Raw genomic sequence first — 1,153,433 nt, forward strand, 5'->3', positions numbered from 1 at the left:
AACTGGCGTTCTACGGATCGGAGCGTGGAATGTCAGATCCCTTAAACGGGCAGGCAGGTTAGAAAATTTAAAAAGGGAAATGGATAGGTTGAAGTTAGATATAGTGGGAATTAGTGAAGTTCGGTGACAAGAGGAACAAGACTTTTGGAGGTGACTACATGGTTATAAATACAAAATCAAATAGGGGTAATGCAGGAGTATGTTTAATAATGTATAAAAAAATAGGAGTGCGGGTAAGCTACTACCAACAGCATAGTGAACGCATTATTGTGGCCAAGATAGACACAAAGCCCATGCCTACTACAGTAGTACAAGTTTATATGCCAACTAGCTCTGCAGATGATGAAGAAATTGATGAAATGTATGATGAGAAAAAAAAAATTATTCAGGTAGTGAAGGGAGACCAAAATTTAATAGTCATGGGTGGCTGGAATTTATCAGTAGGAAAAGGGAGAGAAGAAAACATAGTAGGTGAATATGGATTGGGGCTAAGAAATGAAAGAGGAAGACGTCTGGCAAAATTTTGCAGAGAGCATAACTTAATCATAGCTAATACTTGGTTCAAGAACCATAGAAGAAGGTTGTATACATGGAAGAATCCTGGAGATACTAAAAAGTATCAGATTGATTATATAATGGTAAGACAGAGATTTAGGAACCAGGTTTTAAATTGTAAGACATTTCCAGGGGCAGATGTGGACTCTGACCACAATCTATTAGTTATGAACTGTAGATTAAAACTGAAGAAACTGCAAAAAGGTGGCAATTTAAGGAGATGGGACCTGGATAAACTGAAAGAACCAGAGGTTGTAGAGAATTTCAGGGAGAGCATAAGGGAACAATTGACAGGAATGGGGGAAAGAAATACAGTAGAAGAAGAATGGGTAGCTTGGAGGGATGAAGTAGTGAGGGCAGCAGACGATCAAGTAGGTAAAAAGACGAGGGCTACTAGAAATTCTTGGGTAACAGAAGAAATATTGAATTTAATTGATGAAAGGAGAAAATATAAAAATGCAGTATATGAAGCAGGCAAAAAGGAATACAAACGTCTCAAAAATGAGATCGACAGGAAGTGCAAAATGGCTAAGCAGGGATGGCTAGAGGACAAATGTAAGGATGTAGAGGCTTATCTCACTAGGGGTAAGATAGATTGTGCCTACATGAAAATTAAAGAGACGTTTGGAGAAAAGAGAGCCACTTGTATAAATATCAAGAGCTCATATGGAAACCCAGTTCTAAGCAAAGAAGGGAAAGCAGAAAGGTGGAAGGAGTATATAGAGGGTCTATACAAGGGCGATGTACTTGAGGACAATATTATGGAAATGGAAGAGGATGTAGATGAAGATGAAATGGGAGATATAATACTGCGTGAAGAGTTTGACAGAGCACTGAAAGACCTGAGTCGAAACAAGGCCCCGGGAGTAGACAACATTCCATTGGAACTACTGACGGCCTTGGGAGAGCCAGTCCTGACAAAACTCTACCATCTGGTGAGCAAGATGTATGAGACAGGCGAAATACCCTCAGACTTCAAGAAGAATATAATAATTCCAATCCCAAAGAAAGCAGGCGTTGACAGATGTGAAAATTACCGAACTATCAGTTTAATAAATCACAGCTGCAAAATACTAACGCGAATTCTTTACAGGCGAATGGAAAAACTGGTAGAAGCCGACCTCGGGGAAGATCAGTTTGGATTCCGTAGAAATATTGGAACATGTGAGGCAATACTGACCTTACGACTTATCTTAGAAGCTAGATTAAGGAAAGGCAAACCTACATTTCTAGCATTTGTAGACTTAGAGAAAGCTTTTGACAATGTTGACTGGAACACTCTCTTTCAAATTCTAAAGGTAGCAGGGGTAAAATTCATGGAGCGAAAGGCTATTTACAATTTGTACAGAAACCAGATGGCAGTTATAAGAGTCGAGGGGCATGGAAGGGAAGCAGTGGTTGGGAAGGGAGTGAGACAGGGTTGTAGACTCTCCCCGATGTTATTCAATCTGTATATTGAGCCAGCAGTAAAGGAAACAAAAGAAAAATTCGGAGTAGGTATTAGTCCATGGAGAAGAAATAAAAACGTTGATGTTCGCCGATGACATTTCAATTCTGTCAGAGATGGCAAAGGACTTGGAAGAGCTGTTGAACGGAATGGACAGTGTCTTGAAAGGAGGATATAAGATGAACATCAACAAAAGCAAAACGAGGATAATGGAATGTAGTCGAATTAAGTCGGGTGATGCTGAGGGAATTAGATTAAGAAATGAGACACTTAAAGTAGTAAAGGAGTTTTGCTATTTGGGGAGCAAAATAACTGATGATGGTCGAAGTAGAGAGGATATAAAATGTAGACTGGCAATGGCAAGGAAAGCGTTTCTGAAGAAGGGAAATTTGTTAACATCGAGTATAGATTTACGTGTCAGGAAGTCGTTTCTGAAAGTATTGATATGGAGTGTAGCCATGTATGGAAGTGAAACATGGACGATAAATAATTTGGACAAGAAGAGAATAGAAGCTTTCGAAATGGGATGCTACAGAAGAATGCTTAAGATTAGATGGGTAGATCACATAACTAATGACGAGGTATAGAATAGAATTGGGGCGAAGAGAAATCTGTGGCACAACTTGACAAGAAGAAGGGACCGGTTGGTAGGACATGTTCTGATGCATCAAGGGATCACAAATTTAGCAATGGAGGGCAGCGTGGAGGGTAAAAATCGTAGAGGGAGACCAAGAGATGAATACACTAACCAGATTCAAAAGGATGTAGGTTGCAGTAAGTACTGGGAGATGAAGAAGCTTGCACAGGATAGAGTAGCATGGAGAGCTGCATCAAACCAGTCTCCGGTCTGAAGACAACAACAACAACAACAACAACAACAATATAATAATGTCGTATGGCACACCGGCCAGCTGCAAGTCTTTCAATTGGACGCGCCTTCGGCGACTCGCATGTCCTTCAGCCAATGGCACCCGGTTTTCCTCAGTCAGTCACCTATCCAAATACTAACCGGGCCAGACGTAGCTTAACTTCGATAATCGGGCGGGAACCGGTGTTACCACCGTGGGAAAACCATTGGTCACTTTTCAAGTTGTTAAACTAGATGATCACTTCAGAATAAATTTTAGAAGTTAAAATAAAACCATGTCTAAGGGGCAGGCTTACACAGAGAATACGGGCAGATTCACACAGTGAGTAATCTTGCCTTATCTTTGTGTAAATTTGCCCCTTATGAACTATTACTCATTGAAATGATAATTAAATGGACACCCTAGCTGCAAATAGGCGTTGATGTACTTCATTGGGGACATGTTGAAAATGTGTGCCCCGACCGGGACTCGAACCCGGGATCTCCTACTTACATGGCAGACGCTCTATCCATCTGAGCCACCGCGGGCTTGGATAGAGCGTCTGCCATGTAAGGAGGAGATCCCGGGTTCGAGTCCCGGTCGGGGCACACATTTTCAACATGTCCCCAATGAAGTACATCAACGCCTGTTTGCAGCTAGGGTGTCCATTTAATTATCATTTCATTTCTAGCAAAGCTGCATGGTCATCCACGGTAACTGTTCTTCCGGGAACAGATACTACCGTCATATATTACTCATTGATAACAATTTTAAAGCATATATTACTATCAGAAGAAAAAAAAGTTCAACAATTAAAAAGGGACAGACACAAAAGTACCGACTCAATCAAGGTGACGACAACGTCAAGAAGTAGAACTTATTAGAACAACTTCTTTCAACTTTAAAATTATAAAAACACACAGCTGAAAAGTGAAGGGTTTCGTAACGCCTTAGGATAGAGCCTTCAGACGTATGGAATGTCAACACAATTGGCATGACGGCAGTTCATATGTGTAACAGAGAGGTTCCGTGGAAGGGCTCCACAGATTGGCAAACATATTCGTTCAACGAGGGACTCTCGTGACGCTGGCTGTGGCTGTAAATGCTGCTGGCAATAGTATAGCACGTTTCATGGTGTTTCCTAGGGTGAACTTCAAGCCAGATTTCGTTCGTGTTGGTGTTGGCTGAAAACGGGATGGAAATCTTTCAGGATGAATGGTAGAGATATATTATTCAACATTATCCAAGCATTTTGTCCATAATGTTCAATGTTCTCTTGCTAGGCCCTAAATGTTGCTACCCGACAGACATAACTCTTATCTCTCAGTTGAGGTCCTTCACTGTCCCAAAGACAATGGCGTGACACTTCTATCGTTTCCTCCCCACTGTAGCTTGACAGGAGTGTATACAGACCTCTGAAAAAAAATTTCTTAACATCGCTTGTGTTTCTTGGATGTGCTACAATAATCATCCATTCACCATTCATAACATTCCAAGTATCTCACCCATAGCAGTGCGTCTGGCGACCATTCCCGCCAGTATGTTTATAAGCCTCATAGTTGCACGGATTTACCCTCTTAAATAACTTACCAAAATATCCCAAGATACAGAGTGAACGATGTCTCACCCGACTGATAGGCCACCTTCTACTGCATTAAATGAAACCCGTCCAACCTCATGTACACTATGTGATCAAAAGCATCCGGATACACCCAGAAACATGCGTTTTTCATATTAGGTGCATTGTGCTGCCACCTACTCCATATCAGCGACCTCAGTAGTCATTAGACATCGTGGGAGAGCAGAATGGGGCGCTCCGCGGAACTCACGGACGTCGAACCTGGTCAGGTGATTGGCAGTCACTTGTATCATATGTCTGACACGTGAGATTTCCACACTCCTAACCATTCCTAGGTCCATTGTTTCCGATGTCATAGTGAAGTGGAAACGTGAAGGGACACGTACAGCACAAAAGCGTATAGGCCGACCTCGTCTGTTGACTGACAGACACCGCCGACAGTTGAAGAGGGTCGTAATGTGTAATAGGCAGACATCTATCCATATCATCACGCAACAGTTCCAAACTGCACTGTAAGTACTATGACAGTTAGGCGGGGGGTGAGAAAACTTGGATTTCATGCTCGAGCGGCTGCTCATAAGCCACACATCACGCCGGTAAATGCCAAACGACGCCTCGCTTGGTGCAAGGAGCGTAAACATTGGACGATTGAACAGTGGAAAAACGTTATGTGGAGTGACGAATCACGGTGTAAGTAGGCTGTTTAGGTTTTTTTATTGGTAACGCCACCTCTGTATGAAAATCACTGGCTGTGCTGTGTGCAGTCTGTGGCTGCTTTTCATTGTTGTAATACTCGCCATTGTAGTGTTAGGCAGCTGGCTGTGATATGTAAGTAGGCTGTTTAGGTTTTTTTATTGGTAACGCCACCTCTGTATGAAAATCACTGGCTGTGCTGTGTGCAGTCTGTGGCTGCTTTTCATTGTTGTAATACTCGCCATTGTAGTGTTAGGCAGCTGGCTGTGAACAGCGCGTAGCGTTGCGCAGTTGGAGGTGAGCCGCCAGCAGTGGTGGATGTGGGGAGAGAGATGGCGGAGTTTTGAAATTTGTCATGAACTGCTATATTTATAAATGATGATATCAAGGTAAATACATTGTTCTCTATTAATATCTTTCATTTGCTAACTATCCCTATCAGTAGTTAGTGCCTTCCATAGTTTGAATCTTTTATTTAGCTAGCAGTAGTGGCGCTTGCTGTATTGCAGTAGTGGGAGTAACGAAGATTTTTGTGAGGTAAGTGATTTAGTGATTTGTGAAAGGTATAGTTTAATGTTAGTCAGGGCCGTTCTCTTGTAGAGATTATTGAAAGTCAGATTGCGTTGCGCTAAAAATATTGTGCGTCAGTTAAAGCACAGTCATGTATAATTGTTCAAAGGGGACGTTTCAACGGTACCCAATGTAGCGATCCAACGGCAGGGTGTGGGTATGGCGAATGCCCGGGGAACGTCATCTGTAAGTGTGTGTAGTGCCACCAGTAAAATTCGGAGGCGATCGTCGTGTTTTTCATGGAGGGGTCTTGCACCCCTTGTTTAGCGTGGCAGTATCACAGCACAGGCCTACATTGATGTTCTAATCACCTTCTTGCTTCCCACTGTTGAAGAGCAATTTGGGGATGGCGACTGCATCTCTCAACACGATCGAACACGGCCTGTGGCGGAATGGTTACACGAAAATAACATCCCTATAATGGACTGGCCTGCGCAGAGTCCTGACCTCAATTCAATAGAACACCTATGGGATGTTTTGGAACGCCGACTTCGTGCTGGCCGCCGCTGTGGCCGAGAGGTTCTAGGTGCTTCAGTCCGGAACCGCGCGACCGCTACGGTCGCAGGTTCGAATCCTCCCTCCGGCATGGATGTGTGTGTCCTTAGGTCAGTTAGGTTTAAGTAGTTCTAAGTTCTAGGAGACTGATGACTTCAGCTGTTAAGTCCCATAGTGCTCAGAGCCATTCTTTTCGACTGCTGTTCATCGGCGACGTAGGCTGGAATTTGCACCCCAGTACTGCAATCGGTCGTCCAATGAGTGGCGACAGTTGGCCTTTTAAGATGAATCATTTTTATGTTCCATCGGACAGATGGCCGTTGGCGTGTACGCCGTGAAAATTGTGAAAGCAAACACCCTACAACAATCGTAAGAAGTGAACAGGCTGGAGGAGGGTCTGGGGAATGTTTTCGTGGCACAATGAACAAACACAAGTATGCATCTATCCTTGGGGATCACGTCCACCCCTACATGCAGTTTGTTTTTCCTCGACACGTTGGAATTTACCAGCAGGACAATACAAAGTGTCACACAGCACGCAGTGTACGTGCGTGGTTCGAAAAGCACCAGGATGAGTTTACCGTACTTCCCTGGCCACCAAATTCTCCGGAAGTACACCCAGCCGCGTATCTGTTGACCACCTCGATCGGGCTGTTCGTGCCACGGGTCCACAGTACCTAGCGCAGCTTGCCACGGTACTGGAGCCGGTATGGCTCCACATCCCCATTGGTAATTTCCAAAATATCATTGACACTCTTCCTGCACATCTCGCAGCGGTCCGTGCTGCAAAAGGTGGTTATTCAGGATTTTGTTAGGTGGTCATATAAATGTGACTGGTCAGTGTTGCATATTTGGTGCAGGTCGTGAGAGGCATGAAACATTTACGTTAGCCTTGACACCTGGCAGACGTTAGCGCAGCGAAAGAGTACAGAATGGTAATCTAAAGGTAATTGGGTTGAGACCTTACGTTTCTTAGATTGCAAATAAACCGAAATAACGTCAAGTATATTGTACATCTGTATCGACATCTACATTAGTACTCTGCAGTGCCAGGCAGAGGGTTCATCGAACCACATTTAGGCTACTTCTACACCGTTCCACTCTCGAACACCGCACGGGAAAAACGAACACTTAAATCTTTCCGTGGGAGCTCTGATTCCTCTTATTTTATTACGATGATAATTTCTTCCTATGTGGGAGGTGTCTTCAAAACATTTTCACACCCTGAGGAGAAATTTGGCGATTGAAATTTCATGAGACAGTTCTCCTGCAGCAAGAAACGTCTTTGTTTTAATAACTGCCACCGTGTATCATATCCGTGACACTCTTTCCCTTATTTCACGATAATACAAAACGAGCTGTCCTTCTTTGAACTTTTTCGATGTCCTCCGTCAATTCTATCTGACGCGGATCCCTCACCGCATAGCAATTCTCCAGAAGACGGCGGACAACAGTAGTATAAGCAGTCTCTTTAGTAGACCTATTACATTATCTAAGTGTTCTGCAAATAAATCGCAGGCTTTGGTTTACTTTCCCCGCAAAATTATTTGCGTGATCGTCCCAGTTTAAGTTATTCGTAATTGTAATCTCTAAGTATTTAGTGGAGTTTACAGCCTTCAGATTTGTGTGTTTTATCGTATAACTGAAATTTAGCAGATTCCTTTTTGTACTTATGTGGATGACTTCACACTTTTTATTATTTAGAGTCAACACAGATATTTTGTCTAAATCATTTTGCAATTCATTTTGATCAGCTGATGATTTTACTATATGGTATATGACAGGATCATCTGCAAACAACCTAAGAGGGCTGCTCAGATTGTCTCCTAAATCGTTTATGTAGATCAGGAACAACACAGGGCGTATAACACTCCTTTGGGGAACACCAGATATTACTTCTATTTTACTCGATGACTTTTCGTCAGTTATTACGAGCTGTGGCCTTTCTGACGGAAAATCACGAATCCAGTCAAACTGTGACGTCTCACTTGTGTGACTGGATTCGTGATTTCCTGATCGAAAGGTCATAGCTCGTAATAATTGACGGAAAGTCATCGAGTAAAACAGAAGCAAGATCCGGAGCTCCCCACGAAAGTGTTATATTCCCCCTGTTATTCTTCATCTATATAAATGATTTATTAAAATCTACATAAAAGGCATGAAAATGAAAGACAAAGAAAAATTGTTGCCTGCAATTAAATTTCCAAAAAATAATTGCACTTACAGCGTCGAAGAGGACTCCACAAAAAAACTTTCCAACAAGGGGTTGTAATTAAAGCTTACAGGACATCGTCTTCCGTTAACTTCATTTTGGCTTTCGACCAGCCCTGGGCAGCTTAGGCAAGCCATAGTTTCCTGGTGCTGGTAAAATCAGCCCATCGATGGAGAAAATGAAATCAGATCCCAAGAAGACTATGTCAAAATACATTCCATTGTATTACACGCGCAAACAAAGTTGGCACTCAGCGCCGTGACTGATGGGAGCGACTGTTACAGCATTTCCCATTTACAGTCGCTCACATCAGCCAGCGCGCCGAGTGTCAACTTTGCTTACGCGAGTAATACGTCAGGTGCTATTCTCGCCAGTATTTGGTGACATGACGCGTTATGCGTTTTTTGTTGCCGAACTGTACGATGAGACGCAAACATTTATGAATCTAAACTAAGTTCGTTTTTCTACACAAACTTTAAAACAACTATGTAACTCTAAAAATGCGGCGTTTATAACGTGAGAAAAATGCAGAGCCAGTTACTGCTTCCTCTGTTTTTGCGATAAATATTCACTCCAGCACGTGTAAAAGACCAACTGTAAAACAATGAACGTATCTAATTTTAACAATTTTAAGGATATTTATGTCCGCAGCTCGTGGTCGTGCGGTAGCGTTCTCGCTTCCCACGCCCGGTTTCCCGGGTTCGATTCCCGGCGGGGTCAGGGATTTTTCTCTGCCTCGCGATGACTGGGTGTTGTGTGATGTCCTTAGGTAAGTTAGGTTTAAGTAGTTCTAAGTTCTAGGGGACTGATGACCACAGATGTTAAGTCCCATAGTGCTCAGAGCCATTTGAACCTCTTTTTTTTTTTTTTTTTTTTTTGAGGATATTCAGCACGGTTGTCAATCGTGTGATTATTGCCACAACATGGTTAGGGACAACTTTATCCCAATTTCATTTGCTAAAAACAAGGCAAACAGATAAAACAATCCTCCTTATACCGATAGAAATATAAGGATTACAGGCGTCTTGAGTTATCATCTACCTTAAAAAATTCTTATCCCATTAGACCTCGCCACAACTTAAAAACAAGCTGAACACCTGCACTGTCAATTCAAACCGTAAATGATAAAACATCGCCGGCCGGAGTGGCGGTGCGGTTCTAGGCGCTGCAGTCTGGAGCCGAGCGACCGCTACGGTCGCAGGTTCGAATCCTGCCTCGGGCATGGATGTGTGTGATGTCCTTAGGTTTGTTAGGTTTAATTAGTTCTAAGTTCTAGGCGACTGATGAACTCAGAAGTTGAGTCGCATAGTGCTCAGAGCCATTTGAACCATTTGATAAACATCACAGGCGGTGCATCCACTGTTCCCGACGTAGAGTTGCAAACTTAAGGCCACTGCCATCACCTACCAACGATGATATTTACTTAAATCTAATGCTCAGCAGCAACGATATTACTGTCTGTCATAAAATCCTTGAGAGATGCCTGCCTGGTCCTAGGCCATTCTAACTTAAAACTACCTCTTTCCCATTTTCATTTGCTAAAAACAAGGCAAACAGATAAAACAATCCTCCTTAATCCGATAGAAATACACTCCTGGAAATGGAAAAAAGAACACATTGACACCGGTGTGTCAGACCCACCATACTTGCTCGGACACTGCGAGAGGGCTGTACAAGCAATGATCACACGCACGGCACAGCGGACACACCAGGAACCGCGGTGTTGGCCGTCGAATGGCGCTAGCTGCGCAGCATTTGTGCACCGCCGTCGTCAGTGTCAGCCAGTTTGCCGAGACATACGGAGCTCCATCGCAGTCTTTAACACTGGTAGCATGCCGCGACAGCGTGGACGTGAACCGTATGTGCAGTTGACGGACTTTGAGCGAGGGCGTATAGTGGGCATGCGGGAGGCCGGGTGGACGTACCGCCGAATTGCTCAACACGTGAGGCGTGAGGTCTCCACAGTACATCGATGTTGTCGCCAGTGGTCGGCGGAAGGTGCACGTGCCCGTCGACCTGGGACCGGACCGCAGCGACGCACGGATGCACGCCAAGACCGTAGGATCCTACGCAGTGCCGTAGGGGACCGCACCGCCACTTCCCAGCAAATTAGGGACACTGTTGCTCCTGGGGTATCGGCGAGGACCATTCGCAACCGTCTCCATGAAGCTGGGCTACGGTCCCGCACACCGTTAGGCCGTCTTCCGCTCACGCCCCAACATCGTGCAGCCCGCCTCCAGTGGTGTCGCGACAGGCGTGAATGGAGGGACGAATGGAGACGTGTCGTCTTCAGCGATGAGAGTCGCTTCTGCCTTGGTGCCAATGATGGTCGTATGCGTGTTTGGCGCCGTGCAGGTGAGCGCCACAATCAGGACTGCATACGACCGAGGCACACAGGGCCAACACCCGGCATCATGGTGTGGGGAGCGATCTCCTACACTGGCCGTACACCACTGGTGATCGTCGAGGGGACACTGAATAGTGCACGGTACATCCAAACCGTCATCGAACCCATCGTTCTACCATTCCTAGACCGGCAAGGGAACTTGCTCTTCCAACAGGACAATGCACGTCCCCATGTATCCCGTGCCACCCAACGTGCTCTAGAAGGTGTAAGTCAACTACCCTGGCCAGCAAGATCTCCGGATCTGTCCCCCATTGAGCATGTTTGGGACTGGATGAAGCGTCGTCTCACGCGGTCTGCACGTCCAGTACGAACGCGGGTCCAACTGAGGCGCCAGGTGGAAATGGCATGGCAAGCCGTTCCACAGGACTACATCCAGCATCTCTACGATCGTCTCCATGGGAGAATAGCAGCCTGCATTGCTGCGAAAGGTGGATATACACTGTACTAGTGCCGACATTGTGCATGCTCTGTTGCCTGTGTCTATGTGCCTGTGGTTCTGTCAGTGTGATCATGTGATGTATCTGACCCCAGGAATGTGTCAATAAAGTTTCCCCTTCCTGGGACAATGAATTCACGGTGTTCTTATTTCAATTTCCAGGAGTGTAAGTAGATGAAAAGAAGAGTTTGTTGTTGTTGTGGTCTTCAGTCCTGAGACTGGTTTGATGCAGCTCTCCATGCTACTCTATCCCGTGCAAGCTGCTTCATCTCCCAGTACGTACTGCAGCCTACATCCTTCTGAATCTGCTTAGTGTATTCATCTCTTGGTCTCTCTCTACAATTTCTACCCTCCACGCTGCCATCCAGTACTAAATTGGTGATCCCTTGATGCCTCATAACATGTCCTACCAACCGATCCCTTCATCTATTCAAGTTGTGCCACAAAATCCTTTTCTCCCCAATTCTATTCAATACCTCGTCATTAGTTATGTGATCTACCCATCTAATCTTCAGCATTCTTCTGTAGCACCACATTTCGGTAGCTTCTATTCTCTTCTTGTCCAAATTATTTATCGTCCATATTTCACTTCCATACATGGCTAGACTCCATACAAATACTTTCAGAAACGACTTCCTGACACTTAAATCTATAATCGATGTTAACAAATTTCTCTTCTTCAGAAAGGCTTTCCTTGCCATTGCCAGTTTACATTATATATCCTCTCTACTTCGACTATCATCAGTTATTTTGCTCCCCAAATAGCAAAACAATAAAAATATTCTTGGGTCCACCGAGGACCGAATCCCAGGCCTTTGGATGTGCGGTGCAACACTTATTCTCAGAGCCGCCGAGGCTCACGTAGATGGAACATTTAGAAAAAAAAAAGACGAAGTATACGAAAAATGTTTCACTTAATACTATCCTTCCTCATTAGTCCCCTAGACTTTGAACTACGTAAACCTAACTAACCTAAGGACATCACACGCATCCATGCCCGAGGCAGGATTCGAACTTGCGACCGTAGCAGCCGCATGGTTCCGGACTGAAGCGCCTAGAACCGCTCGACCACAGCGACCGGCCCCAATTTAAACACCTGTGCTACTTGTACTGTAGGATAAGACAAGACATGTCAGATTAGTGGCAATAAACATCCATTACTACACAAGCAGCTTTCAAAATGGATCTTAAAAGCATTTGACATGCTCGGCTACTTCAATTCTACAGCGACTTATCTTAAAACTATGTAATTGGCAGTCAGCAAGCCGTGTGGCCTGATTTCCAAGTATTCCCTGCCCTAAGGGGTGCGGGTAGGGGTTTGGGGGGTGGGGGGTGGGGGGATGGGGGAGATATTAGGGTTTAACGTTCCTTCGCGACGGGGTCATTAGGAACCGAAGACTAGCTCAGTTTGTACAGGGATGGTTAGGAACTCGGCAGTGTTCTTCTAAAGGAACCTTCCAGGTATTTACGTCTATCATTTTAGATAAACCGTAACATCCAAACGAAGACTGGTAAAAGAAGATCTCATACCAGAAAGCAGTAACTGACTCAGCTCTCTCTATCCACTCTTATTCGCTTGTTTATCAACTAACACTCAGCCGACACACATTTCTTCTATGAAGAAAAGGGCGAATAAGGAAAGAGTTTGATGGGTATTACCTATCGTCTTGTCGCTACACACCCATTCTCCTAGGCTCGACAACATTGATAAGTATTACTCGTACCTCCTTAACATCCTGGGAACAAGTTGATGTGACGATACTGTCATGCAAGGCGCTAAATAAATTAAATAACTTCCGTCATCACTTTCCTCCGGAGATAAATCTTAACAGGACAAGCGAACTGTTACGTTGACCTAGAACATTATTCAGAGCTCACAATTTGAGAAACATATGACTGCACCGCTGTAAACAATTTACAAAGAGAATACACATGCTTGTGTTTATAATGATGTCATTGTTGACGCAATATTCGCTGCGCGCTTGTGCGGCAGTAATGGTTTCTCTCCGTCGCGAGATCCCTTCAAGATGAAACATTCCTTTGTGGCGAGGCTTCTTTCCTTGTCTAACTTATTTTCCTTTGTGATGTGACGTCAGACAAACTATGTGTATAATAACTTCACCCTATCGAGACTAAACGATCATTTTTCTGACAAATAAAAGAAATTATCTTTCTACAGTCATCAATAGATATTGCATATGATGTATAAGAAGTGTTCAAAAAGAAACGAGCAGGAGGCATACTTACACACTTCATGATTTCCTGTCAGAAAGGTCACAGTTCGTAGTAATAGACGGAAAGTCATCGGGTAAAACAGAAGTAATATCCGGCGTACCCCAAGAAAGTGTTATAGGCCCTCTACTGTTCCTGATCTATATTAACGACATAGGAGACAATCTGAGTAGCCGTCTTAGATTTTTTGCAGATGATGCTGTCATTTACCGTCTTGTAAAGTCATCAGATGATCAAAACGACTTGCAAAATGATTTAGATAAGATATCTGTCTGCTACGGTCGCAGGTTCGAATCCTGCCTCGGGCATGGATGTGTGTGATGTCCTTAGGTAAGTTAGGTTTAAGTAGTTCTAAGTTCTAGGGGACTGATGACCACAGATGTTAAGTCCCATAGTGCTCAGAGCCATTTGAACTACTCGTATTTGATATCTGTCTGGTGCGATAAGTGGCAATTGACCCTGAATAAGGAAAAGTGTGAAGTTATTCATATGAGTACTAAAAGAAATCAGCTAAATTTCGATTACATGATAAGTCACATAAATCTGAAGGCTGCAAATTCAACGAAATACTTAGGGATTACAATTACAAATAACCTAAATTGGAACGATCACATAGATAATATTGTGGGCAGAGCAAACCAAAGACTGCGATTCATTGGCAAAACACTTAGAACGTACAACAGGCCTACTAAAGAGACTGCTTACACCACGCTTGTCCGCCCTATTCTGGAGTATTGCTGTGCGGTGTGGGATCCGCATCAGGTGGGACTGACGGATGACATCGGAAAAGTACAAAGTAGGGCAGCTCGTTTTGTATTATCGCGAAATAGAGGAGATAGTGTCAGAGACATGATATGTGAATTGGAGTGGCAATCATTAAAACAAAGACGGGATCTTCTTATGAAATTTCAATCACCGGTTTTCTCCTGTTGTTGTTGTTGTTGTTGTGGTCTTCAGTCCTGAGACTGGTTTGATGCAGCTCTCCATGCTACTCTACCCTGTGCAAGCTTCTTCATCTCCCAGTACCTACTGCAACCTACATCCTTCTGAATCTGCTTAGTGTATGCATCTCTTGGTCTCCCCCTACGAATTTTACCCTCCACGCTGCCCTCCAATACTAAATTGGTGATCCCTTGATGCCTCAGAACATGTCCTACCAACCGATCCCTTCTTCTTGTCAAGTTGTGCCACAAACTCCTCTTCTCCCCAATCCTATTCAGTACCTCCTCATTACTTATGTGATCTACCAATCTAATCTTCAGCATTCTTCTGTAGCACCACATTTCGAAAGCTTCTATTCTCTTCTTGTCCAAACTATTTATCGTCCATGTTTCACTTCCATACATGGCTACACTCCATATAAATACTTTCAGAAAAGACTTCCTGACACTTAAATCTATACTCGATGTTAACAAATTTCTCTTCTTCAGAAACGCTTTCCTTGCCATTGCCAGTCTACATTTTATATCCTCTCTACTTCGACCATCATCAGTTATTTTGCTCCCCAAATAGCAAAACTCCTTTACTACTTTAAGTGTCTCATTTCCTAATCTAATACCCTCAACATCACCCGACTTAATTCGACTACATTCCATTATCCTCGTTTTGCTTTTGTTGATGTTCATCTTATATAGTCCCTTCAAGACACCATCCATTCCGTTCAACTGCTCTTCCAAGTCCTTTGCTGTCTCTGACAGAATTACAATGTCATCGGCGAACATCAAAGTTTTTATTTCTACTCCATGGATTTTAATACCTCCTCCGAATTTTTCATTTGTTTCCTTTACTGCTTGCTCAATATACAGATTGAATAACATCGGGGAGAGGCTACAACCCTGTCTTACTCCCTTCCCAACCACTGCTTCCCTTTCATGTCCCTCGACTCTTATAACTGCCATCTGGTTTCTGTACAAATTGTAAATAGCCTTTCGCTCCCTGTATTTTACCCCTCCCACCTTTAGAATTTGAAAGAGAGTATTCCAGTCAACATTGTCAAAAGCTTTCTCTACGTCTACAAATGCTAGAAACGTAGGTTTGCCTTTCCTTAATCTTTCTTCTAAGATAAGTCGTAAGGTCAGTATTGCCTCACGTGTTCCAGTATTTCTACGGAATCCAAACTGATCTTCCCCGAGGTCGGCTTCTACTAGTTTTTCCATTCGTCTGTAAAGAATTCGCGTTAGTATTTTGCAGCTGTGGCTTATTAAACTGATAGTTCGGTAATTCTCACATCTGTCAACACCTGCTTTCTTAGGGATTGGAATTATTATATTCTTCTTGAAGTCTGAGGGTATTTCGCCTGTTTCATACATCTTGCTCACCAGATGGTAGAGTTTTGTCAGGACTGGCTCTCCCAAGGCCATCAGTAGTTCCAATGGAATGTTGTCTACTCCGGGGGCCTTGTTTCGACTCAGGTCTTTCAGTGCTCTGTCAAACTCTTCACGCAGTATCGTATCTCCCATTTCATCTTCATCTACATCCTCTTCCATTTCTATAATATTGTCCTCAAGTACATCGCCCTTGTATAGACCCTCTATATACTCCTTCCACCTTTCTGCTTTCCCTTCTTTGCTTGGAACTGGGTTTCCATCTGAGCTCTTGATGTTCGTACAAGTGGTTCTCTTATCTCCAAAGGTCTCTTTAATTTTCCTGTAGGCAGTATCTATCTTACCCCTAGTGAGATAAGCCTCTACATCCTTACATTTGTCCTCTAGCCATCCCTGCTTAGCCATTTTGCACTTTCTGTCGATCTCATTTTTGAGACGTTTGTATCCCTTTTTGCCTGCTTCCTTTACTGCATTTTTATATTTTCTCCTTTCATCAATTAAATTCAATATTTCTTCTGTTACCCAAGGATTTCTACTAGCCCTCGTCTGTTTACCTACTTGATCCTCTGCTGCCTTCACTACTTCATCCCTCAAAGCTACCCATTCTTCTTCTACTGTATTTCTTTCCCCCATTCCTGTCAATTGTTCCCTTATGCTCTCCCTGAAACTCTGTACAACCTCTGGTTCTTTCAGTTTATCCAGGTCCCATCTCCTTAAATTCCCACCTTTTTGCGGTTTCTTCAGTTTTAATCTACAGGTCATAACCAATAGATTGTGGTCAGAGTCCACATCTGCCCCTGGAAATGTCTTACAATTTAAAACCTGGTTCCTAAATCTCTGTCTTACCATTATATAATCAATCTGATACCTTTTAGTATCTCCAGGGTTCTTCCATGTATACAACCTTCTATCATGATTCTTAAACCAAGTGTTAGCTATGATTAAGTTGTGCTCTGTGCAAAATTCTACCAGGCGGCTTCCTCTTTCATTTCTTAGCCCCAATCCATATTCACCTACTACGTTTCCTTCTCTCCCTTTTCCTTCACTCGAATTCCAGTCACCCATGACTATTAAATTTTCGTCTCCCTTCACTATCTGAATAATTTCTTTTATTTCATCATACATTTCTTCAATTTCTTCGTCATCTGCAGAGCTAGTTGGCATATAAACTTGTACTACTGTAGTAGGTGTGGGCTTCGTATCTATCTTGGCCACAATAATGCGTTCACTAAGCTGTTTGTAGTAGCTTACCCGTGTTCCTATTTTCCTATTCATTATTAAACCTACTCCTGCATTACCCCTATTTGACTTTGTGTTTATAACCCTGTAGTCACCTGACCAGAAGTCTTGTTCCTCCTGCCACCGAACTTCACTAATTCCCACTATATCTAACTTTAACCTATCCATTTCCCTTTTCAAATTTTCTAACCTACCTGCCCGATTAAGGGACCTGACATTCCACGCTCCGATCCGTAGAACGCCAGTTTTCTTTGTCCTGATAACGACAGCCTCTTGAGTAGTCCCTGCCCAGAGATCCGAATGGGGGACTATTTTACCTCCGGAATATTTTACCCAAGAGGACGCCATCATCATTTAATCATACAGTAAAGCTGCATGCCCTTGGGAAAAATTACGGCCGTAGTTTCACCTTGCTTTCAGCCGTTCGCAGTACCAGCAGAGCAAGGCCGTTTTGGTTATTGTTACAAGGCCAGATCAGTCAATCATCCAGACTGTTGCCCTTGCAACTACTGAAAAGGCTGCTGTCCCTCTTCAGTAACCACACGTTTGTCTGGCCTCTCAACAGATATCCCTCCGTTGTGGTTGTGCCTACGGTACGGCTATCTGTATCGCTGAGGCACGCAAGCCTCCCCACCAACGGCAAGGTCCATGGTTCATGGGGGGGGGGTTTTCTCCTTCGATTGCTCCTTCGATTGCGAAAACATTCTGTTGGCACCCACCTACACAGGGAGAAATGATTATCACGATATAATAAGAGAAATAAGAGCTCGCACAGAAAAATTTAAGTTCTCGTCTTTCCCGCGTGCCGTTCGAGAGTGGAACGGTAGAGAGACAGCTTGAAGTTGGTTGAAATGGCTCTGAGCACTATGGGACTTAACATCTGAGGTCATCAGTCCCCTAGAACTTAGAACTACTTAAACCTAACTAACCTAAGGACATCACAAACATCCATGCCCGAGGCAGGATTCTAACCTGCGACCGTAGCGGTCGCACTGTTCCACACTGAAGCGCCTAGAACCGCTCGGCCACAACAACCGGCTGGTGGTTCATTGAACCCTCTGCCAGGCACTTTATTGTGAATAGCAGAGTAATCACGTAGATGTAGATGTACAGAAACCAGTACCTGTATGTTAGAAGTATTGACCCTGGCTGTTGAGACACTTGTCCCACTGTGACACAAGGTGGTGGATGGTTGTTTCATAAAATTCCCGGGGCTGCGATGTTAACCAGTTCTCCACATACAGTTGGACGTTGTCGTCCGAGGTGAATCGTTTGCCCCTCAGAGCCTTTTTAAGGGGACCAAAAATGGTGTAATCACAGGGAGAGAGGTCCGGACTGATAGGAGGGTGACCGAGAACCTCCCATTTGAATTTCTGCAGGAGTGCCGCGACTGTGTTGGCCGTACCAGGCTTTTCATTGTCGTGGAGCAAAATGACTCCACGAGTGGTGGTCAAGGTTTGCGAGTAACGCTGGGCATTCACTGTTGTCCCGTGCTGCAGGAAGTGAATCAGAAGGGGGTCATCTTGGTCAAAGAAGAATGTGAGGATACCCTTTCCTGCACTCGTGTGAACGACGACTCCAGCTGTACGTGAGGAACTGATTAAAATTGCAGCCCCGGGAATTTTATGAGACAGCCATTCACCGCCTTGTGTCACAGTGGGACAAGTGTCTCAACAGCCAGGGTCAATACTTCTAACATACAGGTATTGGTTTCTGTAATTATGCCTCTGGCTCGTTTTTTTTTTTTATTTTATTTTTTAACGCCCCTTATAGAATGGACGTTGTCCTAGACGGTGAGTGTTCAACAGAGACAAAGAGTATCGTCAGGAGTACCCCAGGCAGTGTCTAGGATCGCACTTGTTCTCTATATACACAAGAGATCTGATAGATAGGGTGATCAGCAGTTTGCCCTTGTTTGCTAAAAACGCTGTAGTGTACAAGAAACTGACGTCGTTGAGAGATGTAAGAGGTACAGGATGACTTGGACAGGATTTCTGTTGGGTTTGATGAATGACAGCTTGCTCTTAATGTGGGAAAGTGTAAGTCAATGCAGATGGAAAGGAAGAAGAATCCTGTAACGTCGAATAAACATAAGTGGTGTGCTGCTTGACACAGTCAAGTCGATAAAATAAACTGACGGAAAAAATCGCAACGCCAAAAAATAATTAATGTAGAATAATGAAATTTCGGGAATACATCTACATCTACATTTATACTCCGCAAGCCACCCAGCGGTGTGTGGCGGAGGGCACTCTACGTGCCACTGTCGTTACCTCCCTTTCCTGTCCCAGTCGCGTATGGTTCGCGGGAAGAACGACTGCCGGAAAGCCTCCGTGCGCGCTCGAATCTCTCTGATTTTACATTCGTGATCTCCTCGGGAGGTATAAGTAGGGGGAAGCAATATATTCAATACCTCATCCAGAAACGCGCCCTCTCGAAACCTGGACAGCAAGCTACACCGCGATGCAGAGCGCCTCTCTTGCAGAGTCTGCCACTTGAGTTTGCTAAACATCTCCCTAACGCTATCACGGTTACCAAATAACCCTGTGACGAAACGCGCCGCTCTTCTTTGGATCTTCTCTATCTCCTCCGTCAACCCGACCTGGTACGGATCCCACACTGATGAGCAATACTCAAGTATAGGTCGAACGAGTGTTTTGTAAGCCGCCTCCTTTGTTGATGGACTACATTTTCTGAGGACTCTCTCAATGAATCTCAACCTGGTACCCGCCTTACCAACAATTAATTTTATATGATCATTCCACTTCAAATCGTTCCGCACGCACACTCCCAGATATTTTACAGAAGTAACTGCTACCAGTGTTTGTTCCGCTATCATATAATCATACAATAAAGGATTCTTCTTTCTATGTATTCGCAATACATTACATTTGTCTACGTTAAGGGTCAGTTGCCACTCCCTGCACCAAGTGCCTATTCGCTGCAGATCTTCCTGCATTTCGCTGCAGTTCCTTCTCTAAATCCTCGCACAAACGAAAAAATGGCTGACATCGAAATAAGTGACCAAGGATTAGAAAAGCAACTGAAATCACTCAACAGAGGAAAGTCCACTGGACCTGATGGGATACCAATTCGATTTTACACAGAGTACGCGAAAGAACTTGCCCCCTTTCTCCTTTCTAACAGCCGTGTACCGCAAGTCTCTAGAGGAACGGAACGTTCCAAATTATTGGAAAAGAGCACAGGTAGTCCCAGTCTTCAAGAAGGGTCGTCGAGCAGATGCGCAAAACTATAGACCTATACCTCTGACATCGATCTGTTGTAGAATTTTAGAACATGTTTTTTGCTCGCGTGTCATGTCGTTTCTGGAAACCCAGAATCTACTCTGTAGGAATCAACATGGATTCCGGTTCAAAATGGTTCAAATGGTTCTGAGCACTATGGGACTTAACATCTGTGGTCATCAGTCCCCCAGAACTTAGAACTATCTAAACCTAACTAACCTAAGGATATCACACACATCCATGCCCGAGGCAGGATTCGAACCTGCGACCGTAGCAGTCGCGCGGTTCCGGATTGCGCGCCTAGAACCGCTAGACCACCGAGGCCGGCATGGATTCCGGAAACAGCGATCGTGTGAGACCCAACTCGCTTTATTTGTTCATGAGACCCAGAAAATATTAGATACAGGCTCCCAGGTAGATGCCATTTTCCTTGACTTCCGCACTGTCGCCTGATAAACAAAGTAAGAGCCTACGGAATATCAGACCAGCTGTGTGGCTGGATTGGAGAGTTTTTAGCAAACAGAACACAGCATGTTGTTCTCAGTGGAGAGACGTCTACAGACGTTAAAGTAAGCTCTGGCGTGCCACAGGGGAGTGTTATGGGACCATTGCTTTTCACAATATATGTAAATGACCTAGTAGATAGTGCCGGAAGTTCCATGCGGCTTTTCGCGGATGATGCTGTAGTGTACAGAGAAGTGCGGTCTTCCTCTGTGAAACAGCTTTGGAAAAAGGTGTTCAGTATTTCTGCTTTACGCGTGTCATCCTCTGTTTCAATGCCATCATCATCCCGGAGTGTCTGGATATGCTGTTTCGAGCCACTTACTGATTTAACGTAAGACCAGAACTTCCTAGGTGTTTCTGTCAAGTCGGCACATAGAATTTTACTTTCGAATTCACTGAACGCTTCACGTATAGCCCTCCTTACGATAACTTTAACATCGTTTAGCTTCTGTTTGTCTGAGAGGTTTTGGCTGCGTTTAAACTTGCAGTGAAGCTCTCTTTGCTTTCGCAGTAGTTTCCTAACTTTGTTGTTGAACCACGATGGGTTTTTCCCGTCCCTCACAGTTTTACTTGGCACGTACCTGTCAAAAACGCATTTTACGATTGCCTAGACCACGATTTGCCTAGGCTACGTATTTAAATGATTAACACTGCAAGATCACAGCTAGTGTAAGTGCGTCATAAGCCATTGCAAATGTGAAATGCTGATACATTAATAACCGGTGTAACCGCCAGCATATTTAATGCAAGCATGAAAAAGTGCATGCATTACGTTGTACAGGAGCCAAATATCAGTTTTTAGGATGGAGTTCCATGCTTTTTGCACTTGGTCGATCAATACAGGGACGGTTAATGCTGTTTGTGGATAACGTTGGAGTTGTCGTCCGATGATGTCCCTTATGTGCTCGACTGGAGACAGATATGGTTAATGAGCAGGACCAGGCAACATGTCGACACTCTGTAGAGGTTGTTGGGTAACAACAGCAGTATATGAGCGAGTGTTGTCCTGTTAGAAAACACCCCCTGGAATGCTGCTTATGAATGGCAGCACAACAGGTCGAATAACCAGCTTGACGTATAAATTTGCAGCCAGGGTGCGTGGGATAACCACGAGACTGCTCCTACTGTCATTACGAAATCGCACCCCAGACCCTAACTCCATGTGTAGGTCCAATGTGTCTAGCACACAGACAGGTTGGTTGGAAGCCTCCTTCTGACCAACACACGGCCATCACTGACACCGAGGCAGAACCACCTTTCATCAGAAAACACAACAGACCTTCATTCTACCCTCCAATGTGTTCTCGCCAATCACCACTGAAGGCGGAAATGGCGGCGGTCTGTTGTCAGTGGAATGCACGCTACAAAGCGTCTGTCTCGGAGCTGCCCTTGAAGTAACCCATTTGTAACAGATCGTTGAGTCACTGATGCATAAATTGCTGCTGCAGATGCAGTACGATGCGCCAGAGCCGTACGGCGAACACTATGGTCTTCCCTCTCGATAGTGCCACGTGGCCGTCCGGAGCCCGGTCTTCTCGCGACCGTACATTCCTCTGACTACCGTTGCCACCAACCATGCACAGTGCCTACAATGCTGCTAAGTCTTTCTGCATTACAGCATAAGAAACATCCAGATTCTCGTAGCCTTATTATACGACCTCGTTCGAACTCAGTGAGGTGCTGATAATGGCATCTTTGTCGCCTTAATGGCATTCTTGGTTAACATCAACTCGCCACGTCCATTCTCAAAGGTAGCCTAAGTAACGTGCGAGGTGCCAGGACTAGCAGTGTATTTAACACTAAATTCTTCTAGAATCTTCATATGGAAATGATGCTTTAAGCCCCCCCTTTTCTAACTCCTAGTTTTGCTGTTGCACATGGATTAAGAAGAAACGCGAACTGACTGTAATCGACCCTGCAAGTGGAGTAGAAAAGAGTTTGGCACCTGCAATAATTTAATTGGATAGAAATTAAGGGAAGTTTCATTAACGTAGTGAGAAATGAAAGGGTTGCTCGACCGATTAACAGAATGAAAGTTCTGTCCAAAATAACAATTTGATTTATTATGACTAAACTCAAAATAATAAACAAAACATACGAAACATTTACAATACATCAAATTGGATACTCAAATAAATGCTGTGAAGGTGAAGTTGTCCATAAACTAGATTGTGACATTTATGACCAAGTGGTATGTGGAACCAATTCCTTGCAACTCAAATCTTAAGAGAAACACCCAGCCAACTCAACATTAATTGCTGCTACAGTAGCGATAACTCAGACAATCAACACCCAAGACAGAACAAAGTTAGAAAAGACGAACAGGCGCGCTCTGCTGACCTCTGATTATTACAGTGCAAATTCCCTAATCTGCCGGTGCTACAGACATAAATTACCAAGCTGTCTTCTTAACTGCAAGGACACGATCTGGCGTACCGGAAGCGATGGCTGGTTGCTTCGATGTCCCATCATGGTGATGATAACGTCGCAAGTATAGCCCGAAACAAATTGTCCTGGTCTGGTTGTTCCAGACAAAAGACTTCCTATCAATACAAATGCGCCTCTGAGGGAGACGAAGAAGGCTCGCCACACAATCACTGATGGTACAATGATTGATTTTAACAAGTGATGTCACACAGTAACTCCAATACAGTCAACTTTCGCCAAAACTGCCCAAGACAGACAACATAGGCCGCTTGTACGCAGGATGCTAAATTGCCAACTGTACTCGGAAAGTTACGTTGAAGTCGAAACTTCAGCAAATTCGTTAAACAGTTACAATCAAATAAAAGTATATTAGACAGCCAACGGAAGGCAGGCTGTCCAGAGCAGCGAGAGCTCAGTCTTGTAACCTACTCCGACCGAAAGGCGAGAGCCGACTCCTCTCAAGAGCACCCGTACAAGCCGAACACAGAACATTCCCGCCCCCACGACAGTGGCCGTGGTTAAACGTTCCAATCAGCAACTCGAAAACCGGCGGAAAATTTCACTCTATTGCCAAAGCACTACCATTCCACCAATGGAGATTCTTGGCGCCAATTTCTGCGCCGATTTTGCTACGTCACGGAGAAATGCCCTGAGCAAGCCAATCACAGTTACGATTTTGCAGAAAACGCGGGAATTTGCCCGCCAAGACTGCCTGGGAACACAAGTCATTCCCACGCCTCGCTGGTAGCCCGCCAGAAAGTGTTTTCGCTAAGTTTCTGCGAACTAATGGAATCTCTATCCCAGCCGCTCCTTCAGGTCCCTGCGGGCGTGTCTCCGCCGCACTTATGACAATGTCAGCGTCTGGAAAGCATTCACTCGACTCCCTCACACCCGTCGGCTTAACCCTTTCAAGATCAGACGAGCCCGCCTGTCACCGGACCACCCGGGTGACGAGAGACGCTGTGTGGGAAGTCCGTGTGTGAATCAGTAGCGACTTTTCACCGCATGCAATTAGAGAGAAAGATCGAATTACTCAGACTAAGATAGAAATATGAGAGAGGGCTCATGCCACCTCTCAAACGCTCATGATCGTTACAGAGTGTATTTAAAACAAACCTGATTTTCATCCTCTTAGTGGTGCTACTAGCGCCACTATTAAGCCATTGTCGAGAAATTTGAACAGACGTCATCGTTCAGATGTAGAAATACGAATACCAACTTTCGTTTATGCTGCACAACTCCTTCTTTGTGTTGCGACTTTTTTTCGTCAGTGTAAATAGGCGTAATTCTGCAAAACGTGATGAAATCAATCGAGCACGTATGGTCGATTGTAAGGAAGGTGAATAGTCGATTTTTGATAATTGGGAGAGTTGTAGGAAAGTATAGCTCTTCTATAAGGGCGATCACGAATAGAACCCAATCTTGAGTATACTCGAGTGTTTGGGATCTCCACCTGGTCCGCTTAAAGGAAGACATCGAAACAATTGAGAGGCATGCTGCTAGATTTGTTACTGGTAGTTTCAGCCAACTCATGAGTGTTACAAAAATACTCTGTGAACTGAAACTGAATCCCTGGAGGGAAGAAGACGTTCTTCTAGCGAAACACTCTCGTGAAAATTTAGAAAATCGGTGTTTGCGACAGTCTGCAGAACTACTGTACTGCTACCAACATACATTTTGCATGAAGACCACGAAGACAAGATAGGATGAACCAAGCCTCTTGGGAGGCATATAGAGACTTGGCTTTTCGTTCCCTCAGTTTTCGAGTGGAACAGGAAAGGAAATGACTAGCAGTGATGCAAGGAACACTCCGCTATGCACTGTATGGTGTCTTGTGGAGTGTGTAAGCAGTAGGGCAATGCGGGTATCAGCGCGTTTTTTTAGTGCAGGTAGCATACATTAAGGGGCAGTCTTGACTGATTTATGACCCCTCTCCGCTCGCCGTGGTGGCTGAGCGGTTCTAGGCACTTCAGTCTGGAACCGCGTGACCGCTACGGTCGCAGGTTCGAAACCTGCCTCAGGCATGGATGAGTGTGGTGTCCTTAGGTTAGTTAGGTTTAAGTAGTTCTAAGTTCTAGGGGACTGATGACCTCAGACGTTAAGTCCCATAGTGCTCAGAGCCATTTGACCCCTCTACCCCCCCCCCTTAAATTACTGTCCTGTTAATTAATTTATGACCCCCAGGGTTTGATTTATTACCCCATGGGGATAATCTGTCCTTAAAAGAAACCTCCCCATCCCTCCCTCTCCCCCTTTTCTCCCCCTCCCCCATCCCTCTGGAAGCCTCTAACCATCACACCTCCTTGCCAATACAAGTATACTTTCAGGCCTGAATTATTGAATTAGATTGACTGATTAATTAAATCGACCCATTAATTAACCCCTCCCCATCTGAGACACACCCCCCCCCCCCACACACACACACATACCTGGAAATTTGCTGCTCTGTGCTGGAGAGGAGAGATTTCATAACAGGAGAGGATATGTCATTTATTCATAAAATTCAATTTTCAGGTGTTGAATCTCTATTGCTCATCATTCTCTCCTATTTGGAAAGATGCAGGTCTTGTAAAATACACCGAAAACAAGTAATTAAATCGATTGTCCTTTTCGTTTCTGATCACACAAGGAATACCATCAAAATAACTCATTGCAAATAATTACTGTTAAAACCCTTCCGTCCGCAACTCGTGGTCATGCGGTAGCGTTCTTGCTTCCCGCGCCCTGGTTCCCGGGTTCGATTCCCGGCGGGGTCAGGGATTTTCTCTGCCTCGTGATGACTGGGTGTTGCGTGATGTCCTTAGGTTAGTTAGGTTTAAGTAGTTCTAAGTTCTAGGGGACTGATGACCATAGATGGTGAGTCCCATAGTGCTCAGAGCCATTTTTAAAACCCTTCCAATCATGAAGCATGTGCTATCCGCCGTCCACTGAACTGCACCACGTGCCAGCCGCCTCGTGTATTCCCACACATGCAGACCGCACTACAACCACTTGGGCCCTGTGACTGCTGTTGGCTGCACCACACGCCAACAGCCTTATGTGACATGCAGACTGGACGTCCCATTAATCCCCAAACAAAACGTCAGGTGGTGGCAACCCTTTGATATTTGATACCTGAGAAATTCCTGTCGAAACACATGCTCTCCCTCTCTCAAGTGGCCATGTCCTGCCATGTGCCACTGTTGTGTCCACACATGCCTTTGGTCACAGTCAGACTGAATCGAAAGGAAAGCAGCATTTACGTGGGAAACCCCCAAGCCTTCCCCTGTGGGATATTGGCGTACACAACAACTTCTTCCAATGCAAATGCCTGACTGGGAATAAATCCAGAAATACTGCTGAAGTCAATAAATTGATTGACTAATTTCTGGTCACGTGATCATGATGTAAGGGATATAAGGCAGATGTGGTAGCTCACTGGCCTAGTTGCACTCAGTCTCTGGATGAAAAAAAACGATGAAGTGTCGACAGCACCAGTCGAAGTCGTCAGCCGCCTCTCCATCGCAGAAGAAACGTAAAAGTAGGTAGTCATTACATGTTGTTGTTACTATTACCACATGTAGTGGTTTCTACTCCTTTTCTTTGTCAATTTCCCTTTCTTTGTTCAACTCCATGTCATTGTCTGTTGATGCTTATTGTTTCTTCTTCTTCTTTGTTCAGCGGCCTCTGGTGTGTCTAGACAGGCAGCAACATTCAGCATATCTTGAACAGCTGCAGCTAACATCAGCTCATCGGGACCTGCAGCAAACTGTGGCCTGTCAGGACCAGCAGTAGTAGCAGCACCATGGGATCCTGTAGTGCATCTGATCACCATGTCAGAGCAGGACAATGAGATGCTATTCTCCATCCCGCTCATTGATTTCAGCATTGCAGACACCCAGCAAGCCTTCAACTCTCAGGAGATCTGTGCTGGGCCCTACACTATGTGGTTCAGGTCTATTCTGGTCTCTGACATACGCACCATCCCAGAACATTCTGGTGTTACTGCACGGACACAGCTCTGCTGTGGTGGATGAGAAGCTGCCGATGCCTCCAAGTGCTCTGCTGCTTTTCACTTCAACTTATAATTTAATAGCTAGCGGTTCAAAGCACTTAAATAGTAGGATAGAAGCATCAGTGGACAGTGACTGGCGTGTTGTGTAAGAGATTGAAAATTCATCGAGTAGTGTTAAAGTGCTCTTTATGAAGTTGGAATGGGATGAACTGTGTTGTGCAGAACACTACATCAACCAACAAACGATCTCCAAGTATTCTCCATCTCCAGACATATCCTGTGCTGGAATGATTCTGTCTATAACATTATTGTAGGATGGTGTGACACTCGTGATGAGATCTGGAGGTTAATCCAATTATCTGCAACGTTCCACAGTTACAAGTTTGTTAGGCCTACAGACAGTGTTATTCTTTGTGCTGGAAAGACTGAACCATTGGCTGCCATGTGTTCAGATTGTGTATAAAGACATTGTGAACTATCTCCATATGTATAGTGTGCATGCAAATGATTTAGAACATGCACTAATATGTTGTCAAAAGAAGAAGCTAAAGTAATACCCATCATTTTGAGAGAAATATATGTTGAATTTACTGCATACAAGAAAAATTTATTGGGGAAATAAAGTCAGAAATGAATCAGATGTTTGTGTTGTTGATGTCATACAGCCTACATATCATTGCAGAAATGCAATATATATATATATATATATATATATATATATATATATATATATATATATATATATATATATAACCACAAATCTCTGTTGTCTTTCTTATTTAACTACCCTGTCATTATGAAATTTAAGGTGTAGTCATTGTAACTCAGGCGGCAAGTTTATTGCACTATAACGCGTACATCTATTATTATTATTACAAGCGACCATTCTTCTGTAAAAGCCTATAGATGATATCATGGCTGGCTGGGTGAAGCATCAGTACTTTGTTGTAAGTAACTGGTGCTGTGATGGTGTGGAAGAAGACCAGAAGAAGAAAAAGAAGAAGAAGAATGGTGTACCCCTACCCAACAATAAAAGAGCGATTATTGTCGGTCCATCCAACTGTGACAAAACAAATGTTCTCATTTCACTATTAACACACCCGGGTGGAGTCCACCTCGAGCACGTATGTGTATTTTCAATATCAACCCAAGTACCAGCTGCTGCAAAAGATACTGAGAATGTTGATGGTGTAAGATATACGAAATTCAGTCAAGGCACTCAAATTTCCCAACCAGAATAAGTAAAGCTGAACACAGTGTTCGTATTTGACACTGTAGCTGTGGAAAACCAAGATCAAATTCTGCGATATTTCTGTTTTGATCATATGGGTATTGACATCTTTTATTTGAGGCAGACATATTCTACAATCGTGAAACAGTTGGTGGGGACACTGCAAATCTCATTACCGCTTTCAGACAAGATAATCTAAATCTAAAACACTTTTCCAACCACATGTAGGAACCAACAAGTCATTTAATGATTTTGTAAATGTATGTGCAGATTGCTGGAACCACAAACAGTATGGGTTTCTTGCTATTGATAAATCAAGAAAACTGAATGACGATAGGTATAGATGGAACTTCCAGAAGTTTATATTTAAAAAGAGATGAGTATGTCAGTATACATCACAGCATGGACAAGTTCACACGTATGTCAGGCACTCAGTCCGGGAAGATAGCTGTGCATAGACAGAGAATGAGTCTGTATAAAGATGGAAAATTTCAGTTTCTAAAACGTAAAGTTAAGGAGCTAGAGACGTATTCCCAGTCCCTTCTGAGAGTAATTAACGAATTAGATGCTAGGGTTAAGGAACTAGAGACGTACACTCGCATCACTCTGAGAAAGAAAGTAGACAACATAGCTGTAAAAGTTCATAGAATTGAAAAGAAAGTACCTGACTTGACTGTAAAGCTTGAGTGAAATATATATAAGGGGTAGCAGCCTGCTTAGTATCTTGCAAGATGTCGACTAAGGATGAAGTCATACTGCATGGAAAGCGGTTCAAGAGAAGTTACTGTTGCTAAGGTTAGGGCATTTGGATCGAGAGCACACACTGAGAGAAATGTTTAAACCAGTTACTGAATCTCTCGATGAACTTTCAGCGAAATTACACAACGCTGATGATGATGCTATTGCCGGTGTCATTAACTGTCACAACGATCCTAGGACAGACAAAACATTCAGTGTCAGTGCTGAAAAACCATACATCTTGGGCACACAGCCTATAGCTTTAAATGAAAAAATAATACTGATAAGAGATCGGAAATTTCAAAGAACACCAGGTCTACTGAACCTCATTTTCCTAAAACCCTCAAACACAGTCAAATTTTCACCTAAAGATCGGAAGATATATGGTGAAATACTACAATTGACAGGTGTACACAGGAAAGAAGGAAACCAAACTACGGAGACACTATAAAACCATTATTATTAGGTGGTCGTTATATCAGTGGTGATGGTATTGACATTCAGCATAAAAGAGTCTCCAATCAGCCCCCTCAGTATGTACAATATGTGATCAAAACTATCCTGACATCTGGCTGAAAATGACTTACAAATTCATTGCACCCTCCATCGGTAATGCTGGAATTCAATATGATGTTGGCTCACCCTTAGCCTTTGATGACAGCATCCACTCTCGCAGGCATACGTTCAATCAGGTGCTAGAAGGTTTCTTGGGGAATGGCAGACCATTATTCACTGAGTGCCGCACTGAGGAGAGGTATCGATGTCGGTTGGTGAGGCCTGGCACGAAGTCGGCGTTCCAAAACATCCCAGAAGGGTTCTATAGGATTCAGGTTAGGACTCTGTGCAGGCCAGTCCATTACAGGGATGTTATTGTCGTGTAAGTACTCCGCCACAGGTCGTGCATTATGAACAGGTGCTTGATGGTGTTGGAAGATGCAATCGCCATCCCCAAATTGATCTTCAACAGTGGGAAGCAAGAACGAACTTCAAAAATCAATGAAGGCCTGTGCTGTGACAGTACCACGCGAAACAACACGGTGGCAAGCGTCCTCCACGAAAAACACGACCACACCAAACCACAATCGCCTCCGAATTTTACTGTTGGCGCTACACACGCTGGCAGATGACATTCACCGGGCATTCGCCATACCCACACACTGTCATCGGATCGCCACATTGTATACCGTGATTCGTCACGCCACCCAACGTTTTTCCACTGTTTAATTGTCCAACGTTTACGCTCCTTACACCAAACGAGGCGTCGTTTGGCATTTACCGGCGTGATGTGTGGCTTATGAGCAGCCGCTCGAGCATAAAATCCAAGTTTTCTCACCTCCTACCTACCTGTCATAGTACTTGCAGTGGCTGCTGATGCAGTTTGGAATTCCTGTGTGATGGTACGGATAGATGTCTGCCTATTGCATATTACGACCTTCTTCTACTGTCTGCGGTCTCTGTCAGTCTATAGATGAGGACGGCCTGTACGCTTTTGTGCTGTATATGTCCCTTCACGTTTCCGCTTCACTATCACATCGGAAAGAGTGGACCTAGCTGTGTTTAGGGGTGTGGAAATCTCGCTTACAGAAGTATGACACCTGACCACGTTGGAAGTCCGAGAGTTCCGCGGAGCGCCCCCTTCTGCTATCTCACGATGTCTAATGACTATTGAGGTCGCTGATGCGGAGCACCTGGCAGTAGGTGGCAGCACAATGCACCTAATATGAAAAACGTATGTTTTCTGGGGTGTCCGGATACTTTTGATCACATAGTGTATTTCCCTGCTGCTGTCTCTCCTCGACAGAAACTCGAAACATTTTTCTACATCTTCAAGGAGCGGAGTAATGTGTACATAGTTTTTTTTTTTTTTGTGAAAGCTGGTTGATTTTATTCAAGATTCCAGTACACCATATCATTCCCCACTGTTTTTCAATGTAATCTCCGTTCACTTTGACGGCCTTATGACACCTACCTGGGAGGGCATGGTATCATTCTAGTGGTCGACGTCGGAGACAATGTCTTGCTGCATCAGTACTCTCCCTATTAATCACGCACTACTACTCGTGAAGTCCATCGTTCATCGGCTCAAACAGATGAAAGTTGGAAGGTGGGGGATCTGGGCTGTAGGGTGGATGAGGGAGAACAGCCCAATGAACGTTAGTGAGTTCCTCTATGGTGCACATACTTGTGTAAAGCTTTGCGCTTTCATGGATAAGAAAAAGTTCGTTTGCGTTTTTTTTGCGACCAACACACTGAAGTCGTTTGTTCAGTTTTTTTAGGGTAGCAGAACACACTTCAGAGTTGACCGCTGCACCGTGAGGGGGAACGTCACACAGAATAATCCATTCAGAGACCCAGAAGAATGTCGCCATGACTTTACGAGCTGAGGGTGTGACTTTGAACTTTTTCTTTGAAGGAGGGGTGGTGTGGCGCCACTTCCAGTTCGAAGTCATGAACCCATGTTTCATCGTCTGTGACGATGTCCGAAAAAAAATTATCACGATCAGCCTTGTAACATGCAAGCAATTCTCCACTCTCTATGGTCTTCTGTGAGGCGGCAAGGAACCCAGCCTACACCTTTGAGTACCCCAACTGGTGGACGAGTGTGTCAGCACTACCAACAGAGACGTACAGTTGAGAAGCAAGGTGTTTCATTGTGATCCGTCGATCACTTCGAATGAGAATGTCCGCCCGTCCCAACACTACAGAAGCCACAGTCGTATGCCGCCGGGTGGCACGGACAGATTTGCATTACTTCTTGCGATGATGACAGACGCCTCGTCCAATGACTCACCGTGCTCTTTTTGTTAACTGCTAGGCATTCTGCAAGGGTCTATGAATATCTGTGATGCTCTGGTTTTCGCCAAAAAGAACTCAAAGACAGCTCTACGCTTGGGACACACCTCCGTTACTGACGCCATTTTGAAGGCTGCATATAGCGCCGCTATCTATTGGAACTTCATGAAACTATAGGAGGTGTTGTCAACAAATGTCTGTTAAGATCACATTCTTGGAAAGTAGTCCATACTACACGACGCCAATGTTGTTCCACCAGACACATTGAGCCCTCTTCAGTGAATGGACCGATATTTTGAGAGGGGCTGTTGCTTTGTTGTCAGTACTCAGCCATTCCCTACTTTTGTTATTATTTGGGGATTAAGAGACTATATTTCGACATCAACAATAATGTTCAGGTTGGCTGATGTGAACCGTCATTGATTAAAGCGTTCAGAGAATCTACGTGGAAGTCCGATGGTCTTCTGAATCCTCACATCAGTAGGATCCTCTTTGTAACGACAGTGCTCTGACCTTTCTCCAATAGCATTTCTTTAACCTCAACCTGATAGTCCATCTCAGATGATCACGCTGCAGAGCACCGATTACTGCTGTGTTCTCGGCTGTTGCGGATGGAAACAGCAGTATATAATGGTGGCAGTTTGCTTTGACGCGTCCTAACTCTCATTCCGGGAAAGCTGCGTCAGAGACAACAGTTTATCCGCCAGGCGTGTCGGACGCAGTTGCGTTCTACACGGAGGAGCAGTTGCACGCAGTCAGGTGAGCCACACTTACACAGAAACTCTCTCTCCCCATCGGCGTTTCACGTCACTTTATTGCAATTCATCGGACCAAAAAACGGCTAGTTTCCGAGAGATTTTCGATGTACTGGTGTTTTGAAATAGCATATATCCATAAGACGTAAGTTATATTGGTGTGTAAAACTTATAATTTTCGCACGATTCGTCACTTTACCAAGTAACATGGCTCGATGAAACTTGGACCATGCACGAAAAGAACTACTACATTACAGTACTGAAGATAACTGAAAGAAATACGCAATGAGACGAACAGAAATGAATTTCTTTTAAAGAAAATAATAACACTGAAGTCACTGCTATTCATTACGGTCCGCTAGACATTACAGAAGGCGGAACCCGGTCCTTAATGGAGTGTGACATCGCCGCGGACGGCAGTGTATGCTCTGTAACGGGCTGCCATGCTGGCATAAGGTTGGTAGGGAGTTACGGAGTTCCATTCGTCCACCAGCACGCTTGATAACCGCTGAATGGTCATTGCTGCACGTGGATGTCCAGAAATACGTCTCTCCAACGCATTCCACAGGTATTCGATGGGATTTAAGTCGGAGGATGAGCTGGTAAATCCATTCGCCGAATATCCTCTCGTTTCAAGAGCTTCCCCGCCTGCGCTGTTCGCTGCGGTCGTGCATTGTCATCCATAAGAAAACCGGACAAGTGCCAGTGGGACTTGCGCTCCAACGGTTATAATTATGTATACAGGGTGAAAAGTATTTAAACCGACAAACTCTGGGAGGTTGCAGGGGACATCAAAACAAATATTTTTCCCTAATGTCGTATTTTCCTATGAGGATTATTTAAACCGGTGGAGGCCGTATTACGCTCTTCAGTTGTAGGCAACTGCTGTCCACCAGTGTAGTAGTGCATTGTCTCTGTTTACTAATGGAGCGATACATCTGGAGTGAGTACACTGATATGGTTGGTGCGTACTACGTAGCGCACCACAACGGACGAGCTGCACAGCGGGTTTATCAACAACAATACCCTAATCGCCGTATCCCGCATCATATGACCTTTGCTGCTGTGTACCAAAGTCTGCGTGAGACCGGGTCATTTAGCAGATTACCTGGACAGGGACGCCGTCGCACGGTAAGAACGCTGCAATTTGAGGAAACTGTCTTGCAGCATGTGGAGCGGGATCCTTCAATCAGCACTCGTGCAAGTGCACGAAACATGGGGTCGATCAGACGAATGTAAGAACAGTCTTTCGACAGCATTTGTTACGTCCATTTCACTTACTGCATGTCCACAACCTGGAACCAGTTGATTATGCACCCAGAGCACAGTTTTCGCAGTGGTACCTGGAACAGTGTGAAATGCATCCTACATTTCCATCATCTGTGTTGTTTACTGACGAAGCAACGTTCGGGCGTGATGGAGTCTTCAACATGCACAATTCGCATGTTTGGAGTAAGGGTAACCCACATGCCACAGTTACTAGTGCTCATCAAGTGCGGTTCTAATTTTCTCGCCAGAGCATTGCCATAATTGCTGGAAGACAACGCACGTGGTTACAACATGACGGGGGGCTGGCACATTTGAGTCGTCGTGTGCGTCGATTCCTGGACCGACGGTTCCCAGAAACGTGGATTGGCAGAGGTGGTCCTGTACCATGGGCTGCTCGATCCCCAGATGTGTCCCCTCTGGACTTCTTTACGCACCTCCTGTTGCATCAGGAAAGGATCTGGTTGTCCGGATAGTAGCAGCAGCAGGAACAATTCCGGATACTCCTGGGGTTTTTGCCCGTATCAGACAGAACATGATCCGACGGTGTAACTTTTGTTTACGTGTCAATGGAGGCGTTTTTGAAAATCTACTGTAACTGAAATTGGGTTGTGTTAATGTGTTGTCTATTGGTCATAAAAAAATGGAAAAGTATTTGTTGGTTTAATTAATTTGTCGCCAGAGAAATCTTCCTCTACCGGTTTAAATACTCCTCATAGGAAAAAATGACATTAGGGAAAAATATTTCTTCGATGTCCCCTACAACCTCCCAGAGTTTGTCGGTTTAAATACTTTTCACGCTGTATAGGTCGTTTATCCATCCCGAGAATCTCGGCTGTTCTTGACTTATCGATATCGGTCCTGGCTAGATATCAGTCCCAGGAATACCAAGGCTTTCGAGAATGTTTCAATTTTAAGTTTAAATTTTTTTTGTGTAATTTCGAATTCGCTATAGTAATTTTTCATTTATTTTATTTGTTTTGGAGTTATATTAACAGGCAATGCTAACTGGAAATTATAGGTACGTTGACTTCGTCTGCTCTCGTCCCTCTTGCGATTTCTGGTAAGATTTGACGGAAGTGTCCGGCGAAGATAACGGTACAGCCGACCATTGGGTCATATTATTACGCAAATGTCAAATTGTTCAGAGGGACGCTTTGACGGATATTTTATGGGATATCCAAACCCCATCCCAAATAATGATCTGAAATCCTGCATTCGTTACAAGTATTACTTTGTTTTGAACCATTACACCTGCAGTAAATGTCGTAGGCATAGACTGGCATGGAAAGTTGGCAGCTAGAATGAGCAGTTTGTAAATGACCTGCGATGCTAGCGCCAGCCTGGCACGATAACTGGGCGGCCTTATGCACAGCTCTGCTAGGTGACAAAGGCATAGTTTTCACAGCAAACGAAATATTTATAAATTATACACACAAACTATCGTTGTGAACCGCTCTACCTATTAATAAAAACCAGATCATAATCCCTAAAGTAGTTTCTGAGATATTTGGCGAGTTACGAATGCAATATAAGTTCGCAATGGCAAAAAAATATTTTATAATTACAGATTAACTTTTTACTTTTTGTACTGTGAAACCTTGCTTTTTGCCAAACTTTATGATTCCAGGCCAATGAGAAGTACCCTATAGGTTTTGATGAGTGAATTTGTGAATATAAAAAAATTGCCGTATCTTTCGATTGCGTTGACTACGAAGCTTAAATCTTTTACGCCACCAAGCGACCATAGACCTTAGTACATGACATAAATTCTAACATGATACCTCTACTCGTTGCTGATAAAAAGGAGTCTTAGCAGCTGTACAGGCAGACAAACGGATGAGCAGAGAGACGGACGGACAACAAATTGATACTATAAGCGTTCTGTTTTTACCCACTGGGGTACGGAAACCTAAAAATGAAATCAAGGAAGTAGGCCTACAATGTCACAATAACATTGACAGGTGGGTGTACCGTGTACAAAGATTTGGAGGTCAGTATGCATATGCAAGGTTATGCCTACTCATATCGTAGCACCTGGACCACACGTTCGACAATGCTGGGCATACCCTCATACGGCTTATGGTGGGAACACGTAATACACCCACTAACATTGGCGAACATGTCATCTTGCAATGCACTGGCCACGTACCCCTTCACAAAACAATAATATGGCTTGTCTTACTTAGTCCTCTACTCTTCAGAAAGCTGGGTAACATGAAATTACACGTAATGACGCCACAAAACTTGACCAGCCCCTCGCCCTCGAACGATTTTAAGTCCCGTGTGAGGACAGCTATCTTGGGTATGGCAGCCCGGGCACATGCTCTGGGCTTGGGCGCCATTTCCATGGTGTTGCAGTTTTTTGACAGGCCAAAGGAACGTGGATGTCAAAAGAAAGGGGGACAATGAAGTGGCAAATAGGATGGGAAGAAGACGGAGGAGGAGGAGGGGGAGGAGGAGGTTGGGCGAAGGTAATAGGGGAGGGCACTAAAATGAGATAGGGCCGACTTATATGAGGGGGAATCTTGAAGAGATTCGAATTGGACTGTGCCGGGCAATAGTTCCACATGTAGAAGTCTGTGTGTATGTGGATATGTGAAATAATATTGACTTTGCAGATAAAAGCCTACACCAATGAGGATATATGTGAGTATATCCGTGAATATCCGCAATACTAATTACTTTTCAGTTAATAGGTAAGCGATGGTGTCAATTTCACGATTTTTGTTTATTTTTACATTACAGCCACGCGGTCTGTGGCACCCCCTGTCGGAGGTTCGAGTCCTCCCTCGGGCATGAGTGTGTGTGTGTGTGTGTTGTCCTTAGCGTAAATTAGTTTAAGCTAGATTAAGTAGTGTGTAAGCCTAGGGACCAATGACCTCAGCAGTTTGTTCCCATAGGAACTTACCACCACACAGGCTTTTGCATTACAAGTAATCAATAATAATTTTTATTGTTTCAGTCATTATTATTACAAGTTCCCATTCAGGACAGGGTGCCAGTTTATTACTGGCTGGAATGCACAGTATCTTGAAAAGGGTAGATGTGTTGTCAACATATGCAAGGGCTAAAGATAGCGATTTCAAGCAGGATTGCACATACTTCCTGCTTCCATCACACCAGCTGGTGCCTTATGTCTGGATCATTCCTGTTTCACTTACACTAACCAAGCACTCACTCAGTCACCAAAAGCTATGTGAAGGATGTTGTAAGACACCATCTACTGAAACCTTCACTTCATGGACTGACCCCTGATTTTGTATCGCATACATCATCAATAATTTTCAGTATAAAAATCTGTGATGGTATCAACATTTCCCTTAAATATATTTATAGGTAAATGATGCAACATTTATTGCACTGAGAAGTGTAGCACATTAACTAGACTGTGAAATAATGTTCATTTGGTAACACAAGAATGAAGTTTCATGGCAGAAACATTGAATAAAATTTTCTCAGGATCCCAGCAGCATTAAGTGTTCAAAATGCCATGAGCTTTGAACCAAGTACTCCTTGTCCATTGTTAAGTGGAATTACTGCTGATGGGCTGCTGCTATTCCCTTGCACACTCTATCTGCCAGATGTGACATCATTGGTGCCTGCAGTATCACCGTATCTGGGAATGCAATGACTCTGCTTTCGATGTGGCTACTTCAACCTTGCAAGGTTGAAGCTCTCTGCTCCCTGCTTTGATTTATAACTCTCTGTTAGACAGCTGATCTACCTGCGTAACTTGGACACTTCTTCAGTTGCACTAAACTTTAAAAGCTTCAATTCTCTTCTTGCCTGTACTGTTTAATGTCCACATCTCACTTATAGGTAATGTTACACTCCAGACAAATACATTCAGAAAAGATTTTTAATTATCGGTACTTACAATTACGTTCAAAGTTCTGTTATTTCTCTTTTCAGAACATCTTTTCCTTCTGTCAATGGTCTACATTTTATATCCTGTTTAGTTCTGCCGCCTGCAGTTACTTTGCTGCGCAAGTAGTAAAACTTGTTCCTACATTTCTGCCCATTAAAACTGCAACACCATGAAGACAGCACGCAACATGCATCAGATTGGCATGATGTGCAATAAATGCTTGGATGTACAAAGGACCATTTCAGCAGAACTGCCCAAAGTATGTAGGACTAATGTTGTCTACATACATGCATACATGAAGCAAAAGTGTATGTACGTTCCACATCTCCTTCTAAACCACTTATCGATTTCAGCCAAACTGGGTACACGTGTCACTTGCTGCCTGGAAAGAAACACCATGGAGATAAGAACTTCCTACCTCTCAAAGTGCATGGGATGGGCAAGAAAAACCAGCAAAGCTCACAACATGCAAATAGACTATATTCATCCAGTATTGGTGAATGAGAGCACTTGGTGACTTGCAACAAATTTTACACATAATTTCAAACCTTTATGACTCTTTTTATTGTTCATACTCACTCTATTTCCAATACATTCACAGACAGTATCCACATACACCACTGGATGTGCCTGCACAATTATATCATTGTATGACACACAGTTATGGAGATATGGCATCACAAACAATGAGCTGTGTGAAAAAGAAGCTGCAACGTGAAATTCGCTGGAGATGCAAGTGAAATATATGTACAAATATGTGAGAAATATCTTAAATAAATGTGAACTATATGTGATGTGCATATGCGTGCAAAACTGCAGGTGAAAAGCTCCTCCTAAACCTGTAGGTCGGTTTCAACCAAACTCGGTACACGTGTAACTTACCATCTGGAAAGAAATATTGTGCAGGTAAGAACCAGCAATCACCTATTGGAGTAGTGGTGATAACATGGAGAAAGGAGTGTGGAGGAAGAGATGGACAGACAGAGCATGGAAGGAGGAGATTGGTAGAGAGGAGGAATGAGGAGATGAACAGAGAGGGGTGAGGTGAAGATGGACTGAATTGGGAGATGGACAAAGAGAGGGAGGAGGAAGAGGTTGACAGAGAGAGGTGAAAGGAGGAGATGGAATTGGAAGTACATAATTGTGCAATGCTGGGTACTAAGCTGCTTCTTGGTTTTTCAACTCACAAGTAACATTTGAATGGTGATTAGTTGTGAGAAGATTGTGTTCTGCCTCATGTAGGAAAGAGAAACGTCAACCAGCATGTGTCAGAATTTGACAGGGCAGGACTTTGGCCTAACAAGACTGCAGTTTACCATTCCTTGAATCTAACTGCTTGCACTGCTCAGGATACCGTGACTGTCATGAGAACAATGAATCAATGGGTTCATGAAGCCCGTATTCAACATCGTGCAGATTCTCAATGGCTCCACATGACTAGTTCCTTAGGGGACTGAGATATCATTTGGTGCACCTTGTAGGATGATGCAGCTATGTCATGTAGTCACAAAGAAAGTGGACCAACATCTGGAACATCACCAACAGTCACAATGGTGACTATTTTTGCTGGTTTTCTGTCATGATAGTATGTGATATGATTCCATTTGGTACACAATATCACACAACCAGTAATTAGGATACTAGCAGCTATATTTCTGACACATTAAGGATGGTGGCTTGTTCTATCTTCGAGATCATAGTGACATCTTTCAACAACATTCTGCAACATCACTTCTGCTGTCCTGACCAACCTAATACACAGGGGGCTTGACTGCTGCCCTGGCTAGTAAATTCTCTAGATCTGTCAGATATTAAAATCAAGATCATTAGTTTCCAAGACACTGGCGGACCATCATTTGCAAACCACTACGATCGATTATCTCTGACATGAGGCTGAAGTAGTGTGGAATGACAGCTCGTATTGTCATCCAAGCTAAGTCTGACTCATGCCCAGCTGACTTATAGCCCTAATACTCCCAGAGGTAGCAGATATATGTACTAAATTTTGCCCCCGTATACCTCCAAACTCAGTCACATATTCTTTCTATCGTACTGTATACACAACTTAAATAAAATTTCGTTATTTGCTATCCTTCCTGGAGTTGCATTTCAATAGCCAGCTGTGTACTTTAAGTGTTGAATTTCCTAATTCCTTTAACATTGCCTAATCTGATTCCTCTACACTCAATTACATGTGTTTTCTTATGTTTATTTGATAAGCTCTTCTCAAGACCCTATCCATTCTGTTCAACTGCTCTTCAAAGTCCTTTCCCATCTCTGACTTTTACTGCTTGTTCAGTATACAGCTTGAATAACATTGGCAATAACCTATAACCCTGTCTCACTTCCTTCTAAATTACTGCCTTCCTTTTGTGTCTCTCAGCTCCTATAAGTGCAGTCTGATTTCTGTACAAGTATTTTATCCCCATTATATTCAGAATTTCAAAGGCTGCATTGCAGCTAACATTATCAAAAACTTTTTCTAAATCTACAAACAACATAAATGTAGATTTGCCGTTTTGCAATATGTCTTTTATGACAAGACGTAGGGTGAAGTTTTGCTTTGGGCATTCCTATACATCAATGGAAAATAAACTGATCCTCATCCAGATCTGTTTCTACCACTGTTTCCATACTAGGGTAAATAATTCATGATGGTTTGGTAATGCTTTTACGTGACAGCATCTACCTTTCTCTGGTGTTTGCCTCAATACATTCATCAAATCAGAGTATTAAGGCTACTTTGTACAGGGTGTCTCTTCTAAGAGCCACCAGGCACATTTTCTCTGATGTTTCAACAGATACCTGCAATTTTGTTTTTGCATTATGTAGCTGGAGTCAGCCCAAACAATTACTGTTCATCATGTCTTTCATGTGGTACCCAGTATTGATGGAAAGTGTTAATTTGTTCCTCATAACAAAGACAATGGTTTTTAAAGTGGAATTTTAAGTGCTAATTCAATAGCACAGTCCCAGATTAGTCGAGTCCAACATTTGTTTTATCAATATGTATTAACACATGAAGCATAACCAGTACTTTAGCAGTGACAACACTGCCCTGGCCTGCACTTACTTTACCGCCAAGCACACAGTACTACTGAGTCGCTGCTGGATTGCTGTTCATTCTTCGAATTGTACTGTCCTTGTTAATACATGTCAATAAAACACATGTAGGACTACACTAATTTGGAATTGGTCTAATGAATGGACACGTAAAATTCCAATTTAAAAATAATTTTATTTGTAATGAGAAACAGACAGACACTTTCTGTTGATACAAGGGCATCACATGAAAGATGTAACAGGCAGTAATTGTTTGGGTTGAATCCAGCTACACAATGCAAAAACAAAATTGCAAATATCTGCCCAAAAAAAAAAAAAAAAAAAAAAAAAAAAAAAAAAAAAAAAAAAAACAAAGAAAATGCACCTGATGACTCTTAGGAGAGACACCATGTATATACTACATACCAAATGAAACAGTTTGTCTTGGCTGGTTTTTCCAAAGAGCATAATAAATCAGGAGGAATGTCGTCTATTCCAGGTGCCTTGCTTCCATTTATATGTCCAAGTGCTGTAAAAGTCTTCACACATCATCACAGCCACACCTCATCTCCATTCATTTCCTTATCTGTTTTCATAATGTTGTCTAAAAGTTTCTTTCCTTTATCTAGGCATTCTGCATGTTCCTTCCACCATTCAGCCCCCCTTCTTTGTTTATTACTAGGTTGCCATCTGTGATTTTCATGCTCATACAGCTGCTTCTCTCTTCTCCAAAGGTTTATTTTGTTTCCCTCTATATTGCATCTGTATCTCCTATAGTTATTCATGTACCTAGAGTTTTGTATACCTCCTCTAACCATTACCTTTGACAGTTTTATATTTGCTGTTGATCTAATTTTTCTGACATCTATATTCTCCTTTACTTTTTTTATTGGCTACATAGGTTATCCATTGATTCCTACTGGCCATATCGTTTTTGTCTCGTTGGTTCTCTAATGTCTTCAATATTCCCATCTCGTAATGGTACCCATCCATCTTCACCTGTATTCCTTTCCCCCATTTCAGTCAATTGTTGCCCAGCACTCCCTTTGAAACTCTCAACTACCTTTGGGTCCTTAGATTTATTTGGGTACCATCTCCTTAATTGCCTACATTGCTACAATATCTTCATCTTGGATCAGCTTAGGTGAATAATTTCTTGTATCTTGTCATACTTCTTTTTTCAATATTACCATGTGCAGAGATAGTAAACATAAGTGCAAGAGTGGTATGTTACAGTTTTGCATTTTTCTGGCTATGATGGTCTGTTTACTATTTTGTCCATATAATTAAACTGGGTTCCTATGTTATTTGCTCATTATTAGATCTACTAGTGCATTACCTGTATTTGTTTTTGTGTTGATAACCATATACTCATCTGACCAGAAATCATGTTTTCCTGCCACCACACATCACTAATTGTCACAATACCTGGCTTCAGCCTATCTATTTCTCTTTTTCAAGTTCTCTCATCTATGTACTCAATTAAAAGATCTAACATTCCACACTCCAACCTATAAGATAAAAAAAATCTGTTTTTCTTCTGTTAACAAAATCCTCCCAAGTATTCCCCATGCAGAGATTGGACTGGGGGATTATTTTCATTCTGGAATATTTTACCCACGAGGATGCCTTAATAATGTTAAAATGCCAGATTAGTTGATTATCCAAACTTTCCTCTGCAACTTCTGTAAAGGCTGCTGTCCCTCTTCAAGAACTACATGTTAATTTGGGCTCTCAAGAGGTATCCCTGCATTACAGCAGTCTGTATCTTTGAGGCATGGAAGCTACCCCACTGCAATAAGGTCTATGGTTAATGGGCGGTGTGATATGGTTAATAAGATTACAAATAATTCCAATGAAAGCCATTTCTCTAACCACAATGACAATGACCATGGTAAGCATTCCTAGAATTGTTACAAATATCTGAAACAGTCTATAAACCTCCTCCACTTCTCAAGTGCAATGAGAGCACAAGTTTTTGCTCCAGTATATCTTGAGGATGATATAGATTTGCAATAAATGGACAGTGGCTTTATTCCAGTGCACAGTTTCTGATGATATGTAAATTAAAGTGGAAGGATATGGTACTACACGTATACTATTCTGAAATGACATTATCTTACATCTCCCACTATTTCATCTTCTCTGACAGGAGCAGAGTGAAAAGACCTGACCACAAGATGGGATAGGAATTTACAAAATACCGTAGTCTTGTCCCAATATTCAATTTCAATGGCATGTCACAAGAGGAAGGTACATAACTTGAAAGAAAATGAATTATGTTTCTCAGGAACAAAATGCAAAGTTTTTCTTTGTGTCAACCGTGACAAACTTCATGAGATTCTATTACTAGAAGACAATGTTTCTAAATAACTTCACTGAAATATTTTTCAATATATCCTCATAATTATCTAATTTACAAATCACAAATATGATTATAAACTTTCTTACCCACACCCAACCATTGTTGTAAATCAAAGTGGTAAATATGTGTGAAGATAGTTAAATCATCCAAAATCAAAACAAACCAAGAAATGTGAATAATAATACTAAAATAACCTTCAGTAAAAATTTTTATTACTGTGTATTTTAAAATGTTTTCTTCATATGAAGAATCTGATTCCAAAGCATAACCCTCTATTTTACATGTTTGCTGTAGAGAATATTAAATAAGTTGTCTGATAAAAGTATTTTTCATGCAGAGAAGAAACAATTCCTTGCAGCTCACACAGAATGTATCATTTTTGAAGTTCAGCAACAGAAGTAGAGCCTTTTATGGGTTAGTATAAAGAATGGAGTTCACAAAAATTAACTGATTTATGGCAGTCTATATTTGTGTGTGATTACTGCTGTAACCGCCCTGAGACCAGACAGTACATTAGGTGATGATGATAGGTTGTCAATGTCAGAATAAGGCCAGACCATCACACCTCGGGCTTGGGTGAGCCATGGCTTGGTGGGAGATGGACTGCTCTGTGCCTGAAGGCAGTAATACAACATCATTAACAAACAAGCATTTACTGTTCCAAAATACAATGTGTTTTCATTCATGGCTGCCAGCAGTGGTGGCCGGCAGCAGGGCGCAAGTTACCCTGGAATGTGCTGACACATGCACGTGCTGTGTTATATTGGCCATTGCAGTTGTGGAGGCACGTACACAGCACCCTGAAATGTCACGGCACAATGGTTACAGTTCAGTTGGTATTGTTGACGCTGACTCAGTGTTGAGCATTGGGTTACCAGAGAGCTCTCATTGACATCACAGACTGCACTCTGGTAGCACCCACTAGCCCTGCACAGTGTGCGGCATTAGACTGGGTCACACTGTGTCCTTTAACAGGCGTAACATAAACAGCGTCACAGTACATCTACGAGAATAGAAGGAGTGGCAGCTGCAGCACATTCCTCTGCAATGATGATTGTAGACTGCTCCCTGGCCCCATCCGTCAGGCCTCCACAAGGCCCAATGGCTAATGTCACCCGCAGCTTCCCATCAATCTTGACTCAAATGGGAGCACTACAGCTTGCTGGCAAAGTCCACCTGGCAGGACTCCTTGTTCCATCAGAACTTGAAGATGGTCTCCACTATATATATATATATATATATATATATATATATATATATATATATATATATATATATACACTCCTGGAAATTGAAATAAGAACACCGTGAATTCATTGTCCCAGGAAGGGGAAACTTTATTGACACATTCCTGGGGTCAGATACATCACATGATCACACTGACACTGACAGAACCACAGGCACATAGACACAGGCAACAGAGCATGCACAATGTCGGCACTAGTACAGTGTATATCCACCTTTCGCAGCAATGCAGGCTGCTATTCTCCCATGGAGACGATCGTAGAGATGCTGGATGTAGTCCTGTGGAACGGCTTGCCATGCCATTTCCACCTGGCGCCTCAGTTGGACCAGCGTTCGTGCCGGACATGCAGACCGCGTGAGACGACGCTTCATCCAGTCCCAAACATGCTCAATGGGGGACAGATCCGGAGATCTTGCTGGCCAGGGTAGTTGACTTACACCTTCTAGAGCACGTTGGGTGGCACGGGATACATGCGGACGTGCATTGTCCTGTTGGAACAGCAAGTTCCCTTGCCGGTCTAGGAATGGTAGAACGATGGGTTCGATGACGGTTTGGATGTACCGTGCACTATTCAGTGTCCCCTCGATGATCACCAGTGGTGTACGGCCAGTGTAGGAGATCGCTCCCCACACCCTGATGCTGGGTGTTGGCCCTGTGTGCCTCGGTCGTATGCAGTCCTGATTGTGGCGCTCACCTGCACGGCGCCAAACACGCATACGACCATCATTGGCAACAAGGCAGAAGCGACTCTCATCGCTGAAGACGACACGTCTCCATTCGTCCCTCCATTCATGCCTGTCACGACACCACTGGAGGCGGGCTGCACGATGTTGGGGCGTGAGCGGAAGACGGCCTAACGGTGTGCAGGACCGTAGCCCAGCTTCATGGAGACGGTTGCGAATGGTCCTCGCCGATACCCCAGGAGCAACAGTGTCCCTAATTTGCTGGGAAGTGGCGGTGCGGTCCCCTACGGCACTGCGTAGGATCCTACGGTCTTGGCGTGCATCTGTGCGTCGCTGCGGTCCGGTCCCAGGTCGACGGGCACGTGCACCTTCCGCCGACCACTGGCGACAACATCGATGTACTGTGGAGACCTCACGCCCCACGTGTTGAGCAATTCGGCGGTACGTCCACCCGGCCTCCCGCATGCCCACTATACGCCCTCGCTCAAAGTCCGTCAACTGCACATACGGTTCACATCCACGCTGTCGCGGCATGCTACCAGTGTTAAAGACTGCGATGGAGCTCCGTATGCCACGGCAAACTGGCTGACACTGACGGCGGCAGTGCACAAATGCTGCGCAGCTAGCGCCATTCGACGGCCAACACCGCGGTTCCTGGTGTGTCCGCTGTGCCGTGCGTGTGATCATTGCTTGTACAGCCCTCTCGCAGTGTCCGGAGCAAGTATGGTGGGTCTGACACACCGGTGTCAATGTGTTCTTTTTTCCATTTCCAGGAGTGTATATCACTTTCATAGATATGGCTTCTTCTTCAGAAAAGTGTATCTTGCAAACTGTATATCCACTTTACTATGACTTTTGTGTCACTAGCAACACTAAATGGTCTGTAAACAGGAAGATGTATCACAGGAGATACCATTGTACTATACTCACCAACCTTACCAAAAACTAAAAGGTGTTGTCAGAAACTGACAGTGGACCAGAGCTGGTGGGTAAACTTTTCCAGTTAGAAAGTCTCCAACACTCCATGCCAGGTTAAAGTAAATGTAGAGGAACACAAGTTCTACTGATACAGTGAATAACAGTAGTAATAGACAAATATGAGCAACTGATGAACTGGGAAACCATGGACACTCAGTATATATGCTAGAGGGTCATTCAAAATGTAATATCATCCAACTAGGAATGAAGGTCACAAGATGCAAACAACTGACAATTGTCGTGCACACTGTAACTAAGATTTATGTCATCTGAATTCTGAGTTAACACTTGTATCCTCTTGATGACTCACAGTGAAGATTGAAATCTACAGAATTTTTTGTGGTATTATGAAGAACCTTAAAGTCTGCTAATGTTGCTCCCAAAAGTGACCATCAATCCCTGGTTTTGAGCCAAATAAAATTCCTGCCATTTGATGAGTCTGTGAAAACCAAAGTTGTGACTAAACAGAATTATGCCATAATGATGAAAGCTGCTGGTCTCCCTGAATGGCTCAAGGGTTCGTTACACACCAAAGGCAACTATTGGTGGAGCTCACACTGGTAGTGGTCAGGGACAGGAGTGGGGGTGGAGGATGCATGTAAGTTTTTTTACTTACACATTAAACAGCATCATGTCCAGTGATGATACCGTGGGTCACTAGTATGTAGTTCTGGAATCAAGCCCTAACAACTGAAAGATACTTCACTATCAAACAACTGACTGAGAAAATAAATTCTTAAGTGGCAGTCAGTGTCTTCTCCCCCAGCCTCTCCCCAAGAACCATTGATCTTGTTGAGATTGGGTGATTTGTGTTCTTCAATGATACACACAGCCGTACCGTAGGTGCAACCACAATGGAGGGATATTTGTGGAGAGGCTAGACTAAACCATGGTACCTGAAGAGTAGTTAGTAAAGTGTGGTGGCAGGAAGAACAGAACTTATAGTCAGGTCAAGGAATATCAACACAAAATCAGTGCAGGATGAGGCCTAAAAATGAATAAGAAAATAGGAACATGGGTAAGCTACTACAAACAGCACAGTGATCATGCTATCACAACCAAGACGGACATGATGCCAACACACATCACACTAGTACACATTTCTACACCAACTATCTCAACAGATGATGATGAGATTGAGAGAATGTATGAGAACATAAAAATAAATTATTTAAATTGTTATGGGGGATTGAAATTTAATTCTGATGGCGGACTGGATTTTATAGTAGAGAAAGGAAGAGAATGAAAAACAGTAGGAGAACATGGACTGGGTGAAAGGAATGAAAGAGAATGCTGCCAAGTAGAATCAACACTTGGTTTAAGAAAAATGAAAGAAGGTTGTATACAGGGAAGAGACCTAGAGACACTGAAAGGTTTAAAATTGATTATATAATGGTAAGACAGAGATTTCAAAACCAGATTTCAAACTATAAGACACTGCCAGGTTTAGAGGGGGACTCTCACCATAATTTATAGGTAGTGAACTCCAGATTAAAACTGAAGAAATTGCAAAAATGTAGAAATTAAAGAGATGGGGCCTTGATAGACTGAAAGAGTCAGAGGTTGTTGAGAGTTTCAGAGAGAGCATTACGCAATTTTGCACTGTAAAGTGAAAGCAATACCACTTAAGATTAATGGGTAACTTTGAGAGATAAAATATGAAAGACAGCAGAAATCCTTGGGCATTACACCTCTTAGGTAAACATAATGAATTATTTCACAGAACAACAATTTAAGATGATGATTGCCTTCACACAGTTGCTAACCTGTGGCTAGTATGCAGTAGCACACGTTTTGTAATGTACTGGGTTATAGACCATAGTTACAATTTGGTAGAAGATAACCTTGGTCAATGTATTAAAAATTATTTTCAACCAATTGGCTGTGGTATTTCTCCACTGAAACATACATACAGTTGCTAACAGACACCCCTGTTCAAAACTGTAAGATTTCTACTGGTCCATGTATCTAAAACTAAAAAATTAAACTCCATCCGAACAGGTCTCTGAAGATCCTAATGGCTGACTGCCGTGTCACCCTCAGCCTACAGGTGTCAATGGATGCGGATATAGAGGGGTGTGAGGTCAGCACACCACTCTCCCGGCCGTTGTCAGTTTTCGTGACCAGAGCAACTACTTCTCTATCAAGTAGCTCCTCAATTTGCCTCACAAGGGTTGAGTTGAGTGCACCCCGCTTACCTACAGCACTTGGCACACCGAGTGGTCACCCATCCAAGTGCTAGCCAAGCCCGACAGTGCTTAACTTCTCTGATCTGGCGGGAATCGGTGTTACCACTGCAGCTGAGCTGTTGGCCCTCCAGGTACCTAAGGCTATATCAAAATATAAAGACATAAAAAGAAAATTGTTGGGGTTGTTAAAATTTCATTCTGATGAAAACATGCTTACAGGGTCAAAACCTAGGTCAATGTATTACAAATTATTTTCAACCTGTTGGCTGTGGTATTTGTCCATTGTAATGCTCGAATGTGAAGATTATGTGAAGAGACAAGATTCTGCTCATGCAGTACCTAAAATTTTATATTAATACCAACAATGTAGAATCAAATGTTTAAAGATGGCGTGTTTCTTCTTTTATGGCGCCTGTTCAGGTTGGATATTTTACTATTATGCCATCTCATTCATTCACATTTCACATTCTTTTTAAAAAACAATAGTAATGCATGACTATGTGAACAAGCACTGTTAAACAACGTGATGATGTGCTACCTGGTGATGCTGCAGGATACCAGACATACATATTGCTATACTAAATGAAATATGCAGTTATCACAAGGTGTTCCTACGCTATACTACAATATCTATAACTGGGTACACACACTGTGACCAGCAGTAAAAACTCCTTTCTCATTCACTATATTAATCTACTTACATGTCACTCTTCAGATCTCTTTCTACTGCCTTCTGGTCATAAGAAAGATCTACAGATGACATAAATAACTACTCTGGTTCAGAAAAAAAATACAGTGTTACTTATATCATATTTATGCAGTACAACATAACCATGTTTGACCTGACCCATTATATATGGCAAATGGCTGTCAGTCATCAAGATAAATGTTGAGAATAAAGGGTGAAACACACCAATTTTCTCTTAAAATATTAACATTTCTTATGACATGTGAAAAGTGTGCCTCCTTTCTATCTTTTTTTGCAATAAAATTGAAAAAAGTAGTAGCTCACACATAAACAAAGACAATAACTAAATTGCAGATTTCCTTTTACAAAGAAAAAGGCTAATTTATTTGGTATGAAAGCTACATTACTGTACATATTTTTCACATAAGGAACTCTTACCACTCAGAAATAAAAATTAAAGATTAACACATTTATCTCAGTTTCAACAACTCAGTACAGTAAATACATTTTACTTCTTTTGATACAAGAAGTCATAAAATACTGATAAAGGTAAACTAACACACATTTTCTCTTTAAGTATCAGTTGTGTGTTCAACAAAACAGTTTAAACACAATAACTTTTTTAAGTGTGCTAGTCAGTAAAGATTAAATAAAATAAAAAAGTCTTAAAGACGTTCAGTTTTCTGAGCCTTATGCTCTTGCTCCATTTCATGCTGCTTAATTCGCGCGTAGCTTGCACTAGCCATGAGCACTATCCAGTTAGATATCCACCACAAAAATGGTCTATTTTCATCATACCAGTATGATGCAATTACCGTTTGTGCACAAGCTTTTGCAGTCCCTGAAATGTTGTGTGTTAGTGGAGATGTCACCTGCAGAAAATCACATAGGATTTACATTCCACACCTAAACATGATATATTTTGATAAGGTGTCACCAGGTTAACACACACAGAACTACAGACAAACAATCTGGTGAAACTGCTGATTACTACATATATTGACACATGCAGGTAAAGGAGGTGTACACATGTGTGTGTAATCTGAAATCAGTGTAGCTGTTACTATGAATTTCTTCATCCAACATAACAAATGAGAGCTTGTAAAGTGAAAGGGGAGTGGAATCCCAAGAGAACCAAAGAGAAGAGAAATTCTTCATCATAAATCTGTTTTGTTAGTTATACTGAGGTGGCATAGATGACTGAAAATTGAATGCATACTATCTCCAGATGATACACACAAAAACACAATAATTACACCAGTAGGCCTTACATTATTACACAGTTGGGTGATCTGTTGTTCTGCTTTGATAATGGAAGCATGTACAAATGATGATGAACTACTAGTGTGCTTACCAGTGACCTGCTGACCTAGCAAGCACCAGAGATAATGAGACTGCTCTACAATATCTGCAAGATACTCTTCATCATAGGCAGGCATCATCACAGACAAACTGTGTGTTTGCAAACAGTACTGGCATGAATGCAGCACATACGAGGCATTCCTGCAAATATTTTGATCAATTGCTCATCACCTCTGTTGTTTTCTGCCACTGTTACCTGATTATCTGTGGATGGCAGTAATTCGTTTCTGGAGATTTTGTTAGTAATTCTGTATTAAGAAATATATTTATAAATTCTGAGATGGTAACAATTTCAGAATGTAGGAATTCTATCACGGTAAAGATGGAAGCTAGTTGCACTGATTGACTGTTCTGTCAGTTCTTGGTAGAATATTTTATAAAGCATGAATGAAAGCACAGACATCACTGGAGGAGTATTCTGCGATATTTATTATTTATCTCACAATCTGGTTTTCAGCTGTTATAAAAATATTACTGTATGGTCAAAGATTTTAAACTAATGCATCTCTGAGTATCTGCATTCCCAAAGATGAAAATTGTTACTGCTAGATTTAGGATAAAATGAGAGAAATTATTTCAGTGAAAAAGTGATGTACGATTATCTAACTAAGATAAAATGTGTTACACATTAACTAATGAACTATATAACAAATTACAACAACTATTCTTAGAAGAAAATAAATTGAACAAACTTGTTCCAAAGGAGAGGTTGAACAAAATAATCTTGTCTTTATTAGGTCTTAAATTACAAACAGATAGGATATGCTGGAGAGATTAAGGAGGCAAGTGAAGCAGCTGTCATTATATGAAGTAATTTTTTTCATAAGTTTTCGGATTTTCACTGAAATAACTCCTCCCATTTTATTCCTAAATCTAAAATTAACAGTTTTCATCTTTGGAAAGGGAGATACTTTGCAGAGGCATTAGTTTAAAATCTTTGATCCAACAAATTTCAATGCACTACATATATTATCTGTGTACCTGATGATGGCTTAATAACTGAAAACCAGTTGGTGAAATAAATAATAAATATTGTGGAACATTACACTAGTGTTACGTGTGCTTTCATTCATAATATAGAAACTAGTGCAGATGCATTAAGGAAAAATAGATGCAAGTGAGTGAAAAGTGTTATATGGAAAACTATGGCCTTGATTATTGATAGTTTATAACATTGTTACGCAGGTTCAGATGGAAGAAACTAACTGCACATTTTTATACATAAAAAGAAATAACTTCATGAAATGCAATCAACATCATCAGCAAAGCTTCAAAACTCTCCTATTTTCTGAGTTGTTTTCTGATATCTGAGTGTAAATTGAAATTACATGTACGACAAATCTGATGCGTATACTACAAAATGAAAAGTTCCAGAAACTTCCACATATCTTGTCAAATATACTGCAAGCACAGGAACCATTATGTACAAAGAAAGCTTCTTATGACAAAATATCCACAGCACTTACTTATTTTCAAATGGGCACAATTTTATCAAACAATGTAAATTTCAAAACTTTGTTTCTATTGTACACTCTTGAACAAATTTTGTTAATTTTTATTTATTCAAAGTGAGTAATAAATTGTTTATCAACTATTTTAACCATTTCCCATTTCAGGGTGTAATGGTTACAAAAAGGAACTAGAATCTCTTTTGATTACATATGAAATGTGCCAAATCCTATACAAAGTCATCCGTTTGAATTAATGACAGATGTACTGAGAGTACCTGAGGTGCCAAATAGATATATCCCTTTTTTATGTATATATTCATTGATAACAGTATGCATTCAGTCAAGATTCCTGTCATACTTATTTACGATCTCCTAAACTAGTAACACTCAATATTTTACTCAAACCAGAGTCAATAGTCTTTAAGATGTTATTAAGTTAAACCTTTGTTCTTTTATTGGCTGTGTTAATTAGACACACATCTACACATCATACACTACCAGCTGATTTCAGCGACAATGGCCAGTTTCAAATGATCAGGTGCAGACTTATGCCTAATTAGTACAGTCAATAAAGGAACAAAGACTTCTTTTAACAGTAACCCTCAAGCAATAAGTGCATTACTATTATTTTTTCTTTTAACAAAAATCAGTCCTGCAGATGTTACACCAACTTAGATATAACTTATCTAAATGTTAGTCTTCAAAGTTCATCAGACATATTAAGTGATTCAAGGAAAACTTTCAGAACATAGTGACAATTATGAACCTAACTATCATTAAGGTAAAACATTTTCTCAGTTTGCATTTTATCCACAACTTCTCTTACAATACATGTAACCAGAATGAGTCATTCACTCTGCAATGGAGTGTGCCCTGTGGGGGCAGGTCACGTGTCATGACTAGACAACTCAGTAGGTACGAGCACTGCTCAAAAAAAAGTAATGCACCCAGAAGGAGAAGAGGAAATGAAACTTCACAAGTTGAGAGGGTATGTGATCCTATTTCAGTAATCACCCACAACTGTTATAACTGGTCCTTGATATTATGGATACTGGGACAGAGTTGACATCCAAGCTGGACCCAGACATGTTCTATCGGGGGCTGGCCATGAGAGCTTCTCAATATAATTTGGACTATTAATAGACACACATGCCATGTATGGACAAGCTCTGTCTTGCTGAAAAATGGTACCAGGATATTGTAGCATGAGAGGTAACACATGAGGACACAGGATGTCCGTGACATACCGTTGTGCCATGCGAGTCCCCTCAATCATTACCAGTCATGAGCTGAAGTCATAGCCAATGGCTACCCACACCACGACATCATGAGTAATACCACTGTGCCTCTCTAAAACACTTGTAAAATGGGACATATCCCCAGGTCACCACAATCCGTGCCAATGATGGTTATCTGGGGTAATGTGAAACTACAGTTTGTTGCTGAACACAAAGCGGCACCCATCATCAGCGGTCCGCACTTCCCAGTCATGGTACCCCTTCAACCACAGCTGTTTGTGTTGTGGTGTTAACAGCAGCCTGTACATGGAACAGTAATTTCCCAGTCCAGCTGCAGCTGATCTCTGACCAATGGTGCAAGATGACACAGAATGTTTCAGGAAGTCATTATCTGTTCTCATATGGCAGGGGCAACTATGAATGGGTTGTGATGAGCTTGTGCACAATGCAGTAATCATCCTTACATAGTTGATTGGAACCTGGACAATTAGTATACCTGCTTCATGTTCCCAAGCAGTCAAACATTGGGCCACTGGTACAACCAAATGCCCCACAAAGGTGGATATTCCATAATCTGGCCAGATGGCCAAATGGAGACCCACAATGAAACCCCCTTACAAACTCTGTCAGGTTCTGATAATGCTGTATCACATGAGTACATGGCACCACCATGTCTCCCACAGTGATTATTCACCATCTCATCCTGTCCATGCCCTCTTATACAGAGAATAGGTACAATAATGTGAACAGTGATAGTAATGGGATGGTTGTGTTTGATGGTCAACAATGCAGGTAAGGCACGTGTCACGCTGGACTGTGTGTGTTCAGTAGGCATCAGTGCAGGTTGTTTACGAGTAGTGCACACTTCGTATTTACATTCAGAGGCTGACATTGACATGCAATGAAAGACCTAACAGAGTTCCTAAGAGGGCGGATTGTGGGGGCCTGATTAGCTGGAGCATCAGTAACCAAGACAGCGAACTTATTGAATGTTTCAAGAGCAATTGTTTCAACAGTAATGACAGCTTACACAAGGCATGGAAAGACATCATCGTGTAAACGTGAAAGTGGGTGCAAATCAAAACTAAATGACAGAGATTGTCGTATGGTAACACAAATTGTGTCAAAACAACACAAGACTATGGCAGCTAAAGTGACTGCAGAGCTCAATACCCATCTTTGAGACCCCGTACCTACTGACACTGTCTGCTGAAAACTCCATAAAGCAAATACTCATGGACGAGCTGCTATACCATTAGTGACAACAACCACCACAAAGATGCATAAAACATGGTGTCGGGAGCAGAAATACTAGATGGCAATTATTGGAAACACGTCACATGGTCTGATGAGTCAACATTTTCATTATTTCCAACATCAGGTCACGTTTATGTCTGGAGAATGCCAAAAGAAGCCCACAATCCTGATTGCTTAATTCCAACGGTTAAGCATGGAGGTGGAAGTGTGATGGTGTGGGCAGCCATATCATGGTATTCTGCTGGTCCCATCATTACTCTCAAATGCTGTGTTACAGCCAAAAATTAAGTGAACATTTTGGGTGATCAGGTGCACCCCATGATTCGAATGTTGTTCCCCAACAATGATGCCATATTTCAGGACAATAAGGCACCCATACACAGCTAGGACAGTACAACCATGGTATGAGGAGCATGTGTCTTTGCTGGCCAGCACAGTCCCCGGACTGTCAAACCCTTGTGGGTGGTATTGGAGCACAGACTCCAGAGCAGATTTCCACCTCCCTCGTCACTACTGGAGTTAGAAGAGGTTCTGATCGAAGAGTGGCATAACATTCCACTGAAGACAATACAATCATTATATGCCAGTATTACAAGAAGAATCACAGCTGCATTATGGCCAAATGGGGATCCAACCCCTATTAATAAACTATTCCCAAGTAAGTACAGGTGTTCTAGTTTATTTTGCCTATCCCCTGTATATCCTATCAGCCCTGGTAACAACACTAAACACAAACAACACTATTTCACTCTGGTAAATGTTCTATCTGTCACAGAGAATTACAACACATATCCACTCATGAGGTGTATGTGTATGAATATACATTTTCATCCCACCATGTCTTCTAGGTGCTTCACTTTTTTGTCAGGCAGTATAGATTAAATGAGAGGCTAGCTGAAAATTCACTTTGAAGAGCACTGGGAGATCTTCTTTAATGCAGCTCCTAAGCACGTTGATATCATCATCATCATCATCATCATCATCATCATCATCATCATCAGCCAATTCAATCATTAGATGATGTGGCCTCTTCGAGTTGTGGATTCAGGTAGGCTTTCAGAGGTCTTCTCCAAGTGGGACGGTCTTGGGCAGTTCTCTGCCAGGTGTTACCAGCGATCTTCTTGGTGTCTTTGTCCCATCTGTCTGGTGGTCTTCCTCTAGGCCTCCGGTGCGCTCTCGGACTCCACTCCAGTACTAGCTTCGTCCATCTGTTGTCTTTTCTTCTTGCAACGTGGCCAGCCCACTGCCATTTCAAGGAACCTACTCTCTCTAAGATGTCACTAACCTTCGTCACAGACCGGATGTCATCTGCCCTTTTCCTGTCCTTTCTTGTATAGCACAGCATTGATCTCTCCATGGCTCTCTGTGCTGTCCTAAGTTTCCCTTTTGTGAATGAGTTCAGTGTCCATGTCTCGCAGCCATACGTCATCACAGGAAGAATGCATTGATCAAATACTGCTTTCTTCAGATTTACTGGCATTTTTGATCTGAATACTTTTGAAATATTCCCAAATGCTTGCCAGCCGAGCTTGATGCGTCGATAGATTTCTGGCCTTATGTCTCCCTTCATATTTATAATCTGGCCAAGGTAGACATATTCACTGACCTCTTCTAGTAGACTGTCCTTGACTTTCACATCTCCAGCTGGGACCCATTTGTTGGATATTACTTTTGTTTTGGAAAGGTTCATGTTCAAGCCAACCAGCTGAAATTCCAAGTTACCAATTTGAATATTTTCACTCCACAATTCTGAATTACCAAAGAGTGCACACTTAACAAACTGTTATATTTTGTAATGAAGTAACTGTAAATTTACACACACATTTCCCTCGAGATACTTTTCTTCTAATAAATATGAAAATACCATGTGTGTTGTTCACGAGAAAAATATGACAACTACACGAAAAACTAATCTTGATCATTTTCAGCACCACAGCTGACACTAATGTTAATGATTAATGAAAACCACCTCAGCTGTAATATTACACATTTATTGTGTTACAACCAGTTTCATACATTGAAGATCTTCAGGTTGCAGTCATAAAACAATACATGTGTAATAAAACAACCGAGTTGGTTTTCATTAATCATTTATAATATGTGAAAAATATTTCACAGTAAATAATTTTTCTGATTTTTGTGAGAAAATATTTTGCATACGTTGAATGGAAGTTTATATTCCTGTATGTTAATTCTCCACTATAAAAAAGTTATTACATGCTACTTGGATAAACGTTTCTTCTTCTTCTTTTGTATAAACAGGCCACAAAAGTGTGAAAGCAAATTTAACCACAAAGTGTGCATAGAAATCTAATAACAAAGTAGACTGGTAAACTCAAGGTGTCCACTTCAGTGGCCTCTTAGAAAGATAAAGAACAGGCCTTTTATGATGACAGCGAAAACAAATAGAGAATTGGTTGCCTCATTCATTTACTAAAACCTTTTCCATGTACTACTCTGAGATGACTGATGCCATTACAACTTGAAGACATTAAGGTAGGTTTCCCACAATTTTCTGTATGTTTCACTCAACCACTGACAATCCGTAAGAGAGATTACCGTCACTGTATGTACTACCCAAGTTATCCTATGGCCCTCTTTATTGCTGTATTAACATTTTATTAAGGAACACTGATGAAATCATGGATTTTTAAGACACTATATTAAGTTACGGTATGATGCTCTAATGTACCTGTCTGAAGAAAATACTATTTGTGTAACCAAGTGGAGACGGCTGTTAACAGCACAATACAATCTTCACAAAATGGAGCAGAAAACTGTATGGCACTGTAACACCTGGTTAATGCAGAGACATTTAATGTCTTGAGAAATGTAGTTTATATGGTGCTCAGAAGCAATAAACAAGCAAACTTTTCATTCCCTGAGGCTCAAATAAGATATGAACAGGATCTCTGCTCAGGAATCTGAGTAGATTAAAGTGACAACAAAATAACTGAAAGCAGTGTGAATAGTAACCTACTTTAAGGATTGAGGAGAGCAGAAAATAGGGAAAAAAGCCCACAAACAAGAAACAGAGACCCCAGACTTCTCACTCACTATACTATACTTTTAATGACAACAACAGAGTTACATTTTAAAACACAAACAAGAGATGGCAATACTGTTAATCAAATTTTCCACCAGATTGCCACTGACACATTATTCATAACTCTTTTGGGTGAAAGAATGACCTTATACAGATGGAAAGAGGTTTTCCATAACTGTCAGAAATTGTAATTTTTCAATCAAGTATCACAGACCTCCTGGAGGCCAGAACTGATGGCCATGATCCAAGATCACAGTTAGGTATGAAAATAAAAATTATAATTTTAGTAGCAGTTGTGATGGTTTTAATTATGTCAGCATTTATCATCTGTGTAGCAAGAAATGTGAAACACTGAATTAAAAAGGTGTTTGCTGCACAGAATTGCAGTTGTTCATTCACCTTCACCTGACTGGATAAGTGAAAATGGAATGCCCTCTCCCATGTCCACAATCAAAAAAATGAGAAATTCTGGGATTCTAGAACAATTGTGTGCCTGCAGTTTGCAATATGGCCTAAAACGTCCAACTGTTGCATTATAATAATAGGATAAAATACAGTGCTTTCCATAATCCAAGACACCCATACACTCAAGATGGGTGAAAGAGGGTCAATGTCAGATTCAGTTTTGGGATGAAGACAAGAGTGTTGTGTCTTTTACTGTAGTTGGAAGTGAAATACAAACACCCTTTGCCATGTTTCTTACCAGAACAACTGATTTAGGTGTCATGTTTCAGTATAGTTGAAAGTGAAGTCTCTAACACCCTTTACCACAGTTCGTAGTGAAAACAACTGATTTAGTCCAGAAGCATTCACTACTCCTCACTTCCTCTCTAAAATTGTTAATAATGGTTTTGGGCTCGATGATGAAAGGACCACAGGCTCATCTACATTTAATTGGCACTTTAATTCCCATATCATGATACATTTGTTTACAGGTATGACACAACATTTATAATTTCGCATTGGTCCAGGCTGCATCTTAAACAATCTTGAAGAATGGAATGGATGTAACAGTGTCTTTGTGAACTACCCTAGCAGTGAGATCCAATCACTGATGCTCAATGTTCAAGGAGTGAGATGTGTGTGTACACTAATCTGGTGAACTAGTTTTGGCAGTCTCCTTTCTAGGGCTACTGTCTGATAGTGAATATTTCTAACAAAATCTGGTTCTATCTTTCACAGAGTCATTTGTAAAAGAAGATAAGGGGAAGTAAGCAGAGAGGAAGCTGGGGTATGAGATCCAGTATTCAATAACTTAACTGTTCTAACTGCACGATGCTCTCACCTACTTGATCCATGGACCTATATCCAAAAATCACAATTTGTTGACTGGTCATCAATGTAAAGATATTGATGCACACAATACTGTGTAAGAAGACTGTCACTATTCAACATATAACTTATTAGATAACATTGGTGGCTTCCTGAGATTGTTGGGGAATGGCTCTTTAATACAGATATGGTATGAATAGGACTTGCAGATGATTAGTTCTGAGTGCCAATGTTGCAACCTAACCCTCAATAGATGCAAGTATATTAAGTGTTCATAACCAGATGAAAAGTTTCAGTACAACTTTCCTACACCACTTATAACAAGTCAATGGTCAGTAATAAATATTTAATTGTTAATTGCAACTTAAACAATAACTTAAGATGGAATGAAAAAAGAGTGTGGAGTTTTCAACATGTAGGATTTACAGGTGAAATAGATCACACAATTTGTGAAGTATTTTTTTAACGAGAATGTGTGTATCACAGGTATTAGAACAATAAAATTAGAGAAATTCAGATAAATGCAAAGGAATACATGAGGTGTTGCGGCTCAAAGTACAAATACACATGCAGACAATTTACCTCAAAGGTCAATGAGAGTCTCTTTCTTGATGGGTTTATATTTTGCCAGATTGATTTATTCAGAACTACTTAGTGACAATACTGGTTGAAAGTGCTGACAAAAGCTCTACCAAGGGTAAACTACACAAATGGGAAGACAATTGTCTTTGTAAATGGGATAAAGTACAAAGTGTGGTAGCAGTAAATGGAAAGGAAGTGCACACTCTCCTATAATACGTCTTCCATATGAAGGAACTATATTGAACTGACATAAAAATAAAATTAATTTCTTTCTGAGTCTTTTAAATCCCTTTCTATCTCAGTATTTACAACAACCTCTCAAGAAATATGGAAAAATGCTTTTCTTTCAAGACTTCTTTCACCTACAGTTTCTTACTATCCTTCAATCAAGCCTAGTGATACATGCTAGTTCTATCTAACAGTCATTTCTGCTTCAAACAGTAACTGTTTTGCCCAACTGATAATCAGTACTATCTAACTTGCCTGCTCCCTGCATTCAGTCTAGACTACACTGACCCACAAAGATGTTCTAACCACCTGGGCACTGTACGACACCACCTCTTACACATTGCCTATACATTAGACTGTAAGAATGCCCATTGAAGTTAGTAATTCCCTGGAACACACATCAGGTTTATTTCTGGAGTATAGCTGTAGATGTAAAAACAAATCACAACAACATCATTATAACACAATGCACTGAAGAAATGCAGTCATATAGGGGGAAAAACTTTTATCACAAATCAGTCAACACACATTTTTTTTTGAGTAATACAAAAACCAGAGGCACCTACCTTAATCTGAAGAGCTGTGACAAAGCCAATTGCAAGTCCAAAAAATCCACCAATTGTCATCAGAAACCAGAATAATGGACTAAGCAATTTATCATATGCTAAAATATTTGAAATTTCACCAGTCAGGGCAATGAATGGTAAAAATATGATACAAGAATAAACATTGTTGAAATAAGACAGCAACCATATCTCTTGATTTACAGCTGGAAGAACTTTCTTGGTGTATATAGAATAAAGAGAGAGGAAAAGTGAGCCCAGTACACCAAACAGTGTGCCCAGTAATGAAAATGATCCTGTGAACAAAAAAAAAAAATTATTATTGTGGTGCTTCTAAACAACAGTAATACCGAAACTAAAAAAGTGTTTAATACTGCTGAAATAAATTGATATACAAACCATTCTTGTGATTGCAAGCATAAAACAATTTAAACAGGCAATTTCTGCTGATATCAAAACAAAGCAAAGCCAGTAACAAACAAATTAAATATTGCATTCTCACTAAAATAGCACCAGTTAAAGGCAATTGTTTGTCAGGAAAATGCACATAGAAACATGTGTCTAACTGTATGATTTACTGTCCATATTAGGCACACAGAGTGACTCTCCAACCTAGCAATGTAAAAAACAATTATAGTACTGGCAAAGTAAACTAATTAGATCTACAAACAAATACTCCCAAAACAACATGCAAATACTGACAAAATAACAAGGGGAAAAAAATTACAGACTGACATTAGTCAGCGTGAATGTGAGGATGCACATATTAAGAGAAATTACCTGTCTTCATGGAAATATAAAATTCAGTTGGTTCAAGAAAACTTGTGATGATTTTTGCAGTATGTAAATTAGAGAAACTACATTATGAGTATCAAATTTTATCTCACATTCATTGCAGTAATTTCCACACATGCAATGACAGGTTCCAAAGAACGTCATATTGAGCAACTGGAAGATGTAAGGTAATTACATTAAAAAAAGAGCAGCCATTTAAATACCAAGAATTAACTACAGAACTGCCCTGAATAATTGTGGATGAGATAAATTAACTCTTTCAAAATGCCAAACAGAAATTTGTCTTCCCTGGTATGAGGGAAAACAACAAATGACCATTTAAAATGAACTATTGAGCAACAGATATTTCACATGCAAGCCTTGCTGCTTAGATTCCATTCCAGAAGACCAAAATGACCTCTTATGCCAACCTAAATTCTTACACCCATCCCAAAGTGGTTCACCTAAATTCAAACATCCTGACTAGCCCATTGTGACTGGCTACTGTGGTGCCACTGATAGGATTTCTGCCATTGTTGACCACTGCCTTTACCTTGCAGCCTACAAACCTAATAGCCTACATTAAAGATGCCAGTGTCCCCTTTATGCAGTCCTTATTCTTGTATCACCAGCCTTCCTGTTTGATACGGTTAATGCTGCCTCCTTATTATACATTATACATATCCTATGCGCATAGTTTTACTGCCATTACCTTCCCCAATTTACTGCCAGCTCTAAATCTACTATGTCCTTTCCTGTAAATGTGACCGATTACATTCTCTAAGAAATATCCTTTAGCCAGCGCTTTTAATATAAGCATCCTAAAGTGCAACTACTTTATCACATTTTCTGCTAGGGCATCAATAGCCTTTTGTAGTCCTCTCGAATGAGATCTTCCTCCAAATTAATCCTAACCTCAAAGAGTTTTCAAAATCCACCAGTCTACAAGATCATTGTCTATCCTTATTCATTTCCACTTCAAATCCCTCATACCACATAACATATATCTATGTCACAGATAAATCAAAAGGTGTTGGGTTCAATCCTCAGTCAATTCTACAATTTCGATCACCCTGTTATCACTCTTTTGACCTCTGGCAATGTTTGTTAATGTGAAAAATGTCTAACTCCACTACAGTTTGGAGTCCACGTTAAACTCTATGTTCCATTACAACTGGCTGAGTAACTCTATTTCAAGGTCAGGGGAAGGTTAAAGCACACAACATCCAATAAGGTCATGACTGGTAAAGCAATGTGGTGTTCAAATCAACCTTCTGGTTGATGACAGCTTTACCTTTAGGATCAGTACATACTGTACATCCACCCACTGCCCACCTAGAGAGCCGAGTGGTCAGTGGGGCAGAATGTCATGCAAGGGCCCCGGGTTTGATTCCTGGCTGGTTTGGAGATTTTCTCCACTTTGGGACTGGGTGTTGTGTTGTCTTCATCATCATGCCATCCTGTTCGACACGCAAGTCACTGAAGTGACATCAACTAAAAAGACTTGCATGAGGCGACTGGTCTAACTGACGGGAAGCCCTCGCCACACAACATTTCATTTCATCCACCCACTATCTCCTACTCAACTCCAGTCACCAAGAAAACCCTGTCCAATTAAAGATGGGGGGCCTAGTACAAATTGCCACATGACATACCTTTACTGTTACAACTGTACAAAAATTCCTCGTAGATATGGTCACAGACAAAATGCCAACCCCTGACAACTCTAGTCAAGGGCAAACTTGACACCCAATTCATTTGTCAATACTTACTGCATGTGTCAAAAGGACAGGTCGAGGGAGTGGGCATCCAGTAGTAGTGGTAGTTTGAAATGAGAACAGGTGAATTAGGTAAGTATAATGCATTCTGTATTTCATGTAGCCATACAAGAGGCATATCTAGGGAAGGTGGGCAGGTTTCCAGCAGCTAGGAGGAGCTATCAAGGCTAAGATACAATGGAGCATCCATCATGGTTAAGATACAGTGGGCCAAAGTCAGGACTGAAAATTAGGGCACGTGTTGTCATGTTGGAGGCTGTGGGCAGAGAGAGAAAGAAAGAAAGAAAGAGAGAGAGAGAGAGAGAGAGAGAATCCCGCATAGGACTGGGATGCCGAAGGTGGAAAAGCTGGTTCTCTGGCCAGTTGTAGGAAGTGGTTCCCGAAGTGGAGGGTGGTGGTAGATCTAGAAGGAAAAAAATTGAGATGGGGTGGGAGGGAGTTGGCAGCAGTGACTTTTGTGTGAATGGACATCATCATGTTGACAGGATGCAGGTATTCACAGTTTTTTCTTGCCTCAGTATATGACAGGGGGTAAAGTGGTTTATACCGTTATATCTTCTTCTTCTCCTCCTCCTCCTCCTCCTCTCTCTCTCTCTCTCTCTCTCTCTCTCTCTCTCTCTCTCTCTCTTTTTTTTTTTTTTTTTTTTTTTAAATACTGGGCAAACTGGTTAACATGGAGGATGGTGTTCAGTACAAACGATACATAATGGTGGCTGCTCACAAGGATGACCTTCGTGGACTGATCATAGACAGTTTCCACATTTTGAGTCTGCCATGCGAAAGGGAACATCACAGATATCCCATGGGCACCTGAACATAAGGTTTCACATCACACCTGTACATCGTAACTAACTTTTCTGAGAGGACATTTCCTTCAAAGGCTAAGATGAAAGCACTCGTATCTATTCAATTATCCTTGGGGCCTTTTTGTTTGCATTTCACAAAATGTAAACTTTGCCATCTGAGATTAACATGTAGCCCCTTGTCTGTTTGGCGTGTAAGGTCTGTATGAAAGATAACTCCTTGCACACACAAAGTTTTATGTGGGGTATTAGACACTGGTATGTCACCCAATCATTCACATGCCTGAAGAGCTTGAGACTGTGCAGCTGACGAGGCCTTAATCAATACCGATCCATTGCAAAATTTTTCCCAATGAGTCAAATTCTCCAAATTTGTCTTGTGTATTCCACAAAATATAATGGTCTTATTGTCACAGAAGTACCTCCATTTGTTCTAGGGCACACCAGGTACTGAGTAAATTTTTTTGTTCCCAGTCATATGGCTAGTCTCTCTTTCCATGGGGTAGCCAGGGTAGGGAAAACACCAGGACTGTAACTGTCTACATTGACACATGTAGACCTGTCTGTTGGGATGAATGAAACAGAAAGGCCACTGTGTTGATTCAATTTTATATGTTTCACGTGTAAAATATCCTTGCTGATGCCACCTACTCCAATTGATGGCTCTCCCCAAGAGCACCACCTAGCCATATCAAAGATCATCTGGCACAATGGCCACTGCCAGTCCTGATGCCCCTGTACAGTGGGCATCTACTCCTTGACATGCATAAGAATCTGCTGCTCAGGCATCAGAAATGTGGTCCCTGTGTTGTCAGGGGCCTCTAACAAAAGGGTACATGATGACCCCACCACACTGTTAGCTTTTGGCCACATATGAGTCTATGCAGTTATTGTGCACAGAGGGTCACAACAACACTGTAGGCAGTAGGGAGTAGTTAATGTGTTCTTCCCCAGCTGGTCCACAATGCAGAAAAAAAATTGAAAATGGAGGACAAACTAAGAAGGGGACCAAAATAACTTCAACCAAAAAGTGATGTAAGGGAAATGAATGTAGGTGTCAAATAAAGAATGTATAGCCCCAGGAAAGAACTTGGTCAACATCAAAGGCTGCCAGCATGAGAAAGAAAGGGAAGCATGGATGGTTAAAGATGGGAAATTGCAGCACAAGAAAGGAAGTAGGTCCTGCAATAGCTCGAGGTCCCGGGCTTACCATACACATAATTGCAAAAAAAGTTGTATGACTGACAGCCTCTGTGGAGTATGGCGAATGGGGAAGAAGTAAAGAGAAAACCGACACTATGAGGGTGAGTCTTCAGTCATTCTTGGATAAATCAATTGGTAAGAGCATGTCCTGTGATAGGAGAGGTTCCAGGTTGTAGTCCTGGTGCAGCACACAGTTTTAATTTGTCAGGAAATTTCAAACAGCACACACACTGTGACGGAATGAAAGATTCACTTTGAAGGATTTTTCATGACTAAAGGAATTCATTTTCAGTGTTGACCAATAGAGATCTGAGAAGGATATACACAGAAAAAGCACTTAGCTAAGGACTTGTAATATAGTACTTGAATGAGGAATAGACTTCAACATTCACATGCATCCCTATACATTTGTGCTGTGATTATCAGTAACTTAGAAACTTCAGCCCATTTCACTGACCTAGGAAGTACACTTGTGAATGTACATCTCATCACACGCTGCTGTGAAAAATAATGTTTGGTAAAGCTGTTGTTATTGAATGAAGAATGTTTCTTAGTGCAAATCCAGAGACAATAATATATCACTGACTGACTTAGGGGCTACTCATAAAATTCAAACAGTTTGAAAGAAAACTACCTATTGTGTAAATTACTAAAATTCATAACAGATGCAGCCAGTGTACAAATTGGGCTTCTAATTATTCCACCTTTAGACATCACATATTCACCCATATATAGCTATGTTACAGAGGACAGCCATTTCAAAGGGAATATTGCAGGCTACAGCTTCCATAAGGCCTAACTGCCAGTTTATAATAGCATGACTGTTCATGCACTGTTTATGACAGTATACATAGCTGATCATCTCAAATTATGCACAGTTCACAAATTTATCTCTGGTCTTGACAACATCAACACTTATGGGCATTGCAGTACAGTAAATTTCATTTGATGTTAAGTAAGTCATAGGTTTACTTTGGGCAATCTGTGAATGCTGATAATTTTATGAAATGTACCACATAACTCTGAAGGCAGTAACTGTTTGCAAAGTTTATACATACACTTTTTATATGTAGGTGGTGTTGGTTCTTTCGGACAGGTATGTAAGAACAAACATCGTTCCTGATCCCAGAGCCATAAAAACGATGAAATGAAATAAATTCTGACATTGTCTGCAACTGGGCATTGAAATAAATTTAATGGTGACAAGTGAAAATTTGTGCCAGACTGGTACTCAGACCCTTATTTCCCACTTCACACAATGGATACCGGCCTGTGGCCTACGTGCAGCATAATTATTCTCTGACCTCGCTGGCTGTAGACGATCGCCAGGATCCAGCATTTGTGGCAACCAAAAACTAACTCCTTCCATGGGCAGGGGACTGGACTGACCTGCACTGCCCCACACTCAACTCCCAGGTCTTCCTCCTTCCAAATGTCTGGATCCTCCACTCCTCATCCATCCTTGGAGCCTGCTTCTCTGTCTGCACCTCCATCTCCTCCACTGAGTGTAATATTGCCACCTTCACCCACATACAATTTTTTTATAGCCCATGCATCAGGAGCTGGATGTGGATGAGCTTCAGCAACAACTGGTGGCATCAGATGGTCAGTTGGCACTTTACCAGCCAGTTCTTGCTCCTGTTCCCAAGGCCTCAGATGATCTCTCCCCCCACCCCCCCAACCCCCCCTGAGCTGGTGCCACACCTGTGAGTGTCCAGCTGTGACAGAGCCATCACTGCCAGGGTCATTTCTAGCCCTACTATCCTACTCCCTGGTGGCAGTAAACAGGGAACTTTTGGCTGGTACCTGCTGACAATGTTGCGTTCATTTTCCTGGGTGTCAAATGCCATCCTATGTTGCAGTGGAGAGGGACACTGGAGGTGCACCATCTTACAGTCACCCTGCCAATGAGAGTGAACTGTGGTACCTCACATTACCACATCAGTGCCTCGCCAGCTGTGAACATAACAAGATGCGAGGTGCTGGCTCATCTTGTTACGATTCAATTCTCCCAGCCCTGCACCTGTCAACACGGGTCTGGCCATCAGGCAGTGGCATAATCAACTAGTGACAGCAGCATCACATCGAAGTTTTTGCAGCCAACTGAAAGTTTCAACTAGCGAGTTGGACTAGAAATCTATCTATTACAATCCCGAAGCAGAGGTCAATTTTCCTCATTCTGTTCTGGTTCATTTGTGTGCTCACTTGACTGTCCTCTAAGGATGCTTGTTATTTGTTTGGACTGCTGTTTCACATTAAGTGTGGGTGGATATGTTAAAAACACTAGATCAATGTAGTAATGTAATTTTTATGCTCAGATAAATGCTACTATACTTTATTCTCAGTGCAGATGGCAGTAAGTTTTATCAAGTTATAAATGATATGAATCACAGGGGCAAAGCATTTTATGTGTAAATTTAAATGTAGATAAATGATGTATTAAAATTGTAAGAACAGCAGCTGTTAGTTATTAACTAAAAAAAAGAGCCAAAATGTTTTAGGCATAATTTTTCTTTCTTCAAATACATACCTATTCCATTTTCTTGATCAATGCCAAGCCAAAAGCCTCCAACAATGAAAGCACAGCAAGCACCAACTTTAAAGGATGTTTTCTGACCTTATATGGACAAAAAATATAATTAATTATGATAAATGTTTTTATATAATAAACAAAAATCATTTAACTTACCAAGGATTATATAGCTCAGAAGCACATTGAAGACAGTAGTTAAAGAGCGACCAATGTAATAAAATGATACATCAACATATTTCAAGCATAAATTATTGAATGCTATCATTCCAGTAAACAATATTGACAAAGGGAGTACCTGAAAATTGAAATATTTTACAGTTACATACATTTTTATACATATATGTATAACAAATACACAAGTTAAATAGCAATGCAACATACTTTTAAAAATACTTCATTTTGAAAGGGGGACCCATTTGGGAAGGACACAATGCTTGGAAACCACTTGCTAAGGGTACTCAAGGAAAAACAGACAAATGATGATACGACACACTGGTACCAGGTGACAAAAAGTGGTGCATTGAGATTCACAGTTTCGCCGCTTAGGAGTGACTTGTTGACAAACACAGTTAAAATGGACACAATCCTGTAAAAAATCAGAGAGACAAATATTTATTAATATTTGGCAAACACTGCAGTTTTAATATTTACTATCTCTGCTATTATAATTGTGTTCTACTGACGTTTTAAACAATACATCACAGATCTTAAACAATTAACATGATGACAAATTTCAAAACTATGAACTTTACTGACCAATAGCTAGCACCATCTACCAGTCAGCCACTCAATGACATATTAAATTATGGTATTACCCTGACTCCATAAATGGAATAAAATACATGGTCCATCATGGAAAGATGAAGTTGTATAATATGAACTACTACTCAGTTCCATTTGAGTCGGTGACTGTGATGCTTACTGATGAATCCAACTGCCATGTAATTAAGAACTCCATATTTGTATCTTGAGAAATAAAGGCACCCCTTAATAAAAGCAAGTAAAATTGATTAGGGTCCAAAGTGGAACTGTTAATGAAGTGTACAATTCATTATTTAAATTTTTTATGAAAAATCAATAAATAATCCTAAAAATTAAGAATACTGATAATTTTATCATGTAACATGATATGTACAGTAATGAAAAACAGCTAAATAATATATGGAACCGATCTATTCAGCATGTGCGAGTCAATGTCATGCTTGAATATAAATAAATACCGTGGAAAGCATGCAAGCTTTGTCACTGTTTAAAGTTCAACATACCATTAACCACAGATTCCCACAACTTGTCAACAACTTTAATAGAGATATGGGATTCACACCGAACAGTGCACGGAAGGCAGTGCTTGATATCTAGAGTCTGCATAGGAGTCTGTCCTGTATTATAGATGGTGATGGATACAAAGATGCCGTGAGCGACATTCAATTGTTGGTGCAAATGTAATCTTTAGTTGGAGCAGTACTACTGTATCAGTTTACACAGAACTAACACAAAAAGTGCACTGAAAACAGTTAATACGAAAAATCCATTGAGAAAGACTTTGTGGTTGTCCTAGAATGTCAGCTTGTTACCTATGGGATCAATGAGTCAGTCCTCCAGAATTCTATAGCTGCTCCCCCTATGCAGTTAATCTTGGAATCCTTGAGTCAGTTTGTCAGACCCACCAAAAGCCAACGTTTATGAAGTGCTTCCATTTGGACAGTAGCCATTGTGAGTTCTAAGAATTGTTTTGGTAAAAGGATGGTGTCATCCACAGCTGCCCCTCTTACTTCTTCTGGCTGGTGAGATGTTATGTATAATAGTGTTGTAGACATAACTTGAGTTCTTTGTTGTTATAAATTCTGTGTCGTATCAGTATGCTGACTTAAGTTGCATGTTATATGACATTCATGCTCTAGCCTTTACTCTTAGATTCATAGTGATGTGCCTTTCCTAATTATTCACTTTAAAACAAAACATTCATTGTTTTTACAATGATCATCCATTAAGTTTAAGCAGATGACCACATGTTTGCACGCATAGTGATTAGTGGGCTGTTTTTGGACCTATCCTGCACATGCTCATTGGGGGGTGTTCTTGTACTAGTATCAAAATCAATAATATTCCAATATGTGTATAAACATAAGCAAGTAGCATACCTCAAAAATGTTTACATTTAATATTACAAAACATGCCAAAACCATGCAGAATGAAGAGTACACCCCAAGCTACTAAAATATCACCCATAAATAGAACAAATACATACATCAAAAAAAGTTTTGCATCGCCTCGGTTCCGAGAGTTCCGGAACCCGTATAGAAAATTGGAATAGAGATCAACATAAACATCATTTCTTCCCTTTTTATTGCTCATGAAAACCACACATTGCATGTTGTACCACCATACAGCAAGACCTTCAAAGGTGGTGATCCAGATTGCTGTAACACCAGTACCTCTAATACACAGTAGCACATCCTCTTGCACTGATGCAGGTGTGTATTTGTCTTGGCATACTATCCACAAGTTCATCAAGGCACTGTTGGTCCACCCTCCTCAATGGCAATTCAGCGTAGATACCTCAGAGTAGTTGGTGGGTCTCGTTGTCCATAAACAGCCCATTTCGATCTATCCCAGACATGTTCGATAGGGTTCATGTCTGGAGAACATGCTGGCCACTCTAGTCAAGCGATGTCATTATCCAAAAGGAAGTCATTCACAAGATGTGCACAATGGGGGTGTAAATTGTCATCCATGAAGACGAATGCCTCGCCACTATGCTGCCGATATGGTTGCACTATCGGTCAGAGGATGGCATCACGTATCATACAGCTGTTACGGCACTTCCACAACCAACAGCCGCGTACATCGGCCCCACATAACGCCACCCCAAAACATTAGGGAACATCCAGCTCGCAGCACTCACTGGATAGTGTGTCTAAGGCATTCAGCCTGACAGGGTTGCCTCCAAACACATCTCCGATTGTCTGGTTGAAGGCATGTACGACACTCATCAGTGAAGAGAACGTGATGCCAATCCTCAGCGGTCCATTCGGCATGTTGTTGGGCCCATCTGTACTGCGCTCCATGGTTGCAAAGATGGACCTCACCATGCACGTCGAGAGTGAAGTCGCGCATCATGCAGCCTATTGCGCACAGTTGAGTCTTAACATGATGTCCTGTGGCTGCACGAAAAGCATTATTCAACATGGTGGCATTGCTGTCAGGGTTCCTCCGAGCCATAATCCGTAGGTAGTAGTCATCTACTGCAGTAGTAGCCCTTGGGCAGCCTGAGCGAGGCATGTCATAGACAGTTCCTGTCTCTCTGTATCTCCTCCATGCCCGAACAACATCGCTTTGGTTCACACCAAGATGCATGGACAATTCCCTTGTTGAGAGCTCTTCCTGGCACAAAGTAACAATGCAGACGCGATCGAACTGCAGTACTGACCGTGTAGGCATGATCGAACTACAGGCAACACTATTCGTGTATGCCTTAGTGTATCACACACAACAAATCATCAAACCATAGCTGCTCTGTGCAAAGAGGAGTGCATTCCTTTCAGAAACAACCTCACCTAGTTTCCCTTTATTCTGTCGCCTCATGTCCTAGCAGGGATTTCCAGAGGTGCCAAATAGCTAATAGTAGTGTCCTTCGACTAGTTCGTGGCAGTATATCTGAATAAAATCTTTGCAGTTTTCAAGCCACATCAATTCAAATAAAATTCTTGAGCTTTCAATGGCTACCTCTGCCATTGTTGTCAGGAGTGAAACTACCGACTGCCATGGCTGGCACGATTTCCTGCTTATATACCTATGATTACTGCCATTGGCACTGATGGTGAGTTGGGCAACTCCAGCCCACAATGAGACCCCAGTGATGTAAGGCGGAATGAGGGGGCCGGCGCCACGTTTCAAAGTGCCGCTCCTAGCTCCATACAAGAATTAAGCAGCCGTTGTTGCTTCCTTTCAACATCCAAAGACTGCCCCAAGCCTTACTCAATGTGTACCCTTGGTGTCTCTTAAAATTGTTGCCGTTCATTCTAATCTCAGCAACCTCTTTTGCCACGGAATCCCAGTATGCTGACGCATGAGCCAAGACCCTGGTGTTCTCAAACTGCCATGGCCGACTTGTCTAGCTTCCTATGTTTAACACATCTCTTGTGCCCGGTAAAACGCTCTGTAACTGTGTAAATTGCCTGGTCTACACACATGCTGCCACACTCATAAGTGACACCATACACACCGAGCACCTAAAGAGTTATGTTGTCTTTAACAGGGTGCAATATATCTCATATCTTGGGAGCAGGCCCAAACACTGGTCTGAATCCGTCTCTGCAGCACACGTCCTAACTCACTGCTCATTGTGCCACGGTATGGCAGGAAAGCTGCCAGCTTGGCTTCTTTTACCAATTCACAAGGCGTCCTTCTTTGGTGACACCTGAAAGCATTTGCAGTACCTCTTTTGCTATAACCATTCTCTCTCAATACGTCTCTCAAGTGCTGCAATTCAGACTGTATGTGGCCATTGTCAGAAATAACTTTGGCTCTTTGTATTAACACATTCAGGACCACTTTCTTGTGTACAGGATGGTGGAAACTATCGGCATTCAAATATCAATCAGTGTGCGTCAGTTTCCCGTACACTGAATGACCAAGCCAGCCTCCTGCCTTGCACTCAACTATAACATCCAAGAACAGTAGCTTGCCATCCTTCTCCATCACAATGGTAAATTTAATGTTGGGATGGACATCGTTCATGTGATCCACAAACTGCTGCAGTGTGCTTTCACTGTGAGGCCATATCAGGAAGGTCTCATTGACATACCTTAAGAAGCAATGCTGCCAAGTTCAGAGCCTACTCCTCAAAGTGCTCTATGAAGAAATTCATGACTGCAGGAGATAGTGGTGAGCCCACTGCTGTGCCATCCGTTTCATAATATTTGTCAAAGTACAAGAAGTATGTTGTCATTAGAACAAGATGGAACATCCTGGCAGATTAAAACTGTGTGCCGGGCCGAGACTCGAACTCGGGACCTCTGCCTTTCGCGGGCAAGTGCTCTATCAACTGAGCTACCCAAGCACGACTCACACCCCATCCTCACAGCTTTACTTCTGCCAGTACCTCATCTCCTACCTTCCAAACTTTACAGAAGCTCTCCTGCGAACCCTGCAGAACTAGCACTCCTGAAAGAAAGGATATAGCGGAAACATGGCTTAGCCACAGCCTGGGGGATGTTTCCAGAATGAGATTTTCACTCTGCAGTGGAGTGTGCGCTGATATGAAACTTCCTGGCAGATTAAAACTGTGTGCCAGACCAAGACTCGAACTCTGATTCTGATTCTAGGACCATAAAATATATAACTATACCCTATGCACATTTTCATGTCCACCCCTTAGTCCACCTGAAAATTTAAAACAGTATCCCCATATCATGAGTGAGATGTTGAGCTCAGGAAAATAACACACCATTACTACCATGCACTGTAAACTTTGGCACATGATTTTCTAGTAAAAGTTTCACACTGTGATCACATATTGTAATGAGACAGTGTGTTGTTATTAAATACTACTCTAGGTAATATTTGATTATGTAGTATCCATTACCTACATTGATCTACACCTACATGGATAGTCTGCAAATAACATTTAAGGTTCATTGAATCACCTTCACAATTCTCTATTATTCCAATCCTGTATAGCGTGCGGAAAGAATGAACATGTATATCTTTCCATACGAGCTCCGATTTTCCTTACTTTATCATGGAGATCGTTTCTCCCTATGTAGGTCAGTGTCAACAAAATATTTTCGCATTTGGAGGAGAAAGTTGGTGATCGGAATTTCGTGAGAAGATTCCTCCACAACGAAAAACGCTTTTGTTTTAATGATGTCCATCCCAAATCCTGTATCATCTCAGTGACACTTTCTCCCCTATTTTGCAATAATACAAAACATGCTGCCCTTCTTTGAACTTTTTCGATGTACTCTGTCAGTCCTATCTGGTAAAGATCACACGCCACGCAGCCGTATTCTAAAAGAGGATGGACAAGTGTAGTGTAGCCAGTCTCATTAGTAGATGTGTTACATTTCCTAAGTGTCCTCCCAATAAAATGCAGTCTGATTAGCCTTCCCCACAACATTTCCTATGAGCTTCTTCCAATTTAAGTTATTTGTAATTATAATTCCTAGGTATTAAGTTGAATTTACGGCCTTTAGATCTGACTGATTTATCGTGTCACCGAAGTTTAACAGATGTCGATGACCTCAGACTTTTTGTTATTTAGGATCAATTGCCAATTTTTGCACCATACAGAGATTTTTTCTAAATCTGTTTTCCAATTTGGTTTAATCTTCTTATGACTTTACTAGTAGAGAAACGACAGCATCATATGCAAACAACCTAAGACAGCTGCTCAGATTGTCTCCCAAATCGTGAATACAGGTAAGGAACAGCAAAGGGCCTATAACACTACCTTGGGGAACACCAGAAATCACTTCTGTTTTACTATATGACTTTCCATCAATTACTACGAACTGTGACCTCTCTGGCAGGGAATCACAAATCCAGTCTCATAACTGACATGATATTCAATAAGTAAGCAATTTCACTACATGCTGCTTGGGTGGTACAGTGTCAAAAGCCTTCTGGAAATCCAGAAATATGGAATCCATCTGATACTACTTGTCAGTAGCTCTCAACACTTCGTGCAAGTAAAGAGCTAGTTGTATTTCACAAATGTTTTCTAAATCTGTGTTGACTGTGTGTCACTAGACCATTTTCTTCCAAGTAATTCATAATGTTCGAACATGATATATGTTCCAAAATCCTGCTGCATATCAACATTAATGATATGGGCCTGTAATTTAGTGGATTACTCTTACTACCTTTCTTGAATATTCGTGTGACACATGCCACTTTCCAGTCTTTGGGAATGGATCTTTTGTCGAGCCAACAGATGTATATGATTGCTAAGTATGGAGCTATTGTGTCAGCATACTCTGAAAGAAACCTAACTGGTATACAGCCTGGACCAGAAGGCTTGCTTTTATTACGTGATTTAAGTTGCTTCACTGCTCTGAGGTTATCTACTTCTATGTTACTCATGTTGGCAGCTGTTCTTGATTTGAATTCTGGAATACTTACTTCGTCTTCTTTGGTGAAGGAATTTTGAGAGGCTGTGTTTAATAACTCTGCTTGAGTAGCACTGTCTGCAATAGTATCTCCATTGCTATCATGCAGAGAAGGCATTGATTGTATATTGCCACTAGCATACTTCACATATGACCAGGAACTCTTCAGACTTTCTGCAAGGTTTTGACACAAAGTTTCATTGTGGAAACTGTTATAAGCATCTTACATTGAAGTCCGCACTAAATTTTGAGCTTCTGTAAAAGATCGCCAATCTTTGTGATTTTGCATCTGTTTACATTTGGCATGTTTTTTTGTTGTTTCTGAAAACGTGTTCTGACCCATTTTGTGTACCATGGGGGATCAGCTTTGTCATTTGTTAATTTATTTGGTATAAGTCTCACAATTGCTGCTGGTACTGTTTCTTTGAATTCAAGCCACACTGGTCTACACTTACATTGTTAATCTGAAAGAAGTGGACAGCGTCTATCAGGAAGGCACGAAGTAAATTTTTATCTGCCCTTTTTTTTTTTAAATAAGTATATTTTTCATTTATTTTGGCAGGAGTTGGGGGTTGCAATATTCAATCTCGCTACGACACCCCAGTGCACGCTAATCCCTCTATCCATTTTGATGCTCGTTATTAACTCTGTATTGTTTGTTGCTAAGAGGTCAAGTGTGTTTTCACAACCATTCACTATTTGTGGTTGCCAAGAATGACCTCTGCCCATACTAACTCACAGGAACTACATATTTCAATTTTGTGACAAGATAAACTACTTCCAACAGCAACAAACACACCACTGCCAACTGTGTTTAGCCTATCCTTTTAGAACACCATTACATTCTTCACAAAAATTTTGGCTGAACTTATCTCTGGCTTTAGCCAGCTTTCAGTGCCTATCACAATTTGAGCATCAGTGCTTTCTATTAGCGCTTGGAGCTCTGGTACTTTCCCAACATAGCTACACCAATTTACAACTGTTATACCAATGGTTCCCGTATCTACATTCATCCTGTGTTCGGCCTGCATTCTTCGTGACTGAGGCCCTTTTCATGTTTTCCAGAGACCCACTAATCAAAATAACTGCCCAGTCCACGGCACACAGCCCCTGCTACCCTTGTAGTCTCCTGCGTGTGGTGGACACCTGACCTATTCAGTGAGTCCAAAACCAAACCACCCTAGGGTGAAAGTTGAGGAATTTGCAGCCTACATGGTGGCAAAACCGTATGAGCCTCTGATTCAGGCCCTCCACTCGGCTCCGAACCAGAGGTCTGCAATCGGTCCTGTCGACTATGCTGCAAATGGTCAGCTCTGTTTTCATCTCGCAAGCAAGACTGTTACCACTTCTGTTAGCTGCTCAAAACCAGAGAGAATCTTTTCTGATCCAAAGTGACACACATCATTGGTACTGATGAGAGCCACCACCTGCACCTTATGCTCTGGAATGACCCGTTTCATGTCTTGAATGACTCCACCTGGTAAGCACACGGAGTGCACATTGGCTTTCTTCCCTTTCTTGGCAGCGATGTCCCTAAGGGGGCCCATAACACGCCTAATGTTGCGGCTCCCAACTATCTTCAATCCCACATACTGTGATTGCCCAGATCTTGCAGGCTGAGAAGTGGCCTCTGAAACAGGACAGGTGACTGCCTCTGGCTGAGTGACAGTGTCAGCCACTGACAGCACCTGGAACCTGTTTGGCAACCTAACCACGGAAGTCTTTTGCTGCCTGCCATGCCCCAGGGCAACCTTCCACTCACCCAGGGGTCAACCTCAGTGCGAGTAGTAACTGGGCTGGCCAACAGTGAGGACCAATCGGAGGACTCAGACATGCTCAACGTCCGTTGGATTTCCACGGTCAGCCCACAATAGTGATGCCCATCCCCTGCAGCTTCAAACTGTGTAATTGAAGCCATCACAGCCTGGAGCTGAGAGCGAAGTGTCACCAACTCGGCTCGCATCCACACACAACAGTTGCAGTCCCTATCCATACAAAATACCCTGGATAACTATACAACCGAGATAAACAGACTATTGGCACGTACTGCAGAACTCTACTGTAGACCCTGATGAAAATGCAGAAACTGTCTCTAATAAATTAGATTAATATGCAGGGATCAAAAGCTAACTACCAAAGCACTCAGGTGAAACTACATTATTTGCCCCTGATTAGGAACTTGTAATACGTCACAAAATTGGTTTACTTTCCAATGCAAATGAAAATGCGAGAACTGTGGCTATTAGATATTAATTAACACGCAGAAACTAAAGAAACTAAACTATCAAAAATACAGTTGAAATTATACAATTTGCTCCTGCTTAGGAACTTGTAAAAGTCACAAAATCGGTTACTTCCTTGTTGCTGCGTCTGTCTCGGGTGGTCACTGCTGCCTGACTAACGCCAACATTATGATCACTGCCCAGCACTATATTGGATGCTACCTGGTGATGTTGCGGAGATATGCTGCAGTAACGAAGGTATGTAAGCATAGCAGAGACAGACGGGGGATCACCCTAGCAAAGATATGGCCTGCAAATGCGGAAATCCATTGAGACAAGCAACTTTGAAAAAGGGCAGATTATTATTACATAGAGCCTGTGGACAAGTATCTCAAAAAACGGCAAAGCTGGTCAGATGTTCCTACGCTGTTGTCATGAGCATTTACAGAAAGAGGTAGAAGGACAGTGAAACTACCACTAGGTGCTAATGGTTGGACCTCCACGACTCTTCACAAAATGTGAGGTTTGGAGGCTTGTCTGCTGTGTAAAGTAGGATAGATGGTTACCTTGGCATATCTGCCAAAACAGCACAACGTTGGTGCACGCACAAGTGTTTTGGGGCACACCATTCATCGAACATTGTTGAATACGGAGTTCTGCAGCAACCCCCCCCCCCCCCCCTTATGTGTTCACATGTTGACCCAACTATAACTTCAATTATGATTGCAGTGGGCATAGGGCCATCACCATTCGACCGTCGATCAATAAAAATGTGTCACCTCTTTGGGCGAATTACGTTTTTGCTACATTAGGTCGACGGTCGTCTCCGCAAATACCGTTATTGAGGTGAATGGCAGCTCGAAACATGCACCACACCATGGACGCAGGCTGGTCAGAGCATTTTGATGTTATGGGAGACATTCTCCTGTGCTTGGATGAGACCTGTGGTAGTAATCAAAGACACACTGACAGCCACATACCACCCCTTCATGCTTGATGTCTTCCCCAAAGGCGAGGTCATCTTTCAGCAGTATAACTGTCCGTGTCTCGGAACCAGAACTAAGCTACAGTGATTTGAGGAGCATTATAGTGAAATCATGTTGGTGTCTCAGCGACCAAATTCACATGATGTCAATCCGCTGGAACCCATCTGGACAATTATCAGGTGCCGTCACCACGTACGCAAATCAGCAGCCTGTTATTTATGCAAATTATGCGACTTGTAAATAGACATCTAATGCCACATACCTCCACAAACCTACCAACAAGCCATCAGATCCCTGATAACACAGAATCAGTGATGTATTCTGTGCCAAAGATCGACAAACAAGCTATTAAGCAGGTGGTCATAGTGTTTTAACACATCAGTGTATGAAGAACATTTTAGCAGCCTTTTTGAATAGGTGTACTTTAGTAATCTTCATCATCTCCCTGGACAATTTATTACACAGAAAATGCTCTTTAAATCCTTGTTTGTTTTTCCTTGGTAAATGTAAGTTCAAACTGTCTATTGTTCCATGGTTATGTCTAGAACTATTACTGAAATACCAATCTTTTTCCTGATATGCATAACAGACTGCTAGATGTACTCACTGCTAGACTTACCATATGTCCAGGATTAGCATGTTCAACATAGCATTTTGAAACATTCTCTTACAGCTGTCTGTCCCTCAACCAGCCTGGGAGCAAACTTTGAAGTCGATGGGGAGGCCTGGCTACCAGTTCAGCCACAGTCAGTCAATTGGCAACATTACAGGGGCAATGTGCTTATGTTGTTTCAGAGTGTGAAGTAAATCATCTACATGTTTGTGATTATTTGTTCTCTGTTTTCTATCTCATCTTTCAGCAATGGGCAAAAGAAAGTATGTGTGCTTAATGTTGATCTGCAACAGGAATACAAATTTTTGAAAGTGTGTAATGATAGTAACAATTTACTTGTTTATTGCACACTGTGTACTGGAAAATTTTCTGTTGCACATAAAGGAAAGTACGATATTAAAAACCATGTGAAAACAGCTAAGCAGAGCAGTGATAAATGTTACTGTTTCACAAAATGTATTTTTTTAAGCAAAGATGGGAATAATTGTTGCATGGAGTGTGCTGCTAGAGAGACTACATTTTCATACCACACTGCTAGACACAAACTCAGTTTCAAAATATTGGAATGCATACTGGTTAAAAAGTAATATGACCCGAAACTTTAATTTGCTAGAAACAAAATTGAGGCAGTTATTGTTAATGTTATTTCACCATTTATATCTGATAATGTGTTGAGTTCTTTGGAAAACACTAATTATGTAACAACAACAATGGACTGCTCAAACAGAAGTGAAGTAAAACTTGTTCAGAGTGCTGCAAGATTTTTCAGTCTGGAGGAGTCATTTCAAGTTGACCTTTTAAATTTCAACGAAGTGTCAGGTGAAACTGCCCAAATGTTGACTTAGTATCACTTGTAGTCTGTGAAAAAAATACAAACTTGTAGAAAAGTTAGTTTGTTACACTGTCGATACAATTATGGGAAACATTCGATCTGCAGGAAGTGGTATATTTTCAGCACCTGTTAAACTTCTGATAAATGTTAACATTAATTCAGAATGTTCTTGCTGTGAGTTTTACGAGGTAAATAAAACAAATAAATTATTTCTGAAGAAATGCCACCAGTGGGCCTGATAAAGATAATTAGTTCTGCTGTTCAAATATTATGGATGTCTGCCATGATAATGTAGCTATTCACCTGAGAACTCTTCACTGAAAGCTGGTTGTTTACTTTTGGCTAACAAAATGAGTAATGAGAAATCCGTTTCTTGTTACAATTGTTAACAAAAATATTTACTACCTAACAATCTTAAGATTTTTTTTCATACCAACAAACCACTGATGCTACAACATCTATTTGGTTGCTCATTCCATCCTCCTTAGCAACTGATTTGAAAATTCCACGTATGTTTGTTGACAAAATATATGGGGTATTACAATTTTTTCTAGGTTGTCTAACTGCTCCATAATAACTTTCAAAATACACTTCCTGGCAAAAAAAGTGAAGTACCCAGAAGGGAAGGAGGAAGTGAAATGAAACTTCATGAGTTGAGTGAAAATGTGGTGTTAGTTCTGTGATTACTAAATCGAGACAATTTTACAAGCCCACTTATTAGTATGATGTTGCATTCTTTCTGGCCAGGACCCGGTTTGTTCTGATGGGTGTCAAAGTCATTGTATTCCCTCCTCAGCAAACTCGCCCACAACTATACAACTACTCCAGGTTTGTTCTGATGGGTGTCAAAGTCGTTGTATTCCCTCCTGAGCAAACTCGCCCACAACTATACAACTACTCCTTGATATACTGGACACTGGCACTCTAACAGAGTTTATGTCCGAGCTGCTCCCAAATATGTTTTATTGGGGACAGATCTGGGGATCTTGCTGGCCACAGGAATACCCCAACATCACACAGACAGTTAATGGACACATGTGTCATATGTAGATAAGCATTGTTCTATTGGAAACTCGCACCACAAAACTGTTGCATGAGAGGTAAAAGATGAGAATCCAAGATGTCCATGACATGCCACTGTGCCTTCGAAGATCTCTTTAACACTGTCAGCCATAACCAAAAGTTATACCAGATGGTTCTGCACGCCATGACATCAGGAGTAATGCCACTGCACATCTCCAAAACAATGGAAGAATGTCACCCCTCCCCAGGTTGCCACCATACTTGCTGACAATGGTCACCCAGGGTAGTGCAGGACCACAATTCATCACCCAACACAATGTGATGCCGTTCATCGGCAGCCCACACTTCATGATCACTCCAAATGTAGCCATTTGCCTTGCAGTGGTAATGGCAGCCAATGCATGGAATGGTAATTCCCTAGTACAGCTGCTGCTAGTCTCTGACCTATGGTGGGGGATGACACAGAATGTTGGAGGGGGTCCATCACCTGTTCTCGGATGGCAGACACAAATGTGAACAGGTTACAATGTGTCTGGTGACAATACAGTGCTCCTCCACTGTGGTGGAGAGACATGGGTGACCAAACACTTGTTGACAAATATGCCTGCTGTCATGTTCCCATGGAGTCCAACACTGGGCCAAATGTCAAATCTCAATGCTCCATAAATCTGCATATTGCACAATTCGACCATCAGCCAAAATGGCAACCCATGAAGCCCCTTTCAAACACTGTCAGATGCTGATAACACAGTTTCAAAAGAGTACATGGCACTTCCATATAGTTTACAGTGATTACTCAACACCTGATGTTGTTCGACCACTTATATACTCTACCAGGCCTGGCAATAACACAAACGCACTCTGGTGGTTGAGCTACTATCAGAGAGAATTATTACTCTAATAATTTACAAAACTGCTGATGGTATGTATGTGTAAAAAGTTACAGTGACATCCAATCATCCCTTCTGAAAGCTTCACTTTTAATATCAGGTAGTGTATATCCTTGGTCAACAGCTTTGCCACAATGGTAAAATTGGTCCCCATCAGTTCACCGCAGTTAATCTCTGTCAGGCTTGGCTAGCACATGGACAGGTGACCATGAGGGTCTGTTGACTACTGTTGGCAAGTAGGGTGCACTCAGCCCTTGGGAAGCCATTTGAGGAGCTACTTGATTGAGAAGTAGTGGCTCTGGTCACAAAACCTGACAACAGCCAGGAGAGCTGACAATGTACCCATCTATATCAGCATCCAGTGATGCCTACTGACTGAGGATGATAGGGCGGTTTGTTGATAGTATTGTCTGTTCAGACAGAGTTTGAATGTACGTCTTCAGGTGGTAACGATGGCATTGAAAATCCTGAAATTAATTTTCTATTTCACAACTGACTGTCGATCTGCTGGATTTAGCTGACTTGATCCTGGACTATTTTCTTTTGGGTGCATATCAACACCCACATTTTGGAGGCAATGCTCAGTGATTATGAATAATACTATTCTATTGTACTGTATCAGACTGATAAAATAACTTGCTGAGGGAAATTTGAACTACGAATGATGTTTGAAAATAATGCACGCCTGTGTTACCATCACTCCAGGAGGGTAGACCGAAGCATCCAATCCCACCCGTCTGCTTTGACCCGTGACGTAAGGCTGCTGTGGTGTGTGACGTCATGATGGCGCGGAGTTTGGTTTGTGAGTGTAGCGTGTTTGTAGGTGTCGTCATGTTGCGGCTCGTGGTGCCCTCTGGCGGTGTGTTTAAGGGTTTCGTGTTGTGTGGTTTAATAGGTTCAGTTTGGTCTTACAGATTCTAGTGGCTGGTTCACGTTTTGGCTGTGTTTTGAGCAGAATTAGTTTCACTGAGTTAACGGTTCAGTGGTTTTGTGTGAAAGTTATTGTAGTGCTGTTTGCTGTAGGTCGTATGTTAATGTGAGTTAATGAATTTGTTGTTGGTCTTGTTAGGTATGGATATGACCAATAAAATAAATAGTGTGCAACTCGATGCTATGATGGATGCGACTCAGTTGGAGCTGATCAAATTTCTACAGCTTTTTGGGTTGATTACGGAGGTGGTCAAGTGCGCTGTCTGTCGGAAGGAAATGACATTGGCAAAAGTTCCGACATCTCAGACCAGGGGCGGTTATATGTGGTGGTGCCGTAGGAATAACCTATGGCACTCCATATGTCACAGTTTCTGGTTTGAGAAGTCTAGGTTGGGCATGTGAGAGATTGTGTTGTTGACGTATTACTTTTGTTATAGATCCTCTCAAAGTTTTTGAGCGCATGAGACTGGCGTGAGTGACAGGAGTGTGCTTGACTGGTTTTCGTTTTGCCATGAAGTATGTTCTGAGTTTATTAAGTACAGGGGTAAGTTGGGTGGGCCCGGAGTTGCGGTGGAGGTGGTCGAGTCACAGTTTGGGAAAAGGAAGTATGGCAGGGGTAAGTCTGTGGTTGGTCTCTGGGTGTGGGGGGCTGTTGTACCAGGAGGGGGGGGGGTTCAGAATGTGTTTTCAGGGTTGTGGAGGGGCGGTCTAAGGTGGAATTAGTGGGGTTAATTGAGGAGTTTATAGAAACAGGCTCCACTATAGTTTCAGATGCTTTTTCTTCTTATATGGGGTTGGGTGAGAGGGGGTAAAATCATCTAGTTGTTAACCATAGTTTAGAATTTAAAAATTATGAGACGGGGTCTTGTACGAATACTATAGAGGGGATGTGGGGGGCCGTTAAGTCATTTCTTGGGAGGGGGAAGAGGCGCTCTTTCAACCTTCAGTCTCATTTAGATGAGTACTGTTGGCGGAAGAGCGTCCCTGAGGGCTATTATTTTTTTCAGGTTTTTTAAAGGGCTATTAGTAAGATGTACAGTATGAAGGTGGTTAGGGTGGTTTGTGTGTATGGCTGCGGCTCAGAGAGGGAGGGGATTTAGTTGTTGGTACTGTTTGGGGGTGGGGGGGGGGGGGAGTGTGTTGGTTTGTGATTTAGTTGTGGAGGATCTATTTTATCTATTTTGTTGCAGTTTTTGTCGAGTTGTAGTGTGTGATTGAGATTTTTTATTTTGCGTTTGGTTTCTGTTTATGGGTATTTTATTTTGGGGTGAGGGGGGAGGTTGGGTTGGGTCTTTTAAGTGTTCAATTCCAATTTGTGGGATCGGGAACTGCTGTTGAGCTATATAGGTCAAGGGAAGTGTTCAATCCAATTTGTGGGATTGGAAGCTGCTGTTGAGCTATATAGGTCAAGGGAAGTGTCCGATTCCAGAGGATATTGTGTTTAGTGGAATTTGGGGAGTTTTGTGTTGTCAGCTTTTCATAGTTTTGTGTGGTTTGGTATGGGGGTGTGTGTCTAAATTTGTTTATATTTACTTTTTCCCCACCCAAAAACCCCCAATTTCCCACACTTGTCCCATTAGAGTCATTAGGTTTTTTGTGAAATGTGTGTGTGTGTGTGTGTGTGTGTGTGTGTGTGTGTTTTTCAATGTAGTTTCGTGTTTGTTATCATGTTTACGTAATGACGTCATAGGCGCCATATTGGAGTTGTGGTGTATGGTTGTTTCCGTCATATTTTTGACGTCATGGGTCAAAGCAGACGGGTGGAATTGGACGATTCTGCATTTCCCTCCAGGAGCAAGAGAGCAAGGGGATGGCAGAGGAGTATTTGTTACAGCCATCAAGATACCTAACACACATTAGTTTAGCAAGCAGTAGGCCCTATTGTACTGCTCTGCAAAACTTAAGGACAAGATAGACAATGTAGCAGGACATATTAACTACTTGGTTTAAATGTATTAAACTGCAGGAGTGTGCTGCCAGAGGTCTCCCAGTTGTGCACAGAACATTGGATGTCATATGGCGTGAGGTCAGCATGACTATAGCATCAAATGGGGTGGATCTTGCACCACAAGGCAGTTGAAGGTTCTGGAAAAACATATTTAACAGGACTGCAAGGCATGCAAATTCACACTCTCCACTATCACTGCAACTGCATGGAGTGGTCTCTTTGCCCGATGACCACCATGTTGTGTTCCATTGACACCCGCACATTGTCAGTACCACTTGCCATAGTGCCAAGACCACAGAGACTGGATCAATGAAGAGTGAGGTCACGTGCTCTTCTCAGGTGAGCAGATTCAGTCTGAATAGTGATTCTGGGCATCCCCCAAAGGCCAGGAGGTGGGAACATTGTTGAATGTGGTCATTTTGGTGGTCCAGGTGTTATGGTGTTAAAGAGGCATAATGTGTTTTTTTCAGAGGTGCATTCAGCCCTCACTTCATTTTTATGAATGGAAATGCACAACCACAATGAACAGTGCAGGTGGAGCACCTCTTGGAATAAGAGGATATTCAACAAACAGACAGGTCTGCCCATTCTAATGACTTGAATCACATCAAGCAAGTGTGCAAGGAGACATTCTGCAGCATGTCCACATGCACCAATGACAATCAAGCAGTTGTCAATCACGCTGGTGGAGGAATGGAATTCCCTGCCACAAGAACTGCTTACCAACATTTTGGTCTGCATGAGAATGTGTTACAGAGCACGCATTGTCGTCTGTAGTGATCATACACCCTTTTCAGAACCATGTCCCGCTTTTTATAATGCACAGGAGACTGAAGTGTTATTTCTGTTTGTCTCAGTGCATATTTCTTTCAGTTACCTTTCGTACAATTTTTTCGCCAGTTCTTTATGTATGGTCAAAATTTCATTGAGCTACGTCACTTGGCAATGACACACAATGTGGGAGTTACTTTTGTCCATATGTTTTGCACATCAGTATACTATAATATTAGCTGTTTAAACAGGTATCAGTAAGAAACACCAATTATCAATTAATATCCAATTTTGAATTTTTTTCTTGAATAACAAAGTCTCACAAGCAACTGTACTCAGTTTACAGAAAAGCTCTCCTCTGTCAAAATGCACGAGAATCTGAGAAATGATACAGGCATGAAAACGTTTTTCCACTACCATGAATTTAAGATTTTTAATGTTGCAGAAATGACATGGAACAAATTAGGTCAAATGCAATAGTATTCTACATGTTATGTAGGAATAATTACTAATACAAATAAAAGGTAAATCTTTTAGCATTTTCACATTAGGCATTGGAGTGCACAAAATGAAGAATCAGAAAAAATATATGAAAAGAAGAAATTCAGGCCATCAGAAGTGGAGCAAAAAGTTTGGTTGGGAATGGATGTGGAAGGAGACTGGCCATTCTCTTTCAAAGATGCCACCCTCGCATTTGACTTAACCATTTTATGTAAACCACAGAAAACCTAATTCAGAATGGCCAGACTGGGACGTGAACTTACAGTCTCAAAAATGCAAGTCCATTGAGCCACACCACTCAGTAAACATTAAAGGAGAAAACACATCAGTGAAGTGTTAGCTCTGGAGCTATGCACTGTTGATGGAAAAGTGTTTTTTTGCAAAAAGTATCACATCATGAAACTCACACTCATGGTTTGAGCCACAGGCAGGCTGATGAAGTGAAAAACCAACAACAATCTCTAATGTAAATCTGCTGAATGCAGCCGAAAAACATTTCTGCTACACCTAAATGACAGAAAAAAATGTGTGGAACAGACACACCAAATTAGACTTAAATTTATAAGGTCACAAGGCTAAGAATGGTGAACAGGAGATGGCAAAAAATTAGCCAATGCAGTACAAATACATTACAACTCTTCTGGTTCATTCTTGATGTACAGTGTCACAGGCTGAGAGACTGACCCACACAATCGTTTCACATAATATGGCATTCTGCTACAGAACTGAACAGTGACAAAATTTAGGCAGGCTATACAAAACCTTAAGATGAAATACACCAGAACCTATGGCTGCATCTAGCAAATAGCATAAATTACAGTTAAAGCAGTATGTGTGAAAAATGACTACTATTACGATGAATGGCATAAGTCAGAAATTGGACAGTGCAACAGATACTGAACACATTTAATTCACAAGATCTTGGCAATCACGGTGTGGATATATACCGATAATGTAAATTTATTTAATTTGTTATTATGTGTGAACCAATAAAGGAAAAAATTGTACACCTAAGAGATTATCATCATGTTCCGCAGAAACGATCTTTTGAATGACGATATTTTGGCGCTGTTGATAAAATGAACGAAACAGTGTAATCATACCAATAAGCACAAACAACGAAAAATATCTTCAGGTATTGTGCGCACAACACGTTGTCACCCATGATGCCACGTCCACGGAGCTGGGTCGCTATACACACCCACAATTCACGAATATAAGCTTTATCGCACACTTGCCGGCTCCATTATCTGTCAGCAAACATCACGACATGAACCTCCCTCCTTCTGCTCTTGTGTCAAAACATTTTTGCAAAGCTCGTCTGCGGAAACAGAGGGCTACCAATGTTAGACATTGAATCTAAGAAACAACAGAAAGTTGCAATCTACAGCAAACATTTGTACAAAGCTAACCCAATCAACAATCTGTCATTACATCAGAGTAATTGTGTCACACGAATCTCATGTTATATATATCAATGAAGCAAGGTGAAACAGAGAATTCACGAGCGTAATTTTAGATGCAGTTGGCAGTTCTGTGCCACACATCAGCGATGTTGGTGGTATGTTTTCAGTGAAAAAATGTAGCATATCACAATAAAGTTCTGAAAGAAAGTGGAAATAGTGTCGGTCGTGACTTGTGACATTGGCGAAAACTTTGTTTCTGAAGCTACAGTATTTTATATACTATTTCTACCGACATTGCCTAAACTGTTTACATCCTAACGACTATTTGCAGAAATACTGAACGTCATAGTGACCGATTGCCTGAACGTAGAGATCATAGTAAAGTGACAGCTGAACGTAAGCTGTTGGATCTGTTAACTTCAGAGAATATGTCAAGAAGTTAATTGTCGAAATTTGAATACATTGTGGAGCATTGGTACCCAGTAAAAATGTTCTACGAATTTTTCTGGCGTACTGTGCTTTGAAAACGTCTGTATCTCCTTGTTCACAGGTAGTACGAGCATAATTGTAGTGTTTAGTTTTTGTTTTGACGCTACAGAAAAATAAATGTTTGTACTCATGTACTGGTTGGTTCTATTTCTTCTACACAATGTAACAAAGTGGGACACCATCACTGTATTGACAATTAAAGCAAAATTCGTAACAATTAGTGTTCAGTGTCTTGCACTACAGCTGCCTTTATACGGGTTGACGGAACTTCGACATGTTAAAACTATATGCTTATATGTTCGTCATGCCGTTTTAATCTGTCACTGATTTTTATGATAGTATGTACACTCCAGTGCTTGACGGAACATTTATTCTCTAAATCTTACAGTTGTTATTATTGGTTCGTGGACCATTTTGACAACAGTAGGAGAGACGTCAAGAAATACGTTACATAAAATAACATATAAATGTTAAGGAAAATAGACGTACAAAATATATATGTGCAAATATTATTCTCAGTGGCTAGGCAGATGGCAACTACAGAAAGACTATCATTGCAATTAACAATGAAGTGGAACACACCCCAGCACCACTGAATGCCACACCCGAACCACCTTTCTTTTTCCATTGGCATAGGCAAGTACAGCTACCAGTGTACCTGGAAAATAAAAACTAAACAAAAAAGAGCAGCAGCGAGCATTCATATAACCTATCTTATGGAAGACTTGCTAGTTATTTATTTATCCAGCGATTGTCTCTCAGTGATATAGGAAAACCCAAATCGGGATGGACAGAACAGCTCCTTCCTTCTGAATATGAGGTCAGTGTCTTATCAGCTGTACTACCTGATTCAGCAATTCCCTAATGTATAATGTCCCTTGATTTACACACAAGTAGTTCCAGGTAACTGGCAGTATGAAATGTTCTTTTTTTCTTCATTGCTGGACACACTGAGGGCTCCTGGACTGTTTCCAATTTGCAATTTAAAACATAGTTCCACTCTTCACTGTTGCTCACACTAGACACGCATTGATGACTTATGGACTGAGAAAATGCTCTCTTGCCTCAATTCCAGACTCCGTATTCAATTATGTGCCACTGTGCACCTGGAAAACGAAGCCAATGGACACTACTGCCCTGCATTATATCTCTTCTAACATGATCCTTGTGAAAGCAGTAAACCATAATCATGTGTTGACAAGATGCTGCAGTTATTGCCTTTCATTACTCTTCAGTACCCTGAGTCCTCTAAGTAATCTTTAATTGTATAATATTGATTACTTGTGAAGAATGTTTCAGCTGCCTTTGTAAACAAATGTGTTTCAGTAATATTTTTCACGTCCTTTGACAATTTATGTTACACTTTTGTCCCGTGATGTAAAACACTGTTTTTGTTTGTTTTCCTGCTTAAATGGTACTCCAAATTGGCTCTCATTCCATGATTGCATTTAAGCATAGAACTGTTAGTACATTACTTAGCAGTATTTTCCCTGATATACACCACTGATTAGTAGATGTACAGTACTCACTTGGTGCAGTAAGGATGCCCCCCCCCTTTTTTTTTTTACGTAGTCCTTTACAATGAGTCTGACTAATACTTCCAATTATTAATCTTATGCAGCTCCTGTTCTGCAGTTTACAAGCTGTGTCCATGTTTTGTGTCTTTGATCACCAGAGAAAAAGTCTGTAGCTAAGAAATGAGTATATGTGGGCATAGAAAGTCCCCGCAAGACATTGGCAGCTAAAAACTGTTGCTAACATCCCAGGAGCATACCTTGCTGATGAGATTATTTTTGCCAGTATCTTTGTAAGTTTTCCCCATGTTAAGAGACAATGCTCATACCTAAATACTTAGTGTTTGCTGCACAGTCTATAGATTTATCATCATGAATTTAAATTTAGGTATTTCATACAGGTGTGTGGACAGACTGGTTTCAGGTGCTGCTTTAATTTACTTTTGATGGCAGACAACACTTTGATATTTTTTGTTCGTTAGAAGTTATTGTAAAAAATACTAGCTGTTGCTTGTGCCTTTACATTACTTTCTATGTGATAGTTATAGTGTTCTACTCTCATATGTCAATTGAAATTGGCTGATCAGTGAAGCTGTAAGAAAAAAAATAGCTTCTTGTATGTACAACACTGGGACAGAATTAATATCTGGAGTTTTTTAAATTTGCCTCTACAATAATTTCTAGGAGATATTTTTGCAATAGTTTTAACAATCTTTCTACCTGCAGCTCAGTGATCAGGATGCAACAAGCTAAGTATAGATAAATGAGACCATAGCACATATGTAATAATGTGTATGGGTTATTGGAAGCGTCAGATTCCACCCGTCTGTATTGGGGAAAAAAACTAAACTCCGCCCGAACAGGCCATGGAGGCCCAACGGTACCGACCGGTCGCCGTGTCATGGATGCGAGTATGGAGGGGCATGTGATCAGCACACTGCCCTCCCAGCTGTATATCAGTTTACGAGACCGGAGCCACTATTTCTCAATCAAGTAGCTCCCCAGTTTGCCTCACAAAGGCTGAGTGCGTCCCGCTTTTCAACAGTGCTCGGCAGATTGTATGGTTACCCATGCAAGTGCTAGCCGTGCCTGAGAGCGCTGAACTTTGGTGATCTGAAGGGGAACAAGTGTTACCACTGCGTCAAGGTCGTTGGCTCCATCTGCTTAGAACTGTGACATAATGATGATGTGGTATGTTACATCACTATAGCACAATGTTTTGGAGTGGTTTGTGTTTGTACATGTTGTGTTGTATTTGATGGTGGATGTGGATGTAGATGTGTTGAGTGTAACATGTGGTATTGGGTTCATTTGAGTCTTGGTCATCACTGTGGTAATGTGGGTTTGTTTGAGACTGGGTATTCAGTGCCATAACATGGGTTTGGAAGTGTTTGATTTGTTTTCAATGAGTTGTTATGATTTTTTTTCTTTTGTTTGTGATTTTGGTGTTTTTGTTAGATCTAATTAATTTGGTGTTTGTTGTGTGTGTGTGTGTGTGTGTGTGTGTGTGTGTGTGTGTGTGTGTGTGTGTGTGTGTGTAATTGATTTGACGATTTCCATGTGTTGGTTTTTCATACTATGGGCTTCATTTTAGCTGCCATATAGGTCAAGGGAAGGAAATACGGAAGCGTCCGATCCCGCCCGTCTGCTTTGACCCATAACGTCACAAATATGGCGGAAACAAAAACAAACACACACTCTTTCCTTAAGAAGCCTAATGACGCTAACGGCACAAGTGCGGGAAATGGGGTGTTTTGGGTGGGGGGCAAACTAAATATAAACAAATTTAGACGCCTTGCGTAGCTACAACATGTAAGTGAAGACAGCCATGCATGAATACCCACCCACCTCCCCAGGGGTCGTAACCCCTGCAACCCATAGAAGATAAAGATGCTTCAGTAGCTGATTAGTGTTTTTTGTCTTTTTTAAAAAAAAGTCTCACGGGATAGAACGAACAGATCAGAAAAATAAATAAAATAAGATAAAACAGAACTGGAGACAGCCACACTCAAACCAAACTCTGCGCCGTCATGACGGTACACACGACAACACCCTTACGTCACGGGTCAAAGCCGACGCGTGGGATCGGACGCTTCTGTCGACCCCAAGGGAAATTTGCAGTATCAGATTTTTTTGCCATACCAGGTTTTTGAGTGGTGTGTGGATTCCTGTTATTGAGGGCTTTGTTTCAACTATATGTATGAAGTTAAATTCACCATACCGGTTTTTTTTAGTTGTGTGTGATCTCCTGGTATTGAGGGCTTCATTTGAGGCATACGTGTGAAGTAAAATTTATGATACCAGTGGTTTTTGTTTTTCATTTTTTAAAAGATATTTTGAAGTTATCCACCTTGGCTGTTTTTACAGCCAAAGTGGATAACTTCAAACTGTCTTTTAACAAATATACGGCTCTGATACTCCTCAACAATAACATATGGGGCATCCCTTATTGCATTTACAAAAAACACATGTAGCTCTTTGGGAAAGCTGTGTACAGAACTGCCTGGTGATCTGTATAACACAAGAATCAAGCATGTAGGTCCCTATAACTTAAATTCCAGTGCTGCTGCCCCAAAAAACGTTCCTGTAGTGTTTGCATCTGCCCATGAAAGACTTTCCATAATATCATTTTTGATGAATATAGCAGTACCACGCCCTGTATGTTTCATTTTACTAAAAGATTCAGTTCTTTGGAAACCAGTTGTTTTAAGCCCTTATTTTCTTTTCTGTCAGACCATGGTTCTATGATAATGAAAATGTCGGGTGAGTCAGAAACAGTAAGCATGTCTATATCTTCTGCTTTCCATCCAGAATGCTGAATATTTTGATGCAAGGTTCTAACGTAACAAACTTGTGCCTTAGTATCCATATTTACTATTTTGCCTTTTTTCCTACTTGTATGTATAAAATGTCATAGTAGAAATAAATATAATGATTTAACTGTTTGAATAGTCCACTAGAAGTGTTTTCAGATAACTATACCCAATATATAAACATAAACATCACTCAATGATTAGGCATTACAGCTAATACAGCTGGACAGGTGCTGTCTACTAGGCAGTATGAGATGCTATCTATGATTGCGGGACGTGATCAGCGTGCCGCCAATCCTTCTGGCTGTTGTTGCCAGCAGACGAATCCTGATGATGCGACTGCTTCTTTATTCCAGCAGCTCCCTCATATGGCATCACAAGGCTGAGTGAACCTCATTCCAGACCTCCCTACATCAGAAAAAAAATCATAGGTGGTACCGGGAATCAAATGTGGGTCCTTTCGCACCAAAGGCAACAACACTAACCACTCAGCTATGGAGATGAGGTGGTCTGTTTTCCGTGTACTTCTGTACAATTTAATTACAATTCATGAGGGTTTTTTTGCAGATGAGGGAAGGGGAGGTGGAGGGGGTCATGTTTTTGGGTAGAAAAAGGTTTGCTTTCATGACTCTGTGAACATCACACTGCAAATTTCCAGCTTCGGGTTCAGTCCCAAGGCAATCTGTTTTTACCTGTGGCTTTGCTTTGTGTATGTCAATAATCACACTTAATGCAGTGATTGGGACTCCATGTTAAGCAACTGTATTAACTGAAGTGTTTGATACTGTCTCATATCCACTCACAGCCTGTCTCCTTTCATTCTAACCTAGACGTTGGCCAGCATTGTAGATCAGTATATTACCACGTGTAATATTTCATATGTGCATTCATTATCCTCACCAACGCACAACTGACCGACCCCCTGTACTAGCTGTGTTAGCTGTTCAAAGAAGGCTAACTCGAACTTGCAAAGATGTTAGAGTTATTTGATGGCTGAAGAATAAATCACTTTTATCCTATAAAAGTTTCAGATGTTAATGTAGTCATAATCTAAAGACCTCTCTCTTCTGCGTAAATGTTGATACAGGAAATAGAGGTAACAGTGGAGACTAAGAAATCCCAAAAAAATACATTGAAACCTCCCTTTGTCCAGAATTTTATTTGCTTTTGCAGTGAAAACACTTGATACTTGTGTCAGTTTCACAGCACAAATAATATAAAATATTGTTGGCAGCAATGTGTGTGTTTTTAAGTGCAGCGAACAAGTTGCATCTATGATGAAGTCTGACATCTTCTCAAAATCCATCGTTATATTTATTAATGCAAGCATGATCCAGCTAACTGAGATACGTCTGCTGCCTAACAAGTCATTGTAAAAACTGCAAATTGTTCTCAAAGAGAGACAGAATTTATCAAAACTGAATGCAGAGCCTTAGATTTTACATATTCTGAGATCTCTGATAATGAAGAATCTACCATGTATCTTTGAACTGAAAAAGGTGAGCAGTTGAAAACCACTCATCTGATCATTTGGGAGTCTCTCACACTCCTCTTGATGAAAGAAAAAGCTATAGTTATGGAAAAGCAAATTGTTAACACGTCTCCCATATTACAATGGAACATTAAGTAGATTCAGGACTCGTGGGAAAAATTGAAGCTCTTGGTACATTAAATGCTATTTTATTTGCGCTTACAGGAATCTCATTTCAAAGACACAGAAATTCCTGTACTAAGGGACTAAAACCTGTGCAGAAATGATGACCTTAGTGGAGACAGAGCTAACAGTCAAGTGGCTCTTTTTCCCTTCCTGTGATGCATATTATTTCTTCCCAGTTCCCCATGCTACAGGGAGGCATACAATGCTGTTACATATATTATTCTAATAAAGCAATATGTTTGTTATACCTGCCACCACAATGCTGTCTGAGTAAAGTAGCACTGTAAATTACTGTGATGGAACCCCTCTCCCCATTTCTCCTAGTTGATTTCAGTGTACCTAACATTTTATGGGATTATTGTATCACCATCCCCAGTACTTGGTTGTATGGAAATTCTCCCAGGAACAGTATAGAAGACTTTTGAATTGAGGGCAGATGACATTTTTACATAGAAACATGATCAGTTTCTATTATTTAAATGCTGCTTTTATTCTCAAGTTCTTGCAGGTATTACGGAGTGAGAAGTGGCAATATCAAGTGACTTGCAGATAGTTATTCCCCACAGTTCCTGGTCTGCATCCAAAAAGACTGAGACTCCTTTCTCTCTATTAAACCTATTTTTTTTTTTTGTGGATGATGTTGAAAACATATTTGATGAACTCTCTTCCCATAGCAAACTGCGGAGTAGTTCTATCTTAAGACAGCAAATCCTACTCAGTCCTGGGCTTTATCCTCTTTCAGGCAACTTGGGGATGCACATGTTAAAATCTTGGGAGGAGATTACTCTGGTGACGCTGAAGGTGCCAGATCTCCCCCTCCCCATGGGACTCTGAATTGATGTTTGTTAGTGTTACGCCATCCCCACCAGTGACAGTGATCCTCGGGCGTGACCTGTCTTCCTGGCCCCATTCCGCCTAAGCAGGTCATCCTCAGTGTGATAATTCAATGGAACTGCAATAGATATTACTGTCACCTGCCAAAACTACAACTAATTTCCTCTCGTTCTGCAATCTGTGTTGCTCTCCAACAACTACGCTTCACTGATGACCATTCCCCAACTATTTGAGGTTACCATGTATTCTGACTGTCCCCAATAGAGCATCTGGAGGGATCTGAACATTGGTTCGCACAAATGTCATCAAAGAGAGGATTCCCCTCCACAGCACGTTGGAAAAAGTAGCACTGGAAAGTAAACAACCCTACAATTACCATTTGTAATGTTTACCTCCAGGCAGGGCATTACTTACCTTGAGAAGACCACCTTAATCCAACAGTTCTCTCTATCTCCCGCATCTTTTCTCTTGGCAATTCCAGTATGCACAACCTACTGTGGGGAAGTGCACTTCGTCTTGTTGGGGTCTTCTGATTGAACAGCTTCTTTCCAATCTTGATCTGTGCCTCCTCAATAACAGTATTTCTATCCACTTCAGTGTCACGCATGGTACTTTTTCAGCCATTGACCTTTGCCTTTACTACATTGGTAGCTCCATGTTGATATTTGCAACAGTGACCACTTCCCAGTGATCTTATCACTTCCTTGTCATTGCCCAACTGACCAGCTACCACAATGGACTCGGTAAAGAGCCAACTGGCAGTTTCATACCAGTGCTGTTACCTTTGCCCATCCCTGTAAGATTGCACTGAGGAGGTTGTTGGAGATATCTCTGATGTGATCACCTGAGCTGCTGGAACTGCTGTAGTCCTTCCCACTTGCAGTCTCATCTACTGACTGGTGCCATGGTGGGTCAAAGTCTTTGCAGCAACTATTTAGGATTGTTGAATGGCCTTGTGACATCCTTTACAGACTATCCTCCTCTCTTTTAAGTGGCTTCATGCTAAGCCTCACTATCTGATTGAATGCAGTAAGAAGGAATGCTGAAAGAGTTACATTTCCTCCTTGGAAATGTATGGCCCATCATCCCAGGTGTAGGCTGAGCTCTGTAGTATTCTCGGCTGCCAAAGATCATCAACTGTCTTGGATCTCCTTGTTTGTAGTGATATCTCTACCAGTGTGTCAGTTCTTGCTGGACACCTTGCCACCCACTTTGTGGCAGTGTCTGCATCCTCTTCTGACCCAGTTATCTTTCAAACACATAAACGACAAGGTGAAGAAATTTCCCTATCCTTCATAACCCATTACTTCTAATTACTTAATGAACCTTCCACTGACAGGGAACTGCGTCAGGTTCTTGACTCATCACATGATATTGCCCCCAGGTCTTGATTCACTTCATAATTCGATTATTCAACGTCTGAATGTTATTAGGAGACTCCATCTAATCAGGGTCAGGGTCTTCTACCACATTTGACTAGAAGGTGTTTTCCCTCACCGATGGCAAGATAGTATCATAATCCCTACCCTCAAATCAAGCGAAACACAATGTTTGTCGACAGCTACTGACCAGTAACCTCACCAACATACTCTGGAAACAGATTGAAGGGTTGCAAGCCCAATGATTATGTTTGGTTCTTGAATCATAAAGTCCTTGGTTGACCCCCCTATCAGTGTGGTTTGCGGGTGGGACAGTCACAGCTGACCATCTGATGAGGTTGAAAAGAGCAATCCAGCAAGCTTTTTCTAAACACCAAACACTTCATTTCAGTCTTTTTTTGACTTGGGTAGGGCATACAACACTGCTTGGTGGTATTGCATTTTCACCATCTTCATGACTGGGCCTTTCATGGCTCTCAACCAGTTATTATTCGTCAGTTTTTATCCCACTGGTTGTTTCAGGTTAGACTAGGTACATCACTCAGCTCACCATGGGTCCAAGAGAACAATGTCCCACAGGGCTTTTGTGCTGAGTTTACTGTCTTCCTCAGCACCATTAATGGGCTTGTAGCATCTGTTGGACCACTTGTCACCCCAACATTGTAAATCAACAACTTTTGTGTTTGACAGCTTGCAATTTGTAACCTGAGCTGAAAGCTAACTCCAAGGTGCCATTCAAAAGGCGTCTGCTTGGACCCTTTCCAAATGCTTTTAGTTCTGTCCTGTGAAAGTGTGGGTTGTGCATTTTTGTTGTCATATCACAGTCCATTCTGACTTGGAAGTCTACTCGGGTAACCAGTGCTTGGGCATTATTGCACTGTCCTGCTTTTTGGGATTCCTATTAGATAAAAAGCTGACATCATTACTCCATATTCATCAACTAGACTATGTGCATGTGAAAGCTTAGTGCTCTGCTTCCTTGCCCACACCTCTTTGGTGTGGATCCCATTACACTCCTCCATATTTACTGGGTCCTGGTCTTGGTCTTGTCCTGATTGGGCTGTGGCTGCCAGTTTTGTGGCTTAGGAGCACCTTCAGCTTGGAAATTGTAGGAACAGCTTAATGATGATAGCGCCCTCTAGAGTAAAATAGTCTGGTGGTAAAATAGTCCGCCCATTTATATGTCTGGACAGGGACTACACAGGTGGATGTCATCATCAGAAAAAAGAAAACTGCTATTTTCTTTGGTTGGTGGGTTAGAGAATGTAAAATGATAACTGGGTAGGTTGAAGGTAGATATACTAAGAATTTTTGGTTGTGGTGGTGCTGAGTGAGGAAGAATAGGACTTGAAGTCAGGTGAGGGTTCCAAGCTGAAGGTGCTCCTAAGCCATAAAACTGGCAGACATTAGAAATACAGGTGGACTACTATGAACGGAGTAGAGAACACCTTATTGCAGCTAAGACAAACACAAAGTCAACAGCCACCACAGTAGTAAAAGTTTATATGACTACTAGCTCCACAGACAATTAACAGATAGAGTATGTGATGAGAGAAAATAAATTTTTCAGATCAGGAAGGGAGATGAAAACTTGTGATGGGGGACAGGAATTCAATAGTAAGTCAAGGAAGAGGGGGAAGAATAGAGGAGAACACGGACAGGAGGAAAGAAATGAAAGAGGAAGCCGTGTGGTAGAATTTTGCAGGAAGCTTAATTTAGTCATTGCTAACACTTGGTTTAAGAATTATGAAAGAAGGTTGTAACTGTGGAAGAGACCTGGGGACACTGGAAGGTTTCAGACTGCCCTCCTATTGACTGCCTCCAACTTTACATAGCAACACACTGTCAAATCTGTACTTACTAAAATCTGTTGCTTGCATATATTTCTTGTTTTGAACTGTTTCCTACTCCTGTTTACAGGACTATAGGACTCTTCCCTTATCTCTGCATTGCACGTAAAGGTAAAACATATTAAATTCATCCAACAAAGGCCACAAGCTGACAAATAAGATGCAGATTCTTTTTGTATTTGAATAATTTGTAGAATGATCTATACAAGTTATGAATTGTAGGGATTTTGATACACTTTTCATTACAAATAGAATTATTCTTGGGGAAGGTTTGTGTGTGTAATTTATTATTGCTATGCCAGACAAGTTGTTTCGTCATAGATACTTCGTGCTACTCTTGGGAAGCCAGGACAGGTCGCTAGGAATGTATGAGGGAAACTTGTGATCTCTTATCAAAAGTCTCGTGCACCTCTCTGTGTAGCAATGAAAGATAAAGGAGAAAGAAAGTAAAGCCATTGTGTTCACTACTTTTATTTTATGAGTAAACTACAGGTACACAAAATTAATAAATGCATTTATCTTTCAGATATGCAAATCAATCTTGGAGGATATACATCATTGGTCACATTACTGTTGAATCCCAGCAAATTATATATCAACAATGAGATGGCACATAATCTACAGATGAAGACACTTCTGCTGTGCCTAGTAACATTAAGTTGCACGAGCATGCTGTTTTATTTTGGAAGCCTGCCTCGTATAGAAAATGCAGCAGGTATGTATGAGGACTCCTGGAGGGTTTTTCCAGACAGGAAAAAAAGGACATAAATAATCCTGCAGTCAGCTAATTCATACCTACATTGGTCCTGCCCACACACTGTAGCAGAAAACGAATAGGCTAGCTCAAAATCAAGTTTTATATTTTGTTAGCAACATCATTTTTGTAATATTTGTAGTACAGTCATCAATAAGACAGCAATTCCCTAAATCATTTTCACAATGAAACTGATGCTGTGCCAAGCATCATTAAATAACTGTGGATGCTGTATGTACAAAACAGTTGATGCTTTACCACAGCAACTCGATGTGACGACCACAAACGTTGTACATACAAAGCATGTTCTGGAACACACTCTCCAGCCCACCTGGTGCCTCGTCAATTTCTAGTTCATCAGCCAGAACTCGTGCCAGCAGAGCTTCCTCTGTGTCTACAGGAATCTCGTAAATTAAACTTTGCAAACAATCCCACAAGCAGTAGTCCATAGTAGTTAAATCCAGCTATCATGACAGCCTCACAGTTGGACCACCTCAACCTTTCCCTTTTTCACCATATCATTTGTTGAGATTTCTCCGGACTGCATGTGAAAAATGAGGTGATGCACCATCATGCTGAAATCGCATTTCCTGATGGATATTCAGTGGCACAGCCTCCAAGAATAGGTCCAGTACACGTCATCCTGTCTACCGTATCGCATATCAGGAAAAGCAGCTCTGAGACTTTTCTCTTTCCCTCAGCAGACGTGGACGTGTTACACATCTGAATTGAAACCTTCATAGAATGGAAACAGTACATTTCTGGACATGGGTTCCTATTAAAAATATTATGTACTCACTCCCTTCTATAAGTCCTAGAAGTTTGTAATGGGACTTTCCAAACACCATATATATAACTACCACACACTGAACATTTACAGATGTATAGCAGGTTACTTATTTCTTTTCAAGGATTTGTCTAAGGTGTATGTAGAGTTGTCAAGGGAAAACATCCTGAATCTTTATTTGAAAACACATGATGATGATGTTTAGACGTTTTATTTCTGTTGGAGGATTGTCAGAGTTTTATAGTTTTGTATTTTACTCTTTGCAGCACAACTGGTAGATTCACTAGAGTGCAGTGCAGGGCATTTTTCTTTGTAACAGTCTGTTTGCAAATAATTCTCATAGTGTTAAATATAAATGGTTTGTTAATAACACATTTAATGACTGGGTAAATTTGCCATGCATCTGATGGTCACACATTCAAATCAGTAGACTAAAAGAATTCCTGAGTGAGATATGTAATATAACCTTCACAAGTATCAAAACGTTAAGCATGATCATGATTTACATCAAATTTGCAGCAGAATTTTGTCCTTTCCTAGGTCATATTTATCAAGAATCTATTATCCATCAAATACTTCCACATGACTGGGAAAGAGCTTGCATGGGTCACTCCTGTTTACAAAAAATGGTAAAATATCAGGTACACAGAATTACATGCAGAATTCTGGAGTACATTCTAAGTTTAAACATTATGATGTTGTAGAAGAAAGCAAACGTCTCTCAAAGAACCAACATGGATTCAGGAAAAACTAGTCATGTGACACTTGTCTTTCTCTTTCAGTCATGACATCTTACAAACAGTAGCTGCAGGTGAAGAGACAGATTGTAGTCTTGGATTTGCTAAAGTCATTTGACAGTGTTCCACATCTTACAGTGTTTGTTCCTAAATATGTAATTGTTTTAATGAATATTAGACTAAAAGAAGCCATTATGCTACATTGGACGGTAAACCTTCCACAGAAACCAAAGTAAATGTGGATTGCCCCAAGGAAGCATAATAGGACTTCCTAATGTTCTCAAAAGGGTGCATAAAGGAGCATATAGACAGTCCATATGCTAATGGATTGTGGAATGAAATTGATAATATTGGTATTTTTTACCCTCTACTATGCAATTTTTAATGATGTGTGGAACGTACACAGGAAGAGCAATCTCTGTATCAAGTTTCTACCAGGAACTGGAATGGAAAGGAGTGCTTCTTGATTTAGATTGGCTTGGTGCTTCGTATGGAATGAGAGGAAGTGTGTTGAATCTATAATATCTGCCATGCGTACACTGCTGTTGTGAGCAGAATACAGTCTTTTTGTAGAGTTAACAATGTAATGCCTTTTGTACTGTGCTTTATAGGGCAGTTCGCTCCTATGCCTTCAGTTTGTCAGAGGCAGACCACAAGTCCAGCAGCATTAATGTGCTCTGAATTTTTCTTGTCTCAGGTCGCTGTGAAAGGAAAGTTATAGCTGGTAAAATTACAGAAACATAATGGAAAGAAACCAGTCCAGTTCTGTTCATTTATGATATCTTCATAATTTGCACTCAGGGCCAAGACACCGTATCCTCACTTCTTCACTACTGCAACACCTTTTCTTCTATCCGCTTCACTGGTCCTCAACCCTATGTGCCACCTTCCCGGAATTTGACCTTCACCTCTTCCCTTCACACCTCTGTCCCAATTAAACCCACTAACCACCAACAGTACTAACATTTCAGCAGCTGTCATCCCTCCCACTCCAAAAAATCTCTCTCATACCGTCTAGCTACCCATGGACTGCATAGCTGCAGCCTCAAGAACTTCCATGCACAGTATGCTGAAGGTCTCATGAGGGCTTTCACAGACAGGCGTTACCCCATAAACCTAGTTAATAAACATATTTCTCATGCCATATCCTCACACGCCCCCAGTTCTTCCACCTCCCCCAAGAATCATCCACAAAGGAGCCCCCCCCCCCCTCATCACCCAGTATCACTCTAGACTGGAACAACTAAACCATATCCTTCGCCAGGACTTTGATTACAGTATCTTTTGTCATGCCCTGAAATGAGGGGCATGCTATCCAAGATCCTTCGCACCCCTTCTAAGATGGTGAGTTGTCACCCACCCAACCTACACAGTATCCTAGTACATCCATAACCCACTCCCTCTTGCCACAGGGGTCACACCTCTGTGGAAGACCCAGGTGCAAGACCTGCCCAATTCATCAACCCGGCACTTTCTTACTCCAGTCCTGCCGTAGGCTTATCTTACCCCATCAGAAGCAGGGCCACCTGTGAAAGCAGCTTTGTCATAAACAACTCAGCTGCAGTCACTGCTCAGCTTTTCATCTTGGTATGAAAATCAACCAAATGTTGACCAGAATGAATTGCCACTGCCAAATTATGGCCAAGGACAAAGTTGACCACCCTGTGGCACAACATGCAGCTGAGCACGTGCTCAGTTTCCATGGCTTCTTCTCATCCTGAGCAATCTGGAATCTTCACTCCACCAATGTATTTTCTGAGCTACACAGATGGGAATTATCCTTGCAATACAACATTTGCCCCCATAACCCTGTTGGCCGCAATATCCATTAATCCACTGCCCCTACACCCTCCAACCAACAGTTTTCCTTTCCTCTGGTTTATCAGCCCTCCCAGTTCACATCTATACTTCCCCTTCATCGCTTGCTGCTCCCCACCAGCTCCAAAACGTGTGCATCACTTGCCTAGCCCATGCACTGGCTGCCCCTCCCTCCTGCATTCCTAGCCAGCAAACCAGCTACCTCCTTCAGAGCCGGTAGCTACCAACACCCAACCCCTCCTCCTTCCTCATGCCTCTCTCTCCCTCTATCCATCCCACCCCATACAGCCTCCATACCAGTGGTGCAGTGGTTAGCACACTGGACTCACATTCAGGAGGACAATAGTTCAAACCCACATCCAGCCATCCTGAATTAGGTTTTCTGTGACTTCCATAAATCACTTCAGGCAAGTGCCAGGATGGTTCCTTTGTAAGGGCATGGCCGACTTCCTTCTGATGGGACCAGTGACCTTGCTGTTTGGTCCCCGCCCCCAAATCAACTAATCAACCAACCAAATAGCCTCTACCCCTCCTCAGTCCACCTGCTGAACTGCAATCCTGGCATTGTGCATCCAGCTGGAACTACGGAGGGACACTGGTGTGTACTGTAGATCAAGAAAACAGTCATACCAAAAGCTAGTAAGTTTTCTTTCTTTTTTTGTGTCGGCCTGTCGACTTGATGCTTCTGCTTTTCAGTCAGTGGCTGCCTTTACTCCTAAATTATTTATATTCTACTTGAACTTTCCTACTATAAATGTGTAACTGCAATCAATTACTCATCTAGACCTCTGCACTAGTCTTTCACAGGAATTGCATTTACTGTCAGCAGTGCTCTTGAACCATGTCATAGAGTTGATAACTGTCAAGTGTATGGGATAAAAACATCACATTATTGTCAGGCCTATGTGAGAACTCTGAGTAAACATATCGCACATTAATTTTGTTGTTGTGTAAGACTTTTTCCTGTGGCTTTCTTTTATATGAGGGTGTTCTGAATCTGTACGTTAAAACTCTTGAAGCTTTTTAAATAAAACAAACGTTATAAAAATTCCACATCTTTATTGTTCATGTCTGCATATTTTTTCCTCTCATAGTCACTGTGGTGATGAAAGTATTTCTTCTAACAAGAGACCAGTTTGTTGATGCCGTCACTGTAGAATATTTGACTTTGTTGCCGGAGCCACTACCTCACCTCTGCGTGCACCACTTTTTCACTCTCAAAGTGAAGTCCTTGAAGGTGACCTTTAAGTTCTGAAAACAGATGGGACCAAGTCAGACTGTGTGGAGGATGATCGATGATGACAGTGAAGCCAAGGTGTCGGATTGTTGCAGGTGTCGCTGTGCTTGTGGGTGGCATTGTCACACCGAAGGAGAGGGTGCTCCATGTGTGGACGGACTCTTCAACTTCGTGCTCTCGGTTTTCTGAGTCTCTTACACATTGACATAGTTGCATTGCACTCCCCATTTTACATTCTACAATTCGGAGCCCTCTAGCAGCATAGGGTTGCGACTTGTGTCCATGAAGAGGGGAAGTTGACCAAATAATAATGTGAGACATGTAATACCTCAACCAATGTTGAGAATAGAATAAAGAAAATCAGGAGCATTACTTTTCAGCACAGGCTTGTATTCTTACATGCCTCTTCAGTTTCACAGATTGGACTCTGAAGTATGGACCTAGTGATTAAGCTGTATCTTTTTCTATAAATCCTCCAACCTTAATTTCAGGAAAAATACCCCAGTTTCTTGATTATACTTAAGCTTTGAACACTGACGTGATCCTGAGTCCATACATTCAGACAGGAAGTGTGCTTTTGAGAGATAAAGACAAGTATGTCAGTTGAAAAAGGTACATGTCAACAAAATTGATGATACCATGAGGTAAAAAAAAAAGTAAGTGTTAAAGATCAGCTTTTAAAACGTTCCTTGAGACCCTTAGTAAAGTGTGGAAAGTTGATCGACTAATTGAAATAATTTTATGTATACTCTGTTTTGGGGATAGTGTTTTTCTGCAGCAGAAGAGATTATGGCAAGAGACTCTGGCATGAAAAATGATTATTTTTAAAGATCTGAGCTAATTCTGCAGCAGCAGAAAATGTACCTCCATAGTTCTCACAACCGTTGCAGGGAATATGATTACTTCTTTCATATTAAATATAGTAATGATCTACACAGACAGCTGCATGTGTTGGCACACCACTTCTGGGAGTTGGGGAGGCGTACTGGCCCCAGATAGATTCTGCACTGCAAATTAATGATGAGGGCTGGTGTTGGCCAGCCTCGATACAGTTTTTAGTCAGTTCCCAATCTGACTAGGTGAATACCAGCTGGTACCCATGTCCTGCCTCATTTACATGATCACAGAAATTCTGGAAATGTTCACACATTTTGAAATGGGATAGCACTAGATGCAAACAGATGGTATGCACAGATTCTGTCTTTGAGGGATGGGCAGGGGGGGGGGGGGGGAGGTGCAACAGGAAGGGAATCTGACCACCCATGTTTATAAGGCCAGGAAAAAGATTACTTTTACATATACTAAATTCTGTGAAGTGTAATAATATTCATAAAGGGAATAATAAAGACTTTTTGTAAGATGTGTGAAGCAGAAATAATCTCCTAAATATGAGAAGGTAAAATGCACAAGGGAAATAAAATGTGGATTCTTGGGAAAGCTGAATGTTGGATTGGGAGAATGACACTTTCAATTTAGAATTTTTTACACTGTGAACGTGGATGAAATGATAAAAATTTCATAGATAAAGCTGCATTATGTGTACACTACATCTGCCATAAAAATATCAAGTTTGAAGATCATGTGCGCTAGACAGATGTTTCATAAAAACAAAATGTTGCACTTAAGACAGAGGACAAATTGTTTTATTGACGTCACCTGTTTCCCCGTTTCAGCTAATTAAAAGCATGCAAATGAAATTTATGTTTTCGTTATAGTGCCCTCTGTGATAAAGAAATACTACTACTACTACTACTACTGGCCATTATAAATATGAAATTATAAATTTTACCCTAAAAATTTTAGCATTATTAACATGATTTTTCTTGTATGCAATTTTTTTGTTTCAGAATGCAGTGTTTGATAATTATTTCCTGAGAATTCTCTCTCTCTCTCTCTCTCTCTCTCTCTCTCTCTCTCACACACACACACACACACACACACACACACACACACACACACGGTAATTTTTTAAAGGACAGAAAATATAATTTCTAGGTTTTTCAAGTGTGGTTTTGGCAATGTGAAGATAGTCACAGATGCAAAACTCATAAAATCATTGATAATTTCTGCAATTGTGTAAAGCAGACTGTCATAGAGTTCAAGTGAGTCAAAGCTCTGTTGTCTAATTTCAAGAATTTACATTCATAGATTCACATCAAACTTCTGTACTTGTAAAAAATGGGGCACAATTTTAAAATTGTGTTGTACAAAATGTAGTTAAAGGAATCACTACATCAAAATGAAATCAAAACATGGGGGTTTAGATTTGCAGTTAATCACAGTAAAATGATGTTACTGAAATTTACTGTATCAGTTACTTTAACCTGTTTTTATGTGGATGAGTGCATCTGTTCTGACTTAAATGGTTTAACAATCTGCAGCAGTGAAGAAGAAATGAGAAGGGAAAGGAAAAGACCATTCCTATGTTAGCAGTGAGATATGAGTGATATTCTGAGTTCCACTGCACATGTTGTATTGAGATGTCAATGAAAATGTCCCATTTTTGATCCTTTTGTAAGACTATAATTATTTAGAGAAATAAATTAAAAAGTTATGCATTGTCAAAGATATTTAATCACACTTCACAGATGTGTTGTTTTTGAAATACTTCAGAATATAATTTGTGTGTCTCAGACTAAATGACTGTGTTTTGTTACTTGTTTTTCAGGCAGTCTGTTAAAACAAGAAAAACTGAAAACTCTCTCTGCATGCTGGCTTCTATTTAACACAATGCTAACTGAAGCTCTTCTTTCAGTTAATCCTGGTTGAAAAGCTGTAACCAAGACAAGGAGCAGGGTATGTCACTTCTCTTGCTGTCTGCTATCCAAGTGTATATTATACCACTTTTACAACTATGTAGTGTAGTGGTATATTTAACTATCTAAATACTGTTAGCAAGCGAACTAGAACTCTCTGTTGTTGGTTGAGTGTCTTGGTTTTCATGTATGAGACTAAAATGTTATGTAGATTGTTTGTTATATTACTGGATATTTCTCTGAATTTGAGTGAATGGATTTTACATATATCTTAACACCTTGTCTCACCAAATAGATACATAATGCTTGCTTAACATCACTTTTGCTGCATGCAAAAATACCTGTATATGCTACAACATAAAAATGTAATTGCTCCATATAGTCTGTCAGTAAACTGAAGTGCTAGCAGAGCTTGTGGTGGGGGAAGTTCCCTTTCCAGGAAGAATGCTACAGGATGACTCAAGAATCAGTTTCCCATCTGCTGTGTGGTACAGCATAAGGGGATTTACATAGATACTATTCATGTGCATTTCTTCCATTTGACATATTAGTTACTAATTTTGTATAGGTTTAATGCATTTAGTGGAAAATAAATTCTTCTCTGTGTGTCTGCACACTATTTTGGCATTAATTTAAAGGGTGCTCTGTGGGACCTTCTAAAACAGCATGTAGATGTTTCTTGTGATGTAGTGGGTTACAGATTGGGGACTCACCTGCTCTCTCTTCAGTTTGCAGACAGACTATACTATCCAAGGTATTTCTCTTCCAGGTGTGTCAGTTTGAATGTTTTCTGGCTCAGAGAATGCACTTTTCTGTGCTTTATGTGATTTACCACCTCAACAGAATTTGTCTGGGTAATATTCGATATGTACAACTTTGGTGACAGCTTCAAGTTACAGTATTGTTTGAGAAACTGTATTAAATACATTCAAGATGAAGTAAAGACTTAGGTAGTCATGTCAGAAGCCATGCATATTACAGAAGAATGATGTGACCCACTGGTACAACAGTTAATGTTACATATCCAAGTGTTGTTAATTCAAATTATAATTATCAGTGACATTTAATGGTCTTGCTATATTGGTCTTGTTGACTTAACCAATGTGGAATATTAATAAGCTGCTGGATAGTTATGGACAGAATAGCAACAATGGAATGAGTGAAAAAAGCCACCCCCCTGTATTTGGAGACATAGAGGGGTGAGTAATGACTTAACAAAAACGTGCACACATTAGCTCATCTTAAAAATGTGCTGTCTTGTTTAGCACACACACCTGCAGACAGCACACACACCAACACACAGTTGCATTGTTCTGGTGCTGTAGGATCATCGTGCTGCATTGCTATATTCAGATTAGGCATAAAAATGTTCGCTTTCAAAATGCATTGCCTATCCGTTAATATAGGTTTGATAGAACTGACCAATTTCTCTCTTTGATGTAATTTGTATAACAACTTTGTTGACTTAAATAATTTGAAGGCATCATCTTTAAACTGTCAATGTGGCCCTTTTTTTCCCAGAGCATGGAATTTCCCGTGGAAGTACGATGAATTTTGCTAGCTGGATTTAGTAACCTTGTGGCAACAGCATTGATTTTGTAAATATACTTTCATGATTATAAGTCTTGAACAGGATGCCCATTTAATATTAGGTCTTACTTTTCCAGCATCTGTGCTCACTTTATCTAGATTGATGGACCAAGCTATGATTCTCCTGTCTTTCTCTAGCTTTAGAGCACAATGTGGCCAGAAAATAGTACTATTGACAGATGAAGCTTTCTCTATCCACTACTCCCTCCCAGAGAGAATGTTTCTAAGTCATTTTGCCTCAAACCAGACAATGTGGTAATAAATAACATTTGGTTGCTTCTTGCAGAACATTTTGGAATCAGCAGATTGTATGGATTGTACTACCTGAGCTTCTAATGTTCAGGATAAGTCTTCCAAAATTTGAGGAAAGTCTCAAGTACATGCACAAACTTTATATCATCCTGACTGTATTCATTTGTAGGTTGATTATTCACTCTGTGCTTCTTGCCTACATGTGTTAACCCACTCCCAACATACAGTGTATATGTGACTGTAGTAAGCAGAATCAGTAATGTTTTAGAGATTGGTTTTTATGGCCTCTGTTCTAAAGTTGAATCTTATTGTTTATTGAGGGAAATACATTGTCAAATTTTCAGACCATGTCTTCTTCAGTCAATGTGAATTCATTATTTTGCTTATGTATCCTTTTGTTACCTGTGAAACCAATATTATATCTCACAGTTCTTTTCAAAGAGAAGTCCAACACTATTCAAGTGCAGCACTAGTGGTGTGCTAATAGACTTGGCTACATTAATTAAATATTTGTCTGATCTTACAAAACAGTGTTAAAGGACAAACTATTAAAATCAGTCATAGAAGAGGGACAGGAGGCAAAAAGGCAGCTTGATTTATTAGGAGAATTATGAGAAGTTGAGTTATTCTACGAAGGCTCTCGCATGCAGTTTTTTTTTCTCCTCCTCCTCCTCCTCCTCCTCCTCCTCCTCCTCCTCCCCCCCCCCACCCCCCCTGCATGTTTGCGATCTTTGCCCAGTCAGGTAAAAAGGAGGAAACAAAGGAATTTAACTATGTGCCACTAACATTTTAACCAACCAGTTTAATCAGTGTGAGTTTCTTTTAGATGTGCTTAGAAGTATTAAATGGAAATTTCATAAAATGATGTTGGAGAAGTGTAAAGAACAAATATTCAGAACAGATTGTATGATGATGATTCTGCTGCCTCATTACATCCCTCATGTAAGAACCACAAGAACAGTATAAAAAGAAATAGAATTGTGAAGAGGCAGGTGTACAGCTAATTTTCTTTTGCTCCAAGACTGGAACAGAAAACGTAATGATTAGTAATGGTATGAAATATCTCATCATGTGTTGAACAGTGACTTGGGTGTAACAGTAGGTGCAGCTATAAAAACTTAATTAATTAGCTGCCAAGGTAGAATGTAACTCTTACACACACCTGAAAGAGATGACTTTGTATGAGCTTCCATTTCCATGGCAAGTCTCATCTGCCACTCCTCTCACCTGTTGAATCCATATTCTTAAAGAGAGAGAGAGTATATATATATATATATATATATATATATATATATATATATATATATATATATATATATATATATATTTGCAAGTACCCCTCAAAAGTTGCCATATAGTACATCAGAATAACAGAAACACAGAACTCTTGTGAGTAAGGGCAGGGCTGGTTTAAGGTTGCACAGGGCTGGTAGCTCTGCAGTAAAACAACATGCACTATAAACAACTAGTGCCAACACACAATGAAAATTAAAAATGTGGTCATCTCAACTCGTGTGGTGGTGCTAGTCGTTTATGGTGTGTGTTGTTGTTCTCCATACGCCACCTTGGTTTCCTCATAATCGTAGCCCTGCTCCACCCACCAAAGGTTTAAATTGTTGTGTACAGTGATTTCTTATCGCATTTGTGCATTGAAAATGACAGGCAGTGAATGAACAATGTATGTAAAGGAACATGGCAATGTAATAATTATGGAGGACTAGAACCCTGTGATAGGTAAGAAATAAATGACAGAGTTACAGAAGAATGTGAGCTCTGTATCAGGAATGATAGAGGAAGAAACTAATTGAGTTCTGAATAAACTTCAGCTAGTAACAGTGAAAACGTTATTCAAAATTCACAACAGGAGGATGTGTACTTGGGAAAGGCCTAGATGACAGTGGGTACCAGATGGATTAAATTGTGGTGAGACAGAGATTCCAAAATTAGATATTGGATTGTAAGATGTATCCAAGAGTGGTTATATACTCAGATCAAAAATTAGTAATGATGAAAAGTAGGTAAAATCTTGAAAGAATTACAGGAAAAATCAGTGTGGAAAGAAGAGGGATACTGAAATAGTGAGAAATGTTGATGTGTGTTTAAAGTTCACTGGGGCTTTAGATACCAAGGTAATGAATACCATAGTATGGAGTTCAGTTGAAGAGGAATGGACATCTCAGAAAATGGCAGTAAGAAAAGTTAGATAGACAAATACAAGTACAAGGAAGGAAACTGCAAAGAAACTTTGGGTGACGAAGAAATACTTCAGTTCCCAGAACGAATTTTTAACTCTGCAGTGGTATGTACACTGGTGAGAGACTTCCTAGCAGATTAAATCTGTGTGTTGGACTGCAGGAGTAGTACTCTTGGAAGAAAGGATATTGTGGAGATGTGACTTAGCCACATACTGCTACAAGTCAGTGGCCAGAGCCCAGGGCATTGACCACCCCTTCATGAAACTCCTGTGTTAGCCATTGTGTTCAGCAACCTGGCGAAATGTGGCAGTGATATCCCTTCCACCTGGTCAGCTGACAGACAGACAGACAGCTGTATTTATACCCCCAGTGGCCAGCAAGTCATTACCAGGGCAACTGGGTCGTGTTGGGCTGCCCAGACTGTGCCATTTGCTCCATTGAAGTCAAAACCATACTGATAATTTAGCCACCACTGCCCTAACTGAGCTTCGAACTGTGGACTGCTGCCTGACTGCCTAGAAACTTGGCAGCTCTGCACTCTGCCACCTCTGTGGGATGACATTGCTGGGATCCCGCTGCTGCCTCGTGGTCCAAGGCAAGACTGAGATTCCTCTCAGCTCTGTGTTACTGGGGTCCACCAGCTGCTGCTCTCCAGCAATTGTTAAAGGCCCCATCACCATCTGCCACATCACAGAGGCACTGTTCCACCACACTAGAATATGTCACCTGGATGCCATGCCAAGCCGATCCAAGAGCTGTGTCCACTGCTGCTGATTCAGCATCCGGTCTGGCTACATTCACTGAGTGTGCATGCTGCCTTCCAGCTGTGTGTGTACACCGTGGGGCTGTCACCTGTTTTTGCCACGTCTACTCTAGGACAGCACGGAATGATACCAGGCAACTACCAGGATGAGGGCACTCACATGATATTGCTAAAGTCAGTGGAATAATAAAGAATTGTTACGTTCGCATTCATGTCTATCTGCAGCCTGTCATCCTCACACTCCTACAATGCTACATTCTGGAGTCACCCTCTATGGTCTTCTGTCTCCCTCACCATCAGCTGGGAAGTCAAGCACCTCCTGACCAATAATGAACGTGGCTCCCACCAGCCTGTATCGGTCATTGCACACCTAGACCCCTGAGAATAGAGTGGATAGATGCAAGGAGATACGTTGAAAGCCTCTGTCTGATGGCATGATAGAAGCAGAAATGGGAGTCAGTTTGGAAGACATTTATTTATTTATTTATTTATTGACATAGGGATCCATTAGTAGCCAGAGTGGACATTGGAATGGAAGACATTTATTTATTTATTTATTTATTGACATAGGGATCCATTAGTAGCCAGAGTGGACATTGGAAACATACTATCAGACTTTTGCAAAAATATAATCCTAACAGTCTCAAAGATAGCAATAGCAGATAAGTGCAAGAACTATCACACAGTCAGCTTATGCAAGCAAATTGCTGATAAGAATAATGTACAGAAGAATGGAAAAGAAAAAGCTCACCATGACTTTCAGTTTGGATTTAGGAAAGGTAAAGGCATCAGAGAAGCGGTTTTGACATTGTGTGTGATAATGGAAGGGAAGGCTTAAGAAAAATTAACCTGGTTTTATAGGCTTTCTTGACTAAAAATATATTTGACAGCATAAGCTATAAGCCAAATATGGGTAATATACAATATGTACAAAATCCAAGAGGGAATAATAAGAATGGATGACCAAGAACAAAGTGCTTGCATTAAAAAGGATGTAAGTCAGGGATGCCAACTTTCTCCCCTATTGTTCAATTGGTACATTGAAGAAACAACGATAGAAATAGAATATAGGTTCCAGAGTAGGCTTAAAATTCAAAGTATATCAATGATAAAATTCACTAATGGCATTGTTGTTTTCAGTGACTGCAGGGAAGAATTGCAAAACCTGTTGAATGGAATGAATAGCATACTGAACACAGAAAATGTATTGAGAGAAAACCAAAGAAAGGTAAAACTAATGACAAGTCGCAGAAATGATATTAGCGATAAACTTAACACAAAAATGACAATTAATAAGTAGACAAAGTGAAGGAATTTTTCTACTGTAGAAGCAAAATAGCAAGACAGATGAAGCAAGGAGGATATAAAAAGCAGACTAACACAGGAAAAGACGACATTCCTGACCAAAAGTGATCTATTATTATCAAACATTGGCCTTGATTTGAGAAAGACATTTAGATTAAAAATTTGAAATGCAGCATTGTATGGAACTGAATTGAAGGGGGGAGGGTGCAGTACACAAGAAAATCAGAATTATTGAGGTGCAGTTCTCTAGAAGAATAATTGAAAATTTTATGAACAAATGAGAAGAAAAGAAATTTTTTGGAAAACACTGGCAGAGATCGGACAGAGGGATAGGACTGCATTAAGATATTAGGGAGTAACACCAACGGCAGTCAGAGATACAACTGTAGGGGAAGACAGAGGTTTGAATATGTCCAACCCATAATTGTGGACACTGGGTGCAAGTGCTGCTCTGAGGTGATGAGACTGCTACAGGAGAGTAACTTGGCAAATTGTGCTGGGTGCATCAAAGCAACATTTATGATAAAAAGAAGAAAACCTCAAGTGTAATTCTGGAAGGCCATACTAACTGCATTGCATTCGAATTCTGGAGGACCATACTGATTTCATTACACACAACTATTTTTCTGTCACAGTTTTCTGTAGATGCAGAAATAATATCACACAAAATCTGGAGAAAAAAAGATTGGATACTGCTGTTGTACTATCTCTTTGAAAATGTGACAGTAGAATAGAATCCTTCCTTTTGCATACTTCCTGAAGTGAAGTGACCCTTGCATTGTTTAACATACGATAAGATATTTATCCTTGCAAAAAATTATTTTGATACACTTTAAATGTATCTGTTGCAACATTATTAGAAGGAAGTACAGTAACACTGAACTGACCTTTTATGAATTTTGTCTCCATAATGTAGTAGGACATGAGGGAGATGTTCGGGTAGGTTACACCAAACAATTCTCCCATTTTGCAATAGTTCATTTATTCACGTCTTTACACAAGCAAGGCTTACAAAGAACTAACAGGGCCGTTTCGCCCAAAGATAATCTTAGTTTAGTTCAAAGACGATCCTCAAATCGATGCTGGTGTTGACCTCATTGGCGCCACATAGCCCCCCCGCCCCCCCCACCTGCAGTACAAAGTACTCTTGAGAGGCCGGGGGGGGGGGTGACTATGGCATCGGCAGGGGTGGTCCGCGGGAGCCAGACCACAGTCAGCTCGACAGCGTCATCGGGGAGCTGTGTCGGTAGATGTCATGAAGGAAGGTTCGGCCACCGAACCTGGAAGTCGTTGAAGTGCGCCGGGCGTCGTACTGGGCATGCTGGTCATGCAGCGACAGGGAGGCCGGCGGGTTGCAGGTGGAACGGAGCAACGACGACGGTGTCTCCGGTGGGTGTGGTGAACACACGAAGCATGTCCAGGTCGACGTCGGGCGAGAGGGGAACACATTTCACATGTGGCAGGGAATGGCGGAGGTTGTGTCATGAGCATCGCGTAGTATTATAGAGATGTCGTGGATTATGTCCGGGGGGACAGGCACAAACACCTAGAGCGAGGGCACGATCAAGATGGGGGGGGGGGGGGGGCATGTGAGAAACCTCGACAGGGTGAGATAGGCAAGAGGGGAGAGGTCGAAGGGCCTGGCGGTGAGGGTGTGATCGTGAGTAAGCTCGACGTGGGGAACATGTGATCATTCGAGCGGATCTGTTTGTATCGACATGATCAAAATAAAGTTAATTCATTATAAATGAGCGAATACTTAATTTTGGGTTTGGATATTACCGTACGTAACATCTCGATTCCTACACTGGTTCGGAAGAACAGGTTGAGTTGAATTCCTCGGGGCACTGCCTGAAACAAGCTGTTGTTGCTGTAGTAGTCCAGGAGAGTGTGCCTCCTGGGGATGAGGCGATGATGGCTGGTCAGGTGGCAGCGTGAAGGTGACGCATTTTGGTTGAGCGTGATCCGTCGTGACGCAGAAGTCCGACGCAGGTGAGACACCGTAATGTGTTGATTGCGGTTGCGGAAGCTCAACACGTTGCGGTTGTGTTCGGATTGACGTGTCGTGGAAGACCGACGCTGATGAGGCACCGGGATGTGCCGAGAATGGTAGCGGAAGCTCGACCGGTGCCATCTGTCCAGAAGCACAGTGTGGAAAATGATGTCGAACATCGGACGAAATGTGGGAATGTTCACAGTTTGTAGTCACTCCACTCAAAACAGTGTGCGGATAAGGTGAATGTCGTGGCACAAAACACTGAGGCGTAGCAGTGGGACGGAGATGGAGGTCAGGCACAGATAATAAGTTATTGTTCCTGTTGCAGGCCGAAGTATTGAAGCAGGAAGGCATGTGCTGATGCTTAACTGAGGCAGGTGTGGTCGTGGTCGGATGCTGAGGAGATTGACCTGTGAACAAAGCAGTTCCAGCCACATGGCAGGAATTCGTGTGGTACTGCACGGATTGTGGCATGGCAAATCGTTGTCCTGGCGGTGGTAGGTTGTCCAACGAAGCATTTGCAGAAATCGGCCTTGGTCCCGCACTGCACGGAGATCTGTAAGAGGTAACTGCACCGTCAATGAGGGAGGGCACATGTGGTGGGAACAAACGCATCAGATAGCCGGAGTCATGCACACTCCTAACCTCACTTATTGTTGCAGGCTCGAAAACGTCCAGCGAAATCGGCGTAATCGTCGAGTGCGAGGCATCGTGTTGCAGTCCTGGCGGGTGTACATCGCCCGCAACACGATGCATGTCGATCACCAAATCCGTCGTTAGGCGTTGGGCCGAAGTCATTGTTCGAATGCTGTGTCGAAGTATTACACGCGAACATAACTGACGCGGAGGCGGCGGACACAGTAAAACGGTGAAAACGGAAGACGTTACAGCTCGGGGTCACCAGTGAGGGAGATGTTCGGGTCGGTTACACCAAACAATACTCCCATTTCGCAATAGTTCATTTATTCACCTCTTTACACAAGATAATCTTAGTTTAGTTCGAAGACGATCCTCAGATCGATGCTGGTGTCGACTTCATCGGTGTCACAGACATAAACAAACAGGTGGAGCACACACCTTAAATTTATTTTAATTCGTCCATTGACTTTTTAGTGTGTCACACCTTTTAATTTTTCTGTAGTTTTTATAAAGCTGTAATTTCTGTTCATTATTGGACATGTCCAATGTTTAAATTTAATTCTGTACAAAATATTCTCTTGTGATTGCCTAGCACATTCTTTCCTTGCCACCTATCTTATGTGCTTATTTTATGCTTTTTCTTTTTATCACCCCTACTAACAAATGTTTAGAGTGAAAAAATTGGACTTCAAACACCTGCAGTGCCTTTGAAATAGCATTTATACATTCCATATGAGCAGTGGAGCTGTACACATGTATTCCAATTGTTTTTAGTCTCAGTTATGTGTATTTGTAGATTGCATGCATTTTTTACTGTGTTAACCTGTGCTTCATTTTTGTGCATGTTTAAAGTATTTTCAAAAATTAGTGCTGCTGCCTCATAGCAATAAGCTGCACAATTTATTTCCTTCATACAGAAAATAGAGGATTTTGTGTAGAATAATTTCAGAGCCAGTAAGAGAAAGATGCCACCAAATAGTTTAATCTTTCAATAGTATTTTGATGAGGCATGTGGCGTCATGGTTTAAGTGTTGCTGGTGTGATATTACATCACTCAGGTAATTTGAAATTGTGCGTTGCCATGTTGAACATGTCATAAGTGATAAAACCATACTTACATGTAGTAATTTCCTTAAAAAAGAATAGAACAAAAAATCCAAAGCACTCAGAGATGCAAAAAAGGCCTGTGTGTGAATAAAGCGATTTGTAATAAACAAGTAGTGACCATTTTCATAATCATTGTAGAGCCTGCAATGATGCAAACACGATGGGAGGGAGACTTCTGAAATAGTGATGCAGATGGAGGTGCATAATCTTATAAGCCTAACAAAAGTTAGGGCCAGAGTATACTAAGCAAGGGGATAGGGGTGAGTAGGATGAAGGTAAGAATTAGCAGAGGTGAATGGTTGAAGAACAGGATGTTTGCAGGAGTGAAGGGAGTCTCATATGCAGTTTCATCTCTACAATTCAAAGAAGCTAACAGCTATACAAATAATCTTGTCTCTAATGGAAGAGAATATAGCCATGATGATCACTGGGTACTATCATTGGAGGAATGCACAGAAGAGGTCTTACGTCTGCATTTTGAAATGGGTGTGATCCACATGGTAATGCTTTGAGAGCTAGCATAAAGACAAGACAATATTTTATGTATTGAATAGTTTGTGGAATACCCTTTTATTAGTGGTTTGGAAGGATTTTGGAGAGATCCTCTTCATTTCAGGGCACAATGGATGGTGGTCAAAACCATGGGCACGGTATGGGGTTACAGTGTCTCAATCTATCATGGTACTGTGTAATAACGAGGAGGAAAAATGTGACATGGAAGATCTGTTTTGGGCTATGTATTGAGGGTGACTGTGAGGGGAATCAGATTTGGGGAAGGGCTGGGGGTAATGACTTGTCTGTGAAGGCCTTGGCAGGACCTTAGCATAGTGATAAACTTATTACTTGCACCTGCAGATGTTTTATCTGTGTATTGATTTGGGGTGGGGGATTCTGACTTACAAAGAGGTAGTTACCAATGTGGAGATATTTTGGTGCTTGTTGGGTTCCATATGAACAGAGATTTTTGTGGAACCACATCCCCTCCGACTTGCACACTACCCTATGTGCTAAAGACATCTCAGGTGCCTCATTATTGTTGATTTCTGTGATCCTGTATTAAACTGACCACCAAATACATCCCATTGACTGCAGCCTTCCTCTGTATGTTAATGATACATATCAATGCCTCCACTGCCTTTACAAAGTTACTGTCGAATTACTGTGCCTCTCTGTTTGCCATTGTTGATGCCACCTGCTTGTAAACTAATATCTCTCATGCCAGTGGCCTTGCTGCCATCAAACACTATCTGTCCAAATCTCAAGTGACATGAAATGTAAGGACCATCATTACATGGTACACCTCTCAGTCAGTACATCTGAACTACACAATCTCTGTGCTTCATCTGTCTTCCATTGTGTTCTGAAATTGTGACCATCCACCTCAGAATCCTTCATACCATTCCCAAAGCTGTCATTTGTGATGGACCTAATCTGTACAAATCTTGGTTCATTCTTATGGTATTCCTGCTTTGTCTCCTGTCCAACCAATTTATCGTGAGTGTTCACCGCCAAAGTGATAAGCTAACAGTCATTCTCACAGTGAATTACACCAACCCTTTACTGGAGGTGGCTAGGTGACACTCTTCGCCACATTTCATTTGCTTTCACCTATTTCCATGATAGATCTTCTAAAGTCCACACCACATAAACTGTTTTCCATTGAAGATATTTGGCAGACATTCTAACTATAATTCAGATATCTTAGTTTAGTATTCCCTTAGCTTGTCTAAATCAGTTTAGTAGAACATTTTCTTTAAATTGGTCATAACCAAATGGTTTGTACATGCTGCTCAGACTGAGCAAGTAATTTGTGATGAATAATTACATGGTCAACAATGTGTTAATCACAACCAGATTTAAAGTTTGAGTACAGGTTTCTACTGTGCCAGTATAGTGATATGCCCAGCTTTTGAAATGGTGACTTAACAATATAAACAAAGTGCTTCGGATCACTGGTTTTTCTTATTTGATTTTAAAATAGTTGCAGTTTTAGCTCCATTGTGTGAAGGGTATTTTTAAAATGAGGTCCATTTTAATAAGAAGAAAAATACTGTAAACAGCATTTGAATTTTGTCTTTATACCTGCACACATTTATCTACTTTTCCACGTGATTACTATTGTTTTTCAGGTGTTTGTCATTCCACTCAAGAAGTTTTAGAATTCTTACTTAATTCCTTTGGCCCCTATGGGGCGTAGGGTATCTAGGAGAATTTGCCATCTATCTCTGTCTCTGGCCATTTCCCTCAATTCCACCCAGGTCTTGCCAACTCTCCTTGCTTCCTCTTCCATGTACCTTTAGGCCTGCCTGCCTCTCTTCCTTGTTTCTTGAGGATTCCATTCCAATGCCATCTTTTCGATTGATCCATCTGGTTTTCGGAATTTATGCTGCAGCTATCTCCATTTTCTATCACGTATCTGTTCTTCTATTGGTGTCTGGATTGTTTTTCTCCAGAGATATTCATTACTTATTTTTTCTGGCCACCAGATGTTCATTATATGCTGAAGATACCTATTTGTGAAACTCTGCAACTGTGTTGTTATCTTTTTATCAACTTTCCAACTTTCACTGGCATACAGGACAGCCTTCACATTGATATTAAAAATGCAACCGTTAGTGTGCATGTGATGTTTCTGTTTCTCCATATTGGATACAGTTGCATGAAGGTAGTATAGGCCTTCTTTACGTGGCTCTTCACTTCTCCAGCTCCACCATCTTTTGTCAACACGCTATCCAGACATGGGACTGAACTCACAATCTCCATTTGCTGCTCCGCTACAAGCAGCAATACTTCTACAGTCCCAGAATGTATCCTCATTTCCTTTGTTTTACCTGTATTTATCTTTAGCCCAGCAGTCTCCTCTCCTTTTTTAGTGAGCTTAATTTAGCTTTCATATGTCAGCCTTTGAGCTAATAAAACTATGTCATCTGTGAAATCCAAATCCTCCATACATTCATGGACTCCCCATCTCCTACCCACAGTGACTCTTCTCATAACTGAGTCAAAGACAGGTAAGAAGAGTATAAGTGTAAGCTGTGATATTATACAGTCCTGCCAGACTCTAGTTATTACAGATCTTTGATGATGATTAGAATCTTCTGTGGTGTACCATACTTCAACACCAGCCACAGCACTTGATGTTTCACATAATCAAAGGCATATTCAAAATCAATGAATTCCATGTACATGGTTGCCTGAAATTCTGTGCTTTGCTCTAAAATGATCCGAAGAGCACTAATAAGATCAACACAACTGCATTGTTCCCAAAACCAGCCTGTTCTTTATGCAGTCAGTTTTCAACTGAATCCTTAATTCTATTTAAAATAAGTGGTGAGGGCCTTATGGTTACTGATAGCTGTGTAATACCATGCCAGTTGTTACAAGCCAACAAATTTCCTTTTTTGGGAACTTTACCACCAATCCACTTTTCCATTCATTTGGGGATTTCTGTTCCAGCCTAATATTCTTCAGCAAGGGCTGAAGCATTTTAACACTACTTTCGATATCGGCTTTTAACAGCTCTGGTGCTATGTTTTATAGGCCAGGGGTCTCTGCATTTTAGGCTTCTGAAAGGACTCCTAGTTTCGCCCATTGTTGGACTTCGCAGATTATCTTCATCTGCTTTGAGTTCCTCTGGAAGATCCCTCACCTGTTCCTCTTGGTTATCTTTAATATTTAACAGCTCCTTGAAATGATCCTCCCATCTCTGTAGCTGTGCTTGTTGGTTTGTAATCATCATCCCATCCTTGCTCTTAAATGGCCCTTCACACCTACAGTTCTTCATTGAGAGTTGTTTGACGATGATGTAAAACTGCTGGGTGTACACAGCATTGGGAATAGAAATGCAAATGGTGAACTGCTGATACAGGTGTGTACTGAGCATGACCTAGTCAATGGAGGCACACTGTTTCCACATCACAACTGCCATAAGGTAACATGGATTCCACCAGATCATGTTACTGAAAATCAGGTAGATCACAGCCGTAAGCTGCAAGTTTCATCGCTGTGTGCTAAATGTCAGAAATAAGAGATGTGCGGATGTTGTAAGTGACCACCACCTAGTTTTGGCGGAGTTCAGATTGATAATAGTGGCAAATAGAACACAGTTGAATCACAGTAGCAAAATAATAGATGTGGTAAGGTTAAAAGACCAACATATAAAAGAAAGATTTGCTCTTTAACAACAAAACAGCTCCCAAGTTCTGTCTGATGAAAACTTCATGCAGGAAGGAATTAAAACAGATTTGCAAAAATGTGAAGACAGCTATCTAGTTGTCTAAGAGAACAAGTTAGGATACAAGACACATCAATAGGAAGAATGGATGTCTAATTATACGTGGAATGAAATTGGCTACAGGAAAGAACTAAAAAAGTGATAAATTTTTGTAAGACAAGAGTGCAGTAGATCAAAGGGTATAAAGAAAAGAAATTTTGAATTCCGATTTCAAAGAAGTCTGCCATCTGTGAAGAAACTCATTCCATGTCAGCAGGTTTCACTTTTTCACCATTGCTGAACCATTGACTTCGAAGGAACTGCTTTACGTATGGAAACAAGTGAAAATCTCTGGGTGCTAGGTATGGACTGTAAGGTGGATGATCCAGTTGTTCCCATCTGAAAGATGTTATCAGATCTTGTGTTTTTGCAGAAACATGTGGTCTTGCATTGAAATGGATCATCCTCATGTCAGAAGGCATTAAGTCGCACCACAGGCCAGAGTTTTCTTGGGGTCACACGATATGCATCAGAATTGATTGTTGTCCCTCTTGGCACTAACAAACTCCCTTTCCTGTCTCAAAAGGCAGTTCTGTGATCTTTCGTGCTGACATTGTCTGTTTGGCTTTCAGTCTTGTTGGCAATGTCTCCATTTCATTGACTGTTGCTTGGACTCAGAAGTCGTGTGAGGCACCCAAGTCTTCTCTTGTTACAATGTGTTATTAAAATTCATGTCTTTCCTGATTTATTACGTCAAATACAATAAAGTGCAACCAAATCTGTTTCTTTTGTGGTCATCAGAAAGCAGTCTTGGAACCCACCAAGAACATAGCTTTCGATAGTTCAGTTTCTCCAAAACAATGATGTAGAAAACTGACCTTGAAACCTGTGGAAATTCAATTGATAACTTTGAAATCATGAATTGTCTTGAATTTTGCTGTCCACATCACAAACCAAATCTACAGAAATTTGTCACTCACTGTGTGGCTCATCATGCTTATTAACCCACCCATCCTTGAACATTCTCACCCACTTTCAAACTTTACTGTCATTCATAGCATTACTACCATAAACTTCACAAATCTGACTGTGAATTTCTGCTGCTGCCACCAAGTTTCTTGTAGTCAAGTATCTAATGAACTTAAATACTATGAACTTGTACAGTTCAGTCCGCAGACAGAGAATAATGCTGCAATTGACATCTAAATGCATCAAAACATGCTGAGAGCAGACATGAATGCACACTGTGGTAGTGACACATCATTCTCACTCTTGTTCACCGAGGGACCTTATATATAAAATACCCCTTGTATATAGTATGACTTCTGCATTACTGTATAGCTACTCATTAATTTCAAAATCTGCAGAATATTTGTTGGTGAGTGTTCGTCCTAACCAACACATATGATGTTAAGATCTATTGACATGCCTTTTTATTCTGATTTATTGCTATTTCTGTTATGATTAGACTAGTTGGATCCACTTCCCTCACGTCTATGAGCTATCCTGGTCATACGTACTTTTCAGTTATTCTCTGCATAACATAAATTACTATTGCATCAGCTACTTTTGCATGACATGTCGTTTGCATCATGAAACAGTTTTTGTAACTGCGTTATGTCTTGGGTAACTTTCTTTGTCAACCCTTCTTATTTTGAGAACATTGCTGAATGTCCAGTTGATTCAGCAGACAGAAGACTTCATCACTATGTTTGAAGTGTGTTTCAGAACAGTAGTATGTTTCTAGTTATATTTCTACTCACAACTAATGTTTTAACTAATTACGATAAATACGTTTGGTCCACGTAGAGGTAAATACTTTTATATGTTGCAGAAGACACTATCTTGTCCGCTTGTGTACCGTAATTTTTGTTGGCATTAGCAGATGAGGTTATGACTGTAAGAATCATTTAATTAGTAATCCTGTGATTAATATTGCTCTTTATGTCTGTGTTTGCAGTAGGATTTGTAAATGGAAATATTACATTTTCAAGCGTGTAATGTGTAAAACTGAACATATGAGATCATCACAGCCGAAGGAGATATTCTCATCGTGAATAATCTTGAGAATTTCTCAGCAGGCTCTAAAATGATAGCAGATACTTCAGTTACATGAATAAAATGGCATGGGAAGAAAAGAAACACAGTTGAATGTAGCACTAAATATATTAAATAAAAACCAACTTGTGGTGCCAAAAATTGCAGAAACATATTTGGAGAGAAATATGTAAGAAATAATTGTTTTGTAGAAAATGATATAGGTCAGTTTGACATTTGCCTTAATTATAATTATGGGTTCAAACTCCATCTGTTACACAGTGTGAACTTTTTCTTGTTTAAGTGTTAAGATATTATTATTATTATTATTATTATTTGGCATCTGACTCCCTTAAAAGTAAATTTTTTCATGAATGAGTGTATTTGGACTTTGAAACTGTAACTTGTAATTTTTTTAATATTTCAGATGTTAAACATGAATACTTGCATTATATTTCAAAACCTGTGTCAGTTGATGATCTCTATTTGAAGAGAAAGAGTCATTTAGAGAGAAACTGCCCTGTGCAGCATCCACAGTTGCAAAAGGATCTCCTAGACCATATTTTAGTTGACAAAGTACATAAACTTCTATACTGTTATGTTCCAAAGGTATGTTTACTGACTGTAAATACTTAAGAAAGTTTGTGTTGGACGTGAAAATACTGTTTTGACAAACAAATTGATTCATTCATTATTCAATAGAGGATCAGTCTGACTTACTTTTCTTGGTGTTGCTAAGCCAAGTTTGCAGGATACCTCAAAAACCTCTTTAAACCTTCAATGTATTTTAGTGTTGGATCTAAGTAATTCATATATATGTGGCAGAACTTCACGTGGATATAATCTTGCTCTTTGTGTGTTGGTATTGTAAAGCATTATGAAAAATTAACACCAATTACCAGATTCAATAAAATTCAATAATATGTTGTACATACAACTGCCAGGACTTGTGAATCATCTAATATGATAATGGCATCAGGCCCCACAACTTATTTAAGGATTTAAAAGCTATACATGATGACAAGATAAATACTAAAAACTAGTTGTGTAGCTTTTACTGTAAAAAGTTCAGTATATTTAATGAATGTAATGCAGTTGTTAAAATGATGGAAATAAATTGTACATAATATTGGGGAATATTCAACTTACTAAAATTTAGTTTGTTTTAACTTTGAAATCTTCAACAAATTCACCAAATTCTGTACCTCATGAGTGAGAGTAACTACCTTTTTTTCAAATACAAATGACTTCCAACTGTGTAATTTGAGGTCTCAAGAGGCAATAAATTCATAAATGAAAAACCTTCATACGACATGACAGATGCTGCAGAGACAATAAACAATACAATGTAGACAATGGAAGCACTGAAAGTATGTAAACTGGAAAGTGTCTCAAAGCGGAAAGAATTCAGTGTATCAGCATCAATGGAAAGATATTAAAAGCGAATATATCCTTAAGTACCCATCAAAGAACTGTAATAGTTGTGCCATTATTCATTGAACAATAATGACTAGGTAGATGATGGCAATTGTTCTGCAGAAATGCTAACAGATGATGATCTTGTGTACAGAGGTATATTGATAGATAATTACTGTAGATCACGGGAAGACTATGTAATGAATACTTGATGAAAATAGTGGCAGCTGATGTCCAACACATGATGACCCAGCAAGGTGGTGCAGTGGTTCCCACACTGGTTTGCATTTGGGAGGATGATTGTTTGAATCCCTGTCCAGCCATCTAGATTTAGGTCTATGGTTCTTTTGAAAAGGACATGACTGATTTCCTTCCCCATCCTTTTGTAGTCTGAGCTTGTGCTCCATCTTTTCATAATTCAAGTTTGTGGGCCGTCTCTAATGACCGTGCTGTCAACGGGATCTTAAACTCTAAATCTTCTTTCCATCTAGTGTAAGAAATTGACCTTTTTTAACACATTTAAGCAGCTTAAAAAGTACTATTGACAGGTACTCCAAGAAATTTCTTTTCCACTTGCCTTTCAGTTGCTATAGATGATATTACTTTCATTTTAAAGCAATATTTTTTGTAAGTATGTATATATTTAATCCTGCAGTATTTTTCTTTATAATTCATTAGTTATGCTACAGATTAGTATATCACATTTGCATTTGAAATATTAGTATGTTTAAAAAGTTCCATAAAAAATCATTTAACAAAATAATCTTTCAGTATTAAATATTTTTCTGCTGATTTTATGTACCAATTGTCACATCCTTTCCTTCGTCTACTGTGTTTCATGTAATTTAATGAAACAATTTTCTTTTGCAGGTAGCCTGTACGAACTGGAAAAGGATTTTTATGGTTCTCTCTGGCAAATCAAATACAACAAATATACTTAGCATACCAGCAGATGCAGCGCATGATAAGAATTTGCTATTGAGGCTCAACAGCTTCTCAGATTCTGAAGTGGAATATATGCTGAAAACATTTACAAAGTTCATTTTTGTTAGACATCCATTTGAACGATTACTCTCAGCCTACCGGAATAAACTGGAACAGCATTATCTCAGCTCCCAATATTTTCAAGCACGTTTTGGTCGGTATATTATAAAGCGTTACCGTAAACACCCATCAGAATATGCATTACTTCATGGTGATGATGTCACATTTGAGGAATTTGTTGCATATGTTACAGATCCTCAGAACAAAGCATTCAATGAGCACTGGAAACCTATTTATAGTTTATGTCATCCGTGTAGTATACACTATGATATTATTGGAAAATATGAAACATTATATCAAGATTCAGATTATATCTTAACAAAAATAGGAATGAAAAACTTAGGATTTCCATATACTTCTAAACCATCAAAGACTACTGTAAATATGCACAAATATTATAAAAATTTGACAACTGAAAGTATTTGGAAGCTCTATAATATCTATGAATTGGATTTTAGGTTATTTGGTTACACATTTCATGATCTTACTGAAAGCTGATGTCAGCTTGTGATATAGTTACTATTTTTTGTACATACAAATATAAACCAAAAGAATGTAATCAACAAAAAGACATAATCTATCTGGTCAACATTTACACAGTAATGAGTGGTCACATTTATTCACATTGCATTTCTTCTCATGTGTCCATTAATGAGGACTTCAGAACATACTGATAATGTTCCCTAGCTTTTGATGAAGTTAAATTTCATATACATTGACAATGAAACTTTCCATTGTATTATGAAACTCTCAGATAGTGTGAGAGGAAAAATTTTGTTTTCAAGATTCAGATATTGTATTGAACGTTGACAATATATTTCTGTGGCAGCTGTTTTAACAGATAACTATTCTTTGAGACTGTGATTACAAGTTTCATTACTTGCTAAATGTTAGTGTTTCACGATTAAATAGTTTTCAGTGTACACTGAATGTAGGTCATTTTTCGGAATTCACTATCGGAAGAGAAAATCACATGTACCCTGTGTATTTTTCATATAACTTTTACTTAACTGCTGTTGCTTTAATTTGTGTATGCAGTGCTTAACTTCGAAAAAGTTCATTACTGTGTTTGATACTTTGTTACTAGAGTGTCTGGCTTTTGGAATCATCCCAGTGGTGTGAATTGCTGTAGATGTAATATATTGTAAGAAATAAAGGTAGAGAGATCCACTTGTTCTTTGAGCATAGCTCATCAAGTGCAATTAAGGTTTTGTGCAAAGTAGTATTAATTTTTTTTTATTTTAAGCTTATTAATTGCAGTTGTCTCTTAACTATGAAAAAAAGCCCTCCTGTTATTTGTGCAGTTATCCATTCCTCTGTTAGTGTCATATATTGTGTAAGCTATGATTCTGGAATGAGCATGCAGTTAGAACTACTAGTGTTTTTTGGGACTCAACAAGTCGAAAATCCTGATACGACGTGAGAATGTGTTGCTTCCCACTCCCTGCTCTGATACCAGTGAGGTAAAGCTGGATTGTCAGCTGTATTTTCTTGCATTCTGTAGCTTTGTTGCAGTGCTAGTAGTTGTTGCTTATCTTCATGTGCTCTTCCTACATGAAAATTTAAATATTTTTTCTGATTCATTCCTGGAAACGGTATCTGCTACTTAACTGGTATAGCAAATTGCTCTGCACAAACTGTCATACAGAGAATGCCCACATAATATGACTGTTGGCAGACACACTTCATTTGAAGACCTTTGTCCTAGCCAGGATGTGAATCATCCCATTTTGTGGACCTGGGTGCCTAATTTTTCTTAGTTCCCTTATACACTTCTTAATGTTGTGACACTACATCCATCCGAAGACATTTGCATCGACATTGCAGTCGGATCTTTAGAACTTATGTATGTTAATGTTCAAACTAAATAGTTTACGGTTTGCTCCTCTGAAGTCGTAAGCTTCTACAAATACTAGTTATTGTTATCTCAACATTGTGGAGGTTACTTTGACATCTATTGCATCCAGGCCAAAATATTATTTGCAGTATAATGGTTTGGTGAAGGAATGTCCCTTTGCTTCTGCACAACTTTATCATCTGAAAAGGGTGTTCTGCAATGCTGTCAACAAGTTCTACCCCTCGCTCATCTTTTTTGTAACACTGTTGAGGTATGGGATTGGCATTAGTATTAGGCATCAAAATGTAGTATTGGTGTCTGTCTAATACTGCAGCACCAGTTAACAAATCCAGCTCTGGATGAATTTTGTGAAAACATTGAAAGTAAATGTTTCTTACAGAGCTATGACTCTGATAGTAATTTCTAGCTCCTTGCACAATTGATGATTTTTGTCGCAGTTGGAGACAACTGTGATTGCTACTAAGTTTTTTTTCCCTAGTATATCATCTAAGCTGTAGATGGTGTTCGTGCAAATTTCTCAGTTTTCATTAATGGCTCCAGAATGCACAATATATCTATCCATAATTCTGCAGCTGCCTTCAAAATCTGTTATTTCAAAGCTACATCTTGTAGCCCTCATCTGCTCCACTTTTGTCAATCTCTTTTGCAGTCCATCATTGACATCTAATGTGAAGATGGTCTCTTGGAACTGGCTGCACACCTTCCATGCAAAATTGCCAAATCCCAGAAAACATGTTATTTGTTTTCTGTTTCTTATTGCCAGTGTCACGTAATCTATTATTTATTTATCTCATTACTTCATAGAACTTTTTAATTCTGCTGATTGGGGCTCCCTTTGCCATAATCTGTGCTTTAAATTTCAATTTGAAGCAGTATTTGATGTGTTTTCCCACCACAAAAGTACTTTTGACCTCTTATATAAAGGGGATGCATTTAGTGGGTGCTTGACATTGACAGTTTTTGGTGTCCTTCCTCTCCACATTAGTTACACAACACTGTTTTCAGTTTACAGAATTTAGCAATATGATGAAGGTTATTGCAGTTGGAGGACTTTTGAATCATGAGTAAATGTTTTCTAGTGATTGCTGTAAAGTCAGTGTAGGCGTGGTTCGTCTTCAGTAGTAGCTTTCTCATTTTTTGATTCATTTTTATGTTATGGGTCGACATTGTCCTGCTGTCTCACATTCTAAATGTGTTTCAACTTGCTCAAATGAATATTCCACCAGCTCAACATCTTTCATCTCCGTTAGTTGATCATAGAGGACAAAAAGTTGACATCTCTTGTGTGATAGGTGGCATTGTATTTCCTTGTTATAATTTTGATTTTTACATCTTGCTCTGTTCCTATGATAGCACTCCTTTGTGTACTGATGATAATTATCTTTAGTTTGTCTCATTACATAAATAATGTGCTTGTTTGTTTCTTTTTTCTGCTAGACTCTCATATTGGTGACTGACTTCTGCTTAGTATAGGTGACTGCCATTCTTGCATATTATGTTGGTATTTGCCTCTTATTTAACTTTTCTTGTAGTCAGACATTTTCTTTTTCAAGTCGTGAGTACTATTTGGTATCAGTTTCTTCTTTTTGTTTGATTCCTAATTTCAATTGATTAGTCTAGTCTGAACAATTGTCCATATAGTGCTTCTTAAATTCAGCAAGTTTCTTTGTATACATTTTCTTATTGGCAGTATCCTCTGTGAATTTCCTAATCTCATTATAGTTACATTCTAGTCATTAAGAAAGATGTGTCAGAGTTGTGTATTTTTTCTTCTATGTGTTACTGACTTTCAGTGAGAAGAACCCAGATTATTGACTAGAATTACAGAGTGCATTTCAGATGTCAGCTATTCCCAAGGCCATTTTTCCCTAAGAGCACCTACAGGATGTAGTGCCCAATGACCTCACACTCTTCTTGTGGTGTGATGTACTGCTTGTTGAATGTATCAACCATCAGCTATTTGCCACCACTACCCCACCATACAAGCTTGACAGCAAGGACATTACATTTCATGACCTCTCACAAACAAACAAGAAAGAAAGAATGAATGTAGCCGTAATGTCCAAAAAAGAAAATGCAGTGTCAGTCAGACTCCAGAATACTCCAGTGTAACACCCATTCCACTACTTGGAAGAAACAAGTTAATGATTACTGCTGCAGCACCATTTCTTGCCAGTTACATAATTGATATTGTGAAGACTTAGTAACAGTGTAACAGTTGTTGCTTGGGTCACTTCTACAGAAATGCAAACACAAACACAGTACTTAGTCTAACTGCTACTGAACATCATCATATAGTGCATGGTCTTTCAATAAGCCCTAAGCAGTTTAACATGAATATTTCATAAATGGTGCTTGAATAAGTATTGCTACAATTCATCTACTTTTGGCATATGTTCAGAAATATGCCATGTGTCGAATATTTGTGTGTCTGATCAAATAATAATAAGCAGACAAGATGAAATGTGGTAGATTCAAGAAATTACTGAGGAAGTGCATGGTATGTTTTGAAGGTAATGAATAAAAATAAAAACAAAGTTGAATTATTTCAAAATAACTGTGAAAGAGAATACTGAATTCTGATAACTGAATTGTCATAATAGTGGTAATTTGGTTGGGAAAATATTTTTGTTTTATATCGGAGCTGTGGTGTTTACTAGATGCAAATCATGGTCTATTATTAACAATATGCAATGGTTTGGAAATGAGAGAGGAAAATGAAACTTCATGCCACTAGTAATGTCGTTTGTCATCAAAATACATGCATAAGTACTTTTCTGTGACATCATATAATGCAATAGTCATTTAATAGGCTACTGTTTCTGTAAAATTACTTGATAATTAAGTAATGTTTACAAGCCATATCTTATTTATTCAGTTTCTATGTAGGTGATTTCTTTTGTATTAGAAATGTGATATTCATTGTGTCTTTCATGCTTCTAGATTGAAAAAATTTTCATTGCATTCTTAAAACTCTTGCCTAGTGTTGATACATTTTACAAATTGGAAGCTTGATTAGTAGATATAGTGTCATAGTTAAATCCTGTTGCCAAAATCAAGATTGTAATGAATTAATGTGTAGGTGATGTCTGTTGCTCATTACATATTTTAAAAAATAAATATATATCAGCAAATTGTATTCAATTTTTTAATACATAAATGTTCTGTGGGATATTATCCTCTCAGTTATAGTCATAAAATTCTTTGAAACGACATTCAGGAAGTTACTGTCAGGGCTTCCACACAGCTGTTTGAAGGACTTCCTTTATATTGTTTCATACAGGCGTTTGTTTGTTTAGAACAGCTCAGTGTCGGTCAGACCGTCAGTGAGAGCGCACCGCTAGTTCCTGCTACTAATAAGGCGAGTACACGATTCACTTGTTACATATTTTTATGGGTTTCAAACAGGAGTGACTGCAGTAATGGATAGGAACTGTGATTGTTGTGTGCAGACGCGAGCTGAGTTGGCGACCCTTCGCTCACAGCTCCAGGCTGCTTTGGCTTCCGTCACACAGCTTGAGGCTGCTGCCAGGGGGCGTCACTGTGGGGTATCGAACGCGGGGATGCGAGGGACGTCAAGCACGTCCCACATGTCCTCCGATCGGTCCACTGCTGTGGCCACCCCAGGTACTGCATGCACTGAGGTTGACCCTTCACCCATGGTTGAGTGAGAGATCATTCCAAAGTCTGGCAGGTAGCGAAAAACTTTCCGAGGAGCCAATCATAGGGCCTCCCCGGTTCACTTGACGAACAGGTTTCGAGCGTTATCTGTGGCTGACGATTTCTCTGAGCCAGATGCAGTCGTCCACTCTGTTCCAGAGGAAGCTTCTCGGCCCGCAAGGGATGGGCATTCACAGAGGGTGGGTTTGCTGGTAGTTGGGAGCTCCAATGTTAGGCACATAATGGAGCCCCGTTAGGAATATGGCTGCCAAGGAAGGGAAGGAAGCCAGTGTGCACTCCGTGTGCATTCCGGACAGAGTCATTCCAGATATGGAAAGGGTGCTTCTGGATATCATGAAGAGTACAGGGTGCAGCTAACTTTAGGTGGTGGCACATGTTGGTACCAATGACGCGTGTCGCTTTGGATTGGAGCAGATTCTGCCTGCTTTCTGGCGGCTAGCTGAAATGGTAAAGATTGCCAGTCTTGCTTCCGTGATTAAGGCAGAGCTCATCATCTGCAACATCGTCGATAGAACAGACTGTGATCCTTTGGTGCAGAGCCGAGTGGAGGGTCTGAATCAGAGGCTCAGGTGGTTCTGTGACTGTGTAGGCTGCAGATTCCTTGACTTGCGCCATCGGGTGGTGGGTTTCCGGGTTCCGCTTAATAGGTCAGGAGTCCACTACCCACATGAGGCGGCTACACGGGTAGTGGGGGCTGTGTGGAAGGGACTGGGCGGTTTTTTAGGTTAGAGGGTCTCAGGGAACCACAGAAGGGATGTCCGTCTAAAAGTGGGCAGGTAAAACACAGTAAGGTAGTTGTAGAAATGATTGGTATTATAGTTGTAAATTGTTGTAGCTGTGTTGGGAAGAACCAGAGCTCAAAGCCCTAATAGAAAGCACTGGAGCTCAAACAGTTGTAGGTACAGAGAGCTGGCTAAAGCCGGAAATAAGTTCAGCCGAAATTTTTTCAAACGATCTAACAGTGTTCAGAAAGGATAGATTAAATGCAGTTGGTGGTGGAGTATTTATTGCTGTCAGATGTAGTTTGCCTTGTAGCAAAATTGAAGTAGATAGTTGTGTGAAATAGTTTGGGTAGAGGTTATACCTGACAATCGGACTAAACTATTAATTGGATCGTTTTACCGACCCCCTGACTCAGAAGATATAGTTGCTGAACAGTTCAAAGAAAACTTGAGTCTCATTTCAAATAACTACCCCGCTCATACAATTATAGTCGTTGGTGACTTCAATCTACCCTCAATATGCTGGAAAAATTAGACGTTTAAAGCCAGCGGCAGGCATAAAACATCATCTGAAATTGTACCAAATGCTTTCCAGAAAATTATTTTGAACAACTAGTTCATGAGCCCACTCGAAGCGTAAATGGTTGCGAAAGCATACTTAACCTGTTAGCAACAAATAATCCTGGACAAATAGTGAGTGTTGAGACGAATACAGGAATTAGCGACCACAAGGCAGTTGCTGCTAGGCTGAATAGCGTAACACCTACAACCAGCAAAAAGAAATGCAAAGTATATCTATTTAAAAATGCTCTTAACGCTTTTTAAGAGACAGTCTTCACTCCTTCCGATCTGATCATGTAAGTGTAGAAAAGTTGTGGAATGTTTTCAAAGAGATAGTATCGACAACAATTGAGAGATATATACCATATAAATTAATAAGTGGTGGTACTGATCCCCCATGGTACACAAAACGGGTTAGATCATTGTTGCAGAAGCAATGAAAAAAGCGTGCCAAATTTAAAAGAATGCAAAATCCCCAAGATTGGCAAAGTTTTACAAGTTCGAAATATGGCGCGTACTTCAGTGCGACATGCTTTTATAATTTCCACAATGAAATTTTGTCTCGAATCTGGCAGAAAACCCAAAGAGATACTGGTCATACATAAAGCACACAAGTGGCAAGACGCAGTCAATACCATCACTACGCGATACACTGATGACAGTGCCACTAAAGCAGAGTAATTAAACATGGTTTTCTGAAACTCCTTCACCAAGGAAGACAAAGAAAATATTCCTGAATTCCAGTCAAGAACAACTGCCAAGATGAGAAACATAGAAGTAGATATCCTCGGTGTAACAAAGCAGCTTAAATCACTTAATAAAGGCACGGCCTCCGGTCCAGATTGTATACCAATCAGGTTCCTCTCAAAGTATGCTGATAAAATAGCTCCATATTTAGCAATTATATACAGCCACTCACTCACAGAAATTTCCGCACCTAAAGACTGGAAAATTGCTCAAGTCACACCAATACCCGAAAAGGGAAGTAGGAGTAATCCGCTGAATTACAGTCCTGTATCACTAATGTCAATTTACAGTAGGGTTTTGGAACATATACTGTATTTGAACATTATGAAGTACCTCGATGAAAACATTTATTGACACATAGTCAGCACAGTTTCAGAAAATATCGTTCTTGTGAAACACAACTAGCTCTTTATACTCATGAAGTAATAAGTGCTATCGACGGGGGATGTCAAATTGATTCCATATTTTTAGATTTCCCCGAAGGCTTTCGACACCGTTCCTCACAAGCGTCTTCTAACCAAACTGCGTGTCTACGAAGTATCACCTCAGTTGTGCGACTGGATTCGTGATTTTCTGTCAGAAAGGTCACAGTTCGTAGTAATAGACGGAAAGTAAAACAGAAGTAATATCCGGAAAGTAAAACAGAAGTAATATCCGGCATTCCCCAAGGAAGTGTTATAGGCCCTCTATTGTTCCTGATCTATATTAACGACATAGGAGACAATCTGAGTAGCTGTCTTAGATTGTTTGCAGATGATGCTGTCATTTACCGTCTTGTAAAGTCATCAGATGACCAAAACAACTTGCAAAATGATTTAGATAAGATATCTGTTTGGTGCGAAAAGTGGCAATTGACCCTGAATAAAGAAAAGTGTGATGTTATTCACATGAGTACTAAAAGAAATCGGCTACATTTTGATTACATGATAAGTCACACAAATCTGAAGGCTGTAAATTCAACTAAATACTTAGAGATTACGATTACAAATAACCTAAATTGTAACGATCACATAGATAATATTGTGGGTAGAGCAAACTAAAGACTGCAATTCATTGACAGAACACTTAGAAGCTGCAACAGGTCTACTAAAGAGACTGCTTACACCACGCTTGTCCGCCCTATTCTGGAGTATTGCTGTGCGGTGAGGGATCCGCATAAGGTGAGACTGACGGACGACATCAAAAAAGTACAAAGAAGGGCAGTTTGTTTTGTATTATTGCGAAATAGGAGAGATAGTGTCACAGACATGATATGTGAATTGGAGTGGCAATCATTAAAACAAGGACTGGATCTTCTCATGAAATTTCAATCACCAGTTTTCTCCTGCAATTGCGAAAAAATTCTGTTGGCACCCACCTACATAGGGAGAAATGATCATCATGATAAAATAAGCGAAATCGGGGCTCGCACAGAAAAATTTAAGTGCTCGTTTTTCCCGCATGCCTGAGAGTGGAACGGTAGAGAGACAGCTTGAAGGTGGCTCATTGAACCCTCTGCCAGGCACTTTATTGTGAATAGCAGAGTAATCACGTACATGTAGATGTAGATCTATCTCATTAAGTAATAAGATTCAGTTTAGTTGTAAACCATCATAACAATTTATTATGAATTGACATTTTGATTTGGAGAAGCAACAAAAGAAGATTTATATTCACACAAAGAAATGTGGATGAAGCTTCAAGTATGTTGATAACATACTTTATTTCATATGGAAAGACACTAAAAAAAAAAGAAGCAAAGTTATTTTACTATTTTCTTTTGTAAAAACCGTATGCAGGGGAGTTTTTCTTCCTATTTGCCCATTGAAGTTTTGCAGCAGTGTGACGTGCTGTGCATGAAGGCAAAGTAATTGAGTCACATTAGGAATATGATTACTGTTTAGACAAATGAGGAGTAAATTAACTTAGGTTAGGTTAGGTTAGGTTAGAGTATACTATTCAGAACTGATCACTGTAAGAAATAGACATTGCTGACATCTGAAAGTAGTAGTTATTTGGACAACCATAATGTGTATTTGGGTATGCAGGTGACATGTAATGTATAACTAACATTAAATTTACAGTTTTTTTTACTTCATTTGTATTTATTTATTTATTTATTTATCAATCTACTAGCTTTTGGGATGTGCCCATATTGTCGCCTCAATAGTGGAATGTCAATTATGATGATAAAAATGTGAGGACAACACAATACCCAATCCCAAGTGGAGAAAATCTCCAACCCAACTGGGAATAGAGTTTGGGCCCCTACGTTTAGTAATCCACCATGCTGACCACACAACTACCGAGGCGGACGTTTCATAGAGTTGTGCTGAATGATGCTCTTGATAGAAATTTATTATTCTTTCGTCCAGATCAGCGAAAGTTCTACTGTGTTTAGGTATTCAGACATTTTTATGTCACTAGTTTACATAATCTTTGCCTATTAGAAAAGAAATTTTGTAATATCAGAATGTTTTGAAACAAAATTGAACATGAGGACTGACTGATCAGGTTTTGAAGCAGGTGTGCATGTGAGATAGAGATATTAAGACAATTTTTGAACTGCATTAATTTCTGTAGCAACAATCTTGTTTAGATTGGAGCAGTGCATATTTGAAGGAGGAAATATCATGTACATTACTTATAGAATGCAGAAATGGATTAATAAAAGCATTAACAATCCCATTGGCCAGGGGACTTAACACTTTGAGCACGTTGCCAGTGCGCTATACAGGTGAGTGTCTACCACCCACCTGAATGTCATTTAGTGTCTCGTGAAAGCCATTTCTTCACTTAGTGTGGAGTTACTTCATTGTTCTGGTGCCAGAGGGCATCACTTACTGACAATCTCGACCTAGTGGCAACTGAGAGAAGTACAAGGTCCGAGTGTTTCGTAGTTCATTTGCGCGTGTTTACGAAGCTAAAAAATGGCACATATCAAGCTGACGGAATCTGATATCTTGGATATTTTATATGGGGATCTGGGATCAGAACTTGAAGATACTGACAGAGAGCATTCATACTCTCCAGAAGAGAGTACGAATGTCTCTCTTCCAGTTTTCTGTAAAGTGAGTATTTATTCCTACATTTTGTATTGTAAGCATTGCTAACTATTTCTTTTCCACTTCTGACATTTGACTATTGATGTACACATTTATTTCATGTAGACGTTGGTACAGACCATCAGTCTGCCTATCAGCAAGTGAAGAGAGCAAGATTGGTCGGAAGCAGGTGATCAACCACAACTGCCCATATTCCAGGAAGAAGTCAGTGTTGCCTTGCATTTTAAAGATGTCATTGATGAGTTTCAGCATTTTAGTTATTTCTTTGATGACTGCACAATTCGACCCATCAAAAGTGAAACAAATCAGTATGCTGGGAACACTATTCAACAATGAGGCGTAAAGGCAGTCTAAAAATAAACTCTGTGTCCCATAAATGGTCTGCGAAAAAGTTACATGAAATTCACTGGTTTTTCAGTATTATTTTGCATATGTGCATCCTCAAATTGCCAAAAATCAGTGATTATTGGTCAGCAGACCCTTGGATTCATGTTAAACTGTAACATGTGTACAGGCTCTGCAGGGAATGTTGAGAAAAGTATCCAGAATCTTGTACACAGGTTGTGTTCAGAGTACTTTGGCAAAGGACACTGTATATATATATATATATATATATATATATATATATATGGACAGATACTACACCAGCTCCTCTGTCATGGACTTGCTGTGACAAAATAACACACACTTGCAGTGGGAACATAATGAAAAACAGGAAAAGTTTACCACATCTATTCATCACTGAAACTAAAAAAAAAGAGATAGTGTTAAAAAAAATTTCCATCAACAAAACATTCCAGTGAAAACCATTCCGCTGAGAGCCAAGGGAGGAATAGTGGACGTCATAAAGCCAGATGTAATCACTGAATACAGTGACAATAAAATGTTTTGACAGATCGGATAAGCTCTTCAGCTACTATCCATATGCCCAAAAGACTGTTAAATGGTGGGGAAAATACTATTTTTCCACCTTTTTATTATGTCAACAGTCGACAGCTTCATCCTATATAAAGAGAAGACCAGGAAGAACATCCGTAGTAGAATTTATGAGTGTAGTGAGAAAGAAACTGGCTAAAAAGGGAGGAGATATTTCTGTGCAATAACCAACTTTATCCTCACAAACTGAAAGGACATTTGCACACCATTTTCCAGAGAAAGTTCCACCTAGTGGAAATAAGGTGAATACAACTTGATACTGCAAGGTCTGTTCAGACAGAGGCAAAAGGAGTCTGGTAAGTGCATCAGGAAGGAAAGTAAATGGTGGTGCAAGATCTGCAATGTTGGCATTTGTGTCCCACAGTGTTTCCAGGATTACCACACGAAAATTAATTACATGTGAACAACAGAAAATACTCGTAGTTACAGATATCTAGTTTTAGGTCTTGTACTAATTTTGTGAATATAGAATGAGTGGTAACTGGGTCACTCAATGGAGAGAACACACAAAACTTTTCTTTTTCGTGATTCTTATAGGTTTTTACTTCTAGTTATACCCTTTGTTTGTATTGTATATTCCAAAATAAAATCATATTTGTCTAACATGCAATGTTGAAAGTGTTAACCTGTCCTTATAAAAACCAGTAAAATATGAATTGCAAACAATTACTAGCATAAAAAAAAGTTGCATAAAAATTTCATTGACCTCTCACACTTGGTAAGTTGCTTCAGTGAACCATTCATGATCAAATCAAATTTTTCTTCTGTAAATACAATCTGTTAGATAGTATACAGATGGATTCCAAATAAGGTGATTCATAATAATGGCAGTAGTAAGTTTCCTCATGAAATGTTGAGCAGACAAGACAAAGTAAACTGTCATTGGGACTTTGAGATTTGTCTAAGACTTTTAATTCTTTGAATTGAACTGGGCACTTATAGAAACCAGAAACTTTCTATAAGGGAACTAGCATTAGTTTCCTTAAATTCTTATGCCTGTGACAGTTGTCAATATGCCAAGCTATATTATGAAAGCGAAGAGAGAGAGAGAGAGAGACTGGCTGGCCAACATTAACCTTCAGGAGATGAAATTTCAGTACTACTGATACACACATTTAAAGGTGATAGCACTTCATAAACTTTTACATCTAGATCTATACTCCACAAGCCACCTCTTGATCATGATGTATCACTATCATTTCCCCCTTCTATTTGATAATTGTGTGGGGGTAAACTGCCTGTTGATAAACTCTCCATGAACACTAATTTATCCTATTTTCTTGTTGTGATTATTTTGCGTGACATATTTGGGAGGAAGTAATGTACTGCTGGACTCCTCTTACAAATTTCACTCTCAAAATTTCAACTGTAAACCTCTCGGTGGTCCAAAATGCCTTGCTTGTAGCACCTGTTGCTGGAGTTTGTTGAGTATCTCTGTAGTGCTCTTGCACTTACTAAATGATCCCACAATGAAACATGCTGTTCATTCTCTCTTTCTCTTCTGCCAAGTAGCCCAGACTAATGAACAATACTAATCATTCTGAAAGCCATTAAAGAGCTCAACTGTTCTTCTGTGGATGAATTATATTTTCGTAAGATTCTTCTAAAGAATATCAGTCTGCCATCTATTTTCCTTACAACTAGTTTTATATAGTCATTCTGCTTCAATTTGCTTTGGACCATTACTCGTAGAAATTTTACAATTCTCCTCTGAGATCATGATCTTTCTCTAATTACAGTATGTAATCCAACACCGACCCTACAGAGGGGTTCTAACTTTTATTATTATTATTATTATTATTATTATAAGGCAGTGAGTAGGACTCTTAATCTGAGGATTCTGTACAAACTTAATTATGTATGATGATGATGATCATAATAATAGTAATTTCATTTGGCTCACTGGCTGAGTGCATGTCGTCATATTGCATGCCACTTTGGTGACTTGCATGTCCTTAATCTATCCCAGTTATCCAACTGGTAAAATGGCCCTACAGTTTAACAAGGAATCCAAAGCACGTTTTGTTTCTGTTGACACCTCACACCATTGAGAGGTAAAGGCCTAGTTAAATCAAAGACTGAAAAGCCTGTGGTTTGACCAAGATTCGATATGGTGACCTCTTCGTTTCCAGGAACACCCTTTACCCCTGGACCACCAGGAGTGATATTTGTACACACTGTTTCAAGAGTGAGTTTGAGAATATCAAGATGTGTGACAGACATGGACGTAACTTTTGATTGCATTGACATAAAAGCTTAAATCATTTTGACTGCCAAGGGACCATAGATCTTGGTATTTGACTTAAATTTCAGCTTTGTACCTCTATCCGTTCCTGAGAAAAAGGGGTCTTAACAGACAGATGAACAACAAAGTGATTCTATATGGGTTGTGTTTTACCAGCTGAGGTACAGAACCCCAAAAATGCGAAAGCCACACGTACTCTGCTAATCAGATAATCACGTTCTATGGGTGTTACAAACCCAACCTATTGAGAGGCCCTAAAATCTTCCATCTGATAGCAGAGGTTAAGGAATTCACATCTGAGATTGAAGCAGAATCATCAGAGCCACAGATTAATTCTAAGTACAAGGGTGCAAATATCCATGCTTCCAACCTTTGTGTGAAGCTAGTGTCTTCACCAGTTCAGCTAATCACCTAAAGGATAGCCTCAGAACCCAGCCAACAGCATCATTCATGCCAACACAGGCTACTATTTTCACCTGGTGTATTAAATAGTCACCAACAAAGCCTTCTCTATATCTCAGATGAGACCTACAATCAAGCATCCACAGAGCACATTGCCCATCTTTCCTGACCACCATGTAGTTTCCTGAGGGGCTCCATTACCTGCCTAATGCTACAACTCCTAATAATCACCATACCCACCATATTTGGCAGGAAAATCAGGTGCTGGCCTAACACCTGCGGAATTCTGTACTGATTCAGATGTCTTATCAATCAATACTGGGAAGCACCTTGTGCATGTCACTAGGGTAGAAGGGAACTGCTGTCTGGTCAGTTCCCATAATTTCCTTCTGCCCAGATATATGAATCCGCCTTGCACCCTTAAGTAAGGAGAAACTGGTCAGACACTGCTCATTGGAAGAAGCAGTGACATTGGGTTTTCCAAAGAATTCCAGTGGCGACAAAGGTGTCGCATATTTTGAAACTAGTGCCCCAACATAACTGCAGCTGCCTGAAGCCTGTCAGCTGTGGCCAACACAGCTTCTGGATGGCAGCCAATCCACCTGTGCCACCATAGTGCCTATCGACTTCCTGCTACATAAAAGTAAGTAAAGTCACAGGAAAAAATATTACTGCCGAAATCAGTCAGAGATTATCCAAAAAAACTAAAATAAAGAAAGATATCATACCACCAATTGTGGCACTGCAGGAAGCGGCATTAACGTTTTCCCGCCGTTTACAATATTTTTTTTTTACGTTCTCGTCAAATTTCCTATGTCCACAATGCTAATCTGCACCCGATTTTGTGTCAACATATTTATAATTTTCCCATGATTTATGCATTACGAAAAACTGTTCGTGGAGAAAAAAATGATGCTGGCATGATGTTGGTCATCCTGTACTGCTTATAAATATTATGTGGTTAAGTTTCTTGATATCAGGGTGCTATATTCAGCACATTTCAACTGGTAAACGTGTAAAAGTTGGAACAATTCGTGCTGCATGTCCCGCAGCAGCCAAGCTCTAATTGGCGTGATGGCTGATGAGTAACTGGGTTTGTTCGAATAAAGATATTATGTCCGACCACAACCATTTCCAAACTGTCTTTACTGTACAAACGCAGTTACACGATTGTTGTGATGATCGTGACATCTTTATCGAAACATACACTCCTGGAAATTGAAATAAGAACACCGTGAATTCATTGTCCCAGGAAGGGGAAACTTTATTGACACATTCCTGGGGTCAGATACATCACATGATCACACTGACAGAACCACAGGCACATAGACACAGGCAACAGAGCATGCACAATGTCGGCACTAGTACAGTGTATATCCACCTTTCGCAGCAATGCAGGCTGCTATTCTCCCATGGAGACGATCGTAGAGATGCTGGATGTAGTCCTGTGGAACGGCTTGCCATGCCATTTCCACCTGGCGCCTCAGTTGGACCAGCGTTCGTGCTGGACGTGCAGACCGCGTGAGACGACGCTTCATCCAGTCCCAAACATGCTCAATGGGGGACAGATCCGGAGATCTTGCTGGCCAGGGTAGTTGACTTACACCTTCTAGAGCACGTTGGGTGGCACGGGATACATGCGGACGTGCATTGTCCTGTTGGAACAGCAAGTTCCCTTGCCGGTCTAGAACGATGGGTTCGATGACGGTTTGGATGTACCGTGCACTATTCAGTGTCCCCTCGACGATCACCAGTGGTGTACGGCCAGTGTAGGAGATCGCTCCCCACACCATGATGCCGGGTGTTGGCCCTGTGTGCCTCGGTCGTATGCAGTCCTGATTGTGGCGCTCACCTGCACGGCGCCAAACACGCATACGACCATCATTGGCACCAAGGCAGAAGCGACTCTCATCGCTGAAGACGACACGTCTCCATTCGTCCCTCCATTCACGCCTGTCGCGACACCACTGGAGGCGGGCTGCACGATGTTGGGGCGTGAGCGGAAGACAGCCTAACGGTGTGCGGGACCGTAGCCCAGCTTCATGGAGACGGTTGCGAATGGTTCTCGCCGATACCCCAGGAGCAACAGTGTCCCTAATTTGCTGGGAAGTGGCGGTGCGGTCCCCTACGGCACTGCGTAGGATCGTACGGTCTTGGCGTGCATCCGTGCGTCGCTGCGGTCCGGTCCCAGGTCGACGGGCACGTGCACCTTCCGCCGACCACTGGCGACAACATCGATGTACTGTGGAGACCTCACGCCCCACGTGTTGAGCAATTCGGCGGTACGTCCACCCGGCCTCCCGCATGCCCACTATACGCCCTCGCTCAAAGTCCGTCAACTGCACATACGGTTCACGTCCACGCTGTCGCGGCATGCTACCAGTGTTAAAGACTGCGATGGAGCTCCGTATGGCACGGCAAACTGGCTGACACTGACGGCGGCGGTGCACAAATGCTGCGCAGCTAGCGCCATTCGACGGCCAACACCGCGGTTCCTGGTGTGTCGGCTGTGCCGTGCGTGTGACCATTGCTTGTACAGCCCTCTCGCAGTGTCCGGAGCAAGTATGGTGGGTCTGACACACCGGTGTCAATGTGTTCTTTTTTCCATTTCCAGGAGTGTATTTAGTGTATTTCGGCGTCTGGCCCCTTGTAACGCTAGTTGATACCGTCATTCACTTTTGGATAATTTCCAAGAATGTTTGCCTGTTGGAGCCGCCGGCTCCAAACGATAGATATAGAACGTGCGTTTGTAAATTGATCGTGTGACTGTGGTGGCGTGCATTATGAGCAGTGTTTACAGTGGTCACTACAGCAACGACAAAAGAAGACCGATGACTAAAATACTTGTAATTACAAAGAAAAAGACTTACCTCACTCGCCGTCGATGTTGTCGTCATGAGAAAGTCGATTTGATGTGTATACTACAGGAAGCATTCATTTCCTTTTTGCCATAACCTTGGTTAGATTTTGCCTATGTCATGCAAAAATTTGTGTAGAGTGTCACATGCGTCAACTTTTCCTTGCAACCACAAGTTATAGAAATACAGATATTGAAACATCTATGTACATCTACATCTACATGGATACTCTGCAAATCACATGTAAGTGCCTGGCAGGGGGTTCAGCGAACCACCTTCACAATTCTCTATTATTCCAATCTAGAGGTGTACATGTCCCGCTTTTAACCCGCCCATGCTTGCCCGGTGGCCAGGCGGGCGGGCCGCCGCTCGTTGTCAACAGTACGGGCAGGCTGCTTCACTCCCAGCCAAGCCAAGCAGAACCCAACCCGGGCAGGCTGCGGGAAACTTGCTTGCCTGCCCATATTACTGCTGAGCTGCGCTACGCAGCCGTTTAGTCTGCGCGCGTCATTGTCGTATTATGAACGTTAATCAAAAGTATTTATTTTACCTGAGCACCAAAAGACAAACCCCAACATTATATATATGTATTAATTTCAGGTAAAAAAAATATTGAGTTTTATTTGTATATTCTTCCTTTACGCGTATATTTCGGGCTTCTTATCTATATAAATAAAAATTAATTGCCAAATGTGTTGATAAGCGTAAAACTCGAGAACGCCTGGACCAGTTCGGCTAAATTTTTTTTGCTGTGTTCGTAATTCTCAGGACAAGGTTTTTATGAAATAAAATTTTTCGAAAATCGACCGAAAAATTGGAAAATTTCACAAAAACTGAAAGTGCGTTTTCATTGTGTCCGTGTGTTTGTATTGCATACAATCTTGATGAAATTTTGCACACTATACCTTGAAACCAAGAGGAAGGTCACAGTCTACATAAAATTTCATATGGTGCATGGCAGAGGTTCCTTTACATAACGGAATTCGACAAATTGTACGTATTTATTCCGATCTTGATGAAATTTGGCACAATTGATATTCAAAGCAGGATGAAGGGCGCTGTCTGCTTAAAATTCTGAATGGTGCATGGCGGAGGGTACTTTACTTACACACTTCTACACCAACCTACAATTTTATTCCGATCTTGAAGAAATTTTGCACACTTGACCATCAAGAGGAACATCACTGTCTACATAATATTTCGGACAGTACATTGAAGAGAGTACCTTACAAAAGATTTTGACATCGTTTGCGGGTTACCATGAAAGTTCACTATGTACGCACGTTTCCATGGAGAAGGTTTTTGAATATTTACATGTGCATATATATATATATATATATATATATATATATATATATATATATATATATATATGTTGTTGTGGTCTTCAGTCCTGAGACTGGTTTGATGCAGCTCTCCACGCTACTCTATCCTGTGCAAGCTTCTTCATCTCCCAGTACCTACTGCAACCTACATCCTTCTGAATCTGCTTAGTGTATTCATCTCTTGGTCTCCCTCTACGATTTTTACCATCCACGCTGCCCTCCAATACTAAATTGGTGATCCCTTGATGCCTCAAAATATGTCCTACCAACCGATCCCTTCTTCTGGTCAAGTTGTGCCACAAACTCCTCTTCTCCCCAATCCTATTCAGTACCTCCTCATTAGTTATGTGATCTACCCATCTAATCTTCAACATTCTTCTGTAGCACCACATTTCGAAAGCTTCTATTCTCTTCTTGTCCAAACTATTTACCGTCCATGTTTCACTTCCATACATGGCTACACTCCATACAAATACTTTCAGAAATGACTTCCTGACACTTAAATCTATACTCGATGTTAACAAATTTCTCTTCTTCAGAAACGCTTTCCTTGCCATTGCCAGTCTACATTTTATATCCTCTCTACTTCGACCGTCATCAGTTATTTTGCTCCCCAAATAGCAAAACTCCTTTACTACTTTAAGTGTCTCATTTCCTGATCTAATACCCTCAGCATCACCCGACTTAATTCGACTACATTCCATTATCCTCGTTTTGCTTTTGTTGATGTTCATCTTATATCCTCCCTTCAAGACACCATCCATTCCGTTCAACTGCTCTTCCAAGTCCTTTGCTGTCTCTGACAGAATTACAATGTCATCGGCGAACCTCAAAGTTTTTATTTCTTCTCCATGGATTTTAATACCTACTCCGAATTTTTCATATATATATATATATATATATATATATATATATATATATATATATATATATATATATATATATCTGTGTGTGTGTGTATGTGTATATATATGTATTTGTCTATGAGTATATATATATATATATATATTTCTTTTAAACGAAATGTCTATGATCTTTTTGAAATTTGAGAGCTGCCTGACACATTCACAGTCATCGTGTTGGACAATTCGCGCACAGCAAATGTCGTTTAACAGTTACAAACCATTTTTGGTTGAGTGAACGTGTTATATTGGCTGCAAAAAACCTTGATGTTAACGAAATGAATTTTCAGATTCAAAATATGACACCTGGCGAATTGCTGACATACAATTCGGTTCATTCCGTTACTAACCAAAATGATGTAGTCAACTATCCTACGGAATTTTTAAATTCGCTGGATTTCCCCGGATTACCGCCTCCCAATCTGTAATTAAGTCGGATCGGCAATCATGTTGCGAAAGGTAAACCAGCCACGTCTTTGTAATGGCACCCGGCTTGCGGGGAAGAAGTTAAAGAACAACGTAATCGAAGCCACAATTTTAAAAGGAAAGTACAAAGGTGAGGACAGTTTGATTCCAGTATCACTAAGATTCCGACCGACAAGCCATTCGACTTTAAACGGTTATAATTTCCAGTGCAGCTTACATTTGCCATGTCTATAGATAAATCGCAAGGGCAGTTGTTATATGTTTGTGGCATCAATCTTGAAAATCATGTTTTTCACATGGCTATTTGTATGTCGCATATTCCCCTGTCGGGACACCTTCAACTTCATTTGTTTACGCACCAGAAAACAAAACTATCAATGCTGCGTATCAAAAAGTATTACAATAAATGCAACCTAGCAATAAACTTTGACACTGATTCAATGATCACCACAAAAGTTGACAGATATATATGAGTTTTCATAGATAGGTGAAGAGGAGATGAACTGAGGTGGCGGAATCCAACAGAGAGAGGACGAGGAGAAGGATAGAGGGTGGGGGGGAGATGGGCCAAGGGATGGGTTCAAAAATGGTTCAAATGGCCCTGAGCAATATGGAACTTAACTTCTGAGGTCATCAGTCCCCTAGAACTTAGAACTACTTAAACCTAACTAACCTAAGGACATCACACACATCCATGCCCGAGGCAGGATTCGAACCTGCAACCGTAGCGGTCGCGCGTTTCCAGACTGTAGCGCCTAGAACTGCTTGGCGACTCCGGCCGGCCAAGGGATGGGGAGGGGGGTGGGAGGTGATCAAAGAGATAGTGGGAGAGGACTAAATGGATAGAGAGAAAATACGGGAGGGAAGATGGACTACGAGAGTATGGAATAAATAAATGCCCAGGCAACGCAATGCAGTCTGTGCTGCACTTTTCAACACCGAAACGGATGGATATTTGTACTAAAGAAGTGAACCTCCACCCCCCAAAAAGAAGATTGGTCACCTCCCCAGAAGAATAAACTATCTACGCCCCTATTAACCACTGTACTGCAATGAGAACCAAATTAAGATTTTGGAAGTCTAGATTCTTTAACTTTAGTATGTTTCAGCCAAGTATGACACCAATTATATAAATATTTAACTAAGTTTCCAGGATGTATTTTACTGATTCTGTGAATTCATTCGAAGTTGGCAAAATCATTCTAAATTGCCAAAATGCATTTTAACAAAATCGAAGGACTTGTTTCTTATCCAGTTCGTCTAAAAACTATAGTACTGGGAATTCAATGGCGACCCTGAGCCATTTTTCGCGGCTCCTACGTTTGCGTCATGAGAGTCCACACTTGTAGTCTAGGTCTGCATCATGAGGGACCATATTTCGGACCATCATGATGCAGACTAAGACGACGAGTGTTTACTTGCATGATGCAAATCTAAACGATGACTCTAGACCCTCATAACACAGACCTAAACGACGAGTCTGAATCCTCATGACGCAGATATAGACGCTGTGGAGAGTGGCTCAGAGTTTCCATTATATTCCTACTACAATACATTCATGGAAAAAGACGCTCTTCATTTTAGGGGTATTTGTAGTGTCTAGGTCTTCAGCATCTTGACTCTGCATGTGGGATTCCCCTTAATATAGAAATACAAGAATAAAATTACATTTTGCAATGTGTGTGGAACTCAACAAAATAAATTGTAATTTAAACTCATAATGTGTATTGCCTTACTCCACAAATGAATATTTTATTTTGCAGAACAATTTTCAACATAAAATCTTTACAAATTTTCCTTCAGTTCCCCTGAAAGTATTATTTAGGCCAAACCAGATACTCCTAAAAATATTTGGCTACTTTTGCAAACCCAAGTAACAGAAAATGGTTTACAAACAATAATTAATGTCACTTGGGAGGATTGAAATCAAAAAGTTTAGTCTAAAATAAAAATGAACTGTATGCATTACAAAATTTCTGTCTCAGAAATTGACGCCCAGAAAGCACAAGAAAGAAATCTGCACTCTTAATTAGTAAATTTGCGCTCAAACTCATAGTTTCCCGTGATTCTTGAGTTTCTCCCGGCGTATTTGATAATCAAAATATCCACGGGTGTACTGCCGGTCTACAGTGTCCAACGGGCACAATATTTTGGCGATCATACATGTCGCCATCATCAGGTGAACTGACGGACTGAGCTCCTGTGAACGTGCCGGCACGGAGATCCGTACACTATGGCTGCTCAGTTCCCCCTGAGCAGCCATAGTGTACGGATCTCCGTGCCGGCACGTTCACAGGTGCTCAGTCCGTCAGTTCACCTGATGATGGCGACATGTATGATCGCCGAAATATTGTGCCCGTTGGACACTGTAGACCGGCAGTACACCCGTGGATATTTTGATTATCATAGTTTCCCGTTTATGTTCTACTGTATTTTTAATGTGTCTGCTGATTAGTTTTAGAATTAATTATGACGAGATCGTTAAGTCTGTCTGCATTAAGACGTGATCGTTTTTCGCTAATTAGGTTTCCAGCGCAACTAAAAATTCTCTCACTAGACGCACTAGTGGCTGGTATATTTAATATTTTTCTTGCCACACACGCAAGTCGAGGAAGTCGTTGGGAGTTATTTTTCCACCATTGTAGAATATCTCCCTCGTTCACACAGAGTTCTTGCAAGTATCTGCTGACTTCATCATGTAGGAGAGGAGGCTCTTCTGCCCAGTCCTCAAATTTCGCCATTTTGTACGGCCCTGGATTTGTTTCTTGGTTGCTGTGATTGGGCACTTGTACTGAAACTGTACAGGTTCCAATTAATATTTGCAGAATAATGTGAAGATCGTACTACACATAGTTGAAATTATAATAGGTTTTAGATGATGCTATCATTTATCGTCCTGTAAAGTCACCAGAAGATCAAAACTAACTGCAGGACGATTTAAATAAGGTATATATTTTTGGTGTGAAAATTAGCAGTTGGCAATAAATAATGACAAGAGCGAGGTTATCCCTGTGTGTACTAAACTAAGTCCGTTAAACTTCGTTTACAGGATCAACCAGTCAAATCTAAAGGCTGTAGATTCTACCTAATACCTCTGATTACAATTACGACCTACTTAAATAGGAATGGACACACAGAAAATGCTGTAGGCGTTTTAATGACAAAACACTCTTTTGGAGCATTGCTACGAAGTTGGAGAGCCTTACTATTGACGGAAGAGGTCGAAAGAGTCTAAATAAGGGCAGCTGGTTTGGTATTATCGTAAAACAGGGGAAAGAGTGTCGCGGAAATTACACAAGAGTTGGGGTGGTAATCATTACAACAATGGCGTTTTTTGACGTGGCGCGATCTATATATGAAATTTCGATCACCAACTTACACCTCCGAATTCGAAGAGATATTGTTGAGTCCCATATACATTGGAAGAAATGATCATCAGAATAAAATACAAAAAAGCAGCGCTCAGACGGAGAGCTGTAGGTGTTCTATCCCGCGCGAAATTCGAGAAAAGGAGACAAATAAGTTGAAAGTGGTTCGATGAACCCTCAACTAAGCACTTGCGTGTGTCTTGCAGAGTAACCATGTACATTTAGATGAAGAATATATGCATTATCTTAGGAGCTTACCTTCAGCACACATCTGTCGTGCTGCTTGGTGAACTTCAATTTTTCATCCTCGGTTAACTTTCTTAATATGCGGTAGTTAGCCACCATAAACGTTGCAATTTTATGCAACATACTAACGCACATTTTCTGTTCTAGGAAGGCATCAGCGGCTTGTTTCAAAGGTTTCATGTCCTGAAAATACATTTTCTCAACATACATATTTCACAAGTGGTTCTATAATATTCAGATGGAATAAAATTACAAACCTCTTCATCGTTAACCCGTACGGTACAGTGAGTTTTTAAGGCATAAAACCACGGTAGAACTAAATGTAGGGTTGGATCCTTGTCACTCTCTAGATCAACTGTGGCTTCTTTAAACGGCTTAAGAAATTCTATAAGCTGGCCAGTTATATGGTGGTCATAACCCAGCATCTTATCAGAGGCACCTTCATTATGTAAAACAGCCTTCACTGAATCAATCTGAGAATGGACTGATACAAGCATGTCAAAATAACTATTCCAACGAGTTGAAACCCACTGCTTTAAAGATGAGTTCAGTCTCACACAGAGACCTCTTCTCTTGAAGTACGAAACCGTAGCTCGCACTGTATTAAGAATGGCTAATATATTTGGAACATTTTCTTTCAAAAACTGTTCTCTCAGAACATGTTTCAAGACTGTGTTTATACTATGAGCCATGCATGGAAGACGCTGATATACTTCGAGAGCTTTGACAATGTTACTGCCCTGGTCTGTGACAAACGTAATTTTGGCAATGTCTTCACGAGAAACACCCATAGTTTCTGTTGTGTCTAGACCATACAGCCTTGACACAATGCTGTAGCCGATAGGGCACGCAAGGCTAACGCAGACGGGCGTGAAGTCTGGAACATGAGAACTTATAAATGAATAAGAAGAAAAGTACGTAGATGCTTGTTACTTAACTTTTAATTAGTCCTTGGAATACATCTCTCTTGAATATTAGTAAGCTATAGGCACTGATACAAATGGCGCCTTGCTAGGTGGTCGCCATTTAACTTAGCAGAGGGCTATTCTACTGTCTATCTCTCGGCAATTGAGAGCAAGGCTTAGCACGTCCAATCGCTAGCTATGTTGTCCGTACAACTGGGGACGAGGTCTCCTCAGTCTCTCGAGACCTGCCTTGTGGTGGCGCTAGGTTTGCGATCCCACAGTGGCGACACGCGGGTCCGACATGTACTACCGGACCGCGGCCGATTTAAGTTACCACCTAGAAGTGTGGTGTCTAGCGGTGACACCACAGTTTCTAAGCCATCTTCCAACTCGTTTCGAATATTCAAGCCAGTTTTTGGGCAGTCAGGAAACGCAGAGCACATCAGTACATATTTATTCAAACGCCAGTCTGAATTTATGTAATGCATTGTCACGGACATGTAATGCACCCCTTTGTAATTGTCTGTCCATAGATCAATTGTACTGGCACATATACCAGAACGAATCGCATGCACTATATCTGGGAGCATTTTGCTGCGCACTTTATCAGCTAAGGTTTGAACTTTCCTAGCTACTGTCACTCGGGAAGGCATAACATTTTTAATATCAACTGAACTATATTTTTTACCTATGTCGATCAGTGTCTGCCCTAAATTAAGAAATCCTTCTCCCTCTATACTGCTAAATGGTCTCAGGTCCTTAGCACACATTTCGACGCACTTTTCGGCCACTAAATCTTTGTCCTCTTTCAAGATATTTACGGAGTGAGGGAACTGCTTGTCAACTTTGCACACATGTCGTAACATACTCGAGGTTCCCGAATAAGTACTTAAGAGCTTTTTACATAGTTTGCATTGAGACACACCTACCGATTTATTTGAAGCGGCCTCATAAACACACGTAAACGTTTCCCATGCGGCACTTGTGCTCTGTTTCGTTACCAGCATGTATTCGCCAGTTGTCAATTTTTTTTCAATCTCACCAAAGTTCGACCTATTCATTGTGCTGCCTCCACTGTTGCGATAAATGAACTGCAGGCTAACTACCTGGCTACTCTAGTCACGGTAGCTTGACAGCGCAACCTGTTGTCAGGCGCAGCAAGCTGAGCGGGTCCCGTGAAGCTTGGCGGGCTTGCGGGAACCCAGGTAGCCCGGGCTTGCGGGAGCCCGTATCGCCCGCATTGCCCACTATGCCTCAGTACACGCGCACTCTTGTGTTTACGTCGCGGCAGGCTGACCTGCATGAATGGTTGCAGAGGAGCTAGGGGCAAGCAGGCTGCAAGAGGAATTTGTACACCTCTGTTCCAATCTCGTATAGCGCGCTTGTACACCTCTGTTCCAATCTCGTATAGCGCGCGGAGAGAATGAACACCTACATCTTTCCGTACGAGCTCAGATTTCCCTGATTTTATCGTCGTGATCGTTCCGCCCTATGTTGGTCGGTGTCAACAAAACATTTTCGCATTCGGAGGAGAAAGTTGGTGATTGCAATTTCGTGAGAAGATTCCGTCGCAAGGAAAAACACCTTTCTTTTAATGATTTCCAGCCCAAATTCTGTATCATTTCTGTGACACTCTCTCCCAAATTTCGCGATAATACAAAACGTGCTGCCTTTCTTTGAACTTTTTCGATATACTCCGTCAGTCCTACCTGGTAAGGATCCCACACTGTGCAGCAGTATTCTAAAAGAGGACGGATAAGTGTAGTGCAGGCAGTCTCCTTAGTATGTCTGTTACACTTTCTAAGTGTCCTGCCAATAAATCGCAGCCTTTGGTTAGCCTTCCTCACAACATTTTGTATGTGTTCTTTCCAATTTAAGTTGTTCATAATTGTAATACCTATGTATTTAGTTGAATTTACGGCTTTTAGATTAGACTGATTTATCGTGTAACCAAAGTTTAACGATTTCCTTTTAGCACTCATGTGGATGACCTCACACTTTTCGTTATTTAGGGTTAACTGCCACTTTTCGCACCATTCAGATATTTTTTCTAAATCGTTTTGCAGTTTGTTTTGATCTTCTGATGACTTTATTAGTCGATAAACCACAGCGTCATCTGCAAACAACCGAAGACGGCTGCTCAGATTGTCTCCCAAATCGTTTATATGGATAAGGAACAGCAAAGGGCCTATATCACTACCTTGGGGAACGCCAGAAATCACTTCTGTTTTAGTCGATGACTTTCTGCCAATTACTACGAACTGTGACCCCTCTGACAGGAAATAGCAAATCCAATCACATAACTGAGACGATATGCCATAAGCACGCAATTTTGCAACGAGCCGCTTTGTGGTACAGTGTCAAAAGCCTTCCAGAAATCCAGGAATACGGAATCGATCTGAAATCCCTCTTCAATAGCACTCAACACTTCATGTGAATAAAGAGCTAGTTGTGTTTCACAGGAACGTTGTTTTCTAAACCCATGTTGACTGTGTGTCAATAGACCATTTCCTTCGAGGTAATTCATAATGTTCGAACACAATGTATGTTCTAAAATCCTGCTCCATATCGACGCTAACGATATGGGCCTGTAATTTAGTGGATTACTCCTACTACGTTTCTTGAATATTTGTGTGACCTGTGCAACTTTCCAGTCTTTGGGTACGGATCTTTCGTCGAGCGAACGGTTGTATACGATTGTTAAGTATGGAGCTAATACATCAGCATACTCCGAAAGGAACCTAATTGGTATACAGTCTGGATCAGAAGACTTACTTTTATTAACTGATTTGAGTTGCTTCACTACTCCGAGGATATTTACTTCTGCGTTACTCATGTTGGCAGTTGTTCTCGATTCGAATTCTGGAATATTTACTTCGTCTTCTTTTGTGAAGGCATTTCGGAAGGCTGTGTTTAGTAAATCTGATTTGGCAGCACTGTCTTCGATAGTATCTCCATTGTTATCTCGCAGAGAAGAGCATTGTTTCTTGTCGCTAACATACTTCACATACGACCAGAATCTCTTTGGATTTTCTGTCAGGTTTCGAGACAAAGTTTCGTTGTGTAAACTGTTTAAATTTGGCATGTCTGTTTCGTTGTTTCTGCAACAGTGTTCTAACCCGTTTTGTGTACCAAGGAGGATCAGCTCCGTCGTTTGTTAGTTTATTTGGTATAAACCTCTCAATTGCTGCCGATACTATTTCTTTGAATTTAAGCCACATCTGGTCTACACTTATATTATTAATTTGGAATGAGTGGAGATTGTCTCTCAGGTAGGCGTCAAGTGAATTTTTATCTGCTTTTTTGAATAGGAATATTTTTCGCTAATTTTTCGGGGATTTGGGGATTACAGCATTCAGTCTCGCTACGACAACCCTGTGTTCACTAATCCCCATATCGGTTTTGATGCTGGTTATTAACTCAGGATTATTTGTTCCTAAGAGGTCAAGTATGCTTTCACAACCGTTTGCTATTCGCGTGGGCTCAACTAACTGCTCGAAATAATTTTCAGAGAATGCGTTTGGCACAATTTCGGATGATATTTTGTGCGTACCTCCGGAGTTAAACATACGTTTTCGCCAACATATCGAGGGTAAATTAAAGTCATCACCAACTATTATCGTATGAGTCGGGTACGTGTTTGAAATCAAACTCAAGTTTTCTTTGAACCTTTCAGCAACTGTATCATGTGAACTGGGAGGGCGGTAAAAGGATACAATTATTATTTTATTCCGGTGGTCAACAATGACCTCTGCCCATACTATATCACAGGAAGTATCTGCTTCAATTTCGCGACAAGTTAAACTTCTAACAGCAACAAACACGCCACCGCCAACCGTGTTTAGCCTATCTTTTCGCAAAAATTTCGGCTGAGCTTATATCCGGCTTTAGCCAGCTTTCAGTGCCTATAACGATTTGAGTATCAGTGCTTTCTATTAGCGCTTGGAGTTCTTGTACTTTCCTAACACATCTACGACAATTTACAACTGCTATACCAATGGCTCCTATATCTATGTTCTTTCTGTGTTCAGCCTGCACCCTTTGTGGCTGAAGCCCATCTTGTGTTTTCCCAAGACCCTCTAACCTAAAAAACCGCCCAGTCCACGCCACAAAGCCCCTGCTACCCGTGTAGCCGATTCCTGCGTATAGCGGACACCTGACGTATTTAGCGGAACCCGAAACCCAACCACCCTTTGGCGCAAGTCGAGGAATCTGCAGCCTACCTAGTCGCAGAACCGTCTGAGCCTCTGATTCAGACCCTCCACTCGGCCCTGTACCAGAGGTCCGCAATCGGTCCTGTCGACTATGCTGCAAATGATCAGCTCTGCTTTAATCTTGCAAGCAAGACTGGCAACCTTTACCACTTCTGTTAGCTGCTCGAAACCAGAGAGAACCTCTTCTGATCCAAAGCGACACACATCATTGGTACCGACATGAGCAACCACCTGCAGTTGTCTGCACCCTGTGCTCTTCATGGCATCCGGGAGGACCCTTTCCACATCTGGAATGATTCCACCCCGTATGCACACAGAGTGCACATTGATTTTCTTACCCTCCTTGTCAGTCAAGTCCCTAAGGGGCCCCACAACGCGGCTAACGTTGGAGCTCCCAACTACCAATAGTCCCACTGTCTGCAATTGCCCGGATCTTGCAGGCTGAGTGGTCTCCTCTGAAACAGGACAGGCGACAGCATCCAGCTCACCGACAGTGTCAGCCACAGATAGCACCTGGAACCTGTTTGTCAGACAAACCGGGCAGGACTTACGTGCCGCCGCCTGGGAAGTCTTTCGCCGCCTGCTTTGCCCTGGGGCAACCTCCCACTCGACCACAGGTTAGGGGTCAGCCTCAGTGCGAGTAGTAACTGGTTTGGCCGCCTGTGAGGACTGATCGGAGGACACTGATGTGCTGGACGTCCGCTGGATACCCACAGCTGGCCCACAACAGTGGTGCCCATCCACTGTAGCCTCAAGCTGTGTAACCGAAGCCATCAAAGCCTGAAGCCGAGAGCGAAGTGTCACCAACTCGGCTCGCATCCACACACAACAATCGCAGTCCCTGTCCACACCAAAGATCGTGCAAAACTAAACTATTGAGATAAACGGACTATCGGCACGTGCTGCGCAACTCTAATGTAGATCCTAACGAAAACGCACGAACTGGGTCTAGTAATACGCAGATATTCAAGAATCTAACTACCGAAGCACTCAGGTGAAACTAAATAATTCGCCCCTGATAAGGAACTTGTAATATATCACAAAATCGGTTTATTTTCTGATGCAAACGGAAACGCGACAACTGTGGCCATTAGATTTTAAATTTACACACAGAAACTTAAGAAACTAAGCTATTAAAGCAAACAGATGATATAATAAAACTCGCTCCTGGTTAGGAACTCGTAAATGTTATAAAAGCGGCTTACTAATCTGTTGCTGCGTCTGTCGCGGTCGGCTACTACTGCCTGACAAGTAAAGTTGGTCTCTTTCAACAACTTTATTTTGTCCACCGATCGGTACACTGTCGTTCGTCACTATCACATAAAACACTTCTCTGCAAAATCCAAAATAGTCGCACAGGGTATTGTTGGATAAGTCAGTTTCTGATGCTGTTGCTTATAGGGTGGAGTCCCTAATCCAACAAAATACATGAATTATGTTGCTCTGGATCGATAATTTTTAGTAGTCAAACCAAGTATTTTTCCTGATAGTCGTTTGTTTACCACGAATTCCACAAATAAATTGTAAAGGTATTTTACTATCAGAGCTCTTCTAATGAACTTTTATAAGCTTCACCCCCTCCTTTCGTCATCCGGTATCAGTCCATATTTCTGACAAAAATTCAAACAATTTTCTACATTACATAAGCATGGAATTAGATTCTTCCACGTGAGGCAATGGGCCGAAGAAACGTCTACGACCGGAGACATCCCAACTCATTTCCGGCATAAATCGTGTAGGTTTGCCTAGCAGCTCACAAATAATTTATCAAAATGCCCGCCACAACAGTCGCATTATCCATTTAGAATCGCATGTTCGATATCTATCGTTTGGAGCCCACGGCTTCGACAGGCAAACATTCTTCGAAATTACCTACTTTTGCCTCGCTCAAATGTTTTCAGTATAAACAGAGCGCTCGTTACATTTTTTTTTCATGCTGAGCAAAACATATTTCAAGAATTTATTCTCGTTGTCAAGTTCTCTATTTATGTATGTATTTTTTTGTGATGCTACACAAACAATGTGAGTGATCATTTGCATGTATGTGGTTTTCTACATAACTGAGAAGCCGCAATACCTGATAACCTCAAAAAGATGACTACAGTAGAGAGACGCAGAACAACAATGCAAACACAACACAAAATACTTATCTACATATTCATTACTTTCAGAGCATGTCAAACCAGACTTCCTTCGGTAAACATGCAGCCTTATGTCCTCACCCCAATGAGCATTTTTAAATGCTAGAGCTTTAGGCACACTACTCTCGCATGGAAGGGAGAACCCATAGAGACTGCAGTATCTACCTTGTAGAGAGGAAGATACAAGAGCTTTAAACCAGGAAGCATTTCCTGTATTGTAAGGCCAGAAATGTCTATAAAGTCACTACTTCCTTCGCTATAGCTAAAAGCCTATTCCAAAAGCCAATGCCTATATCAGATGAAAGTTGCTAGTGTCAGTACTACTAGCTGCCTTTATCATAGCACTTGTAAAGGTTCTTTTATGTCAGAGCCTATAGCTACCCCCAGAATGTCATAAAAAGCCTGGCACGTGCAAAGAGAGACCAGCACTGCCACTGTCACTCCTAAAAGGCCTTCCCAGGCAAAAAAAGGGAAGCTTCAGCAACATACACAAACAGGTAGTAAACTGCCAGACCATGTTGACATCATTTGACCTGACAGCTTCAGAGCCAGTGGAATACAAATTCTGCCTGTGGCAACCATCTCGCCCCAAGACTCAGCCTCCACTTGTTGCAGGCTCCCCAGCCCAGTAGAGAGACTGGGTTAATGGTTGAAAGTACAAGCCCCCTGATAAATGTTTGCCTACTACAGTGGAACATCAATAGGTTCGGGATGTGTGTGGAGGAACTGCAGCTCCTAGCACACAAACAGCCTCTGTGTTTACAAGAAACACATTTTAAAGCTACTTGTGGCCCTGTGATATGGGGCTGTACCCACCACCGCAAGGATGACATGACTGGGGAAAGAGCCAAGGGAGGGGTCTCTACGATTGCCAATAACACACCCCACTTCTCTGCTCTCTCCTTGGCTACTGACCTACAAGCAGTTACAGTAAAAGTTCATGTGGGTCAGAAGATCACTGTCTGTCACTGTATTTACCTCCACAACATGCGATAGACTCTGAGGTCTCATACATCATATAGAACATCTTCCCCGACCATTTCTCCTACTGGGAGAAGTAATATATTGTGGGGCTTGAACTCTACTTGTCCTAGGGACCTTTTGGAGACCTTCATGGTGTCTCAGGAGCTGTGGATCCTCAACATAGGAAATCCCACTCATTTCTATACTGTCACTGGTTGTCGTCACCGATCAAGCTCTCTTTCTACTTTCCAGCTCTAGCAGATCTGCTCAGTGGGAAGCAACTGATGACCTTCATTCCAGTACCACTCTCCTCTCCAGATCCACCTACTGGATGGAGCTGTACTTGAAAGGAAGCCACTGAAACTGATGGTCAGTGAAGCTAACTGGATGCCATTCAGCAGCTGGCTGTGTTTGAACACCAAGGTAGCATCCAGGAATGGGGGGACCACATCACATGTGTGATTCACCATGCCGCTGACCTGCCTATCTTGAAGTCGTCAAGTCATCTTCGAAGGCAACCTGTACCTTGGTGGAATGATGGATGCCACACAACTATCTGGGTCAGGCATGTGGCTCTGAGATGATTTAACTGCTGTCCAACACTAGAAAACCTTACAACCTTTACAGTTGTGAGGGCAAAAGCGTGACGCATAATGAAGGAGAGCAAGAAAAGGTCATGGCATGCATTCCTGAGCTTTATCAATCACTCCACTTTTTCCACAAAAGTATGAGACACCATCAGGATGGTTTCTCGTAAAAACAAGTCATTTACCATTAGCAATGGTACTGTACAGAGGTGTTTTGCATAATGCCTGGGGACATTGCACAGGTGAAGGCATAGCCTTTGGCAATGACTACTGCCACTGCCAGCGTGGATCCAGCATTGTGCCACTACCGTGTGACCATGGAGAGTGCCAAAGTCCAACAATTCTGAGTCTTACAACAGCCCTTACTCCATGTGTGAGCTGGATTTGGTACTGTCTGAGGCTCGTGATACAGTGCCTGGTTATGACCATCCATTACAGGATGCTTCGACATTTGAAAGCTGAGTTGAAGGAAATCATCCTTGGCTGTTTTAATTTGATATAGCAGGCAGACCACTTTCCCAACTTGTGTAGAGAGGCAATTCTGATACCTTTCCTCAAACCAGGAAAGGATCAAATGTGTCCCAGTAGTTACTGGAGTGTTGCACCGGAGCTGTGCAACAAAGACACTGGAGTGAATGGTTAACTGTCATCTGGCCTGGATGTTAAAGACCAGGCACTCCTTAGATGCTCTGAGTGTGGATTCAGGAGATGTTGATCCACTGTTGACAACCTGGCACTGCCAGAGATGACTGTCCAGCGGGCTTTCCTATATAAACAGCATTGTATAGATACATTATTTGACATCAGTAAGGTGTACGACACTACTTGGAGACACACAATTCTAAGACAGCTGCAGCAATGGGGCTTTTGCGGCCACCTCTCCATCTTCATTTGATCCTTCTTATCAAAAGACTTCTTTGGGTACTGAAGTGGTGAAATGCTGTCAAATAGTTTTGATTAGGAGAATGGTGTTCCCCAGGGCAGTGCTTTAAGTGTTGCCCTCTTGGCCATAACCATGAACAGTATAACCTCTATGGTAAGGAGTCCTGTACAACACTCATTATTTGTGGACAATTTTGCAGTTTTGTGTTCCTCCTACAAACCGCAACAATGACTCATCAGTTGCAACTTACAGTGCAGAGGTTGGCAGAGTGGGCTTGGGTTTTCAGTTTTCTGCAGAATAGTGTGAGTGTTCATTTTAATCATTCTTGTTGTGTTTCTAATTTACCTGACTTATATGTGAGGGAAACCATTCTACATCTTAAAGACTGTGTGAGGTTTCTGCAGTTACCACACTGGAGGACCTGATAGCCAGGACGCTGTAGGCAGTGAAAATCTTAATGTGCGTTAGCCATAGGTCTTGGGGAGTGGACAGGGCATGTCTGCTCCAGTTTTATAGTGCTTTAGCACAATTGCGGCTAGACTTTCTGACCTGAAGATTATTGTTGCTATCCACCATGAATGGATCAGGCTTGCCATGGTTGCTTACAGGACTTTGTAACACCATGGCTCTAATGCTCTACTGATCTATTTTGTCTCTGTTTCATTTTATGTTTCATCATTGAGCTTCGGTAAATGTGTTTGTTTTAATCGATAATACAAAATTGTATACTCCTTTCTTTATACAAACTTTGATGTCATGATTTGATTGTATGCTGTGTAGCATATCTGTCATTTATATTCTTTGTCCCATTTGGAGGGAACAAAACTTACTGTATATGATTGTAATTTTGTGTGATTAATTTTTTGTAGAGATGTCAATATGTGTAAATGTTTTGTTTTATTTAATGTATTTGTTTGCTGTTATGTAAACTGCTGATCCTCACTTAGGGATCTTAGTTATTCTGTATGTAAAAGGTGTAGTGGTTTCCCTCGGGAACGGAACTATGTAGCGCGCACAAAATGTGGTTGGCTTAGGTGGAAAAGGTGGAATTGATAGTCAGTCGGGGACGAGCAGTCAGTCGGGGATGAGCTACGAGTCCGTGCACTGCTGTGTAAAAGTTGCATAGTGCTGGTTTCGAGAGAGGCTTTTCTGTTATTTTCCAAGGCCTCGGATGGATGGATAAATAGCTGGGCTATTCCGGAATTTGTATCTAACTTCGCCACCAAGAAATGACAGAGCCCAGCAATTCTGCATGCAATTCCACCTACCAACATGCAGTTGCCACCACATTGCGCAATCATTACAACGTAATGTTATAAAGATGTACAGTGAAGGATCAGCTTAATGGATGTGTTATTGTGCTGAAATATAAGGTAATGTGTATCTGAATTTATGTACCTACCTTGATTTTTCTCCTCATTATAACACCTCTCAGGGTCCTCTCCGTTTGAAGTAAAGTGATTACCGAGTGTCCTTACTGAAAGTACGTTAAAACCCAGTTTTCTATTTAATGCCTCTTGAACTTAGTAAAAAGAAAGTTAAAGTTAATGAGGCAATAGAGTGAGTTAAAGTAAATATTATTTGCTCAAAATAACTTTCCTATTAAAACTGCTATTTAAAGTGCTGTTGCCAATTGCAAAATTAAAAGTTCTTAAGACTGAGGCTTCTAAAGTTTTGCTTAGCTAATGATCACCTTGATATCTGTAGTAAATTCTAAAAGGTGAGCCAGTTTCTTGCAATTTTGTTAACATTGTGTTTCGATGTAGTAAAAGTGAGAAAGCTGCTGTTGTGAAACGTTATACACTCTTGTTTACTAATAGTTTGCCTCTCTTGTGTGCATATTAACAGTATAAAGACCACTCAGTTTGTGTAAGCCCTGAAAGTGATAGTGTTTTTCTGTGTGTGTTATAATTTTGCAATTAGTTTTTGTGCTACTCCAGTTGTTAGCTTCAATCTTAAAACATATGTGTGTCAGAGTTCATTGCACTCGCGTGTGGCCAAGTCTAAGTTGTGTTTGTCCGTTATAATTACTTATACCTACTTTCTTAAACGAGAATGTTAATCATTTTCTTGCCTAGTTAGGCTGGCGGCCGTTTTCTTTATCCGTTGAACGGTGCAGATAGGCAAAATTTTGTTTGGTACTGTTCAAATATTTACGTAATACTGACTTTCATTTCCGGTAAGCCATTTCCGTTAGGTACAACACGGTCAACTTAACAAAAATCCTCCCAGAGGGTAACACTGCTCTGTTGCTTTATACCATAATTGCTATAACAAAATAGTTTTATTTCAAAGCCTGTTTCCAGCTTTAAGGTTATGGTACAGTAGTAGCAGATAGCGAGTGTTATAACTTGCCCTACACTGGGTTTCCATGCTGATACTGGGGATCCACCACTCACTATCTGGTGGTAACTCCTCCTGGTGCATCTGGCATGTAAGTTCCTTGCTGCTCCCAATTCACCAGCAAATCATACTGTTGCCTTTTTTCCAACTGTCCATGAGCAACAAGGCCGTTTGTGATCCACATGAAGCATGTACTGGAGTCACTTGTTGTGGACCAAGTACAACTGGAAACCATGGCTTTAACTAACTGCTAGCTTGGTTACTGCAGAGGCCCAGAGTAATTTTAGATTTAGTGCAGTATGGAGAGGCTATAATTCTGCATTTCTTTTTAATACATTATTTTATGACATTTTAACTAAGCATTACAACTATGTTGTGTATTTACAGACACATTTAAACATTGGGACTCCATTGTTTGCTCTCTTGTTTTCTCTGATTGTGTCCTCAAGATCTGACTGCCTCAAGGCTTTACTGTCTTTGATGAAGAATTTGAGATGTATTGTGAATGCTAAATTCCTCATCTGCTCCAATTTCCTGAATGTGCTTCACTCTCTAATGATGGTATCCAGCAGATAATATAGTCAGCAACACCCAGGACCTACAAAAACTGGGGTAGGAGATGTCTTTCCACTGGGTGCCAGGGCACATGGGTTTTAATGGGAATGAAATGACAGATTTAGCAGCCAAGGAGGCATGCTGTGATCCTCAGATACTTCAGTGTGCCATCTACCTACATAGTATCACCTTTTGATGCTGAGGTAGTCATGCATCAATGGGAAGAAGGGTGGGAAACAACAGGCAACAAGCTGCGTCTAGTAAAGTCCACAACACAGCTATGGCATACCTCCTTCCAACCACGCAGACAGGATTAGGTCCTTCTTACTTATCTTTGAATGGGACACAGCCCTATGATACTTAGGGTGGTGTTCCAGTGAGAGGACCCTCCCTTCTCATAGCACAGTGGTTAGCACTCTGGACTCACATTGGAGAGGACGATAGTTCAAACCCATGTCTGGCAATGCCAGTTTGGGTTTTCCATGATTTCCCTAAATTGCTTCAGGCAAATGCCAGGATGGTTGCTTTGAAAGGGTACAACCACTTTTCTTCTCCATAATTTGTAATTCGAGCTTGTGCTCCATCTCTAATGGCCTCATTGTCAACAGGATGTTCAATACTAATTTCCTCCTCTAACTGAGGGCTCCGCCCATGTGTGTTGCTTGTCGCATGTACATCACACTACACCATGTTTTAGTATACTGTATTTTGTAGTTAAACAAAAGGCAGCAGCTCACTTGCCAACTGATTTGCCCTTTATTTTAAGTGACAATGACAGTAATGTGATACTTTTAAAGTTTTGTACAATGTGTGACTTGTTCTCTAAAATTTTAGGACAACAGTTTTAAGGTGTAGTTAGGGTGGCTGGCTCCTATGTATTTCTTGTAAGTAAACAGTCAGTCACATATTCCTGTGAATCTATTTTAGTTTTCCTGTTGTCTTCCTTGTGTTTTAACTGACAGTTTTAGAGCATGTGCCATTTTTAAAGCTCTCTTGCATGATGTGAGTGAGTGTGGTTGTGCGGGTGATCATGGGTGAGACAGAGAGAGAGTGTGATTTTTTTTTATATACATTTACTAATCTCCATATGGGTGCTGATAATCTCATCAGTTAGCACCCCTAACCCATCAACACAGACAATCTTTTCACAGTCTGTACCCAGTATCTCCTCCCCCAATCCTCCTGTCAATATGATGCTATATTTTCAATCCATGCCCAGGCAAATGTGCTGGTGGCACCTCTGCTGTTCCTCCACCTGCCCCCAAAGTCTATTTGTTGTGTGATATCTCCTTCCTTAAAAGATCTCAGCCCATATGCTGGCAAAAAGACACTTATTTAACTGGTTGCCGACTTGTATAAAGAAAATCCATGGAATTCTTTTTAAGTACAAGTTAAAACAGTTATTAGTTAGGATATGTATATACTCAATGATTTCTGAACTCCATTTTCTATGTTACTACTTTACTAGATCAAGTATATTTGCAACAGTAAATTTACTTAATGATATCTGGACCATAATATTTTATGTGCTATTGTTTCATATATGTTCCATCATATTTGTAGTATGACTTTATTAATGTTATGTAAATTAAATAAATATGATGACCAAGACTGTAATGTTATTTTGGACAAATAAGGATTATTATTATTTATGTCAATTTAAGAAATTGCTACTTTATGGTACTAATCATAAGGCTGAAATGGAATCCAAGAGATCAAAATTTTAATGTTAACTGCTTACATCATGAATTATTTTTACAGAAAAATACGTACAGTTCTCATGAATGTATACTGAAGATGTTACACTTTTACATTTTAAGTCAGGTGGTGTACTCGGCTTTGCCAAACCTTTGCAGGTTGATGGAATAAATTCTTAAATTCGACATGTTTGCCAAATATTAGATTTTCTTATGCTTTCTTCACATTCTGGCAATTAAACTCTGTAATACTTTGTGAACATATGAGTAATCTTACCTTTCGTCCTATGTAATGCAACAGGGATATAAACTTGTCTATAAGCATACAGATTCTTGTGAATCTTTTTCATTAATGTGTTTCACATGTATGACATTTTTAAACTGGAAACATGGAAGTTGAGATGGGGAAGTCTCAATATAGCAACATATCAGCTTGTGTGTCACTCTGCCTCCTTTTTTCCCCCTGAGAACCTGTGTGTGTGTGTGTGTGTGTGTGTGTGTAGTTCATTTTTTGAAGTATCCGAAAAATACATTATGCATACAGACCATAAAAATATAAAATTTCTTCATTTGCTGGAATAAAATAAACCACCTGTTGCCAGTTAGTGCACAAAATAGATTTGCACTATCGGATGCAAGGTTTTGTACTTTTAAGGCCAAAGAGGAAGATGGAGAGAAAGGAGCTCCCTGGCAAATATCAGAAAGTACATGTAGGTCCTTAGGTTAAAAGGGACACAGCAAGAATGTCAAAACTGTAACAGTTTGACATATATTTGTCTTCTTTTGTCTTTCTCCATAACTTAAAAAATAGTATTGTTTGTGAATCCTCTGTAAACAAACTCTTGTTTCTATCGATAGGTATTTTGTATGTCATCTGTAAGTTGGCAAATTTTGGTGTGGGCCCTTTCTGATGAATTCTAGTAAGCTATAAACTCATGGGAGGGCCCAGCTGGACAGCGGGCAGCTGTAGGTAGGAGGCAGGTAACACTCAAACACAATAACAATGATGTCTGGGAAAAGCCTTTGGAGACCAGCATTCTGGAGGCAGGAGATGGCTTCCATTCTGAGCTCAGCATACTCTGGTGAATGATGGAGGAGATTTGTATTGAGTGAATATATAAGTATATGTGGCAGATAAAACAAATAATAGGGAAATATACCAACACAAAGATGGTAAGAGGACAGAATTGCTGATACTAACGCCTTTACTTTTGAACAATTACTTTAGAAATTACACTATATGAAGTGAACTGGCTCTAGTAAAAGTTATTTCTTTATTAATATTAATCAGATTGTGACAAACCAAAAGTCGTTGATTAGCTTCTGTTACGAGCAATCTGTTTAGCTGCACAGCACTTTCATGCAATACCTGACACAGGTACCATAGTGTGAGGTGGTAGAATAATAGAATTAATTAGCTTATTGCCACTTAGGGGTAAGGTACAGATTGACGCTTGGCAGCATGCCATTCTAAGACCACAATAACAATATAAATCAAAATCAGAAGATGCAGCTGATTCATATTTAATTGGATAAGTTGTTGATTAACTATGATACAGTTAAATATGCAAATTAGGAGAAAATGATGGTGAATAACTCAAATCTGAATACAAGATGAGAAATAGAAGACAATTTCCTTTCAGAACAACACTGAACACTTATGAATATTTTGTCTTGTATGCACATTTAATTTGTTTTATAAATTATGAAATTTCAGAACAAATAGTTAATAGCATGTAACTTGGTTACCAATCATTCTGGAGTCATCCACTTAGTCTTAATTGTTTTGTTGCATTATCATGCATGTGTAGACTATATTAGTGAATGATTAACAATTTAAATAATTTATGCTGTACTTGTGAGATGCAAAAAATGGAAATGAGCATATGGCGTCAGTGGCCGGGAGTTCCCAGGCGGGAAGTTCGGCTGCCAAGTGCAGGTCTTATTGAGTGCGACACAACATTGGGCAACCTACGCGTCGACATTGGGGATGAAATGATGATGATGAGGACAGCACAACACCCAGTCCCTGCGGGGAGAAAATCTCCCTCTCCAGCCAGGAATTGAACCTGGGGCCCCGAGCAAGGCAATCAAATGCGCTGACCATTCAGATAATGGGGCGTATGTTAATATGTGATGTCGGGTCTAGGGAGAGTCTATGGGAGGACAGGAAGCCATGAGTGCAGGTAGTTGTGGTCAGTGGGAGCAGTTAGCATGAGAGCAGGGTGGCGACCAGTTGTGTGGTAAGAAGGGTCAGCAGCTTGATGTGGCAGGTGTGTTTTGTATGGTAGCTACCACATGATGAACAGTGACCTGAGGGGCAAATTGCCCACTTTAATGAACCATATAGAAGTATGGAGATATTTAATGTCAGCGACATTGTGAATTATGTTTAGATTTGCAGCTGGTTTGACCAGTGAATTTGGGCGACGGAATTCTAGCAGGATTATTAGCTGTTCATTGAATAATCTGTGTTTGGTGGACATGTGAATTTGTTTTGTTTTACAAAAGAATAATTCATGCCAGTTTTGTGATGCACCTGCTCTGATAAGACTCAAGATCTGTTGTCTCAAATGAATGTGTAATTAGGCTGAACTTCAATTGGACACAATAAACTTTTAGTGAAATATAGAAGATCTCATGTGTCACCTAAATCATTTTATGGACTAATCTACATCTAATGAAATTTCACAGACTTTCAGCAAGACACTGCAGACCTACACTTTAAGCGAACACATAATTAAAGCAGTGTGCAATACCCGTAAGAGCCTTAGTATTCAGTATGTTTAACTGCTCTGCTGGAAATGTAAGTTTAGCAATTTTGCAGCTGAAGCCAGTGTGTCAGCTTGTACTTCATAATATTCTTATTTTCATTTTTTTTTGTCATTTGCTATTGTCTGTTAATTTGAGAAAACATTTATTCAAATAACAAAAGTCATAGTACTTTATACTGTAAATAATTTTTGGGGAGATAATAGACTCTTTTTCAAAATCACAGATTTTCTAAAGAAAATGAAGCATTACTACCTTTATGAATAATTGTTGTCAGTGCAAGTGTTTGAATACCTAAGCAGTATGAAATAAGTGCCCTGAAACTGACCACAGTGGTATTGTTAATCCAAACTGTCTCAGCAACAGTATGAATAAATTAATAGTGGGTTAATATAAATTGTGTTTATGATTAAATGTGAATCACAACAAATTATGTACATCTTTTTTCACTGCATATTTTCTTACACAGCTCAAAACAAAGAAAATACTGGCATTTATTCCTCTTTCTCTTTGTGTGCCATTCCAACTCCCTGTTCATCTGGATCAAATTTCATACTGTATGAGAGACTGTGATAACTTGGCATGTAGTGTTAAAACTTGTTGCTTGTAGTTAAGCATTTGTTAAAATGTACAGGCATTTAAGCTAACTTATTTTTGTTAAAAATTAAAATAGGAACTATTTATTCATCATATTGGAACCATTCAAGATACACATCCATATTTTCATCACAGATTCTGCGCATGAGTTCATTATTATGATGCTTGTTGATCCCCTGGCAGCACCATATCCTGATAACAGCTAGTTCATTGTCCAAGTCAAGAAGATAATGGAGACTTTGGTTTGTAAGCCCATGACAGTGGTCCAGAGTTACATGTGAAATATTCTTCATTGGATTGATCTGGAAAAAAAAATCAGCAGCATAATATCCAGTTATTGCTATTGTTAGTTTTTAACTATTCAATGAACTTTCACAGAAACTGTTCTCACAACTGAATGGTAATCAATCTTTACTGGGAAAAATGTTACTGCAAGTTAAAGGGTGCAAAGATGTTAGAAATTTAGTGCAATCTCTCAGAAACAGGTCACCAGAGTCATCTACTGGAGAATATTGTTTATTTTACTACTGCAGAATTTTTGTTTGTTCTAGGACTTGCCTTGAACAGTCTTTGTGAACAGTTGGAAATTTCACCTTCCCAAAAAGTAGTATTGTCCGTCAGGAATAAAAAAATTACACTACATACAAAGAGCAAGTAATTGGCAGAAAGACAGGTGGAAATCGAGCTGTTACAAAATAAATTTTAGTAGACAGAATCCTCATTTCTAAAATGATTGGATCACATATTATCTACACTTGTTTCATTATGTAACGTGTGAGTTATTTGCTGGACAAGGGAGGATTTTGGTATTTCTGCATGGTGATTCCATGATGATGTTACAAACATTCAGGGATGATGGAGAAGGGTAAATGAATCAGTTTGAGTTAAAGGACCCAGTCCAGAAATGACTGAGTTGAATGTTATAAGTGAAAATTGTTGTAATACCTTTACCTCTGACAGTCAAATACTTGTGCCAGTACTGCTGTTGCTAAGACTGGGGGAGGCAGCTTTCAGAGGTGGTAGTATAGACCAAAATTAGAAAAAAGTCTAGTAAACATCAGCTCTAAAATGCGTACCTTAAGAGCTACTGTTAAAAACATCTCATCTACTGAGCAAATGCCAATTCCTCTTAAGGTAAGCATTTTAGAACCAATATTTACTGAACTTTTTTCTTTGTTTTGATCCACACTATTTCCTCCAAAACTATGGAAATCAAATAGTTTGTAGTAGAAGTGACTTGTTTCACAATACTGAAGATCAACAACTGCTCATAACTTTTGATGGTGGTAATTTCATATGAGACCAAACTGCTAAGGTCATCAGTCTAGCTTTTGAGGTATGCATTTTACAGCGCATGGTTACTAGACTTCTTTTTCCTTGTTTAGGTCCATCTACCACCTCTGAAAGTTGCCTATCCTACAATCTTAGCTATAACAGTACCAGTACAAGTATTCCACTGCCAAAGATATTAGAATGGTTGATGCTTATAACTTTTGACTTGGTTTTTCTAGACCAGGGCCCGTTACCTCAAGTAGGTACAGTTACCCTTCTTCATCATCTGTGAAAGTTTATGACATCATCACTGACTCAACCTGTATATGTACACTGATGGAAAAAAATAGCAGAGCCAAAAAGGAGTTGTCCAACATGAACAAAAGTTGGAAGATGTGTGTCTACACCTGAAAGATAATGTTCATTCAAATTTTGCACCAGTTTCATAAGAGTGGCTCTAGTAGCACCACTATGAGGATGCAAATCAGGTTTGCCTTAAACACATGCTATAATGGTCATGAGCACTAGTTACCTTTGACATTGGACATAGTGGGTTGCTGATAGTCAAGAATGCTTTTAAGGCAATAAAGATGCCATTATCAACACCTCACTGACTTTGAATGAGGTCATGTAATAGGGCTACGAGAAGCTGGATGTTCCTTCTGCAATACCCAGGAAGACTTGTCAGCAATGTAGCCACTGAACATGATTGCTGGCAGCAATGGTCACGAGAATGTATGACTGTAAGAAATCTGGGCTCCAGATGGCCACATAGCACTACTGCAAGGGAAGACCATCAGCCTATGACTGTGGCACATTGTACTGCATCTGCAGCAGCAATTTGAGCAGCAGTTGGCACCACAGTGACACATAAAACTGTTACAAATTGGTTACTTCAAGGACAGCTCCGAGCCAGACACCTTGTAGCATGCAGCCCATTGAGCCCAAACCATGGCCATTTGCGTACTTCAGTGGTGTCAAGCAAGAGCTCACTGGAGGGCAAGGTGGAGGTCTGTTGTGTTTCCTGATGAAAGCTGGTTATACCTCGGTGCCAGTAATGGCCATGTGTTGGTTAGGAGGAGGTCAGTTGAGGGCCTGCAACCATCCTGTATACATTCTAGACACACTGGACCTACACCTGGAGTTATGGTCTGGGATACAAATTTGTATGACACCAGGAGTACTCTTATGGTCATCCCACACACTGTTACTGCATATTTTTGCATCAGTCTGGTGATTTGACCTGTTGTGCTGCCACTCATGAACAGCATGTCAGGGAGTGTTTTCCAACAGGATAAAGTGCATCCACATACCACTCTAGTAACACAAAATGCTCTATAGTGTGTTGATTTGTTGCCTTGGCCTGCTTGATCATCAGATCTATCTCCAATTGAGCACATTGGGACATCATTGGATGACAATTCCAGCGTCATCCACAACCAGCATTAACTGTCGCTGTATTGACTGAGCAAGTGCAACAAGCATGGAACTCCATGCCACAAACTGACATCTGACAACTGTACAATGCATGCATGTTTACACACTTGCATTCATCATACTGGCAGTTGCACTGGTTATTAATGTACCAGCATTTCACATTTGCAATGGCTTATCTCACCCTTACATTAACCTATGATATTACAATGTTAATCACTTAAAAATGTTACCTAGACAAATGTATGCCTGAAATTTAATTACTCTACATTAACCATTTTTGGTGTTGCAATTTTTTTCCATCAATGTATTTATTTATGAAGTAAATGTACTTCAAAGTAGTTAAATGTTTAGTATATTTCTTCCATTCTTAATAGAACAGATGTTACATTTACATCATGTGCATATATGTGTATGAAAGAACACATTCTGTCTTCAAATGTAATTTTCTGTTGCTTTGAAAATTTACCAGAATGTTTTTTATACAATATTTAGACTTTTGGTTGGAATTCACTATTGATTATAATATTTTTATTACTGGTCCATTCTTTGCATGAAACATTATATGTAGGTAATAACATTAGTACAAAAATGGAAATGACAAAAATTCAAAACACAATATAAACATGACATGGAAAATCATTGCTTACTATTGATGAAGTTAATGAAATCATATCCTAAACTAGAAAGTACTCTGTTCATACCACATAATATATTTCCAGATAAAACATTGGGGTTTAATTCTTAGTTACATGGTCCAATATCTACACACATCAAGAAACGTTTTGCATCACCTCGATTCTGAGAGTTCTGGAACCTGTACAGAAAATTGGAATAGAGATCAACATAAACATCATTTCCACCCTTTTTATTTCTCATGGAAACCACACATTTCATGTTGTACCACCATACAGCGAGACTTTCAGAGGTGGTGGTCCAGATTGCTGTACACACTGGTACCTCTAATACCCAGTAGCACGTCCTCTTGCACTGATGCATGCCTGTATTTGTCGTGGCATACTATTCACAATGGCAATTCGGCATAGACCTCTCAGAGTGGTTGGTGGGTCATGTCATCCATAAACAGCCCTTTTCAATCTATCTCAGGCATGTTTGATAGGGTTCCTGTCTGGAGAACATGCTGGCCACTCTAGCCGAGCGATGTCGTTATCCTGAAGGAAGTCATTCACAAGATGTGCATGATGGGGGCACAAATTGTCATTCATGAAGATGAATGCCTCGCCAATATGCCTGCCAATATGGTTGCACTCTCAGCTGGAGGATGGCATTCATGTATTGTACAACCATTATGTCGAATTCCATGACTACCAGCGGCTGGGGGGAGGCTAATGCAAAGTTATGCTTGTCCATTGTAGGGAAATCTTGACTGTTTAGGACTAAGCAGTAAGAAGTAGCTTGGCTCAATTTTGAGTTTATTTTGCTTCATACTTGGAGGTTCTTGTGTATTGGTATGATTTGCTTTTTGTTTCATCGAGCATCTTAGTCCCACATTTTTACTCAATTACATTCTGTAGTCCTCTTTTCCTTTAATATTTATTTGTGATTCTCTTTTATTCTTCACCATCTTTCTGGTCTCCTCTCAAAGCCCGTTTCATAAATACTTTGTGTATTTCTAGTCATTTCCAACCCAATGTTAGTTACAGTTTCATTTCTCACATTTAAGTACGACAATGGACTCATATTCAGGAGCATAGTGGTTAAAATGCCTATGAGGCCATCCAGCATTAGGTTTTCTGTGATTTCCCTAAATCCCTTTAATTGAATGCTGTGATGGTTCCTCTGAAATTGCATGAACTATTTCCTTTGCCATTCTTGCTTAGTATGAGGTTTTGCTCAATCCCTAATAATCTTGATGTTGATGGTACCTTAAACCATGATCTTCCTTTCTTTGTTCTTTCTAAATTGATTGTTGTTCCTATATTTTAGTTGCAGTGGGGCCACAGCATACACAGATTTTCTGAATGACGATAATGTGCCACAATTGTTGCCGTTATGTGGGTCAAAATACCTCTTTATTTTGTATTCTTCACTGCTGAACATTAACAGTTGTGTACCAGTTTCCAACTTTATAGTATTATCAACTTATCAAACGGACATATTTGACTTTCAGTCAAAACTTATATTCTTCATACACTACTAAAATGCAGTGGTGTGTCCAGGCTTTTTTTAAAAAAATAGCATGACACCAAGCTTTTCCTGAACAGCTGTGATGTAATACACCACCTAGTAGTTACACATGCAGCTTTCTCTGTGACTGTGAACAGCAGACTTTTGTGGTGTACCCAAATCCAAATGTCCATCGCTTGCAGTTTCCTTTGCAATGTCTTCTCAGGAACTGTCTGAGTGGACCTGAATTCACTGACAGCAGCAATTTCTGTCATATTTGAAACCAGACTGTAATTCAGAAGGTGTGACATTCATCTCCAGTCCCTGTCAGTTAGGCTCTATCTACGACCACTGTGTTTACACCATGTTAAACGGCTGTGAGTGGTCAGCCATCCCTTGATGACATGTTGTACTATCTGTGATCTGATACACCAACAAATCGGGCAACTTCATTCATGGTATAGTCGTGGGCATGTCCAAACACTGTATCTCATTGCTGCAGTCCTGTCACATCTTCATGTTGACCAATCATACTGCACTGATTCCATACAACTGACTGGCACATATGCACCACTTCACTGCTATGACTTGGTTCACCAGTGGAGGGTCACATTACTGCCTCATACCAGTTGTACACCATGTACATGGCACCAAAGTGACTAGTGGGCTGTCTGAAGGGACAATTTATATTTTGTCCTGTAAGCTTATGTAGCTAGCTGAAGATACATGTTGTACTCCATCTTCATAACCTCTTTCACTCATTGACTCATAGTGTTCTGTAGACAGTATCATGAAGGAGAATCTTCAAGGACATACAAAAATTTAGCACGGGGTGGAAAAGAAATGGTGGAACTTATGATAGTTGAATATTTGAGTTGGTTGAGGAAGAATGCTTAGTTGGTATAATTGGTAGCACATTGCTTGCTGAAAAGGGATTTATATTCAAATCCTTATCCAGTAAACCATTTTAAACTGTCACATAGATTAATAGTTGTCTAAATTTGTTACAACAGTGGTCTATTTACAATCACCACTGCTGGTTGTCATACAGCTAATAGGAATCTTCAGTCCTTGAACTTAGATAATCAGTTATCTGTAGAAGCAGCGGCTAATCAGTTATACTTGGTTTTCTTCTGAATTTGCAAGTATTCGCAGTTATTCGCTTTCTGTCTAATAGAAACTTGATCATGACCATTACAACATAATACAGAAGCCAGTGTCAACCATACATAAGAAGACAAAATGCATATAAGAGTTACTTTTTGTAATGTAGCTGTATAAATTACAGTTGCACTGCAACAGATTTTCACTCTTTGCAAATAGCTTCATGAGGAAATACTGGGAAGGAAATGTAACAATATCAATATCTTGGAAAAGATCTCTGGAAGATGTGTTGTCTACTTTGAGAGTAGAAATGGGTCCAGTATAAAACCCTGTGAGTCTTCATATTTTACATTCCCCTGTGCTGAGTTTAGTTTTATTCATGTTACACATTTTGTCACTGTACCCATCTGCTATCTGTCATGAAGGTAAGACTCAGTCCACATGGCTGATGCCATTAATATCACAAATTTAATTTTCCACATAGAATTTTATGATCTACACAAGCAAACGCCTTGATAATATGATAGAGTATTACAACAGGCCATTTTCTTATTAACTTCCTTCTTATTTCATTCTGGGAAAATGTCAAATGTAAGAGCATATGTGGATGTATCCACAGAGAGTCACTGATGTACAGTTATAACAATAATATGAGGGGGAATTGAAGAGTTTCTAGCCTAAAAAATAAAGAATGACAGAAATTTAATAACAACAATTTATTTTTCAATATAATCAGTGTTAAATCATCATCCTTTGAGGTCTTTTTTTAGGTTTGGGAAAAGAAAAAAGTCTGATGGAGCCAAATCTGGAGAATATGATGGATGACATAACAATTCAAACCAAAAGTCAGGCAGAGTTTCCAGTGTTGTGAGGGCTTTGTGTGCTGGTGCTTTGTCTTGATGCAAAAGAATTCTGCGCCTTTCTTTTCTTTAACTCTTCTCTCAAACAGTGCAGGAAGGTGCAATTGAATGATGCATTGAGAGTTACACCCTTTTGCAAGTAATCCGCGATAATTATCCCTTCTAAATCCCAGAAGACCGATGCAATCATCTTACTGGCTAATTTTTCACCCAGAATTTTTTTGTGGTAGTGGATGATGAATGTTTACATTGATGTGGCTGTTGTTTTGCCTCAGGATCAAGGTGGTGAACCCATGTTTTGTTCACAGTCACATACCTTGCAAGAAAGCCGTCTTCGTCTGCTTCAGATTGGTGGACAATTTCTTCACAACACTGCACATGCTCCTATCTCTGATCTGCATTCAAGTCTTTCGGGACTCACTGACATGAAACTTTCTGAATTCCCAAAATATCCACAACAATGTCATGAGCATGCCCACAGCAGATTCCAAATGTGGTTTCAATGTGCTGAAATGTTGTTTGATGATCCTGCAAAATTGTATTGTGAATTGCAGTCACTGTTTCATCAGTGGCAATGGTCACAGGTCCCACTCCTTGGCGCATCTTCCACACTCGTTATTCCATGTTTGAAGTCAGACACCCAATTTTTCACTGTTGCATAAGACAAAGAACTGTCTTTAAGTGTATTTCACATGTTTTCTGTTGGCATCATTCCCTTCAGATGAAGATATTCAATCATAGCACAGTTCTTGATTCCCTTGATATTCACCATTTTGCTTACACTACAGTATACAACGCATCCTAGCAGCAAAACTAACGAAGCTGGAGCTGCGAAATTTGCCTTGCATACCCACAAAGGGTCACCATAATAGTGGGTGGTGGTGGTTGTGTGAGACATTACGGTAACTATCTTGGGCTAGAAACTTTTCGACCGCTGCACGTATGTCTAAATTTCCTGTGACAGTTCTTTTTCTTCTTTCTTTTAGAACCTTCAAAGCGATTGACATAGCAGCAGATTTTAAAAGAGGAATATATACTCATTTATTGACTATTGTTGCAGCCCAACCCTGTCCTCTTTTGATAACACAATCACTTCATTTTTAGATATATGTTAACATATTGGTTGCCTAGGATCTTTCTGTACAGTGTTGTTCCAATTCTTCCATATATACATTTGTAAACCTGCCTTTCTGTGATACTACTGAATGTTACTTTCGATTAATGAATGTTTTTCTTTCTGACTTGCCAATTTTCCTTGTATTTATAGATTCTGTATCTTGAAATAAAATACCATGCTGATGAACTGGTTATATGGGAAAAATTCTTGGAATGAGTATAAGATCATCATTTACCCAAGAAATCATATAATTTTTTGTGATTGATTAACTTTCATATCAATGTTAAGAAATGGCCATCTTTAACTGGTTATTATTGTCTTTCCAACTAAAAATACGTAGAGTGAACTACTTTGTAGCATTAAACTGCCAAAGAAAGGATTGAGAAGCACAAACCACACATGCAGGAACTACAGTTAGTATTGTTAATTCATTAAATATTATACCATCAGTAGCATAATATTTCTTGGTTTATATAAAAACAAGAAATTCTTTACCTGTAAAATCTCATTCAGCAATTTGTCCGTAAGGTTCTCACATCCTTTGAACAGTATGTTACGTAATGAAGGGCTGAAGAGCAAGAGTTGCCTAAACAGGTTGGGTCCCAAGTCAGCCTGTGGGTCTGACCAGAGCTCAAGAGCCTGCAGCTGATTGAAACATTCAGGACTGGGAGTTCCAATGTCCTCATATTCTGCGACATTTGAGAGAGCCAGATTTAAGAGTTGTGGGCATGCTCGTCCAATTGCTGAAACCATCAGAACATACGATTAATGTAAAAAGTGGCTGGTAGATATAGTGCTCTGCAGACTTTATATGTTGAAATATGCCCTTTTGAAATAAATCACTAATTTAGGAAATTATGTCATTTATTAATGTCAAACTAGCACAGGATGGCAGCCAGTTTTCAGCGGCACATATTTTGCAGTTTATATTGAGAAATTTATATCACCCACTCTATAGCTCCATAAACTACCAGCAGGTAGAGAGTCCCAGTAGTCCACCAATTAGATGAGCAACATTATGCATAAAAAATGAGTGAGGCCTACTATTTGCTGTATAACTAAGTAAAGTTTTAAAAGATACCAAACCCAACTGAGAAACCACCACGTAGGGGAAAGTAATGTAACTGTAAGTAACTGATCTACTGAAGCTGTAATGAAGTAATTATGGTAGAACTACTGTATGATACATAATGAAACGCGCTACAGCTGGAGTGCAGTGTCTTCTTTCAATCTTTGAACTGATTTACTCAACCAATTCTAGGGGGATCTACAGTTTAATGGTTCAAATGGCTCTGAGCACTATGGGACTTAACATCTGTGGTCATCAGTCCCCTAGAACTTAGAACTACTGTAACCTAACTAACCTAAGGACATCACACACATCTATGCCCAAGGCAGGATTCGAACCTGCGACCATAGCGGTCGCGCGGTTCTAGACTGTAGCGCCTAGAACCGCTCGTCCACCTTGGCCGGCGATCTACAGTTTAACATGGACTCTGAACAGTGGTGCAAATTGGCATTTTTTGCATATACATGCTATTACCAGCTGTGAATGAAGTTACCACTGAGAAAAAAAGAGCCCTTGAAGTGACACCCTGAACAAGACTGAATTTGCAGTCTGTATTTGACCTGCTTCAAGGGATCCAATGATTTTCCTCTACAAAACATGGTCCAAATGATAACATCATGCTTTTAGGTTTTAAATTGCTACTAGAGGCTAAAAACTGTTTGCAACAAAAATGTAAACATACTGGGTTAAATGTAATGATTTTTTTCTCTTTGAATAATATTTCAAATAGGCAATAGTCTTTCCTGTGTAAGTAACACAATAAGGCTTCTGGGAAAATGTTGACAGTTGTTTACACTAATTACTCTCTTGTCATTTTCCGTTTTCCTCTTTTGGTTGTTATGCTATTTTTTGTACACTAGTACATATTGAACTTCTCTTTCAATACAATTCATTGAGTGGGACTATCGGTTAAGAATCAGAATTTTGTTACCTCATTATGTACACATAGAGATCATTGATTTAATGTACTGGAGACTTATCAATAAAAGTGAATAATGATCTGAGGCACATTCATAGTGTCAAGGAACCTAAATTAATTGTAAGTTAGTTAGTTAGTTAGTTAGTTACATGTTCCATTGATCAATAGCACGGAAAACCGTTATGATGTGGAACGTGTCAAATGCACAAAAAATGCGCACAGGAAATAAGTTTTTTTTTGTTTTGTTTTTGTGTGGTTTTTTTACATTATAGTGTTATACCTAAATATTTCTATTATCTATCCCATTCCCTTAAATGGCACAAAATGCATATATTATATCTCCAGATTTATTTACTCATATTCAAGAATTCATCTATGGTATAGAAGGAGTTGTCACAGAGGTATGATTTCAGTTTGTTTTTGAAACTATTACTGCTGTCTGTCAGAGATTTTATTTCATCTGGTAATTTATCAAAAAGTTTTATAGCAGCATATTTTACCCCTTTCTGTGCCAAAGATTGGTTAAGTAAAGGATAGTGTAGGTGTTTCTTTTTTTTCTGGTATTGTAATCATGAATGTTGCTGTAGATTTTAAATTGGCCCATGTTGTTGAGAAAAAATTTCATTACTGAGTAAATGTACTGTGAAGCAGTTGTAAGAATTCCTAACCTTTTAAGTAGATGCCTACAAGACGTGCGACTATGAACCCCACACATTATTCCAACTACACTACTGGCCCTTTAAAATTGCTACACCAAAAAGAAATGCAGATGATAAACGGGTATTCACTGGACAAATATATTATACTAGAACTGACATGTGGTTACATTTTCACACAATTTGGGTGCATAGATCTTGAGGAATCAGTACCCAGAACAACCACCTCTGGCCGTAATAACGGCCTTGATACTCCTGGGCATTGAGTCAAACAGAGCTTGGATGGCGTGTACAGGTACAGCTGCTCATGCAGCTTCAACATGACACCACATTTCATCAAGAGTAGTGACTGACGTATTGTGACAAGCCAGTTGCTCGTTCAATTGGTGAGAGATCTGGAGAATGTGCTGGCCAGGGCAGCAGTCGAACATTTTCTGTATCCAGAAAGGCCCGTACAGGACCTGCAACATGCGGTCGTGCATTATCCTGCTGAAATGCAGGGTTTCGTAGGGATCGAATGAAGGGTAGAACCACGGGTCGTAACACATCTGAAATGTAACATCCACCGTTCAAAGTGTCGTCAATGCGAAAAAGAAGTGACCGAGACGTGTAACCAATGGCACCCCATACCATCACACCAGGTGATACGCCAGTATGGTGATGACGAATACACGCTTCCAATGTGCATACACCGCGATGTCACCAAACACGGATGTGACCATCATGATGCTGTAAACAGAACCTGGATTCTTCCGAAAAAATGACATTTTGCCATCCGTGCACCCAGGTTCGTCGTTGAGTACACCATTGCAGGCACTCCTGTCTGTGATGCAGTGTCAAGGGTAACCGCAGCCATGGTCTCCGAGCTGATAGTCCATGCTGTTGCAAACGTCGTCGAACTGTTCGTACAGATGGTTGTTGTCTTGCAAACGTCCCCATCAGTTGACTCCGGGATCGAGATGTGGCTGCACAATCCGTTACACCCATGCGGATAAGATTCCTGTCATCTCGACTGCTAGTGATACGAGGCCGTTGGGATCCAGCATGATGTTCTGTATTACCCTCCTGAACTCACTGATTCCATATTGTGCCAACAGTCATTGGATCTCGACCAACGCGAGCAGCAATGTCGCAATATGATAAACCGCAATCGTGGTAGGCTACAATCCGACCTTTATCAAAGTCGGAAACGTGATGGTACGCATTTCTCCTCCTCACATGAAGCATCACAACAACGTTTCATCAAGCAACGCTCGTCAGCTGCTGTTTGTGTATGAGAAATTGGTTGGAAACTTTCCTCATGTCAGCACGTTGTATGTGTCGCCACCGGCGCCAACCTTGTGTGAATGTTTTGAAAAGCTAATCATTTGAATATCACAGCATCTTCTTCCTCTCGATTAAATTTCGCGTCTGTAGCGTGTCATCTTTGTGGTGTAGCAAGTTTAATGGCCAGCAGTGTACTTTCTTTTGAGCCGTGAATACCTTTTACCTAAGTGTTGAGTTGCCCCAGAGTATCATTCCGTATGACATCAGAGAGTGGACGTATGCAAAGTACTTTAGCTTACTAATTTCTGCATCCTCAAAATTGGCAATTATTCTGATTGCAAAAGTTGCTGAACCAAGTCGCTTTAGAAGGTCCAAAATATGAATCTTCCAATTAAGATTCTCATCTATATGTACACCCAAAAACTTAGTATGCTCTACCCTGGCCACTGACTTCTTTTGATGTGTTATGTTTATTGAAGGAATTATACTTTTTGCAGCAGAAAATTGGATGTACTGTGTGTTTTCAAAGTTCAGAGCAAGCCCATTCACAGAAAACCAGTTAATAACTTTTCCAAAGACCTTATTTGTATCATTTCCTATCAGACTTTCTTTTACTGGATTAATCAGTTTGTATCATCAGCAAACAGTGTCAGTTCAGCATCTTGTTTCACATATGAAGTGAGGTCATTCACATATATCAAGAACAGGAGGGGACACATGATCGAACCTTGTGGAACACGTAATGTAATTTCACCCCAGTTAGATGAAGTAGCAAACTCCTTTGAATCACTTGAAGCATATAAAGAGACTTTTTGCTTCCTGTTCTGTACATATGACATAAACCACTCATATGCTGTTCCATTTATACCATAGAATTGTAATTTCTCTAACATAATGTCATGGTTCACACAATCAAATGCTTTGGATAAATCACAGAATATTCCTACTGGTGACATTTTACTATTTAAAGACTCTATTATGTGTACAGTGAAATTGTGTATTGCTGTCTCAGTGGAACAGCATTTCTGAAATCCTAACTGTGATTTACTAAGTATCCCATTACTTTTGAGATGGATAACCATTCTTGAGTACATTACTTTCTCAAAGATTTTGGAAAATGCTGTAAGCAATGATACTGGCTGGTAATTATTGACATCTGCGGTTTCCCCCTTTTTTGTAGAGAGGTCTAACAATGGCATGTTTTAACCTGTCTGGAAAAATACCCTGAGTCAGTGATGCATTACATATGTGACTCAAAACATCAGCTGTAATTGCTCCACATTGTTTTAATAACTTGTTAGAGATGTCATCTACTCCAACAGAACATTTATTTTTCAAAGATATAATAATTTTCCTTATTTCACAAGAGGTTGTTAGATGAAACTTAATCTGACTAAAATTTTTCAAAACTGACTCTTCCATGTACAGCACATGGCTTTTTCTTTTGAGCTATCCTCACCAATTTTTTCTCCTACACTTAAGAAGTGATTGTTAAATACATTGGCTACCTGTGTACTGTTGGTTAAGATGGTCTCATTCTCTTTAACAGTAATACTACCTACCGCAGTGGTTACTTTTCCTGTCTCCCTTCGAACAACATTCCATATTGATTTGATTTTATTGCTGGAGTTGTTAATTTCTTCTCTAACATACATATTTCTTGATTTCCTTACAACTTTTCTCAGTATGTCACAATAATTTTTATAGTGTAAAACTACTTCTGGATCTTCACTAGTTCTTGCTGTCTTATACAGTTTTCTTTTACTTTCTGAAGACACTTTAATACCTATAGTAATCCAAGGTTTCTTTGAAAAGTTTGTGGTGTTAAATTTAGTAAATTTCTTTGGAAAACGATGTTCAAAAAGGGATATAAATTTATCAAGAAATATGCTGCATTTATCATTAGCATTTGGCTCATTATATACACCTTCCCAGTTTACATTTCCTAAACTTTCTCTGGAGTGATCTATAGATACCGGCTTGAGCACCCTCACACTTTTACTTAATTGTTTCTGAAGTGTACACCCTGTTAGGTTTTATAAGTTAATCAGTTGTGCATCATGGTCAGATAATCCATTTACCACAGGGAAAGCATGTGTTTGTTCTACATCCTCTTGCTGTATAAATACATTATCTATTAGAGTACTACTGTCCTGAGCTATGCATGTGGGGAAACTGATAACTGTTGTTAAGAACACTTCTAATTCACTTTTCCTATCAGAATTGCTTAGAAAGTTAACACTGAAATCACCACAGATTAATAACTTCATCTTTTTGTCTGACAAACAGTATAATAGGGAGTCAAACTTTTTTATGAATAGCTCCCAATCTCCTAGTGGAGACCTGTACACTGTTGCTAATATCAACACATTATCTAGCTGAAGTTCACATGCATAAACCTCAAAGTGCTGATTAATGCAAAATTTGCTTACTTCAACAGTTCTGTATTTATACCCTTGTTTTATGAAAATGGCAACTCCTCCTTTATCCATAATAGATCTACAAGAGTAAGATGCTAAATTATACCAATTTATACTGACATTTTCCATCCCCACAGTTACATGGTGCTCAGACAGACAAAGTATATAAATCTCATTCTTATTTTTGAGATCATCTAAACACATTATCAGCTCATCTACTTTATTTTATATTCCTCTGATATTTTGGTGAAGTAAGTTGATACCACTCTTAGGTTTATCCCTATTTTCTGTGCATGAAGTTTCTTTAGTTCTGGTTGTTGTCTGTCTGAAATTTGGCTTTAACCTTAGAAACCTGTATGTCTGGTCCCAATAGCCACAGGGATCACCCCTTGTGTGACTGTGGCCCCCTTTGCAGTATCTGCAATAGAGAAGCTAACTTATCTTTCCCCTTCCTATTAAGGTGCAGGCCATGTGTAGTGTAACCCCACCTACCATCTTTCCAAGATGGCGTCGAGTATGCAAGCAGTAGTAAATCGCGCCGTAGAAAATCGTATTACATTTAGTTTAAAGTGCATAGTCTGCCAAAACAGTGTTCATAGCGGTATCCGTTTGTGCTCTTTCTCACATATATGGATCCATCTATCGTGTATGAGGAACAGAAAAGTGATAAATCCGAATTTTGTATGTGGCTTTGTCCATTGCAGTGGTCGAAAAAGTGCAGTCAAGATGTATAATGCTGGTACTGAAGAACTCATCTCTGATGTGCTGAAAGAAGAACTCGCAATAGCTAAAAAATATATGAATGACATCGAATCGTTAATTAATTCTTTGAATGTCGATTTTAATCCTTGTGTGAAAGACGTACAAAGTGAAAACTACAACACTCTGAAAGAAACCGTTACTGAAATTCAAAGTGCTCCAATATCTGCTATAGTTACGAAAAACTCGTTTGCGCCCATTGCACAGGAGAAACACCGACAAATGAAATTATTGAGAGAAGACGAGACAAAACCAAAAGTTTGTATCTTTGCAGACAGCCATGGACGAGATTTAGCCACTACTCTTACGAATATGCAATCTAAATTTTCCGTTACTGCCTCAGTAAAACCCGGGGCTCCTTTCCAGCAAATAATGAAAGATTTAAGCCCTCAACCAAACGATGTTTGTGTAATTATTGCTGGAGCTAACGATGTTTATAAAAATGAGTCGAAAAATGCAATCACAGCATTGCGAAATGCACTGGAAAGAATCTCGCCAAGAAAAACAATCGTCGTTAGCATCCCACATAGACATGACCTAATAAACAGTTCATGTGTAAATAATGAAATCAAATTCACAAACAGAATGTTGCAAAAGGTATGCAAAGCATTCAAGGACGTGAAGTTTTTGGACAGTAATTCCGAAGAGAGAAACCATTTTACTCGACATGGAATGCACAGGAACCGGCTAGGAAAACGTGTACTCGCTAAAGCACTATTAACAGAAACATTCAAACTATTTGAAAACACCACTCCTCCAATCATTCTAAAAGCACCTGCGCCCATTGAAACTGTACCATTGGAAGAAATACAGACAGTGTCCTCAAAATACTCCTTTAAACCTAATGGAACAGCTGAAGGGAAGACTTCATATGCAGCAGCACCTGTATGTGAATCAACACAAACAGGTCTTTTATACAAAAGCAAGACAGCACCAGCAGGTACAACTCAAGTGGGAAACGTTAGTCCACTGCCAACTTGTGAAGCAGCAGCATTTAAGGAGGAAGAACAGTCATCAATAGCAGAAACAGCAACACCAACCCCCACAGGATCAAGTGTACAAGCTGACAGTGTAGAAACCTCACCAACAGGAGATCCACCCTCTATGGAAGATAGTAGCACAGTAGTGACTGCAGCTGCTCCACATAGGATGTGCCAGAGATCAAGAAAGTCCTCAGCTGCAAATGGGGATTTTTTATGGTACTGGGACAGAAGGGGGAAGGATCCAATCAGAATGTAAGTAATGTAGTTAATAACAACAAATGTGGGTCTTACCAGCACAACAGCTCCCTCTTCCCTGCAGAAAACTCTTCCTGTAATACTGGTATGTCAAAAGAAATAAAACTCAGTCCCAACAGTGGCAGCACCACAACTAATCATGTAATTAAAAATAAGCTCAAAAATTTTCACCAAAATATTCAAAGCCTGCTCTGTAAGTTAGACCAATTTATTGTAAATATTGATGAACCAACAGGTGCAAATTGTGCTCATATTCTCTGTCTGACAGAACACCATGTCACTTTTGGCATCGAAATGCTCAATATACCAAATTATATTTTAGCTACATCATTTTGTAGAAAGCATATGTGCAAAGGTGGGGCAGTTATTTATGTGAAAAACAGCCTGTCCTTTAATACAATAGATGTAGAGAAATATTGTGTAGAGAAAGACTTTGAGGCATGTGTCACAGAAATAGTGGAAGCTAACAAGAAACTGGTAATCGTAGCAGTATACAGGGCTCCGTCTGGTAATTTTAAAGTATTCATGAAACAATTAGATTCTGTGCTATTGTATCTCACAAGAAAAAATAGGGACATTATAGTGACTGGAGATTTTAGTATAGATTTCCTACAAAGCTCATCTTCTAAGACAGAGTTTGCAAATTTAATGCATACCTACAGCCTTGTTTCCACTGTCAGTTTTCCCACAGATATGAGTAAAACTAATCACATCAAAGTTGAAAAAGTCATAAATGGTCTCTCTGATCATGATGGGCAAATACTCACAATTGACAACTTTAATACAAATCAGAACAAAGCTAGAGCACTGCGGAAAACCATTAGAAACATGAATGAGGAAAATATCCAAATATTCAAATTATGCATTCAGGAGACTGACTGGAGGTATGTTTATCTTGCAAATGATGTTAATACAAAATATAATTTATTTACTGATGAATTATCAGGTATATTTGAAAATGTCTTTCCAAAAAAGGTCTGTAGACTACAGAACAGGCAATCAAGCAAAATACCATGGCTCACCAAGGGCATAAAATATCATGCCAGAGAAAAAGAGAACTGTATATAATATCCAGACAATCCAATAATCCCCTCCAGATGAAATATTATAGGACATACTGCAAAATCTTAACTAAAGTCATTAAAAAATCTAAACGTATGTGCATACAATCTGAAATTAACTGTTCAAACAATAAAATCAGAACGATTTGGAATGTAATAAAGAGGGAAACAGGTACTGCACCATCTGACAATGAAAAAACTGCTGTCCTAAAAATTAACGATTTGGAAATAACTGATAGTAAACAGATAGCAGACACATTTAACAACCACTTTCTAAGTGTCACCTCTCAAATAGGTTGCAGTGGTGACCTAAGGGAAGCTGCAGACATTCTGAAACTTAACCTCCCACAATGTTTTAATGATATAAATGTAACACCCATAACTGTTAATGAAATAAAAAAAATAATTCAGTCATTGAAAAGTAAAGGATCTTTAGGTATAGATAACATCTCTAGTAAACTGTTGAAAGCCTGCAGTAATGATGTAAGTGTAGTACTTGCTCACATTTGCAACACGTCTCTTTATGAGGGAGTTGTTCCAGAGAGAATGAAATATGCCATTGTGAGACCTCTTTTCAAGTCTGGCGATGGTGCAGATGTTAAAAATTATCGTCCTGTCTCTCTCTTAACAACATTTTCAAGGGTTCTTGAAAAGGCAGTGTTTAACAGGATTGTGGCACATCTTGATAAACTTAATATTATTAACCACAGACAGTTTGGTTTTCAAAAAGGGGTTTCCACAGAGCGTGCCATATATTCACTCACAAATGATGTCTTGGAGTCTATTAATAGTAAGAAGTCACCACTTGGTGTCTTCTGTGATATTTCCAAGGCCTTTGATTGTGTAAACCACAAGATACTCTTGGAGAAGGCCTATCATTACGGAATCAAAGGGCCTACAGGTAACTGGTTAAAATCATATTTTGAAGACAGGAAACAAAAGGTGGTTCTAAATGGCTGCAACAAAGGATCTTCTAATCTAGTGGATTCAGAATTGGGCAAAATTCAGCATGGAGTTCCCCAGGGATCTGTCCTTGGACCCTTGCTGTTTTTAATATATGTTAATGATTTACCCCTGTCCATTAGTAAAAATTGTGAATTCACAATGTTTGCTGATGATACAAGCATTGTCATAGATGGTAAGTCTACTGCTGATCTGGAGACTGATGTTAATAATATACTCAGAGAAGTTACAGCTTGGTTTTCAATTAATTCTCTTTCAGTTAATATTTAAAAAAAACTAATTTTATACAGTTCCACACAAAAATAAAACTCTAGAAAATATAGTAATTGCTCATGACAACCAGGAACTAGAACAGGTGCAATCCACTAAATTCCTGGGGGTTCACATTGACAGTAGGCTCAACTGGGAACAGCATGTGTCCCTTACTCTAAAAAGGCTTTCATCAGCAACTTTTGCTCTAAGAATCATTACTCATTTTGGGGACATCAACATTTTAAAATCAGCTTACTTAGGGTACTTTCACTCATTAATGAGTTATGGCATAATATTCTGGGGTAATTCACCAGCCTCAAAAAAATTCTTAACTGCTCAGAAGAGAGCAGTCAGAATCATGTGTGGGGTTCCTCCACGAACCTCATGTAGAAAACTTTTTACACAGTTAGGTATTCTGACCACAACATGTCAGTACATATATTCTCTGATGAATGTAGTTAATAAAGACTATGCTCTGTTTGAAACAAATTGTTCATAACATAACTACAATACTAGAGGTAAAGATGATCTACATGTTGAACTAAAAAAATTAACACTTGTACAGAAGGGAGTAAAGTATGCTGCTATAAAGACTTTTAATGGATTGCCTAATTATATTAAATGTACAAGAGAAAATGAAACGCTGTTCAAAGGTATGTTAAAAAAATACCTGCTTGACCATCCACTGTACTCGTTAGATGAATTCTTTTCCAGAAGTAATGCCCTCCCTTAATAATAGATGTATTTAGTCTCTTAGTTATTAGATGGACGATACAATATTATGTTAATGTTATAGTGTTAATATTATAGTTATAATGTTATATAGAGAATTGCTATACTAGTTAAGTGACAGCTTGTAAATGAGAAAAAGTGATACTTATTAATATCTATATCATTGTATTATATTACTATTCTGTAGCATTAATTGTATTTGTACAATTGTATTGACACGTTCCACATCCAGGTAAATCACTCGCATGTACGGATCTATGGAATACGCATACCAAATAAAATAAAAAAATAAAAATAAAATAAAACAATAGCATCAACTGGAACAACACTCATGTAAGACTTTGCTGGTATCTGGAGCATCCCATTCAGCTCAGTGTTAACACGCCTTACAGTAGTGTTTACCCAGGGCTGATCATGGTACTGAAAGACCTCCACAAACCTCACATTCGTGTGCCCAGTTTCTGCTCCTATTTTATGCAGGTCACTCCTAATACTATATCTTGGATTCATAGCCATGCTGTTTCCTGCTCCCCCAACTATAATTACCTGATCTTCCTTCTCAAAGTTCTTGCATAGCTGACCTATGTTTTCTGTCACCTGGCTAAGGCTAGCACTTGATTTCAGAAAATAATGGACCTAGTAGGGGTGTGGAAATCTCGCGTAGAGACGTATGGCACAAGTGACGCCCAATCACCTGACCGGGTTCGACGTCCGTTAATTTTGCGGAGCGCCCCATTCTGCTCTCTCACAATGTATAATGACTACTGAGGTCGCTGATATGGAGTACCTGGCAGTAGGTGGCAGCACAATGCACCTAATATGAAAAACGTATGTTTTTGGTGGTGTCCGCATATTTGATCACATAGTGTACTTAAGAGTGCGTAGTTAAGGAATAACCTTAAATGTCTGGGCTATGATCAACATAAAAACTAAATCATTTTCGGCCTATATTTATTAACACAATATCGACATGTTCAGAAAGCAACAGTATCAGAGAGTTAATACTTTCATTGAACTTCTCAAAAACACTAAAAATGGCCCTCTTTCTTTCACCTGCCTTTAAGAGTACGCAAAATATGTTCAAAAAGCACTCATACACGTTTAGCAACTGTCGCAAATGAACGCAATATCATCCCCAAATGAAGAGCATTGTTTGTGCCCCCATCTATCACACTTAATGCATTTGATCCAATCGGCACTTCGTACCGCTCATCGCATCCTGGGCACAAAATATCCAGCCTGTCTGCTGTCTCTTCAGGTGCAGTAAACCTATTCCTTCTGGAACAGGATGTCTACAAAGAAGTAATGTTCTTTATGGAATAGGATGCCGTCCCTATAGGAAGATTTTGTCTTGTTCCCAGCAGGTGCTTGCTTTCTGTTGATATGTCTCTACAAAATACAATTTTTATATGGAGAGTCTGTCATGACCTCCGATTGTCTGGCTTGTCGCCTCCTCTTTGTAGGTTGTTTAGTTTTCGGTAAAGGCAAGATTTTCGCTGGAGACACTGCTGTTTTTGCTGTATTCTCACTTCCCACAGATATTTTCTACCTGTGTCATCATTAGAGGTGCTGCTACAGGCTGCCTCTTCGGGTAGAATTTCTTCTGTGTGTCTATATTTCTGGGTGAGATTTTCCTGGCATTGATCAGCTACATTATAAGGAAGAAACACATCCTCCGAGACTGCTTCGGGGTCGAATGGGCAGAGTCAGGCCCCTCTTTTTCACCGGGCACGTGCCCACGCCCCTGCGATCGATAGGGGCCTCCAAGTTCCTGCCAGATCACCAAACGATTACCGAAGAACAAGTTTATTTCAGAAAAAAATCGAACGATAATGACTGACTACAATACCTAGTTGCTTATTAGCTTTGTGCAGCGCACAGTTATGCACGTAGCGAATGGCGACGTGAAGTTAAACGTGACCGACCGACTTAAATAAACCGACTCGACGGTCGGGAATTCCCCAGTATTTGTCAGCGGTGTTGTGACGTTTGTTTTGTTTGTAGTTCTTACTGACTTTGCTCTGAGGTATTCTTTGATTAAATCTTCGTTTGCCTGTTTGTTTTTTTGTTAGCGACTATTTTCAGTGCAAAAAATAAATACTGAATTATAATATAAAATGTTGAAACGGTCATATCCTAGTGGATCTGAAAAAGGAAAAAAGCTGTACATCAGAAGGAAGTAACTGAAAAGTTACCAGAATCAGCAGCATATTTTACTACTACTACTGCTACTACTGGAGTAACTTCTGTAAGTAGCAATCAAATAATAAATCTTCCACATGATGAATCGCGTCGATCTCAAATTGCTTACCGAGCGAGGTGGCGCAGTGGTTAGACACTGGACTCGATTTCTGGAGGACGACGGTTCAATCCCGCGTCCGGCCATCCTGATTTAGGTTTTCCGTGATTTCCCTAAATCGCTCCAGGCTAATGCCGGGATGGTTCCTTTCAAAGGGCACGGCCAACTTTCTTCCCCATCCTTCCCTAATCCGATGAGACCGATGACCTCGCTGTCTGGTCTCCCTCCCCAAACCAACCAACCAACCAACAAATTGCAGGACTTTTTTGGAAATTTGTGAAAAGTTCCAATGGGACTAAACTGCTGGGGTCATAGGCACCTAGGCTTACACACCACTTAATCTAACTTAAACTAACGTACACTAACGACAACACACACACACACACACACACACACACACACACACACCCATGCCCATGCCCGAGGGAGGACTCGAACCTCTGAACGGTGTGTGGGGGGAGGGAGGGGGGGAGCCGCGTGAACCGTGGCAAGAGGCCCAAGACAGCGCGGCTACCCAGTACGTTTGCCAGAATTTCCGAATGTTTGTGTTGTACACGAATTTCAGATTTCTATCGATTTAGGAAAAGAGACTGAATCACCAAGCGAGCATCCCTATGACGAAACTGCAACAACTTTGCTGACTTAACCAACACCGACAACAGTATCAGTCGAACAACAGTTTTCCAACCCATAAGAAATAGCACACGATTCCGCTGATTATTTTGATGAAAATTTTAGGGAAGGGAATCGCGAAATTTTGTTTCTTAACGGACACGTATATTTTCAAAATGAAGGTTCTGACTTTTCCGAGGCATACAGAACCTACAACGATGGTAATAAATCAGTAACTAGGTATTTCAACGAAGCATTATTTATTCGCAAAATAAAAAAACAATGACAGCGCCGAAAGAAAATGTTTGTTGTACTCGTCTTTCAAAAACTCTGTATTTTGTTTTTAATGCTGCTTATTTAACCCTTCGGATGAACCATGGACCTTGCCGTTGGTGGGGAGGCTTGCGTGCCTCAACGATACAGATAGTCATACCGTAGGTGCAACCACAACGGAGGGGTATCTGTTGAGAGGCCATACAAACGTGTGGTTCCCGAAGAGGGGCAGCAGCCTTTTCAGTAGTTGCAGGGCAACAGTCTGGATGATTGACTGATCTGACCTTGTAACACTAACCAAAACGGCATTGTTGTGCTGGTACTGCGAATGGCAGAAAGCAAGGGGAAACTACAGCCGTAATTTTTCCCGAGGGCATGCAGCTTTACTGTACGGTTAAATGATAATGGCGTCCTCTTGGGTAAAATATTCCGGAGATAAAATATTCCCCCATTCGGATCTCCGGGCGGGCACTATTCAGGAGGACGTCGTTATCAGGAGAAAGAAAACTGGCAATCTACGGGTCGGAGCTTGGAATGTCAGATCCCTTAATCGGGCAGGTAGGTTAGAAAATTTAAAAAGGGAAATGGATAGGTTAAAGTTAGATATAGTGGGAATTAGTGAAGTTCGGTGGCAGGAGGAACAAAACTTCTGGTCAGGTGTATACAGGGTTATAAATACAAAATCAAATAGGGATAATGCAGGAGTAGGTTTAATAATGAATAAAAAAATAGGAGCGTGGGTAAGCTACTACAAACAGCATAGTGAACGCATTATTGTGGCCAAGATAGATACGAAGCCCACGCCTACCACAGTAGTACAAGTTTATATGTCGACTAGCTCCGCAGTTGACGAACAGATTGATGAAATGTATGGTGATATAAAAGAAATTATTCAGATACTGAAGGGAGACGAAAATTTAATAGTCATGGGTGACTGGAACTCGATAGTAGGAAAAGGAAGAGAAGGAAACGTAGTAAGTGAATACGGAATGGGGGTAAGGAATGAAAGAGGAAGCTGCCTGGTAGAATTTTGCACAGAGCATAACTTAATCATAGCTAACACTTGGTTTAAGGATCATGAAAGAAGGTTGTATACATGAAAGAAGCCTGGAGATACTGACAGGTTTCAGATAGATTATATAATGGTGATACAGAGATTTAGGAACCAGGTTTTAAATTGTAAGACATTTCCAGGGGTAGATTAAAACTTAAGAAACTGCAAAAAGCTGGGAATTTAAGGAGATGGAACCTGGATAAACTGATAGAACCAGAGGTTGTAGAGAGTTTCAGGGAGAGCATTAGGGAACTATTGACAAGAATGAGGGAAAGAAATACAGTAGAAGCAGAATGGGTAATTTGAGAGATGAAATAGTGAAGGCAGCAGAGGATCAAATAGGTAAAAAGACGAGGGCTAATAGAAATCCTTGGGTAACAGAAGACATACTGAATTTAACTGACGAAAGGAGAAAATACAAAAATGCAGTAAATGAAGCAGGCAAAAAGGAATACAAACGTCTCAAAAATGAGATCGACAGGAAGTGCAAAATGGCTAAGCAGGAATGGCTAGAGAGCATATGTAAGGATGTAGAGGCATATATCACTAGGGTTAAGATAGATACTGCCTACAGGAAAATTAAAGAGACCTTTGGAGAAAAGAGAACCACTTGTATGAATATCAAGAGCTCAGATGGAAACCCAGTTCTAAGCAAAGAAGGGAAAGCAGAAAGGTGGAAGGAATATATAGAGGGTCTATACAAGGGCGATGTTCTTGAGGACAATATTATGGAAATGGAAGAGGATGTAGATGAAGATGAAATGGGAGATATGATACTGCATGAAGAGTTTGACAGAGCACTGAAAGACCTAAGTCGAAACAAGGCCCCGGGAGTAGACAACATTCTATTAGAACTACTGATAGCCTTGTGAGAGCCAGCCCTGACAAAACAGTACAGCGTTTTAGTACCTGAATAGTGTAAAATCGCGTAGTCTCCTTCCGTCGCCGAGCAGTGTGTCAGCAGTGCGCAAGTGTCAGCATTACTGCATTACTACGCACTCTTGTATTTTAATAACCGTTTAAATTTTGTGTCGAATTGTTTGTGCTCTCTGTAGATTAGTTCAGACGTTCTTTGCACAACAATTTTAGCATGGATAGGGACTGCAACTGCTGTGTTCAGATGCAGGCTGAGTTGGCATCCCTTCACTCCCAGCTTCAGGCAGTGTTGGCTTCGGTCACACGGCTTGAGGCTGTTGCCAATGGGCATCACTGTGGGGGTCCGGATGGGAGTTTGTCGGGGATGGCCAGCTCGTCCCACGCATCCCCCGATCGGACTACGACTGTGGCTGCCCGGGATACTGCCCACATTGAGGCTGATCCCTCACCTGTGGTAGAGTGGGAGGTCGTCTCGAGGTGTGGCTGGGGGCGAAAGACATTCCGGAGGGCTGAACGGAAGGCCCCTCCAGTTTGTCTGACGAACCGGTTTCAGGCTCTGTCTCAGGCTGATCTTCAGCCGGACATGGCTGCTTGTCCTGTTCCAGAGGTTGCCCCTCAGCCTGCAAGATCTGGGCGGTCGCAGAGGGTGGGCTTACTGGTAGTTGGGAGCTCCAACGTCAGGCGCGTAATGGGGCCCCTTAGGGATATGGCAGCTAGAGAGGGGAAGAAAACCAATGTGCACTCCGTGTGCATAACGGGGGGAGTCATTCCAGATGTGGAAAGGGTCCTTCCATATGCCATGAAGGGTACAGGGTGCACCCATCTGCAGGTGGTCGCTCATGTTGGCACCAATGATGTGTGTCGCTATGGACCGGAGGAAATCCTCTCTGGCTTCCGGCGGCTATCTGATTTGGTGAAGACTGCCAGTCTCGCTAGCGAGATGAAAGCAGAGCTCACCATCTGCAGCATCGTCGACAGCACTGACTGCGGACCTTTGGTACAGAGCCGAGTGGAGGGTCTGAATCAGAGGCTGAGACGGTTCTGCGACCGTCTGGGCTGCAGATTCCTCGACTTGCGCCATAGGGAGGTGGGGTTTCGGGTTCCGCTGGATAGGTCAGGAGTCCACTACACGCAGAAGCGGCTACACGGGTAGCAGGGGTTTTGTGGCGTGGACTGGGCGGTTTTTTAGGTTAGATGGCCTCGGGCAAGTACAGAAAGGGCAGCAGCCTCAAAGTGGGTGGGGCAAGTCAGGACATGCGGGGGCCAAGCAGCAATCGGTATTGTAATTGTAAACTGTCGAAGCTGCATTGGTAAAGTACCGGAACTTCTAGCGCTGATAGGAAGCACCGAAGCTGAAATCGTTATAGGTACAGAAAGCTGGCTGAAGCCAGAGATAAATTCTGCCGAAATTTTTGCAAAGGCACAGACGGTGTGTAGAAATGATAGATTGTATGCAACCGGTGGTGGCGTGTTTGTCGCTGTCAGTAGTAGTTTATCCTGCAGTGAAGTAGAAGTGGATAGTTCCTGTGAATTATTATGGGTGGAGGTTACACTCAACAACCGAGCTAGGTTAATAGTTGGCTCCTTTTACCGACCTCCCGACTCAGCAGCATTAGTGGCAGAACTGAGAGAAAATTTGGAATACATTTCACATAAATTTTCTCAGCATATTATAGTCTTAGGTGGAGATTTCAATTTACCAGATATAGACTGGGACACTCAGATATTTAGGATGGGTGGTAGGGACAGAGCATCGAGTGACATTATACTGAGTGCACTATCCGAAAATTACCTCGAGCAATTAAACAGAGAACCGACTCGTGGAGATAACATCTTGGACCTACTGATAACAAACAGACCCGAACTTTTCGACCCTGTAAGTTCAGAACAGGGAATCAGTGATCATAAGGCCGTTGCAGCATCCCTGAATATGGAAGTTAATAGGAATATAAAAAAGGGAGGAAGGTTTATCTGTTTAGCAAGAGTAATAGAAGGCAGATTTCAGACTACCTAACAGATCAAAACGAAAATTTCTGTTCCGACACTGACAATGTTGAGTGTTTATGGAAAAAGTTTAAGGCAATTGTAAAATGCGTTTTAGACGGGTACGTGCCGAGTAAAACTGTGAGGGACAGGAAAAACCCACCATGGTTCAACAACAAAGTTAGGAAACTACTGCGAAAGCAAAGAGAGCTTCACTCCAAGTGTAAACGCAGCCAAAACCTCTCAAACAAACAGAAGCTACACGATGTCAAAGTTAGCGTAAGGAGGGCTATGCGTGAAGCGTTCAGTGAATTCGAAAGTAAAATTCTATGTACCGACTTGACAGAAAATCCTAGGAAGTTCTGGTCTTACGTTAAATCAGTAAGTGGCTCGAAACAGCATATCCAGACACTACGGGATGATGATGGCATTGAAACAGAGGATGACACGCGTAAAGCTGAAATACTAAACACCTTTTTCCAAAGCTGTTTCACAGAGGAAGACCGCACTGCAGTTCCTTCTCTAAATCCTCGCACAAACTAAAAAATGGCTGACATCGAAATAAGTAGCCAAGGAATAGAAAAGCAACTGGAAACACTCAACAGAGGAAAGTCCACTGGACCTGACGGGATACCAATTCGATTCTACACAGAGTACGCGAAAGAACTTGCCCCCCTTCTAGCAGCCGTATACCGCAAGTCTCTAGAGGAACGGAAGGTTCCAAATGATTGGAAAAGAGCACAGGTAGTCCCAGTCTTCAAGAAGGGTCGTCGAGCAGATGCACAATACTATAAACCTATATCTCTGACGTCGATCTGTTGTAGAATTTTAGAACATGTTTTTTGCTCGCGTATCATGTCGTTTTTGGAAACCCAGAATCTACTCTGTAGGAATCAACATGGATTCCGGAAACAGCGATCGTGTGAGACCCAACTCGCTTTATTTGTTCATGAGACCCAGGAAATATTAGATACAGGCTCCCAGGTAGATGCTATTTTCCTTGACTTTCGGAAGGCGTTCGATACAGTTCCGCACTGTCGCCTGATAAACGAAGTAAGAGCCTACGGAATATCAGACCAGCTGTGTGGCTGGATTGAAGAGTTTTTACCAAACAGAACACAGCATGTTGTTATCAATGAAGAGACGTCTACAGATGTTAAAGTAACCTCTGGCGTGACACAGGGGAGTGTTATGGGACCATTGCTTTTCACAATATATATAAATGACATAGTAGATAGTGTCGGAAGTTCCATGCTGCTTTTCGCGGATGATGCTGTAGTATACAGAGAAGTTGCAGCATTAGAAAATTGTAGCGAACTGCAGGAAGATCTGCAGCGGATAGGCACTTGGTGCAGGGAGTGGCAACTGACCCTTAACATAGACAAATGTAATGTATTGCGAATACATAGAAAGAAGGATCCTTTATTGTATGATTATATGATAGCGGAACAAACACTGGTAGCAGTTACTTCTGTAAAATATCTGGGAGTTTGCGTGCGGAACGATGTAAAGTGGAATGATCATATAAAATTAATAGTTGGTAAGGCGGGTACCAGGTTGAGATTCATTGGGAGAGTCCTTAGAAAGTATAGTCCATCAACAAAGGAGGTGGCTTACAAAACACTCGTTCGACCTATACTTGAGTATTGCTCATCAGTGTGGGATCCGTACCAGATCGGGTTGACGGAGGAGATGGAGAAGATCCAAAGACGAGCGGCGCGTTTCGTCACAGGGTTATTTGGTAACCGTGATAGCGTTACGGAGATGTTTAGCAAACTCAAGTGGCAGACTCTGCAATAGAGGCGCTCTACATCGCGGTGTAGCATGCTCGCCAGGTTTCGAGAGGGTGCGTTTCTGGATGAGGTATCGAATATATTGCTTCCCCTACTTATACCTCCCGAGGAGATCACGAATGTAAAATTAGAGAGATTCGAGCGCACACCGAGGCTTTCCGGCAGTCGTTCTTCCCGCGAACCATACGCGACTGGAACAGGAAAGGGAGGTAATGACAGTGGCACGTAAAGTACCCTCCGCCAAACACCTTTGGGTGGCTTGCGGAGTATAAATGTAGACGTAGATAGAACTCCACCATCTGGTGAGCAAGATGTATGAGACAGGCCAAATACCATCAGACTTCAAGAGGAATATAATAATTCCAATCACAAAGAAAGCAGGGGGTGACAGATGTGAAAATTACCGAACTATCAGTTCAATAAGCCATGGCTGCAAAATACTAACGCGAATTCTTTACAGACGAATGGAAAATCTGGTAGAAGCCGACCTCGGGGAAGATCAGTTGGGATTCTGTAGAAATGTTGGAACACGTGAGGCAATGCTGACCCTACGACTTATCTTAGAAAATAGATTAAGGAAAGGCAAACCTACGGTTCTAGCATTTGTAGACTTAGAGAAAGCTTTTGACAATGTTGACTGGAATACTCTCTTTCAAATTCTGAGGGTGGCTGGGGTAAAATACAGGGAGCGAAAGGCCATTTACAATTTGTACAGAAACCAGATGGCAGTTATAAGAGCCGAGGGGCATGAAAGGGTAGCAGTGGTTGGTAAGGGAGTGAGACAGGTTTGTAGCCTATCCCTGATATTATTCACTCTGTATATTAAGCAAGCAATAAAGGAAACAAAAGAAACGTTCGGAGTAGGTATTAAAATCGATGGGGAAGAAATTAAAACTTTGAGGTTCGCCGATGACATTGTAATTCTGTCAGAGACAGCAAAGAACCTGGAAGAGCAGCTGAACGGAATGGACAGTGTCTTGAAAGGAGGATATAAGATGAACATCAACAAAAGCAAAAAGAGGCTAATGGAATGTAGTCGACATAAATCGGGTGATGCTGAGGGTATTAGATTAGGAAATGAGACGCTTAAAATAGTAAATGCGTTTTGCTATTCGGGGAGCAAAATAACTAATGAAGGTCGAAGTACAGAGGATATAAAATGTAGACAGGCAATGGCAAGGGAAGCGTTTCTGAAGAACAGAAATTTGTTAACATCGAGTATAGATTTAAGTGTCGGGAAGTCTTTTCTAAAAGTATTTGTATGGAGTGTAGCCATGTATGGAAGTGAAACGTGGAAGATAAATAGTTTAGACAAAAAGAGAATAGCAGCTTTCGAAATGTGGTGCTACAGAAGGATGCTGAAGATTAGATGGGTGGATCACATAACTAATGAGGAGGTGCTGAATAGAATTGGGGAGGAGAGAAATTTGTGGCACAACTTGACTAGAAGAAGGGATCTATTGGTAGAACATAGTCTGAGGCATCAAGGGAGCACAAATTTAGTATTGAAGGGCAGCGCGGAGGGTAAAAATCGTAGAGGGAGACCAAGAGATGAATACACTTAACAGATTCAGAAGGATGTAGGTTGCAGTAGGTACTGGGAGATGAAGAAGCTTGCACAGGATAGAGTAGTATGGAGAGCTGCATCAAAACAGTCTCTGGACTGAAGACCACAACAACAACATGTAAATCTATGCGTTCCGAGTGGGTGTATTGACTGGAAGCAGATTAATCACATAATTTTTACACACAAAAATAGCCCAGCACATAGGCAATCCTTGATGACTTATCTGGCAAGAAGTAAAGCAGTTGATAGAATAGATATAGCCTTAGTATCTTACAATATGAAAAAGAAATGGATTACTGGAGAAATGTACTTCACCAGATTGTAGCTGCTGTTAAAATTTTTGGCGTCGAGATGGCTTCCATTTCGTGGTGACAATGAAAGCCTAGTATCTCTCAAAAATGGAAATTATATGGAATATGTGGAATTGAGTGAATTCGATCCATTTCTTGCAGATCACTTAGAAAAATTTGGGAGTCTTGGAATAGGTAACACTACTTATTTATCAGCGAATATCTGTAATGAGTTTATTGATGTAATGATAAAACAGTTCCGGAAATATAAATTAAATTAAATTAGCAAAATATTTTTCCATTAGCGTTGACAGTACGCCCGATCTGTCTCATGTTGACCAGCTTATCTTTATAATTCGGTACATAAAAGACAGTGTTCCTGAAATGTATACCTATTAAAGACCATACCGAGCGAGGTGGCGCAATGGTTAGCACGCTGGACTCGCATTCGGGAAGACGACGGTTCAATCCCGCGTTCGACCATCCTGATTTAGGTTTTCCGTGATTTCCCTAAATCGCTTCAGGCAAATGCCGGGATGGTTCCTTTCACACGGCACGGCCGACTTCCTTCCCTAATCCGACGAGACCGATGACCTCACTGTTTGGTCCCTCCCCTCAAATCAATCCAGTCCAATCCAAAGACCATAAGTCTCAGTATTTAGCGGAAACAATCTTGAATTTTATAGAGAATCATGATATTCCCATAAAAGATTGCAGAGGACAAACCTACGACAGTGCTTCAAATACGTCGGGGAAGAATACTGGTCTACAAGCAAGACTCAAGGAGAAATGTGAATTTGCCACCTTTTTACTATGTGCGGGACATTAACTAAACTTGGTAGACCTCCAAGCTGCTGGCTGTGTATCAGAGGCAACAAAGTTTTTTGAAATGGTTGAGAAAGTGTACAACTTTTTGTCAAGCTCTACCCACCGATGGAATATATTGATAGAACATTTAGGTTTAGAAAGAGATGTTAAAGGTCTTTCACAAACCAGAGGATCAGCCCGAGCTGATGCAGTAAGTGCCTTGCATGAAGGTCATAAACAAATCATAGAAACTTTGATGTCCATCGCGGAAGATACAGAACAGGCAAGAGAAACTAGAGTAGAAGTCCTTAGTCTGTCCGGAAAAATGGGAAAGCTAGAATTTATTTTACTAACGGAAATTTGGAGCTCTGTATTGAAAATAATAGACAAAACAAGTAATTATCTTCAGAAAGAAACAATAACGCTGCATGTTGCAAATAATTTGCTCGCTTCACTTGATGATTTTATCATTAACCTCAGGGATAAATTTGATGACTTCGAATCGTCTGCCAAAGAAGGAAATCCGGAATCCGATTACAAGGATCTATCTCAAAGAACAAAACGTAGAAGTTCGCGCCAGAGCTTTAGATGGCTCTGCACAGTCAGTGCAACTGAATGGAAAAGAGAAATTCAAAGTAGAATCTTTCTTCCCACAACTGGTACTCTGAGCGTTCGTCTAAAACAGCGATTAAGTTCGAATGAGAACATTTTCACTTGAAAACTGAATTCCGAAGAGCTGAGACAAAGTTGCAAAGACTTTTTTGAAATTTATTACGAAGACGTTAACGAGCAAGAGTTGGAAACGGAATGTCTACATTTAACAGAATACTTGAAAATTGTTCAGATTAAAAATTGGGGAACTAATAGTATATTAGAAATAATCACCTTTTGAAAGCAAAGAAAATTGAAGACACATTTTCAAATGTAACAAAAAGAAAAAAATATATCTAGACCCTCGCTTATCTACTTTCTTTGTCTGTTCTAACAAAATAGTGCTCTGTCAAGGTCATAGGAACCCCATCAGTGGCGGCTCGTGACCAAAGAAGTTAGTGGTGTACTTTGCTCACGAAGGAAAACATCAACAAAAAGAGAGAAAATCAGTACACTGCTCTTGTTTTTGTAATGGCCGATATAAACAGACCGCTCGCTCGTGTCACTCCTGCATCTTCTCATAATAAAACCAAAAGGTGAACACAGAAAAAGTATTTCTTTTGCAGAGTAAAAGGAATTAAAATCAACTGCAGCTATATGTACTCAAAAATTGGTAGGCATGCCTTACTTATCTTTTTCAGCAGGACTCATGTTAACGCCGTTCGATTTTGTCTCTGAATTTCGATGTGGTGGTGCTCACTTGTACAGGAACTCTACTCTTCTTTCCTTCATATTTGCAAATCTTTCAATCACTCTTTGATTGAAGTCTGCAATTCCTGAAACGAGGTCTCGTTCAATAGAGAGCATCGCGAGTTCTAACAGTCTTTCTTGGTCCATAGTATTCCGCAAGAAGGTTTTGATTCGTTTCAGCGAAGAAAAACAACGTTCTGCTTCTGATGTGGTCATTGGAATTGTAGACTACTGCCCATTAAATTGCTACACCACGAAGATGGCGTGCTACAGACGCGAAATTTAACTGCCAGGAAGAAGATTCTGTGATATGCAAACGATTAGCTTTTCAGAGCATTTACACAAGGTTGGCGGCGGTGGGGACACCTACATCGTGCTGATATAAGGAAAATTTACAGCCGATTTCTCACACACAAACAGCAGTTGACCAGCGTTGCCTGGTGAAACGTTGATGTGATGCCTCGTGTAAGGAGGAGAAATGCGTACCATCACGTTTCCGACTTTGATAAAGGTCGGATTGTAGCCTATCGCGATTGCGGTTTATCGTATGGCGACAATGCTGCTCGCATTGGTCGAGATCCAATGACTGTTAGCAGAATGTGGAATCGGTGGGTTCAGGAGGGTAATACGGAACGCCGTGCTGGATCCCAACGGCCTCGTATCACTAGCAGTCGAGATGACAGGCATCTTATCCGCATGCCTGTAACGGATCATGCAGCCACGTCTCGATCTCTCAGTCAACACATGGGGACGTTTGGAAGACAATAACCATCTGCACTAACAGCTCGACGACGTTTGCAGCAGCATGGACTATCAGCTCGGAGGCCATGGCTGCAGTTACCCTTGACGCTGCATCACAGACAGGAGCGCCTGCAATGGTGTACGCAACGACGAACCTGGGTACACGAATGGCAAAACGTCATTTTTCCGGATGAATCAAGGTTCTGTTTACAGCATCATGATGGTCGCATCCGTGTTTGGCGACGTCGCGGTGAACGCACATTGGAAGTGGCGACGTCGCGGTGAACGCACATTGGAAGCGTGTATTCGTCATCGCCTTACTGGCGTATCACCTGGCGTGATGGTATGGGGTGCCATTGGTTACACGTCTCGGTCACCTCTTGTTCGCATTGACGGCACTTTGAAAAGTGGACGTTACATTTCAGATGTGTTACGACCCGTGGCTCTACCCTTCATTCGATCCCTGCGAAACCCTACGTTTCAGCAGGATAATGCATCAGGTTCTGTATGGGCCTTTCTGGAGACAGAAAATGTTCGACTGCTGCCTTGGCCAGCAAATTCTCCAGATCTATCACCAATTGAAAACGCCTTGTCACTGGTGGCAGAGCAACTGGCTCGCCACAATACGCCAGTCACTACTCTCGATGAACTGTGGTATCGTGTTGTAGCTGCATGGGCAGCTGTACTTGTACACGCCATTCAAGCTCTGTTTGATTCAATGCCCAGGCGTATCAAGGCCGTTATTATGGCCAGAGGTGGTTGTTCTGGGTACTGATTTCTCGGGATCTATGCACCAAAATTGCGTGAAAATGTAATCACGTGTCAGTTCTAGTATAATATATTTGTCCAATGAATTCCAGTTTATCTTCTGCATTTCTTCTTGGTGTAGCAATTTTAATGGCCAGTAGTGTAATTATCGCTTTCAGGAGCTTCACAGATTCGCTCAGTGTATCACAAAGATTATTGTCTGTTATGTAATCCAGAAAGCTCAAAGCTGCACATATTCTTCTGAACTCCTCTCTTCCATAAATAACAGAGAGTTCTGTTCGAAGTTTCTTTGCTTCCAAAAAAGAGTAGCATTCCATAACAGCTCTGATAGAAGTTTTTGGAAAATTGGAAGAGTAAGTAGCGAATTTCTCTGGTAGAAAGAGAGAGGCTGCAAGTAGGTGTCCAGTGAACTTGACTCTTTCTTTTGCTTCGTAACTTATGACATCACATACTTCTTTTACCTCCCGCAGTAGATTACACATCGCTGTTCCATCTTCAGTTCTCCCTCTTTCATGCTACTCGTGTAGACCTGTTGAATTTTTTGCACTAAAATTAATCAAGGAACGAAAAACACCAGGATTGGAAGATGATTCAGTCTCATCATCTCCTCTAAGGGCAAGTTCCAACGCACCACAGAAACGAATACAGTTAATAATTAGATTCAATATGTGCCTATTATCGGTAACTTTTTGGTTGTGTAATCCCATGGACCTTCTGGACCCACTGTCTAATTGGGTAGCTATATTTACATTGCCTAGACTTGCCGTATTCAAAATGTTATTTACATGGTCTGAAGAAAAGTTCGTGTTTTCTAATTTTGACATGGAGGTGTTGAATGTCACAGACTCCGTGTTTAGACCATACAATAAACAAGGAAAACAAAATAAGGTTCAAAAAATGGCTCTGAGCACTATGGGACTCAACTGCTGTGGTCATAAGTCCCCTAGAACTTAGAACTACTTAAACCTAACTAACCTAAGGACAGCACACAACACCCAGCCATCACGAGGCAGAGAAAATCCCTGACCCCGCCGGGAATCGAACCCGGGAACCCGGGCGTGGGAAGCGAGAACGCTACCGCACGACCACGAGATGCGGGCACAAAATAAGGCATTTTTCATGTCACAACTACACAGCCGTTCATGCTTGTTGTACAATTCAGAGTTAAATTTCCTATTGAATTGGCGACTTTTCGTTTTAACGGTCTGTGAAATTGTTAAAGCAGGAGTCGGCCTACTTAGCCTCTTAATTTCTAATTTTTCTTCAAACTTCCGTGAACTGGAGGGTTCAGAGAGCTATGAAATTACCTGATTCATTATTTCACTTGTTACTGGAGCCTCAAAATTCAGGTGCTAGCACACGCTAAAATAACTAACACAGCGCACAGGAAATAGTTCGCTCGCAGCTACACCTGAACTGGTAAGGTGGCGCGAGAATCCTGCTTTGTTCGAAGATCCGATAGTTCCGTTTCCCTTCGGAAGAGTTCGGACCCTCTTCCTGCGGCTGGCATTGTGGCCCTGGTTAGGTGTTTACACACACAAGGCCCGCATACGAGTACAGTGTTGCCTAGCGTTGCCCCCGCACCCCGCAACCCCTCTGAGACCCCCAAGTCCGCGTTTGCAGCCACAGTGCAACCCCGTCTCCGTCGACACTTTCGGTCCAACTCCGCTGCGTTCGGCATTTGGAGCCCGGGCATTTCAAAAGAGATAAATGACGCGCTACTTCTCCACTAGTATAGAACGCTCAGAAGGCAAACACAGTTGAACAAAATTATTCCTTGGGGGTAGCGCAAACCTGCAAAGCTATACAGGAGCCGCCCCTGGGTCCCATTATCCTAATGTGCCCAGGGCCTCCAAAAGGTTAAAGACGGCCCTGTATATGCCTATTGCATGGAAGGAATGTTTCGCCTTCTGCTGAGTGGTAACGCCTTCATTGGCAATAGGAAAAAACAGTCGGATGTCATTCTATGTAATTGCAGTCGCTGAGTGGTTATGCATTCATTTTTCAGCCTCAGTTATGTATGTAATTTTCAGTGGTCCAAACAGGCCACAGTCTATGGGCTGAATTCTACGACTAGCGTGTGACGGTAGGGATAATAAAGTTATGTGATGATCTCTACAATGGAGGACAACTTGAAGACTGCAATGTGACATGCGATTGTCGAATATCAAAAAGACTAGGTCATCTTTAGTCGGCTTGGCAAAGTCACTGAAGTGCTTTAGCCAGTAGATAAACAGACAAGAGTTTATGAAAGCACTGTCTGAGATCAGGGAGAGGGTTGCTTTAGGAGCATCTTTGAAGAGCTCAGGTTTCATTCTCTTTCATCGAAAAACTATGGCGTGAAGAAATCGACAGGATTCGTTGCATAGACAACTGTGACTGGCCTCTTTCTGCTGACCAACCTTCCTTTTGGTCTCATGTCCTTTGGGATCTTGTTTGGAATAGAAGGTATTTGTATCTCATCCATGTTATAGATGCCATGAGCAAGGTACTGTTTCTCTTCTACTATCTGGTTTAAATTAAAAAAAAAAACTCTTGGTTTCGGTTTTATTGAATCCAATACTTGTGCCTGCACTGTATTTCTCTGGAGTTCGAAGTGTAAGATGGTGCCTTTTGCAGAAATCTTGAGCCCAGCGCTGTCCAGCTGCCTTTGTGTCCTCATTGATGCGGAGATTTAACTCGTTAGTCTCTGCATGCTCATATGCCAATTGTATGATCTGCTTCCAGCTGATATCGTAGAACCTAGCATCAAGCTCCCTGGGGTGATTTCCTCATTCCTTTTCCATCTCATCTGAGAACATCTTTTTTAAACATCTCAAAGGCGCTGGTACAGTGCCCTAAAAGAAAACGCAGCCAATAATAAGGATATTTTGATCATAGCCTATTTATTTTTATATTGGACGTTTAACAAGAAAACGCCAAAAATATATTCTCTACTCACAGCTTTCAGTCTTTTCCTTAAAGCAGACTCCTTCGTTCCAAGAACAGCGGCAACCATTCGTTTGCTTTCTCTGTTTTCGATTCGTTGCCTGGAGCTCTTTAGAAAAGATGTGCTTCCTGTCCGATTTTCGTACTTAATTTGAGGTCATTCTGAAACAAGACCTACCCTTCAGGCTCCAAAGTACACCTAAGATGATAAAAATCTGCAGTTGTGCCGTGAAGAGTACGCACGCACTCTTTGGGGAGTTACATGCACGCTCTTTCGTACATTAACAATGATTCCAAGCATAGTCAATAGATGGCAGCACACATCACATTTGAAAAACTTGTGGATGCAGTACAGTAGAGGGAAACAAAGCCTTTTATAATGCAGTCAAGATTTAAAGGCTATTGACTGTGTATCTGTGAATGACTTACACAACAGAGTACCAGAATTATACCAAGGAAGCTCAGAAGTGATTATCTGTTTCACTTCGGGAATACGGGATCTGTTCACACAAATTGTAACTGGTGGCTCTGTCACCGACCTGTGGAAGACTTCCCATGTCCTGCTGTTCCCTAAACCCAACAAACCCCCCTCTGATACATCTTCCTGTCGTCCCATCTGCCTCACCTCCATGTTCAGTAAGGTCTTCGAGACCATCCTCTCCCGCCGTATCCACTGCCACCTTAACCAGCACCACCTCCTTCCCCTCCCCCCCAGTTTAGCTTCTAGCCTTCCTTCTCAGCCGACGACCAGTTCCTTAACCTTACCAATCTTCTTTCCCTCCAACTTACCTCCCATGAATCCGCTATCTTTGTTTCTCTTGACCTTCAGAACACCTATGACCATATCTGGTATCCCAGGCTCCTCATCAAACTCCAGACCCATGCTCTCCCTCTCAGTTTCGTCCATCTCGTTGTTTCCTTCCTCTCCTGTCGTCCCTCCTGTGTCACTATCCACAATTCCAACTCCCATACCTTCTAATCCCTCCGCTGGCGTGCCCCAAGGCTCCGACCTTTCCCCTCTCCCCCATCTCCTGTACACTGCTGATATGCCCAAACCTCCCCCACCTGTTCATCTCCTCCAAATTGCTGATGACACCGCCTTCCTAGCCCTTTATCCTACCCTTCAACGGTCCCAACATACCCTCCAAACCCACATTGACCAGTTCACCAGTTGGTGCAACCAGTGGCTCCTTCGTATTAACCCCTCCAAGACCCGGCAATCATCATAGGCCACACCATCCGCTCCTTCTGTCCCCATGATTTCTACCTAACCATTTATGGCTGTCGTATCCACCTCACTCCTATCTTCAAATACCTTGGCCTCACCCTCGAGCGCCACCTCACCTGGACTCCCCATCTCCTTACAGTCCAACAAAAAGCCCACAACCGCCTCCTGAATCTCCTGTCCGGCCGGACATGGGGACTGCATCCTTCCACCATCCTTCACACCTACAAATCCTTGATCCAGCCCATCCTTTGTTATGCCAGTGTCGCTTGTATTTCCGCCCTCCCAGGTTCTATAAAGCCCTCCAAATCCTAGAACACCATGAACTCCACCTCGCCTTCTGTATTCGCCTTCCGTCCCCCACACACATCCTCTATAACCTCATCCGCTTCCCCACCTTCTCGTTTTTCTTCAACACATCCACACTCTGTATATCTGTATATTATCCTCCGAATCGATCGCCCCCCTGCCGGCCGGAGTGGCCGAGCGGTTCTAGGCGCTACAGTTTGGAACCGCGCGACCGCTACGGTCGCAGGTTCGAATTCTGCTTCGGGCATGGATGTGTGTGATGTCCTTCGGTTAGTTAGGTTTAAGTAGTTCTACGTTCTAGGGGACTGATGACCTCAGAAGTTAAGTCGCATAGTGCTCAGTGCCATTTGAACCATTTTTTATGCTGTGGCCGACTTTTTAACTTGTATTTGACTCCAGTGCTTTTCAAGTGCGCAACGAATTGCCAGCTGTGTTCTTCTAACTTTATGGTAACTTTTAACTGTTCCCCTGTGCATGTCCCCGTATTAGTGTATCTTTTAATTCCCATCATCTGCATTTACTGTGTTTTTTATGTCCCCCTTTTTTCCCCCCTTTTTTTGTAAGCGTTCCCGTTTCATGTATTTTGTAAACCCGTTTGGCTGAAGAGCGATGGACTGTGCTGCTGGCAGCCCTCCTCTGCCCATATGGGGCAGGGGAATGAAATTACAACAAAGAAAAAACAGGTGAAAAACGTGGCCGTTCAGCCCCTGGATTGGACGGAATTTTAAATGAACATCTTTGCGGCCTTTCGCATACGCCTCTCCTCTTGCTCACCAAGACTAAACGGTTGTCTCACATCTGGCTTTTTCCCCCCTCAGTGGAAGCAAGCCAAGCTGATTGCGACCCCCAAGCGGTTCAAGGAGAATATGGTCCCCACTAACAACAGGCCCATCAGCCTCTTAAATACCATGGCGAAGGTCCTTGAATCTGTGATCCCCCACCGACTTTCCCAAACTCTGGCGGCGGCTGGGACGATCGGAGCTGAACAGTTTGGGTTTACTTCACACCTCTCTGCCGAATGTCAGGTCCTACGAATCACTGAACATGTCATCAAAGGCTTCAACACCGCCAAGTCGACAGCTCCCGTATTTCTGGACTTGAAGAACGCCTACGACAAGATCTGGCACTACAACCTAGTGCACAAGATGCTGACGCAGACCCTTATACCAGATATCTATGTCAAGATTGTGGATGACGTCCTCTGCGGTAGGACTTTTCTAGTGGCTCAACGGGGAATGCGTTCTGGTATTCGCCAATTGTCGGCGGGCACTCCGCAAGGATCAGTGCTGTCTCCCGTTCTTGTTAATATCGATGTAAAGGATATGCCAGTCATCCCCCAATGCCACCTGTCACAATATGCTGACGACACAGCACTATACACCACTGGCCGAATCACTGACGCCGTCATCGCCCGCCACCAGCGACAGGTGGACGCCACCATCACCTGGTGCCGGAGTAACAAAGTAGCTCTTAATGCCGTCAAAACTATGGCAGTCTATTTCACGAAACGGCACCCAGTCCTCCGCCGCAATATTTCGATTGCAGCTGTGCATGGGCCGTGGTCCCCAACGACCACCTATCTAGGGGTCCGGATGGACCACAACTTGCTATTCCACTGTCATGCTGAGTATGTCGCCAACAAGGGGCAAAAGCTGACCAGAGCTTTGTACCCCTTCTTCCACAGTAGAGAACTTCACCTACATACCAAGCTCCGCATTTACTGAGCAGTTATCCTGCCTGCCCTGGTTTCGCTGCATGGGCCACGATTAGTGTCACCAGGATGCAGACGTTGCAGCGCCTGCAGGCCAAGGCTCTCAAGTGGAGCCTGCACGCCCCACCACTCACGCGAATTGTGACTCTCCATGAGGAAACGGATCTCGTCCCCCTCAAGAGGTTGGTTCAAATGGCTCTGAGTACTATGGGACTTAACTTCTCAGGTCATCAGTCCCCTAGAACTTAGAACTACTTAAACCTAACTAACCTAAGGACATCACACACATCCATGCCCGAGGCAGGATTCGAACCTGCGACCGTAGCGGCCGCGCGGTTCCAGACTGTAGCGTCTTTAACCGCTTGGCCACCACGGCCGGCCTCCCTCAAGAGGACCATACGCAATAACGCGCGGTGGCTCTATGAGAAAGTGGATGCCCTGCGGGACACTGTCCATGGGACACACTTCCACGCCGCTGGCATCAACATCCGGTTCCTCTTACCATCCTAGAGGACACAGATACTGATCTTGGCTAACGATAGACCTGGCACGCCCACTGCAGCTACATCCTTCAGCGGGACTAGCCCCACATTCTACATCAAATACTTTCCCACCCTACCTGCCCCTGTCGGGCTATGTTTTTCTGCCTGACTGATGTCGTACTGTCACAGTTGGAGGGTGGTACAGGCCTCCAAATCACACCGTCACACCTCTAAAGTGTATTGCAGTGACGCAGTGTCGCTGCCCTGTGGATGAATTTACTGCCTCACAACACAGTTAGACCGCAAAAGTCCAGTGATGCTGTATGGTACCATGTCACACAGGAAAAAAAAAGGTGATTAAAGTAACACATTGTCAAACAAAGCAAAGTAGGCATTGGGTACGAAATCAATCTGCCAGTTAAGTAGTTTTGTTGGTTCTTTCTTTTCTCCTTTATAAATTTGAGGCTCCTCCAACAAATTAAGAGCACGGCCTTTTTTCACTCTGAGGAGAATACGTATACAATTCCGAATGCTCCCTATAGAATACCAGTTTGAGATAAATGCTGTCTCAAAGCAGTTTTGTTCCGTGGCTGTGAACGTTCTTTAAAACATAAGTTAAAAGAGCTCCACAGCCATCAAATTTGTCATACTTCCTTTTCAGTTTATTTTTTATTCGCCATTTTAGGGTGCTGTTAACCTGAAAGCCACATCTGACATAAGATTTTTTAAAACATTTTTCTATTTGCAGGGACATTTTGCCGTTAAATGTCATAGGAATGGTTTTAGTTCTTTCTTTACTGGTTCTGTTTTGTGTGTGTGTGTGTGTGTGTGTGTGTGTGTGTGTGTGTGTGAGTGTGTGTGTGTGTTATACGTTTCTTTAGCCTACTGTAGGGGCGCGTGACGGCATTTACAGAAAAGCCGTTAGCTACCGCAATCTGCTTTAAAATGCTGAGTTCTTTACGTATTTCGCTTTCGTCCAAAGGTAGACGAAGGAGCCGGTGAACCATGGAGGTGAAGCGCTAGCAAATACAATCAAGGAATACATATACCAAATAATGCGACATTAGCATCCTTGGATGTAAAAAACCTCTACAGTAATGCCCCAGTAAAAGAGACTATTGACATCATTAGACGTAATCTCCTATCCTATAACAAGATTAGTACTGCGGAGTGTATAGAACTAACTGAATTTCTAGAATTTGTTTTAGCTTACAATTTTTTTACCTTAAATGACAAAATATTTTTAGAAAACCTACTTGTACAGATAGTGTAATCACTGGCAGTTCATGCCATTCTCCCCGATATAAAAAGGCCTTCTTCACCTCCATGGTTCACCCGCTCCTTCGTCTACCTTTGGACGAAAGCGAAATACGTAAAAAAACTCAGCATTTTAAAGCAGGTTGCGGTAGCTAACAGCTTTTCTGTAAATGACGCCACGCGCCCCTACAGTAGGCTAAAGAAACGTGTAACACATAGCAGGCACACACACACCCACACACAAAATAGAACCAGAACAGAAAGAACAAAATCATTCCTATGGCATTTAACGGCAAAATGTCCCTGCAAAAAGAAAAATGTTTTAAAAAATCTGATGTCAGATGTGGCTTTCAGGTTAACAACACTCAAAAAGGGCAAATAAAACATAAACTGAAAAGGAAGTATGACAAATTTGATGGCTCTAGAGTATACAGGATTAATTGCGGTAACTGTGGCAAATACTATATCGGTCAGACGGGCCGCTCTTTTAACTTAAGGTTTAAAGAACATTGACATTCACATCCACGGAACAAAAACTGCTTTGGGACAGCATTTATATGAAACTGGTCATTCTATAGGGAGCACTGAGAATTGTATGCGTATTCTCCACAGAGTGGAAAAAGGCCGTGGCCTTAAGTTGTTAGAGAAGCTTGAAATTCATAAAACAAAAAGAAAGAACCAGCAAAACTACTTAACTAGCAGAGCGATTTCGTACAGAGTGCCTACTTTGTTTTAGTTTGAGAACGTTTTACTTTAATCAGCGAAGCCTCTGTTATTCCGGGTGATCAAAAAGTCAGTATAAATTTGAAAACTTAATAAACCACGGAATAATGTAAATAGAGAGGTAACAATTGACACACATCCTTGGAATGACATGGGGCTTTATTAGAACCAAAAAAATTAAAGTATTGCTAGACGCGTGAAAGATCTCTTGCGCGCGTCGTTTGGTGATGATCGTGTGCTCAGCCGCCACTTTCGTCATGCTTGGACTCCTAGGTCCCCAGACCTCAGTCGGTGCGATTATTGGCTTTGGGGTTACCTGAAGTCGCAAGTGTATCGTGATCGACCGACATCTCTAGGGATGCTGAAAGACAACATCCGACGCCAGTGCCTCACCTTAACTCCGGACATGCTTTGCAGTGCTATTCACAACATTATTCCTCGACTACAGTTATTGTTGAGGAATGATGGTGGACATATTGAGCATTTCCTGTAAAGAACATCATCTTTGCTTTGTCTTACTTTGTTATGCTAATTATTGCTATTCTGATCAGATGAAGCGCCATCTGTCGGACATTTTTTGAACTTTTGTATTATTTTGGTTCTAATAAAACCCCATGCCATTCCAAGCATGTGTGTCAATTTATACCTCTCTATCTACACTATTCCGTGATTTACTCAGTTTTCAAATTTATACTGACTTTTTGATCACCCAGTATATAGTTTGTTGATAGTTTCACGTAGAATAGAGTGCCTTACATATTCACTTCGATTTCGTACATTGTGAGCATAACTCTAGTATTTTATTTTTCCTTCTCTGTTTATATAATATACTGCATTAACTAGATAATATATAATACGCTGCATTAACTAGATAATCTTGTTCATGCACTGGTACGGAGTTTTATCATTCTTTTCTTGCAACGGCGTGAGGCAGGGTACGAGGGCCCTCTGGCGGTCACGATCCACTTCTCGCCTATGCGTAATTCTGGCGTTAGCGCTAACAGAGGGCGCTGATTATGTGTATTACTTTCTAGGCTATTTTACGTTTTAGATTAACAATCTAACTTTTGTAGTGTTTTATTTAATCGTTTTTGTTACTGTAATGTGTCTTATACCTTATAAGCCCATTACGAACTTAACCAATTGTCCTCCTCCCTATATTTTACGTTGTTCAGTTAATCATTGAAGACTTTTGTATGCCTACAGTAGCGACATCTGGTGAACTTACAACACAAACATGTTGTGGCTACTGTACGGCAGTTTGTTTGCTGTTATTTATATATATCTGACGATGCTGGTGCTGAATTTGCTTTTAACATTTGACGATGCCACTATGGCTGCAGTTCATTATTACATTACTCCATTGTTTTTATAAAACAGGTATGCCTCTTCATACTTAAAGTGCACAAATGTATAGGTATGTATGTCAGTAGTACTTTTCATTATGTCAATTCTGATCCTCACCCCCCCCCCCTCCTTTCCTCCGTCCTTTTTATGGGCTCCCTCTCCCCTCCCCCTTCCACCCTCTTTTCCTTTTTCCCCACCTACCCTCTCTCTGCCACCCTTCTCTCCCCCGAGTCCTTTTGCATTTCCCTCCTCTGCCTTTTCCCATTCCCTCTCGCGTCTGCCCTGCCCCTCCCCCCCCCCCTTATGAGTCCTCTCCCTCCTTTAGTCCCCCCCGCCTTCGTTTTTCCTCTCCTCCCTCCTTGTTCCCCCCCCCCCATCTGCCCTGGTCCCCCCCCCCCCATCTGCCCTGGTCCCCCCCCCCATCTGCCCTCGGCTATGGTGTGTTATCTTTGTGCCGACATTTTAGTACAGTGTTTACAGTGAATGTTCAGTGTTGTGTGTCTTCTTCGAAGTGTTGCGAACGGACATCATACTGTCGCTGGGTGTGATTTTTATATCTCTTGCGAACAGAAACCAGACTGTCGCCATGTTTTTTTAATTGTCTGTCTACTATGTTCCCTGTCTGCTTCCTGTGTATTTTATTAGCTTTGCCAACCCATTGCTTTATGTTTTAACTTTCCACAATTTTCCGCCGTTTTACAATTTCAGTCACCGTTTTATCGCCTGCTTTTATTGTTTCTTATCTTCTTTCTTGCGTTTTAAAAAGTATGTAGGCTGCAGAGCAGCGTAATAAGCTGCTGCCAGCCCGCCCCCTTCGGGGGGAATCGAAATACAATAAAGGAAAAAAAATTCATTATGGTCTATATTATTGTTTTAAGCTGTAGACAATCTGCTAATGTATTCATGTTTTCCAACATTTTTCTGCAGATCTGAAGATGGCCATTATAGACCGAAACCGGTAAACTGTTGACAAAAATTTTGTGGACATAGACGTAAAGGAAAGGAAATTTATTTTATATTCGGTTCACTGTTTTATTCGCGAAAATGTTGCAGCTTCTGAAAGATATGTAAATTGGCAATCTTGAGATTCCTCACATCATACGCGACATTTGGTGAAGAAAGCAATGTGATACTAACTACGACTATGTAACGTGAACACTGATAATACAGCCAAACGCCAATTGGCACCAAATATAATCTCTGACCTTTAGAATCTGTAGATGGCCAATGTGCAGCTGAAACTGGTTGTGATTGTTATTCTTTCTTAACTCTGTCTAAAATAGAAAGAAGTGTGTAATATATTAATTATACCTCTACGTAAACAGAATGTCATTGTTTTCAAAAAAAAATTATCTAGACAATGGACATAAGTTTGGAGGTGCTCCTCGCACTTTTTTGATAGAGTGCATATAATGAGGAACTATAAGTCTACTTGTGTGTCTTTGTGTTTCAGTGGTAAAGTGCCAGACTACAGACCCACATGTACGGTGTTCAAGCCAGTCCTAGTCATTTATTATCTCTCTCACCCCCGGTAGTTATTGTTAGTGTGAAAAAATGTTGCCGCGCGGGATTATCCGTGCGGTCTAGGGTGCTGCAGTCGTGGACTGTGCGGCTGGTCCCGGCGGAGGTTCGAGTCCTCCCTCGGGCATGGGTGTGTGTGTTTGTTCTTAGGATAATTTAGGTTAAGTAATGTGTAAGCTTAGGGACTGATGATCTTAGCAGTTAAGTCCCATAAGATTTCACACACATTTGAACATTTCTGAAAAATATTCAGTTGTAGCATAGTTCAGAGTCAATGTTAAACTGTAGGCCACGGCTGGTTAAGTCAGTACTAAAGCCAGAGGAAATCAGTGGCGCACCACATCCAGTGCGATAGCGGCTGATAACGCACTGTAGTGTTGAAACTGACCTTCAAACCTACTTACCCAGGATATCAATGAAGGTGAAATTGGAGAGAATAAGGTTCTGCAGGTTTCCGCCTATGACACACAGCAGTGGTAGGACGCCTGCTTCAAAGTCGAGCGTGAGTCCATCACAGTTGGTGAGTGAGAGGGCGCACAGGTTCTCGAAGAGCATGAACTTGTAGAGGGCCTCGGAGGGCAGCCAGGCGTTGGAGAGCGCGACGGTCTTGGTGTCGGGGCAGAGGCGCGTCGCAGAGTCCAGCTGGTGCTCCTGCGCGCGCTCCGTTGCCGACAGCAGCGTGCTGAGGCGAAGCCGCTCCGGCCGCGGGCTGCCCTCCTCCGACAGGCGGATGCCCAACCCCGACAGCAGGCGGTGCTCCAGCTCGTGGTCCCACGTCTCCAGCAGCTCCAGCGCCTGCGCAGTCAAAAATGTATCATGACTCCAGTTCGTCATCTCAGGTCTCCAGCTTGTCCAATCAAAAATACGCTATCTGTTCAAAAGTATTGGGGCCACTAGATGTCACGAGATGTGTATCCGTCAATGTAAAAGGAGACGGTGGGTATTGTGCTGTCAGTAGAGAAGCAGTAACAGCAGAATGGGTCCGTCAGGAGAGCTCAGAGACTTCGAATGAGGATGAGTCACTGGATGTCATCCGTGCAACAACTCAATCAGGGACATTTCGACCCTTCTGAAGGTACCCCAGTCGACTGTTGGTGATGTGACTGTGAAGTGGAAACGCAGGTGATGAACCACAGTTTAACCAATATCAGGCAGGCCTCTGTACTGACAGACAGTGACTATCGAGCATTATGGAGGGTGCTTGGAAAAAATGGCGGGAAATCAGTGGTGGGAAACATTTGTGAGTTCAGAGTGCTACTAGCAGTCCAGTTAGAAAAACGATTGTCCATAGGAAGTTAAAAGAAAGGACTAAAATGACCGAACACATGCCCATAAGCCACACATTTCTATAGTCAATACCAAGCGACGCTTGAGGCCATGTAAAGAACGAAGCCACTGGACAGTGGATGACTGGAAACGAGGATTGGGAGTGATGAATCACACCATACACTGGGCCAATCTGATGGAACAGTTTGGGTTTGGTGAATGCCTGGAACACCTTGTCTTCCATAATATGAAATGCCAACAGTGAAATACTATGGAGGTATGGAAAATGAGCGTTTGGCGTCATTGGCCGGGAGGCCCCTTGCGGGGCAGGTCCAGCTGCCTTGGTGCAGTCCTTATTACATTCGACGCCACACTGGGCGATCTGCGCGCCGGATGGAGATGAAATGAAGATGAAGACAACACAACACCCAGTCCCTGAGCGGAGAAAATCTCCGACCCAGCCGGGAATCGAACCTGAGCCCGTACGATGGCAATCCGTCACGCTGACCACTCAGCTAACGGGGCGGACACTATGGAGGTGGTGTTATGGTATGGTTTTTTCCATGGTTAGCTTGTCGTCCCCTTGTTACCCTTAAGACAACGCTAAATGCGGAAGATTAGGAACTCAGTTTACAGCATTGTCTACTAAGTTTAGAAACTTAGGCATTTCGGAAATTCTCCCATCCTTGGCTTGGAAACCAATGATCATGCCCTTTTGGACATCACATAAATCGCTGCTAGTGCTGCCACCTCCCGTCTGTGAGTGATTATTGCTCGTTGGCGTCGAACACAGGCGGTGGTTATGTTAATGTGACTAGAGCGTGTAATACTTCTGTGGGATTATTAATGCTAGAGTGGGAAATACCCCCATTTTAGTAGTAGTGCGAACAATGGGAGAGGAGACTGTAATAAGCGAAACGTGACAGCAAGGAGATACACTATGTGATCAAAAGTATCCGGACACCCCCAAAAACATACGTTTTTCGTATTAGGTGCATTGTGCTGCCACTTACTGGCAGATACTCCTCATCAGAGACCTCAGCAGTCATTAGACATCGTGAGAGAGCAGAATGGGGCACTCCGCGAAATTCATGGACTTCGAACGTGGTCAGGTAGTTGGGTGTCACTGGTATTATACGTCTGTACGCGAGATTCCCACACCCCTAAACATCCCTAGGTCCACTGTTTCGGATGTGACAGTGAAGTGGAAACATGAAGGAGCACGTACAGCACAAAAGCGTACAGGCCGGCCTCGTCTGTTGACTGACAGAGACCGCCGACTGTTGAAGACGGTCGTAATGTGTAATAGGCAGACATCTATCCAGACCATCACACAGGAATTCCAAACTGCATCAGGATCCACTGCAAGTACTACGACAGGCGGGAGGTGAGAAAATTTGAATTTCATGGTCGAGCAGCTGCTCATAAGCCACACATCCCGCCTGTAAATGCCAAACGGCACCACGGTTGGTGTAAAGAGCGTAAACATTGGACGAATGAACAGTGGAAAAACGTTGTGTGGAGCGACAAATCTCGGTACACAAATTGGCGATCGGATGGCAGGGTGCGCGTATGGCGAAAGCCCAGTAAACGTCATCTACCAGCGTGTGTAGTGCCAACAGTAAAATACGGAGGCGGTGGTGTTATTGTGTTATCGTGTTTTCCGTGGAGGAGGCTTGCTCCCTTGTTGTTTTGCGTGGCACTATCACAGCACGGGCCTACATTGATGTCTTAAGCACCTTCCTGCTTCCCACTGTTGAAGACCAATTCGGGGATGGCGACTGATTCTTTCAACACGATCGAGCATCTGTGCATAATTCACGAGCTGTGGCGGAGTGGTTACACGACGATAACAACCTTGTAATGGACTGGCCTGCACAGAGTCCTGACCTGAATCCTATAGAACACGTTTGGGATGTTTTGGATCGTCGACTTCGTGCCAGGCCTCACCGACCAACGTCGATACCTGCCCTCAGTGCAGCACTCCGTGAAGAATGGGCTGCCATTCCCCAAGAAACCTTCCAGCACCTGACTGAAAGTATGCCTGCGAGAGTGGAAGCTGTCATCAAGGCTAAGGATGGGCCAACACCATATTGAATTCCAGCATTAGCGATGGAGGGCGCTACGAAGTTGTAAGACATTTTCAGCCAGGTGTCCGAATATTTTGATCACATAGTGTACATGTCTATCATAGATTATGTAATAACAAGCGACAAACTAGAAGGAATAGCAAGAGACTCCAGGGTTTTTAGGGGATACGATGTGGGATCCCATCATTTTGTAGTAATAAGCAAAATAGACACGTTCACAAAATGGAAGAAAAACTGGAAGTTACTAAAAGAACGAAAAGATGATGAAATTTCTAAAGTATGTTTGCTTAACGAAGATGGGGTGTGAGACCTTTATCAAAGATGACTATACAAATATCTGCAACAGACTGAGTCAGCAGAACATATCAAGCGCGAATGGAGCAACATAAGAAAAGCAATAACGAAGGCTGCTGATGAGGAAAAGGATACGATGAAAAATCGGGACATCAGACATTGGAGCGAGCATAAAGCTCAACTATAAAGCTTGCCTTTTATTATCTTACTATCCCGGAAAAAGAAGACCAACAGAAGAACAACTCAAACAGCAGCAACATCTGCTCCAGGAGCATGAGCGACTGCGCCAGGAAGTAATCGCTAAACCATTTAGGAATCATCGGGCGAATAGGTGTTACTCCGCTTGCAACCTGTGAACGAATGTAAAGAAATAACTTCAGGTCAGCCGACTCCATTGCAATTATACCAGCAGGAAAGTAGCAGTCGGGATGTGAGACCAGCAGCCGTAATTACGACAGTGGTTCATAATCCCAGCGCTGCTCCGGCGAGCCAGCCGGTGGTGATAACACGCACCACCGTAATTATTCGCCCACCCAGAAACACAGTGGATGCTCCCAGGGGAGAGGATGCACACCGTGTCGCCTTTACAGATGGCCGCTATGGACGTGCTGCCAAGCACCGTGCTTCAGTCTCCCGATGAGCCAGTGCGCCGTTACTAGCGCTGCTCAAGACTCCACGAAACATCGTCACATTGTGGCATGCTTAGCGCTCTTTCAGGGAGACAATTATTGAACTACAGGAAAAAAAGCGTAAGTTAGTTACAAACTACGGCGTGCACATACTTCATTCAACATGTAAACGTCAATAGAGATTTTCAGATTTAGGTTATGACATGTTCGAGATGCCTGCCATCATTGGCGATGATGTGGCGCAGACGAATAGCGAAATTCTGCATGACGCGCTCAAGTGTCGCAACATCGATGCTGTCGATGAGCTCCTGAATAGCTGTTTTCAGCTCAGCAATGGTTTTGAGGTTGTTGCTGTACACCTTACCTTTAATATAGCCCCCACAAAGAGGGGTCGCATGTGATCAGCTCCGGAGAGTACAGCGGCCAATCGAGGCTCATGCCAATGACCTCTGGGAAACTCTGAGCCAGAATGCTGTCCCCGAAGTGCTCCTCCAGGACATCAACCCTCTTCTGCTTCGGTGGGGTCGAGCTCCGTCTTGCATGAACCAGATCTTGTAGAAATCAGAGTCACATTCGATAATGGGGATGAAATCATCCTCCAAAACCTTCACGTACCATTCGGGAGTAACTGTGCCATCAAGGAATACGGCACCGATTATTTCATGACTGGACACTGCACACCGCACAGTCACCCAATGAGGGTGAAGAGACTTCTGGATCGCGAACTGCGATTTCACAGTCCCCAAGTGCGCCAATTTTGCTTATTGACGAACTCCTTCAAATGAAAGTGGACTTCATCGCTAAACAAACCATAATGCACATACCAATTCCCATCATGTCTCGCGGCCAACCGTTCAGTGTGAATGTCCTAACGCAAACCGTTTAGAAGTTATGCGATTTTATTTTATATAGTTCAATAATTGTCACCCTGTAACAACACGCATGTACACTACTAGCCATTAAAATTGTTACACCAAGAAGAAATGCAGATGATAAACGGGTATTCATTGGACAAATATATTTTACTAGAACTGACACGTGATTACATTTTCACACAATTTGGGTGCATAGATCCTGAGAAATCAGTACCCAGAACAACCATCTCTGGCCGTAATAACGGCCTTGATACGCCTGGGCATTGAGTCAAACAGAGCTTGGATAGCGTGTACAGGTACAGCTGCACATGCAGCTTCAACACGATACCACGGTTCATCAAGATGAGTGACTGGCGTATTGTGCCGAGCCAGTTGCTCGGCCACCATTGACCAGACGTTTTCAATTGCTGAGAGATCTGGAGAATGTGCTGGGCAGGGCAGCAGTCGAACATTTTCTGTATCCAGAAAGGCCCATACAGGACCTGCAACATGCGGTCGTGCATTATCCTGCTGAAATGCAGGGTATCGCAGGGATCGAATGAAAGGTAGGTTCAAATGGTTCAAATGGCTCTGAGCACTATGGGACTCAACTGCTGTGGTCATTAGTCCCCTAGAACTTAGAACTACTTAAACCTAACTAACCTAAGAACATCACACACATCCATGCCCGAGACAGGATTCGAACCTGCGACCGTAGCAGTCGCACGGTTCCGGACTGCGCGCCTAGAACCGCGAGACCACCGCGGCCGGCAATGAAAGGTAGGGCCAAGGGTCGTAACACATCTGAAATGTAACGTCCACTGTTCAAAGCGCCCTCAGTGAGAACAAGAGGTGACCGAGACGTGTAACAAATTGCACCCCATACCACCATGCCGGGTGATACGCCAGTATGGCGATGACGAATACACGTTTCCAATGTGCGTTCACCGCGATGTCGCCAAACACAGATGTGACCATCACGATACTGTAAACAGAACCTGGATTCATCTGAAAAAAATGACGTTTTGCCATTCGTGTACCCAGGTTCGTCGTTGAGTACTCCACCGCAGGCGCTCCTGTCTGTGATGCAGCGTCAAGGGTAACCGCAGCCGTGGTCTCCTAGCCGATAGTCCATGCTGCTGCAAACGCCGTCGAACTGTTCGTGCTGATGGTTGTTGTCTTGCAAACGTCCCCACCTGTTGACTCAGGGATCGAGACGTGGCTGCACGATCCGTTACAGCCACGCGGATAAGATGCCTGTCATCTCGACTGCTAGTGATACGAGGCCGTTGGGATCCAGCACGGCGTTCCGACCTTTATCAAAGTCGGAAACGTGATGATACGTATTTCTCCTCCTTACACGAGGCATCACAACAACGTTTCACCAGGCAACGCCGGTCAAGTGCTGTTTATGTATGAGAAATCGGTTGGAAACTCTCCTCACGTCAGTACGTTGTAGGTGTCGCCACCGGCGGCAACCTTGTGTGAATGCTCTGAAAAGCTAATCATTTGCATATCACAGCATCTTCTTCCTGTCGGTTAAATTTCGCGTCTGTAGCACGTCATCTTCGTGGTGTAGCAATTTTAATGTCCAGTAGTGTAGAATTTGCATGCTATACGCCTGACGGCGTTCAAAAATGGCTGTGAACACTATGGGACTTAACATCTGAGGTCATTAGTCCCCTAGACTCAGAACTACTAAAACCTACACTAACCTAAGGACATTACACACATCCATACCCGAGGCAGGATTCGAACCTGCGACGGTAGCAGCAGCGCGGTTCCGGACTGAAGAGCCTGGAACCGCTCGGCCACAACGGCCGACCCTGACGGCGTGGATCCATGGTTCTTCTATGGAAAGTGGAGGGGGTAACAGTTTTTTTTTTGTCCTCTCTCTCTCTGTCTACACCCTCCCCCAAAAAGTAACTTCCCGAAACATCCACTTTTAACAAGCCGTGAATGCCTATGGTTTTAATAATAACAATAAAATATACTGCCAATAAAAAAAGTGAAACATCGAGAAGACATGGTAGGATGTCAATGTAATTTCGCACAAGTATACACATCGGCGGGTATGTAAATGATTAGAGTTGCAATTCTGTTTGATAGGTAGAACAGCCACCAGAGTGCGTTACGTTGTTCTTGAATACTGTTGCTGCCAGGTCTGGAAGGGTATATGCGGGGCGTGAAATGTGTCAGATGTTGAGTGATCGCTATGAAGGACACAGAGGTGCTGCGTAATCGTGTAAGACAGTGTTATCAGCACCTGTCACAGCCTGATAGGGGCCTCATTATAAGTATCCCATTTAGCCGGCGGGTCGAATCACGCATTATCCATATTTGATGGGCATTTGGATGCGATAATGGACCATTGTCGGACTCCATGCGAACGTAAAGGCAAGAATACTCGTTATCAAGGTTCCAGTCAACTATGTCTGATCACCGCAAGGGAGGTCTGCCGTATTTTGCAACAGGCACCTCGCAACTCCTTCACACATACACCAGTCATCCGAGAACAAGTAATGGACTCCCTACAACGCTCTGTGTCATCTTGCAGCATAGGTCGGAAACTACACTACTCGCCATGAAAATTGCTGCACCACGAAGATGACGTGCTACAGACGCGAAATTTAACCGATAGGAAGAAGATGCTGTAATATGCAAATGATTAGCTTTTCAGAGAATTCACACAATGTTGGCGCCGGTGGCGACACCTACAACGTGCTGACATGGGGAAAGTTTCCAACCGATTTCTCATACACAAACAGCAGTTGACCGGCGTTGCCTGGTGAAACGTTGTTGTGATGCCTCGTGTAAGGAGGAGAAATGCGTACCATCACGTTTCCGACTTTGACAAAGGTTGGATTTTACCCTATCGCGAGTGCGGGTTATTGTATGGCGACATTGCTGCTCGCGTTGATCGAGATCCAATTACTGTTAGCAGAATATGGAATCCGTGGGTTCAGGACGGTAATACTGAACGCCGTGCTGGATCCCAACGGCCTTGTATCACTAGCCGTCGAGATGACAGGCATCTTATCCGCATGGCTGTAACGGATCGTGCAGCCACGTCTCGATCCGAGAGTCAACAGATTGGGACGTTTGCAAGACAACAACCATCTGTACGAACAGTTCGACGACGTTTGCAGCAGCATGGACTATCAGCTACGAGACCATGGCTGTCGTTACCCTTGACGCTGCATCACAGACAGGAGCGCCTGCGATGGTGTACTCCACGACGAACCTGGGTGCACGAATGGCAAAACGTAATTGTTTCGGATGAATCCAGGTTCTGTTTACAGTATCATTATGGTCGCATCCTTGTTTGGCGACATCGCGGTGAACGCACATTGGAAGCGTGTATTCGTTATCGCCATAGTGGCGTATCACCCAGTATGACAGTATTGGGTGCCATTGGTTACACGTCTCGATCACCTCTTGTTTGCATTGACGGCACTTTGAACAGTGGACGTTACATTTCAGATGTGTTACGACCGTGGCACTACCCTACATTCGATCCCTGCGAAACCCTACATTTCAGCAGGATAATGCACGACCGCATGTTGCAGGTCCTGTACGGGTCTTTCTGGATACAGAAAATGTTCGACTGCTGCCCTGCCCAGCACATTCTCCAGATCACTCAGCAATTGAAAACGTCTGGTCAATGGTGGCCGAGCAACTGGCTCGTCACAATACGCCAGTCACTATTCTTGATGAACTGTGGTATCGTGTTGAAGCTGCATGAGCAGCTGTACCTGTACACGCCATCCAAGCTCCGTTTGACTCAATGCCCAGGCGTATGATGGCCCTTATTACGGCCAGAGATAGTTGTTCTGGGTACTGATTTCTCAGGATCTATGCACCCAAATTGTGTGAAAATGTAATCACGTGTCAGTTCTAGTAAAATATATTTGTCCAATGAATACCCGTTTATCATCTGCATTTCTTCTTGGTGTAGCAATTTTAATGGCCAATAGTGTAGCAGCAGCCGGACTAGGGAATTACCGTCCACAGCGCGTAGGCTGTCATTAACAATACGGCACAAACGGCTCCGACTGGAGTAACGCCGTGATCGTGAAGCATGGACTGCTAATGAGTAGCTTCGCATTGTGTTGAGCGATGGATTGTGGTTCTGTACCGCCCTGGATGACCATCGTTGACTAGTATGGCGGCGACGTGCGGACTGATCCCATCGTTCCAACGTTTTGGAGAAGCACAGCGGTATTACTCCTGGTGATATGATGTAGGGAGGCATCGGGTATGACTTCAGGTCATGACTGGTACTGATTAAGGGAGCTCTGACGGCACAACGGTATGTCCCGGACAACCTAAGTCCTCATGTGTTTCCTCTGACGCGCCAAGTGTTGTGGTACCTTTCTTTAGCAGTATAATGCTCGTCTAAATATGACACGTGTCTCTATGAACTGTCTATTGATTTTGAGGTAATAGCAAGTCGAGCAAGATCCCCACAGCTGTCCCACATAGATAGTGTGTGGGACCACCTCGGACGTCAGCTCCATCCCAGTGCTAGTATCCGGGAAATGAAGGACCGTTTACAACAGTTGAGGACCAGTCTGCTTCAGGAGAGGATACAACGGCTTTATGACACTCTTTCCAACCGAATCAGATTATGCATCTAGGCCAGAGAGGTTGCAACATCATAATGATAAGTTATTTGTAAATTTTACGCGCGCGATCCGTGAAGTTTCATTTTATTTCCTCTTTCCCTTCTCGGTGCTTCACGTTTTCTTATCATGCAGTGTAATAACTTAAACGAACATAGAAAGAAAAACTGAATATAGACATTTCAAAGGTTAAGTTCCCCTGTCTTTTACGTACTGGCTTGCTATCCGAGCTCTTGATATTCATATACTTGCTTCTCTTTCTTCCAAAAATCTTTTTAAATTGTCTTTTAAGCTGCAGCTATCTTTTCCCGCGTCATGTGTCTTTATGCAGTCTTGCATTTGTCCTCCAGTCATTCCTATTTAGCCATTTTGCATTTTCTGGCAATCTCATTTTTAAGGCGTATGTAGTCAGTTGCGACAGCTTCATGTTCTGCATTTTTATGATCTCTCCTTTCGTTAATTAAATGCAGTACCTTCTGTGACAGGCACGGATTTCTGCTAAAAACTGTCTTTTTATCTTTGTGATCCTCTGCTGCCTTCCACATTACATCTCTAAAAGCTATCAATTCGTCTTCTGTTGCACTCCTTTCCTCTATCTGACCCCAAAGTTGTCTAGTGTTCCCTCTGAAACTCTCAACAACCTCTGGTTCGTTCAATTTATCCACATCCTGCCTCCTTAAGTTTCTACCTTTTTGCATTTCCTTGAGATTCAGTTTGCAGTTCACAACCAATAAATTATGGCCAGAGTCTGCTGTAAATGTCTTACAGTTTAGAATCTGCTTTGAAATCTGAGTAAACTCAGTCCGAGCCGGCCGCGGTGGTCTAGCGGTTCTAAGCGCTCAGTCCGGAACCGCGCGACTGCTACGGTCGCAGGTTCGAATCCTGCCTCGGGCATGGATGTGTGTGATGTCCTTAGGTTAGTTAGGTTTAAGTAGTTCTAAGTTCTAGGGGACTGATGACCACAGATGTTAAGTCCCATAGTGCTCAGAGCCATTTGAACCAAACTCAGTCCGAAACCTTACAGTGTCCCTAGTTTTCTTCCACACGTACAACACTCTTTCCTGATTTTTAAACCAAGTATTAGAGGTGAGTAATTTATGCTCTGTGCAAAATTACACCAGGCTGCTTACTCTTTATCATAAGTTAAATTCATGCTGACATAAGTCTGGATGTAGGGACAAAGAGCAAGAGAGAGAGAGAGAGAGAGAGAGAGAGAAACTGAAAAACTCATTTCAAATACATTGAAGCGCCAAAGAAACTGATATAGGCATGTGTGTCCAAATACAGAGATATGTAAACAGGCAGAATACGGCGCTGCGGTCAGCAACGATTTTATAAAACAACAAGTGTCTGGTGCAGTTGTTAGACCAATTACTGCTGCTACAACGGCATGCTATCAAGATTTAAGTGAGGTTGAACGTGGTATTATAGTCGGGTCACGAGCGATGGAACACAGTATCTACGAGGTAGCACCGAAGTGGGGAATTTCCCGTACGACCATTTCACGAGTGTACCACGAATCTCAGGAATCTGGTGAAACATCAAATCTCCGACACCGCTATGGCCGGAAAAAGAACCTGCAAGAACGGGACCAACGACGACTGAAGAGAATCGCTCAACGTGACAGAAGTGCAACCCTTCCGCAATTTGATGCAGATTTCAATGCCATGCCATCAACAAGTGTCCGTGTGCAGACCATTCAACGAAACATCATCGATATGAGCTTTCGGAGCCGAAGGCCCCCTCGTGTACCCTTGATGACTTCACGACACAAAGCCTTACGCCTCACCTGGCGCCGGCCGCGGTGGTCTCGCGGTTCTAGGCGCGCAGTCCGGAACCGTGCGACTGCTACGGTCGCAGGTTCGAATCCTGCCTCGGGCATGGATGTGTGTGATGTCGTTAGGTTAGTTAGGTTTAAGTAGTTCTAAGTTCTAGGGGACTGATGACCACAGCAGTTGAGTCCCATAGTGCTCAGAGCCATTTGAACCATTTGAACCATCTCACCTGGCCAGTTGGACTGTTGATGACTGGAAACAAGTTGCCTGGTCGGACGAGTCTCGTTTGAAATTGTATCGAGAGGATGGACGTGTAGGGTATGGAGGCAACCTCATGAATCCACGGACCCTGCATGTCAGCAGGGGACCGTTCAAGCTGGTGGAAGCTCTGTAATGGCGTGGGGCGTGTGCAGTTGGAGTGATATGGAACCCCTGATACGTCTAGATACGACTCTGGCAGTTGACAAGTACGTAAGCATCCTGTCTGATCACCTGCATCCGTTCATGTCCATTGTGCATTGCGACGGACGTGGGCAATTCCAGCAGGACAATGCGACACCTCACAAGTCCAGAATTGCTACAGAGAGGCTTCAGGAACACTCTTACGAGTTTAAACACTTCCGCTGTCTATCAAACTCTCTAGACATGAACATTATTGAGGATGAAACTTCCTGGTAGATTAAAACTGTGTGCCCGACTGAGACTCGAACTCGGGACCTTTGCCTTTCGCGGGCAAGTGTTCTACCATCTGAGCTACCGAAGCACGACTCACGCCCGGTCCTCACAGCTTTAGTTCTGCCAGTTATCTCGTCTCCTACCTTCCAAACTTTACAGAAGCTCTCCTGCGAACCTTGCAGAACTAGTACTCCTGAAAGGCAAAGGTCCCGAGTTCGAGTCTCGGTCGGGCACACAGTTTTAATCTGCCAGGAAGTTTCATATCACCGCACACTCCGCTGCAGAGTGAAAATCTCATTCTGGATTATTGAGGATATCTGGAATGCCTTGCAACATGCCGTCCAGAAGAGATATCCACCCCGTCGTATTTTTACGGATTTAGGGACAGCCCTGTACGATTCTTGGTGTCAGTTCCTTGCAGCACTACTTCAGACATTAGTCGAGTCCATGGCACGTCGTTTTGAGGCCCTCCTGCTTGCTCGCGGGGACCCTACACGATATTATAGTGCGATTAAAACTACTTTGTACTTGACAGTTCGTTGAGCGGCCGTGCAATGTTGCCAGCTGGGGCTGTAAGAAATGGAAGTCGTGTTTTTTATAATTTGGCAACTGTACATGGTAGAGTGATACGAGGACTACCTTCTGACACTTTTTTTTAACTCAGTGAAAATTTTGTGCTACTGAAATAGAGAAATATTTAACTTTTTACGAAAAGTTGAATTTCCACGCTACTCGATATTAATCATTCCCTATCTCCTAAACCATGTGTCGTACAAGAACAAAATTTTAATGTTGTCTTCAGTGGCATATTTCGATAGTGTCTGCAAACGTTTTGAGCAATACAGCCAGTAATAGTGAAGTAATAAATTAAAATCTCAGTCTGACGCGGAACTTTTTCCAAATCAACATCAGAAATGTAGTAAGCGACAAACTTTTTCCCCTTACATTTTTCGTGGGGGGAGAAAGCGAGAAAAAGTTTCGGAAAGGTTTGAATTTATTTTTAGAGCTTGTTGGAAGTGGGTGGGTGCTACAGTTTCGCTAAGACAAGAATAGTATTGTGCGTACCGTTGAAGTGCTGATATAACTTACGCCGTTAGTTACATTTTTGTCTTGTGCCATGAATTTCGCAACAAATCACAAAACTCAAAATACCAAGACAACGAGACCAACACCACCAAAAACTGTTCTTTTTTTTTTTCAACTTACCATCACTCGACGTCTTCTGTGTCCGACAGCTGGAAAACGCCGCTTATATCTGTGTCGCTAGAACTTTCAGATGACTCCCCGACGGCAATAATTAATTCGGAAACACTATCTTCCAATTAGGATTCGTTCTTCCATGCCTCCTGAATGACAGCTTTTGTATGTACTACAACATTACTCCAGTTTTCCACAGTTACTTTAGAAACAGCTTCCTGTAAAAGTCTTTCCACTTCTGAAAGCCTGAATGTCTTGTTTTCACGTGCTATGTAGCCCTTGATTTGGGCCCATATTATCTCTATAGCATTAAAGTGACAATGATAGGGAGGTAATCTAATTACAGAATGTCCATGTTTGTTGGCAACTTCATCTACAACGTATGTCGGGTGTCGTGGCTTATGTTGTGACACAAGTTCCAATAGTTCCACTTTCTTCATTCCGTCATCGAATTGTATATTATTTCGCCGTAAGCACTATATAATTTCGTCTTTTCTAGAAGATAGCGTTGGGGCTTTGTCCTTTACAACAGTATGGTATGGCGCATTGTCAATAATGATGTACGACGGTTTCCCCAAATTCGGTAACAGTAAATTTTCGAATAGTGAATTTTCAAACAGTGAATTTTCAAACCATCGTAAAAAGGTGGCGTGGTTCATTTCCTCGTGAAAAATTTGAGGTTTTCTTTGACCTGAAAACATGTGAACAGCCAGGAACAAACCCATGGGCGGTACCTGCATGAACAACAATAATTCTGCTTCCTCTGCCAACAGGTATTGCCATTCCTTCTTGTGATCCGTCAGACGAACCTGTCTTCAGTGTATGACCAGAATTAACCCATGTTCCTCTATCCACACTAACCCATCGAATTCAATGTCCTTTACCTGCCGCAAAAATCGGCATCGCCAAGCATCAATATCTTGCCGTTCCAAGAGAACTATATGACCACTTAATTTTTCGTAATTAAATCCCAGATTTAATAAAAGCAGCCGAAGAGACTGCCAACAAAAAGACCAGCTTCTTTAAGCGTTACATGCAGTTTTTGTAACGTTGGACGCTCTCTACGGTGATAACATGCATACAAATGTCTGCGAATCGCATCCTGTTCGAAAGAATCAACATTCGTCACACGTTTCTCGACGCGTCGTTTTTTCCCCGGAGTTTCCAGACTCGGCGGTTCGGAGTTAACATTTGATGGCCCGGAATGTGTATTCAGTTTTTCATTTTGCTCTTTTCCTATGTTTATAACGGTTGTTCTGCTTATTCTTAATGCTGCCGCAATCCTCTCGACTACCTTATTAACGGAAAGAAGAGGCCCTCCCTTCTCCCTTACCAACTCAAAATATTGTCTTACTTTGCAGACGTATTCGCGCGATTGTCCTCTCAATGCTATTCCTTGCCCAACTTTCTTCGAAGATGATTTCGGACTACTAACTCTAGGGCGACCACGCTTTTTATTTTCGGACATTTTGTACACAGAAGTCACTACAGTAATTTATCACACTCTCGTAGTGGAAACAAGGGAGAAGTAGACACTGATATAATGCAGTTCACACAACATGACGCGCACAAGACCAGGTGTTCCGCTGGTATTACACTATCAAATTTCTTTGTCAAAAATCTTCGTCAAAGATATTTGATGGTGTAATAGGAACTTTGTCAAATGTCGTCCATATTTGATCAAATCTAGGGCCTCGCTGTAGATTTGATCAAAGAAATCGCTTGTCTTCTGTTCACTGCAATGTGACATGTTACCACATGGAGCGCTAGCATCGCTGCAGCGTTCTGTCGTCTGTAGTGTTTTTATAAACATTGCCGGTAAATACAATTCGTGTGTGCCGACAACTTCAAAATTAATAGAGATGTATGAAGCTGATGAGGCGCTTTACAACGTGAGGCACCCTGAATACAAAAATAGATTAAGAAGATTGGAGACCTGACCTGACCTAACCTAACCTAACCTAACCTAACATAACCCTCTCCTGTAACAAGGACTCGGAGTGTTACAGTGAGCCTGTCTTCTGAAGATATAGCAGTTCTTAAGTGAATATTGTGCTTTGTGATATGAGGATACACTTTACTGAGCACATACAGAAATGTATGTTCATCCATTCTTAAGTAATTGTTGTACGACTTGACGTCTTCCACTGTAAGCTCACGTAACAAGCTTTGTTGTATGCTTTTATCGTGTCGTCGTAAAACCCACGGCTTCACCCAGATTAGAAAGTTTTTCGTTCCATGGATCCGTGCTAAGGAGATCCTCGTGGATGTGGAACATGTCAATTTTTTTAAGCTGAAATAACAATACTAATAGTATGAATAAATACAATACATCATTTGTTTCTATTAAAAATTTCGTCAATGGAGTAGAAGGAGTTGGCCACTAGTATGTCAGGCTCTTTTTAAACTGATCTTTATTTGTAGGCTAACTAAATTTTTTATGTTTGCTGGCAAATTATTGAAGATGAGTGTTCCTGAGTAGTGGACCCCTTTTTGAACTAAAGTAAGTGTTTTTAAGTCCTTGTGCAGATCATTTTTGTTCCTGGTATTGTATGTATGAACTGAGTTGTTTGTTGGAAAAAGAGATATATTATTTAGGACAAATTTCATTAAGGAGTAAGTATACTGAGAGGCAGTAGTTAGTATACCTAGTTCTTTGAAGAGGTTTCTGTAGGACGTCCGTGAATTTACTCCACAAACAATACGTATTACACGCTTTTGGACTCTGCAAACTTTTGTTTGACTTGAAGAGTTACCCCAAAATATTATACCATATGACATTATGGAATGAAAGTAGGCAAAGTATGCAAGCTTTTTCATTTTTATGTTGCCTATGTCTGCTAACATTCGAATTGCAAATACAGATTTGTTAAGGCGTTTCTACAGTTCTGTGGTGTGCTCCCCCCAACTGAATTTATTATCAAGTTGTAATCCCAGGAATTTAAGACTGTCAACCTCGTATGTATGGTTCCCTTTATTCCCCACTTCTTTTCCGCATGTGCACACAATGCAATTGCGGTACGTGCAACTGCTGCGGTTAATAACAAGTTGTTGTCAGCCATCTTGAACTTTGAAGAGGTTTCTGTAGGACGTCCGTGAATTTACTCCACAAACAATACGTTACGTCAAAGATCTTTGTCAAATATATTTGACGCAATATTTGATCACATCTTTGATCAAATCTTTGGCAAAGAAATTTGATAGTGACGCATAAGCAGTGGCAACTATGCAGGGGAGGGGTGCTGAACTTCAGCGTGCGATTGGCCCGCACTGTCTCACGGTCACGCGCTCGGCTAGCTGTCAAGTACAAAGTAGTTTTAATCGCACTATAGGTAGGTGTACTAATTTCTTTGGGTCTTCAGTTTATTTGTACCATTACATCTCCCCACAAGCAATAACCAATACATAAGAGGCCCGCGTTACACTCACTTCGAAGATGTTGTCGAAGTCGAACTCTGAGAGGCAGGGCAGCGACTGCAGGGCAACTGCGGCGCCGCAGACCGTGACGCTGGTGTCAGCGACGGCGAGCCGCGCCAGACGCTGGCAGAGGCGCGTGCCGTCCGACCCCACGCACAGCCGCACCAGCCCGCGGTCCGTCATCGGCGTCGACACCAGCTGCAGCTCCACCAGCAGCGGGCACTGCAGCCCGATCTGCTCCAGCATCTGCCCGCACACGTTAGCTCATCTGTAGTGGGGGGCACTGTTCGTAGGGAGAGCTTTCCGGGACGGGAATTTATTTCGGATTCCACCTGCCAATCCTCCTCCATCACTTCAGTGAGGATGAGAAGACGGAAGCGAAACTTGGAATTTTTGGCCAGGAGAATGGTGGTTAAATGAACTAAAGTGATGTACGGGGCAGAGAGTGTAGCAAGGGGAATTTTGTGGAGGAAGTTCTAACAATACCACCACTTGCAAAGTAGGTTAGAAATCAAATTAATAATATTGCTCACGCAGCATATGTTCGCTCTATTGGGCAACAACAAAGTTATTGACTGTGGATGGTAACGTCAGAATGGAAATAATGAAGTAACTGTAAAAAAGTCATTAATTTTGGCACTTATCTTGAATGGATTCCCACGTAGATTTCGTCGAAGTTGTTATGGCTCATCTTGTTCATTCTAGGGTGATTCCTCTTTGACTGCTAGAAGGTCCAGATCTGTATTTTAGCAATATTTGAAGACCTAACAAATGCGTGTTTCAGGAAATTCTTAATGATCAAACAATCCCAGTTCTGAACAATGGTATGGTAGAAATAATTTTTGACCTGGTGTTCACGATCCACATTTTTATTAAACTTCTTGTAAATTCACATATACTTCTTAATTGTCACATCATCGAGAAAACAGTTTTGTATCAATCTTCATATATTTAATTTCCACTTTAACCAAACACAAGACTTGACTGTTCTTTTACAAAGCGAAATAACAACTTAACTTCTGCAAAGTGAAACAAAGACTGTTCTGTGCGCATTCGCGCCAAAACGGTTACATGTAAGACAAAGATTATTACAGTCTCACAGAAATGAATACACACAAGAACCATATCACTGTAATATATCGATACATCTAAGTACCTATACATCAATGAAACCAAATGTGAATACTGTCACAAAAATATATGTGTTACTTCGCACAAAAGTAGTACGATATTACTGGTATCGAGAACTGGGGTTGGAGTGACGTAATGGTCACGTAAATAAAGAACCATTACAAAGTCAGTGTGGGCATTTGTGTGTGAGGACGTTACTAGAACGTGACCCTTTTTTTTTGGGGGGGGGGGGGAATAATTCATTGTATGGTGCGGATTGGGAGTACTTTTCAGTCTCAAAGATCTGGGAGTTAGGAAGTGACGTGGGAAAATAATTCTTTTTACTGATGACAGCAGAGCACCTGATTAAAGTAGGCCATAGTTACAAGGTGAAACATGAAGTATTACATCACACCCATAAAGGCAGGACGATGAACTATCTTGAAATTGTGGATATTAATAAACACACGTCCATCAACCCAAGCTTAATACTCAATGATCAGACACAGTTACCTTATTCGCCACTTCCAACTGCAGATACTCCATCCAAGCCATGTTGTAAATTACCCCTCTTACTCACATGCCCCATTTCACTTTATTTCGGTTTCTATAATTTCTCTCGTTGTGTTAAGTAATTTTACTTTGTATAATCACAGCTGCTTCACTCAGCTGCCTAATATCACTATTGTATCTTATCTGTTTGTAATTTAGGACCAGTTAAAGACAAGACTATTTTGTTCAGCCACATATTTAGAATGTGTCACCAAAGTTTATTATTCAATTATTTTCTTTTATGCACAACTGTTGTAATTTTTCTTTAGTTCATTAGTTAATGTGTCACATCTTTTATCTTAGTTAAATGATGTTACATCACATTTACACTGAAATAATCCCTCTTGTTTTATTCGTAATTCTAACACAACTTTTTCATCTCTCGCAGTGGAGCTAATATGTGGATGCACTAGTTTAAAATCTTTGATCCAACAAAATTTCACTGCACCATATACTTATCTTTGTACCTGATGATGGCATAAAAGCCGAAAACCGGCTCGTGTTGCAAATAATAAATTTTGTATAATATTACACCAGTGTTGTGTGTGTGTTTCATTCATGATGACAGCAACATTGTAATCCCAGATTAAAAAGACAGAACCCCTAGTAGGGAAAGCAAATGAAACTCTGACCGTTGTTTATAATTGATCATCATGTAATAAATTACACTGAAAATAAAGAAAACAAAGAACTCTAATTTCTGCGTAAAGAGCGGAGAATAATTCTGTAAAAGTAAATGTGGATGAAACTTTCATAGACAGCACAGCAAACACAAACTTTTTGGGAATTAATTTTGATAGTCAAGTGAAGCGGAATGATATACAAATACACGAGCAAAGAAAATATGATCAGCGTACTACACCCTTAGAGCCTTCTCATCAGAGTGTAACAGAAATGCGTTATAGTTACATACTATTCCTACATGCACTCCACTTTTAGCTATGTGAAAGTTATACACATTAAAAGAAATGGTTGTAAGAATGTACCATAAGAAGTATCAATTTGTTGTGAATGAATGCCACAACGAGCGTCTTTACATGCCTGAACACATTAGTGATATCTTCTTTGGCTACCAGAGGTTGCTTTATTGTGTTACCAGTAGGAGTCAAGTCGATCATAGAGCGCGAGAGAATGTTGTATCATGACAGAGCAAGGAGATTGAATTACAGATGTGCAACACAAAGAATGAATCTAGTATCTGAGATGATGTAATCGAGGACAAAGAATAAAGGATGATATTTTAGAAAGTATTTTGTAGAGGATCGGTTCATTTGGAAAAAGGCAATCTGCAATAAGTTTTTAATTGCTGAACGTTCTAGCTCAGTAATTATTATTGTGGCGTAAAGTTTTCTTTGTGCTTAGTAGTATTTACGTTCTGGTATCCACAATGAATTATCAGCCACATAATGAGATTTTCACTCTGCAGCGGAGTGTGCGCTGATATGAAACTTCCTGGCGGATTAAAACTGTGTGCCGGACCGAGACTCGAACTCGGGACCTGTGCCTTTCGCTGGCATGTGCTCTACCAACTGAGCTACCCAAGCACGACTCACGCCCCGTCCTCACAGCTTTACTTCTGCCAGTACCTCGTCTCCTACCTTCCAAACTTTACAGAAGCTCTCCTGCGAACCTTGCAGAACTAGTACTCCTGAAAGAAACGACATTGCGGAGACATGGCTTAGCCACAGCCTGGGGGATGTTTCCATAATGTTTTGCAAGGTTCGCAGGAGAGCTTCTGTAAAGTCTGGAAGGTAGGAAACGAGGTACTGGCACAAGTAAAGCTGCGAGGACGGCGCGTGAGTCGTTCTTGGGTAGCTCAGTTGGTAGAGCACATGCCCGCGAAAGGCAAAGGTCCCGAGTTCGAGTCTCGGTACGGCGCACAGTTTTAATGTGCCAGGAAGTTTCATATCAGCCACATGTTCAGTATTCTCAATATATTACTCTCTACACTGTTAGTTAAAAATATTTCATCAGGAAGGCGAAGAGTAAATTTTAATGTTAAGTTGTCATTGTATTTAGTAATATCTACGTATTAGTGTCTAAGGAAAATTATCTGTCTTGATTTCATTATTCTAATTAGTTTCCCCCACCAAGATTAAGTTAAACATATTTGATTAGGAATATAAAAGTGTAAAAAACTACGCAGTTTAGAAAGCCTATGTGTCAAACATAATATTGATAGTGTATGACAGCAATATAAAGAAGTTACAGTTCATGTTAAGAGTCATTTCTGAGTTATTAAAAGAATTTTATCTAATTGAAAAACAGACTTCTAATTATTTAAAATCTCCTTAACCTTATCTCCTCTATTAAGTGAAAGATATACATCGCAAAACTTGGACTATCACGCCTTGCACTATTGTGTGAACAGTGAATCATATTTTCAAAAAGAGAACAAAGGCTTAATTTTCTGATGCACCCTGATAATACATAAGATAAGAATGCAAACTGCTGCTCAGTGATTTATTACGGCTCATCATTCAAGTCATTTGCAGTGCAGGCAGAGTCGAGCCGAGTTGTCCGCTGCGAAGGTAAGAACAAATTATCAAAATTTCGGGTAAGTTCAACAAATGCATTTTTTAACAGGGCACATTTACAACACGTAACTGTTAGTCATTGTGTGTGATGGTTTCACGATAAAGTCATTCTGAATATTCTTGTGAACCATTCTTTATTTTCAGTCCAATTTACAGACAGTCAGATGCGTTTCAGGTTCACTAAAATCACACACCGAAAAAGCAATTTGCACATATCTGTTAGTGTTAAATAGTACGGTAGCAAAAACGATTCTAGATCAAAATCTGTACTCGGAATTTTAGAACACTTCTCTCACATTACTATAGAGAGGTTTAGTTTCATACACTATTTCCCAGTTACCAACTAAAAGCATAAAACTTTTATATGGAACCATTTTTTTGAGGGACTAATACACAAAACATGGACACAACCCTCAAATTATAGAAAAGAGCTATTAGAATAGTAACTAAAAATAGTAACTGAACTCCGTGTGAAGATCTGTTTAAACAGCAAAGGACTCTGACTGCACCAAGTAAGTATATCTACCAATCCGTTATGCACATCAAGAACATCAGTAATTATCTCACAAACAGCAGCACTCATGATCATGGAACAAGAGGCAAACTAAACTTGCATTTATCAAGAGTAAATACACAAAAAACGGGTGTTTTCTACATGGGGATAAAATTGTACAACAAATTCCCTAAGGACGAAAAAGGGACAACTAAAATCCAAATATTTGAAGGGTCAATTAAGGTGTACCTCTTAAACTACAAAGTCGAAGATTATTTAGATAACATGGCGTAGGGAATGGTAAGAAACTGACATTATTTAATAACAGATAACTGTCATTCTGCCGTAAATTGTCGCGGCTTAATGACTCTTATTGTAAAATCGTATATCCAGGGTATGTGATGGAAAATTCTAACGTATTTACATTCTGTAGGGCTGAACATCTCGTTCCTTGTGGCGAGGTGCTGATTCGGTTTCTTCAGATGGCCCAAGGTAACTCGATAGAAGTCGATAGAACCGTTGAAGTGTCGTCAAGTTCCTGATGTCAGCCGAAAATGTTTGTGTGTGTGTGTGTGTGTGTGTGTGTGTGTGTGTGTGTGGGTGGGTAGTGACGAGTGCTGTGATACAAACGAAGAGTGTAAAAGTAGTCTGATAAGATAGTATTACTGTATGAATGGCGTAGTTAATTTTTTTTTAAAGTTTGCTTTTCTATTAAGATGACGTGCCAGATATTTTGTAAATGATCTATGGAACAATAAACGACTAATTAACTAATTTGAGATTTGAGTGGCCTAGAATCAAAATTTTGAATGAAGGTAGGAATATTAGAATTTAGCGACCCGTCAACGACGAGGTCGTTAGAGATGGAGTTCAGGCTTGGACTGGGGAAATAAATTGAGTGTCTCCTTTTAAATGAAATTATCCCACCAGTTGTCTCGAGCGATTTAGTAAGCCTCCGAAAGCCTAAATCTGGATGGCTGTATGGAAATTTGAATCGCCGTCCTGCCAAATGCAAGTCCTGTGTTATCAATGAAGGTTTGAAATCAGGGTAGAGTGAGGCAGTGGAAGGAGATGTGTCACACACAAGGTGAATCACCTAAAACTTGCATCCCAGACGTGGAAGGTTATGCTGATGTGCTGTTTTCACAGATATGAGATGTATCCAATGGCCTGCAATTGTAACCCACACACATGTAGTAATAATCACTAGAATCCTGGTTTATTTGATAAAGCCGCGATTTTAAATGGCACAATGCCCATTAGCATTAACGTAGTGAAAGTAGTGTAATGGTATCGGCAAAGCGTACATCAATATTAGCCAGGACGGTCCGCCCCGGGTAGCTGAGTGATCAATGCGACAGAATGTCAATCCTAAGAGCCCGGGTTCGGTTCCCGGTTGCGTCGGAGATTTTCTCCGCTCAGGGACTGGGTGTTGTGTTGTCCTAATCATCATCATTTCATCCCCATCGACGCGCAAGTCGCAGAAGTGGCGTCAAATCGAAAGACTTGCGCCCGGAGAACGGTCTACCCGACAGGAGGCCCTAGTCACACGACATTTACATTTACATTAGCCAGGACGGACACTTCTGCTCCAGAATGATGAGTGCGAAAATTGTGGGTTACGTTCTACCAGTACCACGGTGAGTGTAGACTCAGGAGAGGTCATTCAGTACAAACATTCTTTAATCAGCATAACTTCCGTATAAGAGATATATATGTCTACGTCCCGTCGACGTGTGGACATCCAGGTAGCAGTGCACAACATCACATAACTCGCTGGTAGTAAGTGTGGCCCCTCGCCAGTGTGTGTGGGTAAGTTAGGCAGCGAGCTTGCCCCAGCGGAATAGCAGCGGTCGGGGAAGTGGCCTCGAAGACGCAAGGAAGGCGTCAACGGCAAGCTGACTCTGGTCTGTAGGTAGCTCCTAACAGTCGGTCAGGTGCAACTTGAAGTAGATTGGAATGTCAAATGTTGACACCTTTGACGTGGCTTGCACTCGGTGGCTCGTAGACATGTGGCTAACTTGTTTCGTTGCTTGGCGGGGTGGGAGCTGTTCGGCTCCACATTGCACCGACGGCTGGATAGTCACGGCGTCGACTGGAGTCGGAAATCCAGGACTGTGTCGAAGTACAAGTACTAGTACAGTTGCTGCTAACGGCTGACCGATGAGCATTTATAGTCGCTCTGGCCGGCTATGTCGTCACAGCAGACCGCCTTCTGTCACATACGTGGCTACGGAAGTGCAACATTATGCCATGGCATGTGGAAACCCAATACACCGATAGGGCAGACTGTTGTATTACAGAGTGCTGCTTCGGCAGTGTTCTGGTACCCCCCGACGGGTTGCGAAGTTTGGCCGGTGATTGATGTCACAACACTAGGAGGATTCTGGTATAGGTAATCCACGAGCAATCGCATTTTGAGAACTGTAAACGCTGATAGTAGTCGGTTCCATGTACCAGCACAAACTTAAGGAAAAAAGTGAATAAATCAATTCTCTGAGTTCTGAAGAAGAAAGAAAATTGGCATTGAAATGTGGTTTTCAAAATGTTGATATCAGCATCAATTCAAGCTTCTACTTAACGGCATTGGCCCTTACTTAGCTTGCATTTATCGCGTTAAGTCCAAAGCGACTGGAAAAGGGTGTAGATGACTGTACATAAGAAAGGTAAAAGAACAGATTTGCGTAATTACAGACCGCTGTCCTTAACATCGGTTTGCTGCAGAATTGTTGAACACATTCTGAGTTCGAATGTAATAACGTTCCTTGAGACAGAAAAGCTTCTGTCCACAAATCAGCAAGGATTTAGAAAGTATGGCTCGTGCGAAACTCGGCTTGATCTTTTCTCACATGATATAACAAAACCCATGGATGGAGGGCAAAAGGCAGATTCCATATTCCTAGATTTCCAGAGAGCGTTTGACACGGTGCCCCACTGCAAACTGTTGACGAAGGCCCAAGCATGCAGATTAGGTTCCCAGATTGTGAGTAGCTCGTAAAATTTTTGAGTAATAGAAACTAGTATGTTGTCCTCGACGACGAATATTCATCAGAGAGAAAGTTATCTTCAAGAGTATCACAGGAAGTGTGATAAGACCGCTCTTATTCTCTGTATACGTAAGAGATCTGACGGACAGGGCGAGTAGCAATTTACGGCTGGTTGCTGATGACACTGTGGTGTGCGGGAAGCTGCCGTCGTTGAGTGACTGTAGGAGGATACAGGATGACTTAGACAAAAAAAATGTTCAAATGTGTGTCAAATCTTATGGGACTTAACTGCTAAGGTCATCAGTCCCTAAGCCTACACACTACTTAACCTAAATTATCCTAAGGACAAACACACACACCCACGCCCAAGGGAGGACTCGAACCTCCGCCGGGATCAACCGCACAGTCCATGACTGCAGCGCCCAAGACCGCTCGGCTAATCCCGCGCGGCTGACTTCGACAGAATTTCTAGTTAGTGTGATGAATGGCAGCTTACTCTTAATGTAGAAAACTGTAAGTTAATGCGGATGAATAGGAAAAACAATACTTAAACGTTCTAATACGGCAATAGTAGCGTCCAGCTTGACACAGCTACATCGATTAAAATATCTAGGCATAACGTTGCAAAGCGATATGAAATGGAATGAGCAGGTTCGGTTGGTGGTAGAGAATGCGAATGGTCGACTTCGGTTTATTAGGAGAATTCTGGAAAAGTGTAGCTCATCTATAAACGAACGGTGTATAGAACGCTAGTGCGACCCATTCTTGAGTACTGCTCGAGTGACTGGGATCCCTACGACATCGTATTGAAGGAGGACATCGAAACAATTGAATGAAGACATCAATAGGTTCACTCAGCAGGCAAGCATTACGGAGATGCTTTGGTAACTCAAATGGGAATCCCTGGAGAGAAGGCGACGTCCCTATCGAGGAACACTACATCAACATGGTTACTCTGCAATTCACACTTAAGTTCCTGGCAGAGGGTTCATCGAACCATTTTCATACTACTTCTCTGCCATTTCACTCTCGAATGGCGCGTGGGAGAAAGGAACACATAAATCTTTCCGTTCGAGCTCTGATTTCTCTTACGTAGGTGGGTGTCAACAAAATAATTTCGCATTCGGAAGAGAAAGTTGGTGATTGAAATTTCGTAAATAGACCACGCCGCAAAGAAAACCGCCTTTGTTTCAGTGACTGCTAGCCCAACTCGCGTTTCATATCAGTGACACTCTCTCCCCTATTGCACCACAACACGAAACGAGCTGCCCTTTTCCGACGTCGTCCGTCAATCCTGCCTGGTAAGGATCCCACACCCCGCATCAATATTCCAGCAGAGGACGGATAATTGTAATCTACGCTGTCTCTTTAGTGGGTTTGTCGCATCTTCTAAGCGTTCTGCCAACAAAATGCAGTCTTTGTTTCGCCTTCCCCACAATATTATCTATGTGGTCTCTCCAATTTATGTTGCTCGTAATTGTAATTCCTAGGTATTTAGCCGAATTAACAGCCCTTAGATTTGTGCGATTTATCGTATATCCAAAATTTATCGGATTTCTTTTAGTACCCATGTGGATGACCTCGCACTTTTCTTTGTTTAGTCCCAATTGCCACTTTTCGCACCATACAGAAATTCTCTCTAGGTCATTTTGTAATTGGAATTGATCGTCTGATGATTTTAGTAGACGGTAAATGACATCGTGGTCTGCAAACAGTCTAAGGGGACTGCTTAGATTATCAACTAGATCATTTACATAAATCAGGAGCAGCAGAGGGCCAATGACACTACCTTGTGGAACGCCAGACACCACTTCTGTTCTACTCGATGATTTACCGTCTATCACTACGAACTGCGACCTCTCTAAGAGGAAATCACGAATCCAGTCACACAACTGAAACGATACTCCATGTGCACGCAATTTGAATAATAGTCGCTTGTGAGGAAAGTATCAAAAGCCTTCTGGAAATCTAGGAATATGGAATCGATCTGAGATCCCTTGTCGACAGCACTCATTACTTCATGGGAATAAAGAGATAGCAGTGTTGCACAAGAACGATATTTTCTGAATCCTTGTTGGTTAAGTAACAATAAGTCATTTTCTTCAAGGTGATTCACAACGTTCGAGTACACTATATGCTCCAAAATCCTACTGCAAATGGAGGTCAGTGATATGGGTCTGTCATTCAACGGGTTACTCCTATTTCCTTTCTTGAATATTGGTGTGACCTGCGCTACTTTCCAGTCTTCAGGAACAGACCTTTCGTCAAGTGGGCGGTTGTATATGATCGCTAAGAAAGGCGCTATTGTGTCTGAATAGTCTGAAATGAATCTGATTGTATACTATCTGGACCGGAAGACTTGCCTTTCTTAAGTGATTTGAGTTGTTTCGCAACACCTAAGATATCTACTTTTATGCCACTCATGCTAACAGCTGTTCTGGTTTCGAATTCTGGAATATTTACTTCGTCTTCTTTCGTGAAGGAATTACGGAAAACTGTATTTAATAACTCCGCTTTAGTGGCACCATTATCGGTAACATTTCCATTACTATCGCGCAGTGACGGTATTGACTGTTTTTTGCCACTGGTGTGTTCGTTTTTCATTTGCTGTATTTGCGAATGGAACAGAAAAGGAAATGACATAGTGATACAAGGTACCCCACAGCGTGCACCGTACGGTGGTTTGCGGAGGCTGATGTAGATGTAGTACATCATTTAAAGACTGATACACATGTTAGAGTTTTTCATCAAATATATCAGAGCAGACAGCATATCATTTGGTGTAATCGGTATATCCTTTTAAACGGTGTCTTTTGGTTCAAATGGTTCAAATGGCTCTGAGCACTATGCCACTTAACTTCTGAGGTCATCAGTCGCCTAGAACTTAGAACTAATTAAACCTAACTAACCTAAGGACATCACACACATCCATGCCCGAGGCAGGATTCGAACCTGCGACCGTAGCGGTCGCTCAGCTCCAGACTGTAGCGCCTAGAACCGCACGGCCACTCCGACCGGCGGTGTCTTTTGGCTTTTCTCAGAGAAAAAGATGTAAGGAAGTCTAACCTGGGTAACTCGGCAACTAAAGTACAGATCCTCTTCGTCCATTTCGAAGATTTGGAAACATTGTTTGAAGGCAAGCTATAGTACGTCATACAATTTGCAGCAGACAGCCATCATCTTGATAGGGTCTGCAGTGGAACGTTTTCTGATATACTTTGACAGGGCACAGCCCCCAGTAATTGTGACTAGAAACTTTCAAAGCAGACGCGGCCACGTATGCTTGTTCTGTTTGTGATGAGAGACAGGCACGAGCGAGCCAGCGCGAATATTTTGACTACTGAGGAGTTGTGGGGACCGAGCCAGGCAGAGCTTAGTAGTCACACGGGTCTCCCACTGCCATCAATAGATGGTGGCACCCTTTGAGCCTCTGTGATTGGCGGACACTGAGTATGAGAATTACAAAAACAACAGGACAGCTGCTAGCAGTGTCTGGCTGCATGGTCGGGGAAACCCAGCCTTTGGCGTGAAACATGGAGTGGTAACCGCCATGGCTGATTTAAGCTTCCAGAATAAATTCCACATGGAATTAAACCGAAAAAAATTAAACGCATCTATTTACAGAGAAGACAGTATGCCCTAAAATGGTTCCAAAGACAAAATTAAGACAACGATTACGTGCATAAAAACCCGATTTTTTACGCAAATAATTGTAAGGTGGCTATAATTTCGCACCTTACAAGAACTCATCCACATACTTTGCCGTGATCTACAAACACAATTAGGTATCATGTGGTAGGTTGTACATCGTATATACGAATATACGAGGTGCATTCAAGTTCTAAGACCTCCGATTTTTTTTCTCCGGACTGGAAAGAGATAGAAATATGCGCATTGTTTTAAAATGAGGCCGTGTTCATTGTCAATACGTCCCAGAGATGGCAGCACCGTACGGCAGATGGAATTTTACCGCCAGCGGCGAGAATCAGAACTGTTTAAATTCTTAAAATGGCGACGGTTTCCTTACTTGAACAGCGTGCAATCATTCGTTTTCTGAATTTGCGTGGTGTGAAACCAATTGAAATTCATCGACAGTTGAAGGAGACATGTGGTGATGGAGTTATGGATGTGTCGAAAATGCGTTCGTGGGTGCGACAGTTTAATGAAGGCAGAACATCGTGAGACAACAAACCGAAACAACCTCGGGCTCGCACAAGCGGGTCTGACGACATGATCGAGAAAGTGGAGAGAATTGTTTTGGGGCATCGCCGAATGACTGTTGAACAGATCGCCTCCAGAGTTGGCATTTCTGTGGGTTCTGTGCACACAATCCTGCATGACGACCTGAAAATGCGAAAAGTGTCATCCAGGTGGGTGCCACGAATGCTGACGGAAGACCACATGGCTGCCCGTGTGGCATGTTGCCAAGCAATGTTGACGCGCAACGACAGCATGAATGGGACTTTCTTTTCATCGGTTGTGACAATGGATGAGACGTGGTTGCCATTTTTCAATCCAGAAACAAAGCGCCAGTCAGCTCAATGGAAGCACACAGATTCACCGCCACCAAAAAAATTTCGGGTCACCGCCAGTGCTGAAAAAATGATGGTGTCCATGTTCTGGGACAGCGAGGGCGTAATCCTTACCCATTGCGTTCCAAAGGGCACTACGGTAACAGGTGCATCCTACGAAAATGTTTTGAAGAACGAATTCCCTCCTGCACTGCAACAAAAACGTCCGGGATGCGCTGCGCGTGTGCTGTTTCACCAAGACAACGCACCCGCACATCGAGCTAACGTTACGCAACAGTTTCTTCGTGAAGGTGCGTTTACACTGCGATTTGTATCGGCACATGTATGAGATACATGTATATGCGACTTTGCGACATGTATCGCGACTTGTATGAGTTGACAAGTATCAATTTCATACATGTATGAGCGTGCGTTTACACTGATTTGTATCACTGTGCGATGGCTTCCGACGACGATTTGGAAGATTTCACATTTTTATGTGCTGGTACACTTGCTCTTTTGGAAGATGATAGGAAGAAAAGGCGGAGGAAGCGTAGATGGTGGCAGAGAGAGTTTCTTCGCAAACGCGCTACTCACGGAGATTACGCAATGCTCGTTCAGGAATTAACGCTAGAGGATGACGCATATTTTAGAAATTATGTTAGGATGAGTGTGGACATTATATAATTTTTTCATGCATCTGGCACGTATATCAGTTTTTTGCTATTATTCCGGCGGCCTCGCGTGATAATGTTGACAACGGATGCTAATGCCGACAATCGTGTGTGAGACGCTGGCATTAGTAATCGCGCGACAATGCAAATGTTTTGTCATGAAATCTTCGTTTTACGAGGGCAATTACTTTTAACGAGCGGACGAGGGTACATACAAGTAACTGTCAACCAGGAACAGCAGCACAAATTTTCTGCCGCGCCGTTGATGTTGACAACATAACCACGTGAGGATGCTGGAATAGGAACTAAAATTTTAACGGCACATACATTTTGCAGCATAAATTTCTCAAATTTCGCTGAAATGGGTTAGCTTTTAGTTCTTTGGATCGACTGACATGCTTCACTCAGTAATACAATATCACAATTTCTGAGGACACTTTCTTCACAGTAAAGATATCCAACAACATTAATTTGTATTTAGTTTTATTAAGTAGTACTTGACAGCACATTACATGCATATTTCAACATTTATGCATGTTTTTAAAGAATACATGAATTATGATGCATTTGCATCTATTAGTTCATCGTTTGCCTCCTGCAAACATCTGTATATTCCGTTCTCAAGTCTTGCCATAATTCTAGTATGGCCATTTTCATAAAGAAATCTGAGCTTATTGGCGACCAAGTCACCCAAGTGGGTAAACTGGTCCCTTTTTCTGCCTCCTAAATTGTCGCCAACTTTTCTTAAGGTCTGTAAAAGACCTTCTCGGTCTTCATCCAGGTCTCTCCTGGCTCTCTTCAGTGCACTTGATCTACCACTTCCACTCGGACTTGGAGTGGTACAGGGTGACACGGTTGCACATCCACTTTCATGTGGAGGCACAGAGATGACTGGAGTGGTTTCCACTTCCACAATGTCTTGTGGGGGCGTGGCAAATGTCACCTCCTCCATTTCTGTGACATCGAAAGGGAAACCATTGCTTCCTTCTCCTTCACCATTTCCTTCTGTGGCTGGGGCTTCCATGACCTTTAAAATACATAACACATTTCTAAGGCAAAGTGAGCTATATGTTATACATACATTATACTCAAAGTATCTTAATGTATTTAGAATTTATTTGAGTGTCCATGCGTAAATTAAATTAAAAGAGTAACAATTTTCTTTCCAGCTTCCTGCTACTGCAGAGGAATGGCTGAAAATTGCCAAAGAATATGAAGAAAAATGGAATTTCCCCAGGTGTTTGGGAGCTATAGATGGGAGGCACATTGACATTGTGGCACCACCCAACAGTGGAACAGTTTATTTTAATTATAAAGAGCGCTTCAGCATTGTTTTGCTAGCAATTGCTGATGCTAATTATAGAATAATTTACGCTGATGTTGGCACGCAGGGGAGGATTTCAGATGGTGGTGTCCTTAAAGACACCACATTTTACAAAATGTTAGAAACCAAAACTCTAAATATACCACCATCAACTCCTCTTCCTGGTAGGAGCAAGCCTGTTCCATATGTTTTCGTCGCTGACGAAGCCTTTGGCCTAGAGGAAAATATTGTGAAACCATTTCCAGGTCTGCATGAAAAAAATAGTTGGCAACGTATTTTTAACTATAGAGCATGCAGGGCAAGAAGAGTAATAGAAAATGTATTTGGGATTATAAGTGCTGTTTACAGAGTGCTGAGGAAGCAAATGCTTCTCAGTCCGGAAAAAGCTACAGTGGTGGCACTAGCCTGTGTTTATTTACATAATTTTCTTCAAAACAGAAAATCTCAAAGTTATTGTCCAGCAGGAACATACGACAGAGAGGGAGATGATGGCAACGTAATACCTGGGTCCTGGAGGGCCACCCCTACTGTGCTGGAGCCACTGCCCAGAACTGGCCGAAGAACTTCATTGCTGAATGACAACAGAAGAGAATATGCTGAATACTTCTGCAGTATTCAGGGCTCCATCCCATGGCAGTATGGAAAATAAGTTCCACATAATTGTTAAATGATGACATAAAGTAATATGCTCTATTCTTCTGCAGTATTCAGGACTTCAAACCATAGCAGTATGGAGAATCATGTTTTTCAGTGAAATTGTAAATATTCACATTATGTAAAGCATTAGCACGAAAAAATGTTGCCAAATATATGATTAATAAAATAATATAACAAATTTACTTACTGGTAGTACTTCATGTGTGCTCCTATGAGAGAGTGGTTTGTAATTGTCTCTTATGAACTGCATACTTTCAAAAGCATACCATGAAGTGTGGTACACATTGCTTGTAGCACTTCCAGTTCCTTTGCTACTCTTCCTTTTCGCTAACTCGCGACAATATTGGCTTTTTAAATTATGCCACTTTTCCTCACATTCCTTCCTTGGCACGTTAAATGCCTTGGCAATTTCCTCCCACTCGTCGTACCTTTTCTGAGTGTTCTTATAGTCTCCTAGTTTCACATCCCATATACAGGGATGCCTGCGCACTGCCTCTATAAAATGCAGTGTATTTTGTTTGGACCAAGAAGTCATGGCAAATTTTAAAGTATTACACGCGGGCACAACACACGACACAATACACAAATAACTACACAACAAACGACGGTCGGCACCTCCAAAACTCAAACAGCCACCAAAGAGCCTGGTACTACGCATGCGCTAATCGTCAAAATAAGCGGCAGGCGACAAGACGACAGGAAATGATAGTACTGCGCATGCGCGAGTTCTTAAAATGTCGCTCATACATGTCGCGTATATGGCCAAAAAGCAATATACAAAATGTATACGCGACATGTATGAGCTCGAGGGTCCGCATACAAGTTCCGTGAATTTTTGTATGAGGTGATGTATCGCGACATGTCAAATTGACATGTCGCTCATACATGTCGCGATACATGTATCCCAGTGTAAACGTACCTTGATAACAACTTTGAAGTGATTCCTCATGCTTCCTACTCACCTGATCTGGCTCCTAGTGACTTTTGGCTTTTTCCAACAATGAAAGACACTCTCCGTGGCCGCACATTCACCAGCCGTGCTGCTATTGCCTCAGCGATTTTCCAGTGGTCAAAACAGACTCCTAAAGAAGCCTTCGCCGCTGCCATGGAATCATGGCGTCAGCGTTGTGAAAAATGTGTACGTCTGCAGGGCGATTACGTCGAGAAGTAACGGCAGTTTCATCGATTTCGGGTGAGTAATTAATTAGAAAAAAAATCCGAGGCCTTAGAACTTGAATGCACCTCGTATAAAGGAGACTGACATTGTCACGTACGTCTTGTAAATAATTGTTAACGCTTATTGCATGAAAGGTGACGGAGTTTATTATAAAAACGGCGTAATGAATGATTGTCTATACTAGTAGAGGTTGGAACGCCAGTGGAGATGAAACGGCAGGCAGAGCTCAAGCTCTGGGTGGAAGGCCCACATAGGTGTTGGTCCTGCTTAAACACAGGAAGTAGGTAGACAGATGTCGTGGCACCTGAGCTCTGGAGCACAATACGGTAATGGCCGGCAACTATTGTAGTAGGGGCCGAAAGGCTAAGTGGATAATACTTCCGAACGCTGAAAATCTTGGACGCAGGTGAGAGGAACGAAGAAGCGGCACCTCGGAAACCACTCAGGCTGGGTTATTTCCAAGGATTTTTACTCAGAAGCGTACCATTGTAAGAGTATATGTTTTTCCTCCCAAACTTTCCTTGCTGGACAACAAAAGACGAAAATATGGTTGGTCGGCGTTCGGAAGAATCTGTAGAGAGGGAGAATATTCCGTGGTTTCGGGAATATGATTCGTTTTCAGAATTACGATGGTGGGGAGCCAAACCTTGCTGGGAAGCCAGTGCTGGAGAGAGGTGGTCTTCCGTTGTGAGCGCCCGTGTGTGACAGTCGCTCGATATCAGCTTTGTTGGTACGGATGGACTTGCTGTCTTTGCTCTCAGGAGAGTTTATTGTTAGAACAGTTAGGCACTGTACTGTTGCGAACCTATACGATTCTGGACTTCCTCTCTGGGTTGGAAGTCGTCGTTGAGTACGCAGCGTTCAGTAATTGAGAGCACTTCCTTTGTCTATACTTACGTTGAGACGTTATCTGAACTCCGTCCCTCTGGCCGGGAGTTCGCGTTTCTCGTCTGTGGAACACAGAGAGGAGAAGACAGTATTAAAGTATATTAGTCAGAGGACCGCCTTCTGCCGTCATAGTGTTTGAAAGAGTTTATTTGTGGCTGGAGGTCTTCCATCATCACAGACGAGTACGAGAACCATCACTTCGACACACCGGACGCAGTGCGTAAGGTGATATCACAAATTGGTTCGGCTTATTAGGGCTATAAAGCTAAACAACAGTGATCACGTTAGTTTATTTCCACTCAGGTTCCACACCACCGTAGATCATCTTTGAAAGTAGTGTCTTCTAGTGTTTGATACGCACATGATGTCAGTAATTTCGCGTTATTGACATTAGACCGCGCAGTCATAATAACGGACGGAGTTGGGCGATTGAGTAATAATTTTACTTAGGAAATGAAAACTTTATATTACAACGTTTTTTTAATCTGCAATAAATATATAAGCATGAACAATGTTTACCATTTAGTAGGATTAGTTGCCTTCATCATTCATTTATGTTTAGATTGTAATTTATAGAATTAAGAGATCCTAAGATCTGCTTCAGGGGGTAGTCAGACAGGGCCAAATCTTCATTTTAGCGTTTATTATTCTCCGTTGTGCACATTCATTTGACACCCTCCTGGAGTAGCATCTTGGATGTAAATGAAACGTTAAAATTAGCGGTAGCATTACGAAGTAGTCATAGACAGGGAAATATGACTTTGCCTAGTTTTAATTTTTTATGTCTATTAGTAACAGAGCAAGCGATACACGGACAGAATCATTATTTATTAACAAACTGTTTATGTTAGAGAAGAACTAATAACAGCACTAGAAAACTGAGGAAATTTACATGTTAATCGGTGAATGAGACATACACTCCTGGAAAATGAAATAAGAACACCGTGAATTCATTGTCCCAGGAAGGGGAAACTTTATTGACACATTCCTGGGGTCAGATACATCACATGATCACACTGACAGAACCACAGGCACATAGACACAGGCAACAGAGCATGCACAATGTCGGCACTAGTACAGTGTATATCCACCTTTCGCAGCAATGCAGGCTGCTATTCTCCCATGGAGACGATCGTAGAGATGCTGGATGTAGTCCTGTGGAACGGCTTGCCATGCCATTTCCACCTGGCGCCTCAGTTGGACCAGCGTTCGTGCTGGACGTGCAGACCGCGTGAGACGACGCTTCATCCAGTCCCAAACATGCTCAATGGGTGACAGATCCGGAGATCTTGCTGGCCGGGGTAGTTGACTTACACCTTCTAGAGCACGTTGGGTGGCACGGGATACATGCGGACGTGCATTGTCCTGTTGGAACAGCAAGTTCCCTTGCCGGTCTAGGAATGGTAGAACGATGGGTTCCATGACGGTTTGGATGTACCGTGCACTATTCAGTGTCCCCTCGACGATCACCAGTGGTGTACGGCCAGTGTAGGAGATCGCTCCCCACACCATGATGCGGGTGTTGGCCCTGTGTGCCTCGGTCGTATGCAGTCCTGATTGTGGCGCTCACCTGCACGGCGCCAAACACGCATACGACCATCATTGGCACCAAGGCAGAAGCGACTCTCATCGCTGAAGACGACACGTCTCCATTCGTCCCTCCATTCACGCCTGTCGCGACACCACTGGAGGCGGGCTGCACGATGTTGGGGCGTGAGCGGAAGACGGCCTAACGGTGTGCGGGACCGTAGCCCAGCTTCATGGAGACGGTTGCGAATGGTCCTCGCCAATACCCCAGGAGCAATAGTGTCCCTAATTTGCTGGGAAGTGGCGGTGCGGTCCCCTACGGCACTGCGTAGGATCCTACGGTCTTGGCGTGCATCCGTGCGTCGCTGCGGTCCGGTCCCAGGTCGACGGGCACGTGCACCTTCCGCCGACCACTGGCGACAACATCGATGTACTGTGGAGACCTCACGCCCCACGTGTTGAGCAATTCGGCGGTACGTCCACGCGGCCTCCCGCATGCCCACTATACGCCCTCGCTCAAAGTCCGTCAACTGCACATACGGTTCACGTCCACGCTGTCGTGGCATGCTACCAGTGTTAAAGACTGCGATGGAGCTCCGTATGCCACGGCAAACTGGCTGACACTGACGGCGGCGGTGCACAAATGCTGCGCAGCTAGCGCCATTCGACGGCCAACACCGCGGTTCCTGGTGTGTCCGCTGTGCCGTGCGTGTGATCATTGCTTGTACAGCCCTCTCGCAGTGTCCGGAGCAAGTATGGTGGGTCTGACACACCGGTGTCAATGTGTTCTTTTTTCCATTTCCAGGAGTGTATATATAACATTAAATTGATAGGTTTCAAGCATGCTGTAGAAATCGGAAGTGTTTGAGCTTGACTCACGTCGAGGCAAGGGTTTCGATAGGGACAGCCATCTTGGCATGAGGACATTTTGCACTTTACTTTTGGTTCAGATGTGGAGCAGTCGGGACTGAGATCTAGAACGAGGAGTGCGGATGATCCGCAGTAGGTCGTCTCTCGAGTGTGTCGAAATCATTATAAATGTTGAGTCATGGACTGTGATATTTGTGTGTGTCGCTACATAATACTTTGAAATTTTTTCTACTTTTCTACACGTCAGGTGAATCTACTCTGAACTTTAAAACTTTCCTGTAGTTATTTGCGCGAGTGGGCTGCACTCGAAATTTAGTTAGTTTGCAATTGTGGAACTTTAAATTTAAACTTGCACTAAGCGAATCGTGGTTTTTCCGCAAGTTTCGCGAACGTGATATGCTGATCCATTTCATTTAAGCCCTCGCTCGGATAGTAATTTATTCAATGTTAAATGTTACAATGAACGAATAAACTCAGTTTTATTAAAGTTCAAATCTCTGTGAGTAATGAGCATTATTTTTCACTCCAAATTCCTGCCTGCATGTATTTGAACTTTGTACTCGGACTTTTTAGGTTTTCTGTAAGCGAGTGTTGTAGCTTACTGAGTACGCCTGTGATTGGTAGCCCTCATTTTAGACTGTGCAGGAACTGTATAGCCGGAAGGTGTATGATGGAAGAGACAGACTTGTAGAGGTTAAATTACAGCAAATAAACTTCATTTCCTTTCGTGAAAACTTGTGGTGCTTTGGTGTGACTCTTGACCTACGTAACTTTGAGCCATTATCCTCTCATGTCTTTGTAAGAATTACTCTCGGAAGTCGCAAGGGATCAGTTGGTGGCAGTGTACTGACTGCTATAATCCGTTCATCATAGGAATAAACCTGATATAAACAAACACAAAGGTGAAGATTGGTCAGAAGCCGTAGCACACGTACACTGGCGTTGTTACGCTCTTGGAAGTAGGTCATACTTATGTATTAGATATCTTATTTCTAAGTTACGTGCAATGAAGCTTTAAGATATTCAAATGTATTAACAGTAATCAATGTTTTTCCTAATCACGCTTTAGCTACGTAGTTTTTATTTCAAAAATCGTGTACAGTCACTGCAGCGTTGTGCTCTGATTGTCCGCGCTGTTAATGTGCAGTATGAAAATGGCTCAGGCTGCTTTCTGTTCCGTAGTGAAGCACGCTCGTGGAACACGGTCAAAAAGTGCCGAGAAACAGGCTGTTCTTAATGTCTTTCATAAATTTACGGAGATAATCGGCTTTGAAATTTCCCCCCCGCTTGTATATAATGCAGTTGATAAACATACACACATTGAATGTGTAGCGCAGTTGGTAGCGTAGTGGGAGAAGAACGAACAGCGGTTGTGCGCGCGTTGGTTTAAATCTCCTCATAACCATTTTTTCCTTGTTCAGTTTGAAATACTTACGCCTCGTAATTATAAAACTCAACATAATTTTTTCTTAATAATGCACGTCTTCTTGTTTCTAATTACATATTGGACGGCAAATTCCTGTTTCCATTTCATATACAAATTCTTAATTATCGCTATTTTATGAAAGACTTTTCATAGAAGTTGTTTAAATTAAGAAGCCATAACAATTTAATTTTTTAAGGCAAAAATGAAAAACCAAATCCTCGTTATTTGGACTACGTCCATCGTTTTATACCACAGAGGTAGATAAGTATCGTAGGAACATGAAAAACAATCATTTTGACGGCATCGAGCCCATGATACAAATGCTGCACTTTTACATTTGATAATGTCTTAAAAGAAGAAGAGAAAATGCTGCGCGTGGTTGGCTTCGTGGATTCTGTTGTTGATAGGCTCGTTATCCACGTAGCAGGCGATATTTCCAGAATTGAAATGTATTTCTCGGATTCGGATAAGGAAGGAGCTAAGAGATTACCAGGCGACTGGCTGTAATACTTTCATTGGCTTCAATATTTAACTATACGGCGAAATCCTTGAATCCTCTCTTACATTACACACAGCTTATGCAGAAAAATTACCTTGTGTTAAGTCAGGAATTTTCATAAAAAAAAATGGTTTAAATGGCTCTGAGCACTATGGGATTTAACTTCTTGGGTCATCAGTCCCCTAGAACTTATAACTACTTAAACCTAACTAACCTAAGGACATCACACACATCCATGCCCGAGGCAGGATTCGAACCTGCGACCGTAGCGGTCGCGCAGTTCCAGACTGAAGGGCCTAGAACCGCTCGGCCACTCCGGCCGCCGAATTTTCATCATTCTTGTTTTTAATTAAGATAGTATGTTAGCTGAAAACGATAACGTGTTGCGGTTTTCGTCTATTCGTCTAAGAAGCGTATTGTGGGAGATTTGCAGTGTATTATTTCATTGTGATTAAAAATTAAATGACATGCGAAGCTGTATTGCTCCCCTGCTCGTCACTTTTTACGTGTGCACTGCAGCTGGCCAAGTCACTGCAGGCTAGCTGTACCAGCTGACCGGCCAGTGCTATCCAAGTTAAATGCGCTGGTAAAGTTGTTGTCCCGTATTATCGCTAAGTCGATGTGCGGGTAACGCACAGCGCAAAACGTACTTTTACTATCGTACTTCATAGTACACGAGACAGCTTGGCTGCAGTCCCACGTTAAACGGAAATCCAGTGAGTTTCCAGCAAACGCGGAATAATATGTAGTGCAATGTTTACATCAGGTTTATTCTTATGACGAACGGATTATACCAGTGTTGGTTTCCAGTTCAGTTACGGGCCTTCGATTCTTCCTGAAAGCTGTAAAATTCATGGTACTGAATGAATGGTATGGTGAATGAATGGTACTGAATGAATGGTACTGGCGTAGTGACTATTTTGACCCTGCCTAGAAGGACAAAGCGAAGCTGGCTTCATTAAAACTGTTTTTAAAAGTGTAGCAAAGTGTAGAATTCATCAGGACCTGTATAAAAGTGATTCCTTGATTATCAGCGGTGTAGCAGGCTTACGTCGCATAATTTGCCTCGCAAGCTGCACAACGCTAGGAGGCCGTGCGGTTCTAGGCGCTACAGTCTGGAGCCGAGCGACCGCTGCGGTCGCAGGTTCGAATCCTGCCTCGGGCATGGATGTGTGTGATGTCCGTAGGTTAGTTAGGTTTAATTAGTTCTAAATTCTAGGTGACTGATGACCTCAGAAGTTAAGTCGCATAGTGCTCAGTCATTTGAACCATTTTGAACCAACGCTAGGAGAGCTTGGATTCCGCCCGCGGATGCGCGTGAGACTTATCTCGATGCCAGCCTACCAGAGCCGGCGAGACGAAGGAACGGTTGGTTTCGAGTCTTTTCTGTGTGTGGATGGAAACAGTTTCGGAGCTTTGGGCGTTTAGGAGAGATTTTGGCGATGGAGGGGAGTTTTGGTGAGGGTGGGAAGCGGCCGAATGTGTGGCATGCTGTTCTTGGGTGATGCAGGTGCTTCAGAATGGCTTGAGTTGCCGGGTGAGCGGTGGTTTGTTAATGCAACGGCTGCTGCCGAGGATTCACATTGCTGCTGCGAGGTTGCTGGTTGCACACAGATAGTTGCCTGGATAGAAGGAATTCAGTCGCAGAGTAGACGTGGCAGAAGTTGGGGAAGTGTTTCCAGGCTGGAGAGTGTGGTTGTAAGGTGGAGAGCGGGAGGATCAGCTCCGTGTTGTTAGAACTGGAGAGCAGATGGGAAAGTGTAGATAGCTCTGAAGGTGGGGAGTTACATGGAAATTACTAGATCGATTATAGATACATGATGACAATGATGAACAATGTGGGGAGATGTAGTAGTGATGAAAAGTACAGTGATGATGACTAACAGACGAATGGCAAAGCCGTCAGTAGAAAATGGAGACACATGATCCACGAAACACACGTTGTCGACGGCGAGACGAACGTGCAGGCGGCACGCCTCTGCTGTGTGAAGACAGGCGTACAGGTGCTGAAACATAGCGACACGAACGATGAAAGCGCAAAATTTTTCACTACCCATGACCAATTCTAACCAACAGACTTGTCAGATTGCGTACAATTAGCAAAGGGATTCCGAAAAAATTGAGGCTATAGAGAATGAGCAATTGCTCCCTTGGAGAAACAAAAACAGCCAAGGTTGCTTAAGTAACAATTTTGACATTTGTACGAGGGACCTTCAAAAATTAAGTTATGGTAGACAAGCCCGCCCGGTTGGTCGTGCGGTCTAAGGCACGGCTTTCCGGGCGGGAAGGAGCGCCGGTCCCCGGCACGAATCCGCACTGCGGATTTCTGTCGCTGTCCGGTGAGCCGGCCAGTCTGTGGATGGTTTTTAGGCGGTTTCCCATCTGCCTCGGCAAAGGCGGGCTGGTTCCCATTATTCCGTCTCAGCTACGCTATGTCGGCGATTGCTGCGCAAACAAGTTCTCTACGTACGCGTACACCATCATTACTCTACCACGCAAACATAGGGGTTACACTCGTCTATTGTGAGACGTTCCCTGGGGGGTCCACCGGGGGCCGAACCGCACAATAACCCTGGGTTCGGTGTGGGGGCGGCGGAGCGGTGAAGGGGACTGCGGTAGTCATCGTGGGGTTGTGGACCACAGCGGCTGCGGCGGGGACGGAGCCTCTCCGCCGTTTCTAGGTCCCCGGTTAACATACCATAACATAACATAACAACATAACATATGGTAGGCAAAGTAACTTTTATTGATTGCTGCACTATATTTCGAAGTGACACACATACATAACACTACTTTTCAACATAGTCACCAAGTCCCTGTAGACAATGATCGGAACGTAATACTAATCGTTCAGTATCTTGACGACAGCAATCCGCTCCTTGGTCATGGAGCTATCCGAGAACCGCTGTGTGTACATCCTCGTCTTTGGAAAATCTCTTTTTCTCCCACTTGTTCTTTCAGCTTGCCGGAAAGATGGAAATCGCATGGTGCAAGATTTGGACTTCCCAATGTGCATGACCCACGTCTGTCGGGCTTGGTCAAATTGTTGGCACAATTTCATTACTGCTGAACAGGGGATTGCACTTGGTCCACATATCGCCAGAAGTTCACGGTGAATCTGTATGTAATTTAGACCTTTTACCCACGAGAATAGTACTGTCGCGCATAATTCGACTATGGTGTATTTTTCCAGTTGCCGTGCCGTTTCAGTAGCACACTATTATGCAGCTGCCTGTGATCCGTACCGCAACAGAACTGTGCCTGCAGAACACCCAGAACATGTACTCTCTTCTAACAATGGGCCACTCGACGCCACTCGGTGACGTAGATCTCAATATTATTGAGCCTTTATGTTCTACTTTGGAGAGAAAGGTGGGTGATCACAATCCACCTCCATCGTCGTATCTGAACTCGGCACTATTTTGCAGAAAAAGTGCTATAAGACACACTTGAAAAACGTACAGGACCTGTATTTATCCATTTCGAGACGTCTGGAAGCTGTTTTGAATGCCAACGATCTTCCTGCACCGTATAAGGTATTGTAATGTATTCTGTTTGTGGTGTTTCCATTATTTTTGTCAAACCTGTGTATCTATACATATTATAAAGTCAAGTTCCCCGTCGTGTTTTTCTGTCTGTATGTGAAGGGAAATCACAGGAACTACTGTAGAGATTTTGATAAGGTTTTTACTAATGGGTAGACTGATTCACTAGGAAGGTATGTGTCTATAATTTATTACCGGTGCAGCAGACAACCCGCCCAGATAGATGCGTGTGTTAGCTCGCTGCTTCTGGGAGTCGGGCAGGGGCGCCGGCTTCGAATCGAATCCTCCCGGCGGATTAGCAACGATGGCCGATGTGCCGGCGAGCCTGGATGTGCTTTTTAGGCGGTTTCCCATATCCGACTAGGTGAATATCGGGCTGGTACCCACGCCCCACCTTAGTTACACGATTTGCAAGTTAGAAAACGTCCACACACTTTCAAATGGTTCAAATGGCTCTGAGCACTATGGGACTCAACTTCAGAGGTCATCATACCCCTAGAACTTAGAACTACTTAAACCTAACTAACCTAAGGACATCACACACATCCATGCCCGAGGCAGGATTCGAACCTGCGACCGTAGTAGTCTCGCGGTTACAGACTGTAGCGCCTAGAACCGCACGGCCACTCCGGCCGGTCCACACACTTTCACATGGATGGCACTATACGCAGACAGTTCGGATGCACATATTTCGTCCTGGGGGCGGGGGTAAAGGGCTTGGCAACAGTATGGGTATCTGGCCACCCCCTAACATTAACAATGCCAAATCCGATAATAACCATGCCGACCCCTTTGTGGTGACCGAACCATGAAGGGTTGCCTGAGAGGAAAATCATCTAGGTAGAAATACTAACAGTAAGGATAGTAGCTTAGATGGAGACATTTGGTGTCAGTCGCTTTCGCCAGTTCGGTCTGAGGTCGTACACATTAAGAAACCGCTTATTTCACGCTCGCGGATTATGAATTGGACGCAAAAAGCGACGCAGTCACACACCGTCTGTAAGCAAACAGGGTCAAACGCAGTATATAGAGGCCGCGAATCGGGAAGTGGGGCAGAGTTCCAGGTAGTAGTAGAATTCGACCAGGGCCTCGGATGATATCTACTTACCTGTATGCTCTGGACTGTGGTTTGTGCTTTCTTTTGAACATTTGCGTGTATGTACCTGAATATTTTTGTCAGTTCCATTTTGACGTATAACGGAACCTAAGGGTTCGATTATGGCAATAGAAACTGGCTCCATTCATGATTCGTGGTCTGGAATACCATCGTTAGACGTTTCTGTGTGTTCCGTATTTCCAATATAGTGTTAGGCCGGCGTGACTATTTCTTATGGCAGCTGGTTAGGCAACTAATAAAAGAGTCGAGTTAAAAGCCTCGTCTGTATTTTATACTTGCGTTAAGTGTGTCTTAGGAGTCAAGTGATAAACCAGTGCCGGAAGGGTTGGCCGAGCGGTTCTAGGCGCTACAGTCTGGAGCCGCGCGACCGCTACGGTCGCAGGTTCGAATCCTGCCTCGGGCATGGATGTGTGTGATGTGCTTAGGTTAGTTAGGTTTAAGTAGTTCTAAGTTCTAGGGGACTGATGACCTCAGAAGTTAAGTTCCATAGTGCTCAGAGCCATTTAAACCATTTTTTTTTTTTTTGATAGACCAGTGTCTGTGCTCTTTGGTATGGTCATGTAAACACCTGAAGAAGCATTAAAACGGACAAAAAGCCAACCCAGAGACTCATTTCCTTATGAACACCATGTCTACCAACTCAGCCTGACATTCGAGTCGCTTCGTACTGTCTGAAACGTTAGAGATCTGAAAAATGTCAACCTGACCCGTCCGCAGTCTAGTGGCTAGCGTTTGTCTCTGGATCACTTGGTCCCGGGTTCGAATCCCGGCCGGGTTGGGGATTTTTCTCTGCCCGGGGACTGGGTTGTCCTCATCATTTCATCATCAATCGTGACAGTGGTTCGATTGGACTGTGTAAACTATTGGACTGTGTAAAAAAATTGGGACGTTGTACAGGCGCTGATGAAATGTGCCTGAGACGGATGACCTCAAATCCCATTTCACCTCCAGTCTGATTGTGAGATTCAAAGTAACAATGTTGCGATCTAGTCGGGTTACAGCGTCGTTTTGGTATGGGATAAAGGCAAAAAGAAAAGGAAGAAGGCCGCTGCGCCAGCCGTAGATACTTAGTACTACTCATGCGAAACCGAAGCAGGTCGCTAGTTAAGTATAATTTAGTAAATTTTCTCATTGCGTAATTCAGTCATCATCTAGCCGCGAAGAATCAAGCAGTGTTATAACTTTTTCAGAGAAGAGTACGGAATAGAGCAAAGTGTGATAAGTGCGATTTGTGTCGACAATTATATACTGTCAGAGGAGGGTTCACAACAAGTTTAAAGTATAACTGACGCCATGTCATAGGAACTGTGTACTCTTTTGTTGTAATAAATAAACAAACACCGCTTGGATCGCAACATTTTATTACCAGCACAGATTGAAACTGGTAGTCGGCAGTATAAAGCTGTGATCCAGACAGTGTTTGCTTATTTAAGTTCAAAACGATCAAAAATGGCTCTGAGCACTATGGGACTTAACATCTGAGGTCATTAGCCCCGTAGAACTTAGAACTACTTAAACCTAACTAATCTAAGGACATCACAAACATCCATGCCCGAGGCAGGATTCGAACCTGTGACCGGAGCGGTCTCGTGGTTCCAGACTGAACCGCCTAGAACCGCTCGGCCACACCGGCCGGCTTCAAACGATCATTTATATGCAATGGCATTCAGTAACGAAAGTAACAAGTAACGAATACTTTCTAACGGGAGTATGTCACGAATCTACTGAATGCATACAGTAAAAAATTTTGTCGTTCCTTTTACAGCCCTTCTCGAGAAGAATACTAGGATGTTTCCTTTTTCGTGCTTGTCAAACTGAGCTTGTGCTCTGTCTATAATGAACGTATACTTGTCCGGGCGTTCAGCTCTAAATTACCCCCCTTTCTTCTCTAAGCACGACGTCCCCAACAGACGTGTAACGGGATTATAAGTGTTTCTTAATTATACAACTTTTAAGTGTCTTTGCTATGTCCTTCATCAGTGAGAAAATTGTACAGCGTTAATTTCATTCGCGAAGATGATTAATTTGAAGTAGTGTTCTCCAGCTTTCATAACGCGTGTCGGGCCCTCAGACTGCCCTTGGTTCCGCACGACTTTGCAGGAAGAGAACAAACAGCGGTGGGAGCGGAGTGTACTTGGGAATGTAGGATGTGTGAGTCACGCATTTAATTAGCGCGCCCCGCAGGCCCGGGGCAATAAACGAGCAGCGAGGGTTCGCGCCGTTTCTCTCCAGCTACGCTGACTGCTCTACGGAGTCGCAAGACGCAGTATAGTCATCAGTCATCACCCTTCTGCGACTGAACGACGGCTCTCACTACGCAAGGCCAGTAGCTCACTGGGCCATACGCGCACATTACTCACGCCGTACCTAGGTTACGAATATTCCACACTGGATAACCCTGTAGTAATATTTGGGAAAGAGTTAGAGATTTAAAAAGCAACTAAATTATCAAACCAACTCCACGACCTCACATACACGGTACACTATCTGATCAAAAGAATACGGACACCTCTATGAACTGCGGAATTGACCATTAGACGTCACGAGAGGTGGATCTGCCAGTATAATAGAAGGTGGAGAGTGTTGTGTTCTTATTAGAGAAGCAGTAACAACAGAGTGGGTCTGTCGGTAGAACTCGGAGAATTCGAACGTGGAATAGTCGCAGGATGTCACCGGAGTAACGAATCCACCAGGAAAATCTCAACCCTTCTAAAGATGCCTAAGTCGGCTATTTGTGATATTATTGTAACGTGGAAATGTGAAGCAAGAACTACAACTAAGCCAGTAGCACGCAGATTTCATTTACACTGAAGACCCAAAGAAACTGGTACACCTGCCTAATGTCGTGTAAGGCCCCCACGAGCACGCAGAAGTGCCGCTACAAGACGTGTCATGGACTCGACTTGTAGTACTGGAGGGAACTGACACCATAAATCCTGCAGGGTTGGCCATAAATCCGTAACAGCACCATGGGGTGGAGATCTCTTCTCAACAGCACATTGCAAGGCATCCCAGATATCCTCAATAATGTTCATGTCTGGGGAGTTTGGTGGCCAGCGGAAGTGTTTAAACTCAGGAGAGTGTTCCTGGAGCCACTCTATAGCAATTCTGGACGTTTGGGGTGTCGCATTGTGCTGCTGGAATTGCCGTTGGAATGCACAATGGACATGAATTGATGCAGATGATCAGACAGGATGCTTACGTACGTGTCACCTGTCAGAGTCGTATCTAGACGTATCAGAGGAAAAAAAAAAAGAAAAAAAAAGAAAAAAAAGAAGAAGAATGGCTCTGAGCACTATGGGACTTAACTTCTTAGGTCATCAGTCCCCTAGAACTTAGAACTACTTAAACCTAACTAACCTAAGGACATCACACACATCCATGCCCGAGGCAGGATTCGAACCTGTGACCGTAGCGGTCGCGCGGTTCCAGACTGTATCGCCTAGAACCGCTCGGCCACTCCGTCCGGCTCAGAGATCCCATATCACTCCGACTGCACACGCCCCACACCATTGCAGAGCTTCCACTACATTGGACAGTTCCCTTCTGACATGCAAGGTCCATGGATTCATGAGGTTGTCTCCATACCCGTACATGTCCATCTACTCGATAGAATTTGAAACGAGACTCGTCCGATCAGGCAACACGTTTCCAATCATCAACTGTTCAATGTCGGTGTTGACGGGCACAGGCGAGGCGTAAAGCTTTCTGACGTGCTGTCATCAAGTGTACACGAGCGGGCCTTCGGCTCCGAAAGCCCACATCGATGATGTTTTGTGGAATGGTTCGCACGCTGACACTTTTTGGTGGCCCAGCACTGAAATCTGCAGCAATTTGTGGAAGGGTTGCACTTCTTTCACGTTGAACGATTATCTTCAGTCGTCGTTGGTCCCGTTCTTGCAGGATCTTTTTCCGGCCGCAGCGATGTCGGAGATTTGACGTTTTACCGGATTCCTGATATTTGCGGTACACTCGTGAAGTGTTCGTACGGGAAATCCCCATTTCATCGCTACCTCGGAGATGCTGTGTCCCATCGCTCGTGCGCCGACAGTAACACCGCGTTCAAAATCTTAAATCTTGATAACCTACCATTGTAGCAGCACTAACCGATCTAACAACTGCGCCAGACACTTGTTGTCTTATATAGGCGTGGCCGACATCAGCGCCGTATTCTGCCTGTTTACATATCTCTGTATTTGAATACGCATGCCTATACAAGTTTCTTTGGCGCTTCAGTGTACTAATGGAGAGGGGTCGTCGAGCATTTCGCGCGGTAGTTGTAAAAAATCGCGAGAAATCATTGGAAAAATCACTTGTTTGTTCCAAAGTGCTTTTAGCAGTCCAGCGAGCAAAATGACTGTGCGTCGGGAATTAAAAACACTGGGATAGAATGGTAGAGCAGCTCTTCATAAGCCACACATTACTGTAGTGAGCCGCGCGGGGCAGCTGTGCTGTCTGTGGCGCCTTGCCACAATACGCCGGCACATCCCGTCGGAGGTTCGAATCCTCCCTCGGGCATGGGTGTGTGTGTTGTCCTTAGCGTAAGCTAGATTATGTAGTTTGTAAGCCTAGGGACCGACGACCTCAGCAGTTTGGTCCAATAGAACTTATCACAGATTTCCGATTTTTTTTTTTTACTTTAGTCAGTGTTAAGCGATGGTTGAGGTGGTGTAATGAGTGACGTCACTGAGGGAATGACTGAAAACGAGTGATTTTGAAAGATGATTCATACTGTTCCGTGCAATCCGATGGAAGGGATTGGGTTTGGTGAATGCCTGGGTAACGTTACCTGCCGTTATGTAAAGTACCAACAGTGAAGTACTGCATGGGGGTGATCTTTGTGGTGACGGTGGATGTCTCCTTATTGCGGAAGGATATGAACAGTTTACAGCATTGTATGCAGCGCACAGCAGAGGGACAATTCGAAAACGATGACTGTGTGTGTCATCATGACAATGCCCTGTCATGAAGCAGAATCTGTGAGACAATGGTTTGTGGACAAAGCATTTCCGAACTGGACTGGCCCTCCACAGTCCCGACGTGAGACCTATGGGACACGTTTGGGATGGATTAGAATGCCGACTTCACTCCAGGCCTCAGCATGCGACATCGCTGTCTTCGCTAACTTCGGCTCTTGAGGAAGAATACGCTGCCATTTCGCCACAGACATTGAGACACGTCTTTGAAAGTGTCCCGAGCAGAGTTCACGTCGCCATAAAGGCTAAGTGTGGACACACTCCATATTAACCTATAGTCTGCAATACAATTACAGGAGCACTTCTTCTAAGCCCCAGAATTGTCTCCAACTGTGACATTTCAAATTTGGCTCAAAAGTACCTACAACCTTCCTCTGTAATGGCGCTGCGACATCAGCCTCGGTCTCGATGACGCTTCAGACAGCAAGGTGTCGACACTGCGAAAAAAAGACCACGGCTCAGAAGTTCATGTGACGTTTAATATGGGTTAATTATGTCACATCGGCGCCAAATTTCAACAAAATTGCGCCCAGTGTCACCGCGGACGTATCACACCACTGGAAGGTTGTCTCACTCCCTCTTAGCCACACTTCACCTCTCCTTTTTAATGCCTCTGCGAGGAGGTTCAAATGGTTCAAATGGCCCCACTATGGGACTTAACTGCGGAGGTCATCAGTCCCCTAGAACTTAGAACTACTTAAACCTAACTAACCTAAGGACATCACAAACATCCATGCCCGAGGCAGGATTCGAACCTGCGACGGTAGCGCTTGCGTGGATCCAGACCGTAGCAGTCTTTTAAAGCTCCCTTAAACTTTTTAATAATAACCACCTCATCTATGTTTCATATGTTACATTCAGAAACATCTTTTATGAATTCTATCAGCTCATGAAGAGCACTTTTGAGCACTACAAATTTTGCATCAGCTAAGATCCTTCTAATTTTTAAAAATTTTTTCTTAATATTTTATGAAGCTCTCTTAAAATATTTCAGTGTTATTAAATTCCGCATCAGTGTTTCGTGCTATGCTCAGGAGCATTTTTTTGTGAATTACAACAGTCCACTCTCTACTGATAGAGGGCACTTTTCAGCGCTGTATGTGTTGCACCAATCAGGTTTGTAAAAAAAAAAAAGAAAATTGCAGACCGTCGTGGCCTAGCGGTTCTAGGCGCTTCAGTCTGGAACCGCGTGACCGCTACGGTCGCAGGTTCGAATCCTGCCTCGGGCATGGATGTGTGTGATGTCCTTAGGTTAGGTAGGTTTAAATAGTTCTAAGTTTTAGGGGACTGATGACCTCAAATGTTACGTCCCATAGTGCTCAGAGCCATTTGAAACATTTGATTTATGACATTAAACTACCAGTTCCGTTATTCTATAACTGTAACAAATGGTATGTTGCTCAGCTGTTACAATGTAACTAATTTCTTAAGAATTTTAAAACTTTCTAGGCACAAATCTTAAATCATTTGTAATTTGAAGCATTTGTAATTTAAATTTTTTTTGTAATAGTTCTGAAGATGGGCAGCTGGTCTGAAACCGGTCATGTGGAAATAAAGAAAAGCGATCTGGAGAGTAAATTTGGACAGTTTTTTATAAGTAACAATCGTGGGCAGTACCTGATGACGAATAGGTCTAGTTTTGATAAATGAAAAAATATTAATACTAACTCCAAGCAATAAGAAATTGCCATTCTGCGAAGGACACCATTTAAATTTTTAATTCGTTTATTTCTGAAAATAAACTATTCTCTGGATCAAGCGCAACAGTTCCAATAAGAAATTACCGGCTTCAGCTGTTACCGGCTGTCTTCACGTAATGTGATTTCATATGAACTGGTAATTTTGTATTGAAATTATTGTTACTGTACTGGACAGGTATGCAGAAGTCTAATATTTAATGATATTTGTGATGAAATGTTTTACAATAGAACAGCGATATAGGCGTTCAAAGTAGGCGTTGGCTGGAGCAGCTTCCACCTCATTACTGTGTAGTTAATAACAAAACCATGCATGCGAACTCGAATCGTTATGATAAACCCGCAGCGAATTTTGTTACTTTGTACCGTTCACCATAATGGGTGAGGGGGACGGGGCTATAGATCATGAATTATATAGAAGAATTTGCTGGAGCTGGGCGATGTGAGTGTTCTTCACAAGTAGCGATAGGTAAGCTTCCTTCTTAATTTAAAAAATTTATAATTTGTTTACCTTTCCCATTATTTTAAAATAAAGTTGAATAATAATAATAATAATAGTAATAATAAAGAGCAAGTTCGGCTGTATATTCACACAGATATTACGAGTGCAATAGGTACGCTATTGTAATTTAAAAATTAGACAACATTTAAAAATTTGTGTTTGACCGGTAGTTGGGTAAAGATCTTCGGTTTTCGTATGGGACGATCTCTCGAGCTCCCAAATTTCTGAGCATTTCATAATACGTGACGGACGGGGTACAAACTTAGCTGTGTGTCACCTCAGGGAGATGGGTTGGATTGGGTTGATTTGGGGGAAGAGACCAGACAGCGAGGTCATCGGTCTCATCGGATTGGGAAAGGATGGGGAAGGAAGTCGGGCGTGCCCTGTCAAAGGAACCATCCCACCATTTGCCTGAAGTGATTTAGGGAAATCACGGAAAACCCAAATCAGGATGGCCGGACGCGGGATTGAACCGTCGTCCTTCCGAGTCCAGTGTCCTCAGGGAGAGTATCTACTCGAAAGTCGTTTAACGAATTATGTGTGCTCTGGGACCAACGCGGAAGTCTGAATGACAGTCTTTGCCATACAGTCTGTGAGCAAATGAGAATACTTCGTATTGACGTCTATTATTCAAACGTTAAAATCTGCCTAAAGTTTATACATTCTGCTTTGCCTGTTTGTTTACTTGACTAGTTCTACTTTATGTGTATACCTGAAAAGGGAACCGCAGCGAAGTACGCCATTATAGTCACCTTAACTCTTACACCAAACACATTTTCGAGGGACTTTGTTCTTAAAAGTAGATTCAGTTAATAGTTCATGCCGTTTCTATTCGCTGGATCCATAACCTTTGTAATAACCCATAAATTTTCTATTTCATAGGTCTTAGTAATTTTTTGAAACATTCAATTCAGAAGAATGCAACAGCCAGATTCCTAAGGTTCACATTACACAGAGTGGAAACTACCACAGTTTAAACCCATTTGTAGAAAGGCGAGTGCAGCAGGACGTAGACGCATGGTGACATATGGAAGTTTGGGTCTCTTCGACAGACATGCACCTATAGCCGAATGCCGGCACGGTAACTCAGCGTGTTCGGTCAGACCGCTGCGTGCTCTCCGTTAAAAAAAAATAAAAAGACCAAGTGAAGGAATCAACGATCAACTTGAACAGATATCTTGTGACGTCCGCCCAGACCAAACGCAACGAACTATATCGAAAAAAAGGAAAAAAACAGGCGGTAGCCTCCTGTAATTAAAAAAAACTGAGTAAATATACTCTACTGGCCATTAAAATTGCTACACCACGAAGATGACGTGTTACAGAGGCGAAATTTAACCGACAGGAAAAAGATGCTGTGATATGCAAATGACTAGCTTTTCAGAGCATTCACACAAGGTTGGCGTCGGTGGCGACACCTACAACGTGCTGACATGAGGATCGTTTCCTACCGATTTCTCATACACAAACAGCAGTTGAAAGGCGTTGCCTGGTGAAACGTTGTTGTGATGCCTCGTGTAAGGAGGAGAAATGCATACCATCACGTTTCCGACTTTGATAAAGGTCGGATTCTAGCCTATCGCGATTGCGGTTTATCGTGTCGCGACATTGCTGCTCGCGTTGGTCGAGATCCAATGGCTATTAGCAGAATATGGAATCGGTGGGTTCAGGAGGGTAAAACGGAACGCCGTGCTGGATCCCGACGGCCTCGTATCACTAGCAGTCGAGATGACAGGCATCTTATCCGCATGGCTGTAACGGATCGTGCAGCCACGTCTCGATCCCTGAGTCAACAGATGGGGACGTTTGCAAGACAACAACCATCTGCACGAACAGTTCGACGCCGTTTGCAGCAGCATGGACTATCAGCTCGGAGACCATGGCTGCGGTTACCCTTGACGCTACATCACAGACAGGAGCGCCACCGGTGGTGTACTCAACGACGAACCTGGGTGCACGAATGGCAAAACGTCATTTTTTCGGATGAATCCAGGTTCTGTTTACAGCATCATGGTGGTCGCATCCGTGCTTGGCGACATGGCGGTGAACGCACATTGGAAGCGCGTATTCGTCATCGCCATACTGACGTATCACCCGGCGTGATGGTATGTGGTGCCATTGGTTACACGTCTCGGTCACCTCTTGTCCGCATTGACGGCACTTTGACCAGTGGACGTTACATTTTAGATGTGTTACGACCCGTGGCTCTACCCTTTATTCGAGCCCTGCGAAACCCTTCATTTCAGCAGGATAATGCACGACCGCATGTTGCAGGTCCTGTACGGGCCTTTCTGGATACAGAATATGTTCGACTGCTGCCCTGGCCAGCACATTCTCCAGATCTCTCACCAACTGGAAACGTCTGGTCAATGGTGGCCGAGCAACTGGCTCGTCACAATACGCCAGTCACTACTCTTGATGAACTGTGGTATCGTGTTGAAGCTGCATGGGCAGCTGTACCTGTACACGCCGTCCAAGCTCTGTTTGACTCAACGCCCAGGCGTATCAAGGCCGTTATTACCGCCAGAGGTGGTTGTTCTGGGTACTGATTTCTCAAGATCTATGCACCCAATTTGCGTGAAAATGTAATCACATGTCAGTTCTAGTATAATATATTTGTCCAATGAATACCTGTTTATCATCTGCATTTCTACTTGGTGTAGCAATTTTAATGGCCAGTAGTGTAGCAGCAGCCGGACTAGGGAATCACCGTCCAGCGCGTAAGCTGTCATTAACAATACGGCACAAACGGCTCCGACTGCAGTAACTCCGTGATCGTGAAGCATGGACTGCTAATGAGTAGCTTCGCATTGTGTTGAGCGATGGATTGTGGTTCTGTACCACCCTGGTGTAGCAATTTTAAAGGCCAGTAGTGTGTCAACAATCAACTTGAACGGATGTCATGACAACCTTCGCCCAGACCAAACACAACGAACAGTGCCGAACAAAATGAACAAAAAAGGTTCAAAATGGCTCTGAGCACTATGGGACTTAACATCTGAGGTCATCAGTCCCCTAGAACTTAGAACTACTTAAACCTAACTAACCTAAGGACATTACACACATCCATGCCCGAGGCAGGATTCGAACCTGCGACCTTAGCAGTCGCGCGGTTCCGGACTGAAGCGCCTAGGACCGCTCGACCACCTCGATCGGCGAAAAAAATGAAGAGGAAAAAAACAAAAAAGAAATTGGCACCGGCACGGTAGCTCAGTGTATTCGGTCAGAGAGTTAGCTTCTCTCCGTTCTTTTTTCTTTTTTTTTTTTTTTTTTTAAAGCCTGAGTGAATGTATTACGGAAGAACTTGAACGGGTGTCATGGGACGTCCGCCCCGAATAAAGACAATGAACAATACCAAACAAAATGAGATTTAAAAAAGTGGTTAAGGCAACCGCTCACGTAAAGCTGGAAATCCGGGTTTGAGTCGCGGTCAGCACAATTTTTCACATGTCATTAATAAATTGTGCAGCTGAAGTGTAATGATATTCGAAACTTTTAATACATTGCTTTTATTTCATACAGGTGCACACCGTAGTAGTGTCTGTTACTTCAGCATTGCGTGCATTTCTGAAGAATACTGCATAGTACATTATAGGATACAGGCACTGCAAAATAGTTAATAAATTTACATTACCAACAGCTATAGGCTACGTAGCAAAATCAATAAACTCAGAAACTTTCATCACTGAGATGCACGCTTAGGACAGAATATAGAATCGCACATGACAAAGAAAATGATGAAGCAGAAATTCATATAATTAAACAAATAACCAGAAACAATCACCATGAGGCTGAAACCATAAACAAGCTTAATAACTATGTGATTCACTCCTGAGGTAGAAGAATGATCAACTCCCAACCCTCACTTAATCAAATGGTTCAAAAGGCTCTGAGCACTATGGGACTTGACATCTGAGGTCATCAGTCCTCTAGAACTTAGAGCTACTTAAACCTAACTAACCTAAGGACATCACGCACATCCATGCCCGGGGCAGGATTCGAACCTGCGACCATAGCAGTCGCGCGGTTCCGGACTGAAGCGCCTAGTACCGCTCGGCCATCGCTGCCGGCCTCACTTAATCGTCCTCAGTAGTAAGAATAGAAGAACATAAACCAAGATAAAATAAACGGAACTTAGAAATTAACACATAGAACAGGTAAATGTTAACTTGGAGTCAAATGTCAGTTGGAACTCAAATTTTGTAGATATCCCCATAGGATCTGCGATACAAAAGTAAAGAATAGTTCCGAAGAACATAGTAGAAGCTGGATATGTAAAACGAGACAATCTGTTTATATATAAGTGAAAGAGCCCAACCGTTCCCGAGCAACTACAGAGAGAGATTTAAAAGAAAAAATATTAGAGTAATTAAGCCTCCTGTTATTCCAGTATAATTGCCATTTTCAGCCGACAAGAGCTGGGGTAAACAAATAATAAACGACCAGATAAATTTCAGCCCCTAAGTCCTAGTAAAATTTTCTACAGATGTTACAAACTGAAACATTTTCAACCCTCTATTCCCTCTCCTTACCCCCCCCCCCCCCTCACCCTCTCTCTCTCTCTCTCTCTCTCTCTCTCCCCTCCACACACACACACACACACACACACACACACAAATTTTCGTGACTTTTTTTGTTTTCCGCCTCTCCTTAAGTGCTTCTGTATTCTTGGAGATGTGGTTCGTGTAATGTAACTTAATGAAAGGCTGTTTGTCTTGCGCCATACGCTTTCGTTTCTTTTTATTTGTTAAGCACCTTCAGTGGCATTTAATACATGTTTGTTTCCGTATATAATGATTGCGTTATATAATAAATGCAGATTTGTTACTACATTAGTGTTTTTGCTATTCACGTGTTGTTAGATGAGAAACAAGTTTTTGTAATACAAGTTTGATGAGGTTAAATTTCTATTTGTTTCTACATACAATTTGTGATCTTATTAGTGCATATCTGCCGTCCTGGAATTGTGCCTAGTTGGTATGCGTACTGTCCCATTTTCGGCATTTTATTGTCCCATTTCGACTTCCCACATCACATCCACTGTTCACTGTGTTTTGAAGTGGTGTGTTTACTGTATGTCATCTTGCCAGCCGTCGCTCTGTGATTGTCGTTCATCTTTTTTTGTGTTATGGTGACTGTAAGTAGTTTAATGTTCTTTTGTGTGTGTGTGTGTGTGTGTGTGTGTGTGTGTGTGTGTGTGTGTGTGTGTGTGCACACGCACGCGCCCTTTTTGGAGGCGAGGGGATACTGAGTTATTATTTAGTCTAGTTATGTTCTACATTTCTGTGTGTTACTGTTTTGTCACTTACGTTGAACTGATAATTTATTAGGTTCTCATTCATTACAGGAGCGCTTTGTATCTCAATGCTTTCTTGTAATGTTACGAGTTTTCTGTTGTAATTGTTCACCCTAAAATTTTTTATATCCTGTTCTATATTAGATTGTTTTTCAGTTGTGATTGCTCATCCTACAAATTTTTATATCCTGTTATACACCACTGGCCATTAAAATTGCTACACCAAGAAGAAATGCAGATGATAAACGGGTATTCATAGGACAAATATGTTATACTAGAACTGACATGTGATTACATTTTCACGCAATTTGGGTGCATAGATCCTGAGAAATCAGTACCCAGAACAACCACCTCTGGCCGTAATAACGGCCTTGATACGCCTGGGCATTGAGTCAAACAGAGCTTGGATGGCGTGTACAGGTACAGCTGCCCATGCAGCTTCAACACAATAGCACAGTTCATCAAGAGTAGTGAGTGGAGAATGTGCTGGCCAGGACAGCAGTCGAACACTTTCTGTATCCAGAAAGGCCCGTACCGGAACTGCAACATGTGGTCGTGCATTATCATGCTGAAATGTAGGGTTTCGCAGTGATCGAATGAAGGGTAGAGCCACGGGTCGTAAAACATCTGAAATGTAACGTCCACTGTTCAAAGTGCGGTCAATGCGAACAAGAGGTGACTGAGACGTGTAACCAATGACACCCCATACCATCATGCCATGAGATACGCCAGTATGGAGATGACGAATACAGGCTTCCAATGTGCGTTCACAGCGATGTCGCCAAACACGGATGCGACCATCACGATGCTGTAAAGAGAACCTGGATTCATCCGAAAAAATGAGGTTTTGCCATTCGTGCACCCAGGTTCGTCGTTGAGTACAGCATCGCAAGCGCCTCTGTCTGTGATGCAGCGTCAAGGGTAACCGCAGCCATGGTCTCCGAGCTGATAGTCCATGCTGCTGCAAACGTCGTCGAACTGTTCGTGCAGATGATTGTTGTTTGGCAAACGTCCCCATCTGTTGACTCAGGGATCGAGACGTGGCTGCACGATCCGTTACAGCCATGCGGATAAGATGCCTGTCATCTCGACTGCTAGTGATACGAGGCCGTTGGGATCCAGCACGGCGTTCCGTATTACCCTCCTGGACCCACCGATTCCATATTCTGCTAACAGTCATTGGATCTCGACCAACGCGAGCAGCAATGTCGCAATACGATGGACTGTAATCGCGATAGGCTACAATGCGACCTTTATCAAAGTCGGAAACGATATGGTACGCATTTCTCCTCCTTACACGAGGCATTACAACAACGTTTCACCAGGCAACGCCGGTCAACTGCTGTTTGTGTACGAGAAGTCGGTTGGAAAGTTTCCTCATGTCAGCACGTTGTAGGTGTCGCCACCGGCGCCAACCTTGTGTAAATGCTCTGAAAAGCTAATCATTTGCATATCACAGCATGTTCTTCCTGTCGGTTAAATTTCGCGTCTGTAGCAATCTTCGTGGTGTAGCAATTTTAATGGCCACTAGTGTATATTAGATGGTTCATGTCCATGCTTTATTAGGTGCTCTGAAAAGGTTGAGTGGCTGTTTTCATATTTCCAGCTTCTTATATGTTCTTTGTACACTTCTGGCCGCTGAAAACTTGTAGGAAGCATCCAGATCAGATAAAATTTCTAGTATGCGTTTGCGGTGACGAGAGATGCCTTATATCAACGCACGAGCACGTCACGGCCGCAAGTAGCGCCACCTGCAAGAGCTGTATAATGGGGGAACAAACGGTCATGTGGACGTTCTGGAATAGTTCTTTGGTGCGGTTATTTTGCATAAGCAGCTTCATTATGCCTCCTAGAAGACAGCGGGCGGCTTTCGAGAACGTTTCGAAGTTCGACCGAAGAAGAATAGTTGCCTACAGAGATTGCGGATTATCCTTAAGAGAAACCGGTGATCGTGTCGGACGGAACCAAGTAACAATGGAGCGGGTCTGTAGTCGCTGGACGCAGGAGGGTATGACACTCCGACGGGGCAGATTGCACCTACCTCGTGATGACAGGCACATTGTGCCCACGGCAGTGATGGATCGCTCAGCACATCACGAACCATATGACAACGAATTCTGTCTGTTATGCAACAAGCACTGTCCGCGCGTGACATTCGATGTTGTTTGCAGCACAGTGCACTGTCCACAAGGAGTCCATTGCTGCGTTTACTACGGACGGGGGGGGGACCCTCTATACTATAATCACGGATTTTGATGCGCTTCAAATATTTTGTAGAGGCACTTACCCTGAGTACCTGGCTATACGGTTTTTTAGCGACGGGCCTTGGTTTTTGAGAAAATCGAGTTTGAAGTTCATTGTGTGCTTTGTATATGCGAAATATGAAGTATGTTCCTAGCAAGTCAGAGTAGCGCAGGCGTAAAGGTTTACTGTTACCGCGTTCGGAGCCTGCTAGAGTACTTTTTTTTATTTTTTATTTTTAAATCGTCCAAATTTTTCAATTTTATTTCAAAGTATATCAACAGTGTAAGGTGTGCGAAATTATAAAGACATATCCAGTTATCAATTTTTTTAAATATTCATTCTGTTTGTGGTTCGCAGTTGGAGTTCCATGTTCGTACAACTGTCGCTTCTTGTATTACCTGAAATCGATCTTCCCCCATCATCGTTCCCTCTCCCGTGAATACCTTTAGCCGCAACGGGAACCCCAGCTCCTAACTGCGGCCAATGAGGACGCGAGTTGCATTCCTTTACGTTCGCATCTAACTACAGCGTCAGTTGCTCGCAAAGCGTCTCTAGTGACGTGTGTTAGAAAAAATCTGTGGAATGGAAGAACCAAGCGTTCCTGCAGTAGTGCAGCCAGAAGAAGATCCAAAAGTAGAGGAGTTGAACGAAGAATCAAAAGGCAAAATCACAAATGCCATTAAATACGCTGTAAATCTACTCCGCGAGCAGGATTCGAAGACGGTACCTCCGGGAGCCGTGAACCTTTACCACTGCGCTACGCTGACTTGCTCGAAACATATGTAATGTTACGGGTATACAAAGAGCGCAATGAACTTCAAAATCGATTTTCTCAAAAACCAAGGCCCGTCGCTAAAAAACCGGATAGCCAGGTACTCAGGGTAAGTGCCTCTACAACATATTTGAAGCGCATCAAAATCTGTGATTTACAGTACGGAGGGTCCCCTTGTGAGTCAACGCCACAGCCGTTTGCGTCGGCATTGGTGCGATGAACGACGGACATGGACAACTGAATGGAACGATATTGTTCTTACAAGGGAACCTCCCCATCGCACCCCCCTCAGATTTAGTTATAAGTTGGCACAGTGGATAGGCCTTGAAAAACTGAACATAGATCAATCGAGAAAACAGGAAGAAGTTGTGTGGGACTATGAACAAAATAAGCAAAATACACAAACTGAGTAGTCCATGGCAAGATAGACAACATCAAGGATAGCGTGAGCTCAGGAGCGCCGTGGTCCCGTGGTTAGCGTGAGCAGCTGCGGAACAAGAGGTCCTTTGTTCAAGTCTTCCCTCGAGTGAAAATTTTAATTTTTTATTTTAGACAGTTATTATCTGACAAACTCTTATGTTTTCATCACTTTTTTGGGAGTGATTATCACATACACAAGAAAACCTAAATCGGGCAAAGTAGAAGAATCTTTTTACCCATTCGCCAAGTGTACAAGTTAGGTGGGTCGACAATATATTCCTGTCATCTGACGCACATGCCGTCACCAGTGTCGTATAGAATATATCAGACGTGTTTACCTGTGGAGGAATCGGTTGACCTATGACCTTGCGATCAAATTTTTCGGTTCCCATTGGAGAGGCACGTCCTTTCGTCTACTAATCGCACGGTTTTGCGGTGCGGTCGCAAAACACAGACACTAAACTTATTACAGTGAACAGAGACGTCAATGAACGAACGGACAGATCATAACTTTGCGAAAATAAAAAAAAGTAACCTTTTCACTCGAGGGAAGACTTGAACCAAGGACCTCTCGTTCCGCAGCTGCTCACGCTAACCACGGCGCTCCTGAGCTCACATTATTCTTGATGCTGCCTATCTTGCGCATGCAGTACTCAGTTTGTATATTATGCTTGTTTTTTTCATAGTTCCACACAACTTCTTCCTGTTTTCTCGATTGATCTGTGTTCAGTTTTTCAGGGCCTATCCACTGTGCCAACTTATAACTAAATCTGAGGGGGGTGCGATGGGGTGGTTCCCTTGTTAGTGACGAATCCCAATTCTGCCTGCATCACCACGATGGTCGGATAAGAGTCTGAAGACACCGTGGTGAGAGACTGTTGAACTGTTGCCTTAAGCATACTGGTCCTGCACCCGGTACTATGGTTTGGGGTGGTGTTGGATTCCACTCCCGCAACCCTCTAGTACGCACTGCTGGTACACTAACAAGCCAGCGTTACATCTCGGAAGTGTTGGAGCCTGTTGTCCTCCCTTACCTTCGGAGCTTGCCGACGGCCACATTGCAACAGGATGATGCGCAACCACACATGGCACGCAATGTTCAAGACTTCTTCGTCACCTATCGGATCGCATTACTGCCTTGGCCCCTCTGTTCTTCCGATCTCTCGCCTATCGAAAACGTCTGGTCGATGACTGCGGTACCACTGGCCCGGGATACACCACCCGCAGCTACACCAGATCAGAATAGGTAATATGTGGAAGGATCACACATCCAGAGCCTCTTTGATTCAATGCCGAAGCGTGTAGCAGCGCCGGCCGTGGTGGCGGAGCGGCTCTAGGCGCTTCAGTCCGGAACCGCGCGACTGCTACGGTCTCAGGTTCGAATCCTGTCTCGGGCATGGATGTGTGTGATGTCCTTAGGTTAGTTAGGTTTAAGTAGCTCTAAGTTCTAGGGGAGTGATGACCTCAGATGTTAACTCCCAAAGTGCTCAGAGCCATTCGTGTAGCAGCGGTTATAGTCAGCAGTTGCGGCAACACTCGCTACTGATTTTATCATCTTCCTCACTTCACATGGGGCTGTATTTACAAAAAAAAAAAAAAAAAAAAATGGCTCTGAGCACTATGGGTCTTAACTTATGAGGTCATCAGTCCCCTAGAACTTAGAACTACTTAAACCTAACTAACCTAACGACATCACACAAATCCATGCCCGAGGCAGGATTCGAAGCTGCGAACGTAGCGGTGCGCGGTTCCAGACTGTAGCGCCTAGAACCGCTCGGAAAGCCCGGCCGGCCTGTATTTTCAACCATGCTATCTTTGTACAACGTTTTATCTTCGAAATCAGTTTGACTGTGATATCTCCTTCTTGGTACTGCGTTTTGGATGGCCAGCAGTGTATCTAGTTTCGAAACATCTGCCTGTCATTCCCAGGTACAATGATTTGCAGTACCGAAATTCTAACTGGTATATACCAGCTGTTTGATATAAGTCTGGTTTTTCTATTGATGTTTTTAAATGTGACTGGAATGTGTTTCTTTGTTCTGCTTGCTATGGTCGGCCGAAGTGGCCGTGCGGTTAAAGGCGCTGCAGTCTGGAACCGCAAGACCGCTACGGTCGCAGGTTCGAATCCTGCCTCGGGCATGGATGTTTGTGATGTCCTTAGGTTAGTTAGGTTTAACTAGTTCTAAGTTCTAGGGGACTAATGACCTCAGCAGTTGAGTCCCATAGTGCTCAGAGCCGTTTGAACCATTTGAACCATTGCTTGCTATGTGTAATGGTTCAAATGGCTCTGAGCACTATGGGACTTGACACCTGACGTCATCAGTCCCCTAGAACTTAGAACTACTTAAACCTAACTAACCTAAGGACATCACACACATCCATGCCCGAGGCAGGATTCGAACCTGCGACTGTAGCAGTCGCGCGGTTCCAGACTGAATCGCCTAGAACCGCTCAGCCACAGCGACTGGCGCTATGTGTAATCCTTGTTTCTTTAGTATATTTGCTATTCTTTGAGCAGATCTATTTTGTATGTTAAATTATTTATTCCTTATCATCACTGTCCACTTATTTTACTCACAGAAAAGTGATACAGCTTGAATGTTAAAATGATAAACATGGCAACGAGAGAAACCGTAAGCATAACTAAAATTAAAGAAGGAAATACAGGGCTCAGTCTTTGCATAGCATTGCTATGACATTTAAAAGAAACGTAGATGTACGTGCATTCTGTGACATATTTTTTTAAAATACGAGGGCTATTTTTTCAGTGTACGATCCGTCGCGAAATTAAAACCACAGACAAAATCCGGTGACGCTTCGCACAAGTGTGTTGCGCAGTGTGTCTAGTATGCTCGTCTACACGTCACGTCTCACTTTTCAGTTCTGAGCACACAGTGTGCGCGTATTGTTCTAACAATACTATCTCCCGTCAAATATGAAGAAAATGCTGAGGGGTTTCGTCTGATTTCATGCAGCCCACATAACCTAAGTATCATGTGTTTCGTTCTTCACGATAATTCTTGATCGCCCGCATCTCGTGGTCGTGCGGTAGCGTTCTCGCTTCCCACGCCCGGGTTCCCGGGTTCGATTCCCGGCGGGGTCAGGGATTTTCTCTGCCTCGTGATGGCTGGGTGTTGTGTGCTGTCCTTAGGTTAGTTAGGTTTAAGTAGTTCTAAGTTCTAGGGGACTTGTGACCACAGCAGTTGAGTCCCATAGTGCTCAGAGCCATTTGAACCATTTTTTGAATTCTTGATCGCATACTGCAGGTACAATGCTCCTGCAGCGTTTTCGGCTGGAATGTTTGATCACCCATTATACAGTCCAGACTCCCTCTAATTCATCTCTTATATCACATGAACCACTGGGTACGAGCACAGTATTTTTGCACAGACAATGAACTGGAGACCAGTGTAGGGAATTAGAACGTCCCGGAATCAAAATTGTGAAAAACGTCACCAAATGTTGCCCACAGGGCTGTGGTTCAAATGGCTCTGAGCACTATGGGACTTAAAATCTATGGTCATCAGTCTCCTATAACTTAAAACTACTTAAACCTAACTAACGTAAGGACAGCACACAACACCCAGTCATCACGAGGCAGAGAAAATCCCTGACCCCGCCGGGAATCGAACCCGGGAACCCGGGCGTGGGGAGCGAGAACGCTACCGCACGACCACGAGCTGCGGACAGAGGGCTGTGTTTGTGGTCCATAGTTCTGTGGTGTTGGCGTAGAGTCACCACTAAACCAGCTTCAGAGTATAACAAACAATAGAGGTTGCATCGCTTATGCAGACGATCTGCTAATTATACTGCCTGTCAACTCAAGGGCTAAATTAGAGGAAAATAGTAAGTGGTTCTTGAAAGACTAACGAGGGAAACTCCCCATCGCACCCACCTCAGCTTTAATGATGAGAGGGGCCACTGGATACCCCGTCAAAAATTGAACACAGATCAAGCATGAAAAGAGGAAGAAGGTGTACTGAGCTGTGAAAAAAAAAGTAAAATAAAAACAGTAAACGGTCCAAGGTTAACAAGTGCAACATCGAGCAGACTAAAAGGGCCACGGCGTCGTGGTTAAGTGGCCACAGGGTTCGATTACAAAGGGAGCGAGCCGTGTTCGAATCTCTCTCATGCTGATTTTTTTTCGCTATTCCCTGTATTCAAATTTTTGTCGTCTAGTGGCTAGCGTTGCTGCCTCTGGATCACGGGGTCCCGGGCTCGATTCCCGGCCGGGTTGAGGATTTTCTCCGCCCGGGGGCTGGGTGTTTGTGTTGACCTCATAATTTCATCTTCATTACCATTCAAGAAAGTATCGAGATTTGACTGAGTAAAGATTGGGAATTTGTACGGGCCCACCAAACCAAATATCATCATAATCTCCTACGAGTTGCGAGGCACATTTTAAGCTTTAAATCAATTGTTCATTGCATACTGCATACTGTTTCCGTCGGCTTTTGGCCGTGGTCGCGTGCGGACCGGCTCCGCGCCGGACAGCGCACCGCAGTTCTTTACTTCTGCGTCGCGGTATTTCGTGTTGTGTAGCGTCCATTACTGCTGCACTTCGTGGCCCACTGTTACCGTCGAGCGACACTTAAAGCAACATTCCAAGCCGAACTTGCACGAACACGCGCTTATGAAATTGAACAATTCATTCGCGAAGAGCTACGTCTGAACCCCCGGGAAGTGATAGGTATTCACTTCTCTATCACTGGTAGTATCGTCTATATTAAAATGACGACGGAGGAAGCATGTGCTGTGGTAGTTCGACAACACGCACACGGACTCAAGTTCAAGCATTCTGATAGGCATATTGGAGAGGTCATGGTAGATCACGCTGGTTTCGGTCTTCGTACAATTCGGGTCTTTGAGCTCCGTTTCGAAGTGCCACAAGACGCGGTCATCGAAGCTTTCCGACCCTAAGGCAATGTTGTGAGGCACATCGCGAAAAAATGGCAGACTTTCACGACATACTGCGTGTTGAATGGTGTCCGCCAAATCAAAATCGAACTCTCCAATCATGTACCATCCTATCTGCTGATAGGTGGCGTGCGAGTCATCGTTATGTATGATGGCCAGCCGCGGACGTGTGTCGGTTGCGGACAAGAGGGCCATGTTCGGTCAGACTGTCTCTGCGGCCGTTTGCTCCAGGTGCCGACCAGTGACTTAGCTCTCAAAGCGACGATCACTTCTTTACCACACAGCTACGCCACAGCCGTACACAGCCCCGATGTGTCACTTCAGGAAGCGCCTGCTCCCCCCCCCCCCCCCCCCCCCCGGCTCACCCCACTGGAAATAACGGTGCTGCCACGGCCTCACCGCCACCATCTCCTCCGACGGCTACGAGACCACCAGCTCTCCACAGCTCGACAACCAGCGCGCCTTCTGCAATGGTCTGCTTTTTTTCAGACGGGCGCTACCTCGGGCATTGAACGTCTACATTCTGATACAGAACAGCACCTCCGAAAGCAGCGGTCGCCCCGAAAACGGAAGAAGAGAAGTCAAACGCCATCCGACTACACACTTCTTTATGTGGCATCACAGGCAGTGGAGCGGATCTCCCTTCGAGCTCCCTGACGACAGGAGTGGCTGCCCCTGATGTCACATTTGAGGAACAATCTCACACGACAATGATGGTTCCCACGGAGGGAGAGTCCCTTGACTCCGCTACAGCAGCATCACCACAACTCTTCCTCGATGAGTGCGACAGTTGCTTGCCACCTGTTCCAGTCTCCTGGGCTGGTGATGTCGACAATGGAGGAGATCGAGATGGTGGCCCTCCCATCAGGCACTACCCCTTGGAGAAGCCTGACCCACCTTCCACCCAGTGATTGCAGCTACAGTGGCTGCGCCGGATGTTACATGCCAGCGAGACATCTCTGCCGAAACATCTGTGCCAATGGTGGGAGCACGCCCACAACACTACCGCATCGCGACGATGAATCTGGCCACCATTCGGGCTTCCAACAAACTGGCAATGTTCAGAGAGACCATTTATGCTGCTGATGTCGACATTGCCCTCCTCGAAGAAGTGTGTGTCACTGATTTCTACGCCCCCATTGGCTACACAGCACACATTGCCCATGCTTCTGACAACGATAGTGGAGTCGACATCCTCCTCCGATCTGGACTCCCTGCTGAAGATGTAGTGTACCTCCCTAATGCTAGAGGTGTGGCCCTCACGCTGTTCAGCGTCCGCATCCTCAATGTATATGCCCCGTCCGGCTCCAGTCGACGTCGTAACCGGCACACCTTCTTTGCTGATGAGGTAACGCCGCTTTTCGAGGGTCCTCTGGATGAAATGGTCCTCGGTGGCGATTTAAACTCCACACAAGGGCCTGAGGACCAACTTCCGCATCATTCCCCATGTGTGGCCCTCTCTGTCATCATCGACAGGTTTCAGCTTGTTGACACATGGACAATGGTTCACGGCACCCGCGCAGGTTTCACATATATACGGCGCATTCTTCTAGTCACCTCGACTGTATATACCTCACACTCGATATGCCGAAGTATGGCCTCTGGCTTTGTCTGACTACGACGCCTACATCTGCGATGTCGTCCTCGCCCGCCAACAGGTGTGGCACAGCCGTGGCCTGTGGAAGTTAAACGTTTCCTACCTGACTGTTCCCGACTGCCGACGGATCGTTGAGGATGCGTGAACCCTCTGTCGTCGACGTCGCCCCGCGTACACATCCACCTTATCCTTGCACAGCCGTGGCCTATGGAAGTTAAACGTTTCCTACCTGACTGTTCCCGATTGCCGACGGATCGTTGAGGATGCGTGAGCCCTCTGTCGTCGACGTCGCTCCGCGTACACATCCACCTTATCCTGGTGGCTATCCTGCGCGAAACCAGCTCTATGCAGGGCACTGATGGGATATGGCAAAGATTTCAAAGCTTGGCAAGCGAGCACCCTGAACTTTTATTACGCGTTGCTTCGTGACTGCACTTCGATGGCATTTTCTCCTGTCCGTCAGACGATAGTGCATCGTGCTAAAGCGCAGATCACTTCACTCATGCGACGACGCTTGGAAGGGGCCCCTTGTCAGATCCTGCACCCGTGACCATATGCCTCACGAAACGCGTGCGATGTACCACCTCCTCACAGAACGCCGACGTCGTCGTCGAGCTCTCATCCACGACCCCACCGATGCGGAAGGACGACCATACACTACGCAATGCGCCATTGGGCGTCCGCCGGCTGTACGCTGCCGTCCCACATCCCCCGACCCTAATAGAGGAGGTAGCAGCACTAACTGTCAACACCATGCCAGAGGATGTGGCTCAAGAACTTCAGGGGCAAGTGACCTCCGACGAAGTCCTAGATGCTATCAAGGTGGGAACTGCCAACATGTCCCCTGGACCTGACGGTCTGTCCCTCGAATTTTACAAGTGTTTTAGCTATCTTTTGATACCTACTTGGACGTCCATCTGTCGCGAACTGCCCACAACAACTATCCCAGCCACCTTCCTTGATGGGGTCATCATCCTGGTCCCTAAGCCACATGGGCGATCACGGATCTGTGATTACCGGCCCATAACTCTGCTCAACAGTGACATGAAAATTTTTACTCGTATATTGGTCTCACGACTCAAGAAGGCGGCAAGATACGTACGTCACTTCCTTTGATCAGACTTCGTTGGGCGGTGACAACAATATACATACGGCCCTTTGCCGTTACAGGGACATGATCACGCTCGCAAAGGCGCAACATTTAGCTGGAGAATTAGCATTGCTTGACTTCGCATTCGACCGTGTCGACCATACCTTTCTGAAATCTGTCCTCCAACACATGGGTTTTCCGGCTCGTATAGTAACAGTGGTAATGCGGCTCTTGAACAGCGCGACTTCAAGAATACTCTGTAATGGTCGCCTCACCGCGCCTCTAGCGATCGAGCGCTCTGTCCGACAGGGCTGACCACTTTCCATGATACTGTATGCTTTGCCATTAGAGCCCCTACTCCAGGGGCTTCGCCAACCCCTGGTAGGCCTGACGTTGTATGGGCACCGCTTCTGTTGTACAGCTTATGCTGACGATCTAGTTCTCTACCTCCGCAATGAAGACGATGTTCGCGCGGCTCTGACTCTGGTGGCGACATATGGAGAGGCATCGGGCAGTTCTCTTAACATTTCCAAATCGAAGGTTCTGCTCATTGGTGAGGGTCTACCTGAGCGATATCTTGCTCCTGTAAGTGTGGCCACCAGCGTCCGCTGTTTGGGTATTGATTTTATGAATGACCTCCATCGCTCAGCGGCAACCAACAGTAGGCGTCTCCTCCAAATGATCAGGGCTGGCCTTGTGGACCACCGACTTAGATCCGTCGACATTGTACAGCGTACGCAATACGTTAATGTTTACTACGCCTCACGCATCCCCCATGTGGCCCAAGTGATCCCGGTCCCGATTACCCTCGCACGCATTATTTTGATGGCGATGGGATCCTTTGTCTGTACCGGGATGTTATTTAAAGTTCAATATTCCTCCCTTGCCCTCCCGCGGGAGCGTGGTGGGGTGGGCTTATTCCATGTGCCAGATAGAGTTACGGCGCTTTTTGTTAGCTCCCAACTGAAAGTCGATCGTCGCTGCCCGATGGGCCAGATCGGACTGCTTTTGCATGAATACGCAGTCTCAAAGTCAGCCCCAGTCATGTTATCAGACATTCCACCCCCCTTTTATCACTTTCGGCACTTCTTTCTTGAATTAAGTTACATCCTGTACTCCTTAACCCTTACACGTATACTCCGGACAAAGACTGTACACGACACAAATGTGTCGAACCCCCAACCCCATCGAACACAAGTTTGCCCTGATCATGTGGCGTCGTGTGTGGAAAGCCGTACATGCTGGTTATCTCGACACCAGCGTCCAGTCCACCTGGTATATCACCGTCAATGCCAACAGGTCAACCTGTTTCGTTTGCACCGCATCCGCCTCGCTGACACACCCCTCTGTGGTGTAGAGGACACAGACGCTCATCGATTCTCACGTGGTCCGTCGTCTGACTTCTGGAGGCTCGCGCAGCGCATCTTGGCTTTCCTTACCCGACAGACACATGCTCGGATCACTTTCCTGACGCTTTTATTCCCGGATGCGATTCATTACCCCGCAACAAAAACTGACGCTGTGAATTCGATACGCGGTCATACGGTCCGCTACCTTTTTGGCCCCGACGAGAAATAAGAACTAGGTTATTGGATGTACCTTAACGATCGACACTGTGCACTTGTTCGCAACCCCACATACAAGCTGTTCCTTTCCAATTTTCTATGGAGCGCCTTTCATGATCCACCAACCAACTGGAACGTCCAAGCCATGAGATGATGATACTCGTACTTTTTTGCCGACATAATGTTCTGAAGGGGCTACAAACGGAATCTCCATTAAATTTTCGAGAAGACACGTTTGGATGTTCTGCCACTCAGAAGGCGCTAGCGACTCCTGGAATTCTGGTACATAGACTAATTTAATTAAAACAAATTTAAAAGAACGAAAAAATTAAAAAAAAAGTAAATCAATAAATCAAAGACAATATATATATATATATATATATATATATATATATATATATATATATATATATATATATATATATACCGGGTGATCACAAAGTCAGTATAAATTTGAAAACTTAATAAACCACGGAATAATGTAGATAGAGAGGTAAAAATTGACACACATGCTTGGAATGACATGTGGTTTTATTAGAACAAAAAAAAAAGTATTGCTAGACGCGTGAAAGATCTCTGGCGCTCGTCGTTTGGTGATGATCGTGTGCTCAGCCGCCACTTTCGTCATGCTTGGCCTCCCAGGTCCCCAGACCTCAGTGCGTGCGATTATTGGCTTTGGGATTACCTAAAGTCACAAGTGTATCGTGATCGACCGACATCTCTAGGGATGCTGAAAGACAACATCCGACGCCAATGCCTCACCATAACTCCGGACATGCTTTACAGTGCTGTTCATAACATTATTCCTCGACTACAGCTATTGTTGAGGAATGATGGAGGACATATTGAGCATTTCCTGTAAAGAACATTATCTTTGCTTTGTCTTACTTTGTTATGCTAATTATTGTTATTCTGATCAGATGAAGCGCCATCTGTCGGACATTTTTTGAACGTTTGTATTTTTTTGGTTCTAATAAAACCCCATGTCATTCCAAGCATGTGTGTCAATTTATACCTCTCTATCTACATTATTCCGTGATTTATTCAGTTTTCAAATTTATACTGACTTTTTGATCACCCGGTATATATACAAAAACGCAAAAAACAAAAAATGCAATAAAAAACTAAAAAAACAAAAGCCCATTCCCAATTACTTTCATTTTCATCGCTACTTTCTATGTTCTTCCCCCCTACTTTCTTCGTTTCCCAACCCTTGTAGTAACAGGTTAGTTGTTTTGGGATAGGCCTAGATAGGCGCCAACGCCTGAAGTGGTGCATTTTATTTATTTTTTTGTTAGGACACGAGTGGCGGTGGCAAGTAGATTTTTTTTGTAGTCTTCCCTTTCCTGACCAGGGTCAAAAAAAGGATAAAAAAGTGGTCACAGTGTTGGATTACAAAGGGAGCAAGCCGTGTTCAAAGGTCTCTCATGCAGTTATTCTTCCCCTGTTCCCTGTATTCAGATTTTTGTCTGTGTCACGGTGTAACATCCGTTTGTAACAGCGAGGTGTAAGGAAGGGGCCTGCAATGAAAGCTGATTCTATCCAACTACTATATGAGCAGCCGAAAGGAAGTGGCTTTCAAAAGGGAACCGCAAACGTTTGATGACAAGACGACAAGTCAGCCGAATCCTCCACCGGAAAATACGTCTGGTGTGTCATACACGGCAGTAGTAACAATACGTGTGTCATGTGATAGGAATCTCTTGTCGACACACCTAACTTGAACGCCTGATGAATGAGTGAGACATGCCTCCTTGCCCGATTGAGGTGTCCTTATGAATGTGAATCTGATCACTCCCAAGGAAATGATGAAAAAATAATGGTTTGTCACATAAGCTGCAAAAAATGAACGCAACAGTGCCAATATCACACAGTTTCTTCAAATGGCTCTGAGCACTATGGGACTTAACTTCTAAGGTCATCAGTCGCCTAAAACTTGGAACTACTTAAACCTAACTAACCTAAGGACATCACACACATCCATGCCCGAGACAGGATTCGAACCTGCGACCGTAGAGGTCGCGCGGTTCCAGACTGCAGCGCCTAGAACCGTTCGGCCACCCCGGACGGCAGAAATCCCACAGTCAGAATAAGTGACCAATCTGTGAAAAGAAAGGTAGTTTATAGCTGCCTTGACGTATATAGGCACATTGACGAAAAGCAAAACTTTTATGTACATTTGGAAATCGTCTGCCAGAGAGGCATTAAAATCGCGAGCAAAAATACGAAAGAAGTAAGCGCAATAAGAACGTACCACAACATGATCTTAATTTATGTTGTGTGCCACAGTTCGACCGTTTGGTCTCATGGAGCCAGAAAGGCAAGGATAGCACAGGCGCTACGGCGAGCACAGAAAAGTGTACTCCTGCGCCTAACAGGCGTTGCTGCTGAAGACGTTGCAACATAGAAGGGGTAATATTTGGGGGAAAATGTTTGTTTTAAAATGATCTGTTCTTCTTGCTGCTTTCGTTCTAACTTTTCGCAGACTGTATTTGCTCCAGAAGAAACAATAGAAATATCCTTCCACACCATTCACAACAGTTTATTATTAAAATATTTGTCAGTGAGAGAACCTAAGTAAGTCAAACTCTAGAAAATCCACGAAAATTATTCAGCACACTTCTAAGCTGAAGTTTACGTAATCACGAACTTACAATATTTTTAACTGCAAATCACCATCAACACTGGCTGCATTGGTGTTTAGAGTAAGTCGCCCACCCGAAATTATTCAGAGGCCACACGCAGAATAATGTTTCAAACTCTTTGCTTCGACACTTGTGAAATATTTACAAGTCCAAACGACCATTTATGGGACGTGAATTTATTCTTCGTCCACAGAAGTCGAATACTTAGAATATATTTCGGTTGCACACATGAGACGACTTCCAATCTCACATATGAACCGACTGTACGCGAGCCCCGTTTCAGTTGTCTCGCAAAATCCAAGTGCCGCGCGAAAATGGTCGTCGTTACTCATTGCCTCGCACTGGCATGAATAAAGTATTTCCGACTTTCGAAAACATATATAAACTGTAAAATTAATGTTATATAGACATTTTACACATGAATTTGGGATCAAATTTCATCAGCTTTTCAATGCTGCTCTTAGTTTTCAGGCAGCTTTAATAGTTTTCTCACTAACAGTGCTTTTGCTCATAAGAAAGTTATTTTGAATCGTTATATCACTAATAAATATTAAAAATTAAACTAATTAGTCATAAATTTCTAATTACCTCTGTTTAATAACGCTGCAACGTCTTTTACTGTTTCACGTTTTATTCACTACATTCCGCCCTGTAATTTGAAATACGAAATATTCACAGAAAATCTATTGGTTCAAATGGCTCTGAGCACTATGGGACTCAACTGCTGTGGTCATAAGTCCCCTTGAACTTAGAACTACTTAAACCTAACTAACCCAAGGACAGCACACAACACCCAGCCATCACGAGGCAGAGAAAATCCCTGACCCCGCCGGGAATCGAACCCGGGAACCCGGGCGTGGGAAGCGAGAACGCTACCGCACGACCACGAGATACGGGCAGAAAATCTATTACAATTCCACAGTGCTCACTGAGCTCTATCCATTGACACTATGTTGGTCTGAATCGCTTAAGGCGTTAGTGAATTATGAATTTTTGTAGCTTATTTTATATCCAAAACATTTAACATTTAATAACGTGTAAACTAAATCGCGTAGCGAGGGCAGGTCTTCACCCAACCACTCATATAATTTTCCTCTTTAAAATTAACTGACTGGTTTGTCTGTCACTGGTTTGGTTCAGTTATTATTTAGAATTTCCCTTATTTCGTATTTTCTTTATTCAGTTAGTTCGGCGATGGTGGCCACCCTCTGCAGTTCCTTCAAACGGTCGGAATTTCCGCACCGCGTGTTCAGCGCGTCACGTTAGCTGGTCTGTAGTTGGGATTTCTCATACGTTGAGCTCCCCCAGTCATCGCGCGTCAGACGTGCGGGCCCCAACAGACCACGCCGAAAAGCTCGCCAGGCCTAGCATGGCCCACAACTGTTAAATCACGCTCTCAGGTCGTCCCGATACCTGCCGACTCAGCTGCCAGTGTTATGACTGGACGCACTCACACAGCCTCGTCTGTTGTTACAGTTTTCCGGTATGTACCGTCTCAAGGTGCACAATATTCGCTCTAAAAGGGTGAATATGATAAATTAAAGGAGATATTGGACACACGAGCCACATCGAATCAGGAAATGAAGGGTTACATTGATAGATAATGGCAAGAAATATGGAACAGGGCACAAACAGGGAGGAGAACTTACCAGTTCCTTCCTAACGTAAAAGAAAGACCAAGAATGTCACACATTTTTCCATCCAAGGGAGCTATACACTACCTGCCGGAACATGGTCCGCATTGCGCTACTTACTGAAAATATGACAATGCATCACAGACACATGAGTCTGCGGAGGAATCTGCACCCGTACCACATCATCTGGGGATGTGCCAGTAGACAAAATGCTACTGACCAAGAAAGGAACATCTTTGGTTATACAACAGTCTATAACATAATAAGGTATGAGAAACTGTTGCATAAGCTGAAGTGACCGATAGCTAAAATATCAGCTTATTAGCTGAAAGCCTTCAAGGCTGAGAGACAAGCAAGAAGCGTCCATACATCATGACAACTGCAACAACCTTCCGGAAGCATTAAGAGGAAGAACCTCAGGGAGGATCGCGAAGGATTTCCTGAGGCCTTGACAGCCAACTCCCGATCTGTACACCTTGGGTAGCACAGCAGCACAGCGCGTGTGTATCCCGAGCTGTATTTTAGCTCACTGGGGACTGACTACCCAAATAAATGAGACCTGTATTTTAGCTCACTGGGGACTGACTATCCAGATAAATGAGAAATCTAGCTTGGTTCTGACAGCAAGTGCAGTTGTGTTGTGCTGTGTTGTATAATACTGTAGTTCAGAACTATAAATTACAAAATCTGTGATCCAGCAATGCAGCATAGTGTAACAGATCAGTAACATGTGCCTTCTGGGTTGCAGATGAGCATGTAGCTGTGCGCCACATAGCCAAGTGAAGTATGTCGACATTTTTATTTTCTTTTTTTAAATTATTTTTTCTTTAATTAGATGTTTTGTGTAATTTTTTCCTTTAAACACAATAATGCTTAGTTATACTAATACATTTGAAATTATGTTAAAATATTATGTGCTATCATCATGCCAATTCTTGTATCTAGATAACGGAGTGTAAGAAAGTAGTAAATAAATAAACAAACAAATGAAATAAATGTCGGGAATTGGCGGAATCTACAGGCGGCTACCTTCAATGCCATGGGTATTGGAAAGTTGGTATTACACTACGGCAGATGTCTGAGTCGGAGGGGCGACTGTGTAGAGAAGTATCTGGAGGTCCCACTACTGTTGATTATCCGACGCATCGAGCTGCAGGAGCCGTCCATGTATTTTGAAGTGTACCTTTGTGGTGAGCCATTTTCTACGTCGCCGTCCACGGAGATACACTGAGACACGAACGTGGGTTGGAGAAATGTATGGAAATACAACAAACTATCATGCCCAGTATGGTGCAGGAAACCCGACGGCATTCGAAAAGCTGGCCGGTGTGACCGAGCGGTTCTAGGCGCTTCAGTCTGGAACCGCGTGACCGCTACGGTCGCAGGTTCGAATCCTGCCTCGGGCATGGATGTGTGATGTCCTTAGGTTAGTTAGGTTTAAGTAGTTCTAAGTTCTAGGGGACTGAAGACCTCAGAAGTTAAGTCCCATAGTGCTCAGAGCCATTTCAACCATTTTTTGGCATTCGAAACAGCTTCCAGTCGTGCCAGAATGGATATAAACATGTCCTTTATGTATTTTATGGAATCTTATACTGTTCTTCCAGCAAAATAGTGGCAAGCTCAGGTAACGATGATAGAGTTGGATAGCAATCGTGCACCCTTCTGTCCAAAGTAGACTACAGAGGCCCAATAATATTGAGATCTGGTGACATCGGTGGCCAGGGAAGATGCGACACTTCATCCTCCTCTTGAGAAAACCAGTCTCGGATGATATGAGTTGTGTGAACAGCGGCCCTGTCGTCTTGGAAAACAGCAACAACATTGGGGGAAAAAGCATTGCATCATTTTATGGACCTGATCAGTCAATAGGACCACATATCCTTGGTAATAATGAGACGTTGCTGAGTGACCACGAGGCCCACTGAATATCACGAAATGGCCGGCCAAGCCATCACCGAAGCCCCGGCATGTCTCACTCTCGGGACGTAGTCTCGACCAGAATTTGAAGACAGTGTGAGACAAGATTCATCTGACCAAATGATATTCTTCTATTGCTCCATATTTCAGGTTTCGGCACCACGTTTTCCTGTTACAGGCACTTGCACCACGGTAAGTGGTTTTGGTATTAGAGCTCACCTTGCAGTTCCTTTTTTACGCTGCTCCCTTCGTATTGTTTTGGTGCTGATAGGGTTCGCGAGTGCTACAATCAGTTCTGTAACTTTTGCAGGTGTCGTCCTCTGGTTTTTCGTCACAATCCTCTTCAGTGACCGTCAACCAAAATAAGACTTTCGTTCGTGTTATGACAGAAAGATCCGTACCCAAAGACTGGAAAATTGCTCAAATCACACCAATACCCAGAGAGGGAAGTAGGAGTAATCCGCTGAATTACAGGCCCATATCACTAACGTCGACTGTTTTGGAACATATACTGTATTCGTACATTATGAAGCACCTCGAAGAAAACTATTTATTGACACGTAGTCAGCACGGATTCAGTAAATATCGTTTTTTCGAAACACAACTAGTTCTTTATACTCATGAAGTAATGAGTGCTACAGACAGGGGATGTCAAATTGATTCCATATTTTTAGTTTTCCAGAAGGTTTTCGACACCGTTCCTCACAGGTGTCTTCTAACCAAACTGTGTGCCTATGGAAAATCGCCTCGGATGTGCGACTGGATTCGTGATTTCCTGTCAGAAAGGTCACAGTTTGTAGTAATAGACGGAAAGTCATCGAGTAAAACAGAAATAATATCCGGCGTTCCCCAAGGAAGTGTTATAGGCCCTCTATTGTTCCTGATCTATATTAAAGAGATAGGAGACAATCTCAGTAACCGTCTTAGATTGTTTGCAGATGATGCTGTCATTTACCGTCTTGTAAAGTCATCAGATCACCAAAACGAATTACAAAATGATTTAGATAAGGTATCTGTATGGTGCGAAAAGTGGCAATTGAACTTGAATAAAGAAAAATGTGAAGTTATTCACATGAGTACTAAAAGAAATCAGCTAAATTTCGATTACGCGATAAGTCACAGAAATATGAAGGCTGTAAATTCAACTAAATACTTAGGGATTACAATAATAACTACCCTAAATTGGAACGATCACATAGATAACGTTGTAGGTAGAGCCAACCAAAGATTACGATTCATTCGCAGAACACTTGGATGGTGCAACAGGTCTACTAAAGAGACTGCTTACACCACGATTGTCCGCCCTATTCTGGAGTATTGCTGTGTGGTGTGGGATCCTTATCAGATGGGACTGACGGCTGACATCGAAAAAGTACAAAGAAGGGCAGCTCGTTTTGTATTACCGCGAAGTAGGGGAGATAGTGCCACAGACATGATACGTGAATTGGAGTGGCAATCATTAAAAGAAAGGCGTTTTTCGTTGAGACGGGATCTTCTCATGAAATTTCAATCACCAGTTTTCTCCTCCGATTGCGAAAACATTCTGTTGGCACCCACCTACATAGGGAGAAATGATCATCACGATAAAATAAGAGAAATCAGGGCTCGCACAGAAAAATTTAAGTTCTCGTTTTTCCCGCGAGCTGTTCGAGAGTGGAACGGTAGAGAGACAGCTTGAAGGTGGCTCATTGAACCCTCTGCCAGGCCCTTTATTGTGAATAGCAGAATAATCACGTAGATATTTTTTTTCTTCTTTCCCTGTATGCGGTATAAATCTACGATAGGCTGCCCCTTGTAACACCGCTTTGGCTCCCTTGTTTGCGGAAGCACCCACCATATGAGCACCAACAATTTTCCCACGTTCGACTTCACTCAGCTCCGACACAGAGCACTCACATCTACACGGAACACTGTTCTGAGCACGACTGACACTTGCAAAGTATTGACGACATTGCACAGGTACCGTTCGTGTCGAAATACAACATCGCAACCTGCAGGCTTAGTTAGCATCTGCATTTATGTTCAAGCACGAATTTGTCGCAGTTTTTCCATATTTTTGTGCTACCCCTATAGTAGAGCAATTATTGTCTTAGACAGGCATACCCATAGTAAGTATAAGGGACGATCAAAAATTTTCCGTCCGAAGGCCGTACACTTCAGAAACGGTATGCCGATTAGAAAAAATCGCCTTGAGCATTGAGGAAATCATCCCACCAACGCATCAGGTTGAAGATTCCAGTTAGGTAAACCATCGTGTCCTGCTGCGTGAAGAAGTCCGTAATATCCTGCTGTACATCATCATCGACCCTTCAAGGACTTTTTTTAAGAGACCTAAAGAGTAATAATCGCATGTAGTGAGATCATGACCACAGGGCGGGTGCTCGAGTGTATCCCACTTGAGTTGGCGTCACTTCTGTGTTACATTTGCGATACGGGGACGTGCCTTATCATGAAGCAGCAGCACCCATTCCACAACGATGGTTTTCGACGGACTGGCTGTCCCGTGTTGTATGTATGTTGTATGCGAACCGGGGACCTATAAGTTCAATTCTTTTATCTTGGCGGCTCGCGCATGCCCGCCCAGACGCGGGAGATTGCTGCGTTGCCAGTTGTACGCGCCAAGAGAAGCAGCGTCATAGTATAGCATAGTTCGCAAGCTTACATTTTGGGGGGAGCGCGCAGTTCATGAAGTAAAGCCACCACGGCCGCATTAATCCTTTCGCTGCTACAGAGACGTGCTCCCTGCATTCCGCGCTGTGCGCGATTTTGTCACTGCACTGCTCGCCTGTGCAGACACATGGTGTTTTCCAGTGCTTGGACACTCATATCATTCGATTCCACAAAAACTACTTGGCCCAAAAATTAGATTTTTACACATCTTCTTGACTGATACCTTCCCCCCATAAATGACTTAATTTTGTTTCGATGTTCAACGCAGTTATTGTGCAGCATTAAATATAGTAAACCATTGCAAGAAATTTTGAAGGGTTTGCAGAGGTAAAAGTCCATAGCGTATACTTTCCGTATAGTCGATTTTAGTTGCCACAATGTTGAGAATGAAATGTGGACAAGATACCTATATTTCATATAAAATTTACTGTATAACAATATCTCATTTAATTTAAGTAACACATAGGTGTTGTATGTAATATTGAGAAATATTCCATCTTTCGCGACTGTAACAAAAGTTTTATTTACACTGCGCACGATTGGCTTTATTTTAAAGCACTTTATGACTGAACGTTTCTAAAACTGAAGACACTCGTCAGTGCTCTGCACTGCAGTCGAGATCTGGAAACGTCGTTCTCTGTTCATTGGCTGACTGTGTTTTGTGACGTCAGATGCGCAGAACGAACCTAAGCTCGGCCGCCAACATAAACGACGCGCACTTTAGAAACGACGGAGAGGCTCCGTCCCCGCCGCAGCCACTGTGGTCCACAACCCCACGACGACTACTGCAGTCCACTTCACCCCTCCGCCACCCCACATCGAACCCAGGGTTATTGTGCGGTTCGGCCTTCGGTGGACCACCCTCTCCCCCCCACCCCTCCCTCCCAAGGGAACGTCTCACACCAGACGAGTGAAACCCCTATGTTTGCGTGGTAGAATAATGGTGGTATACGCATACGTGGAGAATTTGTTTGGGCAGCAGTCGCCGAAATAGTGTAGCTGAGGCGGGATAAGGGGAACCAGCCCGCATTCGCCGAGGCAGATGGAAAACCGCCTAAAAACCATCCACAGACTGGCCGGTTCATCGGACCTCGACACAAGTCCGCCGGGCGGATTCGTGCCGGGGACAAGGCGCTCCTTCCCGCTTCGGATGGCTGTCCCATACACATTCTCCATTCTTCGATAGATATCTGCCGGTGTTCATCTTTCGGCAGCCAAGGAAAGAGCAAGAGCACGTTGGGCCTGTCGGACGCATTTGATAATAAAGTGTCGTCATAGTTCACGTTTCCTCATTTGTCGGACGCACGTCGGAAAGACACGAATGCTACACTCAGCCCTATCCTACGTGTCGGTCCTTGTATACTCCATAAGAGTAGCTCTACGTTCATATACGCTGCAGCAATGTCCTAAAATGTAAACTTTTTGATCGTCTTTATAAATATTTCACTGCATATTTCAGTTTCTTGTATTACATCTATACTGAAATGTTAGTTACTTTTTTTTGGAAGGGAAGTTATAGTTTAACATTCCATCAGAGCCGGCGTCATTACAGACGGAGCACTAAATGAGCTACATAGGGACGAGGAATAAATTCCAGTATCCTTTTCATTTGACTGAAGGAAGCCACGGGAAACCTGAATCTTGATGGACGGAATTTGGTATCGTCTCCTCTCGAATCCGCCGGCCGCTGTGACCCAGCGGTTCTAGTCGCTTCAGTTCGGAACCACGCTGCTGCTACGGTCGCAAGTTCGAATCCTGCCTCATGCATGGATGTGTGTGATGTCCTTAGGTTAATTAGGTTTAAGTAGTTTCTAAGTCTAGGGGACTGATGACCTCAGATGTTAAGTCCCATAGTGCTTAGAGCCACTTGGACCATCCTCTCAAATCCGGGTCCGATATCTTATTACTGCTCCATCTTGTTCGGTGAAAGTAGGCAGACGGATAATTATCAGGAGCATCGTAAGCGTCACTCGGTACAAAAATCCGGAGAGATTTAAGATTCCATCCACAGTAATCAAAGTTAGATGCCGAAACTCCTTCTGTTACTGGTAGCCAAATTCGACAGATTAAACTCGTTCAGCTATCTGTGTTATTAGGTGCCGCCTCTGGTTTGCTCGAGTGACATAACGCAGTGGGAAGGAAACTGCTCCTCTAAGGAGCATGATTAATATCACCGTCTCGCTTTACTGCTTTCAATTTCCCGCCATATCTCTGAAGGATTTTACGGGCATGTAGAGATGCGTCCTCCTACAAGCCACGGTCGGATTAATTTCCAACATTTCGTCACGTAAGTTTGTTTCCTGTCTCTAACAACGATGATGTCTAAGAGACGTTCAAGAGTAACCTTCCCTCTTTATGCTCTCATTCGTGTCCTACCGTGTTACATACCTCTGTCATGAGGATAGCACCCCTTTACAGTCGTTAATCTGCTGTTGCGAAACGCATTGATAAGTGGGTGAAAGTACAAAGTCTATTATGCTAATGCCGAATCCTTGCGCCAGCACCAAATTGCACATTTCTATGCAAGTAACATGTTCTTGGGAAAAAAATAGATATTTTTCGGGGGATGTATGGGAGTTTGTGACATCATAAAACACGAAGTACAAGTACACTATTGGCCATTAAAATTGCTACACCACGAAGGTGACGTGCTACAGACGCGATATTTAACCGACAGGAAGAAGATGCTGTGATACGCAAATGATTAGCTTTTCAGAGCATTCACACAAGGTTGGCGCCGGTGACGATACCTACAACGTGCTGATATGAGGAAAGTTTCCAACCGATTTCTCATACACAAACAGCAGTTGACCGGCAATGCCTGGTGAAACGTTGTTGTGATGCCTCGTGTAAGGAGGAGAAATGCGTACCATCACGTTTCCGACTTTGATAAAGGTCGGATTGTAGCCTATTGCGATTGCGGTTTATCGTATCGCGACATTGCTGCTCGCGTTGGTCGAGATACAATGACTGTTAACAGAATATGGAATCGGTGGGTTCAGGAGGGTAATACTGAACGCCGTGCTGGATCCAAAAGGCCTCGTATCACTAGCCGTCGAGATGACAGGCTTCTTATCCGCATGGCTGTAACGGATCTTGCAGCCACGTCTCGATCCCTGATTCAACAGATGGGGACGTTTGTAAGACAACAACCATCTGCAAGAACAGTTCGACGACGTTTGCAGCAGCATGGACTATCAGCTCCGAGACCATGGCTGCGGTTACCCTTGACGCTGCATCACAGACAGGAACGCCTGCGATAGTGTACTCAACGATGAACCTGAGTGCACGAATGGCAAAACGTCATTCTTTCGGATGAATCCAGGTTCTGCTTACAGTATCGTGATGGTCGCATCCGTGTTTGGCGACATCGCGGTCAACGCACATTGGAAGCATGTATTCGTCATCGCCATACTGGCGTATCACTCGGCGTGATGGTATGGGGTGACATTGGTTACTCGTCTCGGTCACCTCTTGTTCGCATTGACGGTACTTTGAACAGTGGAAGTTAGATTTCAGATGTGTTACGACCCGTGGCTCTACCCTTCATTCGATCCCTGCGAAACCCTACATTTCAGCAGGATAACGCACGACCGCATGTTGCAGGTCCTGTGCGGGCTTTTCTGGATACAGAAAATGTTCGACTGCTGCCCTGGCCAGCACATTCTCCAGATCTCTCACCAACTGAAAACGTCTGGTCAATGGTGGCCGAGCAACTGGCTCGTCACAATACGCCAGTCACTACTCTTGATGAACTGTGGTATCGTGTTGAAGCTGCACGGTCAGCTGTACCTGTACACGCCATCCAAGCTCTGTTTGACTCAATGTCCAGGCGTATGAAGGCCGTTATTATGGCCAGAGGTGGTTGTTCTGGGTACTGATTTCTCAGGATCTATGCACCCAAACTGTGTGAAAATGTAATCACATGTCAATTCTAGTACAATATATTTGTCCAATGAATACCCGTTTAGCATCTGCATTTCTTCTTGGTGTAGCAATTTTAATGGCCAGTAGTGTAAATGTAGTCTTGCGTAAAAGAACATCGCCAGATAAATCGTAACAATAACAAGGAAGCAAGAAGGAAAGAAGGCGTCTTACCTGGTCGGTGGCCATGGTCATGCTGAGATTGAGGCTAACCAGAGAGTTGAAGCAGGGCATGAGTCCCAGCAGGATGTTCGGCGTCATGTGCCGCAGGTAGGAGATGTTCAACTTCTTCAGGTTCTGAAATATACAACAAAAATGTTTACATAATTCTGTCTTAATGTTTTCATTTGTTGATTATTAGCTGACAAACCCGGCATTGCCCGGGTATTCACTCTGACAATTTTCTATTAGAAACTAAAACAAAAAATGAACTGTTTTTGTAGTGAAGTATCGAAATAGCTTCATTTCCACGTTTTCATGAAAACACCTTTGAAATTCTGAATCAGAAATACAAAGAAGTATGCATAATGTACAAATGCATAAGTACAATATACAAATTAAGAAACCTGATCGCGGGCAGTTTCTGTACGCTGGGCGCAGCTACTTCGCGTGTCTACAACGCGACTTTGTAAACGTCTCTATGGCAACTCCTCTAGCATAGCTCTGTAGACTGCTATTATGTTCGCATACAGCCGTTTGCAATTCGCAGTTGAAAGCTGTCTAAAGCGTAACTAGGTGTCAGGGATTACCGTAAGTTGACTCGACTCCAGGAGTATCTTCAAAAAATGGTTCAAATGGCTCTGAGCACTATGCGACTTAGCTTCTGAGATCATCAGTCGCCTAGAACTTAGAACTAATTAAACCTAACTAACCTAAGGACATCACACACATCCATGCCCGAGGCAGGATTCGAACTTGCGACCGTAGCGGTAGCTCGGTTCCAGACTGTAGCGCCTAGAACCGCACGGCCACTCCGGCCGGCCCAGGAGTGTCTTCCTAGTAAAGAATAAATGTATTAAAACGTCATGGTTGATATGGCATCTTTTTTTACGAATCTCGGAATTTATGACGTCATATCTTTTGGTCTATGTCATACAATGACATATTTGTGTAGGTGCATTCAGAAGCGTATTTGGATACTCTTAATGGCTCGAATGGCTCTGAAGACTATGGGACTTAACTTCTGAGGTAATCAGTCCCCTAGAACTCAGAACTACTTAAACCTAACTTACCTAAGAACAACACACACATCTATGCCCAAGGCAGGATTCGAACCTGCGACCGTAGCGGTCGCGTGGTTCCAGACTGCAGCGCCTAGAACCGCTCGGCCACTCCGGCCGGCGGATACTCTTAGCAAAATGTGTTGCGATTAGAGTTAGAAGCGGAGAAGTTATAAATTTAATGTGGTAGTTTTTTTACACATCTCACCATTTATGACGTCATATCTCTGAACTGTGCATGGTAACAATATGCACTTTTGTAGGCGATTTAGCAGCACATGTGGATACTGCCTGCGAAATTTATTGCGAATACAGTTAGTAGTATAAAAGTAGAACATTTAAATGTCATTCATGACGCGGCAGTTTTTCACCCATCATACGGTTTATGATGTCATATCACCTGAACTGTGGTAGGTAGGTGATTTTTATCCCCCGCCCCCAGAAATTGTTTGTTGCCTGATAGTAATTAAACTGTGTACCAAGTTTGGTTGAACAACACACACACACATTTGTATAACATTTATGGATTTCACGCTCTACACGGTGGCGAAATATCACCAACAAAATAGCGGCTGTCTGTATTCATGCTCTTCAAAATTTAAAATAATGAAATCCATTAAAATTAAGATTGAACTGCAATACATACAACGATGTGGGTGGTTGATAAAAAAAGTGCACTTGCGGAACGCTGATGATCAAAGAAACGAAGATACGAGTTAACGTCCCGTCGACAACGAGGTCATTAGGTACGGAGCATATGCCCGTCTTGCTAAAGTATAGGGAAGGAAATCAGTCGTGCCATTTAGAAGGAAACACTCAGACATTCGCCTTGAGCTATTTAAGGAAATTGCGAAAAACTGAAATGTCGATGACCAGACGGAGGTTTAAGCTGGCTTCCTCCCGGAAACGAATGAAATGTTTATGCTGCGCCACCACTCTCGGCCTGATAATAAGGGCACTGCCATCGGTAAAAAGCGGTCTTTGGATAGAGAGGTACGTGTAGAGGAATTACATGAATATGATGATATTACGAGCCTGAAGTGATATTTGTGGGGCCGTGTCAAATGGAGTGTTCGTCAAGATTTTTATGGAGATATTATTTTAGGAAGTTAGAGGTAAAGGTTCAAATAACAGAGACCCGGTTTACCTAAGGGACGGAAGAAGCACAGACTATAGCTGACAGGGAAATGGTGCAAATGGCTCTGAGCACTATGGGACTCAACTGCTGTGGTCATAAGTCCCCTAGAACTTAGAACTACTTAAACCTAACTAACCTAAGGACAGCACACAACACCCAGCCATCACGAGGCAGAGAAAATCCCTGACCTCGCCGGGAATCGAACCCGGGAACCCGGGCGAGCTGACAGGGAAGATAGATTCCGACACAGGGTTATGGATCAGGACGGAGAAAGTGAGTTAAGGTTAACAATTTAAAGTCATGTAGGTTACCTCCGGGCGGAATGCTGAGTCAGTACGGATGAAGAGAAGTAGGCATACACTGATCAGCCAGAACATTATTACCACCTATCTCATAGGCGGTATGTCCATCTTCGGCACTTAGAACAGGTGCGACACGTCGTGGCGTGGAAGCAATGAGGGCTTAGCAGGTCGTTGGAGGGAGCTGACACCACATCTGCACAGACAAGTCACCTAATTCCCCTAAATTCCGGGGAGTGGCGGTGATGAGCTGTAAAGCCACGTTCAATCACATCCCAAATGTGTTCGATCGGGTTCATATCTGGTGAGTTGGGGGGCCAGCACATCAATTGGAACTCGCTACTGTGTTCCTCGAACCACTGGATCACATTCCTGCCCTTGTGACATGGCGCATTGTCTAGATGAAAAATGCCACTGCAGTCTGGAAACACGATCGCCATGAAGGAATGTTCGTGGTCTCCAACCAGTGTACGATACACCTTGGCCGTCATTGTACCTTGCAAGAGTTCCAATGGACCAATGGATGACCACGTAAATGTTCCCCAGAGCATAGTGGAGCCGCTGCCAGCTTGCCTCCGTCTAGCAATACAGGTGTCAAGGAGCTGTTTCCCTGGAAGACGACGGATTCGCGCCCTCCCACAGGCGTGATGAATGAGGAATCGCGATTCATCAGACCGTGCAACGCTCTGCCACTGCGCCAACGACCAGTGCCGATGGTCACGTGCCCATTTCAATCGTAGTTGCCGACATCGTGGTGTTAACATTGGCAGCTGTGTTGGTAGTTGGCTGCGGAGGCCCATCGTTAGGGAATGTTCGGGGCACTGTGTGTTCAGACACATTCTAGCCTGGCCGGCATTAATGTGTGATATTAGCTCCACCACAGTTCGTTGCCTTGACCCCTATTACCAGTCTGCCCTGTCTATGACGACATCTGTAATCGGAGGTGGTCGTCCAACCGGACGACATTTGGATGTGGTTTCGCCACGTGTCGAAGACACTCACCACAGCACAGTTCGAACGCCCGACAAGTCCTGCAGTTTCCGAAATGCTCGTGCCGAGCCGCTGGGCCATCATATTCTGCCCTCGGTCAAACTAAGATACAACACGAACCTTCCCCATTCTACTCACGGATAGCACGCACATTGGTACTAGGTGCACGTTCGTGTGTCTGAATAGCAGTTATTCTTCGCCAGGTGGCGCTGCTATTGCCTGGACGGGTTTTTATCGATAGCAGGTCGGTGGTCATAATGTTCTGGCTGATTGGGGTATGTTGTCAGAGGCGCGACAGCGCTCATGTTCATTAGGAAGTGGAGACAGGCTGGTACTTCTCTGCGGGAAGTCAGGGTTTTACTGGGAAATCTGAAGAGGTTTGCAAACCTAGTTATCTGTTGAACAATGCATCTGGGAGAGGGTCAGCGTAGGAGAGAGGAGTGACCAACAACGTGACGGTAACGGACTTAAGCGAGTGACAGAAATCGAGAAGAGTGAAACCCCAGGTAAGGGTATTTGGGGAAGAAGATATGAACTCTCACACTATCGAAATGCACTGTAGCCAGTGATACACTGTCGTCAAGTTGCAACCAGCCACAAGTATTTTAGAAATGATTTTATTGTACCGTGACGTGTTTCGGGCCTCAGTCTATCGTCAGACGGTAGCGTTGATTTCTTGGCAAGTTTTACATTTGTATCCTACAATATAACTAAGTTTTTTATTACATGGTTTAGAAACCATTTTACATTTTTATCCCAAAATATAACAAAGTTTTTGTGACTGAATAGTTTTCAAAAGGTTTTACGTTGTATATAAACTTCATACACTGAAGAGCCAAAGAAATTGGTACACCTGCCTAATATCGTGTAGAGCCCCTGCGAGCACGAAGAAGTACCGCAACACGAAGTGGCATGGACTCGACTAATGTCTGAAGTAGTGCTGGAGGGAACTGACACCATGACTCCTGCAGGGCTGCCGATAAGACCGTAAGAGTACGAGGAGGTGGAGATATCTTCTGAACAGCACATTGCAAGGCATCCCAGATACGCTCAATAATTGTCATGTCTGGAGAGTTTGGTGGCCTGCGGAAGCGTGTAAACTCGGTAGAGTGTTATGACGCCACTCTGTAGCAATTATGAAAGTTTGGGGTGTCACATTGTCCTGCTGGAACTGCTCAGGTCCGTCGCAATGCACAATGGACTTGACTGGATGCAGGTGATCAGACAGGATCCTTACGTACGTGTCACTTGTCAGAGTCGTATCTAGACGTACCAGGGGTCCCATATCACTCCAACTGCACACGCCCCGCATTACAGAGCCTCCATCAGCTTGAATAGTTCTCTGCTGACCTACAGGGTCCATGGATTCAAGAGTTTGTCTCCATACCCGTACACGTCCATCCGCTCGATACAATTTCAAACGAGACTTGTCCGACCATGCAAAATGTTTCCAGTCATCAACAGTCCAATGTCGGTAATGACGGGCCCAGGCGAGACGTAAAGCTTTTTATCGTGCAGTTGTCAACGGTACACGTGTGGGCCTTCGGTGCCGAAAGCACATATCGATGATGTTTCGTTGAATGGTTTGCACGCTGACACTTGTTGATGGCCCAGCATTGAAATCTGCAGCAATTTGCGGAAGGGTTGCACATCTGTTACGTTGAATAGTTCTCTTCAGTCGTTGTTGGTCCTCTTCTTGCAAGATCTTTTTCCAGCCGCAGCGATGTCGGAGATTTGATGTTTTACCGGGTTCCTGATATTCACGGTACACTCGTGAAATGGTCGTACGGGAAAATCCCCACTTCATCGCATCTCGGAGATGCTGTGTCCCATCGCTCGTGCTCCGACTACAACACACCACGTTCAGACTCACTTAAATCCTGATAACCTGCTATTGGAACAGCAGTAACCGATCTAACAACTGCACCAGACACTTGTTGTCTTAGGAGGGTCTATAGGCGTTGCCGACCGCAGCGCAGTATTCTGCCTGTTTTCATATCTCTGTATTTGAATACGCATGCCTATATGAGTTGTTTTTTGTGCTTCGGTGTACATTGCGCTTATTTCATGAAAATCTCGCTTTTACGTACTATAAGAGAGAGGTTTGATTGTCTTTTTCGTTCCATGCTGATCCACGAGTTAAACAAAATACAAGTTGGCGGATACATTTGTTTACATTGGCTGCTGACTTGATGTACCAAAGAACGTGATATGTGTACAGATATGGCACTCTTCTGGAGCTACTGCAAACATACTTCTTTTGTAGTATAGATAATTTAAAAGCTATACATTTAATTATTTAGGTTTGAAAGCGGTTGGTAATGTCCAGTGATGAAAGTTCTGTATGTCAGTAGAGTATTATTTCTAACATTTCAAATTGAACGAGTTGTATGATGTTTTTTAGGTATCATGTTCTTTGGCACATCAAATTTGAAGCCGATTTAAGCAAATATATCCATCATCTTGTATTTACTTTAGCTCATGGATTAGCACGGATCGAGAAAGAGAACCAAATCTCTGCATTATAGTATGTAAAGGAGAACTTTCATAATGTATGTACAATGTGTTGAGCTTATATACAATATAAAACCTTTCGTAAACTATGTAATCACAAAAACTTTCTTATATTTTAGGACAAAAATGTGAGTGATACCAAGAAATCATAATTACCGTCTGACAATGGGCTAGGTACGAAGCTAGTAACGGCAGAAGAAAATCATTTCTAAAAAACTTTTGACTGGTTGCAGTATTTCCTACAGTGAAATTTACGTATCATATACTTTCTGGAAGGCCACCGACAATGTATAAAGCATTTTTTTAAATCTTCACTTAGCTGCTGCATAATGTGCTCTGTTAGCACAATAACCCTCTTGGAAGTAGTGAGCGCGTCAGATCGTGCGCCTTACGGCTGCCGGCATTTGTATGCCTCGAGGGAACACTGGCATGATGCGTCACCTCATGTGACCGGAGTTGCTGATGCAAGGAAAGCTTCATATGCAATGGACTGGCTTGCTTGGAAGCAAATTTCTGTAAGACGGGGTTGGTCAAAAATATTTCCGGAAGGCTTTTGACACTGTACCACATAAGCGGCGTGTAGTGAAATTGCGTGCTTATGGAATATCGTCTCAGTTATGTGACTGGATTTGTGATTTCCTGTCAGAGAGGTCACAGTTCGTAGTAGTTGACGGAAAGTCATCGAGTAAAACAGAAGTGATTTCTGGCGTTCCCCAAGGTAGTGTTATAGGCCCTTTGCTGTTCCTTGTCTATATAAACGATTTGGGAGACAATCTGAGCAGCCGCCTTAGGTTGTTTGCAGATGAAGCTGTCGTTTATCGACTAATAAAGTCATCAGAAGATCAAAACAAACTACAAAACGATTTGGTAAAAAATATCTGAATGGTGCGAAAAGTGGCAGTTGATCCTAAATAACGAAAAGTGTGAGGTCATCCACATGAGTGCTAAAAGGAATTCGTTAAACTTCGGTTACACAACAAATCAGTCTAATCTAAAAGCCGTAAATTCAACTAAATACCTAGGTATTACAATTACGAACAACTTAAATTGGAAGGAACACACAGAAAATGTTGTGGGGAAGGCTAACCAAAGACTGCGTTTTATTGGCAGGACACTTAGAAAATGTAACAGATCTGCTAAGGAGACTGCCTACACTACGCTTGTCCGTCCTCTTTTAAAATACTGCTACGCGGTGTGGGATCCTTACCAGATAGGACTGACGGAGTACATCGAAAAAGTTCAAAGAAGGGCAGCACGTTTTGTATTATCGCGAAATATGGGAGAGAGTGTCACAGAAATGATACAGGATTTGGGCTGGACACCATTAAAAGAAAGGCGTTTTTCGTTGCGACGGAATCATCTCACGAAATTCCAATCACCAACTTTCTTCTCCAAATGCGAGAATATTTTGTTAACACCGACCTACATAGCGAGAAACGATCACCACGATAAAATAAGGGAAATCAGAGCTCGTACGGAAAGATATAAGTGTTCGTTATTTTCGCGCGCTATACGAGATTGGTATAATAGAGAATTGTGGAGGTGGTTCGATGAACCCTCTGCCAGGCACTTAAATGTGTTTTGCAGAGTATCCATGTAGATCTAGATGTAGATAGAAACACCGTGAGAAATCCATGCTTGTAGTGAAATGCAGATGCTAAGTAAGCCTGTAGGTTGTGCTGTTGTATTTGACCACGAATGGTACCTGTGCAATGTCCTCAATAGGTTGCAAGTATCAGCCGTGGTCAGAACAGTGTTCTGTGTAGTTGGGAGTGCATTATGTCGGCGCTAAGTGAAGTCGAACGTGGGCAAATTGTTGGTTCTCGTATGGCGGACGCTTCGTAGACAAGGTAGCCAAATTGTTTGGTGTTACGAGAGACATCCTGTCGTAGATTTATGCCTCATACAGGGAAAGCAGAAAAATTTCATCCGCTAAGTTGAGTTATCGTGACTGACGGTCACTGAAGAGGACTGTGACGAAAAATAGGAGGACGACAGCTGTAAAAGACACTACAGAACTGAATGTAGCACTCGCGAACCCTGTCAGCACCAAAATAACAGAAAGAGGACTCCATAAGCTGGGAAATGAAGGACGAACCGGAATTCCAATCTCACTCATCGTGATGCAAATGCCCGTAACAGGAAAACGTGGTGCTGAAACCGTAATACCGGGGATATGGGGCAATGGGAGAATGTCATTTGGTCGGATGAGTCTTGTTTCACACTGTTTCCACCTTCGGTCCGAGATTACGTCCCAAGTGTGAAACACGGCGGGGGCTTCGGTAACAATTTTGGCAGCCAAATCGTGGCATTCCGCGGGTCCCATGGTTACTCTGCAATGTCGCGTTACTGCAAGGAATTATGCGACCATTTTGGCTGATAAGGTCCAGCCCATGGTGCAATGTTGGTTCCGAAACGATGGTACTGTGTTCCAAGACGAGAGGTCCACTGTTCACATAGCTCGCTTCGTCCAGGACTGGGGGTGAATTTTCGCAACTACCCTGGCCACCAAAGTCACCAGCTCTCGGTATTATTGATCCTTAGTGATCTACTTAGGAGAGAAGGGTGCATGATAGCTATTCACCTCCATCGTTGTTACTTGAACTTCCCACTATTTTCAGGAAATGTGGCTTAACATTTCTTTGAAATATTTCAGGGCCTGTATTTATCCATTCCAAACAGACTGGAAGCAATTTTGAATGGCAACAGGTTTCCTACACCGTATTAGGCACGGTAATACTGTATGTTGTGTTTTTGGTGTTTTCTAATTTTTGTCCACCCCTGTATGTCCGTCGACTACACTGCGTATCTTCTACGCTTAAATGATTTTCACACGTAGAGAATCTTAATCTCAGCTAAAACACTAGTTTCAATTGTGAGAGTTCATATCGGACTGATCCTGAATGTGCTTGACTACGGATGAGAGCGTAACACCTTTTCAAACTAATGTATTCGCATAAAAATTCATTCTCCCACAGAGGCAAATAGAGTAAACGTATCGTATTGAAGACAAAGTTATATGAAATTATCTAAAAGACAAAAAATGAAAAGCATATGATACGTAAAAAATGTTAAGTATTTCATGAGGAATGGCCAGGCTAATATCATGTTCTTGGAAGGTTCAAGCAAGATAACAAAAAATAGAACATTTCTTTGCTTCATTGTACCTTAAGAAGAGGACTATTTCAGCCATCTGAAGATATACAAGTGTGTTCAAAACTAGCATATTAAAGAAAGGGAATGAACGGTGGCAGATCATTCCAGTACAGTCACAGAGTTCACAAGCGAATATGTTTATCTTAAAGTTTTTATGTTAAAAATAGTAAAACATTGTGCACATTGACCAGTGATACAGACTACCAGGGGTAACAGAAACCTATGCCATTTTTTACTGCAAAGAATAGAAAAGTTAGGTTCGAGTTTAACGCCTTATCTAAATCGAGGTCGTCTAGCACAGTCAGAGAATGATGAAAGAGAGAACCGAGGCGTTGTCAAGTGAGCCAAACTGGTACTTATTTTTAGCGATGCAGATAGACGAGGAAAACAATTCAGGACGACTACACAGTGATCAGAACTCAAATTCTCCCCAATACGAGCCCACTAAGTGAACCGCTGTGCCAGCTAACACGGTTTTTATTGCGAGAGAACAATAGGAAAGCTATGTGAAAATCTGTTTCCTTTAGCGCAGTTAGCGAGATGTTAATTAATCTTCTAAATGCAACGAGAACTGTGATATATTCTGAACAGACACAGGCCTGCCTATAAGAAAGACGGGAGACCAATTGTCGTCACCGCATCGCAGATGCTGAACATACCGGAGGTGCAAAATTGTTAAGGCTTTCGTGGCCACTTGTTGACAAAATGCCTATTGGCTTCTGTCTCAGGTTCTTCGGCCGACGTTCATCTAATGATTTTTCTGACGTTTCGCCAGCACGAGTGGCTGGCATTGTCAAAGCTTCACCCTCCATTGCCATCGGTGAATTCCTGAGACACTTGAACAGCCTCCATGCCAACATAACATTTACCATGGAAGTAGAAAAGGACAAGAAACTGCCATTTCTAGATGTGCTGGTCACAAGGGACGGCGAAAACATGGGACACAGCGTGTATCGAAAACCGACACACACGGACCGATACCTGCACAAACTGTCAAACCACCACCCGAGCCAGAAAAGAGGCATGATTAGTACGCTCGTAACGAGAGCAGGACGAATATGTGAGCCTCAACACCTCAAACGAGAAATGCAACACCTGGAAACTGTTCTGAGGAGCAATGGGTACTCCACAAATTACATTAGAAGTGTAACAGAGCCAAACACTCGGCGAAGTAAGGAACCAGAAAAAGAAATGTCGGGTACGGCCTTTCTGCCATACATTCCCAGAGTGACGGACAGAATCGGCCGTATACTGCGCAAACACGGCGTAAAGACGATTTTCAAACCGACAAGGAAGATCAAAGCGTGTCTTAGATCGGCGAAGGAGAAAAGAGACCCACTTGCAATGTCGGGAATATACCGTATACCTTGCACATGCGGAAAAGTTTATGTCGGAATGACTGGACGATCCATTAACACCAGGATCAAAGAGCATAAGCGACATTGCAGGTTGGGGCAGGTGGAGAAATCGGCCGTGGCAGAGCACGCACTGAATGAGACCGACCACGTAATAAAATTCGCCGACACGGAAGTTCTGGCTGCAGAGAAGCACTATCACACGCGCTTGTTCAGAGAAGCTGTAGAAATCCAAAAACACGCGAACAGTTTCAACAAGAAAGAGGAAAGCCTTAAGGTAAACGGATCCTGGCTTCCCGTACTGCAGCGAACGGCCGTCGCAGGTAGCAAGAGGAGAACCGCATCGGAAATGACCGCGGAGAAGCCCTCGGACGTTGGCGCTCCAAGTACATATAGTCTGCGGCCGCGAGCTCGGCTCCAGTTCACCACCGGCAATGGAGTGTGAAGCTTTGACAATGCCAGCCACTCGTGCTGGCGAAACGTCAGAAAAATCATTAGATGAACGTCGGCCGAAGAATCCGAGACAGAAGCCAATAGGCAGTTTGTCATACCGGAGGTACTTCCTCTCACTGACCTTGGCAGCTTACAGCACAGGCAAGTAGTAAACTTATAGCGACGTTTCCTTCTGTTTTGCCAATAACGCCATAAATGGATGTTCTGATCCGAATATACAGCAACACTGAACCAAATACACTTTCTCCAGTTTCAAAACATTCAAATGATTTCATGCAGTATAGTGTTCTGATTCCGTCACAAAAAATGGTTCAAATGGCTCTGAGCACTGTGGGACTTAACATCTGATGTCATCAGTCCCCTAGAACTTAGAACTACTTAAACCTAATTAACCTAAGGACATTACAAACATCCATGCCCGAGTCAGGATTCGAACCTGGGACCGTAGCAGTTCCGGACTGAAGCGACTAAAACCGCTCGGCCACCGCGGCCGGCGCATCCGTTACACTAAGCGGTATTAGGTAAGATGTGTTAGGCATCCGACTGCAGGGAAACATTGGGAATGTGATGTTTTCATTCCTTAAAATACACATTGAAATGGTTCAAATGGCTCTGAGCACTATGGGACTCAACTGCTGTGGTCATAAGTCCCCTAGAACTTAGAACTACTTAAAACTAACTAACCTAAGGACAGCACACAACACCCAGCCATCACGAGGCAGAGAAAATCCCTGACCCCGCCGGGAATCGAACCCGGGAACCCGGGCGTGGGAAGCGAGAACGCTACCGCACGACCACGAGATGCGGGCGAAAATACACATTAGATTTCCTTGTTATGAAACGCTGTAGATCTGGGGCTATACGCAGTAGATCGTTGGTAAGTTTAAAAAGTTTCGTAACGTACGCTATGTGACAAAAAAAAGTGAAGCACCAGAAGAGGAGAAGCAATATCTATGACATTAACGGACTGAAGGGGAATTTGATAATACACTCCTGGAAATGGAAAATAGAACACATTGACACCGGTGTGTCAGACCCACCATACTTGCTCCGGACACTGCGAGAGGGCTGTACAAGCAATGATCACACGCACGGCACAGCGGACACACCAGGAACCGCGGTGTTGGCCGTAGAATGGCGCTAGCTGCGCAGCATTTGTGCAACGCCGCCGTCAATGTCAGCCAGTTTGCCGTGGCATACGGAGCTCCATCGCAGTCTTTAACACTGGTAGCATGCCGCGACAGCGTGGACGTGAACCGTATGTGCAGTTGACGGACTTTGAGCGAGGGCGTATAGTGGGCATGCGGGAGGCCGGGTGGACGTACCGCCGAATTGCTCAACACGTGGGGCGTGAGGTCTCCACAGTCCATCGATGTTGTCGCCAGTGGTCGGCGGAAGGTGCACGTGCCCGTCGACCTGGGACCGGACCGCAGCGACGCACGGATGCACGCCAAGACCGTAGGATCCTACGCAGTGCCGTAGGGGACCGCACCGCCACTTCCCAGCAAATTAGGGACACTGTTGCTCCTGGGGTATCGGCGAGGACCATTCGCAACCGTCTCCATGAAGCTGGGCTACGGTCCCGCACACCGTTAGGCCGTCTTCCGCTCACGCCCCAACATCGTGCAGCCCGCCTCCAGTGGTGTCGCGACAGGCGTGAATGGAGGGACGAATGGAGACGTGTCGTCTTCAGCGATGAGAGTCGCTTCTGCCTTGGTGCCAATGATGGTCGTATGCGTGTTTGGCGCCGTGCAGGTGAGCGCCACAATCAGGACTGCATACGACCGAGGCACACAGGGCCAACACCCGGCATCATGGTGCGGGGAGCGATCTCCTACACTGGCCGTACACCACTAGTGATCGTCGAGGGGACACTGAATAGTGCACGGTACATCCAAACCGTCATCGAACCCATCGTTCTACCATTCCTAGACCGGCAAGGGGACTTGCTGTTCCAACAGGACAATGCACGTCCGCATGTATCCTGTGCCACCCAACGTGCTCTAGAAGGTGTAAGTCAACTACCCTGGCCAGCAAGATCTCCGGATCTGTCCCCCATTGAGCATGTTTGGGACTGGATGAAGCGTCGTCTCACGCGGTCTGCACGTCCAGCACGAACGCTGGTCCAACTGAGGCGCCAGGTGGAAATGGCATGGCAAGCCGTTCCACAGGACTACATCCAGCATCTCTACGATCGTCTCCATGGGAGAATAGCAGCCTGCATTGCTGTGAAAGGTGGATATACACTGTACTAGTGCCGACATTGTGCATGCTCTGCTGCATGTGTCTATGTGCCTGTGGTTCTGTCAGTGTGATCATGTGATGTATCTGACCCCAGGAATATGTCAATAAAGTTTCCCCTTCCTGGGACAATGAATTCACGGTGTTCTTATTTCAATTTCCAGGAGTGTATTTAAATGATTTTACACTGAATAGCTAAAGAAACTGGTATAGGCATGCGTATTCAAATACAGAGATATGAAAACAGGCAGAAAATGGCGCTGGAGTCGGCAACGTCTATATAATACAACAAGTGTCTGGCGCAGTTGTGAGATCGGTTACTGCTGCTACAATGGCAGGTTATCAAGATTTAAGTGAACTTGAACATGGTGTTATAGTCGGCGCACGAGCGATGGGACACAGCATCTCCGAGGTACCGATGAAGTGGGGATTTTCCCGTACGTTAATTTCATGGCTGTATCGTGAATATCAGGAATCCGGTAAATTATCAAATCTTCGACATCACTGCGACCGGAAAAAGATCCTTCGAGAACGGGACCAACGACGACTGAAGAGAATGGTTCAAAGAGACAGAAGTGCAATCCTTCTGCAAATTGTGCAGATTTCAATGCTGGGCCATCAAAAAGTGTCAGCGTGCGAACCATTCAATGAATCATCATCGATGTAGGCTGCCGAAGGCCTACTCGCATACCCTTGATGACTGCACGACACAAAGCTTTACGCCTCGCCTGGGACCGTCAACACCGACATTGGACTGTTGATGACTGGAAACATGTTGCCTGGTCGGACGAGTCTCGTTTCAAATTGTATCTAGCGGATGGACGTGTACGGGTATGAATCCATGGACCCTGCATGTCAGCAGAGGACTCTTCAAGCTGGTGGAGGCTCTGTAGTGGAATGGGGCATGTGCAGCGGGAGTGATGAGACCCCTGGTACGTCTAGATCGACTCTGACAGGTGGCACGTACGTAAGCATCCTGTCTGATCTCCTGCATCCATTCAAGTTCATTGTGCATTCCGACAGACTTGGGCAGTTCCAGCAGGACAAATCGACAACCCACACATCCAGAATTGCTACAGGAACATTCTTCTGAGCTTAAACACTTCCACTGGCCACCAAGCTCCCCAGACATGGACATTATTGAGGATATCTGGGATGCCTTGCAATGTGCTGTTCAGAAGAGATCTCCACCCCCTGGTACTGTTACGGATTTATGGACAGCCCTGGAGGATTCATGATGTCAGCTTCCTCCAGCACTACTTCAGACACTAGTAGAGTCTGTGGTACGTCGTGCTGCTGCACATCTGAGTGCTTGCGGGGCGCTACACGATATTAGGCAGGTGTACCAGCTTCTTTGGCTCTTCAGTCTAAAAACGAGACAAATTTACAAAGAACTTGGCAGTAGTAGCTCGCTTATCAGTATGACATTGCTTTTCTTCTGGACTGGATGCATGCACTGGTTCCATTGGGAAGGCTGTCATAAAGCTGTTGTGTCCTCTCCAAATGGTTCAAATGGCTCTGAGCACTATGGGACTTAACTTCTGAGGTCATCAGTCCCCTAGAACTTAGATCTACTTAAACCTAACTAACATAAGGACATCACACACATCCATGCCCGAGGCAGGATTCGAACCTGCGACCGTAGCGGTCGCGTGGTTCCCGTCTGTAGCGCCTAGAACCGCTCAACCACCCCGGCCGGCGGGATCCCACACCGCGCAGCAATATTCCAGCAGACGACGGACAAGTGTAATGTAGGCTGTCTCTTCAGTGGGTTTGTCGCATCTTTTAAGTGCTTTGCCAACGAAGCGCAGTCTTTGTTTCGTCTTCGCCACAATGTTATTTATGTGGTATTTCTAATTTAAGTTTCTCATAATTGTAATTCCTAGGTATTTAGTCGAATTGACAGCACTTAGATTTGTGCGATTTATCGTATACCCAAGATTTATCGGATTTCTTTTAGCACCCATGTGGATGACCTCGCATTTTTCTTTGTTTAATGCCAATTGCCACTTTTCGCACCATACAGAAATTCTCTCTAGATCATTTTGTAATTGTAATTGATCGTCTGATGATTTTACTAGACGGTAAATTACAGCATCATCTGCAAACAGCCTGAGGGGGCTGCTCAGATTACCACCTAGATCATTTATGTAAATCAGGAACAGAAGAGGGCCTATGACGCTACCTTGCGGAACGCCAGATATCACTTCTGTTCTACTCGATGATTTACCGTCTATCACTACGAACTGTCAGTGTGGAACTGCGCGACCGCTACGGTCGCAGGTTCGAATCCTGCCTCGGGCATGGATGTGTATGATGTCCTTAGGTTAGTTAGGTTTAAGTAGTTCTCAGTTCTAGGAGACTGATAACCCCATAGTGCTCAGAGCCATATGAATTTTGCTTTTTGAACTACGAACTGTGACCTCTCTGAGAGGAAATCACGAATCCAATCACACAACTGAGACGATACTTCATATGCACGCAATTTGATTAATAGTCGCTTGTGAGGAACTGTATCAAAAGCCTCCTGTTAATCTAGGAATATGGAATCGATCTGAGACCTCTTGTCGACAGCACTCATTACTTCATGGGAATAGAGAGCTAGCTAGCTGCGTTGCGCAAGAACGATATTTTCTGAATCCGTGTTGGTTATGTGTCAATAAGTATTTATTATTATGACTGCAGACACATCTGTGACAGATTGGACATACAGAAAACTAGATGAGAACATCAGACAGCGGGTACAAGGACCTTCTCGCCTTTGGGGGCGTTGTTCCGTTTTTGAAGAGTACCGCTCGTAATGTATGTGAGTTGTTTCTGTGGCCAGATGTTATTCCTGATGATACAACAGTAGATGAATCTGTGGTGGGGATAATGACGTGTGTATCATTGGTGTGCGAAACGCACCACTTTTTGCAAGTGTTTTCATATTTTAACCTTCAATGTGTTTTGTTTTTGAGGCCGGAACGGGTTACCAGCCCGGTGACGTAGTGACATGCGACAATGATTAAGACACTAAAATCATACTTGAGTGGAGGGTGGTTAAAATCCTCGTTGTGGTTCCCCTAAAGAATTTTAAGCGAATGCTGCGGCAGTTCCTTAAGAAAAGTCGACTGCCGAAGTCCTCCATATCTTGAAAACACAGCTTGTCGACTCTAATGACCCCGTAGTTGACCTACGTTAGAGTGCAATCTTCCTTCGTTCGCTTTTCGACAAGCAATTTATGGGCAAAAACGACGGTTATCATAGCCTTTTTCGAGGGTGCCTATTGAAATATGGAAACATGTCATCAACAGGAAAGCCTGGCACATAAATGAAATGCAAACAGAACACGTGCGTCTCCATTTGTGAAATCTACATCTACATGACTACTCTGCAATTCACATTTAAGTGCTTGGCAGAGGGTTCGTCGAACCACAATCATACTATCTCTCTACCATTCCACTCCCGAACAGCGCGCGGGAAAAACGAACACCTAAACCTTTCTGTTCGAGCTCTGATTTCTCTTATTTTATTTTGATGATCATTCCTACCTATGTCGGTTGGGCTCAACAAAATATTTCCGCATTCGGAAGAGAAAGTTGGTGACTGAAATTTCGTAAATAGATCTCGCCGCCACGAAAAACGTCTTTGCTGTAATGACTTCCATCCCAATTCGCGTATCATATCTGCCACACTCTCTCCCCTACTACGTGATAATACAAAACGAGCTGCCCTTTTTTGCACCCTTTCGATGTCCTCCGTCAATCCCACCTGGTAAGGATCCCACACCGCGCAGCAATCTTCTAACAGAGGACGAACGAGTGTAGTGTAAGCTGTCTCTTTAGTGGACTTGTCGCATCTTCTAAGTGTCCTGCCAATGAAACGCAACCTTTGGCTCGCCTTCCCCACAATATTATCTATGTGGTCTTAACAACTGAAGTTGTTCGTAATTTTAACACCCAGGTACTTAGTTGAATTGACAGCCTTGAGAATAGTACTATTTATCGAGTGATAGAATTCCAACGGATTTCTTTTGGAACTCATGTGGATCACCTCACACTTTTCGTTATTTAGCGTCAACTGCCACCTGCCACACCGTACGGCAATCTTTCCTAAATCGCTTTGCAACTGATACTGGTCTTCGGATGACCTTACTAGACGGTAAATTACAGCATCATCTGCGAACAACCTAAGAGAACTGCTCAGATTGTCACCCAGGTCATTTATATAGATCAGGAACAGCAGAGGTCCCAGGACGCTTCCCTGGGGAACACCTGATATCACTTCAGTTTTACTCGATGATTTGCCGTCTATTACTACAAACTGCGACCTTCCTGACAGGAAATCACGAATCCAGTCGCACAAGTGAGACGATACCCCATAGGCCCGCAGCTTGATTAGAAGTCGCTTGTGAGGAACGGTGAAATATTGTGCTAATGGAAGTTAACGGCTTCAATATTTCAACGGCCATTTTAACTATGCTGGAAACTAGCTTCAGCAAAAGTCTGCAAGTTTTATGAGAACGTAAAGGCATGAAAACCGGGAAAAAAATCATTGTTTAGGCCACATTTGCGCTGGTGGCCAAGAAACACTTGATAATTTTACCGAAATATATTTGTAGGATCGGTAGATCCAAGGCAGATAGTAATACGTTCTGAACGGATGAACATTAAATGATTGGATTTTACGCCAGAGATTTTGGTGTTGCAACCAGTTCTGCAAGCTGAGTTAGCGGGTAGCCTGACTAGCAGGCGAATCCCTCTGCCGTTGCAAAGGACACTGCATACAAGGAAGCGATACAGGTAGACGCGTTCATCTCTGTCTCAGCAATCGGGATCCCCCGTTCATCCAGATCATTTTTTAAGCACGGCGACTGTACAGTATGTCAAACAATCGACGAAAACCATCATTAATTTTGAAATGAGCGAACTGCTATACACAGACCGTGTCTCGGTTTTCATCAACATGTTAACTGAGTTGCAAAGTACTGCAGTGCCCCGTTTGTTGCGACTGTAAAATGACATAAAAGAGAAAGTAGGCGGTATTGTCATAGACAAAGAGCTAGATGCGCTGCATAGAATGGGTAGAGGAGACATGTTGAAAAAATGTTGCTGAATTTACTGTTGGAACGCCAAGGGTTTTAAATTGGGAGAAAATCCGGGAAGAAACTGAAGACTTTTCTTTCAAAAAGATGATTTCTGATGATAAAGTCATCGGCATTTTTTCATCTGCAGCCAATGTCGCTAGTTATAACGGATTCTCTGACGAAGGTGGCGCTCACTATGAACTGCGAGACGTTCGAACAATCCATTGCGCAACTTGACAAAATAAAACCCACACACTCACAGACAGTATAGTACATAAGGTAACTGAACGAATTACGCAATGAGACGAACAGAAAAATGGTTGAAATGGCTCAAAGCACTATGGGACTTAACAAAAATGGTTCAAATGGCTCTGAGCACTATGGGACTCAACTTCTGAGGTCATTAGTCCCCTAGAACTTAGAACTACTTAAACCTAACTAACCTAAGGACATCACACACATTCATGGCCGAGGCAGGATTGGAACCTGCGACCGTAGCGGCAGCGCGGTACCGGACTGAATGGTCGCCTTCGTTTCATTGGGAGAATTTTGGGAAAATGTACCTCGTCCATGAAGGAGACAACGTATAGAACGCTAGCGCGACCCCTTCTTGAGTCCTTTTGGAGTGTTTGGAATCCCTGCCAGGTCGGATTAAAGGAAGACATCGAAGCAGTTCAGAGATGTGCTGCTGGATTTGTTACTGGTAGGTTCGACCAGCATGCAGTTATTACGGAGGTTCGAGTCCTCCCTCGGGCACGGGTGTTTGTGTTTGTCCTTAGGATAATTTAGTTAAGTAGTGTGTAAGCTTAGGGACTGATGGCCTTAGCAGTTAAGTCCCATAAGATTTCACACACATTTGAACATTTTTTTGAACAGTTATTACGGAAATGCTTTGTAAACTCTAATAGGAATCCATGGAGGGAAGAAGCCGCTCTTTTCGCGAAGCAGTACTGCGGAAATTTAAAGAACCGGCGCTTGAAGCCGACAGCAGAACGATTATGCTGCCGCCTACGTACATTTCACGAAAGGATCACGAAGGTAAGATGCGATAAATTAGAGCTGGTACGAAGGCTTCTAGGTAGTCGTTTTTCTTCGTTCTATTTGAGAGTGTAACAGGAAGGGAAATGACTAGTAGTGGTACGTGGTACTCTCGGCCAAGCACTGTACGGTGGATTGCGGTGTATTTATGTAGATGTAATGTAGATATAGACGAAGACAATGATAGGGGGTAATTCGACCGTGTTCATTTCAAAGAAAATTTTGTGGTATTCGCCTTAATCGGTTTAGAACAGGGCCGGCCACAGCCCGCCAAGACGCACGTGAACCGTACACGGGGGCCGAAGCTCAGACAGTCTCGGCTTTGCTCGATTATACTCGGAAGTAACCCGTACAAGGCGACATTTCATTTAGTATTGCTGTGTGACATTTTTCAGTCGGTAGAACTCTCTTCAGTTCGGCAAAATCGTGATGTCAGCGCCGTTGAGCCCTTCGTTATTTGTTCGTGGCATAAAGGACGTTCAGAGGTCCAGTGGCTGTTTATACAAAAAAAGACAGTCTAGCGATCTATCTTCAGAAGATTTTAAGACAGAATGAGAATGACAGACGAGAGGGATGAGAATTCTGAATCTCTATTATGCAGTTGCGTAACTGACGGGTACTGCAAATTTTCTATGAAATGACATCACAGTACCATGCAGAAAGAATTTAATGATTTTGTTGACAATGAAAGAACAAAAAATTACAACGGTCGACCGACGGGTTTCATAGTTCTGTTCGCAAAAAAGCCCTTTGTGCTGAACTTGCAGGTATGGAGCACGTGAAGAAATTTGTGGTATGAATAGTAAAATTTCTGAAGTGGCATGCATTATTCCACTGACAGTTGCAACAATTTTTGATGGAACTGAACTAAGAATGTGGAGACTTTAAATATTACTGCAAAGTACGTTGGTAAAGTCAAGGAGCTTGCCTAGACGATTTTTCGATTTAAAACTCGCTATTATTGAATTTATGAAGGGAAAAGTAGTGCTGGAAAATTGGAACATCCGGAATGGATTGCAGACCTCGCATTTTAATTGGACTTGACCGTGCACTGCCCACAGAAGACACTACAAGGCGTCAAACGACTTATTTCGCATTTGATGGATGTGCATTTGAAAAGAAAACCGCATTTTAGAAGGAACAAATTCTGACAAACACGGCCCAGTTCTCTAAGCTCAGTGGCGTTAAAGAAAACGTGAGGTGAGAAAAATTCATTGTGGCCTTCAAAGAATTGCAGGGATAGTTTTATAAACGTTCTGAGGCCACCGCCATTCTTAGATCTGTTTTCGAGACTGTTTGCCCTTTCAGTTGAAAGCGTCCCGATGCATGTACAGGTGTAATTTACTGATATGCAAGGTAATTCCCGTTTTAAAGACATATGTTTTTAGGTCTGCCTGCTTAGCTGGGTGGTAACGTGCCCGGGTTCGATTCCCAGCCGGGTTGGAGATTTTCTCCGCTCGGGGACTGGGTATTGTGTTGTCCTCATAATCATTTCATCCTCATCGTCGGCACGCAAGTTGCCCAATGTGGCGTCGAATGAAGTAAGACTTGCACTTGGCGGCCGAACTTCCCCGAATTGGGGCCTTCCCGGCGCACGATGCCATACGCTCATTTCATTTTTTCATCTTTTTGCGTCAAAACATTGTTTTACTCAGGTACAGTTTCCACGTCTCCATAATGAGGTTGCAAAAGTGCTGCATATTTCTATCAACATATGGGTGTGAAAGATCTTTTCTCGATTACGAAACTAAATAACTCACGATTACGTGGCAACCTGAGTGCGAAGGTCTGCGAAACTGTGTGCGTCTGTCCGTATGCTGCCACTTAGTTCCACATAAAAATTATATTAAGTCTTTGCGCAGTAATAACGTTGAAAATCTGTTTTCTTTGTGATCTGTGTTGTTGAGATATGTGATATATAAAACTAAGACCGAATGCAGTGCGACTGCACTGGCATTTAAAAGCGGCTCGTTCGCAGTTTCCCCATCCTCCCGCTTCTCACGCTGAGACAGTGTGCTGTGGCGGTGGTAAAAATGCGCATCTAGGATGAGAACTATGGCACTCGTGTCAGGACATGGGACGCGAGCCGATTTCTTGCCCAACCACTGGTTTAAAGGAAAATCTAAATACAGATGGATAGCCCGGGGTTTCAAACCTTTTCCTTCAAAATGAGAACCCAGTGCGTTAGCCATTGCGTCACTTACTACACTAAATAAACGATTCATAGATCATTAACAAATCACTTGCTTGATAAGTAAGGTAATTTGACAAATTAATATCGATAATATCTCTAATGAGTCCCAGATATGTGAAGTATGAAATAGCATATCTGTGTTGCTATTGCACTTTTTTAAAAATTCTATAATAAGTAACAAAAAGACCTTGACTATTTACGCTGCATATCTGCTCCAGTTAATTGTTTAAGAAATGAACGGTATTCCTCATAGGATCATTCCAGATTTTTGTTCCAGTACTCTGTAAGATTCGGCTGGTACAACTGGGCAGAGACTTTTTTCATTTTTTTCATCATTTCCATGAAAGCTTTTACTCAATACAGACGACTGAACCAGGCTTAATACTGAGTTTTAAGACTAAAATAAAACTCTGTTCGTGCACGCTTTTCGGAGAAATTTCTGACGTCGTTTCTGGTGCCCTTCAACTATAAATAGCAAGGATGAGGCGAAATGTGCCGACTAATTCAACTAGTGCCGAGAGGAAGTGGCTAAATCGATTAAAAGCCGCCCGGGCTGACCGCCACGGCAGAATCACATTTCCGCAGCATCACAATGTGCCTCTCCGAAAACCTCGAATTAAAGGGCAATGGAAAACGAAGACCTGAGAGGAAGCACTATTGCTGGGCAGCGGTTCAGAGTGACCGACCAGGAAGAGGAGGAGGCTGTTACCAGCTACAAGCGCGGTGCATTAGCGCCGTGTTTGCTCGCAACCGTGGCCACAGAAAACACCGCGCCACATCCCATCGACCTACATCCTGCGCTCTCCCACCCCCGCCCCTGCATAGCCATTGACGAGGGCAGTGTGTGTGGGGCCCTTCTGCTCGGCCTTTTATGCCCCGAGATTATCAGACGGGGTAAAGTACTAACATACCGGCTTAGTGCCTCTGTACTCTCGCTCACAATAACCGATTGCTTTCTCACTTGTTTTAGAGTATGCTCATTCCTGCGTTTTATTGGCAGGACACTTAGAAAATGTAACAGACCTACTAAGGAGACTGCCTGCACTACGCTTGTCCGTCCTCTTTTAGAATACTGCTGCGCGGTGTGGTATCCTTACTAGATAGGACTGACGGAGTACATCGAAAAAGTTCAAAGAAAGGCAGCAGGTTTTGTATTATCGCGAAATATGGGAGAGAGTGTCACAGAAATGATACAGGATTTGGGCTGGACATCATTAAAAGAAAGGCGTTTTTCGTTGCGACGGAATCATCTCACGAAATTCCAATCACCACCTTTCTCCTCTGAATGCGAGAATATTTTGTTGACACCGACCTACATAGGGAGGAACGATCATCACGATAAAATAAGGGAAATTAGATCTCCTACGGAAAGATATAGGAGTTCATTCTTTCCGTGCGCTATACGAGATTGGAATAACAGAGAATTGTGAAGGTGGTTCGATGACCCCTTTGCCAGGCACTTAAATGTGATTTGCAGAGTATACTTGTAGAGTTAGATGTAGATGTAGAAGCCATACAGTCGAGCATCGGTATACCAATGAGGCAAAAGTGCCGTGAACATCGAGACAAACATCTCACCGGCCCACAAGGTTGAAGATAACCGTTTTGTAAACACCGTGTCTTGCTACGTGAAGAAGTTTGTAACTTCTTCTACACATCCTCGTCCAATATAAATAATCGACTCTCCAGGACATTTCTTAAGGAACCGAAGGCGTGATAATCGCATGTGGAGATAGATCAGGACTATAGGGCGGGTGCTCGAGTTTCGCTCACTTGAGTTGGCGTAAATTACGCGTTACGATATTTGCGACTGGAGACGTGCGTTATCACGAATTAGCAGGTCCCCTTGTCGCAGTTGGTTTTTTTCATTCTCCGAAAGGGGTCTACCGGTGTTTGTCCTTCGGCAGCCAAGAACAGTGTGCCGGCCTGTGTGGACGAGCGGTTCTAGGCGCTTCAGTCTGGAACTGCGCGACCGCTACGGTCGCAGGTTCGAATCCTGCTTCGGTCATGGATGTGTGTGATGTCCTTAGGTTAGTTAGGTTAAAGTATTTCTAAGTTCTAGGGGACTGATGACCTCAGCAGTTAAGTCCCATAGTGCTAAAAAAAAAAAAAAAAAAAAAAAAAAAAAAAAAAAGTTCGCGTTTCAGCATTTACCGCACGCCACACTGATCTCTTGCCTATATGTAGGTGTTTATACACTCGGATCGGAGTCGCGTTATCATGCATACACACTGCAACAAAGCCCCCAAAAGGAACTTTTTGATCGCCCCCTTACAGTATAGGAGCAACGTGAAATATCTTAACTTGAATGACATCTTGTTTTGTTGTATTAACCCATGTTGCGCAATAACGCAAGTCAAGTGCCAACTTCTTCTGCAGAAAAACGTGGGGTTAACCCAAACTCGTAGTTTGTTAAGCGTTTTTCTTTTTTTAGTATTTTGCTATTAGCAACCCGTCGTCTCCAATGACCCACTGCTGGGTAATTGTATATTGTTAGCTTCCTTAGTCCCATTTACCTTCATATATGTATTTCACTGAAAATACAGTGTGTTATAGCACCTAAACCAATAAAGATATTCACACCATGTGTGGCTTGTGTGACAGACAAACTCACGAAGCTTTGTATATATGTGTTCCAGGTTGTCGCAAGTGAAGCATAATGAATACGGTTCACGAAAAGGCTCAGTGTGTGGAATGGTTTATTCAGACGAAATCGGACACGCAGGTTCAAGGGAACTTCAAAAAATGTTTCAAATGGCTCTGAGCACTATGGGACTTAACATCTGAGGTCATCAGTCCCCTACAACTTTGAACTACTTAAAACATAGCTAACCTAAAGACATCACACACATCCATGCCCGAGGCAGGATTCAAACCTGCGACCTTAGGTCCTTTGTACCAAAATACTCGCAAAAATACCGAAAAACCTCATTTCATCAGATGAGATCGGGTTCATCCGATACAGTTTATTTTTTTAAGTAGTCTTTCTGTACGTACTTGATTGAAACGCTTAAACTGGAGTACGATGTCATAAAACTCTTTATATTTGACTGGTTTACCGCCAAGGAATATTCATCCATAGTTTTTGAAGGTTTACAAGGTGACACTTCCTTCACATTTTCAACAGTTCAGCAACGGACCATGGACTCAGATGTAATCACATTTCTCTCCAAGGATTTTCGAAACTTCAACCACAGATGATAACATAGAGAATGAGCGCAGTATGGGATTGGATGATTTGAGATGGGCCGTGAATTAAATAACTGGGGCTGCAATCATATTACGTGAAGAATTAAGTATGAGAAACCTTCGTAAAAGCGGATGCCGCATTTGATGAATTCCCACTAAAAATTAAGACAGATTTATCACCAATGTTTTTACTGTCGGAAAATGAAGCCAGCCTACTTTGTGTACTGATTTGTTACTGTCGATGAGTCAGCTAGATGCTGGGCTTATGTAGTTAGTTAACTGTAGCGTGTCGTTCGAGTAGGGTTATACCAAAGAGATGGCCACATTACGTTGCTTGAAATAATCGTTGCAAGGTTTCCACCAGTTATCTCATGTTTCTGACTAAATATTCGTCAACTGCTATTTTATGGCTGTATGTTGAAAAGTTCAAATGTGTGTGAAACCTTATGGGACTTAACTGCTAAGGTCATCAGTCCCTAAGCTTACACACTACTTAACCTAAATTATCCTAAGGACGAACACACACACCCATGCCCGAGGCAGGACTCGAACCTCCGCCGGGACCAGCGGCACAGTCCATGACTGCAGCGCCTAAGACCGCTCGGCTAATCCCGCGCGGCTTCTGGATGTATCAGCAACAAATAATCCTGAGCTAATGACGAACATCAAAACGAATAAAGGGATTAGCGAAACCAGGACTGTCGTAGCGAGAATGAATACCATAGCTCCTAAATCCACCAAAAGTAAACGAAAAAATGTCTATTCAAAATTGCAGATAAAAATTCGCTTGACGCCTTCCTAAGAGACAGTCTCCACTCCTTAGAAAATTAACAATATAAGTATAGACCAGATGTGGCTTGAATTCAGAGAAATAGCATCGGCAGCAATTGATAAATTAACAAAAGACGCAGCTGATCCCCAGTGGTACACAAAATGGGTCAGAACACTGTTGCAGAAACAACGAAAAAGCATGCCAAATTTAGATGAACCCAAATTCCCCAAGATTGGCTATCTTTTACACGATTTCGAAATTTAGCTCGGACTTCAATACAAGATACCTACAATAATGTTCACAACGAAACTTTGTCTCGAAAGCTGGCACAAAATCTAAAGAGGTTCTGGTCGTATGTAAAGTAAGACACTATCAGTGCCTTTTATGAACGATAGCAATGGAAATATTGCCGATGACAGAGCTGCCAAAGCAGAGTTACTAAACATAGATTTCGAAATTCCTTCACCAAAGAAGCCAGAATTCGAATCAAGAACAGTTGCCACCATGAGTAACTTAGAAGTTAGTGAGTGGTGAAGGAACTTAAATCACTTAATAAAAGCTAGTCTTTCGGTAAAGATTGTATCCAATTAGGTCCCTTTCAGAGTATGCTGATGCAATAGCTCCATACTTAACAGTCATATACGACCGGCGGCTTGGCGAAAGATCCGTATCTGAAGACAGGAAAATTTCACAGGCCACGCCAATATTCAAGAAAGGCAATAGGAGTAATCCACTAAATTACAGGCCAATACCATTAACATCGATATGCAGCATGATTTTGGAGACCATTATGAACTGCCTCGAAGAGAACGGTCAAAAAATGGTTCATATGGCTCTAAGCACTATGGGACTTAACATCTGAGGTCATCAGTCCCCTAGACTTAGAACTACCTAACTAACCTAAGGACATCACACATATCCATGCCCGTGGCAGGATTCGAACCTGAGGCCGTAGCAGCAGCGCGGTTCCGGACTGAAGCGCCTAGAACCGCTCGGCCACAGCCGCCGGCGAGAACAGTCAAGATGTATTTGGAAAACATCATTTTTGTGAAACACAACTAGCTCTTTACTCACACGAAGTGTTGAGTGCTATCGACAAGGGATTTCAAGTTGATTCCGTATTTAAAGATTTGCCAGAAGGATTTTGACCACATACCTCATTAGGTCTTGTAACCAAGTTCGCAGCTCCTGGTCTAGTAGCTAGTGTTGCTGCCTCTGGATCACGGGGTCCCGGGTTCAATTCCCGACCGGATAGGGGGATTTTTTCCACTCGGGGACTGGGTGTTTGTGTTGTCCGCATCATTTCATCATGATTGATGAAAGTGGCGAGTATGGACTGTTTAAAGATAGGAACTTTGTACGGGCGCTGAAAACCGCGCATTGAGCGCCCCATAAACCAAATGTCATCATCATCTTCTAATTGCGTGACTATGGAATATCGGCTCTTTTATGCGACTGGATTCGTGATTTCAGTTCGTAGTAACTGACGGAATGTCATCGAGTAAAACATAGATGTTATCTAGTGTTCCCCAAGGTAGTGATATGGGTCCTCTGCTGTTTCTTATCTATATAAACGATTTGGGAGAGGACGTGAGGAGCCGTCTTAAGATTGTTTACAGATGAGGCAGCAGAAGATCAAAGCCAATTGCAAACCGATTTAGAAAATATATAGGCACAGTGCGAGAAATGCAACTCATCCTATATAATGAAAAGTGTGAGGCCATCCACAGGAGTGTTAACAGGAGTGCTAACAGGAACTTCGGTTACACGATAAACAATCAAATCTAAAGACTTTAAATTCAACTAAATACCTAGGAATTACAATTACGAACATCTTAAATTGGAAAGAACACATACAAAATGTTTTGGGGAAGAGAAGTTGCAGCATTAAAAAATTTCAACGAAATGCAGGAAGATCTGCAGCGGATAGGCACTTGGTGCAGGGAGTGGCAACTGACCCTTAACATAGACAAATGTAATGTATTGCGAATACATAGAAAGAAGGATCCTTTATTGTATGATTGTATGATAGCGGAACAAACACTGGTAGCAGTTACTTCTGTAAAATATCTGGGAGTATGCCTGCGGAACGATTTGAAATGGAATGATCATACAAAATTAATTGTTGGTAAGGCGGGTGCCAGGTTGAGATTCATTGGGAGAGTCCTTAGAAAATGTAGTCCATCAACAACGGAGGTGGCTTACAAAACACTCGTTCGACCAATACTTGAGTATTGCTCAACAGTGTGGAATCCGTACCAGGTCGGTTTGACGGAGGAGATAGAGAAGATCCAAAGAAGAGCGGCGCGTTTCGTCACAGGGTTATTTGGTAACCGTGATAGAGTTACGGAGATATTTAGCAAACTCAAGTGGCAGACTCTGCAAGAGAGGCGCTCTGCATCACGGTGTAGCTTGCAGTCCAGGTTTCGAGAGGGTGGGTTTCTGGATGAGGTATCGAATATATTGCTTCCCCCTACTTATACCTACCGAGGAGATCACGAATGTAAAATTAGAGAGATTCGAGCGCACACCGAGGCTTTCCGGCAGTAGTTCTTCCCGACTGGAACAGGAAAGGCAGGTAATGACAGTGGCACGTAAAGTGCCCTCCACCACATACCGTTGGCTGGCTTGCGGAGTATAAATGTAGATGTAGATGTAGGGAAACCAAGGACTGCGTTTTATTGGCAGATCACTTAGAAGATGGAACATAGACTGCTACTGAAGTGACTGCCTACACTACGATTATCAGTCCTGTTTTGGAGTACTGCTGCTCGCCGTAGGATCTTTACCAGATTGGCTTAAAGAGTACATCGAGAAATTTCAAAGAAGGGCAGCACGTTTTGTTTGATCGAGAAATAGGGAAGAGAATGTCACGGACATGATACAGGATTTGGGGTGGAAATCATTAAAACAAAGACGATTTTCGTTGCTGTGTGATCTTCTCGCGAAATTGCGATCAGCAGCTTTGTCCTCCAAATGCGAAAATATTTTGTTGATGTCAACATACATATGAAGTGTTGTGTACATACACTCCTGGAAATTGAAATAAGAACACCGTGAATTCATTGTCCCAGGAAGGGGAAACTTTATTGACACATTCCTGGGGTCAGATACATCACATGATCACACTGACAGAACCACAGGCACATAGACACAGGCAACAGAGCATGCACAATGTCGGCACTAGTACAGTGTATATCCACCTTTCGCAGCAATGCAGGCTGCTATTCTCCCATCGAGACGATCGTAGACATGCTGGATGTAGTCCTGTGGAACGGCTTGCCATGCCATTTCCACCTGGCGCCTCAGTTGGACCAGCGTTCGTGCTGGACGTGCAGACCGCGTGAGACGACGCTTCATCCAGTCCCAAACATACTCAATGGGGGACAGATCCGGAGATCTTGCTGGCCAGGGTAGTTGACTTACACCTTCTAGAGCACGTTGGGTGGCACGGGATACATGCGGACGTGCATTGTCCTGTTGGAACAGCAAGTTCCCTTGCCGGTCTAGGAATGGTAGAACGATGGGTTCGATGACGGTTTGGATGTACCGTGCACTATTCAGTGTCCCCTCGACGATCACCAGTGGTGTACGGCCAGTGTAGGAGATCGCTCCCCACACCATGATGCCGGGTGTTGGCCCTGTGTGCCTCGGTCGTATGCAGTCCTGATTGTGGCGCTCACCTGCACGGCGCCAAACACGCATACGACCATCATTGGCACCAAGGCAGAAGCGACTCTCATCGCTGAAGACGACACGTCTCCATTCGTCCCTCCATTCACGCCTGTCGCGACACCACTGGAGGCGGGCTGCACGATGTTGGGGCGTGAGCGGAAGACGGCCTAACGGTGTGCGGGACCGTAGCCCAGCTTCATGGAGACGGTTGCGAATGGTCCTCGCCGATACCCCAGGAGCAGCAGTGTCCCTAATTTGCTGGGAAGTGGCAGTGCGGTCCCCTACGGCACTGCGTAGGATCCTACAGTCTTCGCGTGCATCCGTGCGTCGCTGCGGTCCGGTCCCAGGTCGACGGGCACGTGCACCTTCCGCCGACCACTGGCGACAACATCGATGTACTGTGGAGACCTCACGCCCCACGTGTTGAGCAATTCGGCGGTACGTCCACCCGGCCTCCCGCATGCCCACTATACGCCCTCGCTCAAAGTCCGTCAACTGCACATACGGTTCACGTCCACGCTGTCGCGGCATGCTACCAGTGTTAAAGACTGCGATGGAGCTCCGTATGCCACGGCAAACTGGCTGACACTGACGGCGGCGGTGCACAAATGCTGCGCAGCTAGCGCCATTCGACGGCCAACACCGCGGTTCCTGGTGTGTCCGCTGTGCCGTGCGTGTGATCATTGCTTGTATAGCCCTCTCGCAGTGTCCGGAGCAAGTATGGTGGGTCTGACACACCGGTGTCAATGTGTTCTTTTTTCCATTTCCAGGAGTGTAGTTCCACGTGGTCAGCGCGTACACAATTTTCCCACTAGAGCGTGCCCCGCTAAGCACAACAGCGCACGCGCAGCGCTCGTCCGCACTACGAGATGGCGCTGCCTTAGAGACGGACCAAATTCTGCTTCCGCCGATCCGCGTATTAATATGTAACGCAGCCAATGAGACTGCTGCTAACGTAGAACCTTTTCTCCTCGCGGATCACACTCGCGCAGTGATACCTGAACGCGCGAGGTATTATAACGAGTGTACAGACCTCCGATTAGTCAGTCTGCATTTGTCTGCACCAGTCTGTACGAGTCTGCATTAGTCTGTACCAGTCTATAGTCTCGTTTCAGTCTGCGCCTAATAAGATTACCATATTCCTGTACATAGCCATGAAGATAAATGTATACACACTATGTCAAGTATCAGAGATATGTGAGAATAAGACTTACGTACCAAGACCAAAGGAACTTCAGTTTGTCAATTGTAAATAGCATCCAGAATCAAGTTACGTAATGTTTATGCTTGTTATTATTTTAATTATTGTGTGTGAAATTTAATCAAGTTCTGTTTAAAGTTGGTCATCGTCAGTCTGCTACTCTAAGCGTGCAAGTGGCATTTCTATCGTCTGACCTAACGGCAGGAGATAAACACGCCATGATAAGACCACGAGACATATTGCTGACACTCGCCTACTTCGTTAGAGCGACAAGTCAAATAATCTGATGGTGTGTGTACCGAAGGTCTTAGAGAACGCACACCACATGAAGAAACGAACATCATAATAAAAGAATGGAAATCAGAGCTTGCACAGAACGATACAGATGTTCGTTACACCGTGCGCTGTTCGAGAGTGGAACAATAGAGAATTAGCGTGAAGATGGTTTGATGAACCCTCTGCAAGGCAATTAAGTGTGATTTGCAAGTAGCCATATAGATGTAGAATTTGTTTTGCAGACTCTTTGACGTTATAACCAGTCTCTCCCGATCCTGAGTGTATGATAACTAGTCCAGGAATCAAGGAATCAATATAACAGTTCATTGTTCCTCTTATTTGGAAGCTTTGGCATCTGTTCCTACAAGAATCCGTAGAGAGTGGTGTGGTGTGTTGACAAATTGCACAGTCTATTGTCACAAGCTACATTTTCAATGGTAATTACAAGCAAATAAGCAACTACTGGCGACAATTGTAACACCACGGAATAAGCAAGTGCGATATTAGAAGACCTGGGTTGTAAATTACTTATTTCAGAGTAGCAGGCTGCACATGACCTGAGCAGAGACCACTGAACGGCCAAGAGAGCAATGATCAACTTTGCGCGTCACACACTGCCAACGGTGAACGTCGCGCGAGGGACCACTAATGTTTACTGTCACCAGTGGGATACACACAGTCGAGTTATGGTATTTATACAGAGTGTGAACGATAACTATTTAGAATGTACCACTGTGGTGTAGGTGAAATCGAGTTAACAAATTACTGTAGAACATTTGTCGTCTATCAAGCCCGGAAATAGCCTCTAATAGGCCTACAAAAGCCACCAAAGCAGCGGCGCATGTGCAAATTTTGGCTAAAATCGTCCTTTAATATTAAAAATTTCTTTTTATTGCACTCACAAAATATAAAATCGACGTTTGTGTAAATTTTTCCTCAAAAATTGTGAATTTTAACAGCATAAAGTAACAATTAAATCGTTTTGTTTGTCTGGTCTTCTTACTGCGAAACTAATGTGCTTGTAAGGCTTAAGTTCCTATCGAATTGTAAGCATAACTAGTTTTCGCATAACGCTTACAAAAGCCTGTTTTTCTTTCATTACCCTCACGGGAGAATTTAAATTAAGTATGTTAACGAAACAGCCGACTGAGCCGGTGGCGTAAGTGAGGGAGAGGATATTGCAAATCTAGCGCCGCGCGCTTGCACTGTAACTTTAAGTTGGCTTTTGTAGACCAACTGAGGTTATTTCTCGGCTTGATAGACCGCAAGTGTCCAGTAGAACATTGTTCGTCTCGACTTCGACCACAACGCTACCATACGATATATCTTTGTGTGTCACACAGTAGGGCTAAATCACTTTAGGCGAATGCTGGGATCTGAATCATTATACTGTAATCCTCTTTTCCGTCTTTTTAGTCATGTCTCATTTTAGTTTGGCACACAGATATACAAGTGCAAAATGTTATAAAAATAATCGGCATCTCCCATGTAGAAGTACCAAACGAAATCATGGCGTGAGGATCTGGGGCACCACTGATTATCATGACTTATTATAGGTGTTCGCTGGCCGTTATGGCCAAGCGGTTCTAGGCGCTTCAGTCCGGAACCGCGCTGCAGCTACGGTCGCAGGTTTAAATCCTGCCTCGGTCATGGATGTGTGTGATGTCCTTAGGTTAGTTTGGTTTAAGTAGTTCTAAGTCCAGGGACTGATGATCTCAGATGTTAAGCCCCATAGTGCTCAGAGCCATTTGAGCTATATTATGGGTGTTTTTCGGGTACTGTAAACACCGGATACGTCAGGGAATTATTATCTGCCTATAGCGTATTCCTCAAGCTGTATTCCAACACAACAATCGTAGTCTTCATGTTGTGAGGAATTCTCGAAACATCTGTATTGCATATGCTGTTTCTACCATGAGCTACTCATCCACGTAACTTGTTACTATTAAAAATATATGAGATTTCGTCGACCGGCGAATCACTCGTATCTTTCTCCCAATTAAATTAGCATTCGTGCAGAGGCTGACTGAAACGAAAGTCTTCAGGATTACATTTTAAAGCTCGATTAGTTCGATTCCGTCACTTGCTGCGCCTAGTATTAAACCCCTGGCATAATCGTCATTTATTAGTTTCAGACAGAACATTATGACGAGTGACGTACTATCGATATAAACCCATCCAGGCGATAGCAGAGCCACCTGGCGAGGAATAACTGCTAGTCACAAACATTCACAATGCATGTAGTATCAGTGAGTGTTCTGTCCGTGTGTAGAATAGGGAAGGCACGTGATCTGTGTGAGTTGACCGAGCGCAGAGTGTGATGGCCCGGGGGCTCGGGACGAGCGTTTCAGAGTCTGCATGATTTGTCGGGTGTTCGAGGAGTGCTGTGGTGAGTATCTCAAACAGGTGGCGAAACCAAGGTGAAACCACGTCCAGATGTTGTGGGGTTGGGCAGCCACCGCTCATTACAGATGTCGGTCGTCGTAGGCTTAGCAGACTGGTAAAACAGGACAGGCGACGAACAGTGGCGGAACTAACATCAGACTTTAATGATGGACAGACTATAAGTGTGTCTGAACACACAGTGCACCGAACACTCCTAACGATGGGCCTCTGCAGCCGACGACCCATGTACAGGGTGTTTCAAAAATGACCGGTATATTTGAAACGGCAATAAAAACTAAACGAGCAGCGATAGAAATACACCGTTTGTTGCAATATGCTTGGGACAACAGTACATTTTCAGGCAGACAAACTTTCGAAATTACAGTAGTTACAATTTTCAACAACAGATGGCGCTGCGGTCTGGGAAACTCTATAGTACGATATTTTCCACATATCCACCATGCGTAGCAATAATATGGCGTAGTCTCTGAATGAAATTACCCGAAACCTTTGACAACGTGTCTGGCGGAATGGCTTCACATGCAGATGAGATGTACTGCTTCAGCTGTTCAATTGTTTCTGGATACTGGCGGTACACCTGGTCTTTCAAGTGTCCCCACAGAAAGACGTCACAGGGGTTCATGTCTGGCGAATAGGGAGGCCAATCCACGCCGCCTCCTGTATGTTTCGGATAGCCCAAAGCAATCACACGATCATCGAAATATTCATTCAGGAAATTAAAGACGTCGGCAGTGCGATGTGGCCGGGCACCATCTTGCATAAACCACGAGGTGTTCGCAGTGTCGTCTAAGGCAGTTTGTACCGCCACAAATTCACGAAGAATGTCCAGATAGCGTGATGCAGTAATCGTTTCGGATCTGAAAAATGGGGCAATGATTCCTTTGGAAGAAATGGCGGCCCAGACCAGTACTTTTTGAGGATGCAGGGACGATGGGACTGCAACATGGGGCTTTTCGGTTCCCCATATGCGCCAGTTCTGTTTATTGACGAAGCCGTCCAGGTAAAAATAAGCTTCGTCAGTAAACCAAATGCTGCCCACATGCATATCGCCGTCATCAATCCTGTGCACTATATCGTTAGCGAATGTCTCTCGTGCAGCAATGGTAGCGGCGCTGAGGGGTTGCCGCGTTTGAATTTTGTATGGATAGAGGTGTAAACTCTGGCGCATGAGACGATACGTGGACGTTGGCGTCATTTGGACCGCAGCTGCAACACGGCGAACGGAAACCCGAGGCCGCTGTTGGATCACCTGCTGCACTAGCTGCGCGTTGCCCTCTGTGGTTGCCGTACGCGGTCGCCCTACCTTTCCAGCACGTTCATCCGTCACGTTCCCAGTCCGTTGAAGTTTTTCAAACAGATCCTTTATTGTATCGCTTTTCAGTCCTTTGGTTACATTAAACCTCCGTTGAAAACTTCGTCTTGTTGCAAAAACACTGTGTTCTAGGCGGTGGAATTCCAACACCAGAAAAATCCTCTGTTCTAAGGAATAAACCATGTTGTCTACAGCACACTTGCACGTTGTGAACAGCACACGCTTACAGCAGAAAGACGGCGTACAGAATGGCGCACCCACAGACTGCGTTGTCTTCTATATCTTTCACATCACTTGCAGCGCCATCTGTTGTTGAAAATTGTAACTACTGTAATTTCGAAAGTTTGTCTGCCTGAAAATGTACTGTTGTCCCAAGCATATTGCAACAAACGGTGTATTTCTATCGCTGCTCGTTTAGTTTTTATTGCCGTTTCAAATATACCGGTCATTTTTGAAACACCCTGTATGTGCCAATGTTAACACGACATTGGCAACTGCGACTGAAATGGGCATGTGACCATCGGCACTGGTCGTTGGCGCAGTGGCAGAGCGTTGCTTGGTCTGATGACTCGCGATACCTTCTTCATTAAGCCGATGGGAAGGCGCGAATCCGTCGTTTTCCAGGGGAGCAGCTCCTTGTCACCTGCACTGCGAGACGGTGACAAGCTGTCGGTTGCTTCATTATGCTCTGGAGAACCTTCACGTGGTCATCCACGGGGACAGTGGTGCTCGTGCACGGCACCATGACGGCCAAAGGGTATCGTACGTTGGCTGCAGACCATGTACACCCTTTCATGACGCTCATGTTTCCCGACGGCAGTGGTATTTTTCAACAAGATAATGCGCCATGTCACAAGACCAGGAGTGTGGTGGAGTGGTTCGAAGAACACAGAGGCGAGTTACAATTGATTTCCTGGTTCCCAACTCTCCAGATCTGAACCTGATGGTACACATCTGAGATATGATTGAACGTGGGGTCAGAGCTCACCGCCCCCATCCCCCCCCCCCGGAATTTACTGGAATTAGGTGACTTGTGTGTGGAGATGTGGCACCAAACCTGCCAAGACGTGTCGCCGCTGTTATTCGTGCCAAAGGTGGACATACCGGCTATTAGGTAGGTGGTCATAATGTTCTGGCTTATCAGTGTAATTTGAATCAGATGGGAGATATGATACTGCGAGAAGAATTTGACAGAATACTGAAAGACCTAAGCCGAACAAGGCCACGGGGGCAGTCAACATTCCGTCAGAACTACTGAAAGCTTTGGGAGAGCCAGCCATGACAAAATTCTTCCATCTGGTGTGCAAGAGAAACGAAAGAATTCCAATCCCAATGAAACCAGTTACTGACACTAGCGAAAATTATCGAACTATCAGTTTAATACGTCATTGTTCCAAAATACTAGTAGGAACCTTTTACAGAAGAATGGAAAAAAAACTGGAAGAAGTCGACCTCGGGGAAGATCAGTTCGAATTCCGGAGAAATTTAGGAACACGGGAAGCAATACTGACCCTATGACGTATATCAGAAGGTGGGTTAAGGAAAGGCAAACCTACGCTTACAGTATTTGTATACTTAGAGAAAGCTTTTGACAATGTTGTCTGGAATATTCTCTTTGAAATTCTGAAGGTAGAGGGGGTAAAATACAGGAGCGAAAGTCTATGTACACAACTTGTACAGAAACCAGACTTCCGTTATAGGAGTCGAGTGACATGGAAGAGAAGCACTGGTTGAGAAAGGAGTGAGACAGCGCTGTAGCCTATTCCTGATGTTATTCAATATGTGCATTGGGCAAGCAGTAAACGTAATCAAAGAAAAATTTGGAGTAGAAATTAAGGTTCAGAAAGAATAAATAAGAACTTCGAGTTTTGCCTATGGCACTGTAATTCTGTCAGAGACAGCAAAGGACTTGGAAGAGCACTTGAACGGAATGGACAGTGTCTTGAAAGGAGGATACAAGATGGACATCAACAAAAGCGTGCGACCCCGGTAGCTGAGTGGTCAGCTCGACAGAATGTCAATCCTAAGGGCCCGGCTTCGATTTCCGGCTGGGTCGGAGATTTTCTCCGCTCAGGGACTGGTGTTGTGTTGTCCTAATCATCATCATTTCATGCCCATCGAGCGCACGTCGCCGAAGTTGCGTCAAATCGAATAACTTGCATCCGGTGAAGGGCCTACCAGACGGGAGGCCCTAGTCACACGACATTTAAAATTTCATCAACAAAAGCAAAACAAGGACAATGAAATGTAGTCGAATTAAATCAGATGATGTTGACGGAGTTACATTAGGAAACGAGATATTTAAAGTAGTAGATGAGTTTTGCTATTTGGGCAGAAAAATAGCTGATGATGGCGGAAGTAGAGAAGATATAAAATATAGACTGGGAATGGTAAGCAAAGCGTTTCTGAAAAAGAGAAATTTGTTAACATCGATTATAGATTTAAGTGTTAGGAAGTCTTTTATGAAGGTATTTGTCTGGAGTGTAGCCATGTATGGAAGTGAAACACGAACGATAAACAGTTTAGACAAGAAGAGAATAGAAGCTTTTGAAATGTGATAGTACAGAAGAATGCCGAAGATTACATGGGCAGATCACGTAACTAAAGAGGAGGTACTGAATACAATAGGGGAGATAGGAAATTTGTGACGCAACTTGACGAAAAGAAGGGATCGGGTGATAGGACACATTCTGAGACATCAAAGGATCAACAGTTTAGTATGGGAAGGAAGTGTGGGGGAGGGTAAACACTGTTGAGGGAGACCAAGATAGGAGTACAGTAAGCAGATTCAGAAGGATTTAGTTTGCAGTAGTTATTCGGAGATGAAGAGGCTTGCACAGGATAGAGCAGCATGAAGAGCTGCACTAAGCCAGTCTTCGAGCTGAAGACCACAACAAAAACATTTGAAGTTTTCTTTATTTTAATAAAGGTCGTATGTGGACTAAATTTAGAGCACCCAAGTTTCGAGTTTTTAACATTATGGAAGTATTTGGATATTTTCCTTTCAATTCGTTTGTTTTCAGAACACATCATGTCATATAGAATTTTCTGACCAGTAAAAAATATTTGATGGAATGGTACTTTGCTGTGATAACTAGTTTGACGCGTCATTTTGACAAGATTCGCCTTCTGATAGGGGGGCACAACACTGTTACCTTGTTTCTGCGTATACATGTGTACAAATGAACGCCATTTCAAATGATGCGTTACTTTGGACGAAAGTGTCTAATTACGTGTAGCCATGGAACGTCTTGGTCTCTCTTACCTTCAGAATTCAGATTTCATAGTGCAGGCATTTAATAGTCTGAATGCATGTGACCAGCTGACCTAGTACATAGGCAGCTGAAGTATTCTCTTGGATGTGTGAAAACCCCAGGTAGATTATGTTTTGCCAGTCAGTGAATTACAGGAATTGAACTTTGCCCATCAGAGGAAGAGTCCCTGTTGCGTGCATAGCGATACAATCAAGAATCGTGCCAGCTGTCCGATAAAAGTTTGTCTTTTGTCGCCATGCACTGCTAAGTACAAGTCTGAGACGCATTGTTACATCCAAGCTTAAGTTTGAGCAGCTGAAGCAACAACCAGAGCGTCGCGGAACTGCACTCAGCCTGAACAAGCAAAGTGCTGTATACATAATGAACCTGTCACGAAGCACATAGACTTCATCAAAACGAGCAGTGAAATCGACCTCTGATGTGTCTTAGTCTCAGCTGTGTCACCACCCACACTTACTGCTAATAGGAACAGCTTATTGAACCCTCCGCACGCTCAGGCCACAATAATTTCGAAACTACACTCCTGGAAATTGAAATAAGAACACCGTGAATTCATTGTCCCAGGAAGGGGAAACTTTATTGACACATTCCTGGGGTCAGATACATCACATGATCACACTGACAGAACCACAGGCACATAGACACAGGCAACAGAGTATGCACAATGTCGGCACTAGTACAGTGTATATCCACCTTTCGCAGCAATGCAGGCTGCTATTCTCCCATGGAGACGATCGTAGAGATGCTGGATGTAGTCCTGTGGAACGGCTTGCCATGCCATTTCCACCTGGCGCCTCAGTTGGACCAGCGTTCGTGCTGGACGTGCAGACCGCGTGAGACGACGCTTCATCCAGTCCCAAACATGCTCAATGGGGGACAGATCCGGAGATCTTGCTGGCCAGGGTAGTTGACTTACACCTTCTAGAGCACGTTGGGTGGCACGGGATACATGCGGACGTGCATTGTCCTGTTGGAACAGCAAGTTCCCTTGCCGGTCTAGGAATGGTAGAACGATGGGTTCGATGACGGTTTGGATGTACCGTGCACTATTCAGTGTCCCCTCGACGATCACCAGTGGTGTACGGCCAGTGTAAGAGATCGCTCCCCACACCATGATGCCGGGTGTTGGCCCTGTGTGCCTCGGTCGTATGCAGTCCTGATTGTGGCGCTCACCTGCACGGCGCCAAACACGCATACGACCATCATTGGCACCAAGGCAGAAGCGACTCTCATCGCTGAAGACGACACGTCTCCATTCGTCCCTCCATTCACGCCTGTCGCGACACCACTGGAGGCGGGCTGCACGATGTTGGGGCGTGAGCGGAAGACGGCCTAACGGTGTGCGGGACCGTAGCCCAGCTTCATGGAGACGGTTGCGAATGGTCCTCGCCGATACCCCAGGAGCAACAGTGTCCCTAATTTGCTGGGAAGTGGCAGTGCGGTCCCCTACGGCACTGCGTAGGATCCTACGGTCTTGGCGTGCATCCGTGCGTCGCTGCGGTCCGGTCCCAGGTCGACGGGCACGTGCACCTTCCGCCGACCACTGGCGACAACATCGATGTACTGTGGAGACCTCACGCCCCACGTGTTGAGCAATTCGGCGGTACGTCCACCCGGCCTCCCGCATGCCCACTATACGCCCTCTCTCAAAGTCCTTCAACTGCACATACGGTTCACGTCCACGCTGTCGCGGCATGCTACCAGTGTTAAAGACTGCGATGGAGCTCCGTATGCCACGGCAAACTGGCTGACACTGACGGCGGCGGTGCACAAATGCTGCGCAGCTAGCGCCATTCGACGGCCAACACCGCGGTTCCTGGTGTGTCCGCTGTGCCGTGCGTGTGATCATTGCTTGTACAGCCCTCTCGCAGTGTCCGGAGCAAGTATGGTGGGTCTGACACACCGGTGTCAATGTGTTCTTTTTTCCATTTCCAGGAGTGTAGTTATAAAGGCTGTTGCATAATGATAAGAAGGCGCGCAGTGTTAAGAAATAGGAATCACCTCCAGAAGAAGATGAGTTTAAATTGTGTGTAGGCATAAATTAGGCTATGGTTTCGTACCCTACATACATTGGTGGCAGTTAAAAATTACAGCACCTAGGAGGCGACTTGTAACAAACGTCACACTGGCATGAAGTGTACCAAATAGTTGGTGCCCGCCTGGCTAGCCACGCGGTCTAACTCGCTGCTTTCCGAGCGGGAAGGCTGCCGGTCCCCGGCACGAATTCGCCCGGCGGATTAGTGCCGGGGTCCGGTGTGCCGGCCAGCCTGTGGATTTTCCATTTGCCTCGGCGAATGCGGGTTGGTTCCCCTTATTCCGCCTCAGTTACGCTATGTCGGCGATTGCTGCGCAAACACTGTCTCCACGTACGCGTACACAATAAATACTCTACCACACAAACATTTGGAGTTACACTCGTCTGGTATGATACGTTTCCAGGGGAGGGGTCCACTGGGGGCCGAACCGCATAATAACCTTGGCTGGCTCTGAGCACTATGGGACTTAACTTCTGAGGTCATCAGTCCCCTAGAACTTAGAACTACTTAAACCTAACTAAACCAAGGACATCACACACATCCATGCCCGAGGCAGGATTCGAACCTGCGACCGTAGCGGTCGCGCGGTTCTAGACTGTAGTGCCTAGAACCGCTCGGCCACTCCGGCCGGCGGAAGGAGCAGAGATCATAATACGATTTACATAAGCGATCTGGTTGATGGTACTGACAGCGGCATTAGACTGGTTGCCGATGATGCTGTAGTCTACAGGAGAGTAGTATCACACCAAAGTTGTGAACAAATCAATCAGGATTTGCAGAAAATAAATGCGTGGTGTAATGACTGGCAGTTATCTCTCAATATTAGTAAGTGTAACCTACTGGGTGTAACAAGGAGAAAATCTCCATTAATGTACGAGTACAAAATAAATGCCCAGTCCTTGGAAGCGGAAACATCCGTCAAGCATCTACGTGTGACTACTCGAAATGATCTCAAATCGAATGATCAGATTACACAAGTAACCAGCAAAGTGAACTCTAGATTGGTATAATCCTGAAGCGATGCAGTCCTTCAACAAATTAAATAGCTTACAATACGTTAGTTCGTCCAATCTTAGAGTATTGTTCATCTGTATGGGACCCTTACCAGTTGGGTCTGATTCAAGAGATTGAGAAGGTCCAAAGAAGAGCGGCAAGATTCGTGAGTGGTACATTTAGCCATCGGGAGAGCGTTGCAGATCTCATTGAAAGTTTGAAGTGGGACATACTTGCAGATAGACGACGTACTAAATGGAAGGAGCAGCTCACTAAATTCCGAAATCCTATCTTCGCCGAGGATGTAGAGCATATCTTATAAACACAAACTTTCAAATCGAGCAATGATCACCATTCAAAGATAAGGGAAATTAGAGCTTGTAATAAGGCGTTCAGACAGTCGTGTTTCTCCCGCGCTATCCGCGAGTGGCCCAGAGGGGGGGGGGATATGACTTTGGCGAGAATTGTGCCCTCCGCCACACACCGCTTGCTGGCTAGCGGAGTATATATGTAGATGTAGATGAAGATGTAGGCCGGCGAGTGTACCGCGTTCAAAGGTTTGGATGTCAGTACGCCGATGCTACATTAAACCTTCCCACACCGTAACACCTGGACCACCAAAACGGTCATGTTCGGCAAAGTTCTTGGGTGCATCACTTGTTCTCTTCTGTCACCGTGTGATGTTACGTCCAGAATCACTACTCAGACTGAATGTGCCTTCGTCCGAGAAGGGCAAGCGACGCTACTTCTCGTTCTTCCAGCCCCTGTGCTCTTGGCCCCATCACGAGCGACGCTGGGAATGTGTGGGTGTCAACAAAACACAACGTATTGATCGTCGGGCAAAGAGACCACTGTGGAGCGCGAATTTCCGTGCCTTGCAGTAATGTTCAATATGCTTGCATTCACACTCGCCGTTTGGCGTGGGTCACTTCTTGCCTCTTGCGCAATGCAGCATTCATCTGGTCAGTCACCCACTCTGCCTCGGGCGGCAGTGCCTGTGGCTCGGAACGCACCCCTTGCACGTGAAACAATGCCGTGAGCATGCATGCATCCTCCCACCACCATCCTATGCAAAAGAATTCGGCCCTGCAAACTTTAACTAAGAGAGCCTAGAGGATCAGCGATGAACACAACCTGCAAGCTGAACTACAGAATCACAGGTCCATTTTTGGAGCTAATGGCTACGGCATGAGGACGATACACAAAACCATGACGCCGAAGGAGGAGGGCAACAGGGAAATGCAGAACGAAGCACAGAACACCGTCGTGCTACCATATGTACAAGTGGTTACTGAACGTCTGGGTAAAATTCTCCGTCGGGCAGGTATTAAGCCGATTTTTCGTAGCAACAACAAAATAAAAGACATTCTCACCACGACGAAAGAAGTTTCTGGCGAACTTTGCGCTTCTTTATCAACACCACCATGTTTCTTGGAAAACTAATAACCTCGTAGATATGAGTTGTTATATTCTTAAAAAATATAAAATTCAATAGTGGTATAATTACGTTAGTACCGCGATCTGATGTTTTCCCGGCGTATTTATAATTTGTAAAATTCCCGGGTCACCAGTTAACCTTGTTCTGGCTACTGATTTCTCAGGATCTATGTACCCAAATTGCGTGCAAATGTAATGACATGTCAGTTCTAGTATAATATATTAGTCCAATGAATACCCGTTTATCATCCGCATTTCTTCTTGGTGCAGCAATTTTAATGGTCAGTAGTGTAATATCTTACGGCCACAAATATATTTAACAGACAGATTCGATGAGTTATCATCAAAGCTGTATGCGTAACTTTTTCAGTTCTTACTCCATCTTCAAAAATAAGTATAATGTGTGGAATTCTCTCCAGGGGTCTGCCTTGGTCACGTAATTCCTGCACGATGTTTCGCCAGCCAACCTCGTAGCCATCGTCAGGTGGTTCCTGGTGACTGCTGCTCTCCACGACATGAAACTTGTCACTTGTATCTTTCGTCGTGCCCAGAATGTCTTTTATTTTGTTGTTGCTACGAAAAATCGGCTTAATACCTGCCTGACGGAGAACTTTGCCCAGACGTTCAGTAACACCTTGTACATATGGTAGCACGACGTTGTTCTGTGATCCGCTCTGCATTTCCCTCTTGCCCTCCTCCTTCGGCGCCATTGTTTTGTGTATCGTCTTCATGTCGTAGCCATTAGCTCCAAAAATGGACCTGAGGTTCTGTAGATCAGCTTGCAGGTTGTGTTCATCGCTGATCCTGTAGGCTCTCTTAGTTAGTGACGTCGTAACTTCTCCATGATATTTTGGCAAACAGACTCTTTGCCATCTTTATAGTTTGTAATACTGCTCTGCGAGATTAAAGAGGCTATTGAAATTAGGGTCCAAGACTGTCTAATCAACAAAGATAGCGGTCTTAGACTGAGTCAGGCGTGTAACCCTGCACTGAACGGAGCGAAGCAAATCGTTCCTGTATGGCGAGGGGCGCGACCCACAGAGACTGGAGACCGTAGTTCGCAGCCGGTCGTGGTCGCCGCCACCACTGACACCTCCCACCGCGGCGGCTGCACGTATAGCGACAGGTGCGGAATGATGTAGGGAGCAACGGCCAACGTATATAGCATACCGACCCGTGGAGAGCAGCAGTCACCAGGAACCACCTGACGATGGCTACGAGGTTGGCTGGCGAAACATCGTGCAGGAATTACGTGACCAAGGCAGACCCCTGGAGAGAATTCCACACATTATACTTATTTTTGAAGATGGAGTAAGAACAGAAAAAGTTACGCATACAGCTTTCATGATAACTCATCGAATCTGTCTGTTAAATATACACTCCTGGAAATGGAAAAAAGAACACATTGACACCGGTGTGTCAGACCCACCATACTTGCTCCGGACACTGCGAGAGGGCTGTACAAGCAATGATCACATGCACGGCACAGCGGACACACCAGGAACCGCGGTGTTGGCCGTCGAATGGCGCTAGCTGCGCAGCATTTGTGCACCGCCGCCGTCAGTGTCAGCCAGTTTGCCGTGGCATACGGAGCTCCATCGCAGTCTTTAACACTGGTATCACGCCGCGACAGCGTGGACGTGAACCGTATGTGCAGTTGACGGACTTTGAGCGAGGGCGTATAGTGGGCATGCGGGAGGCCAGGTGGACGTACCGCCGAATTGCTCAACACGAGGGGCGTGAGGTCTCCACAGTACATGGATGTTGTCGCCAGTGGTCGGCGGAAGGTGCACGTGCCCGTCGACCTGGGACCGGACCGCAGCGACGCACGGATGCACGCCAAGACCGTAGGATCCTACGCAGTGCCGTAGGGGACCGCACCGCCACTTCCCAGCAAATTAGGGACACTGTTGCTCCTGGGGTATCGGCGAGGACCATTCGCAACCGTCTCCATGAAGCTGGGCAACGGTCCCGCACACCGTTAGGCCGTCTTCCGCTCACGCCCCAACATCGTGCAGCCCGCCTCCAGTGGTGTCGCGACAGGCGTGAATGGAGGGACAAATGGAGACGTGTCGTCTTCAGCGATGAGAGTCGCTTCTGCCTTGGTGCCAATGATGGTCGTATGCGTGTTTGGCGCCGTGCAGGTGAGCGCCACAATCAGGACTGCATACGACCGAGGCACACAGGGCCAACACCCGGCATCATGGTGTGGGGAGCGATCTCCTACACTGGCCGTACACCACTGGTGATCGTCGAGGGGACACTGAATAGTGCACGGTACATCCAAACCGTCATCGAACCCATCGTTCTACCATTCCTAGACCGGCAAGGGAACTTGCTGTTCCAACAGGACAATGCACGTCCGCATGTATCCCGTGCCACCCAACGTGCTCTAGAAGGTGTAAGTCAACTACCCTGGCCAGCAAGATCTCCGGATCTGTCCCCCATTGAGCATGTTTGGGACTGGATGAAGCGTCGTCTCACGCGGTCTGCACGTCCAGCACGAACGCTGGTCCAACTGAGGCGCCAGGTGGAAATGGCATGGCAAGCCGTTCCACAGGACTACATCCAGCATCTCTACGATCGTCTCCATGGGAGAATAGCAGCCTGCATTGCTGCGAAAGGTGGATATACACTGTACTAGTGCCGACATTGTGCATGCTCTGTTGCCTGTGTCTATGTGCCTGTGGTTCTGTCAGTGTGATCATGTGATGTATCTGACCCCAGGAATGTGTCAATAAAGTTTCCCCTTCCTGGGACAATGAATTCACGGTGTTCTTATTTCAATTTCCAGGAGTGTATTTGTGGCCGTAAGATATTACACTACTGACCATTAAAATTGCTGCACCAAGAAGAAATGCGGATGATAAACGGGTATTCATTGGACTAATATATTATACTAGAACTGACATGTCATTACATTTTCACGCAATTTGGGTACATAGATCCTGAGAAATCAGTAGCCAGAACAACCACCTCTGGCCGTAATAACGACCTTGATACGCCTGGGCATTGAGTCAAACAGAGCTTGGATGGCGTGTACAGGTACAGCTGCCCATGCAGCTTCAACACGATACCACAGTTCATCAAGAGTAGTGACTGGCGTATTGTGACGAGTCAGTTGCTCGGCCACCATTGACCAGACGTTTCCAATTGATGAGAGATCTGGAGAATGTGCTGGCCAGGGCAGCAGTCGAACATTTTCTGTATCCAGAAAGGCCCGTACAGGACCAACTACATGCGGTCGTGCATTTTCCTTCTGAAATGTAGGATTTCGCAGGGATCGAATGAAGGGTAGAGCCACGGGTCGTAACACATCTGAAATCTTCCACTGTTCAAAGTACCGTCAATGGGAACAAGAGGTGACCGAGACGAGTAACCAATGGAACCCCATACCATCACGCCGGGTGATGGCGATGACGAATACACGCTTCCAATGTGCGTTCACCGCAATGTCGCCGAACACGGATGCGACCAGCATGATACTGTAAACAGAACTTGGATTCATCCGAAAAAATGACGTTTTGCCATTCGTGCAGCCAGATTCGTCGTTGAGTACACCATCGCACGCGCTCCTGTCTGTGATGCAGCGTCAAGGGTAACCGCAGCCATGGTCTCCGAGCTGATAGTCCATGCTGCTGCAAACGTCGTCGAACTGTTCGTGCAGATGGTTGTTGTCTTGCAAACGTCCCCATCTGTTCACTCAGGGATCGAGACGTGGCTGCACGATCTGTTACAGCCATTCGGGTAAGATGCCTGTCATCTCGACTGCTAGTGATACGAGGCCGTTGGGATCCAATACGGCGTTCGTATTACCCTCCTGAACCCACCGATTCCATATTCTGCTAACAGCAATTTTAATGACCAGTAGTGTAGCGTAAGTCCCACTACAAATTTTTTGAAATTTCATAAAGTTATGATGAACGCCTTGTGCATCATAATTGCGCTATGAATGTCTGCGTTATTTGTGGCATAAAAGATGTCCAGATAGTGAATACCCAAGCGATGTTCAGCGGCAGCCGTGTCATCCTCTGCCTTGTGGCGTCTGTATGGAGAGGCATGTGGTCAGCACACCGCTCTTCTGGCCGTACCGCAGACCTTCCAGACCGTGGAGCCCCTACTATTCGGTCAACTAGCTCCTCAGTCGACATCGGAAGGGTGAATGCACCCCGTTCCTGTCCTCCCACCAAGGAAAAACCCTTGGGAGTATCGGGAATCGATCCACGGTCCTTCGCATGTCAGTCATCTGTGCTGACCACTTAGTTAAGGAAGCGGACTGTTTGTGGCGTCCTTTAGGCTAATGGACATCGTCTGCACAATCTGCACATAAGTATACAATTTTAAGTGTGAGAAGTAATTTGTGATTAACTGTGCAAGCATACACGTTTTTCTGTGTGAGTCAGCTAGGTTGGCAGCCTGTACTATATATAGGCACTTAGCAGAGTGGAATCAAACAGCTATATCATCTTTTGGAGTGAGAGAGACTAAGTTATACATACTAAAGGTGTCTGGCCGGCCGGTGTGGACGAGCGGTTCTAGCTGCAGGTTCGAATCCTACCTCGGGCATGGATGTGTGTGATGTCCTTAGGTTAGTTAGGTTTAAGTAGTTCTAAGTTCTAGGGGACTGATGACCTCAGATGTTAAGTCCCTTAGTGCTGAGAGTTATTTGAACCATTTGAACTAAAGATGTCTGCAGGAGTTTCGATTCGTCTTCGGGTTGCAAAAAACTTTTACATGTGGAAGTAGAACTGAATATGTTATAGTTTTGAATCATTGTTTTCTCCAATTGCTCGTGAAGCTGTAGCCACAGTGCACTGGCTTGCAACGCAGAAAAGTGTGACAGATCCTGGACCGAATTAGTGCGGCGTACCTACCACCATTCGTCTGGCACACAAGCCAGCCTGAGTGTTGTTCCTAGGCGGTTTTTCACTCTCGTTTAGACAAATGGAGGGCTTGGTCCCAAACTCCGTCTCATAAAATGTGGACAAACTGTTAAAATATCATAACTCACAGACTAAAGTTAATGCGATGACCCGACATATGGTGCATACTACATCTCTCTGTTAGGCTAATTAACGACTTTGGCGATAAGAAGGGCATCAAGCAGCAAAGCTAAAATAAAATAAAAAATTTCCCAGATGACGAAAACAGCGGGCCTGTATGATGCAATGAACGCTAGGGGAAAGAGAGAGAGATATAGAGAGATAGATAGATTGAAGGATAAGTATAGACACAAACAATATGTGATCAAAAGTATCCGGACACTCCAAAAACATTTGTTTTTCATATTAGGTGCATTGTGCTGCCACCTACTTCCAGGTAATCCATTTCAAGGACCTCAGTAGTCATTAGACATCGTGAGAGATAGAATGGGGAGCTCCGCGAAACTCACGGATTTCGAACGTGGTCAGGTGATTGTGTATCACTTGTGTCATACGTCTGTACGCGAGATTTCCGCACTCCTTAACATCCCTAGGTCCACTGTTTCCGATGTGTTAGTGAAGTGGAAACGTGAATGAACACATACAGCACAAAAGCGTACAGCCCGACCTCATCTGTTGACAGAGAGACCGCCGACAGTTGAAGAGGGTCGTAATGTGTAATAGGTAGACATCTGTCCAGACCACCACACAGGAATTCCAAACTGCATCACGATCCACTGCAAGTACTATAACAGTTAGGCGGCAGGTGAGAAAACTTTGATTTCATGGTCGAGCGGCTGCTCATTAGCCACACATCACGCCGGTAAATGCCAAACGACGCCTCGCTTGGTGTAAGAAGCGTAAACATTGGACGATTGAACAGTGGAAAAACGTTATGTGGAGGGACAAATCACGGTACACACTGTGGTGTTCCGGTGGCAGGGTGTGGGTATGGCGAATGCCCGGTGAACGTCATCTGCCAACGTGTGGAGTGCGAACAGTAAAATTCGGAAGCGGTGGTGTTATAGTGTGGTCGTGTGTTTCATGTAGGAGACTTGCACCCCTTGTTGTTTTGCGTGACACTATCACAGCACAGGCCTACATTGATTTTTAAGCACCTTCTTCCTTCCCACTGTCTAAGAGGAATTCGGGGATGGCCGGCCGGAGTGACCGAGCGGTTCTAGGCGCTACAGTCTGGAACCGCCCGACCGCTACGGTCGCAGGTTCGAATCCTGCCTCGGGCATGGATGTGTGTGATGTCCTTAGGTTAGTTAGGTTTAAGTAGTTCTAAGTTCTAGGGAACTGATGACCTCAGAAGTTAAGTCCCATAGTGCTCAGAGCCATTTGAACCAATTCGGGCCGGCCGCGGTGGCTAGCGGTTCTAGGCGCGCAGTCCGGAACCGCGCGACTGCTACGGTCGCAGGTTCGAATCCTGCCTCGGGCATGGATATGTGTGATGTCCGTAGGTTAGTTAGGTTTAAGTAGTTCTAAGTTCTAGGGGACTGATGACCACAGATGTTAAGTCCCATAGTGCTCAGAACCATTTTTGAACCAATTCGTGGATGGCGATTGCAACTTTTTACACGATCGAGCGCCTGTTCATTATGCACGCCCTGTGGCGGAGTGGTTACACGACAATAACATCCCTGTAATGGACTGGCCTGCACATAGGGCTGACCTGAATTCTATAGAACACCTATGGAATGTTTTGGAACGTCGACTTCGTGCCAGGCCTCACCGACCGACATCGATACCTCTCCTCAGTGAACCACACGGTGAAGAATGGGCTGCCATTCCCCAAGAAGCCTTCCAGCACCTGATTGAACGTATTCCTGCGAGAGTGGAAGCTGTCATCAAGGGTAATGGTGGGCCAACACCATATTGAATTCCAGTATTAAGTCATTTTCAGCCAGGTGTCCGGATACTTTTGATCTCATAGTGTATATGGAGATAGACAGATAGATGGAGATGGGGAGAGGCAGATAGAGAGGTATAGAGAGAGACAGAGACAGGCAGTTAGCCCTGGCAAGGAGTCGCATAGAACTCTCTACTGTCTATATGTTCAACATTTCCAACGCTTTTTTTTTAAAATTCGGTATTTTGCCAGACTGAAATATGCAACCTTTTAACATGTGAAGATGTGATATAAAGTTCATTGACATATTATATAATAGTTCACGATGTTTCGAATGCTTAACTGCAATTGGTATATATCTTGGACGTAAGAAATTATAATATAACGTTCGCAGCTCGCGTATCAACAACTTAATTGTGCTAGTTCTCGTTGCTATTCAAGCAGTAATCATAACATTAATTCTGAGGTGGCTGCTATTGCTGAGAGCTCTCCAGCCTCGCAGTTACTCTCCGCCCGGTCACTACGCGAGGTGAGTCACAATTGAGGGAAAATATTCCGGGGATGTGAAGTCACTTTGCATGCAGTGCCCGTCCGAGGCTATTTCCGCGCAGGGGCAATCTCATTTCATCGCCGCCTCCGTCTACCCACGTGCTTCTTGCAATCACGGGCTTCGGCCTCCCTCTTCAGTTTTTATCACCTCCGAGGTCGCCTGGTCTGGACATTTTTTCTCTCCTGCTTACATCATTCGAAAACGCTTCCATTTCCATCCGAAACACAATATGTTGGGAGGGATATTATGGATTTTAGCACTATTTGCTGTTAGAACCAGAGGGGGTAGGTCGCATTGCCTAATCGGAAAGTTTTCTGGTCTTCTTCCTTCAAAAAGTACAGCACCAATTCTTCCTAAATCTGAGGGCTGTGTATCAAATGTTTAATATCTTAAAATAGTTTTCTGGTCTTCTTCCTTCAAAAAGTACAGCACCAATTCTTCCTAAATCTGAGGGCTGTGTATCAAATGTTTAATATCTTAAAATAGATTATAGTGATGACGCGGTCTAGAATGATGTATCAATTTTATCGATGACGGAGCGGGAAAAGAGAATGAAAGGCGAGCGGATCGAGATCAACAGTGTCCACATACCGCCGCTCAGCGAGGCTCTACAGAGTGGTTTGTTATCGAAGTTCGGACATTGATTTACAATTTCCTGATAAGTAATATACCTCCAGCAACGGGATCACACGCGAACTGATCGAACGTCGCCGGTGACTTCGACTACAGAGATGAATATGGAACAAGGAAAATTCTCACGACTAAAATGAATTATATGATATACGGGACAGGGAAGTACCTTCCTCGTAAGGAGACAACCACTCGCAGCCAGTTCTGAATCACACAGCGCACCAATGCGCAAACATAAATTGACGGAAGACACGGCAGAGCGCCGTTAACGCAGCAGGAAAATCAGGGAACATGAATCACGTGTTTATTGAGTGGTAGCGTGTTCTCTCACGACGATACAGGCCGCGATGAGACGAAGCATTACTACACCTATTCAGCCGTAGGTTGTCACGCTCAAGGTCTGGCAAGTCGGCCGCTGTGGCCGAACGGTTTTAGGCACTTCAGTCCGGAACCGCGCTGCTGTTACGGTCGCAGATTCGAATCCTTCCTCGGGCATGGATGTGTGTGATGTCCTTAGGTTAGTTAAGTTTAAGTAGTTCTAAGTCTAGGGGACTGATGACCTCGTATGTTAAGCCCCATAGTGCTTGGAGCCATTTGAACCATTTCTGAAGATAGTGTCGGAAGTTCCATGCGGCTTTTCGCGGATGATGCTGTAGTATACAGAGAAGTTGCAGCGTTAGAAAATTGCAGCGAAATGCAGGAAGATCTGCAGCGGATAGGCACTTGGTGCAGGGAGTGGCAACTGTCCCTTAACATTGACAAATGTAATGTATTGCGAATACACAGAAAGAAGGATCCTTTATTGTATGATTATATGATAGCGGAACAAACACTGGTAGCAGTTACTTCTGTAAAATATCTGGGAGTATGTCTGCAGAACGATTTGAAGTGGAATGATCATATAAAATTAATTGTTGGTAAGGCGGGTACCAGGTTGAGATTCATTGGGAGAGTGCTTAGAAAATGTAGTCCATCAACAAAGGAGGTGGCTTACAAAACACTCGTTTGACCTATACTTGAGTATTGCTCATCAGTGTGGGATCCGTACCAGATCGGGTTGACGGAGGAGGTAGAGAAGATCCAAAGAAGAGCGGCGCGTTTCGTCACAGGGTTATTTGGTAACCGTGATAGCGTTACGGAGATGTTTAATAAACTCAAGTGGCAGACTCTGCAAGAGAGGCGCTCTGCATCGCGGTGTAGCTTGCTCGCCAGGTTTCGAGAGGGTGCGTTTCTGGATGAGGTATCGAATATATTGCTTCCCCCTACTTATACCTCCCGAGGAGATCACGAATGTAAAATTAGAGAGATTAGAGCGCGCACGGAGGCTTTCAGACAGTCGTTCTTCCCGCGAACCATACGCGACTGGAACAGGAAAGGGAGGTAATGACAGTGGCACGTAAAGTGCTCTCCGCCACACCGTTGGCTGGCTTGCGGAGTATAAATGTAGATGTAGATGTAGATGTAGATGAAGTGTCTGACATGCTGGCTGAGGACTGAGCAAATGTTTTACCATAACTGACGATTTCAAGCGGAATCCGCTCTAGGGATAGAGTACTATTACAAATGATGTCCATACCTGGTAATGTCTCATGCTGCACGCAACGAGATGGACTGAGAAGTGTGTTTATGTGGTGGACAATCATGCTGTGTACAACTCGCGTAATGGCGTGATGCTGGGCTAACGAACGCCCTCGGTCTATCACTTTGATTTCCGTAATAGTCGCGTGCTGATCGAACCTACCTGTAATAAATCTAGCAGCACGCTTGTGAATTGCTTCGACGTCTTCCTCCACTCCAACCAGGTGAGGATTCCAAACATTGGAATGTAACTGATGACTGGGTCACGTAGGTGTTCTGCACGCGGCCTCCTCAGTAGATCAGGTACACTTTTCTAGTATTCTCCTACTAAATCGAAGTCGGCCATTGATATTTAATAGACGTGACTGTGTCAAGCAGCACACCACTAATGCTATTATCGAACATAAGATGGTTGTTTTCCCTACCCATTTCGGACAAGCTGTACTTCATCACACCAAATAAAAACTCTGTCCAAGTCATCTTGTTTCCTTTGACAGTCACTCAATGACGACACTTCCCCGTGCTCTACAGCATCATCAACAAACAGTCACAGATTGCTGCTCACCTATACGTCGGATCTTTTATGCAGAGAGAGGACGAGAACCGTTGTATCACACTTCCCTGGAGCACCCCGCCCGATTCTCTGCCTCTGACGAACACTCCACGTAAAGGGCAACGTACTGGGTTCTATTACGTTAATCTTCAAGCCACTCGCATATCTGAGAACATATTCCATATGATCGGAGTCCGCAATGTGTCACTATAACAAATGCTTTGTTGAAATCTAGGAATATGTAATCTGCAGGCCGGCCTGAGTGGCCGAGCGGTTCTAGGCGCTACAGTCTGGAACCGAGCGACCGCTACGGTCGCAGGTCCGAATCCTGCCTCGGGCATGGATGCGTGTGACGTCCTTAGGTTAGTTTAAGTAGTTCTAAGTTCTAGGGGACTGATGACCTCAGAAGTTAAGTCCCATAGTGCTCAGAGCCATTTGAACCATTTTACAAGCGGAGTTTCACTCAAGCGATGCTTTCTAAATCCGTGTCGATTTGTTGATAATAGCTTTTATCGCTCAAGGCACTTTATTATAATCGAACTCTTTGCGGGCTTTCAAGATAACTACGCACCCACCGACTCAGAGTTGCAATGTTAAAAGTTTTGGCTGGTTTCGTTGTCTAGGGGCTGCGATACGTAGTTGCCGCATTACAGGCCAAATACTGCTGAGCCTACAGTATACAATAAGAATACACATATGAATCGAATGGTCCAAGGCTTCTATCACTCGGCACTTGCGAATTATGAAAGTTCAAAAATGGTTCAAATGGCTCTGAGCACTATGGGACTTAACATCTATGGTCATCAGTCCCCTAGAACTTAGAACTACTTAAACCTAACTAACCTAAGGACATCACACAACACCCAGCCATCACGAGGCAGAGAAAATCCCTGACCCCGCCGGGAATCGAACCCGGGAACCCGGGCGTTGGAAGCGAGAACGTTACCGCACGACCACGAGCTGCGGGCGATTATGAAAGTAAGATATAAATTTATAAATGAAAGATTACAATTAAATAAAATCTTAATGACTTTAAATGATGAGCACGATAGTAGAAGTACTTTTGAGAATGCGGTATATTTCTGCAAAATACTTATGGGTGTCGATGCTCCAGCAATTAAATAAAATATAATTTGAATAACAGGGAAATAATAGATTCCTACTGCACGTAATTAGTTATGAACAACAACATAACACGCGAGACATTCACTTCTAAATGCACACTATGTCTTCACTACAGAAGCCTCGGAAATCACACAAGAGCACAGGTCGGTACTCCGAAATATTTCTACCCTCCGCGATCACGCGCAAACTGCTCCACTGTCCAAGTGTTCCCGCCGACTGTGCGTCGGTCGCACTGTACTGTCCGCCTCCAGCACTCACTCCCGTATCCTGTGCCGTACCGTCCAGAACTGCCGCACTGCTAGAACTCCGTGAACGATGCTCCCATCCAGTCTCCTCATTCACGAGCGCTGTGACTGGCTAGAGCGCTCGCACCGTGTCTTCAAACCAACGCACCCACACACATATTTAAGCACATACGAAATACTGGATTTACATTTAAATACTTGAAGTTAAATAAATATTCCTACGGCTGGACCACAAACACGCTCAAACACACATTATTAAATACATAAACAATTAAATGAACATATATAAAAAGAAAAGAAGCAAAATGTAGGCCAGGAGCCTAAAGTATCTGTGCCTTCTAAAACACAGTAAATAATTGACTAGTTTCTTCACGAATAGCATATATCGGATATTAACAAAGACATAGATGAATCAATGTATTTATAAGCATGCTGCTACCATTTTTTCGTGTAACTATGGAGTACTTATGGCCTGAAGCGATCGATAGTAATCGGCCACTTTGACCTCCAATAACTCATGTACTATTCAAGTTACATGCCTGTAATTCATACCAATTTAGGTTTACACTAATAGCTTTCTAACGACACGTGGATCGACGAAATCGGATGAACCGTAAGGATTTTCGGAAATTCGTTGCTGGGTGTTACTTGTATAATTTACAGTCAGATACTAAACTTTAAAATCCCGCCCGGTTTGTCGTGCGGTCTAACACACTGCTTTCCGGGCGGGAAGGAGCGCCTGGTCCCCGGCACGAATCCGCCCGGCGGATTTGTGTCGAGGTCCGGTGAACCGGACAGTTTGTGGATGGTTTTTAGGCGGTTTTCCATCTGCCTCGGCGAATGCGGGCTGGTTCCCCTTATTCCGCCTCAGTTACACTATGTCGGCGATTGCTTCGCAAACAAGTTCTCCACGTACGCGTACACCACCATTACTCTACCACGCAAACATAGGGGTTACACTCGTCTGGTGTGAGACGTTCCCTGGGGGGTCCACCGGGGGCCGAACCGCACAATAACCCTGGGTTCGGTGTGGGGCAGCGGAAGGGTGAAGTGGACTGCAGTAGTCGTCGTGGAATTGTGGACCACTGCGGCTGCGGCGGGGACGGAGCCTCTCCATCGTTTCTAGGTCCCCGGTTAACATACAATACAATACAAACCTTAAACTAATGAAGATACTGAAAATCTGATTACACCATCAGAATCGTCGTGCAAATAATAGTAATGTACGTGTTTCTTTTTGAGGTATCATGATTCCTCTGGCTACTATTAATTCCTATACGAACTGTTGTGAAATGTCTGCCATTAAGGTTTCACGAAGTCCGCCATCTTGCGACGACTCACCCGTTACCTGACATCTTGCAGCCATGCTAATATCTTGCCCTGTAACGTACGATGAGCAGCGGTACACATGTGGTCTCTCTGGCTTCTGTAATCCCATAACAAAGAGCTGCTTCACTATTTGTTATTCTTGTTGGCCAACTATCAATTGAAGAGGCACTATATTGTGACCCGTCAATCCGCTGTTAAAATCCGCGAAAGTGATCCGTTTTTAACGCTTTCTTACCCTAGTTGCCTTTTCTTGCTCTGGAGGCGGTACGCTTCTCGGATTCAAAGTACTCACTGTGGGTATGCACTGAAATGACACGTGAAAAATTCGGTGCTTAAACGACATCTGAGGTGGAGTGTGTCACGCAACGGGCACTTAAGCTCTGACAACGATAAAGTGCGCTTATATAGTGAGTCTTGTCAGTTCTGCGGACGAATATTGCGCCGACAGCCAGTACCAGGTTTGACGGATTTCTCTCAAGCGATACTACTAAATGTTCCATTCGCTGGGGCAGTGGAAGCAGTCTCTTTCTCTCCAACGGTGCGACTTAATTTAATTCAGGTGGTCGTTAGGGTGTGACTGGATGGAGTAACCAGCTTGGGTATCTATACGTAGCCGCATTGCACCAGTGGTCAAAGCTTGTAGTCGTTGCTTTGTCTGCGAAAATAAAAATACCCATCTCATGCTTTGATTTCTCAAGGAAACGTGACTCGGTCGGGAGGTATACAGGTTTCATACGTCGATATTGAGTCAGTCCATGTAGTTAATTCATTTACAATGATCAAACAGAGAAAGATAAAATACTGTCTTCACGGAAATGCGTCGTAATTGTACACTCCTGGAAATGGAAAAAAGAACACATTGACACCGGTGTGTCAGACCCACCATACTTGCTCCGGACACTGCGAGAGGGCTGTACAAGCAATGATCACACGCACGGCACAGCGGACACACCAGGAACCGCGGTGTTGGCCGTCGAATGGCGCTAGCTGCACAGCATTTGTGCACCGCCGCCGTCAGTGTCAGCCAGTTTGCCGTGGCATACGGAGCTCCATCGCAGTCTTTAACACTGGTAGCATGCCGCGACAGCGTGGACGTGAACCGTATGTGCAGTTGACGGACTTTGAGCGAGGGCGTATAGTGGGCATGCGGGAGGCCGGGTGGACGTACCGCCGAATTGCTCAACACGTGGGGCGTGAGGTCTCCACAGTACATCGATGTTGTCGCCAGTGGTCGGCGGAAGGTGCACGTGCCCGTCGACCTGGGACCGGACCGCAGCGACGCACGGATGCACGCGAAGACTGTAGGATCCTACGCAGTGCCGTAGGGGACCGCACTGCCACTTCCCAGCAAATTAGGGACACTGCTGCTCCTGGGGTATCGGCGAGGACCATTCGCAACCGTCTCCATGAAGCTGGGCTACGGTCCCGCACACCGTTAGGCCGTCTTCCGCTCACGCCCCAACATCGTGCAGCCCGCCTCCAGTGGTGTCGCGACAGGCGTGAATGGAGGGACGAATGGAGACGTGTCGTCTTCAGCGATGAGAGTCGCTTCTGCCTTGGTGCCAATGATGGTCGTATGCGTGTTTGGCGCCGTGCAGGTGAGCGCCACAATCAGGACTGCATACGACCGAGGCACACAGGGCCAACACCCGGCATCATGGTGTGGGGAGCGATCTCCTACACTGGCCGTACACCACTGGTGATCGTCGAGGGGACACTGAATAGTGCACGGTACATCCAAACCGTCATCGAACCCATCGTTCTACCATTCCTAGACCGGCAAGGGAACTTGCTGTTCCAACAGGACAATGCACGTCCGCATGTATCCCGTGCCACCCAACGTGCTCTAGAAGGTGTAAGTCAACTACCCTGGCCAGCAAGATCTCCGGATCTGTCCCCCATTGAGCATGTTTGGGACTGGATGAAGCGTCGTCTCACGCGGTCTGCACGTCCAGCACGAACGCTGGTCCAACTGAGGTGCCAGGTGGAAATGGCATGGCAAGCCGTTCCACAGAACTACATCCAGCATCTCTACGATCTTGTGCATGGGAGAATAGCAGCCTGCATTGCTGCGAAAGGTGGATATACACTGTACTAGTGCCGACATTGTGCATGCTCTGTTGCCTGTGTCTATGTGCCTGTGGTTCTGTCAGTGTGATCATGTGATGTATCTGACCCCAGGAATGTGTCAATAAAGTTTCCCCTTCCTGGGACAATGAATTCACGGTGTTCTTATTTCAATTTCCAGGAGTGTATTTTGAGGTTAATGAAGTGCGGTCTTACTAGCTTCGTGTAGCCATGTACATCAATAATATCTGAAGTGTCTTAAGTCTAAGGACATCTCTTGTAAACATAAACTCCGACCACAGGACTTGGAGAGCCTATCGACACCGACCGGCCGCCGAGTCATCCTCCGACAACGGCGTCATTTGCTGCGGAATGGAGTGGTGTGGCTTCAGCACAGCGCTCTCCCGGCCGTTGTCACTTTTCATGAACTGCAGCCGTTACTAGTCTGTGAGGCAGCTCCTCAATTGGCATCACGAGGCTGAGTGCCGCGCCTTCCAGTCCAGCCATGGAAAAATCCCTGGCAGTACTGGGAATCGAAGCGGACTCCTTCGCATGGCAGGCAACCGTGCTCACCACTCAACTGCGGAGTCGGACAAGAATGTCTCATCATCAGCGAATGATTGTTGGGAGCGGATGCAGCAATCCCAGATTATCATCCTGCGCTGGTGGAGGTGGTTTGCCGTTGCCTTCTTCCGAGCTGTTATCAAGTGCCAAGTATCCGTCTGTAGTGTGGATGACTGATCTGATTGCTTGTCCAAAGTAGTGTTGTTTGCGTTACGGATGAAGGGAAGGGAAAAGGTGAATCCCGGTGCCTGTACATCCTTCCGAATTGTACGAAGGGTATTTCCGAGCTTGAAGAACCCATCCGACGGACAGAACACCATCGCGATGACATATTCCCCACTCCATGAGACCCTCTGGAGGGGTTTGGAATACGACCCATAACATTGGCTCTAAGCTTGCTGACCAGTGATTGTACTCTACCATATCTCCTTCGCCTTCCGCTCAGATACTAGCAATGAACAGTTCTACCATCACCAGGGTTCGGACCACCTACGTCAGAGTCGTGCGCTACTGCACCAGTGTGCGTTTGCGATCAGAGCTACGGAGCCGGATATTTGAAATTTACTCGAAATATTTTCGAGATAGAGACGTTCCCTTCAAAGCTGAGAAAATGTAATGCTGAGATTTCGACTTATCTTGTTTAACGATAATGTCCATCCACGCACTACAGCACGCACCGTCCACGCGATTTGGAGCTACTGAGTGATAACTTCTTGAGCTGCCACCCGTCCAGCCATTTTGTCGCTTCTAGTGACGATAAACTATCCTAAACCTCCAGAAACAACACCAAGTGAAGCCGTGCAGTGGTTAAGATACTGGACTCGTATTCGTTAGATGCAATGTTGGAATCCTCTACCGGATATCGCGATTTACGTTTCCAATACTATACCAAAATCGCTATAAATGGGTAATGGGAATACTTCCTTTTCCAGCTGTCTTACTGTTTTGTCTCAAATGAAATCGATCGAGGGAGGCAGAGCAGTGTTTAACGCGCTGCCATCGCATTTACGAGGCGGGGGTGCGTGGGTAGGTGAGGATCAAATCTCGTCGGACAAATTAGATTCATGGTTACCATGCTTTCACTGTCCACTCAAGTACGCTGCTGGGCATTAAAATTGCAAAATCTGGAAAGACATCAGCTAACAAAATTTCACTTATTGTGTATACGCGATGCCCCAGGAGGAATGGTCAATATTTAGAGGAATGATAGGAACGATCATTCGAAGCATATAAAAGTCCAATAAACATGGGCTTTGAAATGCACACAAGAGCTATGAGCACTTGTTCATCTTCGTTACTGTGAAACAAATTTGCAAGTTCTTTACTTTCCATATTTTGGGAGTAGTAGTATGCACCAAATAATGACAAAAATTGTCTTCTAAACATAGATTCTAAAACGAATACCGTAAGCGTTATGAGCACTTGATCGGGAGAGAGGTATGTTTCACTTTAGCGCAAACGAAAAAGTGCTCATAGCTCTTGAGGTATGCACTTTAGAGCCCATGTTTACTGGACATGATTTTCTTGTTTTGGTCCATACTACCATCTCTCAAAATATGGAAAGCAAAGAAGTTGCATAGAAGAGATTTGTTTCACTGTATCGAAGATGAACAAGTGTTCATAGGTCTTAAGGTATGCATTTTGGAGCCCATATTTACTAGACTTTTATGCTTAACATTCCTCGAGGGCCATTATGTTTACAGTATAGTAAGAAGAACATGATCACGTTTGTAGGTAATCTGGGGGTGTACAGAGTACGAAATTTAGTACAATGAGCTACCACCTATGGTAGAAACACTGGCTTTAATCCAGCTGGGCATAGTGAAACTGAGCTTGGATGACAGGCATGGGAACGTCATTCCATGCTGCTTCTACTTGATGTCAAAGTTCAGTCATCATAGTGGCTAGCGAGTGGTAACGTGCCAGTCTCTGGGCAAACCATGAATCGATGTTTTCAGTGGATGAAAAGGCTGCAGAACGTGCTAGCCAGGTGAACAGCCGAACATCGTCTGTACCCAAATGGGTCAGTGGGATACTGATAAAATATGGCCTTGCGTTAACTTCTGAAGATTTGTTACGACCTCGAAGACAGGGAACAGTCACCGACCCTAAAAGCCAGAAATGTAACGGCTACAGCCCAAATTACCAGTTATGCTAACAAGGGGTTATTGTGTAGCGCTCCATACCATCATGCCAGATTATAGGCCCGTATACAATTTGATAGTGTACCGGTAGATTCTCCTCGGACACTCCGCATATGGATACGTACACCATGATGCTACGCACGGAACCGAGGTTCGTCTGAAAAGGCAGTGCAGTGCCACTCCTGTGTACAGAGTTGCCATTGGTCACACTGCTGTCGGAGCGTCTCTCTGCTGATGCATCAAGAGAAGCTACATCAATGCTGCAAATATCGTCTGTGCGGATAGTTGTCTTGCAACAAAAAAAACCCATACCATATTCAAGGTGCGAGACATAGGTGTTCTGTCCTGCACATCACAGCAAAAACTTTCTATCCTCTCGGGCGCTAATCGCTTGGAGCCGCCGATATCCTGCATGACCTTGAGTATGGTCCTCCTACACCCATCGATTCCATACTTGCTTGACAGTCCTGGGATCTCAACCAACACAATTAGCAATATCGCTCAATTCCTTGCGATCCATAAGAATATAAAAAAAAACCAAAAAAAAAAAAACGAATAGGTCGTCAGCGGTGTATAATGCTTCGACAGGACGATCCCAGGGAACACAGACGATTTCCTGAAATGTGAGATGTGCTCTGTCTTTAACGACGTAGTTGTCGACGTAACGTCAAACCCTTATCTTCCTTCTATTATTCCAGCCGGTGTGGCCGTGCGGTTCTAGGCACTTCAGTCTGGAACCGCTATACCACTGCGGTCGCAGGTTCGAATCCTGCCTCGGGCATGGACGTGCGTGATGTCCTTAGGTTAGTTAGGTTTAAGTAGTTCTAAGTTCTAGGGGACTGATGACCTCAGATGTTAAGTCCCATAGTGCTCAGAGCCATTTGAACCTTCTTTTATGTGTCGATTTCGATGAGACGCAAATAGATCACTTTCAGGGTTCTGAAAATAATGAAGAGTTGAATACTATAGTTTTGAACTGGCTGAAATCCCAAGATGGAGCTGCATCACTCTTTACAAAAGTTTTAAGACTGATTAAATGGTGGTTGTAAAAGAGCATAGAGGGTGATTGCGACTTTTTAGGTCTCTCATTTATGTAGATCATTCTTCCTTTCATTTAGGACAATTTTAGTGATGCATTTTAAGCAAATTCGTTCTGTATTGAATTTTGTTCCTCGTCGTTTATTGGTTCCATAACACAATACTTCAATAGCAAGGAAGAGTGCGCTGCGTAACTGTCGTACTCAATATCCGATTTTATTTGACGAAGTAGTTTTTTTGAATATTTGACTATGATGCTTGGTTTGTGGGGCGCTCAACTGCGCGGTTATCAGCGCCCGTACAAATTCCCAATCTTTATGCAGGCCAGTCTCGCCACTTTCCCGAATGATGATGAAATGATGAGGACAGCACAAACACCTAGTCCCCGGGTGGAGAAAATCCTCGACCATGCCGGGAATCGAACCCTGGACTCCGTGATCCAAAGGCAGCAACGCTAGCCACTAGACCATGAGCTGCGGACGGTAGTTAATATTTGAGGGTTTTCGTTTGTCTCTGCACTTCACATAAGGGGCGATCAAAACGTTTCCGTTTGAAGGCCGTACAACAGTGAATCGATATGCCAATCAGGCAAAATCGTCGTGAGCACTGAGAATCATTCCACCGGCGCATCAAGTTGAAGATACCGGTTTGGTAAAACACAGTCTCCTGTTGCGTCAAGATCTGTGACTGCCTGTTGTATATCCTTGTCCGGCAGTAATCGTCGACCCTTCAAGGTATTTTTTTAAGAGACTGAATGCCTGATAATCGCTTGGGGAGAGATCAGGAGTGCAGAGGAGGTGCTCGAGGGTATCCCACTTGGGTTGGCACAACTTGTCCTTTACGACATTTGCGACATGGGCACGGGCGTTATTACGAAGCAGCAGCAAGCGACTTGGCGCACCATTCCACAACGGTGATTTTCGGTGGACATGCTGCCCCATACACATTCTCAATTCTCTGATGGATGTGTGCTGGCGTTTGGCCTTCGGTAGCAAAGAAAAGATTAACAGCCCGTTGGTCCTGCTTGGACTATGTCGTAATAACTTCGCCATAATTCTCGTTTCAGCATTTACGACACTCTGACCCTTTGCCTACGTGCCGGTACCAATACACCCCCATCGGTGTCGTGCTACATTGTATATACGCTGCAGCAACGCCCTCAAACGGAATCTTTGTGATAGCCTCTTATGTTACTGTATGGTTAAAAGCTTTTATATGTTATACTGACAATATTCTAGCTTGGGAAGGTAATTCCTTAGTTTCGCGGCTGCTGCCTGCTAATCTGCCATCAATGTCGCAAGGAGTCCTCTACTTTTTCTCGAATGGCAGGCACAGATGTGAAGGGATTACGGATAGTATAAGGGTATCTCGGCGTTTCTTACTCCGTCTATCTCACATTATACTGTGGTGTAGGACGACTCTTGACGATACAGATATTAACATGCTTTTATGAAATGAAAGGAACGCAGCTATAACACTTATACCGTAAACGAAAATTGTAACTTAACTCGAAAATTCTTGTCGAAATTAATAGGTTTTGTTGTATTTAATGCGAATGACAGTCTCCGCTTGATACTTACGACGCTGGGAAACTGCTGTCTGCCCAGGAAAGGGATTGCATATAGAACCCCTGTACGACCTATAAATGTTTATGAGTCATAAAGCGGCGAACTAACAGAGGACATCGCAGGTGTACAGCGTGGATCACCTAAAGCTTTTACCACTTTAATTTCATGAACGGTTCAAGGTAGCGAAACGAGGTTTTCGGCAAATGATAGCAGGCAGAGGAGAACGTAACTATGTTACATGAGTAATACTCTTAACTCGTGTGTTAACTGAAGTAATGAAAGAAGTATAGTTTCTTTAAAGAAATGATGTGCTTTTTTAACGGCGTTCAGAATCTCTTGAAAAGACGAGTCCAGTGATATAACGCAGAAACTTTTCGCAAAATAATCCGAGAACTGTAGAAATGTCTATCATACCAGAACGAGTTTAAAAACTATTTCAAACTTATGTAGATGCTCTTGTTTATGTAAACAGATACAGTAGTTTCGAAACAAGTGGAGAGTCGAAATGCTTGATACAACGGCTGAGCCGCTCCCCCCCATTTGACCGTTGCCGGAATTTACACTACAATAACCGATCCGGCCATCCGGCCTCCCCCCCCCCACCCCTCCCCCCCACCCTCATGAACCATGGGCCTTGCCGTTGATCAGTGATACAGATAGCCGTAACGTAGGTGCAACCACAACGGAGGGATATCTGTTGAGAGGCCAGACAAACGTATGGTTCCTGAAGAGGGGCAGCAGCCTTTTCAGTAGTTGCAGGGGCAACAGTCTGGCTGATTGATTGATCTGGCCTTGTAACATTAACCAAAACGGCTTGCTGTGCTGGTACTGCGAACGGCCGAAAGCAAGGGGAAACTACAGTTGTAATTTTTCCCGAGGGCATACAGCTTTACTGTACAGTTGAATGATGATGGCGTCCTCTTGGGTAAAATATTCCAGAGGTAAAATAGTCCCCCATTCGGATCTCCGGGCGAGGACTACTCAGGAGGACGTCGAAAAAAAAAGGCTCTGAGCACTATGGGACTCAACTGCTGTGGTCATAAGTCCCCTAGAACTTAGAACTACTTAAACCTAACTAACCTAAGGACATCACATACATCCATGCCCGAGGCAGGATTCGAACCTGCGACCGTAGCGGTCGTGCGGTTCCAGACTGTAGCGCCTTTAACCGCTCGGCCACTCCGGCCGGCAGGAGGACGTCGTTATCGGGAGGAACAAAACTGGCGTTCTGCAGATCGGAGCGTGGAATGTCAGATCCCTTAATTGGACAGGTATATTAGAAAATTTAAAAAGGGAAATGGATAGATTAATGTTAGATATAGTGGGAATTAGTGAAGTTCGGTGGCTGGAGGAACAAGACTTCTGATCAGGTGAATAAAGGGTTATAAATACAAAATCAAATAGGGGTAATGCAGGAGTAGGTTTAATGATGAATAAAAAAATAGGAGCGTGGGTAAGCTACTACAAACAGCATAGTGATGGCATCGTTGTAGCCAAGATAGACACTAAGCCCACGCCTACCGCAGTAGTACAAGTATATATGCCAACTAGCTCCGCAGATGACGAAGAGATTGAAGAAATGTATGATGACATAAAAGAAATTATTCAGATAGTGAAGGAAGGCGAAAATTTAATAGTCATCGAGAACTGGAATTCGATAGTAGGGAAAGAAAGAGAAGAAAAAGTAGTAGCTGAATATGGAATGGGGGTAAGGAATGAAAGAGGAAGCCGACTAGTTGAATGTTGCACAGAGCATAGCTTAGTTATAGCTAACACTTGGTTTAAGAATCATAAAAGACGGCTGTATACTTGGAAGAGGCCTGGAGACACTGGAAGGTTTCAGATAGATTTTATAGTGGTAAGACAGACATTTAGGAACCAGGTTTTAAATTGTAAGACATTTTCAGGAGCGGATGTGGACTCTGATCCCAATCTATTGGTTATGAAATGCATATTAACCTCCAAAAACACGGGAATTTAAGAAGATGGAACCTGGATAAACTGAAAGAACCAGAGGTTGTAGAGAGTTTCAGAGAGAGCATTAGGAAACGATAGATAAGAACGGGGGAAAGAAATAAAGTAGAAGAAGAATGGGTAGCTTTGAGAGATGAAATAGTGAAGGCAGCAGAGGGTCAGGTAGGTAAAAAGATGAGGGCTTGTAGAAATGGCTCTGAGCACTATGGGACTCAACTTCTGAGGTCATTAATCCCCCAGAACTTAGAACTAGTTAAACCTAACTAACCTAAGGACATCACACACATCCATGCCCGAGGCAGGATTCGAACCTGCGACCGTAGCGGTCTCGCGGTTCCAGACTGCTTGTAGAAATCCTTGGGTAACAGAAGAGAAATTGAATTTAACTGATGAAAGGAGAAAATGTAAAAATGCAGTAAATGAAGCAGGCAAAAAGAAATTGGAACGTCTAAAAAATGAGATTAACAGGAAGTGGAAAATGGCTAAGCAGGGATGGCTAGAGGATAAATGCAAGGATGTAGAGGCATAGATCACTAGTGGTAAGATAGATACCACCTCCAGGAAAATTAAAGAGACCTTTGGAGAAAAGAGAGCCACTTGTTTGAATATCAAGAGCTCAGATAGAAAACCAGTACTAAGCAAAGAAGGGAAAGCAGAAAGGTGGAAGGAGTATATAGAGGGTCTATACAAGGGCGATGTACTTGCAGGGATATTGTGGAGATGGAAGAGGACGTAGATGAAGATGAAACGGGAGATATGATACTGCGTGAAGAGTTTGACAGAGCACTGAAAGACCTAAGTCGAAACAAGGCCCCGGGAGTAGACAACATTCCATTAGAACTACTGATAGCCTTGGGAGAGACAGTCATGACAAAACTCTATCATCTGGTGAGCAAGATGTATGAGACAGGCGAAATACCCTCAGACTTCAAGAAGGATGTAATAATTCCATTCCCAAAGAAAGCGGGTGTGGAAAGATGTGAAAATTACCGAACTATCAGTTTAATAAGTCACGGCTGCAAAATACTAACACGACTTCTTTACAGACGAATGGAAAAACTAGTAGAAGCCGACCTCGGGGAAGATCAGTTTGGATTCCGCAGAAATGTTGGAACACGTGAGGCAATACTGACCCTACGACTTACCATAGAAGATAGATTAAGGTAAGGCAAACCTAAGTTTCTAGCATTTGTAGACTTAGAGAAAGCTTTTGACAATGTTGACTGGAATATTCTCTTTCAAATTCTGAAGGTAGCAGGGGACAAATACAGAGAGCGAAAGATTATTTACAATTTGTACAGTAATCAGGCGGCGGTTATAATAGTCGAGGGGCATGAAAGGGAAGCAGTGGTTGGGAAGGGAGTGCGACAGGGTTGTAGACTATCCCAGATGTTATTCAGTCTATATATTGAGCAAGGAGTAAAGGAAACAAAAGAAAACTCTGGAGTAGGAATTAAAATCCATGGAGAAGAAATAAAAGCGTTGAGGTTCGCCGATGACATTTTAATTCTGTCAGAGACAGCAAAGGTCATGGAAGAGCAGTTGAATGGAATGGACAGTGTCTTGATAGGAGGATATAAGATGAACAGCAACAAAAGCAAAACGAAGATAATGGAATGTGGTCAAATTAAATTAGGTCATGCTGAGGGAATTAGAATAGGGAATGAGACCCTTGAGGTAGTAAATCAGTTTTGCTGTTTGGGGAGCAAAATAAGTGATGATGGTCGAAGTAGAGAGGATACAAAATGTAGACTGGCAATGGCAAGGAAAGCGTTTCTGAAGAAGAGAAGTTTGTTAACAAAGAGTATAGAGTTAAGTGTCAGGAAGGCTTTTCTGAAAGTATTTGTATGAAGTGAAGGCGTGCATGGAAGTTAAACATGGACGATAACTAGTTTAGACAAGACGAGAATAGAAGCTTTGGAAGTGTGGTGTTACAAAATAATGCTGAAGATTAGATGGGTAGATCACAAACTAATGAGGAGGTACTGAACAGAATTGGGGAGAAGAGGGATTTGTAGCACAACTTGACTAGAAGAAGAGATCGTTTGGTAGGACATGTTCTGAGGCATCAAAGGATCACCAATTTAGTATTGGAGGGCAGCGTGGAGGGTAAAAATCGTAGAGGGAGACCAAGAGATGAATACACTAAGCAGATTCAGAAGGATGTAGATTGCTGTAAGTACTGGGAGATGAAGAAGCTTGCACAAGATAGAGTAGCATGGATAGCTGCATCAAACCAGTCTCTGGACTGAAGACCACAGCAGCAACAACAACAACAACAACCATAACCAATCCGACCGGGTTCTGTTTCGATAACAGCACATTTCTCGGATATTTTTGCAAATCGTTTCGACGCCACTATTAACAAACACTATACCATCTTACTCAAATTTTCTACAGCTTTCGATTGCTGTTCCACACATATTCGTTGTAAGACAATTCAGCAAATTATACCGATATTAAAAAATATATATGCCTTTTATTTTCTATGCCCAATTGCATGTTTTTACAGTATAACTATTTTCGGTCTTCCTGGATCATCATCTACATCCATACTCTGCAAACCATAGTGAAGTGCATGGCAGAGGGTACGGCCTATTGTACCAGTTATTAGGATTTCTTCCCGTTCTGTTCGCTTGTGGAGCACTTGGAACGCCTCTTTGGATGCACTAATTATTCTCGTCTTATCCTTACGATCCCTATGTGAACGATACGTAGGCTTCTGTAGTATATTCCTACAGTCATCATTTAAAGCCCGTTCTTGAAACTTTGATTTTCTCGGGATAGTTTACATTTATCTTCAAGAGTCTTCCAGTCAGTTGCTTCAGTATCTCTGTGACACTCTACCACATATCAAACAAACCTGTGACCATTCGTGCTGGCCTCCTCTGTATACGTTCAGTATCCCCTGTTATTCCTATGTGGTACAGACCCCACACATTTAAGCAGTATTCCTGAACTGGTCGCACGAGTGATTTGTAAGTGATCTCATTTGAAGATTGACTGCACTTCACCAGTATTCTATCAATAAACCGAGGTCTGCCGTCTACTTTACCCACGATTGAGATTATATGAACGTTCAACGTGATGTCCCTACAAAGTGTTGCACCCTGGTATTTGTATGAGTTGGCCGATTCCAGCAGTGACGCATTGACATTATAGTCATTGGGTTCTACGTTTTTCGTTTTGTGAAGTGCACAATTTTACATTTCTGAACATTTAAAGCAAGTTGCCAATCTTTGCACCACTTTTAAATCTTATCAAGATCTGACTGATTAATTATGTAGCTTCTTTGAGACAGTATTTCATTACAGATAACTGCATCATCTGCAAAAAGTCTGAGGTTACTATTAATATTTTCTGGAAGGTCATTAATATACAACACGAACAGCAAGGTTCCCAACACTCTTCCCTTGGGCACACCTGAAGTTACTTCTACATCTGACGACTACAGAAGGATTAAAACAATAAAATTATGAAACGAACCGTGTGAAACAAGTAAAACTGCAGGAAACAAGATGTGGCAATTGTATTTGGTTCTGTTTGATGGGTCGTATGATGCGCAGGTTTTACACTGTGTGCGGAAGCCAGTCTGCATGGACGGTTGGTGCTAAGACGTTGTGTGGGCCGATGCGCTGCCGTTGTCCGTTCTCGGTGAGTGGAGCTGTTGTTTATACTGGCGTTTTGTCGAGGTACACAACTGAAAGAAGCCTTCGAAGATTTTTAAAAAATCCAGAGGTAATAAAATCGTTCAGCTGATTGCCAGGTTCTTGTAAACAGTGTTCAAAAAGCTCAGTTTCTTCAAATATTGCCATGAGATGTCCCTTAGTTTCATTCTGCAGCACTTCCAAATGCATGTCAGTGGTTCCAATACAGTGGTTCGATGTTAGAAGATGTGCACTAAACGCTGTTTTATTATGCCTGTTATTTTTACACATAGTTTACAAGATCCTTGTCATACAGTAAACCAGCAGAACGAGTTTATGAACAGTGCCTGTTTTAGGTCCTGTATTGTTCCTCATATATGTAAACGATCTTCCGTCTAATATACAACAAGCAGAATTAGTTTTTCAGCAGATGACTCTAATATTGAAATCAATCCAAGCATACATATAGAGACAGAAGAAATGGTAAACAATGTTCTTAAAAGTATCATTGAGTAGCTTTCAGCGAATGTTTCCTCCCTCGGTTTTAAAAACACACAATATATTCCGTTCTGCACATCCAGAAGTGCTATAACCAATAATAAATTCAAGAATGTTGAGGAAATGATAAACAGGGTGGAAACTTCAAAATTCTTAGGTGTCCATATTTATGAGAATTTGAACTGAAACAGAAAACCCGTTTTGGAATTCCTAAAACAACTTAGCTCAGCCACATTTACACTAAGAATCACTGGAAATCTCGGGAAGAGACACATCAGTAAGCTGAGATATTTTGCATAGATTCATTCAGTTATGTCATATGGAATAATGTTCTGGCGTAATTCATCTTTAAGAAAGAAAGTATTCATTGCTAAAAAAACGGGCTGTAAGAATAATGTGTGGTGCTCTTGCACGATCATCTTGTAGACATCTGTTTAAGGAACTGGATTTTCTGATTCTGCTTCACAGTATATTTATTCCGCCATGAGTTTGTTGTAAATCATCCACTGCAGTGCAAAAGGAGCAATGATGTACATAATTACAATACCAGACGGAAAAATGACATTCATTGCTCCACATTGAGACCATCTTTAGGACAAAAAAGGCTGCACAATACTGCAACGAACATTTTTGATAACTTATCCCGTGATATAAAATGTATGACAGACAGCAAACTAAAATTTGAAAACAAACTGAAAAAGTTTTTCCTTGACAGTCCCTTCTATTCTGTGGAATACTTTTGTTACTGTAACTTTCGTCTGTATATTTAATAACACTAATTAAAAAAAAAAAACCATAAATTTTCAGTATGTAACCATGTTTACAAATTAATTTGCGAAGTGAATGTGAAATGATTCGTTCCACATCATTACGATTTGTCGTGCAAATGATCCGTGGAACATGAAACAAGCCAACTAACTAACTAGAAACTTCGACAACCTCTTCCAGTCGTGCACCTAGACTGCAATGCCCATATCTCCTTTTACACAAGTTGCTGTAATGTTTTACCGATTATAAATTCGTTATGTTGATGACATCCCTCCCACTTCACCTCCCTGCCTTATCTCTCGTTTTCCAGTCCCCCTCGTTCCTCTATTTCTCCCCTCCCCATCTTTCCCTTTCCCTCTCCTCCCCCTCTCCCCTCCTTCTACCACTTACCTATGTAAAACATACATGCAGTTACGTACTACAATAATCTGATATGTAGTTCCGATACAGACAAGTCGGTTTGCTCACGGAACTACATAGGTAAGTTCAACAGTTATGCACAACACTTTTCTACATAGGTAGTAAATATTTAGTTTTAATTTGTTTTTAGGTGATCATGGGTGAACGGAGCTAGTAATAATTTAAAAATAAGCGACTGAGACTGGAAAATAAAGGACATATAAATATTTTTAAGTATATTGCTACACTAAATGACTCCAAAGCAGCAAACCAGTTGCTACGAAACGTGGTTTTATTCAGCCTTTTACCATGGTTTCGACGGATGTCTTCTTCAGGAAAACAAGTAACCTGAAGACAATATAACAGGAATAATTACAACTCGGAAACATAAATGTCAAAATTATGCGTCGTACAGAGACTAGATCCTCACAAAGGGATGAGAATATCACGTATATCATAAGACATAATCAAAAGTATAAACTAGTACTTACAAACTTACACACTGGAAACCCAAATAATAAAGCGATCTGACATTTGTCCAATGAAAATATGCTGTCAACGCACATCATTGCATACAATATAAAATATGCTGGCCCCTGTGATCACGGCTTGTCAAGTAAACATAGTTAAAATAAAGAAATAAACCAATCAAATAAAATGTCAGGCCATGTTCTGAGCCGCAAGCCGACTAAAAGGAAACGGAGATCACCAGGAAAACAGGACAGGGGCCAGCGCGCCGGGATCGATGTACGCTTTCGGCATAAACGGCCAATAAGTGGAAACGCATTGAGGGATACGCTGACTTACATTAAAAACCTTGTAAGATCACAAGTACATTATCCAACAAAAAGTAATAAAGTTAAGGCGTAAACGAGCTGTGATAAAAGTACATGACGGCGAAAAACATCATGTAGTTCACGTAGTTCATCTCATAGTTCATCATATTGTGAAAAACATATAGTAGCAAGAGTGGCTAAAATCAATGTCTTCACAAAATATAAAACGGGGGAAACGAACATGTATGCACAAATAACGCATATTAGAATCTTGAGGAGTGGACAGCTCGTAAAAGCTACCGGCAAAAGTATGAATATTTTATCCCGGAGGTCCAGTTTGCTCCCTTTGACTTCTCTGTGCAAAATAACTCTGTCTTTCAAATTTTTCGACCGGCCGGAGTGGCCGTGTGGTTCTAGGCGCTGCAGTCTGGAACCGAACGACCGCTACGGTCGCAGGTTCGAATCCTGTCTCGGGCATGGATATTAGGTTTAATTAGTTCTAAGCTCTAGGTGACTGATGACCTCAGAAGATAAGTCGCATAGTGCTCAGAGCCATTTTTTTTTCAAATTTTTCGGGGTATGATTAGCAATCAGTAAGTGTCTGGAAAAAGTGGAATTATGCACATTCACTTCTTTCTTTCCAAACAGATGCTCTTTGCATGTTGTCTTCACAGCTCTGCCTGTCTGACCGATGTAATAACATGGGCAATCATTACAAGTCAGTTTATGGAGGCCTGAATTGGAAAACCGATCACCAGTATTTTCGATTGTATGCGCAAGTATTTTCTTTTAACTTTTGTCTGTAGAGAAGGAAACATTACAGTTATAATTTTCTACTAGAAGGCGCTTAATCCTGTAAGAAACATTTCCCAAGAATGGACAGATATGAATTTACTAGCATCTTGTTATTTTTGGAAGAAGTGGTGTTGCTCAAAGTCGATCAGTTTTTCGAGGTTTTCTTATTGAAGATGTAATCTACCATGCCCTGCTCATATCCATTATTGTCTGCGACAGATTTAACCACATTTAGCTTATTTTGCTGATTGTCAGGCGATAAGTGGGTTTACTACTCATAACCAAACCATAAGGTGGAATTATTGTTTTGCCTTTGAACGTGATGTAGTTACATCTGAGAACAACTTTAAGTAAACTGATCAGTTCAGCAATCTGAACTGTATTAATTTTTTTATGTTTTGGTAGATTCTTCTCTATGAGAGCTAGAGTTGCATCGACAGGAACGTTAGTGTATAAACCAACAACATCACAGGAAATCAACCTAGAGTTGGCTGTGCGCTTCATCACTTGACTTTCGTGATGAAATCTTTAGTATTTGTAATGAAAAAGTTATGTTCATATACAATGTAAATGTAAATATTCTACGTTTTCTGAACACGTACTACTTTCTAACCATATCCAGAAAAATTTGGAAGTCACAGTAGTTCTGAATAGAGAAGTCAAAGGGCACAAATTGTATTTTCTGGAAGAACTAGTGATATTTAAACATTTAGAGCTCAGGATCGGAAATTTACTGAACGACAAGCTGCGTCTGGAGGCAGACCATTTTTTGAAGGCTTCAAACATATATTGTGCAAAACGGTTGCCGGTAGCCTTTGCGAGTTGTCCATTACTCAGGATTCCAATATGCATTATTTGTGCATACGTGTTCGTTTCCCCCGTTTCATATTTTGTGAATACATCGATTTTATCCACTCTTGTTACTGTATGTTTTTCACTATACGATGACCCATACACTTACCTCTTTTATTACCTTACATTTTATTTGATTTGTTTCTTTCTGGATTTTAACTATTTTTACTTAACAAGCCCTGATCATACGGGTCAGCATATTTTATAATGTATGCTATGATGTGTGCTGATAGCATGTTTTCATTAGACAAATGTCAGATCGCTTTATTATTTGGATTTCAAACGAGAATTTTTGTAAGTACTAGTTTATGCTGTTGGTTAAGTTTTACGATATATGTGATATCTTCGGCCCCTTCGTGGGAATCTAGTCTGTGTACGAAACATAATTTTGACGTGTGTGTTTCGAGTTTGTAGTTCTTGCTGCTACACTGAAGTGATCTCTAATCGTTGCTGAAGCGCAGCCTTGTTCCAAATATATTGCTCCACTTATATGTATATTCTTGTTTCAGTAGGTCATATATAGGGTGGCCCACTGATATCTCACGAAATAAGCATCAAACGAAAAAACTACAAAGAACGAAACTCGTGTAGCTTGAAGGGAGGAACCAGATGGCGCTATGGTTGGCCCGCTAGATGGCGCTGCCGTAGGTCAAACGGGTATCAACCACGTTTTTTATAAACAGGATCCCCTATTTTTATTACATATTCGTGTAGTACGTAAAGAAATATGAATGTTTTAGTTGGACCACTTTTTTCGCTTTGTGATAGATGGCGCTGTAATAGTCACAAACGTATAAGTACGTGGTATCACGTAACATTCCGCCAGTACGGACGGTATTTGCTTAATGATACATTACCCGTGTTAAAATGGACCGTTTACCAATTGCGGAAAAGGTCGATATCGTGTTGATGTATGGCTATTGTGATCAAAATGCCCAAAGGGCGTGTGCTATGTATGCTGCTCGGTGTTGTGGATGACATCATCCAAGTGTCCGGACCGTTCGCCGGATAGTTACGTTATTTAAGGAAACAGGGAGCGTTCAGCCACATGTGAAATGTCAACCGCGACCTGCAACAAATGATGATGATGCCCAAGTAAGTGTTTTAGATTCTGTCGCGGTTAATCCGGACATCAATAGCAGACAAATTGAGCGAGAATCGGGAATCTCAAAAAGTCGGTTTTGAGAATGCTACATCAACATCGATTGCACCGGTACCATATTTCTATGCACCAGGAATTGCATGGCGACGAGTTTGAACGTAAAATTACCAAATAAGCAGCAACAGGGCGCAAAATCATGTTTTCTTTATTTACTTTTGCAAATCTATTTCAACTGATTATCAGCCATCATCGGTGCTTTCAACGAATATGTGCCCTGAGTAGTAACACTGTCTTAATGGTTCAAATGGCTCTGAGCACTTCTAAGGTCATCAGTCCCCTAGTACATCACACTCATCCATGCCCGAGGCTGGATTCGAACCTGCGACCGTAGCGGTCGCGCGGTTCCAGACTGTAGCGCCTAGAACCGCTCGGTCACTCCGGCCGGCAACACTATCTTAAGCAGAGGTCAAACATCACTTTATGTTTGACCTCTGCTTAAGACAGTGTTACTACTCACGGCACATATTCGTTGAAAGCACCGATGATGGCCGTCAATCAGTTGAAATCGATTTGCAAAAGTAAATAAAGAAAACATGATTTTGCGACTGGTTGATGCTTATTTGGTAATTTTATGGTTTACGGTCGTTGCACAACTTGCGAACCACATGGAGCCCACCTTTCAGGACTTTGAACGTCGTGTACAGTTCTGCCACTGGGCACAAGAGAAATTACGGGACGATGACAGATTTTTTGCGCGCGTTCTATTTAGCGACGAAACGTCATTAACCAACAGCGGTAACGTAAACCGACATAATATGCACTATGGAGCAACGGAAAATCCATGATGTCTGCGACAAGTGGAACATCAGTGACCTTGGTGGCTTCATGTATGGTGCGGCATTATGGGAGGAATGATAATTGGCCCCCATTTTATCGATGGCAATCTAAATGGTGCAATGTATGCTGATTTCCTACGTAATGTTCTACCTATGTTACTACAAGATGTTTCACTGCATGACCGAATGGCGATGTACATCCAACATGATGAATGTCCGGCACATAGCTCGCGTGCGGTTGAAGCGGTATTGAATAGCATATTTCATGAGAGGTGGATTGGTCGTCGAAGCACCATACCATGCCCCGCACGTTCACCGGATCAGAGTCCCCGGATTTCTTTCTGTGGGAAAAGTTGAAGGATATTTGCTATCGTGATCCACCGACAACGCCTGACAACATGCGTCAGCGCATTGTCAATGCATGTGCGAACATTACGGAAGGCGAACCACTCGCTGTTGAGAGGAATGTCGTTACACGTATTGCCAAATGCTCTGAGGTTGACGAATATCATTTTGAGCATTTATTGCATTAATGTGGTATTGGCAGGTAATCACGCTGTAACAGCATGCGTTCTCAGAAATGATAAGTTCACAAAGGCACATGTATCACATTGGAACAACCGAAATAAAATGTTCAAACGTACCTATATTCTGTATTTTAATTTAAAAAACCTACCTGTTACCAACTGTTAGTCACAAACATATGGCTCACAATTTTCACGATTACAGCGACATCTATCACAAAGCGAAAAAAGTTGTCCAACTAAAACATTCATATTTTTTTACGTACTACACGAATATGTAATAAAAATGGGGGTTCCTATTTAAAAAAACGCAGCTGATATCCGTCATATAGCGGGCCAACTATAGCGCCATCTGGTTTCCCCTTTCAAGCTAGACAAGTTTCGTTCTTTGTAGTTTTTTTCGTTTGACGCTTATTTCGTGAGATATTTGGCCCGGTCACGATCAATGGACCACCCTGTATATTATTCTCGCTTCAGTATGTTGGTACTGTCCGTGCGACAGGATTACATGTTCGTCTCCCTTCTATCATTTGCCGAAAACCTCGTTCGACATCTAGAACCGTTTACAAAATAAAAGGGTGAAAGTTTTACGTGATTTAAGCTGTATGAACAGTCAGAAAAAGTCTGGAAAATATTAAAGACTGAAATTTGAGGCAAAACACATATTGTAGACATCCGCGTAGAAGATCCCACTATCTGTTTCTGGGAAAAATATGGGAATAGTTTTAATCCATGTATTACATAAGAGAGACGATTGAAAGAAATTATGTGGGACGTATTTTTCAGAGTCTTTTATTCTTAGTTAGAACGAGAGAATACTTCAATGCATGGTAAAGTAAGACGTACGCTCCGAGGCACTCGACTGTGAATTGCAGAGTACGGGTGTAGTGGGAATTGCCGCCGATGGAGAAATTTGGCCTCCATTTATGAACTATGTGCGTGCATGCGGTCGAGCATGCCTGAAAGTAACAATCGCCAGGAAACCTAATCCACGCGGTCGGATGAAACCGTATTAAAACCTACCCCAAAGACAACTCCTGCCAACCGTGAACTTAACAGAAGAATTTATAATGAGGGTACTGACACTAAAAGCCTTACGAACATAAAGAAACAGCAGACGACAGGTAAGCGTCGGAGCATAGCTTTGAGACAGTTATTCCCTTACTGCTGTGTTACATCAATAATAAGACTTGATACAAAATGTATTTCGGGATGAATGATTCTGTATTTGTTGGAGTTAATATCGACAGCTCGATTTCAACAGCTGTCGTAATGTTATGCGCAGACTTACGGCAAAGCTGCGTGTGCGTGTGATTGCTGCCGCAGGGGAGAACCCTTGTAATAACGCACAGGCTACATTTCCCCTCGCCACTCGGGGCACGTGCGCACTACGCATCGGAGTTTCAGCGCAGCGTTATGCGTGCACTCGGCACGTTGCAGTACTGCACCCATCTTTAGTCTACTCCTGAAACCCAAATCTCCCATGATATGATTCAGATAACTAAAACAAGCTATCGACCTCGTGGGATTTCTTCTGGCAGTCAAACACTCGTGTGATACTTGCGAACTTCTAAGATTTCTCTTCGGCGTTATGACTAATAGATGAGTCTTCTGCTACACAGGTGGAGATATCTCAGCGTATCGACATTTTGCCAGGGGAGAAATGTTATTCATAAATTTGCAAGCATTCAAGTTCTCTATGGCTTCTGGATGTGACATCTTTGGTCACAGATACGATGAAAAATTAGGTTGATAATATGTGTAATCGCAAAAATAAGTAGAATTATTTAGCATAAAAAGAAAGAGTAAAGAACAGTTACCTAAATCCCTGTCTAAAAATACTAAACACACAGTTCCGTACTTGTGATAATAGAAATCTGTTTAGTCTACATATGCAGGATGGTCATAAGGTTGTAGCTATACTTCGAAGCTGTAAAGTTTCGCAGTTAATTTTTTGTTTGTTTGCACGTACGTGTCTGCAGGAAGGAAAAAAGTGCAGCGCATCTCCATTCAGTGTGCCGTACCATTTTGTTTGACGTGTGGATACTTTTCTTTAAGCAAATTCCTCTGAAAACAAATTATTTCTACGGAATAACGCATCTCTAAAATCTTTCGAGTTAATACGAAACGAGGCGGATCGTACACTTAGGAGAACCCAAATATGTAACTCAACCCTAAGAAAATTTCGTCAATTTCTTTGTTTGTACGAGTTGGATCTGGCACAAAGATAACAAAAAAAAAAAAAAAAAACGATATAATATTAAAACATAAAGGCTATTTTTATACAAAATGTAGTCTATAATTTGGGAATTTCCTATATTTGATTTACTTAAACAATATAGCCATATGTGTAGTAGAACTCATGTGCATCTTCGCGTGGGCATAGGTATTCAAATTTAATGTTAAATAATGTATACTTACGTATATGTTCTTGACTGAAACAGTTGCAAATTGAATATATGATAATACTTCGAGTATCAGTTGCAGGAATGAAATGTATATACACTATAATTATTTTAACTGTGTTTACTTTTATTATAATTACTTTAACTGTAATTACTTTAACTTCCTATGAGTAATTTGCTTAAAGCTACAATGAAATCTGATTATGGCTACCCATTTCAAAACATCATAATGTTAGATATATTACTTTTACAATATTTAATATGTTAAACGTTTCTCTCAGTGAATTCGTGATTAATTAACTATTTTATCCATTATTTCCTTGTTATTAAATACTTCTGACTAAAAAAGAATTCGAAACCTTGGCAGGGGGTTCCAAGTAGTCTAAATTAATGCATGGTATTACTGGTAGTAGATGGCTCTTCTTGTGTCATAGTAAGTAGGTTACTTTTGTGAACCAGTCTCTGCTAGGCTATGTCTGACACATTCAAGCAACCTGTACTGAACACAGTGGTATTAGCCTAGCCATGATCTAACAGCCATGTCGCCAGTATTTACTTTCAAAATCTTGAGTTAAGTGTCAAGCAAGAGGTTCCAATGAGAATTCTAAAACATAAGTCTAATGAAGAGGTCTTCTGATGCAAAAGTATTTCTCTGTCGTACCTTTAGCAAACACTGCACAGGACAAGAACTGCTTTTAAGTAACCAGCTTGTGTTTCCAGTCCCGTAAAGAAATTATTTGTTAAAAACAAGTATGACGTTATGAGATGTCTATATCGGATTACACACTTAAGCCCATTTCATCGAAATGATTCACAAGTTCCACACACTTCAACATGGACACAAGCCCTGGGAGAATAAAGTTTAGTCAGCTCATAGTCTACTGGCTGACAAATTCAGAATCCCAGTTGTACTCTGTTTGCTGACACTAGTAGCGATATCAACCGTCACGTTGTCTCCCTTTGGTATACTGATGTAAACTAAACCAAACTTGATCATTGTTTTTTGACGAGACACACCCTTCTCTATATTCTGATTTGGTCCTTGTAAGCACACATTCCAGTATGTAATATTTCAATTATTGCTGTTGTTTTTATTTGCAAACTTTTCAATTTTTTGTGTAATTCTCTGTTGCTGTATATTAATATTTCCCACGTAATTTACACCAAATTCTTTTAAGACTTTCTTCTTTTAGTAGAGAAAGGAAGTTGCAAACAGCTATATGTAATATCATTTTGTTATGACCTATTTGCCTTTTGTAACTACGCTGGATAGTGAATATTAAATTTACAATAGAACATGAAACAAGCTGACCATAAATTTATTAGATTTTTAAATTAGTGCCATACGTGACAGGTATTGTTCTAATATTGACAGTAGTTCTGCAACTACGAACTCCACAGTCTGTACCTCATCATTCTATGCCCATTTACACGAAGTTGAATTTTTCAAGGGAATGATACACAAAGTTATAAATTTTAAGAATACCCAGAAAATTTAGGAAGTCAAATAATAATTAGTAAACAAATTACTTTGAGGAACCACAAATTCCATTTACCATATTAATTTTCAAAGAATTACATGTTTTTATTGTCTCTTAAAGTTGTGACAGGAACAGATAGCCGAACATAGTCTAAAATTTATTGACAGTATCTCGTAGAAAATTCCTAACAAGAATATTAACTTCAACACAAAAATAACTCGTCTTTAATACATTACATAATTCAATAACTTCAAAAAGTTAACATAAAATGGATTGTATGAAATCACTGTCACATCCGCAAGTAGTTGATGATTAAGCCAAGAGGACTACTTATTTATTTGAAATTGATTGATATAACACGAAAATCATGGCACACTCATTTCACATGACTCTGGTCTATTTACACACAATGTCATCCCCTCCCATGATTTCAAAGAAACCATTTCTTTGAGAAGAATTAGTTTGCTCAGCATATGTGGAAATTAAAGGCACGTACCTAATCATATATATCTGAAATGTATTTCTCTATGTTTGGTTAAAATGGCTCTGAGCACTATGGGACTTAACATATGAGGTCATAAGTCCCCTAGAACTTAGAACTACTTAAACCTAACTAACCTAAGGACATCACACACATCCATGCCCGAGGCAGGATTCGAACCTGCGACCGTAGCGGTCGCGCGGTTCCAGAGTGAAGCGCCTAGAACCGCTCGGCCACAGCGACTGGCTGTATGTTTGGTTTTATCCCTGAACTATCTGCTTCGTTAAAATGAATTTTATACACATGAAGTTAAAATTTTGTATTTTTGTCACACCCTATCTGTACAGAAAAGATGGCTTTCAAATAATCTGAAAAAAAATCGAGAAAAGATTCAGAAAAAGACGTTGTATGGGTCGTTTTATAAAGCCCCATTTTAGGGAGCCGATTATATTCTGTTCGATTTGCTTAGTCCTCATTCTAGAATTGTACAGTGGTTTATTTGCTTTGGAAACCCAATTTATACAACGTTTCATTTATTAAACAATCGTGTTCCTTGTTGTGTAGCCGATCGTGTGTAACGCTGTGTGGGGAAGCAGCCTACTCACGCCGTAGTAAATTCACATCCGTCTTTCCATTGTGTGCCAGCCTAGTCCGCTGTAACTAGCTCTGACGTCATAAATGTGGCGCAATACTTTTAAAATCAAATAAATAACCTGAAACGATTCTAGCATGTCAGGAGTAATACTAAATTAATATGTGTTGAATATCAGTTCGATAACTACAACCATTTTCGAAATTTGGACGTTTTTCTGTAAAAATCATTGGCGCAACAGAAAAGAGCTAGAGACTTAAAAATTTATATTTAGATTCCTTTTCCATAATAATTTAATAGAAACAGTACTTTGGATCTCACAAATTAAAATTTTTGTTGAAATTCATAATTTTCTGGTTTTTGTCTTAAAAATTAAGGAAGCAAGATAGATTAAGTAGGCTAATAAATAAGGCTAGGATGTTTATATTTAAGTAGAATGGAGATCCGCTATAATCATAAAGATGTGAGAAGTTTCATTTGAATAACTGTAAAACTATAACGATAGCGTATCTCCAAAGGGCAAGTTCAGAGCTCGTCTACTGCGTGCAGTGTAATTAAATTAATTCTCTCGCCCAAAATATTTAACTTAGCCACGTCAAACTTTTATTATGATTACTTACCTGTGTGTTGAATGCACATTTAAATTGAGAGCTTCATCGGCCATCAGCAAAGGAAGCGATGATTTATTCGGTAACTTGAAGTGGTGCATTACTAGCCCAGCGGCTAGTCGGGAGAGCCGATTTGATCAGGCGTTCCCTTAGCCATCCGCACCGCGGCTTTATATATAAGAACGCTGCGCGAGGAAAAAAGGCCCCAGTTCTCTCCAGACGCTGAATAGCACACCATCTGTGTCGGTAGTCGCGTCGCGTCGGTATCATTGCTATAAACAGCCTCGGATGCCGTATTAAGTTACTCGGGATACGCGTAACCATGAAATCATTTTCGAGTGAAGTGTTAATTCTGGGATGATTTTAATTATCTATCTTCAGTTTGCGTATGTCGTATTTTCACGTGCCGTCGCGGGACAGACATTCTACCATTATTTAGCGTGGCGTTTGATGAACATTATCATCAAATTATGGCGAGCATTCACGTAAACATTTAATTTGGACAGTTATAGTTGCATCAGCGCATTAGACTCTGAACTGCTCTGTTAGTCAGATTGTGTGGATTCTTTTTTTTTTTTTTTCATCTGTGACTTTCAGAATATAGAGAACTTTTTTTTTTCACGATCGTTTTTGATTATAAATCCCAGACAATTTCCTAATTCCTCAGAGCTTTAAGCTGTAGCTCTAAGTGTATTTCTCAGATGAAGTGGGCACTAGGAATTCTAATTACAGGCTTCACGTTTTGCTAATCACTTTCTGGTTGCCAATATTGTAGTTAGAGAGCCAGTGTTGAGAACGGCAAAAGACAGCATAAATAATAGGAACATTTATATAACAATTAATTCCACTCGCCGCCCCACATATGGTTAAAACGGCAAGGAATGCATCTTTTCTACATTACAAACCAAACTTTTTAAATAGCAACATAAATTCCACCCACCGCCCCACAGCAGAGTGTGACATACAGCAACTACTGATGCTGTACATCGTTTCGACATTTTCCCATGGCAGGGTTGTGCTGCCTCGAGATGTCCAGACTGGAGTGGGCGACATACACAAGTCTAACAGTGATATATAAGAGCTATCTCATCAGAACTCTTGGCAAAAATCGTTAGCTCTAAGGCAGAAGCCAGCTAATCTAATTATTTATTAAACCAGCCATCACATTTAACGATCGTCAGTCAAGATCATGTAACCGATCTAAATTTTTCCAGTGTTTTCCTTCTTTTCCGTGCGTCAGTAGTGAGACTGTGGTAAACCGATAGCACAAAATTATCATCAATTCAAAAGGGAATTAGATAGACCCTATACGTAACTTAGCATGCTGCGAGCGTACTGAAAACAGTGCATGTTCGATAGAAATATTTACTAACTGTTATGAGCAAAGTGAATGTGCTACTCGAATTACCTATGATCGAAAAAATCTTGATAATCGGTGTCCATTGAATAGATCATTCTATTCGTGATCTTTCGGACAAACAGATAGTGCAGTATCACTAGGTAACTCACCACTATTTCCTACACTGAATTTTCAAACATAAAAACGTTTGGATACCTTAAACCGTTTGTAAAATTTCGTGGGTATCCAGATTACACAGGGTATCTTGTAAATAACGAGACCAGAATAAAAATATTTACTATCTTAATACGTTATATCTAGGAAACGCATCTTTTGTATCCCAAGAAGGTACTGCGTGACTATTGATCCAGTGTGATATGTTAAGAATAAAACTGTGAGGTGTATTTGACAGTTGCTTTGAAACATTTTTATTTTATTTTATTTATTTATTTATTTAGTTTCTTTTTTACTGTTCTGTACATGATAGTGAGCACAAACCATAGCGTAGCTGAAAAAGAGGAGAACGTGTATATTTTCTGCAGCTTGTGTTACAGAAAGGCAGAGCAACTCATTCAAAGTAGGACCCGCCTTCTCTTAACTGTCCTGTTTTTGTGCTGGTAGATTCAGCTGGAAACCCGCCAACGCCCGGAACATTTCATCTTCACTAGAGAGCAACAAACGAGTTTTGGCAAACAGCCGAGTGTAGGAGTGATTCTTTATGGGTAAAACTCATTTCAAAACACTTCACGCACACGTGACGTCGTTTTGACGGCATACGCAGTATTGAATACAAAAGAAACCGCTATCGACTTTCCCTAATGTTCGATGTGGGATGATTGGCACTCGCCATATTTTATTTCGTATGTACACTTGCGTGTTTCCATGCGTTTCAAGGCCAAGGCTCAGAGAAGATTTATAAAAACACGTTGTTCTTGGTACGACTTATGTAGTTATCGCCAGTTTAAGCTTTCATGAGATCAAAGTCCAGCATAAAGTGTGATACTCTGTCATGTCATCGTGGCGGGTTCGTGTCCAGCCGTTTCCAAATTATTTTCGCCTTAGCATTTCTGAAAGAACCTATTACTTCCTTATTAATTTAAAAGAAGTATGCTCTGTAATACTTGATATTATATACATATAGGAGTGTTCTCGCAGGAGTGAGTTGTCATTTTCAATAATTTACAAATAAAGATTGAAACGCGCAAATCGAGTAAAAATTCAAATGACGTTGACCCGAATAAAAGCACAGGAAAGACTGACACATCTGGAAAATAATTAAAAGGTAACTTAGTCTCAGCCATTTATAAAACAAAGAAAATATTATCTAGTTCATTTAGGATACTTCTTTGCCAAACAAGAATGTCTTCAATTAAAGCGCGTCTTTAACCAACAATATGATGTTTTTCATCATTTTGTTATAATAAATTCTACCGATATCTACGTGTTTTCGGGAGATCCCCAATATGCTGAAGTTTTGAAACAGCATTTATCCATAGAGCATAAGTTACGAGACCTGCAGCTTCAATTCGTCTGCTAGAATTGCTGTCCGCCCTTTTTAATTACTGCCCAACTCCTGAAATTAGATTTTGCAGTGTCTAAAAATAAAATTACGCTGTCGAGACAACCCAATGAACAATATTGAGTATACAGCGTACGTTAAATGGATTCTGTGCTGGCTGGCTTTCGCTTGCTTTTTGCCTGTAAATCAGCAAGTTGTCTCACGTTCAGGGTTGGTGAAGGCGTTTTAGAAAAAATAATTAATACTACTTTTTCAGTACGTCTCGGAATCTGTTCTTGCAAACACCTCAGTGTCTCCCTTATCCACTGCACAGTCTACTTGAATGCAGAATTTTGCACACTTATAAATAATGTAGCTTCTAGGTTAATGTACGCTGGAGTAAATACAACCGTAACTTCCAGTTCTCTCTAACTGAGATGAAGGTTATTGTTTTGAACGTCATGTTCATCTTACGTGTTGTGAACTGTACAATGAAGATCACGAAAGTCGACAGACAGCTCTTTACGTCTTCGATACAGCGTGTGGCGTCAAAATGACGTCAAATGTGCATGAAGTCTTGTGAAGTGAGCGTTACCCATTCTTTATTGGGAAAGTGGTTGAGGAGTGCTAGGAGAAAACGACAAGGCGCTGGACCAAAACAGGCATGGTAACATTTCTGATGAATTACCGGGCACTCAGTGTGTACCCGACTCTACAAAGCATCAACTGTGGTAGAGGGAAGGATGAATAGGATATGACGTCCCTCCGACGAAGAGGTCGTTAGTGACGGAGCACATCATCGTACTGGACAACGATAACGTAAGAAATCTGCCTTGTTCTCTTAAAAAATACTATCCCGGAAAATCCAAATCTGATCTTAAACTAACTCAAAATACCCACATATTCGGTGTGCTGAGGCAGGTTTTTGAATATACGTATATTTACCTATGTAAATAACCTCTTCTGTGCTAATTTTACGCCCTTGAAGGTTTTGTGGAATCTGTTTTTCGTCATAGTCGTAAATGCACGCTTTTCACTATGTTTTGTGAAAGTAGGAATAATGATAACGACAAAGGACATCACGGAATAACATACCGTCAAGCAGTTGCCAAAATGTCCAGTATTTGAAAATTGTCTCTAAAGAATTTGTAGGGCAAACACTAGATACTTTGTTTACAATGTGCTCTTGTATTATGAAAATATGGTCCCTGTAGGCCTAAGAATAATTTTCCCAAAATAGGTTCCCACAACTCGTTAATGATTGGAAATATGCAGAATAAACTATTTTACATATGCACAGACGGAAAAAAATCGCAACACAAAAAAATAGCTTAGAGTAATGAAATTTCGGGAACACATTTGTCGAGAGAACATTTGTCAGTGATTAACACTGCAAGATCGCAGGTTAACCCCTTAATACCTGAATAAATTTCTGAATGAAAGATAAAAATCAAAACTCGTGGTGCTGTAGAGGTACCCGAAACACTCAGGAAAATGCAACACTTGTCAGAATCATTGGTGGCTTCATGAAGAATCAGCATCTACCGGCTCTGGCGTTCAAAAAGGTAGAGTTAACCTTGCAGTTAGCACCACAGAATTGGTATGATGCGAATTCGCGACACTCGGCATTAAGGGGTTAGTGTAACTGTGAAATAAGTCATTACAAATTTGATGTTCGGGTGCATTAATCGCCGGCGTAACCGCCAGCATGTTGAATGAAAGCACGCAAACGTGCTTGCATTGTGTTGTACAAGTGACGGATGTCAGTTTGTGGGATGGAATTCCATGTCTTTTACAGTAATTAAGTCAATACATGGACGTTTAATGCTGTCTCAGGATGCGCTGGAGTTGCCACTCGATGATGTCCCATATTTGTTCGATTGGGAACAAATTTCATGATCGAGCAGGCCAAGGTAACAAATGGCTCTGAGCACTATGGTACTTAACATCTATGGTCATCAGTCCCCTAGAACTTAGAACTACTTAAACCTAACCAACCTAAGGACATCACACAACACCCAGTCATCACGAGGCAGAAAATATCCCTGACCCCGCCGGGAATCGAACCCGGGAACCCGGGCGTGGGAAGCTAGAACGCTACCGCACGACCACGAGCTGCGTACGCAAGGTAACACATCGACACTCTGTAGGGCACACTGGGCTACAACATCGATATGTGGACGAGCGTTATCCTGTTGGAAAAACACCCGCTGGAATGCTGTTCACGAATGGCAACTCAAAATGTCGAATCACCAGACTGAAGAACAAATCCGCAGTTAGGGAACATCGGATAACACGTAAGAGCTCCTGCTGTCAAACGAAATCACACCCCAGACCATAACTCCAGGTGTATGTCCAGTGGGTCTAGTCCGCAGACAGGTTGGTGACAGGCCCTCAGCTGGCCTCTTTCTAACCGACACATGGCCATCACTGGCACCGAGGCGGAACCAGCTTTCATCAGAAACACACAGACCTCCACCCTGCCCTCCATTGAGCACTCGCTTGACACAACTGGAGTCGCACACGATGGTGGTTTGCGGCCAGTGGAATGCGCGCTGCAGGGCGTCTCGTTCGGAGCTGTCCAGTTCGTTGTGACACTGCGGTGTCAACTGCTGAGCAAATTGCTGTTGCAGATGCAGTGCGGTGCGCCATAGTCATACGCCGAACAAGATGGTTGTCCCTCTGGGTAGTCACCTGTCCGTCCAGAGGCCGGTCTTCTTGCGAGCGTATATACTCGTGACCACCGCTGCCAGAAGTCATGTACAGTGGCTACAGTCCGGTCAAGTTTTACTGTAATATCGCAGAAGGAACTTCCAGCTTCTCGGAACCACATTACACGACGTCGTTCAAACTCAATGAGGTGTTAATAATGGAGTTTTTGTCACCTCAAAGGCATTCTTGACTGTCATCAACTACCCACGTCTAACCTCAAAGTAACTAACGCTCACGACCATTACAGCGTGTATTCAAAGCAAACCTGATTTATATCCTCATAGAGGTGCTCCAACGACACTCTTATGCTGTTGTTGTTGTTGTCGTCTTCAGTCCTGCCGGCCGCTGGTGGCCGAGCGGTTCTGGCGCTACAGTCTGGACCCGCGCGACCGCTACGGTCGCAGGTTCGAATCCTGCCTCGGGCATGGATGTGTGTGTTGTCCTTAGGTTAGTTAGGTTTAAGTAGTTCTAAGTTCTAGGGGACTTATGACCTCAGCAGTTGAGTCCCATAGTGCTCAGAGCCATTTGAACCATCTTCAGTCCTGAGACTGGTTTGATGCAGCTCTCCATGCTACTCAATCCTGTGCAAGCTGCTTCATCTCGCAGTATTTACTGCAACCTACATCCTTCTGAATCTGCTTAGTGTGTTTATCTCTTGGTCTCCCTCTACGATTTTTACCCTCCACGCTGCCCTCCAATGCTAAATTTGTGATCCCTTGATGCCTCAGAACATGTCCTACCAACCGATCCCTTCTTCTCGTCAAGCTGTGCCACAAACTCCTCTTCTCACCAATTCTATTCAATACCTCCTCATTAGTTATATGATCTACCCATCTAATCTTCAGTATTCTTCTGTAGCACCACATTTTGAAAGCTTCTATTCTCTTCTTGTCCAAACTATTTATCGTCCATGTTTCACTTCCATACATGACTACACTCCATACAAATACTTTCAGAAACGACTTGCTGACACTTAATTCTATACTTTATGTTCACAAATTTCTCTTCTTCAGAAACGCTTTTCTTGCCATTGCCAGTCTACATTTCATATACTCTCTACTTCACCCATCGTCAGTTATTTTGCTCCCTACATAGCAAAACTCCTTTACTATTTTAAGTGTCTCATTTCCTAATCTAATTCCCTCAGCATCACCCGACTTAATTCGACTACAAGCCGGCCGAAGTGGCCGTGCGGTTAAAGGCGCTGCAGTCTGGAACCGCAAGACCGCTACGGTCGCAGGTTCGAATCCTGCCTCGGGCATGGATGTTTGTGATGTCTTTAGGTTAGTTAGGTTTAACTAGTTCTAAGTTCTAGGGGACTAATGACCTCAGCAGTTGAGTCCCATAGTGCTCAGAGCCAATTCGACTACATTCCATTATCCTCGTTTTGCTTTTGTTGATGTTCATCTTATATCCTCCTTTCAGGACACTGTCCATTCCGTTCCACTGCTCTTCCAAGTCCTTTGCTGTCTCTGACAGAATTACAATGTCATCGGCGAACCTAAAAGTTTTTATTTCTTCTCCATGGATTTTAATACATACACCGAATTTTTCTTTTGTTTTCTTTACTGCTTGCTCTAAATACAGATTGAATAACATCGGGGAGTGGCTACAACCCTGTCTCACTCCCTTTCCAACTACTGCCTCCCTTTTGTGACATCTGGTTTCTGTACAAATTGTAAATAGCCTTTCGCTCCCTGTATTTTACTCCTGCCACCTTTAGAATTTGAAAGAGAGTATTCCAGTCAACATTGTCAAAAGCTTTCTCTAAGTCTACTAATGCTATAAACGTAGATTTGCCTTTCCTTAATCTTTCTTCTTATGCTGCTGGCGCAAAATCTCAATAGACATCATCTTTCAGATGTAGAAACACGCCTACCCACTTTCGTTTCTGTCGCAAAACGCTATCTTGGTGTTGCTATTTTTTTCCGTTAGTGTAGTTTGTGGATTTCTGTTGGAGGCACTGAAGTGTATGTACTGTATCTTTTCAAATTTTCATGATAAACCATTTGCTTTGGATAATCTCTTGATCTTTTCAAATATTTCGTTAGCTGCTACTTCGCTGAGGTAAATGGTATTACTTTTTATTCCTATCACTGTATCACGCGCAAAGAGGAACAAAAATCATTTTCCAATAATGCAAGTGGAAGATCACTTATATATATTAAACAATAGAGGACCCAATACAGCACACTGCGACACACCTGACCTAATCGGTTCAAACTAAGAGTGCTTATTGCTTTGTGATCGATATGGAACTCACACATACTGAGTTCTGTAATGCATGTAAGATAAAACCGTGAATCAGCTATACATATTATTACATAATACAGCGTGAGGATAACGTAGTTCACACGATTAAATAGCACGTCACAAAATATTAGCAATAACAATAATTAATGATGTACTGATTCTAGTATAGCTGTCATGGTAAATGTAGACTTCTCAGGTACGTCCTTTTTGAAGTTAAAACCGTTTCTTTTTCTGGGAATATTTTCCTGTGTTTAATGCTGAAGAATTTTATTGTACATAATCTCCTCGAAAATACTGGAAATAATGAAATGGATCAGTAAATCTCTACTTTTCTTTATAATTTCTGGTTTCGTGAAGTGTCAGGACAACAGCGAATTTAAGTATATTTTGAAAAATACCGTTTTGAAAATAAGCGTTAAATAAGAACATTGGTGTATTATAAATCTCAACTGAATAACAGTTGATAAGTTTGCTAATGATTTCATTGTAAACACTTGAGCATTTTTCATTCACAAAATTACGAGTGTAGTAACAACCGTAGCACCCATCAGATCACAGATGATGTGTGCCTCTGGATCACGGAATACCGGGATCGATTCCCAGCCGGGTTGGGGATTTCCTCCGCCCGGTGACTGGGTGTTTGTGTTGTCCTCATTTCATCATCATTCATAGAAGTGGCAGGACTGGACCGAGTAACGATTGGCAACTTGTACAGTAGCTGATAAACGCGCAGTTGAGAGCCCTACAAGCCAAACATCATCATCATCGTCACAGATGATGTCTATGGGGAGGTGACCTCCATTTAACAACTTGGTATGAAGCTCAATCGAAAATGAAAAAAAAGGCATAGTTATCCACTACTGTATTATTTTTTCTTCACAACATGTTTTCTTGTCTGCACCTACTCTCTATTTGATGTACGTGCGCTCTGCACTGGAGCACTTTTTGCTGCTCTGATTTTCGTGGTTTTTGGGTAGAATCTGATAGATGGTTAATTAATAATCATGCTCGAATATGCCGACAGGAAATAATACTGACTTACAGGAAGATTTTCGCATCTGTATATGAGAAGTCAGCGACAGCGCGTCTGTCTACTGCAGGGAGGTCTCGGGTTCAATTCCCTTACCGCTAAAGAGAAATGAGGAAGAACTTGAAGGAGAAACATATAACACGGTGAACTACAAATTATACGCAAACTAGTGGAGGTAAAATCGACTTCTTCAGTTTTTATTCCTAAGCTAAGCAACAACCTCTTATGACATCCGTAATATTATATGATTTGAGTAAGATAAATGTTGCATTTTTAATTTCTATAATTAGTTACACACCTTTTTTAAGCTTTTCAAACTACTACAAGGCTAGTACGTAGAGCGACGTAATAGGCGCAGGCAGTGAACTCCTGTGCATTTTGTAAGCAGCCAGTGAAAAGTAATATACGATCAAACACCAGATACTGGATTGCAGTTACAATTCTTTGCTGCCTGCCTCTCAAAAAATTCTATGCTGTTAATGAAAGAATATTTAAATTTTTGGAAATAAAGTCAACGCGATCGTATGGCAGAAATGTACACGGTGTGGAACAATCATTCATTTATATCCCATAAACGAAAGGTAATACAGCAGTTATCGATTACATTTGAGTCCTGTCATAACTACAGTCGCAGATACAGTTTGGAAAACAGATGGCGATTAGCGTTTACTGTCATATCTTTGCAAATGAAACATAGATGAAATAAAACGCCAGACTATTGTCCATTTCGTCATAAACAATTTCCAGTACTTCATAAGTACGGTTGCTGACTGTTGTTGTGAGATGGTTAGTTTAAATCATCGACTGTTTCACGCATCATTCCAGGTACGAGCTAACTGTGCACGAAACTGTAAAGGTAATATTCAGTTGCAGCTGCCCAGTTTTCCTAAAACTAATATAGCATAGCCTAACACAGTGTAAAAGCTCAATGAATGGACGTACTACTGTCTTCATGAAACGAAAAATCTAATATGAAGATGGTTAAAAAATAGAAGTTGTTAAGGTGCATTGTGATCCTGAGAGAATAAATACTCTGTTATAACGATTTTTTCGTACGCACTTATCTTCCCCTGATAATTCTGAAGTGTACCTCACTATCATCTTCCGAGTGAACTGTCGAAATGCCAGTGAAATAAATCTTCATAGATCATGTCTTAAATATAGTGGAGCACTTAAAGATGTTTACGATATTGTTTCAGTTGTACGATAAATAACACAAAGTTAAAGATTGTATGTTCAGCTAAATACCTAGAGATCACAATTACCGACAGCTACAAATTAAAACGACGACATAGAAAATGTTGCTGCGAAGGCGAACTAAGGACTGCGTTTTATTGGCAGAACTCATACAAGATGCATCATGTCTACTAAAGAGGCTGCATACACGACACTTGTCCGTCATCTCCTGGAAGATTGCTGCGCTGTATGGCATCGTTACCTGATGAATTTTTTACTATAGCGATACAGGGGAGAGAGTTTAGGTTAGGTTAGTGTTGTTTAACGTCCCGTCGACAACGAGGTCATTAGAGTCGGAGCGCAAGCTCGGGTTAGGGAAGGATGGGGAAGGAAATCGGCCGTGCCCTTTCAAAGGAACCATCCCGGCATTCGCCTGAAACGATTTAGGGAAATCACGGAAAACCTAAATCAGGTTGGCTGGAGACGGGATTGAACCGTCGTCCTCCCAAATGCGAGTCCAGTGTGCTAACCACTGCGCCACCTCGCTCGGTGGGGAGAGAGTTTCACGGACATGATAAGCGAGTTGGAGTGGTAATCATTTGGTTGCGTTGAAATCTTTTTACGAAATTTCAGTCACCAACCCTCTCCTTAAAATGCGAAAGTATCTTGTTGAAGCACACTTACAAGGAAAAAAAATGATCATCTTAATAAAGTAAGAGGAATCAGAACTCGCACTGAACGATTTAACTGCACGTTATTCTCACGCGCTTTTCGAGAGTGGAACGGTAGAGAAATAGTCTGAAGCTGGTTCGATGAACGCACTGCCAGGCAGTTAAGTATAAACTGCAGATCAAAATGGTTCAAATGGCTCTGAGCACTATGCGACTTAACTTCTGAGGTCATCAGTCGCCTAGAACTTAGAACTAAGTAAACATAACGAACCTAAGGACATCACACACATCCATGCCCGAGGCAGGATTCGAAACTGCGACCGTACGGCCACTCCGACCGGCAAACTGCAGAGCAGTCATGTGCCTGTCGATGTACCACTTAGTTTCAAGTGCAGTACTGTTATTGTGTGTTATACTGGACTCAGTGGCAAACATATTTTTTCCTTTATTGTTATTTCATCGCTCCCGCCCCATTTGGGGAGGGGAGGGGGGGTTGTTAGCGGATACAATTTACCGCCCGTCAGCAACATGGGAGTAAAAAATAAAAATAAAAACGTAGTATAAAAACTAGACAGGGCGATTGACAAAAATGAATATTTTGCACAAAAAAAGGCCGATAGTCAGTTGCATATGTAAAAATATGAAAGGCTGATTGTGTGCCCGCGGTGGCTCAGATGGATAGAGCGTCTGCCATGTAAGCAGGAGATCCCGGGTTCGAGTCCCGGTCGGGGCACACATTTTCAACATGTCCCCAATGAAGTGTATCAACGCCTGCTTGCAGCTAGGGTGTCTATTTAATTATCATTTCATTTCGAGCAAAGCTGCATGGTCATCGACGGTAACTGTTCTTTCGGGAACAGATACTACCGTCATATATAGTTATTAATTAATATACAGGGTGGTCCATTGATCGTGACCGGGCCAAATATCTCACGAAATAAGAGTCAAACGAAAAAACTACAAAGAACGAAACTTGTCTAGCTTGAAGGGGGAAACCAGAAGGCGCTATGGTTGACCCGCAAGATGGCGCTGCCATAGATGAAACGGATATCAATTGCGTTTTTTTTTTAAATAGAACCACCATTTCTATTCGTGTAGTACGTGAAGAAATATGAATGTTTTAGTTGGACCACTTTTTTCGCTTTGTGATAGATGGTGCTGTAATAGTCACAAACATATGGCTCACAATTTTAGACGAATAGTTGGTAACAGGTAGGTTTTTTAAGTTAAAATACAGAACGTAGGTTACGTTTAAACATTTTATTTCGGTTGTTCCAATGTGATACATGTACCTTTGTGAACTTATCATTTCTGAGAACGCATGCTGTTACAGCGTGATTACCTGTCAATACCACATTAATGCAATAAATGCTCAAAATGATGTCCATCAAACTCAGTGCATTTGACAATACGTGTAACGACATTCCTCTCAACAGCGAGTAGTTCGCCTTCCGTAATGTTCACACATGCATTGACAATGGGCTGACGCATGTTGTCAGGCGTTGTCGGTGGATCACGATAGAAAATATCCTTCAACTTTCCCCACAGAAAGAAATCCGGGGACGTCAAATCCGGTGAACGTGCGGGGCATGGTATGGTGCTTCGACGACCAATCCACCTCTCATGAAATATGGTATTCAATACCGTTTCAACCGCACGCGAGCTATGTGCTGGACATCCATCATGTTGGAAGTACATCGCCATTCTGATATGCAGTGAAACATCTTGTAGTAACATCGGTACAACATTACGTAGGAAATCAGCATACATTGCACCATTTAGATTGCCATCGATAAAATGGGGGCCAATTATCCTTCCTCCCACAATGCCGCACCATACATGAACCTGCCAAGGTCGCTGATGTTCCACTTGTCGCAGCCATCGTGGATTTTCCGTTGCCCAATAGTGCATATTATGCCTGCTTACGTTACCGCTGTTAGTGAATGACGCTTCGTCGCTAAATGGAACGAGTGCAAAAAATCTGTCATCGTCCCGTAATTTCTCTTGTGCCCAGTGGCAGAACTGTACACGACGTTCAAAGTCGTCGCCATGCAATTCGTGGTACATAGAAATATGGTACGGATGCAATCGATATTGATGTGGCATTCTCAACACCGACGTTTCTGAAATTCCCGATTCTCGCGCAATTTGACTGGTACTGATGTGCGGATTAGCCGTGACATCAGCTAAAACACCTACTTCGGCATCATCATTTGTTGCAGGTCGTGGCTGACGTTTCACATGTGGCTGAACGCTTCCTGTTTCCTTAAATAACATAACTATCCGGCGAACGGTCCGCACACTTGGATGATGTCGTCCAGGATACCGAGCAGTATATATAGCACACGCCCGTTGGGCATTTTGATCACAATAGCCATACATCAACACGATATCGACCTTTTCCGCAATTGGTAAACGGTCCATTTTAACACGGGTAATGTATCACGAAGCAAATAGCGTCCGCACTGGCGGAATGTTGCGTGATACCACGTACTTATATTTAAGTAAACGCGCTTGATATCCGTTTGACCTATGGCAGCGCCATCTAGCGGGCCAACCATAGCGCCATCTGGTTTCCCCCTTCAAGCTAGACGAGTTTCGTTCATTGTAGTTTTTTCGTTTGATGCTTATTTCGTGAGATATTTGGCCCGGCCACTATCAATGGACCTCCTTGTATACACAGATGAATAGGAAATGAGTGTTACACACAAATATATAAAAGGAGGGAGACAGTTGCATGAGGTAGAATGTAAAAGGCCGATATGTTGACTGATTAAAATAGATACATGGGCGAGTGAAATGATGAGTGGATGTAGACTGCCAGGGATAAAGGTACCATCGAAATTTAGCATTCAGGGGTAATGGTTTGTGGGGACGGATGTTCGGTGGAGGAATTTGGGAAAGTGAAGGCGGCTGCTGTGTTCCGGACCAAGCCTAAGGATGTGGGTGGATGGGTGGAGCGGGGGAGGGGGGCTCTGACGGGGGCAGGTGGGCTCTGTTCTTTCCGATATGGGAAGGGTACATATCACAGCGGATTTCATGGTCGGATAAGGGAAGCCGGTTAAAGTTTCGTTGAGAGAGGACGTGGAAAGTGTGGAGGTGTAGTGTTGCGAGAACTTGGTGGTACAGGCGCTGTAGGGTATAAATATTAGAGGTCACGGAGGAAACTATGGGGTGTGTAGTTTCGAGTTTGCGGATAAGTTTTATTCGAAGATTTTCAAGATGGAGGAGTAGGGAGGGAAACCTTCTAAGTTGGTAGAGGATGCAGGTGGTGGATGGTAAGCGGATCTGAAAGGCTATGCTGAGTGCATGGTGATTCGGGGATCTGTAGGGCGTTATAAAAGGTTGCAGGAGTGGAAGTCAATACCATATTTGCATAGCAAAGGATGGGTCGTATCAGCGGTTTGTAGGTGTGGAGGATCGTTGAAGGGTGCAGTCTCCGAAACAGATATTTCGACGATCAGCTAAATATGACCGCTTTCTGTGACTAAGTTCAGACATATTTTGATCGATGTTCTCTATTTCTAGGGCACGATTATTTCGTACCAAAACGATGCTGTTACACTTCGTCTAGTGACAGACTCGTATAAGGACAAACAGAAAATTTTCCTGGCACAGAGATGACGTTCATAACACTGAAACTGCGCGATAACTTAGGGCAAGCGTCTAACTGATCAGAGGATTAGTTTTGTTTATACGGCTTTTTAAAGCTGTCTTGCAGCATCTGCTTCGTGGGATGGACAAATTGGAATGCCGAGCCGTCGCAAATCCTCTTTGTTTATCGCGAACGAAAATTCATTCAAAGCTCACAGTGGTTTATAAGGTGCCGGCTTCTTCATCCTCACCGAAATCCAAACGTTTACCTTTACTGAATGCTGGCCAAAACCAAATTTAAAAGCTAAATATCAGTGCTCTTTGAACAGTTTCCTTTTGAATACAACTGAATTTGTGCTCAGATTTGTTACCGTGGATGAGACGTGGGTCAAGTAAGCCTACTTCACGCTTGGGACGGAACAACAATGAAATCAGTAGATGGAAGCCGATGATCCGTCATCAATGAAGGCTAAGGTTGTTTGAAATCCAAACGGAAGTCATGCATATTATAAAACAATAACTGGCAAATACTAGAAAGGCATTCTGGGCCAGATGTATGAAAACCTTCGCGAGAAGAGTCCTGGTTCGAAAAAGAAGAAAACAATCTTTCATCAATAGAATTCATCTACCCTCAAAGTTTCTTTGGCAATGGAAAACTGAGGAATTTTAAGTGTAAAATGGTGTATAATTTACTCTATTCGCAAACTCTGTCACCTTGTGATTTACACATTTTCGCTCTGGTAGGGAAATGGTGGCTTGTTGGCTAAGTGGGTGAGCGTCAGAATACAAATCCAATCTTTTGCGTCCAATACTCTGCCGGTTTCTGTTACTTACCCCCTTTTTCATGAGTGTAAATGATTTGTAATTGTAAAATTACCAAGTTTTTTGTAGTTTGGTTTCCTGGATTAGAATAACAAAGTAACTGACCATAAGACACGGAAAGGGACGACGTTGTCTGTTCGCCGTTACACGCAACCCTAATATGGCCGCAGTGGCGACAGCTGTGCCATACAATACTGCAATCTTTCGTACATGTCCCGTTAATCTGCAGTTCTGAATTGGACTTGGAGGCTCATAATGGCCTTAATACTTTTATGATCATTTTCGCTACTAGCTGCAAGCATTGTTTTGCATGTTATAAAATGTCAGGACAAAGAAAGAAAGCACATGACGAAAAAGAGTCACAACAACTACATTAGTTATCGTGACTGTCGTTCGCAGAGCGAAATGACGACGGCGAAAAAGACAGAATGTGCCACCAAGCTCGTTCTGTAGCCGGCTGCTGCCATGGCAGCTCTCGGTAGCCACCCATCTGCTAGTCACGTTATTCTTATGATCCGGGTATAAGAATGCTAGTTTCAGTCATTTCAAAAGGTCGCAGGAAGGCAATGGAATTTCACTGCTAACCGCTACACGCCTAGTAAAAAGAAGGAAGATTGGAATTTAACATTGACGCCGATGAGGAAGCTAATGACACGTGGAGAACAAACTCGGATGGGGGAACGATGAGCAAGGAAATTGACCTAGACCTTTTGAAAGGAATCATTCCTTTGCCTTAAACGAAAACTTAAATGTGGATGGCTGGAGGAGAATTTGACACACCGTCCTCCTAAATGCGAGTCCACTGTCTTATACATATCCCTCATTCGTGAGGACGACTGTTCAATCCCTTGTCCAGGCATCCTGATTTAGGTTTTCCGTGATTTCCCTAAATCGCTCCAGGCAAATGCCGGGATGGTGCCTTTGAAAGGGCACGGCCGACTTCCTTCCCTGTTCTTCCCTAATCCGATGAGACCGATGACCTCGCTGTCTGGTCTCCTTCCCCAAACAACCCAACATATCCCTCCTCGATCGGTCCCAAGCCAATCAAAGCAATGTGGTGTTCAGTCCAGTCACCGGCGTGATGACAGCATCACTTTACAAGGAAATTTGTGGCTGGAAAACATTTTGAGTCCAATGAAAAAGTTTGGAAAGCTGTAGATAGCTATTTTTTTAAATTTTTGTTTAGAATCTCTAGGATCGTGTTTCAGGGATGGACTCTATTCACTGGAAAAACCTTGAAAAGAGTGAACTGTGCAAAATAAAGACGAAGTTGAAAATCAAGTGCTTTTTCACCAAAAACGCAGCCTTTCACAGTCCATTCGAGAAATTTTCTTCTTGAGCATATTAGTTACCCTCAGGAGACATATCTAGTCTTGATAATGACAATTCGGGGAGGAATAGAGTAAAAAACTTTCTCCAGGTATACCATATACATATCGGATGGTCATAATTAAACTGACGGTGTTCCGAGTGCTGTAGTGCGGACTGTGTACATCATAGGATGCCGAAACATCGTAGGTATGTGCATTGATCGGTGCACTCGCGGAGAATGCTGGAAAAAATAATAGTTTCACTTTCTGCCACCAAGTGAAAATATGGCACTGTAAGCGGTCAGAAAGTGGTATGGGTGCATGAAAAAGGGAGGAATGATCAAATATATGATAACAGTGGTTCTGGTACGTTTATTAGGATATGGTTACAAAATGGTTCAAATGGCTCTGAGCACTATGGGACTTAACTTCTGAGGTCATTAGTCCCCTAGAACTTAGAACTACTTAAACCTAACTAACCTAAGGACATCACACACATCCATTCCCGATGCAGGATTCGAAACTGCGACCGTAGTGATCGCGCGGTTCCGGACTGTAGCGCCTAGAACCGCTCTGCCACTCCGGCCGGCGATATGGTTACTAGTTACCACATATGTTCAATATGGTCTTCTGAGTCAGCAACATGCTGCATTCGTGACACGGCATGGTCGTCAGTTCCTAGTAGCACATCGGGTGTAATCAGAGCGATATGTCGTCGTATGCTATCCTTCAGATCAGGAAGAGTCCGGATATATCCCTGATAGACAAGATCTTTCAGATAGCCCCACAACCAAAAGTAACATGGATTTAGAGAGGGGGACGTGTAAGGCCACACATCTTGAAATTGCCTGGAAATGATATAGGCGTTACCGGAAGTTACTCGAAGCAAACCATTCAGCTGCTCAAGAGACATGAGGTGTCGCCCCACTTTGCTTGAAAATAGTAGTGCGGACAGTTGCGTTCTTGCAAAGCTGGAATCACGTGCTGCACAAGGACGTCCTTATAAGATGCAGATGTCACTGTACACGTAACAGGCACGTGAAGATAAACGGACCGAGAACCGAGGAGCCCATGAAACCACACCACACTGTCACATAAGCTGAGTGCAGTGGTGCTCGTGCACAACATGTGGCGGAGTAGAACCCCATATGCGACAGTTCTGTGCGTTCACGGCACCGTGCGGAGTTAAATGCGCCTCGTCCGCCCAGAGGATACTCCCCAGCCACATCACATCCATTTCCATGCGACCCAAATAACCGAGGGAAAAGTCATGGCGTTGTAGCCTATCTTGGGGACTCATTTGGTGCACATTCTGAATCTTGTAGCGATAACAGTGTAAAATGCCCCTCAAAATCTTTGGAAATGTTGACCAGGGGAGAGACAATTTCCGCGACACAGCTCGAGCACTGGCTGTAGAATTTGTGACCTGTGCTGTACGGTCGGCTATAGCTACAAGTTCACCAAAAACTGCAGTGGGAACGGGCTGTCCCCCTCTCCCTGTTGCACCGCCAAATTCGCTTGGTTCTTCAAATTTCTTGATCATATTCTCGCAATCCAGCTCTGCTATTGCTGCAGTTCCGATAAAATAACTTTACCAGCAGTTCACGGTCTCTCTTCTCAATAGCCATTTCATTTCGCACTGAAAACTTCGACCTTCTTAACCCTTTACGTCAACGGTCACTTCACAAAAGCAGGCGCTTCAGTCTGGAACCGCGCGACCGCTACGGTCGCAGGTTCGAATCCTGCCTCGGGCATGAATGTGTGTGAAGTCTTTAGGTTAGTTAGGTTTAAGTAGTTCTAAGTTATGGGGGACTGATAACCTTAGATGTTAAGTCCCATAGTGCTCAGAGCCATTTGAACCATTTTGGGAAATATTGTACGACTGAAGGTCGAGGCGGTCGGAAGCGGCTGCAGACTAAACACGCCTCGCGCGACCCGCAGGCCGAGTTGCCGTGCTCTATGCAGCATGCACGGCCTACGCTACGTAGGCAAATCCTCATCCGCCCTCTTTTAAGCAAAGTTTGAATCACAATAGCAACATGCGTTACATCACTATACGCGTCTTTTCCAAAGCGTTCGAATGATGGTAAAAAAAAGTATAGCGTCCCATTTAAAAAAGTGTACTTTCCTCATTATCTCGGTCAATATAAACGTTGTGATTATTGTGCATGTACCAACGTATGTGCCCCACAGTTACTGTTTTTAATGACAACTTAAACTGGTTCTCCTCAAAGGGTCTCTCACTCAATGCAGATAAAACTCATCATATGGGGTTCCATACATCACAAAGTAATCTCGATGAAATTAACATAAAATGTAGAGATCAACCAATACAGAAAGTTGAAGGTACAAAATTCCTGGGTGCTTACATAGACAGCAAATGTAATTGGTCAGTTCACTTTACGGGTAATTTCTTCAGTGGCTGAAGTTGACACCATTAAGGTTGCCTACTTTGGCTACCTCCACTCATTGATGTCATATGCTATCATATTCTGGGGGAACCAACCACTTGCAACAAAAGTTATCACCATAAAAAAAAAAGAAAGCAATCAGAATAATGTGTGGGTTCCATCAAAGACACTCTTGCAGGCACTTGTTTCGGAAGATAGGTATCCTAACAACTGCCTCACAATATATTTTTTCCTTGCTGACCTTTGTGTGCAAAAATCATTCTATCTACCAAGACAACAGTAAATTCCATGGCTATAACACCAGAAACAAAAACAATCTACATTTCGAAATGAAACGTCTCACTCTGGTACAAAAAGGATTTTACTACTCCAGCATTAAGCTGTTCAATGCTCTACCACTACATATCAAATGTGGTCTTATAGAACTGCCAAAATTTAAACAAGTTCTCAAAGATTACCTGACAGAGAAATCCTTTTATACTGTGGATGAACATCTGAAAGAAAATGTATACCATCACTAAACTTATTGTGTCTAGAAGTAGTTCAATTGATTTTATTGTGCATTTGAGCATTAGCACACTTTTTGCAACAACAAATTGGCTGTACCTGTATTTACTCTTGTAGGCCTATTATCTGATTTAACTTTGTGCTCTTATCTTTAACCTTTATTTGAAACTCCTTTTTCTGTTAAATGGTTGTTATTTTATCTAGCTGACATTGCATCTATTACTGTATTTATAGTATGTGTTACTTAATCTATGTACAAAAAATGGTTCAAATGGCTCTGAGCACTATGCGACTTAAGTTCTGAGGTCATTAGTCGCCTAGAACTTAGAACTAATTAAACCTAACCAACCTAAGGACATCACACACATCCATGCCCGAGGCAGGATTCGAACCTGCGACCGTAGCGGTCACGCGGTTCCAGACTGAAGCGCCTCTAACCGCACGGCCACACCGGCCGGCGTAATCTATGTACAATTTGGCATTGAATTGCCCTTGTATTTATTGTAAGTTTAAATTGAAACCTGTATAATTTGACACGTTCCATATCCTTGTGATTGACTCACTAACTGGATCTACGGAACATGAAATAAATAAATAAATAAATAATCCACTATGATTCGCCGAAAACCGCATGCCGATACGTGCAAACGCCCCCGAAATAAAGAGGGTGTTACGTCTTGCGCGACTCACCTCGTATATACTCATTCAGTTTCTACACGGTTCACCGATTTCTGTTTCCAGGGGAATCTAGTAAGACACTGATCATACACGTAAACAAAGCGGTCGGTACAAGGTAAAATCCGATAGGTATGCAACACACGTCACGTACGGGTAACGCGGGTACGATCTTAGCTGACCAAGACTACTACGAAAACTACCATAGTCTTACGCTTACATATTATAGTTTACGGTAGGTTACTGTAGTTCAACAACTTCAGTCGTATGTAGTGTGTTGAAATTCATAGAAAACTAAATTCGGAACTCTACTAAGAAAAAAGGAAATCTGTAAGGGGAAGCTAGCCACTTGGGAAATCATCGTTAAGGGTTTAGCGGGTCTCGGGTAAACGTAGCAGGCGGAAGCGGATTCGGGTGTCGGCGGGCACTGGGGGCGTACTGGGTTGCACTGTTGCCAGGGGACACGGAGGACGCGCTGATGGAGGCTGGCGGTAATTGGTGCGCCGGTCGATAGTGCAGCGCTAACAAGCGCAGCCGCCACTCGTGCTAATCTCCGCTATTTGCTCCCGCGTCAAGACCGCCCTGGCCTCTGCTAACGGCGTTAAAGGTGACGGCAGAAACGCTAATCAAAGGTATCCGATCTCTAAATTTTATTTAATTGGCTTTAATTTTACACTTGGGTCACGTGAAAGATAAGTTATCGCGGAGTAGAAAAGCAACTGCAATCGCTTAGTACTGGAAGGGCAGATCAGATTAGATACCTGTTAGATACTACAGAGGTTATACGGAAGAAGTTGCGCCCCTTCTAGCAACAGTCTATCATCGGTCGCTGTAGTAACGAAGGGTACTTAGCGACTGGAAAAAAGCTTACGCAATTCTCGATTTCAAGAAGGGCCGTAGGTCAGTACAAAGGAAGTGAGGTAAAATGAAAAGAAAATATCTCGGAACGGATTTGACCATCGGAGGGACACAAGTGGGCAAAGAGTGTCAGGTCCTCAGACTGTGTAAAATTCCAAACCCCTGTTGTTGTTGCTGTGGTCTTCAATCCAGAGACTGGTTGATGCAGCTCTCCATGCTACTCTACCCTGTGCAAGCTTCTTCATCTCCCAGTACCTACTGCAGCCTACATCCTTCTGAATCTGTTTAGTGTATTCATCTCTTGGTTTCCATCTACCATTTTTACCCTCCACGCTGCCCTCCAATACTAAATTGGTGATCCCTTGATGCCTCAGAATATGCAGAATATCCCTTCTTCTAGTCAAGTTGTGCAACAAATTTCTCTTCTCTCCAATTCTATTCAATATCTCCTCTTTAGTTATGTGATCTACCCATCTAATATTCAGCATTCTTTTGTAGCAGCACATTTCTAAAGCTTCTATTCTCTTCTTGTCTAAAGTATTTATCGTCCACGTTTCACTTCCATACATGGCTACACTCCATACAAACACTTTCAGAAAAGACTTCCTGACACTTAAATCTATACTCTATGTTAACAAATTTCTCTTCTTCAGAAACGCTTTCATTTCCATTCCCAGTCTACATTTTATAACCGCTCTACTTCGACCATCATCAGTTATTTTGCTCCCCAAATAGCGAAACTCATTTACAACTTTAAGCGTCTCATTTCCTAATGTAATTCCCGCAACATCACCCGATTTAATTCGACTACATTCCATTATCCTCGTTTTGCTTTTGTTGATGTTCATCTTATATCCTCCTTTCAAGACACTGTCCATTCCGTCCAGCTGCTCTTCCAGGTCTCCAAACCCCTACTCACCAAGGTGTGACACGCGCCATTACTTCGTTTGTTTCCAAACCCCTACTCATCTAAAAACAAAGGAAGTAATGGCGCATGTCACACCTTGTTGCACAGCCAATTTGACACAGCTGGCAGCTCGAACGGTGCGACAGGTATTCTACTGCCAGAAGAATACACGTGAATGCCAGCATCGTTGTTAGCTCGAACTGCAGCAACGCGGACTGCAACTGTTCGAAAGTATTTCACTGAGGTGTCTGTTCGCTGTATTCAAATTTTTGTCGTGGTGTAACGTCCGTTTGCAACGAGGTGTAAGGAAGGGACCTCTCGTACTTGTTCTACACAAGTACGACATGTTATAACCCTTTTGTTCCGTTTTGGAAGTTTTGACGCTTTAATTCCTGTGTTGTAACATAGTTCACACCCGTTGATTTGTTTTCATTTCTGTGAGGTCTATATGACACCTTACCTGTTCTCACTAATCATCACATTTACTTGCGACGGTTATATTTTTACCATATGATTCACAACCAATGTATGACAGTTACCTAGACTAGAGAAGGAGAATAGACACGTCGATAAACGGACGGAAAATTCGTAATTTTGTGGGAAAAATAATATGCATGAGAAAATTTGGAATACATTTCACATAAATTTTCTCAGCATGTTATAGTCTTAGGTGGAGATTTCAATTTACCAGATATAGACTGGGACACTCAAATCTTTAGGACGGGTGGTAGGGACAGAGCATCGAGTGACATTATACTGAGTGCACTATCCGAAAATTACCTCGAGCAATTAAACAGAGAACCGACTCGTGGAGATAACATCTTGGACCTACTGATAACAAACAGACCCGAACTTTTCGACTCTGTATGTGCAGAACAGGGAATCAGTGATCATAAGGCCGTTTCAGCATCCCTGAATATGGAAGTTAATAGGAATACAAAAAAAAGGGAGGAAGGTTTATCTGTTTAGCAAGAGTAATAGAAGGCAGATTTCAGACTACCTAACAGATCAAAACGAAAATTTCTGTTCCGACACTGACAATGTTGAGTGTTTATGGAAAAAGTTCAAGGCAATCGTAAAATGCGTTTTAGACAGGTACGTGCCGAGTAAAACTGTGAGGGACGGGAAAAACCCACCGTGGTACAACAACAAAGTTAGGAAACTACTGCGAAAGCAAAGAGAGCTTCACTCCAAGTTCAAACGCAGCCAAAACCTCTCAGACAAACAGAAGCTAAACGATGTCAAAGTTAGCGTAAGGAGGGCTATGCGTGAAGCGTTCAGTGAATACGAAAGTAAAATTCTATGTACCGACTAGACAGAAAATCCTAGAAAGTTCTGGTCTTACGTTAAATCAGTAAGTGGCTCGAAACAGCATATCCAGACACTCCGGGATGATGATGGCATTGAAACAGAGGATGACACGCGTAAAGCTGAAATACTAAACACCTTTTTCCAAAGCTGTTTCACAGAGGAAGACCGCACTGCAGTTCCTTCTCTAAATTCTCGCACAAACGAAAAAATGGCTGACATCGAAATAAGTGTCCAAGGAATAGAAAAACAACTGGAATCACTCAACAGAGGAAAGTCCACTGGACCTGACGGGATACCAGTTCGACTCTACAGAGAGTACGCGAAAGAACTTGTCCCCCTTCTAACAGCCGTGCACCGCAAGTCTCTAGAGGAACGGAGGGTTCCAAATGATTGGAAAAGAGCACAGGTAGTCCCAGTCTTCAAGAAGGGTCGTCGAGCAGATGCGCAAAACTATAGACCTATATCTCTGACGTCGATCTGTTGTAGAATTTTAGAAGATGTTTTTTGCTCGAGTATCATGTCGTTTTTGGAAACCCAGAATCTACTCTGTAGGAATCAACTTGGATTCCGTAAACAGCGATCGTGTGAGACCCAAATCGCTTTATTTGTTCACGAGACCCAGAAAATATTAGATACCGGCTCCCAGGTAGATGCTATTTTTCTTGACTTCCAGAAGGCGTTCGATACAGTTCCGCACTGTCGCCTGATAAACAAAGTAAGAGCCTACGGAATATCAGACCAGCTGTGTGGCTGGATTGAAGAGTTTTTAGCAAACAGAACACAGCATGTTGTTATCAATGGAGAGACGTCTACAGACGTTAAAGTAACCTCTGGCGTGCCACAGGGGAGTGTTATGGGACCATTGCTTTTCACAATATATATAAATGACCTAGTAGATAGTGTCGGAAGTTCCATGCGGCTTTTCGCGGATGATGCTGTAGTATACAGAGAAGTTGCAGCGTTAGAAAATTGTAGCAAAATGCAGGAAGATCTGCAGCGGATAGGCACTTGGTGCAGGGAGTGGCAACTGTCCCTTAACATAGACAAATGTAATGTATTGCGAATACATAGAAAGAAGGATCCTTTATTGTATGATTATATGATAGCGGAACAAACACTGGTAGCAGTTACTTCTGTAAAATATCTGGGAGTATGCGTGCGGAACGATTTGAAGTGGAATGATCATATAAAATTAATAGTTGGTAAGGCGGGTACCAGGTTGAGATTCATTGGGAGAGTGCTTAGAAAATGTAGTCCATCAACAAAGGAGGTGGCTTACAAAACACTCGTTCGACCTATACTTGAGTATTGCTCATCAGTGTGGGATCCGTACCAGATCGGGTTGACGGAGGAGATAGAGAAGATCCAAAGAAGTGCGGCGCGTTTCGTCACAGGGTTATTTGGTAACCGTGATAGCGTTACGGAGATGTTTAATAAACTCAAGTGGCAGACTCTGCAAGAGAGGCGCTCTGCATCGCGGTGTAGCTTGTTGTCCAGGTTTCGAGAGGGTGCGTTTCTGGATGAGGTATCGAATATATTGCTTCCTCCTACTTATACCTCCCGAGGAGATCACGAATGTAAAATTAGAGAGATTCGAGCGCGCACGGAGGCTTTCCGGCAGTCGTTCTTTCCGCGAACCGTACGCGACTGGAACAGAAAAGGGAGGTAATGACAGTGGCACGTAAAGTGCCCTCCGCCACACACCGTTGGGTGGCTTGCGGAGTATAAATGTAGATGTAGATGTAGATGTAGATTTGAACACAAATCTCCCAAGTCGCAGTCCAACGTCGTGACTACATAACCACAACGCCGTGGCCATTAAAATTCGCTCAATGTGGCACATCTTGAGCTTGGACCGTTTACTGTTTCTATTTTAAACCTTTTTACACAGTTCAGTACATCTTCTTCCTCTTTTCATGATTTATATATGTTCAGTTTTTGGCGGGCTATCCACTGGGTCATTTCACCACCAAATTTGAGGGGGATGCTCTTGGGAATTTTCCTTGTAAGACCCACATCTCACCAGTATGCAAAAGCGGTTCTTTTGGCGCGGCTGCCAGTGTCATGCTTATCAGACAACGTAGTCAGCATCTTTGGTGACACAGGTAACTCCTGTGTCACCAAAGATGCTGCTAATTGGCAGTGCACCTTGTACGAATTATGAAGTAATATTAGAGGTATCCGTCAAGAAGGTTGTTCGTTCACACCATCACACTGCACGAACGCTGCAACGGGTGACCGTCCAGCGTCTTACCAGTGGTCAGCATTAGCGTGTAGTCGCTTTCGTTTTAAAGATTACCAAGAGGCATCACATGCTTACTCCACCTGTGGGAGACTTCATACATACCAGAAGCCCAATCATACGAGCGGAAGTGCTCCCTTATTACAGTATGACTTAACGTCAACTGCCGTGGTGGAAATGTAGTAACGTACATGACGGACAGACAGTGAAATGGGCCAGTGGTATGTGTATAGTCGAGAGGTGCCTAAATGACATGAGTGTTTGTACAAATATGTAGAGTGTTATCGGTTTTTTGGGTTGTATCTAATGTATGTTGTAACAATTTTTTAGTTTGATTACGGCCAGGATTACCCGATACCCAGCGTGAAGGTTCATTTATTTACTAAGTTCATTTATTTACTAAGGACCTGCCCTGACTTCGCACAGGGAGCACTAAATATCTACAACTGGGCGACTTGTCTAGCGTAGCTGTAACAAATTATATACACAAACCTTCGTCATAAATCAGTCTATCTATTACCGAAAACAGGATCAAAATTTCTACACTAGTTCCTGAGATTACCCTTCAGATACAGACAGACTTTAATTCATAATGGGTACACATTTTTCAGATTGCATGAGACCATGAGAGGCAAAGTTACTTGGTTATGGAACGAATCAGTACAAAGTTGACAGAATGCTGATTAGAAAATTTATAAACAAAAGATTTAAAGGATCAATACTACACGAAAAATATGGTGTAAGAATTTACAAATAACTAATACGATACAGAGAACTCTTATGAACTACTGCGAAGAACTCCTCTACAGGACAGAATGAGTGTGGCATAATGAAGCCTTCCAACCTGACTTTGTATACACGGGTTTTACCACTTAGTTTTACAGTTCTGCTGAGAGTTCATTGAAAATGAGACCTGCTGATTAGAGTGCACCTTTCTGTATAATGCTTAAGCAAGTCTTATAAGAGTGCATATCTTTTTTCCGTCTAGTAAAGTTGAATGAATATTGCAGTTTCTTTAAACGAATGAATATTGTCGTCAAATATCCCATTATGGGCAGTGTAGCGGCCAACCACGTGGATGAAATGACCGTGAGCACCAACGACGGAGCAGAATAATTCCTACTAACACGCAGCTGCCATTAAGTCACCTAATATCCGATATCGCCTTATTGAAATGAGATCAGTACCCTTCAAAAACATTCACTAGATTCTTGCTGACTGTAAAACCATCTTTTAGTCAAGTGTTTCAAAGTCACGGTTGGTACAATCTAATGGCATGAACCCTTTAATCAATGCCACTGTACAATAAGATGGCCGTTTAGCAAAGTAATGATTTGGGTCCTAAAGAAAAAGTGAACTCAGCATCGAGAGAAAATCGGTACATTCAGTTTCTAGGCTACAATGTAAGCCACTTCACGGACTTGATGTGCCCTGCTAGTAACAGCATTTGACAGAATGTCTAGGTATCATTATGAAATGAATGCGAAGAAGTTCGAATATTTTCAGTGCGTAGAAAGCCTCAGAGTTCGAGATAGTGTACTCGTTGTCCGCACTGAAGATCGGAATTAGTACTAACAACGGGACAACACGGCACTCTGATTTTTGTAATTTAGTGTATTTACGGTAAAAGCACTTCAGAACTCAAATATATCTCTCCCTAGGCTCAAGAATCATAAAAGGAGGTTGTATACCTGGAAGAATCCTGGAGATACTAATAGGTATCAGATAGATTATATAATGGTAAGACAGAGATTTAGGAACCAGGTTTTAAATTGTAAGACATTTCCAGGGGCAGATGTGGATTCTGATCACAATCTATTGGTTATGAACTGCAGATTGAAACTGAAGAAACTGCAAAAAGGTGGGAATTTAAGGAGATGAGACCTGGATAAACTGAAAGAACCAGAGGTTGTAGAGAGTTTCAGGGAGAGCATAAGGGAACAATTGACAGGAATGGGGGAAAGAAATACAGTAGAAGAAGAATGGGTAGCTCTGAGGGATGAAGTAGTGAAGGCAGCAGACGATCAAGTAGGTAAAAAGACGAGGGCTAATAGAAATCCTTGGGTAACAGAAAAAATATTGAATTTAATTGATGAAAGGAGAAAATATAAAAATGCAGTAAATGAAGCAGGCAAAAGGGAATACAAACGTCTCAAAAATAAGATCGACAGAAAGTGCAAAATGGCTAAGCAGGGATGGCTAGAGGACAAATGTAAGGATGTAGAGGCTTGTCTCACTAGGGGTAAGATAGATACTGCCTACAGGAAAATTAAAGAGACCTTTGGAGAGCCGGCCGAAGTGGCCGCGCGGTTCTGGCGCTGCAGTCTGGAACCGCGAGACCGCTCCGGTCGCAGGTTCGAATCCTGCCTCGGGCATGGATGTGTGTGATGTCCTTAGGTTAGTTAGGTTTAACTAGTTCTAAGTTCTAGGGGACTAATGACCTCAGCAGTTGAGTCCCATAGTGCTCAGAGCCATTTGAACCATTTGAACCTTTGGAGAGAAGAGAACCACTTGAATGAATATCAAGAGCTCAGATGGCAACCCAGTTCTAAGCAAAGAAGGGAAGGCAGAAAGGTGGAAGGAGTATATAGAGGGTTTATACAAGGGCGATGTACTTGAGGACAATATTATGGAAATGGAAGAGGATGTAGATGAAGATGAAATGGGAGATAAGATACTGCGTGAAGAGTTTGACAGAGCACTGAAAGACCTGATTCGAAACAAGGCCCCGGGAGTAGACAACATTCCATTAGAACTACTGATGGCCTTGGGAGAGCCAGTCATGACAAAACTCTACCATCTGGTGAGCAAGATGTATGAGACAGGCGAAATACCCACAGACTTAAAGAAGAATATAATAATTCCAATACCAAAGAAAGCAGGTGTTGACAGATGTGAAAATTACCGAACTATCAGTTTAATAAGTCACAGCTGCAAAATACTAACGCGAATTCTTTACAGACGAATGGAAAAACTGGTAGAAGCGGATCTCGGGGAAGATCAGTTTGGATTCCGTAGAAATGTTGGAACACGTGAGGCAAGACTAACCTTACGACTTATCTTAGAAGAAAGATTAAGAAAAGGCAAACCTACGTTTCTAGCATTTGTAGACTTAGAGAAAGCTTTTGACAACGTTAACTGGAATACTCTCTTTCAAATTCTAAAGGTGGCAGGGGTAAAATACAGGGAGCGAAAGGCTATTTACAATTTGTACAGAAACCAGATGGCAGTTATAAGAGTCGAGGGGCATGAAAGGGAAGCAGTGGTTGGGAAAGGAGTGAGACAGGGTTGTAGCCTCTCCCCGATGTTATTCAATCTGTATATTGAGCAAGCAGTAAAGGAAACAAAAGAAAAACTTTGGAGTAGGAATTAAAATCCATGGAGAAGAAATAAAAGCGTTGAGGTTCGCCGATGACATTGTAATTCTGTCAGAGACAGCAAAGGACTTGGAAGAGCAGTTGAACGGAATGGACAGTGTCTTGAAAGGAGGATATAAGATGAACATCAACAAAAGCAAAACGAGGATAATGGAATGTAGTCAAATTAAATCGGGTGATGCTGAGGGGATTAGATTAGGAAATGAGACACTTAAAGTAGTAAAGGAGTTTTGCTATTTAGGGAGTAAAATAACTGATGATGGTCGAAGTAGAGAGGATATAAAATGTAGACTGGCAATGGCAAGGAAAGTGTTTGTGAAGAAGAGAAATTTGTTAACATCGAGTATAGATTTAAGTGTCAGGAAGTCGTTTCTGAAAGTATTTGTATGGAGTGTAGCCATGTATGGAAGTGAAACATGGACGATAACTAGTTTGGACAAGAAGAGAATAGAAGCTTTCGAAATGTGGTGCTACAGAAGAATGCTGAAGATAAGGTGGGCATATCACGTAACTAATGAGGAGGTATTGAATAGGATTGGGGAGAAGAGAAGTTTGTGGCACAACTTGACTAGAAGAAGGGATCGGTTGGTAGGACATGTTTTGAGGCATCAAGGGATCACAAATTTAGCATTGGAGGGCAGCGTGGAGGGTAAAAATCGTAGAGGGAGACCAAGAGATCAATACACTAAGCAGATTCAGAAGGATGTAGGTTGCAGTAGGTACTGGGAGATGAAGAAGCTTGCACAGGATAGGGTAGCATGGAGAGCTGCATCAAACCAGTCTCAGGACTGAAGACCACAACAATAACAGGCAGTTCGATGCCACTCTCAAAAACACTCCAAAAAATCATCTTTGAACTTTTTCGACCATTTTTTAAGGTGGTATTTTTGCGACAAGCAGCGTGACTATATAAGAGATCGCATCACCTCGGTTATCAGAACTCCTGAAGATAGACGTTGACTGTGGATATTGTATCACAGACACGGTCCCTTTGACTGTTCAGAGATGTCACTAAACCCGCCTAAAGATGTACATAATCATGCATGAGCAGAGCCTATTAGACGGAGGGAGTCCGACAGCCGATCAGTTCCAGTCATTCCACCAGGAAGGAGGTACACAGCTCGTGTTGTCTGTAGTTCAACTATGCTTAGACGATCAATGCCGCAGTTCGATCGCGTCCGCATTGTTACTTTGTGCCAGGAATGGCTTTCAAAAAGGGAAGTGTCCAGGCACCTCGGAGTGAACCAAAGCGACGTTGTTCGGACATGGAGGAGATACAAAGAGACAGGAACTGTCGATGACATGCCTTTCTCGGGCCGCCCAAGGCCTACTACTGCAGTGGATGACCGCTACCTACGGAATATGGCTCGGAGGAATCCTGACAGCAACGGCACCATGTTGAATAATGCTTTTCGTGCAGGCACAGGACGTCGTGTTGCGACTCAAACTGTACGCAATAGGCTGCATGATGGATAACTTCACTCTCGACGTCCAGGGCGAGGTCCATCTTCGCAACCACGACACCATGCACCACATTACAGATGGGCGCAACAACATGCCGAATGGACCGCTCAGGATTGACATCACGTTCTCTTCACCGATAAGTGTCGCATATGCCTTCAATCAGACAATCGTCGGAGACGTGTTTGGAGGCAACCCGGTCAGACTGAATACCTCAGACACACTGTCCAGCTAGTGCAGCAAGGTGAAGGTTCCCTGCTGTTTTGGGGTGGCATTACGTTGGGTCGACGTACGCCGCTGGTGGTCATGTAAGGTGCCATAACAGCTGTACGGTACGTGAATGCCATCCTCCGACCGATAATGCAACCAAATCGGCAGCATATTGGCGAGGCATTCGTCTTCATGGACGACAATGCGCGCCCCCATCGTGCACATCTTGTGAATGACTTCCTTCAGGATAACGACATCGCTCCAATAGAGTGGCCAGCATGTTCTCCAGACATGAACCCTACCGAACATGCGTGGTATAGATTGAAAAGAGCTGTTTATGGACGACACAACCCACCAACCACTCTGAGGAATCGACGCCGAATTGCCGTTGAGGGGTGGGACAATCTGGATCAACAGTGCTTGATGAACTTGTGGATAGTATGCCACGACGAATACAGGCATGCATCAATACAAGAGGACATGCTACTGGGTATTAGAGGTACCGGCGTGTACAGCAGTCTGGACCACCATCTCTGAAGGTCTCGCTGTATGATGGTACAACATGCAACGTGTGGTTTTCATGAGCAGTTAAAAGGGCGGAAATGATGTTTATGTTGATCCCCATTCCAGTTTCCTGTACAGGTTACGGTACTCTATTTTTGATGTGTGTTTAATTAGAAGTAAGACGTGCATTCTTCATAAAAATGACAATTAGACGCGCTAATAAGCCCTTATTTGAAGAATTTTATATTGAAATGACGTACGTAATCGACGTGAACGGAAATAATGACTGGAACGATACTAGATATAGCGATACCAGTCACGTGTGCTTTTTGTATTCTACAGTTCATCGAAATGCTCGTAGAACCTGCACCTTTGTTTAAAAATTGGAATCGAATATAGGCTATCCAAACAGCGAGCAAATTCTCTACCACAGAGCCACCCTGATCGTCCAGAAATACAAATCTCATTTTAGCATATTAAACGTGGTTGAAAAACTTCAAAGTCTATTTTCTCGAGAAATTTGGGAGTTGCACCGAACTGCTTTGGGACAGGTACCGGGTGGTTATAATTAAAGTGTAGCTAGTCACAGAGGTCCAGTATGAGCTGTGATTATCGTATGACAGTGAAACTTGGAAGATATACTAATGCGTTAACGAGGAACTGATTTACGCCGCCAACAAATTGATTCCAATTTTGCTGACCAGGTGCAAATTTGTCCCTGTGAATGCCCGAAAGACGTATGGAAATATTTCGATATGTATTGGATTAGGAACTGGACGTGGACAGGAAAGTTCGAACGAACGTGAAATCTAAAATGTTGATTTTTATTATTAATCTTTATGGCTCGTCAAATGACAGTGTGGGTGTCATACCGTCAAACAAACAGCGTACAACGCCATATTTGCACCTGGTGGCCAAAATCTGATCTAATTTTTTCCAGCGTTAATCGGTTCGCATTTACGCATTAGCGTATCTACCAAGTTTCGCTGTCATACGATAATTACAGCCCAAGTTGGACCTCCGCTTCCAGTATAATTGAGTTCTGTACTTCACATACCATAAATATAAAAATTACAAAAATCCAATTGTCGTGTGGTCCCCTTGTGAGTCAACCGACGCCTTTGCAGAGTGAGAAGCCAGGAAAACGCGAGTAAGTGGAGTTATTGTCTGGAAAAATTCGCGGTTGCTGAAAACATCCCCGGCGGCTCCCAAGAGGAATGAAGGGCAGTAGGCCGTGAGATAAGATAAAGCCGCGCAGTCGGACGACTCGCAGAGCAGCAGCACTCCGCCACGAAGCTGCGAGACTTTACGTTCTGAATGCACGTTTCTGTCTCGATATATTTAGTATCTCTAACGGGATGCCGATTCCGCAGCCATAAAAACTGGCACCATCGTAGCTGAAGAAAATACGGCTATTAAGGTACTAGTAAGCAACATTCACTCATTATGTCCCGCTATACTCGACCACCAGCGTAACGGCTGCAGTGATTTTGTGGAGAACAGCTCTAGACCAACCACCTAAAACAAGCATACTACACAAAGTCACTAGGTGAAATCGTTTTCTAATCTTTTGAAGATCATCACCAACAGTTTTAACGAATATTGATCACATATTTCACTAAACTTGAATTCAGTTATATTTGGGGTACGATGGAATACAGTGAGTCCAAAAAGTATTCGTCTAGTTCTATTTTTTTTAAAGAAACTAAGTATATGTTATGTGAAAGGAAGGGAACGTAAAATTTTAACATCCAGTCATATGCAACGAACCTTGGTAAGTCATTTTTATTGATGGACAAGGAAATAAATACATCCATAGCGATAACAAATTTCAGAAAATGGAGAATTTATTCAAGGGCTACTTCAAAAAGTATTCGTCCACTCATTTTTATTTTAATTTACAATCTGAAAATATGATTTCAATTACTAAAATTAATATTTAATGGGGTGTCTCTTTGCAGCTATTACTGCTTGTAGTCGTCCGGGCATCGATTTGACCAAGTTTGCCGTCAGAGAGGCTGGAATTTTGTACATACGTCTTGAATTGCTTCTTTTAGGTCTCCCTTGTTAGAAATGTGTCTTCTCCTGATGCTATCTTCCAGTACTTTCCAAAGGTGTTCAATTGGATTAATGTATGGGCTCTGAGGTGAAGAGGGGTGTAAGTTGTTTGGGGTATTGTACAGGAGCCACTGCCATGTATTTAGAGCCGTATGCTTTGGGTCGTTATCTTGTTGAAAAATGTAATTTCCTTGCAGACCTAATTTTTCAGCGCTAGGATTCAGATTCTCCTTTAAAATGTTGATATATGTGTGGTGATCCATTGTACCTTCTATGAAATGAAATTTTCCAACACCTGCAACACTCATACAGGCCCCCACCATCAGGAAGCCACCACTGCGTTTAACCGTTGGCACACATTGCGTGGCAACATCTCCGCATTCTTCTGACGCCACACCATTCGCCTGTCATCCGACCCGAATACGTTATATTTACTCTATTCCAGAAGTCTTCCTTTTTGAATTTATGTTCCATCGCAAAATGAAGACGTTTCTTTCGATTCCGTTCACTGACCCAAAATTTGTTGCGCGCTACCTGACAGTGATACCCATACGTTTTGAAGGTATTTCTGATTGTGCTGGCACATACCTTCTTTCCCATAGACTAACTCCCCAGCCAACTTAGGAGCGCTGATTTTAGGTTTCTTCTTCATTTCCCTCTTGATAAATCTCACGTCTGCATCAGTCAAAGTGCGAGGGCGTCCGGTACGTGGTTGGTTTCTTAATGATTTTGCTGCGCAAAATTACATTTTCTGTTTTGTTAACCTTGCTGTCGATTTGGATGTATCTCTTTCCTTGCTTTTCAAGAAAAATGACTTACCGAGGTACTTCTTATATGACTGTCTCTTTAGATTTTGTATACATTTCTTTTCATGTTACACAGACTTTGTTTTCCTGAAGATATGCAACTAGACGAATACTTTTTGGACTCACTGTAAGCATTTCCTTTACGAAATTTGCAAAACCCCCTGTGTGTAAGTGAATTTAACTGAATCAGAATTAATCGTGAAACAGGCACACCCTTGAGCCTCATTGATGAATTAGAGTACGCAACAGATTTACTAATGCTATAAATTATTTATGCCCTGTACCATCATATCCAGCGATGACAGGCCCTGCAGACAACGCGCTGCTTCCACAAACTGCCTCCATTCCTTCCTGTTTTGTGCCCGGTTCCACCAGGTGTCTTCAATTCTCAGGGCTGCTGGGTCCTTCGCCAGGTCGTCCCTCCAGCGCTGCCTTGGTCGTCCAATGGGGCGTTTGGTGTTTGGTTTCCCCGCTAGTGCCATCTTCGCCTGTCTTCCATCTGGCATACGGGCTACATGGCCGACCCATTGTATTCTTTTGTTATTTATCTTCTGTAGAAGCAAAGAAGGTAGATATCCTCATTTTTACTCCTCCTCCATTCTCCGTTATCTAAAATGATCCCCATATCTTCCTCATTACTCTTCTTTCAAATATTAATTGTTTATGTCCTAGCGATGAATATTAAAGTGGGGGATTATCATAATATTTATCACTGTAGGGATTAAATTTCACAAAACTCAAGATTTAAATACTCTCTATGGCTTATTATAAACAAAATTTGGAATCATAAAGTATTCAAAACAACTATGAAATGATCAAAATTACAATGACAAACATTCCGATGAGAATTGCAGAACTATCGGTCGGAAAAGTTACTGAATGGGGTGGAGTTGCTCAATAATCTCGCATCTGACTATGATACCTATTGCCACCTGGCAATATAACGATTACAGTGACCGTTTGTCTGAATCAAGAACCGAAGAATTTGAAACATCTAAGAATGCACTGACGGACATAAGACAGTGAAAGCCATCATGAATTTGAACTACAAACTTTCGCTCATCCTAATATGCCGGTGCTGTAAGCGGCGCTCACCATAATCTTCATTGTAATACGAGCAGAGTGGAGACACTGCGCCTCGTTGTCATAAAGTTGGGTACTCGAACACTGGACCTCCAGTCGAGAGCGCAGCCTGCAGAGCGCCGATCTGTTCACCTCCAAGTCCCGCGATGAAGTCTCTACTTTACACACCCAAAAAGAGCTGCTTTCCCCTCTTCCCGCCAACAAAACATGACCACCAATCCCATGAAAATTTACTAAGCGCGCCACTGGCGCAACTGATTCTTTGACAAAATATCCCGCAAAAAAGGCGAAACGTCAAGCCAATGAATTGACTTTCCTACCCTCCCCCCCCCCCCCCTCTCTCTCTCTTTCTCTCTCCAAAAAAAAATTCCGTTAAGCGTTACGTCCTCCTGACATCACTTATATCACACCAGTCATTAATCTCACAACCAACATCTAGCCTCGCACTATAGGTCCTGAGAAATGTTAAAAATTTGTCCATGAGACTGATCGCTGACTCTGCTGCAACTTCTAAATGTTTAGTAGGTCAGAGCTGTTTTGCCATGGTTTTTCTAAACCTGAGAGATGTTTATCTGTTGAAGCATTTCTCTTAACATGATCCGTGTGCCTACCAGCCTCTGACAGATTTCCGTCCTCTGGAATGAATGCTTTTGTCTCGGCCGTTCACAACGGATCCGCGCTATAAACAGTACAATAGCCCCTGAACACACTTCCCGGTGAAGCGACTTTCTCCTCAACAAGACGAGGTGGCTGGAAATGTGAAAATATGAAATTTGCACCCAACCAGAAATCTGTGAAATTTGCACCAGTTTACATGGAACCTACCTGCTCACTGCGTCACAGCCTGTCCTACATAATAGGCTGAATCGTCCGCCATGTTTTCCCCAACTCCGAGGATTCGGCAACGTTTACCTTGTGGGTGGTTAACCTAGTTACCATTTTTTTTACACTGCTTCTCATAAAATATTTGATATTGCGTGTATGAACTGTGTGGAACAGTAATTACTGATTAGACATATTTAGAATGTCCTTTTCATATAATAGAAAAATTGAAATGTAATATTACACGACTATAGAAACGTAGGCTCGGAACTTGCGTGGTACTTTGTGAATATTCTATGTAATGAGTTAAGAATTTGGTACCAATTTCTTCAAATACGGGTGTTATGCAGTAAGAACCTGTGCCTATTCATTGGTTTTTGCCTGGATATAGGAACTTGTAAAATTGTTTTTATTTTTTAATCATAGCTAGGTACTTTAAAAATGCGCAATTTTTATTCTATATCTACATCTACATGGATACTCTACAATTCACATTTACGTGCCTGGCAGAAGGTTCATCGAACCACCTTCACAATTCTCTATCATTCCAATCTCGGCCCGGCCGCAGTGGACATGCGGTTCTAGACGCTACAGTCTGGAACCGCGCGACCGCTACGGTCGCAGGTTCGAATCCTGCCTCGGGCATGGATGTGTGTGATGTCCTTAGGTTAGTTAGGTTTAAGTAGTTCTAAGTTCTAGGGGACTGATGACCTCAGCAGTTAAGTCCCATAGTGCTCAGAGCCATTTGAACCATTTTATTCCAATCTCGTATAGCGCGCAGAAAGAACGAACACGTATATCTTTCCATACGAACTCTGATTTCCCTTATTTTATCGTGGTGATCGTTTCTCTCTATGTAGGTCGGTGTCAACAAAATATTTTCGCATTCGGAGGAGAGAGTTGGTGATTGTAATTTCGTGAGAAGTTTCCGTCGCAACGGAAAACGCCTTTCTTTTAATGATGTCCAGCCCAAATCCTATATCATTTCAGTGACACTTTCTCCCATATTTCGCGATAATACAAAACGTGCTGCCCTTCTTTGAACTTTCTGGATGTACTCCGTCAGTCCTGTCTGGTAAGGATCCCACACCGCGCAGCAGTATTTTAAAAGAGGACGGACAAGCGTAGTGTAGGCAGTCTCCTCAGGAGATCTGTTGCATTTTCTAAGTGTCCTGCCAATAAAACGCAGTCTTTGGTTAGCCTTTCCCACAACATTTTCTATGTGTTCCTTCCAATTTATGTTGTTCATAATTGTAATGCCTAGGTATTTAGTTGAATTTACAGATTTTAGATTAGACTGATTTATCGTGTAAACAAAGTTTAACGAATAACTTTTAGCACTCATGTGGATAACCTCACACTCATCGTTATTTATGGTCAACTTCCAATTTTCGCACCATTCGGATATCTTTTCTAAATCGTTTTACAGTTTGTTTTGATCTTCTGATGAGTTTATTAGTCAATAAACGACAGCTTCATCTGCAAACAACTTAAGACGGCTGCTCAGATTGTCTCCCAAATCGTTTATATAGATAAGGAACAGCAAATGGCCCATAACACTACCTTGGAGAACGCCAGAGATCACTTCTGTTTTACTCGATGACTTTCCGTCAATTAGTACGAACTATGACGTCTCTGACAGGAAGTCACAAATCCAGACACATAACTGAGACGATATTCCATAAGCACGCAAATTCACTATAAGCCGCTTGTATTGTACACTGTCAAAAGCCTTCTGGAAATCCAGAAATACGGAATCGATCTGAAATCCCTTGTCACTAGCACTCAACACTTCATGCGAATAAAGATCTAGTTGTGTTTCATAAGAACGATGTTTTCTAAACGCATGTTGACTGTGTATCAACAGACCGTTTTCTTCGACGTAATTCATAATGTTCGAACATAATATATGTTCCAGAATCCTGCTGCGTATCGACGTTAATGATATGGGCCTGTTATCTAGTGGATTACTCCTACTACCTTTCTTGAATATTGGTGTGACCTGTGTATTTATTGTACAGAGGGGGGAAAGTATAGTTTCATGTTACAGTGAAACGAATTTTTATCATTGGTTTCATCTATCATTTAACCAGTATTCAAAATGGTTCAAATGGCTCTGAGCACTATGGGACTTTACATCTGAGGTCATCAGTCCCCTAGAACTTAGAACTACGTAAACATAACTAACCTAAGGACATCACCCAACAACCAGTCATCACGAGGCAGAGAAAATCCCTTATCCCGCCGGGAATCGAACCCGGGAACCCGGGCGCGGGAAGCGAGAACGCTACCGCACGACCACGAGCTGCGGATTCGGCCACATCGACCGGCAACGACTATTCATTTTGTGTACTTCATGATAGGTTTGTTGCTTGCTGTGTTCTGGTAGATAACCTTTCTTTGAGGTCGTATTACTATAGTGCAGGTTCCTTCACAATGACCAATCCACTATAAAAATATCTTAATTATCACTCGTCCTACCGTACCTATATAAGAAATGAGGTTAAGTATGATTCAGTTTGTATATGTATATTTATTATAACGACGTATAAACACATCACAAATATTCCTCTCCACTTTGACAACTGCTCGAATATTTTAGGAATCGAACAATTTTGAGGCGAACTGCTTCAGTACAGTTTTCAGTTGGGGGAAGAAACGCAATCGCACACAACTGGTTACATATTCCTAACTACTTTTATAAACATATATTTACAATACACAATTGTGCGCCATTTCCTGGTTCCCAGTTGTCTCTCCGGCAGTTTACGGACCATGTTTTTGTTCGTTGGAGTTGACTTGGAAATCTAAACATACGAAAACCATTTTTGCAATAGTTGGTGCAGTTCACAGCTGAGTGGTCACGCATATTTACGATGAACTCTTGAAAACACTTAATTAGAAATCTCCACTCGCAAAGTGACTCGTATGTAAGCAACTCCAATATCCTATACCTGGGGAAATCATGGCGCAGAGTTCAGCTCAGGTTATAGGAGTCTCCGCTCGACCTATCCCTCCGGCTGCAGAAGCGTGTTGGGAGGCCTCGACCGAGTCGCGTCGGCACCGCCATGCAAATGATCAACGTGGACAAAATATCCTACTGCGGGAAGAAGAGCAGGAGCTCCACCAATTATCTACATAACGCTCTACGATATTCTCTCTTATGTACACATATTACACTGGTTCTACTTGTTTTAACGTTTATATCCTACCTCTCCTTTTTATGAATATCTACATCTACATGACTGCTCTGCAGTTCACACTTAAGTGCCTGGCAGAGGGTTCATGAAACCACTTTCGCAGTATTTCTGTACCGTTCTGCTTTCGAAAAGCGCGCGGCAAATTCGAACATCTAAGTTCTTCCGCAGAAGAATTACGATGATCGTTTCTCCTTATGTAGTGGACCGTCAACATTTTCGCAGTCGGGCAGAACTTTGGAGATTCAAATTTCGTGAAAAGATCTCGCCGCAACGAAGGACGCCTTTGTTTTGATGATTGCCATTCCAACTCGCGTATCACATCCGTGACACTATCACCACTACTTGGCAATAATACGAGAAAAGCTTCCCTTCTTTGGACTTTTCCGATATCCTCCGTCAATCTTATCTCGTAAAGAACCCATACCACATAGTAATGCTCTAGCGGAGGACGGACAAGCGTAGTGTAGGCAGTCTCTTTAGTGGACCTGCTGCATCTTCTAAGTGCTCTCCCAATAAAACGCAGTCTTTGATTTGCCTTCCTCACAACGCGTAGGTACATAGTTAAACTGACAGCCGTTGGATCTGTGTGGTTTATAGTGTAACTGAAATTTAACCGATACCTTTTAATACTCATGTGGATGACCTCACAATTATCACTATTTGGTGTCAATTGCCTCTTTTCGCCCCATGCCGATATTTCGTCTAAGTCATTTTGCACTTTGATATTCTGATGAGCTTACCAAGATAAATGATAGCAGCATCTACAAACAACCTAAGAGGTGCTGCTCAGATTGTCTACTAAATCATTTATATCGATCAGGAACAGCAGAGGGCCTATAACACTTCCTTGGGGAATACCAGACATCAGTTCTGTTTTATTCTATATCAATAACTACGAACGGTGACCTTTCTGACAGCAAACGAAGAACCCAGTCTCACAACTGAGACGATATTTCACAGGCACGCAATTTGATCAGAAGTAGGTTGTGAGGAACGGTGTCCAAAGCATTCTGGAAATCCAGAAATATGGAATCAATTTGAGATCCCCTGTCGTTAGCACTCATTACTTCATGAGAATAAACAGCTGGTTGTGTTTCACAAAAACGATTATAATGAATCCGTGCCGACTATGTGCCAGTGATTCGTTGTTGTTGTTTTTTTTTTTTTTTTGGAGATAATTCATAATGTTCCAAAATCGTACTGTAAATCGACGTCCGTGACATGAATCACTCATGTTTTATTCCTTGAGTATTGATATGACCTGTACAACTTTCCCCTTTTTTGGTACGCATCGTTCGTCGAGCAATCGATTGTACATGATCGCTAAATATGGGGCTGTCACATCAGTGTGCTCAGAAAGACACCAAAATGGTATACTTTCACGATCGGAAGGCTGATTTGAGTTGTTTCGCTACACAGAGGATATCTACTTCTGAGTTACTCACGTCGGCAAATGTTCTTGATTCGAGTTCTGCAGTATTTATTCCCTCTTCTTTGGTGAAGGAATTACGGAAAACCGGATTTAGTAACTCCCTGTTAGTGGCATTGTCATCGGTAACGTTACCTTGCATACTGTGTCATAATATGAAAGACCTTCATGCTTTGTCAGGTTAATTTTTTCTTTTGTAACGCTGTAAAGTGGCTAAAATTTCGCACCTTACAAGCTCTCATTTACATTCTTTGTTGTGATTTACAACCAGAATTAGGTATCATTTGATAGGTTGTACATCGTATACAGTGTGTTACAAAAAGGTACGGCCAAACTTTTAGGAAACTTTCCTCACACACAAAGAAAGAAAATATGTTATGTGGACATGGTCCGGAAACGCTTACTTTCCATGTCAGAGCTAATTTTATTACTTCTCTTCAAATCACATTAATCATGGAATGGAAACACACAGCAACAGAACGTACCAGCGTGACTTCAAACACTTTGTTACAGGAAATGTTCAAAATGTCCTCCGTTAGCGAGGATACATGCATCCACCCTCCGTCGCATGGAATCCCTGATGCGCTGATGCAGCCCTGGAGAATGGCGTATTGTATCACAGCCGTCCACAATACGAGCACGAAGAGTTCCTACGTTTGGTACCGGGGTTGCGTAGACAAGAGCTTTCAAATGCCCCCATAAATGAAAGTCAAGAGAGTTGAGGTCAGGAGAGCGTGGAGGCCATGGAATTAGTCCGCCTCTACCAATCCAGCGGTCACCGAATCTGTTGTTGAGAAGCGTACGAACACTTCTACTGAAATGTGCAGGAGCTCCATCGTGCATGAACCACGTGTTGTGTCGTACTTGTAAAGGCACATGTTCTAGTAGCACAGGTAGAGTATCCCGTATGAAATCATGATTACGTGCTCCATTGAGCGTAGGTGGAAGAACATGGGGCCCAATGAAGACATCACCAACAATGCCTGCCAAAACGTTCACAGAAAATCTGTGTTGATGACGTGATTGCACAATTGCGTGCGGATTCTCGTCAGCCCACACATGTTGATTGTGAAAATTTACAATTTGATCACGTTGGAATGAAGCCTCATCCGTAAAGAGAACATCTGCACTGAAATGAGGATTGACACATTGTTGGATGAACCATTCGCAGAAGTGTACCCGTGGAGGCCAATCAGCTGCTGATAGTGTCTGCACACGCTGTACATGGTACGGAAACAACTGGTTCTCCCGTAGCACTCTCCATACAGTGACGTTGTCAACGTTACCCTGTACAGCAGCAACTTCTCTGACGCTGACATTAGGGTTATCGTCAACTGCACGAAGAATTGCCTCGTCCATTGCAGGTGTCCTCGTCGTTCTAGGTCTTCCCCAGTCGCGAGTCATAGGCTGGAAAGTTCCGTGCTCCCTAAGACGCCGATCAATTGCTTCGAACGTCTTCCTGTCGGGACACCTTCGTTCTGGAAATCTGTCTCGATACAAACGTACCGCGCCACGGCTATTGCCCCGTGCTAATCCATACATCAAATGGCCATCTGCCAACTCCGCATTTGTAAACATTGCACTGACTGCAAAACCACGTTCGTGATGAACACTAACCTGTTGATGCTACGTACTGATGTGCTTGATGCTAGTACTGCGGAGCAATTAGTCGCGTGTCAACACAAGCACCGAAGTCAACATTACCTTCCTTCAATTGGGCCAACTGGCGGTGAATCGAGGAAGTACAGTACATACTGACGAAACTAAAATGAGCTCTAACATGGAAATTAAGCGTTTCCGGAGACATGTCCACATAACATCTTTTCTTTATTTGTGTGTGAGGAATGTTTCCTGAAAGTTTGGCCGTACCTTTTTGTAACACCCTGTATATGAATATTTAAAGAAGACTGACATTGTCATGTACACCTTGTAAGTAGTTGTTAAAACTTATTGCATGAAAGGTGATGGAGTGTCTTTATTATCAAAACGGTGTAATGAAAGATTACTTACATTAGTAGAGGTTGGAACGCCAGTGGAAATGAAACGGCAGGTGTAACTCAGGCCCTGGGTGGAAAAGCCCGCACAGGTGTGTTGGTCCTGCTTAACAGAGGAAATAGCCCTAGCCGGACGGTGAGAGCACCTGAGCGCTGAAGCACAATAGAGTGGCGGCTGGCCGGATTGTAGCTAGGCCAGAAGGATAACCGGAAACTCTGAAAATCTTGGACGCAGCAGAGAGGAACAAGGAAGCGTTACTTCAGTAATCACGCAAGCGGGGTTAACTCATAGGATATTTACTCTGAGAAGCGTACCATTGTATGAATTCCTAATTAACGGGGATAGGTATTTCCTCGCAAACGTTCCGCGCTGGACGACAAAAGACTAAAATATGGTTGGTCGGCGGTCGGAAGAATCTGTAGAGAGGGAGTATATTCTGTGGTTTCGAGAATATGATTCGCCTTCTGCAGTTACGAGGGAGGCGAGCCAAGCTTTGCTGGGAAGCCAGCGGTGGGGAGAAAGATATCTTCCGTTCTCAGCGCCCGTGTTTGACGGTCGCTCAGTGTCAGCTTTTGTTGGTACAGACAGACTTGCTGTCTTTTCTCTCAGGAGATTTTATAGTTAGAACGGTTAGGCACTGTACTGTTGCGAACTTATACGATTCTGGACTTCGCCTCCGGGTAGGGAGTCGTTGTTGAGTACGCAGCGTTCAGTGATTGAGAGCACTTCTTCTGTCGATACTCACGTAGAGACATTACCTGAATTCCATCCTTGTGGCTGGGAGTTCTCGTTTCTTGTCTATAGAACACAGAGAGGAGAAGACGGTATTACATTATACTACTCAGAGGACCGCCTTCTGCCGTCCTAGTATTTGAAAGAGTTTCTTTTGTGGCACGAGTTCTTCCATTGTCACAGACGTGTACGAGAACCATCACTCCGACGCACCAGACGCAGTCCACACGGTGATATTGCTAATTGCTTCGGCTTATTAGGGCTGTAAAGGTAAACAGCTGTGATCACTTAAGCTTTATTTCCACTGAGGATGCAAACCACTGTAGATCATCTTTGAAAGTAGTGTCTTCTAGTTTTTGGTACGTAGATGATGTCGGTCATCTCGCATTATTTATATTAGATCGCGTAGCCATAGAAAGAGGCAGATTTGGGCAACTGAACAATCATATTAGTTAGGAAATCCATTTGTATCTCTTTATGTCCATTGGACATTGATATATAAACATTTGTAATATATGAAGGGTTTTTAATCTACAATAAGTGTATAAGCAGAAACAGCATTTATCATTTATAGTTACTAGTTCCCTTAATCATTTATGGTTATGTTGTAATTTATATGTTAAAGAGCAAGAAGGACGAGATAATATCACCATTAAGAGATCCTAAGATCTTCTTCAGTAGGTAGTCAGACAGGGTCAACTCTTCATTTTCGCGTTCAGTATTTTCCGTTGCGCGCTTTCATTTTACATCCGCCTGAAGTAGCATCTTGGTACGTAACTTGTGATGAATACTATGTTCTTTTAGTGTGTCTTACGTAGTGTACAATTTTATAATTACGATGTATCTTCGACAATGATGTAGGATTAACCAGGAGTACTGCTCCATCATAATTCTTGCATCACTGTAAGGAGAAGTGTCAGCGGTGTCGAGAAAAATCTGTAACAGCTAAAATTAAAAAAAAAAAAGACGCACCACGAAGGAATTATCCGAATGGGGTTAAAATCGGTAATTGTACAGACAAACAAATGATTACAAGTTCAGAAAAATTGAATGATCTATTCAAGCGAAAGAGCTTCACAGATTGAACAAGTCAACAACACATTGGTCTACCTGTGTCCCTTATGCAAGCAGTTATTTGGCTTGGCATTAATTGATAGAGTTGGTGGACGTCCTCCTGAGATGTATCATGCCAAATTCTGTCCAATTGGCGCATTAGATATTCATAATCCCTTGATAGTTGGAGGGATCTGCCCATAACGCTCCCAACTTTCTCAGTTGGGGAGAGATCCGGCAAACTTTCTGGCCAAAGTAGGGTTTGACAAGCACGAAAACAAGCAATAGAAACTTTCGACGTGTATGGGTGGGCATTATCTTGATGAAATTTAAGTCCCAGATGACTTGAAATGTAGGGCAACGAAACGGAGCTTAGAATATCGACAACGTACTGCTGTGCTGTATGAAGTTGCCGCTCATAACAACCATATGGGTTCGTACTGCTATGGAAAGAAATGGCACCTCAGACCATCAGTCCTGGTTGTAGGACCGTATAGCAATCGACGGTTGGTATTCCACCCCTGTCTAGGGCGTCTCCAGACACGTCTCCGCTGGTCCTCGGAGCTCAGTTCAAAGCGTGACTCATCACTGAAGATAATTCTACTCCAGTCAACGTGATTCCAGGTAGCTTACAGCGCAGCGGTACGCTGACAATATTCTGCGCTCCGTTTTGTTGCCCTACATGGCAAGACATCCTGGAGTTACATTTCAGCAAGATAATGGCATACCACACATCGCGAGAGTTTCTACTGCTTGTCTTCGTGCTTGTCAAACCCCACCTTGGCCGGGAAGGCCTCCCCAGTTGAGAACGTTTGCAATAGGGCCCTTCAACCATCTCCGTATTTCGACGCTCTAACTCGCCAATTGGACAGAAAATAGCACGATATCCAACAGGAGGACGTCCACCAACTGTATCTACATTTACATCTACAGGGCTATTACAAATGATTGAAGTGATTTCATAAATTCACTGTAGCTCCATTCATTGACATATGGTCATGACACACTACAGATACGTAGAAAAACTCATAAAGTTTTGTTCGGCTGAAGCCTTACTTCAGGTTTCTGCCGCCAGAGCGCTCAAGAGCGCAGTGAGACAAAATGGCGACAGGAGCCGAGAAGCGTTTGTCGTGCTTGAAATGCACTCACATCAGTCAGTCATAACAGTGCAACGACACTTCAGGACGAAGTACATCAAAGATCCACTAACTGCTAACTCCATTCGGCGATGGTATGCGCAGTTTAAAGCTTCTAGATGCCTCTGTAAGGGGAAATCAACGGGTCGGCCTGCAGTGAGCGAAGAAACGGTTGAACGCGTGCGGGCAAGTTTCACGCGTAGCCCGCGGAAGTCGACGAATAAAGCAAGCAGGGAGCTAAACGTACCACAGCCGACGGTTTGGAAAATCTTACGGAAAAGGCTAAAGCAGAAGCCTTACTGTTTACAATTGCTACAAGCCCTGACACCCGATGACAAAGTCAAACGCTTTGAATTTTCGGCGCGGTTGCAACAGCTCATGGAAGGGGATGCATTCAGTGCGAAACTTGTTTTCAGTGATGAAGCAACATTTTTTCTTAATGGTGAAGTGAACAGACACAATGTGCGAATCTGGGCGGTAGAGAATCCTCACGCATTCGTGCAGCAAATCCGCAATTCACCAAAAGTTAACGTGTTTTGTGCAATCTCACGGTTTAAAGTTTACGGCCCCTTTTTCTTCTGCGAAAAAAACGTTACAGGACACGTGTATCTGGACATGCTGGAAAATTGGCTCATGCCACAACTGGAGACCGACAGTGCCGACTTCATCTTTCAACAGGATGGTGCTCCACCGCATTTCCATCATGATATTCGGCATATCTTAAACAGGAGATTGGAAAACCGATGGATCGGTCGTGGTGGAGATCATGATCAGCAATTCATGCCATGCCCTCCACGCTCTCCCGACTTAACCCCATGCGATTTCTTTCTGTGGGGTTATGTGAAAGATTCAGTGTTTAAACCTCCTCTACCAAGAAACGTGCCAGAACTGCGAGCTCGCATCAACGATGCTTTCGAACTCATTAATGAGGATATGCTGCGCCGAGTGTGGGAGGAACTTGATTATCGGCTTGATGTCTGCCGAATCACTAAAGGGGCACATATCGAACATTTGTGAATGCCTAAAAAACTGAGTTTTTGTATGTGTGTGCAAAGCATTGTGAAAATATCTCAAATAATAAACTTATTGTAGAGCTGTGAAATCGCTTCAGTCATTTGTAATAACCCTGTACATATATACTCCGCTAGCCACCAAGCGGTGTGTGGCGGAGGGCACAATTCGCACCAAAGTCATATTTCCCCCCCTCTGTTCCACTCACGGATCGCGCGAGGGAAAAACGACTGTCTGAACGCCTCAGTACGATCTCTAATTTCCCTTATCTTTGATTGGTGATCATTGCGCGATTTGAAAGTAGGTGGTAATAATATATGCTCTACATCTTCGGCGAAGGTCGCATTTCGGAATTTAGTGAACAGCCCCTTCCGTTTAGCGCGCCGTCTATCTGCAAGTGTGTCCCACTTCAAACTTTCAGTTAGATTTGTAACGCTTTCGTGATGGCTAAATGTACCAGTCACAAATTTTGCCGCTCTTCTTTGGCCTTTCTCAATCTCTTGAACCAGACCCATATGGTAAGGGTCCCATACAGACGAACAATACTCTAAGACTGGACGAACTAACGTATTGTAAGCAATTTCCGTTGCTGAAGACCTGCATCGCTTCAGGATTCTACCAATGAACCGCAATCTAGAGTTCGCCTTGCCAGCTGCTTGCGTAATCTGATCATTCCATTTGAGATCATTTCGAACAGTCACACCCAGATATTTGACTGATGTTATCGCTCCCAAAGACTGGGCATTTATTTTGTACTCTTACATTAATGGGGATTTTCGCCTTGCTATACGCAGTAGGTTACACTTACTGATATTGGGAGATAACTGCCAGTCATTACACCACGCATTTATTTTCAGCAAATCTTCATTGATTTGTTCACAACTTTCGTGTGATACTACTTTCCTGTACACTACAGCATCATCGGCAAACAGTCTAACTACGCTGTCAATACCATCAACCAGATCGTTTACGTAAATCTTTCGGATAGTCCGTAAGAACAAACACCGCGGATTCATATAAACCCGTGACCATTAGTGCTGCCATAGGTTTCTTTATTGTGGGACCTGCAGCGTATATTATGTCACAGAAGGACATTATGCAAAGAATTGGTAGACAGCACGCTACTTGATATTTTATTTTAGTATATGGCCTTATTGCCTAATCATACAAAAATAAACAAAAAACTGACAGACAACAATGCCATAGCAGCCAAATCCGATTAGAGTAATAGTATAATTATGGCTGACTATAATGATTGTTGTTGTTGTTGTTGTGGTCTTCAGTCCTGAGACTGGTTTGATGCAGCTCTCCATGCTACTCTATCCTGTGCAAGCTTCTTCATCTCCCAGTACCTACTGCAGCCTACATTCTTCTGAATCTGCTTAGTGTATTCATCTCTTTGTCTCCCTCTACGATTTTTACCCTCCACGCTGCCCTCCAATACTAAATTGGTGATCCCTCGATGTCTCAGAACATGTCCTACCAACCGATCCCTTCTTCTAGTCAAGTTGTGCCACAAGCTCCTCTTCTCCCAAATTCTATTCAGTACCTCCTCATTAGTTATGTGATCTACCCATCTAATCTTATTTAAAGTAAGGCCGGCCGCGGTGGTCTAGCGGTTCTAGGCGCTCAGTCAGGAATCGCGCGACTGCTACGGTCGCAGGTTGAAATCCTGCCTCGGGCATGGATGTGTGTGATGTCCTTAGGTTAGTTAGTTATAGGGGACTGATGACCACAGATGTTAAGTCCCATAGTGCTCAGAGCCATTTAGTTAAAGTAAAAACATCCTTGAAAGCAATAACATTCCAGATGATTTTTAATTTGTGGGGTGCTCAACTGCGCGTTCATCAGCGCCCGTACAAAGTCCAAATTTTTACCCAGTCCAATTTTTTTACATAATCCAATACAGCCACTGTCACTAATGATGACGAGTATTATGAAATGATACGGACAACACAAAGACGTAGTTCCCGGGCAGAGAAAATCCCCAAGGCGGTCGGGAATCGAACCCGGGACCCCGTGATCCAGAGGCAGCAACATTAGCCACTAGACCACTAGCTGTTGACTATAACATTACTGAACTACACACAAATCTTACAAATAAATTTGCAGCACAAATCATGGAACAATAAAAAATTTCAACAGAATATTGTCGGGATATAAAAAGAAAACAAATATCGTAATGAACCCAGGAACTTCAACACTTCATGGGCATATAAAGAAACATAAATTTTTAACTCTTATACGCCCTATTGCTAACAATATTAACAGCCCATCTCACACAGTTAATAAAACACTCAACAAACTCCTGAGGAAATACTTTACGTATGGGATAAGCTACACTATAAGAAATTCCAGAGTATTTCCAAATATAATAAAGAACATACAGATCCCACAAAATGCCAAACTTGTTTCACTGGACGAAACAAACCTCTACACTAACATACCTATACGAGAAACAGTAGATATTAGAGAAATAATCCCATGACTCATAAAATACTAACAACTGAAGACATATGTGAAACTGTACAACTTGTCAAGGTAACCCTCCCGCGAAACTATTTTTAGTTTAACGAAAAAAATTTACACACAGCCAGATGGTGTGGCTAAGGGGAGTAATATTGCTGGAACTGTTACGGCGTAAAGTGAAGCGCTGGCACGCCAGTCTGGAACGAAAGAGAAGAGACGGCTGTGAGAAGAAGGCAGCCAATAGCACGCTGACCGATCCCCTTCCAGGGCGAAAACGCGACAGCAGCGGGTCCTTGGTGAAGAGGATATAAGCGCTGCGCCCGACTGGTGGTGTAACAACGACTCTGTACTATTGTACATACAAGTAATTCTTTCCATCTGATTTTTCGACAAACTTGTGTTAGTGATGTTCTGATTTCATTTCTTTTTGTTGCATGCCATTATGTTAAGAAAAAATGGTTCAAATGGTTCTGAGCACTATGGGACTCAACTGCTGAGGTCATTAGTCCCCTAGAACTTAGAACTAGTTAAACCTAACTAACCTAATGACATCACAAACATCCATGCCCGAGGCAGGATTCGAACCTGCGACCGTAGCGGTCTCGCGGTTCCAGGCTGCAGCGCCTTTAACCGCACGGCCACTTCGGCCGGCCATTATGTTAAGAAAACTGTAAATAAGTTTCAAGGTGAATATTAATGTTTATGTCAAATGTCAAGCAATATTGTAATAGAACTGAAATGTAACAAATTTTGAAACTGTTGTAAGTTGTTTAATATTGTAACTGTGCGTCTGGTCCATATGTAGACAATGTGTTAGGATATGTAGAATGCAAAACCTTGGGTGAATACCCGGTCTGTCAGGGAGCGGTAAAAGGTGGATGCCAGACGAGCGCGGGAAAATGCGCACGAGCACTGCACGGCACAACAGGCTCAGTAGTAGTACTTGGAGTTTGGCACTGGTCTGAGCAACACCTCCTGGAGCGAGGAGGCTCTCCTGGAAGACATAGCTTTACTGTGCCTCGGGTATGCCGTTCCAACGCCCACACAGCATGGCAAAATTCCATAGGCACTAAATGGAAAAGAATTGCGACGCTAAGAAGAATTAAAGTGCCGATACATCAAGAGCCATAGCTGTGGTTGTATGTGTGCTCTGTGCCTCGCCATCTTGCCGCACGCCAACCGCCGCATCGATACTAGCAGGTTGAAACTTTTAGTACTGTATTCGTATGGATCAGAGAGTGAACTGTGTTTGTTTGGTGCAATAATAACCTAATTTTTACCAGAACTTTTCCATCATTCAATTATCTTCACAACTAATCTCGATAGGGTCCTTTCCAAACGTTGTGCAATCCGAGTGTCCCGAAATGAAAAATAAAAAATTGTGTTAATAATAATTATTTGCAGAACTAGCTAGATTAGAATGGTGTTTAAAGAAATGTCTTGTTAATGAACCAGTAAATGAATAGCGAAGGTCTAACGAAGTCGAAAGATAACCTTAGTATTGATATAGTAATGAAGTTTATTATTTCGAGACAGATTTAAAGGCATTTAAATGAGCTGTAAATAAGATGAAAAGAGTAGTAACTTATATACTGGAAATCTTGAGTGAATATTCATTCAGTAATCATTTTTTTTTAAGTACAGCGATCATAACAGTTTCGGGATCCCCCCTTCATCCATTTCAATTCTGAAGTGTTCTAAATTGGCTTGACCAGCAAAAGTTAAAGTCAATATAAATGTCAAAATTTACCAATGTTTATCTTTATCAAAATTGATATTTTGCGTGTGGCGTGAAAGTACAATTTCTAGGGTAACCTATGCCTGATTTTAATCAGATTAATAGACAATATAAAGTTTTGTAGTAAACATTATAGTGTAGTGTTATGTATTCATTGTTTTCCATATCAGAACAGAACGTGAAACTATCAGTTCAATAGATTTTCTGGTTCTAAAATTCTACTGTATCATGCAGTGTTACAACTTGTTGTTTTGCAGGGAAGAAATTCAGTTAACGCCTAATTAGGCTGGCGACCGTATTATTGTCACATTGGTAGCATTTTCTGGATTGCTTTTGATCCATCCTGACGTGTGATTGCATTTCGAACTTACTTGACGTATCATTGTTATTACAGAGTGGATATAAGTCTGATTTGTCTCCATTGAGGCACACGCGGTCGATATCAATGCGAAAATCCTTTCTCATAAGGTGAATCCCGCTCACTTACCATAGCACAGGCTTTAACGAGTACTGTGTCACGGGGGTTACAGTGGGACCGCACCTGGATGGCAGCTTTAACGTTAGCCACTTCGATAGCAGTTCAGGATAGACTTTTGTTAGTTAGAGATCAGCAGTCACTGCAAAGACTGATTATTTCATATGCCGCCCTTTGCTTGCGACACATCTGTGTTACTGCCAAAGTATCTGTAGTTGTCTTTTTGTAATAAAACTTATTAATACGAATCGTTTGATTGTTTGTCTAGCGAACCGAGTAGGCAGGATTCCTAGACGCAACAGGAACCATAGGCAATATATTACTCAATAAACTCGAAACTAAATTCTTCAGTTCAAGACATAGAAAGAAAACATCATTTACTACTATCGCTATGTCGGTGACACATTGCTACTCATACAAGGAAATGATCACGACATACAAACAATACACCAAGAATTCAATAATTTACATCCTAACATGAAATTCACGATAGAAATTGAAAATAAAATCGATAAACTTTCTGGATCTCACAGTAATGAACAACATACAAACGCACTTTTGAAATCTACAGAAAACCAATCATTACAGATGGAATAATTAACCATACATCTTCACATCGAAAATCTCACAAATACGCATCCTTTCATTCGATGATTAACAGAATCCTAAATCTGCCATTTCAACAAGAGGCCATACGTGAAGAAATAACTACACTACAATACATCGTATACAAGAACAATTATGGCCTTAATGTGGTTCTACAACTACACAACAAAAAAACACACCCTATAAAAGGCCCCATAAATCATGAATTGCACTAATAAGAGAAACTGCAGTAAAAAAAGATCATCTACATACCAACAAACCACATGGGAAAATTATCAGCACGAAAACGCACTACAAATCCTGCACAAAATGCCAAAAGGCCCAGTAATGAATATTTTGGAGGAATTTGAAATATACATACACACCAAGGATTTCTCTACAACATACTAAAAGAAAAAACCGCTTTCAAGCACTCACAGTTTAAAAAAATTTCTGAAATTTTACATAAGGACAATGGGTAACCAAAACACCAGAGATTACAAACACATCAATAGCAGTTCCGTAGATACACGACCCGCAACAACAAAAGTATCTTGGAGTAAACAACTAGCTATCGAACTTGAATTTCTACGACTATCAAATAATAAAAATGTATCGTAACATACAAGCAACAGAAAATTTCCGAACAACTTTAAAATATCACTGAAAAAAATATTGCATCCGACAGCTACAGATAGCAATAATAGTTTACCCAAAGTCGACATATGTCCATCTACAACATCAGGACGTTAGTACATCACATGTAAAAAACTTTTATAAACTATAAATTATGTAAATTATAAATAAATAAGATTGTTTGCAGATGTACTGATGAAGGCAATAAAGCCGAAATAAGCTTATAGACTAAAATAAAATATCGAGCAGCATACTGTCTACCAATTCTTTACATAATGGACTATTGTGACATAATATATGATGCAGGTACCACGATAAAGAAATTTATGAGAGCACTGATGGTCCCAGGTTTATATGAATGTGTCCGAAAGAACAGACAACGCGCGGAATCCGCAGCTGGGATACATGTTGTGTAAAATGAAGGAGGAGGGGGGGGGGAGAAAGTAAAGGTAAGGGACTATTGACATGGGGGGGGGGGGGGAGGGGATAAAGTAAATTTAAGGGACTATTGACATCAGCTGCATCAGGACTTTGTGCCGCATCAGCGGCCATGAGTGAAAACGTGTGTCGGACTAGGGTTTGAACCCGGCATCTTCTACATATGAGCCAGTTGCGTTAACCACTGCACCACTCGGATACCGGTTTTTTTTTTTTTTTTTTTTTTTTTTTGCGGGACCACGTGGAACATATTTTTCACTCGTCGCCGCTGATGCCACACAAAATCCTGATGCAGTTGATATCAATGATCCCTTCCGTTTCCTTTCCTTTCTCCCTCCCCCCCTCCTCCTTCAATGTACATAGTAGGTCACAGGTTTGTTTGATGAGTGGGAGGTTGTCATGTAGATGCCGACGAAATTGAACTGGCAATTTCTTGAAGATGGAGACACATTATCCCGAAAAAGCCTAGTTAGTAAGATTCACGAACCAGCTTTAAATGATGAATCTGGAAATATACTGAAACCCCCCTACGTGTTGGACCCGTTAGGATAGCGAGAGCAGTTCGGACTTTCTTTCTGCGCTCCATACGTGAATGGAATGGTAAGAAATGTTAATAAAGGGTACAGTGGGAAGTACCCACTGCCATGCATTTCACTGTTGTTTGCACAATATGGATGTAGGTGTAGAATTATTGCTATAACGAAAATTGTTTTTAAGTCAGATACAGAGGGCGCACGCTTGTAGTACTAGAAGTGGGAGAAAATGGTTCAAATGGCTCTGAGCACTATGGGACTTAAGATCTGTGGTGTCACCGCCAGACACCACACTTGCTAGGTGGTAGCCTTTTAAATCGGCCGCGGTCCGCTAGTATACGACGGACCCGCGTGTCGCCACTGTCAGTAATTGCAAACCGAGCGCCGCCACACGGCAGGTCTAGAGAGACTTACTAGCAGTCGCCCCAGTTGTACAGCCGACGTTGCTGGGAAAGGTTCACTGAGAATTACGCTCTCATTAGCCGAGACGATAGTTAGCATAGCCTTCAGCTTAGTCAATTGCTACGACCTAGCAAGGCGCCATTTATCCTTTGCTATGTATCTAATGAAGCATGTACAGTAACAAGACCAATGTTCACCAATTATGGATTAAAGTTAAGTATTCCAGCAGCTACGTACTTTTCTTTATAGCATTCATTAAGTATCCTGTTTCAGACCTCACGCCATCCTGCATGAGCTTATAGCGTGCATTTCGGCTTTCTCAAACAACACGGTGTTGGCACTTCTGCCGACACATCAACATCTATGGTCATCAGTCCCCTAGAACTTAGAACTACTTAAACCTAACTAACCTAAGGACATCACACAACACCCAGCCATCATGAGGCAGAGAAAATCCCTGACTCCGCCGAGAAGTGGGAGAAGAAGATACGTACAGCTCATGTCACCTATACAGGGCGAAGTGGGACTCTACCGAGTTTGTTCAGGGATGTTTTGTGAGTATATTGGTATAAGGACCCGTGGCCTCTGGTGGCTTGTCACAAAGTAATAACGAAATTATCACTTAATAGGCTTTGTTATGAGAATAATCTTTGTTTCTGTGAAATACTTTCACAGAAGTGAAAAAGGCTGTAATATGCAATCACCAAAAGTAATAACACGAAAGGCTCAGGTTATTTGTGGGTGCCTTTGTAATGGTATAAAACTGCTGTTATGGGGTTGCCGTCGCTGCGGGAACAGCTCAGCATATTGTTCTAGTGCTGTTTTTCCATTGCTGAATCCATCGACGTGATGCATAGTGGCCGATTCTTAATAAGTAAACCTATCTTGCACTTTCGTGTTTCCGTTGACATACGACTAACACTGCCGGAAAAACCAACCTGAGACTACTGAATGAAAGCTTGAGGACCAAGAGTAAAGTAGGCATTATTATTGTCAACAGCAACTACTGTGTATGAACGGAACAAGTTTGTTTCCAAACAATACAGGCAGTGCATACTGTCTACTTTGCACTACTGTGCAGATATTTTCAATGCAGTACTGATACAAGGGATACGAAATCAAACCTAATGTAATTACTCAGCAACTAACGATGGGAGACTGGGGTACCTTGTACCAAAATACTCGGAAAATATCCTTGGGCAACGTCTGAGCCGGCCGTTGTGGCCGAGACGTTCTAGGTGCTTCAGTCCGGTGGTGGTGGTGGTTAGTGTTTAACGTCCCGTCGACAACGAGGTCATTAGAGACGGAGCGTAAGCTCGGGTTAAGGAAGGATTGGGAAGGAAATCGGCCGTGCCCTTTCAAAGGAACCATCCCGGCATTTGCCTGAAACGATTTAGGGAAATCACGGAAAACCTAAATCAGGATGGCCGGAGACGGGATTGAACCGTCGTCCTCCCGAATGCGAGTCCAGTGTGCTAATCACTGCGCCACCTCGCTCGGTAGACTTCAGTCCGGAACCGCGCGACTGCTATGGTCGCAGGTTCGAATCCTGCCTCGGGCATGGATGTGTGTGATGTCCTTAGGTTAGTTAGGTTTCAGTAGTTCTAAGTTCTAGGGGACTGATGACCTCAGATGTTAAGTCGCACAGCGCTCAGAGCTACTTGAACCTTTTGACAACGTCTGAAACTTTGTCGGTGAAGGTCTGGTTCACCTTGTACACATGTAAAATGACATTTTCTTTAGAAGGATAAAGCATCTTATGCACAGTACATGTACCATATGTTGATACACGGGTATAGACCATATTTGATTTTGAAGTATACTTTGTATAAGAGATACGATTTTTAAAATCCGTGTTTATAATTCGGTTTTAATGTTTTCTATTGTATTTTCTGAAGATCTGGTGGTAAGTACAAAAACTTATTGTTGGGTCCGAGAGACAAAAAGGAAATTACCATCACACCCGACGGGAAAAAATTAGGCATTACAGTTCTTGTTCGAGTATCTCTAGTCCTCTTCATCACCACACCACGAAAAGGCGCCCATTCGCATCCCGATTGGTCCGCCGACCCGTCCGACTCTGTGTGGACGCCGACGACTGCTTGGAGGACCCTGCCGACCTGCATTGACGGATAACGGCGGACCTAGGCGGGCCCTCGGCTCCTATACCTGACGGCCAGTCGCGGAGTTGGGACGGGGGGGATTCGTGGACGCTTCCTCTACCTTTTCTCGGTGTAAATTTCACTGGGTGCAGTTTACAGGACACCGAGGCGGCTATTCCTGCCGCTCTCTTCCCCTATAATTCTGCGAAAGCCTGCGTGCCCTCACTTGCCAGGGGTTCGTGCCCTCAGTTCCCTCGGGTTCGCTTTCGCCGAGCCTCGCTGGAAGTAATCTATCTGATATTCACAGCACTCCTTATTTCCAAAGCTCGCCCATAAAAGCAAATTGATACAGTCAGTATCATGTAAGATTACATAACGTTAAAAAGCAGTAATGAAATCAGCTCATATAAGCAATGTAAGCTCATTAATCCCATTAAACTAACTCAGCTCCCTACTGTCGGTTTAGTAAATATAGCCGGCCAGAGTGGCCGAGCGGTTCTAGGCGCGACAGTCTGGAACCGCGCGACCGCTACGGTCGCAGGTTCGAATCCTGCCTCGGGCATGGATGTGTGTGATGTGCTCAGGTTAGCTAGGTTTAAGTAGTTCTAAGTTCTAGGGGCCTGATGACCTCAGAAGTTAAGTCCCATAGTGCTCAGAGCCATTTGAACCATTTAGTAAATATAAACAAATGAAAAGAGACGAGCCGAAGGGCTTATTGCTTTTAAGATTATAAATGGCTATAGATAAGACATTTACAGAGTTGTTTTCCGAGGAATTTCACCGCTTGGCGGACTTCTCTCCAAGTGAATACAAAGAAGGTTTTCATGATGTTGGGTGCAGGGGTGAGAGAAATTAATATGAATAACAAATAATTCGAAGAAATTGTTTTAAGACTGGTATGAAAAGCTCTAGCTTTCTGTTTAGTTTCCGCTCCATGTTCTGGATCGCCTGTACACCTGCGATTGTTGATTTATGTTGTGTAGTTATCTAATGACTTACCAACTTACCAGGTGCTATTTGATTCATGCATAGCAGCAGTTGAAAATTGACTAGGGGTACACGGAAAAACTGTATCTAATTTCATGGCTGCTCAGATTTTGTGGAAATTATGGGTTTTTTGTAATTTTTTTAGAGTCTATGGGAAACTGGGTCTAACCTATTGGGTTACAGGACGAGTTACTACACAGAATGCTAAAAAGGATACATCAAAATATTGAAACATATAAAAAAAGCACAAAAAACGATGTACATTGCTAGCCATTAAAACTGCAACACCAGGAAGGATAACAGATAACGAAGTTTTACTTGTGGTTCGTGAACATTGTAATATGAGAAATATATGATTAAATTTGCGGGAGATTTGGGGTTGTACAGGGTGCTAAATTTTGTACCCTCTGGCACCAACAATGACTGGAACTCAGCTTGGGTGGGAAATGACGAACCTGCCCCTGTCGAATTCCTGACACTCTCTGACTGACGTTTTGCTTTTCGACACGAGATATAACGAGACCTCCAAAAACATCCAACATTCAAATGCTATTTTTTGATGCGAAAGCTACTGCGTAATCTTTCCTTATATACAGAATATATTGAGTGGCTGTAATTAGAGTGCAGCTATTCACAGAGGTCCAATGTGGACAGTAATTATCGCATGGCAATGAAACTTTGTAGATTTTTAATGAGTCAATGCGGGATAGATTTCACATGTAAAAAAAAAAATAGTTCTAGTTTTGGCCACCAGGTGCAAATCTAGTGCTGTGAATGTACGAAAGACGTATAGAAATGTTCCCATATGTAATGGATTAGGAATGGGACGTGAGCAGAAAAGGTCAGATAAGTGATAAATGTATTATGTCGAATTTATTTTTACCCACTGATTATATAATTCGTTCAATATGAACACGGGAAGACGTCAAAGAGATGCTGTCAGCGCCAGATTGGCACCTGGTGGCCAAAATTGGAACTATTTTTTTTTCCAGCGATACTGGTTCCGCATTAACGTATTAGCATATTTATTTTAAATTTCGCTGCCATACGATAATTTCAGCCCACATTGGATCTCCGAGAGCAGCTGCACTTCAGTTACAAACACGCGGAAAATGGCGTTACTACCAACTACTTTGTGTGGCTGCATTGAAGTGCCAATCAGCTGCGTAACCAAGGGTCTAGTACACTTCACACCAACTCGATGTCTGTTGTGAACTGTTTTCATGTGACAGCAGTGTTAATGGTGAGCACTGTATTTGATATAGAACGTGGAAATACGAAACATATTGTAGCGAAAACCTACTAAGAATAACTCTTGTATACAGGGTGAGTCACTAACTATTGCCACCAAGATTAACTCCGAAAGTATGATAGGAGCTGAAAAGTTTGTGGGACAAATGTTGCATGGGACAACGGGGGCCATAATATGACGTTTGTGTTTTGTTGCTAGGTGGGGTCGCTTCAGAGATGTGAAGGCCACCTTTGTTTTATTGTTATGGGATGCTAAAGTTTGGTACTTATTTTCTGATAGCGGCTATCGAGACGAATCCAATGATGTGTAACAGTAAGGTCTTTGAAGGTCAACGAATGTCACAAAGGTGGCATGAACGTCCATTTACAAAAGGTGTTCGAAGTGATGATCATTGGTATCAATGCAGTATTGCAATCTTCTTATCATGGATTGAGTGGTATTCCTTATCACTTCGGAATTATCGAAGCACATGCTCTGAAAATTCACTCTCTAATATCTTCAGGTGTAGTTAGAACGTCTTTATAATCAATGCCGGCCGGAGTGGCGGAGCGGTTCTAGGCGCTTCAGTCCGGAACCGCGCTGCTGCTACGGTCGCAGGTTCGAATCCTGCCTCGGGCATGGATGTGTGTGATGTCGCTAGGTTAGTTAGGTTTAAGTAGTTCTAAGTTCTAGGGGACTGATGACCTCAGATATTAAGTCTAATAGTGCTCAGAGCCATTTGAACCATATGAGCAATGTCTTACGAATCCCCACTAGAAAAAATCCAGAGGCTTCAAGTCAAGTCAGTAAATAAAATCAAATTAATAAATGTGTCATCCCTCTGAATTTAATTCAATGCGACGCATACAATCCGTACCAATTAATTCTTGGTGGAGACTGATATGGTAAGGATGATATTAATGGAGATACAGAACACGAACAACACTACTCTGGCTCATGCCAGATACCCTTGCGATTTGACGCGAACTAACACAAGGACCTCGAAACACATTGGCAAGAGTACAAATTTCCGTTTCCTCGTTAGTAACTTTCCTTTATCCGATATGTTTCCGATGCGTTAAAGATCTAGTTGTCCTCAATGTATCATACACATACTTAAATGTACGACGTGTAGGGTGAGTTCATTGAGGATAAAGTCCAGCGTATAAGTCTCTGACTCTCACTGAATTTCGTTGGCATTCTGCGTAAATGAGAAGCATATCGACTTGTTCTTCGAAGGAGTACGCCATTCACATTCGCTTGACTCGACGATACTAGTCTTACCGTTCCTATTAGTGTTCTATTGCGAAACCGTCGAATGGTCTTTACATGTCAATGACACGTTAGATAGATACACCGTATTTTCCCACGCCCGGGTTCCCGGGTTCGATTCCCGGCGGGGTCAGGGATTGTCTCTGCCTCGTGATGACTGGGTGTTGTGTGATGTCCTTGGGTTAGTTAGGTTTAAGCAGTTCTAAGTTCTAGGGGACTGATGACCATAGATGTTAAGTCCCATAGTGCTCAGAGCCATTTGAACCATTTGAGATACACCGTATTCAGCGAATATTTACTATTTGCACGATATACGAGAGAGAATTTTCAGAGCATGTGCTTCGATAAGTACCGAAGTGATAGGGAATACCACTCAATCCACGATAAAAAGATTGCAGCACTGCACTGATGCCAATGGTCAGTATGCGAACACCTTCTGTAAATGGACGTTCATGCCACCTTTTTGACCTTCGTTGATCTTCAAAGACATTACTGTTACACATCATTGGATTCGTCGCAATAGCCGCTATCAGAAAATAAGTAGCAAACTATAGCATCCCATTAAAAAAAAAAAACAAAGTTGATCTTGACGTGACCCCACCTAGCATAAAAAAAATCAAAGTTACATTATGGCCCCCGTTGTCCCATGCAACATTTGTCCCACAAACCTTTCAGCTACTGTTGTACTTTTGGAGTTATTCTACGTGGCAATAGTTAGTGACTCACCCAGTGTAACAAAAGCAGTGTGTCTAAATACAGTCTTTCATCTTAGATGAATCCATTTTGTAAAGTGCGAAGCACATGAACGCCTAGAGTTAAATAGAAGGATAGCATAGTCTGAGACACTTGCACAAAAGTCTGTAAGAAGTTCACAAACTGTTAACACGGGTCGTTCTGATCGCCCTTTTCTGGGCTTGGAATATTTTTTAAAAAATGCACAGATTCGCCGAAAAAAAAAGTCGTTGAACATGAAAGACAACGAATGGACATTATGTAGTTTCATATGAGAACTAGAGGCGTATGGATAAAGATTAAAATGATTCTTAACCGCGCTTTGGAGAAGTATGTGCTGAGTAAGTGGAATAAGGACGGGAAAGCCCAACTGGGTTTAATGACAAAATTCGGAAAATGTCGAGGAAACAGAGGTTGCTGCACTATCGGTTAGAAAGAACGTTGATGTTTTAACTTGTAAAAGTTAATAGAAATTTGTGCGCCCATAAAAAAATCGATGCTCAAAGCATGCAACTTTCAATCATACGTTAGCGAACGATCTAGCTGAAAACACTAGAAAATTCTGGTATTATGTAAAATAGTTAGGGAGATCGAAGGCTTCCTTCCATTCAGTCACTCGTCAACTAGTCTAAACAGCAAAATGAATACTGAAGTTCTAACTTTCGCAGTTTGAAAAAAAAAAAATTCCATCACGCAATAGTCTCATATTCACATTCGATTGTGCGACCGCCGCTCAAACTCCCGTATGGAGGACATAGAAATTGGCATCCCTTGCGTTGAAAAGCAGCAAATAGCGTTGAAAAAAAAGAAATAAATCAACCAGTCGCGGACTGCCGCGAAAGAGCTTCGGCTCGCAGCTCCCGGTAGCCTCCGATTACCCAACGCCCCCAACGAGATTCTCACGTTCTTTTAGGGACTCTGAGGCAGTACCAGGGCTCCTTCACGGGACCAAGCCCGCGTGCTGCAGGCCATTCTTCTTCCGCACCTCCTTTAGGTGCCGCGCTTGCACGAACAGCGCATGTTAGCGTAAAGTAGGGACCACCCACTTCAACAGGGAACAAGAGACACTTCTCTCGCCTATCGAGAAAAGCAAAATTGTCGTTTCCCCCTTCCCACCCAATAAATAATCCTAAGTGCGAGATGATGGCGGACGCTGCTAGCACTTCCCCTGCTGTCACCCGCAGCAAGACTGCAACACACGAGGCGCGAGGATCGACTGCACCCGCCGAAACTCGCACCCGCCCGCTACCGAAGGCAAGGGAGCGACTGGCGACGCTCTACAGCTGGGCGCGAAAGCGCAAAAGCAGCTCGAGTCGCGCCGGCTAATCACCGAACTTTTCGGGGCGGACGTCTCACCCACCAAAAACAACTACACTCAACATCACTTTGTCCGCAGCTCGTGGTCGTGCGGTAGCGTTCTCGCTTCCCACGCCCGGGTTCCCGGGTTCGATTCCCGGCGGGGTCAGGGATTTTCTCTGCCTCGTGATGACTGGGTGTTGTGTGATGTCCTTAGGTTAGTTAGGTTTAAGTAGTTCTAAGTTCTAGGGGACTGATGACCATAGATGTTAAGTCCCATAGTGCTCAGAGCCAACATCACTTTACACTCACCTGTCACTGGACAGTCATGTACCATTGTCCCACCGACGCTGCAGCCTCAAGAGATCGAGGCAGCGGCGGCGGATGTGGACACAGAAAACCACTACACAGAGCCCTGGCAGGTGGAGGGCCCAAAACGCAGACCCAGAAAAACACCAGCACAAACAAGCGAGCAACCAAACTCGCTAGGCAACCGAAAGGCGCTGTTGCCTACACCCATTAGCTCATCTCAGGCTAGCAACATTAACACAAAACAAAACGCAAACACAGTTGTGGCGAACAACAACAAAGCACACAAAGCCACAGCGGTGCCCACACAACACAAGACTGGTTTCCCCCCAGTCGTTATACAAAACTATGGGAACCTTAGTGCCCTTAACACTGCATTCGCGGAAAGGCACATAAACAGCACATTACATGCAAAGTACTCGAGGGATAGGGCCTCACTGTACGTTGCCACAGACAACGAATATAAAGATCTTCTGACCTTCCTCAAAGATCGGAAGATCGAACATTACACTACAGAACGCTGGACGAGAGAACCCAGCAGTACGTGATCAAGGGAGTGGATCCCAGTACCCCCAACGAGACAGTACAGGCGGCCCTTTGTTATCTGGGATTCGACTGTAAAAGTGCCTCCCGGATGACAGGGTTCCGTACACATGCACCGTTACCACACTACATGGTTGAGTTAGCCGACACGGCTGATTCCCGCGCCATCCTGCAGACAAAGAGCTTTCTGCGGATGGACGTACGTGTAGAACTTCACGAACCACCCAACGTCCCCCAACAATGTAACAACTGCCAGCGGTTCGGCCACTCGGCCCTCCGCTGCCGCCTGGCAACTCGCTGACGTGGATGCGCTGGCAATCACAGATCCAACACTTGCACACAAACATAGCCAAACCAGCGACGCTGTGCCAACTGCGGTGGGCCCCATGCGGCAAACTTCAGACAGTGCTGCTCATACAAACAGGCGCTGAAGCGTAAACAAGACAAGAGCAGGGTACTGTACGACATACCACGCCCAAGGTCAGCGCCGAACCCAGTAAGGAACGGCGTAACGTTTGCCACGGTTGCACGCCCTGGCGGAACGGCACAGGCCGCGGAACCTCAGCGCCCTACACACACACACACACGCGCGCGAAACAACCGCTGCAACAGCCACACAACAGTCACAGACAACACCTGAAACCCAACAAGCATCGGTACCAACACCTATGCCCCCAGACAACACGACCCCACTCCCGGCAATCACGTGCTGCGAAGAAACGCACCATATACAGGAAAACACATCCACACAAGAACCCCCCGAACCCCAAGCCCAGAGGAGGAATAAATGGTTCAAATGGCTCTGAGCACTATGGGACTCAACTGCTGAGGTCATTAGTCCCCTAGAACTTAGAACTAGTTAAACCTAACTAACCTAAGGACATCACAAACATCCATGCCCGAGGCAGGATTCGAACCTGCGACCGTAGCGGTCTTGCGGTTCCAGACTGCAGCGCCTTTAACCGCACGGCCACTTCGGCCGGCTCCAGAGGAGGAATAGACGTACACGCAAACACAGGGCGGGGAACACGAAATCACCACAACAGACCACGCAGCAACAACAGAACAGCAATACACAGGAAAACAGTCAACAAGACACCGAGACTGTAACTCACACTACCATCCCCCTCACCACAGAAGTAACACAGGCGCCACAACCTCTGTCACAAAGCACAAATGCCGCTCCTAACAACACACCAATACCCGCACACGCGGCCGCTAACTCCACAACAGCACCTTAGGCTGCCACACCCAACACCAACACACCACCTGGGGGAATACTGGAAACACTATTCCCCCGACACACGACCGTTCAAATCCTTACCAAGGTGCTGACGGCCGTCACTACACTCATCACCCAGCTCATGAGCGCCGAACCTGGGCAATACTGGGCTGTCATACACACTGCCATCACAACACTCTTTCACACTCTTACATGAATAATATGCCACACCCGGCCCATAACGCAGACCCGCACACACTATCACAGATCCTGTTCTGGAATGCAGACTCGATCTACAACAAAAGGGCAGAATTTGCCGCGTTCATAGAGCGCAAGGGAATGTCGCGCTACTGAACGAGATTAAACTTAAACCGCACAAACAATTAAACTTTTCTGGCTACTGTGTCTATCGTACCGACCGACCGGGCGACGCCGTGGCAGGTGGAACTGCAATCGTCATACACAAAGACATTGAGCACACAAACATAGAGCTCCCTGAACTGGAAAAAATCGAGGCTACGGCCGTCAGAGTCAAGTTCAACGGAGCCTACACGACACTGATATCGGTATACAGCAGCCCTGTAGGCATTTCAACACGCGATATCAGCACATTACTCAACATTTCACCGCGAGTAATAGTCGCTGGAGATCTGAACGCAAAACACCCAGAATGGAATTCACGCATACGAAATCCCAACGGCAAAAAACTGTACGAACATTCACTAGGCAGAAACTACATTATACTAGCGCCGACTGAACCGACGCACATTCGCTATCAGAGGGGACACAGGCCAGACGTGATAGACATGGTCCTCATCAAGGGCATTACAGCGACACTCAACGTTGCCGTTGAAAACGATCTGCCCTCAAACCACCAACCTGTAATACTATACATTGAGGAAACACTGCAGCACATGGAACAACGCAAGATGTTGGACTACAGGCGTGCGAATTGGACATTGTTCAAGCAAACGCTCGATAGCCACATCCCACCTACACACGAAATTAATGAAACAGCACAAATTGACGAGGCAGTAGAAACCCTCACTAACGCCGTCCAGGACGCAATGGCAGGCACCATACCAGATCGCACCTCACAACAACGCAGTGCGGCCCTGCCCCAGGAAATCCTGGGCCTAATCTCAATGAGGAATCGCCTCAGGAGACAATGGCAGCGCACCAGGCGTCCGTACTTCAAACGGCACATTAACAGACTACAGGGTATCATAACGATAAAATACAAACACATAGAACACAACAGTGGAACCAAAAACTCGAAGGGCTGGACACCGCACGACCTGGCGTGTGGCAACTAGCCCGACACTTCACCAGGGAGAAAATATACACCCCAACGCTTCAAGGGCCTGACGGACCTGCATACTCAGCGGAAGAGAAAGCAAAACTAATGGCCCGAACCCTCGCAGCGTCATTCACACCGAACCTGGTACCATCAGATCCAGTGTTCACACTTGCTATTGACCAAGGGGTTACACGCATTCTAGCCCAACCATCGCGCGACGACATTCGACATGCTAGCACAGCCGAAGTCTCCTGGGCTATAATGCATTCCGCTGCTAGGAAAGCTCCTGGTCATGATTGCATTCAAAACCGTGTCCTCCAGGAGTTCACGGATAAAGCAACTGAGTACCTAACACGCATAACGAATGCCATACTAAAACACCAACACTTCCCCGCCTTTTGGAAGACGGCCAAGGTCCTGATGTTCAGGAAGCCGGGGAAAGACCACAGCCTCCCACAAAATTACCGGCCCATCAGCCTTCTGAGCTCGCTCAGTAAGATTGTTGAGAAGCTGATTCTCAAACGCATCACTAGGCACTGCATAACAAATGACATCCTGAGACCGGAGCAATTCGGCTTCAGGAATCACCACTCCACAACACAACAACTCCTACGGGTCGTTGAACATATAACACATGGCTTCAACATAAACAAAGCTACAGGGGCAGTGTTCCTGGACATCGAAAAGGCTTTCGACCGTCTATGGCACAACGGCCTCATCCGCAAACTCAGCGACGCAGGATTCCCCGACGGGCTGCTGCGTCTAATACACTCATACCTCACAGACAGGAGTTTTAAAACTGACGTGCAGGGAAACCAATCAACACGACACGGTATACACGCGGGAGTACCCCAGGGAAGCATCCTAGGGCCCCTACTGTTTAACCTCTACATAATCGATCTCCCAACCACACACAACACAATGATGGCAATCTACGCGGATGATACAGCCATCCTTGCGCAAGATTGGAAACCATCAAACATTACGTCATGCCTACAGACTGCACTCAGAGTGGCCGAGCCTTGGTTGGAGAAATGGCGTGTTAGAGTAAACGTCGACAAGTGCGAAGCCGTTCTGTTCACTAGAAGACCGAAGCAACTGCGCAAACACCGCTACTGCAGACCAATAACTCTACATGCGCGTCCAATACGTTCCCGCGAGAAAGTCAAATACCTCGGTGTCTGGCTGGACCGGAAATTACTCTGGGGGAACCACATACAACACATGACCAACCGAGCTAGCGCGAGGCTCAAACAGCTCTATCCTATGCTCAACAGGCGTAGCACACTGAACAGAAGGGTGTCGAGGTCCATGTACATGACACTTATCCGACCCCTGATGACGTACGCAGCTCCTGTCTGGGGATACGCTGCGTCTACACGCCTGCGCCGTCTGCAGCTCATACAAAACAAAGTACTCAAAATCATAAGCAATGCTCCACGATACACACGCATCGCGGACCTTCACCGGGAATACCGACTTGAGACTCTCACGGAGGCAATCCACAAACTCACCACAAGACCATACAGAAACTCCAGACATTCGCAGAACCCGTTTATTCTGAATCTGGGGAACTACGACCACAACCATAGATGGAAACATAAAAGACCAAAAGACATACTTGCAAGGACATAACATCTATGGCCAAGCATACGCAAACATAACGGCACAGGCGAGCCCCTGTTAATCAGACGCCATTACTGGATATCCAGCTGAAGTACACTGCCGAATAACTGGCACCACACAGGGAAGCCGTACCGTACACTGCGTGCAAACAAGTTCCACACATCCCCCACACAGTGAGATGATCTATGGCCGATCTCCCACTACTGTATAACAATATTGATTGTTTCAGGAATGTAGCAGCTGCAGCAACTGGGACACATCGCCATCGCTTGTCACGGTAATGATGCATGATACCTATACTAACAAATCCAACCTTGCATGAGTTATCGCAGCTAGTAAGCCACTACTGCTCTTATTACCCATCCCAGTGTCGCAGAGGTTTTTTTCCTACGGCACGAGCCATGGCACTTTTTTCCCTCTGCTCTTCAAATCGCTACCCTCACTCGCGTTTCGTCCACTATCACCTGATGGACCGTGTTAATGCGTAGTCTTAACCAGATGCACGGACATCACAGCCCAGCATCCTGTGATCCACTTACTAGATAACTAACATGTTTACGGAGGTGACAATAGAACTTTTGGTTTGGTCACCACGTTGGTGCGGGCGTGGAGGGGCCCCATCTCTATACCAGGTCTAGATGGTTTTACAGATGGTTCTCTTCACCATTGGCCCTCTATACTTAGGTTGCATTTATCACAAATATGTCGCCCGATTGGAAAAGGGCGCAGGTGGCTCCCGTATATAAGAGAAGTAGAAGAATGGGCCTGCAAAATGATAGGCCTGTGCTTTGGTTTGCTGCTAAATTCTTGAGCATATTCTAAGTTTGAATATAATAACTTAAAAGCTTCTATCCACAAAGCAACACGGATCTAGAAAACATCGCTCGAGCGAAACTCAACTTGTCCCATTTTCGCACAATGCCCTTCGAACTATGGATAAATGGCATCAGGCATTCCTATACTCCTAGATTTCCACAAAGCGTTTGACACGGTGCCACACTGCAGGCTGTTAACGAAGGTCCCAGCAAAAGGTATAGGTTCTCGTATATGTGAGTGGCTTGGAGACTTTTCAAGTGGTAGAACCCAATAAGTTGTCTTGGTCGCCGAGTGTTAATCGGTGGAAACGGTATTATTATGAGTGAATGAAGGAGCTTGTAAGGTCGGTTGTACAGAAGCTTCGGTTTGTTGGGAGAGTTCTAGGAAAGCGTACCTCATCTAGGAAGGAGATCGCGGACAGAACACTTGTGACCCATTCTTGAAAACTGCTGGAGTGTTTGGGTACCCACGAGGCCGGCTTAATGGAAGATATCGAAGCAATTGGAGGGAAGACGACGTTCTTTTCGCGGAAGACTATGGAGAGACTTCAGAGAACCGGCATTTGTGACAGACTGCAGAACGGTCCTTCTAACACCAACATACATCTAGCGCAAGAGCCGTGAAGAAAAGATAAGAGAAATTAGGGGAAATACAGATAATCGCTTTTCCATTTCCCCATATGTTAGTGGAACAGCACGAGGTATGACTAGCAGTGGTCAAGGTAACTTCCGCAATAGAACGTGTGATGGCTGGCGGAGTTCGTACGCAGATGTAGATGTAGGGTAGAACTCAGTAAAGCAAACAAGCTTTCGTCCTTCACTGTCAGTGGTTACGAAGTCATTCTTATAATTACGACAGCTACACTCATTTTTTAACAACATCCTGAATGTTGCACATTCAAGAACAAGTTTCATCTATCATTTGTTAGAAAAATTTCTATGTTCGGCTTTGCTAATTTGACCAAATTACTATAGTAAAATTTTACTTCTACAAGAGTTTCCAGGAAAGATTGCATGAATGCGGTTTGTTACCGACAAATGACAATCTGTCCTCTGTAAGTTTCGTGCTGCTGTTATCCACTACCATAACTGCTAAATAGTGTAAATGACATGCCACATGTTCCGCAATTACTTTTGTGAGAAGATATAATAAAAAAATTGCTTAGTAGCAGATCATTGTTTCCTATTTGTCAACACTGGAGCGAAACGTTCTGCTTTTTGTATGCTAGATACGAAAGAAATTACTGCTGAGCTTTTCTCCTAATCCATAATTATCCTGGTACGTAAAACTAGTGTTAGATCAGAGAAAACGCTTACTGTCCTCAATTTATCATTGAGCCATAAAAATGCCTCACATGCGAACGAGTAAACCGCATTTTCTGTTAAAATTTCCTTCCTGAAGAGAAACTGCGATTCCGACAGAAAATAATGAGTACCAATACGTTTTGCAACACTTTTAGATATAGGCTTTTCAAAAACCATTCGAAAACATTGGTAGTATGGAAATGGTCTAACTTTTGTCAGGATCATCCACTCCTTGTTTCATGAAGTGGCTTTACTTATGATTATTTTACTCTGTCTGGATACTGACCATATTCAGTGACTAGCAATTAAATATTTTGTATATGTAAAGTAGCATGTTAATGAACCCTGAATTCAAACCCCAGTTTCATTAGAAGAAAATACTACTCAGAAGACGAAATTACTGAAAGAGTAATGCATTCATCGTTAAATGTTATGATAAGTGGAAATTAACACATATGATGTAAGCTCGCTACCCACTGGCGTCAGGGAAGGAGCTATATCCCTGAGGAGTGACGTCAGGCAGAAACAAATGCTGGCAGTTGTGACTAGAGGGGAGCGGTGGACGAGGGGAGCGGTGGACGAGTGCTGGGGACGAGGGAAAGCTACACTGGACGCCGCAAGTGATTCGTGACGACTGAGGTCGAATTACGTTAAGGAATGGGGAGATAATTAACAGTTTTGAGACAGAATACTGAGGGCGGAAGAGTGCGCTGAATATTGACTGTAATGGTAATCTAAAAAGTTCATTTTTGATAAAGTGCAACCTAGCAAAACGTGTGGTGCAATAGGTAGTAACAGTGTATGTTATCAGTTTGTGTCGCAATGTAACAGTGTAACTAGTATGTGATAAGGTAAAGGGAATGAGTGTAGGTCTCTCTTATTTCAGTAAAACATTTGCCTACACATTTAACTCAAGAAAGGACCGACACACTCCATAGCAGCTCCTCTCATTTTAAACAATAAAATTTTATTGCGCAACTTGCGACATAGTTCTCAAGACAAAGAAGACACCTTCAAGAGAACAGCTTGGGAACGCCAGTGCTGTCTGCGTGTCGCAGAATTTAAAAATAACTTCTATTGCAGTCAGATTCAGTTCTTAAACGTAGTGAGATTTAATAATATGGGCAGTCGTACAAATCCCGTTATACGTAAACATTACCGTTTAACAGACACCTAACAGTAAACCAATTATTCTTATCGACCCGTGCCAGTGTAAGATATCAGGCATGTTATATTTGGCTTACTACACCAGGCTAAAGCAATTATAACGAAAGGCCACATTAAACTTGGCGCAGCCTACCAGGATGAGAAATAGCACAAACTTTGTAGAAATCTATCCGTATTTTGTGTAGGGTTGTGTGGAAATTACTCACCTGTTTTCAACAGTTCCAGAAGAGAAGCTGAATTCGAAAGAGGCCGTAGTTTTCTTGAAGGACGTCCCAAATCTGAAGCTGCAGGTGGCAATATTGAGAAAGTGCAAAATATTGTACTGGACAGCCGAAACGAAAGGGCTTGAAATAACTGACACACTAGGCATTTTGAAGGAGTATGGTAGGTTTGGCATGAGGAATTAACTACGATACAACTGTGTATATGATAGGTGAATGCTGACCGAAAGCAAATATGGAAGCAATTTTCTCAGCGATGTTTGTATTCCTATGTAGCATGCAACTTATTTGGTGCTCCGATTTGTGTTGTAGGTGATATTTTGGTCAATTACTTAATGCCGAGAGTCGAAGTAGAAACGCAAGTAGTGGGAGGAAACTTATTTGATCTGTCATGAAGGTTATGGCCACTGGTTTCTACGATTCAAAATCGCTCTTGAGAAGGGTAAAATATTAACTGGCGAATCCTATGCAAGTCTTCAGGACTAAAAATTATGCTTCACGAAGACAATGTATATGCCCACTAGGATGTTGAACGTACGGAATATTGAAGAATTTCAAACAAGAACTTTTGAAAAATTTGTATTTTTCAATCGATTTGGAACCAACTGACTAATACTTTCACACAGTTAAAGAAATTTGTGGCTGGTAAACGTTTGTATCGTATTAAGGGATTAAGAGAGCAGTACATGAGAAATATGCAGACCACCCAGAATCACCCTTCAGGGACACTCTGGTAAGACACTGGACAGAGTACATTCACCTCAGAGGCGAATACGTCGAATACTATGAGGGCATGCTGAAAAGTAATGCCTCCGAATTCTTAATATGAAAATTCCTAAGGAAACTCTTAAAGTTTTTTAAATAAAACATACGTTATTAACATTCTACATCAAAATTTGGAGTAGGTATTAAAATCCATGGAGAAGAAAAAAAACTTTGAGGTTTGCCAATGACATTGTAATTCTGTCAGAGACAGCAAAGGACTTAGAAGAGCAGTTGAACGGAATGGATAGTGTCTTGAAAGGAGGGTATAAGATGAACATCAACGAAAGCAAAACGAGGATAATGGAATGTAGTCGAATTAAGTCGGGTGATGCTGAGGGAATTGGGTTAGGAAATGACACACTTAAAGTAGTAAAGGAGTTTTGCTATTTGGGGAGCAAAATAACTGATGATGGTCAAGTAGAGAGGATATAAAATGTAGACTGGTAATGGCAAGGAAAGCGTTTATGAAGAAGAGAAATTTGTTAACATCCAGTATAGATTTAAGTGTCAGGAAGTCGTTTCTGAAAGTATTTGTATGGAGTGTAGCCATGTATGGAAGTGAAACATGGACGATAACTAGTTTGGACAAGAAGAGAATAGAAGCTTTCGAAATGTGGTGCTACAGAAGAATGCTGAAGATTAGATGTGTAGATCATATTACTAATGAGGAGGTATTGAATAGGATTGGGGAGAAGAGACGTTTGTGGCACAACTTGACTAGAAGAAGGGATCGGTTGGTAGGACATGTTCTGAGGCATCAAGGGATCACCAATTTAGTATTGGAGGGCAGCGTGGAGGGTAAAAATCGTAGAGGGAGACCAAGAGATGAGCACACTAAGCATATTCAGAAGGATGTAGGTTGCAGTAAGTACTGCGAGATGAAGCAGCTTGCACAGGATAGAGTAGCATGGAGAGCTGCATCAAACCAGTCTCAGGACTGAAGACCCCAACAACAACATCTACATATTTGTTTCTCAACATAGTCATCCTGGCGGCGAGCATATTTCTCCCAACGAGAGACCAGTTTGTTGATACCGTCCCTTTAGAATGTTTGACTTTGATGACGGAGACACAACCTCACCTCTGCTTGCACTGCTTCGTCGCTATCAAAGTGAATTCATCGAAGGTGTTCTTTAAGTTCTGGAACAGGATGAAAATCGGATGGGGCCAGGTCGGGACTGCATGGAGGATAATCGATGACAGAGAACCCAAGGCGTCGGATTGTTGCACATGTTGCAGCCCTTGTATGTGTTGTGGCATTGTCATGCTGGAGCAGAGAGTGCTTCATGTGGGGAAAACTCTTGAATTCGAACCTCGACAACAGTACGATAATGATGTGCTGAAGTCAAGGGAGGGCTTCTTGGCAACTAATGAAGCTCTCACAGGAACACCACAGCAAGGACCTCAGAGTGGTGGGGGAAATGTCAAAATTTGGAGAAATGGATGGTTCAAAAGGAAGAGGTCCCTCCTGGTCATTCAAAGACTTGGACAACACGGAAGGCTCTCAACAGACTAGTACCACGAGATATGAGACCAGCCTGCAAAAGTTGGGCCTTCCTTTGGAATCAGAGTAGGTTTTATTTTTTTTTTTTTTAATTTTTGAAGTTTGGTGGGGGCACCAGGAGAGACCTGATGAGCGCGACACCGGGTGTACTCGAAGTGGCTAATTTCTGATCATCCAATGTATAAACTGAGGTCAACGACCGATTTCCTTTTGTTGATTATTTACTTCGTACTTCCGACACGATAGAAAATAAAAGTGATATACATGCACCGAGCCCACGAGGATTAGCTAATTTAACGCGCAAAATATAATCCTTAAGCATAATATGCTGATGAGCCAAAACAATAGGATTACTACCCACCGCTAGACTATATGCCAACTGGTGATGCTGCACTCACGTAATGTAAGAACAAAAGTATACAAGTGGACCAGAGACGACTGGAAAATCATTCTAGCGATGACACGGATCGCATATGGAGAAACTCACTGGCATAGATGACTTTCACAAAGGGCAGATTGTTACGGCAAGCACCTGGGAACGAGAATCACAGAAACTGCGAAGCTGGTCCGCTGCTGGCATGCAACTGTCATGACCATCTATGGAAATTGATTGGAGGACGTGAAACCATGTGTAGGCGACAGTGTTGGTCGTCCAAACCTCATCACCATAGAACTTGTAGGACCTAGTCTAGCACGTACTGTAAAGCAGAATAGGCGGCGATATGTGGTACATCCGAGGACAGAATAAGATGCTGGTGTAAGCACAAGTGTTTCCGAGCACACCATTCAGCACACGTTGTTCAACAGGGGGCTCCGCAGCAGTCGTGCCCTGCGTGTTCGCATGTTGACCTAATGACATCCACAATTAAGATTGCAATAGGAACGAGATCATCGAGAATGGTCCGTTGATTAATGCAAACGTGTCGCCTGATCGAATGAATCACGTTTCTTGTTACACCAAGTCGACGGTTGTATCCGTATACGCTGTCATCCAGCTGAACGGCTGCTCGAAACATCCATGGTACCACATATGCAGGGCTATGTGCTGTGAGGGATATTCACCTGAGAGCCATCGAACCTGTGGTAATAATCGAAGGGACCCTGGCAACTGTTTACTACGCGAATATAATTGTGGACGACTTGCATCTCTTCATACTTGGTAGCTTCCCCGACTCGTTAGCACAGAATTAGTCATCCCAGTGCGTAAGCGCAGATGAGCCGTGAAGCGTTTATAGATGGCGCAGCGATTCCAGTCACGAGGTCAACTGCGCGCGCACTGCCTCTAACAAGTAAGTGAGCCTAAGGCCATGTCCTACGTGAGCGACTTATGGATACGCTACACTCCAGTGACAAGCGGCAGCATCGAGCGACAACCTTGGGTGTCCTGCGTGCGAGAGACCATGTCGCACTAGAAGATGGCTGCTTAGAGCCAACCAGCTGTTTCTAGAAAACGGTGTCCTTAATCCGTAGAATACCATAGCTGGACAGTAAGGCTACAGAATTAGGTTTACTTAAGAAAATAAAGTGTAAAGAAATGTTCTGCATGAAATTTACAAAGGGAGGAATCTCCATGGAGAATTTCATAAGTATCGTCAACTACGAAATCGCCAGATAAATTCTTCGAATACACGTGAATGAGCAGAGGAGCATTCGACTATCTCATCAATAAATTAAATACAAATGTTTCTTTACATGATCAAGAACTTTTAACAGCCAATAAATGTGGAGGAATGACTATTACATGACTAACTACGCTAAATACGAACATAAGCATACACACTGACGTAATTACATGTGTGGATAAAGATCTGGGTTCGATTCCGGGCCGTTCTTATAATTTCACTGACTCAGTTACGATTCTGTATACAAAGTTTATGTATACTGTTAACACTGCAACGCTAAGTATATTTTTAAGGTATTGCCAAAGAACTTGATCTTCAAACCTATCGCAGTATATCACACGCATTTAATTCCTAATAATGAACCATGAAATTTTACAGATATGTGATGTTGCGAACGTAATTCATCTGCGGTCAGTGTTAAGGCCAAGTGTTTCAGTTACTCTAAGTAGTCTGTAAAAGTAGGGCTTCCAAATTTTTTTAAAAGAATGTCAAACGTTTTGTGTAATGATATGTCTAAAAGCATAAAATAAAAATATTATGAAAACGTTTGGTGCACCTCATTTTCTATTCATGATTTCGAGCATCATTCAAAGGCACGTAGAACGTTTCTCTGATCTACTTATTTCTTTTACACAAATTATTTCATAAAATATTTGACTGATTTCTTCCATTTTTGAATTTCAAGTTTTGTTCAGAAAGCATGATCTTACTGACCCCACGTTTGCCGTCCTAACGTACTTAATTCGAAGGAAGCCTTTTTGACATTTAAATACCGAACCAATGTATCTTTCTACGTGCGAAATAGCTATGTCTTGACCAGATGAAATTTTTGACACTTCATTTACAGCAGCTTTTCGTGAAATATTTCAATTTTTCCTCAGTTTATTAATTAAGTTTTCGTTCATTACCCTGATTACTTTCAAGCACTTAAATATTTTCATGCCAACCTAGACCTCATGCTGGTCACTTTGATACCCCGTTTACCTGTTTCTTTCCCTTTGTTAGGCTATGAAAATTTGGACGAAACCTCATGGTGTAAGTTACAGGGAGTCTTGTTTTCGCTCTGCTCACGCGTTTACAAAAACGTATCGAGTGTTAATCATACGATAAAATAGTCCTTTCTGCGTGCTGTCATTTCCAAAAATTGACGTTCCGATACCTTGAACCTTTTATGAGATACGACGATTTTTACGACCACCTGATTCCCGAAGAGCAGGAAAGGTTGTGACGCGCCGCGAGTGACCCGTCCGCGGATATAACAACCAATATCTCTAGAAGAGATATCATGCAGGTCTCAACTTTAAATACAACTGAGATATATTGGTTACATTTCATATGCAATAATGTATGGCCTTAAATGAACCATACGGAAAGTCTACACAATGTGATTTTACCTCTGCAAATTCTTAAAAATTTCGTGCAGCACAGTAACTATGACGAATAACGAAAATAAATTCTGACCTTTATCCTTTTAGGATATCAAGCTATAGGTTGCGGAAGAATCAGATTTTTTCACCTAATAGTTTTCTTAAAATCGGATGTTAAGTAATTCATAGCTGTCGTCGCGTCCGCTCCACTGCTTTGCAAAGAAGACACGTGGCTGTCGGTCTGTGTCACATGTGCTGCAGCGACAAGATTCAAACACGTTTGAATTCAAACGTCGCCAGTTGCAGTGCGAGACAGGCAGCGACACAGATGTCGCTCACATAGGACACTTCCCTAACTACACCTGCAGTTGTGTTTTGTCGCCTGAAGCTGTCGCGCGCTTCTGTCGCTCACATAGGACACGGCCTAAGGCAGTAACGATCAGTGAGACATTTTTGTTTCAAGCTGACGTTGTACGTAAACACGGCTAAATGTAGGGACTTAACAGAGTTGCAGAGAGGAGCAATTGTGTTTGGCCGTGTCAATGACCATACGGTGTGTGAAGTTGCTGAATTTGTTGGTCTTTCGCGGCAGACTACAAGCAGTGGTGTAGCACACGTGACCCCGAAACGCGTCAGTATTGTGGTCGGAAAAATATCCTGACTGAGAGGGAGTGAAGACGTGTTTAACGGCTTGTGAATCAAAATCGCTCCCAAACCCAACAGGAATCGCTGCAATCAGTGAATGAAGGTCCATTCTCACCTATTAACGAGACAACATTACGACGGGAACAGCGTGCAATGAACATTTGGAGTCGACCACATCGCAAGGGACCATTGCTCACACGGGCACATGAAGCTACGCATCTTAAATGGGATGGAAATCATCTAATGTGGGCAGTATCTGACTTGCGGAACGTAATGTAGTCTGAAAAATCACGTTTTTGCCTATATTCAAATAACGCACGTCGTCGACTGCACAGAAGGCCAAATCAAGCATTTCATCCTGAATGTGTGCAAGGTCAGGTTCCAGTCAGAGGTGGATCTGTAACATTTTGGGGGTGTTTTTCTTATCATGAATTAGACCCAATCCCTGAGGTGACTACTAACATGAAGCAGCATGTTTATGTAAGCATTCTGAATGATCGGATGTTACCTTTCAGTCAGTCACAACATTTGCATTATCGGTATGCTATTGACACCCCAATTTTTCAAGACAGCAACAATGGAGTTCATCGGGCTGGAAGAATGTGTAACTGGTTTTCTGAACACTGAACACAGAACATCTATACTGACCTGTAAAATCACCTTACTTGAACCCCATAGAGAATTTGCATGACATGTTGGAACAACTGGTAAAATGCCAGCATCAGTGTCTCCACAATTTGGTGGAACTGGGTTATCAAATCCTCGGCGAGTGGCTTAACCTGGACGAGATGTACCTGCATACCCTTATGGACTCGTTTCCTAAGCGGATTCAGGCGGTTATCAAGTCCACGTGCGGAATTACGTGGAATTAAATGATGTTTGTTATGATTTCTGTAGGGGTGACTAATTTTTTGTCTGGTGAGTTTGCCTACCAGAAGGATAATTGTCTGTGTCGCAAGACCAGAATCGTGCTACAGCAGTTTGAGGAGCATGATTGTAAACTCAGTTTGGTATCTTGGCCACCAAATTCACCTGATTTGAACCTTATGGGACACATCTGGGTCGCAACCGGGCGCAGCTCCGCGTCCGCAAACCATCGGTCCGTAATTTACGGGAACTGTGTGACCTGTACGTAGAAATCTGGAGCCGTATACCTCTGTAACCCTACCAAGGACTTATTGAATCCATGTCACGCAGAATCTCTGCTGTATTGTGTTCCAAATGTAAACCAGTACGCTACTAAGCACATGGTCATAACGTTTCAGATCGTTGGTATATGTCATAGAGTATGTGTTCTTATGGAGTGAGCATAGTCTACTGCGCCTGTTATCAACAGCATACCGAGCTAGTCACGTGATTTTGGGACTACACTGTTTGTCTACAGTTTGCGGTAATGCCGAAATTTGAATACTGTACGTATTCGCCTTGTTTTATATACGTTTCTGCACGTTTGAGTTTTAGTAACAGCTATGGTCCAGTATTGTCTTTGCCACAAATGTAAAGAGAAGTATGTGAAGGGAGGATCTGTTATTTTTCATAGGTATGTACAATAAATATATGTAATTGTAAATGTCATGTTGATATGAGGCACTTTCATGTTGAAAAATATCGGGACATGATATTACAAAGTCTTGCACTGTAGGGATAATTTCTGCTATTTATGGCCATGTATTTACAAGAGAAGTACTAGATAAATTTCCAAGTGTGTTTGAGTAAACTGCCAGACATACATGATAGTCTGATTAATTTCCTCCAGTTTATGCAGGTTCTCACACCATTGTGTTTATCTAAGTATTTCCGCGTGAGACAGTTTCGTATGCAGTGTCTTTGTATCGTAATTAGTTAGAACAATTTCGACAATGTGAATGAGTGCAGTAGAAGACTATTGTTAGCTGTCACTTCTTCTATTAGTCCAAAATTCAAGCATTGATGCTATATTTTTTTATTTTTTTGTGTGAAGTGCATGGGAATGGAAACGAGCGTTTGGCGCCATTGGCCGGGAGGCCCCTTATGGGGCAGGTCCGGCCGCCTTGGTGCAGCTCTTATTATATTCGACGCCACATTGGGCGACCTGCGGGCCGGATGGGGATGAAATGATGATGAAGACAACACAACACCCAGTCCCTGAGCGGAGAAAAATCCCCAACACAGCCGGGAATCGAAACCGGGCCCGTAGGACGGCAATCCGTCACGCTGACCACTCAGCTATCGGGGCGGATTGTGAAGTGTATGATTTTACTTTTCTGATGGGATGGCGAAAAAAGTTAGATATATTACTTGCCTAAAAAAATGAGAAGGGTAAATAAAGAAGAATAGAAAATAATAATGGACAACCAGGTGATTCAAATCGCTTATCGTATTTACCGTAACAATTTCGATAGTTCCAGATGCGTTGTTTTTTCGTGACACTTTGGCGTCGTCTACAGTGTCATTGTAACGGAATTAATTAGAACAGAGAATCAACAATATGAATAATCGCAGGATAAAACGCAAAAAAATTGTTGTCTGGCACTTCTTATCCCATTAACAACGTAAATGAAGTGGAATATCTGAGCTATGATCTTGAGGTGAAAAAGCACAATCCCATCGCTCTTAAAATCTTTAAGGCAGCTTCAGTTCCTGGTATCAATTTAATAAGCTGACTGCCAAATGCGTATACAAAGTTTCGCGGTACCTCTGAAGGTGATCTATTTGTAGCAGCGAAGTAACAACGCCCATAATACGCTAAGCGCTATACGGCCTAAAATACACGTGGCTTGAGCTGGAGGAGAATTCGCGGACAGAACTCTCGTTATGCGCATCCGAATGCTCACTCTAGTGATATTTATGCTCTGTGATATAGGTCGGTATCCATAGTCCATAGCTGGCCGTTACATTATTCACTCCATGAAGACGGGACACAACTAATTTCAAATTGGCATGAAGTGTACTATTTGCTTGGATGTGCAAATGATTAACGTTTCAGCACAACCACACACAGTACGTAGGGTAACATTTTGTATACAGGCTAATTTTACTAAATGAGGACAAACTGCAGGAAACGGCCCCCGATAGGACAAGGAGCGATAAAGGTCATTTGGGCATAGGGTCGGAAATACGTTCGAAGAGACGTACACACACTTGAAGATGGAGATAAACGATCTTCGACAGTAAGCTCGGTATCAGCACCAGACAGATGGCCCGCCAGCATGTTATAGGCCAGACGACCGTGTGGAACATTCTCCACGACAACAGCCGCTAAGAATATCAATCAAAACGGTAGTTCTGGTTAAAAATTTAAAAAAAGATTGTTTTTTATTTTTAAGCTTAAAAATGTTCTTTAGAGTATCTATTTTATTGTAGTGTTCATCCCAAGTCCGCCAGAAACTCTGTCATCGAGTTGCAAGGCGATCTGTGAAAAGGTATCTTCGAAAGCCATTCACAGTGGGGAAAAAAAATAGTCGACATGTAATTTCAACGACGGTTCAACAGGCACTATGGAAATTATGAATGTGCCTGAACCAGACTGTTAAAACTTCTGCACAAAATCGGACTAAAAGTGTATCTAGCGGGCAGAGGAATGGATAACAAAAGCTGCCAAGAAGGCCCGCTGGTCCACCAAGGCCACGGAGAAGGTTGAGCAGGGCCTCTATTTGGATCTGGGAGAATTGCTGAATGGTCCGCAGATCGCTGACTAGAGTTGTGTTTAACTTAACTACAACAAATATAATCCAAAACTTTAATCGCGTTTCTCTCGAAACCATATTTTTCAGATTGGCGGTAAACGTAATTTGAAACTGTACATAAGATTTTGATCGGACTTTGATGCCGGCATTCTAAACTGAATTCATTGTCACAGTACGTACCCGTTTTGCGATATCTTCAAGAGCCTGTTTTCGGTGCACATTCATGTATCAATATTCTGGGCGAAAAAATGTAGCATTTGCCTCAACACGTGACCATTTTGTTAGAATTTAATATTTTTCAATTATCCTACGTATGTTGGTACAAAACATATTGAAAATGACTTATGTAAAATTAGTTTGTTACAGGTTCAGTAGGAGGGCTTCGAGAATTCCCGTCGATGACAAATATTCCAACTGCAAGGGGTCCTTCGACCTGGTGCAGCGGTTACAGAGAACGTACCCCCAAATAACCTAAAAACTTAATCGTGTACTCTTCGAAGTAGAAGTGGCGGCACGCGCATCAAGCTCTGTCGTTACTCGTGATCTTGGCAATTGCTCCTGCTGGGGTAGCGAGAAATTCCAGTATGAAGAGCACACTCGGTCGTAGCGGAAAGGGAGACGGCTAATATACTGAAGGAACTGCAATTAAAACTGCACGCTTCGTAAATACAACTGAAGTGAATATATTATTTCATTCTTATATTTTCATCGCTGCGTTTTCTTCCCTTCTTGCTCACAAACATCGTTGCATCAGAAAACAGCCACGCTTTTCGTTCGATGAACATGTGCTTAGAAGCAAAATTTGTGTCTACTATAGTCTCACTCAGTTTATGAAGTTATTTTATGACTGTTTATGGGATATTCGTTAAGTCTGTGGCATTTGAGTAACGCTTCGTATCCTTCTGTTCTGCACTGAACGTCTCACAAGACTAAAAATATTGCTTTTAGCCACCATCTGAAATTAAAAATAGTGTTGCTGTATATTCGTTTTGTCGAATAGAGCTCCCTATCTCGTTCTGTTACCATTTCAAAATAATAATGCAATTTTTCCGAAACGAGAAAGCAGCAAGAAAAAAGCGTAGACGACAATATTGTGTTGCTTATTCCCATAATGGTCCAAGTCGAAAGTTGGTGGACACTTTCTTCGGTAAATAAGAATTGTTATTCAAAATTATCGATGAAATCAAGGGAAAGCTGTTTCTAAAAACTGTTATCAAATTTTATTTTGTCCTTCAGTTCCTGTTTTAGCATTTCTTTAACACAAAGTCTGGCGGTATGCTCGCTCCTTTGTCCGTATTTGAACTTTTTAGCTTTATATGGAAACTTAAAGAAGATAATGAGTGAAAGAAATCCACCAGTTTTTATTATTTTAGCACGCCACTGCTCATAAACTATAATAATTATGAAATAAACTAATACACTTCAGATGGTTGTAAGATTCAACGAAAAAACTCCAGGAAAATCCAGTAACAATGGTTAGGGCACCTCGTTCACCTGACATTAAAAAATTAAGCAACCAGCAACTTGAAATTATCGCAGCTGGAATTACCCCTGCTTATTCCGAGTCTGTTCAGTAGAATGAACGTCTCCTCTGTTAACTTTCTTAGAACGTCCTCCGTCGTCGTAGCATTATGCATCAGTCGATTTTCAACGAGTCTCAAAAAATGGTTCAAATGGCTCTGAGCGCTATGGGACTTAACATCTGAGGTCATCAGTCCATAGAACTTAGAACTACTTAAACCTAACTAACCTAAGGACATCACACACATCCATGCCCCAGGCAGGATTCGAACCTGCGACCTAGTGGTCGCGCGGTTCCAGACTGAAGCGCCTAGAACCGCTCGGCCACATCGGCCGGCGAGTCTCACGAGCAGAACACGCGCAGTGGGAGTTCGAGGGCTTGCTGCCCGAGATGTCTACCGCTGGATACTGTCCCACTGCACCTCATGGTTGCGAGTATGCGGCGAGCTTAAGAGTGAGTCTGAAGGCTAAGACTTCTTTCAACTGCACTATTTGATGATGTCTTGAACTCTGCTGGAGGAACTTCGAATAAGGATTCTGGCAACATATCGACTCAGCGGCAGCCTGAAGAATCAGGGAACGTACCAGCCTAGCCACGGTACGTGAGAGAGACAGCTTTACTCGCTGGTTCCTGGACCTGACCAACAAAGAACTCTACAAATTACATCTACAGATGACCAAACAGTTCAGTTCGTGGACGTGGGACTCGATTGGTGGTGCCACATTGGCCACAGCAGACTGCACAAAGAAAGGCCACCGGACGACAAACATCGAAATTCGAGTGTATATCTGAACCTCATGATGTTCTCTGTAAGACTATCATCAATCTCACGGGCAAGCAGCTGAATGATGGTGCGATGTCACCTCTTAAGAGAATGCCTCACACATATCACGAATGCCATACTTAAACATCAATACTTTCCCGCCTTATGGAAGACGGCCAAGGTCCTGATGTTCAGGAAGCCGGGGAAAGACCACTCCCTCCACAAAATTACCGACCCATCAGTCTGCTGAGCGCACTCAGCAAGATCGTTGAGAAGGTAATACTAAAACGACTCACTAGGCACTGCATCACAAACGACCTCCTGAGACCGGAGCAGTTCGGCTTCAAGAATCACCACTCGACAACACAACAACTCCTCTGTGTCGTTGAATACATAACACACGGATACAACACAAACAAAGCAACTGGGGCAGTGTTCCTTGACATCGAAAAGGCCTTCGACCGTCTATGGCACAACGGCCTCATACGAAAACTCAGCGACGCAGGGTTCCCCGACGGGCACGTACGTCTCATACACTCATATCTCACGGACAGGAGTTTCACACCGACGTGAAGCACAAACAATCGACACGACATGGTATCCAGGCAGGAGTACCCCAATGAAGCATCCTAGGGCCCTTACTGTTTAACCTCTACATTAACGACCACCAGCTACACACAACACGACGGTGGCAATCTACGCGGATGATACTGCCATCCTTGCACAAGATTGGAAGCCATCTAACATTAACGCACGACTACAGACTGCACTCAGAGCGGCAGAGCCTTGGCTGTGAAATGGCGTGTTAAAGTAAACGTCGACAAGTGCGAAGGCGTTCTGTTCAAATGGTGCAAATGGCTCTGAGCACTATGGCACTTAACATCTGTGGTCATCAGTCCCCTAGAACTTAGAACTACTTAAACCTAACTAACCTAAGGACATCGCACACATCCATGCCCGAGGCAGGATTCGAACCTGCGACCGTAGTGGTCACGCGGTTCCAGACCGAAGTGCCTAGAACCGCACGGCCACACCAGCTGGTCCGTTCTGTTCACTAGAAGACAGAAACTACTGCGCAAACTTCAGCACTGCAACCCAATAACACTACATGCGCGCCCAATACATTCCCGCAAGAAAATCAAATACCTCGGTGTCTGGCTGGACCGTAAACTACTCTGGGGGGACCACATTCAACACGTGACCAACAAAGCCAATGCGAGGCTCAAACAACCCTACCCTATGCTTAACAGGCGTAGCACACTGAATAGGAGGGTGTCTAGGTCCATGTACACTTGACAGCAAAAAAAGTGGGTCACTGCCGAATACAACCAACATAACGTAGCTGTGTTGCAGGTCCTCTAAACACCAAAACCCCATGGGGAATAGTCGTTTGACTACACACAATGGTTACCGCAAGAGACTACTAGAGACCAAAGGTCTTTATGGCAGTCAGTCTAAGCGTTAACTAATATCGTCATACAAAACATATTAGAAAACACGTTCTTATCGATGAGACACCTCATAACACTCAAACTAACCTTAATTACAACAAGTGACATTCCAAAAGGTCTGAGAAAACGGATTATTTTACATATATCGTACAGTAATCCTTAGTCAAAATGAAATACTTGAGACAATGTATGCAGTTACAAAGCTGTACGGCAATGAGAAAAAGTTTTTCGCTCTCGAAAAGGTTTTTCATCCACGTGCTGAAGGACGCTCAACGGCGAGTGGCTCTGGAAACTGGATATTGGATGAACCAGTAAAAAAGCGCGATTAACGGCAACAAGCACTCTACTGAAATCTCAGCATTAACAGCGAATCACCAGTAATGTCATTGTTCTCTTAACACATCAACAGCTACGTGTACACAAATTCGAACTTTAAATACATGATCAACGTCGTCGTTCTGGACCTGGATTCAAACCCAGCACCTTTAGCCATTGCTAACTAAGCTAAGCTTTGTTTGTGCCTTATTGAGAACCGATCACTAGGCACAAAGAGACGTGAAGTATAGACGTTTGCACCAGTATTAATTATTAATTCATATCCTGAAAAGAAATGACGAAAATGTTTGTACTGAACTGGGAATCCTGTCATAACAGTTACCTTCCTGGGAACTACCCCCAACGACGTTTAATATGGTGCCTTTCACAAGGAACAGGGTATGCTCATGTTTAAAATTGAAATGCCATCATGTAAAGCTTGTGGCAGGGATGGGAACCCAGCACCTAATCGGATTGTTAACGAAGTGCGGCGTAAAATCAGAAGTTAAATATCAAATGTTTTCACCAATAGTGAGAGGTTGGAACCTTAAATGACGATAGAATTGTTTTTGCCTGACTGGGATTCGAACCCAGCATCTAGCGCCATCGTTTTCTAGCCAGGAACAGACGATAAATAGCTCCCGTTGGTTCACCAGTAGCGAGATGTGCGCATGTTTAGCTGGACGTCAGGCGACGAAAAGTTCTGTGCTGAATGGAATTCAAACCCCGTACACGTGGTCATGAAGACACTTTAACTATCAAATTCTTTTCCAATAATAGCTAGTAGTGGCATGTTTGTACTTTCAATGATGTGATGGAAAATACTCTGCTGGCTAGAAGTTGAATCCACAACATATCGTCGTTGGTGATCACAACGAACACAGCGTCAAACCCAAATCCGTTTTCGCCAGTAGGATAGAGAGGAATGTTTGAACTTGAAAAGATATAAATAAACGTTTGATCTTGTAATGTTGTGATAAAAAGCTCATCATGTGGATGTGAGTTGAAACGAACACGTTACAGCTGACAACGCAATAAGAGACGTTGAAAATGCAACTATTTTTCAATAGTAGTTCGGAGTGCACATGCTAGGGCTTGAAATGAAATAATGAATATTTTGTGCTGATCAGGATTAGAAACCAGATAGGTGCCTTTCGAGGAGGCCTAGAAGAGTTTGCAATCTTGGGGAACACAGTGAAATCGAATTCTAATCCCAGTCCAGCACCACAATTTTCAACGTCTCAGTTTCAAATAAAGTAAGAGCCTTGTGAACTTACGGCCATTGGTTCATTAAATGAAATACCTTTTCTAGTTTACGACGGCTTGCTGGTGACAGAGTGTCTGCCTTCCGGGGTTTCTCCACCTGTCACAGTTCAGACGAATGCCGCTCTGTCCCAGTTGGCAGCGGATGGATGTTACCTTTACTACGGATATTGAACTACGGAGCTTACAGGCGTTCTGCACTTGGCGTTACTATGGGTGAAGGAGAGTTACCTGTGCGTGTTAAAAATCTACGCCTGACGTGAGATGTGAATCTACACGTTTTACACATCAATACAAGATTAATCCACCAGACAACAGAACCCCCTGCCAAGCACATAATTATGAATTGCAGAGTATTCATTTAGATGAAGATGCAGATGTCAAGGGACGGGTAACAGGAAGGAGGGCGGGATCTGGGAATGGATAGAAGTGCAGAAGTGCAAAATATAAGCGTGAAATGCTTGCAAAGTATTGCTTACTTAGATGTGTGCGACAGTTCGTTTTATCTTAGGACAGAGAGACAAGGAAGGACTGTTTTCAGAACGAAGAATGGGTTACAGGGAAGGGGAGATCAAAGAATACGGTTACATAGTTGTTGAGAGGAATGATAGAGAGTAAAGACAGCAGCAATTAAAAGAGAAAATGTAGCGTCAATGGAAACCGCTAGATTTGTTTAAAAAGTTTTGGGGGAATTGAATAGAAGGGCACTTGCGGCGATAGAGTCAGAGAGAGAGAGTGTGTGTGTGAGAGAGAATAGAGGAGATATTAACAACGAGTAAACATAATATGAAATCGTTTGCGTATTGTGTGGAGCACAGAGGGTACATTCATGGATGGAGGGGAAGAGAGAGATGTATTTGAAATAACAAAAACTACTGTGACAGAGTCCATCTACGCTGATTAGTTTGTAAGTATCTAGACAGGGTATATATGAAATCAAATAGAATCTTTAACAAACTGTATATTCAAAAGAAACCCACTTGATTTAAAAAGGCAGCTCAAAGGAAAACTAACCTATATTGTACCTTTTCTGTTGCTACGAGATCTTTCACTAGCTCCCAATGATGAAAAATGACGAAAAAGAAGACATAACAAAACATTTTAAGGACTCTAATATGTTATCCAGGATCCTTCACTATTTTGTACTTCCATCATGCGTCTTGGCATAGAATGTATAAGCCGTCAGACGTAAAAACTTGAAGAAGTAACTTCCTCCGAGGCTTCCAGGATGCAGTCCCAAAGAGCGTCCGCAGTAGTTGGTTGGTTTCGTAGCCAGTGCTCTTTTAATGTTCTGGCGACCTCAGCCCACATGTTTTCCATGGGGTTCATATCAGCCGCCCGTGGCGGCCAGTCGATGACGTTGACGCCACTCGTGGAGAGCCGCTGCTGAACAAATACAGACTTGTGAATGGGAGAATGGTCCTCTTGCAATGTGACGTCCCCTTCTGCGTACAGCATTCACACTGACGGAAGCATCACATTTTCCAATATGTGGGCATACTGCACGCTGTCCATAGTTCCTTCTATCCTGTGAAGAATTCCCGCCCCTCTCGCAGAAATCTAACCCCAGCAGGTAACAGATAGCCAGCTACTTCTTCTCGTCGTGGTTACATATTCACGTCGATGGCGAGTCCCTTGCGGCCTGTAAACGATTCGTGGACCGTCGTTACTGGTGGAAAACACCTTCTCATTAGAGAAAATGACGTTGTCCCACGACGCCCACAGATGGAGCTCCGTGTTTCACGGCGGATCATCGTGCTTGCAGTCCAGCGTCCCTCAGCCTTCGGTGAATCGTGTCACTGGAGCTGGGGAAGTTGGTCTCCCGCCGCAACTGCTTAGCGTTCAGAAAGGGATTTTCTCTGCTCCTAGACACTACGTCCCTGTCTTCCTGCTGTGAGCTCACTCTCTTCCTGCCTGAGCCAGGAGCCCTGTAGGTGGTGCCTCTTTCAAGGCAGATCCTCCACCATATCGTTGCAGTGGTATGTGGTACGCCATACCGTCTGCCAGCTTCTCTGATGGAACATCCTCCTTCTTCAATGAGAGCGACGACTCTATCTCGAATAGACCTCTCCCAGTGAGCCATTACGGCAGACAGCCTGATTTGAAATTTTTTTTTTCCTTTATTGAATTTCAAATCCCCCCGAAGGGGGCGGGCTGGCAGCAGCTTAGTATGCCGCTCTTCAGCCTACAGACTTTGTTAGAAAGATGAAGAGAATAAATAATAAAAACAGGCGATAAAATCGGAGACTTAAAGAGTAACATGGCGAAAAGAAATCGTGGAACTTAAAACAAAGAACAGAGGGATGATGACGCTAAGAAAATACATACAAAGCAGACAGGTAAAACAATAGACAGACAATTAAAAAAAACATGGCGACAGTCTGGTTTCTGTTCGCAAAAGACATAAAATTCACACCCAACGACAGCATGGTTTCTGTTCGCAACATGAGAAAGACGAACAACACTGAACAGTCACTGGAACACTGCACTAAAAAATTGGCAAATGTGACATACCACAGCCGAGAGCAGGTGGGGGGAAACTGGACAGATGATGGGAAAATAAAAAAGGGGGGGGGGAGCCGGGAAAGGAGCTGATGGAGGATGAGGACCCATAAAAGGGGTGGGGGGCGCTAGGCAGACGCGACAGGGAGTGGGGTAGGCAGAGGAGGGGAATACAAAAGGACTCGGGGCGGGGGGGGGGGAGAACGGTGGTAGGGAGAGGTTCAGTGGGGAGAAAACAGGATGGAAGGGGGGAAGAGGGAGCCCAGGGAAAGAACAGAGGAAAGGTGGGGGAGTGAGGATCAGAGTTGATAGGAGGGATAAATGGAGGGAGAGAGGGCATCATCCGGGAGGGGGATTTGATGGAAGCCACCTTGGGAAAGGAGATGTAGGGTGTAGAGATGGAGGGTAGGGGGGACACAACGGTGAAGACGTGTCAGGGGGGCGGGGATGGGAGAGGAGAGGAGCAACCGGGGGGTGAGGGGGTTCAAGACGGCGGGAGGTGTAGAGGATGCGGATATGTTCGAGGAATAGGAGCAGATGGGGGAAAGGAATGAGATCATAGAGGATCCGCGTGGGGTACGGGAGGTGTATACGGAAGGCGAGGCGGAGTGCATGACGCTCAAGGATCTGGAGGGACTTATAGAATTTGGGGGGGGGGGGGTGGCAGATATCCAGGCAGGACTGGCATAACAGAGGATGGGACGGATTAACCTGATGTGTATTACTGCTTGCCGCTCTTATACTGATGCCAGGAGAGGAGGTAAACATATTTACGTCAAACGAAGCGGCAGAGGCAGAGGCATGCAGCGCAGCCGTGCTGGCTCCTCCCGGGCTGTTGGCCCACCAACGCCACCGCCAGCTCGCTCACTTCCGTCTCATCTCGGCCAGCCTGGCTGACCCGTAGCTCGCGAGCCGCGGCTAGTACAGACTCGGGGCCGCAAGGCCACGATCACCCCTTGAAGGATCAAAAGTTACACCTAACCTACACAAGTCTGTAGTATAAACTAACGCAGCTACAGCTATTATGCTATAACATGTGCAGGCACACCTACAGTTGACGATTCATTCAAATATTTGACGAACAATACGTTCAAAAATACATTCATTTTAAACATAGCTACCACAAAATATTTCACCTAGCTAGCAATAGCATGACGCAGGAAACTATTCTTTCTTGTAAGCGCTCTGCATTAGATGTAGCCTTAAGAAAACGTATATTCAACCACGACAACTAAGCGGAATGTAAAAGTAAACAGGTTTGGCGGCAGCTTCTCCAAATAATAGTATATACATAGTATATAATACACGTTTTGTGCACTTATAACATGTACTCAGTGTCTCTGAAACAATACGTGCTGCACGACGGAAATTACTTTCTGTTGAGGCACTTCATCTACATCTCAATGATACACGACTACTAGAGAACATTGCCCTTTACGGCAGTCAAAAAATGGTTCAAATGGCTCTGAGCACTATGCGACTTAACTTCTGAGGTCATCAGTCACCTAGAAGTTAGAACTAATTAAACCTAACTAACCTAAGGACGTCACACACATCCATGACAGAGGCAGGATTCGAACCTGCGACCGTAGCGGTAGTTCGGTTCCTGAATGTAGCGCCTAGAGCCGCACGGCCACTCCGGCCGGCTACGGCAGTCAATCCACTTGTAAATTAACGCCATGATATCGCAGATATTAGGCAACACGTTACTAGGGATGAGAAAGGCCTTAAGGTTTTGCAACTAAAGATGCTACTCATAGCTACCACTGAATAAGAATTTGATTATTGACGTGTCTTCATAACCATGTGTGCGGCGTTCGACTCTCAGGCAGCATAGACGTTTTCGTCGCCTTATTTCTAGTTAAACGTGCGCACATCTCGCTAATGGTGGACCAACATTGGACATTCCTCGTCTGTTCCTAGTTAGACAACGACGGCGGTAGGCGCCGGGTTCGAATCCCGGTCAGGCAATACAACTTCAGGCGTCATTTAAGGTTCCAACCTCACTACTGGTGACAAACTGTGATATCTACATTCTGATTTTACGTACTTATTCAACAATCCGATTAGGTGCTGGGTTTGCATCCTTGTCACCTGCATTACATGATGGCATTTCAATTTTAAACATTTGCATCCTTTGTTCCTTGACAATGCAACAATATACAACGTCTTTCGAGGTTAATTACCAAGAAGGTAATTATCATGTTAGGGTTCCTGGTTTCGTACAAACATTATCGTCATTTACGTTCAAGTTGAGAATTGATAACTGATACTGGTGCAAACGTCAATATTTGACGTCTCTTTCTGGCTAGTGATCGAGTCTCGATAAGGCACAAAGCTTTGCTTGGTTAACAATGGCTTTACGTTCTGGGTTTGCATCCGCATCCAGAACGAAGACGTTGGTCATGTCATTTAAAGTACAACTTTGTGTAGAAGTAACTGTTGATGAGTGATGTGAACAATGATATTACTTGTGATTCGCTGTTAATGTTGGGATTTCCGTAGAGTGCTTACCGCCGTTAATCACGTTTTCTTTTAACTGCTTAGTATTACATAAAGTTGATGCGAAACCACTCCCCGTTGAACGTTGAACGACATTCAGCATGTATTGGGTAAACCTTTTAGACAGAAAAGAACTTGTTTCCAGTTGCCATACAACTTTATAAATCGAAATACTGTCTCAAATATTTAATTGTGCCTAAGGATTACTGAACGATTTATGTGACAAAATTAGTTGTCCCATAACGTTTGAAATGTCACTTATTGTAATTAAGTTTAGTTTACAAACGTTAAGGACTGTCTGATCTCTTCTGTACTATCGTGGTGTTACTTTACACCTGGACGGACTGTCAAAGACCAACGTTCTCTAGTAGTCTATAGCGGTACCCATTGTGTATCTTACAACGACTGTACTGTGGAGGGTTGTGACGATGTGCAACACAGATATGCTATGTTGGTTTCATACATTCAGGTGCAGCCTAAACGTTGGAATTCAGGCGTGACCCACTTTTTTTTGCTGTCGAGTGTACATGACACTTATTCGACCCCTGATGACGTACGCAGCCCCTGTCTGTGGAAACGCTGCGCCCACACGCCTGCGCTATCTGCAGCTCATACAGAACAAAGTACTCAGAATCATAAGCAACGCTCCGCGCTACACACGCACCGCGGACCTTCACCCGGAATATCGGCTAGATACCATCTTGCAGGTACTCCAAAAACTCACCACACGACTGTACAACAACACGAGACTCACCTAACCCGTTTATCCTTTCTCTGGGTAACTACGACCAAAACCATAGATGGAAACGTAACAGACCAAAAACAGTATTAGCAAGAAACTAAACATCTATGGTCCATAGCACGCTAACACTACAGTACTAGCGAGCCTCTGCAACACAGCTACTACTGGTACACCCGGATGCTAGACCCGCCGAAAAACAGGCAATCGCAAGGAAACAGTACTGTACACAGCACGCAAACCAGCCACACACACCACCTACACTATGAGCTGATCTATGACCGATCGCCCACTAATGTATGACGACCTTGAACTGTTACAGGGACGCAGCAGCTGCAGCAAGTCCTATAACGACAGAGGTAACGATGCACGACACCTCGCACTAACATAATCACACCTTGCATGCACTGTCGCAGCTAGCAAGCCGCTACTGCCCTTACTACCCGTCCTACTGTCGCAAAGGTTTTTTTTCCCTTGCTGCTTGCCTTGGCACTTTTTTTCCCTCTGCCCTTACAAGCCGCTACCCTTCGATCGCTTTCGTCCACTTTCTGTCTCCTGATGGACCATGTCAATGAGTAATCCTACCCCGACGCATGGATAACATCACAGCCCGCATTCTGTGACTCACGATTCGAAAACTAACATGTTATACGGAGATGACAGTAGAACTTTTGGTTTGGTCACCACGTTGGTGTCGGCGTGGAGTGGCCCCATCCTTTGCAGCTCTTAAGAAAGGACTGAATTTTGCACCCGCTACTAAATCCGCACCTGTCACGAATATAATCAGTTCAGTTGAACAGGTAGCAGCACGACTTCTCCCTGAAACAGCTAAAGAAGTATGTCGCGAAACCCGTCGTGCTATCACGCAAACAAAACCTATGAAAACGGACATCTCTAGCAGGGGAAGAATAGCCATAAGGGAACTAAGGAAATATCCTGAAATTGTTATAAGGGCAACGAAAGTGTGGTCCTATCTCACCAGAAGTACATGGAGAAATGCGGGGCCTGCTAGAAGACAGTGCATACCGGAAGATCGACACTGACGCTGCCAAGAGGGTGGCGAGGAAGACCATGACGCTTCTCAAAGAATCCGGCTTGCCAAACGAGGTTATTAAGAAGCTAAGACAAAGAGCATCAGTTCCACCAAAACTTTGTGCACAGCCGAAGGTTCACAAGGTAGGGTTCCTTTACGTCCCATTGTCAATAACACTTGTGCTCCGACATATTCACTTCCTAAGCATCCAAAGGATTTGCTTGGCCATTACGGCGGGAAGTGCTCACATCACACTCGCAACTCACTGGATTTTGTTGGTCGCCATAACAACTTCAAGCTTAAAGATACCGACGTCCTAGTGATTTTCGACGTCGCTTCCCTTTTTACCAGAGTGCCTTTACAAGACTGCTTAGAACTTATTGGTCAGAAATTTGACGCAGAGACGACCAACGTTTTTAGGGACGTCTTGACGTCGACATACTTTCTTTTCGACGGTGTCCACTACGAGCAAACGGGAGGAGTAGCCAAGGGGAGTCCTCTCTCACCAGTTGTCGCCAATATGGAATTTTTCGAGGCGAAAGCCCTGGAACCAGCACAGTGGAAACCTACCTGTTTCTTCCGGTATGCAGTTCACACTTTCGTCATATGGCCACATGGAAGACACAAGCTGAATGCCTTCCTTACACATCTCAATTCCACACACCAGAACATCAAATTCACCATGGAAGTCGAGGTGGACGGAGTGCTCCCCTTTCTGAATGTCCTGGTTAGAAGAAGAGAGGACGGCAATTTGGGCCACAGCGTGTACCGGAAGAAGACGCGCACCAACCTGTACTTCCATGCCGACAGCTGCCCCCGCCCTTCTCAGGAAAATGACGTGCTCAAAACATTAGTACATAGGCTAGCAATATCTCTGACAACTAAAGTATCAACGAAGAACTTGAACATTTGAGGGTAGTTTTCCGGAAGAATGCCTACAGAGAGGGGAAAATTCGGAACAGCCTATGTCCTACACCCTGTGTTCAACCGGCGGAACTAGAAGAGGATTCTCAAGAGGACACGCCCATTGCATTCATTCCTTTTTGTGTCGCGTTATCCGGCAAGATAGGACGAATTCTTCGATAACACCAAGTGAAGACTGTCTTCCTCCCACCAGCCAAAATACAGGCGCTACTTGGTAGTGCGATAGATAAAACTTGGACTACGGATATCCGGAGTCTATAAGACACCATGACAAAGTGGTAAGACTTACATAGGTCAGACTGTGTGTACTGTCGAAGATAGTTACCGAGAACACCAGCACCATACCAGATTGTAGCAGCCTAACAATTCGGCAGTCGCAGAACATAGCCTGACGGTATTACATGGAATGGACTATAACCACACCATGGTTCTGACACAGACGTCCAAATTCTGGGACTGTCATTAAAAGATTCGAGTAACGGAACCGCTGATAAATTGTGATAGCAGGTACGTACTTAGTAGAGCACGGGACCCCGCTACATCTACATCTACAGCCATACTCCGCAAGCCACCTGACGGTGTGTGGCGGAGGGTACCCTGAGTACCTCTATCGGTTCTCCCTTCTATTCCAGTCTCTTATTGTTCGTGGAAAGAAAGATTGTTGGTATGCCTCTGTGTGGGGTCTAATCTCTCTGATTTTATCCTCATGGTATCTTCACGAGATATACGTAGGAGGGAGCAATATACTGCTTGACTCTTCGGTGAAGGTATGCTCTCGAAACTTCAACAAAAGCCCGTACCGAGCTACTGAGCGTCTCTCTTGCAGAGTCTTCCACTGGAGTTTATCATCTCCGTAACGCTTTCGCGATTACTAAATGATCCTGTAACGAAGCGCGCTGCTCTCCGTTGGATCTTCTCTATCTCTTCTATCAACCCTATCTGGTACGGATCCCACACTGGTGAACAGTATTCAAGCAGTGGGCGAACAAATGTACTGTAACCTACTTCCTTTGTTTTCGTATTGCAAAATGGTTCAAATGGCTCTGAGCACTATGGGACTCAACTGCTGTGGTTATCAGTCCCCTAGAACTTAGAACTACTTAAACCTAACTAACCTAAGGATATCACACACATCCATGCCCGAGGCAGGATTCGAACCTGCGACCGTAGCAGTCCCACGGTTCCGGACTGCGCGCCTAGAACCGCGAGACCACCGCGGCCGGCTTCGTATTGCATTTCCTTAGGATTCTTCCAATGAATCTCAATCTGGCATCTGCTTTACACACGATTAATTTTATGTGGTCATTCCATTTTAAATCACTCCTAATGCCTACTCCCAGATAATTTATGAAGTTAACTGCTTCCAGTTGCTGACCTGCTATATTGTAGCTAAATGGTAAAGGATCTTTCTTTCTTTGTATTCGCAGCACATTACACTTGTCTACATTGAGATTCAATTGCCATTCCCCGCACCATGCGTCAATTCGTTGCAGATCCTCCTGCATTTCAGTACAATTTTCCATAGTTACAACCTCTCGATATACTACAGCATCATCCGCAAAAAGTCTCAGTGAACTTCCGATATTATCCACAAGGTCATTTATGTATATTGTGAATACCAACGGTCCTACGACGCTCCCCTGAGGCACACCTGAAATTACTCTTACTTCGAAGACTTCTCTCCTTTGAGAATGACATACTGCGCTCTGTTATCTAGGAACTTTTCAATCCAATCACACAATTGGTCTGATAGTCCATATGCTCTTACTTTGTTCATTAAACGATTGTGGGGAACTGTATCAAACGCATTGCGGAAGTCAAGAAACGCGGCATCTACCTGGGAACCCGTGTCTATGGCCCTCTGGGTCTCGTGGACGAATAGCGCGAGCTGGGTTTCACACGATCGTCTTTTTCGAAATCAATGCTGATTCCTACAGAGTATATTTCTAGTCTGCAGAAAAGAAGAGGAATAAGATACTAGACAACGAACTGAGTTCGGGGGCAGGCGGATGAAAAGCAGAGGTGCCGCCAGCGCGCGCACGTGGGCGCATACCATGGACGGAACCCTGGGTCGGCGGGAGCAGTGGGGTTAGGGATGCTGGCCGCGGACGGCCGATGGAGTGGCCGATCAGAGGGAGAGGGGGAGGAGATCAAAGCGCGGCGCCGGCCCCCATCAGTCAGTTCATCAGCGCACCTGATGATGGCCACGTGGTCGTTTGCCGAAATATCGTGTCCGTTGGACACCGACGTCTGGCAATTCACCCGTAAACTATTTCGACATTAATTACGCCAGGAGAAACTGAAGAATTAAAAATATCTTCATTATCCAACATAGTGGATGGCGAGAACGCATCCGCATGTAGTAGTAGCAGTAAATAAAATATAGTCAGGCTGCAGTTATAGTGCTACAAGTCTTATTGCACGATCGATTTCGGGAATTCACGTCTCAACACCATAACTGCGGCATGAGGCTGTTTTATTTATTGTGATCTATAAGTCTTGCAAGCGAATCAACTTTAGAATGATTGCAAGGTTGTCCGCCGAAATATCCGAACAAAAACTAATACACTACTGGCGATTAAAATTGCTACACCACGAAGATGAAGCGCTATAGACGCGAAATTTAACCGACAGGAAGAAGATGATGTGATATGCAAATGATTAGCTTTTCAGAGCATTCACACAAGGTTGGCGCCGGTGGTGACTCCTACAACGTGCTGGCATGAGGAAAGTTTCCAACCGATTTCTCATACACAAACAGCAGTTGACCGGCGTTGCCTGGTGAAACGTTGTTGTGATGCCTCGTGTAAGGAGGAGAAATGCGTACCATCATTTTCCGACTATGATAAAGGTCGGATTGTAGCCTATCGCTATTGCGGTTTATCGTATCGCGACATTGCTGCTCGCGTTGGTCGAGATCCAATGACTGTTAGCAGAATATGGGATCGGTGGGTTCAGGAGGATAATACGGAACGCCGTGCTGGATACCAAGGGCTCGTATCACTAGCAGCCGAGATGACAGGCATCTTACCGTATGGCTTTAACGGTTCGTGCAGCCACGTCTCGATCCCTGAATCAACAGCTGGGGACGTTTGCAAGACAACAACAATCTGCACGAACAGTTCGACGACGTTTGTAGCAGCATGGACTATCAGCTCGGAGACCATGGCTGCGGTTACCCTTGACGCTGCATCACAGACAGGAGCGCCTGCAATGTTGTACTCAACGACGAACCTGGGTGCACTAATGGCAAAACGTCATTTTTTCGGATGAATCCAGGTTCTGTTTACAGCATCATGATGGTCGCACCCGTGTTTGGCGAAATCGCGGTGAACGCACATAGGAAGCGTGTACTCGTCATCGCCATACTGGCGTATCACCCGGCGTGATGGTATGGGGTGCCATTGGTTACACGTCTCGGTCACCTTTTGTTCGCATTGACGGTACTTCGAACAGTGGACGTTACATTTCTGATGTGTTACGACCCGTGGCTCTACCCTTCATTCGATCCCTGCAAAACCCTACATTTCAGCAGGATAATGCACAACCGCATGTTGCAGGTCCTGTAAAGGCCTTTCTGGATACAGAAAATGTTCGACTGCTGCCCTGCCCAGCACATTCTCCAGATCTCTCACCAATTGAAAACGTCTGGTCAATGGTGGCCGAGCAACTGGCTCGTCACAATACGCTAGTCACTACTCATGATGAACTATGGTATCGTTTTGAAGCTGCATAGGCAGCTGTACCTGTACACGCCATCAAAGCTCTGTTAGACTCAATACCCAGGCGTATCAAGGCCGTTATTACGGCCAGAGATGGTTGTTCTGGCTGCTTATTTCTCAGTATCTATGTACCCAAATTGCGTGAAAATGTAATCACATGTCAGTTCTAGTATAATATATTTGTCCAATGAATACCCGTTTATCATCTGCATTTCTTCTTGGTGTAGCAATTTTAAAGGCTAGTAGTGTAATATCCCGGAGGCACGACCGAAAGATGATGTCTTTTTAAGAGACCGTCTTCACTCATTCGCCGGCCGGTGTGGCCGAGCGGTTCTAGGCGCTCAGTCTGGAACCGCGCGACCTCTACGTTCGTAGGTTCGAATCCTGTCTCGGGCAGGGATGTGTGTGATGTCCTTAGGTTAGTTAGGTTTAAGTGGTTCTGAGTTCTAGGGGACTGATGACCTCAGATGTTAAGGCCCATAGTGCTCAGAGCCATTAGAAACATTTCACTCCTTCCGATCTGATCACGTAAGCGTAAAAAAGTTGTGGAATGTTTTCAAAGAGATAATATCGACAGCAATTGAGAGATATATACCACATAATTTAATAAGTGATGGTACTGATCCCCCATGGTACACAAAACGAGTCAGATCGTTGTTGCAGAAGCAACGAAAAAAGCATGCCAAATTTAAAAGAACGCAAAATCCCCAAGATTGGCAAAGTTTTACAGAAGTTCAAAATATAGCCCGTACTTCAATACCAGATGGTTTTAATCATTTCCACAACGAAATTCTGTCTCGAAATGTGGCAGAAAACCCAAAGAGATTCTGGTCATACATAAAGCACACCAGTGGCAAGACGCAATCAATACCTTCACTGCGCGATAACAACGGTGAAGTCACTATGAGAGTGCCATTAAACCACAGTTATTAAACACGGTTTTCCAAAACTCCTTCACCAAAGAAGCCGAAGTAAATATTCCTGAATTCCAATGAAGAACAACTGCCAAGATGAGAAACATAGAAGTAGATTTCCTCCGTGTAACAAACCAGCTTAAATCACTTAATAAAGGCAAGGCCTCCGGTCCAGTCAGATTTCTCTGATAAAATAGCTCCTATTTAGCTATTATACAGGGTGTTACAAAAAGGTACGGCCAAACTTTCAGGAAACATTCCTCACACACACTAATAAAGAAAAGATGTTATGTGGACATGTGTCCGGAAACGCTTAATTTCCATGTTAGAGCTCATTTTAGTTTGTTCTTCCACCTACGCTCAATGGAGCACGTTATCATGATTTCATACGGGATACTCTACCTGTGCTTCTAGAACATGTGCCTTTACAAGTGCGACACAACGTGCGGTTCATGCACGATGTAGCTCCTGCACATTTTAGTCCAAGTGTTCGTACGCTTCTCAACAACAGATTCGGTGACCGATGGATTGGTAGAGGCGGACCAATTCCATGGCCTCCACGCTCTCCTGACCTCAACCCTCTTGACTTTCATTTATGGGGGCATTTGAAAGCTCTTGTCTACGCAACCCCGGTACCAAATGTAGAGACTCTTCGTGCTCTTATTGTGGACGGCTGTGATACAATACGCCATTCTCCAAGGCTGCATCAGCGCATCAGGGATACCATGCGACGGAGGGTGGATGCATGTATCCTCGCTAACGGAGGACATTTTGAACATTTCCTGTAACAAAGTGTTTGAAGTCACGCTGGTACGTTTTGTTGCTGTGTGTTTCCATTCCATGATTAATGTGATTTGAAGGGAAGTAATAAAATTAGCTCTAACATGGAAAATAAGCGTTTCCGGACGCATGTCCATATAACATATTTTCTTTCTTTGTGTGTGAGGAATGTTTCCTGAAAGTTTGGCCGTACCTTTTTGTAACACCCTGTATACAACCACTCGCTCGGAGAAAGACTGGAAAATTGCTCAAGTCACACCAATACCCAAAAAGGGAAGTAGGAGTGATCCGCTGAATTACAGGCCTATATCACTAACGTCGACTTGCAGTAGGTTCAAAATGGTTCAAATGGCTCTGAGCACTATGGGACTTAACTTCTGAAGTCATAAATGCCCTAGAACTTAGAAGTACTTAAAGCTAACTAACCTAAGGACATCACACACATCCATGCCCAAGGCAGGATTCGAACCTGCGACCGTAGCGGACGCGCGGTTCCAGACTGTAGCGCCTAGAACCGCTCGGCCACTCCAGCCGGCGGATCTGCAGTAGGGTTTTGGAACATATACTGTATTCGAACATTATGAAGTACATCGAAGAAAACGATTTATTGACACATATTCAGCACAGATTCAGAAAATATCGTTCTTGTGAAACACAACTAGCTCTTTATACTCGTTTATACTCATGAAGTAATAAGTGCCATCGACCGGGGATGCCAAATAGATTCCATATTTTTAGATTTCCAGAAGGCTTTCGACACCGTTCCTCACAAGCGTCTTCTAACCAAACTGCGTGCCTGCGGAGTATCGCCTCAGTTGTGCGACTGGATTCGTGATTTCCTGTCGGAAAGGTAACAGTTCGTAGTAATAGACGGAAAGTCATCGGGTAAAACGGAAGTAATATCCGGCGTTCCCCAAGGAAGTGTTACAAGCCCTCTATTGTTCCTGATCCATATTAACGACATAGGAGACAATCTGAGTAGCCGTCTTACATTGTTTGCAGATGATGCTGTCATTTACCGTCTTGTAAAGTCATCAGATGACCAAAACGACTTGCAAAATGATTTAGATAAGATATCTGTATGGTGCGAAAAGTGGCAATTGATCCTGAATAAAGAAAAGTGTGAATTTATTCACATGAGTACTAGAAGAAATTACGCGATAACTCACACAAATCTGAAGTCTGTAAATTCAGCTAAATACTTAGGGATTGCAATTACAAATAACCTAAATTGGAACGATCACATGGATAATATTGTGGGTAGAGCAAACCAAAGACTGAGATTCATTGGCAGAACACTTAGAATGTGCAACAGGTCTACTAAAGAGACTGCTTACACCACGCTTGTCCACCCTATTCTGGAGTATTGCTGTGCTGTGTGGGATCCGCATCAGATGGGACTGACGGATGTATCGAAAAAGTACAAAGAAGGGTAGCTCGTTTTGTATTATCGCGAAATAGGGGAGACTGTGTCACAGACATCATACGTGAATTGGAGTGGCAATAATTAAAACAAAGGCGTTTTTTGTTGCGACAGGATCTTCTCATGAAATTTCAATCACCAGTTTTCTCCTCCGATTGCGAAAACATTCTGTTGGCACCAACCTACGTAGGGAGAAATGATCATCACGATAAAATAAGAGAAATCAGGGCTCGCACGGAAAAATTTAAGTGCTCGTTTTTCCCGCGTGCCGTTCGAGAGTGGGACGGTAGAGAGACAGCTTGAAGGTGGTTCATTGAACCCTCTGGCAGGCACTTTAGTGTGAATAGCAGAGTAATCACGTAGCTGTAGATGTAGATGTGAATAAGGATTCTAGATGTCAGTGTGGGAATGGCGGCCCATTCTTTCTCAAGGACCGAAACCAGAGAAGTTGACTGATGTTGGACGCTGGGGTCTGCAGAAAAGTTGATTTTCTAACTCACCCCAAAGGTATGCAGTTGGAGACGCCGGTCAGACAGTCCGTTTCGAAAATGTTATTGTCCACAAATGATTGTCTCACAGATGCTGCTTTATAACAGAGTGCATTGTCTTGCTGATACAAGCAGTCATCGTGTCCGAAATGTTCCTCTAGCAAACACAGTACACAGCTCTGTAGAGTGTGTTCATATTCTTCAGCATTTAGCGTTTTCTCAAACGCAATAAGGAGAACACACCCTAACTCCGAGAAACAAAAAAAAAAAAAAAAAAAGTGTTCAAATGGTTTTGAACACTATGGGACTTAATATCTGAGGACATCAGTCCCCTAGAACTAATTAAACCTAACTAACCTAAGGACATCACACACATCCATGCCCGTAGCGCGGTCGCGCGGTTCCAGAATGAAGCGCCTAGAACCGTCCGAGAAACACCTCAACATCCCAACACAACCGCCTCCGTAGCACACTGCGGCCACTATACATGATGGCAGGTAACACTCTCCAAGCATGCGCCAAATGCTACGCCTTCGATCGCATTGCCACAGCGAATAGCGTGATTCATCGCACCAAATCACTCGTTACACGTAACCCACTGTCCAAGACCATCGCTGTTCACACCACGTCGCTTAGCTTTGCCTACAGAAACTTGTGGCTTACGAGGAGCTGCTCAAACACTGTACCCCATTTTTTGTAACTCCTTCACAGTCATTGTCCTAGCTGGACTGCTGGTGGCGCATTGGAAAACACGAGTGATTCCTTCCGCTGATCTTATACAGTTTTTACAACCACCCTCCGCTATACTCGACGGTACCTGTCCGTCAGTACACAATGTCTGTCTGATTTTGTTTAGCTGAGGTTGCCCTTTCACGTTTCCCCGTCACCAGCACATCGCCAACAGTTCAAAATGGTTGAAATGGGTCTGAGCACTATGGGACTTAACTTCTGAGGTCATCAGTCCCCTAGAACTTAGATCTACTTAAACCTAACTAACCTAAGGACATCACACACATCGATGCCCGAGGCAGGATTCGAACCTGCGACCGTGTCATTCGCGCTTCCAGACTGTAGCGCCTAGAACCGCTCGGCCACGCCGGCCGGCCCTGGCCAACAGTCGACTTGGACAGCTTTGGAATGGTTGACATGTCCCTGTTGGCTTTGTCAGTCAGGTGAGATCCAGAGTGACTAGACCACATTCGAAGTCACTGACCCTCTGGATCACGGGGTCACGGGTTATATTCCCGGCTAGGTTGGGGATTTTCTCTGCCCAGGGACTGGGTGTTTGTGCTGTCCTCATCATTTCATCATCATCATCATCATCGTCTCATCATTCGTAACAGTGGCAAGATTGGACTATGCAAAAATCGAGACTTTGTACGGGCGCTGATGACCGCGCAGTAGAGCGCCCCACAAGCCAAACATCATCATCATCATCATAATCGAAGTGACTGAGGCCTGCTGACCGACCCATTCTGCTGTTACTGCTTTCTGCTGAAAACACAATACTCCCCGCCTCTCGTGACGTCTAGTGGTCATTTCCGCATTAGTTAGGGAAGGCCGTATACTTTTGATCAGTGTAAGTATATGCACAATAAGTGAAATATCATTGTGTGCTTTCCTGCTGGTGTTGCAACCTGAATGGGTAGCAGCCCCTGTGCGACGTACCTTGCAGCGCAGGGCGAGCAGCGGGAAGGCGACGAGCAGGTCCCCCACGCCGTGCGCGCGCCACGACGTGAGCGGCGGCGTCAGCAGCAGGTGCAGGTGGTGGCGCCGCAGGTGCGTCACGTGCTTCACCTCCTCCGCCAGGTCCTCCAACAGGCTCGCCGCTGCCACCACACCACACACTACACTCAGTTTGCGCGCCACGCTGCATTCTCGTGTTACAGGAGCGGGGCTTGTTTCCTCGTGTCTTACGGAGGCCGCATAAATAAGCTCACTGGACAAAATATTAGTTACCCCTTTGAAAGAGCTCACTGGTTCCATTTGGAGCGCTGTAGACGGTGTGGAATCTGTACCAGGCGGTCAAGGGACTACCCCCGCCGACGTCAGTCGTGACAGTGAAGAGGTGTGTATTTGCTAGTCGACTGTATAGAATCATTGCAAATATACAGGTCGACGTACATACGTGACAGAATGTACGAGGGGCGTTAAATAAGTAATGCAACACATTTTTTCTCGGTCATTTTCGGCTGAAAATTGTGGAATTTGTTGTGGGACATGCAGTGAACAAAAGCACGGTGAGTCGTTGGGCTAGGCGTCTGTCACCATCGCAAGTGCCGACACACTCGTTCACTGTTGGTTTTCCTCGCCGACTAACAGCGGACCATAAGGAGCAACGGAGGACCATCTGTGAGCAATTGCTTGCACGTTACAAGGCTGACCGTGACAATTTTTGTCGAAAGTCTTCACAGGCGATGAAACGTGGGTTCATCACTTAGAACCGGAAACAGAACGGCAATTCATGAAGTGACGTCACACCTCTGAAGAAAAAGTTCGAATAAGCACACTCAGCCTGTCTTCTGGGAGCCTGAAGAGGTTATTCTGTTTGATGTCCTCCTTCATGATGCACCGATCATCTCTGAAATGTATTGTGCAACCCTTGGGAAACTGAAAAAAAGACTTCAGTGTATCCGTCACCACAGAAACGCAAACGAGCTTGTCCTTCTCCATGATAACGCCAGGGCTCATAACGCAAGGGCTCATACAAGCCTGAGAACACGAGAGGAGCTCACAAAACTTCATTGGGCTGTTATTCCTCATCCACCCTACAGCCTGGATGTCGCACCCTCGAAGTTCCATCTGTTTGGCCCAATGAATCATTACGTGGATGGTGGGTAGGTTATTGCTGCAGCGATACGTTGACCCCGTCATCGACTAGCAGAATGGTGCCAAGCGGGTATACAGGGGGAGTAAGGCGTCGCACTAAACGGAGATTACGTTGAAAAATAGGATTTTGTAGCCAAAAGAATGGGGAATAACACGATGGATTGGAATTCTGAATAAAAGTAACCTGTTTTCAGAAACAGAATGTGTTGCATTACTTATTGAACGCCTCTCGTAGAATGGAGCATATGTCTTCGAAAGTATAGATGACCACTCCCTGAATGAAATTTGTTGCTGTATCGACGGGGTTTGTCCAACGTGTCTGCATGCAGTTGTGTGTCTCTCGCAACAGTGCAACACGTTGTAAGAGCAGTTGTCGTAAAAGATGCTAACCAAGAGGGAACGGAGGCGAGTGTGACGCCTTGTCAGTGACAATCGGTGACAAACCCGACAAGAATTCCTGCCTTGAGTGACCGTAGGACCATCTCAACCAGTTTCCGAGTGAACTTTGTGAAATGAACTGCATGCAGTGAAAATTTGGATTCGGGTACCTCAGAAAAAAACATTTGTCCTAGTAACATATAATGCTGCAGCTCTTCAGTGGGACGATCAACAAAGAAACTGCACATTAGCTAACTCGAGACGTATAGTGCGGTGCGGAAAGTTGAGATTTTGCCACTTTTCAAATGATGCAAGGCATCGGGTGCACCTGCTGCCCAAAGAGGCGTTGAGTTCGTGCTGTGTGGCGTGTGGTGTTCAGGTTTGAGATTGCTCTGTGATGTTTGGGGTTGTCTTTGAACGTGAACATGAGCCATGTTGTTTACATCAACATTCTCGTTCACCAGGTGTTGCTTTTTCTTCTACACGTTCATGATTAGTATGGTATGGACACTCCCATATTTCAAGTGACAGCCATGCTCACACGGCAGCACGCATGCGTTCCTGGTTTGACGAGTAATGGGTCTTCCTATTGCACCTCGGTTGCTCTGTAAAATTTCCCGATCTTAACAGCACAGAAAATATACTGTTAGAACAGTGGGTGAAACGGAGCAGTTCGCTGGGTGGTTATAATTAAAGTGCAGCTACTCACAGGGGTCCAGTGTGGGCTGTAATTACCGTATGGCAGAGAAACCTTGTAGATATGCTGATGCGTTAAAGCGGAACCGATCTACGCTGGAAAAAAATTTGTTCCAATTTTGGCCACCAGGTGAAAATCTGGCGCTGTGAATACGAGAAAGACCTATAGAATTGTTTCGATATGTAATAGATTAGGAATGGGACATGGGTAGAAAAGGTCAGACAAGTGAGAACGCCGTAATGTTGATTTTGTTACTAACCGTCGCTTACTCAACTTGTTCAGTATGAGCACCGAAGACGTCGACGAGATGCTGCATCCGTAAAACAACGTGATCAACAGTTGCTCGCAGCATTTCCGATGGATTCTGAGCAAAGTGTTCCTGTGTACTAGCCTTCAGATCAGGTAGAGACCGCACATGTCCCTGGTAAACCCTTTCTTTTATATATACCCTGAGCCAAAAGTCACGTGGGTTCACATCAGGTTATCTTCCAGGCCGTGCATCTGAAAAACCTCCGCAGATAACGCATTCGTGGAAACTTGCATTAAGCAGATCTTTCACTGGGCGAGCGACATGAGGTGTTGTCCCATCTTCAATGAAAACAGTGGTTTCCATGCAGCTGCGCTCTTCCAAAGTAGAAATCACACGCTGTACAAGGATTAATACGCCGACATCACGGTACACCTGACAGGCCTTCTGGGCGTATTATTTTCATGGAAGAACAGAGCGAGAATACGGGTGCTTGTGAATCCATACCACACAATCACATACGGCGAGTACAATGGGTCTTCGTGCTCAACACGCGGTTGAACAGTAACCCAAATTCGGCAGTTTTGTGTATTCACTGCGCTCTGTAGTGTACAGTCTGCCTCGGTACTCCATGGAATATTGCCCGGCTACATGGCATCAAATTAGATCCGTGCCAGAAACCGATGAGCACATTCCGAATGTTGCTGCGGCTCATGAGGTTTCAGATGCTGCACCGTCTGGGTCTTTTACGGGAACCAGTGTAAAGTAGACCACAAAAGTTTCCATGCTACTGACCATAGGCTGGACAATTCTCGTGACACTGGACAAACACTGGCACTACCTCGGGCATATGCTGCATGGTCAGTTATAGGTCATGGTCAATAACTTCCACCGGGATAGAATACCTTCCTCTTCCACGTGCCACAACAAGCTCACCCGTGTTTTAGATTTTCATTATCAACGTTTTTAAACCATTCAATGACATCGGGCCTCTCCTCAGACCATTCAGTTGGCGACACCCTCTCAATGGAGCACTGTAATTGCTGCCGTTAACACAAAACAGTTTCACTAATAGCGCACGGTCTCTCTTCTCTATAGCCATTCTGTTCACTCACGTTACGGCGTGTCAATTGACAGCGTGGATGTCATACAGTCATACAAACAGTATACAGCGCCATAATTGCTCCTGGTGGCCAAATTTGGAACAACTGTTTTTCTGGCGAATATCGACTCCGCATTAACGCATTAGCATATCTATCAAGTTTCGCTTCCATACGAGAATTACAGCCCACGCTGTAACTTCGTGAGCAGTTGCACTTTAATTATAATTATCCGATAGATCTCCACGATCTGGGAGCTCTACGGGGTCTAATCACTAATGAGTGGGGTTAGCTGGGTACGACATACCGTTTGAATCTTGTGAGTTCTCTTTCTCGTCTAAGTGAAGCTGTCAAGGGTAGAGGCGGTGTTACGCGGTATTGGCTTGATGTCTCCTAGGGTTGACTAATTATTTGTCCTGTGTGCTTATTAGTAACAATTAGGGGCATGAATGGTGTAATAATGACAACTAAAACAGACAGGCAGCTGTGGGAACGGAAACGTTGATGATATGAAGGAAATGATGGATGAATACTACCACTGTACCTCAATCAGATTTCATCTCGAGAGGATGAGTAACCTGACGCCCAGTCATATCGCAGACCGATAGCTCAAGGAGTTACCTTGAGAAGTTTCAATCGCCAATCGTCCCCGACTAGACAGCTTACCTATGCAGGCCTGCACTCCTAATTGGAGGGCAAGCAGATACTAGTTCGAACGCAAAGATTACCAACCTGCTTAACGTTGCCTGATGTTCCCGTAAACCACGCTATGGGAATGTGGTTCCACGAAACAAAGTTACGGACCAGTCAGTATCGCAGTCTCGTCAAATCTGAGCAAGTGTTCCGTCTCTAAGGACCTCGCTTTAGCTAGGGCGTTAAATTATAGTAATAAAAGGAAGAGATACACACACGTGCACACATAAACACGTAGGTTTAATCTTATTCATTAGGTCTGAAATGACTTTGCCTGGGGTAAATAAACCACACAGAACAATTTATGTTATATTTTCAGGTACCAAGGATCCATTTCAGATGGTTAGTCTTCATCATTTGGCTTTTGATGCTCTAACAGCAGTCGCATTTGCAGACTAAATTTTGGGAGTAGGGTTGCACTTGATTTTGCAAACAACACAGTCTGTTCTTATTGCCCAAACAGGTTTCAGCAGTTTCGTGCCATCATCTGAAGGTCACGTTTTATTCGGATCTTAGACTCTAGAATGTTAGGTCTTGCAGGAATTTCTTTCAATGGTCATACAGCAAGTCATATTTATTCTCGTTGTCTTCGTCCTTATATGTATGTATGTATGTATGTATGTATGCTCATCTCTAGCAGATAGGCACAGACATAGACTATATGTAATTTTAGTGAACAGCATACTTCTTAGGGCATTGTGCTTACAAGGCACGATTTTTATGAACCACCAGATCTGATCCGTTGATGATGGCACAAATGTGCTAGAACATGTTCGGAGCATAAGAAGAGATTATGTTGTTCAAGTAGAATCTAATTTCCACACTACTGATGGATAGATTTTTAAAGAGTTTGCAGGTATCTTGTTATGTGTTGTCTTGGGAATGTTGATAACGAAACTGACTTTGTGTACAGTATGTATTGTTAACGTTAGAGGCACCCCTTGGCAGTATGGAAACGTAAAAACAGCCCCAGAAACCCAAGTACGTAATACCATATCGGCACAATGTAACATTATTGCTCATCACAGCACTTAAAACAAGGACGCTATGAAGTATAAGTAATACGCGTGAACCAATCAAACACAGAAAATTTTTAAAGATGTGTACTACATGTAAAGGTATGAGCTTTTACGTATTGCGGGACACGCTTTCTTGTTAATTTCAGAAACTAGATAGTTGCATATATCTAACTAGCATTCTTGTTCTTTGTCTGAAATGGCTAAATGTAACAGAAGTGCACCAAAAAAGTTGCTGTAAAAGTCATGTTTGCAAAATGTAGTTTTTTCATTCAGGAAATTTGCAATCTATGGTGTTGTGCTGATTATGAAATTATCTTTGTTTCTGAAGCTATTTTACGTCGGCACATTTCCAAGGAATGACCTTATTATTAAGAGTAAGCTGTTTTTGTCGTATCTTTATATCTGCTTTATGTGACGCCATTCCTTTGTTAACACCAGACACAAGAAATCATACAAGATCGGGTAAGTTTTGCAAAACGCAAAACAACCGAAGTTAGGCTCACAAGATCTAAAATGTTAGCGTACACAGTATTAAATAAAATTATAATGACTGTAAAAGGAATTTGGAGATACATTCATCGAAACATATAAATATAAAAAGAACTGAACACTATTCGTACTCGGCCAGATTCGGTTTCAAAGTTAGATTCAGTCGTACTAATTCAGGTTCCTGTTACCAAAAGAAAAGAAAGTAGTATCTACTGCAGGATTAAATGAGATGAGGTGTGGACTCCGTTGCTATTCTGAAGGGATGTCGCAATAGATATTACAGTAGCTGCCATATTCGCGTAGGTACTTAGCTTACCCATCAACACATGTCCCAGAATTTGCAAATCTGGAATGCGATGCTTATAAGGGTGTATTCGCACTAGACGTCATGTCACGTCACGTCAATTCGCTTAGCCCAGTACCGAACGATGAAGGTGAGATGACACAAAAAGTCGGAGTATAGTACAGAATTTGAGAAACTAACAACAATAAAGTTTATTAATGATCAAAGCAAGCTTCATAACGGATGTTCTTGATCAATTTTGCGCAGGAAAGTGCTGAGAAATGAAATAATACACTCCTGGAAATTGAAATAAGAACACCGTGAATTCATTGTCCCAGGAAGGGGAAACTTTATTGACACATTCCTGGGGTCAGATACATCACATGATCACACTGACAGAACCACAGGCACATAGACACAGGCAACAGAGCATGCACAATGTCGGCACTAGTACAGTGTATATACACCTTTCGCAGCAATGCAGGCTGCTATTCTCCCATGGAGACGATCGTAGAGATGCTGGATGTAGTCCTGTGGAACGGCTTGCCATGCCATTTCCACCTGGCGCCTCAGTTGGACCAGCGTTCGTGCTGGACGTGCAGACCGCGTGAGACGACGCTTCATCCAGTCCCAAACATGCTCAATGGGGGACAGATCCGGAGATCTTGCTGGCCAGGGTAGTTGACTTACACCTTCTAGAGCACTTTGGGTGGCACGGGATACATGCGGACGTGCATTGTCCTGTTGGAACAGCAAGTTCCCTTGCCGGTCTAGGAATGGTAGAACGATGGGTTCGATGACGGTTTGGATGTACCGTGCACTATTCAGTGTCCCCTCGACGATCACCAGTGGTGTACGGCCAGTGTAGGAGATCGCTCCCCACACCATGATGCCGGGTGTTGGCCCTGTGTGCCTCGGTCGTATGCAGTCCTGATTGTGGCGCTCACCTGCACGGCGCCAAACACGCATACGACCATCATTGGCACCAAGGCAGAAGCGACTCTCATCGCTGAAGACGACACGTCTCCATTCGTCCCTCCATTCACGCCTGTCGCGACACCACTGGAGGCGGGCTGCACGATGTTGGGGCGTGAGCGGAAGACGGCCTAACGGTGTGCGGGACCGTAGCCCAGCTTCATGGAGACGGTTGCGAATGGTCCTCGCCGATACCCCAGGAGCAACAGTGTCCCTAATTTGCTGGGAAGTGGCGGTGCGGTCCCCTACGGCACTGCGTAGGATCCTACGGTCTTGGCGTGCATCCGTGCGTCGCTGCGGTCCGGTCCCAGGTCGACGGGCACGTGCACCTTCCGCCGACCACTGGCGACAACATCGATGTACTGTGGAGACCTCACGCCCCACGTGTTGAGCAATTCGGCGGTACGTCCACCCGGCCTCCCGCATGCCCACTATACGCCCTCGCTCAAAGTCCGTCAACTGCACATACGGTTCACGTCCACGCTGTCGCGGCATGCTACCAGTGTTAAAGACTGCGATGGAGCTCCGTATGCCACGGCAAACTGGCTGACACTGCCGGCGGCGGTGCACAAATGCTGCGCAGCTAGCGCCATTCGACGGCCAACACCGCGGTTCCTGGTGTGTCCGCTGTGCCGTGCGTGTGATCATTGCTTGTACAGCCCTCTCGCAGTGTCCGGAGCAAGTATGGTGGGTCTGACACACCGGTGTCAATGTGTTCTTTTTTCCATTTCCAGGAGTGTACTTCAGAACATCGACATTTCTTCGCTAGTGAAAATATATAGATACAAACGCGTCAAACAATAAATAAGGGAATAAATAGAGCTTGTTTACCTTATCCATTGTGTTTTTTTTTCTTACATACTAAACAACGTCATAAACAAATGCATTTTTCTCCTTCAATAGAGTTGAGTTTTTCTCACGAAAAATGTAATTTAATGAAAATTGATTCATCAACTTATTTTCTTATTTACACACAGTGTAGGTGTCAGCTATGTTCTATTATTGTAAAACCTAAATCATTTTTCGTTTTCAGATATCTGGCCTCGCTTACGGAAAGAAACTCAATGGAAAAAGTATCCAAGTCATCATGGAACATCTGGAATTTGTCATGAAAATAAAAGTCAAATAGTAAAATAAAGACTAAAAAGTTACAAAAACACGAGTGTGCAAGTTGATAATAGGTTAACGTCTGATGTGAGCAGACGACTACACAGTTTCCCCAACGCTCGTCTTGTATTGTCAAAGATTTATTTTATAAGGAGCATTGCACTTGCGCCCCTCGATTCTGATCTAGAAATGGAATGCAACTTTCAACATGTTACAGAATCTCTACGTCCTCACTCTCTACTATTTGTATGGCAGACTTTCAAACTTTTTGGAAGCAATACAAAGTACATCCAAATAATGAGCGATCGTAATGTGGCTTTGTAGCAGACACCACACTTCTACGTCGCGAAGAGACTACTTTCTGGAACAACTGAAACACCGTCAATGTCGAGTACCTGCGAGCTGCTTGCAATTTTAAAGAATGATGGGGCCTACCATAGGACGCTACTGATATGCGATATTATTATTATTATTATTATTATTTTCGATTATTTCCATTTAAGAGAGCCTTTGAACTTGAATTCCTTTATGATGATTGTTTATGTTTTTTCTGAGCCCAGATTTTCTTCATGTGTTCTCTGTGTTGTTTCTTTCGCTCCGCTGTCCATTTGCATCCTGGTCTCTTCTGTGTTGTGGTGTCAAATTTATGTTTTTTGATGATGTTCCTGAATTCAGTTCTATTTTCTGCATCGTTTACTGTTATGTGTGCTTTTCTGAGGTCCTCTTCAACTTCTTTTATCCATTTTGTTTTTCCCCTGTCTGAGTTGATGACTTTAAGAATTCGCTTTGAAATTCTGTTTTCATTCATCCTGTGGATATGTCCGTAAAACCGCATTCTTCTTTACCTTATTGTATCCGTAATCTTGTCTGTGTATTTATATAATTCTGATGTTGGTCTCTTCTTCCAGATTCCTTGCTCTTGTATCGGGCCAAAAATTTTCCTGAGAATTTTCCTTTCTTGTTTCTCTATTTCTTTGATTTTAGTTTGCACATCTATTTGTGTTGTTTCAGATGCATACAGTGCTTCCGCAGGTACCCCACCCTGATATGCGATATTATTATTATTATTATTTCTTTCTTTTCTCAGACGTTATGCCTGGTCAAAAATGGAAAGTGACGCGTACCTTGATCAAGCGTGACTTCCTTTTAACTGTACGGTATATGTTATATTGCATTTGGGAACTTTCGGGTAGTTGAACATGTATCAATAATTACGGATTTCTGTAGTTGTATATATAAGTTTGGATGTAGCTGTATTGCATTGATGTATTGGTGGATATTGTGTGGTATGACTCCTGTCGTTGATAGTTATTATTATTATTATTATTTCTTTCTTTACTTTCTCAGACGTTAAGTCTAGTTAAAAATGGAAAGTGACGCGGACCTCGACCAAGCGTCACTTCCTTTTAACTGTACGGTATGTGTTATATTGCATTTAGGAACTTTCGGGTAATTGAACATGCATCAATAATTACAGATTTCTGTAGTTGTATATATAAGTTTGGATGTAGCTGTATTGCATTGATGTACTGGTGGATATTGGTTGGTTTGGGGAAGGAGACCAGACAGCGAGGTCATCGGTCTCATCGGATTACGGAAGGAAGTCGGCCGTGCCCTTTGAAAGGAACCATCCCGGCATTTGCCTGGAGCGATTTAGGGAAATCACGGAAAACCTAAATCAGGATGGCCGGACGCGGGATTGAACCGTCGTCCTCCCGAATGCGAGTCCAGTGTCTAACCACTGCGCCACCTCGCTCGGTGGTGGATATTGTGTGGTATGACTCCTGTAGTTGATAGTATAATTGGTATAATGTCAACTTTATCCTGATGCCACATGTCCTTGACTTCCTCAGCCAGTTGGATGTATTTTTCAATTTTTTTTTTCTCCTGTTTTCTTTCGTATATTTTTTGTATTGGGATGGATATTTCGATTAGTTGTGTTAATTTCTTCTTTTTATTGGTGAGTATGACGTGAGGTTTGTTATGTGGTGTTGTTTTATCTGTTATAATGGTTCTGTTCCAGTATAATTTGTATTCATCATTCTCCAGTACATTTTGTGGTGCATACTTGTATGTGGGAACGTGTTGTTTTATAAGTTTATGTCGTAAGGCAAGCTGTTGATGTATTATTTTTGCGACATTGTCATGTCTTCTGGGGTATTCTGTATTTGCTAGTATTGTACATCCGCTTGTGATGTGATCTACTGTTTCTATTTGTTGTTTGCAAAGTCTGCATTTATCTGTTGTGGTATTGGGATCTTTAATAATATGCTTGCTGTAATATCTAGTGTTTATTGTTTGATCCTGTATTGCAATCATGAATCCTTCCGTCTCACTGTATATATTGCCTTTTCTTAGCCATGTGTTGGATGCGTCTTGATCGATGTGTGGCTGTGTTAGATGATAAGGGTGCTTGCCATGTAGTGTTTTCTTTTTCCAATTTACTTTCTTCGTATCTGTTGATGTTATGTGATCTAAAGGGCTGTAGAAGTGGTTATGAAATTGTAGTGGTGTAGCCGATGTATTTATATGGGTGATTGCTTTGTGTATTTTGCTAGTTTCTGCGCGTTCTAGAAAGAATTTTCTTAAATTGTCTACCTGTCCATAATGTAGGTTTTTTATGTCGATAAATCCCCTTCCTCCTTCCTTTCTGCTTAATGTGAATCTTTCTGTTGCTGAATGTATTTGATGTATTCTATATTTGTGGCATTATGATCGTGTAGGTGTATTGAGTGCTTCTAGGTCTGTGTTACTCCATTTCACTACTCCAAATGAGTAGGTCAATATTGGTATAGCATAAGTATTTATAGCTTTTGTCTTGTTTCTTGCTGTCAATTCTGTTTTCAGTATTTTTGTTAGTCTTTGTCTATATTTTTCTTTTAGTTCTTCTTTAATATTTATATTATCTATTCCAATTTTTTGTCTGTATCCTAGATATTTATAGGCATCTGTTTTTTCCATTGCTTCTATGCAGTCGCTGTGGTTATCCATTATGTAATCTTCTTGTTTAGTGTGTTTTCCCTTGACTATGCTATTTTTCTTACATTTGTCTGTTCCAAAAGCCATATTTATATCATTGCTGAATACTTCTGTTATCTTTAGTAATTGGTTGAGTTGTTGATTTGTTGCTGCCAGTAGTTTTAGATCATCCATGTATAGCAAATGTGTGATTTTGTGTGGGTATGTTCCAGTAATATTGTATCCATAATTTGTATTATTTAGCATGTTGGATAGTGGCAGAGCAAGGCAGAACCAGAAAGGACTCAATGAGTCTCCTTGGTATATTCCACGGTTAATCGGTATTGGCTGTGATGTGATGATATTTGAATTTATTTGGATATTAAGTGTGGTTTTCCAATTTTTCATTACTATGTTTAGGAACTGTATCAATTTAGGATCTACTTTGTATATTTCCAATATTTGTAGTAACCATGAGTGGGGTACACTATCAAAAGCTTTTTGGAAATCAATGTATGTGTAGTGTAGCGACCTTTGTTTAGTTTTAGCTTGATATGTCACCTCTGCATCTATTATCAGTTGCTCTTTACATCCTCGTGCTCCTTTGCAACAGCCTTTTTGTTCTTCATTTATAATTTTGTTCTGAGTTGTATGTGTCAATAATTTCTGTGTAATGACTGAAGTTAATATTTTGTATATTGTTGGTAGGCATGTTATGGGGCGATATTTAGCTGGGTTTGCTGTGTCTGCTTGATGTTTAGGTTTCAGATAAGTTATTCCATGTGTAAGTGTATCAGGGAATGTGTATGGGTCTGCAATGTAACTGTTAAATAATTTAGTTAGATGTGAATGTGTTGAGGTGAACTTCTTTAGCCAGAAATTTGCTATTTTATCTTTTCCAGGGGCTTTCCAATTGTGAGTAGAATTAATTGCTTGGGTGACTTCATGTTGCAAAATTTTTACTTCAGGCATTTGTGGTATCAACTTGTATGTGCCTGTTTCTGCTTGTATCCAGCGTGCATGCCTGTTATGTTGTACCGGGTTTGACCATATGTTGCTCCAGAAGTGTTCCATTTCTGTTATGTTTGGTGGATTGTCTATTTTAATGTGTGTGTTATCTATTGTCTGGTAAAATTTCTTTTGGTTTGTGTTGAATGTTTCGTTTTGTTTCCTTCTATTTTCACTTTTTTTGTATCTTCTAAGTCGTTTGGCCAATGCTTGTAATTTCTGCTTCTTTTCATCTAATTGCTCTATCGCTTCTTGTTGAGAGATTTTACCTAACCTTTTTCGTTTTTTTTTCGGACATTTCAGTTCTTATAAATTGTGTTAGCTGTCCGATGTCTTTTCTCAGATTTTCTATTCTGATCTGTAGCCTGTGTTGCCATGCTGGTTTTGTAGGTTTCTTCTGTGTGTTGGTTGGTTCTGATCTCTGCCTAGTGTGTATATTTAGTGTTGTGAGTGCTCCTATATAAACCAGTAGTTGTAACTCTTCCATAGTTGTGTTTTCATTTATTTTGTTGTGTATGATTGTGTTGATAGTTTTTATTGTTGTTTCGACTTGTGGGTTATTTGGCGGTCTATGCAAGAATTGTCTAATGTCTGTATTTGTGTCTTTGTATTCTATATATGTCAGCTGAAATTTTTCTTCTATATCTAACATGTGTGTCACTTCGTGTTCTATTTGTACTTGTTCTGGTCGCTGTCTTAAGATTTCGTTTTCCTCTGATTGTTTAATTGATGCGTGTTGTTCTTTGTTTGTTTGCTCTGGGATGTTTGAGTCCATTACTGTATTTTCTTCTTCTTCTGATTGCACATTATTTTGTTCCAGTATTTGTTGTACTTGTTGTTTGATGTTTTCTAATTCTGACTGGGGTATCCTGTTATTTTTTGTTATTACACGGATCTGATCAGCTAGTCGTTGTTCTGTTATTGTTACTGTTATTATTGTTATTATTATTATTATTATTTTTAATTTAAAGGTTACCATTTTTATTGTTACAAAAATAGGTAAAAGTAAGGTAAATTTCAGCGTTCTGTCCCTGACAGGCCAATTGGGACCGGCTGAATGCCGTGTCATCGTCTGTCGCTGGCGCCACGGGATGTGGTATGCAGTGGCATGTGTTCAACACACCTCTCTCCCAGCCGTCTAGTGTGTTGGCCTTGGAACCACTACTAATCGCCCAAGTAGCTACTCAGTTGGCCTCATCAGGCTGAGCGCACTCCGTACCAGTATTAATACCAAGAGAAAATCCCTGACAGTGCCGGGAATGAACTCAGATCCCTCACAGGGCAGTCTGCCGCGCTGACCACTCAGCTACAGCGGCGGACTGTTAACAGCAATCACAGCTCATGAACTGGCCCAGTAGTTTGTTTACAGCGAACGTGTAAATAAAAGCCGGCCAGTGTGGCCAAGCGGTTAAAGGCGCTACAGTCTGGAACCGCGCGGCCGCTACGGTCGCAGGTTCGAATCCTGCCTCGGGCATGGATGTGTGTGATGTCCTTAGGTTAGTTAGGTTTAAGTAGTTCTAAGTTCTAGGGGACTGATGACCTTAGAAGTTAAGTCCCATAGTGCTCAGAGCCATTTGAACCATTTTTTTTGTAAATAAAAAATGTTGTAAAAAAAATAGGAACTTCACCTGAAGGTTATGGTGAGACGACTTTTTGTGATTTTCATAATTATCTAACTCAATACTAATGTCTCGAATCGATATATTTAGCTTTTAGTAGTCAGATTCCAAAAATAACTATTTTCAATGGTTTACTAAATCCCGTCGTGGTCATGCTGCAGTCAGTGGTGAATTACGAGAAGGTTAACGAGAATCGCATGTTTTTTCCAAAAAGCATACAAACTGTGCTCGGCATGATTAAAGAGAATGGTCATGTGACTTTCCTATGTCCTCTCCCTCCATTGGATCCCCCTATTTTCATTTCCTCTCCTCCCCCTTTTCCCCCTCATCGGTCAATTTCCTCCACCCCCCCCACCCCCCCCACCCCCCCCCCCTCCCACCTATCTGCCACAATGTCATCTGTATAGTGCTGTTTTATGTGAGTGTTCAGTGTTGTGAGTCCCCTGTCAGTGTTGCGAACAGCCACCATACTGTCACTAGCTGTGTTTTTTATCTCCCCATCTGGGGGGGGGGGGTATCGAAATGTAATAAAAGAAAAAAAAATCAGACATTGAGTGATCATTGTGAAAGACACGGAGACATACTCGTGTGAGAAAGCGTTATCAACACCTGACAAGGTTTGAAAGGGGCTTCATTGTGGGTCTTCATTTGGACAGCTTGTCGAATCGTGCAATTTCCAAATTTCTGGGCCATTCGGATTTGACAACGACTCGATGATGGACCACTCAGGAACTTGAGGGCAGACATATTTGTTGTCAAGGTTCCAGCTGATCCCGTCTGACCACCCCAATGGAGGATCGCCGTATTGTTCACCAGGCATATCGTAGCCCCTTTACATCTGCGCTTGCCATCCGAGAACAAGTAATGGGTTCCTTGCAACATTCTGTGTCATTCCGCACCATCGGTCGGATGCTAACAGCAGTCGGACTAAGGAATTACCGTCCTCCGTGTAGACTGCCGTTAACGCCACAACAAAAACGGCTGCGTTTGGATTGGTGCCGTGATCGGGAAGCATGTTCTGATGGTGAACTTCATCACGTTTTGTTGAGAAATGGATTGCGATTCTGCAGTTCCCCGGATGACCATCGTCGGCGATTATGGCGGCGACCTGGGAGAGGTCCCATTTTTTTCAATGTTTTGGAGAGGCGCAGCAGTGTTAGCCCTGGAGCTATGTTGTGGGAAGCCATCAGGTAGGACTTCAGGTCGCGGCCGGGAGAGTGGTGTGCTGACCACATGCCCCTTAATATCTGCATCTAGTGACGCCTTCGGGCTGAGGATGACACGGCGGCCGGTCGGTACAGTTGGGCCTTCATGGCCTGTTCGGGCGGAGTTTAGTTTACTTTTTATCTAACTACACCCAGAAAGATTCCGAGATCCAAACACTGGACTGAAAGACGTCCAGCCATTACACCCGTTCCAGCTGGTTCCTTACAGCGTCCAAAGAAATTTTAAAAAAGATAAGATCGTAAAAATGTGACATCGACAAAACCAAATCAAGCAGACAACGCAGTTGCCAATTTCGAATGCCATCCCCCAAGAAAACATGGAAATTTTATAAACAGTACCTTTTGAACACATGAAGACATACGTGCTGACGGGAATGTGATGATACAAATGCATGTTCAGATACTGAAGTTTCGCCTTCACCTGCTGTACTAGCCACTTGTTCCTTTTCATCAGAAGTAATGAATATTCTTCGACTACAGCAATTAAATCCCCCTTAGAAAAAAAGGTTGAAAATATGAAGATACGATGACACCGATATCAAACTTTTGCAGTTAGAACAGAAGAAATCGAACATTCATTTTTTCATTCTATTTTTTAAAGAGGATTTATAAGCTCTACTCGAAGACTATTCATTACTTCGTGCTGAAGGAAAACCAGAGGACTGAGCAGCAGGTCACGGCGACTTGTCGGAATCTTGACATGTATTGGCTACTTAATGACACGCGTCTTTTCATTCCGCCTGAATCTGCAATACGAATTGTATTTATCTCTTGTTTGGTCCGGTTGCCGATCAGCGTGTGGGCTGCATAGCGCTGGAGCACTGTATCTTTGCTAGTGTGAATATGTGATGGTCTCTTCTGAGATGCTAATGTATCTGAACCCTGGTAAGCCAACTGAAATGCGAAGCAGTACTTTTCCATGGTTTTCCGGTCACGCGGTTCCGAGCACACAAGGCACCCTATGTTGTTCTGCTTCTGATGGTCGATCGTTCGGGGCTGACGCGCTGGCTAGGAACACGCCATATTCAAGCAGTTATTCATGTCTTTCGTCTAATGTACAAGATGGAAGCTTTTGAACAGCCTGTTGTGATATAATGGGATAATAATTCTTACTGCTGCTCGTCTTGAGTTTTAGTTTCGTTTCAAATGAACTCTTGTTTATCGGATTATCGGGTTGTAATTTCGTCTCGTAACCATAGTCTTTATTCTGCCACATGTTTAAAATGTTGCGTGTCTTACACCACAAGTGACTTTCACACAGCTTATCTCACTTTAAACGACATATTTTTCCAATGTGCCATATTACGTGTTTCCTTTGGTGTAGTTCCAAGATATTGTGCAGAAAATATGTAACTTTAGTTCATTCCTACCTGGGAGTAAAACCAATGAGTGCTAAACTGTGAACTTCATATTGTTTTTCAGTTATAGCTTCAAGAAATTTAATTTATCTACGTAAATAATTTGTAGTCCATTTTTTTTTAGAGTTATACGCTTGGCATGTGCTATGGCATCCATGTTAGAATTGTAAAAGAAACCACTCAACAAGCCGATATGATTCGTAGAATCTGGTATTCTCAGACACACATATACGAGGGCTATTCCGAAAGTAAGGTCCGATCGGTCACGAAATGGAAACGACTATGAAAATCCGATAAAGCTTTGCACAGATGTGTTGGGTAGTGTCTCTAGTATAACCCCAGTTAGCATCACGTCGCTCTTCTCATTTCTGAGCTCGCAGTGAGTGCGTAAAGATGTCTAGAAAATAGTGTCTGCCGCCAAGTACGGGGGCCTGGTGAGAAATTTCCCCTGAAGCTATGCAGCTAACATTACATAACTGTCGTGCTGTTTCGTCTTCAAGACAATTCTCAGCCGCATTCTGCAGGGGCAATGAAGATGCTCCTGCATCGTTTTCAAATGGAAATGTGAGAGTACCCACAATACAGCCCGTAATTGTCTCCCTCTGAGTTTCAGCTCTGGTCACATGAACCGCTGGTTATGAAGACAACATTTCGGCACAAGACAACGAGCCGTAGGCCAGCGTAGAGAATTGGCGGAGAGCACTGGCGGCTGCCTTCTATAGCGAGGGTATGGGAAAGTTGGTACAACGCTACAATACACGTCTAAGTCGGGTCGGCGACTATGGAGATAAGTAGCTGCAAGGTGTATCTAACTGTTGCAAATAAAACATTTGTGATTTGTACCGTGGTGTCCATTTCGCGACCTATCGGACCTTACTTTCGGAATAGCCCTCGTAACTAGCGCGCTCCATTGGGCCTTATTTTTTGTAAGTGATTTTTCATCTCGAAAGTTAATTCAGATGTGGACTACCGCCTCCCACCCCATCTCTCCCCCGCCTTCTCCGCTCCCCGGTAGCCGTGCGTGTTAAATCGCCGCTTCCGGGAGGCGAGCTGCACGGGCCGCGGATCGAATCCGCCTGGCGGATTAACGACGAGGTGTGCCGGTCAGCTTGGATGTTGTTTTTAGGCGGTTTCCCGCGTGCCACTAAGTGAATAACGCCTGAGTTATACGATTTGGAAAGCCAGCCAGAGTGGCCGAGCGGTTCTAGGCGCGTCAGTCTGGAACCGCGAGACAGCTACGGTCGCAGGTTCGAATCCTGCCTCGTGCATGGATGTGTGTGATGTCCTTAGGTTAGTTAGGTTTAAGTAGTCTAGGGGACTGAAGACCTCAGATGTTAAGTCCCATAGTGCTCAGAGCCATTTGAACCATTTTATACGATTTGGAAACATTTAGAAAGGTTCCGCTCACTTTCACATGAATAACACACAATCTGCTGGGGTAGACATTGTTCTGGGAGGGGGAGGAGGGAGGGGTTAATGGGGTAGCGACAAGGAGGGTATTCGGCCGCACCGTAAACTAACCATGCAAAATATGTTAATAAGAATGCCAACATGGCGCCGATGCGGGACAAAGGCACAGGAAAGGAACGTAACTCTGATGTGGATGCAGTTTTCTCAGATCTTCCGGCGGGGGAGACGAACAACTTTACTCATTAGTATCGATTAAAAGACATGGAACTGAGAGAATAAAAAAGAAAAATTGTCATTCCAAGTAATCTTGCTGAAGGCAACCTTCGGCGCTGAGACAATTATACCGGTCGTGCTTCACGGTCCAGTCATATTAATGTGACCACCGCCTGTGTTCGATGTCAGCGTGCAAAACCGCTCACAGGCGGCTGGTGACCGCAGTAGCAATGGACGGTTTACACTACTGGCTATTAAAATTGCTACACCACGAAGAGGACGTGCTACAGACGCGAAGTTTAACCGACAGGAAGAAGATGCTGTGATATGCAAATGATTAGCTTTTCAGAGCATTCAGAAAAGGTTGGCGCCGGTGCCGACACCTACAACGTGCTGACATGAGGAAAGTTTCCAACCGATTTCTCATATACAAATAGCAGTTGACCGGCGTTGCCTCGTGAAACGTTGTTGTGATGCCTCGTGTAAGCAGGAGAAATGCCTACCATCACGTTTCCGACTTTGATAAAGGTCGGATTGTAGCCTATTGCGATTGCGGTTTATCGTATTGCGACATTGCTGCTCGCGTTGGTCGAGATCCAATGACTGTTAGTAGAATGTGGAATCTGTGGGTTCAGGAGGGTAATACGAAACGTCGTGCTGGATCCCAACGGTCTCGTATCACTAGCAGTCGAGATGACAGGCATCTTATCCGCATGGCTGTAACGGATCGTGCAGCCACGTCTCGACCCCTGAGTCAACAGATGGGGGCGTTTGCAAGACAACAACAATCTGCAAGAACAGTTCGACGACGTTTGCAGCAGCATGGACTATCAGCTCGGAGACCATGGCTGCGGTTACGCTTTACGCTGCATCACAGACAGGAGCGCCTGCGATGGTGTACTCAACGACGAACGTGGGTGCAAGAATGGCAAAACGTCGAATCCAGGTTCTGTTTGCAGCATGATGTTGGTCGCATCCGTGTTTGGCGACATCGCGGTAAACGCACATTGGAAGCGTGTATTCGTCATCGCCATACTAGCGTATCACCCGGCGTGATGGTATGGGGTGCCATTGGTTACACGTCTCGGTCACCTCTTGTTCGCATTGACGGCACTTTGAACAGTGGACGTTACACTTCAGATGTGTTACAACCCGTGGCTCTACCCTTCATTCGATCCCTGCGAAACCCTACATTTCAGCAGGATTATGCACGACCGCATGTTGCAGGTCCTGTACGGGCCTTTCTGGATACAGAAAACCTTCGACTGCTGCCCTGGCTCTGCTGGCCCGCACATTCTTCAGATCTCTCACCAATTGAAAACATCTGGTCAGTGGTGGCCGAGCAACTGGTTCGTCACAATACGTCAGTCACTACTCTTTATGAACTGTGGTATCAAGTTGAAGCTGCATGGGCAGCTGTACCTGTACACGCCATCCAAGCTCTGTTTGACTCAATACCCAGGCGTATCAAGGCCGTTATTACGGCCAGAGGTGGTTGTTCTGGGTATTAATTTCTCAGGATCTATGCACCCAAATAGCGTGAATATGTAATGACATGTCAGTTCTAGTATAATATATTTGTGCAATGAATACCCGTTTATCATCTGCATTTCTTCTTGGTGTAGCAATTTTAATGGCCAGTCGTGTATAATATTAGGGGATTGCGATATGCACATAGACAGATGGCGGTAGTATTGCGTACACAAGGAATGAAAGAGCAGTGCATGGGCGGAGCAGTCATTTGTACGCAGGTGATTCATGCGAAAAGGTTTCCGACGTGACTATGGCTGCACGACGGGAATTAATAGACTTCGAACGCAGAATGGTATTTGGAGGTAGACGCGTGGGACATTCTGTGTCGGAAATCGTTAGGGAACTCAGTATTCCGAGATACATAGTATCAATACTGTGTGAATAACACCAAATTTCAGGCAATATCTCTCTTCACGGACAACGTAGTGGCCGACGGCATTCACTTAACGACCGAGAGCAGCGGCGTTTGAATAGAGTTGCCAGTGCTAACAGACTAGAAACCGTGCGTGAAATGATCGCAGAAATCAATGTGAGACGTATGACGAACGTATTGTTAGGACAGAGAGGCGTATTTGGCTGTAATGGGCTTTGGCAGCGGACGACCGACGCGAGTGTCTTTGCTAACAGTATGATATCGCCTGGAGCGAATTGGCTGGGCTCTTGAACGTATCGGTTGGATATAGACTACTCAAATGGTTCAAATGGCTCTAAGGACTATGGGACATCTGAGTTCATCAGTCCCCTAGACTTAGAACTTCTTAAACCTAATTAACTTAAGGACATTATACACATCCATGCGCGAGGCAGGATTCGAACCTGCGACCGTAGAAGCAGCGCGGTTCCGGACAGAAGCGCCTAGAACCTCTCGGCCACAGCGGCCGGCCCTAGACTATTGGAAAACCGTGGCCTGGTCAGACGCGTCTCAATTTCAGTTGGTAAAAGCTGATGGTAGGATTCAGTGTGGCGCAGACCCCATGAAGCCACGGACCCAAGTTGTAACAAGGCACTGTGAAAGCTGCTGGTGGCTTCATAAAGATGTGGGCCGTGTTTGCATGAAATGGGCTGAGTCCTCTGGTGCAATTGAGCTGATCATTGACTGGAAAGGGTTATGGTGGTTATGTTCTGCTACTTGGAGACCAAATGGAGTCTATTCATGGACTTTATGTTTCCAAACAACGATGGAATTTTCATGGATGACAATGCACCATGTCACAGGCCACAGTTATTTGCGATTGGTTTGAAGAACATTCTAGACAGTTCGAGTGAATGATGTGGTCACCCAGATCGCCCGACAGGAATCTCATCGAAAATTTATGAGACATAATCGAGAAGTCAATTCGTGCACAAAATCATGCCCCAGAAACACTTTCCCAATTATGGATGGCTATACAACTGTATTTCTGTATAAGACTTCCAAAGACTTGTTTCCATGCCACGTCGAGCTGCTGCACTACGCCGGGAAAAAGGAGGAACGCGGAAAATAGTGCAGTCGTTGTCGTAATACAGAAATGGAGTGACTTCTCTGACGTCCAAAAGAGCATGATCATTGGATTTCGGGTTAACAATGAAAGCATTTTCGAAATGGCTAAGTTCGTAAACCGTTTGCGTGACGCAGTGGTTAAAGTATACCATGCATGGTAAAATTGCACTGTCCAAAACTGGCGCCAAGGCAAATGTGGTGCATCTCGCTTCATAGATGACGATGGCTGCGGAGATCTGTATGGGCGAATAAACGTGCAATTGTTGAGAAACTGAGAGACCAGATGAACCATGGGGCTACCAACAGTGTCTCCTCAACGGCCGTTCAGCGAATGTTGATGCGTATGGGCCTCCACAGCAGGCAACTATTTCATGCATCCATGCTGACTACTGTTCGTCGTCGACGAAGGCTGGAATTGGCACGCCAGTTCTGCAACTGGATGTCCACTGAGTGGCGACAGATGGCCTTTACAGGTGAATCACGTTTATACCTCATCGGGCATGGCCATTGGCGTGTACGGCGTGAAACGTCTGAAAGCAAACACCCTGCAACAATCATAAGAAATGTTCAGAATGGAGGAAGTGGCATGTAAAGTACACCAGTGGCAGAAAACAGTTAATACCGTCACTGCGCGATAGCCATGGAAATGTTACCGATGATGGTGCCACTAAAGCGGAGTTACTAAATATAGTTTTCCGTAATTCCTTCACGAAAGAAGACGGAGTAAATATTCCAGAATTCGAAACCAGAACAGTTGTTAGCATGAGTGACATAAAAATAGATATCTTAGGTGTTGTGAAACAACTCAAATCACATAAGAAAGGCAAGTCTTCCGGTCCAGATGGTATACCAGTCAGGTTCCTTTCAGAGTATGCAGACACAATAGCGCCTTTCTTAGCAATCATATACAACCGCTCACTTGACGAAAGGTCTGTTCCTAAAGAATGGAAAGTAGCACAGGTCACACCAATTTTCAAGACAGGAAATAGAAGTAACCCATTGAATTACAGACCCATATCACTGACCTCAATTTGCAGTAGGATTTTGGAACATATACTGTACTCGAACATCATGAATCACCTAACCAACACGGATTCAGAAAATATTGTTCTTGTGCAACACAGTTAGCTCTTTATTCCCATGAAGTAATGAGTGCTGTCGACACGGGATCTCAGATCGATTCCATACTCCTCGATTTCCAGAAGGCTTTTGATACGTTCCTCACAAGCGACTATTAATCAAATTGCGTGCATATGGAATATCGTCTCAGTTGTGAGACTGGATTCGTGATTTCCTCTCAGAGAGGTCACAGTTCTTAATGATAGACGGTAAATAATTGAGTAGAACAGAAGTGATATCTGGCGTTCTGCAAGGTAGTGTTCCTGATTTATATAAATGATCTAGGTGATAATGTGAGCAGCCCCGTTGGATTGTTTGCAGATGACGCTGTAATTTACCGTCTAGTAAAATCATCAGACGATCAATTCCAATTACAAAATGATCTAGAGAGAATTTCTGTATGGTGCGAAGAGTGGCAGTTAGCACTAAACAAAGAAAAGTGGGAGTTCATCCACACGGGTACTCAAAGAAATCCGATAAATTTTGGGTATACGATAAATCGCACAAATCTAAGGGCTGTCAATTCGACTACATACCTAGTTACAAGTACGAGTAACTTAAATTGAAAAGACCACATAGATAATATTGTGGGGAAGGCGAAACAAAGACTGCGTTTTGTTGGCAGAACACTTAGAAGATGCGACAAACCCACTAAAGACACAGCCTAGCCGGCCGCGGTGGCCGAGCGGTTCTAGGCGCTTCAGTCCGGAACCGCGCGACTGCTACGGTCGCAGGTTCGAATCCTGCCTCGGGCATGGATGTGTGTGATGTCCTTGGGTTAGTTAGGTTTAAGTAGTTCTAAGTCCTAGGGGACTGATGACCTCAGATGTTAAGTCCCATAGTGCTCAGAGCCATTTGAACCATTTTGAGACAGCCTACATTACACTTGTCCGTCCTCTGCTGTAATACTCCTGCGCGGTATGGGATCCTTAACAAGTAGGATTGACGGAGAACATCGAAAAAGTGCAAAGAACGGCAACTCGTTTCATGTTATCGCGCAATAGGGGCGAGAGTGTCACTGAAACGATACGCGAGTTGGGATGGCAGTCACTGAAACAAAGGCGATTTTCTTAGCGGTGAGATCTATTTACGAAATTTTAATTACCAACTTTCTCTTCCGAATGCGAAAATATTTTGTTGACACCCACCTACATAGGGAGAAATGGTCATCATAATAAAATAAGAGAAATCAGAGCTCGAACGGCAAGTTTTAGGTGTTCCTTTTTCCCACGCGCCATTAGAGAGTGGAATGGTAGAGAAGTAGTATGAAAATGGTTCGATGAACCCTCTGCCAGGCACTTAAGTGTGAATTGCAGAGTAACCATGTAGATGTAGATGTAGATGTAGATGTAGATTACGGTCTGGAGAGTGTTTTCGTAGCATTCCCTTGTTGATCTCGTCATTCTGGAAGACACAGTGGTAAACACAAGTATGATTCAAAATGGCTCTGAGCACTATGGGACTTAATATCTGAGGTCACCAGTCCCCTAGAACTCAGAACTACTTAAACCTAACTAACCTAAGGACATCACACACGTCCATGCCCGAGGCAGGATTCGAACCTGCGACCGTAGTGGTCGCGCGGTTCCAGACTGAAGCACCTACAACCGCTCGGCCACACCTGCCGGCTAACACAAGTATGGATCTATCCTTGGGGATCATGTCCACCCCTATATGCAGTTTGTTTTTCCTCAGTGCGATGGCATCTGCTACCAGGACAATGCACGACGTCACGCATCTCGCGGTGTAGGTGTGTGGTTTCGAAGAAGAACAGGATGGGTTTACTGTACTCATCTGGCCACCAAAATTCCCCAATTAAAACCGAATCGGGGCTCCGTGGGACCACCTAGAACGGCCAGTTCGCGCAGTGGACTCACAACCGAGATACGAAGCACAGCTGGCCACCTCTCTGGAGTCATCAAGGCTCCACATCCCTGTCGGTGCCTTCCAGAACCTCAATGACTCTTTTCCTGCACATGTCACAATGGTCTGCAGCGCTAAACGGGGTTATTCCGGCTTTTCACACGTGGTCACATTAATGGTCAGTGTATATGTTAGCCTTACTTAACCATGCAAGTAGTTAATTTTTCTGACTGGGCACCGCATTTGCAACTTTGTTGAGAGATACGAGGGCAATGATCCACTACGATAACTGCGATCGGAACTTAAAATCAAAGAGAGACTTTATGGCAGCGTTGCCAACAATCACGGAGCGGCTGCAGACAGGACACATCAACGTTTGCTCCTGGGCCCCACACTCCACAGTTTTCGAAAACATAACGTATGCGACGTGTAACGGCTGTAAGCGCAGATATTATTATATGTGGCTCCTTAATACGTACACACACTACTGTGTTGGTTGTTTTCTCTGCGTCAAACAGTCTTCCCATAAATATGTCGTAAACTTTACGACCTGATGATTTCTGCGCGTTCGTACTGGAGCACTCACTAAGTGAACTATGCCTGTCAGTATAGACTAACCGTTTTGAATTCACGCGTCCATAATTTAACACCTGACCTTCTGCCCAGGGGAAGTTAAGCATTAGTGGCTTGCTGTTGCCACATGTACTTGAAGGTACTAACCGTGCTAAAAACATACGACTTGTATTGGCTATAACTAGCAGTCTGCAGATGACGTAAATAATTATGTAATGTTTTTCATTACACCGTCCTCAGTCATCAGCAGAAATATCTGCACTTATACTCCGTTACACCCTGTATATGTATGGTGACGAAGTGGACCCCTAATCCGATTCCACGGGCACGAGCGTTCGTGCGTCACCCTTCTACAGAGCGTGTGCGTGGGCGCCACTTGCGTAACCTTGCCGTGAGGAGAGACGATTTTCCTTTGTGCGGCCATACAAAAGAGGCCCTCGCTAACCGCGGGGCGGTTGATTGCCCGTCTCTAACAACAGCTCCTCTCTAGATCAGAGTAGGAGTCTCCATCCCATACTGCATGTATAAAAATTTTCCCATGCAATACCTCTACTGGGAAAATCAACTACATTACGACGACAAAGAGAAGGTCAGAGAGGGGTAGATACGCCAGATTTGAACAACTGTCTCTGTTAATGTTCGAGCATCATTTTTATACCTGTTGCCCGAGTGTCGCAAATTTGTATCATATAAAGCGAAAATGAACGGAGCAGTCAGAGAACTAACTGACGCCTTTCGAGGGTAATCCACCACATGAGCGTACTGCCAAAATCTCCTGACTGGGTAAAGGGAGGGTGTCAAGACGAAGTAGTCCAGGGGGTGTTTTGCACCACGACAACGTCCCAACTTATTGTACAGAGGATATAGTGATTGCAAGGGCAACAGTCTGGATGATTGACTGATCTGGCCTTGTAACAATAACCAAAACGACCTTGCGGTGCTGGTACTGCGAACGGCCGAAAGCAAGGGGAAACTACGGCCGTAATTTTTCCCGAGGGCATGCAGCTTTACTGTATGATTAAATATGATGGCGTCCTCTTGGGTAAAATATTCCGGAGGTAAAATAGTCCCCCATTCGGATCTCCGGGCGGGGACTACTCAAGAGGATGTCGTTATCAGGAGAAAGAAAACTGGCGTTCTACGGATCGGAGCGTGGAATGTCAGGTCCCTTAATCGGGCAGGTAGGTTAGAAAATTTGAAAAGGGAAATGGATAGGTTAAAGTTAGATATAGTGGGAATTAGTGAAGTTCGGTGGCAGGAGGAACAAGACTTCTGGTCAGGTGACTACAGGGTTATAAACACAAAGTCAAATAGGGGTAATGCAGGAGTAGGTTTAATAATGAATAGGAAAATGGGAATGAGGGTGAGCTACTACAAACAGCACAGTGAACGCATTATTGTGGCCAAGATAGATACGAAGCCCACACCTACTACAGTAGTACAAGTTTATATGCCAACTAGCTCTGCAGATGATGAAGAAATTGAAGAAATGTATGATGAAATAAAAGAAATTATTCAGATAGTGAAGGGAGACGAAAATTTAATAGTCATGGGTGACTGGAATTCGTCAGTAGGAAAAGGGAGAGAAGGAAACGTAGTAGCTGAATATGGATTGGGGCTAAGAAATGAAAGAGGAAGCCGCCTGGTAGAATTTTGCACAGAGCACAACTTAATCGTAGCTAACACTTGGTTTAAGAATCATGAAATAAGGTTGTATACATGGAAGAACCCTGGAGATACTAAAAGGTATCAGATAGATTATATAATGGTAAGACAGAGATTTAGGAACCAGGTTTTAAATTGTAAGACATTTCCAGGGGCAGATGTGGACTCTGACCACAATCAATTGGTTATGACCTGTAGATTAAAACTGAAGAAACTGCAAAAAGGTGGGAATTTAAGGAGATGGGACCTGGATAAACTGAAAGAACCAGAGGTTGTACAGAGTTTCAGGGAGAGCATAAGGGAACAATTGACAGGAATAGGGGAAAGAAATACAGTAGAAGAAGAATGGGTAGCTTTGAGGGATGAAGTAGTGAAGGCAGCATAGGATCAAATAGGTAAAAAGACGAGGGCTAGTAGAAATCCTTGGGTAACAGAAGAAATATTGAATTTAATTGATGAAAGGAGAAAATATAAAAATGCAGTAAATGAAGCAGGCAAAAAGGAATACAAACGTCTCAAAAATGAGATCGACAGGAAGCGCAAAATGGCTAAGCAGGGATGGCTAGAGGACAAATGTAAGGATGTAGAGGCTTATCTTACTAGGGGTAAGACAGATACTGCCTACAGGAAAATTAAAGAGACCTTTGGAGATAAGAGTACCACTTGTATGAACATCAAGAGCTCAGATGGAAACCCAATTCTAAGCAAAGAAGGGAAAACAGAAAGGTGGAAGGAGTATATAGAGGGTTTATACAAGGGCAATGTACTTGAGGACAATATTATGGAAATGGAAGAGGATGTAGATGAAGATGAAATGGGAGATACGATACTGCGTGAAGAGTTTGACAGAGCACTGAAAGACCTGAATCGAAACAAGGCTCCCGGAGTAGACAACATTCCATTGAAACTACTGGCGGCCTTCGGAGAGCCAGTCCTGACAAAACTCTACCATCTGGTGAGCAAGATGTATGAAACAGGCGAAATACCCTCAGACTTCAAGAAGAATATAATAATTCCAATCCCAAAGAAAGCAGGTGTTGACAGATGTGAAAATTACCGAACTATCAGTTTAATAAGCCACGGCTGCAAAGTACTAACGCGAATTCTTTACAGACGAATGGAAAAACTGGTAGAAGCCGACCTCGGGGAAGATCAGTTTGGATTCCGTAGAAATACTGGAACACGTGAGGCAATACTGACCTTACGACTTATCTTTGAAGAAAGATTAAGGAAAGGCAAACCTACGTTCCTAGTATTTGTAGACTTAGAGAAAGCTTTTGACAATGTTAACTGGAATACTCTCTTTCAAATTCTAAAGGTGGCAGGGGTAAAATACAGGGAGCGAAAGGCTATTTACAATTTGTACAGAAACCAAGGACATGAAAGGGAAGCAGTGGTTGGGAAGGGAGTAAGACAGGGTTGTAGCCTCTCCCCGATGTTATTCAATCTGTATATTGAGCAAGCAGTAAAGGAAACAAAAGAAAAATTCGGAGTAGGTATTAAAATCCATGGAGAAGAAATAAAAACTTTGAGGTTCGCCGATGACATTGTAATTCTGTCAGAGACAGCAAAGGACTTGGAAGAGCAGTTGAACGGAATGGACAGTGTCTTGAAGGGAGGATATAAGATGAACATCAACAAAAGCAAAACGAGGATAATGGAATGTAGTCGAATTAAGTCGGGTGATGTTGAGGGTATTAGATTAGGAAATGAGACACTTAAAGTAGTAAAGGAGTTTTGCTATTTGGGGAGCAAAATAACTGATGATGGTCGAAGTAGAGAGGATATAAAATGTAGACTGGCAATGGCAAAGAAATCGTTTCTGAAGAAGAGAAATTTGTTAACATCGAGTATAGATTTAAGTGTCAAAAAAAATGGCTCTGAGCACTATGGGACTCAACATCTTAGGTCATTAGTCCCCTAGAACTTAGAACTACTTAAACCTAACTAACCTAAGGACATCACACACACACCCATGCCCGAGGCAGGATTCGAACCTGCGACCGTAGCAGTCCCGCGGTTCCGGACTGCAGCGCCAGAACCGCTAGACCACCGCGGCCGGCTATTTAAGTGTCAGGAAGTCATTTCTGAAAGTATTTGTATGGAGTGTAGCCATGTGTGGAAGTGAAACATGGACGGTAAATAGTTTGGACAAGAAGAGAATAGAAGCTTTCGAAATGTGGTGTTCAGAAGAATGCTAAAGATTAGATGGGTAGATCACATAACTAATGAGGAGGTACTGAATAGTATTGGGGAGAAGAGGATTTTGTGGCACAACTTGACCAGAAGAAGGGATCGGTTGGTAGGACATGTTCTGAGACATCAAGGGATCACCAATTTAGTATTGGAGGGCAGCGTGGAGGGTAAAAATCGTAGGGGGAGACCCAGAGATGAATACACTAAGCAGATTCAGAAGGATATAGGTTGCAGTAGGTACTGGGAGATGAAGAAGCTTGCACAGGATAGAGTAGCATGGAGAGCTGCATCAAACCAGTCTCAGGACTGAAGACCACAACAACAAACAACGAATAGTGACACATGCTGCTTCTTTGGGCTATGAAGTTTTGCGTCTCCCCCATGTTCGTCTGACATAGCTCTTTCCTCGGATGAAGTAATTATTGCGTAGATGGCGTTTTAAGACTGACAGCGAGATAATTTGCTAGATGGAACTTTTGCTGAACAGCTACAGCAAAGGTATCCGCCGAGTCATCCACCGCTTGGAATAACGCGTCACAATGAAGAGCGAATATACAGAGAATGGCCAACTATAACGGTCGCAGTTTGATTTTTCGAGATGGTACTTAAAACCATATGACTACCCCTCATAAATAAGAACCACAAGAGTCGTACTGTTCCGTGTTCTTCATCTTTGGAGTAAGTTTCGAATTTTTGCACCATTTCTTTCCCCCACTGTGATGCACGTGTTATCCGTACCGCAGCAGAAATGTGTGTGCAGGAAACTCGGAGCATATGCTCTGCTGAAAATGCGCTTCTCTTTTTGTGTATTGGTATTAGCGTCGGACGAGATGTGTACCTTACTTTCTGAAGTCCCTATGTACGAGGGGTAGTCAACAAGAAATGAAAAACATTTTTTTACTGAAAGCACGTTGGTTTTATTTAGGACTCCAATACACCATATTACTTCCCGCTCATTCGGCCAGAAAACCCTACTTTACAACAAAATCTCCGTTCCATGCGACGGCCTTACCTCAATTTACTGGGAGGGCCTCTGTGCTCCCATGGTATCACTCTATTCGTCGACGTAGGAGCGAACCTCTTGCTCCATCAATAACCTCCCCAACCATCCATGTACTGCTTCCCGCGGAGTGTATCCTTCACCGGGGCAAACACGTGGAAATCGGAAGGTACGAGTTCCGGGTTGTGGGCTGGGTGAGGAAGGACAGTCAAACGAAGTTTTGTGAGCTCCTCTCGGGTGCGCAAACTTGTGTGAGGCCTTGCGTTGTCATGTAGAAGAAGTTAGTTTCAATTTTTGTTTCCGGTTCGAAGTGATGAACCAGTTTCATCGCCTATGACGATGTTCGACAAGAAATTGTCACGATCAACATCGTAAGGCGCAAGCAATTCCGCACAGATTGTTCTTCGTTGTTCTTTATGGCCTTGTGTTAAGCGGGGAGCAACCCAGCGGGCGCACACTTCTGAGTACCCCAACTGGTGGGCGAGTGAACAGCGAGCAGTGAGCAGCGTGGTGTTTGATTGTGATCTGTTGATCAACTCGAATGAGAGTGTCCGCACGTTCCAACACTGCAGGATTTACAGCTGTGTGTGGCTGCAGGCACGCGGGAGATCGGATTGATTTGCGCGACGTTCTTGCGATGAAGACAGACGTCTCGCCCAACGACAGAGGATGACAGACTAAAGGCCGAAATACTAAATGTCTTTATCCAAAGCTGTTTCACAGACGAAGACTGCACTGTAGTTCCTTCTCTAGATTTAGCACACTGGACTAGCATTCGGGAGGACGACGGTTCAATCCCGTCTCCGGCCATCCTGATTTAGGTTTTCCGTGATTTCCCTAAATCGCTTCAGGCAAATGCCGGGATGGTTCCTTTGAAAGGGCACGGCCGATTTCCTTCCCCATCCTTCCCTCACCCGAGCTTGCGCTCCGACTCTAATGACCTCGTTGTCGACGGGACGTTAAACACTAATATCCTCCTCCTCCTCCTCCTCCTCCTTCTCTAGATTGTCGCACAGATGACAAAATGGTAGATATCGAAATAGATTACAGAGGGATAGGAAAACAATTAAAATCGCTCAGAAGAGGAAAGGCCGGTGGACCTGATGGGATACCAGTTCGATTTTACACAGAGTACGCGAAGGAACTTGCAGCGGTGTACCGTAGGTCTCTAGAAGAGCGTAGCGTTCCAAAGGATTGGAAAAGAGCACAGGTCATCCCCGTTTTGAAGAAGGGACGTCGAACAGATGTGCGGAACTATAGACCTATATCTCTAACGTCGATCAGTTGTAGAATTTAGGAACACGTATTATGTTCGAGTATAATGACTTTTCTGGAGACTAGAAGTCTACTCTGTAGGAATCAGCAAGGGTTTCGAAAAAGACACAGGTTCCCAGGTAGATGCCGTGTTTCTTGACTTCCACAAGGCGTTTGATACAGTTCCCCACATTCGTTTAATGAACAAAGTAAGAGCATATAGACTATCAGATCAATTGTGTGATTGGATTGAAGAGTTCCTAGATAACAGAACGCAGCATGTCATTCTCAATGAGGAGAAGTCTTTTGAAGTAAGAGTGATTTCAGGTGTGCCGCAGGGGAGTGTCGTAGGACCGTTGCTATTCACAATATACATAAATGACCTTGTGGATAACATCGGAAGTTCACTGAGGCTTTTTGCGGATAATGCTGTAGTATATCGAGAGGCTGTAACAATGGAAAATTGTACCGAAATGCAGGAGAATCTGCAACGAATTGATGCATGGTACAGGGAATGGCAATTGAATCTCAATGTAGACAAGAGTAATGTACTGCGAATCCATAGAAAGATCTTTTATCATTTAGCTGCAGTATAGCAGGACAGCAATTGTAAGCAGTTAATTCCATAAATTATCTGAGAGTAGGTATTAGGAGTGATTTAAAATGGAATGACCATATAAAATTAATCGTCGGTAAAGCAGATGCCAGACAGAGATTCATTGGAAGAATCCTAAGGAAATGCAATCCGAAAACAAAGGAAGTAGGTCACAGTACACTTGTTCGCCCACTGCTTGAATACTGCTCACCGGTGTGGGATCCGTACCAGATAGGGTTGATAGAAGAGACACAGAAGATCCAACGGAGAGCAGCGCGCTTCGTTACAGGATCATTTAGTAATCGCGAAAGCGTTACGGAGATGATAGATAAACTCCAGTGGAAGACTCTGCAGGAGAGACGCTCAGTAGCTTGGTACTGGCTTTTATTGAAGTTTCAAGAGCATACCTTCACCGAGGAGTCAAGCAGTCTATTGCTCGCCGGCCGTGGTTGTCCGAGCGGTTCTATGCGCTACAGTCTGGAACCGCGCGACCGCTACGGTCGCAGGTTCGAATCCCGCCTCGGGCATGGATGTGTGATGTCCTTACGTTGGTTCAGTTTAAATAGTTCTAAGTTCTAGGGGACTGATGACCTCAGAAGTTAAGTCCTATAGTGCTCAGAGCCATCATCAGTCTATTGCTCCTTCCTACGTATATCTCGCGAAGAGACCATGAGGATAAAATCAGCGATATTAGAGCCCACACAGAGGCATACCGACAATCTTTCTTTCCAAGAACAATACGAGACTGCAATAGGACCGATAGAGGTACTCAAAGTACCCTCTACCACACACCGTCAGGTGGCTTGCGGAGTATGGATGTAGATGTAGACTCTCCGTGCTTTTGCTCACTGCTAGGTCTCTGTAGACGTTCTGCAAGCACCTATAAATATCTGCGATGCTCTGTTTTTTCGGCAAAAGAAGTTCAGTAACAACTCTCCTCTTGTAATACACTTCCGTTACAGATGTCATTTTGTAAGTTACATATAGGATCGTCACCTATCGGAACTTCATGGAACTGTAGGATGAAGCGGGAATATTTCACGACGTCCGACAATAAATTCCTCATATTTTTTCAACCGAAGCTGGCCGAGAAACAGAATGTGTTGCATTATTGAACGCCCTCGTATAGTGGAGCCGGAAAGCTCTGTCTGACACGGCGTTACGCTGCAGTGTAGCCTCAGTGGCAGTGAGGGCGAAGCGCGGCATTTTGTATATTTTTTGCTTCCCGCTGAGAGCGACAGCGTCAGTCGTATTTGACTGTGAAGCTTTTGGTGCGTATGGCTTAGTACGGTATCGACGGTGTCTATGTATACCGCACACCCTGCGCCGCGCGCCGCCCACAACTCCACAGACGAAGCTGCTTTTAAACAGGTCGCCATCAGCGACTACCGTGAGCCCTGCTAGTTACGTGCTCCGCCGTATTCAGATTGCGTTTCAACTCTCTGCATGCAAATGTAACCCTGCGCTCGTCTTTTTAAGACGCCGTACTCACAGCTCGCTCCAGATCTAAAAAGACTTGCGGTGAGCCACTACGTACTAGCACAACGCTACTAATATTATAACAGCTCTAAAGTGATGATAATTATTAACAAGTGATTTGCCTTATTGTATCAAAGACAGTTCAATTATCTAACGGAACAGAGACTTTGCTGAAGCGAACTCATAGGATACGAAGATACTTAGTCGTAAAATGTTATTATTCTGTACATATTGCGAATATCCGTATTGGTTCTTGTGGACCCTGTGGCTGTTAATGACAATTGGTGAATGACTTAACCAGCCTCATATACTTTTTAAAACGTTTTATTTTAGTGCCATAACCGGTTACGGGTTACCACACCCATCTTCAGATGGCTGATATTTTCAGGTATATAGATGTATTGATCAACTGCAAGTTAACATTATCTACAGCACCAAAATCACCATCCTAGGCCTTGAAAAGTCAGGACTTTACTGGACTGTTTGTGGCAATTGCCCCAGCTTTTATCTTGAACAGACTGGCAGAAGCTTCAGTATAAGATAACGTGAAGACATGGGTGCTTTCACACTAAAAAATTCAAATAAATCTGCAATAGCCACTCACATGAGCCAATACGGTCATTCTGTTTTTAACATTGACAGCTTACAGATATTACGTACTACTAACAAAGGCAAGAAAATAGACTTCTTAGAGTAACTAGAAATATATATTCACACCCTCAGTTCACCCCCAACGCATTATAAAATTCTAAATGAGCGGCTGGAGCTATCCAGTAAAAAGTATCTAAATAATTTCCTTTGACTGTTCGCAGAACTCAAACACAAACAGGACCCCTAAAATCACAACTGTGTGCAAAAGGAAAAAATACCCTGTGTAATATATAAGTAAAAATTCTATAACTATAAACTGTCATGGTGAACAAATGTGTTGCTCTCATCCCACCCTCCACCTTTTTAATTTTGTATTACCCGCAACGAACTTATAAACTGTAACGATAAGTCTGTATATGTAAATGTGTGTAGATGTATGTCTAATTTATAATATACAATAGATTTGCTTTAAAGTATTTCGTCGAAATTTCCGCTGACAGTTAAAAGAAAACATACTGAAAACGATTTGTCCTATAGTCTTGTAATAGTAATTTTACTCTTAGAGTGCAAATATTTTTATGTTATTAAAGTGTTGCATTTTTCAACATATCATCTATGTTCTGTTTACATCCTAGGTCAATAGGAAATGAATGATATTTTTTTTATCTTTCTTTAATGATAACCTTTGCAGTGACAAAAACGTCAAGTTTATAGCACATGTGTGACCCTCGACACTGACGTTAAGAATATTATGACGTGCGACATAGTAGTTTATTTACAATATGTGTGCTGTTTCCAATTAAACAACATAAGCAGTGACCTGGAAAACTACATGGAACGCAACGAAACAAATCGCTATCTACTGGAATTTATGCAAGGAATTACAACTACTCCACGTTTTATCTAAATAAATACAAGTACTTTAGCGTGTTTTTGTTAATGAAAGAACTTATGAAGTGGCACTAAATATTCAAATATTTTTGTGCAGTGTAGGAGCTGTCGACATGCTGTTGATCATAACATCTGTGTAAATGAAAATATTAGCCACTTGAAGATGGGCATGATAACCCGAAACTGGTTATAGTGCTAAAACTAAACATTTTAAAAAGTATATGTGGCTGGTTACGTGATTCACCAACAAAATTTATTAAATGTTTGAGAGTGTCATACACCTACTACCTCGTATCAACTACGTACACAATACAGAGAAAACGTTTTGTGTGTGGAGGAGTTCTACGCTGCACTTAGAATCATTTGATTGTTATCTTGTATAGATTTGGAAAGTTGTTTACAATTACTGTCGTGCGATTTGAATTTCAGAGCAAGAGATGTTGTAATTGTGATGTTTGACGGTTTTGGGAGATTTTGTTGAAAGATATTTTAAATATATTCCGTTGGCCGTTGATTTTGTGCTATTAAAGTTAAATTTTCGATGACAGGTCCGACTTTTTGAATCCACAGTGTTTATTCCAAAGGCAACTTTTTGGCGATTATTTACATTTTTTAAAGGACTGCAAAAACCTTTTGCGGATGAAACAATCATTTTTTTGTGATTGAGGATGCTACGACCTGAGGTTATTTAATAATAATCATCGTAATATCCGAAGTAAACAATTATAAAAAATACGCGCAAAAAATAATACGTATATGAGAAATTCTGTTTACATTTCAGTTTTGTAAATCTGGCCCTCGTCATGACTTTCTGTATTTCCGGTATCCTCCATATGAAAATCTGGCAAGAATCCGAATGCAGGAGGTATAGTGTTTTTTCCGTCCGTCAGAAAATTTAGCATCCAGTCATCTCTAACGAGGTCCTAGTGCAAGCCTCTCCTAGAGATAGGCAACGATAACGAAATACATATTAATACCCTCACTCCTTCCCTCCTCCACGCGTGGTCATAACCACATGTCAGATGAATAATTTTTCGTCCGGTGAGCTTAATTTTACGATGTCATTAGGTAAGTTCATAGTGTATACTGTGAGTCTTTGCCTTTAACAAACGAAGTTTGTGACCTCGAACCTCGGAACTGTACTAAAATTACCTTATAAGTCATATATCCCAAGAACAGTGGTAGGAAACGTTTGTATTCTAAACTGCTCGTCCTACCACGTGAGACATTTGAATAATCACATATTCAAGATGAAAGACAGGAATTTTGGCAACGTGAAGGCACTAAACATCGGTATAGTAGAAACAAACACACGTAAACGGACAAAATAATGCCGACATCTTGATGTGTACTTCTTTAGACGGTAAAAGCTCTACACGAGAAGCATCGTTGATTGTTGTTGTTGTGGTCTTCAGTCCTGAGACTGGTTTGATGCAGCTCTCCATGCTACCCTATCCTGTGCAAGTTTCTTCATCTCCCAGTACGTACTGCAACCTATATCCTTCTGAATCTGCTTAGTGTATTCATCTTTTGGTCTCACTCTGCGATTTTTACCCTCCACGCTGCCCTCCAATACTAAATTGGTGATCCCTCGATGTCTCAGAACATGTACTACCAACCGATCCCTTCTTCTAGTCAAGTTGTGCCACAAGCTCCTCTTCTCCCCAATTCTATTCAATACCTCCTCATTAGTTATGTCATCTACCCATCTAATCTTCAGCATTCTTCTGTAGCACCACATTTCGAAAGCTTCTATTCTCTTCCTGTACAAACTATTTATCGTCCATGTTTCACTTCCATACATGGCTACACTCCATACAAATACTTTCAGAAACGACTTCCTGACACTTAAATCTATACTCGATGTTAACAAATTTCTCTTCTTCAGAAACGCTTTCCTTGCCATTGCCAGTCTACATTTTATATCGTCTCTACTTCGACCATCATCAGTTAGTTTGCTCCCCAAATAGCAAAACTCATTTACTACTTTAAGTGTCTCATTTCCTAATCTAATTCCCTCAGCATCACCTGACTTAATTCGACTACATTCCATTATCCTCGTTTCGCTTTTGTTGATGTTCATCTTATATCCTCCTTTCAAGACAATGTCCATTCCGTTCAACTGCTCTTCCAAGTCCTTTGCTGTCGCTGACAGAATTACAATGTCATCGGCGAACCTCAAAGTTTTTATTTCTTCTCCATGGATTTTAATACCTACTCCGAATTTTTCTTTTGTTTCCTTTACTGCTTGCTCAATATACAGATCGAATAACATTGGGGAGAGGCTACAACCCTGTCTCACTCCCTTCCCACCCACTGCTTCCCTTTCATGTCCCTCGACTCTTATAACTGCCATCTGGTTTCTGTACAAATTGTAAATAGCCTTTCGCTCCTTGTATTTTACCCCTGCCACCTTCAGAATTTGAAAGAGAGTATTCCAGTTAACGTTGTCAAAAGCTTTCTCTAAGTCTACAAATGCTAGAGACGTAGGTTTGCCTTTTCTTAATCTTTCTTCTAAGATAAGTCGTAAGGTTAGTATTGCCTCACGTGTTCCAACATTTCTACGGAATCCAAACTGATCTTCCCCGAGGTCCGCTTCTACCAGTTTTTCCATTCGTCTGTAAAGAATTCGCGTTAGTATTTTGCAGCTGTGACTTATTAAACTGATAGTTCGGTAATTTTCACATCTGTCAACACCTGCTTTCTTTGGGATTGGAATTATTATAGTCTTCTTGAAGTCTGTGGGTATTTCGCCTGTCTCATACATCTTGCTCACCAGATGGTAGAGTTTTGTCATGACTGGCTCAACCAAGGCCATCAGTAGTTCTAATGGAATGTTGTCTACTCCCGGGGCCTTGTTTCGACTCAGGTCTTTCAGTGCTCTGTGAAACTCTTCACGCAGTATCTTATCTCCCATTTCGTCTTCATCTACATCCTCTTCCATTTCCATAATATTGTCCTCAAGTACATCGCCCTTGTATAAACCCTCTATATACTCCTTCCACCTTTCTGCCTTCCCTTCTTTGCTTAGAACTGGGTTGCCATCTGAGCTCTTGATATTCATACAAGTGGTTCTCTTCTCTCCAAAGGTCTCATTAATTTTCCTGTAGGCAGTATCTATCTTACCCCTAGTGAGACAAGCCTCTACATCCTTACATTTGTCCTCTAGCCATCCCTGCTTTGCCATTTTGCACTTCCTGTCGATCTCATTTTTGAGACGTTTGTATTCCTTTTTGCCTGCTTCATTTACTGCATTTTTATATTTTCTCCTGTCATCAATTAAATTCAATATTTCTTCTGTTACCCAAGGATTTCTACTAGCCCTCGTCTTTTTACTTACTTGGTCCTCTGCTGCCTTCACTACCTCATCCCTCAGAGCTACTCATTCTTCTTCTACTGTACTTCTTTCCCCCGCTGCTGTCAATTGTTCCCTTATGCTCTCCCTGAAACTCTGTACAACCTCTGGTTCTTTCAGTTTATCCAGGTCCCATCTCCTTAAATTCCCATCTTTTTGCAGTTTCTTCAATTTTAATCTGCAGTTCATAACCAGTAGATTGTGGTCAGAGTCCTCATCTGCCCCTGGAAATGTCTTACAATTTAAAACCTGGTTCCTAAATCTCTGTCTTACCATTATATAATCGATCTGATACCTTTTAGTATCTCCGGGATTCTTCCATGTATACAACCTTCTTTTATGATTCTTGAACCAAGTGTTAGTTATGATTAAGTTATGCTCTGTGCAAAATTTTACCAGACGGCTTCCTCTTTCATTTCTTAGCCCCAATCCATATTCACCTACTATGTTTCCTTCTCTCCCTTTTGCTACACTCGAATTCCAGTCACCCATGACTATTAAATTTTCGTCTCCCTTCACTATCTGAATAATTTCTTTTATGTCATCATACATTTCATCAATTTCTTCATCATCTGCAGAGCTAGTTAGCATATAAACTTGTACTACTGTAGTAGGCGTGGGCTTCGTGTCTATCTTGGCCACAATAATGCGTTCACTATGCTGTTGGTAGTAGCTTACCCGCACTCCTATTTTTTTATTCATTATTAAACCTACTCCTGCATTACCCCTATTTGATTTTGTATTTATAACCCTGTATTCACCTGACCAAAAGTTTTGTTCCTCCTGCCACCGAACTTCACTAATTCCCACTAAATTTAATTTTAACCTATCCATTTCCCTTTTTAAATTTTCGAGCCTACCTGCTCGATTAAGGGATCTGACATTCCACGCTCCGATCCGTAGAACGCCAGTTTTCTTTCTCCTGATGACAACGTCCTCTTGAGTAGTCCCCGCCCGGAGATCCGAATGGAGGACTATTTTACCTCCGGAATATTTTACCCAAGAGGACTCCATCATCATTTAACCATACAGTAAAGCTGCATGCCCTCGGGAAAAATTACGGCTGTAGTTCCCCCTTGCTTTCAGCCGTTCGCAGTACCAGCACAGCAAGGCCGTTTTGGTTACTGTTACAAGGCCTGATCAGTCACATCGTTGATTATGTAAGATTAAAACGTATAAAGCCAGAAGTAAAGTTGCACCATCGTCACTTCACCATCAACTTTACTCTGTGCAATACAATCAACTGCACCTAATTCCAAAACTTTTTTACAATATGTTTGACAAAAGGCAGGTTATGACATTGACATACAAATATCATCGTTAGAAAATGTAATTAGTGTGACGATTGACAATGGACTCGTTGAATACAGAAGTGATATTGAATGTGAAAAAGCGGCTTTAGTCAAGTGTGCTTACTGTTCTATTCCACTTCGCTCTGCTCCACTTCATTGATATACTACACGTGCACAATGAAGACTGAATAGCTGCGCAACACTATCAGGTCAGTACAAAAAGTTTTTTTGTTCAGCATCGTAATTATTTTAAGCAGAGGGTTATATATCCATAAGTCAAGCACAGAAATATGCGTGTTTTTGGTCCAATTATATGGATATTATGTTTCTTCGGGTTCCCGAATAGGTGATCGTTCATTTGGCGATTTATATTCTAAGGACATTTTCGTGCTGTTTCTGGGGGTTCGAGATCACGCTTCCTTTACAAGAAACACTGTCAGATTTCCGCGGAGCAGCTCTACATGCATAACAGCAACAAGCTCAATTACGGCTCACTTAAAGATATTGGTTGTGAGACTAAAATAGGCCGCAGAGTTTATGGACGCCGACCTCACGCAGGCAGCGCGGTCGCAAAATTCGATGCGTCCTGCCGTGCTACGTGGGACACGCCCATTGCCCGATACCGGAAATACACACGAACCCACTACTCTTTACTACTCTGGCTCAATCGCCTCCACTGCGTGCTCTCAAAGTTTCACCGCTGGATTTCATTACTATCTTCGCTATGAACTCAGTAGATTACATTTGGTAGATGTACAGTTGATGCAAACAAACCTGAAGACCATAAACATGATGTGCAGGAGGCCCCTCTCAGTCGTTCGCCAGCATTGGAAGTGTTACCATAGATGGAACCCTTAGCTAGTAAATACTGTGGAAGAGCACATTCGAAATTGAAGATGCCACCAGTAAAAGGGCAAAGTTCTTCTTAGTCAAACCCATGAAGTGGCGCAAATGTGTACCAGTTTGTGAACAAAAAACTCTGCTAGATGCTCCACTGAAATGAAAATCCACATTGAAACAACAGGTCGAAACAACTGGTGTATCGCTTACTTCTGTTCGGCAAATCAATAGGGAGCGGAAAGCATCCATGTAGGCGAATCTTCAACACATAAAGAAAGGCACAGAAAATCTTAGAAGGCTACAGTAGTTCGGCACGTGGCGAATAATTTCTACACTACAGTTAGAAGACGACCCACTTTAAAGAAAATTAATAAAAAAATTACAGAGTTTAATAAAGTTTGAAGGAATTGTAAACACACTTCGTAAAATTTTTCGCAGTCTAGAAATTACGTTGAAGAAGACCAAAAAACTTTGGAAGCCAGACTTTATATAAAATAATTGATGAAATTACATGTTAAAGAAAAGAGCCTTCTGCATTCTTGACCCCCTCCCACTCTCCCACCCAACGCACCAACCCCTCCCCCCCCCCCCCCCCCCACCTCCGTCCAATTTCATTTCACTTCTTGCTCATCACCTTCTCCCCTAACACACACTCCATCACACTACTATTCACTTATGTCCACTCGTCACGGTTTCTCCCTTCCCCACGCAAAAAAAGAAGCTCCATCTCTATTCCCTCCCTACTGTTCCACAGTACATAAATATCCAGCGACATAAGTAAATAGGATTACACACATACAATAATACAAAAATGTGATTGTAGGTCAAGACAAACTAGTGGAAAAGTTATCTTAGCAACACTACAAACCACAACACATGCTTAGAAGTACAAAAATAAACAGAGAACAGTGAATGCATAGTACTGCGGAACAACTAAAAATTAGACCACAACTATCACTGCCTAAAGAAGTAAAACATCAACGATGTGCTAGCAGATGGCATTTCTCGATGTAAGCAAGAAATCAAGCGGAAATCAACGTAAATACAAACCAACATATTGTTAACGAACTTTTTTACGATCTTAAAGCAAATACAAATGTAAATACATTAATTAAAGACCACTGATGATGCTTTACCTCAGTAAAGTGAAACGCGTCTCGTGAAAAACCACTCATTTTTGTAGTTGCAACGACAGAACGATAGTACCCTCAAGAATTGTAAAGCAACTACGGACAATATGGCCTCACAAATGAAGAATTTGCTTGCTTAAAAAGTACCCAATAGTAGAGACATGAGTGTTGTCCAGTTTGTATGGACGAGACGTTTGCTGACAGTCATCACATAGGATCATACGAATGGAACGGCAATGCACAAGGGGTCTGCTGAATCCCATTTCGAATGGAAGTTGTAGAATGTCAATAACGTTTGTTTCATTTAAAAATATTTAAGAATTTTCATATAAAAATTCGGAAGCATTATGTTTCCGCACACCTTCGTATCTCTAATTACTCTAAAGATCGATGAAGTCTTTCTAACAGTCTACTGCTTACGACGAAATTGTACGTTTCGTATGACTGTGATTTTAAAATAAGCCCACACACACTCTCCTATGTATGCCTGTATCGCGCCTAAACCTTTCGCTCGTCCACTGCATTTCAGTACTCATCCCTTCCTTGAATTTCCCCTCCTGCACATACGGGTGTCGTCCTCTATTTGCATGAACTGTGAATATTGACTATCTTCTGATGTTATACTGAGATGTGACTAGTATAGCAGCTGCATTCGGTAGCAAATATTTGTGGATTTCAGCCTTAAAAGTTAAAATTTTGCCACTAAGAATTGTCGGTAAAATCTGTTAGTGTTATCTTCCGCTTTGTTCTTTGTACTGAGCTAATTGATATCCTCCTCGCCCAGTGGTTAAATGAAGCCTAGGCCGGACAACGAGATTTAGGGCCTTCGTGGTTTCCTTAAAAAGTTAATGGCAAATATTGGGATCGTACGTTTGAAAACGACAATATCATTCCTTTCCTATTCTTATCCTACGGAGCTTGTGCTTCGCATCTACTGGCACCATCTTCGACGAGGCGTTGATCTTGCTACCGAGTGAGGTGGTGCAGTGGTTAACACACTGGACTTTAATTTGGAAGACGACTGTTCAAATCTCCTTCCGGCCATACAGATTTAATTTTTCCGAAATTTCTCTAAATCGTTCTAGGCAAATAACTGGATAGTTCCTATGACAGGGCACGACCGACTTTCTTCTCCACCTCTCCATCTGCATCTATATCTACATACATACTCCGCAAGCCACCTTACGGTGCATGGCGGAGGCTACATTATAACACTATTAGTCATTTGCTTTCCTATCCCACTCACAAATAGGACGATGGAAAATTGACTGTCTATATGCCTCCGTGCGAGCCCTAATTTCTCTTATCTTCATAGCCCTTACGCAAAGTGTATGTTGGTGACAGAAGAATCGTTTTGCAGCCAACTTCAAATGCCAGGTTCCTAAATTTTCTCAATTGTGTTTAGCGAAAAGAACGTTTTATTTTCTCAAGGGATCCCCATTTGAGTTCACAAAGCATCTCCCTAATACTCGCCTGTTGATCGGACACACCGGAAACAAATCTGACAGCCCGCCTCTGAATTGCTTCGATGTCTTCCTTTAATCCGACTCGCTGGGGATCTCAAACACTCAAGTAGTAATCAAGAATCGGTCGAACTAGTGTTCTGTACCCGGTCACCATTACTGATGACCCCCATTTTCTAAAAATTCTCCGATTAAACCAAAGTCAACCATTCAAATTCCCTACTACCGTGATAGTTCCATTTCACATCGCCTTGCGACGTTACGCCTAGATATTGAATGCGTGTGACGCTGCCAAACTGTACACTGCTAATGCTGTGTTCGAACGTTATGCGATTGTTTATCCTACTCGTCTCACTAAATTACATTTTTCTGCATTTAGAACCAGCTGATGTTCATCACACCAACTAGAAATTTTGTCTGAGTCACCTTTTATCCTCCTACAGCCACTCCACGACGACATCTTCCCGCACACCACAGCATCATCAGCAAATAGCCGCAGATTGCTGTTTACCCTGTCTGTCAGATGATTTATGTATACATAGAATAATTGTGGTGTTGTGTACATAGTTCCGCGTAGTCAGCGCGTACACAACTTTCCAACTAGAGCGCGCCCCGCTAAGCACAACAGCGCAGGCGCAGCGCTCGTCCGTCTCCGCACTACGAGATGGAGCTGCCATAGAGACGGACCAAATTCTGAAACTTCCTGGCAGATTAAAACTCTGTGCCCGACCGAGACTCGAACTCGGGACCTTTGCCTTTCGCGGGCAAGCGCTCTACCGACTGAGCTACCCAAGCACGACTCACGCCCCGTCCTCACAGCTTTAATCCCGCCAGTACCTCTTCTCCTACCTTCTAAACTTCGCAGAAGCTCTCCTGCGAAACTTGTAGAACTAGCACTCCTGGAACAAAGGATATTGCGGAGACATGGCTTAGCCACAGCCTGGGGAATGTTTCTAGAATGAAATTTTCACTATACAGCAGAGTGTGCGCTGATATGAAACTTCCTGGCAGATTAAAACTGTGTGCCGGACCGAGACTCTACGACGACGAGCACTCTGAACAATGCCCACGCCATGAGCAACCGTAGAGCACATACGTCAGAGCTCATTGTTTCTAACTTGTGCGTACTGTGAAGTATGAGATTTGTAAGTGATCCTATCTACAGATTTATTTTACATCCAAACGATCCATTTGTGGATACGGGTTCCTTATAAATATTTTGTGTACAACCCCTGGAAACACGTAATAGGAATTGTGAAACACCTCGTAGATCATTCAGTGTGGACTCCATAGGCTGGACACGGGCGAGGATCCAAAGGGACGGTCATGGGGGTAATGACCTTCTGCAAAGAACAATTTACTAAAACTACACTACTAGCCTATTAAAATTGCTACACCAAGAAGAAATGCAGATGATAAACGGGGATTCATTGGACAAATATATTATACTAGAGCTGACATGTGATTACATTTTCATGCAATTTGGGTGCATAGATCCTGAGAAATCAGTAACCAGAACAACCACCTCTGGCCGTAATAACGCGCTTGATACGCCTGGGCATTGAGTCAAACAGAGCTTGGATGGCGTCTACAGGTACAGCTGCCCATGCAGCTTCAACACGATACCACAGTTCATCAACAGTAGTGACTGGCGTATTGTGACGAGCCAGTTGCTCGGCCACCATTGACCAGACTTTTTCAGTTGGTGAGAGATCTGGAGAATGTGCTGGCCAGAGCAGCAGTCGAACATTTTCTGTATCCAGAAAGGCCCGTACAGGACCTGCAACATGCTGTCGGCATTATCCTGCTGAAATGTAGGGTTTCGCAGGGATCGAATGAAGGGTAGAGCCACGGGTCGTAAAACATCTGAAATGTAACGTCCACTGTTCAAAGTGCCGTCAATGCGAACAAGAGGTGACTGAGACGTGTAACCAGTGGCACCCCATACCATCACACCGGGTGATACGCCAGTATGGCGATGACGAGTCCACGCTTCCAATGTGCGTTCACCGCGATGTCGCCAAACACGGATGCGACCATCATGATGCTGTAAACAGAACCTGGATTAATCCGAAAGAATGACGTTTTGCCATTCGTGCATTCAGGTTCGTCGTTGAGTACACTATCGCAGGCGCTCCTGTCTGTGATGCCGCGTTAAGGGTAACCGCAGCCATGGTCTCCGAGCTGATAGTCCATGCTGCTGCAAACGTCGTCGAACTGTTCGTGCATATGGTTGTTGTCTTGCAAACGTCCCCATCTGTTGACTCAGGGATCGAGACGTGGCTGCACGATCCGTTACAGCCATGAGGATAAGATGCCTGTCATCTCGACTGCTAGTGATACGAGGCCGTTGGGATCCAGCACGGCGTTCCGTATTACCCTCGTGAACCCACCGATTCCATATTGTGGTAACAGTCATTGGATCTCGACCAACGAGAGCAGCAATGTCGCGATACGATAAACCGCAATCGCGATAGGCTACAATCCGACCTTTATCAAAGTCGGAAAAGTGATGGTGCGCATTTCTCCTCCTTACTCGAGGCATCACAACAACGTTTCACCAGGCAACGCCGGTCAACTGCTGTTTGTATATGAGAAATCGGTTGGAAACTTTCCTCATGTCAGCACGTTGTAGGTGTCGCCACCGGCGCCAACCTTGTGTGAATGCTCTGAAAAGCTAATCATTTGCATATCACATCATCTTCTTCCTGTCGGTTAAATTTCGCGTCTGTAGCACATCTTCGTGATGTAGCAATTTTGATGGCCAATAGTGTATTTATGTTTTTACATAAATCACTTTCCAGATTTTTAAGCCACTTTCGAGGAATAATGCAACATTGAAGCTGTGAATCTGGATAATGTCAAGGAATTCCAGTTTCTGGTTGCCTGCCTTCGTCCACGTTGATGGCTGTTGAAAAATTCCGTTCTGCTAAAGGCACAACCACAGAAATATTGAGCTTTCCCAAACGTAGGCAGAAACGATCGAAACGATGGATATCACCCACATATACAAGTTTACATAGGAATAGTGTGCAGACCTATATTCTCAGTCGTAGAGCTAATGAAACACTGTAAATGGCGAGTATAGATTTTATTTCTGTATCGTGTAAATTAGGACGTCGTCAAAGCTATAAAAGTTTGTTGTTGTTACTGTTCTTAAATCAATTGCGTAACACATGTATTTCTCAAACTTTGGGATGAGTGTTTTGAAAATCTTGTATTTCTCTGACTCAGTATCATTGAAGTTATGTTATAATGAGGTACTAAGAAATGACGCAAATAAATTATAATATTAAAATTCTAGGCATGTGAGAAAACGTGGGGTAAAGGCAAACTATATTCGTTGGATGGGGAGGGGGAGAGGGGGGAAAGGGAGGATAGTAGCTGTTGACAAATAATCTGCAGTGAAAGTAATCTGCATACTGGAAAACAATGAGAAATCTGTGAAGGGTGCATCCCTCCTACGCTGACAGAGACGCTGAGGATGAAATATGTTTTGAAAATCCTCCTAAATCGCTAACAAATTGATTACCCTCCTCAGACCCGAGCCCTGGATCCGCGCCTGCGTTGAATCGCAAGTATAACTTAACCTGTCTAAATTGTTAACAGTCGCCCACAGAATTCCTGATGACACAGTTAGTAATCCATTTTCTACCAAACGCAAAAGCGGGCCGCGGGAAAACAGTTGACGAACTGTTGCGAATCATTCAGACACACGAAAAAATTCATGCATCTGGTAAGTATCTCAACTACATACATCCATTTATCTTCCCCTCTGGCTTTTTTCTTCATCCCCTGGAACAAAGTACAATGGTACTAAACCGCATCGAAGTCTCACAGTTTTGTGTTATACTTGCGTCGTGGTCATTGTACTGAGAGGCATCGTGAGGAAGAGTAATAGTCTTCGAACCCACAACAAACAAGTGCAACTATTTTATACTGCTTGGCGTTTTAATAAGTTGTTACTGACGGCTTAACCAGCAAAAGCCTATTATTAAAACTTTTCGATTCTAGGACATGTGATGCCCACGCACTTTTGAGGGTGTCGTAAAATGTATTGTTCGGAAACTACCTCGTACTATGTAAGACTTGTTTTATTCATTATTAGCAATGTAAATTGTTGATAGGAAAAGAATCTAGCGGGGACTAACGCAGTCAGGAACGTTCAAAGGCGTCAAGAAAGTATACTCTTTGAATCCTTTATCTTTTACTTTCTTTCTAATAATACGAGATGTACTGTATCGATCTATTTGGTCAAAAAGTGCGCCAGAGCGGAAGTTAGTTGCAACAGAGCCAGCTGCAGGCAGGCAAGATTGTTATGCTTTGCGAAGCAAAACACTGCCGACAGGCGAAGAAAAGCAGAGCCAGCTGTGCGCGGTATAGCAACAGCCGATGCTGCAATACGCTAGCAGAGGGACGGAAGCCTTTACTCACTTGCCACCTCGGGCCATGAAGTAATTGTTCAAAATTATCCACATTTGCTTCAATGCATAAAGTCAGTCGTCTGCGAAAGTTGTCCACAGGTTTTAGCAGCACATCCTGTGGTATGGCTGCACACGCTCTTCGAATGCATTGCTCCATATTGTTTCGGGTTGTGGGCTGTCTGTCATAAACAATGTTTTTTAAATAACCCCACAAGGAAAAAATCAGGAGATGTTAGGTCTGGTGAAAGTGGAGGCCACTGAATTGGTCCCCAGCGATCTATCCACCGGCCAGGGTACCGTAAATTTAAAACGTTCCACACACTTTTAGAATAATGGGGAGCTGCTCCGTCCTGTTGGAACCACATTCGTTGCCTAGTTTCTAAATCAAGACCTTCCATTAGCTCCAACAAATCATAGCGTAGAAGTTGTAAATAAGATTCCGCAGTAACATTTCGATCAAAAAAATACGGTCGTATCATGTAACCGTTTAAAATTCCACGCCAGACCATTAACGACCATTTGTGTTGATTGTCAATGGGTCTGTGCCAGCGTGGATTGACAAAGGACCAATAATGACAATTATGACGATTTAATTCGCCATTGTTTGTGAATGTGGCATCATCGGTGAACATAACATATCTAAAAAAATCATTGTTACCTGTTATCATTTCCAAGGCCCACTGGAAGAAATGCACGTATATTTGCATATCTTTCAGCGTTAATGCCTGTGTCAGTGTGATATGATATGTGTGATATTGATGTGCCTTCAAAATCCTGAAAACAGTTGATTTCGGTGTTCCAGTTTGTCTCTGAATCGCACAATTACCCATTTCGGGATCCAGTTGAACACAGGCGAGAACGGTAATGGTACGAGCGTCATTTTAATTCTATTCGCAATGACAAGGTGGACGGTGCCTGTACCCATTTCCAGTTCATTGAGTGCAATTTCGAGTAATGTTTTCACTTGGATGTCGTCTGTTTGGGAAACGATCTGCATACAATTGCGCAGCTGCAGCATAATTGTTATGGCATTCACTTAAAATTAACATCATATCAACAATATTTGTAGGGGGATAGTGAGCCATGTTTCGCAAAAATTGGTTCAAATGGCTCTGAGCACTATGGGACTTAACTTCTGAGGTCATCACTCCCCTAGAACCCAGAACTACTTAAACCTAACTAACCTAAGGACATCACACACATCCATGCCCGAGGCAGGATTCGAACCTGCGACCGTAGCGGTCGTGCGTTCCAGACTGTAGGGCCTAGGACCGCTCGACCACTGCGGCCGGTTCATGTTTCGCTAAAGAATAATTTACTTTCGTCAGTTAATGTTAACGGCGCACAATCTGAAAGTGAAGTGACGTCTGATCGCAATGCACCGACCTTTATACTGAGCCATAGTTCGCAGTTTGGCCATGGTAGTGCCACAGTTGGGTGAGTAATGCAATTGTGAAGAGTTCCCTAACGAGATTTTAATACCATTCCGCCTCCCTCCATCAAAAACTGTGGCGGGTGGGATACATTTTGTGAAAAAAAATAGCTTAATTTGGCGTAATGAAAGAACTGGTGTACATTTTGTATCGATTTGATGCGTCCTTCACGGATAATTCTACATAAATCGGAGATCTTCCCCAATTTTAATTTTTCTCGATTTCAGCGCCATCTGTTAATGGTTTAAAAAAATATTTCAGACAAAACTTGATTACTTTTTTTATTGAGAATCCGAATCTGCAATAAAAAATGGGTGCTTCCATTTAAGATTTAAAAGTTGCCCCCTGCCCCACCCAAGGGTGCGGGGACTGGAGGTCACGTGTAGTATCATTTGATGTCCTCCTTTGAGCTTAAGAACTTGTCTTACCCACTAGTTTTACCCGATGAATAGTTTTCGAGATAATCTCATCCGAAACTTCAGATGGACCACCCTGTATATGACATTATTTTTAACATAGCCATAAAGTCTCTATTAACAACGATCGGAACGTTCTTCCAATAATTCAGTTTCACGACGATAGAAATTCGATTCTTTGTCACGGAGACATTCGAGAACCGCTGTCTGAACGTCCTCATCGTTGGAAAATCTGCCCCCGCCCCCCTCCCCTCCAGATCTTCTTTAGTTTTCCGAAAAGATGGAAGTCGGCCTTGACCGAATTGTTATTACGACTTCACTACGGCAGGACGCGACATTGAATTTGGCACCTATACCGCCAGAACTTCATGGTGAAACAGTGTGCAATTTAGACGTTTCGCCTACAAGAATCGTACTGTCCTGCGTACTTCGACTTTGAAGTACGTTTCTACTTGTCACGTCATTTCTCTTCAACACTGCGAAGCACCTGTTATTCGTAACGCAGCAGAACTGTGTCTGCAGTTAACCTAGAACATGTACTCTCTTCTGGCAATGCACCACTCTTACTGCGCAACAGTTTTAGCGTGGGACGACATGCGTAACTTACTTTCTGAAGTCCGTACTTTATTATGCTTGATAATGGAAACCAGTAAGCTTGTTTCTTGTGTGTCAGCTCTGTCTCCAGCTCAGAACTGCCTCGCCGCATTCATTAATAAGGGATTCCGTTGAAAGGACTACACGCAAGTTGCTCACTCGATTTCTTTCGTGGTGGTAACCCATTCAGTAGCCACAGATACGTTTCTTGTAGAAGCTTTTTTCCATTTTTCCGTCTCTCCTATCTATAGCAAACACTTTTGGCAACAATCAGCAAACAAAACTGATATCTAGCTCCTTGCGAAGATTTTGAGTCTTGTGTGACCCATAGTGGGTTTGTTTCTGTTTTGAATGGCCGAGAAAGTGACTGCGAAATTTAACTGAGTTGGTACTTCCATAAAATTGTTCCAGTAGCTGTATACCTTACGCTGAGTATTAGGGGTATAAGTGCAGAAATTGGGGTCATTGTTATACTAATATCTAAACACTCCAGTGTATTAGTTGCTTTTTTTGCGTCAAACGGTCTTCCTGGAAACACGTCATGTGATTTACTACCTGATGTTCTCTCTACGGTCGTAACTGCACCACTAAGTGGACTACGACTGTCAGTATATGGTACCCGTTGTGCGTCCACGCGTCCACATTTCAACAGCTGACCAGCGAAAAATAAGCATAACGTCTTGCTTTTGCCCCATGTACTTGGAGGTACTATCCAACCAAAAAAGTACTACTCTTAACAGCTGTAATTACACTACTGCTCATTAAAATTGCTGCACCACGAAGATGACGTGCTACAGACGCGAAATTTAACCGACAGAAAGAAGATGTTGTGATATGCAAATGATTAGCTTTTCAGAGCATTCACACAAGGTTGGCGCCCGTGGCGACACCTACAACGTACTGACATGAGGAAAGTTTCCAACCGATTTCTCATATACAAACAGCAGTTGACCGGCGTTGCCTGGTGAAACGTTGTTGTGATGCCTCGTGTAAGAAGGAGAAATGCGTACCATCAGGTTTCCGACTTTGATAAAGGTCGGATTGTAGTTTATCGCGATTGCGATTTTCGTATTGCGACATTGCTGCTCGCGTTGGTCGAGATCCAATGACTGTTAGCAGTATACGGAATCGGTGGGTTCAGGAGGGCAATACGGAACGCCGTGCTGGATCCCAACGGCCTCGTATCACTAGCAGTCGAAATGATAGGCATCTTATCCGCATGGCTGTAACGGATCGTGCAGCCACGTCTCGATCCCTGTGTCAACAGATGGAGACGTTTGCAAGACAACAACCATATGCACGAACTGGTCGACGACGTTTTGAGCAGCATGGACTATCAGCTCGGCGACCATGGCTGCGGTTACCCCTGACGCTGCATCACAGACAGGAGCGCCTGTGATGGTGTACTCAACGACGAACCTGGGTGCACGAATGGTAAAACGTCATTTTTTCGGATGAATCCAGGTTCTGTTTACAGCATCATTATGGTCGCATCCGTGTTTGGCGACATCGCGGTGAACGCACATTGGAAGCTTGTATTCGTCATCGCCATACTGGCATATCACCCGGCGTGATGGTATGGGGTGCCATTGGTTGCACGTCTCGGTTACCTCTTGTTCATATTGACAGCAGTTTGAACAGTGGACGTTACACTTCAGATGTGTTACGACCCGTGGCTCTACCCTTCATTCGATCCCTGCGAAATCCTACATTTCAGCAGGACAATCCACGACCGCATGTTGCAGGTCCTGTACGGGCCTTTCTGGATACAGAAAATGTTCGACTGCTGCCCTGGTCAGCACATTCTCCAGATCTCTCACCAATTGAAAACGTCTGGTCAATGGTGGCCGAGCAACTGGCACGTCACAATACGCCAGTCACTACTCTTGATGAACTGTGGTATCGTGTTGAAGCTGCATGGGCAACTGTACCTGTACACGCCATCCAAGCTCTGTTTGACTCAATGCCCAGGCGTATCAAGGCCGTTGTTACGGCCAGAGGTGGTTGTTATGAGTACTGATTTCTCAGGATGTATGCACCCAAATTGCGTGAAAATGTAATCACATATCAGTTCTAGTATAATATATTTGTCCAATGAATACCCGTTTATCACCTGCATTTCTTCTTGGTGTAGCAGTTTTAATGGCCCGTAGTGTATTTGAAGAGATCCCCCACTACGAGAAACCTCACTATTAACTAAGCGAGCCAGCACTGGAATCGTCGATCGGAGGAGTTCGATTAAAATCGCCATCCAGTTACTCTGGTGCAAATATTCCTCGAATAAAGGCTGTACATAAACGTGTTAAACGTAAGCGGGACTGCGACGCAGTAGCGGGATTTGCACAGGCCGGCGAGGGAGGCGTGCGCGCCCCTTACGCTGCAGGCTCGCCATGCCCTTTCACTGGCTCCCTTCACAGCCAGACCCCTCGTATTGATGAAGGGGGCGGCAAGCATCACGCGCTTACAATAAATATTTACTCAGCCGCTCTGCTCTTAAAACCATTTCTTCCCAACTAACCTGCAGCGGAAATAAGGAAAAGCAAACGTGGTGAGATGTTACAAAAACCTTCTGTTTCTTTTCGTTGACGTTTATCCAGTCCAGTTGCGAGTTACGCAGTACTTAAGTTTTGGCAAATTTATTTTACTTATGTTTGCGGCCGGTGCCGTTCCTGTCGTCACGGTCGTCAAAGCAAACTGAGGGAGTAGAGTCTGAGAATTCTGTAAACGTACCTCTGTGTGTGGTCGTATTTTAAATGTTAATGTACCATATTTTCTTACGCAGGAAATGGGGAACAACCAATAATTTGCCTAAACGAGCCTGGAAAACCCCCTAAAAACTACACTCAAGCTGGCCAGTGCACCAGTCACTGAAAGGCTGAAGTTAGATACAGTGGCAATTAATGAAGCTCGATGTCAGGATGAACACGACTCCTGGTCAGATGTTTACAGGGCTATACATGTAAAATAAGACGTAATGCAGGAGTAGGTCTAATAATTTCGGGACTGGGAAGAAGCGCCTGGACCCCAGCACGAATCCACCCTGCGCACTTGAGTCGAGGTCCGGTGAGCCAGCCAGTCTGTGGATGGTTTTTAGGGGGTTTTCCATCTTCCTCGGTGAATGTGGGCTGGTTCCCCATATTCCGCCTCAGCTACACTATGTCTGCGATTGCTGCGCAAACAAGTTCTATGTCCGCGATTGCTGCGCAAACAAGTTATCCACGTACGCGTACACCACCATTACTCTACAACGCAAACATAGGGGTGACACTCGTCCGGTGTGAGACGTTCCCTGGGGGGGGGGGGGGGGGTCCACCGGGGGCCGAACCACACAATAACCCTGAAAGAGTGGTTCGGTGTGGGTCGGCGGAGGTGTGAAGTGGACTGCGGTAGTCGTCGTGGGGTTGTGGACCACTGCGGCTGCGGCGGGGACAGACCTTTCCGTCGTTTCTAAGCCCCCGGTTAACATACACTGCAATACAATACAAGTCTAATAATGAATAATAAGATACAGAGAACAGTCACATTAATGTGACCACAGCCTATATTCGACTTTAGGTTACAATATCTGCGGATTTGATTAACATTTTACAATGCAACAAACGGCACTGATTACGTATTTGTTTATATGTTCAGATGTGCTAACAAAACTAACGTGGTTCCATTTAAAAAAACTTAGGTTTGTGTTAAAAAACATACTTCCGTGCATTTTTGTATGGTTTGTATTAACCAATTACACTAGCCCCTCTCCTCACGTTCGATCTGTGGAATCGATTCGTCAGTATTTGATGTGGTTTACGAAATATATCCAGCGGTAATGTTAGGTGACTCACCCTGTATAAAACGTGTCGGTGGGCGGTGAGGGGGGGGGGGGAAGGGACGCAGGAAAGAATGCAGCCATTGTTGTTATGCAGAAACCGAGCGATTTACCTGACGTAGAAAATGGCGTCATTGGTTTTCGGGCCAAGGGTGGAAGCAAAAAGATTGTACAGGCGAATAGACGTGCAACTGTTGAGAAACTGTTAAGCAACTGTTAAGCAAATGTTGCTGTGTATGAGCTTCCGTAGCAGGTGCCTGATTCATGCACCCATGCTGGCTGTTGTTCGTCGGCGACGAAGGCTGGAATTTGCACACCAATATCGCAACTGGACGTCCGCTGAGTGGCGACAGATGGCCTTTTCAAATAAGTCACGTTTTATGCTCCATCCGGCAGAAGGCCTTTGCCTTGTACCGCGTGAAACGTCTGAAAGCAAACACCCTGCATGCGTTGTAGTGTGCGGAATGTTTTCGTGGTGTTAGTTGCAGATCTCGTCATTCTGGAAGGCACAGTGCATGAATGCAAGTATGCATCTATCGTTCCAGACCATGTCCACCCCCACGTGAAGTTTGCTTTTTGTCGGCAGGACTACGCAACGTCTCGTATGGCTCGCGGTATACGTGCATGGTTCGAATAGCATCAGGATGAAGATACCGTACTCACATGGCCACCAAATGCCCCAGATTAAAACCCAATCGAGGATATGTAGGACCACGTCGACGGGCTGTTCGCGCCATGGATCTTCAACCTACACTTGACTCGGCATGCCTCTACATCCCTGTCGCTAGCTTCCAGAACTTGACCTTCTTCCTGCAGGTCTCGCAGCGGTCCGCGATGTGAAAGGTTCCTATTCAGGCTTTTGACAGGTCGTCACATTAATGTGCCTGGACCGTGTAGGAATATGGGTGAGCTACTGTGATCAGCATAGTGAATTCACTATCGCAGTTGTTCCCAACAGGTGGTCCGCGGACCCTTAGGGGTCTGCGAACTACGCCAGAGGGGTCCGCAAGATACTATTAGAATAAAAAATATATTAAATATATTTCGTATGATAACACATTTTTTGTTTTGGCCGCTTGCTGCATGAGCAGAGCTTTAGCGAACGCTAACTTCTGCGTGTAGCGTCTTCCTAGAGCCAACTGACACTAGCACACTCTAGCGCAAAACTAGAATTAGATAGAGGCAAATAGTTCTGCTGGATGCCGCCAGAATCGACTCGACATGTGGTCGGATTTCAGAGTGAAATTTTCAAATTTGGAAAATAATATTTCAGAAATAATGGACTCAAAGGTCAGATTGAACTCATCTCATTAAGAACTGAAAATTAAAACTAACTGTGTACTGATGGAGTACTCTGTTATAACTGTATTTTTTTTTCAAATAAATAATGCCTTGTATGAAATTAGTGTTTTCTTATTTTTCACACATGTATACTCAATGCAATCTCTAATGTAGTACACTTGAAAGACCAATACACTCAGTTTTAATTTTTTCCTGTCATTTTCAGTTCATACTCAATTTTTATTTTTTTAAAGAGTTTGTTATACTAAACACCTAAATTTGAAGACAAAGATTTTGCGCAATAATCAAAAATTTAACAATAATAATGATGGCCAAATTGAAAAAGTTTTAAGCTCAATATTTTTTCAATAATGAATATGACAATGTTTTTTCTAAGTACCAAAAATAGAAAACTTATAGAAAGACTCTTAATTTGGCTTTTTTAGGTACTTGATACCGTGATATGACAAGGCACCAATCATGCTCGGTGAGGGGGTCCTCGAGAAAATTTTGTTGGGAACCTCTGCATTATCGTAACGAAGACGGAAACACCGACAACATCCGCCACAGCAGTATAAGCTTATATGCCAACTAGACGCGCAGATGAAGATATCGAGGAAATGTATGATGAGATAGAAAGGAATTATTCAGACAGTTAAGGGACAGGAACATTTAATTGTGATAAGTGACTGGAATTCGGTAGTAGGAAGAGGACGAGAAGGAAATATAGTAGAATATGGACTGGGGGAAAGGAAGGAAATAGGATGCCGCTAGGTACAATTTTAGATAGAGCATAATTTAATCATAGCTAACACTTGGTTTAAGAATGACAAGAGATGGTCGTATACGTGGAAGAAATCTTGAGGCACTGGAAGGTTTCAGTTTGGTTAGACAAACGAAGACAGAGATATCAGAACCAGATTTCAAATTATAAGACGATTTTCAGGGGCAGATGTGGATTCTGAGCATAATTTATTGGTTATGAACTGTAGATTAAAACTGAAGAATTTTCAAAAAGATAGGATTTTTAAAAAAGGAAGGAAGATGATAGATAAACTTCAGTGGAAGACTCTGCAAGAGAGACGCTCAATAGCTCGGTGCGGGCTTTTGTTGAAGTTTCGAGAACATACCTTCACCGAGGAGTCAAGCAGTATGTTGCTCCCTCCTACATATATCTCGCGAAGAGACCATGAGGATAAAATCAGAGATTGGAGCCCACACAGAGTCATACCGACAATCTTTCTTTCCACGAACAATACAAGACTGGAACAGACGGGCGAACCGATGGAGGTACTCAAGGTACCCTCCGCCACACACCGTCAGGTGGCTTGCGGAGTATGGATGTAGATGTAGGAGATTAGTGTTCAGCGTCCCGCCGATATCGAGGTCATTAGAGACGAAGTACAAGCTCGCATTGTTTCCAGGATGGGGCAGGAAATCGGCCGTATCCTTTCAAAGGCACCGTTGTAGCATTTGCCTGGATCGATTTAGGAAAATCACGGGAAATCTAAATCTGGACAGCTGTACGCGGATTTGACTCGTCCTCCTCCCGAATGCGAGCCAGAGTTTGTTGACTGAAACAGGGGAAAGGAATACGGTAGAAGAGAAATGAGTAGCTATCAAGAATGAAATAGTGATGGCAGCAAATGATGAAATTAGAAAAAAGACAAGGCCTATTCCAAGTCCCCGATATCACAGTAAATGCTGAATTTAACTGATGAAAGGAGAAAGTATAAAAATGCAGCAAATGAGACAGGAAAAAGAGAATACAAACGTCTAAAAAATGAAATTGGTAGAAAGCGGTCTGGAAGAATTATCACGTGTGACGACACTTTGTGTTATAGATACGAACTTACCACAAAATGACAAAGTGCAGAAATTCACATGAAGGGTCGACACTCTGACGTCATAACAGACATTGAAGCCAACGACCACGTGAGTTCAGCCACATCCCAAAGAAGGACTTTTCTGACTGTTTCACGTGCTTATATGAACGTTCTATGAGTTATACTCATGTTGGAGGAGACTATGTAGAACAGATGAAGCCGCGCGGTTAGAGGCGCCATGTCACTAATCGTGCGGCCGCTCTCGCCGGAGGTTCGAGTCCCCCATCGGGCATAGGTGTGAGTGATGTCTTTAACGTTAAGTTAGGGTAAGTAGTGTGTAAGTCTAGCGACCGATGACCTCAGCAGTTTGGTCCCTTAGGAGTTCACACACATTTGAACATTTTTGAACAACTGGAACATTACAACTATCACTTGTTTTATTATGCAGTCTCGAAACTATTTCGGCTGATGGGGGTGTACAGGGTCGTCAGAAACAGTCTGAAAAGCTTGTAAGGGTGTTGCAAGGTAGCCTCTGCTGAGAAATAATTGTTGAGAAGAAAATTAGACACGGTGTGCCGTTTCCGATTTATTAGCAACGACGTTAGCTAGTCAGGTCTTTGCGGGCGCAAATTGAAGAACTTGCACGCGCTCTACAATGCGGTAATGCACAGGCATCTTTGGGTACATCAGTTATCACTTGTTCAAATGCTCATTACCAGTTAAGATGTGTCTTTTCCGGAAGTGATAAATGATATATCTGCGTAAGCAGAAGAAAATAACGATCAATGTCCGAAAACAATTTATTGGACTGTTCAATTAACCAAAACAAATTCTCCAAGTATAACACCAACACAAAACAGTGATCCGTCTTCGAATCACAACTACATACAAGAATAATATAGAAAACAACTGAAATAACTTCTGACTATTCTCCACCAGAGACTTCTCCGATATACTAAGCCTAATCCAGACATCAGCGAGAATATCCAAGCCGGGTTGCCGGGGCGGCAGCTATCCACGTCCGCTGGCGATCGATGAACTGCCCACGTGCGGCCGAGCGCATGCCTTTATAGCGCTTCGGCGGATGAGTGCATCGGAACTATTTTCCATCAGGTGGTTTGACGCGTGAAAATAGTTCCGGGATCTGCAGCGACCTCTTCCTTATGTTTATGTGGGCCGGTAGTGGCCCCTGGTGGCCGCTGGTGTCTTTGCTGTGTTGTTGTTGTTGTTGTTGCTGTGGCCGATCATCAATATTGCCTGTCGGTTGTGTAGTGCTTCGGTGTGCCTGCGAAGCGGGCAACCCGCGGCTGCAGGCTGTCAGTTTGGTTGCTGATACTATAGGCACCGTGATGTCTGGTGGAGAAGGCCACAGCAATAAACTTAACCTAGGTGAGCAAAAGCTACTTTCGTTCAGTTTGAGGATACAAAACGAAGAACGCGTTTGAGGACACTGTCTCTGGCAGGCTGGTTGGGTTTGCGCGCGCAACGGCCTGATTAGCTAACTCCAGTGCTAATTAAATCGGTAACGGCGCAACGGTATCGAATATTTTTCTCAAGAATTATATCTCGGCACAGACTTCTCTGCAACACCGTTGCAAGCTCATCAGATTTTTTCCGATCATTCTGTGTTTTTATTATGCACTGTGGCGAAATTTTCGCGATGTTACGTAACAGTTCATAAAGTTTGAAAAATAAAAAAAAAATAGAAGTCGTAGGTACTTAGATTTATTGTACAATGTTATTAAAAGACGTAGCGAGGTTCTGTTACACCGCTTTAAGTAATTTTTGGGGCTGGCAGTTATATGATAGTGTCGGCACGTTGCCTGCCGACTCTTACGAGGAGCGGTATAGGAGTATAGCAGTAGGGGCGGTGGATGACGTCAACTGCGGCGTCTCTCCCTCCTGCCACCGCGCCGCAACAGGCGACCGCGTCTTCTGCCTGGCCTCGTATTACGGTCCCACCCACACGAGGCGGAAGTCGCGTCTGCATAAAGGTCTCTGACCCCTGAACAACGTTCGCTATTACAGCTGCCGACTTCCGCAAACACTGGGCCGAAGCACGGGTGACTATGAACGGCTCAAGAAGCACGCACTGTTAGTCAAGAACACTACAATGAACAGTCTGCGTCGCGCGTCAGCATTATATTATCCTTCGTAACAAACAACTGCAAATAAAGCTACACTACTGGCCATTAAAATTGCTACACCACGAAGATGACGTGCTACAGACGCGAAATTTAACCGACAGGAACAAGATGCTGTGATATGCAAATGATTAGCTTCTCAGAGTATTCACACAAGGTTGGCACCGGTGGCGACACCTACAACGTGCTGACATGAGGAAAGTTTCCAACCGATTTCTCATACACAAACAGCAGTTGACCGGCGTTACCTGGTGAAACGTTATTGTGATGCCTCATGTACCATCACGTTTCCGACTTTGATAAAGGTCGGATTGTAGCCTACCGCGATTGCGGTTTATCGTATCGCGACATTGCTGCTCGCGTTGGCCGAGATCCAATGACTGTTAGAAGAATATAGAATCGGTGGGTTCAGGAGGGTAATACGGAACGCCGTGCTGGATCCCAACGGCCTCGTATCACTAGCAGTGGAGATGACAGGCATCTTATCCGCATGGCTGTAACGGATCGTGCAGCCACATCTCGATCCCTGAGTCAACAGATGAGGACATTTGCAAGACAACAACCATCAGCACGAACAGTTCGACGACGTTTGCAGCAGCATGGACTATCAGCTCGGAGACCGTGGCTGCGGTTACCCTTGAGGCTGCATCACAGACAGGAGTGCCTGCGATGGTGTACTCAATGACGAACCTGGGTGCACGAATGGCAAAACGACATTTTTTCGGATGAATCCTGCTTCTGTTTACTGCATTGTGATGGTCGCATGCCGGCCGAAGTGGCCGTGCGGTTACAGGCGCTGCAGTCTGGAACCGCAAGACCGCTACGGTCGCAGGTTCGAATCCTGCCTCGGGCATGGATGTTTGTGATGTCCTTAGGTTAGTTAGGTTTAACTAGTTCTAAGTTCTAGGGGACTAATGACCTCAGCAGTTGAGTCCCATAGTGCTCAGAGCCATTTTTGATGGTCGCATCTGTGTTTGGCGACACGCGGTTAACGCAGATTGGAAGTGTGTATTCGTTATCGCCATACTGGCGTATCACCCGGCGTGATGGTATGGGGTGCCATTGGTTTCACGTCTCGGTCACCTCTTGTTCGCATTGACGGCACTTTGAACAGTGGACGTTACACTTCAGATGTGTTACGACCCATGGCTCTACCCTTCATTCGATCCCTGCGAAACCCTACATTTCAGCAGGATAATGCACGACCGCATGTTGCAGGTCCTGTACGGGTCTTTCTGGATACAGAAAATGTTCGACTGCTGCCCTGGCCAGCACATTCTCCAGATCTCTCATCTATTGAAAACGTCTGGTCAATGGTGGCCGAGCAACTGGCTCGTCACAATACGCCAGTCTCTACTCTCGACGAACTGTGGTGTCGTGTTGAAGCTGTATGGGCAGCTGTACCTGTACACGCCATCCAAGCTCTGTTTGACTCAATGCCCAGGCGTATCAAGGCCGTTATTACGGCCAGATGTGGCTGTTCTGGGTACAGATTTCTCAGGTTCTATGCACCCAAATTGCGTGAAAATGTAATCACATGTTAGTTCTAGTATAATATATTTGTCCTATGAATACCCGTTTATCATCTGCATTTCTTCTTGGTGTAGCAATTTTAATGGGGAGTAGTGTACTTTAAGATAAAGTCAACGTTGTTACGCTTTCGGATATACGATTATGTGATCAGTCATTCAGAACGAGCCGTTCACGGTACTTCTCTTTGTAGAATCGAGATGCTGCCCATGCTCCACGAAGAACGAGACCATGACGCGCTTGCATCAAGTCACATTCTGTCTCATATAGCGGTGGCTTTAATGAAAGACAACAGTCGCAGTTCAGTCTTCGATACACGAATAAACCTTATCGTGGCCAGTTCAGGAATTGCGAACCTTACAAATAGCAAAAAAGTGTCCAAAATAGTGACTAAGCGTCTCCTATATGTAATGAAGATCTTCTTTTTTCTGGCCTTTATCCCGTCATTTCACACGGGATCAGGGTGTTAATTTCTCTTGCTGGCCGCGGTGGTCTCGCGGTTCTAGGCGCGCAGTCCGGAACCGTGTGACTGCTACGGTCGCAGGTTCGAATCCTGCCTCGGGCATGGATGTGTGTGATGTCCTTAGGTTAGTTAGGTTTACGTAGTTCTCAGTTCTAGGGGACTGATAACCACAGCAGTTGAGTCCCATAGTGCTCAGAGCCATTTGAACCATTTGTTAATTTCTCGTGTTCGGCAATGTGTAAATAGTGGCCAGATGCCCTTCTACTTCCTGTCGTTATTCCTCCCCCCCCCCCCCGCCTGATTTCTCCCCAGAACGGTATTTCTGTATCCCATCACCGCGAGCAGTGTTATTCCACGAGAAAGTGTGCGAACATTTTCTGAATGTATGCGATTCCTGCAACTGAGGCGGAATGTGGGCATCAACACGGTATTCACCTAGTCGGATGTGGTAAACCGCCTAAAAACCACATCCAGGCTGGCCAGCACACCGGCCCCCATCTTTAATTCTTGGGCCCATTCGATTCGAAGCCGGCGTGCATCCACGAATTTAGGCAGTGGCTTGCTAATGTGCGAAGCTTGCCTGTCGGATCTCTACATTTAATGAAGATGATGATCACTGTAATCAACTTAAATTAGGTTTACCCGTTTACCAGTAATAACTACGAACTAAATAAAAACGAGCAATCCTCAATATATCCAGTAATTAAATTACGCCGGCCGCGGTGGCCGAGCGGTTCTAGGCGCTTCAGTCGGGAACCGCGCGACCGCTACGGTCGCAGGTTCGAATCCTGCCTCAGGCATGGATGTGTGTGATGTCCTTAGGTTAGTTACGTTTAAGTAGTTCTAATTTCTAGGGGACTAATGACCTCAGATGTTAAGTCCCATAGTGCTCAGAGCCATTTGAACCAATTAAATTACAACACAACAATGAGAAATAAACTCAATGAAAATACACGGCATTAGTACAATATAGTCTTTTCATTTCTTTGCTTTTCCTTGTCCCTCATTTCTGAGGACGATTGACTGAATGCTATTAAGACAATTCTCTGATACGGAACATTTCACTTGTCAGCCGTATTTAACATATTTTCACAAAGAAAAGAAACTGTTTACAATTACTCCCTAATCCAAAGAGACTTAACTTCCGTGTTGCATCCCTATTAAGTTTCTGGAACCATATTTGTAGTAAATGTTTGTAGTTCAAAGTTTTTGTGGTCTGATGTCTGTCTGTTAATTCAGTATCGCACAGTAGTTTTATGATTTTCATCTGCTGTGTTTGATTTACAGAATCGACACCCGCAGAATGCATTGCGAGACGAAAGTACTAATTCTGCTTCCAGGTGCGATGGATCGACAAACTTTGTATCAGATTTTGGTAGTTAGCTAACTTAGAACGTCTGCATTGTGACCAATATCTCGTAACAATATCAATGTTGGCTAATGACGAGAGGTTCTGATGATACGAGGGATTTGTAATTTACAGTTACTTCTCCCAGAGCGACAGTTTCATCTTGACCACATTAGCTTTGCCACTTAAATGAATGATGACCACATATTTGCCCTTAGTGACACTTCAAAGTAGCGTACATGTCATGTAGCACCAGTTAAATGACTATATCATACAGTTCAGAAACATTCCTCCCATCTCCAGGAATAAAGGATTCTCTTGATAAAGTTCACAAAACGGCTGAAATAATATCATGGATAATCCCTAATTTGCAACAGAAATCGTCAAAAAATGCCTTGAAATCCCACCGATGAATTCTTTTCACATTTTTGTATTACTACTTTTCACAACTAAGCTCATTTAGTTACTTAGTTTTTCAATATCTGAACGCAGAATTTTGCTGCTGAGTCGCACAATATATAGCAATAATCGACAGGTCATAATTCTCCATTTTTATTTTCACGCGGCTAACCCAAGGATTTTACCAATCATAGCTGAAGTGCATCTGTTGCCATTCCAGGGAACGTCAGACTTCGTTACAACTGCATCAAGAGGATCAAACACATCTTACTATGCCCTTCAGTCCAAGCATCCAGAGACAAAGAAAGTTCAACACTGTTAATGATATTCGTTGTTAGATGCGCCACCGTTCAAATGGCTCTGAGCACTATGGGACTTAGCATCTATGGTCATCAGTCCCCTAGAACTTAGAACTACTTAAACCTAACTAACCTAAGGACATCACACACATCCATGCCCGAGGCAGGATGCGAACCTGCGACCGTAGCCGTCGCGCGGCCTCGGACTGAGCGCCTAGAACCGCTAGACCACCGCGGCCGGCTGCGCCACCGTATCTTCTGAAAAAACGTCTTATAGCCTATCGAGAAAGAGACTCCGACTGCAATTACGGAACCAACTGAATACACAGCTCTCCTACTATTACGACCAAGAATTGTTTAGCGAATTGACCTTCCGCAAATGATCTCGTATGGACAGCGATATGAAGATAAATTTTGCAGCTAATTCTCTCAGTCGAATTTCTTTGTGGATGATATGCGCCCCGCAAATAATGAGTCATTTTTAATCAAATAATATCACTAAACTTATTTCAGTAAACTAAAATCGCAACTGTTGTTGAAGCAAAAATGGATTTTTTCATTCTATTGTCGTCAGATTATAAACGATGCCAGTTATGATTTGAAAACTTATTTCGTTTAACAAACTTTCTTTTGATAATATTTATGGAATATTTAGTCATTTCGTGGAGGAACATATATACATTGAGAACCTGAATACACAGTATTAATGTTCCACAGTAAAAGTCTATTTGAAACTTCCTAGCAGATTAAAACTGTGTGCCCGGCCGAGACTCGAACTCGGGACCTTTGCCTTTCGCGGCCAAGTGCTCTATCATCTGAGCTACCGAAGCACGACTCACGGCCGGTACACATAGCTTTACTTCTGCCAGTATCTCGTCTCCTACCTTCCAAACTTTACAGAAGCTCTTCTGCGAACCTTGCAGAACTAGCACTCCTGAAAGAAAGGATATTGCGGAGACATGGCTTAGCCACAGCCTGGGGGATGTTTCCAGAATGAGATTTTCACTCTGCAGCGGAGTGTGCGCTGATATGAAACTTCCTGGCAGATTTAAACTGTGTGCCCGACCGAGACTCGAACTCGGTACCTTTGCGTTTCGCGGGCAAGTGCTCTACCAACTGAGCTACCGAAGCACGACTCACGCCCGGCACTCACAGCTTTACTTCTGCCAGTACCTCGTCTCCTACCTTCCAAACTTTACAGAAGCTCTCCTGCGAACCTTGCAGAACTAGCACTCCTGAAAGAAAGGATACTGCGGAGACATGGCTTAGCCACAGCCTGGGGGATGTTTCCAGAATGAGATTTTCACTCTGCAGCGGAGTGTGCGCTGATATGAAACTTCCTGGCAGATTAAAACTGTGTGTCCGACCGAGACTCGAACTCGGGACCTTTGCCGTTCGCGGGCAAGTGCCTCCTTTCTTTCCGGAGTGCTAGTTCTGCAAGGTTCGCAGGAGAGCTTCTGTAAAGTTTGGAAGGTAGAAGACGAGGTACTGGCAGAAGTAAAGCTGTGAGTGCCGGGCGTGAGTCGTGCTTCGGTAGCTCAGTTGGCAGTCTGCCTTCGGCAGTGACACAGTGCGGACCGTGTTGCCTGCCGGCCGCGCTGTGGTGCGCGCGCCTGTTTGTTTACGCCGGAGCAGCTTCGCGTGTGCGGTGTTGTGAGTCTAGAACGAGATGGCACACTCGTACAGAAAAACGACTTTGAAGTTCAGTTTTGCGAACGACTATACACGACCAAAGGCACACGAGATTGAACGTTTCTTCAGAGAAGAGGTAAAAATCGATCCACAGGAAATCGTGGGAATCAATTTATCGCTCGTTTCAAGCGTCGTCTATGTCAAGCTTGTTGACGAGGCTGCTTGCGAAAGACTTCTACAACGATCACCGAACGGGTATCGTTTCTGTCATGCCGACGGGAATGTTGGTGCGGTTACAGTCGATCACGCGGGAATGGGGATCCCCACTATACGAGTCTTCGAACTTCCGTTTGAGGTCCCGTCTGAACTTGTTACCGACGCCTTTCGACCATACGGTACAGTTCTATCCCATGTGGCCGAAAAATGGACGAGTTTTACCACGTACCCCGTTTTAAATGGGGTGAGACAAATACGGATAGAACTGCGCAAGCACGTCCCCTCTTATTTGTACATAGGAGGTTGTCGAGCGATTATAATCTATGATGGGCAACCTCGCACTTGCTCGGGGTGCGGAAAAGAAGGTCACGTCCGCTCGGAATGCCTCCAGCGACGTTTAGTGGAAACTCCACGGGATGACGTTCAGGCGCCACAACCGACGACTGTCTTACCGTTGACCTTTGTGGAAGCCCTGAGAGGCGACGTGAGGCAGACTTCCGACGGGCACCAGCAGCTGCCCCCTATAGAGAACATGGACACCAACGGACTGGAACACCGACCACCGGTTCCACCACAGCAGACACAGGACACCACAGAAGAGATGCAGCTGACGGCCGCTCCAGGTTCATCCGTGGTGGCTGCCAGTGCTTCCACCGAGAGCGTCATAGGCCAGGCCCCAGACGGAGGATACGCAACCCCAACAGCCGATGCGGAAGCAAGGCAACGGAAACAGCGTTCGCCGAAGAGAAGAAAGAAGCGTCGACTGACTTCTGCTGACGATAGCCATAGTCCCGAGGGGACAGTGGACGACAACGACAGTATCGACCTGAGACCAGTGGATTCAACAGATACCGAGATGACGATGCAGGAACTACACAGCGACGATAACTTGACCTCTCCTTCTGGTGACCGGAAGGCGGAAGTGGAGATGACAACTGTCCAACATCAGAGCGATGTCAACGTTATCTCCCATCCTTCGACCAGTTCCGGAAATATGCTGGGGGACTGGGCGCAAGAAATGGACCAACAGGAACAGGATGAAAATACGAACGCGACGATTGAGGACAGTCCTGGCCAGAGGCCGGGAGGGGTCGGGAAATGTTGACCAACTTAGTGTGTTGAGGAGCGCCGGGGGCAGATGGACGCTTAATGACACCGCCCTACAACTGATGAACACAAGCCAGGCGTACCGCATTGCCACGATAAACATTAATGGCATACGGACACCGCTTAAAATTCAAATGCTGAAAGATATGTTACGCGCTGCGGACGTGGATATTGTACTCCTACAAGAAGTGCGTTTCACATCGCCGCCAGAGTTCTACGGTTACGAGGCACATTATTCAGTGCACGATGAAAGTGGATGCGGCGTGGCGATTCTCACCAGGGAAGGAATAGGAGTGGAGGACGTCAGGTCTCTCCCTTCGGCACGCGGCATAGCGATCACTGTCGACGGCGTTCGTTTCATCAATTTATACGCACCATCTGGCTCCACAAAACGAAGAGAAAGGGCGACTTTTTACACCGAAGAGATAGCACCGTTGTTCGCTGGACGCTTTGATAACTATATAGTGGGCGGCGACTTTAATTGTGTCGTCGACAAAAAGGACCAAGTACCTCATTATGTGCCATGCATGGAACTGCGTGCGTTGATTACCGAAATGGCGCTTCTGGATACCTGGGAACTGCAGCATGGTGACAGACCGGGTTATACGTTTGTCACGGGACACACGGCGAGTAGACTTGATAGAGTGTACGTGACACGAGCTCTACGGACGACGATACTGGATGCCGAAATCTGGCCAGCGGCTTTTACGGATCATATGGCGTACGTCTGTACGATTTCACTAACGCGTCAGAAGATATGGCGGAGTAAAGGTCACTGGAAAATGAATTGTGCACTTTTACGTGACACTGAATGTCACCGGTCGATAGAGGCGGCCTGGGAGACCTGCGTTCGCCGCCAACGAGCATACACCTCGGTTCTCCAGTGGTGTATTAAATGCGCAAAACCAACGTTACGGAGAACGTTGATACGATACGGGCAGGACAAATCACAGTGGAACCGCACAACGGCTGATTTTTATTTTACAGCCCTGAGGGAGCTGATGACCCAACAACCATCGCCGGAAAGGCACACGGCCATGCGCAGGATAAAAGCCAAGTTATTACAGCTGACGAGACTATGAATGGAAGGTATAATGGTCCGGGCGAGATTGGCGGACACAGTTGCTGCCGAAACCCCCTCCATGCACCACGTGGTACGTGAACGCCAACGACGACGCAGGACATTGATCAGGGAACTAATCTCTGAAACTGGCCACCAAGTTGTGCACCAGCGTGATATTGCGCATGTGTTTACCGACTATTTCCGCCAGTTATATGGACCTGTACATGTGAACCACGAGACACTACATGATGTCATCTCGGAAATGCCAGATAGAGGACCACCACTGGATGCAGAGACTTTCATCACAGCGATAACAGAGGACGAGCTGACAGACGCAATTGCCAGGGGGGCTCCGCACAAGTCCCCAGGACAGGACGGCTTCCCAATTGAATTTTACCGCGCCTTTGAATACCTCATGGGACGGACCTGGATTCAGATGTACAACGAACTCCTGTTACCGCAGACTGAGATACCTGCCGAATTCACGGAGGGTATCATCATCCCAATACCCAAACCACGCGGTGGCTGAAATCCAGGAGATTATAGACCACTCACTCTCTTGAACTGCGACTATAAGATTTTCGCGCGCATCCTTGGGGCTCGCCTGCGGTCTTCACTTTCTGATAGACTCCTCATAGATCAAACTTGCCTCGGCGGTAAGAGCAACGTACATACGGCGCTCAGTGACTACCGAGATATCATCGCATTAGCAGCGGCATGCCGAGTGCGTGGGGCACTCGTCGCTATTGACTTCGATCATGCGTTCGACAGAGTGGATCATACCTTTTTGCGTGCGGTGATGGGCTGATTGGGAATCCCACAGGCCTTCATCCTAGTGATCATGCGACTGTTACACGGCGTACGATCAAAGGTCTCGGTGAATGGGCGGGGCACTGACTACATTGTTATTTCAAGGTCAGTTCGTCAAGGTTGCCCCCTTTCGATATTTTTGTATGCAATGGCTTTGGAACCCTGTCTATATGGTCTCCGACGACGGTTGGAGGGAGTGCCGTTGCCACAACTGACCTTTCATTGCCGCGCTTATGCTGACGATGTGATGCTGGTGGCACGGACAGGCGAAGAAGTACGTACGGCGTTGGCATGGATACAGCGATACGGGATGGCGGCAGGAAGCGTGCTTAATCTACAAAAATCACGCTGCATGAATGTCGGTCGAGGATTACAACCGGGGGAGGAAGGCCCGCTCATCTTAGTTAAGACCATAAAATGCCTAGGTATTACGTTCCACACGGATGTGCAGCGGACAGCAGCGGATAACTACCGACGCATATTGAAGCTGATGCGGACAATGGTGCTGTTGCAGAAATTAAGAGCGTTGGATATGATTCAGAGGGTGACCTATGTTAACGTATACCTAGCACCGCGACTCACTCACGTAGCGCATGTCCTGCCTTTAACGCGCACAATGGCATCACGGATACAAGCAACTTTCGGAACCTACGTGAGTGTGGGACACCTGTTTAAAATCCGATACACAACGCTTACGCTACCACCTGGCGAGGGTGGCCTTGGTCTAGTGAACGTATATGAAAAGGCACGGGCGTTATTCGTCAGTACGATTTTCCGACCGTGGCGTGGTCAATTTCGCAATATCTCGGGTGCGTTGGCCGATGTACTAGCGCCCACTTCAATGCTGCCCCCAGTCGATGGGGGCCATATTTCACCGAAGCTGTCACATTTCAAGTCTTTGTTTTTGGAGCTTAGCTATGTCAGAGATTCCTTCCCAACAACACGACTACCGACGACGCGAGACGTATACCAACTCTTACTGCGCCGGTGCCCCAGGAATACCCTGGAAAAGAAGTACCCAGACAAGAACTGGCGACAGATATGGCGTGTTATACGGAACGTTTACCTCCCAACGTCGGTACGCTCATCATGGTATGTGGTGATAAATAGGAAGTTCGCAACGAATCAACGGCGGCACGCAATTCATTTGGCAGACACTCCACTATGTTTAGGCTGCGCAACAGTGGACACTGATGAACATCGTTTAGCATGTAGTGGGACGGCTCCAGTGTGGCACTTGGCACAACAGATATTGGCGTTCCTGTTACGCTCCGCCCCTCACACAATTTCATCAGACACACTTTTTTTCCCCCAAGAATCTTATCTTATTTCCCGGTCCAAAAAACCAATGCAGTGACATGGGTGCGGGGAATGGTGGTGGGCTACGTGTATAACGAATCGGAAAAGGACAAAATTGATTTTTGGCATTTTCTCCTGGATGGACACACGAAGCTGCAACAGCATAAGAAATATAGGCAAGACTTCGCTAATTACTTGCGACTTACATTTACCGACCCGCCGGCCAGATGGGGTGTGACGGGTGAGAGATGAGATAGACGAAGAAGCCGAGATAGACATCGATCACACTTACGGACCCTTAGTTATTTTCGAGAAGACGACACAGTCTTACACCAACGTCTGGAGAACGAGTCGATAGATGGCTCTCTTGCTCTATCGCACGTCGGGTCGTGAGCAGGTGTCGCCCCCGACACGAATTTCATTTCATTGCTACAGGAGCATGTTTCTTTTGTATATGTACTATCCGCAATGTCTTCATGTCTTTCATTTGGACATTTTCAGTTTTATTCATATCCTTAATTAATTACTTTTCTAATTAGCCACTATTTGTCAACATATGGACTTTGTAGACACTATTTATGCGATAGTACAACAACATGTATGTCAGCAAAGGTGGTAAGCCTGACATTGGATTAAAAAAAAAAAAAAAAAAAAAGGCGCTGCAGTAAAAAAAGAAAAAAAAGTGGTTATGATACTAGACCGCTGCATGGAGGGTCGAAAAAAAAAAAGTTGGTAGAGCACTTGCCCGCGAAAGGCAAAGGTCCCGAGTTCGAGTCTCGGTCGGGCACACAGTTTAAATCTGCCAGGAAGTTTCATATCAGCGCACACTCCGCTGCAGAGTGAAAATCTCATTCTGGAAAAGTCTATTTATTTAATAGCTCGTTATAAACTGGCTTTCGGATATCTAGGCCATCATCTAACTTAACGCTAAAGAGATAGTCTACACAGCTTCAGCGAGGGTTCACGGCTGTACAAAGATTGTTCTTCGAAGATATGTCACATTTTACAACTACATCGATACAAAAACGCAAGTGTAATGTAATACCCATAGATGCTCTGAGCACATAAATCTCATATAACAGTACATTCAAAGATTAAAAGTATATGAATATATAAGCCAAATATGTTGTGCGAGTACAAGTGAGTAATGGCACACACTACTACGTTATATAGACAAACTGGTGAATGTGATGAACAGCCTGAAGAAAATGGGAGGGGGTAGAGGGGAGGAAGGAATCAATGGAATGTGGATATGGAACATTTATAACAAGCATATTACCTAATGGTGTGAGAAATATTAATTGGTTTCTGTTTCTTTAGTGAGCGTGAGTAAGGGAACTGTGTTTGGTTGTTAAGGACCAGGTCAGGATTCTTCGATTGGTGTTTATTAACGGCCAGAATTTCGAGTAATGTTAGCTTTCTGCCTTTGGTGCTTCTACGGAAAACAGTCAAATGAATGACATTCATTCAGGCCAGATGCAGCAAAGGTTGACTAACCTCCAGCTCCTTTTATGCTCAATCACTCTAGTTGTTATAGCCCTACTTGGTTGACCTGCATATAATTTGCGACACAGAATACAGGAAATGCTATAAATTTCACCCTGTTCTAAAGATGGAATCTTACTTTTATTGTTGAACAGAATGTGGGCAACAGCATTCGTAGTGTAAAAAGCTGGACTGTATTTTTCACGGATTTTAGATTTTTGGCAAGTATAAAGAAGTCTTACCTACATATAGGATGGTGGCCCATTTCATAGACGAAGTCCTTCCCCCCCCCCCCCCCCCCCCCCCTGTTTTTCAGGCTGTTCATCACCAGTTTGTCCACAAAACTTAGTAGTCTGTGCCATTAATCACTTGTACAACATATCTGGTTAATACATTCGTATACTTTCAGTCTTTGAATATACTGTCATACAAGAGCCTCTTTTGCTATTATAGTATGTTTGTGCATAGATATAGCCGTAAAATGTCACATATCTTTGAAAAACAATGCGAAGCAGAATTAATGCTTGCATGAGTGCCAAAGGTGGACCAATACATTATTGACTTGCCTAGTTTGTGAAGCTGTTTCTCTTGAATAAATCATCCTATTTTTCTGAAATTATAATAATTTATCTGTCTGTAAAAATACATCACGTCTACCAATTTCCGTCCCCTTCAGATAATTCCTTCGTGGACCGTCTTTTTTCTTGTCTTTGAGTATAGAACTGGTGCCAGTCGCTTATGCAGATCACCACCGCTGGCTTAAGTCACGGTATTGAAGTGACGCGTATGTGCGTCATTTGTATGGAGTCAGTGCAGTAAGATGGATCGATGTGGTGACGTGACAGAAAGTCAGAAAGCAGCTACCATGTTTGAATGGCGCATATTATAGCACCATGAATGAGGACACCTTTTTTGTTGGTGCATCGAAGCAGACAGTCCTTCGTGTGTGCGGGGAACGGTGTACTCTAACACAGCTTAGCAACACCTGCCGTAAAATAGATCCGAACCGAACCTACAGGGATCGGAGACGGGTGTCGGGGCATGTCAGCAACAAACGTTTTCAAACCACACAGGAATATGGTATTTGACTGTTTTCTGGTAATCGTCTTAAATGGTTGATAATGTTATTTTATGCTTATAAGTTTTCCTTACTCATGAGTTCGGTAAAAAAAAATCAAAAAGCTTGAAATCCCGCTAAAACGCTCCATTTCAGTCATGTCATGCCTACTACGTCACTGGTTAGCACGCTGCTTCTACTGTCGAAAAGCTAGCTGGCCGCTGTGGCCGACCGGTTCTAGGCGCTTCAGTCCGGAACCACGCGGCTGCTACGGTCGCAGGTTCGAATCCTGCCTCGGGCATGGTTGTGTGTGATGTCCATAGGTTAGTTAGGTTTACGTAGTTCTAAGTCTAGGAGACTGATGACCTCAGTTGTTAAGTCCCATGGTGCTTAGAGCCATTTGAACCATTTGCACTGTCGAAAAGGTCATTCACAGTGATATCTTATTGTGAAATTTGCTTTAGGAAAATGGGTTCGAAATGCATCTGTAAAAACTGCTAAAATTGTTTTTGAGTATTCCAAAGATGAGAAGATGCGCAAAATGTGATTGCAACACCGCGGGACTGCTACGGTCGCAGGTTCGAATCCTGCCTCGGGCATGGGTGTGTGTGATGTCCTTAGGTTAGTTGGGTTTAAGTAGTTCTAAGTTCTAGGGGACTTATGACCTAAGATGTTGAGTCCCATAGTGCTCAGAGCCATTTGATTGCAACACGCTTGTATAGATACAAATAACTTAGTGGTCACTACACTTGTTTATTTCTGTGAGGATCATTTTGTAAGTAAGCACTTAATCTAAACGCGTCGTCGCTTGGAGTGTAATAGGGGGCGTGCTGGATTTCAAATACAATTTTCGCAAGGTCGATCTTCATTTGTAGCAGGTGTTTCTTTTTCTTTGTCCTTCTTGTTCTCTTCGCTCAATACTAGCGTCTTCTTAAGTTTAGTTTATTCGTAATACAGTTATGTAAGAGTTTTTAATTCTATAACATCTATAACATACTATTTTTCATTATTTATTTTCATTTATTAGCTTCATTTTATTCCTGATAAATTTGAGATGAATCACAAGAAGGATGTTAAGAAACTGTATTTCATACCTGATGTAGCTCACTGAAGAACCTGAGAAACGATTAAATATTTCCGACCAAATTATTATTCCCAAACCAGACGTTGAAGACAGCAATTTGCCACTACCAACTCTCTCCACTGATTCTGTTTTAAAGCTGTAAGATTTTGACAGAGAGACAAATTGAACAATGCTTGAAATCTACGAGGAAATGTAATAAGACCAGGGAATTACGACAAAATGAAAGTTGTCCTGCTTAAGCACTTTTAAATCATAGTGTTTCAGCAGCGGTTAACTGTGTAGTAGAACAACAGATACTTTAATTTTCTGCTGCGGCAGCTGCTTATTTTATAGACGTAATTTTCCTATGTTTTACATTAGTGACCTGGAGGAAGAAAAAGTGTAATATCTGAAGCTGTTGAAGGCAAACACAATGATAATCTGCAGTTCCCTGCAGGTCTTATTACACTATCTGAAAATTTGAAAATGGAGAAAAGAGGTACCTGGTAAACAGTAGTAGTTCTGGCAGTAACCACAGCAGTTAACAATCAGAATTATCTTCTTAATGAAGAACATTCCACAGTGGTTTTTTGTGCAGTGTTTCACAAGTCGCGCCGGAAAACCTTTTGAGCATGGTGCGAACAAATAATACAATTCCAGATTCCCTCGGTCTTAAAACAATTCGGCGACTTATTACCGAGTGGCAGTACTGCCGTCTCAGTAGCAATGCAATGCAGTTTTCAGATTTCTTATTTCCAGAACATTAAATTCTGAGGTGTTTTTGAAGAACTAAGAGACCGTAAACGCATCAACTTTCGGAAGGTTTCCACTATTAGTCTTTACAAAATTCCTTTCCATTGTTGCTTAAATCCTTTACAGGGAAGGTAAGCAAAAACGCTAGTAAATTCGGCTAACACTCCTGCAACACACGTATCACTTCGTCTTACTCCAAGCCTGTGTCATCCCCAGAGTGTCAGCCTATAGCATAGCGTTTTCGAGCACTGGACCAAATCTTGAAATTTAACGATTTTTAATCTTCAATTACATAAAAATAGATACCTTGTGAGAATGTGACCGAAAATGTTGTTCTTAACATAGGAAAGTCGCCTATTGCAGCTGTGGGCCTAGGTCCGTCTCAACCAGATCCCAACCGAGCATTGTGAAACGAACTGCATGCAATACACATTCGCAAGAGACTGCTGCTCACAGCGGCATGTACTTCTTTCATGGGCCAGAAAGCACAGAGACTGGGCAGTTCATCAGCTCAGCCGGCCGCTGTGGACGAGCGGTTCTAGGCGATTCAGTCAGGAACTGCGCTGATGCTACGGTCGCAGGTTCGAATCCTGCCTCGGGCATGGATGTGTGTGCTGTCGTTAGGTTAGTTAGGTTTAAATAGTTCTAAGTCCAGGGGGCTGATGACCTCAGATGTTAAGTCCCATAGTGCTTAGAGCCATTTGAACCATTTCATCAGCTCATGGTGACATGTCTGACTCCCGAAATACGTACTGTGCCCGTTGGACTCCGGCAATACACGTGTGGACCGTGTGGATTGTACGATCAGCCTGAAAATAGCTGCACTCATCAATTTACAACTGAATTTCGTGACAACAGTGAAGCAAACCAAGCGCTGCATCATTTGTGAGATACAGAGGCGAGCGAGTGCGCCGGGACATACCCCAGTTCACTGCTAGTAGCGCCACTTCACCTTAACGCGTCTGCATGCAGCGCACAAGTTCAAATGGCTCTGAGCACTATGGGACTTAACAGCTGTGGTCATCAGTCCCCTAGAACTTAGAACTACTTAAACCTAACTAACCTATGGACATCACACACATCCATGCCCGAGGCAGGATTCGAACCTGCGACCATAGCAGTCGCACGGTTCCGGACTGCGCGCCTAGAACCGCGAGACCACCGCGGCCGGCAGCGCACAAGTATTGCACCACAATTTAGTATGAAATTAAAAATCAAAATTTATGTTTAAAACTTTGTTAAATTATAGTTTAGTGTAATAATGTTCCAAATACCAAGTCTTGATGTTCTAAACTTAATAGTTTACGGAAAAATGTCGTTTTAAGAGAAAAATCAGAGGCGCTAAATAATGACGCTAGGAAGCCAGAATTTGGTCAGAAGGTGCAGTTAGAAGTTATAAATAAGTGATGCTGGTTTCCAAAACCATAAAACAAAAATTAACGCCGGAATCCACGTTTTTCGGAAAAATCAGAGACGCTAAATAATGGACTTAGAAACTTGAAAATTTGTTTTATGCTTCAGTACACCCCAAAAATAATAACAGAGTCCACGTTAATCTACCTCTTATAGTTTTTGAGTAATTAAATAAAAACTAATTTTGTAACTAAAATGTACCTAAGTGTTGTAGATTAAGTACTTGAAATTTTAATGATAGAGGATTTTGGTTGAACCAGATGATCAAATATATCAAATAATAGAGCTACACCACGTTTAAGACTTGTAACATGAATAGCAACTGATATAAGTCTTAGCAAAGGTACGGAGGAGGAGGAGATTAGTGTTTAACGTCCCGTCGACAACGAGGTCATTAGAGACGGAGCGCAAGCTCGGGTTAGAGAAGGATGGGGAAGGAAATCGGCCGTGCCCTTTGAAAGGAACCATCCCGGCATTTGCCTGAAAGGATTTAGGGAAATCACGGAAAACCTAAATCAGGATGGCCGGAGACGGGATTGAACCGTCGTGCAAAGGTACGGTTCAGAGGTAACAATCTACCGTTATTTCCACTAAATAAATTCTATTAAGCGAAGTTTTCATTCTAGCGAGCTGAAACTTTCTACGTGCTTTCAAACTGCTTATCTGCATACCAGCAAAAATTAAGAAGTTTCTGAAGTAATTGGTAACTAAATTATTAAAGATTATGTGCCCGAGATACCGGTCGTTTGTAGACTGCCGCCGTGTGCAAATAGACAGAGACAACAGATGTTTTCTCGGCAGTCCGCACTGGCACCTTATAAATACAGCTCCTGAAGCAGTAGGAAGGTTCACTTCGCTCTCAGACACTGTGAGGTCCACGCTAGTTAAACGTCTGGTCGCGCTCAGCCTCGGATGACGTCAGAGCCGAGCTGTGACAAGCGCGTATTTGGCAGTGAAAACGGATAGTGAACTCGCGAGGACTGTACACCGTCCTGGATCGTTTAGAATTCGGTAAAATAACTGTTAGTGTGCCGTCCGTGTGAAATTCAATTCCGCGTGGCAAGTGGTGAATATATTTCCACTTTTATGGCGAACATTAATTTTTGAACATTTATTGCGAACTTTCAATTGAGTGATGCTAGTGAAGGCGGAAAACAATCTGGTAGGAAGTTACCGTAGAGGTCGCCTCTGAACTGCTAAAGGTGCTGTTAGATTAGAAAGACTTGTTTTCAATTGAACATAACGCAATTTTAAGTGTTGTTTGTGAGAAACTTTAATTAAATTAAATCTTGATTGGAACTTTAAACTTTTACTGAAGTCATAGTCCTGATCCCGCAAAGAAATGGGAAATAGACAATTTTCTTTCATTGGGCTGGACCGGAATGTGGCCGTGCAGACTGGAAACTAAGGTCAATATGTTTCTCTTCACTTTCTGGCTGACCGCCAAATTAGTTGTCAGGCTCACGTGGTTAAAGAGGGCATCAAAACTTTAAACCAGTGAAGTAACTTACTCGCCGCCCCACAACAGGGGAGTGGAAAATAGAAATTTCAGGGAAAGTTAACCATACAAATTTTCAGATTGACAGGGAGCACATGAAAACATATCCAGAAAAAGAAACAAAATTCCATTTTAATATCAGCATGTAATATCAGTATGTAATACCTCAAACATATCAAATACTTTCGTAATTCGATGCCGGCCGGGGTGGCCGAGCGGTTCTAGGCGCTACAGTCTGGAACCGCGCGACCGCTACGGTCGCAGGTTCGAATCCTGCCTCAGGCATGGATGTGTGTGATGTGCTTAGGTTAGTTAGGTTTAAGTAGTTCTAAGTTCTAGGGGACTGATGACCTCAGAAGTTTAGTCCCATAGTGCTCAGAGCCATTTGAACCATTCATTTTGTAATTCGATGATTCTACATAAATACGCTTTACTAGAGGTCTAAATGACGACAAAAACGGCAAATTTTGGAGTAATAGCTTCGTGTCAGTCGGAAATCATTTCACGTATCATCATTCGTTTTGTGAGGCTAATTTTTCGCTTTTTTGGCGATACCTTCATAGTGTTTCAATAATGGTATCCAATAGGCACTGTAATTCTGTTCTAATTGTAGATCACGAATCGTAAGTGAAGAGGAAGTCATTAATTACAATTTCATTCTTTACATACTAACTTATTCGAGACTTACACATTACAGACAGTATAATTTCTCCAAAAAATTTTGCGGTTGTGATTAGTTTGGGCTTGACTTCACAGTAAAAGACATTTGATGGTTTCCGTAAGTCACTTCAGACGAATGGTAGAAAGTTTCATCTAGCAAAACGACGTCCCCTGAACCTATATCATCCTACCTGAGACAGTGCTCTGTGTCAAATGACATTGATTTGGATGAGACCTCAAAGCTAAACATTCCGTCCTTTGGTTTCATCTGAAAGTCAGTATTTTTTAGTTTCTCATTTTCATTTTATATTTTGAAATTTTTCTAATGAAAATTAAAAATATATTTTATAAAATTCAATAGAAAGATCTGAATGTTGTAGAGTGTAGAGAAAGCACAATTTCGGTGTATCAAAACTGGACGGTGCACTGAATGAAACCATCGAAAAAGTAATAATCACATTCTTATAATAGTAATATTAGAATAAAAATATATTTTACTGTCGTATACGACGCATTGCATTGCTTGTGGATTCATAACTAACTTTATTTTAAATTCAGTAACATACTCTAGGAACGTTTAGTATGTACTGTTATTTTATAGTGTTTCGAGCTACTTTTCGTTTGGAAGCTACAGACAGTATTTCCAGACGGAGTAATGACGAACTTATCTCACGTATATATTGCATTTTTAATGCGAATATGTTGCTTGTGTATATTGGAAGCAATCAGACTATGCATTAAAAATTTATGACCAGAACCAAAGATAAAGCATTTGGCTTATTGTTGGAAATCATAAACAATTCCTTGTACTTGTGAAATACGATGATCATGGCTGCATTGAAACCTACATTTTTCAAATAATAAATTAAATAGTAAAATACATCTGTATAAAGTTTTCATAGTCGTAAACTAATGTTAACAATTGTAGAGCGAGGTGTGTAATAATCAGTGGTTTCGAAGCAAAATCCGTATGATGCCTGCATTATTTGTTCCTGGTCTTTTCAGCTTGGATGATGTGGTATCCTCGTAGTGCTTGGCTGTGACCAGCCCAATAATAAAGTGGACGATAGAACATGATAGAAATGAAGGTTAACATTTTAATTTACATGAGATATTTGTTGGCGGTAGCAAATCGCACTAAATCGTTTAACGCCAAATAAAGTATACTTAGTTTGTAAGCGTTATTTACGGGGCTTTCGTAGCCAATAACGTTGCCCTCGCTATTAACCTTTCCCAAGCGGTCTCTGCCATACATTCTACTGCTCTAACGTTGCCACGGGAGCCGTACGGCCGGCATTTCATTAGGGCACCTCTGTTCCGGAGTAGCTAGTGAATCACGTGGCCCTCTTTGTTCTTGTTAGTGATTAATGCCTCGCCCAACGAGAACTGCTTCTCCAGTATTCATGAGACGTCAGGCCAATCGCGTCTCCCGTAGCCTTCGTGGCTCCAGATGAATTGCCGCAATTTCTAGCGGACCTCCATACCACGGAACGAGTGCCAACATCAGACACAAGCCAAGCCACTGTTTTACGCTACGTGTACCCTGTATTAAGTTATATAGACCATTACTGTGCCGTTAGATCATCGCTGATAGCAAACGTGCTACGCCTGTCTTACTCTGCATCAGTGAAGCGACAGATGAAACTTCCTTAAATGACGGCATAGCGGACAGATACTAAAATCCTGATGTTGGCCAGTAACAAGCAAAGCTCTTTCGGTCTTAATTATCCAACCACAACCCACGAACTGCCATACAGCTTCCAAACCTCTAAAAATCTCTCTTGCATACGTTTCTGGGTTAGTAGCCTTGACAGATGGTTTACCTAAGATGAATCTTTCTTTATGTAGCAAAGCGTAGGTCATTAAGAAACTTCCTGGTAGTTCAGCATTTTTTTTCAACTGACTGGAATCACCACAGAAGCTTACAATTAACTGCAAAGTAATAGATTCGTCCTAGAGGTGACTGTAGATCTGTAAAAGACAGAGAAGATACTTCAAGCGAACGGAGGTATATAGTTCGAAAATACTGTGACTTACAAGTGATGACTTGAAACATAAACACTACAACGCCTGTTATTTGTTCACGTAAAAAATAGAATAGGAAGAAAATTTGGTAAGAAGCTATATTCTACATTTCTCAAAAATACTTTTTGTTTTCTTCGTAGTTGGTATCACAGCACAAATTTATTAAAAGAAGGTGACATTTTTCAACTTCTGCTGTATGAAAAAACAGGTTTACAGAACAGAAAGCTCTTGATAATTTCAGTGACAATGACCAATGACCAATTAAAATCCTCCATACAATAAATGAATTTTAAAATTTAATCTTACCCCCCCTCCATATATTTTAATACTATTTTTTATTTAGTCTTTATTTTCAGTATTATTTTTATTTCTTATTCTTTATTAACTTTCCTCAAATACCACAAATAAATATGTAGTCTTAGTAGCTTTATTCTTTGGCCAATGTAACAGCTTTGCAAATTTCATACCTTATTAAAATGTCAAACTGTCAACCCAACAAGACAGCATATGTGTAAACTATACCGAAACTGTTGTTGCTAGAGAAAAACCAACTTTTCGACCACGGTTGCAGCGGCCTTCTTTTGGGTCTGGCCCAGAAGCCCACTAGACTCAGAAGAAGGCCGCCTGCAACAGTGGTAGAAACGTTGGTTTTTCACCAGCAACAACAGTTTTACACATTATGACGCGGTACCATACTCAGAAAACGTTTATGTCGACTGACTCTGGCAGCGGAAGCCTACGTAATTACACATAACGAACAGATCACTTAAATTTAAAGACACAACCATGTTCATGCTTGCCACATTTTTCTATTGCAGGTAACTAGCTTTCTAATGAGTTTCCGATAAATTGCACTTATATCATTACATTTCTATTAATCGAGATTATGTAGTGTGCTCTCTTGTATACGGAAAATTACTTGAAAACAGCATAAAAGGCAGAAACTAGTAGTGTTGCAAGAAAATAATTACAGCAGAAGTGGAAATGATTTTTGTGTTGTAATCACATACATTTTTAAAATGAAATGAATAAAGATTCCAGTTGTTTTTACGAACTTCGAGTGCTTTGTGAGTCATTCCAGGAATAAATCCTTGAATGGAATCACTCTCAACAGAGACTAGTTACTTAAGAATAAAAAATACACTCGAGGACAAGGGAAAAACGACGCACCACGAAGGAATTATCCAAATGGAACTGAAATTTTTAGATGTGACGTACGTGTACAAATAAACAAATGATTACAGTTTCAGAAAAATTAGATGATTTTTTCACGAAGAAAAGCTTCACAGATTGGGCAAGTCAATAAAGCGTTGTTACACCTCTGGCCATTATCCTGGCAGTTTTACAGAATTCTGGCCAAATGGGGCGTTAGTTCATTAAAATCCCTAGCTGTTTGGAGGGCCCTGTCCATGATGCTCCAAAATGAGCAATTATCCGTTGGCTACCTCCAGTAAAAAGTAATAAATATGTCAGCACATCTTACGTTACATTTCACTCCCGTCATTAATACAAACTACGACACTGTTCGCTCAAAAAAGGATGAAAGTGAGGTCACTGCAGTTACTGAATCGATTTACCCACCGTCTGTCGCTCTGCGAATTCGAAAGCCAGAAGTGTACCTTTCTGCTCAACTGAATCGATTAGTGATAAAGGCTACGTATGTACATATGCTAGGTTGGAGAAAAAATAAAGATTTATTTCAAAATCAAACGATTGGTCCGAGATCAAAACTATTTTTTTACTTCAGTATTGAACATCTATACCTGTATCTATACTAATAATAAAACTGTAAAACCGTCGTGTCTGTCTATGTGTCTGTTTGAGCACGTCAATCACCAAAACTGCTAGACGAACCTTCATGGGGTTTCCACACGTAAGTTGAGCGTAGCTTAGGGCAACACACAGACTTCATTTCATCGAAATCTGGTCATGGAAGGAAAATATCAATACATATTATAAAAAAAATATGTATGTAAGTTCCACATCTCCTCCTAAACCACTGGACCGATTTGAACCAAACTTCGTAGACAAATCACTTGCTGTCTGGAAAGAATCGCTGTGGGGGTGAGCCATGTACACGCTAAAGCGATTAGAACGAGAAAAAAAAGTGTGACCATGATGTGCGAATACCCAGGCTTTATTCATAGAATATTTGAGAATGAGAGCACTTGGGAGTGACATGCAAAAAACTTTACACATTCTTTCAAAAGATTACAAAACTTATTGTCATTGACAATCAGAAACTGGAAAAAATATTGCTCAATACATTTCGCTGTTCATAGTTTAAAACTGCCACATCAGACATGAAGCTTTAATTTATTACTTCTTTACTACTAACTCCATTCACGACACATTTTACAGACAGTATACACATATACCAATGAATGTATCACATCCTATGTAGGCAGTTGAAATTTGATGTTTAGGCTTACACTTGGCGTAGGCCACAGTGGATACTCAAATTAAATATTTGCACGTGTATATTGTTCTTTGTTACTTGTCAAGCGTCATAATGTCAGTTCAACATCTAAAATATCTGCAAAAATACGTCAGCTCCACAAAAATACAATGTTTATGTCTAGCGTAATGAAATTATTTTCATGTTTCAAATGTTCATCAGACAGCCTATTTCTTACATATGATTTAGTCATTCCTGAAGTTATGTGTAAAAACAAACTTTTGAGGAAGCATGCAACATGTACTGATCAGAACTATGATGTCATGACTCTCTAAAACGTTTACAGACTATTTCCGTAATCAACTACTAAAAAATACCAAAAATCTGATCATAATTCTTCAAGATACGAGATGTTAAGGTACACGACATGACTAAAGACAAACGAACTGACGAAGCACAATTTTACGATGTATATTTATTGGATTGTAACGCAAGCTAAATATTGATACGCAAGTGTATATTCATAGTACTCTGGGTCCAAGATGTAAACATGACCAAACACAATGATGGAACAAGACAGGGATGAAAGGTCGAGATCTCGAAAACACAACTGTTGCGCCAAACTATAATTAATTATCTAAATAAGTAGCCATGCCAAGTACAAAAACATACACACAGGTTGCTTATCGTCATATGGAAGTACAATTACGGATCTATGATCATAAACGAAAATTTTAACTTTGGACCAAAACAAAATTATTTCTCAAATTAAGTAAGATTTCGAACACATAACACACATGACACTACTGTCATTGTTCTATAAGATTTAAAAAATTCACATAACTTGCATATTGGCACTATTGATGCAACTTACATGTTATGCAGCAGTTACTGATGACCAAAGCTTGATATGCGTATCACACTTTACTAGCACAGTGGACCATCCAATTAAGTATTTCTGCATCCTAATTGTCTACATTGCTTATCAAAAACAATATGTCTTGCTTTTTGACATTTCTGAAATAAACTGTAGGTTAGTTTGATTAATTCGGTCTTTGTACCATGCATTACGGAAACCAGAATACATTAAAATTTGTTCTTTAACATTATAAAACCTACATGGACAATACTGCTGATCTATCTAACTTATAAATTAACAGCATTTATCAGCAAGAGCAGTTTGATCGTTGTATCAAAGTAATCGATGTAATTCCCGACCTAAATTTGTCAAAAGCTTTTCTTAGTTTGGGGAAAACCGACATCAGAGTCACCCACATTTTAGTGAGCCTCCATGCTGCGGTATTTGCTTCATCTTGCAGTTCAAAATGTTTGCCATGTTCTTCTAATAATGCTAAATCATACTGTCACACAGTGTAAACTACATGATATTTGAAGAATTAGCATAATGAACATTAGTAGTTCACATTCGTATAGGAGAGAAATGGAGGCTCGATATGCTTGCAGTTATTAACTTTCAGTCAAACTTTGTAGCAATCCAATCCCAGATTACTGACTTGATTTTGCAGTACAAAGGTTTGTCATCTTCTTGTATCACACAGTGGAGTCTACATGACACATTACCCCATAAACCGTCGTTTTACAGCAAACATGTACCAAATTGCACGATATATGACCAAGTTAAAGCAAAATTGTAAAAAACTGTTTGAGCGAAATTGTGTATACTGTGCTGTATGTCACCATGTCACAGCAAAAAAGTAACAAAATGCTCCATATATAATCATGTTGCAACAAAATTGTAACAAATTGGCCCATATATCAGAAATGTAACAAATTTCCCCATGTTGCAGCAAAAATGCCGGATATAGCCCTATGTTACAGCAAATTTGTAACAAACTGCCCCAGTTATACACATGTTATAGAAAATTTGTAACAATTTGCCTAGTGTTACCATAAAAATACAACAAACTGCCTCATGTTACAGCAAAATTGTAAGATATTACCCCTTAAACAGCATAAATGTAACATTTTGGCCGATGTTGTAGCAAAATTGTAACATATCGTCATTCATCGGCATGTTATAGCAAAAGTGTAACAAATTACCCCATACATTCTCTGATTAGGCTGCAATATTTGACAAAACATGTGTGTGTGTGTGTGTGTGTGTGTGTGTGTGTGTGTGTGTGAGTGTGAGTGAATTTTTTAAAATTTCCCATCGTTAACATCTTAAGTTTTAAATATTCTATCAACATCTTGCATTTTAAAATTTCTATCCCAGTGTCATCTTGATGAATTAATGCATTCAAAGTCATTGATTGTGTCATGCATGCATGTGATGGGCACATTATGATCTTCAGCAGATGCTTGAAAGTCAAAGTGTACAAGAACACACATAGCATTGTAACTGTCTTGCTGTTTCTCTGAATGTCTTATGATAATGGAGCAATTCAATTGGGAACTCATAGTGCGCAGAATCATGCAGCAGCAAAGCCATTGCCATCAACTTTGCTGTATGCAAGCAGCGTACTGGTCATTTCGTTACTTTTGTACTAGTACATAGTGTAATGCTGTCTAAAATTACTGCATTGGTAGACAATACAACTAAACAATTATGGCGTGAAGCAAGAAATATCCGTAGATATAGCCCATGCACAGGTAGGATATTATGCATTCACTAGTGGCTAATGGATTTCATAAGTAATTGGGATACTAAACGTAATTCAAAGAAGCTTGAAGGCTGCAGATGTGGGTTCCCTCTTGAGAAATGGTAACTTTGCCATCCCGCGGAACATACTAAGTGTTGGAATCTTTCTGTGTATCTAGTAAGTTCTCTAAAATTTACACGTTGGCAGGTATACGCGAGAAGCTAAAACTGGCCGTTTTTTTGTTTGGCTTTCTGATATGATTTGAAAACAAATCAGGCACACGTGTTTATTCATAGTGGACTCACATGGTGACTCTCAGAATCAAACTTCCAATGGAATAGGATCGAAAGTGATAACTTGGTAAATATTGAACACAAATCTGCTAATGATAATCAGTCGGTCTTCAGACTTTTTATTTGCCTCACAATATAGCAGAATTCTTAAATATCACAAAATATTGTAAACTAATCAAGAACGGAATGAGTACGATCCCAGTTGGAGCGTGACGAGTAGTGCAGTCCATATCCAATTAAAAGTATACTCAAGATCAGTGTTTTACAAATACCAAGTCTGCTATTGCAAGTAGGAAGCGATGTATTATACTAAAATATGAATATCAGCAGCATCGTAGTGATTACTAACTAGGAAATAAAAATGGATTGATGAAGTGATTTCTGCAGAACGAATGGCATGTGGTATTACGTACTGAAATCGTTTTGGACACTGTCGGAAAGAGAAACATTATTGTTGGCCTCAAGAACAAATAAAATGTGTGTTTGATCACAGATTAAGGTACAGATTCAAACGCTCACCCCGATGATCCTAGCTTTGTCCTGTTTACATATTTTGTTCTTTATATCTAGTATGGAAAGGTAATAAAAATAATTTTGTTGATCGTGGAACATTGTGTTCTGTCGGAAAGCGTAAAGAGGCTGCCAATTTAAACAACAGCACAGTGAACGATGTTCCCATTCCACGAGTCATGGTAAGGCTGGTGGAGGTTTGTTATCACAGGGATCTGAAATAATTAGTCTGTTTTTGTATCAGTGTAGAGCCACAGCTAACAACTGTATACCTGAAACTGATCCTTCGATAATCTCTTTTGTCTAATTGTGGACTCCAAATGTAAGGCCTGTATTTAATATTAATGTTAGATGTAAATTGGGTGAAATTGTAGAGCTGCAAGAGGTACCGACTTAGACGAAGGCTGCTTACAGATGGTTATGTTTCTCTGAGTACACGTAACGAGGGCAGCTTCCCCCTAAACCGCTCTTCCTGCCTACAGTAAGCGACGGCGTCTGCAAATACGAGCTAGCAGAGAGAAGGTAGCAGACCGATACAATTGTGCTGCCGACCTCCAGCGATGTTCCATTCCATGTGTCGTTGATAGTGTCCCCTGCACTTTGGTGTAGGCATCGCCATTATCAGAAGCTTTATTTTTACTTTTCCAGACATAACCTTGCAAAGTGTAAGCCGTTTTGTATCGATCTTCTTTCTCCGTAAAGACAAGTTCGGCAAACAGTAATCCGCATTTTTGGTTGTTTGATAACTTCCTTTTGTAAGACATCCTCTTACGTGCAATCTGTACCAAAATTAACTCATCTCTGCAGACGAAGAAGACGATATTCTGTGCGTCAAAGAACGTGAATATTAGATACAGGCATAAACTTACTGAGTTATCCATCAGTTGAAGCAAAGGTTGGTTCCATATTGAAAATGAAAAGAGATCCCTTGTTTTGGCCCTTTAGCGCTATGTAATTTTACGGAGTTTTGTGGAAATATTTCTAGTGCAACTTTTTATGCATTAGTAGGAAAAATTATAACATTCACACAATACATGCAAAAATGACAGAATACATAGCAAAATTTCTTTATGTAGTGTTTGAAAAGTGAAATTTTGTATAAGACCTGTGCACCATTTACAAATAACTCTTTTTGGAGGCAGTGATTTTATACGTTGATGAAAGCGTGTGAATGGTTTTCCATAATTGCTTGCTACACAACAAAGTGAAATGATAGTTGTTTTAATAAACATTCCAAGTGTTTGTGAGCGAACGAATTAGACAAGAAATAAATATATGGTTGTTGTTAGACCAGATCGACTGAGTACTGCAGCTACGCCAATTGAGGTACAAGTTTCTGTCTGCAGCCATTACCCATGATCTGATCGATTATGGGAGCATCTTGAAATTTACTGAGTTCCCAAATGTTTCACATTTAACTCGTAACTAGCCGAATTCATTATATCTGAAAAAATGGACTAAACTCCATCTATATTAAAAAAATGTATGTATGTATGTTCAACATCTCTCTCTAAACCACTGGAGCGATTTGAACCAAACATGGTACGCATACGGTGTACTATATGGAAAGAATCGCTCTGGGGGTAAGAACGGCCTACCTATCAAAGAGACAGGGGTGGGAGTGAAGGAGTAGTGTGGCCTACAACGTGCGAATACCCATCCTCCTCTCATCCTGTATTTGTGAATGAGAGCACTTAATGACTTGCAACAAACTTTACACATTATTTTAAATCTTTACGAAACTTTTTCTCGTTGACAGTCCCCATTAAATGATGAAAGAAAAAAAGTTTTTACCTTACTGCAGTTTCTCTGTAAATAGGGTACAGCTGCTGCATGAAGCACGACGTTTCAGTTTTTTGTTTCTTTATTGATAACTGTATTCGTGACACATTGTGCAGACATCATTCACGCATACCACGAAATGTATCACAAAATTTTATCATTGTACGACAAATACTTCAGAAGATACGATGTCGCGTACATTGAGTTGCGTGAAAATGAAACTGCAGGGCGAAATTTGCTTGACATCCGTGTGAAATATGTGTACAAGTACGTATGAAACATGTTAAATATGTCTGAAATATATTTGACATGTGCGTAGGTGGGCAAAGCCACAGGTAAAATGGTCATCCTAGATTCCTGGGACGAGTTCAGCCAAATTTGATACATAGATTAGCTACGATCTGGAAAGAAATGCTGTAGGGTTAGAACCATCAGCTTCCTATTGGGGTGTGGGTGATAGTGTGAAGAGATAAGGGAAGAGGAGAAGATGGACACACAGACAGGGAGAAGGAGGCGATGGACAAATGAAGGAAGGAGGAGGAAAGGAATTAGAAGGGGGGAAGAGGAGTGGGACAGAGGGGGAAGGAGGTGATTGAAAGAGGGGAAGTAGCAGATGGACAGAGACAGGGGGAGGAACAAATTGATACAGAGAAAGGTAGAAGAATATGGAGAGAGAGAAAGTGGTAGGAGGAGATGGAGAGAGAGAGGGGATGGAGGAAACAGATGGAGGGTGGAGGAGGGGAAGGAGAAGATAGGCAGAGAGAGGGAAAAGGAGAAGATGGACAGAGAGAGGGGGCAGGAGCAGATGGACAGATAGATGGTGAGGAGGAGATGGACTAATAGAAGATTGGAATACATACGTCTGGGCAGTGCCAAATACCTAAAGTTGACGTCAGGCCGATGTGAATGGTGCATCATTTTGTAAAGGAGATGAGAAGCCAAGAATTAGTAAATGGTAACTAACATAAAAATGAGTGCCGTATCTTATCCCTGAAGGAAGAAAGCTCTGTCTTAGGTCCAAAGTACTTATAACGAGAACTCGTAGTAGACGTTAATGTTACACTGTCTGCAGAGGTCGATCTCGTGTGCAGTAAAACTTTAGAGAGCCAATGGAACTGACTTGATTCGCAGTGCGATGGTATTCTGTTTCGTAGTGGATCAACTGTAGAAGTTTATTGTGACATGTGTGTGTGTGTGTGTGTATTTGTAAGTCAGCGTGTGTTGATTCTCTTAATTATACGCAAAATCGTGTAATCATTGTCAACTGATGGTGATACAATGTTCCCTGACAGAAAGATTCCGAGCAAGCGGACGCAGTGATCAGGGCGTTGGACTCGCATTCGGAGAAACGGATAAAGATTCCTGTGATTTCCTAAATCGATTAAAGACAACGCCGGGTTGCTTCCATCGGAAATGGTAAAGTCGATTTCCTTCCTTATTTTAGTCTAATGCACGCATTTGTTGCATTTCTGATTACCATGTTGCCGATGGGATGTTATACCCCAAACTCTTTTTGTTTTGACAGTTTGTCTTAAAAATAAGAGTGGCTTGTACGGACTCCCATTTTGAGAAAGGAAAAGACAATGAACTGATTCATTTCGACGTAGCTATTTCTTGGATGACGTCGCCCTTACAGTAATTAGCATAGCCCACAAGCAAGCAATAAACTCAAACAGCGGCTGGAAAAAAAGAAATCAATATTGTGAAAGCTATTGCGCAATAAAAGTGAGTTCTAAAGGTTAACAGCTTTGTCTATAAAATTAAGATACACCTTAATAATCGAATGCAGACATATTAAGGGTTATTAGTGTCACTAAGTGCTCGTTCGTAATGCGCGTTAACCAATAATCGAAAGCTGTAATGCAGGGCATAATTAGCGCCGGGGTCGTTTAATAGTACTTAGCGGTACATTGTGCTGCTAATTGCGTTGCCTGTCATGCAGGAGGGGTGTGGCATTATTTGATTGCAATCTGCCGGGTTCCGATGTGGGGGCGGGATGAGTTGATCTATAAGCTGTTTCCCACATTCATTTAGGCGAACTCTGTGATGGCGAGCGTCCCGAGCCCTTGCTCATTCTCAAATGAACATTATAAAATCTGCGTTTCAGAGAGGTTTTCAATCTCGCAAGCGGATGAGCTGCATTGAGAGTTATCTTTGTCCGGCTGTAATCACAGGGAAATGTATTCTGGGCTAAAACACTGCCTGATAGATAATGCTTTACATAAAATCTATTGTACAGTCAGAGCATTGGAGATGCCGTGCTAGCCCGGAATGGGAGGGAATCGTATGCAAATTTGTTCACGGAACCATTTCGATATTTCCTTATTGAGAGGCACAGCACTAAATTCATGGCGGTTCCTACCGAGTAGGAGTGTAGCACGGTCGTCTGCATACAGAGACCTAGGTCATGCTGAAACCGTCCTCTCACGGTACGGGAAAACGTATGTGGACGAGGATCTGGTGACGTCACGTGGAATTCCACGTTCCACTACACTGCGAAGCGTGAAATGAAGACTCTGGTCTGTCAGATTTTCGTCTCGTGGAGAGGAATGCGGTGAAATTATACCGTTTCAATGCTATGACACAATGAACTATCAAAAGCGCTTCGTCTATGTTACAGTTTGTCATAGTTAAATATCAAATAATGACATTTGTAGAAACAGCTGTTCCACGGTGTATTCCATGTAAGTGACTTGCTGCTGCCATATGGAAGCTGTAGTACAGTTGATAGCGTCGGGAACCATGAAGATTTCAATGTGGCAGGTTTTCGTCTAGCTACTTCCAAATTTTTTGTCACCTGTTGTTTTTCAGAATATTTTGAGTCTTTCTTATCAATTTAATAGAAGTATTATCTGCAATAGACGATGTTATTTATTATAAGTAATGTATATGCTGCAACTTTTGCATAAGTCAACGACCGGAATGTTTCTCCAATGGACAGATATCTTGACGTGACTTGCGCACAGTGGGTCAACTCGCTTCAAAACCGGGACATAATAGATGAAATATATGTTAAGTCCTACAAAACTGTTTTCTTTTTAGATTTTTCGGGTCGCTGATTACGAAACCGATCTTACTCTATGCCAGAAAGTAAACACAAGTCACACACGGGAAGTATTTGCTATTATGAAATTTTGTGTAAAATATACAATACATACGTACCGATTAACCAGTATGGCGAGGTAATGTCGATACAATGACTACATCGAAGTGAAGTGAATGCAAAAAAAAGTTTAACACGGCGGCACGTCGCGAGTCACGTTGCCGTTTTATTGTTGTTTCTTGTTAGAATGCTATCGTATTAGTTTTCGTTCCCACTAATCAGAGTAATGCATCATGGATGAACCCAAAATCAGCCTAAAAAGAGTGAAAAACACTTACGTACACATCATAAGAAATGGGAAGAAACTTATTTATGGGTTACCCTGGTAAAAGGTAACAATTATAAAGCGTTTTGCTCCCTTTTAAAGCGTGTGTTCAGCATAGCACATAGTGACAATACTAACAGTCGGCAGCACGGCAAAACCGAAGGCCACAGTAACAAAGTTAGAGGAATTAATTCATGTTATAAGCTATCCAGCTATTTTCAGTGCACAAGCGATAGTCCTAATTGTATGGAATTCGAGAAAGCGCCTTTAGGTGGGTTAGTGGTGTTGTATCACATTGAGCTAGACATAGCCGAGGATAACCTGCTTGGAGAATTTTTATTGTTGAAAGATATAACTACAAAAATTTCCATTGATGGTAACACAGTGCAAAATTAGATATCTCTAATGACTGAAACAGACAAAAAAGGGATTAAAGACCAGGAGATAAATAGGCTTCTTCGCTTTGTTCTCTGTGTACTGCCATCTAATGCTCACACACAAATAATTCTTTCTTTCCAGAATGAGATTTTCACTCTGCAGCGGAGTGTGCGCTGATATGAAACTTCCTGGCAGATTAAAACTGTGTGCCCGACCGAGACTCGAACCTGGGACCTTTGCCTTTCGCGGGCAAGTGCTCTACCATCTGAGCTACCGAAGCACGACTCACGCCCGGCACTCACAGCTTTGCTTCTGCCCGTACCTCGTCTCCTACCTTCCAAACTTTACAGAAGCTCTCCTGCGAACCTCGCAGAACTAGCACTCCTGAAAGAAAGGATATTGCGGAGACATGGCTTAGCCACAGCCTGGGGGATGTTTCCAGAATGAGATTTTCACTTTGCAGCGGAGTGTGCGCTGATATGAAACTTCCTGGCAGATTAAACCTGTGTGCCCGACCGAGACTCGAACTCGGGACCTTTGCCTTTCGCGGGCAAGTGCCTCCTTTCTTTCAGGAGTGCTAGTTCTGTAAGGTTCGCAGGAGAGCTTCTGTAAAGTTTGGAAGGTAGGAGACGAGGTACTGGCAGAAGTATAGCTGTGAGTGCCGGGCGTGCGTCGTGCTTCGGTAGCTCAGTTCGTAGAGCACTTGCCCGCGAACGTCAAAGGTCCCGAGTTCGAGTCTCGGTAAGCCACACAGTTTTAATCTGCCAGGGAGTTTCATATCAGCGCACACTCCGCTGCAGAGTGAAAATCTCATTCTGGAAACATCCCTCAGGCTGTGGCTAAGCCATGTCTCCGCAATATCCTTTCTTTCAGGAGTGCTAGTTCTGCAAGGTTCGCAGGAGAGCTTCTGTAAAGTTTGGAAGGTAGGAGACGAGGTACTGGCAGAAGTAAAGCTGTGAGTGCCGGGCGTGAGTCGTGCTTCGGTAGCTCAGTTGGTAGAGCACTTTCTTTTTACCCATTCGCCAAGTGTACAAGTTAGATGGGTCGACAACATATTCCCGTCAGGTGACGCGCATGCCGTCACCAGTGTCGTATAGAATATATCAGACGTGTTGTCCTTTGGAGGAATCGGTTGACGTATGACCTTGTGAGCAAATGTTTTCGGTGCCCACTGGACAGGCACGTCATTTCGTCTACTAATCGCACGGTTTTGCGGTGCGGTGGCAAAACACAGACACTAAACTTATTACAGTGAACAGAGACGTCAATGAACGAACGGACGGATCATAACTTTGCGAGAATAAAGAAAGTAAAATTTTCACCCGATGGAAGACTTGAACCAAGGACCTCTACCTCCAGAGCCACGGGACCACGGCGCTCCTGAGCTCACAATGTCCTTAATGTTGCTTATGCTGCATATGGACTACTCAGTTCGTATATTTTGCTTATTTTTTTTCGTAGTTCCACACAACTTCTTCTTGTTTTCTCGATTGATCTGTGTCCAGTTTTTCAAGGCCTATCCACTGTGGCAACTTATAACTAAATCTGAGGGGGGTGCGATGGGGAGGTTCCCTTGTGAGCGTCTCTCTTGCAGAGTCTTCCACTGAAGTTTATCTGTCATCTCTGTAGCGCTTTCGCGATTACTAAATGATCCTGTAACGAAGCGCGCTGCTCTCCGTTGGATCTCCTCTATCTCTTTTATCAACCCTATCTGGTACGGATCCCACACTGCTGAGCAGTATTCAAGCAGTGGGCGAACAAGTGTACTGTAACCTACTTCCTTTGTTTTCGGATTGCATTTCCTTAGGATTCTTCCAATGAATCTCAGTCTGGCATCTGCTTTACCGACGATTAATTTTATATGGTCATTCCATTTTAAATCACTCCTAATGCCTACTCCCAGATAATTTATGGGATTAACTACTTCCAGTTGCTGACCTGCTATATTGTAGCTAAATGATACAGGATCTTTCTTTCTAATTATTCGCATCACATTACACATGTCTACATTGAGATTCAATTGCCATTCCGTGCACCATACGTCAATTCATTGCAGATCTTCCTGCATTTCAGTACAATTTTCCATTGTTACAACCTCTCGATATACTACAGCATCATCCGCAAAGAGCCTCAGTAAACTTCCTAGCTTATCCACAAGGTCATTTATACGTATTGTGAATAGCAACGGTCCTACGACACTCCGCTGCGGCACACCTGAAATCACTCTTACTTCGGAAGACTTCTCTCCATTGAGAATGATATGCTGCGTTCTGTTATTTAGGAACTCTTCAGTCCAATCACACAATTGGTCTGATAGTCCATATGTTCTTACTTTGTTCATTAAACGACTCTGGGGAAGTTATCGAATGCCTTGCGGAAGTCGAGAAACACGGCATGTACCTGGGAACCCGTGTCTATGGCCCTCTGAGTCTCGTGGACGAATAGCGCGAGCTGGTTTTCACACGATCGTCTTTTTCGAAACCCATGCTGATTCCTACAGAGTAGATTTCTAGTCTCCAGAAAAGTCATTATACTCGAACAAACTTAGCCATTTCGAAAATGGTTCCATCCTTGGCCCGAAAGGCAATGACAGTGTCTTTTGGGGCATTGTCCTACGGGTAGATGCCATCGTGCCGGTGAAAAACAAACTGCATTAATGGGTTGATCTATTGAGCTTCCATAATCACGAGATTAGCCATTGAATTCCACGAAAATATTCCGCAGACTATAACACTCCCTCCTCCGCCTGTGCCCTTTCGACGATTGTGGTAGGGTGTTTACTTTCAGACGTTACACGCCTACACGCCAACGACCATCCGTCAGATGGAGCATAAAACTTGATTCACCTGAAAGGGCCACCTGTCGCCACACAGTTTACGTCATGCTGTGGTGTTGGTGAGCAAATTCCAGCCTTCGTCGCCGACGACCAGCAGTCAGCATAGGCGTATGAACCACGCACATGCTACGGAGGTCCATACGCAGCAACATGCGGTGAACGGTCGTTGTAGCCCTTTGATTCATCAGAGCGGTCAGATTCTCAACAGTTGCGCGTCTATTATACACTACTGGCCATTAAAATTGCTACACCACGAAGATGACGTGCTACAGACGCGAAATTTCACCGACAGGAAGAAGATGCTGTGATATGCAAATGATTAGCTTTTGAGAGCATTCACACAAGTTTGGCGCCGGTGGCGACTCCTACAACGTGCTGACATGAGGAAAGTTTCCAACCGACTTTTCATACACAAACAGCAGTTGACCGGCGTTACCTGGTGAAACGTTGTTGTGATGTCTGGTGTAAGGAGGAGAAATGCGTACTATCACGTTTCCGACTTTGATAAAGGTTGGATTGTAGCCTACCGCGATTGCGGTTCATCGTATCGCGACATTGCTGCTCGCGTTGGTCGAGATCCAATGACTATTAGCAAAATATGGAATCGGTGGGTTCAGGAGGGTAATACGGAACGCCGTGCTGGATCTCAACCAGTTCGATGACGTTTGCAGCAGCATGGACTATCAGCTCGGAGACCATGGCTGCGGTTACCCTTGACGCTGCATCACAGACAGGAGCGCCTGCAATTGTGTACTCAACGACGAACCTGGGTGCAAGAATGGCAAAACGTCATTTTTTCATATGAATCCAGGTTCTGTTTACAGCATCATGATGGTCGCATCCGTGTTTGGCGACATCGCGGTGAACGCACATTGGAAGCGTGTATTCGTCATCGCCATACTGGCGTATCACCCGGCGTGATGGTATGGGGTGCCATTGGTTACACGTCTCGGTCAACTCTTGTTCGCATTGACGGCACTTTGAACAGTGGACGTTACATTTCAGATATGTTACGACCCATGGCTCTACCCTTCATTCGATCCCTGCGAAACCCTACATTTCAGCAGGATAATGCATGTTGCAGGTCCTGTGCGGGCCTTTCTGGATACAGAAAATGTTCGACTGCTGCCCTGGCCAGCACATTCTCCAGATCTCTCACCAATTGAAAACGTCTGGTCAATGGTGGCCGAGCAACTGGCACGTCACAATACGCCAGTCACTACTCTTGATGAACTGTGGTATCGTGTTATAGCTGCATGGGCAGCTGTACCTGTACACGCCATCCAAGCTCTGTTTGACTCAATGCCCAGGCGTATCAAGGCCGTTATTACGGCCAGAGGTGGTTGTTCTGGGTACTGATTTCTCAGGATCTATGCACCCAAATTGCGTGAACATGTAATCACATGTCAGTTCTAGTACAATATATTTGTCCAATGAATACCCGTTTATCATCTGCATTTCTTCTTGGTGTAGCAATTTTAATGGCCAGTAGTGTATGTTGACTATGCTACAAATATGCCACCATTCTTATCCATCATCTATCAGAGATGATTGGAACAGCGGGAAGTTCCACGGGACTGGAAGAAGGACCAGGTAATAGGAATCTATAAAATGGGTAGAAAATTGGATGTACATAATTACCAGCAAATTTCACTGACATCGATTTGTTGTAGAATCATGGAACATATTTTGCGTTCAGACCAAATGACCTTTCTAGACTCTGAGAAGCTCATCTGCAGAAACCAGCACGGTTTTAGGAAACAGTGGTCATGCAAGACACAGCTGGTCCTCTTTGTGCACGATATGCCGCAGGCTCTAGATACCGGTTCCAGGTTGATGCCATATTTCTCGACTTTCGAAAGGCGTTCGACTCAGTTCCGCACTGTCTCTTGCTCCAAAACGTGCGCGCTTACGGTCTATCCGATGACATATGCTTTTGGATAGAATGTTTTCTGACAGACAGAGAGCAGTGTGTCGTCCTGAATGGGGTGACTTCAATAGAAAAAAGGAAAAAGGGTACCTTCAGGTGTGACCCAAGGCAGCGTAATGTTATCCACAAGGTCATTTATATACACTCCTGGAAACTGAAATAAGAACACCGTGAATTCATTGTCCCAGGAAGGGGAAACTTTATTGACACATTCCTGGGGTCAGATACATCACATGATCACACTGACAGAACCACAGGCACATAGACACAGGCAACAGAGCATGCACAATGTCGGCACTAGTACAGTGTATAGCCACCTTTCGCAGCAATGCAGGCTGCTATTCTCCCATGGAGACGATCGTAGAGATGCTGGATGTAGTCCTGTGGAACGGCTTGCCACGCCATTTCCACCTGGCGCCTCAGTTGGACCAGCGTTCCTGCTGGACGTGCAGACCGCGTGAGACGACGTTTCATCCAGTCCCAAACATGCTCAATGGGGGACAGATCCGGAGATCTTGCTGGCCAGGGTAGTTGACTTACACCTTCTAGAGCACGTTGGGTGGCACGGGATATATGCGGACGTGCATTGTCCTGTTGGAACAGCAAGTTCCCTTGCCGGTCTAGGAATGGTAGAACGATGGGTTCGATGACGGTTTGGATGTACCATGCACTGTTCAGTGTCCCCTCGACGATCACCAGTGGTGTACGGCCAGTGTAGGAGATCGCTCCCCACACCATGACGCCGGGTGTTGGCCCTGTGTGCCTCGGTCGTATGCAGTCCTGATTGTGGCGCTCACCTGCACGGCGCCAAACACGCATACGACCATCATTGTCACCAAGGCAGAAGCGACTCTCATCGCTGAAGACGACACGTCTCCATTCGTCCCTCCATTCACGCCTGTCGCGACACCACTGGAGGCGGGCTGCACGATGTTGGAGCGTGAGCGGAAGACGGCCTAACGGTGTGCGGGACCGTAGCCCAGCTTCATGGAGACGGTTGCGAATGGTCCTCGCCGATACCCCAGGAGCAACAGTGTCCCTAATTTGCTGGGAAGTGGCGGTGCGGTCCCCTACGGCACTGCGTAGGATCCTACGGTCTTGGCGTGCATCCGTGCGTCGCTGCGGTCCGGTCCCAGGTCGACGGGCACGTGCACCTTCCGCCGACCACTCGCGACAACATCGATGTACTGTGGAGACCTCACGCCCCACGTGTTGAGCAATTCGGCGGTACGTCCACCCGGCTCCCGCATGCCCACTATACGCCCTCGCTCAAAGTCCGTCAACTGCACATACGGTTCACGTCCACGCTGTCGCGGCATGCTACCAGTGTTAAAGACTGCGATGGAGCTCCGTATGCCACGGCAAACTGGCTGACACTGACGGTGCCGGTGCACAAATGCTGCGCAGTTAGCGCCATTCGACGGCCAACACCGCGGTTCCTGGTGTGTCCGCTGTGCCGTGCGTGTGATCATTGCTTGTACAGCCCTCTCGCAGTGTCCGGAGCAAGTATGGTGGGTCTGACACACCGGTGTCAATGTGTTCTTTTTTCCATTTCCAGGAGTGTAGGTGCGCTGCTTTTTACGATTTACATAAACGATGTGGTTGATGGTATTGACAGCGGCATTAGACGGTTTGCCGATGATGGTGTAGTTTACAGGAAATTAGTATCACACGAAAGTTGTGAGCAAATCAGTGAGGATTTGCATAAAATAAATGCGTGGGGTAATGACTGGCAGTTATCTCTCAATATGAGTTAGTGTAACCTACTGTGTATAACAAGGCGAAAATCCCCGTTAATGTAGGAGTACAAAATAAATGCCCAGTCTTTGGAAGCGGTAACATCCGTCAAGTATCTGGGTGTGACTAATCGAAACGATCTCAAATGGAATGGTCAGATTATACAAATAACGGGCAAGGCGAACTCTAGATTGCGGTTAATTGGTAGAATCCTGAAGCGATGCAGTCTTTCAACAAAGGAAATTCCTTACAATACGTTAGTTCGTCCAGTCTTAGAGTATTGTTCGTCTGCATGGGACCCTTACCAGTTGGGTCTGATTCAAGAGATTGAGAAGGTCCAAAGAATAGCAGCAAGATTCGTGACTGGTACATTTAGCCATCGCGAGAGCGTTAAAAATCTCATAGAACGTTTTTTAAGTGGGATACACTTGTAGATAAATGACGCGCTAAACGGAAGGGACTGCTCACTAAATTCCAAAATTCGGTCTTCGCCGAGGATGTAGAGCATATATTATAACCACCAACTTTCAAATCGCGAAATGATCACCATTCAAAGATAAGGGAAATTAGAGCTCGTACTGAGGCGTTCAGACAGTCGTTTTTCCCTCGTGCGATCCGTGAGTGGAACAGGGGGGGGGGGGGGGTGAAAAATGACTTTGGCGCGAATTGTGCCCATCGCTTCACACCGCTTGGTGGCTAACGGAGTATATATGTAGATGTAGATATTCGCACGTACACATCTCTGCAGCCGTCGTTCACTCCTGTTACTTATGACCCACGGTGCACGACAGTTGCGTCCGTGCCAGTTTGGGATATCGTTGTTTTGCCATGCACTATCTACTTTAACCACAGTGGCACGCGAACAGTTTACAAACTTAGCCATTTCGGAAATGGTTCCATCCTTGGCCAGAAAAGCAATGACAGTGTCCTTTTGGACATCAGATAGATCGTTCCGTTTCCGGATTGAGACGACGACTGCTCTGTTTTCCACGTCCCCCCCCCCCCCCATGCCCCCCGCCCCCCTACACACTTCATAAGCCCTCCAATGCTAGTGCTACCTCCTGCCGTCTGTGAGTGGTTATTCCACGTTGACGCCAAACATAGGCGGTGGACACATTAATGTGAATGAATAGTGTAAATATTTGTAAATTGTTGCTAATCTGTGTTGCCACAATTTTTTGCAACAGTTTGCCAAAACCTATTTGACTTTGTGATGAGGCTGTATAGTTGTGCGCGCAAGCAAGTCACCTCAATAACAGCAACTACTTTCCGTGATGGAGGGCCCTCTTTCTGCCACATTTATGTTGGACGCAGAAAGTAGTTGTTGAATGCAACAGACACTGAACAAGTGAAATCATGACACTGAATAGAGGATGCATTTGAGGTGTGAAGCGGGATGAACGAATTATAATCGGCGGAGGAGAAATAAATCAATTAATCTGCCGGCACCGCACTAATTAGGGGCAAGGCCTCAAATTTCAGACAGATTTCGCGAGTAGCTTTGAACTCGAAATATGGGTAATCTATTGGGGCCTTTATAGTGGGAGTAGGCAAGTCCGTCGAGGCCATGACGCGGGTTGTTGTCGAGAGTTTTGGGTTTAATCGGGCAGAAATAAACTACACGTTGCCTGAGGAAATCAAAGTGTTTGTGTTTGGCGTGACTTTCTGATTTCATATCTTTGAATTGTTATACCGTGAAATTTTCCTCTTTGATATCGCTAAGCGTACAGCAAGAGACGCCGGCCGCGGTGCCCGAGCGGTTCTAGGCACTACAGTCTGGAACCGCGCGACCGTTACGGTCGCAGGTTCGAATCCTGCCCGAGCATGGATGTGTGTGATGTCCTTAGGTTAGTTAGGTTTAAATAGTTTTAAGTTCTAGGGGACTGATCGCCTCAGAAGTTAAGTCCCATAGTGCTCAGAGCCATTTGAACCACTTTGAACAGCAAGACACGAGTTGGAGCTTAAACGGACAGCCGGGTTCGTTGATTAACAGGTCCTTGGGTGACAAGCGCGTGAATAGCGTGAGTCGCAAAGTACGTATCGCAAGCCGTCACACGGACGTGCTTCCTCGACCTCATGCAACTGAGGAATGGGACAAGTGAATCGTTATACTGTGAGAAGAAACTTATCACTCTCTCTGCACTCGTTTCAGATATTCTCAGAGGTGACACGATTTTAGATTCCAACAAAGTGAATGTACTACATGGTGAACATAAGATTTTGGATGGTTATTGCAACGTACTTTACCAATGTTTGCTTATCTTTCCAATGCGTGTTCAATATGGTGTTTCTAATGTTTTAGATGGTCTCCTTGTATGTTTTTGTTGCTTTTTTCCCAATTTGTTTTGGATGCACTTCCCATTTTCAACATATTTGGCAACTAATTCGCACTCCCCACCTCATTTTTATGTAGAGTTGCGATGACTGAGTCTCTTCACGACATCCTTATCAAGAATAACAGTTGCTGTATGCCGTATCTTAATTCATGACAGCGGAAAAGCCGTGAATGCTAAGTAGTTGCTGTGCCGGCAGCCGGTGGAAGTCTTGAAGTCAGGAATTTTAACTATTAAATGTGAAACGTCAAGTATCTTTCAACGTGGTCGAAGCGTGCACATTTTCTAAACCGTCCATACTTTGCTCTCTTCACTGTGCGACATGTGTTACCATGAAAACAGGACAACTTCCTACCAGGATACGAATTAAACTAATGTGTACTCTGAATTGCCAAAAAGAGACCGTAGTACATTTCCAGTGTTGAGATGGCTTTGTGAGCACGTTCCGGACGCCAATAAATAAGTGAAATAACAAAAAAAGTACGATGCATGTGAAGTGAAAGTACCACCCCGTCATCTCGCAGGTGTTGCCCTCGTGGTAACGTAGTCAGTTTCTCCGTAGACTTGCCCAGTACCGAATAATCTAGTACATTTTCAAGTTAATTTGACGCTCACATCGAGTAGCTAAATGTTTTACATAGCAAAAACTTCGGTTGCATTGATTGACTGTTCCTTCTGTTCTTGGAAGAATATTTTATACATTATGAATGAAAACATACACGACATCAGTCTAATATTCTGCAATATTGATTTTCTTTTAAAAACCGGTTTTAGGCTGTTACGCCGTCATGAGGTGTAGAAATAAATATGTGTGGCTGTGAAATTTTTGTAGGATTGAAGATTAAACTGGTGCATCTACAGAGGAATTATATGAATGAAAATGAGATTAAAAATTATTGGATTTAGATGATATATGTGACACATATAATACTGTTCCAAGTGAGTCTTGAACAGGTCTAATATTACAAACAGGTGAGATATTCAAGTAAGATTAAGGATGTAAGTGAAGCAGCTGTGATTATACAAAGAATTTTTTTAACAGGTCGAGTGAAACTATAGTAGCTGAAATAAAGAAATATGCGGCATGTAAGTAGGAGGGGCTATTTGCAACGTGGCATGGTTGGGATTATGAGTAGTAACCACAGTTAGAAGTGGCGAGTAAAATGAATTTTGTCTGATCGCAACTGCTTCACTTACCTCCTTAATCTCACTTATATATCTTACCTGTTCGTAACGTTGGACCTTTTGAAGACAATATTATTTTGTTCAGCCACTCACTTGGCAAAGTCACCAAAGTTTGTTGTTCATTGATCCCACAAAAATTTCAAAACCACACATATTTATCTTTGTGCATGATGATAACAGCCGAAAACCGATTGCAAAAGAAAATAATAAATACAGTAGGATATTAAATCAGTACCGTGTTTTCATTCATAAAAATTCCATTGCGCTGAAGAGAGGATGAGAAAAATCTGTGTATTAGGTAAATCAGTACTGAATTGTGAAGAATTTTTAACTGGCGGTCTATGAGACTGTGTCAGGCCTACGTTTCCAGTTCCATTAGCCGGCGGGCTTTGGGAAGAGAACGCCAATTTGCCACGGCTCATTCGAATCTCCTTCCGTCGTCCCGTGGCAGCCGAGCTATAGTTGCTTGCAGCACCACCTAGCTAGCAACACGAGCTCCATGCACGCTACTACCAGACACGAAAACATCCGCCCACAAATATCGCCCCTGCAATAAGAGGATTTAGAAGCGATCATCGGTTTTTATTCTTCGCGCACGTCTGCACAACATGTATGTTATGGTCTCTGAAGCGCAAGCTAGGAATATTTCTTTCTCTCTACCTGTCTCACATATTCACTTCCAAGGAGCAAAGACCTGTGTTAGCACTGTCTCTTGTTTCTCCGTTTTTTTAATCGTTTGGGCGCTTTTCAAAGTTGATTCAGTTGTTATATGCAATAGAAAGGAGCTTTCCTACGTCTGCATTCATGTCATTTTGGAATAGGTTGATCTTGATTTACAACGTGACTGCTTTGGGAAGTTCATACTTGTGCATAAAACTGCCGTTAACCAATCCACTGGAACTATTTGGTAGCTGAAGGTTTGGCCTAACCATAATCTACTCTCGAGTATAGCCATTTACGTTTGAGTCATACCACACTTGCAAAACAGGGCTACAATAATTTGTTTATGTACTCACGTCTGCTGGGTGACTGAGACCCTGTGTATGACACTGCTGCTCATTGTTTCCTGACAGCCGCATTAGTTGTTGACAGACGTTCCATTGTTGTGGTATTTTGTTTTTCCCGCTTAAAATTTAAATTTTTACGACTAGCGTATCATATCTACACGGGACAATCTTTAACTCCTAACGGTAATACTCACGCGAGTCTTAAGTCTATACTTGATAAGATAAACCCTCTCACTTCCCATATTACTGTAATGTGGCCAGGAAAATTACTATCAACGTTCTCCAAGTTTCCTCTGAAGCGTCCTTCCTCCATGTCTCCTGAAGGATCTCATCTTTAAAAATATTTCATCCAAAATTGCATTTGGAATAAGCAATAACCTTACTAGATAAGATCAAGTACTTTATGACAGTAAAGACATCTGCATCATTGGTGTCAAGCTTATCAGTGTGATGTATGTATTGTGATCAGAATTTAAAATTCGCTGCCATTCACTTCCGGTTTCAGTCAGCCTTCTGTTCCTAATATTATGTGGGCATATTACGTAAATTAGTGGTGGAGGGGAAAGAAAGGAAAGGAAAGAAAAGGAACCGATGATATCAGCTGTATCAGGCCTTGATGCGGAATCGATGGCGACGAGTAAACACGTGTGCTGGAACGGGACTCGAACCCGAATCTCCTACTTACGAGGCAGTTGTGTTACCCACTGCGCCATTCGGACTCAGTGTTTATGGCAAATGCACGGTCTGTTTCGGGCACGTTCCCTGGCTAACCCACGATCCCACCCAGCGCCACCGACCTCCACTTCCCGTTCATGTCCTCCACGCTCACTAATTTTAGATACCCACTGGAGGTCAAACGATAATGTACACCCACACTACATCTACATCTACATTTATACTCCGCAAGCCACCCAACGGTGTGTGACGGAGGGCACTGTACGTGTCACTGTCAATACCTCCCTTTCCTGTTCCAGTCGCGTATGGTTCGCGGGAAGAACGACTGCCGGAAAGCCTCCGTGCCCGCTCGAATCTCTCTAATTTTACATTCATGATCTCCTCGGGTGGTATACGTAGGGGGAAGCAATATATTCGATACCTCATCCAGAAACGCCCCCTCTCGAAACCTTGCCAGCAAGCTACACCGCGATGCAGAGCGCCTCTCTTGCAGAATCTGCCACTTGAGTTTGCTAAACATCCCCGTAACGCTATCACGCTTAGCAAATAACCCTGTGACGAAACGCGCCGGTCTTCTTTGGATCTTCTCTATCTTCTCTGTCAACCCGACCTAATACGGATCCCACACTGATGAGCAATACTCAAGTATAGGCCAAACGAGTGTTTTGTAAGCCACCTCCTTTGTTGGTGGACTACATTTATAAGGACTCTCCCAATGAATCTCAACCTGGCACCCGCCTTACCAACAATTAATTTTATGTGGTCATTCCACTTCAAATCGTTCCGTACGTATACTGCCAGATATTTTACAGAAGTAACTGCTACCAGTGTTTGTTCCGCTATCATATAATCATACAATAAAGGATCCTTCTTGTCTATGTTAAGGGTCAGTTGCCACTCGCTGCACCAAGTGCCTATCCGCTGCAGATCTTCCTGCATTTCGCTGCAATTTTCTAATGCTGCAACTTCTCTGTTGCAGGTCGTGGATTCATTGCTCTTCGAGGCGAATTACTTATCAGAATGTGTGGTGGCTGGTCTTTTGGACACGTCCGAAACAGACATCATCCGTTCATATAATTATGTTGGCATTTTTCATGTTCGTAATTGAGTACAATTTTGGGGCCTCCCCTTCTCCTTCCCGACTGTCCTTGCCAATCTCTATAACATCATCCTCTCTACCGGCTTCTCCCCCACCTTCCCCAGGGCCCGCTTTTTCCTCTCTCCTCCCTCTCCCAGAGCGGATTTTCCTCCTTCCCTCCCTGAGTCCCTGCACCCCCTCCTCGGCTGTTTTCCTCTCTCGTCCCTTCCCTCCCCAGCGCTCGTTCAGTGCGGCCCCCACCTCATCCCCTTTCTCTCCCCTCCTTCGGGCCTCCTTTTCTCTTCCCTCTTGTCCCCCCCCCCACCCCGGAAGATCTTCCAAGTTTTTTTTTTTATTCATTATCAAGTGTCAAGCCTTAGTGTTGTGTTCAGTGCTGTTATAAAGTATCATCTAGTGATGTGGTTTTAATTGTGTGCTCGGCCTTTTATGTTGTTTTTGGATCGAGTGTTTTTTCTTAAGTGCGCTTCAAATTGCCAGCTGTGTTCTTTTAGCTTTATGTTGAGTTTTAACTGTCCCCCCAGTGCATCTATCTATCTATCGCTTGAGCCTTGTCCTGCAGTTATGCAGGGTCAGCCATCGTTAATTGGATTTGGCATGTTAATGGTTAACGGGTGGCCAGATGCCCTTCCTGTTGTAACCTCGTACCCCCCGGGAGAGACTTAGTGTACCCCAACTGCCTGCGTCGAGTGTAATCCATGGAATAGTGTGAATGTGTGCAGATGTCAGTGAGCCTTGTAACTGAGGTGGAACATGGGGACCAGCCCAGTATTCACCTACCGGGATGTGGAAAACCGCCTAAAAACCACATCCAGGATGCCAGCACATTGGCCCTCGTTGCTAATCTGCCGGGCAGATTTGATCCGGGGCCGGCGCGCCTACCTGAGTCCAGGACACAGCGCGTTAGCGCTCTTGGCTACCCTGCCGGGTTGTCCCCCAAGTGCATGTCCCCATGTTAATAGGTATTTTAACTCCCCTCATCTCCGTTTTCATTCCTTTTTATGTCCCTTTTTTATCCCCCTTTTTGTGTAAGAATCCCCATTTCTGTGTTTTATCAAGCCGTTTGGCTGAAGAGTGGTGGACTGTGCCACTGCCAGCCCTCTCCTGCCTGTGTGGGGCAGGGGAATGAAATTACAACAAAGAAAAAAAATTGGGGCCTCATTCGATGGTTAGATCCCCTCAATTTGAAGTCGACGGATTATACTGCCTGTGCTACACTCAGGGTGTAATCTACAGTTTCGAAGCACCTCTTGCTGTTGCTGTTGTCGTCTGTCTGTCTGCCTGCCGGCCACTTCTCTGCCCACCACTGCCGCCGCTATCTGTCTGTCGGTTGCTGCCACCGCCCAGTGCTCACCGCCGCCTGCTATCCATCAGTCGCCGTCTGTCCATCGGTCTGTCCGCTGCCGTCCACCTGTCCACCACCGTCCATCATCACCGTCCGCCCATTGTTTTCGTCCGTCCGTCAGTCTGTCTGTCGCTGTCCGTCCTTCATGAGCCTTCCCACCTCCACTGTAATCTACACCTCCCCCTCCCCCACTACCACAGTCACTTCCTGAAGTGCTGCCTGTGGCCTCTCTCCTTATACCTCGCTTCCCATCCCCCCACCCACCCTTTCCCCCATTTCCTCCGCTGCTGTTTACCCCAACAGCTACACCCTTCCCACAGCCTCCATACCTGCAACAGCTTCCACTCCTGACCTCGCCCTCACATATGCCTCTGCTGCCACCTCTGATGCCACCCCTCAAGTGGTCGGCTTCCCCTCTCTCACCTCCTCAATCACTTCATCATCTGCAACCCCTTCCTGCATCACGTTACGCTGGGCCACAATCGCCACCACTGAACCAGCTGCATCGCCCAGCACCTCCACCACTCCTACAGGATCTGTCACCCACCACCTTCCTCTCTTCTCTGCCCCCCTCCCCTCCTCCCAGCCTACACTCTCCAATAAACCCCACTGGGACTCATTCCTCATGAAGTCCACCTCCCTCTCCTTTCATGCAGACCTCCTCTGTAAACTCCCTCATGTCATGCTTGGCCCCCACGCATCCCTGACACATTCCTCTCCTCTTCCTCTCCTTGTCAGCCCCAGCCTCCCCATCGCCCCCTCAACCTACACTGCTGTGATCACCAAGTTCAGCCAAGTGATCACAGAGGATTTCCGCTCCCCATTACCCCCTTCTCCATAATGACTGCTCCCTTCCTGACAACCTCAGTAAGGCCAACCACTTCGCTTCCCACCTTCTCCATCCCTGATAACCCCCACTTTCATTATTCTCTTTTCCCCACCATCATGGAACACACCTACACCTCAGTTGCTCCACTTGCTCCCAGTTTCCAGTACTTGGGGCAGTTGCCCCCTTTCGACATCAACACTCCAGTCACAGCACAAGACATTGCACTTATCTTCGAGTCAAAATGTGATACGACCCCTAGTCATCACTGTGTCACCTACTGCCACCTCAGAGAATGCCCCCTTCTCCTTCCTGACTGTCCTTCCCAATCTCTACATCATTATCCCTACCGGCTTCTACCCCAACCCGTGGAAAACATCCTGCATCCTCTTATTCTTTAAACCCAACAAACCCCCTTCCCTCACCTCTTCCTTTTGTCCAATCTGCCACACCCCATCTTCAGTAAGGTCTTCGAATCCATCCTCTGCTGTTGTATCCATCACCACCTCAATCACCACCACCTCCTCCCTCTTACCCAGTGTGGCTTCCGACCCTCCTTCTCCACCAAAGACCAACTCCTTAACCTCATCCACCTTCTTTCCCTCCAACTTAGCGCCCATTGCACCACCATTTTTGTTTCCCTTGATCTCCAAAATGCCTACGACCACATGTGGCATCCCAGTCTCTTCTTCAAACTCCAAACCTACGCCCTGCCTATGAATTTTGTCCATCTGGTCGCTTTCTTCCTCTCACACTGTCCTTCCTACGTCACCCTCCATGACACCAACTCCCGTATCTTTTATCCCACGTGCCCGCATCTCGTGGTCGTGCGGTAGCGTTCTCGCTTCCCACGCCCGGGTTCCCGGGTTCGATTCCCGGCGGGGTCAGGGATTTTCTCTGCCTCGTGATGGCTGGGTGTTGTGTGCTGTCCTTAGGTTAGTTAGGTTTAAGTAGTTCTAAGTTCTAGGGGACTTATGACCACAGCAGTTGAGTCCCATAGTGCTCAGAGCCATTTGAACCATTTTTTATCCCACTGCTGGCGTCCCCCTGGGCTCCGTCCTATCCCCCCTCCTCTATCTCCGATACACCGCAGATATGCCCAAGCCACCCTACCTGTCCACCTTCTCCAATATGCTGATGACACTGCCTTCCTGGCTCTTTATCCTACCCTCCAACGGTCCCAATGCACCCTCCAAACGCACTTTGACCAGTTCACCACTTGGTGTAACCAGTGGTTCCTTTGTATCAACCCCTCCAAAAACCAGGCAATCATAATAGACAGCACCATAGGATGCATCACCTGTCCGATTGCATCCTTCCACAATCCTCCACACCTACAAATCCCTCATTTGCCCTATCCTCTGTTGTGCCAGCGTTGCCTGGATCTCCGCCATTTCTCCCCACTTTTATAAGGCCCTCCAAATCCTGGAGTGCCACATGCTCCACCCTGCCTTCCATATCCGCTTTTCCTTCCCCCACATGACTCCTGCATGACCTCATCCCCTTTTCCCACCTCCTCCTTTTCCTCCAACATCTTTACACTGTCTGCAGGCTTGATCCCCCCCACCCCCTGGTTTCCTCCTTCCTCTCCACACCCTGCCCTTTGCTGCACCTCTATCGCTGTATCCCTCCCTCTCTCCACATGCACACCCTCCATCTCCTTCATCAAGGAAATTTCCAGCACCTCCCCCTCCCGGATGTTGAACTTCGCTGTGACATCTGCCCTTCCTACCAACTGTAGCCTGGCCTTATTTCCCCCATCCCCTTCCCCAGGGTGCCCTTTTTCCTCTCCTCTCCTTCTCCCAGAGCGGATTTCCCTCCTTCCCCCTTAGTCTCTGCACCCTCTCCTCTACTGTTTTCCTCTCCCATCCTTCCCTTCGCAGCCCTCCTTCAGCACAAACCCCACCTCATCCCCATTTCTCTCACCTCCTTCTCACCTCCTTTTCTTCTCCCTTGTCCCCCCTCCCCCACCCCCTGGCAGATCCATTATACAGTGTCATCTAGTGATGTGGATTTAATTGTGTGCTCGACCTGTATATAGTCCATGATTGTTTGTGTGCTTTTTATACTGTGGCCGACTTTTAACTTGTTTTCGCCTCCCGTGTTTTTTAAGTGCACTTCAAATTTCCAGCTGTGTTTTTTTAACTTTACATCGACTTTTTGACTGTCCCCCAGCGCATGTCCCCGTATTAGTGTTATTTTAACTCCCATCATCTCCATTTACAATGTTTTTTATGTCCCCCTTTTTATCCCTCTTTTATGTAAGAGTTCGCCTTTCTGTATTTCTTTTTTTTTTTGCAAATCTCTTTGGCTGAAGAGCGATGGACTGTGTCGCTGCCAGCCCTACCCTGCCTGTGTGGGGCAGGGGAATGAAATTACAATAAAGGAAAAAAAAAAAGATTTGGGCCTTATGGCGAAGGCTATTGGCAGTTGAGTAATGCCATATTAACAATTCCGCTTTTATGACCCACAAGAACGAATGTTACCATCCATGATCTATATGGTTTCTGCACTCCACTCTGTGTATACGTTACTTAACTGAACATAAGTCGTATAGAAGGATTTCTGTAGCCTCAAAATCCCACCACTTGTGCACGCGACATGTACTCCACTACCCGAGTGGCCGCTGTTTGTGTCAATTGCATGTGTGATCGGTTAAAAGAGTCCCCAAACTACCCATTAGATATCAAGGTCAACGAAACTGCACAGGAGGTCGTCACAAAATAGTGTGAGCCTAAGATGTAAGTCCTTGGCTCGACTCTCAATCAAAGGAGAGCAATTGGTTCAGTGAATGATGTAAATCGCGAGCTGTGCTTCCAAACTGCGTGTGGGGCTACCTCTCTGCACCCCTTCGTTCAGCCAAATAAGGGATCTGAGGAAGGGTTCTGAACGTAGGTCGCTCCTGGCGAACTGGCTACAAAAGTTGCTATCTGCACCTGGTGCGCTCAATAACCGCCAATAGAACCTCCTACGTATCTAAGGCAAAACCTTGGAAAACATACCAGATGCACAGTGGTCATCTTTCACAACCTGCGAAAATGTACAAACAGAGTCTCCATTATCTGTGTAACGTATGAGTTTCCATCGATCAGCACACCCGCACTTCTCACTTTTGGGAACTTCCAGTACTGTCACCCCCATTCCCAACAGTTGAAGCGTCCCTTGCTTAGATGTAAATTCAGTAATGGGCAGCACCTCATCTCCGTTTTTAATACGCAATGAAACAGTTATGTAAACAGAACCCGCACTCGTCTTTCGCTCAGAGATTCGCTACACCACCAATTTCTGCCATTGTCCTTCCAATGAGGGCGAACCAGTCAGGTCTGTAACTGCGGCATGAGGGATCTCAGACGACTCCAGTTTCAGCCCCAGGTGTCCCAGCTGCAGCCTGAAACCTGCCGATCAAAGCCGATACAGCTTCTAGCTGTTTCCGGACAGGAGCCAAATCCTCCGCATCTGTACGCAACATGCTTAGGACCCGATAGTCTCCTCGTGTTAGCTGCCAGATCGTAAGATCAACATGATGAGATATTTCAGCGACCCATCTGTCCGCCATCTTCATTAGAATGCTGCTACTGCTGAGTCCCGGTGAGAACTGATGCCAAGGTTGCACATCGTCGTCCTGTATAGGTCTCTGTATCACACACAGCGTGCCGCGCGGAGTGTCCGCGCGGTTAGAGGCGCCATGTCACTAATCGCGCGGCCCCTCCCGCTGGAGGTTCGAGTCCTCCCTCGGGCATGGGTGTGTGTGTTGTACTTAGCATAAATTAGTTTAAATTAGTTTAAGTAGTGTGTAAGTCTAGGGACCGATGCCCTCAGCAGTTTGGTGCCTTAGGAATTCACACACGTTAGAACACTCGGCGCATGCGCCGCCCACAACAGTTGCTGCCCTCGAAGACTGGGTCAGTGGCGCAGCCCTCAGTAGAACACCAGCTGCAACGATATATCGCACTCAGAGATTATTTTCAAACTCTTGGGCTGGCCGCAAGGAAGAACGTTGTGCTTTGGAACGGGATAGTACAGGTTTCCACGTCCTGCTAAGAGGAAAACCATTGTCTCTGTAACCTAATTTCAAGCCCGCATCTCGTGGTCGTACGGTAGCGTTCTCGCTTCCCACGCCCGGGTTCCCGGGTTCGCTTCCCGGCGGGGTCAGGGATTTTCTCTGCCTCGTGATGGCTGGGTGTTGTGTGATGTCCTTAGGTTAGTTAGGTTTAAGTAGTTCTAAGTTCTAGGGGACTGATGACCATAGCTGTTCAGTCCCATAGTGCTCAGAGCCATTTGAACCATTTGAACCTAATTTCAATTCTCTGTTTATAAACACTGTTCCAAACACCGGACGTATTGGCAACTATCAGATTCTAGTCAAATTTCATTCCGTGTCCGTCGTTTCTACATCTACATCTACATCCACACTCCGCAAGCCACCTGACGGTGTGTGGCGTAGGGTACCTTGAGTACCTCCCTTCTATTCCAGTCTCGTATTGTTCGTGGAAAGAAAGATTGTCGGTATGCCTCTGCGTGGGCTCTAATCTATCTGATCTTATCCTCATGGTCTCTTCGCGAGATATACGTAGGAGGGAGCAATATACTGCTTGACTCTTCGGTGAAGGTATGTTCTCGAAACTTCAACAAAAGCTCGTACCGAGGTGGTTCAAATGGCTCTGAGCACTATGGGACTCAACTGCTGAGGTTATTAGTCCCCTAGAACTTAGAACTAGTTAAACCTAACTAACCTAAGGACATCACAAACATCCATGCCCGAGGCAGGATTCGAACCTGCGACCGTAGCGGTCTTGCGGTTCCAGACTGCAGCGCCTTTAACCGCACGGCCACTTCGGCCGGCTCGTACCGAGGTACTGAGCGTCTCTCTTGCAGAGTCTTCCACTGAAGTTTATCTGTCATCTCTGTAACGCTTTCGCGATTACTAAATGATCCTGTAAAGAAGCGCGCTGCTCTCCGTTGGAGCTTCTCTATCTCTTCTATCAACCCTATCTGGTACGGATCCCACACTGGTGAGCAGTATTCAAGCAGTAGGCGAACGAGTGTACTGTAACCTACTTCCATTGTTTTCGGTCTGCATTTCCTTAGTATTCTTCCAAAGAATCTCGGTTCTGGCATCTGCTTTACCGACGATTAATTTTATGTGGTCATTCCATTTTAAATCACTCCTAATGCCTACTCCCAGATAATTCATGGAATTAACTGCTTCCAGTTGGTGGCCTGCTATATTGTAGCTAAATGATAAAGGATCTTTCTTTCTATGTATTCGCAGCACATTACACTTGTCTACATTGAGATTCAATTGCCATTCCCTGCACCATGCGTCAATTCGTTGCAGATACTTCTGCATTTCAGTACAATTTTCCATTGTTACAACCTCTCGATATACTACAGCATCATCCGCAAAAAAGCCTCAGTGAACTTCCGATGTTATCCACAAGGTTATTTATATATATTGTGAATAGCAACAGTCCTACCACACTCCTCTGCAGCACACCTGAAATCACTTTACTTCGGAAGACTTCTCTCCGTTGAGAACGACATGCTTCGTTCTGTTATCTAGGAACTCTTCAATCCAATCACACAATTGGTCTGATAGTCCATATGCTCTTACTTTGTTCATTAAACGACTTTGGGGAACTGTATCCAACGCCTTGCAGAAGTCAAGAAACAGGCATGTACCTGGGAACCCGTGTCTATGGCCCTTTGAGTCTCGTGGACGAGTAGCGCGAGCTGGGTTTTACACGATCTTTTTCGAAACCCATGCTGATTCCTACAGAGGCAATGTTCTGTTACTGCCGATTTTTCCGGCTTTGTTGCCTCCTGTGACGGCTATATTCCACGCACCTATCCTGAACTGCGCGAATCGAACGGCCGATCTAAGTCTTCCCACATTTTCACGGAATTTTGTATGTGCCAGGCTTCCTAAGCCTCAAATCATCTTTCACATAGCCAAGTAGTGTCCTAATCTTGGAAGGTGGACAGAACTAACTCTTAACGTTAAAAATGCATTAAAATTCTTCCAGTCTTAAAACGATATGCCACCCAGCATAAGGAAGAAAGGCCACAGATCTATGCTTCTCTTCATGGTCCAAACTCCACAGCCCGCGCCGGCCAACTTGGCCGTGCGGTTCTAGGTGCTTAAGTCGGGAACCGCGATACCGCTACGGTGGCAGGTTCGAATCCTGCCTCGGGCATGGATGTGTATGATGTCCTTAGGTTAGTTAGGTTTAAGTAGTTCTAAGTTCTAGGGGACTGATGACCTCAGCTGTGAAGTTCCATAGTGCTAAGAGCCATTTGAACCATCCACAGCCCAACGAATCTGCTTCTCAGTGTATCCCTTTTCCTTAAACACAGCCTTCAAATGATAAAAATACTTGGGTTGAAGTGCCCGCGTTGGAAGTGGCATATGCTGTCCCTAGGAGAGTCCTAAGGACGCCATTTCGTAGGTACGGTGAATGGCAAGTCTCGAGGTCGGTACCACCAGTCCAGTTACGGAGGGCGGCAACTGTGGTGGGCGGCGCACGCGCCGTGTACGGTACGGAAGCCTACGTACAACGATGATTTGCAGCCCTGGTATCAGTTTTCAGTGGGACTTAGCAGCAGCAGTAGCAGCAGGGTTATCCTGAATATGCCGGACAGATGGTGTGCCGAAATATCGAATCATGTTGATTTTACGACCCGGCAGCAAACACGAGGAGATTATAAAGAATTCTTACGCGGGGAAAGCTTAAGAAGTCAGATGCTTAGACCCTGTTTCACTGTTTGTGACTATATAGTAAGATGGAGCAGGAACTAACATAAGTAAACGGAGACAAAAAATGTAGCTTACAGTGAGGCAGCAACAATAAGATATTAAACAATTTGAATATGACACTGCAGGTGGTGCAAGGCTACAGGCTCTACTACCATAATGCAAACAAACACCTTCCGAAAGGCCTTGAAGTGCCAACGGTACCGACCGGCCGCCGTGTCATCCTCACCCCTTAGGCGTCACCAGATGCGGATACGGGGCGCATGTAGTCAGCACACTGCTCTCCTGGCCGTTGTCAGTTTTCGTGACCAATGCCGCTACCTCTCAGTCAAGTAGCTCTTCAATTGGCCTCACAAGGGCTAAGTGCAACCCGCTTGCCAACAGCCAACAGCATTCGGCAGACCCAGATGGTGACCCCTCCAAATGCCTAGCCAAGCCCGACAGCGCTTAACTTCGGTTATCTGATGGGAACCGGAGTTACCACTGCGGCATGACCGTTGACCTACTACCATAATACACATTGCAAAAGAATGAGGGCAAGAAAAAGAAACGAGCCACAAGATTTCTTAGACGATGATCAGTACTAACCAAACTCTTTCTCAACGGCAAGAATACAAACTAGTGGGTTAACTCTTAAGTACTGAGTCAGAAATCGATCGAACTGCACACGGCAAACACTCAAATCAGAGAAACGGCTTTATGATACCCAAACTGCACGACTTTCGTGCTGTGGGTGAGGCAAAACGTTTGAACTACGAAGACTAACAACTGGTGCCCAAGATTAATCGCGTTCGAGCATTAGCGGCCGAGTATTTTTTGTCCTGTAACACGTTGAACCTTGCTGCGACCACTGTCTGCATCAAGACTGGATAATCGTTGCGTAATTCTACAGGTAGCCATTCCTACGTACAGTTGTAATATTTAATGCACTAGTGACAATGTCTCTTAAAATATTGAGATGTCTGTGTAAAGAATGCATAAAGGCTAGGCTTCTTTCACAGGCGACAGCAGTGCGGGCTCTGCTACCCGTAATGTCATTCTGAATAAGGAGCCGTTGGCTAGGATAGCACGCCGATGGATACAACAGTTTCAACTTTTTGTGTTGTCTTTGGGCTGCATGATGTATGGCATCGCTCTACCCGCGTCTGACAAAGAGAAAGAGAGAGAGAGAGAGAGAGAGAGAGAGAGAGAGGAGTGAGAGAGGGGGGAGGGGGAGAAATCGATTCTATTGTTGAGTGGGAAACTTTCAAGGGTTGTTCCACCGTCAAAGTCCAGACGTTGACTTTGTTTGCGCATATTGTAATGTTCGCTAAGTTGACGTTGTCTTTGTTTGCGCATATTGTAATGTTCGCTAAGTAATGCATCCGATGTGTGTTGTGTTTCACTGTTGATGTTGTAGTTTGAAGAAATATTATGCTGGCATAGGCTTATTCGTTTCGGATAGCTCTAAAGAGGCAACGGGCGTCAAGTATTGGCACACGTCTTTCTCCTCGGGACGCAGCCGAACTGTTTAAGATTTAACAGAGGATTTTGTCTTACAATCTGGTGATCATGAACTGTCCGTCTCCACACTTCACCCCTTCTGAAAATTATTTTCTACGATCGGGATTCGAAGTGATAACCTCCGGGTCGAGTTCCACGCCTCTAGCTTGCATTAGTGACCTCGACCACAGAGCGTTGATTCATTGGTGGTGTTATGAACCGAAGAAACGCTTTAATACCATCCAGATATTGACCTTGGTGTATACATACTGCATCATCCCAATGAGACTTGTTTGACTGCTTGTGATACGTCTGGCGACACCGTGGCATACGGACAAATGTTGACCTTAAAATTGCACTGCGCAGCCTGTTGTTCGTCTCCTTCAATAAGTGGGGATGGGAAAAGTGTCCCTCGGTCTCATGCGTTCTGGTGAGACATCCCTTTGGTAATTCACACATTCCCATTAAAGTATGATCTTGAACTAGCTGTGTTTAGCGTAATTTCCGTGTCTACCAGTGAAGTTATGTCTGTTTCGCAATTTAAAATACTCCTTACATTAGTTTGTTGCAGAAAAGATTTCCTGCATTAAGTTTTGTACGAGAGCTTTTTCTTCACGTATGTTCGTGCCTCAATCTCTCTTACACGAAATGCGTCCTTTGAAAATATCACGCTTACGATTTTCGGGATTTCTTGAATCTCAGTGGAAATTACTCTATACCAAACTAAAATGTATAGAGTGGCGGTATCGTGGAAAATTACTATTTTAGGGACAAGTCGTCGCAGTGTTAAGATATATATGGTGCTCTGTGTCACGTGTAAAGTCAAGTGGAATAACTGGTTCTCGTTTTCTTCTTTTTTTTACCTACCGCAACTGTTCAGTCAGAAACATCACGAAGCCGATTGCCTTTCAGTCTCTCAGCGACGCCGCAGAATTTTCCGATACCGCTCAGTATTTTAATCACCTTAGAACAAAATATATGGAACGGACTCACGTTCCACTGCCAAAACCATAAAGCAGTAGAATTGTGCAGAACGTGTAATGCATGTGTTCAGAGTAATAATCGATAGCAAATTTCGTACGGGATTGGAAAGGACGACAGCAGGGAGGTATATGAAACTAACATAATAACTAAACAACTAGCTCCATGGAAAGTAATGCTCAGGTGCTTCGTCTGTAAGCCCTGAAGTTTTAGCGATTGCAGCTGAAAATTAATATCACGACAGTTGATTTACGAATTCCTTTATATCATCATCATTTGATATCAGAAGTTATGAAAATTATATATTTTTAACCTCGTCAAAGCTGTTTTCTTACCACACACAGACACACAAATCCCTTCCCCCCCCCCCCCCCCCACACACACACACACAAAATAAGATTTACCATACCGACATAGGGGATAACGCATGGATATCTTAAAGAAGGTAAATGATCAGTTTTGCATGATTTTCTACATTAGTTAGGAAAGTAAGACGAGTAAGTATCACGAAAATTGTGTAGCGAATTGACAATTATATACGCAGTCAAAGATATAATGCTGAAAAGTGAAGAACAGAAATATTAAATATTTTAAATATGCTTAATATTTTGACAGCCAAACTTTCACTTCTTTAATTAAAGAAAGCGCTCATAACATGCTGTTCTTAGCGTACAAGGTGAGGATGCTCTCCTGAATGCATCAGTGAACCAATGAAACTGGATTATGTTCACATACCAATCGAATATCTCGTTGAGTCACAGAAGATAAAAGGTTTTATCGACCTAAAACAGACATGCGTGACCCCCTCCACACTACAGGAGTATATGAAGTAAAATGGAAATCAGCGTTTGGCGTCATTGGCCGGGAGGCCCCTTGCGGGGCAGGTCCGACCGTCTTGGTGCAGGTCTTACTACACTCCTGGAAATTGAAATAAGAACACCGTGAATTCATTGTCCCAGGAAGGGGAAACTTTATTGACACATTCCTGGGGTCAGATACATCACATGATCACACTGACAGAACCACAGGCACATAGACACAGGCAACAGAGCATGCACAATGTCGGCACTAGTACAGTGTATATCCACCTTTCGCAGCAATGCAGGCTGCTATTCTCCCATGGAGACGATCGTAGAGATGCTGGATGTAGTCCTGTGGAACGGCTTGCCATGCCATTTCTACTTGGCGCCTCAGTTGGACCAGCGTTCGTGCTGGACGTGCAGACCGCGTGAGACGACGCTTCATCCAGTCCCAAACATGCTCAATGGGGGACAGATCCGGAGATCTTGCTGGCCAGGGTAGTTGACTTACACCTTCTAGAGCACGTTGGGTGGCACGGGATACATGCGGACGTGCATTGTCCTGTTGGAACAGCAAGTTCCCTTGCCGGTCTAGGAATGGTAGAACGATGGGTTCGATGACGGTTTGGATGTACCGTGCACTATTCAGTGTCCCCTCGACGATCACCAGTGGTGTACGGCCAGTGTAGGAGATCGCTCCCCACACCATGATGCCGGGTGTTGGCCCTGTGTGCCTCGGTCGTATGCAGTCCTGATTGTGGCGCTCACCTGCACGGCGCCAAACACGCATACGACCATCATTGGCACCAAGGCAGAAGCGACTCTCATCGCTGAAGACGACACGTCTCCATTCGTCCCTCCATTCACGCCTGTCGCGACACCACTGGAGGCGGGCTGCACGATGTTGGGGCGTGAGCGGAAGACGGCCTAACGGTGTGCGGGACCGTAGCCCAGCTTCATGGAGACGGTTGCGAATGGTCCTCGCCGATACCCCAGGAGCAACAGTGTCCCTAATTTGCTGGGAAGTGGCGGTGCGGTCCCCTACGGCACTGCGTAGGATCCTACGGTCTTGGCGTGCATCCGTGCGTCGCTGCGGTCCGGTCCCAGGTCGACGGGCACGTGCACCTTCCGCCGACCACTGGCGACAACATCGATGTACTGTGGAGACCTCACGCCCCACGTGTTGAGCAATTCGGCGGTACGTCCACCCGGCCTCCCGCATGCCCACTATACGCCCTCGCTCAAAGTCCGTCAACTGCACATACGGTTCACGTCCACGCTGTCGCGGCATGCTACCAGTGTTAAAGACTGCGATGGAGCTCCGTATGCCACGGCAAACTGGCTGACACTGACGGCGGCGGTGCACAAATGCTGCGCAGCTAGCGCCATTCGACGGCCAACACCGCGGTTCCTGGTGTGTCCGCTGTGCCGTGCGTGTGATCATTGCTTGTACAGCCCTCTCGCAGTGTCCGGAGCAAGTATGGTGGGTCTGACACGCCGGTGTCAATGTGTTCTTTTTTCCATTTCCAGGAGTGTATATTCGACGCCACCTTGGGCGACCTGCGCGCCTGATGGGGATGAAATGATGAGAAAAACAACACAACACGCAGTCCCTGAGCGGAGAAAATCTCCGACCCAGCCGGGAATCGAACGCGGGCGCGTAGAACGGCAAGCCGTCACGCTGACCACTCAGCTATCGTCGCGGACAGTATATGAAGTGACGTGCGACAAAGTATCTATCGTCGAAACTGGAATGGCAGTAAAAGAACGCGTTAAAAAGCACGACCGCCACACATGTTTAAGACCAAACATCTGATCAGCGGTAACGGAGGATATGGATTTTAAGAACACAGGCGTGCTCGCGAGAGAGAATATCCTACTACTTATAGAAGGGAAGTCTGTGAAACAGTTGAAATGTCGAATAATGAGTACAATTTCAATAGAGAATACGACTACAGGTTTTCGTCTTCGTGGCTACCAGCTATCACGGAAGTCAACAGTCAACCACAGTGAGCGAGGAACATACAAGTCGAACACAATATTATTGCTCCTGGGAAAGAGGGAGCTTCTGTGGCTTATCGGTAGTTTTTATGGTGGTATTTCACGAGGACACGCTGGAAAACTAGACAGTATGTGCACAGCTGCCCTTTAAGCCTTCACAGTGCGATGCGTTTTCTTTAGTCACCTCTACACTTGTTTACTTTGCCGTCAGCGCATGTTTCCGATAACGGCCACGGGAGACCAAGTACAGAAATATCGTGGTAGGGTAGAAAACAGCTATTAGGAATCAACCGAGGCAGTACAACAATAATATTTTGGATGCCCCTCTCTGTCACTATCTGCTTTCAGTATACACCTAATGAAGATAGCCCATCAAGAGCAGCCGTAAGATTGGTATCCACTAATTCCACTTGCCCGAAAGAGTGCTGAAAAATAGCATTTTATATGCGAATGCGACACTGTCTTTCGACAGTGCTTACCCACACAGCGATACCAGTGGACTCCTGAAGAAGATCCCAGTTCAAAAAATGGTTCAAATGGCTCTGAGCACTATGGGACCCAACTGCTGAGGTCATTAGTCCCCTAGAACTTAGAACTAGTTAAACCTAACTAACCTAAGGACATCACAAACATCCATGCCCGAGGCAGGATTCGAACCTGCTACCGTAGCGGTCCTGCGGTTCCAGACTGCAGCGCCTTTAACCGCACGGCCACTTCGGCCGAAGATCCCAGTAAAGGGATCGAAACGTCGAGCAGTGAAGAATTCTGAAGGGGCACATTAAGGCGATCAAAGACTCAGAAGGTTTTATCGTCAATGACAATGGCCACAAAAGCATGCAGAGTTATATACGCAATGAGGTGACATAAGTTATGGGATAGCGATATGCACATATACAGATGGCGGTACTATCAAATGGCTCTGAGCACTATGGGAGTTAACATCTGACGTCATCAGTCCCCTAGAACTTAGAACTACTTAAACCTAACTAACCTAAGGACATCACACACATCCATGCTCGAGACAGGATTCGAACCTGCGGCCGTAGCGGTCGAGCGGTTCCAGACTGAAGCGCTTAGAACCGCTCGGCCATACAGGCCGGCGACGGTACTATCGCGTACTCAAGGTATAAAAGGGCAGTGCGTTGGCGGAGCTGTTGCCTGTGCTCAGGTGATTTATATGAAAAGGTTTCTGATGTGATTTTGGCTGCGCGACGGGAATTAACAGACTTTGAACGCGGGATGGTAGTTGGAGCTAGACGCATGGGACATTCCATTTCGGAAATAGTTAGGGAATTCAAGATTGTCAATCAGTGTCAAGATTGTGCCGAGAATACCAAATTTCTGGAATTACCTCTCACCACGGACGACGCAGTGGCCATCGGCCTTCACTTAACGACCAAGAGCAGTGGCGTTTGCATAAAGTGGTCAGTGCTGACAGACAAGCAACAGCACTTGATATAACCGCGGAAATCAATGTGGGACGTACCATGAACGTATCCGTTAGGACAGTGTTATGAAATCTGGTGTTAATGGGCTAGGGCATCAGAAGTGCCTTTGCTAACAGCACGTCATCGCCTGCGGCGCCTCTCCTGGGCTCGTGACCATATCGGTTGGGCCCTAGACGACCGGATAACCTTGGCCTGGTCAGGTGAATCCTGATTTCAGTTGGTAAGAACGGACGGTATGGTTCGAGAGTGACGCAGACCCCACGAAGCTGTGGACTCAAGTCCTATCAAGGCACTGTGTAAGCTGGTGGTGGCTCCACAATGGTGTGGGCTCTGTTTACATGGAATGGACTGGGTCCCAACTGAACCGATCATTTACTGGAAATGGTCACCTCCGGCTACTTGGAGACCATTTACAGTCGTTCATGAACTTCATGTTCCCCAAACAACGATGAAATATTTAGGGTTATTATGCACCGTTTCACCGGGTCATAACTGTCCGCGATTGGTTTGAAGAAAGTTCTGGCCTATTCGAGCGAATAATCTGGCCACACAGATATCCGACATGACTCCTATCGATATAATAGAGAGGTCAGTTCGTGTACAAAACAGTGAGCCGCACTGACCACCCAGCTACGGAGGCAGAGAATAAGTGTAAACCGATGAAGAAAACCGATATCACCTGACTACACGGTCGACCGTCAGTCAATGATACCAGTTACAGCTGTTTAGTATGTAGTAGCATCTGTCCGTGGCGATTTGAGGTGCGGTGTTATCCAAACCTTACGTTCAGAGTACAGAGACTCCAGGCTGCAATATGGGGTCGAACACACATCTTGCATAATTATTACCACGATAGAATTGTAGAAATTCGTGCTCATAAAGAGGGGTACTGACTATCGTTCTAGCTGCATACCATTCGCGAAAGGAGTAGGAAGGAGGGAGAATTATCTTGACGAATTACATTCCCTCTGCTACACATCAAAAATGGTTCAAATGGCTCTAAGCACTATGGGACTTAGCATCTGAGGTCATCAGTCCCCTAGACTTAGAACTACTTAAACCTAACTAACCTAAGGACATCACACACATCAATGCCCGAGGCAGGATTCGAACCTGCGACCCTAGCAGCACGGCGGTTCCGGACTGAAGCGCCTAGAACCGCTCGGCCACAGCGGAGAACAAGTGTACAGTGATCAGTAACAGTCTGAAAAGCGTGTAAGGACGTTGCAGAGGAGGCTGTGCTGAGAAATAATTGTCAACAAAAAAAAATTAGATACGTTGCGTTGTTTCCGATTTATTTGGGATTGAAGTTAGCCAATTAGGTCGCTGCGCGCGCAAATTCAAGCGGCCTGCCAAATACAATTAGTGTCAGTTGGCATCACAGCGTAGATAATAGCGCACGAGGTTGCTCAGCCTGTTTCTCGAGTTCGATCCATACTATTGTCCCCTGTCCAGTTTCTGTGCCGCTCTCTTGTTCGGTTTCAGAAAAGCAAACGAAGAACACATTTTGTGACACCGTTTCCGGCGGGCCGCTCTAATTTGTGCGCGCAGCGACTTGATTGGCTAACTTCAACGTTAATTTACTCGGAAACGAAGCCGGCCGGAGTGGCCGAGCGGTTCTAGACGCTTCAGTACGGCACGCGCGACCGCTACGGTCGCAGGTTCGAATCCTGCCTCGGGCATGAATGTGTGTGATGTCCTTAGGTTAGTTAGGTTTAAGTAGTTCTAAGTTCTAGGGGACTGATGACCTCAGAAGTTATGACTACCTACTTATACTGTGTTGGTCCACAACACGGTAGCGATTCTGCGAGGCATGGATTCGGTAAGTCCTTGCTCGGTTTCCGGAAGTAATGATTACAGTTGTCTACGCACAGGTGACGTCATCACCGTAAACTACGGGTCGGAGTTTGTTGTCTCATAGACGGAGCCCAATTGCGACCCAGACGTTCAGGTGAGTATGGTGGGCAAAACATCAGCGTGAGTTCACTGAAATGCTCCTATGACCACTAGAGCACGATTATTGCCGTGCGAGGCCGACAGTTATGCTACTGGAAAACGCCGTCAGCATCGAAGAAGATATTAAGCATGAATGGATGCCTTCGAATACTACCACTAGTCGTATGGAAGCCCAGGTGAATATCGTCCATAGCATGCACCCAAAAGTCTGTCTCAGAAGCGTGATGGATGTTTCGAGCAGCTGTTCTCCTGGTGACAGCTTATCCTGACACGACTATCGTCGTGGTGTAACAACGAACGTGCTTCATCCGACCAGACGACACGTTTCCGTTGATCTGTGGTTCAATCTCGAACAGTCCGTATCCACTGCAGCCCCAGCCGACGTTGTCGTTGGGTCAAAATGGAACAACATGCGGGTAGTCTGTTGCGGAACCCCATGTCGTGCTCCAGGAAAATGTAATTTCATACAGGGAAACGGTTGTGTTTTGATGTCTGGAATCTAGCCACAGGCGTTTGCGTAATTTGGTGATGTGAAGCTGTACTTATACATCTCTCACATTTCAATGTAAATTCATCTGACAGCGGGTTCCGAGTTTTGGGTCGAGTGAATCTGATCGTGGAGACGACTTAGACTCATAACGAGTGTCAATAACTTAGCAGCGGAAGGCCGAGTGACCAAGAACAAGCGTGATTTACAACACAGCATGAATAATTGACTAGATTTTCGTGGGTGCTATACTTTTCCAATTACATTTTACGCAGCGCAGCTCGCTAATAAAATTGACGGGGCTCTCGGTTGTTTTACAAAGCACTGACATTTTCAGTGGACTATGGGAGAAAGATTTAAATTGCTTAGGTATATCGTTGAAACTTCTACGTTCGGCGGTACTCACACAGGAAAAAAAATCTGTCTCCTTCTCTTCCAATGATGATGATAGTAAGAACTGCAATTACAATGAATTAATGAAGGCGATCCCTTAGAAATTCGTCGTCTCTGAAAGTAGTGTAACATTATATTCTCTGTACCCAGCAAATTGGAGAGTGCATATATAAATATGCAGTCATCCTTTCAGCACAATTGTGTTGTTCCAGCAAATGTTCGGTGCTACAAGCTTTATTTCTGTCGTGTATGCGTTGGCATACGCAGCGGGGCGTTCCTTATTTTCGGGTTCAGCTGTTTAGACGCTTTGCTGCCAGTACCGCTGTTCCATAAAAATAGCCGGGACCCGCGCCCGAGAAATTTGCGTCTGTTGAGGACTTGGGCGCAAAATGCAGACTCCACGGTCGAGTTGATTTATGGCAGCAGCATCTGTTTGTTTTCCTTTCGTTACTAAAGCTGTGTTGTAATCACCAGTGCGAACTCCTGCTGAAAAAGAGGTGTCCCAAGCATCTCAACTGTTATTCAAGAATGATCGTAATTATCTGGACAGTCGCTCTGGACATGCGCTCGCCATCTACATTTCACTGAACTGCATTATCATCCTTTTTTACAACAATACCGTGCCCGACCCCTACAGTCGATACGGCAAGAGAGGAACCCTAAGATCTAAACTGGGCTTTGCGCATCTGCCATGGCCAAAGACGTAACACACTTTTGTTTATGTTTCTGTGTCGAAGTCACAGAGTGATACAGTGTCAGGCAACTAAGGCTTTTGGTCTATGTTGCGTCAGCTGTTTCCGCTTCGTGCCTGAAAGCTGACATCAGCACTGCTAGCTGTCAGGGATGTTCTCCCGTTGTAATGAGTGTAGTAAATTTTGCTCCCTGTTGCTGTGTTTTCTGCTATTTTTCTTCGTTACATGACCTTGCAGATTTTTATGTGTTTCTACCTACTCAACATTGAAACGTACATCTCCAGTTTATTAAGGAATACACGGACGAGAGTATTTGCTACCGTATTCATCGTCATCATACATAAATCTGGCGAAAGAGACGTTTCAGCTGAACTTCCTCTGAAATGATCTATTCTTTTAGTAATTGGTCAGATATTCCTTCATTCAGATACGTTCGCATGTCACATTTCTACCTCTTCTCCTGTTCTTCCTTCAGTGACAAATTTTTGCAAATAGTCTTTTTTTGTAGAACGTGCTCAACGCAGTCCGTTTTCCTCATTCCACATAGCCATGGAGAATTCAATTCAGTCCAAGCATTTATAATTCAAGACATGAGGAAGGACAGCATCGATCGTAAATTTTTAATTTCTTTACTGCAGATGGAGTTTGGCTACTGTGTAGCTATCTTCAGTGCAATTATATCCAAGTGATGATAACTCACAGTAAATATAATAGCATGTGGTACCACATGAAATTAGTTTAACCGGTGTTTGCTATCTGTAATGTCAAGTGGTGCCGTGTTCTATTATATTTACGATGAGTCATAATGACTTGGATGTAACTGAACTGAAGATAGCTACACTGGAGCTGAAATCGATCCGTAATAAACAAATTAAAAATTTACGACCGATGCTGCCCTTCTTCCTATCTCGGATCTCATTAATACGGTTGTGGAGCGCGCAGTTCCTGACGGAAACGAACCTGAAGAGCATTTAATAACTGTTTAACCTATTGATCCATTTAACTTCCTCCATTCTTGTCTTGTATTTTTGACGCATAATCAATAAATACACTACCTCCTCGCAGCCAAGTAAATCAGATTTTGTAGATTAAAACTGATGAGGGTCTTGCACAAGAACGATAATGCCTGTCAGATGACACTGCAGTTAATTTGTTTCTTGAAGACTTCCCTGGCGCGTCTGTACTGAATATTCGTATTGCTGGGATAAAATACAAGTACACTACGCTTGGCGACTTGGTGGTTTCTGTCAGCAATGCCTATTGAATTAGGTCGTCTTGCCTAAAGGAAAGTAAAGATCCAACTTCTAGTACTACGTACAGTTACCGTGTTGCCTAAGCACTAGTCAGAAAAATGTTGTGCAAGTTGTGTGTGTGTGTTTGTGCATGTTTGGGTGACTGGGTGAGTGAGTGCGTTTAATATGTGCCCTCGCACTACTGAACAGACACTTAGTCACGAATTAGCGATCCTGACCAACCCAGGGTGGTATACTGGTTGAGTCAGTCGCTGACTCCAGGGTATTGATTGGAAATGAGTCATCACTGCTATGATACTAGGATTCTGATTCTTTTCTCAGAAATTATGCAAAGGAAGACATTCTGTTTCTTTTTCTCCCTTGCTTATTAGCTCTTTTGTGATACATTATCTCGAATATAACATAATCTCACAAGACGTCTAGAGATATCGATTCGGTACCTTGCAATAGGAATACAAAGCTATTTGACTAAATGGAAAAGTCTCTGATAAGACTGGATTTACTGTCAGTCACATGAAACTTGATTTTGATCATCGTTTAGAAAATAAATAACGGGGGAAAATTACGGATTCAATGGAAAAATTTATTATTAACATCTCTGTACGTTGGTAAAAAAAATGCATGAAAGTGCAGGATTGTACAATATCTCGTACATCGTTTTCACATCACACGACGATTTTCAGTCTACATTATATTCACTTAATACGTTATTCGGTTAATTACTATGTGGGGCCGGATAATTTGTTACTTAGGTTCCCTTATTCGTTTACTCCCACCACAATGTTTCCATATATTTTAAGTAGTCCTGAAATACTGCTCATATAAAAGGGTTAGAACTTTAATAGTGGCAACTATTTATTTACAGCTCGTACAAAATAGATACTTGTTTCAAAGTTTTACTGACCTTCAGAGTAGTCTCCAGCCTTGTGTATAACCCGTTACCAGCGATGTGGAAGTCGTAGGATACTCTTAGCAGTGCCAGTTGTGTTGACAGTTCGAGCGACGCGGTCTATTGCCCGACGAATTTGTAGCAGTTCTGAAGCGAATGCCGTGAAGTGTTTCCTTCAGTTTAGAAATCGAGTTGAACTCAAGATTGTTTGACTGATGGGGCTGCTAAGTGGTATACCATCTACTGCACTCCCCTGCCTTAAGCCCTGATAAGCTCAGTTCGATTTCTAAACTGAACGAAACACTCCACGGCATTCGCTTCAGAAATGCTACAAATTCGTGGGGCAATAGACCGCGCCGCTCGAACTGTCAACACAACTGGCACTGCTAAAAGGATCCTACGACTTCCGCATCGCTGGCAACGGCTTATACACAAAACTGGTGACTACTTTGAAGGTCAGTAAAGCTTTGAAACACGTATCTATTTTGTATGAATTGTAAATAAATAGTTGCCACTATTAAAGTTCCAACCCTGGTATAACAGAAAAGTCATTGTGCATAAATTCTGTTTCGGGGTGAAACATTATTAGCACCTTATTGAATAGCAGAAACAGGAGCACGCTTTTTTGCAGTTCCTTCTTGCTTTTGTCAAAATTAACATTTGTCTTAAGCTAATATTAATAAATATGTCAATTATATGTCTTATCCACTCTGGACGCTAAACTCAACAACTGAGGTTGAATAGCCAAAGAGTTGTGTGGAAACGGCAACCAGTAACTTTACAATTGTTTTAACGTATTTTATTGTCCGTTTAGCCAGGTTTCTAACCAATGCATGTTCATCATCAGCTTTTGGATGCTTATAGGAAATTTATGTTATGTATTATATCCAGCAAGTCGCCGAGATTCTCGTGATGGTAAAAATAAGTAGATTCTACCGATTTATCCTCATAAGAGATAGCGATATCATTTGATTACTTACATAGCTTATAATCCCGGAATTTACAGTCAAGACACTTTAAAAGACTCCATTATATGCCAACGTGGGAAACGTAGCACTTAGATTCGTGTGGTCTAACACATATTCAACTTGAGCGCTGGTAAAAACAAGATATGAAACATTACATTACGCTGCATTGTGGAGGAGTTCCTCACTATGGATCTTTGGGACCAAAAGTATATCTGTCTATCTACAGTTACACACTTGCCCATGTATGAGATGTTCCTGTTTCTCGAAGGATAGTACATAAAGTTACACCAATAATCGGCTCATCTGTACAGAAATGGAGGAACATACGCGATGTTAACCCTCTAAATCACTGGACTTGGGCAGAGTAGAGACAATTATTTCATGTATTATAATTATGCTTTGAATAAACAGAAAAAAGGCCAGAGTCCTACACATTATATAATCGCACGCAGCGTGTTCTGCTCCACCTCAGGTATACCTCTAAAGCGACAGTAATACAAGCGATCTTGACTGTACACTGTTCTAAATACGATTAGTACCTGCAAGTTGACTTTAAGAGGAAGGAGTTCTGGTTTTCTATAAGAGTGCTTACAATTTGTAATTACTCGAATACCAGTTTCTCTAATTAAGACAGAAAGTGCGATTCTCCGTCATACAATATATGTAACCTTAATTTTTTTCACAAAAGTGCTCTTTATTATCATAGTAAGCAACGGAAACTAGAAAACATTGGCAAAAAGTAAACAATCAATTGTTTTGAGGAGGTTATTTCACGTTGGAACCACTAGGACACACAGTTTTCAACCAGCTATCATCTCATGTGATATACTTGAAAGCAAATTCGCATTTTTCCGACACACTCCCACATACCTAAACTTTTATGAACTCATAATTCCCAAAAAAGTTATAAGCCTAAATAACAAGGAAAATGGGCCTAAAATTTAACAAATTTTATATCAAAGCTACGTACTTCCCTAGTGGTTTGAAACCACTCATAATAGTGGTAGCACAAACTCAATTTTACGTTACAATAGCTGTAGATATGCTTACTTTCTTTTTCAATGATCTCTTCGATATGGTCACCATAAAAAACCCATGTCGCAGTATCCTCCAATCATGTTGCTTTGAACGCTGCGAGCGACTGACTGCTACAATACACTTCATTCGTAGAAGTAGCTCAGTGTACCACTAGATGTTTCTGTCTTCAACAGCATAGCGTCAGTGCTTTGATGCTAAAGGCAAGTTAATAAAATTTTGGTTTCAAGTCGAAACCACCGGTACGCATACGGTTAACGCGCAACAGCAAAGGCGCCTCCGTGAGCAGCTTCAAAACGCTCCTTTCGAATCGGCCACGTTCTTGTAGTAAACTAGAGAATTTCTGTAAGAACTTTACTGATTGGTAAGTCTAAGTTTATGATGAGAAGCTACTGTCTTTTTACATGCTGGGATATAAGTATGCAAATGATAAATATATTTATAGCTTTCACAGCAGGATATGTCACGTAAAATTTGAATCACAGACTGATTTACACCACCATGTTAGCTCAAAGTGGCGGTGGTGGTCTAGCGAGTAAAGCACTAGACTATAGATCCGCATGTCCCATCCCGGGCTCAATACACGACAAGATTTGGTATTTTTCCACATTCCAGTCCCTCCAGGGTGGACCCAGGTCCACACAGCTTGCTATCACACGAGTACCCGGTATAATAGGCGGCCAGAACGCTGAATTCACCATCTTGTATCAAATTATATGACTGTGTATAAAACAAAAAGAAATATACACTATGTGATCAAAAGTATCCGGACACCCTCAAAAACATGCGTTTTTCGTAGAGGAAGAGAAATGACACCCTTATTCAAACACAATAATTACACTGAAGTCACCGCGACTTATAATGGCACCCTGGACATTACAAAAGGCTTGACATGGTTCTTAATAAGTGTGTGATTAGAATCACTACTCAGACTGAATCTGTACTCAGCCGAGAAGAACACGCAACCCCATTCCTCGCTGCTCCAGTTCTTATGGTGTCAACATAACACAATAAATTCCTGGCCTACACGCGTGACGCTTCGTCCTCCTTCCAGTTTCCCAATGATTCTTCCCCGTGTGAAGTCGTCCAAATGTTGTCTCCGGGCTTGTTGTACTGAAGAATACCACCACAGTGCATCGTAACTGCTCGCCGATTGACACAGTTTTCCCCGTTTCTTCAACTGCCTCGTTTTGCGAGTTCAGTGCATTTGGCGCTATGGTCGCGCTGACCTCACGCCACGCGACGTCTAACTTTCAGTGCACGACTGGGGACCTCTGGCAACATGCTCCCGCATTTTCATTCGTTTCTACAGCGTAGTTAATTTATTATGTTACTTCACCTATTTCGTCCTTTAGTTTTTCAGAGCAGTGTATGTACTACACCCTTCCTAAACCTCTGCACCGATTTTCACCAAACTGGCTATACAGATCACTCACTATCTGGAGTGAAGTACGGCGAGAGTAAGAACCCCCTACGTCCCATTGTGGTTGGGTGAAAATGGTGTGGCAGAGCAGATGGATCGAGAGAGGGAGCGCAGAGATTGGAGACGGTGAGGTTAGGGGATGAGGAGATGGAGACAGTGAGAAGGGGGACGAGGAAATTTGGAAATTTGTGGTAAGTTCATATGGGACCAAACTGCTGAGGTCATCGGTCCCTAGGCTTACACACTACTTAATCTTACTTAAAGTAACGTACGCTAAGGACAACACACTCACCCATGCCCAAGGGATTACTCGAGCCTCCGGCGGGAGAAGCCGCGCGAACTGTGGCAAGGCGCCCCGACCACACGGCTACCCCGAGCGGCAAGGGGGACGAGGAGATGGAGATGGGGACAGAAAGAGGGTGGAGAGGATATGGACATAGAGAGGGGAGGAGAAGATGGGCAGAAAGGAGGGGGCGGAGGGGGAGGAGGGGGAGGTGTAGGTGGAAGATAGAGAAGGCTAATGGACGGGTGGAAAAGGAAAAGGTTGTGAGGAGGCAAGTGGAAGAGGGACAGGGTATGAGGACGCAAGTGGATGAGGGACAGGGTTTGGTGAAGCAGGTGGAAGAGGGGAGAGAGGAATAAAAAGGGGAAGATAGCTTAAGGGGGAGATTTAAATGTTTCCTGATTATTTTGATGAAACCATAGCTAACTTCCATTATCATGCAGGCAACTGGCGTAGGTTCCTTCGATCACTTGGTACTGTTTTACTGTATGAAGTACAGTTTGTCTATTGTTTGTGTTGTTCGTTGTGTCAACCAGCTAAAGAGAATGAGCTGATAATTTTGTCAAATTGTTTAAGCACGAAGGATCTTGCCGCACAGCTGAATACAACAGATAAATAATATTGTAGAACAAAAGCAAACTGGTGCTTTTCATTTATGATAAATAAGGTGTAAAACAGCGGAGATTCAGACGTGTTTGTAAAATTTGTAACATACGTGTATCTGGGCAAAGCTGCGAGTAAAAAGAATGTATAAAATAAATGGATGGTGTAATCCTAACAATAACAGCCAGTGTGGCAAACTGATGTTATCCAAGCATTTTCTTTGGCTAAATGAAAGAACCATTTAACAGATAACTTTAGTCGCGTACAATACTAGAGAAAGATAGTTCAGAAATAACTGAACCTCATTTGCTGTTTATCGAAGAAGTGTTTTGAGAAATTTATCAGCATAATTGGCAACTATATCTAACAACATATGTTAGTGAATATTTCACACGCGCGCACGTCAGACATAATTATGAAAAGAAAGAAAAAGAAAAACAATTTTGGGATGAACGGTGGTAGTAACGGGTCGAAGCGTGCTTCCTTTATGCCAGAAATCTACACAATATTGTCTTTGCTGCCTGTCGTTATTCACTTTGAAACTCCCCATTATGCACCACAATTAAAACACGCAACTATCATCATTTCTGGATTTGGAGCTGAAACCTTCCTACAGAGCACACAATACATAGTATATAGTAATAGCGCAGTATATAGTATATTTTTGTCTGACACACTATACCTGTAAAAGAGAGAAGATGTTAACTGATATACTCCTTAAGATGTTCTGTTATTTAACATTTGCACTAGTCAACGTTCGCATTTACTCCATCTGTAGAACATTTGATCGCATGTTTCAGCTATGTTCATTCAACAGCTGATAGCCTTGTAGTAGACTAATATAGTCATCGTCTTTCCTAAGAGACAGGTGCCACTTAGCTGTTACCTCTGCTTCTACGAATATATGCTGGGGCATGAGTTTGAAGAAGTCTGCTGTGCTGTAGGTTGGAGTCTGGTGCCGCTGGTTGCTGTTTTGGTCTACGGTGGGGTTTGTGATATACAAGCTGAGGACACTTGCAATACGATTTTGCGAATCATTCACAGCGAACGCGTGGTTCACGCTTAACTATTTTCTTGATTTGCATCGCGAAGTTGTTATAACTATCACTGGTTGGAAATTCGGTATTAGTGAGCAGAGTAGGTTTCGAGGCTCGGTATAAAACCGGCTTTCTCTGAGTGGTAGTTCACTGAGTTTTGATACACTTTCTGTCAATGAACCGTTGTCAATGCTTTGCGACTTCTAAGGATTATACTTTTCCATACGTATTGGAACTCTGTGTGTCGCGTGTTTCTTGAGCACGTATATTACACTTACTAATATGGTTAAATTTCTTTCTGGGAGTCAGTCATATGAATTTACATTCTAATATGACACTCATTTTCCTATTTAGGCGAATTATGCTGACCTGCGCTCAGTATGTAACACTACGCTACTGCGCACGATACTTATTAAAGCCTGTACTATGGTAAGTTGACGGGCTTCACCTTATAAGAAAGGATTTTGGTTTATATGTTGACCGCGTGTACCTGAATGGAGGCAAAATCAGACTTTCACCCACTCAGTAACAACAATAATACGTCAAGCAAGTCTGAAGTGCTCTAGGACAGACAAGAAACAACACCGCAGATGCTACCAAATTGTTAATAATACGGTCGCCAGCCTAATTAGGCATTAACTGAGTTTCTTCCCAGTACAAGTTGATGTATGTTCATACAAAACAACACGTAATGACACTGCATAATATGGTAAATTTTAGAACCCGAAAATCTACTGAACTAATAATTTCACTTTCTGTACTAATATGAACAAGCCATAAATACACAACAATACACTATAATGTTTACTACAAACTTCGTACTGTCTACTGATCTGATTAAAATCGGGCATAGGTTACCCTAGAATTAGCACTTTCGAAACACACATACAATGTCAATTTTGAAAATGGTAAAACACTAATAAATTTTGGTTTTATATTGACTTTAACTTTGCTGGTCAAATCAGTTCAGTACACTTCTGAATTTAAATGAATAGAAAAGAAAAAAAAAGGGGGGGGGGACCCTGAAACTGTTATGATCACTGTATTGAAATTTTTTGACTATTGAACACATTAACCACTCAATATTTCCAATATATGAGTTACTACTCTTTTTGTCTTATTACCTGCTCATTTAACTACTATTGTTTTTGTCTCAAATTAATTAAACTTCATTACTAAACCAATTTCAACATTATCTTCCAACTTTGCCAGACCTATACTATTTGCCTAAATATTCGTTAACAGCAAAGTTCTTTAAACATCATTCTAACATAGATTGGTCTGCAGGTAATTATTATTAACATAAACTTTGAATCTTCATCTCGGGACACTCGGATTGCACAACATGTGGAAAGGACCCTGTCTAGGTTAGTGATGAGGATAATTAAATGATAGGACAGTTCTGGTAAAAGTTAAGTTGTTATTGAACAGTATATAGCAAAAGTCACACTGGTCCACACGAATACAGTACTAAAATAATCAACCTGTTCGTATCGATGCGGCGGTTGGCGGGCGGCGAGATGGTGAGGCGCAGAGCACACATACAAGCACATCTATGGCTCTTGATGTATCGGCACTTTACTTCTTCATAGCGTCGCAATATTTTCCATTTAGTGCCTCTGGAATTTTGCCATGCTGTATAGTCGTCGGAAACGGCACATCCGAGGCTCAATGAAACTACGCCTTCCTGCAGAGCCTCCTCGATCCAGAACGTGTTGCTCAGATCAAAGCCCAATTCCGACTACTACTGCTGAGCCCGTTATGCCGTGCCGCGCCCGTGTGCATTTTCCCGCGCTCGCCTGCCATCCACCTTTTACCGCTCCCCTACAGACAGGGTATTCACCAAAGGTTTTGCATTCCACATATCCTAATACATTACCTACGTACGGACCAGGCGCACAATTACAATTTTAAACATGTTACAATAGATTCAACATGGGTTACACTTCAATTCTGTTATAGCATTGCTTGAAATTTGACATAAATATTAATATTCACATCGAAAGTTGCTTACAGTTTCTTTAACATAACGACACGAAAAGAAAAAGAAACGAAATCAAAACATTGCTTACACTAATTTATCGAAACTCAGAAGAAAAAAATTATTATATGTACAGTTGTTGTTGTTACAAGTAGTTGGAAAATGATAACTTGACGTGGAACGTACTATTTGCCTTCTGCAGTTGGTGGAATCTGCAGGTATTTCTTACTGCGATTAATATCAACAGCAGGAGTGATCACTGCGAATATTACATTTTGTATTTCTTTACCTGCTCTTCAGCAGGAAAAGGCAGGTGTCGGTGTTGACCCAGCTGGCGGAGATGCAGTGCTTTGTTCTACATAAAATGTGCTTATTTGATACCTTGTATCTGTGAGTTGTTAGACTAGCTCCACATGCTCATTGCACTGTATGCCAGCTTGCTTTACAGTATTTATGCTTGGTGATTGCTCATGTTCACTTAATTTCAGTTTCCTTTCGATTCACCCATTGTAAAGCATTGCCCAAACAAAGTACGTGTTCACTGACTACGTAACTTCTGCAAACTCTCTCGAGTCAGATTGCGTTACTAATTTGATTTCTAGATCAGAAAATTGTGTTTAACAAGCCTTGTTTCTTAATTCAGGGCATATCCAGACTTACCATCGTAGGTATTTAAAATCTAACAGGAACTTTACAAGGTGTAGATAGCCAACAGCTGACTTTTATCAATGTGCAAACAACATCGCAGAAGATGGGTTTCAGCAACGTATGCTATGGTTAGATGAGAAGTTTGTTGCACCCATAAAAAACGGCGCACTGACAGAAGATCTGCCATGAAACTGCAAAAGTCTATTACACTACAAATGTTCCATAAAGCAATAGACTACAGATACTTCATCAACATAGTATCGCTATGGCTGTGCTTATTGTTGTAAAAGTAGGGTCTCGAAAAGTCTTGCCAACTATAAAGGTGATAAAAAGTGACTGATATTTTTCATATTCCTTGGGACCACCTGAGCCAAAGCTGCATTTTCGTGGAAAGAAAATTACACATGGTTCACAAAATAATAGTGGCATATACTGCGTACGTCTCTGTTAGTTATTATTACAAATATCCTCAATAAGAGTTACAACATTTTACAACTCTTAAAGCATAAGAATTGAAAATGTTTGAGTTCTCTGATTGTTTGCTCATCTTATGATAAAATGTCATTAAAAATGTTAGATTTCAGCGATTATTTGGTCATCTTAAGATAAAATGTAGCTTTTACAAGAGTTCTGTGTCAGGACCGGTGTATAATGAGTTTTATTATAATTAATAAGCTCACCGGACATAAACTTTGTCACCCGAGTGCGCACACACAGATGAATCGTTTAGGCTTTACAGATGGCGCAGCGATCGAGTCACGTGCTCAACCGCGCGTGCTTTCTCTCTGTGAGTATAAAGTAGTAGCGATAAGTGAGGCATTTATGATTTATGTTTCAAGTAGACATTGTACGGAAACACGGGTAAGTGTAAGAAAGTGGTAGAGGGGCAAAAAGGACAATCGTGTTTCGCCGTGCCTATGGTCCTACGGTGTGTGAAGTTTCTGAGTTTGTTGGTGTTTCGCGGCGGACTTTGCACCGTGTCTACAAAGTGTTGTGTAATACACGAGGCCACAAAACGAGACGACAAAATCGTGGTCGGAAAAAGATCATGACTCAGAGGGATCGAAGACGCGTTTCACGATTTGTGAATCAAAATCGCTTCCAAACCCGATAGGAATTGTTGCAGGCAATGAATGAAGGTCCGTCCCAAGCTGGTAGCAAGAGAACTTTGCGACGGGAACTGGATGCAATAAACGTTTGGAGTCGGTCATCTCGCAAGAGGCCATTGCTCGCATAGGCACATAAAGACGAGAACAGGAAAGTTCATGTGGCTGGGAGAATATAAGACTGCTTTTCTGAACACTCCCCACCAATTTACATCTCGACCTGCCTGCAAAATCACCTGACTTGAACCTCGAAGAAAATCGGTGGGACATGTTGGAACAACGTGCAAAACGCCGACATCAGCATCCCCGAAATTTGTTGGAATTGCGCGGTAAATTCTTCAGCGAGTGGCTTAACCTGGTTGCGACATATCCATACAGTCTTGTGTACTTACTTCCTAACCTAATCTAGGAGGTTATCAAGCCCAGGGGTGGTATTAAATGTTGCTTGTAATGATTTCTCTAAGGATGACTAATTTTTGTCTAGTGAACTTAATCTGTACTGTGAATGCCTCGTACTGATATTTCTCATAATCCTATCTGATAAAACAGTTACATTACTTTTCATGTCTCTCATAAGGACGGTTATGTCATTTATTTTGATTCTCTGTCAACGTTCCAGTCATCATGATATCCTGGCGATACACTCCACTTAAGACTCGTCATTGTCGTGCAGTTTGGTTGAAGTTGTGTTTTTCTTTCATTCCGACCGCAATCTCGACCTCACTTTCGGCTAGCTGGACCAACAAAAAATTTAAAAATTAACTTTTTAGAGCACTAACACCAGAGAATCAAACATCCCATCTACAAAGCCTCTTAAGAAGAAGAGACGTTATCAGAAACATATGCCCTAGAACACGGTCAGAATCACAAAACGCGCCTACACACAGAATGTAATAGCAATCTGTGGAATATTACATTTTGTGATAATGCATTAACACCAGAAGAGGACTCTTAAGATAAACATATGAAATATTATTTGTGAAGACTAAGGTGATGCTCTGATACTGCCTCAACAAAATATTAGTGCTGGTTTACTATAGTATCTCCTGTATCCATTGAAAGAGATATAAAATGCAAGGAGCCTGTGAATCATTTAACGGCAGACAGTTACTTGAAAGAATTGCGAGGACGCGCAGTTTATCACGAAACTGGTAGCTAATAAAATTCTTATGAAATCATCGTTGCGTAGTTTTTGCATATCTAGGATCCCAGTCACTCCTAAGGGTCCAAACAACTATGTTATATTAAGAAAAGAGCGACATTAATCGTGTCTCGTTTGCTTAGTCATCGAAGGCGCTGCAGTCATGAACTGTGCGGCTGGTCCTCCCTCGGGCATGGGTGTGTGTGTTTGTCCTTAGGATAATTTAGGTTATGTAGTGTGTAAGCTTAGGGACTGATGACCTTAGCAGTTAAGTCCCATAAGATTTCACACACGCTTGAACATTTTTTTGTTTAGTCAACATAATGATGTTTCACAAATGCACCGTCGGGAAACATTATAGAAGAACCAGGCAAGTGCGAGTAGGCCTTGCTCTCTGACGGTTTCCTACAAATATATTTATATATGTTGATAATAATTATAGTTTCATGTGGCTCAGTGACCTGGTGCAAGTCGTTCTATTGGGCGTCACTTCGGTGAGTTGCACGTCCCTAATCTACCCCAGCTATCCAACCGGGAAAAGAGGACCTGCAGTTTAATGTGGAATCTGAACCACGTGTTGTTTCTGGCGAATTCTCTCATCTTTGAGAGGTGAAGGCTAGGTTAAAACGAAGACGAAAAGTCTATGGTGTGACCGAGGTTTGATAGCGCAACCTCTCGGTTTCCAGGGACGCGCTTTACAGGTTTTTATTTTCTACTACAATGTCTTATTTTCTGAATCCTTCACCACATCCACATCAGAATAGAAATTTCTTGTTACAATCTGACAAACTACCTTAGACGCTATTTTCTTCAGTCTGAGCCATAAAATACCATCTCATATCTCTGCACAAAAGGAAATAGGCATCTAATGAATAAATGCGATGGTGACTACATGCACCTTAAAACAGAACCGGTTCATTCAAATTCTTCAGGAGCATTACAAATCTAGCACTACATTGTGCCTCTCGATTAAAATTTAGTTTTGTTTCAGGAGACAGAGGTGTACAAAAAGACGAAAAGTGTTTACATGTACCCTTCTCGTGCATCACCTTTTACCCACAGGCACATATAAGATGTGCAAAGGAGACCTGTTGCTGCATAACGCTACTGTGATACCTAAGGAACAAATTAGCTTTACCATGCACATTCCCATCTGTTACTCAGTCTTTTTGGTATCTCCCTTAGAAGGCTTATCTTTACCACATCATGATGAGTTGCTAATTTTTGTGTTTTCAATCATCTTGTAAAGAACCACAAAAAATATGCCAATGATCACTGTACCAATCATAAAGTAGACTGTAGGGCCAGGAGTGAGGAGTTAACTAAGGTGCAGCCAATTGGTACGAAGACAACAACTGCCCAGGACAGAGTATTCAACAAACTGCAGTACCAGATGAAACTATGTGGTTCCAGAGATCTTCTCAAGCCTGCAGCATCTATTATGTTTCTATGCAGACTGAGATAACGAATGAAAATTTGTACCAAGGCCAGATTCGAACGTAGGTCTCCTGCTCGTTAGGCAGATGGACTAACCACTACACCACCCTGGCACATTGGCTTTACATAACTGCATGGACTACCCTAACACGCCTGCCTTCTCAGTCCCAATTCACATCCATGCCATTACCCACTTGGTATTCCCCTTAAATTTGAAGAGCATTGCAGAGACTCTCCAACAGTATTGGAATAGCACTTCAGCAAGAAACGGAAATGGTGGATTCCGTCTGAAACACAGGCATAGGTGCTTTGATCAAATGACACTATATGGTTCCGGGACCCTTTTCAAGCTTCAAACATCTATGATGTATGTTTGCAGATTGAAGCAACGAATGAAAATTTGTACCAAGGCTGGAATGCGAACCCAGGTCGGCAGTTGACTAGGCAGTGCGCTAACCACTATGCCACCAAGCCGGCTGAGGCATGGATGGGAGTTTGGACTGAGGAAGTAAGCATGCTAAGATAGTTCGTGCAGTTGTGCAAAGCCACCGTACCAGGGTATCGTACTGTCTTAGGATGATCTACGTATTTATTTGGAATTTTCTTTTAGTCTGTTACCTAGATACAAGAACAGATCAAATGTTGTACATGAATTGGCATGATAATAGCACATAATATTTTAACATAATTTCAAATGAGTTAGTATAACTAAGATTGATGACCACGGTGGCATAGAGAAAGCAACCATATTAAAAATGAAAAGTTTAATTTCCTGCCGCCGAAGAGGGTCTTAGAGACAGAGTATAACCTCCAATAGCACCATGATGAAAAGGAAATTCACCGTGTCCAATTAAAAGAAAGAGCTTGATACATTTCTGAAAACCAAGGAAAACCTAAATCTCGATGTTCGACTGGGGATCTGAACCCTGCTAATATGAGTATAATGACGTAACCGAGGCCCACCTATCTCGTTAACAAACCTAATCTTTTCACGGACGTCTGTGTCGTGCAATGCTCGCTTCAAAAACTTTCGCGGAGTTCGGAATAATCCACGAGCGTGGAGGCAATCTTATTCTCCAGTCACCGTCTCTGAGCTACAAACTCAGGGCCAGAAGCGTTCCAGCATGCAACATGTGATGGGTTCCAGGAAAAGAAAAAAAAGATAAAAAATATGGTGATAACTTGAAAACAGCAGAAGTGAAGGGGGACGTTTCCGTGTTCCTTAAAGAGGACGGCCAGGCTAGAAACTGAGGCGCGCTGCTAAAGAGCGCAAACACAGATGTGGGGCGGATGTTTTCAGGACGCTTGGCAGCGGCGCGGCTATCGACCCTAACCACAGCATCTACGTCTCGTCACATCCCACGCCGAGGGGACCAAAGCAAAGCGACGGGCCACAATTCCCGGCACGCTCGCAGGGCTGCTCGTTTACTGCTTTTATCTTACAACAATTTGCCACACTCCACGGAAAAGAGGCCGACGCCGTAGCAGAAACGCGCCCAGAGAAATTTCCGCGGCGGTGGCGCTGGTGAAAGAAAGTCATTTGGAAAATGCGACGACTGTTCTCTCTTTTACTGCCCGTTTCGGTGTCAGAGTTATATTTCTTTATGAAGTCAGCTCAGCTCGCGGAAGGCGTTGACTCTTTTCAAGTGCGCAGACGGTCTCCAGTTCAGTACCGACAGAGAATATTGCTGCACATCGTCGTTAGCAGATTTAATTATCTCTCTCTTCTCTTTCTTCTGCCTTTCCTCTCTTTTGGTGCTGGAGACGATTCCCGTCCCATATCTGCTAGAAGCGATTTCCGTTCCATATCTATTTCTATTATCAAAGATTCTTCTATTCCTCAGTTCCTTTACTGTTAGGTTTTTATGATCAGTGATCTGGCAGCGTGTTTGTTGATTTACCTTTGTTTTTCCAGCAGAACTATTTCAGGAGGTCCTATTCAAAATGGAGCAGTTATTTTACCAATTATTAAAATTCCTTGTAATACGGTAGAATGTATTTTAATTTATTTCATCTGAGATTCATTCTCCAATTGAATGCTTAAACCTTTTATGCGCCAGAGATTAATGTATAAATCCACGTTTTATTTTGACCAACATACTTACCAGTAGTCTGATAGTAGAACCATGTCTTTTACTGGTAGCTACTGATATCTAGTAGCCGCCCACAGTGATCGGTTTTGCAATACCACACGTTTTCCGCCATCCATGGCTGTGAAGTTACCGCTGTAACTCATGTTTGTTATGTGCTCCGCTGTCTGTAAGTTGTTTCTTGTTTCTGATTACACGGTTCAGAGAACTTTAGCGTTTGGTTCAAATGGTTCAAATGGCTCTGAGCACTATGGGACTCAACTGCTGAGGTCATTAGTCCCCTAGAACTTAGAACTAGTTAAACCTAACTAACCTAAGGACATCACAAACATCCATGCCCGAGGCAGGATTCGAACCTGCGACCGTAGCGGTCTTGCGGTTCCAGACTGCAGCGCCTTTAACCGCACGGCCACTTCGGCCGGCCTTTAGCGTTTGTTTGATGGTAAGTATTGATATTGCTTTAAACGTTTTGCGTGCTGTCAGTCATTACTAAAATCAGCTTTCGAACTAAAAAAGATAATCACTTTTGTTTACAGCATCTACGTCTCGTCACATCCCACGCCGAGGGGACCAAAGCAAAGCGACGGCCCACAATTCCCGGCACGCTCGCAGGGCTGCTCGTTTACTGCTTTTATCTTACAACAATTTGCCACACTCCACGGAAAAGAGGCCGACGCCGTAGCAGAAACGCGCCCAGAGAAATTTCCGCGGCGGTGGCGCTGGTGAAAGAAAGTCATTTGGAAAATGCGACGACTGTTCTCTCTTTTACTGCCCGTTTCGGTGTCAGAGATATATATTTCTTTATGAAGTCAGCTCATCTCGCGGAAGGCGTTGACTCTTTTCAAGTGCGCAGACGGTCCCCAGTTCAGTTACTGGCTGGTGAGAACCGAGTTTTCTCCTCTTCTCAGCCACGTGATCTTGGAATTTCTGTGATTTTTGCTTGACTATTAACATCCTATATGAGTTACTGATGAATTACCAAATAAGGTGTACACAGTAAAACCCAGAAATTACAATGAAAGTGGAATGGAGTCCCGCACATTGTAGCATTTTCTTGAAGTGGCTGTAGCCAATGTTAGCGTAGCATTCAATGAAATTAACGCAGGAAATTGGATGAGTTTGAAGAAGTTTAGAGTTGCTGTCATTGTAAGGTTTTGTGGCGGCATAAACATGTTCTACAGCACCAAAGGTTAATAAAGCACTACACTGGGACGTCTGTGAAAGGAACATCAAGACGGTGTGCATTGGGTGGTTGGGTGAGACACCGCATGGCACTAAATGGACGTCAAACAGGTGGTTTTGGTCTCTGCTTGAGAAATAAGAATTGTTTTCCAGAGCATCATAAAAAGTGGACAATTAAATGGTTCAAATGGCTCTGAGCACTATGGGACTTAACATCTGTGGTCATCAGTCGCCTAGAACTTAGAACTACTTAAACCTAACTAACCTAAGGACATCACACACATCCATGCCCGAGGCAGGTTTCGAACCTGCGACCGTAGCAGTCGCGCGGTTCCGGACTGAGCGCCTAAAACCGCGACACCACCGCGGCCGGCAAAGTGGACAATCCCTGGTTTACTACTTATTTACATAAAAATACTGTGTAACACTATTTTCTGAAAATACTTGTACTTACGTTGATATGTACATGATTCTGCATATATTAAGAAAATAATAGTTCTAACAAATATTTTGTTGTTAATAAACAATGGATTAAAAAGTGCAGTAATCTAAACATATATAATGAAGACGGAGAAAGTCTGAAGGAGGAAGATAACAGTTTAACATCTCGATGATATCAAAGATGTTGGAGGCGAATAACAAGTTTAGGCAGATATGTATGCGTGGGGAAGCGACTGCGCCCTTTTTAAGTAACTATCTTGAGATTCGTCTGAAATTTTAGAGATTTGGAAACAAAGTGAATCTTAAAGTAGGGTGGTCAGCCGAAGACTTAACCCAGCCTGTCTAGAAGGCAAGTTTGTTTGGCTCGCCCCATAACTGAAACGTGGAAGTTATATTAAAATGAGAAGTTCATTATATCTGTGTAGCCATATCCGAGTTTTGTGTATTGAGACAGTTAATTCAAGAAGGATGTTAAACGCTTGATCTTAGGTTACTGTGAGGACGAAGGTAATAATCGATACGTGAGCAGACAATCAATCAATTAATTAGTCAACCATGAAGGTCAGTGCTCAGCTCGGCCCACGAAGCTCATATATGCTGATGTACTTTGATGATGTCCCCGTTGTAGGTGGCGATTCTGAAATATGTATGGTTCTTTAATTGACAATTGGACAGTAGCTGGTCGTACAGAAAAAAGAAGCCTGGGATGCCAAATGAAAGCATTATGAAACTGAACTTGTTGGCCAATTCAAAACTGCATTCATGGAATCAAAACAATCAGGTAACTTGGCGAAGACGGCTCCCATGTATAGCAGGAACTGAACAAAATGTGTGTGCCCTGGTGACTGTGTAAGTAGGCTGTTTATGTTTTTATATTTGTAACGCCACGTAGCGCTCTGTATGATAATCACTGGCTGTGCTGTGTGCAGTCTGTGGCTAGTTTGCATTGTTGTCTGCCATTGTAGTGTTGGGCAGCTGGATGTTAACAGCGCGTAGCGTTGTGCAGTTGGAGGTGAGCCGCCAGCAGTGGTGGATATGGGGAAGTGAGAGCGGATAATCTGGACGTGTGTCCTTCAGAAACAGTACATTTGTAAGAATGGATGTCATGAACTGCCATATATATTATGACTTTTGATGACTATTAAGGTAAATACATTGTTTGTTCTCTATTAAAATCTTTCATTTGCTAACTGTGCCTATCAGTAGTTAGTGCCTTCCGTAGTTTGAATCTTTTATTTAGCTGGCAGTAGTGGCGCTCCCTGTATTGCAGTAGTTCGAGTAACCAAGATTTTTGTGAGGTAAGTGAATTGTGAAACGTATAGGTTAATGTTAGTCAGGGCCATTCTTTTGTAGGGATTTTTGAAAGTCAGACTGCGTTGCGCCAAAAAATATTGTGTGTCAGTAATTTTTCTAAGGGGACGTTTTAACTGGTAAATGCATGACCTGTCTTGTTAATGAGGCACCTTTATAAACGCTATCCTCTCGAAGGACACAAAATAGTAACAGTGCCTGCTTCATACATACTGTATTCCACTTCAGATTGGACTCGATTTGATGGTGCTCTCAGATCTTTCCTTAGTCCCTTTTTACAAGTAATAATCTCTATGGATTCAGTATGAATAACAGCAATAAATTCATACAGATATTTCACCGTTTGGTACCACACTGTTTCGGCTCTGCAGGGACAAAGATGTTCCGTTCTGTAAAATCCTATTTCTCGTCTGCTGTCATATGACCGCGGATTATGCTGACGGCAGAAATTACCATTACGTAGCTATTTGAGTCCTGGAATACTCACCTGATTCTTGAAGTCAGTTGCAAGGACAAAAGTCAGAAATTACCATTACGTAGCTATTTGAGTCCTGGAATACTCACCTGATTCTCGAAGGCAGTTGCAAGGGGAAAAGTCATTCTCAATTGTAGAAAAATTTATGTCTTTAAACAGATCGAAATTGTCAAGGAATGAGCAAATTAATCACTAATCGTATTTGTATTAACAATACTTAAGAAAAATATTTAAAGTGTAAGGCTTTATATTTCGAAACTGAGAAGCAATATTTCTATTTTTAAGCTCAGTTTTGCTTCATTGTGTGTGTTTTAAGTCGCAGTACGCTTATAAATGCACTACAAAGTAAACTGCGTATCTGCTATAAAACGCCAGTAGAAAATAAAATATCGAACTCTGAGATTTAAGAATATGCTTTGAGAAGTTAAAAGTCTAACACAAAGGTTAAAATTGAAGGCCACATTTATTTTGACGGGGCACTCCAGCTTACAGTCGTCCGATGATGGAGGTGTTCGTTATCGTATTGTCGAAGTAAGACACAACGAACAGAAATATTTTCATTTAATTTTCTGATTTGTTTATTCTCAAATGTACATTTTGAACATAGTTTCAACAGCGATACTGCAACAGTTTAAAGCTTTCAGTTATGTTAGCAAACTCCAAAACTAAGGAATTAAGTTACGAAACTATGTTACTGTAAACAAAAGTTAGCTTCGTGTAAACGTAGCCTTCCGCGGCCGTTGTCCCGGTCAGCACGTTATCACAGTTAGCAATACACCCTGAGGAAGGTGTCTTGCAATAGTCGCCGAAACGTCGGAATTTTATAATTAACAATGCGGCCTCAAACCCAGAAGAATTTTATTGAAAGTCAGCTTCTACAAAAGCATTGATTGGAACAATTAGTTAAGGATACAGCAAGTGTAACAAAAATATTTTCAGAATATTGTAACGTAACAATTAGAAAGTGCTTAATAATATTTACGAATAAATCTTAATATTCACTTATCAACTCGTTACACTTCGAGTTTCAAACTCGACTATAGCTTCAACTATCCTCACATTTTTACTTTACACTATCCATTCTTCACTTTGTTTACTGTTTCCTATTCTGCTACAGAACTATATTCAAATGTTTAACACTGTGATAGTTCAAGGGTATTACGGAAACACTTCGTATTTGAGGTACACAGTATACACGATCGCTGTCTACAGCTGCAGCCTTAGAAAATTTAAATAAGGGTGTCCAGATGGGAATTTGACTCCAGCTTCTACCAAATATGACTCCATTGCCGTAAGCACTTCCTCACCCCGCTTGATCTCTCCTGCTAAACCCAACCAGTGCCTTAACCACTGCGACGTCAAACTCGGGCAGTAGCTGCATACGTAACAGCTGTTAATAAGTGACAATAAATGGCGGAATGAACAGCGCTCTTCCTCAGGACTCCATACCTCGACACTGCCGTCAGAAGATTACGACTATGGCACACGTCAAAACATCGCAGTATTTTATCACTACCACCTGGCTGGAAACCTGAGAACTTTTCACCAACAGTATATGCCAGTAGCAGCTACATTCACAGTAACAATATTCATTGTCAAATGGTTCAAATGGCTCTGAGCACTATGGGACTTAACATCTGAGGTCATCAGTCCCCTAGAACTTAGAACTACTTAAACCTAACTAACCTTAGGACATCACACACATCCATGCCCGAGGCAGGACTCAACCTTGCGACGTAGCGGTCGCGCGGTTCCAGACTGAAGCGCCTAGAACTGCTGGGCCACATCGGCCGGCAATATTCATTGTCACATTGAGTACTTCCTAAATTATTAGGTTCAGCTGCAGTAGTAATGTTACATATGTAATACTTTATTTTCGTCCCAATTACTACAAGCTAGTATGACACAAGTCGTCGGATAGCGGTATGCACGTATACAGATGGCGGACCTGCCATTTGTACGCAGCTGATTCGAGTGATAAGGTTTCCGACGTGATTATGGCCGCACGACGGGAATTAAAAAACTTTATACTCGGACTGGTAGTTGGACATTCCATTTCGGAAATCGTTAGGGAATTCAATATTCCGAGATCCACAATGTCAATAGTGAGCTGAGAATACCAAATTTCAGGCATTACCTCTCACCACGGACGATGCAGTAGTCGACGGTCTTCACTTAACGACCGAGACCAGCGACATTTGCGTAGAGTTGTCAGCGCTGACGCAGTGGTACCAATGCGTGAAGTAACCGCATAAATCAATGTGGGATGTACGACGAACGTATCCGCTAGGACAGCGTGGCAAAATTTGGTGTTAATGAGCTATGGCAGCAGATGACCGTCGCGAGTGCTTTTACTAACAGCACCACATTGCCTGCAGCTCCTCTCCTGGGATCATGACCACATCGGCTGGAAAATCGTAGTCTCGTCAAATGAGTCCCGATTTCAGTTGGCAAGAGCTGATGGTAGGGTTCGAGTATGGCACAGACCCCACGAAGTCATGAACCCAAGTTGCTTGTTTGCTCGGTTTGGAGCGTAAAGGGACTAAACGACATGGTCATCAGTCCGTGAACCCAAATTGTCAATAAGGCAGTGTGCAAGCTGGTGGTGGCTCTGCAATGGTGTTTCCATGGAATTTACTAGGTCCTCTGGTCCAACTGAACCGATAATTGACTGCAAATGGTTATGTTAGACTTCTTGGAGACCACTTGCAGTCATTTATGGCCTTCGTGTTCCCAAAGATGTCACCGGGCCACAGTCGTTCGAGATTGTTTTGAATAACATTTTTGAGCCCGCATCTCGTGGTCGTGCGGTAGCGTTCTCGCTTCCCACGCCCGGGTTCCCGGGTTCGATTCCCGGCGGGGTCAGGGATTTTCTCTGCCTCGTGATGGCTGGGTGTTGTGTGCTGTCCTTAGGTTAGTTAGGTTTAAGTAGTTCTAAGTTCTAGGGGACTTATGACCACAGCAGTTGAGTCCCATAGTGCTCAGAGCCATTTTTTAACATTTTTGACAATTAGAGTGAATGATTTGGCCACCCAGATCGCCATGCATAATCCATTCGAGCATTTATGGGGCATAATCGAGAGGTCAGTTCGTGCACAAAATCCTGCACTGGCAACACTTTGGCAATAATGGACGGCAGAAGAGTTCCAGCGACTTGTAGAGTCCATACCACGTCTAGCTGCTGCTCTACGCTGGCCTAAAGGAGGTCCGACAGGATATTAGGAGGTATTCCATGAGTTTTGTAACCTCAGTGTACATATACGTATATTAGGTAACGCACAAGAAGTATTAAAAGCTCTGCGAATAAACTCCGCACTCACATCATTTTACTGCTACTAAAAATAAATAGATGTTCCGCACACATTACTCACCTTCTGGGACAAGGTATAGTTCAGATACTACATTATTGATAAAGCCTTGTTAGCAGTGGGTCGCTAACGCATTCCTCTGAGAGGTGAACGACGTGTCAGATGTGTATTGTATTGTATTGTGAAAAATATGTAAAAAAAATCAGCCAACTGGTTGCATAGGTTTTCTATATACCTTGACCAGGTTTCGTCACCTCTAAGGGTGACTTCATCAGAAGGTGAGGTAATTACCTAAAATGAATACGTCTGACTAAATTCTTATCTAATAAAATTTACATTAATGTAAACGAGTGTAAAATTGTATTGTATTGTATGTTAACCGGGGGCCTAGAAACGACGGAAAGGCGCTTTCCCCGCCGCAGCCGCAGTGGTCCACAATCCCACGACGACTACCGCAGTCCACTTCACCCCTCCGCCGCGCCCCACACCGAACCATTCTTTCAGGGTTATTGTGAGGGGCCCCCGGTGGACCCCCCCCCCTCCCCCAGGGAACGTCTCACACCATACGAGTGGAACCCCTTATGTTTGCGTGGTAGAGTAATGGTGGTGTACGCGTACGTGGAGAACTTGTTTGCGCAGCAATCGCCGACATAGTGTAGCTGAGGCGGAATTAGGGGAACTAGCCCGCATTCACCGAGGCAGATGGAAAACCGCCTAAAAACCATCCAGAGACCGGCCGGCTTACCGGACTTCGTCACAAGTCCGCCGGGCGGATTCGTGCCGGGCATCAGGCGCTCCTTCCCAATCCGGAAAGCCGTGCGTTAGATCGCGCGGCTAACCGGGCGGGCTGTCAGATGTGTACCGAAAGAATTGCTTGAAAATTAGAATACAGTTATAAACGCAGCGTCCCCGTCCATGGACAGTTTGATATACCGTAATGCCTTAGGGTGGACAGAAGAGGTTCGGAAAGTAATCCAGATGATAAGACTATGACAGACAAGGCAGAAGCTATATCACACGAGAACACATTGATTTTGATACACATCAGCCAGTTACTGTGCTCAGAAAAACGTCTACGAAGCATATGCAAGAACTTCCAAAAAAGTGCTGTGGAACCATATTCTTGGCAGACAAGGGACTAGATATTGACCAAGGACATTGTTCTATATACACCTTGTTAGGTACATTGATAGGGTCAGTATTGAAGGTATATTGTCTGACAGTTATCGTACTTACTTTGCGTATCTCGCTCAGAGATAATACTGTAACAGGAACTACAACAAGCTCCGCATACGGACAGTAATTTTTTCATTACTGAGTGTGCGGTTGGAACAGGACAAAAAGTCCCTAATGCTAGCTGCAGGTTCCCACCGCCATGTACTGTACAGTGGCTTGCGGATTACATATGTAGGTGTAAGGTGACGATCTTCTTAACTCGGCAACTGATTTCAACACTGCAGTGGTTTATCAGACGCGATCCTATTACAAGATATATGTCCTTGCCTTCCAGCCACGTTTGGAAAGACTTACCACATCACCCACTTGTACGTCAGCAATGTGGCCCGTGACGTTCACAAATAATCTACGGCGGAATTAGTTGGCCACCAAGTAGAGAGCCTGGTGGGTACAGAAGTAAAGCCCGAACCAGACAGGGGAACTTATAACACTATAGGTTATCACTGCCAGAATAAGTCCCGTATAATGTTACTGCTTCGACAGGAACTAAAATTTGACCTTGATTGCGTGCTAGTGGAAAGTAATTGGGCGAAGTTGCGTCACCAAAAAGATTTTTTATTGAAAGGGAATAGCAGTTATTTTAGCGGGAATCGAATCAACGTTATCGAAGCTGGAAACTAAAATTTTGGCTGTGTAAATCAAAAACGGTCGCAACCTAATTAGGCAAAGTAATTGCAAGTAAATATACTGCTAATAAAACTAACTGCTGTATGTAACTTTACTTGGAACATAAGGCTGTTTTGTAAATCGGACACGAAAACAACAGCACACTCTAGCTTGTATTGGTAAAGCAGCTAGCTACTAGCAACACGGATAAAAACTTTAACTTTATTGGTAACAAACTATCTCTGACTAACGTACACTGTTTGTTTTAAAGTATGAAAGACAATGGTTTTTACAAAGCGCTACTTAATATGGGATAAACACAGATAAATTGGACGTGAAGTGGCTTTAGTACTTTACTATTGGAAGACAGTAATATTGAAATTGCTACCAATTCGTTATTTTAACTAACATGAACACTGTTTGTTCTCAGTGGGAGCGTATTACTCTTTGCATTTAAGCAGAATGTAAGTGAAGCGTGGAGGACCACGAATCTGTTATTGTTTTAATAAATTATTGCCAGTTGTATACACAAGAAAACAAATGTATCTATAATGATTGCCAAACTACATAAACACATTCACTATAAGATTTACTAAGCTACTAGCTCAACGTGTGGTGGGTGAACAAGAAACTGTTCTGTCTATTAATTATGTTTGGGCTAACACTTCCAACATGACACTATACTAATATACACATAAACACAAAAATATGAATGAAAGCAACATTATTAACCTGTATAGCAAATAAGAAGTCTGTGCCCTCTGAGCTCTTACGACATGTATTTGGTTTCACAATCATTGTTCTGTTATGTCACTTTTAGTATTGAGCAAAGCTTTTGATAAGTAATGAAAATAGTCACTGCAATTACGAATTTTTCCTTGCACTCTTTCTTTTGAGAAGCTTTAACTATTCAATTGACTGACCAGGTGGAGTGTTTCATTCAAAGAGCTAAATAAACACTTGAGAAAATTATTACCCCACTAAAGTTAATACACAATTTTGAACAGTAATGATTCTGAAGTCCAATAATTCAGACTCTCGGAATATTTCAACACTAGGGGGACATATCCAGGTAAATGACTGAGGTCAGATCAGTGTTCTCGACACAGAATTGAAACTGGGACACTTATTATTTGAACAGTAAGCAGATTACTGGTCCATGTTAAAATGTACAATACTAAACTTTACTTGTACTGAAGGTGCTGACCGTGGTGGTCTTCTGTGGCAAAAGTATGAAGTCGTCGTACACGATCATGGTTCTAAATCTAAAATGCTCTGTAAACAATGTTCTCGGCTTCGGAATTTCACGACTCAGAGCAAAGCTATAAATACAATGATATAATTGCCAACATACATCCACATCCGAGGCATAACTAATCCACTTTGATTGCAATCTTTGCCTCAATGAGCATTTCGGATATTAGCCGTTTGGACTCTAGCAATCGACTATAGCTGCCACAAAGATCTGTTGCGCTACTGCGCTCCAAAACACCTTTTACACTCCCGCATAAAGCTTTTCGTTGCGGAGGGACTTCCCTTCACGTTTTACATTTCATACAACTCTACATTCCCTAAGCATGAACCAGTCATAAATATAACTCTTTAACACATTTATATTATGAGAGAACTTAGTTTGAAAACATAAATTCAAAAATTAATTCTGGTGACATAATTTTATAGAAATAAGAACAATTACTTCCATATGTGTTGAGTCAAAGCACATTACGACACAGGTATTACAGCATTCACAGAAAACATTAAATTTGCATAAAATAGGTACAATCGATATGGTACATCGGTGTTACAAACTCTCGTTCCAAACAGTTGCGCTTATGAGCTGTTCCGAGAGCTTCTAGAATTCAAGTTTATGACTATTGGTGCCCACACGACGAAAAGAATCCTTGTGCAACATGACGTCTCGACAAACACGCATTGATAAACACATTAACATTTACAAGTTTTAGGACAGAGATGAGTGACCTATTTGGCACGAAGACATTCGCCGAAAATACTTAGTATCCGGCACCCAGTACCTTAATAGTCATCCTAATGTTACAGTTGCATTTACTGTTGTTTTAGATATAGTTCTTCAACGCAAATATATTTTCTGTACTTAGTATCTGTGTACGTTTGGAAAGTAAAATCTTCTTGCATTCGTCTTCTAGGTTTTATTTGTCTAACACTCTGAGCAGTTTATTGATCTGCTGACCATACTATATCATTTAAGTTAGACATTTAATGATTTTAGAATTTTAGCAACTACTAAAGCACCCAGTTTCGTAAGAACAATACTGTGATAGTTTAATTCTGCAGCTGATGCCGCCTTTCGTCAGTCATCACAATCACTATAACAAGAAGCTGAAATCTATTAATTACGTTGGTTTCTTTACTATTCCTGAAATATGTGATCCAATTCACAAATCACAAACTTATGCCTGCTCTTAGAATAAATCAACTACGGCAGGCCTTGATCCAGTTTCGCACAGCCTCCTTTACATTCTTACCATTCGTAAATTTTTGACCCTCTCAAACGATTATTGAAATATTAAAACAATTCAATGTCCTGTGGGACAAAGTCAATACTCAATTTTATGTGTATTATTGCCTCAAAAAGTAGAGTTCGTTGTCCAACAGCTGGGTATTCGATCATATTGCAATTTACGTCGTCATGAACCACAAAAATTTCAGTTAGGAATCAATGGGTCGATTATTGATTTCCGTTTCATCTTTTCCCATTATATCTGCAAATAAGAGTCGTGTAAGTCCTAAAAGGGACTTGTCTACAGAGTGATCAGAAACAGTCTCAACAACTTGTAAGGATATTGCAGGGTACATTGTGTGGGGAAATAACTGTTAAGAAACGATTACAATACGTTGCGCCGTTTTCGAATTAATTAGCACTGAAGTTAGTCAATCATAGTCGTTCAGCGCGCAAATTCAAGCAGCTCGCTACAGACTGTGTCGCCAAACGTGTCCTTCGTTTTGTTTCCTAAAAGCGATCAAGAGAGCGATACAAAAATTGAACATGGGTTGGCAGTATGGATCAAATCCTAGTCAACGGCTGAACAGTCTCGTACGCAGTCATCTACTCTATGAGAACAACTGACACTTGCTGTATATGGCGACCGCTTGAATTAGCACGCGCAACGGCCTATTGGCTAATTTCAACGCTAATTAACTCGGAAACAGCGCAAAGTATCAATTTTTTCTTATCAATTATTTCTCAGTTAAAGCTCCCCTGCAACAACCGTACAAGCTTTTCAGACTGTTTCCGATCACCCTGTGTACTACTAAGGGACTATCCCGGAACCTGGAACCGTACACTAGTTGCACGTTGCCTATCTAATGGCTTCCAGGGGGAGCAAAAATGTGATTTTCAATATTTCGCATAATTATTATTGACCGAATTTATAATGCTGACATAGTCTACTCATTAAGAGGTATAATCTTATAAGTTAAAACAATAACTCAGGTGTTGCAGTTAGAAACTGTGTTTGTCTTAAGCCAGCATAACTGACGGCACAAATACATGGACTTCATTCACCCAGTATTTGAGAATTACAGCACTTAACGACATCGAACAAACTTTACACATAATTTCAAACAGTTATGGCAACGGTCTTGCTGCAGTGGATACACCGTTTCCCGTCAGATCACCGAAGTTAAGCGCTGTCGGGCGTGGCCGGCACTTGGCTTAGTGACCGTCCGGGCCGCCATGCGCTGTTGCCATTTTTCGGGGTGCACTCAACCTCGTGATGCCAATTGAGGAGCTACTCGACCGAATAGTAGCGGCTCCAGTCAAAGAATACCATCATAACGACCGGGAGAGCGGTGTGCTGACCACACGCCCCTCCTATCCACATCCTCAGCTGAGGATGACACGGCTGTCGAATGATCCAGAGGACGAAGTGCTTTGGTGCTCACTTATGAAACTTTTTTTCCCTAGCAGCCCCCACAAAAGATGGAAGGAAAAATGGTTATCTCTTACATTTTCGCTGTTCATGCAGGACAACGTCAGCTTGAGACAGGGCGTTTTAGTTTATTACTTATTTACTACCAACTCTATTCGCAACACAGTTTGCAAGCAGTATTCACATATACCACTGAATGTATCTGCAAAATTATATGGTTGTACGACACATAAGTCAGGAGATATGACGTCATAAACACTGAGATTCGTTAAAAACTTGCCTTTGTTTAAAATTGAGCGCAAATTACCCAGATTATATTGATACAGTGCTTCATAATGAGAACCTTAGCGACTTCCAAAAAACTTAAAGCATAATTTCAAAGATTTTCTAAACTTTTTCTCGCTTACATGCTTAACATTAAATATTTAACACAATAATTCATTTGTAATCAGATATTCGAAGCTGTTTTATACGTGGACGTCTATTATTTAAGGAATCGTGGGTTTACCAGTACGCCATAAAGCTATAGTTTAACTTATCGAGGACACGCCTCTAGTTAGAATTTATATATATGAGAGATGAGATGCATTTCCACTATACATGGTGAGTCAGCTGTCCGCACCGATGTCGTTTTATGCAACAACGTGCGAGATTTTCACATTCTTTCGCTCGCTGCACGCAAACTATTAGTCCTACAGAAAAAAATTAACAGGACTTTTCTGTAGGAAAATTAACTTAGTCAAATTTTACGCTGGGATACGTCTTCACTAGAGGATGTAATTTTCGAGTTATTCAAAAAACCGTACAAAAGTGACCTGAAAACCCACCCCCACACCCACAATCACCCCACACCGGTCAGGATTTCTTGTATGTTGTTCATGGCACTCCCTCCTGCCACTTTACAAATATTTGTGACTGCACGAATTATTTCCCACATTCGACCATGTTTGGACTTCACTGACTGGCGTTATTACGTCGTCGGCTTAGTCTAGCACTTACAAACTGTAAAATTGACTTTTGTGTAAATTTTACCTAAGAGTTTTGTGAATATTAAGAGCATAAAATAAACAATTACATAGTTGTTTTCGTCATGCCTTCTGACTACTAAACTGCTGTGCCTGTAAGGGTTAAGTTTATTTGGGTCGAATTGTCAACGAAATTAGTTGTAGAGTAACGTTTACAAATGTTGTGTTTCTTTCATTATTCATTATTAAATTAATAACGTTAACGAAATAGCCGAGTATATTAGTGGCGAAATAGCCTAGTCATTGTTGTCGTGGTGGTCTTCAGTCTGGTTTGATGCAGCTCTCCATGCTACTCTATGCTGTACGAGCCTCTTCATCTCCAAATAACAACTGCGATGTACATATTTCTGAATATGCTTACTCTACTGATTTCGTGTTCTCCCTCTACGGTTTTTATCCCCTACACTTTCCTCCAATACTGATCTAGTGATCCCTTGATCTCGCAGAACGTCTCATATCAGCTGACCACTTTCTTTGGTCAAGCTGTGCTACAAATTTCTCATCTCCCCATTTCGTTTCAGTACTTCCTCATGAGTTACGTGATCGACTCATCTAATCTTCAACATTCTTCCGTAACACTACATTTCGAAAGGGGCCCTATTCTCTTTTTGTGTAAACTGTTTATCAACCATGTTTCATTTTCATACATGGCTACACTACAAAAAAAAAAATGCCTTCACAAAAGACTTCCTAACACTTGAATGTCTATTCGATGTTAATAAATTTCTCCCCTTCAGAAATGCTTTTCTTAACATTGCCAGTCTACGTTTTATATCCTCTCTACTTCGGTCATCATCAGTTATTTTGCTGCCCAAATAGCACAACTCACTTACTACTTGTCTTGTTTGCTAATCGGATTCCCTTAGCATCACATAATTAAATTCGACTACATTCCATTATGCTTGTTTTGCTTTTGTTGATGTGTTATCTTATATCCTCCTTTCAAGTCACCGTCCATTCCGTTCAACTTCTCTTCCAAGTGCTTTGATGTCTCTGCAGAATTACTTCATCGGCAAACCTTAAAGTTTTTATTTTTTCCCCCTGAACTTTGATTAGTAATCCAAATTTTTCTTTGGTTTCCGTTACTGCTTGTTCAATGTACAAGTAGAATAAGGTCGACGATAGGCTACAGCCCTCACTCCCTTCTCAACCACTGCTACCCTTTCATGCTCCTCGGCTCTTATAAATGCCGTTTTGTTTCTGTACATGTTATAAATAACCTTTCGCCCCCTATATTTTACGCTTGCTACTTTCAGAATTTCAAAGAGAGTATTCCAGTCAACATTGTCAAAAGCTTTCTATAAGTCTCAAATGTTATAAACATATGGTCTATATTGCCTCGCGTGTTCCTAAATTTCACCGGAATCCAAACAGATCTTCCCCAAGGTGTAGAGAATTCGTGTTAGTATTTTGCAACCATGACTTATTAAATTGACAGTTGGGTAATTTTCACACCTGACAGCAACTGCTTTCTTTGTAGTTCGAATTATTACGTTCTTCTTGAAGTCAGAAGGTATTTCGTCCGACTCATATATCTTGAACATCAGATGGCAGAGTTTTGTTATGACTGGCTATTCCAAGTCTATCAGTAGCTCTGACGGAATATCGTCTACTCTCGGGGCCTTGTTTGGAATTAGATTTTTCAGAGCTCTGTCAAATTCTTATCGCAGTATCACATCTCCGATCTCATCTTCATCTACGTCCACTTCCTTTTCTATACTAATGCTTTCAAGTTCGCCTCCCTCGTATAGACTCTCTATAAACTCCTTCCACCTTTCAGTTTTGCCTTCTTTGCTTAGGATTGCTTTTCCATTTGAGCTCTTGATATTCATACAGCTGCTTCTCTTTTCCCAAACGGCCTCTTTAATTTTCCTGTAGGCCTTATCTATCTTTCCCCTGGTAAAATATGCCTCTAAATCCTTACATTTATGTCCTCTAGCCATTCCCGCTTATGCATTTTGCACTTCCTGGCAGTATCAATTTTTTAAACATTTTATATTCCTTTCGCCTAATTCATTGGATGCAATTTTAAATTTTCTCCTTTCATCAATTAAATTGAATATCCCTTGTGTTATCCAAGGTTTTCTATTACGTGTTGTCTTTTTACCTATTTGATCCTCTGCTGCCTTCGTTGTTTCATCTCTTAAAGCTACCGATTTGCCTTCTACTGTGTTTCTTTCCCCTGTTTTCTTCAACTGTTGCCCAGTGCTACCTCTGAAACTCCCAGAAACCTCTGGTTCTTTCAACTTATCCAGCACACATCTCCTTAATTTCCTACCTTTTGCCAATTCCTGCAGTTTAAATCTACAGTTGATAAGAGCCCACTCCTGCCACTGGAAATGTCTCACAATTTAAAATCTGGTTCGTAAGTCTCTGTCTGACGATTATATAATTAGTCTGAAGTCTTCCGGTGCCTCAAGGTCCCTCTGCCCATATCCAAGTATTCCCCAAAGCCCTCTTTAATTTTCCTTTTGTCGGTATCTATCTTTCCCCTGGTGAAATATACTTTCCGAACGTTTGTGTTCACTTTCGCTTGCTTCATTTTCTGCATCTGTAAATTTTCTTCTTTCATGAATTAAATTCAATATCTCTTGAGTTATTCAAGGATTTTTACTACACCTTGTCTTTTTACCTATTTGATCCTCTGCTGCCTACACTATTTCGTCTCTTAAAGCTGCCGATTCGCCTTATACTGTATTCTTCCCCCTGTTCTACTCGACTGTTGCCTAATGCTCGCTCTGAAACTCTCAACAACCTCTGGTTCTTTCACTTATCCATCTCCTATATCTTTAAATTTCTATCACTAATTAAAAAATTACACATTATAATTTCAAAATATATTGGTTGACAATTAATATCTGGAAAAATTACTGTAATATACCTTTCATTTACTAATATCAGTGAAAAAAGAATCTCTTGATGAGTTTCCAGTACACTTAGGATTTTAAAACTTTGACATTTGCTATATGCCACCTTGAAATGTTGCAGTTTATATGGTGTTACCTGAATTATCTGGTGACTTTTGTTGTATATTACAGAGTTGTGAAATATTGAGTTCACATTTCATGGAACCATACAGCAAAGAACAGTGATTTTAATTGTGAGAAAACAGAGATGGAAGACACACACAGTTCATCTTTTCATAATTCTTTTACCTCTGCCAAAGATGTTGTCTTTGAACAGTTCATATTGTTTGTATTCAGAGCAGTAATTAAAAAATTACAGATTTTAATTAAAAATATATTGGTTAACAATTAACATTTAGCAGAAATTACTGTAATATGTCTGTCATTTGCTAATATTACTGAAAAAACGAACTCTTAATGATTTTCTAGTACACCTGATATCTTAATCCTTTTTGACAGTAGAAGCAGGTGCTATTGACAGCATAATAAAACTTGCAACACAGCTAACCAATAGAAATGTTAAACAATCTCTATAATATTTGAAAACAATATATAAAACACCAAGACACAGCTTTATAAATTTTCGACATGAACGTTACATATATAGAAGATAAAATAAACAATGGAGCTGATAGCTGCTTGTATAGCAGGGATGATTCATAATAATGAACATATATTCTTTATTATTGTGGCAAACCATAAACAGTAAACAAATAAGACATGAATATTTGGCATACAGAAATCGAAGAATTAACGATAATAATGGAAAACTGAAATTTTACCAAATATAAGTTATTTCTTTTAAATAAATAAAGGCTTATTGTATGTACTGCCATGTAACAACAAATATGCAGTGTGGTGATGCTTGTTTGTCACAGCAACAAATGTATTAATGGTAAAAGAAACTATAACTTATTCTGACGCCAGCACGGTATATCATTGCCAAAGAAAAATATTTGTGATTAATTACGTTGTAATGCTAATAGTATTCTCCAGCTTCACAAGCTATTGGTGAGCAGAAGCTTAGAAAAACAACTTCCTAAATGTGAAAACTGTGTGTGAAGAACTTAAATGGTACTTTCAACTAGAAGGTAAACACCATATAAAATTACACGGTGGTGATGACTAAATGTAGCTTCATTACAATCTTTCAGGAACAGAGAATGATAAAGGAACGGTGTCAATGTTTCTTATCAAAACTGAAAGCGTTTCACATATGGTGATATGTAGGAACTGTAGTGATAACCCATTTTATGCATCTAAACTCACATGATTGTACACCAATTTGCACGTAATCCACTAATAGTCTAGGGATTGTTGACAGACAATGCAGCCAGACAAAAGTACATTAAATCCTTTTACACTTGATTTTTTTTCTAGAGGATGGAAAATTTTCCTTTACTCTTAGGTGTTTTTTAAATTATTTTTGAAGCAAAATTTATACAAAAATATACACGTGTTTTCAAAACATACTTTGTACACATGGATTCATTTTATAGCCTAAAATAACTAATTACGAAATAAGTAGTAAAATGATCATTCAATAACTATCATGCAAAATAACAACAATAATATTCAATTATACAGTGGAATATAGTGAACCAAACATATCCATGCATTTTGGTGGTCACGAGCTGCGGCGCAGTGCTACATTGACTTGCTGACATTTTCACACTGATTCCCATCAGTTGGCAGAATTTATGCATTATGAAAATATCGAACATTCACAAATGTGTACCTGAGGTTCCACTGGGAAAAAATACTTGTATTGTACCTAAGACAAAGTAAAAGTAAATCTATACAGTTGTAGACAGAGGGTCTAAGAAGCATTATTTTACTGCCGTGATATGGCTGGTTGCGTTCTCGCTCAGTAATACTTAACTGAATGACGATCCAGTATGGATAACATAACACCAGAAATGTACTTGTTAGGAAAGTTCTTTGTTGATTATACTTCACACACTGTGCCAAAGTGACATATTTGAGTGCTTATAGAGACAACTGATTTGTCATGAATGTACTATTATATTTAGGACTAATGCATCTGTAACTAAAGGTATCAACGCTAAGATCATTAACTTCTATCTTTTTATTTTATTTCTCCAATAACGCTTACATGTTTTCATAATATTTAGGTTTCTTTTAACAAAACTTACATTGATCTTATACAGTGATCAGAGAAATGAAATTCAAGCACATTCCTTCTGTGGTATTTTATATAGGCTGTGAGATTCTTTTACAATTTTGTCAACATACATTTTAGAACTTATTTTCTAATTCCTGTAGTTCTAATGATATTTTATCAATTACTGAAATGTTCACATCTATAGAGAATAATTATAAGTACTGATTTTCCAAAGAAATTATGAGTAATTCCTTTGAAGCAAGCAAAAAATTATTGACTATGATATTATATGCTTCTGCAGTTAATTGCTAGTTTTACACGTATATAAAATTATCCATAGACTCATTTTAATGTTTATTTGCAATTAGGTACAGAAATCCTTTAGACTGTGTCTTGTGCTGAAAGAGCTGGGGTATTGTTGTGAAGCAAAAAACCCCCTGGACACATTCCTGCTATACTTTATCTTGATAAGCTCGTCAGAAGATTTTGGTTGTATGCACCCGTGATTGTTTGCCCCTTAAGAGCACAATCTGTTGACATCACACTACGGTAGTCCTATGCTTTGTAAGCATTTGTGTACTGCTTGATTTACTACTTTCTTTCGATGTTATGATACACCCAGCATTCGTGCATGGTGATGAGACGACTAAATAAATCATCAGAACTGTCCTGACGCAGCTGCAACATTTTCTCTCCTGCCCCGGTTCAGCAGCTTTCACAGAACCCGGCGAGAGACGACCTTTGTCCTGTTCAGGATATCGTTCAAGATGATGACGATGATGATCCATCACTGAGTTTTACTGTTTACACTATCGCCTCAGTTGTGATGTGCCGGTGTTCACGTACTTCCACGTTTCCTGTGATTCGCAGTTATTCACAAGACATGGATCAGCCACTTGGCCATTTAGATTTCTACACAATGGAGGCATCTTCACCACCTACAGTGCTATATTATGGAGCTTTTTGTCATACATTTCCACCAATTCAACGCAGACTATTGAAGCGCTGTTTCCCCTTAAAAGGAAATATACGTAACTTCTATCAAAGTACAGCGAAATTTTCATTTGGCTCCTCAAGCAGCGTGCTATAGTACTGTGCGAGGAGGACTTCATTTATAGATTCAGTGCGTAACATAATTAAGTGAAATGTAACTTTGTAACTGTGGTGTAGCGTTCATAAAACTGTTAGTAATATAAACATTTTCTATCACAATAGCAAAGTATTTTTATTAACAGATGTCCAGTTTCAATGCCTTATGTATCATTATTAGATATAAAAACTTAGCTACAAATAGCACGTTACTGTGAATTGTAATATCATAAGCAGCTAACTGAAAACAAGTTATTATGACTGAGAATTTTCTTCTGTGTAATAGTACTGCCACACGTTTCAAGGTCCAGATATAAAAAGTGTTTCTTCTACAATTGAAAATCTGCTGATTGTGATATTACTGTTCTCATTAACATTCTATTCATATACAAGAAATTTATATTTGATGATTTTGCATAGAATGCTGAAGCTGGTCAAATGTTAATGAAAATACTTTAAGGTCGAGACAAAAAATAATTTATATTACTAACATAATTCCATTCCTATTTGCTTCCTTTGACATTTTATAGTGTCAAACAAATAAATTTCAGAATCACAGAAAGCCATATTAGAACTATAACCTTTCATTGAAGTATGTGTATTTGGTGTAAGTAATTTTCTGTAATTTACATTGTAATAGTAATTTTGATTTTTGATATGAGTAAAACAAATAACACAGTCCTAATTTATCATATGTAAAATAGCAAAATTCTTCTCCATATGAAGTTATGTCAAATCTGGTCTTGCCATGATTTACATTGTCCATACATCTCCTCCAGAAAATCCAAGGTGAATTTCTTCAATCTTTGGTGATAGAATGTTAAGAAGACATATGCAAATAAGTTTCTATGTATTGAAAACTAAAAATATACATATAATACTTAGTTGAAGATGAGAAAGTTTTATCCTGACTGGCTGCTATCATCAGAACTATTGCAGACCACAGTAATGATGAATTTTCATTTACCAAATCTCTCAGTACAACCCATGAAATCAAATGGAGTATAGTTATTGGGTTTTAGTTTCTGTTTGCTTTATATTTTGTATGTAGTAGCTCTCTGAATAGTCTTGTTAACTTATTAAACAATTTAGTGAAAAAAGATTGTTCTTTTTATCATTCTTCTCATGCAGTATTACACAGGGTGATCCCGTGATGGTGATACGAATTTTCAAGGATGATGGAGAAGGCTAAATGTGTGAATTTGAGGTAAGGGGCTTTGGTCTGGAAATGGTCGAGTAGAAAATTATTACCGAAAATCGTTCTATATCTCTGACAATGGACCTCTTCTACTTCGGTTTCTTTGCTTTACATAATTTGGGAGGGGGTAGTATCAACTAAAACAAGAAAAAATTGCCTAGTAAATGCGGGCTCTAAAATGAATACTTTAAGAGCTATGGGCACTTGTTCGGGAGAAGAGATGTGTTCCACTCCAGCGAAGTTAAGCAAGTGATCATAGCTCTTAAGGTATGTACTGTAGAGCCCATGTTTACTGGACATTTTTTCCTGTTTTGGTCCATACCATTATCTATCAAAGTATGGGAATGAAAGAGCTTGCAGTAGAAAATGTCCACTGTCAGAAATATCAGAAGGAATTCCGCTTGTAACTTTCGACCTGGGCGCTTGCAGAGTTGGGGTCCCTTACCTCAAATTCATACGTTTACTCTTTATCCCATCGTCCATAAAAGTTTGTAACACCATCATAGAATCTTGCTGTATACACTACACACACAGCTATCAAATTTTTATTATATAGTTAAAACCTAATTAACAGTACTGTTCTTAAAAATGTAAAGTAAGCCATTGAAATAAGCCAATGATATGCAGTAAAACAATAAGATCTTTAAGGTGACATTAGAAGAATGAACCACATTCGTGCCAGATATTATGTTGTTATGAAAATAAAATTAGAATAGTAACATTTTTATTGTCACACGTTAAAAAATGTTTACAAATGAATCGAAGGACTCCAGTGTGAAGGGTATTCCAAGATAATACAGCAATTTTCATACAGTTATATATTAAATAGACTTAGTAAGCTGGTTCCCCTTTCTAAAAGCCAGAAAAATATTCGGATTACAGTGCGAGATGACACCCTTATGATTCCAACAAAAACATAGCACTGTCTTATTTCTAAAGCGATTTGCTCTTGCAGTGGATGTCGATGGTTTGCCTGCATTCACCCATCATTTACCACGCTTAGGATTCTCAAAATATATCCTTTTTTCATCATCTGTCACTATTCGATGGAGAAACGACTTTGTTTCGTACCTGACGAGAAGCATTTCACAAGTGGTCTTTCGATTTGATTGTTATCTTTCATTCAGTTCATGTGGAACCATTTTTCCCACTTTCTGCACCTTTCCCATAGCTTTCAACCGAAGAGAAAGGGCTTTCTGCTTCACATTGAATTGTTCCGAGAGTTCCGGTTGAGTCTGAGTATGATCTTCATCCAATAAATCCTACAATTCGTTGTCTTCGAGCTTTTTCGGTGGTTTACCGCGCTTGTCGTTTCTCACGTCAAAATCACCACTTTTGAATTTCTTGAACCACTTGAAACACCGTGTTCTCCCAAGTGCATGTTCGCCGAATGCTTCGACAAGCATTCGATGCTATTCTGCAGCAGTTCTCTTCAAATGATAACGAAAAACCAATGCTGTCCGCAAATCGTAGTTCGTAGGCACAAAACTCGCCATGTTTACGGGTTTGAAACAGATACCGATGTTGGAACTTGGGTTACTGTGTGTTGTTATTCGTCGTCCGCCGTTACAGGAAGCAGACTGTGCTTCAGACGCGGTCTCACGGGCCCTACGCTGACGGCTAGCACCATCTATAGGGAAATTCCGGTTTCATACTTCTACATCTGGTATCTACCAAAAAATTCCCGCACAAGTTCCTTCACTAATTCAACCACGTCAGTGTACGATAGATTGGTTGGAAGATATAATTTACCTAACAGCATTAGTTTTGTGAATGATTAATTCTTTCTGTGTCTACGGTTCAACACGAAAGCTTTTTCTTCATCCACACTGTTGCCGAATGAGAGCGGAATGGAGCTGAATAAACATTATGTCAATTTACCCTTCCCTTTCCTACTGAGATGCAGGCCATGTCGTGTGAAGCCACACCTACCAATACCATCAACAGAAACCAAACCTATGCCTGACAAAGTAGCCGCTCCAAGCAGCTGATCTAGCTCCATATTGACCCTCCTGACAGACCTGTTCAATTGGGAAGATCATACCGCATGTAAGCAGGAACCAAGCCAACATTTGTACGGTTCGTTGCAGATGCTATTTTTACCAGTTCGCACTAAATATTGTAGCCCTGATCCCTATCAATACTGTTTCCCGCTCCATCCACTACCACAACATGATCATGCTTTATAAAACCCTTGCTTAATGATCCTGCATCCTCTATCACTTGACTAAGACATGCACTGGGCTTGAAAATACTTGTGACCCGGTATCCGTCACCTAATTTTTCCTGCAAGATCTGGCCAATGCCTCTTCCATGGCTACTACCTAACAACAGAACTTTCCTCCTACTTGTTTTGTAATAACGCGTGTTATTAATTCAGCAGCTCTCATTTGTGAACATTAACATGCATTAGTACACTGTTCACACCAGAATTTAATCTGTCACCTACCAAAGTATTGTCGTTTGTATCGTTATCTGTCTGAGCCATTAAAACACAGATTGGATGTTCCGATTCTTTCATTGACTTAATACAGAACCAGAATCTCTTAGGGTACTATGAAAGATCTTCCAACACAGAACCAGAAATTCTTAGGGTACTATGAAAGATCTTCCATCAAGATCTGACCGGAAATCGTCGTAAGCGTCCCGCAGAGTTATGGATGCACAATTCCCCGTTAAATTTTCATAAACGTTTCAAATACATGTTTTCGAATCATTTCCCAAATCCTACCACTAAGTAAATGTAGGACTTCTGTATTACGCTAGTTAGCGTTCAGTCATCTAGAGCGCACTTCATGATATATTTAAGTTTTGATCACAACTGTTGTAAGTCTGTCACCTTCGCACAAAATTTTCTCATTCTGTTTTTAGGTTTAAGTCAGACATTAGCGATAGTCTATGAGTTCTACCAACACAAACTACCTCTTAGTCTTCCGGATTTTTTATTTTTTTCTCTTTGGTGTCAACTGTCAATATAACAGCATGACATTGATATTGTCACACGTGTTCGTAACAAGAAACACGAAGGTACACTGTCTGAAAAAGAAGTGAAGCACACAGAAAGGGAGGAGGACACGAAATGAAACTTCGTGGGCTGAGAGGGTATGTATTTACAGTGCTTACAAAATCGAGCCAAATTTGCGAATAACTTGACAGTTTGAGCCCACTTATCAATATCACGTTCCACTCATTCTCTCCTGAATGTATGAACTTATTCGTTTGGGAATGGTGTCGTAATGCCGTTTATCATCTCCTGAGGCAAGCTGGCTCACAACTGTTGTAACTGATCCTTTATATCCTGAATATTGGCACTGGAACGGGGTTGACGTCCGCGCTGGTACCACACACGTTCAATCGGGAACCAATCTGGGGGTCTTGCTTAACATGGAAGTACATCAACAACATGCAGACAGTTCGAAGAGCCACGTGCCATTTGTGGAGCAGCTTTGTCCTGTTTTGCATGAGAGATAACACGTAAGGACTCAGGGTGTTCAAATGGCTCTGAGCACTATGGGACTCAACTGCTGTGGTCATAAGTCCCCTAGAACTTAGAACTACTTAAACCTAACTAACCTAAGGACAGCACACAACACCCAGCCATCACGAGGCAGAGAAAATCCCTGACCCCGCCGGGAATCGAACCCGGGAACCCGGGCGTGGGAAGCGAGAACGATACCGCACGACCACGAGATGCGGGCCAGGGTGTCCGTGATGTACTGTTGTGCTGTCACAGTTCCCTCAGTCATTAGCAGTTGTAACCTGAAGTTATATCCGATGGCACCCCACACCATGACGCCAAGTGTAAAACCGCTGTGCCTCTTAAGACCATTGGAAGAATGGGACTTCTCTCCAGTTCGCCGTCATGCTCGCCGACGATGGTCATCCCGGGAGTGCGATAAGTGATTCATTCTTGAAGACAATGTGATGCCATTCGTCAACACCCTCTGCTGATAAAGCTGACTCACACAAATTCGTGGCATCTTCGTGTCATTCACAGTGATGACTCAACATCTGACTGTTGACTAAACATCCCACGAGGCCTGCTAAAAACACTAAGTATGAAGAACGCTAACGCACCCTGGGGCTGTTCTGTCACAGAGAATTTCAACTCTAATCATTTACGCTAAAGAGCCACAGAAACTGGTACACCTGCCTAATATTGTGTAGGAACCCCGAGAGCACGCAAAAGTGCCCCAGTATGACGTGCCATGAACTCGACTACTGTCTGAAGTGGTGCTGGCAGGTATTGACCCCATGAATCCTGCAGAGCTGTCCATAAAGTCTTAAGACTACCAGGGGGTGGAGAGCCTTCTGAACAGCGCGTTGCAAGGCATCCCAGATATGCTCAATAATGTTCATGTCTCAAGAGTTTGGAGGCAAGCGGAAGCGTTTAAACTCAGAAGAGTGTTCCTGGAGCCACTCTGTAGCAATTCTGGACGTGTGGAGTGTCGCAATGTCCTGCTGCAACTGCCCAAGTCCATCGGAATGCACAATGGACATGAATGGATGCGGGTGACTAGAAAGGATGCTTACGTACGTGTCACCCGTCAAAGTCGTATCTAGAAGTATCAGGGGTCTCATATCACTCCACATGCACACGCCCCACACCATTACAGAGCCTCCAACAGCTATAAAGTTTCCTGCCGACATGCTGGATACGTGGATTCATGTGGTTGTGTCCATACCAGTACACGTCCATCCGCTCGATACAATTTGAAACGAGACTCGTCCGACCAGGCAAAATGTTTCCAGTCATCAACAGTCCAATGTCGGTGTTGATGGACCCAGGCGAGGCGTAAAGCTTTCTGTCGTGCAGTCATAAAGGGTAGATGGAGCCGAAGGGCCATATCGATGATGTTAGGTTGAATGGTTCGCACGCTGGCACTTGTTGATGGCCCATATTGAAATATGGTGCAATTTGCGGAAGGGTTGCACTTCTGTCACATTGAACGAGTCTCTTCAGTCGTCGTTGGTCCCATTCTTGCAGGATCTTTTTCCTGCTGCAGCGATGTCGAATATTTGATGTTTTACCGAGTTCCTGATATTCACGGTACACTCGTGAAATGGACGTACTGGAAAATCCCCAATTCATCGCTACCTCGCTGACACTTGTTGTCTTATACGGGCGTTGCCGACCGCATCGTGGGGTAATTCTGCCTGTTTGCAAACACTATTGGATCAAAAGCATCTGGACACCACATAAAATATACGTTTTTCATATAAGGTGCACTGTGCTGCCACCTACTCCCAGGTACTCCATATCAGCGACCTCAGTACTCATTACACGTCGTGAGAGAGCAGAATAGGGCGCTCCGCGGAACTCACGGACTTCGAACGTGGTGAGGTGATTGGGTGTCACTTGTGTCATACGTCTGTACGCGAGAATTCCACACTTCTAAACATCCCTAGGTCCACTGTTTCCGATGTGACAGTGAAGTGGAAACGTGAAGGGACACTTACAGAACAAAGCGTACAGGCCGACCTCGTCTGTTGACTGAGAGAGACCGCCGACGGTTGAAGAAGGTCGTAATGTGTAATAGGCAAACATCTATGCAGACTATCACACAAATGCACTAGGATCTACTGCAAGTACTATGACAGTTAGGTGGGAGGTGATAAAACTTGGATTTCATGGTCGAGCGGCTGCTCATAAGCCACACATCACACCGGTAAATGCCAAACGACGCCTCGCTTGGTGTAAGGAGCGTAGACATTGGACGACTGAACAGTGGAAAAATGATGTGTGGAGTGACGAATCACGGTACACAATTTGGCGATCCGATGGTAGGGTGTGGGTATGGCGAATGTCCGGTGAACGTCATCTGGAAATTTGTGGTAAAGTCTTATGGGACAAAACTGCTGAGGTGATCGGTCCCTAAGCTAACACACTACTTAATCTAACTTAAACTAACACGCTAAGGACAACACACACCCCCATGCCCGAGGGAAGACTCGGACCTCCGCCGGGGGAAGCCGCGACGCCCTAGACCGCGCGGCTATCCCGCGCGGCGAACATCATCTGCCAGTGTGTGTAGAGGCAACAGTAAAATTCGGAGGCCTTGGTGTTATGGTGTGGTCGTGTTTTTCATGGAGGGGGCTTGCACTCACTGTTGTTTTGCGTGGCACGATCACAGCACAGGCCTATATTGTTGTTTTGAGCACGTTCTTGCTTTCCACTGTTGAAGAACAATTCGGGGATGGCGATTGCATCTTTCAACACGATCGAGCACCTGTTCACAATGCGCGGTCTGTGGCAGAGTGGTTGCACGACAATAATATCCCTGTAATGGAATGGCCTGCACAGAGTCCTGACCTGAATCCAATAGAACGCCTTTGGGATGTTTTGGTACGCCGACTTCGTGCCAGGCCTCACCTACCGACATCGATACTTCTCCTCAGTGCAGTACTCCGTGAAGAATGGGCTGCCATTTCCCAAGAAACCTTCCAGCACCTGACTGAACGCATGCCTGCGAGAGTGGAAGCTGTCGTGAAGGCTAAGGGTGGGCCAACACCATACTGAATTCTAGCATTACCGATGGAGGGCGCCACGAACTTTTAAGTCACTTTCAGCTAGGTGTGCGGATAATTTTGATCACAAAGTGTATGTCTGTATTTGAACATGCGTGCCTATACCAGGTTTTCTGGAGCTTCAGTGTAGATTCCCGCCGATGGTGTGAACGTGTGCGAAGTTACATTAGTATCCGACAGTGTCTCCTGGTTGCGTCACTTTTCTTGTCAGGCAGTGTATTTCTTTCACGGATGCGATATCGGTCCTTTTGTTTGACTTAGTTATCTGATAAATTATTCTGTACTGCAAGAACATATTGTCCCTGCCGCTATTATTAGTGTGCGTGGTTTTCCCAGTCGACACTAGGCAGATTAAAGTCACGTTTACCAATGGCGTGTGACTTCGGTATTTCCGCGCTTTTGTCTTAGACTGTTACTGAGTGATTCTCCGAATGATGTGCTGAATCTGGCGGTCAGTATAGCTGTCTCGTAATTAAGTCCACTTGCTCTAGTTGCAGGTGTTATTGAAGACGACATTATTTTCCAGTAATGACCACGACATCGACAAGAGGAGATCGAGTATCCTTTAATCCAGTTTCATTCAAGCCAGCCTGATCCACGGTATTGCCAGCAAAGACATAAATTCCACCTACAGCCGATTTAGTGAGCCGTAAAAGGCAAGTAAGCTATTGCTGTGCTACGCAGTGCTCATAAATCATGTTGTATTTTGCTTGCTTTATACTGCTCGGTTGCGTGGTGGAAATGTCAGCAGCTAAGGGATACAAATGGTCGACAGTAATATTGACGTACTGTGGTCCACAACTTTCACGCTGTGTGCTGCAACAACTGTATGTCGCAGGGAACCTCTGGAGAATGTTCCTCATAGCATAACAATGCCACTCGCCGTCCTTGCATATTTGACGGTGCATTTGTCGAGTAACACACCCCATGAGGACAGCATATGCTGACACGTCCGTTGATGTGATGTAATGGGAAGAAATATTTGTTCGCTTCTGAAGCCGTCATTGCACATCCGCTGTGAACTTCGCTACCGGTTGTCGCCTTGTTTGCCGTACAGAGCATCCAACTTTCCGATGACCACTCTGTAAGGTGGTTCTTGATCACCGAACACCTTGTTTTCCTTGAGAGTTTTCACCACCATTCATCCACCGTCACCAGGGGCTGATGATGGCATCATTTGGACATCCGACAGGCCTTACTGCGATACTTGTTCCAAATCTTAGAGTTATCAGCATCTGCGTTTTCTCAGAGTCATGTAAATCAGTAGCTTTTTCAATTATCTGTACATAAAGTTGAAAGAATGAATTCGTTACATATAGCACAACAATTGTAAAAGTTCATGCCATGTTATGGACTGTCCAGATGCTGCGGAGGGATGGCCATAATTTTCTGAGTGGCCAAAGTAAATTGACAAAAGTGAAACAATATCATTTTGTGTGTTCATTCTTAAACTGTGCTTTGAATGCATCAGTTAATCTCAAACCGCTGTAGGGTAATTTGCAGGAGTCATTTAGGTGTTCCATAAGGGAATACTACATCCTAGTATTTGAAAACAAATTTAAAATAATCGCTCCACAAAACACTTTCCATCTTAATTCAAAGCTAATTTAATAGAATGTTCACTACGTATTAGTCGTTCTCGAAAGTTTTTGCTTTGGAAATATTTGTTTTTTCCTTTCTTCAAAATAAAGCATGTCGTTCATCAAAGTACCTTCTGATGCTTGTAGCTGGATATGATACTACTTCAGTCTTCTACGAGGGTTAGATAAACGAAAACCTTAAATTTGTAATAACAAATCGAAATTTCGCGCCGGTATCCTGTAAGTTGGTAAGCGTGCTACAAACAGCGTGCAGAATGACCTGTAGGTGGCAGCATAGTGCAGATACACACATACTCTCGCAGTATCAGTATAAAGATGGCCGCCCCGCTTGCGACTTGCACCAGGGAAGAACAGCGTTCTGTTATTCTAGGAAGTTCGCAAATGGTGGGATTTCAGTGGAAGATGCTCCACTCCCAGGTCAGGCACAATGAGTTGTGACTCCACAGAACATTGCAGCAGTTGAAGCCATAGTGAAGGAAAACCGCAGAGTGACACTGAATGATATTGCAGCATGTTTACAGATAAGTCATGGGTCAGCACACCACATTGTGCATGATGTCCTCCAGTTTCACGACGTGTCTGCAAGATGGGTGCCACGGCAGCTGACTCCCGAAATGAGAGAACGACCGTTGATGATTGTGAAGAACTTCTTCGGCGCTTTGAACGAGAAAGTGATGGCTTCCTTGCAAGAATCGTTACTGAGGACGAGACCTAGGATCACTTCCACCAACCGGAAACGAAGACAGCAAGCTAGGAATGGCGCTATTCCTCATCACCAACAGGGAAGGTTATGCTGCCTCTCTTTTGGGACGAAAAAGGCGTCATTTTGGAGCATTATATGCCTAGAGGGAGCACTGTGACCAGTGCATCATACACAGATCTCCCAAAAAATCATCTGCGGCCTGCAATCAAATCAAAGCGACGTGGAATGCTGTCAGCAGGTGTCCTTTTGCAACATGACAATGCAAGGCCCCACACTAACCGTACAACAGTTGCAGCAATCACAGACCTGCATTTTGAGCGTCTTCCTCATCGCCGCGCGGCATTATCCGAGTGGTCTGAGGCGCTGCAGTCATGGACTGTGCGGCTGGTCCCGGCGGAGGTTCGAGTCCTCCCTCGGGCATGGGTGTGTGTGTTTGTCCTTAGGATAATTTAGGTTAAGTAGTGTGTAAGTTTAGGGACTGATGACCTTAGCAGTTAAGTCCCATAAGATTTCACACACATTTGAACATTTCTTCCTCATCCACCATACTCAGCAGACCTTGCCCCAAGTGATTTCCATATGTTTGGACCACTCAAAGACGCAGTGGGAGTAAAGAAGTTCCGTTCTGATCAAGAGGTACTCCACACGGTGCATGAGTGGTTGCGCGGACTACCAAAAGAGTTTTTTTTCTAACGGAATTTATGCACTTTGTAAGCGCTGGAGGACTTGCATTGAGCGTGGGGAAGATTATGTTGAAAAGTGATACAGCTTTGTACCACTTCTGCACAATAAGTAATATTTTTAAAAAATTTAAGGTTTTCATTTGACTCACCCTCGTACATTTTAAGTTGCAACTTATCTTCAAGTGTCACTCCTCATCCTTGTGAAGCACAAGTCCCGTCAGTATGACCGTAACCGTAACCGAAGGCAGAAGCTCTATTATTTAAAATATACTGGAAACATACATTTCATGATAACTACAAGTAGAAGTGAATGTGCAAGCGATCAGACGAAGGCCACTAAAATAACAACACGAGTCATAAAATATTTCTAGAACAGACATATAAGAGAGAATCACACAAACTATTTATTTATGTAAGAAACTGAAACACCTACAGCCGTCCTTATGATGTCAATTATTGTGTGGCCACCAGTTTCGGCGCTTTGGTGCACCATCTTCAGACTTTAGCTGATGCATCAGTGGCCAACGTAACCCGTTTACGCAGACTACCTGTAACTATTATGTTGTCTCTCCAAAAGTTGACAGTTGTTAGTTGGAGAGATCGTGTATACGATGGTGTTAACCCCTTCAGCATCAGCTAAAGCCTGAAGATGATGCACTGAAGCGCAAAAACTAGTAGCCACACAATAAATGACATCATAAGGGCGGCTGTAGGTGTCTCATTTTCTTACATAAGTGAACGGCCGAAGTCTCCCAGACCTCCAGTCACAAAGATGGACATACAAAAACTATTTATTGACTCACGAACAATTTAAATTGGTGACTAATGAGAAAATGAGAACGCAAAAGATGAATCAAAGCAAATTAGGTTCCTGTGTTTAAATCGGGAGTAGACTGTTACCAAAAACGTTAATATTACCATTATTAGAGACTGGAGGGGGATGCACAACAACGATGAAATGATCCTCAAACAAATTTTAACTTTCTTATGGGCCATTTAAGATGATATACGCTGAATCAGGGTTTTGCACATAAAACCTAATCCTAAGAAATTATTTGTTTACCGAAGACCATATGTGACTGGAGACTGAGTAGCTTGATAGCTCAGGAGTACATACATCATTTCACAGTCTCAAGCTAAAAACGAAGCTACGTAGGAATACCATAGTAATTGATCAAATATTATAAATAATTAACATCTTCCTGCAACATTTGTAGTAGACAGTTTAGATAGTGAGGTAAGGTCCAGTGATATCCAGTAAATAATTTTCTGCTAGATTTAAAACCAAAAGTTGTGTGAAATAATGTCACTGTTGACAGTGATAAACAGCAACGAATAATGGAACTGAACGAAGAAGCTAGATCAGAATATCGTCAACACAAATAAGCAACATGATAAGTTAAATTGTATCGGCAAAAACGAAAACATACGTGCTTGATTTTAATTAGAAAGTAAATATTAGAAAAGTGCATTTTACTGGGTAAAACAATAAAGCAAATTATGAAAATATCCTGGAACAACAAGAAAAAATGATCACCGTTAAAAGCAAACGTTCTCAAGAAAATTATTCAGTGGTGTCAATAAATGGTGTTTAGGACGTAAGAAAATAATGCCTGCATCTTGAGAAAAAAAAACAAGAATTTTATTTTGCATAGAAGTTTGAATAACTCAGATTCTGATCCCACTCCATTGTCACTGGGCCACCTATCTTCACTCGTCTTCACTCGACCTACCTTTCCCTACATTTATCCACTTTTTTATATTTAATTCAACTTTACCCGTCACTACTCATTTCCGTCATTGTTGTTCATACGCCCCTAATGTGTTCCTCTTTATTCATTCACTTTTATTGGCCACTGGAATGAACTATAAAGGGTTATTCATAAACACGAAGAGCAGTCAAATTAAATCTGAAAACCCGCCACAACAGAACAATGCAATCGTTCCATTCAAAAGCAATCACCACATACGCTAATATAGTTACCTTACCTCACCGGTTGACGAAACGATCAATTCCTGTTTCGTAGGACGCGGTCAGCCGCTGAGGGATCTACAACCGCGTCCACTCTTGCACTCCCTCATCCGACTGAAACCAATGTCTACGCATGTCTTTCTTCTGGTCACCAAAGACGTGAATTTTCACGATGGAAGATTCGGGCTGTGCGGAGGATTTTGCGGTGTTTCCCTATCAAATCGCTGAAGCGTAGCCTTCGTCCGATTGGCAGTATGACAGCGGGAGTTATCGTGGAGCAGGGTGGTTTAGCCCTATAGTATTCCTGGTCGTTTTGACTTTATAACGTATCGCATTTTCTGCAAAGTGTTTTCATAGCAGTGCGCATTGATTGTGGTTCGACACAGGAGAAACTCGACGAGCAGAGGGCCCCTACAGTCGAAGAAGAACGTTTGTGAACAATTTCGGATTTCTTGGAGGGGGGGGGGCATGTTGGACGTTTCCACTGTTGGCTTTGTCATTTGCCCCGGGCACGAAATGGTGGTACATACCATGTTTCGTCCCCTGTAACGATACGGGACAGAAAGACATGCCCTTCCTCGTGCTACCACAGCAGCTGAATCACACTTGACGCGATTCTGTCCATCTTTTGCCCCTCCGTCAGATTATGCGGCACCCACTACCCGCAAATTTGGCGGTAATGCAAGTAGTCTTTGATGATGGCATACACGGAGCGATGGCTAATGCCGAGCTGAACACGAATTTCTTCCTCCGTGATTCGTCGGTCTACTCGAATAAGGCTATCAATCCGCCCCATCAGATCAGGGGGTAATGGCTAGATTGGTTTCTCCTGGGCGCCGATCGTCTTGCATTGAAGAGCCCCTTCTCGGAAACTACTCTGCCACTCGTGTGTTCGCGTCAGGGACATGCAGTGTCCACCGCACACAGCTGACATGCGACTGTGAATTTCACTTATTCTAGCAAACTCAGCCACCAGAAAACGAACCAAACCTCTCTGCTCTTCTTTGCTTGCCTCAATGTCAACAGATGGGCGGACACGATAGACTAGTCCGCCAACAATCAACTTCACAAACGAACAACTGTGATGTGGCACTATGCCGTTCCCCAACCAGAGCGGTGACAGTATCGAAACGTAACAACAGTGGGACCATCTATGGTGTGCGGTATATGTATTATGGCGGGAGTTCCATTTTCATTTGACAGCCACTTATACCTCTGGGATTTCAGAAGAAGCCTGCATAAAAAACTACGAGACATACAGAAAAATGACACCAGTCAATACAGCATCTCTCCAAGTCTCGATTCATAATACGCTCCGTGATGACATACCTACAGTGCGTACCACTAAGGAGTATGCCTGTAAGAACATGTGAAAAAATTATTCGCTCCATATTGTTACAGGTAATTCGCTTGAACCTGCGGATAGACAACCCAAGGAACAGATCTCCAAAAGGTGGCGGAGGGGGTCAGCTTCAACAGAGATTTCAACAAGTCGCACGCATATATTGACGTTGATCGCACCACAACCCTTATTGAGCTCCGGTAATATGAGTTAAAAACTTGGAAAGACGCTCGGCCCAATGATACGCATCTGTTATCTGCAGGTCTTGTAATTTTTGCGTAATCGTCTTCTCAAACCCCGGAGGTACTTAACGAATAAGCGTGTGTTAATCAAGCAGCCGATGCGCTGCTTATTACTGAAGCAGCGTCATTATTGTTTCTGTCTTTCCTCTGTGTTCGCAGCTTATTTATACCATCGTTTTTCCTCCCTAGTTCCACAAACATCAAGAAATTATTTCCCTAAACTTTCTACGGAAGTTTTATAAGGGGTGATCAAGAAGTTTACGCTTGAGGTCGCTGCTGCAGTGTATCTGCAACGCAGCGCGAGTATACAAACACCGACATACAGACAAGGTATCTTTCGGACGTGCGTGCGATAAATGCGGAGATGTGAACGATGGCGACGTTATTACCAAATGGGTCCAAACAGGACCAACCTTTTGTTATTCTTTCCTTGGCCGCCGAAGGACAAACACTGACAGACATCTATTAGAGAATGAAAAATTTGTATGCAGCAGCATGTCTATCGAAAACCAACATTGTGGAATGGTATAGCATGTTCCGTGCTGGTCACGTTTCGACACAAGATGCCGGTCAATCCGGGTGGTCTCAAGTGGGAGGCATGCGATCACCCACACTACAGTCCTGCTCTCTCCCCATGCCACTATTACGCCTTCGGTCCCTTAAGGGGGGTAGGACGTCAAACGGGCCGACTTGGAGCAGGAGAGGCACCACAGGACATTTTAATTTCCACTGTCTATACTTTTACAAGTAAATTCATAAACTTTTGTCAGCATGACCAGGAAGGATTCAGGACTCACACTCGTAGCAGCGGAAGTTCAAAAACATAACAAAATAATTTTTTTACATGTTAAATTTCATCATTTTTTCACTTGCTATTTGGTGCATTTGTTGATATAGGTACACTTTTCTTCATAAGTAAGAGAGACTGTTCGATGAATTTTGCACAGCATACAAACCATACTTGCAGGTGTCTGAAACTCTAGAATCTATTTAATTTATGAAAAAATGAATGAGCTGTTACGTTTTAAACTTTATGTTCACAAAAAAATCAAATTTTGTAGTTAATTATCTCACTTTTTACCACAGTTTTTAATAAATTTGGAAAATTCTAGAGTTTCATGCACCTGTAAGTATGGTTTGCATGCTGTGCAAAATTCATCAAAGAATGTCTCTCACTTGTGAAGAAAAATGTACCTATCGCAACAAATGCAGACAACAGTAAGTGAAAAAATCATGACATTTCATATATAAAAAAAAATTATTTTGTTATGTTTTTGCACTTCCACTGCTGTGAGTACGAATCCTGAATCCTTCCTGGTCATGCTGAGAAAGTTTTATGAATTTATTTGTAAAAGTATAGACAGTAGAAAATAAAATGTCCTGTGGTGCCTCTCCTGCTACAAGTCGGCCCGTTTGACGTCCTACTCCCTTTAAGGGACCGAAGGCGTAATAGTCGCATGGGGAGAGAGCAGGACTGTAGTGTGGGTGATCGCATGCCTCCCACTTGAGACCACGCGGATTGACCGGCATCTTGTGTCGAATCGTGAACAGCATGGAACTTGGTATACCATTCCACAATGTTGGTTTTTGATAGACATGCTGCTGCATACAAATTTTTCATTCTCTAATGGATGTCTGTCAGTGTTTGTCCTTCGGCGGCCAAGGAAAGAATAACAGCACGTTGGTCCTTGAATGGGCGATGATTCCTGTCAGACGAGGATGTGCAGCAGGCTGCTTCAGACTTCTTCACACACCAGGACACGGTATTTTACCAAACGGATATCTTCAACCTGGTGCGTAGGGTGATTGCCTCTATGGTCACGGCTATTTTGCTTGATTGGCATACTGATTCCGGACTGGATGGCCTCCGGACTGAAACTTTTTGATCGCCCCTTATATATTTCTGGCATCTCCTTGCTAAAACATTACTTACCACATGAGTGTCCCCACCATCAGAATATCATCGCTGGCAAACTATAAGTAACGGCTGACTACTTTCTCCATTTGAAAACTATCGCCCACTTCCCGCCAGCAGCGTCTCAGTGCCTGTGGCGGAGGGGCCGTGTGATGCACATGTACACTGCCTCCGTCCCTGCACGGGAGTGAGTGGTTACCTGGGACGTACCTTGCAGCGCTGGAGCATGAAGCGGAAGCCGGAGAGTGTGTCGCCGGTGCCGAGCGACAGGTCGAGGCTGGTGATGGCCGGCGTGACGAGCATGTGCAGGTGCTTGCGGTGCAGCACGTGCTCCTCCGCTATGGCGGCCAACAGGTCCTCCAGCAGCTCCGGCGCTACAACACAAACCGTGCACGCCGTCCACACCCGTCCTGTCGCTCGCACCATCAACTGTGGTTAGCAACGCTGCCGTACGAGCCAGGCGGCACTTCCCAAACAGCGACGCTCTACAGCCTGCACGTAGTTCTACATCGATCACATTGTGCAGATCATCGCCAAAACCCTGACACGGTTCTATAGGTATTGATGTCAAGAGCAATGAACATTGATTGGTTACTGGATTACGACCACTTTGTTGCCCCATAAACAATACACTACTGGCCATTAAAATTGCTACACCAAGAAAAAATGCAGATGATAAACGGGTATTCACTGGACGAATATATTATACTAGAACTGACACGTGATTACATTTTCACGCAATTTGGGTGAATAGAGCCTGAGAAATCAGTACCCAGAACAACCACCTCTGGCCGTAATAACGGCCTTGATACGCCTGGGCATTGAGTCAAACAGAGCTTGGATGGTGTATACAGGTACAGCTGCCCATGCAGATAAAACACGATACCACAGTTCATCAAGAGTAGTGATTGGCGTATTGTGACGAGCCAGTTGCTCGGCCACCATTGACCAGACGTTTTCAATTGGTGAGAGATCTGGAGAATATGCTGGCCAGGGCAGCAGTCGAACATTTTCTAAATCCATAAAGGCCCGTACAGGACCTGCAACATGCGGTCGTGCATTATCCTGCTGAAATGTAGGGTTTCGCAGGGATCGAATGAAGGGTACAGCCACGGGTCGTAACACATCTGAAATGTAACGTCCACTGTTCAGAGTACCGTCAATGCGAACAAGAGGTGACCGAGACGTGTAACCAATGGCACCCCCTACCATCACGCTGGGTGATACGCCAGTATGGCGATGACGAATACACGCTTCCAATGTGCGTTCACCGCGATGTCGCCAAAATCGGATGCGACCATCATGACGGTGTAAACAGAACCTGGATTCATCCGAAAAAAACACGTTTTGCCATTCGTGCACCCAGGTTCGTCGTTGAGTACACCATCGCAGGCGCTTTTGTCTGTGAAGCGGCGCCAATGGTAACCGCAGCCATGGTCTCCGAGCTGATAGTCCATGCTGCTGCTAACGTCGTCGAACTGTTCGTGCAGATGGTTGTTGTCTTGCAAAAGTCCCCATCTGTTGACTCAGAGATCGAGACGTGGCTGCACGATCCGTTACAGCCATGCGGATAAGATGCCTGTAATCTCGACTGCTAGTGATACGAGGCCGTTGGGATCCAGCCCGCCGTTCCGTATTACCCTCCTGAAGCCACCTATTCCAAAAATGGTTCAAATGGCTCTGAGCACTATGGGACTTAACTTCAGAGGTCACAAGTCGCCTAGAACTTGGAACTACTTAAACCTAACTAACCTAAGGACATCATACACATCCATGCCCGAGGCAGGATTCGAACCTGCTATCGTAGCGGTCGCTCAGTTCCAGACTTTAGCGCCTAGAGCCGCTCGGCCACTCCGGCCGGCCCACTGATTCCATATTCTGCTAACAGCCATTGGATCTCGACCAACGTGAGCAGCAATGTCGCGATACGATAAACCGCAATCGCGATGGGCTACAATCCGACCTTTATCAAAGTCGGAAACGTGATGGTACGCATTTCTCCTCCTTACACGAGGCATCACAACAACGTTTCACCAGGCAACGCCGGTCAACTGCTGTTTGTGTATGAGAAATCGGTTGGAAACTTTCCTCATGTCAGCACGTTGTAGGTGTCGCCACCGGCGCCAATCTTGCGTGAATGCTCTCAAAAGCTAATCATTTGCATATCACAGCATCTTCTTCCTGTCGGTTAAATTTCGCGTCTGTAGCACGTCATCTTCGTGGTGTAGCAAATTTTAATGGCCACTAGCGTATAAAGCGTGTCGGGGGACGTGAACAACAGTGCAGTCGTCGTACTGCGCAAACGGAGCGAGTTATCTGACGTCCAAAAGGAGATGTGCCTAAAGGGACAAGGATGGAAGAAGCATTTACGAAAAGGCTAAGTTTTTAAACTGCTGGAGTGCCGCTGTGGTTAGAGTATACCGTGGATGGCAAAATGGCGCTATCCAAAACCGGGTCGTGACAACCATGGTGCAAAACGGGCCATAGATGACAGGGGTGAACGACGCAGCGGAAATGTGTACGGGCGAATAGACGTGCAACTGTCGAGCAACTGACAGCCCAGATGAACCAAGAGGCTACATTCAGCGAACGTTGCTGCGTACGGGCCTCTGCAGCAGGCACCTGGTTCATGCACCTGTGTTGGCTACCGTTCATCGGCGACGAATGCTGGAATTTGCACGCCAGTATCGCAACTGGACATCTACTCAGTGGCGATAGGTGCCCTTTTCAAATGAATTATGTTTTATGACTGAAAGCAAACGTCCTGCAACAATCGTCGTTAGAGGGAGCATTATGGTCTGAGGAATGTTTTCGTATCCTTGGGGATGTCCTCACCTACATGCAAAAACATGGTTCAAATGGCTCTGAGCACTATGGGACTCAACTGCTGAGGTCATTAGTCCCCTAGAACTTAGAACTAGTTAAACCTAACTAACCTAAGGACATCACAAACATCCATGCCCGAGGCAGGATTCGAACCTGCGACCGTAGCGGTCTTGCGGTTCCAGACTGCAGCGCCGTTAACCGCACGGCCACTTCGGCCGGCACCTACATGCAGTTTGTTTTTCCTCGGCATAATGGCATCTACTAGCACGACAATGGAACACGTCATACAGCTCCCAGTATACGTGCGTGGCGCTAATAATAAAAAAAAAAAAAAAAAAAAAATTTGGCTCTGAGCACTATGGGACTTAACATCTCAGAAGTCCCCTAGAACTTAGAACTACTTAAACCTAACTAACCTAAGGATATCACACACATCCATGCCCGAGGCAGGATTCGAAGCTGCGACCGTAGCGGTCGCGCGGTTCCAGACTGAAGCGCCTAGAACCGCTCTGCCACACTGGCCGGCGGTGCTAATAATACCTGGACGAGTTTACAGTACTTCGCAAAACACCAATATGTCCGGATTTAAACCCAATTGCCGGTCGCTGTGGCCGAGGTTCAGTCCGGAACCGTGCTACTGCTACGGTCGCAGGTTCGAATCCTGCCTCGGGCATGGATGTTTGGGATGTCCTTAGGTTAGTTAGGTTTAAGTAGTTCTATGTTCTAGGGGACTGATGACATCAGATGTTAAGTCCCATAGTGCTCAGAGCCATTTGAACCATTTGATTTTTAAACCCAACTGAGAATCTATGGCACCACCTCGGTCGGCGCCATGGATTCTCAACCAAGAAATCTAGCGCAGCTGGGCACAACACTGGAGTCGGTATGACTCCACATCACTGTCGATACCTTCCAGAACCTTATTAACTCTCTTCTTGCACGTCCCGCAGCGATCCGCGCTGCAAAAGATGGTTATTCAGGCTTTTGACAGACTGACACATTAATGTGACTAGAGTGAGGACTGATGTGAGATACTTCAATGTCTTCTAACAAGGGAACCTCCCCATCGCACCCCCCTGAGATTTAGTTATAAGTTGTCACAGTGCATAGGCCTTGAAAAACTGAACACAGATCAATCGAGAAAACGGGAAGAAGTTGTGTGGAACTGTGAAAAAATAAGCAAAATATACAAACTGAGTAGTTCATGGGAAGATATGCAACATCAAGGAGACTGGGAACTCGGGAGCTCTGTGGTCTCGTGGTAACGTGAGCAGCTGTGGAACGAAAGGTCCTTGGTTCAAATCTTCCATCGAGTGAAAAGTTCAATTTTTTATTTTCAGTTTATGTGACAAACTCTTATGTTTTCATCACTTTTTTGGGAGTGATTATCACATCCACAAGAAAACCTAAATCGGGCAAGGTAGAAGAATCTTTTTACCCATTCGCCAAGTGTACAAGTTAGGTGGGTCGACAACATATTCCTGTCATGTAACGCACATGCCGTCACCAGTGTCGTATAGATTATATCAGATGTGTTTTCCTGTGGAGGAATCGGTTGACCTATGACCTTGAGATCAAATGTTTTCGTTTCCCATTGGAGAGGCACGTCCTTTCGTCTACTAATCGCACGGTTTTGCGATGCGGTCGCAAAACACAGACACTAAACTTATTACAGTGAACAGAGACGTCAATGAACGAATGGACAGATAATAACTATGCAGAAATAAAGAAAGTAAAATTTTCACTCGGGGGAAGACTTGAACTAAGGACCTCTCGTCCACCAGCTGCTCACGCTACCACGGGACCACGGCGCTCGGAAGTTCTCATTGTCCATGATGTTGCCTATGTGGACCATGGACTACTCAGTTTGTATATTTTGCTTATTTTTTCACAGTTCCACACAACTTCTTCCTGTTTTCTCAATTGATCTGTGTTCAGTTTATCAAGGCCTATCCACTGTGCCAACTTATAACTAAATCTGAAGGGGGTGCGATGGGGAGGTTCCCTTGTATGAGGAAAAGACTTAGGCGCTGAGTGTATTATACTTAGTCATTGCAGGGAGACGCCTGACCCAATTCAACCCGGCTGCCATAACGTAGACAGCCACAGCCGCCTGGAATATGCATTCCTAGGACTCTCTGAACGTCAACGCCATCGAAATATTGCCTGGTAATTGTGTGGAAAGAAGCAATCCTCGGCATGTCTCAAAATAACAACATACACCCAGAAAAGCAACTATAACGAAAGTGTTAATTTGATGATCATATTATTACTTTCATTTTAGTGTTGTGGTGGAAACACGTTCATTGTTCCAGAAAAGGTATGATAACAGATGACGATAATTAGTTTAGAAGTAAAATACATTTTGTGAAATAAAAGCAATTTTTAAATACGGTCAAGTGACTGCAACACCTGACATACTTATTTTGTACTGACTGCTAATGCCCCACGCAAGTACAATTTCATATATAACAAAAATAATTAATGTAAATTACACCGAGGTGACAAAAGTCGTGGAGTTAAGATGCGCAAATATACAGATGGCGGTAGTATCGCGTGAACAGGGTAAAAAAGGGTAGTGCATTGGCGAAGCTGTCATCTGCACTCAGGTGATTCATGTGAAAAGGTGTCAATGTGATTATGGCCGCACGACGGGAATTAACAGGCTTTGAATACGGAATGGTAGTTGGTGATCAGGAGCGTTTGAGCGGAGTTATCAGTGCTAACAGACAAACAACACTGCGTGAAGTAACTGCAGAAACGTATTCGTTAGGACCGTGAGGCGAGTTTGGCTTCAATGGGCTATAGCGACAGACGACCGACGCGGGTGCCTTTGCTAACAGCACGACATCGCCTGCTGCGCCTCTGCTGGGCTCGTGACCATATCGTTTGGATCCTTGACGACTAGAAAACCGTGGCCTGATCAGATGCGTGTCGATTTCGTTTGGTAAGAGCCGATGGTAGGATTCGAGTGTGGCGCAGACCCCACGAATGCTTGGACCAACTTGTCAACAAGTCACTGAGCAAGCTGGTAGTGGCTCCATAATGGTGTGAGCTGTGTTTACATGGAAAGGACCGGGCCCTCTGATCCATGTGAACCGATCATAGATTGGAAATGATTATGTTCGGCTTCTTGGAGACCATTTGCAGTCGTTTATGGCCTTCGTATTCCCAAAGATTTCACCGGGCCAAAATAGTTGGCGAATGGATTGAAGAAACTTTTTGACATTTCGAGTGAATGATTTGGCCACTCAGATCGCCCGACATGAATCCCAGCGAGCATTCATGGGACATAATCGAGACTCCAGTTAGCGCAAAAAATCCTGCACCGGCTATACTTTCGCAATTATGGACGGCGATAGAGACATAACAGTGCAGGGGACATAAAGTGCAGGGGACTTCCAACGACTTGCTCAGCCGATGCCACGTCGAGATGCTGCACTATGTCAGAGAAAAGGAGGTCCGACACGATATTCGGAGGTATCCTATGACTTTTGTCACCTCAGCTTCTCTTGTTAAATATAACACGAGAGTTGGAACTTTAATAGTGGTAACTATTTATTTACAGCTCTTACAAAACAGATACGTGTTTCAAAGTTTTACTGGCCTTCAGAGTAGTCAGCAGCATTGTGTAAAACCCACTGCCAGCGATGTGTAAGTCGTAGGATACTCTTAGCAGTGATAGATGTGTTGACAGTTCGAGTGGCGCGGTCTATTGCCCGACGAATTTCTAGCAGTTCTGAAGTGAATGCCGTGAAGTGTTACCTTCAGTTTAGGAATCGAGTTGAACTTACGAGGGCTTATGTCAGGGGAGTGCAGTAAGTGGTATAGCACTTAGCAGCCCCATCAGTCGAACAAATCAGTAGCACAGCTTGCACTGTACATGCTTCGTCATTGTCCTGCAAAATGATGGTCAGGTCCTCCAGAAAGTGTCATCACTTCTTTCTCTATGCTGTTAATTTTTGTAACACAACTTACGACCAGCTTAGAGACAGAAGTGATGATACTTTCTGCAGGACCTGACCATCATTTTGTAGGACAGTGCTCAAGCACGTACAGTGCAAGCTGTTACTGATTCGTTTGAATGATGGGGCTGCTAAATGCTATACCACGTACTGCATTCCCCTGACTTCAGCCCTCGTGAGTTCAACTAGATTTCTAAACTGAAGGAAACAATTCACGGCATTCGCTTCAAAATTGCTACAAATTCGTCGGGCAATAGACCGCGCCGCTCGAACTGTCAACACAATTGGCACTGCTAAGAGTATCCTACGACTTTCACATCGCTGGCAACGGTTTATACACAATGCTGGTGACTATTCTGAAGGTCAGTAAAACTTTAAAACACGTATATATTTTGTATGAGCTGCAAATAAATATTTGCCACTATTAAAGTTCCAACCGTCGTAAATCCACCACTGTATAAATAAGCTTCCCATAGGAGATCCAACAAACTGCTCACTAACAGTGGCAATTGATGAAACATCACACAGCTCTGCATCACTTAGACACACAACACTTTTTTGAAAAACATTAGCTTTTGGTGTGAAAGTTATTCAGTGACAGTGGCAGATTTATGAAACAGTAGGTCTTGTAGATTTAGACGGAATCTAAGTCACACAAAGGGTATACTCGTAAGGTGTTCTAGAGCTGTAACAGGTACAGTATGCTGAGAGTTTTGTAAGCAGTGAAACAATCAATAATCAGCGCTAGTTTGGAGGGCAGTGAAATGCTCATACTTCTTGCACCCATCCAACAACGTGCCTCTGACAATAATACACGCACAAGGCGTACAGGGGATGGATAAAAATATGGAAACACTATGAGAACTGTATGCTTGTACATAAATTCAGACTCTAACCAAGCTGCCAGCTTGCGCTGTTGTATTTGACCGCGAACGGCACCTGTGCGTTGTTCTCAATACGCTGAAAATCTCAGCTGTGGTCATAACAGTGTTCTGTGCAGTTGTGAGTTCATCATGTTGGAGATAAATGCGAACTTGCGCAAATTGTTGGTACTCGTATGGTGGGTGGTCCCTAACCAGCGTAGTTTGATGTTTCAAGAAGCACGAAAGTCGAATATTTATACCACATACAGGGAAAGTGGGAAAATGTCACCCACCACGTCACAACGCAGCCAAAGTTGTATGTTGAGAGATGGTCATTGAAGAGGATTGTGACGAAAAATATGTGGGTGACAGGTGCAAAAGTCACTGCAGAACTGAATGTCGCAGGACGAGGTAGAATTTCTAAGCCATACATCAGTGATGCAAATGTCCGTAACTACACTCGTGCTCGTAAATTAGGGATAATACTGATACATGGTGAAATAACGCTCTGGTGGGCGGTTTGCGGGTTTACGTCACCTGGGAGTATGACCATGCGGTGCATTTGTTCTGCGGTCGCCGCACGGTGGCACTGGCAGCATCCACATACGCAGAGTTGGGTTGGTGCATGTCAGATACGGTGCAGCGAGTAAATGTGCAGTCGTTTTCAGACGTGCTAATGGTGACTGTGTGTTGAAAGTGGCTCAAAGAACTCATATTGATGACGTTATGAGGGGTAGAATAACTAGGGCGACTGGAGGCTGGCCAAACACAGCAGGTCGCAGCAAGGGGCCTCGGTGTACCACAAAGTGTGATCTCAAGATTATGACAACGATTCCAGCAGACAGGAAACGTCTCCAGGCGCTACAGTACGGGACGTCCACAGTGTACAACAGTACAAGAAGATCGATATCGCACCATCAGTGCCTGCAGACGGCCACGGAGTACTGCAGGTAGCCTTGCTCGGGACCTAACCGCAGCCACTGTAACAGTTGTCTACAGACACACAGTCTACAGGTGACCGAAAAGACATGGTTTATTCGCCCGGAGACCTGCACGGTGCATTCCACTGACCCCTGGTCACAGGAGAGTCCGTAAAGCCTGGTGTCAAGAACACAATACATGGTCATAGGAACAGTGGTCCCAGGTTATGTTCATGGACGAGTCCAGGTATAGTCTGATCCTCGCCGGGTTTTCATCTGGCGTGAACCAGGAACCAGATACCAACGCCTTAATGTCCTTGAAAGGAACCTGTGTGGAGGTCGTGGTTTGACGGTGTGGGATGGGATTATGATTGTTGCACGTACACCCCTGCATGTCTTCGACAGAGGAACTGTAACAGGTCAGGTGTATCGGGACGTCATTTTGAACCAGTATGTCAGCCTATTTAGGGGTGCAGGTGGTCCCACCTTCTTCCTGATGGATGATAACACACGGCCCCACGGAGCTGCCATCGTGGAGGAGTACCTTGAAACAGAAGATATCAGGCGAATGGAATGGCCTGCCTGTTCTCCAGACCTAAACCCCATCGAGCACGTCTGGGATGCTCTCGGTTGACGTACCGCTGCACGTCTTCAAACCCTTAGGACACTTCAGGAGCTCCGACAGGCACTGGTGAAAGAATGGGAGGCTATACCCCAGCAGCTGCTCAACCACCTGATACAGAGTATGCCAACCCGTTGTGCGGCATGTGTACGTGTGCGCGGAGATCATATCCCATATTGATGTCGGGGTACATGCGCAGGAAACAGTGCCGTTTTGTAGCACATGTGTTTCGGGAGTGTTTTCTCAACTTATCACCAATACGGTGGACTAACAGATCTGTGTCGTGTTTGTTCCCTATGTGCCTATGCTATTAGCGCCAGTTTTGTGTAGTGCCACGTTGTGCAATTATCCTCAATTTATGAGCATCAGTGTAGAAAATGTGCCCAAGGCATAATCCCTCCACTATGGAGCAAGGGAAGAACGTTGTCGGACGAGATTTATTTCACACGCTTTCCAACTTCTGTCCAATTTTACATCCCAAGAGTGAAACGTGGCAGGGTTCGGTGATGATGTTGGCGGCCATATCGTGGTATTCCATGGGTCCCATGGGTCCATGGGTACCGGTACCCTATGTCCAGGGCTGGCTTGTGAGCACGAGGATGACCTATCGTATCTTCCCTGGCCACCACAGTCAACAGATATCAGTATTATTGAATACTTCGAGAGAATTGTACGTAATCGCTATTCACCTCCATGAGCTACGCCACTAATCACGCCCTGCTGCGTTCCAGGATCTCTATATCTGCAACTACATGTTTACCCGGCATGCCATTATTCAGAATATATCGCATGTTACCTCGTACGAAATTGAGCGGCTCACTGATCTATTCCATTCTCGTAAAGGGCGAGAGGAAAGTGACAATTTGTATCTCTCCGTACGCAAGATGATCTCTTTTACCTTACAGTCATGGGGTCCGTGGCAGACATACTATGTAAGCACTAGCTGCAGTTACGACGAATATAGGTTTTTTAAATTTATCCTATAGGGTTCCGCGAGAACGACATCTTTCATTCAAAGATTCCCGTTTAATACCTTTTGTTGTACGTTCATCTGGATTATACAGACTTGATTTTTTTCGACATTCTTTCCCAGATCTACCTCGTAAGGCTACCAAACACAGAACTGGAATTATTATCGATCACACTAGCCTCTTGTATGCTGTTTGCGTAACAGATTCATCGTTTTTCTCCAGATACTTCTCAACAAATATGATTTATATTCGACTTACTTATTACTGACTTCATGGGTATGTTCCATTTCGTATCATTTGTTGTTGTTGTTGTTGTGGTCTTCAGTCCTGAGACTGGTTTGATGCAGCTGTCCATGCTACTCTATCCTGTGCAAGCTTCGTCATCTTCCAGTACCTACTGCAGCCTACATCCTTCTGAATCTGCTTAGTGTATTCATCTCTTGGTCTCCCTCTACGATTTTTACCCTCCACGCTGCCCTCCAATACTAAATTGGTGATCCCTCGATGTCTCAGAACATGTCCTACCAACCGATCCCTTCTTCTAGTCAAGTTATGCCACAAGTTCCTCTTCTCCCCAATTCTATTCAATACCTCCTCATTAGTTATGTGATCTACCCATCTAATCTTCAGCATTCTTCTGTAGCACCACATTTCGAAAGCTTCTATTCTCTTCTTGTTTAAACTATTTATCGTCCACGTTTCACTTCCATACATGGCTACACTTCATACAAATACTTTAAGAAACGACTTCATGACATTTAAATCTATACTCGATGTTAAAAAATTTTTCTTCTTCAGGAATGCTTTCCTTGCCATTGCCAGTCTACATTTTATATCCTCTCTACTTCGACCATCATCAGCCATTTTGCTCCCCAAGTAGAAAAATCCTTTACTACTTTAAGTGTCTCATTTCCTAATCTAACTCCCTCAGCATCACCCGACTTAATTCGACTACATTCCATTACTGTCATTAATTTTAGTGATTCAAGTTATGTGACATGCTCCAGAAGGTTACCATCAATCTTACAATCTACCATGCTGGTCATTAAAATTAAAAATTACCAGGAAGGATACAAATAGGGAAATTTTAGCACAATAGGAAGAACACATGATTAAATCTGTAGGTGATTTGGGATATACAGGGAGCGAAATTTGGGAAACAGAGCTAGATCTCTAGCAGCAACAACGCACTAACATGGTTGGACATCCAGTCCAGCTGAGCTTCAGTGACATATATGGATACGTCATTTCACGCTGCTGCAAAAGTGTCTCGTAGTGGTGGACGAGGGGCGGTGTACCAATCTCCAGGCAAAAAAAAAAAAAAAAAAAAAAAAAAAAAAAAAAAAAAAAACTAGGTATCTGTAATGGATGAGAGATCTGGACACCTGGCTGGCCAGGGCAACAACTTAACGCTCTCTATATGTAGGTGGACAGCATGTGGTATTGCTTCGTATCACTGATAGATAACATCACGGAGGCCTCGAAGAGAGGCGTCAACACGTCAGAAATGTAATACCTGCTGTCCAAATTATCTGGTACGTGAACCAGATGTGATCATGTTCTGTACGTAGTGCCACCCCATAGCATCACGCCAGGTGCTTGGCCCACATGAACGATGACGCAAGCGATCTGGCCACGTTCATTCTCTTTGCAGCCTCCACATACGGCACCTTAAATAGTGACGCTGCGCACAGAACCGGGAGACAACGTGGAGCCCATTCTGTGTCCATTGTTGTCTGTGGCGGCATCACCGTTGGCATACGTCCTTCCGCTACCACGTCAAGGGAAACCGCAACAGTTGTCACTATGGTGCTACAACATTCGACACACTGTCCGTGCGTAGACTTGTCTCTCTGAAAATAAGCCCATGTCTTAACTCAAGGTTCGTTACGTGGGTGTACGATCCTGCGCGGCCGAGGGAACAAAATGTCTGTCCTCTCGGGGGTTAGTTAAGTGGCGCCTACGAGAGATCGTCACCAATGGGAACAGCACAATAAACGGCAATTTCAGTAGCCCATGATCCTGAGACAGTCGAATTCCGACACATGCTGAGAGATGGTTTTCCTTCTTACACGACCCATAACACGATTTCTCACGAGAAACAAAGTGACCTCTAAATGAGAAACCCGCTGCATTGTCTTCCCTTATATACAGAATCTAGATGACGTTACTTCTGCTTCGTGTGGTTGTGCTGAACATTTCTATATCCACATGTGTAACACATTCAGTGTCGAACTGGCGCTTGTTACACGCCACCTTCATGATGCTGGAATCTTAATGGCTAGTATTAAAACAAACTCACATTCTTTCTCTTGTTCATGGAGTGAATGTGAGTTCATAATCGAAAGCAAACCCCGTGCTGCATGCCTATTGGAAGGTTAACAACTGGGAGTAAGATCCCATTGCATAATTCTCATTGAATGGACTAGTACATCCTGGTTCCACAAAACATACGATGTCAGTGCTCCAGTGGCAGCTCGTGCAAAAATTTATCAATGTGCCACAATGCGATGGCATAGCCTTTTGACTTACAAGGATAGCAATTGTAACTTAACTGAATATATTACTTTTATGTATATACACTGAACTGTTTAAATATATTTAAATGTTATAATTAATAGTTTAACATTTAGAGGAATATAAAAAAGTGCTGGCAATGGGAATCGAACTAGAGCTGACAAAATTGCCAGTCAGTGCATTTTTTTACCTTCATTTTGTTCGTCATTATGTTCGGCATGTTGTCTAGGAGGACCCACGTGACATCCCTTCAAGTTCATCGTTGAATACCACACTCAGTTCCAGCCTTCTGACTAAACACGCTGAGCTACCATGCCGGCATGCACTTGACCACAGGACCATTCACCATTATGTCAACTGCTACTCAAAAATCCCTCATATTCTAGCCTTGTACTTTCAAAGAAAAACGCTGACCTGGTGCTGTGCGTGACGTCGCATCAGAACATATCCACTCAGAAACACACAACTGTGTCCTTTCTCTGAGTTGATCGTAATGCGACTGACCAACATTTGAGCACTGGACACTGGTTTTTAATTATCGCAGAGAGAGTGCTACAAAACGTTTTCCTCCGCTTTGTTTGTATATCAGCCTGCATTCGAAGAGAAGTGGCATAATTTTAGTACTATTAACAGCTCGCATTCGAATAGAAATACCGTAATTTTTGTGCTATTTCCAGTTCGAATTCGAAGAGAAAGAGCGTAATTTTAGTGCGATATTTACAGTGTGCTGTAGCACATTAGCACATGATACTCTGTCGCCGTTGCAGTGTTCGAATGCAATCGGGTACATGTATAAATGGTAATCGTGAACATATCCACAGTAGAATGCACTTTTGGTTTACAGTATTCCTATAACCTTATGGCTGAAAGCATCTGCCAATACTGCATTTTAGAACAACAAACCACATGTCTGTCACCCACATCTTGCTCACGAATGTTTCTTGAAACACAGTGACTTCCACTGTTTATTGTGGAGCCTGATGCATAGGTCTCAGACCTACAGAGTACTTGTGTAGCTCTTCAAAACATTACCACACAGGATCATTTCAGGACGTAAATAGGGCTCAAGAATGTTTTAAACAGCTGGTCATAATTTCTGATCATCCAATGTCATTATGCTCGTATGGTGCGTAGGGACTGGAGCACCCATTAGAGGACTTCCATCATTGAAATGGAAGGTATTGTTTTGAGCACTTACCGGAGATTCTGTCTCACATAATGTTTCTACGTAAATTATTTCTACAAATGGTCAGTTGAACTCAATTTTCATATAGAGCAATATGATCGCACATTTAAGTGAAAACGAATATGTGCCTATGATTAAATAATATTTCTTGAATAGTAGATGCCTTTCAAGACCACAGAATATGTGATCTCAGAAACACCGTAAATAAAATCACAAATTTTATAACGATTGGGAAAATACACACTTGAAACTATGGGAATTAAAGAGCTTCTGTTTCGTATGAATCCTCTGATTTTAAAAGTTATTTACAAATCTGTCAACTACCGTGTGAATACACTTACTGACACCTGATTAGGTAACAAATAAAAGCCGTCATTTCTGAAGTTTGGATTTTTCAACTATTATGCTGCTTAAACTAATACGAAATCTCACTAATGGTGACAGCAGACATTACATATAATAAAATCAAATACTCATGTCTGTGAAAAGCTTTTCACACAACAGAAGGCTCCTTAGCAATACAAGTAAAAACAAAAGGGATGAGCATACTTCTTAAAACAGCATAAAGGAAAGTATTTTCATTGATGTAAGATAGCCAGGTAGAATGTTAAGGATGTGCAAAAATGAAATTCGCTCTTATGAAACTACCGACCGTATTATTGGTCCAAGTGATTACTGCATGTATCAGATTATGAAATTAATGGATCCTCCTTGAAAAAGACACTTTATTTGTTCTTCCCCAAATAGTTTTTGGTGATAGTATACCACAATCGGGGGTCTTCTTTTATTCTATATTACGTGAATAGTGTCTGTTATAAAACTGAACATTTTATTTTTTTAAATATTGGTATGAATTACTTTTCGCTTAAACGCGACTTAATACATAATATGTTCTCTTAAGTTTCAGCGAACCTTCTTGTTACAGCGGTAATTTTACGGTTTAGGAACATAGATGTTATGTTAAGTTATAGATAAATATCATTAATAGTAAGGCGCTCATGTTGCAGATGGCTTGCTGTTTGAGAATGACTTAACAGACCACCAAAGTTGTGACATATAATAAATATAGAAAGTAAAAGGAACACTGTTGAACATTAGCAATAACTAATTCAAAGCAACAATAAAAAATTAAGGTGTTTCTCTATGTGGCAATTTACACTAGTGATCCAAAACATTATGACTACTTGTGCAGTAGTTTGTTTCTTCGTCTTTGGAACGAAATACATCACTAATTCTGCGTATCAGGGAACCGACAGTTTGTTGGTAGGTTTGTGGAGGCATGTGGCATCAGATATCTAAGCACATGTCATATAATTCGAGTAAATAACGGGCCGCTGATTTGCGTACGCGGTCATGGCGCCCGATAGCGACCCAAATGGGTCCCATAGGATTTACATCAGGCGAATCTGGTCGCCGAGACATCAAAGTGAATTCACTGTAATGCCCCTGAAACCGCCGTACCACGGTTCTAGTACCGAGACGCGGACGATTATACTGCTGAAAGATGACATCGCCGTCGGGGAAGACGTTAAGCATGAAGGGATGCAGGTGGTTCGCAGCTGTCAGAGTGTCTTCGATTACTACCACAGGTCCCATGCAAGTGCAGGAGAATATGTCTCATAGCATATTACTGCTCCCACCAGCCTGCGTGCGTGGCGCGCTGCACGTTTCGAGCCTCTGTTCACCTAGATGACAGCGTTTGTGGAGACGACCATCGACCTAGTGTAGCAAGATTGTGATTCACCAGAAGAGCCGACATGCTCCCATTGATCGATGGTCGAATCCTGATGGTCCCGTGCCCACTGCAATCGTAACTGACGATATTGTCGGGTCAGCAGGTCCACACGTAGGGGAGCTCCATGTGTAACAATTTATGATGAGCGGTGTGCTCCGAAAGACTAGTGCGTGCACCAGCATAGTGCTCTTTTCGGCAGAGATACCACATATCAACATCTATCCTACTTCTACATCTACATCCGTACTCCGCAAGCCACCTGACGGTGTGTGGCGAAGGGTACATAGAGTACCTCTATCGGTTCTCCCTTCTATTCCAGTCCCGTATTGTTCGTGGAAAAAAAGATTGTCGGTATGCTTCTGTGTGGGCTCTGATCTCTCTGATTTTATCCTCATGGTCTCTTCGCGAGATATACATAGGAGGGAGCAATATACTGCTTGACTCCTCGGTGAAGGTATGTTCTCGAAACTTCAACAAAAGCCCGTACGAGCTTCTAAGCGTCTCTCCTGCAGAGTCTTCCACTGGAGTTTATCTATCATCTCCGTAACGCTTTCGCGATTACTATATGATCCTGCAACGAAGCGCGCTGCTCTCTGTTGGATCTATTCTATCTCTTCTATTAACCCTATCTGGTACGGATCCCACACTGGTGAGCAATATTCAAGCAGTGGGCGAACAAGTGTACTGTAACCTACTTCCTTTGTTTTCGGATTGCATTTCCTTAGTATTCTTCCAATGAATCTCAGTCTGGCATCTGCTTTACCGACGATCAACTTTATATGGTCATTCCATTTTAAATCACTCCTAATGCGTGCTCACAGATAATTTATGTAATTAACTGATCCTAGTTGCTGACCTGCTATATTGTAGCTAAATGATACGTGATCTTTCTTTCTATGTATTCGCAGCACATTACACTTGTCTACATTGAGATTCAATTGCCATTCCCTGCATCATGCGTCAATTCGCTGCAGATCCTCCTGCATTTCAGTATAATTTTCCATTGTTACAACCTCCCGATATTCCACAGTATCATCCGCAAAAAGCCTCAGTGAACTTCCGATGTTGTCCACAAGGTCATTTATGTATATTGTGAATAGCAACGGTCCTACGACACTCCCCTGCCACACACCTGAAATCACTCTTACTTCGGAAGACTTCTCTCCATTGAGAATGACATGCTGCGTTCCGTTATCTAGGAAATCTTCTTTGCAGGGCAAACAAGCCTGCGAACCCCACAGGCTCGTGGACGTCCAACCATTTAGCGTCTAATTGTAGTTTCGCTGTCCTGCCTCTTCCCATAGGTGCTCACGTCAGTAGCACGTTAGCATTCGACCAGCTTCGCCGTTTTCGAGATGCTCGTTCACAGACACTGCGTAATTTGTCAAAGTCACTTATCACAATGGATTTCCCCCATTTGCAGCCCATATCTTCGCTAGGGTGATCCCCCGTCCGTGTTTGCACCGCTTACATACGTTTGTTACCGCGTCACGTGCCCACAACGCCATCCGATGGTATCCATCGTCTCGGTGGGCAGTGGTCATAATGTTTTGGTTTATCAATGTATGAGTTTTATACGTTCAAACCAAAACCACTGATGATGATAAGCTATCGCTAGTTTGGTGTAAATGAGCAAAGTGTTCGCATAAATGCGAACTCACAAATTTGTTATTGCTTTTGTACAGACATGGATCATTTCCAAGACTGCTTAAGTGTACAACGCTCGTCTATATACTACACATACTGGATTTCGTATATTGTCAACACTGTAACCTTATTTCGCAGCTTCCGACTACTAACTTGTCTAAAATAAATGTGTGTAATTGGTAGTAGGCGACGCACATGAGAAATGCATTTAGCAAACTGAAATGTGCATAAAAACTTGACCATATCTACACTCCTGGAAATTGAAATAAGAACACCGTGAATTCATTGTCCCAGGAAGGGAAAACTTTATTGACACATTCCTGGGGTCAGATACATCACATGATCACACTGACAGAACCACAGGCACATAGACACAGGCAACGGAGCATGCACAATGTCGGCACTAGTACAGTGTATATCCACCTTTCGCAGCAATGCAGGCTGCTATTCTCCCATGGAGACGATCGTAGAGATGCTGGATGTAGTCCTGTGGAACGGCTTGCCATGCCATTTCCACCTGGCGCCTCAGTTGGACCAGCGTTCGTGCTGGACGTGCAGACCGCGTGAGACGACGCTTCATCCAGTCCCAAACATGCTCAATGGGGGACAGATCCGGAGATCTTGCTGGCCAGGGTAGTTGACTTACACCTTCTAGAGCACGTTGGGTGGCACGGGATACATGCGGACGTGCATTGTCCTGTTGGAACAGCAAGTTCCCTTGCCGGTCTAGGAATGGTAGAACGATGGGTTCGATGACGGTTTGGATGTACCGTGCACTATTCAGTGTCCCCTCGACGATCACCAGTGGTGTACGGCCAGTGTAGGAGATCGCTCCCCACACCATGATGCCGGGTGTTGGCCCTGTGTGCCTCGGTCGTATGCAGTCCTGATTGTGGCGCTCACCTGCACGGCGCCAAACACGCATACGACCATCATTGGCACCAAGGCAGAAGCGACTCTCATCGCTGAAGACGACACGTCTCCATTCGTCCCTCCACTCACGCCTGTCGCGACACCACTGGAGGCGGGCTGCACGATGTTGGGGCGTGAGCGGAAGACGGCCTAACGGTGTGCGGGACCGTAGCCCAGCTTCATGGAGACGGTTGCGAATGGTCCTCGCCGATACCCCAGGAGCAACAGTGTCCCTAATTTGCTGGGAAGTGGCGGTGCGGTCCCCTACGGCACTGCGTAGGATCCTACGGTCTTGGCGTGCATCCGTGCGTCGCTGCGGTCCGGTCCCAGGTCGACGGGCACGTGCACCTTCCGCCGACCACTGGCGACAACATCGATGTACTGTGGAGACCTCACGCCCCACGTGTTGAGCAATTCGGCGGTACGTCCACCCGGCCTCCCGCATGCCCACTATACGCCCTCGCTCAAAGTCTGTCAACTGCACATACGGTTCACGTCCACGCTGTCGCGGCATGCTACCAGTGTTAAAGACTGCGATGGAGCTCCGTATGCCACGGCAAACTGGCTGACACTGACGGCGGCGGTGCACAAATGCTGCGCAGCTAGCGCCATTCGACGGCCAACACCGCGGTTCCTGGTGTGTCCGCTGTGCCGTGCGTGTGATCATTGCTTGTACAGCCCTTTCGCAGTGTCCGGAGCAAGTATGGTGGGTCTGACACACCGGTGTCAATGTGTTCTTTTTTCCATTTCCAGGAGTGTATATCAACACAGGCTGATCAACCAGAAGAGTGTCACGTACCTTTAATTTCTGTGGCGCAATTAGAGGCTTTTAATATGGACGAATGACCTAGTGGAATGTGCTATAGCCAGCGAAGATGGTGTCACGGTCACTGACGCGGTTCACAGTTTCCCTGGTAGTTCAGTGAATGTACCCGTAGCGTAAAACTAACACTGCTGGCAGTATAGGTCGCGCTGACCTTGTATAAAGTGGACATTGTCCCGGGAGACAGCGTGTGTGACACGACCCCCAACATTACCTAACAGCAAGTGTGAGTCTGTTGACGAGGAATCATATTATCGTTGAATCATAGTCTTATTGCGACGTATTTCTGTCATTGCAGTCACAACTGACGATGGCATTGGCTCGAAGTAGTACAAACAGAACCCCATCCTGTATAATGTCTGATGAGATACATACTCCGAGAAATTCTGTATTTATGAGGACTATTTTTTTCAACCCCCGATCGGTCGCGAAATAAGAAACACAGTGAAAACCCGGTGAAGCTTTGCGCAGATGTGTTGCACATTGTCTTTAGTATGCCCTTTTGTCGCTAACGTTGAACTCTTCGGTTCTGAGCACACAGGGAGCACATAAAGTCTGTTGAGAGTTTTATCTGTTTACATGCATTCCACGTAAGATAACTGCCACGCGTTTACCTCTTCATGACAATTCTCAAGCGCATACTGCACGTGCAACAAAGGCAACCCTGCAGAGTTTTGGATGGAAAGTGTTTGATGACTCACCATACAGTCCGATCTTGGCTCCCTCTGATCTTCATCTCATCGTACACATGAATCGCTGGTGGTTGGGATAACATTTTGGCACAGATAACGAGCTACAGACCAAAGTAGGAACTTGGAGGAAATCACAGTTAGCTGCCTTCTATGACGGTATTGGAATGTTGGTACCATACTACTGAAATGGAACTTCTTGTCCCGTTATGTATTTTTCTCAATAAATTCCGGTACAGGAGAATTATAGCGAGTGTTTTTACTCTGCAGAAGTAAATCCGTGGGTAACAGGCAGGAGAGAATGGACCAAGCGGTGTTTATTTATTTATTGTGATTCTTGAGTTTCTCCCGGCGTATTTGATAATCAAAATATCCACGGTTGTACTGCCGGTCTACAGTGTCCAACGGGCACAATATTTCGGCGATCATACATGTCGCCATCATCAGGTGAAATTGACGGACTGAACTCCTGTGAACGTGCCGGCACGGAGATCCGTACACTATGGCTGCTCAGGGGGAACTGGGTTCGGTCGCGGCGGCAGCCGATTTAAATACCCTCCGCGCGCGGCGCGCTCACTCCGCCGTCCGCGCCCCGCGGCGACGGCGACGGCGACGGCGTCTGAGATGACGTCGGTGTGATGGCTCTGTCCGCCGTGGTCGTCACAACTATACATTTGCTCGATTTACTCTTGATTAACCCAATCGCTGGTTCCCAAGCCTTGCTAACATTATAGCTACAGTCACGGTTTATGAGGTCGTCATTGGTGCGAATTTCGATGGCCTCTCTAACAACGCTGTCCCAGTATCTCGACGTCTGTACCAGAATCCTCGTGCGTTCATACTCCATAGCGTGATTTTCCGACAAACAATGTTCAGCGACCGCCGACTTGCTCGGATACATCAGTCGAGTGTGCCTCTGGTGTTCACGGCATCGATGCTGACGGGAATATGAAGTCCTTATGTGGGTAAATGCCCTCATCACATCCGTAATTCCGTGGATTTTGTTAAACGCCTTGATAGCTTCACGTTGGGTGAGTCAGATATCACGGTGAGTTTTGACGTCGTTTCCTTGTTCGCGAGGGTACCCCTGCGAGAGTCACTAGAATTGATTAGTCAGAAGTTTGACGAGAAGGCCACTGAACTTTTTAGGCATGTCTTGACTTCCACGTTATTTCTTTTTAATGGAGAATACTACGAACAAACGGAAGGAGTCGCCATGGGTAGCCCACTCTCACCGGTGGTAGCGAATTTGTACATGGAGAACTTCGAGGAGGAAGCCCTGTCGTCATCCGAATGGAAACCTACTTGCTTTTTCCGTTACGTGGACGACACGTTCGTCATCTGGCCACATGGTATGGATAAACCCCTTGACTTCCTTACACATCTAAACTCCATACACCCCAACTTCAAATTCACAATGGAGACTGAAACGGAGGGTAAACTACCTTTCCTTGACGTCTTGGTCAAGAGAAGGCGTGACGGCACCCTAGGTCATGGGGTGTATCGGAAGACAACGCACACTGATCTGTATTTGCACGCAGACATCTGCCACCACCCTTCACAGAGGAATGGGGTACTTAAAACTCTAGTACATAGGGCGCGCACTATCTCTGACGCAGAGAATCTATCTCAGGAATTGGAACATCTGAGAACTGTATTTCGAAAAAATGGGTACTCAGAGTGGCAGATTCAACGTGCTCTCCGCCCAACCACTACAGCACAACCTGTGGAAATGGATGAAATCACGAGGGAGTAGGTAGGCACTGCATTTATCCCATATACAGGCGCACTCTCGGGGAAAATCGCCCGCATTTTGAAGAAACACCGGGTCGGAACTGTGTTTTGTCCTCCGAATAAAACTCGTGAACTGGTGGGGAGCGCCAAAGATGACCTCGGTTTGAGGAAGGCCGGCGTGTACCAGATTCCGTGTCAATGTGGCAAGTCGTATATTGGTCAGACGATGCGTACCGTTGAGGATCGATGCCGTGAACACCAGAGGCACACTCGACTGATGTATCCGAGCAAGTCGGCGGTCGCTGAACATTGTTTGTCGGAAAATCACGCTATGGAGTATGAACGCACGAGGATTCTGGTACAGACGTCGAGATACTGGGATAGCGTTGTTAGAGAGGCCATCGAAATTCGCACCAATGTCGACTTCATAAGCCGTGACTGTGGCTATAATCATAGCAAGGCTTGGGAACCAGCGATTGGGTTAATCAAGAGTAAATCGAGCAAATGTATAGTTGTGACGACCACAGCGGACAGAGCCATCACACCGACGTCATCTCAGACGCCGTCGCAATCTGTTCTACCGCGCGACCGTGGCGCGAGGCGCGGACGGCGGAGTGAGCGCGCCGCGGGCGGAAGGTATTTAAATCGGCCGCCGCCGCGACCGAACCCACGACACGCAGTCGCTGAGATGTGCAGCCGCGAGAAGGACGTACCTGCGCTTGCTAGCGACGCGAAGGGTGTGGCAGATCGCCGTCCGGCCGCGCTTGCGCCGTCGGCGGTCCCATCTGGCCCCCCACTTATGACGACCAATGCTATGGCTATGGATTTGATGGACACAGCTCCGGAAACCTTGAAGACGGCGCTGTCTGCTCCGCTTCCCGACTCTGAAGATGAGAGCTCTACCGCCCCTCAGCCACGCGTACGCAGCGGGAAACAGAAGAGGAGGGTAACAGCCGCGACGTCCGCTGTTCGGAGCTCGCCGATCGAGAAGAGGGCCAAGCAAGATTTCGCCCCTGATGCCGACGGTTTTGTCCCGGCCCGGCGAACTGCATCGTGAAATCGCTGACCTGGGCTTCTACATCTGGGCAGTCGTGAAGATGAAGTCGCCAAAATCACGCGATGATATGCCGCTCTTCCTGGTCGTCTGCTCTGACACCGTGGAGAACCGCAAACTATACCAATTGACGCGGGTCGCCGACGTTCCGGTTCAGACCGAAGACCTTCGCTCCCGGAGAGGCCCTGTGCAGTGCTTTCGCTGCCAGGGGATCAATCACGTCGCGCGCCACTGCTCTATGCCGGACAGATGTGTTAAATGCGCCGGCGCCTACGCAGGACGTGCGTGCCCTCGTCCGCCCACCGAGAAGCCGACATGTGCACTCTGTGGCGGTGCTCACGTGGCCAGCTATCGTGGGTGTGAGGTGTGGAAGCGTGCCATCGCTCGCCAACGTGGCCAAACACCAGCGCCGCGTCCGAAGAAGCCAGCAACGAGACGGCCCGGCGTCTCTTTCGCGGCGGCAACGTCAGGGGCGCCCTCCGCCGTCCCGGCTGCGTCGGCTGCTCCTGCTCCTGCCGCATCCGAGGCCGTGCCGACACCTGAGGCTCCTGCGCCTCCACCACAGCTGCTCGTGGCGGACCCGGGTACTGCCTCTCCCGGGACGTCGGCCGGACCGCGCCCCGCCAACCGCCGGCGCGGGGGTCACCGCCCTGTGGGTACCCAGCGCTCGGCACCGTCAATCGAGCAGCCCCAGGTGGACTCTCACAGCGAAGCAGCCACGCCTCCCCCTTCCAGCGCCGGGGCCGCGCCGGCTGCCTCCACCGCTGACCTGGCCAACCTCGTCGCACAGCTCACAGCCCTGGTGACCAGTGTTACGAAGTTGATTGAAGTCCTGTCGCAGCAACTCACCGCTGCAGTGCCGTTGGCCTCTCCGGCCCCGACCGCTGTCAACACTCACCAGCTGCACCATGGGCAGCGTTAGAGGGCTCACGGTCGTCGCGTGGAATGCCAACGGCGTCCGCACTCGAGCTGGCGAACTTCGCCAATTTCTTCGAGATGAAGCCGTCGACGTGTGCCATATCAACGAAACACACCTGAAGCCTGGGGTCGACGTCAGGGCGGCAAACTACTCCAGCTATCGCACCGATCGACTGACGGCGGGTGGTGGGACAGCCGTTTACGTCCGCAATGGCATTCGTCATCATGTGATACAACTTCCACCACTGGCAACGCTGGAGGCCACTGGTGTCGTCGTTCACACCTCGGCGGGCGTCATCACGTTCGTCGCTGCCTATCGACCGCCGTCTCGTCCCCTGGACCCTGCTGACATCGATGCTCTGCTCTCCTTGAGGGGGCAGGTGTTCGTCGCCGGGGACTTCAATGGTAAACATGTCTCCTGGAACTCCAGGATCACCAATGCCGCTGGCCGCTGCCTGCTCCGGGTAGTGGAACGTCACCATGCGCTTGTGGTGGGGCCGTACGACCCGACAATCTTCCCTGACCGTGGCCTCCCAGATATAATCGACATCGCGGTCGTCAAGGGCATCCCTCATCAGATCACCGCCACGACGAGGACGGCACTATCTTCTGATAATGTCCCAGTGGTTTTTGATATCGACCTAGACGCCCTCCAACAGCCCAGGCGAGGCATCTCACTTGCTGGCATCGACTGCGACAGGTTTCAAGCAGCCGTGACGCACTCACTCGCCGCCGCGCCGCCCCCTGCGGAAGCTGGAGCGGACGAAGCACTTTTGCACTTCGCGGCAACCACGATCGACGCTGCCACTATAGCAACGCCGCCCCGCCCTCGCCCTCCGCCTGACTACTCGCAACAGCTGCCGCTGGACATCCTTGCGGCCATCACTGAGAAGAACCGGGTCTACCGGGAGTGGCAGAGGACAAGAAATGCCGACACCAAGCGCCTCCTCAACAGGATGCGTCGGGACATCCGGGCCGCCATTGACAACCACCGCAATCGCGACTGGAATAACAAGGTCGCCACCCTTTGTCTTGACGACGGTACGGCCTGGCAGACGACGAAGCGATTCCTACGCCGCACGCAACGTATCCCTCCGCTGCTGGTCCATGGTCAGGCTGTCTGCGAACCAGCTGCGAAGGCTGATGCCCTCGCAGACGTCTTTGAGGCTGCGTGTACGCCGATCGAAGACCCGACCGACGCTGTCCACGACGACCTGGTTGCTGACCGGCTCCCACGCTACTTGGAGGCACGCGACGACGATGACGTCATTGAAGAGACGACGGCGGAGGAGGTGTCGTCCATCCTGCGTGCCCTGAACCCCAGGAAAGCTGCGGGCCCAGACGAAGTTTCCAACGCCCTACTCCAGAAGTTGCCGTCCGTGGCTGTCACTCATCTCGCCGACGTCTTTAATGTCATCCTCCGGTCCTGCAGTTTTCCTCAGTCCTAGAAGCATGCAGAGATCGTGGCGATTCCGAAAATGGGGAAGGATCTGCGGCAGCCCGTGAACTACAGACCTATTAGTTTACTGCCGGCCGTCTCCAAGGTCTTTGAAAGGGTGTACATCAGGCGGCTGCAGCGCCACGTCGACGAGGAAGGCCTCCTGCCCGAAGAGCAGTTCGGATTTCGCAGGGGCCACTCGGCCGTTCACTAACTCCTTCGGCTAGTGGAAGATGCGTTCGTCGCCCTCGAGCAGCGCGAGTTCTTCGGCGCGGTGTTCCTGGACGTGTCGCGTGCTTTCGACAGTGTGTGGCACCGCGGCCTCTTGTTCAAACTTTTTGAACTTGGGGTGCCGACGTCGCACGTACGTCTAATCGCTTCCGATCTTGCCGATAGGACCTTCCATGTGCGGGCCGCGCAGGGCTTGTCCTCCGTCCGCCGCATCAACGCCGGTGTGCCACAAGGCTCGGTCTTGAGGCGACTCCTGTACTCGCTGTACACGTCTGATACGCCGAAGATCGACCGTGTGCGGCTCGCCCTGTACGCAGATGACACGGCTCTCTATACGAGGAGTCTCAATGCCGCCGTCATGCGCCGCCGTCTGCAGCTCGCCGTTGACACCCTGGCAGCCTGGGCAGTCAAGTGGCGTCTCCGATTCAATGGTGCCAAGACCCAGTTCCTGATCGTGACCAGGCGACTCGTTCCTGCAGGTCTGCAACCGCTCACCGTCGGTGGAAGCCCTGTCCCGTGGCGTGTGTGTGTTGGGGTTTATGGCCGCTCATGTCCCGTGGCGTCCAACGGCGCATTACCTCGGCGTCACCATCGACCGCCGACTCACGTGGGTTCCGCACATCCGCGAAGTGAAGGCCAAAGTGCGGAAAAGGCTCCGCATCCTGTACCCGGTGCTGAACCCCGGCTCCCACCTACCACCGCGGCTGGACATCACCCTGTACAAGGCGCTGCTCCGCCCTGTACTCCAATACGCCGCCGTCGTCTGGGGGAACGCCGCCGACACGAACCTGAAGAAGCTGGAGACACTACAGAATCGCATCCTTCGGCTGGCCTTACACCTGCCTTACGATTTCCCCACCGCTCATCTTCACGACGTCGCGGAAGTACCTCTGCTCCGTGACCTCTTCCAGACGACCGCCCGCACCTTTTACGACCGTGCTGGCCTGTCGCACAACGCCCAAATCCGGACGCTGGGCCGCAAACTGCCGCGCAGCGTCGCCACCCGCTGGCCACACCTGCTCGCTACATAGCTAGCTCTGCAGAACTGTGCTGAGGAGACACCCAAGGAGACAATCCACATATGAAGACGCATTACATCCGCATGCATGGGAGGCAAAGCAATAACTGCTGCGAACTCCATCACACATCGGAGGACAAGTTATCTCCGTGCAGATCCACGCGGGACCGAACCCAGTTCCCCCTGAGCAGCCATAGTGTACAGATCTCCGTGCCGGCACGTTCACAGGAGCTCAGTCCGTCAGTTCACCTGATGATGGCGACATGTATGATCGCCGAAATATTGTGCCCGTTGGACACTGTAGACCGGCAGTACACCCGTGGATATTTTGATTATTTATTTATTCATTGATTTCTTTTAATTCTTGTGTGCCACGGTTCCTTGCATCCTCTCCCCTACGCGACCTTGGACTGTATGAATGAGATGTTATGTGAAGTAGCAGTAAGCTTTGGTCAGAGGTCGTAGCATTACATGAGTAGAGTGGTTCTGTGATAGGATAGTACCAACCCCTAGACGCGAACAAGTTTGGCAAAGATAGTGTGAAAGTCAGGTCAGAGAGGTTGCGAAGCCACGAGTATTAGCTCTGTCAGGCAGGCGAACCATCCCCTCCACCACCTTTTGAACGAACAGCGGTTAGGCGAGGTGTTCGCAGGCGCACTTGTTCCTGGGTAGCGGCGCTGGACAGACGTGGAGACGCAGCTCTCGATTTCGGTAATATTAACAAAGGTATCAGAATGTCGCAAAACTGCTAATAATAAAGTCCAGATGTTGAAATCAGGTGTGCGATTACCACCAAACCCCCATAAGGGAGTTTAATTTCATAATTTAGTCAAATTCCAGTAAGAACTTTGTGTTTGTGCCTCGGTCAGGCCTCGCACGATGGGCCTTAAGCTCACGGTCGTATTATTGCTCTGTGTTAAACGTAAGTTCACTCATTTAATGTACTTTAATGTGGTCTTTCTTTTACAGTAATATTTTGGGGAATTTTTAAAAATTTTTTTTTATATGTTTCCTTTGTGTACTTGCTTTCACGCCACGTGGTCGGTTGGAGCAACCGCCACATTGGCAAAGTGCAGTTTTGCCCTGAAAATGTATAGTAGACGAGTGAATAACCATACGGTAGTGAGTGTGTGTAAGATAGGGAAGGAACAAAGTTGTGTGTCCGTATTTTTTGCATTTCTGTTGGCTACCACAACTTGGCCACGTGTGTGGAATAGTACTGATGTGATGGGTAGTTAATGTTTCTTCTTTCTTCTCCTCCCCCCCCCCCCCCCGATAACTATTTGATTCGCCTACAATGAAGTGCATTATGTAAAATACACCGTTTAAACTCTTGTATCTAGGAAAGTTCAGATTCTAATCCCTATTGATGGAATAAAGAGTTGCAAATTCTTCCCGCCATGTGATAGTAAATGTTTACCCCCCCCCCCCCCAGCTCAGTGACGTGAAAGCAAGATTCAGTCATAATTAAGTGCACCACTTGCTAGCATTTCTTCAACGTACGTTTTGACAAAAATTGAAATATTTAAGCAAATACTCTTCCATCATGACCGAGTTAGCTTTTTGTGTCTTTGCTGAATTTGTTTTGCGTGACCTCTAGTAATTGGTTGTAATAAGCACGGGTTTAGGTAGAATTGCATGCCTGCATAAAATTACATTGAATCCAGGTCTGCGCTCTCCTCTCCCTTTCCATAATTACGTGCAGAAAGTGAATCATGTTAACTAGAGAGACCAGTTGTGATGGTGTATATTCCAACAGACACATGGCTAGTTATTGAAATGCCATCGGTATTGAATAAATATCAATTAACCTATACCCTCAACTGATTATTTCCTCCCTTCATCATAAAGAATAGGTGAAAGTCAGTACCACAGTTGAATGCTGGGTCATGAAATTAAATAATGGCTCTATGCTCCCTATTCAGCCCTGCATAGGTGCCTTCTGTAGTGGTTCCAAAAAATATTGCGTCACCCGTTGCGTTCAAATTTTTGCCGGTTGGTTAAACCTTCCGGCTAGAAATTATTTACACCCCGGCAGTAACTCGCAGGGGCCTGTAATTTCGTGGACCACACGAATATTATAAATCATTACTACAGAGAGTAGCTTGCAGGAGCTGTAGGACATGACAAGCGATGGTAATCTTCCCACCAGGTCGAGTTATAACTTTAACTATACCACCACCAGTAGGAAGGTTACTTTGCACTATGGCAAAGTGTTAAGTCGGAGCTGTGACTATGTAGAGAAGTAGCTGGAAGGTGGAGCTAAATGTTGCAAATACACTCCTGGAAATTGAAATAAGAACACCGTGAATTCATTGTCCCAGGAAGGGGAAACTTTATTGACACATTCCTGGGGTCAGATACATCACATGGTCACACTGACAGAACCACAGGCACATAGACACAGGCAACAGAGCATGCACAATGTCGGCACTAGTACAGTGTATATCCACCTTTCGCAGCAATGCAGGCTGCTATTCTCCCATGGAGACGATCGTAGAGATGCTGGATGTAGTCCTGTGGAACGACTTGCCATGCCATTTCCACCTGGCGCCTCAGTTGGTCCAGCGTTCGTGCTGGACGTGCCGACCGCGTGAGACGACGCTTCATCCAGTCCCAAACATGCTCAATGGGGGACAGATCCGGAGATCTTGCTGGCCAGGGTAGTTGACTTACACCTTCTAGAGCACGTTGGGTGGCACGGGATACATGCGGACGTGCATTGTCCTGTTGGAACAGCAAGTTCCCTTGCCGGTCTAGGAATGGTAGAACGATGGGTTCGATGACGGTTTGGATGTACCGCTCACTATTCAGTGTCCCCTCGACGATCAACAGTGGTGTACGGCCAGTGTAGGAGATCGCTCCCCACACCATGATGCCGGGTGTTGGCCCTGTGTGCCTCGGTCGTATGCAGTCCTGATTGTGGCGCTCACCTGCACGGCGCCAAACACGCATACGACCATCATTGACACCAAGGCAGAAGCGACTCTCATCGCTGAAGACGACACGTCTCCATTCGTCCCTCCATTCACGCCTGTCGCGACACCACTGGAGGCGGGCTGCACGATGTTGGGGCGTGAGCGGAAGACGGCCTAACGGTGTGCGGGACCGTAGCCCAGCTTCATGGAGACGGTTGCGAATGGTCCTCGCCGATACCCCAGGAGCAACAGTGTCCCTAATTTGCTGGGAAGTGGCGGTGCGGTCCCCTACGGCACTGCGTAGGATCCTACGGTCTTGGCGTGCATCCGTGCGTCGCTGCGGTCCGGTCCCAGGTCGACGGGCACGTGCACCTTCCGCCGACCACTGGCGACAACATCGATGTACTGTGGAGACCTCACGCCCCACGTGTTGAGCAATTCGGCGGTACGTCCACCCGGCCTCTCGCATGCCCACTATACGCCCTCGCTCAAAGTCCGTCAACTGCACATACGGTTCACGTCCACGCTGTCGCGGCATGCTACCAGTGTTAAAGACTGCGATGGAGCTCCGTATGCCACGGCAAACTGGCTGACACTGACGGCGGCGGTGCACAAATGCTGCGCAGCTAGCGCCATTCGACGGCCAACACCGCGGTTCCTGGTGTGTCCGCTGTGCCGTGCGTGTGATCATTGCTTGTACAGCCCTCTCGCAGTGTCCGGAGCAAGTATGGTGGGTCTGACACACTGGTGTCAATGTGTTCTTTTTTTCCATTTCCAGGAGTGTACAATAGTTTTGATTTTCATTATGGTTTCCATTTCACAATCGATCGGAGATCGAAAAAAATTGCCTTCGTATTAACTCCGCTGTTAGTAGCACCAGATATTGTTTATTGTTCTCATTTATATGAGTTATGAGTTTCCGATGACTGCAGTCTTGAGTGAGATGCATACTTACAACGTCTTGTCGTTTACATGTGGTTTCACTTGCATTCGGCTACTTTCTGTGCCTACTAATGGCCACAACGTATTTACGTCTGAATATCTTGCTTATTTTCACGATATTTACTCCGAGCCACCAGGCCATCACCTTTTTCCTCTGTCAAAATCGATTAAATTAGAGGTTTCTCTCTTTCTGTGCACATGAGTAAGTGACTTCTCTGTGTATCCAGTACCTCTTGTATATTTGTCATAAACTGACTGAGTAGCACTCATTTTCACGGCAAGTGGCTGATAATAATATTGTGGCTGATTTGGGGGAAATGCCATCAGTGTGCAAAAACATAAGCTCCGTATTTTGGACACTGTAGTTTCTCATCTGTTAATTACTGCCTTTCAATTTTCTTCTAATTTTAACAGGATATTCCTCATATTCTGACAGAATTCCTGCAAGATAGCCATGCCCCAATGGATGTGCAACAAATTCATGAACTGGACGTCATTGTCAATGGGATAGTAAACCCCACTGAACTGCTGTGTACGCAGTCACACACGGTATACAGCGGCATCACCAGCGGATGCCACCAAACTGGCACTCTCCATGTCAGGCGCCTCTCAGTTCACCACCTAGATGGCGTTCATAACCTGGCACCTATTTATGCTCCCGTTAAAAGATCTTCAAAGGTTCCGCTCCGTCGGCCGCTTGCGATGTCAGTCGTCACAGAGGGCGCTGATACCTGTAAGTGCTTCCTTCTTCCGCAAAATAGAGCACACATGAACATCGTACTGCCTTTATCAGCTAACTGCAGACACACTGTCACACTCAGCCAATTTTGGTCACAGTCCAGCCTGTTGCAGTTTACACAGCTGCAATTCCTGTCACAGTCCGTTGTCTGCAGCAGTTCCAGCTAATTGAGATCATGATTTGCTGCCGTTTGCCGATACAAACGAGTGATTGTCTGACGGTAAAAGCCAGGTGTCTAATATATATGTGTGTGTATTTATCTATCCAGGATGAACATATATACACTCCTGGAAATGGAAAAAAGAACACATTGACGCCGGTGTGTCAGACCCACCATACTTGCTCCGGACACTGCGAGAGGGCTGTACAAGCAATGATCACACGCACGGCACAGCGGACACACCAGGAACCGCGGTGTTGGCCGTCGAATGGCGCTAGCTGCGCAGCATTTGTGCACCGCCGCCGTCAGTGTCAGCCAGTTTGCCGTGGCATACGGAGCTCCATCGCAGTCTTTAACACTGGTAGCATGCCACGACAGCGTGGACGTGAACCGTATGTGCAGTTGACGGACTTTGAGCGAGGGCGTATAGTGGGCATGCGGGAGGCCGGGTGGACGTACCGCCGAATTGCTCAACACGTGGGGCGTGAGGTCTCCACAGTACATCGATGTTGTCGCCAGTGGTCGGCGGAAGGTGCACGTGCCCGTCGACCTGGGACCGGACCGCAGCGACGCACGGATGCACGCCAAGACCGTAGGATCCTACGCAGTGCCGTAGCGGACCGCACCGCCACTTCCCAGCAAATTAGGGACACTGTTGCTCCTGGGGTATCGGCGAGGACCATTCGCAACCGTCTCCATGAAGCTGGGCTACGGTCCCGCACACCGTTAGGCCGTCTTCCGCTCACGCCCCAACATCGTGCAGCCCGCCTCCAGTGGTGTCGCGACAGGCGTGAATGGAGGGACGAATGGAGACGTGTCGTCTTCAGCGATGAGAGTCGCTTCTGCCTTGGTGCCAATGATGGTCGTATGCGTGTTTGGCGCCGTGCAGGTGAGCGCCACAATCAGGACTGCATACGACCGAGGCACACAGGGCCAACACCCGGCATCATGGTGTGGGGAGCGATCTCCTACACTGGCCGTACACCACTGGTGATCGTCGAGGGGACACTGAATAGTGCACGGTACATCCCAACCGTCATCGAACCCATCGTTCTACCATTCCTAGACCGGCAAGGGAACTTGCTGTTCCAACAGGACAATGCACGTCCGCATGTATCCCGTGCCACCCAACGTGCTCTAGAAGGTGTAAGTCAACTACCCTGGCCAGCAAGATCTCCGGATCTGTCCCCCATTGAGCATGTTTGGGACTGGATGAAGCGTCGTCTCACGCGGTCTGCACGTCCAGCACGAACGCTGGTCCAACTGAGGCGCCAGGTGGAAATGGCATGGCAAGCCGTTCCACAGGACTACATCCAGCATCTCTACGATCGTCTCCATGGGAGAATAGCAGCCTGCATTGCTGCGAAAGGTGAATATACACTGTACTAGTGCCGACATTGTGCATGCTCTGTTGCCTGTGTCCATGTGCCTGTGGTTCTGTCAGTGTGATCATGTGATGTATCTGACCCCAGGAATGTGTCAATAAAGTTTCCCCTTCCTGGGACAATGAATTCACGGTGTTCTTATTTCAATTTCCAGGAGTGTAGATTAGATAGTTCTCTTTCACTGTATTAGATTACATTAGCTAGTAGAACTTCTACTACTGAGCCACTCCAAGGTGAGTATTTCATTGTACATAGTGTTAAGGCTCGTACATGTTTATTACTTATTTCATTTTGTTACCCATATGAACGTGTGTTTTAGTTATGACGCCCTGTGAGCGCATCGGTTGCTAGCGTGCAAACCAGCTATCTTGCTCAGTAACTAGTTTTCTGTACTAAGGGGTTCACTTCCTGGTAAGTTGGACGTTGGGCATCAGACTTTTTTGGTGAATACAACACGAAAAGAACGCCGAGAAATGTGATACGACTACTGTTTGGCATGAGCTGTAACTTTCAGCTTTGATGTTTTAGTTTCTGTATGGATCCACAAAACAAACATTTTGTGTACACCATTCTCCTCATGCAAATAAAGAGTCAAACGAAAACTGTTGTAACATCATACTCCCTGCAGACAAACTCCTGTGGTATCTGATCATGGGTAATACATGGTAGATGGTCTTTGTCAGTTGAAAACAATTCCTAAAGACCCATTTCCTTCCATCTAGACTGAGCTGCAGAGAATTCCTAGTACCCCAAGCCTCTGATTTACAACTGCCTGCATAGAACCCTTTACTCGTCATACCCATGCACCATTACTTTTTACCTGCCTCCTAAAGTACACAAAATCAATCACCTAGTCTGTCTCATTGTAGCAGGCTTCAAGGTCCCCACCAAAGGCATCTCATTTTCGGTAAATCAAGCGCTCCAACCCATCACACAGTGCCTCCAATCCTAAATTTCCTGGAACCTTTCAAATCGATCCTACCGTTCTCGGCCCTGGAAACCTCCTTCTAAGTACTGATGTGATCTAATTCTACATTACCATCAACCACGAACATGTCCCCCCAGCCTTAGAACACTATCTCTCCCAACACCCACCTGATAGTCTCTCTAAAACCTTGATTATTGTCACGTTACCCAACTTCAGCCAGATTCATTACTGCTTCACATGCGACAACCAGACTTAACAAATAAATCAGGGAAACTGCTATGGGAACCTGGGTATCCTTGTACATTGTCAGTCCATTCATGTGCTGCACAAAAGAGGCATTCCTCAAGAGCTGGGAGGGTAAAATGGTTTAAGTCCAAATATCTATCTTTACAGTTGTTGTTCTGTCAGTACTCAATTGCTAGTAGTATTGTATTAATGATTTTGGGTTATGTACGTGTACAACTGAATAACCAAGTTTCATATGGATTTGATAAAGCCACTGAAGATACATCAATAGATTGGGGCGAGACACTTATGGCCAAAGTTAAATTGCAATTAATCAGTTGCTAACATACATAAAATGAACCTTTTTGACATAATATATAAACATATTTTTCTGTTGACACTTATATTAGTATCTGTTCGAATTGTCGTTGTGCAAATGAAATGATTAAGAATTTTTTCTCTTATTTTTTTGGCAATAAATACAGTGCTAATAACCGAAGAGAGGGTCCAAAACTAAATCTCAATTATGTCAAACATTATGTTGCAGATTGAAATAAATTATGTAAAATGTAAATACTCTTCTGGCCATTCAAATTGCTACACCAATAAGAAATGCAGATGATGAACGGGTATTCATTGGACAAATATATTATACTAGAGCTGATATGTGATTACATTTTCACGCAATTTGGGTGCATAGATCCTGAGAAATCAGTACCCAGAAGAACCACCTCTGGCCGTAATAACGGTCTTGATACGCCTGGGCATTGAGACAAACAGAGCTTGGATGGCGTGTACAGGTACAGCTGTCCATTCAGCTTCAACACGATACCACAGCTCATCAAGAGTAGTGACTGGCGTATTGTGACGAGCCAGTTGCTCGGCCACCAATGACCACACGATTTCAATTGGTGAGAGATCTGGAGAATGTGCTGGCCAGAGCAGCAGTCGGACATTTTCTGTATCCAGAAAGGCCCGTATTGGACCTGCAACATGCGGTCGTGCATTATCCTGCTGAAATGTAGGGTTTCGCAAGGATCGAATGAAGGGTAGAGCCACGGGTCGTAACACATCTGAAATGTAACGTCCTCTGTTCAAAGTGCCGTCAATGCGAACAAGAGGTGACCGAGACGTATAGCCAATGGCACCCCATACCATCACGCCGGGTGATACGCCAATATGGCGATGACGAATACACGCTTCCAATGTGCGTTCACCACGATGTCGCCAAACTCGGATGCGACCATCATGATGCTGTAAACAGAACCTGGATTCATCCGAAAAAATAACGTTTTGCCATTCGTGCACCGTGGTTCGTCTTTGAGTACACCATCACAGGCGCTCCTGTCTGTGATGCAGCGTCAGGGGTAACCGCAGCCACGGTCTCCGAGCTGATAGTCATTGCTGCTGCAAACGTCGTCGAACTGTTCGTGCAGATGGTTGTTGTCTTGCAAACGTCCCCATCTGTTGACTCAGGGATCGAGACGTGGCTGCACGATCCGTTACAGCCATGCGGATAAGATGCCTGTCATCTCGACTGCCAGTGATACGAGGCCGTTGGGATCCTGCACGGCGTTCCGTATTACCCTCCTGAACCCACCGATTCCATATTCTGCTAACAGTCATTGGATCTCGACCAACGCGAGCAGCAATGTCGTGATACGATAAACCGCAATCGCGATAGGCTACAATCCTACCTTTATCAAAGTCGGAAACGTGATGGTACGCATTTCTCCTCCTTACACGAGGCATCACAACAACGTTTCACCAGGCAACGCCGGTCAACTGCTGTTTGTGTATGAGAAATCGGTTGGAAACTTTCCTCATGTCAGCATGTTGTAGGTGTCGCCACCGGCGCCAACCTTGTGTGAATGCTCTGGAAAGTAAATCATTTGCATATCACAGCATCGTCTTCCTGTCGGTTAAATTTCGCGTCTGTAGCACGTCATCTTCGTGGTGTAGCAATTTTAATGGCCAGTAGTGTATAACTGGAAAATTACGTTCATTTATTCTTCATTATTTCCCTAACATTTTCCCGTTTGCTTTTGTATATCTCTGGTGTTCGACTGGACAGCACTGCAGGTTGCAGCAGAAATGCACTCATACTTCGAGCATCCCATTCTATTTGGCACTTCAGCATTCATTCACGACTACTTTCGGATAAGTGAGTGTATGAAAAAGGTTCACTATGTTCTCTCACCATCAGAAATTTGAGTACGAATAGAAGTGTTGAGCTTTATACTTACTAACACTCTTTATTCCATATTCACTGGATAGACAAACGCTGAACAAGAAATACAGAATCTCACAGTCCAAGAGTAGTCCGGGTGCTAGGCGGCAGTTGCCATTACAAGGCGGCCTGCGTAATATTTGGATCATATGAAACGCCAACAAGAACTGCCGTTCCCGAGGGAGTGTCCGCTTATATCAGGAATTTCGGTCACGGGATACCACCAGGTGGCGTGGCACCACCTCGAAGGCGTGGCTTCTTTTCGGCGTTTGTCTTGTGACGGCCACTCTCAGCTTACAGCGCCTACGGGGGTGCAGGCGGCAAGTATGGATCGATTTCGAACAATTGTGATAACTCCACTTCGCTGTCTGAGTCGGTTTCATCAAAAATTATGCAATAATGGGGATTATAACAAGATCTATCTCGTTCACACCTAGTTGCCGTGATCAATGTGTCAGCGGGATTGGAACCAGCATTCTAACAAAACATACCGTGTACTGTGTAGTTATCGTTTACGTGAATGAATAATTTTTGTGTTAACACATCTTTCATCTTACTTGTCACACCATAAACCTATTTAGGAAAAGATAAATTAATGAGAAATTCAGTTAGGCATCTAGAAAGTGGCGTATGGGATTTGGATTAACTGAAGCCTTCGGTATCGCTTCGCCTACTCACAACCAATCACCTTTCAACATAGCTTAGACCTCGGGCTAAACTACAATTAAGATTTCGTATTAACATTCGCTGGCTTCGTCAACTCACAACCAGATTGTCACTCTACAACCCAATCCACATTTCGTGCTACGCTACTGATCAGACTGTTACCACAACCTACAGTATAGAAAACAAGATTTACGCGAAAAACTATATTGTGAGTAATCTATTATCTCTCAGTCTGAGCATGTATAACATTAAACTGCACACTATCACTACGTCACGGAACGAAGTTGACATCCGGCGTAGGTAGCTTCAGTCGGTATATTGTTAGTCATGACCATCTGAGTAATGGACACCACGAGATACTAAGTTGTTACTCACCAATTTATTATCAGAGAGGTGTCATTGTTTGGCAGCAGATAGCAGTGATGTTTTGTTAATTTGTGATCAAAATAGTCTACATTACGGTTATAGTTAATTGTATTTGCCTGTTCTGTTCGAATTAGTCTATCGGAAAATGAAAATACAGGAGGGCGGTTGCTATGCTACCAACGGTAGCTTCTGATGCGCGTCGTTACAGTGCCCATCGGCTAACTCTGAAGGCCGCAAGCGCCCTCCTCAAATTTTACTTTTAGATCTGAAGGTGGCGTAATTTTACCAAAACCGGTAATTAAAAATAAATGTAGTGTGATTAGGGCCTACCGTCGGGTAGACCGTTCGCCGGGTGCAAGTCTTTCGATTTGACGACACTTCGGCGACTTGCGCGTCGATAGGGATGAAATGATGATGATTAGGACAACACAACACCCAGGCACTGAGCGGAGAAAATCTCCGAGCCAGCTGGGAATCGAACCCGGGCCCTTATGATTGACATTCTGTCGCGCTGATCACTCAGCTATCGGGGGCGGACAACCTGTAATTACACTTAAATAAATAAAAAACTGTGATCATGCAACAGCCGCTCACAAGTCGCTAAGATTGGTCTGAGCAATCTCCAACGTGCGCGCATCCCTCTAGACAGCATCCTTGATATACACTGACACTACGTAATTCTGGAGGCCAGAAAAGTACTTTCTTGTTATGTAAGTTTTCACCAACACGGCAATACAACGCACCATGTCTCCGCTTGTGTGCCACTATACAAGGTGTTTCAAAATCATAGCGCCAAACGTCTAGGACTAATAGGTCACGCCACGTGGAACAACCGCAGTGCCTAAGTCCTGCCAACTCTCAGGCGAAATGTTCGCTGACGTCAACCAGAGACGCTAGGCGTCCTTTAGCATTCGCCGGCCCTGGCACGATGATATTTTACCGAACTAGCAGCGTATACTAACCAGCTGTTCTACATATTACCTACCTAGTAAACTGATAGCACGATTTTCAACAAGGAAACGATAAGAACGTGTGTCTCTAGGCGGAGAGTGACGTTTCAGAAGCGAATCAGGAATTTCTATTTTGCACGGCTTTATTGCCTTTCATGTGGAGCAGTTTATTAGATGATGGGCAACACACACTGCATGCAAAAACCGCAGTGCCTAAGTCCTGCCAACTCTCAGGGGCAGTCTTAAATCATGTCTTGTGTCGCCAGGGAGCGCCAGCAAACATTTTGTCTGTGGCAACAATTGTTCCCCATAACACGATCTAATACCCCTAGATGTTTGCAGCAAAGGCTCTGAAACACCCTGTATATGGGTACATGTTATTTGCCGGCAGGATACTGTACCGTTCGTTTTGTGGCGACGATATAAGACGTATCATGATACCTCTTCACTTCATGTAAACACTTCTCATCTATGGGTTGTATTACTGTACTGAGCTGCAGTCAACTAGCAAGAGTGACTCTTCTCGTATAAGGGGCAGTCAAATGAAAATCGAACACCCACCACAACAGCGCCGTGGAATAGTTCCATCTCACGCGGTAAGACGCTTATCCCACTGGAGACGAGACGATTAATTCCTGTTTCGTAGGACGCAGTCGACCGCCGACGGATCCACAAGCGCACACGCTCTGGCACTTCCTTGTCCAACTGAAAATAACATGCTTCTAGTTGCCAAAGATATGAGAATTACACGGTGAAAGGTCCGTGCTGTGCGGAAGACGTTGCAGTGTTTCTACCAAATCGCTGAAGCAGAATCATCCCAACTCTCCCCCTCCAAAGAAATCCAAAGCTGTTTACACAAATTCTGGTGAGGTCATGATGACCCTCTTCTTCAAATGCAGGGGCCCTCTACCCGTCGAGCTCCTCAATCGAGGAACCACAATCACTGAGCAGCGATATGAGGACACTTTGGAGAACCTGCGACGCGCCATGTAGTCAAAACGTCTAGGAATGCTATCGAACTTAATCATCCGCCCCCACAATGACAGTCGGACGAAGGCTACGATTCAGCGATTTAGTTGGGAAACACTGCAGCATCCTCCGTGCAGCTCGGATCTTTCATCGTGTGTTTTTCACATCCTTGGCGACCTGAAGAACGTCATACGTGGACGTCGGCTTCAGTCGGACGAGGACGCGCAGGAGTGGGTGCGGTTGTGCATCCGTCAGCGGCTGACCGCGTTTTACGAAGCAGGAACTGATCGTCTCATCTTCCAGTCAGATAAATGTCTTAAAGCGTCTGATGATTACTTTTGAATGAATCCATTCCATGGTACAGCTGTGGCGAGTGTTCGGTTTCATTTTACTGCCTCTCGTAATACACTTTTCTCGAATTGAGAAGGTAATTTCTCGTGTTTCGAGCATTCAGTGGCAGTGGTTGTGACTGACGTTACTAACTGTGAAATTTGACGTGCTGGTGTGAGTGGTAGGTACTTTTTATTTATTTATTTATTTACACGTCAGGTTCCGTAGGACCAAATTGAGGAGCAAATCTCAAAGGTCATGGAACGCGTCTGTACATGAAATTACAACGTAAAAGTAATAATCGATAAAAATAAATGTTCATGAACCAGAAAAAAGTCAGTCCATAAGGTTAAATAAAATCAATCAACAATACAATAAGAATCAGCTTAATTTTCAAGTCTCCTCGACAGAATAGAAGGAGTGACCCACGAGGAAACTCTTCAGTTTCGATTTGAAAGCGCGTGGATTACTGCTAAGATTTTTGAATTCTAGTGGTAGCTTATTGTAAATAGATGCAGCAGTATTATGCACACCTTTTTGCACAAGAGTTAAGGAAGTCAGATCCAAATGCAGGTTTGATTTCTGTCGAGTATTAACGGAGTGAAAGCTGCTTATTCTTGGGAATAAGCTAATATTGCTAGCAAGAAACGACAGTAAGGAATATATATATATTGAGAGGCCAATGTCAAAATACCCAGTCTCATGAACAGACGTCGACAAGAGGTTTGTGAACTTACTTATTGCCCGACCCGCCCGTTTCTGAGCCAAAAATATCCTTCGAGAATGGGAAGAGTTACCCCAAAATATAATACCATACGACATAAGCGAATGAAAATAAGCAAAGTAGACTAATTTTCGTGTCGAACGGTCACTCACTTCAGATACCGTTCAAATAGTAAAAATGGCAGCATTATGTCTTTGAACAAGATCCTGAAGTGGGCTTTCCACGTCAGTTTACTATCTATCTAAACACCTAGAAATTTGAACCTGTTCAGTTTCACTAATCATATGCCCGTTCTCTGAAATTAAAATGTCAGGTATTGTTGAATAGTGTGTTATAAACTGTAAAAACTGAGTTTTACTGTGATTTAACATTAGTTTATTTTCTACAATCCATGAACTTACGTCATGTACTGCGCTATTTGAAACCGAGCCAATGTTGCACACAGCATCATTTACTACCAAGCTAGTGTCATCAGCAAACAGAAATATTTTAGAGTTACGCGTAGTACTAGAGGGCATATCATTTATATAAATAAGGAATAGGAGTGGCCCCAACACTGATCCCTGGGCACCCCAACTTGACAGTACCCCACTTAGACCACACATCACAGCCATTATCAACATTGTGACTAATCACCTTTGCTGTCTGTTGCTAAAGTAAGAGGTGAATCAACTGTGAGCTACTCCCCGTATTCCGTAATGGTCCAACTTCTGGAGCAATGTTTTGTTATCAACACGATCAAATGCCTTAGTTAAATCAAAAAATATACCAAGCGTTCGAAGCCTTTTGTTTAGCCCATCCAGTACCTCACAGAGAAAAGAGAATATAGCATTTTCAGTTGTTAAACTGTGGTATCATGGCGTTCTTAAGTAGTAGCAACGAGACGGTATGACTGCTTAAGCGTTTCGACACTGAATCTCCAAGTGACTCTCTGCACTGTGACACTTCGATACACAACTACAAGGGTGGCCCAGGAAGTAATGCACCACATTTTTTTCCTCAGCCGAAAACGATACTACGAATGCGAAATGTTACATATGTATTATTTGAAGTCCACTGAGTGTGTGCGCCAAGTTTCCGTCACTTCGGACAGATGGCGCAGTTGCAAGACGGTTTCAAAGTGACGTCTGTAGGCGATGTACGTTACAAGCAGCGTGCCGTCATTGAATTCACAAACACTTGTGCAAAGTCTATGGAGCATCTGCTGTCGACAGAAATACAGTTAGTCGCTGGGCACGGAGTGTGAGGTCATCAGAAGGCGGTTCGGCGGAGCTCCACGATTTGCAGCGGTCTGGAGACCAGCCACACCTGACACGTTGCAGCGAGCTGATGATGTCATTCGCGAGGACATACGCATTTCCACTCGGTAGTTGGCGCTGCATCTGCCAATCAGCAAAGGAAGTGTGGATGCAATTATCCGCACTCTTGGATATTCAAAAGTGTATGCAAGATGGGTCCCGCGGTGATGGTGGTTCACAAATAGCACAGAAAAAATCATTTGCCTTTATTTGTTGGAATGTTTTGAAGCTGAGGGGGAGGTCTTCTTGTCCCGGATTGTGACAGGGTATGCAACCTGGGTTCACCGTTTTGAGCTCAAAACAAAACGACAGTCGATGGAATGGCGCCATTCCAACTCCCCACAGAAGAAAATATTCAAAGCAACTGCTTCCGCCGGTAAGGTCATGACCACCGTGTTCTGGGACTGTGAAGGTGTGATTCTCATTGATGTGATTCCAAGAGGCGGTACCATTAATTCAGAAGCGCATGTAAACACATTAACAAAACTATAGACGTGCTTCCGGCGACTTTGGCGTCACAACAATCCAGGAGATGTTTTGCTGCAAGACGATAACGCTAGGTCCCAAACAAATCTGAGGACTGCTGAACACATCGCAAAACACGGTTGAACAGTGTTACCCCATCCACCCTACAGCCCTGACATAGCCCCCTCTGACTTCCACTTGTTTGGGCCATTAAAGGATGCCACTCGTGGAAGACTGTGTGAATCTCCTCCTCATCGTCTTCAAACTGTCAAGCATTGGCTCCACCTCCAGGAGAAAGACTGATACCGACAGGGCGTACTCGCCCTTGTTTCTCGCTGGAAGAAGATCGTAGAACTGGATGGAGATTACGTGGGAAAATAGGGTGTGTAGATAAAACACCATTCTTTCGTGTGTGTAATTCTCATTGTGTTCCATTAAGAATTGTTGAAGAAAAAAATTTAATGTATTACTTTCTGGGCAACCCTCGTGTAATCCTAGCCCGCAACAGGTGGCCCTTATCATCTACACACTGTATGCCGCACCAGTTTACCCTAATGGCCACTTTGTGGCGTGTAAAGGCACACCACATGCGTGACTTTCCAGGTGAGTTCTCTCTGTACGTTATCTACAACGACCTGCCCCTCTGAGAGCTAATGTTTTGCCCGCTGCCATTGTGACTGCCACTGAGGTAGGCAGTGAAGGTCTCGTGATATGACGGTCACGCAACACTTCAATCTACTGCACTCGCAGTGGCAGAGGTGTAATTCACTTACTCGTAGGAGTATAAGTATAATTTTTAATACAGGGCAGCAACTAGGACACAAGATGTACACATCTGAAAAAAGAACGTACAGTTCATCAATAAATAAATTAGGAAAAATGGCCGGCTTGAACCAGTCACAAAAGTTTGAACTGATTTATACAGTGTTTTGTTTTAGTACAGAGGTAGCACTACCTTTGGTTATTTTAAAAATGGTGAAATAGGTTACCTCGTGTCGTTTTGAGAAACAGCCGGCCGCTGTGGCCGAGCGGTTCTAGGCGCTTCAGTCCGGAACCGCGCTGCTGCTACGGTCGCAGGTTCGAATCCTGCCTCGGCGTGGATGTGTGTGATGTCCTTAGGTTAGTTAGGTTTAAGTAGTTCTAAGTCTAGGAAACTGATGACCTCAAGATGTTACGTCCCATAGTGCTTAGAGCCATTTGAGCCATTTTTTTGAGAAACATCAAATATTTACCTGGAAATCACGATAAAACTGAGTCACCCGTCAGGGATTCTTTTTCCCTGTTTTTCACGTTGTATCTTCCTGTTCTGATTGCTCTTCTAGTTTGGGAGCATAAAGTCGTTCCTGCTTGCATTGTATGTAAGAGCGTGTTTAATTGATTGTTCTGTAAAATGACGGAGCCCAAAATCTGTTTTCAGATAGCTATTTGGACGCATGATACTATAAAAGGCAGTGTACTGCAAAATATGCACATCGAAATAAGTTTTGTTCTTTTATGTTGTGACAAATATTTCACTTTCCACCCACACCAAGCAAGCGCCCTCCATACAAAAATCGAAGTGAGTGACGAGGAATCGTTACAAAGTCTTTGTTGAATAAAGCGTACCCAGGTTAAATAATGGGTTATAACATTATGAAAAAGAGTTATAAACTAAATTTTTCTTTATTCCCCACATTCCAGCAATCCGGTGCCCATAGTAAACTAGCTACATACCGGTACTGAATTAGGCGTACATTGTTACTAATTTCGAACTCGCATTCTAAGGAACTAAAATAAAAAATAAGTAATCCAATACCCTCCCCCTCCTGCCGTTCTCTATTCTACTATTTGACAGTGCTTTAGAGTTTCTTCCACAGAGAATGAATCTGGTGTTCAGTGAAATATCCAGGAGGGATATAGGAAGGAGAGGTAGTGTCAGCAGTTGGTAAAGCGTTGAAGTTCTATTGAGTGTAAGACGTGTTATGTACACCGAAGACTAGAGTAAATTAGACAAAAATTAATGGATAATTAAGCTCATTTAACATGGATAAACTGTGAGAGCCAAAGCCTACGACAGTCACGGCCAATGAGACTCGAGAGAAGTAATACCTGTTTATATTGTTGGATTGGATTGTTTTTGGGGGAAGAGACCAAACAGCGAGGTCATCGGTCTCATCGGATTAGGGAAGGACGGGGAAGGAAGCCGGCCGTGCCCTTTCAAAGGAACCATCCCGGCATTTGCCTGGAGCGATTTAGGGAAATCACGGAAAATCTAAATCAGGATGGCCGGATACGGGATTGAACCGTCGTCCTCCCGAATGCGAGTCCAGTGTGCTAACTACTGCGCCACCTCGCTCGGTACCTGTTAAGAAAGGCGGACTCAGGAGTGTATGTCAACGCGAGTAGATCTATACCCTTCCGTTAACCAGCGGTACCATCAGAGTCAAGTGTACAAAAATTCAGTGTCTTGCATCTCTGACCTCTCTCCCACCCTTCATTGTACGGTTTTAAAGTAATTTTTGCACATGCATACATACTGACAAAGTGCGAATTTAATTTATAGTCTTCTTAATGTCCCATGCTAGTTAAATGTCTTGTAAAAGTGTCTCAGAAAAATGAAATACACCCAAAATTTCTTGCAATACCCCATGGACACCTAAGTATTAGCACGATTTTTAAAAAATTGTTACAAACCTGTTTATAAATTTTGCAAAAACAGACATAATGTCTGATGAGATACCGCAATCACTGTTTATACAATGTTACTTATAAGTAACCGTGTTTGGAAAGATCAACGAGACAAATTAAATCGAATGCTGCAGTCTCTCAGTCAGATGTTCGAGGGGAGCTTTAGACTGAGGTGAGAAAAGTCATAGGATAGTAATATCCACATATACAGATGGCGGCAGTATCGCATACACAAGGTATAAAATGGCAGTGCATTGGCGGAGCTGTCATTTGTACTCAGGTGATTCATGTGAAGAGGTTTCCACCGTAATTGTGGCCGCACGACAGAAATTAAGACTCTGAACGCGGAATGGTATTTGGAGCTAGACGCATTGGACTTTCTGTCTCGGAAATGGTTAGGGAATTCAATTTTCCGATATCCACAGTGTCAAGCGTGTGCCTACAGTACCAAATTTCAGGTATTACCTCTCACCATGGACTACGCAGTGGCCGACGCCCTTCACTTAACGACCAAGGGCAGTGGCGTTTGCGTAGAGTTGTCACTATTAACAGACAAACAGCACTGAGTGAAATAACCGCAGAGAGCAATGTGAGATGTACGATGAATATATCTGTTAGGACAGTGTGGCGAAATTTGGCGTGAGTGGGCTATGGTAGCAGACGACCAACCCGACTCCCTACGCTAACAGCATGACAACACCTGCAGCGCCTCTCCTGAGCTCGTGACCATATCGGATGGACCCCAGACGACTGGATAAAGTTGGCCTGGTCAGATGAGTCCCGATTTCAGTTGGAAAGTGCTGATGGTAGAGTTCGAGTCTGGCGCAGACAGCACGGAGCCATGAACCCAAGTTGCCAACAAGGCAATGTGCAGCCTGGTTGTGGCTCCATACTAGTGTGGGCTGTATTTACATAGAGTGGACTGGGTCCCTTAGTCCAAATGGACCTACCATCGACTGGAAAAGGTTTTATTCGGCTACTTGTAGACTATCTGCAGTCATTCATAGATTCATGTTCCCAAACAACGACGGAATTTTTATGGATGACACAGTTGTTCGCGATTGGTTTGAAGAACATTGTGGGCAGATCGAGGGAATGTTTTGACCACTCAGATCACCCGACATGAATTCCATCTAACATTTATGGGACGTAATCGAGAGATCAGTTCGTGCAGAAAATTCTGTACTGGGAACGCTTTCGTAATTATGGACGGCTATAGAGACAACATGGCTCAGTACTTCTGTAGGGGACATCCGACGACTTAATGAGTCCACGCCACGCCGAGTTGCTGCAGTATGCCGGGCAAAAGGAGGTCCGATGCGATATAAGGAGGCATCCCATGAACTTTTTCACCTCAGTGTAAGATAATTGGGTTCTTGTGGCAGGATATTCTTATACTGCCAAAGAAAAACCAGATGTAGTGCAAATTAATTTGTTTGGTTCAAATGTTGTGTACTGAATATAACGATTTCGATTTCGTCAGGAAATCTAGCCTTTATACGAGGGCTATCCAGAAAGTAAGTTCCGAACGGTTGCGAAACGGAAACCACAAATCTGATGAAGCTCGTCGATCGCGTCACATCGCTCTTTTCAGTTTTGGGCGCACACTGAGCACTTAAATGTACCTAGAAAATAGTGTCTCCCTCCAAGTACGAGAGCCTGGTGAGAAATTTCGCCTGAAGCTATGCAGCCCACATAACACAACTGTCACGCCGTTCCTTCTTCATGACAATTCTCAGCTGCACTCTTCAGGGGCAACGGAGATCCTCCTATAGCGTTTTCAGTGGGAAGTATTTGATCATCCACAATACAGACCGCAATTGACACCCTGAGTTTCATCTCTGCTCGCTCGAACTGCTGACTATGAAGACAACATTTTGGCGCAGACAGAGACCTGTAGACCTGCGTAGAGAATTAGCAGAAAGCACTGGCGGCTGGCTTCTATTACAAGGGTATTGAAAATTTGTACAACGCCACGACAAATGTCTAAGTCGGAGTTGCGATTATTTAGATAATTATCCGGGAGTTGTCGCTAGCTGTTGCAAATAAAACATTTTTGATTTTTTCAGTAGTGCCCATTTCGCGGACGATCGGAACCTACTTTCTGGATAGCCCTCGTAAGTGACTTGTTAAGAGCCCTTGACCCTAGAGTAATTGTGTGGATACTTAAGAACATTTTCAGGTCTGAAACATACATACATTAGTCAGATAAACACAAATAAACATTAGTGACGCATACTTAATCGTGTTTTACGTCGGTGAATAGGTAGTGCTGCAAGTCAAAGAAAAACGTCGAATAGACCTGCACCAAATGCGAGAATACCTGTAAAATGTCCATGCAGATGACACCTGATGTAAACAGAAAGCAGATAAAAACACAACCACTGACGATATTTTAAATGAATAAAACGAAATATGTATGGCAGAATAAATACGCGTTTTCAGAAGTTACAAAGAAGGATCTAAAATACCTTAAGTAATTATACGGTAGCTACGGGCATCATGGCCAAGCAAATGAAGAATTTATTGAATATTTAGTTTAACATAAGCAACTTACGTTTTATAATAACAGTTTCAGCACGTAGAAGCTGTTAAGTGATGACCATTGGTCTAAATGCATGCACTACAATGTCGCATGATGTTCAGCAGTCTCTCTGGTGTCTGTTGTGCAAGGAGGGACTTAGCTAGGGCCCTATGGACTTAGTCTTCTTGAGGTTTTACTGAGCTTTGATACACCAAAGACACCACTTGACCCCATAAGAAAAGAATCTGCACTCGACCCAACACAAAAGATTCTGAAAAAGGTAGCGATATAAGAGTTGATTGAAAACAAGTGCCTCACACGCACTTCTTGTTCAAGACTTGAAATATTCATTTCCGACCATTGATTCCTTATCTCAAAATATTCAAAGAACGGTATCACTAATCCGCCAAAATCAGCTGTAATGTGCATTTATTTATGGAGTACGAGTTTCGGTTAAGCAACTATCTGCAAGTCGCACATGGATTGACAAAAAGATATAAGAAATAAATATATAAAACATTCCAGCTTTGGATATATAGTATTTCTGAAACACATTCGGTGATATCTGTGAGACTTGGAGACGGTCGCTTGGTGGGATCTGTTCGTCCATAAAACAGCTTTTGGTGGCTTCGTGATGCCTTTCGTTATGTACAGTGAAGCTGTGCTGCACAGTTTACAGAAAATATAAAAGTACACAGTTTGGGATCTTCTACTGTCTGTATAACTTTCACCCTAAAGTATTGGAAGACCCAATACAGATACGTTACTAAATACGGCTTCTACGTACAACTCTGCACCTTATCACTACAAGCTACTGTAGCTGAGAAAATTAATGTTGTGCACTAAAGTCTTTATCAATGTTGTGAAACACTAGCTCGGATTTCGTTAGAGGAAGAAATCTTTCGCCCTTAACCATTTAGTGAAACTGCATTAAACATGGAGGAGAGTAAACGAATCGTGTTGTAACTGTATTTTATCTAAAACATGGACCAGATTATCGTCTCAGTCGTCAGAAGACCCTACGTCCTTACGAGCACTGTAAGTAACATAATTGTGCTAATGTGGCTGTCTATTTCACTAATTTCGTTGTAGTTACACATTTGTCTACAATATCGCAGACGGACAATGTAATATTCGCTTATTTCCTTGTCACTGAATAACACTGACTTATGGATGGCGCTGCTGCAAAAAGCAGTACACAGGGTGTTATGGTAGTCGTGAGCTTGCCTCATTCTAGTAGTTTCTTCTTGCTTTGGATCGACTCGTTTGAGGTATAGTCGTAATAATGGACTGTACATTATTTGCAATCCATATTTAATTATATTCTTGTAGTTTGGGTCGAAATCATCCATAAATTCTTTAATGACGTAATTTTCAGATTTTGGTTGTCACTGATTCTATTGTGGAATTTTGATCTGCACACTGTTGTTCTCCTATTACGTTTATCTTGACAAACTGTATTATATTTTTGGAGATGCTCGACAGTGTCACATAAGCCGAAATGTCAATAACACAATAAAAACAGTTACAGCCAAAACTGGAAAATGACGACATATAAACCATGTCTCATTGATTCTTTGTTTCATTGGTCAAATAACGCAAGCTAAGTGGTTTTCAAGATACACAGGGTGGTCGGAAATTCCCGTTACAGACTTTTAGTTGTAGAGGGGAGTGAGTACATCGTATTTTGAACAGGAACTCATGTCCAGAAACGTCATCCAACGACCCTACAGAGCGTCAAAGTTATAGGCGCGGGGTGATTCCGTGATGTCCAATAAACGTGGGCTCTAAATTGCATACCTGAGGAGCGATGACCTTTCGTTCATCATCGCTAATGTGAAACACATCTCCTCTACTGAGCAAGTGTTCATAGCTGTTAAGGTGCGCACTTTAGAGCCCATGATTATTGGACATTTTTTCTCATTTTTGTCCAAATTACTACCACTGAAAATTACCAGTCCTACACTCTTCGCAACACAAGAACCGGTACATGTATTCAACTGTCTGAGATATCAGAAGGGTTTTCGTTTATAACTTTCGACTCGCTCGTTTCCGGTACAGGGATCCTTACTTCAAATTAATAAATTTATCGTTCTCAATCATCCTAGAAAGTCTGTAACATCATCACGGAATCACCCCGGGTATATGTACATTTACAGACGACCGCGCCTATAACTTTGATGCTCTGTAGTCTCGTTGGATGACGTTTCCGGACATGGGTTCCTGTTCAAAATACGATGTACTCACTCCCGTCTACAAGTCCTAGAAGTCTGTAACGGGAATTTCCGACCACCCTGTAGATCTAATTCTGTCTCACCATTCATAGTCATTGATAACAGCTTTCTATCACACTCAAAATTCTTAACTGGCCCTCGAACGAGAATTGGTCTGCAAACCTCATTTGCTAATATTAAAAAGGACTACTGCAATGGATCAACTGATAACTGGCTGAGCGTGGAATAATTTCTTTCTTCTTTCCACACCTTCTCATTCTGTGTATCATTATCTTGGTTCGCTTTGCATGGGTGATCGCCATTTCTAAATTCAACCACTCCCTACATGTACACAACGGCAATGCTCTGCGGATCACTTCCCTCCCCGACTTACCGCTTCTATATGTACCCTCTGCCAGTTACCGAAGTTTTTTCCACAACTCAGATTCCTGTAAAATCTTCGAAATAGCTGTACCTCTGTTAAACAAGAACAGAAAAAACCACATCCTCTCCCCAGTCAAATGATATCCTGCACCGCTGCCACGCCCTATGCCGACGTAATCTCCTCATCTTTATCTCTATACAAATCAACTGCTCTTCCCCTGGAACGCATTCGCTTCAGCAATGGCCATACATTACTTCTGGTACTTGGTCAGTTTCACAGCAATTTCTTTTTTCTTAAGACCTACTGTGACCAGCGGAGTCATTAGTGTAGCAGAAGTAAGACGCTTTTGGCAAGGAGTGTCGAAATAAACATCCGTGACATTCTTGAAATATTCGTACGATATTTTTCTGAAGTGACTTAAAAAATTATTAAGAAAGTAAATTTGTTCGACTATGCGTGTTTTTGAACTCAATTCATCAATAAAACGACCCCAATATTTCACTTCTGTGTCTCCTTTCACTATTTGCATTATCCTGTCACATCCAGGTACACTATGTGATGAAAAGTATCCGGACACCTGGCTGAAAATGACTTACAAGTTCGTGGCGCCCTCCATCGGTATTGCTGGAATTCAGTATTATGTTGGCCCACCCTTAGCCTTGATGACAGCTTCCACTCTCGCAGGCGTACGTTCAGTCAAGAGCTGGAAAATTTCTCGGGGAATGGCAGCCCATTCTTCACGGAGTGCTGCACTGAGGAGAGGTATCGACGTCGGTCGGTGAGCCCTGGCACGAATTCGGCGTTCCAAAACATCCAAAAGATGTTCTATAGGATTCAGGTCAGGTCTCTGTGCAGACCAGTCCATTACAGGGATGTTATTGTCGTGTAACCACTCCGCCCCAGTCCGTGCGTTATGAACAGGTGCTCGATCGTGTTGAAAGATGCAATCGCCATCCCCAAATTGCTCTTCAACAGTGGGAAGCAAGAAGGTGCTTAAAACATTAATATAGGCCTGTGCTGTGATAGTGCCACGCCAAACAACAGGGGGTGCAAGCTCCCTCCATGAAAAACACGACCACACCATAACACCATCGCCTCCGAATATTACTGTTGGCACTACACACACTGGAAGATGACGTTCACTGGGCATTCGCCATACCCACACCCTGCCAACTTATCGCCACACTGTGTATCGTGGTTACTCAATACACACAACGTTTTTTCACTGTCCAATCGTCCAATGTTTACGCTCCTTACATCAAGCGAGGCGTCGTTTGGCATTTAGTGGCCTGCTGTGTGGCTTATGAGCAGCCGCTCGACCATAAAATCCAAGTTTTCTCACCTCCCACCTAACTGTCACAGTACTTGCAGTGGATCCTGATGCAGTTTGGAATTCCTGTGTGATAGTCTGGATAGATGTCTGCCTATTACACATTACTCTTCAACTGTCGACGGTCTCAATCAGTCAACAGACGAGGTCGACCTGTACGCTTTTGTGCAGTACGTGTCCCTTAACGTTTCTACTTGACTATCACATCGTAAACAGTGGACCTAGCGATGTTTAGGACTTTAGGAATCTCGCGTACAGAGTATGACACATGTACACCTAATCACCTGACCACGTTCGAAGTCCGTGAGTTCTGCGGAGCGCCCCATTCCGCTCTCTCACGTTGTCTAGGGACTACTGAGATCGCTGATATGGAGTACCTGGCTGCTGGTGGCAGCACAATGCACCTAATATGAAAAACGTATGTTGGGGGTGTCCGGATACTTTTGATCACATAGTGTATGTCCCCTACTCCGCTGCGTTTTGGTGGTTGTAGTAATAAGATAGATCATCTGGTAAGTTAATGTGCGTTGATAAATCATAGGAGCACTCCAGTGCGGCTGACACCTTGCGAATGCTCCGCGCAAAGGATGTTGCTTGGGTTATAAATGAATGTTCGAGTGAAAACAGGTGTGTACAGCGTTTATAAAGAGGAACAGACACAGTCTACACAAGTGAGAGTCTGACCGTGATACGTTTCGGAACGTGCAAACCTTAACAATGCTTACACCAATAGATTTGTGAGGTTTATGAGAATGAAAAAATTGAGTGAATTAATGGTCATGTGAATGCGAATTCCCCATTCAGAACGTAAAAATCCAAATTAAATGCAAAACTGGTACAAAGGCTTGTTGTGTCGACTGAAAAATGCTCACATTTCACGACGACAACATTTGCGTTTTGATGTCGATGAAGAAGTGAATTAAATTGTTACTACTTCATTAGTATCGCAGACAGTATTTTGGTGCTGTGTGGAATGTGGAAATTTGGAAATTTGTGGTAAGGTCTTATGGGACCACACTGCTGAGGTCATCGGTCCCTAAGCTTTAGAACTACTTAATCTTACTTAAACTAAGTTGCGCTATGGACAACACACACGTCCATGCCCGAGGGAGGACTCGAACCTCCGACTGGGGGAGCCGCGCGGACAAGTACAAGGCGTCCCAGACCACGCGGTTACCCTGCGCGGCGTGGAATGTGGAAATTGGTTCAAGTGGCTAATGCAATTCAATCGGATCCGCTGCTGTAACTGACGGAAAATATCGAATGTGATAAACTTACTGCTGGATTGAAACTGCGTTCCTGAGAGGCAATCGAACCCAGTTTTCATCTGCATACGGTTTTAATCTACCTGGAAGTTTCATATCAGCTCACACTCCCCTACAAAGTGAACTTTCATTTGGGATTGTATGCGAGGTCTGGAACAAAATAAACGAGAGTAATGCTACAAATTAGTGCACTTAATAAATCTATTCATTCACTGGCGGTCACTTTCAAATTAGATCCCATTTGATTCCATATACGTCTGCATTCGTTTCTTCCCCTGCGTAAACATTTCTGCGCATTTTAATCCATGATGCTGCGCAAGACCACCGCTTTTTTTGTTTTCTGGTGCAATTGCATTTGCAGTTGAGAAAACTATTGTCTATATTAAGGTCGAATTTGGGTGTGACAGTGAACAACAGGTCAATGCGAAATCAAGTTAATTGTTAGATGCTTTAACCGGCCACCCGATTCCACTGTGACAGTTTCAGAGTCATTCAAGGAAAATCTACGGTCAGTATCACGAAAATACCCAGATCATGCAATATTAGTTGGGGGCGTCTTTAACCTACAGAGCATAGACTGGAACGTCTGTGGATTCACTGCAGGTGGTACGGACAGTCTTGTGAAATACTTCTGAACACGTTTTCCGAAACTACCTCGAACAAGTAGTTGGTAGCCCACACGCAATGGAAATATTTTAGACCTTGTAGCTACAAACAGGCCTGAGCTTAACGGCAGTTTTAGTATAGAAACAGACATTAGTGATCGTGAGGTAATCGTAGCGATGATTTTTACTGAAGTTAATAAATCCTTCAAGAAGGCCAGAAGAGTGTTAACGCAGACAAGTGGTTGTTAACGTCCCACTTCAACAATGAGTGGAGATCATTTAGTTCCAATATGACGGACGTAGAGGGGTTATTGGCAAAGCTTAAACTGATCACAAATCGTACTCTGGAGACGTATGTGCCAAGTAAGTGAATTAAGGATTGAACCGATTCTCAGTGGTTTAATGATCAAATTCGGAAAACAGTGACAAATCAGTGATTTTAGCACATTAGGTTAAAAAAGAGCGCTGAAATGCTGAAAGTCTAAAGTTAGTAGAAATTCATGCGTCCGTAAGAAGAGCAATAAGCTAAGCATACAATAACTTCCACTGCCATACGTTAGTGAAAGATCTTGGCGAAAATCCGAGAAAATTCTTGATATAAGCAACCCCCCGCCATGATCCATGGACCTTGCCGTTGATGGACAGGCTTGCGTGCCTCAACGATACAGATAGCCGTAACGTAGGTGCAACCACAACGGAGGGGTATCTGCTGAGAGCCCAGACAAACGTGTGGTTTCTGAAGAGGGGCAGCAGCCTTTTCAGTAGTTGCAGGGACAACAGTCTGGATGATGACTGATCTGGCCTTGTAACATTAACCAAAACGGCGTTGCTGTGCTGGTACTGCGAACGGCTGAAAGCAATGGGAAACTACAGCCATAATTTTTCCCGAAGGCATATAATCACTTCTTTCTCTATGCTGTTCATTTTTGGAACACAGCCTACAACCAGTTTAGAGACAGAAGTGATGACACTTTCTGCAGGACCTGACCATCATTTTGCAGGACAATGCTCAAGCACGTACAGTGCAAGCTGTTGCTGATCTGTTTGACTGATGGGGTTGCTAAGTGCTATAACACCTACTGCACACGCCTGACTTAAGCCCTCGTAAGTTCAACTCGATTTCAAATTGAAGGAAACACTTCACGACATTCGCTTCAGAATTGCTACAAATTCGTTGGGCAATAGACCGCGCCGCTCAAACTGTTAACACAACTGGCGCTGCTAAGAGTATCCTACGACTTCCACATCGCTGGCAACGGCTTATACACAATGCTAGTGACTATTTTGAAGGTCAGTCTATTTCGTAAGAGCTGTAAATAAATAGTTGCCACTATTAAAGTTCCAACCCTCGTGTCTAGGCATAACGTTGTGAAGCATATGAAATGGAATGAGCATGTCAGGTTGGTAGAACGGAAAGTGAATGCTCGTCTTCGTTTTATTAGGAGACTTTTTGAAATGTGTAGTTCATCTGTAAAGGAGACGGGATAGAGAACGCCAGAGCGACCCATTCTTGAGCACTGTTCGAATGTTTGGGATCCCCACCAGATCGGATTAAAGGAAGATACGATGCAATTCATAGGCGGGCTGCTACATTTGTTACTGGTACGTTCGATCAGCACGTAAGTATTGCGGAGATGCTTCGTGAACTTAAATGGGAATTCCTGGAGAGGAGACGATGGTCTTTCCGCAAGGCACTATCGCACAAATTTGGCGAACCGGCGTTAGAGACCGACTGCTGAACGATTCTATTAAGGTCAACGTACATTTCGCTTAAGGATCCTGAAGATAAAATATAGAAATTAGGGATCGTACGGAGGCTTTCTTACAGTTGTTTTTCCCTCGCTCCATTCGGGAGTCGAACAGGGGAGGAAATGACTTGTAGTGCTACAAGATACCCTCTGCCATGCATCTTACGGTGGAGTGCTACAAGATACCCTCTGCCATGCATCTTACGGTGGTTTGCGGAATATGTAAATCTAGCGCAAGAAAATGTCTGTAGCGAATTTCTCGACCGCTGGCCACTGACGTGGCCGATTTTGTTGAAAATTGTTCCAACTTAAGTACTCAGTTGGAGATCGGAAAAATCTCGCACACTGAGATCCTTATACTCTTAGCAGTCTTTTCTGACAATTTAGTAGTGTGTGTATCTCGCTTAGTAAAGATGGTGTAACGTGATGGACACCACAATCGCAACTGGTTTTCAGAGGCGAGACAACCACCGTAAACTGATTTATTGCAGTAGGACCACTTATGAGGTCAGTTACAAACCACCTGTCTCAAGGTACGCTGTAGCCCACAGAAATACACTGATGAGCCGAGATGTTGTGACCAATGCTCATTGTGAGCCCGAATGTCGCTAGGTGGCGTGCCGGCTGCTGTGGCCGACCGGTTCTAGGCTCTTGAGTCCGGAACCGCGCTGCTGCTACGGTCGCAGGTTCGAATCCTGCCTCGGGCATGGATGTGCGTGATGTTCTCAGGTTAGTTAGGTTTAAGTAGTTCTAAGTTCTAGGGGAATGATGACCTCAGATGTCCCATAGTGCTTAGAGCCATTTGAACCAATTTTGAACCTGGTGGCGTTGCGGGTACGTGGCGTGATAAGGAAAGTATATGAGAGGAGCAGAGGTGAATGGGGAATCATTCTAGTGATAATACGGGCCGCAAATGAGGAAATCCATTGATGTAACTGACTTTGACGAAGAGCGGATCATTATGGCCCGGAGCCTGGGAATTAGCATCTCGGAAATGGCGAAGCAGGTCTGGCCGCCCACATGTTGCCAAAGTCGTTTCGACACGCTGCGGAAGTTTCGCTGGGAAGCTGTTACACATCCTCCATACAGTTCAGATCTCTCCCCATGCGATTTACAGCTTTTGGAGCCGTGAAGATATAGATTTGTGGCCGTCGATTTGCTTCGGACGAAAAGGTGCACGCCCGGGTACAATCATAGTTCTGTTGACAACCGCAAATATTTCCTCCTAAAGGCACTGAGCGTCTTGTCTCACAGTGGGATAAATGAACTAACAGTTATTGCAATTACTTTTGAAATAATAAAATGTTTGCTTACTTTTTCCATATGCCTCGTTTTCATTTGACTGCCCCTTGTATGTTTATTGCACGTGAAAACACGTTCCTCGCAATAATTTTCTACTTAATCACCTGACTTAACGTCGGAGCAGCTTTTGTATCCTGAAACGAGAGAGAAGGCTAGTGTTTAATGTCTCGTCTACAATGACATAATCGAAGACAGAGCACTAGCTCAGTCAGATGGGGAAGGATTTTAGCCGTGGTTTGTCAAAGAAATCATTCCGTCATCTGCCTGATGTGAGTTATGGAAACCACAGATAACCTAACTTACGATGACAAGGAGCGGAGCTAAATCCGAGCCCAATGTCTAATCACTGTGAAAAACTTAATTTAGCAATAATCAGTTTAGGGTTGTAAAACTTACCACAGTTGCCCAAGGAAGACTGCTTTGACAGGAAACAATAAGAGGTCCAGAAAGTATTTCGAATGTAGTGCTCAAACCAGAGGACAAAATAATACCGAGTATTGATATGTGGGATTTCACATTTTTATAGTATGAAGTTTCATCATTGTTACCTTACAATAAACGAGATCTTCAGCTTCTAATCACAGTGAAAAATCAACAACATTTTACACTGAGGTAACATAAGACATGGGGTAGCGATATGCACATACACAGATGGAGGTAGTGTCGCGTACACAAGGTATACACTGATCAACCACAACATTATGACTACCTACCTAATGTCTACCTTTGTCACACAAATCTGAGGGCTGTCAATTCAACTAAATACATAGGGGTTACAATTACAAATACCATAAATTGGAACGATCACATTAATAATGTTGTGGGTAGAGCAAACCACGGCTACGATTCATTGGCAGAACACTTAGAAGGTGCAACAGGTCTACTAAAGAGATTGCTTATACCACTCTTGTCCGCCCTATTCTGGAGTATAGCTGTGCAGTGTGGGATTCGCATCAGATGAGACTGGCGGATAACATCGAAAAAAGACAAAGAAGGGCATCTCATTTTGTATTATCGCGAAGTAGGTAGGAGACAGTGCCACAGACATGATACGTGAGTTGGCGTGGCAATCATTTAAACAAAGGCGTTTTTCGTTGCGACGGGATATTCTCATGAAATTTCGATCACCAGTTTTCTCCTCCGACTGCGAAAACATTCCGTTGGCACCCACCTACATAAGGAGAAATGATCATCACGATAAAATCAGAGAAATCAGGGCGCGCACAGAAAAATTTAAAGCCGGCCGCGGTGGTCTAGCGGTTCTGGCGCTGCAGTCCGGAACCGCGGGACTGCTACGGTCGCAGGTTCGAATACTGCCTCGGGCATGGGTGTGTGTGATGTCCTTAGGTTAGTTAGGTTTAAGTAGTTCTAAGTTCTAGGGGACTTATGACCTAAGATGTTGAGTCCCATAGTGCTCAGAGGCATTTGAACCATTTGTTTGAAAAATTTAAGTGTTCGTTTTTCCCGCGCGCCGTTCGAGAATGGAACGGTAGAGAGACAGCTTGATGGTGGTTCATTGAACCCTCTGCAAGGCACTTTATTGTGAATAGCAATCACGTAGATATACAGGGTGCTACAAAAAGGTACGGCCAAACTTTCAGGAAACATTCCTCACACACAAAGAAAGAAAATATGTTATGTGGACATGTGTCCGGAAACGCTTACTTTCCATGTTAGAGCTCATTTTATTACTTCTCTTCAAATCCCATTAATCATGGAATGGAAACACACAGCAACAGAACGTACCAGTGTGACTTCAAACACTTTGTTACAGGAAATGTTCAAAATGTCCTCCGTTAGCGAGGATACATGCATCCACCCTCCGTCGCATGGACTCCCTGATGCGCTGATGCAGCCCTGGAGAATGGCGTTTTGTATCACAGCCGTCCACAATACGAGCACGAAGAGTCTGTACATTTGGTACTGGGGTTGCGTAGACAAGAGCTTTCAAATGCCCCCATAAATGGAAGTCAAGAGGGTTGAGGTCAAGAGAGCGTGGAGGCCATGGAATTGGTCCGCCTCTACCAATTCATCGGTCACCGAATCTGTTGTTGAGAAGCGTACGAACGCTTCGACTGAAATGTGCAGGAGCTCCATGGTGCATGAACGACCTGTTGTATCGTAATTGTAAAGGCACATGTTCTAGCAGCACAGGTAGAGTATCCCGTATGAAATCATGATAACGTGCTCCATTGAGCGTAGGTGGAAGAACATGGGGCCCAATCAAGACATCACCAACAATGCCTGCGCAAACGTTCACAGATAATCTGTGTTGATGACGTGATTGCACAATTGCTTGCGGATTCTCGTCAGCCCACACATATTGATTGTGAAAATTTACAATTTCATCACGTTGGAATGAAGCCTCATCCGTAAAGAGAACATTTGCACTGAAATGAGGATTGACACATTGTTGGATGAACCATTCGCAGAAGTGTACCCGTGGAGGCCAATCAGCTGCTGATAGTGCCTGCACACGCTGTACATGGTACGGAAACAACTGGTTATCCCGTAGGACTCTCCATACAGTGACGTGGTCAACGTTACCTTGTACAGCAGCAACTTCTCTGACGCTGACATTAGGGTTATCGTACTGCATGAAGAATTTCCTCGTCCATTGCAGGTGTCCTCGTCGTTCTAGGTCTTCCCCAGTCGCGAGTCATAGGCTGGAATGTTCCGTGCTCCCTAAGACGCCGATCAATTGCTTCGAACGTCTTCCTGTCGGGACACCTTCGTTCTGGAAATCTGTCTCGATTCAAACGTACCGCGCCACGTCTATTGCCCAGTGCTAATCCATACATCAAATGGGCATCTGCCAACTCCGCATTTGTAAACATTGCACTGACTGCAAAACCACGTTCGTGATGAACACTAACCTGTTGATGCTACGTACTGATGTGCTTGATGCTAGCACTGTAGAGCAATGAGTCGCATGTCAAGACAAGCACTGAAGTCAACATTACCTTCCTTCAATTGGGCCAACTGGCGGTGAATCGAGGAAGTACAGTACATACTGACGAAACTAAAATGAGCTCTAACATGGAAATTAAGCGTTTCCGGACACATGCCCACATAACATATTTTCTTTATTTGTGTGTGAGGAATATTTCCTGAAAGTTTGGCCGTACCTTTTTGTAACACGCTCTAGATGTAGATAACAGCGGCGACGTGTCGAGGCATGGAGGCAGTGAGATCTTGGTAGGTCGCTGAAGGGGGTTGTCACCGTATCTGCACAGACAAGTCGCCTAACTTCCGTAAATTCCTGGGAGGGGAGAGATGAGCTCTGACGCCATCCTAAATGTGTTCGACTGCGTTCAGATCTGGCGATTTGGTGGCCCAGCACATCAATTGGAACTCGCCACTGTTTTCCTCGAACCACTCCATCACACTAATGGCCTTGTGACATGGCGCATTATCTTGTTGGAAAATGCCACTATCGTTGGGAAACACGATCGTCGTGAAGAAGTGTACGTGGTCTGCAACCAGTGTTTGATATTCCTTGGCCGTCATGGTGCCCTGCAGGATCTCCACTGGAACCATGGATTCCAACGTGAATGTTCCCTAGAGCATATTGGGGCCGACACCAGCTTGTCTTCGTCCAGCAATACAGATACCAAGGAGGTGTTCATCCGGAGGACGATGGATCCACTCCCTCCCATCGGCATGATGAAGAATTCATCAGACCATGCAACGCTCTGGCACTGCGCCAACACCCAGTGCTGACTGTCACGTGCCCATTTCAGTCGCAGTTGCCGATGTCGGGTCGTCGGCTGCAGAGGCTCATCATTAGGAGTGTTCAGTGCACCGTCTGTTCAGACACACTTGTACTCTGCGCAGCATTAAAGTCTGATGTTAGTTCCGTCGCAGTTCGCCGCCTGTCCTGCCGAGCCTACGACGTCTGACATCTATAATGAGGGGTGGCCACCCAACCCCACGACGTTTGGACGTGGTTTCGCCTTACATTCGCTATGTGTTGAAGATACTCGCCACAGCACTCCTCGAACACCCGACAAGGCGAGCATTTTTCGGAAAGCTCGAGCCAAGTCTCTGGGCCAACACAATCTGCCCTCGGTCACACTCAGATAGATCGCGTGCCTTCCTCATTCTGCACGGACAGCACGCTCACATGCTCCGCGCGTGTGTCTGACTAGCAGTCATCCCTCAACAGGTGACGCTGCTATCTCCTGGGCGAGTTTATATCGACAGTAGGTCGATGATTCCAGAATGAGATTTTCACTCTGCAGCGGAGTGTGCGCTGATATGAAACTTCCTGGCAGATTAAAACTGTGTGCCCGACCGAGACTCGAACTCGGGACCTTTGCCTTGGCGGGCAAGTGCTCTACCAGTTGAGCTACCGAAGCACGACTCACGCGCGGTACTCACAGCTTTACTTCTGCCAGTACCTCGTCTCCTACCCTCCAAGGCAAAGGTCCCGAGTTCGAGTCTCGGTCGGGCACACAGTTTTAATCTGCCAGGAAGTTTCATCTCAGCGCACACTCCGCTGCAGAGTGAAAATCTCATTCTGGAAACATCCCCCAGGCTGTGGCTAAGCCATGTCTCCGCATTAAAAAAAAAATGGTTCAAATGGCTCTGAGCACTATGGGACTTAACATCTGTGGTCATCAGTCCCCTAGAACTTAGAACTACTTAAACCTAACTAACCTAAGGACATCACACACATCCATGCCCGAGGCAGGATTCGAACCTGCGACCGTAGCAGTCGCGCGGTTCCGGACTGAGCGCCTGAACCGCTAGACCACCGCGGCCGGCTGTCTCCGCATTATCCTTTCTTTCAGGAGTGCTAGTTCTGCAAGGTTCGCAGGAGAGCTTCTGTAAAGTTTGGAAGGTAGGAAACGAGGTACTGGCAGAAGTAAAGCTGTGAGTACCGGGCGTGAGTCGTGCTTCGGTAGCTCAACTGGTGGAGCACTTGCCCGCGAAAGGCAATGGTCCCGAGTTCGAGTCTCGGTCGGGCACACAGTTTTAATCTGCCAGGAAGTTTCAGTAGGTCGATGATCCTAATGTTCTGACTGATCAGTGTAAAAGGGCAATCCATTGAAGGAGCTGTCGTTTGCACTCTGGTGATTCATTTGATAATGTTTCCGACGTCATTATGGCCGCACGACGGGAATCAACAGGCTTTGAACACGGATTCATAGTTGGAGCTAGACGCGTGGGACATTCCATTTAGGAAATCGTTAGTGAATTCAATATTCCGAGATCCAGTGTCAAGAGTATGCCAGAATACCAGATTTTCAGGCATTACCTCTCACCACAGAAAACGCAGTGGCCGACGGCCTTCACTTGACGACCGAGGGCAGTGACGTTTGCGCAGAGTTATTAGTGCTAACAGACAAGCAACACTGCGTGAAGTAACCACAGAAATCAGGACAGTGCGGCGAAATTTGGCGTTAGTGGGCTACGGCAGCAGACGACCAACCCGAGTGCCTTTGCTTAACAGCACGACATCTGCAGCGCCTCTCCTGGACTCGTGACCATATCGAATGGACCCTAGACGACTGGATAACAATGACCTGGTCAGACGAGTCCCGTTTTAAGTTGGTAAGAGCTGATGGTAGGGCTCGAGTGCGGCGTAGACCCCACGAAACCATGGAGCCAAGGGACTGTGCAGCCTGGTGGTGGCTCCATAATAGTGTTGGCTGTGTTTACACGGAATGAACTGGGTCTTCTGCTACAACTGAAGCGAACATTGACTGGAATTGGTTGTGTTCGGCTACATGGAGTTCATTTACACCCATTGATGGTCTTCAGGTTCCCAAACAAGGACGGAATTTTTATCGATGTCAATCCGCGTCACCGGGCCACAATTGTTCGCTACTAGTTTGAAGACCGTTCTGGACAATTAGAGTCAACGATTTAGCCTGCCATCGAACATTTATGGGACTTAAGCCATAGGTTAGTTCGTACACAAAATGCTGCACCGGAAAAATTTGCGCAATTACGGACGTCTATAGAGGTAACAGGTCTCAATATTTCTGCGGGGGACTTCCAACGAATTGTTGAGTCCATGCCACATTGAGTTACTGCACTATGCCGGGAAAAGAAGGTCAGATACGGTATTAGGTACCCCATAGCTTGTTTCACCTCACTGTATTTGTAGTATTTAGCTACAGATCCCAGCTACTTCTCTATTTAGTCGTCACTCAGACTTACACACTTGTCGTAGGTTGTACCAAATTTCAGTGCCATCTTCACAGAAGTCAGCCGCCTGTACTTTCCGCCAGTTCTTTACATTGGTCTATAGCTCGTTTTCTGAGCCAAAATGCTGTCCTCTAAGTCAGTGGTTCATGTGAGTAAAGAGATGAAAATCAGTAAGAGCCATATCTGGGCTGTATGGTGGGTGATCAAATACATCACATCGAAAACGCTGCAGGAGCGCCTATGTTGCAGCTGAAGTGTGCGGCCGAGCATTATCATGAAGGACAGTGCCCGGTGCCAACATTCCTATTCGCTTTTTGTGAACTGTCCTTTGTAGACGAACTGGAAGTGCGACAAATACGATCGATGGGCATACTACAGACACATCTGCACTTCACTGCATTTTCACAAAGTTTTAATTTCACGACCGTTTGGATATAGAACAAAATAGCCCTCGTAGTTAACGTCCTGCTAAGAAAAAACGTTCAAATGTGTGTGAATTCCTCTGGGACCAAACTGCTGAGGTCATTGGTCCCTGGACTTACACACTACTTAAACTAACTTATGCTGAGAATAACACTCACACCCATGCCCGAGGGAGGACTCGAACCTCCGGCGGAAGGGGCCGAGCAATGAGTGACATGGCGCCTCTAACCGCGCGGCCATCCTGCTAATGATGATGAAGTCCCATACTTCGAGGAGCGTAGGGAACGATGCGGGAGACCCGCACCGCTGTACTAGGCAAGGTCCTAGTGGAGGTGGTTTGCCATTGCCTTCCTCCGAGCGTAATGGGGATGACTGATGATGATGAAGACGACAGAACACCTATTCATCTCGAGGCAGGAAAAATCCCTGACCCCGCCGGGAATCGAACCCGGGACCCTGGACGCGGGAAGCGAGAACGCTACCACACGACCACGAGCTGCGGACATCCTGCTAAGAGATGTAGTTGTTCAGGTACTGAAGAAGCAGTCGGGAGGAGCAGGTTTGAAATACCATTCAGATGTAAGTTTTCTTAAATCACTTAAGCCGAAGTAGGGAAGGCTCTTTTGAAAAGCACTCATGAGTCTCCTGACCTAATCTTGCACAGCGATATCTTGTGCTCCGTTTGTAATAGTCTTATCGCCAATGGGAGGCTATACCCCAATTTCCTTGCCTCTTTCCTTTGCGCAGTTGATGGCTTGATTTGTCGAAAGTACCGTCGTCAGGGATGCAGTAAATATTTAGATTCGAACATATGTTTGTAATAGTCTTATCGCCAATGGGAGGCTATACCCCAATTTCCTTGCCTCTTTCCTTTGCGCAGTTGATGGCTTGATTGGTCGAAAGTACCGTCATCAGGGATGCAGTAAATATTTAGATTCGAACATATGTTTCTAAAGAGGACAGAAGAACGAACGCGTAATACAGACTAGAGGAACAGTTTCTAAATCCGCAGTCTCAAAAGCGATTAATTTTGGAAGCAGCTTCTCCTCGAGATCGTGGTCAACAACGGGAAAAAAAACGCGCTGGGGACTAAGCCGTTAATTTCTATGCGGGATTTCTTAATACTGTAGTAACAACCAGTTTTAAATACTTGTAAAATGCTCAGTTCAGAAACTGTGCATGTTCGCGAAGTTTAGAGACCCCACCAGCAGAGAAAAGTGATCTTGGAGCGGTAGCGGCGACAGTGACTTGGTGCGGACGCGTCGGTTTATTGGCCGCTGCCGATGGAGGGGGCTATTTGAGGCAGCGCCTTCAGCTTCCACGCCGCCAGTCAAAGAGGCGCCGCAGCTGCGCGCAATTTCTCGCTGTAGCCTGCATACAAAACCACCAGCAAACCGCCTCAATGACCAGCAGCTGGAGTGCACCAGTGTCAATACGAGACACAAAAAAATAATCCTCACCATTTTTTGGTAATTTTGCTAATCTATATCTACACGACTACACTACATTTCACACCTAAGCGCCAGGCAGAAAGTTCTTTCAAAAACTTTCAGACTATTTCTCCACCGTTCCGCTACAAAGACTGCGTTTCATTGGAGGAACACTTAGAATGTGCAACACATCTATTGAATAGACTGCCTACATTACGCTTGTCCAACCTCTTCTGGAGTATTTCTGCGTGCTATGGGAGCTTAACAAATAGAATGGGTAGAGGACATCGAAAAAGTTCAGCGAAGGACAGCTCGTTTTCTATTATTGGGAAATATTAAAGAGAATTAACACAAAGGCGTCTTTCGTTGCGGCGAGATGTTTTTAAGAAGTTCCAAATACCACCTTTCTCTTCCGTTGTTGACACACGTCTTCAAAGGGATGAAAGACCATCGTAACAAAATCAGAGAAATAGGACCTTTGACGTGAAGATTTAGGTGTTAATTTTACCACGTGCTACTCGAGAGCAGCAGCGTTAGGTTGTTGCAGGTTACCGCCTAGTAGAGTCACCAGAAGTTCAAAAAAATTGCAAAACGAATTAGAAAAGATATCTGTATGGTGAAAAAATTGGCCCTAAGTAATGAAAAGTGTGAGGTTATTCACTTGAGTGCTAAAAGAAATCCGTTGAACTTCTGTTACACGTTAAATAAATCAAATATGAAGACCGTAAATTCAACAAAATACCAAGAATTATAATTATGAACAATTTGAATTGGAAAGAACACATAGAAAATGTTGTGGGGAAGATGAACCAAAGACTGCGTTTTATTGGCAAAGCACTTAAGAGATGAAATAGATCTACTAAGGAGACCGCCTACACTACGCTCGTTCGTCCTCTTTTAGAGTATTGCTGTGCGGTGTGGGAGCCTCACCAGATAGCGCCCATGGAGTACGTAAAGAAAGTTCAAGGAAAGGCGTCATGTTTTGTATTATCGAGGAACAGGGGAGAGAGTTGTCACGGACATCATACAGGTTTTGGGGCGGACATCACTAAAAAAAATGTGAAAATATATTGTTAGCGCCCACTTACATATGGACAAACGACTATCATAATAAAGTAAGGGAAATCAGAGCTCACACGGAAAGATATAGGTGTTAGTTTTATCCGTGCACTGTTCAAGAGTGAGATAATAGAGAATTATTGTGAAGGTCGTCCATGAACTCTTTGCAGAGTATCCATGTAGGTGTAGATGTAGATGTAGTAAAGGGCTGCTCAAATTGTCTCCTAAAGAGTTTACTTACACCAGGGCTTAACAACTGGCCGGTTTTGAGCGCGAGTACTCGCGCCTGCTCAGGCACGTGCTCGCGAGCAGGTGCAAGGTCGCCGAGTAGGGCGGGAGGGGAGGGAGGGGAAATGCGCGCGCACGTTTGAACAGGGCCGCAGCGTGCCTATTCAATTCGCGCCAACTGTGTAACATTTAAAGTACTATGATCAGCTATAACAGTCACTTCGCAGGTTACGAATCATGTCAAGTCGCCGTTGTGTAACCCCAACCATGCTTTCGCAGTTCAACCCCCATTGGGAGGAATTGTATCTCTTTACAGTAAAAGATGGTGTCGCAAAATGTTTAGTACGTCACAAAACGCTGAATTCTTTTAGGAAATTTAATTATCAGCGATATTATATGTCGTACCACGCGAAAGACTACGGAAGTGGAAAATGTGATGGACCAGATCGTGCACAAGAAGTTATTAAACTTAAAAGGAAGCTATCCGAAGAAGATCTGGACGACGAAGAAAAATCAACTGAGGCAGCTCTCAGAGTGAGTTACAAAATTGCTTTGCTTTTAGCAAAATCCCTGCGCCCCTTCACTGATGGCGATTTAATAAAAGAATGTTTGGTAGTTGTAGCGGAACATTTGCGTCCATCTCAAGTTGAACAGTTTCGGATTGTGCCATTATCTAACATGAGCATTATGCGTCGCATACAGGACATGGCAGACGACGTCCAGAGCCAGCTTGCAAATATCTGTAAAGATTTTATGGCGTATTCTCTAGCTCTGGACGAAAGTGTTGATATCACTGGAACAGCGCAGCTTGCCATGTTTATTAGAGGTGTTAATAGAGATCTTCAGGTGAGGGAGGAGCTCCTCGATGTAGTAGCCATGAAGAACACTACAACCGGAGGTGATATTTTAAGTAGTGTTGAAGAAAGTGTTGAAAATATAGGATTGTCGTGGAATTCTTTAGTTTCAGTGTCTACAGACGGTGCACCAGCGATGACAGGGAACAAATCTGTTGTGTCTAGACCATACAGCCCAGACACAATGCTGTAGCCGATAGGGCACGCAAGGCTAACGCAGACGGGCGTGAAGTCTGGAACATGAGACTTATAAATGCACTAAAGAAAAATACGTAGCTTTTTAATACTTAACTTTATTCTCTTGTTGGAATACATCTCTCCTGCATACTCGTAAGCTATTGGCACTGATACAAATGGCGCCTTGCTAGGTGGTCGCCATTTAACTTAGCAGAGGGCTATTCTACTGTCTATCTCTCGGCAAATGAGAGCAAGGCTTAGCACGTCCAATCGCTAGCTATGTTGTCCGTACAACTGGGGCCGAGGTCTCCTCAGTCTCTCGAGACCTGCCTTGTGGTGGCGCTAGGTTTGCGATCCCACAGTGGCGACACGCGGGTCCGACATGTACTACAGGACCGCGGCCGATTTAAGTTACCACCTAGCAAGTGTGGTGTCTAGCGGTGACACCACAAAATCAGGTTTCATTGCGCTGTTGAAGGAGAAAATGAAAAAAACTGACCGTGCCGAATGAAATAAGGGGCGTTCACTGTGTGATCCACCAAGAAAGCTTATGTGCAAAGAGTATCACTCTAAAAAATGTGATGAGTGTTGTTGTTCTTACAACCAATTATATAAGGAAGCATGGGCTACAACACAGGCAATTTAAAAGCTTTCTTGAGGATGTAGAAAGCCAGTATGGTAGCCTGCCTTATTACAGCGAGGTCCGCTGGCTTAGTCATGGCGAATTATTAAATCGATTTTTTCCCTATTACATGAGATAAATATGTTCATGGGAATAAATAACGTGTGTGTTCCTGAATTGAAAGAGCCTTCATGGAAATGTGATCTCGCGTTCTTAGCAGATTTAACTAGCCATCTGAATGCTTTGAACATTTCACTGCAAGGTAAAGATCTGCTAATTACCCATTTCGTAGATCGAATACGAGCTTTTAAAATGAAATTGACACTTTGGGTGGGTCAGCTGGAAACAGGAAATCTAGCTCATTTTCCTAAATTATCATCCATGCAAGATGTTCACAAAGACTGTGAACGTTATTCACATAGTTTAGTTGCCCTTAAGGAAGAATTTGATCACCGCTTTCAAGATCTGACAGCACTAGACAGTGATTTTGATCTGTTCTCCTCTCCATATTCAGCGAATATTGAAGAGATTCGTCCTGAGCTGCAACTAGAACTTATTGACCTGCAGTGTGACAGAGAATACAGAGACAAATTTCAGAACAAGAAAAACATTTTGGAATTCTGCAGACACTACCCTCAGGATAGATTTCCTCGTTTGCACAAACTGGCGGCTACAATAATATCAATGTTCGGTTCCACGTATGTTTGTGAACAACTGTTCTCTGGAATGAAATGTAACAGGACGCGCCTGAGAAACGCATTGTCTGGTCGAAATTTAAAGTGCACGCTGCGCCTACAGTGCACAAGAACAATTACTCCAAACATAGACGCAATTGTAAAGGGCAGAAAGTACAAGATAACCGAGAACCCCACACTTCAGTGACACCTTTTATTGTGTAACAGTTCACAAATTAATACGAATGTAGAGGCATACACTAAGCTAATAAAATTATGTGGCACGTGTACATTCTCCTTTATTTGTTTCATTTGTCGCAGTAATAATTGGTGAGTGATATCCCTGCAGGTGGCCGCGGATTTACATTGACTGGCGGCAGCTGTTGTGTGCCCCACGTGACTCTCCCCACTCTCCGCTCTGGTCCGGTAGTGGGGGTAGCGTGCTCGCGCTGCTCCGTGCTCGCGCCTGGCTGCTCACAGCTTGCTCCGCGAGCACATATGTTGTGAAGCCCTGACTTACACTGTCCTACAAAAAAACCGAAGCACCCAGAAGACACAGTCGGTCGTCAATGTACAGGGTGACAATTATTGAACTATGTGAAAAAAAAACATAAATTAGTTACAAACTAGGGCGTGCGGACACTTTATTCAACATGTAAATGTCACTGCACATATTTAGATTTATGTTATGACATGTTAGATTTGCCTGCCATCATTGGCGATGATGTGGCGGAGACGAAAAGCGAAATTCTGTATGACCCGCTGATGCGTCGGAACATCGATGCTGTTGATGACCACCTGAATGGCTGTTTTCAGCTCAGCAATGGTTTTGGGATTATTGCTGTGCAGCTTGTCTTTAATACAGCCCCACAAAAAGGCGTCGCATGTGTTGAGATCCGGAGAATACGGTGGCCAATCGAGGCCCATACCGGTGGCCTCTGGATACCCTAAAGCCAGTATGCGGTCCCCAGAGTGCTCCTCCAGGACATCAAACACTCTCCTGCTTCGGTGGGGTCGAGCTCCGTCTTGCACGAAACACATCTTGTCGAAATCAGGGCCACTTTGGATAGTGGGAATGAAATCATCTTCCAAAACCTTCACGTACGTTCGGTAGTCACCGTGCCATCAAAGAATATCGCATCGATTATTCCGTGACTGGAGATTGCTCACCACACAGTCAACTGTTGAGGTTGAAGAGACTTCTCGATAGCGAAATGCGGATTCTTAGTCCCTCAAACGTGCCAGTTTTGCTTATTGACAAACCCATCCAAATGAAAGTGTGTTTCATCGCAAAACTGATCCATACTAATTCCCACCATGCCCCGCGGACAACCGTGCAGTTTGAACATCCTAACACAAACCGTTCAAAAGTTATGACGATTTTATTTCACATAGTTCAATAATTGCTACCCTGTAGCTTCCTACACGTGCACACCATTGGCGGGTATGAAAAGTAATTAGAGCTGTAATTCTCTGTGACAGGTAGAACAGCTGTCAGAGTGCATTAGTGTTGTTCGTGTTTAGTGATGTTACCAGGCTTCATAGGGTGTATAAAAGGGGTGAACAGCTTCAGATGTTGAGTGATCACTGTGAAAGACACGGAGATGTCGTGTATACGTGTGAGACAGCGTTATCGGCACCTGGCAAAATTTGTAAGAAGCCTCCTTGTGGATCTGCATTTAGTCAGCTGGTCGAATCGTGCAGTATTCAGATTTGTGGGGCATTCGGATGAGGCAGCTGCCCGATGTTGGACTGCATGGGAACAAGAAAGCAGGCATACTCGTCGTTAAGGTTCTGGCCGAGCACGTCTGTCTACCACAAAGGAGGATCGCCAGTTGTGCATCAAGCATATCGAAACATCTTCACATCAGCGTCTGCAACCCGAGAGCAAGTAATGGAGTCTGCAACTTTCTACTTCGTCCCGCACCAATGATCGAAGATTCACACCAGCCAGAGCCGAGAAACATCTCTCATGCGTAGACTGTCGTTAACACCACAACATAAACTGCTGAGGCGCTGAGGCAGGGAAACATGACTGCTGATAAATGACGTCGCATTGTGTTCAGCGATGAATCGCTGTTCTGCACTACCACGGATGATCATCATCGGCGAGGATGGCGGCGACCAGGGGGAGCTGGCAGTCTTCCTATGTTTTGGAGAGACATCATGGGGTGGGGAGCCCTTGCATATGACTTCCGGTAGCGGCTGGTAGTGATTGAGGAACTCTGACGGCACTACGGTGTCATGGATTTCTCGCGTCCTTATGTGTTATCCCTCACACGACATTTCTGAACAGGGCAATGTTCTTTCGCACATGGTACGCGTCTCTATGAGCTATTATCATGGTGCTGATGTACTTGGGTGGCCAGCAAGCTCACTAGACCTGTCTCCGATAGAACATGTGTAGGACCAGCTAAGGCGACTCTGCCCCAATGCCAGTATCCAACTATGCTACTGGTTGCACTACTGGCACTGCTTTTATGAAAAACGATGAAGCGACTGCTACGGTCGCAGGTTCGAATCCTGCCTCGGGAATGGATGTGTGTGATGTCCTTAGGTTAGTTAGGTTTAAGTAGTTCTAAGTTCTAGGGGACTGATGACCACAGATGTTAAGTCCCATAGTGCTCAGAGCCATTTGAACCAAAAACGATGAAATCAAACTAACAGAGATAGAAGTGTTATTAAACGGTCGCAGAATAGCTTTCAAGATGACGGAATTCACGTCACTATTACTTGTGGCTTACCAGGAAATAAAAACAGAGGAAATCAAAAGAAATTATTCTGAACCATTACATTAGGGAAAATTACGAAAACCTTACCCTAGTAAGTCATTTTGTCTGCATACTAGCAACTAAATACAAAACTTCAAGATTCAATAAAAGCGAAGATCGGGATTATCTTATACACACCGTAGATCAAGAGGCCTAGTGGGATTTAACTAACAACACCAGGTCAGGATATAATCTTGTAACAGAAAAGCTAGCTGAATAGACAGGATATAAGTAACCAGTAAATTAAAAGTCCACCTGATTGGAGCCGAGGTATGGCCCATTTGCTTCTCAGGCTGTAACGCTTAATAGATTAAAATCAGTCTAAAATCCCAGTAAATCTGCAGAAAGTGAAGTTGTAAGATGGCAAGAACTATGCCCCTCACATGAAGTCATTAAATATCACCTAACTCACGTTGAGCGAACAGTACGGCTGGACAAAAATGACTGACAAGGCACAATGCATCTTGTAGAGGGTATAGTATGGACGTATTGGAATAATTAATGTCGGGTGATGGTTTTAAAGTAATTCACACTACATGAAAACTTTGTGGAAACGCGTCGATTTACTGGAGGCTAGTTTACCCCAGGCAAGTACTCAGAATTGACCATGGCCGCCGGGGGAGTGGCTAAGGGAAGCGACAATAGGCAGCTTAGGGCGGCTCAAGCTCTGAAAAAGCGGTAACGGGGCGCGGCCTCCAGCCGCCTTAAGATGAGTGACAGTGAGTGGGTGGTTGACCCCGACTCCATGCTGGTGTACCGGGAAACAGGCGGAGAACTTGTACGCCTGTTGATAAATGTCCGTCGTCCCGTTTGCTGTGAAAGATGCGAGAAAGCCGTGCAAAGCTACGGTGGAGCGGTCAACAGAGGTCAAAATATGCGTGTTCGTGACTATAGCAACTTCACGCTGAATTCACGGTCCACAGACTCTGAAGCAAATCAAGTGAAGAGCGACAGAATGAAATACGCCTGCCTCCGATGGGAACGTAGGACCAAGGAATTTTAAGTACTCTCCTGGAAGTCAGAATTCCGGAAAACTTGGTGTTGTGCAGACGCTAACCTTGATGGGTGGCCTGGGAGGAGCTAAGTAGCATACGTTGAGAGGAAGGGAAATTTTGTGGGAATTTGTTCACTTCCCAGAGCAGGCATTGGTCGGCGCTGGGGAGCGACGCATAATTAACGCGACTTGCAGTCCAATTGGCGTAAGTGATTTTGCTGGAGGGGAAACCAAGGCGAAGAGCAGACTGGCAGAAGTCTCCGTAGAGGTCTTCCGTTCCCAGCTTGCCTAGAGTGCGGATGTGGCATTCTTTACTCAGCTTGCCTGGGAAATAGTGAGCATCTCTGCAGTTTAGGACCTAGCAAACGGAACGATTGAGCTTGCAGATAGGAAGTTTTGGTTCAGCTATATACTGAGCAAGATAGCTAGGAGTGAATAGACGAGCGTAGCCTTGCAGCACCACGAGGTCGGTCGACGTCCACACAACGACGCCGCTCTGCCACGCTGAATTCGGTGATATTGCGCCCGCTCCGGCGACTGATTAATTTGTCGGATCACGTCAGCAAAGTTTCCACGGGGGTTTCATGGGCCGTGTATTGTAGAATTATTCTTGCACTTCGCATTACGCCTGGGTCAGTCGATAGAAATTACTTTTGATTTATCGCGCTTTACTCCACGCAAACGCAATTTATTACCACTGCCTGTTAGGAGAGTCATGTAATGTGATGACTGAAGGTCATGAGTTAAAAATAAATCTGTGCTAATCGACTGCACCTGTTTTCAATCAAGTAGTTGAAATCCCAAGTCACTTTCTTAATTAATTTTATGTTCAACATTTGCATCTGGTGTTCAATAGATGAATATAACATCAATGTGCACCCCTTTTTAATTAAAAGGGATCAATTCTGAATCAATTAATGTCAACACTGCCACCGCAGTTCAATCAGGAATCACAGGGCCTTATTAATTTCTTTGCGTTATCCGATATTGCGGCAGTTTTGCTCTCTCTTTTGATATGTTAGTCAATTACCTGTGGTGAACACACACCAAAACCAAATAAGTGATGGGTGGGGTGTTACAAAGTTACTGAAAACTGGATGCAGGAGTTTTTTAAGACTATGGAAGTAGCAACCAAGGTATCTCACACTTCCAACACAAACAAAAAGGCAGGTGAACAGATGTGGCATTGTCACCGAATGGTGGTCACAATGCATGAAGCCAAAATTATGAAAAACAGTGATGTCAGTATGAACGTTAGCACGAGAAAGACAAAACAGAGCCAAGAAATTATTATTCAAATCATCGAGACACCTTCATTGTAAAGGAAATCTACATCAATACCCTAACGAAGCAAAGAAGACAAAAGACAAAATATTAAAATTGAGGAGACAGCAGACCGTAGGCTTTATATTGAGAACGAAAGTGGAATTTATACCCAAAGATGAACTCACGTTTACATTCCACATAGTCAAAAAATGGGGGACGCAAAGGAGTTAGTTACTGAACTACCGATGGGAGTAGACTCTAAAAACAAAAGGAGATACTGCAAGCCACTGCAATCCATGAATGAAACTTATTCACAGAATAACAGGCAAATGAACAGGTAGATGAGAAACTGCTGACACATACACGTACAAACATAGGCAGTTAAGTAAACAACAGAACGACGGAGCCAGTAGCAGAACAAAGAGACTCTAGATGCGATGAGGAAAAGCCCAAGATAGTTCTATCTAACGTACAGGAATTTTTTGAAACAGCTGCTGGTATGTATGAACAATGAGATATAACGTATGATATCAGTTGTATCACAGATCCGAGAAGAGACAGTAGTAACGACCCCAAAAGAAAAAGACAAGAAAGATATAGAAAATAATAGACTAATAACCTTGCTGAATTCCGACTTCAAAACGTTTAGTCGTATAGTAACAATCAGATTGACAACATCACGAATAAAATTCTACGCACATAACAAACTTGCGTAGGCACGGTTAGATCTATGCTGAGCATACTAACGAACCTCGGGGACAACTTACCAGTGTTAAGCGTTGTGAAAGTGAAAGTGGCCATTAACTCATGAGATTTTTACAAGGGTTCTGATCTTGTCAACCACTAACATCTAAATAAAACTTCAAAAAGAAGAGGAATGTGTGACACATTCTACATCTACATCTACATTTATACTCCGCAAGCCACCCAACGGTGTGTGGTGGAGGGCACTTTATGTGCCACTGTCATTACCTCCCTTTCCTGTTCCAGTCGCGTATGGTTCGCGGGAAGAACGACTGCCTGAAAGCCTCCGTGCGCGCTCTAATCTCTCTAATTTTACATTCGTGATCTCCTCGGGAGGTATAAGTAGGGGGAAGCAATATATTCGATACCTCATCCAGAAACGCACCCTCTCGGAACCTGGCGAGCAAGCTACACCGCGATGCAGAGCGCCTCTCTTGCAGAGTCTGCCACTTGAGTTTATTAAACATCTCCGTAACGCTATCACGGGTACCAAATAACCCTTTGACGAAACGCGCCGCTCTTCTTTGGATCTTCTCTATCTCCTCCGTCAACCCGATCTGGTACGGATCCTACACTGATGAGCAATACTCAAGTATAGGTCGAACGCGTGTTTTGTAAGCCACCTCCTTTGTTGATGGACTACATTTTCTAAGCACTCTCCCAATGAATCTCAACCTGGTACCCGCCTTACCAACAATTAATTTTATATGATCATTCCACTTCAAATCGTTCCGCACGCATACTCCCAGATATTTTACAGAAGTAACTGCTACCAGTGTTTGTTCCGCTATCATATAATAATACAATAAAGGATCCTTCTTTCTATGTATTCGCAATACATTACATTTGTCTATGTTAAGGGACAGTTGCCACTCCCTGCACCAAGTGCCTATCCGCTGCAGATCTTCCTGCATTTCGCTACAATTTTCTAATGCTGCAACTTCTCTGTATTCTACAGCATCATCCGCGAAAAGCCGCATGGAACTTCCGACACTATAAAACAGTGCACGCCGTGATTAATGGCGGTTTTCCAAGGCCTTATTCAATTGAATCCAAATCAGACCACCAAAAATGAGATCAGTGGGACAAGAGTGGTTCCGCTCCCCCTCCCGCCCCCGTCTACAGCACTGTTTGCTTTCGCATTTGTATCCTTGTTGTCCGCTGTCAGGAGACCAATGAAATAAAATCCTATGACGAAAAATTAGCAGTGACATTATATGCGGATGATGTAAATATTATAATTACCAAAAATAAGGACACATAAAATATTGGAGAACCCGTAACTTGTTACTCAAGCGTTTCAACCACGAAGGTAAATAATTGGAAATCGAAACTGATGAATGTCGGCCACGATGCAGAACTGTTATCCAGCCCTGCGAAAAAATAAAAATATCGGGTATCCAAGTCACCAAGAATCGTGCAGGTAGGAGAGCTATTTAAATTTCAGAAAATGGCTATGAAAGATAAGTTTTGAAATTAGTCGACATAAAATAGAATGTCTTGCCGATTTTCCTTCGCGATATGTTAATACATCGTAACATGAGAAATCCAAGTGTCACTAAAATACGAAATACAGCCACAAAGAAGGGAATCTCCAGTTAAATTCGGCTACAAAAGCACCCAATTTCAGAATTTCCGGGAGGTTTCTTGTGCGGAGCAACTACACGAAGAAACACACAGATACAAAATCACAACTAGTAGGATAGACAATGAATTGCAAAAAGAGAACGTCTGTAAAATCAAAAGCGATCACAAACATGTAAATTGGAAAAAATTGCACAATTCACTAATCAGCTCAAACGCGCACTTACTATGGCATAGAAAATCACTAGCAACATACAACTTCGCCAAGAAGGTTTATGCCTTATGACTGTGTACTTCAACATTAAACTAGAAGATACTGTAGTGCATAGGTTTACATGTTGTGAAAACCGGAAATGTGGCGGTAGACTAGGGTACAAATGGCTCTGAGCACTGTGGGACTTAACGTCTGAGGTCATCAGTCCCCTAGAACTTAGAACTACTTAAACCTAACTAACCTAAGGACATCACACACGTCCATACCCGAGGCAGGACTCGAACTTGCGACCGTAGCGGTCACGCTGTTGCGGACTGAAGCGCCTAGAACCGCTCGGCCACACCGGCCGGCACAGACTAGGGAAATAGAGGTCATTATAGCTGAAACAGAAGGAAATGCATGCACCTCAAATAATATACGAGGGTTGTCCAGAAAGTAAGTTCCGATCGGTCACGAAATGGAAACCACTGGGAAAATCCGGTAAAGCTTTGCACAGATGTATTGGACAGGGTCTCTAGTATGCCCGTCGATCGTGTCTCGTCTCTCTTTTCAGTTTTGAGTGAACAGTGAGCACGTAAAGATGCGTAGGGAATAGCGTCTCGCGCCAAGTATGAGGGCCTGGTTAGAGATTTCGCCTGTGTCATGCAGCCCACATAACACAACTATCGAGCAATTCCTTCTTCATGCCAATTCTCGGCCGCACACTGCAGTGCTTCCGATGAGAAGTGTATGATCACCCAAAATAGTCCGTAATTGGCTGTCCCTGAGTCCCATCTCTGCTCACAAGAACCGCTGGCTATGAAGACAAAAATTTTCCACAGACAACGAGCTGCAGACCAGCGCAGGTAACTGGCCGAAAGTACAGGCGGCTGCTTTCTATGAGGAGGATATTGGAAAGTTGATACAACACTACGACAACACTCGAAGTTGGAGCGACTATGTAGAGAAGTAGGTGGAAGGTGTACCTAACTGTTGCAAATGAAACGTTTCTGGTTTTCACTGTGGTTTCCATTCCGCGACCGATCGGAACTTACTTTCTGGACAATCCTCGTATCACTCACAGACAACATGTTCACGTCCTTGACATTCCTTAAGTCACATGTGTCCTCTGGGTAGTGCTAAAGAACAGTCACTTCAAGGCAAATACCTAAGGCCGAGAAGCAGAAGCAACTAGATAATCTCAAATATCTCCTGGCTAAAATAAATTTGTCACACGGCTATTTTCAGGATCCTCCACCTATAAACTTTAGAGCAGGCCATACATCATTTCCAAAATAGCACTGGAATACCACTGGCTATTATCCATTTACACGAATAACGTCATAATTAAAAGGGGGAGCTCTTACTCTGGACGTTTATTGGCAATATTTAACAACTGAGCACAACACGTTAATACAATGTCCGAAGTACAAAAACCCATTAAGTATGATTCATAATAGTTACAATGCCACATTAAGACAAAATATTAAACTCAAGCTGAACACCAGTTTGTACTACTGGAATAGACAATATTGCATAGTATAGTAACAACCAGATACAAGAACTTTTGAACAGAAAAGAATAAATATCAAAGAGTAACATTTATTCACAAATAAAGTAAATTCACAAATATGTTCATATTCAGTTATTCCCTATATCCACGCTTTCCTTCTCTTTATTTATGCTACAAGATGTCCAAGGAGATTTTGTTTACGTTATCACTGTTCTATTTTGCTTGATATGAATTATACCATAGAGGCCAATTAATGAAGGCTGTGAGTCCAAAACGATCATTGCTTGCGTTAACACCGTTTCTCTTTACTGACAACAGTTATTGCATAGAATACTGACGAAGAAGATGTCAAATCGGAGAAAGTTTGTCAACGTTCACACCGTTTCTGTTTATAGGAGACAACTGTGGAATAGACAGTGCAAGTCTGGGCTGTAAGAGATGGGAAGGAGGCCCCCAGGAGAAGATGCCCTCGAAAGAGAGGATCTGCGTTAGAGTTCCTGTCCGGCACACAGTTTCAATCTGCAACGAAGCTTCAGTGAAAACTCTAGTTTTCTGTATGTGTTGTATCAACCTCTGATGTTGAAAGAGGTGTACTTTGGAGGAAATGAGTTTGATTGTGTTTTACATATGTGAGAACCTTGGATCCATATTTAATCACGACATTCATAATTAAAAGGATTGTCAAACCAAATAATAGCTACAGGGTACGCAATGAAAGAGGTACTGAGTACCACGCTTAGAAATAGACGCTGGTGTTTATAAACAGCACGGGTATTTGAAACAGGAAGGCCACTGGCTCGGTTCCAGAAAAACACATCCCACGCTTCTTAAAGCGGATTGCTGCACTCTAATAACAAAAGCGGTAGTACAGACGCCTGAAGCACTGGATACTACCACTAACACTCTAGGTGTAGAAATATCACGCAAGAATGACAACAAAACACTCCGCTGCTCTCAGCCTAATGCTACCTTTCTAAACAAGGTAATTACGCCCTTTACCCCTAGTTCCAGATTATAAGCTTTCAAGCCGGCCGGAGTGGCCGAGCGGTTCTAGGCGCTTCAGTCTGGAACCGCGAGACCGTTGCGGTCGCAGGTTCGAATCCTGCCTCGGGCATGGCTGTGTGTGATGTCCTTAGGTTAGTTAGGTTTAATTAGTTATAGGGGACTTATGACCTCAGATGTTGAGTCCCATAGTGCTCAGAGCCATATAAGCTTTCAAGCCCACATTGAGATATTCCACCATGCATGCCCTGCAACGTGCTCACATGCTGGCCACAGGGATGGTAACGATTTCTTGCGGTAGTGCGTCCCTTTTAGCACCAGCGTGGTAGACAACTGTTCGATGATCACTGGTGCATTGCGCTGTTCAATGCGGTAGCGCATTGTCATCCATAAAAAGGAAGACGAACCGAATGTACACCTGAAACGACGAGTATGGGTAAGGAGTACAATAATGCTGACAGGCGAGTGTACCTTTTCCAATGCAACGTTATACCTCCCCAAATCATAACATCTGGAGCACCAAAACGATAATGTTAGACGGTATTCCTGGGTGCATTACGTACCCTCATATGGAGAGATGTGGGAACACGTAATTCAACCAGGAATGTGGTTTAACATGATCGCTTTACAGGTCCAGTAGTTACGGTGTGGGGGGTCATAATGTTGCGTGGACGTACTGACCTCCAACCGTTTGGATACGGTACATCACCCAGTCAACGCTATTGTGGCACTGGATTTCTTCCCCATTCTCAGGGGTGCACTCGGTCCTGGCTTCCTTTTTATGGATTAGAATGCGCGATCGCAGCGAACAGCTGCGATGGAGTAGCTCTAGGAACGAGAGGATATTCGGCGAATGGACTGACCTGGCAGCGGCTTCAATTCCACTGAGCACGTGTGCAACGTGGTGGGGAGACTTCTTGCAGTATATCTACATGCACCAACGGCCATTCAGCAACTGTTAATCGCGCTGGTGTAGGAATGGAACTCCCTATCACAAGAACACTTTATCAATCTTGTGGCCAGCGCCTTAGAAACCATACATTGCCATCCGTGGTTAACACATACTTTAATTATAACCATGTCCATAAGCACTCCATCTTCAGGCCACAAGTGGCCGATAGGGACCATCCAACCGCCGTGTCATCCTCATTTGAGGATGTGGATAGGAGGGGTGTGCGGTCAGCACACCGCTCTCCCGGTCGTTATGATGGTTTTCTTTGACCGGAGCCACTACTATTCGGTCGAGTAGTTCCTCAATTGACATCACGAGGCTGAGTGCACCCCGAAAAATGGCAACAGCGCATGGCGGCTGGGTGGTCACCCATCCAAGTGCCGGCCACGCCCGACAGTGCTTAACTTCGGTGATCTCGCGGGAACCGGTGTATCCACTGCGGCAAGGCCGTTGCCTAGAACTATTTGTAATATCCCGGGGCCCATCACGAATCACGATGACTTCAGTGTAATTATTGTCTTTGAATAAAAATGTCATTTCTGTTCGTGCCGTTGCGTATTTATTTCCGTTGCCTTCTGTGCTAGACTGCAACAGTTCTTACTGTTTGTGGTCCAAGTTTCATTCGAGCTAAGTCACTTGGCAGTGACACATCATAAGAAAGTTACTTTCGTCATTAAGTTCTGTATACCAGAGTAGCTGCAGTGTTAAAAAAAAAAGTAAAAGAAAATAAAAAAAAAACGTTACTGCCGCCACGGCAATCCGTCAGTTAGAGTATTGCGTCTCATTCGGGAAACCAGGACAGGTAATACGCGTGATATCATTGTTAGATCTTGAGTCCCCGGCGAGTAGGACACACCACCGTAGAGCCTTCACGTGCCAGTGGTGAAACGTGAGCGCCTGGATTCGTGAAAGACAGCTACTGCAGAGGCAAAGACGTCTTGATGACAGCGTTCGCCGTCGACTACGGCAGATTGTTACAGCCAGTATAGGCTTACAGTGCAGAAAACCGCTCACTATTTCAATAATAGACAGTATTCGCGAGTCCAAAAAGAATTTGAGACTGGATTAATACAAAGTGGGCAACGGCCTTGCCGCATTGGATACATCGGTTCCCGTGAGATCACCGAAGTTGCTTAACTTCGCTGTCGGGCGTGGTCGGCACTTGGATGGGTGACCATCCAGGCCGCCATGTGCTGTTGCCATTTTTCGGGGTGCACTCAGCCTCGTGATGCCAATTGAGGAGCTACTCGACCGAATAGTAGCGGCTTCGGTCAAGTATACCATCATAACGACCGGGAAAGCGGTGTGCTGACCCCAGGCCCCTCCTATCCGCATCCTCAACTGAGGATGACACGGCGGTCGGATGGTCCCGGTAGGCCACTCGTGGCCTGACGGCGGAGTGATTAATACAAAGTAGAGGAAAATTAAGAAGATGGTTTTAATGTTTCAGCTGTTTTACTTAGTCTCCCCCCACATGATCATAACCCACAGTATGTTCGTACAGCCATGTGAAATCGTGAGAAATGTCGTTCTTCGGGATTCTGTTCAACTCGCGCATCACAGTGCCTTGAATATGGGTTATGTCGTTAGAACGTTGACCCCGCATATGACTTTCTGCTCTTTGTTGTTTTGTGGGTAGGTTGGTATTCATAACAATAAATCTCGTCATCCCTGACGATTCTTCATAGCAAATAATTGTCCACGTTTTCCATTTAAATCAAATCGCGACAGGCGTCCACTCGTCATTGTTCTTACTCGAGAGCCAAGGTGTGTGGGAGAAAATTTTCACACACTTCTCTCCTTCAAAACATTCTATATTATGTACTGAACACTTAATTTACAGACGTTGCACTATTGTGATTTGTGACACAACACTGTTGACACACTTAGACCGCACGTACATTACTTAACACCTCCTGCTCACAACGACTTGGTCAAATTGGTCAAATGCTCGTCTGTTCACAGTTTCTCGTTCAAGCTGCCACGGTAGTTACTGTGATGATGTCGCTTGTACGTCAGGAAGAAAAGTAGTCTCGGAATATTTTGGACGGATGGTGTATAATACTTCGTTATTCTGGTCGAAATATTTTGCACCTGAGTATATGTATTAATCTAGATTGGCCCCTGTACGAAGCAGCCGCCGCGCAACTTAAAGGGTGCTTGCTAAAAATAGGACAGTGCCATTAATGTTCATATAATGATCATGACTGGAACGTCACACTGTGAACATTCAAGTACACCATGTGATTCGTTACAATTTCATTTATTAATCAATACTAACGCATAAGATTGGAACGATACTACGGACTTCGGATCTTTGAATATTTGTACGTTACTGGTAACAACAGTACTTTTCAGTACTGGAATACATTAAAGCAGTATTTATGTCTATAAGACTTGTCTCAATATTAAGCATCTATTTCTCTTTATATACTTTAATTGTAATCGTTGATACATACGGACAAACATTTCACAGCTGTAGCTGAAATATAAAAGGTGGTTAAACTTTGCTGGCAGAAAAGAGTTGCAACATCGCTGTCAGTAACGAAGACGTCACACCACATACCTATCACCTGCAGTCCTAAATGTCTCTACTGGACGTGAACGGCACCAAGCCTAGATAGGGAGTTAACTGACCACGTCTCGACTGGAAGTGATGAGAGCGAATCATGGGTCTATGGTACCTCCTGGTAGCGAAGCACTTCTTCAGAAGCGCCAGCCTTAGGAAGGCTGTTCCCCTCCCCCCTCCCCCCTCCCCTCTCTGCTCCTGCTGCCTACTTTTGATAATACTTTTCAGCACTGGAATATATTAAAGCAGTTTTTTATGTCTATAAGACTTGTCTCAATATTAAGCTTCTATTTCTCTTTATAAACTTTAATTGTAATCGTTGATACATACCTCCAATTATCTCTGTTTTTTCTTTTCTTTTTGTTGTGTACATAGTTCCACATAGTCAGCGCGTACACAACTTTCCCAATAGAGCGCGCCCCGCTAAGCACAACAGCGCAGGCGAAGCGCCCGTCCATCTCCGCACTACGAGATGGCGCTGTCTTAGAGACGGACCAAATTCTGCTTCCGCCGATCCGCGTATTAATATGTCTCGCAGCCAATGAGATTGCTGCTAACGTAGAACCTTTTCTCCTCGCAGATCACACTCGCGCAGTGATACCTGAACGCTCGAGGTATTATAACGAGTGTACAGACCTCCGATTAGTCAGTCTGCATTAGTCTGCATATGTCTGTACCAGTCTATAGTCAAGTTTCAGTCTGCGCCTAATAAGATTACCATATTCCTGTACATAGCCATGAAGAGAAATGTATAGACACTTTGTCAAGTATCAGAGATATGTGAGAATAAGATTAACGTACCAAGACCAAAGGAACTTCAGATTGTCAATTATAAACAGCATCCAGAATCAAGTTACGTAATGTCTATGTTATTTATTATTTTAATAAATATGTGTGAAAATTAATGAAGTTCTGTTTAAAGTTGGTCACTGTCAATCTGCTACTCTGAGCATGCAAGTGGCATTTCTATCGTCTCACCTAACAGCAGAAGATAAACACGCCACGATAAGACCACGAGACATATTGCTGACACTCGCCTACTTCGCTAGAGCGACAAGTCAAATAATCTGATGGTGTGTGTACCGAAGGTCTTACAGTACGCACACCACAATTTTTTTATTTGCTGCGACAGGTTTTGGCACCCATTCTCGTTTCGCCTTGCAGTAAGCACCGTTCCATGGCTTGTCGCCCACTGATGTCCGTCGACCCCAATATTATTATGGCCTCTTGGGGAGCGAGTTCCGCTCCGCGACTGTGGACGAAACGTCGATCTGTAAGCGCTCCATCGCGTCGCCCGCCCCTCTCCCACGTTGCCCCCTCCCCTCCCCCTCAGCCCCACTCCTAACAAACGCGCTAAGAAAAACAAACAAACACAAACGCAAAGGATACAGGACCATTGAATCATTAATACACACTGAAGCACCAAAGAAAGTGGTATAGAGATATGTAAACAGGCAGAATACGGTGCTGCGGTCGGCAACGCCTATAAAAGGCAACAAGTGTCTGGCGCAGTTGTTAGATCTGTTACTGATGCTAATATGGCAGATTATCAAGATTTCATTGAGTCTGAACGTGGTGTTATAGTCGGCGCACGAGCGATGGGACATAGCATCTTCGAGGTAGAGATGAAATGGGGATTTTTCCGTACGACCATTTCACGAGCCTACGGTGAATATCAGGAATCCGGTAAAACATCAAATCTCCGACATCGCTGTGCCCAGAAAAGAACCTGCAAGAACTGGAGCAACGTCGACTGAAGAGAATCGTTCATCGTGACAGAAGTGTAATCCTTCCGCAAATTGATGCAGATTTCAGTGTTGGGTCATCAACAAGTATGAGCGTGCGAACCATTCAAAGAAACATCATCGATATGGGCTTTCGGAGCTGAAGGCCCACTTGTTTACCTTTGATGACTGTACGACACAAAGCTTTACGCCTCGCCTTGGCTGCTCAACACTGACATTGGACTGTTGCTGACTGGAAACATGTTGCCTCGTCGGACGATCTCGTTTCAAATTGTTTCGAGCGGCTGGACGTGTACGGGTATGGAGACAACCTCATGAATCCATGGACCCTGCATGTCTGCAGGGGACTGTTCAAGCTGGTGGAGGCCCTGTAATAGCGTGGGGCGTGTGCAGTTGGAGTTATATCGGACCCTGATACGTCTAAATATGACTGTAACAAGTGAAGCGTATGCAAACATTCTGTGTGATCACCTGCATCCATTCATGTCCATTGTGCATTTTAGCAGGTTTATGCGACACCCACCACGACCGTAATTGCTACAGATCGGCTACAGGAACACTCTTCTGAGTTTAAAAACTTCCGATGGTCACCAAACTCCCCAGATATTACCATTATTGAGCAAATCTGTGACGCCTCGCAACGTTCTGTTCAGAAGAGATCTCCACCCCATCGTACTCTTACGGATTTATGGACAGCCCCGCAGGATTCATGGTGTCAGTTCCCTCCAGCACTTCTACAGACATGAGTCGAGTCCATGCCACGTCGTGTTGCGACACTTCTGGTGTTCGTGGAGGCTCTACACGATATAGGCAGGTGTACCAGTTTGTTTGGATCTTCAGTGTATATGCACTGCCTAATAAAGAGCGTGGAGGACTCAAAAGTGGAGGACATGACGAAATGAAACTTCGTGGGTTGAGAGGGTATGTGACTTTATTTCAATGACTGTAGCATTGAAAACAAATTTACAAAGAACTTGGAAACATGAGCACACTTAACAATATGGCGTTGCACCGCGTCTGGGAGGATATATACACTGATGTTGGGATGGGTGTCATAAAGCCGAAGTATCCTCTCCTAAGGCAAGCTGAACTGGTCCTTGATATCCTGCATACTGCCACTGGGACCGAGCCGACAACCTAGCTGGTTCCACACTTGATCTATTGAAGATCTAGAGAGTTTGCTGACCACCCGAGTACTTCAACATCATGCAGACACTTTGTAGAGACACGTACCATGGGTAGGCGATCTTTGTCCTGTTGAAAAATGGCGCCAGGATTTTCTTTGCCTTACCGAGACAGTGTAAGAATGGAACTCTCCTCAGGTCACCGCCATAGTGACAAATGATGGCCATCCGGGATAGCATTATAACAAAGTATGTTTGAAACTGCTGGTTGTACATATGTGTCAGCTGTCAGTGGTATTGAGGGTGCAATTCATCCTCTGTAAAGTGCACTGCGACTGGCTGTATAAATGTGTAAACAGCAGACTCAGAATTAAACTACGTACATGCTAAGGTCGTGTAATAACATGTGCAGTTATAAGCCTATTGAGGATACGTGACTCACTTCAGACGGTATGTTATTTACTATGGAGTCTCCAGTTCTATATATACTGTGATACTGATCTCATTTTATGCCATTCACTGTCTGATTCCTATGTATTTATCTTTTTAGCACTGGTGATAAGCTATTCTGTAGCTGAAATCTAGATCTGCATTAAAGTACAGATTGAATTGCGACTGATTGCAGACTTCCTCCCTGTTCTGGATTAAATCACAGTCGTAGAGCACAACGGTTCTAATGGCGTCCACCCTGATTAATGATTTCAGCTTTTTCTCAACATCACTGGCACTAACATTCATTTCATTCAGCTTTTCAGTTGTACGAGAGTAAAATTAAGGCAGTTCTTCTGGGCTTTTGCCGGCCGCGGGAGCCGTGCGGTTCTGGCGCTGCAGTCCGGAACCGCGGGGCTGCTACGGTCGCGGGTTCGAATCCTGCCTCGGGCATGGGTGTGTGTGATGTCCTTAGGTTAGTTAGGTTTAAGTAGTTCTAAGTTCTAGGGGACTTATGACCTAAGATGTTGAGTCCCATAGTGCTCAGAGCCATTTGAACCAATTTTTCTGGGCTTTTCTTTGTAAAGCAATATTTGAAAACGGAGTAATGCATTGCTATTTTTGATTTGCTGACGTGAATTTCTATTACTTTCTCATCCAAGAATGACTGGACGTTAACTTCGGTGCCACTAACAGTGTTTACATAGGTCCTTAATTTCTTATGTGTTGTGAAAAATCATTTGGCAGTATTCTACTACGCTAGTCATCGAACGCTTCGCGCATTGCTCTCTTGACAGCCAAACGCGTTTCATTTAGCAACTCTCTAGCTCTATGCTTTGTTTACACATATTATGCAGTTCCCTACTGGTATCCGACTAATGATGCGGAATAACGTAGTAGGTTGCAGGGAGCGCATTACATGTTTTGGGATGGCGGGCGTAGATGTGGTTACGACGGGCTTGGTGCACAATACGGCGGTCCTCCCTTGTGGTGGTCAAGCGTGGTCGCCCTGGAACCTTGACAACATGTATGCCTGCCCTCATGTTCCCAAGCGGTCGAACATCGGGCCACTACCACATCTGAATGTCCCCCAAGTCGGGATATTGCACAGTTCATGCAGCGGGCGTGGTTTGATACAGCACTCCACCTTCGTCTATCCTGCGCAAGCCTCTTCATCTTTGCGTAGCTACTGCAACCTGCTAACCATAGCCAAACCCTTGTTTCCCTCTAAAATTTTAACCTCTCGCGCTTCCTTCCAATACCAAATTCTTTGATACTTTGATGCCTTAGAATGATATGTCAACCAATCACTTCCTTTGTGCCATAGATTGCGTTTCATTCCAATTCTTTTCAGTAGCTCCTCATTAATTATCCTATCTACCCAGCTATTCTTCACCATGCTTCTCTAACATCACATTTGAAAAGCTCCTATTCTCGTCTTGTATGTTCTGCTTATTGTGTAAGTTTCACTTCCGTACAGGCTACACTCCAGATAAATAGCCGAGCGAGGTAGCTGCGCGGTCTTTGTCGTATTGTCACGGTTCGAGCGGTTCCCCCGTCAGAGGTTCGAGTCCTCCCTCGGGCATGGGTGTGTGTGTTGTCCTTAGCGTAAGTTAGTTTAAGTTAGATTAAGTAGTGTGTAAGCCTAGGGACCGATGACCTCAGCAGTTTGGTCCCATAGAAACTTACCACAAAATTAAAAAAATAATTCCAGATTTATACCTAGGGCTACACTCCAGATAAATACCCTTAGAAGAGACTTCCTAACCCTCAAATTTATATCTGCTTTAATAAATCTCCCTTTTTCCGAAATGCATTTCTTGCTATTACGGATCTACAATTTACATCCTCTCTACTTCCAGCATCGTCAGTTATTTTGCACTCTAAATAGCAAAACTCAACTATGTTTAGTGTCTCAGTTCCTAATGTAACTTCGTCAGCATCGCCTTTTTTAATTCGGCTGCATTCCATTGCGCTAGTTGTACTTTTGTTGATATTCGTCTTGTAACCGCTTTTCAAGAAACTATCCGTTTCGCCGACTATAATTGCAGATTGTTATCTCAATAATAGTACTCCCAGTATACTGAGATGTAGCTTCAAACGTAGATTAAAGTAGCTTGTGAAATCCGATACTCACAGAACTCCTCGTTTATGGGACATAAAGCTCGTTTTTCGTCGTTTCATAATATTAGGCTACCATTTTCTGACTGCGTGGAGAGAAGCGTAAATGTTAGAAACAGTCGGCAGAGACGGAAAGAGTCCAAAGATAAATGATTAGGAGTGTTAAAAATGTTTACGGGCTGCAAATTCAACGCGGAGGCCTGAAGTTGACCGCTAGCACTCAGCCTAATGAGCTCTGTGAGAATGCCTCTCAGCGCAGCGAAGAATTTTTTTTTTTCTCACAACACGTCACCCGTTCCTTGTAACAACATACCACCCACTTCATTAAATGCCCCCCCCCCCCCCCCCGTCTTTGCAGTACTGGAGAAATTGTAGCAGTGTTATTTCAATGCAGATTCCATTGATAAGAAAGAAAAATCTGCCTCACGAATTAATGAGCGAGAATAAAATTTTGCTCAGAGTCCTTCATGTACAGTCCGATCAAAAACTTTCCGTTTGAGGCGTTGGTGCGGCGTATAGGGGTATTTAAGCACCGACATATAGGCAAGGGATCAATGTGGAATTCGTGTCTTTCCGATTTTCAAGCGGTAAATGAGAAAACGTGAACTATGGCGAAGTTATTTTCAAATAGTCCAACAGGACCGACGTGCTGTTGTTCTTTTCTTGGCTGCCGAAGGACAAACACTGGTAGACCAATCTGATAATGAAGAGTATGTCTGCTGCAGCATGTCTGTTGAAAATCACCGTTGAGAAATTGTGTGCAAGAAGGGGTGCTGCTGCTTCATGATAACTGACGTCCCCATATCACAGATGTCGTAACGCAGAAGTCACGCCAACGTAAGTCGGAACCACTCGAGCACTCACCCTATAGTCCTTACCTCTTCTCACACGATTATCAAACCTTCGGATCCTTAAAAAAGGCCTTGAAGTGTCGACGATTCCTGTCGGACGAAGATGTGCAGCAGGCAGTTACGAACTTTTTTACGCAGCAGCACACGGTGTTTTACCAAACGGGTATCTTGAACCTGTTACGTCAATGGGATGATTGCCTCAATGTTTACGGCGATTTTGTCTAATTAAAAAAATGGCTCTGAGCACTATGGGACTTAACATCCGAGTTCATCAGTCCCCTAGAACTTAGAACTACTTAAACCTAACTAACCTAAGGACATCACACACATCCATGCGCGATGTTGGATTTGAACCTGCGACCGTAGCGGGTGCGCGGTTCCAGACTGAAGCGGCTAGAACCATTCGGCCACACTAGCCGGCTTTTGTTTAATTAGCGTGCCGATTCTGGACTATACGGCCTTCGAGAGGAAACTTTTTGATCGCCCCTGATAATTACAAAAAATTAATACTAATGAAGACTCTAATATAGAACGATAATGGCAGATGTAAAAAGAAGGAGACTTTATATGGTAAAATAATAGCGTCTACTACTGCAACGACGTTCGACCGGACAAAACATTAATTACCACCTCGAAAGAGCACAGTGTTCACTATGAGGTGAATCGGTGGTATCAGGCGGTCCTGTGACACTCCACCGCTAACTAAAGTCATGACAATGAAATGTGCATCTAGGCCAGTCGGTCGTATAGGTCAGCGCAGTAAGATGAGTCGTGTAAACGTGACATAGTGGCAGAATGCGTCTATAGTGTTTGGACGTGCCTCTGACCACACTGTGAGTAAAGTTGCCCAATTTGTTGATGTATCACCGCGTACTGTCCAACATCTCTACAAGGAATGGTGTATCTCTGAGAGCCATGCAATAAGACGTAATATCAGTGGACGTATGCATATCCAAACCGCGAGCGGAGCGAAGATAAATGTCATCCCTTGAAAATGACAGTCGGTTTCAAACCCTCCTGTCAGTGACTACAAGTCCTTCTCAACCAATTTTAGAGCAAAAACTTCGATGGAACCTTCTTCCGATGCACATCTGGGAGCGTGTACCTCGCAAAAGGCCGTTGCTTACAGTGGCAGATAGGGCTGCACGGCTTCAGTGGGCCAAGAAATAAAGAATACGGGCAGTAAAATGGATGTAGTGTGGTCAGAAAAGTCACGATTTTGCCTCTGTTCAAATGATGCATGCCGTGGAGTGCACTGACACTTCAATGAGGCGTTTAACCCTCAGTATGATGGGGGTTTAGTTCAGGGATGCTGGCCGTTGTGGCCGAGCGGTTCTAGGTGCTTCAGTCTGGAACCGCGTGACCGCTAGGGTCGCAGGTTCGAATCCTGCTTCGGCCATGGATATGTGTGATGTCCTTAGGTTAGTTAGGTTTAAGTAGTTCTAAGTTCTAGGGGACTGATGACCCCAGAAATTAAGTCCCATAACGCTCAGAGCCATTTGAGCAATTTTTTGAGTTCAGGGCAGGTGTGGTTCTGCGATGTTTTGGAGGTGTTTTCCGTACCATAAATTGGGCCCACTCGTGCAAGTTACCGTGAATATGAACTTGGAAGTTTATTTCAAGATTCTCGATGACCAAATGTTGCCTTTTCTTCTATATGTTCATGATGAGTACGCCGTCAACACACCAGTTTTCTAAGATGACAACAATCGTGTTCGCAGGGCTTCACGCTTTCGTTCCTGGTTTAACGAACAGCATGGCACGCTATCGCACCTCGATTGGCTCCCTAAGTCACTCGATCTTAATGCCATAGGAAATTTCATGATTTGTAACAATTCTTGAAATGTAACACTTGGCATACACGGAATGCGGTAGCTCTATAGAATTTAATCATCAGTGAGTGGCTTCAGCTGCATATGGCATACCTGAAGAAACTTGTGGACTCTCTTCTTCGCCTAATTAAGGCATTTATTAAGGCTAGAAGCGGTGTTGAACAGTTTTGATGTCTACTGGAGATACCTAGTCACTTTTGTACGGTCCATATCAACATCTACATGACTACTCTGCAATTCGCACTAATGTGCCTGGCAGAGGGTTCATCGAACCACCTTCGAGCTGAATCTCCACCCTTCTACTCTAGAACAGCGCGCGGAGAAAAACGAACACTTAAATCTTCCCGTGCTAGCTCTGATTTCTATTATCTTATTTCGATGATCCTTTCTCCCTATGTAGGCGGGTGCCAACAAAATTTTTTCGCATTTAGAGGAGAAATTTAGTGATCGAAATTTCATGAGAAGATCCTGCCGCTCTGAAAAATGCCTTTGTTTTAATGATTGCCGCTCCAATTCACGTATCATATTCGTGGCGCTCTCTCTCGTATTTCTAGATAGTACGAAACGAGCTGCCCGTCTCTGTCCTCCATCAATCCGATCTGGTGATGCAGAACACGCCCTACCCCTCCCATCCCAGCAGTACTCCAGAACAGGGCGGACAAGCGTAGTGTAGGCAGTCTCTTTACTAGACCTGTTGCATCTTCTAAGAGTTCTGTCCATAAAACGCTGTCTTAGGTTTGCCTTCCCCACAACATTATCTACGTGATCTTTTCAATTTGAGTTATTCCTAACTGTAATCTCTAAGTACTTAGTTGAATACACAGCCTTTAGACTTGTGTGATATATAGTGTAACCGAAATTTAGCGAATTTCTTTTAATATTCGTGTGTATAACGCCACACTGTTCACTATTTTCGTATTATGCGGATGAATTCACACTTTTCATTATTTAGAGTCAACTTACACGTTTCGCACCATACAGATATCTCATCTAAATAATTTTGCAATTGGTTTTGATCACCTGATGACTTTACGAGACAGTAAATGACAGCATCATCCGCAAAAAATGTAAGATAGCTGCTCAGGTTGTCTCCTTCGTCGGTTATATAGATCAGGAACAGCAGATGGCCCATAAAACTTCCTTGGGGAGCGCCAGATATCACTTCTGTTTTACTCGATGACTTTCCGTTGGTTACTACGAATTTCTGAAGGAAATCACGAATACCGTCGCACGACTGAAACGATACTCCGCAGGAACGCAATTTGATCAGAAGTAGCTTGTGAGGAAATGTGTCAAAAACCATCTGGGAATTTAAAAATGTGAAATCATGCGGTGTGCATATACAGGTAGTTAATACAATACCATACTGTTTCTAAAGTACTTTAAAGGATACCATACCAATGGGCATGAAATCTTAGACATACACTGGTGTCAGGTTGTAAATTTTGCAGGGTAGCGTTTATTTGGGCACAAAACAGTATAGACAGGTGATAGTAAAATAGAAACAACGTAAAGAATAAGAACGTAATTAACAGCAACATGCATAGCGGTAGACGAAAACATTCTTAGTTTTCTCCAACTTAACGGATTTGCACACACGTTCCGACAACTGGTTAATGTGCTCAAAATGGGATGCGACCACCCCTGGCAGCAATACAGGCCTGACAACGATGGTGCATTCTGTGAATGGAGTCATCAGTCTCATGTTAAGGCAATAACGCCCATTCTTTCTGCAGAGCTGCTCGGAGGTCTTGGAGAGTGGTTGGTGGATGCTGACGTGATACAGCCTGTGATCCTAGTGCATCCCAGACATCCTTTGTGGGATTAAAAGCGGGAAAGAGAGGTGACCACGCCATGTGTGCAGCATCTCCCGTTTCCAAGAAAACATCAACACCCGTGCTCTATGAGGTCGAACATTATCGTCCATCAGTACGAAGTTTGGGCCCAAAGCACTTCGCCATAACCACACATGTGGTCCCAGGATCTCGTCACTATGCCTGACAGCAGTTAAAGCTTGCCGATTCAGTCGTAGAATTTCATGGGGAGGCGTTCGTGTAGTCAACATAACCCCTGTTCACACCATTACGGATCCTCCTCGATATCGCTCTATTTCCACAATGTGGAAGGTGGCTATAATTTCGCACCTTACAAGCACTCATCTACATACTTTGTCGTGATTTAAAACCAGAATTGGGTATCATTTGATAGGTTGTACATCGTATATATGAATATTTAAAGAAGACTGACAATGTCACGTACACCTTGTAAATAATTGTTAACGCTTATTGCATGAAAAGTGATACAGTGTCTTTATTATCAAAACGGCGTAATGAATGATTGCTTATACTAGGAGAGGTTGGAGCGCCAGTGGAAATGAAACGGCAGGCGTAACTCAGGGCCTGGGTGGAAAAGCCCGCACTGGTGTGTTGGTCTTGCTTAACAGAGGAAGCAGCCCTAGCCGGACGGTCGGGGCACCTGAGCGCTGAAGCACAATAGAGTGGCGGCTGGCTTGTCTTGTAGCTAGGCCGGAAGGATAACCGGAAACTATGAAAATCTTGGACGCAGCAGAGAGGAACAAGGAAGCGTTACTTCGGAAATCACGGAGGCTGGGTTATTTCCGAGGAGTTTTACTCTCGAAGCCTGCCATTGTATGAATTCCTAATTAATGGGGATAGATATTTCCTCGCAAACTTTCCGTCCTGGACGACAAAAGACTAAAACATGGTTGATCGGCGTTCGGAAGAATCTGTAGAGAAGGAGAATATGATTCGCCTTCTGCAGTTACGAAGGAGTGGAGCCGAGCTTTGCTGGGAAGCCGGCTGTGGAGAGAAGGATGTATCAGTTTTGAGCGCCCGTGTTTGACGGTCGCTCAGTATCAGCTTTGTTGGTAGATACGGACTTGCTGTCTTTGCTCTCAGGAGATTTTATAGCTAGAACGGTTAGGCACTGTACTGTTGCGAACTTATACGATTCTGTACTTCGCCTCCGGGTAGGGAGTCGTTGATGAGTACGCAGCATTCAGTGATTGAGAGCACTTCTTCTGTCTATACTCACGTAAAGACGTTATCTGAATTCCGTCCTTCTGGCTGGGAGCTCGCGCTTCTTGTCTGTAGAACACAGAGAGGAGAAGACAGTATTAGATCATACTAGTCAGAGGGCCGTCTTCTGCCGTCCTAGTGTTTGAAAGAGTTTTTATTTTGTGGCTATAGTTAAAAAAAAATGATTGAAATGGTTCTGAGCATTATGGAACTTAACTTCTGAGGTCTTCAGTCCTCTAGAACTTAGAACTACTTAAACCTAACTAACCTAAGGACAACACACATATCCATTCCCGAGGCAGGATTCGAACCTTCGATCGTAGCGGTCGCGCGGTTCCAGACTGTAGCGCCTAGAACCGCTCGGCCACACTGGCCGGCTATAGTTCTTCCTCCGTCGCAGACGTGTACGAGAACCATCACTCCGACGCACCAGACTCAGTACATAAGGTGATATTGCTAATTGTTTCGGCTTATTAGGGCTGTAAAGCTAAACAGCTGTGATGACGTAACTTTTATTTCCACTGAGGTTGCACACCACTGTCGATCATCTTTGAAAGTAATGTCTTCTAGTGGTTGGTGCGTAGGTGATGTCAGTCATTTCGCGTTATTTTTATTAGATAGCGTAGCCATGAAAAGGGGCAGATTTTGGCAATTGATCAGTAATATTAGTTAGGAAATTCATTTGTGTCTCTTTATGTCCATTGGACATTGGCATATAATCGTTTGATATATATAAAAGGGGTTTTAATCTACAATAAATGTATAAGCAAAATCATCATTTATCATTTAGTAGTTCCCTTAATCATTCGTTTATGTAATTTATATGTTTAAGTGCAACAAGGAGGATATAATATCACCATTAAGAGATCCTAAGATCTGCTTTAGGGGGTAGTCAGACAGGGCCAAATCTTCATTTTAGCATTCAGTGTTTTCCGTTGCGCACATTCATTTTTACACCCGCCTGGAGTAGCATCTTGGAAGTTTAAATCCCGAAACCGTATTCCATGTCCCTCCAGATGTGAATCCGTCGAGAATTGCTCTCGAGACCAAATCAGGACCCATCTGTGAAAAGAACATTGGCCCAAGGTTCGACCACCCAGGTGTCATGTTGACGACTCCACTGTAGACGTTCCCTTCTGTGAATACGCGTCAGAGCAACACCGACTCAAAGTCGGTGTTGGTCAGAGCCGGAACCGTGGGACTGCTACGGTCGCAGGTTCGAATCCTGCCTCGGGCATGGATGTGTGTGTTGTCCTTAGGTTAGTTAGGTTTAAGTAGTTCTAAGTTCTAGGGGACTGATAACCACAGCAGTTGAGTCCCATAGTGCTCAGAGCCATTTGAACCATTTGAACGCGTCAGAGGTACACATATAGCATGTCTCCGAGAATAAAGAGCACTCTGTTGAAGCCTTTTGTAAACCGTTTGGCTCGATACAAGGCGTCCAGTGGATTCTGTGAGGTCAGCTGCCAATTGCCGTGCAGTTCTAAGGCGATACTGTCTTGCCCTTACAGGACAATAACGGTCTTCTCTTTCAGATGTCACACGTGGTCGGCCATGTCCTAGTCTTCGGAATACAGTTTCGGTCATGTAAACTGTCGCCACATCCGAGAAAGAACAGAACGATTCACATTAAGTCATCGGGCCACATCAGGTTGCGACTATTCAGCTCCCATTCTTCCTATGGCCCTCCACTGCAGAGAGTTTGGTAGGCGTCTTCTCTGCGCCATACAGCACCTTCTGTGGTTGTGTACACAGCGATTGTGGATGTGGGCCGGCCGGGGTGACCGAGCGGTTCTCGGCGCTGCAATCTGGAACCGCGCGACCGCTACGGTCGCAGGTTCGAATCTTGCCTCGGGCATGGATGTGTGTGATGTCCTTAGGTTAGTTAGGTTTAAGTAGTTCTAGGTTCTAGGGGACTGATGACCTCAGACGTTAAGTCCCATAGTGCTCAGGGCCATTTGAACTATTTTTGATTGTGGATGTGGGACTACCAGGCAAACACCCCCGTTTGATAGATGCCCTGACGTCATCGTTCGCGTGGCTGTCCGTTGACGGGAATGCCATCTTACATGCAAAAAGGAAACGCTAAGTGAGGAACGATATGAACACATTTTATAACACTGTTTTCTGCTTACAATAGTGGAAAATTTCGGAGACGATGATCCACTGTAATATCATGACAATGCACCCTGTCAGTGAGGCAATGGTTTTTGAACAAAATTACATTCTTAAAATGTACTGGGTTGCCCGTAATCCCTGCCTGGAAGCAGTGCAAGATATTTCACATGAGTTATAATGTCGACTCCATTTCAGGCCCCAGAATCCATCAGTGCCTTCTCTGCTTTCGGCTGTGAAGCAAGTATGGGCTGCCATTCCTCTAGAGACACTAAGGCACGACATTAAAATTGTTCATACGTAAAGTTTAAACCGTCAGTAAAGCGAAAGGCGGGCACACGTTATATTAATGTCCATTAATAGGTGTCAGGTTACTTTTGGTCAGATAATATATAATGTATTTTAAGTTATCATAAAAAGTTTAGGTTTATCATTTAGGAATATATTGCATCTTCGACACAGAAGGGGAAGTGTTGGGTGGGTGGTATAACTGTTTCAAATTACAGGAGTCAGTTTGTGATTATTGATAGGTCTGCTGTGTTATTGATGAAGTATTTCTAAGAGCTCCGTGCTGCCTCTGGGAAGTAGACAGAAACTAGACGCACAAAAGGGAAACATAAGCTGTTACGGTAGTCCCACACAACAACAGATCTGAAATACTGTGGTAGTAACCTGTTGAACAATGGGTTAAAATGGCGTCGGAGGGATTCGTCGATATCCTTTGCGGGCGAATTTCCTTAAGTGTCTGGCATCCGACATCGTCCGAGAATAGATAACAAGCTTACCTTTCATTTGTATTCTTGTGTTTGATGTTTATTTTGTGGTTGTAGGCCTGACGTAACGCTCTGCGATGACATATTTCGATAAAAAGGAACGGTCCCTACTGTTATGAAAACATTCACTATAGTTACGACGTGCCAAATTAATGATTGAATACACTTACATCACTAGGAGCAATGCTTATCTCTCGTACAGTGTTCGTATTGTGACAGAATAGTAACCTTCATTTACAGCCGTTTCACGAAGTCCTGCCCTGTCGAGTTTCTACATCAGGCAATTGGAAAGACATAGTATTGGGCACGAAATTCCTTAGTGTTCATTGTACAAGATTAATGCTTTTTTTACAATAAGACAAAAATATTTAAAATAATGCAATAACTCTCATACATAATATGAAATAGAATTAACATAAATCCACTTCCAATTAAAAAAGGACACTCAGATGATGTGAATACTTTACATTTTTTACTGTTCTAATCACGTTGAAGGCTTCTAGGCTATCTCTAAAAGACTTTCAAGTTTTGCTACTCCTTTGGCATATGTTCAAACCTTAGTGACTATTCCTAAATTTCTGGATTTCTGCCACTTTCTTCGTGTGTCGAAGCCACGTGAATGTTCATGTCCGTGAAAATTGATCGCTCTAATTCTAATCTACCATGTATATTAAATTTGTGGTCAAACCAAACACGCATATTCAAATTAAAAGTAAAAAATTTACTTACAAGAAATATTAAATGATTAATGGGTTCAAGGAATGCTGTGAATGCTATGTCTCTATGTTGCGCTTGTCTTTCTCCTATCTTCAGGTGTATCAGTAACATGCATTCAGAATCGGCCTCATTATTGTGGCTATTAAACGCGATTCTTGCTGGTATAGGCACATAAAGTAAGAGCTCGTGCACGAAATTAAGGATCTCTAATGTCGATAGTATGTATTGTTACATCGATCGACGACACTAGCATTGCTTCCCTTATAAGGTGGTACACAATGCATAAAACGACTAATTTCCTAGCGGATGTACTACACTCCTGGAAATTGAAATAAGAACACCGTGAATTCATTGTCCCAGGAAGGGGAAACTTTATTGACACATTCCTGGGGTCAGATACATCACAGGATCACACTGACAGAACCACAGGCACATAGACACAGGCAACAGAGCATGCACAATGTCGGCACTAGTACAGTGTATATCCACCTTTCGCAGCAATGCAGGCTGCTATTCTCCCATGGAGACGATCGTAGAGATGCTGGATGTAGTCCTGTGGAACGGCTTGCCATGCCATTTCCACCTGGCGCCTCAGTTGGACCAGCGTTCGTGCTGGACGTGCAGACCGCGTGAGACGACGCTTCATCCAGTCCCAAACATGCTCAATGGGGGACAGATCCGGAGATCTTGCTGGCCAGGGTAGTTGACTTACACCTTCTAGAGCACGTTGGGTGGCACGGGATACATGCGGACGTGCATTGTCCTGTTGGAACAGCAAGTTCCCTTGCCGGTCTAGGAATGGTAGAACGATGGGTTCGATGACGGTTTGGATGTACCGTGCACTATTCAGTGTCCCCTCGACGATCACCAGTGGTGTACGGCCAGTGTAGGAGATCGCTCCCCACACCATGATGCCGGGTGTTGGCCCTGTGTGCCTCGGTCGTATGCAGTCCTGATTGTGGCGCTCACCTGCACGGCGCCAAACACGCATACGACCATCATTGGCACCAAGGCAGAAGCGACTCTCATCGCTGAAGACGACACGTCTCCATTCGTCCCTCCATTCACGCCTGTCGCGACACCACTGGAGGCGGGCTGCACGATGTTGGGGCGTGAGCGGAAGACGGCCTAACGGTGTGCGGGACCGTAGCCCAGCTTCATGGAGACGGTTGCGAATGGTCCTCGCCGATACCGCAGGAGCAACAGTGTCCCTAATTTGCTGGGAAGTGGCGGTGCGGTCCCCTACGGCACTGCGTAGGATCCTACGGTCTTGGCGTGCATCCGTGCGTCGCTGCGATCCGGTCCCAGGTCGACGGGCACGTGCACCTTCCGCCGACCACTGGCGACAACATTGATGTACTGTGGAGACCTCACGCCCCACGTGTTGAGCAATTCGGCGGTACGTCCACCCGGCCTCCCGCATGCCCACTATACGCCCTCGCTCAAAGTCCGTCAGCTGCACATACGGTTCACGTCCACGCTGTCGCGGCATGCTACCAGTGTTAAAGACTGCGATGGAGCTCCGTATGCCACGGCAAACTGGCTGACACTGACGGAGGCGGTGCACAAATGCTGCGCAGCTAGCGCCATTCGACGGCCAACACCGCGGTTCCTGGTGTGTCCGCTGTGCCGTGCGTGTGATCATTGCTTGTACAGCCCTCTCGCAGTGTCCGGAGCAAGTATGGTGGGTCTGACACACCGGTGTCAATGTGTTCTTTTTTCCATTTCCAGGAGTGTATATACTAGTGATGGGGAGCTCGTGAATGAGTCGTTCAAATGAACGCTTCGCTCCAGTGAAGTGTGAACTAACCACTCAATTTCAATGAACTGGTACTTCAAACTCTTCACAGATAGCACACTCCACACTTTTTTCTAGTTCACTCACTCTCTCCCCCCTCTCCCTCTCCCACTACACCGGCGCTACGTCACTCTTTCTCCCTTCACTTCAGTTCTCCCTCTACTGCCTGTGGAGGAATCGCGCGGTGTTTGTGGGGAACGACAGGTTTACGAGTGGCTGGGGAGGTGAGGTGCGTAGAGAATGTAGCGTCAGCTGCTTCCTACAGTGCTGACATCATTACCCGTGACTATTTGTGCAGGTTAAACTTCGCGTCTACGGGTAGCCTACCGTTGGCAGCGCTTGCAGACAAATGAATATTAAAGATACAAACAAAGAGGCTGGCTGTGTGAGCACGCACAGCCAACATGAAAATAAGAGGTTTGTTAATAACACTGAAAGAGGGATTTTACGTGAAATCGTACCAGTGACTACAGGTGACAGTTTACGTTTTGAATCTGGAGGGCTATTACTCTCAACAAAAATAAAATCTACAGGAAAACTTCTGAATAATTACTTAACGTAGGTATATAGACTTTGTGACAGTGGTAAACATACTCATTCTATTTTGGATTAAGTTTTAAAAGGAACATAAAATTGGACTGCAATTCGTTGGTAGCCCTAGTTTTCAGTCCATGAATACAACAAATAATGTTTAATTTTGCAGATAAAGACTTTTTTGGGCGCTTCATGAGAAAATGTCGAGCAAGATTAAATGTAATACCTTCTTTATATGTGACAGGCTCCTCTGTTTATCTTTCCTTTGTCCCACTCGACCATGCTCTATTTAAGTTGACTCAGACGCTGTAAGAGCGTAAAACGTTGCGTGCACGTTACTGCATAGTTCGGCCATCTGTTGGTAAAATTATGAAGTATTACGAAGCTTTATTGTACGAGCGAGGCGAAGCGAGCGCAGCCGCGGCTGAGCGGCGAACTGGGCAACTTCGCCAGGCTTCTGTACTTCATGAACGAACTACTTCATTTGAACGCTTCACGGCAAAGAGTGAAATGAATGAAGTAGTTCACGGGAATGAACGAGTTCGACCCATCTCTAGTATATACGCACAAGTCCCGACCACTGCGCATTGTTGCATTTATTTCTGAGCACTGTATCTTTACTCTCAAAACATGCTGAGGATACGGATCAAAGTCACTCATAAGACCAAAATTCCATAACTTGGATTCACGTGTATCAGTTTTTAATTTTTTCTTAATACCTTGCAATATACGGGGTGGGGCAAATAAAAGTGGCCCGGAGAACAGAGTTCCAGGGTACAAAGAAACACAGCAGAGGAAAGGAAATACGATTCTAACCCGACTATAGCAGATGTTGAATGTGGCCACCACTCATCTCTTGGCACTTTTGGATTCTGGTCAGCAAGCTGCTGAAGGCAGATCGAAGCTGGACTGCTGGATTTGCTGCAGTCTCATCCGAAATTTGTTGAGATTCTACATCAGGCAATTGGAAAGCCAATATGGTACTGTGCACGAAATTCCTTAGTGTCCATTGTACGAGATTAATGCTTGAAGACTGTGAGGGTTGTTGCGATACATCTTGGACTGAGGGCTCCCCAAACAAAGTAATCGACACTGACAGATCAGGTGACATGGGTGGCCAACTAGGGCCGCAACCAGACTGACCTCTGCTAACGACTCTGTCAGGCGTGAAGATTGTATAAATGTGCTCCAAGGTTCGGCCGGCTGTATGGGCGGTTGCTTCATCCTGTTGGAACTAACTGTAGGTCTTTTCTACGTCCGCTAATGCTGCCACAAATGGTTTCAAAATGGTGGCAAAGTAACGCGCTGAAGTCAGCGTCAGATGAAAGAAGATGGGACCGTGGCGGACTCGAGTGTTAATATTTGTAAATTATATCTCTGAAATTTGTTTACGTTATTATTACTTAGAAACTGTTATCACCTCTGGTCCTTCTACCATAAACCATATTGGTGACTCCGACGTGTGGTCCTTCTACCATAAACCATATTTCTGACTCCGACGTGATTAATAAGAAGCGGGACGCATTTGTGATTAGTGAAGTGTAAAAATAATCGGCAACAGCAACGACGCAAATCCAACGGCCGCATCAGTACGGAACGAAGCGGATATTGATCGTGTTTCAGTGGAAATTGCGCCCGTCTGGTATTGTTCAAGTTGAAGCACAGTTTACCACGTTGGGTATCACTAACGAAATGACGAAATTCAATCATGTTGTTGCGTCACGGGAAGCGGATGTTGTAGAATAAATTTTCGAAGTTTTGACTCTACCATTATCTACCACTCCGTTCGCAGAGCTTAAAACGAGACTAATTCAGGAATTTGATGAATCAAAAAATAGAAAAGTAACGAAATTATTAACAGAAATGGAATTAGGTGATAAGCCAACTCAGCTCTTACGTGAGATGCGAACTTTAGCTGGTACGCAAGACAAGAACAATTTTTTGAAAAACATATTTTTGCAGCAGCTTCCTGTCACCGCACGTTCTATACTAGCTACAAGTAAAGATGATCTTGACACCAGAGCCACTATGGCTGACAAAATTGTCGAATTTTCACAAACGCGGTCGAATATATGTGCTCAAACCTTGCAGGCATCATCCACTACTGCAGTCAGTAAAGTAAATGATACCAGTAACGATAGAATCTGAAAACTAGAAACGCTGATTGCTGACTTAACGCTGACAATCAATGAATTGAAAACATTGTCACACTCAAGAGGCAGCTCACATTCATCTCGCTCCTCACCAAGTAGATCATGAGACAGGTCACGGGCAGCCCAGCGCTTTAATCCTAATGGAGCACTATGTGGGTATCACTTTAAATACCGCCACAGGGCAAAGAAATGTCAGAGCCGATGCTCGTTTCGACCATCTTCCACCCAAAATTCCAACAAACAGTCAAATTCAAACGCTCCACACTAGCTGCGGCACGTGATCAGAGCCATCTTTCACGCCGTGTATTTCTCACAGACAGAAGTAGCGGAAGTCGTCACCTAATTGACACCAGAGCTGATATTTCTGTGAGTCCGCCTTCGAATAGTGATCGCCGAAAGAAACCAGATCGTAAACTTTATGCTGCAAGTGGCACTGGTATTAATATTTACGGAGAGTGTCTATTATTACTCAACTTGGGTTTACGGCGCAAGTTCACATGGAATTTCTTAATTGCAGATGTGCAGTCGCCGATTATCGGAGCCGACTTCATTCACCATTATAATCTTTTAGTAGACCTCAAGAACAGACGACTCATTGACCTGGTAACGTCAGAAGCAAGATCTGGCACATTGATTAAGGTCTTGTGCATAGAAACACTTCATGTAATGCCACCAAGTCAAAAATATGCTGCCACTCTAAGGAAATTTCCCAACTTGCTCCAAGAAAATATCCATTTTGACATTCCAGATACCATTGTTTTTCACAAGATTGTCACAGAAGGACATCCTGTAGTAGCAAAGGCACGACGACACCCACCAGACAAACTTAACGCAGCTAAAGCAGAGTTCCAACAGAAATTAACATGAAAATCAGCCATCCGACAAAGAGCGCCTGGGCAAGCCCCCTCCACTTATTTCCCAAGAAAGACGGATCCTGGAGGCCTTGCGGACACTGCCGCGCTCTCAACAAAATCACCAAGCCTGACAGGTATACTGTTCCTAACCTTCAATATTTTAACAGCCACCTGCATGGAAAACAAATATTTTCAAAGATCGATCTAGTCAAAGATTATCATCACAACCCTGTACGTCCAGAGGATATACCTAAGACCGCAGTGATAACTCGAATTGGTTTCTTTTACTTTTTGCGACTTCCGTTTGGTCTCCGAAGCGCAGCACAAACTTTTCAAAGGTATATCGATAATATACTGAGAGATAGAGTTGTGGCGATTCGTGAATGAGTCGTTCATTTGAACGACTCAAAATAAAGAATCGTAGGAATCGAATCGTGATACGGACGAATCGTCGTTCAAAAGAATCGTAAGAACGATTGCGCTTTTCCGAGTCGTGACGATTCCAAGTTCCAACGATTCATCGATTCTTAGTACGCTGTGCTTCGAAGGCAACTTCCGAATCATGCCGAGTCGTGCCGAATAATTACGACCGCCAGATGGCAGTCAAGTGGAGGATGCGTGTGAACAAGGGAAGCTGGGAACGAACAAACGAAGTTCGTGGGCCGTAATATTACTCGTGAAAACCACGCCGACACTTGGCGGTGTCGTCTTCTCACGTAAATAGTAGTGACAGCGGCAAGTTCTCAGACAAATTAAAAGCAAAATACCTATGCTTTGTATTTAGAAGAAATGAAAGTTAAGCTAAATTTGCCTTGTGGGACGGCTGTCAGCAGCGTTATGAAAAGGGTGATGTGGACTTGGAAAGACATCTTAGCACAGGAAAACATAGGATGATATGAGCCAAACCACGTCTGCCTCACTGCTAGATTTTGAACTATAAAACAGACGTCTGTAGTTAGATACGTTCAAGCCATACAACCAAACTGGCATACCACGTAATTTTGCACCACCTTTCGCACAAATCGACTCCTCTTTCCTGGCATACTGAAATAAAACAATAGATGCAATCAAATCAAATGTGACCTTTCATAAATTAAGGCATTACACGTATAAATCGAGAAGCACACTTGTAACGTCATATGCATGTTTACTCATAAATAAACTATTTCTGGCATATCTTATCATGACACAGTTCGATTCTAGCCCCATTGACAATTTCAGACATGTCCCGCTATCTGTGAGTAAGATGTAGAACTTTTTGCATTCCGTAAGAATCGTGTCATCGCAGACAAGAATGAATCGTGAAAGAATTGTGAACGAATCGTAGGAATCGATTCGCAATGTGATATTGAATCGTAGGAGTCGAATCGTGAAAAAGAAAAGAATCGTGTTGCCCAACTCTACTGAGAGATCTCGATTTCGTGTATTGTTAGATAGATGACATTCTAGTGGCATCACAAGATGAAGAACAACACAAGAAGCATCTTCAATTGCTTTTCGAACGCATCAGTAAATTCAACATCAGAATCAATCTGAACAAATGCATTTTCGGTTCAATATAAGTACCTTTCCTGGGATATGTGGTGACTGCAGGGGGAATTAGACCACTACCAGATCGAGTATAAACCATTGTTGACTATCCGCTACCTATAACAATAAAAGAACTGCGCCGATTTCTTGGCCTCATTAATTTTTACCGAAGAGTAGCCAGTAAAGAAGCAGAGTATTTGATCCTACTCCATGGGACTAAGAAAAAAGATAACAGGAAAATTAGACAGAAAATATTCGGCAAGCCTTTAATGACCTAAAAAGAGCTTGGCCAATTCAGCACTTGTGGCTCATCCATCTTCAAATTTACCTCTAATTTTAATGGTTGACGCCTCAGATTATGCTATTGGTGCATCTATACAACAAATCAAAGACAATAATCTGCAACCAGTAGCATTCTTCTCCAAGAAACTGACAATTGCAGACAGGAATTACTCAACCTATGACAAGAACTCCTCGCTGCCAACTCAGCAGTGAAGCGCTTTCAGTACATACTTGAAGTACATGATTTTCCAATTTACACCGACCATAAGCCACTCACCTTCAAGTTCAATCAACGTTTAGACAAAGCTCCTCCACGTCAGATCCGACACATTAGTTTCATCGGACAGTTCACCACAGACATACGTTACACTACGGGGAAGGAGAACCTCGCAGCCGACGCTTGTTCACGAATTGCTTCAGTCACTTATACCTCCAACTGTTACTATGGAACAAATTGCGGAAAGCCAACGATGTGACGATGAGCTTCCACACATCAAGAATACGACGTCCCTTGCACTTCAAACAATAATGTTGCCAAATGGTAAAGAGCTTGTATGTGACATAGCTGGACGTATGATTCGTCCATATGTACCCCAACAACTAAAACGGCTCAAACGGCTCTGAGCACTATGGGACTCAACTGCTGAGGTCATTAGTCCCCTAGAACTTAGAACTAGTTAAACCTAACTAACCTAAGGACATCACAAACATCCATGCCCGAGGCAGGATTCGAACCTGCGACCGTAGCGGTCTTGCGGTTCCAGACTGCAGCGCCTTTAACCGCACGGCCACTTCGGCCGGCCCAACAACTATGACAAGCAATTTTCAACTCGCTATACAATCTAACTCACCCTAGTGTTCAAGCAGCCATGAATTTGGTGAGACAGCATTTCATTTGGCCATAACTAAAAAAAGACGTGAAGGCCTGGACTTCAGCATGTATTCCTTGCCAACTAATTAAAGTCTGGAGACACATCAACAGCGCAGTGGGACGTTATCCTCAATCGACAACAAGATTCGGTCACATTAACGTGGACGGTCACATTAACGTGGGCACGGCTGGGTCCCTGTCTCCACCACAAGGATATCGCTATTTGCTAACAATTATTGATCGTTTTCCCCGATGGCCAGAAGCAGTTCCATTAGCTGACATCACAGCAGAAGCATTTTCATTAGCCATAGCCTCAAGACGAATATCCCGTTTTGGCGTGCCTCATATCACAACTACTGATCGCAGAAGGCAGTTTGAATGTCAGCTTTTCAAATGTCTCACAACCACACTGGGCATTGTCCACATTAAAACTACAGCATATGCTTATTTCAATAGTGGTACAAGTCCATTTTTGTTCATTCTGAGATACAGAGTCCTAAAGTTAAATGAGCCATCTCTTGGTTGTCGGCGGTTAACTGAATGATACGTGCATAAACCATTCAGATAACTATTTTGGCGATTAATATCACCCATAGCCCAGAAATTCTCAAATAACGTCTTCCTTATCCTCTGAAATTTTATTGAAACATTTACGTGCACACCTGCAGTCCACATTGCGAAATGTTTTTGGAGGAATTATTTTACCAGTTGCTGTGACGTATAACTCCCCAGTGTTTCTTTTATTCTTTCGAATACCCTTTTTATATGTACCCGTTTTCCTTGCACCCTCCTTGTTTCGAGTACGCTTCCTTTTTGTCTGCATATTTGCGGCTGCGACATTCGCACAGGCATAAGTACCAGTGTATCCTGTTCCGTCATTTTTTGCACTTTCATAGGAAGTTTCATCGTCATCGGTACTGGTATCTAGATAGAAAGTAACGCAAGTTATGATTTATACAGCACCAGATGACTGAAAACATATGTATATGTGAAATGCATTAAGATGGACACCCTCATTTTCCATTGTTATTGTCAACATGACCTTCATCATCGCATATTCTTTTTTTTGGAACAAAATTTCTATAATGCTGAGAGAAAAGTAAGTAAATTCTTTTTACCTGCAAATCCATCATCTTCGCAATAAATAGCAATACGCTGCAATGCACAAAAGCACACGGACTTGTACCACTCACTGGACTCGCATTCGGGAGGACGACGGTTCAATCCCGCGTCCGGCCATCCTGATTCAGGTTTTCCGTGATTTCCCTAAATTGCTCCAGGCAATTGCCGGGATGGTTGCTTTCAAAGGGCACGGCCGACTTCCTTCCCCGTCCTTCCCTAATCCGATGACCTCGCTCTCTGATCTCCCTCCCCAAACAACCTAACCTAACTTGTATCACTACTGAAATAAATTCCTGCTTGCTTTCTCTAATGCGTCAGCATTGAGGTGCTCTCTGTTGGCAGCAGGACGACGCTGTAGCTGTCCCATAATGCAAATAAATTAAAAACGACTTGTGTGAGTACGTACGTGAATGAATCACAATGTTTCATGTCCTTTAAAAGATTAAAAATGGAAGGAGACACAACAAACTTCCGGCATCTTATAAACAGAAATTATCCACAATAATCCTTGGAAGAGTAGGTGAATTTGATTCATACACCCATAATTTTATTGACGTGCTATAAACTTGGGATAGTAACTGAATTTTTAATTTTGGGGTTGCTTTAGCTTGAAAAATTTATATGATCCAAAAATGACGGTGCAGGAAAGTTATCGACTTGTGGCCTTTCTCTCTCGCGGTCGCCGCACCCGTCTCCATAATCTTCGCCATCTTTACTGGAGGCACTGAGGACGATTTCTGGCACAGCCTCAACCTCACATCGATCGAGCTCTCCTACTCCATCTCCTCCATTAGAATTTTTAATTTAAAGTTTCAAGTTCGAAATATATGTTTACTGCTAAAACTAATAGTAATAAAAACCCGAAAATCGGTTATTTCAGGTACTGGATATTTTGAACGCCCCCCCCCCCCCCCCTCACGTCATGAACGCTAGTGCCTAACTAAGCTTCAGAGTGGAAAAGAATATTTTGAACGCTCTCATTTTTAAAATAATCAAAGGTAAATAATAATCAGTTTTGCAGGTGTTTTATGAGTCAATGAAACAATTGGTAACGCTTATTTCTCTCAATTTTTTTTATGGAATGATGAAGCAATTATCAGTGCACCGCTGCCTACAACTCCTCCCTAGAAAATTTAATGAGAGCAGATAACTGTTACTAAACATACTTCCTTTGGACCAATTCTCTCGCCAGTGAACCTTGCTTCATCCTCACCCTGCCACTCATCAAAATTAAGCAAGGTAGAATGCGTGCACTATGCTTACTGTTTTTAAATTAGTTGATTACTGGATTCCTTACATCGGAACTGGCGCAAACCGGAAGTCTTTAGGCTGCAAATATTTTGTGTCTGACCACTGCCACTAATAATAATAATAATAATACATATGCCCTATATATGGCCTACAGCAGTTGATAACCATTATATCAGGGCTTCACAGCAAACGTACGAAGCAGGATAGTGTAGTGGTTAGCACAATGGACTCGCATCCGGGAGGACGACGGTTCCAACCGCGTCCGGCCGTTCTGATTTAGGTTTTCCATGATTACACTAAATCGCATAAGGCAAATGCCAGACTGATTCCTTCGAAAAGGCACGGCCGCTTTTTTTTTCCTATCCCTCCCGAATCCGAGCTTCTGCTCTGTCTCTAATGACGGTGTTGTTGACGGGACGTTAAACGCTAATCTCCTCCACAGCAAACGCAGTGAGCGCGTGCCAATGAGCAGCGGGTACTGCATCTCCTCGATCGTTATGCCCGTTTTTCTCGATGAACGAACTTGTAATCGATTAACAACCAGTTGCGTGAATGGCAGCCGTCAGTCGTGTGAACAGGCTGACTGTTATGATCGCGTTAGTAGCAACGCGCGATAATTCCAGGGATAAAGGAATAGGGCCAGTTCTAAATTCGGTACTCGTGGCCTCATTGCGCATGCGCGAGCTAGTAGCTGTCTGCTGTGGTCACGTCTCTGCTGAGTGCTGAGTCTGCCATATTGCTTTCTGGTGCACTGACCGTTATGTTGACTTTTGTTACTGTTTATGGTCGTTTCGTTATCACAAGGAACTTTATGAGCAAGTGAGTATAGTGAACTTTTCACGGAAATTTTTAAATATTTGTAAATTTCATAAATATTTAGGATGTGTGTGTGAATTGCTAAGGGACCAAATTGCTGATGTCCTAAGGGACCAAATTGCTGATGTCATCGGTCTCCAGACTTATGCTAGCTTTATCCTACCCTTCCATGGTCCAAACGTACCCACCAAACCCACCATGACCAGTTCACTACCTGATGCAAGTGGTTCTTTCGTATCAAGCCCTCCAAGACCCAGGCGATCATCATAGGCCGCACCACCCGTTCCTTCCATCTCCATGATTTCTACCTAACCATTTATGGCTGTCCTATCCACCTCATTCCTACCCTCAAATATCTTGGACTCACCCTCAACTGCTACCTCACCTGGACTCCCCATCTCCTACACAAAGCCCACAAATCCACCTCCTGAAACTCCTGTCCAGCCGGACATAGGGACTGCATCCTTCCACCATCCTTCACACCTACAAATCCTTGATCTGCCCCATTTTTTGTTATGCCAGCGTCACTTGGATGACCGCCCCTCCCAGGTTCTATAAAGCCCTACAAATCCTAGAACGCCATGCACTCCGCCTTGCCTTCCGTATCCACCTTCCATCCCCCACGTGCATCCTCTATGACCTCATCCCCTTTCCCCATCTTCTCCTTTTCTTTGAGGACATCCAAACCCCGTATATTGTCTGCTGACTCGATCCTCTCCACTCCCAACTCATTGCCTCACCTTTACCGTTGCATCCCACCCTCTCTCCATCTCCACACCCTCCACCTCTTTGCCCAATGCAACTTCCAGCAACTACCCCTCCTGGATGTTGAGCTTTGCCCTGACATCTACCCCTCCTACCAACTCTAACCCCACCTTCCTCCTCCCTCCACCTCAGGGCTCCCTCTCCTCCCCCTCCCTTCCCCTGAGCAGCTTTTCCTCTCCTACAGCCCATCTATCTCTCGTACTCCCCTTCTGTGTCTCTGCACTCCCTCCTGCCTTGTCTTCCCTCTCTATTTTCTGCCCTGCCCGTTTCCTGCCTCTTGGTGAGCCCCCTGTGCCCCCTTTTTCCTCTTCCTCCCGCCGCCCATCCCCCCCTCCACTCTTTTTCCCTCCTCTCTGACCACCAGTCCCTCCGGCAGTTTTTATTCTTTGTGAGTGTTCCATCGTTTCCAGTGGTTTTGTTTTTTAAGTGTCTCTTTCTGTGTGATTTTTATACTGTGGCCGACTTTTAACTTGTGTTTGACTCCCATGATTTTAAGTGCAGAACGAATTGCCAGCTGTGTTCTTTTAACTATGTCGACTTTTTAACTGTCCCCCCTGTGCATGTCCCTGTGTTAGTGTATATTTTAATCACATCATCTCCATTTGCTGTACTTTTTATGTCCCCCTTTCAACACCCCATTTTTGTAAGCATCTCCCTTTCATGTATGTTGTACAACCGTTCGGCTGAAGTGCGGTGGACTTTACCGCTGCCAACGGCACACTAAAGAAACATAAAAAAGTATGCTAAGAACAACACACACACATGCCCGAGGGACGACTCGAACCTCCAGCGGGAGGGGCGCGCAATCCCTGACATGGCGCCTCTAACCACGCGGCCACTCAGTGCGACAACAGTTAATTATTCACTAATGTGAAATTCCCCCATGAACCACGGACCTTGCCGTCGGTGGGGAGGCTTGCGTGCCTCAGCGATACAGATGGCCGTACCGTAGGTGCAACCACAACGGAGGGGTATCTGTTGAGAGGCCAGACAAACATGTGGTTCCTGAAGAGGGGCAGCAGCCTTTTCAGTAGTTGCAGGGGCAACAGTCTGGATGATTGACTGATCTGGCCTTGTAACATTAACCAAAACGGCCTTGCTGTGCTGGTACTGCGAACGGCTGAAAGCAAGGGGAAACTACAGCCGTAATTTTTCCCGAGGACATGCAGCTTTACTGTATGATTAAATGATGATGGTGTCCTCTTGGGTAAAATATTCCGGAGGTAAAATAGTCCCCCATTCAGATCTCCGGGCGGGGACTACTCAAGGGGACGTCATTATCAGGAGAAAGAAAACTGGCGTTCTACGGATCGGAGCGTGGAATGTCAGATCCCTTAATCGGGCAGGTAGGTTAGAAAATTTAAAAAGGGAAATAGATAGGTTAAAGTTAGATATAGTGGGAATTAGTGAAGTTCGGTGGCAGGAGGAACAAGACTTTTGGTCAGGTGAATACAGGGTTATAAATACAAAATCAAATAGGGGTAATGCAGGAGTAGGTTTCATAATGAATAAAAAAATAGGAGTGCGGGTTACCTACTACAAGCAGCATAGTGAACGCATTATTGTGGCCAAGATAGACACAAAGCCCAGGCCTACTACAGTAGTAAACGTTTATATGCCAACTAGCTCTGCAGATGATGAAGAAATTGATGAAATGTATGATGAGATAAAAGAAATTATTCAGGTGGTGAAGGAAGAAGAAAATTTAATAGTCATGGGTGACTGGAATTCGTCAGTAGGAAAAGGGAGAGAAGGAAACATTGTAGGTGAATATGGATTGGGGGGAAGAAATGGAAGAGGAAGCCGCCTTGTAGAATTTTGCACAGAGCATAACTTAATCATAGCTAACACTTGGTTCAAGAATCATAAAAGAAGGTTGTATACCTGAAAGAATCCTGGAGATACTAAAAGGTATCAAATAGATTATATAATGGTAAGACAGAGATTTAGGAACCAGGTTTTAAATTGTAAGACATTTCCAGGGGCAGATGTGGATTCTGACCACAATCTATTGGTTATGAACGGCAGATTTAAACCGAAGAACCTGCAAAAAGGTGGGAACTTGAGGAGATGGGACCTGGATAAGCTGAAAGAACCAGAGGTTGTAGAGAGTTTCAGGGAGAGCATAAGGGAACAATTGACAGGAATGGGGGAAAGAAATACAGTAGAAGAAGAATGGGTAGCTCTGAGGGATGAAGTAGTGAAGGCAGCAGAATATCAAGTAGGTAAAAAGGCGAGGACTAACAGAAATCCTTGGGTAACAGAAGAAATATTGAATTTAATTGATGAAAGGAGAAAATATAAAAATGCAGTGAATGAAGCAGGCAAAAAGGAATACAAACGTCTCAAAAATGAGATCGACAGGAAGTGCAAAATGGCTACGCAGGGATGGCTAGAGGACAAATGTAAGGATATAGAGGCTTGTCTCACCAGGGGTAAGATAGATACTGCTTACAGGAAAATTAAAGAGACCTTTGGAGAGAAGAGAACCACATGTATGAATACCAAGAGCTCAGATGGCAACCCAGTTCTAAGCAAATAAGGGAAGGCAGAAAGGTGGAAGGAGTATATAGAGGGTTTATACAAGGGCGATGTACTTGAGGACAATATTATGGAAATGGAAGAGGATGTAGACGAAGACGAAATGGGAGATAAGATACTGCGTGAAGAGTTTGATAGAGCACTGAAAGACCTGAGTCGAAACAAGGCCCCGGGAGTAGACAACATTCCATTAGAACTACTGATGGCCTTGGGAGAGCCAGTCATGACAAAACTCTACCATATGGTGAGCAAGATGTATGAGACAGGCGAAATACCCTCAGACTTCAAGAAGAATATAATAATTCCAATCCCAAAGAAAGCAGGTGTTGACAGATGTGAAAATTACCGAACTATCAGTTTAATAAGTCACAGCTGCAAAATACTAACGCGAATTCTTTACAGACGAATGGAAAAATTGGTAGAAGCGGACCTCGGGGAAGATCAGTTTGGATTCCGTAGAAATGTTGGAACACGTGAGGCAATACTAACCTTACGACTTATCTTAGAAGAAAGATTAAGAAAAGGCAAACCTACGTTTCTAGCATTTGTAGACTTAGAGAAAGCTTTTGACAATGTTAATTGGAATACTCTCTTTCAAATTCTGAAGGTGGCAGGGGTAAAATACAGGGAGCGAAAGGCTATTTACAATTTGTACAGAAACCAGATGGCAGTTATAAGAGTCGAGGGGCATGAAAGGGAAGCAGTGGTTGGGAAAGGAGTGAGACAGGGTTGTAGCCTCTCCCCGATGTTATTTAATCTGTATATTGAACAAGCAGTAAAGGAAACAAAAGAAAAATTCGGAGTAGGTATTGAAATTCATGGAGAAGAAGTAAAAACTTTGAGGTTCGCCGATGACATTGTAATTCTGTCAGAGACAGCAAAGGACTTGGAAGAGCAGTTGAACGGAATGGACAGTGTCTTGAAAGGAGGATATAAGATGAACATCAACAAAAGCAAAACGAGGATAATGGAATGTAGTCAAATTAAATCGGGTGATGCTGAGGGAATTAGATTAGGAAATGAGACACTTAAAGTAGTAAAGGAGTTTTGCTATTTAGGGAGTAAAATAACTGATGATGGTCGAAGTAGAGAGGATATAAAATGTAGACTGGCAATGGCAAGGAAATCGTTTCTGAAGAAGAGAAATTTGTTAACATCGGGTATAGATTTAAGTGTCAGGAAGTCGTTTCTGAAAGTATTTGTATGGAGTGTAGCCATGTATGGAAGTGAAACATGGACGATGACTTGTTTGGACAAGAAGAGAATAGAAGCTTTCGAAATGTGGTGCTACAGAAGAATGCTGAAGATAAGGTGGGTAGATCACGTAACTAATGAGGAGGTATTGAATAGGATTGGGGAGAAGAGAAGTTTGTGGCACAACTTGACTAGAAGAAGGGATCGGTTGGTAGGACATGTTTTGAGGCATCAAGGGATCACAAATTTAGCATTGGAGGGCAGTGTGGAGGGTAAAAATCGTAGAGGTAGACCACGAGATGAATACACTAAGCAGATTCAGAAGGATGTAGGCTGCAGTAGGTACTGGGAGATGAAGAAGATTGCACAGGATAGAGTAGCATGGAGAGCTGCATCAAACCAGTCTCAGGACTGAAGACCACAACAACAACAACAACAACAATGTGAAATCACGACTTTGGCACTGTTATGCTAGTAGCAGGACGCTGTGTTTACGTTTATGATTTAAAGATGCTGCGACAAGATTTTGTACGAGTTTATAGTTCGGGCCTAGTAAGCTTAGAGCGTAGTAGATTATAATCTTTCTTGAACAGTTTAATTCATCGTGAAAAAAGGGCTTTACAGGGAGCAGGGTGGGGAGACTTATGTAAACATGCTAATCGATCCTGAAGAAATGTTTTCATAAATCTCGATCTTTTTATATTCCCTGTCGCCCTGCACACCAGTTACTTCAACCTGTAGACCAATGCTGGAAGCTTTTTCATTTTACCCTTTCTGTAGTGCTACAACTCCTTATTCATTTCCGAACATAACTTGTACTCTGTTTGTAGACACATAACCCTATAAATTCCATGGCAACCTACGTTTTCTACACTTTCTTCAACGCCATAACGTCACATCCAGCTGTGTGCCTGTGACGTATACATTTTTATAGGGTTCTAAAGAATGTGCAACAAACTCTTTACAAAGATTTTGCAAGTTGGCACTGTACGTTGGCTGCCATAACCCTTGTGAGACGTTTGATAGACGTATTTGATAACGGTACCAAGTGGAATCGTCCACTTGAAGTGGACATAAATGTTCAGTTGTAATAAACCAAGTGTTATTTTATTAATTCACGTTCTATGAAAAGGCGCAAGGGCTTTGCTAAAAGTACTGCAATTTTACAGGCTGACTCTTACAAGCCTCACGCTTCAGTAGTGTGTTTACACTACTGACCATTAAGATTGCTACGCCACGAAGATGACGTGCTACAGACATGAAATTTAACCGACAGGAAGAAGATGCTGTGATATGCAAATGATTAGCTTTTCAGAGCATTCACACAAGGTTGGCGCCGGTGGCGACACCTACAACGTGTTGACATGAGGAAAGTTTCCAACCGATTTCTCATACACAAACAGCAGTTGACCGGCGTTGCCTGGTGAAACGTTGTTGTGATTCCTCGTGTAAGAAGGAGAAATGGGTACCATCACGTTTCCGACTTTGATAAAGGTCGGATTGTAGGCTATCGCAATTGCGCTTTATCGTATCGCGACATTGCTGCTCGCGTTGGTCGAGATCCAATGACTGTTAGTAGAATATGGAATCGGTGGGTTCAGGAGGGTAATACGCAACGCCGTGCTGGATCCCTACGGCCTCGTATCACTAGCAGTCGAGATGACAGGCATGGCTGTAACGGATCGTGCAGCCACGTCTCCATCCCTGAGTCAACAGATGGGGACGTTTTCAAGACAACAACCATCTGCACGAACAGTTCGACGACGTTTGCAGCAGCATTCACTATCAGCTCGGAAAACATGGCTGCGGTTACCCTTGACGCTGCATCACACACAGGAGCGCTTGCGATGGTATACTCAACGAGGAACCTGGGTGCACGAATGGCAGAACGTCATTTTCTCGGCTGAATCCAGGTTCTGTTTACAGCATCATGATGGTCGCAGCCGAGTTTGGTGACATCGCGGTGAAAGCACATTGGAAGCTTGTATTCGTCATCGCCATACTGGCGTATCACCCGGCGTGATGGTATGGGGTGCCATTGGTTACACGTCTCGGTCACCTCTTGTTCGCATTGTTGGCACTTTGAACAGTGGACGTTACATTTCAGAAGTGTTACGACCCGTGGCTCTACCCTTCATTCGATCCCTGCGAAACCCTACATTTCAGCAGGATAATGCACGACCGCATGTTGCAGTTCCTGTACAGGCCTTTCTGGATAAAGAAAATGTTCGACTGCTGCCCTGGCCAGCACATTCTCCAGATCTCTCACCAATTGAAAACGTCTGGTCAATGGTGGCCGAGCAACTGGCTCGTCACAAGACGCCAGTCACTACTCTTGATGAACTGTGGTATCGTGTTGAAGCTGCATGGGCAGCTGTACCTGTACACGCCATCCAAGGTCCGTTTGACTCAATGCCCAGGGGTATCAAGGCAGTTATTACGGCCAGAGGTGGTTGATCTGGGTACTGATTTCTCAGGATCTATGCACCCAAAATGCGTGAAAATGTATTCACATGTCAATTCCAGTATAATATATTTGTCCAATGAATACTCGTTCATCATCAGCATTTCTTCTTGGTGTAGCAATTTTAATGGCCAATAGTGTACATTTTGCGGCGTGCACTTGCAGCTGTTGTGGTTATAAAGCTAAGTACTGACAAAGTTATTTGTGCCCTGTTATACATTTATTAAACTTAATAGTTTTCAGCGGTGTTTCGTGCTTTTTGTGGCTGAATAACGATTTAACAAACTTTTGGAAACGTTCTGTCGCTGTGTTTTGTAGAGTTTTCTGTGTGTTGAAATCGTTTAATAAATTTCGTGCTTAAGTTTTCAGCTGACGTTTCTTATTGTTTCTAGTGAAATATTTCAGTAAAATTTTCATTCGGTGTTTTAACTTGAGTGTTCCAGTGTCCGCTTGAATTTTCGGTTTTAGCTAATAATGTTGTTAATTGTTGTTGGTATTGGTATTAGTTGTGGTATAGTAGCATTAATATAAGTAGTTGCTTTCTTAGTAGAGAGAGGATTTCGGGACCGCTAGTGCTAATTCTATAAATAGTTCTACTGGTGTAAGTGCACTAAGGTAATGTAGATGTATAGTTTTTTTTTCAGTAACTGTAAAATTTTACCATGAGTAAGAAGTGTGGGCCGTGTCGTAGGTTTGTGAGTAGTGGGTTACGGTGTGGGTTTTGTTCAAAGTATTTTCATTGGGGGGGGGGGGATGCAGTGGGGAAGCCATTGGGCTTTCTAGCGAGATCCTCTCCTGGGAATGGAGAGTCTGTAGTAGAAATAAGTTGAAAGAGGAGCTGGAGCGTAAATCTGTGCCTTCAGGTGCAGTTACAACACGCAAAGGAGGAACTAGATAGGTTGAGGAGAGTGAAGGGTGGTGGGGAATGGGAACTGGCAGTTGGCAAGAAGGCAACTAGGAGGATTAGGTATTCAGATAGTTATACTTTGCGTATATGCAATAGATTTGAGCAACTGTCAGAGTTGAGTGGAGAGGAGCCTCTTGTGGCTGTAGGTGTAGTGAACAAGTAGCAGTCATCAGCAGTTAGGAGGCCTAGGGTTGTTGTAAAGTCTAACAGAAAGAAGACGGTTCTGCTGCTAGGTAGTTTGCACGGTAGAGATGTGGGCAAGCAGTTGCAGGAAGTGCTGGGGGTGAGTACCAGGTCACCAGCATTGTGAAGTCTAGTGCAGGGTTGGCTGAGGTGACTGACAGCCTAGGAGAGTTACGAGTATGTAGGAATTTTACGAAGGAGGATCAGGTAGTGATGGTGGAGCAGGGAACATTCTTGATAGGGACGGGGAATATGATGTAGATAGCGGCCTGGTAAAGATAGCTACACAAACTGGTGGCACTAATGTGCATTTCATGCAACTGTTTCAGCGTCATGATCGGCCCCATCTTAATGTGGTTGTTAGGTGCGTTAACATGGGGCTGGAGAGGGGTCTGATGGCAGTGGGCATGGGTCACATTTCAGTGGTGTCAGTTGAGTCTATCAGTAGATAGGGTTTCACTAAGAATGGCCAGCACCTCAATAGTTTTGGGAAGGGGAGGCGGTCAAATCTTATAGGTGACAGCGTACTGAGTGGTGGTGGGATCAAATGGTTCAAATGGCTCTGAGCACTATGGGACTTAACTTCTGAGGTCATCAGTCCCCTAGAACTTAGAACTACTTAAACCTAACTAACCTAAGGACATCACATACATCCATGCCCGAGGCAGGATTCGAACCTGCGACCGTAGCGGTCGCGCGGTTCCAGACTGTAGCGCCTAGAACCGCTCGGCCACTTCGGCCGGCGGTGGTGGGATCACTAGTGGAAAAACTCCTGTAGTAGTTGATGTTAGAGCTGCACCATTTTTAGATTGAAGTTAGCTGATAGGAACACCTACTTAAAGGAAGTCCTTCTAACTAAGGGCTCACCTTCAGAGGACGTCATGTTTCCAAGTGGAGAAGGAATTAGCATATTTCATCAAAATATAGGAGGTATTAGAGATAATGTTAGTGAACTGCTTACATATGTTAACTCTGAAATTATTGGTATATCGGAGCACCACTTAATTAATTTGACGATTCAGAGGCTTCCTTTACCAGAACATATTTTAGCTGGCTGGTTTTCAAGGAGTTCCTTGCAGTGTGAGGGAATGGCCATCTACGTAAAAAATAGTATTCCATTTGAGTCCTCAGATGTATCACGACACTGCACTGAACAGATAGTTGAATGCTGTGCAGGGGCAGTTGAATTTCATGAAACTAAACTTCAAATTGTTGTTGTTAGTAGGTCCCCTAACTCTGACTTACAAGCATTTCTGTTCAACCTAGAGAGTGTTCTTGATTCACTTTATAGAAAGTACCAGAAATTGGTTATATGTGGTGACTTCAATATAAATTTTGCATATGGTGGTGCAAGAAAAATGATGTTGGTAGATCTCCTAAATTCATATTATCTGATGCAGAATGTCTTTTTTCCAACTAGGGTGCAGGGTAAAAGTAGCACAGCCATAGACAATATTTTTATTCATTCTTCATTACTAGATCGGCATCTGTTAGTAGAAGAGTGAATGGCCTTTCAGACCATGACGCACAAATTTTAACATTAAAACACTTTTGTACTCAAACGAATGTCACATATAGTTACAAACTATGTAGGAAAGTAAACCCAACAACAACAGAGAGTTTTCTAAACCTCGTCAAGGAACAAGAGTGGCTGGATATTTATAGTGCTGATAACAAAGATGACAAATATAATGCTTTCCTTAACACATTTCTCATGCTCTTTGAAAGCTGCTTTCCATTATAACGTTCTAAACCGGGTACTAGCAGTAAAAGGCTGCCTGGGAGGCATAATAGTGGGATAAGGATATCATGTAGAACAAAGCGGAAATTATATCAAAATGTTAGAAGTAGTCACAATGAAGCTACAGTAGCCCATTACAAACAGTACTGTAAGGCGCTTAAAAATGTTATTACGGGGGCAAAGAGTATGTGGTATGCAAATAGAACAGCTAATTCACAGGATAAAATTAAAACCATATGGTCAGTTGTAAAGGATGTATATGATCAGCAGCACAAGGTCGACGATATAAAGTCAGTTCGCAGTAAAAATATTTCTGTTGCTGATAAATCAGATATATGTACAGTATTTAAAAATCATTTTCTGAGCATTGCTGGTGAATTAAATAAAAATTTAGTTTCTACAGGGAATCATATAACTCTCTTGGCAAATGCCTTTCCGAGATTGGCGCCTAAAATACTCCTCTATGTTGCAGACAAGGGGGAGATTGAGTCAATAATTAAATCACTGAAGACTAAGGACTCTCGTGGATATGATGGAGTACCTAGCAAAATATTAAAATACTGTGCTGCACATGTTAGCCCGGTATTTAGCCATATTTGTAACTTTTTCTTTAGGAATTGCCAGTTTCCTGAACGATTAAAGTACCCAGTAGTAAAGCCGCTTTGTAGATAGGGAGTAAAGGATAATGTAGACAATTTTAGAGCTATTTCTACGCCATCAGTGTTTGCTAAAGTTATTGAGAAGGCTGTGTATGTAAGGATAATTGATCGTTTTATACGAGTATGACACGATTTGCTATAAAATGTGCAGTTCGGCTTTAGAAGTCGTTTAACAACTGAAAATGCTATATTCTCTTTTATATGTGATGTATTGGAAGGGTTAAACAAGATGTTTCGAACGATATGTATATTTTTTGATTTAACGAAGGCATTTGATTGTGTTGATCACAAAATATTGCTCCAGATGTTTGACCATTAAGAAATACGGGGAGTAGCCCACAACGGATTCACCTCTTATGTTGGCAACAAACAGCAAAAGGTCATTATTCACAGAGTTGATAATGGATGTGATGTGAGTTCTGAGTGAGGTACGGTCAAGTGTGGGGTGCCCCATGGATCAGTGTTGGGGCCACTCCTGTTCATTAATTATATAAATGATATGCCCTCTAGTATTATGAATAACTCTAAAATATTTCTGTTTGCTGATGACACTTGGTAGTAAAGGATGTTGTGTGCAACATTGGCTCGGTTTCAAATAGTGCAGTTCATGATATAAGTTCATGGCTTGTAGAAAATAAACTAACGCTAAATCATAATAGGACTCAGTTTTTACAATTTCTAACACAGAATTCTACAAAACCTGACGTTATAATTTCACAGAATGGGCATATGATTAGTGAAACTGAACACTTCAAATTTCTAGGTGTTCAGATAGATAGTAAACTGTAGTGGAAAGCCCATGTTCAGGATCTTATTCAAAGACTTAATGCTGCCATTTTTACTATTCGAACGGTATCTGAAGTGAGTGATCGTTCGACACGAAAATTAGTCTACTTTGCTTATTTTCATTCGCTTATGTCGTGTGGTATTATATTTCAGGGTAATTCTTCCCATTCTAAAAGGATATTTCTGGCTCAGAAACGGGAGGTTCGGGCAATAAGTTTTGTAAGTTCATGAACCTCTTGTCAACCCCTGTTCACGAGTCTGGGTATTTTGACACTCTCAATATACATATTGCTTACTGTCATTTCTTGTTAACAATATTAGCTTATTCCCAAGAATAAGCAGGTTTCACGCAATTAATACTCGAAATATTAGCTTATTCCCAAGAATAAGCACCTTTCACTCAGTTAATACTCGACAGACATCAAACCTCCATTTGGATCGGAATTCCTTAACTCTTGTGCAGAAACGTGTGCAATATACTGCTGCATCCATTTTCAATACGCTACCACTAAATACAAAAATCTTAGCGCTTTCAAATCTAAATTGAAGAGTTTCCTCATGGGTCATTGCTTCTGTTCTGTCGAAGTGTTCCTTGAAAAATTAAGCTGATTCTTGTTGTATTGTTGATTGCGTTTACTTAAACTGATGGCTTGACATTTTTCCGGTTCATAAACGTTTTATTTTTATCTGTTTTTACTTTTATGTTGTAATTTCATGTGCTGACACGTTCCATGACCTTGGAGATTTGCTCCTCAGTTTGGTCCTACGGAACTTGACGTGCAAATAAAAATAAAAGAAGACAATAGCAGACAGCCACTTTTTACAACGCCATTTCTTTATTTAAATAGCGCTGTTACCTGTTCAGAACTGAAAGGCTCATCTTCAGACGCCTATTTCACGTTACAATACATTTTAGATCTTAACGTGACTAAGAGTCTGAAGATGAACCTCTCGGTTCGAAACCGGCAACGGCGCTATTTAAATGAATAAATAGCATTGTAAAAAGTGGATGGTTGTTGTTATCTTCTCTATAAGAGTCAACCTGTATTTTGTACAGAGCCACAGGCTCAGAATGACATTTTTCGACAAAATAGCATATTGCAATATTGTATTTCATCCAAACGTAACACTCGTGTGATTTTAATTCACTTTCATACGAGAAGTTCCTTTTAAGTTTTAAAATCTCTTGTACACGCTCAGGTCCTTCACATTTTCCGTTTCCATGTATTACCTGTTTTATGATGCACTAAGCATTTTGCGAACACATCTTTTTGTGTAAGCAAATAAAGTTCCTCGAATTGCAGGTTTAAATGCGAAAACATTGTCGATGTTACACAACGCTGACTCACCGTTGCTGCTGTAAAAGGACACCGCTGTCAAAGCAGACCCCGTATTTCACAGTTAGCGCTTCCCCCTTGTCATCGCGACAACAGATGCGCGCACATTTCCCTCACTCCTCACCACACTGCAACCGCTCTGCTCGCAAGCAAGAGCGTGAAACAGGTGTGAGTGCTCGCACTCAAAATCAGCGAATTGTTAAGCCATGCATCATATAATTACTATTCTGTTGTGTTTTATGTTCTTTCATTGTTACGAAGTGAGTACTAAACTAATTTCTGGTCTGTTGCGGGAGCTACCTACAACTCGGACAAAGCTTTGTAACGAGATACTCGTATATAAGCATATGAGATATACACCGAAGCGCCAAAGAAACTGGTATAGGCATGCGTATTCAAATACAGAGATATGTAACCAGGCAGAATACGGCGCTGCGTTCGGCATAGCCTATAGGATGTATAAGACAACAAGTGTCCGGCGCAGTTGTTAGATCGGTTACTGCTGCTACAGTGGCTGGTTATCAATATTCAAAAGAGTTTGAACGCTGTGTTACAGTCGGCGCACGAGCGATGGCACACAGCATCTCCGAGGGAGCGATAAAGCGCAGATTTTCCCTTACGACCATTTAACGAGTGTACCGTGAATATCAGGAATCCATTACAACATCATATCTCTGAAATCGCTGCCGCCGGAAAAATATCCTGCAAGAACGGGACAAACGACGACTGAAGAGAATCGCTCAATGTGACAGAAGTGGAACCTTTCCGCAAATTGCTGCAGATTTCAGTGCAGGGCCATCAGCAAATGGTTCAAACGGCTCTAAGCACTATGGGAATTCACATCTGAGGTCATCAGTACCCTAGACTTAGAACTACTTAAACCTAACTAACCTAAGGACATACACATCCATGCCCGAGGCAGGATTCGGACCTGCGACTGTAGCAGCAGCGCGGTTCCGGACGGGCCTTCAACAAGAGTCAACGTGCGAACTACTCAAGGAAACATAATCGATATGGGCTTTCGGAGCCGAAGGCCTACTCGTGTACCCTTGATGACTGCACGACAGGAAGCTTTACGCTTCACCTGGGCCCGTCAACACCGACATTGGACTGTTGATGACTGGAAACGTTTTGCCTGGTCGGACGAGTCTCGTTTCAAATTATATCGAGAGGATGGACGTGTACTGGTATGGACACAATCACATGAATCCATGGACCCAGCATGTCAGCAGGGAACCGTTAAAGCTGTTGGAGACTCTGTAACGGTGTGGGACGTGTGCAGTTGGAGTGATGTGGAACCCCTGATATGTCTAGATACGACTCTGACAGGTGACACGTTCGTAAGCATCCTGTCTGGTCACCTGCATCCATTCATGTCCATTGTACATTCCGACGCACATGGGAAATTCCAGCAGGACAATGCGACATCCCACACGTTGAGAATTGTTGAAGAGTGGCTCCAGGAACACTCTTCTGAGTTTAAACATTTCCGCTGGCCACCAAACTCTCCAGACATGAACATTATTGATCATATCTGGGATGCCTTGCAACATGCTGTTCAGAAGACATCTCCACCCCCTCGTACTCTTACGGATTTATGGACAGCCCTGCAGGAGTCATGGTGTCAGTTCACCCAAGCACAACTTCAGACGTTAGTCGAGTCGATGCCACACCGTGTTGCGGAACTTCTGCGTACTCGCGGGGCCCTACACGATATTGGGCAGGTGTACCAGTTTCTTTGTCTCTTTAGTCTATATATCTCAATTTTACTGTCACAGACTCGTCGTACAGTGTACAGGGGATGTGTGTAGTGGGTGAACTATGTGAGGAAGATGTCCGTAGATTCGTTTCGAAAGCTCTGACACACACCACATTATGTCATGCGTTAATGCTAGTATAGAAAAAAATGTATTATTTGCTATATAATCAGCATTACGTTCTTAAGAAATAATGGTTATCCTAATGATATTCTAAAACTATTTTAGTTTCGTGACCGGAACACAACCGAGCCCTTTTGTTTTTACTCCTCAGGGGATAATTACCCACAGGTATTGCTAACTACTGCTATACTTGTAGAGCTTCCTTGAGCTCAGTCTGCAACACAGTGCGTGTCAACACGCCACGTTACGGGAACCTACATCACACCAACGTTGCAGTTTACATTACCATTCAGTATCCACTATGGCTGGTGACACCATGTCACTTTTACGGTTAATTTCTCATTCTTGCGACTCATGCTTTCTAATCACTCATAGCACTTAAACATTCCATACGGGTCGTCGTCATTCGTCGAATACAGGAGACGTGAAATGTACGACGCGTAGTAATAAAGTTTTAATTGGTGCCTCGAGAAAATGAAGTTACATTATTAATTTTTGTTTGTTTACTGGTACATGTCTACAGACCAGGTATGCAATAAAATCCACGCTTCACAATGCTGTAACACGCAGCTGGAACAAGGAAAACGGAACAGCACAACCCATTCAGATCGTGCAATAATCTGTTTTCGGAAACATCGTAAGAGCTGAAGGTCTGCCCAATGGCTAAATAGGTCACATAGGTTGGCCCAGCACAACTGTGACATTTCCGCTGTTGCCGGAAACGAATCACCGTACGATACTGCGCTTTAGCAACGGCCTGTTCCAATTTGTTTTGGCTCCTCTTGCAGCATGGTAAGATACAGTGGCGCAGGAGCTCCAATATGCATGAAGACAGCAGATATGTACGTGCGAAGAAACAAAAAATTCACTACGTAGCTTTTTTTTGGGACAGCCAGCCGCGGTGGCCATGCGGTTCTAGGCGCTGCAGTCCGGAACCGTGGGACTGCTACGGTCGCAGGTTCGAATCCTGCCTCGGGCATGGATGTGTGTGATGCCCTTAGGTTCGTTAGGTTTAAGTAGTTCTAATTAAAAATTTATGATTATGCATTGTGCATTTTGCGCTCTGCAACTGTGACCCTACAGTAAGCAGTTTACGCTACTTTCACGTCCACACAGCTCTTTTTGGGTAACCATAAGTATTGTGATTATACAGTGGTTTATAGACTGTACGGTCGATCTTCCTCCGACCGACGGTACATGGACATTTAGTTCCATAACTTTAATAAAAAAGAAAAGATCTTTGATATTTTTTATTTTGATATGATACTCTAAAAACTGTATGTTGTTTCTTCTGTTTCATGGTACGAGCGTTACGCGTGGCAATGGCGGCAGTAACAGTCTTCCTGTCGTAACGCAGCCATCGTTGCTGAACTACATTGGCGTCGAATCAACGGCCGTGTTCCAAAGAAAACATCCTGAAGCGACTCGCCCAACTCTACGCCAGTAATGATGACAAAAGAAAATTGTAACTTCGAGTTGTAATACATTAAAATTTGTATTCAGTTCTTGTTCAGAGTTGGCCACGACCGGCTGAAATCTCTTAATATACGTTGTTAACGTTCGAGACGTGTGTAATGTTGCTGTAATAAAGTTTTAAAGAGTGAACGAAAATATGTTTGAAGAATTTGGAATTCTGTTGGAAGAATAACTTGATGAATTATTGATCTGGAAAAAAGTTCTTTAAGTTTGAGTGAAGTTTTCTTGGAGCTTAAGTGTTGTTTCGCACGTTTCACAAGAACTGATGGGCGATAGTAGGAGCTCTGGTTTATTGAAATTAACTAATTTATTGATTTTGAGATGACTTCATTTGACGATAGCTGAGTGGAAGTGATAGTCAGGAAAATTTTTCAGGCCTAAAAAGACTTGGTAATAATTATGGAAAGGATAAATATAAAGTTATCAATGAATCAATTATCCAAGTGACAGTAAGTAAATAGGTAAGTAGAGATAATCTTCGCGACCGAAGGGAAACTGAAGTAAGCAACAGTAATACTAGTATCTCTGTACGTTATAAATAACGACAAATGCAATATTGTTGTGTAACGTCAGCGTACTCATGAGCGAACTGTGGTAATTTTTTTTAGAGTCAGAGCATTTATTAAACCCGACTGTACAGATTAATGCAGTTTATGATTCGCAAATTAATTAAGACTATTTCAGAATTGAGTATTGGAGAGCTAAAGATAGTAAACTGCCTCGGACTCGCATGACGTCAATAACTGTGAGATACTCGTAGTTTATCAACGAGACAAAATTGTAATAGGGGATTTTAAAATCTCAAATACTACACTGCTATGAACGAGGAAAAACTTAAGCCCCCGACGATCAATCATCAAGATAGAACCTGCGACCTAATTAAATATTTTAGCAACTTGTAATTGACAGACGGCACATTCCGTTATTACATAGGAAGTAAATCGGAACCGCTTCACTATCCAACACTGTAGCTCTGGATAGTGGTCATTCAAACGTCAGCTTATTTACACAATGAAAAATAACGACGTCAGGTTCAGCTCTAACAACGAGACTAGGAGTTGTTGGCTGTCATTGTCATCGTACTGATTTCGTTTTTCATGCTTCCACTATCACTTCAGTACTGCCTTGCAGTTGCCAAAGAAAAACTTGTTCCAAATACGCATGTTGACAATCAAGGAGTAAGCAAATCTTTTTTGACATAAAAGTTTTCTGGGTTTGGTACCGCGTCATAATGTAAAAACTACTGCTGCTATAGAAAAGCCAACGTTTCGGCCACGATTGCAGCGACCTTCTTCTGGGACTAGACCCATAAGAAGGCCGCTGCAATCGTGGCCGAAACGTTGGCAGTAGTTTTTACATTATGACGCGGTACCAAACCCAGAAAACTTTTATGTCGACTGACTCTGGCCGCGGAAGCCTACGCAGTTATACAAATCTTTTTTATCTCCGTGCAGTCATATGTCTGTGGCTTCATTGGCTGCACATACTAGAATAATCACAAACAAGACTTCATACAATATTGTTCTACAACTACGATGAATCAGAGGAGGATGGTCAGAGAGGTCCTATAGCTCTCTCGGCGTTGTTATATATTAGCTCCAGAACGGACTACGGCATTAAAGATGACATTATGAAACATGTACAAAGCGTGCAGTGGTGCTCTGAAATCTCCATTGCTGGCACGGGCAATTTGGTGCTTGGTTTTCACTATATTCTGCGAAACTGTAGCTATTTGTTCTATAATTTGGTTCTTCAGTTGTAATAGCAGGCGTGAATGTCTGGTATTACGAAGGTATGTTGAAAAGTAATGCCTCCGAATTTTTTATACGAGGGGCGTTTGAAAAGTCCGTGCAAAGTCCGAGAGATGGCTCCACCGGCGCGTATCGAGGTCATGTTTAGTCATCAGCATCTCTGGAAAGAACGCACACCCAGTTTCAGCCATATTGGTCTATATCTTTGTGTTTGACATTCGTGTGAATTAAGGAAGTCGAGTGATTGTCAAAAAATGGACGAAAAATGAATTTCGTGCGGTGATTAAACAGTACTTTATTAACGGCAAAAAGCCGCAGGAGACTAAAGAGAAGCTTGATAAACATTATGGTGACTCTGCACCTTCGATTAGAACAATTTATAAGTGATTTCAAAATTTTCGGAGTGTCCATATGAGCACAAGTGATGCTGAACGTTTTGGACACCCTGTGGAGGTTACGACTCCAGAAATAATTGCTAAAACCCATGATATGGTGATGGATGACAGAAGAGTTAAGGTGCGTGAGATTGCTAGTGCTGTGGGCATCTCGAATGAAAGTGTACATAATATTTTGCATAAACATTTGGACATGGGAAAGCTATCCACAAGAAGGGTTCCGCGATTGCTCACGCTTGACCAAAAATGGAATCGTATGAAGTGTTGCAAGGATGGTTTGCAGCTGTTCAGGAAGAATCTGCAGGACTTTAAGCGTCGTTTCGTCACTGTGGATGAAACATGGATACACTCCTGAGACCAAAGAACAATCTAAACAATGGGTTACCAAGGGAGAATCTGCACCAGAAACGGCGAAGACCATCCCTTCGGCCGGAAAGGTTACAGCGACTGTCTTCCCGGATTCGCAAGGAGTAATCCTCATCGACTATCTGGAAAAGGGTAAAACTATTACAGGTGCATATTATTCATCGTTATTGGACCGTTTGAAAACCGAGCTGCAAGAAAAACGCCGGCGATTGGGCTGCAAAAAAAAGTCCTTTTCCATCACGACAATGCACCAGCACACACCTCAGCAGTTGTGGTCGCAAAATTAATGGAAATAGGATTACAGCGCGTTTCACATCCCCCCTATCATCCAGACTTGGCTCCCTCGGACTACCATTTGTTCCCCAACTTGAAGAAATGGCTGGTGGGACCAAAATTTTATTCAAACGAAGAGGTGATTGCAGCAACTAATAGCTATTTTGCAGACTTGGACAATTCCTATTATTCGGAAGGGATCAACAAATTAGAACAGCGTTGGACGAAGTGTATAAGTCTAAAACGAGACTATGTCGAAAAATAAAAAAGGTTACCCCAAACACGTAAGTAGTTTTTATTTTTGCACAGACTTTTCAAACGCCCCTGGTATGAAAACCCTTAAGGCTTTTCAAGTAAATGAAGTTCTTAACATTCTAAATCTTTATTCTTCATGTCTACATATTTACTTCTCAACATTGTCGCACTGGCGGCGAACACATTTCTCCCAATGAGAGACCATTTCACTGGTGCCATCACTGTAGAATATTTGACGTTGTTGACGGAGCTAGAACTTCACCTCTGCTTACACTGCTTCGTCACTATCAAAATGAAGTCCTCGAATGTGTTCTTTTAGTTTTGGAAACAGACGAAAATCTGATAGTGCCAAGTCCAGACTGTATGGAGGATGAATGATGGCGGTAAACCTAAGACGTGGAATTGTTGCAGATGTCGTAGCGCTCGTATGTAGTTTGGTACCGTCATGTTAAAGAAGAGGGTGCTACGTGTGTGAACGAAATTCTCGAATTCGAAACTCGATTATAGCACGCTATTTCTCAATCACCAATATACACTACTGGCCTTTAAAATTGCCACACCACGAAGATGACGTGCTACAGACGCGAAATTTAACCGACAGGAAGAAGATACTGTGATATGCAAATGATTAACTTCTCAGAGCACTCACACAAGGTTGGCGCCGGTGGCGACACGTACAACGTGCTGACCTGAGGAAAGCTTCCAACCGATTTCTCGTACACAAATAGCACTTGACCGGCGTTGCCTGGTGAAACGTTGTTGTGATGACTCGTGTAAGGAGGAGCAATGCGTACCATCATGTTTCCGACTTTGATAAAGGTCGGATTGTAGCCTACCGCGATTGCGGTTTATCGTATCGCGACATTGTTGTTCGCGTTGGTCGAGATCCAATGACTGTTAGCAGAATATGGAATCGGTGGGTTCAAGAGGGTAATACGGAACGCCGTGCTGGATCCCAACGGCCTCGTACCATTAGCAGTCGACATGACAGGCAACTTATCCGAACGGCTGTAATGGATCGTGCAGCCACGTCACGATCCCTGAGTCCACAGATGGGGACATTTTCAAGACAACAACCATCTGCACGAACTGTTCGACGACGTTTGCAGCGCCGACCGGGGTGTCTGAGCGGTTCTAGGCGCTACAGTCTGGAACTGCACGACCGCTACGGTCGCAGGTTCGTATCCTGCCTCGGGCATGGATGTGTGTGATGTCCTTAGGTTAGTTAGTTTTAAGTAGTTCTAAGTTCTAGGGGACTGATGACATCAGAAGTTAAGTCGCACAGTGCTCAGAGCCATTTGAACCATTTTTTGACGTTTGCAGCAGCATGGACTATCAGCTCGGAGACCATGGCTCCGGTTACCCTTGACGTTGCATCACAGACCGGAACGCCTGCGATGGTTTACTCAACGACGAACCTGGGTGCACGAATGGCAAAACGTGATTTTTTTCCGATGAATCTAGTTTCTGTTTACAGCATCATGATGGTCGCATCCGTGCTTGGCGACATCGCGGTGAACGCACATTGGACACGTGTATTCGTCATCGCCATACTGGCGTATCACCCGGTGTGATGGTATGGGGTGCCATTGGTTACACGTCTCGGTCACCTCTTGTTCGCACTGGTGGCACTTTGAACAGTGGACGTTACATTTCAGAGGTATTACGACCCGTGGCTCTACCCTTCATTCGATCCCTGCCAAACCATTCATTTCAGCAGGATAATGCATGACCGCATGTTGCAGGTCCTGAACGGGCCATTCTGGTTATAGAAAATGTTTGACTACTGCCCTGGCCAGCACATTCTCCAACTCTCTCACCAATTGAAATCGTCTGGTGAATGGTGGCCGAGCAACTAGCTCTTCACAACCCGCCAGTCACTACTCTTGATGAACTGTGGTATCGTGTTGAAGCTGCATCCAAGCTCTGTTTGACTCAATGCCCAGGCGTATCAAGGCCGTTATTACGGCCAGAGGTGGTTGTTCTGGGTAGTGATTTCTCAGGATCTATGCACCAAAATTGCGTGAAAATCTAATCACATGTCAGTTCTAGTATAATATATTTGTCCAATGAATACCCGTTTATCATCTGCATTTCTTCTTGGTGTAGCAATTTTAATAACCAGTAGTGTAGTTACGTTACATACCGCCATGTTACACGCTACAATTTGGATCCCTCTAGGGGCAGACTGCTGCAAATATGTGGACATGAAGAACAAATACGTGGAAATGTTAATAACGTTTGTCTTACTTAAAAAGCCTTAAAAGTTTTCACATAAGCAATTCGCACGCTCTTGTGTCTAGCGTGCAACTCTCATGGCAGTATCCTCGACGATTCCCGTACCTAAATTCACATATGTTAACTAGAAAATTTTGCACGAATATAAATAAAATTTGACTATTTTTTTAAAGAAGCAACTGTAGGTTACGTTCGCATGTGGAAGTCGATGTAATGAATTGACTGTAAATTATCGCTGTCTTAAACATCACCAGCTTAGGAAAGATCACTGATGTTTTATCAGCGGTTCGAGAAAGAAGAAATCATTGCTGTTACGTCCCAGAGAAGCCATACGATGGACAATCAATTAAATCAGTCAGAGAGATTAAGTATCAAAAGGTGCTGTATAACTTCAGTTTACAAAATTTGGGAGAATGAGGTGCTATGTACTTAGCTCCATCATATAAACTGTGCAGAAACGGCATAAACCGTTTCATACAATCCGGAATATAGGCTTTACAAAGAACTTAAATGTAGAACAAATGGCTAGTGCATGTGCAGAAGCGTGTAAACACTTTGCTTGTTCCTTGTTTGTGTAGAAGCTGCATCGGCTGGTACTTCGTACCGTCAGTCGTCTACCGACGGATGATTCACAGGGATAAGACTCAGCCGTAAATTTAGATTGCGAGTTGGCAGCCGTATGCTGGCAGCGCTGTACGCACTCTGCAACCTTGCAAACTTCTGACTTCACTACGCTCCTCCCCTTCCCACAGTGTATACAAGTCCTGACAGGTAAGCACATTTTGCTGCACTATTAGTTTAACAAAACGTGCAGTGACAACAACGGAAAGTGTTATACCATGAACACCTTGATCAAACACTGCCAAACTGATTCTATGGTATTTCCATGCCTGCGGGATACGCTAACTAAAGTTTTATCCCAATACGAACTTATTTTCAGTACAGAAAAAAGTCACTTCTAGTGTTGAAGAATACTTTGAGTACATGATAGTTACTGTGAGTCGTTGTTGGAACTGTTCCTGTGGAGATGACAACAAAACGTGCCCATAGGACGTGCACGTACAGTTCACATTTCCTACAACCACAACTGAACCGCAAATGAAACGGAGACTTACTGATTACTTCATGGGATAAACTATTGTAGCTACGAAAAATTCTGTATAAAGCGTGTTACTTGAAATACTAACAAAGGGGCCTTCATGCGTATCAGAGCAGCATCTACTGGACACGATGACATCACAGTGCAAATGATGAACCTTATTACTGAGCCACTACTGCCCACTATAACAGTTTTTTCAACCACTCCTTAACCACAAGTGTTTTTCCTGCGGTCTAGAAAATGGAACTAGTTAAGCCACTATCCAAAAAGGACGTTGCCACAGCACCCTCTGATTGGCGGCCAATGTGCAGCCGTCCGGCGCTGTTTAAGGCCTTAGAATATATAATCTACGACCAACTCACCAACTAATTAACTACAAACAACGTACAAGAAAGACACGAATAAGGTTTTTGTAAACATCGCAGCACAACATCTACCTTAATAAGGGTGGCAGACGACCTGAAGCTTGCCATGGATAGACAAGAGGCGGCTGACTGTTCTTGGTGATCCGTCCGTCGGATAAGGACGTTAAGCTCGGTGCTTTCTTTGGTGCTGTTTGAGAGGAATGGGCTACGTGCCGGCACCGGGTTTCACCCTCTCTCTTATCTCATCACCATCATACAACACAGACGTAAAACTACACTATATACGCTACGGTCGCAGGTTCGAATCCTGCCTCGGGCATGGATGTTTGTGATGTCCTTAGGTTAGTTAGGTTTAACTAGTTCTAAGTTCTAGGGGACTAATGACCTCAGCAGTTGAGTCCCATAGTGCTCAGAGCCATTTGAACCATACACTATATACGCATCCAGTACACTCATCTACACTCTACAAACACACATATGACATACGTCTCACATTTCGCAAAGATAGGGGCCGAAGAACGTCATTTCCGGCAGGCGGCTGAACACTCTCCGTGGGATATCCTACCCAACAATTCCATAAGACATTTAAATTTTCTTGTAAACACTGCATACGTGACCCTCGTTTCAGAGTGCCGATAACATTCACGTACAATTAGAGCCTCCACAGCAGGGATTCGTCGTTCATCAACGAGTTATCAAGTGCATCTCAACACGAAAGTTTAAATTAAACATATTTTTAGAAAGATTCATATGTGTTTTAATTTTTTGTGGTAAGTGAAACTTGGAATATTTACCGCGGGCTATGCATTTCTGTTGTTTAGGGCTGAGGTAAGAACGATAAATTTGGGTTACTTGTTTGTTGACATATCGCAAACGTAAAATTTACTGGTCATTAGAGCTAGCAAAAATTCACTACTGGGTGATTTTCGGGTTACAAGAAACACTTGACTCTGTTTCCTTCTTTGTGCCTTATGGGATCAGATGCTGAAGAGAGTGTGGGTTGATTCATGCAGTCATTAACACGATAGTGGTGGAGAAGAATTTCTCTTTGAAAAAAGCTCACCGGTGATACAGCTAAAATGAATAATTTTACTTACAGTTACCTCCAAAAGGAATATAAATAACACAGTTCTTTATAACACCACTACGAGTTTCGATGGTTTACACCATAATTTAAAGGTGAAGAATTAAGTAGTTGCATTCTTGGTATTAGTTAAAAAAAAAGACACTTTTTCACAGCAGCAGGCTAAGTTAAAACAGGTGAAGTTTCGACTTTTGAGGGAAAGTATAGTCAAAAAGAGGCTTCATACTGCTGTTTTTGTATGTGCTCTTCACTATACATGAGATGTTACACTGTTACTACAGGCACTAATGCAAAATGCTACTGTTACAGTTACACTTTCGGGGATACACCACGAAAAAATTAAATTGTCTTATACTCTGCGGATTTCAGCTGAATTTTAAAATCATGTCTATTACGTAAAGATGTACCAGTGCCCTAGCTTTGAAGTCCGGAGCTATATTGGTTTCTGAGTTTTGAATTTTTGGTATGATTTTAGTGGTATTTTTGAAAACCAACTTTGGGTACTCACACCTCAATTTTCACGTTTGAAACTTTTTAGGTGCTTCCACAAGACATTTTTCAACACTTCTATGCATTCATTTTATGAAAAATGTTGCTGATTTACTTTCAATAATTTTTTCAAGTTTCAAACTGAAATTTTCTTTAATTACCGGTTAATAAATGTGATAACAAAATAGACAAACTACAATGTCTATCATATTATTACCTCAAAACTATTTACTGCAAAAATTGCATTGAAATTGGTTAATATTTAGGATAAAAAAAGTGGGAATTGAACTTAGGACGACATACTTATGGAAAAATGGATTTTAAAATTTTATTAAAATGAATGCTAGGACAAGACATATATCCATAAAAATTCACCAGCACCATAAGTTTTCCCTTCCTGATCCTGTAAGCTTCTTCTTGTAATTTCAAGACCAGGGCAGCATTTCTCTTGAATTTTTCCTTCTTCAGGCAGCACCATATAGACTACTTGATCTGTCGTTGATCTCTAGATAAGGAGATTTTCTTCTGGGACAGTGATAAGGGAACATTGCAACTCCTGCTTTCTTCAGTTATCAAACACGCCACACTGAACTGAGAAACAGTTTCTGTAAGACCCATAAGCAGATTTTCTTCTGTGAGAGTGATAAGGGAATACAGCCACTCCTGCTTTCTTCAGTCATCAAACATACCATACTGAACAGAGAAACAGGTTCTGGGAGACCTAAAAGTAACTTTTCTTCTTTTTGTTTAGGATACTTGGACCAAATGACACTATGCAAACTTTCATTTGCATTTTGTGTCTTACCATCAGTACCCTATTTCGACCACTTTGGCAGCAATTGTCAGTGTGCCATGGCCCCTCACACAGTCCATATTTCAAATATCTATTAGACGTAATTCGAATACAGCCACATCGTTTTGGGATCTAAGATTAAATACTCCAAGGACCTGAAATATCCATTAAATTTTTTTGAAATAATTGAAGTTTTAGGGTGGAACCTCCCCTTATGGCACCTCAGACGAAAGCTGACGAAGATGCTTCAAGTAGAAATGAAAGTGATTAGAGACATGGTACCGATTCGGAATACCGAAGAACATCGACCATTAGAGTTCCAGAGGAACTATTCCAGTATTTGCCAGAGGAAATTTACAGAAACCGTGGACACCTAAATCTGAAAATGGGGATACGAAAATGTGAGAAGGTGTTTGAGTCCTGCAGTTTATGAATAAAATACCCACTTCCCTAACGTGTTAAGTGTGAAGGCGGAACTGTTAGATTTCTTAGAGTAGGTAATCGTTGCATATTTACATTTATTGGATTATTTTTGTATTACATTTCATCTGAAACTATATTGTCTCAAAATGAACAGCTGTCGTAATTCCAATAACCACCTTCAGCAAGACTAAAGCAGATTCACAGCTAAAAACCTGAATGCAGCCTGGAGAATGGAGTTTAAGTTCCTAATTTTGACAGACATTGAAAAAAAAAGTAGAGTGGATAGTAAAAGCTTGAAAGTGGCCTGTAACGTACGTCATCTTTCAGCTTCTCATATTTTCTGCGTCTGCTAACCCGCGAGCACTGTGCCCACTAATTGATGTCTGTAGTGAAGACAATCTTTGCTCACCCAAGATGGGTGGTCTAACGACGCTCTTTGCCGAGCGACGTGTTTTGGCCAACAGTAGATCAGCGCAGACTGCGCCGAGACCGTGTGGTCGGTATTCGAATGAGACACGAAGTGTCTTGTGCTTGGTCTGTGGCTGGTCTGATGGATGTAGTCGGACAGGTTGACTGGCGAGAAAACTTACAAGATTTGCTTCCTGCATTCTGTGGTTGCCATCTGCATGTTACTAGGTTTGTTATATTGCTTAGAGCAGCTTGGTGTGTTATATTAGTGCAAAGAATTCACGTCTGTACTGAGCCATTACGAGTTATACTAATCATTATGTTTTGTAACGCAGGGCATCCAGTCTCGATTCACGCAGACCAGAATTCGTTTCCTCTATATATATATATATATATATATATATATATATATATATATATATATATATATATATATATATATATATATATATATGAATCGTAGGCGAACAACATAAATCCTTCCTTCATTCATCTAAAGGTTCTTGGTATTTTCATCGGTTTCTGGAATACGTTGTGAGTAAATTCTTTGTTGTGCTGTGGTACAGAATGCCACGTGGTTCACATAAAACCAGCAATGTTCTTCCATGTACTGTGAGCTGTGTTCTGAGTTGAAATAATAAGTAACTTTCACACGATCTCTCTGAATTAATTTAAGCTCCTTGTCATTGTTAAAGTTACAGTATTCCTTTAACGGTTATATTTAGTAAGTCACGTGCTCATGGACTTTATAAATTATACTTTAGTGGGGATTCTACCATGATCAGCTAAGGTATCTATTCACTGAGACTTGCTAGCGTATACGACACTCATTCACCCAGCACAAGATTGCCAGTAACGTTTCCGTATAATTATTTCAGGTTGCAGAATATTAAGTTTACTTCGAGATCTTCAGAGCAGTTAATGATACTCCAGGATCCATTCGGTGTTCTTTTGTTATTCAATATTTTCAGTCTTTGTGTGCAAAGGTAGTTAAGACAAAATTGTGAGTCAAGCATGCTCATAGTACATATTTTGCCTATAAGCTGGAGCATTTTATAAGTTTCGTAAGTAAAGTTATGAATTCATTGATAGGAAACTGGATCAATAAAATGTATTTAAATATTCATTTAAGCCCATTGATTAACTGTTGTTCAAGGTAAGTTAACTGTGTTAACTTGTTCTTAAAGTCAAAATTTTCATCGGTAAATATTCTCTGTTTGTAAGTAAGTATTTTAATTAGGATAATTTTCTGTAGGCATTCTTACATGTACTCAGAGTTTAAGAACAGCCAGAGCACTTACAAGTTTGTTGTTATTACACAATAACTTATTCTACAAGTTATAATCGTGATATGTCCCCAGACCAAAACGTTAAATAACATTTTCACTAAATACAATAATCATTAGTTATAGTTTTAAGGAAAATGTAAATAACTCAACCAGTGACAATAAGGACGAAGATCAGGCGATTGAGAAAAAAGCCTTACTTACATCGAGTAATAATAGTAATTATTATTATTATTACTGTAGTAGTAATTGTTAATGTTATCAGTAGTAGCAGTATTAATCAGTACTAGTGGTAGTAGTAATAGTAGTAGTAGTAGTAGTAGCAATAGTTTAAGGTAAATGAGGTATGGCAACACAAGTCGTGAAGAGAGGCTGAAGAAATTGGCGAAGCAGAAGGATGCAAAAAAGCAAGCGATAAAGAATGCAAATAAAGTGGGATAACTAACTGACGATAAAAGAAAAGACATAGAGACATCTGTATGGATTTAGTTAATTGTTAACTGAGGGAAGTACTTTTTCCGTTACCGTGGCAAATCTACCGTCGTAACACCACAAAGCACTTCACTTTACTGTTACATGCAACGTGGTGTGGAATCAAACGAGTAAATGCACATAATTCAAAACGACTGCAATAAATAATGAAGCCAATTTCCCTATACCTTATACTGCGTTTCTGATAATTCAACAAGCCAGTACAACGCAGATATCTCAATAGAACTTAGAATGCTGAGGCACTGCTGCGTGGCTTAATTTTAAAGCACTGAATATATAAATTAATAAATATAAATTAACTAATAAGTTGACAAATAAAGTATTATGTAAATGTTGAATACCTTACTCGCAGGATTTACAAAGCTTCTGGAAACTGTCAATGAAGACGTCTTTCGGAGTAGATTGTAATGTAGATGTTGCATTCCTTCGGACATCCAGTATCTCTGCAAAGTTTGCGCCGTTTTGGAACACGTTGAGACGGGGCACAAAGAGAAATCTACATATGCTAAGAACGGGGAGTACGGTGGTTGCTGGAGATGAGTAATGTGCGAGCAGGAAGAGTCATGCAGCAGACGCCTTTTCCCAATCCATCACCAGTCTAGTTGACTCGGATGAGTAGAAGCAGCTGTTTCATGCACCCCTGGTATAACCTGACAAGAGAGTTCGACTTTCAAATACGCATTGGCGATCATGGTACTGATTTCGAGAAAGGGGGTCAGCCTGGTCTTGATGCCGAGCTCTCTCGTTCCCTGCAGTGATGGTTTCCAGAAATACTGCATTTCTGTGAACCCTATCAATGAAATCTCCAGAAGTCAATTTTTGTGATTTCCACTTTCCGAAGCACTGTACTCGCTGATTCCTTATTTCTGCGGTACCATTTTCACAGACAATCACCCGCCAGTGTAGCCGAGCACGCTAACGCGCTGCTTCCTGGACTCGGGTAGGCGCGCCGGCCCCGGATCGAATCCGCCTGGCGGATTAACGACGAGGGCCGGTGTGCCGGACAGCCTGGCTGTGGTTTTTAGGCGGTTTTCCACATCCCGTTAGGTGAATACCGGCTGGTCCCCACGTTCCGCCTCAGTTACACGCGTCGCAGACATTTGCAACACATCCGCACTATTTCACGATTTACACTAGATGCAGGTAGTTGGGGTACACTGTTTCCGGCCTGGGGGGTACGGGGTGGCGGCAGGAAGGGCATCCGGCCATCCCTAACACTAACATTGCCAAATCCGTTGTAACCACGCCGACCCTGCGATCGCTGCGGGACTATGGCGTAAGCGAAAGAAGAAGATTCTCAGAGACAATCATGAGATTTGTGTCAGTAGCTATCGCACTTGCTCCATGTTGTCTATCAGTATTTGTTGTAGCGGTCGATTCGAATATCGCTTATATCATCAACCATCTTTGTCACGGAGATGTTTCAGCCTGATGTAAATTCAGTTTCTGGTCATAGTTAATGCCCCATATACTTACACAAACATTGCATGTGTTCGTTAACCGTAATGTTGGTTGGAACATCGCAATGCTTTGCAAGGTATAATCCTATCGGAGGCGGTATACCCTTACATTCCTCCTACCTTTTAACTGACACATCCAGCCAGTTATAGGGGACGTACAGTTTAATCTTGAATCCGAATCACAGTGCTCCTTAACAAATGTTGCCCGAAACGAACAAAAGATATAAGCGACAGAAACAAACGCGCAATCAACCGGGGAATGATCCATGAACGTATGGATTTGTAATCAGGTACTTTACCACACTGTCATCAAACCACAGATCTGTAGCATCTGGTTTGAGGCACAGATCTGGAGGCAATCTAGCTCAACAGTCGTTAACCTAAAGGCTAGTTTCAAAACTGTTTATAAGGCATGAAAGTGGTATGTCTTTGCCCGCCTCCAACACATCTTGTTGTGGTAGTTACCTATTGTGTAACATAATGTGCCGTCTGAGACCTGTGTGTAATACCTTAGCGCATAGAAAGTGCTACCACGGGTGGATCCAAAGCTAAATTCCAGAACAAGTTCTTCAACAGATTAAAAACCTAGGACTTTCGATTATTAAAGTGGCAGTCTTTTGAGTAACAACATGATGCAATCTACGAAACTGGAACAGAATTTGTGTAGATCGATGTGGAAGTCTTGAAAGACAAGACGGACAGTTTAACGTAGAAGCTAATGTACAAATATGGGTTCAGCTTACGGTAGTTGTGATGTTACAGCCGCCTGAAGTTGGCTGTGCTCCACCTTTACGAGGAAGATGTACTACATGACTGGATTTTTGCCTATGTAACATTGTCAATGCCCATTTGTCTCCATGAAAACTGTTCCAATGTGATGTTTTCATGAGTGGCGACAGCTTCAAAACCAATTGCCTCTTGTGAGGCACTATCGTTATACACAGACGGACCAAAATGTTATGATTGCTATCCACCGGGAGATTGAATACCGCGTTGTGTCGTTTCGGGCATATGAAACGGTAATGAAAGTGTATAAGCAAAGCAGAGACACATAGGGACTCAGTCTAGCGATGATGCGGGCCGTAACTAAGGAAATCCAGTACGAAGCCGACTTTGACAAAGGGCATATCGTTGCCGCCCAGTGCCTGGGAACGAGCATCTCGAAAATGATGAAGCTGGTCAACCGTTCACACGCGACCATTGTATCTGCGGAAAGTAGCTGAAGGACAGTGAAACCACGAGTAGGTGACAAGGTACTAGACGTCAACACCTCATCACAGAAAATGAAGGCCGTAAGCTTTCCCGGTCTGTAAAGTAGGATTGACAGCCATCTGTGGCAGATCTGATAACAGACAACAACATTGTTGCACACCTTTCGGCGCACGTTGTTGAACAGGGGCTGTACAGCTGACGACCCCTACGTATTCCACTGTTGACCCAACGAATTCGTCAATTACGACTGCAGTAGGCACCATTAGTGGAGACTGGATTGTTGATCAATGGAAACTTGTCGCCCATCGGACGAATCACGTTTTTTGTTGCAATAACAAGGGGAGGCCACGGCGTTTGGAACGCGGATTTACATCCAACTTCGTACACAACAACATATGTAAGCAGTAGCGCGTATTTCTGAAGCGTTATTGAGAAAATCGCAAGATAATTTCGGTCGTCAAATATATACCTGTGCGTGGCCATTTTTACCATGAAGCGGCGGCAGCCGACTGGTCCATTTGACAAAAAAAAAAAAAAAAAAAAGAGCCGGCATGGTAGCTTAGCGTGTTCGGTCAGAGAGATGGTTGGCCTCTGTAATAAAAAAAACTGAGTGGAAGGATCAACAAACGAACTTTAACGGATGTCATGTGTCGTCCGCAACGACCAAACACAACGATCAACAACGAACAAAATGGAAAAAAAATATCGGTTAGCGTTCAAGCGCCGTAATTACTGGATCGAGTCCCGTAATCACTGGCTCGAGCCTCGTGCGTCTGTTTTTTTATTTTCAACACAGTCATTTTCTTTACTGTTTATATTACAATTGATATAATGGGAAAAATACGTATAATCGGGTGAACGTTTATTAAATTTACAATGTTATTTGGCAGTCTACTATGTTCTATTATCACAAATAATATGATATTCATAACTATCGACTAGTAAACGACCAAACGCATAAAGTGATACTGAAAATATATGCTACGTGATTTGAGAAATCCCTTATACCAGGAAGGAGCCCGAAACGACTAGTTGCCTCCAAGTTTTGACCGACACAGACGGCTTTCGAAGGATGTACAATTAATCGTCGCTTTCAACATTACGATTACAAGTTGCAGGATGGTATTTTTCGTAAAAACATGGAAAACATAAAGTTAAACTGCACCAGCTGCATTGAATAAGTGCTATGTTTACACATACGCAAGGTCTTTCGAGGTTTTCCGTGGAAAAACAAACCTCGTTAACATTTTCAAAAACCTCTCTTTCAGACGATAATTTGGAAGCAAACCATGAATAGCGCGGTATTTCCTTAAAAATCGGCGCTGATAATTGGTTATGCAGTATCGAGTGTATTTTAATAGCGTCTTCCGAGAAGCAATTTCTCGTTCTCTTTCGATTAAATACGAATAATTTTGAAGACACGGACAAACATACATTTTCAGTATCACTTTATGCGTTAGGTCGTTTACTAGTCGATAGTTATGAATATTATATTATTTGTGATAATAAAAATTAGTAGACTGCCAAATAACATTGTAAATTTAATAAAAGTTCATCCGATTACACGTATTTTTCCCATTATATCAATTGTATTACAAATAATAAAGAAAATGACTGTGTTGAAAATAAAAATAAAAAAAAACTGACGAACGGAACTCGATCCAGCGATTACGGGACTTGAACGCCACTTTTTTTTTATTTCATTTTGTTCTATATTGTTCATTGAATGTGTTCAGGGTGGACGTCCGATGACACTCGTTCAGTTTGTTCGTTGATCCGTTCGCTCGGTTTTTTTTATTACAAAGAGTAGCTAACGTTCTGAACGAACACGCTGAGCTACTGTGCCAGCATCACTCGGCTGCCGCCGCTTCATGGTAAAAATGGCCACGCACAGATATATATTTGACAACCGAAATTATCTTGCGATTTTCTCAGTAACGCTTGAGAAGTACGCGCTACTAGTTACACATTTTGTTGTCCTCATGGAGTACTACGAGTATACGAAGTTTACAGTAAATCCGCCTTTCAAACGTTGTGTCCTTCCGTTGTAAGTCAACGGTCGTCTCCGGGTACCCAGTCCTCCCGGCGAAAGCCTGCTCGAAACATGCACCGCGCAAGCAACGGACGCAGGCCGATGGGGACAGTATTATGCTATGGGGCACATCCACCTCGGTTTCCTTGGGACCTGTAATAGTAACTGATGAAACCATGACAGTAGTGGACTACCTGAACATTATTGCGGGTTACCTGCGTTCCTTCATGCATGATGCCATCTTTCGTAGGAATGACTGTCCTTTCCGTGACGCCTAAATCGTGCTCCAGTGCTTTAAGGAGCATAATAATGTATTCATGTTGACTGTTTGGCCACTAAATTCGTCAGACCTAAATCCGGTGGAAAACACCTGAGGCGATATCAGGCGGCAACTCCGCGTCACCGACCCGTAATTTACGGGAAGTGAGTGAATTGTGTGTAGACATCTGATATCACATACCTAGGGAAACATACTACGGACTTGTCGAATACCTGCCACGCAGAAACGCTGCTGTATTGCTTACCAAAGGTGGAGCAACATGTTGTTAAGCAAGTGGTCAAATGTTTTGCCTAATCGGTTTATGTTGTTTGTAGCCGGCCGGTGTGGCCGAGCGGTTCTAGGCGCTTCAGTCTGGAACCGTGCGACCGTTACGGTTGCAGGTTCGAATCCTGCCTCGGGCATGGATGTGTGTGATGTCCATAGGTTAGTAAGGTTTAAGTAGTTCTAAGTTCGAGGGGACTGATGACCTCAGACGTTCAGTCCCATAGTGCTCAGAGCCATATGTTGTTTGTAATTGTGACGTATATTATGCTCGACAATCACTTGAATGTGCCTTTAGTCTTACGAGTCTCACCAGATACACCCAGCAGAATGAGCTTTCATAATCTTTGGAGTACACTATATTCACTGCAATAGCTGTCGCATGCTTCTAGCCATAGTATCACTTAACCATGTCATTGGGGAGGACAGTCAAAGCTTACATTCGTCGAAAAACTGATCGACAGTAGTAGTTATTATCGTTGCGCAGAACTGTTCCCGTCTATTACACAACTGGAATTTCGTAGACAGATGTGGATGAAAAATAACGTCCTTACAGTAAAGGTCAACACGATTGTGTGTTCCGCTCGAATAATGAACATTGTTTAACTTGTAACAGAACGCTTAGAATCACTATGTGTTACTTACACTAGAACTATATAATATTTTTGAAGTTTGTGGTGATATTTCGAAAGAAATATTTTAAACTTTTGGAAATTTTTCAACTGTTTTAGAAACAGTACATTCATTTTATGTAATCTGAGGTTCATTTTAGAACGTTTCGTTTAGGGTACAAAGCTATATGTATTCAAGTTTTCCTCATGTGTTACTTCTTTAAAGATCGTTTACTGTGCTGTTTCTTAATACTGCTCTTGCTGCAAAATTAACTTGTTCAAAAGATTTTCAGACGAATTAAAATATTGCTTATAGCGAAACGGAAACGAAGCACCAGTACGTTCCATGTAGTTTAATTACGTACTGTAAGGCTTCATTCTGATTATGGTTCAGTGCGCAGCCAACAAAACAGCTATTGTTTGCCACTGCTTTCTTTCCTGTTTCCTTATTCTTGTAATGGTTACAGGTGATATTTTGACGCCGGGCACTATTGCCTTACGAATATTTCTACAGGTAACGTTAACTGAAAAGAAATAGTATTATGAGTAACAGCAAAGCCACCTGAATATGTTCACGGAATAAAATTGTGCTATTCACTTCATCACACACCAAGAAAATTAAGAAAATTTCGGAGCAAAACTAATGTGCAACTGTTTACACATTTCTGTCGTGTTTTGTGACGCTGTTTCTGTAATTTCACAAAACTCCTTATACTCTGAAAGTGAACATTTTAATACTAAGTAAGTTTGTTGTGAACATAATTAAAATATTATTTGAAATATGCACATTTTCTACAATGCAGTGACAAAAGTCATGGGATACTTCCTACTATGATATGGGAGAGAGTGTCACAGAAATGATGCAGGATTTGGGCTGGAAATCATTAAAAGAAGGGCGTTTTTCGTTGCGACGAAATCTTCTCACGAAATTCCAGTCACCAACTTTCTCCTCCGAATGCGAAAATATATTTTTGACAGCAATCTACATAGGAAGAAACGATCACCACGATAAAATAAGGGAAATTATAGCTCGTACGGAAAGATGTAGGTGTTCATTCTTTATGCACGCTATACGAAATTGGAATAATAGAGAATTGTGAAGGTGGTTCGATGAACCCTCTGCCAGGCACTTAAATGTGAATTGCAGAGTATCCATTTAGATGTAGATGTAGATGCGTCCGACCTCTTTTTGCAGCAACTCGATGTGGTATGGACTCAACAAGTCGTTGGGAATCTCCTACATAAATATTGAGCCATGCTGCCTCCATAGCCGTAACTGCGACAGAGTTCCAGATTTGTCCAAAATCTGACCCCCCCCCCCTTTCGGAGGTTCGAGTCCTCCCTTGGGCATGTGTGTGTGTGTGTGTGTGTGTGTGTGTGTGTGTGTGTGTGTGTGTGTGTGTGTTGTCCTTAACGTAAGTTAGTTTAAGTTAAGCTAAGTGGTGTGTAAGCCTAGGGACTGATGACCTCAGAAGCTGCGTCCCATAAAAATTACCACAAATTTCAAATTTTCTGACCTCTCGATTATGTCCCATAAATTTTCGATGGGATTCATGTCGAGCAATCTGGAATGTGAAGTCATTTTCGCGAATTGTCCAGAATGTTCTTCAAACCAATCGCAACCAATTGAGGCCCAGTGTCATGGTGCATCGTCGTTCACAAAAATTCCATCATTTTTTGGGAACATGAAGTCCATGAATGGCTACAAAACGATTCCAAGTAGCCGAACACAACCATTTCCAGTCAATGATCGCTTCAGTTGTAGCACAGGACTGAGTCCATTCCATGTAAACACTGCACACACTATTACGGAGCTACCAACATGTTACACAGTCCCTTGGTGACAACTTGGCTCCATGGTTCCGTGGAACGTGCGCTACACTGGTACCCTACCATCAGCTCTTACCAACTGAAATCAGCACTCGTCTGACCAGCCCACGCCGGACGGAGTGGCCGAGCGGTTGTAGGCGCTTCAGTCTGGAACCGCGCGACCGCTACGGTCGCAGGTTCGAATCCTGCCTCGGGCATGGATGTGTGTGATGTCCTTAGGTTAGTTAGGTTTAAGTAGTTCTAAGTTCTTGGGGACTGATGACCTCCGATGTTAAGTCCCATAGTGCCCGGTTTTCCAGTCGTCTAGGGTCCAACTGATACGGTTACGAATCCATGAGCGGCGCAGCAGGCGATGTCGTGCTATTAGTAAAGGCATTCGCGTCGGTCGTCTGCTGCCATACCCCATTAACGCCACTTTTCACCGCACTTTCCTGACGGATACGTTCGCCGTGCGTCCTACATTGATGTCTGTGGTTATTTTACGTAGTGTTGCTTGTCTGTCAGCACTGACAACTCTACGCAAACGTCGCTGCTCCCCGTCGTAAAGGAAGGCCGCCGGCCACTGCGTTGCCCGTGATGAGAAGTAATGTCCGAAAAGTGGTATTCTCGGCACATTCTTACCACTGTGTACATCGGAATGTTGAATTCCCTGATTTCTGAAATGAAATGTCCTGTGCGACTAGCTCCAACTACCATCCCGCGATCAAAGTTATGTTAATTCATGTCGTGCGGCCATAATCAGTCCCCGGCCGCGGTGGCCGAGCGGTTCTAGGCGCTTCAGTCCGGAACCGCGCGACTGCTACGGTCGCAGGTTCGAATCCTTCCGCGGGCATGGATGTGTGTGATGTCCTTAGGTTAGTTAGGTTTAAGTAGTTCTAAGTCTAGGGGACTGATGGCCTCACATGTTAAGTCTCATAGTGCTTAGAACCATTTGAACCAAAGTAATACGGAGAGGTCCTCTTTCCGCACCAGGATTGAAGAACATGATTCGGTTGTCCAAATTAACTGGCAATTTGGGAACTCCTCTCGTGAGTGGCCTACGGCCAATTCCGCCGAAAAGTGTTGCCATGGCTGTGAATGCTGGACACAATGTGCGATCTTCAAGTAGCTGTGTCCCGAGAACAGAACGTTCCATGGTCCGTCGTTTGAAAAGTGCTACGAACAATTGTGAAATGGTATCTTTAGTGCGGTTATACGCTGTCGTGGATGCAGTTAACAAATGTTACCCTCTCATGTGGAAATTAAAATGTGTTTCTTTCACAGGCTTATTTGCCTTTTCTCTTCCGCGTATCCTTACGAATGTTTCCACCAAAGTTTCATTGTCCTACGATCTCTCGTTTGTCATGGGGGCCCTCTCAAGTAGCGAAAGTTTAATTACAACAACGCTGTATGGCATGGAAACGATCTTTAGACCCACATAGAAAACAAAAGAACGCTTGAGAATGCCAAAAGATGTATGACGTTCACTAGCGACACGTGTGGTTTGCAGAGTTCCGCGTAGTTGTCGGCAAGTGTACATCGGAGCCACACGCGAAAGCAACACCCACTCAGCCGGAAGTGCTGCTTGAAACAAACTGACAAATCGGCCGTAATGAAACTCGCTTTCCGAGATGGAAACCATGAAAAAAAAAAAAACAGTGAGAGTAACGTTTAGCAAAGGTAACACACTATTATGCTCGCTTTTGTAGGCAGGCCATAGTGGTTTACAAACACCACGATAATTTTAACAGCAAAGAAGAAAAAAACGGTTCAAATGGCTCTGAGCACTATGGGACTTAACATCTATGATCATCAGTCCCCTAGAACTTAGAACTACTTAAACCTAACTAACCTAAGGACATCACACAACACCCAGTCATCACGAGGCAGAGAAAATCCCTGACCCCGCCGGGAATCGAACCCGGGAACCCGGGCGCGGGAAGCAAAGAAGAGGATGTTAAGTAAAATAAAATGTGGATGCCGACTTAGTTTGATCAGAATATCGATCGATTACCTTTAATAGATTACGATGACACCAGCCGCAGTTAATCATGAATTCGGCGACGCATGGCTAGTAGTGGTGGCCTCTATGCAGCCCTATGAATTCGGGTCCCCTCAAGTCGTTGATGCAGTTGCTATTTAACTCCGAAGTTGTCTCCTGCAGTCGGAAACGAAACGTCATGCTATAGTTTTATACATCGAACAATGCCTCGCAACCCGGACGTTTTAACTGAAGTCAACATCGGGCGTGAAAACATCTATTGTATTTTTCCGAATTATTTTGTAAAATGTGAAATATGATGGAAAACAGCAAAACTCTATATATTAACCACACCTTTGGTTTTACTTAGATATTAAAAAACTTATCACCATATTCAACAAATAAAATAATAAAGCAGTCCCAATTTTCAGTTTTGTAGTGTAGGCAGTACTTCATGGTTCAGAGAGCCTTGAATAAGCAGATTCGGAAATGAAAGACTACTTACTACCAGTTCCATTTTAAAATCACACTATCCACTTTTGAGTAGACACTCCAGTTTCATTCAGCTTATCTGGAGAACGATTTCCTGCAGCAGAACCATTTGACATTTGTTTAGAGTCCCAATTCGAAGTTATTCAAATTTTGTGTTGCACGAGAGGACTTTTTTAGCCTCTAGTCGACTTCCTCCTCCGTCCGCAACACTGGGCGTTGTGCGAGACGGTCCGAAGCCGCGCAAGAAGTCTATCGAAAAAGTGTCAACAGTCTCTCGGAGAAGCAGGTTGTTTGAACAGCGGGAGAAGTTCAGTTATTCGTGATCGGAAGTAGAATAGCGTGCATCGTATGACTATGTTGGACAACTATGGTATCTCGAATGAGACAATTTTAATGTATTGTGAATTTTCACAAAAATGACTGTTCGAGTGATGTTTGAAAGAAATATAAAATGACTGGCGTATTAAAATATCCGACAGTTCGGGATTTCGTGTATGTTTTGTGATCCATCTGAATTAAATACGGCTTGGCGCATGGATTATTGGAAACATGTAACAGATCTAACCGGTCAGTAGTTCATAAAATTCGTAAATATGAACATGGCACGACTGTAGATTTTATAATCTGAAGAATACGAGGTACCGTATGTCACTTCGTTGTAAAAGAGGTTGATTCCGACGAGTGATTTAGAGGATTTAATATATACTGATTCAATATCATTTATCACAAAACACGCCTTACTGTCACATACCTTACAATAGTCAGGGTTTTTCAGCACGTGGCGCTTCAGCGTCAACAAGTGAATGAAAATTACAAGTAATGCTTTTAGTCTATTTTCAGATTACGTAACTGAGTGATCGGCAGGCCCTTGTTGCCTGGGTGAAATAAATGAGGTTGATAAGAATTTTAGGGATTGAATAATGTGTATTAAATTACCTCTAATTGCATGACAAAATATAGCAACGGTTAGATTTCGTTGTGAATATATGGTTCCTAAACAACATAAGAAACTTTACTACGCCGACGCCACTCAACAGTGAAGTTACTTTCTCGAGGCAAGAATTTCTGATAGAACGAACTAGATTATTTAAGCTCTCTGTAATTTCCAGACCCTTCCCCTTAATATTTTCCCCTGTTTTTATTTCGCCTGGAGAGATGTAAGTTTGGCGTAACTGCTCTTAATTTGACCTTCAGCAATTTTTGAGAGCTATTTTAACGTTGCTTTTCAGCTATTGTCCTCCTTTTTAGGACGAAGTGACTTAAGTCGTCCACCATTATAATGATAAGTTTAGCATGCTGATTTTCAGTATCCCTACGTATATATTAATTTCATTGCTATGCTGAAAGTACTTGTATATGAGTTATCGTGTACCGAAAAGATAGATTCTCCTTCAAGAACATGCTCACCACACGTGCAGCCCTCAGAGCTCCACTACAGGTGTTAGTTACCACTCTGGTAATACTCCTGCGTTAGTGACTTGCAAAACTTTTGACATCAGACTGATTTAATAGCGGAATTAGGTATCATTTGATAGGTTGTACGTGGTATATATGAATATTTAAAGAAAACTGACATTGTCACGTACACCTTGCAAATAGTTAACACTTACTGCATGAAAAATGATGGAGTGTCTTTGTTATCAAAACGGCGTAATGAATGATTGCCTGTACTAGTAGAGGTTGGAACGCCAGTGGAAATGAAACGGCGGGCGTAACTCAGGCACTGAGTGGAAAAGCCCGCACAGGTGTGTTGGTCCAGCTTAACAGAGTAAGTAGTCCTAGCCGGACAGTCGGGGCGCATGAACGCTGAAGCACAATAGAGTGGCGGCTGGCCGGTTTTGTAGCTAGGCCGGAAAGATAACCGGAAACTCTGAAAATATTGGACGCAGCAGAGAGGAACAAGGAAGCGTTACTTCGGAAATCACGCAGGCTGGGTTATTTCCGAGGATTTTTACTCTGAGAAGCGTGCCATTGTATGAATTCCTAATTAATGGGGATAGGTATTTCCTCGCAAGCTTTCTGCGCTGGACGACAAAAGACTAAAATATGGTTGGTCCGCGTTCGGAAGAATCTGTAGAGAGGGAGAATATTCCGTGGTTTCGAGAATATGATTCGCCTTCTGCAGTTACGAGGGAGGGGAGCCGAGCTTTGCTGGGAAGCCAGCGGTTGAGGTCTTCCGTTCTGAGCGCCCGTGTTTGATGGCCGCTCAATATCGGCTTTTGTTGGTGGAGACGGACTTGCTGTCTTTTCTCTCAGGAGATATTATAGTTAGAGCGGTTAGGCACGGCACTGTTGCGAACTTATACGATTCTGGACTTTGCCTCCGGGTAGGGAGTCGTTGTTGAGTACGCAGCGTTCAGTGATTGAGAGCACTTCTTCTGTCTACACTGACGTAGAGACGTTATCTGAATTCCGTCCTTGTGGCTGGGCGCTCGCGTTTCTCGTCTGTAGAGCACAGAGAGGAGAAGATAGTATTAGATTATACTAGTCAGAGAACCGCCTTCTGCCGTCCTAGTGTTTGAAAGAATTTATTTTGCGGCTGGAGTTCTTCCATCGTCGCAGACGTGTACGAGAACCATCACTCCGACGCACCGGACGCAGTACATACGGTGATATTGCTAACTGCTTCGGCTTATTAGGGCTATAAGGTTAAACAGCTGCGATCACGTAAGTTTTATTTCCACTGAGGTTGCACACCACTTTAGATCATCTTAGAAAGTAGTGTCTTCTAGTTTTTGGTAGGTAGATGATGTCAGTCATCTCGCGTTATTTATATTAGATCGCGTAGCCATAAAAGGGGCAAATTTGGGCAACTGATCAGTAATATTAGTTAGGAAATAAGAACATTTGTAATATAAAGAGGTTTTTAATCTACAATAAATGTATAAACAGAAACAACATTTTTCAATTAGTAGCTACTAGTTCCCTTAATCATTCATTTATGTTTATGTTGTAATTTATATGTTAAAGAGCAAGGAGGAGAAAATAATATCACAATTAAGAGATCCTAAGATCTGCTTCAGGGAGTAGGCAGACAGGGCCAAATCTTGATTTTCGCGTTCAGTATTTTCCGTTGCGCACATTCATTTTACACCCACCTGGAGTAGCATCTTGGAAAGGAACTGAACCACTAAGGCCGTTAACTAAAGTTTGGTGGGCTGCAGATTCATCGTCTTCAACTGATTTCTGCACACAGTCATCGGAATGGGGCAAGTAATTTCATGCTCCCTGGGCTCCCCATTTTGATAGTGTGTTTCTTTATGTCACGACCCATTCCAGACTGGAGAGCTTAAAAAGTCTTACAGGTTTGTAGAGCAGATTTTCCCCGCTTGCCTGCCTGGAGAAACATCATACACTCATGTAACGTAACTGGAATTTAATACAGCAAATATTTGAAAAAATTCTAATTTGGCGATAAAGGCTAGCGATAAAGGCTACTCGGCCTCCGGCTACCCTTTTTTTTTTATTCATGTGAAATGCAGATGTGCTCGTAATCTGGTTTTCCTGAAACTCTACCAGCAGGGACTTCTTGATTTGGGAATTGTATCACTGGACGGTATCACTTCTGTCTGACCAGTGTAAGTCTGGGATCTAAGTATCTCTTTAATCTGAACTGGCACGTAGCAGGTGACGCTTCTATTGCATCGAAATTACAGTTTCAGAAAGAGGCGTGCACAATAAGATCAAAGGTAGTAAAGCCAGACAGTGAAGTTGGCGCAAGAACTTCAAAATCGTCGATCGCCGAAGAGGAATGTGGATAATATTTTATCTGAAATTGAAGAAACTATTTTCAGGCACATCTTTTATACGAACTAGCACTGAGATTCAATGTAGGTGCTGTCTATAGCTACAAAATTTGTTTCTACGTTTAAAACTATGGAAGCTACAGTTAATGTTTGAATCCATGGGTTCGATGAGAACGTGAGCTTGCAGGACGACCGTTTGGACAAGTTGTTAGGTATTTTGCCACACTGATTCTAATGAACAACCCGCAGTAACGATAACATTGGACCATACTCCTTTTCAATTTCAGACAGACAATAAGTAAGTGCAACAAAGTAGAGAAAATCGCCGATCTCAGATTTGGTGAATTTGCTATAGCCTTCTTTGAATACATAATTCAAATACCGGGATAATTCCAGAGGCACGCTCACGAAAACAAGACACGTGAAAGAATTAAAAGACGGTTTTACATAGGGGAGTCATGTTGACTTTGTTAAATTTTTGTAGGGCTTTTAATTACGCACCAGTAACTTGCTTTCGCTTTTTGTTACGACTCTAAAACCATTTCTCATGAGAAGTCTCTTTGCACTCTTGGACCTTTAATTAGTTGTAACAGACATAAAAGCGGAGACAGGAGAAAAAAGCCTACTAAGTACTCATTTGTCAGCTTCAGATGTCGTTCCTGGCTGAGAAGCCTGTCGCGTGCGAATGTCCGTCCATCACGCGTTGCCTTTGTAAACTTTAAACTTCATATAATTAGCTGTTGGAATAAAATTACACTTCAACACCTTTTGAGCTTCCCTCTCGCCTTTATTACTGTGCCAATTAGAGAAAATATGGAATTTCATTCTTTATTTAAAAATATCTGTTAAATATTTTCTCGTGAAACAGTCAAGTATTGACATAACTTTGCTCTAAGTTCTCTAACAGAGATTACTAGATGCGTTTCATTATCTCTGTCTACTTTAATTACTTTCATTGTCGATGTGTGATTGTGAAAGTATTGGCATAGTTACTAGCTTGTATAACTCAGATTATAACAGAAGGTATTTTCTTTCGACGTAACCGAGTGTTTCTGCAAAATAGACAGTGATCCGTGATATAAATTACTTTCATTTGCCACCACGTTCCAACAGTCAAAACACAAAGCTGACTTTTACGTGTCATTAGCAGTTTGAAATAAGCAATTAACTGTACACCATTCAACTTCAACAAAAAATGTCCAGGATCAGGAATAGACTTCTGCAGCTTACGATAGCAAAAATATATAGTGGAATGTTTGTAGTTTACGTGTTACGGAATGTTCAGCGTTGATATGGGAGGCAATTGCAAGCACTTTAATGCAGAACGGGATAAATATACGATGGTATACTGAAAAATCATGCCTCCGAAATTTTTTATTCTGTTCTCAATATCGGATGAGGTATTCCATGCCACGCGGCCGGCCGTTCTGGCTGAGCGGTTCTAGGCGCTTCAGTCGGGAACCGCGCTGCTGCTACGGTCGCAGGTTCGAATCCTGCCTCGGGCATGGATGTGTGTGATGTCCTTAGGTTTAAGTAGTTCTAAGTCTAGGGGACTGATGACCTCAGATGTTAAGTTCCATAGTGCTTAGAGCCATTTGAACCATGCCACGCATATTACTCGGTGGACTTCCATGCTTTGCTAACGCAACTTGCAACTCTGTTTCGCTAGAGGGCTCCTAACAGTAACGTGTAACATGACAGTGTGTAACGTAATGTCGTTACGAGGGAAACCCTCAGAAAACTGAAAGCACTAATTCAAATAATTCGTCCACACATGAAGCACCCTCTCCTTTAGCATGACAGTGCCACACCACACACGAGCGCAGTCATATCTGAAACAGTCGAATGACTTGGGTGCACTGCCATCGATTACATACCATACAACCCCGACTTGGCCCCATTTGATTTTCATCTTTTTCCAAAACTTAATGAGCACCATCCAGGACTTCACTTCCATGCGGCTTTTCGCGGATGATGCTGTAGTATACAGAGAAGTTGCAGCATTAGAAAATTGCAGCGAAATGCAGGAAGATCTGCAGCGGATAGGCACTTTGAGCAGGGAGTGGCAACTGACCCTTAACATAGACAAATGTAATGTATTGCGAATACATTTACATTTTACTTCTGTAAAATATCTGGGAGTATGCGTGCGGAACGATCTGAAGTGGAATGATCATATAAAATTAATTGTTGGTAAGGAGGGTACCAGGTTGAGATTCATTGGGAGATTCCTTAGAAAATGTAGTCCATCAACAAAGGAGGTGGCTTACAAAACACTCGTTCGACCTACACTTGAGTATTGCTCATCAGTGTGGGATCCGTACCAGGTCGGGTTGACGGAGGAGATAGAGAAGATCCAAAGAAGAGCGGCGCGTTTCGTCACAGGGTTATTTGGTAAGCGTGGTAGCGTTACGGAGATGGTTAGCAAACTCAAGTGGCAGACTCTGCAAGAGAGGCGCTCTGCATCGCTGTGTAGCTTGGTGTCCAGGTTTCGAGAGGTTGCGTTTCTGGAGGAGGTATCGAATATATTGCTTTCCCCTACTTATACCTCCCGAGCAGATCACGAATGTAAAATCAGAGAGATTCGAGCGCGCACGGAGGCTTTCCGGCAACCGTTCTTCCCGCGAACCGTACGCGACTGGAACAGGAAAGGGAGGTAATGACAGTGGCACGTAAAGTGCCCTCCGCCACACACCGTTGGGTGGCTTGCGGAGTATAAATGTAGATGTAGATGTAGATGTTTATAGTGACGAAGCCTTGCAAACAGAAGAGAGGTTGTGGCTCCGTCAACAGAGTCAAACATTCAACAGTGACGATATCAACAAATTAGTCTCTCGTTGGGTGAAATGTATTCGTCGCCAGGGACACAATGTTGAGAAATAAATACACAGACCTGAAGGATAAAAATTTAGAATGTTATTATGGTTTACTTTATTTCAAAAATCTTTAACAGTTTTCACATAAAAAATTCGGAGGCGTTATTTTTCAACACTCCCTCGTATATCCAACTAATTACTGAAAATGCGAGGCAGTGGCAGCAAAATGAGACACCACAGTCCCATGGTGATTATTCATTTCAAGGTGCCCAGGGTGTTGCACAACTGCCCAAAAAATATCGCCTGACTCTGTCACGGGTCGTCTGTTAACGAGAAATGAGAACTGTGTTGCCAAGTTGCCTTGAAGTATGCTGTCATTACGAGAATCGGAATCGTCCTTATTAAAATAATCACCACATACACAGAAACCCTTTTACCTTCCTCTATCTGCCGAAATAACTGGACATTGTAGACGTAGGTTTCAGCCACAGAACATCTGCCCCATATCGAGCAGGCAGTATAATTTTAGAGTCTGGCACAATTAATACAATTTATATTCTGTCATACAAAAGTGTACGCATGACTAGATCTTGGTGTAGGGTGGGGGGTGAGAAGGGTGACGAAGCTCATGTTAGTTTCATAGTGAATTTCGAAAAACTTCTGAGATTTCAAGACAAACGGCACTTACCACCAGTTAGTATCCATGACATGTTCTGGTTTTCTTCAAACTGATAATGGATTGATAAGTCTTCAGTCTGGCTACGGTCTTACTGTTCTCTTGTCGTCGTAAACCCGAAACAGAAACATGCTTGAGTTCTGCCCAAGCCACGTTGCAGCGCATGGCAGGGGGTGCTTCTTAAAAGCATTAGTCATATCCCTCATGTGCCATTCCCATTTGGAGCAGGGAAAAATAACCTGTATCTATCCTCGTGCACTCTAAATTATTTAGTCCTTGTGATCCTCCTGTGAAATATATTTTGGAAGGAGTGGACGTGTTCACATCTTACCAAAAATACTAGTTCTCCCGAGAGACTGTGCTCTCATGATCTATTTCATAGTTTCATACAGATAAACCGGTTAGTGAAGAACCTGTCATCACATCTCAGAAGTACATCTATCTCTTCTGTCTGATAGTTATGTTTAGGGTCCAGAAACACTTGTGCAGTATGCAAAAATAGATCGTGCAACTGTCTTATCTGCTAACAAGTAGCTCTTAACTGTCACATTAGTGGTTCAGTATTACTAGACCACTTAGCCACTACTGGATTCACCGTCACACAGATATCTTCTTTGTCGAATTGACGTCACATAGGACGGCTTCAGACTACTCTCTTCAACAGGAAGACTACGTCCTGACAAAGAATAAATGCGGTCCTTCTGCAGAAATCTGTATAAAGATCAGCTTTCGATTGCTTATAGCTTCTGCTGCCTCCTTCACTCATTTAAAGCTACATTTAAGATCAGGATTTACTACGTCCAGAAAACGATCCCAACTTACTTAGATACTGAAACAGGCATATGTCTACTGAGAGAAGTTGCTCTAAGCAACAACAGCCAATTACTGTTACACCTATCAAACCAGCAATGGCGAGCCATCTCTGATAACTGACAGTTCTACATCTTATTAGTCAACTCTTTCTCATTGTGCTGTGATTGAATTTTATGATGTTTCTGAGCACTTATAATTATTGAAAAAAAAAACAGAGCATATCTGAGGTCGCCGCCGGCCGGAGTGACCGAGCAGTTCTAGGCGCTACAGTCTGGAACTGCGCGACCGCTACGGTCGCATGTTCGAATCCTGCCTCGGGCATGGATGTGTGTGATGTCTTTAGGTTAGTTAGGTTTAAGTAGTTCTAAGTTCTAGGGGACTGATGACCTGAGAAGTTAAGTCTCATAGTGCTCAGAGCCATTTGAACTATATCTGAGGAATTTTATCCAATAAAAAGTACGACGTATCATTAAGTTGTAATTCGCAGGGGTCCGCTAGCTGTTCCTAATTCCTCAGTGTATGTCTCTCTGGTACGTCATGTTAAGTTTCGATTGTTGTAAATACTGCGGTGGATAATTTCAGGACCGAAATTAGTAGGTGTCTGGTAGGCAACGGGTATTTCCTCCATCGATTTCAATTATGGTGCTTTTTATTTTCCCGCTACAATTCTTCAATGCCTCTTTCAGTGAAGTCAAAGTCGATGCTTTTAATGCTCCTTGTAAAGTGATAGTGTTCAGTGTACAGTATTGGAATTTCCGCCGGCGGTCAATGAGAACCCTAGTCAGGAAACTCGTTAAGGCATAACTTTCTTTGTTACAAGGGTCTGAATTCAGCGACAAAGGACTGTACAGTTTGTGTATTTTGTTGATAAATGTTCAAATGACATAGAATTTTTGATGACAAGTAAACACATGCAAATGGCATCTTGGAAATGAATTCATTACATGTGGTTCGCAGGCACTGCTTTATCTTTGTTGTTAGACACACTCTGCTTCAGAAGGAGCATTTGTATCAAAATGTGAGAACCACTTTATATCAGTCGTATTAACGGCGCCCACCTCCATGTTCAAAATCACTTAATTACTCGACTCTGGAATGCTTGAATCCTCGATAATCAGTTCGAATACACATACTATACGAAATTTTCATTGTCAGTTCCAGATTGCCCGACTGTAAAACTAAATCCTGCACTAAATTTCATATCTCTCTTTAATGGTATAGAATGACAGCATATAGTGCAATTGGTGCGATCGTCCCACTGGACGAGGACATTATTGTCGCCAGCTCTGTCGCAGTGTTCGAGATGTGTAGGCTATGTGCCAGTACAAATTCCGCTTTCTCCGTTATTCTGGTTTCTATAAAAATGCCATCCTTTCTGAAGCTGAAGGATAATTACTGGACTTGTTTGACTGGATGAACAGTTCTCTGAACACAAAATCTGGGTTGAGATTAAACAAAGAGATGAAAGTATTGCAGAACAGCGGAAATGAAACTACTGGCAAACTAATCACTAAAATTGAGGACCACGTAGGAGACGAGATGAAGAAATTGTTCTACGCTTGAAGCAGAATAACGTACTACGAACGAAGCAAAGAGGACATCAGATGCAGACTAGCACAAGAAACGAGAGCATTCCTTGATATAAAGAGTTTATTAGCATCAAATATAGACCTTATTCTGAGGAAGAAATTTCTCAGAATGTACATTTGAAGCACAGATTTGTATGGAAGTGAACCATGGACTGGGGAAAGACCGGGAAAGAAGAGAATCAAAGCATTTGAGATACGGTGCTACACAAGGATGTGGAAAATGAATTAGACTGATAAGGCACAGGCAGTATAGACTACCTGCAAGGGTACTTCAAAAAATAAGTTACACATTATTACGGCGTGCCAAGTAACTTTTATCGAATGCTGCAACAGGCTTCAAAGAAACACAGAAACGTGACACTTTTTTCAGCTTAGTCGCCAAGTCCCTGTAAACAACGGTTCGGAAGTTCTACCAATCGTTCAGTTTCTCGACGACAGAACTCCGATCCTAGGTCACGGAGTCATTCGAGAACAGCTGTGGGCCGGCCGCTGTGACCGAGCGGTTCTAGGCGCTTCAGTCCGGAACCGTGTGACCGGTACGGTCGTAGGTTCGAATATTGTCTCGGGCATGGATGTGTGTGATATGTCCTTAGGTTAGTTAGGTTTAAGTAGTTAGATGAGCTCAGATGTTAAGTCCCATAGTGCTCAGAGCCGTTTGAACCATTTTGAACTACTGTGGGAATGTCCTCATTGTCTGAAAAACTTTCGTCCACAGCTGTTGTCTTAGCTCGCTGAAAAGATGGAAATCGGATGGTACAAAATCTTGTCTTCCCGGTGAGCATCACTCACTTCTGTGCGGGCCTGGTTAAATTATTGTTGGCTCCATTTTATCACAGCTGGACGCTCGACATTGCGTTCGGTCCCTGCACCGGCAGAATTTCACGGTGTATTTGTGCAATTTAGTTGTTTTGTCCACAAGAATTTTACTATCCCACGTATTTCAGCTTTGGCGTACGTTTCTAGTTGCTGTGCGATTTCAGTCGGGCACTGTGACGCACCTGTTACCCGTAGCACAACAGAACTGTGTCTGCAGCCAAACTCAGAACATGTACTCTCTTCTGACAATGTACTAATCTTGTTGTGCAATGGTTTTATCGTGGGACGACATGTGTAGCTTACTTTGTAGACGTAGATGTTGTGTGACTAGGGCATCCCGTCGGGTAGACCGTTCGCCGGGCGCAAGTCTTTCGATTTGACGCCACTTCGGCGACTTAGCGTCGAAGGGGATGAAATGATGATAATTAGGACAACACAACACCCAGTCCCTGAGCGGAGAAAATCTCCGACCCAGCCGGGAATCGAACCCGGGCCCTAAGGATTTACATTCTGTCACGCTGATCACTCAGCTACCGGGGTGGGACAGCTTACTTTCTGAAGTTCATGCGTAGAAGAAGGACTAAAATTTCAGGAGCAGTGTTGATATATCAGAGAATAACCGTATTGACACAGGAGGGAGTCGTAGATGGAAAAAAAAATGTAGGAAAGGACAGAGACTGGAATATACAGAGCGGTCAGAAGCAGGCTTAAAAGCTTTTAATAGTGTTGCAGGATAAGTTGTGCTGAGAAGTAATTGTTAAGAACAAAACTGACAAGTTAAGCCGTTTCAAAGTTCATTAGCATTGAAGTTAGCCAATCAGACAGTTGCGCGTGTAAATTCAAGCGGCCCGCCAGAGACGGTGTAGCCAAACCCCTTCTTCGTTTGGTTTCCTAAAGCCGAAATAGAGAGCGATACAAAAAAATTGGACACGGGACAGTAGCAGGGATCGAACCCGAGCCAAAGGCTGAGCAGTGTGGTGCGCTATCATCTAGACCATGAGAACAACTGACACTCACCCTGGACTCGCATTCGGGAGGATGACGGTTCAATCCCGCGTCCGGCCGTCCCGATTTAGGTTTTCCGCGATTTCCTTAAATCGCTCCAGGCAAATGCCGGGATGGTTCCTTTGAAAAGGCAAGGCCGACTTCCTTCCCCGTCCTTCCCTAATCCCATGAGACCGATGACCTCGCAGTTTGGTCTCTTCCTCCAAACAACCCAACCCAACAACTGACACTAATTGCACCTGGCGAGCTGCTCGAATCTGCCCGCGTAACTGCCTGACTGGCTAGCTTCAATGCTAATTAATTCGGAAACGGCACAATGTATCGAATTTTTTTCTTAATAATTATCAGCGCTACCTACCCTGCAACACCCTTATAAGCTTTCTGTCCAAAAATTACTTTCCAGCCTCCAACACAAATAATATTAGTACACATATCTGCAGATCAAGTAGCAAATTTATATGTTACTATAATTCTCATGATGCTAAATATAATTAAATAATATACTATTTTACCTATACAGTTATATATATATATATATATATATATATATATATATATATATATATATAACTTTATAATTATTTTAGCAATATCAACTAAAGTAAAAATAAAAAAAAAATCAATGTCTCTGTACTAGTGTAAAAAAAGTCAATGTCTCTGTACTAGTGTAAAAGTCATTACAGTTGTGTAAATGAATATATGATCCTTTCCAAAGATAGGACATCATCGTCAAATGTTACGATATATCATAGCATCTATGATACTCATATGTTTGTAAGCTCTTTGTTTGTATCAAAACATGTGGTGCGTGGTAGAAATCATCTCAGTGAAAAATCTTAAGTGTTCAGTGAGAACAATTTACGTGTCCAACAATAAGAATGTAGTGGGAATGCATTTACATCTGCTGGACGAGTTTTATGAAAACAAACACTCGAAACCGACGTTTCACGTAAGTCACATGCAACGAAAATCTGTAACGCAACCATCTGTGTGTGGCGTGTTTATAATTATGTATTATTTATATTTTAGGACAATTAACCTGTAAAAAACACACCACATGTCTTAAAGAAAGCATGTAAACCGTCTGAGGATGAATCACAACGATTCTAAACCGGTAACGGTAGCCTTTGAATAAAGGAACTGAAAGTAAATTTGTGGCTGGTTGCTGTCCTAACACCATCAACATTTGTCTTCAAACAACAGCCACGGTCTCCATCATTTCATCATATGACAAAATTGCTTTCTAGACTGTTTCTGACCATCCTGAATGCGACAAATAACTGAGGATGTCGATCGTAAGTGATACTTTGGTATGAAGAGATCAGCAAGAAGAAAAATAAGGAACTGTACGCACACCGCACTGAGTTTTTTTTAATATTAGTAGTGTTACTGGGGCAATCCAGAATTTTGTTCAGACATGTATTTTTCACAACGGGCTTAGAAAGTCCCTGTAATTTTCCCTACCTCTAAAACTCTAAAAAAAATGGCTCTAAGCACTATGGACTTAAAATATGAGGTCATCAATCCGCTAGATTTAGAACTACTTAAACCTAACTAACCTAAGGACATCACACACATCCATGCCCGAGGCAGGATTCGAACCCGCGACCGTAGCAGCAGCGCGGTTCCGGACTGAAGGGCCTAGAACCACTCGTCCACAGCAGCCGGCTTTTCTAAAACTCTACATTCGTGCTTCTGATCGACTGACAAAGTAAATGTGATATGCGAGTGTGTGGTCGTGGGAAACACAGGGCGCTTCGTGTGTCGGTGGCAGGAAGCAGGTCCGCGCGCCGTCCACAGCCCACAGCTGCTTCGCCAAGAATAGCGCCACAGCTGCCGCTTCCACACATCGATTCGCTGGGCTCCCAGCTTTAGCTCACCCCTTCACATTTTGCGCCGCGCACTCTTCCCTCATCGGAAACAACGCACCGTCGACTGCAAATTGGGCTTTTACTAGACAGCGTACAAACAGCCGCTTGGCCGAGCTCCAGAATATTTGGCTTTCTCTCTGACCGGACTGACAGCTCGGGATAGCGTCCACTACTCTTTCGAAGGCTTCAGCGTAACGTTACGTTTCAGTAGCGGAATAGTTACAGTGTTCGAATTGTGGCCTGAAGTCATCAGCTACCAGTGGTGATACCGCACCAACGCCTCCATATGGTCACAGTTTCATGTATTATACGTACGCAATCAGTCGGTGATGAAGTCAACATAGACAAACGATTGACCGCAGTTACCTGACGTACCAATCCGGGTATAAGGTTAGATAGAGGGTTGCATTAAAGTTGAAAGACAGTAAGTTACCATAGAGTATCAATTGTCAATAGATGAAAAGAAGAATGAAATTTTCACTCTACAGCGGAGTGTGCGCTGAAATGAAACTTCATGGTAGATTAAAACTGTGTACTGGACCGAGACTCGAACTCGGGACCTTCGCCTTTCGCGGGAAAGTGCTCTAACAACTGAGCTAGCCAAGCACGACTCACGTCCCGCCCTCACAGCTTTAATTCCGCCAGTACCTCCTCTCCTACCTTCCAAATTTCACAGAAGCTCTCCTGCGAACCTTGCAGAACTAGCACTCCTGGAAGACAGGATATTGCGGAGACATGGCTTAGCCACAGCCTGGGGGTTGTTTCTAGAATTAAATTTTCGCTCTACAGCGGAGTGTGCGCTGATATTAAACTTCCTGGCAGATTAAAACTGTGTGCTGGACCGAGACTCGAACTCGGGACCTATGCCTTCCGCGGGCAAGTGCTCTAACAACTGAGCTACCCAAGCACGACTCACGCCCCGTCCTCAGACCTTTAATTCCGCCAGTACCTCGTCTCTTACCTTCCAAACTTCACAGAAGCTCTCCTGCGAACAGAACTAGTACTCTTGGAAGAAAGGATGTTGCGGAGACATGGCTTAGGCACAGCCTGGGGGTTGTTTCTAGAATGAAATATTTCACTCTACAGCGGACTGCTAGTTCTGCAAGGTTCGCAGGAGAGCTTCCGTGAAGTTTGGAAGGTAGGAGACGAGGTACTGGCGGAATTAAAGCTGTGAGGACGGGGCGTGCGTCGTGCTTGGGTAGCTCAGTTGTTAGAGCCCTTGTCCGCGAAAGGCAAAGGTCCCGAGTTCGAGTCTCGGTCGGGCACACAGTTTTAATCTGCCAGGAAGTTTCAGATGAAAAGTAATTTCACGTGTTTCTCAGAGATGTAATAGGACTAGTACTGGTCATGTCATACAGGGTGGGCGAAGCAGAACTAGCCCGGAAAATATTTCACACACTTTAAGATAGGCAATCTAACTTACATCATCCGCACCCAGGGCAAATTGTGTAAGTTGGGCTGCCTGTCTTGAGGTACATAAACAATTTCTGGGACGGTTTTGTTTTTCCCACTCTGAACATGCCGTTAATCGCCAATATTTTCGGAATCGTTGAAGAACGTGGTGCTACGAAGGTGAATGAGTATTTTTCTGTTTATATAATCCACGAACATTTTTTTTAGATATTAAAGCATATATGTATTTTTAAAGAAACGACTTACTTTCTAAAGGTGTCCGAGAGAACTTGAAACTATGAATACACTGACATGATGCTTTTTGTGGTTGCAGCTAAAATGATCGAAAAATTATGACAATGTTTTGCATACGATGGCTAAAACAGTTCAGTTTCAACTGCTTTGAAAAGTTTACATTAGATAGCTGGCCGGAAGCCGTTTATCTTCGCAAGTTTGACCTTCATATTTACCAAATTACCCGCCTGTTTGTTTGTAAAAGATTTCACAACAAACCGTAACAAACGACATATTATTATACATACCATTTTATATGTTCTCGAACATCTTTGAAAAAAAGTAAGTTCTTCCATTATAAAAAGACGCTGCTGCAGTACGTTAGCGTATGAAACAGTGACTGGCGTTGTCTACGCAATTAAAGACTCATCCCACTGCGTACTGTGATTTATCGAGAACGGCCGGCCGCGGTGGTCTCGCGGTTCTAGGCGCTCAGTCCGGAACCGCGAGACTGCTACGGTCGCAGGTTCGAATCCTGCCTCGGGCATGGGTGTGTGTGATGTCCTTAGGTTAGTTAGGTTTAAGTAGTTCTAAGTTCTAGGGGACTAATGACCACAGCAGTTGAGTCCCATAGTGCTCAGAGCCATTTGAACCATTTTTTTTATCGAGAAGTCTTGCTTCATAATCTTCAACGGTTTCGAAAATAATTATGATATTTTACGCACACTGTACATTAGCACAATGGGCAATGACATTAGTTGTAACGTCAAAAATTTGGCGGACGGTAGGCTTACCTATATGGAGCAGTGTCCAGAAACACAGTGTACAACCTAAGAATGGTCAATCCTGTTCGGAGTTTTATGCGACGTTTGACAACTGGCTGCAATTTCTTAAACGTCTCTCTGTGCGCGGTAATTAGTCTAATCTTGTCTTCGCGATATCTACGGGTCCGATATGTAGGTAGTTGTTGTAATTCCAAGATTCGTCACTTTAATTTTAGAAACTTTCTAAGCGTTTGCCAGTTCAATTCTTTCTGCATTCCCGTGTTACTCTCCGATAGGTTAAACAAACCTGTAACTATAAATGCTGCTCTTCTCTATACACTGGTGTCCAAAATTAAAGCAACAAACCGCTATTTCCCGGTCCTGTGTCTAATTCGCGATATAATCATACAAACTGTCAACCAGATATCCGTACTATCGTGTTCTGCACCGAAGATGACATTCCGGTCAATGGACAACCATGCGAACGATGCAGTCAGGGCACTTATGAAAGGAAGTAGTGTTTGACGGGTAGCCCCACATCCACAGTCGTTGTGTACACAGTCACAGACGGTGCAGTATGGCACAGAGAACATGCCTACCATACTCTCTGCGATGGAGGGCCAAAGAAAGAAAGCAGGACAGTCGCAAACTGATGTGGCCCGATGGCTTAATGTGAATCACTGTGTTGTTTCTCGGATGTGGTGGCGACAGTTTATAGAGACAGAAAGTGTATCCCAAAGACCAGGGCAGGGCCGACCAAGTGTGACTTCAGAAGAGACGGCCATTATTTGGCTGTGAGGGCACGACAGTACCACATTAGTACTGCATAGCAACTGCCATGTGAGCTCACAGTATCCACTGGACATTTTGTAACGAGCCAAACGGTGTGGGTTGGGTTGTTTGGGGGAGGAGAACAGACAGCGAGGTCATCGGTCTCATCGGATTAGGGAAGGACGCGGACGGAAGTCCGCCGTGCCTTTTCAAAGGAACCATCGCGGCATTTGGAGCGATTTAGGGAAATTACGGAAAACCTAAATCAGGATGGCCAGACCCGCGATTGAACCATCGTCCACGCGAATGCGAGTCCAGTGTGCTAGGCGCCACCTCGGTCGGTGCTAAACGGTGTGCCGAAGGCTCCGGCAGAGTGGTCTTTATTGCCGGAGACCTGCTGTATGTGTCCCTCCGACGCGTTTTCACAGAAGGGAACGTCTAAAAAATGGTTCAAATGGCTCTGAGCACTATGGGACTCAACCGCTGAGGTCATTAGTCCCCTAGAACTTAGAACTAGTTAAACCTAACTAACCTAAGGACATCACAAACATCCATGCCCGAGGCAGGATTCGAACCTGCGACCGTAGCGGTCTTGCGGTTCCAGACTGCAGCGCCTTTAACCGCACGGCCACTTCGGCCAAAGGAACGTCTAGTCATCAGCACGCCACCTGGAGGGTCGAATAGTGGGTCAATGTTCTTTTCGAAAATGAGTCCTGATATAGGCTGGACAGCGATTTTCGATGGATTCGCATTCGCATCTGGAGGGAACGTGGAACACGATTTCGGGACTCAAACATTGTGGAAAGAGACCGATATCAAGAAGGATTCATAATGGTGTGGGCACCACTCACATCGCTCTTCATAAAACTGTACGGGTGAATCGGCAAGGTTTAACTGCTGTCAGGTATCGTGTCGACACCTTGGGACCTCATTTGTGGTTGTTGCGAGCTGCTGTGGGCCCAGACTTCGTACTGATGGACGATGAAGCTCGACCTCGTGGAGTACGGGTCGTTGATGTTTTCTTCGAAACGGAAGATATTGCACGCATGGCGTGGCCTGCTTGCTCTCCCAATTTGAATCCCATAGAGCATGTCTGGGATGCACTAGGGAGACGGCTTGCATCACATCAGCATCCACCAATCACTCTCCAAGATTGCGAGCAGCTCTTCAGGAAGAGTGGGCATTGTTACCTCAACATGAGTCTGATGACATCATTCACAGCATGCCCCATCGTTGTCAGGCGTGTATTGCTGCCACAGGTGGTCACACCCCATACTGAGCACATTAACCATTTGTCGGAATGTGTGTGCAAATCCGTTAAGTTGGAAAAAAAACCAAGAACATTTTTGTCTACCTTTATGCATGTTGCAGTTGTTTACGTTCTGTATTCTTTATATTCTTTATACTTTACTATCACCTATTTATACTGCTTTGTGGCAAAATAACCGCAACCTTGCAAAATTTCCGTTTGTTGCTTTAATTTTGGACACCATTGTACACTACTGGCCATTAAAATTGCTACACCATGGAGATGATGTGCTACAGACGCGAAATTTAACCGACAGGGAGCAGATGCTGTGATATGCAAATGATTAGCTTTTCAGAGCATTCATACAAGGCTGGCGCTGGCGGCACCTACAACGTGCTGACGTGAGGAAAGTTTCCAACCGATTTCTCATACACAAACAGCAGTTGACCAACGTTGCCTGGTGAAACGTTGTTGTGATGCCTTGTGTAAGGAGGAGAAATGCGTACCATCACGTTTCCAACTTTGATAAAGGTCGGATTGTAGCCTATGGCGATTGCGGTTTATCGTATCGAAACATTGCTGCTCGCGTTGGTCGAGATCCAATGACTGTTAGCCGAATATGGAATCGGTGGGTTCCGGAGGGTAATACAGAACGCCATGCTGAATCCCAACAGCCTCGTATCAGTAGCAGTCGAGATGACAAGCATCTTATCCGTATGGCTGTAACGGATCGTGCAGCCACGTCTCGATCCCTGAGTCAACAAATGGGGACGTTTGCAAGACAATAACCATCTGCATGAACATTTCGACGACGTTTGCAGCAGCGTGGACTATCACCTCGGAGACCATGGCTGCGGTTACCCTTGACGCTGCATCATCGACAGGAGCGCATGCAATGGTGTACTCAACGACGAACATTGGTGCACGAATGGCAAAACGTTATTTTTTCGGATGAATCCTGGTTCTGTTTACAGCATCATGTGGTCCCAGCCGTGTTTGGCAACATCTCGGTGAACGCACAATGGAAACATGTATTCGTCATCGCCATACTGCCGTATCACCCGGCGTGATGGTATGGGATGCCATTGCTTACAAGTCTCAGTCACCTTTTGTTCACATTGACGGCACTTTGAACAATGGACGTTACATTTCAGATGTGTTACGACCCGTGGCTCTACCCTTCATTCGATCCCTGCGAAACCCTACATTTCAGCAGGATAATGCACGACCGCATGTTGCAGGTCCTGTACGGGCTTTTCTGGATACAGAAAATGTTCGACTGCTGCCCTGGCCAGCACATTCTCCAGATCTCTCACCAATTGAAAACGTCTGGTCAATGGTGGCCAAGCAACTGGCTCGTCACAATACGACAGTCACTAATCTTGATGAACTGTGGTATCGAGTTGAAGCTGAATGGGCAGCTGTACCTGTACACGCCACCCAAGCTCTGTTTGACTCAATGCCCAGGCGTATCAAGGCCGTTATTACGGCCAGAGGTGGTTGGTTCAAATGGCTCTGAGCACTATGGGACTTAACATCTGTGGTCATCAGTCCCCTAGAACTTAGAACTACTTAGACCTAACTAACCTAAGGACATCACACACATCCATGCCCGAGGCAGGATTCGAACCTGCGACCGTAGCGGTCACGCGGTTCCAGACTGAAGCGCCTAGAACCGCACGGCCACAGTGGCCGGCCCAGAGCTGGTTGTTCTGGGTACTTATTTCTCAGGATATATGCACCCAAACTGCGTGAAATGTAATCAAATATCAGTTGTATTATAATATATTTGTCCAATGAGTACCCGTTTATGATCTGTATTTCTTCCTGGTGTAGAAATTTTAATGGCCAGTAGTGTATATGTTCAATATATCCTGTTAGTTCCATTTGATATGGGTCCCGCACACTCGTACAGTGTTCGAGGATGGATCACATGAGTGTTTCGTTGGTAATCTTCTTTGCAGACTTGTTGAATTTCAATAGTATTCTGTCAATGCACCGTAGTTTGTCACCTACTCTACCTACATCTGAACTTATGTGATCGTTCGAGTTCATAACACTGCAAATTGTTACACCCACTTATTTGTACGGGATGACCGATTCCAACTGTGACTCATTGATATTTCGTTCTTTAAGTGTAAAATTTGACATTTCTGAACATTTAAAGCAAGTTAGCAATCTTTCCACCACTTTGAAATCTTATTTATATGTGACTGAAATGTGTGCTCCTTTTTTCAAAGAGTAGCCTACTTTTTTATTGATAATTGCGTCATCTGAGCAGAGTCTGAGGTTACTGTTAGTATTGTCTCCAAGGTCATTAATGTACAGCATGAACAGCAAGGCTCCCAACACATTTCCTTGGTGCACACTCGAAGTTACTTCTACATCTGTCTATGAATCTCCATCCAGAAAAAATGCTGTGACCCCCCACCAAGAAATTCTCAATCTACTCACGTATCAGTCTTGGCGCCCCATATAATGGTTCAAAATGGCTCTGAGCACTATGGGACTTAACTTCTGAGGTCATCAGTCCCATAGAACTTAGAACTACTTAAACCTAACTAACCTAAGGACATCACACACATCCATGCCCGAGGTAGGATTCGAACCTGCGACTGTAGTGGTCGCGCGGTTCCAAACTGTAGCGCCTAGAACCGCTCGGCCACCACGGCCGGCCATATAATGGTACTTTAGATGATAAACGTATGTGTGGTACTGAGTTAAACGTCTTTTGGACGTCAAGAAACACTGCATCTTTTTTTCTGCATCTACCTGACTGTCATAGGTGGATGAAGAAGCTTACAGAAGGAGCATCCGCATTAGAAACAAACAGAGAAATCGGACACGGCAGCTGTGCGTATCGGCAGCAAGTAACCACGGCGAAAGACTGATCCTGCTGAATTATAGTCACTGTGCTACACAGACAATGGTGAAAAGATGACAACCAGTTTGTCCATGGCATTGAATAAAATCTATTTTACGACATCTAAGAAGTTTAAGTGCCAGCAATCATTGCAAAAGTTCAAGGGGGCGGATTTTTATGGATGAAGTGGGCGTCATTCATGTTTTATCTGGAAAAAAGCTGTATTATCAATCAGGTAGCGTTAAATGAGACATTCGAGAAAATTAGAACAATTATCGGATGGAAGAGGTCGAATAAAAATGTGAAAGCTATCCATCTCGACTAACCGCACTATATAGTACCAGATCATATGCTCTGCAATGATGCTTTGTCAGTGGTCACGCTTCTGTTCCACAGCGTGAATTCAGTACGCGCGATAATTACTGGATTTTTTGTGGATGGTAATTCATTTAATGTTACCTAGCCAGGTATTACGAACTGTCAATGCTTTCAAAACATGTAAAATCAAGATGACGAAGACCATTCAAGCAATCAAATTAAACAAAAAGCGCTTTTGTCTACAGATATATTTTCGTCAAATCCTGCCTTACCACTCGCAATTGTCCCACTTGTATCTGTGTAGTCACCAGCAAATAATTGTTTTATATTTATACAGTGATCTCCAAAAGTACAAACATGTACATGAATGTATAAACACCTGAAGATGGGCGCAAGCACGAAACCGGTCGTGTGACAAATAAATAACCTTTTTTTGTGACTGGTAGCGGATATTTTTCTACACCCCATACTGCATTTTTATTGTCATAAGGGACTCTCTTCAGGGACAACGTTTTGTGACCCAGATGAAATGGAAGTTTCAACATGAATTCGACAGTGTACTACTGTTTACCTTTTTTTTTCCAAAGAGGAGTCGAGAGATGGGTTCAACAATGTAATGAGCTCACTACTTTAAATGGAAGCTATATTGAGTAGTAACTTCGTATAAAAGAAGAGTCACTCCAAGTACTTGGGCAGTTTGAGCAATGAGGTGTAGAGAAGCTTTAGACACAATACACGTTTAAGGAGGCATTCGTAAAAAGAAGGAAAGAAGCAAAGAAAGAAGGAGTATTAGGGTTTAACGTTTCCTCGACGACGAGGTCGATAGAGACAGAGCAAAGAACCCGGTTTTGGAAAAGACTGGTAAGGAAATCGGCCGTTCTCTTTCAAAACGAATCATCCCGACAATCGACTCAATTGATTTAGTGAAGTCAAGGAAACCTAAATGTGGGTGGCCAGACAAACCAGAGTCGACTCGTTCAAAACGAATCATCCCGACAATCTACTCAATTGATTTAGTGAAGTCAAGGAAACCTAAATGTGGGTGGCCAGACAAACCAGAGTCGACTCGAGTATGAGTCCTGTGTCTCACAACTGCGCCACTTCACTGGGTGGAGGTTCATTTGTACTACATTCCGTGGTTGTAAATGGAAAATACGAGGGATATTAGGAAAGTAAGTTCCGATCGGTCAAGAAATGGAAAACACTGTGAAAATCTAATAAAGCTTTGCACATATGTGTTCGACAATGTCTCTAGTATGCCTGTCGGTTGCATCACTTCGCTCTTTTCAGTTCTGAGCGCACAGTGAGCTGATAAAGATGCGTAGAAAATAATGTCTCCCGCCAAGCCTGAGGCCCTGGTGAGAGATTTCGCCTGATGTTATGCAGCCAATATTACAGAACTGCCACACGGTTCCTACTTCGTCACAATTCTCGGTCGCAATGTGCAGGGGCAATGAAAATGCTCATGCAGCGTTTTCGCTGGGAACTGTTTAATCATCTGCACTACAGCCGGTAATTGGCTCCCTCTGTGTTTCATCTCTGCTCAAATTAACTACTGGCTATGAAGACAACATTTTCGCACAGACAACGAGTTATAGATGAGCGTAGAGAATTAGAGGGAAGCACAGGCGGCTGCCTTCTATGACGAGGGTATTGGAAAGTTGGTACAACGCTACGACAAATCTGTAAGTCGCAGTGGTGACTGTGTAGAGAAGTGTCTGGAAGCTGTAGCTAACTGTTGCAGATAAAACATTTCTGATTATCACAGTGGTTTCCATTTTACAATCATTCTGAACTTACTTTCCGAAAAACTGTAGTATATGAAGTCACAATACAACAAAAATACCTTGCACTTTGCTCCTTACTGTGCTTTGCAGAGTAAAGATGTAGATATTATGCGGTTCATTGGCCAATACGCCTATATCACAGTTCCTATCTCAAAAATAAGTACCTCAGATCGAACAGATAACACTCAATGAAAATGATTTTAAAATACGAAGATGGGACTGTTCTACCTGCCATCAAGGTCATTTATATGTAATTTGCATTTGTGCACAACCGACAATTACTAGGAGCAGATTCCCAAGAGCCATAAATGAGATAGTTATTTGGCTAAGAAACGAAACATTTGTTTCAAACAATCTATTTTTACTCGTCTACGAGGGCTGTTTTCGTCTGTCTCCGATCGGTCGCAAAATGGAAACCACAGTGAAAATTAAAAATGTTTCTGTTGCAACACTTTGTACGACTTCCAGCTACTTCTCTATGTAGTAGCCTCTCCGACTTACACATTTTCTACATCTACATCTACATGGATACTCTGCAAATCACATTTAAGTGCCTGGCAGAGGGTTCATCGAACCACCTTCACAATTCTCTATTATTCCAATCTCATATACCACGCGGAAAGAATGAACATCTATATCTTCCCGTACGAGCTCTGATTTCCCTTATTTTATCTTGATGATCGTTCCTCCCTATGTAAGTCGATGTCAACAAAATATTTTCGCATTCGGAGGAGAAAGTTGGTGATCAGAATTTCGTGAGAAGATTCCGTCGCAACGAAAAACTCCTTTGTTTTAATTATGTCCATCCCAAATTTTGTCAGTCCTATCTGGTAAGGATCCCACACCGCGCAGCAGTATTCTAAAAGAGGACGGACAAGCGTAGTGTAGACAGTCTCCTTAGTAGGTCTGTTACATTTTCTAAGTGTCCCGCCAATAAAACACAGTCTTTGGTTGGCCTTCCCCACAACATTTTCTATGGGTTCCTTCCAATTTAAGTTGTTCGTAATTGTAATACCTAGGTATTTAGTTGACTTTACGGCTTTTAGATTACACTGATTTATCGTGTAACCGAACTTTGAGTTCCTTTTAGCTCTCATGTGGATGACCTCACACTTTCCGTTATTTAAGGTCAACTGCCACTTTTCGCACCATTCCGATGTTTCTTCTAAATCGTTTTGCAGTTACTTCTGTTGACTTTATTAGTCGATAAACGACAGCGTCATCTGCAAACAACAGAGGCCGGCTGCTCAGATTGTCTCCCATATCGTTTATATAGATAAGGAACAGTAAAGGGCCTATAACGCTACCCTGGGGAACGCCAGAAATCACTCCTGTGTTACTCGAAGACTTTCCGTCAGTTACTACGAACTGTGACCTCTCTGACAGGAAATCACAGATCCAGTCACATAACTGAGATGATATTCGATAAGCACGCAATTTCACTACGAGCCGCTTGTGTGGTACATTATCAAAAGCCTTCCGGAAATCCAGAAATACGGAATCGATCTGAAATCCCTTGTCAATAGCACTGAGCACTTCATGTGAATAAAGAGCTAGTTGTGTTTCACAGGAACGAAGTTTTCTAAACCCATGTTGACTGTGTGAATAGACCGTTTTCTTCGAGGTAATTCATTATGTTCGAACACAATATATGTTCTAAAATCCTGCTGCATATCGACGTTAGCGATATGGGCCTGTAATTTAGTGGATTACTCCTACTACCTAGGATCAGAATACCAGGTCACCAATTTTTTTAAACCTAGTGCTGGTCTGGAGCAGGTGACAGAGGATTTAGGATCACTTTGCAAAGATTTCACTTAGGAAGACACCGTGGTTATAGTGGGTGGGGCAGGTAACAGTATTGACAGAGATCCTGGGTACAGTATAGAGTGTGACCTGGCGAAGATTGCATCGGCATCGAAGCATACTAGTGTTGAGTTTGTATCTGTTCTTGGGCGCCATGACCGACCTTATTTGAACTCTTCTGTCAAGAGAGTTAATTTGGAGCTGGAACGGCTGCTCATGTCGGGTGCGGGGTCACACATTGGTGTGGTTCATGTTGATTCTCTCAGTAGGTGCGATTATACTAGGCATGGCCTTCACCTCAACAGGAAGGGGAAGGGTAAATTGGCTGGGGAAATTGCAGGAAAGTTAAAGGGGGGTGGCACTGTCATGAGTGGTAAAATACCAGTGGTTATAGGATTCAGAAAAGACCCTTTTTTAGGGTAGGGAGGACAGAAAGAAAGCAAATTTTAAGAGGGGTTAGAACTGAGACAAACCTTCAGTTTGAGAAAGAAATCAAGAAACATAATTCCAGCTTATTACATCAGCATAAACAGCCATTGGTTAAGAATTTTCAACTGTCAGCAGATATTTTAACTCCACCCAACTTTAACTCAGTCAATGTGAAATGTCAGCTATCTTTATTGCATCAAAATATTCGAGGACTGAGAAATAAAATTAATGAATTAACTATCTGCATAGATGAATTAGAGTCTTCAAACCCAGCTGACATAATCTGCCTCTCTGAACATCATGTGACCACTGGTATAGAACTTTTAAGTGTTACAGGGTTTAGGTTAGCATCTCACTTTTGTAGATCAGAAATGGAGAAAGGAGGAGTTGCCACATTCATCAGGAACTGTCATAATTTTAAGAACATAGACATTCATAAATTTTGCCTAGAACAGCATATGGAAGCATGTGCAACAGAATTAGATTTTCACAAAAAATCCGTCATAATATTAAGTGTATATCGAGCACCTGCAGGTAACTTTAATCTGTTTGTAAACCACCTTGAAGCTGTACTGGCCCATTTAACAACCAAAAACAAAGAAATAGTGGTTGCTGGTGATTTCAATGTAGATTTCCTTAAAGACTCTCCCAATAAGAACTTATTTGAGTTAGTAACACTACCATTCAACTTAATTCCCACAGTAAAGTTCCCCACTAGGATAGCCACTTGCTCACAAACAGCCATTGATAATATCTTTATAGAAAAGTCCAATGAACAAAATTATATTACAAAACCAATAGTCAATGGCCTCTCAGACGATGACATGCAGTTCCTTTTGTTAAATGTTAATACTGAACAGGATATAAAATCTGTTAAATCTGAGCTCAAGAGGCTAATCAGTAAGCCAAAAATTGATTATTTTAGGACACTCCTCAGAGACATTCACTGGACTGATGTTTACAGTGATCATGGCATGAATGAAAAATATAACATTTTTGCTAATAAAGTGCTTACCTTATTCGAACACTGCTTTCCCCTAAAACTTACCAAGGTTAGAGCAAAGTCTACAAAGAAGCCATGGATTACTCGAGGGATAGGGGTATCTTGTAAAACAAAAAGAAAACTGTATCTGTCAATCCGAAACATTTCCAATGTTGATGCTATAGCACATTATAAGAAATACTGCAAAATATTAAAGACTGTAATACGGATGTCAAAGCAAATATATTACAAGGAAAAGATAGTCATATCAGATAATAAAATAAAGACAATATTGGATATAGTGAAGGAGGAGACCAGTAGAACCAGACATGAAGAGGAACAAATAGCATTAAGAGCAAATGATACATTGGTGACAGATGTGTATAGTGTTGCAGAACTTTTTAACAAACATTTTATAACTATTACTGAAAAGATGGGGTTGTCAGGTTCGGTAGATGCTGCTATGGATTACCTTAGACCAGACATTTCAAGTAACTTCCATAATATGAATTTGACCCTCACTACCCCAACAGAAATCATAAAATCTTTAAAATCAAAAACATCTAGTGGGTATGATGAAATATCAACAAAGTTAATTAAAGAATGTGATTCTGAGCTAAGTAACATATTAAGCTATCTGTGTAACCAGTCGTTTATCAGTGGAATATTTCCTGAATGGCTGAAATATGCTGAAGTTAAGCCACTGTTTAAGAAGGGAGATAAAGAAATAGCATCAAATTTCCGTCCAATTTCACTGTTGCCAGAATTCTCAAAAATTTTCGAAAAAGAAATGTACAGTCGTCTTTATAACCATCTTATCTCAAATAACATACTGTCAAAGTCACAGTTTGGATTTCTAAAAGGTTCTGATATTGAGAAGGCTATCTACACTTACAGTGAAAATGTGCTTAATTCATTAGACAAAAATTGCAGGCAACTGGTATATTTTGTGATCTGTCAAAGGTATTTGACTGTGTAAATCACAATATCCTTTTAAGTAAACTAGAATATTATAGTGTAACAGGAAACGCTGCAAAATGGTTCAAATCTTATATCTCTGGCAGGAAACAAAGGGTGTTATTAGGAAAGAGACATGTATCAAGCTATCAGGCATCATCCAACTGGGAACTAATTACATGTGGGGTCCCACAAGGTTCCATTTTGGGGCCCTCACTTTTTCTTGTGTATATCAATGACCTTTCATCAGAAACATTAGCAGATGCCAAGTTTGTTTTGTTTGCCGATGATACAAACATTGCAATAAATAGCAAATCAAGTGTAGTCTTAGAAAGATCAGCCAATAAAATATTTGTGGACATTAATCACTGGTTCCTAGCCAATTCTTTGTCACTAAACTTTGAAAAAACACATTACATGCAGTTCAGAACTTGTAGGGGGTGTCCCAAGAGTATATGTCTAACATACGATGACAAGAAGATAGAAGAAGTGGACAGTGTTAAATTCTTGGGATTACAGCTTGATAATAAATTCAACTGGGAGGAGCACACCACAGAACTGCTGAAGCGTCTTAACAAATCTCTGTTTGCAATGCGAATTTTGTCAGACATAGGGGATATAAAAATGAAAAAGCTGGCATACTACGCTTACTTTCATTCCATAATGTCATATGGGATTATTTTTTGGGGTAATTCATCAAGCCAAGCTAAAGTTTTCCGGGCACAAAAACGTGCAGTAAGAATTATATGTGGTGTGAACTCAAGAACATCCTGCAGAAGCCTGTTTAGGGAACTAGGGATACTAACTACTGCTTCCCAATATATTTATTCCTTAATGAAATTTGTCATTAAAAATATATCACTTTTTCAAACCAACAGCTCAATTCATGGAATCAATAATAGGAATAAGAATAATAATACATGAAAAGCACCAGTTTGCTTTTGTCTACAATATTATTTTTATTGCTAACCGGTTTTCGGCTTACAAGGCCATCTTCAGACATTTACATGTCTGAAGATGGCCTTGTAAGCCGAAAACCGGTTAGCAATAAAAATAATATTGTAGAACAAAAGCAAACTGGTGCTTTTCATTTATTATTATAATGTTGTTCTACCAAGAACCGACGGAAGATTCTGTTAATATAATAAGAATAATCTTCACAAGGATTTAAAGTCACTTAGTCTAGTACAAAAAGGTGTGCATTATTCAGGAACACACATTTTCAATAACTTGCCAGCAGCCATAAAAAGCTTAACAACCAATGAAATTCAGTTTAAGAGAAGCCTAAAGGATTTATTGGTGACCAACTCCTTCTACTCCGTTGATGAATTTCTTAGTAAAACCAACTGATTTGTATATAAGTACAACATAACTTCTGCACAATTTCAGTGCAGTAATGTGTTCATTGAAAATGTGTGTGTGTGTGTGTGTGTGTGTGCGTGTGTAAGTATAATCTAACTTCTGCACCATTTCAGTGCAGTAATGTGTTCATTGTAAATAAGTATTACAGTAGATGTATTACATGTTTATTATCTTATAAATAAATAAAAAACTTTTTTATTTTAATTTCAGTGCATTAGTATTTGTAAAATGACTGTTAGTGTTCATTAAAAAATGACGATCATTCCACTTGGGACCTGTGGAATGGTACATTAGCTTATTTGTTTTAGTTGTAAATATTTGTCACGTATTGTTGTTTTTCTGACATGTTCCACATCCTGGAGGACCTCCTCACTACGGATCAATTGGAATGAAAGTAAATCTAATCTAATCTAATCTAAACCTTTCTTGAATATTGGTGTGACCTGTGCACTTTCCAGTCTTTGGGTACGGATCTTCCGTCGAGCGAACGGTTGTATATGATTGTTAAGTATGGAACTAATGCATCAGCATACTCCAAAAGGAACCTAATTGGTATACAGTCTAGGCCAGAAGGCTTGCTTTTATTAAGTAGATATTATCGTAGCGTTGTACCAACTTTCCAGTACCCCTGTCGTAGAAGACAGCCGCTTGTGCTTTCTGCCAATTCTTAACATTGGTATGAAAACTCGCTGCCTGTGCCAAATCGCTGCCCTCATAGCGAACGGTTCATGTGAGCAAAGAGACGAAAATCAGAGGGAGAGAAGTCCGTGCTGTATTGTAGATGATGATACGCTTCCCATCGAAAACGGTACAGACGTGTCTTTGTTGCAGCTGAAGTATGAGGTCAAGCACTGCCACGTAGAAGGACGTTGTCTGATGACGACACTCTCTTCGCTTGTGGTGAATTGCCGTTCGTAGCCGATTATCTCGAATCGTCTGATCCACTAGCTTAACGAGATCGTCGGCTGTCACTCACTTCCTTCCCTTACCGCCTCCAACGTGAACATCTGTAAAAATGGTTCAAATGGTTCTGAGCACTGTGGGACTTAACATCGGAGGTCATCAGTCAGCTAGACTTAGAACTACTCAAACCTAACTTAACCTAAGGACATCGCACACATCCATGCCCGAGGCAGGATTCGAACCTGCGACCGCAGCAACAGCGCGGTTCCGGACTGAGAACATCTGTACGTTCTGCTTCGAAGTTCTTGCACAGTTGCCGCACTTTTGCTGCCACAAATGACAGTTACGTTATGTCGGCTGCATGAAATCAGGAAGAACCCGTCAGCATTAAGAAATTCAATAACAGCTCGCACTTCACATTTTTGTGGGAGACTCTGTTCTAGGCATCTTTACATGCTCACTATTCTCTCAGAACTGAAAACTGTGACATGGCGCGATCGATGGTCATACTACAGACACTACGCAACATATCTGAGCAGAGTTTCCTTTGATTTTCACTGTGGTTTTAATTTCGAGGCCGATCGAATCTTGAAAAAAAAAAAGTAGCTCACGTAATACTTACAGAGTCTTATTTCCCAAAATCGAAGTTCCTGTGTTGGCTGTTCGTTCCTCCCGTACTTGGCACTCAAATGCAAATACGAAAATTCGATGAAATAATTAAGACAAAATGGGATGGATCAATAACAAGAGAAATATTTGGGCTTCCTACAACAATTCTGTGTATTAGGATTGCAGTTGTCTAAACAAAAAGGCACAGCGTTCACTTCAGATGGTGCAACAGAAATGGTAACTTTGTAACTAGTCATTTGCCATGCGGTGTTAATAGAGCTCTGTATCTCCATGCAGGTATTTGGTTGTACAAGGGGCAATAAAAAAGTTTGCTTTCGAAAGCCATACAGTCCAGAATCGGTATGCCAATCGGGAAAAATGTCCATGACCATTGAGGCAAACATCCCACCACTAGTCATTTGCCATGCGGTGTTAATAGAGCTCTGTATCTCCATGCAGGTATTTGGTTGTACAAAGGGCGATAAAAAAGTTTGCTTTCGAAAGCCATACAGTCCAGAATCGGTATGCCAATCGGGCAAAATGTTCATGACCATTGAGGCAAACATCCCACCACCGCACAAGGCTGATTATACCCGTTTGTAAAATACCTTGTCCTGCTGTTTGCGTTCTGCACATCCTCGAATGACAGGAATCGTCGACCTTTCAAGGCCTTTTTAAGGGATCGAGGGCGTGATAATGGCATGGGGAGAGATCGGGGCTATGGGACGGGTGATCAAGTGTCTCCCACTTGTCAGTAATGGCTGGCCTCGTAGGTCGAGAAGCGTCTTGTGTCGAATCTCGACCAACGCAGAACCTGGCACACCATTCCACAACGGTAGTTTTCGCCGGGCATGCTTCCCGATACAAATTCTTCATTCTCCGATGGATTTCTTCCGGTGTTTGTCTTTCGGAAGCCAAGATAAGACTAATATCACGTTGGTTCTGTATGGGTGCAATTGGTAATAAAGCCGCCAAAGTTCACGTTTCCGTATTTACCACAAGCACGTCGGTAAGGCACGATTGCCAAGCTCATCCTTGCCTCTATGTCGGTGCTTAGATACCAGCATCGATGTCGTGCTACGTTGCGGAAAGGACGATAAAATATCGATCATGTACCGTGACCAGCGCTTCGCCATTTTGCAGGTGTGGTAAATCAAAAAAATGTCTGCGATAAAGCTTGTACAGCTTGAAAAAATATGTAATTGTCGGTATCCGGTATTGTTTCTGAACCATCTGCTTTTCTTTAGTCTTTAGATCGTTTATCCTTCGGACATCTGTTTTCTGCAAATGCAGAGTTTTACAGATAAATGATCTTGATGAGTGATAGAACAGACACACCACCTTATTGTAAAATGTTTTTCACTCGTTGTTAGCCGATCGAGCTTCGGTACTTCAGTTCTCAGTGAATTAGAAGCCAAATAAAGTAGATCTCGAGTGCTCCGTAGCAAAACAGTCCTAGCGACATTATCGCTGACTTGTACTCTGCGCTAAAGTGCAGCGGTCACGTTAAGGATTCAGGTGGGAATTGTGAAGGGAATGATGTAGGTGAGCTTCCAGTAGAGGATTGACAGGCCTATATCACGTGATTTGCGTAGCATAATAACAATATGAAGATACTGAGAACAGAGTAAGTGAATAGTTTGGACTCCTGAGGCACGTATTTCTTTCCATGTCTTCTCCCAATATTGTCTCTTCATCCAACAATTCTGTTCCTTGCTGATTTTTTATCGAGTGTTTTTGAAAACCATTAATTATTATTCTGCGTGACTTGAATAATAAGGAAAGTTAAATCCAAATTACTTTTATTTACTTACTTTTATTGTTCCAGACCATCAGTATCATCAGTAAGCATCGCCAGATTGTGTACATTTAGGTCTGCGGTATCAGTCTAATTACTGTAGACAAGTCGTATAAGACGTTCATAGAGCGTCCACAAATTTAGTAATCTGGAATTCGTGCTGTTTTATGGTATGTACTTCGAAAGACAACAAAGATTATGACGTCTATATGGATGAACAAAAGCACAGAACTGGTTTTTGTGGTCGTTCTGTAACATGTGATGACGAAAACTCATGTGTTTGGCAATCTCGGGAATTTGTCATTCATTCTGTAAACAGTCTTGGAGGAATGGCTACAATAACCATCTGAAACTAAGTACAATACTCCTCTGGCGTTATTATATTTCACAACTAAAGTTGTGGTGCGGTCGTTTCACTTGATTGCAGAATGTGCTTTATGATGCCCGTATCACAAAGCTGCGAGGACTTACACTGGCCACTATCTGATTCCTAAAAAATGTAACTTTAGCTTATTCCTCTTTAGTAATCATATGTAGATTATAAGATTAGATCGTGCCATCGACAACCATTCGTACCATCAGCAAATATGGAAGATTCAATATCGACAGTGTAGGTTTACGAACTATAAGCATTTGCAATCATCTTAAGCGGTTACTGTAAACTGGCTGAACCCAAATCACAAATTTGATCAAAATGTTGAGAAATATTAGATATAAACCGATGAAAGGGACAATGTAAGAGAAACATATATCCTGCAATGGATAATTACTCATTTTCATTTAGAAAATGTTTCATTTCCATTAGCGTTCTAACCTGTAAAAGACAGATCGAAGCTGCATCGCCCTGCAGTTGACATGACCATTAATTTTGAAAACGTAAAGAGGTGGAAGATACAAACAGAGCTCATAGTTACAGGAATTATGTGATTATTAGTCCTGGACACAATCTGCGGTCTAACGGACGTTGATAATCTTCATATTTTAGTTATAAGATTTCCTGCGGTAGGATAACCAGTTCATCTACATCTACATCTACATTTATACTCCGCAAGCCACCCAACGGTGTGTGGCGGAGGGCACTTTACGTGCCACTGTCATTACCTCCCTTTCCTGTTCCAGTCGCGTATGGTTCACGGGAAGAACGACTGTCTGAAAGCCTCCGTGCGCGCTCTAATCTCTCTAATTTTACATTCGTGATCTCCTCGGGAGGTATAAGTAGGGGGAAGCAATATATTCGATACCTCATCCAGAAACGCACCCTCTCGAAACCTGGACAGCAAGCTACACCGCGATGCAGAGCGCCTCTCTTGCAGAGTCTGCCACTTGAGTTTGCTAAACATCTCCGTAACGCTATCACGGTTACCAAATAACCCTGTGACGAAACGCGCCGCTCTTCTTTGGATCTTCTCTATCTCCTCCGTCAACCCGATCTGGTACGGATCCCACACTGATGAGCAATACTCAAGTATAGGTCGAACGAGTGTTTTGTAAGCCACCTCCTTTGTTGATGGATTACATTTTCTAAGGACTCTCCCAATGAATCTCAACCTGGTACCCGCCTTACCAACAATTAATTTTATATGATCATTCCACTTCAAATCGTTCCGCACGCATACTCCCACATATTTTACAGAAGTAACTGCTACCAGTGTTTGTTCCACTATCATATAATCATACAATAAAGGATCCTTCTTTCTATGTATTCGCAATACATTACATTTGTCTATGTTAAGGGTCAGTTGCCACTCCCTGCACCAAGTGCCTATCCGCTGCAGATCTTCCTGCATTTCGCTACAATTTTCTAATGCTGCAACTTCTCTGTATACTACAGCATCATCCGCGAAAAGCCGCATGGAACTTCCGACACTGTCTAGTAGGTCATTTATATATATTGTGAAAAGCAATGGTCCCATAACACTCCCCTGTGGCACGCCAGAGGTTGCTTTAACGTCTGTAGACGTCTCTCCATTGATAACAACATGCTGTGTTCTGTTTGCTAAAAACTCTTCAATCCAGCCACACAGCTGGTCTGATATTCCGTAGGCTCTTACTTTGTTTATCAGGCGACAGTGCGGAACTGTATCGAACGCCTTCCGGAAATCAAGAAAAATAGCATTTACCTGGGAGCCTGTATCTAATATTTTCTGGGTCTCATGAACAAATAAAGCGAGTTGGGTCTCACACGATCGCTGTTTCCGGAATCCATGTTGATTCCTACATAGTAGATTCTGGGTTTCCAAAAACGACATGATACTCGAGCAAAAAACATGTTCTAAAATTCTACAACAGTTGCACTATCTACGGGATTATAAAAGTTGTGTTGTGGAATCTGTCAACAACAATGCCAAATGCAGAATTTGGTGAAACAGAGCTTGCGTTCTGTATGTTTAAATATAAGTGAGTCGCGCGCCTACGTAGCAAGGCACTGGTTCACAGTTCCCTCAACAGTCCTGTGTTTCGGTAGTTCAATTAAAAAAATGAAATCCCTTGCACACCTACAGTTGTCACCATTTGCAGCTCAGGTATCTCCAGCTACAAACTGACCCAAAGTAAATCACGGGCCTGGACAACACTGCAGCCACAGCAAAGTCAGGCGCAGACTGTCACCCTGCCGCGTTTATTACAAAAAAATGGTTCCAATGGCTCTGAGCACTATGGGACTTAACATCTGAGGTCATCAGTCCCCTAGAACTTAGAACTAATTAAACCTAACTGACGTAAGGACATCACACACATCCATGCCCAAGGCAGGATTCGAACCTGTGACCGTAGCGGTCGCGCGGTTCCAAACTGAAGCGCCTAGAACCGCTCGGCCACTTCGGTCGGCGCGTTTATTACAGTTAAAATATCTGCCGTAATTGAAGAGACTACTGTCTGAACATCCGAAAGGAATAATAGCAATTTCATTGCTGATAAGAGCTGAAACTTCGGTGATTTTCAAGTAAATTCATCAGATGCATGGCCTTGGTATCCTTAGCTTCTATATAAGTACTTTGTTATTGCTAATACTATCCTATCCTCATCTGCATGGTTTATCCGTCACTACACGCATCTCATTGTTTTTTTTTCTGTTAAGCTGTAATCTGCGTTGGCGTGTCCTCGTCCTTTTCTGTATACATGCTTCATTATTTTTAACGTGAACATTTGGTAAGAATTGTCGTTTCTAGTACTGGTCACTGGTTTTCTTGGTTGTTTTTTATTTTCTGCAATATACATCTCCCACATTATGCTCACGTTAAACTATTATACCACGTCCACACCACTGCGTTTGTTTTGTTGTTATTGTGTTTCTCCAGTAAACAAAAACGTCAACAATTCTAACATGGCCTTTTGGTCGCTGTGCGGTATTGAAACATGAGAATCATGTGGGCTGAAAATAAAAGAAAAAGAAAACCGATAAATGCAAGCAAATACATCTCCCCGTGGAAGCAGAAAGAGGCGACGACACCTCACAACTTACATTGGCTTGAATGGATGAAATGAAACGCATGTGGTGATGGAAAAAACAAATTTGGGAGTTGCGTAGCTAGTTTCAGCGTTAATACAGTAGTTCAGATAAAACTTTGTACTAATTCTTCCGGAAATTTAAACATATTAATTTATGAGAAGTGAATTAATATTTGCATAACTGTATGCTATTTGAATGTTCTTGACATCGTAGGGACAGAATTTTAAGCAAAGTGAATAATAGCATGGAAATCACATGGTACTTCTATGCTACTAATTCTGTGTTTATGTATAGAGGACATAAAGTGCTTAACTGATCCCTAGAGACGGTCACAGTTTGCTCAGATTGACAACAACGAGAAAGTCCCTTATATCAAAAGGCTCTTCCAATAACTCCATTAGGTTACGGAATATCACGTCTGTTTATTGCAGAGGAGTATGGTTAGTGATGCGGAGTTTGTCAGTGACTAAGTGCACTTGATGTTTAGGTCTGTGGAAGTCGGAATAGCACGCAGCCGGGAACTTCAGCTGCAGAATTAGGATATTTGAACAACGTTTAATTACATTTTGGAGTCGAGACATCTTTTATTATTTATGATTCATGTTTGTCTCTCTGTGAATACGATAACTGACGACTTTGGAACTGTTGTTTTGTATTTACTTTGCCAAAAATTATTTCACGAGATTGTTTCAGGTGTTCAGTAAATTGCTGTTCCTGTCTTTCTTTCTTTACAGTAGATGCACTTAAACGTGGTATATACGAGTTCGTCTAGAAGAGGACAACTCCGTACTACATCATACTCCACACGGATATTCTATGAAAAGTAGCATCCTCTTCTACACAAATAGATATCAGTGAGAACTACTGCTCAAAACGGAGGAAGCAACTGCTAAAACCTGAAGGAACCAGGTGAAACACGTGTACGTAAAGTAAACACACACAATTATTTATTAGTATCTCATCGAAGAAGAGTGTCACATTTAATGAGATGATGCATGAAATATGATGGGTGACATGTTGGGTCATGTGGTACTCTCATTGTGTCTTATTTTTGATTCGTTAGTATTTGGACTATTCGTGTAATAGCTGTTGCTGTGTGTCAAGGGCAAGGGCAGTGGCTCGCGGACGCTCGTATTTTTGGGAGGAGGAGCCAGCCGTGATACTCACGGAAGTGCTGGAAGGGTCCGTCGATGTCGAGGTAGGCGTCAGACTGGATGAGCTCGGACATTTCCTTGCTGTTGCGCACACCGTAGCACAGCAGCTCGAAGTGACTGGCGATGGTGGACATAGCGGCGCGGCGGAGCGCGGGAGGCTGGTTCCGGAGGGGCATCTTGGGGCCGACTGGCGCACACCGCAGCCGGCAGCCGACAGCTATTCCCGGACCACCTACCACCTGCCCCCGCCACTGCGGCACCAGTCGCAGCCACCAAACGTCAGCCCCGCACTCACTGAGGTCAGTGGCACACACTTCAGACGGCATTCTAATCCGTACTGGCGATGTTGGCCACTAAAATTGCAACACCAAGAGAGAACGCAAACGACGAAATTTTACACTACTGGCCATTAAAATTGCTACACCACGAAGATGACGTGCTACAGACGCGAAATTTAGCCGACAGGAAGAAGATGCTGTGATATGCAAATGATTAGCTTTTCAAAGCATTCACACAAGGTTGACGCCGGTGGCGACAACTACAACGTGCTGACATGAGCAAAGTTTCCAACAGATTTCTCATCCACAAACAGCAGTTGACCGGCGTTGCCTGGTGAAACATTGTTGTGATGCCTCGTGTAAGATGGAGAAATGCGTACCATAACGTTTCCGACTTTGACAAAGGTGGGATTGTAGCCTATCGCGATTGCGGTTTATGGTATCGCGACATTGCTGCTCGCGTTGGTCGAGATCCAATGACTGTTAGGAGAACGTGGAACCGATGGGTTCAGGAGGGTAATACGGAACGGCGGGCTGGATCCCAACGGCCTCGTATCACTAGCAGTCGAGATGACAGGCATCTATTCGCATGGCTGTAACGGATCGTGCAGCCACGTCTCGATCCTTCAGTCAACAGATGGGGTCGTTTGCAAGACAACAATCATCTGCCCGAACAGTTCGACGACGTTTGCAGCAGCATGGACTATCATCTCAGAGACCACGGCTGCGGTTACCCTTGACGCTGCATCACAGACAGGAGCGCCTGCGATGGTGTACTCCACGACGAACCTGGGTGCACGAATGGCAAAACGTCATTTTTTCGGATGAATCCAGGTTCTGTTTACAGCATCATGATGGTCGCATCCGTGTTTGGCGGCATAGCGGTAAACGCACATTGGAAGCGTGTATTCGTCATCGCCATACTGGCGTATCACCCGGCGTGATGGTTTGGGGTGCCATTGGTCACACGTCTCGGTCACCTCTTGTTCACATTGACTGCACTTTGAACAGTGGACGTTACTTTTCAGATGTGTTACGACCCGTGGATCTACCCTTCATTCGATCCCTGCGAAACCATACATTTCAGCGGGTTAATGTACGACCGCATGTTGAAGGTCCTGTACGGGTCCTTCTGGATACAGAAAATGTTCGACTGCTGCCCTGGCCAGCACATTCTCTAGATCTCTCACCAATTAAAACGCTGGTCAGTGGTGGCCGAGCAACTGGCTCATCACAATACGCCAGTCACTACTCTTGATGAACTGTGGTATCGTGTTGAAGCTGCATGGGCAGCTGTACCTGCACACGCCACCCAAGCTCTGTTTGACTCAATGCCCAGGCGTATCAAGGCCGTTATTACGGCCAGAGGTGGTTGTTCTGTGTACTGATTTGTAAGGATCTATGCACCCAAATTGCGTGAAAATGTAATCACATGTCAGTTCTAGTATAATATATTTGTCCAATGTATACCCGTTTGTCATCTACATTTCTTCTTGGTGTAGTAATTTTAATGCCCAGTAGTGTATTTACTTTGCGTATACAGTACCGTACAGAAATACACTATTTTTTGTTCATCAATGGTGCCTACTGTAAAGGTAGCAAGAGGGAAGATGGAGATTTAACGGACATCGGCATCGAGGTCATTAGAAACGGAAGACAAGCGCTGACTGTTTTAAGGCAGTGGAAGGAAACCATCCGTGCCCTATCAAAGGAACGTCCGCCGCGATAGCTGAGTGGTCAGCGCGGCGGTTTGTCGCGCCAAGGGGCCCGGGTTCGATTGCCTACTGAATGGGAGGTTTTCTTCGGGCAGGGACTAGGTGTTATGTTGTCCTCACTATCATTTCATCATCATCAGTGGAAGGCAACGCAAAACCATCACTGGAATCACTTCCCTGGACGCTCATGCGGGGGACCCCTTTGACGACTCTTCTCCCATGACAAGACCTGCCGTAAGGCAGAACACAGAGTTTTACCAAAGAAACCATCAGGGCATTTGCCTGGAGCGGTTTAGGGATATCATGGAAAATCTAAATCTATCAGTCTGGCTTTAGCTATCGCCGCGGTCGCACGCTCCTCAAGTTTTCTCCGTGAACGTTCAGTGTTTACGCTAGTGTTTTCGTGTTTCGTGATTGTTTATTGGCGTTTTTCACGTGAATTAAGTGTTATAAATTGAGATATTGGTCTTCGTTCGTTTCGTCTGTCTACGTAGTGCCGGTGGGATTTCGGCGTTGTCCGAAATTTCTTCGCTGCAGAACACCATGGCAAACTCCGTGAGAAAAAACACCGTGATTTTTACTTTCGACAAGTACACCCGTCGAGTACAGCTCTCTGCACTTGAAATACACGACTGGATTACCGAGGTAATTGGGCTTCATTATGAATCTGTTCATTCCATGCAGCTAGACTCTGATGAATACTGCATTTTTGTAAAGTTTAACGATCCCGTGAGTGTAGACCGCTTTCTGGAAAAATTTGGTTATGAAACGGAATTTATACACCTTGTTGTTGTTGTGGTCTTCAGTCCAGAGACTGGTTTGATGCAGCTCTCCATGCTACTCTATCCTGTGCAAGCTTCTTCATCTCCCAGTACCTACTGCAACCTACATCCTTCTGAATCTGCTTAGTGTATTGATCTCTTGGTCTCCCTCTACGATTTTTACCCTCCACGCTGCCCTCCAATGCTAAATTTGTGATCCCTTGATGCCTCAAAACATGTCATACCAACCGATCCCTTCTTCTAGTCAAGTTGTGCCACAAACTTCTCTTCTCCCCAATCCTATTCAATACCTCCTCATTAGTTACGTGATCTACCCGTGTAATCTTAAGCATTCTCCTGTAGCACCACATTTCGAAAGCTTCTATTCTCTTCTTGTCCGAACTATTTATCGTCCATGTTTCACTTCCATACATGGCTACACTCCATGCAAATACTTTCAGAAACGACTTCCTGACACTTAAATCTATACTCGATGTTAACAAATTTCTCTTCTTCAGAAACGATTTGCTTGCCATTGCCAGTCTACATTTTATATCCTCTCTACTTCGACCATCATCAGTTATTTTACTCCCTAAATAGCAAAACTCCTTTACTACGTTAAGTGTCTCATTTCCTAATCTAATCCCCTCGGCATCACCCGATTTAATTTGACTACATTCCATTATCCTCGTTTTGCTTTTGTTGATGTTCATCTTATATCCTCCTTTCAAGACACTGTCCATTCCGTTCAACTGCTCTTCCAAGTCCTTTGCTGTCTCTGACAGAATTACAATGTCATCGGCGAACCTCAAAGTTTTTACTTCTTCTCCATGAATTTTAATACCTACTCCGAATTTTTCTTTTGTTTCCTTTACTGCTTGCTCAATATACAGATTGAATAACATCGGGGAGAGGCTACAACCCTGTCTCACTCCTTTCCCAACCACTGCTTCCCTTTCATGCCACTCGACTCTTATAACTGCCATCTGGTTTCTGTACAAATTGTAAATAGCCTTTCGCTCCTTGTATTTTACCCCTGCCACCTTCAGAATTTGAAAGAGAGTATTCCAGTTAACGTTGTCAAAAGCTTTCTCTAAGTCTACAAATGTTAGAAACGTAGGTTTGCCTTTTCTTAATCTTTCTTCTAAGATAAGTCGTAAGGTTAGTATTGCCTCACGTGTTCCAACATTCCTACGGAATCCAAACTGATCTTCCCCGAGGTCCGCTTCTACCAGTTTTTCCATTCGTCTCTAAAGAATTCGCGTTAGTATTTTGCAGCTGTGACTTATTAAACTGATAGTTCGGTAATTTTCACATCTGTCAACACCTGCTTTCTTTGGGATTGGAATTATTATATTCTTCTTGAAGTCTGTGGGTATTTCGCCTGTCTCATACATCTTGCTCACCAGATGGTAGAGTTTTGTCATGACTGGCTCTCCCAAGGCCATCAGTAGTTCTAATGGAATGTTGTCTACTCCCGGGGCCTTGTTTCGACTCAGGTCTTTCAGTGCTCTGTCAAACTCTTCACGCAGTATCTTATCTCCCATTTCGTCTTCATCTACATCCTCTTCCATTTCCATAATATTGTCCTCAAGTACATCGCCCTTGTATAAACCCTCTATATACTCCTTCCACCTTTCTGCCTTCCCTTCTTTGCTTAGAACTGGGTTGCCATCTGAGCTCTTGATATTCATACAAGTGGTTCTCTTCTCTCCAAAGGTCTCTTTAATTTTCCTGTAGGCAGTATCTATCTTACCCCAAGTGAAACAAGCCTCTACATCCTTACATTTGTCCTCTAGCCATCCCTGCTTAGCCATTTTGCACTTCCTGTCGATCTCATTTTTGAGACGTTTGTATTCCTTTTTGCCTGCTTCATTTACTGCATTTTTATATTTTCTCCTTTCATCCATTAAATTCAATATTTCTTCTGTTACCCAAGGATTTCTATTAGTCCTCGTCTTTTTACCTACTTGATCCTCTGCTGCCTTCACTACTTCATCCCTCAGAGCTACCCATTCTTCTTCTACTGTATTTCTTTCCCCCATTCCTGTCAATTGTTCCCTTATGCTCTCCCTGAAACTCGCTACAACCTCTGGTTCTTTCAGTTTATCCAGGTCCCATCTCCTTAAATTCCCACCTTTTTGCAGTTTCTTCAGTTTCAATCTGCAGTTCATAACCAATAGATTGTGGTCAGAATCCACATCTGCCCCTGGAAATGTCTTACAATTTAAAACCTGGTTCCTAAATCTCTGTCTTACCAATATATAATCTGTCTGATACCTTTTAGTATCTCCAGGATTCTTCCAGGTAAACAACCTTCTTTTATGATTCCTGAACCAAGTGTTAGCTATGATTAAGTTATGCTCTGTGCAAAATTCTACAAGGCGGCTTCCTCTTTCATTTCTTCCCCCCAATCCATATTCACCTACTATGTTTCCTTCTCTCCCTTTTCCTACTGACGAATTCCAGTCACCCATGACTATTAAATTTTCGTCTCCCTTCACTACCTGAATAATTTCTTTTATCTCGTCATACATTTCATCAATTTCTTCATCATCTGCAGAGCTAGTTGGTATATAAACTTGTACTACTGTAGTAGGCATGGGCTTTGTGTCTATCTTGGCCACAAGAATGCGTTCGCCGGCCGCGGTGGTCTAGCGGTTCTGGCGCTGCAGTCCGGAACCGCAGGACTGCTACGGTCGTAGGTTCGAATCCTGCCTCGGGCATGGGTGTGTGTGATGTCCTTAGGTTAGTTAGGTTTAAGTAGTTCTAAGTTCTAGGGGACTTATGACCTAAGATGTTGAGTCCCATAGTGCTCAGAGCCAATAATGCGTTCACCAAGCTGTTTGTAGTAGCTAACCCGCACTCCTATTTTTTTTATTCATTATTAAACCTACTCCTGCATTACCCCTATTTGATTTTGTATTTATAAATCTGTAATCACCTGACCAAAAGTCTTGTTCCTCCTGCAACCGAACTTCACTAATTCCCACTATATCTAACTTTAACCTATCCATTTCCCTTTTTAAATTTTCTAACCTACCTGCCCCATTATGGGATCTGACATTCCACGCTCCGATCCGTAGAATGCCAGTTTTCTTTCTCCTGATAACGACGTCCTCTTGAGTAGTCCCCGCCCGGAGATCCGAATGGGGGACTATTTTACCTCCGGAATATTTTACCCAAGAGGACGCCATCATCATTTAATCATACAGTAAAGCTGCATGGTACTAAAAGTACTGTAAAACTCAGGAATTCCGAGTCTGTAATTAGAAATGTTAGGGTTTTGAATATTCCTATATAAGTAGACAACTCGAAAATTAAAGATGTCCTTTCAAAGTATGGTGTTGTCACGCAAATTGTCAACGAAAGGTGGGCTTCGCATTTCAAGCTGCAGTGCTTTAACGGCATTCGCTCCGTGGAGATGGAAGTGAAGGCAAACGTTCCCTCCCACATCTTTGTTGACGGGCACAAGGCGCATGTTATTTACTCAGGGCAAACCCCTACATGTCATGTATGTAACGAGTCTGGTCACCTCCGTTAGGACTGCCCTCACCGTGTTTTTGTGCTAAAAATTAACCTTATGCAACGCCGGAAATTAACACTCAATGATTTGTTGCCAGCCAGTAATACAACAGAGCCGGCGGCTGCCGTGGATCCCGTTACTAATTCTGAAAATGTTGCACTCAATGTTAATGAATTTCCGTCTTTAAAACCTGCAAAATGGTTCAAATGGCTCTGAGCACTATGGGACTCAACTGCTGTGGTCATCAGTCCCCTAGAACTTAGAACTACTTAAACCTAACTAACCTAAGGACATCACACACATCCATGCCCGAGGCAGGATTCGAACCTGCGACCGTAGCAGTCGCACGGTTCCGGACTGCGCGCCTAGAACCGCGAGACCACCGCGGCCGGCTTTTAAAACCTGCATTAACTGCTGAAATTCCGTCCCGTGACAGCGAGATTCCCACTAAAAAGCGTCCTCTAGAGGACACTGACAAAAATGTTGATGAGGACTCTTCCTGTGAAACACCCGTTGCCAGGAAGCCGAAGCCCAGTCCTGAAGATCTGCTGGAAGTGGAAAAAGGAGATGGAATGCAGGTCGATGTGGCTCCCACTTCCGCACAAGGAATTATGCCGCCACGAAAAGATAGTGACGCAGCTGGTAGTGACATTTCACAGAAATGTGACCCTGAGCCTGAGGTCACAGCGGCAATAACCGCATCGAGTGCGCAGCCCATACAGTGCGTACAGTACGAGGAAGTACCAAGTAAACAACCTGCTGACTCCGAAGCGCAACACCGCGTCGAAGGAGGAAATAAACAAGCATTACCGCCTCGCCAGCAAGACAACACAACAGACAACACGCCGAAGCCAAATATTGACGACTCGCAAGCCACCGCCGTTGCGCCAGACGGCCACCGTCGGAGGCTGCGACCGAAACCAGGTCTTGCTGTCACGCGTCATCAAGCGAAAGCCACACCAGAGAAGAAAGATATCAAGAAAAAGAATATTAAATATGAAGTCATCAGGGCCAACACTGACGAGGAGAAAGAGAAAGACCACAGAGACTTATAGCAATGCATCGTCAGGATTTCAGGATAATTTTCTTTTCAAGCACTTTGTTTAAAAATGGTTCAAATGGCTCTGAGCACTATGGGACTTAACTTCTAAGGTCATCAGTCCCCTAGAACTTAGAACTACTTAAACCTAACTAACATAAGGACATCACACACATCCATGCCCGAGGCAGGTTTCGAACCTGCGACCGTAGCGGTCGCGCGGTTCCAGACTGTAGCGCCTTTAACCGCTTGGCCACCCCGGCCGGCGCACTTTGTTTAAAAGCAGTAAAAATTTTTCTAGGAAGTTAGTACATGTAATGGGCACACAGCTTGTAAAGATCGTGACTTGTAGAGAAGCACGTTGCTGCTATAATCATACCGATCCTCATCCCAAATAGGTTCTTCTGGTATGTTTATGATGCAAGCTTACAGCATTACTACTATTAACACTAATAAAATACAGTCACCCTTGAAATTGGCAGCACTAAAAGAATTCTTGTACCAGTCTGGGACAGATATCGCGTTGATACAAAAAGTTGCGGTAACGGAATTTCGGATCCCAGGCTTTTTTGAAGTTGTTAATGTTTCTACGGAAGCCAATATCGGTACAGCCATTCTTATAAGGGACGGCATTCCAGTGACTGAAATCGAATGTCTAGAATCAGGAAGAGCTGTAGGCATAAAAATTTTCGATGTGACCGTGCTTAACCTTTACGCCCCATCAGGAAATTCCCATAAATTGGATCGTGCGAAGTTTTTTCAAGATGAACTAATTTATTTATTGAGGAAAAATCCGTGATCTCCTCTACTAGGTGGAGATTTTAACTGTGTTTTAAACCAGAAAGATCAACAACCCAATTTCAACTACTCGCCACAATTAAAAAAGTTAGTAAGTGATCTACAACTTAAGGATGTGTGGGAACTTCAGTACCCGACGTCAGTCGAGTTCACGTATATAACCAGCCACTCCCGGAGCAGACTAGTTAGAATTTACGTGTCACCAAATTTGCAAATTTTTTTATTAAACGTTGAAACTGTTGCCGTGTATTTTAGCGATCACAGTACACTTTTAACTTGCTTTAATTTAAGTGTACAGCCTACCCGGCGATTCAGAGGCCAATGGAATTTGAATATCTCTGTTTTAACTGACGAAGAACTGGAACAGGAAATAAGAGTAGCGTGGACTATGTGCCTCCGCACAGCAGACAAGCACCCAACAGTCATTGACTGGTGTACTAGGAGGGCTAAACCGAGGCAGCGGAAAGTTGTCATGCAGTATAGTGTAGCGAGGCAAAGGGAGTTGAGGAATACAATGGAGTTTTATTATAAAGTTTTAAGAGACTTATATCAACAGGCTCATGATGACGTAATTCGTCTAAATGATATCAAAAAAGTAAAAGCCAAGTTATTAAGCATTAAACGGCAACAGATGGAGGAACTAAAAATTAAATCGAAAGCCACGTCAGTAGTAGCAGATGAAACAGCTTCTCTGTATCACTTGGTGCGGCATGCTAAAAACAGACGTCAAACTTTTATTGATGAAGTCCAGACGCATACTGGTACAAGGCTCGCATGCCAGAAAGAAATACTGGACGAAGTCCACAGGTACTATGACAACTTATCTGCCCCTACCACAGTGAACGATGCAGCTCTCGAGGACTTTCTCACTATTTTAGTTCCATAAGTGTCGGGAACATAAAACGCTGACATCCTGTCACCTTTTACTAAAGATGAAGTGCATGAGGCAGTGCGTAACTCACCTCTCAAAAAATCTCCTGGACTTGATGGCCTCCCTGTGGAGTTTCATGCCCGCTACTGGTCTATAATTGGGGACAAGATCACTTCCATGGCGAATGAGGTCCTGAATGGAAAAGCAGTCCCTGCAGAGTTTAAGGAAAGTAAAATAGTACTGATTCCTAAGAGTAAAGGCAAAACCAACTTAAACAATTTTCGGCCTCTTTCGCTACTAAATTCTGATTATAAAATAATTTCGCGTATTATCAACAAAAGACTCTCTGCCTTTTCCAACAAAATATTGAGTCATCATCAATCTTGTTCTCCAACCAGAACGATATTCGAAAGTCTATCTGCATACAGAGACGTCATTGCAATTACCTCAGTAACAAGTATTAAATGTGCTTTAATCTTCATAGATTTTGCTGTGTCTAGACAAGACAGTCTAGACACAAGGGAGGTAGCCGAAAGGGCACGCGTCAACTCAAGCCGTCTTGCGTTAAGTCTGAAACAGGATACGTGAGGAAAGCTATAAAGAAAAGAACGGAGCTTCTCGTATACTTAACTTTAATTCTTTGTGGTACATTTCTCTTGATAATACAAGTGAGACTCTCTCCAGATATGGTTAATGGCGCCTTGCTAGGTCGTAGCCATGGACTTAGCTGAAGGCTATTCTAACTGTCTCTCGGCAAATGAGAGAAAGGCTTCGTACGTGTAGTCGCTAGCAATGTCGTCCGTACAACTGGGGCGAGTGCTAGTAAGTCTCTCGAGACCTGCCGTGTGGTGGCGCTCGATCTGCGATCCTGACAGTGGCGACACGCGGGTCCGACATGTACTAATGGACCGCGGCCGATTTAAGCTACCACCTAGCAAGTGTGGTGTCTGGCGGTGACACCACATTCCTCCCCCGCAAATCGGCGAACGGTCGTGTGATAAGGCTTCCGCCCGCCGTGGGGAAGACCCCATGTTGACGTATGCGATGAGGTGGGGAGCCTAACAACAGGCGAGGCTGCGCCACCCGCACCCGGCCATTCGGTCCGAGGGGAGCTAGGAAACGCCTGAAAACCTAGTCCAGGGTGCACGTCAACATGCGGTGTATGCGCCCGTAATGAGACAGGAGGGGCCGAAGGGGCGACCTCCATGCGGTCGGGGCACCCGACGGGCGAAGACGACATGTGGTCCGGAGCGGGCAAGAGTTCCATGGCGGAGTACAGCTGGTCACGGGAAGCGATCGGCGGCGCGCGACCCAGGGAGGCGCTGGGCGGCTGCAGCGAAGCGTCCACTGCGGGCGGCGCCGGCGGGAGAACAGGCGGCGGCGGCGGCGGTGGCGGCAGCGGCGCGTCGCCATGGGGAAAAATGGAAGGCATCGTCGGTAACACCTGGGGATGAGGCGAGCCAGTAGATGGGTCCCCAGGGCGCTGACCGGACGGCACCGTCGCTGAAAGCAGACGGGGAGCGGCAGAACCCGGGCGACGACAGAGGCGCAGCTGATTGAGATGCCGACGCACCTCACCAGAGGCCCCCAAAACCAAATACATCGCGCGGCCGAGGCAGCGAAGAATGCGCCCTGTGAGCCAACGCCGTGAACCTCGATAGTTGCGATAAAATACAACGTCGCCAGGAGCAAAAACAGGAGTCTGCCGCGGCACAGGAACCTGATGCGGCGGATGCATCAAAGACATCAAGGTTCGATGAGGACGACCGTGGAGCAACTCAGCTGGCGAGCGACCATCGCGGGGCTGAGAGCGATACGAGGACAAAAAGAGCAATAACGCGTTCTCCCGAGAATGCGACTCTTTCAACTTCAACATCTGTGACTTGAAAGTCCGGACCAACCGTTCAGCGGCACCGTTTGACTGAGGCGAAAACGGCGCGGATGTCAGATGTTGAATACCATTGGCCTTGCAGAATGACTGAAATTCTGCGGACATGAATTGTGAGCCATTGTCGGAAACAATAGTCTGCGGAAGACCTTCAATGCAAAAAATAGCGGATAACGCTTGGATGGTGGCAGAAGACGTCGTGGAAGACATCCGGACAACAAAAGGAAAATTACTGAAAGAATCGACCACAACCAACCATCGAGCATTCCAGAATGGACCAGCAAAATCGATGTGCAAGCGTTGCCAAGGGGAAGTGGCTTTCGGCCATGCAAAGAATTTCCGCGGTGGTGCGGATTGTTGTTCGGCACACGCCATGCAAGAAGAGCACATAGTCGTAATCGCAGCGTCGATTCCGAACCAAGTACAGTGCTGACGAGCAAGTTGTTTCGTGCGCACTATACCCCAATGTCCTTGGTGAAGAAGCAGTAAGACAGAGGACTGTAACGAACGTGGGACCACGACTCTGGACTGATCATTATCAGAACGCAACAACAAAACACCACGTCGTACAAAAAGTCTCTCCTTATGAGCAAAAAATCGGCGAACCAACGGATCCGCGATCCGCGACTTTGACAAGGGCCATTGCGTAGCAACAAAACGCAAAACAGTAGCAAGGACAGGGTCAGCAGCTGTGGCTGTAGCTACACGACGAAAATCAATCGGAAACGATTCGACCACGTCATCGGTTTCCGAATCAATGAACATGCAAACAAGTTCGGAAGAATCGAATGCTTTATCCTCAGCAACAGGCAAACGGGACAAAGCATCAGCGTTGCCGTGCTTAGCAGTGGACCGATACAAGATATCGTAGCGGTACTGCGAGAGAAAAAGAGACCAGCGAATGAATTTCTGCGCTGTACGTGGAGGTACAGGCTTGTTCGGATGAAAAAGCGATGTCAAAAGTTTGTGGTCGGTGATGATGGTAAAGTGACGACCATACAAGAAATCATGGAACTTTGTAACACCAAACACGAGAGCCAAAGCTTCTTTCTCTATCTGTGAATAATTTCTTTGCGCAGGTGAGAGCAATTTGGACGCAAAGGCGATAGGGCGATCATGCGATCCATCTTTGTGCGCAAGCACAGCACCGATCCCGAAATCCGACGCATCTACCATCAACAAAAGGGGTTTCTGGGGATCGAATGGCGTAAGGCAAGTATTTGAAAGCAACGCCGATTTCAACTGGCGAAAGGCGCGTTCGCATTCCGTCGTCCAGACGAACGGAACACCTTTACGGCGTAAGCGATGAAGCGGAGCTGAAATGGAAGAGGCATTGCGCAGAAAGCGGTGATAATAATTTATTTTACCCAGCACACTCTGCAGCTGCTTCAAAGTCTGCGGCGAAGGCAATTCTTGTATGGCACGGAGGTGCTCTGGACCCGGATGTATGCCTTGGGCATTGATGACATATCCCATCCTCGTCGCCACTTATGCTGTGTCTAGACAAGACAGTCTAGACACAAGGGAGGTAGCCGAAAGGGCACGCGTCAACTCAAGCCGTCTTGCGTTAAGTCTGAAACAGGATACGTGATGAAAGCTATAAAGAAAAGAACGGAGCTTCTCGTATACTTAACTTTAATTCTTTGTGGTACATTTCTCTTGATAATACAAGTGAGACTCTCTCCAGATATGGTTAATGGCGCCTTGCTAGGTCGTAGCCATGGACTTAGCTGAAGGCTATTCTAACTGTCTCTCGGCAAATGAGAGAAAGGCTTCGTACGTGTAGTCGCTAGCAATGTCGTCCGTACAACTGGGGCGAGTGCTAGTAAGTCTCTCGAGACCTGCCGTGTGGTGGCGCTCGATCTGCGATCCTGACAGTGGCGACACGCGGGTCCGACATGTACTAACGGACCGCGGCCGATTTAAGCTACCACCTAGCAAGTGTGGTGTCTGGCGGTGACACCACAGATTTCAACAAAGCTTTTGACCGCGTTAGTCATAGATACCTCTTTGCGACGCTGTCATGAATGGCTTTCCACCCTCAGATTGTCAACATGCTAAGAAATATTGTAACAGGTATAAATACGAAAATAGCAATCAAATGCCAAACATCTAAACCCATACAGATAAGGCGAGGGGTTCCACAGGGCAGTCCCTTATCTATGTTTTTGTTTTCCGTATCTTTAGAGCCCTTTCTCCGCACTGTCCACGCAGGATTAACAGGCATAACATTGAGTGGTGAGAAAAATGTCATACGAGCTTATGCTGATGACGTGGGTGTTGTAATAAGGAATAAGGAGGAGACAGTTACACTGGAAAGAGAAATCCAAAAGTATTGTCTAGCGTCGGGAGCGACAACAAATCAAAACAAAAGTAAGATATTGAATCTGCGGGGCCTTGATCACCTCCGACTGGCATGGGCAAAACAAGACAATAAACAAAAAACTTTGGGAATAACCTTAATGGCATGTCCGATGAGGGTGGCTGCTTTTAACTGGACGGAAACTAGAAGGAAAGTTTATGGTGCTGTAATGGAGAACATCCATCGAACTATGGACCAGGTGCAAAAAGTCAGATTCATCAACTCCTGCATTTTGTCTAAAGCGTATTTCGCTGCACAGGTGTTTCCAATCCCCAAACTAGTAGCGAAAGGGATCATGTCCACTGTTACCAATTATTTACGGCGAGGAGACATATTCAGGGTTGGTGCGACTACCGTTATACTGGATGTCAGAAACGGGGGCTTCGCTTTGGTGGATATTCGAAATAAAGCGTCTGCTCTGTTCCTCAAACGGACTTACCATATACTCAGAGAACTTTCACAATGTATAACCGCAAAGCTCTTTGAGGCTGTGACACCCCATAGCCTGCAAGCACCGATTGATGTGCGAAGGATTAATGCCCGTCTGCAGTATGTGAGGAACTTTTCCCTCGAGGCAAGTTATCTTAGTGACAAAATCAGAAGCAACACATGTATCACAGCGCGCGACATCATACTTGAAAGGAAGTTAAATGAGAGCAGAAACAAAATCGAGAAGATATTCCCTAATTGTGACTGGAAAGCTGTATTGCGGAATATCAACTATGCCGGGCTATCTACAGACGCTATTTCGGCATGGTACAAAACAGTTAACAATGTCATTAGCACCAACGAGAGACTATATGGGATAGGTTTAAACATGACACACCTTTATGGAAGATGCAGTCTGGTGGATACACTCATCCACAGATTCACCAGTGGCGGCAATGTGAATAACTGGAATTGGATCAGGCAACAAATCGCCTTTCTCACCAGATCCTCGACGGAATATATAGCGCCATCGCTCCTCCTGAGACCAGACATGACATACTTTCCGAAATTAAAAACCAGCGCCATTAGCTGGTTACTGGGAAAATATGTTAGTTATGTCATCAACAAACTTGGGTCGGACAACGAGATAGAATTCCACATTTACATGAAGTGTGAATACGCAAAAATCAGCACGTATCGCAACCACAAGAAGCACTACGGAAACATGCTGAAGATCAATTTTGAAAGAATGTGTGTCAGTTAAATATGTGGAACCACTACAACAGCTTGAACGAGAACGAACAGAAGAAAATTAAGTCACTTGTGTTCTTCTTATTATTTACTATTACCTTGCTTCCGACACTTCTGTATTACACGAGTGTTTTTTTTCAAAGCATTTTGTTCAGAATTACACGTGTTCGACTTCCAAAGTATTTGTGTGATTCAAGAAGAATTGTTAAGTTTTATCAGTGTTCAGTTTCTTCTCAGAGAAGAGGTTTCTTTGTCTTTGTTACATCGGAGAGTGGGAGTTTTGTGGTAAGATTTTTGCACACTTAGTGCTGTGACCCAACAGGGGACATGAAAATAAAAAAAGAAAAAAAAGAATAAAAAAGTGGTCAGCGCGGCGGTCTGTCACGCCAAGGGCCCGGGTTCGATTCCCTACTGGGTCGGAGGTTTTCTCCGGGCAGGGACTAGGTGTTATGTTGTCCTCACTATCATTTCATCATCATCAGTGGAAGGCAACGCAAAACCACCACTGGAATCACTTCCCTAGACGCTCGTGCGCTGGACCCCTCTGACGAGGCTTCTCCCATGACAAGACCTGCCGTAAGGCAGAACACAAAGTTTTACCAAAGAAACCATCCGGGCATTTGCCTGGAGCGGTTTAGGGATATCATGGAAAATCTAAATCTGTGTGGCCGGACGCAGATTTGACTGTCGCCCTCCAAACTGCGAGTCTACTGTGTTAACCACTGCACCACCTCGCTCGATAAGGCAGCAGGAAGCGAACTCCCTACCACAGTAAGTAGTTGCTGTATTGACGTAGCGCGCTTGCACGCTACAATTGTCTAGTAGCACGACAAAGCATAACTACTCCAAAAATAGTATTGCAATTCGATGAAATACAAATAACAGTCATTTATTAAAATAACATGTACACAAATCAATACTCAGTCTCAATTTGACGAGAAGGCATGGCACTGAAGTAAAATTATTGAAGACAGGTCTAGCCTAACTCTGTGAATGGTGGATAAGTAATCTAATTGTAGTTCAGTCTGGATTGCTGCCGGTGACAGTATGTAAGTTCATACCACATTTGTGGTATTTTGTATTATTTTAAAATTATCTTCTTATAAAATTTATTTTACTCTTAACAACGGCATCATGTGGTAACAACGTATACAGAATGATTCTTACTAGCGTTTAAAAAACCCCGTAGCGGCGTAGACAACGCTGAGAAAGGTAACTTAATACGCTCAAGTGCCAGAAACTGGTATAATCATACCTGGTCAAATACAGAGTTATGTAAACAGGCAAAATACGGTGCTGCGGTTGGCAATGCCTATATAAGATAAAAAGTGTCTGGCGCAGTTGTTAGATCGGTTACTGCTGCTACAATGGCGTTTTATCAAGATTTAAGTGAGTTTGTACGTGGTGTTATAGTCTGCTCACGAGTGATTGGACACAGCACATCCGAGGCAGCGATGAAGTGGGGATTTTCCCGTACGACCGTTTCACCAGAGTACCGTGAATATCAGGAATCCTGTAAGACATCAAATCTCCGACATTGCTGAGGCTGGAAAAAAAATCCTGCAAGAACGGGACCCACGACGACTGAAGACAATAGTTCAGCGTGAAAAAAGTGCACCCCTTCCCCAAATTGCTGCAGATCTCAATGCTGGGCCATCAAAAAGTGTCAGCGTGCGAACCATTCAACGCAACATCTTCTATATGGGCTTTCGGAGCCGAAGGCCCGCTCGTGTACCCTTGATGACTGCACGCCACAAAGCTCTACGCTTCTCTTGGGCCCGTCAACATCGACACTGGACTGTTGATGACTGGAAACATGTTGCCTGGTCGGACGAGTCTCGTTTCATTGTATCGAGCAGATGGATATGTACGGGTATGGAGACAATTTTATGAATCCATGGACCCTGCATGTCAGCAAGGGACTATTCAAGCTGGTGGAGGCTCTGTAATTGTGTGGAACGTGTGCAATTGGAGTGATATGGGACTCCTGATAAGTCTAGATACGACTCTGACAGGGTGACACGTACGTAAGCATCCTGTCTGATCACCTGTATCAATTCATGTCCATTGTGCATTCCGACGGACTTGGCCAATTCCAGCAGGGCAATGCGACGCTCCTCACGTCCAGAATTGCTACAGAGTGGCTCCAGGTACGCTCTTCTGGGTTAAATCACTTCCGCTGGGCACCAAACTTCCACACATATGATCATTATTGAGCATGTATGGGACGCATTGCAACGTGCTGTTCAGAAGAGATCTCTACTCCTTCGTACTCTTACGGATATATGGACAGCCCTGCAGGATTCATGGTGTCAGTTCCCTCCAGCACTATTTCAGACATTAGCCGAGTCCATGCCACGTCGTGTTGCGACACTTCTGCGTGCTCGTGGGGGCCGCATACGATATTAGGCACGTGTTGTTGTTGTTGGGTTGTTTTTGGGGAAGACCAGACAGCGAGGTTATCGGTCTCATCGGATTAGGGAAGGACGGGGAAGGAAGTCGGCCGTGCCCTTTCAAAGGAACCATCCCGACATGTGCCTGGAGCGATTTAGGGAAATCACTGAAAACCTAAATCAGGATGGCCGGACGCGGGATTGAACCGTCGTCCTCCCGAATGCGAGTCCAGTGTGCTAGCCACTGCGACACCTCGCTCGGTATTAGGCAGGTGTACCATTTTCTTTGGCTCTTCAGTGTATAAGACACATGGAGCCGCAAACGTCGAGAAAGAACCCAAAAGGGTATGACAAATGTTGAACATGTGACGTCAAATCCAAATTACGGACGGTATTTTCTGGTGCGCAAGTGAATGGATGATTGAGCAATGCATCAAGCAAACGGTGCGAATTTCGAATACCTTTTGTAAATTTTACCTATTGTAAATGAAGGTTACAAATTATTGTCCTCTCTGTAACTAAACAGAAGCTGTTGTTATGTTGATTCTCTTTCCTTCCCTCCTTTTTTATAGATATTATGTAGAAAAGAAAACGTAGGTTACTTATTGGTGGCCGGCCGCGGTGGTCTCGCGGTTCTAGGCGCGCAGTCCGGAACCATGTGACTGCTACGGTCGCAGGTTCGAATCCTGCCTCGGGCATGGATGTTTGTGATGTCCTTAGGTTAGTTAGGTTTAAGTAGTTCTAAGTTCTAGGGGACTAATGACCACAGCAGTTGAGTCCCATAGTGCTCAGAGCCACTTATTGGTAATGATGCAGTTCAGAAGCTTATACTCAGTTACTTGTGACACAATACGGTAGGTCATCGTTCTACTGCACTTTCCAGTAAACCAGCGGAGACAGAGTGACTGGTAAATACATTCATACCTTGATGTAAACACATACAGTGATGAGCCAAAACATTATGACCACCTTCTTAACAGCTTGTTTGTCCGTCTTTGGAACGAAATACATCACAGTTTGCTGGTAGGTTTGTAGAGGTATGTGGCATTAGATGTCTATGCACAGGTCATGTAATTCGCGTAAATAACGGGCTGCTGATTTACGTACGCGGTGATGGCTCCCGATAGCGACCCACAGGGCTTACGTCAGGCGAATTTGGTCGCCATGACATCAACGTGAGTCCACTATAATGCTAGTCAAACCACTATAGCACGGCTCTGGCTCCGAGACACGAACAATTGTACTGCCGAAAGATGACAGCGCCGTCGGGGAAGACATCAAGCATGAAGGGATGCTGGTAGTTCGATGCAAGCTCAGGAGAATATCTCCCATAACATAATACCGCTCCCACCAGCCTGCGTCCGTGGCGCGCTCCACGTTTTGAGCCGCCATTCACTTCGATGACGGCTTTTGTGGAGCCGACCACTTGACACAGTGTAGCAAAAATATGATTCACTGGAAGAGCCAACACGTTTCCATTGATCGATGGTCGAATACCGATGGTTGTTCAACAGTGTAGGATGAACGGTGTGCTCCGAAACATTTGTGCGTAAACCAGCATTGTTCTCTTTCAGCAGAGAGGCCACAGATCACCATCTATCCTGCTTTACACAGCAGACAAGCCTCTGAACCCCACGTTCTGAGAAGAGTCGCGGACGTCTAGTCATTTAGCGCCTAGTGGTAGTTTCAATGTTTTACCTCTTTCCGTAGATTCTCACGATGTCACGACAATAGTACGTAAGCATTCGATCAGCTTCGCTGTTTTGAGGTACGCGTTCACAGGCTCTGCGTAATAATAATCTGCCCTTTGTCAGAGTCGCTTATCTCAATGGATTTCCCCGTTAGTAGCCCATATCTTCGTTAGGGTGATCCCCCGCCCGTGTCTGCTCCGGTTACATACTTTCGTTACCGCGTCACGTGCCCGCACGCCACCAGACATCATCCAAAGTCGCTGTGGGCAGTGGTCATAAAGTTTTGGCTTATCAGTGTAATTCTCTCACACAATTAAAAAAATACTACCTGCTAGATGCATGACTCGAACCCTGAGTCCCACGTGCTGAAGTCACATACGTAGGTACGGAGCCACACTGAAGTGAATACTTGACTTAGGTTGGTTCGAATGGTTCGAATGGCTCTGAGCACTATGGGACTTAACATCTATGGTCATCAGTCCCCTAGAACTTAGAACTACTTAAACCTAACTAACCTAAGGACAGCACACAACACCCAGTCATCATGAGGCAGAGAAAATCCCTGACCCCGCCGGGAATCGAACCCGGGAACCCGGGCGTGGGAAGCGAGAAAGCTACCGCACGACCACGATCTGCGGACTGACTTAGGTTGGGATGATCGGGTGCGGTAGACCTATAGGCTCAACCGATGCACGTGCTGCGAGGGACATCATCTAGTGACGTTACATGTTCAACATTTGTCATCTTCTTCTGGGGAATTTTTCAACATTTGCGGCCCCATATGTGTTATACTAAAATGTTTGTCTGAGCGTCATCTACGTCACTTCGGAGGTTCGAATGGCTCTGAGCACTATGCGACTTAACCGCTGAGGTCATCAGTCGCCTAGAACTTAGAATTAATTAAACCTAACTAACCTAAGGACATCACACACATCCATGCCCGAGGCAGGATTCGAACCTGCGACCGTAGCGGTCATGCGGTTCCAGACTGAAGCGCCTAGAACCGCACGGCTACATCGGCAGGCCACTTCGGAGGTTTTAAAACGTTAGTAAGAATCACCCAGTAAATAAAACACTTGTCTGTTTTCAAATTTGTTAATACTTTTTTAAAAACTCAAATCTATATACGTACTGGTAGGAAGGAGCACTTTTCCTGTTGTTTAATAGAAAGAAAGTTAATCCCCATCAAGATACGAAACCACCTATAGAACACTAGCGCGACCCATTCTTAACACTGCTCGAATGTTCATCTTGATATTGAAGCTCTTCTGTCCATGTTGGCTTACAAATAAATTTGTTGCTGGACGGGATCTGCCTTGAGCAAAACATAACTTTTTTTTCTTTCACAGAGACATGTTTCGCTGAAGTTACAGCATCACTCCCACATTTAGGCCAAGCTGCCATTAATCACACTAAATAGAAATTTTATCAGTATGCTCCAATAGCCACTCAAAGAGACACCTTCCCGTACACCGCGGCGTCATCAGCAAATATCGACAGGTCGATGCTCACACTATCCGTCACATGGTTTATGAATATGAAAAACAAGAATGGCCCTATTACATTTTCCTGGGGCACTCCCGACAATATCTTTGTATCTGATGAACACTTGCCGTTTAAGGCAACGTTCTGTATTCTATTACTTATCTGAGGACCCACTCTTTATTCTCGGACCTTCTTTAACAGTATGCAGGGGGCACCGTGTCAAACGCTTTCTGGAAATCTAGGAACACGGTATCTGTCTGTTGCTCTTGATACTTTGTTCGAAGGATCTCGTGCGAGAAAAGTGCAAGTTGATTTTCGCATGACGATATTTTCTACAAGGGGCAGTCAAAGGAAAACGAGATAGATGGAAAAAAGTATGCAAACTGTTGGTCATTTCAAAAGCAATCGCTCTAACTGTTGATGCAATTATTATATTCTGAGACAAGACTTTCAGTGCTTTCATGGGAAACTATTTGTGTTTGCTGAACGAATCATATTTACACCCAGGCGGACACCTCTTCGTCCGAAGCAAGTCGTCAGCCACGAATGCCTTTCTTCAGGGCTCCAGAAATATGGAAAACGCACGGAGAGAGATCGGAACTGTGTGGAGGATATGTGGTGTCACTGCCAGACACCACACTTGCTAGGTGGTAGCTTAAATCGGCCGCGGTCCATTAGTACATGTCGGACCCGCGTGTCGCCACTGTGTGATCGCAGACCAAGCGCCACCACACGGCAGGTCTCGAGAGACGTACGAGAACTCGCCCCAGTTGTACGATGACGTTGCTAGCGACTATACTGACGAAGCCTTTGCTCTCATTTGCCGAGAGACAGTTAGAATAGACTTCAGCTAAGTTAATGGCTACGACTTAGCAAGGCGCCAATTGTCACAGTGCATGTATCTTACGAGTCTCATTTGTATAGTCAAGAGAGATGTATCACAAGGATTGATTAAAAGTTAAGTATATTCCAAAGCTACGTATTTTCTTTATAGTATTCAATACGTATCCTGTTCCAGACTTCAAGCCATCCTGCTGTAGCTTAGCGCGTGCCTTTCGGCTTCCTTCTCAGTGTGGCGTAGCTCGCTTGTTACGCCACAACAGGATATATAAAAGCTTCCCAGCGAAATTTCTGCAGTGTGGTCGAAAGAACCTTACAAGGGAACCTCACCATCGCACCCCACTCAGATTTAGTTATAAGTTGGCACAGTGGATAGGCCTTGAAAAACTGAACACAGATCAATTGAGAAAACAGGAAGAAGTTGTGTGGAACTGTGAAAAAATAAGCAAAATATACAAACTGAGTAGTTCATGGGAAGATAGGCAACATCTAGGACACTGAGAACGCGGGAGCGCCGTGGCCTGGTGGTAACGTGAGCAGCTGCGGAACGAAAGGTCCTTGGTTCAAATCTTCCATCGAGTGGAAAGTTTAATTTTTTATTTTCAGTTTATGTGACAAACTCTTATGTTTTCATCAAGTTTTTGGGAGTTATTATCACATCCACAAGAAAACCTAAATCGGGCAAGGTAGAAGAATCTTTTTACCCATTCGCCAAGTGTACAAGTTAGGTGGGTCTACAACATATTCCTGTCATGTGACGCACATGCCGTCACCAGTGTCGTATAGAATATATCAGATGTGTTTTCCTGTGGAGGAATCGGTTGACCTATGACCCTGCGATCAAATGTTTTCGGTTCCGATTGGAGAGGCACGTCCTTTCGTCTACTAATCGCACGGTTTTGCGATGCGGTCGCAAAATACAGACACTAAACTTATTACAGTGAACAGAGACGTCAATGAACGAACGGACAGATAATAACTATGCAAAAATAAAGAAAGTAAAATTTTCACTCGAGGGAAGACTTGAATCAAGGACCTCTTCTTCTGCAGCTGCTCACGCTACCACGGGACCACAGCACTCGTGAGCTCCCGTTCTCCTTGATGATGCCTATGTGGCCCATGGACTACTCAGTTTGGATATTTTGCTTATTTTTTCGCAGTTACATACAACTTCTTCCTGTTTTCTCAATTGATCTGTGTTCAGTTTATCAAGGCCTATCCACTGTGCCAAGTTATAACTAAATCTGAGGGGGGTGCGATGGGGAGGTCCCCTTGTTAGTAACAAGTGGCCCTTATTACCCTCAAGAAAGTTAATTTAATTCGAACTTCGAATATGCTAAAGAACACTGCAGCAAACCCGGGTTAAGGATATTGGTTTGTTTATTCTTCTTGTACACCGCAGATGCCTGAGCGATTTTCCCGTCGTAAGGATCTTTCCGGTTGGGAAGAGATTCACGATAAATGCAAGCTAAACAAGGGGCCAGTGCCGAAGAGATCTTATTGTGGAACCGAATTGGGATTCCGTCTGGGCCCTGCCGCTTATTTGTATTCAACTCTTTCAACTGCTTTTCAGAGCCAGCGTCCACAGCTCGTGGTCTAAGTGATAGCGTTGCTGCCTCTGGATCAGGGGGTGCCGGGTTCGATTCCCACCCGGATAGGGGATTTTCTCTGCCCGGGGACTGGGTATTTGTATTGTCATCATTTCATCATCATCATTTGTGACAGTGGCTAGATTGGATTGTGAAAAGAAAATGGACTGCTTAATAATTGGGACTTTGTACGGGCGCTGATGACCGCGCAGTTGAGCGCCCCACAAACTAAACATCATCATCAAACATCAACGCCAGCGATACTTCTTTCTACGTCCGTCATAAGGAATTTTCTATTGCGGTCAAACGATGGTATGTCAGTACAATCCTCTCACATGAATGATTTCTTAAAAACGAGATATAAAACTTCAGCTTTCGTTTTGATGCCTTCTCTTGCCACCCCAGACCGGTCTACGAGTGACTGAATAGAAGCCTTCGGCCCGATTAGTAATTTTACGTACGACAAGGATTTTCTAGGATTTCGGCAAGATCTTTCGCTTACGTATGTCGTTTCATGCTCCACGCATCGATCTTTTTACTGTCCCAGGAACTTCTACTAGCTTTTGCCTGTCGACATTTCAGCGCTTTTTTTTTTTTAAAAAAAAAAAAAGAAACAAGATTGTAACAGCCCCAGTTTATCAGCATTTTTCGAATTTCGTTATTAAACCTCGGTAGCCCTTATTCTACTTACTTGGCACATACTTCTCCAGAAAGTGTTTTACAATCGGTTTCAACTTTGTCCATCATTCATGTACGTCCATCAGATTGGAACTAAATGATGTTGATTCATTGTCTAAGTCGGATGCTAACAACTGCTTATCTGGTTTTAACAGGATAAAAACTACCCTACCCTTCTTGACGATTTATAAAATTTCTTAAGCATCGTGTCTATTATGATATCGTGATCGCTAAAATCTTTCTCCCTTCTTACACTGTCAATAACCTCAGGTCTGTTTGTAGCTAAGAGGTTTAAAATAATTCCATTGGACGTGGGTTGTCGCACTAGCTCCTCAAGATAGCTTCCGGAGAAATCATCGAGAACTTCTTCCGTATCAACTGCAATGAATCCATAGAAGTCACAGCCTGTACTCGGTTGGTTAAAGTCACGTGCGACTAATATTTCATCATCAGGGTACTTCCGCACTGTTGAGCGAATGATTGTACAACTGTTACATAGGAATCGGGTGGATGGTAAAAGCACCTGATGATTAATTTGAGTTTATGTTGAGGGGTTACTAGCGTCCAGATAACTTTCCAGTGAGACTCAATTATGACCTCGCTGGATATAATATTTATGTCGATTGAAATGAACCCTACACCTCCTTTGATGTATAACCAGTGTCTTCGATATACACTCCGTACCACGTTAAATATTTCGGAACGTTTATCATCGGATTTCGTCCTATTCTCGGTTTCGATAATAATTTGAGCGTGGCGGCTGCCCTGGAGGGCGGAAATTCAGGGATTTTCTTATGAATACTTTGATAGTTCCTGTCCCTTTCATAAAGACTGATGAAATGTGCCATATTTAGGTAATACAGAAAGCCCCATGATATCTCTACCTTAGCGAGACTGCTGTAAAGACTAATGTAAGGAAAATGTGTCGAGTCGAGTGTTTTAACACATTTAAGTTCCTTCATGCTTTATTCCATGTCCGACTGCAGTTGGGTGATTATGTGGCTAGTTAAGAATTAACGCACCATTGTGGCAGGAGAAGGAAAGATCCAGTAGGGGTGGGAACATCGGTTTGGTTTTCAAATCTTAACGAAAACTGCCTCAGCCCAGAAGAGCACGTTACTTCGAGGGTAAGAAAGGCGTGCCTTGCGTGAGGAAGGCGGCAAACTGCAACGAAAATCTTTCCCCGCAGTCTGAAAGAGAATGTTCCTTTAGAAGTGAGGAGAGGTCCATGTATGAGGGAGATGGCAAAACGCGGAACTGCAAATGAGAGAACCATTGACGTGTTTAAATTCTAACGATGACTTCTCTCCATCACACTGTAGACTGAGCCAGTTTTGGACATGCAGGAGATGTTCAGGACTACGGTCGCAGGTTCGAATCCTGCCTCGGGCAGTTAGGTTTAAGTAGTTCTAAGTCTAGGGGACTGATGACCTCAGATGTTAAATCCCATAGTGCTTAGAGCCATTTTTTTAGAAGTTCAGGACGGGAAAGGTACAGAAAAACGTGTGGGCCACGACTGTGTGTTTCAGATCCCCCTGCTTCTCTACTGGCTTCCTAGCACCGTTTTAGAGGAGAGGAGACGGCCAAGCGTGAGAGAGACAAAGGGATGCAGAGTTGCAAGCCTCCGAATGACTGGAAATGTTAAAATCTAGTGAGCCTTTACTCTCTTCCTTTGGATGCAAATGTAACATTCGCGGGAGAGTGGGGAAAGCATATGAGAGAGTAAGGCAGAGTTGCAGAAGAAAATGGCTCTGCGCACTAAGGGACTTAACTTCTGAGGTCATCAGTCCCCTAGAACTTAGAACTACTTAAACCTAACTAACTTAAGGGCGTCACAAACATCCATGCCCGAGGCAGGATTCGAACCTGCGACCGTATTGGTCCCGCGGTTCCAGATTGTAGCGCCTAGAACCGCTCGGCCACTCCGGCCGGCAGTTCCAGAAGAGGGTCGTAAAATTAGGCCAGGAGAGAGAGTGGAGTGTGTGATCAGTCACTTCCAAAGTTAACGCATATTGCTTTCCCCCACTGTTAAGGACGGTGGCCTGGGTGCTTATGGGGCAGAGTGCATCGAGTGAGAAGCGAGTATAGGGTGCTGACAGACAGAAGGAGATGTGAGCGCTGCTGCGGTCTATGCTGCTAGTAAATTCGCCGAAGCGAGTGTGTGGCGTATTCTGCTGTTCTTGGGAGGATCACTTTAGGCCATGATAGGTCGCGTTCCCATCGTTTACGCTTATGCTTACTTGATTCAGTCGAATCAGATAGAATTTTGGTGTCGTTCTTTCGTCTCATAATGATTCTGGTTGAAATCGGAGTCTCAGCTGTGGTCTTTCCGCGCTAGGCCGTAAATTTTCCTCATTTTGCCACCAGTGCTGGAAATAGTGGTCGGTGGTTAGCAGAGAAGCATGTTTCTCAGGTGTGTCTGCAAGATATTAGAGAGAAATATAATTACTCCTTCCTGTACGTAACGATTTCGTTATTTGCCTCCTCTCAGGGGTGTATTCCCGATAGCTTTATACAGTTGCTGCGTTAGGGGGAGTTTGCCATGTTGTGTAATGATTTCGTAATCAGTCATCGTTTGGGATCCTGTCTAGGTATAATTCCTGTATTTTCGACTAGTTGCTCATGTTTTACGAAATAAAGATTATTTGTGACACTAAAGCAAACTGTCAGTCTCCCCCAAATCATATTCCTCTACCTCCTCGCTATGCACAACATTCGATTATTGCCATCTTGCGGGCTTTCAGAACAACTACGCACCCTCTGACTCAAAGTTGAAATATTAAAAGTTTTGGCTGGTTTTGTTGTCTAGGGGCTGGGATACGTAATTTGCCACATTACAGGCCAAATACTGCTGAGTCTACAGTATACGATAAGAATATACACATGGATCTAATGGTCGAAGGTTTGTATCACTCGGTAATTGCGAATTATGAATGTAGCATATAAATTTATAAATGTAAGATTGCAATTAAATAAAATCTGCAGGTACTATCTTAACGACTTTAAATGATGAGTACGATAGTATAAGTACTTTTGAGAATGTGGTATATTTCTGCAAAACACTTATTGGTGTCAATGGTTCAAAAATGTTCAAATGTGTGTGAAATCTTATGGGACTTAACTGCTAAGGTCATCAGTCCCTAAGCTTACCACTACTTAACCTAAATTATCCTAAGGGCAACCACACACACTTATGCCCGAGGGAGGACTCGAACCTCCGCGGGGATCAGCCGCACAGTCCATGACTGCAGCGCCTAAGACCGCTCGGCTAATCCCGCGCGGCGGTGTCAATGGTCCAGCAATTAAATAAATATAAGTGAAATAACAGGGAAACAATAGATTTCTACTGTACGTAATTAGTCAAGAACAACAACATAGCTCGCGGGACATTCACTTCTAAACGCACACTACGTTTTCACGGTAGAAGCCACGGAAATCTCACAAGTGCACAAGTCGGCACTCCAAAGTTTTTCCATCTCCCGCAACCACAGGGAAACTGCTCCACACCCTCCAAGTCTCTCCGCGACTGTCCGTCGCGCCTTCACGTCCAGCACTTTCAGTGTCCTGTCCCGAACTGCCCACTCTCAGGACTACCTCGTGTTCTCTCCGGAAATGATGTTCCTCCCCAACCTCCATACGTCTCTCTTAGTAACGAGCACTGTGATTGGCTAGAGCGCTCACTCCATGTCTCCTTGCCAACGTACACTCACAAACATAATTAAACATATACGATATACTGGGTTTACATTTAAATAACCTGAAATTAAATAAATATTCCTACGGCTGGACCATAAACATGCTCTAACACACATTATTAAATACATAAATAGTTAAATAAACATATATCAAAAGAAAAGAAGCAAAAGGTAGGCCAGGAGCCTAAAGTCTCTGTGCTATCTAGAACACAGTAAATAATTGACCAGTTTCTTCATCAGTAGCATATATCGGATATTAACAAAGACATAGATGAATCAATATATTTATAAGAATGCTGCACCGTTTTTTTCGTGTAACTGTGGAGTATTTATGGCCCGACGCGATCGATAGTAATCGGTCACTTTGACCTCCAATAACTCATGTACTATTTAAGTTACATGCCTGTAATTCATACCCATTTAGGTTTACACTAATAGCATTCTAAAGTCACGTAGATCGATGAAATCGGAAGAACCGTTTAGATTTTGGAAATTCGTTGCTGGGTGTTACTTGTATAATTTATCGTCAGATCATCATCATCATCATCATTTAAGACTGATTATGTCTTTCAGCGTTCAGTCTGGAGCATAGACCCCTTATAAAATTCCTCCATGACCCCCTATTCAGTGCTAACATTGGTGCCTCTTCTGATGTTACACCTATTACTTCAAAATCATTCTTAACCGAATCCAGGTACCTTCTCCTTGGTCTGCCCCGACTCCTCCTACCCTCTACTGCTGAACCCATGAGTCTCTTGGGTAACCTTGCTTCTCCCATGCGTGTAACATGACCCCACCATCTAAGCCTGTTCGCCCTGACTGCTACATCTATAGAGTTCATTCCCAGTTTTTCTTTGATTTCCTCATTGTGGACACCCTCCTGCCATTGTTCCCATCTACTAGTACCTGCAATCATCCTAGCTACTTTCATATCCGTAACCTCAACCTTGTTGATAAGGTAACCTGAATCCACCCAGCTTTCGCTCCCATACAACAAAGTTGGTCGAAAGATTGAACGGTGCACAGATATCTTAGTCTTGGTACTGACTTCCTTCTTGCAGAAGAGAGTAGATCGTAGCTAAGCGCTCACTAAATTAGCTTTTATACCAAACTTTAAACTAATACAGATATTGAAAATCTGATTACACAGTTAGAATCGTCGTGCAAATAACAGTAATGTACATGTTTCTTTTTGAGGTATCATGATTCATCTGGCTACTATTAATATCTATACGAACCGTGAAACGTCTGCCCGTAAGGTTTCACAAAGTCCGCCATCTTTGGCCCTCCCGGCGCACAGCGTCACCAAGGAATTCGCACCCACGCGGCTGAACCGGCCGTTGTGCGCCATCACGCAGTCGCTAAGCTAACGTCGGGGTCCACGCGGTCGCCTGCCGAGCGACCCGCGCCCACCGTGCGTCCACGCCGACTCATCACTTACAAGGGAACCTCCCCATCGCAACCCCCTCAGATTTAGTTATAAGTTGGCACAGTGGATAGGCCTTGAAAAACTGAACACAGATCAATCGAGAAAACAGGAAGAAGTTTTGTGGAACTATGAAAAAAATAAGCAAAATATACAACCGAGTAGTGCAAGTGCAAAATAGGCAACATCAAGGTGGCAGGAGCGCCGTGGTCCCGTGGTTAGCGTGAGTAGCTGCCGAATGAGAGGTGCTTGGTTCAAGTCTTCCCTCGAGTGAAAAATTTAAATTTTCAAGCAATTATTATCTGTCCGTCCGTCCGTCCAATGCGAGATAACTGCGCCGTAGTATGGGGACGCTACACCTAAACAAACATCGAAACACAGTTTCTGGGAGTGATTATCGCATCCACAAGAAAACCTAAATCGGGCAAGGTACAAGAATCTTTTCACCCATTCGCCAAGTGTACAAGTTAGGTGGGTCTACAAGATATTCTTGTCATGTGACGCACATGTCGTCACCAGTGTCGTATAGAATATATCAGACGTGTTTTCCTGTGGAGCAATCGGTTGACCTATGACCTTGCGATCAAATGTTTTCGGTTCCCATTGGAGAGACACATCCTTCCGTCTACTAATCGCACGGTTTTGCGGTGCGGTCGCAAAACAAAGACACTAAACATGTTACAGTGAACAGACGTCAATGAACGAACGGACAGATCATAACTTTGCGATAATAAAGTAAGTAAACTTTCCGCTCGAGGAAGGGCTTGAACCAAGGACCCCTCGCTCCGCAGCTGCTCACGCTAACCACGGGACCACGGCGCTCCTGAGCTTACACAATCCTTGATGTTGCCTATCAGCGTATGAACTACTCAGTTTGTATATTTTGCTTATTTTTTCATAGTTCCACACAACTTCTTCCTGTTTTGCCGATTTATCTGTATTCAGTTTTTCAAGGCCTATCCACTGTGCCAACTTATAACTAAATCAGAGGGGGGTGCGTGGGGAGGTTCCCTTGTTAGAATATTTTCAGGGTGCCACAACTCGCCCGTTATCTCACAATCTGTGCAGCGATTTAATCTCTAATCATAATTTCTAAAGCGGCAGGGAAGGATGTTGGGCTGGAGGTGCATGCACAACTGTAATATTACGTTATGCCTACCCCACTAGAAGCTATTTTGAACTTGTAAGATGCTTAACAGGTACTCCATTTGTTAGTTTTCCCACCGGAATGTGTATTAATGACCCAAAAAAGCTTTCAACTGTTCGGAGTGTGTCTATCTTGTAAAGGCCTTATTACACTAGGCCGCCAGCGGCGCAGCCAACTGCGCTACTTGTTCAGGCTACGGTAGTTCGGCAGTTCTCGCTAATCGAGCAGTCTGTTTTCCTCACACACTTTTCTGCGCACTTTTTCATTTGCTTCATTATGTCTAGTGAACTTCAGATTGTCACTGTGGAAAGGAGTGAAAAACATGAAGCGGGAAGAAGCACTTAAAAAGAATGCCAAAAGTTATTGGACACGCAAGTGAATACCAAAGATTTCATTTGTGAAGTTGAACAGCATCCCGCAATTTGGCACTCCAGTTCTGAAGCTTACAGTAGTAAGCAGTTAAAACTAAACGCTTGGAATGAAATTATTTGTTCACTCCTACCGGATTTTGAGCAGCGGTTCTTGGCTGAGAGGAATAACTTTGTAAGTACTCAAGGCAAAAAAAAATAATAACTTTCAATACAATTTATCGTTTTACTAAGAGTTTTTCTTTTGGAGAGATACACTTTCTCATTTTCGTTTCTTTCCCGATAATATCAGCCTTTATTAACGACAATAACTCAAAGAAAGACAACTGTGACATTCGTAGGTAATTAAAAAACTTGTTGTCGTCTAAACACAGTTCATCAAAAAGAGTATAATGCAACCCTTAAATTCTCTTAACAATCGCATAGGGGGTACATGCATCTTCCTCTCCGTTCGCCTTCTCCTTTTCATTAAAAGTGCTAGGAGGAGCATGTATGTATAGTTGTTGTCCGACGTGTTCCCTGGTCAGTAGTGCACAGCGAACGGACGACATGTTGGCCAAACTGAGTGGTAGTGGCAGGACTGGCTGCGCCGCCTGGCGACTCAGTGTAAGAGACTCCGGAAAAAACGACATTTTGTCTATGGAGTGCGTGATTGATTCTTTTATAATTTTTTTTGTTTATTTATAGACATAATCACATGTTCATGACAGTCATAACCGGTTTCGGCCATACAATGACATCTTCAGATGCTAAAACAATACAAAAGAAAATTTATATTAAAACCTAAAAATAAGTTCAATATTTAACCACGCTTATTTGTGATCTAACTGAATTTATGCGAAATACGTACAGTTCATACCTAAAGGCGGCATACACTGAACACAGGCTTATGTGTTGTCAAAGTAGCTATAAAACGCGCGCGTCCTCTATAAGATAGTCTTAATTTTTCAAAAGCCTAAAATATACAAATTTGCTATTAACATTTAGGTCAAATGTACATAAATTTAAGGTTACAGAACAGATCGTTAAATCAGTAAAATAACATTTCAGAACAAGGAGAAAACATTGCTATAGATGAAAATAGTAGTAGCACTTGTAGGGTGTATTTCTGACGTCTGTTTGCCAGATATAGCTCTTTTCGCATTCATGAATGCCATCCACCTGCAGCAGAGCACTACACTCGTCGTCCTGTCCGTGTCGTCCCTGTCGTACTAATGGACAACGGCATAAACAGGCAACAGCCGGAAATACAGCGCCATCTGGCGTCAGAAATACACTCTACATGTCATGCGTATTATTAGGTCCATTTTCCCGCGTTTTGGACGCAAGTTACAACCATTGCCGCCAGAGGACTCTGAACTGTAGCGTATAACACGACGCTCTGTACTGTAACTGTGTCTGCGCGTGAGAAACGGCGTGCTGTAATCGAATTTCGAATTCGAAGAGTTCGTCCACACATGAAACACCCTCTCCTTCAGCATGACAATGCCAGACCACACGCGAACGTTGCGACATCTGCAACAATCCGACGCCTTGTGTTCACTGTCTTCGATCATCCCCCATACAGCACCAACCATTTGTATCCAAAAGTTAAAGAACTCCTTCGAGGACTTCACTTTGATAGTGATGAAGCGTTGCAAACAGAGGTCAAGTTGTGGCTCCATCAACAAAGTCAAACATACTACAGTGACGGTATCAAGACACTGGTCTCTTGTTGGGAGGAATGTGTTCGTCGCCAAGGTGACTACATTGAGAAATAAATATGTAGACATGAAGAAAAATTTGCAGAATTTTAGTAACACTTGTTTTATTTAAAAAGTTTTAAGAGTTTTCACACAAAAAATTTGAAGGCGTTACATTTCAGCTCGTCCTCGAAAGATCGTTACAGAACCGACGGAGACTCAGGTCGCGACTCTCCTCTGGGCTCTATGCCGAAGGCAGAAATATCGAGTGCACACTGGATTTCTTTCCAGCCCTCGACGCTATCTCATTAAGAGGTTCCATAGCGCGCCTAGCATTTAGCTCCTGATAACTAATAAGGAACGAAGCGAAACACGATCTTCTCAGGAACGCCAACGTTCAAATGCCATTTATGAAAGAGAAACCCGGAATTCCTTACACACGGAATGTAAGTGGTGCCAGTCGTACCTACTTCGTGCAGGTGTGCTAAACTTACAATCATTTGGATATCGAGGTCTGTAAAACAAGTCATGGCTACAAGCCATTCTTGCACAGTGATGCAATTTTAATGGCCAGCAATGTATATCCACACACGAACAACTGTGCTGTGCTCGGAGGAGGAGAAGGAGGGGGGGGGGGAGGGGGAGACTGGGGAGAGAGGTCACAGTCTCCTGAATGGTTTGATGCGGCCCGGCGTTAACACTTTCTGCTCTCACTGTTAACATAAGTTTTTTTCTTATTGTAGTTTGATTTTCTGCACGAAATAACTTCACTGTATCAATTAATCAGAGTAACATGTATTTCCATCGTTCTCAATTATTTACTGAATATATCCCGGTCTCCGACTTTGCCTACAATTTTTGTCATCTGTGGCTTCCTCTAGAATCATGGAAGTTATTTCCTGATGTAATAACACCAGTCCCATCACCTAGTCCCTTTTTCCAGCCAGTGTTTTCAATACATTCTTTTCTTCGCCAAATATGAGAATCTCACTTCACTTAATTTTTAGCATGTTTCTGTAACATCACATGTAAAATGCTTCGGTTTCCTTCTCTTCTGGTTTCCCCCAGTCAACAATTCGCTTTCACGTGATACTGTGTTCCATAATAACATTTTCAGAAATGCCTCAAATTAAGGCCTATGTTTGACGCTGGCAGATTTCTTTTAGCGAGAAATTCCCTCTTTGCTTGTGCTAGTCTGCTTCTTATATCCTCCTTTCTTCGTCCGTGATGGATCAATTTGCTTCCATGGTAAAATAATTCCTTCTCTTCGTCTAATACGTGGTCCCCGATTTTGATTCAATACCCAAGTCTTTGCTACTCCTCATTATTCTCTTGTCTCTTTTTTCTTTTGTGAATTTCATTTCGTCACTTTCACTGAGTATACCAATATAATCATCGAATCTTATCATTGATATCCTTGCATCCGGAAATTTAGTTCCACTCCTGAGGTTTTCCTTTTTTCCATCATTGTTTCTTCGATTCTTCGATGTAGAGGTTGAACAGTAGGGTGGAAAGACTCAACCCCTGCCTTACGTTCGTCTTAATTCGAGAACTTGTCGCTTAGTCTTAAGTTTTTAATAATCCAGCTTTATTTTTGTTATGAACCGTATTTCCGTGTATTTTTCTCAGAATTTCGAACATATTGCATCATTTTACGTCGTCGAACACTTTGCATAGGTCGAAAGGTCCTATGAAAATATATTGATTTTTCTTAAGTTTTACCTCCATTATCACGCACAACATTAGAATTGCTTCTCTGGTGTCTTTACCCTTCCTAAAGTCAAAGTGTTCGTCGTTTAACAAAGCTTTTCTACTGAGTCATGAAAAAGAAAGTCTTTTAGGCCTGACTATATTCCATCTTCAACAAGTGTGACGTCCTACGAGAAGCTACAAATGCGACTACTTTCTGTGTCTTGACTTCTCCTTGAACTTCCACGTTTGATACACAATCGACTGAGCATTCTATGTCCACCTTACCTCTTTCTTCATAGAATTTCTCCGTAATGTTCACTCCAAATCCGCTATTATAAAAAACTATGTTCGTTCCATCACCTCTTAATCAATTACGACGCTACTTAGGACAACATTAGCAACATCCATGAGACACTCCAATTATTTCCAGCCTTGATTACTACTCGGATTGGGATATGCGGAAGAAGTGAACCGCAGTGAATGCCAAAGAAAAATTAACGTAACAAAGTCATTAAAAGTAATAAAATATGAGCATGAAAAGTACGAAGCAAACGGCATCCAATGACATCAAAAGAAAACAATGACCCCTTATAAACAGAGGGCTATGCGAAAAGTTGAAATGAAACGTTACCTTTAAGCAGGGACTAATGTCATTGAAGAGTGTTAGATAAGGTATATTGCTAAAAATATCAAGGGGTACTCTGCACATATCAGTTAGTGAGACAACTACGGCAAAATTTTTGTTCATGTTGTTTGCTCAGGACAATTTCATATTTCATCTTTGACTGTAAATAAATGTAATTGAATTACAGCAGAATTAAGACTGCTTATTTAGTTTTTTCCTGGTTGCCACATATTTTGAATCTACCAACGAATTATTCAGCCGCAAAATTGCTATTAATGCCATAGGGACAATCAAATGGATGAAGAGAACTGATTATATGCTATATGGATGGGAGTCGGTAAGAGATGAATTAGTTTCAATGTTGGCATAACCTCATCTGCTTTGTAAACTCTACAGACGGGTGCTAACCCTGCTCGCATGTGGCGAGATTATTCATCTCTCATAACTCTTGAGCTGTGGTAACTCCAGAACGGTGATCTGAATGTGAATAATACCGGTTGAATCATTAGTTGGTGGTTTTTAAGTTTTGTGATCAGCCGTTTCGTAATTCGTAAGTATGGTAGATGCGGAATAATAGTTCGCCAGTCCACGAAACACAGTTTAATGATGTTAGGATTCTTGACGACTGATATGCCAAACATAAGAAAGAAAAGAATTATTTTCTGTGCTGTCATCAAGTGTTCAGTGTGCTCGCAGACAAGTAAATCACGTTCTGCAGATAAGAGCTAAGGAGTCTCGACGCTTAAGACGATAATACCTGTCTGTTTCAAGATCTACGAAATATTTAATATGGCCGTTAATACAATGTGCTTTAGTGCAGTGGTTGCCTAATATTATCCTGCAAAATTAACATGCCAGTGCTTGACATCGTACAGTTGCTTGAATTTCTTTACGTGGTTACCTGTCAGGCAGTTTGCTTATCCCCGGGTAAGGGGAGTTGTTGAACTAATTGCGCCAATTATCACACCATTTCAAAGCTTATTTTTTAAACTAAATTTGTACTTCCGCATTGCTGTGCGTGGGCGTGAGCGTGCGCGCGTGTGTGTGTGTGTGTGTGTGTGTGTGTGTGTGTGTGTGTTTTTTCTGCGTACATCATATGATATGTATGGCAGTGCCACATAAATTCGTTGCTCGATGACTAATATCTTTGGGTTTATCTGCGATTGTTGGTGTATGTTCGTAAACCGACTTTGCAGAAATCAGTGCAACTGTGCAGGATGCAACTTACGTCATAAAGTTGTTATGTTTTGATTCTCGCTTTTATATCTTTAATATCTGTAATTGTGACCCGGCAGGAAAGCTGAGAGCCTAACGCGCTCCTTCCTGGGCTCGGGTAGGCGCGCCAGCCGCGGATCGAAGCCACCCGGCGGATTAACGACGAAGGCCGGTGTGCCGGCCAGCCTGGATGTGGGACGGCCGCAGTGGCCGAGCGGTTGTAGGCGCTACAGTCTGGAACCGCGCGACCGCTATGGTCGCAGGTTCGAATCCTGCCTCGGGCATGGATGTGTGTGATGTCCTTAGGGTAGTTAGGTTTAAGTAGTTCTAAGTTCTAGGGGACTGATGACCTCAGAAGTTAAGTCCCATAGTGCTCAGAGCCATCTGAACCATTTGAACCTGGATGTGGTTTTTAGGCGGTTTTCCACATCCCGCTAGGAGAATACCGTGATGGAACCCCACTTTCCGCCTCAGTTACATGGCTTGCAGATATCTGAACACATTCGCACTATTCCATGGATTACACTAGCCACAGACAGTTGGGGTACACTAGTTCCTTCCCCCCGGGGGAACGACAGGAAGGGCATCCGGCCAACCCTTACAATTAACACGCCACATCCGATTAACCAGCAGACCTCACCAGTCGGAATTAATGCTTGGACAGGGAGAATATCTGTAATTGTAATTTCAGTTGTGGGGTCTTCCATACAGACAAATATGTTGTGATTTGGTAGAATGCACGTTGAGATTAGAATTTCTAGAATAATTAATTCATATAGGATTAGTTTATGCTTAAAGGATTCAATTACTTCATTGATCTAGACACCAGGCTGGTTATTACAAGCCAGTTACAACATGCTACAGTGTGCTTACTATTATGTATGAGAAGATATTAGGAATTTGATACCGAAATTGGGATATCAGGTAACGAAACATTATTTTTCTCAAGTGGGAGGGGCGTTCAATAAGTAATGCAACATGTTTTTTTAAAAGCAGGTTGGTTTTATTGAGGATTCCAATAGACCATATTGGTCCCTACTCCTTTGGCTACTAAACTCTAATTTTCAACATAATTTCCATTCACTGTGACAGTCTTACAGCACCTTATTGGAAAGGCCTATACGCCGGCTTAGAACCTCTCTAATGGTTGACGTCGGAGCCAACATGTTGCTGCATCAATAACCACCCCCTCATCCACGTACTGCTTCCCGCGGAGTGCATCCTTCATTGAGCCAAAGAGGTGGAGGTCTGAAGGTGAGAGATACGGGCTGTAGGATGGATAAGGAAGAACAGTCCAATGTAGTTTTCTGAGCTTCTTTCGGGTGCGCAGTCTTGTGTGAGGCCTTGCGTTGACATGCAGACGGAGAAGTTCATTTGCATTTTTGTGTCGACCAACACGCTGAAGTCGTTTCTTCGGTTTCTGTAGGGTAGCACAATACTCTCCAGAGCTGATGGTTGCAGCATGAGGGAGAACATCAAGCAGAATAACTCCATCAGAGTCTCAGAAGAGCGTCGCCATGACTACCGGCTGAGTGTGCGGCTTTGAACTTTCTCGTGGTGTGGCGCCACTCCGTGGATTGTTGTTTTGTTTCCTGTCCGAAGTGATGAACAAATGTTTCATCACCTGTGACAACGTTCGACAAAACATAGTCACAATTCTCATAACTCGCAAATAATTCCGCACAGATGGTCCTTCGTTCTTTATGGTCTTCCCTCAAGCGGCAAGGAATCCAGTGGGAACGCCTCTTTAAAGTCCAACTGGTGGACGAGTGTGTCAGCACTACCAACAGAGATGATCAGTTGAATAGCGAGGTGTTTGTGTCCAGTCGATCACAAATGGCTCAAATGGTTCAAATGGCTCTGAGCACTATGGGGCTTAACATCTGAGGTCATCAGTCCCCTAGACCTTAGAACTACTTAAACCTAACTAACCTAAGGACATCACACACATCCATGCCCCAGGCAGGATTCGAACCTGTGACCGTAGCCGTCGCGCGATTCCGAACTGAAGCGCCTAGAAGCGCTCGACCACAACGGCCGGCCCGTCGATCACCTCAGATGAGTGTCGGCACGTTCCAACTCTGCAGCAGTCATAGCTGTGTGCGGCCGGGCGACACGAGGCAGATCGGGCAGGTTTTCCGCGACGTTGTTCCGATGAAGGCGAAATGGCTCGCCCAACGACTCGCCGTGCTTTTTTTCACTGCCACGTCTCCGTATTCATAGGCAAGCGCCTACGAATATCTGCGATGCTCTGGTTTTCCGCCAAAAGAAACTCAATGACAGCTCTCTGCTCGGAACGCACCTCCGTTACAGACGCTGTTTTTGAGGGCTACGTATAGCGCCGCCACCCATCGGAACTCCATGTAACTATAGAGACGAAAGCGGGAATATCCCACGATGTCCCACAACAAATTCCGCATTTTTTCAACCGAAACTGGCCGAGAAAAAATGTGTTGCATAACTTATCGAATGCCACTTGTACACGTTTTGAGCATGAGAAGTAAGCGTACGCTATGGTCGCAGATTCGAATCCAGCCTCGGGCATGGATGTGTATGATGTCCTTAGGTTAGTTAGGTTTAAGTAGTTCTAAGTTCTAGGGGACTGGTGACCTCAAATGTCAAGTCTCATAGTGCTCAGAACCATTTGAACCAAGTAAGCGTAAACAGCACGACAAAACTTCTACAACGAGTGACTGACTGAAAAAATTTCCATTATTGGCCTGCTGTTCAGAAAGAAAAATTCTCTCAGTGTATTTAGGCTGGGTAACAGTAAAACAGTGAAGACGAATGTTATATAGGATTAAAGTATATGATCTACATGGGGACAAGGCTTATGAAAAGTCAGAGGATTACAGAATCAGTGACCGATCGACGTCTAGCCAAGTGAAGGTACAGGGGTCGTACAAAAATATGGAAACACCGCGAGAAACGTATGCTTGAACATAAATGTAGATACTAGCCAAGCCTGCAGGTTACGCTGTTTGACCAAGAACGGCACCCGTACAATGTCCTCAATACGTTGCAAGTGTCAGCTGTGGTCATGTCAGTGTTCCGTGTACTTATGAGTTATGTCGAAGCTAAGTGACTTCGTAGGTGGGCATATTGTTGGTATTCATAGAGTTCGTGCTTTCATAACCAAGGTAGCTGAAGTGTTTGGTGTTCCAAATGGTTCAAGTGGCTCTAAGCACTATGGATCTTAACATCTGAGGTCATCAGTCCCCTAGACTTAGAACTACTGAAACCTAACTGTTAGTTAGGTTAAAGTTAGTTAAAGACATCATACACATCCATGCCCGAGGCAGGATTCGAACCTGCGACCGTAGCAGCAGCGCGGTTCCGGACTGAAGCGCCTAGAACCGCTCGACCACAAGGCCGGCGGTGTTTCAAGGGGCACGAAAGTGTGTGTTGAACGATGGTGACAGACGGTAACTGAAGAGGATTTCTGCGTCACTTATTAAAATTCACACAAGATTAAATTATTCTAGAGCACTACTGCAGATCTAACTTAGAGATTCTAGTAATTCCGTACTACTTATGATCTAGTATCTGACATCCATCTGGTGTTAGAATTCTATATAAGACCTAGTAACACCAAACCCCCTAATGCCAAACGCCTAACGCTAACGCAACATAGTTTAAGTGCGGAAATAATTAGTTTTCTTGCAAAGTTTGCGAAATCTTACATATGATACAAGTTTATTTCGCTAGAATTTTCATAGAGATCATGAATATTAGAGCTGACAGTCATGTTTTAGGCACCAGTTTAACGAGTATCTGTGTATGTGGAAAATAACTTGCGTTACTTGATGTAAATATAGCACTTTTTTGCACTGCTGATGTATTTTTGCAGACATTTTAGAACTGGAAGGAACATTGTGACACTCGACAAGCATCATAGATGTGGAAAATAATTAATTTTCGGCTCTGCTGCGTCTTAAACAAAGCGTTGTACTTAGACTGAACAATGAACATATTACCAGAGCAGGTAACTGTTGCTGACTGCAAGCAACTGGAGCATGCAACAGTTGATTTTATTTCGCGTTTATCATTGTTTACATAATTGTATTTAAAGCAAGAATCACCTTCAGCAACTACATATTGCTAATTCATTAAGTACAATGGATAAACAGATGCTGATTTTTCCCTATTTATGGAGAGTACCATTGGAATTTTCCATAGCAAATGACACATACCTGCTGATGAAATTTAGCAGTGCAGCAGAGGAGCTGTCCTATAAAAGATTTTTTGAAGTCAATAATGAAAACACAGTTGACAACATTTTCGCCATTTTACGCTATTCAAATATTTTTGTAAAACTTTGAATTAGCTATTACCGAGTGGGGTACCATTACACTGCAAGTACATTACAACGAATTTTATTTTCTTTAGTCATTAACTTAAGCTCACGGCTAAATTTCATTATGATTACTCGGAACGGAACATCGCAGTCCTAAGCATAACTTTTACCATATTTAAGAAATTAAAACTTTACCAAAGTGATTCACTACGTAGTAAAATAATTGCTCACTCTACTTATGACTTCCGTGTCTTCTCGCTTCCCACGCCCGGGTTCCCGGGTTCGATTCCCGGCGGGGTAAGGGATTTTCTCTGCTTCGTGATGACTGGGTGTTGTGTGATGTCCTTAGGTTAGTTAGGTTTCAATAGTTCTGAGTTCTAGGGGACTGATGACCGTAGCTGTTGAGTCCCATAGTGCTCAAAGCCATTTGAACCATTTGAACTTCCGTGTCGCGTCTCTATGTTTGAAATATTTATGGATTTGATGCAAACTCTGAATATTAATGGGAAGGCTTCCATGTACGTCAGGGAACTATATCCCAAGTGACACCGACTATACCGTGACCCTGAACTAGCTGCTCCGCTGCAACTAGTTTTTGAAACCCATATGCGTATGTTTTTGCTATTATGTCCATGTGCTGATCTGACCTGGGCCACTTGCTTGCATTTGTTGATTCTATTTGCATCACATGCACATAATGATGAAATATGAAAAGAAATATAATCTTATGCATATCTGGAGGCATTGGGAGGATGGCAAATGGATGGAAGGCACATTAGTAAATGCCTGCTGTTCTTTTGTTATTCATAATATGGAGGTAATGTAACATGGGCCGCATGACAGTAAAAAAATAAAAAAAAGGTTAAGAAAACTATATGAGGATTATCTGTATCGGAGCACTGAAAGTGAGATTGTACAAGCGATGATTTTTCTAAACAACAACTGAGGTAAGACCTACCTTTATAGGCCTGAAGTTTGGGCAACGTGTTCTGTCAGCATTGTGAGTGCAAAAATCAGATGAAAAGTTTCCGGAAGTGACATGAACCTCTTAAATTTTATATACATTTATAGTTAGATACAGACAGAAAAGATCTGGTGCCCTGGAAGCAGTGATGAAAACAGACTCTCTCTATCTCTCTCTCTCTTTCACAGTGAACCAGATTTTTAGTAAGTTTACCGACGCACCTACCCAGTCGTTCGTTTCAATAAATTTTAGGAAGCTCGATTCATTAAATTTTCGAAAACGAAGAATTCATCGGAAACAAATGATCGGACAAGGTACATTAGTATTCCGCGCGCTATTATACAGCTTCATGTGTGCTGTGATTCTGTGAGCCGTACGATATTGCCGGATCCAAGACGCGAACCCATATTCCTTTACCATCACAGTGATAGCCGGGCACGCCCTGGGAACACAGGGAAAAGATAACAGAGCGGCTCTACCGCTTCAAACAACTTAGTACTCCAGCGTTCAATATGCTCCAGACCAAACAAAGAGAGAAACCATCAAACTAAAATTTATGTGTATGATGAACAACGTGAGAGATGAGGAAAGGAGATGAAAAACACTCCTTTCAACTTTTCCGTTTACACTGTCCAAGGGATTAGGCATGTCGCGTCCGGTAATCCGGGCTACACCCATCAGTGACGTGTAAGAATCAAATGGCTCTAAGCACTATGGGACTTAACATCTGAGGTCATGAGTCCCCTAGACTTAGAACTACTTAAACCTAATTAACCTAAGGACATCACACACATCCATGCCCGAGGCAGGATTCGAACCTGCGACCGTAGCAGCAGCGCGGCTCCAGACTGAAGCGCCTAGAACCGCTCGGCCACACGGCCGGCGTGTAAGAATCAACTCATTAATGTTGTGGACGGCCGTAGTCCCCAGCGAAAACGGCGATGGTTACTTTGAAAACGCCGCAGCTAACTTCCTTTGTCACTCTGACACAATATGAACTTGGTCTGCGTCTATAATGACCTTATCTAGCGGACGTTAAACCCTAACCTTTCTTCTTTTTTAAATTTTTGGAAGTGTTAAAATCACATTCACGTGCTACAAAACCCGTATGATAAAAGCTATTACTCAAAATTTCTGTGTTACTTATCAGTGAACGAACTATGATGCATCTGTGTCATACCCATCCAATATTTTGTCCAAGAGATTCTAAAACATAAGTTCCCAGTCCGTAAACATATTTTCAGGACTGGTGTGGGGATAGGAAACTAGTTAATCAGTATCATACTCACGGTTCCTTTCAAATGAAAATAGCATCTCCCACACTTTTTTTTTTCTTCTCTCTGAATTCAGGCGAAGGGGTTGTTCAAGGAAACTGTCTGGACTTCAGGCTCTGTCGCCTTCTACAGTTGCCGCTGCGTTAATGTATATTTGTGAACAGTTGCGGTCTCTTACACAGAAATATCTTTCCTGATGCTAAACCGCACCTCGTCCACTTTTGAAGTATGATTGAGAAAATACAGGCAGTGAGCTAGACAATATGTCATTTGTATGAAGATGGTGTCTGTTCTTTCGAACATGTCTGAAAGAACAGATACCATCTTCATATAGTTCAGGGTAACCGGCCTTTGACCTCCTTCTGTGCGGATGCACACGTATTGCCCGAACTGTTACGGGACTTGCGAATGGTCTTCGCATCGAGTCCTTTTTGGAACATTAAATCATTTTTGAAACCAGAGTCTTATTGCTGTTATACTGTTTTCTCACCTTTGGCATTCGAGTACTAGAAAAACACATCGTTTAACGGAATACATGATTTCAACGTCTTCCTTCGGTACGATAATCTCCTTTCACTATCCAACAGTTGAACTGGTCGCTGTGAAGTGCGGCACATTATGTATAGGTACCACGTATTGCGGCTAGAGCGCCAGCTGTTAGCCGATTCTGGAACTACTTCGAAACTTTTCTGTAACTTCTGTATAAAATTCTTACAGATTCCAAGCTTCCACAATAAACATACCGTTTGTTCTACTTGTCTATCGATCTTAGTTTTCGATATATTTAGTTCTGAAATCAGAGATCGCTCGCCGACCATTCAATATACGAGTATAAGAGGGCGTCCTATAAAGTAATGCCACCATTTTTTTATATGAAAACTCTTAATGATTTTTAATAAATCAAACTTTATTAACATTTTACAGCGTTCCTCCTTAGGTCCACAGACCTGGATTTCTCCCTTACTGTCTGCGCCTGTCCTGTCCGCCTCACCCCCACCCTCACCTACCTTGGCCTCACCATTGACCGTCACCTCACCTGGCTCCCTCATCTCCGCTCCATCCAATCCAAAGCCCACAACCGCCTCCAACTCCTCAAACTCCTCTCCGGCCGGACATGGGGGTTGCACCCCTCTACCATCCTCCACACCTACAAATCCTTAATCCGTCCCATCCTCTGTTATGCCAGTCCCGCCTGGATATCTGCCCCCCCCCCCCCAAATTCTATAAGTCCCTCCAGATCATTGAGCGTCATGCACTCCGCCTCGCCTTCCGTATACGCCTCCCGTCCCCCACGCGGATCCTCTATGATCTCATTCCTTTCCCCCATCTGCTCCTATTCCTCGAACATATCCGCATCCTCTACACGTCCCGCCGTCTTGAACCCCCTCACCCCCTGGTTGCTCCTCTCCTCTCCGATCCCCGCCCCCTGCTACGTCTTCACCGTTGTGTCCCCCCTACCCTCCATCTCTACACCCTACATCTCCTTTCCCAAGGTGGCTTCCATCAACTCCCCCTCCAGGATGATGCCCTCTCTCCCTCCATTTATACCTCCTATCAACTCTGACCCTCACTCCCCCTCCTTTCCTCTGTCCTTTTCCCGGGCTCCCTCTCCCCCCCTTCCATCCTCTTTCTTCCCCACCACCCCTCTCTTTGCCCCCTTCTCTCCCCCGCGTCCTTTTACATTTCCCTCCTCTCATTCCCTCTCGCGTCTGCCCTTCTCCCCCATTATTAGTCCTCACCCTCCTTGGTCCCCCCCCCCTTTTCGTTTTTTTTCCTCTCCTTCCTCCTTGTTTTTCCCCCTCCTGCAGGTGCTCCCCCCCCCCCCCCCCCCCTCATCTGCCTTTGGCTCGGGAGTGTCATCTTTGTGCTGCCACTTTCGTGCAGTGTTCTCCAGTGAGTGTTCTACAGTGCGTGTTTTACAGTGAGTGTTCCGTGTTGTGTTTTTTGGGACTTGTTGCGAACGGCCATCATACTGTCGCTGGGTGTGCCTTTTATCTCTTGCGAACAGACTGTCGCCGTGTTTTTTAATTGTGTGTCTACTATGTTTCTTGTCTGATTCCTGTGTATTTTATCTACATTGCCAACCCCTTTTGCTTTCTGTTTTAACTTTCCGCATTTTTACGCCATTTTACACTTTAAATCACCATTTTATCGCCTGTTTTACCTTGTTTCTTTCTTCTTCCTTTATTTAAAAAAAGTCTGTAGGCTGTAGAGCAGCGTAGAAAGCTGCTGCCAGCCCGCCCCCTTCGGGGGGAATTGAAAATCAATAAAGAAAAAAAAATAGGTTCACAGATTTAGTTCACAACATAGTCACAATGGCGACAAAACCATTTCTCCCATTGAGAGATCACTTTGCTGATACCGTCACTGTAGAATGTTTGACTTCGATGAAGGAATCAAAACCTCACGTCTCTTGCAGCATTTGATCACTATCGAAGTGAAGTCCTCGAAGATGAAAATCGGATGGGGCCAAGTCGGAACCGTACGGAGGATGATCGAAGACAGTGTACCCAAGGCGTCGGATTGTTGAAGACGTCGCAGCGCTAGTGTGTGGTACGGCATTCTCAAGCTGAAAGAGAGGATCTTCCATGTGTGGACGAACTCTTCGAATTCTGAACTCAATCAAAGCACGCTGTTTCTTACTCTCCGATATAGTTACGTTGCACACCACACTGTTAAGTGCTACAGCTGGAAGCCGTCTTGCGACAAACGGTTGTAACTTGCGTCTGCGAAGCAGGAAAGTCGACCGAGTAATATGCATAACATTAATACCTCAGCTGATATTGAGAACAGAAGAAAAAATTCGGAGATATTACTTTTCAGCATGCCCTCATTGTCACTGGGATCAGTTTTCAATACTATTCGGTGCCGCTGTAACAAAACAGATCAACTGCTATTGTGCGGACAAAGTAATGGCTTACGAACATTGTCATCACACAACACGATCGTCGAAAAATTCTGAAAATAAATCTGTTGTGAATACTTTCAAAAATCTAGATTTTTAAAATTTTTTTTGTCTCATCCTTCAATGAATGTGACAAAAAATTACTCAGTATTACTGTACACAATTTGCTCAAATGCAAATACATCACTGAGAACAATACTTTTCGTTAGTAAATATTTCATCGTGCAAGATAGTTGTACCGTTGATTCAACAAAAAATTTAGCAGATGTAAAGTTGCTAATTGCGAAAAAGCTACGAAATAACTCATTTTTATTTTTCCAGCGATGTTTGTCACAGATAGTAAAACTCTAAAGTAAAAGAGAGGTAAATCTATAACACCACTATAAAGGGTAATTTTTGAAAAAATTGAATACTGGAGTTACTGAAGTGGGAGCCTTTTCACCGCTCGCCATGTTACGTTCTCTGGTATCGCACACTGGCGATCGCCCCAGTACTGCTGTATAGCGTGTGATATATGTTGCATGGCTTCTCCGGGAGGCATCTTTTTTTATCGCCTTCCGTAGAATTCAGTGCATCTTTCCGCTGTCGTATATCGATTACTATACATCACGTACCACATACCACTTTGGACTGAACCGGTTCTCGTGAGGTCGTGAGCAGCATAATGTATCTGTGTTTACTGTAGTCTATCAGCACATACAGAAAGGAAGGGAAGGAACGAAATGCAGTACTAGCGCATAGTATCAAGGCGGGTGCTGAGTTTCACATTCCCATTCAGCGCCAGCAGTCATGTAATGACTAGGGAATATATACTGCGACATTCTTTTATTTTAATAAAAAATTTTAGTATTGCATTTTCTTTCACGTCAGGATTTGAACTAGCGTCTGAGTCTAAGACTATTCTACGTTAACAAGTTTTACAGATCTCCAGACTGCGGCGGATCGGAAAATTATTCGTTTACGGAAAGGAATCCCCGATTTTTATATATTGTTGATTTAAGTGTGGTAGGTTTAAGAGTAACCGACTTTTATGATTTATTTAATAATTTTTAAACTGAGGCCGGCCACGTTGGCCGAGCGGTTCTAGGCGCTTCAGTCCGGAACCGCGCGACTGCTACAGTCGCAGGTTAGAGTCCTGCCTCGGGCATGGATGTGTGTGATGTCCGTAGGTTATTTAGGTTTAAGTAGTTCTAAGTTCTAGGGGACTGGTGACCTCAGATGTTAAGTCCCATAGTGCTCAGAGCCATTTGAACCATTTTTTAAACTGAGTCAGGAAGTGTTTCCGGCAGCAACAGTTACGAGGGATGTTCTTATACTTTTAATTACTACTTTGATAAAATGAAATTACATAAATAGTTTTTTTTCCGTTAGTACCTAAATATCTGCAGTCCTAGTAGTAATCTGTAAAATTTGGCGGAACTTATTGATAAAATGAAGATAGGATGCGCCATTTTGTTTTGACTTCTCTACCAGCGTGCTACGGTACTGTGGCACAAAAATTCTTAACTCTGTTTTCGAAAGTTCCTTCACAAAGGAAAACCCAAGAGTACTGCCCCCATTTAATTATCGTACCACTGAAAAGATGAGTGAAATAGATATTAGTGTCAGTAGCGTTGGGAACAGCCGAAATCGTTAAAACTCAACAAAGCTCCAGGGCCAGATGGAAATACTGTCAGATTCTATACCCAATTTGTAGCTGAATTTGCCCCTCTGCTAACTATAATCAATCGTAAATCCCTCGAACGAAAAACCGTACCCAGTAATTGGAAGAAAGCACAGGTCACACCTGTCTACACGAAGGGTAGCAGCAGTGATCCCCAAAAATACCGTCCAATATCCCTGACATCTGTTTGTTGTAGAATCTTAGAACATATTCTAAGCTCAAATACAATGAGGTATCTCGAACAGAACGACCTCCTCCATACCAACCAGCACGGAGTTAGAAAACATGGATCATTTGAAACCCGACTCGCACCTTTATCATGTGACATGCTGAAAGCCATGGACCACGGCAACCAGGTAGATGAGGATTTTCTCGATTTCCGAAAAGCATTTGACTCAGTACCACACCTATGCTTATTATTAAAAGAGCGATCATATTAAAAGTGCATTGTATGGGATATGTGACTGGATTGGGGATTTCTTGGTAGGGAGGTTGCAGCATGTTATACTGGATGGAGAGCGATCTACACATGTTGAAGTAACTTCGGACGTGCGCCAGAGAAGTGTGTTGGATCCCTTGCGGTTCATGTTGTATATGAAAGATGTAGTGGACAATATTAATAGTAACCTCAAACATTTTTGCAGATGATGCAGTTATCTAAAGCGATATACAGTCTGAATGAAGCTGCGCAAATATTCAGTCAGACCTTGACAAGGTTTCAAAGTTGTGCAAAGATTAGAAATTTGCTGTAAATATTCAGAAATGTAAAATTGTGAACTTCACAGAACGGAGAAACATAGTATCCTACGACTTTAATATCAGCGAGTCACAGCTGGAATCTGTAAACTTATACAAACACTTGGATGTAACACGTAGTAGGAACATGAAATGGAACAACCACGTGGTCTCTATCGTGGGTAAACAGATAGCAGATTTCGGTCTGTTGGTAGAGTACTAGGGAAGTGCTTTTATTCTACAAAGGAGATTGCTTCCAAATCACTCGTACGACCCATCATAGAATAGTGCTCAAGTGCGTGGGACACCTACCAAACAGGATTAGCAGGGGATATTGAACGTATACACAGAAGGGCAGCAGGAATGGTCACAGGTTTGTTTGACCGTCGGGAGAGTGTCGCAGAGATGATGAAAGAACTGAACTTGCAGAATCTTCAAGCTAGACGAAAACTGTCCCGGGAAAGCTTATCGACAAAGTTTCAAGAATCGGCTTTGGTTCAAAAATGTTTCAAATGGCTCTAAGCACTATGGGACTTAACATCTGTGGTCATCAGTCCCCTAGAACTTAGAACTACTTAAACCTAACAAACCTAAGGACATCACACATCCATGCCCGTGGCAGGATTCGAACCTGCGACCGTAGCGGTCACGCGGTTCCAGACTGTAGCGCCTAGAACCGCTCGGCCACACCGGCCGGCTATAGTTCTTCCATCTTCGCAGACGTGTACGAGAACCATAACCCCGACGCACCACACACCGGCCGGCAACCGGCTTCAAATGATGACTTAGGAATACACTAAAACCCACTACATCGTGGGGATCGTGAGGAAAAGATTAGATTAATTATAAACACGTCAAAAAAAAGTTTTGCGCATCACCTCGGTTCCGAGAGTTCCCGAACCTGTACAGAAAATTGGAATAGAGATCAACATAAACATCATTTCCGCCCTTTTTATTGCATGGCTTTATTCGCCGTGGCATCTACATCTACATCTACATCCATACTCCGCAAGCCACCTGACGGTGTGTGGCGGAGGGTACCCTGAGTACCTCTATCGGTTCTCCCTTCTATTCCAGTCTCGTATTGTTCGTGGAAAGAAGGATTGTCGGTATGCTTCTGTGTGGGCTCTCATCTCTCTGATTTTATCCTCATGGTCTCTTCGCGAGATATACGTAGGAGGGAGCAATATACTGCTTGACTCTTCGGTGAAGGTATGTTCTCGAAACTTTAACAAAAGCCCGTACCGAGCTACTGAGCGTCTCTCCTGCAGAGTCTTCCACTGGAGTTTATCTATCATCTCCGTAACGCTTTCGCGATTACTAAATGATCCTGTAACGAAGCGCGCTGCTCTCCGTTGGATCTTCTCTATCTCTTCTATCAACCCTGTCTGGTACGGATCCCACACTGCTGAGCAGTATTCAAGCACTGGGCGAACAAGCGTACTGTAACCTACTTCCTTTGTTTTCGGATTGCATTTCCTTAGGATTCTTCCAATGAATCTCAGTCTGGCATCTGCTTTACCGACGATCAACTTTATATGATCATTCCATTTTAAATCACTCCTAATGCGTACTCCCAGATAATTTATGGAATTAACTGCTTCCAGTTGCTGACCTCCTATTTTGTAGCTAAATGATAAAGGATCTATCTTTCTATGTATTCGCAGCACATTACACTTGTCTACATTGAGATTCAATTGCCATTCCCTACACCATGCGTCAATTCGCTGCAGATCCTCCTGCATTTCAGTACAATTTTCCATTGTTACAACCTCTCGATATACCACAGCATCATCTGCAAAAAGCCTCAGTCAACTTCCGATGTCATCCACAAGGTCATTTATGTATATTGTGAATAGCAACGGTCCTATGACACTCCCCTGCGGCACACCTGAAATCACTCTTACTTCGGAAGACTTCTCTCCATTGAGAATGACATGCTGCGTTCTGTTATCTAGGAACTCCTCAATCCAATCACACAATTGGTCTGATAGTCCATATGCTCTTACTTTGTTCATTAAACGACTGTGGGGAACTGTATCGAACGCCTTGCGGAAGTCAAGAAATACAGCATCTACCTGTGAACCCGTGTGTATGGCCCTCTGAGTCTCGTGGACGAATAGCGCGAGCTGGGTTTCAAATGACCGTCTTTTTCGAAACCCATGCTGATTCCTACAGAGTAGATTTCTAGTCTCCAGAAAAGTCATTATACTCGAACATAATACGTGTTCCAAAATTTTACAACTGATCGACGTTAGAGATATAGGTCTATAGTTCTGCACATCTGTTCGACGTCCCTTCTTGAAAACGGGGATGACCTGTGCCCTTTTCCAATCCTTTGGAACGCTACGCTCTTCTAGAGACCTACTGTACACCGCTGCAAGAAGGGGGGCAAGTTCCTTCGCGTACTCTGTGTAAAATCGAACTGGTATCCCATCAGGTCCAGCGGCCTTTCCTCTTTTGAGCGATTTTAATTGTTTCTCTATCCCTCTGTCGACTATTTCGATATCTACCATTTTGTCATCTGTGCTACAATCTAGAGAAGGAACTACAGTGCAGTCTTCCTCTGTGAAACAACTTAGGAAAAAGACATTTAGTATTTAGGCCTTTAGTCTGTCATTCTCTGTTTCAGTACCATTTTGGTCACAGAGTGTCTGGACATTTTGTTTTGATCCACCTACCGCTTTGACATAAGACCAAAATTTCCTAGGATTTTCTGCCAAGTCAGTACACAGAACTTTACTTTCGAATTCATTGAACGCCTCTCGCATAGCCCTCCTCACACTACATTTCGCTTCGCGTAATTTTTGTTTGTCTGCAAGGCTTTGGCTATGTTTATGTTTGCTGTGAAGTTCCCTTTGCTTCCGCATGTTCATTAAGGCACTGTTGGTCCTCAACGGCGATTCGGCGTAGATTCCTCAGAGTGGTTGGTGGGTCACGTCGTCCATAAACAGCCCTCAGCCCTTTTCAATCTAATCCCCAGACATGTTCGATAGGGTTCATATCTGGAGAACATGCTGGCCACAGTAGTCGAGCGATGTCGTTGTCCTGAACGAAGTCGTTCACAAGATATGCACAATGGGGACGCGAATTGCCGTCCACGAAGACGAATGCCTCGCCAATATGCTGCCGATATGGCTGCACTATCGGCCGGAGGATGGCATTCGCGAATCATACAGCCGTTACGGCGCCTTCCATGACCAACAGCGGCATACGTCGGCCCCACATAATGCCAACCCAAAACATGAGAGAACCTCCACCTTGCTGCACTCCCTGGACTGTGTGTCTAAGGCGTTCTGCCTGACCGGGTTGCCTCCAAACACGTCTCCGACGATTGTCTTACTGAAGACATATGCGACACTCACCGGTGAAGAGATCGTGTTGCCAGTCCTGAGCCGTCTATTCGGCATGTTTTTGGGTTCATCTGTACCGCGCTGCATGGTGTAGTGGTTGCAAAGATGGACCTCGCCATGGACGCAGGAAGTGAAGTTGCGCATCATGCAGCCTATTGCGCACAGTTTGAGTCGTAACACGACGTCCTGTGGCTGCACGAAAAGCATTATTCAATATGGTGGCGTTGCTGTCAGGGTTCCTCCGAGCCATAATCCGTAGGTAGCGGTCAGCCACTGCCGTACTAACCCTTGGGCGGCCTGAGCGAGGCATGTCATCGACACTTCCTGTCTGTCTGTATCTCCTCCATGGTCGAACAACATCGCTTTGGTTCACTCCAAGACACCTGGACACTGTCCTTGTTGAGAGCCCCTCCTGTCACAAAGTAACAATGCGGACGCGATCGAACCGTGGCATTGACTGTCTAGGCCTAGTTGAACTACAAACAACACGAACCATGTACCTGCTTCCTGGTGGAATGACTGGAACTGATAGGCTATCGGATCCCCTCCGTTTAATAGGGGATGCTCATGCATGGTTGTTTACATCTGTGGCGGGTTTAGTGATATCACTGGACAGTCAAAGGGACTTTGTCTGTGATACAATATCCACAGTCAACGTCTATCTGCAGGAGTTCTGGGAACTGGGGTGATGCAAAACACTTGTGATGTGTGTAGCACGCCAAGAGGCATTTAAACAATCATTCTTCCGGTGATCCATACGTGAATGGAACCGGGAAAAGCCCTAATAACTTGTAGAGTGGGACCTCTGCCATGCACTTCACAGTGGTTCGCAGAGTGCAGATGTAGAAATAGATGTACATATAGGTGTACATTTCAGTGTGTACCAGGACTACAGATATGTATCAGCAAACAAACAAGAAATTAATTACATTACTTAACAAGCTAAACCTTGCCATCATTCCTTCTCTTTCGATATTTCGGCTGCGAACCTTGCAGCCACAATGGCGACTCGGTAACTGAGTTCCGAATGGCCAACAGTGCTTATTTATAGGCTGAAATTCTAACACTGCGTGGTCGAGTGCTGTACTGTGGGGTAACCTGTGCATGTGTCACAGATAATACAATTGGCACAACAGTGCCTGTCATAGATCAAACTTATGTGTCAAAAAGGGAAGTGTTGCAAGCGCTGGCTCTAAACAAATATAAAGCAGCTGCAATTCCACCGCGTCTGCCAAACACGTTTTTAATCACTGAAATTGTTGGCAGCTGTCGGACTGCTGGAAAAAAAAAGTTTGAGAACAAAAATTCTTTTAAGAGCTCAGATGTGAAATAAAAAGTTTTCATGAAATGCCGAGAGGAAAGTCCTCGTTTCGGATGAGCAGGTTGTCTGCCACTTGTATTTCCACAGCTTCCTTGACGATTGAATCCAGATACGATGAGGCTCTTCCAAAACCCTATTTCTTACATCAATTACGAAATAACGTATTGAAATACAATGTCTGCCACCGCAGATTCGTTACGAAGTCGGACGCGTGTGTAGGTTCACTATTGGCGATCGGTTCACCGTTAATGTTCAGTGCTTGTGGTTTACTCTTTATAACCGGTACCTTAGTGACAAGCAATTTCATAGCTTCTCATTGTCTCAATACTGAGTCTAGATCAAAATATCATTTACTTTCGATGACTAGTTTGAGCCAGTATACACCATTTTCATATCTACAAATTAATATTAAAAAATTAAAATTAACCTTATGTTACAGACACTAAATATACCGGTCAGAAAAGTAAATACACTAGAATATAAATGAATGTATCTGGTTACCTAAAGGCTCGTCACAGCAATAGGGTATTTATCTCTTTGCTGGAAATCGTCTTCAGTGGCTAATTAGTCGTTTTATACTCATAACATGCTTTTATCCTCATGAATTTTTGTATTAAAAAAAGGAAATGAAATTCAAATAACCTGAAAACCCTCTAAAACGCTGCACTTGAGTCAGACTATGCCTGTGATTACACTGGCTAGCACGCTGCTCCTACCATAGTAAAGCTTAAATTCCTAATTAATCCCACTGCAGTAGAAAGGCATATTTTACTATGCGCATAACTCATGCAGCATCGGTAACTGTGTTACATTTTTACCACCTCAACATATTTGAAAATATCGTTTGTGTTACTCATGTGAGGCTCGGCCACGCTTTGTAATTGTTTGTCGTATGTGCTGCCATCAAACAGACAGTGGTGTGGTGTGAGTTAGCGAGCATTGCGCTCTCATTTAAATATATGGCCGAAAGAGTCAGCCTTCAGGAATTGTGAAACGAACCGAGTCGTCCAGGACCGCGTGCACAAAGCATGTAGATTCACCACGAGATGGGGAAACTCACAGGAGTCTATTGCCTTTTGAGGCCTAAGCGCTGTAGTGTGCGAGTGAGACAGACGAGAACCTACGTCCCGGCCGATGTGGCCGAGCGGTTCTAGGCGCTTCGGTCCGGAACCGCGCTGCTGCTACGGTCGCAGGTTTGAATCCTGCCTCCAGCATGGATGTGTGTGATGACCTCAGATGTTAAGTCCCATAGTGCTTAGAGCCATTTGAACCATTTTGAGAACCTACGTCATAGGGAAAACCAGTAGAAGCCGTTTGTGGCCAAGGAGATGTAGCAGTGTTAAATATGGCAGACCTAAGACTGGCCATAAAGGAAAACATTTATGAAAACTATTTAATTCTGTAGCAATTTAGGTAATGAAGCTACAGTAATTTTAATCTACCATCCTTCATAAATTTTCATTGTGATCCCAATAAAACTTGAGTACTGATCATATCTATAAGAGTTTAGGATTTACTGTTAAAGTGAAATTCACAAGTTTTGTAAAAAAGACCTGAATGTTAAAATCTGAACGCTTTAGTCGATCTTAACGATCGACATTTCATATAGAAGCGCATCATTAAAATGACAAATGTAAATATCAACTTCATTTGTTTAAAAAATATGGTACATTTAAATTATCAGTATTTTCAGTTAAGCATCAGATCATCATTTCCTCCACACAAAACGCATTGCACGATGACTGCATGACACCTTATTGAATCATTAAGTAATAGAATACTTTTTGTAAAGTTTAGTGCATAATAGTTACTTTTGTTCTTTATTTATTTAGCAGAAATCACATTGGTGCAAGGCTACTGGCCGTGACATTCAAAGTTAAGAATGAAATTGTATTGGTTTTATGTAAAAGAATTTAACAGTGGGTAGCCGGTCTTTAGGCAGCTAGGAAGTGAAACGACTTAGAAAGTTTCGCGTTGTGTGGTATCGCGGGACTTAGTCTCTGAGCGGTGAGCAGCCGCGCGCCTGGTGTGAGCTGTTTAAGTAAATGACGAGGTGGAGTATCGGACTTGTGTTTCGCGATGAGACAGTGGATGATCGAATTGTGTCAAATGGATATTCGCTCGAGTGTGACAGTAACACTAAATACGACCACTTTTGCAATTAGTTTGCTTTCTGAACAAACATTATTCTAACCAAATGGCAACTGAGTGACCTACATCATTTATGGGTCGTTGATTTAGTTCCCGATATTATTATTACTGTTATTATATGTTATATTAACTCTGTATTTCGTAAACTTGCCATCAGCCAGACAATTTAATCAAAGCGTCACAAGTGTCTAATTTAGAGCATATAATGTGACACGCGCGGTTCAACCCCTAGACGAGTTTGAACCAAGATATTTCGATGAAAGGGAACCACATGTGAGCCCGAACATCTTTGGGATGTAAACTAGCAATTGGGGGCTCGTGTCTGGGATAGGAATTTGGAAAGTATTAGTTGAGGGATAAGAATCTTGCAAAGTGTTGGAACAGGATTGGATTTTGGAAAGTGTTAGTTGCTGAATATGAACTCTGGAAAGTTATAATTGGATTTGAATTCCGCAAAATGTTTCCATATGTATTATCTGAACTTCGATAGGCAGGACCTCTCGCAAAAGTTAAATGTGAGATCGGTTCAGGACTGGATATTAGGTTTCTTTATTCTCACAGGATGGCAACATAGTGAAAGAACTGGAAGCGAGGTGTAGCAAAGCTAATGCAGTGAGCGCTCAGCTACGATCTACTCTCTTCTGCAAGAAGGAAGTCAGTACCAAGACTAAGTTATCTGTGCACAGTTCAATCTTTCGACCAACTTTGTTGTATGGGAGCGAAAGCTGGGTGGATTCAGGTTACCTTATCAACAAGGTTGAGGTTACGGATATGAAAGTAGCTAGGATGATTGCAGGTGCTAGTAGATGGGAACAATGGCAGGAGGGTGTCCACAATGAGGAAATCAAAGAAAAACCGGGAATGAACTCTATAGATGTAGCAGTCAGGGCGAACAGGCTTAGATGGTGGGGTCATGTTACACGCATGGGAGAAGCAAGGTTACCCAAGAGACTCATGGGTTCAGCAGTAGAGGGTAGGAGGAGTCGGGGCAGACCAAGGAGAAGGTACCTGGATTCGGTTAAGAATGATTTTGAAGTAATAGGTGTAACATCAGAAGAGGCACCAATGTTAGCACTGAATAGGGGATCATGGAGGAATTTTATAAGGGGGGCTATGCTCCAGACTGAACGCTGAAAGGCATAATCAGTCTTAAATGATGGTGATGATGATGATGATGATGATAATAGTTGTGAAATTGCAATTGTAATTCTCACAGTTAACGACATTCTGTGAGCTAGGTCCCAAGTCTGTGGCAGTTTAGGCAATTCCTTGGAGACTCTGAGCTACGAATTTTGCAACAGTTGTGTGCACCGAGTTTTAGCAGTGGTTAGGAGTGATAAAAAAAAGTAACGCGGAAGAAGAGGAAACATCGAGAGCACGTGGTTCCAGCCAGCAGAGGCATCTTCAACGGCGATTCATCGCGCAGCGGCGGTTGCAGTGTAAGTAGGCTGTTTAGGTTTTTTTTGGTAACGCCACCTCTGTATGAAAATCACTGGCTGTGCTGTGTGCAGTCTGTGGCTGCTTTGCATTGTTGTAATACTCAACCATTGTAGTGTTAGGCAGCTGGCTGTGAACAGCGCGTAGCGTTGCGCAGTTGGAGGTGAGCCGCCAGCAATGGTGGATGTGGGGAGAGAGATGGCGGAGTTTTGAAATTTGTCATGAACTGCTATATTTATATATGATGATATCAAGGTAAATACATTGTTTGTTCTCTATTAATATTTTTCATTTGCTAACTATCCCTATCAGTAGTTAGTGCCTTCCATAGTTTGAATCTTTTATTTAGCTGGCAGTAGTGGCGCTTGCTGTATTGCAGTAGTGGGAGTAACGAAGATTTTTGTGAGTTAAGTGATTTAGTGATTTGTGAAAGGTATAGTTTAATGTTAGCCAGGGCCATTCTTTTGTAGGGAATTCTGAAAGTCAGATTGCGTTGCGCTAAAAAAATATTGTGCGTCAGTTTAAGCACAGTCCTGTATAAATGTTCAAAAGGGACGTTTCATATGTCGACCCTTAGCCTAGGATACCTCACTGGAATCTTATGATTTTTTTTCTTGTAGTTTGTGTAATTAGTGTAGATTTTGTTTATTGCTAGCGCGTAATTGTAGAGAGAATCTCCTTTGTAGTTGCAGTCTTTCATTGTTGTACAGTAAAACAGGTGTGGCACGCATGTAGATTTGCACCAAGTATTTCGCAGCTGCAATTAACTAGATATTATTTTCAGTGCTATGTTAATGTGTTCCCCTATTTTTGCTCTTCAAATTGTGTTTTTCTGTGTTATCGTGTGAAATATTGTGACAATAATGGCGTGTGAAAAACGTAATACTAGGCTCCAAAGTAAACTGAGAAATGACAGTAAAGACGAAAGCAGTGTGTTAGCGCCACCGAGTAATGAATTAACTAATGTTCAAAGTAGTAATTTGGTAATTGTGCATAGGGAAATGGAGCGGGCGACAAACAATGGTGTAGACAGTGAAACAATTAGAGAACAGGGAAGCATTATCGATCGATCGGTCGGCGACAGCTCGCCTCAGGAATCCGAAATGACAGGAGACAATCTCGCAAATGCTGTGGATTCAGGATTTGGGTCCTCACCGTTTTCTCAAATAAGTCAAGACACAATTTCTGCTTGTCAAAATGTGAATGTTGCCGGTGCAAATGCACTGCCGAAAAGCATAGAGGAACAGATTCCAGACACTAATACATTATTATTGCAATTAATGCAACAAATGAAACAAAATCAGAGACAAACACAGCAACAGCTAGACACATTGGGACAAAATCTTCGAAAGTTAGACACAGTGGAACAAAATCAGAGACAAACACAGCAAAAGCTTCAAAAGTTAGACGCAATGGAACAAAATCTTCAAAAGTTAGACTCATTGGAGCAAACTCTTGAACAAACACGTGAGGATTTAACTAATGAGTTACATCACATTGAATCGAAATGTCAAAAAGTCTGTAATGACGTAAAAACACAAATTTGTGAGCATTTCCAACCTATTTTTTCGCGGCATGAAAATGCACTACAGAATCACGAAGCAGCCATAAAAGAACTGCAAACTACTGTTCACGAAAATCATGAGACCTTGCAAGCTAAATTTGACACAGTTGCATCTACCGATTCGGTTACGCAACTTGCAAAAACTCAGGAAAACTTAAAGGACACAGTAGATACTCTGAAACTTGGTTCAGAAAAACACACTGAGGAAATAAGTACACTATCGGATAAAGTAGCCGAACTTTCAGATCAGTTCACTAACTTATCTACAAAGGTAGATGATGATCTGAATGACACAACACTTGTAGCCTTCACTGACACTGAAGAGTATGAAGAAATTAGAAAATTCAAACAAAATCAAAATCAAATCAATACACAGTACAAAAGAGAAATCCGCGAAGTACAAGATCAGCTGACACAGGTAATACAAGAATTACGTATTTAAGAGGACACTCGCGCCCCAATACGGGAAGAGGGACATAGAAATACGGAACAACCACAAAATAATAACACAGGACACTTCGGAAATTATGAAAGAAATTGGCAAGGCACACCGAATTTTGAGATGGAACCGCCGACACGACGTAACAATGACCGATATGCGACTCGCCGACATGATGATTTTGACTATAAGCTGTTCATTACTACACGTAAATTCAAAACATTTAAGAATTTTGCCAACGACATTCATCCACAAGCATGGCTCCATCAATTCTCTCATTGTTTTCCTCCCAACTGGTCGTTAGAACACAGATTAGAATTTATGTGTGGCTACTTGGAGAATGAACCAGCTGTAAGAATGCGATCGGTCATTCACGATTGCCACAATGAAGGAGATTTTTATCATGCCTTCCTCTCAGCATATTGGTCTCAAGCTACAGAAGACCGAGTAAAACATAGCATCATGATGATGAAACACTTTGCCAATCTGAATTTTCCAGTCTTGTCAAATATTGTGAAGACATGTTGCATAAGAATCAGTATCTTTCAAACCCATACAGCCCCTCAGAACTCATCCACATTTGCTTAATCAAATTGCCTGAACATTTACGACATATTATTTTGGCAGGACGTTGCAAAGACGACATTGAAGCTTTTCAGGGACTCCTACAAGAATTAGAAATTGACACAGACAGTCGCTGGATGCGAAAACAGGAAAACAATCACTACAGTTCACATCCGTCACAATTCCGTGACGACAGAAATAATAACTGGACACGACAAGGCTATTTTCACAACACAAATCGTGACGAAAACAGACACCACCCATATGACAACCACTGGCAGAGTAATAACAGTTACAGAGAAAGATCGCATTTCCGTAGTAATGAATATGACAGAGATAACCATAGGAACAGACAATATGGGTACAAAAACAATTATTATCAAGGAAGACAGAATAACTTTAGACGCAACGGTCCAGCGCGCAGTTACGATTCAGGGAGAAATTCTCCACCACGTGACGGACAAGGAAGAAACTACGGAACCTACCGACATGACGACAGACGATATATTCGTAACGACAGACCTGAATTGCATCAGAACTGGCGGGATTTAAACAGGGCAGGGCCTTCTCGTCAGAGTGAATTTGTAGAAGTTAGGTCTCCTAATCCCAATAACGGCGCGCGCCAACAAAGAGACAGACAATGACTCGCACCGCAGGCTGCCACGTGCGCCGGCTGGCTCAGAGAAAAATAACATAGACGCTAACCTTGAGAAAAATTCCAGTATTCTTTACCGACGTATACAACACGATAATTGCATTCAAGTTAAACTCTGCGTACTATGAAGAGTAAAGGATTGCACCACACTTCACATGTAAAACCGTTCATTGGGAGATAATCTGCTTTTTAACTTAGTCTTTGCTATAAAATTTTTCACTTCACGTTAGTAATACTCTTTTTCAATCTTAGAAACTGTTAACATGCAACGATGTTTTAAAGTTAACTATCCAGTCTAGAACCCAAGGAACATTTTTAAACAGAAATTACGAATGCATTGTTATAGTGAACAGACGACACAGTGTTGTATTTGTACATTCTTGCTTGTTAGTTGCACGATTACATAACGACTATCAGGCTTACATACTTAGGACACATACTGGTACTGCTAATGAGATTTTAATGCAACATTTTGGTTTACTTGAATATACATTCTGGAGTTTGTGTGACAGCTACACGACTATATCACGACGCTACTAATGTGTGACACAATTTACATTGTTGCTTTTGCGGTGTATCTGTTTTATATCTGCACAATTTTTCTGAATTCTTCTGGAAAGTAAAACATGTTTTAGTATTTAACTTTTGTGGTATAGCTACAATGAGACAGCCTTGTCCGTGGCACAACAATACGTCACAGCACAGTACTTTCTTCATCACGGTAATAAGCGTAATAACTAAGATATCTATACGCAAAGCATTTCACTTTTGTTTATCATGAGGTAAGTACATTGGCTTCTGGAGAACTTAGCTTTCGGAGGACGATAACTACGACACTTCCACAGAGATTATCTTACAGCAAGACGCACATTTAGCGCTACAGGACACGTATTTGAGTGATTAATTTTGTACTTAAATCATTTATTTTTAAAGATATTTGAAGTACAATGATACAAAGGTTTTCCGTGATACATTTCATTCCACTGCTGTAATCTGTAACACCTGAGGGTATAATTACATTAATCCTCAGGGGGGTACACGCTTACTTTGTGTACCATGTGTTTGGCAAGCACAAGGAACCCTAGCTAATGTGGTATTTGCTTATACAACTTTACACATCGGTACCATATTTCTCTAACACACAAATTACACAGCTATCTGATTATTTACCTGAGAGAAACAAACATTTTTTTACTATATTAGTGACAGATGTTTACGTAATTACACAGTTGAATAATTTCACACTTATGAAATTGTATTTTGTCAGTACTTTGTGAACTGTTCATATTTTTTCGGAGCCATTGTGGTACTATGAGAGCTTTGAATGATGTATATGGTATGGGATCATGATTTTTAAAGTACGTTTGAGGTTGATGACACTATTGAAATGAGCAGAGAATTTTTTTAGGTTTTGAAACTATTGGAGGAAGCTACGACGATTTTGAGAGTTGACTGAGGTGTTATGATGTTATTTTTACGACGACGATGTGTATTATGCTGCTGAGGTATGTTTATGGTCAAGAAGTTGATTCTATATGAGGAATTTGATTATGCTACATATTTCATATAATGAAATATTAAAGAAGCGTCGACGAATATATATATGTGTAATAAGGTAAGGAGTAATGAGTAGCGGTTAGGGACACTGACTTGTGAAAAAGGATGTTGGAAACCAAGAATCATACTTTAAGAGGTAGGAAATGTGTGTAAATGCGTGAATGTATCACAATGCCGGCGAAAAATTTTTGGACACTGTTATATTTATAGGATTTTGTTTCTACACATTTGTAACGCAAATTTTCGACCTGTGAATTTTTTATATGAGACTGTCACTGTAGCGAAAACTGCTGTCGTAAATATTTCGGTATGAAAGGTAAGTGACCGTGACGTAATTCGTTGTGAGCGGCCAGGTGTGCCAGCCGCCTTGAGAAAAAGCCATTAGGTGGTAGAAAAAAAAAGGGGAGGCCATTATCCTCGCTATTGACATTCCTTTGTAGAAAGCATCGTAAATACGACACGCTAATAATAACTTGGAAACATTCTTACAACTGCACACCTGATTAGGACAAGTGTCTTTCTACGAGAGTTGAGAGAATTTCTACTAACTTATGAAATGTCACATGACTATTGAATGATATTTTTATGCTTTGGTTTGCGTAATTGCTTATTTCATTTGATATCTGGTTTCCAGCTGTCTTGCAGCATTGGTTTCATAAAATAAAATTAAATGCATTTGCTAATGTGAACACTTTCTGTCAACAGATCTATTAAATAATTACTTTATGATCCACATTCTTCGAAAAAGGAGCTCTTGGAATGGAAAGAACAATAAGAAGGGACTAGTAACAGGAACTGCATACATAATTTTCTTTTCAACTACTTGGTAATTTTTCTGGTAGAGTAAGTTATCGTGATGCATCACTCTAGTGTTAAGATGTGACATAGGTATTAGACATGGCCATTTTTAGTGTAATATTTTTTCTGCTTGAGCTATGTCATGTTTAGAGATAAGTTTTTTTTTTTTTTTGCTGCTGCTGTTTGCCATGCATAGTGCTACTAAATTTCACTTTGTATTATTCTTTTAAGCCAGTTTTACTACTGATTTATTTTTCTTGTTTGCTGCTCATTGCCTTATATTAGTTGTAATACTGCTGCTTGCTTTGCGATTTTTGAATATTTTGTCATTGCTGCTTGTGTTAATTGTTTTGTGCTGCTGCATTGCCTCGTCCCTTAGTTTAGCATCTGAGCTCAGTAGATTTAAGTTAGCTTAAGAGGGGGTAGACTATAGAAGAGAATGAGTTGCGATGAATTGGAAGAAATGCAATGAGAAGTTACACGAAAAACGTAAAGAAAGCAGGTATAGGTAGGATTTTCTTGAAAATAAATAATGAGGTAAGAAATATGTGAACATATAAATACAGAAAGCATGCTTGGATAGGATTTTTTTGGTGGAAACAAATGTTGAAATAAGACGAAAGATCTATGGAATGAAGTTTTGGGTTGGACTGCAGTACCAAATGTTACACTGAAAACAAACCCTGTCCTTTCCTCCTGTGTTATTCTGGTATGTGTTTATGTACCCTTGTGTATTTGTCTTTTTCCTGTCTTTATGTGTTTAGCTAATAAGATTTATGTTGTAGAATTTTTCAAATACTATGTTATTTTCTTTGTAAAGATGTTTAGACATTATTTATTCTGTTCTGTTTTAATGCTCATGTGTGAAATTAATGTTTCGAAAACTATTCTCATTATTTTATATATTCACTTATGTCATAATTCCTGTAACACTGATGTATATGTTATTTCGATTCTTTTGTAAAGTTTGTTATTACAAATGTTATCTGTATTGTTATGTTCTTTAATGATGTATTTTGTACCTTTGTAATTGTATTCTTATGTTATAAAATTGTAATTGACACCAGTTCATCATATTATTAACTTGTAAGTTACATTTCACTGCACACATTTCTGTTGGTCATAGTATATGGACAATATGTGAGAAGTAGGGACTGTTAGTGTTTGCACGTGTGTTAATAATTCAGCAAGGGACTGGTTAACAGCATTGCTGGTTCTAAGGACAATTCCAAAAACTTTGTGAGTGCACAAGTGGTGGTTATGGACTTGCTATATTATCCGCAAGACTCTTCAATGGTGATTGTGCACCTGCACAGTCACAACAGATGGCTGCTGGCCATCTCTACAAGGACTGCAGTGGGTCTGCACCTCTGGTGGCCCACCAATACCGTAATCTCTACCAGGACTACAGTGGGTCTGCTCTGTGATAACCTATCTACCAATATTCTTCAAAACTTCGACTGATTCTGCTGTGGGTTTGCTCTGTTGTGGCCCATTACCTGTCTGCATGTCAAGAGTCAGCACTGTCTTTCCGTTGGAAGGACAACACTACTTCTTCAAGACTGCATGGAAATCCACTACTTCCGTGTGCATTTTCTTTTACCGCTCAGACTTTGAGAAAAACACTGCAATTTGATGAATGATCAGGACTGTCTTTATGGACTGTGAGAAAATTTTAGCTTTTGACCAACATTGTATCAATAAGTGTGTGCATTTGATTTCTTTGTTACTGTAATTACGATTATGAAAAATTTTAACAAATATGTATTGCCCACTGCCCAAAACCATTTGTAAAATTTTTTGTGGGGAGCATGGGGTCTATGTAAGTAGGCTGTTTAGGTTTTTTTTGGTAACGCCACCTCTGTATGAAAATCACTGGCTGTGCTGTGTGCAGTCTGTGGCTGCTTTGCATTGTTGTAATACTCAACCATTGTAGTGTTAGGCAGCTGGCTGTGAACAGCGCGTAGCGTTGCGCAGTTGGAGGTGAGCCGCCAGCAATGGTGGATGTGGGGAGAGAGATGGCGGAGTTTTGAAATTTGTCATGAACTGCTATATTTATATATGATGATATCAAGGTAAATACATTGTTTGTTCTCTATTAATATTTTTCATTTGCTAACTATCCCTATCAGTAGTTAGTGCCTTCCATAGTTTGAATCTTTTATTTAGCTGGCAGTAGTGGCGCTTGCTGTATTGCAGTAGTGGGAGTAACGAAGATTTTTGTGAGGTAAGTGATTTAGTGATTTGTGAAAGGTATAGTTTAATGTTAGTCAGGGCCATTCTTTTGTAGGGAATTCTGAAAGTCAGATTGCGTTGCGCTAAAAAAATATTGTGCGTCAGTTTAAGCACAGTCCTGTATAAATGTTCAAAGGGGACGTTTCATAGCAGTACCACAGCAGGGGTTACGAGATCTTCAGCGTCGGCTTTAACTGCAACATCGGCAGCAACACCATGGCAGAAGGATCCAGCACGACAAAGCTAAGTACCTCCGCTGATAGCGATTTTATGTATGACTCTGTATTTCAATCGCCAATAATAGAGGTCGTTAATATTAGGCAGTCGGCCAGTTTGCGTGGGTCCGAAAATACTAGCGAGCAGCTTAGCTCGAAGTCGGAACGGGAGAGTGTGATCAGTGGTGAATTTAATAGGACAAATAGGCCGAAATCAGGCAAGGGAAATGAATTTTGGGAAACATGATGTCGCAATTAATGCAAATGATAAGAGGATTGGGATCTGAATTTGATTCTGTTAAAACCGATATGGTTGATGTAAATTTAAAAATTGATTCGGTTAAGGCCGAGATAGTTTCTGTTGTCAAAGGCGAAGTACGTAAAATGGCTAGTGGAATCCAGGAACTGATAGACAGAAAATTAAAAACTATTCGGGATGAAATGGGCAAAATTTCTAATGAACTTGGGATGCTTGACTTTAAAGTAGATCAAACGGAGAAAAATTTCAGTGATGAGGTGGAGAAGATTCAGGCAGATCTGGGAGGCAACGTAAGAAATTGAATGAGTAGGGAAGATGCTGTAATGGCTGAGACGACTGTTAGCAACTTATCCGTTAGAATAGGTAAAGGGGAGAAAGTAGTAAATAAAATAAAGAAACAAGTAGAATCTGGCATTAAAATTGAAAACAATGAATTTAAAAATGAAATCAGTGAAATAAAAAGCGAATTGAATTATGTAGTTGCACATCAAACCTTTTCGATGATCAGTGTTCCGTGGATGAACTCGGGATCGGTCAAATGTTTTGGAGACGACGGGAAATATCACCCAGTAAATTTTCTAGCAGCATGCTGGGATGGTTTATTAAGGGCAATGTCCGACAAGGCGAAGATAAAATTCGTGAACAGACATTTGGAAGGTGAGCCGCAATCGTGGGCAAATATACACTGTGATACGTTCACTACCAACGAAATATCTGAAAGCAGTGTCCTGAACAAGTTCCGAAGTGAAGCAAAGCAAACGCGACTTCAAAATGAGTTTCCGAACGGGACAACATTTATATACGAGAACGGGTCGATACGAGAATTTTGTAAACATGAACTTGCGAGATTAATGCATGTGAGACGTCCATTCGGAGTGCTTACTGAAAGTACGACGTTGAAAAGGCGGTTACCGGAAAATTTGCAGTGGGATCTAGTTCACAATCCTAGCAACTCAATAGGCGAATTTTTGGACTTTGTAGAAAAATTAGAACGGGCGTTGAAATTTAAACGGCAAAGTAAGCAGGCACATAATTTTCAGAGTGGAAATCATAACTACAGTCCGAGTAATTACTATGAGAGACATCCGCGAAGTTATCAACGGAACGCAAACAGCAGTTTTGATAGGGGAAGCGGTAACAGGAACACATCCAATGATAAATTTCAAAGGGGTAATGGGAACGGATACGTTCGTGACAGGGACCGACTCCAAGAACGTAGATTTGAGGGACCGGTACCTGGCGAAATGAACCAGCGTAATGGGAGACCGGGAAACTAAGTTTCGCCGCATCTCAGGTCCGGAGATGGCAAAATAAACCGGCGGTGAATAGGACGCGAGTAAACGGAAATGTGATAGGTGTCAATAAATCGGCAGAAAGGCGCCAGAATACTGAAATGATAATAGTAAGAGATGAGAATCAAGTAGGTAAATTTTCAACTCAGATCATACGTAAAAGGCGTAATCCGAAGATAATGAAAGACAACGATAAAGGTGATGACGACGATTTGGGGCTAAACGTTTTGTTTTATGAATGTGAGACGAAAGATTGTGTGAATGTTAAGACAATGGAAGATTCTATGTGCCAAAAGGAGGCTGAGATGGAGCTGAATTTGGTGGAGTTAGATGGTATAGAAAATTCCAAAGAGATACTAACGAGCGGTAACGTTTATAATGATGAAGTTGATGATGTTCCAGGTGATATTGTGACGGCGAAAGTTGTTAAGGAGCTTAATAAGGACGGTGTAGCACTAGTCTCGTCAGCTGTTGGTGAATTTGTATGTGTATCGGCGAATATTGGTGAATTATTTTTGAAGGAAGGTAGTAGTGATGCTTTATGTGCTTAAATTACGAAAGTTGAAGCTGCTGGTATTGATACTTCAGATGAAGAAATCTGTGCGTGTCTTTCTACTAATGGAGGTGAACCCGAAATTCTGGATGGATCAGTGGATCTTGAATGTTTGTTTGAGAATGAATGTGGATCTGAATTTGATGTGCGATCTGCTATTAATGTGGCGCAGGAGCGTGAAGGAGAGAAAAAAAAATATTATGCTCAGGTTTAAATCAAAACGCAGTGGAATGTAATGGTAATGTTGATTCTGAAATTACACGACGCTGTAGCTACAGTTTATGTGATGAAACGGCAGAGGATGGTGAAACTATGAACGGTTCTTATGTTGTTTATTTGTTGACGGAGGTAAATGAGGTTTTGTGTAGCGAGTTGTATGATGTGTCAGAGGCTGTTGAAAGTGCTGTTTGTGAATGTAATTGTAATGATGTGGAAGTAAAAAGTAATGCTTTGTTTCATGATAATGATGTCGAAGCTACTAATGTCGATAATTTTAAGGGAGAATACAGTCAATTTGATTCCAATATAGAAAGTGATATTCGGACAGAATGGTATCTTAAGGAGGAATGTGACTGTACTGTAACTGATTGGCAATGAAACGGTGGAATATTACAATCGTTATTGCCTCATTTGTGGACTCGAGAGAATTTTAAGATAGCGAGAGGTCCAGAAGGGACAAAAAATGAAACTGGGACAAAAGAAGCATTTAATGAATTATTTTGGGACGAGCACGAAATTGAGGGGTGGATCGAACAGGATATGTGTACTCTAGAGATGGAAGAGAAGGAGATAGTAGGTTAGGAAATAAGTGCATCTGTGTTTAGATTATAAGATTATTTGGAGCGGTAATTTGCAGTGTTTTATTTCAGGATTAATTGTAGCTTGTTTGTTGGTTCGTCGCATAAGGATTTTCTTTGGGCACAAGGTATGTGTAATTATAAAGAGGTAGTTTAGACGCACATTTGGGTGCGAGGAAGTCGGACAACTCAATTATTGGGTGAACGGTATAAGTCAACAATCAGTGAACAGTATGCATATAAATTAGGTTTTTAGGGGTATATAAGGGATTTATTTATGTGAATGTATGTGTTAGGCTTAAGTATTTGGATGGTTTTATGTTTGTTGTAATTTCCAAAATATAAGGTATGGTCACGTCAATTTGGGTGCATGGTGGTCGGAGAAATTTTGAAAATGAAAATTAATAATGCTTATCTAGGAAGACAGATGTATATTTATCTACTTATCTGAGAATATTTTGCGGGAATAATTTATTGTTGTATGGAGTAACGATTTGTGTACGCAGCTTCACTGTACGGAATTAAACAAGGGGTGAGATTTGTTCATATTTGTCGTTACTTTTGAGTCAAAGGGAGTTATTTAAATTAAAAGAAAATATTAATTAACCGATGAAGTCAATTGGGAATCTGTCACGAGATGCATGTCTACAGTGGGACTTGAAAACTTGTCAGAATCACTGAAGAATTTACGAGCATCTTGCAAACGCTGTAAATCGACTGTTTACTGTGTAGTTTAGATATGTTTTTATCGATTCCACTGGGAGAAGTGTTCAGTGCAGATTCTGGATGGATTCGGAGACTTCGTTGTGACAAGAAGTTTGTGTGAAAGTGAGCACAGTGGCGCTGATATTTCTGCGGCATTTCAATAGACAGTCGATTTTGATAAATGTATAGTTTTATTTGGCATTTAATTAATATTCCGCAATTCATAATTTATGTTAGATATAAGTTTCTTTAAATTTAAAGCATGCTGCATCAACACCACTACAAATAATTACACTATGTATCTGGCGCTTAGGATATTTATGTTATTGTGTTATGAATTTGTGTCTTGTAAATTTGGGTGCGACTTCATAACATATGTGGCACGCCAACATGTTATGAAGTGGAGGTGTGTGAGTTTACGAGCATTGTGCTCTCCTTTAAATATAGCCCACAGGAATTGTGAAACGAACCCAGTCGTCCAGGACCGCGTGCCACAAAGGGCACAGATTCACCACGAGATGGGGAAACTCACAGGCGTTTATTGTCTATTGAGGCCTAAGCGCTGTAGTGTGCGAGTGAGACAGACGAGAATCTACGTCATAGGGAAACCCAGTAGAAGCCGTTTGTGGTCAAGGAGATGTAGCAGTGTTAAATATGGCGGACCTAAGATTGACCATAAAGGGAAACATTTATGGAAACTATTTAATTCTGTAGCAATTCAGGGAATGAAGCCACAGTAATTTTAATCTAGCATCCTTCGTAAATTTTCATGGTGATCCCAATAAAACTTGAATATTGGTAATATCTATAACAGTTTAGGGTTTACTATTAAAGTGAAATTCACAAGTTTTGTAACATAAACCTGAATGCTAAAATCTGAACGCTTTAGTCGATGTTAACGATCGACATTTCATATAGAAGCGCATCATTAAAATGACAAATGTTGTAAATATCAACTCTGTAACTTCATTTTTTTAAGAGATATAGTATATTTAAATTACCAGTATTCTCATTTAAGCATCAGATCATGGTTTCCTCCATACAAAACACATTGCACGATGACAGCATGACACCTTATTGACTCATTAGGTAATTGAATATTTTTGTAAAGTTTAGTGCATAATAATTACTTTTGTTCTTTAGTTATTTAGCAGAAAGTAGACTGGCACGAGGCTACTGGCCATCACATTCAAATTTAAGAAGGAAATTGTATTGGTTTTATGTAAAAGAAATTAAGGTTTATTATGTAATGGATATTGTTATTACTTTATTTAGAACATGAAAGTGGTCACACTTTGATTATTTAAATATATTAAAATGTAAAATAATGTACAATAAGCCGTAGCCAATCAGATGGACGGCTTCAGGAAAGGAAACTGCGCTAGTGGGTTGAGCGAAGATGTTCGGTGCACGGGAAGCGCGGTCGGTGACGGGCAGAGGGACAATGCTGGTACAGACGCGAAAGCGGACAGTTCGGCTGGAGGCACCAATGAGTAAAGTTCAGATTGAGACGCGAAAGTGGAGAGCCGGTCTTTAGGCAGCTAGGAAGTGAAAAGACTTAGAAAATTTCGCGTTGTGTGGTATCTCGGGACTTAGTCTCTGAGCGGTGAGCAGCCGCGCGTCTGGTGTGAACTCTTAACTTTTCGAGTAAATGACGAGGTGTTTCGCGATGAGACAGTGAATGATCGAACTGAGTCAAATGGATATGCGCTCGAGTGTAACCGTAACTCCAAATACGACCACTTTCGCTATTAGTTTGCTTTCTGAACAAACATTATTCGAACCAAATGTCAAATGAGTAGCCTATATCATTTATGGGTCGTTAATTTAGTTCCCGATGTTATTATTACTGTTATTATATGTTATATTAACTTTGTATTACGCAAAGTTGCCATCAGCCAGACAATTTAACCAAAGGCTCACAAGTGTCTAACTTAGAGCATGTAATGCGACACGCACGGTTCAACCCCTAGACGAGTTTGAGCCAAGACATTTCGATGAAGGGGAACCGCATGTGAGTCCGAACATCTTTGCGATGTTAGCTCGCATGTGGTGTACAGAGTTTTCCAGTAAATTGAAGAGACTCACATAGTCCACTTCCACAAATGTGTTAATTTAAAATTCGTAACAAAAACGCAGGGTGATTTCGTCATGCAGAATCATACAGCTCGTAAGTTTTTCCTATGTTTGACGGTTTATAAACTTTTTCAAACTTTTCATAAATGTTTAGATAAAGGTCAGAAGAACTAAATCTCTCTTAAATTTTACCGAACTGTGAATATAATTCTTCCTGTCTATCTTAGTGCAGCAAATCAATACTGAGTATAAAACGAGGGCCTAGTAAGAAGGTAAGTAAACCTGTAACAATCATCTGAAAATGGATTTCTAAGAAATCCATGGTTTGATACAAGCAGACCTTCCCCCTTGCGGGTCTGGGGGTTAGAATAGGCTCGAGGTATTCCTGCCTGTTGTAAGAGCCGACTAAAAGGTGTCTCACGCTATTCAGCCATATGAGTTCATGTCCCATTTCATGGTTTGACCTGCCACATTCCAAATTCTACAGAATTGTGGGCCATATGGGGAAGGACGCCTTACGTGGTGCCCAGTTATCCATAGTGCTATAAGATTCCATCTCTTGAACCTCTTCTCATCATGGCTTTGCATCTCCACCTGCAATTCAACTACAAATATTTGGGCGAGGACACTTTCCAGGTTACATCATCTTCTTCGGTTGTCTCTTGTCCTCTTTCACCCGCATGACACTGTTGGATTTCTCTGCTCCTAATATCCAGCCCGGTAGCCAGTCCGTTGTGGTGGGGCCGTCATGTACCCATTTGGTGGTAGCCCCATGACAACACAGGGATATCACAGCTGATGCCTGAGTTGCAAACTCCCCACGTATGCCAAGGAGTAGATGCCCATTTCCTTGGGGCATCAGGAATCCCGGCAATGGCCATCATGTCAGTTGGCCTTTGTTGTGGCTGGGTGGTGCCCATGGGAGAGCCTCCGATCAGAGTGGGTGGCATCAGGGTGGATGACCCACGATGAAGCGGACTAAATTATCTTTTGCTGGGGACCGAATAGCCCCAGCAGTCTCTAAGAAAGTTAAGGTTGATTGTCATGCTGACAGGCATGATCCTAAATCATTCCCCTCCCTCGCAACACCTTGGAAGGAACGTAAAGCTTCAGAGCCACAGGATCCATATTCGCCACGTTACTTAGTGTGCAGCAGAACTGATGGGTACTCCTTTCTGGAAACGAAGCCTCGGTTTTTGTTGAACACCTGGAGGATACGTTTGTGGAAGTGAGAGCGCGGTCCAAAATGCGCAATGGGTCGGTTTTGATTCAGATGGCGTCCCCAACCCAGTCGCAGGCGTTACTCGCCTGTGACAAGCTGGGTGAAATTCCTGTTTCTGTCACTCTCCACAAAAGCCTCAATATGGTCCAGGGAATTATTTTTCATCTCGACCTCCTGTTATAGTCCGATGAAGAGCTATGTGCCAATTTAGAACAGCGTGTTGTTCATTTCGTCTGGCGTGACAATAGAGTTGCCACTGGTGCCTTCATCTTGGCATTTGAGGGTGATTCATTGCCTGAAAAGGTCAAGGTGATGGTGTACCGATATGACGTCAAACCCTATGTGTCTCCCCCTATTTGGTTCTTTAAGTGTTGGAGATTGAGGCACATATCCTCCTGGTGCACTTCCAGCGCCACATGTAGAGACTGTGGATGTTCGCTGCATTCGAATATTCCATGTGTGTTTCCTCCCACTTGTGTAAACTGTGGACCGTATCACTCCCCTTGCTCGCTGGACTGCCTGGTACTCAAAAAGGAGCGCAAATTATGGAGTACAAGAACCTGGACAGGATGTCTTACCACGAGGCTAAATTCAAATATGAAAGACTAAACCCCATTCCCATGCTATCCTCTTATGCTGCCCTGCCGCCATGACGGCGTCGCCATCGGTGACACTGTTATGCACTTCACCTAAGGTTGCTCCAATGGACCCTCAGGGCCGCCCATCTTCCTCCCCCCTCCAGTAGGCTGAGGGTTCTGTTGCTCCCATCGCTTCTGCTTTGGGAGCATCACTCCCCAAATAGCCGGGGACATCGGTCCCCTCCCCCCCCCCCCCCCGACCTGAGAAGCAACGGCCTCCTCTGGTTCCTCTTATGCAGAAGGAGTCCCTTGGGACTCTACTTTCAACGGTCTGCCCCAGTGGTCGAGTGGACACCAGCAAGTGGTTGAAGGAGCTACTGGTTGCTGGTCGAAGGGCTTCAAGGTCTTCCTCTGTCCCTGAAACTACTTCTGAGAAGCCCTCCCATCCAGCCCCTAAGGAGCGGCGAGAGGGCAAAACTTCCAAGAAGTTGTCCACTAAGAAACGGGAGCTTCTGGTGTTCCCTACACCAGCACTCTCCCATGGCACTGCATCCAAGGACGAGGTGGAGATTCTGGCGTCCCCTGATGACCTAGATCTCGCTGACGCCTCGGATGCAATGGTACTGGATGCCAACACTCAGCCAGTGGCGACAGGTGATGCTGAGGCCCAATTTGCCTCCTTGGTCACTCCATGCCACCCCAGACGATAGAAAGCATCATTCTCCAGTGGAACTGCATCGTTTCTTTTTCTTCCACCTGGTTGAGTTACTTCACCTTTTAAGCAGTACACCTGCTTTTTACATTGTCGTTAAAGAGACATGGTTTCCCGCAATGCAGATCCCCGCCCTTCGTGGCTATCGGGGGTGTGACAAAAACTGTCGTGCCTGTGACAGACTGTCAGGTGAAGTATGTATTTTCGTCCTTACCTCTGTCTGTAGCGAACCCGTGCCCCTTCAAACACCTTTAGAAGCTGTGGCTGTCAGGGTGAGGACAACCATCTGCAACATCTACCTCCCTCCAGATGGTGAACCAGCACCCCATGTTTTGGCTGCACTCATTTCACAACTCTCCCCACCTTTTCTCCTTCAGGGTGATTTTAACGCCTGTAACCCTTTGTGGGGTGGAGCTAAGGTTAATGGCTGTGGCAAAGATGTTGAGGACATACTCACCTCGAACTTTGCCTCCTAGATACAGGTGTCCCCACACATTTCATTGTGGCACATGGCACATATTCAGCCATTAATCTTTCGGTTTACAGTCCTGGCCTTGTCCCATCTATCCACTGGAGACCACATGTCGACTTGCATGTTAGTGACCACTTCCCCATTTTCCAGTCGCTCACCCGGCGTCGTGCCCATGGCCACCTTCCCAGATGAGCTTTAAACAAGGCAGACTGGGAAGCCTTCACCTCTGCAGTCACTGCTGAATCTCCCTCACATGGTGCCATCGATGTGGTGGTTGAACAGGTCACTACAACGATCGTTTCTGCGGCGGAAAAAGCGATCCTTTGTTTCTTAGGGTGCCCACAGCGAAAGACAGTGCCTTGGTGGTCGCCGGAAATTGCTGAGGCCATTAAAGAGCGTAGGCGGGCTCTACAGCAACATGAGCGACACCTGTCCCTGGAGCACCTAATAGCTTTTAAACGGCTCCATGCCCGCTTTCGCCAGCTTATAAAAAGACGGAAATAGGAATGTTAGGAGAGGTACATCTCGTCCATTGGGTGCCATACGTCACTTTCCCAAGTCTGGACGAAGATCAGACGTGTTTTTGGGTACCAGACCCCAACAGATGTCCCTGGCGATAACGTCAATGTCGTGTTATCTACCGACGCAAACGCGATTGCAGAGCACTTTGCTGAGCACTATGCTCGAGCCTCTGCGTCTGAGAATTATCACCCAGCCTTTTGAAACCCTCAAACGATGGATGGAAAGGAAAGTCCTCTCATTCACTACACGCCACAGTGAACCCTATAATGCCCCATTTTCAGAGTGGGAGCTCCTCAGCGCCCTTGCACATTGCCCCGACACAGATCATGGATCTACAGTCAGATGATTAAACATCTCTCGTCCGACTGTAAGCGACATCTCCTCGTCATCTTCTACCGGATCTGGTGCGATGGCGTCTTTTCATAGCAATGGCATGAGAGCACCGTCATCCTGGTGCCGAAACCCGGTAAAAACCCATTTGACGTGGATAGCTATCCGCCCATCAGCCTCACCTACATTCTTTGTAAGCTGCTGGAATGTGTAGTGTGTTGGCAGTTGGGTTGGGTTCTGGAGTCATGTGGAATATTGGTTCTGTGCCAGGGCGATTTCCGCCAGGGTCTCTCTACCACTGATAATGTTGCGTCCCTCGAGTCTGCCATCTGAACAGCCTTTTCCAGACGCCAACACCTGGTTGCCTTGGATTTTAATTTGCGCCGTCTCTAATGACCTCTTTGTCGACGGGACGTTAAACAACACTAACATAACCAACCTAATTTGCGAAAAGCTTATGATACGACCTGGCGACATCATATCCTTGCCACATTATATCAGTGGGGTCTCCGAGGCCCGCTCACGATTTTTATCCCAATTTTCCTGTCGCTCCGTACTTGTCGTTTCTAAGTTGGTGCCTCCCATAGTTCCCCCCATATCCAGGAGAATGGGGTCCCGCAGGGTTCTGTATTGAGTGTATCTCTATTTTTAGTGGCCATTAACGGTCTAGCAGCAGCTGTAGGGCCGTCCGTCTCACCTTCTCAGTATGCAGACGACTTCTGCGTTTTGTACTGCTCCTCCAGTACTGGTGTTGCTGAGCAGCACCTACAGGGAGCCATCCACAAGGCGCAGTCATGGGCTTTGAGCCACGGCTTCGGTGTTGCTGAGCAGCACCTACAGGGAGCCATCCACAAGGCGCAGTCATGGGCTTTGAGCCACGGCTTCCAGTTTTCCGTCACAAAGTCGTGTGTCATGCACTTCTGTGGGCGTCGTACCGTTCATCCGGAAGCAGAACTTTACCGTAATGACAATCCACTCACTGTACTGGAGACACTGAGGACTGGTTTTCGACGTCCGATTGATGTGGCTTCCTCACCTTGGTCAGCTTAAGCAGAAGTGCTGGCAGCAGATCAACGCCCTCCGCTGCCTGAGCAACACCAAGTAGGGTGCAGATCGCTATACGCTGCTGCAGCTCTACAAAGCCCTTGTCCAATCCCACCTTGACTATGGGAGTCTAGTTTATGGTTCGGCGGCGCCCTCAGCATTGCGTTTACTCGACCCAGTGCACCATTGTGGCGATCGACTAGCAACGGGAGCTTTTAAGACGAGTCTGGTGACCAGCGTCCTGGTGGAGGCCAGAGTCCCTCCATTGACGGTTAGACGTGCACAACTGCTCGCCAGTTACGTTGCACACATTCGTAGTTCTCCTGAGCATTCAAATTACCATCTCCTTTTTCCACCCATGGCGGTTCATCTCCTGTATCAGCAGACTTTGTCAGGGCTTATGATCGCGGTTCGTGGCAGATCTCTTCTGTCTGGAGTCCTTTCCTTTACCACCTCCCATCCTGGTCCATCTGCATACACCTCCATGGTGTATACCTAGGACGTGGCTTCGTCTGGACCTTTTGCATGGCCCCAAGGACTCATTTCCCCATGCTGCTCTCTGATGTCGCTTCCTTTCGATTCTTGCCATGTCCCAGGGCTCTGAAGTGGTTTACACCGACGGCTCGTATTATTTAAAAGCTCTGTCGTTCAGCAGTTTACAGTCACCTTAATGTAATTATAATTATAAATTTCTATTGCAAATACAATTGATAATTGATCTGCCATGAGTAAGGCAAGTCTCCATTCCAAATTTGGTTGCTAGTAAATAACTTGAATACTAATATAGTTAGCTTATTGGTGTCACGTAGTCAATGTTTTACATTAAAATGAAGCTACATACGCTAACATCTAGCGGCTTCTATTTTTCGTAAAAAGGCCGATTTAAACCAAAATACTGCTCTGATCAAGTTGACACTTGTAAATTTTAATTGTGACATACATTTGTATAGTCTGAACAATTTTTAGCTTTGTGGTTTTATTATTCAGCGCTACCTATTTTTTCTTAAGATTATATACTTTGCCTAAGATATTCATTTGATCATCCTGAGACTTTGTAATGTTAACATCTTAAGCATACACTGACAAAGTTTGTAAAAGTTATTTTAAACTTTAATTTCTCTCTTGAATTATGGTGCAGTCCTTTGTATGTTAAGCATGGGTGCACTTACGATGAAGTGATGGTTCAAATGGCTCTGAGCACTATGGGACTCAACTGCTGAGGTCATTAGTCCCCTAGAACTTAGAACTAGTTAAACCTAACTAACCTAAGGACATCACAAACATCCATGCCCGAGGCAGGATACGATGAAGTGACTCTGATATTAGTGAACTGGAGTAAGCACCAGCACAAACGCTCGCCTCTATACCTCTTACAATGATACAGCGCTTATTTTATCTCATCAACCCCTTTTTTTATTGCCAAAAACATTTATTTTTGAACAAATTTAAATGTTGTAATCAAGTGATGTTACTATAGCTGTCCCCTTTTAAATTAAATTGATTGTAGCTAAATTTTTCTTAATACTACACCAACAAAATTAACCCTATATTTACATACACTGAAAAATATAATAGTATACTGGATTTGGACAAATCATGTACGTAAATCAACACAGAAAGACGAAACAAAATTTTTGATTATTACAAAATTAGATTTCTGATTTAGAATTTTCAGTCTTTATCTGACAGAGAAACATACAAAAACATTTCGCTCTGTTATAGCTTTCCATACTCACTCTTTTAATCACAAACGTAGGCACTGTGGTTTATGTCCTTACGAACCACTTTCACGAAAACATCTAAGGGAGAGGGTGGAAGCCACTATGGTTGGTTTCCTTCTCGACATTCTATTACAACAAAGGGAGGTGTCATTGTAGTTGGTGTCCTCCTCAATTCCTTCTCCATACAGCTCATAGGCTATCATTCTGAAGCTTCCATATCCCTGAGAAACAGATAACATAGCCTAAGCTTCTGTTTTCAAGTTATATCAAAGGAAGAACAAAACACATTCTTACTCTATTTTCCTTCTATTATTTAAGAAATTAATTGATGAGTTATCACAAAGAATTTTCTTTCTAAAATTTAGTATTCGGAAAACTATTATTAACTTTCTCAGAACTGACAATACGCCGCTTCATAAAATCGTGACGTTACTCCAGCTCGCTTCTTCTAGCTACTTCATTAGTAAGCTTGAATTACGAACTTTGGATGCTCTGAAAGTCAACATAGGTTTTTAAAATAGCCACATTTCGAGTTAGTTTGCAATTTAGTTAATTACCATAGACGTTGCTTTACTTAGAAAATCAAGTAACCTCTGTAAGCTCTATCTTCATTTGGCTCAATTATCGTACGGATCAGTATAGTAAAGCAGTTATTTGCTTCACAGCAGTTGCTTTGCTTTCTAACACACGTAACTAAAAAGCTGTTTTCATTATAACATACAGTCTGCTTTTCTTAACACATCGTTTATCTGTATTCTTGCCAGTATTGATCATCTGCTTTAAGCAAGATTGCGGTTCTCAACTCCTTTCATGAGGCGTGAAGGAATTACACACCAGTTTTCCACCATTTTACTTCATATGTCAGGCTACTGACTTCGTTACTCCTGTTTCTCCCTATTTTCATTTATCCACACATTTCACTTTTCTACATATTTCGACGCTTCTTCCTCCCTTTTATGTGCGTCATCCTATTGACGTCATTATTTACACATATTTTTGGTGTGATCCTCCACTACTGTCACATATCTCCTTTAATTAACATCAAAACGCTTTGTCTTGCCTCTATTGGTAACATATTATTACTCTCACTTACCTACAGACCTCACTTCCAACATGAAAATTATTAATTTATGCTGAGTTTATTCTTTCAGATTTTAGGACTTTTCAGCTTCTTACTTCTCTTAATGCGAAGTATCTGTATATGTTTGTTACTAATACTTTTTGTGGATCTTATTTATTGTTTGTTTACTTTAGCCATTATTTTTCTATCATTGGTCTTCATACGTTACCCATTGTTGTTTTAATATCTAGAATTTACTATTGCAAACTACCTCTTATATTCTCTTATAAGTCATCATTCGGGTATAGTCATTTTCGGGATCATTCTTACTTACTAGGAGGATATTACAAACTAATAACATATGCACAACATGAAGGCATATATTCCTTACTCACTATATATAGAATAGGAGAAGAGAATGAAACCTGAAAGGGAAATAAAGTTTCATCTAGCTGGCTGGAACCGTACAGAACGCCAAACCGTGTATCCCCCAAGGAGTGGCGGACTCCCTACAGAATCTAATTACTGTCAATTTTGAAAGGCGTCAGAGCTACAGTGTTTCATAGACCTAATTCTCTGTTACTTTTCGGCTATTCCAAATGGTATGCATTGGCATGAGGCTTAACTATTATCCTGAATGGTCCTTGATAAACGTGCATAGCATCTTGCACATTACTCCCGAATTCAGTATATTCCCTTATTCCGCATTACGCTAACAGGCAGTCCTATGCTTCATTGTTACTGTCCACATAATTTCCAGTGAAGGGCTCCGTAATCACTCCAGAATCTGGTGAAGTTAACACTAAGTGGCTCTGATCAAAGTCGTTCTTTCCTTAATATTTGTTAAAAGGTCTGTACCAATCAACATGTCGACACTTAATCTGAACACGATTAAACAAGGATGATTTATTATTATGTTACCTGTGCCAATTGATATCAAACCTCGTGCTGTATTGACTACAAACTTTTTAGCACCTACTGTTCTTAAACCACTCACTTTCGTGACAGTTAACTCATTCTTATTAGGAATAGAAACACTTGCTTCGCTACTACTGTCAAGAAGAAAACACACTGTTATTCCTGAGACGATAGGTCTTATAATAGGGTGAATTATTCTAGTTTGAACAGGTTCCACATGAAAGTCTGTAATAACTCTTTTTTGAATATGTATCGAGCTAAAGTAATTTAGTTCAGATGCAAGGATATTTACACTTAGTTTCACGGAGTCATCATACGAACCTGCCTTTTGCAACCTGGCCACGTATTTTAAATCAAAGGACTTGACGACATCCTCTCCTTATGTTTACTGCACATTAGATAAACTACACTCTACCTCCGAGCAACTGCGTCCATGCATAACATTGCTATGTGTAATACTGTCGTATGCTATTACAGTTTGTGGCATTTCAGTACAGCTAATAGGTTCACTGACCTCATTATTATGGCTGTCTCCTTCATATAACAACTACTCCTCTTCCTCAGAACCTTGCCTAATCGACGCTACTTCATCCACGGAAACTTTCGTCTTCAGACTGCCATCATTGTCGAAGATGTAAACCTTTACTTCATCTTTTTCTTCGTCTGATTCAAACCAGCTAATTTCTTGCGTCCTATTATCAGTAGCGTTTTCTTTTTCCTTTTTGTCCCATTGTTCTTATGTGTCCAAAATGCTGCCAGCCAAATAATGAGAGTGGTTTAGTACCTTACTGGTACTCTCTGTTCCTATTTCGTCATTCCTGTTATCGATTTGCCTGAGATGACTGACTGTGGTCTGTGTTTTTGTTACTGGCTGTATCACTATTCCCGCCTGGTGAGCACCAGTGTCCTCATGGGCGGTACTTTGGTTTCTACACACGGCTTACTGTGTTTATTCGATTCATAATGAGAGCAGGTAGCATTATACGTTCCGTTTTGTCTCAATGGTACGTTCATTCATTCATTCATTTCGTATAGGCCATCTTTGGACCACGTTATTCCAACTGTCTTGCTTTACGTGATCTGATGTTTGCCCACTGCTCCCGCATTCGTTCTCGGTGTTGCTCCTTCCTCTCCTGGGTCCAAGCCTTTCCTGTTTTTAGTTTTGGCTTTTCTTGGAAACATTTTGTTTTCTTCTCCTGAAAGTAGGTGATCATACAATTGGTGAGTCTTCCAGGGCTCATTCGGATCATATGTCCATAAAACATAATCCTCCTTTTCCGGATGGTATCGGTTATCTTCTCTATGGGGGAATGCAGTTCATGATTATGACGTCTTCTATATTCCCCACCCTCTTCGATAGGACCCAAGATCTTTCTCAAAATCTTCCTTTCCTTAGCCGCCAGTTTTTTGATTAGGCCGTTTTTGTTCATTACTGGGCATTCAGAAGCGTTCAAGACCTCCGGACGGATATCACTGCAGTAAGGCCTCAACTTTGCATTGATCCTTTGTTGTAGATGTTTTTGGTTAAATGGAATGCCATTTCCATTTTGTTCATGCGTAATATTAAGGATTTTTTCTATAATAAGGCGGCTGTTACCCATTCTCCGAAATATTTACACTTTTCAGCTCGCTTAATTTTGCCTTGATCCACTACAAGCTCCCTTGGTAGTGAATTTATGTTCGTTATAAACTCTGTTTTCTCAAATTAAATTTGGAGTCCAGTCTTCTGTGCTTGTACGTTAAGCTCATTAATCGGTCTTCAGCTGTTTCCAGGGAATTAGAAAAAATTGCAAGATCATCTGCAAAAGCGAGACAATCGATTTCATGATTTTGTTTCTTGTAACCCAGCCTGACACTATTTTTAATTCCTTAGTTTTCCAGTTCTTTCCGCCACTCACGAATCACCTTCTCGAGGGCACAGTTGAAGAGCAGAGGTGAGATCCTCTCTCCTTGCCTCACCCCAGTCTTTATTTCAAAAGCTTGTGATGTTTCTCCTCTAAATTTCACTTTTGAGGATGTGTTGGTTAGTGTTTGCTGGATTATCGCTTTGGTCTTCTTGTCTAGGCCAAGTTCTTCTAGAATTCTGATCGTGCTTCTACGATCAATCGAGTCGTATAAATTTTTGAAATCCACAAAGGTCACAACAAAATTTTTATTCCTGAGCTTCAGGTACGAAAGGATGGATCTGAGATTCATTATATGTTCGACGCATGATCGCCCCTTCCTGAAACCTCCTTGATACTCTCTCAGCTGTAGGTATAGCTGCTCTTCTGTCCTAGTTAACAGAGATTTCCACAGAATTTTACAGGTTGTTGAAATGAGTGAGATACCGCGATAGTTATTTACATCTGTTCTGTCGCCTTTCTTGTGAAGAGGATGAATTAGAGCAGAATTCCAGCCATGTGGGAGTCTTTCAGTTTCCCAAATCTGGCTGATAATTTCTGTTTTTTTTTTTTTTTTTATCTACTGCCTTATCCCTTGCATACTTCCAAAGCTCAGCAATGGTACGTTATTTATATTTCTGCCTTGTCATACAAATTTTTGCGAAAGCGCGGTGGCTGTCTATCTCCTAATCCTCTACCACAGCCATGACCACGATAATTAGATCGTGTATTTTGAACTTCCATACTTCTAGCGTTCATCTTCCCACTGCCATTATTTTGATTGTTTATATGACTGTTAGAGGGCCTAGTCCCATGATCATCATTTTCGGTTTCATCTTTCTGTCAGATGTGATACCTGTCAAACCACTTTCTAGAGAACTCAAGCACTGATTCACGACCTGAAGCATGTGATGGTGTACTCAACGACGAACCTGGGTGCACGAATGGCAAAACGTCATTTTTTCGGATGAATACAGGTTCTGTTTACAGCATCATGATGGTCGCATCCGTGTTTGGCGAGATCGCGGTGAACGCAAATTGGAAGCCTGTATTCGTCATCGCCATACTGGCGTATCACCCTGCGTGATGGTATGGGGTGCCATTGGTTACACGTCTCGGTCACCTCTTGTTCGCATTGACGGCACTTTGAACAGTGGACGTTACACTTCAGATGTGTTACGACCGCCGGCCGCGGTGGTCTAGCGGTTCTAGGCGCTCAGTCCGGAGCCGCGCGACTGCTACGGTCGCAGGTTCGAATCCTGCCTCGGGCATGGATGTGAGTGATGTCCTTAGGTTGGTTAGGTTTAAGTAGTTCTAAGTTCTAGGAGACTGATGACCATAGATGTTAAGTCCCATAGTGCTCAGAGCCATTTGAACCGTTTTTGTGTTACGACCCGTGGCTCTACCCTTCATTCGATCCCTAGGAAACCCTACGTTTCAGCAGGATAATGCACGACCGCATGTTGCAGGTCCTGTACGGGCCTTTCTGGATACAGAAAACGTTCGACTGCTTTCCTGGCCAGCACATTCTCCAGGTCTCTCACCAACTGAAAACGTCTGGTCAATGGAGGCCGAGCAACTGGCTCGTCACAATACGCCAGTCACTACTCTTGATGAACTATGGTATCGTGTTGAAGCTGCATGGGCAGCTGTACCCGTACACGCCATCCAAGCTCTGTTTGACTCAATGCCCAGGCGTATCAAGGCCGTTATTACGGCCAGAGGTGGTTGTTCTGGGTACTGATTTCTCAGGATCTATGCACCCAAATTGCGTGAAAATGTAATCACATGTCAGTTCTAGTATAATATATTTGTCCAATGAGTACCCGTTTATCATCTGCATTTCTTCTTTGTGTAGCAGTTTTAATGTCCAGTAGTGTAATATTTAGATCTTCTACTTGTAATTCTACTACCTCCATTCTGTCAGAAAAATTTTTATCATCGTCCTCACATAATCTCACAGAGTCAGATTTTACTTTCTTAATACCGTTCCGATAAGCATTTACTTTAGTAGTTACTTCCTCAAGCCAATTAGAGCAAAACTTGGATTCTCTGCGTATTATTTCTGGCAACCTCCATTTCATAAAATCATCTGCGTCTTTGAAATCTTTATGAACTTCACCAGTTTTGGTTTTGAAAATACTATGCAATTTAGTAAGCTGTTGCCTTACTTTAAATTGAAAATGACGGTTGTTAGAATCAATTTTGTAATTGAAACTATTTAGTCTTGAGGTCTTTTCATCCTTTAGTTTTTTACTACTACATTCAGTCTTATTGTTCAGTTCTTTATCATGCGTTTCAAGTTTAGAAAACAGTAATTGCTTCCAATTTGGTGCAACTTCCTTGAGATTTGACATTTCAACCGCTTCTAAAGGAGTGTCTAGCGACTTGGCGGAATTTCAGAAATACCGAACTCAGTTTCATTATCTGATAACACTATAAGTTCTACTTTTTCTTTTTTAACTTCAGCTTCAACCACATATTCATAAGAAATTGTTTATAACTTCGCATAACACCGAAACTTACCTCTGAGTCTACTTTTGACAAATCACCTTCATATTTTGGATTTATTACAACCGTCCTCGTTAATTTCAATTTATAATTCTGAGGGTTCATCGTCAGACCTGGTTCCATCTTAACTTTCACATCGTTCTTATTAGTAAATTCCATTTTTAATAGCCTGTTACAAGCAATTAACAAATATGTGATTCCTCAGTTTCTCCCGGCGTATTTGTTGCTCGAACATTCCATGGGTATACTGCCGGTTCACAGTGTCCAACGGGCACAATATTTCGGAGATCAGACATGTCGCCATAATCAGGTGCGCTGACGAACTGAGCTCCTGAGGGCGGGCGGCCGATTTAAATCCCCTCCCCCCGCGAGCCGCTCTCTTCGCCGTCCACGCCCGCGCGCCGGCGGTCGCGAAGACGTGGGCGTCGGAATCTGTCGCAGTGCTTGCTACGTCCGCCCTGGTCGCCAGTTGTTGCTGAGAGTCTTCTTAATTACATTCAAGGCCGGGCCCCAAGCCTTGCTGAGATTGTAGTCGCAATATCGGTTGATAAGATCTTCCCTGGTGCGAATATCGATAGCCTCCCTTATAACGCTGTCCCAATATTTAGAGGTCTGAGCCAGGATCTTGGTACGCTCATAATACATCTCGTGTTTCTCGGACAAACAGTGCTCTGCTGCCGCCGACTTATTTGGATATTTCAGACGAGTGTGCCTTTGATGTTCTCGGCAACGATCTTCGATGGTGCGTACTGTTTGTCCGATATACTTCCCACACTCACAGGGAATTTGATACATGCCGGCCTTACTCAAACCGTGTTTTATTGGGCGGGCAAAAGACGGTTTTAACTCGGTATTTCTTTAATATACGGCCGATTTTCCCCGATAGTGCGCCATTGTACGGAATAAAGGTAGTGGCAACCTCTTCTTCCGTGACTTCATCCGTCTCCACAGGTTAACAAATACTTTAAATATTCTTGACTTAATTGCTTGACCTCGACGAGGGATGCCGGCGCGGTGCACCAGCTGACGTGATCCATCGCGTTGCGACGTAAATGGAGTCAGCAGCAGCAGGTATGGCAGTTAGGATGGCGGGGGGTGTCGCCTACTGCAACATCTCCAGGTGGGCCTGGGCACCGGTGTGCGCGCGCGCAGTAGCTTGCAGGTAACTGCAGCTCCACGCAGCTCCGCGACGACGCACAGTCTTCTTCTAAGCTCAGCGACGGTGGCAGCCGCGATGTAGTGTTGTCTTCTTACCTACACTCCTGGAAATGGAAAATAGAACACATTGACACCGGTGTGTCAGACCCACCATACTTGCTCCGGACACTGCGAGAGGGCTGTACAAGCAATGATCACACGCACGGCACAGCGGACACACCAGGAACCGCGGTGTTGGCCGTCGAATGGCGCTAGCTGCGCAGCATTTGTGCACCGCCGCCGTCAGTGTCAGCCAGTTTGCCGTGGCATACGGAGCTCCATCGCAGTCTTTAACACTGGTAGCATGCCGCGACAGCGTGGACGTGAACCGTATGTGCAGTTGACGGACTTTGAGCGAGGGCGTATAGTGGGCATGCGGGAGGCCGGGTGGACGTACCGCCGAATTGCTCAACACGTGGGGCGTGAGGTCTCCACAGTACATCGATGTTGTCGCCAGTGGTCGGCGGAAGGTGCACGTGCCCGTCGACCTGGGACCGGACCGCAGCGACGCACGGATGCACGCCAAGACCGTAGGATCCTACGCAGTGCCGTAGGGGACCGCACCGCCACTTCCCAGCAAATTAGGGACACTGTTGCTCCTGGGGTATCGGCGAGGACCATTCGCAACCGTCTCCATGAAGCTGGGCTACGGTCCCGCACACCGTTAGGCCGTCTTCCGCTCACGCCCCAACATCGTGCAGCCCGCCTCCAGGGGTGTCGCGACAGGCGTGAATGGAGGGACGAATGGAGACGTGTCGTCTTCAGCGATGAGAGTCGCTTCTGCCTTGGTGCCAATGATGGTCGTATGCGTGTTTGGCGCCGTGCAGGTGAGCGCCACAATCAGGACTGCATACGACCGAGGCACACAGGGCCAACACCTGGCATCATGGTGTGGGGAGCGATCTCCTACGCTGGCCGTACACCACTGGTGATCGTCGAGGGGACACTGAATAGTGCACGGTACATCCAAACCGTCATCGAGCCCATCGTTCTACCATTCCTAGACCGGCAAGGGAACTTGCTGTTCCAACAGGACAATGCACGTCCGCATGTATCCCGTGCCACCCAACGTGCTCTAGAAGGTGTAAGTCAACTACCCTGGCCAGCAAGATCTCCGGATCTGTCCCCCATTGAGCATGTTTGGGACTGGATGAAGCGTCGTCTCACGCGGTCTGCACGTCCAGCACGAACGCTGGTCCAACTGAGGCGCCAGGTGGAAATGGCATGGCAAGCCGTTCCACAGGACTACATCCAGCATCTCTACGATCGTCTCCATGGGAGAATAGCAGCCTGCATTGCTGCGAAAGGTGGATATACACTGTACTAGTGCCGACATTGTGCATGCTCTGTTGCCTGTGTCTATGTGCCTGTGGTTCTGTCAGTGTGATCATGTGATGTATCTGACCCCAGGAATGTGTCAATAAAGTTTCCCCTTCCTGGGACAATGAATTCACGGTGTTCTTATTTCAATTTCCAGGAGTGTATTTCCGTCTCGTTCAACGTTGCTGTGGTTAACATTCACAATTTAGTTTTCACACTCGAGAGCAAATCTTAACACTGTTCTCGCGCTAGTTTCGGCGTATTTCACTTCGGTATCCAGTTAGTGCTTACCAAGTTCCCTATTTTGTACCGATCACTTTCCCAGTTCTGCTTCTCAGCACCGATGCACCATATGTGAGGCGGCGGTTAGAAATCATCTGGTCTGATGGCTCCGAGCACTATGGAACTTAACATCTGATGTCATCAGACCTCTAGAGCTTAGAACTGCTTAAACCTAACTAACCCAAGGACATCGCACACATCCATGCCCGAGGCAGGATTCGAACCTGCGACCGTAGCAGTCACGCGGTTCCGGACTGAAGCGCCTAGAACCGCTCGGCCACAAAGGCCGGCATGTGGTCTGAGTTTTTCGTTATGTCGTTATGAAAAGACTCTTAAATTGTCTATGCGTGTTTTCCACCTACCTTCGCCGTCTACTATAGCCTGGAAACTCTTTCTGCAGTCAACTATAAATTGATGGAGAACGTACTTACCATAATTTTCCAGTCTGCAAGCCCACATTACTCTCTGTGCTCACAGAAAGAAAATGTTCCTACTTTTTATGTACTCAGCGGTATCAGGAACTATAACCACAAATATAAGTTTTGAGTTTTAAGGGGTTGATATGTTCTCTAAAAGCTGACACGCACGAAAATAAGTCTTAGCATTGTAACTAATATCCTCACCGGAAATAGCACTATTAACAGTTCAGAGGCGGCCTCTACGGGACGTTGCAAATAAACTGCTATATCGTCCTGACTTCTCATCACCAAAAGTTAAGTGCTCACCTTAAAAGTGGAAAATAATCTCACCACTTGCCACGCGGTTTTGACAACATTGCGGGCGACACACCAACAGTTACTTTCGTGAAATCTAAGCGATTCAGGACGGTGAATAATCCTCACGAGTTCGCTCCCTACCTTTACCGAGAGCGAATTTAAGTCTGCCCAGTTCTGTTGTGAAGGGGTTATTTCAATAGTGACTGTTCAAGTCCATTTTTGTTCATATTGAGATACAGAGTCCTAAAGTTAAATGAGCGCTGAAAAATCTGCAGTTGAGATACCAGAAATATTCATGCATATGGCTTCTTGCTAGAGAGGAACCTTTCTTTCTGTTTGTTTGGCTCATTAATTTCAGAAGCGTTATAGACAGAAAAGGGGAGGTAATAACTTGTACCACTATTGAAATAAGCCCTTCTAGTCATCCGCAGCATAGCGCACGCGGGCGTTTGAATGACGCTGGCAGTTTGATATGTCAGTGCGAAATGTGTCTACCACTGCTGCTGCTGCTCCATGGCTGGGACAGATGGGTCGCCGTTGTTCGATGGAGTCCAAGCGGGAGAGGTATGCCTCCAAACTGACGAGTGTGTGGGTGCGATACTGGCATCGTGATTGTGTCCTATCGGTCGGCTGGAACAGTGCCGTCCTGGAGTACTTGCGGCTTAGCAGGTGGGGGCCATCTCGTAGCGTTGAGACGCTGCACCCGATGGCCCAGAGTTCGGAGAAGCCGATTTGTGGACTGGGCGGTCTTCTCATAGAAGAGCTGAGCAGCCTGGTGAAAGCTATCTCGGACAGTACGTAGATTGGAGACCCTGACGAGGTCGGCCGACCGGAAGTCCGGAAGCAGATGTAACGCCAGCCGCAGGATCCGGTTCTAAAGGCGTTGTAGACGGTCGATGTTAGTCGCTGCGGCGTTGCCCCAAACCACAGCGGCGTATGCGGAGAGTGGAGGGAGCGTAGTCGATGGGTTGAGGAAGGGGTACAGTTGGGTCATTCGACCGCTGGACTTTCGGATGACGCCGTCGACGTGCTGTCACCACGTTAGCCCCTGTCCAGCGTCACACCCAGATACTTAGCTGTAGTGACCCAAGGTACGGAGGTTCCCCTGATGGTGATCTGTGGAAGGTTGGCCGGGATGTGCTTTTTCGTGTTGAGGAGGACTTGCGTCTTAGCCCCATTGAAGCTAAGACGCCACCTCCTCACCCACTGACAGTGTGTGTGAGCCACTGCCTGCATGCGTCGGTGGAGCAGTGCTGCATTCATCCTTCTGGTGGAGAGCGCCGTGTCATCAGCGTAGAGGACGAGGTGGACTCTGTCCACCCGAGGCATATCTGAAGTGTAGAGAGTGTATAGTATGGGGCCAAGGACGGAGCCTTGAGGAACTCCGACCCCGACACGGCGGCGAGTCGACAGGTCGTCTGTCCGAACATGGAAGCTTCTGTCGGCGAGGTAAGATTGCAGGAGACGGACATGGGGCAGGCGCTTATAGAGGAGCTGTCTACCACTGCGTCTCTGGCTGTATTTATCACCGGACCGCTATACGGAACATCTGCTGTCAACGGCGCTAGGCACAGGTAGCAGTATCTAAATGTCCCATTTCTCGGACACGTATTAAATAATAACACTGTCATTTAACAATTTAAAGTCTTCTTAATTTTTATATAACTGCAGTTCAATTTGTTTTAGTTACCGAAAAGGTTTTAGCTTGACTACATTTAAACTTTGCCTTCTAGAATTTTTAAAACAGAGCCGACTGTAGGACATGACCTCTGAACTGCCTCTTTAAGACTCCACGTAACCACTGTTATTTACAATACAGTCTGGAAACTTGGTACAGCTGTATTATTGCAAGAATATAATCATATGCTGTACTTAGAACTTTCTACTATAAATACAAATTATACTGAAACTACCATGAGTAAGGTAAGTCTCCATTCCAAATTTGGGTTTTAATAAATAACTTCAATACTAATAGAGATAGCTTATTTTTACATGAATCTGAGGCTGCATACGAATTTTCAGCTTTCCGAGTTTAATATTTAGCTCTACAATTTTTCTTAAAATGTCCGATTTTGACCAAAATATTGCTCTCATCAAGTTGAGACTTGTAACTGTAAATGGTGTCATACATTTGCATATTCTGAACAATTTTTAGCTTTGTAGTTCTATTATCCTGCGCTACTTATTTTTTTCTTAAAATCGTATATTTTGTTTAGCATATTCATTTGATAATTCTGAGATTTTACACTGTTAACATCTTAGGCATACACTGACGAAGTTCTGGAAAGTTATTTCAATCTTTGACTCTTAAATTATGGTGCAATCCTTTGTATGTTAAGCACAGCCACATTATACGTATTTGCAGCCATCTGCCGCTAGAAGACTCCGAACTCTAGCGTGTAACATGACAATGTGTAACGTAATTATGTCGGTGCGTGAGTAATAGCTTTGCGTTATCGAATTTCGAATTCAAGAGTTCGTCTGCACATGGAGCACGCTCTCCTTCAGCATGTCAATGCCAGGCTACACACGAGTGCTGCTACAGCTGCAACGATCCGATGTCTTGTCTTCACTGTCATCGTTCATCCTCCATATAGTCCCGACTTGGCCCCATCCGATTTTCATCTGTTTCTGGGTCTTGAAGAGCGCCTTCAAGGACTTCCTTTTGATAGTTATGAAGCAGAGGTGAGGTTGTGCCTCTGTCAACAAAGTCAAACATTCTACAGTGACCGTATCAACAAACTGGTCTCTCGTTGGGAGATACGTGATCGTGGCTAGGGTGGCCTATGTTGAGGTATAAATTTGTAGATATGAAGAATAAAGATTTAAAATGTTAATAACGATTGTTTTATGTGAAAAGCTTTAAGAGTTTTCACATAAAAAATTCAGAGGCGTCCTCGTAACGTGAAGAAGACATTTGAAAGTGCCTGGCATGTAAGTGTGATTTGCAGAGTACCTATGTACGTGTAGAAAGGCTTTAGTAATATGAAGAATACATTTCAAAGTGCAGTATCAAAGGCTGTAGCAAATTCGTGGTGATCTCTACCTGCGCCGGAGGTAGGCTGGTAGTGCGCGGAACAGGAAAGTGGCCCACCCACGTGTCCGGTAGCCGGAACCACGCCTTTATCTCGCCACTGGCGGAAGTTCTTATCCACACCTGCACAGGACGCATGCTGTGTATACCCAGCTCCGCAGCACCGCACCACTTGAATGAGGACGAGGGAAAACTGAAGCACTAATTTCAAAAATAAATGTCAGATCAAACGTAGACTTGAATCTAGCTTACGAATTTTTTTCTCTAAATAGAAAGTTTTTTCAAATCAGATAGCGTCTGTCACATAAATGAGCAAATGATCAAGCAAATAATATTGGTTTCCTTATTTAGGGTGACACCTTCAGAATCGGCTTTGCCATTTGCTAGTCTTGTGGTGATCAGTTCAAAGATTGCTTTGATGCTCCTCTCCATGCTAGCCTATCGTGTCCAAGTTTCTTCATCTCTGCAGAACTATTGCAGCCTGCATCTACTTAGACCCATTTGCTGTGGACAAACCTTCGTGTCACTCTACAATTTTTACCCCCATACTTCCCTCCATCAAACTGACTATTCCCTGCTGCTTCAGAATGTGTCCTATCAACCTACCCCTTCTCTCAGCGAGCTTTGTTTGGCCCATGGGAGTGAGTCACGGAGATACAACAAAATCCGAACTGACCTACAGCTGAATGTGGGCAGTAACTCGAGTGAGATCTTAGTTACGAAGTTTCAAGTTCCATTTTAAGTGAGAAATCTGGGATATCGGTTCTATTAGATTAGTGTGTAAGTTCGTTGGGTTTTTCCAAATTTTAATAAACACAACAGATGCACTTAACAGAGACTTTAGTCATTAGTAATATATTCTCCTTCACTATTTGCAACAGTCTGCCAACGCTAGGGTAACTTTTAGATTCCGCGACTGCAGAAATCATGTGGTTTTGAGGCGAAGAGCTCGTCGAGCCAGGTTCGGAGCCCATTTTCATCCGGAAAGGAAGTTTCTTGAAGGTTGTTCGACAGAAAGTAGAAAAGGTGAAAATATTAGGGTGCAAGGTCAGGTGAATAAGGTGCGTACGGAATGACTTCCCAACTCACATCCTGTACAGTGTTTATTGTAAGTGCAGTACGATGCGGACGGGCGTTATCGTGTAATAGCATCACTTCACGCAGTCTGGTCGTTCTTCTTGGACTGCAAGACGTCTCAGTTGGTGAAAATAAATGTCGACAGTAGCTGTTACACCTCGGGAAAGCAATTTTTAGTATACCACACACTCGCTGTCACACCAGATGCATAACATTATCTTTTGTGAATGAGCGTAGGTCTTGATACGGGGAGTTGATGCTTTGTTTGGACTCAACCATTCCTTTCTTTTCCTAATGTTAGCATTAAGACACAATTTCTCGTCACCTGTAACGCTACAGTATAAGAATGGTGGGTGTTGTTCATGAGGCAATTGATGACGAGCAAACAGGGAAGCATATATGGCTACCAACTGATTCTTGTGATTCTGGTTTAGAGTATGCGGCACCTATACGTCTGATTTTTGAACCTTCCCACTGCATGCAAGTGTCACACGATGGTGGAATGATCACATGTCACGTTTGTCAGTTCTCGAGTTCACTGACGTGGATCATTCTGGGTAAGTGCGTTTAAACGATCTTCATCAAACGCCGAAGGTCTTCCAGAATGTAGACGATCACCAATGCCAAAACGATCCTCTATCTTTGCCGTGCTTTCTCCAGTGGCATTATCGTCATGCCCGGCGCAAATGTTTCTGGTTGCCTCTGCTGCTGTCACCCCTCTACTGAACTCAAACAGAAGAATATGTCAGAAATGTTCCGATTTCTCTACTTGGCACTCCATTTTCTACCGTCCACAGCTCCACCCACTATGTCCAAATGAGCAAATGACAGTCTGTCAACTCAAATACAACAGTGAACTACAAATAAAAAGAATAGCAACCGGAACACCAACATGAAAAACCAAACCGCAACGTACTTATTAAACGACCTAATACAATCACCTACGTATCACTCCACTACAGAAGCGTTTAAGAGATCATTCTCCCCCGTTCCACACGATAATGAAACGGGAAGATGCCCTAAAAATGATTCAGTGGGAAGATAACTCTCTTTTCTCTCCGATTTGATTCTGTAATCCTTCATTACTTATCCTATCTCCATATTTAATCTTCACAAGTCTCTGACTTTAAGAGAACGTTTCAAAGTTCGCCGGAAGCGATGTTAATGGTATTTAAGCAAAGACTATTGCAGAATTCCTGAATCGAAATTAATGAACTCCTAAATACCCAAATAAGTATGGCCGAGAGAAAGGTCTTTTTACCGTGGTAGTAAGTCGTCCTATCCAGATTTTCATTAGAGCAGTGTTTTGACCTTCATGGGACACCCGCCTCCATAGACGAGGTTACTCACGCGCGGCTGTGCGCTGGCGCTCGACCCGGAGATAAGTCGGTTCGAAACCTGCTGATGAAAGAAATTTTCACTGCCAGTATTTGGCCGGAAAGAGGAGGAGTGTTCGTGGCGTAAGGTTACACAGTGCCAGTGTTTGCGCCAATATCCCGGATCAAATTTCAAACCTCTCCGCTGTGTCTCAGAAAGTGAGGACGTATGGCACCGTTATTCGAAAAGAGTAAACTATGTGACGGCACCAGATTTCATCGTTTCCCTTCACTTCATCCATGATGACACAAACCCAACACTGTACTATAAAAGCACTCATCACAGCCACAAACACGACACAGATACACTCTTGACTCTTCATAGCAGGCAATGGCAAAGTATTTCCACTACGACCTGCTCCCCTACACTCAGTCCCTGAGAATGACACCAAAAAATTATTTGAATATAAAGCTAATACTATCAGCACTTCTGCTGCTGCCACTAATAATAATACTAATAATAATAACAATAATAATAATTTTAATGAAACTAATGGTATTGATATCAGGAGGTACAAAAACATTCAGAGGCGTACTAAAGTATTTTCTGATGTATCGAGTTCTTAGGGTGGGAAAATTAGACAGACTGCACCAGATAAGAGTACTGGGAAATGAGTAAGATCTGGATGGGAAAGAAGGATGCAATGGGGTGACGACCGCGTACAAGGACAAAGGCAATCATTTTTCTTGTTTCCGTAGGTACAGGGTAACAGTTATTGAACTATAAGAAACAAAATCGTCATACATCCTGAACGGTTTGCGTTAGGACATTCAAACTGCGCGCTTGGCCGAGGGGCATGATGGGAATTAAAATGCGCATTACGGTTTGGTTTAACGACTAAACCCACTTTCATTTCGATGGGTTCGTCAGTAAGCAAAATTGGCGCATTTGGGGGACTGAGAATCCACATTTCTCGTTCCAGAAGTCTCCTCACCCTCTACGGGTGAGTGTATGCTGTGCAGTGTGTAACCTCCCCCTCACTTATTGACCTTAATGACAGTGAAAAATTAAACCGCGTGTACCTAATGGAAATTTGGGAAAGCAATCGTCACCGATGTTAATCTGTCGGTAAAGAGGGAGGAAAGGGTTACATCTAAATGAAAGGAAAAATGCAAATGAAACTGGTGGAAATTAATTTTGAAAAGGGGTAAAGTTAATAAAGAAAGTAAATGTGCGGCCGTTACGTTAACAATTAACTAGCGGTAATTAGATATTTGAGATTTGGGGGAAATTACGGTCGCCAGTCCTAAGGACAATTACTATAGTAACTGAAAAAGAAAGGTTATTACACATATAATTAGCACTAGAAGCGTGGCAACTGAAGGTTGACAAGTGTAGTGTGAAAACTGAAAGTTTGTCAGAAGTAATAAATTTCGCTACACTCTGACTTAATTTAGCAAAAGAATTAATAAAACCGGAAAATCGAAAGTTAATTTAGTGACTGAAGTTAATAGTGAGCTTTCTTTCTGAAGCACATCGAAATTCAGCAAAATACGGTTAGTCTAGGACTACCTCAACAATCATTTCAAAAGCAACTTGACTCTACGCAATTTAGAAATAAGAGATTTAACTTTGAACTTGAATTAAATGATTCTGAACAATTAACAATAGTAAAATTTTGTACGTACCAAGCTGAGCTGCAGTCACAGGTAAGCTAAAATACGGTAACAAAACTCGCACTCTTAATTTGTGCTTGTGTAATCTAAATATTGTAGCCAGCTATGAATACCTTAACTGAACTTTGAAATTAAAGCAGTGAAATCGAATTATAATGCTTTAATGCTGGCGTTTGAATTTCAACGACACTCGGGTTCATTTCGGAAAAGGAAGGGACCCTGCTTGGCAATGCAATTGGGACAATGAGCAACAAAGGTTCATGCTACGTTGCTGTAATTTTGTGATTTGAACAGTTTGAAAAGCTGAGGTCTGCCATACAGTTCTGAAACTTTACGTGCTTTTAGTCTTCCTTGTTGGTTGATTGAAGGTTTGAAGTCGCCGATCGAGGAGGTGGCGACAGTCACTCATTGTCGGCCGTCGCTGTTGCAGAAGCTGGATGCTGGCGCGCCTCCTTCTCGACACGGTCACCGGGCGAAACGGGCTCTTGATGTGTGCCAGCTAATGCTTCCCGTCCGCGACACCGTGCTAGAAACTACCATAGCCAGTCGATCGCAATTACATGCTGCCAAACCCCGAAAGCCCGGCAACTTGCGGGAGCGTCACACAACACACCTGCTCAATCGCACTACTCCAACCAGACTCTCTCTCGCTGCCCGCGCTCCACGCGGCAGAGTTAACACTTTCGTTCTTCACACGACCTATCGATGTATTCGTTCGATAGCATAGTTTTCCCTAGGCAAGACCCAGCGTAAAATACAAATAATATTCACAAAACAAACCAATTATACATCGACATATATATATATATATATATATATATATATATATATATATTAAAACAATTACAATATATAAAGACACAGAAATGTTATATCTTTAGGTAACAAAATAAGGAAAAAATTATGGTACAATAGATGGAAATAGGAGGATATGCATTTCCGGCGTTACAAGCGTCCAGTCACGGAACAATTGGTGCGATATTCCTTGATGGCACGGTGATTACCGAACAATAAGTGAAAGTTTTGGAAGATGATTCTATCCCCCTTATCCAAAGTGACACTGATTTCGACAAGATGTGGTTCATGCAAGACTGAGCTCGATCCCATCGAAGCAGGAGAGTGTTGGATTTCCTGGAGGAGCAGTTTGGGGACCGTATTCTGGCTTTGGGGTACCCAGAGGCCATTGTCATGGGACTCGATTGGCGGCCATATTCTCCGGATGTAAATACATACGACTCTTTTTTTTGTGGGGCTATATTAAAGACAAGGTGTACAGCAATAACCCCGAAAGCATTTCTGAGCTTAAAACAGCCATTTGGGAAGTCATCGACAGCATCGATGTTCAGACACTTCCGCGGGTGATGCAGAATTTCGCTATTCGTCTGCGCCACATCATCGCCAATGATGGCAGGCATATCGAACATGTCATAACCTAAGGCCGAATACCTGTAGTGACATTTACATGTTGAATAAAGTGCGTGCACGCTGTAGTTTGTAATTAATTTAGGTTTTTTTCATATAGTTCAATAATTGTCATTCTGTATGACATTAGCTGCCTTTTCAAGCTGGAGATGTTATCCTGTTCAATAATGAGGGAAGGTATTCCAAAATCGGGATCTTGCTACTAAAAAGAAGGACTTCGAAAAATCTGCTGAGTGATGGAGTGGAACGGAAAGTATCGTGCTCTAGTGAGAACGAATGTTTTTGCCATGTTGTTCAGATAAGAGGGATAAATTCGAGGAGACATATGATGGATAAGACAGTAGAGAAGACAGAGTGAATGGTCGTCTGCACGTAACCAGGATAGCTGTGCAATAGATAGTGAAATATGATCAAAGAGTCGAACGTCACTGATATACACACATCAAAAAATGTTTTGCATCACCCCTTTGACTGTTCAGAGATGTCACTAAACCCGCCCAAAGATGTAAACAACCATGCATGAGCAGCGCCTACTAGACGGAGGGGGTCCGACAGCCGATCAGTTCCAGTCGTTCCACCAGGAAGGAGGTACTCGGCTCGTGTTGTCTGTAGTTCAACCAAGCCTAGACGGTCAATACCGTTGCTGGATCGCTTCCGTATTGTTACTTTGTGCCAGGAAGAGCTCTCAACAAGGGAAGTGTCTAGGTGTCTCGGAGTGAACCAAAGCGATGTTGTTCGAACATGGAGGAGGAAGAGAGAGACAGGAACTGTCGATGACATGCCTCGCTCAGGCCGCCCTAGGGCTACTACTGCAGTGGATGACCGCTACCTACGGATTAGGGCTCGGAGGAATCCTGACAGCAACGCCACCATGTTGAATAATGCTTTTCGTGCAGGCACAGGACGTCGTGTTGCGACTCAAACTGTACGCAATAGGCTGCATGATGGATAACTTCACTCTCGACGTCCAGGGCGAGGTCCATCTTCGCAACCACGACACCATGCACCACATTACAGATGGGCCCAACAACATGCCGAATGGACCGCTGAGGATTGACATCACGTTCTCTTCACTGATAAGTTTCGCATACGCCTTCAACCAGACAATCATCGTAGACGTGTTTGGAGGCAACTCGGTCAGGCTGAACTCCTTAGACACACTGCCCAGCGAGTGCAGCAAGGTGGAGGCTCCCTGATGTTTTGGGGTGGCGTTATGTGGGGCCGACGTACGATGCTGGTGGTCATGGAAGGCGCCGTAACGGCTGTACGATTCGTGAATGCCATCCTCCGACCGATAGTGCAACCACATCGGCAGCATATTAGCGAGGCATTCGTTTTCATGGACGACAATTTACGCCCCTGTAGTGCATATCTTGTGAACTACTTCCTCCAGGATAACGACATCGCTCGACTAGAGTGGCCAGCATGTTCTCCTGATATGATCCCTATCGAACATGCCTGGGATATATTGAAAAGTGCTGTTTATGGACGACGTGACCCACCAACCACTCTGAGGGATCTACGCCTGTTGAGAAGTGGGACAATGTGGACCAAAAGTGCCTGGTTGATCTTGTGGATAGTATGCTACAACGAATGCGAATGCATTAATGCAAGAGGATGTGTTACTGGGTATTAGAGGTACCAGTGTGTACAGCAGTCTGGAAACCACCTCTGAACGTCTCGCTGTATGATGGTACAACATGCAATGTGTGCTTTTCATGAGCAATAAAAAGGGTGGAAATGATGTTTATGTTGATCTCTATTCCAATTTTCTGTACAGGTTCCGGAACTCTCGGTACAGAGGTGATGGAAAACTTTTTTTGATGTGTGTATCTTAAAACAGGCGTTCATAACCAGTTTCAGACGCACTAAACTTCCCTGAGAAAGACTTTGCAGGTTCACATCGCTGTAATCAACGATTGGCGGTATAAGTGTTTGTACAAGTTTCTTTTTCAAACCAAGAGGAAGAATTTTTTATATTTTTGTACAGCATCGAGAGATGGTGATGCCTTCTTGATCATTGCAGCTATGTGCTCAGTCCAATTTATATTTTAATTTATTATTACTCCGACGCTCTCTTCTAAGGGAGAGAGGATGGTATTTGTCCCATTTAGGAATGTAGATTGTGGGTATTCCGGACATTTCGGGCTTATGAGTCTTGAATGTCCAACCAGGAGCGCTTGGGTTTTGGGTGGGCTGAGCTTTAACACATTAGATAGTGGCCATTTAGATAGTGCCCACAGGTCAATGCTGAAATTCTCGATAACTATCTCTTAGATACAACTGGATGACATCTGCACACACGTGGTATTTTCAGCAGGATAAAACTGATGAAATGTCATTGCCAAATACTGAGAAACATATGAAAAGAGCACAGGATCTAAAGCAGAACACGGTGGCGGCTGGTACTACCTATCTCCATCGTGACTTTACTGTGCCGTACAAAATCCGAGCCGGCCGAGGTGGCCGAGCGGTTCTAGGCGCTCCAGTCTGGAATCGCGCGACCGCTACGGTCGCAGGTTCGAATCCTGCCTCGGGCATGGATGTATGTGATCTCCTTAGGTTAGTTAGGTTTAAGTAGTTCTAAGTTCTAAGGGACTGATGACCTCAGATGTTAAGTCCCATAGTGCTCAGAGCCATTTGAACCATTTGAACAAAATCCGAAAGGTGCTGCCAGGAGACAGATAACAGCAGTTAGCAGATCTAATGGCAGTAGCTGTTACTTAGGAAGAAGTTCTAGAATCTGGGCTGCAGCAACTGATTAGCTGAACCGCCTAAACCATCAATAGTTTTCTGCGGTTGTTCAGAATTCAAAATATGAGGGGATGTAACGTCATGAAAAGTCAAGTGAGTCCGTCGCTGACCATCATAAATTGCGGAGTCAGGCTGTGCCGTCCTGTAGGAGGCAGGATTGAGGTTACCATTTTTCGACGATACGTGGTGACAGGCTTCTGATAATTGTGATTTCGCCGGCCGGTGTGGCCAAGCGGTTCTAGGCGCTTCAGTCTGGAACCGCGCGATCGCTACGGTCGCAGGTTAGAGTCCTGCCTCGGGCATGGATGTGTGTGATGCCCTTAGGTTGGTTAGGTTTAAGTAGTTCTAAGTTCTAGGGGACTGATGACCTGAGATGTTAGGTCCCATAGTGCTCAGAGCCATTTGAACCAGCCAATTGTGATTTCGAAAATCGAGTGTGTTGTGGTTTAGGTCAGGCTGATGTAACTATTCAGTGGCAGACTTTTGTTAACTAACAGCTAGATGAATGTGATAGTTGTCAAAAAAGGGCCTTGTCAGTGCTTGTTAAAACCATATTAAACTGTGTTCTTTCCAAGCAAATTGAAGATTTCGGTTTTGTGTCACTGTTTGAACCTCTCATTTTTAAACTATTATTGACAGATTTTCTACGCTCAGATTCCTAATAAATTGCATATGATTAGTCTGGAGGTTAAGTGGAGATTTGTCGCAGTGTATTATTTCCAGTCTAGCGTTTCTATCGGGAGTCTGAGTACAATTACATTATTGTAGGGATGATACATGTGGTGTAATTAAGGCTGGTAACCTTCTCTCGGATGTCAAAGAGAAGCTGGCGACTGTTTATCGATATTTCACAAATGAAGGAGTGCGTGAAGTTGATATGAATTCGGAAATGACTGTTTCATGTAGTGTTCATTGCTTAATGTCATAGCGGAGTCGGTTGTATAGCGATTCCCTAGCACTGCGTCGACGACGGCAATGGGTGTTTCGTACGAATTAACGCGCCAGGAAGAGTCAATCTACCTCCGGGACTGTGTGATGGAAGAGACCATTCAAACTAGGGTCCAAGAAAGTCTAATTAACTAAGATGGCGGCCTACAACTGGATACCTCCACTGAATCGAGAAGAAGCAAAGTATTCCCGTACAGTAAGGTCCGCAACCGGCGGCGGTTGTGCGGAGTCTGGAGACCGCAGTTCGCAGCCGGCGATCGCTATCCCGACAACCGCCATGATCCAACGCAGCAGCTGCGCGGATAGCGCCAGGATAGGAATAATGGAGGGGGTAACGGCCAACGTGTACAGACTATCCCTGGAGGAATGATCAGTATTCAGGGATATGACAGGAACGATGAATTGATCAAAAATATTCATATGGACATATGCCCTATTTCGTATGGTTTCCAATATAGAACACACATAATGTGCATTGCTATTTATTTTCTGTATGATTACTACGCACAACAGTAGTGTGGAGAAAGTCGAGAAGAACAATTTGATACTGGGTACTTGTGGTCCATTAAGTCGGGAAACAACCTCAAACTGTCCAGCAAAAACTGCCTAAGGTACAACGTATGCACGTAGTGCGAGATGTTCGGTATTCTCTCTCTCTCTCTTCGCGAACACTGTTAGTTCTCGTGAAAAAATGAGTGGGCCCGTTTCTGTAGAAAATTTAATGTAGTTTAATTATGAACTGCGACACGTTTTCAATGTAGGCCACCGTTTTAGAGTTATTCAAGAAAAACTTACAAAACTTATATTAAATGTGTTCTATTTCGGAAACCATTCGGAATAAGGCATATGGCCATACGAAGTTCTTTGCTTCAAATAAGCATTTCTGTCATAGCCCTGAACATGGACCACCTCTTCCGGGACACCCTGTAGAGGACGCCCATCTTTTTAGCCTCGAACAAATGGCTATATCTAATGGCAAAAGAATAATAGTTACTTTCGTACAACATAAGCGATCGAAGACGCTGCACTGTCCTCGCGAGTTCACTTCCTACTTTTACCGAAAATGCATTTCAAATGGTTGAAATGGCTCTGAGCACTATGGGACTTAACTTCTGAGGTCATCAGTCCCCTAGAACTACTTAAACCTAACTAACCTAAGGACATCACACACATCCATGCCCGAGGCAGGAATCGCACCTGCCATCGTAGCAGTCGCGCGGTTCCATACTGTAGCGCCTAGAACCGCTCGGCCACCCCGGCCGGCGAAAACGCATTTCATCTGAGGCACAACGCAAGAGGGCGGTTGACTGACACTGATAGTTTGATATCTCGATAGGAAGTGTCATAAGGAGTGTGCTCTGATTAAGTTGACACTTGTAACTTTTAATTGTGACATACATTTGCATATTCTGAACAATTTTTACTTTGTGGTTTAATTCAGCGCTACATGCTTTTTTCTTAGGCTCATATACTTTGCCTAATATATTCATTTGATCTTTCTGGGACTTTGCAATGTTAACATCTTAAACATACATTGACGAAGTTTGGAGAGTTATTTCAATCTTTAATTTCTCTCTTAAATTAGGTTGAAGTCAAAAAATGGCTCTGAGCACTATGGGACTCAACTGCTGAGGTCATTAGTCCCCTAGAACTTAGAACTAGTTAAACCTAACTAACCTAAGGACATCACAAACATCCATGCCCGAGGCAGGATTCGAACCTGCGACCGTAGTGGTCTTGCGGTTCCAGACTGCAGCGCCTTTAACCGCACGGCCACTTCGGCCGGCAGGTTGAAGTCCTTTGTATGTTACGCAAAGGCGCATTATGATCAAATGGCGCTGATAGTGGCGAACTGGGGTAAGTCCCAGGACACTGGCTCGTCTCTGTACCTCTTACAATGATTCACTCATCAAAACCTATTTATTTTGTGAAAAAATTTATTTTTGAAAAAATTAAATATTATAATCAAGTGATATCACTATAGCTGATATATTTTAAATTGATTGTAGCTAAGCTTTTCTTAATAATACACCCACAAAATTGACCATATGTGTATATACATAGAAAAATATAATATACTGGATTCTCACAAATCATGTACATACAGTAACATAGAGATACGAAAATTAGATTTGTGATTTAGAATTTTCAGTCTCTACCTGACAGAGAAACATACAAAAAAACATAGCCTAAGCTTCTGTTCTCAAGTTATATTTAAGGAAGGATAAAACACATTCTTGTTCTATTTTCCTTCTATAATTTAAATAATAAATTGATGAGTTATCACAAAGAATTTTTATTTTTAAAATCTATTATTCGGAAAACTACCATTAACTTTTTCAAAAACATCTGACATTACTCTTGCTCACTTCCACTAGTTATTTCATTATTAAGCTTGAATTATGAACTTTGCAATTTTTTATAAACTATAGCTAACATGCTCTGAAAGACAACATAGGTTTTTAGAACAGTCACATTTTGAGAGAGTTTGCAATTTACTTCATTAACATAGATGTTGCTTTACTTAGAAAATCAAGTAACCTTTGGAATCTCTATCTTCATTTGGCTCAATTATCGTTCGGATTAGTATGCTAAAGGAGTTATTTGTTCAGCTGTCACTTTGCTTTGTAACACACATAAGCAAAAATCTGTTTTCATTATAGCATACGAATATTCTACAGTCTACTTTTCATAACACTTCGTTTACCTGTTTTCTTGTCAATATGTGCCAATATTTATCTGTTAATTGGTCATCTGCCTTAAGCAAGATAGCGTTTCTCAACACTTCTCACGAGGCGTGAAGGAATTAGACACTAGTTTTCCATCATTTTATTTTATATATCAGCCTACTGACTTTATTACTTCTATTTCCCTCTATTTTAATTTATCCATTTATCCATACACTTCCTCCCTTTTATCTTCGTCATCCTGTTGACCTCATTATTTACACATATTTTTGGTATGATCCTCACACCACTTTAATTCACACACACACACACACACACACACACACACACACACACACACACACACACACACACAGATAGAAACATCATGAATAGAAGTTGCTTTTAAACATATACTTCGTTAGGTAGCAACATGTAGGTAAACAAACCAAAGAGGAGGAAACACACAATGAAGTTACAATATTTACGTTGTTCCAAGCACAGTGTTCGAACGAAAGCTATATCTAATGGCAAAAGAATAATAGTGTACCACAAAAAGAAGGAGAAACATAGTGAACAGTGTGAAAAAGTTTGGAATACTAACTTGCACCTGCGTTTCGGAAATAAAGTGATAGTGCGACCTCGAGACCAGATGAAAGGAAACGCAGATTACAGCAGACTGTAAGTAATTATTTATTTACATAAAAAACGCGACGTGAACTGTCTGATAATCTACAAATAACAAAACAGTATCGCTACAGTTCCCACTGAAGATGCCTTAGAGCAAGGAAAAGGCGAAAGGCGTCTGGGAAAAATAAATTAAGTTGCAGCAAGGAAAGGCGGTTTTATTTACAAAACAAGTATTTCTGTGCTTGCTGCGGAGGATGGTCACGCAAGCAAACTTGTTATTTCAGTATTATGTAAATAACACTAGATGCGTACAGACATTTTTTTCTGTTTCGTTATTACAATTCCTCGCAATGATTGCAGGTTGGTAGTGGATAAATCTGCTTTACAGGCTAAGTGTTACATGTTTTACGAAGTTACATAACATTAAACAACTAAGGCCACAATTTCGTTTCTGAAAACTATTCACAGATAAAAATTTGACGTATTTTCAATTCGAAAGACGCTCTAGGTGACAGTTGAAGATATATGTACCTGATGATGTCGGTGTATAATGTGAGCTGCTGATTTTGATAAAAAGTTATGTTCGCGATGGGAATGAAAAGCTGTTTACGATAATGCGTTCACTGAGAAAGACAGCGGGTATATGATGTTGAATTGGACGTGGTGGTGATGGGAGAGAGGGAGGTAAGGTAGAATGAGGAAGAAACGATCGGATACGTTAAGATATGGCTGGGATGGAGTGTTGCAGTCTCGATAGGATGTTCACAGTGAATACCGCCTTGAAACCCTCAAGGAAGTATTCAAAAAACTTGCCACACGACTACACAGGAACTCAAGACACTCGAACAATCCTTTCATCCTTACTCTGAGAAACTATGATCACAACCATAGGTGGAAGCATGCATAACCACCTACGGCGAGCTAACACATCCTCACAAACGACAACATTGGCAAGCCTCTGTCAATTAGCAACAAGGGCTGGATATGCGAGCTACTATCAAAGCCGACCAACAGGCTACAGCAGGGAAGCCTACAAGTTCGCACACTAACGCACAAACAAACCACCAACACTACCCTACACTGTGAATCCGATATATGACTTATCGGACACTAAACGATGATGAACCATCTTTTACAGGTATGCTGATGCTGACCGCGAAGCCAACATTGGTACCCAGCTGCAGCCGCCGAATAACACCGCTGCATAACGTCAGAGGTATCCGCTTGCATAATACCCACTACTACAAAACCTACCCTTGCATGACCTGTCGCAGGCAGCAAGAAAATCGCTACTGCTCTTACAACCCGACCCAGCTATCGCAAAGGTTTTTCTCCCTTGGCTCTTACCTTGCCATTTTTTTTCCTCTGCCCTTCAAACCGCTACCCTTCTTTCACCTTTCGACCCAATCTACGTGCCGTGTTTTTTAAGTAAGTACCGTTTTGAAATTAAAAAAGGACGTGCTAAGATATCTCAATAATTTTATTTTTACATGAAAGTCTGTACCTTAATCTACGCACTGACGTCATTACAGTCTGATTCTTCCTTGTTTACGTTGTGTACTGAGTGTTTAAGACGCCTCCGATAATCGTGAGTCCCGCCGACTGTGAAGTACGGGCTGTTATAAAATTTCTTAGTGCTAAAGGCCTAAAAGCGATCGATATTCATGGTGAGATCTGTGCAGTTTACGGAGAAAACATTATGAGTGATGGAATGATAAGAAAGTGGGTAAGAGCATTTAAAGATGGCCGCACAAATGTGCATGATGAACAACGGAGTGGGCGTCCTTCGGCCGTTAATGAAAGTTTGGTGCAGGAAGTGGACAATAAGGTGAGAGAAAACAGACGCTGTACGATTTCCTCCTTGCAGGATGACTTTCCTAATGTTTCTCGTAGTGTTTTCTATGGCATTGCGACCGAGCACTTGAATTACCGAAAATTGTGCGCACGTTGGGTACCGAAAGTGTTGACGGATGTGCACAAAACCAAACGTTTAGGCTGTGCATTGACTTTCCTTGAGTGGTACCACAACGACGGTGATGATTTCTTAAGCCAAATAGTTACAGGCGATGAAACATGGGTGGCCTACGTCACACCAGAATCAAAGCAACAGTCCATGGAAATTGAGCAAGGGTATCGTTTTTCTGTAAGACAAAGCCCGTCGGCATCTGGCGAATCAGACCAAAGATCTCATCACATATTTTCGATGGGAAACTCTAGATCATCCTCCGTACAGCCCCGATCTTGCGCCCAGTGAAAACCATCTGTTTTTGCACTTGAAGAAACACCTGGGCTGTCAGCGTCTTCGAGAAGATGACGAAGGCAAAACAGTGGTGATGCAGTGGTTAACAAGTCAGGCGGCAGACTTCTATGAGGAGGGTATTCAAAAACTGGTACAACGTTATGACAAGCGCCTCAATATTGACGGAAATTATGTAGAAAAGTAGATTAAGGTACAGGCTTTCATGTAAAAATAAAATTATTGAGATATCTTAGCACGTCTTTTTTTAATTTCAAAACTGTACTTACTTAAAAAACACACCTCGTATCTCCAGATGAGCGCGTATTAATGGTTAATCATAAACATACATACGCAAACATAGCAGTGCCCACATCCCGCGAGATCTCACTTACTAAAAACTAACCAATAAGCAGAGATGGCAGTAGACATTTTGTGTTGGCCATCATGACAGTGTGGGCGTGGAGGGGCTCCAATCTATATAAAAGATAAGATGTGTGTATGTCGAGGCGGATTTCAGTGTTGAGAAGTGGTAGTTGGTTGTGGTGCTTATGATAAGAGATGCATGGAAGGTGGAAGATTGGATTAATGGAGATGCAAAAGTACGTGGATTGGAGATGGTAGGATAAAACGCGCTTGAAATGTGAGTTTCCCAGTTTATTAGCGAATTCGAAGGTGCTATAAGAAGAGTAAATGGTGTGAAAAATGGAACAATTTGCAGAGGGTGTGGTTTGGGAAAGTCAGTAGACTTTGACAGCTGAGGTGGAATGCATGTGTCTCTAGGAAACGTAAAAATTTTTAGAGAAAGAGATCGACATACAGACGCTCTCCATGCTCATGTAATATAACGTATAGTCGCCGGTAGAAGAGAACACATATTAAAATCCCACCAACGCGCACAACTCTTCTGCTACCGTCCAGTCACCTTAACGAGCAGTGCTATCTGGGTCGGCAAATCCGTGAAGTTTGAGAAGAAATGTTCCGCCTCTGAGAGCTGCAACGTCTGCCGTAGGTTAAGACTGCGGACATAACCCTGCCGCAGAGGAAATAAATTTTCCCGCCGGCACGAAGTGTGGCGTGCGGCGCTCAGAGCAGAGCCGCATTCATGACTGGGAATACTTGGCTCACCGCCTCCGGGAAGGAGGCAACTCATTACGACGCGGCTGCGCGCTTTCTCACGGCCTCCCCCAAAATTAATGCTACAGAAATGACGCGCTGAGCCTTAAATTCCCCGAGCACTTAGCTCCCTCCGCGCCCCGGGTGACAGTTCTGAAACGCTTGACACCCACCGTCTAGATAGGTCAACCTACTTTGGCCTGGGATTTTGAAGTTTTGGGGAAGATTCTGAAGTGTGGTTTGTGCATATTGCGTTACATCTATTATGACGTTACATCTCGTGCTCGGTGTTCTCGCTGGAGATTGACAAATAAAAGACGGCTTTGTGTGATGGCGTTCTACAACAAATGACTAAAGAAACAAAAAAACTGAATGAGACGGCATAGAGAGGAGAATAACAATATACAGCTGTTTCTTTCTTGCTACGAAAGCAATAAGAGCTCCATCACAGATTTAAGCGAAGTCAAAATCTAGTTTGCAAACAAAAGCTGAACGAAGCCAAAATCTACATCTACGTCTGCATGACTGCTCTGCAATTCATACTTAAGTGAACCACTTTCAGACTATTTCTCTACCATTCCACTCTCTAACAGCGGCTGGGAAAAATGAACACTTAAATCTTTCTGAACGAGCTCTGATTTCTCTTATTTTGTTATGATGATGATTTCTCCCTACCTAGGTCGGTGTCAATAAAATATTTTCACATTCAGAGGAGAAAGTTAGTGACTGAAATTTCTTGAAAAGGTGGCGCCGCAAAGAAAAACATCTTTGTTTAAACGATTGCCACCGCAATTCACTTCTCATATCCCTGACACTCTCTCCACTGTTTTGCGATAATACAATAATAATGAGCGTAAGGAGAGCAATGCGGGAGGTATTCAATGAATTCGAAAGTAAAATTTTGTCAAGTGATCTCATTAGTAATCCTATCAAGTTTTGGTCATACATTTAGTCAGCAAGCGGATCGAAATCACCATTTAAGCCGCTCATTTAACATACTGGTACAGTAATGGAAGATGACAGAGAGAAATTCAAAATACTGAATTCTATTTTCCAATTTTTTTTCTCAGTGGACGGTGGTAATATGGTTCCTCCTTTCAACCATCGTACGAACGCCGAGATGGCAGGTGTTCAGGTTAGTGACCGCGGAATAGAAAATCAAATAAAATCGCTCAGTAGTGGGAAGGCATCCGTACCATGTAAGATACCTGTGTCATTCTACAGAGATTATACGAGAGAACTTGCTGCTCTTCTACCAACAGTTTGCTGTAGGTCGCTTGAGCACCGAATGGTGTCAAGTAATTGGAAAAAGTGCATTTGATTCCTGTTTCAGGAAACGTCGAATAGATGCTTATGATTATAGTCGTATATCGCTGACGTTGGTCTGTTGCATAACTGTGGCATTGCATGTCGACCTACTACAAGATACATATTGGAATCCAAAGAAGGCAACCCGCCCCCAAAGAAGGCCCGCCCTCCGTGCCGATGACGTCATTACCCTTAATCAGTGACGTCAGCAGCCTTCTGAATTCCATCATCAAGTGACAAGTAACGCCCCTTTCTCCCTCTCCTCCCTCTCTCCAGCTAATCTCAAGGTTTTAAAATGAGGCAGCCAGTGAAATGTAGCTGTGAAATTGCGCAAGCTTCTTCTGAACTGCGGCCAGATTAGAAGATACTCTCCGACAAAATTACCTAACCTTCAGGTCAACAGGACCCAAGGTGAAAGATATTTGCGTAAAGTAGCGGTATGTTCAAAGATATTTGCCTCTGATCTGCGTAGACACACACACACACACACACATAGACACACTCACTTACTCTCACTCACTCACTCACTCACCCACCCTGCATAACATTCCACTATTGTAAATACTCTACTGTCTTCTCATTAAATTTTATCTTACATGTGTGCACAAAACATGTCCTATCTCTCGCTCTCTCTCTTTCTACCCCTGCCTCGTCAATAATTTCATATCACATGTGTGCGTGATTTCCACATCTACATCATTATCATCGTTTCTAAGATTTATACACCATAGTGAATTTCATATGTCTTTCTTTCCACCCCTGCCTCTTCATTAAATTTCATTTCATATACGTGTGCACACAGCATGTAAAAATTATTTCCACATCTGTGTCATCACCATCATGTTAATATATTGCAGGGGAATGAAAGGAAAAACAAAAAATAACATACGAACAAACTTTATTATAAAAATTACATACAATAGATCACAGTGAACTTTGAGTTGCTCTCACATCCAGTGGAAACATACGAATTTAAGCATCGTCTTCCACACTTTTCAGAATGTCATCTATTGCAAGTAATAGGCTATCACACTTTGAGTAAAATACTTTATACTTCTCCATTAGACAGTCAAGTTTTCACTGCTGTATCTGCCTTAATAAAATCGAAATGGCATTGAATTGCATTTTGCAGGCAAACTGTGCACAATAGGAGTAATACATTTTTAATGTAGCAATCAACCAGTTTACCATACTAGAACAGAAAAAGTTCACTGTAATAAACACATTCATATCTATTGTAAACTTCAGAAACAACAAAGTGTTAAGAATCTGCAAATCACTCCCTCTTAAGCGAGCGTATTATTTTTGCATAAACTTCTGAAAAAGCATTTAGACTACACCCAAAACCAGTGATTTATATGTGAGAACCAAGCACTCTTCCGAATTAAACAAGAGGCAACAATAATCTTCTTTTAGAGATCTAGTATTAATATCTCTCACAGTTCAGCTGCGTGATGCTTTGTGAATAGAAAAAGACATTTGTATTTAGATACAGTTTATTTTCTACTACGCACAAAAAATTACGTATCACTATTATCGAAATCGACTGGAGCCACGTTCACTCTTACACAATATATCATGAACACACTTCTTTTGGTGAGGAAGAAGTTCATCGGCACTGCTGGATGAGAATCTTCATCGCAGATACATTTTGCAGTCTTTCAGATGGACCAGAATCAACCCGCCAAAACTGGTGTTGATGCACCTCGAGCTCGGTATTCGATGGTGCCACCCTTTCTCGAAAGCCGATATTCTTTCATTGTGTATTGTGCTTCCCAGATACTTCAAGTTCTGCGACAAAGAAGCAGAAAAATCCCTGCTTATTGTATTACAACAAGCACTTGATAAGCAAAATATATAGAGTCCATTAGTAATAATGTGTAGAGCGTGTTGTACTTACATTTTGTAAAGAAAGTAGGAACAGTTATAGCGACTACAATGATAACAGCATCTCTGACGGTGCCGCAACAACGACAAAGCTGTTGGAGTGAATCATCCGTCTTTTATAACACACCACCATGCTGAGCCAGCAGGCAAAAATGTCATTATTAAGCATTATTCGCCAGCTTATATCTTGTTACCGTATGCATCATAATTTGGATTTCCCACGTCTGCGAACAACATGATCTTAAAGGAGTGCCTAATCAAGGAAACTCAATCTCGGATGTGCGTGTTGAAACTCTGAAGTGGGAAACAGATAAGTATATTCAAGGAACTCTACATTTCTCTTCTGTGGCTGAACAAAATTTTGCAGTAAAAATTTTTTTCTCTCTTTAAGTCATGTGTAATAATAACACAAGCATGGGTGCACCACAATAATCGTCAGCACTCACAGATCTCCACTGTGATGAGATAGGCGCACAGCTGGACACAGTCTCAGGATGGCGCACTTTGTTATATAGATGTAATATTGGCAGTTCGGTCCATATTTTTCGCGGAATGTATGTTGGCGGCAATAGAATCGTTCGGCAGTCAGCTTCAAATGCCGGTTCTCTAAATTTTCTCAATAGTGTTTCCTGAAGAGTACGTCGCTTTCTCTCCAGGGATTCCCATTTGAGTTTCCGAAGCACCTCTGTAACACTTAAATGTTGTTCGAACCTCCCGGTAACAAACCTAGCAGCCCGCCTCTGAATTACTTCGATGTCTTCCTTCAATCCGACCTGGTAAAGAGCCGCATAAAGAAGGCAAATGCTCTCTTTATGCAACTGCATCCAATATGGAGAAACAGAAACATCACATACAAAACTAAAATTTTTATTTTCAATACAAATCTGAAGGCTGTCCTTCCGCACGACTGTGAAAGTTGGAAACTACATAAAAAAATAACATCATACTTACATAGATTCATAGATAGGTGTCTCCGACGCATAATGAATTTCTGGTGGCCAGAAAAAATTTCTGGAGGAAAACAAATTAGACACCTACAGTAGAACAGATACACTATGTCAGTAATTAAAACTTCCGGGCTAAGAGGCCGTGGTCCAATAGTAGAAATACTTCTCCCTGACGTTTCGTTGCCTGCTGCGGGCAACATCATCTGAGGTGAGTATACGACTGGCTGCTAGCCCGTGGAGGTCCTGTTTATATAAGTTGCTTGTTGTAATACAATAAGCAGGGATTTTTCTGCTTCTTTGTCGCAGAACTTGAAGTATCTGGGAAGCACAATACACAATGAAAGAATATCGGCTTTCGAGAAAGGGTGGCACCATCGAATACCGAGCTCGAGGTGCATCAACTCCGCCATTGCCGGTCCCAAGCCCGGATCCTCATCTTACAAGTGATGAGGGAGGAGGAGGGGGAGGAGTAACAACCTCGTAAAAAAACCTGGGTCCATCTGGCTCCGGATGGTAGCACCCTGTGAGGGCCCCTGCCTAGGGTTACGGGTGAAAACCGGTCAACGGTCTCATAGGCGGATGAGGAATTTTTAACTCCCAACGGCTGAGAGAGCGGAGGAACCAAAAATCTATAACTGCAAGCGTCTGTACCCAGATTGGGCGGCTTGTGGGCAGCGTCTGTTCCTCATGTTAGAGGCGGCTGTTTCAAGAAAACCTTCTAACGCTAACAACGTTAGTCGTATTCCTGGTAGGTTACGCAAGTAATCTCCCCAACTTTGAAGAATTTCAACAATTACAATCTTAACGCATGATGGAAATGTCTTTCAATAACGAAACTACCCCAGGTGGCCATTCAACCGTCGGCAACGACGCAAGCAGACCCATGGATTCTGGGGAGTCTGCAACACCATGCAAATCCAACAAGATTAAACCCAGAAAAATCTTCAACATAGCAACTCTCAACATAAACTCCCTTCTCAAAGTGGGAAAACTTAAGCACCTTACAGACCAGTTACACACGGAAGACATACAAATTGTGGCGCTACAAGAAACTCGCTTCACTGATGAAAACACATTTGAATCAAACTAATTCAGAATATTTAAAGGAAAACCTGGAAAAATTGTAATGAAGAAATGCCTTCAGCTTGGCACAGCTTTTGCTGTAAACACAAAAATTCTGAACTCTGTCGAACATTTTTGGTCAACATCATCGAGAACATCTTTCCTCACTTTTCGATGTGCAAATAAAAAATACACATTAATCAATGTTCACGCTCCCACAAATGACAAAAATAATGCTAAAAATAGGGAGGAAACAGATGAATTCTGGGAAAACCTTAAGGATCATATATCAGAAATCCCAGAAAACAATGCAAAAATAATTCTAGGAGATTTTAACGCTCAGATTGGAAAAGAAAAGAAATTCCGCGATATTGTCGGCAACTTTCCCGCACACAAACGAACCAACAAAAATGGAGAAAGGTTAATTATGCTCTGTAAGCAGTTTAAACTCAAGCTAATGTCAACACGTTTTAAACATCTTCCCAGAAAACAAAAAACCTGGGTATCTCCGATAAAGAGTATCGGAGAATTTCAAATAGATCACGTTACCATCTCCTCCAAATGTGAAAAAGAAATATTGAACACACGTGTCCGAAAATCTCTAAACCTCGACTCCGATCACTATCTCACGAAAATAAAAACTAAACTGATCCTACAAAACAAACAGAAAAGCAGAAACGGTGAATATAAAAACAGAAATAAAATAAATTTTGATCTTGCAACCCTGAGAAATTACAACCTTAAGTCCAACTCTAACCTCAAGGATTTTCAGAAAAAACTAAAGACATTCTCCCCTTCACAAAACCTCCAAGAATTTCAGAACAACTTGATTGAGGCAACAGAAACAACCTTTCCAAAAAAGAGCAAACGGAGACACCCGTGGTGGGACAGCAACTGTAATGAAGTTCTGCATGAAAGACTTAAAGCCTGGAAAAAGTGGAACTCACATAAAACTGAAAACAACTTTGATGAATTTAAGCAAGCCAGAAAGAATGCCTCGAAAACTATTCGCAACACCAAGAGACAATATGAAAAACAACAACTGGACTCAATCGAAGAGAATTTCAAGAAATGCAACACGGCAGCTTGGTACAAAACATTCAACCAGAAACTCCGAGGATACCAGTCCCCTTGCCTAAACCTTATGAGAAATAATAAGACTCTCGCCACCAACAATACTGAAAACTGTGAAATCCTGGCTGAATATTTTGAGACACTCCTAAACTGCCAAACACCCATCCAGACTCTCAGTTTTACGCAACCAGAAACATTACCAACACATTCAACACCTCCGACACGAGAGGAAATCACAAACATAATCAAAAATCTCAAAAACAGGAAAGCATGTGGAGAAGACACAATTACAGCAGAAATGCTCAAGCTTGAGGGAGAAACATCAGTAGAAGCACTACACAAAGAACTTGAACAAGTATGGGAAACCAAGAAAATCCCAAGTCACTGGAAAACTGCCCTAATTTACCCTTTGTTTAAAAAAGGTGACAAAAGGCATGTTAACAACTATCGTGGAATATCGCTTCTCCCAGTCCCATACAAAATTCTATCAAAGGCCCTGCTCAATCGTGTATCACCAATTATAGAGGGAAAACTTGGAGAATATCAAGCTGGCTTCAGACCAGGAAGATCCTACGCCGAACAAATTTTTAACCTCAAAACAACAATGAACTATTTATCTACAAGGAGCAAGAAATATTTCATAACATTCATTGATTTCAAAAAAGCTTATGACTCAATCGATAGGGACACACTCATCAAAACACTTCGAGAATATGAAATAGATGAAACAACAATCACCATAATCAAAGAAACATTAACAAATACAACATGAAAAGTAAAATTCCAAGGAGAAATTTCACGGCATTTCGAGGTCAAAACCGGCGTCAGACAAGGAGATGCGCTGTACCCGGTACTCTTCAACTGTGTTCTGGATGAAGTCATAGCAGAATGGAGAAAACTCACGCAAAAACATGGAGTTGAGAAAGTCCAAATTGGAGGGAAGTGCTACAAAGCCATTGAAACCAACTGTTTTGCCTTCGCTGACGATCTCGCCTGTTTAGCTTACACACAAAAAGACACAATAAAACAAATAGAATTACTTAAAGAAACTGCTGAAAAAGCAGGCTTGCAAATTTCATTTGAAAAGACAGAAATCATTACAAATATCAAAAATCCACCAAAGAAAAAACTACGAAATACGGGAAAATACAGGTATCTAAACATTTTAAATATCTTGGTGAACTAATTCAGCCTGTGGCAAAAGGTCATCCAGCCTGCAGGGCTAGAATACAAAAAGTAGAGACAGCAACTCACTACTGCAGACAAATGTATTCAAAAAAATGTATATCCAAAAACATTAAACTCAGACACTACCAGACTGTCATTAGACCGCAGACACTATATGCATCAGAAACACTGGCAAATTTTACATACGCAGAACAGATAGAAAATCGTGAAAGAAGAATTGTGAGGACAATTCTTGGACACAGGAAAATAACAGATGATCAAGGCAAGTCTGTATACAGACTAAAAAGCAACAAAGAAGTGTATACGAAGTGCAGCAAAATTACAGACGAAATTAGAAAAAGAAGATGCTCCTTTTATGCTCACATCATGAGGATGAACCCCAATAGGCTTACAAAACAAATATTTTCGTACATCGCAAATCTAAAAAATAAAAATTTATGGTTTATCAACACAGAAAGAGATCTAAAAGAAATGGACATAGATCAGGAAACAATATTTAACAGAAACCTTTTTAGAAAAAAACTGAATTCATTCACGGGTTTTGGTGTGAAAATTAAGAAGACTTGTGGAACTAAATGGTCTGAAGAGAGAAAAGCCGCCTTCAGCGCAAGAATGAAAGAAGTGTGGACTGAGAGAAAGAAGACTTCCCAAAAGAGCAAGAAATAACTGTTTTCTCGGTCTTTAACGGCCAAATTTGTATAATAATAATAATAATAATAATAATAAAGCGCGTAGAGGGCGCCACCACTCGTCACGTGTTGTCAACACGTGATTTCTACTATTTGACCACGGCCTCTTAGCCCGGAAGTTTTAATTACTGAAGACGCCGACCGTGAAAGCCTACACGCTATGATTAGATACACTATGTGATCAAAATTACCCGGACACCCCCGAAAACATACGTTTTTCATATTAGGTACATTGTGCTGCCACCTATTGCCAAGTACTCCATATCAGCGACCTCAGTAGTCTTTAGACAGCGTGAGATATCAGAATGGGGCTCTCCGCGGAACTCACGGACTTCGAACGTGATCAGTTGATTGGGTGTCTCTTCTGTACGCGAGATTTCCACACTCCTAAACATCCCTAAGTCCACTGTTTCCGATGTGGTAGTGAGGTGGAAACGTGAGGAGACATGTACAGCACAAAAGCGTATAGGCCGACCTCGTCTGTTGACTGAGAGAGACTGCCGATAGTTCGAGAAGATCGTAATATGTAATAGACAGACATCTATCCAGACCATTGCACAGGAATTTCAAACTGCATCAGAATCCAATGCAAGTACTATGACACTTAGGAGGGAGGTAACAAAACTTGGATTTCATGGTCGAGCGGCTGCTCATAAGCCACACATCACACCAGTAAATGCCAAACGACGCCTCGCTTGGTGTAAGAAGCGTAAACATTGGACGATTGAACAGTTGAATAACGTTGTGTTGAGTGACGAATCACGGCACACAATTGGGCGATCCGATGGCAGGGTTTTAAAATTCGGAGGCGGTGGGGTTATGGTGTGGTCGTGTTTTTCATGGGGGGGGGGGGGGGGAGGGGGGCTTTCAGCCCTTGTTGTTTTGCGTGGCACTATCACAGCACAGGCCTACATTGATGTTTTAAGCACCTTTCTGCTTGTCACTGTTGAAGAGCAATTCGGGGATGAAGATTGCGTCTTTCAAAACAATCGAGCACCTGTTCATAATGCACGGCCTGTGGCGGAGAGGTTATACGACAGTAACATCATTATAATGCACTGGCCTGCATAGAGTCCTGACCTGAATCCTATAGAACACCTTTGGGATCTTTTGGAACGTTGGCTTCGTGCCAGGCCTCACCAACCAATATCGATACCTCTCCTCAGTGCAGCACTCCGTGAAGAATGAGCTGTCATTCTGAAGAAACCTACCAGCACCTGATTGAACGTACGCCTGCGAGAGTGGAAGCTGTCGTCAGCGTAAGGGTGGACCAGCACCATATTGAATTCTAGCATTACCGATGGGAGTGTCATGAACTTGTAAGTCATTTTCAGCCAGGTGTCCGGATAGTTTATCAAAAATGGCTCTGAGCACTATGGGACTCAACTGCCGAGGTTATTAGTCCCCTAGAACTTAGAACTAGTTAAACCTAACTAACCTAAGGACATCACAAACATCCATGCCCGAGGCAGGATTCGAACCTGCGACCGTAGCGGTCTTGCGGTTCCAGACTGCAGCGCCTTTAACCGCACGGCCACTTCGGCCGGCGATAGTTTATCACATAGTGTATGTGAGAGAAAGTGAAAATGGCGGGGGCACACATTCAGAGAGCCAGATGGAGCAATCGAAAAGAAAGCATCGTGGTGGAGTCCCCAAGGAACAAGGAAGAGAGGCAGGCCTAGAGGTACATGGAAGAGGACTGTGGAATGGGAAGCAAGGGAGTTGGCAAGAACGGTGCAGAATTGAGGGAAATGGCCAAAGAAAGAGATGGATGGTGAGTTCTCCTGGATGCCCAGTGCCCCTATAGGGGTCAAAGGAATTAAGTCAAATACGTAAGTCACTCATAAGTATTTGTAACTATTCTACTAATAAGTGGGGTGATTAAAAACAGAGCTTACAGTCGTGGAAGTCATTAATGTTGTACTATCGTGGCTGTCAGTATTGTTTACGGATATTTCTTTCAAGGTCTCATGTGCTGCCAAACATCGTAACTCTGACAAATTCATTTTACTTTTAACAATCTTACATCCTTAACCTACTGGTTACTTGCTGGAATCATGCACGCTTTTTATCTCATTTACTGTTGCAATTTCTTCAAGCAGCTGGAGAGGGAGTAGTGACTGTCGGTCATCTCCCACAAAAATATACTGAAATTCGTGACGTGTAGCAACTCTCTGCAAAAAACAAAAAACAAAAAAAAAATCATGAAGTCTGAGATCTTTCACCTACTGCTTCTTCTGATTATGCAGTCTAGCGTTCAGGCGTTAGTTTCTGTCTCATATCCCTTTTGACAGTTTCCAATCTATTCAGACATGATACATCTGTGAATGCCAGTACCATGCCTTTTCCAAATTCACATTACTATTAATATTCTACTCATTACTTGCTGTAACTCATGAACACTTTTTAATTCAATGTTGCAGTTTTTGCAAGCAGCTGAAGACAAAAGTGATTGTGATTTCTCAGAAAAATGCACTGAAATTCGACACGCCCAACAACTCTCTGCAAAAAATGCAAGTCTTCTTTTTCTTCCTGAAACATTTCTCCTTATGCTGTCTATCAATCTGGGATTTGTTATACGTGATGGATTCTTTGTCATACTTACGAATGCAACAAGGTTTACCCGCTACTCTGACTTGTGCTCCATTCAATATTACAGGATCTGCAACATGCGAACTGATATGATCTGGAGTATCTCCCCCACTTCCGCCCCCTCTTCCCAAACTCGAGCACCAGAGAATTTGCATGCAGCTGAAAGCAGCGGCACGATCAAGCAGCGGAGAACGGGCAGTGGTCAGAGAAGGAAAACATCTAAGTCTCTCAGTAGGCTGAATTAATTTCAACTTTCAGGCTAACCTAGTAATACAACTGTATTAGCAATAATGGCTGAACTGGCACCAAAAGCTCTTGAATTGGATAATCTTGGAAAAATTGTTGTAGAGTCTGCATTTAGAAACTGAATACATACAGGTGTGATAAATAATGGAATTGAGTTTAAAGAACTTAGTCATTTCTTGTATGCCTGTTTTCACATTTTCGATAACAAAGTTCACCTAACTAACCAACCTCTTAAAATCAATTTTTCTCTGGTCTCCAAGCTTCTTTTCACTGAGTAATGTAAAGAACGCGAATTGAACGCCATCCGAAATTAGTGATGACTGGTATTCAATTAACGTCATTTATAAGGTGTTAAAGAAACTTGAGACTTTTCACTAGAGAAATTCCAGTTGGACATTGAAAGAAATACTTCAATTGCATGTTAATGTCAATGAAAATAAGGGATTTCTGCAGAAGTATTCATAAAACTGCTCGAAATGATAGCAAATAAACACACAATAATAAACGTTCAGTCATATGATAAAAAACGTTATAATTCATCAATTGTGGCATTTTTATAGTTTATAAATAAGCATACAGAATACGTGTCTAAATATATTACATACGCAGACAAATTTAACTTTTGTCAACGAACTGTTTCCTACTGACATGAAACATGTTCACATTTTCTAAAAACAGAACAAAAACATCTCTGTTAACATCTAAGGCATCCAATAGTCTGAATACGAATGGATGATTGTGGATAACAAGAGAAATGAGAAAAAATTCGGATCTTACTGCTATATATTGTAAACTTCCATCATGAGAAACATGTAAATCTGTTAATGTTACTTGTTGGTAATTCTGATAATTGCGTTTCTGTTACGTGAAAAACATTTTTTATGCGTGCTCTTAGCAGCGTCGCTCGTTGTCATTGTTATATTGTAGTATGTAAACACTGTCTGAGTTATTCTCATGTCAAATAAAAACTAGATGCACACACAGTTGAGTGTGCACAACATAAACCAGTCAACAGAATACTGCCTAGTGGCATGGACGAGTTTTTAAAATTTACAAAGTTTAGTAACAAACTGCCCAACCTTTTGTAATTTATGCTGATACGGAATGTGTGTTACAACCACTTGCTACTTGCGGCCTCGGTGACTCTGGTTCGTACTCCTATGAGATTTATTTGCATAAACCATCTAGTTTTGCCTACTATATGCACTGGGGCTATGACCAGGGACATTTCAAGTTTAAATTAAACAGAAGCTGTATGGATGGTCCCCTGAACAACTGCGTGCAATCACTGAAACGCGAATGCCTTTTATGGCAATATAAAAAGATGGGAACAAGTCCTAAAGAAGAATTAGTGTTTCTCTTGACAGAGGTTTGCCATATTTGCAGGGAACCATTTGAGGAAGGTGATGTTAAATATAGTGTTGTTGTTGTGGTTTTCTGTCCAGAGACTGGTTTGATGCAGTTCTACATGCTACTCTATCCTGTGCAAGCCTCTTCATCTCCGAATAACTACTGCAACCTACATCCTTTGGAATCTGCGTACTGTATTCATCTGTTGATCTCCCTCTACGATGTTTACGCTTATCTCCAGTACTAAATTGGTCATCCCTTGATACCTCATAACGTGTCCTACCAAGCGATCCATTCTTCTAATCAGGTTGTACCACAAATTTCTCTTCTCGCCATTTCTATTCAACACCTCATTAGTTACATGATCTGGCCGGCCGCGGTGGTCTAGCGGTTCTGGCGCTGCAGTCCGGAACCGCGGGACTGCTACGGTCGCAGGTTCGAATCCTGCCTCGGGCATGGGTGTGTGTGATGTCCTTAGGTTAGTTAGGTTTAAGTAGTTCTAAGTTCTAGGGGACTTATGACCTAAGATGTTGAGTCCCATAGTGCTCAGAGCCATTTGAACCATTTTTGAGTTACATGATCTGCCCATCTAATATTCAGCATTCTTCTGTAGCACCAAATTTCAAAAACTTCTAGTCTCTTCTTGTCTAAACTGTTTATCGTCGATGTTTCACTTTCATACGTAGCTACATTCCGTACAGTTACATTCAGAAAGGATCCTGACACTTAAAGCAATACTCGATGTTAACAAATTTCTCTTTTCTTGCCATTGCGTCTACATTTTACATCCTTCCTACTTCGATCATTATCAGCTGTTTTTCTTCGCAAATAGCAAAACTCATATACTGCTTTAAGTGGCTCATTTCCTAATTTCCTGACTTAATTCGACCACATTCCACTATCCTCGTTTTGCTTTTGTTGATGTTTATCTTATATCCTCCTTTCAAGTCACTGTCCATTCCGTTCAACTGCGCTTCCAAGTCCTTTACTGTCTCTGCCAGAATTACAATATCAGAGGCAACCTCAAAGTTTTTATTTCTTCTCCCTGGAGTTCAATTACTACTCCAAATTTTTCTTTCGTTTCCTTTACAGCTTGCTCAATATACAGATCGAATAACATCGGGAATAGGCTACAACCCTGTCTCACTCCCTTCCCAACCACTGATTCCCTTTCGTGCCCCTCAGCTCTTACAAGTGCCATCTGGTGTGTGTACAAATTGTAAATAACCTTTCGCTCCCTGTATTTTACACCTGCCACCTTTAGAATTTGAAAGAGGGTATTCCAGTCAACACTGTCAAAAGCTTTCTCTAAGTCTACAAATGCTATAAACGTAGGTTTCCCTTTCCTTAGAGACCACTGCCATTTCACAGGTGCATACTCAGGTGCAGCACATCCCAGCTGCAGTGTCAACTACAGGCCTCACTTTGCAGTCTCTGTCATATTCCACAGTCTGAGCAATTATGACGGGCATTTCACTGTTAGCATCTTTGTGACTGGTGTGAATTCTCATAGTCATGTGGAAATACTTTTTTCTGATTTGCTAGATTAAACTTACGGAAAATATGTTTTCATTATCTTCAGTTCGGCCGATTTATGCTTTTAGATGAAAATCTAGTGTGTCTGTGAGCCATCGTAATTGCTCAGAAGGAACCCCTTGAGTGCGAGGTAGCAAAACGCTAATTGATGTTTGCGGCATTCGACGCCCCACATACTGTCTACTGTGCAACCAAAATATTGGCCGCTAATGGGTGCAGGAAGCGGGACTGGAGATATCCAATGAAGAGCACAGCATGAGGCAACGGAGCGTACTTTAAGTACTTAGTCGACGGCTAACTCACAAAACAACTACAATCCTAGTGGTGCCAATACAAAGCAGAGCAATGGCAATGATAAACAACGAAAATATTGCATTATATCTGAAACAACAGTTGCCGAAGTTGACATTTCGTCAGAAAGAAGCCCAAGGAATTTCGCAGCGTGAGAAAGAAGTGGCAGGTGAAATATTAGCGTCGTAGAACTTGCAGTGGATCCTGATGCAGCTTGGAATTCCTGTGTGATGGTCTGGATAGATGTCTACCTATTCCAAATTACGACACTCTTCCAACTTTCGGCGGTCTCTGTAGGTCAACAGCCGAGGTCGGCCTGTACGCTTTTGTGCTGTACGTGTCCCTTCACGTTTCCACTTTACTTTCAAATTGGAAACAGCGCACCTAGGGATGTTTAGGTGTGTGAAATCTCGCGTACAGCCGCATGACACTATTGACGCCCAATCACCAGACCACGGACGAAGTCCGTGAGCTACGCGGAGCGCCCCATTCTGCTCTCTCACGATGTCTAATGACTACTGAGGTCGCCGCTATGGAGTACCTGGCAATAGGTGGCAGCACAATCCACCTAATATGAAAAACGTACGTTTTTGGGGGTGTCCGGATACTTTCGATCACATAGTGTAAATCCGCTTATGCAGAGGAGGTTCCTTGCTGAGTCGATGACATGATGCGCGTTGACTTTGCGCAAAGTGCAACACACAGAATGATTTCTCTTGTGGTGTATTCGCCATGTTACTACAAATAGCGCAGATGCTTCAAAACTATGAATCTTCCTCTATCCACCGACTTGCGCAATGAGTTTCTGTGTTTTGTAGTTTTTCTGTAATGAACAACCGAAATCTGTTCTTTCTTTTTGATTCGTACAGTACATTCCGGAACAGGGAACTTGCGAAACAAAGCTCATTCTGTTCGTCCATGAAATCTAAAGGGCCATGGACATAGACGCCCAAGCTAATGCCGTGTATCTTGATTTTTGGAAGTCATTGTATACAGTTCAGTACTGTTGTTAAGTGAAAGAAAAAAAGAGTTTACCGAGTATCGGACAATGTTTGTGAATTGATTCAAGACTTCCTAGCACATAGAAGTGGACGGATTATTCTTAGCGAGACGAATCGTCTCTTGCTGACACTACGGGTAATGTACAGGGTGTTTCAAAAATGACCGGTATATTTGAAACGGCAATACAAACTAAACGAGCAGCGATAGAAATACACCGTTTGTTGCAATATGCTTGGGACAACAGTACATTTTCAGGCAGACAAACTTTCGAAATTACAGTAGTTACAATTGTCAACAACAGATGGCGCTGCGGTCTGGGAAACTCTATAGTACGATATTTTCCACATATCCACCATGCGTAGAAATAATATGGCGTAGTCTCTGAATGAAATTACCCGAAACCTTTGACAACGTGTCTGGCGGAATGGCTTCACATGCAGATGACATGTACTGCTTCAGCTGTTCAATTGTTTCTGGATTCTGGCGGTACACCTGGTCTTTCAAGTGTCCCCACAGAAAGAAGTCAAAGGGGTTCATGTCTGGCGAATAGGGAGGCCAATCCACGCCGCCTCCTGTATGTTTCGGATAGCCCAAAGCAATCACACGATCATCGAAATATTCATTCAGGAAATTAAAGATGTCGGCAGTGCGATGTGGCCGGGTACCATCTTGCATAAACCACGAGGTGTTCGCAGTGTCGTCTAAGGCAGTTTGTACCGCCACAAATTCACGAAGAATGTCCAGATAGCGTGATGCAGTAATCGTTTCGGGTCTGAAAAATGGGCCAATGATTCCTTTGGACGAAATGGCGGCCCAGACCAGTACTTTTTGAGGATGCAGGGACGATGGGACTGCAACATGGGGCTTTTCGGTTCCCCATATGCGCCAGTTCTGTTTATTGACGAAGCCGTCCAGGTAAAAATAAGCTTCGTCAGTAAACCAAATGCTGCCCACATGCATATCGCCGTCATCAATCCTGTGCACTATATCGTTAGCGAATGTCTCTCGTGCAGCAATGGTAGCGGCGCTGAGGGGTTGCCGCGTTTGAATTTTGAATGGATAGAGGTGTAAACTCTGGCGCATGAGACGATACGTGGACGTTGGCGTCATTTGGACCGCAGCTGCAACACGGCGAACGGAAACCCGAGGCCGCTGTTGGATCACCTGCTGCACTAGCTGCGCGTTGCCCTCTGTGGTTGCCGTACGCGGTCGCCCTACCTTTCCAGCACGTTCATCTGTCACGTTCCCAGTCCGTTGAAATTTTTCAAACAGATCATTTATTGTTCGCTTTTCGGTCCTTTGGTTACATTAAACCTCCGTTGAAAACTTCGTCTTGTTGCAACAACACTGTGTTCTAGGTGGTGGAATTCCAACACCAGAAAAATCCTCTGTTCTAAGGAATAAACCATGTTGTCCACAGCACACTTGCACATTGTGAACAGCACACGCTTACAGCAGAAAGACGACGTACAGAATGGCACACCCACAGACTGCGTTGTCGTCTATATCTTTCACATCACTTGCAGCGCCATCTGTTGTTGAAAATTGTAACTACTGTAATTTCGAAAGTTTGTCCGCCTGAAAATGTACTGTTGTCCCAAGCATATTGCAACAAACGGTGTATTTCTATCGCTGCTCGTTTAGTTTTTATTGCCGTTTCAAATATACCGGTCATTTTTGAAACACCCTGTAACTGATGATGATAAACAGGAGGCCGAAATTCTAAACCTAGCTTTCAAAAACTCGTTTACGATAGAGAACTGCAGCACCATTCCCCCTATCAATTATCGAACAAACGAAAGGATGGCTGACATAGTGTTTAATATATCTGGAATTGTAAAACAGTTGAGTTCCTTAGGCGCCAGAAAGGCATCTGCCCCAGACGGTATCCCCGTAAGGTTTTATGTTGACTGTGCTACAAATATAGCACCATTCTTATCCGTCATCTATCAGAGATCATTGGAACAGCGGAAAGTTCCACGAGACTGGAAGAAGGCCAAGGTCATAGCAGTCTATAAAAAGGGTAGAAAATCTGATGCACATAATTAACGGCCAATTTCACTGACATCGATTTGTTGTAGAACCATCGAACGTATTTTGTGTTCAGATATAATGACCTTTCTAGACTCTGAGAAGCTCATCTGCAGAAACCAGCACGGTTTTAGGAAACAGCGGTCATGCGAGACACAGCTGGCCCTCCTTCTGCATGATATACAGCAGGCTCTAGATACTGGCTCCCAGGTTGATGCCATACTTCTCGACTTTCGAAAGACTTTCGACTCAGTTCCGCACTGTCGCTTGCTACAAAAAGTGCGTGCTTACGGTCTGTCCAATGACATATGCGGTTGGATAGAAAGTTTTCTAACATACAGGGAGCTGTATGTCCTCCTGAACTGGGTAACTTCAACAGAAACAAGAGTAACTTCAGGTGTGCGCCAGGGCAGCGTAATAGGTCCTCTGCTTTTTACGCTTTACATAAACGATCTGGTTGATGGTATTGACAGCGGCCTTAGACTGTTTGCCGATGATGCTGTAGTCTACAGGAAAGTAGTATCACACGAAAGTTGTGAACAAATCAATGAGGATTTGCAGAAAATAAATGCGTGGTGTAATGACTGGCAGTTATCTCTCAATATTAGTAAGTGTAACCTACTGCAATTTTTGGAAGCGAAAACATCAGTCAAGTATCTGGGTGTGACCATTTGAAATGATCTCAAATGGAATGATCAGATTACACAAGTAACGGGTAAGGCGAACTCTAGATTGCGGTTTATTGGTAGAATCGTGAAGCGATGCACTACTTCAACAAAGGAAATAGCTTACAATACGTTAGTTCGTCCAGTCTTAGAGTATTGTTCATCTGTATGGGACCCTTACCAGCTGCGTCTGATTCAAGAGATTGAGAAAGTCCAAATAACAGCGGCAACATTCGTGACTGGTACATTTAGCCATCCCGAGAGCGTTACAAATCTCATAGAAAGTTTGCAGTGGGGCACACTTGCAGACAGACGATGCGCTAAACGGAAGGGGCTGCTCACTAAATTCCGAAATCCAATCTTTACCGAGGATGTAGAGCACATATTATTACCACCAACTTTCAAATCGCGTAATGGTCATGATTCAGATAAGGGAAATAAGAGCTCGTACTGAGGCATTCAGACAGTCGTTCTTCCCTCGCGCGTTCCGCGAGTGGAACAGAGTGGCGGGAAATATGACTGGCGCGAATTGTGCCTTCCGCCACACACCGCTTGGTGGCTAGCGGAGTATATATGTAGATGTAGATGTAAACGTAATTCTGGGGCATACCAATGGGTCGTTATTATTTGCAATACACAGGATGGATCACCAAAACTTAGCACCCCTTTTATTTCTTGAACCGTTCTGTATATCGAAACGACGTTTTCGGCACTTGAAAGAGGCACATAATTTTGTATCGTGTGTAACCTAATTAACTCTTGTATCAACCGAAATACTGAAGAACATATGATTTTTCCAGTGGAACAATATACCTTTTTCCACGGAATTCGAACTCTCTTGGAAAGGCAAATATAGTGATATAACAGTTCTCAATGTTGCCATTAGCCAATAGCTAATTCTGTCCGCCTTGTCTTTCCACTTCAGCTCATTTTTCTCATACTCTTGCGAAAAGTTTCAACGATGACAGTACGTGACTCTATGGGTGTAGTGTGGTTCAACGAGTCGGAATTTTGCCTCTTTTCAAATTACAACCCGTTGACGCGCTTAATTCGCTGTGTGGAGATTGCAGATTCGGCCGCAGATGGCTCTGTGATATTTTGGGGCTGACATTCGTATCATAGCTTTGACCCACGATTCAGGTTACAGTGAACATAAAACAGGATGTGTATTCCAACAGTGTGGGTGATCAAGTGTTACCCTTTCTTCTGAATGTCTATGACGAGTCTGCTGTGAACACTCCTATCCTTCAAGATGACAACAGCCGTCTCAGAGGACTCCACGCATACACTGAGGTGGCAAAAGTAATGGGATTCCTCCTAATCTTGTGTCGTGGCTGCTTTTGCTCAGGGTAGTGTAGCAGATAGACGTGGTATGGACTCAACAAGTCGTTGAACGTCCCCTGCAGAAATCGTAAGCTATGATGTCTCTGTAACCGTCCACAATTGCGAAAGAGTACCCAATGCAGGATTTTATGCACGAACTGATCTCTCGATTATGACCTATAAATATTCCATAGGATTGATATCGGGTGACCTGGGTGGCCAAGTAATTCACTCGAATTATCCAGAATGTTCTTATAAACAATTGCGAACATTAATGGAGTGGTGACATGACGCATTGTCATACATAAAAATTCCATCGTTGTTTGGGAACATGAAATACGTGAATGGATGCAAATGGTCACCAAGAGGTTCAGTTCGACCAGAGGACCGTCCGCAGCTCGTGGTCGTGCGGTAGCGTTCGCGATTCTCACGCCCGGGTTCCCGCGTTCGATTCCCAGCGGGGTCAGAGATTTTCTCTGCCTCGTGATGGCTGGGTGTTGTGTGATGTCCTTAGGTTAGTTAGGTTTAAGTAGTTCGAAGTTATAGGGGAATGATGACCATAGATGTTAAGTCCCATAGTGCTCAGAGCCATTTGAACCATTTTTTTTTTCTACCAGAGGACCCAGTCTGCTTCATGTACACCCAGCCCACACCATTATGGAGCCACCACAAGCTTGCACAATGCCTTGTTGACAACTTCGGTCCTTGGCTTCGGGTCTGCGCTCAAACCCTACCATCAGCCATTACCAACTGAAATCGGAACTCATCTGACCAGGTGACCAGGCTATAGTTTTCCAATCGTCTAGAATCCGGGCGATATGGTTACGAGCCCAGGAGATGTGCTGTTAGCACAGGCACTCGCGTCGGTCGGCTGCTGCCATAGCCCATTAACGCCAAATTTCACCGCACTGTCCTTGCGGATACTTTCTGATGTGTTGGCAGAAGAGCCAACACCGTGTTGCTAGAGGAGGCCGAAATGCACGCGTTTAAGCTCACGCAGACTGGCGTGAGGTCTGGAACAATTGAAGGAGTTGAGTCTAATAAATAAAGTACGAAGCTCTTGGAATACTTAACTTTAATCCATAATTGGAGAACATCGCTCTTGATGACACATAATTACAATCTCAATATAAACTGGTAATGGCGCCTTGCTAGGTCGTAGCAAATGACGTAGCTGAAGGCTATGCTAACTATCGTCTCGGCAAATGAGAGCGTATTTGTCATTGATCCATCTGTGGCAAAGTCTGCTGTACAACTGGGGCGAGTGCTAGAACGTCTCTCTAGACCTGCCGTGTGGCGGCGCTCGGTCTTCAATCACTGACAGTGGCGACACGCGGGTCCGACGTATACTAGCGGACCGCGGCCGATTTAAAGGCTACCACCTAGCAAGTGTGGTGTCTGGCGGTGACACCACACTTTCCATTTCCGAAATGGAATGTCTTACGCGTCTAGCACAACTACCATTCTGCGTTGAAAATCTGTTAATTCCCGTCGTGCTGCCATAGTCACGTCGAAAACCTTTTCACATGAGTAACATGAACACAAATGACTGCTGCGACAATGAACTGCCCTTTTATATCTTGTGTACGAGGTACTACCGCCATTTGTATACGTACACATCACTATCTCATGGATTTTATCACCTAAGGTGTATATTCCTGGCCTTGCAAACTCTCAGGTACCGTATTGCACCTGGAGTTGCTCGCTAAATCACACGATGTTAGTCCCACCGAAAATTTCTGGACTATTTGAAATTTGAAATAGCAGGTGAAACGAAGCAGCAGCTATTTGACAGCTCTGCGGGATCAAATCATCAGTGAGTGAGTCCGATGGATATAGCATGTCGGAAGATACCTGTGGACTCCCTCTCCGAATGCAGGCCATTATCAAAGCTAGAGGCAGAGTTACACGGTATTAGCGCCATCTTTTCAAGAGGTGATTTGCTTTTCTGTCTTTGTATGTATTTCACCGGACAAAATGTCACATCCACTGTTTTTGAGGGAAATGGGCTGAATGATAGGAGTATGTTACCCAGTCTACAAGGTGTCCCATGGGGAATGGTCAATACTCAGGGATACGAGAGGAGTGATAATTCTAAGCAAGAAAGTCTACTAAACACGTGTTCTAAAATGCGCATCTTAAGAGCTGTGAGCACTTCTTCGGTTTCGATACTGTCAAGCAAATGTCTTCTATCCCAAGCTATATGCTTTCCATATTTTGGGAATAGGTAATATGAACCAAAAAAAAGAAAAAATTGCCTACTACACACAGGCTCTAAAATTTCCAAAGAGATGTGAGCAATTGTTCAGAAGAGGAGATGAGGTCCACAGTAGATGAACAAGTACTCATAGCTGTTAAGGTATTCGTTTTGGTGACCATGTTTACGTGTCTTTTTTGCTTCGAATGATAGCTCCTGTCACATCCTTGAATATTGATCATTCCTTCTGAAACACGGTATGCAGGGTGACTCACGTAAAAATTTGCACCGCAGATACTGCGAAAATGGAAAGTGCTATTGATGTGCGGTTTTCACAGAATGGACTGGTAGTCAGGAGGTCGTATTGTTAACCAATCAACAGATTGTAATAATACTTAGAAAGTGTATATTTTGTGCAAAGATACACTTTTTAATGTAACAATGCCTAAGAAAGTAAAATTAGATTAAATTAGAACGTCAATGGTGATTCTTGCAGGTATCTAATGAGAGTCGTTTACAAGATATCGTACTTTGAAAAAATTCGACATCGACACTTGTCTGTGCCATTCAACCTGCGTAGTTGCCAAGTACGATGTTGTTATGTTTGCTTACAGTGTACTGTGTGTTCCTTGAGAGCATTGCGACTTGCTAGTGAGTTACTGTGTGACAGTCCAAGCAGCAGGTCGTCAGTGGACGATGGGATTTTCCAATGCAGAAAATGTCTACATGCTCATGGTGAATGGAGAGTATAGCAAGAATGCAGCCCGTTCTTGTACGGTGTACGCTGTAAGATATCCCTACAGACGTTAACCATTTCGGCAGTTATCTATCGATCTCTTCAACCAGTTACGTGAAAGTTTTAGTGGAACACCTAGACAACGTAACAGAAGGAAACAAGTGAAGACAGATCAGGGGAAAATTAATGTTCTTACTGCTGTGGCTGTTGAATCGTACGTTAGCTCCTTCACAATCGCACGAGGAGGTGGCATGTGTCAGGCAAGTGTCCAACGCATTTTCCATCGATATAGGATCCACCCCTAGCACATTTCTCTCCATCAAGAACTGCATTGAAACTATTATGAGAATCGTGATAACTTCTGTAGGTGGGTGCTCCAGATGTATCATGTATCTTATTTAGTTATGAAGCCATATATTCCAATCATGGTCAGGTATACCGCGGAAACACGCACTAATGGTGTGTTGACAATCCCCGTTGGCTTTGCAGGTGGAATTTGCAGTGTCCATGAAGTGTTAACTTGTGATGTGGAATGGTGAACTATCAGCTCATAAGTTCGCTTTCGATAGACGGAACACTGAAAGCGCACACGTTCCGCGCCCTTCCAACAGACCATCTTCCACGGATGCTAGAAGTTCCTCTGCAGAGTAGGAGGAACTTGTAGTACTAACACGATGGCTGTCCAGCCCGCAGTGTATGAAGTATTACAGCATGTCTTCGCGAATTGTTTCGAAATCGCTGGATTAGACGCAAAGAATTTGTACCTCTTCCGGCCCGTTGCCCGGATTTGACGCCTGTAGACTTTTTCTCTGTTGGGAAAGCTGAAAGACGCTATCTACAAGGATATACCAGTTACACCCGAAGATATGCAAAGACGTATTACTGCAGCCTGCTCGGACATCTCCGCTGAATTCTAGCACGTGTGCAGCAGTCGTTCCATACTAGGCTGGAAGCGTGTATTGCCGCCGCCTGTGATCATTTTGAACACCTGACCTGTAATGGTCAGTTGTCTCGTTACTGGTCAGAATCCATATAACTCGTGTATGCACTTGCGCTGTTCTTTAGTGTGCGATACCAGACGAATTGCACAACTGTCGGCATGGAAACTTTTCAAAATGCGAGATCTCGTAAACTACTCACACTAGAATCCTGCAACAAACACCAATGACATTCTAATTTACCCCACTTTTAGTGTGTTAATCTCTATAGGCATTCTTACATTTAAAAAAGTGTATGCTTGCACAAAAAATACAGGGTGATTCATGAAGATATGCAAATATTTTAAGATGTTATTCTACAAGTAAAACTAAAGAAAAACGTTCATACAAACGTAGGTCCGCAAATGTTTAGTTACGGAGTTATGGCTAATAAAAGATTTTACCTGAAATTTAGCAACTTCGCTAATATGAAACCATCGCAAAACTGTACGATGTTAAAGTAAAGAACAAATTCAGGACATGTGAGGCATTACTACCTCGCATTATGAACGCAATGGGCGGAATTAAGAACAACCCTGTGAAACTGAAACGAGCAATAAGATCTGTTCATCCACGTGCAGCTAAATGCATTGAACTCTGTGGAGACATTTTTGAACATTAATTGTGAATGTATTATGAAATTGTATGTACACTGTACAACTTTCTTAACACTGAGCTTTGTTTTTTTCCGGTTTAACATGAATTCGCGTGTGCTATGGAATCAATAAAAGCAGATTATGTGACACAGCCATACAGTTTCAGTTAACATTATTACCATCATTTTTCCAGAATTAAATTCTCTACAACTTCTATTGAAAACTTTGTGCAACTGTCTGGAATTAAAAAAAAAAAAAAACAAATTGGGCCAAGTAGTTATTAAATTAAATTTTTTACGAAATTACTTCTTTGCTTCTCTGGATGTTCTGTAAAACTACTGCAGATACACGTCTGGACATGTTTTAGTAAATTCACCAGATCAATAATAACAAAATAAATGGAAATTGTTCTTTACTTTACCCTCGTACAGTTTTACGATGGCTTCATATTAGCGAAGTTGCTAAATTTCAGGCAAAATCTTTTATTAACCGTAACTCCGTAACTAAACATTTGGGGATGTATGTTTATATGAACTTTATTCTTTAGTTTTACTTGTAGAATAACATAATAAAATAGTTTCATATCTTCGTGATTCACCCTGTATGCTTTCTAAGTATTATTACAATCTGTTGATTGGCTAATAATACGAGCTCCTGGCTACCAATCAATTCTGTGAAAAGCGCACATCAATAGCACTTTACATTTCCGCAATATTTGCGGTGCAAGTTTTAGGTGATTTACCCTGTATAGTACACAGTCAGAGACTAGGGTTCAAGATGTAGGGAACATACGGTCGCAATATCAATAAAAACAGTGAACAAGCCAAACTTCGCTTTGCTGTTAGTTCAAAACGAACATACCGTCACAGATTCTGGAGACAACACTGAACTGCTACGCACTGACAACACAGAGATAAGGTAAACCTGGTGGTAGAAACTAAAATCTACACATGAACGGTACTACAAACGGGATAATGAACGAAACTTTGGCTGATAATTTCCTGGATATTTTACTTTAATTAAATATGTAACTGTACTTCAAGATTAAACCAGTTCAAATGGTTCAAATGGCTCTGAGCACTATGGGACTTAACATCTACGGTCATCAGTCCCCTAGAACTTAGAACTACTTAAACCTCACTAACCTAAGGACATCACACAACACCCAGCCATCACGAGGCAGAGAAAATCCCTGACCCCGCCGGGAATCGAACCCGGGAACCCGGGCGCGGGAAGCGAGAACGCTACCGCACGACCACGAGATGCGGGCATTGAAACCAGTCGGCAATCTGTGTACACAGAGCTCTGTAAGCGTAGTGTCATTACAAACCTCAATATTATACCACTAAATAAATCAGGTGCGTGCAACTTTTACACACACACACACACACCCGCGCGCGCGCGCGCGGGCACACACACGGAGACAAAAAACACGAATTCGGCAATATCAGAATATTTTTCAGTTTTCGTGTTTCATTAATATTTTATGGGGACTTGCAAGAGGATTTGATTTTATCGTCTAAATTTCTTTGCGAAGAAATAAAGTTGCATAGACAATAATCGATCTTCTTCAAAAAACTAAAATCCTGTATTTATCAGTGGTACATTATATCTGTCAATAATTTCGTAATATCTATTGTGGGTCTATATTTTATCTAACCTGTCTAAAATAAAATGCTTCTTCAACATACATTCAGTAATCTAAGAGAAATATGAATGTCAGTGAAATATAAAAATAACATACGTGAACAGAAACAGGTAAGATTGTGATTAAGTAAGTATTTAAGGAGACCAAACAACGCAATCCATCGTTCTCTTTTCACACCTCTCCCCCCTCCCTGTCCAGGATAGAAGCTATGAAAACAATCTGTCTATGTGTGGAGTAAATTCTGTGTGGAAGTGAGAGAATGTGTTCTAAATTTTTGCGTAACCTGTATTTGAGGAGAAACGTGGGAACTAGCCCAGTGTTCACTTAGTGGGATGTGGGAAACCGCCTAAACACCATATCCACGCTGGCCACCACACCGACATCTGGTCGTTAATCTGCCGAGCGGATTCATTCCGAGGCCAGCAATCTTCCCCGCTCCGGAATCGGTCGCGTTAACACACTCGGCTACCCGGTCTCTCAGTTAAAATCGATTACACTATTATGTTTAGTTTGTTAGCTGTTAGCTGCGCTGAATTTTATATGCTTTCAGATTTACGAAGTTTTTATAGTACGCATTCCCATATGAATCCTATAGGCAGATCAACAGAGAAAAATAAGAAATTTCGATAAAACGAGAATGAGTCCTTATTTACAATGAATATAGATGGACTAAATATATCTTCACATTTCGACGATGGTCGTCAAAGCCTCTGAATCCAACCAATGTAATAAAAATTAAAATATAGTAACTATTTGTTGAAAATTCTTTCACCAGCTTCATCGATAGTTTGTTGGTCCATCTTCGACACGGCTAACACTCACCCTAGCATAGAAGCACGTGGAAGGAGATAGGTGCTAAAATACAGTTTCTATAATCTACGAGGCCAAGTCCGCTAGTGCTCAACTGGGCTGATATACGATTAGTCAAATGGACTTCCTTACAGAACCCTCAGAACACTGGAGGACGATGATTTCTACGTGAGAGAATATTATCCAACTGGAACATGCCACGTACGCTGGAGAAAACACCAGTCACGTTATCTTCTGTAATACGGGGGCGTACTGAAAGATAATTCCCCCGAATTTTTTCATGTGAATACTCTTAAAGCTATTTAAATATTGTTTATATATTTATTTCTCAACATAGTTACCCTGGCGACAAACATATTTCTCCCAACGTGAGACTAGCTTTTTGATACCGTCACTGTAGAATGTTTTACTTTGTTGACGGACCGACAACCTCACTTCTGTTTGCAACGCTTCATAATTATCAAAGTGAAGTTCTGAAAGGTGTTCTTTAAGTTCTGGAAACAGATGAAAATCGGATGGCACCAAATCGGGACCGTATGGATAATGATCGACGACAGTGAACCCAAGGCGTCGGACTGTTGCAGATGCTGCGGCGCTCCAGTGTTTGGTCTGGCATTGTCATGCTGGAGGAGAGGGTGATCCATGTGCCGACGAAATCTTCGAATACGAAACTCAGTTACAGAACACTGTTTCTGAAGTCCGACATCGTTATGATACAATCGGCCATGTTACACGCTACAATTCGGAATCTTCTAGCCGCGGAGAGCTTCAGATATGTAGACATGAAGAACAAAGATGCAGAATGTTAATAACGTCTGTTTTATTTAAAAAGCTCCAAGAGTTTACACACAAAATTTCGGAGGCATCATTTTTCTGCACGCGCTCGTAACTTGAGGTTCTAAGAAATCGCTTACGAACGTTTTCTTTAATATTAGCACTAGTGTGTGTACGTTGCGTTGTGCATGTAGCAACCAGGATTTCTGTCAGGCGAATGGCATCTCAGCCACTGACTTGATACAGCAAAAAATTATTCGTACTCCGTCAGTCTAAAAAGTTTCCAGATTGCATTAATAGAAAGTAGTGAAAATATATGGTGCCAGTTTTAATGCTTCATGCGTTTTACACAGTCTCCTTACACTTGAATACAACGCACGGTTTGTTCATACAAACATGCGAAACTGTCAAAAATTTTTTTCCTTGGGTAGTTGTTCACATTGTTTTGGACATCGGTTATGTAGTCAAGACGTTTATGTAGTCAAGACGTTGACTCTTCATGTGAACTTCTGCACTTTGCCGTTTTGTGGTAGGTTCTTATTGATAACACCGAGTCTCGTCACCCATGATGATTTTTTACACGAAGAATTGTCCATATTTTGAACTTGAATTAAGTCGCGGCTGGCGTTTACGCGTCGTTTTTGTTCTGGAGTCAGGGAGCGTGGTACAAGCGGAACGGATGGTTCCTTCGAAAAGGCACGGCCGCTTTCCTTCATCCTTCCCCAATCCGAGCTTGTACTCCGTCTCTGATGACCTCGTTGTCGACGGGCCGCTAAACACTAATCTTCTCCTCCTCTTCCTAGAATGAAATATGAACCTCCAGCGTGTTATTATCCACTAGCAATTTCATCATCGTCATCCATTTCGACAGATGCAAAAGGCCACGGTAGGTGGTTTTCGTCGGACTTTATTTCCAAAGTTCTGCGTATTATAACCTGCTTTTTATTATAATATAATGGTATCATACGTAACTGTGCAGACATTTTCGTCAAGTATCGCTGATTAACTCTTCCACATCTACCAGGCGAGTAAGTGTGCTTACAACATCCTTAGGGTTATACAGGGTTACCCACATAAAATCGGTACGCCTCACGCCAGAGATTCGAGTGATAATGAACTAACTAAAAAAGAATAGATAGTAGTAGCGTCAAAAAAACCATACACTCAATTTCGCGATAAAATGCAGTGTTGCCAACTTTCCAGATAGTGGTGCCACTTCACAAGCAATTCGACCATAGATGATTAAATCGGTACGTAAGTTGTAGCTGTTTTATGTGGGACGCCCTGTATTACCTTTTAAATTATTTTTAACATGTATTTTTTATGTCGTGTGGCTACTATGGCTACAAACGTAATCAGAACAGCTACGAAATGTTTTCTGCCTGAAGTTAAATATATAGTTCTCAAGTAGCGTTCCACTGCACACGCTCTATCACCGTGAAGTTAACCGTGAAGTATCAGTTGACAACAACTTTATAAAAATGCTTAGTCAGTTGCACGACATTATAAAGTTTAGTACGGCACAATCCAAAACGCAAATTCAGAACACTGTTCTCTTTAAGTAGCCGTGGCCTAAAAAACCTACACTTGTCGCTTTTAAGGCGTTATTCTAACGAGCCTAATATACAATTACATGGCTGTTTCTAAAGCACATTGACACTGTAATTTAGACTGCTCACCCGTATAATGATTCAATTGGATACCTTTCTTCGCAAAAATGCAGTGCCAGTAATCATAACTTAGGCAGCGACCATTACAACTAACCTTTAGAAATTCCACCTGTGAGTGTCTTGTGATTCAAATCGGTCGCCAGTCCCAACAGGTTGTTTACTTACTTCATACATTCTTTGCCCAACTTTTATGCTTTGAGAAAGCTCAACATAGTGAAACAAGCGGTAACTTCATTTTTTGTATCAGTGTCATACATATTTCCTCATAAACAAAGTTAGTTGAAATTTTGTGTGTTGCAAGAACTACTCTATCAGTGCAAATATTTTGCACAGATCATTCGTGGAGAAGTGACAAATAAGAACATTCCTTTTACTATCGCGTTCATGAGATGACTGCTGTATGTTCTGGGCCTCGTGGTTCAATAGTAACTACACACGAAAAGCAATGCTAAGTTTAACCTTAGTTGTCACATTAAAATTACGTAAGTTGATGTGTCGGTAACAAATTAGACAAGAAATTACAACTCACAAATGAAATTCTTATTTATTTATTTATTTATTTTTTAAAGAATAGAAAACGAGAAAAGGGAACCACGGTTCAGAAAAGGAAGTCAGTGTTAAACCCTAATCTTAGCACTCACAGAGAGCAGGAAAGTATCGATATCCTTTACGGAATTATCACCAACACAATTTTGATTCCGAGTGTCCGAAAAAGAAACCTCCCTTTGAACCAGCACGATGATGTTACATCTTTAATGTTAGTGAACTTTTTTTAGCGAAATACAAATGAAGCCTTGAGGCTATACATTTATATCGTCGAGTAATATCAGCATCTTGTCTGTAGTTCAACACGAAAAATCTTCTCCTCTGAAGCGCTAACTGGAGCTGTATGCTGGTATGATGCTAGAGCAGTGCGTTAGCAACCATGCAGGTTGCAGAACTACAAGGCGCTGCCCATCGTCGATCCAGAGACAGGTCGAAGAGACAAGCTTATTCCAAGTAAGTTGGAAGTACATAACGGTGTTAAATCTGTGCTGGTTGTGCGCTATATGACCTTATTGAAAATGGTAGTGGTTTGGAACGCTAAAATCCTCTGAATGTAGATCCTGTTCAAATTTAATGTTCTATAAACACAATGGTCGTTAGATACTAAGCATGAACAATGATGAGAAAGGAAATAATCTTTGCCCCGGTTGTAAGAACCACCTTACATGATGTAGGTTAACAACGGAAAATTTAAATCTGAATGATCGAACTTGTGTCTGATTTCCCACTGTCACACAGATGAAAACACATCCGGTTGCTCATTTGCAAGGCCGTGCTCAAAAGTAGTACCTCCGAATTTTTTTCTGTGAAAACTCTTAAAGCTTCTTACATAAAACATACGTTATTAAATTTCTGCTACTTTATTCTTCATGTCTACATATTTGCAGCCCTCTGCTGCTAGAAAGCTTCGAACTGTAGGGTGTCACACGGTGGTATGTAACGTAACTACGTCGGTGCGTGAGGAACGGTGTTCTGTAATGGAGTTTCGAATTCGTAGAGTTCGTCCACACATGGAGCACGGTTCCCTTCAGTATGACTATGCTAGACCATGCACGAGCGATGCGAAATCTACAACAATCCGACGCCTTGTGTTCACTGTTATCGACCATTCTCCATGCAGTCCGACTTGGTCCCATCCCATTTTCATCTTTCCAAAACTTAACGAACGCCTTCGAAGACTTCACTTTGTTAGGGATTATGCGATGCAAGCAGATGTGAGTTGTGGCTCCGTCAACGAAGTCAAACATCCTAGGGTGACGGTATCAACACACTGGTCTTAAGAATAATAAACATTTATAATGTCAGTAAGGTTTGGTTTATTTTAATATCTTTAAGAGTTTTCACATGAAAAATTTCGGAGGCATTAGTTTGAGCACGCCCTCGTACATCTCACATTTATATGAGCATAGGTATGCAGCGGGGCACAGCTCAGCACTTAGCAACAATAGACCTCTACCAGTATGCAAAATTACCATCAGTGCACGTTTTGCGGTTCTTACCTTCTCCGCCAGCTCAGTCAGTAAATTGTCGAGGACGCTACAGTCTAATGAGACATCAGAACCAAGCAGATCTAGTATATGAAATCAGGTAAAATCTCAACTGAGGAAACAGTTCACGAGTAGTGCAACAAATTTGAATTGTTTTGACAGTCTGTGACAACAAATATGCCCCAACGAACTATGGATACATTGCCGAGGTGGGGTGGCTTCCACGTCTCAGCGATACACACAGCCGTACACCGGTCAACCATAACGGAGGGGTACCTGCGGAGAGGACAGACATAAGAGGAGTTTAAGAGGAGGAGGAGCCTTGTCAGTAGTTGCAGGGGCAACAGGCTGAATGATTAACTGATTTGGCCTTGAGACATTAGCCAGCATGGCCTTCTCGTGCTGGTACTGCGAATGGCTGAACACAAAGGGAAGACTACAGCTCTTATTTTTTTCCGAGTGCATGCAACTCTACTGTTTGATGATGATAATGATATATAATGATAATGGAATCCTCTTGAGCAAAATATTACGGAGGTAGAATAGTCCTTCTTTCTGATCCCCGGGCAGGGGTTACTCTGGAGGATGTGGTCATCCGGGAAAAGGAAACTGGAATTCTACAGGTCAGAGTGTAGAATGTTAGATCCTTTAATTAGGTAGGTATATTAGAGAATTTTTAAAGGGAAATGGATAGGTTGACGTTAGACACAGTGGGAATTAGTGAAGTGCATTAGAAGGAAGAACAGGACTTCTGGTCAGGAGAGTACAAATGAATCAACAAAAATCAAATAATTGTAATGCAGTATTAGGCTTTATAATGAATAAGAAAACTGGAATATGGGTAAGCTACTATGAGCACCATAATGAAAGCATTATCGTAGCCAAGACAGACATGAATGCGCGGCCCTTCACGCCGGAGGTTCGAGTCCTCCCCCGGGCATGGGTGTATGCGTCGTTCTTAGCATAAGTTAGTTCAAGTTAGTTTAAGCAGTGTGTAAGATTAGGGACCGATGACCTCAGCAGTTTGGTCCCACATTTGAAAATTTAAACAGACATGAAGCCAACAGCCACCACTGTAGTCCAAGTTTATTCATGCCAATTAGCTGCGCAGATGATGAAGAGAATGAAAGAATTTATAATGATATAAAGGAAATTGTTCAAATGTTCAAATGTGTGTGAAATCTTATGGGACTTAACTGATAAGGTCATCATTCCCTAAGATTACACATTACTTAACCTAAATTATCCTAAGGACAAACACACACACCCATGCCCGAGGGAGAACTCGAACCTCCGCCGGGACCAGCTGCACAGTCCATGACTGCAGCGCCTCATACCTCACGGCTAATCTTGCGCGGCAAGGAAATTGTATAGATAGTTCAGGAACTCGAAAATTTAATTGTGGTGGGCAACTGGAATTTGGTAGTAAGAAAAGGGATAGAAGGAAAAATTCTAGAATTTTGCACATTTAATCATTTAATCATAGCTAACACTTGGTTTAAGAAGCCTAAAGGAAGGCTGTATAAGTGGGAGAGACCTGGGGACAATGGAAGGTTTCAGATTTATTACATAATGGTAATACAGAGATTTAGAATTCAAATTTCAAGCTGTAAGAAATTTACAGGGGCACATGTGGCCTCTGACCGAAATATATTGGTCATGAATTGCAGATTACAACCTAAGAAATTGCAGAAAGGTAGAAATTGAAGAAGATGGAATCTGGATAAATTGAAAGAACAAGAGGCTGTTGAGAGTTTCAGAGAGAGCATTAGACAATAACTGACTGAAACAGGGGATAGGAATATAGTAGAAGACAAACAGGTACCTTTGAGAGATGAAATAATGAAGGCAACAGAGGAGCACATTGGTAAAAAGACAAGGCCAGTTAGAAATCCGTGAATGATACAGGAGATATTGAATCTAACTGATGAAAGGAGAAAATAAGACTCAGTAAATGAAGTTGTGAAACGAAATACCAAAGTCTAAAAAAGGGGACTGACGGAAAATACAAAATGGTTACACAGGAATGGTTAGATGACAAGTGTAAGTCTGTAGAAACACGCATGACTAGGGGAAAGACATTTATTTATTCGCTGTTTTCATTTAGTTTTTTATCGAGATACAAGAACAGACCAAATGTTGCACTTTGATTGGTGTATATGAACATAATACATAATATTTTATCATAAAATTACAAATATAGTAGTTTAACTCAGCATTATGTTATTCAGGAAAATATAAATAAAATATTTACTTAATAGTTTATAATTAAATTTAATAATTTAATAATTTATAATAATAATAAATAAGTCTTTGTATTATTCTACGACTGTCTGGTGCACAAATATATGCTCATCCGGAATTCAGAAGGCACGTGCTAGTGGTCTATTCCAATATATCCCATTGATACATCACAACTGTTGTGATTTATAGTTCTAGATTACACGATAATATACAACACTACCCTACACACTACACAGGATTACACTGCACTACTCTGCTGTATTTGATACCAGAGACAAAACTAGATTTCTACATTTTGTGCGAACTGTAGGCCTCCGCCCACTGAGACGCAATTTAGGGTTCACATTGGCTGTTGTTACCATGTCATCCAAGGTGTAAAGATTGGAAGATGGGTGTAAGGGAGTCAAAAAAACCTTGCTGGTCCTCCCAGTCGCTGCTCCCGAAAGGTCGTTGTGGTTGAATGTACTGGAGTGGTGCGTCTAGTTGGCATGATGCATTGTTTCTTCTTTGCTGTCTATCCGCCGTTTAGGCTTGCAGTTCGTAAGCCAATATTTTGGCTGTCAGCTCCTTATTCTGGTGTATTACTATAGACGTTAATGTCCTGGTCTCTAACATCTTGTCTAATGACACACTCAGACGTTTTAATACAGGGAGCCGATTGCTCCCAGTCACAAGTGTCTGTGGTGCGTTGGCGTATTTTCAGTAACTGGGATATGGACCACGTCTCGAGAGGTAGTGTATAGCTTCCTTGGTTGGAAAGAAGTATGACGTCCTTGATCTTTCTTTCACATTATAAAGGAAATTGTAAGTTTTCTGCCCCGTCCAAGGTTTCTAGCCATTCTCTATCAATTCATACCTTTATTTCCTTTTTCGATGTGGCCATTGTGACCAGTATCTCATTTACCAAAGCTGTTTCACAGAGGAAGATTGCACTGTAGTTCCTTCTCTAGATTATCGCACAGATGACAAAATTGTACGAGGCCTGTTCAGAAAGTAAGCTCCGATTGATTGCCAAATTGAAACCACAGTGAACATCAGAAATGTTTTACTTGTAACAATTAGCTACACCTTTCAGCTACTTCTCTACGTAGTCGCCGTTCTGACTTAGACTTTTGTCATAGCGTTGTACCAACTTTTCAATAGCCTCATCATAGAAGGCAGCCGCCAGTGCTTTCCGCCAATTCTCCACGCTGGCCTACACCTCGTTGTCTGTGTCAAAATGTTGTCTTCAAAGACAGCGGTTCATGTGACCAGAGATGAAACTCAGGGGGAGACAATTGCGGACTGTATTGTGGGTAATCTCACATTTCCATTTGAAAACGATGCAGGAGCATCTTCATTGCCCCTGCAGAATGCGGCTGAGAATTGTCTTGAAGACGAAACAGCACGACAGTTATGTAATGTTAGCTGCATAGCTTCAGGCGAAATTTCTCACCGGGCCCTCGTACTTGGCGGCAGACACTATTTTCTAGACATCTTTACGCACTCACTGCGAGCTCAGAAATGAGAAGAGCGACGTGATGCTAACTGGGGTTATACTAGAGACACTACCCAACACATCTGTGCAAAGCTTTATCGGATTTTCATAGTCGTTTCCATTTCGCGACCGATCGGAGCTTACTTTCTGAACGCCCCTCGTAGATATCGAAATAGATGACAGAGGGATAGAAAAACAATTAAAATCGCTCAAAAGAGGAAAGGCCGCCGGACCTGATGGGATACCAGTTCTATTTTACACAGAGTGAGCGAAGGAACTTGCCCCCCTTCTTGTAGCGATGTACCGTAGGTTTCTAGAAGAGCGTAGCGATCCAAAAGATTGGAAATGGGCACAGGTCATCCCCGTTTTCAAGAAGGGACGTCGAACAGATGTGCAGAACTAATGAACTAGATCTCTATCGTCGATCAGTTGTAGAATTTCGGAACACGTATTATGTTCGAGTATAATGACTTTTATGGAGACTAGAAATCTACTCTGTAGGAATCAGCATGGGTTTCGAAAAAGGCGGTCGTGTGAAACCCAACTCGCGCTATTCGTCCACGAGACTCAGAGGACCATAGACACGGGTTCACAGGTAGATGCCGTGTTTCTTGTCTTTCGTAAGGCGTTTGATACAGTTCCCCACAGTCGTTTAATGAACAAAGTAAGAGCATATGGACTATCAGACCAATTGTGTGATTTGATTGAAGAGTTCCTAGATAACAGAACGCAGCACGTCATTCTCAATGGAGAGAAGTCTTCAGAAGTAAGAGTGATTACAGGTGTGCCGCAGGGGAGTGTTGTTATTCACAATATATATAAATGACCTTTTGGATAACATTGGAAGTTCACTGAGGCTTTTTGTGGATTATGCTGTAGTATATCAAGAGGTTGTAACAATGGAAAATTGTACTGAAATGCAGGAGGATCTGCAACGAATTGACGCATGTTGCTGGGAATGGCAATTTAATCTCAATGTAGACAAGTGTAATATGCTGCGAATACACAGAAAGAAAGATCCTTTATCATTTAGCTACAATATAGCAGTTAATTCCATAAATTATCTGGGAGTAGGCATTAGGAGTTATTTAAAATGGAATGACAATATAAAATTAATCGTCGGTAAAGCAGATGCCAGACTGAGATTCATTGGAAGAATCCTAAGGAAATGCAGTCCGAAAACAAAGGAAGTAGGTTACAGTACACTTGTTCATCCACTGCTTGAATACTGCTCACCGGTGTTGGATCCGTATCAGACAGGGTTGATAGAAGAGATAGAGAAGATCCAACGGGGAGCAGCGCGCTTCGTTACAGGATCATTTAGTAATCGCGAAAGCGTTACGGAGATGATAGATAAACTCCAGTGGAAGACTCTCCAAGAGAGACGCTCAGTAGCTCGGTACGGGCTTTTGTTGAACTTCACCTTCACCGAGGAGTCAAGCAGTATATTGCTCCCTCCTACGTATGTCTCGCGAAGAGACCATGAGGATAAAATCAGAGAGATTAGAGTCAACACAGAGGCATGCCGACAATCTTTCTTTCCACTAGCAATACGAGACTGGAATAGAAGGGAGAACCGATAGAAGTACTCAAGGTATCCTCCGCCACACACCGTCAGGTGGCTTGCGGAGTATGGATGTAGATGTAAATGTACCGTATCATATTTTTCCTATCTGGGTCAGTATTGTAAACCTCTCTTTCTCACGCTAGATCCAGAATTGCTGATGTTCTACACGCACCTGTCTGGTGCCGGAATACACTTCTCTGTGCTCGTCGAAGAGCTTGTGCTGTCCTTACCTTTCTGGTTCTGTGAACCCATACGCTCGACCAGTAGCTCATAATGGCGATTAAGATTGTGTTTTGGTTCCTTCTTATTGTGCTTGGAGTCAGCTGAAAGCTTCATTTGCCAATCGATACTGTTTTGTTCAGGATTTTAAAGCATTTCTGGAAAATGATTTCCACGTGTACACAAGTTTTTATTTTCGTTGACGTTGTTTCCTCTTTTCTTTTTGCAAGTTGGTCATGCATTCTGACTGTAGGATTTCTCGATTTTGATAATTTTCCTTTTAGTAACATATAAACTGTTTTGTCTGCTGCTATCGTTAATGTATTCTCTACACGCGAGTTGCTAAGTGCTTCAAGAACTTCCCTATTATTTTCCTCATCTTTAACCCTGTGTTGGCACATAATTTCATTAGCAGAAAGTCTGCGTAGGTGACACAGCCTTTATTGCTTCTCATATTGTGAAGTTAGTTCAGTAGGGCATCTATGACAACATCCCAGAACTCTGGACCATAAACAGAGCCCTGTGGGCAGCCTTTGGTGATGATTCTCGCAATTTTCTTTCTGGAGCGTTCCAAATTCACATGCATGCCTGTGCAATAATCTCATAGGCTGTTATACAGACACATGGGACAATGCATTTGCTTGAGTCCTTTGAATAGTATTAGCTATCATAACTTATCGAGTATCCTAGCTACATCGGTTATTATGCCTATAATGTGTTTGACGTCTAAGGTGTTCATAACATACATTGAGTGATTTACCGCATCCTTGGCGAATTTTTCCTTCTGAACACCGTACTGCAGAGATCTCTCGTCAACTACTTGTCTGCGTTCCCACAGGTGGTGGCACAGAAGCTTCCATGTGCTTTGTTTAGAGCATTTACCAAAGAAATTGGCATGAAAGATTTCGGTTTTCTTGGGTCTTTGTCTCCGTATTTCTTTAACATAATAATATTCGAGCTTTTCCAGATTCCGGGCACTCATACCTGCAAAAGACATTCACTTAACAACAATGTGAAATACGAGACAATGTGGTCAGCTAGCTGATGCAACACTGCTGCCATAATTCTGTGTGATCCTCGTGCTTTCTTCCTGTTTAACCTCAGTATTGCACCATCACCTCCTTGTGGGCAAATGAAAACACAATTCTATTACTAACATACAGCTCTAATAGTTAAGAGTGAAGCTACTGATCGTATTCTCTGTTTTCTACCTTCCTATCATCCGGCAACGAAGTTCTCAGTAGGTACAAAAATGGTTCAAATGGCTCTGAGCACTATGGGACTCAACTGCTGAGGTCATTAGTCCCCTAGAACTTAGAACTAGTTAAACCTAACTAACCTAAGGACATCACAAACATCCATGCCCGAGGCAGGATTCGAACCTGCGACCGTAGCGGTCTTGCGGTTCCAGACTGCAGCTCCTTTAACCGCACGGCCACTTTTTTTTTTGTTTTTTTTGTTTTCCTTTTTTTTTTTTTTTTTTGGCCAAATAGTTTTTGTGAAATCGAATGATAAGTGAGTCAAAGCAGTGGGAACACCATGTGTCTGCACATGCGAGAAGTGCAGTGATGACAAAATCGCGCACAGCGCAGAATGCGGGGAGCACGTGTCTGCAGCAGCGAAAACGTTAATGAAGAGGCAAAGCACTATAAATTTCATTCAAACGAATAAAATTCGTGAAGTAAGGCACTCCAATATTGTTTTTAAATAAGGAAAATATTAAATACCGCACAAGGTTTGAACTCATAACCTTTCAAACCACTTCGGCCGGCTCTCAGTAGGTACTTTTGATGTCTTCCAATCTGTCGTCATCGTGCCATGAAATTGTCTCAACGATGATAACAGAGTTGGTTTAACATATTAATGTTAATATTCATAAGTCTTTTACGAAAGCCTGGAAACTATTTTTGTGGTCAGCCAGAAAACTACGGAGAACATACTGACCATAGTTCCCAGTCTGCAAGTCCACATTCTTGTCCAGTCCACTGGAAGAAAAGTTTATATTCTCTATTTGCTCAGCGGGATCAGGACTATGATTATATATGAAGGTTTTGAGTTCTAATTGATACATATATTTGCTAAAGTTTCACACGCACAACACTGTAATGTTCATTATGTTCATACAGACAGTAACTCTCTCTATCCTAAACAGCACTATGAGCAGTTCAGAGGCGACCTCTACGGTAAGTTCCTACTAAATTGTCTTTCGCCCTGATTACTGATAATCAAAATAAATTCTCGCCACAAAAGTGAAAAATAATTGTCACCATGTGCCACACGGATTTGTTAACACTATGGGCGGCACACTAACAGTTACTTTTGCGAAATCTAAGCGATCCAGGACGGTGAACAGTCTTCGCGAATTCACTTTCTATTATTACTGAAAATAAGCGTTTTGTAAGAACCTGTTTCTGACGTCACCCGAGACAGCGCGCACTCCAGCGTTTGACTGACGCGGCTCTTATGGTGGCTGGGTGCGAAGCAAAGACTAGTTTTGCCTCTCGGGCGATATTTATATATGTGGCACAGCGGACGATCAAGGGAACAGCTGCTGTCATCCGCCCTATGCACACGGTAACAGTCTCTAAGCGGTCGCTTTATCGGACACACAATATTTAATAACAATGTTATGAACTAATTTAGAATCTTCGTAATTTTTGTACGCATGTAGGTAAGTTGGTTAAAATCATAGAAAAAGTTTTAGCTCGCCTCCATTAAAACTTTGCCTTCTAGAATTTTTAGAACGGAACTGACAGTAGAACATGACCTCTGAACTACAACTTTAAGAGAGCTTGTATTGGTTGTTATTAATATCAAGCTCCTAAAACTTGTTATTGCTGTATTATTTAATAGGTTTCATCACATGCCGTAGCCAAAACTTTCTAGCATTAATATAACAGGTACTTAATCTGCTGCAAATAAGGAACTTTTTGTTCCAAATTTAGTTTTCAGTAAATTACTTTAAAACTATTAGAGGTAGCGTAATGGGGTCACGTAGTTAATTTTATGCTGCACTGAAGCGTCATACAAAATTTCAAATTTCTAAGTCTCATATTTAGCGCCCTCAATTTTTCTGAAAAAGTGGATTCTGAGCAAAATATTGCTTGTACCGGTTAATTCTGACATGCATCTGCACATTATGACCAATTTCTGGCTTCCTAGCTTTGTTATTTTACACCACTTATTTGTTTCTTAAAACGATGTATTTAGGGAAAAATATTAATCTAATCAATCTGAGACTTAACAGTTTAAACATTATTACACTAAAGCATATGTTGACAATGTTGTGTCACCGCCAGACACCACACTTGCTAGGTGGTAGCCTTTAAATCGGCCGCGGTCCGTTAGTATACGTTGGACCCGCGTGTCGGCCGTATCAGTGATTGCAGACCGAGCGCCGCCACACGACAGGTCTAGAGAGACTTCCTAGCACTCGCCCCAGTTGTACAACCGACTTTGCTAGCGATGGTTCACTGACAAAATACGCTCTCATTTGCAGAGACGATATGTAACGCCGGAAATGCATATCCTCCTATTTCCATCTATTGTACCATAATTTTTTCCTTATTTTGTTACCTAAAGATATAACATTTCTGTGTCTTTATATATTGTAATTGTTTTAATATTTATATTTATATATATATATATATATATATATATATATATATATATATATATATATATATATATATATATTTATTTATTTATTTATTTATGCATTTATGTCGAAGTATAATTGGTTTGTTTTGTAAATATTATTTGTATTTTACGCTGGGTCTTGCCTAGGGAAAACTATGCTATCGAACGAATACATCGATAGGTCGTGTGAAGAACGAAAGTTTGTAGGATCTTTGGTAGTGTTAACTCTGCCGCGTGGAGCGCGGGCAGCGAGGGGAGTCTGGTTGGAATAGTGCGATTGAGCAGGTGTGTTGTGTGACGCTCCCGCAAGTTGCCGGGCTTTCGGGGTTTGGCAGCATGTAATTGCGTTCGACGGGCTATGGTAGTTTCTAGCACGGTGTCGCGGACGGGAAGCATTAGCTGGCACACATCAACAGCCCGTTTCGCCCGGTGACCGTGTCGAGAAGAAGGCGCGCCAGCATCCAGCTTCTGCAACAGCGACGGCCGACAATGAGTGACTGTCGCCACCTCCTCGATCGGCGACTTCAAACCTTCAATCATCCAACAAGGAAGACTAAAAGCACGTAAAGTTTCAGAACTGTATGGCAGACCTCAGCTTTTCAAACTGTTCAAACCACAAAATTACAGCAACGTAGCATGAACCTTTGTTGCTCATTGTCCCAATTGCATTGCCAAGCAGGGTCCCTTCCTTTTCCGAAATGAACCCGAGTGTCGTTGAAATTCAAACGCCAGCATTAAAGCATTATAATTCGATTTCACTGTTTTAATTTCAAAGTTCAGTTAAAGTATTTATAGCTGGCTACAATATTTAGATTACACGAGCACAAATTAAGAGTGCGAGTTTTGTTAGCATATTTTAGATTACCTATGACTGCAGCTCAGCTTGGTACGTACAAAATTTTACTATTGTTAATTGTTCAGAATCATTTAATTCAAGTTCAAAGTTAAATCACTTATTTCTAAATTGCGTAGAGTCAAGTTGCTTTTGAAATGATTGTTGAGGTAGTCCAAGACTAACCGTATTTTACTGAATTTCGATCTGCTTCAGAAAGAAAGCTCACTATTAACTTCAGTCACTAAATTAACTTTCGATTTTCCGGTTTTATTAATTCTTTTGCTAAATTAAGTCAGAGTGTAGCGAAATTTATTACTTCCGACAAACTTTCAGTTTTCACACTACACGTGTCAACCTTCAGTTGCCACGCTTCTAGTGCTAATTATATGTGTAATAACCTTTCTTTTTCAGTTACTATAGTAATTGTCCTTAGGACTGGCGACTGTAATTTCCCCCAAATCTCAAATATCTAATTACCGCTAGTTAATTGTTAACGTAACGGCCGCACATTTACTTTCTTTATTAACTTTCCCCCTTTTCAAAATTAATTTCCACCAGTTTCATTTGCATTTTTCCTTTCATTTAGATGTAACCCTTTCCTCCCTCTTTACCGACAGATTAACTTCGGTGACGATTGCTTTCCCAAATTTCCATTAGGTACACGCGGTTTAATTTTTCACTGTCATTAAGGTCGATAAGTGAGGGGGAGGTTACACGTGGCGACCTGGTGACAGGACAATCTTCAGATTTGAGGTTGTTCTGGACACGAATTTTGTTTGGTGCAAATGTCGTAACAAAGTATTGGTTACGAACAGATAGTTACGTCAGCGAGATTAAGTAGTGGGAGGAATCCTAATTAGATTTGAGATTTGTTATTTATATTGAAAATTATTAAAATGAGTGAAGGCAACAATTACCAAAATTTGGTAGACTTGGATACGGAACAATCGGTCGAACAGTGGGAAACGCGCACCGCGGTACCCATTGTTCAGGGACAGGCGGCTAGCGTGAAAGACGCGACCGCCGAAACGCAACAAAGAGCAGAAATGGAATTCCAAACTTTAGAAAATGTTTCGGAATCGGAAGTGAAAATCAGATCTGATCCCCTTGTTGACGAATACGCGGGGACAATTAAAGAGGAAGCCGCTACGGAAGTAAAACCGGTAGTTTCCGGGGATTTAGCTGATTTATTGAATGTTTTGATTAACGAAATCAAGGCTCAGTCTAGCAAGATAGAAACTCAATCGGCAGAAATTAAAGCTCAGGCTGCCAAGCAAGAAGCTCAGTCTGCCAAGCAAGAAAAAATTGACAGGAAGCTAGACGATCAGAACAAAGCTTTTAATGTTGCTAACAACAATGTTGGAGTTGTTAACGCAAAAGTTGATAAAATCAAAGAAGTTATTGTTGTTATTAATACCGAAATCGGTAATCTTAAACAGGAAATGATAGGCGTTCAGGCGGAAATGGCGAGCATAAATACGCGTTTTAATTCCAAAATTAGCAGAATCGAAAAAAGTGTAGGAGGAGCAGTTGCTCCGATCATCGAGAATAAGGTGACGGAACAAATTCAATTAGTGAAAAAAGAGGATCAAAAGAAGGTGGAAACTTTAAAGGCTTTAGTATCCGAAGTAGATACCAAAGTGACGAAGCAGGCTAATACCTGCGAAGAGAAAAAAAAGGGAAGTAGAAACGCTTGCGACAACCACTTGCCAAATAATTACGAGAGTGTCGGAATTAGAAAAGAAACTTGACGAAAAATAGAGCTATGTGCCAATCTGTGCACTTAGTTCGGAATCGTTGACAAAAGAGGAGCGGTTCGACCCCTTGAAAAAAGGCGGTATACACGCGACGGATTTCATTAAAAATTGTGAAAGAGTTTTACCCAGATCATGGGCTAATGAGAGAAAAATTAATGCGGTTATTGATGTGCTGGCTGGTGATGCCAAGCGTTGCGGCTTAAACCTCAACATTACGAACCTGACTTTTGACGAGTTTAAAAATTTGTTTCTAGCTGAATACTGGTCAGAGCAAAAACAGCAAAGTGTATGGCGCGAATTTGTCGTATCGAGGCCTTTCGATGCGAATTCGCGCGGCTCGATGAAGGAGTTTTGTGAGGGCTGGATCCGCAAGTTGGAATATTTGCGTGATCGCCGCACGGAATCCGAAATAGTCTGGGAACTCTACAAGAAGCTTCCAGATGATACAAAACGCTACGTAGGAAGCAATTACAGGACAATAAATGATTTTCTGGAAAGAGTGGAGGACGAGGACAATTGGCGCAATAATCGCGACAGTGGTAGAGGCCGTGGTAACAACAACGGGTACCACAGCAACCACAACAACGACAACTATAGGAATAATGCATACCGCAATCTTGGCAGCAATAACAATAGTGGTTCGGGCCGTAATGACAATCGATACAATGCAAATAATAACAGAAATGACGGAAACCAGTATCATACTAGCGTGATACGGGCTTCGCAGAATAGTAATAACGCCAGAGGGTGTGATCAGCCGCCTCAGCAACATCCGGGGAGCGTATCTGCTGGGACGAGACAGGGAAACCATTAGCCGCGCCGGTGAGGGGCCGACCGGGCGTGGAGAAATTTTGGCGGCCCAATAACAGTAGAAAACCCAGGTCTCGTCGTTATGAAAATTCCGTATGGAATAATCAACGGCGAGAGAGTGTGCCAGTGTTAAGAGAAAGGAGTGCGTCCACAGGTAGTAGATCAGCTGTATACACGGCAGTAGAAAATACATTCACTGTCAGTGAGAACAATTTAAGTAGTGTTCCGGAAATCGATTATAAAGTGGCAGCTGTAATACCCACAGCGGAACTGGAGATTGAGTTTAAGAATGATTCGCAAGTGTTGAGAGAAGATCAGATGTCGGATAACACGTCCGTCATTGAGCGAGGGGATGCAGAGAGGGATGAGGTCTGGTTAAGGCAGTTCGGTCGCTTATACGACGAACTAAGAGATTATAGGGGCCTGTACGGGAGAAGTGTTTATGGGGAGCGTGGGCAGGATTTGCCGCGTCTCGTCCCGCAGGAAGATAGTGTTTGTGAAGTGATAGAAAGTTCTGGCCCTAGCCGGCAGACTTTACCAGAAATAGTTGATGTTAATGGGGAGCACGAGCAAGATTCGTCGTGTTTCGTCCCGCAGGAGTTGGATGTTGAAGTAGTAACGGAAAGTTCTGGTCCTAACCGGCAGACTTTACCGAAAGTTATAGTGGTAGAAGTAGCCGACCCATCCGACGCAAACCTCCAGTTTAAACATTGCGAGAGTATTAAGGAGGAAGATTACGAAAATTTTAGTGATAGCCGGACACGATTGGTAGAAAAGCACATAGATTACAGCGTGTATGAGGTTAGAGCTGACATTATACGGTCAGACGATAGCAGTGTGGGTTGCGCAGATCTAGAGGAAGTAATTGCAGATACTACTGGGCACATTTCTGCAGGTAGATTGGCAGACGAGATCAATCTGACCAAAGAGGAATCAACGAAGGTGACAATTAGTGAATTGATAGCAAAGCAGCACTCACTAGTTGACGAGTTACAGGAAAAGGTTTCGGTATTGGAGGCGAAGCTACAGACTAAGCCTCAGGACAAACGTGTTGAAATTAAAACTGTATGTGAACAGAGACTGAAAAAGCTGCCAGATAAGCCGGATTTAGGCTCAAAGCCGGGTGGTTTTTTCTGGAATGACCTGGATGTAGATGAGGATTTATTGTTGGAAAATAAAGAAACAGTCGAGGATAAGTGTAGGCAGATAGTAGTGTCTGTTAATATGCACGACCTACAACTAAACGTGTTGATTGACACCGGTGCAGAATTGAGTGCGGTGTCTGGGAAAATATTTGAGTTACTGAAAGACAGACCTGGTATCGTAGTTATGCCAGTAACAGGAGTGAAAATTATCGGTGCTACTGGGAAGCCCAGTAAACCGGTCACAAAACAGATTGTTGTCAACTTCGAGATATGTGGGGCACGATTTGAACAAGAGTTTGTCGTCGTGCCAGACTTAACTACGCAAGTAATTATCGGGTTAGATTGGCTATTAAAGTACGGTGCAGTGATTAATTGCGAAAGCAAAAGTTTGACATGTACGTCACAAGATAAAACAATAGTAGTTAGTTTTCATGAGGCAGGAGACGGTTTGCATAGGCAATACCAGCCTATACACATTGTTAACTGGCCGGATGCCATTGACGTAGGTATGAATTTGAACTGCCGTGACGTGAGGAATCTCGGCATTGACAAAAGTGTAGAAAGTGAATTGGAAGAGATAATAAAATTCCCTCCACGGATTGACATTAGTATTGGTGTGAAAAAAGATCGTTTGCAAGAAGTAATGAAGCTAAAAGCCGATGCTCGCATACGTCGTCATGACGCTATAGCGCGGTTTGCTAAGTTTGCAATCGGAAACTTAATACTTGTAAAAGCTCATGAGAAATCGAGCGAGATAGACGATGAAATCTCTAAATTTGTTTATAATGGACCATATAAAGTCATTGGTATACCTCACACAAATGCTTTTTGCTTAGAGTATCCAAGCTCTGAAAAACTATTAGGTATACAGAACATTGTAGACTTGAAATTGTACCAACCTAGGATTGATTAATACCACAGAATGGGTAATTTGTACAGTATGTAAATATAGAGTGTAAGATTTAAGGATTTGCTAGGTTGCCATGCTTATGCCTGACCAAGAGGTCATTAAAGAAGTTGTAATTAATAAGTAATTAATTTTGACTGAATGATTTAAGAGGAATTGATTAATAATCATTTGAAAAATCCAAGCTGCTAATTTAAGTTTTCAGCTGAGTCACTGTAGATTAAGGAATATAAATATGATTTTGTAACTAGCGGTAAGATTTCATAAATATGTGATTTACTAGTCACTGCCGATGTACTTAGACGCTGTTTTAAGTTTCAGGCTAGTACATGTGTGTGATGATGGACAGTGTTGAGTTATCCACTTTGATAGAATTAATGGACTCCTTGAGATTACTCGGGAGTGAGTTGTTCCGAAAGAACTCAGTGAAACGGACATTCTGGAAATGCCGTTACACAGGCGAGTGAGATCAAGCGTGTCGCACGGGCGAGCGCAACAATACTGGCGAGGCGGAGCCGCTGTCAGCTCTTGTGCCGCTCTCGACATTCTTTGTACTTGCGGGTACGAAAGGCGGAATAGTTTTTCTTCCCGGACAGCTGATGTGAAAGAATTCTGCTCTCAATATTTATGTTTTTGTCGATCTGCTGAATATTATTTTCTTGTTTAGCTTTAATTGGACTCTCATGACGAGAATATTAATTATGAAAAGGTTATATAAAAATGTGTATAATATGTAATTAATAATTAATTTGCGTATTTTGATCTACCTGTTTTTATGGCCATGTACTCTGATTAATTTTGTAAATAATATTCAATTTCTTGATAGTGTTACGAAATTTGACGATTTTAGAATAGGTAAACCATTTTCTTTGTTTTCTATGAATTTCAATATGTTGTCAACCTGTTCTATTTTGTGCAAGATGACAGAGTGGAATATGATTAGGAGTGTCTCCACTCAATTATTATGGTCAAAAAATTGATTTATGCTTAATTAGACGAATGCTAAATTTTGATGATGTTTTGACCATATGCATTTCCGCTGTTTCTTTTTTGGGACATTTTCTGAGTCTGTTTAGGTTACACGAACATCCTCAGACAATGTGGGGCACGTGTAACGCCGGAAATGCATATCCTCCTATTTCCATCTATTGTACCATAATTTTTTCCTTATTTTGTTACCTAAAGATGTAACATTTCTATGTCTTTATATATTGTAATTGTTTTAATATTTGTATATATATATATATATATATATATATATATATATATATATATATATATATATATATGCATTTATGTCGATGTATAATTGGTTTGTTTTGTAAATATTATTTGTATTTTACGCTAGGTCTTGCCTAGGGAAAACTATTCTATCGAACGAATACATCGATAGGTCGTGTGAAGAACGAAAGTGTGTAGGATCTTTGGTAGTGTTAACTCTGCCGCGTGGAGCGCGGGCAGCGAGGGGAGTCTGGTTGGAGTAGTGCGATTGAGCAGGTGTGTTGTGTGACGCTCCCGCAAGTTGCCGGGCTTTCGGGGTTTGGCAGCATGTAATTGCGATCGACTGGCTATGGTAGTTTCTAGCACGGTGTCGCGGACGGGAAGCATTAGCTGGCACACATCAAGAGCCCGTTTCGCCTGGTGACCGTGTCGAGAAGAAGGCGCGCCAGCATCCAGCTTCTGCAACAGCGACGGCCGACAATGAGTGACTGTCGCCACCTCCTCGATCGGCGACTTCAAACCTTCAATCAACCAACAAGGAAGACTAAAAGCACGTAAAGTTTCAGAAATGTATGGCAGACCTCAGCTTCTCAAACTGTTCAAATCACAAAATTACAGCAACGTAGCATGAACCTATGTTGCTCATTGTCCCAATTGCATTGCCAAGCAGGGTCCCTTCCTTTTCCGAAATGAACCCGAGTGTCGTTGAAATTCAAACGCCAGCATTAAAGCATTATAATTCGATTTCACTGCTTTAATTTCAAAGTTCAGTTAAAGTATTTATAGCTGGCTACAATATTTAGATTACACGAGCACAAATTAAGAGTGCGAGTTTTGTTAGCATATTTTAGATTACCTGTGACTGCAGCTCAGCTTGGTACGTACAAAATTTTACTATTGTTAATTGTTCAGAATCATTTAATTCAAGTTCAAAGTTAAATCTCTTATTTCTAAATTGCGTAGAGTCAAGTTGCTTTTGAAATGATTGTTGAGGGAGTCCAAGACTAACCGTATTTTACTGAATTTCGATCTGCTTCAGAAAGAAAGCTCACTATTAACTTCAGTCACTAAATTAACTTTCGATTTTCCGGTTTTATTAATTCTTTTGCTAAATTAAGTCAGAGTGTAGCGAAATTTATTACTTCTGACAAACTTTCAGTTTTCACACTACACGTGTCAACCTTCAGTTGCCACGCTTCTAGTGCTAATTATATGTGTAATAACCTTTCTTTTTCAGTTACTATAGTAATTGTCCTTAGGACTGGCGACCGTAATTTCCCCCAAATCTCAAATATCTAATTACCGCTAGTTAATTGTTAACGTAACGGCCGCACATTTACTTTCTTTATTAACTTTCCCCCTTTTCAAAATTAATTTCCACCAGTTTCATTTGCATTTTTCCTTTCATTTAGATGTAACCCTTTCCTCCCTCTTTACCGACAGATTAACTTCGGTGACGATTGCTTACCCAAATTTCCATTAGGTACACGCGGTTTAATTTTTCACTGTCATTAAGGTCGATAAGTGAGGGGGAGGTTACAGATAGTTTAGCATAGCCTTCAGCTACGTCAGTTGCTACGACCTAGCAAGGCGCCATTATCAGTTACTATTGATATTGAATCATGTACCGTCCAGACCGACGTTCACCATTAATGGAGTAAAGTTAAGTATTCCACCAGCTACGTCCTTTTTTCTAAATTCTAATTTCCTTGTCCTGTTCCAGACCTCACGTCAGCCTGCGTGAGCTAAAACGCGTGCCTTTCTGCCTCCTCTAGTAACAAGGTGTTGGCTGTCCTGCCAACCAAAACAGACAAAGTTTGGAAAAGCAACTTTAACTTTTAATTTAATTCTTAATTATGGTGCAATACTTGTGTGCTATGCACAGACGCGTTATGGTGACGTGGCGCTACTAGCAGTGAACTGGGGTAGGTCGCAGCACACTCGCTCGCCTCTGTACCTCTCAAACGGTAGAGCGATTGTTTCGCCACAAGTGTGTGATCGAACTTTATTTGTTGCAAGTTTGTATGGAAAACCCTAAATAACTGTTAAAATTTGGTCCTTGATATATTTCTGCCATTTTTCTACTCCTGTTTTGTGTAATAGCCCTTTACATTATTGTTTGGCTGTTCGGTAGAAATCCAGCTCTCTTTGTCGTCTGTTTCCCATATAGATCTCTAGTAGTATCTTCTCGCTTGCTTTGGTCTGAGTCTTAAAGACTGCAGGCGGTACAATGGTGACTTCTGAACTCATCTGACTTTATAAAAAATGCTGGGATCGCTTTGCCTTGTGCCATCTGCAACGCTCACACAATCCGTTGGCTCAGTGGTTTCAGTATTTGTTGTCACAAGTGCGAGACTGTGGAAAGCAGGCGGGTTAAAACGCCTATTCCTGACAAAAGCCCAAGTTCTTGTATAGCGTCATGAAGGCAAAGCTCTTGAATCTTTTACTTTTCTGTGACAGAATGTTGATTTCGCATTTGCATTCATTATGAGAATACGTCTGTCGTGCTGTGGTTTTCGACTTTTCTATATCTTGCTGTACCTGTTGACTGTATTGAAAATGTTGACTGGTTGTATGGAATTTCCCACGGCATCCATCATTTCTACTGTCAGCGCGTGTTTGTTCATCAGTTGATACCTTTTTTACTGTTTGTTATGTACCAACCCTGTGTCAGGCAGCTGTCGGCAGAATTTCATAATTGCAAGACCTCGTTCACTTTGTGTTCCTTGTGGTAGTGTCAAGAAGCGCGAAACGAAACAGCAGCGTTTCATCACTTTAGCAGGTCGGCGGAAAGCAGGACATCAGCGCTTTGCGTGAATTGGGTAGCAGCATCAGCAGGAGCTTAGTAAAGCAATACAACTGAGAAGTTGAGAGAGAACAAGTCACTCTCTCACCTATTTTTCGTATACGAAAAATTAGTAAAGAGTTTTGTTACAACCTATGCACCTTGAGCATGACTTTAGAAAGTTAACTGCCTGAGTAGTCATTGATGGAGCCTGGTAGGGCGCTAAAAGCATGAGGTACTTTTATGGTTCTTAGTTCGTAGAAACGGCATGTCGGAAGCCGAAAGCTAGTGGCGGCGATCCCATCCCTCAGTAAATCTTGCCGAACAGGACCACCTCTGTACAGGGCAGACAGAGCACCCCCTTGTCGAGACAGGTCTCCAGCAGAACAATGCCGCTATACCTGCACTGAAGCCAGCAAAAGGCTGGGCTGGGGGCGACAGACTGAAGGAATGCGTCTACTCAGCATTGTGTGCAGTGCCACTCCTAATAAAAATTCACAAGTTTTCGTGTTCATCAGTACTGCAAATAGGCCTGTGACCCACTTCCATTGGCCACCTCAGTCATAAAGGAACTCTTTTGTCTGAGAAACGTTTAGAGATAGAATCTATATGACACCTCATAGCTAGGCTCCGAGGCACAGTCGATTTAGATAAAGATCTTTAAGATCTTATCTGTTCACTTGTTGCAATGGGAAGCGACATGACTTCGGAGAAAAACATCTTCTCCCTCTGCAAAAACTACTGAGCGAGGTGGTGCAGTGGTTAGCACACTGGACTGGCATTCGGGAGGACGACGGTTCAATCCCGCGTCCGGCCATCCTGATTTAGGTTTTCCATGATTTCCCTAAATCGCTTCATGCAAATGCCAGGATGCTTCCTTTGACAGGGCATGGACGACTTCCTTCCCCATCCTTCCTTCATTCGATGAGACCAATGACCTCGCTGTTTGGTCTCTTCCCCAAAATCAATCCAGTCAAACAATCCAGTCCTCGAAAACTTAAAAAGGACAGTAACTGGAGGTTTATTTTTTTTTTTCCAAAGGCGCAGGTTTCTAAACACTTGCGCTGGTTCGACTTGAGTTTGTGCTGTCATGTTGGAGGGGAGATTTACCTCCTCTAAAGCCCTGTGACTGACTCAAGATGGGGTGAAGGTGGTGTCGTTGGTACACTTTGCGGGAAAACGGAATTTTTTTATCTGGAGAGGTGCGAGGCACTCGGGTTCTGGACTTTGGTCTGGAAGTGTCTTCTGGTCGAAGCTCTGACATGTGTGGTTGGTGCTTGGGACCTGTCCTGAGACTGACTTCACTTGCAAGTAGTTAGACTGGAGTGCCTGTGGTGAAGTTCTTACTGTACTGACAGTGTGACTTCAAACGTCTCGGACTACTCATTTGCCGAGGACACACTTATTCGATTTTGGCTTACCAGTCTTGACGTTTGGTATCCTTGTGCACTCTGTCATGTAAGTGAGCCAAATTGGTCCTTGGTACGACCAGCTAACACGTGTGTCACACACTGAAATCTACCATGATTTCAGGGCTCTGGGAGAGAGTAAATTTTGATCCGTCTGCCTGAACGCTAGACCGTGAGATTTTGCATTTCTTTCGCGGCCGCAATCGATTCACAGGTGCTGCCTTACGCCTCGCCTCAGCCGCACACATCTCGCCAGCTGCAAGTTACATCACCACACGAAACAAACAAGGTAACATAGTGCTCCTCCGGCCTTGTCAGGGGGTACAGATATCACTCGTCACTTGCTCTCAGCTGCACCAATATAAACTTTTGTAGATTTGAACAGTCAAAGTCTGCTCAGCGTCAGATCAATTCAGATTGCGCTAGCCACAATTTTAGGGCCAGACTATTTGACTCACTTCTGCCACTTAGGATCCTTGTCTATTATGGTCTTAAACCACCTGTTATTTCTTCACGATATTCTACGAGGTGCATTCAAGTTCTAAGGCCTCCGATTTTTTTTCTAATTAACTACTCACCCGAAATCGATGAAACTGGCGTTACTTCTCGACGTAATTGCCCTGCAGACGTACACATTTTTCACAATGCTGACGCCATGATTCCATGGCAGCGGCGAAGGCTTCTTTAGGAGTCAGTTTTGACCACTGAAAAATCGCTGAGGCAATAGCAGCACGGCTTGTGAATGTGCGGCCACGGAGAGTGTCTTTCATTGTTGGAAAAAGCCAAAAGTCACTAGGAGCCAAGTCAGGTGAGTAGGGAGCATGATGAATCACTTCAAAGTTGTTATCACGAAGAAACTGTTGCGTAACGTTAGCTCGATGTGCGGGTGCGTTGTCTTGGTGAAACAGCACACGCGCAGCCCTTCCCGGACGTTTTTGTTGCAGTGCAGGAAGGAATTTGTTCTTCAAAACATTTTCGTAGGATGCACCTGTTACCGTAGTGCCCTTTGGAACGCAATGGGTAAGGATTACGCCCTCGCTGTCGCAGAACATGGACACCATCATTTTTCCAGCACTGGCGATTACCCGAAATTTTTTTGGTGGTGGCGAATCTGTGTGCTTCCATTGAGCTGACTGGCGCTTTGTTTCTGGATTGAAAAATGGCATCCACGTCTCATCCATTGTCACAACCGACGAAAAGAAAGTCCCATTCATGCTCTCGTTGCGCGTCAACATTGCTTGGCAACATGCCACATGGGCAGCCATGTGGTCGTCTGTCAGCATTCGTGGCACCCACCTGGATGACACTTTTCGCATTTTCAGGTCATCATGCAGGAGTGTGTGCACAGAACCCACACAGAAATGCTAACTCTGGAGGCGATCTGTTCAACAGTCATTCGGCGATCCCCCAAAACACTTCTCTCCACTTTCTTGATCATGTCGTCAGGCCGGCTTGTGCGAGCCCGAGGTTGTTTCGGTTTGTTGTCACACGATGTTTTGCCTTCATTAAACTGTCGCACCCACAAACGCACTTTCGACACATCCATAACTCCATCACCACATGTCTCCTTCAACTGTCGATGAATTTCAATTCGTTTCACACCACGAAAAAGTCCGCAGCTCGTGGTCGTGCGGTAGCGTTCTCGCTTCCCACGCCCGGGTTCCCGGGTTCGATTCCCGGCGGGGTCAGGGATTATCTCTGCCTCGTGATGACTGGGTGTTGTGTGCTGTCCTTAGGTTAGTTAGGTTTAATTAGTTCTAAGTTCTAGGGGACTGATGACCATAGATGTTAAGTCCCATAGTGCTCAGAGCCATTTGAACCATTTTTGAACACCACGAAAATTCAGAAAACGAATGATTGCACGCTGTTCAAGTAAGGAAAACGTCGCCATTTTAAGTATTTAAAACAGTTCTCATTCTCGCCGCTGGCGGTAAAATTCCATCTGCCGTACGGTGCTGCCATCTCTGGGACGTATTGACAATGAACGCTGCCTCATTTTAAAACTTGCGCATGTTTCTATCTCTTTCCAATCCGGAGAAAAAAAAGTCGGAGGCCTTAGAACTTGAATGCACCTCGTATCATAACGTGTTTTGCATAAATTATGTCTGTCTTTGTTTTTGGGAAAATAAATGTTGTCAGTAAACTAGATTTTGCATACACTCTCAATCATTATTTTTATATAGCCCCCAAACGTGTTAACTTTCGAAGTATCACTTCACCTTTTTACATGAAGTAAGAAGCCGCGTCACGAACGAAAGAAGGTGTACTGAATATCGTTACGGACCGGTGTGTCGGTATAACAAATGTGTTAAGAAAATAGGGCGCGATATGAATCGCTGATAAATTAGTATTAGGAAAGCCTATGCGGTCTTTACAAGTGACGTTGGGTCAACACCAGCCGATATTTCACACTATAAATACTCCAACATTTAAGTTCAGAAGGGAGTTGGTCAGAGGGATCGATGGGGTACAGGACGCGCGTATTCGATTCCCTGACACGATATTAACGCTGGGTATAAGTCTGTTGTAGATTTCCTGCTCTTATTCTTACCGCCAAGAGCCGCTGGAGAGATGTCTCCCTCTCCGTAAGCACTAGTACGAATTCGGCGCTGCTGACAGCTTCCAACGCAGATTGGAAGGCCTGGAGGTCTTCCATGTCGACTTGGGCCTGGGCAGCGCCATTCCTGATGCTTCAGCAGAGCCACGGGTCCTACCTGCACGGCAGGCCAGGGTCGGTGCACTTCTCGACCACACAACAACCGTCATCGCGGTTCAGAGAGCAGATATGAGTCATAGTTATGGGAGGGGATCGAGGACCTCTAAGACCGGCGTGTGTAAGCCACATACGCACGCGCCACCTTCTTTGAGTGCTGAGGGTGGAGACGCAGCAGCCACTTCCTGAGTTGCTGCCAGTCGCTCGCCGCGCAGACGGACAAGCAGCGGCAAGAGGATCGCCGTAGCATCGCTAAAGGAGAGATGTATTTGAAGCAATAAATGGGTAAAAGTCACTGTTTTTTTTACTGCGCCCGCAGGCGTACACAAGTTACAGTCACCTCCTCTTGCCCGAGGAACCGGCAAGTGGCGAACTGGGAGAGTGCCTCCTAACACACCATCTATCTGCCACGCCTCCCAATAGTCGCCACCTGCGTGTTATATTGTTATCTGTCACCAAAATGGCGGACATTTGAAGCTGACTTGGTGTTATGACCTGTGCCGTACTTGGTATGTGGGGCAATGTGTAGATCCATCTCTTTTAAGACTTGCCCTAGTTCTTGCATGAACATGGTGCTGTCTATGACATTTATCTGGCCAATTTAGTCATTTGTCTACGTTCCATCGCCGTTATGGTGCAAGCCGATTGTATGTGAGTGCTATGGGAACTTAGAGAAAACATAGCTATAGGACGATTATAGCCCGCGATTGTGTACAACTCCACCATGTGTTATCACTAACTGCTTGTACAGACAGTAAGTATCGAGGGTCTTCTACCTCATTCTAAAGACGACGTTAAGCAGGGTCTGCGGTTGTTCTCTGATTTGTATGCAAATTATTGACACTGAGCTGAATGCAATCAGCTTCCTCCGTGACAGGAAATTTATGGTACAGCCTACAGGATGAATGTGCATAATCAGTTGTCTTATTTCTGTGGTTAAGACATGCATATCCTTAAGTTTACGAGGGCGTGCTGAAAAGTAATGCCTCCAGATATTTTATTCTGTTCTCGGTATCGGTTGAGGAATTGCGTGTAATGCAAATTACTAGGCCGACTTTCCCGCTTCGCTGGCGCAAGTTGCAACCCTTCGCCGCAAAAGATCTTCAAACTGTAGCGCGTAACATGGTCGTGTCTACGTAACTTCGTGGATGCGTGCGTAATCTAGTTTCCAACCGCAGCAAACTTCATCCACACGTAGAGCCCCCTCTCCATCACCATGACAACGCAAGACCACACACGAGAGCTGCGATATCTACAACAACCCGGCGTCCTGGTTTCGTTGTCATCGACTTGACTCCTTCCGATTTTCAACTGTTTCCAAAGCTTAAAGGACATCACTTCGATAGTGATGAAGCGGGACAAGCAGAAGTGAGGATGTGGCTCCGTCAACAAAGTTAAACATTAGACAGTGGCGGTATCAACACACCGGTCTCTCGTTGAGAGAAATGTGTTCATCGCCAGGGTGGCTACATTGTGAAATAAACATCTAGACTCGAAGGATAAAGATTTAGAATGTTAATAGCGTTTGTTTTATTTGGAAAGCCTTAAGACTTTTCATGTAGTCAACTTTCCCTGTGGATTTTGTTTCTTCTAAGAACTCCTCTCCATCTACAGTTCTCTCCAAGTTCTGTTCGTATATTCACTCAATTAATTTGCTTTCTGGCATGATTAGCGGCGGCTGAAAGCAAGGGGAAACTACAGCCGTAATTTTTCCCGAGGACATGCAGCTTTACTGTATGATTAAATGATGATGGCGTCCTCTTGGGTAAAATATTCCGGAGGTAAAATAGTCCCCCATTCGGATCTCCGGGCGGGGACTACTCAAGAGGACGTCGTTGTCAGGAGAAAGAAAACTGGCATTCTACGGATCGAAGCGTGGAATGTCAGATCCCTTAATCGGGCAGGTAGGTTAGAAAATTTAAAAAGGGAAATGGATATGTTAAAGTTAGATATAGTGGGAATTAGTGAAGTTCGGTAGCAGGAGGAACAACACTTTTGGTCAGGTGATTACAGGGTTATAAATACAAAATCAAATAGGGGTAATGCAGGAGTAGGTTTAATAATGAATAAAAAAATAGGAGTGCGGGTTAGCTACTACAAACAGCATAGTGAACGCATTATTGTGGCCAAGATAGACACAAAGCTCATGCCTACTACTGTAGTACAGGTTTATATGCCAACTAGCTCTGCAGGTGATGAAGAAATTGATGAAATGTATGACGAGATAAAAGAAATTATTCAGGTAGTGAAGGGAGACGAAAATTTAATAGTCATGGGTGACTGGAATCCGTCAGTAGGAAAAGGGAGAGAAGGAAACATAGTAGGTGAATATGGATTGGGGGGAAGAAATGAAAGAGGAAGCCGCCTTGTAGAATTTTGCACAGAGCATAACTTAATCATAGCTAACACTTGGTTCAAGAATCATAAAAGAAGTTTGTATACCTGGAAGAATCCTGGAGATACTAAAAGGTATCAGATAGATTATATAATGGTAAGACAGAGATTTAGGAACCAGGTTTTAAATTGTAAGACATTTCCAGGGGCAGATGTGGATTCTGACCACAATCTATTGGTTATGAACTGCAGATTGAAACTGAAGAAACTGCAAAAAGGTGGGAATTTAAGGAGATGGGACCTGGATAAACTGAAAGAAACAGAGGTTGTACAGAGTTTCAGGGAGAGCATAAGGGAACAATTGACAGGAATGGGGGAAAGAAATACAGTAGAAGAAGAATGGGTAGCTCTGAGGGATGAAGTAGTGAAGGCAGCAGAGGATCAAGTAGGTAAAAAGACGAGGGCTAATAGAAATCCTTGGGTAACAGAAGAAATATTGAATTTAATTGATGAAAGGAGAAAATATAAAAATGCAGTAAATGAAGCAGGCAAAAAGGAATACATACGTCTCAAAAATGAGATCGACAGGAAGTGCAAAATGGCTAAGCAGGGATGGCTAGAGGACAAATGTAAGGATGTAGAGGCTTGTCTCACTAGGGGTAAGATAGATACTGCCTACAGGAAAATTAAAGAGACCTTTGAAGAGAAGAGAACCACTTGTATGAATATCAAGAGCTCAGATGGCAACCCAGTTCTAAGCAAAGAAGGGAAGGCAGAAAGGTGGAAGGAGTATATAGAGGGTTTATACAAGGGCGATGCACTTGAGGACAATATTATGGAAATGGAAGAGGATGTAGATGAAGATGAAATGGGAGATAAGATACTGCGTGAAGAGTTTGACAGAGCACTGAAAGACCTGAGTCGAAACAAGGCCCCGGGAGTAGACAACATTCCATTAGAACTACTGATGGCCTTGGGAGAGCCAGTCATGACAAAACTCTACCATCTGGTGAGCAAGATGTATGAGACAGGCGAAATACCCACAGACTTCAAGAAGAATACAATAATTCCAATCCCAAAGAAAGCAGGTGTTGACAGATGTGAAATTACCGAACTATCAGTTTAATAAGTCACAGCTGCAAAATACTAACGCGAATTCTTTACAGACGAATGGAAAAACTGGTAGAAGCGGACCTCGGGGAAGATCAGTTTGGATTCCGTAGAAATGTTGGAACACGTGAGGCAATACTAACCTTACGACTTATCTTAGAAGAAAGATTAAGAAAAGGCAAACCTACGTTTCTAGCATTTGTAGACTTAGAGAAAGCTTTTGACAACGTTAACTGGAATACCCTCTTTCAAATTCTGAAGGTGGCAGGGGTAAAATACAAGGAGCGAAAGGCTATTTACAATTTGTACAGAAACCAGATGGCAGTTATAAGAGTCGAGGGGCATGGAAGGGAAGCAGTGGTTGGGAAGGGAGTGAGACAGGGTTGTAGCCTCTCCCCGATGTTGTTCAATCTGTATATTGAGCAAGCAGTAAAGGAAACAAAAGAAAAATTCGGAGTAGGTATTAAAATTCATGGAGAAGAAGTAAAAACTTTGAGGTTCGCCGATGACATTGTAATTCTGTCAGAGACAGCAAAGGACTTGGAAGAGCAGTTGAACGGAATGGACAGTGTCTTGAAAGGAGGATATAAGATGAACATCAACAAAAGCAAAACGAGGATAATGGAATGTAGTCAAATTAAATCGGGTGATGCTGAGGGGATTAGATTAGGAAATGAGACACTTAAAGTAGTAAAGGAGTTTTGCTATTTAGGGAGTAAAATAACTGATGATGGTCGAAGTAGAGAGGATATAAAATGTAGACTGGCAATGGCAGGGAAATCGTTTGTGAAGAAGAGAAATTTGTTAACATCGAGTATAGATTTAAGTGTCAGGAAGTCGTTTCTGAAAGTATTTGTATGGAGTGTAGCCATGTATGGAAGTGAAACATGGACGATAAATAGTTCGGACAAGAAGAGAATAGAAGCTTTCGTAATGTGGTGCTACAGAAGAATGCTGAAGATAAGGTGGGTAGATCACGTAACTAATGAGGAGGTATTGAATAGGATTGGGGAGAAGAGAAGTTTGTGGCACAACTTGACCAGAAGAAGGGATCGGTTGGTAGGACATGTTTTGAGGCATCAAGGGATCACAAATTTAGCATTGGAGGGCAGCGTGGAGGGTAAAAATCGTAGAGGGATACCAAGAGATCAATACACTAAGCAGATTCAGAAGGATGTAGGTTGCAGTAGGTACTGGGAGATGAAGAGGCTTGCATAGGATAGAGTGGCATGGAGAGCTGCATCAAACCAGTCTCAGGACTGAAGACCACAACAACAAAAACATGATTAGCGGGGAATCATATACCATCACTACCGGCATCCATTTACTTAGTGGCCCTCATATAATTTCTTTATTTGGCTCCGAATCTTACGTCAGTTTCTTGTTTTCTTCTTCTGTTTGTTTCTGTTTCAATTACGAGTACATTGTTTGCTGTCTTCATGTTGTTGGTTACGGTTTTTTTTTCTTTGGATGAATTAGAAGGCACGTCTCCGTTTCGTTTGAGTCTTTCTTGTCCTTAGATTTGATAAATAGCGTGCTTCCTTTCGTAGCGTGTGTGGCTTCAATCTTTGATTTTGTGGAGGCCGTCTGAGCGAGTGGAGCAGTAGCTGGCACATTAGCGAATGGCCGAGTAACCTTGTTTCTTTTTTTAATTGTTTTATACACCCAGTCAGTCTTGCATGTGATTTCCCGAACGGATGAATTTATATTTAACCCTTTTATCTTGACAGTAGTGAACTTCGTGATACGCCGGAGTTCCTCATCAATGTATTTCAACATGTCCTCCAGTTCGCTGAGTCAACATTACTGGTTTCTGAGAGGTCGTAAGTTTTTGCTGTGGTAGAAGGCCTTATTGCGCTCTCTTGACGCTTTTTGCATCATCATTGTTTCGTACTGCGTGGATGAGATGCCTAGACATTGCTATGGAATCACTGTTGGTGCTCACGTCCACTATCTTACGGAAAGTATTCGGACACTCCTATGTAATGCGGAATCGACCAATAGATGTCACGAGACGGACCCGCTAGTATAAAAGGAGGCGGGGAGTATCGCATTGTCTGTAGAGAAGCAGTAAAAACAGAATGGGTAGTTTAAGAAAGCTCAGTGGCTTCAATCGTGGGCTAGTCATTGGACGTCACCAGAGTAGCCCGCCATGTTATCTGGGTGGTAAAATAGAAATGAGCGTTTGACGTCATTGGCCGGGAGGCCCCTTCCAGGGCAGTTCCAGCCGCCTTGGTGCAGGTCTTATTACATTCGACACCACATAGGGCGAACTGCACGCTGGATGGGGATGAAATGATGTTGAAGACAGCACAACACACAGTCCCTGAGCCGAGAAAATCCCCGAGCCAGCCGGGAATCGAACCCGGGCCCGTAGGACGGCAATCCGTCACGCTGACCACTCACCTATCGGGGCGGACATCTGTGTGCTCAGTGCGTCTCACTGCCATGCAGAGGGCCCGGGGCCGGCCGAAGTGGCCGTGCGGTTAAAGGCGCTGCAGCCTGGAACCGCAAGACCGCTACGGTCGCAGGTTCGAATCCTGCCTCGGGCATGGATGTTTGTGATGTCCTTAGGTTGGTTAGGTTTAACTAGTTCTAAGTTATAGGGGACTGATGATCTCAGCAGTTGAGTCCCATAGTGCTCAGAGCCATTTGAACCATTTAGAGGGCCCGGGTTCCTTTCCCGGCTAGTTCGGAGATTTTCCCCGCTCGGAGATTGGGGTTGTGTTGTCCTCCTCATCATTTCATCATCACCCATACGAAAGTCGCCCAGTGTGGCGTCAGCTGAAAAGACTTGCAAATCCCCCGGAGGGGACTCCCGCCCTTAAAGGCCATACAATAATTTCATTTTACCTGAGCAATAGACCCATCAGAGATATGTAAACCTTTCTAGACCTGTCCAGATCGTAAGTGTTCCCAGCGGAGTTCAAGGCGTGATCAAGGCGAAAGGTGGGCACATCTATATTAATATCCACTAATAGGAGTCTCAACTGCCTTGCCGCAGTGGATACACCGGTTCCCGTGAGATCACCGAAGTTAAGCGCTGTCGGGCGTGGCCAGCACTTGGATGGGTGACCATCCTGGCCGTCATGCGCTGTTGCCATTTGTCGGGGTTCACTCAGCCTCGTGATGCCAATTGAGAAGCTACTCGACCGAATAGTAGCGGCTCCGGTCAATGATAACCATCATAACGACTTGGATAGCGGTGTGCTGACCACACGCCCCTCCATCTTCATCTGAGGATGACATGGCGGTCGGATGGTCCCGATGGGCCACTTTTAGCCACAAGACGGAGTGCTAATAGGAGTCCGGATACTTCTGACGGTGTATGCGTATTGACGCCGCTATTGCTGACGCTTCCACTGCCTTCGTCGTTGCTGTCGTCACACAACTCCTCTGCAGCCGAAGGTGATGTCTCTCGTGGAAGGCGGTGTGTTAGCTGGTGCCGGTAATGCTGTAGTTAATATTAAGCTGCTCTCTTCTCGGCCTAAAAGCTGACGCTGAGGCTTCGCAGTCTGATGCGACGCAAGACGGCACGGGCCGCGGAGACGAACTGCTACACACTGGAGAATTCACTAACAGTATTTACACGTCTGTTATTATCATAGTATCTTCCACACGGATCACATTCACTCACAGCAGCATTGATGCTATTACAATGACGGAAAATAAAATTGCAACAAAAAAGTAATTAATGACGAGTAGTGAAATTTCGGGAACACATTTGTCTAGGTAACGTATTTCAGTTATTAACATTGCAAGATCTCAAGTTAATGTAAGCATGAGATAAGCCATTGCAAATGTGAAATGCTGGTACATTAATAACCAGTGTAACCCCCAGAATGTTGAATGCAAGCATGCAAACGTGAAGGCATCGTGCTGCACAGGTGTCGGGTATCAGTGTGTGGGATGGAATACCATGTCTGCTGCACTTCGTCGGTCAATACAGGGACGGTTAATGCTGTTTGTGGATGACGCTGGAGTCGTCCTTCGATGATGTCCAATATGTACTCGATTGGAGACGGATCTGGTGATCGAGTAGGCCAAGGTAACATGTCGACACTCTGTAGAGCATGTTGGGTTTCAACAGCGGTACGTGAGCGAGCGTTATCCTGTTGGAAAATACTCCCTGGAAAGCTGTTCAGGAATGGCAACACAATGGGTCGAATCACCAGATTGACGTGCAACTTTGCAGAGCGCGTGGGACAAACAGGAGAGTGCTTCTGCTGTCATACGAAATCGCACCCCAGATCATAACTCCATGTGTAGGTCCAGTGTGTCTACCACGCAGGCAGATTGTTCACAGGCCCTTAACTGGCCTCCATCTAACCAACAAAAGGCCATCACTGGCATCGAAGCAGAACCAGCTTTCATCGGAAAACACAACAGGCTTCCATCCTGCCCTCCAATGAGCTGTCACTTGACACCAGTGAAGTCACAAATGGCAATTTTTTGGGGTCAGTGGAATGCAAATTATATGGGATCTGGCTCCGAGCTGTCCTTGAAGTGACAGATTTGTAACAGTTCGTTGTGTTAGCATAGTCGTGCGGATGGTAGGTCCACTGATAGTGCCGTATTTGACAGCATTACTAAACGAGACGTTGCGAACAGGTAGGATGCTGGCGATATAGAAAACAGCTAGAGCAGTAGTGATTAACAAGGGAAAAGATAAAGAGCCGGCATCACCGAAAAGCCGTAGACCTATTTGTTTATTAAACGTCTTGGACAAAGTTCAATAACATATTCTCTGTGATCGGTTGCAGGCACACAGAGGGCTCTTGGATCTAAACCAGTGTCAATGTGGAATCATCAAGGGAAGTCTATAGGTGATGCGGTTAATAGAGCTCTTTAGATTGTAGAACATTCGACAACGAAGTATGCAGTCGCGCTTAGAACTGACTTCGCAGCGGATTCGACAGTCTTTGGTGGCCTGCGATGTTCGCACGCCTTCGAGATCTCAGAGTCCCCAAATCACTGTATAAGAGCTGTACTAGATGTAGCATCCAGCGGCTTGCGAGGCAGAGCAAGGCAATCAAAATGAATACCAAGGATTTCCTCAAGGCTCCGTAAGAAGTTCACTGTTCTGGGACCTTCTGTATGTTAGACGTGGAACTGAAGAGTTCTTGCATACGCAGATGACAACCTAGTAGTTGTGCCTACAGACTCCAGGGCGAGACTTGAGGAAAAGGCGAGTGATGTGCTTGCTAAGATGCACTGGTGCAAGAGCAACGCCGGCCGGGGTGGCCGAGCGGTTCTAGGCGCTACAGTCTGGAACCGCGCGACCGCTACGGTCGCAGGTTCGAATCTTGCCTCGGGCATGGGTGTGTGTGATGTCCTTAGGTTAGTTACGTTTAAGTAGTTCTAAGTTCTAGGGGACTGATGACCTCAGAAGTTAAGTCCCACAGTGCTCAGAGCCATTTGAACCATATTTTTGCAAGAGCAACAAACTGCCTACAGCTGTTCTCATACTTCTGAGGGAAAGACTTTCTCTTGCCATAAATCCTTCCCTGAGGTTTTACGGAATACCTGTCAAACGCAACATTGTTTGTAGATATTTAGGCATTCTTCTAGACGAGAAAAGAAATTTTCTAGTACACGTAAAATCCGTTACTCAGAAAGCGACCAAAGTTACGCGTAACATAGCACATCGCATATCTAAAAGCCAACTGCCTAACTTTCAGTCTATAAGATCAAGTGGACGGTCTGAATATCAAAATAATATCGACGGGTCACAAGATGCGTTTCCTCAATTACTGATAATGACGGGCACATATAATTTTAGCCAAGAGAAACTTCAAATATATATAATAAAAAAAAGGAAAAGGAAATAAAAAGAAAAGAAAGAATTCTATGGCCACCCACACGGGTATGTGAAGAGTCGAGGACTGCTGAGGCACACTCATACCAGTGTTGGTGATGTAGAATAGTGCAGCAACAATAGGTTTAGAAGTGGGCATAGCTGTAGTTAGTCGGCAAACTTCGAATTCTTCTGAGGCTACCAGTAACATATCTAGTAATGTAAGATGGAAGTTGCTCACTCGGGACTTGCGCTAATTCCTTTTATTTTAAGTTATTTTTAATTGATTCTTATTTTTCGAATGTTCTGTTTTATTTCTACATTCGTATTATCAATGGTTGCTGTTAACATGATTTACTACTACATACATAATGTAAAATATTGTATGTCACCATGATTAACGAATATGGAAGACGTGTTTCGAGTTTCCAGATAACAGGTCTAAAATTCGAAACAAAAAATTGAATTTAAATGAAAAAAATTGTCGCTATGGTACCAACTGCTGCTCAGATTACTACTAAAGCTGTTGTTCGATGTCTCAGAGCCATATGTTGATCAGATGGTCCTCCTTCCTGGGGCCGTGCATTCTCGTGACTACTGCTGCCAGAAACCATATACAGTGGCCACATTCCTGCCAAGTATTTCTGCAGTATCGCGGAAGGAACATCTAGCTTCTCGTAGCCCAATTACACGACCTCGTTCAAACTCAGTGAGGTGTTGATAATGGCCGCGCTGGATTAGCCGAGCGGTCTAAGGCGCTGCAGTCGTGGACCGTGCGGCTGGTCCCGGCGGACGTTCGAATCCTCCCTCGAGCATGGGTGTGTGTGTTTGTCCTTAGGATAACTTAGGTTACGTATTGTGTAAGCTTAGGGACTGACCTTAGCAGTTAAGTCCCATAAGATTTCACACACATTTTTTTTGTTGATAATGTCGTCTTTGTCGCCTTAAAGGCATTCTTGACTAACATCAACTCATCACGTCTTACGTCAAAGGGAACTAACGCTTACGACCGTTATAGCGTGTAATTAAAGCAAACCTGATTTGCATCCTCATAGTGGCACTATCACTCTCATGCAACGGCCGCGCGGGGTAGCCGCGCGGTCTAGGCGCCTTGACACGGTCCGCGCGGCGCCCCCCGTCGGAGGTTCGAGCCCTCCCTCGGGCATGGGTGCGTCCTTAGCATAAATTAGTTTAGGGACCGATGACCTCAGCAGTTTGGTCCCATAAGGCCTTACCACAAATTTCCAAATTTGTCTTATGCAACAGGCATGAAATCTGTATAGATATCACTTTTCATATGCTGGGACACGCTACCAACTTTCGTTTATGTCACACAATTCCCTGTTGGTGCTGTATTTTTTTCGGTCAATGTTCATGCATTTGGTAATCGAACCCGGGCATTACTTTTTCCATCATAGATACATTACACCACCGGAGCGGATGTTAAGTATAACCGACACGGTGCACATAGGGGTATTTCGCCCTAAAAGCTGGCCAAAAGTCCACTTCTTAAACGCGAGTAATTCCCGGAATGCATAACTTCCTGCAATAGTCTGATAGATGGGGCATTCCTGAGGGAGTGTGTTACTTGCATATTGCGCAGTGATACGCTATAGAGCTATTCTGTATTTACGTCATGCTTGCAGTGCCTTTGAAGCTTGAAATCACTGCGTTTGTGATGTTTTTTTTTTTTTTTTTAAATGTTCAAGTGTGTGTGAAATCTTATGGGACTTAACTGATAAGGTCATCAGTCCCTAAGCTTACACACTACTTAACCTAAATTATCCTAAGGACAAACACACACACCCATGCCCGAGGGAGGACTCGAACCTCCGCCGGGACCAGCCGCACAGTCCACGACTGCAGCGCCTTAGATGTGATGTGTTAATGCATATTTTTACTTGAAGTGCGGTGAAAAGCAATATGGGTTCTGAAGATCCGAGTACGTACCGTTGTTTATAACTATTTTCCCCATATTATTTACTAGTTTTGTTAATAACCATTGTTTTAGTTATAGTTCAGGGTGTTTTCATGCATACTTGTTAATAGAGTAATAGAAAAATCATTCCTCTACTGGAAATTTAAAAAAGTAGCAGCTGAATACCGCAATCTGATTTTGTACGATTATTTTACATTAATGAGTTGTCAGCTACAAAATGTTTGTCATCTCCGAAATGAATTCTGAAAGCATTTTTTTTTTAATTCTAGGTCCTTCGAAAATTACGACAGGAAAAGGCCTCTATGGCCTTGTGAAGAGATGTCCTGAAAAAGAATTTGTAAAAAGATTGGACTTTGTGGAAAATTATATATTAAGAGTTGCTACATTCCCGGATGAGGAAAGAAAACGTTTTAAACATAAACTTTTATATAAAGTCACAATCGAAGAAACGCTGGATTGCTTCACACAAAGTTGAAAGTATCTTCTCAACATTAACCATAATTGGTTGCAAAATACCATTAAAATTCCATGTTGCAAAAGTCGAACTGGTAGGCCATCAAAATCGTTTGTAGAGTTAAGCGAACGTAGTAAAAGGCGTAAGACACAGCTAATGAGAAACAATTTTGGAGCGACAGAATTAATGTATGCCAGTCAAATTAGGCTCTGAGAATCTGGAAATATTGAGGGTTCAGTAGTGATTAAAGATATTACTTTATCTTCTATACAGAGCTCTAAATATAGACAAGCATTATGTCGGAGTCGTAGAGAGTTACAAGCATACCCAAGCCTTGTCAATGTTTGTGGAAGCCTCGCTGATAAGGAAATAAAACGAAATAATGTGAATAGCTGATAAGAAGGCTTGTTCCTGTTGCAATATTCTTCAAGAGCAGTGCTACCCTGTGACTGAATTCTATCAGGTGACTCAGATGTGCAAAGATTCAACTTCAAACATTGCTTGCTCAGACATGTTCGCTATTAACATTGTATTTAGAAGAGATTTTAAATTATCTTCCAAATGAAGACATTAATGCATTGCAACGTATCTATAAATGGGTTTTGATGCTTCACAAAAAATTCATTTTAAACAAAAATTTGGAACAAGCACGATTTTGATGGGAACATATTTCAGTCATCTTTAGCGCCGCTCTAACACGCTAGACGATCCAATAGAGACCTTATTGTTTGGGAAAATACTACACTAGCATCTCATCGCTACTGTAGATCAATAAGAGTTAGATTTATTCATTAAATAGCTGATATTGCTAATAAAATATTGTTGTGTCAACTGGAAAACTGAAATATTACGAGAATCACAGAGGGTGATTTATCCCTAAAACACACATTGCTAATGACAAAGGTAGGTGCAAAGATCTGCAGCGCAGCAACAGAGAGCATCGACAATGAGATGGTAGATTTGCAAGGCTACCTCGGACGACTTCAATGACTTGTCAAAAACCAAAGTAGTAAATACAGAAGTTCTTCAGTTTGGCCTGTCTATAAACCAGTACCGAATTAGACATCTCGATTTTTTTTTCATTTGTCCTATAAAATAAACATCAAGAAGTGGCAAACCCTTTCAAAAGAGGAAAAGAAATTTGTTCAAGAGAGGAAAAACGTCACTCAAGAAATATTAAGAAATCGAATGGAATTAATTGCAGATGTTCTCAGTCAAGGCTATGGAAATAGCAGTGATGGAAATTAAATAGAAGTTTTTTTGCAAATTCTGAAACATCAGCAGGAATAAGAGGTGTAGCTCTGCAACTCATCTGTCGAATCAGGACTATTCTAGAAGATATTTCCAGTTGACGTAAGACAGACATAGACAAATTTTCTGCTGATTCTGTTGGAACAGCAAGGCTGTGTGTTGATTTATATCCACGCATTCTACGTCTCCCACTGTACACAAGGATTTGGTGCATGTCCCAACTGTCATTGAATATGACCTCTTACCCATACGCAGTTTCTCAGAAGCAGCAGATAAGGGCTGCAACAAGCGCCTTCGTCTGTACAGACAAGTATTTGCCAGGAAATTTTCACGAGAAGAATGCAATCTGGATGTAATAAACAGGCTACTACTGACATCTAATCCATTAATAACAAGTATGAGACGAAAACGAAAGAAAACCAGCAAACCTTTCTTAATAGAATCACCACATTCACTGCTCTCAAGCGAAGGAAGGATTAGGCAGGTCCTTCAAGCTGAAAACGATGCTAAATAAAACAGATTGCTCAGATGAACAAGCCTGGCAGATGTCATCTGAATGGTGGACACTATTGTAGTTAAAAATAAAAGAATGTCATAAAAATACCTTACTTTTGTTTTATTTCATGTTATAAATTGCGTAAATACAGTATTATCCAACAAATGCGGTCCCTACGACTGACAGTACGGAAAATACCAAATACTAATTTCGCCACGTTCTTGCATGAAATACCTCTATGTGCTGCGGCAGTCCTGCTGCGACTAGAGGAAGGATATATGACGCCCGTAGGAGAATTAAACAGGCTTTTGGAGAAATGAGGAGCAGCTGTATGAATCTCAATAGCTTAGATGGCAAGCCAGTACTGAGAGGAAACTTAAAGGCGGAAGGGATATATAGAGGGTCTATAAAAGGGAAACAAACTTCAGGAAAGTAGTATAGAAAGAGAACAGTAAGTGAGTGAAGGTGAGGCGGTACTACGAGAATAATTTGGGAGAGTTCGGAAACACCAGTGTAGAAACAAGACACCTGGAATATATGACATTCTCTCAGAATTACTGAGGTCATTGGAAGAATCAACCGTGACAAAACTACACTAAAGCGCCATAGAAACTGGTATAGGCATGCGAAATCAAGTACAGAGATATGTAAACAGGCAGCATACGGCGCTTTAGTCGACAACGCCTATTAAGAAAAAAAGTGTTTGGCCCAGTTGTTAGATCGGTTACTGTTGCTACAGTGGCAGGTTATCAAGATTTAAGTAAGTTTGAACGTGGTGTTATAGTCGGCGCACGAGCGATGGGACACAGCATCACCGAGCTAGCGATGTAGTGCAGATTTTCCCTTACGACCATTTCACGAGTGTAACGTGAACATCAGGAATCCTAACATCGCTGCGGCCGGAAAAAGATCCTGCAAAAATGGAACCAATGACTACTGAAGTGCACACCTTCCGAAAATTTTTGCAGATTCACTGCTGGGCTATCAACAAGTGTCAGCGTGCAAACCATTCAACGAAACATCGATATGGGCTTTCGCAGCCGAAGAGCCGCTCGTGTAATCTTGATGACTGCATATCACAAAGCTTTACGCCTCGTCTGGGCCCTTCAACACCGACATAGGGCTGTTGATGACTATAAACATGTTGCCTGGTCGTACGAGTCTCGTTTCAAATTACACTCCTGGAAATGGAAAAAAGAACATATTGACACCGGTGTGTCAGACCCACCGTACTTGCTCCGGACACTGCGAGAGGGCTGTACAAGCAATGATCACACGCACGGCACAGCGGACACACCAGGAACCGCGGTGTTGGCCGTCGAATGGCGCTAGCTGCGCAGCATTTGTGCACCGCCGCCGTCAGTGTCAGCCAGTTTGCCGTGGCATACGGAGCTCCATCGGAGTCTTTAACACTGGTAGCATGCCGCGACAGCGTGGACGTGAACCGTATGTGCAGTTGACGGACTTTGAGCGAGGGCGTATAGTGGGCATGCGGGAGGCCGGGTGGACGTACCGCCGAATTGCTCAACACGTGGGGCGTGAGGTCTCCACAGTACATCGATGTTGTCGCCAGTGGTCGGCGGAAGGTGCACGTGGCCGTCGACCTGGGACCGGACCGCAGCGACGCACGGATGCACGCCAAGACCGTAGGATCCTACGCAGTGCCGTAGGGGACCGCACCGCCACTTCCCAGCAAATTAGGGACACTGTTGCTCCTGGGGTATCGGCGAGGACCATTCGCAACCGTCTCCATGAAGCTGGGCTACGGTCCCGCACACCGTTAGGCCGTCTTCCGCTCACGCCCCAACATCGTGCAGCCCGCCTCCAGTGGTGTCGCGACAGGCGTGAATGGAGGGACGAATGGAGACGTGTCGTCTTCAGCGATGAGAGTCGCTTCTGCCTTGGTGCCAATGATGGTCGTATGCGTGTTTGGCGCCGTGCAGGTGAGCGCCACAATCAGGACTGCATACGACCGAGGCACACAGGGCCAACACCCGGCATCATGGTGTGGGGAGCGATCTCCTACACTGGCCGTACACCACTGGTGATCGTCGAGGGGACACTGAATAGTGCACGGTACATCCAAACCGTCATCGAACCCATCGTTCTACCATTCCTAGACCGGCAAGGGAACTTGCTGTTCCAACAGGACAATGCACGTCCGCATGTATCCCGTGCCACCCAACGTGCTCTAGAAGGTGTAAGTCAACTACCCTGGCCAGCAAGATCTCCGGATCTGTCCCCCATTGAGCATGTTTGGGACTGGATGAAGCGTCGTCTCACGCGGTCTGCACGTCCAGCACGAACGCTGGTCCAACTGAGGCGCCAGGTGGAAATGGCATGGCAAGCCGTTCCACAGGACTACATCCAGCATCTGTACGATCGTCTCCATGGGAGAATAGCAGCCTGCATTGCTGCGAAAGGTGGATATACACTGTACTAGTGCCGACATTGTGCATGCTCTGTTGCCTGTGTCTATGTGCCTGTGGTTCTGTCAGTGTGATCATGTGATGTATCTGACCCCAATAATGTGTCAATAAAGTTTCCCCTTCCTGGGACAATGAATTCACGGTGTTCTTATTTCAATTTCCAGGAGTGTATATTGAGCGGATGGAGTGTACGGGTATGGAGATAACCTCATGAATCCATGGAGCCTGCTTGTCAACAGGGGACTGTTCACGCTGGTGCAGTCTCTGTAATGGTGTGGGGCGTGTGCTGTTGGAGTGATATGGGACCCCTTATACGTCTAGATACGACTCTGACAGGTGACACGTACTTAAGCATCTTGTCTGATCACCGGCATCCATTTATGTCCATTGTGCATTACGACTGACTTCGGCAATTCCAGTAGGACAATGCTACACCCCAAACGTCCAGAATTGCTACAGGGTGGCTCCAGCAATACTCTTCCGAGTTTAAACACTTCCGCTTGCCACCAAACTCCCCATGCATGAACATTATTGAGCATATCTGGGATTCCTTGCAACGTGTTCTTCAGATGACACTTCCACCTCCTCGTACTATTACGAATTTATTGACAGCCCTGCAGGATTCATGGCGTCAATTCCCTCAAACTCTACTTCAGACATTAGTCGAGTCCATCCCACCTCGTGTTGCGGCATTTCTGCGTGCTCTCGGGGGCCCTACGCGATATTAGGCAGGTGTACCAGTTTCTTTGGCCTTTCAGTGTGTTTCTATTAGTGTGCAAGATACATGAGGCAGGGGAAATACTCTCAGAACGTAATAATTCCAGCTCCGAAGAAGTCAGCTGCTGGCAGGTGTGAATACTACCGAACCATCAGTTTAATAAGTGGTGTTCGCAAAATATTGACAGGAATTATTTACGGAAGAATGGAAACACTGGTAGAAGCTGACCTCTGGGAATTTCAGTTTGGGTTCCGGAGAAATATTAGAACACGCGAGACAAAAACTGACCTTACGTGTTATCTTAGAAGACAGGTTAAGCAAAGGCAAACATACGTTTATAGCATTCATTGATTCAAAGAAAGCTTTTGAGAATAGCCGATGGCTATTTACAACTTGGAAAGAAACCAGACTGCAGTTCAAAGAGTCGAAAGACATTAAGTGGCAGCAGTAGATGATAAGGAAGAAAGATACTGTTGTACCCTATTTCCCCTGTTATTCAACCTGTAAACTGAACATGTAATAAAGGAAACCAAGTAGAAATCTGGAAAGGGAATTAAAGCTCAACGACAAGAAATAAAAACTCTGAGGTTTGCTGCTGAGATTGTAATTCTGTGACAGGTGGCAAAGAACTTGGCAGAACAGGTGATCGAACTGGATAGCGTCTTGAAAAGAAACTAAAGATGAAGATCAACAAAGTAATACAAAGGCAAAGGAATGTAGTTGGATTAAATCAGGTGACGCTGACAGATTTAGTTTAGGAAATAAGACACTAGAAGTAGTAGATGAGTTTTGCTATTTGGACAGGAAAATAGCTAGCAATTCCTGAAGTAATTTCTGAAAAAGAGAAATCTGTTAACAATGAATATAAATTTAAGTGTTCGGAAGACTTTTCTCAATGTGTTTTCCTTAATCGTAACCTTGTACGGAAGAGAAACGTGGACTATAATCGGTTCACACAAGAAGAGAGCAGAAGCTTTTTAAATGTGATGTTACCGACGAATGTTGAAAATTAGATGGGTGGGTCGAATAACAGACAAAGTAAGATATGAGTAGCTTTCCACGACGGATCGTGGGTAAGACGAGAGGAGGAACGGTAAAAAAAAAAAAAAAAGATCGTCGTGGCAGATGCGCAAAACTATAGGCCTATATCTCTGATATCGATCTGTTGTAGAATTTTAGAACATGTTTTTTGATCGCGTATCATGTCATATCTGGAAACCCAGACTCTACTCTGTAGGAATCAACATGGATTCCGGAAACAGCGATCGTGTGGGACCCAACTCGCTTTATTTGTTCATGAGAGCCGGCCGGGTGGCCGTGTGGTTCTAGGCGCTACAGTCTGTAACCGCATGACCGCTGCGGTCGCAGGTTCGAGTCCTGCCTCGGGCATGGATGTTTGTGATGTCCTTAGGTTGGTTAGGTTTAAGTAGTTCTAAGTTCTAGAGTACTGATGACCTTAGACGTTAAGTCCCAAAGTGCTCAGAGCCATTTGAACCATTTTTTGTTCATGAGACCCAGAAAATATTAGATACAAGCTCCCAGGTAGATGTCATTTTCCTTGACTTCCGGAAGGCGTTCGATACAGTTCCGCACTGTCACCTAATAAACAAAGTAAGAGCCTACGGAATACCAGACCAGCTATGTGGCTGGATTGAAGAGTTTTTAGCAAACTGAACACAGCATGTTGTTCTCAATGGAGAGACGTCTACAGACGTTAAAGTAACCTCTGGCGTGCCACAGGGGAGTGTTATGGGATCATTGCTTTTCACAATATATATAAATGACCTAGTAGATAGTGTCGGAAGTTCCATGCGACTTTTCGCGGATAATGCTATAGTATACAGAGAAGTTGCAGCACTAGAAAATTGCAGCGAAATGCAGGAAGATCTGCAACGGATAGGCACTTTTTGCAGGGAGTGGCAACTGACCCGTAACATAGACAAATGTAATGTATTGCGAATACATAGAAAGAAGGATCCTTTATTGTATGATTATATGATAGCGGAACAAACACTGGTAGCAGTTACTTCTGTAAAATATCTGGGAGTATACGTGCGGAACGATTTGAAGTGGAATGATCATATAAAATTAATTGTTGGTAAGGCGGGTGCCAGGTTGAGATTCATTGGGAGAGTCCTTAGGAAATCAACAAAGGAGGTGGCTTACAAAACACTCGTTCGACTTACACTTGAGTATTGCTCATCAGTGTGGGATCCGTACCAGGTCGGGTTGACAGAGGAGATAGAGAAGATCCAAAGAAGAGCGGCGCGTTTCATCACAGGGTTATTTGGCAAGCGTGATAGCGTTACGGAGATGTTTAGCAAACTCAAGTGGCAGACTCTGCAAGAGAGGCGCTCTGCATCGCGGTGTAGCTTGCTGTCCAGGTTTCGAGAGGGTCCGTTTCTGGATGAGGTATCGAACATATTGCTTTCCGGCAGTCGTTCTTCCCGCGAACAATACGCGACTGGAACAGGAAATGGAGTTAATGTAGTGGCACGTAAAGTGCCCTCCGCCACACACCGTTGGGTGGCTTGCGGAATATAAATGTAGATGTAGATGTAGAAAAGGAGAAGCAGCCCGAATTACTAATATGGAGGTAGTGAATCGAACTGGGGAGAAAAGAAATTTATGGCACAGCTTGACTAGAAGTGGCATCAGAGAGTCCTCAGTTTGGCAATGTATAGGGAGACGAAGACATGAACACAGTAAGCCGGTTCATGTAGGTGTAGGTTGTGGTAGTCACGGAGAGAAGGAGAGGCTTGCTGAAGATAGACTATCGTAGAGAGCTGCTTCAAAGCAGTCTTCAAACTGAAGCCCACAACAGCACAAAACTTATTCTAATTCATTATTTACACAAATATTTCACTTAAACTAAAAACAAACAACGGATTAAAACGACAAGCTCACTGGGTGTCAGTATGCTAACAGAAGGTGCGTCTAGTAATGCACTTCCAAGCTGCTTAGCACAGTTAGTAACGGTTTCAACAGTGGTGGAGAGGCTTGCTAATGTGTTGGACGTTTTCTGTATGAATGGTGAAGGTAGTGTGCGCCAAGTCGTGCAGATCAGCACGTAATATCAGAGGTTTGGACACTCACAGAAAGTTGCAAACAAGCTCAGTCACAACATTAGAGACATAAGAGTCAGTCTTATGGAGAGGAAGTTGCTCACTGAGCGAGGTAGTGAATTGGTAAGACACTGGATTCGTATTGGGAAGGAGATAGGTTTAAGTTCCCGTCTATCCATACAAATTTAGGTTTCCCGTGATTTCCTGAAATCACTTCAGGCAACTACAGGGATACTTCCTTTCGAAAGGGCAGGGCCTATCCTATTCCCTGTCCATATGCAATCCGAGCGTGTGTTCCTTCTCTAATGACCTATTCGTCGATGGGACGTTAAACTCTACTCATCCATTCTTCAGCTTCCCCCTTCCCGTATTCTTTCTGGTGGCAGCGTACAGGATTCTGGTGCTGTTTCTCTGGAATATTTTATATTTCCGTCAATCATTCAGAGTAACAGACTGTTGACGAAGGTCCGAGCATACGGATTAGTTTTCCAGATATGCGAGTGGCTTGAAGACGTTTTAAGTAATAGGGCCCAGAGACAACGATATCGTCAGGACCCCTTCTCTATGTACGAAGGGCGTTCAATAACTAATGCAACACTGTTTTTGTGGGCTAATTTAGGTTGATAAAATACGGAATTAGTTGCGGGACATCGTGGAATATTCCCGCTTCAGCCCCTATGGTTTCATGAAATACCGGTAATGTGGCGCTATCGCAGCTTTCAAATTGGCTTTTTTAACGGAGGTGCGTCCCAACCAAAGAGCTGTCATTGAGTTTCTTTTGGCGAAAAACCAGAGCGTCGCAGATATTCACAGGCGCTTGCAGAATAACTATGGAAAACTGCCAGCGAATAAAATCACTGCGACTCGTTGGGCAAGGCGTCTGTCATCATCGCAACAATGTCGCGAAAACCTGTGTGATCTCCCGTGTGTCGGCCGGTCGTACAAGGTTGAAATTCTTGCAGTGTTGGAACGTGCGGACACTCTCATTTGAGACGATTGATGGATCACAGTCAAACACCTCAATGTACAACTGGACGTCTCTCTTGGTAGTGCTGACCCACTCGTCTACCAGTCGGGGTAATCAGAAGCATGTACCCACTGGTTTCCTCTCCGCCTAACAAAAGACCATTAAGAGCAACGAAGGACCACCTGTACTGAATTGCTTGCCCGTTGCGAGGCTGATCGTGAAAATTGATTGTCGAACGTCGTAACACGTGCTGAAACATGGGTTCACCACTCAGAACCGGAAACAAAAGGACAATCCATGGAGTGATGCCACACCATCTCCCCTCCGAAGAAAAAGTTCAAATCCACACCTCTGTTGTAAAGTCATGGCGATGGTCTTCTGGAACTATGAAGGGGTTATTCTATTCGATGTCCTCCCTCACGGTGCAAAGATCAACTCTGAAGCGTATTGTGTTACCCTCAGGAAACTGAAGGGACGACTTAATGGTTTCGTCGCCACAGAAATACAAACGAACTTCATCGTTTCCATGAGAACGGAAGGCTTCACACATGTCTGTACACACGAGAGGAGCTCACAAAATTTCATGGAACTGTTCTTTCTTATCCACCATAGAGCCCGAATCTCGCACCTTCCGACTTCTACCTGTTTGGTCCAATGAAGGATGCTCTTCGCGGGAAGCAGTACGTGGATGATGCGGAGGTTACTGATGCAGCAAGACGCTGGCCCCGGCGTCGACCAGTGGAGTGGTACTACGCGGACATACAGGCCCTGCCAGTAACGTGGCGTAAGGTCGTTGCGTTGAGCGGAGACTGTGTTGAAAAATTTTAGCCAGGACAGTGGGGAATATGGTGTATTGGAATCCTGAATAAAGCCAACCTGCTTTCCGGAAAAAAAACCTGTGTTGCATTAACTACACTCCTGGAAATGGAAAAAAGAACACATTGACACCGGTGTGTCAGACCCACCATACTTGCTCCGGACACTGCGAGAGGGCTGTACAAGCAATGATCACACGCACGGCACAGCCGACACACCAGGAACCGCGGTGTTGGCCGTCGAATGGCGCTAGCTGCGCAGCATTTGTGCACCGCCGCCGTCAGTGTCAGCCAGTTTGCCGTGGCATACGGAGCTCCATCGCAGTCTTTAACACTAGTAGCATGCCGCGACAGCGTGGACGTGAACCGTATGTGCAGTTGACGGACTTTGAGCGAGGGCGCATAGTGGGCATGCGGGAGGCCGGGTGGACGTACCGCCGAATTGCTCAACACGTGGGGCGTGAGGTCTCCACAGTACATCGATGTTGTCGCCAGTGGTCGGCGGAAGGTGCACGTGCCCGTCGACCTGGGACCGGACCGCAGCGACGCACGGATGCACGCCAAGACCGTAGGATCCTACGCAGTGCCGTAGGGGACCGCACCGCCACTTCCCAGCAAATTAGGGACACTGTTGCTCCTGGGGTATCGGCGAGGACCATTCGCAACCGTCTCCATGAAGCTGGGCTACGGTCGCGCACACCGTTAGGCCGTCTTCCGCTCACGCCCCAACATCGTGCAGCCCGCCTCCAGTGGTGTCGCGACAGGCGTGAATGGAGGGACGAATGGAGACGTGTCGTCTTCAGCGATGAGAGTCGCTTCTGCCTTGGTGCCAATGATGGTCGTATGCGTGTTTGGCGCCGTGCAGGTGAGCGCCACAATTAGGACTGCATACGACCGAGGCACACAGGGCCAACACCCGGCATCATGGTGTGGGGAGCGATCTCCTACACTGGCCGTACACCACTGGTGATCGTCGAGGGGACACTGAATATTGCACGGTACATCCAAACCGTCATCGAACCCATCGTTCTACCATTCCTAGACCGGCAAGGGAACTTGCTGTTCCAACAGGACAATGCACGTCCGCATGTATCCCGTGCCACCCAACGTGCTCTAGAAGGTGTAAGTCAACTACCCTGGCCAGCAAGATCTCCGGATCTGTCCCCCATTGAGCATGTTTGGGACTGGATGAAGCGTCGTCTCACGCGGTCTGCACGTCCAGCACGAACGCTGGTCCAACTGAGGCGCCAGGTGGAAATGGCATGGCAAGCCGTTCCACAGGACTACATCCAGCATCTCTACGATCGTCTCCATGGGAGAATAGCAGCCTGCATTGCTGCGAAAGGTGGATATACACTGTACTAGTGCCGACATTGTGCATGCTCTGTTGCCTGTGTCTATGTGCCTGTGGTTCTGTCAGTGTGATCATGTGATGTATCTGACCCCAGGAATGTGTCAATAAAGTTTCCCCTTCCTGGGACAATGAATTCACGGTGTTCTTATTTCAATTTCCAGGAGTGTATTAAGCGCAACCTCGTACGCTAATGATTTGACGGAAAGGATGATCAGCGCTTTACGACTGTTTACTGATGACGTTGAGGTGCACAGGAAGGTGTCGTCGTTGGCTGACTATAGGAGGATAACCGATGACTTAGACAGAATTTGTAGTTGGTGTGGTGAATGGCAGGCGGCTCTAAATGTAGACAAGTGTAAGATAATGCGGATGAGTAGGAAAAACAATCCTGTAACCTTCGAATACAGCATTAGTATAGTGGTGCCTGACACAATCACATCGATTAATTATCTAGGTGTAACGTTGAAAAGAGATATGAAATGGAATGAGCACGTCGGGTTGGTGGTAGGGAAGGAGAGAATTTTGGTTCAAATGGCTCTAACCACTATGGACTTAATATCTGAGGTCATCAGTCCCCTAGACTTAAACTACTTAAACCTAACTAACCTAAGGACATCACACACATCCATGCCCGAGGCAGGATTCGAACCTGCGACCGTAGCAGCAGGGCGGTTCCAGACTGAAGCGCCTAGAACTGCTCGGCCACAGCGGCCGGCGAGAGTTTTGGGAAAGTATGGCTCATCTATAAATGAGAAGGTGTATATAACGCTGGTGCCATTCATTTTGAATACTGTTCGAGTGTTTGCGATTCCCACCAAGTCGGATTAAAGGAAGACATCGAAGCAATTCATGGTCATGCTGCTAGATTTGTTGCCGGCTAACATAAATATTCACTGATTTTTCTTATTCATTATGCTCCCTGATGATTCTCTTTCGCCGTTACATTACCAACATTCACCTACACATGTGCAAACTCTCGAATCTTGTTAGGCATTTCATTCAAGTTTAAAGAAGACGGAGTAAGGTCTTTTACTCGTCATCCTGTGTAAATCTTGCTAATGGAACAGAAGCAAAAGTCACTTCCGCGGAAATTTCTTTGAGTCTTCCAGGAGGAGGCAATTACATGTCCTTCCGCTTCTGTCGGTCCCGATTTTCCTCGAAGAAATGGTCTTACTAGTTGGTGAACTGAACAGAGGCTTTAAATGCCAATTATAGAGTACTGGGAACTTCCTGTCGCCCTAAGCGGCGTTTCTTTGACGTGCAAATATTCCGCAAAGGATGGGATTCGGCGGCGAATTCCGGATCTTGACTGCCAGCATTTAGCCCCTCTTCCATTACCTTCCTTTCATTTTCGACATGTGATTCACAAATAGTTGAACATTGCTATAGACTTCATACACAGTGACAATTATTGAACTACATGAAAAAAAGTAAACTAGTTACAAAATACGGCGTGCACAATCTTTATTCAACATGTAAACGTCACTACAGACATTCGGATTTATGTTGTGACATGTTCGTTATGTCTCTCATCAGCAGCGGTGATGTGGCGCATGACCCGCTGAAGTGTCGAAGTATTGACGCTGTCGGTGACCTCCTGTAAGGCAGTTTTCAGCTCAGCAATGGTTTTGGGGTTATTGCTGTACACCTTGTCTTTATTATAACCCCACAAAAAGGAGTCGCATGTGTTCAGATCCGGAGAGTATGGCGGGCAATCGAAGGACATGCCAGTGGCTTCTGGGTACCCCAGTGCAGTCCCAAACGTGCTCCTCCAGGACATCAAACTGCTTCGATGAGGTCGGGCTCCGTCTTGTATGAACCACAGCTTGTCGGAATCAGCGTCACTTTGGATAATGGGGATGACATCTTCCAAAACCTTCACCTACCGTTCGGTAGTCACCGTGCCATCAAGGAGTATCGCACCTATTATTCCGTGACTAGACATTGCACACCACATAATCACCTGTTGAGGGCGCAGAGACTTCTCGATAGCAAAATACGGGTTCTCAGTCTCCAAAATGCGCCAATTTGCTTACTGACGACCCCATCCAAATGAAAGTGGGTTTCATCGCTAAACCAAACCATACTGCGCATACTAATTCCCATCATGGCCCGCAGCCAACAGTGCGGTTTGAACGTCCTAACGCAAACTGTTCAGAAGTTACGACGACTTTATTTCATATAATTCAGTAACTGTTACCCTGTACTTATCAATGATTCGTCTGCGACACAACACACAGTCAATGGGGAGTTCAAATGGCTCTGAGCACTATGGGACTCAACTGCTGAGGTCATTAGTCCCCTAGAACTTAGAACTAGTTAAACCTAACTAACCTAAGGACATCACAAACATCCATGCCCGAGGCAGGATTCGAACCTGCGACCGTAGCGGTCTTGCGGTTCCAGACTGCAGCGCCTTTAACCGCACGGCCACTTCGGCCGGCAATGGGGAGTCATCGTCCTGATTTACGCTCGTAAGGAATAGCAGTGTAGCCAATTGGGCCAACCAAGAGCTACTTCCGATACAAACGTAGCATGGATAAATAAAGATCTTCATGTATTAGCCAAATCCTGTACTGAACCCAAGCTGTCCGTTTCCAAGAACGTGAACGCGCTGCCCTTAACTTACAATATTTATGTCCACTTAACTGATTAAATAACTGTTTAATAATTGAGATAGGAAGACGCTTTTCAGCAGCAGTCTAGCATACTCAAGCCAGTTAGTAATGCTTCACATTAATGTTTCGCATGGCAGTATCCACACTTTCTTGCCACATTTTTAAAAAATTTTTTCCCAAGTCGATGGTGGTTGCAATTATTACGAAGTGTTTCTACCTTGTCGCTTTATGGATTTGATTCACGTTGTATAATGTGGAAACAGTTTTTAAAATGCCATACACGCTCTTGATTCACTTTTTATTTAAAATCTAACCCTCCAATAAAAACTGACAATATAAATTACTATGGTGAAATAGTGAAAAATTTCTGACAGAGGAAAAAGTTCTTGTAGACGCACCCTCTATTTTCAGGACGTGTTAATATCAGGTAATGAACATTAAACAGCCGAAGGATTGGACTATACAGAAAATTTTGTCATTTTCGTATTGAGCGGAAGTGTGTAACAGCTTTTGGAACAGATCCCCTATCACGTGGTGAAATAAATAGTTGGTTCAACAGCCTCTACTTGTAGCCATAGGTCGATGATACTATTTGTCGTTTGCTGTGATGAAGCAGATATACACACAGAAGACAAAAAACGGTCATATCATACGACTATTTTTTAAACATTACAAACATATTTAGAAATATTTAATGTTTACCAGAGGTCACAAATTGTGGCTGCGTTACACTTTTAATGCAAAGAGGTAGTTTTAACATGTTTGTAAGTATTTTGAAATTACAAATACCGTACCTTATTCTTCCCCAAAAAGTCTCTTGAGTTGTATGGAAGTTAGTGCAAAAAAATAAACTTTCTTTATGTACTGAACAGTCTGCAGCTGGAACTGGTACTGCACAAACAGCGCACCTTCCAATTACTAGTTCAGAATGCTAACTGCTGCGTCAGCTCTGTTGCTCCTATTCCGTTAATGATGTGATTACATGTTACAAACAAATGTAGGCATCGACATTCGTGTCTGTGTTATCCACATTGCCCATAATAGGGAAAAGGGATACTGAAGTTAATGAGATTTATTGAAAAAGATACAGACTTGCACAGTTCAGCAACTACTAGCGGACAAGTGCAGGTTCTGAGACAAAAAGTAGTTTGATATAGGTTAGTGTGTGGGTATTATGAGTGGAAATTGTTCGTAATAAAAACTATCGTATCAAATTTTGTCCGTAACAGTGAAAAATTATGACATTACAGACCAATCTTGGTTCAGAAATGGCTCAGAGCACTATGGGACTTAACATCTGAGGTCATCAGTCCCCTAGAACTTAGAACTACTTAAACCTAACTAACCTAAGGACATCACACACATCCATGACCGAGGCAGGATTCGACCCTGCGACCGTAGCAGTCGCGCGGTTCCGGACTGAAGCGCCTAGACCAATCTTGTTTTAATCTTCGAGAATGTTGTGATACTTCTCTTGGGCCCTTTTCAAGTCGATTACGAAATTTGCCTTCTTCCACAACGCACAGTTATTAAATTATTAAGTACTGAAAACCGTGATTTTTGTAGCAACTTTACAAGCTGACTAAGGAGGTTCCCCCTCTCCGCTACCACCTTAAGTAGATCTGAAGTTGGTAAATGTGCAGAATGATAGTAACAGCACTTATTACATTTAGAACACTCACTCAGAGAAGTTCTTAGATGATGTAGAATCTAAAAGTGCTTGGCATAGGTCTGCTATTGAGATGTCTTTGCTGCGTCATCACGATAGACCATCAAATAGTAGGCTGCCATAACAGATTCATTCCAGAAGCTCTTATAACGGTTTTGATAGCCTCAAGATCCTGGTAACTTCTTTCGCCCATCTTGACACTCGTTTCAGCAAGCCATCGTACGGCAACTTTTGAAGACATGCAACCCATATCTCTTTTCCAGGCTGAGTACCCTCTGCATAATCAGAAGATTTGGTTTTTCTCTAGAAGGTAATACAGACCCACAAGAAGCTGTAAAAAGCCCTCACGTCAATATCTTCCAAATTTTCTCACTTATGCCTGGTCCAATGAACTCTAATTCTTGCAGTTCGTCAGATGAAATCGTGAAAAACGTTCTCGTAACGTATCATAATCCTGTTGTATCCTTCTTTCATACTGGTATAAAACGTTTCAGCCAAACCAAGCTTTATCTAGAGTGGTGGATAAACAATGGGACGAGATTGATATCTTCTACAGCATTCAAGAGATGTGCTAACTTCTAGTTTTACAGTGTGATCCCCTTATATTGTTACTATTCCTGAAAGCTGGAGCTAAACGTAAAAATACATGTATCGCCAATAGTAAGTCAGCCCACCCGCCTAGCCGCGCGGTCTAACCCGCTGCTTCCCGAGCGGGAAGGCGTGCCGGCCCCAGGCACGAATCCGCCCGGCGAATTAGTGTCGTGGTCCGGTGTGTCGGCCAGCCTGTGGATGGTTTTTAAGGTGGTCTGCCTCGGTGAATGCGGGCTGGTTCCCCTTACCAACACCGACTCAAAGGAAGGCCTCGGCGCTTGTTGGTGACGTCACGTCAGCTAGGCACGACGAACGCCAGGTCTGTTGCAGGCAGAAACGCCTGGGCGTGCTTATCACTATAAATCTCTTAGTTTTGGACAGAATGTTTGGTATTGTTTTGGATTCTGCAGTTTTATTTACATGAAAGATTTTCTTACTATCGTAAATCTACAAATGAAGATCATAGTTCTGTATTACTGAATCCTGTCAAAACAAACGTAGATCAATATGAGAAGATGCTTTGCCCCATTGCAAGCTTCGGAAATTTTACATTCAAGTAACTATATTTACTTGATCCATTTTGCTATCGAAACTTACCCCAACCCCCTTACAGTTAACTCGTTTCTTTTATTTATTTACTTATTTATTTTCGTTTGACATCGTCACTGGAAATGTGAACTAATTTACATGTTTAAATGTCCAACTGTTGCCAGTCATTAGATTACAGTCGTTTTCAACGAAAGCAATTCTAAACAGGAAACAAAATAGCTTCATACATCGAAAATACTGCTGAGCTTAAACTTTTTTAAACGTGCACATTAGAAAAGATAAATATTCCCCTCTTGCAACTGAAAGGAGAAACTTTATAAGATAAAAAAATTTTATTTGATAAAACAAGTATCTCTCTTTTGCCTCTTCTTCTGCCCCTTATCCCCTCCCCCAACGTGTACAATCGCAAGATATTTCATTTACATTCAGTGCTCCTCAGCCCATAGTCAAACGAGATACCTAAAGAAGAGCACCAATATGTTCACAGTTTCTTGTAAAAGTAACCCAGTACAAACGTAACTTCCTCAGATTTACAAATAAGGTAAAGAAGCACGAATTCTGTTGCTGCTGCTCCATGAAGTTGTTTTTGTATGTCAATCCTTAAAACAGGTGGAAATTTAAGTTCAGGAGTACACTATTTGTTAAGAAGTGTAATGAATTGAACAATTAATTGATTGCAGAAATCTGTCAGAACAATGTGTGTTGGTCAACTACCGTCAATAGATTCACATTTTCCTGTGTCAGAGAGGGAGACACCACCATTATGAGTATGCCTGCAACAGACCTGGCATTCGCCGTGCCTAGCTGACGTGACGTCACGAACAAGCGCCGAGGCCTTCCTTTGAGTCGGTGTTGCCCTTACTCGGCCTCAGTTACACTATGTCGGCGATTGCTGTGCAAACACTGTCTCCACGTACGCGTACACGATAATTACTCTACCACGTAAATATTCGGGGTTACACTCGTTTAGTATGAGACGTTCCCGGGGGAGGGGGGGGGAGGGGCACTGGGGGCCAAACCGCACAATAACCCTGGGTTCGGTGTGGGGTGGCGGTGGGGTTGGTGGACTGCTGTGGCCTGTTGTGGGGCAGTGAACCATTGAGGGCTATGGTAGGATGAAGCCTCTCCGTCGTTTCTAGGTCCCCGGTTCAATGCACAATACACAATAGCACGTCAAATACAGTGTTTATAGACATTCCATAGATGGAATTGATTCCAGCACTAAGTGTCATATCATCGTAATTTACTTCTAAGTCACCAACATAAGGAATGGATATTGATAATTTCATGTTTCCATTGGACAGAAGTAATACTAGATTGCAGAAGACGCTTATCTGTAAATTTAGAAACTGGAAGTTTGGCTTTGTCTTTTCAATGGGACTGACGACATCATTTATTTCAAACTGTGAAGATCAAAAATGGCTCTGAGCACCATGGGACTTAACATCTGTGGTCATCAGTCCCCTAGAACTTAGAACTACGTAAACCTAACTAACCTAAGGACATCACACACATCCATGTCCGAGGCAGGATTCGAACCTGCGACCGTAGCAGTCGAAACTGTGAAGATCACCGCGGTTCAGTACTGTACGCTTCAAGGATTTAGTCAGGAAAAGGACATTATATTTATCCGCTAACTGTGTCTATACCACTTTAAATTTCCTACAAATGGGTTCCAGTAACTGGAGAACTCGAAATTGGCTGGTGTTATCACGACGAACCGCTCTTGTGACAAAATTTATGTTTAGGTAATTTTGTTCCTTTGGTTGATATTTTTTTCTAGATTGTCATCAGGATTATAAACCAGATCATACGGTGCACATAAAGTTGTATACCTACATCACATAATATATATACAAAAATTACAAGTATGAAGTTTGTTAATATATTTAAGCACTATGGTGTTTAACGAAGGAAAGTAAAATAAACACGAGAGTAAAGAAACCGAGAGTGAGAGAGAGAGAGAGAGAGTGAGAGAGGGTGAGAGAGAGAAAGGGACAACAAGGGTAATTTACAGGAAGTATGAATAACAACGCCTTCAGCCACGTTTTTTTCGTGTTTTGTTGGATTACACGATGCATTTCGGAACCTGTGGGCCCATCTTCAGGTGAAAATCGTCTTAATATGTACATTATTTACATCATTTACTTTTGCTCTTGAGTGAAGTGATGTAAAATGCAGATTCCTGTTGTGAGAAGATTCAGGTTAGGTTTAGTAGTTCGTGAGTCAAATGATGGAAAATGTTATGAGAAACGGTGAAAAACTATGAAAAATGTACTGAAAAATGAAAGAAGGAAATTTTAACGTTTTAACACAAGTAGCCGTTGGTTTATACTTTCTATAATCACATATGAAGTCATCAATGGCGGACATTTTAAGGGGTGAGGCGGGGAGGAGGGACGGGGGGAAATCAGAAAAGAAGGTATGTACCCCAAAATTGTAAACAGCAATGGAAGTGGTCATATGCCGTAGTGTTTGCAGAAAATGCCATTATTTTTAACACAATATGACACACATTACTAATGCAGGGACAAGTTCCTTACACTGAAATGTAGACATGGTACTTAGCAGGAGTTTTATTAGATTAATCCGCGGTGAAATTAAGTCTTTTATTTACCTGCATGTTTGGTTGACGGTTTCGAGAGGTGAAGGAAACTGATCAAAAAATGCAAGAAATTGTAAACATGCTATGGGAGGGGGTCAAACATTCGAGTGCTTACAGAGAATGCCACTGTTTTTAATACAGTAAAAGTCACACATTAATGCAAGATGATGTTCCTTACAGTGATACATAGACTTGCTTTGTATCAAGAGTTTATTTGAAATAAAGTGTTGCAGGTTGGAGAAAATGGTTCAAATGGCTCTGAGCAAAAAAATGGTTCAAATGGCTCTGAGCACTATGGGACTTAACTTCTGAGGTCATCAGTCCCCTAGAACTTAGAACTACTTAAACCTAACTAACCTGAGGACATCACACACGTCCATGCCCGAAGCAGGATTCGAACCTGCGACCGTAGCGGTCTCGCGGTTCCTGACTGTAGCGCCTAGAACCGCTCGCCCACAACGGCCGGCCGGTTGGAGACATTCATTTATTTCCTTTATCTGTAACAATAGCTAAAATTGAAAGGTATACATACATGTACAAGTACTCACGTTATTGCCGGCCGTGGTGGCAGAGAGGTGCTAGGCGCTTCAGTACGGAACCGCGCGACTGCTACGGTCGCAGGTTCGAATCCTGCCTCGGGCATGGACGTGTGTGATGTCCTCAGGTTAGTTAGGTTTAAGTAGTTCTATGTTCTAGGGGACTGATGACCTCAGATGTTAAGTCCCCTAGTGCTCAGAGCCATTTGAACCATTTTTTACCCTTGTTATTCCGTAGGTCCGTCAGGTACTGATGATGCAACATACATACTCCGCACATAAGAACAACACTCATCGAAATTCTTTACATAAATGTCCCCTGAAGTGTTGTAGTGGGTAAGCTTCATAAGTGTACCATACATACCCTAAAAACCCACACACATACTCGCACCACTGGACACACTCATTCACAGCTGAGCTCATGGCTGAGCTGCCACACATCCAGTTTCCAAACATTGATTCCAGAAAGTGAGGGCATTCAGTGGTGTTCCTATTGTTATACAGGGCGCAGCCGACTGAGGGCACTGTCCACTGATGAGCCAAAACATTACGACCACTTCCCACCGCGAGGCTGAATGCCTGCTGGTGGCGCTGTGGGCACGTGAAGCAGCAGGGAAAGAACGTAAGCGGAAGCGAGACGAATGGGCAGACATTACAGCGAAGATAATGGCCGCAAATGATATAAGTTGTTTTGACAAAGGGCGCTATTGTCTTGGTCCTGCAGCTGTAAACGAGAATCTCTGAAACGGCGAAGCCGGTCGGCTATTTGCGTACTACTTTCGTGGGCAGCTATGGAATGTAATTGACGGATGGTGGAATAACGCGTAAGCCATGTGCGTATGGTACTGGACGTATACGTCTCATCACAAAACGCAGAGGTCGGAGGATCTCCCACTCTGTAATTCAGGATAGACAGCGATCTGTGGCAGATGCAGGTCGGTGAGAGCAGAATTATGTTATGGGGTGCATTGAGTTGGACGTCTATGGCACCTATGGTAGTACACGAAGATGCCATGACAGCAGCGAACTACGTCAACATTATTGCGGTGCATCTGCATCCCTTCATGGTTGAAGTCTTCTTTGATGGCGATGACATCTTCCATCAGGATAACTCTCCGTGACACAAAGCAAGAATCGTGCTGCCGTGGTTTGAGGAGCCTAGTTTACACGACGACATTGGGTTGCGCCACTCGTTGCTTGGAATGCGTTGCGCGCAAGTGGTTTCATGTATGACTGTAGACCAGGGCTTCACAACATACGTGCTCGCGGAGCAAGCTGTGAGCAGCAAGGCGCGAGCACGGAGCAGCGCGAGCACGCTACCCCCACTATCGGACCAGAGCGGAGAGTGGGGAGAGTCACGTGGGGTACACAACAGCTGCCGCCAGTCGATGTAAATCCGCGGCCACCTGCAGGGATATCACTCACGAATTATTACTGCGACAAATGAAACAAATAAAGGAGAATGTACACGTGCCTGATAATTTTATTAGCTTAGTGTATGTCTCTACCATCTGTAGACACTGAAACTAAAGAATTCCACGACAATCCTATATTTTCAACACTTTCTTCAACACTACTTAAAATATCACCTCCGGTTGTAGTGTTCTTCATGGCTACTACATCGAGGAGCTCCTCCCTCACCTGAAGATCTCTATTAACACCTCTAATAAATATGGCAAGCTGCGCTGTTCCAGTTATATCAACACTTTCGTCTAGAGCTAGAGAATACGCCATAAAATCTTTACATATATTTGCAAACTGGCTCTGGACGTCGTCTGCCATGACCTGTATGCGACGCATAATGGTCATGTCAGATAATGGCACAATCCGAAACTGTTCAGCTTGAGATAGACACAAATGTTCCGCTGCAACTACAAAACCATCTTTTATTAAATCGCCATCAGTGAAGGGGCGCAGGGATTTTGCTAAAAATAAAGCAATTTTGTAACTCACTCTGAGAGCTGCCTCAGTTGATTTTTCTTCGTCGTCCAGATCTTCTTCGGATAGCTTCCTTTTAAGTTTAGTAACTTCCTGTGCACGATCTGGTCAATCACATTTTCCACGTCCGTAGTCTTTCGCGTGGTACGACATATAATGTCGCTGCAAATTAAATTTCGTAAAAGAATTCAGCGTTTTGTGACATACTAATCATTTTGCAACACAATCTTTTTCAGTAAACAGATAGAATTCCTCCCAATGGGGGTTGAACTGCGAAAGCATGGTTGGGGTTACACAACGGCGACTTCACATGATTCTTAACCAGCGAAGTGACTGTTACGAGCTGATCGTAGTACTTTAAACGTTACACAGTCGGCGCGAATTCAATAGGCACGCTGCGGCCGTATTCAAACGTGCGCGCGCATTTCCCCTCCCTCCCCTCCCGCCCCACTCCACGACCTTGCAGCTGCTCGCGAGCAGGTGCCTGAGCAGACGCGAGTACTCGTGCTCAAAACCGGCCAGTTGTTAAGCCCTGCTGTAGACACTTCAGTTTCGTCGTTTTATGGCTCCCTGAGTTGTGGCTGATTGCTCTGAGCACTATGGTACTTAACTTCTGAGGTCATCAGTCCCCTAGAACTTAGAACTACTTAAACCTAACTAACCTAAGGACATCACACACATCCATGCGCTAGGCAGGATTCGAGCCTGCGACCGTAGCGGTCGCTCGGTTCCAGACTGTAGCGCCCAGAGCCGCTCGGCCACACCGGCCGGCACTAATCCCTGAGTTGTGTCTGAAATGAAAGTTCTGGCAGCTGTACGTCGCACGAGTTGTGATGGAGTTAAAGCTTGTGCGCTGGATCGCTGCATAAGAAAAAAAATAAGAAACGTGTGTCGATTCATGACTGGATCCGTGCTGAAATAATTTATAACGGAAGATCCAAGAAGTTCTTTTAATTGTCTTAGAATGTCACCAGAACTGTTCAAGTTACTTCTAAATAGAGTTAATTATGCGATAAGGATTAAAAGTACTGTAATGCATGAAGCACTGTCACCAGAACTGAAATTACATATCATATTGCGTGCATTACAATTGAGAACACTCGGCATGCTATAAGATGCGGTTTTAGTTGGTGATGACGCTATTTCATTAACACCAATAATTATTAACATTAACAGTAATAATTACTAATATTAGCAACAATAATTATTCGAAGCAAGCCGCATTAAGAAGAGAATGGTTTGCAAACTACTCTCTTGTAGATAGAGCTGTACAGTGGCAATATTTCAAAATTCTAACATATGCGAATGGGGAGCAATGCAGCGACGTTTTAATTAGGTGAATATTGAATAAAGAATGCAGCTTCTCGAATTCGTATAGCCTTCCATCCTGTCATCAATATTCCTTAACAATGAGTTGGCCAACTCGAACGATGGGACTTTAGTCTTGTAGACGAGAGCATTGCCACAGCTAGAATTACACTTGCTTGTATTTTTCTTAATTCAGTTGTATATGTGCACCTAACTCAATAAACTTTGCCCTGCAGCACAGATATTATCAAACCATCTATGTTATGATCGCACATCACGGTCTTAGCGGCAGCAATATGTTGCTTATTTTTGTAATCAACATCACTGAAATCCCACAAACATCTATGCAAAGCATAGGTACCCAAAAAGCGAACATTATTCCCCGTTCCCCACTTCATATTTCAGTTTGTCTACAACTCTACGAACACACACAACCTCGAAACTCATGCAATTAGTGTCGCCAAAGTTGGAACACCCCGAACGTAAAGTTTCACTGAGTTGCCCAAATGCGCGGCTCGTGTGTGCAGCGCCCGGTAGCACAGTGTCGTCGTGTAAACTAGGCTTTACGCTGATGTCTCAGCCAGGAAATTCCCCTGCCTGATCTGTAACCATTGGAACACATACCAGTCTCCAGCTGCATGCCCACAAACCACCGTCCCGTAATTTGTGGGAATTTAGTGACCTCTGAGTAAACGTCTCGTGCCCCATACTTCTGGACAAACACGCTATTAAACAGGGGTCATAACGTTTTGGCTCATCTGCGTATTTGTGATACCATTTGAAATATCTGCTGACATTCGTCCTTTGTACCAAAATTATTCCTCCACTTCGACAGCGAACTATCTGACTCGCTAACATTTCCCAGCCCACATACATTTGGTGACTGTTTAACCACACACTCTCCATTTCCAACGGTAGCCCTGCCAAATTCACACAAGTTCACACTTTTGTCGTCATTACTGAACCTTTGTGCCATAATGTCTGCCTCTGCTGTGCTCCTGCCGCCGATGATAAAGTTGCGGCCGCCCTTTGAATACGCCGTCAGTGCCGACGGTGAAGTTCTCGGAGGCTCTGCCGTCGCCCCGCTATGCTGCAGCCTATACCGAAGTCTCTTCTGCCAACTATCGTGATCTAGTACTCAGCACAACTTCGTGTTGCCATTTTTTCCGACATGGCTTCATGTCTACTTTTCCCCAAGCCTAACTTCTCCTACATATCCATATGCACGCAACTGCTGGGAAATCTTCAGCTCGCATATTCCACGCAAAGCTGCTGCTGTGCTCAGATTACGTCTCTACATCACGAAATACACTCCTGGAAATGGAAAAAAGAACACATTGACACCGGTGTGTCAGACCCACCATACTTGCTCCGGACACTGCGAGAGGGCTGTACAAGCAATGATCACACGCACGGCACAGCGGACACACCAGGAACCGCGGTGTTGGCCGTCGAATGGCGCTAGCTGCGCAGCATATGTGCACCGCCGCCGTCAGTGTCAGCCAGTTTGCCGTGGCATACGGAGCTCCATCGCAGTCTTTAACACTGGTAGCATGCCGCGACAGCGTGGACGTGCACCGTATGTGCAGTTGACGGACTTTGAGCGAGGGCGTATAGTGGGCATGCGGGAGGCCGGGTGGACGTACCGCCGAATTGCTCAACACGTGGGACGTGAGGTCTCCACAGTACATCGATGTTGTCGCCAGTGGTCGGCGGAAGGTGCACGTGCCCGTCGACCTGGGACCGGACCGCAGCGACGCACGGATGCACGCCAAGACCGTAGGATCCTACGCAGTGCCGTAGGGGACCGCACCGCCACTTGCCAGCAAATTAGGGACACTGTTGCTCCTGGGGTATCGGCGAGGACCATTCGCAACCGTCTCCATGAAGCTGGGCTACGGTCCCGCACACCGTTAGGCCGTCTTCCGCTCACGCCCCAACATCGTGCAGCCCGCCTCCAGTGGTGTCGCGACAGGCGTGAATGGAGGGACGAATGGAGACGTGTCGTCTTCAGCGATGAGAGTCGCTTCTGCCTTGGTGCCAATGATGGTCGTATGCGTGTTTGGCGCCGTGCAGGTGAGCGCCACAATCAGGACTGCATACGACCGAGGCACACAGGGCCAACACCCGGCATCATGGTGTGGGGAGCGATCTCCTACACTGGCCGTACACCACTGGTGATCGTCGAGGGGACACTGAATAGTGCACGGTACATCCAAACCGTCATCGAACCCATCGTTCTACCATTCCTAGACCGGCAAGGGAACTTGCTGTTCCAACAGGACAATGCACGTCCGCATGTATCCCGTGCCACCCAACGTGCTCTAGAAGGTGTAAGTCAACTACCCTGGCCAGCAAGATCTCCGGATCTGTCCCCCATTGAGCATGTTTGGGACTGGATGAAGCGTCGTCTCACGCGGTCTGCACGTCCAGCACGAACGCTGGTCCAACTGAGGCGCCAGGTGGAAATGGCATGGCAAGCCGTTCCACAGGACTACATCCAGCATCTCTACGATCGTCTCCATGGGAGAATAGCAGCATGCATTGCTGCGAAAGGTGGATATACACTGTACTAGTGCCGACATTGTGCATGCTCTGTTGCCTGTGTCTATGTGCCTGTGGTTCTGTCAGTGTGATCATGTGATGTATCTGACCCCAGGAATGTGTCAATAAAGTTTCCCCTTCCTGGGACAATGAATTCACGGTGTTCTTATTTCAGTTTCCAGGAGTGTATTAGCAGTTCTAATTACATTAACTTTGCAACTGCAAAATAGATTGGATTCCAATCCTGGACGAGCTCACATTTGCGACATACCAACTGTTAATGAATACGGGTAGATTATCTAATAGGCTTCCGTTACGAGAATCATATTTGTGACGTACCAAAATAAAGTGATTGGTGGGTAGTTGGTATTTGGGCTACGTATTTCTCTGTTCAGAAAATGAGGCTCGACGTTGTCATAGTGCAGAGCAATTCACGTTCGTTTCCACGCCCGTTAGCTAACTTAGCTGAAATAACTGTTACAGATTAGGATTCTCCGATCAAACAGCTAAGCTAATGGCAAGTCAAGCGAAATTTTAAGTAAGCACAAACGGCAAATAATGAATAATAATAAACTGCAATAAAAGGTTATTATCTACTGATAATAAATTTATGGAGATGACACCACAAACCTGTGTTGAATAAAGTGATAATTTATTCAAGCAATCATATGAAAGAATATCTGCAAATGATGGTCCTTTAATAATTCAGTTTAAAAGATACAAATTGATAAATATTCAGTTGCATTTAAGATTGCGTAAATCTGTGTAATCAGTATGGTAGTAGACTCCCCAGAAATCAATAAACCATCACTAATTCGCCAAACTATCAAAGTCCCATGCTTTCAACTACGCACAAGTAATCTCTGAATGGTAAGTAAATCATGTCAAAGTTCCTTGAGGCACATCGTGTGTTGATCGCTCACTATTAAAGTTCATACTAACTCACTGAGTCAAGTCCCACTTGTCTCGGAATTTTACCAAGTGTGATCAAATTTCAAAGTATTACCAACCGCTATCCGCCCATAAACTATAAATTTACCACACTAATTGCTCTGCTACGTCACGTCTCCCCTCTCTACATCTAGACACCAAGTCTTCCCTCTATCTCATCTCGACACGAAATTCACTGTCTCACACCTCTATGCGAAGTGCTTCCTACCACATCTCTACATGAAGGGTTTCAACTCTCTACCCCTCCCCGATATCCCACTTTGCTCCCAAGAGCCACTCAAATTGTCAGAGAGCCTTGCCGCTCGCGCAAATAAGAAACATTCGCTCCCCCACCAAGTATCATGATTTAATGAAATCTATAAAACGGACCACCATTTGCAGGAAAATTAAGTTACAGATTAGATACACGGCTTAAGTTAAAGAACATTTTCTCCCGCTTCTACTTTCTCCATGGTACTACAGTCCTCTGAGGACCTTGGCCTCCTCAGTCACAGACTTCCAGTCGTCTCGGTCTTCAGCACGCCTGCGCCACCTCCTCTCTCCCACTGCTCTCAGGTCGGCTTCCACATCTTCCAGCCATCCCACACGTGGTCGTCCTCTCCTTCTTCTACTACCAGGATGTCCCATCATCATCTTCTTCAGGAGCCTTTCTTCTGTCATCCCCTGAACCAGTCCTAACCATCTTAGCCTTCCCATATTGACCGAGGGTACCAAATCAGGTTCTTTGTACAGAGACCTTATTTTTTCATTAGTCTTAGTTCTCCATACCTCTTCTTCTTTTACAGGACAAATGATCTTCCTCAGCACTTTCCTTTCCCAGATATTTAGCTTCTTCTCCAAAGCCTCCGGCAGTACCCACGCCTCACTGCCATACATAAGAACTGATTTGATCATTGTTTTGTAAAGTGTCAGCTTCAATTTCCTACTTAGGTTCTTACTTTTGAGCATGGAGTATAGTGCTCTATATGATCTGTTGGCAGCCTTAATTCGGTTTGCCTCCACTTTCTTTTCTGATGTTATTACTGAGCCAAGATATATGAAACTGTCTACTCTTTCGAAGGTGTACCCTTCTGACTGGAGATCATCTATGTCTCTTCCAACTCTCTCAGTTACCATGTACTTAGATTTTGGCTCACTAATTTCTAGACCAGGGTTCTTGGCAGCAGCTTCAAACTCTTTGAAAGCTGATGGAAGCGCCTCCATACTTCTAGCACTTATTATCACCTCATCTGCATAGGCTAAAATTTGAAGAAGTCTATAGTAAATATTGCCTCCTGTATTGTGGTTATTGATTTTACTGCATTCTCTAATACCAGGTTGAATAGTACTGGGGCCTTCTTCCGTTGGAAACGATCTCGACAGACATCCCTGAACTTTAACCTGGCGTCTGTTGTTTTACAGGGCCAACTTAGTTAATTTTATTTACTTCATAGGAAATTTGAATGGCTGCATTGTTTCCCACAGTGCTGATCTTTTAGCTGTCATAGGCCTGTTTAAAATCTACACTCCTGGAAATGGAAAAAAGAACACATTGACACCGGTGTGTCAGACCCACCATACTTGCTCTGGACACTGCGAGAGGGCTGTACAAGCAATGATCACACGCACGACACAGCGGACACACCAGGAACCGCGGTGTTGGCCGTCGAATGGCGCTAGCTGCGCAGCATTTGTGCACCGCCGCCGTCAGTGTCAGCCAGTTTGCCGTGGCATACGGAGCTCCATCGCAGTCTTTAACACTGGTAGCATGCCGCGACAGCGTGGACGTGAACCGTATGTGCAGTTGACGGACTTTGAGCGAGGGCGTATAGTGGGCATGCGGAAGGCCGGGTGGACGTACCGCCGAATTGCTCAACACGTGGGGCGTGAGGTCTCCACAGTACATCGATGTTGTCGCCAGTGGTCGGCGGAAGGTGCACGTGCCCGTCGACCTGGGACCGGACCGCAGCGACGCACGGATGCACGCCAAGACCGTAGGATCCTACGCAGTGCCGTAGGGGACCGCACCGCCACTTCCCAGCAAATTAGGGACACTGTTGCTCCTGGGGTATCGGCGAGGACCATTCGCAACCGTCTCCATGAAGCTGGGCTACGGTCCCGCACACCGTTAGGCCGTCTTCCGCTCACGCCCCAACATCGTGCAGCCCGCCTCCAGTGGTGTCGCGACAGGCGTGAATGGAGGGACGAATGGAGACGTGTCGTCTTCAGCGATGAGAGTCGCTTCTGCCTTGGTGCCAATGATGGTCGTATGCGTGTTTGGCGCCGTGCAGGTGAGCGCCACAATCAGGACTGCATACGACCGAGGCACACAGGGCCAACACCCGGCATCATGGTGTGGGGAGCGATCTCCTACACTGGCCGTACACCACTGGTGATCGTCGAGGGGACACTGAATAGTGCACGGTACATCCAAACCGTCATCGAACCCATCGTTCTACCATTCCTAGACCGGCAAGGGAACTTGCTGTTCCAACAGGACAATGCACGTCCGCATGTATCCCGTGCCACCCAACGTGCTCTAGAAGGTGTAAGTCAACTACCCTGGCCAGCAAGATCTCCGGATCTATCCCCCATTGAGCATGTATGGGACTGGATGAAGCGTCGTCTCACGCGGTCTGCACGTCCAGCACGAACGCTGGTCCAACTGAGGCGCCAGGTGGAAATGGAATGGCAAGCCGTTCCACAGGACTACATCCAGCATCTCTACGATCGTCTCCATGGGAGAATAGCAGCCTGCATTGCTGCGAAAGGTGGATATACACTGTACTAGTGCCGACATTGTGCATGCTCTGTTGCCTGTGTCTATGTGCCTGTGGTTCTGTCAGTGTGATCATGTGATGTATCTGACCCCAGGAATGTGTCAATAAAGTTTCTCCTTCCTGGGACAATGAATTCACGGTGTTCTTATTTCAATTTCCAGGAGTGTATAAAGATATCTTCCACCAGCATCATACGTACTGTAAAGATATGGTCAGCTGTAGACCTCCCAGATCTGAAGCCTGCCTGGTACTCGCCTAAAATCCTGTCTGCTCGTCTACGTTCTCTCTTCGTTACAGCAGTAGACGGGATCTTGTAGACGATGCTCAGCACAAATATTCCTCGGTAGCTCTTACACTGCATGCATGATCCTTTGTTATGTATAGGGCAGATGGTTGCTAACGTCCAGTCCGCTGGCATTTCCTTTGTTTCCCAGGCCATTGTAATTATTTTATGTATCCTCCTTACTAATATTTCACCTCTGTGTTTTATCATTTCCGCCGTTATGAGGCCATGTCAAATGGTTCAAATGGCTCTGAGCACTATGGGACTCAACTGCTGAGGTCATTAGTCCCCTAGAACTTAGAACTAGTTAAACCTAACTAACCTAAGGACATCACAAACATCCATGCCCGAGGCAGGATTCGAACCTGCGACCGTAGCGGTCTCGCGGTTCCAGACTGCAGCGCCTTTAACCGCACGGCCACTTCGGCCGGCCAGGCCATGTCCTGGAGCTTTGTTATTCCTAAGTTGCTTTATAATTTCTCTTACCTCTTCTGTCGAGCGTGGTTCTCTGTCTACTACATCATCATCTCCATCCTGTGAGGTGACAGGCTTTAGGGAGCGCATGTGGAGTCCGCATTTTCTGTAGTAAACATCGCGGCAAAGTGGCAGTCGAGAATCTGGCGTGTTTACATCTAACTGTAAGATGGGTGTCAGCCGTCTTGACAGCAACAGAATCGTCCTAGTTTCGCCACTGACCGACAGATGGCGGTACTTAAAAATGAGTACGGTCAGACTGGCGTCCAGCCACGTGACGGGGAAACTCATCGGCCGGCACGCTCCCTCATGGCGGACTTTCTCCGGGCCGCTTTTAGCATAGACCTAAAGTGAATGTATGATGTAGAAATAAATAAAAATTGATCCCAATGTGGCACAAAGAAGCTTGTAGGCTGATTTTAAAGCAGAAAATTATCCGGTTGTGCTCTTACAAAAGCGCTTCCAGTCGTCCCGGTAGTTTTTGAATTATAATAAATTGAATATTTTAATAACTAAATAAGATTGTAAATTGGACATATTGGAGACGCTTTGACAAAATTTTACGAACGAGGTGTCAAATGAAAGGTCTGAATGAGTAGTATTAAGATATCTATGTAACTTTTTTTTTTTACATGTTTTAAAAATTCAAATGAAGAGCCAGAATGCTATTTTCGTGATTAAAAACGCAGAATTTTGATAAATAAAAAATAGGAACTATAAAGATAGCGGCAGTATGGAAAAGTATACATAAGGAAATAGGTAATACAATAATAATACCAATTATTTATGCTTTGAAAACATTTAAAATAATGAAAAGTTCTATATGAAGAACACATAAATTTTAATAATATGAGATTAAGATCCCGTACTGAAATTCTGATGATGAATCTGAATTCAGCGGAAAATTTCCGTCTGGATAGAAGCGTTACATGCATTTTATTGTATCTATATTAAGTGTAAAAGTAAATTTTATATGCACACAAACTTGATTTGACTTTAGAGTGTTCAAACCGAGGGCTTTTAAGGGCGGCCATTTCCTGTGGTAGGGGCAGTCATTCAGTTGAGTTGAAAGGGGTAGCACGTGTGACTGGCAAAGTCCGTGCACGAATTAGACTTAGAATATTTTCGGACCGCGAAGTCCCGTGGAACTTGTGATTTTCAGCATTTGGGTGCTGCTGGACTTTGAAATATTATCGGTGGTGCATGAGTTGAACTTAGAATATACCGCGAAGTCGTGTCGAAATTTAACGCTGAACAGTCACTGTGGGACATAGTAATTTCAGCTAGCGGTTGGACTTCGGCTTGTGTTTGGTTTATTATTACTTTTCAAGAACTATTCTCCGCTCGGACCTTTGTTCATCTTGGGGTTTCAGCTATTTTAAAAGAAACATTAAGTGAATAACTGCTGAATGATTGTGATTAATATTTGAGTGGCGCTGTTGAACTAACTCGGTAAAAATCAAGAACACTTAACAGTATTTCAGTCAAATCTATCCGGAGCAAGTAAAAATAAACTCCAATTAGTTAAAACTGTGTTGTGTTCATTAAAGATTATTCCTGCCTGCTAACATTTGTTTTTATATACTTGACATTAATTTAAAATTACTGGGGATAATGCTTACCTAACGTAGACAATTTAGTTAATAAGTCCAATAACATTTTATGGCACCCCAAGGGGATGCATGCTGTGTAGGTGCTTGGGTGATAATTGTTTCCTTGTTTTTCGTGCAAAAGCATGTGAGGACTCGAGCCATCTAGTTTTACTAGATAACTGACTTTGAACTAAAATTATTGTAATCACCCAGTGCAACCAGTGTGTTTCTCCGGATCTCGCGCATAGAGAGAAACCGTAGCACGTCGCAAATGGTTTTCTCGATCGAGCGATGTCTGTGAAATGGCTATTTCCAGTCCGTAGTAGCTCGCAATCCACATCTTATTCTTCTTTAGTTTCTTCTCTAGGCCCTCCATTTCTTTCTTCACTTACGATGTGTCTGTTTGAGAGTAACACTACAAAATGTTGCGCCCATGTTTCAGCATGTCCACCCTTGGCTGATATCCTCTCTTTGTTTGTCCCACACCATAAAAGAATTTCCGCCCCTGCTTATTGTCGAAGTTCTTCTGTATTTCATCCATCCTTTCCATTTCCTCTACTCACTTTTTATTCCATGCTAAATTCTTAGCTATCCTTCTCTTCTCTTTAAACATAGCCAAATTATTTCGTGTGGGTCTCTGTAACATTCTTTGTCAAGCTTGATTTCTATCATCCAGCGCCTTTGACAGCTCTTCATCAAACCATCCGCTTCTTTTCCGTTTTCCTCTTTCTCCGAGCACCTCTTGAGCTGTTGTATTTAATGCTAACTTAGTTTCCTCCCACAGTACGTTGATATTCTTTCCCTACATCACGCTGATCTTTTGCAACTTCTCTTGCGCTTTCCTCCTATACTCTTCCTCTTTCTTCTGGTCTTTAAGCATCTCCACGTTGTAAACCCAGCGTGATATTGTCCATATAAAGGCATGGGCATAATAAATCAAACATGATCTAGAGCATACTCGCTTATAAAAAATTAAAAAAATACATGTTAAAACATGTGAAATGTAATTTTGGCCTGCTTAACTGATGCGTGTTTTCGCGTTCGATCTATTCATCGTATTAAATCTTACGGAAAATCTATTGTTTTTAAGTTACAAATGTCTTAATACTGGCCAACATAACATTTAGTTATTATTCAGAAACTTCTTTCTATCCGATTTCTCGTGCATACGCGTTGTGTTACAAGTGATGGGGTCAAAGGTCAAACTGATAAGAACTTTAACATGGAACATGCTGTTACATACTCTATGGCCGACAGATCCTAGATGTACGCTTACAGGTTCTCAGCTACGCTACAGAATAATGGGCTACGCTAGCAATCACTTTATTTATAAAAATATACAATACAATCTCCCACAAACTTTACATATTCACAACAACCTTTACCTTTAATCCAAATATATACAGATTCGTTAACATTAATCTTACGTCTACTTCTAGTATGCAAGGATAGTGAGGAAGGGGAGGTATATACAGATTTTCCAAAATCTTTATTAGCAATTTCTCCAATGTGGTAGGTGCGGAAGGCGATGACATCACGATCGACGAAACTCTCCAGGCCACCGACTGCAGGAACACCAGATCCACCTCTTACAATGGCTACTGTAAGCCATCCATTGCCATGCGTAAATGTATCATTCACGTCAATACTAAAATTTAGTCTGCAACCACGGAACATACAGGGTCCTTCGAGTAGTTCACTGGCAGATATATTCTTCAGCTTGTTACTCTTCTTGTCAGCAGCAGATGTTGTCATTTCAATGTTCTCGATAGTTTTGTAGACTTTGGATTGTTGTTATTATTTATTTAACCTGAGAAGATTCGGGCCATCAAGCCCTCTCTTACATCTAACCATGTATTCCACATATTTTACGTTACACTCAATGTACTTAATGGGGCGCATGCGCACTAAGGAGTTCAAATGGCTCTGAGCACTATGGGACTCAACATCTTAGGTCATATGTCCCCTAGAACTTAGAACTACTTAAACCTAACTAACCTAAGGACATCACACACACCCATGCCCGAGGCAGGATTCGAACCTGCGACCGCAGCAGTCCCGCGGTTCCGGACTGCAGCGCCAGAACCGCACGGCCCACTAAGGAGTAAATATAGCGTTTGGTAGTCGCGTAACTATCTGGACGCAAACAACCTAACTGGCCGTATAAACCGTTGGCATGTTCAAACAGATGAATGTGGCAGATTTAACTCACGCAAGTATTCATGGATACCTCTAACAGTCTAGTGCTATCACTACTCGAGTCGTGTTGCATTACATCACAATATTGAAGGTTCGTTAGAAAGAGAGATTTAACAAGTTTACGTTTCACATCTTGTGGAGATATGTTCCGAAATTTCTGGATGGCATAGAAGCAAGGGCTAATCTTGCATATGTCGACAGTATCATCTGCTGAGCTGAGGTGCTCATCCAAAGTTACACCCAAGTTCTTCACTGGGTTCTGATTTAGCACTGGAGGTTCATCGAGCAGAATAGGATGCAATTGTTCGTGGAGCTCAGTGCTTAATAATTTGATTCTTCATTGTATCTACATCTACATGGATACTCTGAAAATCACATTTAAGTGCCTGGCAGGGGGTTCATCGAACCACCTTCACAATTCTCTATTATTCCAATCTCGTATAACGCGCGGAAAGAATGAACACCTATATCTTTCCGTACGAGCTCTGATTTCCCTTATTTTATCGTGGTGATCGTTCCGCCATTTAGTTGAAGTTCCAATTCTGCTCCCATCTTACTAGTGAAGACAGATAATCATTAATATGACATTTAGGTGGGGCTGGAGGTCATCAGCATAGAAATTGTATTTACTGGAGGACAGATAAGATGAGATGTTATTGACATACAAGGAGACATATAGTGGGCTCAGGGACTAACCCCTGTGACACTCCTCTGAGAACATGCTTCCAGAAGAACTCTTCATTCCCACAGACAAAACTTCCTGTCTGTTTCTCAAGTAACATTCAAATCACTTAACAGCATTATCTGAAAATTTTAGCTGTCGTATTTTTCTGGGCAATATGTGAATGTCGAGGTTCAAATGGCTCTGAGCACTATGGGACTTAACACCTAAGGTCATCAATCCCCTTGAACTTAGAACTGCTTAAACCTAACTAACCTAGGGACATCACACACATCCATGCCCGAGGCAGGATTTGAACCTGCGACTGTAGCGGTCGCGCGGTTTCAGACTGAAGCGCCTTGAACCGCTCGGCCACACCGGCCGGCGAATGTCGAGGGTATTTGCAGCTTGGCTCAAGTCTAGAAGTCTCAATATTGTGGTCTCACGGCTGTCCACAGCATATTTCAGGTCTTCAAGAGCCTTTATTATTAATCTACATATTAAAAGTCGCTGTCGCGTCCCAAGTACACACAAGCGCACCATTTCCTTTAAGAAAAGGGCAACAGACATTTCTCTAGGTTCTCCTATGCTTACAGAAGTGCACACGCATTTGTTAAGTTAATGTTGTCACCAGACTCCCATGAAGGCACAATGTGTGATTGTTGTTGTTGTTGTTGTTGTGTCTTCAGTCCTGAGACTGGTTTGATGAAGCTCTCCATGCTACTCTATCCTGTGTAAGTTTCTTCATCTCCCAGTACCTACTGCAACCTACAACCTTCTGAATCTGTTTCGTGTATTCATCTCTTGGTCTCGCTCTACGACTTTTATCCTCCACGCTGCCCTCCAATATTAAATTTGTGATCCCTAGATGTCTCAGAATATGCCCTACCAACCGATCCCTTATTCTCGTCAAGTTGTGCCACAAGCTCCTCTTCTCCCCAATTCTATTCAATACCTCCTCATTAGTTATGTGATCTACCTATCTAATCTTCATCATTCTTCTGTAGCACCACATTTCGAAAGATTCTATTCTCTTCTTGTCTAAACTATTTATCGTCCACGTTTCACTTCCATACATGGCTACACTCCATACAAATACTTTCCGAAACGACTTCCTGACACTTATATCTATACTCGATGTTAGTAAATTTCTCTTCTTCAGAAACGCTTTCCTTGCCATTGCCAGTCTACATTTGATTTCCTCCCTACTTCGACCATCATCAGTTCTTTTGCTCCCTGAGTAGCAAAACTCATTTACTACTTTAAGCGTCTCATTTCCTAATCTAATACCCTCAGCATCACCCTACTTAATTCGACTACATTCCATTATCCTCGTTTTGATTTTGTTGATGTTCATCTCATATCCGCCTTTCAAGACACTGTCCATTCCGTTCAGCTGCTCTTACAGGTCGTTTGCTGTCTCTGACAGAATTACAACGTCATATGCGAACCTCAAAGTTTTTATTTCTTCTCCATGGATTTTAATTCGTACTCCAAGTTTTTCTTTTGTTTCCTTTAATGCTTGCTCAGTATACAGATTGAATAACATCGGGGAGAGGCTATAACCCTGTCTCACTCCCTTCCCAACCACTGCTTCCCTTTCGTGCCCCTCGACTCTTATAACTGCCATCTGGTTTCTGTAGAAATTGTAAATAGCCTTTCGCTCCCTGTATTTTACCCCTACCAGCTTCAAATTTGTGATTAAGAGTCGTATAAAAAAGATGTTCATACATAATGGTTCTTGGCAGTTACATGTACAATACCTGCAAATATTTATTGGTTCGTTGGTTGAGTCGGAGGAGGTGACCAAACGGCGAGGTCATCGGTCCTATCGTATTAGGGGAGGATGGAGAAGGAAGTCGGTCGTGCCCTTTCAAAGGAACTATCCTAGCATTTTCCTGGAGTGATTTTGGGAAATCACGGAAAACCATAATCAGGATAGCCGGACGGGGTTTGAATTGTCGTCCTCCCGAATGCGAGTCTAGTGTGCTAATCACTGCGCCATCTCGCTCGGTCAAATACTTTGTTTTTTTATTACGCACATTTAATTCTTCTTGGTTTCAGCAAATGAATAGGTCAATATGACATCAGTAGCAGTAACTTTTCAGGCCGTAATACCCTGTGTCACGAATTTATAGACATCGCCTTATATGTACACTCCTGGAAATTGAAATAAGAACACCGTGAATTCATTGTCCCAGGAAGGAGAAACTTTATTGACACATTCCTGGGGTCAGATACATCACATGATCACACTGACAGAACCACAGGCACATAGACACAGGCAACAGAGCATGCACAATTTCGGCACTAGTACAGTGTATATCCACCTTTCGCAGCAATGCAGGCTGCTATTCTCCCATGGAGACGATCGTAGAGATGCTGGATGTAGTCCTGTGGAACGGCTTGCCATGCCATTTCCACCTGGCGCCTCAGTTGGACCAGCGTTCGTGCTGGACGTGCAGACCGCGTGAGACGACGCTTCATCCAGTCCCAAACATGCTCAATGGGGGACGGATCCGGAGATCTTGCTGGCCAGGGTAGTTGACTTACACCTTCTAGAGCACGTTGGGTGGCACGGGATACATGCGGACGTGCATTGTCCTGTTGGAACAGCAAGTTCCCTTGCCGGTCTAGGAATGGTAGAACGATGGGTTCGATGACGGTTTGGATGTACCGTGCACTATTCAGTGTCCCCTCGACGATCACCAGTGGTGTACGGCCAGTGTAGGAGATCGCTCCCTACACCATGATGCCGGGTGTTGGCCCTGTGTGCCTCGGTCGTATGCAGTCCTGATTGTGGCGCTCACCTGCACGGCGCCAAACACGCATACGACCATCATTGGCACCAAGGCAGAAGCGACTCTCATCGCTGAAGACGACACGTCTCCATTCGTCCCTCCATTCACGCCTGTCGCGACACCACTGGAGGCGGGCTGCACGATGTTGGGGCGTGAGCGGAAGACGGCCTAACGGTGTGCGGGACCGTAGCCCAGCTTCATGGAGACGGTTGCGAATGGTCCTCGCCGATACCCCAGGAGCAACAGTGTCCCTAATTTGCTGGCAAGTGGCGGTGCGGTCCCCTACGGCACTGCGTAGGATCCTACGGTCTTGGCGTGCATCCGTGCGTCGCTGCGGTCCGGTCCCAGGTCGACGGGCACGTGCACCTTCCGCCGACCACTGGCGACAACATCAATGTACTGTGGAGAACTCACGCCCCACGTGTTGAGCAATTCGGCGGTACGTCCACCCGGCCTTCCGCATGCCCACTATACGCCCTCGCTCAAAGTCCATCAACTGCACATACGGTTCACGTCCACGCTGTCACGGCATGCTACCAGTGTTAAAGACTGCGATGGAGCTCCGTATGCCACGGCAAACTGGCTGACACTGACGGCGGCGGTGCACAAATGCTGCGCAGCTAGCGCCATTCGACGGCCAACACCGCGGTTCCTGGTGTGTCCGCTGTGCCGTGCGTGTGATCATTGCTTGTACAGCCCTCTCGCAGTGTCCGGAGCAAGTATGGTGGGTCTGACACACCGGTGTCAATGTGTTCTTTTTTCCATTTCCAGGAGTGTATTACATAAGGGAACGTTATTCACATTTCGCATAGCTCAGCAGGCAAAGACGATCTCTACGGCTTTCCGTACCAACCCCAATAAAACTAGAGATATTTTAAAGACAACGAGAGTATGCCTGTTCTTCCTTGGTATAGTTGCACCAGGGTGCGATTTGTGCTTTTACCAGTGGGGGGGATGTCTTAGGGGGTTAGTAGACTTATATATGTTACTAGCTTGGACTGTGGTGTTACGCATGGCTAAACAGCTATTTATTAATAGATGTTAATGCCGAAACTCACTATTCACGTGTATGCACCATCAGAAAAGCCATCCCTTGTTATATCTTTAAAAAGTACATTATAGGTAAAGCTTATTTACAAAATCATCTACATACAGGTATACGAGGGGAATTCAAAAAGTAGAGGGACATTTGTGAAAAGCTGTACTTATTCTGATGATAGAAAACTGAAACATATTAATAGTATTAATAGTAAGACTTATTAAAAACTTTCAGTGTTCGGCCCCACAAATTTAAATTATATGTAAAGTTTTACTCCAGTGCGTGGGAAATAAACATCCCTGGTTGGGATGCATAAACTAAAACCAGAGGAGGGGATGGTCTGACGCAGAGGGAGGGAAATCCCCCCCATCCCCCCCCTGCAAATCGCACACTGAGTTGCACACACGCCATCTGTTACATTGGCTACTCCTCACGTTGTTATCACGAAACCTAACAGGATCTTAAGACTGTGAAACGGTTTTAAGGCCAGGATTGAGGCTCAGACAGTGAATGATCCTTAACCTGGTAAGTGAGTGTCTGCCATTTGAAATAGCTAGCGCACCAATATATTTCAGCGTTTCTTTGCACACCTCATTCAGAATCTACTAATATGTAGGTACCGCAAGGCAAAGTGACATGTAGAACTTTAACCTTCTGCTGTCACAACAGCAAAACCGGGAGGTTAAAATGCAACCGCTCAGAACAGAATTTTCTTAGTCCTCCACTGATGCCTTGTGTTCATTTTGAGTAAGAAGGAGATTTACACCCAGCATCATCTCATAGAAGAAATTGACGTGCGTATTAAGGGTTGTAGGGGTGCAATGAATCTGTCGAAATGCAGTTCACACAAAAAAGTTTTTTAAAATGAAAACAATGTTTCATTACTAATGTTTGTATGCTCACTTACCGTACGTTATGTGTATTTGGAAAGATTTATTTGATAAAATGATTTCGAACTATTGTACACAGTCCAGCGGTCTAGCCGTAAAGTAAATGCTTTAAATGCAAAAGGCCGCCGAGGTCGCGGGATCGAATCCCGGTCGGTCCCCAGATTTTTCTGTCACCCTTTAAAATAACCTTCAAAACTCAACGATAGGTAACCGAAGGAGTCCGGGGTCCGTTTACCGGCTAGGTCGGAGATTTTCTCCACTCGCGGACTGGATGCTGTGTTATCCTCATGTTCGTGTCGTCGTAACTGAGATTCCACTATTGAGACGGCTGTAATGGCACGTATTGAAAGCCAATAAATTAAAAGAAAAATGTGGGTCCCCTTTGCCTGGTTGGATAACGCGGTGGATCAGCGACACGCAACATGGCGAAGTAGCGTCCAGTTGAAAGGTGTGTACCCGGACACAGAGCCACACGAAATTATTATTACCATTTTGTTGTACGTGAGTTTCGCTTAAAACTGTCGTGCTTGATTGCCGTAGTGACGTGAGGTGGAAGTAATCTCAGCAGAATCGAGGCGGTTGGGATTGGCGGAGACATGCTGGCCATGTGGCCAGAGCAACACAATGGCGCTTTCAGGTACGCCACGACAAAAGCACAGACTGGCCCACTTCTGCGAGCCGCACCCGGAATATTCGCCGACACATTAAGCCGTCTGTGCGTCTAATACGTTACGTAACGACAGTCCCAAATAAACTTTACGAAACAGTACAGTAAATGTACAATGCAGGCTTTCGTCGGCGATATTTACAAAATTAATGAACTCGATTTTCAGGCAATTAGATAGCAGTCTAATGTACATTATTTGATCAAAAATTTCCGGGCAGTAGACCTTAATAGGGGCCGTATCCACCTTCGCCTTAATGAAGGCTTTGTCACGTCCTTTTAATCATTGTATTAACTCTTTCATTTGCTCTCATTTTTCTACCTTTTATTCTTTTTCCTCCTGGAATCTTCGTTCATGTGATCTTATTTATTTTTATGAATTAACTCCTATTTAATTTTTCCGTATTATCATCCTGTGTTTTCGTCCATCTTACTGCATTTATTAGCACTATTCCTCATTTGCTTGAGTTTCATTTTTCTTAGTATCCCTTCTTTTGCTTAAATCTTTTCCGCGTTATTTTTTCCATAGGCCAATAAGAATTTAGGTTATGAGTTTTTTAAAGTACTGTGTCACATATTTACATTCATGGCATGCACTACACATTTTAAGTAATAACTAAGGCAATATGGTGGCTTAAACCATTGTAACCCTTATCCGTGAAGATGGTCCAAGACCGAAAGCGGTAGATATTTGGGTTTAAAATAAAAGCAGCTGATGGTTCAAATATGCATTTTATACATCTAATTAAAAAAGTTACATTTCAACCAAATAACTGAATAAAAGTAATGATGACAGTCATTTAGATAAAGATTAAAAAATAAAAAGTGTTAAAGCGTTTGATGAATTTTGAACCCATAATATTTTGCATACAAGGATTGTAGTTTAACCATCGCGTTACACAAACACTCTGTGGAATATGTCTGTCTAAAAGCTCTAGAGCATCGGGCGAAATTTCGAAGAATTTTTTCGTCTATTATTCACGAACGAGGGCCTACCAGGGTGAATGGCTGCAGGCCGTGATACCTGGGAACTTTACCTACATCACCGTGTAGATAGTTTCAAAAAGTTGATCCCACGACTGGGGATCTCTCCTCGTTAAAGCACTTCCAACAGGGTTTCACACGTATTCGGCAAAAGTCTACTTGTCGTGCCAGCCGAGAGTTAGCAATTCGTCTTTCGTCTGTATGGCAAGTTTGTTAGTGATATTTGTATTTCAAATAATTCAGCATTCGATGTCTACAAGCCCTTTAACGACGTGTGTAGTTTTGTTTAAAAAATGACTCTGAGCACTATGGGACTTAACATCGGAGGTCATCAGTCCCCTAGAACTTAAAACTACTTAAACCTAACTAACCTAAGGACATCACACACATCCATGCCCGAGGCAGGATTCGAACCTGCGACCGTAGCCTAGAACCGCTCGGCCACATCGGCCGGCTATAGCTTTGTGAATTCATTCTGCGTGTGGAGGTGGAAAATAGCAATTTCCTTTAAAGTTAAGTGTTGAGTGAGGAGACTAAGTTCCATTTAACTGGAGAAGACAACCACCACAACCTAAGAATATGTGGAACACAGAAGTCACATACCATTGTCGAACACGACATAGACTCTCCAAAGCTTCACGTGTTTTACGCTGTTCCCTGAAAAAATATTACGACCCGTTCTGTTTTGCGGAAAAGACTTTTGCAGAAATTACGTATCTGAATATGCTGGATCTGTATTTTGCCGGGACTGCGAGAACGTGCCGGAAATTTCCTTTTTATAGAGGAGGCAGCATCACTGCACTGACAGCTTAATGTACACTGATGAGCCAAAATACTGTGATCACTGCCGACCGCGAGGCTGCGTGCCTGCTGGTGGTGTAGTGGGCGCGTGACGCAATAACGAAACAATGGTAGCGGAAGAGAGACGAATGGGCAATCATTGTAGCGAAGATACGTGCCGTAAATTCGGAAATCCACTGATATAAGCAGTTTTGACAAAGGGTACATTGTCGTGGCCCTGCGGCTGCAAACGAGAATCTCTGACATGGTGAATGTGGTCACCTGTTTGATACTACTGTTGTGAGTACCTATGGAAATTGGTTGAATGATGATGGAATAACACGTTCTGGACGTCCACGTCTCATCAGAAAACGTGGAGGTCGGACGATCCCCGACTGTACAATCCAGGATAATGCGCGATCTGTGGCAGATCTGACGACAGAATACAGTGCTGGAGCAGGCACAAGTGGTTTGGATCACACCATTCAAAGGCCGTCGTTGAATATGGAGCTCCATATCACACGACCCCTACCTGTTTCTGTGTTGACCCAATGATACCATCAGTTACCATTACAGTGGACACAACATCACTGAGTTTTCACCGTGGAAACATGTCGCCTGTCGGATGAATCGCATTTCTTTTTACATCAGGTCGATGGTTAGGTCCTTACACGGCGTCATCCAGGCGAATGGCTGCTTGAAACGTGCATCGCACCGCAAATGCAGGGCGTTGAGAGCAAAATTATGTTATGGGAGTACATTAAGCTGGGTTTCTATGGGACCTATGGTACTACTCGAAGATACCGTGAGAGCAGTAAAGTACGTGAACATTATTGCGGACCACCTGCATCCCTTCATGGTTGAAGTCTTCTCTGATGGCGAGGGCATCTTCCAGCAGGATAATTGTCGGGCAGAATGGTGCTGCAGTAGTTTGAGGAGCATGATAGTGAACTAACATTGATGTCTTAGCCATCAAAAGCCTCTGATCCGTACCCATTGGAACACATATCGGCGTCCAACTGCATGCCCACAAAACACCGCCCCGTACTTTACGGGAATTTAGTGATCTGTGAGTATGCATCTGGTGCCACATACTTCTGGAAAGTTATCGAGTATTTGTAGAATCCATGACAAGAAGAATCGCTGTTGTATTGTGTTCGAAATGTGGACCAACACCCTGTTAAACAGGCGGTCATATTGTTTTGGCTCATCGGTGTAAATTCTAAAAAATGGCTCTGAGCAATATGGGACTTAACATCTGAGGTTATCAGTCCCCTAGAACTTAGAACTACTTAAACCTAGCTAACCTAAGGACATCACACACATCCATGCCCGAGGCAGGATTCGAACCTGCGACCGTAGCGGTCGCGCAGTTCCAGACTGAAGCGCCTAGAACCGCTCGGCCACCGCGGCCGGCTGTAAATTCTCACACAGAGATGGCATCTACGAGTGAACGTTGAATCAATTATGAAAGAGGAATTTCAAATCCCGAAATCAATTGTAATATGAAAACTGCTGATAAAAAATTCGATATGATAGAGGAAATGATAGGAAATGGAATCGATGGATTACAAGATGGGATATTTAGTGCGTGGAGGATTGCAATTCTAAGCAAAATACACTTGAGGAGGTGACTAAGCAGGCTACCAGTGAAGTAACGGACATAGTAATTGATTTTGAGAATAAAGTACCGGAAAGTAAAAATGATGTTGAGGAAGAAGACAGTGGCGCAGCGCACTGCAGGAGGTACAGCAAGTAGGAATTACGAGCTGCAATGGGAATCAAAATTGTGATAACATATCGGATATGGTAATGGATTTCCAGATAAATGGTAATAATAAGACGATTGACTCCTTCATTAAAAATGTAAAACTAATTGTGAGGGCAAGGTCAGTAACGAAGCAACGCAGCAAGAACTGGAAATAAAATTTAAGTACTTGGCTCATGTTCAGGTTAGTGATAAAATTAAGAATTTTCAAGATCATAAGAGTTGTAAATTTAGATATAGGGATCGTAAACATGTGTTCGAGGAACCGTCGAAACAAGGACCGCAAAACAGAGACACGAGATCGAAAAACTGATTTTCGACGCATCTCAGGTCAGGGAGAGGCAAGATAAATCGGCTGGATAACGTATACGTAATGGAAGGAATTTGGTTATATATTATAATGAGATAGATGAATCTCAAAAGTGGGAGATGAACATCATTAGGAAGGTAGACATATTTTGGATCAGTGTGTGGCACAGCATAAAACAGAACGTACAGAAGCTAGGAAAGAGAAATTCTGATTTACACAACGAAGATATGGGGCTGAACTTTTTATTATATCCGGAAGAAGAAAAAGATAGAATTAGTGTGAGTCTGGTGGAAAATGCTGTATTCGGAAGAGAAGCAGAGGCGAATATGAACGTGGTGGATTTTGAATGTATGGAGTATTCAGATGAGGTACTATATGGTAGCAACAATTTTAAAGATGTATGTGGACGTATTTTTGGTGAAGATATTGGTGAAGGCGGCATAGCAGTGGTCTCGTCAGCTGGAGATGAAAATTATGACCTATCGGCGGAAATGAGTGATTTATTTGTAAAGGAAAGTGAAAATGACGTTTTAGATGATGAAGTTGCAAAGGCTGAAGATACTGACATAGGTAATTTGGAGGGAGAAATTGGTGCATTAATCTCTGTTGATGAAAGTGAAGCGATGTCTTTGATGGAAACATGAATTATGAGTGGATATTGAAGGATGAATGTGAGGACACTGTCATAGATGAGAGGTCACTCATTGTAAAGCAGGTCGATATTTGATTTTCGTGGGAAAATAATAAATATAATGTAGCAGGCGTTTCTGAGAAGAGAGAAGGTAAAACGGAGACAAAGGTAGGTCCCAAACGGCGGAAATAGAGTATATTGTGAGTTCTGATGAGATTCGATTCAGTAGCGACAAATTTTGTGTCGTAAACGGCTTATTATTAGACAGAAACATCTGTGAATGTGGCGTAACTATGACCAGGTCAGCTGGAGATAACATGTCGCCGAAAGCAAGCGGAATTATTTGTGATGAATTTTTTGATGTGTCGGAGGATGTTGGTAAAAGTATTTCTGGAGAAGTTTATGTTGTATCGGCGAAAGTAAGTAATGAATTCTTAAAGAGGGATGAATGTGATGCTGCATGTGGGGTAGTTAAGTGTGAGGATGTTGCAGCTACAAAAATTGTTACGTTGGATGAAGGAACCAGTGTATTCATTTCTCAAGAGGAAGGTGAACCAACAGTCTTGACGGAGGCGTAAATTCTGAATGTACACTAGAAGAGAGTGAAAATAAGATATTTCACCTGAGGCCATGTTCTGTAAGGGAGAAGGACTACAGTTGTTATTTATAGGAAAAGAATAGAGATGAAGTGGCAAAGGAGCTTGAAGGGCAATAAAATGGTGTAGGGACGAAGAATGTATTTGTGGATGTGGTTAATGGAAATGGTGATACTGGAAAATTATCTGTAATTAATATGTGTGCTATTATTGCTAAAATACGGCAAGAGAGACAGTAGTTAATACATTGAAAGAGAAATGTTTGGGGAGGGAATAAATTGAAAACTTACAGCCAATCACAGAAATCAATTTTTGGGAAGAAAGAAAGTGTGCGTGTCTCAATTGAAACTGTTCTGTCCCAGTGGTACTTGAAAATTGTGTGAAAACGTGCGATTCCATTGGTGGACGAGAAAAGAGACCTCAAATATGAGCAAGTCAAAAAGCAGAAAAGGTGAGATTCCAAAGTATGAAAGATGGACTTGTTGAAACACTTTACAATTCTGTAAGAGTCGATGTTTCCCAATATGACAAATCCGAATATATCTGGATCCTTGTGACATTGAGGTGCATTTATTAAGACTTCCATATCATAGTTATCATAAAAGCTGTATATTCAACTGAACAGAGTAAACAAATATGTTATTGTAGGCACTGCAAATAAATAACTGCTGAACGGTTCATGTGATCTTTATAAACGCAGTACTGGATGATAGCTCAGGACTCTAGCTACTGTCCCTGAAAGTCACATATTGATACTTCTTGTATTTATTGATTTACTGCGATTTATATCATTTTATTATGTAAATACGTCAAATAGTAGTATCCTCCACAGCAAATGAAATCAGTATGGCAATTCTCAGGTCTAGCCATACTTGATCATGTTACGTTTATCTAAGTTATTAACATTTTTGAACGATAACTAAAAGTTACTTTGGTCAGTATTAAACCCATTGCGACTTCAAAACGGTAAATGCTCCGTAAGATTTAATATCATAAATCTAATGACGGAGAAAAACTGCAACACCAGGAATGAGTTGTGCGTCATAAACGAAAGTTGGTAGCCGTGTTCCTACATCTGAAAGATGATGTCTATTCAGATTTCGTTCCAGTCCCATAAGAGTGGCGCCAACAGAGCCACTATGAGGATACAAATCAGGTTTGCTTTAAATACATGCCGAACGGTCGTGAGCGTTAGTTACCTTTGAGATTGTACTTGGTGAGTTGATGTTAGTGAAGAATGCCTTTGAGGCCACAAAGACAACAGTGTCAGCAAACCACTGAGTTTGAACGAGGTCGTGTAAAAGGCCTACGAGAAGCTGGATGTTCCTTCTGCGATATTGCAGAAAGACTTGGCAGGAATGAAGCCACTGTACATAACTGGTAGCAGCGGTGGTCATGAGAATGCACGGTCGCAAGAAGACTGATCTCGGGGCGGCCACGTGACCGAGAGGGAAGGCCAACATGTTCGGCGTATGGCTCTGGTGCATCATACCGCATCTGCAGCAGCCATTTGAACAGCAGTTGGCGCCACAGTGACACAAAGAACTGTTATAAATCAGTTACTCCAATGACAGCTCCTAGCCAGATACCCTCTAGCGTGTATTCCACTGACCCCAAACTATCATTGTTTGCGACTTCACTGGTGTCAAACGAGAGCTCATTGGAGGGCAGGGTGGAAGTTTCTTACGTTTTCTGATGAAAGCTGGTTTTGCCTCAGTGCTTGTGATGGTCGTGTGTTTGTTAGGATTCCAACTGTGGACCTGCACCCAACCAGTCTGTGTGCTAGACAGATTGGACCTACTCCTGGAGTTATGGTGTGAGGTGCGACTTCGTCTGACAGCAGGAGCACTCTCGTGATTATCCCACGCACACCGAGTGTAAAATTGTACGTCAGTCTGGTGATTCAACCTATTGTGCTGCCATTCATGAACAGCATTCGAAGAAGTATTTTCCAACAGGATAACGCTCGCCCACTTACAGCTGTGGTAACCCAAAATGTTCTACGGGGTGTCGACATGTTGTCTTGGCCTGCTCGATCACCAAATCTGCCCCAGTCGAGCAGATATTGGACATCATAGGACAACTCCAGTGTCATCCACAAACAGCATTACCAGTCCCTGTATTGATCGACTAAGAGCAGCAGACATGTAACTCCATCCCACAAACTGACACCCGACACTTGTGCGACACAATGTCTGCACGTTTGCATGCTTGCATTCAACATTCTCGCGGCTACACCGGTTATAAATGCACCATCGTTTCACAGTTGCAGCGGCTTATCTCATGCTTATGTTAACCTGTGATCCTGTGATGTTAATCACTTAAATATTTTACCCAGACAAATGTGTTCTCTATATTTCACTACCTTACATTAATTTTTTTTTTTTTGGTGTTTCGTTTTTCCGTTATTGTGCGAGGGTTATTCGGAAAGTAGGGAACGATCGGTCGCGATATGGAAAATACAGTGAAAGTTGTAATGTTGTTGCATTAATTTGTTCTGAAAGCGGTGCTGATATTCAAGACCATAAAAGTGGGTTAAAAGCTGTGAGCTATCTGAGGAAGTTAACCTTGCATTACTGCGCAACTGTTTCACCAGGTATCCAGTCTAGCTTACCAAATTCCCAACCAGACTAACATTAATTATAATCTTTTAGTACTCATCTTACGATAACCAGTGATATATATATATATAAAGACAATTTAAATAAAAAGAAATAAATCAGTTTATATTTGGACCTTTATTTTAACATTGATCATTGTTCCGTTAAAATTTCAGCATATCAAACTTGATTCATAACTAAACTGGTGCCTTATTTAGGATTGTGTAAATGTGAGTTTGTAATCTTACGGAACACATCAAATAGGGAGCCAAGATTGGGAGACTACATACAACACTGCATTCATAAAATAACACACGAAGAACGTTGAAACATGTGCAAGAGGAAATTGACCACAACCAACCGATTCAATTTTCACCCAAAGAAGTTACGTTCATAGCGCAATCCTGTCTGTCATGAAATTACCACACACTGGTATACTAAATTCATACTAACTCTCTGTGAAATCTTCCAAAGAGAATAGCTGAGGGCTACTTTGATGCTTACACTACATTCTTCACGTGGTCGACTTGGTTTACACAAAGAGTGTAACTCCACAATAATTTTGGCAATTAAAATAAATTACATCGAAACGAAATTTACAAAAGAAAAACCTCGAACTGGTTACTATCGTCTTACTATTAACCTGATGGGTCAAACAATTGTATAAGCACGTGGTACTGGTCTCACAAAGTACACCCCACGTGGGTTGAACATAAAGAAAAGTTGCTATATTGAAAAATATTGTCAAGACGAGACGTTATAATCTCACGCACATTCGCATTTAAGATTGATGATCTTAGTTAGAGTTACTGATCAACACGTCGTTCTACTTTACTCACAAAGTAGTGACAAAGCAACTACCAGAAGACATTCTGAACTTCACACTCGAATTACACTGCGTTGCAATTTAAGATAACATTAGATATTTTAGAGCTAAACCTGAAATAAAGGTGATTAAATTTTCAGTTAGGCTGAACTTAAGAAATCCATTGTCCTACGGACTTAGTAGACACATGCTTATCCGGAGATCTTACCACTTCAGACGCTCGCCGTGGACAGACTGACCTGGGCCCCTACCGAGCGTGCTTAACAGATACAAACGGAAGTGACCAGAGAGGCAGCTTCCTACACCAACATGACAAGGGACGGACAGGACCATACTAGGAATAGAAAACTCTCTGCTTTTAGAAAGCGTAGCTACCTGTTCTGACGTTGGTCCTACTGTTCTCTAGCAGACAGGCTTGTCTGCTACCATCAAGCATGCAACTAGAAATACGAGGGCGGTTCAGAAAGTAACCTCCGATTGGTCACAGTGCGGGTTGTGGGGGGAGTAGCGACGCCATCTGTGCGTTCACGCACTCAACAGGTCAGTCGGCATCAAGCCGTGGTCGAGTGAACGTCGTACCTGCGCTAGTTTAGTTTTTGTGGCAGTTTGAAATGTGTGCTGCAATAGAAAACCCCGCCAAATGTGAAGTGCGTGCTGTCATAAGGTTTTTTACAGCCAAAGGATATTCTGCAGCAGCTATTCATCGTGAGCTTTGTGCCGTGTACGGACCAAGAGTTATGAGTGAAGGAGTTGTCCATGAATGGGTACGTTTATTTAAAAGTGGACGAGAAAACGTTCATGATGAAGAGAGGAGTGGTAGACCATCATTGGTGACTGACGAACTCGTTCAGACAGTTGATGCAAAAGTTCGTGAAAATCGACGTTTCTCAATGTCGGAGTTGTCTACTGGTTTTCCACAGATTTCTAAGACTCTCTTGTACGAGATAGTGACAGCAAGATTGGGTTACCGTAAGTTCTGTGCACGATGGGTGCCCAAAATTCTTACCGACCACCACAAAACTCAAAGAATGGCCTCTGCATTAGACTTTCTGTCACGTTATGAGGACGAAGGAGAACCATTGTTAAACAGAATCGTGACCGGTGACGAAACCTGGATTAAGTACGTGAACCCTGAGACAAAAGAACAATCAAAGATGTGGGCACATTCAAATTCGCCTACCAAACCAAGAAAAGCCTCGCAAGATTTTTCTGCCAGAAAACTGATGGCAACGGTGTTTTGGGATGTCAAAGGGGTGTTGTTGGTTGAATTCATGGAACGTGGTACGACCATTAATCAAGACGTGTACTGTGAAACAATAAAAAAGTTACGACGGGCTATACAGAACAAACGCCGTGGTATGCTGACTTCCGGTATCGTTTTTTTGCACGATAACGCCCGTCCTCACTCTGCTCGCAGAACAACGGCCCTTCTTCCTTCAAGTGGGACGTTATCAACCATCCACCTTACAGCCCAGACCTGGCGCCAAGTGATTATCACCTCTTCATGCATTTGAAGAAATGGCTCGGGTCACAGCGGTTTGCTGACGACGAAGAGGTCAAAGATGCGGTCACAGGCTGGCTCCAGGCACAAGCGGGTGATTTTTATGCAGAAGGAATTTCAAAGCTTGTGAAGAGATACGATAAGTGCCTCAATCGCTATGGAGACTATGTAGAAAAATAGTGCAAAGATGTAGTTGTAAGATGTATATATTAAAATATTTTTATTTAACTTGGTGTATTTTTTTAAATCAACCAGAGGTTACTTTCTGAACGGCCCTCGTACATTTGCTCATTCATCCTCTCACACAGAAGGGAAGGGGGATGACAGTATCTTATCATATACAGTATATAAAAGAAAGCGGATGTAGGTTCCGTATGAGACTGTGTGACATGAATTACATATAAACTGTATTTTAAAGTGTAGTAGTGTGACAGATCGTTCTTGTTTATGTGTAAAAGTAACACGTTTCACTGCTCAGTCTCCTCATAGATAGTCAGAAACACCACAGTAAATTTAGAAGAGGAATTTATGCCGTATATGACAACAGATTTAAGAAATTAACATGAAAGGAATCCAACAAAGACCTTTCAAAGTACGATGAAGCTTTACATAGATGCGTTGGGCACTGTGTCTAGTAAGCCCGTCGATCGCATCATGTCGCTCTTTTCAGCTCTGAGCTCACAGAGGATTCAGATCATACAGGGGTTATTCAGAAAGTAAGGAACGATCGGTCGTGAAATGGAAAATACAGTGAAAACCTGACGAAGCTTTGCACAGATGCGTTGGGCACTGTGTTTAGTAGGCCTGTCGATCGCATCTTTTCAGTTCTGAGCTCACAGAGCTTAGCGTCTCCCGCCGAGTACGAGAGCCTGGCGAAACATTTTGCCTGAAGCTATGCAATCTACATAACATAACTGTCATGTGGTTCGTTCTACACGACAATTCTCGGCCGCACTCTGCAGGAGCAATGAAGATGCTCCTGCAGCGTTTTCGATGGGAAGTGTTTGATAACTCACAATACAGCTCTTAATTGGCTACACCTGAGGTTCATGTCTGCTGAAATGAACCGTTGGCTATGAAGACAATATTTAGACTCAGACAACGAACTGCAGTCCAGAGTAGAAAATTGTCGAAAAGCACTCGCGGCTGTATTCTATAACGAGGAAAAGTTGGTACAACGCTACGATAGATGTCTAAGTCTGAGCGGCGACTGTATAGAGAAGTAGCTGGAAGGTGTAGCTAATCGTTGCAAATAAAACAGTTTTGATTTTCACTGTGGTTTCTATTTCGCGGCCTATCGATCCTTACTTTCCGAATAACCCTCATAGACTGAGCATGAAAAGACGAGTCAGTTGTCTAGGTCTAACTTACATTTCATATGTTTTAACGTGTATACTTTATTAATTGTTATAAGCGCGTATGCTCTAGATTATGTTTAGTTAAATGTGTCTTTGCTTTTATATGGACATTATCGTATTTGGTCTCTACAGAAGCAGGAGAAATGTTCTTTAATTTCAGCAATTTGTCTAACTGTAACTTTATTATAATGCTTTTTATAGATTTTAGTAAATCATGGTATTTGGTGGCGGAGCCAATGTTTCTTACTGGCGTGAACGGTGCTGCTGCCGAACATTCTGATTCGTGGAATGGCTCTTGGGAGCAAGGTGGGATTTCGGGGAGAGGTACGGAGTTGAAACAGTTGGTATAGAGATGTGGTATTAGACACTTATTGTGGAGATGTGGTACAGTGACCTTTGTGTCGAGGCGGGACAAAGGTAAGACTTGGTATCGAGATGGTAGTGAGGACAGACGTATTGTTGCAGAACAGTTAGTGTGGTAAAATTTTTGGGCTGTTACCGGTCAAGAATACTTTAATAATCGCTCATACTTAGTAAAATTTCGATGTAAGTGGTACTTTGAGTCATGAGTTAGTACGAAGTTTAACTGTGGGCGATCATCATACAATGTGCTTCAAGATACTTTCACATGACTTACTTGTTGTTTTGGGATTATTTGTCCGTCGTTCAAGGGGTGGGACTGTTTTGTTTTACCGAACTAGTGATGAGTTATTGATTTCTGGGGAGTGCACAACCATTCTGATAACTCAGACTCACGCAATCTTAATTGCCCAGTTTCAAGCTGCAGGCAGTAACATTTTACCAAAATTCGATTTACCAGTAGCATACTTATAAACGTAAGTAGATGTTGAAACGCAGCAGTTTATGGTAATTAAAACATTTGCCGGACTTTATAAATAAGATCGCCTATCATTTGATGTAGAGAGCACACCCGTTGTTTTCCAGTGATACCTGCTGGGACGTTGTGATGTATATGTACAGACAAACAAATGATTACAATTTCAGAAAAATTAGATGATTTATTCAAGAGTAATATCTTCATAAATTGAGCAAGTCAGTGTCACGTTGGTCCACCTCTGGCACTTATGTAAGCAATTATTCGTCTTTGTCTTGACTGATAAGTTGTTGGATGCCCTCATCAGAGATATCGTGCCAAATTCTGTCCAATTGGTGCGTGAGATTGTCAAAATCTCGAGATTGTTGGAGGGTCCTGTCCATAATGCTCGAAACTTTCTCAGCTGGGGAGAGTTCCGCCGACCTTGGTGGCCAAAGCAGGTTTTGACAAGCACGAAGACAAGCAGTAGAAACTCTCGCCGTGTGCAGGAGGGCATTATCTTGTTGTAATCTAAGCCCAAGATGGCTTTCTATGAAGGACAACAAAACGGGGCGTAGAATAAGGTCAACGTACCGTTGTGCTGTAAGGGTGCCACGAATGACAACCGAAGGGTTTCTGCTATGAAATGAAATGCCATCTCAGACCATTCCTCCCAGTTTGTTGTCCGCGCCACCCTTACTGCGTAGAGGTACGTCGACGATATGCTACGCGCCGTTTTGTTGCTCTTCGTGGCAGGCCAGCCGGAGCTCACATTTCAGCAAGATAACGCCCCCCGCACACGACGAGAGTTTCTACTGCTTGTCTTCGTGTTTGTCAAACCGTACCTTGGCCTACAAGGTCGCCGAATCCTCCCCAGTTGAGAACATTTGGAGCATTATGGGCGAGGCCTTCAAATCAGCTCGAAAATTTGACAATCTAACGTCGCAGTTGGGCAAAATTTGGCACGATATTTATTTGAGGTAATTTCCAGTTTTCAAGAGGTGGCATCATGATGTTTACTATTGCACCATCTTCGTTAAAACTTTCAATATCGTCAGGGTAATCTTTATTTTCATACTGTATAACCACAAATAAACTTGCCTACTTGCTGATGGTTCCTCTGTAGACGCTGTGATAATGATGTTTGGTTTGTGGGGCGCACAACTGCGCGGTCATCAGCTCCCGTTCAATGTCCCAATCTTTTTACAGTCCAATTTTTCCCATGTTCACGACTGATGGTGATGATGAAACGATGTGGGCAACAGAAATACCCAGTCCCCGGGCAGAGAAATTCACCAACCCGGCCGGGAATCGAACCTGGGACCTCGTGACCCACAGGCAGCAACGCTAGTCAACAGACTACGAGCTGCGGAATGCATGGGCGCTGTGAACACGTCCATTTGATTTCTTCTGTATGATTCCCAGTCTTTGTCTGATCTTTCGTCAAGCATTTGTTCTTTTAATAGCTCGTCATCACTAGAATAATAGAACACTGTCTGGATTTTCCTCTTCTTAGGTTGTTTACTAGAACCTGGCACTGGTTTGGACGCATTTTGTGATGTTTAAAGCAAGTGTTCCGTTTATTATGGATTACAGGCATTCTTTCAGATTTCAGTGTTGTAATCTGCATATCGTTGAGGTCCTATCTTCCATACTGCAACATAAATCTCTTAGCGGTACCCATTTTCTAAGTAATAATACTCATCCCAAGCTGAAACAGGTCTTAAGCTAAGTAATGAAAATACTGTGGAGCTACTTTGACACATTTTGTCAGTGGTGCAAAATTACTAGTTTTACCAGAAAGTAATCTTCACGGCTGCTGTAGATCATGCGGTGATAAATAATGTGTTGATCACAAGTTTGTGGGTACGATTTAGACAATGACAAATTTCTACACATAAATGAATGTAATTTGTCTTCTGTTTAAATAATTTTCTGGTAGCAAAAACCACTTTTCCTTCACAAAAATTACCTCAAAAGTAAAGTAGTACAGATAAGATTAGCAGAAAATATCCAAGATATCGGAATAACATATAATCTGGAAGAAGCTGGGTTGGCCGAGCGGTTCTAGGCGCTACAGTCTGGAACCGCGCGACCGCTACGGTCACAGGTTCGAATCCTGCCTCGGGCATGGATGTTTGTGATGTCCTTAGGTCAGTTAGGTTTAAGTAGTTCTAAGTTCTAGGGGACTGATGACCTCAGAAGTTAAGTCCCATAGTGCTCAGAGCCATTTGAACCATTTTTTTTTTTTTTTGAAGAAGCTGTCAGCTGTTTGGAAATGTTTATTGTTATAGGAGCTAGACAAGATTAAATCCATTTCTTCCAGAGTTTAAGTTACCACTGTTGAGGCAAAGTCGCCCCACTTCATGGTACACTTATGTATGTAACTTTTTCGAATAGTTCGGAGGTTTACAAATCGCGCTTCTTAACCTGTCTGGAAAAATTTCCTGTGCCAGTGATGCGTTACATATATAACTAAGGACATTAGTTACGAAGTTAGATAAACTTCTGAAAGTATATCACCACCATATGACATTTTGTTTTCTTTTTTTTAAATTTATATCATTCATTAATCTCAGTGAAGGATGTTGGTTGAACTTCTAATTGTTTAAAGCATTATGGAATGACGTTTTTAATATATTCTTTTGCTTCTTCTTCAACCGAACCATTTAATCGTACCTTTGCTGCTATATTTAGAAAGCGATAGTTAAAAATAGTCACAACTTGTGAATTATCAGTCACGACATTGTCATTTAGTTTAACTGTTTTTCGTATCTCGTACACTGACTGGCTCTCCTGTCTCCCTCTTGACGATACCCCATATAGTTTTACTCTTATCATCTGCATTGTTAATTTGTCAGGAATTTCATACTTCTGGACGTTTTAATGATTTTCCTTAACATATAACGGTATTTTTGTAGCTTGCAAGTAACGCGTGTCTTGACTTATACCGGCCTTTATATAAATTTTCCTCTTCCTGTTGCATGAGAATTTAATTCCCTTAGCTATTCATGGCTTAGAGTTCTTTTAAGGATTTTCTAGATAACTTTTTCGGAAAGTTACTTTAAAATATTGACACAAATTTACTATGAAACAAACTGAATTTGACATTAGCATACCTTTCTATACACACCTCATTCCATACCCCCATTATAATTTATTTTAAAACATTGTATCCTGTTCTCATCAATAAACCTCACTGCTTTGTATGAACTGCCTCAGAGCTCTGAGATGCTATATTTTTTTTTATTTCCATTAACAGTGCATCATGATCAGATAGTCCATTAACTACTAGGTACGCATTAATTTTTTCAGCCTAAGCACTGTCTATGAAAATGGTATCAATCATCTTGCTGCACACGAGGTGGAAAATTAACAACTGAAATTAGAATGAAACGCCTAAATAATGACCTCAGTTCATTTTTCTATCCGTAACTTTCACGAAATGCTACAGACTACTAACTGTTTTCTCTTGTCCGACAGGTAGCTCAGTAATGTATCTATATTTCTCGTGAATAGCTTCAAGTTTCCTTAGGGATCTGTAGACTGTCTCAGTTACGAGAGTAGTATTCTGCAGTAACTACTCACAAGCAGATTTTTCTAGGTTCTATTCTAAAAACAATGATTGTTTCAACATTTTTAACTTTATGTCCAACTTTTATATATGTTGTAACACCTTCTTCCATGTTAACTCTGCACGAAAATAATGCTAGTCTGTAATCCCTGATCTTTAACTTCTCCATCCCTGTGGTTATATGGTGTTCAGAGAGGTACAAAACATATATCGTTACAGAATTTTACGCATCCCCTAGATATACAAGAAGCTCATTGACCTTATTCTTCAGCCCCCTAATGTTATGTTGACAAAAATTAATTTTGCTCTTCTGGAAACTGTTACATATACGTTGGTTGGAACTTAAATAGTGGCAACACTGCTGTGGAGACACTATGCAATGGGATCTACTATTTTCGCTGATAGCACACGTTGTTGACATACGAGGGTTGTCCAGAAAGTAAGTTCCGATCGGTCAAGGAATGGAAACCACTGTGGTAATCTAATAAAGCTTTGTACACATGTCTTCGACAGTGTCTCTAGTATGCCTGTCGGTTGCATCACATCGCTCCTTTCAGTTCTCAGCGCATGGTGAGCACATAAAGATGCGTAGAAAATAGTGTCTCCCGCCAAGAATGAGGTTCTGGTGAGAGATTTCGCCTGATGTTATCCAGCCCATATTACAGAACTGTCACACGGTTCTTACTTCGTGAGAATTCTCATTCGCAATCTGCAGGGGCAATGAAAATGTTCCTGCAGCGTTTTCGATGGCAAGTGTTCGATCACCCGCACTATAGCCCGTAATTGGCTCCCTCTGTGTTTCATCTCTGCTTACATAAACTACTGGCTATGAAGACAACATTTTCGCACAGAAAACGAGCTATAGATGAGCGTAGAGAATTGGCGGGAAGCACAGGCGGCTGCCTTCTGTGACGAGGGTATTGGAAAGTTAGTACAACGCTACGACAGATGTCTAAGTCGGAGAGGTGACTATGTAGGGAAGTGGCAGGAAGCTGTAGCTAACAGTTTCAGATAAAACATTTCTGATTTACTCTGTGGTTTCCATTTCGTGACCGATCGGAACTTACTGTCTGGACAATCCTCGTAACTTCCTTACCTCTGAGCAAATGGACTCGCCCGTCCCACGTCACCGGCTTGCACACTATCTAGGGAAACACAGTCACTTGTGAGCGAGCGGTCCAACGTAACGGTCTCACTAAGTTTTCGAAACAGGGACAACGGGGGTGGATAAAGACTGAATGTGCCAGAGGTAGTACAGCACGACAGTGTCAACAAGGTTTTCCAGAGGCGTGCAGGGAATCGTCATTGTCGTACAGGATAGTGGAACGTTGGATAAAAGCCTTCAACGAAGGTCACCAAACTGTGGTAGACATTCATCGGGCAGGTCGTCCTAGCGTCTCTGAAGAAGAAGTGCATGCTGTTGACGCGTTAGTGGACGGTGATCCACGCCATACGATTCGTGAACTCGCCCACGAACCCGTACTAGCCCATACTACTGTGCTTCGCATCCTGAAGGAACTCCTGGGCATGTGAAAAATTGCATCCTGATGGGTTCCGCATGACTTGACGGAAATGCAGAAATGGATGTGTTACGACGCTGCTCAGACGCACTTGGAGCGCTATGGGCGTGAAGGAGGGGCTTTCTTACGCCGTATCGTAACACTGGATTAGACATGGGCCACATCGTACGAGCCAAAACTGAAACGCCAATCCAATGGCGTCATTATGGGTCATCGTGAAAGTCGAAAGTGCATCAGAGCCCCAGTATGGTGACAGTTATGGTGATTCTCGTGTACGACGGTGATGGTGTTATCCTAACGCATTACGTTCCTCCACGACAGACCGTCAATGCACAATATTACTGTTCGTTTTTGGAGCATCACCTGCGACCAGCTTTGCGAAAGATGCGGTGACACTTTCTGCGCAACCCACCACGTGGGTACATAGAGCGCAAGCAGTGGCTGCTCTGTTCGGTCGATGGGACTGGGAAGTATTTTACCATCCACCATACTCCCCGGACTTAAGTCCTTGTGACTTTGATTTGATTCCGAAGATGAAGGAACCACTTCGTGGCATTCGCTTCAGAACTGTTCCAGACATTCGACAGGCAGTAGACCGCCTCATTCGCGTCATCAACAGAACAGACTCTGCTAACGGTGTAATATGCCTTTCACATCGCTGGCAACGGGTTCGACACAACGCTGGTGATTACTTTGAAGGACAGTGACAGGTACAAACATGTAACTCTTTTGTATCGGTTGTGAATAAATAGTTGCCACTATTTAAGTTCCAACCCTCGTATTATGTTCCGCTTTTTCTAATTTCTTTTAAACTGCCTTTCTATAACCCGACTAAAACATAAATAACGTGCTCCTCTAATTCCAGCACTCACAGGGATTTTGCCTTCTGTACTTGTGGCACCCCTTACACTTTCTGAAAGACGCATAGCTAATCGGTCCTTCCCCCTTCTATTAAGGTGGAAGTCATGATTTACGTATCCCCATCTCCCAATTGCAGCAACAGGTACAGCACAGATGTAAGAATTTAATTCAGTCAAAAGCAATCCACTCAGCTCTTTGTTTACATGGCTGACAACTGTGTTAACTCAAATCTGCTCCTGACCCTGTAAAACTTCCAGAAACCCCACACGAGTGTGTGTTACTGCTGCTCCTACGAGGGCGTGCGTCAAAGTAATGCCTCCGAATTTTCTATGTGAAAACTCCTAAAGCTTTTTAAATAAACCGACCTTTATTAACATTCTGCATCTTTACTCTTCATTTCTGCATGTTTATTTCTCAATTTGTACACCCTGGTGACGAACACATTTCTTCCAACAAGAGACCAGATTGTTGATAGCGTGACTGTAGAATGTTGGACTTTGTTGACGCGGCCACGGCCTCACCTCTGTTATTAAAATGAAGTCCTGGAAGGTGTTCTTTAAATTTTGGAAGCAGATGAAAATCGGATGAAGCGAAGACAGGACTGTATGGAGAATGATCGCTGACAGTGAACTAAAGCCGTCGGATTGTTACAGATGCAGCAGCGCTAGTGCACGGTCGGGCATTGTCATGCTAAAGGAAAGGGTGCTCCACGTGTGGACGAACTCTTCGAATCCGAAACTCGACTGCAGCATGCTGTTTCTCATGCACCGTCATAGTTGCGTTACACACCACAATGTCACATGCCACAATTCTGAGCTCTCTAGCGGCAGGGGGCTGCAAATATGTAGACATGAAGAATTAAGTGTAGAATGTTAACAATATCTGTTTTTTTAAATCTTTAAGGTTTTTCATATAAGAAATTCGGAGGCATTGCTTTTCAGCACGCCCTCGTGTTTCCTCCTGGTCATCATTAATACCATACTGTAAGTTACTAGTCAGACTGTTTCCTGCTCCTCCTACTATAAATACCTGATCTTCTTCATCAAAATCTCTCCACAAGGCATCTATGTTTTCTGTCGGTTGGCGAAGCTTCTTACTAGGTTTCACAATGCTTGTGACCTCGTATTTACACCTAGATGTTCCTGTAGCGGTTGGCCTACATCCATCTAGTGGCTGCTTCCTACCTAGCAGCAGGACTCTTGACTTTCTGCCTGACTTTTCTATCGACCTACCCTTAAAGTTGTTCCTACGAGGCTGCTACACTCTAGTTTGCCCAAATACTAGTTGAAGCTCTTCTCTTTCAGCTAACATGCCAAACTGATTGGCAACCGGAATCGGAAATTTGATTCCTCAAGTGTTTTCCTTTTGTTTATTACTCGTTACCTTTCCTCAGTTCCCATTAGCTCTTTCCTCCATCAATCTATCTAATCCAAAATACGCTACTTTTAATTCAGCCTGAAGGTTTCAAACCTTTCTTCCCTATTAGACAATTCTCTCGTCTCGACTACATAACCTACAACTCCATGGGAGAACCTCATCTGATACTTTATTGCTTTCCCCCCTGTAATCGTCATAATGGAGCACCAACCCACAATCCTGACATATTTCTCTCATACTAAATAACGCACAGCAACATAACGTTTATGAGACATGTGGCTATTTTTACAGTAAATCTAAAAAACACTAACACACCCCTAAAATGCAGTAAAGTAAGAACTAGTCAGTATTTATCTTCCGATTGGTTGCGCATCTACAGAGGCGGACAAAAGTATTCAGACACTGGGAGTAATTCAGAAAAGTAAACCTTAAATGTGTTTTTAACTCAAAGCATATATTTTATTCTTTACAAATGTGTGATACATATGTCACATGCACAGAACGACAAGTAACAAAACACGCTTAATGTAAACAAAAAAAAAAAAAAAAAAAAAAAGAAAAAAAAGAAAAAAACAGAAAATTGAAATATATAATGGGCAAAAGTATTCAGATACTCAGCAGTCAGTATTTGGCAATGCGTCCCTTTCTTTGTATTACAGCAGTCAGTCTAAGTGGCACGGCATAAACGACCATATTTCGTTATATCCGAACCGGTATTCACCCATTCTTCTTCTATCAGTACACGCAGATGTGCCAAACGGCACACATTTCGTTTGTGTAGTCTCGTTTGCAGTTTATTCCAGATGTTTTCGATGGGATTGAGGTCCGGAGACTGCGGTGGGGTAATAAGACAATGAGGCGCGTTGTATAGGATCCACAGTTTGACAATTTCCGCTGTATGCTTAGGATCGTTGTCTTGTTGGAAACAAAAGTCACCTCCAAGATCCAACTTCGCAGCACTTTTCGTCAGATATTGTTTGAATATATCGAGATAGCCAAATTTGTCCATGGTGCCTTCAATAATGACAAGCTCGGAAACACCTCTGGAAGACATGAATCCCCACACAATCACACTGCCGCTTCCTCGTTTAATGGTTGCTTGCATGTTTTTGGGCTCCCAGTCCGTGTTTGCTTGACGTCACACTAAACTGCGCCATCCATGTGACTCAAAGTAAAATTACATTCATAACTCCACAGAATCTTGTCCCGAAATGTCACATCCTTGGTGACAAATTCTTCTGCAAAAACCATCCGCTTTTTTGTGTTACATTTATTGACGAACGGTTTGCGCCTTGGCACCTACCCAGCACTGTTTAGGCATCTGCGCACTGCTCTAACGCTTAACTTCAGTACCAACGCCTTCTGCCTGTTCTGCCACTATAGCAGGGGCTGTTGTCTGCAGGTTTTTCACCATTCGAACTACCTTCCTCTTATCTCTGTTCGTGAGTTTCTGAGAGCGCCCCTGTCGCGGACGATTGACGAGAGTTGTTTCTTCTTTCCATTTCTGTACGATACTAAATGTAGTTTTCCGGCTTCGCTCTTCCGCTGTCGTTTCCCTACCTTTACGGGGCATGGAGCTACATTGGTCTTTTTTGACGTGACCTGTGCTTTCCTGTAGTACGAGACAGCTGCCTTACGTACACTGACTGCTTGCTGCCGCCGAGTTGTGCCTTTAGACTGCGGTTACCTGGTCAAGCGGGGCGGTGTCTGATTACTTTAGTCCCGCGTGAAACTCACGCTGATGATGGTAACATAGAACTAATCGTTCCAGGTAGAGGGTACGGTGACACCTGCATAGTCGATGTCTTTTGAAATATTCCCTGCATTATGGCACATACGCATATACACATTCCATGTATGCATCAGTCACAATTGACCGTGAAATACGCATGTGACCTGTGTCTAAATACTTTTGTCCGCCTCTGTAACTCCTAGGCGGTAGGCATATGTAAAACATGAGAATGTAAACATCACACAGATATTCACAGAACAAAAGTTTCATTAGCAAAAGGCACGAAATGAAAAATGGTTCAAATGGCTCAAAGCACTATGGGACTTAACATCTGAGGTCATCAGTCCCCTAGAATTAGAACTACTTAAACCTAACTAACCTAAAGACATCACACACATCCATGCAGGATTGGAACCTGCAACCGTAGCAGCAGCGCGGTTCCGGACTGAAGCGCCTAGAGCAGCTCGCCCACAGGGGCCGGCATTCAGGAAATGAATGAAAATTAAAAAGAGCGATATTTTTTTAAAAAAACTATGTTAAACACACGCTACTAGGAAATTATGAAAAGCATTGGAATGCAGTACTTTCGGTACTTGTGAGGCCCTCCAGGAAATTCGAGCGATTGTAGGACAATGAAGCTTTGTGAAAACATTTGTAAGGACATGTGGAAGAGAAATAACGAATATACCATTGAAAGAAACATATTTTAATTTCTATATGACAGGGTAATATTTGTTAAGTGCGTACCATGTTTACGTACCAGGTTACAAACGTTGTTTAAAGTGACGACCATCTACATTCACCACAGCCTGGAATCTCATTAAAGATACCATTCCACAATTGTTCGCAGCATTTTTCGAACGGTGGACCATGGAATGTTCAGCGGTCGTGACACAGCTCTTACACTGCTTGAAGATCGCACATGACATCCAGAATTCTCAGCAACTGCAACAGTAACTCCTTTAACAGTTTTCGGCGAAATTGGCCGTCGGACCCTCCCAGGACCAATTCCCTCTCCATTTTTCTTTAACGGGTGGGTGCTCGCGAAGAGCAGGAACACTTATTGCTGTTGTTTTAATAAAACAGCTTTGTCCAGAACCTTGTTTACTGTCTGCAACAGTAATGCACACACATGTTGTGTTTCAACCCTGCATCGCTGTATCAGTACCGATGCCTAACGGCAAATCATAACACTAACGCTACTAACAACGCAAACCCTGCAGCGCAATCTCAACATCATTCCTATGTAGTGGGTGCCCATATAAAACACGTCAGAGGGTTCATGGAGTAGTTCATTTGGTATTGGAGGGGAGTATGCATGTGGATGGTGGGAGGGGGGATTTTAGAGGAAGACAATGGCTTGACTACAGCAAACAGGTTCAAATGGATGACGGTTGCAGTAGTTACGCGGAGATGAAGAGGCTTGCGCAGGAAAGACTAACGTGGAGGACTGCAATAAACCATTCTGAAAACCACACCTGCAACTCTGACATTTGTATTGTCTCCTGCGGTAATCTGACTATGGACAAAATTTGAATGTGCTACAATCAGTGTTTCAGGCATTAGAGTTGTCAATGGGATGTCGGAACCCTTTTACGTCTCTTCGGGAAATGGTTGGTTGGTTGGTTGGTTGGTTTGGGGAAGGAGACCAGACAGCGAGGTCATCGGTCTCATCGGATTAGGGAAGGACGGGGAAGGAAGTCGGCCGTGCCCTTTGAAAGGAACCATCCCGGCATTTGCCTGGAGCGATTTAGGGAAATCACGGAAAACCTAAATCAGGATGGCCCGACGCGGGATTGAACCGTCGCCCTCCCGAATGCGAGGCCAGTGTCTAACCACTCTTTGGGAAATAACTGTCCTGATGCTGCGTTGTAATTTCGATGGTGGGTACAGTTATGTTATCTGACACGGCTGACTTCAATGTTACCTTAAGCTGGGAGCACGCACAACTGAACGATAACGTCCGAACAAACTTCTTGAAGTAACATTTAAGTCTCCCTGCTTGCACAGTTGAGAAAAAGATGACACAGATACAAAACATGCTCCTATCTATTAATTGCAGGTACCATCGTATAATTTAAATATAAGGGGCCATCAAACAAGGGGGCGCACTCTCTATAATGCTTCTCCATCTGGCTCTTGAAGCAGCCAAACGGAATCTTCAGATATCTGCTTACATAGACACAAAGTCGACTCAGATATGCGCATATGCTGAAGATGTAGCAATTATTAGTAGAAGAAGAGTAACACTAAAGAGGAGAATAAGCAAGCTGAAAGAAGCCACCTATAAATGAAACAAAGGCTAAGTACATTAATTTCACCAGAGACGCCGCGCGGGATTAGCCGAGTGGTCTCAGGCGCTGCAGTCATGGACAGTGCGGCTGGTCCCGGCGGAGGTTCGAGTCCTCCCTCGGGAATGGGTGTGTGTGTTTGTCCTTAGGATAATTTAGGTTAAGTAGTGTGTAAGCTTAGGGACTGATGACCTTAGCAGTTAAGTCCCATAAGATTTCACACACATTTGAACACTTTTTTCCACCAGAAAGGAAAATAATAACTTGGATAGACTATCAGCAGACGATTTCAGTTTTCGACTCTAATATTAACAGCACAAACTCCACGTCAACTGAAATAAAACTGCGCATCCTAACTGGTAATAGATGCTTCCACACATTTAAGAAATTGTTGGCCTCTAGGTTATTAAATAGGCAGCAATATTCCAACAGAGGACGGACAAGTGTAATGTAGGCTGTCTCTTTAGTGGGTTTGTCGCATCTTCTAAGTGTTCTGCCAACAAAGGGCAGTCTTTGTTTCGCCTTCCCCACAATATTATCTATGTGGTCTTTCCAATTTAAGTTGCTCGTAATTGTACTTTCTAGGTATTTAGTCGAATTGACAGCCCTTAGATTTGTTCGATATATCGTATGCCCAAAATTTATCGGATTTCTTTTGGTACCCATGTGGATGACCTCGCACTTTTCGTTGTTTAGTGCTAATTGCCACTTTTAGAACCATACAGAAATTCTCTCTAGATCATTTTGTGATTGAATTGATCGTCTGATGATTTTAGTAGACGGTAAATTACAGCGTCATCTGCAAACAATCTAAGGGAGCTGCTCAGATTATCACCTAGATCATTTATATAAATCAGGAACAGCAGAGGGACCATGACACTACCTTGCAGAACGCCAGATATCACTTTGTTCTACTCGATGATTTACCGTCTATCACTACGAACAGTGACCTGTCTGAGAGGAAATCACGAATCCAGTCACACAACTGAGACGATATTCCATATGCACGCAATTTGATTAATAGTCGCTTGTGAGGAACGGTATCAAACGCCTTCTGGAAATCCACGAATATGGAATCGATCTGCGATACCTTGTCGACAGCACTCATTACTTTATGGGAATAAAGAGCTATCTGTGTTGCACAAGAATGATATTTTCTGAATCCATGTTGGTTATGTATCAACAAGTCATTTTCTTCAAGGTGATTCATAATGTTCGAGTACAGTATATTCTCCAAAATCCTACTGCAAATTGAGGTCAGTGATATGGGTCATAATTCAATGGGTTACTCCTGTTTCCTTTATTGAATATTGGAGTAACCTGTGCTACTTTCTAGTCTTTAGGAACAGACCTTCCGTCAAGTGAGCGGTTGTATATGATTTCTAAGAAAAGCGCTATTGTGTCTGCATACTCTGAGAGGAACCTGATTGGTATACCATCTGGACGGGAAGACTTGCCTTTCTTATGTGATTTGAGTTGTTTCGCAAAACCTAAGATATCTACTTTTATATCACTCACTGAAAGAACAACTAAAAAGATTTTTGAATGGAGGCCAACCGGAAGAAGACAGAGAGGAAGGCTACGGAATCGGTGGATAGATGATGTGGAAGAAGGTATAAAGTCCCTTAGAGTCCGAGGATGGCGGAAAACCAAGCTGGGGAAGGCAGAATAGAGGAAAATTGTCGGTGAGGCTAAAACCCATACAGGGTTGTAACACTATGACAAGAAGAAGAAGATAAGGGGCCATCAAAAAGTATCGGCTCGAATGCCGTACAGTCCAGAATCAGTATGCCAATCAGACAAAATCGCCGTGAGGAATGAGACAATCATTCCACCGACGAACCAGGTTGAAGATACCCATTTGGTAAAACACAGTGTCCTGCTGCGTGAAGACGTCCGTAACTGCCTCTTGCACATCCTGGTCCGACAGGAATCGTCAACCCTTCAAAACCTTTTTTCTGGGACCTGGAGGCATAATAATCGCATGGGGAGAGCTCAGGAGTACAGGGCCCACTAGAGTTTATTTAATTTATGTGTTACGACACTTGCGATAAGGAGACGTGCGTTATCATGACGCAGCCGCACCCCTGTCGCAGTAATCACAGAACAGAGCGATCATCAACTCTCCACCAAATGACTGGCTCTTGAACTTCTTAGGACGAGATGACAATATGTGAACCAGTGCATCGTCGACGCTTTCGACTCAGGTCCCCGGAGGTCAGACCAGCTTTCGTCGTCTCAAAGACGCATATACATCGGAAAGACACGAAAGCCACGCTGAACCCTTGCCTACAAATCGTCGCTTATATACCTCCATCGGAGTCGCTTTACGTTGTGTATACGCTGCAGAAACGACCTCAAACGGAAAATTTTTAATGGCCCCTTATAAAATGCATAAAATGGAACTTGTGCTGTTGGTGTTCTAAGAAGAACCTACAAACAACTTGGGGGATAACAGTTTAAAACGAAAGGAGGGTCTTATAGTGATTAAAGCAACGCACCAGATTCGGAACATATGAACTCTCTTTATGGAGGATTAACCCTGTCATTATATGTTGCAGAGTTTAAAGTCAGTGTAAATGCGACTAGCTTCTGTAATTCACAGTTCACAGTCTTCAATATATTATACCATACTCACGCTCTCTTAGTTCCTCTATTCCTAACGTTATTCTTCATTTACATCCCTCAACTCTCTGCATGAGACAACATCCTTCCCAAATTTAAGACTGTTGTGCAATTTGAAATGGTTCAAATGGCTCTGAGCACTATGGGACTCAACTGCTGTGGTTATCAGTCCCCTAGAACTTAGAACTACTTAAACCTAACTAACCTAAGGACATCACACACATCCATGCCCGAGGCAGGATTCGAACCTGCGACCGTAGCAGTCGCACGGTTCCGGACTGCGCGCCTAGAACCGCGAGACCACCGCGGCCGGCTGTGCAATTTGACTACGATTCTGTAATATAGCAGAACTTCCGGTTATTGGATCTTCTCTACCTACTGCCCTGTAGTTGTTTCCACAAAAAGAGTGTCATTCATCAAATGCTTCAGACTTCGGCAAATCTGCTAAGCACTTCAAGCTACTGTGGACGTAAAATTATCGAAAAAATACTTTTCTCTTTATTACTATACACTAATGCTCATAAATTAAGGATAATGCTGATACATGGTGAAACAACGCTCTGGTGGGCGGTTTGCGGGCTTAAATCACCTCGGAGTATGACCATGCGGTGCATTTGACCTGCGGTCGTCGCACGGTGGCGGTGGCAGTAGTCCACATACGCAGAGGTGTGTTGGTGCATGTCAGAGTACGGTGCGGCAAGTAAGTATGCAGACGTTTTCACACGTGCTAATGGTGACTGTGTGTTGAAAATGGCTCAAAGAACACATATTGATAACGTTATGAGGGGTAGAATACTAGGGCGACTGGAGGCTGGTCAAACACAGCAGGTCGTGTGCCACAAATTGTGATCTCAAGATTATGGCAACGGTTCCAGCAGACTGGAAACGTGTCCAGGTGCTACAGTACGGGATGTCCACAGTATACAACACCACAAGAAGACCGATATCTCACCATCAGTGCCCGCAGACGGCCACGGAGTACTGCAGGTAGCCTTGCTCGGGACCTTACCGCAACCACAGGAACAGTTGTTTCCAGATACACACTCTACAGACGACTGAACAGACATGGTTTATTCGCCCGGAGACCTGCAAGGTACATTCTACTGACCCCTGGTCTCGGGAGAGCCCGTAAAGCTTGGTGTCGAGAACACAGTACATGGTCATTGGAACAGTGGTCCCAGATTATGTTCACAGGCGAGTCCAGGTATAGTGTGAACAGTTATTCTCGCCGGGTTTTCATCTGGCGTGAACCAGGAACCAGATACCAACCCCTTTATGTCCTTGAAAGGGGCCTGTATGGAGGTCGTGGTTTGATGGTGTGGGGTGGGTTTATGATTGGTGCACGTACACCCCTGCATGTCTTTGACAGAGGAACTGTAACAGTTCAGGTGTATCGGGACGCCATTTTGCATCAGTATGTCCCCCTTTTCAGGGATGCGGTGGGTCCCACCTTCCTCCTAGTGGATGATAACTCACGGCCCCACCGAGCTGCCATCGTGGAGGAGTAAATTGAAACAGCAGATATCAGGCGAATGGAGTGGCCTGCCTTTTCTCCAGACCTAAGCCCCATCGAGCACGTCTGGGATGCTCTCGGTCGACGTATCGCTTCACATCTTCAAACTCCTACGACACTTTAGGATCTCCGACAGGCACTGGTGGAAGAATAGGATACTATACCCCAGCAGCTGCTCGACCACCCGATCCAGAGTATGCCAACCCGTTGTGCGGCCTGTGTACGCGTGCATGGTGATCACATCCCACATTGATGTCGGGGTACATGCGCAGAAAACAGTGGCGTTCTGTAGCACATGTGTTTCGGGACAGTTTTCTCAACTTATCACCAATATCGTGGACTTACAGATCTGTGTCGTGTGTGTTCCCTACGTGCCTATGCTGTTAGTGCCAGTTTTGTGTAGTGCCACGTTCCGTGCCACCACTTTATGCAATTATCCTTAATTTATGAGCATGAGTGTAGTAACAGTCTGTATATTGTTGGTCAGTTAAATACGTTTCTGAGCTGGTTCTCCTAATATGTTCTCAGAAACACTTTTTGTTCAGTGGGTGTTATTTCTTCCAAAAGGTACACTCATCCACTTGAGAGAGCTTTACTGATGGAGATTTTGATACCATGGAGTCCTCACGAGCGTCTAGATAAATAAATAAATATCTTTATAACTAAAAGTCGGTCCGGAGAGGGAGAGGGATCCACTTAAGCCTAATACATTGGGGTGCGGAAGATGTCCTAGAGATGCCCATTTACGAATGTTTAACTACAACTGGTAATCCTCTTTACTGACATGTAATACATTAGGAAGTTGAGTTCTTTTTAATATGTGCTTGTTTCAGTCTCATGACCTGGGTGGTTGAGCCAAGATCTTCTTTCACTATGCCTCAGAACGTATCACTACCTGACCACTCTCACCAGCTCCCAGTTCAGGAAATCCTTGTTCACCAAACCTGTATCCAATACCCATGTTCACTCTTGCGTATGTATTTCATACAGCTATTGGAAAATAAACTTGAAATTGATTATACTGCATTTTTTTCTGTATCCACTGCTTCTTTGAAAATTAAAGATCTTTTGAATCGCACGTGTGTTGTCTTGACTTTTAGTTGAGAAAAATTGGTCTTCAGGTATTTAATGAAACAGACAGATAGCAATAATAGCTTATAGTGACCTTATTCGAACTGTTAATCCAGAAATGCACCATCACAAAACTACAGAAGAGTGCGAGTTCGCGAGTTCCCTGTGCCTTTATTCACGACAAACACACAACATATTTCCTGGCAATCTTTAGTACTATTAGAACATTAAGGGGAAAGTTGCCTAATTGAGGAGGTATTTTAAAATAGGGTATAGAAGGAAATTTATGTTAATACAAACACTAAATATGCTATATTTAACATTTTAGAATCATGATGGATGTTTAATTTCTGTTGTTTTTATACCTTTACATTAGATATGCTGCAAAACGAATAATGTTACAAAACTGTCTCTCTTGAAAATGTGATCATAATATGGGGAGGTCTTGTGACCATTGTATATAAACCAACCAGTCGGATATTTGGCACCTGTAGCACTTTAACGATACCTATCACAAACATATCTCTTAACTGTAGAGTCAGCACGTGCTGTGTTCACACATTTCATGCGTTTTGAGCACCGAATCCAGTTCTCTCCATTGTGATCTTCTGATAAGAGCCCTGCACAATAGATGCACTCCGCGTCTTCATTGTGGTCGCTATGTTTGCTTTCATCGGACAGTTCAGTTTCATATGCTTCGGACTCTGATGAAGATTCAATGACCCTCCATTTCTTGCCAGTCGGTTGGCCACGTCCAGGCGCCTGGTTTGATGCTCCGCATTTACCACGTCCTACATTCCCAACTTACTTCGGTGTTAGAACTCTTTACTCTGAGTTCACTAACTAATGCTTCTAAGGAGACCCGTGATCAGCTGAGCAGAAACAGTACGGGATCTTCTGGAACCTATTTGGTTTCTAATTTTTGAAAAGAGGAGTGATGCCAGTTGCCATGAAAAATCTGGATCTTGGAGTTTGAGAAACAGCACTTTCTTCAGATTTCAATGCTTCAGAAATGGAATTTTTTTGTGATTCCCGCGAAGTTACTTCTTTCGGATCCTCATTTGGAGATTGTTCTCAGGAGGATCTGCCAGTTCTTATACAACAACAAATTCATTGGGTCGGAAATTCTGACTGTTGCATAGGAACATATCTGCCTTTCGGTAACTGTTTGCTGCTATTCCTTCTGTTGCTGCCTGTACGTATGCTCTTCGAAAAATGTCACTTACTTTGTACACAGTTGTAATACGACTAACATGGAACTTAATCCAGCTCTCACTGTCCTGAGCATGAAATGTCTTCAGTGGCCCCATAAAGAAAACACCCAATGGCTGCATTTTATGAGTGCTATGAGGTGGCAGAGACACAATGGAGACATGGTTACTCTGGGCAAGTTAATCATGTCAATTTTATGACATGGGTGAAGTGTCCATCCACAAAAAGAACCGCAGGATCATCTTTCGGTGGTTTCACATGAAGCAAAACGTGGTGAAACCACTGCGTAAAAATGTCTGTTTGTATCAACCCTGAAAGATGGTATGCATAAATGGAACCTAGAGAAGCACCATCCATTAATTCCGTCTTCACATTCCTCTGTAGGATGATCATCAGAGGCAATATGAAGTGGCCCGAAGGGTTCATGCATGTCACCACAGCAATGAGTGCACACCTTTCAATAGCCTGTAAAGAAGCGATTGCTTTTTCCCCTCCATTGCAACAATTTCAGTGTGCTTATGCTGCATAAGTTTGATACCTGTTTCGTCACAGTTAAACAATCTGGATGGGTTGCTTTTGACTGAATCTAAGGCCGGCTCACAAACGTCAAGAAACTTGCTGACAGCTTCGGCTGCGAAACTGTTAGCTCTGGCGAATGAAATGCCTTGGGGAGACCTAACGCAGAGTTCTAAATTCCTTTTTAGAAAGCTGCGTAACCATTTTTACCAGAATGAAGCCTTTCACGACCGGGTGACATGGCTGTTGATATACTTTCCGGGATGTGAGGTCGTGGTCCAAGAACTTTTCTGCTCCTTACGTTTCGTCCAGAACTGCGCTGGACTTCCTCAGAGGCGCTGCTCCGCTGAGTCTTGCCGACTGACTGGTCGGGTGTCTGAGAGCGACTTATATATTGTGAGAAAGGGAGGCGTGGTTCAGGTGACACGTGATGAGCAGCGATAATCCATAGCAAAGATAAGGTTGACTATCGATTACCACCTTGTCAAAGATAAAAATTGTTAGCAATTTTGTAGAGCCACTGATAATCCATAGCAAAGATAAAGTTGACTATCGATTACCACCTTGTATAAGTCGCTCTCAGACACCCGACCAGTCAGTCGGCAAGACTCAGCGGAGCAGCGCCTCTGAGGAAGTCCAGCGCAGTTCTGGACGAAACGTAAGGAGCAGAAAAGTTCTTGGACCACGACCTCACATCCCGGAAAGTATATCAACAGCCATTTTTACCAGCTTTCAATTTTTCTTTCGAAAATGGATTTTCAGTGTTATTTTTTATAGTAAGGTGATAAGCAAGTCTACGGGCATCGTTTCTAGAGAGACTATGAAATCGCCGTTCCATTTGGATGCAGTAATTCTTCAAGTTCTCTTTCAGTTCTCGAGGAAAAATAAAATTCCTTTCTATTTTGGTGTCCATAGATTCATATAGGCGTTTGTTGGGTTTAACATAGCCTTCCAGCGGTGTTTGAGGAACACTGGAGATGCGAAATGCTTTATAGCCCCATTTCATTACTGCGCATAGCTGAAATGGCAGCTTTCATTTGGCGTAGACTATTTTTCAGGGACTCTTTCTCTGTTTCTATTAAAGTACTTATTTTGGTATGCCATTCGACATAAAAATACGAGTATGTTTACAGATATAAAAGTAGGATTTCTCTCAAATTAATTTTATATAAAGCAAATGTGATTGAATATACATATAGACGAACTTGCAATTACAACGAATAATTTGGACTCGAGTTGGGGACTCACATATTAGGAATCCTAGAATTACCCAAATTGAGGCTCCTGCACTTGCTAACAAAACGGGTTCCATTAGTGCACTTCGCAGGCCGTGAACAACGAAACTATTTATTAAATTAAAAGGAAGGTCAACGTTGGCCGGAATATTGATGTTTTATTGATAGCAGAATCGATTTTAGATCACATAGTGATCATCTTCAGTGCTGTGGTGTACAATAAAACTCAGACACTGGTATCAAGTTATCAATAACCAAAACTGAGAAGCGATCACAACCAGTTTTGGTTATTGATAACTTGATACCAGTGTCTGAGTTTACTTTGTACACCACAGCACTGAAGATGATCACTATGTGATCTAAAATCGATTCTGCTGTCAATAAAACATCAATATTACGGGCAACGCTGACCTTCCTTTTAATTTAACGTATATGGTCGTTGTGCACACAGCACTCCATGGAGTCGCCAATAAATGAAACTATTTATGTCGTTGCTGTACTAAAGCGGTGAAGATTTAGTGTAAGTATACATATTTAATCATGTACTCATATCTTATAATACATTTACAGCTTTATGATAACGCACAAAACCTTCAGGAATCTGAGCAGTGCTTTCCTGCTTCTATCAACACAATACGTATTGAAAACGTGGGCTTCGAAGATCAGACACATGCCTGTCCTCTAGTTCCAATGTTCATCGCGTGGTGGCACCCACTACTTGACAGAAATATATTACCTCCTCAAACTGAGGAACCTCCCTAAAATAGGGGACTTTCCCCTACTTTAATTTATCATTTCTTTCTTTAATAGTGTCGCATCTTCTTTTTTCTGATATTATCCGTATCTTCACGCTATCGGAACTTTGATCTGGCTTTGGCAATGTTAGTTGTAGAGGGTAATCGGATGCCCTTTTTCTGTCGCCCCCCCCCCCATCCCCCCTTGCCCCCCCCCCCCCCCCCCCCCAACACAGACACTGGGACGAAATTTGTTGTGCAGCCAATCCGTCTGTGTATAATAATATTCCATGTGAAAGAGTAAGAATGTTTTCTAAATGTTTGCGAATAGTGTAACTGAGACGGGATTTGAGTACCAGGCCAGTATTCACCTAGTCGAATGTGGGAAATCGCTTAAGCCCATATCCAGGCTGGCCGGCACACCAGCTCTCATCGTCAATCCTCTGGACTGATTCGATACTGGGCTAGCTAGCCTCTCCGATTCCAGGAAGCGGTGTGCTTACGAGCGCACCTATCCGAATTGGTGGCTCTGAGCACTATGGGACTCAACTGCTGTGGTCATAAGTCCCCTAGAACTTATAACTACTTAAACCTAACTAACCTAAGGACAGCACACAACACCCAGCCATCACGAGGCAGAGAAAATCCCTGACCCCGCCGGGAATCGAACCCAGGAACCCAGGCGTGGGAAGCGAGAACGCTACCGCACGACCACGAGGTGCGGGCTATCCGAATTGGTCTTTAATAGTATCGGATAAATGGAATAACACACAGTAATAAAAATATCCCCAATTTTTTAAACGTTCATTCATGCAATGTAAAGGAAAATTAAATTATTTAAGGCTGTTGTGGTGCTGTGTCATATTCAACAGTGCATTTAAATATAAGTACGAAAGGAAATTAAGTTCGCCGGCCGGTGTGACCGAGCGGTTCTATGCGCTTCAGTCTGGAACCGCACGACCGCTACGGTCGCAGGTTCGAATCCTGCCTCGGGCATAGATGTGTGTGATGTCCTTAGGTTAGTTAGGTTTAAGTAGTTCTAAGTTCTAGGGGACTGATGACCTCAGAATTTAAGTCCCATAGTGCTCAGAGGCATTTGAACCAGTTGGAAATGAAGTTCCATGCTTCCCGACAGAGCGTAGGGGAACGATGCGGGAGACCCGCACCGCCGTACTAGGCATGTCCTAATGGAGGTGGTTTGCCGTTGCCTTCCTCCGACCGTAATGGGGATGAATGATGATGATGAAGACGACACAACAACACCCAGTCATCTCGGGGCAGGTGAAAATCCTTGACCCCGGCGGGAATCGAACCCGGGACCCCGTGCTTTTTTTTAACAATATCATAAAACTTTGTTTCTTGTAACTATAGACAAAGATAACAATGAGGTATAAAATTTATGAATTTTGTCTGTTGTTTCAATTTTTACAAGTATTAAATTTTCCTTTTACATTTTCCTTCTGTTGTTTGGCTTCATGTCAAGAGTTCGTCGCATAGTTCTTCAGAGTTTTTTGCTTGTATTCTGTTTTAGATACACAGATCGCTACAATCAATGTCAATTTTCTTAATTTTGCGGCGTGGCAGTGAAAACGGTGACAACAGTGGAAAATATACAGTATAAATTATTACAAAGAAAGGGTATTAGATTTAGCAAATGTTACATGAGTCTTGGAGCGAAGAAACACAATTCATATTAATGCCACAAAAAAGCAGAAAAAGTAGGAATTTAAATACGAGAGCACTAATATACACAAGAAGGGATCAAATTGAGTATGTATGTAGATGGTAGGGGTAGATGGGTTCGTCACGATTTTGAGTTTCTTCGAATCATAGAACCCAGTACGTTGTCCTCGATGGTGAGTGTTCATCGGAGGTGAGGGTATCATCTGGAATGCCCGAGGGAAGTGTAGTAGGTCCGCTGTTGTTTTCTATCTACATAAATGATCTTTTGGATAGGGTGGATAGCAATGTGCGGCTGTTTGCTGATGATGCTGTGGTGTACGGGAAGGTGTCGTCGTTGAGTGACTGTAGGAGGATACAAGATGACTTGGACAGGATTTGTGATTGGTGTAAAGAATGGCAGCTAACTCTAAATATAGATATATGTAAATTAATGCAGATGAATAGGAAAAAGAATCCCGTAATGTTTGAATACTCCATTAGTAGTGTAGCGCTTGCCACAGTCACGTCGATTAAATATTTTGGGTGTAACATTGCAGAGCGATATGAAATGGGACAAGCATGTAATGGCAGTTGTGGGGAAGGCGGATAGTCGTCTTCGGTTCATTGGTAGAATTTTTGGAAGATGTGGTTCATCTGAAAATGAGACCGCTTATAAAACACTAATACGACCTATTCTTGAGTACTGCTCAAGCGTTTGGGATCCCTATCAGGTCGGATTAAGGGAGGACATAGAAGCAATTCAGAGGCGGGAGGCTAGATTTGTTACTGGTAGGTTTGATCATCGCGCGAGTGTTACGGAAATGCTTCAGGAACTCGGGTAGGAGTCTAGAGGAAAGGAGGCGTTCTTTTCGTGAATCTCTACTGAGGAAATTTAGAGAACCAGCATTTGAGGCTGATTGCAGTACAATTTTACTGCTGCCAACTTATATTTCGCGGAAAGACCACAAAGATAAGATAAGAGAGATTAAGGCTCGTACAGAGGCATATAGGCAGTCATTTTTCCCTCGTTCTGTTTGGGAGTGGAACAGGGAGAGAAGATGCTAGTTGTGGTACGAGGTACCCTCCGCCACGCACCGTATGGTGGATTGCGGAGTATGTATGTAGATGTAGATGTAGAATCAAGTTTAATGGGAGACAGTGGCACAGATTTGAGGTTAGCACTTCTGTGGGTAGAAATCACTGTGTATCACTTTTGTATGCACAATCACTGGGGCACATTGATTAGTTTTGCGCACTTCACTAAGTCACTGTTACTCAGATGCGAGCGGAGAGCGGCTGACGGGGCGTGGCTGGGAGCGGGGGTGGCGGTTGCGGTCTGCGGTTTGGGAAGCGAGAACGCTATCGGGAGACCACGAGCTGCGGACATTTTACGATATATCACTACTAAACCAATTAGAAATGCAATGAAACTTCGATGTGAACTCTGCTTCCCCATAGTAATGTTTCCTATACATTATCCTTTCATTTGAGTACTAAGTTTTGACAGTTAGAAGCAGAGTATAGCAATGCTGGTAGCAACAGCGGTAGAAATGCTGTCAAGTACACCCTGGATGTAACTACCAAGAAAAATACATCACGCACAAAACACTTGAAGATAATGTACGTATTTTGAGTTTTACTTTCAAGTATTTTCCAGGACTTTTTAAGACCAACTAATTATTTTCAGTCTGCAAGACGAAGCAAATATTTTCTCGCAATACAGCGAAAGTGCCCAAAATCATTAACTTTACTGCATTGTTCTTTGAGTAGAAAATCTTTTTATATTATTCGCAAAATTTTAGTATGGCACTTTGATAGCAGTCTTAATTTTAGTACTGCAGTCTTCTAGTTTTACTTCCTATAAGTTTGCTGTTACGAAGCTGAAGTTCAGATCTGAGATCAGAAATCTGTCCCAGGTGACGTGACAGAGGTTAGCCAATACTTGACCAACAATTTTAAATATTACTTGATAATTATTGAAAAATAAAACATTGATGCATTCATATATAAATATAGACGTGAGCAGTCTTCTAGTTTTACTTCCTATAAGTTTGCTGTTACGATGCTGAAGTTCAGATCTGAGATCAGAAATCTATCCCAGGTGACGTGACAGAGGTTAGCCAATACTTGACCAACAATTTTAAATATTACTTGATAATTATTGAAAAATAAAACATTGATGCATTCATATATAAATATAGAAGTTGCTTTACCCGAAGGTGGAGAGAAACTGCGTCTACTACGATGTATATTGAATACCAGTTCCATTTAGCCTTTCCGCATTGATAATACCACATGGCATTCTTATTGCACAAAATATTAGTTATCCTGCTTAGTGCAATATCTCGCAATGTACCATGGATCTTAGAGTGTCTTACTATTGCAACATACCCTAGCTGCACAGTAACATACATCCGAGGCTTTGCTTTAGTTTCGCTGCTCCAAAACAGATCTTCTCATCATTAACATATAACATCAGATGATGTCATATTACTGTACTACCTTAGGAACCAGCAGCTCACAATACAACTTTTACTGGCCGATTACTTTCACTCGACTGACTTAACTGTTCGACCGACTCACTGACTCGGGCTTGGTGTGCACTCACTTCTGTTCTCCACCTCCAATTTTGGCACCCATATGCATACGTATGCGAGGTGCCGGGGCTAGTAGTGTATTTATCACTAAATTCTACTAGAATCCACATGTGTAAATCATGCTCTAAGCCCCCCCCTATTCTAACTCTGACTTTTGCTGTTGCACAAGGATAAAACAAATACGCGAACTGACTCTAATCAACCCTGCTAGTGGAGTAGAAGAGAGTTTGGCACCTGCAATAATTTAATTTGATAAATAAGTTAAATAAACAAAGGTTTCATTAGCATAGTGAGGAATGATAGGGTTGCTCTATTGATTAACAGAAAGAAAGTTCTGTCCAAAATAACAATATGATTTATTAAGATTAAACGCAGAATAGTAAAAGAGACACAGGAAATATAAAACATCAAATTGGCTAAAATTGGAGATTCATACAAACACAGTAAAGGTGAAGTTGTCCCTAACTTAGGTCGTGAGGTTTAAGACGAAGTGGTATGTGGAGCCAATTCCTTTCCACTCAAATCTCAAGAGAGACACACAGATAACCCAATAGTAATTGCTGCTACTCGAAACTGAACAAAGTTAGAAAAGGATGAACAGGCGCGCTCTGCTGAGCTCTGATTATCACCTAGGAAAATCCCTATCTGCCGGTGCTGCGGACGTACATTACCAACAGTCTTCTTATCTCCCAGAACACGATCTGGCGTACCGCAGGCGAGGGCTGGTTGCTTCGACGACCTCGACCGAAAGGCGACTGCCGACTACTCAGAGCACCCGTACAGGCCGAACACCGAACATTCCCGCCCCCACGACAGTGGCCGTGGTTACGTTCCAATCAGCAACTCGAAAACCGGCGGAAATTCCACTCCATTGCCGGAGCACTACCATTCCACCAATGGAGATTCTTGGCGCCAATTTCTGTGCTGATTTTGCAGAAAGTGCGGGAATTTTCCCGCCACAACTGCGTGGGTACACAAGTCATTCCCACGCCTCGCTGGTAGCCCGCCAGAAAGTGTTTTCGCAAAGTTTCTCTGAAGTAACGGAACCTCTAGCCCAGCCGCTACTTCACACCCCAGCGGGCGTGTCTCTTGACAATGTCGGCGTCTGAAAAGCATTCACTCGACTGCCTCACACACGTCGGCTTAACTCTCTCCAGTTCCACAGAGCCCGCCTGTCACCGGCCCACCCGGGTGACGAGAGACGCTGCGTGGGAAGTACGCGTGTTAAGGAAAAGCAACCCTCCACCGCATGCAACTAGAGAGGAGAATCGTAAGATAGAAATATGAGAGGGGGCTCATGCCACCTCTCATTGCCCCTACGCCATTTTAGATTGTAATTGGTGAGCGGTTGGCTCACTTAGGAGCAAGGTAGTGAGTCAATCGCCCAAGAACAATCTTACAAAGTGACTCCACATACCGCACTCTATAAAAAAGATCATTGCAACTGAAAAATGCAACTCATAGAGGGAGGATTATTTATGATGTAGCCAACTTCACCTTCTTAATATGGAACACTAACACTCACATCACACATCCATACCCAGGGAGCCCCTTCCAAACACCGATTCACGCAGACATTCACGCTCTAAACATGGCCCGGGCATCTGAGCCAAATATGGAGCAGTTTATTCTTTACAATCAGAGTTGGAGTGCTCCGCAATTAAATGCCCAAGATGTTACAACAATTTTAATCATTAAACTAACCTGACCTCACTCACACATGATAATATTTAAGTTAACAATCTCTTTATGAGTTTTCAGAATCTAGTTACAACCTCCGATTCATTCTGTCTCCCTGCAGCAAGAATAACCTTTACAAAATGTTCCCTGAACTGATGGTCCATTCACAATGACAGTGGTGGTATCTGCTTCAGTTTATGGGGACTTCAGGCACACTGTTAGCATACACACAACAATAAACACAAAATACAAAAAAAACATGATGTGGAGAACAATACAGTAATCTGTAATAAGAATTACAGTGTAAAACACAAACGCATACAAGGTATAACATACATTACAGAAACAACATAAGAGAAAGAAATTTAAGAAAAACAAAAAAAACAAGGTTCATGGGGCATCAAATTGTGCGTGCACATTGCACAAAGTTCACGACTGTGCTGAGAATGAGGCACTAAATCACATTGTTAGAAATATCCGTGGCACTTCACTGATTCCACTGTACTGACATCACATAAGGCTAAACGTCGGTTGTAGTTGCTACGTTGTGGCAACAGCAATAGGGAGTTCTGGAGTGTCTGCAGTACGCTGTTGAGATTGTAGTCAGACCCACGCATATGATTACGGCCGTATGGTAGGAAGACACAGTGATAGGCTCTCCTCACGTCGATTAATTGTCTCTGAGGTCTACTCGTTGGGATACATCACTAGTCTAGGTCTCTTCTCTCGCTGGACAGAACTTTATGTTTCCCAATATTGCAGTTCGACGAGGGATGATGGCACGTGGAGTGACTCCACAAGTGTGTGAGGTCATCCATACAGGATCGAACTAGGAGCGACTATTGTTAAAAACTGCTCTCTAATAGAGAGGAGAAGTAAGACATGAGACCATACATTTGTTAGTGTGGCACGATACTGCTTTGTGTATGCAGATCGGCCAATGCTAGTGAGTTGTAAAAACCCAAACAGGTGAGTATAGAGCGTCCCTTTCTGTCCTGAGGCACATGAGGCGCAGGTTCTGACACGATATGTGATGTTCTTCGTGTACTCACGACAACGTGGTCTGCCGCAGGGAATCCCTCCAAGCGGCTGCCGCGTCCGGAGAGCTAGCAGGCTGTCGCGTGTCAGGGTCAACGGCCAGCCCCACTTTCGCTTGTGGCGGGGCAAGGGTCCCGTGTAATCCCTCAGGTAGGCAGCCGGGTGACTGTCAGCGTGTAGGACGGGACGCTCGCCCTCTAGCAGGTAGCCGAAGACCTCTTGTTTTTGCGCTGGCTGGCCTCTGCATTGCCACGTTCCTCGTCATCTGTACAATTCTTACAAAAGTCTTATGCCTAACTTTTTCCCATGACCTTCTATGTTATAATAAATTTACCTAATGAAACATTGATGGTCTGTCATTTCAGACACTCTTATTTTACTTTTATAGTTATTAATCTATGGCAATCATTATAACATCTAATCTAGACATGGAAATAATTTATTTTGATATACGTGTAGAGACCGATCTCAGTAAGTACATGGTGTGTGATAACTGATGCTTTGTAATGGATGAACAACTAAATGTGCGGGCCCGCACTAATATTACTATTAATTATATAGATCGACAGTAGACATGCTTCAAGAATTAACTACCATATCCCAACGATCTACATTCTACGTCTTTTAATTAAATTATGTTGTTATGCAGGTCTAAGTTTTACTGTGCTATAAAGAACATGCAACTACGCTACTTTCGCTCGCCCGTCGTCCCTCCATCTCGGGTCTGTGGTTTGGTGACCTGAAAAATAGCAACTCAACAGGCGCGCGCCACACTTGTGGTAGAAAACCCCCACAATATTAATCTAGTTATTGTTAAATCCTACAGTTTAACTTATCCTAGTATCGTACTTTCCCTTTTATTTATTTATTTATTTATTTTATTTTATTTATTTATTTATTTATTTATTTATTTTTTTATTTACCTTATACAATACCCTTACATAGTTCCTGTTACGCTGAGATGTCTTGCTGCTCGCCGCTATTGACGACAGTGATGTGCGCGCCGTACGACATGACCTCCGAGTTTTCATTACGCCTCACTGAAACTCCAGAGACTGGGTTAGCCATGGCTATACACGACAATAAATTTATAGTTGCAACTTCCTTCTCTATGTGAAGCGGTTTTCGCGATCGAAGTACACCTTTCCAGAAGCAATGTAATATGACCAAGCCAGGACTGGTTCCTGTTGAGGATTCAGACACCCAACACACGCCAGCTACACAGTATGTCACGAATATCCAAGTACAATTCCTTGGTGATTCATCTGTGACAAAAACGAGCAGCACGCTAAATCCCCAACCAGCACATTAGCATGGTAGGCTTTTATGCCCTCATTTCTCTCGTCTAGGGCACCATTAGAGTCAAATGCTCACAGGTTCACCCCGACTTGCAAGACAACGATACCGGCGCAGCTCTGCAAAAACTATACTGCCCATATTCACCCTCGAAATCGCGCAATATACCACAATCGTGCAGTGCACTGACGCGTGCCTGCAAGCATTGGTATGAACGTCTCACGAACTGGTTGTGGCCGCTATGGAGCGTATCACGACCTCTCAGAACGCTTCTAAGAGCACGTTCTTGTATGCGCCCGTTTGTGCGACGTCTCGTCACTCATCCTTATCCCTTAACATGGACACCAGATAGGAAAGGACAAAAACATTGCTCATGAAAAGGTAGTGTCTCCTACTCCATCGACATTGGAGATCGCAAACATAAACAAAAAGAGGATAGCAGCAGTAAATTCTTATGCAAGACAACGCAGCGTGTTAATACTTTAGCAATCTTAATCTATTAATGTAACGATTATTGTTCCCCGAACAAAGGTTCATATATTTGCCTATTCTACTATGTACATTTCTTACACTACTACTATTCTACGAACTCCTTTACGTGAGATATGTGGTGGAGTCCTATGGACTTCTTTCCTTTCAGCGTCTCCAATTCATAAGCATTGTGGTGAGCTGCTCTCCTTATACGGTACGGGCCGTTGTAAACAGAATAGAATTTTTGGCATTTCATTTTTTGTTTGTTCGAAAGTCGGAAAGACTTAACGAGCACCTTTTGTCCAACTTGGAAGTGTCGTAGACGAGCTCCCCTGTCGGCACGTCTCTTCCTGACCTCTGCTGCAGCCCGTATCCTCTTGAGAGCCAAATCCACTATGGCTTGGTGCTGCGTTCGCGCCCTTGGTGGGAAGTTTACGACCTTGGTTATCAAGTCCTTAGGAATCCAGTTTTTTAGTACTGTAATGGGTGCCAATTTTGTTATCCCATGGGGTGCCTCATTGATCACCTCCTGGAAGTCTTTAAGGAAAACGTCCCATGTCGTGTGCTGTTTGTTACAGTACAACCGGCACAAGTTTCCGAGTTCTTTAATAACCCGTTCTGCAGCATTCGAGCTCGGATGGTGTGAAGATATAAAAATGGGATCAATTTTACATCGACGCAACGTCTCCTTCCATGTTTTTGACTTAAACTGTGGCCCGTTATCAGAAATGATTCTACTCACATGACCAACCTGTGGTAGGAAATCCCGGATGAGGGCTCGTGATACAGTTCGTCCTGTCGCCCTCTTCAGTGGCGTAAAGGTAACGTATTTGGACGTTAGTTCAACAAACACTAATACGTAAGTATATCCTCTTCTTGTTCTTGGCAAAGGTCCCATCAAATCTGTTGCTGCTAATTGTCTTAATTTGGTCGGTACGATTGGGTATAATGGTGCCTGCATGCTCACAGTGGTGTGCTTAGCCTTTTGGCAGTCTTTACACACCGACAGTACCCTCCGAATTCGACGCTCCATGTTTCGAAAGTAACACATGGTCCTTAGCTTGAGATTGCACTTGCGTGGTCCGAAGTGTCCATAGCTAAGGTGAGTATGCCATATAACCTTGTTTATTAGGTGTTCAGGGATGCATACCCCCCATTCAGTGTCATTGGTATAATTTCGGTGGAAAATTATGCCTTTACGCAAGAGGTAGAACTGCCTGATGGTGGCGTGTCTTCTGTCTATCCATTTCTGCTTCAATAACACTAGGGCAGGGTCCTTGTCTTGCTCCTTCTTGATGTCCTGCATACTACAGGTAATAAAATTCTCAAAGGCTACTTTCTGCATATAGTAAAGGCAGTAGTGATTTTCCTCTAGATCTTCTTCCATGTTGTGCTCAAATCCGATCGGTGACCGTGATAAGGCGTCTGCAATAATGTTCTGACTGCCGGGGATATATTCTATCGAAAAGTTGTACTGCTGTAGATATGATGCCCACCTAATGAGCCGCCTGTGATTAAGCTTTGCAGTCATCAAGAACTCGAGTGCCTTGTGGTCTGTGTAGACTTTCGTCTGGCGACCAAACAGAAGGTATCTGAATTTTTCAAACGCCCATACAATAGCCAGCGCCTCTAACTCGGTTACTGAGTAATTCCTCTCACTCTTGGCTAGTACTCTGCTAGCAAACGCAATTGTCTTCCACACCCTGTTTCCTTCATGTACATAGTCTTGGAACACCATGACACCCAGACCGGAGTATGAACTGTCCGTTACTATGCAAAGCTCTTCAGCTAAATTAGGGTGTGATAGGATGGGTGCTTGTAATAATGCGAATTTTAATGTTTTCCATTCGGATTCGGCCGCCTCATCCCATTCCCAAGGAATCTTCTTTCCTGTAAGTTGATGCAACCGAGGACTGCTCTGAGTTTTGACATGTATAAAGCGGTTGTAAAAATTTATGATCCCCAAGAACCCCCTTAACTGCTTCTTTGTCGTAGGAATGGGAAACTTTTCAATCGCTTCGATCTTTTCGGGATTTGGCGCAATGCCCTCACCCGTGATGATATGTCCTAGAAATTTCACAGAGGACGTCCCAAAATTCGATTTTTCGATATTGATAGTCACACCGTATTCCTTGAATGTCGCTAGGAGTTCACCGAGGACCGCATTGTGCTCTCCCCAAGATTTCTCCGCGATCAGCAAATCGTCCACATAGCTGGTGACATGACGTTTCAAATTATCGCTTAGTATGCCGTCCAGCCCCCGAATGAATGCGGCAGATGAAACGTTCAAACCAAATGGTAGACGACGAAACCGGTAACATCTTCCAAATGCTAAAAAGGCTGTGTACTGTCTGCAATTTGGATGGAGCTCGATCTGCCAGAAACTCGATTTTAGATCAACTGATGAGAAGATTGATATTCCATGGAAGTTTTGTAAGAGTTCCTCTAATCGTTCCGGTCTGTCTGTTTCGGGTTCTATTATGGTATTAATTTGTCGCGAGTCCAAGACTAAACGAATACTACCATCTGCCTTCTCGACTACTCTTAACGGGTTATTATAGGCTGAAGCCGTAGGTTCTATTATTCCTTCACTCAGCATTCGCGTAATTTCAGCTGCTACTTTCTGTCGATATGCCAAGGGGATTGGATAGGGTGGCACACGAAACTGGTTGTGCGGACGTACACGAAATTCATATTGGAAGTTCTTTATTGATCCTGTCTTGGGAAGGAAGACCTCCGCATGTTCTACTAGTAATTTATGAAGTTCTTTGCGGTGTTCGCCCCTTATATTCTTTATTGCTTCCACTTTTTCTCCTATTTTCTCCTTTATTTCTCCCATTATTCCGACTTCATTCTCATCCGTGTCCTCTCCCCTATCCGCAACGTCGTCCTGTTCTTCCTTTCTGTCTTTCAGACACGCATAGTTTATCCGAACACAGTTAGACGGTAGTTGAGCTGGGATCAGCTGATCGTCGAACTTAATGTGGACGGGATTCCCTTTCCTCAAAACCACTTCACCTCGTCCTAGATCAACTATCGCTTCATGTTCATTTAGGAAGTCCGTTCCTATTATCATGTCGATCGCCAGATTTGGCACGATCCAGAAGTTAGACTCTATTTTGTGTCCTTGGCAGGAGAATTCCAGTCTTGTTTGTTGGGTGACCTCCGTACATTTACCCGCTAATGCCCCTTTTATTTTGGTTTTCTTAACCGATAGGACAGGCCAGTCCATCTCCTGAGAGCACCTCTTGTATGCTGCCTCAGATATTGCTGTTATGTAGCTTCCACTATCTATTATCGCATTCAGACTCTTTTCAGCTATTGCTACTGTGATAAGAGGCTGCCGATCATGTCGAGGAGTTGCTTTATGTTCCTCGAGCAGGATTTCTGATAAATCTTCGTAATGTATCATCCGTAGTTGGCCAGGTCCGAGATTACGTGCGAAATTCCGGCGGCCTGTGTTCGCACTAGTCTGGCGTCAATCCCTAGTTAGGCTCCCCCTCCTCTGACGTGCATTAGGATTTGCGGGTCTGGTTTCAATCTCCTGGTTCCACCGTTGTCCTTGGTTTCGCTCTCTCCAATTACGGTCGCTTTGCCGTTCGTTATTCCTTCTATCCCAGATTCCTTGTCTAGATTGACCCTGCTCCCTGACGTTCTGGTTTCCGTGTCTTTGGTTTCCATAACCTTGAATAGCGTAACCTTGACTTCCGTAACCCTGGTTTCCTAACTGACCAGTGCGATTATGCAATCTGCTATCGTCTTCTGTTCCTGGCCGGTGGTATTTGTTACTTTGCCCCTTCTTCCTGTCCTTTGCGTCTTGTTTATCAAAGACTACTTCGAGTTCGCGCAATAGAATCTTGAATGCTTCTATGTCAGCTCCACACTTGCCGACAAGTGTCTGTTGGTACCTAACTGGCAATTTGGAAAAGCAAAATTTAATGATTTCTCCGTTACTATATGGACTATCTAAAAATTGATTCTTCTTGAGTAAATCATCAAGAAATTTGGTTGCGCTCCTATGCCCGGACACTTCCAGTTCAGGACAAAATATTATTTCCTCTTTAATCCTATCTTGCGTTTCCTTTGACCAGTAGGTCCGCAGGAATGCACCAACAAATTCCTGATAAGTCCGACACGTCACTGCCACACCCCGCATCTTTTCCGCGGCTTGGCCTTCGATGTGTCCACACATGAATTCTAATTTTGCCTGGGTTGGCCATGATGCCGGTAATGAATTTGTAAACTGCATCACCCAGCTCTTCGGATGCATCGACCCTCCATTTTCTTTGAACTTCTGGAATTTCAGTATCGACAGGAAGTGATTGTGATCAAAATCCTGTCTGATCCTCGCACTGGTGTTGTCACTCGTTTCCGATACTTGCACGTCTGCTGAGTGTCCTGTTCTATCTTGCTGATAACTGTGATGTGCAACCTCTGTATCACAGTGGAAGTGGCACTCAGAATTCACTCTCCTAAGTGGGCTATAATTATTGGAGCTATTACTTGCTGTTTCTGCGTGTGCATTGTTAGTTCCGCACTCTGTCACTGGGCTAGAGCACGGCGGGCTTTTCCTCGGAGACACAATTCTGTGTACTCCATCATGGGTATCCGAACGCGCAGTGCTCGTGTGCCCGTTTTGCTCTAGTTTTGCTATCCGACTCTCTACTTCTTCCATTCGTTTCGTGGAGTTCGCAACCGCGATATTACCTTGAGTTTTTAAGAATGCTAGGGATTTTGAGTGGGATTGTGTTGTACGTCGCAAGCGCCCTGCGAGTTTAGAAGTTGCTTCCGCGACTTTCATTGCCCCTGTTGCTGCGGTTTTGGCAAGGCCTGCTACTTTTTGTGCTACCGTTGACATTTGTTTTGCTTCTCCACATTCTTTCTTTATTGTTAATAATTCCCCACGAATTTCCCCTATATGCGAAATTATTGCCTCCGTGTCCTTCTTACGCTGTTCGTCAGCTTCTTCCTTCTCCTTCTTACGTTGTTTCTCCTCTTCTTCCTTCTCCTTCTTACGTTGTTTCTCCTCTTCTTCCTTCTCCCTCTTACGCTGTTCGTCAGCTTCTTCCTGCTTCTTACGCTGTTCGTCAGCTTCTTCTTTCATTGATCGTAGGAAGCTCAGTATTGGGTTTACGTCATCTTCTTGATCCTCTTCAAACATGGGCGATGTAACTCTGGACACCTGGGCGCTAGAGCTCTGACGTGACCGAGCTGGCCTCTGTCTGCACTCGTTCGTTTGACTATAAACTTCTGCTACCGTCTCGACCTGTGTGCCTGTCTCTGTTTCATCCTCTACTTCACTATCATAATCACGGCCGCAACGCTGCTCTGAGATCGCGTCCAAATCACCTTCCTCATCAATGCCCCTGGCGTCCTGTCCTGCTAAAAATGTGCCCATCTCATCTCCGAACCTATTCCCGTCAGTAAACTGCCCCTTATCCATTATGCTATCCTCTTTTGTTTTAGCTTCGCCCGATAATAGTCGTGCCTTACTTCTCGTTATCATTCATAAAAACAAATTCATCTAAAATGCACAATAAAATTAATCTACTCCATATATTTTTTACACATAAACATAAAATTTCAACAACGCTGTTCCAACGCTGTAATCACAAACACAATTTGATGTGGTACAGAAACCGCACACAAATCCGACAAAGTGCGATGCGGTACAGACACCACATCAGCGAAACACAAAAAAAAAACAATGAACAAAAAATATATACACTGAAAACAAAAACTGTAGTCATGCGCCGCTACTTAAAACTAAACGCGGAACTACCAAAAAAAACTTGGGTATTAATCATTAAAAAAATAGAGAGAAAAAAAATTGAATGTTCCTACTAAGAATCCTGTTTGTTTATCAGAGATTCACAGGAAAGATCCGAGGCCAAGGGTCGCCATATTATGCGAGGTGCCGGGGCTAGTAGTGTATTTATCACTAAATTCTACTAGAATCCACATGTGTAAATCATGCTCTAAGCCCCCCCTATTCTAACTCTGACTTTTGCTGTTGCACAAGGATAAAACAAATACGCGAACTGACTCTAATCAACCCTGCTAGTGGAGTAGAAGAGAGTTTGGCACCTGCAATAATTTAATTTGATAAATAAGTTAAATAAACAAAGGTTTCATTAGCATAGTGAGGAATGATAGGGTTGCTCTATTGATTAACAGAAAGAAAGTTCTGTCCAAAATAACAATATGATTTATTAAGATTAAACGCAGAATAGTAAAAGAGACACAGGAAATATAAAACATCAAATTGGCTAAAATTGGAGATTCATACAAACACAGTAAAGGTGAAGTTGTCCCTAACTTAGATCGTGAGGTTTAAGACGAAGTGGTATGTGGAGCCAATTCCTTTCCACTCAAATCTCAAGAGAGACACACAGATAACCCAATAGTAATTGCTGCTACTCGAAACTGAACAAAGTTAGAAAAGGATGAACAGGCGCGCTCTGCTGAGCTCTGATTATCACCTAGGAAAATCCCTATCTGCCGGTGCTGCGGACGTACATTACCAACAGTCTTCTTATCTCCCAGAACACGATCTGGCGTACCGCAGGCGAGGGCTGGTTGCTTCGACGACCTCGACCGAAAGGCGACTGCCGACTACTCAGAGCACCCGTACAGGCCGAACACCGAACATTCCCGCCCCCACGACAGTGGCCGTGGTTACGTTCCAATCAGCAACTCGAAAACCGGCGGAAATTCCACTCCATTGCCGGAGCACTACCATTCCACCAATGGAGATTCTTGGCGCCAATTTCTGTGCTGATTTTGCAGAAAGTGCGGGAATTTTCCCGCCACAACTGCGTGGGTACACAAGTCATTCCCACGCCTCGCTGGTAGCCCGCCAGAAAGTGTTTTCGCAAAGTTTCTCTGAAGTAACGGAACCTCTAGCCCAGCCGCTACTTCACACCCCAGCGGGCGTGTCTCTTGACAATGTCGGCGTCTGAAAAGCATTCACTCGACTGCCTCACACACGTCGGCTTAACTCTCTCCAGTTCCACAGAGCCCGCCTGTCACCGGCCCACCCGGGTGACGAGAGACGCTGCGTGGGAAGTACGCGTGTTAAGGAAAAGCAACCCTCCACCGCATGCAACTAGAGAGGAGAATCGTAAGATAGAAATATGAGAGGGGGCTCATGCCACCTCTCACGTATACACACAGACTTCTCTTGGTTTTCCTCCCCTACCATTACATTACCAATACTGAATGTAAATACCCTCCATTGACTTGCACTGAGAGCGGCGTCGGAGGCTGCGATGGTAGTGGCTGTGGTGTAATACTCGAGGACGATATGAACAAATATATCTTATACTACAGTATATTTAAATATTAAAAGTATATAAATGTAAAAGTCAAGTATGCTGTACCAAGTGGGTATTGGGTAGTGGCACAGACTCCTATGTTCTACGTTACAAACTGGTAAATACGATGAACAGGCCGAAAAGGGGAGGGGGTGAGGGGAGGGGGCGGAGAGGAGAAGGGAGAAAGGATTCTATGAAACATGAGTGTGGAACAGTCACAACAAGCACATTATCTAACGATGACAGAAATATTAACTGACGGCTGTTACTTCACTCAGGATGAGTAATGGAATTGTGTTTGTTCATTAAAGACCATGTCAGGATTCTTTGCTTGGTGTTTATCAATGGTCATAATCTCGAGTAATATCAGTTTCCCGTGTTTAGTTCCTCGATGGAGAACATCATATTTAATATCATATGAATGATATTCATTCGGAGCATGTTCAGAAAAGATGGAATCTTTCTTTTTCAGTCTCCAACTCGTTTCATTATTCACTCATACGGAAACAGCAATAACCAGTTAACTCTTTACTCACCATTAGATAATATGCTTGTTGAATTTATTCCACACCCACATTCTAGAGAGTCCTTTCTCCCCTCTGTCCCCCCATCCCTTCCACCCATTTTTCGGCCTGTTCATCTCATTCGCCAGTTTTTACATATGACATAATAGTCTGTGCCATTACTCACTTGAACGACATATTTGGCTTACACATTCGTATACTTTTAATCTTTGAATGTACTGTAATATAATATTTATTCGCTCAGAGCCTCTTTAGGTTTACATTATGCTTGTGTTTTTGTATCAATATAGTCGTAAAATGTCACATATCTTCGGAAAACAATAATTTTTATGCAGCTATGAACTCTCGTTGAAATCACGAACTATTAAATAAATATTGTCGTGGAACATTAATACTATGTATTCAGGTTTTTTACTATGTCTATGTTCCTCCAAGAACCGAGGAATATGAAATAAATAGAATAAAAACTATTACCTGTGACATATGTTACACATACACTGGCAGAGTCGCCAGATTTTCTAGAGGTATTCGCCGTTTGTCATGAGTCGGGAGGGGGGCAGGGGGGCCACGTGTGGCTTATACAGTGCCACGAAAATGGCAAGAATTACCTCCCAACAGTGAGTAGACGGGCCACAATGGAAAATCACTCACCAGTTTATGGATGTCCAACAACAACTGGTTAGCAACCTTACCGTACGGAATCTCCTCCTCGCTGTGTGGTACAGAAACCACCGCCCCACACAACGACTCTCCGCTCATCGCACGTCACAGGACGCAGAGGTCACCGCGTGTGGAACAACCCCACCATCTGACGCTTTAAGCATGGGAAAATGTCTCGCGCACTCGTGAGTAGAGGCAAACGTTGGTACACGCAGATGGTAGGACGCATCACTCTCGCCAACAGGGCACGGTTCACGCAAGTGGTGGACGACGTTATACGAGACGTTATTAGGCCCGTAAAGTATTTGCCGCTGGCTGTCAGCGATACATGAACCTCGCCTTATGCATCCATTTGATCCACGCAGGCAACTACACGTAAAAAAAAAATCAACGCAACAACTCACATCATCATCACTAGCTAATTAAGTGTCAGGATAGTTTATGGAACACACAGTAGGTGTTCTTGTATCAATTTAACCTGACCTCAACCGTATGGAGCACATATAAAATCTATCGAGGGAGATTTAAGTGTCGCGGGTCCAACTCTCACCAGCATCCGAGAGTTGCAAGCGATGATTGAGTGGTTATGAGTCAGTACTTTCAGTGGCTTGTGAAATCTCTCTGTAGATGCGGCTCGGGCGAAAGGAGGTGCTGTTCGCCACTAGTCAGCACTCTCTAATTCAATTACTCGTCAGCGCAATATTCTAAGCGTCCTTAATTTATATTTCTGCTTTCACTGATTTGGAAGGTTCTAATCTGTTTCCTGCTATGCCAGCCGGTGTGGCCGAGCGGTTCTAGGTCCTTCAGTCAAGAACCGCGCGACCGCTACGGTCGCAGGTTCGAATCCTGCCTCGGGCATGGATGTGTGTGATGTCCTTAGGTTAGTTAGGTTTAAGTAGTTCTAAGTTCTAGGGGACTTATGACCTCAGATGTCAAGTCCCATAGTGCTCAGAGCCATTTGAACCATTTCCTGCTAAATCTGAGCTAGCTGATAAAAAGGAGTAACTGGGGATCGCTAACACGTGGATAACGATAGCTGATCTCATTGAGTCGTTGGGCTTCGTCAGCACTAGTTGTATTCTGCGGATTCGGAGTATCGTCGATGCCTAGCGCGGGTTCCAGCCTCGCCTCGGCGACGAGTGTTTGATAATGGGAAAAATGTAAACAAAGGGTAAAAACTGTGTTAACACTAGTAAATGTATCATACACTGCTGGCCATTAAAATTGCTACACCACGAAGATGACGTACTACAGGCGCGAAATTTAACCAACAGGAAGAATATGCTGTGATATGCAAATGATTAGCTTTTCAGAGCATTCACACAAGGTTGGTGCCGGTGGCAACACCTACAACGTGCTGACATGAAAGTTTCCAACCGATTTCTCATACACAAACACCAGTTGACCGGCGTTGCCTGGTGAAACGTTGTTGTAATGCCTCGTGTAAGGAGGAGAAATACATACCATCACGTTTCCGACTTTGATAAAGATCGGATTGTAGCCTATCGCAATTGCGGTTTATCGTATCGCGACATTGCTGCTCGCGTTGGTCGAGATCCAATGACTGTTAGCAGAATATGGAATCGGTGGCTTCAGGAGGGTAATACGGAACGTCGTGCTGGATCCCAACGGACTCGTATCACTAGCAGTCGAGATGCCAGGCATCTTATCCGCATGGCTGTAACGGATCGTGCAGACACGTCCCGATCCCTGAGTCAACACATGGGGACGTTTGCAAGACAACAACCATCTGCACGAACAGTTCCACGACGTTTGCAGCAGCGTAGACTATCAGCTGCGGTAACCTTGTAAGTAGGCTGTTTAGGTTTTTTATTGGTAACGCCACCTCTGTATGAAAATCACTGGCTGTGCTGTGTGCAGTCTGTGGCTGCTTTGCATTGTTGTAATACTCGCCATTGTAGTGTTAGGCAGCTGGCTGTGAACAGCGCGTAGCGTTGGGCAGTTGGAGGTGTGCCGCCAGCAGTGGTGGATGTGGGGAGAGAGATGGCGCAGTTTTGTAATTTGTCATGATATCAAGGTAAATACATTGTTTGTTCTCTATTAATATCTTTCATTTGCTAACTATCCCTATCAGTAGTTAGTGCCTTCCATAGTTTGAATCTTTTATTTAGCTGGCAGTAGTGGCGCTCGCTGTATTGCAGTAGCTTGAGCAGCGAAGATTTTTGTGAGGTAAGTGATTTGTGAAAGAGATAGTTTAATGTTAGTCAGGGCCATTCTCTTCTAGAGATTTTGAAAGTCAGATTGCGTTGCGCTAACAAAATATTGTGTGTTGAAAGTCAGATTGCGTTGCGCTAAAAAATATTGTGTGTCAGGTTAAGCACAGTTGTAAAAAAATTGTTAAAAGGGGACGTTTCATATGTCGACCCTTAGCCTAGGATACCTCACTGGAATCTTCTGATTTTTTCTTGTAGTTTGTATAATTAGTGTAGCTTTTGTTTATTGCTAGCGCGTAATTGTAGAGAGAATTTCCATTGTAGTTGTAGTTTTTCATTGTTGTATAGTAAAACAGTTGTGGTATGCATGTAGATTTGCACCAAGTATTTCGCAGCTGCAATTAACTAGATATTATTTTCAGTGTTATGTTAATGTGTTCTCTTATTTTTGCTCTTCAAATTGAGTTTTTCTGTGTTGTCGTGTGAAATACTGTGACAATAATGGCGTGTGAAAAACATAGTACTAGGCTCCAAAGTAAACTGCGAAATGACAGTGAAAACGAAAGCAGTGTGTTAGCGCCACCGTGTAATGAATTAACTAATATTCAAAGTAGTAATTTGGTAACTGTGCATAGGGAAATGGAGCGGGTGGCAAACAATGGCGTGGACAGTGAAACAATTAGTGAAGAGGGAAGCATTATCGATCGATCGGTCGGCAATAGCTCGCCTCAGGAAGCCGAAATGCCACGACACGATTTCGCAAATACTGTAGATTCAGGTTCTGGGCCATCACCGTTTTCTCAAATAAGTCAAGACACATTTTCTGCTTGTCAAAATGTGAATGTTTCCGGTGCAAATTCACTGCCGAAAAGCACTGAGGAACATGTTCCAGACACCAGTGCATTGTTATTACAATTAATACAACAAATGGGACAAACACAACAAAAGCTTCAAAAGTTAGACACAATGGAACAAAATCTTCGAAAGTTAGACACAGTGGAACAAAATCTCAAAAAGTTAGACACCACACTTGAACAAACACGTGAGGATTTAACTAATGAGTTACATCACATTGAATCGAAATGTCAAAAAGTCTGTAATGACGTAAAAACACAAATTTGTGAGCATTTCCAACCTATTTTTTCGCGTCATGAAAATGCACTACAGAATCACGAAGCAGCCATAAAAGAACTGCAAACTACTGTTCATGAAAATCATGAGACCTTGCAAGCTAAATTTGACTCTGTTGCATCTACCAATTCGGTTACGCAACTTGCAAAAACTCAGGAAAACTTGAAGGACACAGTAGATTCGATTTCAACACAAATGGACACTCTGAAACTTGGTTCAGAAAAACACACTGAGGAAATGTGTTCACTATCGGAGAAAGTAGCCGAACTTTCGGATCAGTTCACTAACTTATCTACGAAGGTAGATGATAATCTGAACGACACAAAACCGGTAGTCTTTAATGACACAGAAGAGAGCGAACAAATTAGGAAACTGAAACAAAATCTGAATCAAATTAATACGCAACACCAAAGAGAAATCCGCGAAGTACAAGATCAGCTGACAGAGGTAATACAAAAATTTCATATTTCAGAGGACACTCGCGCTCCAACACGGGAAGAGGGACTTAGAAATACGGAAAAGACGCAAAATAATAACACAGGGCATTTCGGAAGTTATGAAAGAAATTGGCAATGTGCACCGAATTTTGAGATGAAACCGCCGAAACGACGTAACAATGACCGATATGCTACTCGCCGACACAATGATTTTTACTATAAGCTGTTGAAAAAAGAAAAAAAAATGACTTCAGACGCAACAGTTGGAGAAATTCTCCACCACATGACCGACAAACGAGAAACTATGTAAACTACCGACATAACGACAGACCTGAATTTCATCAGAACTGGCGGGATTATAACAGAGCTGGGCCCTCTCGGCAAGGCGAATTTGTAGATGTTCGGTCTCCGAATCCCATTAACGACGCGCGCCAACAGACAATGACCCGCACCGCAGGGAGCCGCGTGCGCCCGCTGGCTCAGAGAGAAATAACATAGACGCAAACCCTGAGAAAAATTCCAGTATTCTTTACCGACGTATACCACTTGATAATTGCGTTAAAGTTGAAACTCTGCGTACTAGGAAGAGCAAAGGCTTACACCACATTTCACACGTAAAACCGTTTATTGAGAGATAATGTGCTTTTTTAACTTGAGATTTTAATGCAACATTTTGGTTTATTTGAAAATACATTCTGGATTTAAAGTACTTTCTGTGAGATACCAGACGACACAGTGGTTAGTTTATGTGACAGCTACACGATTTTATCACGACGCTACTAATGTGTGACACAATTCATCTTGTTGCTTTTGCGGTGTATCTGTTTTATATCTGCACAGTTTTCTGAATTCTTCAGGAAAGAAAAACTTGTTTTAGTAGTAACTTTTGTGGTATGGCAACAATGAGACAGCCTTTTTCGTGGCACAACAATACGTTACAGTACAGTACTTTCTTCATCACAACAATAAGCGTAATAACTAAGATATCTATACGCAAAGCATTTCACTTTTGTTTAGCATGAGGTAAGTACATTGACTTCTGCAGAACTTAGCTTTCGGAGGACGATAACTACGACACTTCCACAGAGATTATGTTGCGACAAGACGCACAGTTTAGCGCTACAGTACACGCATTTGAGTGATTAATCTTATACTTAAAACACTTACTTTTAAAGATTTTTTAATTACAAAGAAGGTTTTCCGTGATACATTTCATTCCATTGCTGTAATCTGTAACACCTGAGGGTATAATTACATTAATCCTCAGGGGGGTACACGCTTACTTTGCGTACCATGTGTGTGGCAACCACAAGGAACCCTAGCTAATATGGTATTTGCTTACACAACTTTACACATCGGTACCATATTTCTCTAACACATAATTACACAGCTATCCGATTATTTAACAAAGAAACAAACATTTATTTTACTGCATCAGTGACACATGTTTACGCAATTACACAGTTGGATAACTTCACACTTATGAAACTGTATTTTGTCTGTACTTTGTAAACTGTTCATATTTTTTCAGAACCATTGTGGTACTATGAGAGCTTTGAATGATGTATTTGGTATGGGATCATGATTTTAAAGTACGTTTGAGGTAGATGACACTATTGAAATGAGCAGAGAATTTTTTTAGGTTTTGAAATTATTGGAGGAAGCTACGACGTTTTTGAGATTTGACTGAGGTTTTATGATGTTATTATTACGACGACGATGTGTATTATGCTGCTGAGGTATGTTTATGGTCAAGAAGCTGATGCTATATGAGGAATTTGATTATGTGTCGACGATATATATATGTGTAATAAGGTAAGGAGTAATGAATAGTGATTTAGGGACTCTGCTTTGTGGAAAAGGATGTTGGAAACCAAGAATCGTATTTTAGAATTATGAAATGTGTGTAAATGCGTGAATGTATCACAATGCCGACGAAAATTTTTTTTGGACGCTGTTATATTTATAGGATTTTGTTTCTACAGATTTGTAATCCAAATTCTTGACCTGTGAAATATTTTTATATGAGTCACTGTAGCGAAAACTGCTGTCGTAAATATTCCGGGATGAGAGGTAAGTGACCGAGACGTAATTCGTTGTGAGCGGCCACCTGTGCCAGCCACCTGGAGAAACAGCCATTAGGTGGAGAAAAAAAAAAGGGGGGGGGCCATTATCCTCGCTTGACGTTCCTTTGTAGAAAGCATCGCAACATTTCACGGCTATTGTCGTGCTAGTTGAGAGAAATGCCATATGGCGACAGAAATGCCTAATGAAATGACGAGAAATATTTTTACATCTGCACACCTGATTACGACAAGCGTCTTTCTACGAGAGTTGAGAGAATTTCTAACTTATGAAATGTCACATGACTACTGAATGATTATTTTATGCTTTACTTTGTACATAGTTGCTTATTTCATTTGATATCTAGTTTCCAGCTGTGTTGCAGCATTGGTTTCATAAAAAAAAAAAAAATCATTTGCTAATGTGAACACTTTCTGTCAACAGATCTATTAAATAATTACTTTATGACCCACATTCTTCGAAAAAGGAGCTCTTGGAATGGAAAGAACAATAAGAAGGGACTAGTAACAGTTACTGCACACATAATTTTCTTTTCAAGTACATGGTAATATTTTTTTTACAATAAGTTGTTGTGGTGCACCACTTTAATTACATAGACATTAAGATGTGATTATACATTTCCCTTATCTGCATTGTTGTCTTTACTGTAATATTTTTCTGCTTGAGCGTTGTCATGTTTAGATATAATTTATTGCTTTTGCTTCTGCTGTTTGCCAGGCATAATGTTACTGAATTTGATTTTGTATTACGCTGTTAAGCCAGTTTTACTAATGATTATTTTATTGTTTGCTGCGCATTGCCTCATATTAGTTGTAATGTTGAATTGCTTGGTAATTTAGATTTACTGTAGCTTGCTTTGCCAGTTTGAAATATTTGTCATTGATGTTTATTGTTTTATGTGATGCTGCATTGCCTCGTCCCTTGGTATATATATCTGAGCTCAGTAGATTTAAGTTAGCTTAAGAGGGGGTAGACTATATAAGAAACTAACTATGATGAATTGGAAGAAATGCATTGAGAAGCCGCAAGAAACAGATAGGGCCAAAATGAGTATTGTACAATGAGCCATATTTATTTTGAAAGAATTATGGTTGGAATACGGAAAAGAGGTACAGATAGGACTTTTGGAAATAATGAGGAACGAAGGGAGATCTCCAAGAACAAAAAAAGTTTTGTTCGCAAGATACTGCAGTAAAAGAAACCCTGTCCTTTCCTTGTGTTATCCCACTATGTGTTTGTGTTCCCTTGTGTATTTGTGTACTTCCTGTCTTTAGTTGTTTATCTGATAAGACCTATGTTGTAGAATTTTTCTAATACCATGTTATTTACTTTGTAAACATGTTTAAACAGTATTTGTTCTGTTTTGTTTTAATGCTCATGTGGAAGTTGATATTCCAAAAGTTATTCTGATCTTTATGTATGTACTTATCTCATTATTTTTGTAACACTGATGTATTTGTTTATTTCTATTCTTTTGTAAAGCCCCTATTCCTACAAATGTTATCTGTATTATTATGTTTTTAATGATGTATTTTATACCGTTGTTATTGTATTCTTATGTTATAAAATTGTAATTGACACCAGGTCATCAAATTAAGTAACTTGTAAGTTACATTTCACTGCACACGTTTTTGTTGGTCATAATATATGGACAATATGTGACAAGTAGGGACTGTTAGTGTTTGCACGTGTGTTAATAATTCAGCAAGGGACTGGATAACAGCATTGCTGGTTCTAAGGACAATTCCAAAAACTTTGTGAGTGCACAAGTGGTGGTTATGGACTTGCTACATTATCCGCAAGACTCTTCAATGGTGATTGTGTACCTGCACAGTCATAACAGATGGCTGCTAGCCATCTCTACAAGGACTACAGTGGGTCTGCACCTCTGGTGGCCCACCAATACCGTAATCTCTACCAGGACTACAGTGGGTCTGCTCTGTGATGACCTACACACCAATACTCTTCAAAACTTCGACTGACTCTGTTGTGGGTTTGCTCTGTTGTGGCCCATTACCTGTCAGCATGTCAAGAGTCAGCACTGTCTTTCCGTTGGAAGGACAACACTACTTCTTCAAGACTGCATGGAAATCCACTACGTCTGTGTGCATTGTCTTTTACTGCTCAGACTTTGAGAAAAACACTGCAATGTGATGAATGATCAGGACTGTCTTTAGGGACTGTGAGAAAATTTTAGCTTTTGACCAACATTGTATCAATAAGTGTGTGCATTTGATTTATTTGTTATTGTAATTGCGATTATGAAAAATTTTAACAAATATGTATTGCCCACTGCCCAACCCAATTTGTAAAATTTTTTGTGGGGAGCATGGGGGCTATGTAAGTAGGCTGTTTAGGTTTTTTATTGGTAACGCCACCTCTGTATGAAAATCACTGGCTGTGCTGTGTGCAGTCTGTGGCTGCTTTGCATTGTTGTAATACTCGCCATTGTAGTGTTAGGCAGCTGGCTGTGAACAGCGCGTAGCGTTGGGCAGTTGGAGGTGTGCCGCCAGCAGTGGTGGATGTGGGGAGAGAGATGGCGCAGTTTTGTAATTTGTCATGATATCAAGGTAAATACATTGTTTGTTCTCTATTAATATCTTTCATTTGCTAACTATCCCTATCAGTAGTTAGTGCCTTCCATAGTTTGAATCTTTTATTTAGCTGGCAGTAGTGGCGCTCGCTGTATTGCAGTAGCTTGAGCAGCGAAGATTTTTGTGAGGTAAGTGATTTGTGAAAGAGATAGTTTAATGTTAGTCAGGGCCATTCTCTTCTAGAGATTTTGAAAGTCAGATTGCGTTGCGCTAAAAAAAAAAAAAAAAAATATTGTGTGTCAGGTTAAGCACAGTTGTGTAAAATTGTTAAAAGGGGACGTTTCAACCTTTGACGCTGCATCACAGACGGGAGCGCCTGCGATGGTGTACTAAACGACGAACCTGGGTGCACGAATGGCAAAACGTCATTTTTTCGGATGAAACCAGGTTGTGTTTACAGCATCATGATGATCGCATCCGTGTTTGGCGTCATCGCTGTGAACGCACACTGGAAGCATGTATTCGTCATCGCCATACTGGCGTATGACCCTGCGTGATGGTATGGGGTGCCATTGGTTACACGTCTCGGTCACCTTTTGTTCGCATTGGCGGAGCTTTGAACAGTGGACGTTACATTTCAGATGTGTGTGTGTGTGTGTGTGTGTGTGTGGCTCTAACCTTCATTCGATCCCTGCGAAACCCTACATTTCAGCAGGATAATGCACGACCGCATGTTGCAGGTCCTGTAAGGGCCTTTCTGGATACAGAAAATGTTCGACTGCTGACCTCTCACCAACTGAAAACGTCCCGTCAATGGTGGCCGAGCAACTGGCTCGTCACAATACGCCAGTCACTACTCTTGATGAACTGTGGTATCGTGTTGAAGCTGCATGGGCAGCTGTACCTGCACCCGCACATTCAAGTTCCATTTGACCCAATGCCCAGGCGTATCAAGGCCGTTATTACGGCCAGTGGTGGTTGTTCTGGGTACTGATTTCTCAGGATCTATGCACCCAAATTGAGTGAAAATGTAATCACATGTCAGTTCTAGTATAATATATTTGTCCAATGAATAGCCATTTATCATCTGCATTTCTTCTTGTTGTAGCAATTTTAATGGCCAGTAGTGTAAATGTGCATGGCTGATGTATCAAAACAGATGAAACGACTGTGTGGCCTGGTAACCGTATGTCAGTAAACAAAAGAAAACAAGTGTCGACCAGCTGAGTTGGGGACAGGCTCACACCAGCCGCGAGTCGCGAGGCAGTGGGAAGGTGAGAACACAGAGTCACAAAACGTGAGTTATAGGACTTGACTACCCTGGCGCCAACACTTAGCGGGGCCGTGCGACAGCGGAAGTAAATATTCACAGGCACCGCACCCAGGGAGACTGGCGCTTCCAGTCTAATGAAAATTACCTTGGAGTGCCGGACGTGCGACCACACCCAACTGAAATTCCCTCATTTGTCAACTGTGGAATAATGTGGCTAATAAGCATCCAGATATCGGCATGTTTGCAAACCCAGCGTGTTGCCTTATTCTTCCTACACTTCCCAACTGCTTACTCACGTGACAGTTTTCACCATAATCCACTACTCGTGCCATAAACAATATTTTCATGGCTTCAGACCATCTCCGGCAAGAAGATCACCATACGTTTTCTTCATTTTGTGCAGCTGAGGCAGAGACCGCCAATAATTCCTTCGTCGTGGATGAGATATTACACTAACCAAAAATTTCCAATATCGAAAAACGTAGACACTGGTCAGTGTGCGAGATCTGACTGTAAGTTCAAAAGTACACTACTGGCCATTTAAAAAAAATGTTCAAATGTGTTTGAAATCTTATGGGACTTAACTGCTAAAGTCACCAGTCCCTAAGCTTACACACTACTTAAGCTAAATTATCCTAAGGACAAACAAACAAACCCATGCCCGAGGGAGGACTCGAACCTCCGTGGGGCCATTAAAATTGCTACACCAAGAAGATGACGTGCTACAGACGCGAAATTTAACCGACAGGAAGAAGATGCTGTGATATGCAAATGATTAGCTTTTCACAGCATTCACACAAGGTTGGCGCCTGTGGCGACACCTACAACGTGCTGACATGAGGAAAGTTTCCAACCGATTTCTCATACACAAACAGCATTTGACCGGCGTTGCCTGGTGAAACGTTGTTGTGATGCCTCGTGTAAGGAGAAGAAATGCGTACCATCACGTTTCCGACTTTGATATAGGTCGGATTGTAGCCTATCGCGATTGCTGTTTATCATATCGCGACATTGCTGCTCGCGTTGGTCGACATCCAATGACTGTTAGCAGTATATGGAATCGGTGGGTTCAGGAAATACGGAACGCCGTGATGGATGCCAACGGCCTCGTATCACTAGCAGTGGAGATGACAGGCATCTCATCCGCATGGCTGTAACGGATCGTGCAGCCACGTCTCTATCCCTGAGTCAACAGATGGGGACGTTTGCAAGACAACAACCATCTACACGAACAGTTCGACGACGTTCGCATCAGCATGGACTACCAGCTTGGAAGCCATGGCTGCGGTTACCCTTGACGGTGCGTCACAGACAGAAGCGCCTGCGATGGTGGACTCAACGACGAACCTGGGTGCACGAATGGCAAAACATCATTTTTTCGGATGAATCCAGGTTCTGTTTAAAGCATCATGATGGTCGCATCCGTGTTTGGCGACATCGCGGTGAACGCACATTGGAAACGTGTATTCGTCATCGCCATACTGGCGTATCAGCCGACGTGATGGTATGGCGTGCCATTCGTTACACGTCACCTCCTGTTCGCATTGACGGCACTTTGAACAGTGTACGTTACCTTTCGGATGTGTTACGACCCGTGGCTCTACCCTTCATTCGATCCCGCGAAACCCTACATTTCAGCAGGATAATGCACGACCGCATGTTGCAGGCCCTGTACGGGCCTTTCTGGATGCAGAAAATGTTCGACTGTTGCCCTCGCCAGCACGTTCTCCAGACCTCTCACCAATTGAAAACTTCTGGTTAATGGTGGCCGAGCAACTGGCTCGTCACAATACGCCAGTCACTTCTCTTGATGAACTGTGGTATCGTGTTGAAGCTGCATGGGCAGCTGTACCTGTACACACCATCCAAGCTCTGTTTGACTCAATGCCCATGCATATCAAGGCCGTTATTACGGCCAAATGTGGTTGTTCTTGGTACTGATTTCTCAGGATCTATGCACCCAAATTGCGTGAAAATGCAATCACAGGTCAGTTCTAGTATAATATATTTGTCCAATGAATACCCGTTTATCATCTGAATTTCTTCTTGGTGTAGCAATTTTAATGGCCAGTAGTGTATTTTCGTTGCACATCGCACTGCCTTAATGGGGTCCGTGTGAAATGTTGTTTTCGCTATAAAATGCTGTATACACATTATGTTATAAAATCTTTTTATTTTATCCCTATGCACGCAACTGTTCTTTACTGCACAAAGTATATGTCTTGGACTGGAATCTAAGAGTGATACATACACTCCACTAAGCCTTACAAGAGCGAGCACGCATCTGTTAATTGTTTGCTTTTCAACTACTCCCTGCAGCCTCCATAAGGGTCTCTAAGATACATTACGAGCATACGACAACGCACAAGAAATGTTGATTTATAGAATCTAGTTTTAATCCTTGGCTGTCATTCACAGTAGACGTCTTCCACCTTTGCAGCACTGCTAGGGACTGATGACTGCAGAAATTTTTTAAAGACCTTAATGAAGCTGGCTCATCAAGGACAGAAATAAGAATGTGAGAACTGTCTATTTGTTATCTTACAGGGAAGATCCAAGAATAGGAGATGCTATGATCTGTGCTCATTACAAGGTGTACAAATACAGTATCAACAGCAAATATGATGTTGTTCGAGACATCAAACTGAATATTTATGAAAATGGAAGTCATGTCCAAGAATGCTGGGGAGGCCACCGGACGTCTATGTTTGAGAACGTGGCGTCGAAGTTTCTTCGGATTGTATTTGGCGTCCTAGGAGTTTCTGCAACCCATTTGTCACCCGCGTAAGATGGATCATCAGAATGCGTCTAATACCTTCGCTTGGTATACGTTAAATGTATGCATATTCCATGTTTTCATCGTAACTAAGTAACTTAGCTAGTGTAACAGTGCATTAACGTTTTCCGCAGCCTTACTACATGGACCGACCTTGGTGCTCTTCGCCGATTAATGTACTTTCTCATTTGATATTATGGTGAACTTGACCAGTTTGTGCATACGGATAGACGAAAAGTCATGTTCACATGTGATTAGATCTCGTCAACACAAGTGCAATGTTAACGTATGGGATAGAATAATTGGTAACCAGGTATTGTGGCGTATCATTCGTCCAACAGACAACGATAACTTGCGTACCTCGCTTTGCTAAGAGATATTTTACCTACAATTTTTGATGCGGTGCTACTGCCGTTTCATCAAGTAAGGTGGCTGCAACACGAAATAGGGGTACCTCACTTTCTGGCAAATGCCCGGGGCCACCCCAATGGACTGCTAGAGCTGCCTGTTCCATGGCTACTGATACTGCCACGACTCATATTTCGTTATTTTCTGTTATGTTACACCAAGAATGTTGTCTACGCTATTCTGTGGCACCAGAGGAGACGTTATTGCCCCAGTTCAAGTAGCAACAGAAATAATGACTTTACAGTCGAGCTTCATCAAAGCGAGGGGAAAGATCCACCGTGGTATAACAATCATGTACGAAAGGTACTACGGAAACAAAGAAAGCTTCATCATAGGTTTAAGAGTAGTCGAATCATAGCTGATAAGGAAAAGCTGAACGAAGCGAAAAAGAGCGTAAAGAGAGCAATGAGAAAAGCATTCAACGAATTCGAACATAAAACATTGGCAAACAATCTAAACAAGAACCCTAAAAAGTTTTGGTCATATGTAAAATCGGTAAGCGGATCTAAATCCCCTATTCAGTCACTCGTTGACCACGATGGCACCGAAACAGAGGACGACCGAAGAAAGGCAGAAATACTGAATTCAGTGTTCCGAAACTGTTTCACTGCGGAAAATCGTAACACGGTCCCTGACTTCAGCCGTCGCACGGACGCCAAAATGGAAAATATTGAAATAAACGATATCGGAATTGAAAAACAACTGCTATCACTTAGTAGCGGAAAAGCATCCGGACCAGACGAGATACCCTTAAGATTCTACAGTGATTATGCTAAAGAACTTGCCCCCTTTCTATCAGCAATTTATCGTAGATCTCTGGAAGAACGTAAAGTACCTAGCGACTGGAAGAAAGCGCAGGTCGTTCCCATTTTCAAGAAGGGTCATAAATCAGATGCGAATAATTATAGGCCTATTTCGCTTACGTCAATCTGTTGTAGAATAATGGAACATGTTTTGTGTTCTCGTATTATGACGTTCTTAGATAATACAAATCTCCTTCATCATAACCAACATGGATTCCGCAAACAGAGATCATGTGAAACTCAGCTCGCCCTATTTGCCCAAGAAATTCACAGTGCCGTAGACACTGGCGAGCAGATTGATGCCGTATTCCTGGACTTCAGAAAGGCATTTGATACGGTTCCGCACTTACGTTTAGTGAAAAAAATACGAGCTTACGGAATATCGGACCAGGTTTGTGATTGGATTCAGGATTTCCTAGAAGAAAGAACACAACATGTCATTCTTAACGGTTCAAAATCTGCAGATGTAGAGGTAATTTCGGGAGTACCGCAAGGAAGCGTGATAGGACCTTTATTGTTTACAATATACATAAATGACTTAGTTGACAACATCGGTAGCTCCGTGAGGCTATTTGCAGATGACACGGTTGTCTACAAGAAAGTAGCAACATCAGAAGACTCGTACGTACTCCAGGAAGACCTGCAGAGGATTAATGAATGGTGCGACAGCTGGCAGCTTTCCATAAACGTAGATAAATGTAATATAATGCGCATACATAGGGGCAGAAATCCATTCCAGTACGATTATGCCATAGGTGGTAAATCATTGGAAGCGGTAACGACCGTAAAATACTTAGGAGTTACTATCCGGAGCGATCTGAAGTGGAATGATCACATAAAACAAATAGTGGGAAAAGCAGGCGCCAGGTTGAGATTCATAGGAAGAATTCTAAGAAAATGTGACTCATCGACGAAAGAAGTAGCTTACAAAACGCTTGTTCGTCCGATTCTTGAGTATTGCTCATCAGTATGGGACCCTTACCAGGTTGGATTAATAGAAGAGATAGACATGATCCAGCGAAAAGCAGCGCGATTCGTCATGGGGACATTTAGTCAGCGCGAGAGCGTTACGGAGATGCTGAACAAGCTCCAGTGGCGGACACTTCAAGAAAGGCGTTACGCAATACGGAGAGGTTTATTATCGAAATTACAAGAGAGCACATTCCGGGAAGAGATGGGCAACATATTACTACCGCCCACATATATCTCGCGTAATGATCACAACGAAAAGATCCGAGAAATTAGAGCAAATACGGAGACATACAAGCAGTCGTTCTTCCCACGCACAATTCGTGAATGGAACAGGGAAGGGGGGATCAGATAGTGGTACAATAAGTACCCTCCGCCACACACCGTAAGGTGGCTCGCGGAGTATAGATGTAGATGTAGATGTAGAAGTGCGTGTAACTTTGAAAGGTCCACGTTCGGTATATATTAAAGAAGAAAGCTAAAGGTTATAGTTCTTTTTATACGATGTGATGCTCCTTTTGTTTCCTCACAAAATCTGAAATACTTGCACACCAATATATCCTAGCCAGTCTCGAACTTCGAAGCCCCACGGTGCCCAAAACATGCATTTCCGGACCACGCTTTCCCTCCTGGATACGGTAGTATGATTTGTCAGGGTGGTTTTCTTTCCAGCTTTCAAATAAATTCCTATTTCATGATAACTGAATAAATGTGCGGCTACCGATCCAGTGTAAGCCTTTCGAACTGACGCCACCGCGACGGCTTCTTTCCTTGTTTACTGAAATAGCTTATCACTTGGCCTTATGAAGCTATGTGGATTGTAATTCCAAAATTTTCCATGACACAAATATGCAAAGAGGTCACCAGGAATTGAAACAAGTACTTCCGCATCAGTGGCTGTTAATATTCCCATTACATCCCAATTCGGTTTTATGTAACAGTGGTCACATCACACGACGAAGTGAACTCATTGCCCTCGAGAAGGAAAGCCTGATGCAGAGACAGGTTTGTATGGAAATCTTGGATGGTAATACCAATCCCAGACTAATTCTATAAAATGTTTATAACACTAAGAGACATATGAGAGTGGAAAAAAATATAATCTTTGAAGGCGCTATTGTCGAGTGTGGTGACTCGTTAACAGAAAACGTCATCTGCATTTGTGCCAATATAAATCACGTGATCGCTAACGTAAGAGAAGTGTATACGACACCTGTAATAGAAGCTCGTCTTTGAATTGGAATTTATATTTGACACTATCACAGCGCTGTATGTTAGGACAGAGCATTCATAGTCTAAAAGTATTTTAATATTTTTCCAAGGGCAGTAGTGAGAACGAGATGAGGAAAGATGAAATCGATCGCGTGTAATGATATTTGTTTATGTTCGATAGGGCCTGCAGCCTAGTGTAGGTCAATAAGTGATATACACTCCTGGAAATTGAAATAAGAACACCGTGAATTCATTGTCCCAGGAAGGGGAAACTTTATTGACACATTCCTGGGGTCAGATACATCACATGATCACACTGACAGAACCACAGGCACATAGACACAGGCAACAGGGCATGCACAATGTCGGCACTAGTACAGTGTATATCCACCTTTCGCAGCAATGCAGGCTGCTATTCTCCCATGGAGACGATCGTAGAGATGCTGGATGTAGTCCTGTGGAACGGCTTGCCATGCCATTTCCACCTGGCGCCTCAGTTGGACCAGCGTTCGTGCTGGACGTGCAGACCGCGTGATACGACGCTTCATCCAGTCCCAAACATGCTCAATGGGGGACAGATCCGGAGATCTTGCTGGCCAGGGTAGTTGACTTACACCTTCTAGAGCACGTTGGGTGGCACGGGATACATGCGGACGTGCATTGTCCTGTTGGAACAGCAAGTTCCCTTGCCGGTCTAGGAATGGTAGAACGATGGGTTCGATGACGGTTTGGATGTACCGTGCACTATTCAGTGTCCCCTCGACGATCACCAGTGGTGTACGGCCAGTGTAGGAGATCGCTCCCCACACCATGATGCCGGGTGTTGGCCCTGTGTGCCTCGGTCGTATACAGTCCTGATTGTGGCGCTCACCTGCACGGCGCCAAACACGCATACGACCATCATTGGCACCATGGCAGAAGCGACTCTCATCGCTGAAGACGACACGTCTCCATTCGTCCCTCCATTCACGCCTGTCGCGACACCACTGGAGGCGGGCTGCACGATGTTGGGGCGTGAGCGGAAGACGGCCTAACGGTGTGCGGGACCGTAGCCCAGCTTCATGGAGACGGTTGCGAATGGTCCTCGTCGATACCCCAGGAGCAACAGTGTCCCTAATTTGCTGGGAAGTGGCGGTGCGGTCCCCTACGGCACTGCGTAGGATCCTACGGTCTTGGCATGCATCCGTGCGTCGCTGCGGTCCGGTCCCAGGTCGACGGGCACGTGCACCTTCCGCCGACCACTGGCGACAACATCGATGTACTGTGGAGACCTCACGCCCCACGTGTTGAGCAATTCGGCGGTACGTCCACCCGGCCTCCCGCATGCCCACTATACGCCCTCGCTCAAAGTCCGTCAACTGCATATACGGTTCACGTCCACGCTGTCGCGGCATGCTACCAGTGTTAAAGGCTGCGATGGAGCTCCGTATGCCACGGCAAACTGGCTGACACTGACGGCGGCTGTGCACAAATGCTGCGCAGCTAGCGCCATTCGACGGCCAACACCGCGGTTCCTGGTGTGTCCGCTGTGCCGTGCGTGTGATCATTGCTTGTACAGCCCTCTCGCAGTGTCCGGAGCAAGTATGGTGGGTCTGACACACCGGTGTCAATGTGTTCTTTTTTCCATTTCCAGGAGCGTATAATCTTTGAAGGCGCTTTTGTCGAGTGTGGTGACTCGTTAACAGAAAACGTCATCTGCATTTGTGCCAATATAAATCACGTGATCGCTAACGCAAGAGAAGTGTATACGACACCTGTAATAGAAGCTCGTCTTTGAATTGGAATTTATATTTGACACTATCACAGCGCTGTATGTTAGGTTAGAGCCTTCATAGTCTAAAAGTATTTTAATATTTTTCCAAGGGCAGTAGTGAGAACGAGATGAGGAAAGATGAAATCGATCGCGTGTAATGATATTTGTTTATGTTCGATAGGGCCTGCAGCCTAGTGTAGGTCAATAAGTGATATATTTATTAAGAATGTCCAGACTCGCTGTTGTGTGATACTAATTTTTATTTCTTCCCTTCCACTACAGATCTGTTTCGGCTAAATTGCCAGTATCAATTGACGTCCCGGTACATTTTCTCTGACATACATATAACATCGATGGCAGCTGTATTTTAACTGTCGAACTGTATTCGCTGAGTTAATTACCACATTAATTTCGCAAATACAGAACGACACATAAAATGCAACTGCCAACGATGTTATCTGTTTGCAAGTCCATCTAGACGATACACACTGAAGCGCCAAAGAAACTGGTATAGGAATGCGTATTCAAATACAGGGATAGGTATATAAGACAACAAGTGTCTGACGCAGTTGTTAGATCAGTTACTGCTGCTACAATGGCTGGTTTTCAAGATTTAAGAGAGTTTGAACGTGGTGTTATAGTCAGCTACATCTCCGAGGTAGCGATGAAGTGGGGATTTTCCCGTCCTACGATTTCACGAGTGTACCGCGAATATCAGGAATCTGGTAAAACATCAAATCTCCGACATCGCTGCGGGCGGAAAAAGGTCCTGCAAGAATAGGACCAACGACGACTGAAGAGAATCGTTGAACGCGACAGAAGTGTAACCCACAGAAGCGTCACCTAGCGAAGCCTTCAACGAAACATCATCGATGTGGACTTTCGGAGCCGAAGGTCCACCCGTGTACACTTGATGACTCCACGACACAAAGCTTTACGCCTCGCCTCGGCCCATCAACACCGACATTGTACTGTTGATGACTGGAAACGTGTTGCCTGGTCGGACGGGTCTCGTTTCAAATTGCATCGAGAGGATAGACGTGTAAGGGTAAGAAGACAATCGCATGAATCTATGGACCCAGCATGTCAGCAGGGGACTGTTCAAGCTGGTGCAGCCTCTGCAATGATGTGGAGTGTGTGCAGTTGGAGTGACATGGGACCCATGATACGTCTAAATACGACTCTGACAGGGGACAAGTACTTCAGCATCCTGTCTAATCACCTGCATCCATTAATCTCCGTTGTGCATTCCGACAGACTTGAGCAATTTCAGCAGGACAATGCAACACACCACACGTCCAGAATTGCTACAGAGTGGCTCCAGGAAAACTCTTCTGAGTTTAAACACTTCCACTGGCCACCAACTCCCCAGACATGAACATTGGTGAACATATCTGGGATGCCTTGCAACGTGCTGTTTAGAAGACATCTCCACCTCCTCGTACTCTTACGGATTTATGGACAGCCCTGCAAGATTCATGGTGTCATTTCCCTCCAGCACTACTTCAGACGTTAGCCGAGTCCCTGCCAAGTCGTGCTGCGTCACTTCTGCGGGCTCGAGGGGGCCCTACACGATATTAGGCAGGTGCACCAGTTTCTTTGCCTCTTCAGTGTATATGTCACTCAATAATGACAATTTAGCCAAAACAGATCTGAATCGGAAGGGAAGAAATAAAGATTAATATCACACAGCAGCGAGTATTTACACTCCTAATAAAACGATATTATTTTTTTTTTGTTTATGATTCGGACGACAAGAAAACTTTCTCAGAATTTGGTAAGAAGGAGGAACTGTTAGTAAATGGTTACTTACATTTTTATTGCAATATTTGTGAAACAATGTTATTCACTGATAAATGCAGCAACAGGTAGTATGAGAGTAATGTGAATAATTATTTCTTTTTATGTCCATAAGAGTTCGTTTTTCTTCAACAACTGCGAAGGAAAAAAAGGTTAACTTTAGGTCCCACCAACATTATCGTCATTAGTAATATCTTAAAACGGAATCTAAGGTAGCGTTCGCAAAGGAAATATCACAGCTCTCAGCTAATATTGCTGGATGACAGTACAGAACACTTAACCATCGACGAGAGGATGGAGTCTTGATCGGTAGTTCTCCCAGTTCAGAATCCAGTGTATTACCCAGAATGTTCACTTCTAATGCGATGATACCTAACTGATTCATGCTGCTGAACTGTTCTTCTAAATAGCATCCCATAAGTGCAAATCAGGTGCGCCTTTACCTGTGGTTACTCGTGCTTTAGGTTCTATTTAAAAAGAATAGCTCGATGTAGTCGTAGGGTCGAACCACGCACGTAAACTTTCATGCCCCACAGCTAATTGGCTGCATATAATAGCCTGTAACTGTGCTACTACGATCAAGCAGTCTATGCATTGGCTCGAAATGTGAGTTAATAAAATACACAGAAATACAAAATAAAAATTAAATAAATAATTTAATAACAAGGGTTGTATTCTAACGTCTGTAATTGATGTAGACGACAGAGAATGATGCGTCTTTATCTGTCGTTATTCGTATTTTAGATACTCTGGCTACGCATGGCTCTTTGAAAAGAATAGCTCAGTGTAGTCGTAGGGTTGAGATGCACACGTCTGCTTTCATGCCCCACAGCTAATTCGCTGCAAATAATAACCTGTAGCTGTGATCCTGCAGTAAGCTAGAATTGCGAGTTAATAAAATATACAGAAATACAAAATAAAAGTTAAATGAATGATTTAATAACAAAGGCTCTACTCTAACGTCTGTAATTGAGACCGAAACGTCTCTAGTAGTGGGTCATCTTCAGATAATGCACCATCCGGCTGACGACTGGGGTCATCACAGCTGTTCCAAGCGTCATAATCGTCAATCGGATTGTGTGATTGTGCATTATCTGAAGATGGCCTACTCCTAGAGGCCGGAACAAGGCACGTTTTTAATAAATGACTGTGCGATGAAGTCTGTTTTTTACTAATTTTACGTTACTGGCAGATCGCTGTTCCCAATAATGTTATCTGAAATTATAATTTAACTACATTCCATAACCTTGTGTCACTGTTGCTGATGTCTCTCCTGTGACCTCTTTTCGAGACGCTCTATGTTTCATTCAGCTGCTCTTCCGTATCATTTGCTGTCGAACAGAATTACAGTGTCATCAGTAAACTGCAAAAGTTTCACTTTTCCTCTCTGAACTTTAATTCTTTTTTGAAATATGTCCATGATTTCCTTTACTGCTTGCTCATTTCTGTAGCTTGAACAACATAGGGGATAGGCCACAACCCTGTCTCAGTGCCTTCTCAACAACAGCATCCCTTTCACGTCCTTTGACTCTTATAACCGCAATCTCGTTTCTGTGTAACTTTCGGCATCCTGCATTTTATCTCCGCTACCCTGAAAATTTCAGAGACTGTATTCCAGTCAACATTGTCAGAAACTTACTTTAAATCTACAAATGCTATAAATGTACATCAACTTTCTTCAGTCTGACCGCTAAGATAAGTCGTAAGGTCAATATTTCCTTGCATGTTACTACATTTGTCTGGAGGTGATGCTGATAAAATTAAATTAGAAAATGCCACACTAACAGTAGGTGACCAGGTATGCTATTTGGGCCTCAATACAACTGACGACAGCTAAAGCAGAGAAGACGTAGTACGCAGAATCGCAATAGCAAGAATAGCGGTTCTAAAAATAACAGTAATAATAAATATATTATCGTCGAATATAAATTAAAGTTTTTGAATCGAACTGGGGAAAAAAGAAATTTATGGCGTAATTTGACTAACAGCGATCGTGTGAGACCCAACTCGCTTTATTTGTTCACGAGACCCAGAAAATATTAGATACCGGCTCCCAGGTAGATGCTATTTTTCTTGACTTCCGGAAGGCGTTCGATACAGTTCCGCACTGTCGCCTGATAAACAAAGTAAGAGCCTACGGAATATCAGACCAGCTGTGTGGCTGGATTGAAGAGTTTTTAGCAAACAGAAAACAGCATGTTGTTATTAATGGAGAGACGTCTACAGACGTTAAAGTAACCTCTGGCGTGCCACAGGGGAGTGTTATGGGACCATTGCTTTTCACAATATATATAAATGACCTAGTAGATAGTGTCGGAAGTTCCATGCGGCTTTTCGCGGATGATGCTGTAGTATACAGAGAAGTTGCAGCATTAGAAAATTGTAGCGAAATGCAGGAAGATCTGCAGCGGATAGGCACTTGGTGCAGGGAGTGGCAACTGTCCCTTAACATAGACAAAATGTAATGTATTGCGAATACACAGAAAGAAGGATCCTTTATTGTATGATTATATGATAGCGGAACAAACACTGGTAGCAGTTACTTCTGTAAAATATCTGGTAGTATGCGTGCGGAACGATTTGAAGTGGAATGATCATATAAAACTAATTGTTGGTAAGCCGGGTACCAGGTTGAGATTCATTGGGAGACTGCTTAGAAAATGTAGTCCATCAACAAAGGAGGTGGCTTACAAAACACTCGTTCGACCTATACTTGAGTATTGCTCATCACTGTGGGATCCGTACCAGATCGGGTTGACGGAGGAGATAGAGAAGATCAAAAGAAGAGCGGCGCGTTTCGTCACAGGGTTATTTGCTAACCGTGATAGCGTTACGGAGATGTTTAATACACTCAAGTGGCAGACTCTGCAAGAGAAGCGCTCTGCATCGCGGTGTAGCTTGCTGTGCAGGTTTCGAGAGGGTGCGTTTCTGGATGAGGTATCGAATATATTGCTTCCCCCTACTTATACCTCCCGAGGAGATCACGAATGTAAAATTAGAGAGATTAGAGCGCGCACAGAGGCTTTCAGACAGTCGTTCTTCCCGCGAACCATACGCGACTGGAACAGGAAAGGGAGGTAATGACAGTGGCACGTAGGGTGCCCTCCGCCACACACCGTTGGGTGGCTTGCGGAGTATAAATGTAGATGTAGACGTAGAAGGACTCGTCAGTTTGGTCATGGAAGGAGGGTAAAAACTGTAAAGGATGCTAAGGCTAGAATGTAGTAAGCACGTTAAAAGGCATGTAGGTTGCAGCAGTTACGCTGAGGTGAAGAAGCTGGCACAGGATGCACTAGCTTGATGAACTGCAACAAACTAGTCATTGGACAACAACAACGTATGCTTTCATCCGAGTCATTTTTCTTAATTAATTATGTCGCACCCTGTGACAAAGGCAGTCGGCAGAAATGGAGCCTCTGAGAATAGGACTAGGCGGTAATACTCAGCTGTCCCGCGTAAGTCGGTTATTGGGCGGTAATAATGGAATGTGAGTGGGGCGCTGGCTGACTCACGCATCTGCCTGGCGCCACACGCCGCTCGCCGCTCGTCTGCGCTGTTGCCGTACCGGCCGCCCGACAGTCGCTGTCGCTCAACTGGAGCAATGTTAGGAGGTACCCAGCGGTACACATACTTTAGCAATCACGGAATTAAAATATCACATCGGAATCTCTCCACAAACTGTTTTTCGTTCTTCACTTTCTTATTATAGTCAACAGGAACACTAATAACAAAATGTTTATCTCTCACACGCTCCCAGGCCGGCCGGTGTGGCCGTGCGGTTCTAGGCGCTTCAGTCTGAAACCGCGTGACCGCTACGGTCGCAGGTTCGAATCCTGCCTCGGGCATGGATGTGTGTGATGTCCTTAGGTTAGTTAGGTTTAATTATTTCTAAGTTCTAGGCGACTGATGACCTCAGAAGTTAAGTCGCATAGTGCTCAGAGCCATTTGAACCATTTGAACCAACACGCTCCCATATAATACTGCAGTTCTCCGTTAATTCTGCGCATTGACTCTTCCTCCTGTTCGCCTTTTCACACCTGGTTCAGTCCTTGCAGATCGTGCTTTCTCTTTCGTCGATCGGCTACTCGCAATCTACACGTACACTACGTGATCAAAAGCATCAGTACTCCAAGCAGTGGACCTTAATGTGGGCGTGTCGACCCTAGGCCTTACCCTGAGGTGACAAATGTCACAGCATACCTCTTAATATCATATCGGACCTCCTTTTGCCGGCATACTGCAGCAACTCGGCTTGACATGGACTCCATAAGTGGTTCAACGTCACCTGCACAAATATTGAGCCGCCTATAATTTCGAAAGTGTTGCCAGTGCAGGATTTTGTGCACGAACTGGCCTCTCTATTACGTCCCATAAATATTCGATAGGATTCATGTCAGGCGATCTGGGTGGCTAAATCATTCGCTCGAATTATCCAGAATGTTCTAACATGGCGTATTGTCATTCATAAAAATTCCGTCGTTATTTGGGAACATGAAGTCCGTGAATGGCTGCAAATCGTCTCCAGGTAGCCAAACAAAACCATTTCCAGCCAATGATCGTTTCAGTTCGACTAGAGGACCCAGTCTATTCGATATAAACACAGCCCACACTAGTATGTAGCCACCACCAGCTTGCACAGTGCCTTGTTCACAACTTGGTTCCATGGCTTCGTGGGATCTGCACCACTCGCGAACTTTACCATCAGCTCTTACCAACTGAAATCGGGCTTCATCTGACCAGGTCACAGTTTTCCAGTCGTCTAGGGTCCAACCGATATGGTCACGAGCACAGGCACTGCAAGTGATGTCGTGCTGTTAGCAAAGGAAGTCGCCTCGGCTGTCTGCTGTCATAGCGCAATGACTCCAAATTTCACCGCTCTATCCTAACGGATACGCTCGTCGTATGTCCCATATTGATTTCTGCTGTCATGTCACGCAGTGTTATTTGTCTGTTAGCACTGACATCTCATCGCAAACGCTACTGCTCTCAGTCGTTAAGTGAAGACCTTCGGCCACTGGGTTGACTGTAGTAAGAGGTAATGCCTGAAATTTGGTATTGGTAGCACATTCTTGATACTGCGGATCTCGAAATATTGCATTTTGTTACGATTTTCGAGGCAACGGCCTTACCGCAGTGGATACACCGGTTGGCATTTTTCGGGGTGCACTCAGCCTCGTGATGCCAACTGAGGAGCTACTCGACCGAATAGTAGCGGCTCTGGTCAACGAAAACCATCATAACGACCGGGAGAGTGGTACGCTGACCACACGCCCCTCCTATCTGCTTCCTCAGCTGAGGAAGACACGGCGGTCGGATGGTCCCCGTGGGCCACATGTGGCCTGATGACGGAGTGCTTTTTTGCGATTTCTGGAATGGAATGTCCGATGCATCTAGCTCCAACTACCATACTTTCAAGGTCTGCTAATTCCCGTTGTGTGACCACAATCAGGTCGGAAACCTTTTCACATGAAACACCTGAGTGAAAATGAAAGTTCCACCAATGCCCTGTTCTTTCATACCTTGTGTACGTGATAATACCGTCACCTGTATAGGTGCATATCGCTATCCCATGACTTTAGACACCTCAGTCTACATGACGGCTTCTACTCTGCTGAGGTAGTTAACTGAGGTGTCTGAACGTCTGTGGAGGAATGGCGGCACATTCTTGCTCAACAGTCGAAACCAAAAAAGGTAGTGATGTGGGACGGTGGAGTGTGGAGCGAAGTCGACGTACTAACTCGTACCAAAAGCGTTCCTCTGGGTTCAGGTCGGTACTCTGGGTAAGCCAGTCCATTTCAGGAATATTATTGTCCACAAAACATTGCCTCACAGGTGATGCTTTACGACAGCGTGCATTGTCATGCTGCTGCAACCATCGTCTTCGAACTGTTCCTCTACTATACGCAGCACACAATGCTGCAACGTTTGTTCATATCTTTTTGCATTTAACGGTTTGTTAAGCGCATTATGGAGACCACAATGTAACTATGAAAAACATCCCCACACCGTGACACAACCCCCACCATTCCTCACTGTTGGTACTGCGACGGGGCGGGTTATAGAAGTCTGCTCATTCGTCATACTGTTCACTGCAAAAGTTCCACCTACCTCAGTACGGCGGCAGATCACCAACCCGTTTCTCTGCATACGGATGTACTGCGCTGACGACGTAATAGCAGCTTTGAAGAAAACGCCGTCAATACTTACGTTGCGAAGTCCGCATAAACTCTGGTAGCAAGCTATCCTGTAAATTCTTATAATACTTATCGGGTGAAAAGTGGTTGCTTGGTTCTCTCAGTAAATGTCAAAATTCTGAAACGAATCTTTCATTCCATTTCAATTCAAAACAGAAATACCTGCCATCAGCCCACATGTAATTAGCGAACAACATCACTGTGCTCAGTTCACAGGTCATGCAACCCCGCGCACATGCAAGGCAGCCAGAAATGTACTTAAGTCCAACCCGAAGAATTATGCGATTTCACAGTCAATACTCCGCTACTATATCTGTGTTTCACATTCAGCCCTTTTCAGTGGATTTCTATTAAAGAAATTGCTCGCCAAATATTCCATATACGGATACGAAACATGCCACGCGGAATTTTTACAAAGGCCGAAAGTTCACACGCGTTTATCTTTCCAACAAAACAATTCTAGAAGTTCCAGACTTCACAAAACTATCCGTAAATGCAACTGTTTCCACGGCAACACAAACTGGACGCGAAATTCCAATAACTTCTTCATTTTACACATTACGCAGACGGACACGTTCAACATGACCTACCCGTTCAATAGCTGCCCAGAGACTCCTCAGTGCTGTTTCTTCTACAGCCTATAACTACTTGGAAGTGCGCGGGAACCACTAAACTCTGATTGGTTGATCAAAATGACCAGCCAATCAGAACAATCGTTCTAGACCATTCTCGCACCAAAACTGACCTACACCAATCACTATTCCCAGCTGCATTCACGCCATTTCAATATGCAAATAGTAATATAGTGTTTAACAGCACCAAAGGAAAGGAAAACTAATCTGGGAATTTATTTAGAAAATTATTACTCTGCAAACGGCTATTCTGGCTGCCTTCTTATAAAAGTAAGTACTCTTAGACATACATCATCAGCAGTGACTGAAAAACACAACTTTCCCACCACTCAGTTCCGTAATGTGGTATAATATACAATATTGAATTTCTACGTATGTCCCACTTACACACTCTCACTCATTATCATTCATTCGACAACAACAACACAAATAGGTATTAATTAAATAATAAAATTTCCTGGATTTATATCACGAAAATGAAAAGTAGTTAACCTTTTTAATTTGAAAATCCAAATAAACTGACCTGACATTTTGTGAACTCCAGAAATGATTTCAAATGATACTAAGACACAAACTGTTATTATTCCTGAGTTTATTAGTCTAAGTGTCGGTCTGGGGTGTTTTAGGTAATTTCCTCTAACTCCGAAACTATGACATATGGAAGGCTGAAATTTTTAAACCATATCCTCTTGAATAACAAAAGGCAGTGTATCGACTTAGAAGAATATTAAATAATATTTAATATAATTTATTTAGATTATTAGGGATTTGAATATTCACTCGCTTCAAGTGACACAGATACCGATTCCCACGGTTAGCTTAGCAACAGGTACGAATGAGTCATTGCTAAGAGACAACTGGCTGTCTCCTTCACAGCCAACGGCTCCAATGCTACGGGTTGTTATGCGAAGCAGCTTACTGCAATGAAGTTATCGCGTATTGCCTCACGACATTACAGCACTACACATGATAGCAGGTAACGTTCTCCAGGCATTCGCCAAACCCAAACCATTCCTCAGTATGCCACAGGGTTTAGCGTGATTCATCACTCCAAACCACTTGCTTCGAGTCATCCACTGTCCAATGGCGTTGCTCCTTACACCACCTCAAGCGTCTCTTAGTGGTGAGTACAGGAATGTGTGGCTCATTATTAGCTTCTCGACCATTATGCTCCGTCCTATTCAATTCCCTACACACAGTCGTTATGTTAACTGGATTGGTGGTAGCACTTCAGAATTCACGAGTGATTCCGTCTCTTTATTTCATGCATTTTTTTACAACCACCTTCCGCAATGTTCGACGGTCGCTGCCCGTCAGTACATGAGGTTTGAAAGGTCTTGGTTTAGCTACAATTGTTCCTCGGCATTTCCACTTCACAATCACATCACCAGCAGTCGACTATAACAGCTTCAGATAGACTGAAATGTCCCTGATGGATTTGTTAATCAGGTGGCATCCAATGACGAGTCCACGCTCGAAGCCACTGACCTCTTCAGGCCGCCAAATTCTGCTGTTACTTCTTCTCTATTGCCAACACAGTATTCTCAGTCTCCTTTTATACTGGCGGGTCTACTTATCGCGACGGCTATTGGTCGATTCCACTTTGTATGGTGGTATCCGGATACTTTTCATCTGGTATTGTGTCAATTAAATAAACTCGCCTGCCGCCTTCTCTAAATTGTTGCTGTTATCGTCTTCAGCCCGAAAAGTGGTCCATCCTGTGCAAGTCTCTTAGTCTCTGCATGGCTACTACAATCTAAATGCACTTTAACCTGAATGAGATTTTCACTCTGCAGCGGAGTGTGCGCTGATATGAAACTTCCTGGCAGATTAAAACTGTGTGCCAGACCGAGACTTGAACTCGAACTCGAAGTTTCATATCAGCGCACACTCCGCTGCAGAGTGAAAATCTCATTCTGGAAACATCCCCCAGGCTGTGGCTAAGCCATGTCTCCACAATATCCTTTCTTTCAGGAATGCTAGTTCTGCAAGGCTCGCAGGAGAGCTTCTGTAAAGTTTGGAAGGTAGGAGACGAGGTACTGACAGAAGTAAAGCTGTAAGGACGGGGCATGAGTCGTGCTTGGGTAGCTCAGGTGGTAGAGCACTTGCCCGCGAAAGGCAAAGGTCCCGAGTTTGAGTCTCGGTCCGGCACACAGTTTTAATCTGCCTGGAGGTTCCACTTTAACCTGTTTACTATAGCGAAGCCTTTGACTTCCTAGATAATTCTGACCTCCACGAATTCCCTCTATTATCAAACTAATTATTATTGGATGTGCCGCATCAATAATTCATTCTATTAGTCAAACTGTGCCATAAATTTATCTTCTCCCAAATTCTATACAGTACATTTTCGTCAGTCATTCGATATACCAATATAATATGCAGTATTCTTCTGTAGCGCCACATTTCAAAAGTTCCTGTTGTCTTTTTGTATCTACGTTAATTGTGCCCATTTCTCCTCTGCATAAGGTTACACTCCAAAGAAACACTGCCAAAAGTGACTTGTTTACACTTACATTTACATTAATCCTTAATAAATTTCTCATTTTCAGAAACGCTTTTATTCCTATAAGGCTTATAATTGATACAGCAACCAGCCCACAAGTATGGCTTAAGAAGGTTTATTTGGCTCAGACCATGACCGGTCTCGGATTTTTTACAAATCCATCTTGAGATGGTTGTTACACGTTTCATTTCGTTACCTTGCTGCGACCTCGTTTTGTATCCGCTGTTGGTTTGCTGCAGTATGACAGTTAGAAAGGTTTTTGTTCCCTATTTGGAAAGCTTACGATAGATTTACTTCTTGTAACCTCCATCAAAGCATTTACGAAAAGGTTTTAAGCTTATTAAAACGTGAAACGTGATGAAAAATTACGAACTGTACGTTTCTGCGTGACGAAATCGCCCTTTGTTTCCGTTGTGAATCTTGAAATTAACACATCTGTGGCCGTACCCTATGGAAGTGGTGTTCAGTTTATTGAGAAACACCTCACACACTATCATTCTCTGTTTAAAGGCAGAACATTCGATAAACGTTTACAAAATATACCCAACTTCACATGAGTATCATAAATAATGTTTACAAAGATTTTACAATCTTATAGATGTTAGGTTACTGATGTTGTGAGAGTGTATGGTCTTAGTAAAATATGTCTTGGCTAGTGTAATAGAATTAATTTAAAAAAAATGAAAAAAGAAGTAAAATTATTTGCAATAGTTTCTAATATGCTGAATGGTTAGTATTACACATATAAGGGTTGTATGTAGACAATACCAAACAATGTGTACAGTACGTAAGCACAATAAGATACGTTTTCCATTATAGTGATAAAGCTAAGTTTGAACAGTGAATCTGTGGTTGGATTTTACACCATAAATAGTAATGTTTTATTACATCAGACTGTGAAATCATTTAGAAATCAGTTTAGCAGCAAAGGTATAATTTTTAGAGTACTATGGCCGACCTGAACATTCGTTTCTGCGTGAGAGACATCTCGGAAATTATTTTGGAACGAGATGTTGGATGACTGTTCTTCATTGAGAGTGAGGTCAGGAAAAGTGTTCTTATGTATATGAGTCTCAGTCTCCTCTAGAAGATTCATTGTGCCACCCTTACCTGTTAGGTGTAAGATGTGGTGGTTGTTTTCTGTATTGTCTACTATGTGATTATTTTCTTCAAGTTGGATGGAAAAAGCTGACTTGCTTAAGTTGTTCAATCATAGGGCATCCAGGTGTTTCTGACATCTTGCTTCAAACGTCCAGCCTGTTTCGCCAATGTCAAATTTTGGACAGTTATTGCAGTTCAGTTTATAGATTTCTGATCTTTTTGGGGGGATATTAATGTGATGAAGTGTGTGAACTGTCCGTTGAAGTCCGTTATTGGCCGAAAAGCTGACTTTAACATTCTTCTCTGTGACTAGCTTGAAAATTTTATATGAAAGTGGGCTAAATATGGAATGACTACATACTTTGTTGATTTCGTTTCCTTTGCAGTTGATGTAAATATTTGTTCGCGAGAATTATTGTCGCCAATTCATTTTTTTATTTTCTGGGAGAGCTTATTTATTATTGAAGCATCATATTCATTATCATTGGCAACTGATTTAATTATGCTAATTTCCTTTTGCTGTTCGTTGGGACTGTGGGGGATTTTGTGCATACAATGAACCATTGACTTGGTTATCCATCTTATGCTGGTTCGAGTGGCATGATGTGTTACTGATGGTAACATCCATGGTTTACGAAATAAGTCAGAATTATGTTTATTTCTTATGTTGGATATTTCAAGGTCCATGAAGTTAATGTTATTGCTTATTTCATGTTCGACAGTAAATTTGATGTTATGTAATTTGCTCAGATCTTTGGCTAGGACATCACCCTCGTTTTGTAAATATTAAGCGAGTGTGTTGCCATTAAACGAAGATTGGTGTAGTGTAAGGTGTATTTCAATTAACTGAACGGCGTTCACATTGTGCACACCCACAAATGTGTTAATTTCAAGCCGGCCGGTGTAGCCGTGCGGTTAAAGGCGCTTCAGTCTGGAACCGCGTGACCGCTGCGGTCGCAGGTTCGAATCCTGCCTCGGGCATGGATGTGTGTGATGTCCTTAGGTTAGTTAGGTTTAATTAGTTCTAAGTTCTAGGCGACTGATGACCTTAGAAGTTGAGTCGCATAGTGCTCAGAGCCATTTGTTAATTTCAAAATTCACAACAAAAAAAAAACAGGTCGATTTCGACTCAGAAGTATACAGCTCGTAAGTCTTCATCACATTTCACGTTTTAAAAACTTTAAAACCTTTTCGTAACTGCTTTGATAGAGGTCATGAGAAATAACTCTGTAGTAAACTTTACCAAACAGGGAGCAAATAACTTGCACCTGCCCTAGTGCAGCAAACTAGTAACGGATACAAAACGATAAGAAAACAAAACGAAACGTGTAACAACTATCTGAAGATGGATTTGTAAAAAATCCAAACCGGTCATGGTTTGTTCCAATAAACCTTGTTAAACTGTACTTGTGGCTGGCTACTGTTTCAATTATAAACCTTATAGTAATACAGCCACGGTTCTCAAGATGTTAATTTCCGACAAAATAGCGCTTTTATTCCTATTCACAATTTTGTCCCCGTTCTTCTGCCGTCGTCAGTTATTTTGCCACAAACAGTAAAACTGTTTTACTATTTTCAGTGCTTAACTTCGTAATCTGATTCCCTCTGTATCACCTGAAATAACTGCACTACATTCAGTTGTTTTACTTTGTTGATGTTCATCTTACAACCTGTTTTTGAGAAACCATCCATTCCGTTTAGCTGATCTTCCACGACTTTTTCCATCTCTGATGCAATCACACCGTCCTCGAGAAGCCTTCCAATATGGCCACAGAGTGAAACACACAGGAATATCACAGGCTATTAATGGTAAACAGTCATACAATCAAAATTATTTGTGTTGCATGTGCATGCTTTCTACAATGTCAGTTATTGCTGCACAAGTGAATATTTAGCGTTTCTGTAGCACATATTCCTAAAAGAAGATCATATTATTCGAAATACAGGTAGCAGTGATCTAGACCGAAATATTACCTATTATAAAAACCGATTAATCTATTGAAGTTTTCTTAACACTGTAAATTTATTAAAAAAAGTCTACTAGTGTAGTAGTGTGAACTTTTGCTATAAAAGTGTTTCTAAATTGCATTCCTGAACTCATTTCAGGTTGTTAAATATTGAAATAATCAGAATTGTCGTTCCACAGTTGTGTTTACTTTATATTTTGTCGTGTCCAGGCTTTAGGCTTTCGGCTAGTTATTGGTTGGATAGACGCTTCCTAGATGTAGTTTCCCGATTCAGTAAAAAAAATGGGACAGCAGCATAAAACACGTCAGTGTCGTTCTTGTTTATATATACAATTTCACGCCCCCTTGACAAACTTAATATGTTCTTTCAAGTTATACTGACAGTTAATTCTTCTTCCTAAAATATTTTGACTATGAGTGAGAAGTGTTGGAGCTGTTATAGGGTAGCAGGTAGGGAGATTTTTTGTTAAACGTGTAGGATAATTTTTCACAGAGAGAATGGTCGTGTAGTTAGGAAAGCACTGGAAACACTGAAGAGTGTCTCTCCTCTGCAACAGCAGAGTATGCAGGAGAAACAGCAGAAACATCGGGGTGCACCAAGGATATTTCCGTGCCCTAAAGGATCAAGGAAAACAAAGAGGAGGAGGGTGGTCACAGTTAATAGAAAGGAAGGGAGAAATAGAGAAAAATATAATTAATAGTTTCTTATTAAATACTAAAAACGGGTATCAACCACTGTCAGTGGTAAGTGGAGAAGAGTCCCAGGCAAGAATAGGAGTGCGAAAAGTACAGCACACTCGAATCGTGATCAGGAATCTTAGGAGAGCCTAAAATGTTAGAAGCAAATTAGGTCTGTTGATAGGTGATAGTCATAGATGAGGTGTAGGCCATCAATTGTAGGAAAGCGTAGGGGCAGCGCTCCAGGCCACCAGCGTATTCAAACCGTATGCAGAGATAAGTCAAAGAAGAAAGGATGTAGGGCCTTACTAAGCATTTTACAAAAGAAGACCATGTAATGATAATGGATGGTCCAGAAACAGTTTGGTCAGGGATGGGACATACTACGTCCGCAGCTCGTGGTCGTGCGGTAGCGTTCTCGCTTCCCGCGCCCGGGTTCCCTGGTTCGATTCCCGGCGGGGTCAGGGATTTTCTCTGCCTCGTGATGACTGGGTGTTGTGTGATGTCCTTAGGTTAGTTAGGTTTAAGTAGTTCTAAGTTCTAGGGGACTGATGACCATAGATGTTAAGTCCCATAGTGGTCAGAGCCATTTCAACCATTTTGACATACTACGTAGATGGTGAATCACTTTTTCTACAAAAATCTTCAAATTCCTGAGATATGAATTGGGGCCGTTGTCTGTAACTAACGTATATGGAAGACTTTCCATTGCGAAAAGTTTTGACAGAGCTGAAACTGTTGTCGCCATCGAAGTAGACAGACAACGCACCACATACAGAAACTTAGAATATGCATCAACAACAAGAAGTCAGCAGAAATTCAAAAAAGGCACCACAAAATCTACATGAATTCGTTCCCAAGGCCACTTGGACAAAGATGCCCAGGGGGGGGGGGGGAGGGGGCGGAGGCTGATGGGTGGCACATCGTGGACAGGTTGCAACAACGCGTGCCCTTTCCCCATGAATGCCTCGCCAGAAAACGTCTGCGTAGTAACACTTTTGTACGTAACACACCCCAGCGGTCACATGTAATAAACGCATAACCTCATGCCGAAGGGCGGACAGTACTACAACCTGGATAGCGGTGTCCTATGTAGCTAACAGCAGAACGCCGTTCCAAATAGAAAGACGATTTTGTAATGTTAAATAGTTTCTTAAAGGATCAGAAGCATCGCCTGGAGGTTCGTCCGGCCAGCTGTGTAGCACGTAAGAAACAACTTTACTTAGAAGAGGATCCGTAGCTACCACGGCAGCAATTTTAGTGCTAGTAATAAGAAAACTATCGATACAATGTTGAGTTTCTAGGTCTAAATGAAAACAAAGCATTTCCTTTTTATCAAACTCTGGATCTGGACCAATCGGCAAAGGTGATAACGCGTCAGCATTTGTATGTTGCGTCGTAGGTCAAAAATTCTTTGGCCAACAATCCAACAAGGACTATGAAGGGTTAAAAAGAGACACCAGTGGCTTGTGGTCTGTGATCAGGTGAAACGGTCTAACTGTATAGAAAAACGTGAAAGTTTTTAGAGAACACACAACTTATAAAGCTTCTTTCTCTATCTGATAATAACGCTATTAGGCTGAATTTAAGGTTTTAGAGGCATAGGCAGTAGGACGTTCTGATCCGTCACCATAATTATGAGTAAGGACGGCGCTTAGGCCGAACTGAGATGCACAGGTGTTGGCCTGGCTGAAGAATGACCAGACAATGGAGCGACTGCAACTTAGATTTGAACAACGTGAATGCCCAGCCACAAACCGGGGACCACTAGAAAGTAGCAGCATCCGATATGAACTTGTGGTAGTAAGCAATTTTACCTAAAAATGACTGTAATTCCTCGACGGACGTTGGATGTGACAACGCAGAAATAACAATATACAGTCACAATGGTTAATGCCAGCATACGACACTTCAAAACCCAAATAAACGATGGATATTCAAAGAAACTGTGTCTTTTCCAAACTGCACTGTAACTGTGCACACTGTAATACAGAAATTAGAGGACGAAGTCTCTGCAAATGTTCCTCTGTAGAGGCACCAGAGACTACTAACCATCTAAATAGTTGTCGCAACCTCGAACTGATACAATAACTTGTTCTAAAAAGCGTTGAAAAATAGCTGGTGCGCTTAGCACACCAAAAGATAAACGCTGGTATTGTTAAAGCCTAAATGGTGCATTGATAACAAGAAGTCGTTTAGATTCCTCGTCTAGTGGCAGTTGTAAATATGCATCTGCTAAGTAAATCTTTGAAAAATAATGCCACCCCGTCAATTTTGCTAGCAGCTCGTCAGGGTGCGGTAAAGGATATGTAGCAATGATTGACACTGGAGCAAGAGGGCGAGAACCCAAATCCATATAAGTTTGAGAATTCATCAACGTTGCTGCTGCAGCCTCGTCGACCTGCATTCTAAATGGTTTGTTGAACAAACGCGCTTCAGTGTATAACTTGCTTAAAGACACCGTTACTGCCGACACACTGTCCACATACAAGTTCGTTTCATCCTCATTCAAGTTCCGAAGAGAGTTACACACAGAAGCAGTGTATCCCTTTTTATGGGACCTACTACACGTTGTCTAGTGCCTGGGGAACACTGTACATTCGTGTTGAATGAAACAGTATTGGCATGAAGGCAGTGGACCACGTGGCTGTTATGGTGTGATGCGGACTGTTGTTGTCGCGAACGACGATTACCTATACTGCGCTGAAATGTCTGTTGGACTGCTGTAATAGCTTCTCCGTTCCCTTGTTAACTGACTTATGGTTGGGAAGAGTAAGAGGGACTGCTTTCTGAAACTTCGGACCATACTTCTATGTCACTGCCTGCAGCCCATGACACTTCAAACGACTGAGCTATGTTTGATATTTCCTTAAGTGTTGAATTTTCACACTGTAGAGCTCACTCTCGAATTACCCTATCAGGAGCAAAACGTATGATGGCGTCTCGAACCACCTGATTTGCATAGAATTCCTTATGAGCGTATATCACGACATGCCCTGTGTGACTGTTTTGGCCGCTTTTGCAACGGTAAAACTCAACACGAGCAGCAATAACGTGAGTACGTTTACAGTGATGGGTAGAACATAATTCGCACATCTGATCGAGAGAAAGACCAGGTTCCTGTAAGGGGGCGAGCTGCCACAACAACTGAGACACACGGGGTGATATCCAAGAGAAAAAAGTACAAGTTTAAATCTGTTTAACCAAATGCCTGGAAATGTTGTCGCTGACGGTTTTCGTTGTACGCGGCGGACGGCGGCGCATATGTTGTTGGCGGGACTGCACGTTGTGGCAATGTAGTCGTTAACCTGGAAATTGCAACTGGCAGTGCCTGAGAAGAGATTTAAGCTCTGCCTCCATGGAAAATAGACTCAGATTTTAAAAAAATGGTTCAAATGGCTCTGAGCACTATGGGACTTAACATCTTTGGTCATCAGTCCCCTAGAACTTAGAACTACTTAAACCTAATTAACCTAAGGACATCACACAACACCCAGTCATCACGAGGCAGAGAAAATCCCTGACCCCGCCGGGAATCGAAGACTCAGATTACCAATGAGTGAAGTGGAACACGTGGAATCGAATACCGTACTCATCACCAAAGTGTTATAATCAAGAACACTGTAACTGTACAAGAAAAAGCATAAACACATGAGGGACAAAGTGCACACAACACACAACACGGAAGTGGCCGGCGGAGCCTGGCGCTCCTGCCTGTATAGTTGCTGCGGCGCAAGCCGGGTGGCCTCCAGTGGCCGAATCAGGCACAAACTACACCCGCCAACTATGAAGCGACATACACACAAATCTGGTAGTTACAGCAGAAACTTCTGGACATTTCTGGCTGATGAAATGTACAGGGTGGTCCATTGATTGTGACCGGGCCAAATATCTCTTGAAATAAGCATCAAACGAAAAAACTACAAAGAACGAAACTCGTCTAGTTTGAAGGGGGAAACCAGATGGCGCTATGGTTGTCCCACTAGATGGCGCTGTCATAGGTCAAACGGATATCAACTGCGTTTTTTTTAAAAATAGGAACCCCCATTTTTTATTACATATTCGTGTAGTACGTAAAGAAATATGAATGTTTTAGTTGGACCACTTTTTTCGCTTTGTGACAGATGGCGCTATAATAGTCACAAACGTATAAGTACGTGGTATCACGTAACATTCCGCCAGTGCGGACGGTATTTGCTTCGTGATACATTACCCGTGTTAAAATGGACCGTTTACCAATGGCGGAAAAGGTCGATATCGTGTTGATGTATGGCTATTGTGATCAAAATGCCCAACGGGCGTGTGCTATGTATGCCGTTATGTAGACAGAAGTGACACCACCAGCAGTCGACCAATGGTGTAAACGCCCAGAAGATGACCCCTACGTCGGGTTGAAACCGGTTGGCGGTATAATAATAATAAATGCGATTAAGACTGTTTTTGACTAATTGATAGCGCTATCTGGTTTCCTCCTTCAAGCTAGACAAGTTTCCGTCTTTGTAGTTTTTTCGTTTGACGCTTATTTCGTGAGATATCTGGCCCGGTCACGATCAGTGGACCACCCTGTATAGTACTGCTGTTAACACACTTGAAGAATAGGAGCAGCGAATTTTGCTGTCTTATCACGGATTATGGGCTGATCTGGGTTCAAAAAAATCATAACTTACTTCCCGGATGAGTGCAGTACTGCGAAGACAACTTGTGGTACAACGTGTTTAACATGTACTCGTATGAGTGTATAGTAACTTGTAAAATGTTATGAACTGAAGCAGTATTATACCAGGTGTAATGGGGGTAAGTGTAGACGTTTTCACATGTGGTATACACACCAGTGTGTTGGTCGCTCTTTCTCTGTGTCAAACCATCTTTCGCCGGCCGAAGTAGCCGTGCGGTTAAAGGCGCTGCAGTCTGGAACCGCAAGACCGCTACGGTCGCAGGTTCGAATCCAGCCTCGGGCATGGATGTTTGTGATGTCCTTAGGTTAGTTAGGTTTAACTAGTTCTAAGTTCTAGGGGACTAATGACCTCAGCAGTTGAGTCCTATAGTGCTCAGAGCTATTTGAACCATCAAACCATCTTTCCACAAACATGTCACATAGTTTACTGCGTAACATTTTCTGCGCTGTCATAACAGCACCACTAAATAGACTACACCTGTCAGCATATGGTAACTGTTTTGCATCCACGCATCCACACTTCAACACCAGATCTGCCGCTCAGGGCAAAATAAGCGTTAATCGATTGCTCCTGAAATATGTGCTTGGAGGTACTGTGGGGCGGCGAGTGTGGTGGGAATTATAATAATTGCTGTACAAATGTTTGAATGTTGAATCAGTTTCTGGCTTTTAGAATGTTGTTAATGCTGTCTTCCGCCGTTCTCAACACTGGCTCTCTATTTACTTTTTAGCACCCAGAAAGTGATTTAACTAAACGTGAAGCCTGTAATTAGAGTTCCTAGTGCCCACTTCATTTGAGAATACAATTATAGCTGCAGCTTATAGCTCTGTGGAATTAGGAGATTGTCCGGGATTTCTAATCAAAAACGATTTTCCAAAATAGTTGAGTATATTCTCAAAGTCACAGATAAAAAACACAAGTATCCCTACAACCTAACTAACAGAGCAGTTCAGAGTCTAATGTTGAAATGAATGCTCGCCATAATTTGATGATTAGTTTCATCAAACGCCACGCTAAATAATTGGTAGAATGTACTAACCAACCTAAAGAAATACTGCTGCCAATAGCCTTAATTATTAGTTTGCAGATGAAGGAAATACTGATGTAATTTTGTTCAAATGGCTCTAAGCACTATGGGACTTAACAGCTGAGGTCATCAGTCCCATAAACTTAGAACTACTTAAACCTAACTAATCTAAGGACACCACACACATCCATGCCCGAGGCAGGATTCGAACCTGCGACCGTAGCAGCCCCGTCGTTCCGAACTGAAGCGCCTAGAACCGCTCGCCCACCTAGGCCGGTTGTAATTTTGTTCAGTATACTGTTCTCAGTAGAACAGTTTACATTTCACATACATTCGTACCAACTAGAACAGTATTTTATAATGAAGTCATTGGCGTTTCATAATTGCATGTCAGCAATTATCTAGCAAACGGCTCTCTTGCAGACTCCTGCCTACTGGAACCTTTTTGAATCTATTATGTAATACTTTCTCCTGTATCAGTTTTCACTGTTAATTATGATACATGTTATACACGTAAGTGTAATGCTGTTACGTTACAAGTTACTGAAAAATTGCACAGTGTTGTATAACGATCCAGACAAAGTAGTTATCGCTACATATCCATACGATGTTTATTTCTTCTTAAATACTTTTATTCTGTGACAGTCTTTTTCACACTGCCAAAAATATCCAGTATTGGTTCTCACCACTAAACATACATAGGTAACATGATTTCCCGTTACACTTTCCATCGAAAATTTATTAACTTTGTAGATTTGTAGAAGAATGTGACAATGTGTGTAGTAATAAACAACGATATTCGAGTCTCTTATACTAAAGTGTCCAACGTTGCCAGCAAAATTATCGAACAGTTATGCACATGAGAACTCCTACATTAAAAATAATTCAGCTCGGTACAATTCCGTTGACGATGTTGATGATATTGCATACAGCGAATGCATCTTGTCGTATTTCTGAATTTGGATTCTTCGTTATTACACACTGCAAGGGAGCACTGACATCGGTTCTCCAGAGACTGCAGCAGCCGGCTATAAAAGTGTAACGCGATCTTTAATGCCTGTGGTTTCTGAAAAGAACTGCAATGCATCACTCTTTTATGGCCGACCATAATTCCAACGTTGATATGACTCGAAGTAGCGTTTAATGCTGCGCTTGCGAAGTGTTTGCTCTCTTTTATTGGCTACAAATCGCCCCCGATTTTGCCAGCCGCTGGTGGTTGCGTGCAGAGACGGTAGCGTTCGCTACAGGTGCTGTGGAACAAAACGTCGTTGACCCATTTGTTGCTGCCGTAAATTATTCGCCACTGGCGGCATCTGACGGCCAGCTGCCGGGAACCGAGTCACGCAACAAGGCCGCCGAAACGAAAGTACGAAACAAATTAGAAAGCTAATTTCGGTTATTTCGGAAATATTTCGGAGGGGCTGTCCAAGAAGCTTACAAATTACATGGCAATCGCACTAGCACAATCCAAGATTTATATCAACATCCAAGAACCTTTGGAAACATGATGACCAAATAAACTGAAATAATCGATATGAATCGGCTATGACCTCACTATGTAATTGCGATCGAGTTGAATATTTTATGAAAATAATCAGCTATTTTACCCTAATGCAACTGCTACCAATAACCCTTCTTGATATTTACTGTAATTTATTACGCAATTTATTTTTCCTCTGCAGAATAACCTGTATACCTACGTAGACTGCTAGAGAGCATAACAATAACGTTTATTTCAGTAAAATGCGCACGCGAGTTCTTTAATCTCTATTCTGGCTTCGACCGACTAGAGTCAGAATGTGTGAAAAAGTTCACTGGCTTATATACAGAAAATGTTAAGTACTTAATTTTAAGTATCGTAAAACTGCGCATCTTTGTGATACCTTTAGCACTTTTTGTAACACAACCTTATACAAATACGTTGCGACTTTTAAGTCTCACATATAAGGAATTTTATAAGCTCTATCCTTTGATTTTGAAAGCAGTAAAGTTCTATGTGCAACGAAGTATTCGGAATAAGGAAAATTAATTGTCACAGTTACCCCCCACTCCCTCAGTTCAGTTGTCTGAGGAAACACAAAGGCATTATAAATTTAATACAACGTTCTGAGCAACTATATGTTAGAGGCCTATGTACAAATAAAGTTGAAATGTGAAAGAAAACTTTGCCTTTTTCACTAAACCGTTCACAAGTGTCCCTTATTTCATTAATAATAGTTGTTTTATAAAATTTCAGTTTTTACACTTGTTTATGCAGGTATTTGTCCTGTCTCAAAAGTTACCCAATAATGTACGGCAATTATGTTTTTCGCTTTCCGATGACTGAAGAACATTTGCATCGAACTACGCAAGTACTACAAAACACAGACACTACAGTAACTGTATTTCATGTCAAAGAAAGGTCAAACGTATCACATGTGTGAGTAGTGTGGGACGAGACACTGGGACATAACGATGTTTGGATTGATTCTGAATAGGCGGTTAGATAGACGCATTGGTTTAGGCGACCGCTCGCAGTAAGTGAAAAATCCGGGTTCGAGCACAGGTTCAGCATAAATTTTCATGTGTTGCTAGATAATGGTACAACTGACGTAGAATCGTATTCGAAACCTGCGTACACATTTCAGGGGGAAATGATTGTCTCCTTAAGGTCTGAACTCCCTTATTTTCTTCTTAGCGTTCTTATGGGAGTTGAGCTTTGGAAATAGCAGAATGGTTCTGCAGTATGTCACAGATGCTGGTTCGCGAACCTTCCCCAACAAACGTACTTGAAACTATTGTTTTCTTTTCTCAGCGGAAATTCATCTAAACTCACGGATCATTAGCGTAATACTCTTGTACTGAAATGAAACTTTATGGCTCTAGAGAGCTTTTCAATTGACAAACATCTATGACATACACAGGGTGTCCCATTTATCTTGACCACCCTGAATAACTGTTTGTCCATATGCAAATTACAAAATGTTTCAGGCAAATGTTCTTTAGCCGTGAGGGGGACATCAACCAGCATGATTGCCTTCGTTGTAGCTTTGCTTTTTACAAAGATATGAACAGCGATATGACTTTTTTAAATGACGCTCTGGATTTTTTATTCTGTAATTCTTTCCTCTGATAAAGACCTATTGAAAAATGTATCATAGTGTACCATTCACTGATACACAACGTGTGGTGTCACTGCCAGACACCACACTTGCTAGGTGGTAGCTTAAATCGGCCGCGGTCCATTAGTACATGTCGGACCCGCGTGTCGCCACTGTGTGATCGCAGACCGAGCGCCACCACACGGCAGGTCTCGAGAGACGTACGAGAACTCGCCCCAGTTGTACGACGACGTTGCTAGCGACTACACGGACGAAGCCTTTGCTCTCATTTGCCGAGAGACAGTTAGAATAGCCTTCAGCTAAGTTAATGGCTACGACTTAGCAAGGCGCCAATTGTATCAGTGCATGCATCTTACGAGTCTCATTTGTATAGTCAAGAGAGATGTATCACAAGGATTGATTAAAAATTAAGTATATTCCAAAGCTACGTATTTTCTTTATAGTATTCAATACGTATCCTGTTCCAGACTTCAAGCCATCCTGCTGTAGCTTAGCGCGTGCCTTTCGGCTTCCTTCTCAGTGTGGCGTAGCTAGCTTGTTACGCCACAACACAACGTTATTAATTACATAACACAACCTTGGCTTTGAGCCCGGGATCACAAACTCGTCCATTTGCTGGAGTTGACAGAAAACAAAAATAGCCTTCAGCTAAGTTAATGGCTACGACTTAGCAAGGCGCCAATTGTATCAGTGCATGCATCTTACGAGTCTCATTTGTATAGTCAAGAGAGATGTATCACAAGGATTGATTAAAAATTAAGTATATTCCAAAGCTACGTATTTTCTTTATAGTATTCAATACGTATCCTGTTCCAGACTTCAAGCCATCCTGCTGTAGCTTAGCGCGTGCCTTTCGGCTTCCTTCTCAGTGTGGCGTAGCTAGCTTGTTACGCCACAACACAACGTTATTAATTACATAACACAACCTTGGCTTTGAGCCCGGGATCACAAACTCGTCCATTTGCTGGAGTTGACAGAAAACAAAAGAAAACCAAATAAAACATTACACAAAATTGTCTTTGACTTTTCTGTACCATTGCCCAGGAGTAGATCATATAAAGGTGGTCAAAGTGATGACCCTGGACGCCGATACACTGGTGCACTCGTTGAATGAAAGAATCACTTACTGCTTCCATTGTGGCCTGCTGCAGAGAATAACAAGCAAGCACGATACGTTCCTGCATGTCCTCTGGAGTTGTTGGAATATCGCGATAAACAACATCTTTAATGCATCCCCAAAGAAGAAAGTCCAGAGGATTTAAATCAGGAGACCTATCAGGCCAAGTAACTGTTCCTCCTCGACCAATCCATCTGGCAGGATACCTTCAGAACACGACGTGTACGGAAAACATTATGTGCTGGACATCCATCGTGTTGATAACACATAAGCATTCTGGTTCTTAGCGGTACTTCATCCAGATGAGGAGGAAGAATTCTTCTGAGGAAGTTGGCATACGCTGTGCAGTTTAGACTATCATTGATGAAATAAGGGCCAATAATTGTAGTACCAAGCATCCCACACCAGACGTTAACTCTCTATTGACGCTGATGTTCCATGTGTCTAACTAAGCCATCGTGGGTTGTCGCTGGATCAATAAGGTACGTTCCTTGTATTTACCTGTCCGTTGTTTGAGAACAAACATTCATCGGTAAATAGAACTTTGGAGAAGAAGTTCGGATTGTTGAGGATTTGCTGCTATGCCCACCGACAGAACTGTACACGATTCTGGAAATCATTCCCATACAACTCTTGATGTAGGTGTACATGCTAAAGATGGAACCGGTGACGTGTAAGAATACGATGTACCCTGGTTTTAGGAATGCCAGTCTCAGTATTGGAACAAGGCCGGTCCCATTCCATTGCCTGTACCATTCCAAAGTACCGTTATCCATGATGGCGGCCATGGCGTCAGAGACACACACCCCCGCCTACATATACGCGCTAGGTATGAAATGTTTTCATAACACCGCCACCATTCCAAAGCACTGTTATTCGACAACAACAAGGTCGCACCCAGTGTATCCACCACGTGGTGCGTGTCTATTCCCTATTGCTGTGGCGCGGTGCGAGAGAGAGAGAGAGAGATAGCGTCATCTCTCTATGTCACAACCCCGTGTTTACATACACGCGCTAGGCAGGACCTATGCAAATCAGTGCACGGTCCACCTCACTCTCACACTGCTCGTATACTTCGTTCGTCCAGTACTTGTCACGTCTTCGTAATTAAACGTGCAAAAATGAAGCGTTCACGATCCGCCAGCGGCAGCAGCAGCAAACGTGCTCATGTGGACGAAGTTCCCTCGTGGTTTTCGTCTGCTGTCTCGCTCGCCGTCAGCTGGCCAGTCACCGCCACAAAGTGTAACTGCACACACTAAGGATACGATATTTTACACATGATTACTTATTGCCTAAGCCACTTCCTCTTACGTCATCACGTACAATACATTACAATTATTTTACAGAAATACATTTCTTAAACAAAATTTTCAAAACAAAATTATAAAAACAATCATGATGGTCTGTTCCTGTGGATAAAATAAACGTTTATTAATTTAGTCATCCCATCACCACATGGCCTCTAACTACTAATTTCTCTATTTCTACTTTCTACAGTTGACGTCAACATGCTACTACTACATGCCGTGACCTTTTATAGTAAACTCCTTTCCCTGGCGTCGCTCAGTTGCTGCTATTATCTGCGAACAATTAAAAACATTTGTTGCACATTATTGTAGGTTACTGTAACTCCGAATTTCTCCGATACCCCTTTGATGTTGTGCTTGTTTGACTGGTTATGGCATTGGTCTTCCGCTCCTAGTCTGCTTCTGTCTGTAACGGTAGGCTCAATTCAACGTCATGCTTAGCTGTTGAACAAAACAAGAGTTAGTTTTGCACGTTACAGCAAGTAAAAATCAGTGATAGTGGTCAAGGTTCATGGCTGGACTTGAGAGCATCTATCTTTTGTGGTGACCTTCATTATCATCCTTTAAACTGACTGGCGTGTTGTTTAGCGTCTCTGCTTAACTCAAATAGTTAAGCCCAGACTCGGCTAGCGTCGCTAATACGTCTCTACAACACTCCTACGGCCCAAATCATCAATAAGCTCTGTCGATCACGCTATTGCGTGCGACCAGCCACCTGATTTACGTCTTTCTATGACGGCTCAAAACTCGCCTTTTCACACAACATCCTCATCGCACCCATTACGAATTATCCATGTTTGGTGCGTCCCTATCGCCTAATTTCGATTGACTGGCCACCGGATAGTCGTTTTGATCACCGTACTCACACTATCAACACAATTGAGATAACAGGTGCGTCTCGAACACTACTGCGTCGGACAGACCACCTCATATGTTGTGTCTATTTCATACAACATAGACACAATGAGGTAGCTAGGTGCACGCTAAACTAACGCAGACGGGCTTGAAGTTCTGGAACATGAGACTTATTAATGAATAAGAGGAAAAGTACGTAGATGCGTTTAATACTTATCTTTATTCTCTTGTTGGAATACATCTCTCTTGAATATTAGTACGCTATTAGCACTGATACAATTGGCGCCTTGCTAGGTAGTAGCTATGGACTAAACTGAAGGCTATTCTATCTGTCTCTCGGCAAATGAGAGGAAGACTTGGTACGTCTGGTCGCAAGCTATGTCGTCCGTACAACTGGGGCGAGGTCTAGTCCGTGTCTTGTGACCTGCCATGTGGTGGCGCTAGGTTTGCGATTACACAGTGGCGACACGCGGGTCCGACATGTACTACAGGACCGCGGCCGATTTAAGTTACCACCTAGCAAGTGTGGTGTCTAGCGGTGACACCACATCATAATTATCACCCGAAACACCCACAATCGCCATACGCCGATAACGCAACGGGTGGGTCCTGAACACTACCGCGTCGGACATCATACCCTGCACTCGTCTCAAGAAACGCAACACATTCGGTGGGACGCAATATCCACCTACCACATCACAACACGCTCAACACACCCCAAATCCATCCACCACAGACCCAGATTTTATCCTGAAAGCTCTCCTGTCCAATAGCCTTGCCATAAAATTTTGTATAGGAAGTTATCTACATAAGATAACCCCTTCTATAATTAATCTAATACTTCTAAATATTGTTTGTGTCATAGCTGAAGCAAATTTTCTATACTAAGCGACCCAGTGGTCCCCATACAACAAAATTTAACATCAAACACATAATATACACACAATCCATACCAAAATAAGACAAGCACATGAAAATAGGAAAATAAATACACACAACATAAAACAAATAATCATAAAACACAAATAAAACACTGCCTATACTAATACAAATAAACATCGCCAACGAATCACAAAAATCTAATCTAATTATACACTACTTTGTTCCCGGCCGCGTTCTTCCGCTGCCGAGTGTGCCGCCCTAGTCATTCTTGTCTGTTTTGCGCAGTTTGCGTACGGCCAGGGTTTGCCGGACGTATTTCGATTATTTGTGTAGGTTCTGGATTGCGGTCTTCACTCGCTCTCCAGTTCTGCACGGGTTGATCCCTTCCATTTTGATTGGCTGGTTTCCAGTTATTATTACCCTGGTTCCACCTACGTTCCTGTGGCGGAAAATGTTTGTCCTCTATTATCGCGCCACTGTGGGTTGTTTCCCCTATTGTCACCGTTACCGGCATAGTTATTCCTCATCTGGTTTCTGTTTCTCTCCATATTCGCGTCTTGGCCTTCCTCATGCGGTCCCCTTTGCTTCTTCTTCTCACGCACCTGCTGGTCGTTATAGGCAAACTCGGTACGACAGTGACGGACTAGCAGCAGTGCCATATGAACACAGCCATGCATGGACACCCACCCATCTCCCCAGGGGTCGGTACCCCTGCAACCCACAGATAATAATAATCTATAACCAAATAACTAATAGATCTAAAAGATAAGCTTTTTTAGTGAATCTATAAGTAAACTTTAAAAAAAGAAAAAAGTCTCACGAGATAGATAAGGACGCTTCGCAACTTTAAACTGAACAATAAAATAAACAATGCCCCATTAAGCAGCCTAAATTACAACAGAGAGCATCCCAGAGAATACCAGAATCCCCAGAGGGCATCCCAGAGTGCCCCAGACAGCACCCCAGAGTGCCCCAGAGAGCTAAAACACTAAGAAGAATCGCTTCTCGACTTTTGGCAAGATCAATGTGTAGTAGATTATATTAAACAATTAAATAAACAATGCCCCATTAAGCAGTCTAAATTACCACAGAGAGCATCCCAGAGAATACCAGAGTCCCCATTGTTTAATATAATCTACTACACATTGATCTTGCCAAAGTGGCGCGATAATAGAGGACAAACATTTTCCGCCACAGGGACGTAGGTGGAACCAGGGTAATAATAACTGGAAACCAGCCAATCAAAATGGAAGGGATCAACCCGTGCAGAACTGGAGAGCGAGTGAAGACCGCAATCCAGAACCTACACAAATAATCGAAATACGTCCGGCAAACCCTGGCCGTACGCAAACTGCGCAAAACAGACAAGAATGACTAGGGCGGCACACTCGGCAGCGGAAGAACGCGGCCGGGAACAAAGTAGTGTATAATTAGATTAGATTTTTGTGATTCGTTGGCGATGTTTATTTGTATTAGTATAGGCAGTGTTTTATTTGTGTTTTATGATTATTTGTTTTATGTTGTGTGTATTTATTTTCCTATTTTCATGTGCTTGTCTTATTTTGGTATGGATTGTGTGTATATTATGTGTTTGATGTTAAATTTTGTTGTATGGGGACCACTGGGTCGCTTAGTATAGAAAATTTGCTTCAGCTATGACACAAACAATATTTAGAAGTATTAGATTAATTATAGAAGGGGTTATCTTATGTAGATAACTTCCTATACAAAATTTTATGGCAAGGCTATTGGACAGGAGAGCTTTCAGGATAAAATCTGGGTCTGTGGTGGATGGATTTGGGGTGTGTTGAGCGTGTTGTGATGTGGTAGGTGGATATTGCGTCCCACCGAATGTGTTGCGTTTCTTGAGACGAGTGCAGGGTATGATGTCCGACGCGGTAGTGTTCAGGACCCACCCGTTGCGTTATCGGCGTATGGCGATTGTGGGTGTTTCGGGTGATAATTATGAGGTGGTCTGTCCGACGCAGTAGTGTTCGAGACGCACCTGTTATCTCAATTGTGTTGATAGTGTGAGTACGGTGATCAAAACGACTAACCGGTGGCCAGTCAATCGAAATTAGGCGATAGGGACGCACCAAACATGGATAATTCGTAATGGGTGCGATGAGGATGCTGTGTGAAAAGGCGAGTTTTGAGCCGTCATAGAAAGACGTAAATCAGGTGGCTGGTCGCACGCAATAGCGTGATCGACAGAGCTTATTGATGATTTGGGCCGTAGGAGTGTTGTAGAGACGTATTAGCGACGCTAGCCGAGTCTGGGCTTAACTATTTGAGTTAAGCAGAGACGCTAAACAACACGCCAGTCAGTTTAAAGGATGATAATGAAGGTCACCACAAAAGATAGATGCTCTCAAGTCCAACCATGAACCTTGACCACTATCACTGATTTTTACTTGCTGTAACGTGCAAAACTAACTCTTGTTTTGTTCAACAGATAAGCATGACGTTGAATTGAGCCTACCGTTACAGACAGAAGCAGACTAGGAGCGGAAGACCAATGCCATAACCAGTCAAACAAGCACAACATCAAAGGGGTATCGGAGAAATTCGGAGTTACAGTAACCTACAATAATGTGCAACAAATGTTTTTAATTGTTCGCAGATAATAGCAGCAACTGAGCGACGCCAGGGAAAGGAGTTTACTATAAAAGGTCACGGCATGTAGTAGTAGCATGTTGACGTCAACTGTAGAAAGTAGAAATAGAGAAATTAGTAGTTAGAGGCCATGTGGTGATGGGATGACTAAATTAATAAACGTTTATTTTATCCACAGGAACAGACCATCATGATTGTTTTTATAATTTTGTTTTGAGAATTTTGTTTAAGAAATGTATTTCTGTAAAATAATTGTAATGTATTGTACGTGATGACGTAAGAGGAAGTAGCTTAGGCAATAAGTAATCATGTATAAAATATCGTATCCTTAGTGAGTGCAGTTACACTTTGTGGCGGTGACTGGCCAGCTGACGACGAGCGAGACAGCAGACGAAAACCACGAGGGAACTTCGTCCACATGAGCACGTTTGCTGCTGCTGCCGCTGGCGGATCGTGAACGCTTCATTTTTGCACGTTTAATTACGAAGACGTGACAAGTACTGGACGAACGAAGTATACGAGCAGTGTGAGAGTGAGGTGGACCGTGCACTGATTTGCATAGGTCCTGCCTAGCGCGTGTATGTAAACACGGGGTTGTGACATAGAGAGATGACGCTATCTCTCTCTCTCTCTCTCGCACCGCGCCACGGCAATAGGGACTAGACACGCACCACGTGGTGGATACACTTGGTGCGACCTTGTTGTTGTCGAATAACAGTGCTTTGGAATGGTGGCGGTGTTATGAAAACATTTCATACCTAGCGCGTATATGTAGGCGGGGGTGTGTGTCTCTGACGCCATGGCCGCCATCATGGATAACGGTACTTTGGAATGGTACCGGCAATGGAATGGGACCGGCCTTGTTCCAATACTAGTCTCGTGTTCAAGCTATCGTGTGCTCACATGTGCATTCATAGCAACGGAAGCGAGAACAATAACTTCGGCAGCTTCGTCTGTGCGAGAGCTACGACGATCTCGTTGTCGTGGGTTGAAACTTCCCATTTCCTGAAGCGTCGCAGCAAGACGAGAAAACATGCGTCTGGAAGGTGGGTTCTTGTCAGGATATTGCTCTCTGTACAGTTCCGCGGCCTGCGTAGCATGTCGCCTACCTTCAATAAGAACAACAATAAAAAAAAAGTTATGTCGATTCAGTTTGTAGGTATGACAGCCTTTACTGTATGCCTACTCTACACAACGGCATTTAAAAGGACTAAACTACTGTACTAAATGTCCTCGTACATAAGGAAATAGTACTGAAGTTACTGTTCTGTTAATTACTTTACCCATAGATGAGTATCATTTCTACCTTCTATTCGTTGGTGTATATTCTGCTCACACAACTCTTCAACTGACGATGGTTTACGGAGTGACGGGTGTGCATTCTACTCGTACTTATGTTTATATTTGTCCTCTGTCAACGTCAGCACGTGGATGTGTTCCATTACCCCGAGTACCTGCAGTAAGCGCCGGGAGCGTCAACGTCAATGTTGTGTTAAGTAATTAATAACGTTGTGTTTCAGTTAATGGTACACTGTGATACAATTTTGAATAGGTCTTTAGGAGAGAAAATGAATTACCGAATAAAAAATACAGGGTGCCATTTGAAAAAGTTATACCGCTGTTCATATCTTTTTAAAAAACAAAGCTACAACCAAGGCAATCATGCTGATTGATGTCCCCCTGACGGCTAAAGAACATTTGCTTGAAACATTTTGTATCTGGAAAAACAGTTATTTAGGGCGGCCAAGATAAATGGGACACCCTGTATATAAAGACTGAAGCGACGAATGAAAATTTGTATCAAGGTAGGGATTAGAATCCAGGTCTCCTATTTACTAGCCACATGCACTAACCGTTACACCACTCTGGGAGAGCGGCTTTGCACAACTGCACGGACTAACCTAGCATGCATCCCTCCTCAGTCCAAATTCTCATTCACGCCTCATTCCACTTGGTATTCCCCTTAACTAGAACAGCATTGCAGAGGCTCATCAACTGCATTGGAATTTGTATTGAGGGAGGAGTGCTAGGGTTGCCCGTGCAGTTGCGCCAAGCCTCTGTGCGAGAGTAGTGGTTACCACATCTGCCTAGTGAACAGGAGAGCTGGATTCAAATCCTGGACTTCGTGCGTTCATTCGTCGCTTCCGTCTGCAGATTTACATCATTCATGTCTGAGACTTGAAAAGGACTCTGGAATCATATAGTTCCATTCGGTTAAAGTACCTATACCTTCAGGCAGGCTACCCCGTTTCGTTCGATGCTGAAATGCTATTCCACTACAGCTAGCAAGACGTTGCAATGCTGTTCGATTTTATGGGAAATACCAAGTGAGCTGAGGCGTGAATGGGAATACAGATTGAGGAGGGGGGCGGGGGGGGGGGGGGTGGTAGGATAGTCTGTGAAGTTCTGTGCAGCTAGTATGGCAGAGTGGCATAATGGTTAGCTCATCTGGCTAGTGAACTGGAGACCCAGGTTCGAATACTGGCATTTGTACAAATTTTCATTGGCCGCTTCAATCTGCACGTTAATAACACCAACAAACTGCAGGGACGGATTCCTGGCTGGAAATAGAGGTATAAAGGTCGTATGAACATGTGTTCGGAAATATACGATTGCTTGCAACGACAACAGATCGTCCCGGAACACGTCAAAACTGATCTTCAAAGTAACCTACACAAGACTGCAGGCGATGAGGATAATAGCGGTTTCCATGCAGGATACACATTAACGTGGTTTGGTTAAACTGTGTTGGCTAACCACTCGGCTGGAGCTTGTATTAGGGTTCAATATCCTGTGGAACACTGTCTTCCAAATCTGGTCCGCCGATGTGGAAGGACCCATCATCACACAAACGCTCAACAAGGGCTTGAAATGTTGTTTGATGCCTCTCGACCGTTTCCGTATCTGCTTGGCCGTACACAAACATCATCTCTGCTTGTTCCCGACACGAATACCGTACTATTCTGCTGCTTACAGTACGCTACGTCTATCACACTGCCTGCGTGGCCCACGAGAAAGACAGGCTGCGGCGCGTACGTCACGAAGGTAGTCCTGAACTCGCTCGTTCGCTCAACTCAGCAGACAAAATGCGTTTCTAAACCTTTGAACTCGCAGCTGGGGGTGTAAGTACTAACGAGAATTGCATCTTCGGCTGGAATCTTCTATTATAAAGTGTTGTCTACATAGTTCCGCGTAGTCAGCGCGTACACAACTTTCCCACTAGAGCGCGCCCCGCTAAGCACAACAGCGCAGGCGCAGCGCTCGTCCGTCTCCGCACTACGAGATGGAGCTGCCATAGAGACGGACCAAATTCTGCTTCCGCCGATCCGCGTATTAATATGTAACGCAGCCAATGAGATTGCTGCTAACGTAGAACCTTTTCTCCTCGCGGATCACACTCGCGCAGTGATACATGAACGCGCGAGGTATTATAACGAGTGTACAGACCACCAATTAACCAGTCTGCATTTGTCGGCACCAGTCTGTACCAGTCTGCATTTGTCGGCACCAGTCTGTACAAGTTCTATATTTGTATGTACCAGTCTATAGTCAAGCTTCAGTCTGCGCCTAATAAGATTACCATATTCCTGTACATGGCCATGAAGAAAAATATATAGACACTTTTGTCAAGTATCAGAGATATATGTGAGAATAAGATTAACGTACCAATACCAAAGGAACTTCAGATTGTCAATTGTGAATAGCATCCAGAGCCAAGTTAAGTAATTTTTATGCTTGTTATTATTTTAATAAATGTGTGTGAAAATTAATCAACTTCTGTTTAAAGTTAGTCACCGTCAATCTGCTACTCTAAGCGTGCAAGTGGCATTTCTATCGTCTGACCTAACGGCAGAAGATAAACACCCCACGATAAGACCACGAGACATATTGCTGACACTCGCCTACTTCGTTAGAGTGACAGGTCAAATAATCTGATGGTGTGTGTACTGAAGGTCGTACTGATTAACAGTACTACAGAAAATTTAATTCAAGGCCAATACTCGATATAAATGGTATAACAGCCTGTTTACAGCATTTAGTCTCTTCTACTTAACAGTACTCATTACATGCTGGAAGTGGTGCTTTATGCAATTGATAATCATTTTAGTATGATTTTGTTTTACTGCCCGCCAGTACAGCCGTAACAAATTATGAGTAGGCCCATGGACTTCTCGTCATTATAGGACTAAGAACAAAATGGTTCAAGTGGCTCTGAGCACTATGGGACTTAACTGCTGAGGTCATCAGTCCCCTAGAACTTAGAACTACTTAAATCTAACTAACCTAAGGACATCACACACATCTATTCCCGAGGCAGGATTCGAACCTGCGACCGTAGCACAGTCGTGCGGTTCCAGACTGTAGCGCCTAGAACCGCTCGGCCACTACGACCGGCGACTAAGAACAGCAAGATTCCATAATAGCGGATTCCAGCAGAAGATTCAGTTTTCGTTTGTACGGATACGCATAGTTACGAGTTAACAGGTGTAGAAACATAGTTTGTCTGCTGATTTGAGCGAGCGAGCGAGCGCAGGACTACCTTCGTGACGTAACGCGCCGCGGCCTGTATTTCTCGTAGGCGTCGCACAGCCTGTAACGCACGAGGAACACACGGCACTTGGTCAGCGGAACTGTCATTCGTCAGCGCCACCTACTGTGGCAACGATGAATTTCCGGACACATGTTCATACGACCTTTTGTCCTCCATTTACAGTCAGGAATCCGTCCTTGCAGCTTGTCGGTTTTATTAGTGTTAACCCTGTATACCCTCGTACTGATCCAAACTAACATATAGCAGCGTCTCTCTTAGTTCCTTGGATTTCTTCTCTTAATCTGACCAATTTGGGTTCTAAATATTCGAGTAGTACGCAAGTACGAATCGCACAAGGGTACTAAACGTGGAGGTCTTTGTAACTGCGCTCCGCTTTCCCAGATTTGAGGGTAAAATGAATGGCTTCACGAGAAATCAACTGTCTCTTACTACGTTCTAGGTTTCCACTTCTGAGTCAAAATGCTTAAATTTTTCTTTACAGTCTCCTGATAAAACATAGCCAATCCAGCTTTCCTGCAACTGACATTGTGTGCCCGATCCATTTCATGGATTGTGTTAAGCAGTCGCTAGAGGCATTCTTGAGCAGAAATAATTAGTCAGTTACAGACTTCTAAATGGCCGACATATGTGTTGCGGAAGGAATAGTAGATACTTTAGGAGGTGGTAGTTTAGAATAATTTGAATAAAACATGCCATCAAACATGCATCCAATTTTTTTAGTTGTTACTCCAGTTGCTATAGATTTTTATTTATTGATTGTCATTTTTGTTTTGAATTGCAAGATGTGATGTTACGGTTCAGTTCACGTAATTGAATTTTTCAGTTGTGATTGTCATTGTGCTTTGTTGGCCAGTTTTATTGAATTGTTTAAGTGCGATGTACGTATTTACTGAGTGTAAAGATACGGTAATTACGTAGTGGTTTTGAATAGAAACGAAGCTGCTGCTTGTAAAATATACGATAGACACTTCCCTAACCGCAAAGTACCACATTTAAGAGTGCGTGTTCCCGTTTTCTCTAAGTTGCATTAGAAAAAAAAATGGTTCAAATGGCTCTGAGCACTATGGGACTTAACTTCTGAGGTCATCAGTCCCCTAGAACTTAGAACTACTTAAACCTAACTAACGTAAGGACATCACACACATCCATGCCCGAGGCAGGATTCGAACCTGCGACCGTAGCGGTCGCGCGGTTCCAGACTGTAGCGCCTAGAACCGCTCGGCCACCCCGTTGCATTAGACTGTTGCAGTGTCCAGCAGTCATATTTCATCTGAACGTGTAAATGAACAGAGTGGTTGTGACCTAGAATACATTTTTCAGTTGCTAATACGTAGTCCTTCAATATTCACACGCAGAATTTTTAAATATTTCAGTGTTCCATATTCAAAAACATGCTGGATATTAAGTATGCGCGGACTCTATCCTTACCATTTACAGTTGATTCATTCCCTTCGAGGAGAAAAGGAAGGTAGACGACTGGATTTTGTCACTGATTGTTTGGAAATTCCATTTATACTTTTTGTTGATGAGGTCGCTTTCATTCTTGATGGTATACAACAACACTCGTAGCTCACATCGGTGGTCCGACGAAAATCCACATGCTATTGACGAGACATTTTCAAGAATGATTCTTTCTAAATGTTTGGTGTGGTATGACGGACGATCAGCTGATTGGGCCTGTTGTCTTACTACAACGTCTTAACAGGAGCCCTTTTATTTAGACTTTCTTGAAAGCTAGCTTATAGCATTTTTGGAAGAGGGTCCTTTGGCGAGAAGAATGGATATATTTTTCCAGCACAATGTGGGCACTGAACATTCAAGTCATCAGGTGACATCACCAAATCTACATTGGTTGGATAAAAAGTAATGGTAACACCGTTATAATTTATACCAGACTGCATTGACAGACACGAACTGCATTACATGCCCTTAATATAATCGCAACGCATCTCGATCACCTTTCCCCACGCAGATGGAAGGCGTCGTACACTGTCAGCACGTCAATCTCGCATATTTATTTAGGGATAACAAAAGTTACAGTGCGGGATAAAACATTGGCATTTACAAAATTACTGAGAAGGAAAAATTTATAGATACATAAAAGGATCTTAGATCATGGCTGAGGCCATTACAGCCGAAATGGAGTGAGTAACAGTGCCATCAGAGGAATCTGAGGTTATCATAATAAACATATAAAATCGTCTATAAATAACCAAGAGTGGTAAATGTAAAACCATGTAAGAAAATGGCAGTAGCTTGTTCACATGGAAGATGATGTCGTCTCTTGTGTTCCAGTGCTTCCTTCATTTTGGAGAACAGATCGTAACCACATGGACCCACATCGGGTGACTACAGTGAATGTTCCAATATCTCTCACCCCCACATATGCAGGAGCTCCTGCACAGGGTTTGCCTTGTGGCATAGTGCATTCACATGACGGATGATGTGACGCAGTCCATTGGCAATCCACATAGAGCAGGGAGCGAACGAGATCAGTTGTGATTATGTCCATTGGGGGACATCCCGAGTGGAGCCTATCTTGAATGACATCACTTCCATCCCAAAACACCTTCACCTCTCTCTACCATACAATATGGCAATGCTGCACCACCACACGTCTCATGTAGTCGCTGAAAATATTGTTTTGTGATCTGCTCACATACCACTTCAGTCTTGATCGATACATGTTGCTCGATTTCCTTAATATGCGGTTGGGGCAGTTGAATTAGCCTCCAACACTTTCAGACGGTACACACTGCAACTGATTCAAACACAGCTGTTCCCGATCGCTGCACTGCTCCACCTGACCTCCTGCTGTCAGCTATGGATAGAACACATGCGATTGGATGCACATCCTTCATGTTATGGCAGTGGTGCCACTACTTTTTATTAGTAGTATTAGTAATATGGATAGGCAGAGCTTATTACATTTCTCAGCCACCAAGATACCTGGAACTTACACCTTTAGATTTTTGCCTGTGACGATGGTTGAAAGTAAAAAACTGCGAGGAAAGAGATGTCTTCATAAAAAAGTCAAGACTACCTCACAAGAGCTACATGTCATGTTACCAAGAGAAGTGGAAGGTAAAGTTTATAAAAAGACTAGCTGAAACTTTGTCTATGTGTAACACTTTCTGTGACTACTTGTTTGGATGGGTGGGGTGAGACAAGACTTACTGTAACTGGTAGTCTTGGAGAACTGGAGAGAGACAGCAGAAGACAAAAGCAGATGCAGAGCCGTAACTGTGTCATCACGCAGTTCTCTAGGCCTGATTTCATAAAGTAAAATAAGTTAGTATGTGTGTAACGAATAAAAACTATACAGTTGTTATATAGAAATTTTTACTCGAACTAGTCTGTTCTAGAGAACCGGTGAGGTTAACTCAAAACTTGACAGAGGCTCACAACAGCACTAACACCTGCAGACTAACTGTTTTGGTTATCTCAGTATGTGTTCAGAACCAACTCAGCGTACCTCGTGTTTTAGCCTTTAAATTACTAGTACTAACACCAGAGATTCTCCCACAACATGTGTGGAAATGTTACCACTTTGAGAAGAGATTTGTTGGAGGACTGTAGCATACTCTTCCAGAGATATATAGAAGGACATTGTGTGTTCTGGATCAAATCGCTAACTCAGTGTCATGCTGGTGCAACTCCAGTCTTGCGATGTCCCTCCTATCAGTTGGATATTTTTTGAAACAATAATTTGTTACAAAAAGTGATCAAAGGATCTTCTCACTGAACAGCACAGAATTAGAATGAGAGCCGTATACAGGATGGTGGGAGGGAGCTCGATTCACACTGGATGCCTCCCTCTCTCACCTCTCCCACCCCTCCCCCCCCTAATTTTCTTTGGGTGACCTTGTCGCATGCCAACAGCGACCTTCAATAAAGCTGTCATATGATACTGGTCAAAAACGGATAATGGAGGTTGAGTCAGCGATTTGGGCCAGAATATACACTGCCCCTCTTCGATCAGTCTCCACTGCGTTCTACACTACTAGGCATTAAAATTGCTACACCAAGAAGAAATGCAGATGATAAACGGGTATTCATTGGACAAATACACTCCTGGAAATGGAAAAAAGAACACATTGACACCGGTGTGTCAGACCCACCATACTTGCTCCGGACACTGCGAGAGGGCTGTACAAGCAATGATCACATGCACGGCACAGCGGACACACCAGGAACCGCGGTGTTGGCCGTCGAATGGCGCTAGCTGCGCAGCATTTGTGCACCGCCGCCGTCAGTGTCAGCCAGTTTGCCGTGGCATACGGAGCTCCATCGCAGTCTTTAACACCGCGACAGCGTGGACGTGAACCGTATGTGCAGTTGACGGACTTTGAGCGAGGGCGTATAGTGGGCATGCGGGAGGCCGGGTGGACGTACCGCCGAATTGCTCAACACGTGGGGCGTGAGGTCTCCACAGTACATCGATGTTGTCGCCAGTGGTCGGCGGAAGGTGCACGTGCCCGTCGACCTGCGACCGGACCGCAGCGACGCACGGATGCACGCCAAGACCGTAGGATCCTACGCAGTGCCGTAGGGGACCGCACCGCCACTTCCCAGCAAATTAGGGACACCGTTGCTCCTGGGGTATCGGCGAGGACCATTCGCAACCGTCTCCATGAAGCTGGCCTACGGTCCCGCACACCGTTAGGCCGTCTTCCGCTCACGCCCCAACATCGTGCAGCCCGCCTCCAGTGGTGTCGCGACAGGCATGAATGGAGGGACGAATGGAGACGTGTCGTCTTCAGCGATGAGAGTCGCTTCTGGCTTGGTGCCAATGATGGTCGTATGCGTGTTTGGCGCCGTGCAGGTGAGCGCCACAATCAGGACTGCATACGACCGAGGCACACAGGGCCATCACCCGGCATCATGGTGTGGGGAGCGATCTCCTACACTGGCCGTACACCACTGGTGATCGTCGAGGGGACACTGAATAGTGCACGGTACATCCAAACCGTCATCGAACCCGTCGTTCTACCATTCCTAGACCGGCAAGGGAACTTGCTGTTCCAACAGGACAATGTACGTCCGCATGTATCCCGTGCCACCCAACGTGCTCTAGAAGGTGTAAGTCAACTACCCTGGCCAGCAAGATCTCCGGATCTGTCCCCCATTGAGCATGTTTGGGACTGGATGAAGCGTCGTCTCACGCGGTCTGCACGTCCAGCACGAACGCTGGTCCAACTGAGGCGCCAGGTGGAAATGGCATGGCAAGCCGTTCCACAGGACTACATCCAGCATCTCTACGATCGTCTCCATGGGAGAATAGCAGCCTGCATTGCTGCGAAAGGTGGATATACACTGTACTAGTGCCGACATTGTGCATGCTCTGTTGCCTGTGTCTATGTGCCTGTGGTTCTGTCAGTGTGATCATGTGATGTATCTGACCCCAGGAATGTGTCAATAAAGTTTCCCCTTCCTGGGACAATGAATTCACGGTGTTCTTATTTCAATTTCCAGGAGTGTATATTATACTAGAACTGACATGTGATTACATTTTCACGCAATTTGGGTCCATAGATCCCGAGAAATCAGTACCCAGAACAACCACCTCTGGCCGTAATAACGGCCTTGATACGCCTGGGCATTGAGTCAAACAGAGCTTGGATGGCGCGTACAGGTACAGCTGCCCATGCAGCTTCAACACGATACCACAGTTCATCAAGAGGAGTGACTGGCGTATTGTGAGGAGCCAGTTGCTCGGCCACCATTGACCAGACGTTTTCAATGGGTGAGAGATCTGGAGAATGTGCTGACCTGGGCAGCAGTCGAACATTTTCTGTATCCAGAAAGGCCCGTACAGGAACTGCAACATGCGGTCGTGCATTATCCTGCTGAAATGTAGGGTTTCGCGGGATCGAATGAATAGTAGAGCCACGGGTCGTAACACATCTGAAATGTAAAGTCCACTGTTCAAAGTGCCGTCAACGCGAACAAGAGGTGACCGAGACGTGTAACCAAAGGCACCCCATACCATCACGCCGGGTGATACGCCAGTATGGCGATGACGAATACACGCTTCCAATGTGCGATCGCCGCGATGTCGCCGAACACAGGTGCGACCATCATGATGCTGTAAACAGAACCTGGATTCATCCGAAAAAGTGACATTTTGCCATTCGTGCACCCAGGTTTGTCGTTGAGTACACCATCGCAGGCGCTCCTGTCTGTGACGCAGCGTCAAGGGCAACCGCAGCCATGGTCTGCGAGCTGATAGTCCATGCTGCTGTAAACGTCGTCGAAATGTTCGTGCAGATGGTTGTTGTCTTGCAAACGTCCCCATCTGTTGACTCAGGGATCGAGACGTGGCTGCACGATCCGTTACAGCGATGCGGATAAGATGACTGTCATCTCGACTGCTAGTGATACGAGGCCGTTGGGATCCAGCACGGCGTTCCGTATTACCATCCTAAACCCACCGATTCCATATTCTGCTAACAGTCATTGGATCTCGACCAACGCGAGTAGCAATGTCGCGATACGATAAACCGCAATCGCGATAGGCTACAATCAGACCTTTATCAAAGTCGGGAACGTGATGGTACGCATTTCTCCTCCTTACACGAGGCATCACGACAACATTTCACCAGGCAACGCCAGTCAACTGCTGTTTGTGTATGAGAAATCAGTTGGAAACTTTCCTCATGTGAACACGTTTTAGGAGTCGCCACTGGCGCCAACCTTGTGTGAATGCTCTGAAAAGCTAATCATTTGCGTATCACAGCATCTTCTTCCTGTCGGTTAAATTTCGCGTCTGTAGCACGTCATCTTCGTGGTGTAGCAATTTTAATGGCCGGTAGTGTATTTCATTTTATGTTCGTCAGACTTTCCCCTAGCATTTATTATTCTTCGAGAGATCAGCTAACTTATTCTGCAGATTTGAAACTTTCATAGCACTGTTAGTGCAGATTGTTTTTGTAAAGGTGCTACAAACCTCCAGGAATGATGGAGAAGGATGAATACAGGATGGTTATCTACTTTCACGCTACAGATCTTATCTTGTGCACCAAAACTGAAAATTTAGCTTGATGCCACTTGTTAAGCTGTTAGTTTGTGTGCTTGCTGGGATAGGTCTCTCTGGTGCATCTAGATCGCTCACTCATTGATATGCCTTTTTTCACAGTTACGAGAACATACAGAAAATTTCATTTTTCAACAGAATGGCACACCACTGCACAAGAACCTACATGTAACAACACTTCTTAACAGTGAGCCGTCTCAGGGACGGGTTGGCTCAAGGGAGGTACAAATTTCACATTGCACCATTGGCCTATGGCCTCTATGATTGGCTGATCTCATGGTATGTACTTTATTTTTGTGTGTGGGGGGGGGGGGGGAAGGGGGGAGGTATGGGGGTTGTGAAAGATCCGTCTATGTGTGTCCACTTCTGATACTTTTGGGTAATTTGTGACACTGCATAACAATAGCAGTGAATGCATTAATTCCAGAAATGCTCACCGAAGTGTGGGATTAGGTTAATTAACGTCTGGATCTTTGTTGGTCGTCCAGTGGAGCGTATATTGAACACTAGTGGAAAATAAATTAAAACAATGACTGTAGACGTAATCGTAGAAAGCGTACATGCATGGATGTAGGAGAGACACTCTCACAGAATCTAATGGGTCTTCAGAAAATAAAAATTTTGTACGAGCATATATAAGTTATAATTTACCCCAAGTTGCTAATTTCATCCATGTCGAAGGTATAGTGTTGAATGTTTTCGAAACGTCCTGGATATTAATCTGAGGTAGTGGACGCTCATGCCGGAACAGCTGATTTGACAGCAAGATGCAAACGTGTTGTGGGTTAACTCTGGTAATATGTAATGGTTCAAATGGCTCTAAGCACTATAGGACTTAACATCTGAGGTCATCAGTCCCCTAGACTTAGAACTACTTAAACCTAACTAACTTAAAGACATTACGCATATCCATGCCCAAGGCAGGATTCGAATCTGCGACCGTAGCAGCAGCGCGGTTCCGGACTGAAGCACCTAGAACCGCTCGGCTACAGCGGCCGGCCAGTATGTAATGGTTTTGGCTAATTGTATCTATGCTCTGGATCTGTCAAGTCTCAAACATGACGTTGGTTTATTCGGAGAGACTTATTCCAGTCAAATAATGTGGTGTATTACAACTGTAATGTAGAGCAATATGGGATAAACTCAGCTTTGTGACGTATACTGCGTTGTAATCACGCACCAAGAGCATGGTCAGTCATGACCGACAAATAAGTTTTCTCATCTTCCACTGCCTGTTCTGAGCACGCCGTTATAAGCAAGCATTGCCTTTTCTGGCCTCTGATTGGCTAGTTTTGAGAACAGAGGTTGCGTATAGACCTGACGCGATGGGGTGGCCTCAGTCTAAGCGTGAATGTACATGCAGATGTAATAAACGATGTACGAGGTTACAAACATTGTAGGAAAATAATTATACGTGCTCTTCCGGATATTGCGGCGTAGCGGGTAAGTATTACAAGATAGCCGGCTCGGTGGTCTAGCGGTTCTAGGCGCTCAGTCCGGAACCGCGCGACTGCTACGGTCGCAGGTTCGAATCCTGCCTCGGGCATGGATGTGTGTGATGTCCTTAGGTTAGTTAGGTTTAAGTAGTTCTAAGTTCTAGGGGACTGATGACCACTGATGTTAAGTCCCATAGTGCTCAGAGCCATTTGAACCATTATTACAAGATAAAATCCCATAATGCGTTGAGACCCGACCCTTTTGTACCCTCTCTTCCAATTTACAGCAACTGTCGCTAAATACGACAGAAGGCAGATTAGCCCTTGTAACAACGGGAGAGAGGTGGTTGGGTGCCTGAACAGCCGAAGCAGAGCATCCGAGGATTTGCAGGCGGCAGATAGGAGAGGCGCTGATTACCTCGTCTGGTACGGCCCTCGGCGGGAGGGGGCGGCCACATCAAAGCTACACCACCTCCTCCGCGCTCAGTCGCTCTCCTCGGGAGGAAACGCCCGAGCGTCTACACGGTGGAAACACCAAACACCATCGCTCTGAGCTTCACATATTAAGTCAGAAATTACTTATTAAGGAACAGAATTTTCTTCCTTAAAAAATGCTACAAATAAGATCAGCGATGAAAGAAATAAGCGGATAGAGATTTAGAATCGCTTGTTGGTCTTCTAAAAACCCCAGCAATGCGGAAACAATATTTCATTGTTTCCAGTCACACCGTCAGGCGAGCTGTCGGAAATAATTCAGAGTTTAATGGCCACAGACGTTTTACAAATTTGGAGGGGATGCTTCTCACCGAGGAAGAAAAGAAATTCAGCTAAACATACAGAGTGTTTCAGAAAAGATGTTATTCTCTGTAGCTTATAGAATATCAAATGAAAGGCTAACGTATTTACAAAGCTAACGTAAAAAGCGTTACTCTTTCTGTGAAGATACGAAGTTAGTGTATTTAGTTATTTTCCAAAGAGTTAAAGCAACGAATTATTCATTAGTTATCCGCCCCCGGTAGCTGAGTGGTCAGCGCGACAGGCTCTCAATCCTAAGGACCCGAGTTCGATTCCCAGCTGGGTCGGAGATTTTCTCCACTCAGGGACTGGGTGTTTTGTTGTCCTAATCATCATCATTTCATCCCCATCGACGCGCAAGTCGCCGAAGTGGCGACAAATCGAAAGACTTACACCAGGCGAGCGGTCTACCCGACGGGAGGCCCTCGTCACTATTATTATTTATTAGTTTATGCGTAGAACCTTTATTCAACATGTATCTGATGCAATTAAACCAACTATGTACAAATAAATTTAAATCAAATTTCTATGAGTTTAGTTAGGGAGTTACAAACGTTCAAAGTTTTAGACAAGGAAATGGGCACTCGTTGCAATACTTAAAGTAAATAAACATTCCATTAACCGAACATCCATACAGCTAATTATGTACGGCATGATACCGTGTCTAGATGGATGTTCTGGTAGCGGAATGTTCATTTAAGTGGGATCTTTTCTGAATGAACAACTCAGTACATCATGCTGCGCCTGCTGACGAAATGTAAAACTGTTGCTGTCACGAAGCGACAAGCTTCCTCGATGCGCTGGTTGAAGTCATGTTCGGTCAGAATGTAGGATGTATCCTTACACTGCCAAAAAAAGACAAGTGGGAAAGGACAAACGAACGATGTTCCGCCGCTGATATCGGAGTAAAATAAACGTGCCATACGCATCCAATTAGTAAGCTGACATTTTTCTGATGCTTGGTGAATGCCCGATTTAGCACCAGTACAATTTTTGGGGGACAGCTTAACAACTGTGTTTATGTCACCGAATCTACAACCCAGGATGACTTCAAACAGTGCGTCGGGGAAACGTGTCATAATATAATGGACTTTTACAAATCATTTACATGAATTATGTAGAAACATGAAATAAAATTTTCGATAGTTACAAAATTATTTCTTACATAAATTTTTCAGTCTTTACCTGAAAGATAAACACACATTTTGTTTCACTTTTCAGTACTGCCGGCCACGAACCCATGGACGTAGACCAGGATGAACCTACTCCTAAGGACGTTTATGGTGCCGTGCATTTTTTTTTTTTTTTTTCAGGAGGAGAAATGTCGTAGCGGCCCCTTATTGTTAGAGGGCCCACAGAACCAACACACAAGATGTGTTGCTAAGCCTTTTCAGCAGCGCGGAGAGAAACATCGCCACCGGACAGAAAGAATAACAGACTTTCCGAATAAACACGGAACTACTTCGCCAGACAACATGTGACAGTGTTCCACCAATCGGATCTCATATGACTGATGTAGCAATCCGCTGAGCTGGGTTATAAGCACGCCTAGACGGCAGTGTTTACCAACCACTAGGAACAGCTCCGGCCGGTACTTACGCCGGCCCTAGTCTTGTACTCACATGTCGTAGTCTTGTAGTAGCACGTTCTATTTTGTACAGTAGTTTTGGGCAGTATTTTCTTCCGTTGTCTTCTTTCTGTATCTGTTTTGCTACCACAGAGTTGTGGGTCTTTTCTCTGTTTGTTCTGCATTTAAAACTTAGTGTATTCCAAGAATGCGTCTTTCCTTTTAATTGTAATAAAGTGTGTTCAAACTGACTATTAGGTCTTTCCTGCCGACCGCAGGACGTTACAAAAAGGAAAGGGGATGATTCACTGAAGATCATGTCGTCCTTGCTTCCTGAGCGAGGTGGCGCAGTGGTTAGACACTGGACTCGCATTCGGGAGGACGACGGTTCAATCCCGCGTCCGGCCATCCTGATTTAGGTTTTCAGTGATTTCCCTAAGTCGCTCGAGGCAAATACCGGGATGGTTCCTTTCAAAGGGCACGGCCGACTTCCTTTCCCGTCCTTCCCTAATCCGATGAGACCGATGACCTCGCTGTCTGGTCTCCTTCCCCGAAAAAACCAACCAACCTTGCTTCCTTTTCCACCACAGCTTGTAGGCTGCCTTTCATGAAGCCTTCATGTTACTGAGGAACAGATAACATATCCTAAGCTTCTGTTCTCAACTTAAACCTAAGGGAGGGAAAAACACATTTTATATTCTATTTTATTGCAATAGTTCCAATAACTGAGAATTACCAGAAGGAATATTGACAACAAGTTGCATCCGAAAAAAAAAAAAAAAAAAAAAAACGAGACATTCTGCTTCAATAATTAGCCTGAATCACAAACTTGGCAGTTATATTTCCCTGTTTTGGATAAACCATAGCTTTTATGCACTATATTTCAATTTATTTTCTTAAATAGTGGCTTTTTGGGCTAGTATGCGATTTATTTTATTTCCTTAGATGTTGCTTTAACTTAGAGAATTGTACCTTTGTAAGTTTGACCTTCATTTGGCTCAATTATCGTACGGGTAAGTATGCTAAAGAAGTCATTTGTTCGACAGCACTTATTTTCCTTTGTTGTACATAATTAGAAAGATATTTTTATTATAACACATCAATACTTAACGATCTGCATTTGTTAGCCCATTTATTGGATTTTGTTGTCTGTATTTATCAGTTAATTGACCATCTGCCTTAAGCAAAATTAAGCGTTTCTCAAACCCTTTTTATGAGACGTAAGAGAAATTACTCATCAATTTTCCACTATTTATCCATATATGTCAGGCTACTGACTTCATTTCTTCTGTTTCTACCTATTTTCATTTATACATATATTTCGACGCTTTTTTCTCCCTTTTCTCTTCGTCAGCCTACTGACCTCACTTTTTACTTATACATTTGGTGTGATCCTCACACCACTTCCTAATCTCGTTTAATTAATATTAAAACGCTTCAGCTTGCCTCTAGGGACGCCACATTCTTACCCTTTCTTACCTTCAGACAACCTTATTCCCAATTGAAAATTATTACTTTATGCAGAGTGTACTGGATCAGATTTGAGGAATTTCCTGCTTCAACAACTTATCTTAAAGCAAACTGTCTCCATTTTCGCAAATACGCTTCTCGGGTTTGCCGCCGGATCGTATTGTGTAAATCGCACAATATTTCTTCGATGCAACTGCTCGACATCATCAGGTGGTGGTAGCTGCTGCTGTCACTGCTGCAAGGCGCGACTGGTGATAATCGCGCGGCGGCGACGGAATTTATCATGACGGGAGCAGGCAAAACGCGTGCGCGGGAAGACGCAAGAGATCCGATTTACACAATGCGATCCGGCGGCAAACGCGAGAAGTGTATTTGCAACAGATCCGTCGGGAAAGCATGAAAAGCCACATCTGGTACCTCTACGGTGAGGAGATGGCCAACGACGTACGTGAGTTTGAAAAGTTACGTAATAAGAGAGGTAAGCATGAAAAGTCACATCTGTCTCTATTTTTGTAGTTACTGAGCCTTTTTAAGGATCTTATTTGTTATTTGTTTATTTTAGTCATCCTTTTTCTGTTATTGATGCACAAAAGTTACCAACTGATATTTTAACCTTTAGAATTTACTCCTGCAACCTACCAGTAACATTCTTTTGTAAGTCATTATTTGGGGATAGTCGTTTTCGGTAATCATTCTTATTCACTAGGAAGACCTTAAAAAGTAAGTTTCATCCAGCTGGGACGCACAGTACGCCAGACCGCGTATACGCCCAAGAGAGGGGGACTCCCTACAGTATTTAGTTACTGTTATTTTTAAACTTCTTCACATCTACAATATTTCGCAGACCTAGCTCTTTCTTACTCTTCGGGTATTCCAAGCGGTATGCATTCGCACGAGGCCTACTTATTACCCCGCATGGTCCTTGATAGACATGCATAAACTTCTTTGTGTCCGCTGAAATGTTCTTAGATTTTTCTTTAGTCTTGACCAATACTAGTTCACCAATGTTAAAATTAGTGGGGGAAGCTTTTGCGTCAGACTTAATCCTCTCCTGATACTTTGTTAAAAAATCTGCACCTATTAATATATCAACACTTAACCCAGCACAATTAAACAAGGATGATCTAGTATTACGTCACGTCACCTATACCAATGGGTAGCAAAACTTCGGGCTGTACCGATCTAAAAACTTTTCCAGTAGCACCTATTATTTTCAAACCGTTTACTTTCATAACAGTTAATTCACTCTTGTTAGGAATATAATAAAAAAATGCTTGGGACAAAACACTTGCCTCACTGCCACTGTCAAGAAGACAACGTACTATTACTCCTGAGATGTTAGTTTTTATAATTGTGAAAAGTGACTCTACCTCCTCTACCACAACTTTAGCCTCCAGATTGCCATCATTGTCGAAGATGCAAGCTTTTACCTCATCTTCGTCCATATCAGACTCAAACCAGTTAATTTCTTCCTCCCTATTATCTATAGCGTTTTCTTGCTCTTCTTTGACCCATTTTTCCATAGTATCCAAAATGCTGTCAACCATATTATGAGAGTGGTTTAGCACATTACTGGTAGTATATGTTCCTATTTCATCATCCCTGTTTTCTGTTTGCGTGTGTTGGCTGACCGTGGTCTGTGTTTTTGTTACAGGTTGTGCTACTGTTACTGCCTTGTGAGCGCCAGTTTCCTCATAGACGGAATTTAGTTTCCCACACGCGGCCTGTTATGTTCATTTGATACAGCATCAGATAGGGTAGCATTTGGCTCTCCGTCTCGTCTCAACAGTACAGTATTTACATCTCTGCTTTCGTCATAATAAATGTTGTGAAAACGTGGTGACTGTCTACTCCCTATTCCTCTACCACAGCCTTGATTAAGATAATTAGACCTTGTATTCCGAACCTCCACACTAGCTCTAGGTGCTGAAATGAATCTTTTCTGCCAGTACCAAGGAAGCTTACCTTCTTGACCCATAATAATCATTTCCGGTTTCATCTTTTCTGTCAGATGTTACAGCCATGAAACCCACATTCTAGAGAACTCTTTTACTGACTCCCGTCCTGGAGTAAACGGTTTACCACTCCAAAACTCTCTGAGGACATGGTTTGTTTGTTGTGTGACCAGTACTCGTTAAGAAATGATTTAAATTCAGAAAGATTTTTGCATCTTATCATTACGTCAGCTGATCACCGAAAAGCATCTCCTGACAAATTACTCCCTATAAAAGAAATTTTCTCTCGCTCAGACCATGCATCAGGCAAAACATCCTCAAAATGGGTGAACTTGTTTGTCTTGATTAAAACGTAAAAATTGATGACATCAGATGAAAGCGGCGTCAACTGAAGTCACATGCTGTACAATAGTATTACTAGCACTACCAGATGTTACTCTATTTTCCATGTTAGTAATACTAGCACTTAGTTCTTCTTCTTGTATTTCTACTGCTTCTGTTCTGTCAGAACATCTTTTGTTCACATACTCACATAATTTCTCACAATTAGATTTTACTATCTTAATATCTTTTTGACAAGCATTTACTTTACTACACTCATGCCCATATATTAAGGACAATTGCAGAATGTGGTGCACTACACTACACAAAACTGGCGCTAATAGCATAGGCACATAGGGAACACACGCGACACAGATCAGTAAGTCCACGGAATTGGTGATAAGTTAATAAAACCTTCCCGAAACACATGTGCTACAAAACGCCACTGTTTCCTGTGCATGTACCCCAACATCAGTATAGGATATTGACCATGCACACGTACACAGGCCGCACAACGGGTTGGCATAATCTGGACCAGGTGATCGAGCAGCAGCTGGGGTATAGCCTCCCATTCTTACACCAGTGCCTGTCAGAGCTCCTGAAGTGCCCTAGGCGTTTGAAGACGTGCAGTGATAGGTCGACCGAGAGCATCCCAGGCGTGCTCGATGGGGTTTAGGTCTGGAGAATAGGCAGGCCACTCCATTCACCTGATATCTTCTGTTTCAAGGTACTCCTCAACGATGGCAGCTCGGTGGGGCCGTGCGTTATCATCCATCAGGAGGAAGGTGGGACACACTGCACCCCTGAAAAGGCGGACATATTGGTGCAAAATTACTTCCCAATGCACCTGACCTGTTACAGTACCCGTGTAAAAGACATGCAGGGGTGTACGTGCACCAATCGTAATCCCACCCCACACCATCAAACCACGACCTCCATACAGGTCCCTTTCAAGGACACTAAGGGGTTGGTATCTGGTTCCTGGTTCACGCCAGATGAAAAACCGGCAAGAATCACTCTTCAGACTATACCTGGACTCGTCCGTGAACATAACCTGGGACCACTGTTCCAATGACAATGTACTGTGTTCTTGACACGAGGCTTTACGGGCTTTCCTGCGACCAGGGACCACTGGAATGCACCCTGCTGGTCTCTGGGCGAATAAACCATGTCTGCTCAGTCGTCTGTAGGAATGCCGGACATTTGCCACGCCAGACATTTGCCACGCCGGACATTTGCCACACTTGCCCCTTCGCCAGGTAGTTTGAGTAGCGATCCCTCAGGTAAGGGACGCCCTTCCCCGTACTACCTCTGTCCGCTTTCAAACCGCCGTCTCCACATTTTACTCGATACAACCAGTACGTAAGGGACCTTCTTCTTCGACATCTTGGCCAAATATAGAGCTTCTTTTCCGAAATCGAAATATTTATAACTTTTGGGAAACGAAAGCAATACCGACGATTATGTCAGTATCTAATTAGTTCTGCCAAGTATAAATATAGATTCTTCTGTCTGTACAGTAGCTTCCTTTCACGCTTACTGATTGCGACAGAAACAGTCCATCTGCATGGGAGCAACAAGAAAGGAACGATGTAACGAGAATGCGAATGTACGCTAATCATTTCTTTTTGACCACTGCATTTGTGCCTACTTTAATTACTAAAACTGCATATACAAAAGACAATATGGAAAGAATAAATGAGTATGTGAATGTTTGAAAAGAAGAACGACATACCCCATATTAAGGGGCTCCGGAAAGGCTCAAAATCATGAAAAGTTTAATTTTTACTTTTTTGCGTTTTCTGAATCTGCAGATATATAATTTATTCAATTCCGAAGACTACAACTATTTTTAATTTTTTTTGAAATGTGTTCTACATGGGCGTGACCCACTGTGGCGCTGTTAAACTGCTGTCAAATGGTGTTATTATTATCGTCCGTGTTCATCAGGTACATTTTAGTGATGTGAGATAAAGTATGTGTCGTGGCTAACCTGTGATGGTTCAATATATATCGCTGGTGTGATTGTCGATTGTTTCATGTTTATTTACTCTGTCGTTATCTCGAAAATATTCGTAATTAATTCTGTTTCTTGAGTCTCTGTTTTGTTGAAGTATAATAATGAGTAAAAGTAAAGTTATTAGAAATCCTCTGAAGGCTTTTAAGAAAAGGAGAAATGTTGGAAAGCCAAAGGTATTTAGAAATATGGGAATGAAGATAGGTTCTAACATGGTACGAGCGATGCTTGCTTTAGACAAGGAACGCCTTCGGGCTGCAGACAGGGCTGTAAAGAGTCTAGAAATACAAGCAAGAGTAAACAGGAGGA

The 1,153,433-nt window shown here is 43.2% G+C and overlaps 3 protein-coding genes, 1 non-coding gene and 2 pseudogenes across 6 annotated transcripts; 2 read left to right on the top strand and 4 right to left on the bottom strand.

The window, feature by feature from the left end:
• Window positions 1–49,407: 49,407 nt before the first annotated feature.
• Window positions 49,408–86,384, bottom strand: LOC126248779 (GDP-fucose transporter 1). The gene is made up of 6 exons (XM_049950150.1): window positions 86,074–86,384; window positions 67,524–67,728; window positions 67,299–67,437; window positions 67,140–67,226; window positions 60,055–60,347; window positions 49,408–49,924 (listed from the first exon to the last, which is right to left on the bottom strand). Exons 1-6 carry the CDS (start codon window positions 86,133–86,135, stop codon window positions 49,718–49,720), a joined length of 993 nt encoding a protein of 330 aa, XP_049806107.1. The 5' UTR covers window positions 86,136–86,384; the 3' UTR covers window positions 49,408–49,717.
• Window positions 86,385–86,538: 154 nt separating this feature from the next.
• LOC126248780 (carbohydrate sulfotransferase 11) lies at window positions 86,539–128,501 on the top strand. Of its 2 annotated transcripts, none has more exons than XR_007545536.1 (4): window positions 86,539–86,926; window positions 97,439–97,627; window positions 104,914–105,041; window positions 121,526–121,633. XR_007545536.1 is itself a non-coding variant. In XM_049950152.1 (4 exons), the coding sequence occupies exons 2-4, from the start codon at window positions 97,441–97,443 to the stop codon at window positions 124,054–124,056; spliced, it is 1,041 nt and encodes a 346-aa protein (XP_049806109.1). In that variant the 5' UTR covers window positions 86,539–86,926; window positions 97,439–97,440; the 3' UTR covers window positions 124,057–128,501. The 2 variants fall into 2 exon arrangements, 1 of the variants encoding a protein (XP_049806109.1); XM_049950152.1 differs by lacking the exon at window positions 104,914–105,041 and adding an exon at window positions 123,385–128,501 and having other exon boundaries at window positions 121,526–121,707.
• Window positions 128,502–164,603: 36,102 nt separating this feature from the next.
• LOC126248781 (uncharacterized) lies at window positions 164,604–825,617 on the bottom strand. Of its 2 annotated transcripts, none has more exons than XM_049950154.1 (7): window positions 825,426–825,617; window positions 471,593–471,753; window positions 290,449–290,571; window positions 226,527–226,760; window positions 210,097–210,487; window positions 172,946–173,193; window positions 164,604–164,838 (listed from the first exon to the last, which is right to left on the bottom strand). In XM_049950154.1, the coding sequence occupies exons 1-7, from the start codon at window positions 825,586–825,588 to the stop codon at window positions 164,620–164,622; spliced, it is 1,539 nt and encodes a 512-aa protein (XP_049806111.1). In that variant the 5' UTR covers window positions 825,589–825,617; the 3' UTR covers window positions 164,604–164,619. The 2 variants fall into 2 exon arrangements, with proteins under 2 accessions (XP_049806111.1, XP_049806110.1); XM_049950153.1 differs by lacking the exon at window positions 471,593–471,753 and adding an exon at window positions 645,104–645,267.
• On the top strand, window positions 381,756–381,830 carry Trnat-ugu (transfer RNA threonine (anticodon UGU)). The gene has a single exon. It is a non-coding gene; the product is annotated as a tRNA-Thr (tRNA).
• Window positions 583,343–583,462, bottom strand: LOC126249997 (5S ribosomal RNA; annotated as a pseudogene).
• On the bottom strand, window positions 723,280–723,396 carry LOC126249911 (5S ribosomal RNA; annotated as a pseudogene).
• Window positions 825,618–1,153,433: the final 327,816 nt, after the last annotated feature.

The sequence above is a fragment of the Schistocerca nitens genome, chromosome 3 (assembly GCF_023898315.1).
Source record: "Schistocerca nitens isolate TAMUIC-IGC-003100 chromosome 3, iqSchNite1.1, whole genome shotgun sequence".
Taxonomy (NCBI): Eukaryota; Metazoa; Arthropoda; class Insecta; order Orthoptera; family Acrididae; genus Schistocerca; species Schistocerca nitens.

What these genes read in the sequence shown, in the direction of transcription:
- LOC126248779 (XM_049950150.1), bottom strand. Translation starts at nt 86,135, where the DNA reads ATGGGTGACAACGTGTTGTGCGCACAATACCTGAAGATATTTTTCGTT. An exon ending in AAAATGAAGTATTTTTAAAA is followed by an intron (nt 67,438 to 67,523) that starts GTATGTTGCATT and finishes TTCAATTTTCAG; the next exon opens with GTACTCCCTTTGTCAATATT. An exon ending in TCACAGCTCTTCAGATTAAG is followed by an intron (nt 49,925 to 60,054) that starts GTAGGTGCCTCT and finishes GATTTTCTGCAG; the next exon opens with GTGACATCTCCACTAACACA.
- LOC126248780 (XM_049950152.1), top strand. Translation starts at nt 97,441, where the DNA reads ATGCAAATCAATCTTGGAGGATATACATCATTGGTCACATTACTGTTG. An exon ending in TCGTATAGAAAATGCAGCAG is followed by an intron (nt 97,628 to 121,525) that starts GTATGTATGAGG and finishes TTAATATTTCAG; the next exon opens with ATGTTAAACATGAATACTTG. An exon ending in TATACTGTTATGTTCCAAAG is followed by an intron (nt 121,708 to 123,384) that starts GTATGTTTACTG and finishes TTTCTTTTGCAG; the next exon opens with GTAGCCTGTACGAACTGGAA.
- LOC126248781 (XM_049950153.1), bottom strand. Translation starts at nt 825,588, where the DNA reads ATGCCCCTCCGGAACCAGCCTCCCGCGCTCCGCCGCGCCGCTATGTCC. An exon ending in CGGACCCTTCCAGCACTTCC is followed by an intron (nt 645,268 to 825,425) that starts GTGAGTATCACG and finishes TTTGTGTTGTAG; the next exon opens with CGCCGGAGCTGCTGGAGGAC. An exon ending in CACCTTCATTGATATCCTGG is followed by an intron (nt 173,194 to 210,096) that starts GTAAGTAGGTTT and finishes TGATGGTTTCAG; the next exon opens with CAATTGGACGAGCATGCCCA.